This window comes from Corythoichthys intestinalis, chromosome 8 (assembly GCF_030265065.1).
Source record: "Corythoichthys intestinalis isolate RoL2023-P3 chromosome 8, ASM3026506v1, whole genome shotgun sequence".
Taxonomy (NCBI): domain Eukaryota; kingdom Metazoa; phylum Chordata; class Actinopteri; order Syngnathiformes; family Syngnathidae; genus Corythoichthys; species Corythoichthys intestinalis.
Genome location: NC_080402.1, coordinates 26,675,340 through 27,800,833, shown reverse-complemented (window position 1 = coordinate 27,800,833; position 1,125,494 = coordinate 26,675,340). Strand labels below are relative to the sequence as shown.

Here is a 1,125,494-nt window from a genome sequence, read left to right as displayed (position 1 = left end):
TCCGAAAAAAGAACTTAGACTTCAGGTCGACGCTTCAAAATATGGACTGGGTGCAGTACTGTTACAAGATGGAAAGCCGATAAGCTACGCATCAAAGTCATTAACTGAGAGTGAAGTCAACTACGCTCAAATTGAAAAAGAACTGTATGCCATTCTATTTGGATGTAAGCGTTTCCACCAGTACATCTATGGACGTCGTATAACAGTGGAGAGTGACCACAAGCCGCTTGAATCCATTCTGAAAAAGCCACTTGCAGCAGCGCCTCCAAGGTTACAACGAATGATGCTACAGCTACAGAGGTATGACTTCATCATCACACACAAACCAGGCAAGGAGATTCCTGTCGCCGACACCCTGTCGAGAAAATCACTGCCTGATGATGACACAAACCTCAGTGAAGGTATGGACATGCAGGTACACACTGTGTATAGCAACTTACCAGTCAGTGTAACCAAACTTGAAAACATAAAAGCAGAAACTGTGAAAGATGCTCAGCTCAGCTGTTTGAAAACAATGATTCATTCTGGATGGCCTGAGGAAAGGCAACAATGTCCTAAAAGCATTGTTGAATTCTGGAATTATCGCGATGAGCTTTCACTAATGAATGACATTTTATTCAAAGGAGAGAAAATCATCGTTCCAGAATCATTGCAAACAGAGATGTTATATCGAATTCATGCAGGTCACATGGGCATGGAAAAATGCAAGCAGCGAGCACGTGACATCATTTTCTGGCCGGGGATGAACAAGCAAATTGAAGAAATGATTGGAAAATGCCACATCTGTAATGAACGCAAACCCTCTAACACCAAAGAACCACTGATAAGTCATAAAATTCCCGAAAGGCCATGGCAAACAGTCGCTACTGATTTGTTCACGTGGAACAATGAGGACTACTTAGTCACAGTTGACTATTACAGCAGATACTTTGAACTTGACAGATTACGCAGCACCACTTCTGCCGCTGTGATACACAAACTAAAAGCTTCCTTTGCACGACATGGTATCCCTGAAACTGTCATATCCGACAACGGTCCACAGTACAAGTGCAAGGAATTTGAGTACTTCTCCACCACATGGGGTTTCACACACGTTACCTCCAGCCCACACTATCCTCAAAGTAACGGCTTAGCGGAGAAGTATGTTCAAATTTCAAAGTCCATCATGGAAAAGGCCAAAGCTGACAATTCAGACCCTTATCTGAGTCTACTTGAATATCGGAACATACCAGTTGACAATTTCAGATCACCAGTTCAGCTACTCATGAGTCGTCGCACACGCTCAATTCTGCCAAACACTCACCAGCAGCTGAAGCCAACAATTGTCAAGCACCAGGATGTTCACCTGAAAAGAACACAGAAACAACTACAACAGAAAAAGTACTACGACAGATCAGCAAAAGTGATGACAGCTCTGCAGGAAGGACAACGCATTCGCTTCCAGGAGAAAGGCTTCTGGAAACCAGCAGTCGTCATCCGACCAGATGTTGCTGAAAGATCGTATCACATCCGCACACCAGAAGGACAAGAATATAGGCGAAACAGGCGTCACCTTATGGACACGAAGGAGACATTCAATACACCACCTGAAGGAAATATTGACACAAGACCCACTTCAGAATTCACAAGTGATACAGCTCCACAAGTGGTACCGTATCAGACAAGATCTGGGCGTGAGGTCAAACCCAGAAAGATCCTTGACCTTTAAAAAAAAAAAAAAAAAAAAAAATGTGTGCACTGTTGTTAAAGGCATATTTTGACCTTTTGATTCCTAGGTTCTACAGTTATGGATATGCTGAAGAAACGAAAAAAAAAAAAAAAAAAATCAGAATTTATGTAGAAATTTGATTTGTTATGACCAGTACACATTTTGAATATATACATATCCTTGTGTTATGTTCCAATTGTTCTCAGCACAAATGCTGCAATATTCATCTATGTGAATGACAGGTTCTATTTTTTTTTTAAAAAAAGAAGGGGGATGTAATGTTCTGATACCGAATTGTCCTATGCACCTTGAAGGGCACGCGGCGCTAGCCAATGTTGTTTTGCTCACGTGACGCGGAAGTGAGAGAGAGTTGGAGAAAACGGCCTGCGTAGAGCCGCACGTTGTGTGTTATTGTTAAGCTGAATGTGCTATTAAAGAAACCAAGAACCAGCACGTCCTGTGTGGTATATCCTTGTTCTAACATAGCACAAAACAAGACATACTGGTCGCCTTCAGATGGCTTAAATAACATTTCTTTATCCAGCAGCTGTGTGAAGGATGAATAGTAATGAGGTAATGAATGCAGTTGTGGCTAAACAATAGCATATGACGGTTAGCAACCGTGTGGCTAAGCTTCTCCCTACCCAAACTCGTCAGGGAGGGGGGCTGGGCGTCACGCCAACGAGTGACAAAACTCCTCAGACAAAACTTTTTGTCTCTTTCAGTTGCTCTGCCATCTTTGCAGATTTCGCGTCATAGCATTCACATCGACTTCCGTCTTTATGGGGAAAGGCGGAAGTGACGTGTGCTGTCAAGCAGTCAGCACATATGTAGTTTTTTGTGTGGCAGGGTTCCTGCCACCCTCCTCAAAGTTAATTAGTGGGGGTGAAAGTGATACAACCCCCTGAAGATATGAAAGAGGTGTCAGTCAACTAGTTTTCAGTCGACATATCATCACAAATGTTATGAAAATATATAAAGGTTGAAAAGTTACCTAGTGTTTCTTTGAATGTTACAAACATGTTTTCTAAAGTTACAAACAAGCTATCATTGAGCATTTTCATAAGGGCTAAAATTGAATCCCATACCAGTGTTTTGTGGATGAATTTTCCAAAAATGCAACAAAAAAAGGCCGCTGGCATGTATGAATGTCTGCTTTTGGCAAGCAGTATAAATAACAATTACTACGTTTGTATGTAAGTTTTCACCTAGTGGTATATGCATACGCTTACAAAGGACATAAATACTTTTCACAAGAGTTTGATGCAAAACACAGTTATTTAGGATATAAATATGTAAAGCATATAACTCTTTTTACTGTACTTTACTGTAAATTTGACAATGAACGTTTTAGGGTTTAGCCGATTTTTAGCGGAATGATTCTACACTTCAATTTTATAACATCTTAATCAGATTATTTTCCTTAAATCTTGTCAAATGATCACATACACTACACTACATCAAAACTAGATGTAGAAGTCTAGTTTTGAGTGTTAAAGACTAGTTAACAGATTAATGCGTCAGATTATTCCACTTACTTTAAGTTAATATTAGTATTTGTTCTTATTAAGCCCATACATCTAAAAATTGGTAATTTTTCACCTAAATCAAGAAGAATTTGCTGTCAATAATGTTTTGAACAATACTGTACCTATTCTTAAATTAAGAACATTTCTGAACTTTAAACGTTTTTTAAGATTAAATATAGTAATTTATTGCTTAAATCTGTTATGCTTATTTTCAGCTAGCTTATTTTCATATTTCAAGAACTCTTAGGTGAGTCAAAATTTTCTTAAAGCACTGGCAGATAATTTCACTTATTTCTAGTAGATTTTCACTGAAAACAAGGGAATTTCGCTAGTTTTACGGAGGTGTGTTTTAGCAGTGTAGCAGCCACATTTTAACATTTTAGTTACATTTTCATTCACTATTAAAAATATAGTCAAATAAATTGCAAACTGTATAATGTACGTATAACGTATACCAACATGTAAAAAAAAAATCCGTTTATCCACAATGCATTGATTGTGCTTAAGTAAAAAGGCAAACATTGCACATCGATCAAGCAGAATTTTGAGTAAATTTAGATGAGATCGTCGTGATAAAACAAAAACTGATTACTGTAATTTTCGGACAATAAGGCGCACCTGACTATAAACCGTGACCCACCAAGGCAAGAAAACGGCATTTGCTCATAGATAAGCCGCACCGGACTATAAACCACAGCTGTCATAACTGTGTTATGGGACATTTACACCAAGCGATATCAATTAGTAATACATACTGTATTTGACAGCGGCATCATAAGACTCTCATAAGCCCAAATGAGCCACCATCAAGCTTTGAACCAATTGACTGCAAAGCATCATTGCTTCAAAAAGCTTCATTTGGGCATCACTGCTCCCTGGGGGAGACAGTCAACCTCTGCTGCCACCTGCTGTCAACACTGTTTTCGTCCAACATGCGTCCTAGCATGCATTGCAGCGCTACAGATGTAGATAACAATCAAAATTCTTGTTCTGTACGATTTTTTTCTTCAGTTACTGTTCCAGTTGTTTCATTAATTTAATATTATGGTATCTGGTAACACTTTATTTGACAGTGGTGCTATAAGACTGTCATAAGACTATTGTAATTATGATATGACACTGCCATGAGCATTAATGAATGCTTATAACAGATGTCATTTTGTGTTATCTGGCAAATTATCTCACTTTTGAATGGATGTAAAAGATCTGAGCAGGACATAAATGGAGTTAGTGACATAATTTGCCAGATGACACTTAATGACATCTGTCATATGCATTCATTTATGCCAATGATAGTGTCATGTAATAATTAGAACGGTCTTATGACACCGCTGTCAAATAAAGTGTTACTTATTAACCCAATTAAATCAACAAATACTATAACTATAAGCCGCAGGATTCAAAATGAGGGGAAAAAGTAGCGGTTTATTGTCCGAAAATTACGGCACATTATCATTATATTCTGTGAGATTTTTTTTCAATATAAAATGATAAAGGGCTGTAGTAGAGATGTCCCGATCACGTCATTTTCAAAGTATCGGAATCAGCAAAAAAATATCGGCCATGCCTTTTTTTAATATATATATATTTTTTAATTAAATCGTTTTCTAATTTTATTTAACGTTACAGACATAATATGTTACACTCATCCAGAGTTTTTAGTTCAGGCTTAAGGTAGGGTTATCAAATTTATCCCGATAAGGGCGGTAATTAATTTTTTAAAAAATGTATCACGTTAAAATATTTAACGCAATTAATGCATACGCTGCACAACCCACTCACGCATTATTGTGCTCAATCTGTAATGGCGCCGTTTTACCTTTATAGAGAGATAAAAGGCAGCGTAAAATGGGTAGAGTGAATTTTGGCAGCCTTTGGAGCCTTTTTTTTATTGGCTAAAGCCTTACAATCCTCCTCCCTACGATTAGAAATATCATGGGAAGCAATGTGGGGAAGCAAGGTAGCAATTGATCTTTATCTTAACACCTTATGTTATTTCCCAACGCAGAGAAGATATATCAATTGGTAGCACTACGCACAGTCATGGTTCCACTTCCCATCATGCATTTGGGCATGGCTCCAGTATCATTTACTGAAAGCTCAACAAATACACTAGATGGCAATATTTAGTCACAATATACAAAGTCGCAAGTCTTTCTATCCATGGATCCCTCTCACAGAAAGAATGTTAATAATGTAAATGCCACCTTGAGAATTTATTGTCATAATAAACAAATACAGTACTTATGTACTGTATGTTGAATGTATATATTCGTCCGAGTTTTATTCATTTTTTTCTTACTGCATTGCCAAAATGTATATGATCAGGAAAAATTATCGGGAGTGATTGGAATTGAATCAGGAGCAAAAAAAAAAGCAATCAGATCGGGAAATATCGGGATCGGCAGATAATCAAACTAAAACGATCGGAATCGGATCAGGAGCAAATAAACATGATCGGAACAACCCTAGGTTGTAGGCTATATTGTTAAATGATGCACGAGGTCCAGCTTATCTCAGTAAGTCCGAACACTTGTGAAAATAAAAATAAGACAACATCATCATTGATACTTGAAGCCATTACAGTTGAAGCTTGAATTTCCTCATCATTGACTCGTACCCCTGTCCTGTGATGACACGTAATCCAATATCCCTACGTCCAAACTTATCAGTACAGGTGGCTTGTTCCCAAGAAACTTCCTATCTCAGCACACCACCTCAACTACAACTGCAGCAGCAATAACCACGAGGTAACGCTTCAAGTCAAAAGGCTGCAAAGGTTTTCAAGAAGCCCACTGGACCTCTGAAAATACAGGGAAAATGCAAATTGGGTTGATCATCTTCATCCTGGTGTCTTGTGTCAGCGCTAAGGAGAAAGGTAACTTTTCTATCTAATGATATATGAATATACAGAGATTATTTTGTTGCTTGTATATGTTTTAAATATATATATACTGTATATGGCGGAAAATACAGACAAGACTGAAAAAGCAATTTCTGCTCTTGCACTCCTTTTTAAAAGAAACTGCTGTATTTTAAGACAAACCAACTGTTGTGTTTGATAGAACAATACATCTATATGCTGCTATAGCAGATTCATGGCGCATAAAGCCCCCGAACTATTTTTAATTTGTCTGTTTTACCCTGAAAACCCCCGTTTACAGACGACGTGCAACAGCTTTTGTTTCAACCCAGCCATAAAATGAAGATAATTAACTATGGCGGAAAACATTTTTCTGGGGGAAGAAAAATTTTGAACATGAGGGCATTTAAAAAAGAAAAAAAAAATCTTTTAAAAAGCAAAACCCTAACTGGAGGCGAGAGCACGCGAGAGCAGATTTAAAGACGCCATGACTTTAACGAGATATTATCGAATACTTACCTTGTTTCGATCCAAAAACTCCATGTAGCATGTATCACTGAGTGTCAAGACACAGCTGTAAATGGCCACAGCTGGATTTTTAAAAATATTTTATGGGTGAAACATGGTGATATAACAAGGGTCGCGATGCAGAAATTGCGGACAACAAGGAGTGGTTGAGATTTTCTTTTTCATATAGTTAACCTTTTTAACGTTATTTTTTTTGTTTGTTTGTTTGTTTGTTTGTTTGTTTGGATCAATTATTTACCATCTAACATATCAGGAAAATTGCGACAGTAACAGAAAAAATACAATTAAGCGATAGTTATGAGGTTGATATCTGTGACTTTTTTTTACAGATGCCAAAGTTTTCATTGTGACATAATTTGTTTAAAAGTTTGAAATGTGCAAGTGAATAATTTTTTTTAAGTCGTTTTTTTTATTTTATTTTTTTAAACTAAATATTAGACATCAATTAATGATTATAAGCTAAAAATGACAGACATTTTGAATAATAAATATAATCACTTACCTTCTTTTTATGGCTAGGTTGAAACAAAAGCGGTTGAGCGACGTCTGTAAACGGGGGTTTTCAGGGCAAAATGGACAAATTAAAAATAGTTCGGAGGCTTAGTGCGCCATGAAACTGCTATGACAGCATATAAAAATATTTTTCTATCAAACACAACAGTTCTTTTGGCTTAAAATACAGCAGTTTATTTTAAACAGGGGTGCAAGAGCAGAAACTGCTTTTTCAGTCTTGTCAGTGTTTTCCGCCTTATATTTATTATTCAAAATGTCTGTTGTTTTTAACTTAGAATCATTAACCGATGTCTAATATTTCGTTTTAAAAAAAGGAAAAAACGACTTTTAAAAATTATTCACTCGCATATTTTAAACTTTTAAACAAATGATGTCACAATGAAAAAAACGGCGTCTGTAAAAAAAGTCATGGATATCTACCTCATAACATTTTCTCATAATATTTTTTGTTACTGTCACATTTTCTCTGATATGTTAGATAATAAATAATCGATCCAAACAAAGAAAAATTGAAAAAAAAAGAAAAAAAAACATTTAAAAGGGTAAATAAAAAGAAAATCTCGATCACTCCTTGATGTCTGTGATTTCTGCATCGCCACCCTTGTTATATTACCATGTTTTACCCATAAAATCCTCCAAAAATCCAGCTGTGGCCATTTACAGCTATGTCTTGACATTCAGTGATACATGCTACATGGAGTTTTTGGATCGAAACAAGGTAAGTACGTGATAATATCTCGTTAAAGTCATGGCGTCTATAATTCTGCTCTCGCCTCCAGATAAGTTTTTTTGAACAGCAAACCCCCCCCCTTTTTTTTAATTTTTTTTTTTTTTTAAATGCCCTCCTGTTCAAAATGTTTCTTCCCCCAGAAAACTGAGATTTTAAGCTTTCCAATGATGTATCACACATGCATATCGGACAATTTTGAAATTTGGCCAAATCGGGGGTCTAAGAGTGGAACTTCAAGTCACCTGAGTGTTTTCCATCATATACTGTATATATATATATTTGTGCCTCATTTAAACATAGAAAGTTATGTATTTATTTTTCCTCTTCAGATGTGACGCTCCCGAGGTTAAATAACACCAAAGCTGCCGAAGCCTTTATCAACTCTGCTGAAGTGGTGGTGATCGGATTCCTGGAGGTCAGAAAAATAGAAATTTTGAAGTAGCATGTTTTATATTTCACTAGCCTTCATGCCACAACCCGCACATAAAAGAGCAAAATTCAGAAATGATAACAACTCCAAACATTGAGCTGTTTATTTGCGTGTCTGAGAGATGCTGTGACAAATACACTCAAAAGAAGGACGTCGTGGGCCTAGCAAAGTTGCCCCACCATTGGCATGTCTGCGGTAGGGTCAGAGGTTGACTGCTTGTCCGATGCGTCGCTCGCCCTCTGGCTGTCCTCCACATGCGGGAGATGACTGTCGGCCACTTGACAGGGTGGACACAGATGAAGGCTTGTGGGAGAAGCGCTGTTAAATCTCTGGTAAACAGCAGTAACGAGGGTTCAGGGGAATAACAAAACGGTTTGTACATGCGTATGAACTGATATTTTTATTGGCTTTGGGTTCTAAAGATGACAGTGTGCAATCGTGTTTCTAAAACGGCAACCTTTTAATGTCTGCATTTTTTCGCCACCTTGCTTGCTTTTTATAACAACCACATCCACGTTCTCAATTGCATTTTTCTTTTTGGTTTGGGAGAAGAAAAAAAACTCAACAGACTCTTATGGGCTCCGACAGTTTAAGTGTGTCCAGAAATTCACTCGTCGCCCATTCCTTTTTTACATTCAGTCTGTGGGAATGCAATGGGACTTCCAGATGGATGTAAAAAAGAAAGACAGAACGGTATGAACTGTAATACAGTACTACAGTGAAGAAAATAAGTATTTGAACACCTTGCTATTTTGCAAGTTCTCCCATTTAGGAATAATGGAGGAGTCTGAAATTTTCGTCATAGGTGCATGTCCACTGTGAGAGAGATACCGTATTTTGCGGGCTATAAGTCGCACCTGAGTATAAGTCGCACCAGCCATATAATGCCCAACGAAGAGGAAAAAAAAACATATATGTCGCACCGGAGTATTGAGTGATTGATTGATTGATTGATTGATTGATTGATTGATTGATTGATTGATTGATTGATTGATTGATTGATTGATTGATTTCGAGCAGTAATAACAAAAACAGCAAGAATAGGGAAAAACAACAATAGTACCAGTAATGTTGATTTTAACAAAAATTAATAACAAATACATGCAGTGCATACGTAGCTCGAAAAGGAGTGGAAAGAAGCCGAGCTTTTTTTTTTGGGTCCCACCCCCAATTTACTCCCCAAAAATTCAATGTAAATACAGTCACTTCCCAAGAATCACCACCACCATCACTACCACCGCCATCATCGTCGTCATTACCGCCATCCCCATATATTAATTGTACATTCAAAATCAAAATTTATGTAATAACAGCTTTACTGGTGCCAGTGGTGATAATTATTGAAATGTGTATTATTCATCATCCAGTGTTATTTGTGGACCTGCTGCCATAGGGAAACAACCCCCAGGCAACAGGACCACTCATTGCTACGTGTCCTAGCTGTGCATTAAAAGACAAGATTTGGGTACCTGAGCCAAGGGGTTAACCTCCAGCGTCAGAGCTCCCACTTGCCAGCCCTATACTCCAAGTTTAATTGAATGTGTAGCCATATAACATGCTTGCATACTAGTTCATTTATATAGATATGTATAACCATTTAATTATTACCATCGGCACCGGCATTCTATTTTACTCAAAGACTTGTTCATAACAATAAAATCTGGACTGTCTATTTGATTAGAGCAATAGTGACAACAGCAACAATGAAAATGACAGGTATGGCCACAACAGTAATCACAACGATGGCAACAACAGCCATGATAACAGTGATGACGTCAATGATGACAACAAAACACTTATACGACAACTCTACTAATCATAATGATTACACAGATAATAACAATAATAGTTGCAGTGATAATACAATATATCGGTAGTAATATGTATAAGTAACCATAGCATATGTAATAATTATATATACAGTATATACCCAAAAACATTTAGAGACCACTTTCTGTGTATTGTGACCAGACCTGATGTTTATAAAACAATTTGAATCTCTGAATACTTTGACACGGCTTAAATTTTAAATCCAGACTGTTCCAGAGTTTTACCCCACATACAGACATACAGAATCCTTTACGAGTACTGCGAAATTTTGGTATTGAGAAGTTGTGAAATCCTCTGAAATGATGAGATTGCTCTCGCACTGTATAAATGGATTGTAAGTTTAAGGGTAATAATTTATGGAAGGCTTTAAATAAGAATATAGATGTGTAATATTTTACAAGATCATTGAATTTTAACAGTTTGGATTGAATAAATAAATTATGGGTGTGATCTAAAAATCCCACTTTATGTATGATCCGGATTGCTCGTTTCTGTAATATGATTAATGGATTTATTGCACTTTGGTAGGTGTTTCCCCATACCTCGACACAATATGAAAAGTATGGGAGTGCCTAAGTGCAGTATAGTGTACGAATTGCAATTACATCAAGGTAATGTTTTGCTTTGTTTATGATTGACAGACACTTAGAGATTTTGTTTTTTGTGTATTTAATATGTGTAAGTATAAGACGCATTTTGGGGGGAAATTTACTTGATAAAATCCAACACATAGAACAGATATGTCATCTTGAAAGGCAATTTAATATAAAAATACAATAGAGAACAACATGCTTAATAAGTGTACAGTACACATGAACAACAAAATGTGAATATACTGTCCTAACCAGGATGCTACAGCTCGGTCCTGGTTATACAGCGAGCTAAACTCCCAAATGACGATGCTGGATGTTCGTATAATTTGCTGAATCAATTTTGTCCTCGATACCAAACAGGTTCGCATCAACGTAAATAAATGATAATTAGCTGCTATTACAGCAATGACACAAACGGTTAGCATGCACTCGCTAGCATTAGCACATCGTTCAAACAACCACACAACTGGCTCTAAGTGTCCGATCGGGGGTGGAAAACACACAACAACAACAGAAAAGATGATACACACAGGCGTTGCCTCTGTAGAGATATTTTACAAGCATAAACAATGAACTTTGGTTTCGCAGCCGTGTTTTTTTCTCTCGTCTTCTTCTGGTGTGTGAGTGCTCTTCTTCACGTAAACAAGTGTGAGTGCACCCCCACTTGGGCGTGAAAGCACCACAAGCTAAAGCATGCATTTCAATATAAAAAAGTCAATAATACAATTGAACACACATTGCCAAAGGCAGAACGCGAACGTGGCCATAGCTATTAAGAGTTATTCAGATAACTATAGCATAAAGAACATGCTAACACGTTTACCAAACCATCAGTGTCACTCCAAAACACCAAAATAACATGTGAAATTATATCATAATGTGTTAATAATTTAAAACATAAGTCACTCCTGAGTATAAGTCGCACCCCCAGCCAAACTATGAAAAAAACTGTGACTTATAGTCCAAAAAATACGGTAATCTAAAAAGAAAAATACAGAAATCAAAATGTATGTTTTTTTAAACGATTTATTTGTGTGATACAGCTGCAAATAAGTATTTGAACTAGGGCTGTCAAACGATTAAAATTTTTAATCGAGTTAATTACAGCTTAGAAATTAATTAATCGTAATTAATCGCAATTAATCGCAATTCAAACCATCTATAAAATATGCCATATTTTTCTGTAAATTATATATATATTCTGTAAAATAATTTGTTGGAATGGAAAGATAAGACACAAGATGGATATATACATTCAACATACAGTACATAAGGACTGTAGTGGGCATTTCACTCTACTGTCATTTAAATCTGTCTATGCTGTCCTCACTCCGAAGCGTCTACTTTTTCCAAAGCTAGACAGCTAGTGAACGACGCCTTAATAATCAGACTTCTTCCTTTTTCATCTGATTTATTAATAAAATGGCCTCAAACCACTGTCCTCTTTAGACCGTAGTGAAACTACAAAAAAAAGTACACAAGCATTGCATTAGCAACAACGTTAGCTTAGCACGCTATACAGGTTCACTAAACATAAACAAAAAGCGTCTCATACAAAAAATATAATATTTCGCTTGCTAACATAATATGTACATTCTTTACAACAACCATACTTACGGACAAATCTTGTCCAAGGATCATATAAGCACAACATTACAACGTAGGCGTCAGCCCGAGACGTCGTGCAGCCATATTGAACTGGCAAGAAAGCAATAAACCATGTCGCAAAGCGAACACAAGAGTTCGCTGTTAGACAGCACAAAAAACTTGCTGTAAAACTTACCAAAAGGCAGAATACTGTCTGAGCGGGACATGTGCGTTAATTGCGTCAAATATTTTAACGTGATTAATTTAAAAAATTAATTACCGCGCGTTAACGCGATAATTTTGACAGCCCTAATTTGAACATACAAGAAAACGAATGTTAATATTTGGTACAGTAACCTTTGTTTGCAATGACAGAGGTCAAATGTTTCCTGTAGTTTTTCACTAGGTTTGTACATACTGCAGAAGGGATCTTCAGTTAGGTTCCTGGGCTGTCGTCAAGAAACATGGTGTTTGAGCTCCCTCCATAAGTTTTCTATAGGGTTTAGGTCTGGAGACCGGCTAGGCCATGCTAGAACCATTTTATGCTTCTTACGGAGTCACTCCTTGGTTTTTCTGGCTGTGTGCTTCAGGTCATTGTCATGTTGGAAGACCCAGGCACAGCTCATCTTGAATGCTGTGACTGAAGGAAGGAGGTTGTTCCCTGAAATCTCACAATAAAGGGCCCCAGTAATCCTCTCTTTAATACAGTTCACTCGTCCTGTCCCATGCGCAGAAAAACACCCCCAAAGCATGATGCTACCACTCCCATGGTGTAGTACTAATCATTCTTCTTCCTCCAAACATGGTTAGTGGAATTATGACCAAAAAGTTCTATTTCACTCTCATCTGACCACAAACCTTGCTCCCATCACTCCTCTGCATCATCCAAATTGTCATAGGCAAAGTTGGCCTTGACATTTGCTGGTTTAAGCAGGAGAACCTTCCGTGCCATACATGATTTCAGACCATGACGTTTTAGTGTATTACCAAGAGTAACCTTGGAAACGGTGGTCCCAGCTCTTTTCAGATCATTGACGAACTCTTGTCGTGTAGTTCTGGACTGATTCCTCACCTTTCTTCGGATCATTGAGACCCCACGAGGTGATATCTTACATGGGGCTCCACTCCGATTGACATTGACCGCCATGTTTAGCTTCTTCCATTTTCTAATGATTGCTCCAACAGTGGACCTTTTTTCACCAAGCTGCTTGGCAATTTCCCAGTAGCACTTTCCAGCCTTGTTGAGGTAAACAATTTTGTCTCTGGTGTCTTTGGACTGCTCTTTGGTCTTGACCATGTTACAAGTTTGAGTCTTACTGATTGTATGGGGTGGACAGGTGTCTTTATGTGGCTATCGACCTCAAACAAGTGCAACTGATTCAAGATAATACATGGAGTGGAGGTGGACTTAGGTGTACTAACAGGTCTTTCAGGGTCAGAATTATTGCGGATAGACAGGTGTTCAAATGCTTATGTGCCACTGTATCACACAAATAAAATTGTTTTAAAAAATGTGTTTTAAAAAGCATTCATTGTGATTTCTGGATTTTTCTTTTTATATTATCTCTCACAGTGGACATGCAAAATTTCAGACTACTCTATGATTTCTAAGTGGGAGAACTTGCAAAATATCAGGGTATTCAAATACTTATTTTCTCCACTGTATATGTAACAACAGCTTGAGACAGGTCACCTGATCAGTGTTATACTAAAAACAAAAATAATAATAATATAATTTAACCATTTTAGGGGCAGTGGTCACTATAGTGGACATCTTTTCAAAAGTTATCATTATCTTAACTCATTCACTGTCAGCCCAGGTCACAGATTATGTGTTGATCATTGGTAAAAGAGGGAAAATGATATTAAAATCACCTATTGACAGCAATAGATGTCCAATCCATTTTAGTTTTGATGAGCTGGAAGCAATCATTCAACCGATGGCAGCCAGAGTTAAACTATGTGATCACACAAGAGATTTATAAAACAAATCAAAAAATTAATAAAACTTCATGTGTAAAATATACATAACACTCCACCCCACCCCCCCACCCCATTTTAGGAACTTTCACTTGATTTTGACACGTATAGTTCATCAGTTTACAACTGCTTTACATTACAAATAACAAAACAAAAATGCCTGAAAAGGAGTGGGGCAAAGAAAACTTATTAAATCCCAACCCCAAATTTTCATTTATAATGCACAATAATAAATGTTTTCCTGCAACCTATTTTTGCTTTGAGAAGTTACATGGTAACCTTTATATTTTCATATATATATTATATATATTTGGGCTGTCAAAATTATCGCGTTAACGGGCGGTAATTATTTTTTTAAGTAATCACGTTAAAATATTTGATGCAATTAACGCACATGCCCCGCTCAAACAGATTAAAATGACAGCACAGTGCAATGCCAACTTGTTACTTGTGTTTTTCTGGAGTTTTGTCATCTTCTGCTGGCGCTTGGGTGCGACTGATTTTATGGGCTTAAGCACCCATGAGCGTTGTGTAATTATTGACATCAACAATGGCGGGCTACTAGTTTATTTTTTGATTGAAAATTTTACAAATTTTATTCAAACGGAAACATTAAGAGGGGTTTTAATATAAAATTTCTATAACTTGTATTAACATTTATCTTTTAAGAACTACAAGTCTTTCTATCCATGGATCGCTTTAACAGAATGTTAATAATGTGAATGCCCTCTTGTTGATTTATTGTTATGATAAACAAATACAGTACTTATGTACCGTTTGTTGAATGTACAGTATATATCCATCTTGTCTTATTTTTCCATTCCAACAATAATTTACAGAAAGATGGTTTGAATTGCGATTACTTACGATTAATTAATTTTTAAGCTGTAATTAACTTGATTAAAAATTTTAATCGTTTGACAGCCCTAATATATATATCATCCACAGTGTTGGGTCTGGTGTCTCTAAACTTCCTCTTCACAATATCCCTCAGATTCTCTATGGGGTTCAGGTCAGGAGAGTTGGCAGGCCAATTGAGCACAATAATGCCATGGTCAGTAAACCATTTACCAGTGGTTTTGGCACCGTGAGCAGGTGCCAGGTCATGCTGAAAAATAAAATCTTCATCTCCATAAAGCTTTTCAGCAGATGGAATCACGAAGAGCTCCAAAATCTCCTGATAGCTAGCTGGATTGACCCTGCCCTTGATGAAACACAATAGACCAACATCAAAAGCTGACATGGCACCCCAGACCATGACTGACTGTGGGTACTTGACACTGGACTTCAGGCATTTTGCCATTTCCTTCTTCCCAGTCTTCCTCCAAACTCTGGCACCTTGATTTCCGAATGACATGCAAAATTTGCTTTCATCTGAAAAAAGTACTTTGGACCAGTGCGCAACAGTCCAGTGCTGCTTCACTGTAGTTCAGGCGCTTATGCCGCTGTTTCAAGTTCAAAAGTGCCTTGACCTGGGGAATGCGGCACCCATAGCCCATTTCCAGGTTTCTGCGGGTCCCCTTAGGTCTGGAATCGGTCCTTCTCCAAAATCTTTCTCAGGGTGCGGCCACCTCTTATGGTTGTGCAGCGTTTCCTGCTACACTTTTCTTCCCACGGACTTCCCACTGAGGTGCCTTGATACAGCACTCTGGGAACAGCCTATTAGCCCAGAAATTTCTTTCTGTATCTTAGCCTCTTGCTTGAGGGTGTCAATGAGGGCCTTTTGGACAACAGTCAGGTCAGCAGTTTTGCCCATGATTGAGGTTTTGAGTAATGAACCAAGCTGGGAGTTTTTAAAAGCCTCAGAAATCTTTTGCAGAGGTTTTGATTTAATTCGTTGATTCAGATGATTAGGTTAATAGCTTCTTTAGAGTACCTTTTCATGATATGCAAATTTTTTGAGATAGGGATTTTTGGGTTTTCTTCACTTTTTTGCCAAAATCATCAATATTAGAACAATAAAAGCCTTGAACTACTTCAGTTGTGTGTAATGAATCTAGAATATAGGAAAGTCTAATGTTTATCAGTACATTACAGAAAATAATTAACTTTATCACAATATGCTAATTTTTTGAGAAGGACTAGTATATTTTTTATTTTTTAACAGTTTTTTAATGAATTCACTTTAATGTATTCTGATTAAGAAATATATATTTTTTGTAATTATTATCCATGGCTTTTTTAGATTTGCTTGATTATCTTAATTACTATTTGAATATTTTTTTCCCAAAATCCCGAATTCCAATCAGGTGATAGGATCGGGGATGTCTATAATAACTAACAGCACTCACGGAACAATATTAGCATGGTGGCTACAACTTTGTGAATTTTTGCACGTACAGCGGCTGTTTGTCAACGCCACATGACAATTTAGGTTGCACTACATTTACAGTATGTTAGAAAAATTGACGAGTTGTATGAAAAAAATTGTCTTTAAATTTGTAGGGAGAAGAGAGTCATGGCTACAAAGAACTTTTGGCGGCAGCAACTCGTGTGGATTCTGTCTCAGTGGCCATCTGTGCTTTGAAAGAAGTCTGGGTTGACTATGGTATTAAATCAGACACCATCACTCTTTTCAGAAAGGTACCCTTAAGGCTGCACTTTCCTATAAACAGTATGTAAACAGTATGTTTTGATGATGCTCAAAGAAGCTTTACATCCAGGTAGATAACCATCAAGAGAACCTCGTGGTTGCCGAGGCAGATGAAATAAAGGTTGACGGTCTTGTGAACTTTATTATTGTGAACGAGCTACGATACATGACAGAGTACAACCAAGTGGTGGGTCCACCTTCAATGTGGTGTCTCCTTTAGCATGTTCCTAAAGCTGGTTTTCTCTCTCCAGACAGCAGTGGGTCTGTTCAACTCAGAAGTGAAGACACACCTCCTGCTGTTTGCCAACAAAGGGCGCAAAGAATTTAATGAGCTAAAGGCGCAGTTGGGAGCTTTGGCTCCAGAGTTCACTGGCAAGGTGAGAAAATCTAGAGAGACTCTTTGACTTCCATTTTTACTGTATTTTCCCCATAGAAACTACCGTAATGGGAATCTTCTGTTCCATGAGGTCATGTTTTTCAGTACAACGTTCACATTCTTAGAATTAATATAAAGATGTAGTGAAAATGCCATCTCTCCATTCATCCATCCATCCATCCATCCATCCATCCATCCATCCATCCATCCATCCATCCGTCCATCCATTTTCTCCCATTTAGCCGAGGTCAGGCCACGGGGGCAGGAGCTTCAGAAGAGAAGCCCAGACTTCCATCTCCTCAGCCAGCTCAGCCAGCTCTTCTTGGGGGATCCCAAGGCATTCCCATGCCAGTTGGGAGACATAGGCAAGGTTCATACTTCAGGTCTTAATGCACAAATCCAATTTTTTCGTGTTTTTCCAACTTGAGTCAGACGGTCTGAACGTAACAAGTCGCATAAAAGTGGACTATTTCGAAATCCGATCTGGGTCACTTTCGTATGTGGTTTCAATCCGATCTGGGCCACATTTTTCCAGAATGTAGCGGCGGTCTGAATTGTCAATTCTTCCAAATCAGAATTAATGCAGCAATTATGTAAAAAAAAAAAGCAAGAAAAACAGGGCTCCTTGTAGCAGTGCAGCTGTGCATTATAAGCGTTAGCTCCTAGTTTGAACGCGGCCTTAGGGGAAGGAGCAGGCTGGACAACAGTCATATAGGATCAAATGGGTTGAGGATAAGCCTGAAAATGCTCAGTTTTCTCTCTATATAATATTTCAAGATTGCTTACATGGCCTGGAGTTAGGGTAAACTATGAACCTAGCCATTGTCTCCCCAGCGTGTCCTGGGTCGGCCTCGTGGCCTCCTCCCCGTGGGACGTGACCAGAACACCTCACCATGGAAGCTCCCCGGAGGCATCCTAATCAGATGCCCGAGCCACCTCACCTGGTTCCTCTCAATGCGAAGGAGCAGCGGCTCTACTCCCAGCCTCTCCCGGATGACTGAGCTTCTCTCCTTATCTCAAAAGGAGAGCCTGGACACCCCATCATTAGGATAGCTATGATGCTCCTCCCTGGTGAGGTGTTCCAGGCACGTCCTACTGGGAGGAGGCCATGGGGCCGAATCAGGACATGCTGGGGATACTATGTCTCCCTGCTGGTTTGGGAACGTCTTGGAATCCCCCAAGAAGAGCTAAATGAAGTGGCTGGGGAGAGGGAAGTCTGGGATTCCCTGCTGAAGCTGATGCCCACACTCCCCGACTTTGGATAAGGAGGAGAAAAACCTTTTTTACAAGTCCTGGACAAAAAAAAAACCTGAATTAATTGATAATGGATTGGTGGAAAACACAGGTGATTTGAAGTTCCACTCTGAGACCCCCCATTTTGGCCAAATTTCAAAATTGTCCAATATGCATGTGTGATACATCATTGGAAAGCTTAAAATCTCGATTTTCTGGGGGAAGAAACATTTTGAACAGGAGGGCATTTTATTATTTTTTTTAAAATGTTTTTTACACGGAAAAACCCTATCTGGAGGCGAGAGCACACGAGAGCAGAATTACAGACGCCATGACTTTTAACGAGATAATATCGCGTACTTACCTTGTTTCGGTCCAAAAACTCATTATAGCATCTATCACTGAGTGTCAAGACACAGTTGTGAATGCCCACAGCTGGATTTGGGGGGATTTTATGAGTGAAACATGGCAATATAACATGGGTCGCGATGCAGAAATTGCAGACATCAAGGAGTGGTCGAGATTTTCTTTTTCATATATTTACCCCTTTAAACATTTTTTTTCAACTTTTCTTTGTTTGGATTGATTATTTATCATCCAACATATCGGAGAAAATGCGCCAGTAACAAAAAAAGATACAATTAAGCAAAAGTTATGCGGTAGATATCCGTGACTTTTTTACAGACGCCATTTTTTTCATTGTGATGTCATTGTTTTAAGGTTTAAAATATGCGAGTGAATTTTTTTTTTTTTTTTAACGAAATATTAGACATCAATTAATGATTCTAAGCTAAAAATGATAGACATTTTGAATAATAAATATAATTAATTATCATCGTTTTATGGCTGGGTTAAACAAAAGTGGTTGCGCGATGTCTGTAAACGGGGGTTTTCAGGGTAAAACGGACAAATTTAAAATAGTTCGGGGGCTTAACGCGCCACGCATCTGCTTAGACAGTATATAGACATATTGTTCTAACAAACACAACAGTTTTTTGGCTTAAAATACAGCCGTTTCTTTTAAAGAGGAGTGCAAGAGCAGAAACTCCTTTTTCAGTCTTGTCTGTGTTTTCCGCCATATATTCTAGCTTCACGACATATCACACTCATCCAAATCATACTAACAAACCAACAAAACTGTCTTAAAGTTCTTGTTCGTGCTCATCAATGGCGCTGAAGACTCCAACTTCCGGTCACTGCGCTACTTTGGACTGAAATCTAAGGACCTTCCCCGTGTAGGCATCTACGATGGTGACTCTGACATGAAATGGTTGCTGCCTGAAGGAGAAATTTCCAACGAGCGTGTGCGAGACTTCTGCAATGCATTTTTGCGAGGAGAACTAAAGGTGAGCAGCCATTATAAGTAAGTCTGAGTCTGAAGCCTCCTAATTATAGGGAATCTTGACAGCTTAGTTCTCAAGTTTCCCCATTTAACCAATGAAGATACATGATCTACCTCTTGTTGTTCTTTATTTGAGACCTATGGCTTTATTTTCATTTTGGATTAGGGGTAATAGTGACATTTACTATACTTTTCAGGAGGTGAAAGAAGCTGGCGCCGAGGCCAAAACAGAGCTTTAATGCTTATAAGAAAGGAAGGCATGATATTGTTGTATAGTGAACTACCAGTAAATAAAAACAGTAAAAATTGTCAGGGTGAGTCCTATTTTTGTTGTTTGTCTGGGGGAACCTTCGCGGAATCCTCAGCTGCACATCTACTCGCCGTGTATCTTGTTTTGTCTGGTCCGTTTCTGTCAGAGCGAGGCCGTCTGCGGTCTGCTTCGCTGACCACTCGACGGTGGCCACAAGCTACAGACGAGCTGGCACGCTTTGTCAGTCTGTCCGCAAATGTCACAGTCGCGACCACAACACAACCACTTTGGGGAGAGTGACACATAACAGAACCGGAAGATACAAGATGCGCTAGACAATGGTCAAAGGTCGAAGAATGAGGAGAGGGAATTATATTGAGTCAAATACAGTTGGAAATATAAATTGTGTCATCTACGTTTCTCTTATCACTTTTGTTGCGAATTTTGCTTTCGTCAGATCCATAGTGTGGAGTTTGCAAGCTCTATCATGTTTGCATTTTTTATGCATGGTTGGATCATAGAAAATTTGTCCTTTAAAGTAACAATTGGTAACTTTGCAGTTTTGTTCGATTTTAGAGACTCCGGTGAAAAAAAGCGGCAGTGTTTTGCCTCAAAGTGCCTGTGACGGCATAAAAAAATCTTAAATAGTATTATGTGAATTACAATCGTATTTTGAGACGATTCGACTATATTCAACACTTTGCCAAAGCGCAGATGACGAGAAATTGGTCTTTCAATCTGTTTAGCCTCGCCTGTCAATATAGCACTCTAGCATCCCTAGCTGGATGATGACGTTGGCAGGGTCACGATTTCAGCTGATTTAGAATTCAGCCCATTGAGGGGGAAGATTCAGAACGAGGAAAATGCGACACAGAGCAGCAAAATGCCATGATTGTTTCAGTCACTCTACTCCAGTGCTTCTCAATTATTTTCTGTTATGCCCCCCCAAGGAAGACGTAAATGTTTCGCGCCCCCCCAAATTCTGCCGCCACTGTAAATAGTATCATTTATTGCTATTATAAGTACGCCTCTGCCTCACATTGTATCCTTTATTCTATTAGGGGGAAAAAATAACAGAGATCAATTTATAAAGTATAACTTTATTAACATTGTTTTGTTTGTAACAGAAAAGACTTAACATGCATCAATTTGCCTGAATTAAAAAAAAAAAAAAAAAAGTCACATCCAAACTGTAAAAATACACTCAAGGTACATTTTTGACCATTTGATACTGAAAAATAAACTCAGTAAATACTAACAAATTCAAATTGATTAGAAACATTAACTCATGAGGACAATATGCCGAAAAATTTGACCGAAAAAACAAAACTGAATAGAAGAAGAAAAAAAAAGTGTCTTTGGACAGAAGGACAGTTTTTATTTTTGCTGCTCGCTGCTCCCAGTATCACCTCCAGTTTGCAATGATGTGGGGTTATATTGCACTGAGCATGCTAACAGTGCTCACTGGTTTACTGATATAACACTGACAAAGCGGGACGATTGTTGGCAATATTCGGCACGTTTTCGCTGAAAAACAACCAAGCAGCTTATCAATGAGATTGGGGTCTAATGTCTTTAAGTGGCGTCTTAATTGATTTGGCTTTTGGCTGTCCGCTATAATCATTTTTAGACACAGTAAACAGTGGTCTTTCCTCGTCTACCACTGTATTAAATGTCAAAGCCAAAAGCCAAACGGCCCGAAAAAAGTGCATTCTCGGCGGCCGAGGGAGAACCGTAGGTGAGGGCGGTCGTCGTGACGATCCCCAGCCGAAAGTGGCACTTTTCGGGCGGACACGTGAGATCCGGAGAAGACAGTGGGTCGCTGCGTGAGACGGCTTTCGAAAACGGCGCACAGTTCTCCAGCTCCTCATTCATGAGTCTCTTCCGTGTGCTCTTGCTTACTTCAAAAATACTGCACGCACTTTGAAAATGAGAGCGCCACTGCCACCCACTGAGTGGATGTGCAAGTACACTTTATTCTAGTACGGCAAAAAAAATAAAATAAAATTTAAAAGCATGTTTCCCGAGGTCACACGCGCCACCCCTGGCATCACTCTGCGCCCCCCTGGGGGGGGCGCGCCCCACTATTTGAGAAGTACTGCTCTACTCCAATATTTTTACAGGATATTCTTTTTATCTAAGTATTCTTTCCCCAATTGCTAGATAAATCGTATGGTAATGACAAATAAGAGTCTTGTGCTAAATGGAATATAAAATATTAAAACATGCATTTATTTTGTACGATAGGGCAAAATTACTGCACAATGGTCAGAACTGCCGACTTCTTGCACCTCCCGACGGTATTTTATGCCACCGGTGTTAGTCCAGCTTTTGTCATTTCCGAATCCGAACCGAGCGGCATTTTGAAGTTTTTTTCTCGCCTTTCAAAAATGAAAAATCACACGAAACTACCCGACTCATGTCACACCCAGCGGCAGGGTTGATTGTCTTCACCGATCGACCAGCCCCCGGTGTTTTGCCAAATTTTCCACCCATATAATATTTTGCTCCCAAAGCTGTTGTGGCGGTGAATAAGCCCTCTTGTACATTCAATTGGACTCTCAACATTAGCCACAGGTGCTAGATAAACAAGTAACATCGTAAACATACATGTTCAACACATTAATGCTTAACGACACGGCAAAGACGTAAACAGTAAAAAAGCGGCGTGCAGTTGTTGTGTGCAGCTAACATGGCAGGATGTGTCTGAGGATAACTTTTCTACATGTCCGTCCATGATCAAACGTAAGTAAATATTCCTTCATTTAAAGAAAGTTTGTAGTGTTTACTTTGTAACTGCTGTATTAGCGGCCATTTTTAACACAAAGTTGCAATTTCTGGTGGGGTGCAAATCAAAATTTGACAGAACACCAGCGGCGAGCAAGTTATGGCTCGTCGTTCTGATGGGGCCCCAGCGGGGAGGCAGAGAGGGGAAAGAAGTTTACTCACTTCCTCGTCGATCCAATGGTCCCACAGTTGTCGGACTGGTTTTGGCCATTCTCAGCGCGGTGAACGGTAACTTTTTGAAACCCAAAAAGACTCACACATCTGGTGCTGCAACAAAAATCCTGTAGCACATTGGGCTGGCGTGATGCGAAAAATAAACAAATAATACGCAGAATCAGGTGAATCCGCAGCCCTTCTGCATGCTATGGCTAATGGCTGTATTGTGAGACGGTGACCCCAGTGACGTCACATTCGCATTCTTCCTCAATCCAGGAAGTAACTCATTTCATGGCGCAGGATTAAAAATAATTGAATAAATAAATTGATCGCTTCCAAGCAGTCCATTTCATTTAGAAGCATAAAATACCGCGGGAAACATGAAATAATATGCTTTTTGCTGTCATAAGCACTTTAAGGAAGACTGCGTTTCAGATGAGGACCAGTGCTGCATTTCCCATGAGGATCAGCGCAAACCTGCACAGTGTCGTAAAATCCTCAATCAGTCAAAAATCCATCTCCCTGTCATCTGCAGATAGATTAAACATTTCTGTTTCCAGCAGCTGTGTGAAGGCTGAATAGTAATAAGGTAATGAATCCAGTTGTGGCTAAACTATAGACCCCAATCACCAACGTCACACAATCACGTGATCGCTGTATTGTGCCGCCATATTGTCCGTCATTGTGTGTCCGTATTGTCAATGATCATAGTTTCTAAAGGTGGATTCACTTGCAAATTATGGAAGCCCCGGTGCTTTCAGACGCTATAAACTATTTGGATGAGTTGCATAAAAGCCGTTATTTGGAAAAGCTTCGGTCGATCCAGTCGCCAGATCCATATTTGATGCCCAAACCGATGTTTCCTCCTGTCCGGTTCCGTCCCGTGCGTCAGAGCTCGTCCTGAGACCACAAAATTTCCATTCATACTCCAGTTTATGTCACGATGAGGAGTCGGGTACCCAAAATCGGCACCGGCCCGAATATAAACCGACATTTGGTCAGCTGAGCGTCACCGTTGTCACAATTGTAAAATGAAACTTGATCGACAACGGGCCGGTGTGTGCCGAAAAATAGCTGCCCCGCATGAAATGACCCCCCCTGACGGGAGGGCTTATTTATAACGCTTTATAGACGTGAAAACATCAAATGTTTTCATGGACGCATTACAGTAATGGATTTACGACTGTATGATCAGTTTTAAATAATTAAATCACACAAAATATTAGTACTGTATTTTAGTAACAAATCGTGGACTGAGCCACATAACCATCTTTGAACAGAAATGTATTAGGCTACAGTCACGACCATATCCCAATGACAATCACACAGGTATGACATTTATTAGTTCAAGCTGAGTAAAATAATACATATTCACGGTACAAGAAAGTCTTTTCCGTGTGGGCGCTCCCGTTGGGGGACATTTCACGCAGGGCGGCTATTTTTCGGCACAACACCTGTTGTTGCGCTCACCTCCTTGCTGCGCGACAGTGGCGACGAGCTTCGTAGTCTCCATCTGATGATGTCTGCGATCGTCTTGGCATCATATTGATGTTTTCGGCGCTGTCTATCGGCTGTCAACACAAATGCACTATGGACCGAGATAAACATACCGTGCTGCTTTCAAGATTTGCCCTTTTAGCAATGGGCACACAGCAACTACTAAAATGACCATTTATCTTCTCTGTTACTGCAACCAACCGCCACACATGCCTTCACCATTTTGATTAATCAATGTTAACGATTGTCAGCAAGGTTTTTAGGTTTGTTTACTAGGCGGTGATTCCTTAGACAAGCAGAAAAACACGCAGGATTAGGAGGAATGTACGTAGCGGTAATATGTAAACACGATGAGCTGACGGACAATATGGCGGCACCAGTCAGGGGGTGGGAGTTGTGACGTCATGTGATTGGGGTCTATAGCATATGACAGTTAGCAACCGTGTGGCTAACCCCCACCGACCCCGAACTCGTCAGTGCTGATGAGTTCGGTTGGGGGGGTCACAGGAGTGAGTGAAAGCCGGGCCAATGTTAATTTTATATATCCTGATAACCTCCCTTTTTTTCCTCCTCAGACAAAACATTTTGTCTCTTTTGTTGCTCTGCCATCTTTGCAGAATTCACGCGAAACTGTTCATATCGATATTCCGTGATGTATACCGTAAAGCAGTCGGCACATTTATAGTTTATTTTGTGTGGCAGGGTTCCTGCCACCTTCCTTGAAGTTAATTAATGCCGGTAAAAGCGATACATATCCCCTCAAGATATAAAAGAGGTGTCATTCAACTAGTGGTCAGTCGACATATTATCACAAATGTTTTGAAAATATTTCATAAAGGTTGAAAAGTTACCTAGTGTTGCTTTCAGTAAATTGAATTGTTTGTCCAATTTACTTAGAATGTTGATTTCATTAATGTGTTTAAGTGAGTTTTTTCTTTAAAAAAAAAAAAATATGGAAAAGCAACAATGAAATCAGATGATTTCAACTTGAAAAAACTTTTTTTTACATTGTAAACGAATATATTTGTCTAAATCTTATCTTTTTTGATGTTCAGGATTTATGTAAAATAAATAAACAATTGACTAAAAATGAGAGGCACATTGGCTACAGGCACTGTGAGAGAAAAAACATTTGAGATCATCCCAGCACTGTCCATTCAAGCAACAAGGGAATTTCAAAGTCCAGACATAGATCAACATACTGTAATTGTTGGTGCCGTACTGCCAAACCGAAGCATCCGGCGAAATTGGGAAACCCGAGCAGGTGGCATCCAGACAGTCTGTTCGGTTCAAGTGACATAACAGAAACTGTTTTATGTTGCGGCGGAGAAAACATAGTTGGAATATTACACTTTACAGAACAGTGTGAGTCAGGAGTCAAACAAATAACATTGCACTTTCTTCAGTTGATACTCATGCAGGAAAGATTCGCATCAGATTATATAAAAACAAAAGTTTTAAATGTGTAACCAATAATCTGTAGTACAATTAAACAAAGCCTTTAAAACACTTGTTTTTCCCTCTGCAGTGTTTGTGTGAAGGCTCCCAAAAAAAAATAAAAGAATCATACATTTATTTTATTGTGAGTATACCATTACAATTAAGCATTTTTCTAAAAAATTATCATAATGCATCCATCCATTTCTGCCATCTTCATCGAAGGAATAATACTAATATAAAATGATTAAGGTTACATGCACTAAATTTGCACGATTCTATCAAGAAAAAAACTATATAAATGATTACATGCAGGAGTGCATTTGCTTTATTTGTGGTGTTTTTTTTTTTTATTGTTTCACGATTTCTCTAGTGCCTATTTGGCTTTGAATTGCCCAGAAGAATAATTCTTCAGACTGACATGTTAACTGTTGTGGCTTTTTAGAGAAAAACGCTTTCTCCAAGTAACTCAAATAGTAATTATGGGGTTACACTGTATGTACATGTGCAAGACGTTTGCATTACATTTGGTTTTTAGTGCCAGTCCTTGGAATGCGCTTTCTATATGGGTCAAATGTTTGTTTTAAAAAGAATTCCAAAGCGAAAATGAAAAAGACAGCAAAAAAAACTAAGCAACACAAACATTGAAATTCATTCCCTAAATTAAATATTAACAACACGATGAAATGTTCTTATATGCAATTTCAAAACTCGACAACTGTAACCACTGTAATGTGATGCGTCAAATGTTTTTTGTTTCTGTAATATTGTAAAATTGAAAATAGTTAACTTGCTACTACCAGTTTAAAGACAGCAGTACGCTGTTGTACTGTACATACATTGTGCGCTCAAATACTAAGCATTATGTGTATAGTCATTTAGGGCAATTCCATTGGTGGTAAAATCTGTCAATGCCATCAGCTCTAGTGATGGATATAAAAGTCAATTCCAATCACAGAATTATCCATCAACTCTGTCAATTCCAATGACGGATAGCTCCGTCAATTCCGGTGACAGAAACGTCTGTCAATTCCGGTGACGGGTACCGTAACTCCGTCAATTCTGAAAAATCTCGGTCAATTCCAACACTGAATACCACGTATCTGTTACGAGACGATCAGGAATACCCAGGGGCCCAGTTGTGGAGGTGGTTCGATTTTATTTACAAAACAAAGTGTCAAACAAAGTGTCAAACAAAAAATATCACCATCAAGGGAAAAATGCATTTTCTGGAACAACAAAAACTGTAACCAGAGCAACAACTCACTGGATCAGCTACAAATGCAGTACTCGGGGAAGGGTGGTCTTTACAGGAGTGAAGATATTATGGCTAAATTCAGACCGCAGGTCTTAAAGAGCATACGACAGGAGAAAAAAAGTCTTAAATATCATTATTATGTGAATTGGAATCATATTTTTAGACGATTCGACTATATACAACAATTTAGCAAAGCGCAGATGACGAGAAATTAGTCTTTTAATCTGCCGGTTAGCCACGCCTACCATTATAGGGCTCTAGCGTCCCCAACAGGTGGATGACGTCAGTGGGAGACTGGGCTCATCGGTTTTACTATTCAGCCCATTGAGGGGGAATTATTCAGAATGAGGAAAACGCGACGAAGAGAGCCACAAAATGTCATTTTTTCAGTCTCTCCAATATTTTTACAGGATATTCTTTTTATTCAAGTATTTCTAACCAATAGCTAAATAAATGGCTTGAGAAGGACCAGTCAGCCTGTCGAGAGGGAACTATTCACGAGGAAAACGCGACGAAGAGAGCTGCAAAATGTCATTGTTTCTGTCTCTTTACTTCAGTATTTTTACAGGATATTCTTTTTATCCAAGTATTTTCCCCAATTGCTAAATAAATGGCATGGTCATGACAAATAACAGTCTTGTGCTAAATGGAATATGAAATAATAAAAATGCAGTTATTCAGGACGACATGGCAAAATTACTCCATAATGGTCAAAACTGTCGACTTCACTTTTACTGTCGCACCTCCCGAACGACATTTTATGACACCTAAATCAGACATATGTCATTTCCCTTCCCCGGCTTCAGAGAACGTAAACAAACCAAGAGGCGTGACAGCTAGCCGACATGCTAACCCGAACCGAGTGATGTTTCAAAGTCTTCGAAGCGGAAAGTCACACATAACTAGCCCGGATTATTTGACATGACGACTGGGTTGTCGATTGTCTTCGCGGACCGGCAAACCGCCCGGCGGAGAGCAGTTTATAGCTAGTTCCCCGGAGGAGGGCGGCTGCAGTTGTTGTGCAGCTAACGTGCAGCTAATGTGCATAAGAGAGCTTTTTACATGCCCATCAATGATCAAACTTAAGTAGTCCTTTATTTAAAGAAAGTTTGTAGTATTTACTTTGTAATCGCTGTATTTGTATTTGACATAATACAAAACAAGATGTTTACTCACTTCCTCGTAAGTCCAATGGTCCCACAGTAGTAGGGCTTGTGTTTTGGCCAATATCCACGGTGAATGGGAACCTTTTGAAACTCCAAAAAGGCGCATACGCCTCTCCCTCATAAAGCAAGATTTTTCTGCAGCCGTTTGGCTGGCATGATGTGAAAAATAAACGTATTAATCTGCAAAATCAGCTGAATCCTTAGTCCTCATACACAACAGTACGGCTGTAGAGTGAAGAGGACGCCTTCAACCGTACACGTCACAGCGCCCTCCTCCTCAATGCAAGACCGAAATCGGAAGTCACAAATTTTCATGGCACGGGATTAAAAAAACTAAATAAATATAGCAATCGCTTCCACACACATCCAAGCGGTCCATATCATTCAGGAGCATAAAATACTGCGTGTATTATGAAATAAACATGCTTTTTCGTGTCACATGCGTTTTAATGCATTTTTCCCCGACTTGAGTGAAGCATTAACTTGACGGTCTGAACGAGACAAGTTGCATAGAAGTGGACCATTTCAAATCTGATCTGGGTCACTTTCGTATGTGGTCATAGGCAGAATTTGACTTTTGTGGGAGGGGAGGCAAAACATGTTGATGGCCCTGAAACGCAGTGTAAGCAATAAAATTAATTTATACATATACTTGTTATCTTGACACTGGTCATGTTCAATCCTTGGTTCAACCTCAGTTCTTGAAGCTTTTGAAAGCTTAGGTTTAAAAGAAATTCTCAATATCCATCTTGCCACCTCAGGTGTAGTTTTGGCTAAGCAAAGCAAAAGACTGTCTCCAAGGTGCTTGTCACATGATCTGTTCAAAAACTAATTTTGACCAATTATGAAATACTTCGTACAATTCTTGTTCATTTCATTCATTTTTGTTGTTTTCTTGCTTTACAACTTTTATAGACAACATTATAACAGCTAGGTCTCTTTTTTAAAGGGGAAAGTTTAGAATTTTTTACATTAGGCTTAATATTCAAGTTTCAGTATAACATGAGGTGCATTGAGTGCTGCTGGGTATAGGAAGTATACCTCTGGTGCTGTTCCGTGTGGGGATCAAATAGTGATGATTTTTTTAAAAACTCAGTAAGTAGAGAAATCAAAGCCTTTATTAAACCATGGCTTTGTTCAGATTAAAAATGCCGACGTTTCGGCCATGTAGGCCTTCATCAAGACAAACAAAGTAAGTCTGCTTCAAACCACCTCTTAAAGTGCGTACGACAGGAGAAAAAAAGTCTTAAATAGCATTATTATGTGAATTACAATCATATTTTGAGACTATTCGACTATACACAACAATTTAGCAAATCGCAGATGACGAGAAATTAGTCATTTAATCTGCCAGTTAGCTACGCCTACCATTATAGGTAGGGCTGTCAAAATTATCGCGTTAACGGGCGGTAATTAATTTTTTAAATTAATCACGTTAAAATATTTGACGCAATTAACGCACATGCCCCGCTCAAACAGATTAAAATGACAGCAGTTCGCTTGTTACTTGTTTTTTGGTGTTTGGCGCCCTCTGCTGGCGCTTGAGTCCAACTGATTTTATGTGTTACACCATGAGTGAGCATGGTGTTATTATTGACATCAACATTGGCGAGCTACTAGTTTTTTTTTTTATTGAAAATTTTACAAATTTTAATAAAACGAAAACATTAAGAGGGGTTTTAATATAAAATTTCTATAACTTGTACTAACATTTATCTTTTAGGAACTACAAGTCTTTCTATCCATGGATCGCTTTAAGAGAATATTAGTAATGTTAATGCCATCTTGTTGATTTATTGTTATAATAAACAAATACAGTACTTATGTACCGTATGTTGAATGTATAAATCCGTCTTGTGTCTTATCTTTCCATTCCAACAATAATTTACAGAAAATCTGTCATATTGTATAGGTGGTTTGAATTGCGATTAATTACAATTAATTAATTTTTAAGCTGTAATTAACTCGATTAAAAATTGTAATCGTTTGACAGTCGTAATTATAGGGCTCTAGCGTCCCCAACGGGTGGATGACGTCAGCGGGAGAATGGGCTCATCGGTTTTACTATTCAGCCGCCTGAGGGGGAATTATTCAGAGCGAGGATAACGCGAAGAAGAGAGCTGCAAAATGTCTTTGTTTCCGTCTCTCTACTCCAATAAGTTTACAGGATATTCGTTTTATCCAAGTATTTTTCCCCAATAGCTAAATAAATGGCATGGTCATGACAAATAACAGTCTTGTGCTAAATAGCATGTGAAATAATAACACCTCATACCCACTGGGAAGTATTGGGGCGGGTCAGTGATGCTGTGGGGCTGTTTCGCGTCCAAAGGCCCTGGGAACCTTGTTAGGGTACATGGCATCATGAATGCTTTGAAATACCAAAACATTTTAAATCAAAATCTGTTGCTTTTGAGGTGCTTTTCAGCATGCATCTTTTGTGGCACGCCAGACCCACTTAGAGTGTTTGTTCCCAAAAAGCTCAATCTTGGTCTCATCTGACCAAAGCACACGGTCCCAGTTGAAGCCCCAATACCGTTTGGCGAACTCCAGACATTTGCGTTTATGATTGTGAGTGAGGAAAGGTTTTCTCTGTGCATGCCTCCCAAACAGCTTGTTGGCGTGTAGACAGCACCTCATACCCACTGTGAAGTATGAGGGTGGGTCAGTGATGCTGTGGGGCTGTTTTACTTCCAAAGGCCCTGGGAACCTTGTTAGGGTGCATGGCATCATGAATGCTTTCAAATACCAGGACATTTTAAATCAAAATCTGTTGCCCTCTGCCCGAAAGCTGAAGATGGGTCGTCACTGGGTCTGTCAGCAAGACAATGACCCTAAACATATGGCCAAATCTACACAGAAATGCTTCACCAGACACAAAATCAAGCTCCTCCCATGGCCATCTCAGTCCCCAGACCTCAACCCCATTGAAAACCAGTGGGGATAGCTGAAGAGGAGAGTACAAAGGAGAGGACCCAGGTCTCTGGATGATTTAGAGAGATTCTGCAAAGAGGAATGGCTGAAGATCCCTCTTTCTGTCTTTTCCCATCTTGTGAAACATTATAGGAGAAGATTAGGTGCTGTTTTGCTGGCAAAAGGGGGTTGTACAAGGTATTAACACCAGGGGTGCTAATAATTGTAACACACATTATTTGATGTCAAATTATTATTTCTTTATGTGGGATTTTTTCCCCCCTGAATAAATGCACTTGTATTGAAGGTTGGATTTTTCTCTTTTTTTCCATTGAGGTCCCATATTATTTAGGGAAAAAAAAAATTTAGAAGCTAAAAAACACATAATTATTATACATCCAATAATTATGGAGGGCACTGTAAGTGATAGTGCAGGAATCCTCTGGCAACAGGTGTACGTTTGGCCTTGGCTTAAAAAGGCTCTATTAATGAGCCACAGGTGTTGCCAGTTAGCCTCACCCCTGAGGAGACCGGTCCCTCTCACACATATGCAGCCTGCTGACAGGGAGAAAGGCATCAATGTACTTAGGGCCCAAGTACACCAGATGCATGATCGTTGCGGTTCCAGTCCGACTCCGGTAAAAAATAACGCCGGAGCCAATCCGTTCCCATTCGGCACAACACCGGCCGCCTCAGTGCTCCGGATTGACTGCAAACCACCTCCAGCGTGCCGCATGCCCGCCGGATGGTATAGGCTATTTTCTATTTTTGCCGGACACGCATCCGACAAAATGGGCGGAGCTGGGCCTGACGTCAAAAGCCCAGGTGCCTAATCACGATTTAAACACGAGTGACGATGGATGATGAGCGCTTCATCATGGAGGTGGAAAGTCACAAAGTGATATACGATGCACCAGATCGTTATTATAAGGACAGCATTAAAAGCGACGCTGCAAGGTGTCCTATTATGTGTGTTTTTCTGGCAATGATATCAAACACACGACGTGCTGACAACTTTGAGCGAAAAAAAAAAAGCAGCGTATCTGGAAGTCCCACTGCAGAAATTCTCGTGCCCGGCGCACACACAATGTCGGTTTGTATACAGAGTCGAGGGGGAAAAGTACGAAAGAGAATAAAGAGACACCCGCAAGTTTCGACCTGGTGGTCTACTCAAGTTTCTCTTTCTTTCCTACATTTTACTTGACTTTTCATAGAAAAACCAACAGTTTGCCAGGGCACAGGAATCTGCAGTGTTGAGATGCCAATTCCAAGTATGCCTTTTTTTAGTTCGTGTAGTATATAATTCGCTATCCATTTTATAAATATTACAGATTATTTAACAGTTGTTTATAACAGCTCTATGAGATGTTATGTGCCATAAATTTTAAATGTGCACAAAGATATAAACCCACCGACACAACCAAGGGCATAATAGGGCCCCGCCCCCCTTCTCCCCACACACGGAGCCTTGATCTCAACATGATGCAGTCAATCTGGAATTAAGAGACAGACATAACTAAAATATCAATATGCAAAGAAAACATGTGCTCTCTCTCTGCTTCTCTGATGAGTATAGACTCTGTGTGTTTTTCGTTGTTTTAAATGGCTCATTATAGCGCGCGATCACGCGAGCGCTCACGAGGGAACGGAGTTGGCGGACCGCAGCCGTGCGCAGTCGGTATGATTTGCCTGTTTTTGACATACTGCGTGGCACGCAGTCAACACTGAGCTGGACCGGAACCGGAACAATCATGCATCTGGTGTACTTGGGCCCTAAGGCAGGATCACAACAGTATCTTTCAATTCAGTCAATTCTAATGACAGGTACAGCCATAAATTCTATTGGAAATTTGGAATAAGTTATAAACCAGCGCAATTACTCCAGAAATTGCATTTTTAGTTAACATAATTTATTTTGCATCAGGTTTGATATCTAATTGACTAACTATAATAATGCAAGAATTAGATAATTTGTTAAATCAAACAATTACTTCAACATTATCATTGTAATTAACTTCCTTAAATAAAATCATTTAAATAAATCAGGATTAGCCATCATTATGCATGTGCATATATTATAATCAGTATCTAGTTATGTATAGGTTATTTATTGGAAGATAAAATTATCTTAATGAGTTTTGTTTTCACTGTTTGACCTTTGGTGCTCTGGATTTAATACAAAATAAGTGGAGGGGAAAAAACCACTATGCTTATGAGGACTTTTTGTTGATTTTTTTCTGTTATACCGTTCTCGCTTTGACCCCGGACCCCTAGATGGAGGAGGAAAGCGATTATGCTCACGTGCAGTGGAAACTCTGTACTTTCTGCACTCAAATGCAAAAAAAAAAAAATGTTCTGGAACACTGATCATCTTCCCATATGTTTAAAAGAAGATGCACGTGGAGCAGATGATACCTTTTTTTTCTCTATAGGATATAATGTAATGGAAATGAACCCGCTTCAGGGTCAAACGGTACAATAATAATACAAACCATGCTTAACTGCAGAGGCATGTAAGTAACATCTATGGATTCTAAACAGTCAAGTCAGCATAAAAGTAAACCACTGTTAACAATTAATCAGAACTTTGATGAGAAATGTGCGGTTCACCAAGTTTATGTAACACATTCTGGAAATTCAAGCCATGCACAGTATTATTTTTCTGACTTATTTGAACTGTTACACCCTAAATATTTACAAATGTGTGTTTTTTTTTAATGTTATTTATTTATTTATTTATTTATTTATTAATTTTATTTCCTTTTCAGGCGTGGACAGGCAACAATCCAAACGTACAGCATTCATTTGTGTTTACATTCAATTACCGTAAACCCGCAAAAAAGGATGCAAATTATGTAATATGTTGATTTAAAAATGAGCATTTCAGGTTGTCTTTCTGGCTTGTCTGTCTTTCTTTATCCCAAAAGAATGAAAAAAATCTGTAGACAATGCAATTATCCACCTTTTAAGAAAGTTGCGGCAATTGTTCTCTGAACTCCATCCAGACAACATTAAAAAAATACAAAAAAACAGCTCTAGACATTGGAATTGCACAGCTCATTGTCCAAGACAAATGCCTGACACCAGGAATAACACTAGACTACAGGAAAGAATGGTTTCAAGGTCAGACTGCGCTAGCTGTAACACGGACGACACTTTGTTGGCTGCTTGGCAGTCTTTGAGGCACGACGGGTCTGTCCGTCACCCTGTTTTTACATAACCAACATTTAATTGGGCCTATAATATAGTTCAGATTAGTTGTTTTTATATGATGTGACCCAAAGCTGCATTCACACTTGAACCGTAGCTCATATCCAAAGCCATGTGCATTTCACCATAAAGCAGCGCATAGCGTTTCCTTATATTTAGCTACGTGTAAGCGCGAGGCCTATGTCTATCGGGCCACCGGTTAGTGTTGCCAAGTGCTGGCCAGTGCCAAGTTCTGAACGTGTCCCTAAATAGTTCCTGCCCGCGGCTGTGGCGGGATGCTGTAGCACTCTAATTAAGTCTGTCGCATAATGAGCCTGACCGCTTCTCCGTGTCACTCGATTAGAAGCTTGTGGCGCACTCGCACTGTAGTTTGGGGTTTGTGGGGGTGGCATATGGCATTTGGGGCAAAAGACTTAAGTAAGAGGATATCAATGGCACAACTGTCAACCTTGACTTTACAGAAGCAACACTCTATTAAAATCCAATCACATTCCATGCATATGCTAATTATGCATGTAAATAAAAATATTTTGAATCCAAGATAGATGACAGAAACTATGGTAATGTCTTTGACCATCATTCGATGGAGAATGCCGTAATGATCACGTGCATTGAAACCTCTGTACTCTGCAAAAATTGTTCTGGAAAATCGATCACCGTCCCATATGTTTAAATGAAGATGCACCGATAGAAGATGATACCATTCCTTAAAGGAAATGATGAAAATAAAATGAACCCATTCCAGGGTCAGAACGGACATAATATTGAAAACCACAGAGGTATTTTTTTTTAATCCAAAAATTTACCATTTCCCACAAAATTCTATGTTATTAAACCCCCCCCCCCCCCCCCACAAAAAAATCCACAGTTATATCTAATGAGACACACACTTCGCAGATTCACATCATTTCACTTCGTTTTTATCCAATGCACATCATTTCACCACATTTCACATTTCAGCATAGTTCATATACAGCACTTCACCCCCCCAAAAAATCCACATTTTTCAACACAATCAACACAATGGCACATTTAAATAACAGTTTCGCATCAATCCCATCTAAAATGTTCAATTAATTCACTAATCGCAATATTCAACATTAAAACAAACTGGAAAATGCAATTTCTGAAGAAATTGCGATGGTAGTTTTGCTAAGCCCCTTAGGTCATGTCCTGCTGATTCAGGTCACTTCCTGTTGATTTGTGGACATTTCAAGGTCAATTCCTGTTGATATCAGGTCACTTAATATTGATTTGGAGACATTATATGGTCACCTCCTGTTGATATCAAGTCATTTCATGTTGCTTTTTTGATATACACGGCTGTCAGTGGCATCGAGTTACATATGCGTCAATGGAATCCAAGTACATTAGCATGAATAGAATCGACAAATATATGGCCGTCAATGGCATGGATGTACAGTTGTGGTCAAAAGTTTACATACACTTGTGAAGAACATAATGTCATGGCTCTCTTGAGTTTCCAGTTATTTCTACAACTCTGATTTTTCTCTGATAGAGTGATTGGAACAGATACTTCTTTGTCACAAAAAACATTCATGAAGTTTGGTTCTTTTATGACTTTATTATGGGTGAACAGAAAAAAAGTGATCAAATCTGCTGGGTCAAAAATATACATACAGCAGCGCTAATATTTGGTAACATGTCCCTTGGCCATTTTCACTTCAATTAAGCGCTTTTGGTAGCCATCCACAAGCTTCTGGCAAGCTTCTGGTTGAATCTTTGACACTCCTCTTGACAGAATTGGTGCAGTTCAGTTAAATTTGATGGCTTTCTGACATGGACTTGTTTCTTCAGCATTGTCCACAAGTTCTCAATGGGGTTTAAGTCAGGACTTTGGGAAGGCCATTCGAAAACCTGAATTCTAGCCTGATTTAGCCATTCCATTACCACTTTTGATGTGTGTTTGGGGTCATTGTCCTATTGGAACACCCAACTGCACCCAAGACCCAATCTTCGGGCTGATGACATTAGGTTATCTTGAAGAATTTGAAGGTAATCCTCCTTCTTCATTATCCCATTTACTCTCTGTAAAGCACCAGTTCCATTGGCAGCGAAACAGCCCCACAGCATAATACTACCACCACCGTGCTTGACGGTAGGCATGGTGTACTTGGGGTTGAAGGCCTCACCTTTTCTCCTCCAAACATATTGCTGGGCATTGTGGCCAGACAGCTCGATTTTTGTTTCGTCTGACCACAGAACTTTCCTCCAGAAGGTCTTATCTTTGTCCATGTGATCAGCAGCAAACTTCAGTCGAGCCTTAAGGTGCCGCTTTTGAAGCAAGGGCTTCCTTCTTGCATGGCAGCCTCTCAGTCCATGGAGATGCAAAACACGCTTGACTGTGGACACTGACACCTGTGTTCCAGCAGCTTCTAATTCTTGGAAGATCTGCTTTTTGGTGATTCTCAGTTGAATCTTCACCCTCCTGACCAATTTTCTCTCAGCAGCAGGTGATAGCTTGCGTTTTCTTCCTGATCGTGGCAGTGACAAAACAGTGCCATGCACTTTATACTTACAAACAATTGTTTGCACTGTTGCTCTTGGGATCAGCAGCTGCTTTGAAATGGCTCCAAGTGACTTCGCTGACTTGTTCAAGTCAATGATTCGCTTTTTCAGATCCATGTATGTATATTTTTGACCCAGGATATTTGATTACTTTTTCTGTTAACCCATAATAAAGTCATAAAAGATCCAAACTTCATGAATGTTTTTTGTGACAAAGAAGTATCTGTTCCAATCACTCTATCGGAGAAAAATCAGAGTTGGAAACTCAAGAGAGCCATGACATTATGTTCTTCACAAGTGTATGTAAACTTTTGACCACAACTGTACATGGCCGTCAATGACATGGACATACATGGCCGTTAATGGCTTGGACGTACATTGGTGTCAATGGCATGGACGTACATGTTTTTCAATGGAATCCAAGTACATTAGCATCAAGAGAATCGACATATATATGGCCGTCAATGGCATGGACATACATGGCCGTCAATGGCATGGACGTACATTGGTGTCAGTGGCCTGGACGTACATGGTTTTCAATGGAATCCAAGTACATTGGCATCAATAGAATCGAGCCACATGGCTGTAAATGACATCGACATACTTGGCCGTCATCGTCCAAGGACGTAGCTGAATGTCAGTGGGCTGTAATGGTAAGTTTTTGGTCAAAAATCGTAACCACCCATGTTTTTCTGCTACTGAAAATGAAGGGGAGAATTTTGGCCATTAGAAATGAATGGAACGACGTACATTGCAATGGCATCCCATTAGAAACAAATGGAAAGGTTTTTGGCAAATTTTTAGGGAATTGCAGGTTTTTGGCAAATTCTGTAAACTACTTTCATGCCCCTTACCTTTCCTGAAATTTTTTATGTATGATTTATGTCAATTGGATAAAAAATGTAGGACTGGACACATTTTGAAAAAAAAATTTTTTTTTCAAAATAACCCACGTTTTGGCACGAACGGTAATTTTTGGGGGGTTCATTCGAAAGATTCCCTGTGTCGCACAAGAATTCTGGTCATTTCGGTATTTTAACGGTGTTGGTGGGCGAAACACTTGTGGCACGCCGAAGAAACGCCTATCAAAAAATGAACAATTTAGATGGTTGCATTTGCATTACATGCAAAGCGACCATCAGTCAGGCAAACCAAAAAGTCTTCATTCACACTGATTGACTTTTAACGCCCACCCACAAAAAAAATTGCACAATTACTCCCAGTGACTTTCAATTTTGGACCCACCAAAACATCGTACATTCACTCTGATTGACTTTAGAACCCTGGCTCAAACAATATTCTGCCTTACTCTCATTGACCATCACCTTAAACCCTTAAAAGAATCCCAGATTTATTCCCAGTGACTTTCAACTCAGACTAACAACCTCATTTTGTTTCTTGTTAACTCACTTACTGCCAATGACAGTAATACACATCAAATCCATTTGAACTTGGAAGACTGGCATTGATTGATCATGTTTAGCTGCTATTGACGGCGAACGATCACTGCCATCCCTCGCATTCAAAATGGATTGGACGTCTATCACTGTCAATGGCAGCCAAAGTGTTCATTCTTAAAAATAAAAATGCCGCTAATGGCAGCCGATAAGTTAATACATGAAAATTAAAATAAATCAATCCATTTCAAAAACCTGATCTTTGTTACCCGATTCCTGGTAAATCGGGCCTGATTTCCGATCACCTCATCGGACTGAGGACATCGCTGTACTGTAACTACTTAGAAGCTTTATTAATGGAAATGTAAACACTTTTAAAACCATGTGTAAATTCAGTTTGTCATCCCCTTGCACTACACTTTTAATTGCCAAATAGGTAGTATCTTTTAGCTGGATAAAAACATGATAAGTGGTAAAAAGGTTGTAAGAGGTTGTGTTTCGTTGTGCCAACTTCAGTTTTTATTATTTCACATTTTACATTTACAAATGACTATTATTTTTACACAATCTAAAGTTGCATAATAATCACATAATTGCATTTTTGCAACTATCTGACTGCTAAGATTTCTGTGACTGATGTCTTAAAAAATATATATATATATATATATATATTTTTTTTTTGCTCTGTACTGCATTGTACTTTATTGCATGCATGTAAGTAGAAAATTGTTCAATGATAATCGAAAGATTTTAGTCACGTTTGTTGCAACCATAGGGTGCTTATAAAGCGATTATATAACTAAAAATGTGATTTGATGGGGAAACTTGCAGCACAAAGGAGGCCAAGAACATTTTGGGTTGAGTGAGAGTGTGCACTGGGGTGACTGAATTCTTGGAGTGCTTCCCGGGCTGGAGTGGGAGTTTTTGTGGCAGCCTCTCTCGACAAGTGCAAAAGGACACATGTTGACATGTGATCTCCCAGCCAATCAGAGGGTCACCTCGCTGTCTGCATCTGGTCGGTGACAAGGATATATAATGGAGCTCGCTTCTGACGGTTAGAAGCAGAACCAACAAGCTCATCCCAAGAACCAACTGAAGAACTCCCACTTCAACTTCAAGACAACATGAAGACTCTCAGCCTCCTCGCAATCTGCGCTCTCCTCTCTGTGTGCTGGGCCACAGGAGGTAAGGAACATTTTCAGAACATCGCTATTCGTGCTCCAAGCAAAATTTGCTCATAACTGCAATTTCATATCCTTTTAACAGTTGTGGAGTCTTTCGTCGATGGCGACTCCAACCACGCAGACAACGGTGACGTTGCCGAAGTCGGTGGAGACAACGGCGTTGCCGCAGACAGCGCAGACTCTTCAGCGTCCGACTCATCCTCAGACTCATCCGATTCTGACTCCGATTCCAACTCTGACTCTGCCTCTGATTCCAACTCCGACTCTGCCTCCTCCTCTTCCTCATCCTCATCCTCATCTTCATCTGAGTCAGCCAGTACGGAAGGTAGGCCAATGATACAGTTAGCATGCAAAAAGTAACTAAAATATTAATAATTGATAAAAAGATTATTAGTAGTAACAATAGTTAAAACTGTAGCAATACTTCTGAAATAAAATAAAACACTTAAAAATACCACAAAAAAAAACCACATCCTTGTGGTGAAAGCTCTCTTGTAAAGTAGCGTCCATTAATTTAAAAATGCTTGTCTCCCAGTTACTTAATTTCAAAATATTTGAATGCTACACAAAATTGCCAAGGTCATATCACATTGAAAATTGTGTAATGTGCGGGTGGTGTAATGTTTGGTGTTGGATCAATTAACCGTTTCAACTAACATGGAATAGGGGACTTTTTCAGCAAATAATAGAAGATACTGTACATCTATGTGTGTGTGAATTCGCAAGTGATGAATCACAATTATTCAGCAGAACACTACAATTGTTGCATGCTTTTTGCTGCCTCCAAGCATTTCTTTTTTCTCCTGGAAGGCTAGAAACCTTCGTTTGTTGAAACCCACCAAGTGCAACAACAATTCATTTAAATGTCTCCATTTCAACACTCCTAAATTCAAAAGCGCTTTCATAAATGCTAGTTTTAGCTTAAGAAATATGCGCCAAATTTGTCCCATTTTTAGGAATAATTCAAGACAGTTCCTTTCAGTATATACTTAAGAACTAGTACACATGCTGTATTTTTGTTCACCATAGCTTCTGAAGATGCTCAAGACTCTCCAGACTCTCACGTGGTCATGAAGCGTGATGTGGCTTCCGTTCTGCTGAGGACAAGACGCCAAGCCCCCCTCTCCCTTCACCAGTTGGAGAGGTACGTGTCATTTAAAAGAAATATATAGTCCCAGATCAATGCTTGTCAATCATGCAACCTCTTGGCTCTCCTGCAGCCTGAGAGAGGTCTGCGAACTGAACAGGGGCTGCGACGAGATGGCCGAGACGCAGGGCATCGTGGCAGCCTACACGGCCTACTACGGACCCCCTCCCTTCTAAGCAGACCCACTCAAACGTCAACACCGTTTGTCTTGCTTTTGTTGCGTCTCTCCCATCTCCCGCATCAACAAACGCAGACAAACAGATTCCGGTTTGGACCACGTTGTGATATACAGACGGAGGTCACGAACTTTTGCACAGGCGACGTCCAGAGATAGTGCACATAAAGTATGCAGTAGCCCAAATATGTTGAAATGATTCCTCAGCCCCCTTTGTATAACATGATGAATGGTGCTAAAAAATGTATTTGAATGATTGTAATGATATATTTATACCATGCTTCAGTAGCGGGTATAGTAACAAGCTATTAGATGTACAGTACAGTAGAGTTAGTGGCAGTGTATAGGGTGTATGAAAGCAATAACCGCGATTGCTGTAACCGCACATTGCCTCTGGATTTCAAATAAATTATTTTTTTTTGTCCAACATTGACTTCAAGTGTTTTTTTTCCGTATTGGAATCAATGAAAATACAGGTCCTTCTCAAAAAGTTAGCATATTGTGATAAAGTTCATTATTTTCTGTAATGTAATGATAAACATTAGACTTTCATACATTTTAGATTCATTACACACAACTGAAGTAGTTCAAGCCTTTTATTGTTTTAATATTGATGATTTTGGCAAAAAAAAGGTCAAGAAAAACCAAAAATCCCTATCTCAAAAAATTTCCATATTTCATCCGACCAATGAAAAAAAGGGTTTTCTTAATACAAAAAAAAGTCAACCTTCAATTAATTATCAGCTATGCACTCAATACTTGGTCGGGAATCCTTTTGCAGAAATGCGGTGTGGCATGGAAGCAATCAGCCTGTGGCACTGCTGAAGTGTTATGGAGGCCCAGGATGCTTCGATAGCGGCCTTAAGCTCATCCACAGTGTTGGGTCTGGTGTCTCTCAACTTCCTCTTCACAATATCCCACAGATTGTCCATGGGGTTTGTCAGGGAAATCCAACTTTGAACTCCAAGATAAGTGTTACCTCGATAGCTCGATTAGAGAAATAAATGCGACCCCAACCATGGATTGATTTTCTTCTAAGGCTTTATGTACAAAAGCTCTCGGGTTCAGACGCGGAGCCACGCACAAAGCGCCTCTCCGCATGTGGACAAAGGAGAAATGCAGGGCACGCCTCTATTTATGGGTTGACATCATAGAAACAAAACCAAAACTTACTAAGAAACGAAACTCATCATCTCACAAACCTTTGTATTTTTCCATATGAAAACATCTTTGAGCTGAGACCTTGAGCACTGGTCCCGGCTAGAACGAAGATAAGAAACCACCGTCCTCCCTTGTATTCATTCAGGGCATATTGGAAAACAGGAACATAACAGTCCATATTTGGGCATATTGTGATACAGTCTATGGAAAGGCACACTCAAAAAGGTTAATATCTCTATGCTACAATGTTCTCGTGCAAGCATTAGAAAAGCATACAGAATATAATGTATAATGGTTGTGTTTTAAGCATGAATAAAATATATTCATTCACAGGATTCAGGTCAGGAGAGTTGGCAGGCCAATTAAGCACAGTAATGCCATGGTCAGTAAACCATTTACATGTGGTTTTGGCACTGTGAGCAGGTGCCAGGTCGTGCTGAAAAATGAAATCTTCATCTCCATAAAGCTTTTCAGCAGATGGAAGCATGAAGTGCTCCAAACTCTACTGATAGCTAGCTGCATTCACCCTGCACTTGATAAAACACAGTAGACCAACACCAGCAGCTGACATGGCACCCCAGACCATCACTGACTGTGGGTACTTGACACTGGACTTCAGGCATTTTGGCATTTCCTTCTCCACAGTCTTCCTCCAAACTCTGGCACCTTGATTTCCGAATGACATGCAAGATTTGCTTCCTTCTGAAAAAGGTACTTTGGACCACTGAGCAACAGTCCAGTTCTGCTTCTCTGTAGCCCAGGTCAGGCGCTTCTGCTGCTGTTTCAGGTTAAAAAATGGCTTGACCTGGGGAATGCGGCACCTGTAGCCCATTTCCAGCACACGTCTGTGCACGGTGGCTCTGGATGTTTCTACTCCAGACTCAGTCCACTGTTTCTGCAGGTCCCCCAAGGTCTGGAATCGGCCCTTCTCCACAATCTTTCTCAGGGTGCGATCACTTCTTTCTGTGTCTTAGCCTCTTGCTTGAGGGTGTCAATGATGGCCTTCTGGACAGCAGTAGGTCAGCAGTCTTGCCCATGATTGCGGTTTTGAGAAATGAACCAGGCTGGGAGTTTTTAAAAGCCTCAGGAATCATTCGCAGGGGTTTTGAGTTAATTCGTTGATTCAGATGATTAGATTAGAAGCTTCTTTAGAGTACCTTTTCATCATATGCTAATCTTTTGAGATAGGGATTTTTGGTTTTTCTTGACTTTTTTTTTTTTGCCAAAATCATCAATATTAAAACAATAAAAGGCTTGAACTACTTCAGTTGTGTGTAATGAATCTATAATATATGAAAGTCTAATGTTTATCAGTACATTACAGAAAATAATTAACTTTATCACAATATGCTAATTTTTTTAGAAGGACCTGAAATATTTTGAAGTAACCACGGAAAACCTTGCGCGCATTCTTTCAACAACTTTGATATACATTTTAAGGATTAGGATAAAAGCACTCATATGTGCTTTAACTTCAATAGTAAAACAATGCAGTGCACTTTAGTAGAGCGGCAATGTCTTACTGGAAATCCCCCCACACTACTGCATGATATTTTAGCACACTCGTGGGACAAAACATGTTCTGTGTGCTGCTAATCCTACTGGAGACTGGTGGTGGTTATAGACACAGGCAGAGTTTGACTTGTGGCAGGGAGGGCAAAAATGTTGATGACCCCGAAACAGTGTCAGCAATAAAATTAACTTACAAGATATATGCTCGGATAGTATCTTGGCCCATGCTCATGCATACAGGCCTCCCAGCTGCGTGCATGTGTGAGCCCGCACGTTTTTCTTTTACCTAGTGGAGAAGTAGACGCCGCATCCATTTTGACTGAATATTCCAGCCAGAAACATTTATAATAATACGTTGAAGCATTTTTTTGTTTCCCATCTTTTTTGGGGGTTAACGTTTCTAGTGGAGCAAACTTAAACTCCGCTCACCATTTTGGTGGTGTTCTCCGGCATTTCATGGTCCACATCTTTAATCCTTGGTTCTCGCTCAGTAGTTTTTGTTGAAAAAAATTACGTATATCCATCTTGCCTCTTCTGTCTTCAGGTGCTTTTTGGGGGGGCTAAGCAAAGCAAATGACCGTCTCTAAGGTGCTAGTCACATGATCTGTTTGAAAAATAATTTTGACCCATTACAAAAATATTTTTTGTTCATTTCATTCAATTTTGTTGTTTTACTGCTTTACAACTTTTATAGACAACATTTTACCGGCAAAGTCTTGATTTTAAATTCATATATAGGAAAGTCAATTAAAGGCAATGACATTTTATGCCACCGAGGGGGGGGTGTCTATGCCCCCCGGGCCCCCCTTAATCTCCGAGCATGTTTATATGTGGAATTTTGTCACTGATAACATTAGTCTTACCAGAACATATATTCAGTTATCTTGCTTAAGTCTGATAATGTTTTCCTACTAGTACTGACAAACCCAATACTGGCAAGAGCTACTAGTTCCAAAAGGTCAAAGTGAACAGTTGTCAATGCTTCTGCTGAACACTAGATATCAGTGTTGATCAGTGTTGTTCTTTTTTTTTTTTCCTAATAAACTACTCCAGGTAAACTGTTTGTTGCACCGACATTTGAGTTCTGATATGACATTAATAATTAACTCTGGTATCAGTATTCGATAAAAGACTGTGTAATAATTATTTATAAACTCACAAGTTCAGCAGGTTCATGGCTTGCATGTTATGTTTTTCATTTGACTCCTCTAAGATGATTCATTCTTTGCAACCTTGTTCGGTATTATAGTCGCGTCTAAATGTAAAAACAATACTTCTAAGTTAATACTTATATATGACAATGAGCTAAACATAAAGCACTCAATGATTAGGGCACTATGATGTGAGACAATTTAACCCAGAAATGTGTGCTTGTCCCAAGTGAAATATTATCAAGGCTAAATAATATGCATCTAGATGATTGATTCTACAACCTGGGAAAATTATGATCAAGATTACCAATACCTGTCTTTATCTTGTTTAGTGAAAGAATGTTATCACTTTTTGGCTATAAGCAATCTTAATTCAACAGCTTGATAATCAGACCCGCAAATGCCTAAGGGCGCTGCAGCGTCCAAAAGAGCGTCAAGAAAAATATTCAAATGATATTTGATAATAGCAGCATTCAAAAAATTATACAAAACAATAAAACAAAAGAACTACAAAACCATTCGTAATAACTCTTTAAATAATAATGGAATCATTTTTCTAGTGTGCCTTCTGCCCTTTTCACTTTTTCCTGCGATGCGTTAATTTCACCACAGACTCTAGTCTCACCACCCAGCAGACCAGCGAGCTACCTGAAGGTGCTATTTTTAGCCTCCGCAATTGAGCGACGTTACAATGACAAGTCAACTTCACGAAAAGACAAAAGCCCTCCGGGTCAGAAGAAAAAGAAAGAAGAAAGCATAAACATGAAGAAAAACAGAATTTTGTCGTGATGAATTTTTCAACAGCATAAGCACGTATACTTAGCGCATTTGCAAGCTAGCGGTTATTTACATAGAGTTTATATGACTTACTGCTAAAGCAAAATTATACGGTATCATTAGCCAGGCTGTTGTTTTAGAAATACTTTCAGTATTCAGCCAACTGTGGATTAGTTTATGTTAAATTTACCACCCCTCGCATTTTAGAGAAATTTGGACAAAGTGTATGGGGGACTAAAATTGTCTTGCTTATTTTCATATGATGTGAACCACTTTTACCTTGAGTTAAATTGTGCTTTTCAAATAAATTTGCAATTAATAATTTCAATGTTCTGTGGTATGGAGGACTAAAAGTGCCACAGATTTAAATGCAAACATTTGTTATTAAAGGGGTCATTAGTTCATTAAAATGGTGATCACGTTCATGTAAGAAAATATTCAATTATTATTATTATTATTTTTTTTTTTTTTGCTATCATATATTATTTAATTCATTATTATTGAATAGTCCTGTGTAGTTGCAGTGCTTCATGAATTTATTTTCTTTTAACCACGCCCATCAAAGATAGTGGTGGGATCCAATAGACAGGTACTAGTACAGTAGGCTGCAAGAATTTAGGCGCTATTATGGTTATAGCATGCTGGTTTCACAATCAACAGCTATTTGACTAATATAGTGTTCCACTGTCTTCTCTTTGTAGATGCTCTTCTGACATATTTTCCTTCTACCTCTGTACATCCCGGGCCATCTTTTACAGCGAACTTACCCACATCAGCACCAAGTCCAAGCCCACCAAGTCCAGGAAAGAAGTGCGCCCTCCAAAACAACTGTCATATGAAAGTGAAATAGATGCTTCTGCATCAGTGAAGACAAGGTGAGTAAGGTTATAGGTCAAGGTGAAAAAAAAAAAAAGTTGCATTTTAAAGTGTTCTGTGTGTCTTTATGTAGGTTTGTGTGGGTGGGCGTTAATCATATTGTAATAAAAATTGTAATTTATTTTATTCATTTGTTTTTGAAGTGTTCTTTATTGGTGCTTTTGAATAGTTATTACATCATCTTTTAATTTCTGCACTTGCTCGTTGTCTTTTTTTATATAATAAATTACAAAGAGATAGTGTGCTTTTCAGTGTGAGTGTTGAAATATATGTGGTGAAAAAGGGGGTGGGGGTGGGGGGGCGATTTTGTTGCCTAGGGTACCAAATTGGTCAGGAACGGCCCTGTTGATAATGAAGATGAAAACCTCATTGTTATTATTTTTAGATAAATGCTTCTACCAATTAGAGAAATTTTCATGACTTTATACCGAAAGTTTAGATATTTTGTGTTTTTGCTTATGTTACCTTCTAAATATAAATCTGACGAGAAATTGTACGTATCCTAACTTTAAATTTCACCTGATGCATGTCTGTAAAGTTTTAGTGCGAGGTCGGCACTGATGTTTCTAACAAGAGCTCAAGAGTGCCGTCTGCTGGACATTTTAGACAATGAAAGAATAAACTTTGCTCCTTATAATGCAGGTTTTATTGTTATTCTTAGTCTGTTAGTCTGTTGTTAACTTGTTTTTTTTTTCTTTTTTCCCACACATTTGGTTGGCTTATTTCTTCTTTTTGAACCAGGTGTTTAAAATTGAATGCAACTGTATGCATCAGATAAATTTGTCATTTTCAAAGAAGTCCAATTATGAAACGAGATAAGAATGTGTGTTCTTTAGGATGCCATGTTGACCTGAACAAGATTAACCTGTGCACACCTGTTCCAAACTGTATCGTAACAGCACGTGCTGCTGTTTCGTTATCATCAATCCAAACGACCGCCATACAAAGTCCAGCGCATGTGTGTCGGAGTGTGTCCATATTGATCACTTAATAATCAATTGTATGTGCATCCACATTGCTCATGCACATTGCTCTTTAACGTGAGAGGAAATGTGGATGTTTCTGGGATGTGTTTTATTATTAGAAGCAGGAAATCGATTGATTGACAAGGCTTACGCTGAAAAAGGTTTATTTTAGATGTACATTCATCCAATTTTAAAAATATATTCTTTGAATATAATCACTTTTTATGATTACAAAAACATTTCACACCTTAAAAAGATGTTGATTGAAATCACAGTTTTGTGTTGTTGTTGTTGTTTTTTCATAAAAACATTTACAAGATATCAATAATGGAGGCTGATGAGAATCTAGAAAACAATGAGAGTTGTTGGAAATTGAAAGAATGTTTTAAAGCAGCAAAAAAAAATATCTGGTATTATTTATACTGTAGTAGAGTTAGAGCATTGTCATGCATTTGCTATTATCAGTTCATAGTTATTCCATGGTTCATTTTACATTAAATAATCTAGTGAAGACATAAATAATATAATAATCTTGTGCAATAGTTTGCCTTGTTATATTTGACATGCAAGAAAAACTCAAAATTTGGTCACTGTCTGACTATTTAAATCGATCTTAAAGTCATTTTCCACTTCTTTGTCAGCACACATTGCAGGGTTATCGTACGCTTCTATGTGCCGCTCCTTGTTGCCTTGCCCTTTACTTTCCTCAACGTTACAGCATTTGCAGCAACAGCAACAATTGGCGGTGATTACACCCACCACTTTATCCCAGGGTTCCAGCGAGTGCGCCCAAAGAGGTAAAAAGTCCCAAGAGCGCAACACTGCTGGCAGACAGCCGGGTTTCCTCTTCTGCAGCACGTTGATGATAATGATGATGATGAGAAGGACCACTAATGGGCAGGCCACACCCACTAAGACCTGCCACCCAGCCAGTGACAGGCTAAAGACAAATAGAGGTAGAAGAAAGAAGCAGAAGATGATGTAGACTCCAGCAAACCAGCGGTAGGAGGCCGTGATGTTCCCCAAGCCTTTGGCCAGTCGGATGGGGAATCGGGTGAATGGAATTGGATACCATAGAATAATTCCAGAGATGTTGAAAAGGAAGTGAACCAAGGCAATCTGGAGAAGTCATTAATGGATTTTACTTACACGCGAGTAAATCACTAAAAGACATTCATTGTGGAACATTGTGTTTTTGTAACATGACTGACCTGTAAAGCATTGCCCAGAGTATCTCCTGGACTGGCCATGGCTGCCAAGATGGCTGTGGTGGTGGTGCCAATGTTAGAACCAAGGGACAGTGGATATGCTCTCTGTATGCTGATGACGCCAATACCTATAGGTATGTCAAACAAGGCCATTAGTATTATTCATAATGATATAGACGGGTCGCATCCGTTATACACTGTGCCAGTGAGGTCTGCCCACATGAAGAGGAGTCATTCTCAAACACATGCACGCAGCGATTTAACACCGGATTTAGGTTGAAAGTGTACGAAAGCTTTACCGCATACAAACAGGAAGGATTGTCTCAGGAGTGATTTGTTCGAGGATTCGAGGTACTTATTATATTTTTTGTACCATGCATACATTATGAAACGTGGAAAAAAATCAATGGGGCAAATTAGCCGTCATTGTTCTCAATATTTATGTAAAATAAATGCTAACTGCCCGTTTTCTTTTTTATGCTTTTAACTGTTTTACGTCCATATCTATAAAGAATTCAGGAATTTAAGCATTTATTCACTACAATTTCAATGTAAAAAGCTCTTTATTTTAGTTAAAGCAGCGCCACAGTGACTTAAACACACATTCGACATATTTACGTAAAATAAATGCTAACTGACGTTTTTTTTTGTTTGTTTGTTTTTTTGTTTGTTTTTGCTTTTAACCAAGAATCCAGACTGTTTTACGTCCATATTTATAAAGAATTCAGGGATTTAAGCATTTATTCACAAGAATTTCAACGTTAAAAGCTCTTTGTTGTGGTAAGGCGGCCCACAATTACTTAAAGACTAGCAGCACATTCGACATATTTACGTAATCTAAATGCTAACTGCCCGTATTTTTGCTTTTAACCAAGAATCGAGACTGTTTTTCATCAATATCTATAAAGAATTCAGGGATTTAAGCATTTATTTACAAGAATTTTCAACGTAAAAAGCTCTTGATCTGTGTTTCCACAGATAGGCCCCCTGTTAATCGGCCCCTCGCCCTGTCAATATAATTACGAAGTCTATGAATCAACAGTGGTGGATGAAGTACTCATGTTTCTTTTTACTGTAGTAAAAGTACAGACATTGAGGCAAAAAATTACTTAAAAGTACAAGTATCTAAGAAAAAATATACTCAAGTTAAAAGTACTAAAGTAGAACTTGCTTTAGAATTTACGTTACAAGTAAAAAGTATTTTCTCCCGATGCAAAAATGTGATACTTTATAGATAAAAACAGAGCTCTGAGCCAATATTCCAAGATAGAACCAGAAATTTTATTGACGGCTTAATTTTTTTAAAAACTGTGCAGGATGGAAAAAACAAGCAATAAAATTGATGATTTATTGCAAGCAACTATCAGGTGCATATCCCTACCTATTATACAAGAGTGTGCAGTACCCATCTGAAAGCGTGCTGCTCTCGCTGTTGGTTTTTATTGGTCAATTTCATGTTCCCATGCCTAATCTTGTTCTGCAATTACTCTATAGTTGGATGGGGCCTATTGATTGCGCCGGTGTAGGTGCACAATCTGCCCAGGGGGTCTGCGCCTGCTGATGACGTCACAATAACGCTTGTACGCTTGTTGACGCGTGTAGCAGTCGGGGAATCTGGGAAGTCGGACTTTTCCAACCTCCGACCAGGAAAAATATAATTGGAACGCCACTCAAACTGGGAGATCCTAATCGCGAGGTTGGGGGAAAAAACAGTACCACTTCACGAGTTGCTTTAATCTGACATCACGCGACAAAATGGTACTCAAGACACCGTATTGATGACACAATAATGAAGTTAAATTATATTGTTGATTTTTCACCTCTGTCTTTGTATCATGTTAATTTAAAAAATGAAATAAAATAATTATAATAATAATAATAATAATAAAAGAAAATTAAGTTTGTTTAAGATGCCATTTATTTTTTTCTCATACAGTAAATTAGCTTCATGAATTGATATTTTTTATAAAGCCTTTCAGCAAGGATGTAACTAAAGAAGGCAAAAACAAGGCAATTACAGTGTGTCATGGAACGGTATGACAACTTCTATCACACCTATGCAGATTACACACAACTCTACATTTCTGTGTCCCCACATGATTATACGGTAGTCCCTTAGTCTCCCTGAGTAAATGCATTCATCAAATCAATGAATGGATGTGCCAGAATTTTCTCCAGCTAAATGTGGAGAAGGCAGAAGTGATCATTTTTGGGCCAAAAAAGGAACGGTCAAAGATAAACACGCATCTTAGCACAATGTCACTTACAGCTACAAATCAAGTCAGAACTCTTGGCATAATTATTGACTCAGACCTGAAATTTGATAGCCATATAGAGTCTGTCACTAAATCTGCTCATTACCACCCAAAAAATATAGCAAGAATTAAGGGGCTTCTGACTCAACATGACATTGAAAAACGTATGCATGCATTCATTTTCAGTAGATTGGACTATTACAACCATATATTTACAGGTCTTGATAAAAAGAAAAAAAATCAGTCAGGAAGCTGCAGCTAGTACAGAATGCTACTGCCAGAGTCCTTACAAATACAAGGAAATTGGACCAGTGCATGCATTCATTTTCAGTAAATTGGACTATTGCAACGGTATATTTACAGTTCTTGATGAAAAAAATAAAATCAGTCAGGAAGCTGCAGCTAGAACAGAATGCTGCTGCCAGTTCTTACAAATACAAGGAAATTGGACCACATTACGCTGGTTTTGAAATCGTTACACTTGCTTCCTGTGAGTCAAAGGATAGACTAAAAAATACTACTGCTCGTCTACAAAACACTTAATCGGGGCTAAAAACACTTATCACAGCATATCCATAACTGTCTACATATTTCAAACTCCAAGCTATTTGCTTTTTATTCCTTTTCTGCATTATTTCCATTTCTGATTTCAATTTAATGTGATTTTTATGTATAATTTTATTTCCAGTTTCGATTGCCTTTTTTTAATGTTCTTTTTTTATTTAATGTGATTTTTATGAACTTTATGTAATGTAAAGCACTTTGAATTGCCTTGTGCTGAATTGTGCTAAACAAATAAATTTGCCTTGCCTTGCCTTACATGCAATTTATCTCAACCGTAATTTTTCCTCCACTTTTCGATCGCTTATGAAAAGGCAGGTTTGCAGGCAAGGTTTGCTGGAGGTCAAAATGTCTTTAAATATTCAAAATGAAAACAACTATTTTCGTTATCAACCATCTTCGTTGTTTACATTCGCTTGGAGCACTTTGAGATCACAACTGGGATCATCCGAGTGGGATAAGTACGAATTCCCACCTTCCTCAAATGTGGCAAAAGTGTTCGGATTAGTTTTCTATTGTGTCAATAATGGACGATTTATATGAAGAAAATATTGATTATTCAAAGAAAGGAACATGCAACATCAGTCCTGATGTCAAAAGAAAGGAATAAATAAATAAATAAATATAATAAAAAACAAGCCATAAGACATTTAAAGGGTTGAGTCTGACACAGGGTTAAAAGCCAGGGAATTGTCATGGCCTCAGCCTCTGCTGCAGCATTGCCTCATTGCCTTGAATTATCCCCACCTGTCCTCAGTTCACCTAATCACAGCCCAGCCAATAGCACTGCTTCATTCAGCAATCAACCTGTGTATTTAAAGCAGGGGTGCCCGATCCCGGTCCTCGAGAGCCCCTATCCAGCTTGTTTTCCATGTCTCCCTCCTCTAACACACCTGAATCAACTAATTAGGATCGTTATCATGCTGCTGCAGAGCTTACTGATGAGCTGATCATTTGATTCAGGTGTGTTAAAGGAGGGAGACACGGAAAACAAGCTGGATAGGGGCTCTTCAGGACCGGGATTGGGTACCCCTGATTTAAAGCCTTGATATTCACTTCCACTCTGTCAGACTGTCTGTGAAGCCTGCCTTTTACCTGCCTGCCTAGCTCTCTGAATCTGACTCTCGTTGCAGAATCTGAACCTGCCCGACTGCCGCCTTCTCTCCTGCCCTGGTAACTCGACCTGCCTTCTGCTTTAGAAAACCTGACTACAGCTGTACTGCTGCCGTCTTTTCACCTGCCCTGCCGGTCCTGTCAATAAACTTTTGAAAACGTGACGCATTCGTAGTCCTCCTCTGTCGGGTCCGTGACAGGAAAAAAACAGCATTTTTTAATTGCCACTTTTAAGCGAACACATTACTCCGACTCTCAAGCACACCTGTCACACTTTTAAACAGGCATTTTACAGGACAACACGGCTCTGGGCGTGCATTTGGACTCTTCGGCCAATCATATTGCGAGAGTAACCCAACGTCACTGTCAAGCGCAGGCCCCGTGAGCAGATTGTCCACCCCGCGCGCATAGCGCACCTATACTGGAGGCCTCAATCTATAATATTGTTTTTGATGTTTATACATGATTTGTTTTAAAGATGTCCTGATCACGTCATTTTCAAAGTATCGGAATCGGCAAAAAAATATCGGACAAGCCTTTTTATATATATATATATATATATATATATGTACATATATATATATACATATTAGGGCTGTCAAACGATTAAAATTTTTAATCGAGTTAATTACAGCTTAAAAATTAATTAATCGTAATTAATCGCAATTAATCGCAATTCAAACCACCATGAAATATGCCATATTTTTCTGTAAATTATATATATTCTGTAAAATAAATTGTTGGAATGGAAAGATAAGACACAAGATGGATATATACAGTGGGGTGAACAAGTATTTGATACACTGCCAATGGGAAAATCCATTGGCAGTGTATCAAATACTTGTTCTCCCCACTGTACATTCAACATACGGTACATAAGGACTGTAGTGGGCATTTCACTCTACTGTTATTTAAATCTGTCTATGCTGTCCTCACTCCGAAGCGTCTACTTTTTCCAAAGCTAGACAGCTAGTGAACGACGCCTTAATAATCAGACTTCTTCCTTTTTCATCTGATTTATTAATAAAATAGCCTCAAACCATTGTCCTCTTTAGACCGTCATAAAACTACAAAAAAAAAAAGTACACAAGCATTGCATTAGCAACAAAGTCAGCTTAGCACGCTATACAGCAGGGGTGGGCAAACCGGTCCTCGAGGGCCGCAGTGGGTCCTGGTCTTTGTTCCAGCTGACCCAGCACAGATAGTTTAACCAATGCGGTTTCAGCAGAAATGAGAAGCACCTGACTGCAATCGACTGATTGCACTTGTAAAACAGCAGATTGCTGAAAAGGTGTCCTCTTAATGGGTTGCAACAAAAACCCGCACCCACTGCGGCCCTCTGTGGAATTAATTGCCCACCCCTGCTATACAGGTTCACTAAACATAAACAAAAAATGTCTCACACAAAAAATAGAACATTTCGCTTACTAACATAATATGTACATTCTTTACAACAACCATACTTACGGACAAATCTTGTCCAAGGATCATATAAGCACAACATTACAACGTAGGCGTCAGCCCGAGACGTCGTGCAGCCATATGAACTGGCAAGAAAAAACTAAACCATGTTGCAAAGCGACCACAAGAGTTCGCTGTTGTGCTGCAGCACAAAAAGCCTTGCTGTAAAATTTACCAAAAGGCAGAATACTGTCTGAGCGGGACATGTGCGTTAATTGCGTCAAATATTATAACGTGATTAATTTAAAAAATTAATTACCGCGCGTTAACGCGATAATTTTGACAGCCCTAATATATATATATATATATATATATATATATATATATTTTTTTTTTTTTTTTTTTTTTTAAATTTAAATCGTTTTCTAATTGTATATAATGTTATAGACAAAATGTCTTACACTCATACAGGGTAGTTTAGGCTTAAAGTAGGGCTATCAAATTTATTGCGTTAACGGCGGTAATTATTTTTTCTTAATTAATCACGTTAAATAACGCATGCGCTGCACGACCCACTCACGCATTGTCGCGTTCAATCTATGAAGGCGCCGTTTTACCAATATATAGAGCTAAGCGCAGCGTATAATGAGTAGAGAGAATTTTGACAACCTTTGGAGCCTTTTATTATTTGGCTAAAGCCTTACATTCCCTCGCTCAGCAATTAAAATTAACGTGGGAGGCATTGTGGGGAAGTAAGGTGGTAGTTGATCATTTTCTTAACACCCTATGTTCTTTCCCAACGCAGAGAAGATATATCAATTGGTGCCCCTACACACAGTCATGGTTGCACTTCCCATCATGCATTTGGGTTGAATGGCTGCAGTATCATTTACTGAAAGCTCAACAAATACACTAGATGGCAATATTTAGTCACAATATACAAAGTCACATTTATCCTTTAAGAATTACAAGTCTTTCTATCCGTGGATCCCTCTCACAGAAAGAATGTTAATAATGTAAATGCCATCTTGAAGATTTATTGTCATAATAAACAAATACAGTACTTATGTACTGTATGTTGAATATTCGTCCAAGTTTTATTCATCTTTTTTTTTTAATGCATTGCCAAAATGTATATGATCGGGAAAAATTATCGGGAATGATTGGAATTGAATCGGGAGCAAAAAATAAAAGTAGTCGGATCGGGAAATATCGGGATCGGCAGATACTCAAACTAAAACGATCGGGATCTGATCGGGAGCAAAAAAACATGATCAGAACAACCCTACTTTGTTTTGTTTGTATATGGTTCAATAAAAAAATAAAAATAAAAATAAACTACACCGGTGGCATGAAACCAAAACTATCAATTTACATTGAAAAAAAAAAAAAAAAAAAAAGTAACTTGTAACACAGGCGACAATTTGCTAAGTAGTGGGGTAAAAAGTACAGATACTGTATGTACTGCAAAATGTTGTGAAAAAGTAAAAAGTACCACTTCATATTTGTACTCAAGTAAAGTATAGATACACAATAATGTATTTAAGTACGGTAACAAAGAACTTTTACTTCGTAACATTCCACCATTGATTATATATGTGCTAATGAATCACTTTATAGTCCAATATCCAAATAACATTTGAGGTGCAGAAAACTGTGTTTCTGTGTGTGGATGTACAAACCGGATTCGGATGAAGTTGGGAAATTGTGTAAAATGTAAATAAAAACAAAATACAATGATTTGAAAATCCTTTTCAACCTATATTCAATTGAATACACTACAAAGACAACATATTTAATGCTCAAACTCATAAACTTCATTTTATTTTTCAAATAATAATTAACTTAGAATTTCATGACTGCAACACGTGCAGTAGAAGTTGGGAAAGGGCATGTTTACCACTTCGTAGCATCACCTTTACTTTTAATAACACTCAATAAACGTTTTGAAAGAGAGGAGACTAATTCTCTTTCCCATTCTTGCTTGATGAACCGCTTCAGTTGTTCAACAGTCCAGGGTCTTCTCTGTCGTATTTTACGTTTCACTAATGCACCACACATTTTCAATGGGAGTCAGGTCTGGTCTGCAAGCGGGCCAGGGGAGAACCTGGACTCTTTTACCTTGAAGCCACGCTGTTGTAACACGTGCAGAATGTGGCTTGGCATCATCTTGCTGGGCGTCCATGAAAAAGGTGTCGCTTGGATGGCAGCGTATTTTGCTCCAAAATCTGTATGTACTTTTCAGCATTTATGTTGCCTTCACAGAAATGTAAGTCACCCATTCCATGGGAACTAATGCCCCCCATACCATCACAGATGCAGGCTTTTGAACTTTGCGTTGATAACAGTCTGGATGATCCGCTTCCTCTTTGGTCCAGAGGACACCACGTCCAGTGTTTCCCAAAATAATTTGAAAAGTAGACTCATCAGACCACAAAACACTTTTCCATTGTGGATTAGTCCATTTTACATGAGCTCGGGCCCAGAGAACCTGGCAGCGTTTCTGGATGTTGTTCATAAACGGCTTTTGCTTTGCATGGTAGAGTTTTAACCCGCACTTACTGATGTAGTGACGAACTGTATTTACTGAGAGTGGTTTTCTGAGTTTTCCTGAGCCCATTTGGTGATATCCTTTACACACTCATGTCGGTGTTTTGATGATATTATGGACCGTAGATGTTGAAATCCATAAAATCCTTGCAATTTTGCTTTGAGAAATGTTGTTCTTAAACTGTTCAACTATTTTCTCACGCAGTTGTGGACAAAGTGGTAAACCTCGCCCCATCCTTGCTTGTGAATGATTAGGCATGTTTTGGGAGGCTCCTTTTATGGTACCCACATGTACCCAATTAGCCTGATCACATGTGGGATGTTCCAAATAGGTGTTTGATGAGCTTTTCTCAGCTTTCTCAGTATTTTTTGCCACCTTTCCCAACTTCTACTGGATGTGTTGCAGCCATGAAATTCTAAGTTAATTATTATTTGGCAAAATAAATACAAGTTTATCAGTTTGAACATTAAATATGTTGTCTTTGTAGTGTATTCAATTGAATATGGGTTGAGAAGGATTTTCACATTGTTGTATTTGGTTTTTATTTACATTTTACACAATTTCCCAACTTCAACCGAATCCGGTTTGTATGTAGATTAGGGTGGATTAGGATGACGATATCATTTGTATGTGGTTTGGGTGGATGGACGGACAGACGATTAGGTGAAAGGATGAATGGATAGATGACTGATGCAGGGGGATTATTGACAATGGATGGATGGATGGATGGATTTGTTGGTTGGGTGCACATATGGAATGAATGAACAGATGGAAAAGTGACCTCACCAACAAGTGGAGTAATGGCTGAGGTGAAAACAGAGCTGCTCTGCACGATGAATGTCATTCCAGCTCCCACTAATATTGCAATGTATCCTGTGACCCATCCAAACGGGAATGGGAAATCTGCACACATGCACATACAGTGTTAGCATAATAATACCTTCACCAGTGCAATGTGTTGCACTCTATAAGCAAACCTTGCATATGCACACACCTGTGTTTAGTATTTTCTTAATGATCATGGCCACTTGACCCTTGAGCATGGAGTTGAGCAGCTTGACTATAAGTAGCAGGCAGGAGCACAACACCAGCAGAGAAAGAGCCAGAAGGATGAGACCCACAGCCAGGTCGGACAAATTCACGTCTACAAATAGATGATCACCTGACAACACAAACATAACAGTAAAGATATCATGTCAAGTGTACGTATAGACTGATGACTTTGTGTCACTTCATGCTTACATTTCTTGATGTTGTATGTTTCTGAAATGTTCTTCAATGTAGAGGTGAAGTTGCCATCAGTCCAGCACAGTGAAGGAGAGGTGCAGTTCTCTGGACCAGGAACGGTCACATTTACCGTGCTCTGAAGTTATCCGTAGTTAAAAGAACATTTCAACCAAATGAAACCATGATATTGTGTTAATGGTTGATCCTACCATGTTAGTGTAAGTTTCGCACCACCTCTTGATGAGACTTTTATTCCGGGCTGCTGGATCTCCAGTAGCTATTTCACTTAAGACAGTCTTGTCCAGCTGTCACGGAGGAAAACAGAAAATAATTCATGTATTATTGTCAATGATATTGATAAGAATAGGCAGGCACTTCACGGATGATGCATACCTTTATAATGGACTCTGTGAGGGGATCTGTAATTACATTTAGCAAATCTGGTGCCTCTCCGCTTTGTATCTGGAATGAGTCGATGATGAGTTTGGTGACCACGTACAAGTAGCCAGTGGCGACCTCTAGAGGCAGCAGCACCAGAACTGACAACCAGTTGAAGAAGTCGTGCACTGTGGCCCCTGCAAACGCCCTAAACAGAGTTGAAAAAACAGTTTAGATTAACGCCTTGCAGAATGAACTTTGCTCACTTCTATTGGTAGCAACATAAATTACTGCGTTATTAGTGTATTTCTTGGGGCAATGACTACTGTGTCTGCTTTATGATGCAGCTGATGATTTATTGAGCTCCCACAGCAATAATAAAGACGTTATCGGAGGCATCCTACGGGCACTGTTTAATTGTTACCACAACAAGCAATTTAACCCCTTTCAGGGAGGGTTAGGGTTTATTGCAAACACCCATTGACGGCAATAGACGTCCAATCCATTTCAACTGGGATGGGCAGCATTGTCCTGGATGGAATGATTGCTTCCAGCCCCTCCCATATAAAATAGATTGCACATCGGTTGCTGTCAAAGGTAGCCAAAGCCAATCTGATGTCAAGAGATGTATAAAACAAAACAAATACTCATGAATAAATACATTCATTCATTCATTCATTTTCCATGCCGCTTATTCCTCACGAGGGTCGCGGAGGTGCTGGAACCTATCCCAGCCAACTACGTGAATAAATACAATTTTACATATATATATGGTGGAAAACACAGACAAGGCTGAAAAAGCAGTTGATGCTCTTGCACCCCTCTTTAAGAAAGAAAGAAAGAAAGAAATTGCTGTATTTTAAGCCAAAAGAACTGTTGTGTTTGATAGAACAATATGTCTATATCCTGCCGTAGCAGATTCATGGCGCATTAAGCCCCCGAACTATTTTTAATTTGTCCGTTTTACCCTGAACACCCCCGTTAACAGATGTCGCGCAACCGCTTTTGTTACAACCCAGCCATAAAAAGAAGCCACCACCGGGCGTACCATATTCAATGGACGACGATCTTGGTCAAAAGCATAGCTGTCCTAAACAGCCTGATTCAGAATTCCCTCAAGAATGATGGGAAACAACAACAACAACGACAAAACGCTCATTTTCAACGTATTATTTTTACGGCTGTCAAACGATTAAAATTTTTAATCGAGTTAATCACAGCTTAAAAACTAATGAATCGTAATTAATCGCAATTAAAACCTTCTCTAAAATATGTCATATTTTTTGTAAATTATTGTTGGAATGGAAAGATTAGACACAAGACGGATAAATATATACAACATACTGTACATAAGTACTGTATTTGTTTATTATAAGAATAAATCCACAAATGGCATTTTTAACATTCTTTCTGTTAAAGGGATCCAAGGATAGAAAGACTTGTAGTTCTTAAAAGATAAATGTTATAGTTACAAGTTCTAGTAATTTTATATTAAAACCCATCTTCATGTTTTCGTTTTAATAAAATTTGTAAAATTTTCAGTCAAAAGTAGAGTTAATATAATAAGAATAAGAATAAAATAACAATAATAAGAATAGAGTGACCAAAGTCTGAGTAAGTTTTATGTGTATTTTGCATAGCTATTTTGATTGGGAATGCCAGTTCACTTTGCCTTGTTGTTTAACTGTGTGAGAATAGGGCCTCATTACTACAGACTGAAGTGCTTTTCTTTTTGTGAACATTATATTTTTTGAGGGATAGGAATATTATTTTTGTTGTGCTTTCACTAAATGATACTTATGTTTGTTGTGAAGGAGTTGCCAAAGCTTATGCCAATAAACGGCGCGGTTCAATGAACGCCTATTCAGCTCTTAATAGCATCTTTATAACATATATATCTCAGTACATATCTTACCCAAACTACAACAAGAGACACATCATTGCCACTAAAAGAAAGAAAACTTAAAGAAATATGTGTGGAGCACAAATAGCACAATGCAACAGCATAAACGTCTCACAACTACGAATTCTCCCACTATTAGAAGGAATAACATTAGTATGGAACGGTGCTGCCCCCAAGCGGCCGGTGGCATTCTCTTCACTCTTAATGTGCATAAACGGCGTCATTGTAATCTGTTTGAGGCAATGCGTGAGCGGGTGATTCTGTGCATGCATTAATTGCGTCAAATATTTTAACGTGATTAATTTAAAAATTTAATTGCTGCCAGTTAACGCGATAAATTTGACAGCCCTAATTATTTTAAATGTTACTGGCTGGAATTTTCTACTCTGCTTCTCCACTAGGTAAGACAGAAAAACGTGCGCACTCATAAACGCACAAAAACACAGCTGGAATGCCTGTATGTACGTGCATGGGCTAAGCTACTATGCGAGCATATATATATATACAGTTCCTTGCAAAAGTATTCGGCCCCCTTGAATCTTGCAACCTTTCGCCACATTTCAGGCTTCAAACATAAAGATATGAAATTTAATTTTTTTGTCAAGAATCAACAACAAGTGGGACACAATCGTGAAGTGGAACAACATTTATTGGATAATTTAAACTTTTTTAACAAATAAAAAACTGAAAAGTGGGGCGTGCAATATTATTCGGCCCCTTTACTTTCAGTGCAGCAAACTCACTCCAGAAGTTCAGTGAGGATCTCTGAATGATCCAATGTTGTCCTAAATGACCGATGATGATAAATAGAATCCACCTGTGTGTAATCAAGTCTCCGTATAAATGCACCTGCTCTGTGATAGTCTCAGGGTTCTGTTTAAAGTGCAGAGAGCATTATGAAAACCAAGGAACACACCAGGCAGGTCCGAGATACTGTTGTGGAGAAGTTTAAAGCCGGATTTGGATACAAAAAGATTTCCCAAGCTTTAAACATCTCAAGGAGAACTGTGCAAGCCATCATATTGAAATGGAAGGAGCATCAGACCACTGCAAATCTACCAAGTCCCGGCCGTCCTTCTAAACTTTCTTCTCAAACAAGGAGAAAACTGATCAGAGATGCAGCCAAGAGGCCAATGATCACTCTGGATGAACTGCAGAGATCTACATCTGAGGTGGGAGAGTCTGTCCATAGGACAACAATCAGTCGTACACTGCACAAATCTGGCCTTTATGGAAGAGTGGCAAGAAGAAAGCCATTTCTCAAAGATATCCATAAAAAGTCTCGTTTAAAGTTTGCCACAAGCCACCTGGGAGACACACCAAACATGTGGAAGAAGGTGCTCTGGTCAGATAAAACCAAAATTGAACTTTTTGGCCATAATGCAAAACGATATGTTTGGCGTAAAAGCAACACAGCTCATCACCCTGAACACACCATCCCCACTGTCAAACATGGTGGTGGCAGCATCATGGTTTGGGCCTGCTTTTCTTCAGCAGGGACAGGGAAGATGGTTAAAATTGACGGGAAGATGGATGCAGCCAAATACAGGAACATTCTGGAAGAAAACCTGTTGGTATCTGCACAAGACGTGAGACTGGGACGAAGATTTATCTTCCAACAGGACAATGATCCAAAACATAAAGCCAAATCTACAATGGAATGGTTAAAAAATAAACGTATCCAGGTGTTAGAATGGCCAAGTCAAGGTCCAGACCTGAATCCAATCGAGAATCTGTGGAAAGAGCTGAAGACTGCTGTTCACAAACACTCTCCATCCAACCTCACTGAGCTCGAGCTGTTTTGCAAAGAAGAATGGGCAAGAATGTCAGTCTCTCGATGTGCAAAACTGATAGAAACATACCCCAAGCGACTTGAAGCTGTAATTGGAGCAAAAGGTTGCGCTACAAAGTATTAACGCAAGGGGGCCGAATAATTTTGCACGCCCCACTTTTCAGTTTTTTATTTCTTAAAAAAGTTTAAATTATCCAATAAATTTTGTTCCACTTCACGATTGTGTCCCACTTGTTGTTGATTCTTGAAAAAAAAATTCAAATTTTATATCTTTATGTTTGAAGCCTGAAATGTGGCGAAAGGTTGCAAGGTTCAAGGGGGCCGAATACTTTTGCAAGGCACTGTATATATATATATATATATATATATATTTTTTTTTTTTTTTTAAACACCGCTGAAACAAACTGAAACAAAGAGGAAAAAGTCCAGCGAGACCAAAAAAATGTAAAGAAAATTACAATAAGAATAGCTTTGTTTTTCACATTGGATTATTTTTTTTATGTATATGGCGGAAAACACAGACAGGACTGAAAAAGCAGTTTCTGCTCTTGCTCTCCTCTTTAAAATGAACTGCTGTATTTGAAGCCAAAAGAACTGTTGAGTTTGATGGAACAATATATCTATATGCTGCTACAGCAGTTTCATGGCGCATTAAGCCCCCGAACTATTTTTAATTTGTCCGTTTTACCCTGGAGACCCCCGTTTACAGACACGGCGCAACCGCTTTTGTTACAACCCAGCCATAAAAAGAAGGTTAGTAATTATATTTACCGGTATTATTTGAAATGCCTATCATTTTTAGCTTATAATCATTCATTGATGTCTAATATTTAGTTTTAAAAAAAAAAACGACTTCAGGAAATTATTCACTCTCATATTTTAACGTCACAATGAATAAAATACTGTCTGTAAATAGGTTACGGATATCTACCTCATAACTGTCGCTTAATTGTATTTTTTTTTTGTTACTGCCTCATTTTCCCAGATATTTTAGATGATAAATAATCGATCCAAACAAAGAAAAATCGCGGGGGGAAAAAAAGCGTTTAATAGGGTAAATATTTGAAAATGAAAATCTCGACCACTCCTTGATGTCTGCGATTTCTGCATCTCGACCCTTGTTATGTTACCGTGTTTCACCCATAAAATCCCCCAAAAGTCCGGCTCTGGCCATTCACAGCTGTGTCTTGACACTTGGTGATAAATGCTACACGGAGTTTTTGGATCGAAATGAGGTAAGTACGCGATAGTATCTCGTTAAAATCATTTTTTTTCCAATTTTCAATCTTCAATTCTTCAATCTTCAATCCCCCCCCCCCCCCCCCCCCCCAAAAAAAAAAAAAAAAAACATGCTGTCAACACTAAGACAATTGGATGTCAAATGGGGGCTGCAAAATCTTATCTCGCAGTCCATAATTGGCCCCTGACCCTGAATTTGGCACACATGTCCTTTATACAAAATGCAATGAATACATTTTCTTCAATTCTTCAATCTGGGCATGAATGGGTTAATCAAACAAATGAGTATCCTTTGCCTTAAATGATTTTCTCCAGGGTTTATTTACTTTTAAAAGTTACCTGCGAAAAACACTCCGGTCCCCAGCTTGTGTCATTGCAACTAGTGTGTTGGTGACTGAGGTTCCAATGTTGGTCCCCATAATGATTGGAACAGCCAGTTGAACTGTTAGCACTAGCACACAAAAAGAGAACATACATAGTCGCTATCATCTCCTCACGCATGGATATGTCTCGTGTGCATTTGTGCTCACATCCAGAGGAAACCATGCTGACAACAATGGATGATGAAGTAGATGAGCTCTGAACCAACAAAGTGACCAGGACGCCAATGACCAGACCAGCCAGAGGGTTGGACAAGACAGCATTGTCTTGAAAAATGTCGCCTGCTGCTTTGCCTGCATAGACAAGGTGGATAAAATTTGTTTTGTTACCCAAACGCGCCATAGTGCCATGTCCGATTTTAATATGGTTACCTCCGACAAGTTGGAAGGCTGAGCTGAGGATGTCTAGGGAGCAGATAAACATGTAGAGAAGACCCAGCAACACAGCCAGTTTCGCCACCGACACCAAAACTCTCAGCACCTTCCCTTTGGTGTCAAGTGCTGACAAAAAAAAAGTCATTTTAATAATACTTTAATCCAATCACTTTATGGTTAGTATTATAGCATAGAAATGGCTACAAAATGCAAGCAAACGTGCATTCAAGCTGTAGTATTAGAAATGTTAAAAAAAATGCGTGTGTAAGAAAATACATTTTATTTTTTAATTTTATGGAGATACTGGGACTGAGAAAGAACAAGCCCTAAAAGAAACCCTAAAAATGTTTTGTGTGGCTTTCTAGTTCATGTTCGTTTCAGATCAAGGGCGTAGGTTTGCATAGGGGCGGTAGAGAAACAACACTACCAACTTTTCAGGATGCACAGGTTGTCCCCACCAACTTTGAGCAACCTTATTTGCATTATACAATGACTCAGTTAAATAGGCCATTTAGATTGTCTTCCCATATGTTTTAAAGATATTATTGACCCTACCATTATTAAGTGAATTACAGTACTTCCATTATGTTCAGACTTACATTTACTTTTCACTTGCTGAATGTGCAAGCCCATTTTTCCCCCTCAAACACACGTTTGATTGGCTGATGACTTTTTTGTTTTTTTCATTGCAAGACAAATAAATAAAGATATTATTACCAGAGCATTTGTAATTGCAATCATTTTCTGGGACAAATTGAGCATTATCTGACAGAATTGCAGGGGTGCCAATACTTTTGGCCAGCAGTGTAGCTCTGACCTCCGTTCACCGAATTTATTTGGTATTAGTAATATCCCGTCCCCAGCAGTGCTGTTATAGTGTCCCTAACAATATTGAGACTAGTGCTGCAACGATTAATCAAATAACTCGAGTATTCGATTAGAAAAAAAGATTCGAATTAAATTTTGCTGCTTCGAGTATTCGTTTAATTAAAGTGGCGTTCTAATGATTTATTTAGTTTTATTGATTTGTGTGGATACACTGCCTTCTAGTCTGCCTTATTTCACATGGCTGAATCCAGGTGCTCCCTGTTAAGAACAACATTAGCTAAGTTTTTGTTTAGCTAATGTTTTTTTTAATGCATTCCTAACTTAGCCTATTTTTGTGGGAATATATGTCTGTACCATTTGTTAAGAGCATTGTAAAAAAGATATTTTATAGCATTTAAACTAGATCCTCATTATTTTTTTTTTTTATACCGTTTGAGGCTCAGTTCAGGTAATTCTTCATGTTCCTTATCCGATTACTCGATTATTTGAACTAATGGTTCATCGATTAATCGACTATTAAAATAATCGATAGCTGCAGCCCTAATTGAGACCAAACCCACGCCCTTGCTTTAGATGAATTTCTGCCACCCAAATAAGAAATAATTTATCATTGCCTGCCATTGACGGTGATAAGACGTCCAATCCATTTTGACTGGGAGAGCTGCAAGCGATAATTCTCTACCAGCCCCTTTCAGTTCAACTCTTCAACTAACTGCTACAACACATACTTAGTGAATACTATACATCTATCACTGTCAATAGCAGCCAATGAGTAATGTTGCACTAGCATCATTAACATTATCTTTTTGTGTTATCATACCGCTGTATTAATCAGGTTGACTTTTTTTTTTTTTTTTTTTGTGAAGTCAGTGCATTTGTTGTACATGCCGTTGGTATCTATGTTGATGCTGATCCCAGGCTTTGTCTGTGCTCACACTTGGTAATCATTAACAGAAACTTATCAACATATATTTATTTTGAGCTTATCATTAATTCACCATTATAAGATACCACATCTTCCCGGGACATACACCCAATGTGCTCCAGTACACAGTGCTGCTTAATCTATGACATAATAACAAAAGTGGACGGTGATAGTAGTAAAATTGCATACTTGAATGTTGGTTGACGCCTCGTTTTGGCATGATGCCATCCACTATAATTGATGTAATCTTGACATTAACAGTCCTTCTTACCTGACCATGGAACCCCTGTGTCTTTCAGCTCAGGCAGATCCCAAGGGTCATCCTCTTCTGGCTGCCCATCCACCAGTGCCAGGGTGGAGTGTCCAAGACTCCCTTTTTGCTCTATTTTCACATTTACAGGATAATTACTAATTTGATTACATCCCTTGGTTGCATATGTGTCCTATTCGAAAACTGACCTTTGATGTCATTTCTTTCATCGTGATCCTCTGATGGCTGATAATGACATTGTTGATAATTAAGGGTGTGCCAAAAAATCGATTATTAAATGCATCGCGATTCGACACGTGACGATTCGATTACGATTCATAAATGTTCACAAACGATGATTTTCCCTAATAACTTTATGACAGTCACGAGTAGCAGAACGAGATTCAAGACATGTCTGCCGCCCGGACACGTTTGATGGACGCACGCACGCACGCACAACGTTATGATAGTTGCAGCTGGTTACTGACCCAGAGATTTACTCCTTTTCAAAAGACTTGAAAATAAATTTGTGTATGAGACAGGCAGGGACCTGGCGGTCGCTCTTCTGAGCACAAGTTATTTTTTAGAGCAAAAGGGGAGAGAGGTAGTTTGTTGCTCCTTGCCTTTCAGTTTCTCAGCAGTAGGTTCAAGTCTTGTTAATTGAAAAATGTCCCTAGTGTGTCGCTACGTCCCGTGTGAGAATTGAGTACACGAACCCTCTTGTACTGTTTAGCCTTTATTGTTGTTGATTTTGATATGTTACTAGTTAGTTCCGAGCACTATGCTAATTAGCGACTTCGCTTACACAGGGTGACCAAACGTCCTCTTTTGCTTGGACAAGTCCTCTTACTATGTGCGCTGCGGAGCGTCCGGCCAGGTTTCATAAGTTAATGAAAATGTCCGTTTTTTATGATTTTTCACAGGACCAATTTGAAGAGAATACCTCCGGCCGCTAGGGGGCAGCGCCTGTCTGCGTTGACATGGCTCCTACTAGTAAGGGCGGGAGAAGGAATAGATCTTCTTGTTTTTTGTTGGCAGTTTACCTTTTATTTAATGGGGAATTACCACCATCTACTGACGGTTGACGGTTTGGTGAAAGATCAGACTACAGTAAGGAATTCAATAAGGAGTTTTAAGACGTGGCTCCAAACACCTTTCCGTAAGTTTATCTTCTGTTAATGTCGATCACGTGTCTTCTGTTGTATATTGGGCTATACGTGTACACAGAAATGCAGTATATTTTATGAGTCTTTTTTTTTTTTTTTAACGATACATATGTATATAATGGCAACTGTTGACTTCTGTCGGAGATTTGTACTGGAGTAATGTGTAAAATCCCGTTTGGTGTCACATCGTTGCTCTGCCGATGATTGTAAACTTTTATAGCGGCGCTAGGCATTATGGGCAATGTAGTTTAATTTTGAACTGCTGCGTTTGGAAACATGTTGGTTAAAAAAAGCTTTCAGTTTTTCAGTTTATTTTGGATATTGTTTGCGTACAATCTAGAACATTGAATGAGAATAAAAACTAGGTGGGTATAACAATTTGTCAATGACAATTGTCGTGATGGTAATTTATAAAAATTATAATATTATAAAAAAGTTGGCACATAGCCTACTGTGTGTGTGTATTGACTGGACTACATTTCCATGGATCTACATATATATATATATATATATATATATATATATATATATATATATATATATATATATATATATATATATATATATATATATATATATATATATATATATATATATATGTATATATATATATATATATATAGTTTTTTTTTTAATTCTTATTCGGGTTTTTTTTTTTTTTTTTTTTTTACTGTTTGATTATTTTTTAAGGAAGGATAAAGCCTGTTGAGTAAGCAGTTTAGTAAAAAAAAATATTTCCATATAGTATACAATATATACTTTATGGCAATAGGCCTATGTTTTTTTTTGTTTTTGTTTTTGTTTTTTTTAAATAAAACTGATTTTTTTCTATCCAGACGGAGGAGGCACTCTTTAAATATATTGAAGTGCTATAGTAGGCATCTTTGAGTGAACTTTGAGTAAAATTCACGTATCTCGAGTCCGGGGCGAGTGTCCTCTTTTTTGGAAATCAAAATATGGTCACCCTAGCTAACATGTATTTCCATGTCAAGTTGTGCGTTGTTTGGTGGTGTACAAAAGTTATTCCAGATGCAGAACGTTTAAAACCACCATTACGTACAGCAAAAACACTACAAACATGCAAAATGGCACAGAAAACTGTGAAAACAAAGTATATTGTTTAAAAGAAGTCTTATTTCTAAAGACAATTTGTCTGTTTCCAGAAAATATGGATTTCATTCCATCAGTGTAAATGTAATTGTATTGTTGAGAGAAATAAGTACTGCCTTTGAAACAGCTAATGTTTTTGCCCCTACTTGTGAAAAAGAGCATCACAAGGTCAGCTGTGTGTTGTATAGGCATGTTGAGAAATTTTTTAAACCTTTAGAATGGTTAATGTTTTTGCACTTTCTTGTTTTTAATTTAAAAAAAAATAAAAATAAAAAAAAAAAAAAGCTTTTTGTTGTATGGACATGTTTCCATCGTTCCTGTTGAACCATTAGGATATTTTAGATAAATAATGGACATAAATTTATAGCTACTTTTTTAATTAGCAATGTAAATCGAATGCAATCGAATCGAATCGTGGGGTGCCTAAGATAACACACCCCAAATGATAATCATGTTGCTCAAAAAATTCTAATATGCTATTTCTTATAACACTGACATTGTTATTCTTGATGCTCTAATGGCAAATAGTTTACTTTTTGATAGTTCTAAAACACACATCAGTTGTATCACACACATTTACCCACTCACATGCCACAAGGTATTGATCAGTCATGTGGTGTCATCAAGACCACAGTAAAATTCCATTAGCACATCACTATCACTATATCACGACACGGAAATAAAGCTGAATTGATTTTCGTAGGTTTATTTTTTTTTTTTTAATTTTTTTTTTTATGTAGTATAATGTTGAATTCAAGAACACACAGTAATCTTTAATAATGCTATTTAAAATGTAAATAATTTTGTTTAAACAGATTTAAATCTGCTTAAATTGTTCTTGATAATGCAATGTACTAACAATTAAATTTTTGGTAATAGTAAGGATGTTTATATAGATGCGTGTTCATACTTTTATCATTTTGTCTCATGATGTGGGATCATATTTATTTTATGTTGAAATGTATTATTAGTTTACTGAAGGGAACCTGTTTGAGGATTCTGCACATATTGCAACACTCCTCTCAAAAGACTTGCATTTGCTTCACTTTGTTCAATTTATGATGGTCAGATGGTCTTATCCTCACAACCCCCCCCAAAAAACTTAAAATGTTTGTGTTTAAAATTAAATATATGATATTCATGTTATGAGTTGGTAGGACAGATTATATCGTGGAAGTTTCTGGCAATTTACCAAATGTAAAATTGAAGAGTTTGAATTAGACATTTGGTTAAATAAATAAATATTGAAATTGGATAAAAAGAACATTCCCTTCAACGCCTATACAAAAATTGAAAAGTATAAATAGTCATCCTCTTACCCCAGGTGGCTTGAGTGCATCCATTGTTCCCTGTCTGCTTCCTTGAGATTGTCAAATGCTGTGTCCCAGCAGGTGGAGTGCGAAGGTGACGGAGGGTCGGCAGACACCTTTACATTGCTGAGTGCTTTCAGAGATAAGATGAACACACCTTTCTCGGTCCCTCATGAATTTCTTGTAATCTGTGCTCTAGCGCGTGTTGCAATCTGACTCACATTATTGTACCAAACAGTAAAGGAACCACTATCTGGCAATTCTACCATGTGGCTGATTGACAAACTGTATGTGCATTTGACCATTGTGGCACATTATTGATTGTAAAATAGAGTTGCCTATTGGTCAACGTCACATTGTGCTAATTTTAGACTTTAAGTTAAAAAGGAAGGAAAGAGACAGTTGCACTCAAAACATTGTTTAGATTAAAGCTTTTTTAAAACAAAACAAAAAAAAGTAAATAAATAGAGCAAAAGAATTATTAATGGCATCTGTGTGCTAACACAGATTTCTTTAACTGCATGGAATTTTTTTTTATCAGTGTGCATGAAGGTAATCCTTCATTTCTTCTGGTTGAGTCTTTCGTTATTTGTTATGTAATGTCCATATTTTTTAATTTTCTCCAACTGTGTTTTATTTTGTATTTTACATGTGTTATAAATGTACAGTTCAACTGCTTTCACATGTGCTTCAAGAATCTAATTGCTTGGACGTAACTGGATCTGATTAGATGCTTTGGCCTTATGTGTTGAATTTGTACAAACTTCTTTGGTTGATGTGAATTAATTCCATGAGTTTTCCAAACACTGTGTAAGAGCAGCATCTAGGTGTCATACTATGCAATTGCAAATTTTAATTTTAATTCCAAGTACCGGTAGCTGCCAAAATCTGATTTCAAAAAAACTTTACATTTTCGGAATGTTCATGTGAAAGAAGGGTCGACGTGATAATCACTTGTTTCCTATATTATCAAGCTTTTAAATATTTTTACCAAACAAAATTATGTGGTTTAGGAGCTGTTAATATAGGGTGATAAGTGATGAAAACACCAGCCTCGGAATCGAGAGGTTCAAACCTAAACTCTGGCCTTCCTGTATGGAGTAAACATAGTGCTTGAGGGTATTTTTCGGGCTTCTTGGGTCTCCTTTTTAATTAATTCATTGGAAAGAATTATCACTGGCAGCCCAATCAAGTCAAATGAAACGTGATCACTCAATGCCAACCTTCCCAGTTTAAATAGATTTAATGTCTATAACTCTCAATGGCACTGAACGACTTAAGGGTTACAAAAAGCCCAAAAATATTCCAAAGGAATATGGATATTGCAATATGTATGTCTATATGGCGGAAAACACAAAACTGTTGTGTTTGATAGAACATTGTGTCTATATGCTGTCATAGCAATTTCATGGCGCATTAAGCCCCCAAACTATTTTTAATTTGTCAGTTTTACCCTGGAGACCCCCGTTTACAGACACCACGCAACCGCTTTTGTTTCAACCCAGTTATAAGAAGAAGGTAAGTAATTATATTTATTATAAGAAATGTTTATCATTTTTAGCCTAGAATCATTAATTGATGTCTAATGTTTAGCTTTTTGAAAAAAAATGGGGAAAAAAGTCCGGCTGTGGCCATTCAGAGCTGTGTCTTGACACTCGGTGATACATGCTAAATAGAGTTTTTGGATCGAAATAAGGTAAGTACGTAATAATATATCGTTAAAATCATGATGTCTTTAATCATGCTCTCTCATGCTCTCACCTCGAGCTAGGGGTTTAATTTTTGTTGTTGTTGTATTTTAAATGCCTTCCTATTTTTCCTTCCCCAGAAAATGGAGATTTTAAGCATTCCAATGATGTATCACACGATGTATATGGGAATAACAATTATACACAGTACATTTTCTCCCGCCTATCCGAGATCGGGTCGCGGAGGCATCAGCTTTAGCAGGGAAGCCCAAACTTCCCTCTCCCCAGCATAAGCGGATTTTAAGGGGGGGTGCATGCCCCCCAGTGGCCGATAAGTGTCATTGCATGAAAATGACTTTCCTATATACATAAAAGTTGTAAAGCAATAAAACTGCAACAAAAATGAATGAAATGAACAACAAAATACATTTTTATAATGGGTCAAAATTATTTTTCAAACAGATCATGTGACTAGCACCTTAGACGGTCATTTGCTTCGCATATAATTTTTTTTTTTAATTAAGGGAGGGCAATTTTATTTTTCAAATTATTTTTTTCTTTGATTTCTTTGATTGAAAATATATATATTTTTTGATTGAAGCAACTTTTTGGGGGAATTGAATGATTCAGACACAAATGTCTTACCCATAATATGGCCCGAACACAAAAAGGATTGCTTCAACAAAAGAACATTTTTTCAGTGAAAAATTAAGTGCTCAAATGCAAATTTTTCAATCTCAAATATTTTTTCGCATTCAAAAACGTTTTCTATGATTGAATTTTTTTTTTTTTTTGATTGAAGTGATTTTTCTTTTTGAAAATATATATATTTTTAAGCAACTTATTTTTTGATTGAATAATAAAGACAAAAACATCTTAGCCAAAATGTGGCCAAACACAAATTAACATTACTTCAATCAAAAAAGTTGGTTCAATCAAAAAAAAAAAAAAAGCAATCAAAGAAAAATAAGCTTTCACGTGCATTATTTTGAGTTTCAAATTAATTTTTGCATTTTTTTTATTGCAACAACTTTTTTTTTTTTTTTTTAAATTGGAGCAGATTTTTTTGGACTGAATAATAAAGACACAAATCAACCTCCATATGGCTCCGCCCAGGGGATACAATTTTTGACTGGGGTAACTTCATTGGCACAACACCGGCGGGGGTACCATATTCAATGAATGACGATCTTGGCTAAAAGTATTGCCTAAGCAGCCTGATTTAGAATTCCCCTCAAGAATGATCGTAAACAAAAAATGCTTATTGTCAACTTATTATTATAAATATTCTTGTAAATTAATTTTATTGCTGACACTGTTTTTCGGGGTCATCAACATGTTGTGCCCCTCCTGCCCCAAAAGGGAAACTCCGCCTATGGTCCCCAGCCACTTCATCCAGCTCTTCTTGGGGAATCCCAAAGCGTTCCCAGGCAGCCGGAAGACATAGTCTCCCAAGCGTGTCCTGGGGCGGCCCCGCGGCCTCCTCCCAGTGGGACGTGCCCGGAACATCTCATCAGGGAGGCGCACCTGAGGCATCCTGATCAGATGCCCAAGCCACCTCATCTGGCTCCTCTCGATGCAGAGGAGCAGCGGCTCTACTCCGAGCCTCTCCCGGATGACCTTATCTCTGAGGGAGAGCCCAGACACTCAACGGAGGAAACTCATTTCGGCCGCTTGAGTCAATTACATGCAATGACATTTTCAGCCACCAGGGGGACTATGCTTAATCTCCGCATTTGGTTATGGTTATACCTATAACACATACTAGTACACACACAAAACTGGTTTTACACATGCAGTAGGCTACTGCATTACACATACTATCTGAAGGCAAACATGAGAAACTGATTTTCATTAAAAATTGTATTTTTCATTGATTTCTATATATATAAATATAATAAATATTATATATATATATATATATATATATATATATATATATATATATGTATGTATATATATATATATATAAATACATATATATATTTACCGGTATACTGTATATTTGGGGGGGGGGGGTGTTTTTTGGTTTTTTTACACTGCTAAAACAAACTGAAATAAAAAGAAAGAGTCCAACAAGAGCAATAAAAATGTAAAGAAAATAACAATAAACATAGCTTTGTTTTCCACATTGGATTATTTTTATGCATATACATATATTATGTTTAATACTGAAATTCTGCTGTTTTCCATTTTTCATGATTTCAACAAGTCAGGTTTTTAACTTTTTACCCCTAACCCCTTATAGCCTAATGTATCACATTTGATACACTTAGAATTTCATTACTTTGAGACTGTAATTTAAAATTTTGATTTATTTTTTATTTTTTATTTTTATTTTTTTTAATGATGGATACAAGTCAACACATGCATCTGCAGGCTCCATGAGAAGAAAAAAAACTTGGATTTAGCTAGGGTTATAGATATTAGAACGCTTATTACACATATTCATTTTAAGTAATGAAGAGGCTCTTAGTGACTGGCTCCATCTAGTGTTAAATATGAAAAGTACAACAAAATCTAGGTTGATTTTAAGCTTTTTGTGCAGGCCATATTCAATGATTATTTTCATAATTTGCTGCTGGACAATAAAAACTACAATAAACAATAAACAACCGAACCGTTGAAGAGTAGACAAAACAATTTGTGAGAGCTTCTAAATATAGTATTTCTAATTTAAAAAAAAGACCATATTCATTTACATTTCATTTATATTTATTCAGAATTATGTACTAATTTCCTTTGCGACTATTCACTGCTCAGCATACGCTAACATACAAATGTCACCTTTCCCATTTCCGGGTTACGTCACAGTCAGCGATGACATTGTTCCGAACTGTCCACACGCCAATCCTCTTGTAGTGTCTTATTTTTCTTACTATTTCACATGCATTAATCGATACCAATCGTGCTGTTGTTGTTCAGTTTCCAACAACATGTCATCCACCACTGCGGGGTTTAATGAGGAGCGGCAGCACCGAGGAGCACAGGTTAGCAGCAAGATAAACATTATGCGAGCAAGGCATGTGCTAACGCGTTAGCCTGATAGCTTCCAGTGAAGACGAGTACTAGTAACCTCAGGAATTCGTCAGATGTTCTGTCTGGGTGTGATGTAACGAGATTAAAAGTGTCTGTTGTCGATCCACAGATATCACCAGTGGGCGTAGACTACATCCCCACGGAGGAAGAGAAGAGGGTGTTTCGGGAGTGCAACAACGAAAGCTTTTGGTACAGATGTAAGTTTCTTTAGCATGTATGTCAATATTCATGCAATGCACATGAGTTGACATATCAGCAAAAGTGCATCCATGCACCAGAGTTGTTACAGTGGGTAAAGAGTTGGTGAAAGGTGTGTTATCATAAAACACGCATGTTTTAACCCTTACAGGGACAGTGGTCACTACAGTGGACATTAGGAGTGGGAACCTCTAGGTACCTCACGATGCGATACGATTTGCGATGCAAATCTCACGATAACGATGATCTGACGATATGGCGATACAACGATTATCGATAGATTGGCCAGGAAATCATTCTAGGATATTCTACAAACAACTAAGAAACAGAAAAATAAGCTTCTGCTGTGAATTGGAAAGAGTTTATCAATAGTAGACGTCCAATCCATTTGAACTGGGAGGTTGGCAGCTATCTGCTGCTATCGCTCCCACTTCAAACTAAAGATACACGATGATATCGGTTACCGATAATTATCGGCCGATAATGGCAATTATGACGTCACACAGATAATACAGATTTTTAAAAAATCAACCAATAATGCAATCCGCTAATTATATACTTGATTTAGCCTCCAAATGTGCGCAACAGAAGCAGTTTTCTCCACTTCTCCACCGCCGCCTGCTCAACCCCTCCCCTCTCTGAAGCCCCTGTGGGAGGAGGGGTTGAGGAGTACGGCGTCATAGAGGAGGCGGTGTTACACATCAGTGTTGAGGCGCTCTCACTAGCGTGCGTTGATTTTCCCGTGTGTGGAATGAAATAAACGACGCTCTCGCCATCTACAAAAGATGCACTGCAGAAGTTCCAAGAGGCGTAAAGAAAGTGTCCTCATTGAACACCACTAACCCAGGAGCCATTTAAAACTGCATCACAAAGATTTTTGTAACGAATACGAGGCTGCTACTAGCGCGAATGCTAAAGCTATTGTAAACACACATAAACTATAAAGGAAGCTACTGGGCTTGTGAGACGCTGCGGTCCTCCCGGAGTCGGGTTGTTTGAGAATGCAGCCCAAAGCGGGTAGTAAACTCCCATCTATGGCTAAACACCTCACGAGACCGATAGTCGACAAGTAGCTGTCTTCCGACGGAGCCCGCCGGTCCGGCAGGCTGCCGCCGCCGCCTCACTCTAGGCGGGCAGAGCAGAGCCATGCACCGAATACGCCGCAGCGAGCCGGCTGGGGCGGGCGGATATCCAGTACGAACTTAGCTGCTGCCGCCGCCACTCCAGTTCAAGACAGAGGCCTGGCGCGGGTGCTAATTTAGCAGCTGGCCGTACTAAAGGGCACAGGCGGGAGGAAATTCCCTAAATGACCCGATAGCCAAACCCCTGGATGAAAAAATAATGCAGTTTATACAACCACGATTCTTCGTGAAAGACATGCCGATCACATCAGTTTTACCACGGACATTTGGACAAGTGATGTCAAGTAAGCATGTTTATCATGACAGCACAGTGGTTAGTTGATAATTGTAACATGCACCAAACCACACAAAGAAGTCATCCAGTCAGTAATGCATTCAGTACGCTTTAAATTTATGACGTCTTAATCAGATCATTCTTCTTAAATCTAGTCAAATAATTTTCCCCATCTTGTTTTGAGTGTTAAAGACTAGTTAACAGATGAATGCGCCAGATTATTCCACTTACTTGAACTAAATATTGCCATTTGTTCTTATTAAGCCCAAACCTCTAAAAAAAAAAAGGTAATTTTTCACCTAAATCAAGAAAAAAAAAAATGTTTTCAAATAATGTTTTGAACCATACATATTCTTGAATAAAGAACATTTCAGACAAGTTTTTTTTTTTTTTTTTTTAGGATTATGTATAATTTATTGCTTAAAATAAGGCTGTTAAACTTATTTTCAGCTGGCTATTTTTCTTCAAGAAATCTGAGTGAAATATACTTGAAGTGCTGGCAGTTAATTTCACTTATTTCCAATAGATTTACACTGAAAACAGGGGAATTTAACTAGTTTTAAGGAGTTTTGTTTTTGCTGTGTAGTCATGTTATACGTTAGGAATGGCTTACTTTTAAAGCCATTTTTGTGCAACTTAGGTATTTACTCTGTAAGTAATTGTTGCCAAAAGTTTACCATTACACAATGTCAGACAATCTGTCTTTATTTAGATGTTGGAATTTACTACGTGTTCACATTTGATGTTGAAAAAAGAGCAATAATATTTTTGCACAGTAATATTTTCTCTTGTGTATACTTTAAAATTTTACATAAATCTTTTAATAGAATTATCGGCTTGACATTATTGGTTATCGGTTGGAACGAGCGGGAAATTATCGGTTATCGGTATCAGCTGAAAAATGCATTATCGTGCATCACTACTTCAAATGGATTGAACGTCTATGGCCGTCAGTGGAAGCCAATGCCAGGCAATGATAAATTAATTTGGGGCCATTTAAGTTCATTTAACTGTTGATTTTCAGTTACTTGCTGTTGATTTTCAGTTACTTGCTTTTGATTTTAATGGTGCAACGAATAATCGATTAACTCGAGTATTCGATCAGAAAAAAAATATGCGAATTTAATTTTGTTGCTTCGAGTATTCGTTTAATTAAAGTGGCGTTGTAATGGTTTATTATGAAAGTGTTTTCATTTAGTTTTAATGATTAGGGTGGTTACACTGCCCTCTGTTCTGGCTCTTTACACATGGCTGAATCCAACTGCTCCCTGTTAAGACCAACGTAAGCGAAGTTTTTGTTGGCGGTAATGTTTTTTAATGCATTCATAATTTGGTATATAGGTATTTTTAGCCATTTTTTGTGGGAATATGTGCCTGAACCATTTGTTAAAAGCATTGTAAAAAATCTTTAGCATTTTATAGCATTTAAGGTAGCGGACTATTTCTATGTAAGTTAGCCAATTGTTCTTTTGTTGTCCATAGATCCTCATTTAAAAAAAAAAAAAAAGTTGTACAGTTTGCGGCTCAGCTCAGGTATTTTATTTTTTCATGTTCCTTATCCGATTACTCGATTATTCGAACTAAGTAGTCCATCGATTAATCAACTACTAAAATATTCGATAGCTGCAGCCCTAGTTGATTTTGGGGTATTTTATGGGTCACTTCCTGTTTATTTTGAGTTACAAAACCGGAAGTGACCTGGGAATCACCAAAATGAATAGGCAGTGACTCAAACTCAACAGAAAATGACCTGTAAATACCCTAAAATGAACAGCAAGTGACCTGTTAATGCCCAAATCGGACAGAATGACTGTGAATACTCTGATTTCGAATGAACAAACATTCCTAGTCTAAATGGATTGGGCGTCGAGCACCGTTAATGCATCCTTAGAGTTATCAGACACTATTATGGTAGAAGATTTTGGTAGCAACTTGTTGGTTCCTTTTTATTCATTTATTTTTTAGACATTGACACCTTTTTAAAACGATATCTCGATTCTTGGCAGGAGCATATCGATAACCTTTTGGGATACAAATTATCACGATATATCACCATTTCAATATTTTGTCACAACCCTAGTGGACATCTATTCAAAAGTTACTCATTCACTCAGTGGCAGTGTTAAGCTACTGGGGGGTCACAAAACATACAAACAAAAATCAATAAAATTCAAAATACACATGAGCCACATTCATTTGAATTTATGTCTTTATTCTTTTTTATTTTTTTACTTTTGGAAGTTTTAACTTTTTAGTTAACTTTATTTTATTTTATTTTTTTATTGCCCTTTGCAAAATACGTTCGGGAAATACCAATAGAGGTAGTCCCCAGGTTACAAATGAGTTCCGTTCCTGTGCTGGCAAAGTAACCCGAATTTCCACTCAAGTTGGAATTAACCCTTGAAGTATCCCTAAAAAAAAAAGGTAGGCTACTTCAAAGGCTCAAAAAAAATTATCCCAAAAACATCTATTATATTCATTCATTCATTTTCCATGCCGCTTATTCCTCATGTCATATTAAAAAAAAAAAAAAAAAGATACAATGAGGTACGTTGTGTTAAATCCCATTAAGTCCCGGGGGGGGGGGGGGGGGGGGGGTCAGCGGCAACCTCAGGACAATAAGGAAACGGGACTGAACGCGGATCTCCCAGTCCAAAGCAACTGCAGAACAGTGGCGATGCCGCTTGGGGGAGGAGGGGATCCTGACGTGAAGAACGGCAACGAGTACTGTTTACGCGACTGGGAAAAAAAAAGACTGTGGACAAAATTCCAGACTCTCAGGCGTCTTAAAGTCGAAAGCACGTAAGTCGGGTACGTCGCAACCCGGGGACTACCTGTTGCGTGATGTCAAATGATTGCAGTAAAAGATTGTCCCATTGGCCCCTGCATCGCAAGTTTGAGACCCCTGTCCAATATGAATGTAATAAAAACATTTGAGAAAAACAAAATCTATTCGTGAATGAATAGGTTCAATTCTTACACAAAACAAACAAAAAAGATGTTGATCGTGAGAACAAATCTTGTCTGATTCAATCAGTGTGTTACAATCCACTAAAAAAAGTACTTTACGACATATCACCTAAGTACATACAGCTATTTAGTCATGTAAGGATCGAAGTAGTGCTGTGCAAGTGATGAAGAGTTGTCCGACAATATAAAAAGTAACCTAAAGTGCGGTGCTCTTAAGCGTAGTGATGATACTGCAACTGATGCACTTGTTATGCGATGTCAAGTTACATTATTATAGAAAACTAATGAATGGTATGAAATGTACACATGCATAGAGTGAGGCTACTTTTCCTGGTAACCAAAATTTGGGGAAAATTTTTGTCAGGGTCAATCAGTTGAGTTGTGGTCTACCTAATATTATGGCCTGTTAGTGTGCATATACTATAGTTGTTTCAATGAAAATAATAAAGGGATGCTTTCCTTACAGCTGTGCCCTTTTCTGTTGTGAGCATGGCAGTAACTCGAGCCCTGATTGCTAGAGGTAAGAAGACACTCAATACATCTGCAATCATATGAAAGATAATTGATGAACAGTTATAATTGTTGTCCCTGCCCTCGTTTCATTCAGGGTCTCTTTCTGCATCACCAAGGTTTGGATCTCTTCCAAAAGTGGCCTGTAAGTTTGAAGACAAGGTGGTCAAAACACTTGTTTTGCACAAATGCAGCCCATAGCAACATTATATGGAGGAATGTATTTTTTTTTTGTGACTGACCAGTACATTTGAGGTGTTATCTTTGGCACGTATGGTCAGCATCATGTTAGTGAAAGCTGCCATAATCTAACATCACACAGCAATAGAGGTATTGTACTAATTCATACTATTACTATTGCATACACGATGATCCACTAAAGCAGTACTTCTCAAATAGTGGGGCACACCCCCTCGATGGTGGCGCATGTGACTTTGGGAAACATACTTTTTTGCTGTACTAGAATAAAGTGTAATTCCACATCAACTCAGTGGGTGGCAGTGGCGCTCTCATTTTCAGAGTGTGCGCAGTATTTTTGAACCAAAAAAGAGCACACAGCAAAGAGCACTGGAGATTTTAAGAGCTAAGACGAGGAAATATGACGAAACGTATGTAGCTTTGGGCTTTGACTTTTAATACAGCGGGAGACGAAGAAAGACCAGTCTGTTTACTGTGTGTAAAAATGTTTGGAGTGAATAGCAGGAAACCAATTGGCCAAATCAATTAAGAGGTCACTTAAAGACTCGACCCTAATCACATTGATAAGCCGCTTGATTTTTTTGTCAGAGAAAACGTGCCAAATATTGCGAACAATCGTCCCGTTTTGTCAGTGTTACATCAGTAAATCAGCAAGCACTGTTAACTTATAAGGTGGCATACCAAGTTGTCAGTGCAAAATAACCCCACGCCATAGCAAAGAAGCTGACACTGCCTGCAGAAAAAATAAAAACTGCAACTCTGTCCAATGACAATGTCGTTTATGTTCTATTTTTGTTTTTGTTTTGGTCAAATTGTTTGGCATAGTGTCCTCATGAGTTAATGTTGCTAATCAATTTGAATTTATTGTTATTTATTGATTTTATTTACTGGACTGTCTCAGGAAATTAGAATACACAATATTCTAATTTTTTGAGACAGTCCTGTGTATATATACAGGACTGTCTCAGGAAATTAGAATACACAATATTCTAATTTCCTGAGACAGTCAGGAAATTAGAATATTGTGTATTCTAATTTCCTGAGACAGTCCAGTAATTGTATTTTTCAATATCAAATGGACAAACAGTGTGTTTGTTTCAGAGTGTATTTTTACAGTGTGGATGTGACTTTTTTAACTGGCAAATTGATGCACTTTAAGTCTCTTCTGTTACAAACAAAACAGAAACAGAAAATATTTGAGAAGCACTGCACTAAAGTACTGTAAAAGATAGCAAAGATAGCATTAGATATTGCAATAACACAATCTATTTTGAATTCTTCATTTTGGCATGCAACATTAGCTCTAGTGGATGAGTCTTTCTTTTTGTCTCCCAGTTTCCGGCTTCTGCGGCTATCTAGCAGGGAAGATGTCTTACATGAAGACGTGTCAGGAGAAGTTCAAGAGGCTGGACAACTCTCCTCTGGGAGAGGCCCTTAGACGGAGGATGGGACTTTCTCCACAGTTGTATGTACTGCCACCAACACCACACTTAAAAACATACAAACATCTTGGGTATCAAAAAGAATTTTGTGATCTTTGTGTGAAGTCCCCAAGGTGCTCAAACAGAGATGAGTGATCCAAACAGCCAGAGCTATGACAGCATGTTCCGGCCAGTAGAGACGCCATCTTCCGACCCAGCCCGTGGATATGGCTTTAATCCAGAAGCACCTGTTGGCACGCAGAGAGATGACTTTAATGCACAAGGTAATAATAATGAGTTGATCAAAATTTATGTAGATTAATGCTGCACCCCAAAGTTGTCTCTTTGCCAAAGTAGACTGAAATCATAGGGGGGGAAAAATCATAAGAAATAAGACTATCAAGCCATACATGGGAAAAATGTTGTTCCGGGTGTCTGAGAGTTCATTCAAATAACATGGATCTTGCAACAGGATAATGAGGGAAAACACAGCTAGAAACGGCCAGGAAACTTCAAATAGAAAAAAAATATGCCATTCTAAAGTGGCCTTATATGAATGCAGATGTACACCCTATTGTTCATCTGCTGAAGGAAATTCTGGAAAAAGAACCCTTCAAAACTTGAGCAAATGGAGTGATTTGAAAACAGGAGTGGACCAAAATAAGAAATCCCATTGACACTTGGAAATTGATTGCTTCAAAGTTTGTTTTTTTGTCCAAGGCCTGTAATATTGAATTTTTAAACAATTCATGTGTCATGTCATTGAGTTAGTTTTCACCAATTTCTTTTACGTGTCATGTCAGTGTGATTTACTTTTTAACTGTTTTTGCTTTATACAGTATGTGATTTGCGGTAGAATTTCAAACTATCCTGACAAAAAATGTACTCAAATACTTTTTGTCTCATCAATAACAATCACAATCCAGTCGAGGCAATTGAGTCAATGCTGGGGACTCCCAACTTGTATTAGATTTACTTGCAATTACATTTTTTGGTCTGTTTTGTTTTTAACAATAATTGATAAGCACATTGTCTCCTATTAAGGGCGTAGGTTTGGTCTCAACATTGGTAGGGAGTCGGGACGGTATAACAGCATTACCTGCATGTACTTTTTCCTGGGGACGGGACATTAATAAGACCAAACAGATTGGGTGTGAACAGGGGTCAGGGCTACATTTCTTACCAATATGAACCTAAATAATTGATAGGCTAAATAATCAATTCAAAATAAATTTGTATTGAGTTATACTAACTTTCATGTGTATTGGTCAGGTGATACACCGTTCGATTCAAACCTTTGTTTTCAAAAACTACTAAAGAAACATTTGAAAACTTCCAGAATCTCTGGATTTTTTAGCAAATTTAAATTGCAATATTTGAACATAAATTATATTAACACACTTACATACATACTTTTTGCCTCGACTATGATTAATGTCTGATTATCTGAAAAAAAGCTCCATAGGCTGCAAATAAAATATTTCAGACTTCATAGTGATTTTGAAGGGTCAGATTCCACATTCACTGCGCCACGCCTTTAAGCAGGGGGCCATCCCACAATCTGCTTCAGTTATTCGCAGTTGGTCGCAGCGACACATGCAGCCATCCAACGCCGAATTTAGGTTGAAAAAGTAAGATAGCTGCACCGCATAAACACAGGAAGGATTGTCTCAGGAGTGATTTTTTTTTTTTTGAGGATTCCTGGTCATTATTATAAAATATTTGTTTTTACAAGAATTTTCAACATTAAAAGCTCGTTGCTGTAAGGCTGCCGCCACGTTGTCTAACAGACTAGCATCGTACTTCGACATATTTACGTAAAATAAATGCCAACTGCATGGGGTTTTTTTGCTTTTAACCAAGAATCGAGACTGTTTTATGTCCATATCTATAAAGAATTCAGGGATTTAAGCATTTATTCACAAGAATTATCACCGGAAAAGCTCTGTTTACGTAAGACGGCCGCCACATTGACTAACGGACTAGCATCGTACATCGACATATTTACGAAAAATAAATGCTAACTGCACTTTTTCTTTGCTTTTAACCAAGAATCGAGACTGTTTTGCATCCATACCTATAAAGAATTCAGGGATTTAAGCATTAATTCACAAGAATTTTCAATGAAAAAAACAACAATGCAGGCCCCCATATCCCGTCAATATCATTATGAAGTCTATGAGTATTTCAAAATAAATCATGTACAAAATAAATTTTGAAAAATAAATACAAGTCATCAGCCAACTAAAGGTGCATTTGAGGGGGAAAAAATGAACCGGCACATACAGCAAGTGAAAGGAGGTAAATCTAAGTCTTAACATAAAATTAAATAATAAAAATAATTCACCTAATAATGGTAGGGTCAATTATATCCTTAAAACATTTAGGGAGACAAAATTACCAATGTAACTGGGGCTTGTTATTATATGCAAATTAGGTTGCTTAAAAGTTGGTGGGGACAATTTGAGCATCCTGAAAAGTTGGTAGGGTTATGTCTCTGCCGCCCCTATGCAAACCTCCGCCCTTGCTCCTACTGTCATCTCCAGGTCAGCCCTATGAAGAGGGGGATGAACCAAAAAGGAAGTCAATTCTCTATGAAGACCTGCGTTTGAAAAACCGAGAGAACTACGAGGTCACACTTACCCAAAAGGCAGAGTCGCTGCTCAAAACTCCCCAAGAAAAGGAGCCAGAAAGACCAACAAAAAGTGGTATGGAGAAAAAATAAGCACTAAAATAATCAGAAAGTCTTGTATAAAAAAGGTTAAATTCTATTCTTTTCTATTTCAGTGAAGAAGAATATCTATGGAGACACCTGGGAGGAATGATTTTTTTTTTTTTTTTTTTTGTAATTTTTGCGTGTGAGAAAATGTAATTTACTGAAAGTTTTTTTGTGTGTCAATTTTGGTCGGTGCGTCCCTGCTAAAATTGTACCAAGCAAATCTGGAACACAGTGTGACATGTCTTTGCAAAACTGTAAATTAAACCAAAGTATTCGGTCTGCATTAATGGATGAATTGGACATTTTCCACACAAAAACTGAATATTTCATATACCGGGGGTCAGCAACCCGCAGCTCTAGAGCCGCATGCGGCTCTTTAGCGCTGTCCTAGTGGCTCCCTGGAGCTTTTTCAAAAATGTTTGAAAATGAAAAAAAAAAGGGAAGAAAAATACTGGTCCTCAAAAAATTAGCATATTGTGATAAAGTTCATTATTTTCTGTAATGTACTGATAAACATTAGACTTTCAGATATTTTAGATTTATTACACACAACTGAAGTAGTTCAAGCCTTTTATTGTTTTGTAGATTTTGGCAAAAAAGTCAAGAAAAAACAAAAATCCCCATCTCAAAAAATCAGCATATCACGAAAAGGTACTCTAAAAAAGCTACTAACCTAATCATCTGAATCAACGACTTAACTCAAAAGCGCTGCAAAAGATTCCTGAGGCTTTTAAAAACTTCCAGCCTGGTTCATTACTCGAAACCGCAATTATGGGCAAGACTGCCGACCTGACTGCTGTCCAGTAGGCCATCATTGACACCCTCAAGAAAGAGGCTAAGCGACAGAAATAAATTTTTGAGCGAATAGGCTGTTCCAAGAGTGCTGTATCAAGGCAGTGGGAAGTCTGTGAGAAGGAAAAAGTGTGGCAGGAAACGCTGCACAACCAGAAGAGGTGACCGCACCCTGAGAAAGATTGTGGAGAAGGGCCGATTCCAGACCTTGGGGGACCTGCAGAAACAGTGGATTGAGTCTGGAGTGGAAACATCCAGCGTCACCGTGCACACAGGTGTGCTGGAAATGGGCTACAGGTGCCGCATTCCCCAGGTCAAGCCACTTTTGAACCTGAAGCGCCTGGCCTGGGCTACAAAGAAGCAGCACTGGACTGTTGCTCAGTGGTCCAAAGTACTTTTTTCAGATGAAAGCAAATTTTGCATGTCATTCGGATATCAAGGTGCCAGAGTTTGGAGGAAGACTTGGGAGAAGGAAATGCCAAAATGCCTGAAGTTCAGTGTCAAGTACCCACAGACAGTAATGGTCTGGGGTGCCATGTCAGCTGCTGGTGTTGGTCTACTGTGTTTTATCAAGGGCAGGGTGAATGCAGCTAGCTATCGGGAGATTTTGGAGCACTTCATGCTTCCATCTGCTGAAAAGCTTTGGGAGATGAAGATTTCATTTTTCAGTGCGACCTGGCATCTGCTCACAGTGCCAAAACCACTGGTAAATGGTTTACTGACCATGGCATTACTGTGCTCAATTGGCCTGCCAACTCTCCTGACCTGAACCCCATAGAGAATCTGTGGGATATTGTTAAGAGGACAATGAGAGACACCAGACCCAGCACTATGAATGAGCTTAAGGCTGCTATCAAAGCATAATGGGCCTCCATAACACTTCTGCAGTGCCACAGGCTTATTGCCTCCATGCCACGCCGCAATGAAGCAGTCATTTCTGCAAAAGGATTCCCGACCAAGTATTGAGTGCATAGCTGGTGTAATTAATTGAAGGTTGACTTTTTTGTATTAAAAACTTTTTTTTTAATTGGTCGGATGAAATATGCTATTTTTTTAAGATAGGAATTTTTGTTTTTTCTTTACTTTTTTTGCCAAAATCATCAATATTAAAACAATGAAAGGCTTGAACTACTTCAGTTGTGTGTAATGAATAAAATATATGAAAGTCTAATGTTTATCAGTACATTACAGAAATGAACTTTATCACAATATGCTATTTTTTTTTAGAAGGACCTGTATATTTTTTGTTTTAATATGGTTTCTGTAGAATGAAAATCATGATTCTAATTCATTAATATTTAAATGAAGTTCAACTTGAGGCGACATCGTACAACAGAGTTGTCACGTGGTGCGTCATTCTCCGTACACCGCAAATTTATGTCTTGGATTATTTTTCTTAAATCTAGTCAGTTTTCTCCATCTTGTAATGAGTGTTAGACTAACAGATTGTGTCAGATTATTTCACTTTAAGTAAATATTACTGTTTGTTATTATGAAGCCTCTACATTTAAAAGTTGGTCATTTTTCACCTAAATCAAGATAAAAAAATTTCTTTTAATGTTTTGAACAATATTCTTGGATTAACATTTCTGACAAATTAGCTTTTTCTATGACTAGATCTACTAATTTATTGCATAAAATAAATCTGTTCATCTCATTTTCAGCAAGCTATTTGTCTTATTTTAAGAAATCTAAGTGCATTGGATGCACTCCAGGGAAAATAAACATTTAATTATGAATGCTCATTATGTATTCGTAGCCTACTTAGTCATTTTGAAAGTAGGCTAATATAGTTACATACAGCTTCACACTTACACTTCATTATAAGGCTTTTCATTTCTTTTATCATGTTTTTTTATGGTCAAATATGGTCTTTTCAGCATTTTGGGTTGCTGACCCCTGCCGTATACAGAACATTCTCCAATGTTGACAAATCGGACCTTGCTTGAGTATAGCAGATCCGAGTAACAATCCGAATGATACATTGTGAAGTGATTTATTTTACCTCCTTGGAGGAAAAATAAAAAAAAATAAAATAAAAGCATTATTGCTCTTGTATTCAAACTTAATTTTAATACAGACAGTACGTATCAATTGCACCGTAAATAAAAAAAAAAAAAAAAAGAACTATAGATGTCCATGATTGTGAGCATGATGGCTGTGTGTGCAGTTGTGTCCATGACTTGTCCCACCAACGCCTGGTCCTAAAACATGAGGATTAGATAAGCCTGCAGGTCCAGACACTGCAGTGTGGTTCAACCAACCTTCATACATCTTAGCTGAACCACTAACCACCATGTTGGCGCTTGGTGCTGGCGCATATGCTTGCACTGGGTAGGACCCAGGTGTTGGGTTTATTTGAGGGAGGAGTGTTTTTCTCCTGTTCTCTGTGGAAGCAGGGACAAACAACACCATGCCGATACTCCTCAGCAGGCGGAATGGAAGGGTCTTCTCCACTAGTCCTGCCCTTGCTTCTGAGACGTCCACTAAGGAGAACCAGCCTCTCCCGTGCGTCCATCCGACCAAAATGGAGATTATGCTGCAGGGGAGCACGGTATGAGGAACGAAGATGGTAGTGATGAGGACAAACGCCCATGGGAGTGCCATGGTAGGGAAACTGACCCCACAGAGAAATCCTTTGGTCATTTTTGTGTGCGTGGTGGTGAGGGTCACACAAGCAAGAGCTAAAGGTACCAACCCCTCTGTGGGCCCGTTTGTCTCCTGCAGGAGATCCACGAAGGCATATAATAAACCTGTGATGGTGGACAACACAATGCACACAATCAGGAAGCGAACAGTGCCAAATCCTTTCTCCAAGCTACCACTGAGGAACAGCATGGTGCAGATGCTTAAGAGCAGCTGAGAGAGGGTTCTGTGGTAGAAAGAGTACGTGAAGAGTGCGTGCACATGTCCTTTAACAAAAACATTCGCCCCAACGCTGAGACTCGCTTCAGAGAAGTCCAAGTAGGAGTGGAGACCAAACACTGCACACGACGTGAGGGTGACCAGGAACATCCCGCTCGTAACGACAGGAATCACATCTTTGATCATTTTCACCAACGTTCCTAGATGTCCCGTGGTCATCTTTTGTTCGTGGGACTCCTAACCGAAGGAAAAATTAATCTTGTTTCACCATACAAACACGGGATGGAAATTAGTGCTACACCCGGAAGTAAAAGTATTGTTTACAGATCGTCGCAGTTTAAACACACATGTTAAGCACTATTGACCAAATCCAAAAAAACAAAATATTTTAATACTTTTTGGGGGGGGGGAAAAACTATATCAGACAAAAAATATATATTTCACGTCTCAGTTTCGTGACAAGTTTTGATTATGCAGACATGGTAGTACCAGTTCCGGTGATGGTTTTCAAAATAAGCGGTCGGCCCTCCAAGACAAAAATGATTGAACGTCTAGCGCCGTCAACGGCACTTTTGGCACAGAAAAATGATGTCTCCAGAGGTGGGTAGCGCAGCCAAAATTTTACTTAAGAAAGAGTAGCGTTACTTCGAAATAATACTAATCAAGTGAAAGGAGTCATCCAAAAATGTAGTCAAGTACAAGTAAAAAAGTATTTAGTGAAAAGGATACTCAAGTGATGGGTAACATTTTGGGTAACTGCTCACGATGTTTGATTTTTTGTTGTTGTTTTTAAACAATGGTATTTTTTTTCTCACCAGTTATTTTTATTAACTGTTATTATAATTTGAAGAATCAAATCAAATTTATTTACACAGCCTTTTACGAAAACCCGAGAGGTCCTCAAAATGCTTTACAACAAAGCAAAATATAAAAGACTATAACCTATTACATAACCGCATTAAGCCAAAGAAATACAAAAAAAGAAAAACTATTGAATTCCGGCGAGAGGGAAAAAATACAGAAATGAAGCATCGTTCGTCCAAAGAGCGTGAGTGCCCACAAGTGGAGAAAATATATTTCCAATTATGAAACTAAAAGGATCCTCTCTCCGGTTTTCCATGGTCAATCGATGCCAAATAAAAACTGGGAGAGAGGTTAAAATCTGCCTTTTCGAGTCATGTTTACGGCAGAGCTCTATGTCAAATATTAAATTTTTTACGATGCTTTAAAGACGCCACGTGATTGAACAGGCCGGCGTGATCATAAAACGGCAAGCTTGAGTCTGATTGGTGTAATGGAGTCATATGACTATTGTTGCGACGTCTCATTGATGAAACTGGTAGCCCTACTGTTGGCGTCTCTAGCAAAAATCTAATATATGGAGAATAAAGACGGAAAATGTAACGACTAGTGTAGCCCAAAGTAGCGGAGTAAGACTAGCTCTTCTTCACAAATCTACTCAAGTAATTAGTATTGCTTAGTAAAACTACTCTTAGAAGTAATTTTTTCTCAAAGTTACTCAAGTAAATGTAACAGAGTAAATGAAACGTGTTACTACCCACCTCTGAATGTCTCTCATTGTCAATGGCAAGCAATTAGCTAACTAAATTATATGAAAGTAAATAAAAAACATATCTTGGCGGCCAAAAAATGTATTTGTCGCTATTCATTATGGAATTAGGTTTTATTAAATTACTCAAAATAGTTACTTTCCAGATAAAAGGCTACATATTTCAAATATAAAAGAGCCACTTAACAATCCAATGATCGCTGCCCTCTCACAAGGGCGTAGGTTTGGTTTCAACATTGGTAGGGACGATATACAGCATAACCTGCATGAACACTTTTTGCTGGGGACAGGACATTAATAAGACCAACCAGATTGGGTGAACGGGGGCCAGGGCCATAGACATCATAATATATCAATATAATTATGAAATCTATGTCAGGGCTACATTACTCACGAATATGAACCTAATTAATTGATAGGCTAAATGATCAATGCAACATAAATCTGTATTGACTTATGCTAACTTTCTCGTGTATTGGTTCAGGTGATACACCGTTCGATTCAAACCTTTGTTTTTTAAAAAACTAATAAAGATACCTTTTGAAAACTTCAAGAATAAATGTCTGGATTTTATTAGCAAATTGAAATTGCAATATTTGAACATAAATTATATTCACACACACACACAATAAATACCAACTTGTTAATAATCTCAACTATCGAGGAATGCAAAAAAAATAAACATTTGCCTTAAGACCACTCAACATCGTGTCTAAATAAAAGTTAAATATAACTGAAAAAAACTTCTTAGAGTATAACAAAAATAAATATAAATGGATCCTTCCTTCAGATAAAACACTACTGCTTTTGCCCACAAGCACAGCCAAACTCAACAAAAAATGAAAACTTTTTACTTCGATTATGATTAATGTATGGTCTATAAAAATCTGCATAGGCTACAAATAACATTTTTTAGATAATGTAGAAAATAAATCAATACATTTTAAATAAATGCAAGTCATCAGCCAATCAAACGTGTGTTTTAGGGGGAAAATGGCATAAGCGGATTTCAGGGAGGGCCAGGTCCCCCCTGGTGGCCGAAAAGTGTCATTGCATGTAATTGACTTTCCTATAGACCCCAATCACGTGACGTCACAACTCCGCCCCCTGACTGGTGCCGCCATATTGTCCGTCAGCTCATCGTGTTTACATATTACCGCTACGTACATTCCTCCTATTATTGCGTTTTTCTGCTTGTCTAAGGAATCACCGCCGAGTAAACGAACCCAAAAACCTTCCTGACAATCGTTAACATTGATTAATCAAAATGGTGAAGGCATGTGTGGCGGTTGGTTGCAGTAACAGAGAAGATAAACGGTCATTTTAGTAGTTGCTGTGTGCCAATTGTTAAAAGGGCAAATCTCGAAAGCAGCGCAGTTTGTTTTATCTCGGTCCATGATGCGTTTGTGTCGACAGCCGTTAGACAGCGGCAAAAACATCAATAAGATGCCAACACGATCGCAGACATCATCAGACGGAGACTACGAAACTCGTCGCCACGGTCGCGCAGCAAGAAGGTGAGCGCAACAACAGGTGTTGTGCCGAAAGATAGCCGACCTGCGTGAAACGTCCCCCCTGACGGGAGCGCCCACACGGAAACGACTTTCTTGTACCGTGAATATGTATTATTTTACTCTGCTTGAACTAATAAATGTCATACCTGTGTGATTGTCATTGGGATATGGTCGTGAAAACTTGTAGACTAATACATTTCTGTTCAAAGATGGTTATGTGGCCCAGTCCACGATTTCTTACTAAAATACAGTACTAATATTTTGTGTAATTTAATTATTTAAAACTGATCTTACAGTCGTAAACAGTGTTGTTAATAACGGCGTTACAATATAACGGCGTTACTAACGGCGTTATTTTTTTCAGTAATGAGTAATCTAATTAATTACTTTTCTCATCTTGGCAACGCCGTTACCGTTACTGAGGCGGGAAAGGCGTGCGTTACTATGCGTTACTAAGTTGGTTGAATAAAAAAAAAGTCTGAGAGAAACGGACTCACGGGGACGAGAGCTGAGCAGGAGTGGGGAAGACGCCGTTGCAACCGCGATGCTAGGTGGCTCCAATAATACCTGACTGCAGCCATAGCCGACAAACTACGCCCACATGACACGGTAGATACCATATTATAGAACTAGATGCAAATGACAGACACTGCTGCATTGCCAACATCTTTTAAGGACTACATGCGTTTGTAAACAGCCGCCATCTTAAAGCAGTAGACCTCTCAGGAAGGCCCTGATGTAGAGATCCTTCCTAGCGAACCTAAGTAATTTTTTTAAAATCTAAAATGCTCCTAAATCGGCAAAATCTTAACTTAAATCTATCTTTAAATGATGAAACAGTTTTAAAACTTACACATGTTTAAAGTAGACAGAAGGGAACTAATGCAATAACGGAAGAAATTTTAACAACTTTAACGATTGATTCACAACTTTAAATGACTTCCACACATAGCAAAGGTTACTAGCTAGTTATCGCAATACCCTTGTGTCTAGTTAAGCGGAGGGTAAAGAATTGGGTTAGGGCCAATTGTCCCCCAAACCCTTTAAGCTTCACATTGTGTGACCTGTGTTTTTTTTTTTTTTTTTTTTTGAGAAAAAAAAAATATATATATATCACTAGTTACTTTGCCAAGTAACTAATTACTCTTACATTCAGGTAACTGAGTTACTAACGCAATTACTTTTTGGGAGAAGTAATTTGTAACTGTAATTAATTACTTTTTTAAAGTAAAATTAACAACACTGCATGGCACTAAATGTGTTAGTAGACAGCCGCCATCTTAAAGCAGTAGACTTTTTAGGACGGCTCTGTTGTAGAGAACCTTCCTAGCGAACCTAAGTAACTTTTTATCTAAAATACTTCTAAATCGGCAAAATCTTGACTTGAATCTATCTTTAAATGATGAAACAGTTTTAAAACTTTCATATGTCGAAAGTAGAGAGAAGGGAACAAATGCAATAATGGGAGCAATTTTAACAACTTTTAACAGTTGATTCAGGGTAAAGGGTAAATTCGGGTAAAGAATTGGGCTCGGGCCAATTGTACCAAAAACCTTCACAAAAAACTTCACATAGTGTGGCCAATGTTTTTTTTTTTTTGTTTTGTTTTTTTGTTTTTTTTTTTTTTTGAGGGGAAAAAAAAGTAATTATCACCAATTACTTTGCCAAGTAACTAATTACTCTTACATTCAGGTAATTGAGTTACTAACGCAATTACTTTTTGTGAGAAGTAATTTGTAACTATAATTAATTACTTTTTTTCAGTAAGATTAACAACACTGGTCGTAAATCCATTACTGTAAAGCGTCCATGAAAACATTTGATGTTTTCACATCAACAAAGCGTTATAAATAAGCGCTCCCGTCAGGGGGGACATTTCACGCGGGGCAGCTATTTTTCGGCACCCACCGACCCGTTGTCGATCAAGTTTCATTTTACAATCGTGACAAAGGTGACGCTCAGCTGACCAAATGTCGGTTTACAGGGTGACCCAAAAAAAAGTTTACACTCAGTTGACTGCTTGTTTAAAAGCCATATAAACATATCTAAATAGGTTGTCATGCTTAAGTGATTCTTTAAGGTCACTCAATGCAGCTGGCAATCTCTCGTCTCTACAATTCCTGTGCTTCTGCTGAAAATGAAGAAAACTTTAGCTGTACCTGAATTGCTGCGTGCCGGTCTGACACCTACTGAGATTGCAGCAAATCTGAGAATGTCCAGATGTGCAGTCTACAAAGTCAAAAAGAAGCTGAAAGATACTGGAACAGCCTCACGAAAACCTGGGTCTGGAAGTGCCGATCTGTGCGGACCAAAAAGTTGATTGACAAGGTGATATGTGGCCACCCCAGAGTCCAGATCTCAATCCCCTGGATTATAGCATATGGGCAACTGTGGAGGACAGTGCCTTTAAGAAGCCACAAACTTCTGTGGCAGCCTTTGAGAGGTCCATTGTTAGATCTTGGGAAAAGATGACAACATCCTACATAAAGAAGACCTGTCAAGCGTTCCGCAGGCGCCTAGAGGCTGTTGTAACACTTAAGGGAGGACACATTGAAAAACAGAGTGTACTGTACATGTTCTTTACAATAATGTATAATTTGTGATTAAATTCTAATTCTAAGCTGAATAAACATGGCATTTAAGTTGTATTATGGCAATGTAAACTTTTTTTGGGGTCACCCTGTATATTCGGGCCGGTGCTGATTTTGGGTACCCTACTCCTCATCGTGACATAAACTGGAGTATGATTGGAAATTTTGTGGTCTCAGGACGAGCTCTGACGCACGGGACAGGACCGGACGGGAGGAAACATCGGTTTGGGCATCAAATATGGATCTGGCGACTGGATCGACCGAAGCTTTTCCAAATGACGGCGTCTGAAAGCACTGGGGCTTTCATAATTTGCAAGTGAATCCACCTTTAGAAACTACGATCAATGACAATACGGACACACAATGACGGACAATATGGCGGCACAATACAGCGATCATGTGATTGTGTGACGTTGGTGATTGGGGTCTATACAGTATATGATTTTAAAATTAAGAATTTTCTAGTAAAATATTGTCTATAAAATTTGTAAAGCAATACAACAAACAACAAAAATGAATGAAAGTAACAAAAAAAAAAAAAGATATTTTTCTATTGGGCCAAAATATTATTCGAACAGATCATGTGACTCCACCTTAGACGGGCATTTGCTTTGCTTAGCCAAAAACACCAGAGGACCAAAGAGGCAAGATGGATACACGTAATTTTTTTCAAACCTAAGCTTTCATAATGGACAACAAGTACTGAGCAAGAACCAAAGATTGAAAATGTGGACCATGAAACCCCAGAGACCACCGTCAAATGGTGAGCAGAGTTTCAATTTGCCCCACTAAAGACGCTAATTGTACAACAGAGCCATCACCGGCGTCTTGCCAATGTAGTTACCCCTGTCAAAAATTGTGTCTACTGGCCACGGGGGTGCACACACACACACATTAGTTATGAGTTACGTTGACTTAAACAATTAATTGAAGCCAGAAAAGAACCACAGTTATATATTTTGGACATCGACATTTATTAAACTGGAGAAACTCCATACAGGACTTGAATTACAGTAATAAAAGTTATAGGTGATCCTACGAGTGAAACGGTTAAACATTGCCTTTTTTACATTCAGTATGTATGTTACGTTATACGACAGAAAAAAAGTTGTTTTTTTTTGATGGATGTGCCATCTTTTAAAACCTCGTAGATAACTACATCACCATGACACGCAAACCAGAGCAGCGCAGTGGCACCGCCCAGGGGATACAATTTTTGACTGGGGTAACTACATTGGCACGACACCGGTGGGCATACCATATTCAATGGATGACAATCTTGGCGAAAAGGAAAGCATAGGCTGTCTGATTTGGAATTCCCCTCAAGAATGATGGGGAACAAAAAAACACTCATTTTCAAAATATTATTATAAAAATTGTTGTAAGTTAATTTTATTGCTGACACTGCGTTTTGGGGTCATCAACATGTTGTCCCTGCCTCAAAAGTCAAACTCCGTCTATGGGAATTGAACTGGCACATTTAGCTAATGAAAAGGAGTAAATGTAAGGTAGGGTCAATTCTATCCTTACAACATACAGGAAGACAATCTAAATTACCTTCAATCTCTGCAGCAATGCTGACAGTACTCCTGTAACGAGACACGCTACATTTTGGAGGGAAAATGACAAGCAGTACTCAATTTGGACATTTAGGGATGTACATAGTTCCCATGCGGTGTACTTACTTTTGTTGCCAGGGGTTTAGATATTAATGGCTATATTTTGAGGGGGGAAATAAATTTATTCTATTATATAAGCGGCACACAGACTACTTTCCATTGTGTCAAAGTGTCATTTTGTAAGTGTTGTCCCATGAAAAGATATTAGTGCTGCAACGATTAATCGATTAACTCGAGTATTCGATTAGAAAAAAAGATTCAAATTAAATTTTGCTACTTCGAGTATTCGTTGAATACAAGTGGCGTTGTAATGGTTCATTTTGAAAGTGTTTGCATTTAGTTTTATTGATATGGCTGGATACACTACCTTCTAGTCTGCCTCATTTCACATGGCTGAATCCAGGTGCTCTCTGTGAAGACCAACATAAGCTACGTTTTTGTTTGCGCTAATGTTTTTTTAATGCATTTGTAATTTAGTTTATAGGTATATTTAGCCTATTTTTGTGGGAATATGTGTCTGAACCATTTGTTAAGATCCTTGATAAAAAGTTAGCATTTTATAGCATTTGAACTAGCGGACTTTTGCTATCTAAGTCAGCCAATTGTTTTTTATGTTGTACATAGATCCTCCTTTATTTAGTTTTTACACCGTTTGAGGCTCACCTCAGGTAATTTAATTTTTCATGTTCCTTATCTGATTACTCGATTATTCAAACTAATGGTTCATCGATTAATCGACTACTAAAATAATCGATAGCTGCAGCCCTAAAAGATATACTTAAATATCTGCAGCAATGTGAGGGGTGTACTCACTTTTGTGATACACTGTACTCGAACTCATTATAAAATGCAAATTAGGTTGCTTAAAAGTTGGTGGGTACAATTTGGCATCCTGAAAAGTTAGTAGTGTTTTGTCCCTATCGTCCCTATGCAAACCTACGCCCTTGCCCTCTCAGTCAAACTGGATTGGATTGGACGTCGATGGACGGCAAAGAATTAAATTGCAAGCAAGGTTTCTATTAAATTGAAAATTTGCCTTGGGTTCACAAAAACACACACACACACTGGAAAATAATATAGTACACGCATGTCGTGCTCATGGGACAAAGAAAACCGGAATCTACACTGAAATATTTTCATTACTCCTCATTAAATATTTAAAAGCTTGGACCTCAATCAATGTTGTTTGTTTGCGTGAAAAAGTTTCCTTAAAAAGTGGGAAGCGTGTGTCGCTCTTCCGGTGTCGTAAAGCGACTGCAGCGGATGTTGATATTTTGTTTCTGAGCCTGAAGCTGAGAGAGATGTGAACTCTCGTCTTCGGGACAGCTCGTTTCCAATTTTTTCCTCGCCTTTGTCCAATTCCCCGTTGCAGGGGTTCCCATTCTCGCTGAGCCCAGCGACATCGCATTTGTCCCGGCGTCCCGACCGGGAAGCGCGGTGCTCCGTCTCGGGGCATTGCGTGCAATGATGGAGGACTTTGACGAGATCTACGAGGAAGAGGAGGAGGAAGAGGAGGACGAGGACAGGGCCGCGGAGGAGCAGCTCCTCAAGTACGCTCCGGATCCGGTGGTGGTGCGAGGCTCCGGACACGTCACGGTGTAAGTGGCCGACGGTAGTGAGGGAGAGGTCGGACGTTGTCGGGTGACGACTTGCGTGGGGGGATGCTAACTCGATTAGCATCCTCCTGAGGCTTTGCCTGTTAGCCTCAAGCTAACACTCAAGAGTGTATATACTGCTTCCACCCCTAAAATTATCGTTTTTAGTCATACGCCCCACCGGATATGTCCGCTTACTCTGTTTACATTATTGTCAAGTTGTTAATATGGTGCTATCTCAATTTTTTGACATACTTTGAGACCAGACATAAGCACAGTAACAGTGTTTTGCATGGAGCTCTGTGGTTGTGATTATATTCTATTTAATCCCTCTTAGTCTGATTTTACGGTCCGTCGACCTTTTCGTTTTAAACTAATCTTTATGTGATTTGACTGTTAAATACTTTCTTGAAATAAAAATTCCACTGGAGGTGATTGAAATAGAGGGAGGTTGTAAAGTTGTAAATTTTAGCAATTTATTACTAAAGGAGACTAACAAAATAAGTGTATTTCAAATAATTGTTTTGTTTTGTTTTTAATGAGACTGTCAAAACAGTTAAATTGGCATTGTAACAAAGGCTTGCGCACTATACAGCAGGTAGGGCATTCAATTTTATAAAATGTTTCATACTTTTACGTGCGGCAAAGTTAACTATACAGTGATCCCTCGTTTTTCGCGGTGAATGGGGACCAGAACCTGCCGCGATAAGTGAAAAACCGCGAAGTAGCGACCCCACCACCACCCAAAAAAAAAAAAAATTGTGTTTGTGTGTTCAATGTGTTTATTCAGGTTTAGCATAGGAAAGAGATACATACAAGACATGTTTTTCCCCTTTTTTTCCTCCAAAGTTTAATTCAAAAAAACTTAAATAAACTAAATTTTAATAAATGGTTTCTAAGCACTTCAGATGTAATAATTATAAGTTTTAAACATGTTACTGTCCTACTGAATTATTTTGAAACCAGAATAAAGTATGAAAATGCTTGTCCTTATTATCTCATTTGCTCCCAGAAACGTATAAATACGTTCTATTTTTAAATGCTTCGTTGTCCCAAAAACGTATATATATGTCTTTTGCGTTTTTTTTTTTTTTTTTACAAGAAGAATCTATAGCTTGCGATCTATCTGACAAAACAAAAAACAAGGCTCCAAACCCATTTTAAAGCAATAAAACTGGTCACTGGAGGGCAGTAGCGCATTTTGTAAAGACCGGCAACCCGATTCAACAGCAATGAAAGGCCGGAGAGCACGGTCAGAGCGCTGACGGCAGTATGCCAGGCGGCGGACGACCGAACAAAACAACCGAGAGGACGCCTGGAATGCCAGGCGCTTGACGACGAAGCAAAACGACTGAGACCACTGTGCAGCGGGCTCGCCAAGCAGACACCGCAGAGATTCAAAAATAATCTATCTTTGTGAGACAGACAACGATGAGGGAAAAGTTTACACGACAGACGCAGCGACAACGGCGTCGTCTCGGCGACAACAGGCGTCATCTCGCTGTAGTCATGTGTAAACAAATTGTTACTTTGCTATCAAAAGCTCTATTTTTCTTGTTCATTATATTTTGCAAAAGGAAAACATTATTCAGATGTTTGGGATGTAACTAATGCAAAGTTAAGTCAAAGTTATATTTGAAATGTATGCGTTTACAAAAAGCTAATTTTCTCCATTTTTTTTCATCAGAAATTGGAAAATTGCTCAAAATAAGCTATTTTCTAATGCTGATTTCTAAAGAATGGAAAAAGATATGAGCTTACTTTTTTTCTGCTGAAAGAAGAGAGTCTAATCTTTCTTTTGGCGGGTTCCATGTTTATATAGCAAAAAAAAAAGAATTTTCTGTGGGCCTTGCAAAATCAGTCAAAATACAGAAAAACGGCCGGGAGCGAAGGGCCTTGCTCTGGTGAAAATGGCTGGGAGTGAATGAGTTAAATGCTTCATTGATTGAGTCCACTCAACTCTGCTCCATCTCCTCACTTACACACAATGAGTTGCCACAGCAACTGTTTAACAAGTTAAACGATGATTGACGCATGCAGCGGTTTGATGCTGAGGCTTCAAGGGATCTGTGGCAAGATAAAACAGAAGACATCATCGTTAACTTTAATAAGCAACCCCAGCGCATTGCTTGAACAACAAAGAGCGGGGGGGGGGGGGGGGGGGGTGAGACAACACGATCAGCTCGAGACAGCTGTTTGTTTTTTTGGTTTTTTTTAAATTGGTTTTTAATTGGGGGAAAAAATCCGCCATGGACTGAAGGCGCGAAGTTTGAAGCGCAAAGTAGCGAGGGAACACTGCATTTGTTTTAAAATGTTGCCGTTGACAAATGTTGCATTTTGTTATCATATGATATATATTTTTTTACAGGTTTGGACTTAGCAACAAATTTGAATCAGAATTTCCATCAGCACTTACTGGAAAGGTGAGTGTCTGTCAGGGTTTTTATTTCATTTGTTACAATATAATTGATTCGTATATCATTGGTGTGTCAGGTCGCACCTGAGGAATTCAAAGCAAGCATCAACCGAGTGAACAGTTGTCTAAAGAAGACGCTGCCGGTTAACGTGCGCTGGCTCTTGTGCGGCTGCCTGTGCTGCTGCTGCACGCTCGGCTTCAGTTTGTGGCCTGTAATTTGTCTCAGCAAGCGGGTACTACATGCACACACGCTCAAATCCACAACTGCCTCTTAAACATTACACCGGCGTCACTCACGCACATTTTGCACTGTTGTCTTCCAGACAAGAAGATCTATAGAGAAACTTCTAGAGTGGGAGAACAGTAGACTCTACCACAAGGTGTGCTTTATTTTCCTGTCTTTCTTGTAGATTGAATACATTGATTCATTTCGTTATCTATTTGCAGCTGTGTTTGCATTGGAGATTGAACAAAAGAAAGTGCGAATCCAACAACATGATGGAATATGTAAGTGACATTTGTCAATACTGTCGTCCAATGAAATGCATACATCTACTAAAAGAAGATTCTGTAATTTTTTTGAAAACTCAGTAGGTCTTTGAAAGTCAAACATATGCTAATAGAAGACTTTTTTTCCCTCAAATTCCCATGTGAAATAAAGGAAATTAACCCTTTCATGCACAATGTTTTTTCCTCTAACCTTTACATGACACTCATTTAAGTCATTGGTTGTCATTGATGGAGCTAGACATTCAACCCATTTTGACTGGGAGGCCAGCGTCAATGAATTGAACGTCTATCGCACAGGTGTCAAACCGATTCCAGAAAGGGCCAAGTGGGTGCTGGATTTTGTTCCGACCGATACAACGCAGAGAGTTTAACCAATGAACTACCTGCTGAAACAAGCAGCACCTGACAAAGTTTAACTGATTACACATGTAAAAGATCTAATTGGTGAAAAGGTGTCCTCTTCATTGGTTGGAAAGCAAACCTGCACCCACTTGGCCCTTTCTGGAATCGGTTTGACACCTGTGGTCTATCGCCATCAATAGCATGCAATGAGTTAAATACTGTGACAAAAATGTTTAATCAATTTAGCTTTTTTTAAACATTGTATTCATTTATATGACATAAAACACACTATTATTTATAATTAAAAATAATGTAATCGCTAATTTGTTTTTTTAATTGACCAAAAATAGCCACTAGCCCTATAAAGGGTTAAAGGTCTTTAAGTGTGAACTTTTGAAAAGCAGTCCACTGGCGTTACTAGGCATGTTGCCGGTATGTGATTCCGAGGGTATGATAACCTTAGGCAAAAATTTTACGGTATCACGGTATTGCAATTACAGCTCTAAAATGTGTTACTTTGAGATATCTGGGTTAAAAGAAGAAAAAAAAAGATTTTTTTCCATTGAACATTGAAAACATTAGCAAATTGGAACATACAGTAAGTATAATGTTTAAGTAAAAATAAATTTGAAAAAATAACTGAAATATTCTGAATAACATTTTTAAAAAGAATGCAGTCCTTTAGATAAGCCTAAACCCACAGTCATAGCTCAACATTATTACCATCTTAACAAAAATACTTGAATTACTTTCCATTAAAAGCATTTGCGTATGACTCCTATGTGTACATTATACAGCACACACTCTCTTTCTCAAAACAGACAGTTGCCAGAGAGAAAAAAACACATGTTTTACCACCGCTAGACACACTAAGCACGCTGGAGTTAACTGTCGTAGCTGGTGGGAAAAGTTCATGACAGTGTTTACTCACCTTTATTTTTTTATAAATGCGAAATCATATTGGAGGTATTGCCTCCTCAGCAGCCAACCTCCGCAAACATGTTTTACATGTCGGTTGGCCCTCCTCCTCTCAGCTGTGGCCATCAGTAAATGTAGCCGAAGTATTCCCATACCAGCGATTTTGTTTTCTTTGATGGGGAAAAAAGTTCAGAAGCTTCACCTCCTCCAGCCGTCGTGTAGCACAGCTGACTCACTGACACTGAGCAACAACCGATAGGGGAAGGGTTGAGCCTTGCAGATGCAAGCGAGGGATTTGTCCTTGTATTTTTGGGGCATAGAAAATAGCTAATACTGTAGCGATGGCAAGATGGAACATTTTTGCGGTTTTAAAACCGTGACGTCTTCATACCACGGTCTAACTTGAAACCTGTAATTGGCACGTCTACTCTGCACGCACCCTCCTAACACACGTTGAGATAGTAAAGTGTTGCAAAATACTTATATATGACTTCCTCCCTCTTGTCACCTTTAGGTAATCCTAATAGAGTTCCTACCGAAGATCCCCATCTTCAGACCTGACTAGCTGTTTGGATCGTAACACCTGTCGTTGTCTGAGCTGCCGATGAACTTCCCTCTGGAATCACTCGGAAAATTTTTGTTTACTGGGCAAAATGGCCCTCATTTTTCTGTTTTTTTTTTTGACGACTACAATGGTCTCCTTTACAACTTTTGGTTTACAAGCCCTGCATCCTAATGAGTGATTTCAGGGGAGCCGGCCAGCTCCTTTCTGTTGCGGATAAGATTTTTACACTAGCGCAGGAAACTGGACTCTTTCAACAGAGCTCCAACTGGAGATTGTTTCCTGACGCGACCGCAGCGTGAACAAGGCCATAAGAGCACCGTTAGAAGCTCGTTTGCCGTCGACCCACCAAATACACCCCAGTGCTTTTGAAAGAAGACAAGTGGAATCAAAGCGCCGAACGTCAAGTGTGTAGCAGGAAGCACCAGACATCCTTATCGTTGCCTCATCACTTTAGCGCACACCACTGTGGATTGCCTGAATGCGGATACAGCCACGCAGTCGTGATTACACTCCGCATTCTGGGACAACAAATGCCCGACCCGGAGTTACCATGGCAACAAGGAGGGAGAGTCTATTAGTGATGTTGTATCATTTCCCCCTTTTTTCACTATTTTGGCGACAGCAACATTGTGGACCTTTGTGACATCACATCACAAATCATGTATTTTCTTTCTGAAAGGCAGCCTTTTGTTTTATCTTAAGTACTCTTTTGCCAAATGCATCCTGGTCTTTTTTTTTTTCCTGTCGTTTGTATGTGTGAGATGTTTGCAGTAGTTTGGAATCTCCAAAGTTGGATATGCTTAACTATCGTATTAGTGGAAAGACAATTGTAAAATAACAGTTCAACTACTCATCCCTTTGCGAATACCTGATAAGCTAAGAGAAAAGTCACACGAAGAGCGATACTGTTACCTAGTGGTGGTGGCTACATGTTGCTGGAATTAACGCGCTAAGATGGAAAGACCGGTGAATTTATTCGAGATCCACTTTCAGGACCATGTACTAGTACACATTTTGTCCTCATTACGCAATCAGCGTTACTAGTAAACTATACATGGCTCAAGTCATAGGCATCTGTCACAAACTAGTAGTAGTTCTCTTAACTATAGTGCAGTGGTTCTTAACTGGTGTCCGATTGAACCCTAGGGGTTCGGTAAGTAAGCCTCAGTGGTTTGGTGAAGATTAAGAAACATTTTGTATGCTGACTAAATCTAGGAAAAGTGGTGTTTAGGACTGGTTTGACCTCAATTTATAGGCTTTATTCCATTTCTTTCAAATGCTAGCCCTCGGTCTAATGGGAGGAGAAATCATTTGCTCAGTGGAAGGTTGACATGCACTTGGTATGCGGAAGTTTAACAGACCTACAGACAGCATGAACTGCGTGGATAATTTATTTTGGAAAAAAATGGTGTAGTTTTAGGCCATGAAAATAGTAAGATATGCAAGGATGCGACAATAAAATGAGAATGTAGACATGAAAACAAAACAAGGAACAGTGTGAAATGAAATGAGTTTCATTTACTAACGTGAAAACAATCAAAAGGCAAAATTATTGGTAGTAAATTACAAATCTGGATGAAATTTGAACAGGAATTAATTTAGATGTTAGCTTGCTATGTTTTGAATTCGTAAAAAAAATGTCTTTATTATGAAATTCCGAAGGGGTTCGGTGAATGCACCTGTGAAACTCATGGGGTTCGGTACCTTTAGCAAGGTTAAGAACCACTGCTCTAGTGGGATTTATCGCCCAGGGTTAATTGAACTACTCGGTTTGATCAAATAAAACCCAACTTTGGAGTTTCCACTGCTTTCGGTGTTTGGTTCTGTATCCAGTAAAAGCACACTTTTGATGTGGTCCTTCACATGGCCTTCTGTTTGTTACTTTCAAACCCTGGGAGAGTTTACAACTGTGAGTGTGGCCCAAATAAGAAAATCTGAACGATTTTATTTTCAAGGGGCCGGTGAACTAAAGTAGCTACTCAATAAGACGCTACTTGTTTTTGTTTGTAGTTTACAACTCAAGAAGTGTAGATTCTGTCATAAGATGATAGTATTTCATTACATTTTGAAAATGCCCCACGTTTAAAATCATCACTGTTACCATTAAATGTTAAAAAAGACTTGCTTAAACACATTTTTTGACAAGGTACAACTTGTGCTTTTTATGAGATTTTTAACAAGGGATGGGCATTTGACTACATTGCCTTTAGAATAGCAAAAAAGTATCTTGTATTAATCTGAATGTTGTATTTCCAATCTTCGTGCCAGTATTGAATTGAGCTGCACACGGGATCTGTCATGAAATCTCATTTGTATTGCACTTTCGGCAGCCGAGTTAATACTGACCCAAGGGTGGTTGCGGTCAAATTTCGCACCAAGACAATTAATCAACAATTAATTTAACTTTTTACCAACCAAGTTTTCAATGATGCCCATCCCTTCTCAGAACTAAGCGGCGTGTGGATGTGGGTCACACTCAGGGGATTATCATCAACTAAAATGTAGCACAGTCAGGGTATTCTCTATGGTTATACCACAGTACTTGAATATTTGTTTTATAGTGTATTACCCCCAGCCTCCCCCTTCCAACTATTCCACTTTAATGAAAGAAGTAAACACTTACAACCACGTTGTGCTGTTCTATATGTACCACACATTCGCTATTTATCACCTGGTCAAGTTAGTCTAGCTGGAATTGATGAAGTGGCATACAGTGGTATGAAAAAGTATCTGAACCTTTTGGAATTTTTCACATTTCTGCATAAAATCACCATCAAATGTGATCTGATCTTGGTCAAAATATCACATATAAAAACAGTGCTTTAACTAAAACCACCCAAACATTAATAGGTTTTCATATTTTAATGAGGATAGCATGCAAACAGTGACAGAAGGGGGGAAATAAGTGAACCGTCTGCCTAAGGAGACTAAATGAGCAATTGAAACCAATTTTTGCCTAACATTTTAGGTCAGGTGTGTGCCAAATCACTGATGAGTGGTTTACAACTGCCCTGATTACTATAAAACACATACCGGGTAAAAATTGTCTTGATGAGAAGCATTGTCTGATGTGCATCATGGCTTGGTCATAAGAGCTGTCTGAAGACCTGCAATCAAGGATTTCTGATTTGTATAAAGCTGGGAAATGATAAAAAACCATCTCTGAAAGTGTGGATGTGCATCAATCCACAGTCAGAGATGTTGTCTACAAATGGAGAGAGTTTGGCACTGTCGCTTCTCTCCAAAGGAGTGGCCGCCCAGCAAAGATAACGCCAAGAGTTCAGGGCAGAATACTCAGAAAGGTAAAAAAGAACCCTCGAGTGTCTGCTAAAGACTTGCAGAAATCACTGGCACAGTCCAATATTTCTGTACACACATCACCCATATGTAAAACTATGGACAAGAATCATGTTCATGGGAGGACTCCACGGAGGAAGCCACTGCTGTCTAAAAAAAAACATTGTTGCTTGTTTAATGTTCGCAAAAAGGCTGCTGTACACTCCACAGAAGTTTTGGCAAAATATTTTGTGGAGTGATGAAACCAAAGTTGAATTGTTTGGGAGTAACACACAACGTCACGTGTGGAGGAAAAATGAAACAGCTCACCAACACCTAATCCCCGCCGTGAAGCATGGTGGATCATGGAGCATCATGATTTGGTGCTGTTTTGCTGCCTTAGGGCCTGGACAACTTGCAATCATTAATGGAAGAATAAATTCGAAAGTTTATCAAGATGTTTTGCAGGAAAACCTGGGGCCATCTGTCAGACAGTTAAAGCTAAAAAGAGGATGGATGCTGCAACAAGACAATGATCCAAAACACAGAAGTAAACCAACTTCAGAATGGTTTCAGAAGAACAAAATACATGTTCCGGAGTGGCCAAGTCCAGACTTGAACCCCATTCAAATGCTGTGGCATGACCTAAAGACAGAAACTCATGCCATACATCCCAGGAATCTGACTGAACTACTGCAGTTTTGTAGAGAAGAATGGGCCAAGATTAGTCCTCATCGATATTTCAGGCTGATCTGGAGTTACAGGAAGTGTCTGGTTAAAGTTATTGCTGCCGGGGGCATACAAAATATTAAATGTGATGGTTCACTTACTTATTTCCCCCCCTTCTGTCATTGTTTGCATACTATCTTCATTAAAATATGAAAACCTATAAATGTTTGGGTGGTTTTAGTTAAAGCAGACACTGTTTTTTCATCTGTGTGATTTTGACAAAGATCAGATCATATTTGATGGTGATTATGTGCAGAAATGTGAGAAATTCCAAAAGGTTCAGATACTTTTTCATACCACTGTAACATTGTAAATCACAGTGTTATATATTGAAATTTTTTCAGTTTTTGTTTTAAAAAAGAAATCTATAGAGAATGCTGACAATTTGAGCGGATTGCAATATTATTTCAGCATTTGAAAGGAACCTCGTAACTATAACAAAATCTAAAAAGGGCTGTTGATGAAACTTCTTTGTCGGCGCCTTTGTAATTATGCATTCCCACAGACAGCCGATATGCCAGTTAAACCAGTTTTATTTTCAGTTCAGTATCTCCGTGGAATTAAAAGTAAAGTCACTTTTGGTACGTATTTGATATAGAAAGACGCCACTTAGATGCAGCTGAGATTGCATGTTGGTGGGTCAGAGCTGGCCCTTTGACCTTGAGATTAACGTCTGTCATATTGCATTCTAATACTGTACATTTAGAGGACTGGACATGAGAAGAATGAATCATCAAAATGTAAAAATAAATAGATGACACTCACTTCCAGCCCAACAAGTTTTTTTAATTCCAGTTAAAACGTGGCCTGGCTTGTATGCCGTTACTCGGTCATGACCTAACTATCTATTGGACTAGTGTTTTTGTTCTCTATAAACAAAGGTGTGAGGCTGTAATATGCAGATATTTGTGCAGCGTGGACACACATGATGGTGTAGTATGCAATTGTTCTCTGTTGATCTCAGACTGTGACTTTCAAACCTGCACAGACTTTTCCTATAATTTCGTGTGTGTGCGTGCACATGTGTTTGGGGGGAGAAATGTATATAATGTGTGCCCCATATGCAGGTGTGCGTGTGTGCGTGTGTGTATGTTAATAAACTACCAAGAAATTACGTCCTCCTCATTACCTGAGTTTGAATAGTTATGTTTTAGATTAGCTGAGAACTCATTGGGAACTAACACAATCTAATGAAATAAACTATTTTGCTTTTAGAAAACCCCTTATCGCTTAAAAAAGTTATTACCGTAATTTTCAGACTATTAGCCGCTACCTTTTTCCTTAATTTTGAATCCTGCAGCTTATAGTCCAGTGTGGTTTATTTGTTGATTTATTCGGGTTAATAAGTAACACTTTATTTGACAGCTGCGTCATAAGACTGTAATAAGAATGTCCTAATTATGACATGGCACTATCATGGGTATTACTAAATGCTTATGACAGATGTGTCATTTGGCAAATTATGTCTTTAACTCCATTTATGTCCAGGTGGGTTATTTTACATCCATTCAAAAGTAAGATAATTTTCCGGATAACACTAAATGACATCCGTTATAAGCATTCATTAATGCTCATGACAGCGTCATTTCATAATTATGATTGTCTAATGGCGCCACTGTCAAATAAAGTGTTACCAAATATCATAACTAGCAGTTAATGAAACAACTGGAGCAGTAACTGAATAAATAATTAGCACAGAACATGAATTTTGATTGTTATTTACATCTGTAGAACTGCAATGCATGCTAGGAGGCATTTTGGACAACAATAGGTTTGACAGCAGGTGGCAGCAGAGGTTGACTGTCTCCCCCAAGGGAGCAGTGATGGCCAAATGAAGCTTCTTGAAGCAGTGAAGCTTTGCAGCCAATTGGATGAAAGCGTCTTGGTGGTTCATTTGGACTTATAACAGTTGTTTGATGCTGCTGTCAAATAAAGTGTTACCAGTTAATATCTTTTGGTGTAAATATTCCATAATACAGTGAGGACAGCTGCAGCTTATAGTCCAATATGGCTTATCTATGAACAAATGCGATTTTCGTGTCAAATCTGGTGGGTGGCGTCTTATAGTCAGGTGCGCCTTATAGTCCGAAAATTACGGTAACTCAAAATATTAACTCTTTTAGGGACAGTGGCTGCTACAGTGGATTTCTATTCAAAACTTGCCACTTAAGACCTGTAACTCTTGATAGAGCAAGCGACTATTTTTGGTAATTTCTTTTTTTTTTTTTTTTGTCAATTAAAAAAATACGTCTCCAGTATATGTTAGCAATTATTACTATTTAGAATTATTGTATTTTTGTATGTTTTTTTAAATAATTATAAATATATTTACAAAATAATTCATTTAACTTAGACACTGGTTACTGCCCCGAGTAACACTCAAAAATTGATTTTTTTAAGTTTTTTTTTTTTTTTTAATTCTTTACCCTCAGTAATTAACTCATTGATTGCCATTGAGGGCATTAGATGTCCAATTCATTTAAACCGGGAAGACTGGGACTGTGGATATTCATGTTCATTCGCCCCTCCCAGTCAAAATGGATTGGACCTCTAGCACCGTCAATGTCTAAAAAACTATCGGTGCACGACATGGTTAATTAAAAGGTGTACAGTTCTAAACACCACATAACAAGCACAAAAAACTACTTACAGTATTTAAATGTGAGACTAATACTATTGAAAAGTAATTTTTCAATTTTTCTTTTTACCCGAAGGGGGAGGTGACGTTTTATTATTGCGTTCAGATGTTAGTTTATGGTTATTGGTAATGACAGGTTATTCAAATCAGCGTTTGTACAGGATCTTAATCATGTTCATAAACGTAAAAGTCAAGAAACTTTTAAAACATTTTTATTGAAATAATTCACCCTGCATGGGTCAACATTGCCTCTTCACATTAATTAAGTGTGTGATTGCGTGCTATAATATCGACAAGTGTCTTTAATCCAGCTCGACTGCTGAGCATCTTGTCCAATAGTTTCATATATTCGGGGTCAGCTTGACTAAGCACAGAGGTCAGATCAGTGGTCTCTGAGTCTTTTGGAGATGATTCATCCGGACAAAAATCTGTCAAGTAAAAAAAAAAAAAAAAAAAAGATCAAATGAAAATACATAGAGGTTATTCATGCTTCTGCCCAGGGGGGCTGGAAGTCACTCACAGCAGAGGCGCTGAGAATCTTTTTTAGTTTTTCCCATTCAAAAACAGCCGTTTCGGTCCAAATTTATCACGCTCGCGCGTTTTCGCCATACAAGGCGTGCATAATGGCAGTACACACGCATGCTGGATAGTTTACGTACTACTACTACTAGGCTACTACAAAGACAGCGGAAATAAAAGTGCCCGTGTATTAATGCAAATCCTTGCAAAACTAAAAGGGCCAATAAGCCTCAGTTTAACAACTTTTCACAACACTCAAATAAATTGCATACGAATATCCAACAGTGCTCTGCACCGCGGCAGTCAACAGCAACAACAAATAATAATATGCAGGGGTGCACATAAGTGGTCCGCATGCGCGCATGCGTACTGGACGTAGACAAACGCGCTGGCCCTCAACGGTTTCCATACGCTTTTGCGTACCGATGGCTGACCACTGTATTTGCGGCGGACACGAGAAAATAACTTCTCAAAATGTCGAAGAGGCAGGCCACACTGACTAATTACTTCCGTGTTCCCCCACCCCCGTCAAAAGACAGACAGACGACAGAGACGTCACCGGAGCTACCGAAAAAAAGGACTTTTGCTGAAAAGTGGCTACAGGAGGTACCATGGCTAGAAGCAAATGATGCTCGCACGGAAATGCGTTACAAAATGTGCCGTGAGAATCCCAATGTCGCCGATAAGAGCAGCGCATTTTATGTAGGGTCAAGAATTTCAGCCATCCAAACTTTGAAAAGCACGAAAAAAACAGAAAGCATGTGGCAATTAAGCAAACTATCTGTGTGGCAATTAAGCAAACTATCGATGTCAGACAAGTGGCGGAATAGGGCGGAATAAAGGTAATGAACAGCAACATGCACTGACAAACACTTGTTTTTGCTCGCATTTTACAAAGCTAAACATGCACGTTCAATGAGGTCTTATGAGGAGGACATCCCACTTTTAAAAAGGCTTGGAGTTAATGTGGGAGCCGCATAATGCCCTTTATTTTGAGTTGGTGCTTTTATGTTTATTTCTTTACATTTCACTTCAAAGTAATGGCAATTTTGTTGTGCCAGTTGATGTTTATCAAGCATTAATTGTTCATATAATTAATTAAAGTTACTTGGCTCTAAGTAAAGCTTGTCATAAATTTATCGCATCAGGCGGGTCGGCTCTCAAGCTCAATGAGGACCAAGTCACATCTCCAGGTCCTCCTCTGAGAACCTGGGCAAAAAAATTATGTGCACCCCTGATAATATGGCTACTATGCAAGCATACCTTACCTGTTTGAAGACACCAAAGGACAATTATCTTCATTTTCAACCTCGAAATGGTCACAAGAATAAAATCGCTAATTTGTTTTCACGCCTCTGTCAACAGTTTACTTTTCCGTTCCAATAGCGCCTTATTCAACGTAACCTGGTAACAAGCAAGGTGTCACGTGGTTTTCAACAAATATATTTAATCTTTTCAACATATATATATTTAATCTCCAAAATTAAATCAATATTGTTTTGATGTTTTATTTATTTATTTATCTATTTTTAACACACACACAAAAAAAATCTACAAACCATTTATTTCTGCCCAACACAAGGGTTGCTGCAGCACCCTCAGCACCTTCCTTCCCACACCACTGCTTCTGCCCAAGTAGTGTGTCGCCATTTTGGCTGTCTACCAAACGAGGTCACACATACACACACTGCGCTGCACTTTTAAGTCGTTCTTCAAAAATTCATCATTTTTTTATTCCTCCAAATAATGAATAAGTTGGATTAACGGTGTTGCATTTGGAAGATAAATGATAAAATGGACACCTCAAGGAGCGGTGGAGTGGTGTTCATGAGTGATGTGACGCAAAACTTTCCTCGGTTTGTGTGCGTTTGTATATTGACCTGTGTAAGTGAATACATTATTTACAGGCATATGGACAATGATGGATTTTATTCACAAATACATTCAGTCACAGGGTTAAGAGTTAATGTAAATGGATGGCTTTACATTCAGTCACAGGGTTAGAATTAATGTAAATGGATAGCTTTTTGTATCTAGTAACTAGCCGTATGGCCCGCCGTTGCTCGGGTTTCTGTAACGTGACGGCAATACGACCGAATCTTTCCATTGAGAAAATTGTACATTTTTATGAAATCCAACGTCTTGTGGAGTACCCAAAGCCACAACGTATCATCACGGCACATTTAAGTGTGTGCAAGTCCGCCCCTTCAGCAGCAGCGCTGATTCATTGAGCCTCCGCCTAGTCTACGCTTGGAAAAAACACTTTTCTAACCCACTTAAAACCTGCTACTAACTCTTTTCTAGTGCTAATTTGATGGGCCAAATGCTCGTTGCTTTATGTTTGCGCTCGTACAAGCATGTGGGTCAGGCATGAGCTGAAGTTACGCTCTAAACCAGGGGTGCCCAAGTCCGGTCCGCGAGAGCCCCTATCCAGCTTGTTTTCCATGTCTCACCTCCTTTAACACACCTGAACCAAAAGATCAGCTCATCAGCAAGCTTTGCAGGAGCCTGACAACGATCCTCATTATTTGATTCAGGTGTGTTGGAGGAGGGAGACATGGAAAACATGCTAGATAGGTGCTCTTGAGGACCGGACTTGGGCACCCCTGTTTTAGGCCATATAGTCCCTTTGGTAACACATTATAATAACTATCCGTTATAACTAGTTAATACATAATTACTAAACTCTTAATAAATATTTATTGTTGACTTGTTAAAAGTTTAACATTTATAATGATGCCTCACAGATACTGTAGGATTATGGTGAGGGTTAGCATGTGCATTTCTATGCATTAAACATTTCATCTGTTGTGTTTCTTTGGTAAAGTACAGCACACAGGCCTTTGGCAAATTTGGAAGGACAAAAAATTTATATTTTAAATATCACATCAAATTTCTGTACCTTGAACCTGTTTTTTTTTTTTTTTTTTTTTTTTTTTTTTTTGCAGATGCTTAGCAAACTATCAACAACTAAACTATAAAGTGCGAGTTAATATATTAAGTATAAGTTTATATCTGTTATTTGGACATTATTCTAAAGTTGAACTTATGAACTCCTCATTTACCTACAGTTCAAGAAATGTGGAGTAGTTGCAATTTTAGAATAACATCACGATAACATAAACTATCAACTAATAAGTCATTAGTGAGTTGCTAATGGCTTATTAATGGTATATTACGCTTTTATAAAGTGTAGATATAAATGATAAACAGTTAAGTCATTTGATCCATAAGGCCTCTTTATAAATGCTTAACAAACTGTTAACGAACACTTAACAAGTCAACAATAAATCATTCATTAACAGTTTGCTAATGCTCTATTAACTAGTTATAAAATATAGTTATTATAAGCTGTTACTATCCCTTTAATTAAAACACACACACACCTACACAATTAACTCAAATATTATTCAGCCTTTTTTTCAAAATATTTTTTATATTAATGTTTAAAAAAACGCAGATGAGAATATTATTCAACTTTTTGTATTTTGTTATTTATTCCAATTAGTTTAAATATGTATTTTTCATGCTTAAATTTACAAAACTATTTATTTGGCACTGATATTTCATTAATGCACAACATAAGATAAAAAATATAAAGACTAGCTTTTTTGAACATGATTTTTATCTTATCTATAAGGCTGTGTCTACACCTAGGAGGGTTTTTTAAAACAGAGAATCTTGCCTGAATACGTTGGGGGGAAATAATTACGTCCACACCAGCACGTTTGTAGAAAAAAAAAAAAAAAAAACTTCCACAGCCAAGCGCATTCATTCATTTTTAAGTACATTCATAACAATGGGCGAAAAATCACTGTCCATAATACCCCCATCCTTCGCATGTGTTCTTTAATGTGAAGAACCTGTCTAATTTACTCCAAATATAAACCTTGGTCTCATGTGTGACGTAGGGACAATGTTTGTCGCAGTCAGTGACGTTTCCCCAGTTAAATCTTCAGTTATCAGTGTCCACATGATGGCGCCACAAACGCAGAATTTGCACATCTTCACTTTGGACGCAGTTTTGAAGAACCCTAGTTTTAATGTGCATGTGGATAATAGGCCAAACTGTAGAAAACATTTTTCTCTTTGCCAAAATATCCTGCTGTGTGTACATATGGCCTTAATCTACTACTGGTTCACAGACATCCCCTTTTTTGTTCATTTTCACTATTTGTATTATAGGTTGGTGTTCTATTCCCTTTATTTGGGTTTCCGTAGGGATCAGCTCAAAAACTTTCCGACACTGAATTTTCAGTGCATGTCTCAAATGTATAACTATTATGTGCAACCTTTCTCGTTAAACTGCATGGATATACAAAATGGTAGGTCTGTTTCGTAATAAATAGTCAAACGTTGTCACCTTTTCCTGAGTTTAGGATGGTCGGTGGAGGCAAATCCAGACATGCTGCCTGCCTCTTAAATTCCTCCATCTCAGCTTGTGTCAGCTTGGGTCTCTTGCCTAGTAAACACAAACAAAAGTCATCATCCCATATGTATTGTCATGTGCTTTGATTTTTTTCTTACAGCTAACCCGACTCATGCCCCCTCAGGTGCACTTTTACCTTGAGATCATTGAACATTACGGTATTTGTTCAGTTCAGTTGCTTTCGGCCGCTTCGGCCATTTTACGACAGGCCTAAAAAAAAAAAAAACTACCTTGCAAGAGACTGTTCTTAGTCTTACTCAGAAGCTGTAGGCCCTTGTACGTGCTTTCCCCAAGGGTGAAATTCGACAGAAGGACAAGGCAGTCAGAGCAGCTTGTTGCCACGAGAACCTCAGTTGCATGAATTGGATGGTCTAAACAGGAAAAGGGGAGATGTTTGCACTTTGTGCAAAAACAGCAGAAGCACAATCAATGTGGATTTTGGCTGCTCACCCATATGGAGGGCGTTGTTGACCAAGGTCAACTTAGAAGTGACAGTGAAGCAGCGGCCCAACCTTCAAAAACAAGTTTATAATACCGCATGTTGAGAAGCTGTGTAGGTTTTTCAAAAATATAGTAAATCCTGTAACAGTAGCTGCAGTCACGGTACATTTTTTGAACTTGAAACACGAAGAAGGAGTCGCTCTCGTTGGCTGGGTAGATTTTCCCCCACACATTCTCCACAAACATCTTTGTGAGGAGTTTGGATCCTGGCATGTTGGTACTTTCTGCTGCATACGTCCACACACCCAAAAACTGCAGCACACGGCAGAAGTATCACTTGCGCACAATGTATGGACTCAATACGGGTAGCATCTCACCTGGTCCCGTCCTTGGATTTGCACCTGCTGGGTCAGTCCATCACAGGTGGTCAGAGACGCCGAGAAGCCTGAGGGCAGAAGCACGGCAGCGAGGATTAAGAAGAACATTGTAAACGCACGTGTAGATCTCAGTGATGATCTGGACAGAATGAGGACTCCAAATGCCCCCAGCTCAAATGGGTGAATGTATCAAAGTTCATTTCATTTGTTGACAGATGTTTTGCAATGTTTTGAGAGAGTTAGAGAGAAATGTAGGCAATAGTGGACTCTGCTTTGGAACTGGATATACAACTTAGTGTCTGCACTATCACGTCAAAATTTTAGAAACCATGCAAAAATGCAGTATGACAAAAACCGTCGCATACATCATCAGCAATAGTTCAAAATCATTACTTGAGAATGTGACAGAAACATTAAATGATTCCAAAGAATACAATATGAAACAAAACAAGCTTGTGATTGCCCTCTGAGTGTTAAGTATTTATACAAACTGTGGAGATCAATACCTCCAAGGAGCATGATTCCACTTTGGGTTTGGTACTTGGCCACTTATTATTCATTCTGCCATTTGGAAATTGAAGGGAATAGTATATTTTCTCATATTCACTGTTTGACTCTTTGTATTACTCTAACACACCCAAAAGAAAAATAAATACCATTTATATCATAGTTTAAGAAAAACAAGCTGAATATATTTGATATTATGAACAGTTGCACTTGAAATGATTACAGGGGTGTCAAACCGATTCCACAAAGGGCCGCAACGGGTCCTGGTTTTTGTTCCAATTGTTCCAACAGATCCAGCACAAACAGTTCAACCAATGAGGTTTTTGCTAAAATAAGCAGCACCTGACTGCAATCAACCGATTACACTTGTAAGACAGCAGATTGGTGGAAAGGTATTCATCTCGTTTGGTTGGAATGAAATCCAGTACGCACTGCGGCCCTTTGAGGACCGGTTTGACACCTGTGGATTAGAGTTTGCAGTGCCAAGACAACGGGCAGATAAGGGTGAAACAGATACAGGACACCTTCTGACAACGAAGGCCCAACGCCCGTCTTGCAGCTGACTGAGCAAGATTGACGCTGACAAGCAGGTGATAGGCAAGACATCTACAAGCCATTGTCTGAACCACCAAATCCCACTATCAACTCTTCTGGACAGTCCAGAACAAATGGCGGGCATCTTGTATTGCCACAAGGAACATCTGATATGGAGGAGTGCACGACCGAGAAGTGAACACTCAGCACTCACGTGGCACTGAGGATGAAAAAAAACACTCTCGTTGCCCTGACAAAAGTAACGCCCAAATTCTCCTGTACAACAGACAATAGTCCTAAACTACACCCAAACACACCCTTCTTCCAGACCACAGACCACCCCACCAAAGCCTTTAAAAGACTGAATATTTCTCTAATACTTGTCGTTTTTCTCAGGAATCTTTTGTTTACTTTTGATATGGTGTCCCTTGATCCAGTTAGCCTCCTCGCCTGGGTCTCCATGTGCTGTATGGTTGTGCCGTCTTGGAATCAGTTGTCAACTTGTGTTTTCTAAGCCTTTTTACAGCTTTTAAAATGGAGTCAGTAAAAGGGGTTAAAACTAAGTTGAACGCATGGAACAGGAGGGCATTAAAAAAAAAAAAAAAAATTTTCAAACGACAAAACCCGAACTGGAAGTGAGAGCACACAAGAGCATAATGAAAAACGCCATGATTTTAATGAGATATTATTGCGTACTTACCTGTTTTCGATCCAAAAACTCCATGTAGCATATATCACTGAGTGTCAAGACACAGCTGAGAATGGCCACAGCCGGATTTTGGGGGGATTTTATGGGTGAAACATGGTAATATAACAAGGGTCGCAATGCAGAAATCGCAAACATCAAGGAGTGGTCGAGATTTTCATTTTCATATATTTACCTTTTTAAACGTCTTTTTTCAATTTTTCTTTGTTTGGATCCAATATTTATCATCTAAAATATTGGGGAAAATGCGACAGTAACAAAAAAAAAAATACAATCAAGCGATAGTTATGAGGTAGATATCCGCGACTTTTTTACAGACGCTAATTTTTTCATTGTAACGTAATTTGTTTAAAAGTTTGAAATATGCGGGTGAATCATTTTTTTAAGTTTTTTCTTTTTTTTAACTAAATATTAGACATCAATAAATGATTCTAAGCTAAAAATGACAGGCATTTTGAATAATAAATACGACTACTTACCTTCTATTTATGGCTAGGTTGAAACAAAAGCGGTTGCGCGATGTCTGTAAACGGGGGTTTCCAGGGTAAAACGGACAAATTAAAAATAGTTCGGGTACTTAATGCACCATGAATCTGCTATGGCAGCATATAGACATATTGTTCTATCAAACACAAGAGTTCTTTTGGCTTTAAAATACAGCAGTTTCTTTTAAAGAGGAGTGCAAGAGCAGAACTGCTTTTTTCAGCCTTGTCTGTGTTTTCCGCTATGTATGTATTTTATATATATATATATATATATATATATATATATATATATATATATATATATATATATACATACAGTGCCCTCCATAATTAGTGGGGCGAAAAAATCCCACCTAAAGATAAAATTATTTGACATCAAATAAAGTGTGTCACAATTATTAGCACCCCTGTTGTTAATACTTTTTACAACCCCCTTTTGCCAACAAAACAAGGTCTGGGGACTGAGATGGCCATGGGAGGAGCTTGATTTTGTGTCTGGTGAACCATTTCTGTGTAGATTTGGCCATATGTTTAGGGTCATTGTCTTGCTGAAAGACCCAGTGACGACCCATCTTCAGCTTTCGGGCAGAGGGCAACAGATTTTGATTTAAAATGTCCTGGTATTTCAAAGCATTCATGATGCCATGCACCCTAACAAGGTTCCCAGGGCCTTTGGAAGCGAAACAGCCCCACAGCATCACTGACCGACCCCCATACTTCACAGTGGGTATGAGGTGCTTTTCAGCATGCACATCTTTCGTGACACGCCTGACCCACTTAGAGTGTTTGTTGCCAAAAAGCTCAATCTTGGTTTCATCTGACCAAAGCACACGGTCCCAGTTGAAGCCTGGGACCATGTGTATTTTTGTGTGAGATTTTTGTTTTTCAGGGGTGCCAATAATTATGGAGGGCACTGTACATAAATATATACTGTATATACTGTATATGAGCAACATTTTAAGCCACAGACATCCTGCTATTGACATGGTTTAAACACCAAAAACTTGTCATCATTTTTATTGACATTTTCAACATGGGTCGGCAAGGCCTCACACATGACATATATGTTTTGTCATTGTTGTGTGGTTTTTTTAAACTGTCAATCAAATCCACCAGTGGCTTGTCCAATACTTTTCCATTTTCCAACGTGATGGAGCAGATGGATCAGATCAGGGGATTCGACAGGTACATATGGGCAAACATCTGGCAAAAAAAAAAGAAAAAACAGATTTCAATTTGTTTCAAACAATAAGTCATGGCTGATTAATAGCTGTCTGACAACGCTTGATGGAAATATTTGTTCTTAAAGAGTGGTGGACTTGTGGGGGTTGAATAATTTTGTCAATGAGGTAATCACAGAAAGGCCATTAATTGGAATAGTCCCCAAAATATTTTTGTTATTTCAGTTGTATTTGTCTATTTGACATGTCATTGTTTGTTGTGATTATAAACAAGATGAAACATGTCAAACAAAACGCTTATCAAATGTGGGGGTTTAATAATTTTGAACACAACTGTACTACAGGCTGTGGCAAAGAGCGTGCATGCGCTCTAATGGCCAACTCCTAACTTATACACAGTAAAATAACCACGCCTCATACAAAAAAAAACAACAACAAAAATCAGGCTTTGAGGATTCTTGCATATGCATCCCTAAACTATACAGTGGGGCAAATAAGTATTTAGTCAACTACTAATTGTGCAAGTTCTCCCACTTGAAAATATTACAGTGGCTGTGTGTTTGAGATCATTGTCCTGCTGAAAGACCCAGCCACGTCTCATCTTCAATGCCCTTGCTGATGGAAGGAGATTTTCACTCAAAATCTCGATACATGGCCCCGTTCATTCTTTCCTTAACACAGATTAGTCATCCTGGTCCTTTGCAGAAAAACAGCCCCACAGCATGATGTTTCCACCCCCATGCTTTACAGTGGGTATGGTGTTCTTCAGATGCAATTCAGTATTCTTTCTCCTCCAAACACGAGAACCCGTGTTTCAACCAAAAAGTTCTATTTTGGTTTCATCTGACCATAACACATTCTCCCAGTCCTCCTCTGGATCATCCAAATGCAAACCGCAGATGGCCCTGGACATGTACTTTCTTCAGCAGGGGGACACGTCTGGCAGTCCAGGATTTGAGTCCCTGGTAGCGCATTGTGTTACTGATAGTAGCCTTTGTTACTGTGGTCCCAGCTTTCTTTAGATCATTCACTAGGTCACCCCGTGTGGTTCTGGGATTTTTGCTCACCGTTCTTGTTATCATTTTGATGCTACGGGGTGAGATCTTGCATGGAGCCCCAGATCGAGGGAGATTATCAGTGGACTTGTATGTCTTCTATTTTCTAATAATTGCTCCAACAGTTGATTTCTTTACACTCAGCGTTTTACCTATTGCAGATTCAGTCTTCCCCGCCTGGTGCAGGTCTTCAATTTTTTTCTCTGGTGTCCTTCGACAGCTCTTTGGTCTTGGCCATAGTGGAGTTTGGAGTGTGACTGACTGAGGTTGTGGACAGGTGTCTTTTATACTGATAATGAGTTAAAACAGGTGCCATTAATACAGGTATCGAGTGGAGCCTCGTTAGACCACGTTAGAAGTTAGACCTCATTGACAGCCAGAAATTTTGCTTGTTTGTAGGTGACCAAATACTTATTTTCCACTGTAATTTGGAAATAAATTCTTTAAAAATCAAACAATGTGATTTTCGGGTTGTTGTTTTTTTCACATTCTGTCTCTCACTGTTGAGGTTTACCCATGTTGAAAATTACAGTCCTCTCTAATCTTTTCAAGTACGAGAACTTGCACAATTGGTGGGTGACTAAATATTTATTTGTCCCACTGTACCTACTAAATTTCATTCTGATTCATCCACGAATCATGGAGGATTACATAAGAATGATGCACACCCCCAACAACACCAACATGAGCAGAAAATTGCCAGGCCTTCAGCCAGTCACAAGAATAAAAACATAAGCTTCAATTTCAGCCTGTAAAATATCACCTGTTTTTGGGTGCAGGAATGTAGGTGAGGGTAAATTCAGACATGCCGCCTGCTTCTTCAACTCCTCGATCTCAGTCCGCCACAACTTTGGTCTCCTGCCTGATGAAGCAAATGATCTACGTTTCATGCATGTACTTTGATTCTTTTCTTACATTTTACAAAACTCTTGTCCTCTGAGGTTTACTGTTGACAATTGGCAAGTTTTGTTAGCGGTGAGTTGCATTCTCACAATTGAGGCCTCTAAGTCTTACTCAGAAGCTGTAAGCCCCTGTATGTGTTTATTCCAATGGTGTAATTGGAAAGAAGGAGGATACAACTGGAGCTGTTGGTCCTCATGAGAACCTGTTTGACGACCATGGGACGCTCCTCTAATTCTAACAAACAAAAGAGAAAATATTTGTTAGCAATAGTCCAAGAAACGCAGGAACATTAGCAATATGAGTGCTGGTTGCTCACCCATGTGGAGAATGTTGTTGAACAATGTATACTTGGAAGTGACATTGAAGCAGCGGCCCAACCTTAAGAGAAAAAAAAAGGGCGGAGTTATAGGTTATGTTATTGTCAACCTTGACCAGCTATAGTTGTAGTACATTTTTTGAGCTTGAAACACATGGAAGGAGTTGCTCTCATTGGCCGGGTAGATAAATCTCCATACGTTGTCCACAAACTTCTCCGTGAGGAATTGGGCTCTTGGCATGTTGGTACTCTCTGCTGTGTATATCCATGAGCCGAAGAACTATAGCACAAGGAAGAATTGTCACTTGTGTACAATGTATGGACCCAACATGTGGTGCATTTCACCTGCTCAAGTCCTTGGATCTGCATCACTTGCGTCAGCTTGTCACAGTCAGCCAAAGGAGCCGAAAAGCCCGTGGGCAAAAGCGCAGCGACAATGATTAAGAACAACATTTTAGCTCCACACATAAATTCATGTGGAGATGTTCGAGTTGCTTGGTGCAGAATGGTGACCTGTTCTACTCCATGTTTATTAATGTGCAGGTATCAAAGTTCAAACAAATGTTTACACATGATTTGTAATGTGCTTTGGGATACAAGAGAAGGTCGAGGCATTGGTTGTCCAAGCCTTTGTACCTGGGTTTGTTTGTTTTTTTAATGGAGATTTACACAAATTAATCCACCTATTAATGCTACCACAATGATAATGTCGCACTCATGGAAACCTTCAATAAACACAAAAATGATATAGTAGCATGAAACTGTGCCAAACAGACTAACTGGAGCAGTTCAGAATCAATACTTATTTAAGTAAAACAACATCAACAATCGTATTATATATAATAAGAATGCAACAACAACTTGTTGGAAATCCTACTTTGGAACCCTAATCCTCATATAAAACCCTAATTTGAAACCCTTAGCCTAGTTTTAAATCCTAATTTGAAACCATAATCGTATTTTGAAAGCCTATTTCCTAGTTTGAGACCCTACTGTGGAACACTAGCCCTAGTTTGAAACCCTAATTTGGAAAACTAACCTTTGTATGAAACCCTAATTTCAAACCCTAAACCTTGTCTGACACCCTCCTTTTGGCTCCCTAACCCTAGTTTGAAACCCTACAAACTGACCAACATGCAATCCTGAACGCACCATTAAAAAAAAAAAAAAAAAAACTAACAAATTATTTGGTGTTTCATTTAATACAAAATAATTACAGTATAGTATAAATGATTATTATGGAAATATGATCACTAGTGGTGTCAACAATAATCGATGCGGCGATGCATCCCGATGCGGGGCATGGACGATTCGATTCGATGCGGGCAACAAGCCGAATCGATTCAGCGCATTTTAAAATATATAAGTACGTTCAAAAACCTTCCCTGCGCAATTCGGGTGATGCAATGGATTTGGTTTCCCCATTTGTATTATTATTGTCATGTTTCATTTTTTACACACTGCATAACTCTGGTCAAGTTTCCCACCAACCTCATAGAAGCCAAAATGTCTCCAGATGTCAGCTTTCAATGTCTTAGGTGCATCAAGAATCTTTCTTGCTCCCTCTTTCTCCGCTTCAGCCATTGTTATGTTATGTCCTATCTCTAGAGGTTAGATCTTGTGCCCGAGTTCGGGTTCGGGCCCAAAATGTTAAGCATTCACGTTCGGGTCGGGTCGGGTCGGGCCGCCCTGCGCCGGACTAATAAAAAAAAATGGGATAAAACCAAGAGCAGGCTCTCTGTGTTGTGCATTTGCTTGTGCACTCACATGAAGCAGTGGCGCTGCCCGCTTTTTCTTCTTCTCCTCCGCTGTGGCGCTTGCGATTCGTTACGAAAGACACTTTTATCTATGCACAGAAAGGCAACACAAATGTGATCCTTTTAAATCCTCTCCTCTGCGTGTCTGCAAACTCGTTTTTTTTTTTTTTAATATATTAAACTTTCCCAACGTTATTTCGTTGTGAAAATGATTTTATAATTATCACAAAAATATGTAGACTATTTAAACATTAAGAAAACTTGCGTTTTTTTTTCTGCCAACTGAGAATTCGTTACGAAATACTTTTATTTATGCACACAAAGGCAACACAAATGTGATCCTTTTGAATCCTCTCCTCTGTGTGTCTGCAAACTCGTTTTTTTTTATTTTTTATTTTTATTTTATATTAAACTTTCCCAACGTTATTTCGTTGTGTAAATGATTTTATAATTATCACAAAAATATGTAGACTATTTAAACATCAAGAAAACTTGCGTTTTTTTTTCTGCCAACTGAGAATTCGTTACGAAAGACACTGTTTTATGCACACAAAGGCAACACAAATGTGATCCTTTTGAATCCTCTCCTCTGTGTGTTTGCAAAATCGGATGTTTTTTTTTTTTAATATTAAACTTTCCCAGCGTTATTTCGTTAACGCGTTGCTTCTATAATGATCACAAAAATATGTAGACTATTTAAACATTAAGAAACATGCGTTTTTTCTGCCATCTCGAAGAAATGAAAATAAATTGCTGCTGCTGCGTTTTTTTTTTTTTTCGCGTCACTCCAAGCCGGGTCGGGCTTCAGTACCAGCTGGCCGTGTCGGGTCGGGCTGGATTTTTTAGGCCCCATCTAACCTCTACTATCTCTCTGCTCTCTCATTTGCAAAAAAAATGATATTTCCTCATGTTGAAACAGATTGTTATGGCTGCTAAAATGCTGCTGCACTTCATTTTAATTCATTATTTTTTATTGTTATGTGGTACTTACTAATTGCATTTCTAAGTTGATTGCACATATATAGTGGGCTAGGCCTACATTTTACTTTTGTTCTACATTGCAATTTAGTTGGATGTTTTGTTTGCAACTGAAGTGATCCCTGGAGTGATATTGCGATAAAGATGCTGCTGCACTACAATATCTTCTTTGTCGCTTTCTTTAATATTTACTTGAATATTTTTATCGATGGGTTGTTGTGACTAAAATACAGTGACTGCTATTACTGATTTTGCACAGGAGTTCAGATGTTGCATTGTGTGAAAGGCTGCTACTGTGTGTAAAAAAAAGAGAAAGCCCTGGTCTCATTCAAATCACCAATTAAATGCTGTGATCAGTTTTTTGTTTTTTTAAAAGAAATATATATCTAAAAGTATTTTCATTTGACTTCAACCAGGAGAGTTGTTTAATGTCTGACCGCTTGTGTTGCCTCATGATTCACGAAAAATATGCTTTGCTTTAGAATTTTAATGCATCCCAGGCTTTAAGGCATCGCAATGCATTGCCGAATCGAACCGAATCGAATCGTGACCCTCTTAATCGAATCGAATCGAATGGTGGCCCTCCGAATCGTAATCGAATCGAATCGTGAGGGCAGTACCGATGCACACCTCTAATGATCACTGTGTACCTTGGCTTATGAGTTTAACTCACTGGCCGCCTTTGATGGCATATGATGAGCCCAACTGGACTGGACATCTATCATCTTTAATGGTAGCCAATGAGTTAAATATTTATTCTGAGATCTGTAGAGATGTGTACAGAAAAAAAAAGTCTGTAAAGGACAGAAAAGTACTAGGGCTGTCAAAATTATCGCGTTAACGGGCGGTAATTAATTTTTTAAATTAATCACGTTAAAATATTTGACGCAATTAACGCATATGCCCCGCTCAAACAGATTAAAATGACACCACAGTGCAATGTCCACTTGTTACTTGTGTTTTTTTGAGTTTTGTCGCCCTCTGCTGGTGCTTGGGTGCGACTGATTTTATGGGCTTCGGCACCCATGAGCATTGTGTAATTATTGACATAAACAATGGCGGGCTACTAGTTTATTTTTTGATTGAAAATTTTACAAATTTTATTAAAACAAAAACATGAAGAGGGGTTTTAATATAACATTTCTATAACTTGTACTAAGATTTATCTTTTAAGAACTACAAGTCTTTCTATCCATGGATCGCTTTAACAGAATGTCAATAATGTTAATGCCATCTTGTTGATTTATTGTTATAATAAACAAATACAGTCCTTATGTACTGTATATTGAATGTATATATCCATCTTGTGTCTTATCTTTCCATTCCAACAATAATTTACAGAACAATATGGCATATTCTATAGATGGTTTGAATTGCGATTAATTACAAGTTGTACGGTTTCGGCGTAATTTGTACAAGTGAGCACTGATTTTTAAATCATTGCGCCGTACGTTCAAAATCTGTATGTTTTTCATGCGTTACGTTTTTTTTTTTTTTTTCTCCGTACGGGTTTTGTCACCGTTTCGGCAATGAGACAAATTCGTTACTATGCGTTACGTTGGTTGAATGACGCGAGAAAAGTCAGAGACACGGAGAGAGAAGACTGTTTGATGTGAAGCTGTAGCAAACGCGATGCTAGGCTAGGTGGCTCCAATATTTCCTGACTGTAGCCAACAGCCTACATACAATCTACGCCTAGATATCACATGTATGTGAACTAGATGCGAAATGATACACTTGCCGCCGTTGGTAAATAGCCGCCATCTTAAAGGTAACACCAGTTACTTTGCCAAGTAACTAATTACTCTTACATTCAGGTAACAGAGTTACTAACTCAATAACTTTTTGGGAGAAGTCATTTGTAACTGTAATGAATTACTTTTTAAAAGTAAGATTAACAACACTGGTCATAAAGATGAAGTCTGCAGAATGAAAAGTGACGAAAGAGGAGATTTTATTCTGCCAATTTGTTGCCGACCACAATTTGCCTGCAACTTTTGCTGATCACTTCTCAGAATTAGCAAAAGAAATGTTCCCTGACTCAGAGATTGCATCGGTAAGTTAATTTTATCATTTGATCTTTTTGAATTATAATTGGACGCACTAACGAACTACCTTCAAGTCAAACTGATATCAAAAGACTTGATAGAAATTGCCAAAAGTGCTACATACAATTATAAAAAAAAAAGTCACTGTTAAATTTTAGTAATCATGATGTGGCTGAAGATATTGATTGTTCTTTGATTGCACCAGGTTATATGTTACAATATTACCAATAAATTCATTTTACCATATTGGCCCGAATATAAGACGGTGTCTTTTGCATTGAAATAAGATTGAAAAAGAGGGGGTCGTTTTATATTTGCGGTCTAGACATTATACCCATTCACGACGCTAGATGACGCCAGATATCATTGAAGCGATGGTCTGACAGATATCAGCTACTCTCCCCATTCACGACGCTAGATGGCGCCAGATATCATTGAAACGATGTTCTGTCATGACAGATCTCGGCTACTAGTTTAACCAGTTTGCATTATTTTATTGCAATGTTTTTCCTTATTCAGATTTGTTTCAAGACTACAGTTACAGTTAGACTTTACTTTGATGGTTAATGCAGTTATTGCAATTTTGTTGTTTTATCACAATAGATTGGTTTATTTACATTTCAAAAAACCAGAAGCCATACATTTACGAATGTGATTGCACTTTAGTTTACATATTTAAATGTTCAGATATTAAGATTTGAATGAGGCAAACTAACATGCTTTTTCTCTGAAATATATTGTTATAATCATTTGTTTCAGATGTACTGTAATTATTTTCTGTATAAAAATTAATTTGGTGTTCAAAACGTCTTTTCAAACCTGAGTCTTGAAAAAGAGGGGGTCGTCTTATAATCAGGGCCGTCTAATATTTGGGCCAATACGGTATTTTAAAATTTTAGTTTTATTTTTGTTTCACATTGCACGCTATATACAACGTTGTAAGATTAGTCACCAATTTGTAAGGCCATACGTCACTATTTGTAAGATTGCCAACGGCCTCAGGTTGACAGGTATGCACTTGCCATCTCCATGTGGAGAAATATTCTTCTATGGGATTAAGGAATGGGAAGTATGGTGGGAGGAACGTCATTACCATTCTGTTGTGGGTTGCAAACCATTTATGATATTTATCCAATTATGTTAAAGTGGTGGAAACCCACGTTGTTGCAAATAATCACAAATTTTGGCAGGTTAAAATGTTACGTAAAATAAGTAATGAAAATTCTTAGAAATAAAAACACACATGGGCAGTGAGACTATTCAATAGAGACCCATGATCATCCATTTTGACCATCATGGCAGACGCAACTGTTAATGTAGGAAAGGGCAGAGAATTGAACAAAATCATTTGGATGGATGCACAGAAACAACTTGCTCAAAGAAATGAGAAACTGCTTTTTTGATGTGCGCTAGTGATACAATGTTGCGAGGGTTGAACAAGTAGTTTAGAGAATTTCAATTCTGATCTGAGAAACATACCAAGCAATTGAGAAAAACTGTAAGAAGCTTTCCACCCATGTGTTTTTGGTGTGAAGGCTTTTCAGAATGGGAAGTTTATGTTGGGTGAGATTTCGAGACATTTTTGAGTTGGAACGATGTAAATCGTTCAAAGAGTGTGAGATGGGTGGCACGCCCAGAAAACAACAACAGCAAAAAACAGATGTTTAGTGTTATGATTAAATGTGCTTTGACTCATGTTAAAGCATTAAAAAAACATTACCCAGCTCTCTAATATATAGGTGTTACGATTAAAGATGTCCCGATCAATCGGATCGATCGGGTCCGATCGATCACGTCATTTTCAAAGTATCGGAATCGGCAAAAAAATATCGGACATGCCTTTTTTAATTTTTTTTTTTTTTCTTAATTAAATCGTTTACTAATTGTATTAAACGCGTTAACGGCGTTAATTAATATTTTTAAAATTAATCACGTTAAAATATTTAACGCAATTAACGCATGCGCTGCACGACCCACTCACGCATTGTCACGTTCAATCTATAATGGCGCCGTTTTACCTATACATAGAGCTAAAACGCAGCGTAAAATGAGTAGGGAGAATTTTGGCAGCCTTTGGAGCCTTTTTTTAATTGGCCAAAGCCTTACAATCCCTCTCTCAACAATTAGAAATATCTTGGGAAGCAATGTGGGGAAGAAGGGTAGTAGTTGATCTTTTTCTTAACACCCTATGTTATTTCTCAACGCAGAGAAGATATATCAATTGGTGCCACTACGCACAGTCATGGTTGCACTTCCCATCATGCATTTGGGCAGAACAGTTAAATGACTACAGTATCATTTACTGAAAGCTCAACAAATACACTAGATGGCAATATTTAGTCACAACATACAAAGTCACATTTATCCTTTAAGAATTACAAGTCTTTCTATCCGTGGATCCCTCTCACAGAAAGAATGTTAATAATGTAAATGCCATCTTGAGGATTTATTGTCATAATAAACAAATACAGTACTTATGTACTGTAAGTTTTATTCATTTTTTTTCTTAATGCATTGCCAAAATGTATATGATCGGGAAAAATTATCGGGAATGATTGGAATTGAATCGGGAGCACAAAAAAAAAGCAATCGGATCAGGAAATATTGGGATCGGCAGATACTCAAACTAAAACGATCAGGATCGGATCGGGAGCAAAAAAACATGATCGGAACAACCCTAGTTACGATGTTTAGGTGTTAACTGCAGTCGTACAAGTTTTGTTTGACATGCACATTCATTTTTCAAACCCTGATTCAAGCAGGACTCTCAAAGTGCAAGTGTCAAAAAAGGAAATGATACAACTAATGTTTGGTGAGTGAACTTTACTAGCAAATCATAGCAACTCACTACTAAGATTACAGTAAATTTGATTTGTAGATTTTTTCTGCTGATGCATGGACAACAGAACACATGGATTCCCTGTAAAAATCAGTTAATAAAGAGGTCAAAAAATGTGTCCAGCAGCCTCGCAACTCGCTGTCCCATCTTAGCCTCTAACAAGGAGTTTAAGGCGGCAAGCCCATCCGAGGCTGGAAGGTTGTCTGGGCAGAGTTCTGCGTACAGGAATCTATATGAATACTGTGTAAAGGCAATGGTGAACAAATGTGCGCTCAAGCTTCTTACCATAATTTGGGTCCATCATGAGTGGAGAGGGCATCTGGAGACACTTGGCTTGCATCCTCAACATCTCCACATTAGCAGTTGAGACAGTCTGTTGTCTGCCTGGAATTCCACAAAGCAACCATCAACCAAGTAACTTTCAAATGAGCAACCAAAGCCAGTCAACCAAGCAACAATTAACAACCAATAAATTGAGTACCAAAACAAGAAACATTCAGAAAACAACTAACCACGCAAGTTCAAGCATGCAACTCTCAACCATACTGGACTGTCTCAGAAAATTAGAATACACAATATTCTAATTTTTTGAGACAGTCCTGTGTATATATACAGGACTGTCTCAGGAAATTAGAATACACAATATTCTAATTTCCTGAGACAGTCAGGAAATTAGAATATTGTGTATTCTAATTTCCTGAGACAGTCAGGAAATTAGAATATTGTGTATTCTAATTTCCTGAGACAGTCCTGTATATATACACAGGACTGTCTCAAAAAATTAGAATATTGTGTATTCTAATTTCCTGAGACAGTCCAGTACAACAATTGTCCAAAACAAAAATCAAGTAGCGATTAACGTTAAGCAAAGTTAATGGTAACCAATGAGTTTGATGATTGTCCTATAAAATATTTACCCTTATTTAACCTTCTGGTGGATGAATTATGAAATCAAGATTTTTTTCTCTGAAGTGTTTGCATGAATTGTGAAATCAAGATTTTTTTTTCTGAAGTGTTTGTATTCTTCTTAGCACATAAAAGTGAGAAGCAGAAGTATTTGCACCCCTTGTGATTTTGCAAATTCACTCACTTAGAAAATAGGTACAGGTCTGAAATTTCTATCATAGAAGTATTTCCACTTATAGAGACATAATCTAAACAAAACAACAACAAAAATCCAGAACTCAAATTGTATGATTTTTCAAGAATTTATTTGTAATTTACTGGGGTTCATAAGTATTTCTACCCCTGAGAAAGTTTGTGCTAGTATTTAGGAGACTGGCTAGGCCACTCCAGAACCTTGATATGCTTTTTACGCAGCCACTCCTTACTTGGCTGTGTGCTACCGATTATCGTCATGTTGGACAGTCTCTGACTGAGGGATGGAGGTTGTGGCTCAAAATCGACGATACATTTCACCATTCATCCTCTGCTTTATACAGTACAGTCATCCTGTCCCCTTTGCCGAAAAGCAGCCTCAAAGCATGAGGTTTCCACCCCCATACTTCACAGTGGGGATGGTGTTCTTGGGATTGCACTCGTTCTTCTTTTTCCTCCACACAAAAGTAAAGTTTGCACCAAAAAGTTCTACTTTAGTCTCATCAGACCACATGACTTTCTCCCATGACCCCTCTTCTTCCTGGGCAATGCATGATTTTAATCCATTGCACTGTAGTATTCTACTGACATTAGCCTTTGAAACTGTGCATCCAGTTTTTTTCAGGTCATTGACCAGCTCCTGCCATGTAGTTCTAGGCTGAGCCCTCACTTTTCTCATCATGAGTGATGCCCCACGAGGAGATATTTTACATGGAGCCCCAGTCCGAGTGTCATAATTATTGCTGTTCTTGGGGGTACAAATACTTATGAACCCCAGTAAATTACAAATAAATTATTTTTAAAAATCTTGCAATGTGATTTTTTTTTTAGATTCTCTCTCTATAAGTGGAAATGCGTCTATGATTGAAATTTCAGACTACCTATTTTCTAAATTGGTGAACTTGCAAAATCACAAGGGGTGCAAATAATCCTGCTCCTAAGTGTACATTTTCTTTCATTTTTCAAAATAAGATTTTTCCATGAAGTTACAGACATGTCCAATACAGTAGACTTCATGCACCTGGACACTTAATACAGAGTAGATTGCTTAGTTAGGGAGGGAGGCCATGGAGTGCTTTAAAGGTAATGACAAGGGTCTTGTAAGTATTTTTGTTGTTGTTTTTCTTTTAAACCTGTCCTGTTCAGCTGTTTGACACGGAGAATGGAAGTCTAAGTGCTCGTTTGGCATGAACAGTTTTAATGTTTCACATTGAGAGTACGACATACTCCCATTGTGATCATTCAACATACCTTGTTTATTATGACAAAGCAGCGAACAGGAAGGGGTTATGGGGGAACAGAAGAAAAGAAACACAAGAGAAGAAAGAAAAGAAACACAAACAACAACAAGAAATACATTGAACATCTACACTAACTACTAATATGTTGGTGCTATCATCAGCTAGATGTATTTCCGGTTGACACCATGTGTGGGGCCTGTTGACCAGGGAGAGACGGGGACGGGGTGGGGGAGTCTATAAGCTAAGTGATTAAAAGGGGTAGAGTGTACACAAATCAGCTCTGTGATCTAGAACCCAGTAATCGTGCGAATCCCTTGTCAGTGTAAGCCCGTTGGTGACCGACCCTACGCTGCCCTGTCGCCACTCCCAGCACCGAGACCCCCCTCCCCAGCACGCCCTATCACATCCAGCCGCACGTGAGCCCCACCAAGTGCGCGACAGCCATGCGGGCACCAATCCAGGGCCACGGCTCCCACCCAGCCAGCCCAGGGCGGGAGGGGTTCAGCGCAGCCCATCCTTCCACCCACAGCCTAGCAAAGGGAGCCATCGTTTCGTGTGTCCCCTCCCCCCTTCGGGATCCAGGGTGGTCCCCCAGGCCACCCGCGCACCCATCAACCGGCCTTCAGGGATGGCAAGAGGGGACGCACCACCAACCCCATGCCCACCCCCGTCCACCCACCCGGCCCATGAGCCACAGCCACAGCCCCCAACAACCGGCACGGCACGCCACGGGACCCACGGCCCACCAAGCCCAGGGCAAGGCAGGGACCCCCGCCGGAGCAGGCAACATCCAGCAGATACACCGGCGCCCAGCCAGCAACCCGCGACGGAGCACAGGGCAGATACCCAGTCAGAGAAGAGAGGGGAAGGCGGAGGCAGGAAGACGCCGAGGAGCCGCCACGGGGCAACGCGAGATCGGAGCCCCGACGTCCCCCCGCTCCCGCGGCCGGCAGCCCAGGCAGAGGGGAGGACATGCCCCAAGGGCCACACCATAGAGAAAAAGTGTGGGACCACCCTACCACCCTATTACTGTGCTGCCAGGTTCCCGGCTGGCAGCCATTACCTAGCCCCGTGTAGGATTGTGAGGTAGTGCAATGTATGCATTAAAATAGGAGAGCTTGGCTTGGGGCAGTGGGACCGCAGCATGGAATTTCTACCCAGCCGCCTGTCCCACCGCCATTTGCCGGAGCTCTCCTGTGGAGTATGAGAGTCTTGTAATTGATTCTTAGTTTTACTGGGAGCCAGTGAAGATGACGGAGGATGGGTGTGATGTGATGTGTGGTGGGAGTCCTAGTGATGAGGCGTGCTGCTGAGTTTTGGAGGAGCTGCAGTTTTGTAGGGACTTATTTGTGGGACCGAAGCGCAGTGAGTTACAGTAATCAAGCCGGGAAGTGACTAGAATACAGACAAGAGTGGAAGCGGTATGGCGGGTGAGAGAAGGGAGGAGGCGAGAAATATTGCGAAGGTGGAAGTAGGCTGATCTGGTGATGTCTTACTGAAAAGCATAAGACTCCTAAAGGAGTCATGGCTAGATTTTACTTCTTCAAAGACGACCAGACAGTCTGGGCAATCCGTCTGCAGGTACACTTCCTTCAGGTAGAATGGATGCTCTGTGAAGAAAGAAAAAACAGACACCAATGTGGAATACCCATAAAGGTGTTACATTATAATGGATCTCTGCAAAACAAATCTCCCACCCACCAATCAGCATTGTGCTGTTTTCCATGGTCACGTTGTAGATCATGCTGGAACACTCATTGTAACTAGAAAGAAAAAAAATCTCTATTTGACAATATGTTTGTTTTCAAGTGGGAATGCATCTACTGAACAGGTTTACATTTTCTGCGTCTGCAAGATGGTAAGCACGTTGCTGAGGGGGGTAGCTCTGATGTCCAGCCAGATGCTGTTGAGCAGATATCCCAGGGATCGACTTCCCGGGAGGTCGGAGCTTCCGCCGATGTACAGCCAGCGCCCCAACATCTATCAAGACACAAAAACACTCACACTCACCCGCATAGTCTGATGCACATGGATTTGACTGTTTTATTATGAAGAGATATTGCTATTGTTTATATAGTTTTAAACAAAACATTTATTCATTCATATATATTCTGAAACGCTTATCTTCAAGAGGGTCGCAGGGGTGCTGGAGCCTATCCTATGATACAACGGGCAGGAGGCAGGGTTTACCCTGAACTGGTTGCCAACCAGTCACAGTAAACAAAACATTTCAATTTGAAATCAGAGGTCATGGAAAATAGCGCAAATAAACAAATATTACAAAATAAAACTATTTCCCAATTATCCGCTCCCTTCATTTTTACTTATAACATTATGATTATATTAGGTGTTTTTGCTTTTTAGCGAAAGAGAAGAAGAACAAAAGATGTCAATTTCCTCCCTTTGGTCTTTACAGTAAGATGTCTCACTGATTAATGTCAACGATGAAATTTGTGTGTGACTAATGTTGGTAATGATCAATAGAATTTATCCATTTTATTTTTAGTAACATGATAATGGTGGACGAATTTCCAAGAAAATGTAGACCTTTAAATTGTTGTATTGAGACTACAAAGAGGAATCTTTTAATTTTGTTTGGATTATTGATTCTAACATGAAAGTTGATGTAAATTGGTAATGATAATTTGGATTTGTTGTTTGAAATTCACTTTTATTACGTGAACTAATGGTGTTAAAGCAAATACAGTGGTATGAAAAAGTATCTGAATCTTTTGGAATTTCTCACCTTTCTGCATAAAATCACCATCAAATGTGATCTGACAAAATGTGACGTCCTTTTTTTCAATGACCAAAAATAGGGTTGAGCAGATATTATTTGAGGTAACAAAAAAAGGGCCTTTAGTTTTACACCAGTGTTGTTTTTTACCAAAATATTTCATTGCTACTATTTTCCATGACTCATGATTTCAAACTGTGCATATGATGGGATTATACTAGTCCTTCTAAAAAAATTAGCATATTGTGATAAAGTTCATTATTTTCTGTAATGTACTGATAAACATTAGACTTTAGTATATTTTAGATTCATTACACACAACTGAAGTAGTTAAAGCCTTTTATTGTTATAATATTGATGATTTTGGCAAAAAAGTCAAGAAAAACCAAAAATCCCTGTCTCAAAAAATTAGCATATCGTGAAAAAGTACTCTAAAGAAGCTACTAACCAAATCATCTTAATAAACGAATTAACTTAAAACCCCTGCCAAAGACTCCTGAGGCTTTTAAAAACTCCCAGCCTGGTTCATTACTCAAAACCACAATCATGGGCAAGACTGCAGACCTGACTGCTGTCCAGAAGGCAATCTTTGACACCCTCAAGCAAGAGGCTAAGACACAGAAAGAAATTTCTGAGCGAATAGGCTGTTCCCAGAGTACTGTATCAAGGCACCTTAGTGGGAAGTCTGTGGGAAGGAAAAAGTGTGGCAGGGAACGCTGCACAACCAGAAGAGGCGACCGCACCCTGAGAAAGATTGTGGAGAAGGGCCAATTCCAGACCTTGGGGGACCTGCAGAAACAGTGGACTGAGTCAAGTAGAAACATCCAGAGCCACCGTGCACAGGCGTGTGCTGGAAATGGGCTACAGGTGCCGCATTCCCTAGGTCAAGCCACTTTTGAACCTGAAACAGCGACAGAAGCGCCTGACCGGGGCTACAGAGAAGCAGAACTGGACTGTTGCTCAGTGGTCCAAAGTACTTTTTTTTCTCAGAAGAAAACAAATTTTGCATATCATTCGGAAATCAAGGTGCCAGAGTTTGGAGGAAGACTGGGGAGAAGGAAATGCCAAAATGCCTGAAGTCCAGTGTCAAATACTCACAGTCAGTGATGGTCTGGGGTGCCATGTCAGCTGCTGGTGTTGGTCTACTGTGTTTTATCAAGGGCAGGGTCAATGCAGCTATCTATCAGGAGATTTTGAAGCACTTCATGCTTCCATCTGCTGAAAAGCTTTAGGAAGGTGAAGATTTCATTTTTCAGCACGAACTGGCAAATGCTAACAGTGCCAAAACCACTGGTAAATGGTTTACTGACCATGGCATTACTGTGCTTAATTGGCCTGCCAACTCTCCTGACCTGAACCCCATGAGAATTTGTGGGATATTGTGAAGAGGAAGTTGAGAGACACCAAACCCAACACTGCTTAAGGCCGCTATCAAAGCATCCTGAGCCTCCAGAACACCTCAGCAGTGCCACAGGCTGATTGCCTCCATGCCGCGCCGCATTGAAGCAGTCATTTCTGCAAAAGGATTCCCGACCAAGTATTGAATGCATTGCTGATATAATTGAAGGTTGACTTTTTTTGTATTAAAAAACACTTTTTTGTATTGGTGGATGAAATATGCTAATTTTTTGAGATAGGGATTTTTTTTCCTGGACTTTTTTGCCAAAATCAATATTGAAACAATAAAAGGCTTCAACTACTTCAGTTGTGTGTAATGAATCTAAAATATATGAAAGTCTAATTTTATCAGTACATTACAGAAAATAATGAACATTATCACAATATGCTATTTTTTGGAGAAGGACTCGTACATTTGTACAAATTTCAATTACAATGGACCTCTGATAATAATAAAAAAAAACCAACATAAATGTGTATTAAATACACAATGTAAGTCTTATATTGTGTAACCATGAGTCTGAATTGACTTGGGTTGGAATCCATTAAAATATTAATCCATTTACGTCAATATACAAATGCGGCTTGCACTTACTTCGTGGTTGGTAATGCTTATTGGCTTCAGCAGAGTGTCACAACTCAACGGTGGATCAGCTCGGCCCAGGGAAAGGAGACCCAGTAAAAGCGCAACAACACCACCCCTCTTCATCTTCTCGTCTGAAGACTCTTAAAACGTTTTGACTCGGACAGCTGTGGACGTCAGTGAAGCAAACAGACACGAGCAGATGGGTTTTTGTGGTTGCGGGGTGGTTGAACTTTGACCCATGAAAGGAATGGAAAGAATCTCGATAGAACTGCACTTAACAAGAGCTGCTTTGTTGAGGCGATTATTCTCATTAGGTCTAAAACCCATAACAGTACTTAGGTGTATATGAGGATCAAGTAACTCAGTAGTTTGATACATTTGTTCTTTCCATCAATGCTCAAAGGATATCATTTGACACTGTTAGACTACTTGTGATGACTAAGTGAAGACTGACTGATTAATCGGTTCACTAATTAAAAACTTAAGAACAAAAGGCCTTTGTGGGTTTGTGTTTTATCTGCCCATTTCATTTGCGCCAAAGTGTCAATTATCTCACTTTTGAATGGATGTAAAAGATCCGAGCTGAACATAAGCAGTTAGTGACAAAATTTGCAGTATGACACTTAATGACATGTTAATGCTTATGTTATGATGTTATGATTATTTTAATAGTCGATTAATCGATGAACTAGTGAGTTCGAATAATTGGATAAGGAACATAAAAAATTAAAAAATTAAAATACCTCAAACAGTATTAAAAAAATGATTTAAGTACAACAAAAGAACACTTGCATAGCAAAGGTCCGCTAGCTTGAATGCTATAAAATGCTAACTTTTTTTTTTTTTTACAATGCTCTTAACAAATGGTTCAAACACATGTCCCCACATAGTGTAAAGCGCTTTGAGCACCTTGAAAGGTGGAAAAGCACTATATAAGTATAACACCACTTACCATTTACCATTTGACACTGTTAGACTACTTGTGATGACTAAGTGAAGACTGACTGATTAATCGGTTCACTAATTAAAAATTTAAGAACAAAAGGCCTTTGTGGGTTTGTGCTTTATCTGCCCTTTTCATTTGCGCCAAAGCGTCAATTATCTCACTTTTGAATAGATTGTGAAAGATCCGAGCTGGACATAAAAGGAGTTAGTGACAAAATTTGCCAGACGACACTTAATGACATGTTATGATGTTATGATTATTTTGATAGTCGATTAATCGATGAACTAGTTAGTTTGAATAATCGGATAAGGAACATAAAAAAAATTAAAATACCTGGCGCTGAGCCTCAAACGGTATTTTAAAAAATGATTTAAGTACAACAAAAGAACACTTGCATAGCAAAGGTCCGCTAGCTTGAATGCTATAAATTGCAAACTTTTTTTTTTTTTTTTACAATGCTCTTAACAAATGGTTCAAACACGTCCCCACCAGTAACAAATGGTTCAAACACGTTCCCACAAAAAACGGCTACATATACCTATAAACTACATTACGAATGCATTAAAAAAAAAAAAAAAAACTTTGCTTATGTTGATCCTAACAGGGAGCAACTGGATTCAGCCACGTGAAATGAGTTATATTGACTGTTGCCACTAGAGGGCAGTGTATCCACCCAAATCAATAAAACTAAATGCAAACGCTTTTAAAACAAACCATTACAACGCCACTTTAAACGAATACTCGAAGCAGCAAACATTAATTTAAATCTTTTTTTCTAATCGAATTAATTGAGTTGATCGATTAATCGTTGCAAAAGATTGGAATTAAATTTTGCTGCTTCGAGTATTCGTTTCATTAAAGTGGCGTTGTAATGGTTAATTTTGAAAGTGTATTTAGTTTTGATTTGGACGGATACACTGCCCTCCAGTCTGCCTCATTTACCATGGCTGAATCCAGCTGCTCAATGTTCAGACCAACATAAGCCAAGTTTTTGTTTGAGCTAATGTTTTTTGATTGCATTCGTTGGTTTATAGGTATATTTAGCAGTTTTTTGTAGGAATATGTGTCTGATTTTTTAAGAGCATTGTAATAAAAAAAAAAATTAAATTAGCGTTTTAGAGCATTTAAGCTAGCGGACTTTTGCTATGCAAGTTAGCCAATTGTTCTTTTGTTGTACATAGAGAAATAAGTAGTTCATCGATTAATCGACCAAAAAAAAAAAAAAAAAAAAAAAAAAAAAAATTGCCCCCCCCCCCCCAAAAAAAATTTGAAATTTTTTGATTGAAGTGAAAAACGTTTTGAACTCCATTTCTTTTAATTGGTGACACAAATGTCACACTTTGCCATTGGTCAGACATGTTTGAGTGACAAGTGTCTACACTAATGGCGTATTTCTGAAAAGCATGAAGAAGCAAGAATCTTGGTTGCCACTCGCCTGCCCAGCAAGCTGTCAAGCGGTGTCCTCAAAAAAACAAAATATTGGTGGTCACTGCATTTATATTGTGGAGTTCTACCCATAAAAGGTAATTGCTGAAACCGGTGACTGGGTTTACATTTAGTCTGCTACTTTTTCACTCCAGAAGTTAATTGAAGCTCTGCTGTTTTATGGTGTTGATTTTAAGATTTAATTTAACAAGAAGCAATAATGCTACTTAGCAAATTTGATGTGCTCCTAATTTACAAAATCAGATGTGTGTTTATAAAAGGGAAAAAAACTCAGCTTTGTAATATACAAACTAAAATGTAAACACAGTGGATAACTCAGAGAAGTTATGAAAAAATGTGTTTTTAATTGAAATTGATAAACTCTAGCTCTAATGGCTGTCTTCATACACAACATGAACCAAAGACAAACAAAAGAAGAGAAAGAAAACCAGGGCCAAAGAGGAAGGAGGGGGCTGAGACAATGAGGTCATCCAGTGGTGGAGAGGGCAAAAGATGCTCCTTTCCAACCTCCTCTGGTAAAGAAGGAGCGAGCAGACTGAGTGGTGAACGGAGATTGATGTCGAGGGACGTGACATCACTGTTGCCTCTGATTTCCTCTTGACTTCAGTAGGATTGGACAGATAGACAGAGGGAGGGTAGAGGGGGAAAAAGAGGGTGAAATAAAGAGGATGAGACACTCATTCCATGGCCTCCTGGTTCTCTTGGTCTCCGCCCATGTCTTCGCTGGCTTCTTTGCCCTCCTTGCTCCTCTTGCTCTTCTTGTGTTTGTGCCGCCGGTGGCTGTCGGCCTCTTCACTGTCGTGCCTCCTCCTGCTGCTGCTGCTAAAAGAAAGGTGTTAGAATGTTAGTTGGCAGAGTGGAAACACAAACAAAACAGGGTTCCTAGAGCTCATGAAACGTGAGATTTTTAAATCAGTTTGGAATTAAATTTTACCCTTTCGTGCGCATTAGGGGTTTCACAACATATTGAAATGGTGATTTATCGTGATACTTTGTATCCCAAAAGGTTATCGATATGTCAAGAATCGGGATATCGTTTTAAAAGGGGGGCAATAAAAAAAAAAAAAATTTTTTTTTAAAGGCTGCCATTGACGGTACTCAACGCCCAATCTATTTATACTGGGAACGTTCGTTCGTTCATTCAAAACCAGAGCATTCAGTCATTCGGTCCGATTTTCGGGGCATTTGCAGGTAATTTCCTGTTGAGTTTAAAGCACTGCCTATTCATTTGGGTGATTCCCAGGTCACTTCCTGTTCTGTAACGCAAAATAAACAACCCATAAAAGACCCCAAAATCAACAGGAAGTATCACTATATCGTCAGATCATCATTGTGAGCTTTGTATCGCAAATCGTATTGTTCGTGAGGTACCAAGAGGTTCCCACTCCTAATGTGCATATGATTTTTTTTTCTTGAAAGAACTGTCAGCAGCACTTGTGTCAAGATTTCATCTCACCACAAAATAATTTCCTGCAAAAGATTTTCACATAACTTCATCATTTTGACAGCGCCATAAAGTTTGCCTGTTTAGTTTTAACTAACGGAACATTGCTTGGAAATCACATAAGCACAGTGGGGCAAATAAGTATTTGGTCAACCACTAATTGTGCAAGTTCACCCACTTGAAAATATTACAGAGGCCTGTAATTGTCAACATGGGTAAACCTCAACCATGAGAGACAATGTCAGAAAAAAAAAAGATCACGTTGTTTGATTTTCAAATAAGGGGGGCGCAGAGCGATCCCAGGGGTGGCGTGTGTGACCTCGAGGAACATGCTTTTTAAATTTTTTTATTTTGACATACTAGAATAAAGTGTACTTGCACATCCACTCAGTGGGTGGCAGTGGCGCTCTCATTTTCAAAGTGCGCGCAGTATTTTTGAAGTAAGCAAGAGCACACGGAAGAGACTCATGAATGAAGAGCTGGTGAGCTGTGCGCCGTTTTCGAAAGCCGTTGTAGGTTTACACCGTCTCATGCAGCGACCCACTGTCTTCTCCGGTTCTCACGTGTCCGCCCGAAAAGTGCCATTTTCGGCTTGGGATCGTCACGACGACCGCCCTCACCTACGGTTCTCCCTCGGCCGCCGAGAATGCGCTTTTTTCGGGCCGTTTGCCTTTTGGCTTTGACATTTAATACAGTGGTAGACGAGGAAAGACCACTGTTTACAGTGTCTAAAAATGATTATAGCGGACAGCCGGAAGCCAAATCAATTAAGACGCCACTTAAAGACATTAGACCCCAATCTCATTGATAAGCTGCTTGGTTGTTTTTCAGCGAAAACGTGCCGAATATTGCCAACAATCGTCCCGCTTTGTCAGTGTTATATCAGTAAACCAGTGAGCACTGTTAGCATGCTCAGTGCAATATAACCCCACATCATTGCAAACTGGAGGTGATACTGGGAGCAGCGAAAAAATAAAACTGTCCATCTGTCCAAAGACACTTTTTTTTTCTTTTTGTTTTTTCGGTCAAATTTTTTGGCATATTGTCCTCATGAGTTCATGTTTCTAATCAATTTGAATTTGTTAGTATTTACTGATTTTATTTTTCAGTATCAAATGGTCAAAAATGTACCTTGAGTGTATTTTTACAGTTTTTTTTTTTTTTTTTTTTTTAATTCAGGGAAATTGATGCGTGTTAAGTCTTTTCTGTTACAAACAAAACAATGGTAATAAAGTTATACTTTATAAGTTGATCTCTTATTTTCTCTAATAGAAAAAAAGGATACAATGTGATTCAGAGGCGTACTTATAATAGTAATAGACAAATGATACTATTTACAGTGGCGGCTGAGTTTGGGGAGGGCACGAAACATTTACGTCTTCCTTGGGGAGGCGTAACGGAAAATAATTGAGAAGCACTGCCATAACACATCCTCCCAGTCCTTTTCTGGATCATCAAAATGCTCTTTAGCGAACCGCAGACGGGCCTCGACATGTACTGGCTTCAGCAGGGGGACAAGTCTGGCAGTGCAGAATTTGAGTCCCTGGCGGCGCATTGTGTTACTGATAGTAGCCCTTGTTATTGTGGTCCCAGCTCTCTGTCGGTCATCCACTACGTCCCCCCGTGTGGTTCTGGAATTTTTGCTCACCGTTCTTGTTATCATTTTCACGCCACCGGGTGGAGATTATCAATGGTCTTGTATGTCTGCCATTTTCTAATAATTGCTCCCACAGTTGATTTCTTTACACCAAGCGTTTTACCTATTGCAGATTCAGTCTTCCCAGCCTGGTGCAGGTCTACAATTTTGTGTCTGATGTCCTTCGACAGTTCTTTGGTCTTGGCCATAGTGGAGTTTGGAGTGTGACTGACTGTGACTTGTGGACAGGTGTCTTTTATACCGATAAGGAGTTAAAACAGGTGCCATTAATACAGGTAATGAGTGGAGCCTTGTTAGACCTCGTTAGAAGTTAGACCTCTTTGACAGCCAGAAATCTTGTTTGTAGGTGACCAAATACTTATTTTCCACTCTAATTTGGATACAAATTCTTTAAAAATCAAAGTTTGTGATTTTCTGTTTTTTTTCCCCCACATTCTGTCTCTCATGATTGAGGTTTACCCGTGTTGACAATTACAGGCCTCTCTAATCTTTTCAAGTAAGAGAACTTGCACAATTGGTGGTTGACTAAATACTTATTTACCCCACCGTATACAGAGTGATCCAATACAATTAGCCCCAAATTTGGATAGGCGTCAATAGACGCTACAATATGTGCTACCCTGTCAATGTTCATTCGAAATAATTGAAAACCTTTATTATTTTTACATTTTTTAAATTTTATAGACAAAAATATTTTGGGTAAACGTTGGCTACGAAATTTGTTGAGTTTTTGTTGACAAATAGTAGACGAAGATAAACACATTTTGACACGAATGAGAGTAATAAATTTTATCATATAATGTTCATCCGCTGCCATCCCTCCCACTTCAAACGGATTGAAGGTCTATGGCCATCAGTAGCCAGGCAGTGAGGTAATTTTAGACCATTTAAGGTAATTTACCTGTTGATTTTCAGTTACTTCTTGTTAATTTTGGGGTATTTTATGGGTCACTTCCTGTTCATTTTGTGTTACAGAACAGCAAGTGACCTGGGAATCACCCAAATGAATTAGGCAGTGACTCAAACTCAACAGGATATGACTTGGAAATGTCCTAAAATGTGACCTATAAATGCCCTGAAAATCTGACAGAATGACTGTGAATGCTCTGGTTTCGAATGGACAAGCGTTCCCAGTCTAAATGGATTGGGTGTTCTAAGGCAGCCTTAGAGTTAACTGAGACAGTACTATGGTGGAAGATTTTGGTAGCAACTTGTTGGTTCCTTTTTTTTTTTTTTTAAGACATTGACACCTTTTTAAAATGATATCTCGATTCTTGCAGGAACATATGGATAACCTTTTGGTTCACGAAGTATCACGATATATCACCATTTCGGTATTTTGTCACACCCCTATTCTAAAGTGCCACTAAAGTCAATTTCCAATATCTTAAACTGTTATGGCAGTCAAGGTCATAAAAAAAGGAAGAAATTAAACTTTAGTGCCACATAAAGACTTTTTCAAACTGGAATTAAGACCTTTTTAAATTCCTTTTTTTTTTTCCAGATAATGAATTCAGTGTCTTAAGACTTCAAGGATCCATGGGAACCCTGGAAACGGTGGTGAGAGCAAGAAGTGACAGGGAAAAATCAATTGGAAGAGACAGAGCGGTGCCAAAAGGTTGCCCCAGTGACGCCAGGGCTGGAAGAAGAGACGGCGTGGGGTTCAGAGTACCTGCGAGATGACTTGTGGCGGCCCTCGTCTTTCTCCCGATGCCGCCTCTCCCGGTGTCGGTCCTCCTTCTCGCGGCTGGCTCGCTCGCGATGACGGTCTGCGTACCCGCGTTCCTGGTACTCGCGATAACGATAGCGCTCCTCATCGCTGTGGCAAGGGGAGTGCAGTACAGTTAATTAGGTACGCAACGATAGTTAAGTCACGGTTCGGTATGATTTTCGATACGAGGGACACTATTTTCGATTCGATTAAATACATTTAATGCTCTGAAACAAAAAATAGAAGTTTTTTTTTTTTTTTTTTTTTTGCTAACAAGCAAAAATAACAATGCCATCATATAAACAAGCATTTTAGTGCATAATATTTATGTGCTCACTTCTTACTGATCTGAAGAAATTTTGTATAAGAGTGCTGACAACTATCTTTACTGTTTGTAAAGTGAGGCGGAGCACACTGTTGATTGCTACAGCTCTCTTAGCAGCTAGGTTTACCACGTGAGCAAAATATCCTATTTGTGGTTCGAGTCCATCTGTGTCACGTACTGAATTAACATTATGTTCAGCATTATCTATAGTCACTGGTATGGATTGATTTGGCCTGCTTAACTTCCATTCATTCAGGGCGGTTTTTAATTCATCAATGTAGTGTATGGACTACGTGTCCCATGATCACTCTGGGCTCACGCAGCCTATGGCATGGGATCTAACGTATCACATCTAGGTTGCTGTTTGATGATATCTAGTGTGTGCGCGAGTGTTGTCGGAGCATTAAAAAAGTGAACAAACGCCACAGAAGTCACTTCTGCTCATGACTGCACAACACCAGCATATGACAATCGACTTTTATAAGTTTGAAGCACAGTGCTCTTAACTTGCCACTCACTGAACAGCTGATCTGTATGACGTTGAAGCCGCCTCCTTAAGCTTTTTCTTTCCTCCCTAGTAATGATCCTCGTGTGCCACAAACAAAAGCAGCACCCGCCCCGTTTGGGGAAGGAGGGGAGGGGGACTGCTAGCGGGGAGGAGCTCTTTCTTTTTTTTCAAGGCAAAATTGACAGCTTGGCCTGCGCGCCGGTCATTTCAGCGGCAGCAAAAAAAAAAAAAAAAAGTTCGGAAAATACATTTTGGGAGCTTTTCATTTAGACCGAATGCTTTTGCATATTGAATCAAAGAGGGCGTATCGAACGGTTCAATATAAAACCGAGTATTGTTGCATCCTTACAGTTAATATTCTCAAAATTCTGTGAATTTAAATTAGTTCATCACAAGTAGACATCTAATCCATTGGAGCTGGGAGGGCTGGCAGCGAATGAACAAGCGTTTATCCGCTGCCACCCCTCCCAGCTCAAATGGATTGGATGTCTATGGCCCTCAATGGCAGCCAATCAGCTAAAATAGTCGTCGTGCTCCAATGTTGCGTTTTATCGTTGCAAGTCAACACAAAATGAAGCTTGCGCAATCAGGAACGTTTCGTAAATAAGACTCATCTTTGTTTGAAACAAAACATTGTTACTCACCGTCCAACGTGTAATTTTTCTAAGGCTTTACTTTGTCGGCCGTCGCCAAATGCTGTTTTGCGTTCACATTAGGGCTGCAGCTATCGAATATTTTAGTAATCGAGTAATCGACTGAAAATTCTATCGATTAATCGAGTAATCGGATAAAACAAATATATTTTTAGGTGAAGAGCAATTATAGATATACATGAGAAAACGACATTTTATCATTTTCAGTCAATCAATGTCTTTATTTTTTATGTATATTGTTGAAAACAGCCAACAATTGCATCTCAGATGTAACTAGAATTTTTAAAAAATGACTAATTCACTGCTTTCACTCAAAAAACCTTTAGATCTTATTTTAAAAAAGTACAGTGGTACCTCTACATACGATCACTTCGACACACGATCTTTTCGACATCCGACGTAAAATTTGAGCCGCCATTTGTTTCTACATCCGACGAGTTGCTCGAAATACGACGACATGACAGCACTGCAAACGAACGCACGGTGGATTTTCTTGTGTGAGAAATCAACACAGTTTTCAAAAAAAGTAGATACAGTTGGAGAAACAAGGAAAAAAGTGATGCTTACCTTTGAAATGAAGATGCAAGTTATAGAAAAATATGAGCTTGGGGTGCGCGTCCCTGAACTGGCTCAACAATACAGCTCCGTGGTCCTCTTCCGACCACCGTTCGCCACTATTTATAAGTTAAGGTGACAATTATCATTGTGGTAACATTGCCAAGGAAATCGCCAGTTTCGTCACGTTTTTATCATTTATTTAAGAACTTATCCAACACAAAACGCCCATTGTCTTAAGCAGTTGACTGCTCTCAAGAAAACGAAAGTATTATCTCTACCGCACCGACCTATCTCACTGAGACGTCAGCTTCGCGGTGCGTTCAGGGACAGTAAAAAGTGTCCGCCATATTAGAATCCGATTCGTTACATTATTTACAGGAATTATTATTCAATTCAATTCAATTCAATTTTATTTGTATAGCCCACAATCACAACAGAGGTCTCAAAGGGCTTTACAGAGGCAATATGATACACAATCAGAAATGAAGCAACAAAGATGAATAGATACAGTTCAAGTCCTGGGTATCCCCTATCCTAAGACCCTCCATGCCGGCAAGGAAAAACTCCAAAAACTCCAGAGTCAATTGGGAGAAAAATGAGAAACCTTGGGGAGTACCACAGTCATTATTAATTATTCTTCTTATTATTATATTATTCTGAATTATTTATTTATAACTTATTTGTTTTTCTATGTTTAATTGCCATTTGTAACAGTGCCAGCAGTATTTATTAAGAATTTAGTATATGTTTTTAGGCTTTGGAACGAATTAATGGAATTATAATGTATTCCTATGGGAAAATCCTGCTCGACATACGACCATTTCGACTTACAAACAAGGTCCTGGAACGAATTAAATTCGTATGTAGAGGTACCACTGTATATATTATATATATATATATATATATATATATATATATATATATATATATATATATATATATTAGGGCTGTCAAAATTATCGCGTTAACGGGCGTTAATTTTTTAAATTAATCACGTTAAAATATTTGACGCAATTAACGCACTAGGCCCGCTCAGACAGATTTAAATGTCAGTACAGTGAAAGGCCAACTTGTTAATTGTGTTTTATGGAGTTTTTCCGCCCTCTGCTGGCGCTTGGGTGTGACTTGCATATGTTATGTGGCGTAATGTCGCCCTCTGCTGGCGATTCAGTGCAGCTGATTATTTGGGTTTCGGCGCGCTTTTCTGACGTGATTATATGTCGACGCGAACTCACACTAATAGACAGTGCTCTTCAGACCAGCTAACGTCAGCATCCAGTATTCAGTGGCAGTTCTCATAGCCCCATCATACTGTTTGTGTCTAATACATGCATCGCTTGTGAGTTATAGTCCTCCTTTGTTTATATTCATGAGCATTAGATAGTTATTGATGATGTGTATTTGAATTTGTTCACATATATGGTGAAATGCAGTTACATTGTTAGATGCTTGTGAGCTAATTGGCTAGTGCTACTGCTCAAATGGACACGTGTGTGTACATTTTATGTTATTTTGTGATTTATGCAAGTTATTGACACATTGCCTTGTTATTTTCAGTTTTACAAAAATACAAGAAACGTGCTCCTGTCAAAAAGAGATGACTTCAGTAAAGCCCATGCAACTTTGCCACACCGTCTGATTTCTTTTTGGAACTTATGTTCGCTATCTGTCAATTTGTGTACTCACACACATTGAGGACAGAATAGGGCTACTAGTTTATTTTTTGATTGAAAATTTTACAAATTTTATTAAAACGAAAACATTAAGAGGCGTTTTAATATAACATTTCTATAACTTGTACTAATATTCATCTTTTAAGAACTACAAGTCTTTCTATCCATGAATCACTTTAACAGAATGTTAATAATGTTAATGCCATCTTGTTGATTTATTGTTATAATAAACAAATACAGTCCTTATGTACCGTATGTTGAATGTATATATCCATCTTGTCTTATCTTTCCATTCCAACAATAATTTACAGAAAAATATGGCATATTTTATAGATGGTTTGAATTGCGATTAATTGCGATTAATTACGATTAATTAATTTTTAAGCTGTAATTAACTCGATTAAAAATTTTAATCGTTTGACAGCCCTAATATATATATATATATATATATATATATATATATATATATATATATATAAACACACCTAAAAATGCCTTCACGCTTGATAACACACATCACTTAAAAGTTAGGATTTTTTCCCACGTTTTTCAATTGAATTTCTATTTGTGTCAAGCCATTTTTAAGTTCTAGTTAAGTTTTAAGTTAGTCTAAACTATAAGTCCTGATAGGATTTTGAGTTTTTGCAGTGTTCAAAATAAATGTATGATACAGGCTGTATTGGAGCACATTAGGGACTAGTGCTACTTGGTGTTTTATCCAGCAATGACTACTGAGCTAAAGTTGATAGTTAGCATTATTGAGTTTTTATTTGACACCCTCATCACTCCACAACGCTATGTTATGTTAAAGCCTGTATGTAAGACACGTTAGCCACGCATCGAAAGTGGTCTTAATTAATAGAAACCTAGCCCTCCGCAGGGCTAACGTTACGTGAGCTAGTAGTGACAGTAACGTTAATCTTATATATTAGCGCTTAGCGCTTGGCGCTCTTTATTAGCGCTTAGCGCTCTACTGCTTTAAGATGGCGGCTGTTTGCTAACGCTGCCCAGACGCGGCCTAGTCTGTCATTGTGCATCTAGTTCAACATACATGTGATCTCAATGAGACCCATTGGACGCTACCTGCAACTAACGCAGCATGTGCGGGCTAGTATTTAGCAACGTCGGCGTCGTTTGTAGCGGTTGTCGGCTGCAGTAAGTTGTTTTTTTTTGCTTCTTCCTCTACGCACGTGACATCAGGGCGTTGTCCCGCATTAAAAGTAGTCCGAGCAAAACGTGATGCTTAGAGCTGTCAAAATAAACGATTTCTCGAGGTGAATAAAATTACTCGGATCGGTTTTTAAACTCGAGTTACTCGAGTTGCTCGAGTATTCGTTTCAGCTCTAGTTCACATCGACTTCCAGTTCAAGTAAGGCAAATGCAAATTATATCTTTATCAACTTTATTCATTATAATACTTTTTTTTCTGCTAATATTAATCTCCGAATATTACGCCAAAAGTAGTTTTGTGTTTATAAAAACTTTACGTGGGTAAAGCCTTAGCCCGTGAAATCAAACAAATTCCGGTTGACGTAACATTAAAGTAAACAACTAGACGACTTTAATCTCGGAAGATTACGATCTTAATCCTTTAATTTTGATGAGGACTACTAAAACGATGAGTTTGAAGACGATTTCATTCCACTTCCCCCGGTAAAACGTCTGTGACTTATTGTCAGTAAAGACTCCATTACCATCGATATATCCTCCAGGAAGAGAGAGGATCAGTCCTTGAGGCCAAAATACATGACGATTCTCATAATATTACAACTTTAATCTTGTAAATATTACAAATTTAATGCCATAGTATCACGACTTTTCTCTTGTAATATTGCAGTGTATGACTTCATTTTCGTAATGTGGAAACAATGTGACTTCGTTTTTGTAATATGGAGACTTATTGCCTAATAGTTGACTATTCTCGTCCTATTTTTTTCTTCCTTTTTCTTTGGACTTTTGTTGACTGGATGTTCTGGTTCTGAGGCACGTGAATGAGAAAATATTTGATTGGCTGCTTTCTCATCGTCGCTGAAATCTGTCGCGGAAAGATCAATTCAGCCATCTTCCTGCGGCATGAAATTTGAACCTGAGACATCGCGGGGCACGGACTATCTGGTCGAACTGGCGACATTGCGTCACATCTGACATGTGTTGCCCAATGCAAGGTAGTCTTTCGCGCTTCTCCGTGCGTTTATATTGATTATGAATGGGAACCCATCGGGTGACGAGGAAAAACCACGTCCGGTCTGAACATCGTGACAAATGTACTCTATGTTGCCAAAGTGAGTGCACACTAATGAAAGGCCTGTCCTTCAGCAAAAGAAAAAAGTAGCATTTGCTCCCACCTGGCGTAGGCGATTCCTGGGGGGCTGTGATCTCGGTCCCTCTCCCGCTCCCTGTCTCGCTCCCGCTCATGCGTCCTCTCTCGGGGCCGCTCTCTGTCCTTGTCTCTTTTGTCGTCACGACGGGGATAGTAGTCCCACGGTTTGGAGTTATCCATTAGGGGTGGCCAAGTAGGCACGCCTCCAGCCATGGGGGGAGGGTATGCACCTGGAGACAAATCGGCAGCGAAAGGGTTTTAATGTTAGGAATGATGCAGAAAATAAGATTTCAAGTGGTTTACCTTGAGGGAAGGGATACGGTGGGATAGCGCGTCCGTCGTAACCACCATGGCTGTGGAGGAGAAACAAATAATATTAAACTGGGTAAAAAAAAATTCCTCCTTCATGCGGCATAAAAAAAAGAATGCAGTTTCTCCTGCATTTACTTCTAAACATAAGAACACGAGACAACAGTTTTGTTGTTTCCAGCTGCGTTTTCTCAAAAAAGACAGGGACAACTCTGCTCTACCAATGATCAACAAGCGGAGGTTTAATTTGGCATTAGCTCAGCACTTTTGGAGTTCAAGACGACCGAGCCACAACAAACAGTAACTGTGGAAAATCAGGATAGAATCGTATGATATTTTAGAGTACAAATATCATGTGTTGTCATATTACCCGTCCATGGTGGGAATGATTGAAGGTGGGGGACCACTGGGTGGAGGCGGAAACCCTGGAGGGGGAACTGTGATGGGCAATCCTGAGAGAGACAACAAAGAAATGTTAAAAGAATGTCATTAACCCTTTCAGGGACAGTGGTCACTACAGTGGACAGCTATTCAAAACTTGACACTTAACACCTTTAACCCACTGTAGGGCAAGTGACTATTTATGGTCATTAAAACTTATTATATTAGCCGTTATTATTAATTATTATTGAATTTTTATATTCGTTGATATAATTTCAAATAGATTGTAAATTAGTTCAATGTTAATAAATGCTAAACGAATTCAAATAAATGAGAACAGAAATACACTCCTGTATTTGGCCCTAAGTAACACACTAAAGCAGGGGTCCCCAAACTATGGCCCGCCTCCACATTTGGTCCAGCACCCTGAACAATCCCCCCCCCCAAATAGTGTTATTTATTTCCTGGCTTTTTCTGTGAAGAACCCAGAGAGGGTTATTTGGTTATTATGTCTTTAATTAATAGTGTCATTATTATTTATTACTATATTTAGAGCTGTCAAAATTATCGCGTTAACGGGCGGTAATTTATTTTTTTAATTAATCACGTTAAAATATTTGACACAATTAACGCACATGCCCCGCTCAAACAGATTAAAATGACAGCACAGTGTCACGTCCACTTGTTACTTGTGTTTTTTGTCGCCCTCTGCTGGCGCGTGGGTGCGACTGATTTTATGGGTTTCAGCACAATGAGCATTGTGTAATTATTGACATCAACAATGGCGAGCTACTAGTTTATTTTTTGATTGACAATTTTACAAATTTTAATAAAACGAAAACATTAAAAGGGGTTTTAATATAAAATTTCTATAACTTGTACTAACATTTATCTTTTAAGAACTACAAGTCTTTCTATCCATGGATCGCTTTAACAGAATGTTAATGTTAATGACATCTTGTTGATTTATTGTTATAATAAACAAATATAGTACTTATGTACAGTATGTTGAATGTATATATCCGTCTTGTGTCTTATCTTTCCAACAATTTCCAGAAAAATATGGCATATTTTATAGATGGTTTGAATTGCGATTAATTACAATTAATTTTTACGCTATGATTAACTCGATTAAAAACTCTAATCGTTTGACAGCCCTAATTATAATTATTTTTATTTTATTTTATTTTATTCCGTGAAGAATCCAGAAAGGGTTATTTGATTGTGGCTTTCTGAAAAACAATACATTTTTACATTTAGGCACTCCTGCAGTCGTCACACTTTTTTTGTTACAAACTGACCCGGCCCCTCATCAGAGAAGGGAAAAGTTATGTGGTCCTCGCAGGAAAAAGTTTGGGGACCCCTGCACTAAAGTATAGCCCCCCAAGTAGTATTTAACTTATTGCATGCATTGACGTTGATAGATGTCCAATTCATGGGAGGAGCAAATGAACGTACATCCAGGTCTTTTCAACAGGGAGGACTGACTGTAAATGCTCATCTTTCAGTGCCATTGACAGCACTAGACATCCAAACCATTTCAAAATGGATTGGACGTCAAGCACAGTCAATGAGCTGAGCAAAAGAAAATTGTGAATGAAACACATCAAAACTCGAGGCATTCTTATAGAGTTAACTGGCAGGTAAAAATAGCTTTCAACTCACGAGGCGGTGGGATGAGAGGGGGTGCCGAGCTGACGTTGGGGGGCGGAGGGAGAAAAGGAGGAGGGGGGATGTTTGGAGGCAAGGGTCCAGGAGGGAAGAAGGTGGGCATCTTCGTGGGGGCTGAATCGGCATCTGATGTCGAGTGCTCAGATATCACCTGTACCACCCAAAAATAGTATTTATTTTTAAATGCAGAGATTTTTAAATTTATGTTTCTGTACAGGATGTGTTTGACAACCTGGATGTTATTGCCATCTAAGTTGTGCCGGCGTCGTCCTTCGACCCTGCTGATAGTTGCTGTCCCTCCACCAATTACATCTATGGTTCCGCTGCTTTTCCTGAGGCAAACGGTGGGAAAGAAAAAACATACATAAAGCTCAATGTAAGCCTAGCGGAACCACTAAGCTGATATTAATTATTCTTCCTGGGCTGCGTTTGTTCTTTGACAAGTCCAAAACACCAGTAACAAACATCATGACTCGTAGGCTTTTTTCAAAACACCCTGGACTCATCGCCAACCATCTGGAGTCCGCACTCAAACGTACACACTTTAAGAATATTCAATTACGCCAACAGGAATTTTTGAGAATATGGGAGAAAGCCAGCGTACATAAAGAAAAGCCACGCAAGCACGGCGAAAACACACAGGTGGGAAAGAGCAGAGTTTGAACCCGGAACTTCTTGAATCTCATGTAGTCATATGCAACAAATGAGGCACAAGTCAACATTGATGAGGACACAAAGGATTCATCCCTGAAAAACAACAACACTAATTCCTGCCCGTGTGAATTACACACTCCCGAATAAAAACTGAGAAAACCATTGTTTGTTTGTTAATCAGTCACCCCCCCTCCTTTTTTTTATTTGTTCCCCCCAATTGGACAAGGCCGTGCCCACTTACGTATAATAGGACATATCCGGGACAGGCGGGCCAGTCCATTGAGGGGGGGAGATCCTACCAGGAGTAAAGGAAATGAGAGTAACAGACACCAACACCCACATATCTCTTTATAGACGCTTTTTTTTTTTGGTTGTGAACACATCGCTTTCAGGTAGGCCTGGGAGATTTTATGATCGAGATCAATAAAAATTTGAGGTCTATTTTGGTGATCAGTCGTTATGTATTCAATCCATAAAACTTTAAAAAATAATAATAAAAATGCAGCCTGACTACAGTATAGTTTGGCAGATAGCGAACAAAAAAAAAAAAATCCAATGTTGGTTTTCAAGCTGTTTAGCATACTCCAGTTGCAGTGAACTGTAAAATGATACACACAAGGAAAATGAAAATTTTGATTAAAATGCAAAATACCATTTTCATTCTTTTGTTCCTGAAAATCTGTTAGCCCAATGCTAACATATAATGGAAGACGGCATTCAAGCGCTAATGGAAAATTAGTATCGCGTGATTCGCGTCACTATATTTAACCCTCAAAACAATGAATATTCACAAACAAAGCCTGGAGAACATTCATAGAAAAGAAATAGAACAAGACTCACGTGCATATGGTCTTTGTTACACTCCAAATCTCAAGTTCTTGCAAAAAAGCTTTATTGGGATTTCAACTACTAATTAACGTTTCAGTTAGTACATCTCTCCAAAGCGCCACTGCAGCCTGGTGGCCAAGGTGCACATACACTTGGGGTCAAGTAAAATGAAAAACGCCTACAATCCAGGGAGCGTTTATTAGCTCTGAACGGGCAACTTTTCTTTTAAAGATAATTTTTTTTTCCAATCTTGTATACCTCAAGGAAGACAATTTGTGAGCCATACAGGTAGTCACTGGTTTACGAAGGAGGTCCGTTCCTACGCTGGCAACGTAACCCGAATTTCTGTGCGAATCGCAATTAACCTTTTAGTACCCTTAACCTCAAAATAACTATCCAAAAACATGTATTATGCATCATATTAATAAAATGAAAAAAAGATATTTTGTCCCTCCTTTAACATTGATCACACCAGTAGTTCTTCTCACAACTGACATTTATTTACAGTGGGGCAAATAAGTATTTAGTCAACCACTAATTGTGCAAGTTCTCCCACTTGAAAATAATAGAGAGACCTGTAATTGTCAACATGGGTAAACCACAACCACGAGAGACAGAATGTAGAAAAAAAAAATCAAACAATGTGATTTTCAGTTAAGAATTTATTTGCAAATCATGGTGGAAAATAAGTATTTGGTCAATACCAAACGTTCATCTCAGTACTTTGTTATGTACCCTTTGTTGGCAACAACGGAGGCCAAACGTTTTCTGTAACTCTTCACAAGCTTTTCACACACTGTTGCTGGTATTTTGGCCCATTGCCCATTCTTACGAAGCCACTCCTTTGTTGCTCTGGCTGTGTGTTTGGGATCATTGTCATTCTGAAAGACCCAGCCACGTCTCATCTTCAATGCCATTGCTGATGGAAGGAGATTTTCACTCAAAATCTCTCGATACATGGCCCCATTCATTCTGTCCTTTACACAGATCAGTCGTCCTGGTCCCTTTGCAGAAAAACAGCCCCAAAGCATGATGTTTCCACCCCCATGCTTCACAGTGGGTATGGTGTTCTTCGAATGCAATTCAGTATTCTTTCTCCTCCAAACACGAGAACCTGTGTTTCTACCAAAAAGTTCTATTATGGTTTCATCTCACCATAACACATTCTCCCAGACCTCTTCTGGATCATCCAAATGCTCTCTAGCGAACCGCAAACGGGCCTCGACATGTACTGGCTTCAGCAGGGGGACACGTCTGGCAGTGCAGGATTTGAGTCCCTGGCGGCGCATTGTGTTACTGATAGTAGCCTTTGTTACTGTGGTCCCAGCTCTCTGTACGTCATTCACTAGGTCCCCTCGTGTGGTTCTGGAGATTTTTGCTCACCGTTCTTGTTATCATTTTGACGCCACGGGGTGAGATCTTGCATGGAGCCCCAAATCGAGGGAGATTATCAGTGGTCTTGTATGTCTTCCATTTTCTAATAATTGCTCCCACAGTTGATTTCTTTACACCAAGCGTTTTACCTATTGCAGATTCAGTCTTCCCAGCCTGGTGCAGGTCTACAGTTTTGTCTTTGGTGTCCTTCAACAGCTCTTTGGTCCTGGCCATAGCGGAGTTTGGAGTGTGACTGACTGAGATTGTGGACAGGTGTCTTTTATACCGATAATGAGTTAAAACAGGTGCCATTAATACAGGTGACGAGTGGAGCCTCGTTAGACCTCGTCAGAAGAAGTTGGACCTCTTAGACAGCCAGAAATCTTGCTTGCTTGTAGGTGACCAAATACTTCTTTTCCACTCTAATTTGTAAATAAATTATTTAGAAATGAAACAATGTGATTTTGTTTTTTTTCCACATTCTGTCTCTCATGGTTGAGGTTTACCCATGTTGACAATTACAGGCCTCTCTAATCTTTTCAAGTAGGATAACTTGCACAATTGGTGGTTGACTAAATACTTATTTGCCCCACTGTATTTATCACCATCAAACTATGACTGGAATTAACTGGCATTCACCCCTGCTTCCCAACGTGAAAGCAACGCTCGAAACTAACAGAAAGTAGCGCTGGCTTGACGTCAAACAAGTCCCGAGTGCAACAAAGGAAAGCGGACCGCACATATAGTATAATGAAATATCAGATATGCATAGCAATTGGAGATCAACTGTTTTGATTCAATAACAAAATTAAATGACAAATAATATACTGTACTTACCATGAATGCTTAGAGGTGGCGGAAATAACACTGTTATAAGAAAAAAAAAAACGACTGGAGACAAAACTGGAGACTCCGGTGTCGTAAAGTCGAAATCACGTAAGTTGAGTACGTCGTAACCCGGAAACTACCTGTAGTTATTATTATATTTTGATATTTTTTCAATATTTTATTATTATTTTACTTTAATTAAATGTATTCTATTTGTTAATATTGACTTGGTATGTTTCTAATTTTTGGTCTGCAGTAGGAGTGTGAAAAAAAAGTTATATTTATCGCAAAACTTTGTAGCCAAAAAGATAATCGATATGCTCCCACAAAGAATGTTATCGTTTTCAAAGAAACCAACAGGTAGGTTGCTACCAAAATCTTCCTTTTGAATTGTGTTTACGTTAGCTCACTGGCTGTTGTTGACGGCACAAGACATCCAATTGATTTTGATTGGACGTCTAGTGCCGTCAATGTCTGCACTAAAACCAGAGAATTCATAGCCAGTCTTTTGTGGGCATTTACAGATCACCTCCTGTTCATTTTAGGGCATTTAGAGGTTAGTTCCCGTTGATTTTGAGGGACTTCCTATTCATTTGGGGACATTCTTGAGTCACTTCGTTTTTAGTAACCCAAAATCAAAAGCAAGTGATCTGTTAATACACGAAAATCTACAGGAAGTGACCCCTGAATGCCCCACAAGGAAAGGGAAGTGACCGCAAATCAACAGGAAATGACGTGAAATGCCCCAAAATGAACTCTTTGCCTGGAGTTGGCTGTCACTGATGGCCATGGATGTCCAATCCATTTGAAGTGGGAGGGATGGCAATGTCGATTTGCTGTCACCCTCCCAGCTCAAATGGATTGGTAGTCCACCAGAGATAAACTCATTCCAATTTACAGCAGAAGGATGAAAAGAGCTTGTTTTTCCTGTATCAGTTATATCGTAGAATAGACTCGTAGAGTGAGTTCATGATCCATGTATCGATAATTGTTGTATCGCAAATGGTATCGTATCATGGGGTACCCAGAGGGTCCTACCCCTAGTCTGCAGTTTCAAATATTGACTCTGACAATTTCTCCAAGTCAGGCTAATTTTATGAGAATATTTATATAATAAGTGAATTAAAAAAACTTTTAATGTCTTATGTGTTATTACATTTTGTGAAGTTGCCAGTTTGAAAAAAAAATACATTAATTAAAAAAAAAATTTGAATAAAAAACAAACCACCGTTATATTTTTTTGTGTCAGACCACTTAGCCCTACTTTCAGGTTTAACACCTCTGATGTTTATGTTTTATGTCCCATTTTCCCCAATATAAATAAAAACAGGGCTTCTAAAATGATGTTTGAAACTGAAATGTTAGAGTAAAAGGAATCGATCTCACCTGGTGCCTTGACCACCAGAAGACTTGTATATGTTGACCGGAGAGGAAAAGTCAGATTTGGAAGTGTGAACAGCAAGACTGGATATCTCCTTGTCGTTGCCTGTCCTGCCTTGCTGGACCTTAGAATGTCATTTTAAGTAGACAAAAAACACAGGATGTAAACTATTTTTACACATTATGACGATTCCCCTTTTAAAAAGACAAATATAGGACTGTGATATACCACCACCTCTTTATTTTACAACAGTATTAGATGAAACCTATAACACAAGGAAAAACCAGTGCTCACTTACGGTAATTTTGCTTGTCACCGAGCTTCCAGATGAAACTTCCAGGCCTATGCGCAATCGTTTCTGTTTCTCACAGTAAGCCTTCCATGTGTCCTCATTAAAGCCATAGTTAAAGTAGTCTGACAAATCCGCCCCTGCAGAGACACAAGACAACGTCTGTAATTGGTTGCTAAAATAAGACAACAAATTTAGCCGCTACTATAATGTAAACATAACCAGCTTGATAGGATTCAGTTTGAACTTCCTAACAATTAACTCCTGGCGACGCTGACGGACTACTGCATGCATAATAGAGCTGGGAATCTTTGGGCACCTAACGATTCGATTACGATTACGATTCAGAGGCTCCGATTCGATTATAAAACGATTATTGATGCACCCCCCTCTTTTTTTTTTTTTTTTAAATGTCTTTTTTTTTAATGTTTTGTACATTAGTTCCAAAATTGTTCAAAAATCCTCTCAGGCTAAACCAACTACTCTTTCAGTATCAAGTTAGCATATAACAGTAAACAAATATACAAAAATAACAGTAAATAAAACACTCCAGTCCCCATTCTGTATCAGCATATTCAATTAATTTAATGTTGTGAATCAACTGTTATAGTGTTAAAATTGCTCCCGTTGTTCCATAATTTCCCTTCTGTCCACTTTTGCCAAAGTTTTAAAACTATTTCATCATTTAAAGATAGATTCAAGACTACATTCCGCCGATTTAGGAGTATTTTAGATAAAAAGTTAATTAGCTTCGCTACAACAGAGCCTTCTAGCGAAGTCACTGCTTTAGTACTGCTTTAAGATGGCGGCTGTTTACTGACGCCGGAAAGTCTGTCATTTCGCATCTTGGTTCAATAATACATGTTCTAACAGCGCCCGTCGTCTGCCATTTTGCATCTAGTTCTACATATATATGATATCTACTGCAGCCGTGTGTTTGTAGCAACTAGCAACTGGGCGTTGTTTGTAGCGGCTGTCGGCCGCAGTCAGGTATGATTGTTTTTTTATCTAGCGGCATGAGTTGAACATGATATTTACTCTCGGTCCGTTCCTCATTGCGTCCAAAGACCGCGCTGACTGTGTTTTACTTCCGTTTTACCTGGTATAATTCAATAATCGGAATTTGGATGTTTGTGAATCGTTCTCGAATCTTCCACGGCTGAATCGCGAATAATCTAAGAATCGGAAATTTCGCACGCCTCTAATGCATAACATACCTGGTTTCCTCCAGGGCTTCTCTTCAAACCCCTCCAAATCGACTTCCAGCACAGAGACACCATTAATGTTCCCGGGAGCATCAAGATCGACTCCTTTCAGTTTTGTGCTAACTAGAAAAGAACAAAAAGTCAGCTGTTATGCATGGCTCTCTGTGGACATTCTTATGGTTGTTAAAACTAGACAGAGAAGCGACTACCTTGTCCATATGATCTGGAGCCAGTTGTTTTAATGTTCAGATTAACAGGTGGAGCACCATATGGTCTGGAGGAGAGAAAAAAAGGACATATTCAGACAATGTCTTGAAATGACATTAACCCTGCAATTTAACAGTATTGCAAAAGCATACGAATATTGTGGCGCCCCGGTTTTAATGTCCCCAATGGTGACGCGGACGTCGTCATCGTCATCATCACTGTCGCTGTCACTTTCAGCATCATCGCCTGCCGCGTCCTCAGTAGCCTGTTCCTGATTATTTTTTTTTCGTTTAAAAACAAAATGATATTTGGATTCAGTAGATTAGTTCTTAGCTATTAGCGTGTTGATAGGTACCTCTGAAGCCACACCATTTCCTGTGGCATGTTCAGCAGCTTCCTCTGTCGCGACCTCAGCAGGGGCCTCAGTAGGAGCACTGTGGATCAAATGAAGCATTACAATGTATTTTGAAGAATAGACAGCCTTTTTTCAATGGTGCTTTTTCCTGTTTTTTCCCAAATGGTCAATCCAGCAGTTTTGATCTGCAGTAGCAGAACAAGTTCCCCTTTCTCAGAATTAATAAAGCAGGCCTGCATTATAATATATTCTACAGTAGATGCATTGAGGAACCACATCAATTGCTGCTGCTCTTGTGAGACAGGCGTCCATAAATTGAAGCCTGGATGGCTTAGAATTATATTCATGAGGTAAATCATAATGCAATCTCTGAATAAGAAATACAAAGATATACATTCCAATAAAAGTAAAACATTTTTTGTAATAAAACTGAATAGGTTAATTTATTGTATGCGTATGACGGCGTAGCAATTAGAGGTCTAAAAATGCTGGTTTTGGGCTGTCAATTGTCAATGAATTGTGGTAATGAAATGACTTGAGACAAAGCCCAACTTTAATTTAGTAGGACAACATTTTGCTACAATAAGTTAACATGTGTACGAGAGCCAACAGTGTTTTTCGTCAACTATGATATTTAAACAGGTTTCTTAAAATTAAAGACTATTTAAGACCTAATTAAGACCATTAAAAAAAAAAAAAAAAAACTTAATACCTATTTCACAGCCATATTGACAAAAATTAACACAAATTCACAGATTTTGTTTTTACATTTCTCAAAAGTGGAAATGCGCAATGTGTGAAGGATGTAAGAATGCAGCATATAGAATAGGGGGGCTGCAGCACTAGCAGCTAGCTGACTAGCGTTAGCTGCTGTCGCTTCGCTTACATTACCAGCTTGCTGGCTGGTCTCTTCAGGCTCGTGAGCAGCTGGCTGGCTAAAACCGGCAGACTGAAAAACACCGGCAATGGAAGGAGTTTGTTTCTTTCCTCTCATGGAGGTTATGTGCTTGGATGATTTAGCATGGAACTTTAGCGCCTTCATGCCCACTGTACCCAGCTGAATTTTATTTTTTACATACGGTGCAAAAAGTCTCAAACACACTGCTATCCACTGGTTTGAGCCAAAGGCTAAAGGATCGTTTACTCAACTACGCTCCGTTAAATTTACATTTCCCCATTACTCTAATATGAAATGTATGGCTAGCTGTAAAAACAAAAATCTGCATCTGTGTCGTGTAGAGCACTGGTCCCCAACCACCCGGCTGGTACCGGTCCGTGGCGCATTTGCTAACGGGCCGCAGAGAAATAAATGATTTATTAACGACTGCAATCTGGCCTGTGGCTCTTGACACATCAATATCCCTGTCTACTCCATAGACTAATCCGAGTAAAGATTTGTATAGGTCGCCATCGAGTGGTTGGCCGCAATTACTAGGGTCTTTACCTTTAGCAGCCCAGCGTCAATCAATGTAAACAGTAACTTTAGCTGCTGTTGGTTGTGTGCTACAGGCGGCGACGTCTTTAGACAGCTTTTTTACGGGGAAAAGGCCACCTGCTGAGCCGGAAGACGAGCCTACAACCAAGTCCATTTTGCATAATATGTGGCTAAAAGCTAGCAAACGAGGCAACAAAAACGAATGCACTAAGAGCATCATACCTCATGGCGAACCGTATTGCTAAAGCCCTAAAGCTAAGAAACCTTTCACGATTGGAGAAAAACTCATTTAGCTTGCGACCACAGATATTTGCCGACAAGTTTTAGGAGAGGCCATTGTTAAAAAAGGTTGATTCAGTGTATGGTGAGTGACATTTGCCTTGCACTTAAAATTTGTTTAATCTCGACATGTTATTTTATAGTACATGTCATTTTCTGCCACACATTGCCAGTCCGTGGTGCAAAAAAGGTTGGGGACCACTGATGTAAAGCATAAAATTTTGTCGGAACTCCCATCATGACAATACCGCGCGAGTCCCATTATGGGAACGGGATGTGAATGAAAGTCAACGTGAGCGTACAGGAGCGATAGTGAGATCGACCTGTATAATAGTGATCATTTTCAGCTGGTTGCACAGCACACCAAATTCAGAAGCAGCCATATTTGTAGTCATGTGAGCCAATCCTGTTTTGACTTGTTTTAGAAAATCAAAAGAACTACACAATATCCCATAATCCATCAGCGCTTGCAATCAACAATTTTGACCCGGTGTTCAGAACACGTGTTCGGCAATTCCTTCTACGCGGCGAAACGTGCTACACAATGCTCAACGTGCAAGCATCCGCACGCATGCGCACATCGGTTAAAAGCGGCGAGTACTCACTATTTTTGTTTTCATTGAGTTTTTTATTACCTTTTCATTCCCTCAAAAATACTTTTTGCATGTATTACCCTCTCATACTTTTAACCATTGTGGGGTTTTTTTGTGGTAGCTGTAAAGCAGTTGACCACATTAGTCTCGTAGCGTATTTAAACCATCCTTATTTGATATAACTACATTTAAGTATTTTCTTAAGGCATTTTTTTTAGTACTACATACTGCCTGTATGCATCTAAAACAAAACAAGTTGAGAGCGCACGGTAGTACTTTGGGTGTCAAATTCGCCTCATGTAGCACATTTTGCTAATGTAAGACATTTTGGCATAACGGGGCTGCGTTGCGTTTTCAATGATTGGCTCCTCCGCTCCGTTTATTTATTTAGGCTACATTATTCAATCAAAATGACAAATGCAACTTTTGAGGAGAAATGAGACACAGATAAGTTACATTACATATATCATACATTTTAAGACCCAGATATGAAAATTAAATACTTTTTCCAAGACTTTTTAAAGTATTATTTCCAAATTATAAAATTCTGTGCTTTTAAGTTTTTAAGACGCCGCGGGAAACCTATATTATAGAGCAATTCACTAACAGAGCTGATTTATTTAAAAAAAAAAAAAAAAAAAAATTAGGCAAGAACATTATAAAACGAATACTAGTGTAATGTCATCCATCATTATTCGGAGGTATTTTGACAACAAAAAAAGAGGCTCTAATAATCCATACGAACTTCAATGACTGGCAGTCAACGATCACAATGAAAAGTGTTCCTGCCAACTATTATACTGTTATAAAAATGACTTTTTTACGTGAGAATGTGCACATCAGGTGTCTCCGTTACCTGTCATCAGCAGTCGCCTTGGCTTCTTCGTCCTCTTCTTTGCCCTCAGTCTCATCTGAAAACAAGGTGACGTGATATTATGACCAAACTCGAACCCGCTCGTGTCAACGGCAAAATTAATGCTTAACGTGGAACATTAAATGTACGACTGGTGATTTGATCCGTGTGAGGTACAAGTTTGTATCGAAATTTCCCGGTGTCACGAGGCCATGCTAGCCAAAGAAGCAAAGTCTATTTAGCCAAGCTATGCTAACTGGCCTCACTAATCTGCTATTATCGTCGAAGCGATAGCTTTAGTGCTCGGGATTACTACTCGGTTGATAACCAACTAAACGCCCCACGGGGCACGTGGGTTCATGTACAACAAAACGGCCTCCTTACCTCCATACAGCCATTCCTCCTCTTCGTCTCCACCGCTAGCATCCGCGTTGGCCGTTTTGTCCGCTTCTTCGGCGGCAGACATGTTTGCAATCCTTTAAAGCAGCCTTACTGGCGTGACGGTCAACAATTCTTCTATGTGGCGGTGCACGCATAAAACTCCGTCTTTGAGTCGCGAAAATATGAAATTACATTTCAGAGATTTTTCTCGTACGCTAGTATGGAGCCAAGATAGAAATCGGAAGGAGTAGGAAGAAGGCGCTCTCTCAGCATGGTCAACAACTCGGTAGTTGAGCGTGAGATAGAAAATACAGCGCCCCAAGCGGCCGTCTCGCGTGACGCGCTATTGAATGGTTTGATAGGAATTGAATGAATAAATACTGTCAGGAGATGCGATGACTCACAAGTTGAACTCGTTCTGTGACGAACGCAAAACACTCGTTTTTTTGCAATCACGTGATTGGAAATCGGTCTTGATGATGTCATTTTCAGAGGATGAGAATCAGGTAAAGTGTTTCATTTATTTATTTTTAAAATAGTTGCTTATTTATACAAAATAATCTAGAAGTATGAGGATATTGCAAAAAAAAAAAAAAAAAAAAAACAATAATATATCGGCTACAGTACTTTTCATTTAATATATATTGATTGAAACAAATTTTGCTGAACAATGGAGATGTCCAGCGACAGGGAAAAAAAGCTAGAAAATCATAACTAAGATACCTCCATTTATCCCATTGGATGGCCAACTTAATTTTTTTTTTGCATGTAGCAAAAAATATTTGAATTTAATTTGTTTGCAACCTTATTTTGTGCTGCAAATCTGACTTGCACACACACACACAAAAAGAGATTTATGATTATTATTTTTTCTTTTTGCTTTGATGAAACTGCTCCTGTACTAATAACCCTTTACGCTGCTGGCCAAAAGTATTTGTACCCCTGCAATTCGGTCAGATAATGATCAATTTCTCCCAGAAAATGATTGCAATTACAAATGCTTTGGTAGCAATATCGTCATTTATTTTGCTTGCAATGAAAAAACACAAAATGAATGGGGAAAAAAATAATCATCATTATCGGACAAAAGTATTGCCACCGTTTGAAAAATCCTGTGATGCTTCTCTAATTTGTGTAATTAACAGCACCTGTTACTTACCTGTAGCACAAAACAGGTGGTGGCATTAACTAAATTACATTTGCAGCCAGTTGAAATGGATTAAAGTTGACTCAACCACTGTCCTGTGTCCTTGTCTGTACCACATTGAGCATGGAGAAAAGGAAGAAGACCAAAGAACTGTCTGAAGAAAATTGTGAGGAAGCATGGACAATCTCAAGGCTACAAGTCCATCTCCAAAGACCTGAATGTCCCTGTGTCTACCGTGCGCAGTGTCATCAATAAGTGTAAAGCCCATGACACTGTGGTTAACCTCCCAAGATGTAGACGGAAAAGAAAAATTGACGAGAGATTTCAACGAAAGATTGTCCGGATGGTGAATAAAGAACCTTGACTAACATCCAGACAAGTTAAACTGTCCTGCAGTCCGATGGTACAACAGTGTCAACCCCTACTAACCGTTGGCGTCTGAATGAAAAGGGACTCTATGGTAGGATACCCAGGAAGACCCCACTCCTGACCAAGAGACATAAAAAAACAGGTTGGAGTTTGCCAAAACGAATGTTCTCTGGTCAGATGAGACAAAAGTGGAGCTTTTTGGGAAAAGGCATCAACATAGAGTTTACAGGGAAAAAAACCGAAGCCTTCAAAGCAGGGCCGGCCCAGGCCATTTGGGGGCCCTAAGCAAAATAATGCAAAGGGGCCCATATTTTTGGCCTACCATTTCGTCACAGTGTACTGTGAAACTCATACATGCAATCCAACCCATACGTCCATATTTTGTATATTAATCATATTTTGTTGCACTGCACTCTTCAAACTTCTCACCCCAAATGATTGCCAGTACTTACAGTAGACAGGGCCAAACCTTTTTCTAAAAGAGGAAAGAAAGAAATTAAGGAAGAACTTTTATTTTTTCAAGCTTGTAATCAAGTATCAAAACTCACAAAAGTCGAATAAAGCAAACTGTAGTAAACAAAACAGAATATAAATTAAACAACTGCCAGATTGGGGGCCCCCTAGTGGTCAGGGGCCCTAAGCAGCTGCATAGTCTGCATATAGGCTGGGCCGGCCCTGCTTCAAAGAAAAGAACACGGTCCCCAAAGTCAAACATGGCAGAGGTTCCCTGATGTTTTGGGGTTGCTTTGCTACCTCTGACACTGGACTGCTTGACCATTATGGAGTCTGATGACTTCCAACAAATTTGGCAGCATGATGTAGGACCCAGTGTGAGAAAGCTGGCTCTCTCTTAGAGATCATGGGTCTTCCAGCAGGACAATGACCCAAAACACACTTCAAAAAGCACTAGAACATGGTTTGAGAGAAAGCACTGGAGACTTCTAAAGTGACCAGCAATGAGTCCAGACCTGAATCCCATAGAACACCTGTGGAGAGATCTGAAAATGGCAGTTTGAAGAAGGCACCCTTCAAATCTCAGAGACCTGGAGCAGTTGGCCAGAGATGAGTGGTCTAAAATTCCAGCAGAGCATTGTAAGAAACCTCATTAATGGATACCGGAAGCGGTTGTTCAAAGTTATTTTGTCTAAAGGTTGTGCTAATGAGTACTGTATTAGGCTGAGGGTGCCAATACTTTTGCCCAGAGTTGGAGTCTTGTGTAAAATGATAATGATTAATTTCTTTTTTTTCGTTCTCTCTTGTGTTTTTTCATTGCAAGCAAAATAAATGAAGATACTACTACCAAATCATTTGTAACTGCAATCATTTTCTGGGAGAAATTGAACATTATCTGACAGAATTGCAGGGGTGCCAATACTTTTTGCCAGCAGTGTATATGACTATATTGAGATAGCTATGTTGAAACTGGGGAAGACGTTTCGATTTACATTTTCCCCTCCTTGATACATTTACGAGGTACCGGATAGTTACTCCATATCGGCAGATACTCAAAATCAGGTAACTCGCACTCACATGCAAAATATTAGTAAAGAGTTTCAGATATTAATTCACTCCAGCTCTTAAAAGTTAAAAATTAAATAAAAAAATAATAAAGTACAAAATATGAAATTACAAAAGTAAAACTTGGAAACGTAGCCATGTTCATCACTGTTTCATAACTTAACAGAAAAAATTAGATTATACATAAAGGTTTCCTTCTTTTAAAAACTAATTACCATAATGCTCATGCTTAGAAATTGGGGGGGAAGTGTCGCAAGTTACCATTTAGTTTTGCCTCGATCTTAATTGTTTTTTAAGAAACCGTATTAAAAATATTATGTTTACATTTCAATAAAACGTTTCAATTTTTATTTCTTCTACATGTTTTAAAGTGACAGACTCTCTTGACAGTGAACCAATCCAGACATCAAAATCAATTAAAATATGACCAATTATACACAGAACTTTTCTTCCTTGCAGTAATAGGTTTTGCAAACACATAATTTGATGAGTTGTATGTAATTTTTCCTCATTCTCTATCTAATCAGATTCATTTTGAAGGGAACACACCCTTGCCATTACATCGTTTCGTGAAGATTGTCTTCATAAGTTTTTCCATTTATCCTGCTAGGGTCCTTTGGAGCTGGATATGATCCCAAATGACTGATAAACTGACCTGGACTGGTCGCTAGTAAATCACAATGTGCATATTAGGGCTATCAATTATTTTGGTAGTCGATTAATCTACCAACTAGTTAGTTCGAATAGTCGAATAATCGGACTAGGAACATTTAATGCGTTGCAGAATAAATTTTAGGGATGTAAAACAAAGATTGCACCTTCAAAATAAAATTTGAGTGCTTCTTCAAACTATGCAGAATTGTACTTTCATTTAAAAATTAATCAAAATACCTGAGCTTACCCTCAAATTGTATACAAAAATAAATATATGAGGATCAAAGTATACCAAAAGAACAATTGGCTAACTTGGATAGCAAAAATCCGCTAGCTTGAGTGCTATAAAATGCTAACTATATTTAACAACGCTCTCAACAAATTGTTCAAACACATATTCGCACAGAAAACGGCTAAATATACCTATAAACTAAATTAGGAATGCGTCAAAAAACCTTTTAGCTCCAAACAAAACGTATGCTAGTCTGAACAGGGAGCAGCTGGATTCAGCAGTGTTAAATGAGTAATGTAATATTCACTGTTGCCACTAGGAGGCAGTGTATCCACCCAAATCAATTAAACTAAATGCAAACGCTTTCAAACTAACCATTACGCCACTCTAATTAAATGAAGACTCGAAGCAGCAAAATTTGATTCAAAGCTTGTTTCTAATCGAAATACTCAAGTTAATCGATTAATCGTTGCAGCACTAGTGCATATCACGACAGACAAACTTTCTGAACGCACACTACCTATGTGGAAGTCAGGCCAGTGAACCATTTCTTAAGAAAGTTGTAATTCAATTTATCAGTGTGTTTTTTAATTTTCATTTTATTTAGTAATCAATTTTTGTGAGTTTACAGAGCAACCTTTAGTCTTGGTAACACTAAAGTGGTGTCACGTTTTTGCTGTTGTGGTTGCGTTGTGCACCAGATGTCAACCCAATAATGCAAGTCACATTGTAAATGCATTTATGGCTTGTGACCAAGTAAAGAGAGGCCACTTTAGCAAGTCACTAATTGACATTGCGAATATGTGGATTCTCTCACTCTCTTGTTTTCCCCACAACACCACTTTAGCTTTTAGCACCTCTTTAGTGTGGTGATTATTATCCACACACTTACCATTCCCACGTTTTTAATGTGGGGTTTCCGAGATAATAAACATGCATGCAACATTGTCACACAGTGTTTATAGTGTGCCACATCGGAATTAACTCAATTGTTCCTTTTTATGTGCATCTATACTCACTGCTCAAATTACATTTATTTCCTTTTCCTTGTGTCTGCAAACTCATCCATCAATCTGTTTTTCCCATCCCCTTTTTTTAAAAACACTCTTTTTTTTTTAATACTTCGCTATCCCTTGTCCATCGCTCCGATTTTAATACAGAACACAAAAATGGCATATAAAATACAAACAAATGAGTGGAAGCAAGGTTAATGATAGATGTGCTCTCATTTAGAAAGGAGAGATACACAGAAAACAAGATTATGACACTCCCCAATCTAATGTTTCCCAATGAAACATTACACTCAAGTGGAAATTGTAGATGTTAGAAAATGATGTGCGCTCACAGGACACCACATTAGGTACACCTACACAATCTAATGATAGAGTTGTATCAACAGTCCTGATGTTTCGTAGTCACTCTAAACATGATGTAACATTATTTTTATCCTTCCCCTTATTCAATGTTTTAAGTCTAACATTCACATTTTTTAGCCTGTTAGTGTTAAATGTTGTTTTTAATAAATGTTAGTAGAAAAAAAACATTAACCATAGTCAATCAATGAATACGACAAATCTGCTGTGGGAAACCATTAACTATGGGCTGAATATGAAATGTAATGATGGAAATGGAATTATATCCTACTCAAGGGGAAACTGACATGTACTGTATGTATATATTGATGAAAAAGCTGGGTGGGGTCCAAATAAATGTAATTGTTGCCATGGAAACCCACAAAGACTTTTCGCTTGATTGGAAATGCATGTGAAGAGGAAGCAATATCCTTTACTCTGGGAGTCAGCAAACCACGGCTCTAGAGCCGCATGCGGCTCTTTAGCGCTGCCCTAGTGGCACCCTGGAGCTTTTTCAAAAATGTTTGAAAATGGAAAAAGATGGGGGAGAGAAATATATTTTTAATTTTAGTATGGTTTCTGTAGGAGGAAAAACATTACACATTCTTCTAATTTACTAGTATTGTAATGAAGTTAAACTTGAGGCGGCATCGTACAACCGAGTAGTCACGTGATGTGTCATTCTCTATAGGATTCACTGCAAAGAAAATAAACATTTCCTGTATTTTCCGCACTATAAGGCGCATCGATGTATAAGGTGAACCTTCAATGAATGGCCTATTTTAAAAACTGTTTTCATGTATAGGGCACACTGCATTATAAGGCACAGTAGTAGTAGTGGTTGGCGTTGCGTTATGCATCCACAAGATGGAGCTGAGCTAAACGGAATGTCATGCCATGATTAACTAATATTGATCCATATATACAGTGCCCTCCATAATTATTGGCACCCCTGGTTAAGGTGTGTTTTTTAGCTTCTAATGTTTTTTTTTTTAATTCAAATAATATGGGACCTTAATGGAAAAAAAGAGAAAAATCCAACCTTCAATAAAAGTGCATTTATTCAGTGGGGAAAAAATCCCACATAAAGAAATAATTATTTGACATCAAATAATGTGTGTCACAATTATTAGCACCCCTGGTGTTAATACTTTGTACAACCCCCTTTTGCCAACAAAACAAGGTCTGGGGACTGAGATGGCCATGGGAGGAGCTTGATTTTGTGTCTGGTGAACCATTTCTGTGTAGATTTGGCCATATGTTTAGGGTCATTGTCTTGCTGAAAGACCCAGTGACGACCCATCTTTAGCTTTCGGGCAGAGGGCAATAGATTTTGATTTTAAAATGTCCTGGTATTTCAAAGCATTCATAATGCCATGCACCCTAACAAGGTTCCCATGGCCTTTGGAAGTGAAAAAGCCCCATAGCATCACTGACCCACCCTCATACTTCACAGTGGGTGTGAGGTGCTTTTCAGCATGCACATCTTTCGTGGCACGCCAGACCCACTTAGTGTTTGGTTCCAAAAAGCTCAATCTTGGTCTCATCTGTCAGCACCTCATACCCACTGTGAAGTATGGGGGTGGGTCAGTGCACTGTAAGGCACATCAGTGTATAAGGTATGAATGGCCTATTTTAAAACCGTTTTCATGTATAGGGTGCACTGCATTAAAAGGCACAGTGGTAGTAGTAGTGGTTGGTGTTGCGCTACGCATCCACAAGATGGAGCCGAGCTAAACGGAATGTCATGTCATGATTGACTAATGTTAGTCCATATATAAGGCACATTGGATTTTAAGGCTTATTGTCGGCTTTGGATAAAACTGAAGGCTTTCAGTTGCATCTTATTGTGCGGAAAATGCGGTAATCATGAACGCGTATTTGTAGCCAAATTAGTCATTTTGTTAGTGGGCTAGTATAGCTAATATAGATACATACAGCACGTGTTGCCTTCATTGTAAGGCTTTCAATTTTTTATGGCTCCAGACATGGTTGTTTTTTGTTTTTTTTTTTGCTCCAATTTCGCTCTTTCAATTCTTTGGGTTGCCGTCCCCTGCTTTACTCCCTTCTACTGATTCAACATTATATACTGTAGGTACACCTGAATATGTTTTTAATAGGGCTGTCAAAATTATCGCGTTAACGCGCGGTAATTAATTATTTTAATTAATCACGTTAAAATATTTGACGCAATTAACGCACATGTCCCACTCAGACAGTATTCTGCCTTTTGGTAAGTTTTACAGCAAGGTTTTTTGTGCTGTCTAACAGCGAACTCTTGTGGTCGCTTTGCGACATGGTTTATTGCTTTCTTGCCAGTTCAATATGGCTGCACGACGTCTCGGGCTGACGCCTACGTTGTAATGTTGTGCTTATATGATCCTTGGACAAGATTTGTCTGTAAGTATGGTTTTTGTAAAGAATGTACATATTATGTTAGTAAGCGAAATGTTAAATTTTTTGTATGAGACGCTTTTTGTTTATGTTTAGTGAACCTGTATAGCGTGCTAAGCTAACGTTGTTGCTAATGCAATGCTTGTGTACTTTTTTTTTGTAGTTTCACTACGGTCTAATGAGGACAGTGGTTTGAGGCCATTTTATTAATAAATCAGATGAAAAAGGAAGAAGTCTGATTATTAAGGCGTCGTTCACTAGCTGTCTAGCTTTGGAAAAAGTAGACGCTTCGGAGTGAAGACAGCATAGACAGATTTAAATGACAGTGGAGTGAAATGCCCAGTACAGTCCTTATGTACCGTATGTTGAATGTATATATCCATCTTGTGTCTCATCTTTCCATTCCAACAAATTATTTTACAGAATATATATATAATTTACAGAAAAATATGGCATATTTTATAGATGGTTTGAATTGCGATTAATTGCGATTAATTACGATTAATTAATTTTTAAGCTGTAATTAACTCGATTAAAAATTTTAATCGTTTGACAGCCCTAGTTTTTATCAAACTGCAATAATATTCATTCACATAATGTACAGTTTTGATTGATTGGTTTACCAAATTGATTTTGATTTAACTTTTTTTTTTTCATGATGGCGTAAAGCCATACTGCAGCATACTTAGTGCTGTTTCTGATATTTTGGTTACCACACTACACACAAACAAAAAAAAATCCTATATTTGTTAAACCACATTCTTATGTGCAAGCTCATCTGATTTTAGTGTAAAGTGATATTGTTAATTCTATTTTTCCACAGGACATCTCTTCCTCATGTTCTTCCTCTCTTATACCATACTTTTCCTCCCCTTCTATGCTAGATCTCCATCTTTGCAACCCTTTCCTCCTTCCTTCTGTGCCACCCCCCCCCCCCCCCCCCCCCCAAATCCCTATTGGCTCCATGCCCACCTTTCTCTTTATAGTGGATTAGGACGGTTTACAACCAAGTCGATCCTAATCATGTTTATGTAGACAGAGGACGATCACGGGCCTATCCGTATAATTATACACGCTGATAATAGCTTACTCAGATTCATGTCATGCGGGTCTGCCTGGCACGTTGTCAATCCACATCATCTCCCTGGATTACTTATACAGTTATTTCAATATTGTTCTCTTAACATGGCAGTTTCTCTTTTGTTTGACAGTACAAAGAGCCATCTGTTGAACTAATTGGTGCCTCATTTTCTGTCGGAAATCGACACTGAAATTGTACAGTTAATATATTCAACATAAAATACGGTGGAATCAATTATCATTCCTGGGAAAACCACTTTAACCTTACCGTACAATCTCCACTCCATGTAATGCATAGACAGATAGAATAATTGACACACAGACAAGCAAAGAATAGTCCTGTTTTTAATGAAAATGCATACTGTAATTTTTGGAATACAATGCGCACCTGACTGTAAGCCGCCACCCACCAAATCTGACACAAAAACGACATTTGCCCACTGATAAGCCACACTGGACTATAAACCGGATGCGTCCTCACTGTATTATGGGATATTTACACCAAAAGATATTAACCGGTAACAATTTATTTGACAGCTGCAACATAAGACTGTCATAGGACCAAATGAACCACCATGAAGCTTTGAACCAATAAGCTGCAAAGCTTCATTTGGCGTTGGGGGGAGACAGTCAACCTCTGCTGCAACCTGCTGTCAACACTATTGTCATCCAAAATGCCTCCAAGCATGCATTGCAGCGTTACAAATGTAAACAACAATCAAAATTCATGTTCTGTGCTAAATATTTCTTCAGTTACTGTTCTAGTTGTTTCATTAATTGCAAGTTATGGTACTTGGTAACACTTTATTTGACTGTGGCGACATAAGACTGTAAGACAATCATAATTATGATATTGATGCAAAAGATCTGAGCTGAACATAAATGGAGTCAGTGACATAATTTGCCGGATGACAATTAATGACATCTGTCATAAGCATTCAAGTAATGACCATGATACTTTCATGACGGTCTTATGACGCCACTGTCAAATAAAGCATTACCCATTAACCCCAAAAAATCAACAAATATGCTGCATGGGACTATGAGACGCAGGATTTAAAATGAGGGGCAAAAGTAGCGAAAATTACAGTACTCCTTTTTACACAAACTCAGTTTAATTGTTACATTCCCTGCTCCTGTCCAATCCAAAGCAACAGTGTGTTACATAAATGGGTCCTAACAGTGGTGTCAAACACCACAATTTAACCATAAAGTGACTCTTAACAACTGCAGGGTCCCGAACAAAAAAAACATCCCACTGTATCCAGCAGCAGAAGATGGAGGGATCGACTTCATTCAGCGGAGTGTTAGATTGCATCGTAATAAAAGCTTGGCCAGTCAGTGAAACACAAAACCATCAGGTATAATTTGTGTTCAAGTCATTTTTTAAAAACGTGCACTTCTCTAGCAGACTCCACGTGGCCGCCTGAGGGTGTGAACTCCATTTGTAGGTGATTGAGTTATCGTGCGTGTGCGTGCATCATAGTGGAAGAAGAAAAAGGAGACAGAGGAGATAGGAAGGTGAACGGGAGCGAGAGAGGCGGGGTTGAGCATCTGGAGAGGAATGTTTGCCATGACGTAATCTAATCGAAGTGGCTATTTTTCTAGTATAAAACCTCTGCTGTCCTCCACGAGGTTGCCGTCCTCATCTGTCTAAAAGCCTTGAGTGACTCATACACACACACACATACACATATGCGCACGCTAAGTCAGAATGAGTCAGCCGAGATCTGCTATAGACATTCACCTCATATGAATAATGAAAAAGACAGTGGCAAATAAACCGCTCAAGTGACGTGAACTCCGTGGAAATGGACACATGTGGACAGTTCTGATGAAGAACAACACGTTGTGTCATCCTCACAGAAACATATGCTAAGCTCAGGTGTGGCATACTTTGACACCTTTGCTTTGTCTGATTGCGCATCGCTGAGCAGGTGTTTTACACCTGGACAATAATGTGGGTTTAGCAGCAAAACATTTTAGGTCCCATGCCATAAAAAAGTTTTTTCAAACAACAATACGCTAAAATCACATCTGAGATGACCGTAACAATGACATATATATATTGTACATAAAGTACATAAAGAATAGGCCTGTCGCTATAACAAATTTTAGTAGGCGATATTTGCCTCATAGATTATTGCTGATATGCGATAATATTGCCAGTTTTTTTGTTTTTTTTTAAACCAATTCAACCACGAATATAGTAACAATACATCCTAATAAATCCCCTATTGACATGCAGTAAATGGTTAGTCTGAAACACAAACTATATTATAAATATAGAAAAAACACACAATGCATAATGAGTCATTTTAAGTGCAGAATATGAAATAGGTGAAAAAACCCAATGCTATTTTTGTTGTCTGCCCACTAAAAGTGTGAATTTGATCCAAAATGACTTGTCATCTTGTCCTGCAAAGTGGGCATGCAACAAATTTGAACCTAAAGTATTATCATTTAGTACATCATATTATCTTTGCCAATCAGATTTTTCATAATGGGTGTCATTTGAAATGTATTCTTTGTGTATAATCTGAACATGACGTGCTTTTATTTTGAAATGTTCGCAGGAAGTATGTTAGCTAAGCCACAAACCATAAGCTTTACACTCAGTAAAAAAAAACAACAACAAAAACTAAGTGCACTTCCCTTTCGTCAAGCGTGTAGTGTCAGTAATATTTTTTTTTCTTTTGTTCGCATCACTTGCAAATGTTTTAATCCAGCGAGTTTGAAGTGTCACCTTTTAACCGCAATTTTGCGTTGTGGAGAAGACTGCCAATGTCTTATAGCAGGCTATATTGGTTAGTATATTGTTTCTTTTCCATTAGCTTCAATGTGGCAATGCTAACGTTTTACAATATTAAATATTGACGTGTGTCTTTATTTTGTATGTCTGAACTTTAATTCTACGGCGTGTTGATGGCCAATAAATATCTGTGAAAATTACGGAGTCCCATATGCAATCAACACGCACGTGTGCCCATGCAAACACACGTACGCACAAATGTATGCACGTACACACGCGGCGATAAATCGCAGCCAGGAAAATGACTGCCCTCATTTTTATTTACCGTGCGATAATTTGATTTATTGCATATCGCGACAGGCTTAGTAAAGAATATGCGATTCATCAAGAGGAAGTCATAGTTTCTGTCCTTGTTAACCCCTTGTACCAGGCCTTCTCCCTTTGTGTTGGATTATAGGATCATAATCCCATTGTCATCCTGCCCACACCAACTGTCCATTTGGTAGAAGTACTCTATTAAAAAAAAAAAAAGAGGTGCTTTCACACCAACAGAGCAGATGAATAAAGAGAATTTAGTCGATCACTTAAATTGAGTGGGGGAATTTCACAGAAAATAAAACAAATCAATTTAGAATACTCTGTGTGTAATATCTTAACATAATGACCACTAAACCACAAAAGCAATAATACATGTTTCTTGTGTGCGCTATTTAAAATCCTATCATGAGCTCAAAACGGCACAAACAGCCACAGGGTAGTGGGAAATTCATCATGTGCGTAAGAAAAACACAACAGTCCCAGTGTCCGCTCACATGTTTTTCAGGAGCAAGAAGAAACACTTTAATTACACAAACAACACACACACAAATGGTCGAGCGAATGAAGTGCCTGTTTCATGCCAGGAGTGTCTGCATATTGATAAAACCTTATTTGGCCCATGAGAGAGATGTTTGCGTTGTGATTAAGACGAAACAACAGGTTCCACGTGCCTATGGCCTCTCAAATCCATTAGTTATTACGATCTTACATCAGTGCATTGAACACACGGGGCAATACGTGGGGCAACAATAGAGAGTAGTTTCTTTGCCTTGTGCAGAAAAAAAAAAACAACAAAAAACAGTCACATGAAAAAATGAAGACAAACTGAATGTAGTCACCCAATGGAAATCATTTTTGTTTCGGATAAGACTGCAAACACAATTTAAAAAAAAAAAAAAAACATAAACAAATAAACAATGTCAACCTTGAATTACTATTAAATCAGCAGGGAAATCTGATAATGACCACACAAAAAGTAAACAACAGATAGTATACAACACAAAAAAAACAACAACAAAATGTTTCAAGAAATGCATAAAAACTGTCAGAGGTCAAACAAATTTCCATCACAAAATGACATTTCCATATTCCATTCCATATTTGTCAGTTGCTTTAACTAAATTAACATATTAACAATACAATGGTAAACCATTCGATTGCAGTCTGTTTCTAAAATGCTTATTGTATTGATCTACTTAAAAGCGGCAAACTATTAGCAATATAGTGGTATGAAAAAGTATATGAACTTTTTGGAATTTCTCACATTTCTGCATAAAATCATCATCAAATGTGATCTGATCTTTGTCAAAATCATACAGATGAAAAAAGTCTGCTTTAACTAAAACCACGCATTTATAGGTTTTCATATCTTAATGAGGATAGTATGCAAACAATGACAGAAGGGAACCATCACATTTAATATTTTGTGCCCCTCCACCCCCCACCCCCTTGGCAGCAATAACTTCAACCAGACGCTTCCTGTAGCTGCAGATCAGTCTGGCACATCGATCAGGACTAATCTTGGCCCATTCTTCTCTAAAAAACTGCTGTAGTTCAGTCAGATTCCTGGGATGTCTGGCATGAATCGCTGTCTTTAGGTCATGCCACAGCATCTCAATAAGGTTCAAGTCTGGACTTTGACTTTGTTTTGGATCATTGTCTTGTTGCAGCATCCATCGTCTTTTTAGCTTCAACTGTCTGACAGACAGCCTCAGTTTTTTCCTGCAAAACATGCTGATAAACTTTTGAATTCATTCTTCCATTAATGATTGCAATTGTCCAGGCCGTGAGGCAGCAAAAGAGCCCCAAATCATGATGCTCCCGCCACCATGCTTCACAGTGGTTATGACGTCTTGATGTTGGTCAGCTGTTCCATTTTTAATCCACACATGACGTTGTGTGTTACTCCCAAACAATTCAACTTTGGTTTCATCAGTCCACAAAATATTTTGCAAAAACTTCTGTGGAGTGTCCAAGTGCCTTTTTGCGAATTTTAAAAGAGCAACAATGTGTTTTTTAGACATCCTCCTCTGTGGAGTCCTCCAATGAAAACCATTCTTGGCCATAGTTTTACATATAGTTGATGTGTGCACAGAGCTATGGGACTGTGCCAGTGATTTCTGTAAGTCTTTAGCAGACACCTTAGGGTTCTTTTTTACCTCTCTGAGTATTCTGCGCTGAACTCTTGCCATCATCTTTGGTGGACGGCCACTCCTTGGGAGAGAAGCAACAGTGCCAAATTCTCTCCACTTGTAGACAACTTCTCTGACTATCGAATGATGAACATCCAGACTTTTAGAGATGTTTTATTTATTTTTTTTTTATTTTTAAATCCTTTCCAGTCTTCACACAAATCAACAATCCATGATTGCAGGTCTTCAAACAGCTCTTTTGACCGAACCATGATGCACATCAGACAATGCTTCTCATCAAGACAATTCTTACCAGGTGTGTGTTTTAAAGGTGGCAGGACAGCTTTAAGCAGCTCAGTGATTGGGCACAAACCTGACTTAAAATGTTTCAATTGCTCTTTAAGTCTCCTCAAGCAGAGGGTTCGCTTACTTATTTTTCCCCCTTCTGTCATTGTTTGCATGCTATCCTTATTAAAATATAAAAACCCATAAATGTTTGGGTGGTTTTAGTTAAAGCAGACACTGTATTTTCATCTGTGTGATTTTGACAAAGATCAGATCACATTTGATGGTGATTTTATGCAGAAATATGAGAAATTCCAAAAAGTTCAGATAGTTTTTCATACCACTGTATCTTTGATAATGATTCGGTCGCAACTAAAGTAATATTTTAATTTCATTTAAAAGTAAACATGAAAACAACCTGATATACTGGTGACAGAATCAGCTCTCAGCATCACAACAGGCAGCACTCAAGTTTGTAAAGAGGCAATCGCACTTGGTGCATTTAACTCATCAGAACAAATTAGAACAACATAAAACAGTTGCACAAGTTCTTGCTTATTCTTTCAATAATAATGCATACAGGCTGGAAATTGTCAAGTAAATTTCCAGTAATGCTCCTCTCATCACTTTTGGCGTCTCTCCAGCCAATGCGGGACAGGGAGGAGGTGCCTAAGTGAGGGAGGAGAGTCAAGAGAAGGAGGAGAGGCTCAGTCTTTAATCCATCACAGAGAGCTCTTCCTAACGCACACAATACAAAAGAGTGAATCTGTTCTGTATACAGTTTGGAGTTTTGTTCAGAATGTGCAGGATGTCATGAGACATATGGATTAAAGCATCAAGATGGAAAACTTCAGCACAGCATGCCTGTGGCTTGTTTTTGCATCACATTTGCTTTTCCTGCCACTGACAGGTAGGAAACACTTCTGCTGCGAAAAAGCCTTGTTTACTGTTCACCATTACAATTAATTGCTGGGGATACACAATAGCATTTATAATTTGTAAGATTGTTTGATATTGTTTGAAGCTGATGAATAATACAGTGTAACATCAGGATAGCACATAACCTCTATGGCACCAAATAATAAATGCATGTGGAATAAACTGTACATTTTATCAATATCAGTTTGCTTCATATGCTTGAAATGTGTGTCTAAAATTGACACATTATTTAGAAAAGTGAAAGCGCATTAACTCTAACATTGTCTGTCTGTTTGTTTGCTTGTTTGTTTATTGTTTATTTCATTTTTATATAAAAGAAAAAACAACTATTTGATATAAGTACAATATTCTCAAGTATAGAATTAAAGGGAGCAGAAAGAAGACTTATACTGTATCTGTCCCTTTCTACATGTATGTCATGCATTAGCAAAATTACCTCTAAAAATTCAACTTCAAAATAAAACAAATATCATGAAATTACAGGAAAGGCTAAGGCTGCTTTACTGTGAATGCTAAGTTTGGAGACAACACTAACTGGGAGACCTGTCTGTGATCATTCGCAGCAAACGAGTTTGGAAGGCACACTTAGTGGCACTGAAAGGGTTAATAGTTGGGATGTCCCGACCGCATATTTTTGCCCCTCAGTCCGAGTCCGAGTCACCTGATCCGATACCGGAAAAAAAGTCTATTTTTAGAAAAATTTATTTAAATAAAAGTTTCAAACATGTTACCGAACTGTACTGTTTACAGGACTTCCTCTTCTGCTTTTTCCGGGAGTGTTGCGGAGTATAAAACATATATTTTTGTTTCTTTAGGCAATGCCATTGTACTTCCAGATTATTTTCAATCAATCAATGAAATTTATTAAACATGGGTCACGATAGATAAAAGGAAGGAAAGTACTATACTATCACATTAAGAAAAACAAAACAAAACTTTAGAAATAAAACCAGGCTACCTTTTTTATTACTTTTAAGCTTTTTTTTTCCTTAAATCCTTTTCACCCCATTCCGATCCTCTGAAAAATGGCCCAATCAGCCCGATCTCCAACTACGTGATCGAATCGGGGACATCCCTAGTTAATAGGTCCAATTGGCTCAACTCTTCACAAAGTTTATATAAAATTTAGGGCAGTCAAACGATTAAAATTTTTAATCGAGTTAATTACAGCTTAAAAATTAATTAATCATAATTAATCGCAATTCAAACCATCTATAAAATATGCAATATTTTTCTGTAAATTATTCTTTAAATGGAAAGATAAGACACAAGACGGATATATACATTATATACATTCAACATACGGTACATAAGTACTGTATTTGTTTATTATAACAATAAATCAACAAGATGGCATTAACATTATTAACATTCTCTTAAAGTGATCCATGGATAAAAAGACTTGTAGTTCTTAAAAGATAAATGTTAGTACAAGTTATAGAAATTTTATATCAAAACCACTCTTAATGTTTTCGTTTTATTAAAATTTGTAAAATTTTCAATCAAAAAAATAAACTAGAAGCTCACCATTGTTGATGTCAATAATTACACCATGCTCACTCATAGTACTAACCCAGGGGTGGGCAAACTATTCCACAAAGGGCCGCTGTGGGTGCGGGTTTTTGCTGCAACCCATCAAGAGGACACCTTTTCACCAATCTGGTGTGTTATGAGTGCAATCAGTTGATTGCAGTCAGGTGCTTCTTATTTCCATTGAAACCTTATTGGTTAAAAGCTCTGTGCTGGATCAGTTGGAACAAAGACCAGGACCCACTGCGGCCCTCGAGGACCGGTTTGCCCACCCCTGTACTAACCCATAAAATCAGTTGGACCCAAGCGCCAGCAGAGGGAGCAAAACACCAAAAAACAAGTAACAAGCGGACATTACACTGTACTGTCATTTTAGTCTGTTTGAGCAGGGCATGTGCGTTAATTGCGTCAAATATTTTAACGTGATTAATTTTTAAAAATTCATTACCGCCCGTTAACGCGATAATTTTAATAGCCCGAATAAAATTAGTTAAGTAGTTTTTGTACACTCGTTCAAATTAAAAAAAGAAAAAACAATGTCTCAAGAAATATATGTTGATAAATCAACCCGGTAATTTTTTGGTTTTATTTTGAAATTTTATGTACAATAGCACTCAATATTTCCAGGCTTTTGTGGACCACAAAAAGTAACATAGACCAAATTGGACCAAATATGCAAAAATGTACAATCACGTGAATAAGTATTTATTAAACACACTATAATTATGATATGTTTTGCAACAATTAATCTTGTATTTCTTGATCACTTTTATCAATTCATTTTGATTTGGGATAGGAACATCAATGTAACGTTTTTCAGTGGTTTGGCTCTTCCACAATAATGCAAATGTTTGTGATCCTGAAGTAAACATAAGGCACAGACACCTCCTGGGAACATTTCTGAGTTCAATGGTGCAGTTTAACTGAACTTTTGAGTGCAAGTTTACAGATGGTATCAGTCCTTATTTGCATAAGCATCCTGGAGCAATTGGACGAGGAGAAAGAAGGAGGTTTGTGGGTTGATAATGCGTCTTCTCCCACCAGGCAACAGGTGTGTTGTCAGTTTGGAATCAATCAATTATTCATTTCATGACTGAAATGATACTTCCACTGAGCACAGTAGACAAAGATCTCCACACACACTGCACATATTCATGCAAACAAAACCACCGTGGCATCTTGTCATAACTTTTCACTTCTAATTTTGTAATTGGCAAAACATAAAGCTTTTCACAAGGGAAAGAAAAAAATGTATGTTGACATTTCAGCAGGGCGCCAGTTTACGTTCTCGTTAGAGTTTGACTCAGTTTGGCCCGAAGGCACAACAGTCGCGTGGAGATCCTGTTCCTGCAAAAGGGCCAAACACATAAGAGGGGGACTGAGAGAATAGGACTCGCTGGTGGTAAACTAAGACAGAAATGTGAGATTGATGCATTCATTTGAACAGAATAATTTTAGAGACCTGAGGTCACGATTACTCAGCTGTAGACAGCACATACTTATTGATTATTCCACTAAGGGTTAGAGGGTGTTCTACCTTCAATGGCTGTGTGCCAATGAAAACTTTATTTTTAATCATCACATTAAGCACTATACTTAATGTACTCTGCTTTGTCTTCATCTGCGTTCTTTGTTAATTTTAGCAACATGTGAGTATTACTTTTGGCCCGATACCAGGACATCTTCAGTACTCTATATTTCTCTGATTTGTTCTCTTTTGTTTTCAATTTCCAGCAATACCAACATAGGACACTAATATCACAGAATTGCTTAGAGTGTTTTTCCTGGTCACGTCACATTGGTTCTTGTTGCTGGGCAAATCAGAAGCTTCACATACTAAGCCACTTCATTAGCAACACAGTGAAGAAAACAAATCTCAATATAGTGGCAGACAAAAGACTGAAATGTTCTTCCACTGGATGGCAAAACACATTTAACCCTTTCATACACGAATTATGATTTCATTTCATTTCATTTCGCCTCTCCCTATCCAAATGAATTGGACGTCTGGCACAGTCAATGGCATTGAAACATGAGCATTCATAGCAAGTTTAAAGGACTTGGATGTACAGTGGGGCAAATACGTATTTAGTCAACCACCAATTGTGCAAGTTCTCCTACTTGAAAAGATTAGAGAGGCCTGTAATTGTCAACATGGGTAAACCTCAACCATGAGAGACAGAATGTGGGGGAAAAAAAACAGAAAATCACATTGTTTGATTTTTAAAGAATTTATTTCCAAATTAGAGTGGAAAATAAGTATTTGGTCACCTACAAACAAGCAAGATTTCTGGCTGTCAAAGAGGTCCAACTTCTTCTAATGAGGTCTAACAAGGCTCCACTCGTTACCTGTATTAATGACACCTGTTTTAACTCATTATCGGTATAAAAGACACCTGTCCACAACATCCGTCAGTCACACTCCAAACTCCACTATGGCCCAGACCAAAAAGCTGTCGAAGGACACCAGAGACAAAATTGTAGACCTGTACCAGGCTGGCAAGACTGAATCTGCAATAGGTTAAATGCTTGGTGTAAAGAAATCAACTGTGGGAGCAATTATTAGAAAATGGAAGACATACAAGACCACTGATAATCTCCCTCGATCTGGGGCTCCATGCAAGATCTAACCCTGTGGCATCAAAATGATAACAAGAACGGTGAGCAAAAATCCCAGAACCACACGGGGGGACCTAGTGAATGTCTTACAGAGAGCTGGGACCATAGTAAAAAAGGCTACTATCAGTAACACAATGCGCCGCCAGGGACTCAAATCCTGCACTGCCAGACGTGTCCCCCTACTGAAGAAAGTACACGTCCAGGACCGTCTGCCGTTCATTAGAGAGCATTTGGATGATCCAGAAGAGGGCTGGGAGAATGTGTTATGATTAGATGAAACCATAATAGAACTTTTTGGTAGAAACACAGGTTCTCCTGTTTGGAGGAGAAAAAATACTGAATTGCATCCGAAGAACACCATACCCACTGTGAAGCATGGGGGTGGAAACATCATGCTTTGGGGCTGTTTTTCTGCAAAGGGATCAGGACGACTGATCTGTGTAAAGGAAAGAATGAATGGGGCCATGTATCGAGTGTATTTTGAGTGAAAATCTCCTTCCATCAGCAAGTGCATTGAAGATGAGACGTGGCTGGGTCTTTCAGCATGACAATGATCCAAAACACACAGCCAGGGCAACAAAGGAGTGGCTTCGTAAGAAGCATTTCAAAGAGTGGCCTAGCCAGTCTCCAGATCTCAACCCCATAAAAAATCTGTGGAGAGAGTTGAAAGTCCGTGTTGCCCAACGACAGCCCCGAAACATCACTGCTCTAGAGGAGATTTGCATGGAGGAATGGGCCAAAATACCAGCAACAGTGTGTGAAAAGCTTGTGAAGAGTTACGGAAAACGTTTGGCCTCCGTTATTGCCAACAAAGGGTACATAACAAAGTATTGAGATGAACTTTGATATTGACCAAATACTTATTTTCCACCATGATTTGCAAATAAATTCTTTAAAAATCAAACAATGTGATTTTCTGTTTTTTTTTCCACATTCTGTCTCTCATGGTTGAGGTTTACCCGTGTTGACAATTACAGGCCTCTCTGATATTTTCAAGTGGGAGAACTTGCACAATTAGTGGTTGACTAAATACTTATTTGGCCCACTGTATATCTTTGTCAATAGTATGCAATATGTTACTATACTATGAATACTATGAAAAAAACGAACTTTAGAATGTTAGGGCCGTAACCACTGTGTATTTCTATTTTGATTCTTTTTTTTTTTTTTCTTTAATGAACTTTTTATTAACATTGTACTAATTCATAATTCTATTAATAATTATAAAAATACCCTATTGATTAATATTATTTTAATGAGAAAATAGCTAATATTAAGTGTTTTTAAATGACCAAAAATTGTTACTTGTACTTTTTAAAGCAAGACTAGGTAACTTCTCAACCTTTATAAAATATTTTCATAACATTTGTGATAATATGTCGACTGACAACTAGTTGAATGACACCTCTTTTATATCTTGAGGGGATCTGTATCGCTTTTACAGGCACTAATTAATTTTGAGGAAGGTGGCAGGAACCTTGCCACACAAAAAAAAAAACTACAAATGTGCTGACTGCTTTATGGCAAACGTCACTTACCCCTTTCTCCAATCTTTATAAAGACAGAAGTCAATGCGAACGCTTTCGCGAGAATTCTGCAAAGATGGCAGAGCAACAAAAGAGACAAAAAGTTTTGTCTGAGGAGGAAAAAAAGACAGGCTACCAGGATATACAGAATAAACATTGGCACGGCTTTCACTCGCAGGCGTGACGACATCAGTGCTGACGAGTTCGGTTGGGGTAGGGGTATTAGCCACATTAAGTCACACGGTTGCTAACCGTCACATGCTATTGTTTAGCCACAACTGGATTCATTACCTTATTACTATTCATCCTTCACACAGCCGCTAGAAACAGAAATGTTGTTTAATGCATCTGCAGGCGACCGGGAGATTGATTGATGATTTTACAACACTGCGCGGGTGTGCGCTGGTTTCCATGGGAAATGCAGCGCTGGTCCTCATCGGATACGCAGTCTTCTTTAAGGCAAAACACGAACGCGTTTGTCCACGGGCGTGGCTAAAATTGACCAAAACTGAAAACCTACCAAGTGTTGCATTTCAGTGTCAAAAAAAAAAATGTTTAAATTTCCAAAAATAATCACTTGCTCTATAAAGATGTAAATGTATTAAGTGTCTGCTTTTGAATAGCTGTTCACTATAGAGACCACTGTCTGTAAAACAGTTAAGCTGTATACGAGAATAAGTCATGGTTTACTACAATTACATCAGCTTTGCCCTCAAATGGACAGGAACATATTTTATACCTGGTAAGCGCATTTGTGAGTAAATTGAGATGAGATCATTATTCCAGGATTCGTACTTATTGTGGCGTTTTTGTAAGGTGATTATTACCATTATCAGCTTTAAATTACAAGCTTTCCAAATATACAGTGTTCCCTCGTTTTTCACGGTTAATGGGGACCAGAACCCGCCGCGATAAGTGAAGAACCGCAAAGTAAAGCCCCCCCACCCCAACATTTTTTTTTTGTTTTTCTTTTTTGTGTGTTCAATGTATTTATTCAGATTCAGCATTGGAAAGGGATAAATACTGTATAAGACATGTTTTTTCACTTTTTTCCCCAAAGTAAAAATTTTGAAAAAATTATATATTACTATATTTTAATAAATGGTTTTTCAGCACTTCAAACGTAATAATTATGATGAGTTTTAAATATGTCCCACCGAATTGTTTTTAAACAAGAATGAAGTAGTAGAAAAATGCTTGGCTTTATTAAATGCTTCATTGAGTGAGTCCACTCAAATCCGCTCAAGTGCTCACTAACACACAATGAGTTGCCACAGCAACTGTTTAACTCATTAACTCCCAGCCATTTTCACCGGAACAAGGCCCTTCGCTCCCGGCCGTTTTACTGGATTTTGACTGATTTTGCAAGGCCCACAGAAATTCTGTTCTATTGCTATATAAACATGGAACCCACCAAAAGAAAGATTAGACTCTCTTCTTTCAACAGAAAAAAAAAGTTAGCTAGTTAGCTAGTTAGTTAGTCTTTTTCCATTCTTTAGAAATAAGCATTAGAAAATAGCTTGGTTTGAGCAATTTTCCAATTTCTGATGAAAAACGGAGAAATTGAGCTTTTTGTAAAAGCATACATTTCAAACATAAGTTTGACTTATACACAGCTATTTTTTGCTTTAGTTACATCCCAAACATCTGAATAATGTTTTCCTTTTACAAAATAAGATAAACAACAAGACAAATAGATCTTTTGATCGCAAAGTAACAATGTATTTACACATAACTAAACTATTTAACTGTTGAACTATGTGCACACTTAACAACGGGGACGGCTCTCGGCTGCTCCCGTGCCTAATCTGATGAGTCCGAATCAAGATCGGTCTCACTTTTTTCATCATCTTCATCGTTGGTTTCAACCTCGGGCTAAGGAGTAACGCAAGGTGAGCTCCGCAGAACACGTGTGGAACCTGACGCTATTGTGGACGTCACCGTCTGTCTCATCAAGATAGATTTTTTTGAATCCTTCTTTGACGATGGTTTCGTTTTCTTTTCAAAACACTCCTCCAGTGTCGTTTGCCTTTTTTTCCCGATCGTTCTCCACATTTTTCTCAAATTCTCACGCGCGTCTTCACAAGATCCCTCCAACTTACAATTCCTGACTATTTTTCTTCACTTCCTTTCTTGGCCCAAGATAAGTTCTTACCAAATGCGCTACTGACCTCCAGTGGCCAGTTTTATTGCTTTAAAATAGGTTTTGAGCTTTGTGCATTATATTTTAGCTTGATCGGAACCTATAGATTCCTCTTGTAAAAAAATAACGTAAAAGACGTATAAATACGTTTTTGGGACACTGAAGCAATTAAAAATAGAACGTATTTATACGTTTTTGGGAGCAAATGAGTTAACAAGCTAAACAATGATTGACGCATGCAGCGCTTTGAATTTCGTGTGTAAGGCAAAATCAAACCCAAACATCTGTCGTTTTAATTGAAAAAAAATCAGAGATGCGCTGAGGACGCGAAGTTTGAAACGCGAAGTAGGGAGGGATCACTGTACTTAAAATGCACTGTAAGGTAAACTTGATTTGAATGTCGCTAAATGTTTGCATACACCCAAGTGTTGATGTTAAAGCTCATCCTTTGTCTTTTTCCAGGGTGGTGCAAACCTGTCATCACCCCCACTGGGCCTTATATCGTTGTTCCCAAGAGGGGGAAGCTGGAGCTCCATTGCCATGACAATGCTACAACATCTGGCGCCACATTCAGGTTGAGGTGGCAGAGGGAGAACTCTCGCAGACTGGAGGGGGAGTCGGAGGAAGCCGGCGTGGCTGTTGTCAAGGTGCCCGTAGTGCAAGCCTACCACATGGGCCGCTACGTGTGCATCAATAATAGCACAAAGGAGCACACCTCTATTTACGTATATGTGAACGGTGGGTGTAAGAGGCAAGGGAAAGCCGTAGGACCAGTGATTTGACTTGAGTCATGTATATAAACACCCTATATTTTCCCTGCGCAGACCCTGTCAATAGTGCGTTCCAGCGCACTATGGTCAACGTAATCCTGGTGCGAGCGGGCGAGAACTGTACCATTCCCTGTGTTGTGACCAATCCAGAAGTCACGTTGCTGGCTTTACAGACATGTGAAGGGCGACCTTTGCCCTCCAATATGAAATACTGGGCCCACAACGAGCAAGGCATCATCATAGATAATGCGAAAATGGAGTTTGAAGGTTGCTACATGTGTGTTGGACAGCTTGGAGCAGAAAAAGTGACATCGAGCCAATACACAGTAGATGTGCTGCTAGGTAACCAATGTCCCTGTTTCTAATGCTCTCCAATGGTGTTCCCACCTGTCCTTGGGACTTGTCAACGTGGCTGTATTAGATTTGTCATTTGGGCGCTAATGAATTGCGACAACTGGTGGCCAACTGGGTGTTATTCCAGTGAGCTCTCACGTTCTATATAAGGATTTAGCTGAGACTCCCAATTTTTTTCCAGGCGTTAATGTAAGTGATTGTTTGTCTGGATGTGTCCTGCGATTGGCTGCCAACCGGTCCAAGGTATTTTCATAGACTTTATAATGTATTGAAGTGAAACATTCCCCATTCACTGCGTCACGCCTTCCCGAAGTGGGCTGTCCCACACTCCGCTTCATTTATTAGCAGTTGGTCACATGCAGCGATATAACGCTGGATTTAGGTTGAAAAAGTACAAAACCTGTACTGCATACAAACAGGATGGATTGTTTCAGGAGTGATTTGTTTGAGGATTTAAGGTAATTACTATATTTTTCCTACCATGCATGCATTTTGAAACGGGAAAAATATCAATGGGAGAAATTAGCCGCTACAGCATTGGCATTATACTTCACAATATTTACGTAAGATAACTGCTAGCTGCTCGGTTTTTTGTTTTTACCCAAGAATTAAGACTGTTTTACGTCCATATCTATAAAGATTTCAGGGATTTAAGCATTTATTCAAAAGAATTTTCAACGGAAAATGCTCTTTGCCTGTGATATGGCGGCCGCTAATTTGCTTACTGACTAGCATCATAGTTGGCAATATTTATGTAAAATAAATACTAACTGCTGTTTTTTTTTTTTTGCTTTTAACCAAGAATCGAGACTGTTTTAGGTCCATATCGATAAAGAATTCAGGGATTTAAGCATTTATTCACAAGAATTTTCAACGGAAAAAGGTCTTTTTCTGTGTTTCCACTATGTCAGCTTTGACGGAGATAGGCCGCCTATGAATCGGCCCCGCTCCCTGTGTCCCGTCAATACATTATGAAGTCTATGGTATTTCCAACTGACCGATTACCTTAATGAGCAGGGCCGCTGTAACCGCTTTGAGTGCCCCAAACTGAAAAGTTGCCCTGATATTGCCCACCAAAGTCCCAAGGAACATTTTTTTCCTGTGATATATATATTTATATTGACTGTTTTTATTAATAATCTGTAAACACAACACTGTACTATACTACTCAAACGCTGATATTTCCAATTGCATTTAAATGTATCATTCGCCACATGTTTTTGGGCTGAATTGAAGTGATAGAAGGAATTACCAATGTTAAAAAGACCATATTAATATGATGTGTATAACTTTTCACAGTTAATGGATGACATTTCTTCATACATCTTGAGCTCTGTCGCAAACGAGAGCTTTTGCTTTTCGTCATCCATCTTTGAGCTTCTCCCAGTCACCCATAATGCCTTGCGATTGCCTTACATACAGTGCAAAGTTACCGTAATTTCCCGAATATAAGGCGCACCCGTGTATAATGCGCACCCCAAATTTACTTGTAAAATCTAGGGGAAATTATTGTACCCGTTTATAACGCGCACCCTAATTTTAGCACCAATAAATAGAAGAATACAAGAAAACAGAGCTTGTGTACAGATACAGAGATGTCATTTTACTGACTGGTGAAACACAGCTCAAGCATAGCACATTGGTAGTTCAAAACATTCACGTGAACTGACAATATTTACGGTAATAATATGATTTGACAACTTCTCCAACTTACCAGAATCTGGAGAAAACAAAACAGATGTGACTTTTCTTATAAAGGCTGCTGTATAAGTTGCTCGTTTCCTCATGATGAATAAATGTTTCTTCCATGGATTGATACGGTAAAATGAAAGTGAGAACGTAAGTCGGAAATCCGTGAGAGCTCATAGCAGTAACAAAAGGAACTATTGTTATTTGGGTTTGAGTTTCTCGAGGGACCGATATAGTTGACAGACACAGGAAGTGTGTGTCCTTACATTTGTTATGGTCCGAATTGCGGAGCTGCAATAAACGTCGACTCAAATGAGTTCAAGAAACTAAATTCTGTGCTTTATGAAGAGTGAAAAAAGCAGAATTTAACACAGACGAAATCATTCGGCCGATTAGAGTGAAGTACTGTATTACCGAAACAAAACGGTGACGTCACGTACCGTAATGGTCGGCAACGGGTGGCCGCATACGTTTCTTCAACACAACGTGGCCGTGTCAATGAAAAAAAATCGGTTTATATATATATGTAATACATATATATTTCTGTCTCCATCCATGTACCCGTTTATAATGCGCACCATGAGTTTACCAGTTGATTTTGGGGGAAAAAAGTGTGCGTTATATTCGGGAAATTACGGTAATAAGAATAACATGTTTGGAGTTTTGTTAGTAGCTAATTCTTTCCCAATTTAGCCGCAGTGGCGAATAACCACATTTATGATTTGGGGGCATAGTTTTAGCTGGGCTGATGACCAAGGTAAACACCATATACAGCAGTGATCCCCAACCTTTTTTACACCGGACCGGTGTTATATGGGCCTTTTTTTCACTAACTGGCAATGTGTCACAGAAAATTACGGTAAATATAAAATAACACAACGGGACTAAACGTTAACATTAAGTACAGGGAAAATGTATCTCACCATACACTGAATCAACCTTTTTTTAACAGCGGCCTCTCCTTAAACTTGACGCCAAATATCCCTGGTCGCAGGCATAATGAGTTCTTCTCTGATCGTGAAAGGTTTCTTGGCTTTAGCAATACGGTTCGCCACGTGGCACAGTGGGGCAGATAAGTATTTAGTCATCCACCAATTGTGCAAGTTCTCCTACAAGAAAAGATTAGAGAGGCCTGTAATTGTCAACATGGGTAAACCTCAACCATGAGAGAAAGAATGTGGAAAAAAACAACAGAAAATCACATTGTTTGATCGTTAAAGAATTTATTTCCAAATTAGAGTGGAAAATAATTATTTGGTCACCTACAAACACGCAAGATTTCTGGCTGTCAAAGAAGTCTAACTTCTTCTAACGAGGTCTAACGAGGCTCCATCCGTTACCTGTATTAATGGCACCTGTTTTAACTCATTATCGGTATAAAAGACACCTACCCACAACCTCAGTCAGTCACACTCCAAACTCCACTATGGCCAAGACCAAAGAGCTGTCGAAGGACACCGGAGACAAAATTCTAGACCTGCACCAGGCTGGGAAGACTGAATCTGCAATAGATAAAACGCTTGGTGTAAAGAAATTAGCTGTGGGAGCAATTATTAGAAAATGGAAGACATACAAGACCACTGATAATCTCCCTCGATCTGGGGCTCTATGCAAGATCTCACCCCGTGCGTCAAAATGATAACAAGAACGGTATGCAAAAATCCCAAAACCACACGGGGGGACCTAGTGAATGACCTACAGAGAGCTGGGACCACAGTAACAAAGGCTACTATTAGTAACACAATGCGCCGCCAGGGACTCAAATCCTGCACTGCCACACGTGTCCCCCTCCTGAAGCCAGTACACGTCCAGGCCCGTCCGCGCTTTGCTAGAGAGCATTTGGATGATCCAGAAAAAGGACTGGGAGAATGTGTTATGGTCAGATGAAACCAAAATAGAACTTTTTGGTAGAAACACAGGTTCTCGTGTTTGGAGGAGAAAGAATACTGAATTGCATCCTAGGATCACCATACCCACTGTGAAGCATTGGGGTGGAAACATCATGCTTTGGGGCTGTTTTTTCTGCAAAGGGACCAGGACGACTGATCTGTGTAAAGGAAAGAATGAATGGGGCCATGCATCGAGAGATTTTGAGTGAAAATCTCCTTCCATCAGCAAGGGCATTGAAGATGAGACGTGGCTGGGTCTTTCAGCATGACAATGATCCCAAACACACAGCCAGGAAAACAAAGGAGTGGCTTCGTAAGAACCATTTCAAGGTCCTGGAGTGGCCTAGCCAGTCTCCAAATCTCAACCCCATACAAAATCTGTGGAGAGAGTCAAAAGTCCGTGTTGCCCAACGACAGCCCCGAAACATCACTGCTCTAGAGGAGATCTGCATGGAGGAATGGGCCAAAATACCAGCAACAGTGTGTGAAAAGCTTGTGAAGAGTTACAGAAAATGTTTGGCCTCCGTTATTGCCAACAAAGGGTACATAACGAAGTATTGAGATGAACTTTTGGTGTTGACCAAATACTTATTTTCCACCACGATTTGCAAATAAATTCTTTAAAAATCAAACAATGTGATTTTCTGGTTTTTTTCCCCCCACATTCTGTCTCTCATGGTTGAGGTTTACCCATGTTGACAATTACAGGCCTTTCTAATATTCTCAAGTGGGAGAACTTGCACAATTAGTGGTTGACTAAATACTTATTTGCCCCATTGTATAATACTCTCAGTGCATTCGGTTTTGTTGCCTCGTTTGCTAGCTTTTAGCCACATGATGCAGAATGGACTTGTAGTAGGCTCCTCTTCTGGCTCAGCCTTTTCCCCGTAAAAAAGCCGCCTGAAGACGTCGTCGCCTGCAGCACATAGCCAACAGCAACTAACGTTAATGTTTACATTGACTGGGCTGCAATAGTAATGGCAGCCAACCACTAAAGCGCAACGTACACAAATTTCTACTTGGATTAGTCAATAGAGTAGACAGGCATATTGATGTGTCAAGAGGCCCAGGCCATATTATGGTCGTTAACGAATTATTTATTATTTTTCTGCGGCCCAGTCGCAAATGCACTAGGGACCGGAACCCCAGCCCGGTGGTTGGGGATCACTGATATACAGTCCAGTACCGACAGACTTAAATTTGGTCGGAAATAGAAGACAAAGCACAAGTCCTGACTAGTGTTGACAAACTATAAAGTACTCAGCAGATACCTAGCTAGAATGTGAAACAGACTTAATTATCTTAGCGCTTCTTTAAAAATTGCTGTCAAAAAAACAGTTTGTCTATTCCCTGCAACGGCATCAAAATGTCCAGACAAAGACACGCTTGGGGGTGGAGTTGGTATGCTTTTGAGTAATGGAGAAAGAGAGAGTGAAACATGGCTGAGATGAAGAACACAGGGATTAACATAACATCATGCTGAACAAAGCTATGTAACAGTGCATGAGGACTTCGGTTGGTCTAAATAGAGTTAGGACAACCTTGGTCAAACACGACAGCTAGTGATGTCAATGAAATTTATTGAAAGAAGTAAATCACGCATTTTAAGTATGCCTAATGCTCGGGTATGCAAATATAAATGAAATATGTGTGTGCATTTTCATTCCAAAGAACAAACAGGCGTTTTTAGTTGATTGTGTAATTATTTGAATTGCTATTTAGATAAGTTATGTTCATCACTTCAGACAATCCATGAATTGCACATGACTTTTCTTTTTCAAATTCCTTTCACTTTATGCAGTTCCATTGGCGCTCCCAGTCATTACATTATCCCAGAGGGACATGGTCATCTTGCGTAAAGGAGAGAAGTTTGAGCTTACTTGTAGCTCTACCAATGTCAACCCATACTTTCAAGTCAAGTGGGACTATCCGTCAACAGCGGTGAGTTTTACATCAATCATTGTGGCGAGTGGCTACTCCAAAGACACACGTGATGTGTGTAACGGAATACTAAAGATGACTTGGGTCCTTGTTTTTCAAAGCTTGTTAATGGGATTTCCATTAGTCCTTTCCATTTTCCATATGATACAATGAAAAACAGACTGAAATTGTTGACGGAAGTGAGATTACATTGGGGGTTTTTTTCCGAAAAATTAGTGGACAATTGCCAATTGCATCGCATAGCAACATAGCATCTGTTGCCTATGTATGTTCCATAAACCCAAAGAATGCTTTGAATCTCAAGGCAACTCAAGGCGTTATTCAGTATCAAGAGTGATTCAATTTTGATGATTAAAGGTCACATCTATCACATTCTAAGGTAATGCGACAAGTCAGAAAAAGCCCAAAGGGAATTTCATTTAATCAGCAATGAAGACTTTAAACAAATTCAGTAAATTCCGGTGATTAGCCAAAGGTCAATTTCCAATAAAGTTGTATAAAAAGTTTTTTCTCAAGATAGAGATGAGACCTTTGCAAGAGTCAAACCTCAAAGTTGTTTGTAGAAATCCTTCTCAGGCTTTTAGCATCAAGTAAATCTGAGTAGAAAGCAATGCTTAATTTTTCTGCCGTTTTCTGTCCGCAGCATCCAGAAGAAACTCACACCTCACACATCTTGTCTGGCTCTCGAGGTTATGAACGGTCCTCTTTGCTCTCTATCCGATCTGTTAAGCAATCGGATTCGGGGATGTACCACTGCTTGGCCCACAATGAGATTGGTAGCAGCTCCACACCACTACACCTTGATGTCTGTGGTAAGCATGGAAGCACTAACACACTATGCTTTCTAAGATGTTATTACCTCATTGTATTTAATTAGGGAATCTCCAATAAAACCATGATTGATCTACCATACTAAACTGTACAGCATGGAACCTTTAGACCACTATGAAGTAATATGGCCTAATAACAACCCTATAAAAATATAAATCTCATGGTGCTAAACGAACTGTTAAAAAGGTTATCCACCACCATACTTATCTACTATGTAAACTGTAGACTTCTCACCAATAAAACATTAAACAAAACCTAATGGAAGATGTTCGAATATTTGCATATTATGCAAATTGAAGGCCCTATAAAGGAACATTGTTTCTTAGGGTGCACTCTTAACAACCTTTGAATCTGAGGACATGTTAGGACATGACTTGTTGCCAAGACCGCGGCAAGGTGTTGCTGTGTTTTTAGACGCATATAAAATGCAGAACAAACACTTAAAAAAAACGGTCTCCTACAAGTTTCCACTAACTGGCACCCTTAACCTCATGTCAAAAGACAGATTTAAAATGGAATTAGATCAACCCTCTTATTTTGTCTAATGAATAAACTAGATAATGTTTACAGTGTATTTAATTTTATTTGCAACCGTTAGATAAGCGGTTCCTTTATGAACGGTTTGTGAAAACTGATTGGCGACTTTACAAAATAAATAGCCTGAGAGAAAATACATTATTTCCAACTGCATGTTAGTTATGTACAGTGCTTGTCTCTATTTGACTCAACTCAAGATGTAAGCTTTTCCGTTGGCAAAATAGTAATGTAGTGACTGCTTTTGAATTAGAAACAGTATTGATAGTATGTTGAAAAACAAATATGGATATTGTTATTGCTTAGAAATCTACTCTGTTCTACAGATAAGGGATTCATTACAATGTTAAGTCCCCCAAGTCCCGTCCAGGCCGGGGTCCGAGAGGGGGAGAGCTTGAATCTAAAAGTGGAGTTTGAGGCCTACCCATTCCCCAGCAATCTCTCTTGGTCTTACAATAACAAACAACTGCTCAACACCACAGAGCATGTTATCACAATCCACCAGCACAAATACAGGTACCATTGTAACAAGTATTCAGATCCCAGATTGAGAACACTCCCCATATGCAAAGTAATAAATCATATGTGAATTTACATTTAGGTTTATTAGTGAGCTGAAACTGGTGAGAGTTCTTGGCTTAGAGGGTGGCATCTATAAATTCTCAGCCAGTCATGAAGATGCATCCGTCGACCATTTATTTCACGTATATGTCAATAGTAAGTAAGTTTTTCTACATTGACGGAGTTCCTAAAATTTTGAATTTGTGATTAAGACATCTATTCCCTTTACAAGGTAAGCCGGTCATCATCGCTCAGGAAGGGCCAGTCGACGATCAGGTGCGGTGTGTTGCTGCCGGTCACCCAGTACCAAAAATCAGCTGGTACATCTGTGACGTTCCCCACACAAGGTATTACATCACTTGTATCCACTATAAGATGTCCTTGAGCAGAGTTTTCCCACCCAAGGTATAAGTAAAAAAACAAAAGATTAAGTTAGGCTTGGTAGCGTAGGTAAGGTAAACAGTATTTTTTTGTCGTAGTTAGCAAAAACGCGAAAATCATGTTGAAAACACCTTTTGATGACAATAGACGTCCAATCCATTTCAACTAAGAGGGGGCGGAAGCCAGCCCCTCCCAGTTAAAGTGCCTGTGACGGCATTAAAAAATCCTAAATAGCATTATTATGTGAATTAAAATAATATTTTGAGAAGATTTGACTATATACAACAATTTGGCAAACCGCAGATGACGAGAAATTAGTCTTTTAATCTGCCGTTTAGCCCTGCCTGTCATTATAGCGCTCTAGCGTCCCCAGCTGGATGATGATGTCAGCAGGGTCACAATTTCAGCTGATTTAGAATTCAGCCCATTGAGGGGGAAGATTCAGAAATGCGACAGAGAGCAGCAAAATGTCATCATTGTTTCAATTGTTCTACTCCGATATTTTCACAGGATATTCTTTTAATCTAAGTATTTTTCCCCAATTGCTAAATAAATGGGGTGGTCATGACAAGTAACAGTCTTGTGCTAAATGGAATATGAAATATTAAAAATGCATTTATTCAGTACGACAGGGAAAAATTACTGCATAATGGTTAAAACTGCCGACTTCTTCCTCTCCCAAACGGTATTTTATGCCACCGGAGTCAGTCCGGCTTTTGTCATTTCCCTGCCCCGGCTTCGGAGACAGAGGAAAGAGCGTAAACAACGGCGGGCTGGCAGTGCTCGTCACCGGGAATGAACGCCGAAAATAGCCGATTCTCGCTGGACAAACCGGCTGACGTCGGAGCGGGGAGCTGCACGTGGCCAAGCCGAGGAAAGCGCATTCTCGGCGGGCACGCCTTTATCGGCCGGTGACCATTGTATGTGGCAAGCCGTTGGTCAGGGTTTGACATTATATAAAACACGATGCTTTCTCACTTCCTTGTCCATCCAATGGTTCCTCGGTTTTCGGACTTTTTTTGCTGAAATCCAAAAAGCCTCACACCACTCTCCCTGGTGTAGCAACAAAAGCCTGCAGCATATTGGCCTGGCGTGACACAAAAAAATAAACAAATTAATCTGCAAAATCAGTTGATCCGGACATACTTTTTTGTGTCACAGGCACTTTAAAATGTATTGGACCTCTATTGCTGTCATTGGCAGACAGTTGAGATATGTGAGGGCACGAGAGATTTAGAAAACAAAACAAAAAAATACATCATTAAAATTCCCAAAGCAAAATACACACCGGACACACTTATTTAAACTCAAATTAATTGTATTTTATTTTGGAATTATTTATGTTTTTATCCCTCATGGCTTTTTAAAATTTACGTGTGTGTTTTTTTCATCCTCTTTGTATTTATTTCTGTATAAATAAGTGATTTTCCCCCAAAAGGGATCCTTAAATTATTAAGTATTTATTTTATTTAAGTTTATTTGAAATTATTTTTTTATTTTTTAGTTTTTTTAGTTGTTTTTTTTAACCTGTCCTGTTCAGCTGTTTTATTGTTATTTTTTTAGTTTTATTTAAAATTATTTATATATTCTATTTATTGCCCATCGAAAAATATGTGTGGGAAACACTGATACTACAATTGAATGTCAAATAGGGGCCGCAAAATATTGTCCCGTGGACTGCTACTTTTAGACTCCTGTACTTAATGAGTGTAATAAGAATATTTTAGAGCAGGGGTTCCCAAACTACGGCCCGCTGGCCGGATACGGCCCACCTCCACGTTTGGTCCGGCCCCCTGAACAATTTTTTTTTTTTTTTTTAACTTGTGTTATTTATTTCCTGGCTTTTTCTGTGAATACCCCAGAGAGGGTTTTTTGGTTATTATCTATTTGATTAATAGTGTTATTATTATATTGTATTGTATTGTATTGTATTCTTTTGATTTTATTTACTTTTGTTCCGTGAAGAATCCAGAAAGGGTTATTTGATTGTTGCTTTCTGAAAAACAATAAATTTTTACATTTAGGCACTCCTGCAATCGTCACACTTTTTCTGTTACAAACTGACCCCGGCCCCTCATCAGAGAAGGGAAGAGTTATGAGGCCCTCAGAGGAATAAGTTTGGGGACCCCTGTTTTAGAGGGGGGGGGGGGGGGGGGGGAATCGTACTTTGTCCAGGAAAGGGTTCAAATTAAAATGATCACATTTCAAGACTTACCAAAAACTTTAATTTCACAACAGCTACCTACTAATAGCTACCACATAACTTCTTCACAGGTGCTCACACCTGCCCAATGCCACCCAATGGGAGACTGCAGATGTCGCCATGGTGACAGAGTCCACCTTTAGTAGAAGTGAGGTGGAGAGTCGACTGAACATTAGCAAGGAGCATGGCAACTACCATACACTGGAGTGTGTGGCCTCTACAGAGCATGAAGAAGCATATACGCTCTTCTCAATTAGCGGTAAAACATCGTTAATCTCAAATTTACACACGCACAAACACAGATTTCAGATAAACGGCAGAAAGGCGTCTGCGTTGACGTTATCTTGTAAACCTCATCGCGAAGATGCACACAAACAAACCCTGTGACCCCCGCCGTGTGTGCAGGCCAGGTGTGTGGTAACTGACTGCAGAATGAATCAGATTAACACATGCTGACAATGCAGGCAAGGATTAGATGGTGTCGGCATGCTAATCTGAAACACAAAACAAACAACACCGCTGCAGCTGTCTATCATAATCCATGGGTTGTCTGAGGTCCTGTGTTGGGTGTAAAAAATGTTTTTAACTCCCGATTTTGACTTTGTGTCTAAAACAGAACGACTTGTCCCCCATGAACTGTTTACACCGCTTCTAACTGGCATGGTGGCCACTGGTGCCTTCCTCTGCCTCATCCTGGTGGTGCTGCTCTACAAATACATGCAGGTAAGAGAGCAAATACACCCCAAGAGGCCACATCATGACTGCACCTTTGGATGGTTATGATGCTGAGTCACAAAATATAAACTACTTTTACAATTACTTTCAAATTATCTACACTCATCGCTAGGGATGGGAATTGATAGGATTTTTACGATTCCGATTCCATTATCGATATTGCTTAACGATTCAATTCTTTATCGATTCTCTTATCGATTCTAATTTGGGGGAAAAGAAGAACAAACGTTTTGATTGGCATTGAGTTTGTTTAATCAGAAGTCACAACCTTAAAAACTCACAACGAGATCAAAAGAGGCCCAAAGCCTCAATGTTAACTGTGGCAATAAGTGGCAAATACACAAGAATGTGTAACATTTTACTGAAACATTTATCTAATAGAAATTTAAAAAAATATTGGTATATATTGGCAGATAGGTTGTTGTTCCGCCTTTGGCAATATGTGTTAAAGGAGGGGTCCCCAAATTTTTTCCTGTGAGGGCCACATAACCTTTCCCTTCTCTGATGAGGGGCCGGGGTCAGTTTGTAACAGAAAAAGTGTGACGATTGCAGAAGTGCATAAATGTAAAAAAATATTGTTTTTCAGAAAGCCACAATCAAATAACCCTTTCTGGATTCTTCACGGAATGAAAGTAAATAAAATAAAAAATAATAATATAATATAATAATTAATAATAAAAACACTATTAATTAAATAGATAATAACCAAATAACCCTCTCTGAATTCTTCAAGGAAAAGGCCAGGAAATAAATAACATGATTGAGGAAAAAAAAAAATTCAAAATGGCCGGACCAAATGTGGAGGCGGGCCGTATTTGGGCCGCGGGCCGCAGTTTGGGTACTTCTGGGTTAACGTGTATTATTTACCATTACATTGAAATGCATGCCTTTTAGTTTTTGTGGCGCTCACACGCTCAAGTGGGGGCGCCCTTGCGCTTCCTCACGCGAAGAAGAACGCGCTCACGTGAAGAAGAGCGCGCTTACACCCGAAGAAGAAATGCCGCATCCAAGCGAGTGAGCGAGTTAGTGAGAGAGGGAAACACTTCTATGAGCCTACTTCTTTGTTAATGTTAGCAACGCCTGTATGTATCATCTTTTGTGTTGTTGTTGTTGTGTTTCCACTCGCGATCGGACACTTAAATCCAGTTGTGTAGTGGTTTGAACGATGTGCTAATGCTAGCGAACGAATGCTAACCATTTGTCATTACTGTTATTATCAGCTAATCATCGCTGATTTACGTTGATGCAAACCTGTTTGTTACTGGGGACGAAATTGATTTGTTTCATTTCTATTCTTAGTTTCACTCTTCAAGTGATGGTTGAATAAAGTCAGCAAATTATACCAACGTCTTCTGCATCGTCATTTGGGAGTTTAGCTAGCTGTATAGCCAGGACTGAGCCTTAGCCTCTCTGTGAGGACAGCGCAGTCGTATTCCCTCCCAATGCAGTCATCTCCACCTTGCAATGACTACAAATCGCTTTGTTGTGATTTTTCCTCGTGAAGTGAAGACACACTTTCGAGCGTTTGAACCTACGTGCTGTCATTGTTACGTTTATGGCTGCAATGCTCGTGCTTACCCGTCGTAACCTTTCATTTTCACACTCTTTCCTGGTGAAGTGTAGTCAAACTTTGTAGCGAGTGGTTCTTGGCGCCATGCTAGTTTGATGCGTCTGGACAACAAGACACGTCACGACGCAATACGTGTCTTTAGGAATCGTTAAAGGGATCGTTAAGGCTTTTTCATTGTGATGTAGAGGCCTCGAAACACTCGGAACCGGTTCCGAATTGGAATTGGATTTCAATTTCCATCCCTACTCATCGAATGATGAGTCCTCAACATATGATTAAAGTCAGCATCTCCTATCAATATCCTGCAGATTGGTTTTTTCATCTTCTTTTTCTTTTTTTAAACAATTTGAATGTGATCTAATGAAATTTAAATGACTCAGTCAACCATTAGAGAGATTCAATTGGCACACGTCTGGAACAGCATGACATCTTGCTCTTATTCCAGTGCAGTGACTCAGGCTCCAAGATAATTGGCTTACATCAGAATGTAAAGTGCATGAGGAGAAAATTACTGCACATGGTGCGAATGGAGTAGCAATGGGGGGTGGGGGTCAAACTAAACATACACCTTCAATTATTAAATTAAAAAAAAAAAAACCTGCAACGGACATCCGACTACAGTCAAAAAGAATAGAAGCTTACTTGACATTTCTCCTAACTAATGAAAAAAAGATGAGATCACAATTGAAAATGTTCCATGCTGAATACTGAAAATACATAACATTCCTGAAGTTATTTATAAATATGTATATGTATTGTACTCAAATTTTTAATTTTTAAGTGTTTGCTCCTTCCCAAAAATTGTCAAATAAATATCAATAAATGATATACAAAAATGCCTAAAGGGAACCTTGGACTTAAAGACTTAGAGCAGTGGTTCTTAACCTTGCTAAAGGTACCGAACCCCACGAGTTTCACATATTTATTCACCAAGCCCTTCGGAATTTCATAATAAAGCCTTTTTTTTTTAATTCAAAACCTAGCAAGCTAACATCTAAGTTAATTCCTGTTCACATTTCTTTTCGTTGCCTTTTGCTGTTGATTTTCACGTTGGTAAATGAAAATAAACTCATTTCATTTCACACTGTTCCTTTTTTGTTTGTTTGTTTTCATGCCTACATTCCCATTTTATTGTCGTGTCCTTGCATCACATACTATTTTCATGGCGTAAAACCCCACAATTTTTATTTATTTATTTATTTATTTATTTTTATTATCTACGCAGTTCATGCTGTCTGTAGGTCTGTTATACTTCCTCATACCATATGCGTGTCAACCTTCCACTGAGCAAACAGATTTCTCCTCCCATTAGATAGAGGGCTAGCATTTGAAAGAAATGGAATAAAGCCTGTAAATTGAGGGTAAACCAGACCTAAACCTGGTCTAAAACACCACTTTGTCTAGATTTAGTCAGCGTGCAAAATAGGGCTCTGTGTTTCTTAACCTTCACCGAACCCCTTTGGTTTCGATCGAACCCCAGTTAAGAACCACTGCCTTAGAGGCTCTAATAAGCCACAATTGTTCTCTTTTATTAAAATATGTTCTTAGAAACACATGAAATATTGCTATTGATTTAAAAATCTATAATATTTAGTATATGTTTTGACCTACGGAGGGCGCCATGTTTTATGCACACAATGGACACTCGGGGTGATGACGTAGTTTGTCACTGTCACTGGACGAACACTATAGGGTTTCTGCAATTCCTTTTATGCAGCTATTATACTATTATTACTTACTATTTGTGTTATTACTGAGTCTTTTATTACATTTTCATTGCCTCAAAATACTTTTTGCATGTGTTTCCCTCTCATACTTTTAAGTATTGTGTTTTCTTGTGGTAGCTTTAAAGCAGATTGTTGATCTGTTGACCACATTAGTCACATGGCATATTTAAACCGCAGTCATTTTATATTACCACATTTAAGTATTTTCTTAAGGCATTTGTAGTATGTTCTGTCTGGATCATTCTAAAAAAAAACAAGCTGAAAGCGCACAGTAGTACTTTGGGTGCCAAATTCGCATTTTGTAGGACGTTTTGCTGGTGTAGCTCATTTTGGCAATACACCATTTTTTCCCCCTACTCTTGTCTCGTCTCATCGTGTCTTTCCTGTTCATTGTGCTTTTGCTGCTGTTTTGTAAAATATCGACAGTGATGTCATGCTCATTAATGTTCCTCTCGGGTTCAAATTGAAAGGGTTGGACAGATGACATGTTTATGTCGCTAAAGTCATACTCTGGAAGCCCAGCGGCGTAACCATGTGACGTCATCACCCTGCAACGTCAACAACAATGGCGACCTATTAGTTAAACTAATTTTACAAATTGTATAAAAACGAAAACATCAAGAGGGGTTTCGATATCAAATTATTTTAACTCATAATAACGTTATCTTTTGAGAACTACAAGTCTTTCTATTTGTGGATCTGTGAGATCCCTGTAAAAACATTCTTCCACATGATTAATAATATGGAGAGCCTCCTATGCAAATATATTAGTTTTTAGTGTCTCTTTCATAAAGTTGTATTAAAGTAATAATACCAAAAGTAAATATTACAATTCCAGGATTTGAGTGTCAATCAAAATTAGCTTTTTAATAGATAAAATTAGATTATGACCGATATGTATGTGCTAATGAGAATAAGAATCTGTTGAGCAATTTAAAGTCAGTTTTGTCTCTATTAATTCCTGAAATGTCCTTTTTCCTTTTAAACAGAAGCCTAAATTTCAAATCCAATGGAAAGTCATCGAAAGTATCCACGGCAACAACTACATTTATTTTGACCCCACCCAGCTTCCCTATGACTCCAAATGGGAATTTCCTCGGCAGAAATTACGTTTTGGTAGGACAACAAACGTGTGCTCGTGCTTCTTAGAAGCATGTCCATGGCGTGATGTGAAAAGTTCATCTGTATGCTTACTCAGGTAAAATCCTGGGTTCTGGAGCATTTGGAAAGGTGGTGAGAGCTACGGCGTATGGCATGTGCTCAGCTGACACAGTGACTACTGTTGCCGTCAAGATGCTCAAACGTAAGTTTATTTTTTTCTTTTGCTTGCTGCAACACTGACTGTGAGGATGTCTCAATATTCTGCATGATGTCATCGCAGCGAACGCTCACGCCACAGAAAAGGAGGCGCTGATGTCAGAGCTGAAGGTGCTCAGTTACCTCGGCAACCACATGAACATCGTCAACCTGCTGGGGGCCTGTACGATTGGAGGTGAGAGGAACTTCAAAACTAAGAAAAGTTTAATCAAGCTTTCATTCCATTGGACTTAATGGTCTTTCCGTTGCTTTCGATAGACTTAATTATTGATTTCCGTTGTCTGAGCGCGCCGTAAAAAGCACTGACTTGCTGCAACGTAAGGCAGTTATTATGCTTTCAATAGAAATCAGATATTGGACTGTCAAGTCAATGGCAGCCAGCCATGACAAGAAGCTGACTGAGTGCAGGAAAGTAACATTATCTACGGTACCTGTCTTGTCCTCAGAATTGACCATTATGGTAGAAAGACACTTGGCATGAAAAGTCCTTATTTAACTATTGAGTACTGACTGACTAGACTAAAAATATCAGCATTTCGTCATACAGCTTTCATATTATCCTACTTTGTCTGTGCAAATGTGTATTGAGTTGACTGGTGTTGTAATGAATCACTTATAATCACAAACAGTATCTCCATATTAGAGTTGCATTCCAGTCAATTGAGTTTATAAAATCTCTGCACCCTTCCAGGTCCAATTTTAGTTATCACTGAATACTGTTGCTATGGCGACCTCCTCAACTTCCTGCGCAGAAAAAGAGAGTCTTTCCTAAATTCCCAAACCGGCAACGGTTACTATCGCAACATCTCCAAGCAAACAGAGCCCGCAAGGTAAGTCTCAATGTTCCACTCACTGTGAAAAGAACTACAGTACTGACTAACTGACATGTGAAAATACTTTCACATTGATTTTGTGCATGTGTTGTGCAGCGGAGAAGTGACCGGCACAGAATATATGCCTATGCGTCCCTCAGACAAAGAAAGGTCTTCACAGTCAGGTAAACTTTTCACCATACATACACACCACATATTGTAAATTGGATGTATATTAAATATAGTATCTGGTTATTTTTAGAAGATGTAGATGAACTTTCTTTGGCTGCTGAAGATCTCCTGAGCTTCTCTTACCAAGCAGCCAAAGGGATGGAGTACATCACCTCTAAAAATGTAAGTCTGCACATTCACATCACTCAAGATTTCATCACGAGCCACAATATTCAGTACACATACACCAGGAAATAATCCGTCACTACCGAGCCAGTTTTTAAAACAATATACTACATGTGTTGGTGTTGTGTTTGTGCAGTGCATCCACAGGGACCTCGCAGCCAGAAATGTTCTACTGACTCACGGTAGGGTGGCCAAGATTTGTGACTTTGGCTTGGCACGGGACATCACCACCGATTCCAGCTACGTGCTACGAGGCAACGTGAGTTCCAAACTTTCTTGTTTTATAAATCCTTCATGCATTTTATTCTTCATTCTCCTACCATTGGATTTTTGGATAGGTGGTCACAGCGCATTTATATTAATATGATCACTACTAATAAATAAAAATGCAGTGATCCCTTGTTTTTCACGGTGACCGGGGACTAGAACCCGTCGAGCTAAATGAAAAACCACGAAGTAGCGCACCCCTAATGTTCAATGTATTTATTCAGATTTAGCATTGGAAAGAGATACATATAAGACATGTTTTTCACTGTATTTCCCCAAAGTATAATTTAAAAAATATACAGTGCCTTGCAAAAGTATTCGGCCCCCTTGAATCTTGCAACCTTTCGCCACATTTCAGGCTTCAAACATAAAGATATGAAATTAAATTTTTTTGTCAAGAATCAACAACAAGTGGGACACAATCGTGAAGTGGAACAAAATTTATTGGATAATTTAAACTTTTTTAACAAATAAAAAACTGAAAAGTGGGGCGTGCAATATTATTCGGCCCCCTTGCGTTAATACTTTGTAGCGCCACCTTTTGCTCCAATTACAGCTGCAAGTCGCTTGGGGTATGTTTCTATCAGTTTTGCACATCGAGAGACTGACATTCTTGCCCATTCTTCCTTGCAAAACAGCTTGAGCTCAGTGAGGTTGGATGGAGAGTGTTTGTGAACAGCAGTCTTCAGCTCTTTCCACAGATTCTTGATTGGATTCAGGTCTGGACTTTGACTTGGCCATTCTAACACCTGGATACGTTTATTTTTGAACCATTCCATTGTAGATTTGGCTTTATGTTTTGGATCATTGTCCTGTTGGAAGATAAATCTCCGTCCCAGTCTCAGGTCTTGTGCAGATACCAACAGGTTTTCTTCCAGAATGTTCCTGTATTTGGCTGCATCCATCTTCCCGTCAATTTTAACCATCTTCCCTGTCCCTGCTGAAGAAAAGCAGGCCCAAACCATGATGCTGTCACCACCATGTTTGACAGTGGGGATGGTGTGTTCAGGGTGATGAGCTGTGTTGCTTTTACGCCAAACATATCGTTTTGCATTGTGGCCAAAAAGTTCAATTTTGGTTTCATCTGACCAGAGCACCTTCTTCCACATGTTTGGTGTGTCTCCCAGGTGGCTTGTGGCAAACTTTAAACGAGACTTTTTATGGATATCTTTGAGAAATGGCTTTCTTCTTGCCACTCTTCCATAAAGGCCAGATTTGTGCAGTGTACGACTGATTGTTGTCCTATGGACAGACTCTCCCACCTCAGCTGTAGATCTCTGCAGTTCATCCAGAGTGTTCATGGGCCTCTTGGCTGCATCTCTGATCAGTTTTCTCCTTGTTTGAGAAGAAAGTTTGGAAGGACGGCCGGGTCTTGGTAGATTTGCAGTGGTCTGATGCTCCTTCCATTTCAATATGATGGCTTGCACAGTGCTCCTTGAGATGTTTAAAGCTTGGGAAATCTTTTTGTATCCAAATCCGGCTTTAAACTTCTCCACAACAGTATCTTGGACCTGCCTGGTGTGTTCCTTGGTTTTCATAATGCTCTCTGCACTTTAAACAGAACCCTGGGACTATCACAGAGCAGGTGCATTTATACGGAGACTTGATTACATACAGTTGGATTCTATTTATCATCATCGGTCATTTAGGACAACATTGGATCATTCAGAGATCCTCACTGAACTTCTGGAGTGAGTTTGCTGCACTGAAAGTAAAGGGGCCGAATAATATTGCACGCCCCACTTTTCAGTTTTTTATTTGTTAAAAAAGTTTAAATTATCCAATAAATGTTGTTCCACTTCACGATTGTGTCCCACTTGTTGTTGATTCTTGACAAAAAAATTAAATTTCATATCTTTATGTTTGAAGCCTGAAATGTGGCGAAAGGTTGCAAGATTCAAGGGGGCCGAATACTTTTGCAAGGCACTGTATATGTATATAGCGGAAAACACACACAAGATTGAAAAAGCCGTTTCTACCCTTGCACCCCTCTTTAAAATAAACTGCTGTATTTTAAGCCAAAAGAACTGTTGTGTTTGATAGAAAAATATGTCAATATGCTGCCATAGCAGTTTCCTGGCGCATTATGCCCCCTGACTATTTTTAAGTTGTCCATTTTAACCTGGGGTCACCCGTTTACAGACACTATGCAACCGCTTTTGTTTGAACCAAGCCATAAAAAGAAGGTAAGGAATTGTATTTATTATTTAAAATGTCTATTATTTTTAGCTTGAATCATTAATTGATGTCTAATATTTAGTTTGAAAAAAAAAAAAAAAAACTTCAAGTCACCTGAGTGTTTTCCGCCATATAAATTGTTTAATAAATTTGTTTTAAGCACTTCATGTGTAATACCGTATTGGCCCGAATATAAGACGGTGTTTTTTGCATTGAAATAACACTGAAAAAGAAGGGGTTGTCTTATATTCGCGGTCATTCACGACGCTAGATGGTGCCAGATATCATTGAAGCGATGTTCTTTCATGACAGATCTCAGCTACTCTCCCCATTCACGACGCTAGATGGCGCCAGATATTATTGAAGCGATGTTCTGTCATGACAGATCTCAGCTACTCTCCCCATTCACGACGCTAGATGGCGCCAGATATAATTGAAGCGATGTTCTGTCATGACAGCTGTCAGCTACTCTTTTTAGTTCAACCAGTTTGCATTATTTTATTGCGATGTTTTTCCTTATTCAGATTTGTTTCAAGACTACAGTTACAGTTAGACTTCACTTTGATGGTTAATGCAGTTATTGCAATTTTGTTGTTTTATCACAATAGATTGGTTTATTTACATTTCAAAAACCAGAAACCATTCTTTTACGAATGTGATTGCACTTTAGTTTACATATTTAAATGTTCAGATATTAAGGTTTGAATGAGGCAAAATAACATGCTTTTTCTCTCAAATATGTTGTTATAATCATTTGTTTGGGATGTACTGTGATTATTTTCTGTATAAAAATTAATTTGGTGTTCAAAAAGTCTTTTTCAAACTTGAGTCTTGAAAATGAGGGGGTCGTCTTATAATCAGGGCCGTCTTATATTCGGGCCATTACGGTAATTATGATAAGTTTTAAATATATTACTGTCCCACCGAATTATTTTTAAACAAGAATAAAATAGTAGAAAAATGCTTGGCTTTATTAAATGCTTCATTGAGTGAGTCCACTTAAATCGCTCAAGCTCTCGCTTACACATAATGAGTTGCCACAGCAACTGTTTAACAAGTCAAACAATGATTGACACATTCATCGCTTATGAAGTTCGTGTCTTTGGGAAGATCAAACCCAAACATCCGTCAATTATCGTTAACTTTAATAAGCAACTCCAGTGCACTGCCTGATGAACACAGAGCAGGGAGAGGGAGGGAGGGTTGCGACTATGCAATCGGCTCGGGACAGCTAATCTGCATTTTTTTTTTTAACTGAAAAAACATTCATGATGGACCGAGGGTGCAAAGAGTTTGAAGCGGGAATTAGCGAGGGATCACTGTTTATATATATATGGCGGAAAATACGCAGGTGATTTGAAGTTCCGCTCTGAGACCCCCAATTTGGCCAAATTTCAAAATTGCATGTGCATATGCATGTGTGATACATCATTGGAAAGCTTAAAATCTCAATTTTCTGGGGGAAGAAAAATTTTGAACAGGAGGGCATTTTAAAAAATGTTTTTTTAAACAGCAAAACCCTATCTGGAGGTGAGAGCACGCGAGAGCAGAATTACAGACGCCATGACTTTAACGAAATATTGTCGCGTACTTACCTTGTTTCAATCCAAAAACTCCATGTAGCATGTATCACTGAGTGTCAAGACAGAGCTGTGAATGGCCACAGCTGGATTTTGGGGGGATTTTATGGGTGAAACACGGTAATATAACAAGGGTCGCAAAGCAGAAATCGTAGACATCAAGGAGTGGTCGAGATTTTTTTTTTCATATATTTACCCTTTTAAACGTTTTTTTGTTTTTTTCAATTTTTCTTTGTTCAATTTTTCTTTGTTTGGATCGATTATTATTTATCATCTAACATACCGGAGAAAATGCGTCAGTAAAAAAAAAAATACAACTAACCGATAGTTATGAGGTCGATATCCGTGACTTTTTTACAAACACCAATTTTTTTATTGTGACGTAATTTGGTTAAAAGTTTAAAATATACGAGTGAATCATTTTTTAAAGTCGTTTTTTTTTTAAACGAAATATTAGACATCAATTAATGATTCTAAGCTAAAAATGACAGACATTTGGAATAATAAATATCATTAATTACCTTCGTTTTATAGCTGGGTTGAAACAAAAGCGGTTGCGCGACGTCTGTAAACAGGGGTTTCCAGGGTAACACGGACAAATTAAAAATAGTTCGGGTGCTTAATGCTCCATGAATCTGCGATGGCAGCATATAGGCATATTGTTCTATCAAACACAATGGTTGTTTAGGCTTAAAATACAGCGGTTTCTTTTAGAGAGGAGTGCAAGAGCAGAAACTGCTTTTTCAGTCTTGTCAGTGTTTTCCGCCATATATATATGTCTTAAGAAATATTTTTCAAATTGGTTCTCTGTCTTTTGTGGAATTAGAAAGAAATCTAGTAATAAACTCTCTGTCTTTTGTGGAATTAGAAAGAAATCTAGTAATAAACAATAAAAAAAAAATGCAAAGGCTTCAAATACGAAATTAATATTAGTACCATGCCATGCCATATTACACGTATTTGCTCTATTAAACGATATTAAAATGGAGACTCTTTATGTCTGCAATTCAGAAATAGAAAAATACATTGTGTATCTTTCATCAGCGACGGGCAGGAAATCTGTGTTTACAAAGGTATTATTTGCATTGATTTACTGAAATCATTATACTCGGAAAATTATAACAAAAAAACAGTCTATTCCATGAAAGTAATGCAGCCTTTCGTCCCTGCAGGCACGTCTTCCAGTCAAGTGGATGTCGCCTGAGAGCATTTTTGATTGCGTCTACACATATGAGAGTGACGTGTGGTCTTACGGCATCTTGTTATGGGAAATCTTTTCTTTGGGTAAACAGTTTACAGCTGTGGATCAATTGTAGAATGTCCGAAAAGTTGTTATTAGCCATCTGAATAGTTCCTATGTCATGCAAACATATTGTATAAGACGCCTTTGTGTGACGCAGGTAACAGTCCCTATCCCGGGATGCAGGTGGGCTCAGCATTTTATCGACTGATTCAAGAGGGCCACAGGATGAGCAAGCCTGAGTTTGCACCCACTGAGATGTAAGTGTGTGTGTGTGTGTTTCAGGGGGAAAAAAAATGTATTGGGTGAGCACCAAGCCACATACAGCTCACATCTCACAATAATTTGTTATATGTTATCACTACAATCGAATTCTAAGTGTCATTTTGTGTTATGTCTATTTTACAAAAATGATCTGAATCGATAATTTTGATCCTAAACCTGAATACAGATTCAGATAAGTTATTGATGTATTCTAATGAACTACATCCTAAGAGTTTTAATTGTATTTGGTGCTGGAAATGTGGTGATTAAAAAGATGGAATTCAGTTGGAGAATAGCAATCTAGATCAATCCATTCAACCAAGTATCACAGCCGACTATAAAGAGTTGAACCGACTTGATGACTAATTTACTAGGGGTCAATATCATAGGCAGAGTTTGACTTTTGGGGCAGGGGGGGCACAACATGTTGATGACCCCGAAACGCAGTGTCAGCAATAAAATTAGCTTACAAGAATATTTATAATAATAAGTTGACAATGAGTGTTTTTTGTTTCCCATCATTCTTTAAGGGAATTCTGAATCAGGCTGCTTAGGCAATACTTTTCGCCAAGATCATCAACCATTGAATATGGTACACCCGCCGGTGTCGTGCCAATGTAGTTACTCCAGTCAAAAATTGTATCCCCTGGGCGGAGCCATATGGAGATAGATTTGTGTCTTTATTATTTAATCAAAAAAAATGCTTCAATGAAAAAAAAAGTTGCTTCAATCAAAATATATATTTTCAATCCCAAAAAAAAGTTGCTTCAATCAAAAAAAAAAAAAAAAAAAAAAAGTGTTTGAATAAAAAAATAAATTTGAAACTCAAAAAAAAATTTTTTTTTTTTTTGATTGGAGGCAAGTTTTTTTTGAGTGGAGCAACTTTTTTTGATTTAAGTAATGTTGATTTGTGTTTGGGCCACATTTTGGCCAGGACGTTTTTGTCTTTATTATTCAATCCAAAAAAAAAAAAAGTTGCTTAAAAATATATATATATATTTTCAGAAAGAAAAATCACTTAAATCAAAAAAAAAAAGAAAATTTTCAATCATAGAAAACGTTTTTGAATGCGAAAAAATATTTTGAGATTGAAAAATTTGCATTTTAACACTTTATTTTTCTATTGTAAAAGTTTTCTTTGATTGAGGCAATCCTTTTGTGTTTGGGCCATTTATGGATTGGACAGTTGTGTCTAAATCATTCAATCTCCAAAAAGTTGCTTCAACCGAAAAAAAAATATTTTCAAAGACAAAAATCATTTGAAAAATAAAATTGCCTTCCCCTAATTTTTGGGGTTTTTTTTGGGGAGGGGGTTATATGCAAAGCAAATGACCGTCTAAGGTGCTAGTCACATGATCTGTTCGAAAAATAATTTTGACCCATTATAAAAATATATTTTTTTGTTCATTTCATTCATTTTTGTGGCAGTTTTATTGCTTCAGAACTTTTCTATATATAGGAAAGTTAATTTCATGCAATGCCACTTTTCTGCCACCAGGCCCCCCCCCCCCTTAAAATCCGCTTATGGTCAAAATTTAGAATTTACCTCTCCTCAATGACAGTTGTAGCTTCAGGTCCATTGATTTGCAAACATGTGTTTAAGCAGCAACACCTACGACTCGCTTGCAAAAATGATTTGTATTTGAACTGGTTGTTATACTGGTGTTAGGAAAATGATCCAAGTAAAGGTTTTGGATATGAATTCAAGAGATAATCACAACATTACAATTTACCCGCTTCAACCAGAGGTCACACTCAAACTTCACAATTTTATGTAAATCTAATGACATGATTTTGAATTCCATCCATCCATTACAATGCTTATCCAATCGAAGGACCACAGGGCAGACAAGCAAGGATTATTTCTCAAATTTATATTGCCACTGAACACTAGCTACAGAGTGAAATACTACAGGATCAATTAACAAAGTAAAGTTATTTTCCAAATGTTTGTTCCCCATTAGCAGGGATAGAATATCAAATAACATTTTAGGATTGGTTAATATAACTCCAAAAAACATGGAATTCCGTTCCCCTCCAGGTATGACATGATGCTTTCATGCTGGAATCAAGACCCTTTGAAAAGACCCTCTTTCAGAAAGCTGGTAGAAAGGACAGAGCGTCTTCTGTCGGAGAATACCCGGAATGTAAGTAGAGCGAACCATGAATGATTTTGATTGTGTTCTAATATCACATGCCTTTCACTCATGATGTTTTGTTCATTAGTTTTTGTTATGTTCAGAGTATTAGACTCTGGACTCTGTATTTTCATGCCAATGAAAACAAAATCAAGCTAACTAAAATGTCATTCCTCAGGTTTACCTGAAGCTGAGTAATGCTGCAGGTCCCTCGGCGAATGAGAGGGTATCATCACGGAGACTGAGCTCTGTGTGCAGCACCACAGCACCCAACCAGCCTTTACTGCAGAATACCGTAGACGTCTTTCTGGACTATGTCTGAAGCACTCCTCATGAACACAAAAAAGTTTCACGTTATTTTCGAACTGGAGTAATCTGCTGCATGTACGTAGTGAGTCCCACAAAAATACCGTACATACCTAAGTATGGCCGACATGCTGTGCTAAAAGTGATACAGTGGGGCAAATAAGTATTTAGTCAACACTAATTGTGCAAGTTCTCCTACTTGAAAATATTAGAGAGGCCTGTAATTGTCAACATGGGTAAACCTCAACCATAAGAGACAGAATGTGGGGGGAAAAAAACAGAAAATCACATTGTTTGATTTTTAAAGAATATATTTGCAAATCATGGTGGAAAATAAGTATTTGGTCAATACCAAAAGTTAATCTCAATACTTTGTTATGTACCCTTTGTTGGCAATAACGGAGGCCAAACATTTTCTGTAACTGTTCACAAGCTTTACACACACTGTTGCTGGTATTTTGGCCCATTCCACCATGCAGATCTCCTCTAGAGCAGTGATATTTTTGGGCTGTCATTGCAAAAGGACCAGTCATCAGTCAACAGCCCCAAAGCATGACTTTTCCAACCCCATGCTTCACAGTGGGTATGGTGTTCTTCGGATACAATTTAGTATTCTTTCTCCTCCAAACATTAGAACCTGTGTTTCTACCAAGAAGTTCTATTTTGGTTTCATCCGACCATAACACATTCTCCCAATCCTCTTCTGGATCATCCAAATGCTCTCTAGTGAACCACAGACGGGCCTGGACGTGTACTGGCTTCAGCAGGGGGACACGTCTGGCAGTGTAGGATTTGAGTCCCTGGTGGCGCATTGTGTTACTGATAGTAGCCTTTGTTACTGTGGTCTCAGCTCTCTGTAGGTCATTCACTAGTTCCCCCCGTGTGGTTCTGGGATTTTTTGCTCACCGTTCTTGTTATCATTTTGACGCCACGGGGTGAGATATTGCATGGAGCGCCAGATCGAGGGAGATTATCAGTGGTCTTGTATGTCTTCCATTTTCTAATAATTGCTCCCACAGTTGATTTCTTTACACCAAGCGTTTTACCTATTGCAGATTCAGTCTTCCCAGCCTGGTGCAGGTCTACAATTTTGTCTTTAGTGTCCTTCGACAGCTCTTTGGTCTAGGCCATAGTGGAGTTTGGAGCGTGACCGACTGAGGTTGTGGACAGGTGTCTTTTATACCGATAATGAGTTAAAACAGGTGCCATTAATACAGGTAACGAGTGGAGCCTTGTTAGACCTCGTTAGAAGAAGTTAGACCTCTTTGACAGCCAGAAATCTTGCTTGTTTGTAGGTGACCAAATACTTATTTTCCACTCTAATTTGGAAATAAATTCTTTAAAAATCAAACAATGTGATTTTCTGTTTTTTTTCCACATTCTGTCTCTCATGGTTGAGGTTTACTCATGTTGACAATTACAGGCCTCTCTAATCTTTTCAAGTAGGAGAACTTGCACAATTGGTGGTTGACTAAATACTTATTTGCCCCACTGTATATATTTTGCCACGGAAAATCTACATTTGCCATCATTTCAAAAATGTTTCCTTGGTTTCATTAATTAAATAATGAAAGAAAGAAAAAAACACTTGTTTTATACTTATATCTATAATGTACTTTAAGTGCTGAACGAATTTAAATTTTCATAGGAACATCCTGTAAAAATGCACATATCCGGATTAATTCAATCATAAGTGTCTAGAGGCCAGATCACTGAATGCGGCCTACTAAAGCAAATAAATTGTCTACTTCAATGTTTTTCGATAAATAGATTTGGCCTTTCCATTTTGGCAGAAAATCCGTCATGTGTTTTCCCCTTCTTAATGTTTTCATGGAGACAAAAAAAAAAACCAAATCAGACAAAATCTTAGACTACTGGGCATTATGTAACATAATCACACACTAGATATAACATGTACTGCTCTCGGTGATGTCTTGTCTATTGATCTGTGCTGTTTTCAGGCACACGATAACAAAAAGCTTCAGCACTAACTGTCCATCGAGCTCATGAGCGTCAGAATATGGTCAGACCAGCCTGTGATCATATCTAAGCTTATGTTTGTGAAGCAGTTGTAAAGCTTTATTTCGGTTAGATTGGGTTTAAATTTGAAAACGCATGAGCCTACAGCTTGATAGCTATCTTGGCTGAGATCCACATAGTGTACAGAAACAAAGGCTGATTTATTCGTTGTTGGTTTTTTTTTTTTTTTTTTTTTTTCCCATTCACTAAGGACAGCTCCTTAGCTACCATAGCTTAGCATTCAAACTTGAATATCATGTCTTGAAAATAGCCTAGAGATGGTTATTTATTTCGGTTTTATCACCAAAGTGGCTTGGTAGTTACTTTAGCTTTGCATCACAATGCAATTTAAAGGCTACGTTTTCTGTTACAAGATACCAATTCTTGGTAACAGCATGATACACAGCAAAAAATGTTATCTTAAGCATTTTATTGTTGTATTAAAGCTCAAAATATGGAAAGCTCAACACCCCCCAATTGTAAATGTAGCATGAAAAAATGGCACGGCACAACAGAAGCTAGCATACTAGCTTATCATCAGAGTACTAAAAACAGATAATGAAAAGCTAATTGTTGGAATCATAAATTAGCTTTTTCTTGTGGTTGTTTTTTTTTTTTTTTTTTGCACTAAAAATGTCCTACTTGATGCACCATAGTGGTTAGTATGCAATGTTTAGATCCTAATCAGTTCAGTGGGTAAAATAAAACATCAAATCCAATAAAAATCGACCTTAAGTCCTAGCCACTGTGATGTGACCGTCAAACGGCATGCAAACATAAAACTCCTTTATAAAGACAACACCAACAAAAAGTCTGTTATATGTGACTTGTATATTTGACTGTTTTAACTGGCAGCCAAGTGCCATCTGTGGTGTAATTGTGTGGTAGGCCTATCTTAATTTGGTGTTCAGGATTGATTGGTGTGCGTGTGCTCTTCGTTTGATGTGTCGCGTGTATAAGCACTGTAAATACAATAGAGATGTACCTTTAGATTTTGACTGGCTATGTCTGGTTGTCATGAGGGCACACGGTGTGGTTTGGAGATCACTACAGTTTTGATACAGTTTGTTGACTTGTAATAATAAAGAGAGTACCTGTGATGGTAGAGGCAACAACTTGTCCACTTTTTGTGTCGTCACTGTGCAACTGACTCGACAGCGAAACTGTGATACTACATCCTTGTGACCTCGTGAAAGACGGTTGCCAATTTATTATTATTTTCTATGCAAATTGCAATTTCTATAGACCTCTGATAATGGAAAAAATAATGTTTAAACACAAAAAATGACACTTATAAGTGCCGACATTCTGTGACATACCCATAGACCAGACATGTCCAAAGTGCGGCCCGGGGGCCAAATGCGGCCCGTGGTCAAATTTCATCCGGCCCCCAGCCACTGTCATGAGATCAATAACGTCTGACCCACACACAGACTTAATAAATTGGCCAGTAGTACTGCTACCAGCATATGAAGTAGCTTACACAGTAAATGTTGCTCCTCATTTACCCACTAAAAGGCAGCAGTACTCTAAGCAACATTACCCGGTGTGACCCTTGACTTCCAGTTTTCTAAAATGGCAACAATCAACAACAACAAAAAAGTTAACTGCGACGGCCGACGCTTCAAGGATAGGTGGAAATTGGACTATTTTTTCACTAAAATACGCAACAACTGTGTCTGCCTCATTTGCAAAAAGACAGTCACTGTTTTTAAAGAGTTCAATGTGAGGCGATATTACCAAACAAGACACGCTGACGTGTACGACAAGATTACAGGGAAGATATGCAGCGAGAAATTGAAGCAACTTGAAGCTAGTTTTATTTCACAGCAGCAAGATCCCGAGAGTCGAAAGAGAACGCCACAAAGGCTAGTTGCGAGATTGTTGAAATTATTAATTTAAAAAAAAAATAATAATAAAGCAAATGTGACACACAGAATGGCTAGCTAAAATTTGCTTAAATATATTTTTCTACGTAAAGGACGTCAGCCAAGGTCGGCCCCCCACATTTTTACCACACCAAATCTGGCCCCCTTTGGAAAAAGTTTGGACACCCCTGCCATAGACATACTGTGGGGCAAATAAGTATTTAGTCAACCACCAATTGTGCAAGTACTCCTACTTGAAAAGATTAGAGAGGCCTGTAATTGTCAACATGGGAAAACCTCAACCATGAGAGACAGAATGCGGAAAAAAAACAGAAAATCACATTGTTTGATTTTTAAAGAATTTATTTCCAAATTAGAGTGGAAAATAAGTATTTGGTCACCTACAAACAAGCAAGATTTCTGGCTGTCAAAGAGGTCTAACGAGGTCTAACTAGGCTCCACTCGTTATCTGTATTAATGGAACCTGTTTTAACTCATTATCGGTATAAAAGATACCTGTCCACAATCTCAATCAGTCACACTCTAAACTCCACTATGGCCAAGACCAAAGAGCTGTCGAAGGACACCAGAGACAAAATTGTAGACCTGCACCAGGCTGGGAAGACTGAATCTGCAATAGGTAAAACGCTTGGTGTAAAGAAATCAACTGTGGGAGCAATTATTAGTAAATGGAAGGCATACAAGACCACTGATAATCTCCCTCGATCTGGGGCTCCATACAATATCTCACCCCGTGGCGTCAAAATGATAACAAGAACGGTGAGCAAAAATCCCAGAACCACACGGGGGGACCTAGTGAATGACCTACAGTGAGCTGGGACCACAGTAACAAAGGCTACTATTAGTAACACAATGCGCCCCCAGGGACTCAAATCCTGCAATGCCAGATGTGTCCCCCTGCTGAAGCCAGTACACGTCCAGGCCTGTCTGCAGTTCGCTAGAGAGCATTTGGATGATCCAGAAGAGGACTGGGAGAATGTGTTATGGTCAGATGAAACCAAAATAGAACTTTTTGGTAGAAACACAGGTTCTCGTGTTTGGAGGAGAAAGAATAATGAATTGCATCCGAAGAACACCATACCCACTGTGAAGCATGGGGGTGGAAACATCATGCTTTGGGACTGTTTTTCTGCAAAGGGACCAGGAGGACTGATCTGTGTAAAGGAAAGAACTAATGGGGCCATGTATTGAGAGATTTTGAGTGACAATCTCCTTCCATCAGCAAGGGCATTGAAGATGAGACGTGGCTGGGTCTTTCAGCATGACAATGATCCCAAACACACAGCCAGGGCAACAAAGGAGTGGCTTCGTAAGAAGCATTTCAAGGTCCTGGAGTGGCCTAGCCAGTCTCTAGATCTCAACCCCATAGAAAATCTGTTGAGGGAGTTGAAAATCCGTGTTGCCAAACGACAGCCCCAAAACATCACTGCACTAGAGGAGATCTGCCTGGAGGAATGGGCCGAAATACCAGCAACAGTGTGTGAAAAGCTTGTGAAGAGTTACAGAAAACATTTGGCCTCCGTTATTGCCAACAAAGGGTACATAACAAAGTATTGAGAATTACTTTTGCTATTGACCAAATACTTATTTTCCACCATGATTCGCAAATAAATTCCTTAAAAATCAAACAATGTGATTTTCTGTTTTTTTTTGTCCACATTCTGTCTCTGATGGTGAAGGTTTACCCATGTTGACAATTACAGGCCTCTCTAAAATTTTCAAGTGGGAGAACTTGCACAATTAGTGGGTGACTAAATACTTATTTGCCCCACTGTACACACTGATATACTTGAGCATAAGTGCATTTGATAAGTATTAATGACCTCACCAGGGGAGTGGGCAAAAAATGTGACCACAATGTTTATATACAAGGGTCAACAATATACAGGTTACAACCCAGAAAGCAGACCGACGTTGAAAAGATGTTGGATCAACATTCTGCTGTCGATCTTATATCGTTGAATCAACATCTATTTTGCACCCTCAATTAATGTTGTTTCAACGTTGAAATCCTTACAAAACCTAAAAGTCATTTCGATTATTGATAACATTGGAACAACGCTGAATCAATTGTATGTTTTTGACCAAAACGCCCGCTCATCCATAATTCAATAACTTTTCAATCCTATTTTCCCGTCAATCATAAATCAACTATTTGTCAACATTAGTTCATCAACTATAAAACAATGTTAACCAACCATCGCCTGACATACCATAGAACAACGTCGTCTCAATGTCACTTGACGTGGAAAATTTCAATTTCAACTATACTGATGATTTTGATGGAAAATCAACGTTTATTTAATGTCGGTCTGCTGACGTCAGTGTCTCGTCTGCCATTATGTCTCCAGTCATTTTTATCTTTCTTTAAGTCGCATAAATATTACATTATTTCATCTTACAGTATCTTATTTTTTACTTCACTTATTAAGATAACGTGTTCTGTCCTCACTAAACGTGAAGTTGTTTAGCTTTATAGACAACAAACAAAGCAATTCTGCTTTTGGAAGATTTTTACTTCCTTAACTTTTGACAATTTGTAAAGCTGTAACCTGTAACACACATATGTGCACTTATGTTCGAAACGACATGCATTTTAACAATAAAATGCTTGACACACAACAGTTGGTGGTCAAATGTCCATCTTGTCTGATCAATATGTATATTTAGTAGATTAAATTAGCCAATGTTCTTCACAAAAGTCCGCGAGCGTAAACGCTACGAATGCCAACGTATTTACAAATTAGCAAATCCTTCACACGTAACTCCACAAACTGTAGCTGTAAACTTATTACAAATGCATACACAAACATATATTAATTGAAGCAACTTGCAGCCTTATGTGGGCTAAACCAGAGCGCAGTTATCCTTTATCCATGTCAGACGCCTGAGTGTTCCTGTGTGGAAGCATTATTGAACGACAGTCCAGCCAGACCCAACGCTGCCACCAGAGGGCAGCGTATCCTCCACCATTTAACAAAATACAATACTTTTGAACTTTTTGGATAGTTTTTTTTAAAAAAGGGTTAATTCCAACTCACGCGGAAGTTCGGGGTACCATCTACGGAACGGAACTCGTTCGTAACCCGGGGACTACCGTTAAATGGCCCGGTGGCCCGGATGTACTTTTTAAAACCGTCAGGGCCACCAGAATGCTCAAACCACTGACCCAGTGGGGCCATTAAATTAATCCATCAATTATATTAAAATAAAAAAAAAAATCTTATTTCACATTAATTCTCAGAGGTTCTGTGTTTTGATGTTACACAAACAACAAAACCCTATCTGGAGGTGAGAGCACGCGAGAGCAGAATTAGAGACGCCATGACGTTAATGAGATATGATGGTGTACTTACCTTTTTTTCGATCCAAAAACTCCTAGTAGCATGTAGCACCGAGTGTCAAGACACAGCTGTGAATGGCCACAGCCGGATTTTGGGGGGATTTTATGGGTGAAACATGGTCAAATAACAAGGGTCCCGATGCAGAAATCGCAATCATTAAGGAGTGGTCGAGATGTTCTTTTTCATATATTTACCCTTTAAACGTTTTTTTTTTCTTTTTTTTTTTCAATTTTTCTTTGTTTGGATCGATTATTTTTCCTCTAACTTATCGGGGAAAATGCGACAGTAACAAAAAATAAATAAAATTAGGCCAAAGTTATGAGGTAGATATCCGTGACCTATTTACAGACACCATTTTTTTCATTGTGACATAATTTGTTTAAAAGTTTAAAATATGCGACTGAATAATATTTTTAGGTCTTTTTTTTTTTTTAATGAAATATTAGACATCAATTAATGATTCTAAGCTAAATATGACAAATTTTGAATAATAAATACGATTACTTACCTTCTTTTTATGGCTAGGTCGAAACAAAAGCGTTTGCGCGACGTCTGTAAACGGGGATTTCCAGGGTAAAACGGACAAATTAAAAATAATTCGGGGGCTTAAAGTGCCATAAATCTGCTATGGCAGCATATAGACATACACTCACCAGCCACTTTATTAGGTACACCTGTCCAACTGCTCGTTAACACTTAATTTCTAATCAGCCAATCACATGGCAGCAACTCAGTGCATTTAGGCATGTAGACATGGTTCAAGACAATCTCATGCAGTTCAAACCGAGCATCAGTATGGGGAAGAAAGGTGATTTGAGTGACTTTGAACGTGGCATGGTTGTTGGTGCCAGAAGGGCTGGTCTGAGTATTTCAGAAACTGCTGATCTACTGGGATTTTCACGCACAACCATCTCTAGGGTTTACAGAGAATGGTCTAAAAAAGAAAAAATATCCAGTGAGCGGCAGTTCTGTGGGCGGAAATGCCTTGTTGATGCCAGAGGTCAGAGGAAAATGGCCAGACTGGTTCGAGCTGATAGAAAGGCAACTGTGACTCAAATAACCACCCATTACAACCAAGGTAGGCAGAAGAGCATCTCTGAACGCACAGTACGTCGAACTTTGAGGCAGATGGGCTACAGCAGCAGAAGACCACACCGGGTGCCACTCCTTCCAGCTAAGAACAGGAAACTGAGGCTACAATTTGCACAAGCTCATCGAAATTGGACAATAGAAGATTGGAAAAACGTTGCCTGGTCTGATGAGTCTCGATTTCTGCTGCGACATTCGGATGGTAGGGTCAGAATTTGGCGTCAACAACATGAAAGCATGGATCCATCCTGCCTTGTATCAACGGTTCAGGCTGGCGGTGGTGGTGTAATGGTGTGGGGAATATTTTCTTGGAACTCTTTGGGCCCCTTGGTACCAATTGAGCATCGTTGGAACACCACAGCCTACCTGAGTATTGTTGCTGACCATGTCCATCCCTTTATGACCACAATGTACCCAACTTCTGATGGCTACTTTCAGCAGGATAATGCGCCATGTCATAAAGCTGGAATCATCTCCGACTGGTTTCTTGAAAATGACAATGAGTTCACTGTACTCAAATGGCCTCCACAGTCACCAGATCTCAATCCAATAGAGCATCTTTGGGATGTGGTGGAACGGGAGATTCGCATCATGGATGTGCAGCCGGCAAATCTGCACCGTGTGTTGCCATCATGTCAATATGGACCAAACTCTCTAAGGAATGCTTCCAGCACCTTGTTGAATCTATGCCACGAAGAATTGAGGCAGTTCTGAAGGCAAAAGGAGGTCCAACCCGTTACTAGCATGGTGTACCTAATAAAGTGGCCGGTGAGTGAGTTGTTCTATCAAACACAACGCTTCTTTTGGCCTAAAATACAGCAGTTTATTTTAAAGAGGGGTGCAAGAGCAGAAACTGCTTTGTCAGCCTTGTCTGTGTTTTCCGCCATATACATATTTTAGGAAAGACAGTCATTCACATTGTCGTATATGATATTCGCAGCTGTTTATTTTGAAATTGACCAAGATGAGAGAGTAACAATAACATTTTTGTTTCAAAATATCATTATTACATTTGACTTTGGGGTAGATAAAAGGAGCACAGGGATATACATACAGGGTACATACAGTACAGGAAAGCATAGCACCGTTTTACTGAATACGGTTGTCTTTTGTGTACAGTATTACACTACCTTTTAAACCAATTTGTGTTGTGGGTAAGTTATCTGTGAGAACGGACGCCCGCTGTCTTGTCCATCATTTCATATATCATACACCTCAATTTAATTGGGGGATTTTTTTTTTTAGTAGTAGCATTCAGGGCTTCTTTTATAATGTTGAACCTGTCCATTGTTATATCTAGATTTTTTTTTTTTAAAGAAACATGTCTTTGTCTCACCATGTTTTCCTTATCATGAACAAAAACATCCATTAGTCTCTTTTAAAAATAAGAAAAACACCTATCGACCTACTGTACATTCTTTGGGCTGGCTTATCAGTGACACACTCAAGAAAGGAACAGATCAGCATCACGCTTCACAGTGATACCACACACAAAATAATCTACAGTAAACTACAGGGTGGGTTTTCAAACTTGCATTCCGAATTAGCTCTTAGATCTTTTGTATTACTGTGATACAGGTGTTGAGTTGTCAGTCATTTTTCTACAACTCATCAAGGTGGTGGATGGGGGCAGGGAATTAATCTGCTGCATTGCCTAAAAACATCCATTCTTTTTCCACTCACACATCTATTTCCATATGAAAATAATATGGTTTGACAGTGACACGTTTAGCATGCTTACACAAACACACACATTCACTCTTTAGCAAACAAACGCACACGCGGTCACACTTATTCAAGTTGAGCAGTCCCACACACGGGCTACCAGAACACTGAGCCCAACCGGCGAGGAAAGTTTCTTGAATATTACAATTTTTTTATACTGCAACGCAAGAACTGATTGGCTATCGCCAGGGGTAACCGATATTGATTCCCCTGAGAATTACAAGAACAACTCAGGAAACGGAGACATTATATACACCATGCATGCACACGCATACAAGCGCACACACACACAAAAAAACAAACACTCAAGAATGAAGAGTGGAATCTCGAAAGTTAAATACCCTCAACAGAGTTCATACTTTCTAGAAAAATATCCCATGAACGATGTCTGACATCAACTACGATTGCGATACTTCACAGCTCAATGAGCAACGTTTTTTTTTTTTTTTTTATGTAACCAGCAAAAACTTTAATTATATGATAGAAAATATTATGACGCATACATTTCACACAAAGCATGACATCAAATGAACAGTATGACAATGGCAATAGACGCTTGCCAACAATCTGTTTCATGCTTTTGGGTTCAAATTCAAAGCAAAATGTTACTGTAAAACCTTACTTTAGGTTACCGCGATTTTCGGACTATAAGGCTCACCTGACAAATTTGACAAGAAAAAAACGTTTGTTCATAGATAAGCTGCACTGGACTATAAACCGCAGCTGTCCTCACTGTATTATGGGATATTTACACCATAAGTTATTAACCGGTAACACTTTATGCAACAGCGGCATCATAAGACTGTCATAAGACCAAATGAACCACCATGAAACTGAAACAATTGGCCGCAAAGCTTCATTGCTTCAAAAAACCTCATTTGGCCATCGCTATTCCCTTGGGGAGACAGTCAACATGCTTCCTTGCATGCTTTGCGGTGCTAAAGATGTAAATAACAATCAAATTCATGTTTTATGCGAATTAGTTCATCAGTTACTGTTCCAGTTGTTTCATTAATTGCTTGTTATGGTATTTAGTAACATTTTATTTGACAGTTGTGCCATCAGACTGTCATAAGACAATCATAATTATGACATGACACTGTCATGAGCATTAATGAATGCTTATAACAGATGTCATTTCGTGTCATCCAGCCAATTATATCACTTTTCAATGGACGTAAAAGATCCGAGACTGACATAAATGGAGTAACATAATTTGACGGATGACACTTAATGACATCTGTCATAAGCATTCAGTAATGCCAATGTTAGTGTCATGTCATAATTATGACAGTCTTATGACGCTGCTGTCAGATAAAGCGTTACCTATAAACCCAAATAAATCAACAAATAATCCACACTGGTCTATAAACCGCAGGATTCAAAATTTGGGAAAAAAGTAGCGGCTTATAGCCCGAAAATTACTGTAATTACACAGTGGTTAACTAGGAGTTTCTTCAGATTTGAAAGGTGTAGTGCTGCGACGATTAATCGATTAACTCGAGTATTCGATTAGAAAAAAATATTGCTTCGAGTATTAATTTAATTAAAGTGGCGTTGTAATGGTTTGTTTTGAAAGTGTTTGCATTTAGTTTTATTGATTAGGGGGGATACACTGCCCTCTGGTCTGCCTTATTTTACATGGCTGAATCCAACTGCTCCCTGTTAAGACCAACGTAACATAAGTGAGCAAATGTTTTTTTAATGCATTCATAATTTATAGATATATTTTGCCGTTTTTGTGGGAATATGTGTCTGAACCATTTGTTATGAGCATTGTAAAAAAAAAAAAAAAAAAAAAAAGTTAGCATTTTATAGCATTTCAGCTAGCGGACTTTTGCTATGTAAGTTAGCCAGTTCTTTTGTTGTACATAGATCCTCTTTTTTTTTTTTTTTTTTTTTTTTTTTTTTTTTTTTTTTTAAATACCGTTTGAGGCTCAGCTCAGGTATTTTAATTTTTCATGTTCCTTATCCGATTAATCGATAATTCGAACTAAACAGTTCATCAATTAATAGACTACTAAAATAATCGATAGTTGCAGCCTGAGAAAACTGCCTGTCGTTAAGTTTTTATGGAGTTTTATGGAGTCAGCAAATGCCTTTTTGGTTGACATTACTTGTAATAACAAAAACAGATTTGAAAGTAGAACATGTAAGACCAATTCAACTTCGAAGGTTCCACTTAGACACATCCCAAAAAACATTCACACATATCACTCCTTCGCCAAAGGTTTTAACCCCTCCTTGAAACCGAGGCTTTTTCGTTTGATATGGCTTACAGGTGTAGTGAGGAGGCCCTAAGGGACCTGGTCCTGGTTTTACTGCTGTTTGAGAACTGAGGAACTATTGTAGTGAACTGCATGATTTGTATATTCTGAGGCCCAACGAGGAGGGGAAGGGTTAAACTGTGGAGCATGAAGCAAGGAGACGCGTCTGTAATGAGGTTTACAGGTCCAAATTGCAACTTCTGATATTTTTCTGTTAAAAAAATAAAAGTGGGTTGTATCGTCATCATCATACCCCTTGTGAATTTTCTCCCCACTCTAGCCTCTGGTCCTTACAGCACAATTTAACCCTTCCTGGTCTGGTTCCAGACTGAGGCAGAAGCAAAACTTTCCACATTCCTGAGAGTACAAGTACCATCCGGCAACTTACTAAGTCAGTTACTGAAAGACACACACACGTGCACATGCACAAACAAACCCTCTCACACACAGACACACAAGAATTCTCACACCAAGTGTCACGCCACAGTTGACAAGCAACATGGTCTCAGGGACAGTGATTTACTGTACACAACCACATCAAGTGCTGAAGTTTCATGAGGATATACTGTTTGTTACGTATAGGGCTCTCTGACTGTTAAAAAATAATCCCTTCTACATATATATATATACATACACACGCGCATGAGCATTGTTAGGGTTTAGCTTTTGTTGGAAAATATAGATTTGTGTATGTATGCCTTTGCTGTTGGTAATTAAAACAAACGGGACTATTTAATTGGCACTTGGAATCACTAAACCTCTTGTACGCATAAAACAATTCAGTTGGACTGTAATCAATTTTTTTGTCAAAGAGTTTAAAATACATTAATGTGTCAATAGCCTGTTTTACAGAGTTCCTGTGAAATACCAGATCAGAGCCGTAACAGGAGGGCGGTATTTGCCTTCTGCTGTATGCGCTTTCACAAAGCGACTGACTGGGCATCCCACGTTTTGATCACGAGATGCATGACAGCATCAGCGCCTAGAGTGACAAAGTGCAACGCAACCAGGAATTGCGTAATCCACATACGCACCGGTGGCGCCCCGTCTGTTATGGCACTGATAGCACTTCCCCAGGTGGAAAACGTGCGGGTTCGACTTTGTCCTTCTCCCTGCCATTTCGTGCCTGTGCACTTTATATAGAAACGCAACAAGGAAAAAAGTGTCTTTAGCAGGCAGTGTAAAAGGACTAATGTCACAGTGCTTTAAAACACTTGCATTGAAAAAAAACAAAAAACAAACCTCACTTCACCTTCTATACCCCAAACAGACTAGTATAAGCTAATTGTGGGCTTAAGTGAGAAAGTGTGAGGGGCAGGTTCATTTGAGGGGTTTTGTCATCACGCCAGGAAACACTTTGAACAAAGTAAAAATTTTCAAAAGCGACTAATAAAAGCTTACACAGTTATTCTTTCCATGCAATCATATAAAATACTACATTTCTGTTTCCTGTTAGGCTATATTGGATATTTACACTTTTCTTAATATCATACAGGAAATTTATACAAGGTTAGTCCAGTTTGACACAAAAGTCTTCTGTTACCGTGGCGATGAGGTGTTTTTGTCATACTCCACAGACACATGAGCGCCTTTCCATCCAAGAGAAAACGGGGAGCTGGCCGGAGGTTCATTCGTCCAGCTGTTCCTGGTGATCCTCTCCGCTGAGATCCTCGTGGAGTCGCATATTTCCTCATTTCTGTGATCGCACCTTTTCGGCCCGAAAGGTTAGCCAGCCAAACAAATCAAACAAATGTATGCGGCAGGCCCTTGGACTTTCCTCTTTTCTTTCCCAAATAAGTGCTGTGCTGCTCTCCAGACCTTACTGCGGTTGGCTGCTGACACTGTCCGTCCTGTGTGACGACGGCGCTTTCTGCTGCTTCTGGGGCTGAGGTTTGAGTTGCTGCTGATGCCTCTGGTGGTGGGATTGTTGCTGCTGCTGTTGCTGTTGTTGCTGCTGCTGTTGTTGTTGTGGTTGCCTTTGCTGTGATTGTTGTTGTTGTTGTTGTGGATGCTGCTGCTGTTGTTGATGAGATGTCTGAGTAAAAGTACCCTGCTGCTGAAGTGGAAAAGCTGCCTGCAGAATGAGCTGGGTTGATTGATTACTATGGAGAAGGCGAGTGCCCTAAAAGAAAAAAAACATACGGGTACGAATATTAAAGCAACATTTGTGTGTTGCAGTAAATTTCTACTCTAAATTTAGGTATCACTAGGTAGGGGAGTGACAATATTAGGGCTGCAGCTATCGAATATTTTAGTAATCGAGTAATCGACTGAAAATTCTATCGATTAATCGAGTAATCGGATAAAACAAATATATTTTTAGGTGAAAGCAATTATAAATATACATGAGAAAACAAGACATTTCATCTAATCTTGAACCATTTTCAGTCAATCAATGTCTTTATTTTCGATGTATATTGTTGAAAACAGCCAACAATTGCATCTCAGATGTAACTACAATAAAAAAAGACATTCACTGCTTTCACTCAAAAAACCTTTAGATCTTATTAAAAAATATATATATACAGTATATACCTGAAAATGCTGTTACGCTTGATAACACACATCACTTAAAAGTTAGGATTTTTTCCCATGTGTTTCAATTGAATTTCTATTTGTGTCAAGCTATTTTTAAGTTCTAGTTAAGTTTTAATTTAGTCTAAACTGTAAGTCCTGATAGGATTTTGAGTTTTTGCAGTGTTCAAAATAAATGTATGATACAGGTTGTATTGGAGCACATTAGGGACCAGTGCTACTTGGTGTTTTATCCAGCAATGACTACTGAGCTAAAATTGATAGTTAGCATTATTGAGTTTTTATTTTACACCCTCATCACTCCACAACGCTATGTATGTAAGACACGTTAGCCACGCATCGAAAGTGGTCATAATTAATAGAAACCTTGCCCTCCGCAGGGCTAACGTTACTTGAGCTAGTGACAGTAACGTTAATCTTATTTATTAGCGCTCTTTATTAGCGCTTAGCACTCTACTGCTTTAAGATGGCGGCTGTTTACTAACGCTGCCCAGACGCGGCCGAGTCTGTCATTGGTGATCTAGTTCAACATACATGTGATCTCTATGAGACTCATCAGACGCTACCTGCTACCAACGTACCATCGTGCGGGCTAGTATTTAGCAACGTTGGCGTTGTTTGTATCGGCCAACGGCTGCAGTAAGTTTTTTTTTTTTTTTTTTTTTGCTTCTTCCTCCACGCACGTGACATCAGCGCGTTGTCCCGCATTAAAAGTAGTCCGAGCAAAATGTGATGCTTAGAGCTGTCAAAATAAACAATTACTCGAGGTGAATAAAATTACTCGGATCAGTTTTTAAACTCGAGTTACTCGAGTTGCTCGAGTATTCGTTTCAGCTCTAGACAATATATCAATATGCTGATATATCGTCATAATTTGTACCCCGATAGGTAATCGATATCTCCTGCCAAGGTTATTGATATTCTCTTGTATTGTTTTAAAAAGATATCACTGTTTAATAAAGAAACCGGCAGGTTGAGAGCAAAATTTTTCATTCGACCAAAAATTTGTGTGTGTTAACTTACCAGCTGCCATTGACTACGCTGGACATGTGGCGCTGTCAATGGGACTCCAGCAGGTCTAACGCTAACTCAAAATAGTTTGTTTTGATTTAATACTTGCCTCGTGGAATATTTTAGATTAATTTCCTGGCCCGAGTATCGAAAATTGTTTCATCACCATATTGTGAGATAGTTGTTATCGTGAGCCTTAATAGTGAGTAGACAAATGTAAATTGAAAAAAAATGTAGGTACATGTCTCAAAAAATTAAATTGCCATTTAAAAGTTGTTAATTCATTACCGTAGTTTGTTCTGAAAATGAAACTCATCATAAAGGAAAATCCTTTTCAGAAGGCATACACATTCCTAATATTACAAAAAATATTTATTCTACAGTTAATTAAAAAAAAAAAAAACGACCAGGAGAATAGGTTGTCACTCCAACTTCTATGTTAGCACTAGTAATTAAAAGTGACACTGTATTTAAAATTATATAATTATATTTTTCACCTTGTGCATACTGGCTCTATATACCGTATTAGCCCGAATATAAGACGGTCCTGATTATAAGACGACCCCCTTTTTTTCAAGACTCAAGTTTGAAAAAAAGACTTTGTGAAAACCAAAATATTTTTTTACACAGAAAATAATTACAGTACATCCGAAACAAATGATTATAACAATATATTTGAGAGAAAAAGCATGTTATTTTGCCTCATTCAAATCTTAATATCTGAACATTTAAATATGTCAACTTAAGTGCAATCACATTCGTAAATGAATGGCTTCTTGCTTTTGAAATGTAAACCAATCTATTGTGATAAAACAACAAAATTGCAATAACTGCATTAACCATCAGAGTGAAGTCTAATGCCCCTTTCCCACTGAAACTAGTGGGTCAACGCGCGTTTTTTCTAAGCCGATGCAACCCACTAGCATTTGGCATTTGGCACCTTTGCCATTGACAAAAAAAAAAAAGCCGTGTCTTTTTTTCCCCCACCCGTCTAACCCCCCACCCCTCCTCCACGGTGCGTAAGGTTACGTGACGTCACCACGCTAAGATGCGCGTCGACAAGTGCGACCGAATTCATTCAGTTCAAGGAAGTAAACAATGCACAGCAACATGGAAGCCTCCTTTCCGTTTGTGTTTTCTGTTTTCATGCTTTTTACTGCCCTCAAAATGGTCAAAATGCAGCAAAGGATCAACACTCTGCTTATGCTGAGGCAACGTAGGCGACGTGATTTTGGTTTGAAATTGAAAGGAGATCTGACGCATCACGTAAGATTAGGGGTGTTGACTGTTGACCCTGGGTTTTTCTTTCACACTGCATGACGATCAGAGCCGAGGTGATTTGAACGCGGGTAGCTTGGCGGGTTCATTGACACTGGTCGAGGCGGGTCGCGGCACCTTTCTCACTGCCACCAAAAGCAGATTGTTAGTGGGTTGACATGGGTTTTTTGGCCAGTGGGAAAGGGGTATAACTGCAACTATAGTCTTGAAACAAATCTGAATAAGGAAAAACATTGCAATAAAATAATGCAAACTGGTTAAACTTGAGAGTAGCTGAGATCTGTCATGCATGACAAAACATCGCTTCAATGATATCTGGCGCCATCTCATCTCGTAACGACCCCCTCTTTTTCAGTCTAATTTCAATACAAAAAACACCGTCTTATATTCGGGGCAATACAGTAATATGAGTTCTACTCGTCTCAAATTGAACAACTGATATAAAGTACAAATTCAGATTTATTCAACTGCATCTGCTTTTATCTGTCGGTAGGTTTCCATTCACCTATTTCAATTCGCATTATCAAAAACATTGAAAAGAAAAATGAAAACACCAGAAATTGGAGTGAAAAAGGCTGGTCACTTTCTAAAACACAAAGAGCAATCAAAAAACAAACTAAATAAATACTGTTGTGGTTCACAGTATTAGCCCTGCCCTTAATAACAAACGAAAGTTTGGTACATCTAGCGGACGGTCCTTTTAAATGTCCGTGCGTGTCACGTGATTAAATGTTCGTGCGTGTTACGTGAACGTCCTGTCACGTTTGAAAAAGCAAATACTGCGATCGCTCAAAACGACAAGTAGTAAGCCTTGACCCTGTGTACAGCCAACAGGTAAAGCGCTCTGTTTCCTTATATTGTGAGTTGAGGTTGTCCGCTTTAACTTTTATGGTTGCAATTCTTTGTGCTTTACGATGTCACGGTTTACAGATGACACTACTTTGCTTACGCTTCTGAACTGTCATTCTAACCATATAGCAATCATTTGCAATGTCATCAAAATGCCAAATTCACATGTGGGTAAATCAGTGCTAATTGGGAATTGCGTTAGTTTGTTTGTGGATGTACCGCTTGCTTTGATCGAAGCGTTTGTTTGATTATATGTAAGCCGTAAGAACGGGTTTTAAATCAGCTGGCGAGTGACTTCCTGGTACCGCGAGCATTATGGGAGTTGTAGTTTGCGTACAGCAAACTGCATAGTGGTTGTACAACTTCGCAATGGGTTTTTAAATTGATTGGAATGTGCGCGGTGTTTATGATACTATTGACACCTAAATATAAAATTCATGAATTCAGATTTTATAACAATTTACATTGGTACATTGATGCTGGTTATGTGTTGGTGATAGTGTTGTTTTATTAATTTGTTAATAATTTATGGGTCATTCATGTTCCTCTCATTGAAAACATTCTTAAATGAATTTGTGTAGTTTGTTTGGTAGTACATTTTATGTGTTGTTTGATACCAAAATTCATTCATTCATTCATTTTCCATGCCGCTTTTTCCTCGCGAGGGTCGCGGAGGTGCTGGAGCCTATCCCAGCTGACTACGGGCAGTAGGCAGGGGACACCCTGAACTGGTTGCCAGCCAATCGCAGGGCACAAGGAGACATACAACCATTCATGCACACACTCACAGTATTTAATAAGTAGTAGGATTACTGGTTTAGTATGCATCTAACCATTATGTGGAGAAACTGAAACTGCATATTTAACATTGTTTAGGTTATTAACTACTCCCACGACTGCCACTACAGCTGATTCCGCCTGATATTTTTAAATGCAAAGAGCAAAAATAAAAGGAAAAAGTGGAAAAGTGTACTGAGTAATTCCCACTACACCGTGGTCAACCCCTTTCCGTGGGGAAAACGGAACAAATACACTTTTAAAAACCCACGTTCCTAGAGAATGCCATACAAATCATGCGTATTTGCTGCCATCTAAGGGTACCTGTAGGAATTGCTGCTGCTGTTGTTGCTGCGGCCCTTGTTGGCTGCTCTGCGCCACGACAGTAGATGGGTTGGAGCTCTCAGTCTGACCCTGGGGAGGTTGCGCTGGTTGAAGAGTCAGCGTTTGGGTTTGTCCTCCCTGCTGAAGATACGCAGAAGTTATAACAAGACAATACAGACAGCTACGACAAACTTATAAGCGCAATATCATTGATCAATATTCAAAACACATGGAAACTTTGTCCTTACCTGTTGCCCACCAAAAGGGTTGTATGCAGTGACCACCTGGCCCATAAACATGGAAGTGGGCACCATGACAGCACCGCATGCCATTGGAGCTGTCACAAGTTTGGTCACCAGCTGCTGCCCTGCTGGAAAACTGGAAGGAGGACACCATAGTCAGAACACTTTCAGTCCATTACACATCTACTAGTACTATAACATTTGAATGTAATTGACTAACGCACCGAATCTGACGGTCCTGCGTGAAAGTAGCCACAGTGGTCCCTTGCGGCGTGTTGTTCTGCGGCAAACTGGTGCTGATCTGTAGCACGTTGTGCTGGCCTGGCTGGGAGATCATCATGGTGTTGTACAGTTGAGTTGGAACAGAGTTCTGGGCCTGTGGCTGAGCCTGGGGGGCCTGCTGAGACTGCCGTTGAGTCTGAAAATGGGCATAAGTCAAAAGGGAAACAATTCAGAGCTATTCCGGAACAACTTTCGAAATGTCACATTTTTCTTCTAACAATGAGATGCACACAGTCACCAAATTATATGTGACAGAACAACCCAACAAAATGAGAAAATAACTTACAGCTGCATAATTTGCATGGTTTTATGCAAGACCAGAGACTGCACTGAATTTAAGTCAAAGCAAAGTTCTTCTATATTGGGATCATGTACACATAGTGTATGATTTGTCTCATTTTTTCAGCTCAAACTCATGCTCCATGCACAAACTATACACCAAATGGAGTGTGGCGGACACGGCCTACCATCGGTCCTCAGCTATTCCCTATCTTCTGGATCGAATCAATTGAATAAACTAAGTACTAAATTATGAACTAGTCTACTGGATCTAATCAACATAACAAACACATCGATCGACTATGAACTATTGGGAAAATGAACAATCAGAGGGGATAGTTATTTTAAAAAAAAAAAAAAAAAACTTGTGATCATTACGAAATCTGAATGTCAAAAATTGATATTTGATATTTTCTGCGTCCTTTATGGTATACAGGGGACGGGTTTCAATAAGCTTCGGCTTCTCCCGTCAGCCCTTTTCTTTTCGGGTTGAATTAATTGTAAACACATATAAATGCTGTATGTTTGTTTGGATTTGTCATGCCTGAAGGGAGAAAAAAAAAATAAATGAAATGAAAAAAATAGAGGTATGAAAACAAACAAAGAGACTTAAAGTGCATGTGACACGAAAAGGCATGTTTATTTGATAATACACGCGGTACTTTATGCTCCTGAATGATATGGACCGCTTGGATGTGTGTGGAAGCGATCGCTATATTTATTTAGTTTTTTTAATCCCGCGCCATGAAAATGAGTGACTTCCGGCAACAGTCTCGAGTTGAGAAAGAGGGTGCTGTGACGTGTACGGTACAAGGAGTCCTCTTCACTATGCAGCCCTACTGTTGTATAAGAAGAACTAAGGATTCAGCTGATTTTGCGGATTAATACATTTATTTTTCGCATCACGCCAGCCAAACGGCTGCAGAAAAATCTGCAGTATTAGGGAGAGGCGTGTGCGCCTTTTTGGAGTTTCAAAAGGTTCCCATTCACCGTGGATATTGGCCAAAACAAGCCCTACTACTGTGGGACCATAGGACTTATGAGGAAGTGAGTAAACATCTTGTTTTGTATTATGTCAAATACTGGGATCATTTTAATACGGAGGTGGCTTGCATTTTGTGGCTGACATGCTCCTTGTCGCACATACCCCCGCCGGGCGAGTACCATACTCGGCTTTTGCACTCTTGGTGTGCCCGATGTTCTGTCAAATTTTCCACCCGATCAGAAATTGCAACTTTGTGTTAAAAATAGCCGCGAATACAGCGATTACAAAGTAAACACTACAAAATTTCTTCAAATAAAGGACTACTTACGTTTGATCATTGATAGGCATGTAAAAAGCTCTCCTCATGCACATTAGCGGCACGTTAGCTGCACAACAACTGCAGCCGCCCTCCTCCGGGGAACGAACTGTAAATTGCTCTCCGCCGGGCGGTTTGCAGATCAGCAAAGATAATCGACAACCCAGTCGTCATGTCAAAAGTTCCGGGCTAGTTATGTGTGATTTTCCGCTTCGAAGACTTTTAAACATCACTCGGTTCGGGTTAGCATGTCGGCTAGCTGTCACGCCTCTTGGTTTGTTTACATTCTCCGAAGCCGGGGAAGGGAAATGACTTCAATTCCGATTTAGGTGTCATAAAACATCGTTCGGAAGGTGCGACAGTAAAGGTGAGGTCGACAGTTTTGACCATTATGGAGTAATTTTGCCATGTCGTCCTGAGTAAGTGCATTTTTATTATTTCATATTCCATTTAGCACAAGACTGTTATTTGTCATGACCATGCCATTTATTTAGCAATTGGGGAAAAATACTTGGATAAAAATAATATCCTGTAAAAAGAAGTAGAAAGACAGAAACAATGACATTTTGCAGCTCTCTTCGTCGCGTTTTCCCCGTTGTGAATAATTCCCCCTCGACGGGCTGACTGGTCCTTCTCAAGCCATTTATTTAGCTATTGGGGAAAAATACTTGGATAAAAAGAATATCCTGTAAAAATATTGGAGTAGAGAGACTGAAACAATGACATTTTGCGGCTCTCTTCGTCGCGTTTTCCTCGTTCTGAATAATTTCCCCTCAATGGGCTGAATAGTAAACCCGATGAGCCCATTCTCCTGCTGACGTCATCCATCTGTTGGGGACGCTAGAGCCCTATAATGGTAGGCGTGGCTAACCGGCAGATTAAAAGACTAATTTCTCATCATCTGCGCTTTGCTACATTGTTGTATATAGTCGAATCGTCTCAAAATATGATTCTAATTCACATGATAATGCTATTTAAGACTTTTTTTCTCATGTCGTATGCTCTTTAAGTGTTTCTGAAACTTTTATAAAAGCGCTGTCCCAGTATAGTCATGTTATCAGGAGTCATGGAAGGTCACTTGATTTTTGGCACAACGGTATTAGCTTGAAAAAATCCATTTTGATACAAACACACTGTTGGTATTTATTTGTAAATGCAACTATCACCATCTTGGAACAATTATTACTTATTATATGCTGATTTGTGACTGGGATTTGAACCCCTGCCCTCAGTGCGAAAGTGCATGAGAAAAAGGGTCAGCCGCCTCAGTCATTTCAAATTTCATGTCGAACAGGAACTTTTAATTTATGAGACCACTCCATTTTAAAAAGGTGTCATAACCATCACATTACAGTAGACGCCTACTATGGACGCAGTCGGACATCCTGGCATTAATGACGTCACCAGCCACAACAAAGCGTCGCCTTATTGAAATAGGGGCAAAAGACGAGTCACAAGCAGTTGCTCTGTCGTGCATTGTAATACAAACGCGTTGAACTGTCGTCTTATTTGCGGTCTTTTTTCTGTCGGAATGACTAAAAGTTGCTGTGTTGCGGGTTGTCACACAAGGAAGAGTTCGGAGCCGCATTTGAAGTTCTTCATTGTTCCTCGTGAGAAGAAAAGGAGAAACAAATGACTGAAAGTAATTAATCGAGGAACAGTAAAAGAAGACGGTTCCGTGGACTATTCTCGCCTGTGGGAACCTAAATCCAAGCACATTTACTTTTGCAGCAGACATTTTATTACTGATGAGTAAACTTCAATAGATTTTTTTTTTTTGCCCCAACTAGCTGCTAAGATTCAATAGACTAGGCAGTGGTTATTATTACCGTAACCGGCAACTCGCAAAGCGTTATTTTTCTTTTGCCGTGAACTGCTCTGATTAGTCAATCGGTATATTATTGGCCTGGTGAGAATTGGTTATTTTGCCGTGAAGTGTTCACGGCTAAATAACGCTTGGAGGCGAATTACCGGTTACGGCAGAAATAATCACTCCGTATAGACTACCAGTTTTCTTAGTTCCACACAGTACATATTCCACGTAATTGATAAAAGTCAACTAACTGGGTGACTTTATGAGGTAGTTGTAGATGTTTCCGAACTCCACTGCAGGCCATCCGTTTGGATTGTTCACCCAGCTATCAGCTGCGACTTTGTATGGGCAGATTTGCAAGCCAATACACGATAATTTTAAATTGTATCGCCTCCTCGCGTCTGTCGGCAGTGACTCGTGATAATAGTGAGCCATGTTTAAGACGTTTTTATGAAAAAAAGACGCAAAACACAACTGAAATATATGAATTTCAGACGTTTGACTACGGAATGTTTAGCTGTGCGTGCCCCCTTCGCTAAATGGCGACACGTTGCTAAGCGAGGTGACGTCATCGTGACATCACGCCGACTTCCTCTATACGCGGTGAAGAGGGACTGTCAATAGCAACAACATACAAATCAATCATTTTGGAATTGTATAGAAAACGTTTTTTCAAACTAAACAAACTAACCAAGGTTTTATGATAGTGACAGTTTAATCTTAATTTATTCTAGAGCTAAAATGATTATTCAAATAATCTGAGTAACTCGATTTTAAAAATTGATCGGGGAATTTTCTCCGCCTTGAAGAATCGTTCAATTTTGCCAGCTCTAAGCATGATATTTTGCCCGGACTACTTTTAATGCGGCACAATGCGCTGATGTCACATGCGTACAGGAAGAAGGGAGAGGCGGCGGATATATTTGATTTCTACCACGCATGAATATAGAGGTAACGACGACGAAGCTGACGAAAGCGAAGAGAAATGCAACAAGAAAAAGCAGAAAATGTCAAAAGTGTGGTAGCAATTCAAACTGGTAACCAAGGTGAACACTATTTCATGTATTCACGGTTAGACAGCGATTACATAACACTACCCCCCGCCCGGCTCCGACAACCCGCGGCCCCACCAACGCTTCTGGATCCTGCAACCGATGAACGCCTCAGAAACCTGGCAAGGCGCCATCGTGTGACCCGCCCGCCTAGCCCCCGCTCCACCGAAGGCACCCCGTTAATCCAAGAGCGGAGGAGCGATACTCGGGACAAGGTAAAATTAAGTTACCATAGCACTAAAAAATAGGATTAACGTAACTGTACCTTGCTATCATAACATTAGCCCTGCAGAGGGCTAAGTTTCTATTAATTATGACTACTGTCGATGCGTGGGTAACGTATCTTTCATACAGGCTTTATTTAATCTGTAAAAAGAGCGCTGCAGAGTGATGAGGGTGTAAAATAAAAACAATAAAGCTGAGTGTCAATTTTAGCTTGGTAGTCATTGATGGAAGCTTGGTAGCCATTGATGGATAACATGCCAAGTAGTACTGGTGTGTGATGTGCTCCAATACAGCATCATACATTTATTTTGAATACCGCAAAAACTCAAAATCCTATCAAACTTCTACTTGGAAATTCAATTGAAACACATGGGAAAAACATGTTTTTTTCAAGCGTAATGACATTTTTTGGTAAGAAATAAAGATTTTTTTTTTTTTTTTTTAATAACATCTTAAGTTTTTTGAGTGAAAGCAATGAATTTGTCGTTTTATTTCTAGTCACGCAATTGTTTGCCGTTTTCAACAATGTATATCTAAAATAAAGACGTCTAATAATGGTTCATGTATCGTTTTCTCATGTATATAATTGCTCTTTACCTTAAAACTTTTTTTTATCCAATTACTCGATTAATCGATGGAATTTTCAGAAGAATAACCGATTACTAAAATATTTGATAACTGCAGCCCTAATTTATTCTGTTTGTATGAAATAATTAATTTAAATGGGGCAAAAATATTTTGAATTTTTAACTCCAAAGTCAACAATGTCATGAAACATGGAATCACTTGCCACGTTTACATGGAGCCAAATATTCCAATTACAATCGGAATATTTTTTCAAACCAAATAAATGTGTTCAATATAAACACCTCATTCGGAATGAACAGGCCCAAACCGAATGGAATTTCATTCCGATTCACAGGGGTGGAATATTCCTTTTCCCAAACCGATTAGAAGTAAAATTATGTAAACAGGGAAGCGGAATGGTGTCTGGTTGCATTCTTTCTGCACATGCTCCGTACTGACGTGGTGACGTCACTTGGTGACGTAAGTAACGTCACTTGCAACATGGCTTCCAAGCACACGCACAGCGCACCCACACAACTTTTTAAATGAACGGCGTATCATTCTGAAGTTTTGTTTCCACTCGAAAAGTTAAAACAGCAGCTGATCTGACGATCGATCTCCATATTTTGCAACGTGACGCTTTGTTTTGATTAATCTGCGCATGTCAGACGGCAGTTGTCAAACGTCCTTTCGGAATAAAGGCAGACACATGTAAACGCTGGATCGGAATAGATGAAGTGACATGTAAACAGCTGATGTGAAATTTCCATTCGGAATGATTTGAATCGGTATGAATAAAAGTCAGCATGTAAAAGTGGCTAATGGCGCTTTCACTTTATATTGCATTCGTATGCATATGCCTTGTGTCCCACCTGCTGCTGAAGGGTTTGCTGAGTAGGGGCCTGCTGCTGGATGGTAAGCTGTTGGGTTCCCGAATGAACAGGGTTGATTGCCGTTTGTGGGGCCTGGTTGCTAAGAGTGCTTGACTGTTGGACTGACGCTACCTGTGGGATCTGCACATTCATCGCGCCACCCTGCTGCTGCAATAACATCTGCAATAAGCAATTATTAATTCTATGTAAGCACAAAGAGAAACATGTGATGGTTTCCATGAGAACTTATACATAATGGATGATTCTGCTTCTAGGTCAGACAATGACAGTTGCAAATGCAAAAACGTTTTTCTTGCTCCGTTCCATTAAGTAATTGTATGGAAACATAGTGGGAAAATATGTTGGACAAAAATCTGTCTTGGTTTTATTTTAGGTTTTGGATATCTGATATTTGTAATGCAATAGAAACCAGAGTTTGATTGATGCCGCAGAGGCCACAACCACTGAAATCATTGTCTGAAATGTGGTGTGGCAACTGGTGGCGGTTGCAGATGAGCACGTTTTGTCACCACAGCCTCGCACTGATGCAGCTATTCTAAAACACAGCTACAGCATGTCTGTGTTGCAGATGAGCTGAAGAAAACATTCAGGTTATTTTTAGCTCTCACAAATATTGCCAGTTATGGGAAACCATTTACTGGCAGGAGACCAATTGTCATAATTTAACATGAGTTCCGGGAGTGTCTAAACAGGCCTTTATTATACTAGTACATGGCCATTGTCTGACTGTATTCCATTGTCTGACTGTATTGTATTGTGTGTGCGCACAAACATGTGAGCTGGCAGGTGAAGTCAGTTACTGCAACCTTGTGAGCATTTGGAGGATTTATACGAGACAAAAATAAGGTAAGCCGTCATTAGTCGTCTCAGTAGACTGCATCAACGTTTTCGTGTGCTGTGATCCAAAAAATAACCAAACCACTGTGTTTCACTGTATACCCTAATCATGTATAAAGTACACGACAGCTCTGGATGCAAATTAGCTCCATAATAATATTGGAATAAGTTGGACCACACAATAAGTTACCGTGAAGATCTGCAAACATTTTTTGACATCACTCTCCTCACTAGAGCAGGAGAGTGCTAGCTGTCACTAGCGAACTTGATACATGTACGCTACTCCTCTCATCCAGTCTTTTGTGTTCATTTTGCTTTTGCTGCTCGTTTTGTGAAATATCGACAGGACTGTACTTCTCAATAATATTCCGCTCGGATTCAAATTGGAAGGGCAGAACAGACGTCATGTATATGTTGTTAAAGAGTGACACTGTGGAAGTCCGACAGCGTGTCCAGAAGAACCACATGTCTTTTTATACGTGGATCCCTTTAAAATCGTCACGGGATGTCCCGCTTCCCCCTGTGCATAGAGCCAATTGAATGTATAGCTGCAATTTAGGATTATTTTAACAATCGAATGATGATGAATGATGAACTGCCAGCAGAGGAACTTTTTTTTTTAAATGTCTCAGTTAAATATTCTGTATATGGGCTTTACCTGGATACCCTGCCCTTGGACCCTCTGCAGCTGCTCTTGGATGTTTCTTAGCTCCTCCTGCTGCCGCTGAATGTTTGCCTGTATCATTCTGGTCCTTTGCTCCAGCTGCTCCTTCAGATGCTGCATAGCATTCACCTGTGCTGAGAATTCCATCACTGGCTGCAATGGAGGGGGAAAGAAACATCCATTTAATAAGAGTTTTGATAATAGCATGTACAACCCTGATTCCAATGACATAGACACATTGTCTAAGAAAAGATTAGGAAGGCTAAGAAATGCCTCCCCAAAAATATTGATTGGAACAGGTATTGTATGTACTGTATGCCTGATCGAGCAATGATTATCCATACAGTAAAAAGAGCAAATAAGCCTTACCTGAACATTTGATGACAATTGCTGCGGTTGTTGTTGTTGTTGTTGCTGTTGCTGCTGTTGTTGTTGCTGCTGCTGCTGCTGCTGCTGCTGTTGTTGTTGTTGTTGCTGTTGCTGCTGCTGTTGCACCTGCTGCTGCTGCTGTTGTTGTTGTTGAGTAATCATACTCGGAGTCACACTCTGGCCAGTAGTCTGAGAGCTCATTGACTACATATTTGGACACAAGTGTCATAAACTATATTACTGTTGTAAACAGAAATATCTAATGCTATTAGATTAGTCACGTGTTGTTAAAGTTTGACACCTCACTTTATTTGGTCTCACCTGGCTGCTTATTGATGATCGACGCTGTGATGTCACCTCCATGGTTGAAGCCAGGGACTGTCGTGGAGGTGTCGCTGTATCCATATGTAACTTGGAGGCTGTTGGTGGGTAAAGAGAATCACAAAGAAAAATGAAAGCCCATTTAATATGATTGGGGAAATTAATGCCAATTGAAAAGAATGCCATAGAATGCCAATGCCACATGACTCATATACTCTAAAACATGGGGTACACTGCCAAATCTCATGTTTTTTCTATGATGAAAACGGACACAAAGTCACTTTAATTGTAAAAGGCATTGTTTTGCTTATTTGGTTTGTAAGAACTACTCTTAATCTTACAAGTGCAAGTGTTGTCCGAAACGTGCGATGAGGACTTGCGAGAACTCCGTGAAGAGGTTGAGGGCGTTCGGCTGTGATCAAACCTTTCTAATGCCTCCTTGAGGCTAGATGTGTTCAGCTCGGAACCAGAGTCCTGGCTCTGTATCAGGGACACAAGGAGGGTAATTTGATATGGGATTGGAACTCACAAAAACATAAAGTTACTCTATTTCAATTAAGCTTCTACTGCTTCCATTTAAATCTCCTAAATCTAACATTATGTATCCAACTGTTTCTATAAAAAATTCAAAGGATGTGTATCAATGTTCATTTCATTAATACAAAGAAGTGAAGAAACAAACTGCAATTTGTATTTATAATGTATTATTCCTGAACAATATATGGTTTGTAAATTAGTCCCACTGAAATTGCATCTCCTCTCGTAATTATGTCTTGCTCTTTGTAATTTAAAGCATGTACTTCAATGATTTGCCATGAATAAAATTAGTGTGCGGAATAGAAAACATTCTTTCACCTTGTCCATAGTAACCTCAGGTTTGGACTCTTCAATGCCCAGCTCCCTTCTCTGTTCAGCCCTCACTTCTGCATAGCTACAGAAATGGTTTGTGGAGAAAGGAAACAATATTCAGACATTTTTAGTTGTCAAAGTGACTTCATTAAAGTGAATCTCATTTGAAAAGGCAAGAGGCAGTTGATTTTCTTAATACCTGACTACTGTGTGGGTGCAGACAATAAACTCAGGTCGAGAGTTCCACTGGTGGTAGGTGATATAGTAGTGCGTCTGCAGCCATATCCACTGTTGACCTTTAGTCAGGAAACGGTAGTAACAAGACTTCCCTTTACCGTACTGCATCACTGAGAAAGAAAGGCAAAGGATGTTAGATCAAATAAATTAAAAGATTTTTCATCAATGCGGTGAAAGTGAATGCACAAGTGAGCCTCACAGTGTTCGTGGCATTTAGCAAGCGTCTCCAGGTCGTCCACATGATAATAGTCGTACCCTGAAGTTCCCAGAACCTCAAATGGTAAGTAGCCTATAATTGGTGGAGCTCTGAGAAAAGGAAATGAAATGAATCAATAACAGTACAACAATGGTGCTGCAGCTACACTACCGTAATATAATGTGCATACATACAATACAGTTAATACTTTGGACTATCAGTCGAGAGAAGTAATTACATAACCTTAGAGTAGATGTTTGCTTACCTGTGATCTAGAAAGAGAAACTTCCACTCCAAACTGTGCCTCGAGGTAAATTCTTCATTAGGCTCTTCCACTGTACACATTTCCTTTGAGCATAATAAAACATAATATCTGAGCATTCTTAAATGAGCATTATTAATGCAGAATTCATGCGATTTGATTGATTGCGAAGCACGTCTCAGACTACCTTGATAAACTGAGGTTTAGTAAGCCGTACAGTAGCCACGAAGCACACTTGGTCGTCAAAAGCTGGCTGTAAAGAGCGCTGTAACACCCCCGCCAGACCATTCCGGGTCACATTAGGAACTACGAGAGAAGAGTACAGTCTGAGCATGAAAAAACATCTGAAAACAGCTGCTTCAAGCTGATTCAGACAAAACTGCTGCCGTTTCAATTTACACTAAGTAAACTAATAAGTGACATACCATTGTTCAATGACTTGAAATTTCCGATGAAGCTCACATATTCGTAGATAGGAGGTTCTTTGGGATCAATTGACCCTCGGAGCATATGACAACAGAATTCCATGTAATTCTTACCTGGAGAGAGAGAAAAATGTTTTATCATAAATTTCTCATCTTATTTAGGGTAGCAACCTTTTTCAGGATACAATGCGACTGAATTGAGGTACTCAAATGCTGTTAAAAATACTCTTCAAGTACAATTAAGTTATCATAAACAATTTATGTAAAATGATTTTTTTTTGTATACAGAAAAGGACACCAAGCAATCTACGAACATAATGAACAGAATAATTAGGTGAAACTGACTCTTTAAATAATCTGATGTGATGGTTTCTGTGTCATTGGGGTGAGTGGACAGGGCTTTGTACACTTCTGAGTGTTCACCAACTGGAAGAAAGTTTAACAAGTTCTGGTCCACCAGGTCCGCCTGCCAAGTCAAAAAAGAAAAACAGTTTGTCTTTTTGCACTGCGTACTTGAAAAGAAAAGACGAAGATTCAAGCAACATAAAAATTACAGTTCATCGGTCTGAAAATACTGATATTATTTATCGCTAGTAACTGGCCGGTAACCAAGGGAAGAATGCTCAAAATAATCATCAATGACAAGGAACAGTACGGCTGGTAACCGGGGATACTCACAGGAAGATGCTCCAGTAATGAGGTAACACTCTCTGACACATAGAGAATATTGCCGTCAGTCATTATTGCTATGAAGAAGCCATCCAGAGCCTGGTAACGTCAAGTAAAGACAAACCTATTAACCATTTGGTAAATGTGTGTTGGCATGTACAGGTCGTTGGTAAGTTGTGTCCCATCAACTTTATAAGGACTGTTAACTACTAACCAAACACGGAAAATGTTGGGACAGAATACAAATTGCGAATGGGACGGTGAATTGTGTTCACTGACAATGGTTTCTAGAAGTATTGCTGAGCCATTCATTAATTTCCTTTACAGTAGCATTCCTGTTTGTGACGCAGTTAAAGGGCCCGAATAACATGGGCATTCAGTAAGTTTTCTGGGCCTGACCCTGTTGCATAGTGATTGTTCCAGTTTCTCTAAGATGAGGACAACTTCAAACTCTCTGCAATCTTTTAAATGGGGAAACACAATTTAATACTGTTTCACTATATTTATGCTTAACATTTCTAAGAAGCTCTTTTTATACTCAGTCATGTTGCCAATGGAACTTAGTCAGGTCATGAAGTCTGGTCCTCGAGGGTGCATATCCCTAACACACTGAATCAAATGTTCAGCTCAACAGCCTGCTCTGCAGAAGCCTGATAACAATCCTGATTATTTGATTCAGGTGTGATGGAGGACAGAGACATAGAAAACAGGCTGGATAGGCGCCCTCGAGGACCAGAGTTGGAGCTGTTTTGACTGGCAACTGACTCAGGGTGTACCCAGTCTACCGCCGATAGTTAGCTCGGATAGGCTCCAGCACCCCCTCGTAAATGGTGTTATACTTGTATAGCGCTTTTCCACCTTTTAAGGCGCTCAAAGCGCTTTACACTACATCGCCATCCACTTACTGGTGACGCAGCACCAGGAGCAATGTGGGGTTCAGTATCTTGCTCAAGGATACTTAGGCGAGTTCATCAGGGCAGAGAATCAAAACCACAACCTCTGGGTTACAACTGCTCTACCACTAAGCCACGCCATCCCATCCGTGGGGATAAGCTGCTCAGAAGATGATTGAATGCATGGACGAATGAACGGTCTTTCAGCTTTTCGTTACATGTGTAATTGACTTTTCCAGCCTCTTATATGTCCTAACTTTTTTAAAGATGTGTAGACGCCATAAAAATGAAAATCCCTTAAAATTATATTTTCTCATTTTAAACATTTGATCTGTCATCTATTTTCTAGTGTATTTTGAAAAAAATATTGACACTTGTCACTTTCATACCATTGCATTCAGTACCTATTCACAATTTGAATAGCACCCAAACTTATTTGGGTAACCAGTTTGTTTATATAGAATAGAACTAATCAGATATCTTACCTCCAACATGAGCTGGGTGAACTCCTCATTGCTAAGAAATGGCGGCTTCCAGTCCTGCCTGATCTCACTGGACTCAGACTGGGCAGCAATTTCTACACAAGAGAAAAGATATGATATATACAAAATATATATTTGAGAGTGAAAACCCTGTGTGGTGACATATAATAAATAAACAAGTCATTTGTAAAAAAATAAATAAATAAATAAAATACATAAATAAAAATGTATTGATATTACAAAGCTCAGAATGAAAATAAACCTGGATTAAGCCTGTCGCGCTATGCCATTGGTCAATTAATCGCACGGTAAATAAAAATGAGTTGGTCATTTTCCCAGCTGCGATTTATCGCCGTGTGCGTGCGTTTGCGTGTGCTGCTTGCGCTCTGCACACATGCATGTTCGCCCATTGATTACATATGAGGCACATTACACAGCGTTAGCATTGCTACATTGAGGCTAATGGTGAAAGACATTGGACTAACCACCTTAGTCTGCTATTAACCAGTCTTCTCCAAAACACAATCTTGGCGGTTAAAAGGAAAGACTTCACACATGAAAACTCGCTGGTTTACAGGATTTGCAAACGATGAGAAAAATAGAAAAAATGTCCAACTGACACCACATGCGTGAGGAAAATACAACGCAAGTGCACTTTTTTCTACTGGGTGTAAAGTTTACAGTTAGCGGTTTTGCGGCACACATCTGGTGAACATTTCAAAATAAATGCACATCATGTTGAACATGTAAATGCAGATGTCTTCATTCTCAAATATTTTAAATTCTACCTAAAGATAGCTCTCAAAGGACAACTTTTATGATATATCTGATTGGCAAAAATATTGAATGATTCATTCACTCATTTTCTTTACCGCTTATCCTTTGCCTGATTTATTAGGATATGTTGTCAACATTAGTGGTTGAATTAGTTCAATTTTTTATTTATTTTTTTGACAATAATCTCACATATCGGCAATAATTTATGAGACAAAATATCCCCTACTAAAATTTGTTATCGCGACAGGCATAGCGTGGATGACAGGTAAATCTGTGTAAAATGACACTAAAGCATGTGAGTGTAACGTCAGTGCAAACACGGCAAAAATGTAACATTTCTTGAAAGAATGCAATGGAACCTTCAAATCAATGACCCAAAAGCTTATAGTTAAGTTAGTTAAGTGTTTATAGTTTAGTTAAAACTAATTCCTGTTGAAAAGCCTTCCCTATAAGCATATAGTGCCGATTCAAAAATCAGCTATACAGAGTATTGGAATCTACAAACCAAAACATATATTGCAATATACAGTATACTGTTAATTTTATACTGCATTATGAATTTCAGACCCACCCCTGACAGGACCTTTACAATACTGGTTATTAAAAAATATTGCCTGTAATTTTAGTAATAAAGGCTAGGGGAGGGAGACCGGTTTTGCCAGAAACAACTGCCGATGGAGTGATTCTGAATGTTCCACTGTAATAATAGGTCTTAAAATGAAAACAAACAGACAGACAACAGTCAACATTAATTAAGGAGCAGGTACATTTTGTTTTGTGTTGTGCTAGGCAGAAACAGGAAGTGAAGCATCCTGACCTTTGTGTTTACACAGGAAGTCGATACTTTTCTGCAGGATAGTGGACTTGTCCATCTTCCTGGTGTTACCAGGCAACATGGTGCCAAGTTCCTTGATGAGGACATTGAACTGGTCTCTCCGTTTCTTTTCAGACTTGTTACGGGACACTCTACAATTCATGGGCATAGTTAATTCAACAAGTGAATCATTCTTAATGTGTGACATTGTGGAAATGACATTTATTGTGCCTCTCATTTCACATGATCATTTTTGTTTTCACTCTATTTACCGTTTTGCTTTATCCTTTTCATCTTCTTCCATCAACCCATCAAAGATGCTACAATCATCCCTGAGTAAAGAGAAAACAATTATTTGAGGCTGGGGTTTTTTTCGTTGTTTTTTTTTTTTTTTTTTTTTAACAACTAAACTTTGCCTTACTCCAAAGGTTTCGTTTCCTGTACGTTCAAAAACTTGTTGGAGGCTTGAAAGCAGATATGCTTTGGTAATAATAGCTAATGGAGGATGTTGGCTAATGAGAATTCCGACATGGCAGCGACTGGTTTATTTTTGGTTCACACACAAAATCAGAAGACAGAGAAAGATCGAAGGAATGTGCTGTTCTCGCCAAGAGCGTTACCAGAATATTTGAAAAACCTAAGTGCTGCCTTAGTCTTTCCTCTTTTGTAACGGAAATCAAATTGAATCTTTTAGCTTCTGCTCATGTTTAACTGTAATGAGACTGACACTTAAAGGGTGCAGTTTCTTGACAGACCTGCATTTGAAAGAGGGAACATGTTCATAAACCACACAGAGAATCAACTACAGATGTCAGGAACTAACTCTTTACTCTAACTCTTTGTTGGACACTTTGCTAACCTTCACACTAATGTTTTGTGTTCTTAGCTATCTAGGAGAGGTTGAACAATGACAGTTTTTGTGTCATTGATGCTAGTGCAATGAGAATAGAGTTGAAATGTATTAATAAATGAAAATGTTATTTTTTAATACATATTTTTGTGACACATACCAATTACATACCAAAAAATGAAAATACATATTTTGATGGTCTGGCATAGAAAGAAATGAAAACAAATGGATAAAAACACTACTATGCTCTAATTATTTTCTGGTTAAATATTTCCACACGCCAATAGCGCGCACCAGTAATAAACATTAATGCTGTGAAGTGCTGTGAAGTTAATTTTGTATCTTAGAACTTCTGAAAAAATCTTGTTAGCATACAGTCTGTCCATTATTGGACATACTTTGATAGTGAAAATGGAGATTTCTTGAGAGTCGCTGCACATGTTCCCTGGCACTCGTTTCAAGGTTCCGCTGTCGGGAATATATTCCAACTAGCAACTATTGGAATTGCCATAGCTCACTTGGCTAACTGATACATCTCATTCACAACCAGCTCATTTTTGCACATTCTGACTTGCATAAACATATGCAAATTATGTTTCAATGGCGGCCAGACATTTTACTACATCATTTTGTCCGGCGAATGCACCAGAGGAGCCAGTTAAAAGTACTGTTTGGATTGAGCATTTAAATGGCGTGAGGTCAAAAACATGATAAGCGAGTTTTCCATCTTAGGCTAGTTTAAACTTTGATTCATAGTAGTAAAAGAGTGCGTAAAAGAGTATTGTTTTCTGCAACATACCCTATGCTTGATGTCATGGTGGCTGCTGATCAGGGCTGTGGTTGTGGTGACTTGCTCTTTAGGCGTGAGGTAGGCATTTGGAAGTCCACCTTGAAGAGAATGGAGGGAATCTTGTATTAACCTAATCCGAGGTTCAACAAGTGAAATTTAAGCCTTTTTAAGACCCCGTGGGAACGAAGCTTCTATGGCTTATAATGGAATTCACATGTCTAACATGAAATCTAAACAAATGTGGTTAAATTTATAATTAGACCAAGATGCTGTGTAATAATTTAAGTCTTTTAATTTTAAGGCCAAAAGAATAACACACAGTCAGTCTAAAACAGCAGTTTTTAAAGACTGTCTCTATTTGGGCAGCGGGCCCAGAAATATATCCCAGATAATACCCCCTTTAATGTCTGAGTGATGACAAGTTAGGTTGCCATTTAAAAAAAAACACACATCAACAATTGGCAAGTTACATTGGCTTGCCAGAAACTAATGTACCTTTTTTAAATGATAAGTGAGGAAAAAAGGAAAATGGAAATGGGGAAAAAGTGGCTTCATCAGAATAGTCACATGCTGGCTCGCCTGACATGAACGTGCTGCAACTTGTGACTCTGCATAGACACTAGGCATGTGCCGGTATGAGATCCTGACGGTATGATAACCTTAAGCCAAAATATCACAGTTTCACGGTATCACCGTATTGCAATTACAACTCTAAAATGAGTTACTTTGAGATATCTGGGTTTAAAAAATACAACAACACCAAAAAAACTTTTTCCCATTGAACACAAGCCTAAACTCACAGCCACAGCTCAATATTATTACCATCACAAGAAAAATAATTGAGACTCTTTACTCGTATCATGTTTACATTATACATTTACTCTTTCTCAACACAGACAATTTCCAGAGAGAAAAAAAAACGCCACATGTTTTACTACCGCTAGACACACTAAACACGCTGAAGTTAACTCTCGTAGCTGGTGGGAAACGTTCATGACAGTGATTACGAACATTAATTTTGTATAAACGTGAAATCATATTGGAGGTATTGCCTTCTCGGCAGCCACTCTTCGCAAACATGTTTTACATGTCGGTTGGTACTCCTCTTCTAAGCTGGGCAGTCTTTTGTTCGATGTGGGAAAAAGTTCAGGAGTTTCACCTCCTCCAGCCATTGCGTAGCACAGCTAACACACTGACACTTACCAATAACAAGTGGGGGATGGCTGAGTCTTTCAGCTGCAAGCGAGGGATTTCTCCCTGCATTTTTGGGACGTAAAAAATAGCTAATACCTTGGGGACGGTATGGCGGAAAATTTTTGCAGTTTTGAAACCGTGACGTTTTCATACCACGATATACCTTGAAACCGGTAATCGGCACATGTCTAATAAACACATTGATCTTGAACACTTCAGTTTGGTGCCAATCGATGGTCCATACTTTGTGGATTGCACACAGATAGGCATTAGAGCTCGCCTTCAGAGACTCCAAGCTGCTTGGTTCCCCGCAACCAAGGAAGCCCATCAGCCTCCGTAGAGTGTGCTCAACAGGTAGCAGCAGCTCCTCCCAACTCATTGCGGAACTGGAGCACTTTACAAAGTGACGGAAAAACTAAACACACAAAATGAACTGTTCGCAAGCCCAAGTGACACACTCGCCAGAATGGGAGCGATCAGTTAAACTTTGATCGGGCAGGACATTTCATGCTGAAAAATTGGCACTGCTTCCAGGAGAGCAGGGCTCTCCAAATGACTGCCCAGGAAGTTGCACCTGTCTCCATGACCCCCTGGTCAGGGCTTCCACTTCTAGGACACCTCAGCAGAAAATGCGTTTCACCACACTATGTGTCTATTTGCCATTGGCCGAGTGGCAAGTGCGCAACGTGAACATTGGTTTTAAATGCCAGGTGCTTTTGTTTATTAACTAATTCAGACTTTCTTTTCCTCCTCATTGCAAAGTCAGTGGAAAAATACAAAGACGGGTGGAGTCCGTGAAACTTGCTCTTATGGGAAAGTATTGTGGAGAAACAAAATCTTGCCGCATCAGTGGTATACAAAATAAACTTGATTATCTTTTTTTTCCCATATAGATCTTTTAAGTTAACCTTGAAATATTTTTGTACAATATTTTTCATAACACTTGATTCCATTTGATCCAAGTTTACAAAATACTTTTCATTGAAAATGCACAGAATGTTTTTTTCAAGCTATTTTTGTTGGTCATTTTTGCTTGTCTACACCAATTTTTAGTAATATGTGGCTGACTGATCAAATTTCAATATTTAATGTTTGCATTTAATCTCTTCACTCTAGTTGCCTGTTTGCAAATGGGTCTGTTGTTAGACAAGTGTTTATAATAGTAAAACCTCACGCGACCATAAGTAAGTTGGTGTCTAGGAAATCTAAAGTGGGAAGGCAAAATAAGGCAGTGTGACATCACACGTCACCGATTTCAAATCTACTAATTAACAGAGCGGTTTGACTTACAAAATTGATTGCGATCAAATCACAAACTACAACCATGTCAAATACTCATTTTGACATATTTCATGCATGAAACCGAGGAACGAAGATAGAGGTCAAATTTTAATTAAATATCAAGCAAACTGAGCCATTAGGTATATCATACAGCACTATGCAAGTTTTTTTTTATGGTCTGAGGTAATTTGATAGCAGTCTAAATTTGCTGCTATTAATGTAAATGAACTGTTTTTTCCTAAATAAACTTCAGAATGTTGAACATACATGTTTTATTTTTAACCGCAAATCTATGGTTAAAAAGGAGACTGATTAATATTTGTATTGAAAAAAAAGAACATGTTTTGGAATTTAATTTATTTAGCTTGAAATGATCCTCAAAAGTTAAAACAAAAAATGCTACTAGTCATTATTCTATACGTATGAATATATAAAAGTTTTTGTGTTTGCATTTGTGTTAACTCACCCCACTGCAGCTCATGCACAGCGTGAGTCTTTTCAGGGGCTTAAGAATGATAGGGTCAGAGGGTCAGAGCCAAGGGGTCATCAGGGGTCACCAGACCACGGGAAAGCCATGATGGTCACCCAAACCTGCAGGACACTGAAAGTCAATCTGGGGTCAGCATTTGTCTGATTTCTCAAACTTCAGGCAGACATAGTTACTGAAGCATTGAGAAAGGTTTATCCAAAATATATTAAAAGCCTGACAAAAAACTTTTTGTTTCTTTAATAAACTTGATAAATAGGCGTTAATCGTGTAACTCCCACACCTTCAGGTAATCTCAGAATACAGTGCATCAATGGTGGAAATGATTAATTTGTCGTGCTTCAATACAGTGCTCTTGTGAAAGTAGTTTGGAGCACTGTGACCTAGTTATGGAAAAAGGATGATTCAAAACTGTCAACTTACTCAGTCGCTGGAATGCCCCTTTGAGGCAGAGCTTGTTGTTTTAGAGACTCTCCTCCTGAGTGCTTACAGATCTTTTTGTGTGAGCCACACCTTGCCTGCAACACAAAAAAAACGGCTATGAAACAAACAAACCATGAGACCTGTGCTCACTGTTTGATATAGATGCAAATGGTACAGGCCGGCATTGGACTCATTGAAAACAAAAAAATATGTAAGTTCAGTAACTGCAAAACTGTTTCACGTGTTTAATGTAAATTTGAGGGGAAATACGATGTAAAATTTGATCATGTAAAAATTATAACTCATACATTTTTAAATGACAGTAAAAAAAAAATGAAAAGGCCTGCTTATATTCACCCTGCATTTTTAGCATTTGAACACACCGAGAGCAACCCAAATACTCATAATACATATATCATAATAATAATTCATTCATTCAGTTTCCATACCGCTGACCCTTATGAGGGTTGCAGGCTGATTGCCAACCAATCAAAGGGCACATTGACAGAGAACCTTTCACCTTCACAATCATTTCTAAGTAGAATTTGAAGCATCCAATCAACCTACCATTCATGTTTTTGGGATGTGGAAGGAAACCGGAGTACCCGGAGAAAGCCAAGGAAGGACGGGGATGTACGAGCAAACTCCAGACAGGAAGGTCAAAGTGCGGGATTGAAACATTGATCTGACTGTAGCATATAGTTGTTTTTTTTCCTTAAGAAATACAGTGTAGCCCTTGCACGACACTTAACATCTGAAACGGCCCTTCATTCTTATTCAATGTACTGTTGGGTGGGCCTAATGTCAAAAGTGCCCAACAAAACCTCAACAAATACGAAGGCAAATTGTTTAGGCAATTATGATACAGTATGTTATGAACTACAATTATTCGCAATCATGATACTGTATATCATAGAAACAATGGAAAATGTCTAATACAATCTGATGGTATTGAGTGGATTTTATTATTTAGTTTTGCTTTAAGTACAATGCGTACATTAATGAAATAGAAAGCCTTTATTTTCATTGTAGAGTACAATGAGATTTATCTATTTTTTTTAAATAGAATAGAAAGCCTTTATTGTCATTGTATAGAGTACAATGAGATTTAAAGTGAATAGGTGACTAGCAGCAAGTGGTGATGTAGTGGTAATATAACAGATAATTAAATATCATAAGACATGAGTCACTGATGGTGGAGTGGCAATTTGCCTGACTGCACAAGGCAACGTGGGATCATCACCCACTCAGTGTTGGTTTGATTGAGTCCGACTGGTCGTCTTTTCCTGTGTGTGCCCAACAACTGACTGGCGACCAGTTTAGAGTGTAGTACACCTTTCAACTGAAGTCAGCTGAGATTGGCTCCCATGACCCTTAGAAGGAGAAGCAGTGTTGAAAATGGATGGATTGAAAAACATGAAGCAATAATTCCATTAATTTATTAGAAAGATAATTTCTATTTGAAATCAGTCTATTTTTAGATGTTCCTTGTCCAAAACTGGGGATGTCCCGATCGCATATTTTTTTGCACCCAAGTCCGAGTCACCTAATTTTGAGAACCTGCTGATACAGTGTCCCACTCCGATGCTGAAAAGAAAGTTTTTTTCTTTTTTGAACTGTAGTTCTAAACATGTTAAAGCACTGTAGTGTAACATGTAACAACTTTTTCCGGGAGTGTTGCAGAGTATAAAACATACATATTTTTGTTTCTTTTGGCAATGCCATTTTATTTCTGGATTATTTTGTTACTTTTTAGCCCTTATTATTTATAAATATATATATATATATCTTTTTTTTTATATTTTTTTATGAAAAACTCAATCCTTTTCACCCGATTCCGATCCTCTGAAAAATGGTCCGATCGGCCAAATTTCCGAACATGTGATCGGAAATCAGTTCATAACAGTTCATTTATAAGCCCTTCCACTGGATAAACGGCAGGCATACTTGAAGTTACTTGACACACTGTGTTCTTTTTTTTTTTTTTTTTTTTTCTTGCTACAGTGGCTGACTACCAAATATTTGGTAATATTTTGTAGGGCTGCAGCTATCGAATATTTTAGTAATCGAGTAATCGACTGAAAATTCTATCGATTAATCGAGTAATCAGAGAAAACATTTTTTTTAGGTAAAGAGCAATTATAAATATACATGAAAAAAAAGACATTTAATCCAATATTGAACCATTTTCAGTCAATCAATGTCTTTATTTTCGATGTACATTGTTGAAAACAGCCAACAATTGCATCTCAGATGTGACAAAAAAAAAATCACTGCTTTCACTCAAAAAAAAAAAAAAAAAAACATTTCTTACCTAAAAATGTAATTACGCTTGATAACACACATCACTTGAAAGCTACGTGTTTTTCCCACATGTTTCAATTGAATTTCCATTTGTGTCAAGCTATTTTTAAGTTCTAGTTAAGTTTTAAGTTAGTCTAAACTGTAGTACTGATAGGATTTTGAGGTTTTGCAGTGTTCAAAATAAATGTATGATACTTGCTGTATTGGAGCACATTAGGTACCAGTGCTACTTGGTGTTTTATTCAGCAATGACTACTGAGCTAAAACTGAAAGTTAGCTTTATTATGTTTTAATTTTACACCCTCATCACTCTACAGCGCTGTGTTTTTACAGATCAAATAAAGCCTGTATGTAAGACACGTTAGCCACGCATCGACAGTGGTCATAATCAATCGAAACCTAGCCCTCCGAAGGGCTAACGTTACGTGAGCAAGTGACAGTAACGTTATATTTATTCGCGCTGAGAAGTCTACTGCTTAAAGATGGCGGCTGTTTACTAACGCTGCCCAGACGCGGCAGAGTCTATCATTTCGCATCTAGTCCTAAATGCATGCGATATCTATGAGACGCATCGGACATTACGCTCTACCACACTAGCATCATGCGGACGTAGCTTTTAGCAACGTCAGCGTAGTTTGTAGCGGCTGTCGACTGCAGTAAGTTTTTTTTTTTTTTTTTTATTGCTTCTTCCTCTAAGCACGTGACGTCAGCACGTTGTCCTGCATTAAAAGTAGTCCAGGCAAAACTTGATGCTTAGAGCTGGCAAAATTAAACGATTCCTCTAGGTGAATAAAATTACTCGGATCAGTTTTTAAACTCGAGTTACTCGAGTTGCTCGAGTATTCGTTTCAGCTCTAATACTTTGTCTGCATGATATTAGTGTTTTATTGTATGTTAACTGAGCATTTTACATGTTACGGTGTCCTATGCGAAATATGTATTTTATAGACTGAAAAGATCCCAGATATTTGCCATTAATATCATGTAATTTACAAAATTAATTTTGTCATTTTTGTCCATATTGCAATGATCAATTAGATGACTCGTTGAAAAAACGTCCTCACATTTTATACCCGATGAAGCTCGAACCTTTCCGGTTGAAATGCATTCACTGCACAATAATAACTAGGCCTGCACAATATATCGTTTGAACATCGCCATCGCAATGTGCGCAAGCGCAGTAGTCCCTTCGCAGGACTTGCAATTGTTTTTTAACGTAAACTTTTTACTTCATAAAAGCAGCAATTGTGCAGATGCATGGATTCCTTGATCCCTTTCATATACACCAAGTCACCTAATTTTGAGAATCTGAAGATACCAAGTCCCGATGTGATACCGAAAAAACACAATGAGTTGCCACAGCACACTTCAGACAGTGTACCAAGCTTAACGATAATCAAAACATTAAAGCCTTTGATTGTGGACCTACCGTGGCGTCTCTGGCCAGATCAAAACTACAAAACTGTCAATCATCTTTAAGTACCAAATGCCAGCAGCACTGGTGACCAAGAAAATCAGTTTGGTCGAACCGCTTAGCAGGAGGGAGGGTGAGAAGCTGTATGAGCATGAAGCAGAAAAACATAACTATACAGTGGTACCTCTACATACGAAGTTAATTCGTTCCAGGACCTTGTTTGTACGTCGAAATGGTCGTATGTAGAGCAGGATTTTCCCATAAGAATACATTATAATGCCATTAATTCGTTCCAGAGCCCAAAAACCGACACTAAATCTTTAATAAATACAGCTGTTATTATTGCAAATAGCAAATACAAAGAGAAAAACAAATACATTATGAATAAAAATCGGAATAATAATATAATAATAATATCTGTAATATGTAACAAATCGGGTTCTAATGTGGCAGATGTTTTTTGCATGGTGTACCTGAACGCACCGTGGGGCTGACAGCACAGTGCGAGAGAGTGTATTAGAGTTTTAACTTTCATTTTTTCGTGTTCTGTTGTTGGGCGTCAGCTGCCCGGGACAATAGGCATGTTGTGAAGGCAAGTTCTGAAATAAATGATTAATAACCTGACGAAGCTGGCGATTTCTTTGGTGATGTTACAATAATAATGTCACCTTGACTTATAAAGACTGGCGAACGGAGGAGGACCGCGGAGCTTGTAGCCATTCTACGGCCATATTGATTTGTCGAGCCAGTTTGTGGACGCGGACATCACGCTCATACTTCCCTATCATTTCAAACTTCATTTCAGTGATAAGACCCACCTTTTTTCACCACCTGCAATAAAATTGTTGGACCCATGTTGATTTCTCTCACAAAAAAATCCACCACGCGTCCGTCTCGTGGGAAAACAAAGACCCTGCCGGCCTGTCATAAATCAGCGTATTTCGAGCATGTCGTCGGATGTAGAAACAAATGGCGAGTAAAAGTTTACGTCGGATGTCGAAAAGATCGTGTGTCGAAGCGATCGTATGTCGAGGCACCACTGTATATTTTTTTAAATTAAAAACCCGATTCTTTTCAACCGATTCCGATCCTCTAAAAAAAATGGCGCGATCAGCCCCATTTCGGATTACGTGATCGGATCGGGACATCTCTAATAAATACAATGTGGTCATAGTGAGTCAAACAAAGTATTCCCAAACGGAGCTATTCAAGTCATCTGGTGAAAATTCTTCTCGTTTTAAAATTGCAATAAATATCGCAAACCCTCAAAAAGTCGCAATGTCAGTTTTTCTAATATCGTTCAGCCCTAATAACCTAAGTTTTCACACCACATCTACTACCTTTAATCTGCCTTTAAAAATGCAGCAGTACTATCAAAGGTCAAAATGTGCATGCGGTAGCAACAACTTTACCGTTTCCAGCTATTTTATCTACTGCCCAGCGGTTGAAATACTGTCAGGTTTTTCTTGACCCTGTAGTGAATCCACTCGGGGAAGCGCTACCATGACCTACTGTACAGTAATCCTCATGGCTAAGCTTTTTTTTCATTGAGCCATTCTAAACAAGTAACATTAGGGTGCAATAGAATATCGCTCTTAACGCAATTGCTCGAAATCGATTGAATAAAAGCACAAGCATGTGTGCCACAGGTGTTCGTTATACAACTAGGAAAGCAACCCACATACTCTCGCTAGCTAACATGCTAACTAAGCTTTGCGATCGAAACCTGCCAATTTAGCCAACTCACTTCTTCCTCCCGTTACAGTCTGTCTTGCGTACACCGAACGGCACCAAAGCGACAGGCATGTTCATTGAAAAGGGAACACAGGCAAGCAATAATGGCAGCATAACACGGCAAAACTGGCTTGGACCCCCTAGCTGTCACGCAACACAACTGAGCTCCAAATTATTCCGTAAAATACCGCTGTGTCTCGTCAAACACTAACGCGCGCCAAGCTACCGGCTAAAAGATATTTTCCCCCAAATGCCCAGGGAACAACATATTTGTGCATTGAAATACTAATATGGCATTGGTGGAAACATTTACGCGGCATATATATGTGTGCCCACATACATACATAGCATACAAACACGAGCACGCGCCAGTAAACGGGCACGCACGTACACACACACGGCGACAGGCACGCGCGTACGCACACTAAACACAAGGCTGCTGCGAATGTGGGTCACTGGGCCTTGCTCGCCCTCCAGCGTGCGGAAACAGTCCCCGAGCCTCCGCTGCAGTCCGAACGCTTCCGTGCCTCTCTTCCACACTCACACGCATACATAAACCGAAAAAGCAACATTTACCCACGGCACAAAACGGCCTCACCTCGCCGAGCGTTCGATAGCCAAGTCTTCGGTAGTGCGGTTCGTTCGTAGCGTTGCATCGAGAGGAGGCGGCGGGGGCCAAGAGGACTCCGGCTTGGGGAGAAAAACAGGAGGCCTACTTCATACTACGCCGTACAGTCATGCGCAATAGAGACAGTAGGGCGCACTATTTGGCAAGTACAGTAGGACTAACAGCCACAGCCAAGCGAGAGATGACTGGCGGATCGCTTTTTTTCACGCAAATAATTACAAAAACGAGTCCACCTGGATATTTATTTATAAATGCTACAATAACAATTTTAGAAATACAATACATCTGCATCCACTTTGCAAAAACGAAAACAGTATAACACATTCTTTTCACAACAGGGGCAAATCCTATAGGTTGATATTTATAATATGACGTTATTTGTCTCCAGGGTGGCCTTGCTTAAAACAGAGGGGTTTCCCCTTTTTATTCTCCATCCAATGACAAACTCTATAGGACGTGACGTTCCTCCGTTTCCTGTACGGCGGTCCCCTCAATAAATGTATTTGAGACAACAGGGGTGAAAGTGGCTAGAATTTCTTGCCGGAAGTCCCTGATATGAAGACATACTTGTCAACCCGAGGCCGTTGGCAAGCTTACAAATTGTGACGTATGCCCTTACAAATTGGTGACTAATCTTACAACTTTGTATATGGCGTGCAAAATGAAACAATAATAAAACTCAATTTTTAAAATGATATGAATTTATTATTATATTGTAACATACAGTATAACCTGGTGCAATCAAAGAACAATATCTTCAGCTACATCATGCTTTTGTCCGACAGCCAGTATGGGTTCAGAGAACAAAGATCAACTGCACTTGCATTGCTTGACCTTTCTGAAGAAATATTTAGTTGTATTGATAAAAGTAATCACGTAGTTAGTGTTTTTGTGGATTTGAAAAAGGCATTCGATACAAATACCATGATATATTACTTGGGAAAATGGAAAGATACTGGTTTAGAGGCATTGTTCTGGAATGATTAAAAAGTTACATGGGAAATCGCAAACAGTACGTACAGATTGGTGATTACAGATCATCATTATCGGACAATACAGTTGGAGTACCACAGGGCTCTGTGTAGGGTCCAAAAGTCTTTACACTATTTGTCAATGACCTATGTATGATATCTAAAAAATTAAAAAATTTTTACTCTTTGCAGATGACACCAACATCTTATGCTCAGTAAAACTTTTAAAGAATCTGATGCATGAGGGAATGACTGACTTAACATATCTGAATCACTGGTTCAGGCTAAACAAATTATCAATAAATATGGAAAAAACTAAATATATTTTATTTGGAAATAAAAAGACAAAAACTGAAACTGAACAAAAACTGAAAAGATAATTATAGACAATAGCGAAACTGAGCGAGTAACACCTACATTTTTAGGTGTAATACTGGATGAACAGTTGAATTAGAAGTCACAAATAAAGAACATAAAAATAAAACTGGCAAAAAGTGTTGGACTTGCTGAACAAAACGAAACCCTTTTTAAATTATAAAGCACGCCATATCTTGTTCTCTTCATTAGTAATGCCATACCTCAGCTACTGCGTGGAGGTTTGGGGCAATACATATCCCAGCAATTTCCAGTCACTTGTGGTACTTAAAAAAAAAGGCAATAAGAGTAGTGCACAAGGCTAAATACCTCGAACATACAAATAGACTGTTCTTGGAATCAGAGCAGTTAAAATTCCTGGATCTAGTCAAATTCAAAACAGCCATAATCATGTTTAAAGCACGGAAAAACGCATTACCTGGAAATATACAAGTTTTGCTTTCAAATAGACAAGGAGGGTATAATCTGAGAGGGGAGTTCAACTTCAAACAACAATATCACCGTACAATAAAAAAGAGGTTTTGTCCTTCAATTTGTGGTGTGGACTTATGGAACAAACTTACGGAGGACCTAAAGAAAAGCGCTAGTTTGAGCGTGTTTAAGAGAAAATACAAAGATCTTGTTTTCTGTAATTATAGAAATGGATTATAGAATTTATGTTGAGAAAATGTTGAGTGATGCCAACCATTGTTCTTTAGGCATTATTGAACTGTTGTGAATTGTATTTGTTTTGTCTGATTCATGCTGATGATTATGTAGCGGACAAAAGGGTAGGGTAAGGGTAAGTTTTTTACTTCTTCCTACTCCTTTTCGAGTCTTATGTTTTGTTTGCATTCTTGTATATTTATAATGTGATATATGTTTTAGAAATAAATTCAGTCGATCAATCAATCAATCAATTACTAAAATTTAACAGTGACTTTTGTTATAATTGTATGTAGCACTTTGGCAATTTCTATCATGTCTTTTGATGGCTGCACTTCATGGCACTTCAGCTCGCAATTGAGTTTGACTTGAAGGTAGTTCGTTAGTTTGTCCAAAAAAGGTCAATTGATAAAATTAACTTACCGATGCAATTTTTGAGTCAGGGAACATTTCTTTTGCTAAATCTGAGAAGTGATCAGCAATAGTTGCAGGCAAATTGTGTTCGGCAACAAAATGGCAGAATAAAATCTCCGCTTTTGTCACTTTTCATTCTGCAGACTTCATCTTTATGACCAGTGTTGTTATTCTTATATTTTGAAAGTAAGACATTACAGTTACAAATTACCTCTCCCAAAAAGTAATCGAGTTCATAACTCAGTTACCTAAATGTAAGAGTAATTAGTTACTTGGCAAAGTAACTGGTGTTACCTTTCATGTTTTTTTGTTTTTGTTTTTTCATTTATTAAAAAAAACAAACAAACAAACAAAAAAAAACATAGTGACGTTTGCTATATTTGGAAGTCATTTAATGTTGTGAATCAACTGTTAAAGTTGTTAAAATTGCTCCTGTTTTTGCATTAGTTCCCTTCTGTCTACTTCGACATGTGAAAGTTTTAAAACTGTTTCATCCTTTAAAGATAGACTCAAGTCAAGATTTTGCTGATTTAGGAGTATTTTTGATAAAAAGTTACTTAGGTTTGCTAGGAAGGTTCACTACAAGTACAACAGAGCCTTTCTGAGAAGTCTACTGCTTTAAAATGGCGGCTGTTTACTAACGCCGCCGAGTCTGTCATTTTGCATGTCGGTCTCTATGCATGTTATATCTAGGCGTAGATTGTCGGCTGTCGGATACAGTCAGGAAATATTGGAGCCACCGAGCCTAGCATCGCGTTTGCTACAGCGTCAAACAAACACTCTTCTCTCTTCGTGTCTCTGACTTTTCTCGCATCATTCAACCAACGTAGTAACACATAGTAACGCACATTGTCTCGTTGCCGAAACGGTGAAAAAATCCGAATGGAGAAAAAAAACCGTAATGCTCGAAAAACGTACAGATTTTGAACATGCGGCGTACACATTTAAAAATCAGAGCTCACTTGAACAAATTACGCTGAAACCGTACAACTTGACAGGTATGTGAAGGTCGCCACGGAACCAGATTTTTTTTTTTTTTTGGGTGGCGGGGGGCATACCTCATAAAACCCCTGAAATGCAGATAAAACTGCTTTTGGCAAAGTTATTCTTAAAGACAAGTTTCCGAGGTACTTCCTCTTTACTTCCGTATGTCTGCAAGCAAATTCCGTTTTAGAATTTCTCCATCCAAAACAACAGTGGAGCTGGAGTAACTACTCATCAAAACCCCTTAAAAAGACAATTTGGAAATACCACATCCATCTGCCATCATCAAGACAGGGGAGGGCAACATGTTCATGAAGGCAGATGTTGAACCAGCCTCGTGCCACCACAAAGACAGGGTGTTTTTGTAGCCGTTTTGCCGCTGTGTTATGGTTTGTTCTTCCTATCCCTGCATTTCCATGTGTCAGGTGCTCAAAAAGTACTAAAGCTAAAATCTTGCACATGAAACCACTTGTTGACGATATTGTTATTACAATGATGATTGTAATTATGATGATCTTTAATATTATTTACTACAACTAATTTATCTGCTGCTAGCCTGTTGCTAATCAGTACGTGTAGCATGGCACAATTAAATCAACACATAATTCAAGTGTTGCAAGTTTTTTCTTCATTTGTTTTCTGGTGGAAAATGCTGTTAAGCAAGCGAAGGCAAGTTGACGTGCCTCACATCAACAGTTACTGTACGTTGATGGACATATATACAGTAGAGACTTTGTGTGTTCTACCCGGGGTGGCCGAGAGCCTGTGACAGAGAATGGCTCGCCTCGCAGCGGACTGTCAACTCGACCTCGAGATGCAGCTACGAGCTTTTTGACTGCAGCAACTTTAAAATACGCTATTGGAGCTGGAACTACAGAGAACAGCGGGAGAAAGCCCGTCTGTAAGCCGTCGAGGGTCTGCGTAATGTCGGGTCAAAGTTTGGCGAGGCTCTCGAGCCGCTCCGGAGCTCTGCTGACTGATATCACATTCTCGTATGCTATTTTTACTAATAATTTTATAAATTGTGATCGTTGACCTGTTTTGCACATGCACCAATCGTTTTAAATAAAACAAGAAATGGAATCATGTTGTCCAAATATTTTATTGCAATCAATATCGGCAATAAAAAAGAATGACATAGTAATTTTGTTTATATGTACATACCTTGTAGTATTTCCTTGTAACAACAAAATCCGTGTCAGCCCTTCTGCTTTCGGCAAATGTAATATTTTGTCATTTCACCTCATTTTGGTCACTAAAGTGGCCAGCGTATCAATCTATACCTCACGTCAGCACAGGCTGATAATTTTGTCCATGAATGATCAACGAAGTGATAAGAATAATCATAAAATCTCATCTACGTGTCATCTACATCGTGCTGAATCAATTTTTGGAGATTACCTGGGTTCCTCTGGCTTGATTTTTCAGTTTTAACTTCATCAACACACTGCTAACTTCAACCGTAACTCATGAGGTTTTTTTCTAAACTGGAAGTTGGAAGCAGAAACTTTCCAAGCTGGCGCCGCCCATATTGCGCTCAGGAAACTTGTCTATAACAGATACAAACAAAACAAAGATTTTCATTCAAAATTGTATTTTTTTAATGATTTGCAAAATAACAGTTGACAAAAATAGCAGTAACCCTAACCTCCATCTCCTAATTTTTTCACCACATTTCCTAAATGCAAAACCTAAATTTTAACTACTTAAGAACTTTGGATGTACATTAAAATTGAAGCTATTGTAAACATTTACTTTTTGTTTTGTTTTTTTTAATAATAAAGATATAAGTAACATACAGTACAGGCCAAAAGTTTGGACACAACTCATTCAATGCAACACAAATGAAGGTCCCAACCTCATTGATATGGCAATAAATTCCACTAAACCCTGAAAAGGCATACCTGTGTGTGAAGTCAAAAACCATTCTAGGTGGCTCCCTCTTAAAGCTTATCAAGAGAATGGAAGGAGTTCACAAAAAAGTAATCAGATCAAAGGGAAGCTACTTTGAAGATACAACTTGGACACATCAGTATATCCCTTGTGCACCTGAACCATTTACAGGAAAATTGACATTTTTTTGGTCATTTTACCTTTAGAAGGCAAATGACTATTTTTAATCACTTAGAAAACTTTAGAGAATAAAAATTAAGAGAAAAGAAGAATCCGTCTCCTTCTCTGTGTGTCCCTTTTATTTTATATTCAATAATGTGAGGCTTTTTCTATTGTTGATGTCATCTTTGATAGTGACTCAGGCATTTAGGCAATAAAAAAATGGTCCAATGTTGTATGCACCTTTATGACCTAGATTGATATAGTTACACATTGATGTAATAAAAATTGAGTCATTTGTTATAAACATCCTGCCTTTTCCTTGAGTGAATAAAAGCAAATATTTTGCTGACGGGTCACCTGCCAGATAAATTTAGCAAAGCTATTTTGATTGTTGTTCAATTTTACACGAGTTAACCACAAGATCTAAAATGATCTTATAGAGTAATTCCATCTAATGACTGTGTCATTAATTAAACATTAAAGAAATGCTCAGATAAATGCAATTCAGCATGGTGGGTTTGTGGTTGGCACATCTGACTCCCAATTGAAAGGTTCGAGGTTCAAATATGTGAGGTATATCCAAAGTTATGGATGTGAGTATTCATTGTAGTTTGTATATCTTGGAATTCTCAACATACTTTTTTTAAAGATGGTACTCATATAAGCCAAAAGAACAAAACATTTCTCATTGTGCATGTTGGGCTATGATTGTATCCAATTGATATTGAAGATACGATACAGACAACAGTTGATGTCAAAAATCAGACCAGTATAACTCTCACACTAAGATAGGTCAAAAGACATTTCTTTCTTTACCTCTAACTTCCCGCACACACAACTGTTATCTGACAGTTTTCCTCCTGAAATCCCCAATTTGGATAATTCATGCATAGCATGTATGTGTATATACTATTAAATGTTGACCTCTTCATCCTGTTACCATCCCAGAAAAAATTTTCAATTTCCCCCACTCGTAACGGAATTTTTAACAATCAATTAATTGATTGTTATGCCCATCACTGTTTTATAGCAGATGCATTCATTCAACACAAGGTCACTACAGCCGCTATTATACAGCACTGTATACCACCACACCACTGTGCACATAATAATGACAGGATGAATTGATGGGGTTAAATCTCCTGATAAGTAAGTACAATAAACCTCATGTGTTATTAATGAGAATCAACACATGTTTCTTCTCCTGGCTACTTCCTGCCTGTACACGCTCATCTTTCCATCTTAGAGGCAAAAAGCCTTTCAAACAAAAACCATCAGGACCAACAACAATAATAAAAGCACTTAGCAGTAGCCCCTCTTTGTTTTCACAATTGTGACAAATCCAATGGAGCCACTTTGCTTCAAAGCCGCAAATCAAATCAGTCCTTTGGTCTGGGTCATTCCTCTGGGGTTTGCTCATCTCATATTCAAGATCATATTTCTCATAAAGTGGAACTAAAGAAATGATCACTGTGTACTGTTGTATTCTCTGATTAGCAAGCAACAGCTCTCACCATTTAGTACAGCATCCTTTACATGCTTGTAAAGGGAGTGCTTCTCCCCGTACCTGTGCTCAAGGAGAGAGCCAATGACTCGTGAGGTTAATGGAAAGCATGCAGAGTGCTCTGGGATATCCATTTCCCACACAACAAGCGTTTAATCACAGACAAACCATGGGCAATGTGCCACATCATGCAATAACGTCAATATGGGAGTGAGTGAAGGGGAGACAGAAAGACGAGGAAAAGAACTTTACAGTGAGATCTAGTATGAAAATGAAGGGGTACAACTACACACTGATGTCATTAACTATCATATGCTCTAATTAACGTGGGAAACAATTAAGCTTCAGTACACAAAACACATTATATGTTACGCCATTGTCCTTTAGTGCCTAAATACTTTCTGCATAGTTTCCAAAAAATCTGAACATTTGGGTGCTCACTACTATATTATGTTTTTATGTACATCCTGTTGTCATGGTTTTTATTTTATATTTCACCTATATCATTTATTTTGCAGCATAATAGAAACATTCTAATTGATTATTATTATTACAAAGGCGGCACAGTGGATGGGTGGTTAGCACATCCGCCTCACCGATATGAAATCAAGGGTTCAGTTCCGGGCTTCAACCTTCCTGTGTGGCGTTTGGACATTCTCCTATAGTGCCTGGGTGGGTTTTCTCTGAGTACTCCAGTTTCCTCCCATATCTCCAAAACATGCACGGTAGGCTAAACACACACTAAATTGTCCCTAGATATGAGTGTGTGAGTGAATAGTTCTTTGTTTCCTTGTGCCCTTCAATTGGTTGCCAACCAATTCAGGGTGTACCCTGCCTACTGCCCATACTTAGCTGGGTTAGGCTCTAAAACCCAAGTGACCCTCTTGAGGATAAACGACACAGAAATTGAATGAATGAATTATCATTATATCAATACTTAGGTGATCATTTGATATAGTTTTATTTGTATGCTATTTTATTGTCAACAAAGCAAGAATTTCCACTTTCCAAATGTGAATTTGACAAAAAATATTTGCAGGAAAAATATAGCATCTTCCTAATAGGGCTAAAGTGACATGATAAAACGAAAAAGAGTTTTGGCCTTTATTGCTCCCTTTCATCTCAGTCTATTCAACTTTTTTTTTAAGACAATAGAATAGCATAGTAGCGAGACATGGATTGTAACAATTGATTAGTGTGGATTGTAGAGAGAAGCATGAACAAGTGTGTGCATGTGTATACGCGTGCTCGTGTGTGTGTTGTTGAGGAAGCACTCATTTCACACACTGACCAGAGAGGAAAAAACATCCTGCTCTCCAACCATCTGCTTTCATTTTTCATTACATTGTCATACAACTTTTTGTCCGCATTTATTTATTCATTCAATCCTGACTTTGGTCCACTCCCTATTCCGGTGATGTCGTCTCTTCTGAGGGAGGAGATGCAAAGAGTTTTATTCCGACCTGCAAAACAGAGACTAATGGAATTCATTGAGATTGAGGAACCAGAATATGGAAGACATTTCCTCTGCGTCTCAAGTAAGCAACTTTGATTGATTCTGGTCGTAACTGTAGCAGCCTCATTGACATGATAGTCTTCCATCTTGAAATTTTGAATAATAAAAGCCATTACTCATCCACATGAGGGACTCTCACTACCAAATCGTCATGAGATGCACAATCCAATATGATATGCTGTGTTTAAGTTTCTGTCATAAGAAAGCTAAATAAAAAAAGCATATATTTATTTGTAGAAAAGTATTCATTAAAATTGTTTATTATTGTAGTTGTAATTTCCAGCAGTGTAGTACTGCACAACATCGGATGGGAAATGTTTAGGTTAGTTCTGTATATTCAGGCACCCAAGACAACAAAAATGTGTTGTGATGTTTCTGCAGTTGCAAATAGAAAAAGGCTTGTGCAGTTAAGCATAGTGCGCTGCCAGATGACACAGACTTCCTTTAAGTCTGGATCCAAGAGCCACACCAAGCGCTCCAGCATCCAGGAGTGCTACAGGAGGACAGAAATCTGGTCCCTGAAGGACCTGACTCTGGTAGATGGACGAGACCCCGATGTGGTAATGTTTGTAATGACTATCTTTTTGGTCATCAGTACACAATAATTAAAGGTATATGTGTATTTTTCTAATAATAGAGAGCTTTAAAAGGAAACTATTATACTGTTTGTTTTTAAATCACTCCTCAGAGTCGACTGTTTTCCCTGAGAATGTGTATCAATACCAGATACATTTAAGATAACTTGGAGATAAAAAGTTTTTAAAAAAAAGGGGGGGGGGGGAAATCCCAGACCCAGAGGGTTTGGACACAAATAATGTGGCATAGAAAATAAAACTACTAACCGTGAATATTTTTTTGAATAAGTAAATTTAACACAGCCACAATTTTACAGTAGGGCAAATAAGTATTTAGTCAACCACCAATTGTGCAAGTTCTCCTACTTGAAAAGATTAGAGGGGCCTGTAACTGTCAACATGGGTAAACCTCAACCATGAGAGACAGAATGTGGGAAAAAAAAAAACAGAAAATCACATTGTTTGATTTTTAAAGAATTTATTTCCAAATTAGAGTGGAAAATAAGTATTTGGTCACCTACAAACAAGCAAGATTTCTGGCTGTCAAAGAGGTCTAACTTCTTCTAACGAGGTCTAACGAGGCTCCACTCGTTACCTGTATTAATGGCACCTGTTTTAACTCATTATCAGTATAAAAGACACCTGTCCACAACTCAGTCAGTCACACTCCAAACTCCACTATGGCCAAGACCAAAGAGCTGTCGAAGGACACCAGAGAAAAAATTGTAGACCTGCGCCAGGCTGGGAAGACTGAATCTGCAATAGGTAAAACGCTTGGTGTAAAGAAATCAACTGTGGGAGCAATTATTAGAAAATGGAAGACATACAAGACCACTGATAATCTCCCTCGATCTGAGGCTCCATGCAAGATCTCACCCCGTGGCGTCAAAATGATAACAAGAACGGTGAGCAAAAATCTCAGAACCACGCGGGGGGACCAAGTGAATGACCTACAGAGAGCTGGGACCACAGTAACAAAGGCTACTACTATCAGTAACACGATGCGCCGCCAGGTACTCAAATCCTGCACTGCCAGACGTGTCCCCCTGCTGAAGCCAGTACACGTCCAGGCCCGTCTGCGGTTCGCTAGAGAGCATTTGGATGATCCGGAAGAGAACTGGGAGAATGTGTTATGGTCAGATGAAACCAAAATAGAACTTTTTGGTAGAAACACAGGTTCTCGTGTTTGGAGGAGAAAGAATACTGAATTGCGTCTGAAGAACACCATACGCACTGTGAAGCATGGGGGTGGAAACATCATGCTTTGGGGCTGTTTTTCTGCAAAGGGACCAGGACGACTGATCTGTGTAAAGGAAAGAATGAATGGGGCCATGTATCGAGATATTTTGAGTGAAAATCCCCTTCCATCAGCAAGGTAATTGAAGATGAGACGTGGCTGGGTCTTTCAACATGACAATGATCCCAAACACACAGCCAGGGCAACAAAGGAGTGGCTTCGTAAGAAGCATTTCAAGGTCCTGGAGTGGCCTAGCCAGTCTCCAGATCTCAACCCCATAGAAAATCTGTGGAGGGAGTTGAAAATCCGTGTTTCCCAACGACAGCCCCAAAACATCACTGCTCTAGAGGAGATCTGCATGGAGGAATGTGCCAAAATACCAGCAACAGTGTGTGAAAAGCTTATGAAGAGTTACAGAAAATGTTTGGCCTCCATTATTGCCAACAAAGGGTACATAACAAAGTATTGAGATGAACTTTTGGTATTGACCAAATACCTCCACCATGATTTGCAAATAAATTCTTTAAAAATTAAACAATGTGAGTTTCTGTTTTTTTTTTTCTTCCACATTCTGTCTCTCATGGTTGAGGTTTAACAATGTTGACAATTACAGGCCTCTCTAATATTTTCAAGTGGGAGAACCTGCACAATTAGTGGTTGACTAAATACCTAGTTGCCCCACTGTATACTGGTATACTATAATATTAATGCTAGATAATTTTAATATTTAGCTTTTTTTTAGGGGAAATAGTCGCCACTTTAATGAGAAAATCAGTTTTGCATTCTGAGTTTGGCCTCCCGAAAATCCCAAAATGGATTTTTTGCTTGGTGACAAATGTCATGACATTCGTTATCGAAGCCGTCAGGCCCAAAGGTTGAATGATTTGAAGCTTTATAGTACCCCTACTCCTTTTTACAAGCCCCAATGGTGTCCCACATGTTAGCATCAATTTGCATGAAAATAAATTTTTTGTGTGTAGATTAAAATTCGCAAAGACCATGACTGAAATCAAAATTGTTCAACTTTTTTAATGTCATTCATTTTTTTAAAGCTTAATAGTTTATATTTTGAATATATGAACGGTCAATTGAACCCATGCAGTACAATAAAAGACTGATACGCTCTTCACTGTTCCCCCAGGATGACCCATATTTCCTGCTCCACTTTGACAAGGTGCGTACAGTGCGCGCCGTCAGCTGCTCGGCCAAATATGCTTTTGTGCGTGCTCTGGTTGCTCTCAATGAGCAGCATGGTCAGAGGTCACTGAACCTGGACAACTTTGACTGGGCCTACATCAAGCCTACATCCTTTTACTCCAACAGAGGAGACTGTATGGTGCTATCACAGATATGCTTCATTGCGTTCAACTTGGTATGTCTGTCCATGTGTCCTGTGCCCCTGGAAGCATAATAGAGATGGACATTGATGTGTGATGGTATGTCACCGTGTGTGTGCGTGTGTATATTTTTAAGTCCTCAGTCTATAACATGTTTAACTCACATACAATGAAAACATAAATAACATCAAAACATACATTGAGACAAAATAATTCATTGAATAGAGCTTTTGTTATACAGTACTACTTACGAGCAGTATGATATCTCTTCAAAGCATTTGCATTCAAACTGAATGCATGTTCATCGTGAAATTAAGTTCTGACTAATAATATTTTTTCTTAACTGTAAAAAAAAAAATGTTATGTTCCCAACCCATGTTTTGAGACAATAAAACTGTTTAAACTGATCATGTACAGTCAGAGTTGGTTATTTAGTAGAAGTCATCATGATTTGTGCATTTTATACGCAACCAGAGCCTATACGAGGTGACTTTGGGCGAGAGGCTCAGTATACCTGAATTGGTCATCAGTAAATAAATTTTAAAAAAGCATCCACCATCATAATTACGCCAATGAACTATTTTTCAATAACTTAACATATATATCTTGGGAATGTGGGAAAAGAACATGCTCCCATGCTTACTCGTGGAAAGGCCTGGACCAAGATTGAAACACTGAACTTCAGAACTGTGAGGCAGATGTCCTAACCATGAGGTTCACATACTAGTACATTACTGTATGTACTGCACCTATGACACTACGCTTCATTTGAATAGTGTATATTTAGATGCAATTTTCTGCATTTGGCAAGCAATTACCATTGGGACTTGAGCAAGAAGTTTCCAAGAGTAAATATGTCAAATTTGAAAAATCTAACGTTTATGTTTAATTTGCATTTTCAATTTGTATTAATATATAAAATACAAAACAGGTAGGCCTCTTTTACTTTTTCCTGTTGATACCAGCCGTACCCGTGGAGAAACCCCCCCATTACTTAAATTAAAAATATTTAATCTGGTCTAATGTAGTACAGTTGTTTTACAAGGTGAATGCTGCATTTTCATCATACAGCCTGCGGATGGCTCCAAAACACGCCCAAAACACCAACCGACCATATCAGCTGCTCTTAGATATGCCTGAAAAGAATAAGTGGAAAAAATAATAAAAATAATATTAATATGAATATGATTCAAACTGTGTCCCAGTGTTTTATTTTTTATAATTTTTTGATCTTTGAAATTCAAATCTGTTGTGTTATGAGAGCGAAAACTCAACGCTTTCGCTCTGTTTGTTCCTGGCGCAGAAAGGATACCTAAAAGCTCTTTTCCTGCCGCCAAAATTTAAGCAAGAAGAACACAGACAGAGCTGTGTTGTTTGTACGTGTTTCGCTCTGCTGCTTTGTGACTAAAAGTACTGCTAATATTTTAAATACTATAAAGCATTTTCTGAGGACCCGACACAAGGGGCGGCTTAGCGATGCATATCAAGTCAATTATTATCGAAGGATTCAAATCCTACGCACAACGGACTGAGATCAACGGCTTTGACCCGCTCTTCAACGCCATCACCGGACTGAACGGTAGCGGCAAGTCAAACATTTTGGACTCCATATGTTTTCTCTTGGGCATAACAAACCTTTCTCACGTAAGTGGCAATTGGGTTACTTGGAAATAATTATAACAATAAAAGAAACTCGGTCGACGTTTCATCATTTGGGTTATGTTTTCGCTAAGTACGTGGTTTTATTTGGAAGGTTCGAGCCTCCAATCTCCAGGACTTGGTCTACAAGAACGGACAGGGAGGTATTACCAAGGCTACTGTGTCCATCACTTTTAACAACGCCAAAAAAAGCCAGAGTCCTTTGGGATTTGAAACACATGATGAGATTACGGTCACCAGACAGGTCTGTACAACACTTAAAAGTACAACTCTAATTGTTTTCCAGTATCTGCTACATACCCTAACATTTTTTAGGGATTAACAAAAAATGCACGACCATCAATTTTGAACAGATGAACTGCTCAACTTTTAAATGTATATAATCAAATGTTTTACTGCAATACGCTTTGTAAAAGTTCTACATTTACAATCACAACGGGTTTTTTTTCATACAAAAATGGACCAAAACAATTCGGTACAATTTTGACAGGTTGACGGCATGTCAAGTCTTCACTCAAGTTGTTGTTGCTCTCCTGCTCCTCCCTCTTGCGGAAACTAAGTTTGAAGAAGGGGTGTGACAAAATATCGAAATGGTGGTATATCGTGATACTTTGTATCCCAAAAGGTGATCGATATGCTTCTGTCAAGAATTGAGATATCGTTTTAAAAACGTGTCAATTAAAAAAATTGTTTAAAAAAAAGGCTGCCATCGGCGGTGCTCGACGCCCAATCCATTTAGACTGGGAAAGTTTGTTCATTCAAAACCAGAGCATTCACAGTCATTTAGTCCGATTTTCGGGGCATTTAGAGGTCACTTGCTTTTCATTTTAGGGCATTTACAGGTCATCTCCTGTTGAGTTTGAGTCACTGCCTATAGACCCCACTCACCAACATCACACAATGACGTGTCGCTGTATCCGGCCACCATATTGTCCGTCATTGTTTATCCGTATTCTCAATGGTTTCAATTTGTCGTGCAATTTATAGTGCAATTCATGGAAGCCCCGGTGCTTTCAGACGCTGTAAACTCATTGGATACGTTGCATAAAAGGCGTTATGTGGAAATGCTTCAGTCTATCCATTCGCCAGATCCATATTTGATGCCTAAATCGATATTTTTCGACCCGCTGTCTTCGCCGTCTCTGCCTGACATCTGCTACCCTGATATCTACAACTATCTTGTCCACAGAAACTCAGCCTATTCTCACGAAACTTTGAAAAACTTTAAGAGCAGCACTCTAAGCAACATTACCCCGTGTGACCCTTTACTTTCAATTTTCTAAAATGGCGACAATCAATTAAAAAGAAATAAGTTGACTGTGATGGCCGACAGTTCAAGGATAGGTGGATATTGGACTATTTCTTCAATACAATACGCAACAACTGTGTCTGCCTCATTTGGAAAGAGACAGTCGCTGTTTTCAAAGAGTTCGATGTGACGAGATATTACCAAACAAGACACGCTGACATGTACGACAACACGACAAGGAAGATACGCAGCGAGAAATTATAGCAACTTGAAGCTAGTTTCATTTCACAGCAGCAGTATTTCGCAAGAGCCCGTGTGTCGAAAGAGAACGCCACAAAGGCGAGATTATTGAAATTATGAATTTAAAAAAAAATAATAATAAAGCAAATGTGACACACAGAAGGGCTTGCTAAAAATTGTTTAAATATATTGTTCTACATAAATCATTCAAGGTCGCCCCCCACATTTTTACCACACCAAATCTTGCCCCCTTTGCAAAAAGTTTGGACACCCCTGTTTAACTGATTATCCGTAGACGAGGCCAGCTTCTTTCACTTGGTACCAGCTAAATATTATTCAAAAAATAATGATGGCGGAAGAAATAAACATCTTGAATTTGAAACTGTATGTTGTCGGCGGTTAGCCTCGCAATGATCTTAATTGTGGTTGTCAGCCCAAAACCCTCTAAATATATATTAAATGCATCTTTCTTACCAGGTATAAAATGACTACTACATAGTCTGTGGTCATCGTTTGGTGCCCAGTTTTCTCGTCGAATTGCAGCAGTCTATCTCGCTCTCCTCTCCGGGTCTCTCGGAATACGGTAGAACTTCACGTCTCTCCGTCTATCTTCTCTGTTACTGCAACCACCCGCCACACACGCCTTCACCATTTTGATTACTAATGTTAAAGAGCAGAAAAACACGCCATAGTAGGAGGAATTTACGTAGCGGTAATGCGTAAACACGACGAGCTGACGGACAATATGGCGCGGAGGCGTGGTTGTGATGTTATGTGAGTGGGGTCTATTCATTTGGCTGATTCCCAGGTCACTTCCTGTTCTGTGACCCATAAAATACCCCAAAGTCAGCAGGAAGTAACTGAAAATCAGCAGGTAAATGACATTAAATGGCCCAAAATTACTCATTGCCTGGCATTGGCTGCCACTGACGGCCATAGACGTTCAATCGGTTTAAAGCGAGAGGGATGGCAGCGAATGAACAAATGTTCATTCGCTGCCACCCTCCCAGATCAAATGGATTGGACATCTACTATTAATAATCTCATTCCAATTTACAGCAGAAGCTTGTTTTTCTGTTCATTAGTTTTTTTGTAGAATATTCTAGAATGATTTCCTCACCAATGTATCGAAAATCGTTGTATCGCTATATTGTCAGATCATCGTTATCGTGAGCTTTGTATCGCGTATCGTATCGTGAGGTACCAAGAGGTTCCCACTCCTAGTTTGAAGTCTTTCTCATCTATTATTTGATAACCAATCTCCTTGAAACTTGGTTGCTATGATGCATGGGCAAGTATCTATCGATCCTCTGAGCCCCATTTTTATTTATTTATTTGGTATCAGGGCAGATTAATTGTGTTTAAATGGTGCCTGTATTGCCTCGAAGTTACGACTCAGCCAGTAGAGGGCATACATGCTCAGTTTGTAGTGTGCTGTCGCACACTCATGCTTGTTTTTGAACAGTTGTTTTAATTCTACTCTTCACATTTCGAAATGGGCGGCACAGTGGCAGAGTGGTTAGCATGTCCCCCTCACAGTTCAATTCCGGGCTCCGGCCTTCCTTAGTGGCGTATCCAGGTTCTCCCCGTGCCTGCGTGCGTTTTCTCCAGTGTCCCCCGCCTACTGCCCATAGTTAGCTGAGATTGGCCCGAGCACTCCCGTGACTGTCGTGAGGATAAACTGCTTGGAAAATGAATGAATTAACTAGTGCTTCAACGATTAATGGATTAACTCGAGTTAGGGCTGGGCGATATGGCCTTAAACATGTATCACGATAAATTGAGCAGATTTATCTCGATAACGATAAATGACGATAAATTCGCCCAAGCGTACTGTTAAATAATTTGAAAATCTGAATCAATGCATGAAATACAGATTAACTGTTTCTTGTTGATTTATTTACCAGCATTCAATTTCATATACTGTATTTAACAATTGTACATGCAGTCTAAACATTAAGTTTATAAAAATGTAATGTAAGCAATAAGAATTCAAGTATGAACATTTATAACAGCGTGTATGACTTGAACAATGTACATTATCAAAATCAATATGCCTGTGCAAACATGTCATTGTAACACAAATGACTTGCAGCTTGAACAGTACACTTCAAAAAGACAACTTGTTAATGGCTGCTGTGACATAATTATTAAATACAAGTGTTTACATTATGGTTTCAGGGTCCCCCCCAGTGCATTTTTTAATAAATGCACGCACAAATGAAACCCCAAACAAACAGAGAGAGACACACACACATTAAAGCTATATTGATCTTCTTCAAATGAAACACTTAAGATTTTATGATAGCAATAATGACACAGAAATAAGCACATACAGAAAAATAGCTGGGGCCATTTCTCGGTCATTATAAGTTTCGCCATTGGATTGTACTTTATGCTGAATGCTTTACCATCACAAAAGCTATCAGAGGAATCACACACAGACAGATACAAAATAATGCCACATAGTAATTGCTAGATGCAGTCCGTGCCCAATCCACTCATTAAGTTCAGCCGTTTCGACAAGTTAGAGCCGCTATCCGACTACATCACGTTCATTTGTAGCGTTAGCCGCTAGCTAGCGTTAGCCTGGCTACCAGTAGAAAGCACTGAAAGCACCATCTCCGGAAATTGTGAGAACAGCAGGGAGGACAGCGGGTGAAAGCCCGTCTGGATGCCACCAAGAGTCTACTAAATGTCGGTTAAAAGTTTGGTGAACCGCCCTTAAGCCACACTCCATCACGTTTTGCTTGTAGCGTTAGCTGCTAGCGTTAGCTTACTGGGCTTTTGTTTGATTGGCTCCTTGATGATCACGTGACTCCCTACGTAAGCCCATTGACGGTTTCTTAAAGGGGAATGAACATAGACGGACAACACAGAATCAAAGCGGGATGAAAAGACTATATTTTCTTGTTTTAATAATTTACCGAATTTACCGACATGGTCAAAATTACGTCGGTCATCGTTAAGAATTTCGGTGACGGTAAATTTTCGGTTTACCGCCCTGCTCTAACTCGAGTATTGATTAGAAAAAAAATATTCGAATTCAATTTTGCTGCTTCGGGTACTTGTTTAATTAAAGTGGCGTTGTAATGGTTTATTTTGAAAGTGTTTGCATTTAGTTTTGTTGCTTTGGGTGGATACACTGCCCTCTGGTCTGCCTCATTTCACATGGGTGAATCCAGCTGCTCCCTGTCAAGACCAACATTAGCAAAGTTTTTGTTTGAGCTAATGTTTTTTTTTATTTTTTATGCATTCGTAGTTTATAAGTATATTAAGCCGTTGTTTGCAGGAATATGTATCTGAATCATTAAGATCATTGTTTAAAAAAAAAAAAAAGTTAGTTTTTTTATAGCATTTAACCTAGCAGACTTTTGCTATGAAAGTTAGCCAATTGTCCTTTTGTTGTACATAGATCCTCTTTTATTTTTGGGTACTGTTTGAGGCTCAACTCGGGTATTTTAATTTTTCATGTCCCTTATCCGATTACTCGATTATTAGAACTAAGTAGTTCATCGATTAATCGACTACCAAAATAATCGATAGCTGCAGCCCTAGAATTAACATTTCGAAATGACTAGATGAAAACAACACTTTTTCCTAACAAACATCATATTGCAAGTAAATACTGTAAACAGGATTTTCTCAAAAGGTAGATTTCCACTGAGCATAATCTACATGTCGCAACAAATATGCAGTTCTAAAGAGTTACCCAAAGGAATAGAAGTGGACGTCCCTGAAAATATATTTGTCCAATCATGGTTTACACGCCTGTTTTACATTTTGCAGTTTAGCTTCTTGATAGGAAACGGCAATTTGTGCAAAAAGTACTAAAACTTTGAACAGATAGACCAATTAAGGTCCAATTACATTAACCTGCACTTAATCCAGACTAAAAAATACAGTGTATTAACACTCAATCTTAATTTCGACACAATGAATATCCCATAACTTTTTGATGAGCAGTAGTATCTTTTATAATCCTGTTTTCCTTCAAGGTGGTAATTGGTGGCCGAAACAAGTATCTTATCAATGGAGTCAATGCTAACAACACCAGAGTGCAAGACTTGTTCTGTTCTGTTGGCCTCAATGTCAACAACCCACATTTTCTCATCATGCAGGTTAGCCTTACGTTCACGTTTACATTTTTATTTTCTTAAAAACTCAAAATATTGTCAACATAATCATGTTTTCTACTACAAATTTTAGGGAAGGATCACCAAAGTTCTAAATATGAAGCCACCAGAGGTAAAGTGTGCACATGCCCAAAGAGCTGTTGTTTTGTCTTCCTGCTTTGAAGGAGTGAAAATGTGCTTTCAGATTCTTGCTATGATTGAGGAGGCTGCTGGAACCAGGATGTACGAGTGCAAAAAGATTAGCGCCCAGAAGACCATTGAGAAGAAGGAGGCTAAACTGAAAGAGATTCACTCTGTATGTTGTCTCATTAAACATTTGACCAGTATCCTCTTCTTAAGTATTAAGAAAAAATAAACGAAATGTGATCATTTGCACTTTTAATTATGTAGATTTTGGATGAGGAAATTACTCCAACCATGCAGAAACTACAAGAGGTATGTTGACCTATATGATACTCAAGAGTAAGTCCAGTATTCATCTAGTGATGTGACTGAATGTGGTTGTTGATTAAGCATGAATGCTAACACCTACGCATTGCATAGATTTCTTTATTTTCAAAGTTCAAACTATTTGTTTGTTGTCATAGCATCATTTCAACATCCATTTTCATGTGAATTTTTGTTTACAAGGCTGTTTTGTGCAACAAAAGCAGAATTTTGACTGAACAGGATTTGTGAATCATGCAGGAGCGATCGTCATACTTGGAGTATCAGAAACTGATGCGTGAAATCGAGCACTTGTCACGCTTATACGTGGCCTGGAAGTTTATGTGTGCTGAGGAGACCAATCTGAAATCTGCTGAGAACCTGAAAGTGATGCAGGACAGCATTGCTAAGATGCAAGCTGCCTTGGCTGAGAATGAGAGCAAAGTCCGGGAGCTTTCTGCACAGATTCAGGCACTGAAAGACAAAAAAGAAGAGGTACGTTCCAGGAGAGTTCGCCATTCTGGAAAGCACTGTATACCACAGAAAAATGCATTCTGGAACAGTTTCTAAAATTGTTATTCCTTAGGATTAATTTAAAGTACCTCACAGTTTCAAAATGGTTGTCTTGACCCCTTCATAGACATGTGCCGGTATGAGATTTTGACAGTGCGATAACCGTCAGCAAAAATACCGCGGTTTCATGGTATTACGGTATTGCATTTATAGCTCTAAAATGTGTTATTTTGAGATGTTTTAAAAAAAAAAAAAAAAAAAAATTTTTTTCCATTGAACGGAATTATTTTATTTTTCCTGAGTATATTTGCAAATTAGACCATCAACATGACTATAATGTTAAAATAAATACATAAAACAAAAAATTAAAAAGTATTTTAAATAAAATTAACATAAATAGAACTTAAACCTGCAGCCACAGCTCAAGTAGTTCAACATTATTTAGAACAAGAACAAAAATGATTATTTTCCATAAAAAAATAAACACTTCTAAATAAAATTAAAAAAAATATATTCATATATTTTGCAAGCACTTCAACATTTTAGAGACTTTCTCATTTTCTCCATATTTCTCACTCAGTCCAAGTTATGATGCAGGAATCTGAGCATGTTCACCTTTTTTTGGTTAGGTTTGGAGCGGTGAGGTGAGACGATGTGTCCACTACTACTATTAATAGTTAATTAGTTGAATATTAATGGAAAGCAAGAGTGTGACTCGTATCATATTTACACATTATACACACACTCTCAACACAGAAAGTCACCAGAGAGAAAAAACACCACAAGCTGTATTATGAAAATGTTATTTTGAAGAGATGTTTACAATGGTGAAAGAATTAAGGTTGCCAACAGTATTGTATTGTCCGGGACAGCCCGCAATATAGGAAGTTCCGATTGGTTCCGTCGGCAGCGGCGGTACCAATTGGAACTTCCTATATCCCGGGTTGTCCCGCACAATCCGGGACTGCTGGCAAGTACCCTTGCGCGGAAGACTTTAGGAAAGTTGGCCAATGGTAGAGAGGAACCCGGTTAGCCGTCTTGACGTGCTAACTAGCCACATTATCTGCCTCGTTAACAAGCTAGTTACGTGTAGGGATGGGAATCGAAATCCGATTCCAATTCGGAACCGGTTCCGAGTGTTTCGAGGCCTCGACGTCACAATGAAAAAGCCTTAACGATCCCTTTAACGATTCCTAAAGATGCGTATTGCATCGTGACGTGTATAAGTTGTTGTCCAGACTCATCAAACTAGCATGGCGCCAAGAACCACTCGCTCCAAAGTTTGACTACACTTCACCAGGAAAGAGTGTGAAAATGAAAGGTTACGACGGGTAAGCACGAGCATTGCAGCCATAAACATAACAATGACAGCACGTAAGTTCAAACGCTCGAAAGTGTGTCTTCACTTCACGAGGAAAAATTACAACAAAGCGACTTGCAGTCATTGCAAGGTGGAGATAACTGCATCGGGAGGGAATACGATTGCGCTGTCCTCACAGAGAGGATAAGGCTCAGTCCTGGCTATTAAAAAAAAAAAAAAAAAGTCCGGTGCTATACAGCTACCTAAACTCCCAAATGACTAGGGATGGGAATTGATAGGATTTTTACGATTCCGATTCCATTATCGATATTGCTTAACGATTCGATTCTTTATCGGTTCTCTTATCGATTCTAATTTGGGGGGAAAGAAGAACAAACGTTTTGATTGGCATCGAGTTTGTTTAATCAGAACTCACAACCTTACAAACTCACAACGAGATCAAAAGAGGCCCAGAGCCTCAATGTTAACTGTGGCAATAAGTGGCAAATACACAAGAATGTGTAACATTTTACTGAAACATTTATCTAATAGAAATAAAAAATATTGGTATATATTGGCAGATAGGTTGTTGTTCTGCCTTTGGCAATATGTGTTAAAGCAGGGGTCCCCAAACTTTTTCCTGTGAGGGCCACATAACTTTTCCCTTCTCTGATGAGGGGCCGGGGTCAGTTTGTAACAGAAAAAGTGTGACGATCGCAGAAGTGCATAAATGTAAAAAATTATTGTTTTTCAGAAAGCCACAATCAAATAACCCTTTCTGGATTCTTCACGGAATGAAAGTAAATAAAATAAAAATAATAATATAATAATAATAATTAATAATAAAAACACTATTAATTAAATAGATAATAACCAAATAACCCTCTGAATTCTTCAAGGAAAAAGGCCAGGAAATAACACGATTGAGAAAAAAAAAAATTCAAAATGGCCGGACCAAATGTGGAGGCGGGCTGTATTTGGGCCGCGGGCCGCAGTTTGGCCACCCGAAGAAATGCCGCATCCAAGCGATTGAGCGAGCGAAGTGAGAGAGGGAAACACTTCTACGAGCCTACGTTCTTTGTTAATGTTAATATCTACAGAGGCAATGCCTGTATGTATCATCTTTTGTGTTGTTGTTGTTGTGTTTCCACTCGCGATCGGACACTTAAATCCAGTTGTGTAGTGGTTTGAACGATGTGCTAATGCTAGCAAACGAATGCTAACCATACTGTTATTAGCAGCTAATCATAGCTGATTTACGTTGATGCAAACCTGTTATTGGGGACGAAATTGATTTGTTTCATTTCTATTCTTAGTTTCACTCTTCAAGTGATGGTTGAATAAAGTCAGCAAATTATACCAACGTCTTCTACATTGTCATTTGGGAGTTTAGCTAGCTGTATAGCCAGAACTGAGCCTTAGCCTCTCTGTGAGGACAGCGCAGTCGTATTCCCTCCCGATGCAGTTATCTCCACCTTGCAATGACTGCAAGTCGCTTTGTTGTAATTTTTCCTCGTGAAGTGAAGACACACTTTCGAGCGTTTGAACCTACGTGCTGTCATTGTTATGTTTATGGCTGCAATGCTCGTGCTTACCCGTCGTAACCTTTCATTTTCACACTCTTTCCTGGTGAAGTGTAGTCAAACTTTGGAGCGAGTGGTTCTTGACGCCATGCTAGTTTGATGCGTCTGGACAACAAGACACGTCACGACGCAATACGCGTCTTTAGGAATCATTAAAGGGATCGTTAAGGCTTTTTCATTGTGATGTCGAGGCCTCGAAACACTCGGAACCGGTTCCGAATTGGAATCGGATTTCGATTCCCATCCCTACAAATCACGATGCAGAAGACGTTGGTATAATTTGCTGACTTTATTCAACCATCACTTGAAGAGTGAAACTAAGAATAGAAATGAAACAAATCAATTTCGTCCCCAATAACAAACAGGTTTGCATCAACGTAAATCAGCGATGATTAGCTGCTAATAACAGTATGGTTAGCATTCGCTCGCTAGCATTAGCACATCGTTCAAACCACTACACAACTGGATTTAAGTGTCCGATCGCGAGTGGAAACACAACAACAACAACACAAAAGATGATACATACAGAAGTTGCCTCTGTAGATATTAACATTAATAAAGAACGTAGGCTCGTAGAAGTGTTTCCCTCTCTCACTCACTTGGATGCGGCATTTCTTCTTTGGGTGTATGCGCGCTCCAGGAGTCCTCAAACTGCGGCCCGCGGCCCAAATACGGCCCGCCTTCACATTTGGTCCGGCTATTTTGAATTTTTTTTTTTTCTCTCAATCGTGTTATTTATTTTCTGGCCTTTTCCTTGAAGAATTCAGAGAGGGTTATTTGGTTATTATCTATTTAATTAATAGTGTTTTTATTATTAATTATTATTATTATTATTATAAAGAATCCAGAAAGGGTTATTTGATTGTGGCTTTCTGAAAAACAATAACTTTTTACATTTATGCACTTCCACAATCGTCACACTTTTTCTGTAACAAACTGACCCCGGCCCCTCATCAGAGAAGGGAAAAGTTATGTGGCCCTCACAGGAAAAAGTTTGGGGACCCCTGCTTTAACACATATTGCCAAAGTCAGAACAAAAACCTATCTGCCAATATATAGCAATATTTTTTATTTCTATTAGATAAATGTTTCAATAAAATGTTACATATTCTTGTGTATTTGCCACTTATTGCCACAGTTAACATTGAGGCTTTGGGCCTCTTTTGATCTCGTGAGTTTGTAAGGTTGTGACTTCTGAATAAACAAACTCAATGCCAATCAAAACGTTTGTTCTTTTCCCCCAAATTAGAATCGGTAAGAGAATCGATAAAGAATCGAATCGTTAAGCAATATCAATAATGGAATCGGAATCGTAAAAATCCTATCAATTCCCATCCCTAGTTACGTGACGTCAAAGTATTTGTTTAACTATCACTAAACACGCTGGAGAAAACTCTCGTAGCTGGTGGGAAACGTAAATTACAGCATTTACTTACCTTCAATTTTGTATAAAGTGACGGATGATGGCCAAGTAAATGTGAAATCAAGTTTGAGGTGCCGCCCCCCTTTGCAGCCACCTTCCACAAGCAAGCCTTGCCTTCCTCCTCTAAACCGTGGCCGTTTGTTTCTTTTCGGTAGCGAAAATACTCCCATACAAGCGATCTTGGTTTTTTTGACAGAGGAAAAAGCGCACCACCTTCATTGTTTCAACTCTAGTCTGTAGCACAGAGTTGCGTCACTTACGGACATAGCAACAACCCGAGGGGAAGTGGTGAGTGTTCCTGCTCCATTTCTCGCTGCATTTTTGGGACATGAAAAATAGCTAGTACCGTACTACGGTGTGACAGAAAATTTTAGTGGTTTTGAAACCGTGCCGTTTTAATTCCACGGTAAACCTTGAAACTGGTAACCGGCACATGCCTACCCCTTCACTGTCTTTATTTGATATTTCGATTTCTTTGTAGGAGGGAGTGTAACAGTTAAGCCATCTAAAATTTAGTAAATGAATTTGGGGAAAATTCAATACACAAATCTTTCGAAATTGCTGTGTAACTGAAACTTTATTCCTGTTTTGCCGACCCCCAGGAAGAAAAAGGCGTATTAAAATCTCTGGAGAAAACGCTGGCAGACGTGCAGCGTGTGGATGCCAAAGCTCAGAGTGCTCTTGATCTAAAAAAACAAAATTTAAAGGATGAAACCAAGAAGAGGCAGGAGCTTGTCAAGAGTATGCAAGAGGTATAGAAGCACTCTTTTGAATGCTTCTCCATCCACAATATGTTAATGACGATCAAGCAATAGAATAATCTGTTTTACCTTCTAATCAATGCAGTTGTCATCTACTTATTAGGACAAGAAGATGCTGGTGACAAAAGAAAATGAGGTGTCCAAGTTGGGGCAGCAGCTTCAGGCTCTCAAGGAGGAAGGCCAGAAGGACGGTGCAGCCCTTGAGGCAGCCGAGCAGCATTTTAAAGCAGTCTCTGCTGGTCTGTCCACCAATGAAGATGGAGAGGAAACCACGCTGGCTGGTCAGATGATGGCCTGTAAGAATGACATGAGCAAGGCTGACACTGAGGCCAAACAGGTGAGAGACTGCAAGATACTTCTGTGAGCTGTGCATTATTCTTGGTTAACATCCACGTCTTGTCAAAGTGAACTTACAGTACATGATCAGGCTGTGTCATTTGTTCTCTCAGGCCCAAATGACGCTGAAGCACGCCCAGGCTGAACTGAAGACCAAGCAGGCCGAGGTGAAAAAGATGGACAGTGGCTATAAGAAGGACCAGGATAGTTTGCAAGCCATCAAAAGCAGCAAGGAGAAATTAGAGGCCGAGCTAGCCAAACTCAAATATGAAGGTGCAGCTTTTTCTTCAGCACGTTATTGCCTTCACATCCACAGTTGTTTTCAGTAATATGCTATGATACTGGTCTAAATGTGTATAGATGGGAAGGAGGAGCGTCTTCTGGAGATTAGAAGACAGCTGTCCAGAGAGGTTGCAAATCTGAAAGAGACCTATGAGCGGCTTGTGTCTCGCTTCCCAAATCTTCGCTTTGACTACAAGTAAGCCACAATTGGATGGTGTGTTTTTAGAAGAAGGGGTTGACAACATGTCCCTCACAACAATGAAATGCACTTTTTGTTGCAAAGTTTACATTTTCCCTATGGGTTAAGCTCATGAATTTTGTAGAGATAAAATATTTTCATATTTAGTAAACTTGGGTTTGAAATTCCTGAACTTTGCTAAACCCTTGCCAAAAATGAATACTAAACCTTAGCTAAACTTTGCTAAAGCTTTGACAGCTGATAACATAGTGCTAGGCAATTATGCAATTTTATGAATAATTTTGTTATTTATTGCGCATGATTGAAAGGATTTTTATTTAATTTTTGGCAAACTGAAAATCTAGCAACCAGTTATTTAATAGGTTTTTCCATGAAAAAACATTTGTTTCTTTGTGGAGTTATTATTATGTATTTGGGGGCCGACAGCACAAGTAGGGGGAGAGGGAAAAAAATAAGATGCAAGTTTTGCAGTTTGTTTCTTTTATTTAACGTTTTTTTTAAGCCTTTAAAAGGCAAGTTACTGTTTTTGGTAATTAAAAAAAACAAAAACAACGACCTGGTGACTGTTCTTGGACATCACATTTTGGGTCATGTAGGCTAACACACCCTCATTCACTGGACATTTTGCATGCTCACTGATCTTCATTATTGTGTCAAAGCAACCACCGGTTTCAGCAACGTTATTTTGATTTTTTTTTTATTTTTCTTTTCAAAGTCTACAATATTTGGCCACATTACAATTTTTGTTTTATTTTTTGCCATTAAACATGGTTAAAATGTTTTGCAGAGATCCTGAGCGTGGGTGGGACCGCAGTAAAGTCAAGGGACTGCTAGCAAACTTGATTACAGTCAGCGACGTTTCCTATGCAACTGCACTGGAGGTTGTTGCTGGAGGGCGACTTTATAATATTGTCGTTGATACAGAGGTGAGTGTGCAATGTGCATGCTGACTAGAGGTGCACGATAATTATCGGTCCGATAGTTAGCGGTCCGATAATAGGAATTATGACGTCATCCCAATAAATCTGATAACATAATATATAGGGCTGTCCCAAACGACTAATTTTCTCCCGATTAGTCAGCCGACTATTTTTACGATTAGTCGACTAATCTAATAATTAAATTTTAAAAAATTATTTTTTTTACTAATCTAGCAATGAAATTTTTGTTGATGCTTATGAATTCACAAAAACTTATTGGAACGCGTAAATTATTTATTTAAGTACAAATAAACACGTAAATAACAATAATAAATAAAAAAAATAAACAAGTTCAAATGCTGATAGAATTAACTAGTGCAAAAGAATGGAATGTAAACAGATTCAGAACACTGACTTCGCCTTTCCAACATGATTCAAAACAATTAAAAAAACACCTAGCATTAATATTATAGTATAATACTATATATAATAGTATTATAATAATTATTCATTGTCAATCAGATTTTTCATAAAGGGTGTCATTTTAAAGGTATTAGGGACGTACGTTCGCTAACCCGCTAACTTCAGCTTTACACTCCGCAAAAAAAAGCACTTTTTGTAATTGCATGTAGTGTCAGTAATAGATTTTTTTGGTCATTTTTTTTCATTTGCAAATGCTGTTAACCAGCGATTTTTCATTTTTGAAGTGTCACCTTTTAACATCAAGTTTGCTTTCGCGAGACGACTGCCAAGGCTAAAGTAAGTTGCCTTTTCCCCCCATTCACCTCAGTGTAGCAGTGCTAACGTTACAGTGTTTAATATAGATGTGTTTTCTTATTTTGTATGTCTGAACTTTAATTCTACAGTGTGTTGATAAGAGAAAGGAACTGGAGTCTCTATGTCATCAGCACGCACGCATGCACCAATTTACGCACGCACGCACACGCGCAGCGATAAAAGGCAGCCGTCAAAATTACCGGCCTCATTTTTATTTGCCGTGCGATAAATGGACTCATTGCATATCGTGACAGGCTTGGCAACTTCAATAAAACATGTCGTTAGTTAGTTAGATGGACTTACAAACTGGGTGACGGCGCTTTAGGTGTTTATTCACGGCTGACATGCAGCCAAGTTTGGCATTGAAGAGACAGGACAAAAGAGTGTACCCTCCTTTGTTTCTTTGAAAAAAGTCAATGTTTTGGACACTCTGGTGCGCTTTTTTGGCTTTGTGCCGCTTTCCCCGCTTGCATACAGAGCGTCCGACATTCTTTCCACGCATATTTTTTTAACCCTTCGTTAACCGTCGACGGGATCTTTTGCTCGTCGACGGATTTACGTCGACTATGTCGACTTGTCGGGACAGCTCTAATAATATATTATCGGCCCTATTAATAATATTTTTGGCACGGTGTCAGATTGGGATTTGTGCGTTTGTTTCCACTCCTGTTTTTCCAGTATGCAAAGTTTTGTTACTGTCTTTGTTTTGTTCATTATAATAATGTTCATGTCATCATGAACATTCTGGTTCGGTCAAAGGCAAATCTAAGCTGAATCAACCACTAGTATTTTTGACCTACAGGTGTTCAAAAACTCAGGTGAATATACATTGAAAAAATATACAGTGGGGAGAACAAGTATTTGATACACTGCCAATATTGGCAGTGTATCAAATACTTGTTCTCCCCACTGTATATATATTATCGTTTATCGTATCGGTATCGGCCTTGAGGAGCAGGAAGCTATCGATATCCGTTTCATAAAACGGATATCGTGCACCCCTAATGCTAACTTTGGTGTACGTCTTGTCTCATGTTGAACTCTTTTGGGGGGGTTGTTTATGTGTGTAGGTGACTGGTAAGAAGCTGTTGGAGAAGGGTGAACTGCAGCGGCGATACACCATCATTCCACTGAATAAAATAGCTGCTAAGACACTGAGTGACAAAGTGGTTCAAGCTGCCAAAAACCTGGTGAGCCAACCTAATTAGTGTTGTGAGTCTAAACAGGTCATCAAGTCAATACTTATCCTGTCAATCTCCTTTCTCAGGTGGGAGAAAACAATGTCCATACAGCTCTATCCCTGGTGGGCTATGAGCCTGACATGCGGAGGGCCATGGAGTACGTGTTTGGATCCACGTTGGTGTGCGATACTCTGGATAATGCTAAGAAAGTAGCTTTTGATAAGCAGGTGATGACCAAGACCGTCACTCTTGGAGGAGACATCTTTGACCCTCAAGGAACACTGAGTGGAGGTGAGAGCGAGGAGGAAACGCATGTCCATTAATTTAAGACTCTTCTCTTTATCAAGGTCTTTTCGCACTGTGCTTAGCAGGGTGCTGCGTGCCTTTGTCAAACCCATTGATTGTGTGTAAAAAAAAAAAAAAAAATTGTCAGCGTGACGATAGAATTCAGTAATACATAAGCAAGCACTGCTCAGTTGTTTTCAGTAAAGTGCAACATCACGAGTTTGTCTTTGTAGGAAAAAAGTTGCAGAGTGCAGACCAAAGAAAACAAAACAGTCTGAATTCTAATGCTACAAGTACTAGTATAATGATTGATGTCCCAATCACATTTTTCGCACCGTACTATGAGGAATTATAAGTATGTTATGACCCGCTAACTTAAGCTAACACAGGATTACATCCAGAATTATTGTGAATATGAATATTAAAAAAATCCAGTGAAAAACAGTAATAACTACATTGCTAAATGAAGGGAAAACCGTTCATCCAGTGAGTCAAAGAATAGACTATAAAATACAACTGCTTGTCTACAAGACACTTTTTGGCCTTGGACCAAATACATGCTTTATTTGTTTGACACCTAAGGTTGTCTGGAACCGGTCTACTGCATGTTCCAAGAACCAAGCATTATTTTTATTTTAAACTGTATAAATCTTGTAATTCATACTAACTGTCCACCATGTCCCACTTTTGGGTTTCAACTTCTTTGTTCAGAATAACTGGTTTAAAGCAACACTATGTAACTTTTCAGTTTTGGTCGATTTTAGCAATGCTGGTGAACAAGCCTTAAGAAAGACTGCGTTTTCCATGAGGACCAGCGCTGCGTTTCCCATAAGGACCAGCGCACACCTGCAGTGTCGTAAATCATCAATCAATCAAAAATCAATCCCCTGGTCACCTACAGATGGATTAAACAACATTTCTGTTTTCAACAGCTATGTGAAGGATGCGAGTGAAAGCCGGTCCAATCTTTATTCTGTATACCGTTTTTTCCTCCTCAGACAAAACATTTTGTCTCTCTCTCCCTCCTCAAAGTTAATTAGTGCCAGTGAAAGCAATACAGACCCCCTCAAGAAAGTGGTGTCATTCAACTAGTTATCAGTCGACATGTATCAAATGTAATGAAAATATTTTATAAATGTTGAAATGTTACCTAGTGTTGCTTTTAAATGTGTTAAAAATTCCAAAGACAGTTATAATTAATTTCACTAATTGATTTATAAAAATGTCAGTAGTGACACTGTAATATGTTCCATTTAATTTAGCAGTGATTTAGCAGGTAGAACTTATGCACCCAATCAGGTTTTCCCCGATGGTCTAATTAGGCATGTGCCGGTATGAGATTTTGACAGTATGATAACCTTAGGCAAAAATACCACGGTATTACGGTATTGCAATTATAGCTCTAAAATGTGTTATTTTTAGATTTATGGGTTATTAAAAAAATACTGTTTTCCATTGAACAGGATTTTTTTATTTTTCACAACTTATTTGCAAATTAGCAGATGTTTACAATGGAGGAAGACTTTACAAAAGTAGGCATATGGTAGAGAGGAAACTAGTTAGCTAGTCTTGGCATGGTTACTAGAAAAGCTGGGAATCTTTGGGCACCTAACGATTCGATTACGATTACGATTCAGAGGCTCCGATTCGATTATAAAACGATTATTGATGCACCCCCCTCCTTTTAAAAAAAATTTTTTTTTTTACTTCCAATGTTTTGTACATTAGTTCCAAAATTGTTCAAAAATACTCTCAGGCTAAACCAAACTACTATTTCAATATCAAGTTAACATATAGCAGTAAACAAATATACAAAAATAACAGTAAATAAAAAACTCCAGTCCCCTTCTGTATCAGCAGCTTGAAACTACATTCAATTAATTTAATGTTGTGAATCAACCGTTAAAGTTGTTAAAATTGCTCCCGTTATTCCATAATTTCCCTTTTGTCAACTTTCGACATGTGAAAGTTTTAAAACTATTTTAAAGATAGATTCAAGTCAATATTTTACCGATTTGGGAGTATTTTAGATAAAAAGTTAATTAAGTTTGCTTGGAAGGTTCGCAACAACAGCCTTGCAGGGAAGTGTACTGCTTTAAGATGGCGGCCGTTTACTAACGTCCGCATCTAGCTTTTTGTAGATGTGCTGCTAACGCTACCGAATTTATAATGCATCTAGTTCTATGTAAATTATATCTACCGTAACATTATGTGGATGTACTTTGTAGTAGCTTTTCGGCAGCAGTCAGGTATGTTGTTGTGTTTTTTTATCTCGTGGCATGAGTTGAGCTAGATATAGTATTTGTTTTAGCATCGCTAGACACACTAAACCAGGTTGAGTGAAGTCTTGTAGCTGGTGGGAAACGTTCATGACAGTGTTTACTTACCTTAAATTTTGTGTAAAGTGACGGATGATGATCACGTAAATGTGAAATCATGTTGGAGGTGATGCTTCCAACATCAGCTGTCCTTCCTCTTCTAAGCCGCTGCCGTTTGTTTCTTTCCAGTAGCCAAAGTACTCCCATACTAGCAACTTTGTCTATTTTTGAGCGGGGAAAAAGCTTAGGTGTAGTGTCACTGACCGACAGGACAAAGCAACAACTAGAAGGGGATGGGTGAGCACTGCCGTTCCAAGCAACGGATTTCTCGCTACATTTTTGGGACCTCAAAAATAGCTAATCCTGTAACTACGATATGATGGAAAATTTTAGTGGTTTTGAAACTGTGACGTTTTCATACCATGGTACACCTTGAAACCGGTAACCGGCACATGCCTAGGTCTAATACAGAATGTTACATACATACAAGCAAGTTCGAACTTAACCTGCTAGAGCAGCTGATCAGGTCGCCCTATAGTGCACAGTGTTCTGTATGAGATTTCTTCCTAGAGTGAGTTTTCTTTTTGTCAACAAGAGCTCGTTTATTTTGTTGGATTATATTGGCGTTCTCTAATATTTTGTTTTTCTCCTCCAGGAGCTCGTTCGCAGTTAGCATCAGTCCTGACCAGCTTGCAGGAGTTGAAGGACGTTCAGGGCAACTTGAATGAAAAGGAAGCTCAGTTGAGGGATACTGAGCAACAATTGGCCAGCTTGAAGGGAACTGCTGAGAAGTAATGACACACGAATGAGATGGCCGTGTTCTCTCAAATCGTTTGAAATTGCTTGGGTTCTCTAAATGTTCTGCTTCGTTCAGGTACCGTCAGCTGAAGCAGCAGCATGATATGAAAGTCGAAGAGGAGCAGATTTTGCAGGCCAAGTTGCAGCAGAGCTCCTTCCACCAGCAACAGGAGGAGCTTGAGAGGCTACGCAAAGCCATAGGTCAGAAACTCTAGACAACATTTATCTTCTCTACCCATTTACCAACCTCTTTTTATCATGTGTACTGTATATATTTTTTTCGTTGTGTAACCAGAGGAGAGCGAGGAGACTCTGCGGGTCACCAAAGAGGTGCAGAAGCGAGCAGAGGAGAAGTACAAGGTGCTGGAGAACAAAATGAAGAACGCAGAAGCTGAGCGAGAGAAGGAGCTGAAAGCCGCTCAACAGAAGCTCAATGCGGCCAAAGCCAAAGCAGGGGCTTTCACAGAGAAGCTCAAGCAGAAGCAGCAGGTATGTGAACATACCACGAAATTGGATTCGTTGAGTCCAAAATCCATGGCTCATTGGCAAGTCTGTGTCTTTGTGCCGATAGGAGTCCGATGCCGTTACGTTGGAGCTGGAGGAACTGCAGCGAGAGCAGGCGGGTTACGAGCAGCAGATTCAAGCTGTCGACGAGGCCTGTAAGGCCATCAAAGAACAGATTGACAGCATGGCCTGCACTGTAGCGGAGAACAAGGTTCATAATATTTGCACATTTACAATACTAATCACTAGTGATGCGCGATAATACATTTTTCAACCAATAACCGATAATTTCCTCCTCGTTCCAACAGATAACCGATAATTCTATCAGAAGATTTATGTAAAATTTTAAAGTATACACAAAAGAAAACATTACTGTGCAAAAATATAATTTATTGCTCTTTTTTTTTCAACATCAAATGTGAACAAGCAGTAAATTCCAACATCTAAATAAAGACAGATGGTCTGACATTGTGTAACTTTTGGCGACAATTACCGTAATTTCCCGAATGAAACGTGCACTTTTTTCCCCCAAAATCAACTTGTAAAATCATGGTGCGCTTTATCACCGGGTACATGGATGGAGACAGAAATATATACAGTATATATTATATATATATTTATATATATATATATATATCAGAGGTTGCGCTAGACTTTTTCGTTGTCTGTCATTTTGACTGACAGGGTCATAAAAATCCGGTCATAATCTATTTTTACCAGTCACTTAAATTTTTAAAATGATAATAATGACATTCAATAGAATTTAGTTTCTCTTATACATCCTCTGGTTGTCCTACGTCTCTTACTGTTCTTTGGGGTAATTTAGTTAGCTTTGTGTAGCGATCGCAAATGTCACTCAGTGACAGCCAACGAACACTTATAATTTTTTCATTGATAACAAATCTTAATTCTATTATTTATTTGCACTTCACCCTTACTAAAGTTGTTTTTTTATATATATACAGAAACGGTAACAGTGGCAGTCAGATACCATTGTAATTTTTTTCAGGTCAACGTTACGCTAAAAAAAATAAGAAAAATGGTTTACCTCTTTGTCCTCTGAAAGACCATGACAACCCAACAAAATGTTTACTGCATATGAAATGTGGTGGTGTTAAAGTCCGCACAAGTTGATTCGGTCTTCACATTTTTTCACATGCGTGCGGTACGCCATTGCGTGCCCGCTTGTGCATAATGAAATGTCTCAAGTCGGATTGCTGCAGAGGCTATTGTCATGAGGTTTTGGACTTTTGCCTCGGACAGACGACTTCTCATGGCCGTTTTGATGTTGTTCTGGAGGCTGAATCCGCACTCTGCGGCCACACTGGAGACTGGGATTACAAGCGCCACTTCAGCCAAAGTTTTGAAATCAGGGAACATTTCTCCAAGTGACCTGATGAAAAGTCGACAAGACTCTCTGAACGAGGGGTTTCCTGAACCCGCAAGCACCCGCTTCAGCGGAAGGAAATCCCGCAGCATGCGCTCCTTCTGAACCAGTGGTTCAGCTGCACCGGTCTGTGACCCAGACGCGCTCCAAAGCCTCCTGTCCTTAACTCTTCAATGCGCTGTCAGCACTCAGCACCCGGATGGCGAGATGCATCAAAAGAGACAATAGCTAATTAATATGCTCACTCGCCACCCTGTGGTCTGGGGTATGAATTGCAACCGGTCAAAATGACAGACGGGCTTCAGTTTTTTCCGTCACCGTTTTAAAAAAACGGTCAACGACGGAAAATATTCGGTTAACGCGACCCCTGAGAGATATATATATATATATATATATATATATATATATATATATATATATAAACCGATTTTTTTTTTATTGACACGGCCACGTTGTGTTGAAGAAATGTATGCGGCGATCCGTTGCCGACCATTACGGTACGTGACGTCACCATTTTGTTTCGGTAACACTTCTTTCTGATCGGCCGAATGGTTTCGTCTGTGTTAAATTCTGCTTTTTTCACTCTTTATAAAGCACAGAATTTAGTTTCTTGAACTCATTTGAGTCAACGTTTATTGCAGCTCCGCAACTCGGACCATAACAAACGTAACAACACAGACTTCCTGTGTGTGTCCGTCAACTATATCTGTCCCTCGGGAAACTCAAACCCAAATAACAATAGTTCCTATTGTTACTGTCGTGTCGACAGCGATGAGCGCTCTCGGATTTCCGACTTACGTTCTCAGTTTCATTTTACCGTATCAATCTGTGGAAGAAAGATTTATTCATCATGATGAAACGAGCAAGTTATACAGCAGCCTTTAAAAGAAAAGTCACATCTGTTTTGTTTTCTCCTAGATTCTGGTAAGTTGAAGTTGTCAAATCATATTATTACCGTAAATATTGTCAGTTTATGGTAATGTTTTGAGCTACCAATATGCTATGCTTGTGCTGTGTTTCACCAGTCAGTAAAATGACATTTCTGTATCTGTACACGAGCTCTGTTTTCTTGTGTTCTTCTATTTATTGGTGTTAAAATTAGGGTGCGCGTTATAAACGGGTACAATAATTTTCCCTAGATTTTACAAGTAAATTTGGGGTGCACATTATACACGGGTGTGCCTTATATTCGGGAAATTGCGGTACTTGCAAATTAAATACCTAAATTGCACAAAAATGCCTTTAAAAGTAAGCCATTCCCAACATATAACTATAAACTAGCTAACTCAATAACTATAAACATTTTTTTTTTTTGGTATTTACCTCATTGCATGCCATTGATGGCATCACATGAAAACTGGTTGTGAATGCTTGTACTTCAGTGCCATTGACGGCGCTAGATGTCCAATCCAATTTCACTGGGAGGGTGAATGAACTATTGTTCATTCACCCTCCCAGTCAACATGGATTGGATAATGCAGTTGGCAGCCAATGAATTAAATGGAGTTTTTTTTTTGTTTTTTTGTTTTTTTTTGTAATTTGTGATGATAGGGTTAAAAAATGATTTAACAACAAGGTATGCTGCCAGTTGGCCGAATGTGATCTAATTATGCACTTTGTCGTGTAGGAAGCAGTTCGAAAGGCCCAAGATGAACTTTCGAAGCAGAAGGACATCGTAATGGCTCAGTCCGAAGAAATCAAGGTAAACATTCGCTTTCTTGCCGAAAGTAGGCAGAGCTCCTATGAATTTTGATCTTTAATGCGTAGTGATACTTTGTTTCATGAATGTTACAGGGGAAAACCGCAGAAGCTGACAAGATGCGAGAGCAGAATAACGAAGCACAGCTGAAGATTAAAGAATTAGATCACAACATCACTAAACACCTTAAAGATAGCCAGGATGCAGCACAGGAGGTGAAAATATCATTCAAGTGTCCCATTTTTTCATTGGACACATTGCACACACTATTCACTCTCTGTTGGTCCTGCCAACAGGTTACTCGGATGCTGCAAGAGCACGACTGGATCCAGTCTGAGCGTCAGCACTTTGGGCGGCCCAACTCTTCCTACGACTTTAAGATCAACAACCCACACGAGGCCGGCCAGCGCCTCAAGAAGCTGAAGGAGACCACCAGTAAGCTTGAGAGGAATGTCAACAAGCGGGCCATGAACATGCTCAACGAGGCTGAGGAGCGGGTGAGACAACAGAATACAATATAATCCGTAATTCTAGGCCTGGCTAAGATTAAATTTATGTAGGGCTGTCCCAAATGACTATTTTTCTCCCGATTAGTCAGCAGACTTTTTTTAACAATTAGTCGACTATTGAATTTTTTTTTTTTCTAACTGGTCTAGCAATCAGATTTTTGTTGCTGCTTATTAATTCACAAAAACATTTTGGAACACTTAAATTATTTATTAAACCACAAATAAACACATAAATAACAGTAATAAATCACAAATAAACAATTCGGTCAAATGCTGATAGCATTAACTAGTACAAAAGAATGGAATGTAAACAGATTCAGAACACTGACTTCACCTTTCCAACATGAGTCAAAACAATTCTTAAAAAAAGCTACATATTAAAATTATCTAGCAGTAATATTGTAGTATACCAGTATACAGTGGGGCAAATAAGTATTTAGTCAACCACTAATTGTGCAAGTTCTCCCACTTGAAAATATTAGAGAGGCCTGTGATTGTCAACATGGGTAGACCTCAACCATGAGAGACAGAATGTGGAGGGAGGGGGGAACATAATCAAATTGTTTGATTTTTCAAGAATTTATTTGCAGATCATGGTGAAAAGTAAGTATTTGGTCAATACCAAAACTTCATCTCAATACTTTGTTATGTAGCCCTTGTTGGCAATAACGGAGGCCAAACGTTTTCTGTAACTTTTCACAAGCTTTTCACACACAGTTGCTGGTATTTTGGCCCATTCCTCCATGCAGATCTCCTCTAGAGCAGTGATGTTTTGGGGCTGTCGTTGGGAAACACGGACTTTCAACTCCCTCCACAGATTTTCTATGGGTTTGAGATCTGGAGACTGGCTAGGCCACTCCAGGACCTTGAAATGCTTCTTACGAAGCCACTCCTTTGTTGTCCTGGCTGTGTGTTTGGGATCATTGTCATGCTGAAAGACCCAGCCACGTCTAATCTTCAATGCCCTTGCTGATGGAAGGAGATTTTCACTTAAAATTTCTCGATACATGGCCCCATTCATTCTTTCCTTTACACAGATCAGTCGTCCTGGTCCCTTTGCAGAAAAACAGCCCCAAAGCATGATGTTTCCACCCCCATGCTTCACAGTGGGTATGGTGTTCTTTGAATGCAATTCAGTATTCTTTCTCCTCCAAACACGAGAACCCGTGTTTCTACCAAAAAGTTCTATTTTGGTTTCATCTGACCATAACACATTCTCCCAGTCCTCTTCTGGATCATCCAAATGCTCTCTAGCGAACCACAGACAAACCTGGACATGTACTTTCTTCAGCAGGGGGACACATCTCGCAGTGCAGGATTTGAGTCCCTGGCGGCACATTGTGTTACTGATTGTAGCCTTTGTTACTGTGGTCCCAGCTCTCTGTAGGTCATTCACTCGGTCCCCCCGTGTGGTTCTGGGATTTTTGCTCACCGTTCTTGTTATCATTTTGACACCACAGGGTGAGATCTTGCATGGAGCCCCAGATGGAGGGAGATTATCAGTGGTCTTATATGTCTTCCATTGTCTAATAATTGCTCCCACAGTTGATATCTTTACACCAAGTGTTTTATCTATTGCAGATTCAGTCTTCCCAACCTGATGCAGGTCTACAATTTTGTCTCTGGTTTCCTTCGACAGCTGTTTGGTCTTGGCCATAGTGGAGTTCGGAGTGTGACTGACTGAGATTGTGGACAGGGGTCTTTTATACCGATAATGAGTTAAAACAGGTGCCATTAATACAGGTAACGAGTGGAGCCTCGTTAGACCTCGTTAGAAGAAGTTAGACCTCTTTGACAGCCAAGGGTTGTAATATAACATAATATAGCAAGGGTCGCAATGCAGAAATCGGAGAAATCAAGCACTGTTCGAGATTCTTTTTCAAATAACTACCCTTTTAAACTTTTTTTTTTTTTTCCTTTGTTTGGATCGATTATTTATCTAAAATATCGGGGAAAATGCAACAGTAACAAAAAAAAAAATAATGCGATGGTTTTGAGGTACACATCCGTGACCTATTTAGACACAATTTTTTTTCATTGTGACGTATTTTGTTTAAAATATGCAAGTGAATAGTTTTATAAAGTCTTTTTATTTTATTTTTTTTAACAAATAGTAGACATCAATTAATGATTCTAAGCTAGAAATGATATATCATATACATATATATATATATATATCATATATAAATGATATATTACTCATGGTACTTTTTTTTAATGATTCCTGTTGTGTGCAGTACAATGACCTGATGAAGAAGAAGAGGATCGTAGAGAATGACAAAGCGAAGATCCTGCAGACTATTGAGGAGCTGGACCAGAAGAAGAACGAGGCTCTCAATGTGGCCTGGCAGAAGGTTTCTCTTGTCCGCTCAATACATTGAATAGAGGCATGTTTAAAACCTTACAATGTAAATTGTGCCTAAAAAAAGGAAATTAACATTTCCCAAACGGAGCTGTCAGAAGTTAGTTTATTGCTCACATTTTTAGATGATTACAAACCGAGGGTCCCTGTATTTTTTCTGCAGCTGACTATTTATGCACAGCTCTAAAGGGGTACTGTTTGCTTTACCAGGTCAACAAGGACTTTGGTTCTATTTTCTCCACACTGCTGCCAGGAGCCTCAGCCAAGCTCGCTCCTCCGCAGGGCTCCGGTGTCCTGGACGGTCTGGAGTTCAAGGTAGCCCTGGGCAACATCTGGAAGGAGAACCTGTCTGAGCTGAGTGGTGGGCAAAGGTAAGTAAAGTCACTCAGGTCCAGTGTTGTTAATCTTAATTTTAAAAAAGTAATTAATTACAGTTACAAATTACTTCTCCCAAAAAGTAATTGCGTAAGTAACTCAGCTGAATTAAGAGCAGTTACTTGGAAAAGTAACGTGTGATGATTTTCATGTTTTTTTTCTTTTCTCAAAAAAAAAAAAACAAAAAAAAAAACAACAACAACAAACAAAAAAACAGGTCACACCATGTGAAGCTTGCCTTAGCCCAATTCTTTACCCTAAACTTAACTAGACACAGGGGTATTGCGGATATTGCGATGACTTGAAAGTAACTTATTAATTTAATGTTGTGAATCAACCTTTAAAGTTGTTAAAATTGCTCCCGTTATTGCATTAGTTCCCTTCTGTCTACTTTCGACATGTGACAAGTTTTAGAACTGTTTCATCATTTAAAGATAGACTTAAGTCAAGATTTTGCTGATTTCGGAGTATTTTAGATAAAAACACTTAGGTTTAGAGGTGGGAATCTTTGGGCACCTAACGATTCGATTACGATTCAGAGGCTACGATTTGATTATAAATCGATTATTGATGACATCCCCCCCTCCGCTATTAGCTGCTAATGTTTTGTACATTAGTTACAAAAACTGTAAAAAAAAATTTTAAATTTTTTTTTTAAAAAGCCTCGCAGGCTTAAATAAACACTATTACAGTATCAAGTTAACAGTTAAAAACAATAAATAATATACTCAAATCCCCATTCTGTATCAGCAGCTTTAAACTACATTCAATTAATTTAATGTTGTCAATCAACCGTTAAAGTTGTTAGAATTGCTCCTGTTATTCCATAATTTCCCTTTTGTCTGCTTTCGACATGTGAAAGTTTTAAAACTCTTTTAAAGATATTGATAAGTCAATATTTTACTGATTTAGGAGTATTTTAGATAAAAAGTTAAAAAGGTTCGCTTGGAAGGTTCGCTACAACAGCCTTGCAGGGAAGTCTACTGCTTTAAGATGGCGGCCGTTTACTAACGCCCGCATCTAGCTTTCTCTACGTGTGCTGCTATCGCCACCGAGTCTATGTGCATCTAGTCCTATATGAATATGATATCTATCATAACATTTTGTATTCTGGACGTACTTTGTAGCAGCTTTCTGCAGCAGTCAGGTATGTTGTTTTTTTTTTTTATTAATCTCGCGGCATGAGTTGAGCTACAGCCGTGAGTTAAGCATTGGCATTACCCGAGGGGCCGGGTAATGACAAGCATGCTGTTTAGCTACTCTCGCTCCGTTCCTCATTGTGTCCTGAAGACTGCGTGACGCGCTGAGTGTGTTTTACTTCCGCTTTACTTGACATATTTCAATAATCGGAATTTGGATGTTTGTGAACCGTTCTCGAATCTTCCGCGGCCGAATCGCGAATAATCTAAGAATCGGAAATTTTGCACACCTCTACTTAGGTTCGCTAGGAAGTTTCTCTACAACAGAGCCTTTATGAGAGGTCTACTGCTTTAAGTTGGCAGCTGTTTACTAACACAGTGTTTTTCAACCTTTTTTGACTCAGGGCACGTTTTAACATTGGAAAAAATCTCGCGGCACACCACAAACCAAAAATGTTCTACAATTATTTACTGTACAGTATATTCAATTCTAAAATAATTTCTCAGTTTGTATACTTACTCAGTGTGAAACTTGAGCCTGTTTAGATGAACACAAAGTCAACAGCTCTGTCTTTCTCTGTTTTTAATCATTATATATTTTTTTTTATAGCAGTTAGGCTTGAAAAAGCTCAGAATTATCAGACAGGGGGACTTGAGCAATGTCTTTCACCACATCAGAGGCGAGCATCTCACAGACAATGGCTTTGTAGGCAGGTAGTATTAATGTCTCTGTCATGGTGTCGGACTTTTTGGATTTAGCAACAAGGTAACTGGCTTTGAGAGCTTTCTCATTTTCCTTTGTAGTTTTTATATTACATAAAAAGTTGCCTGTTTCTCTGTGTTTTCACGAAGGCGAACAAAGTAGTCCATCGACTTGCTTTGAAGCGACGGGTGTTTTCTTTGGACATGACGTTTAAACTTGCTCGGCACCATGGCGCTGTGCTGCTCGTGTCGCGTTCAAAAACTGCTCGGATTTTTAGCCATTAGCCACCTTGCTGTTCTCAACAATGTGTTGTAATATAACACGGGGAGGATTGACGGTCGTCACATATAGATAAAATAGAAAGGACACGTTCGAGTATATCGACACATGACGAGTCCAACCAAATAATGTGCAGTAGACGTGTTGTGGTCCACATTATCGCGGACAGCAAGGTCGTTGATGGCTACAAATCCGAGCAGTTTTGAAAGCGACACGAGCAAACTTCGCTCATCTGCACACGACCGAGAACTTTCTACCTACTCCTTCCTACTGCAACTCGACGGGAAAAAAATATTTTAATAGCCCTGAATTGGGATATACAAAGGAGAGGAGTCGGTGATGACTTTCCCACTTTATTGTGGCAACAATGGAAAATAATAAACAAAATTGCAGCGGCATCCACAACATGCGACCGCTAACTTGCTCTCACGCCGTTCTCCCTCCCTCCTTGCTTGCTTCCTGCTACGTCAACACTCTGCAGTCTGATGGCCCCTTCAAGGGCTCGCACAGTTACCGACATTACAATAATTATATATATATATATGTGTGTGTGTATATAAATGCGACATTAGATAATTTCTCACCGCACACCTGACGATCTCTCACGGCACACCGGTTGAAAAACACTGTACTAACGCATCTAGTTCTTTATACATGTTGCTAATGCCGCCGTGTCTGGTCTGTCATTTGCATCTAGTTCTATATTATGTGATATCTACCGTAGCAGCATGTGGGCGTAGTTTGTAGGCTATCGGCTACAGTCAGGTATTATTAGAGCCACCTAGCATCACGTTTGCAACTCCCTTGCCTCCTCCTCACTCCTGCTCTGCTCTGTCGTCTCCGTGAGTCAGTCTGACTTTTCTCGCGTCCTTCAACCAACATTGTTACGCATAGTAACGCACACCTTTCCCGCCTCAGTAACGGCAACGAGGAGAAAAGTAATTCATTAGATTACTCACTACTGAAAAAAAATAACACCATTATATTCTAATGCCATTATTAACAATACTGCTCAGGTCTCACAATTTTTTCCCCTAATTCATTTTGAACTTGCTTCTTTCAGGTCTCTGGTAGCCTTGTCGCTCATCCTGGCCATGCTACTCTTCAAGCCCGCTCCAATCTACATCCTAGATGAAGTGGATGCCGCGCTGGACCTTTCGCACACGCAAAACATTGGGCAGATGCTGCGCCAACATTTCACACACTCTCAGGTCAGCCATTTTAGACACCTGCAAGATTTTTGCCACTGGTAACATTTCCCACTTGTAAACTTTATAAACTCTTCCAACAGTTTGTGGTTGTGTCACTCAAGGACGGCATGTTCACCAACGCCAACGTCTTGTTCAAGACCAAGTTTGTAGACGGCATGTCCACAGTCTCACGCTCAGCCCTTAGTCAAGACCGACGCCAACCTGCCCCACTAAAGTCATAAGGCACGACTCATGCGTAGCTTATTTGGTCACCATTAGAACACATTGTACATTGGTCATTTTTTTAGTTCGAATTAAAGTATATAACCAAACACGTCCGTTCCTATCATTACTGCCTTCATTTATTCATTTGTTGGAGCTTTGTTGCATTGGACACTTTCTACTTCAAATGTACATTTTTTTTATCTTTGGTATGTCCTGTACCTCTTGCTTCCTCTGAAAACTAGGGACTCCTTAAAACGCGAGGAGGCGGTCAAGCTTTTGTTTTAAAGGGCCATACAGTATCAATACAAATGAGCGGTCTGAAGTTTTCATTTAATCCTTTTGACTTCAAGAGCCATCTTTGAGACATAGCTGGTTTTTCAATAAGAGAACCTCAAAGTGTGTCCGTCTTAGCGGCTCCCGCTGCTTGGTCGGGAAAGAAACTAGAGTGTAAGAAGTAGTCTCCAAACACAAATAGCTACAATAAACAACAGAAATAAAAGCAATTATTTGCTGGTCTTTTTTTTTAACAAAGCAAGTGTCGCTAGGATGATTGAGTCCCCAGTTCAACTCAGAAGGGAACGAAAATGAAAAAATAGATAGATAGATAGATGTTGATATGACAAGATTATAGATTCGCTCACTACGCTGTCAATCAAAAAGTGATTCTGCCTGAGACAGATCATCCAATCATAATGCAGAGAAGCAGCGCGTCTAGGCCAGCTGTGCCCCGCCCGCTGTCCATAGACCGCCAGAGACGCACAGCGTCCGATTGGCGGAACAAACCCTGCCTTTCGCCAATGGCTCGTCTCGTTTCGCTGTAGTGTAACAATGCACTCTCGGCATTCACTTTTTTAGTTTTCTCAGAATTGAAATTCTCAAAACTACTTGCGCAATCCTCGCAACATCAAAAAAGCAGTTTCTATTTCTTTGAGCAAGTTGCAGATGGTTTTGTGCATCCATGCAAATGATTTTGCACAATTCTCTGCCGTTTCCTACATTATCAGTTGCATCTGTCATAATGGTCAAAATGGATGATTATGGGTCCCTATTGTAGTCTCACCACCCACAACATTTAGTCATTACGTCATTGCATAAGTCTTTACATGCAAAATGCATGAACATGTCAACGTGTGTGCTTATTTCTACGCATTTTCGTTACTTTACGTAACTTATTTTAACCTGCCAAAATTTGTCATAGTTTGGGACAATGTGGGTTTCCAGCAATCCATCATAATCAGGGAATGGTTTTCAACCCACAAGAGAATGGTGATGGAGTTCCTGCCACCATGCTCCCCATTCCTCAATCCCATAGAAGAATTTTTCTCCACATGGAGATGGCAAGTGTATGATTGCCAGCCTCACACTCCGATCACTCTTCTGGATGCCATGAATGCAGCATTCAGTGACATCACAGCAGATGCCTGCACAGGCTGGATAAGGCATTTAAGATTCTTACCACGCTGTATAGCAAAAGACATCCATTGTGACGTGGATGAAAATTGTATGATGAAAAACCGTGGCCTAAGAGGGAGGAATGTCAAGATGTGTAGAAAGAATGGGGGGGGAATCCCGATATGTAGTACTCAAAGTTTAGTTGTGCCAATTGTCGTGTGTACACATTTCTAATTTCGCTTTTTTTCTTTGTGATACTCCGTGCTCTTTTTCTGTATCGCAGTGACATGGTCTGTCACGTCAACTGAATTTTGAATCTCCAACACACAACGGTGTAATTAGCAATTTTCATCAAGGCCAGGCGAGGCAAATTTATTTTTATAGCACAATTCAACACAAGGCAATTTAAAGTGCTTTACATCACATGAAGATCATAAAATTACATTAAAATAACCTAAAAACAAAGACAATCGAAATAGGAAATAAAATTATACATAAAAATCGAATAAAAAAATAAATACTACTTCTACTGCTAATAATTGACTGATATAACTAATAACAGAATAACTGATTTAAAGGAGCACAGTTTGAGCATACTTCAGACCTTCAGGAAACTTGTTCCAGAGGTGAGGAGCATAATAACTAAATGCTGCCTCAACCTGCTTGATTCTTGTCCTTGGAACATACAGGAGACCGGTTCCAGACGACATTAGGGGTGTAGATGTTTCATAGGAATCTAACAAATCAAGCATGTATTTTGGTCCAAGGCCATTAAGTGTTTTGTAGACGAGCAGTAGTATTTTATAGTCTATCCTTTGACTAACTGGAAGCCAGTGTAACGATTTCAGAACCGGTGTAATGTGGTCCAGTTTCCTTGTATTTGTGAGGACTCTGGCTGCAGCATTCTGTACTAGCTGCAGCTTCCTGATTTTTTATCAAGACCCGTAAATATACCGTTGCAACAGTCCAATCTGCTGAAAATGAATGCATGCATAAGTTTTTCCATGTCTTGTTGAGTCAGAAGCCCCTTAATTCTGGCTATATTTTTTAGGTGGTAATAAGCAGATTTAGTGACGGACTTTAGATGGCTATAATAGTCAATAATTACGCCAAGGTTTCTGACTTGATTTATAGCTGTAAGTGACATTGTTCTAGGGTGCCTGCTTATCTTTGACCTTTCGTTTTTTGGCCCAAAAATGATCACTTCTGTCTTCTCCACATTTAACTGGAGAAAATTCTGGCACATCCATTCATTGATTTGATGAATGCATTTACTCAGGGAGACTAAGGGACTATAATCGTGTGGGGACACAGAAATGTAGAGTTGTGTGTCATCTGCATAGATGTGATAGATGTCATACTGTTCAAAACTTACGTACACCATCTTCAGCATCAGAGCCTTCCGCCAGAGTAACTGTTCAATTGAGAGCATGACTAAGCAATTTGACTGTTTTGCCTGTTCAATGAAACAAGGACTTGTCATTCTGACAGCTTTGACATGTTGACACAGAAATTTTGAGCGATAGACTTAAGTATTTTGCACAAAAAAACTGGCTATTGCAGGTAAACCACGTTTTGCTATTTGTGCGACATGTTGTAAGGATTGAACAAGTAGTTTTGAAAATTTCAATTCTGATCTGAGAACCGTACCAAAGCAATTGAGAAAAACTGTAAAGCACTGTGAAACTGCGCAAATGAATGAAAAGCAAACCGCCTTGTAACCGGTGAAAAGATAATTCCAAAAAAAAAGTTAAACGCCTTGTAGCGCATAGTCAATGACATGTAGGCACAACAGTATACATTTGATCTTTTTGGGGGGGGGGGCATTTTGGAGCTGCCCTTGCAGTCATAAAGCAATCGCCACTGCCAAGAACATAAAATGTTTTAAAGTTTAAAAGACACTATGGGAAAAAATATTTCACTTGTGCTGTGACAAATTGAAACAACTAAAGCAGATCACTTAAATGGGGCTTTAATTTAGTTTCAAGACGGAAGTTGACAGAAAAATTCATCTTGCAAACAAGACTTGATCAAAGTTTTCACCAACACAAAGTAGTTATGGAAATGATGTAATCTGTCACTGTATTGGTGACAGTCAGCCAAGGTAAAATAGTTGATATTTAACAGGTAAACAAACATACAACAGTAGTAAAAGCCATTTTCGGGGCTATAATTAGACAGTGTCAACCACTCAGGTTTATCACATTCAGATTTATTATTAGAACATTTGTCCAAAGAGCCAAATAGAAAGGACGCTACAAAATACACTTCCACACTTACTGGGGAACAAGTTATATTACTTATTACTTTTGCCAAAGAGTGTGTATGTGTGTGTGGCGTTTGTGTGTTTTCAGGGCTGGCTCTGGATGTGCCTGCGCAGCTCTTGCGCTTTGTCCCTAAGATCTGGTCTGCTGTCTGACTGAAGGGTAGACAGGGAACGCTGAAGCTGCTCCCGACTCTTCACTGATACACAATCCCACTGTTCACTCTCTGAAAGACATTGCGATGTAAGTGCAGCACTAAATGATGCAGGATCCAAAATAATTCTGACAAAATTTCTTTTAAAATTAAATTGCGGTCTCATAATGAATCCATTATTTTCTGTTGTTTATATAGATTAATGTTAGAAAACAAATATGAATAATACTAAAGGACGCAACAGGAGATTGCTGTTGTGGAACAAATGACACTTGTTTGTTTTACCTCCAGTTCTCTTAACAATCAGCTCCACTACAGACAAAGCCTCCGTCCTGACAGAAGAATAGCTTTTGTTTTCTGGTAAAACAGTAAGAACACATACGACAGTGAAGTTAAAGCCTACTTAGAGTCGAACAATGTGAAGGTTTTACCTAAAGGATGGGTGAGAGCAGCACACGTGTCTGTGAGGATGCGAGAAAGCGTACTCAATTCGCTGCTGTTCTTCTTGAACAACAACAATCTGGGGGAGTTGAGCGAATATTAATTCAACATAGTACCAAAATGATGATTCAACTTTTTGGGGGAGGTTTCTCTTTACCCCTGTAAATAGGCCTTCATGCAGTGGAGAACAGCAAGCTGCACTTTCCATGTGCTCAATTGCAGCTTCTCACACATGAGGATACAGACCTCCACCTGGAAACGAGCTGTTGAAAACCACAAAAGTTGCACTTTAGCGATGTCCACAACACGTAAGAAAATAACTGTCTTTGCGTTAGATTACGCATATCATCTTTGAAGCCTCGTCACGCTGTAACTACGTCACCCACGTGCCGCTGGTTGGTCTCATTTGAAAGTGAGGAAGTTGAGGTCCACGCCCGTTTTTACTTGAAGTCAATCGACCAAGTAAAACAGGAGATAATGTCATTTTGAGTTTTATTGCCCTCATAATCATTAAAACGCTGCATGGACCATGTGTTTATATCCATATTTCCAACATTTCTTGTCCATTTACAAAACCGAAATCACCACGAAAGACTACATATCCCAGGAGCCATTGTGAGGTCAAGAAGGACGGACGTAATATGAAAATTTGTAATAAATTGCCGAGCGAGGCGCCATCTAAGGAGAGGGAGGGGAGGTAGCGAGCGATGGCTGGTTGGATTGAGCGAGCGATTTTGAAATGTGCGGAATGGATCGAAAACTAAATGTAGCGCAAGCTAATGTATTATTTCATCAACTCGAAGAGGATGGACCAGATTTGTGGTTTTCTTCGGATGAGTCGGCAAGTTGAGAAGAGTGACAGGCTGACAGCGCGAACGGCAGAAGAGTTGGGCTGTTTGACGTAATGTATGACGCAGCTCTTTGTCTTGTTCAAGGTGGAACTGAGTGGCATGCCTGAAAAAAAATGAACTAAACTAGTTCAACCTCACAAAGAAATATCCTCCAAACCATTTTTGTTATTTTTTCACTATTTTGCACTGTTGGTCTACAGTATATAACCTGTTGTGACCATAGTATGTGGAAAAGCCAAAAACGCCTATGACCATACCTGCAGTTTGTGTTTAATTGTCAAATATAACAACAAGTTGAATCCTAACAAGTTGAATAAATATCATCAAGCTTCAAAACGGTTCGTCGTGCATGTTCGGTTGTCAATGGGACATCAATATTACAAATTTTGACAAAAGATTTTGGGATTTTTTTTTTTTGTTGTCTTTTTGGAAATCAACATTTTGGACATGAAGGCTATGGTGTCCTGAAAAAAGGGACCTAACCAGGCTATTGTGAACAATCATTTCTTTGAAATATAAAAGCAAAGGAATGGTAAATTCGGGCAAAATATGCTCAGGTGTAAAAGGGTTAAAAGGCTGATGGGTTGGATTTTCAATAAATGACTGAAAAGTGCGCCTGGGGACTTACAGCACATCGCTTATCTTAAAGTGAACCACGGATAGAAAGACATGTAGTTCTTAAAAGATAAATGTTAGTACGAGTTACAATAATTTGATATTAAAACCCCAATTTGTAAAATTTCAAACCAAAAAATTAACTAATAGGTCACCATTGTTGTTGACGTCGCAGGGCGGTGACGTCACATGCCCATGCTGCCGTACTTCCACCGTGTCTCTTTAACTATGTAAGGTAGTGATTTAAATTTGCCACAAGGTGTCAATGGCGAGTTTTAAAATAATTAGAGATCCAGCCAATGAGTGCGTTTTGTCCCTGACTGACGCTGTAGTTTTCCTTTTATTCCACAGTGGGGTGTAAAACCAAGAGAAAGGCAAGTGGACACAGGTGTCAGATTCGTAGCTTACAACTGAACATACTGTAAGTATATCAAATTATGAAAATAAAACAAAAATAATATTCATTAATTTTATTCCCCTAGTGCAGGGTTCACTAAATCCGGACCTCAGCGCCACTTTTCCTGTCGTGTTTTCCATGTCTCCCTCCTCCAACACACCTGAATCAAAATAATCTGGATCATTATCAGGCTTCTGGAGGGGTTGCTGATAACAATCATTTGATTCAAGTGTGTTAGGGGAGAGAGACGTGGAAAACACAACAGGAAAAGTGGCACCGAGGTCCGGATTTAGTGAACCCTGCCCTAGTGCATGGCACTGTGGGCATCGTTGTGCCTTGTGTTCAGTTGTATGTTGTGAAGGTAAGACACCTTATAATGGCTCCCAGCATCATAGTTTGTATATTGTGACTAAATATTGCCATCCAGTGTATTTGTTGAGCTAAACAAGTTGCTAAAATATTCAAATAGAGTTTGACCAAAGTCTGAGTAAGTTTTATGTGTATTTTGCATATCTTTTTTGATTGTGAATACCAGTTCTCTTTGCATTGTTGTTTAACTGTGTGAGAACAGGGCTTCATTAATACAGATTGAAGCACTTTTCTTTTTGTGAACATTATTTTTTGAGAGCTATAATTATTATTTTTGTTGTATTTTCACTATGTGTTCAATTGTATGTTGTTAGGGAGTTGCCGAAGCTTATTCCAATGAACGGCGTGGTCCGAACTACGAATCTGAGTCCACTCGCCTTTCTCTCTGCCATACACCTCACCTTGGAATAAAAGGAAAACTACGGCGTCGGTCAAGGGACAAAACGCACTCATTGGCTTGATCTCTAATTTAAAACTCGCCATTGACACCTTATGCCGTATTTAAATGACTACCTTACAAAGTTAAAGAGTGACACAGTGGAACATCGGCAGCGTGGCCATGTGACGTCACCGCTCTGTGACGTCAACTACAATGGCGACCTACTAGTTAAAATAATTTTACAAATTTTACTAAACCGAAAACATTAAGAGAGGTTTTAATATCAAATTATTACAACTTGTACTAACATTTATCTTTTAAGAACTACATGTCTTTCTATCTGTGGTTCCGTTTAAATCTGGAGAATCATAACTTACATTGAGTCTGGGGGTTCTTGGGCCAAGTCTTTCCCAGGGTTTCAAAAGCACAGAGAACAGCTTCAGTCTGCAGGTCTTTCTCCTTGGTGGTGAGGTCATCCTCTTCCTCTCGACACCTTGGTGACACTGCGCCGCTCTCCGGACAGCTCTAAAAATGTTCACTTTGTCATTCCGAGTCACTTCCTCGCCTCAAAAGAAGCCTTGGATATGACTAGGAGGTTACCTTCTTTATCAGAGGGAATAGGATGTCAGTCATGTCGCTGAAGCGGTCCTCTTGACTGCTGTGAAGCACGTCGCCAGCGCAGCGCAGAGCAGCCATTTTGTACACCAGACTCTCCTTGCGACATTCCTTGAGGACCACCTCTAGGACCTCAGAGATAGTGGGCTGGCCGCTACAGGGCTTCTCTAGCTCTGTGCTAAAAAGAGCACATGCAACAAAAGAAACCAGGGTTTTTTGCAGCGGATTGAAAAAGTCTACACAGTAAAAACTCCTGACCTACAATCTGGAAAATCCGATAACAATGTTGTCATTGCCCAATGAAACCAAGGTTGAACATTTTGGTTCTTGAGTATTTTTTGAAATGTCTGGAAAATTTTTATTCATTTACTCAAAAGAACTAGAGGTCGACCGATATGGGATTTTCAAATGATATGATGCTGAACCGATTAATAAATAAAAAAAGACCAATTGTGTATGTCTAAAGCGGATTTTGGAAATTGATGAGGTCAATATACATTTTTTTAAAAACGATGATGAAAGACAATTGAAATAATTATAGAAATATAATGTACATATTCTAAGAAGTAATTTTTTTCTTTTGCTACCTCCTTTTGTAACACAGGCTAGTGGCTACCAGGTAGTGTAACATCACAATTAACAAAACTGTTCACTGTTTGGGTGACGAGTTATCTTATTATGTCGGCCAAGCTTGAAAAAAGTCCATATATCGTCCCAATATATTGGCTGGCCAATATATTGGTCAGAGGTGGGTACAGTAGCTAAGAATTTTACTCAAGTAAGAGTAGTGTTACTTCAAAATGATATTACTCAAGTAAAAGCAAAAGTAGTCATCCAAAAAAATGTACTCCAGTACAAGTAGAAAAGTATTCGGTGAAAAGAATACTCAAATCATGAGTAACATTGTGAGTAACTGCTTACAACGTTTGATGAGTTTTGTTTATTTATACAATGGTATTTTTTTTCTCAGCACGAAGTTATCTATATGAACTTATACTGCACTATAACTTATTACATAACCGTATTACGCCATAGAAAAGCAAAAAAAAAAAAAAAAGCAAAAAAAAAAAAAAAAAAAACTTGAATTCCGGCGAGAGAAAACAAATCTACAGAATTTAAGCATCATTCGTCCAAAAAGCATGTGTGCCCTAGTTTCCAAGTAAACATTCCTAGTTTGAATAGTGAATAGTTCCTGCAGTTCCTATCATGAAATTAAGAAGACCATATCTCCGGTTTTCCATGGTCAATCGGTGCCAAATAAAAACTGGGAAGAGGTTAAAATCCGCGCTTTCGAGTCATGCTGAGGGCAGCGCTCCATGTCAAATACTTAACTTTTTACGGTGCTTTAAAGACATCACATGATTAAGCGGGCCGGCGAGATCGTAGAGCGGCAAGCTTGAGTCGGATTGGTATAATGGAGTCATGGGATTTTGTTGCTACGTCTAATTGGTGTAGCTATTGTTGGTATCTCTGGCAAAAAAAAAAACAAAAAAAAAATCTAATATGTATAATAAAGAGGAAAAATGTAACGACTAGTGTAGCCCAAGCTCAAGTCAACATTTTCTCAAAAGGTTATTCAAGTAAATATAACGGTGTAAATGTAACCCGTTACTACCCACCTCTGATATCGGTCGACCTTCATGAGAAAGCTCACCACAGTGAACACAAGTTATCCTATTATGTCGGCTAAATATCGGCCGATCTTGGTAAAAAAATTACAGTATATTGGCCGGCCGAGATATCAGTCTATCTTCATAAGAAAGATCATCAACCAAACAGTGAACTTCAACAGTTATCCCATTAGTCCCCATTATCGGCCGGCCGATATACCGGTCGACCTTTAAAAGGAACATTAATGCTCAACTTTTATGGATCTTGTTTTGTGTACTGGGGCAAAAAAGGCCTTGCCCAAATGTTTTGTATGAGTGCCAAAACTGTGAAATGCGAAACCTGCATTTGGAGACAACTGATCCAATGGCCTTCAGCAGCTCCTCCTAGGGAAGGAAAAAAAACAAAGGTAGAATATAACGTGCCCTCGGCTAGTATAATTTTGTCTAAAGAATTAAATGATGATATCGAGGCCATTACCTTGCCCGCCCACGTGCGTCCCACCAAGCCCTGCATTAAAGCAGTTAGGACCAAACCAAGGTGCGGCGCCACCAACGAGCCCGTCTGTTCCTTGGCAACGGTTGCCATGGCAGCTGCGCCTTGAGCCTTCATCTTCCAAGACTGGGATTGCAGGGCCTTCTGCGTAATGGCGATGAGCTCAGTCATGTATAGTCGGATGCCTCCGAAACTTCCTGGTACCCAAGAAATGGATCGTTATAATTACATTTATTACTATCTACTAACACTTTAAATGGAGACAGTTAACAAAGGTGGCAGCAGGCGACAACGTCGACGCTTGAGAGCGAGAGATAGAGAACACTTCAACATTTTTGTTTCGATCAGTGTTTTTCAACCGAGGTGCCATGAGAGATTGTAGTTGCAGTAGGAAGGAAGGAGTAGGTAGAAGGTTTCGGTGATGTGCAGATGAGTGGGGTATTGCTCGTGTCACGTTCAAGAACTGCTCGGCTTTCTCGCCATCAGCGACAATGTGGACCCCAGCACATCTACTGCACATCATTTGATTAGACTCGTCAAGTGTCCATATATACAAAAGTGTCCTTTACATTTTATCAATATGTGACGACCGTCAATCCTCCCCCTGTGTTTTATTCCAACACATTGTCGAGGACAGCAAGATGGCTGATGGCTAGAAATCCGAGCAGTTCTTGAATGCAACACGAGAGGCTATCCAACAGTGCCATGATGCCAAGCAAGCTTAAAAGTCATCTCCAAATGAAACAAGTCGATGGACTATTTTGTTCGCCTTTGTGAAAACACAGAGAAACAGGCAAGTTTTTTGAGAAAAACTACAAAGGTAAATGAGAAAGCCCTCAAAGCCAGCTGACACAGACACAACCTTGTTGCCGAAATTTTTGCTAAATCCAAAAAGTCCCACACAATGGCAGAGACATTAATACTACCTGCCTGCAAAACCACTGTCAGTGAGAGGCTCAGCCCTGATGCAGTTAAAGACATTGCTAAAGTCCCCCTGTCTGATAATTCTGAGGTTTTCAAGCCTAACTGCTATAAAAAATAAAAACAGAGACTGGGAAGAAGAGCTTTGTCTGTCTTCAATTCCTGCCAGGATTTCAGCTTTGTGGTCATCTAAACAGGCTCAAGTTTTACACTGACTCTGAGGAAATATAAATATTGAGAAATTACTCTAAAATATACTGTACAGAAAGTAATTTAGGAACATTTTTGGTTTGTGGTGTGCCGCAAGATTTTTTCCAATGTAAAAACGTGCCGCGACTCAGAAATGGTTGAAAAACACTTGTTTAGATGACAATGGTAGAACGTCAAAATCATGTGGATCTTTTCATTTTTCAGCTGTGAATCGAATCGAGTTTGTCACTAGTAAACGTCCAATCCATTTGAAGTGCAAGGGCTGGCAACGAAGGAACATTCCACTTCTATGGGTTTGGCTTTATCGCCGTCAATGGCAGACAATGAGTTAAAACAGTTGTTCCACTGCTGGCTCAGAAGTGTTCAGAATAGGGGTGCACGATATCCATTTTTTGAAACCGTTATCAATAACTTCCTGCTCCTCAAAGCCGATACCGATACGATAACCGATAATATATATATAATTTTTCAATGTATATATATAATGTATATATATGAGTCTTTGAACACCTGTAGGTCAAAAATACTAGTGGGTGATTCAGCTTAGATTTGCCTTTGACTGAACCAGAATTTTCATGACGACATGAACCTTATAATGAACAAAACAAAGACAGTAACAAAACTTTGCATACTGGAAAAACAGGAGTGGAAACAAACACACAAATCCCAATCCGACACCGTGCCAAAATTATTATTAATAGGGCCGATAATATATTATCGGATTTATTGGGATGATGTCTTAATTCCTATTATCGGACCGATAATTATCGTGCGCCTCTAGTTCAGAATATGGCCTGCACAAGACACTTGAGTTCAGCCAACACTCTGCTGCACTTCTCAGCTTCAACACTAGATAGAGGCAGTCATTTAAAAAGTGCCTCTCCATTAGCTCAGGACTGAAAACCGGACATGTTGAAATCCATGTAGGAATCCGTGTAGAATTTCAGTTGAGACTAGTAATAGCAGATTAGTCCTTATGCACCAATTTCTTCCCACCATTTTAATACAAAGACAAAATGGCTTGATATATCAAGTGAGCCACGTAACATTTGTAATGTTTATTCAATTTTCAGGAAGCTGCCATCATTGCAAAGGTTTAAAAAATCTCTAGTTCAATTTGGCAAACATGCAAAGAAAAAACAAACTCCATGTTTGAAATACAAGATAAAAAATATAAAGTACAATTAGGAGGCATTTTTAGCTGAAGGAAAGAAATTAGCCTTTTTGAAAGCAACAAAAAATATGGGCCGTTATGATGGTTAAGAGTAACAGTGGAAAAACATTTCTGAATGTGGCCCTCAGAGAAAAGGTTTGGACACACCTGGCCAGAAATTACTCACCAGGGACATTCTCCTGCCACACTTCACCCCACAAGGTGGCGTCCTGACTCTCTCCTTTGTCTTCTTCGGTGCCCGGTGCCTGGTGCATGCCCAGGAAAGCCAGTGGCAGAGCCACGCCTGCATGCGCCTTCAATACATCGGGGCTATAGTGGCTGATGGCGTGCACAGTCAGGGCACAAGAGGACTTGTACACAGGCTCTGGAAATTAATCACAAAGGTTATGTTTGCCAATAATTCAAGTAGTTGTTTCAACTGCTGCCTTACCTTCTTTCTCCAGGTACCAAGTGTTGAGCTTGAGAAGTAGCTTCTCCACGCTGCTGTCTTTAGCTGTCTGATGGAGAAAAACAACAGGGCGCTTAAAACACCAAGGTTCAGAGTGCAGGTCTTCATGTACGAATCAGATTTTTTCGTGTTTTTCCCGACTCAAGTGAGGCATTAAGGCGAGGTTCAGACCGCATGTCGTAATGCACAAATCCGATTTTTTCGTAGTGTTCCGACCTGAGTGAGGCATTAAGTTGACGGTCTAAACGGGACAATTCGCATAGACGTGGACCATTTCAAATCCGATCTGGGTCACTTTCGTATGTGGTTTAAATCCAATCTGGGCACCAGTTTTCCAGAATGTGGCGGCGGTCCGAGCTGTCAAGTCTCCCAAATCGGAATTCATGCAGCAATTAAGTCAGCAAAGAGCGAGAGTGGCGATAGCTGTGCATTAGCGTTAGCTAGAACCCGGCTTTTACACAGGAGGCGGGCTTGACCACAGCCATAAAAAAATAATGAAATGAAGGATAAGCCTGATAATGTTCGGTTTTCTTTCTGTGCGCCAAATAAGCAATATTTTAGTATTGCTTACATGGCCGAGTCGGGGTAAATTGACACAGATACATAATGCTTATATGTGTGCGTCACACAAGCACAGTGCGTGCATGTGTTCTATCAATCAATATAAACTTTGAACATAAGACTAAACGGGGATTATTAATGTATGTTATTTGTCTCCTCTTTTGGGAAATCCAAATATGATCACCCTGGAATGACGTACAGCCAGCAAGTGTCTGTTTTGATGCTTCTCCACATGCGGGTCAGTTTGTTCACCGCGTGTTGCACTGTGAATTAGTGCGCATTCGTAATACTCAAACGGGCTCAATGGACAATGGATGTCTGAACGGGCACGCCAAAAAGACATATGACAACAAATTTGGAATTGCTCATTACGACCTGCAGTATGAACCTAGCCTATGTGTTCAGAATGGGCAAAAGCTGCGAAAACATCTCTTCGGTCCTTTACCCTGACGAGGTGGCCAAGAGCAAAGGCAAAGGCTTTCTGAACCACAGTGCTTCTGTCATGGATGCCACTGAGCAGAGCGCTCATCAGTTTACCTGAAAGCGTTAAAAACAATTAGTTATTTGCTTGCATAAAACAAGACATTCGATGACTGAATTGACACCTGAGTATGGGGTGAGATCCTGGGGACACTGGACGGTGAGGGACACAATGACACTGGCACAACCACCCTTTGAAAAGAAATGATAAACGTGAGGACAAGACAGTGCAAAGTGCATTGCCGTACATTCAGATATTCATATTTTTTCCCCCAAAGTTTTTCGCTCATCTCGGCAGGGCTCAGTTCCTACCCCCTGCAAATTGCAGGTGTTTACTACTGTATATGTTGACTGATCTGAAGTTTGCATCTTTGAATGCCCTTTACCTTGGTTCCAAGCCCAACTCCACTCTTTAGCAGCTCACACAACTTGGGAACCAGCTCCCCCAACACTGTAACATCGAGGTGCTGCAAACACTGAACACAACACACAGAAACAAAGAAAAAAAATGATGTGAATATGGTGATCTTAGACAATTTACGGTACTGGTGTCACAAAATAGCTCTGGGATCATTATAAATTCCTTTTATTGTCAATTTTTTAATCACACTAACAATATGTCATGATTTAGTATATTGTTATATGATAGGGAAAAAGTGATTAACTCATTGAGTGGCATTGACCTAAGATTTAAGCCATTTGAACTAGGGCTGTAGTGAATATCTACAAATTGAGCAAGTGTAACCGTAACTCCATTTTGACACTTTTAAAATCATTGCCTGCCACTGATCGCGATAGACGACCATTCCATTTGGATTTAGAAGGACTGGCAGCGACCTTCCCAGTCCAAAGGGATTGGACATCTTCTGCCTTCGATGGCAGCTAATGAGTTAATGAAAGTGAAAACAAATAGCCACTACTAATACATTGGGAAAGAAACCACCACTAAAAAGAAACTTTTTTCTCTTAACGGTTATATTTATGCACCATATGTTTGTGTTGTGTGGTGATTTATCACATCACTGGTTTGTTGGTACAGGGACATCTAGTCAACTGGCTACTCTGCATCACTGATTTAAGAAGTATCAGCACTCTAGAGCTGAGTACAGTGTATTTTATATAATTAAAACAGCCCATATCGCTCTGTAAATGTGACTTTTGATGGTTTAGCCAACATTGAAACGTAGAAAAATTTTAGTCTGGTTTTGAAAAAGTTATTTAATGAGACAAGTCTTGGAACATTTTTCAACACCTCTTAATTTTTTTATTACCATATTAATGGTTTCCATCATTGGAGAGGACTTGGCAGCACTGAGCCTGGCAGCGTCCATGGCGCTCTATAAAAATGGACAAAAGTTACAAGCTAAAGTAAAAGCTGAGATGAGAGGTTTTGTGCAACCACGTTGGTTGGTGTCTAAATAAGAAGGATGAAGTTACCTTCTCCTGCTCTGTGGCCCTAAGGCTGAGGTAGTTTAAAACCTGAGGCTCCAAGGTGCTCAGGGCCTCAAGGAGTGCTGGGATGAGTCTGGAAGCGTGAGGTTTAAGTCGGGCACCAGCCGTTTTACTAATCTTGACTAGGGTCTGGATGCTAGTACAAAAAGAAGCACAATTCATTTCAAAATTAAAGCCACATGTTAGACTGCGAGAACACAATAACCGATCTTACCTGAGCGAGCGAACCTCAGAAACACTGCTGACAATACCCTTCTCCAGTAAGGTGGGCAAAAGTGCCGCCACAGTTCTCTGTGCAGTAGATCCAGTAGACTCACACATACGAGTACATACCTGTACAGAGACTTAAGTCATGTTGGGTGCACTTTAACCCAGCAACCCTTGTAAGGACTGACTGCTAGATTTACCTTACTGAGGGTTTTTAGCGTTAGGTCTGCAGCCTTCCTCACGGATTCCTAAAAGAACATAAAAATTGTAGGAAAGCACATGAAATCTACAGTTGTGTTCAAAATTATTCAACCCCCACAGCGGATAAGTGTTTTTGCAAGTTTGACATTCATTTTTTATCTTGTTTATATTGACATTAAATAATGACATGTCAAATAGACAAATGCAACTGTAATAATAAAAATATTTTTGGGAGTATTCAAATTAATGGCCTTTTTGTGATTACCTCATTGACTAAATTATTCAGGCCAATGGATCAACGGTACGTGTGGAGGAGAAAGAATGATGCCTATAAAGAAAAGAACACCCTATCTACTGTGAAGCAAGGTGGGGGGTCAGTCATTCCCTGGGGTTGTTTTGCTTCTTCAGGTGCAGGGAATCTTCAGCGTGTGCAAGGTATTATCAATTCAGTTCAATACCAGGAAATCTTGGATGCAAATGTTATGCAGTCATTGACAAAGCTGAGGCTTGGGTGAGGTTGGACCTCCAACAGGAAAATGATCTTAAGCATACTTCAACATCTACCGCATCTTGGTTGCAAAAGAAGTGTTGGAAGATTCTGGAGTGGCCATTGCAATCACCAGACTTAAATCCCATTGAAAATCTCTGGTGGTACTTGAAGAAGGCAGTTGCAGCACACAATCCCAAAAATGTTAATGAGACCTCTGCCCATGAGGAATGGGCAAAGATACCTGTGGATCGCTGCAAGAAACTTGTGTCAGGCTATGCTTCACATCTAAAGGATGTTATTGTTGCAAAGGATGCTATACTAAGTACTAAAGTATAGATACCTAAGGGTTTGAATAAATTTGTCAATGAAACATTTACAGAAAGGCCATTGATTGGAATATTCCCCAAAAAATATTTTTGTTATTTCAGTTGTATTTGTCTATTTGACACAAAATGAAAAACAAATGTAAAACTTGCAAAACCACTTTGCTGTGGGGGTTGAATAATTTTGAACACAACTGTAAGATAAAAAATGTAAAGTTGGTTTAAAATTATTGATGTAAAAGGCTTTTTTTTTTTTTTTTAATTTGTTTAGGGCAGTGTTTCACAGTCATTAATGAGCCATGGTATTTTAGGTAAAATCTCCCATAGCACTGCCAAATGCAAATCTCACAAATATATTTAGACACACTAAAATAATGTTTTCTAAATATACTCACAAATTTTCTAATGAGAACAAGTGACAATACTTGTTATCTGTACATTTTGCCATCTAGTAGAGAAGCATTTAACTTTTATTGAAATGATGGCAAGATTCAGTACATTATGTGTTGCAAAGCAACCTTTAGATGTGAAACTGGATTCATTTCCAGCAGCTGATGGGTTTTCACAGCTTGGTGATTGTGCATCACTGCTATACAGTATAGTTATCCCTCGTTTTTCGTGGTTAATTGGGACCAGCGGTTAGGTGGGTGTTTTGGATGTCTGTAATGTATTTTTTCAAATTTAGCATTGGAAAGAGATACATACAGTATAAGACATGTTTAATTTAAAAAAAAAACATAAATTAAAGTTTTTTTTTTGTTTTTTTTTAAAGTAAATTTATATTTTAATGAATGGTTTTTAAGCACTTGAAATGTAATAATTATGATAAGTTTTAAACATGTTACTGTCCCATTGAATTATTTTTTTAGAGAAGAAAAATGCTTGTCTTTATTAAATGCTTCATTGAGTGAGTCAACTCAAATCCGCTCAAGCTGCTCACTTACAATGAGTTGCCACAGCAACTGTTTAACAAGTTAAACGATGATTGACGCATTCGGCGCTTTGAGGTTTCCGCTTCAAGGAATCTCTGGCAAGATCGAACCCTAATGTCTGTCAATCATAGTTAACTTTAACAAGCAACTCCAGTGCACTGCCTGGCCAAGAAAAAGAGCAGGAGGGAGAGCGAGACTACATGATCGGATTGGGACAACTCATCTGTATCTTTTTTTTTTAATTGAGGAAAGGCGGCATGGGAAATGAATGGAGAGAAAAAATCCGCGATGGGCGCAAAGTTTGAAACGCAAAGTAGCAAGCGATCACTGAACCAGAAAAATTGTCTATGTCTTTCTCACCTTGATATCATCAAGGACTCTGAACAGAGACTCCCACATTTCAGCCAAGTGATCGATGATGTCATCAGCTTGGCGGCCTCGAACCAAATCATTGAGGGCCAAACAGCTGTGGAAAAAAATTGCACTTATGAACTAATAGATAAACTGTATATTGGGTGCTCAGTTGCATTTCACTCTGACAGGTGCTGTGAGCCGTAGGCAACAGGTGAAAAATTCCTTCAAGAAACTTGCAGCAATTAACTAGTTTTGGCAGATAAAATAGTAGATCTGTATTCATGAAAAATTACACCTGTGGCAGTTTTAGCACCAACAAACATTTACATCAGCTCTTATTGGGGACATATTCAAACAACATCAATACATATGAGCCCACGGGAAACTTACCTGGACTCCCGTACTCGCCAGGTGTTGCTGGTGAGATTAGAAATGACATCGTGCAGGATCTCCTTCAGGTACTTGTCCACCTGAACGTAAACAAGAACACAAATGAATGATCAAACAAACCTCAGAGGACGTTCAACACTAGACTTCTCATACCAGGGTCTTATCAGTAACCAAGGCATCCCAGATGCTGGTCATAGCCTGGCGAATGCCAAGGTTGGGGTCAAACTGGTAACGGTACAGTCGTGGCACAAGTTGTGGGAGAAACGGAGCTAGCTGCTCCCCGGCCTTGGTGGCGATCATGTGAAAGCCAAATGCAGCGCCCTGAAAATGAGCCAAACTCACGTTGGAAGGGGACGTGGAAGAAAAGGCCATGGTGGTCAACAAATATTGAAAATAAATTAAGTTTAGTTGTATAGAGTTCATTTTGCCTAGTGAACGACGCCAAAAAGAAGAGTATTTTGCTTTCTTTTGTAGACACTTCACATGCATGCTAAATGGCTAAACTTAATTGATTTTGAGTCTTCATATGAGAGTGGTTAAGTCGGTCACCTTTCGGGAATTCCACATGGCGTGATGATTTGCCAGGTTCATGAATTTGTACACAAGATCCGGCTGATTCAAATCACTTGCCAGGGAGCACAGCTCTTTATACGTGGACAAGCTATGACTGTCGGGCGTAAAGTCATAAATAAAAGATATGCAAATATTGAATAAGTGAGACAGTACAGTATAATGTAAATCAAATAACAAATTGAAATATTCACCCATCTGGTGTTTTGCCAATCCCCTCTCCTTGGAACACCTGGGTGTCTTCGGAAACAGCATGCTTTATTCTGTTAGAAAAGACAACGTTAGCTCTCCTACCTGTTGCAGGAATGAACATTTTGATAATAATTCTCTCACCTTTTGCCAGTCATGAGTGTTTCTACCAGGGTGGACACCAGTTCCTGCTGGTCTGCCTCTCCACCCATCTCATAGACCAGGCCGAGGCCTTTAGATGACACATCTTGACTCAACTCTAAATCAAATGAGATTTTTTTTTTTCCAGTTAGGGAACGCAAACAATGTCTGGAACAATGCTTGGCTTGTGACATACAGTGCCTTGCAAAAGTATTCAGCCCCCTTGAATCTTGCAACCTTTCGCCACATTTCAGGCTTCAAACATAAAGATATAAAATTTAATATTTTTTCTCAAGAATCAACAACAAGTGGGACACAATCGTGAAGTGGAACAACATTTATTGGATAATTTAAACGTTTTTAACAAATAAAAAACTGAAAAGTGGGGCGTGCAATATTATTCGGCCCCTTTACTTTCAGTGCAGCAAACTCACTCCAGAAGTTCAGTGAGGATCTCTGAATGATCCAATGTTGTCCTAAATGACCGATGTTGATAAATAGAATCCACCTGTGTGTAATCTGGTCTCCGTATAAATGCACCTGCTCTGTGATAGTCTCAGGGTTCTGTTTAAAGTGCAGAGAGCATTATGAAAACCAAGGAACACACCAGGCAGGTCCGAGATACTGTTGTGGAGAAGTTTAAAGCCGGATTTGGATACAAAAAGATTTTCCAAGCTTTAAACATCTCAAGGAGCACTGTGCAAGCCATCATATTGAAATGGAAGGAGCATCAGACCACTGCAAATCTACCTAGACCCGGCCGTCCTTCCAAACTTTCTTCTCAAACAAGGAGAAAACTGATCAGAGATGCAGCCAAGAGGCCCATGATCACTCTGGATGAACTGCAGAGATCTACAGCTGAGGTGGGAGAGTCTGTCGATAGGACAACAATCAGTCGTACACTGCACAAATCTGGCCTTTATGGAAGAGTGGCAAGAAGAAAGCCATTTCTCAAAGATATCCATAAAAAGTCTCGTTTAAAGTTTGCCACAAGCCACCTGGGAGACACACCAAACATGTGGAAGAAGGTGCTCTGGTCAGATGAAACCAAAATTGAACTTTTTGGCCAAAATGCAAAACGATATGTTTGGCGTAAAAGCAACACAGCTCATCACCCTGAACACACCATCCCTACTGTCAAACATGGTGGTGGCAGCATCATGGTTTGGGCCTGCTTTTCTTCAGCAGGGACAGGGAAGATGGTTAAAATTGACGGGAAGACGGATGCAGCCAAATACAGGAACATTCTGGAAGAAAACCTGTTGGTATCTGCACAAGACCTGAGACTGGGACGGAGATTTATCTTCCAACAGGACAATGATCCAAAACATAAAGCCAAATCTACAATGGAATGGTTCAAAAATAAATGTATCCAGGTGTTAGAATGGCCAAGTCAAAGTCCAGACCTGAATCCAATCGAGAATCTGTGGAAAGAGCTGAAGACTGCTGTTCACAAACACTCTCTATCCAACCTCACTGAGCTCGAGCTGTTTTGCAAGGAAGAATGGGCAAGAATGTCAGTCTCTCGATGTGCAAAACTGATAGAAACATACCCCAAGCGACTTGCAGCTGTAATTGGAGCAAAAGGTGGCGCTACAAAGTATTAACGCAAGGGGGCCGAATAATATTGCACGCCCCACTTCTCAGTTTTTTATTTGTTAAAAAAGTTTAAATTATCCAATAAATTTTGTTCCACTTCACGATTGTGTCCCACTTGTTGTTGATTCTTGACAAAAATTAAATTTTCTATCTTTATGTTTGAAGCCTGAAATGTGGCGAAAGGTTGCAAGGTTCAAGGGGGCCGAATACTTTTGCAAGGCACTGTAAGTGGCAGGTTAAGTTAAAATGTCTCTCACCATCTGGGTCTGAAAGAACAGAGATGAATGCCACCTGGATCTCCTTTAAGTGTGACTGAAGAAGTAAAGGAAATAAGAAAATGTATATAAGTTTCCACAATGTTACTTGATAAGCCTGCCAGGATTTATTCCAAAACATGGACCAGAGCCTCCATTTATTTTCAATATCACGTTTTCAAAAGAGAAAGGAGCAGACCTTGATTTCCTTGTGTTGGCCGAGTTTCTTAACCAAGGAGAGAAGCCAGATGCAGGCCGCCTGCCGGACATGAGGGTTCTGGCTGGGAATGTACTTGGACAACACAGAGTTGAGGACCCAAGGAACCACGTCATTGTTTTTGACACCTGACAATGAAAGCATTCTTCAGAATTTTTGGTAGATTATCAGATGTCTCGATTGCAGACTGATTGCCAATGCAATGCTTAAAAAAATGATACGACTACCATTATAACATAATATAATATAATTTCACATTCTTAATTAGTCACGTTGTTATCCAAACATGAAGAAACCAGTACTAAATGCCAGCTAAACTTCTCACTTGATGGTGGGCTGTACTGGTCTTCAGTACAAATCCAAGGATCTCTGACAGCTCCAGAGGTTGTGCCTAAAGCGGCATTGGTAATTGCTTCTCCCACTGTGAACTGCAACTCCACTTGTTTGGCCTTGGAAAGCAAAAATGGGTGGGTGAAAAAACATAACAGAATTAACACTGATGTCAAATAGCTAATTTAGAACAATTTACTATTTACTCGTATTTCTAAACAATAAACAAAGTCTCAAAAATAACATGGCACACTTCTACTGAGTCCATAAGTCCCTGGAGCAACTTCTTCTGATGAGGAAAGTCTCCATCACCTACTGGCAGGTAGCCCAAAGTCTGGATTGACCGCTCCTTTATCTAGGTAAAGTGGAAAAAGTTTCAAGTCAGTGTTAATTTCGGGGGGGAAAAATGACAGTGATACTAGCAGATTCAGAATTTTTACCTTTGCACTCTCCTTGCCAGAGGGAATGCGAGCAAGCAGATTTTCTACAATGGACAGTTTAGTGAGTCCTTCACCCTCTGCTGGAATCAGTAAGGCTCCGTTGCGACCAATTTCGCCGAGAGCTGTACATGCTGCTAGTGGCAATAGTGCACTACTGTTGTCCAGGAAGGAACCTTAATTGGAATATACACTTGAAGATTAAAAGACAAAATTGAAAGGGAATCTCAGACTTTTAAGTCTTGTAGGCTCTAATAAGCCACAATTGTTCTCTTTTACTAAAATATGTTATTAGAAACACATAAAATATTGCCATTGATTTAAAAAATCTATAATATTTAGTACATGTTTTTTCCTACAGAGGGCACCATGTTTTATGCGCACAATAGACAATCAAGGTGATGACGTAGTTTCTTACTGTCACTAGACGAACACTACCGGTGTTCTGCAAGTCCTTCTAAACTGCGAGACGTCCAATCCATGCGCAAGTCAGTTAAAAGTAGGGCCACAGCTATTGATTATTTTAGTAGTCCATTAATTGATGAACTAGTTAGTTCGAATAATCGCGTAATCGGATAAAGACCATAGAAAATTAAAACACGAGCTGAGCCTCAAACGGTATAAAAATACATAAACGAGGATCTAAGTACAACCAAAGAACAATTGGCTAACTTAAATAGCAAAAGTGTGCTAGCTTAAATGCTATAAAATGCTAACGTTTAATTTTTTTCTAATGCTCTTAACAAATGGTTCAAACGTATATTCCCACAAAAATGGCTAAATACCAATAAAACTGCTAATGCATGTTTATCATGCATTAGCTCAAACATAAATTTAGCTTATGTTGGTCTTAACAGGGAGCAGCTAGATTCAGCCATGTGAAATGAGATGTCACATTCGCTGTCGCCACTAGATGGCAGTGTATCCACCCAAATCAATAAAACTAAATGTAAATACTTTCAAAATAAACCATCACAACGCCACTTTAATTAAACGAATACTCGATGCAGCAAAATTGAATTCAAATCTTTTTTCTAATCAAATTACTCGAGTTAATCCGTTAATCGTTGCAGCACTAGTTGAAAGCGGTGAGTACTTACTATTTGTGTTTTTAGGAGTCTTTTATTGCCTTAAAAAACTTGTTGCATGCGTTTCCCTCTCATTCTTTTAAGCATTGTATTTTCCTGAGTTAGCTTTAAAGCAGATGGTTGATCTGTTGACCACATTAGTTATGTAGCATATTTAAACCACCCTTATTTGATATTACTACATCTTTAGTATGTTCTGTCTGTATGCATCTAGAAAGTAGTAGTACTTTGCGTGTTAAATTCGCCTCTTGTAGGATGTTTCGCCAGTGTAGCACATTTTGGCCGACCACCGGTTTTGTCTTACTCTCATCTCGCCTCATCCAGTCTTTCCTGTTCAATTTGCTTTTGCTGCTCATTATGTGAAATATCGACAGTGCTGTCATGCTCATCAATGCTCCTCTTGGGTTCAAATTGAAAGGGTTGAACCGATGACATGTTTATGTCGCTAGAGTCATATTCTGGAGGCCCGGTAGCAAAACCTAGTGACGTCACTGCCCTGCGACGTCAACAACAATGGCCTACAAGTTAAATTTTACAAATTGTATGAAAACGAAAACATAAAGGGGTTTTAATATCAAATGATTTTAACTCATAATACTGTTTATCTTTTAAGAACTACAAGTCTTTCTATCAGTGGTTCCCTTGAAAAACATGCAAAAACACTCAATTGTATACATACCAATTGTCTTTATCGCCATGGCAACAATTTCATCCTCTTCCTGAGTGGTGATGCTTTGCTTGTGGGCCAGCTCACTGCATGCAGCAGCTTTCTTCTTGCTCATGTACCTTCCCACCATGTAGCCAAGCGCCAAGATGGCACCATGTTGGGTCTCGGGACTCTGAAGTTCAAACCAAACCCTTTCACTGTTAGTCAAGGGGGGACTTTAGCATATTTCTGTGTATAGTCAGCATTGCTTACGCGGTTGTCTTTGGTGATTTTGACTAAATTGTGCACGGCGGCCTGCAGATCATTTCCGGTCATGGTGGAGACCACCACAGCATACAGTTGGGCTGCAAGCTCTCTCAAATCCTCCTTATTTGTGTTCATCAGACTCTGAAGAGGAAAAAATACACTATAACCTGAATGTATAAAAAAAACAAAATAAAAAACATGACTATGTCATATACGGTAATTATTATTTTATTGATAAGCACAGATTGCCCATTCACAAATATAAATAATACTAACCTTAATCCAGTCAATTTTATCAACAAACTTTGGTGCCAGTTTCTCTGGGCACACCGACACGACCTCCAGGAGACAATACATTACCGGAATACCTGTTTATAGCGAAAGGATTTGTAATACATATACAATAGATAGATCTTATACAGTCGACTTAGTGTGGTTACCTCCAACTGCAGACAGCAACTGCTGCAGCAATTCCAAGTAGATATGAACAGGATTCGTTTCAGTCCCCTTCGACCCCGAAGACGGAGGCTCAGAGGACAGCAGCGTGCGGACATAACGGCCGATGGCTGGCGCGTCATCCTGCATGTCTGCAAGTCGCATGGACTGTGGTGTGGCACCCGCGCTGTATGCCAGACACATCCTCAAGTACAGCACGATCTGGAGGAGCCAGGCAAAATATGTCAACAATACACTAGGAGGAGGAGTTAAAACAATCAATTGTGTGAATTACCTCTCCAAAAGCAGATGGATTAAAAGGAATAGCTGTGGTTCCAACAATGTATTTAGCAGGAGTTTTGATCCTCTGAGATGCCTGATGATTATTTTTTCAAACACAATATTTTTTTGAAAATTATATTGCACCAAAAGGCACAAGCTTTTTTATCTAAAGATGTAAAGTGTCTCACCTTCTCTTGAATGTAGGCAACCATGTCTGGAAAGGAGGGCATCGGCCTGGGTCCCTCCTTTTCAGGGCATTTAGTTGAAAATGTCCTCAACACCTTCTGAGCTTCCCCAGACACCTCCTCGCGCCTAAAACACAGAACAGCCCCACATTGAGGATAGGAAATTTCTTCCATACAGAATATGACAGTGGGTGGCCGAAACTTACGGGTCTCCGGCAGCAAGTAATAGCAGGTATCTTGACGGCACGTGATCTGGCCCAAACACTTTAGTGGCAAACTTCACAGCAACCTGGCGAACTTGGACCTCCGGCTTTTAAATAAAATAATAACTAAATTATTCGCCAATTATTCTTGGTCTACTAGAGGCCATGTGGCATGCACAATTTAATATCTGGGTGAATTGTCCCCTCAAAAAAATAACTTCTGCATATTAAAAAGAGTTGTCGTTGTTATTATTTAAAATATTTATTCAAAATAAATGACTGCACTTCTGTACATTCTGTATACAAATGATGAGCTGACTATGCAGACTATGAGCTGCACCCACGTAGTCTTCACACGGACAGATTTATTATAAATTAAGCAGATGATTCCGTTATTGTCAGCCTGCTTAGTAACCGTGAGGTCAGTCACTGACAGGCTCTTGATGACTTCATTTCCTGGTATGATGAACCCTTTCCTAAAATTCATGTCGCTAAGACAAAAGAGGTTTGTAATGATTTTAGACATTCTGCCCCAGTCCCTCTTGTAGTGTCATTGATGACCACACAGTTGAACAAGTAAGCAATTACAAGACTCCTGGCACTATAATCGATGAAAGGCTGAAATTCGATGCCAACTTTGATGTGTTTTGTACAAAAAGGTCAGCAACAATTGTACCGCTTGAGGAAGCTTGCAAAATTCCAGGCATACAAAAGCGTAATGAAAATGTTTTACAGTGCCTATATTGAGTTTATCATGTCATGCACCATTCTTTGCTGAGATGGAAACTTTGCTATCAAGCACAAGAACTTCCTCAGGAGAAGTACTGCTTCCAGGGTGGCTAAAATGAATTTTAACCTATGTATTCACAAGGCTACCAGCGACCCAATAATGTGAAAGCAGGACAGGTTCACACAGGGACGCACTGTCCAACAACATGCAACTGCCATGGAATTTATGTCTTTTCCAGGGGTCACAGGTGACTCTTTTGGTATTGCTACCCATACTGTGCATGCGCAAAGGGATCATTCAGTGTTTTCAGCACCGCCTTTGGCGGTCAGCAGGGATAAAATAGAACTGCCTAGATCAGGTTTTCAACACACACATGATTAAGAAAGCGGCAACCATCCGAACAGATGAGTTCCATCCCATGAATTAAGAATACAAACTTCTTCCTTCTGGCCTTCGCTTGACTGTTCTCACAGCCACTAAAATTCATGCCTCTTTCAATCCGGGTTATTAATACAGTTGACACGAGGCGGACCAGGTGGTAGCCTGTTAAAGTTTGCTTGTGGCAGTAAGAGTGCACTATATTTTATCTTATTTATTTATTATTATATAGATGCTGACCAGCTGCGATTCATCATATTTCATTTGACCAAAGTCATTTGATTTCTTCCTGTATTCTCCTTAATCCTTTTAGATTTTATTATATTCGCAGCTTCTGATCAGAATTATGCCATACTATGCTGCTACAAAATAGTACAGACTTTATTTTGCCTTATGTAATTGCCGTGCCAAATATTGCCGTTTTTGTATGTTACAGTACATGTTGTTGTGTTGTGTGTCTGCAACCTGCTGTGAAACAATTCGCCCTAAAAGGGGACCTCTGATAAAGTGAGTTGAACTGGTATACAGTTGTGGTCAAAAGTTTACATACACTTGTGAAGAACATAATGTCATGGCTCTCTTGAGTTTCCAGTTGTTTCTACAACTCTGATTTTACTCTGATAGAGTGTTTGGAACAGATACTTCTTTGTCACAAAAAACATTCATGAAGTTTGGTTCTTTTATGACTTTATTATGGGTTAACAGAAAAAGTGATCAAATCTGCTGGGTCAAAAATATACATACAGCAACACGAATTAGCAATTTCTTGTGAGTGATGATTGACTTGAACAATCATTGACTTGACCAAGTCAGGAAAGTCACTTGGAGCCATTTCAAAGCAGCTGCAGGTCCCAAGAGCAACAGTGCAAACAATTGTTTGTAAGTATAAAGTGCATGGCACTGTTTTGTCACTGTCACGATCAGGAAGAAAACGCAAGCTATCACCTGCTGCTGAGAGAAAATTGGTCAGGAGGGTGAAGATTCAACCGAGAATCACCAAAAAGCAGATCTGCCAAGAATTAGAAGCTGCTGGAACACAGGTGTCAGTGTCCACAGCCAAGCGTGTTTTGCATCTCCATGGACTGAGAGGCTGCCGTGCAAGAAGAAAGCCCTTGCTCCAAAAGCGGCACCTTAAGGCTCGACTGAAGTTTGCTGCTGATCACATAGACAAAGATAAGACCTTCTGGAGGAAAGTTCTGTGGTCAGACGAAACAAAAATCGAGCTGTTTGGCCACAATGCCCAGCAATATGTTTGGAGGAGAAAAGGTGAGGCCTTTAACCCCAAGTACACCATGCCTATCGTCAAGCACAGTGGTGGTAGTATTATGCTGTGGGGCTGTTTTGCTACCAATGGAACTGGTGCTTTACAGAGAGTAAATGGGATAATGAAGAAGGAGGATTACCTTCAAATTCTTCAAGATAACCTAACGTCATCAGCCCGAAGATTGGGTCTCGGGCGCAGTTGGGTGTTCCAACAGGACAATGACCCCAAACACACATCAAAAGTGGTAATGGAATGGATAAATCAGGCTAGAATTAAGGTTTTCGAATGGCCTTCCCTAAGTCCTGACTTAAACCCCATTGAGAACTTGTGGACAATGCTGAAGAAACAAGTCCATGTCAGAAAGCCATCAAATTTAACTGAACTGCACCAATTCTGTCAAGAGGAGTGGTCAAAGATTCAACCAGAAGCTTGCCGGAAGCTTGTGGATGGCTACCAAAAGCACCTAATTGAAGTGAAAATGGCCAAGGGACATGTTACCAAATATTAGAGCTGCTGTATGTATATTTTTGGCCCAGCAGATTTGATTACTTTTTTCTGTTCACCCATAATAAAGTCATGAAAGAACCAAACTTCGTGAATGTTTTTTTGTGACAAAGAAGTATCTGTTCCAATCACTCTATCAGAGAAAAATCTGAGTTGTAGAAATAACTGGAAACTCAAGAGAGCCATGACATTATGTTCTTCACAAGTGTATGTAAACTTTTAATCCACAACTGTAGATACATGTAAATGAATTTGGACATAAAAAAAAAATTTTTTTTTAAATCGCACATTAAAAAATATCCTAAACTGCCTAACTGCTGACTATCGATTAAGCAAATATAATGTAATTTTCGGACTATGAGCTGCACCCACAAAATTTTACAAGACAACTGTACTGTATTTGTTCATATATAAACTGCATTAGAATATAAATGGCAGTTGTTTACGGTGCATTATGTGAGATATTTACACCAAAACACATGCAGCTCATTAGCCTGTTAAAAAAAAAAAAAACACACACTCAAAAAAATTACATCACACTATAAGGGTCAAAACAGGGAGAAAGATTAGTGGCTTATTGTCCAAACAATATGGTAACTACATTCCTTTATTAAAAGATAGAGATAAAATAAACTTCTATCCATCACAAACATTCTGCTGGATAAACTGACCTTCACAATGTATGCAGCCACCAATGCCTCCATCAGGTTCAGTAGTGCCCCCTGTAGGTTAGCATACGCTCCAACCATCATTGACAAAGCTTCTTGGATGGCAAGGCGAACATCAGGCTCCTCCTGAAAATATGCATACAAGGCTAAAAATCCAATTGCATATTCTGCTGCCTTATCCTGTTGAAAAAACACTTTCGTAACAACTCACCTTACACATGGATTCAAAGAATTGCTGTACCAATGCAATATCTTTTGTGAAGAGCTGGGGCATACGGCTAGGAGGGGAAAAAATTCAAATAAGAAATGCTAATAGCTGGTTGTCAGAAAATAGTGTATTGGAAATACCTTGAGAGCTTCCCAACAGCAGAATAAGCAACGCATAGTAATTTAGGATCCTGTGAACACGTTTTTATATTTAGTAGAAGGTAAACATGCGTTGGATCAAAGGTCAAATAAAGTTAAACAAAATTGTAGGATTTACCTCTTTGTATTCATTGATAAGCTTAGTAAGGCCATTCAGCAGCATGAGTCCTAAGGGCTTATTAGAGTCAGGACACCTGAAACATAAATTCATTTAAATGTGTATATCATTAAAATTAGGTCACTATTACAAAATATGGGAAAGGTGCACATAGGCCTGTCGCGATAACAAATTTTATTCGGCGATATATTGTCTCATAAATTATTGCTGATATGTGATATTATTGTATTTTTTTTTTAACCAATTCAGCCACTACTGTAGTAACAATACATCCTAATAAATCAAGAATAAATTGTTATTCTTAAATAAAAAACAAACTACATTTTTTTTTCATAATGGGTGCCATTTTCAAGCTATTTTTAGTATAGAATGTGAAGTATGACGTGATTTTATTTTTTTGAATATTCGCCGGTAGTACGCTCGCTAAGCCGCTAACCGTAAGCTTTACACTTCGTGAAAAATAAAAAAATAAAAGTGCACTTCTCTTTTGGTCATGCATGTGGTGTCAGAAATAGATTTTTTCATTTTTTCCACATTGTATGCAAATGCTGTTAATCAACGATTTTTCATGTTTTAAGTGTCACCTTTTAACCGCATGTTACATTTTGGAGAAGACTGCCAATGTTTATAGCAGGCTAAAGTGCTTAGTACATTGTCTTTTTTCCATTAGCCTCAACGTGGCTATACTAACGTTTTACAAATTGTTTAAGATGTGTTTCCTTATTTTGTATTTCTGAACTTTTAATTTTACGCCGTGTTGCTTACCAATAAACATCTGTAAAAGGAACTGGAGTCTCATATGTAATCAACTACACGAGCCGATTACCGGTTTCAAAGGATACCGTGGTATGTAAACTTTGCGGTTTCAAAACCGCAAAAATTGTCCGTCACTCCGGCCTTACAGTATTAGCAAATTTTTATGTTCCAAAAATGCAGAGAGAAATACCTTGCTTGCAGCTGCAAGGCTCAACCCTCCTCCACCGGTTGTTGCTCAGTGTCAGTGAGGCTGTGCTACACAATGGCTACCAGTCTGACCCCCCTCCATCGATGAAAACAAAATCGCTGGTATGGCAATACTTCGGCTACACAAGATTTACAGACGGCCGCGGCTTAGAAGAGGAAGTCCAACCAACACGTAAAACATGTTTGCGGAGGGTGGTTGCCGAGGAGGCAATACCTTCAATATAATTTTGCATTTATTCAAAATTAAACTTTAGTAAACACTGTCATGAAAGTTTCCCACCAGCTACGAGTTAACGTTTAGTGTGTCTAGCAGTGGTAAAACGTGGTGTTTTCGCTCTCTAGCAACTGTCTGTGTTGAGAAAGAGTGTGTGTATATGTAAACGTTATATTATGTGTATGCAGTGTACTATGTAAACATGATATGAGTCATATACGTGTTTTTTATGGAAAATAATTCAATTATTTTGTTCTGATGGTAACAATGTTGAGCTGTGGCTGTGGGTTTAGGCTCATCTAAAGGACTGCTGTTATTTTAATTTTATTTAGAATATTTCAGTTATTTATTTTTTAATTTCATTTTAACCTTATACTTATGTTCCAATTTGCTAATATGTTTTGAAAAATAAAATCCTATTCAATGGATTTCTCAAAGCAAATATGTCAAAGCAACACATTTTGGAGCTGTAACTGCAATACCGTGACATTTTGGCTTAAGGTTATCATACCGTCAGAATCTTACCGGCACATGCCTACCATTAACATGCACGTGTGCCGAATGCACGCAGCACACCCACACACAAATGTATCCACACGCACATGGCTATAAATCGCAGCTAGAAAAGTTACCGCCCTCATTCTTATTTATCGTGCGATAAATAGACTTATTGCATATCTCGACAGGCCTAGGTGAACATATATTTCTTACACCATGCAGATGTGATGGACGAACTGCAAGGTGAGCGATAGTAGTTTGTTATTTGTGTTGGCTCCAAACAAACCATCATAAACAACCTGGAAGAGATGAAAGGGAGGAATATTTCACTCGGGAAGAAAACAAAGCAAGCAAAAGAGGAAAGTTCTAAACTAAGGTGGTAATAGAACGCACTTGGATATTAGCTGGGAAGCACTCTGCCGCAAGACGTGAGCGTAAAAGATGGGGCAGGATCTTTAACTTGACTCTCGTGCTCACTGGTTCATGTTTCAGCTCTTGCTTCATAGTTCCGCCCTAAACTCAAGCCACAGGAGTGTTAAATACGATCGGTGATTTTTACACCTAAAGTGTTTCACTGAAATCACAAACCTTAGTTTTGAGAGGTACATCCCCCAGGTAAACCTTGTACATCTTGTTGATAATTAAGGAGTTATTCCAATCGATAATGCTGGATGAAAAAACAAATTATTTCGATTTGAATACATGTCATGAATAGGAAATATTTTTGAGTAGCATTTTTATCTTAATCAACTGGTTCACCAAAATTCAAATCACCTACCTCTGTTTGCTCTTCAACTCCAGATCAGCTGCCGTGGCTACGCTGTGTCTGGTGTCGCTGGACGCAACCACCAAGTGCACCACCGTTTCTGATTCCGGCACTTGTTTTGCCTCAATGAACTTCACAATACCCAGCTTACACTGTGGAAACAGAACACACAATGAAGCCCAAAAAAAAGGCCGGGCAGAACGTAGCCTGCAGCAACTGAAGATCTTTTCAGATTTCTGTGTAATTTTACAAATATAAACTTTGGACGAGTTCGTCAATTCAACCATGTCATTTTTAACGCGAAACTGCAAGGATAATTTGCATTTTTTTAGGTTTTGTTTTAATAGTCCCTTCCCAAGCCCGGAAGTGTGACGTAAATTCCTGAACGCAACAGAAGACAATCTACAGCGAGCATAGCAGCAGCAACGATATCGGTGATATTTCCACCGAAAGTAACCATTCAGGATCGCTCTTTCGTGACGCTAACGATGGCAAAGGCTCCCAGGAAAGATGATCTACAATTAATCCCTACATGATTGAACCTGAGGCATCAGATGACGACAATTTGCTTGGCACAGCAGAGCATACGTTGGTGATGATGCCGGTTGGGAGCTCAACACTTCATGAGAGAAAGAGTTGTAGGCATCTAGCATCGTGATTTCTCTCTGAACCTTTCTATCCCCAGTCATTGTGTGATATAATTATCAGTAACTGCAAAGACAGACAAGTACTTATATAGATCTAGTAATAAATGTATTAAATTTACATGAATAGACAACCTGTCATAACAACAACGAAAAAAAAAAGAGGTCGCGATCTTCAGGAATTGACGTCATCGGGTAGCAGCCGGCATTTCTCATTGCTAAGGTGTTGCTATGGCAGTAACTAAAAAAACTACGCTGTCAATTAAAGAAAATGTTTATTATAGGGCTGTCAAAATTATCACGTTAACGGGCGGTAATTAATTTTTTTAATTAATCACGTTAAAATATTTGACTCATTTAACGCACATGCCCCGTGCAAACAGATCAAAATGACACCACAGTGCCATGTCCACTTGTTACTTGTGTTTTTGGTGTTTTGTCACCCTCTACTGGTGCTTGGGTGCGACTGTTTTTATGGGTTTCAGCACCATGAGCATTGTGTAATTATTGACATCAACAGTCGCGACCTACTTGTTTATTTTCTGTTTGAAAATTTTACAAATTTTATTAAAACGAAAACATTAAAAAGGATTTTAATATAAAATTTCTATAAGTTGTATTTACATTTATCTTTTAAGAACTACCAAGTCTTTCTAGTCATGGATCGCTTTAACAGAAAACAGAATGTTAATAATGTTAATGCCATCTTGATTTATTGTTATAATAAACAAATACAGTACTTATGTACAGTATGTTGAATGTATATATCCGTCTTATTTTTCCATTCCAACAATAATTTACAGAAAAATATGACATATTTTATAGATGGTTTGAATTGAGATTAATTACGATTAATTAATTTTTAAACTGTGATTAATGCGATTAAAATTTTTAATCGTTTGACAGCCCTAGTTTATTAATGTGAGTTTTGAGAAAGCGAATTATGCATACAGGCCAATTTAACCGAGTAAAACGCTCAACCGAAAAGCTCTTCAGCTGCCCTTTAAATGATTGTACCTGCTCTAGCTGCTCAGAGGTCCATTGTGCCTCTCCAATAACCCTCTTGGCAGCGTAGACATTCATCCCCGGGGGAGCCTGCGGTAGACTCTGCCCAGATGGTGCTGCTGTAGCTCCATCAGCAGAAGCTCCTTGGGAGGATGTCGGTGATGGGCGAGTAGGAGATTCATTCAGCACAAACCTAAAAGAGACAGCTAATTAAATGCTTTCATAAATGACGACCGATTGCCTCCACTCTATTGATTCAGTAAAATTAATGAGCCACTGTTTTAAAATGTCAGACCCCTGGGACACAAACTCACCCATAAGGCATCAGTAAGACATCCAACATGAACTCCAGCAAGAGATGTACTGTCTTTGGCCGCTCACTTAAGTTAAAAGGAGAGGTGTTCTTGGAGGCGTCTGCTGGATATTTCATATGGTAAAGAGTAGGAATCAGCAGGTGCATTAGGCTAGGAGAGGATGGAGAAGAAATGCAAAATAATAATTCAGTAAGGAGAGCGGCGTGGGGGAAAGAATTCAGATCGAATCAAGAAGATTACAAAAGCGGTAAGGCTCTGCGATCTGGTGAATAACTTCATGCACATACATTGGAAGCTCTGAAGTAACAATCTGTATTTATATATGCCACAGATTTGATTCGTTTTAGACTCTTTGTTACCCATCTTAACAGAGGCTCGATCAGCACCCTGAAAAAAAACTTTCACCTCAGAGGTTCCAATGGATAAGTAAAGCAAAACATCAACCAAAATGGCATGTGGCCTTACCTGTCCTGCTGAGGCTGTGGCTTGCCTTCCATTGCAGTGAGGAGGGTAGGCGCCAACTCACATTGCTTTCCTACCTCAAGGCGTGGGTAGCCCATTTTAATGTAGATGATGGTGAAATTCTAAAGGGGAAGAGGGAAATCAAACGACTACTACCAACTCCAGTAAAATGACTTTCAAGATGTGACACACACCGTAACAAACGAAGCTGCTGCAGGGTCTTGGTACTGAACCAGTAAGGTTTCTACTGGTAGCTGAATCTTCGGTCTGCTTTTTATCCTTTTGTTGAGATGGACTAGCAGCTCCATCACCTAATATGAGATACATAGATAGTACCCAAAATGCAGTTAATTTCAATCAAACACTTGTAACATTCGTCATTCGGTACAACTGCCAAATCTAATAAAAGCCTTCTTACTTTCTTCCGCACACCCTCTTGCACACTGGAGAGTTTGAGGAGAACAGGGGGAAGAAATTTGGAGATAATATCCTGAAGCTGTTCATCTGTGTCTGCATGGCCCAGGCGAAGAAACACCCGCTCCAGTTGATCTGTCAAAAAGAATTAAATAAATCATTTTAGAGGTTAATATTACCAGCAGAGAATAAACTTTATCCATCTTTTGTGCTGACTCCAAATATTGTGCCACGAGACCAAGATATTTTGACTAAACTGGTCAGAGAAAAATATTTTTTTACTACAAATATTTCATACATGTAAAGTACATGTAGGGAGTCCACAGACCCATGTGGAAATGACAGGGTTTTATGATATAATGAAACAATCATGATATTTATGAATTTATCACATACAGGTATATCCTGACCTGAACAACTCTTGAAAACTTGAAAAGGAATTAAAACTAAAGGTTAGTGTGCACACGCTCCTTGAACTGGGATGTGCCTACATCCAGACTCAATCTATTACATTCATGCTCATGTTACAAGGGCGTCGACACATATCCGTCATTTGTAATGCTTCTGATTAACCCAAATAAATTAAGATGGTACTCCCCACCTTGTGAAAACAGTTCAGAAGCATGATGCTGCAAACCCCCTTCTTCACAGTAGGTATGGTGTTATTTGGGTTAATGAGAAGTGTTGCATGTGTGAGAAAATACCTTTTGGGAATTATCGCGATGATTAAAAAAATCTCCCGAAAGCCTTGTGCAGACTACTAGAACCAGTGTAACATATTTGGAGTTACTTAGGTGTGTAGCATACTGGTTCCAATTTAGGGGTGTGACAAACTATCTAAATGGTGATATATCGTGATACTTTGTTGTTTGTAAAAGGTTATCAATATGCTCCTGCCAAGAATCGAGATATCGTTTTAAAAAGGTCTCAATGCTTAAAAAAAATAATAATAACGCAACCAACAAGTTGCTACCAAAACCATGATAGTGTCTCGGGTAACTCTAAGGCTGCCATTGACGGTGCTCAACGCCCAATCCATTTAGACTGGGAACGTTCGTCCATTCAAAACCAGAGCATTGGCAGTCATTCTGTCTGATTTTCGGGGCATTCACAGGTCACTTGCTGTTCATTTACAGGTCATTTCCTGTTGAGTTTGAGTCACTGCCTAATAGGGGTGTAACAGTACACAAAAATCTCGGTTCGGTACGTACCTCGGTTTTGACGTCACGGTTCGGTTCATTTTCGGTACAGTAAGAAAACAAAATGCAAAATATAAATGTGCTAGTTGTTTATTACACACTTTTGTGCTTTCAACAATAGGAACAGTAGCCTATACAAAGCTAGAATTCTGCTCAAAAATTAGCGGGTATTTATATGGGGCCGTGTTGGTTATTATCATAGCAGAGAAGACAACTGTAAATTAACAAAGACAAGTCAACTGTGCCCCGATCTACCACTCAAGAGATCTGATGGACTCAAAAAGTGGGTTAGGATTACATATTAGTTTGAAAATCGACCGGATCCACCGTATTTTTACACGAGTGACTTCCGGTCTGCTAGCTAGTTGTATTGACGCAGGAGGGCCGCGTCTCACGTCAAATAATAAACTCTGCCATTGTTTTCGCGTGCATCACGTTGAGCCGCTTCTGGGACGCAACACGCGGCCGCACTGCGACTGGTGTGCATTTGCTGATTAACTTCAACGCACTGCGTTCTAGCGGCGGCCACGTTGTTGCGCCGATGACGTTTTTTACTGTCCTACCTTGTTGGTCCTCATTATAGTAGGGAAGACGGAGTAAATATAATCTACACAAAGAAACTATAACCCGATCGACTCACAGCCTCGAAAAGTAAGGGTTACATTACGTCAGAAACTCGTTCGGTACGCCTCCGTTCCGAACCGAACGCCAAGTACCGAAAAGGTTCAATACGAATACATGAACACCCTTACTGCCTAATCATTTGGGTGATTCCCAGGTCACTTCCTGTTCTGTAACTTAAAATAAACAGCAAGTGACCCATAAAAGACCCCAAAATCAACAGGTAAATGACTTTAAATGGCCCAAAATTACTCATTCCCTGACACTGGCTGCCACTGACAGTCATAGACGTTCATTCATTCGCTGTCACCCTCCCACTTCAAAATGACTGGACGTCTACTAGTGATAAACTCATTCCAATTCGCAGCAGAAGCTTGTTTTTCTGTTTATTAGTTGTTTGTAGAATATCCTAGAATGATTTCCTGACCAATGTATCGATAATCGTTGTATCGCCATATCGTCAGACCATTGTTATCGTGAGCTTTCTATCGCAAATCTTATCATAAGGTAACAAGAGGTTCCCACTCCCAGTCCAACTGATCACAAATAAGAAAGAGGGTTGCCATTTTCACTTTCCCTCTCAAAAAGATGAATCAATGTAATTTTATGTATCTCGCAAACAACTTGTCATGTGAGTAGTGATGACAAAGTGACGGGGTAACAATAAATGTGCTTCCAATAAATATTCATAAGGCACAGTTTACCAACCTTTTAGTCATTCATTCAAGAATGCCTTTTTGTTTATTTATCTAAACTGGGTTTTACAGAGTATTTTAGAACATTAATCACTATTATTTAAATACTGTAGTTATGCTTTTAAATAAATTTTAGTGGCGTGTTGTGAGATTTCCCTAATTTAAAATAAGTGTCTTGGCTCAATAAAGGTAGAGGAAAACTAAAATAATTCGGACTTATTTTAGCACAGCACTTCAAAACTGAGTAAGAGCTAGGTTAGGGTGTAACCAGTCAACCGGCTTGCACTTCCATGATCCTGCCATCGAAAATAAAAATGTTAATCCGCTCGTATAGAGCAATACAATGCAATGTTATTCATGCTCGTGTGATTGATTTGGTCCTGTCAGCTGTTATGTATCCGAGTTCATTTCCCAGCTCAGCCTGCTGTTTGTTGGCACGGTTCCCCGAGTAGCGACAGCTCAAACTAACCACGCATTTCCCTTTTTCTTTCACATAAGTCAAAGCTAACACACTCACGACATTGCGCAGGGCTACTCCTAAATGACGCATGCAGTTATTTGTTAAAGCCCCATGCTATTATCGCGCTTGTTAATTGTATATTCAGAACGCTCGTGGCACATATCATTTTGACCATGACTGGGCAAACGGCCTTGTGACGCTAGTTAGCTAGCAAGTGCTAATTAGCATACGAACACGTTTGTATTTATCGCTAAACGCAAAGTAGGCTGAATCGTTTAAATCTAAACCAACGCTAAAAGGAAGGCAAGATTAGACTAAGGTACGGGTTAGATCGCCATAAAAAAGTCAATGCAATCAGAAATGAATCACAACTAACGCAGACAGAAACTTACTGAGTTCATCCTGGGCAGCCATGTTTGCAGTGCGGAAATAGCGACCCCTATAGATCACCGAGTGGCACTGAACGGACTGTTCATAGTTGCGTATGTGCTCCAAATATGAACTGAAAAAATACAGCTCTCGCATTCTGTTGTCCAGTTCCACGATGAGAATATATTGTGTTATTTTCTTTATAGTTGACCTAAATACAATCGAAAACGTTTGTTGGTGTTCATTTTTGCGATGTGAATAACTGTGGGGACTAAACAGATAAGACACATAATGATGTTATGAAAAAAGAGAGTACAGTATTTGTGCGCATCAGAAAACTCATGGAGATTAATTGTTTGGAATGGTTACTATTTTTAGCACAAAGCTAGGTGTTGATGAAATACAGAGAACGTCAGAAGATCCTGCATTGTCACCTAGCTGCATTGTGTCTAGAACAGTGGTGTCCAACTTGCGGTACGCGAGCCAACTGCGGTCCATCGCCTAGTTTTTATTGACCCGCAGCAAAAATGAAAATATCATTGAATCATAAGCAGATTTTAAGGGGTGGCAGGCCCCTCCTGGTGGCCAAAAAGTGTCATTGCATGAAATTGACTTTCCTATATATATATAAAAGTTGTAAAGCAATAAAACTGCAACACAAATGAATGAAATGAACAAAAAAAAGAATATTTTTATAATGGGTCAAAATTATTTTTCGAACAGATCATGTGACTAGACAGTCATTTGCTTTGCATATAATTTTCAAAAAATAAAAATAAAAATAGGGGAGGGCAATTTAATTTTTCAAATGATTTTTTTTTTCTTCGATTGAAAATATATTTTTTTATTTAAGCAACTATATTTGGGATTGAATGATTTAGACACAAATGTCCTACCCATAATATGGCCCAAACACAAAAAGGATTGCTTCAATTAAAGATCACTTTTTCAATGAAAAATTAAGTGTTCAAATGCAAATTTTTCAATCGCAAATATTTTTTCGCATCCAAAAACGTTTTCTATGATTGAAATTTTTCTTTTTTTGATTGAGGTGATTTTTCTTTTTGAAAATATATATTTTATGAAGCAACTTATTTTTTGATTGAATAATAAAGACTAAAACGTCCTAGCAAGTATGTGGCCCAATCACAAATCAACATTACTTCAATCAAAAAAGTTGCTTCAATTAAAAAAAAACTTGAATCCAATTAAAAAAAAAAAAAGAATTGAATCAAAGAAAAATAGCTTTCATGGGCATTTCTTTGAGTTTCAAATTTATTTTTGCATCAAAACACTTTTTTTTTTTTTGATTGATGCGACTTATTTTTGATTGAAGCATTTTTTTTTTTGGATTGAATAATAAAGACACAAATCTACCTCCATATGGCTCCGCCCAGGGGATACAATTTTTGACTAGGGTAACTACATTGGCACGACACCGGCGGGCGTACCATATTCAATGGTTGACGATCTTGGCGAAAAGTATTCCCTAAGCACCCTGATTTAGAATTCCCCTCAAGAATGATGGGAAACAAAAAACGCTCAGTATCATCTTATTATCATAAATATTCTTGTAAGTTAATTTTATTGCTGACGCTGCGTTTTGGGGTCATCAACCAGTTGTGCCCCCCCTGCCCCAAAAGTCAAACTCAGCCTATGCATTGAATGCGTATGGCATGGCTACATTATGTTGAACTTTTCACCTTAAACACTAGACACTAAACTAGTCACTTAAAGACTGAACCTGACAAGTTGTTCAAATCAATGTCAGAAACTAGAATTTCAGTATTTTGTTTCTCATAAACAAACTTATATACAAAATAATCCAATGATATAAATTGACATTAGTTGTGATTTTCTTGACTTTTTGTGCTGTACAGAGGTGGGTAGAGTAGCCAAAAATGGTACTCAAGTAAGAGTAGCATTACTTCAAAAGAATATTACTAAAGTAAAAGTAAAAGTAGTCTTCCTAAAAATGTACACAAGAACAAGTAAAAAAGTATTTGGTGAAAAGAATACTCAAGTAATGAGTAACATTGTGAGTAACTGCTTACAAATTTGTTTTAGTTTTATTTCTCAGCACATAGCTATCTATATGAACTGTTGTTATAATGATACCATACAATAACCCATTACACAACCACATTAAGCCAAAGAAATAAAAAAAATAAAAACATTTAAATCACTGAATTCCGGTGAGAGAAAAAAATGACAGAAATGGAGCATTATTTGTCCAAAGAGTGTGAGTGCCCTCTAGTGGAAAAAATAGTTCCTAGTTTAAATAGTGAATAGTTCATTCATAATTACTATTATGTAACTAAAAGGATCATATCTCCAGTTTTCCGTGGTCAGTCGGTGCCAAATAAAGATTGGGAGAGAGGTTAAAATCCGCGCTTTCAAGTCATGTTGAGGGCAGAGCTCAGTGTCAAATACTTAATTTTTACAGTGCTTTAAAGACGCTGCATGATTGAACAGGCTGGCGTGATCATAGAATGGCCAGCTTGCATCTGATTGGTATAATGGAGTCACGTGATTATTGTTGCAACATCTCATTGGTGAAATTGGTAGAGCTACTGTTGGCATCGCTAACAAAAAAGAAATAGATCAATCTAATATGAAAAATAAAGAGGAAAAATGTAACGACTCTTGTGTAGCCCAAAGTAGCGGAGTAAGAGTAACGTTTTTTCTTCACAAATCTACTCAAGTAAAAGTAAAAAGTATGGCTTAGTAAAACTACTCTTCGAGGTCGAAGTACATTTTTCTGAAAAAGTTACTCAAGTAAATGTAACGGAGTGCATGTAACGCGTTACTACCCGCCTCTGGTGCTGTTGCTGGACATTTTCTCTTTGTTGTGCAAAATATGTTTCAGAAGTGTAGAAATAAATATATATATATATATTTTTAAATTTATTTATATATATATATATATACCGTATTGCAATATCTTTATACCCGCTATTGTTGCCTGTAGCCCTTAAGTCATTCACTGCTGGAAAGCATAATTGTTTCACTGCTAATGATGGCGATAGACATTCAATAAAATTTGACTGAGGTACTCAACTGGCGATCCAACGATCGCTACCAGGACTCCCTGTCAAAATGGACTGGACGTCTATCACTGCTTTCAATACTTTAATTTTTTTTAAAAACTAAACAATAATGATGATCTAGCAACTAAACTATCAAAATATGCTGCTCTGTTCTTTAAATTGAGGCATTTTTTCCAACTGTCTGCAGTTCTCATTCTGTACTAATCTTTATTTGAACCACACAATACTGTAATATCATATGGTGCAACACATTTCCAACTTATCTTGAAAAAAAAAAAAAAAAAAAAAAACGTGAAATATTACAGAAAAAAAGTTATACGTGCCCTAACATGGTCTGAGTTCAATGCTCCAACTACAGTAAATTTCACCACTACCACCTTTTAAGGCTTGAAGAGTATAACTACTTTCAAAATGCTTGTGTAATGTATCAGATCATCCATAAACTAAACCATAAATTAGGTGACCTCATCCCTATCTCTACTCATTGGCACACCTACACTACCAGGGGAAAAAAATCAAATCACTGGGTAACAAAGAAGGCTAACATGTACAAGCTTTAGCATTGTGTACAGAGAACCACCGTTTTGAATGAACATGGTTAAATGCTTAAAATGTCACACTCCATCTCCATTTTTAAGAAGAAACTCAAAACTCAACTCCTTGCAATATATGTCTAATTTGCCGATTCTTTGAATAACACTATGGCGGTATTTCATATCAAATTCAATGTAACCAGAATGTTGAAATTGTCTATAGTAAATTGTATGTATGGGGTGTGTATGTGTATGCTGTCTACATTGATAAGAATAAAGATACAGTGGTATGAAAAAGTATCTGAACCTTTTGGAATTTCTCACATTTCTGCATAAAATCATCATCAAATGTGATCTGATCTTTGTCAAAATCATACAGATGAATAAACAGTGTCTGCTTTAACTAAAACCACCCAAACATTGATAAGTTTTCATATTTTAATGAGGATAGCATGCAAACAATGACAGAAGGGGGGGAAATAAGTAAGTGAACCCTCTTTAAGGAGACTTAAAGAGCAATTGAAACCAATTTTTACCAAACATTTTCAGTCAGGTGTGTGCCCAATCACTGATGAGTGGTTTAAAGCTGCCCTGCCTACAGTAAAACACACACCTGGTAGAATTGTCTTGATGAGATGCATTGTCTGATTTGCATCATGGCTCGGTCAAAAGAGCCGTCTGAAGACCTGCGATCACGGAAAGTTGATTTGTATAAAGCTGGGAAAGGATACAAAACCATCTCCAAAAGTCTGGATGTTCATTGATCAACAGTCAGAGACGTTGTCTACAAATGGAGAGAGTTTGGCACTGTTGCTTCTCTCCCAAGGAGTGGCCATCCACCAAAGATGACGCCAAGAGTTCAGCGCAGAATACTCACAGAGGTAAAAAAAGTATCAAATATAAAATATAAATATCAAATATCAAATGTGATGTTTCACTTACTTATCCCCTCTTCTGTCATTATTTGCATACTATCCTCATTAAAATATGGAAACCTATAAATGTTTGGGTGGTTTTAGTGAAAGCAGACACTGTTTTTTCATCTGTGTGATTTTGACAAAGATCAGATCACAATTGATGGTGATTTTATGCAGAAATGTGAGAAATTCCAAAAGGTTCAGATACTTTTTCATTCCACTGTATGTATGTATGTATGTATGTATGTATGTATGTATGTATGTATGTATGTATGTATGTATGCATGCATGTATGTATGTATGTATGTATGTATGTATGTATGTGTGTGTGTGTGTATGTACTGTATGTGTGTGTGTGTGTGTATGTATGTATGTATGTATATGTATGTATGTATGTATGTATGTATGTATGTGTGTACTAGTCCTCAAAAAATAGCATATTGTGATAAAGTTCATTATTTCATGTAATGTACAGGTAAACATTAGACTTTCATAGTCAAGACAAACCAAATATCCCTATCTCAAAAAATTTGCATATCATGAAAAGATACTCTAAAGAAGCTACGAACCTACTGAACCTGAAACAGCGGCAGAAGCGCCTGAGTCTTTCCCATGATTTCGGTTTTGAGTCATGAACCAGGCTGGGAGTTTTTAAAAGCCTCAGGAATCTTTCGCAGGGGTTTTGAGTTCATTCGTTGATTCAGATGATTAGGTTAGTAGCTTCTTTACAGTACCTTTTCATGATATGCTAATTTTTTGAGATAGGGATTTTTGGTTTTTCTTGAGTTTTCTGCCAAAATCATCAATATTAAAACAATAAAAGGCTTGAACTACTTCAGTTGTGTGTAATGAATTTAAATATATGAAAGTCTAAAGTTTATCAGTCCATTACAGAAAATAATGAACTTTATCTCAATATGCTAATCTTTTGAGAAGGACTAGTATGTTTGTGTGCGTGTGTGTGTAAGGGAAATTAGCCTAACCCAGATATTACTTAAATTCAAATAATTAGTATTTTTTAAGAGTTTGAAATTACAGCCATTTTTGTTACATATGTGCCCAAAATGTAATCTGTGTGACATACAGATATTTGGGAACAATCAATTGCTGTGTTGTGCGTGAAAGTCTCTCTAATAAATATATGGCAGAAAACACTCAGGTGCCTTAAAGTTCCGCTCTGAGACCCCCAATTTGGCCAAATTTCAAAATTGTCCTATATGCATGTGTGATACATCATTGGAAAGCTTAAAATCTCAATTTTCTGGGGGAAGAAAATTTTTGAGCAGGAGGGCATTTAAAAAAAAATGTTTTTTATAAACAGCAAAACCCTATCTGGAGGCGAGAGCAGAATTACAGACGCCATGACTTTAACAAGATATTATCGCGTACTTACCTTGTTTTGATCCAAAAACTCCATGTAGCATGTATCACTGTGTGCCAAGACACAGCTGTGGATGGCCACAGCTGGATTTTGGGGGGGATTTTATGGGTGAAACATGGTAATATAACAAGGGTCGCGATGCAGAAATCGCAGACATCAAGGAGTGGTCGAGATGTTCTTTTTCATATATTTACCCTTTTAAACGTTTTTTTTTTTCCAGGTTTTTTGTTTATTTATCATCTAACATATCGGAGAAAATGCGACAGTAACAAAAAAAAAAAATACAATTAAGCGATAGTTATGAGGTAGATATCAGTGACGTTTTTTACAGACGCCATTTTTTTCATTATGAAATAATTTGTTTAGAAGTTGAAAATATGTGAATGAATCATTTTTTTAAAGTCGTTTTTTTTTTTTAACGAAATATGAGACATCAATTAATGATTCTAAGCTAAAAACGACAGACATTTTGAATAACAAATATAATTAATTACCTTCGTTTTATGGCTGGGTTGAAACAAAAGCGGTTGCGCGACGTCTGTAAACGGGGGTTTTAATGGTAAAACGGACAAATTAAAAATAAGTCAGGGGCTTAATACGCCATGAATCTGCTATGGCAGCATATAGACATATTGTTCTACAGTTGTTTTGGCATAGAATACAGCAGTTTCTTTTAAAGAGGAGTGCAAGAGCAGAAACTGCTTTTTAATTCTTGTCTGTTTTCCGCCACATATAAATTATCAGTCTTTGTTAGCTGTTTGTGAAGTTTTGTGTTTGTACGCTACGTTCACTTACATCCTGGGCAACTCCTGGGGGCTAAGCCCCCCATGTTCTTAAAACCTAGTGACGACCCTGATAAATATTATAGATTTTAAAGCAGTAATGTGAAGTAAGCTTGGCCAACCATGTTTTTGAATAATATCAATGGCTAAACAATTATAAGCATATTTTCGTTATTTTTTTTAACGCAACCCTTACAGATTCTTTGTTTAACCCATAGCAACGCCCTTGACAACGAAAATGCTTTTCTTCGGAAATTACGTCACACTGAGAAGTTCAAGGGAAGTCCGCCATTGAACAGTATTGTTTGTTGCATTGCTTCTCGGTAAGATGCCACGGCGGTGTGTGGCGATGTTTTGTTCTCACTCAAACGAAAAGTTGTATGAGTGGCCAAAGGATAGCAAGGCACGTAAATGGACATCTTTCGTTCGCACGAAGCGAATGAATTTCACGCCATCATCGAGTAGTGTTCTCTGCTACAAACACTTTGAAGATGCCTGCTTCCTTAACCGGTCTGCTTATGATCAAGGATTTGCCAGAAAATAAGTGTGATTTTTAGATAGATGACTGATGACTTTGTCAAAGCAGAGCCGCCAACTGTTGTGGAATGAACAGTAAAAGCTAGCGACGTTAGCGTGTTTAAATTGTGTTTCATCTACGATCTTGTCCGGAAGGGTTAATCCACTGTCAATCGGGAAAGGGGTGTGGATGTGCATATAAGCGGGTCAGCGTCGCGGTAATTCACGGTCACGTTGCCATAAGAGACACACACCGCCGGTGAGTTTGTGCACATTTATTTGTATTTGTATTATGTATTTCCACGTTCATGCTTCAAGCATTGCATTGCAGTTGTACGGTTCGGCGTTTCTTTCACGGTGTTCGCTTGATAGCCTTCTAGTTTGCGTTTTACGTACAAGAGCCGCTGACAGGTGACAACAAGCGTGTTGGTTTTAATGTCTGGCAGCCAATCAGCGAGCGCGCAGGTCACGCAGTGAATCATGGGAAATGTAGTCTTGGGACAACACTGAAGTGGTGCTTTGTAATCTGTTTGCTCGTGTGAAAAAACTACATTTCCTCACACCATTAGACGCCACTTCCTGCCGAGAGCCCCAAGCTGTGTTCGTACTGTTAGCTCCATGTGTTAATAAAGAAACAACAGCATGTCGTGTGTTCGATACCTTTGTCAACAAAAAGATCATAACAAGACACTACGCACAATCCATTTAAGAGATGCTGGAGTAGTAGGAGGCGAGGAGGAGATCAGCGAGAAGCAAAACTTCGCGGTCGAATGTGGCGGCAGTCCGCTATTATTTTGTTTTCTTATTGTTGCCACAATAAAGTGGAGAAAGCCATCAACGACTCATCTCCTTCTTTACCCCCAACGTTTTTATATTATTATTTTATATGCACGAGAGCTGCCGAAACTGCCAAAATGAACATGAAGTCTGACTATTATTTTTTTTAACAATGTCATCAGAAAGACAAAACATAAAATTATTTGCAAATGCCTGCATCTTGAAATCATGAAAATAATAACAGCCTCTATCTTACCAATCTTGTAATCTCGATGGATCTTGTATCCATTCCATGTCAGGTAGTCTTGGCACATTGTTTGCATCCTGATTAGCGTCTGGCTAATACATGTTAGGTCCAACATAAAATTCCAACCTCCTCTTCTTCCTCCAACTCTTCAAAAACTTGGATCTTCTCCCTTGTGCTCGATCTATCGCTTATATCGCTGTTTGAATCATTGTTTGAAGGGCTTTGTATGGCGGCCATATGTATGGAGCTGCCATCGCTTTTCCCGGTGTGACGTATCACTTCCGGGTTCGTCCCCTTTCAGGCTCGAATTTAGAAAACGCGATTATTTCGTCAAATATACAACATATGCAACATATAAATTATTTTTTTCATGCTTTATTTGTTGGACAATATTTAATTACTTTAATTGTGACCCTATGTGGCATGTTATGAAATTACTTCACATTACTGCTTTAAACCAATGGCAATATTTTATGTGTTTCTAACAACATATTAAGTAAATGAGAACAATTGTGGCTTACTAGAGCCTAAAGTTAAGTCCGAGGTTCTATTCAATGATGTGTAAATAAACTAAACTAAAAAAAAAAATGTTGTTAAAAATTTTAATGTAACAGCATTGATTTACATGGGGTCTCGATTTGTGCGCTCACTCCCGATGGCTTAGTGCTTTCGTCGCTTATCTCGTCAACGTAACACGGTGCACGCGCAGCACCGAGCAGCAGGGAGGGCAGTATTTGTCATGTGAATCAGCTGGCCCGAACTGGGAAGGGGATAACAACATCGCGGATCACTCTTTTGAAGTCAAGGTAATGCATTTTCTTTACATTCGCTATTCGGCCTCACAAATGACCGTGCGTCTAGGGTTAAGTCTTTGCATTTCCGCAGGATTTGTACGTTTCGTGACTCCTTTGCTACAGACAGCTAATAGCTTAGCATTGCTGCTAGATAAGTTGGTACGTTCTAATGCCAGTGGGGTTCTCACATCGAGAGCCCCTGTTGTTTATGCGTTTACCATGCAACATTGACAATGACTGCGCAATGTGTTGGGATCGTGGGTTCGAAACGAAATCACTTGCACTAAGCGCAATATTCAAGAGTAGTAGTAGTTACGGGCCTGTGCCTGTGTAGCCACCTTACGTGGTGGGACATTTAAACCCCCTTCGTTGTGATCCTCCAAGTTAGCAAAAGGAGCTCTCTGCTAAGTGTTTAGCTGTTTTAATATCTTTCTAAACGGTCACTCAAGATATGTTGAGCTTTGCCAGAAAACTAATTTTATAATCGAGCCCTAAGTGTAATATCATGACTTTAGCGAACTGGTTTATTTGCCCGTGCATTGCTAAAATCAAAACAAAACGAAGGCTAGGTAGCTAGCCGAGCAGACAACAAAGATGATCCGTGCCAGTGACGCTTTGGTTAATGTCAAAATACTCAAAGTTTCACCACAATGGTAAATCAGTTGCGTGACATGATATCATCTAATTGACGTCTTTTTCACAGATGTGTCGACTCACGTTATTACACTTTATAAACGTGTTACGAGCAGGACAATGACGAACGATGTAAACATAAGAGATAGCAACAGTTCTTATTTAATTAAATAGGAGGTAATTTATTCTTGTGATGTTACATAAATAAGTCTCATGCAATGCGTCGCGGGTTGTTTATTTTTTTAAATGGAAAAAAAAAATACATGAGTAAACTGCAAGAATGGCAAAAGGGGGCATCGGTTTCTTTGTTTGTGTTGGGACTGAATTCACTTTTGGAAGTGGGATGGGGCAAATCCGAGAGGGTCCGGTTTGGTATCATAAAAGAATTTAAAGCATCAATCCGCTTTATTGGGATCTCTACTTCCACCCTGTGGTCAAAATGCAAAATGCATATAGAATCAAGTTTAACAATGCTAAGTAGAGCTGGGAATTTTGGGGCACCTAACGATTTGATTACGATTACGATTCAGAGGCTCCGATTCGATTATAAAACGATTATTGATGCACCCCCCTCCTTTTTTTATTTTTATTTATTTATTTATTTTTTTTTAATGTTTTGTACATTAGTTCCAAAATTGTTCAAAAAAACCTCTCAGGCTAAACCAAACAACTATTTCAGTATCAAGTTAACATATAACAGTAAACAAATATAACAGTAAATAAAAAACTCCAGTCCCCATTCTGTATCAGCAGCTTTAAACTACATTCAATTAATTTAATGTTGTGAATCAACTGTTACAGTTGTTAAAGTTGCTCCCGTTATTCCATAATTTCGCTTCTGTCTACTTTTGTCAAAGTTTTTAAACTATTTCATCATTTAAAGATAGATTCAAGACAAGATTCTGCCGATTTAGGAGTATTTTAGATAAAAAGTTAATTAGATTCGTGACAACGGAGCCTTCTAGAGAGGTCTACTGCTTTAAGATGGCGGCTTTTTACTTACGCCGGAAAGTGTCATTTCGCATCTCTGTTCAATAACACATGTTCTAACACCGACGTCGTCTGTCATTTTGCATCTAGTTCTACATGTATATGATATCTACTGTAGCTGTATTTTTGTAGCAACTAGCAACTGGGCGTTGTTTGTAGCGGCTGTCAGCCGCAGTCAGGTATGATTGTTTTTTTATCTAGCGGCATGAGTTGAACATGGTATGTACTCTTGGTCCGTTCCTCGTTGCTTCCCAAAGACCGCGCTGACTGTGTTTTACTTCCGCTTTACCTGGTATAATTAATAATCGGAATTTGGATATTTTTGAATCGTTCTCAAATCTCCAACGGCCGAATCGCGAATAATCTAAGAATCGGAAATTTCGCATGCCTCTAATGCTAAGTGTGGTAAATAGTCATATTAAACGTTTATGACAATATCAGAACACGTGTCTGTGTATTTTAAATCTTTGCATTTGATTATAGATAATTTACAGAAGTTGGTCACTGCATGCTGGGGGAAATGTGCCTTAGTGGTAGAGTAGTTGTTCCCCAACCCAGAGGTTGTGGGTTCAGAAATTCTTGTATTCCATCTTGGAGTAGCTAATATTGTGTCATAATTAATAAGAAAATATTTTTATTAGGTTCTGACTAGGGTTGCACGATATCAATTTTTTAAAACCGATACCAATATCGATAACTTCCTGCTCCTCAAGGCCTATACCAATACGATAACCGATAATGTATATATATAATTGTATATTCACCTGAGTTTTTGAACACCTGTAGGTCAAATATACTAGTGGTGGATTCAGCATAGATTTGCCTTTGACCTAACCAGAATTTTCATGATGACATGAACATTATTATTAGAGCTGGGAATCTTTGGGCACCTAACGATTCGATTACGATTACGATTCAGAGGCTCTGATTCGATTATAAAACGATTATTGATGCACCCCCCTCCCTTTTTTTTTTTTTTTATGTTTTGTACATTAGTTCCAAAATTGTTCAAAAAACCTCTCAGGCTAAACCAAACAACTATTTCAGTATCAAGTTAACATATAACAGTAAACAAATATACAAAAATAACAGTAAATAAAAAACTCCAGTCCCCATTCTGTATCAGCAGCTTTAAACTACATTCAATTAATTTAATGTTGTGAATCAACTGTTACAGTTGTTAAAGTTGCTCCCGTTATTCCATAATTTCGCTTCTGTCTACTTTTGTCAAAGTTTTTAAACTATTTCATCATTTAAAGATAGATTCAAGACAAGATTCTGCCGATTTAGGAGTATTTTAGATAAAAAGTTAATTAGGTTCGTTACAACAGAGCCTTCTAGAGAGGTCTACTGCTTTAAGATGGCGGCTTTTTACTTACGCCGGAAAGTGTAATTTCGCATCTCTGTTCAATAACACATGTTCTAACACCGACGTCATCTGTCATTTTGCATCTAGTTCTACATGTATATGATATCTACTGTAGCCGTATTTTTGTAGCAACTAGCAACTGGGCGTTTTTTGTAGCGGCTGTCAGCCGCAGTCAGGTATGATTGTTTTTTTATCTAGCGGCATGAGTTGAACATAACTTCCTGCTCCTCAAGGCCGATACCAATACGATAACCGATAATGTATATATATAATTGTATATTCACCTGAGTTTTTGAACACCTGTAGGTCAAATATACTAGTGGTGGATTCAGCATAGATTTGCATTTGACCTAACCAGAATTTTCATGATGACATGAACATTATTATTAGAGCTGGGAATCTTTGGGCACCTAACGATTCGATTACGATTCAGAGGCTCCGATTCGATTACAAAACGATTATTGATGCACCCCCCTCCTTTTTTTAAAATTTTATTTTATTTTTTATGTTTTGTACATTAGTTCCAAAATTGTTCAAAAAATACTCTCAGGCTAAACCAAACTACTATTTCAGTATCAAGTTAACATATAGCAGTAAACAAATATACAAAAATAACAGGAAATAAAAAACTCCAGTCCCCATTCTGTATCAGCAGCTTTAAACTACATTCAATTCATTTAATGTTGTGAATCAACCGTTAAGGTTGTTAAAATTGCTCCCGTTATTCCATAATTTCCCTTTTGTCTACTTTCGACATGTGAAAGTTTTAAAACTATTTTAAAGATAGATTCAAGTCAATATTTTACCGATTTAGGAGTATTTTATATAAAAAGTTAATTAGGTTCGCTTGGAAGGTTCGCTACAACAGCCTTGCAGGGAAGTGTACTGCTTTAAGATGGCGGCCGTTTACTAACGCCCGCATCTAGCTTTTTGTAGATGTGCTGCTAACGCTATCAAATCTATATTGCATCTAGTCCTATATAAATGATATCTACCATAACATTGTGTGGATGTACTTTGTTGCAGCTTTTCGGCAGCAGTCGGGTATGTTGTTGTGTTTTTTTATCTCGTTGCATGAGTTGAGCTAGAGCCGTGAGTTGAGCATTGGCATTACCCGAGGGGCCGGGTAATGAGAAGCATGATGTTTAGCTACTCTCGCTTCATTCCTCATTGCGTCCCGAAGCCCACGTAGCGCGCTGAGTGTGTTGTACTTCCGCTTTCCTTCGCATATTTCAATAATCGGAATTTGGATATTTGTGAATCGTTCTCGAATCTTCCACGGCCGAATCACAAATAATCTAAGAATCGGAAATTTTGCACACCTCTAATAATTATAATGTACAAAACAAAGACAAGACCAGTTTTGACTTCAAATAAAGTGCCCATATTTATTTTTTCAAATAAATATAATTTGAGTCAATCACAATCGTCAATGTGATTGACAATGTGTTCCCCTGAACAATGAGCACTGAACTAAAACAAACATAAACCCAACAGGTATTGTGCTTTGTCAGCAGAAAAAACCTTTGGTGCAACAGGAGAGGAGACTTCTGTGGTTTTGACCCATGAAACAACTTTCTTAACAAAGAAATTATAGGACAGCAAGCCTATCAATAACCAAAAGGCCTCTCAACAACTTGAAAACATAACTCTGTAAAATGCAAACATTTGCTAATTCCCATAGTAATGTTTATTACTCAGTGATGGAAAAATACGGCCTCTAGAACAGTAACAGTTGATCACAAACGTTACAAAAAGTATATGCATATTAAGGAATGCACAGTATATTCTAATTCGTTGTGGTATCACCCAGTACATTCATGTAAATCACTCTTGAATAAAACTAAAATATTTGTGAAACTTCTCACCCTTAGAAGATGCAAGAGGCAGATGGAATTAAATAGCTGCGTAGCAAATACAATACACTGGTTATATATCAACGAAACGTTAACATCTGATTGTTAAAATCAATAAAAATTGAAATAATTGAACTGTGAGTTTGAGTGATACAGAAAATTAATGATTGGTAATTTTCCCCTTTTGTCACAAAATCCAACGAAAAAGTAGAATGTTCAAGCTTGTGGAGTTATCACTGAGTTGAATCCTCATGGGATGTGACCAGTGTTGTTAATAACGGCGTTACAATATAACAGCGTTACTAACGGCGTTATTTTTTTCAGTAGTCGGTAATCTAATTAATTACTTTTCTCATCTTGGCAACGCCGTTACCGTTACTGAGGACGGAAAGGCATGCGTTACTATGCGTTACTATATTGGTTGAAAAGTCTGAGGGAGACGGACTCACCGAGACGACAGAGCAGAGCAGGAGTAGGGAGGAGGCAAGAAAGTTGTGACGCCGAGCAAACGCGATGCTAGGTAGCTCCAATAATACATGTTGTAGCCGATAGCCTACAAACTACGCCCGCATGTTATGGTAGATATGGTAGACATGGTAGATATCACATGTACTGTACATAGATATAACTAGATGCAAAATGACAGACATGGCACTAAATGATTTAGTAGACAGCCGCCATCTTAAAGCAGTAGACTTTTTAGGACGGCTCTGTTGTAGAGAACCTTCCTAGCGAACCTAAGTAACTTTTTATCTAAAATACTTCTAAATCGGCAAAATCTTGACTTGAATCTATCTTTAAATGATGAAACAGTTTTAAAACTTTCATATGTCGAAAGTAGAGAGAAGGGAACTAATGCAATAATGGGAGCAATTTTAACAACTTTTAACAGTTGATTCAGGGTAAAGGGTAAATTAGGGTAAAGAATTGAGCTCGGGCCAATTGTACCAAAAACCTTCACAAAAAACTTCACATAGTGTGGCCAATGTTTTTTTTTTTTGTTTTTTTTTTTATGAGGGAAAAAAAAAAAGTAATTATCACCAATTACTTTGCCAAGTAACTAATTACTCCTACATTCAGGTAATTGAGTTACTAACGCAATTACTTTTTGGGAGAAGTAATTTGTAACTGTGATTAATTACTTTTTTTCAGTAAGATTAACAACACTGGATGTGACGTCCTGAATGATGATGAAGTTAAAATCCTTTTATTTGGTTTTCAAGATATTTTTTGCCCCCCATGGGACGTTCCACCAGTAACACCTTTTTTTCCCCCTCAGGTTCCATCTAATGAGGCGACAGGATGGCGGAAGCAGAGGTGTCCCCCCCTGCAAACCCCACCTGCAAAATTATGACCTTCAGGCCCACAATGGAGGAGTTCAAAGACTTTAACAAGTATTTAGTTTATATGGAGTCCCAGGGCGCACAGCGCGCAGGTCTGGCCAAGGTAGGAAGACTAACCCATTTCCTTTTGCTATTTCCAAAAGCAACAGTCCATTAGTCCTCATTTCATTTCTCCAGGTGATCCCTCCTAAAGGCTGGAAGCCTCGTCGTACTTACGATGACATAGACGATTTGATGATCGACGCTCCTATCCAGCAGATGGTGGCGGGCCAGTCAGGCCTTTTTACTCAGTACAACATTCAGAAGAAGCCACTCAGTGTGCAGGAGTTCAGGCGACTAGCTAACAGTGACATGTGAGTATACTGATAATAGACCTCTCCTAATCAATGGTCTGTTGTCCTATAAGAACATAGCTGAGTGTTTTGTGTGATGTTAATGGCATTCGTTTACAAGTGTCCATTGGATAGGTTCTTGTTTACATAAAAAAAAAAAAACACACTTGTTAGGTTGTTTGGAAACTTTAAATTTTCATTGCTGTGCATGTTGGAATAAATGTTGACTGTTCCGTGTGTGTCACTTGCACCCTAAAGTTAACTAGGACATGCAAAAAGTTCACCTGTATTAGGGAGGATAAACCTAGATTAAAGTCTATGGATAAAATGATGTTGTTAATATAATAATTGAATCTCATCCTCAAATAGTAGTACCTGAGAGACACCCACAAGTGGTAAACATTTACAGTTGCTCGTTGAAATTTTGATTCTACCCTCCACAGGTACTGTACGCCTCGTTACTTGAATTATGAAGATCTAGAGCGGAAGTACTGGAAGAACCTCACATTTGTTTCACCAATATATGGGGCTGATGTTGGCGGCAGCCTCTATGACGAGGTAGGTTGAATAATTGGAAATGAAGATTCACCAATCTTCAAAACATTTCTATCTCTTGTTGTTTTTTTCTATGATATCCGAAAATGTCTAAGAAAGGAAGTATTGCATTACCTTCACTCCTGTGAGACCTGACTAACTGGCATTTTGAAATATGAAAAGTCGCTCTGTCGGTATTTTGTTTTGATTTGAGAGCACAAATGATTACTAGAGTTGTCTGATAGTGACTTTTTAACTGAGATGCTGATATTGTCCAACTCCCCCCAAAAATCTGATACCAATGATTGCGGTCGTAGACTTAACATGTTATGGCTAATTTATTGTGATGCCCTAATGGATGCTGTACTGATAAATGTAACATTCCTTTTTCACGTTTGGCTGTGTGTTTGGGATCACTGTCATGCTGAAAGACCCAGCCACGTCTCATCTTCAATGCCGTTGCTGATGGAAGGAGATTTTCACTCAAAATCTCTCGATACATGGCCCCATTCATTCTTTCATTTACACAGATCAGTCGTCCTGGTCCCTTTGCAGAAAAGCAGCCCCAAAGCATGATGTTTCCACCCCCATGCTTCACTATGGTGTTCTTCGGATGCAATTCAGTATTATTTCTCCTCCAAACACGAGAACCCGGGTTTCTACCAAAAAGTTCTATTTTGGTTTCATCTGACCATAACACATTCTCCCAGTCCTCTTCTGGATCATCCAAGTGATCTCTAGCGAACCGCAGATGGGCTTGGACGTGTACTTTCTTCAGCAGGGTGACACGTCTGGCAGTGCAGGATTTGAGTCCCTGGTGGCGCATTGTGTTACTGATAGCAGCCTTTGTTACTGTGGTCCCAGCTCTCTGTAGGTCATTTACTAGGTCCCCCCGTGTGGTTCTGGGATTTTTGCTCACCGTTCTTGTTATCATTTTGACGCCACGAGTTGAGATCTTGCACGGAGCCCCAGATCGAGGGAAATTATCAATGGTCTTGTATGTCTTCCATTTTCTAATAATTGCTCCCACAGTTGATTTCTTTACACCAAGCGTTTTACCTATTGCAGATTCAGTCTTCCCAGCCTGGTGCAGGTCTACAATTTTGTCTCTGGTGTCCTTCGACAGCTCTTTGGTCTTGGCCATAGTGGAGTTTGGAGTGTGACTGACTGACATTGTGGACAGGTGTCTTTTATACCGATAATGAGTTAAAACAGGTGCCATTAAAAGAAGAAGTTAAGACCTCTTTGACAGCTAGAAATCTTGCTTGTTTGTAGGTGACCAAATACTTATTTTCCACTCTAATTTGAAAATAAATTCTTTAAAAATCAAACAATGTGATTTTCTGTTCCCCCCCCCCACATTCTTTCTCTCATGGTTGAGGTTTACCCATGTTGACAATTACAGGCCTCTCTTAAACTTTTCAAGTAGGAGAACTTGCACAATTGGCGGTTGACTAAATAGTTATTTTCCCCACTGTAAAACAAAGGAAGGATGTTACTTACAACCAGTTCTTGTATAAGGCACAAACAACATGGTGAGATGGCAAGAACTGCTATTGTACACTGGCTGCAGACGTTAGATCGTCTAGCTCTCTCTATTTGCAGTGGGCTCGAGTCGATATATGATGACGTCAGCAGAAAAAGGGAACTCATCAAACACAAACGCCTCTAAATTTTTAATTTTTAAAGGAGTTTTCGGTGTTCAAGTAAAGTACTCGCTGATGTCCCTGCACAGACGGCCAGCACACTCATATGCACAAAAAAAGCACAGTCAAAAGGGGCACTTTGGGGAATGTAGGGGCAAAGGGGCAGGTGCTCAAGCACCCTCCGCCCCCCCTGCACGTGCCTGTCCAGGAAGCCATGTTTCTGCACAAAATAAGGAGTGTATCTTTTGAACGGTAGTGTATATGATTCATTTAACACTATTTCAAACTTCAACAGCAGCAAAAACATTACACATATTTTTAAAAAAAAGTAAAAAAGCAGGTGCTCCACACAGCCTAGTACACACTAAGACATACGCTGACAGTTTTCATATACCTTAATCGCACAGATGCGTGTTAGGCATTGTAAAATGTAACAAAACCACTAACCATCTTTGCTTTGACTGCGAGTTCACTTCATATACATTCATAATTGAGCTTATTACGTTGCTCTTCTATTAACAAACTTTGTTGTCTCCTTGTTTTGGAATCCTTACATCCATGTTCTATCCTGCTTGGACTAATGAGAGTCATAGGTAATCTTATTCCAGCCGACTGCATTTTATCTAAAAGCATTTGAATTCTTAAGAGCCACAAAGAAATGCAAGCGGTAATACTAGATTACTATAAATTGTAAAACAGAACAAATATTGAAAGCGTTGCTTCACTGTATCACCGTTTATTTCTATTTTAGACTTTGTTTTACTATTTTCTCAAATCAATTTCACTGTGTTTAATGATGTAGGATGTGGAGGAATGGAACATTGGGCACCTGAACTCAATATTGGATGTCATCGAGGAAGACTGTGGTGTGTCTATCCAGGGGGTTAACACTCCTTACCTCTACTTTGGCATGTGGAAAACAACCTTCTCCTGGCACACAGAGGATATGGACCTGTACAGCATCAATTACCTTCACTTTGGAGAGCCCAAGTCTTGGTTAGTGTGTGTTATGTGTGCACGGACATATGAGAGTTACCTTGTGAAACAGAAGGCCATTTAGTGCAACAACACCACAAATTTTACAACAAAGTAGACCTTCAAAACCTTCAAATCAAAGTGTAACTGCTTTAATTTCCTAACTACTTACTTAGCCCAGGGGTAGCAGCACTGCTCGTTTTTTATTATCGATCTGTCAAGGCAATTATTGGAACACAGCTTGTTTAATCCTGTCAAGTAAATAAAATTGGGCTATTACATTCAAGTAGAGCTGCTAATCAAAATAAAAAGGCCAATACTGCTTAGATTAAGCAGACAATGTTGTAAAGAAGTATTGACCAGGCTGCTGCTCTTTGTTTTAGTAGAAAGATTGGGTCAAAGTGTGTCAGAAGGTTTTTGTAAAGTTCGTAAACATTTGGTCTTGTGTGTCAAGAAAAGTGGGCAAAATTACACTGAAACATTACTGCTGTGTCGTAAAGAAGATCTAGCAGGCTCATTCATTATACCTGGAAATGTATCTTCCTCAGAATTTCCATCTGAGGGTTTCTCTGTTATGTGAACGTGATGCACTGAGCCTTCTGAGTCATTTAAAAAATAAATCGTTGTAGAAATCAATTCAGTTAAGAAACCATTTAATGATTTTTATTATATTTAAAAAATGGGGGTAGGGTTTGAGGTGTTACACAAGGACACAAGTGATCTGGTTGGAAAGGTGTTCTTCAAATGCCAGTTTCGCTGCGCTGATCTCCCTCAACAAATTCATGTAATCTGCCTGGTAGGCCTGATGAACTTCCTCTGAAGCGCGTGTCACTGGTCCACTGAGAAAACCAGTTTTCCCTTCTGTCAGGTGGATTACGAGCTGCAATATTTGCGTTGCTGTTAAAGGCAATGTAAAGAAGCCTGCTCATTGGTGTGTTCAGTGTTCGCATCTCAAAGAGGGACTTGAAAATATTTTTCAAGTTGGTCAAAGTACAATTCAAGTGAGTCCATCCGGCTGAGCTTAATTTTCCAAACAAAATGGTACCACCCTTGCAAAAACTGATCAGTCTGCTTCAGAGTTTTTAGTACAGTGATACCTCAGCTCACGAACGCTTAAGCTCACGAACTTTTCGCCTCAAGAACATTAAATTCGCGAGCATATAGTCTCTGCTGACGAACTAGTTTTCGGCGGACGAACCAAACCACGCGGTCGAACAGCGCCACGGTGGCGGCCACGAGAAGCTGACGCACGCTCACGGCGTCCCAGTTCGTCCCCTCCCTTTCGTTGAGTGCGGACGTGGTTTGTGTTTGATAGACATTTTGGACTATATTGAGTGTACTTTTGCTATTATGGGACCGAAAAAGACCCCACCACAGGCTAGTGTTAAGCCTAAGAAGACATTAAAGAAAATTACGATCGAGCAGAAGAAATAAATAATAAATAAAACGACTTTATTATACAGTACAGTTTATTTCTATAATTACAATACAATAGCACATTTATTATACATAAAATAAGGTATATTTTTGTGTAGTTTTAAGGCTTATTTAGTAGAAAATTATGTTTTATGGGGACCTGGGAACGGATTATTCTCATTTTAATGGTTTCTTATGGGAAATAAATGTTCGGAAGACAAACTTTTCGCCTTACACACACTTTCTAGGAACCAATTATGTTCGTGAGCTGAGGTATCACTGTAGTTGGATTTTAGTGGTGCATACAGTGCTCAATTGATCGCTACTGAGCAAGAGAAACGAACGGTCATTACATGTTTTGCGGCTGCAAATGACACGTTCTTGTTTGCGTGGACGAAATTTTCAAAGCGAAAGATTTCAGCAAAATGACGTCGAAAAGGAATCATTTGAGCATGAGGTTAAACCTTGGAATTTCCATGAAGTCATACTCACAAAATTCCTAAAATTCCCCCCTGACAAATCAATTCAAACGTGCCGTTATCCAAACATGTCAATCACTGTGTCCACCGCTAAACTGGTACACCTGAATAAATTAGCGATACTGGCTGTGGTCACCCCCCCCAATTCCCTACACTAAACCGTGCATCCCTCCCTCTTTTAAAAGTGCGTACTTGTGCTTTTTCACAAGACTGTCAAAATTTGGTCTTAAACACCCCTTCGCTTGGTGCAGATTCATTCACACTGGTGTAAATTTAGAGGGCATATGGACACAGGGCCCCCTAAATGTTTGGTATCTGTTGAACTCTAATATTATTCTTTTTAACTCTTTTTTTTTTTTTTTTTTTTTTTCCCCCCCCAGCATATCTTTATTTCTGTACATGGGTATTGGCACTCCAACCATAGACTTCACTATCAGTTGACGGGACACAGGGCTCGGGGCTGATCCGTAAGGGGCCTATTTTAAAAAACTTAAAATTCAAATATTTTCAAAACCAAAGCCGCTAGTGACCTAAAACCAAAACAGGCACCTCCTGAGTCTCCATGAGCAGCGACATGAAAAAATTCAAAGTTGTTCTTTGATAAAATCCGGATTAATTATTTTTTAATACAATTATAACAAAACTTAAAATGGCTTTAAAATTTAGAAATTTTACGCTAGATGCACAAAAATCACCAAATGCAGAGATAATCACCTATATTTTCAGGATCAATAGCAATTTTTAACATCATATATAAGTTTTTGCCCAAAATAGCAACTTAAATGTTTTTTATTTAGTGCAAGTTTTCAACCTTTAATAAATCACTCAATTTTCACATCAGAAACTTGAGGAAAGCATGGAGAATCATCTTAATTTTACTCAACAAAAGCAAAATTAGCATTTTTCTGTATACAATCACAACTTATTTAGGTTGAATTCCAATGTTACTATTGCCTCTGCACGGAGGCATGTCTTGCCGGCTAACTGGCCCTTGTCATTTTTAGATTGAAATGTTACATAAAATAAAACAACTGAAAGGATATTTTTTATGTATGGACACAGAAATGTCTAAATTACTACTTTTTTTTTGCCAAAAAACGACGGTCGGCCGAAAGTTACCTGATCATTTGAATGTAAACTTAGGCTACTGTGTATGGATACAACATGGCGGCCATCACAAAACAAAGAGCTTTTTAAGTTGAAAATTCTTGTAAATAAATGCGTACATCCCACAATTTCTATAGATATGAATATAGAAGAGTTGAGATTCTTGGTTACAAGCAAAAAACCGGGCAGTTATCGTTCATTTTGCATAAATATTTCTAGCTAAAATTACGCTATTGTGTAAATCCAACATGGCTGCTATCACAAAACAAAGAGCTTTTTAAGTGGAAAATTCTTGGAAATAAATGCGTACATCCCTGAATTTCTATAGATATGAACGTAAAACAGTCTAGATTCTTGGTTAAAAGCAAAACAACAGGCAGTTATTCATTTTATGTAAATATACTGCTCGCAAAATATAATAAAGGGAACACTAACATAATGAATCTGAATGAATGAAATATATGTATTAAATACTTTGTTCTTTCCATAGTTGAAGGTGCTGACAACAAAGTCGGACAAAAATTATCCATGAAAATGAAATGTATTAACCCATGGAGGTACAGATTTGGATTTATACCCAAACTGAAAGTGGAAAAACACAATACAGGCTGACTTTCATGTAATGTCCTTTAAACAAGTCAAAATGAAGCTTGGTAGTGTGTTTGGCCGCTGCATGCTTGTATGACCTCTCTGCAACACCCTGGCATGCTCCTGATGAGGTGGTGGATGTTCTCCTGAGGGACTTCCATCCAGATCTGGACCAGCACATTACTGAGTTCCTGGACAGTCTGAGGACCAACCTGTCGTCCTGTAGGAGATAGGTAGTTACTCCAGGAATCCACTCCTTTGTCCAAGGAGGAATAGGATGAACACTGCCAGAGCCCTAGAAAATGACCTCCAGCAGGCCACTGGTGTGAATATTTCTGACTAAACAATAAGAAATGGACTCCATGAGGATGGTCTGAGGGCCTGGCATCCTGTAGAGAGCCCTGTGCTCACTACCAATCACCGTAGAGCTTAAGAGGCATTTGCCATAGACCACCAAAATTGGCAACTATGCCACTGGCTCTGTGCTGTTCACCGATAAAAGCAGGTTCAACCTGCGACAGACGTGAAAGGGTCCGGCGATCCCATGGAGAATGTTATGCTGCCTACAACATCATTCAGCATGACCGTTGTGATGGTGGGTCAGTGATGGTCAGGGGAGGCATATCCCTGGAAGGACACACAGACCTCTACAGGTTAGATAATGGCACCCTGACTGCTATTAGGTTTCGGGATGAAATCCTTGGACTCATTGTCATAAGCTACGCTTGTGCAGTGGGACCTGGGTTCCTTCTGGTCCATGACAATGCCCAACTTCATGTGGCTGTAGTATGCAACAGTTCCTGAAGGAAGAAGGAATTGATAACATTGACTGGCCCTCACGTTCGTCTAACCTAAATCCAATAGAGGACCTCTGGGACATTGTGTTTAGGTCCATCTGGCAGAGCCAAGTTGCTCTTCAGACTGTCCAGGAGCTCAGTGATGCCTTGGTCCAGATCTGGGAGGAGATTCCCTAGGACACCCTCCGTTGTCTCATTAGCAGCATGCCCAGGCGTTGTAGGGAGGTCATCCAGTCACTTGGAGGCCACACACACTACTGTGCCTCATTTTGACTTGTTTACATGAAAGTTGAATCGGCCTATAGTGTTTTTTTCCACTTTCATTTTGAGCATAACTCCAAATCTAGACCTCCATGGGTTGATACATTTGATTTTCATTGATAATTTTTTTGTGATTTTATTGTCAGCACATTCAACTATGGAACGAACAAAGTATTTAATAAAAATATTTCATTCATTTAAATCTACAATGTGTTACGTTAGTATTCCCTTTATTTCTTTGAGCTGTGTATTTCGAGCTAAAGTTAGGCTAAGTTTTTCCATGCATTTTTTTCCCACAACGTTTCTAAGTGTAGACATGGGGCTATTTTATATAATAATTACCTTGAATCCTCGATCAAATCACTGTCTGGGTCGGCCCCCAACGGGAAGGCGTGGCGCAATGTTTGTGGGAACGTCTTGTCAACCTATGGTAAAGTCAGTGCTCCAACTGTCCAGGGATTAGTGTAATGGCCACAGATACAGTGCCTTGCAAAAGTATTCGGCCCCCTTGAATCTTGCAACCTTTCGCCACATTTCAGGCTTCAAACATAAAGATATGAAATTTAATTTTTTTGTCAAGAATCAACAACAAGTGGGACACAATCGTGAAGTGGAACAACATTTATTGGATACTTTAAACTTTTTTAACAAATAAAAAACTGAAAAGTGGGGCGTGCAATATTATTCGGCCCCTTTACTTTCAGTGCAGCAAACTCACTCCAGAAGTTCAGTGAGGATCTCTGAATGATCCAATGTTGTCCTAAATGACCGATGATGATAAATAGAATCCACCTGTGTGTAATCAAGTCTCCGTATAAATGCACCTGCTCTGTGATAGTCTCAGGGTTCTGTTTAAAGTGCAGAGAGCATTATGAAAACCAAGGAACACACCAGGCAGGTCCGAGATACTGTTGTGGAGAAGTTTAAAGCCGGATTTGGATACAAAAAGATTTTCCAAGCTTTAAACATCTCAAGGAGCACTGTGCAAGCCATCATATTGAAATGGAAGGAGCATCAGACCACTGCAAATCTACCAAGACCCGGCCGTCCTTCCAAACTTTCTTCTCAAACAAGGAGAAAACTGATCAGAGATGTAGCCAAGAGGCCCATGATCACTCTGGATGAACTGCACAGATCTACAGCTGAGGTGGGAGAGTCTGTCCATAGGACAACAATCAGTCGTACACTGCACAAATCTGGCCTTTATGGGAGAGTGGCAAGAAGAAAGCCATTTCTCAAAGATATCCATAAAAAGTCTCGTTTAAAGCTTGCCACAAGCCACCTGGGAGACACACCAAACATGTGGAAGAAGGTGCTCTGGTCAAATGAAACCAAAATGGAACTTTTTGGCCACAATGCAAAACGATATGTTTGGCGTAAAAGCAACACAGCTCATCACCCTGAACACACCATCCCCACTGTCAAACATGGTGGTGGCAGCATCATGGTTTGGGCCTGCTTTTCTTCAGCAGGGACAGGGACGATGGTTAAAATTGACGGGAAGATGGATGCAGCCAAATACAGGAAGATTCTGGAAGAAAACCTGTTGGTATCTGCACAAGACCTGAGACTGGGACGGAGATTTATCTTCCAACAGGACAATGATCCAAAACATAAAGCCAAATCTACAATGGAATGGTTAAAAAATAAACGTATCCAGGTGTTAGAATGGCCAAGTCAAAGTCCAGACCTGAATCCAATCGAGAATCTGTGGAAAGAGCTGAAGACTGCTGTTCACAAACACTCTCCATCCAACCTCACTGAGCTCGAGCTGTTTTGCAAGGAAGAATGGGCAAGAATGTCAGTCTCTCGATGTGCAAAACTGATAGAAACATACCCCAAGCGACTTGCAGCTGTAATTGGAGCAAAAGGTGGCGCTACAAAGTATTAACGCAAGGGGGCCGAATAATATTGCACGCCCCACTTTTCAGTTTTTTATTTGTTAAAAAAGTTTAAATTATCCAATAAATTTTGTTCCACTTCACGATTGTGTCCCACTTGTTGTTGATTCTTGACAAAAAATTAAAATTTTATATCTTTGTTTGAAGCCTGAAATGTGGCGAAAGGTTGCAAGGTTCAAGGGGGCCGAATACTTTTGCAAGACACTGTATACACTTACACATCACATCTTTGTACTTGATTATCCTAGGATGGAGACGTTTTACTTGCACCCAGATTCCTGTGATGTTGTTTACTGCGTCACAGCTCTGAATGTTAAAAGCTCTGAAGGTTAAAAGTCATATAACGATGGCTATCCAACATACCTACAGAAGGGTGATGTAAATATTAAAGAATTCAGCCCCACTCTTCTCATCCCGTTCTTTCTCACTGGATACCTTTTGGGCCGTGCTGTTTTAAATAAGTTGGGGAACCTCTCCCTACATTTGTCAATTATTTTCCACTAGATGGCAGTCTTGAATTTACAAGATCTCTCTCTCTTGTCTGCACCACACACAAGCTATAACAATTAATATATATGGACAGTGTTACGAATGAAAGTAATTCTCTCTCTCTCTTTTACCTAACACTTAACAGGTATGCTATCCCACCAGAGCATGGGAAGAGACTGGAACGTTTGGCTACTGGTAAATTTTAATTTGGTTTATAGATGAAGTGTCAAAGGCAATTAATTGAAAAACAGTTTCAGGATTATATTGGAATGCCAGTATATTGGATCATTTGGAAAGAGATTTGCTCACTCCAATTATTAAAAAAAAAAAAAAAAAAAAGCTTCTCAAATCCAAATGTCAATTTAAATTGTACGTGTTCGAAAATGTTCCGACCTTATTTTCTTTTTAAATTGAAGGTCTTTAGTGACTAAAGACTTAATTTTCTGCGCCTCTGTGTGTGTTGTCAGGTTTCTTTCCTAATAGCTTCAAGGGATGTGAGGCTTTTCTCCGTCACAAGATGACTCTAATCTCCCCCTTTGTACTAAAGAAGTATGGCATTCCCTTTGATAAGGTGAAATTTACCCTCAGTGTCACTCTTTTCTTGACATTAAAATTCATTTTTTTTCTACTTTAAGAAAACGGCTTTTTCTGCCACTGAAATGTGCCGTGCCTACTGTAGATATTGGCAGAGGCTTACTTTCATTCTTGTATTTATTATTTCCTTTCATTTCTTATTAAAAAGACAAAGTACTGTATTTACTAGTACTCTGAACTGTTTCCCACTCTCAAATGAAAACTTTCAGATTACGCAGGAGGCTGGAGAGTTCATGATCACCTTCCCTTATGGCTATCATGCCGGCTTCAACCATGGTTTTAATTGTGCTGAGTCAACCAATTTTGCAACCATTCGATGGATAGAATATGGAAAGAATGCCACACAGGTAACAAATCAGTAAGCCTGTCGCAATATGCAATAATTCCATTTATCGCACGGTAAATAAAAATGAAGGCGATAATTTTTCCGCTGCGATTTATCGCCTCGAGTGCACCTGCGTGCGCGCGTGCGGCTGACGTGCTTTTAAAAGTTCGGCTTCCTAGTTACCAACTACGCAAAATGCTTTTTAGTTCTGTTTTTAGTTTAGTGCAGGTGGAGAAAAAAACAGAAAAGGTGACGCTTACCAATGAAATGAAGATGTGAATGATGGCAAAATATAAGCATGGTGTGTGCATCCATGAACTGGGTCGTAGAATGCCGATCTCGGCCGGCGGTCCCCCTCCGTTCGCCAGTCTTTATAAGTTAAGGTTACAGTTCTTATTGTGGTAACATCGCCGAAGAAATCGCCAGCTTTGTCACGTTTCAAAGCATTTATTCCATCAACTCGCTGAGTGTCCACTGCTGTTGACGCCAGGATCGAAACAGAAAGTAAAATAGCGCTGTCCTGCTCACTGTCAGCCCCGCGGTGCGTTCAGGTACAGCAAAAAAAGTCCGCCACATTAGAAGCCAATTCGTTACATTATTACAGGTACTGTACTGTATTATTGTTATTCTGATTTTTATTCATATTTTATTTGTTTTGCTCTTTGTAATTGCTATTTGCAATAGTAACAGCAGTATTTATTAAGGATGTAGTGTGGGTTTTTGGGCTGTGGAACGAATTATTGGAATTATAATGTATTCTTATGGGAAAATCCTGCTCGACATACGACCATTTCGACTTACAAACAAGCTCCTGGAACGAATTAACTTCGTATGTAGAGGTACCACTGTATTACATATGGAACGCCATAGCAGAAGCTATGAGGGGAAATGTTTTCATTTGCTTAGATGCTTAAATTATTAAGTGGAATTTTATTTTTCTTAAAAAACACATTTTATTTGTTCTGTGTTTCTGTGCAGTTTTAATATTGTTGTCTTTTACTTAAAAGAGGCATGGTGTATTGTTTTTAGTTGTGATTTCCTAAAAAGTATTTTTGAATTTAGGAGTAAACATTTATTGCATTTAAAAATGGGTTTACATGATCTATTAATATATACTGTATTCTCACAGTGTTATTGTATATATTTTTTTTAATTGGGGGGGTGCAATAATATCGCATATCGCAATATTTTATTGAATAAATTATCGCACACTAAAATTTTTTATCGCGACAGGCCTACAAATCAGCTGTGATTACTATCGTGCTGCATTGTTTGATGTGTCACATTTCAACACAATTACTGCATTTCCTCATAATCCTTAATTGCACCATTCTGATTAATACAGTATTTTGAAACCGCAAAAGCGAATACAAATTTTATGTTTATAAAAAGTATTATTTTACAAATAACCCACTCTTGGTTATGGAGGTAAATTTGGTGTAAAAGTAACATGCACTAATCGAATTACAGTGATCCCTAGTTACTTTGCGCTTCAAACTTTGCGCCCTCAGTCCATCGCGGCTTTTTTTAAATGCAGCATTTTGAAGAGCTGTCCCGATCTGATCACGAAGTCTCTCGCTCCTGCCGCTTTTCTTGGTAAGGCAATGCACTGGAGTTGCTTATTAAAGTTAACTACGATTGACAGACGTTAAGATTTGATCTTGCCAGAGATGCCTTGATACCGAAACTTCAAAGCGCCACATGCGTCAATCATGGTTTTACTTGTTAAACAGTTACTGTGAAACTGACAACTCATGGTAAGTGAGCAGCTTGAGCGGATTTGAGTGGACTCACTCAATGAAGCATTTAATAAAGACAAGCATTTTTTTTTTACTTTATTCTTGTTTAAAAAATAATTCAGTGAGACAGTAACATGTTTAAAACATCATAATTATTACATTTGAAGTGCTTAAAAACTATTTATTAAACTAATATATACTGTCATTTTCGGACTATAAACCGATACTTTTTTCCTTCATTTTGTATCATGCAGCTTATAGTCCGGTTTTAATCTTTGGGCGGCCGTGGCGCAGTTAGTAGCTGGAGTCGTCCTTGGACCGAAGGGTCGGTGGTTCTATTCCAGGCTATGACTGCCCAATGTCGAAGTGCCCTTGGGCAAGGCACTGAACCCTGATTTGCCTCCAATGGGTTGACGGCACCTTGCATGGCAGCAGCCCCATTGGTGTGTGAATGGATAAATGTGTGCTAATGTAAAGTGCTTTGGGCATGGTAACCATGCAGATAAATGTGCTATATAAGTACTGTCCATTTACCATTTTACATCCATTCAAAAGTAAGATAATTTACCCCAATAACACAAAATGACATCTGTTATAAGCATTCATTAATACTCATGACAGTGTCATGTCATAATTATGATTGTCTAATGACAGTTTTATGGCACCGCTGTCAAAAAAAGTGTTACCAAATTCCATAACTGGCAATTAATGAAACAACTAGAACAGTAACTGAAGAAATAATGAGCAAAAAACATGAATTTTGATTGTTATTTACATCTGTAGCGCTGCAATGCATGCTAGGAGGCATGTTGGACGACAGTGGTGACGGCAGGTGGCAGCAGAGGTTGATATCCGCCCCAAGGGAGCAGTGATGGCCAAATGAAGCTTCTTGAAGCAATGTAGCTTTGGAGCTAGTTCATTTAAATTTTCATGGTGTTTCATTTTGTCTTATGACAGACACTTATAATACAGTGAAGACAGCTGCGGCTTATAGTTCAGTGTGGCTTATCTATGAACAAATGCTGTTTTCGTGTCAAATTTGGTGGGTGGCGGCTTTTAGTCAGGTGTGCCTAATAGTGTGAAAATTGCAGTATATATACATATATATATATGAGTTTTTTTTTTAATTGTACTTTGGGGGAAAAAAAGTGAAAAAATATGTCTCGTATGTATGCTAATCCTGAATAAATACATTGAACACACCAAAAAAAAAAAAAAAGTATGGGGGGAGGGGAGGGGGTGCTTCTTCGCGTTTTTTTCACTTATTGCAGCGGGTTCTGGTCCCCATTAACCGAGAAAAACGAGGTATCACTGTATTTCATTTGATTTGTTTAAAAAAAATACTCAAAGCCTAATCATAGAGAAAAATCTGGTGCTATGGTAATTGTTATTGTTGCAAGTACTAATTGTGTTTGTACAAATTATCGTGAAACTTACTAATGTAACTACAGTTGTATGAATGAAATGGAATGACTAGTTTTACAGAATAACAGAATGCTGTTTGGAGTCACAAGTGCTGTCTATTTGTTCTATAAACAAAAGTAATTATTGTACAAAATTTTGGGCTTAAGTGGTTCAAAAGGCATTCGTAGCACTGGGTACCACAGAAGGCCAATCACAAGAGCTCGTTTGACTTCTCATATATTAATTTCATTGGTTCATTGAATGAACAACCCGCGACTCTTAACCCTCTGTTTGCTACACAAACCTGCACTTTAACTTTTAACTGTTGGGTAATATAAGACTGAAATTATACAATATTTTGATATAATAGTAGTGCAGTACAGTATATTCAAACGCCCAAAAATTGGACCGATGGCATGGAAATTTATAAGAGGGATGTCCACTGTTTAAGGAAATTCAATACAAAAAGATTCAACTGAATTGTGTTTGGTCTTGTGTTGTTATATTTACTAATATTGATGTGTGCTCTTCTTTTCCTACCTGTAGTGTACATGTAGTAAGGATATGGTCAAAATATCCATGGAGCCTTTTGTAAAGAGGTTTCAGCCTGATCGTTATGCCAACTGGATGCTTGGCAAGGATTCTGCTCCCATCGACCACACACTTGCCACTCCCAGTACAACACCAGAGCTGCAAAGCTGGCTGCAGAGGCGGTGCAGGGCAAAATCCTCCAATAAAACGTATTGTTCCCCTCTTCACTGTTACTTTTGTCATTTTATACAATGTTGACTTTTTTGTTGTTGTCGTAAACAGTATCTATGACAACACATTCCAAATCGTGGTAGAACGTCATGTCTCCTCTTAAACACCGTTTTCCTTGCCAACAGCAACTGCCATTCTCGAATGCGCTTAAAACGTCTCAGAACCACAGAGGAACCTCTTGGCCTAGATGACAGTTCTCTCTGCAGCGGCAAGAGGAAAGGGCCACCTGGACCCAAAGTACGACGGCCTGTCCAGGAAACACCCTGCACATCAGAAAATTCAGCCGAGGATGATGAGGAAAAACATGGAAGGGAGACGAGACAAAGCCAAACCTCCTTGCACCTTTCCGGTAATTTAAAAAAAATATTATTTTTATTTTTATTTTCGGTCTCCACAGTACTTGATATTGTGTGTCAATTAGCATAATTGCAGATACACTTCATGCAACCTGCTCTCCATATACAGGTCGCTGCAGGCAAATGTGTGTTGTCAAAGTAAACCGGGTAGAGGGCAACACTTTGAGTTTGCCTAACATGGATCTCCAAAACTCTCAGTCCAGTTCCTGTCCACACGCTTCCTCCCCAGCAAATGCCGGATTAAAGGCAGAGTCTGACGCTCGTAGTGATCATCAAGATCTCTCAAAGCCTGAGATTAATAATAGAACTCCTGAAGGACTCAGAAATTGGTCTGAGCCATCTCAAATGCATCAAGGAATAAATATGTCAACATGTTCCCCTCCCGAACCTCAAGACCTCTTAAATTCTCAGGACTGTCCTATCATTGACCCTCCCATGGAGACCACCACACTCAACACCTTTTCCCGCACACTAAGCACCTCCACGGAGAAAGAGATGGACTTAAGTCTTCTTCCTTCTGATGTTCAGACAACAGACTTGTTTAATACAGGAAACTCTTCAAGTCCAGAACCAAACACCAACAGCAGCAAGGACGAATCATCTGGAATTTGTCCAAACATAATTGTGACACCAGAGAAATCAATCGCATTAGACCAAAAAAGTATCCACCCGCAATGTCCCACAGAAGTAGATGATACACAACCGAAGCCACTAGAGGGAGATAATTGCACACCATTTATCCCGCATTCCTCTCCAGAACATGACTGTGTGTTAGAAAAAAGCAGTTGTGAACAAAGCATTTGCCCTCCGTTGCTACAAAAGAATCTAGTGGATATGCCACACCTCACTCCAGAGCCAGTAGAAACATTTGGAATCAGTCCTCTTCCCCCGGTATTGACCCAAGAGATGCCCTCCCTCACCCCAGCTGAATATGGGCTTCCTGCCGTCTCAAAATCTTGTACATTCACCCACCAGTTTGCACCTGTACTTCAGCGAGAGATGCTAGATGGTACTTCATCCTCCAATGGAACGAAACAGGAAGAGTCTGATTCAAGGATTCCCAAAAATTCTTCTTGCACAGAACAATTCCAGGACTGGCATTCACATCCTTCAAATAATGTTCAAAGCAACTCAGTACCAAGGTTAGAAAATGATGTGGCTGATCAATCCAGCGATGACATCCACAAAACACACGACAGTGTTTTAATGTCTGAAAAAGGTACTGAAAAGCACAGAATAGTTGGAAATATTACAGACAGTGAAGCAAACTACAGTCTTACTCAGAGCGTTGAACTCCAAAAAGAGCAACATTCCAGCCTCGCAGAGTTACCAACAAGGGATAACGCTAAAGAGCAAACTCAAACAGATGTTGCATTAAGCCAAAGCGGCATTCAATATCTTGGGACTGGTACATCAATCGATAATCTCTCCTCCCCTTCAGTCCCACAGCACCCTTACTCAGAATTAGAACTCCACTCTCAAGCGCACTGTGCATCCCAGATCCCACACATGGAGCCCAAATATGACTCCAACAGCATTTGGAGGAACTTTAACTCCCAGTGCCCTGCTGTGCTCACTCAAAGCCTCCAACCAGAACCTCCATGTGACTTCACCCATCACTCTATACCGTACACTGTGTGGACTGAATCCCAGTGCAAAGAGGTCACATATCCGGAGAACCCTGGAGAGGAACAATGTGAGAACCCAGAGGAGGATGCTGGACCTCTCACTTGGGCTCAGCTTCAACCCACCTCAGTCATATCAGGGACTACCGCTGACGAAAATGAGTTTTGTGGAAATGATCTTGAATCCGATGGGGCCCTCTCTCTAAGGGGAGAGCCAGAAAGACGAATACAGTCCTCAGCAGGTGCTGTAATACCTCTGATAATGGCAGGATGTAAGCAGGATGGAATGTCTGATATGGAGGAAGAGGAATCTGATTTTGAGGAAGAAGAGCAGCAAAGCAGTACCAACGAGGAGGGTAGCAGTGACTCATCTGATGAGGAGGAAAGTGATCCAAGTAGCTACGAGTGTGATGAATCAGGCTTGGAACCAGGGGAGGTTTGCGCTGTAAGTGTTTTATTAAGCTGTCCCTTTATGAAATCCTCTTACACAAAATGTATATTTATACTGATTACCATCCACCTTCCTGTTCACGCCAGTACCCCGCTTTGTCGGTAAAGAAGACCACGAAAAGCTGGCGTCACCCACTCAGGAAACCCACGGCCAGGGCTGTACCCACTGCAGTTAAACATCAGGCTGCCAGTGATGATGGTGAGTGCTCACACGCAAATGTACACGCAGTTCTTTGAGAACTACCGATGAGGTTTTGCTTTTATAAGAATCAGACAGTGATGTAAGCCAAGAGCTAGTCTCCTACAGTATGTGTGGTTTGTGTTGCAAAGCAGGTGGGATCAAGCCAGAAACCATGATCATTTGGCTTCTAATGTTCATTGCACTGAGCTGGAAAACAAGTTGGATTAGATGACCAAAAATCATTATTCAACGTCAACAACGTAATAGCGCACACCATTTCCTTTGTTTTAGTAGTGAGGCTATCAAGAAAATTACCTCACTCGTGAATTGACTTTGTCTTAATGCAGTGAACGAGATATCAAAGTAATGCAATGTAACATTTGTGTTGCCTTTTTACAACCACTGAACCATTTACCTCTCCTCGTTTTTCATTTTTTATGTCCCACCCAAATGATCTCTCAGATGCCAATGTGTGCATTACGCAAAAAAGATTTACCCCTATGCCTTGTTATAATAAAATACAGTTGTGATATATAGTCCATTTGTTTTAATGGTTGAGAAGCCGGAGGGTCCTAGATGATCAAGTGTAGATGTACATATGCACGCATAATCAGATTTTTCAATTTCTTGTCAGTGTTGAAGAATCAATCATTTACTCGCCATCTTCACTGTTTATACCTGCGCAGCATATTTTACAATGAATTTACCACAACTGACAAGGCTATTTTATGATGATAATTGAAGCTTTTTGTCATTTGCTTTCTTTTGCGAGGTCATTACTGGCAATATTCCTCAGATATAATTTCCTCTCTAATGCAGCAAACCTTGGCACTTATTTTGTAGTTCTGAACTTAGAGTAATAAAACTATAAAGTGATTTTGATGATTTGAAGTAGTTGTAAATAAATCAGAAATTGAGATTAGTGCTGAAATTGTGTGCAGACCAAACAATTCAGTGTTGAATTCCTGAGCTATAGCAATAAACTTTTTTTCACCACCTCAGTCAATAAATGTGGCCAGGCATAAGTAGGCCTTCCCTCGTCTTACACCTACAATGGATATTTACCCTTAAAAGTCGTGCGCGGATGTCACCTTTGAAGCCTCGTCCCGTTGTAATTACATCACCCATGTGCCACTGGTTGGTTTCATTTGAAAGTGTGTAAGTTGAGGTTCACTCTCGTTTTTACTTAAAGTCAATCGACCAAGTAAAATGAGAAATAATGTCATTTGCGTTTTATAGTTTGATTTCCCTCATAAGTAAACAATAAAACGCTGCATGTTTATCTACATATTTCCATCATGTTTTGTCCTTTTTCAAAACGGAAAGCAAAATGAAAAACTACATATTCCAGTGCCATCCCAGTGTGAGCCACGGCCGGTTGGGTATAGCGAGCCACTTTGTGAAATGTGTGGGATGAATCAAAAATTTAATTTAGCGCAAGCTAATGCATTATTTCATCAACTCGAGGAAGAGGATTGGCCAGATTTGTCGTTTTTTTTCATCGGATGAGTCGGCGAGTGAGAAGAGTGACAGCGGTGCGCAAACGGTGGAAAAAGAAATGACACTCCCTGGAAGTGTGTGCTGTGTGACGTAGTCAGGTGTCTTTTCCAGGACGAAACTCAGTGACATGCCTGAAAAAAGTGAACTGAACTAGTTTATTTCTGATATGACTTTTTCCAATGTTATATTTGATTTTTTTTTTCCCTCACTATCAATCTTTTCAATTTGTATATGGTGGAAAACACTCAGGTGACTTGAAGTTCAGCTCTGAGACCCCCAATTTGGTCAAATTTCAAAATTGTCCTATATTAATGTGAGATACATAATTGGAAAGCTTAAAATCTCAATTTTTGGGGGGAAGAAAATTCTTGAACAGGAGGGCATTTAAATTTTTATTTTTTATTTTTTTAAACCCCTCAACCCTAACTCGAAGTGGGAGCATGAGAGAGTATAATTAAAGATGCCATGATTTCAACGAGATATTATCGCATACTTACCTTGATTCGATCCAAAAACTCCATGTAGCATGTATCATCAAGTGTCAAGACACAGCTGTGAATGGCCACAGCTGGATTTTTTGGGGGATTTTACGGGTGAAACATGGTAATATAACAAGGGTCGCGATGCAGAAATCGCAGACATCAAGGAGTGGTCGAGATTTTCTTTTTCATATATTTACCTTTTTAAACGTTTTGTTTTCCAATATTTCTTTGTTTGGATCAATTATCTAAAATATCGGGAAAAATAGGACAAAGAACAAAAAAAAAATTCAATTAAGTGATAGTTATGAGGTAGATATCCGTTACTTATTTACAGACACAATTTTTTTCATTGTGACGTAATTTGTGTAAAAGTTTCAAATTTGCGAGTGAATACATTTTTATAGTGTTTTTTTTTTTTTCTTTTTAAACTAAATATTAGACATCTATTAATGATTTTAAGCGAAAAATGACACACATTTTGAATAATAAAATTACTTGGCTTCTTTTTTTTATGGCTGGGTTGAAACAAAAGCGGTTGCACGGTGTCTGTAAATGGGGGTCTTCAGGGTAAAACGGACAAATTAAAAGTAGTTCGGGGGCTCAATGCGCCATGACCATAGTATGTGTAAAGGCTGAAAACGCCTATGACCATACCTGCTGTTTCTGTTGAATTATCAAACATAAAACTATCCAGTCATTTTTTTCTGTTGAATGTTTATTCTAACAAGTTGAATAAATATCATCGAGCTTCAAAACGGTTCGTTGAGCATGTTTTGGGTCCAAAATGTTGATTATAATTGGTCAGTGAAGAAAACAATAGTTTGGACTTGAAGGTTATGGTGTTCTGAAAAAAGGGACCCAACCTAGCCATTGCGAACAATTTTATCTTTAAAATGTAAAGGCAACAGCAAAGGCATGCAAAATCGGACAGAATAGGCCTGCACCTGAAATGGATAAGTCTAATCGCAACTTCCTCATTCATAGTATCTTGGCCTGTTTGTACCGCTACAGCATGGAGTTAGCAATCAATTTCTTTATAAAAATGACAACCCCTAACCCCGAAAGACATCTTCCCTCAGGTTTAAAATATTTTTTTTTTGCTATTTTGGCTGTGTTAAATAATGCACGCTGAAACGGCTGGCTGCGCTGCCACAGAGTGGTTGTGAGCCATTACCCAAAAGCTTCCCTGGCAACTGGTGCAGTGTAACACAGTGGTCAACACTGGGCGTATCACAGTCTGCTAAATTTCACCAAGGGCCCGCTGAATAGCAACGGCGGTGGTTTCTGCCGGGCAGGGCCGTTCCTGACCAATTTGGTACCCTAGGCAACATATTTGTTAAAATTTTCACCACATATATTTAAACACTCACACTGAAAAAGCAAATAATCTCTTTGTAATTTATTATATAATAAAAGACAACGAACAAGTGCAGAAATTAAAGAAAAATGCTCTAATAACTATTCAAAGCGCCAATAAAAAACACTTCAAAAACAAATGAATAAAATAAATTACAATTGTGATTACAATATGATTAACACCCACCCACACAAGCCTATATAAAGACACACAGAACACTTTAAAATGCAACGTTTTTTCACCTTACTCACCTTGTCTTCACCGATGCAAAAGCATCTATTGCACTTTCATATGACAGTTGTTTTGGAAGGTGCACTTCTTTCCTGGGCTTGGACTGATGTGGATAAATTCGCTGTAAAAACTGGCCCAGGATGTACAGAGGTAGAAGGAAAATATTTCAGAGGAGCATCTACAAAGAGAAGAAGGTGGAATGTTACATTATACTAGTCTAATAGCTGTTGATTGTGAAACCAGCATGACATAACCATAATAGCGCCTAAATTCTTGCAGCCTACTGTACCTGGCTCAATCAGGTGTTAGGATCCCGCCACTATATTTGACGGGCGAGGTTGAAAAATAAAATAAAATCATGAAGCACTGCAACTACACAGGACTAATCAATAATAATGAATTCAATAATATATGATAACAAATAAATAATTGAAATTTTTTTCACATGAACGGAATTGCCATTTTAATAAATTAATGACACATTTAATAACATGTTTGCATTTAAATCTGTGGCACTTTTAGTCCCCCATACCACAGAACTTTGAAATTATTAATTGCATATTTAATGGTGTATCTAATTCACCTTGGCACTTTTAGGCAAGGCAAATTTATTTGAAAAGCACAATTTAACACAAGGTAAAAGTGGTTCACATCACATGAAAATATGGAAGACAATTTAAGTCCCCCATACACTTTGTCCAAATTTCTCTAAAATGGGAGGGGGAGTAAATTTAACTGAAACTAATCCACAGCTGCTTGAATACTGAAAATATTTCTAAAACAACAGCCTGACTAATGATACAGTATAATTTTGCTTTAACAGTAATTCATATAAACTATGTAAATAACCGCTAGCTTGCAATTGCGCTAAGTATAGGTGCTTATGCTGTTGAAACAATCATCTCAACAAACCTGTTTTTCTTCACGTTTATGCTCTCTTCTTTCTTTTTCCTCTGACCCGGAGGGCTTTTGCCTTTTCATGAAGTTGACTAGTCACCATAACGTCGCCCAATTGCTGAGGCTAAAAATAGTACCTTCAGGTAGCTCGCTGGTCTGCTGGGTGGTGAGACTTGGGTCTGGTGAAATTATCGCATCACAGGAAAAAGTGAAACTGGGGCAGAAGGCACACTAGAAATAGGATTTCATTATTATTTAAAGACTTATTACGAACGGTTTTGTTGTTTTTTTGTTTTATTGTTATGTATAATTTTTTGAATACTGCCGTCATCAAATATTATTTGAATATTTTCCTTGACGCCCTTATGGACGTTGCTGCGCTCTTAGGCATTTGCCTAGCTCGCCTTATGGGCGGCACCGGTCTGCTGCTGGGGTCCAGAGCGAACGGTGCTGCCAAGAGATAAAATACTCACGACATGGTCAATGTCCATATGTTCAGACCTAGAGCCCCCTGAAGCAACCTTGGAAGATGAAGACGATAAGCCTGAGCTCGAGGCATGGGCGAAACCGCTGATCTACCTCTGGCAGAATAGGAAGAGCTGTTTCACAGCTGAAAGGGAGTACAATGCCCATGCTGCCACCATGGGGCCGTATTGTGCTGTGTGCACACTCTTCATGCCCTACTATCAGGTGAGATGAACTTCCTAAAATATGTTTGTGATGCCCGTGTATATTGATTAACATGCTAAAGGCCTGCAGCTCTGTGCTTTTCTACCTGCACGCATCTTCCTGCGTGCTCAAATTTGCCATTTACGCAACGATCAGATTCGAGGCCACTCGGATAAAGTACGGGATACTGATCCTGTAGTGAGACAGTTTATTAAAAATGGGTAAAATTGTGTTAATTTCAATGTATCTTGGCATGATCAGGGTTGACAAAATTAAAATGACCCTCTTGATGAATTTTTAAGATGATTCATGCCAATCAAATGGGTTATATGTCAAGCCTTTGTTGATGCAGAATTAATTTTTTCCCAGCTAATGAGCCGCATCTCAATTGGTGGCTGTCTGAATCATATATTGCGTCTTTGCCATCACATCTGTGATGATAATCAGGAAATTAGTTGCTAAAATAACATTTTATCCTAAGGGAACATATTGTATTAGTTTTCTCTGTTGAATTGAAGACTGACACAAGCTGATTTTCCATCCTAGGGGGAAGACAAAGCAGAGGATGGTAACCCCAAAACGGTGCAGGGCACATCAGAATCCTCATCTCCTAAGGAGGAGTCTGCACATTGTTACTGGGGTCTGAGGAAATCCAAGCCGCTTATACCAGAAATCTGCTTTTCATTCCGTGAGCAAAACTGCCCTCCAACTCCCACCAATCCTCTACTGCAGGAAGATGGCACATCCCCTCTGCTCTCCTGCCAGGGATGCTGCCTTCAAGTACATGCAAGTATGTATCTTCTATTAAGATAGTTATCCTAGAGAGGGCACAGTAAAGTTTCAAGTAGACATGGGTGGTGCAAATACTTGTTAATAGTTTCACGACTTCTTAGTGAGTGTGCCACCTATTCGACTGGGACACATTATTTAGTGCTTGTGGTACTTAGAGGGTCAGTGGGTTTAAGCTCTGAATCATTTCTTCTTAAAATTCCACCCCCACTCTGAGGATTTAAAGTCCCCCCCACCTTGTCAACGGTACGGGGGTGCATCCTCTGTCTACATCTCACACAATTCCCAGCAAAAAAGCTCCAAGTCAATTCCTGAAGCCTGACACGCACTGTGGGAGACCTCTGTACCCAATGTCGAAACAGAGACACACGGCACAGTACATTATTCAAATCCTTCATTCACGCACTTCAACTGGCATCCAATTCTTCCTCAAATCCACACACATTCTTCCAAAATCTTAAGCCCTTATTTGGTAGGCACGCAAAGACAAGCACATGCACACGCACGCTTTTAAGATCCCTAAATGTTCGTTTTCGGCCTTGAATCTCCCTTACCTCAAAAATGACATGGCTTATCCTTAAGTTGCTTTCAATCCCTGCCGTGCCTCTTGTTTTGATCCCTTCATGTTTTATCCTAGAGGGTGTAGGTGTTATTTACGCGGTGTGTCTGTGTGCGGCTAACCACTGCACTTTGTGTATTCAACATGTTAAGTTACTCTACACGAGTGGTGGCAGATTGCACTCTGTGTCATTTGACACTAATGATAAACCCACAAGTTTGGTTTCAAGACCATAGGTAAGCACCGGTTGAAACCATCATTTTGCTGTGTTACATGATCTTTGGAAAGGAAAGAGGTGTGATTGGACATTATGCTTGGTTTGGTGATGGATAGCAGAGGAAAAGATCAGACACTAGAGCACAAATTTTATGTATTGCAAATTAATAGCCTCCCCCGTGGCTCAAATGTCCAAATCCTCTTGGTGTTGACTTTTAAGCAGCCGATTCCTTTGAATTGAATCACATTTACCAAACCTTTAGATCCTAAATATTTTTTCTGTTATACCACCATTTCTCAATTTTTTTCGTGACACATTTGTCCAGATATGTATATTCAAGGATTTTGATCAACACTAAAGAAAATAGCAAAAACAAACAATATAAAGGTAGCCTTCTGTGAATGTTGAGTCAGTCAGCTTTATGAAATAAGATCACAAATACATTAGACAGCCAAACAAGTGTACCTACTTTGTGCGTCATTTCCCCCCCTCTGCTGTCGTTGTATGTATACACTCCCCCCCTCACTTTATATACAAATATTTTCCACTGCAGTGCTTGTCCTCTAAATAATATGAAGGAAAAAGTAATTTTCTCCTATTTTCTCTCAATGTATTTATAAAATACACATTTTAAATAAACACAACAAAAATGAATTGGATAATATAACAACCAATAGTGTGCTATACAGGCTGAAAGCTGCCCGCTATTGCCAAATTCTGACCTAGGCTACTCCTTGCTGGCTATCTCCTATCTATAATTTCACAAGTACAGTGGGGAAAATAAGTATTTAATAAGTATTGAAGTAATAAGTTTTTCCACTTGAAAATAATAGAGAGGCCTGTAATTGTCAACATGGGTAAAGCTCAACCATGAATGTGGTGGGAAAAAACTGAAAATCACATTGTTTGATTTTTAAAAGAATTTATTTGCAAATCATGGTGGAAAATAAGTATTTGGTCAATACCAAAAGTTCATCTCAATACTTTGTTATGTACCCTTTGATGGCAATAACGGAGGCCAAAAGTTTTCTGTAACTCTTCACAAGCTTTTCACACACTGTTGCTGGTATTTTGGCCCATACCTCCATGCAGATCTCCTCTAGAGCAGTGATGTTTTGGGGCTGCCGTTGTGCAACACGGACTTTCAACTCCCTCCACAGATTTTCTATGGGGTTGAGATCTGGAGACTGGCTAGGCCACTCCAGGACCTTGAAATGCTTCTTACGAAGCCACTCCTTTGTTGCCCTGGCTGTGTGTTTGGGATCATTGTCATGATCCCAAACACACGTCTCATCTTCAATGCCCTTGCTGATGGAAGGAAATTTTCACTCAAAATCTCTCGATACATGGCCCCATTCATTCTTTCCTTTACACAGATCAGTCGTCCTGGTCCCTTTGCAGAAAAACAGCCCCAAAGCATGATGTTTCAAGCCCCATGCTTCACAGTGGGTATGGTGTTCTTCGGATGCAATTCAGTATTTTCTCCTCCAAACACGAGAACCTGTGTTTCTACCAAAAAGTTCTATTTTGGTTTCATCTGACCATAACACATTCTCCCAGTCCTCTTCTGAATCATCCAAATGCTCTCTAGCGAACCGCAAACGGGCCTGGACATGTACTTTCTTCAGCAGGGAGACACGTCTGGCAGTGCAGGATTTGAGTCCCTGGCGCCGCATTCTGTTACTGATAGTAGCCTTTGTTACTGTGGTCCCAGCTCTCTGTAGGTCATTCGCTAGGTCCTCCCGTGTGGTTCTGGGATTTTTGCTGACCGTTCTTGTTATCATTTTGACGCCAAGGGGTGAAATCTTCCATGGAGCCCCAGATCGAAGGAGATTATCAGTGGTCTTGTATGTCTTCCATTTTCTAATAATTGCTCCAACAGTTGATTTCTGTACACCAAGCGTTTTACCTATTGCAGATCCAGTCTTCCCAGCCTGGTGCAGGTCTACAATTTTGTCGCTGGTGTCCTTCGACAACTCTTTATTCTTGGCCATAGTGGAGTTTGGAGTGTGACTGACTGAGATTGTGGACAGGTGTCTTTTATACCGATAATGAGTTAAAAAAGGTGCCATTAATACAGGTAACGAGTGGAGCCTCGTTAGACCTCATTAGACCTCGTTAGAGGAAGTTAGACCTCTTTGACAGCCAGAAATGTTGCTTGGCCTACAAAAAATTTCAAGGAATGCGGTAAAGTACAGTATTGAAATAAATACAACACTCGTTAGATGAGGAGACAGTGTAAAGCGCTTTGAGGGCCTTAAAAGGTGGAAAGGCGCTATGCAAGTGTAACACCATAATCATAACCATAAAATAATATTATGGGATGCCTATCATTTAACCAGCAAAACTGCAAGTAAACATATCCTGTCATGTGTTGAGTTTTAGGACTCCAAGTTCAACATATTATTTGACTGTGATGTCTCAAGTCTGAAGTCACGCTATAGGTATACTAAATGAAATATTGGTTTGTTTTGTATAGACAGTGTTTCAATATGTAAGTTTCAAACATAAAGCTTTAAACAAGTTAACTGTAATGTTAGACTTTTAAAAGAACAAATAAATTAATGAATTAACAACATAGGTGGAATTTTGAACTTCTTTGATTTCTCAGTCATACAAATGTGAAATGTTATCTAGCAATATGGATATAAGATAACACATTGAAGCTCGGATATATCGTATTTTTTTGACAAGCAAAAATGCCGTCAGAATTATGAGCAAATGGTTTTCAGAGTTCACATATTGTTGCCTTAATGAGGCAACATTTTTTCAATAAACTACCATCTATCCAAAGTTCCTCTCATTGTCATTCAAAGTCATGCAGAACAATGTCTTATTTTTTTCTATCAGTTTAACTGGCAATTTATTGCCTATTCTCTATCAACTGTGTTTTTCTTCGTAAAAGACTCTCACAAGTCTCCTTTAAAGTTGATATTTTTTCCCCATTTTCCACATAAAAATAGGAAAGTGAATCAGTCTGGACCACATTGACAGGAAAAGGGGCCGTAAGGGAATTAGACAGGCACAATTTTTTGACATCGCTGCATCACAACAGTCATCTCCTGAGCGACATGTTTTAAAAATATTTCAGGGAATTTAGCTGTCTGGGAGCATTATAGTCAACATTGTGGCATGAGATTGTTATCCTTAAGCGACTGAAAATGTAGGGAGTCTTCCCGGCAATTCCCTGAAATGATATATTAATAGTTGAACAGTCTTTCAGAGCAACACTGAGTCTTAAAATATCACATGGGTTGTTCAATGTGGAGCTCACGTTTTAATAATTCAATCTTCCTTTAGGTTGTTATGGTGTCGCAGCAGATGAAGCCAGCGAGCAATGGTCCTGTGATCGCTGCGCGGAGGGCGTCTTTACAGCAGTAAGCATATTTTACGCCAACACTTTGTTGACAATTGGTATTTCTGTTGTTGTTTTTCAATCAAGATTTTTAAATTCTTCGTCATAATCCTCACCTTTCCTCTCGCAAAGTTGTTTATTTTGTGTGCTACCTTGCAAATAAGCCTTAAATCACTGTCAGTGCACCTTGTTGATATGGGCTGAAGAAAATAAGCCAACTATTTAAACCTTTAGAAAATGAATCCCACGGGTTTGAAATTATTTTCCATGAATCAGAGTGATGAGCCACACATGAAAGCAGCCTGGTTTAAAACCTTCTTTTTGTGTTCACGTCTCTCCTGATGTTTCCTCAGGAATGCTGTTTGTGTAACCTCAGAGGTGGGGCACTGAAGAAAACCCAAAATGACAAGTGAGCCAGTCTTTGATTCCCTGATTAGCCCAGAAAACTCCTTTCCGATCCCTACAGCACGGGCACAATATGTGTTTGCATGTCTTAATCACACCAGTGTATTCATTTGTATGTTTGGTATAGATGGGCTCACATCATGTGTGCAGTAGCACTGCCAGAGGCAAGATTCAGCAACGAAGTCAAGCGGGGTCCCATTGACACGAGTAGGATCCCTATGCAACGATATAAACTGGTAAGGAGATCTCACTTGCATACATAGACCCAGTGCTGGAATTCCCCAGGTCCTTAAGGACAGGCCTGGTCTAATTAATGAAGTGTTCACAGCTTCAATTAACGATGTGAGACGAACATGCCCGCAATCAAAGCGAGATAATTAACCACTGGTGGGTGCGAGCGGGGCTTGTATTAGTGCAAATGTCCGTAAGTGTGTGTGGGTGTTCTTGCATCTGCTGTGTGTGTGTTTTTGCTTAATGAGAGAGCCGCAGTGTGTCTCAGTGGACTTGACATGTTGCCACCATAGTTAGCCTTGCGCTCCAGGCAGCATGATAGCTCAACTCAATGAAAAGTAATGGCGAGGTGCTTCCTCAACTCAAGTGGATAATCATGATGAACTCTGCCTGCTCAGTTCAGCCTGGATTAGAGTCTCATAAGGAAATATTATTGCGTATAAAGATAAGCTCAAGGTTGTAAGTAGAACTGTACAAGAGCTGAGAAACACAGAGGTGTATGCTATCTCTTAAAGGGATCCAAGGATATAAAGACTTGTAGTTCTTAAAAGATAAGCGTTATTATGAATTAAAATAATTTGATGTTGAGACACCTCTTGAGGTTTTCGTTTTTATACAATTTGTAAAATTAGTTTGTAAAACTAGTAGGTCGCCATTGTTGTTGATGTCGCATGGCAGTGACGTGACATGGTTACACTGCCAGGCTTCAAGAGCATGACTCTAGCAACATAAACGTCATTTGTTCAACCCTTTCAATTTGATCCCGAGAGGAACATTAACTCATTTGCTCCCAAAAACTTATAAATATGTTTATTTTTAATTGTTTCAGTGTCCCAAAGATGCATTTGTACGTCTTTTTTTTTTTTTTTTTTCAAAAAAAGACATCTCTGGGTCGTGATTAAATTCAGCTCTAAAGCACAAAGCTGAAAATCCATTTTAAAGCAATCAGAGGCGTCGCGTCCCATTAGGCAAACCAGGCAATTGCCTAGGGCCCCCAGCCAGCAGGGGCCCCCAGAGGGCCAACGGATTTAGCACACACAGCTTTACTGCGCTGTCGCAGCGACAAGTCTAGGCAGTGTTTCAATACCATGGAATCATTTAGCAGATTATCTAACGATTTTGTTATCAATCCCAATCAGCACTAACCATGTCACGTAGATTATACATGTTTAAGAAAGTCCAATCAGCTATTAATACCACATGATTTTTTAAAGTGCGACTCACCAAGTACTCTGGAAAGTCCTTGCCGAGTTGCTTTACGCTGATTTTCACAGGCCTCCTCATTATTCATGTGTTTACTTAAACATACGGTGATTTTTCACAAAAAAGTCTATTGATGGGTCTTTCGTATTCCTCGTCGAATACTCTATAAGAAAAATATAACATATATGCATTTAAAATGCTCCTAAACAATTTTATTAGCAAATTTAATACTCATTTAGGTCGGTAGTCCACCAATCAGTGTTTTTTACGGACTAATTTGAATTTGGTGGGTCGTAGGGTCAATCTGACTACTGATTTCACACAAAGGTATATACCTCCACATCCGATGGTGGTATTTTTGTGTTGCTAGTCTTTCTTCTATTGCTCCAAGTCAAACTGTCCCCCTTACTTGCACACACTCGAAGGGCCCCATGTTGCTTGTTGCCTGGGGCCCCCGGGGACCCTTGCTACACCTCTGAAAGCAATAAAACTGGCCACTGGAGGGCAGTAGCGCATGTGGTAACAGCCAAACCGACGACCAAGAACACGACCGAATGAATGCCAGGCGGCGGACGACCGAGCAAAACAACCGGTAGGACTCCCGGGATGCCAGGTGCTGGACGACCGAGCAGAACGACCAGGACCACTAGTGCAGTGGACAATGCCTTTGAGTCCGTGCTGCTCGCGAGCAGAGCCCGCAGAGACTCAAAAAAATTCATTATGATGAGACAGACGGCAATGAGGGAAAAATTTAACCGGCTCTTGAGGCCAGAACAGCATCGTCTTTCAGTTAGTTATGTGTAAATAAATTGTTACTTTGCTATCAAAAGCTCTATTTGTCTTATTGTTTATCTTATTTTGTAAAAGGAAAACATTATTCAGATGTTTGGGATGTAACTAAAGCAAAAAAATAGCTGTGTATAAGTCAAAGTTGTGTTTGAAATGTATGCTTTCACAAAAAAGCTCAATTTCTCTGTTTTTTTCATCAGAAATTGGAAAATTGCTCAAACTAAGCTATTTTCTAATGCTGATTTCTAAAGGCTGGAAAAAGATATGAACTAACTTTTTTCTGCTGAAAGAGAGTCTAATCTTTCTTTGGGTGGGTTCCATGTTTATATAGCAATAGAACAGAGTTTTCTGTGGGCCTTGCAAAATCCGTCAAAATCCAGTAAAACGGCCGGGAGCGAAGGGCCTTGCTCCGGTGAAAATGGCCGGGAGTGAATGAGTTAATGAGGATGACAGCACTGTCGACATTTCACAAAACGAGCAGCGAAAGCAAAATGGACAGGAAAGACGGGATGAGACACGACGAGAGTAGAAAAAAACGGTGTTCCGCCAAAATGCGCTGCACCGGCGAAACATCTACAAGAGGCGAATTTGACACCCAAAGTACTACCGTGCGCTTTCAGCTTGTTTTGTTTAGATGCACAGAATATACTAAAGATGCCTTAAGAAAATAATTAAATGTAGAAATATCAAATAAGGGTGGTTTCAATATGCTCTGTGACTAATGTTGTCGACAGATCAACAATCTGCTTTAAAGCTACAACAAGAAAACTATATGTTTAAAAGTATGAGAGGGAAACACATGCAAGAAGTATTTTGAGGCAATGAAAAGGTAATAAAAGAATCCATAAAAACACAAATGGTAAGTACTCGTCGCCTTTAACAGATGAGCGCATGTGTTGGACGTCTCGCCGCGTAGAAGGAATTTCAGTAACCCGGTAGTATTCGTCGCGGGACAGTGACAATCTACGTCATCAACCTGAGCGTCCATAATGTACTAAACATTATAGGTTTTTAAGTCAATGGCAATATTTTATGTGTTTCTAAAAACATATTTTAGTAAAAGAGAGCAATTGTGGCTTTTGAGCCTACAAGTCTTTAAGTCCGAAGTTCCCTTTAACATTGGCTTGCATTGTTCACCCAAAGTAAAATCAGTTCATTTAGGGCAATAACATCATTGGACATTTTACGCGATGCAAATATTGGAAAATTTATGACTATAAATTTATCAAATCTGATTGAATCATTCTAGCATATTATTTCTCTTGTCAACATTGGGTTACTCTACTAGTGAAGCAGTTTAATTTTATTTATTCACAAACAACTTTACTAAGATTTTTAGTTTGTAAAAATGCTGACACATTAGCTTACTCCAAACTTTTCAACGTTAAACCATGTGTTAAACCCTGGGTTAAACATTGTCTGACCATTTTAGCTGCTTGCTAAAAGCGTGCCCAAGTACCGTATAAGACAGAACATTAATGTTGGCACTGATGCTAGCTATGCACACACAATGCCACAATGTGACTCATGCTGAGAGGAAACAAGAGCAACTAAATGTGCTTAATTTCTTTACATACTGCAAAACAACTGTAAAAAACCAACAACAAAGGAACTGTAATAGGCCATTGCTTGTGTAAACACAAATTATGGATGCTATACATTTCTTTTGTTCTGCCTGTTCATTCTAGGTCCTTCATGAGCCATGTGTTTTGAGGCCAGCACTGGACCCGTTGCCCCTGTAGCGCCCCACCACATTCATAATTTACTCTAACACAACACACACTCGCAGGAACGCACCCGTACACATCCATAATTTATTGTGGGAATGTTCTTAACGCATGGCTCAACACAGGCACCCAAATATACTCCAGAGAGGACACGAGCATTGCGCAAAGTGGGTTACACTCTGATGTGATTGCTCAAACGCGAGACAATGTTAAGGTTCTCACACTACTTTGAGTGAGGTCTAATGCATATTGTTTTTCCAACAATTACTTTTTACTGATACACATCTGCTCATAGACAAATACAGACTCCTACAGACACATCGTTGCTTGCACGCCAGTCAAAATCATGTCACGCTGATTCCAATAGGTAGACTAGAGTGCATCAGCAGACAGCTGTCCATAATGGAAGAGGTGTGGGAAAAGGCCTCAGGAAATGTAGGCCAAGTTCTCATCAAGAAAGCACGAACTGGACGTCCTTCGGTTCAGAAATAGATGTGCAAAGCAAAAGAGACACATTAAAAAAATGCATAAAGGCGAACATATAAAATATTGCTGTCAAATTTATCGCGTTAACGGGCGGTAATTAATTATATTAATCACGTTAAAATATTTGAAGCATTTAACGCTTGCACAGAATGACCCGCTCATGCATTGCCTCACACAGTGTAGAATGACGCCATTTTTAGCACACTGAGAGCAAAAAGGAAGAGAAATGTGAGTGGACACAGGCGTTCATTGGACCGCACCTTATATTGGCATAGGCTTTGGCAACATTTTTTACAACAAACATAACTATTGTGGCGAGCGATGTTGGGAAGAATGACAGGGGACGATTTTTTATTAACATGTTTTGTTGAACACAACGCAGAACATGTACCGTTTGCAGCCACCACTGACAGTCATGGTTGCCCAACTTCGTATCATGCATTTGTCCAGAACAGTTAAGTCGCTACAGTATCATTTAGTGAAAGCACAACAAAAATAATATTCCTATCACTCAAAAAAATAATTTTCACAAAAAGAAAAGCGCTCAATGGAAAGAGAACTGGCATTCCAAATCAAAATAGCTATGCAAAATACACATAAAACTTACTCAGACTTTGCCTTGGCTAGAGCTCTAATTAATTTAAAACTCTCCATTGACACCTTGTGGTGTATTTCAATCAAACGATCAATCAAAACGGCAGGAGCCCATGTGACGTCCCGCTCGGCGACATCAACAATGGCGAGCTATTAGTTTATTTTTTGATTGAAAGTTTTACAATTTTACTAAAATGAAAACATTAAGAGGGGTTTTAAATATAAAATTACTATAACTTGTACTCAAATTTATCTTTTAGGAACTACAAGTCTTTCTATCTGTGGATCCTTTTAACAGAAAGAATGTTAATAATGTTAATGCCATCTTGTGGATTTGTTATAATAAACAAATACAGTACTTATGTACAGTATGTTGAAATTTTATGTCCGTCTTGTGTCTCATCTTTCCATACCAACAATAATTTATAGAAAATATGGCATATTTTAGAGATGGTTTGAATTGCGATTAATTACGATTAATAGATTTTTAAGCTGTGATTAACTCGATTAAGTATTTTAATCGTTTGACAGCCCTAATATAAAGCATTCATGTAATTTTTTTGGCCAATCGTTACAAAATGAATATGGACTTTTTGAAGGTTCTTTATGTAGTATCGCTCAACGCTCAGGTGATTTCTCTAAAGGCAAAGCTAGCCCTGCTGCAGAGGTTACTTTCTTTTAACATAAGAAAATGTGACTAATTTCAGTCAGTAATTGAACAAAAAGAAGACAAAACTTAACCATGAATATTTTAGAGCTTGCGTAACGTTGACAGACTTGCATTCAAACATGAATTAACCATAAATCTCTGTTGTTATCGGAGTGGTTAATGTCTAAACACCTTTCAAAACTGTATACTGGTTCCCCAGGGGCAATTTCACCACAAGGTGACAAATGATGCTGGTCTGTCCCTCGGCAGTTTTTCAGAGATGCCGTCCCAAGTTATACAGTCATGTGAAAAAATGAGGACACCATATGGAAGCCTGTGTGTTTTCTAACATATTTGGTCATATGGATATTTAATATTCATTTGAACAATCTTGAGGGATTCAAGTAATAGAACTAAACAATTAAAACTGAAAAAATATACTTTACAACTTTCTATAAAATGTCATTTTAAATAAATGCAATTTCTGTTGAGGAATAAATTAGGACACCCCCACATTCAATCCCACTTAAGATGGCTAAAATCACACACAAGTGTCTCACATCAGGTGCACATGATTAGAACATCATTACCCAGGGAGGCCCTCAGAAAGAAGATTGTAGACACTTATGAGTCTGGTGAAGGATTTCAAGGAGTCTGATGAAGGATTTCATAAGATCAAAAGAATATAAAATCAGCCATTCCACTCTCCGGAAAATAGTTTACAAGTGAAGACATTCAAAACAACTGCCAACATGCCCAGGTCTGGCCGTCCAGGCAAGTTCACCCCGAAAGCAGACCGCAAGATGCTAAAAGAAGTCTCCAAAAAGCCTAAAATGTAATCACGGGACCTAAAGCAGGCTCTTGCTACTGTTGATTTGAAAGTGAATGCCTCTACAATCAGAAAGAGACTTCACAAGTTTAACCTTCATGGGAGGTGTGCAAGGAGGAAAACCTTTGCTCTCCAAGAAGAACATGAAGGCCAGACTTAAGTTTGCCAGAGTGAATGTAGACAAAGACCTGGACTTCTAGAATAATGTTATTTGGACAGATGAATCTAAAATTGAACTATTTGGACACCAGAACAGAGGACATGTTTGGCGTACACCCAATACATTATTCCAGGGAAAGAACCTCATACCAACTGTGAAGCATGGAGGTGGAAGTGTCATGGTTTGGGTATGCTTTGCTGCAGCAGGACCTGGCCAACTCACCATCATAGAATCCACCATGAATTCTCTCCTGTATCAAAGAGTGCTTGAGGAACATGTGAGATCATCTGTGAAGAATTAAAGCTGAAGCGAAACTGGACCCTGCAACATAACAATGACCCAAAACATACCAGTAAATCCACCAAGGACTGGCTAAAAAGGAAGAAATGGAGAATCCTGGAATGGCCGAGTCAAAGCCCAGATCTTAATCTCATTGGGATGCTGTAGGGTGACTTGAAACGGGTTGTACATGCAAGAAACCCCTCAAACGTCTCACAGCTAAAAGTATTCTGCTTTGAGGAGTAGGCCAAACTTTCTTCATACCAATGTCAAAGACTGGTAGATTGCCACAAAATGACTGAAGTTATTTCAACCAAAGGAGGTAACACTAGCTTAGGTGGTGGGGTGTCTTAAGTTTTTCCTCAGTTAGAACAGGCATTTTTGTTATATTAGGTTTAATGAGTAAAACAATGTTAATTTTTGTTGTTTACCTGCAATTAAATCACCTTCTTTTCCAGAGATGAAAAAAAACATGATCAGACATTGATATGTGAACTGAATATTTCATTGGGTGTCCTAATTTTTTCACATGACTGTATATGCTTTGTCATGCATGGGCAGATTGCAGCTATAGATGTCTATTTACATCGGATGTTTCGGACGGAATACGGTATTGATTAGCTAAACTTGTATGTCTGAACCTTGAAGTTTGCAAAGTTTGCTTGCTGACAGCAACTAATGATAAAGTGTTAAGACAGGCATTTTAGAGCCTCACAACGTGGGAGGAGTGAATTGCATGTTATCCCCGATTCATAGGTACAGCGTCAAATTCAGCAAAATAAATAGGAAAAATGACAACGTTAAAATGCGTTATAAATCACTAACTTTTTTGGTTTTCATGCATATTCAGGTGTGTTTCATATCATTTCCTTGTGGAAAAATGTGATTTGCTTCTGCTTCTGACACTAGACAAAATCACTATGAAATACTTTTCCAAGAATGCACTTTGGAATCAGCTCTAGAAAAAAAAATTCAAACTTGTACTCAGATGGTGATTTCTATACACAAACATGTATTTTTGATGTTTTATATACAGTTAAGGATTTATTGTGTTTAACGAAATGAAAATACAGTATTTATAACCTTATGAAGTGTGCCATAGAAAATGCTTTGCCTTTTGTAAGAAGCACTACATTTCATAATGCTTATTGGCGAAACAGCAATGAGCCCCCCCCCCCACTGATGACATGTTTTTTTTCTGGTTATATTAGAAAATATTGAGTTGTTGTTGAACCAGGTTTCTTCTATGGTTTGATTGGGCTGGAGATTGTCTTTCCGATCTGGCAGCCCTGATCCCATGTAACCGCAAAGATTTCAAACACATACAGTCCCTGACAAAAGTCTTGTTGCTTAGCCATTTTGCAGAAACAATTGCTAATAACCTGACTTTTAATTATTCAATTGGTTTCAGAAATGGCTCATATGAAAGCTAAGACCCTCCCAAATGATGTTTTATGTACAAAAATATATTTGTTTCACTGAAAAAAGATGGATCATTTAATGAAGACATAAAGATCCAATTTTGGCAAGAGAAAAGTTTTGTCGCCTACAGAAAGTAGTGTGAAAATTCAACAAAAAAATGTACTTCAAATACAAAAATATGTTGCATAACATAAGTGGATTAAGTAGTGGTGCTGTGAGATCCAAATTTAATATTTTGTATGACTTCCATGGGCTTGAAGGACTGCATCCATGCAGTTCGGCAAGGATTCATACAAGTCATCAGGTAACATCAAAGAAAGCAGTCTTGCATGCCTCCCAGAGTTCATCAATATTCTTGGGTTTCGTCTTCCATGCTTCCTCTTTCATCCTACCCCTGACATGCTCAATGCTGTTCATGTCCGGTGACTGGGCTGGCCAGTCCTGGAGGATCTTGATCTTCTTTGCCTTGAGGAACTTTGAGGTAGTGATTGAAGCATGCGATGGAGCACCATCCTGCTGCAGAATTTGTCCCTTTTTATGGTTAGGAATGTAAGAGGCAGCTAAGATTTGTTGATATTTCAGACTATTTATCTTTCAGGGTGCAGACAATTAAACGTGTGGCATTTGCCAAGGCTCACAGCCTGTCAAAAGGATGGATGCTGGAAAAGTGGCAAACGGTGGATTTTTCAGATGAATCTTCCATTGAATTATACCACAGTTGCCACAAATATTGCAGGAGACCTACTGGAGCCTGCATGGATCCGAGATTCACTCAGAAAACAGTGAAGTTTGGTGGTTACACCATTACCAAAATCATGATCTAGGGTTACATCCAGTATGGGGATGTGGGAGAGATCTGATGGGTGGAAGGCAACATTAATAGTCTGAAATATCAACAAATCTTAGCTACATCTTACATTCCTAACCATAAAAAGAGACAAATTCTGCAGCAGGATGGTGCTCCAACGCATACTTCAATCCCTACCTCAAAGTTCCTCAAGGCAAAAAAGATCAGGATCCTCCAGGACTGGCCAGCCCAGTCACCAGACATGAACATCATTGAGCATGTCTGGGGTAGGATGAAAGAAGAAGCATGAAAGACGAAACCCAAGAATGTTGATGAACTCTGGGAGGCATGCAAGACTGCTTTCATTGATGTTCCTGATGACTTCATCAATAAATTGTATGAATCCTTGCCGAAGCCCATGGAAGTCATTCGCTTGTGTTATGTAACATATTTTTGTATTTGAAGTACATTTTTTGTTCAGTTTTCACATTACTTTCTGTAGGTGACAAAACTTTTGTCTTGCTAAAATTTGACCTTTATGTCTTCATTAATGATAATTCTTTTTTCAGTGAAACAAATATATTTTTGGACATTCATCATCATTTGGGAGGGTCTTAGCTTTCATATGAGCCATTTCTGAAACCAATTGAATAATTAAAAGTCAGGTTATTGGCAATTGTTTCTACAAAATGGATAAGTGACAAGACTTTTGTCAGGGACTGTAGATAGACAGTCCAAAATTTGAATGCATTTCATGTCCTTTTTAAAACAATATTTGATTGTAATGCATTACTGGAATGCAGACCTAATTAATCCCGTAGCTCAGCGAATTTGATAACATTGCGTGATGCATCATAAGTGGAGCCACATTTACATATTTACCAGCCAGCTAATTCCCATTTGAGCTACTCAATTACCTCTAGCTCTTCATCGTCTATACATGGTCTCGTTCATTTATTGTCAACACATGCATATTAACATATGGTTCTCTGAAATATATTAACAAGTAAATGATATTGCAAAGGATGTGAAACTGCAACCTTAGACGCAGCAACTGGGACTGTAAAGAAATTGAGTTAGTTGTGAAGGAAATTAACTGAGATGGAACACATGCCAACTGAGGTAGCCAGTAGGGCTATAATGGGAGGATGTTGTCATTTTTTCCCCCTTAGTAGGAGAGTGGATGATTTGAAGAGAGCGGAAACACCACATTGACATGTTTGGACTTGATGGGCTGTTTAGTGCACTAAAGTCGCCAGTAGGTGCGAGTGAGCTTGTGCACAGATTCATGGTCGTAGCGTTTGAGTGCGTAAGCATAGCATCAACACCGCTGTGCTGAACGGTTGTGGCAACCTTAGATGAGGTCATCTGATTGCTGTTATTTGGGGCTTTCCTTCGATTGTAACACTGGAGCAAGATGTTTGTGTAGACAGCATTGGCGCTTGGCTCTCTTCTCATCCGTTTGTTTATGTACTGTGTGGTTTAAATGACGTTAGAGATTCAAGGCACGGCCACAAGCTGACTCACTTTATTGTCTTTTAATTTGTTTTTTCTGTTGCTCATTTTCGAGTACTTTCAAATGAAATGCAAAGCAGGCATTTAGCCCAATTCAAAGACCGCACTGTTGATGATGTTTTGGTGCAACATGAGGACTCAATGACAGAGTTTAAGATAAGACTGAGGACATACTTTTTTCCAGTCTTTATACGCACTGAGTTTAATTCAAGAACAAGTTATGTTTCCCTTGACTGTCACTCAGGTTTATACAAAGTGCCATGGATGATGCAAAGTGTTCATCATGAAACAAAAATGCAAATTAACAAATTTAAAGGCAAACTTGCTTTAGAACTTGATGAAAATTGTAGAGTTTATCTGAGACAGGACTATTCTTATTGCGTAGTGGTTTTTTTTTTTAATTTTCTCATGGGATTAAAGATAAATAAAACGGAATGAACCGGTCATCATCAGTTACTTTCTGGTGTTGACAGTGTGTTGTGGTCTGTGTGTGTTCACAGAAGTGCATCTATTGTCGTAAACGCTGGGCGGGGAAGCGGCAGGCGGGTGCGTGCATCCAGTGCTCGTGTGGCCGGTGTCCCACCTCTTTTCATGTGACCTGTGGCCATGCTGCCGGGGTTGTCATGGAGCCTGACGACTGGCCGTATGTGGTGTCAATCACCTGCCATAGACACCAGTCGCGGAGCTCTTCAGCTGTAAGTTATTGGACAGCTGTTTCCTGCTGCTGCCTTGTGCTCATATAGCACGGGCGAGGCAGCTTTAACCTAATACGGTGGACGAATTAGATTACTGCTAAATGGACAAAAGATAGTGGGATTCATATCCATTACAACTAAAGCGAGTGCACGTGTAAGAAAAACTTTCAAGAGTTCTGAAATTCATTTTCATCATAGATTTTGAGTCAGGGTCAGTTCACATGGATAAACAAAAAAAAAAAACACCCGAAAAATGCGCTCCTTGGGTTTGAGCATTCAAATGAGACTGAACTGACCGTTTAAATGTAAATGAGTTGGCAGGAAGAGCAGGGATAAAGCATTTAACTTGGCCAGATACTCTAATTGAATTACTGATAATTTCATTTTTTACTCTTCATTAGAAACACCGGGCGTCTCAAGCGTCCATCTCACTGGGCCAGACTGTCATTTCCAAGCACAAGAACCTGCGCTACTACAGCTCAAAGGTCACACAGATCACCTCCCAGATGTTCTACGAGGTCATGTTTGATGATGGCTCCTTCTCTAATGATACCTACCCCGAGGACATAGTGGTGAGGAAGTGATTCATTTATTCCACTTTGGATATGTTACCTTCATCCAATGTTGTTTTTGGCCGCCATTTTAATTTTCGTTTTTAGTTTGTCATATTTTACTCATTTCAAAATGTGTTCGTCTTCATTTAGTTTTAGTAAACGAAAACTCAGACAAATTTTGTCTAGTTTTAGTCGACAATTCCCAAAATATAAATATATATCTATAAACTTCAAATGTTTCAGTCCATGAATAAAGGTTTCCAACAATTTTGAATGAACATAATGGACGAGCACATACAGTGCCTTGCAAAAGTATTCGGCTTCAAACATAAAGATATAAAATTTAAATTTTTTGTCAAGAATCAACAACAAGTGGGACACAATCGTGAAGTGGAACAAAATTTATTGGATAATTTAAACTTTTTTAACAAATAAAAAACTGAAAAGTGGGGCGTGCAATATTATTCGGCCCCCTTGCGTTAATACTTTGTAGCGCCACCTTTTGCTCCAATTACAGCTGCAAGTCGCTTGGGGTATGTTTCTATCAGTTTTGCACATCGAGAGACTGACATTCTTGCCCATTCTTCCTTGCAAAACAGCTCGAGCTCAGTGAGGTTGGATGGAGAGTGTTTGTGAACAGCAGTCTTCAGCTCTTTCCACAGATTCTCGATTGGATTCAGGTCTGGACTTTGACTTGGCCATTCTAACACCTGGATACGTTTATTTTTGAACCATTCCATTGTAGATTTGGCTTTGTTTTGGATGATTGTCCTGTTAGAAGATAAATCTCCGTCCCAGTATCAGGTCTTGTGCAGATACCAACAGGTTTTCTTCCAGAATGTTCCTGTATTTGGCTGCATCCATCTTCCAGTCAATTTTAACCATCTTCCCTGTCCCTGCTGAAGAAAAGCAGGCCCAAACCATGATGCTGCCACCACCATGTTTGACAGTGGGGATGGTGTGTTCAGGGTGATGAGCTGTGTTGCTTTTACGCCAAACATATCGTTTTGCATTGTGGCCAAAAAGTTCAATTTTGGTTTCATCTGACCAGAGCACCTTCTTCCACATGTTTGGTGTGTCTCCCAGGTGGCTTGTGGCAAACTTTAAACGAGACTTTTTATGGATATCTTTGAGAAATGGCTTTCTTCTTGCCACTCTTCCATAAAGGCCAGATTTGTGCAGTGTACGACTGATTGTTGTCCTATGGACAGACTCTCCCACCTCAGCTGTAGATCTCTGCAGTTTATCCAGAGTGATCATGGGCCTCTTGGCTGCATCTCTGATCAGTTTTCTCCTTGTTTGAGAAGAAAGTTTGGAAGGACGGCCGGGTCTTGGTAGATTTGCAGTGGTCTGATGCTCCTTCCATTTCAATATGATGGCTTGCACAGTGCTCCTTGAGATGTTTAAAGCTTGGGAAATCTTTTTGTATCCAAATCCGGCTTTAAACTTCTCCACAACAGTATCTCGGACCTGCCTGGTGTGTTCCTTGGTTTTCATAATGCTCTCTGCACTTTAAACAGAACCCTGAGACTATCACAGAGCAGGTGCATTTATACGGAGACTTGATTACACACAGTTGGATTCTATTTATCATCATCGGTCATTTAGGACAACATTGGATCATTCAGAGATCCTCACTGAACTTCTGGAGTGAGTTTGCCGCACTGAAAGTAAAGGGGCCGAATAATATTGCACGCCCCACTTTTCAGTTTTTTATTTGTTAAAAAAGTTTAAATTATCCAATAAATGTTGTTCCACTTCACGATTGTGTCCCATTTGTTGTTGATTCTTGACAAAAAAAATTAAATTTCATATCTTTATGTTTGAAGCCTGAAATGTGGCGAAAGGTTGCAAGATTCAAGGGGGCCGAATACTTTTGCAAGGCACTGTAACTGTAGAGTCTACAAGGATATCACCATTTTCATGATGATAATACGCACTCAGTAGGAAAACAGCACATTATTTGTAATTACCGTAATTTCCCGAATATAAGGCACAACCGTGTATAACGTGCACCCCAAATTTAGCTGTAAAATCTAGGGGAAATTATTGTACCCGTGTATAACGTGCACCGTAATTTTAGCACCAATAAATAGAAGAATACAAGAAAACAGAGCTCGTGTACAGATACAGAAATGTCATCTTACTGACTGGTGAAACACATCACAAGCATAGCACATTGTTAGTTCAAAACATTACCGTAAACTGACAATATGTACGGTATTAATATGATCTGATAACTTCTTGAACTTACCAGAATCCAGGAGAAAACAAAACAGATATGACTTTTCTCTTAAAGGCTTCTGTATAACTTGCTCGTTTCATCATGATGAATAAATGTTTCCCCCATGGATTGATACGGTAAAATGAAAGTGAGAACGTAAGTTGGAAATCCAAAAGAGCTCATCGCTGTTGACACGACAGTAACAATAGGAACTACTGTTATTTGGGTTTGAGTTTCCCGAAGGACATATATAGTTGACGGACACAGGAAGTCTGTGTTGTGTTACGTTTGTTATGGTCAGAGTTGCGGAGCTGCAATAAACGTTGACTCAAATGAGTTCAAGAAACTAAATTCTGTGCTTTATGAAGAGTGAAAAAAGCAGAATTTAACACGGACAAAATCATTCGGCCGATCAGAGTGAAGTATTACCGAAACAAAATAGTGACGTCACGTACCGTAATGGTCGGCAACGGATTGCTGCATACGTTTCTTCAACACAACATGGCCGTGTCAATAAAAAAAAAAAATCGTTTTATAGATATATCTATTTCTGTCTCCATCCATGTACCCGTGTATAATGCGCAGCATGATTTTACAAGTTGATTTTGAGGAAAAAAGTGCGCGTTATATTCGGGAAATTACGGTAATTAAACTCACCTAGACGTCACGAACTGTATGTAAAATGTTGTGTATGTAAATGTGAAATGAATTTTCATCTCGTTCTCGTGTCATCAGACGACAACTAGCATCAATCTCGTTACGTTTTAGTCTCTCAAGACACGTCATAAAAAAAATAGTTCGTTGACGAAATATTTTCGTTATCGTCATCTCTGACAAAAACTACACTGCCTCCATCTTTTAAACCACGTACAATTCTACAAATATGAGAAAGTTGGACTTCTGGTAGCATAGAGCCTTGTAAGGTCATGAAATCCAACCCAGCCCAACCCAGAGCTTTTTTCAATTGTACCTGGATATTATAGCACGCATTTGAGACTGACTTTTATTTGGATTTGTACTTTTAGAGCCGAGATTGTGTCAACTTGGGTCCTCCTGAAGTCGGCGAAGCTGTTCAAGTGAAATGGCCTGATGGACTCTTCTACGGTGCCAAATATTTAGGATCCAACGTGTCCTACATGTGCCAGGTGTGATCCACACCGTGACCCACTAACACACTTACCTTGTGCTTTTTTTTTTCTTCTGTAAATGCGAAACTTGTGTCCCGAGTGTAGTCGGGGGAGTGCAAAGTAGTTGAACTCCCTCGACATCGGAGCCATCGTGACTCCTTCGACTTATTCAGGTCCATGTGAGAATAGCTAGAGGGAGAGAAAGACACAAGACACTGCCGCTAGAAACGAAAGTGGTAAAGCCAGGCCGCTCGCGAGCGCTGTTCAGAGCGAGGACTGATGGGAAGAGAGAGGCGAGGATGAGAAGGATGTGACGATGTGCATAATTCAAACTCTCTGAAATATTCACCAGGCTCCGAGTCATGGGGGCCCCCCACTTAAAGCTTTATTTAGTCCAGCTGGGCGTCAAACGTTAGTTATGCACTAATGCATCCGTGACGCACTCGCTTGCATAAGTTGAGATTTTCTTAAACAAGTTAGTTCAAGGACTTTTTTCAGTTCTCATATTTCTTTGTATCACTTCTCAGTTCACTGAATGACAACTTTGTGTATGTGTCCAGGTGGAGTTTGAGGACGGCTCTCAGGTGCTGGCAAAAAGGGACGACGTCTACACATTGGACGAAGACCTGCCTAAAAAGGTGAAGCGCCGACTTGTAAGTATTATATTTAAACTGTATGACATGACAATTTATAATACAGGTAGTCCTTGGGTTACGACGTAGCCGACTTACGTAATTTCGATTTTATGACGCCGGAGTCCCGTCCGCCATTTTTTTAAGTCAAGTAAACAGTACCTTACTGCACCTCACAGTATCTTTTTTTTCTTTTTACTTTATTTTAACAATATGACTGTTCTCTACTTTGGCGCAATGTGTATTTGATTATAATTTTGACTTTTGTTTTGTGATGCATGCCTTTTATTTCGGAGCAGAAAGCCTAGGTAGTACTTCCGTATGCGAATAAAAGCGCCCGTGCGCACACAAAGAACAGCGTATTTTCTCCCACAAAGAAGTCGCGCAGCCAAGCAAGAGAGAAAGTGACGAAAGATTACAGCTTAGCTCACTGTCTAGTTCGGACTTGGCTCCAATGTCTTAGCGAGGACAGTACAGTGACATATAATGTTTTTGGATAGTTATTTTGAAATGTAGGGGGTATTTAGGGGTACTTAAAGGGTTCATTCTGACTTACACAGAAATGAGGGTTTTATCGTCAGCGTACGAACGGAACTCGTTTGTAACCCGGGGACTGCCTGTAGTCTGTATTACAAGTGTGATGATGGTGAGTCAGGGATTTTAGCTTTGCTAATGAAGAGCTTTGCTTTAGAAAAGGCAATTTGAAATATGAGGCAAACAACAACATTCACTTAGGATACATGCAAAGCATCGCAACTAATAGTTAATGAGCAATTAAATCAAGGAAATGGATGAAATACACTATTCCTAATTAAAAGCACATAACAAACAATTGTACATTATGAGGCGGGTAATAAAGTAGAACTAATTATAACCTGAGGCATGAGCCATTCTACAATGGTTCAGACTGAAAAAATACCACAAATTATGATCCCCAAACATCTTATTAGCTTTTTCATAAAGTTACAGGCATTGCTTACGTATAAAATGGAGTCTTAGTCTAGTTAAGGCAACTTTTGTGGTCAATTGGCTACCTTCTGCTCTAACTTCTGTAATTTCAGAACATTGAATTGCTGAAGGTAAAGTTGTTTTCCGTCTGGTAAATTAGATCACTGCTGTCGTCAAGATGGCCGTTGTCTACAAAAACTGAACAACCAGCCCTGGCTAAGTTAGCACAAAAATCAGGAGCGTCCAAACTACGGCCCGCGGGCCAACTGCGGCTTGCTGAAAATCATGAAAATCTCATTGCATATGGTCCTCACAAGAAGCTTAAAATTGGTTTACATTCTGTGTCACTTCCCATCTTTAACACCAGATGGGGCTAGTCACACTTCCTCTCCATTATCTCAGGGTTCAAAACCTGACATGTTAAAATCAATGTAGGAAACTGTAGAATTTCAGTAATTTGTTCAACATAAATCCGATGTGATTTTCTTGACACCTTTGCTGTTGCTGGACATTTTACCTTTGTTCTGCAAAGGTTGTTATTAGTGTAAATATAAATACAGTGATTTGAAATAATTAGGACACCCCATTAAATACTCAGTTCTTTATTAAGAAATGTTCACATATCAATGTCTGATCTTGTTTTTCGTTATCGCTGGAAAAGAAAGTGGTTTAATTGCAGGTAATCAATAGAAATTAACATTATTTTACCTATTAAACCAAATATATAAACAAAAATGCATATTCTAACTGGGCAAAAAGTTAGTACACCCTACCACCTAATAGCTAGTGTTACCCACTCTTACCCCCTTAACTTCAGTGAGACGCTTTTTGTAGCTCATCCACCAGTCTTCGACATCAGTCTGAACAAAGTTTGCCCCACTCCTCATTGCAGAATACTTTCAACAGTGATTGACTGATGAAGTGAGAGAAAAAACCATGGTGAGATCAAAGGAGCTGTCTGAGGCCTTCAGAAAGATGATTGTAGACTCTTATGAGTCTGGTAAGGGATTCCAAAAGAAGTCTAAAGAATATAAAATCAGCCATTCCACTGTCTAGAAACAAAAAATCTACAAGTGGAGGACATTCAAAACAACTGCCAACATGCCCAGGTCTGGCCATCCAAGCAATTTCCCCTCGAGAGCAGGTCGCAAGATGCTAAAAGAAATCTCCAAAAACCCTAAAATGTCATCACGGGACCTACAGCAAGCTCTTGCTACTGTTGATGTGAAAGTACATGCAATCAGAAAGAGACTTCACAAGTTTAACCTTCATGGGAGGTGTGTAAGGAGGAAAACTCTGCTCTCCAAGAAGGCTAAAGTTTGCCAGAGTGAATGTAGACAAAGACCAGGACTTCTGGAATAATGTGTATTATTATCATTAATGTTATTTGGACAGATGAATCTAAAATTGAATTATATGGACACCAGAACAGAGGAGATGTTTGGCGTAAACCCAATACAGCATTCCATGAAAAAAACCTCATACCAACTGTGAAGCATGGAGGTGGAAGTGTCATGGTTTGGGTTTGCTTTGCTGCAGCAGGACCTGGCCAGCTCACCATCATAGAATCCACCATGAATTCTATCGTGTATCAAAGAGTGCTTTAGGAACATGAGAGATCATCCGTGAAAAGAATTAAAGCTGAAGCGAAACTGGACCTTGCAACATGACAATGACTCAAAATATACCAGTAAATCCAAGGACTGGCTGAAGGGAAGAAATAAGATGCTGTTGGGTGACTTGAAATGGGCTTTACATGCAAGAAACCCCTCAAACATTTCACAGCTGAAAGTATTCTGCGTTGAGCAGTGCAAACTTCCTTCAGACCAATGTCAAAGACTGGTAGATGGCTACAAAAAGCGTCTCACTGAAGTTATTTCAACCAAAGGAGGTAACACTTGCTTAGGTGGTGGGGTGTCCTAACTTTTTCCTCAGTTAAAATATGCATTTTTGTTGATATATTAGGTTTAATGAGTAAAACAATGTTAATTTTTGTTGTTTACCTGCAAATAAATCACTTTCTTTTCCAGAGATAAAGAAAAACAAGATCAGACTTTGATATGGGAACATTTCTTAATAAAAACTGAATATTTAATGGGGTGTCCAATTTTTTTCACATGACTGTATATACAGTGCCTTGCAAAAGTATTCGGCCCCCTTGAACCTTGCAACCTTTCGCCACATTTCAGGCTTCAAACATAGATATAAAATTTTAATTTTTTGTCAAGAATCAACAACAAGTGGGACACAATCGTGAAGTGGAGCAAAATTTATTGGATAATTAAAACTTTTTTAACAAATAAAAAACTGAAAAGTGGGGCGTGCAATATTATTCGGCCCCCTTGCGTTAATACTTTGTAGCGCCACCTTTTGCTCCAATTACAGCTGCAAGTCGCTTGGGGTATGTTTCTATCAGTTTTGCACATCGAGAGACTGACATTCTTGCCCATTCTTCCTTGCAAAACAGCTCGAGCTCAGTGAGGTTGGATGGAGAGTGTTTGTGAACAGCAGTCTTCAGCTCTTTCCACAGATTCTCGATTGTATTCAGGTCTGGACTTTGACTTGGCCATTCTAACACCTGGATACGTTTATTTTTGAACCATTCCATTGTAGATTTGGCTTTATGTTTTGGATCATTGTCCTGCTGGAAGATAAATCTCCGTCCCAGTCTCAGGTCTTGTGCAGATACCAACAGGTTTTCTTCCAGAATGTTCCTGTATTTGGCTGCATCCATCTTCCCGTCAATTTTAACCATCTTCCCTGTCCCTGCTGAAGAAAAGCAGGCCCAAACCATGATGCTGCCACCACCATGTTTGACAGTGGGGATGGTGTGTTCAGGGTGATGAGCTGTGTTGCTTTTACGCCAAACATATCGTTTTGCATTGTGGCCAAAAAGTTCAATTTTGGTTTCATCTGACCAGAGCACCTTCTTCCACATGTTTGGTGTGTCTCCTAGGTTGCTTGTGGCAAACTTGAAACGAGACTTTTTATGGATATCTTTGAGAAATGGCTTTCTTCTTGCCACTCTTCCATAAAGGCCAAATTTGTGCAGTGTACAACTGATTGTTGTCCTATGGACAGACTCTCCCACCTCAGCTGTAGATCTCTGCAGTTCATCCAGTGATCATGGGCCTCTTGGCTGCATCTCTGATCAGTTTTCTCCTTGTTTGAGAAGAAAGTTTGGAAGGACGGCCGGGTCTTGGTAGATTTGCAGTGGTCTGATGCTCCTTCCATTTCAATATGATGGCTTGCACAGTGCTCCTTGAGATGGTTAAAGCTTGGGAAATCTTTTTGTATCCAAATCCGGCTTTAAACTTCTCCACAACAGTATCTCGGACCTGCCTGGTGTGTTCCTTGGTTTTCATAATGCTCTCTGCACTTTAAACAGAACCCTGAGACTATCACAGATCAGGTGCATTTATACGGAGACTTGATTACACACAGGTGGATTGTATTTATCATCATCGGTCATTTAGGACAACATTGGATCATTCAGAGATCCTCACTGAACTTCTGGAGTGAGTTTGCTGCACTGAAAGTAAAGGGGCCGAATAATATTGCACGCTCCACTTTTCAGTTTTTTATTTGTTAAAAAAGTTTAAATTATCCAATAAATGTTGTTCCACTTCACGATTGTGTCCCACTTGTTGTTGATTCTTGACAAAAAAAATTTAATTTCATATCTTTATGTTTGAAGCCTGAAATGTGGCGAAAGGTTGCAAGATTCAAGGGGGCCGAATACTTTTGCAAGGCACTGTATTTTGCAATAAAGTGATCCCTCTTGTTTGCGGTTCATGTGCGCTAGTAGCGCTTTAAAACCCGATGTTCAAGTTTGTCTTTGCATCCTTTGAGTTGTCTGAGGACGTCCCTCGGAGAAAAAAACACTGTGTGGAATAATCCTATCCTGGTACTCCCTACTGCCAATAAAAGACATGATCTTCAATTCTTTCACTACACTAATGAAGTCACGATTTGCGTGACTGTACTTTTTGTTTGAAAACATGACATGTTAATTAAAGCTTGCTTTTCATATCTTCAATTGCCAGTCCACAGCCTCCAGCATGCGCTTCCAGGACGCCTTCTTCACCACACAAGGGGAGCGGAAACGGCAACGAACTCCCAATTCTCGCTTCCAGAACGACTACGTGGCCCTGCCGGATCTCCGTGCCACTTCCAAAAGCACATGGGAGCAACACAAAGGGAAAGAAAAGTGATTGGGGGCAGACAAGAGACAAATGAATGCACTGAAGTCATAGTTGATTGATTTCTAGGTGTGTGTGTGCGGGTGCGTTTGTGTGCTTGAGATTATATTTTTGGGACTGTAAACTATTTCCCACATTTCTCTAGAACCAGCAAATAGGGTAGAGAGAAATGAATTATCAGGAGGTTCTAATGCATTTGTAAATTCTTCATTGATGATTGTTGGATGAGCTTTGCGAATGGCCAGCTGGACTTGACAGAAAACGGTTATTCGAGGACGTCTTATCTGTTGCCTCCTTTTGCTTTTAAATCCATCAGGGAGAGAAAAAGCGAACTGTGATTTTACATTTGTCATTTCCCCTCCTCCCTTTTTACATGAGAATTGTAAAGTGTTTTTCCTAAACAGCTTGCCCATGGTAGGTTTTTGGGGTTCGGTTATTTCCCAAGTTTTGATTTTGAACCTTTCTGCACCTTGCTTATCGTATTTTCTTCCTCGCTTGTCACTGTCCTTCCCCCTGCATGTATGACACTGTCGCTTAGCTGTGCCATCATGGCTTCCTCTCTGCTCTTGTTAGTCAATTCAATATTCTTTAAGGATTCAAATTGGATGGTAAGAAAAATACATGCACATTGAGATTAAGTGTAAAAATAAGTCATTGGTTTTGACAGATAGGAAGCCATGCCCGCGTGCATCTGAATGCTACTCTTATTAATTAAACTCACTGTTGGAATTATTTAAATTTGTATTTATTTTTGTGCTTGCTATAGTTATAAACTATTGCTAACTGCTGTAAGGAAAGCAAAATAAAATGTTTTTTTTTTTTAATTGCCAATGATTTTGTCTTTTTTTAAAGATTGAAAAACATGTCTAAACTTTTATGAGCTTGTAATTTTGGATTATGAGAAAGCAATTGTTTGAAATGGCAGAATGATGCATTTACACTGCTGGCTAAAAGTATTTGCATCCTGGCAAATTCTGTCAGATAATGCTCAATTTCTCCCAGAAATTGATTGCAATTACAAATGTTTTGGTAGTAATATCTTTCATTTATTTTGCTTGCAATGAAAAAACAAAATAGAATGGGGGAAAAAAAAAAAAAAGTCATGATCATTTTACACAAAACTCCAAAAATGGGCCGGACGAAAGTATTGGCACCCTCAGCCTAATATTGGTAGCACAACCTTTAGACAAAATAACTGCGAACAACCGCTTCAGGTATCCATCAATGAGTTTCTTACAATGCTCTGCTGATATTTTAGACCATTCTTCTTTGGCCAACTGCTCCAGGTCTCTGAAATTTGAAGGGTGCCTTCTCCAAACTGCCATTTTCAGATCTCTCCACAGGTGTTCTATGGGATTCAGGTCTGGACTCATTGCTGGCCACTTTAGAAGTCTTCAGTGCTATCTTTTAAACCATTTTCTAGTACTTTTTGAAGTGTTTTTTGGGTCATTGTCCTGCTAGAGGACCAATGACCTCTGACGGAGACCCAGCTTTCTCACATTGGGCCCTACATTACGCTGCAAAATTTGTTGGTAGTCTTCCGACTTCATCATGCCATGCACACGGTCAAGCAGTCCGGTGCCAGAGGCAGCAAAGCAACCCCAAAACATCAGGGTACCTCCACCAGGTTTGACTGTGGGGACGCTTTTCTTTGAAGGCCTCGTTTTTTCCCGTAAATTCTATGTTGATGTCTTTTCCCAAAAAGCTCTACTTTTTTTTATCTGACCAGAGAACGTTCTTACAAAACCTTTTTGGCTTTCTCAGGTAAGTTTTGGCAAACTCCAGCCTGGCTTTTTTATGTCTCTGGGTCAGAAGTGGGGTCTTCCTATGTATCCTACTATAAAGTCCCTTTTCATTCAGCCGACGGATTGTACGGGTTGACACTGTTGTACCCTCGGACTGTGGGACAGCTTGAACTTGTTTTGATATGAGTCAAGGTTCTTTATCCACCATCCGCACAATCTTTCGTTGAAATCTCTTGTCAATTTTTCTTTTCTGTCCACATCTAGGGACGTAAGCCACAGTGCCATGGGCTTTACACTTATTGATGACATTGCGCACGGCAGACACAGGAATATAAGGTCTTTGAAGATGGACTTTTAGCCTTGAGATTGCCCATACCTCCTCACAATTTTGCTTCTCAAGTCCTCAGACAGTTCTTTGGTCTGCTTTCATTTCGCCTTGGTCAATGTGGTACACAAAAAGGCCTCAGAGGATGAGTCAACTTTAATCCATTTTAACTGGCTGCAAGTGTGATTTAGTTATTGCCACCTCCTGTTATATGCCACAGGTAAGTAACCGGTGCACAATTAATTACACAAATTAGAGAAGCATCACAGAATTTCTAAAGGGTGCCAATACTTTTGTCCGACCCATTTTGGGAGTTTTGTGTAAAATGATAAATGATTTCATTTCCCCCCCCCCCCATTCTCTTTTGTGTTTGTTCAGTGCAAACAAAATAAATGAAGATATTACTACCAAAGCATTTGCAGTTGTAATCATTTTCTGGTTGAAATTGAGCATTATCTGACAGAATTGCAGGGGTGCCAATAGTTTTGGCCAGCAGTGTATTTACAAGAGACCTTTTTGACGATGGTTATGCATGAGATGAGGTGTATACTAGCTGTTTTTGGGGAGCAGCGGGATACACACTGGACTGTGCGCCAGTCTACTGCAAGCAAGGAAAAACTTCGAAACGTATGTTTTGATCATTAAGCTCAATCATATTTATTAGCCCAAGAAAGATGCAAATATGAAAACCTACAGAAACAATATGTCTGTTATCCACCATCTACCAAAGTAATAGCAAGACAACATGAAGTGACTGAAAAGCAGATCAATCATATTACAGCCTCTTAATCTTTACATCCCTCAATAATCACATCAGAGCCATGACAGAAGATACAGCACTTATCCACCACAGCCTCTTCCTTAAAACCCAGTGAAGCGAGATATTGCCTTTGACATTTGCAGAGAAAATCAAAAAGTCACTTGTGCATCATATCGGGCGCTCACCATTATCGTTGACTTTTGCTGTTGCTCCAGGAATCCTCATCACAAGAAAGCCAGTCACTAACATACACAGCTTCATGCTTTTCATTGCACACGTTCTTGTGAGGGTTCTCTTCTAGTAACATCTCCTGAAAGATAAGGAGAAGTTCATAATATTAGTGATTGGTAACAAAATACGTCCCAAGACAATCCGCCCGCCCCATTACAAATAATGCTTCCTTGGTCATTTATCCCATCGGCTTGTAACAATTGGCAGAACAAGTAAATATATCCACCATAAAAATTCCAACCTGTGGGTCCACCTGTAGCCATTCATAGAACAGAAAAACATTTGTGAATTTTTGCGAATTTTATTCTATTTCAGTTGATTTAAGTGTCACTTTTTGGTTTGATGAGCCCTGAACACAGGTTAAAGTCCTTTGTGATACTAAAAAAACCCCCCAAAATTACTCAATTCTAAAAAAAAAAAAACACAACATTAAACAGGTTAACAATTTCTATTAAGTTCATCGATTAGGGTGATTGTCAGATTTGTGTAAAATACATCACAATGAAAAATTTGGTGTCTGTAAATAAGTTACGGATATCTACCTCATAACCAGGGGTCGCGTAAACCGAATATTTTCCGTCGTTGACCGGTTTTTTAAAACGGTGACGGAAAAAACTGAAGTCCGTCCGTCATTTTGACAGGTTGCAAATCACACCCCAGACCACAGGGTGGCGAGTGAGCATATTAATTAGCTATTGTCTCTCTTAATGCATGACGTCGTTGGCTATTCTGTCAGAATATTGTAGCGTCACCGGGGTCTGGCGGCGGCACCGTGATTGACACATCAACGTGAGGTTCTTATTGGTGCACCCGGTGTGCCAGCGCGTCATCCAATTGGTGGACTAGATTACCGCCTGTGTATAGACCCCAATCACATGACGTCACAACTCCGCCCCCCCCTGACTGGAGCCGCCATATTGTGTGTCAGCTCGTCGTGTGTATACATTACCGCTACGTACATGCCTCCTATTACGGCGTGTTTTTCTGCTCGTTAACATTAATAATCAAAATGGTGAAGGCGTGTGTGGCGATTGGTTGCAGTAACAGAGAAGATAGACGGAGAGACTTGAAGTTCTACCGTATTCTGAGAGACCCGAAGAGGAGAGCGAGATGGACTGCTGTAATTCGACAAGAAATCTGGGCACCAAACGATCACCACAGACTATGTAGTAGTCATTTTATATCTGGTAAGATGCATTTAATATATATTTAGAAGATTTTGGGCTGACAACCACAATTAAGATCATTGTGTGACGTTGGTGATTGGGGTCTATATAGTTGCCTCTTTTTCTTTGGGGGCGGAGTTGTTGTTTTGTTGGTGTTGTTGGCAGTAAGCAGAGTAAAAAGAGGGAGAAAAATACCACGACTTCCGTGTCTAATTTTTCGCCGCCAAGCAAGCGTTACAATATTAATTAAAAATGAATGAAAACTAAATACTATTGAATATGTCATCATTATCATTTTAAAAATTTAAGTGACGGGTAAAAATAGATTATGACCGGATTTTTATGACCCTGTCAGTCAAAATGACAGGCAACGAAAATGTCTAGCGCAACCTCTGCTCATAACTATCGCTTAATTATATTTTTTTCATTACTGTCGCATTTCCCCCAATATTTAGGTGATAAATAATTGATCCAAACAAAGAAAAATTGAAAAAAAAAGTTTAAAAGGGTAAATATGTAAAAATTAAAATCTCGATTACTCCTTGATGTCTGCGATTTCTGCATCGCGTTTTGCTGTTTAAATTAAAAAAAAAAAAAAAAAAGCCCTCCTGTTCAAAACGTTTGTCCCCCCCCAGAAAATTGAGATTTTAAGCTTTGCAATGATGTTTCAAACATGCATATAGGGCAAACAATTTTGAAATTAGGCCAAATTGGGGGTCTCAGAGCAGAACTTTAAGTCACCTTAGTGTTTTCCGCCATATGTTTGCGATGCAATCCCCACAATCGAACCGTTCCACTTTGGAGGCCGGAATCAAAAGTTTGCGTCTTTGCCTTCCGTTTTCGCTGTCACTGTGTAAAGGCGAGGCCATTCTGCAACACAATAATTGCGTCTTGGTGTGCATCATCATGTAAGCGGCCCCTTACTCTGGTACTTTGAAGACGCTTTGAAGAAAACATTCTCAGTTGCACAACAGATGATTTCAGTTACTTTATCCAACTCGAAATAGTTTCACCTTGAGTTTTAGCGTGTACAGCTCAACCATAAAAAGCCATTATCAACGGTGCCCAGATTCAATGATTCATGATAACAGAGGGCTGGGTTTATAACCCCGTATAAATTAGAAAGTTTAATGCGCTCAACAATAGGATAATAGGAAATGACTTAAAATCAAACACATAACTAAACTCAAAGAGGTTGAGAGTGGGAAATCTTAGGAGATCAAATCACAGTCTGAGGCAACACTACATCATTAACAACATTTAATATGGAAGTGATATAAGAGATTTCACAGTATTTACCTGCAATTTAGTAGAATGCCTCCTTGATGACTTTGACACGTTTTTACCAAGGCAAAATCATGGCACTATATTCCATTGAATTCTTTTCCGCATTTCCGCGAAAAATGCAAAAAACTGAGAAAACTGTGAAACACGAGGAAATAGACTGAAAAAAAAACACTATATTCCCCCACATTTCCATGCAAAACAAGGGAATACAGTGGAAAATTTTTCACTGTATTCCCCCGCTATGCCGCGCAAACTGCGAAAAAAAAATTCACTGTATTTCCCCGCTTTTTTGCGAAAAACACAGAAAATGTTTTTTTCTGTATTCCCTTGTTGTTTGCGGTTTTCGCATTTTTCGCGGAAAAGCGGGGGAATAGTGAAGATTTTTTTCGCTGTATTCCTTCGTTTTTCACGGTTTTCGCAGGAAAGCAGGGGAATACACAAAAATTTTTTTCGCTGTATTTCCTCTTTTTTTGCGGTTTTCGCAGAAAAAATGGGAAATACAGTGAATTTTTTTTGCCGAACAGAGTTTTCACGGAAATGCGTGGGGATACAGTTGAAATTATTTTTTTGCTGTCTTCCTTCGTTTTTCGCGGTTCTTGCAGTAGAGCGGGGAAATACAGTGAGAATTTTTTCGCTGTATTCCATCGTTTTTTTGCGGTTTTCGCAGTACAGCAGGGGAATACAGTGAATATTTAGTAAAGTTTTTTTTTTTGCTGTATTCCTTTGTTTTTTGGGGTTTTCGTGGTAGAGTGGGGGAATACAGTGAATATTTTTTCGCTGTATTCCCTCATGTTTCACGGTTTTTGTGTAAAAATGGGTGAATACAGTGATTTTTTTTTTTTGCTGTATTCCTCGTTTTTCGTAAAAACCACAAACACCGTGAAGAGTGGAATTTTTTTTCTCTGGATTCCCTTTTCACGGTTTTTGTGCCAATTCGACCAAGTGTGCCAAATTTCGTGGCTTTATAAGCTGCCTAAGTCAATGAAAAAAATCTGCTTTCTTTTAATGGGAAACAGAGTTCTTAATGCAACAGACAGAGACATGGACATGGGTTTAAAATGTAGTATTACACAAGGTCTTGCATTTACAATGAAAAAAAACCCCGAAAAGAACTGGACATGTATTAGTAAAAGAGTGACTTTCTGTTGCATAAGTTAAAAAAAATGCGACTTTCTGTTGTCACTAATTGGCGCTGTAGAGTTGATGCAAATGACCCCTAAAGGACCCTTCAGGGTACGACTCTCACGGGAAGTTTGGCGCAGATTTGTTGTATATCTGCCAAGTTATGAATGTTTAAAATTTGTGGCGAGACAAAATGGCGACGGCTATTTTCACTTTTCTGTTTCCTGTCCTCAGCTTCAACGAAACCTGAATATTTTTCATCAGGCACCTGCCACCATTAAGGCTCCTCTGATGAGGAGGAGCCTGTCTTGTAAAAAAGGTTGTTTCCTGTTACCACTTGGGGCGCCAGACCTAATGGGTAAATATTTCAATGCAGTCGTGTTCAGGCTGGGATTCCTTTCATACATGGCAGATATGAAAAAGACTGTGCCTTGTATTAGGTAGTTATTAGTCGTTTACGGAATATGGCGTGTTACCATAAAAATGGCTGACTTTGGCACTCCGCCCAGGTCAGGCCCGTGAATAAAAACTCACCATTTTGATAACTTAAGATCTCATATGTCTAATGAACAGTCTCACCAATTTTGAGGAGGATCTAATTTACTCTCTAGGCGCCAAGGTCTCAAATATGCACCCCGTAAATCGATAAAAATTTCACATTCAATCCAAAATACCCGATTCCCTGTTGAGTTTGGAAAATGGGTGCAAGAGACTTTTTGGAGCAGTTTTGCTCAGCGTATCGACTTCCTTAATTTCATTGCTCTATGTTGAAAAAAACCTAATAGGAGAGGGGGCACCACTGAGCCATTTTGTTACATTTTTTTGCAACATTGCAAAATTATCGAAATTTACGCAAAGCCGCATGTATGTACAAATTTTGGTGAGTAATATTGCTTTGCAACCAATTGGTTCAAAGCTTCATGGTGGTTCATTTGGTCTTATGACAGTCTTATGGTGTCGCTGTCAAATAAAGTGTTACCGGTTAATATCTTTTGGTGTAAATCATCCATAATACAGTGAGAACAGCTGTGGTTTATAGTCCAGTGTGGCTTATCTATGAACAAATGTCTTTTTCATGTCAATTTGGTGGAATAGCAGTTATAGCCCGAAAATTACGGTATCTGTACGTCTATGTGCGGCAAGATAGTCAACTCTTGAAGGATTTTTAATTTTCTGCACTGTGATTGAGTACCTTCATTCATGGGCATATTGACAAAAGGAATTCAATGTCAGTGAAAACAATTGGTAAAAACTGTGACTGATCACTGACAAAAACGATTTCGGAATGAACTTTTTTTTTTTATATCAGGTGGTTGCACAAAGTAATTTTAGCTGGAGTAAATATTTATTCATTCATCATTTTTAATTGTATATGTGACATAAAAATATGTTAATTCAACATATCATTATTTCAAGTGCTGACTCAAAGTTTGTATTTTTATTGTGTGTGTTTTTTTAAAAGATGTTTATAATGACACATGGTTTAATAATTCTTCTCCAAAATTTGAATGCTGACTGAATGAGGAAATGAAATGGCGTGTAGCTCTTAAAAAGGGTCGAGACAGTATAAAAACTCAAAGTTCATAGAGTATAACCTGCTCCTGAACAGATTAGATCCAGAGATTTGTCAGAGTAAGAGACGCATAGTTTTATTTACACCTCTTGCTTGAATTTTCACTCCTTCTCAGGTTTGATTACCTCCCTTTGGGTTACCGGAAACCCAGAATTTTCCCTCATTGCAAAGTTAATCGACTCAGACTTTTCATTAGATCTGCTTTGCGAAATAGACCCCAGGACATTGGATTTTCTATGTAATCAGGCAGACATATTGGGAGCAATCACAACAGCTGCATGAGGTTTCTTAGGTAAGCACACGAAGCGCTTAACTGATACGTCTGGGTTTTTGTCGCTGTCCTCTCCACATCGGCGTGGATTTCCGATAACGGGTCAATAATCTATTGATCGACATGAAATTTCATGTTATAAAAATGAATCCTCCTGATACATGATCTTATTCCCTAGAGGCGATATGACGTACTCCCATTCAAAGGAAATAATTAAATGTTTCACAGAAGATAACATCAGATTAATCGTTGGCCTACTTGGATTTGATATTCCTAATCTCCATGCAATTCTCCACTCGGGGTTGGGAAGGAACACCCATGAAGGTGAAAGTGAAGTTGCCTGGGACGGCCAGACTGTTCTCCCTGTATTTTTCAAACACTGAGAGAAAAGTCTGGGAACCAGCCCATTAACAGCCTCTCGAGCAGGTACAAAATCAATCGACAAATCATATTCGTTTATTTGCGTGACGTGTTCTTAAAGAGCAACGTCAATCTTGCGCGTCGGAAGCCGTCTCCACAACAACACAGATGGTGAACAGGAGAGCCGAGAATATGTTCCAATCCACGGTAAAATCAGTTTTAAATGACCAAAAACACATCGACACGAGTCATTGACAACAGTCTGTCTCGCGCTAGCCATGTTGAATAAACTCCGCTCTCCTCGTATGTTTACTTCCGCGCGCAAGTCCCTTGTCCTGCCCTCGTCGTTTTACTAACATCACGTCTGCCCGTCGCTAATTGGTCCACTCCGCTGTCTGTTTGCTGTGGCTTGCTCCGCCCTGGAAATTGTATCCGCTGAATGGTGGCCAGACTCAATAGCTGGAACAGTGGTGAGTCTGGTGTACCAGGCAAAAAGTGAAGATCTTCCACCCAGATGTTTTCAATTCATTTCAACTTAACATCTACAGTGGTGCCATATGGTTGTAGCAGTGGTTCTTAACCTTGCTAAAGGTAAAAAAAAATCGTTATTTATTTATTTTTTTAAATTCAATCTATCTGTCTGTCTGTCTGCCTGTCTGTCTGTCTGTCTGTCTGTCTGTCTGTCTGTCTGTCTGTCTGTCTATCTATCAGTCTGTTAGATCTAAACTTAATACTTGAACTAAGAAAACAACAAAGACCTAGGAAAGGACGGAGGAAAAATCAGACTTGAGACGTAGATAAAATTAACACTGGTGGCCACCAGGGAGAAGGCTGACAGTGCAGCACGTTTGCTCACAATAAGCCTCTCTCAGCCCCTTTTCTAGGGGCCGCGTCTTTTATTGACAAGTGGGAGAGCATTCATTGCACATGCGTGAATTTCGTTTAGCTGTTATGGTATCATTTACTGAGAACAGAAACCAGAATGAAACATTATGGTGACGTTTACTGAAAACAGAAACCTTACTCTTTTCATTGTGTAAGCACTAAAGCACAAGCGAATAGACTGTTACATGAGAAAACATAATCATAACACCTAGTTTTAAACACACATAATTGGTTTAATTATTGTAAATACTGTTAGTGTGCATAAGCATTAAAGCACATCTTACACAGTCAATCAACTTTATTTGTATAGCACATTTAAAAAATCTGCCAAGGAGTCCAAAGTGCTTTACATACCATAAAACAGCAAAATAAGTTAACTTTCAAAGATAAAACAAACACATAAAAATAAAATAAACAAACAGTTTCAACAACACTGCACATTAAAAGTTGAAGAAAAATGAAATGTTTTAAGGCGTGATTTAAAATCCATAAGTGAAGGGGCCTGTCTAATAGTAAGGGGTAATTGTTTCGACAGCCTGGGCACCATCACCGCAAATGCACGGTCATCCCTAAGCTTCAGCCTTGATCTTGGGACTTCTAGAAACAGGTAGTTAGCTGATCTGAGGGTTCTGGTTGGACTGTAAGGCTGAAGCAGTTCTGACAGATATGGCGGCGCAAAATTATTCAAACATTTAAAAACAAATAATAATATCTTGAAATGTATTTGGTCATGTACTGGGAGCCAGTGAAGAGATGCTAAAATCGGGGTGATACGTTCGCGCCTGCGGGTTTTAGTTAGGAGTCGAGCAGCAGAGTTTTGCACAAGTTGCAGACAGGCCATTGACCAACGCCTGCATACAAAGAATTACCATAATCTAGCCAAGTTATGACAAAAGCATGGATCAATTTCTCCAAATCAGAGCATGAAACAATAGATTTCACCTTTGCAATCTGGCGAAGCTGATAAAAACAGTCCCGTAGCACACAAGAAATCTACCTCTCAAATGTAAAATCTGAATTAAATTGGACCCCTAGACTTTTGACATAGTTCTTAAGAAACCAAAATCAATATATCTAAGATAGCATGCTAAAACCCAAGTGAATTTCCATTCAAACGTCTTCTCAGTTAGACAGCATGTTCTTAAACAGGCCAAAATGTATGTTTTTATCTTATCAGACTACTGAACCAAGACTGGCCCATTGCACATATCTTAGAATTTTTCATTCAAATTTGGAGGAAAATATCTTATATTGTTCAACTTTAAACCTGGTTGGTTGCATTAACATTGACCGTGCAGTTTCTGTCATGCTTCTCAAATGATATCAAATTTAATAATGAAAAACCCTGCACAAAATGATCACCAAATTTGTAAACAGTCATTTTGTAAAAAAAAAAAAAAAACATTAATCCTCTCACAAATCCAATAAAAAGTGTGAATTTACAAAAATTAATTTTGACTTTTCAATTTTGAATTTAAACAATTTCACAGTTTCTAGTTTTGTTTTCACATTACATTTTCATGGCGTAAGATATGACACAAATGTTTTTTTTTTTTTTTTTATGTAAACGCAGTGCACCCCACCAGTAGGTCAGTTGTACTTCCTCATACCAAGTGAGAGGCAACCTTCCACTGAGCAAACGTCCTCCCATCAGATAGAGGACTAGCAGGTAAAAGAATTGGAATAAAGCCTGTAAATTGGGGACTAACAGTCCAAAACCTGGTCTAAAACACCACTTTGCATAGATTTAGTCAGCGTCCAAAAATAGGACCCTGTGTGTCTTAACCTTCACCTTCACCCTGGGCTTCAATCGAACCCAGGTTAAGAACCATTGGGTTATAGTATTGGATTCAGTTTATTCTTGATAGCTTGCCTTGATTTGTGTTTATAGATTTTTTTTCCTACAAGTTGTTCCACAGTCATGGGTTCTACCGTCTAACAGTGGTATGAAAAAGTATCTGAACCTTTTGGAATTTCTCACATTTCTGCATAAAATCACCATCAAATGTGATCTGATCTTTGTCAAAATCACACAGATAAAAGATTGGACTTTGACTTGGCCAATCCAGAATGTGTATTTGTTATTCTGAGAACATTATGAAGCAGATTCACTTCTGTATTTTGGATCATTGTCTTGTTGCAGCATCCATCCTCTTTTTAGACGGCCTCAGGTTTTCCTGCAAAACATCCTGATGAATTTTTGAATTCATTGTTCCATTAATGATAGCAGGTTGTTCAGGCCCTGAGGCAGCATAGCAGCCCCAAATCATGATGCTCCCTCCACCAGGCTTCACGGTGGGGATGAGGTGTTGATGTCGGTGGCTGTTCCCTTTTTCCTCCACATATGATGTTGTGTGTTACTCAACAATTTTGGTTTTATCAGTCCACAAAAATTTTTGCCAAAACTTCTGTGGAGTGTCCAAGTGCCTTTTTGCGAACATTAAACAAGCAAGAATGTGTTTTTTTTAGACAGCAGTGGCTTCCTCTGTGGAGTCCTCCCATGAACACCATTCATGGCCACAGTTTTAAATATAGTTGATGTGTGCACAGAGATATTGGACTGTGCCGGTGATTTCAGTAAGTCTTTAGCAGACAGTCTAGAGTTCTTTTTTTTACCTCTCTGAGTATTCTGTGCTGAACTCTTGGCATCATCTTTGGTGGACGGCCACTCCTTGGGAGAGAAGCAACAGTGCAGAACTCTCTCCATTTGTAGACAACTTCTCTGACTATCGTTTGATAAACATCCAGACTTTTAGAGATGGTTTTGTAACCTTTCCCAGCTTTATACAAATCAACAATCATTGATCGCAGGTCTTCAGACAGCTCTTTTGACCGAGCCATGATGCACATCAGACAATTCTTCTCATCAAGACAATTCTTACCAGGTGTGTGTTTTATAGTGGGCAGGGCAGCTTTAAACCACTCATCAGTTATTGGGCACACACCTGACTGAAATGGTTTGGTATAAATTGGTTTTAATTGCTCTTTAAGTCTCCTTAGGCAGGAGGTTCACTTACTTAGTTTTCCCACCTTCTGTCATTGTTTGCATGCTATCCTCATTAAAATATAAAAACCAATAAATGTTTGGGAGGTTTTAGTTAAAACAGACACTGTTTTTAAATCTGTGCGATTTTTGCAAAGATCAGACAACATTTGATGGTGATTTTATGGAGAAATGTGAGAATTTCCAAGAGGTTCAAATACATTTTCATACCACTGTAGACTAGTAATGTTGCTATTCCCCATCCTAGTGAATTTGCAGCACAAAAAAAATAGGGGCACTAATTTGATTGATCCAGAAGATGAAGAAGAAGGCAGCACACTAGGGATGCATGATGTAAGACTGTGTACGCTAGGCACCATTAGACACTTATTGAGATTTAGTTGCTCGTGCCTGGACTAACAATATCACAGTTGATATTAAGATGCAACTCACCAATTTGCACTGGTGATTAGATTTAACCCTTTTATGTATGAATTATTTTTTATATATCTATATATTTATTTATTAAAAAACAAAAACAAAAAAACTTTTCATTGCATTCATATAGGACAGGGGTCTCAGGAGCCAATTGTGGCCCACTGGACAATATTTTGTAACCCCCATTTCACGTTGTTATTTTGGATTTTTTTGGATTGCAAAACGCTATAAATGCATGAAAACATATAATTCATCATAGTGTGTAGCCTAGACTTTCCTATCAGTTGACGTGAAACGGGGCGTGGGGCCGCTCCGTAGGGGGCCTATTTTCAAATTTAAAATTCAAAAATATTACAAAAAAACCCCAAAGCAGCCAGCGACCTAAAACCAAAACATGCAAAACAGGCCCTTAGGCATATATAAGTCTCCATGAGCAGCGGCACCAAAAAAGTCAGTCGTTCCGTAATAAAATCCCGATTAATTTTTTTTAATATGAGTATAACAAAACTTAAAATGGCTTAAAATTCTCAGATTTTACGTTAGACATACAAAAATCTCCAAATGCAGAGATCATCACCTATACTTTCAGGATCAATAGCAATAGTTAGCATATCATAGAAGTTTTTGCCTGAAATACCGAGTTTAATTTTTTTAAAAAATTTGTGCAATTTTGACATGTTTTCCACCGCTAATAAATCTCTGAATTTTCACATGAGAAATGTAATACTCGAGGAAAGCATGCAGAATCATCTTAATTTTGTTAGGTTTTGTGTTGGTTTCCTCCTAGTGTGTCCCCGTGATTGCCTATTAATTTCACCTGTTGTGCCTTCTCCTAGTTTATCTCTGAACTTGCATCCTCCTGTGCTCACCTGTTCCTCGTTGCCTCGTTACCCCTTGTCTGCGTGTGTGTATATAAGCTCCCAGTTTCTTTTCATTCCTTGTTGCGTCATTGTCAATGCCCATGTGCTTGTCAATGTCTGTGTCGGTGTCTGAGTCAAGCCCTGTCCAAGCCCTCGTGTATCAGTCCCTCCGATTTAAGTAAGTTTTGTTTGAATCTTCCCAGTTTGATCCTCAGTGCTCTCAGTTGTACTTTGTGTTTTTGTTAGATATCATTAAAAGTTTTTTGAGTTCACCTGCCTTGCCGCTTTTTGTGTCCCTGCAATTGGGTCCACACAACCTGCCTGCCTGCCCGCGTCCCTGACAAATTTTACTCAACAAAAGCAAATTTTGCATTTTTCTATCTACAATAACAACTTATTTAGGTTGAATTCCGTTGTCACTATTGCCTCAGCACGTCTTGCTGGATATCTGGCTCTCGTTGTTTTTAGATTGAAATGTTATATACAATCAAAGCAAGTAAAAGCGGATTTTTTTTTGTATGGACGCAGAAATGTCTAAATAACTTTTTTTTTTTTTTTTTAAACCACCAAGAAACGGCCAGTTGGCAGAATATTACCTGATTATTTGAATGTAAATTTATGCTATTGTGTATGGACACAAAATCCAACATTGCAGCCATCACAAAACAAAGAGGTTTTTAAGTTGAAAATTCTTGTAAATAATTGCGTAAATCCCAGAATTTATATAGTTATGGTTAAAAGTAAAAAAAAAAAACGGGCAGTTATTATTCATTTTACGTTATTATTTCAACCTAAAGTTACACTAATTTTTTTCCATTCATTTTTTTCATGTTTCAAATTGCATACATGGTGGTATTTTATATAACGATTACCTTGAATCTTCGACCAAATAACTTTCGAGACACTCCTACCTGCTTGTATTCACTAAAACTTCCGTCCTGTTTCCACCTAAAGCTGGCGTTACAACGCAGTGTGTGTTTGAGTTTATTGCAGTGAAAGCTGCCACGACGCTCAGCCTGGCCCGGCTCCCTAGGTAGCGCAATGTCTGTAGGAGCTGTCTAATCAACTGATAGTAAAGTCTATGTGTGTAGCATGCATGCACACAGTTGGAAACAACATGGTGCATATTTGTCATGTTAATTAGACAACCACGCCATTGCATCTGACTGCATGCTGTCGGGATTTTTCGTCACTCAAACAAACATCTACTTTGATCTTGCCTTGTTATGATTTCCCACGAAAATGAAACACCACCTATTAAAGGGCATAAAGGCCTTTGTTTGTTTGCATTGTACCATACGGTACATACATAAATCCCTTTGAAATCTGCCAAAACAATGAAGAGGCAGAAGGAGGGTGTGCTTGAGCGTTGTTTCGGATAATTGTTAGGGCTGTCAAATTTATCGTGTTAACGGTGGTAATTAATTTTTAAAAATTAATCACGTTAAAATATTTGACACAATTAACGCCTACACGGAATGACCCGTTCATGCATTGCCACAAACAGTATACAATGACGCCGTTTTCGCACATTGAGAGCGAAAAGGCAGAGAAATTCAAGTGGACACAGGCGTTCATTGGACCATGCCTTTTAGGGTTTGGGGTTAAGCTTTGGCAGCCACTACTACCTGTCATGGTTGCCCAACTTCCCATCATGCATTTGGGCAGAGCAGGAGATATTTTTTTTCTTAACACGCCTAATTGAACACAACGCAGAACATATCGTATACCATTTGCAACCACTACTGACAGTCATGGTTGCCCAACTTCCCATCATGCATTTGGGCGGAGCAGGAGACATTCTTTTTCTTAACACGCCTAATTGAACACAACACAGAACATACTGTATACCATTTGCAGCTACCACTGACAGTCATGGGTGCCCAACTTCCCATCATGCATTTGGGCGGAGCAGGAGACGTTCTTTTTCGTAATATAAAATTACTATAGACCCCAATCACATGACGTCACAACTCCGCCCCCCTGACAGGAGCCGCCATATTGTCCGTCAGCTCGTCGTGTTTACACATTACTGCTACGTACATGCCTCCTATTGCGGCGTGTTTTTCTGCTCGTTAACATTAATAATCAAAATGGTGAAGGCGTGTGTGGCCGTTGGACTTGAAGTTCTACCGTATTCCGAGAGACCCGAAGAGGAGAGCGAGATGGACTGCTGCAATTCAACGAGAAAACTGGGCACCAAACGATCACCAAAGACTACGTAGTAGTCATTTTATACCTGGTAAGATGCATTTAATATATATTCAGAGGGTTTTGGGCTGACAACCACAATTAAGATCATTGCGAGGCTAATCGCCGACAACATACAGTTTCAAATTCAAGATGTTTATTTCTTCTGCCATCATAATTTTTTGAATAATATTTAGCTGGTACCAAGTGAAAAAAGCTGGCCTCTTCTACGGATCATCAGTTAAACAGGGGTGTCCACAGTCCAGATTTGGTGTGGTAAAAATGTGGGAGGCTACCTTGGCTGATTTACGTTGAACAATATATTTAAACAAATTTTAGCAAACCCTTCTGTGTGTCACATTTGCTATATTTTTATTTTTTTTAATTCATAATTTCAACAATCTCGCCTTTGTGGCGTTCTCTTTCGACACTCGGGCTCTTGCGAAATACTGCTGCTGTGAAATTAAACTAGCTTCAAGTTGCTATAATTTCTCATTGCGTATCTTCCCTGTAATGTACATGTCAGTGTGTCTTGTTTGGTAATATCGCGTCACATTGAACTCTGAAAACAGCGACTGTCTGAAAACAGCGACTGTCTCTTTGCAAATGAGGCAGACACAGTTGTTGCGTATTTTATTGAAGAAATAGTCCAATATCCACCTATCCGTCGGCCATCGCAGTCAACTTTTTTTTTTATTGATTGTCGCCATTTTAGAAAATTGGAAGTAAAGGGTCACACGTGGTAATGTTGCTTAGAGTGCTGCTCTTAAAGTTTTTCAAAGTTTCGTGAGAATAGGCTGAGTTTCTGTGGACAAGATAGTTGTAGATATCAGGGTAGCAGATGTCAGGCAGAGATGGCGAAGACAGCGGGTCGAAAAATATCGATTTAGGCATCAAATATCGATCTGGTGAATGGATCGACCGAAGCTTTTCCACATAACGCCTTTTATTCAACACATCCAATGAGTTTACAGAGTCTGAAAGCACTGGGGTTTCCATGAATTGCACTATAAATTGCACGATAAATTGAGACCATTGAGAATACGGACACACAATGACGGACAATATGGCGGCACAACACCGCGATCACGTGATTGTGTTACGTTGGTGATTGGGGTCTATAACTTGTACTCAAATGTATCTTTTAAGAACTTTTAAGTCTTTAAATCCGTGGATGCCTTTAACAGAAAGAATGTTAATAACGTTAATGCCATCTTGTGGATTTATTGTTATAATAAACTAATACAGTACTTATGTACAGTATGTTGAATGTATATCTTATCTTTCCATTCCAACAATAATTTACAGAAAAATATGGCATATTTTAGAGATGGTTTGAATTGCGATTAATTACAATTAATTAATCTTTAAGCTGTGAATAACTCGATTAAAAATTTTAATCGTTTGACAGCCCTAATTATTGTCTGTTTGCAGATTGGACAGGACGATTCGTGAGTTATTGTTGTCAGAGCAACGAGTGTTGTGAATTTTGCCACCTCTGCGTCGAAGGGGCTCTTGGACTCTTATCAGTCGTGTTATCAGTTGGATAGCGGGCGTTCTCCGGTGTTCCTTGTGGTGGGACAGGACGTCCCGCCATTTGTTCTGGACTGCCCGGGAGAACTGGTGGTACAGACATGGGGTTGTAGATGTCTTGCCTCGTCAGCGTCAATCTTGCTCAGTCATTTGCACGACGCACACGTTGGGCTTCCGTGATAATAAGGCATCATGTATCTCTTATGCCCTATATTCCGCTTGTTTTCCTTAAGCTATGGTATAAGTGCTATTTATTTTATCTTGGGTGTGTTAGAGTAATACAAACAGTCAAACAGTAAATATGAGAAAAGATACTATTCCCTTCATTGATTATATTAAGTGAGTTAGAGTAATACAGTCGATCTGTAAATATGAAAAAAGATATTATTCCCTTCAAACCCAACAAAGGGTAATTATAAAATACAGAGCCAAAATATGTTTGGTGTCTTTTATTTCACTTGAGTTTATTTGTAACAAATGAAACTTGTGTCAACAAAGAACAGAAATCCAAACAGACCGTGTGTGTTTTGTCATACTTAGGTTTGCACACACTCTGAGAACAAACGTAAGAAAATTAAAAAAGCACTTGTTGACCCGGAGCAGAAAAAAAAACAAAAAAAAAAAACAAAAAGTTTACATATACAGACAGACCAGTTTGAGGTGACTGATCCAAGCAACACACCATTATTTTCATTTTTATACAATTTATAAACTCCAGTTTTATCCATCTACATGATACATTGGGGGGTTAAAATAGAACACTTTCATCGTGAAACTCATTTGTGGTGCAACAAAGCCACAATGTGATGTATTGCACGTATTTTTGTGCCATAACTGGTGAATTCTGGTGCAATCGTTTGTTATATCACTCTGTATATCTCATAAAGTTCATTATATTTTAACCATTTTAGAATTTCAATTAGTCTCTGTGTTCAGTGTTATTTACATATACACATCTGTGTGAGCATTACAGGGTCCATGTTGAGCTAGTTCAAGTAAACTCTTTTTTTCTGTAAGGGTGGGGGTGGGCTAACAGAGTAAGAGGATTTAGTGCATAGTACAAAAGAGAAAGTGCAAGTCTTCCCATTACAGGTGCGACCAACGGGGCATCTCCAAAGTGGTACCATGCATACAAAAAACAGCGGGGGCACAAAGAACAGTGTTATAAGATCAACATGGAAAAGAGGGAAGGACAGGAGACACTCTTGGTTGTGGGGTTTATTTCTGTATGCAAAAAATGTTGGCTTCCCCCCCTTCTTTAATTCAACAATAAAAATGCCTCTTATGTTTTGATCTCACATAGTGGCCAAATGGTGTTTATGAACTCAACTGCGGGGCGATGTCGGTTTCAAAATAATATATGAATATTTTTCAAAATTAGTAGTGTTTAGCATAGCGAACCTTCAAAGGGAAAATAGTCGGCTTGGGGCGTGGTTTATTTTTTGAAGTGGCCCAAACACCTTTCAATAAATTAGAGTGGAGGACACTATTTAAGGAATTGCTTCATTGGAATGTCCACCATGGACATTATTTTATTTATCATATTCAACACCCATACTTTTGAAATATTCAGTGGTACCTCGACATACGATCGCTTCTACACACGATCTTTTTGACATCCAACATAAAATTTGACTCGCCGTTTGTTTCTACATCCGACGAAATGCTTGAAATACGACGATTTATGAGAGCGCTGCAGTTTCTTTGTTTTCTCGCAAGACTGATGCACTGCGTATTTTCTTGTGGGAGAAATCAACATGGGTTCGAAGAATGCTAGTGCAGATGGTGAAAAAAAGGTGAGGCTTACCATTGAAATGAAGATGGAAAGGATAGAAAAATATGAGCGTGGTGTACGTGTCCGTGAACTGGCTGGAAAATACGGCCGTAGAATGTCTACGATCTCTACGGTCCTCCACTGACCTCTGTTCGCCAGTCATTATAATTTAAGGTGATAATTATTATTTTGGTAACATCGTAAAAGAAATCGCCAGCTTCGTCAGGTTTTTAATCCTATACAGTGATCCCTCGCTACTTCGCGCCCTCGGTCTATCGCAGATTTGTTTAAATTAAAAACAAAGAAAATACTGCAATAGAGTTGCTTATTAAAATTAATGTTGACAGATAGTTGTGATTGATCTTGCCAGAGAAGCGGACTTCAAACGCGCTGCATGTTTCAATCATCATTTAACTTGTTAAACAGTTGCTGTGGCAACTTATTGTGTGTAAGTGAGAAAATTTGAGTAGACTCACAGGCTCTGTGTGCGTATGAGCGGGCGGGGGATAAGGAAGCGCGCGCTGGAATGAATGTGTGTGTGGCGACGTTTGAGGCAGCTGGACGGTGTTCTGTTCGCGGTATTGAACGCCACAAGTGATCTTGAGCAGTTTGTAATTACTACATGTCACTCCAGGAGTCACAGCCAAGGGAGGTAACAGGCATTTAATAAACCCAAGCATTTTTCTACTACAGTAGTTAATTCTTGTTTAAAAATAATTCGGTGTGACAGTAACATGTTAGAAACCTCATAATTATTACATTTGAAGTGCTTAAAAAACACATATATGTATATATATATATATATATATATATATATATATATATATATATATATATATATATATATATATATATATAAATGAGGGATCATATTTCAGAACTTGTGCAACACAACATGCCTACTGTCCGCCGCAGCTGAAGCAAACAACAAGAACATGAAAAGTGAAAATAAAAAGTCCTCTCTCACTCTGTTATGTCAGCCACGTGGTGCGTTCGGGTACACCACGCAAAAGTCATCCGCCACATTGGAACCTGATTCGTTACATTATTACAGGTATTATTACTATTATTATAATTCAGATTTTTATTCATAATTTATTTGTTTTGCTCTGTGTAATTGCTATTTGCAATAGTACCATCAGTATTTATTAAGGATTTAGTGTAGTTTTTCGAGCTGTGGAGCCAATTAATGGCATTATAATTAGGGTTGGGTATCGTTTGAATTTTAACAGTTCTGATTCCACGTTTTGATTTAGGTTCCAAATGATTCTCGACTCCGATTCTTTTAACAGGCAGGGTAAAAAAAAAATTGCTTATTCTAATTTTTTAACTTCGATTATTTTTTAAATTATATGAACTTTCAATTAACTTTGCAATGAATTTCTCACAGGGTTATTTTTAACTTGTCAGTTTATCAGTCCTTGAACTTGAATATGATGAAGTTTCTTTCCAAACGAGTGCACTTTCACGTAGAAGTTTAGTTTTCAAAAGCTCAGGGAGAAAACATTTAAACATATTCTTTTGCCTATGTTTTAGAGTGTCTTATGCTGCAGGCATTTATTGTATTGCATCGTTTGTTTTAGGTGGTATTTCTACAAGTTACTTAAGGCCTGACATCTCGCAGATGTCAGGAGTGTTCTGTCCCTTGATCTTAAGTTGACTATTTTTTAAGTTGGATTCACAAGATGTCACTATTGTAACTCCGGACTCTAGTTTTTCTTTGGTTTTGCTATGTCCACTTGGCTTCCCCTAGTGGTGACTTACTGGAAGCAGCAGGCAAAAAGAACATTACTTTCGTTGGAAAAGAATCCGTGAGGTTTACCGACGTTACATACCTCCTCTGCACGTTCTAACAGAGGGTCTGATATCATTTCGGTGTGTTTATTTTGTTGTTATTTATTTTAAGCGAAGCAACACGTTTTTGTGCTAAGCTAAATTAGCAACTTCATTTGATTTGCTCATAACGGAGCTGGTCTTCATGTGGCGTGGTGTTCGGCAGCTATTTTTTCCAGTCGGCGGTCAGGGCATCGAAACTTGGAATCGAAATCGAAAAATTCAAACGTTTCAGGGAGAACCGGAGTGTTAGTCCAGGAATCTATCAATGCTCGACGCTCAACGCTAATTATAATGTATTCTTATGGGAAAAATCCAACTCGACATACGAACATTTCGACTTACAAAGAAGGTCCTGGAACAAATTAACTTCATATGTAGAGGTACCACTGTATATATATTTTTTACTGCAGTTGAGTCTTGGTTGCTGTGCTCATTTCTTCTTCAAAGTGATATGACTGCATTCCATTCAAAGTGATCATTATGATGAGCCACCCTACCATAGAAAAACAAAACACGCACAGTTGTCATATAGTGGAACATAACAAAATTATATATCTTCTTTCTTTCTCTAAGCCGCACGCACAAGCACACAGACGACAAATATACATAAGAGTGCATACGTAAAATACACAGGAACCCTTAAACGTAACGTTATCAAAATAGGCGTGTAATATAAGGCACTAGAAATCTAAACTTAAACTATTCATTGCGGGATGCAGTCATTTGTTGGTAACCGTGACGACAACATTGTCTACTTGGGGTGGTGGTGGAATCAAATGTTTAACATCCTCGTGTCTGGGACATGATGTATCGTTAATATTTAACTTGATCATCATGGCATGTGGCTGCAGTAGGGGAGTGGACACAAAAATATATAGCATACATCTACTTATTGCACACTGAATCAGACAGACACGCGAGTCAGTGGTGAGCATTCCGGTGAGAACGTTGCCTCGACGAAGTCTAGGTGAAGTTTTAAATAGTTTTTCATACCCGCACAAAAACAAAAAAACATTCCGTGCACACTCAACGGATTTGTGATAACCATTCTTCTTTATCCATCATTATCTTGGTAGACACGCAGAATTGAGAATGTTCATGGAACTGGCTGGTAAGGGCACACTTTTTAATACTGATGCCTTGGCCCCTAAACTAAACCTTAATTATACTCCTTAACGCTGACTTTGAAGCTGTATCTCTTAACGTCATTCCTGATCCTGAATCAAACATATTCGAGAATCCTGTGCCTAATTATAAAGATTCAACCCCTGTTGGAACCCTAACCCTGAACACTTTTGTTAAAACGGCAAACCCCAACTGCATCTGATTGTACCTCTTTGGAAAAAAATGGCAACATAAAAAGTATTTAAAGTATAAAAAACAAAAACAAACGGGTGCCTCGCTTCATAAAAGAGCCCACTTTTTTTTTTTTTTTTTTTAAGAAAATGAGTCACATGTTGATATTGTTTTTATGGTGCTTTTTAAACCTCTCGAAATTCCATCCATCAATCCATCCATGCTCAAGATTGCTTATCCTTGTCAGGGTCGGTGAAAGACGGAATTCACCCTGAACCACCTCTCAAAGTTCCCTTACCTTAAATTGTGAAGAATTAATTTTAACTGGTGCTTTTTTTTATTATTATGTGACAGAAATGTAATTTTCCTTAATAGGAAACAAGTGTCTGCTTCCTTAAAAAAACACAAAAAGGGGAACACTTCCTGACATCCATTGTGGGTCTGTGTATTCTCGATAGTGTGTGCTCGGTGAGGTTCCACTCTCCTGTTGGCAATTCTGCGGTGCTTCAAAGTTCCACTTTGTGTCCGTCCACGTGGCGTCCATATGATGGATGCTTTCAAGTTCGTCCATAGATAGAAAAATCAAAAGTCCTGTGATGCTCTATCTGTCATGGTTGGTGATGCTACGTGGTGGATGAGGTGAAAAGTTCCACACCCGTACAATGTAAAACAACCTGGGTGCTCAGAAAATAGCACTGACTGAAACAAAGACAATATTCTGATCAAGTATTGGAGCAAGTTGCTTCTTCAGATTGACCAAGGGGTGTGTTTCAGTCACAGGTTGTCAAGCAGATTACTATGGCTCAGTTAGAGGTTCTCTTTGTGGGTACGAAGGAGCTCCCTTCACTCTGCATGTTGGTGGCGCTCTCTTCACAGACACGTCGCCGCCTAGCAAGTGGATTAGGTGGGACGTGCTATGACACATTTATGTTGCATAATGATCAAAGCTTCCTAGGTACTCCAGACTGGCACGGTAGCAGAACTGGTACTGGTCCTGGGGGAGGGAAAACACACTGGTAAGAATTGCTAAAAAGGTAGAGCATTAGAGAAAGCAACAGCTGTTTGATGGCTGACCTCTGTTTGAACGGTGGCAGGTCTCTGTGTGCGCAGCATCTTGACAGTCTGAAAGATGTCAACAACGCCTTCGTACCGCATCCTCTCTAGTACGATGCTCAGCGTGATGAACACGCCCGTCCGGCCAACTCCAGCGCTGGAGGGAAAGACATTTACGGCGTTAATGCAGTATTGAAAATTGGGATTTTCAAATTGGAATTTTGTCAAAAAAAAAACCTACGGTGGTACTCGATAAAAAAAAATAATTAGGGACTGAAATGAATCTTGACTCGTAGCCAGTGTTGTTAATAACGGTGTTAGAATATAACGGCTTTACAAACGCCGTTATTTTCTTCAGTAGTGAGTAATCTAATTAATTACTTTTCTTATCTCTGCAACACCGTTACCGTTACTGAGGCGGGAAAGGCGTGCGTTACCATGTGGGTTGACTGACGCGATAAAAGTCTGAGAAAGACGGACTCACGGATACGAGAGAGCAGAGAAGGAGTGGGGAGGAGGCAAGGGAGGGTGACGCCATTGCAAACGCGATGCTACTATGCGGCTCCAATAATACCTGACTGTAGCCGATAGCCGACAAACTACGCCCACATGATGCTTCGGTAGATATCACATATACAGTATACAGAACTAGATGCAAATGACAGACACGGCTGCATTAGCAACATGTATAATAAAGAACTAGATGCGTTAGTAAACAGCCGCCATCTTAAAGCAGTAGACCTCTCAGGAAGGCTGTGTTGTAGAGAACCTTCCTAGCGAACCTAAGTAACTTTTTATCTAAAATGCTCCTAAATCGGCAAAATCTTGACTTAAACCTATCTTTAAATGATGACATAGCTTTAAAACTTAGACATGTCAAAAGTAGACAGAAGGGAACTAATGCAATAACGGGAGCAGTTTTAACAACTTTAACGGTTGATTCACAACATTAAATGACTTCCACACATAGCAAAGGTTACTATCTCGTTATCGCAATATCCGCAATACCCCTGTGTCTAGTTAAATTTAAAGTAAAGAATTGGGCTAGGGCCAATTGTCCCAAAAACCCCTTTAAACTTCACATTGTGGGATCTTACTTTTTGGGAGAAGTAATTTCTAACTGTAGTTAATTACTTTTTTAAAGTAAGATTAACAACACTGCTCATAGCCAGTGTTGTCATGAACGCGTTACTGTAATCTGATTACTTTCTTTCAGTGACGAGTAATCTAACACATCTAACGGGAGTCATGCAAACCATTGAGTTAAATGTACTTCTCTACAACTCCACATCGGGCTTGGTGAGGTGGGTGTGTATATCATAGTTGCATGAATGTACATGCATTTTAAACTTTAAACGAACAACTTGCCATTAAAAACAATTGAACAATTGCAAAATTTCAAAAACGAGGCAAATTATGGGAAATTCCCCTCCACTTTTGTGTACTTTGAATCAATTCTTTGTTTGTAGAAAAAAAAAAAAAAAAAAAAAGACGAAAATAATGGAGAGTTTCTCTCCATGAGGCGTGAAAATGCCCCTAACTATACTTATAATTCCTACTATTTCTAACAAGAGTTTGCAAATCGTCCTTCCAAATTTTATGGGAATATACTTGAACAATTCTTTACCTGCAGTGCACGGTAATTGGTCCATCCTGACCAAACTGTTCCTTAGTTTTATGCACTTGGCCAATGAAATCAATGAATCCCTCCCCTGACTTTGGCACTCCTTGTTCTGGCCAATCAGTGAACTGGAATTGACGAACTGTCCGTGATTGGCCATCCTAGAGGAAAGAAAATGCATCACTTATTCCTCTAGGACATTTAACGATTCACCACTGGCGGTTTCTTTAGACTGCATGACTCACTCTGGCGTCGGTAACTTTGAATTCTCGGAGGATGTATTGAGGCATGTTGTATTCGGCCATGGGATCCACCACAAAGTACTGGTACCGAGCTGAGCGCTCAGCTGGCCAATACTGGTGACATTTCTCCTGTATGGACACAACACACAAATCCAAACATCACTTGGGTCGGACTCAGTATGTCTGGAGGGATGTGCTTTTGCCTTGACATTTTATGTTTTTTTTCCACATCATTCCGACAGGATATTGCTTTAGTACAATACATGCTACTACTGTGCTGGTCGGTTTTCCCAGTGTTTTCTCAGTATCACAAACAGTTTTGTCTTCGCAATGTAAAGCTTCTGCTTTCATCATTTAGTCCAAATATAAATGCTCAGCTAGTGAAATTAAAGCAAGTGTGTCTTTAAATTAAAACAGACAACAATAAGCCGTTAACATTAAACCACGCATATTACTTTGTGACTCCATTTTTACGCAGTTAAACAAACAAAATAAAAGCATATAGGATTAGTCAGAAACATTCAGATTTGGCAGAAACAAAAACACAATGAGAGCTTATTTGAATTTAAAAAAAGACAGGTTAGTCAGCTCAACTGTACATTACAAAGAAATTAAAAATGTACAGTGGTAAGTCTCCTTATGAATGTCTCTACATACAGAATTTTCAAGTTAAGGCACGCATTAATGGAAAAATATTGTCTCTTGTTATGAAAGAAATTTCAGGATAAGAAAGGCAAAAATACAGTATGTCTGGTGTTCGCAGCTCCCAGAGTTTACTGAACGTAACATACCTATAGCTGCTCTGCCATTGGCTATTGCCCAGAATTCCTGGCATCCGTGTGGCTCAGAGGGACCTCTACTGTATGTGTGTGTATCTCAGCGTCCGCTCCATTCACCCCTCATGTTCCGACAGCTTGACATAAGTGTATAAACTTAGACTATTTATTCTTGTTTTTTACATGATGCACAACTCAGATTTTATGTTTAGTGTGCAATAATCTAATGGTAACATGTATTTTTTTTACATGTTTTGTTGCATTTTTATGGATTATAAATGATTTATGTCTGAATTTTGGTGGTCTTGGAACAGATTAGGGCATTTAAATGGAAAACGCGGCCTTACTTACAGAATTTTCAGGTTACGAAAATACTTCCAGAACTAATTATTTTCGTAAGTAGAGGTACCACTGTATATCTTGAACAGACACATGTGTTTGTTGAGCGATTAACATTGTATGGTTGAAGACAACAAGCCATTATGAACACTTGAAAAAGAAAGGCTAACCAAAAGTACCAATTTTAGTGCTGCAACGATTAATCCCTTAACTCGAGTAGAAAAAAGATTTGAATTAAATTTTGCTGCTTCGAGTATCCGTTTAATTAAAGTGGCGTTGTTTTGAAAATGTTTGCATTTAGTTTTATTGATTTCCGTGAATACACTGCCTTCTAGTGGCAAAAGTGAATATGACATAACTCATGGCTGAATCCAGCTGCTGCTGCTCCCTGTTAAGACCGACATAAACTAAGTTTTTGTTTGAGCTAATGTTTTTTTTAATGCATTCGTAATGTTGTTTATAGGTATATTTAGCTGTTAGCTGTTTTTTTCTGGGAATATGTGTTTGAACTACTTGTTAAGAGCATTGTAAAAAAAAAAAAAAAAAGTTAGCATTTTATAGCATTTAAGCTGGTGATCTTTTGCTATGTAAGTTAGCCAATTGTTCTTTTGTTGTACTTACATCCTCATTTATTTATTTATTTTTTAATACTGTTTGAGGCTCAGCTCACGTAATTAAAATTTTTTTGTTCCTTGTTCGAGCCAACTAGTTCATCGATTAATTAATAATTAAATTAAAATGTAATCAATTGACCGTAGCTGGACATGAGAAATATATCTTTAAAGTAAAATAATGATCCATTTTCATTTTAATTTACAATTACTTCATTTATAATTATTTACCAATTATCTAATAAATTATCTAATAAAACTCAAATGCTTGAATCAATAATTATCCAATTTTTATGTAAATGAATGAATGAGAAACAACATTCATGTTAAAAAAAAATAAAAAAATTAAAACAACAATTCAGACTGTTACTTGGCATGTAAAAGGTAGTTAATTGACCGTAGTTAGACATGAGAAATATATCTTTAAAGTAAAATAATGATCCATTTTCATTTTAATTTACAATTACTTCATTTATAATTAATTTACCCATTATCTAGTAAATTATTTAATAAAACTTAAATGCTTGAATTAAATTAAATTAAATTAAAACAACAATTCAGACTGTTACTTGGAATATTTTGTTTGACCCATAGGCCTCTGACCAACTGGAATCTTCATCTGACAAATTGAATCATTCTTTATGCTGAAGTGAGAAAAAAGCCGCATCCTTACCCGTCCCATCTCTCTTAGTTTAGTGAGCATGACAACTATGGTCGAGTTGTGCTCCCACAACATCCTCCAGTAGTCCTCCGTGGTCTCTGCTAACGGTCCTTGGGTTGCTATATAGGCCTTCTGTTGCCTAGAGACACTTTGGTTTTACAAACGTTGACACTGCTAAGGAACTTAATACATAGTGGTTGGATTTAAGGTGTGACTTACCTGTATCCATCAATAAAGCTGGCATTGATGTAGTCTGACCCCTCCACTCCTCTGATTGGCTGCAGGGGGACGCGCGTAGTTTCGTATGGCATTATGTTGACGAGTCTGTTCTTGAACTTGTTGCATGGCAGGTTGGCACTGACAAAGCGCGATGTGTGGGCCTTGGCACTGGCCAGGCGCTGAAAGATAAAAGATGACATAAAAAAGTTGAAAAATGCCTCCAACCCCCTTTTGGGAGGAAATACTGGTTTGCTCAGTGGAAGTATGAGCAGACCAAACTGGCAGATTGCGTGTATTCGGCACAGGAATTCCGGGCTGTGAAAAGGACACTCTGAAGCTGCCTTGCACCTCCATACACACCAACATTACAGTATTCCAAAAAAACGCTATCATTACTCCCGAGTGCATGCAATACATGATAAGATTGCCTGGAAAAGAATGGAAGACAAATAAGCAGCGCAGACAGACCCTCACTGAAATGTCTTTAATGCAAGTTTTCTGGCGCACTGCACAAGTGAAATGAGAAAAATCCTATTTACTGGCCAGCCTCAGGGTATACAGTCAGACAAGTGAATAAACAAGAGAATATTATGGGATGGGGGCATAGAAAGGGAAAGGGAGGAGGTGCATAATAAAGACAAATGAAAGAAACAGCAAGAGAATCCAAAATTGGGAGCAGGAAACCACAAGGCCCCGTGTTGTCTCACTGTACATGTGTGACCCTCAACTGATCCTGTAGCCCCAAAACACACACACATACTTTCTCGCACTTGACCAATGCATGACGTCTCAAAATGAGAGAAAACAACAGCGACCAAGCAGAGGGAAACCACAGACTCCAAAGGGAATGAAACAATACCCCTCACTGGGCAACAATAGCTTCTCGCAAAGTAAGCTTCCAATATTGGTGGCTATGGGAAAGCTGTGGGAGAAACAGACCTACTTTATTTACTTTAAGACGGAACTAAGCAAAAAATCCCCTAGAAAAACCCACAAGTTTAGATGCCGTTTGTTTTGGTACTCCTAAGTCTGGTTTTGATCATCAACAATCGAGATGGTCTTATCAAGACAATCCGGGACAAACAGACCATTGTATCTCTTTAAAACATATAATTATTTTAAGTCTGTCCGGATAAAATCATGACGAGTTGGCAACCACGAGGAAAAATAATCTCCATGTGAAGTGTGGTTTATTTAAGATTACAGTGGAACGTGAATGAAGTTGAATCGTTGAGGGGTTTGGCTAGAATCTTTGGAAAAAATATGCCTTGAACGTCACACAAAACTGACTGCTGTCATTCAGGAACACTCTCTGATTAAAGGATTGCCTAAGAAAAAAACACTACAAGTTAGGGGAAATGAGCAAACTCACATTCAAAGACTCCAATGTCATCACTATGTATCACTGCACTCTTATTTGTTAAATCATTACGTGTTCATAAAGGTTTTAAGATTGCAACAATTTACTAGTCAATTCTTGTTCAAGTATATAAGTTGTCTACTTGCTGGAACATATTTTTGCAGTGGGTTCGTGTCAGATTTACAACTTCAATGATGGAAAGTGTATTTCCACATGCTGGTCCGTGGTGCCCAATAACGGAGATGGAATCTGATGAATGAAGCAACCATGCCACGTGTTTTCCATCAATACAAGACTGGAATGAGAGTTCAGAGGGTGCACAGCGCAGTTCATTGTCATTCTGTCGAGGCTGTTGCTACCAGGACAGGAATTCCGGGGCATCAGCAGAAGAGATCACTGTAACAGGCTTTAGTCGAGTATATGAACTGACATGTGGCTTTTTACCAAGAACTGAACTTCTGGGACAACATTACTTTTTTTCCATTAGCGATCCACATTTGCCTCTTAAAATAGTCAGTAAAACGGTCTTTTCCTTTGAATCAGAAGGTAAAATCCCATAATCCTTTTCAATTTTAACCATCCATCCGGACTTTATGAAGATACTCAGAGGGGGGCTGTTAGAACTAAAAGAGGCTCCAACAGCTTCAGGAAAGACGCTGTCAGAGACCATCAAGGTCAGAATATCCATGCTTACGCATACGGTCTGTTCTTTCAAAGAGGGTTCCCCTCTATGATTTTCTAATAAAAAGCCACAATATGAAGAATTGCTGGTTTAGTTACTAACAATTTCCAGGACAAGGCTATTTTCCCTCAGTAAAGTAATTTCTTCATAATTTATTTTACTTTGTAATTTCTCAATTAGCCTTGGACATAAAGTTCAAGGATCATTAACCTTCTTTCTCGATGTATTTAATAATTGTGCAAGAGCTTCATAAGTTATAATCTACTAAACTAAATTCCACGTCAAATCATAGGATGCCAAGTTGTTTAATGGTACATGAATTTCATACTGAAAGTGCAGAAGCTCAGCGTAAAACAAATGTGCTGATTTATTCTGATTTGATAATAACACGCAATTGGTTGTGCTGTGGTTTACATACTGTAAATGATTTCTTCCAGCTGTTCTCTAAGTTCCAGTTTGTGAAAGAGGCTACTCTATTGTTGTTAATTGCTCACCTTGAACTCCAGCTCCATGCCGGTGACATTGTCGCCAGGCTCAATCTGCGTCAGCCGCTGGATGTATGAGTACAGGTTCCTGGCAGGGACCTCCGTGTTCCCGCAGGTCACCGCTTCCAGCAGCGCATCATATATGAAGATATACTGGTCCTCAGTCTGGACCATGTAGTTTCTCTGGGAGCGCATTAGCGTAACGTGACCGTAGATGTCCACGGTCTTCTCGTGCTTGATCCGTTCCACCATGGCGTCGATCACAATGAAACAACCTGTACGGCCCACTCCGGCACTGAATGGGTGAAAGGTTAAAATAATGTCATGTATATTTCCAGTGTTGTAAATCTTACTTTAAAAAAGTAATTAAAAACAGTTACAAATCACTTCTCCCAAAAAGTAATTGAGTTAGTAACTCAGTTGCCTCAACGTTAGAGTAATTAGTTACTCGGCAAAGTAACTGACGTTACTTTTCATATTCTACACGTTATCAAATATTTTTAAAGTAACTAATTGAATTGAACTGTCTTTTTCATAAAAAAAAAAAAAAAAAAAAAAGTCATCCTTTTTACTAGGGTTGGGAATCTCTGGCATGAAGCCGATTCGATATGTACCTAGATACACAGGTTACGATTCGATTAAAAAAACGATACATTTTTATGGCCGAGCAATTCGATACAGTTTAAGAACTATACGGTTCGATACAGAGTGAAAACGATACGATAGTAAACATTTGTTGTGTGTGTTCGTACAGTATTTTAAACATATAAAAAAGACCACATTTCTAATAGCAAAATTAAACAACAAAATTTCATACCAATGTTAAGTTTAATTTTTTTATGTAAAAAAATTAAGGCTTACTATATGACCGTCATTTTGTTGGATGGGATTGATAATAAAACTCCAATGACAGACAACAATAAAGAGCAGTAATTCAATTACTGTATTTCCTGGTGTTTTGAACACAAGAGGTAAGTAATTTAAGTGCAAAACTTTCAACGTAAACATCTTACAAACAAAAAATATTAATTATATGCAGCAGCTCTAGAAAAAAAGAATTAAACCTGCAATGTTATCATAAATAAATAATAAATTATGCTTTACCACTGGTATAATTGGGGGAATACAAATATGGCATTTTAGACAGACGGGTCAATAATCATTACTTTAACCTTAAACATAGCAAAGTCTTTCACTTACGCCTGTGTTTCCACATTTTTTACTCATCACTGTCCATATCTTTTTTGTAGAGCAGATTTTTTCTTGAGAAAGAGCAACTAATCCATATGTTCATGTTTAAGTAGACTGCGTTTCGTGGAGAAAAAAAAAAATCTCCAGAAGGTCGTGCTGCCCTTTCCACCATTGCAGTGGGTTATTTTTCAGGGTTAAAACTCACGATCTCTGTACTGATCCTCCCTTCACACTAGCTCTGTTCCATGCGAACAGATCTGGTTGCCTTCCTCACTTCAAAGTCCGACTTTTGTTTTCCTGGGTGTGTTGAAAATCAATCGCTGTACAAACTGTGCTCAAACTGTCCATTGTTTTAGCATGTTGCTTCGTTGCCACTACTAGTTTCGTTTTGGGCCGTGAAGAAAACGCTACGGAGCGTGCGTTGCAGTGGTTTTGTTAGCTCTCGCGTTGTTATGACACGCCCGTGACGATCGGGTAATGACGGCGACTAGTAGCGGTTCTTCTGAGGCAACCACGACCGTGAGTTGTGCTTGTCCATATTATATCATGCGTGCGGTCTCAATCTAAGTGCGCTGTGTGGTGAGTGACACAAGCGCAGCATGTGAAGTAAAAGCTAAATTATTATCCTATTAAGCAATGCATTGAACTAGGCATTAGAAGCCGATTCTTGTGCTCGCGATAGCCGAATTCTATCTCTACTATCGGTTCATTGAATATTTAATGGGTAATTACTGTCGAATGGTAACTTTACTATCGATACAGCTGTCTCTCTCGCCTGTAAAACCGGATATCCGGTCGTATTGGTTTATCATTCTCAAGCTTACTTTTTATATGTTTAAAAATTTCACCTATATAAGAGTGTAATGGTATACAAACTTTAACTTTTAACTGCTGTGAGAAAAAAGCCATTTTCCTGTTGTACTGAACCGTGACTTGTGTGTATCGTCACACCCATAATATATATAGCGATATTTGTCAATATGTAGGTGGGGCTTGAATCTCTTCCCTCTTCTATCTTTACTCTAATTGTTTTGATTAAAAAAAAAAAAACAACTCATACACGGTTTATGGATACGTCATTCAAGAAAAGTTTAGGGAAAGTGACTTTTTTTGGTAATATAAAACAAAAACAAATTATTATATTGTAGCATCTATAAAGACAAGGGTTCGTTTGAAATTGAACGATTCTGGTTCTGATTCCGATTCCACGTTTCGATTCCGGTTCCGAACGATTCTCGATTGCGATTCTTTTAAGAGGCAGGGTCAAAGAAAAAAAAAAATGCAGGGTAAAAAAAAATTGCATAGTTTATATTAAAGTCTTAACTTCACGATGATTCTTTAAATTAAATGAACTTCTCACAGGGCTAAATTTAACTTGTATATAAATATCAGTCTTTGAACTCGAGCAATTTTTTTCCGCTCGGCGGTCAGGGCATTGAAACAAGGAATCGAAATTTAAAAATTCGAACGATTCCGGGAGCATCGGAGTGTTAGAACCGGTTCCGATTGATGCTCGATGCCCAACCCTAATCAGGACAACGCCAACTTGGTGATGATAATGCATACTGAACAGGAAAAGAGTCCATAATTTTCAGTTAATTGTACCCACCTGAATGCCACAAACTGTATGTAAAAAGTTTCCTGAGCGTTTAACATGACGCTCGCCACGCTACATGCTAATGCTAGCGAGAATGTGAATGCTATGCTAACGTTCCAAGCCAACTAGCATCGCGTTTGCAACGGCGTCACATCCCGCTTCTCCTCCTTCCCTTTCCCGCTCTGCTCTCTCCGTGTCTCTGAGACATTTCTCGCAACATTCAACCAACGTAGTAACGCATAGTAATGCACGCCTCATGCCTTTACGTCCGCAGTAATGGTCATGGTGTTGCAAAGATGGGAAAATAATTAATTAGATTATTCACTACTGAAAAAAATAATGCCGTTAGTAACGCTGTTATACGCTAACGCCGTTATTTACAACACTGTGTATTTCTCATCCTCATCGAGTCCTGCCTCACAGTCTCAAACTTAAGCATTTGATTCTCTTAAGACTCAGATGACTTGACTTGAGGTGACTTAAGTCGCCAATTTTAAGACTTGGACCTTGACTTGGTATTCACATCATTATTTATAAAACCAACAGTCTACGATTGTTTGGTAATTGTCATTGCCAATATTAGGTTCAAGGGCATAGGTTTGGTTTCAACATTGGTAGGGACGATGCAACAGCATAACCTGCATTTACACCTTTTGCTGGGTACGGGACATTAATATGACCAAACAGATTATTGAACGGGGGTCAGGGCCACATTTCTCATGAATATGAACCTAATTACTTGATAGGTGAAATCATCAAAGCAAAATAAATCTGTATTGACTTATACTACCTTTTATGTGTATTGGCTCACGTGATACAATGTTCGATTGAAACCTTTGTTTTCAAAAGCTACTACAGAATTATGCACTTTAAAAAATTTCAAGTGCAAGTCCTTTATTAGAAAAAATAAACGGGGAGCCATCCAAGAATGAGTCCCCTTTTGGGGGACACTGGAGAATTCCTAGACTCAAACTAAAGTATTGTAATATAAAAGTGATTTGGGAAAAAAATCATGAAAAAAAAATCAGATATCCAAGGACAGATCTACATCCGAGGCATCCAAAGTACTCTTATTAAATTCTGATGTGTGATTTCATTTCACCTTTTTCTATATGTCATTTCATGTTCATCTAGTGTCCCTCTGAAGTGGACCCATTCTTGGGACTTCCACTCAGAAGCCACGGCGTTGCATAACGGTAATACACATAATGCAAACAATGATCCAAATGAGGGTCGGCCAGCTGGACTTTGTTGTTCCTTGTGGAGGATGGCCTGACTGCAGTAGTATTGCAGGTTATCAAGTTCACACAGATTAATGCTATGCAAACTCTGATGCGGGTCGGACATTTAGGCTAGATTCACTGCAGGTCTTAATGCACGAATCCTATTTTTTCGTGTTTTTCCGACTCGAGTGAGGCATTAACTTGACAGTCTAAATGGGACAAGTCGTATGGAAGTGCACCATTTCAAATCCAATCTGGGTCACTTTCGTATGTGGTCTAAATCCGATCTGGGCCACATTTCCCAGAATGTGGCGGCGGTCTAACTGTCAAGTCTCCCAAATCAGAAATTATGCAGCAATTATGTCAGCAAAGCGCGAGAGCAGCATACAAGACAGCAGTGATGTAGCTGTTCATTAACGTTAATGCCTAGCTTTTACTAAGCAAGAGGCGGGATTGGCCACAGTCATAAAAAATACAATGAAGAAAAGGATAAGCCTGATAATGCTCAGTTTCTTATTGTGTGCCAAATGAGCAATATTTCAGTATTGCTTACATGGCCGAGTCGGGGCAAACTGACCCACACACGTAAGGCTTATGTGTGCGTCATGCACGAACAGTGCGTAGTTATTTGTTTTAATGCTTCTGCGCATGCGGGTCAGTTTCCTCAACGCGTGTCCGACTGCGAATTAGTGCGCATGCGTAATGTTTGAACGGGCTCAATGAACAAAGGCAGTCTGAACGGGCACGCCCAAAAAACGGCTATGAAAAAAATTGGAATTGTGCATTAAGACCTGCAGTATGCACTTAGCCTTAGTAGAAAAATTAGTGGTGACTCCCCCACCTCTACAAAACTGATGTATTTTTACATTACTTACAGTGGCTTGTGCTCGTCGAAAAAAAAGCTTTATCTATCCCTCCGCTTCGAAGGGGGTGGAGGAGGCGGCACGTTGTATTTCTGTCGGTGAGGTTGTGTGAGTGTGTGTCTGTGTGGCGGGAGGAGGGGGGCGGGGAGTCAAGTCATCAGCCAATCAAACGTGCGTTTGAGGGGAAAAAATAGACTGGCACATTCAGCAAGTCAAAAGGAATAAATTTAAGTCTGAACATAATGAAAATAATTCACCTAATAATGGTAGGGTCTATTCTATCCCCGCAATATATGGGAAGACAATAAAAATTACCCATATAACCAGGGGTGCACATAATTTTTTTGCCCAGGTTCTCAGAGGAGGACCTGGAGATGTGACTTGGTCCTCATTCAGCTTGAGAGCCGACCCGCCTGATGCGATAAATTTATGACAAGCTTTACTGAGAGCCAATTAACTTTAATTAATTATATTAACAATTAATGCTTGATTAACATCAACTGGCACAACAAAATTGCCATTACTTTGAAGTGAAATGTAAAGAAATAAAAAGCACCATTTCAAAATAAAGGGCATTATGCGGCTCCCACATTAACTCCAAGCCTTTTTAAAAGTGGGATGTCCTCCTCATAAGACCTCATTGAACGAGCATGTTTAGCTTTGTAAAATGCGAGCAAAAACACGTTTGTCAGTGCATGTCGCTGTTCATTACCTTTATTCCGCCCTATTCCGCCACTTGTCCATAGGGCGAGTGGGGTCCTGTTTGACATCGATAGTTTGCTTAATTCCCACATGCTCTCTGTTGTTTTCGTGCTTTTCAAAGTTTGGATGGCTGAAATTCTTTGACCCTACATAAAATGCGCTGCTCTTATCGGCGACATTGGGATTCTCACGGCACATTTTGTACCGCATTTCCGTGCGAGCGTCATTTGCTTCTAGCCATGATACCTCCTGTGGCCACTTTTCAGCAAAAGTCCTTTTTTTCGGTAGCTCCGGTGACGTCTCTGTCGTCTGTCTGTCTTTAGACGGGGGTGGGGGAATACGGAAGTAATTACTCAGTGTGGCCTGCCTCTTCGACATTTTGAGAAGTTATTTTCTCGTGTCCGCCGCAAATACAGTGGTCAGCCATTGGTACGCAAAAGCGTATGGAAGCCGTTGAGGGCCAGCGCATTTATCTACGTCCAGTACGCATGCGCGCATGCGGACCACTTATGTGCACCCCTGCATATAACTGAACTCATTGTATAATGCAAATAAGGTGGCTTAAAAGTTGGTGAGGTCAATTTGACCATCCTGAAAAGTTGGTCGTGGTATGTCCCTACTGTCCCTATGCAAACCTATGCCCTTGATTAGGTTTCTTGTAAATGTCTTGCTTGAGTGGAGTTTTGGCTCTCCTCTGTTTTTGTATTGGGGTATGTTAAGTTTCTATATGGAGAGAGATTTCAAGAGATATGAATATGACTGCATATAAAAAATGCTGTACAGCAAAATGCCTAGCATGGTCTCAAAACATGCGATCAAGAAACATTTGTGCATAAAAATTGATATAAGCCACGAGTCATCACCAGCATTAGGAATACGTGCTCTTCTATTTAAGAGCAATTTAAATAAGAAATCCTTTAAATTACTACATATTTCTGCTTTGCCGGTACCAAATTAGTCAAATATCCTTAGCAAGCAGGTTCCCGCCAGTGAAGGAAAACCTCTTTAAATAGCAGAATGAATATTGGGGTGTTAGATTGACTGCAGTGGAATGAGATTTCGGCCCATTGTTTGATACTCAGGCTGCTTGATATGTTAAGGCACATTCTGACGGAGCCTTTGCGAGATAATTAAATTTGCCTGCTAATCCTGAGAGATACTCTATCTGAATGCAAGAAAAGATTAGGAGTAGCTTCTCCGCCGACAACCTTTTCAACCTATTCTCGCCTCGACTGCCCTCCCTCTTCATTTTCCCCTAAGTACCTTTCACACACTCTGCCATCAGCCTCCGATTTCTCTGCACCTTTCCTCTTCTTTAATTCACCACTTTCATTCGCTGTGTCCACGGTTTGACCTCGCCTTTTTCCCCTCACTCCCTCCGCTACTCTCATTCTGCTCATATCTCATCATTTAACTTCCCAGTCCCTCCCTAACTCTTCCTCTCAATCATTGTCTCGATCCCCCTTTTTCCCCTCTGCATCTCACCGCACTAATTCTTCCTCTCGGGAGCCTCTGGCCCAAATTCCCTCAGCAACCTTCGATTGCCTTCCCATCCCGGTTACTGCAAATAACAGCCTCCTTTCAGCTCTCGCTAATAACAAGTCTTCCAAAAAAATCTCTCGCTGCCTGCTCTGACAGTATTTGAATATAAACTTCTGAACCCAGACCTGCTCGAGTGGTCAGCGGTAAATGCTGCTTATGCAAAATAAGGTCAGCAAACAGGCAGCTTTGAGTAGAGGAAGGTTAGCGAGGGATGAACGCATAGGTTTACGTAACAGCAGGTCCAATTGTGGTTTGGTTGGAGAACCATTAGTGTTCACAATAGGATTGGACTGGATTTATAAAATGAGGCTGTGGAGTGAAGAAGAACCACCACTATGGTTAATTATACACTCTGCCTGCCAATTTAATTAGCCTGCTTTGTGTTCAGTTTGCAGGCGAATCCAGATGAGTAATCCCATATATCTTGGTAAAACCCCGACAAGAATTTTTGGGCACTGTGAATTAAAAGTGAAAAATGAATCGTAAAATGGGACAAAGCGTCACTCACCTGCAGTGAACGATCATAGGTCCTGCATCGGCAGGGTTGCAGGCCTTGACCCTTCGTAAGAAGGCCAAGAATGGAGTGGGGTGCTCGGGTACCCCGTGGTCTGGCCAGGCTGTGAATTGGAAGTGACGAACCTCACGCTTCTCATTGGAGCCACTCTGGAAAGACAATGCCACAAAGTTAGGCTAGTATTGGTAATTAGCATGGACTAATGTGATGTTAAAACAACATAATTGGCTTGTAAAAGGCTGCACAGTGCTGTTGTGGGTAGAACATCTGCCACATAATGGAGAGATTTTGGCATCGTAAAAGGGTACACATTGTCCAGTCAGCGGTGACCTATCTTTCAAAGTAGGTCAGTAGTTCCATGTTCTGTCACTTTTAATTCACACAGCAGAACCCAGCAGAACACATTGGTTGATTAATACGTACTGAATTATAGGGGGAGCATTAATAGCAGTTGGATGGTGTGTGTGAGTCCAAATAAAGTACTACTCGGATGCTGGTGGTAATGTTCAAGGTAATGAATTTAAAAAGTGGCATGGCTTGTGTGCAATGGGAAGTGTAAGAATTATTAGGTACAACTCGACAGAGGTAATATCAGAGCACTGTGAAAAATCCTTATACTGTATCTATACAGTGATCCGTCGCTATTTGGCGCCCTCTGTCCATTGCAGATTTTTTTTTCCAATTAAAAAAAAAAAAAAAATACACATGAGCTGTCCCGAGCTGATCAGTAGTCTCACTCTCCCTCCCTCCCTCCCTTCCTGCCTTTCCCTGCTCTTTGTTGGCCTGGCAGTGAATGCACTGGAGTTGCTTATTAAAGTTAACAATGATTGACAGACGTTGATGTTTGAGCTTGCCAGAGAAGCGAACTTCAAAGTGCCGCATGAGTCAATCATTGTTTAACTTGTTAAAAGTTGCTGTGGCAACTCATTTTGTGTAAGTGAGCAGCTTGAGCGGATTTGAGTGGCCTCACTCAATGAAGCAATTAATAAAGACAAGCATTTTTCTGCTTTAATCTTGTTAAAAAAATAATTTGGTAGAACAGTAACATGTTTAAAACTTTTTTAAAAACATTTTTTAAAAATTATACTTTGGGGGAAAAAAAGTGAAAAAACATGTCTTATATATTTATACGGTGATTAAAAAAATGTGCCAAACCCATTGCAGTATATTAAAAAAAAAAAAAAAAAGGAATTGTATATAACTTTAAGTTTTCATTTCATGCTTTACAAGTGCTCAATGTGACCACCATCAGTGGCACAGACAAAGTCAAGCCGGTAGAAAAATTCCTCCCAAATGCGCTTCGGGATATCCTCATCCACTGCGCTGATTTTTTTTTTGGGAGTGCAAATAAACAAGTGATTTTCCGACAAAGACAAATTGAAATTGACACCTAGTTAAACTAGGATAATTCCTGTATCAAATGACCGGTAATTCAGTCTATTTCAATGATTTTAAAACATTCTTTTTGAATCACCCTGTATATATACTGTATATACATATGGCAGAAAACACAGACAAGGCTGAAAAAGCAGTTTCTGTTCTTGCACCCCTCCTTAAAATAAATTGCTGTATTTTAAGCCAAAACAACTGTTGCGTTTGATAGAACAATATGTCTCTATGCTGCAATAGCAGATTCATGGCGTATTAAGCCCCCGAACTATTTTTAATTTGTCCGTCTTACCCTGGAAACCCCTGTTTACAGATGTTGCACAGCTGCTTTTGTTTCAACCCAGCCATATAACGAAGGTTGTTCTGCCTTTGGCGATCTGTGTTAAATTCTATTATTGACTTTCTTGTATTGAAATGCATGCCTTTTAGTTGGTGGCGCTTTCACGGCCAAGTGGGGGCGCACTCGCGCTTGTTTGCGCGAAGAAGAGCGCTTGCACGCGAAGAAGAGCGCTCACGCCAGAAGAAGACAGGCAGCTACAAAACATCTAGCAAGTGGGCGAGTTAGAGAGAGAAAAATACAGCCGCGAACCTACGTTCATTGCTGGTGCTTGTAAGATACCTCTACAGAGGCAACGCCTGTATGTATAATTTTTTCTGTTGTTGTGTATTTTCCACTCGCAATTGGAGATTTGGAGACAGTTGTGCAGTTGTTTGAAGGATGCTAATGCTAGCGAACTCATGCTAACCATTTGTGTTATTGTTGTATTGGAAGCTAATTATCATTTATTTATGATGATGCGGGCATGTTTGTTATTGGGGACGAAGTTGATTTGTATTATTTCTATTTTTTAGTTTCACTCTTCAAGTGATGGTGTTATAAAGACGGCCAAATAAAGTCAACAAATTACACGGACGTCTAGCATCGTCATTTAAGAGTTTAGCTCGCTGTATAGCCAGGGCCGAGCCGTAGCGTCCTGGTGAGGACAGTACAAAGGTAATTCATTATATTGATTATTCAAAATGTCTGTCATTCTTAGCTTAAAATCATTAATTGATGTCTCTCGTTTTAAAAAAAAGAAAACGACTTTAAAAAATTATTCACTCACATTTTAAACTTTTAAACAAATTACGTCACAATAAAAAAATGGCGTCTCTAAAAAAGCCACGGATATCTAACTTATAACTATAGCTTTTAATTGTATTTTTTTTTTGTTACAGTCGCATTTTCTCCGATATGTTAGATGATAAATAATCGATCCAAAAAAAGAAAAAAAAAAGAAAAAAAAGACATTTAAAAGGATAAATGTATGAAAAAGAAAATCTCGACCACTCCTTGATGTCTGCGATTTCTGCATCACGACCTATTATCATGTTTCACACATAAAATCCCCCAAAAATCCAGCGGTGTCCATTCACAGCTGTGTCTTGACACTTGATGATACATGCTACATGGAGTTTTTGGATCGAAACGCGATAATTTCTCGTTAAAGTCATGGTGTCCTTAATTCTGCTCTGTCATGTTCTCACCTCCAGATAGGGTTTCGCTGTTTATTTATTTATTTTTTTTTAAATGCCCTCCTGTTCAAAATTTTTCTTCTCCCAGAAAATTGAGATTTTAAGCTTTCCAATGATGTATCACACGTGCATATCGAACAATTTTGAAAGTTAGCCAAATTGAGGGTCTCAGAGTGGAACTTCAAGTCACCTGAGTGTTTTCCGCCGTATATACCTGTATATACAGAGCGAATGAACGTTTGTCCATTCGAAACCAGAGCATTCACAGTCACTCTTTCCGATTTCGGGGCATTTACAGGTCACTTTCTGTTCATTTTAGGGCATTTACACGTCACTTCCTTTTGAGTTTAAGTCACTGCCTAGTCATTTACTGCATAAAATGCCCCAAAATCAACATGAAGTGACTGAAAATCAACAGGTAATGACCTGAAATTGCCCCAAATTACCTCATTGCCTGGCATTGGCTGCCACTGACAGCCATAGAAGTGGAAGGGGCTCATTTGAAGAGGGAAGGGTTCATTCACTGCCAAGCTCCCAGTTCAAATGGATTAGACGTGTACAAGCGATAAACTTACAGCAGAAGGATGAAGATAGCTTGTTTTTCTGTTTTTAAGTTGTTCTGTAGAATATCCTAGAAATATTTCCTGACTAATGTATCGATAATCATCGTTATCGTGAGCTTTGTATCGCAAATCATATCGTACCGTGAGGTACCAAGAGGTTCTCGCTCCTAATGTACAGCACCAATCTTATTTTTGCAGCCAATAAAGTGCCCGGAGCCCGTGTTTCTCTTGTTATCAGTGGTTAGGTTTAACAATATTACTATAAGCAATCATAAACAATAGGGCCACTGGGCCATTTTAATTAAGATCATTAACAATAATGAGGGTGTCAATTAAACCCTTACCCGCCAATATTCTATTCTTTTCTGCCTAAAAAAAATTAATGACCTCTACTATTGATCATGAAGATGATTTCAAAAATGAAAATGTCACAAATGCAGGATTCTTTGCCACAAATAGAAAGATATAAAGCTCTCGTTGGGTGAGTGACATAATTAACTACACGTGCATGTAGCTGTAGCTGTGTATGTACAGTCACGTGGCTGCAAGCAGCATAAATATTTGAAAGGATCAATACACACTGGTAAACTGTGTTGCGGTTGACTGCACTTGTCGTGTTACCTTGTAAAGCGCAAAGGTCCTGACAGAGTATGTGGCCAGCTCCACTGTGTCCAGCAGAGTGACCTGAATCAGGCCGTAGGTTTCTGTGCCTCGTGTTGGCCAGTACTGATCACACTTTACCTAAAACGGAAGACAGACAATACTGTGAGACATTAAGTTCTTGCCTTGTAAGACAGAGGTGCATGAGCACAGTGTGTTCTAGGTAAAAAAAGAAAAGGAAAAAAAAGAAAGAAAGAAAGAAAGGGGTGGAGGGATTAAAACAGATCAGTGCGACTTTGCAAAATTCAGATAGAGGTGTTGGAATAAAACTGCGCTTATTGAGGCAAAACAGTGTGTGAAAGAGGTTTTAGCATGTGTGAGGAGTGATAGCGTTTGCGAACGTGTGTGATCCTGCACAAGTAGGTGTCTGATACTCTTAAACTGTGCATCAGGAGGCTTCCATACATTTGGCAAGTACCACAAAGCTGGAAAAGTCAAGGGAGTATCGCCTGACTTGATGCAGGCCTAAGGCTCCAACCTCACAAATCCTCAAAAGACGACATGGCGTGCCTCACCACCCTAAACACCTTGAAATTCCCCCGCATCACACGACCGTACTTGTAGTTCTTCAGCTCAGCCTCATAGACCACAAGAGACGGAGCTACCCCAGTGGCGTGGGAGGGGCGTCCTAGAGCCTTGGCAGAATCAGGCCAAAGCAAACCCTGCTCACTGATCCCTCTGGTCCTCACATCAAAGACAGAACGCAGCTCGGCTCAGCTCGTTCTGCATTCCTCTGCTCCAGACTGAGGATTAAGCATTTTGGCCCGGGACATTCGGGCTGTAATTACAGCTTTTCCACAGTGTTCCCACCAGACCTTAAGACACTATCAGGACAAGAACGGTCTTCCACTGTGGGAGGTGGTTGGAAACCACCCTTAAGTACTCAACATATAGGAAGACAGCACGTCTTGTTTGAAGGCTATACTGTACTTTGTCATAAGAGCCACAGAGCTGCGCAATATCACAAATCGCCAAAACGATAGTGTGAGAGAATTTTGTTCATGCTTAAAACACAACCATTATACATTATATTTTGTATGCTTTTGTTATGCTTGCATGAGAACATTGTAGTATAGAGTGCCATCGTTAATCTGTTTGAGTGTGCCTTCCCATGGCCTTGACGAAAGTAGACTGTATCACCGTATGCCCAAATATTGACTGTTAGTTCCTATGTTTTTCAATATGCCCTGAATGAATACAAGGGAGGGCTGTGGTTTCTTATCATCGTTCTAGCCGGGACCGGTGTTCAAGGTCTCAGCTCAAAGATGTTTTTGTATGGAAAAATACCCAGGTTTGTGAGATGATGAGTTTCGTTTCTTAGTAAGTTTCGTTTCGCGGTGGGCTTCTGCACCGCCCTTTCAACAGTATAAATGTCAAGCCTCTATTGTACTTCTTCGTACTTTCTGCGTACAGCTCCTGGCTGGGTCACATTGGTTTGTACCCGAGAGCTCTTGTTCATAAAGCCTTCGAAGAAAAGCAATCCATAGTTGGGGTCGTATTCATTTCTCTAATGGAGCTATCGAGGTAACACTTGTCTTGGAGTTCAAAGTTGAATTTCCCTGACAGATAATATCATTGGAACAGTGTTGTTTTCATCAACGATGACAGAATCGAAAGTATTTTGTCAACGAACATTTTTTTCATGACGATGACGTCACGATGACGCGCTGAAAACGTGTCTTGGGCAGTGTTGTTAATCTTACTTTAAAAAAGTAATTAATTACAGTTACAAATTCCTTCTCCCAATAAGTAATTGAGTTAGTAACTCAGTTACCTGAATGTAAGAGTAATTAGTTACTTGGCAAAGTAACGTGCTACTTTTCATGTTTTTTTCCCCCCCATTCAAAAAAACATAGGTCACACTATGTCACCAAATCAGTTCAAAGGATTTGTGGGACAATTAGTCTAAGCCCAATTCTTTACCCTAAACTTAACTAGACACAGCGATATTGTGGATATTGCGATAATTACATAGCAGCCTTTGCCATGTTTGGAAGTCATTTAATGTTGGGAATCACCTGTTAAAGTTGTTGAAATTGCTCCCTTTATTGCATTAGTTCCCTTCTGTCTACTTTCGACATGTGAAAGTTTTAAAACTGTTTCATCATTTAAAGATAGATTCAGTCAAGATTTTGCCGATTTAGGAGTATTTTAGATATAAAGTTATTTAGGTTCACAAGTAAGGTTCTCTACAACAGAGTCTTCCTGAGAACTCTACAACTTTAAGATGGCGGCTGTTTACTAACGCTGGCGAGTGTATCATTTCGCATCCACTTCTCTATATATTTGCTAACGCCGCTGAGTCTGTCATTTCGCATCTAGTTCTATATACATGTGATATCTAGCGTAGCTTCATGTGGACGTAGTTTGTAGGCTGTTGGCTACAGTCAGGTATTATTGGAGCCACCTAGCCTAGCATCGCATTTGCAACGGTGTCACAACTCCCTTCACTCCTTCCCACTCCCGCTCTTCTCAACGTAGTAACGCATAGTAATGCATGCCTTTACATCATCCGGAATGGCGTTGCAAAGATGAGAAAAGTAATTAATTAGATTACTCACTACTGAAAAAAATAACGCCGTTAGTAACGCCGTTATACCCTAAGGCCATTATAAACAACACTGGTCTTGGGAGACTAAAACACAATGAGATGGATGCCAGTTGTCGTCTGACGACACGAGAACGAGATGATTCGCCATAGTTTCCGTCATAAATTCACATTGGGTGATATTTTCTTATTGTATGTGTAGTTAGTATTAAGCAATGTTTGGTCGTGTCACTCATGTGATGTGAGGCCAGGCCAGGCCAGGCCCCCCTGGTGGCCGAAAAGTGTCATTGTATGTAAGTGACTTTCCTATATATATATAGTGGGGAGAACAAGTATTTGATACACTGCTAATGGGTTTTCCCATTGACTGTGTATCAAATACTTGTTCTCCCCACTGTATATATATATATATATATATATAATCACAGCTTAAAAATTAATTAATCGTAATTAATCGCAATTCAAACCATCTCTAAAGTATGCCATATTTTTATGTAAATTATTGTTGGAATGGAAAGATAAGACACAAGACGGATATATACATACAACATACTGTACATAAGTGCTGTATTTGTTTATTATAACAATAAATCCACAAATGGCATTATTAACATTCTTTCTGTTTAAGTGATCCACGGATAGTAAGACTTGTAGTTCATAAAAGATAAATGTTATAGTTACAAGTTATAGTAATTTTATATTTAAAACCCCTCTTCATATTTTTGTTTTAATAAAATTTGTACTAAATTAAATTTTCAATCAAAAGTAGAGTTAATATAATAATAAGAAGAATAAAAATAACAATAATAAGAATTGAGTGACCAAACTCTGAGTAATGCCAGTTCACTTTGCATTGTTGTTTAGCTGTGTGAGAATAGGGCCTCATTACTACAGACTGAAGTGCTTTTCTTTTTGTGAACATTATTTTTTTTGAGAGATAGCAATATTATTTTTGTTGTGCTTTCACTAAATGATACTTCTGTTTGTTGTGAAGGAGTTGCAGAAGCTTATGCCAATAAACGGCGCAGCCCAAAGAACGCCTGTGTCCACTCGCCTTTATAACAGATATATCTCTGTGCATATCTTACCCAAAATACAACGAGACACATAATTGCCACTAAAAGAAAGCAAACTTACCGAAATATGTGTGGAGCACAAAGCAACAGCATAAACGTCTCACAACTACTAATTCTCCCACTATTAGAAGGAATAACATTAGTATGGAATGGCGCTGCGCTGCCCCCAAGCGGCCGGTAGCATTCTCTTCACTCTTAATGTCCATAAACCGCGTCATTGAAATCTGTCTGAGGCAATGCGAGAGCGGCTCATTCAGTGCATGCGTTAATTGCGTCAAATATTTTAACGTGATTAATCAAAAAAAAAATTAACGCCCGTTAACGCGATAATTTTGACAGCCCTAATATATATACAGTATAAGTTATAAAGCAAAAACAAAAAATACATTTTTAAAACGGGTCAGAATAATTTTTCGAACAGATCATGTGACTGGCACCTTAGACAGTCATTTGCTTTGCATATTATTATTTAAAAAAAAAATTCTGGGAGGGCAATTTTATTTTTCAAATGATTTTTATCTTTGTTTGAAAATATATATATTTTTTATTGAAGCAACCTTTTGGGGAATTTAATGATTTAGACACAAATGTCCTACTCATTGGTGTGTTTTTACTTTCTTATCTTGGCTAGATATGCCATGTTGCTTTAGCCTTTAAAGGTCTTTGCTAAGTGATCATCACACACTAAATTAACTTGTAGCGGTAGCACAGTGTTTGTGTTAGTGTTAGCATTTTAGCGCTGTGACTCAATGGCTTCTTAAACTTTTGGCGTCCAGGTGAGTTTAATTAATTGCAAATAATGTGCTGTTTTCCTGCTTAGTGTGTATATCATCATGAAAGTGGTGATATCCTTGTAGACTCTACAGTTATGTGCTCGTCTGTCACGTTCATTCGATATTGTTGGAAACCTTTTACATATTTATTTATTCATGGACTAAAACTTTTGAAGTTTATAGACGAAATCATTTTGAGAACTGTCAACTAAAACTAGACGAAGACGAACACATTTTGAAATGACTAAAATATGACTAAGACTACTAAGTATTTTCGTCCAAAAGAGTAAGATATAGACGAAAATTAAAATGGTTGCCAAAAACAACACTGATCCCTACAATCACTAATACAGACATAATAGACGTAATCCATTGAAGCGGGTGCGAAACTGAATGAGCTTCATGATTATTGGGTGGATGTGAATGATCATGTTTGAGTGTTGCTGACAGCGATAGACACCCGATCCATTTGAACTCAGACAGGACTTCTATCGCTGTCACTGGCAAGGGATGAGTTCATGAAAGTGAACACATATAGCCACTATCATTAGGGAAGAATCAGCCACTAACAAAGACAAATATGAAAGTATTAATAACTTTTTTACTCTTTTAATAACCTTTTCCCCATCAAACAACAAGAAATTCACGAAATCCTGACATGTTGTTATCGTGATATAAAGTGGCCCATATCGTGATAGAAGATATTTTTCCATAGCCCAGCACTAGCGAGCCACCAACTAAACTGTGTGCTCTTGTGCGGTTTGCTTTAAAGAAGAAGACCCCGGTTCCATCTGTGATCATCTGTGTTGGTAATGAGTAAACACATAATAGAGCAATATAGATGGGTGTTAAACTGGAGGAAGGCAGCTTTATAGTAAACATCTAAAGAGCCAAGCAAATATTCAGAAGAGCAAATTCATCATCTTTATGAGGCAGTTGATTTTCTTTACAGCAAACATGCCATAGAGTTCATTCTTACCAATGCTATAAAGTTGTCCTTTAAAGGCCTTGTGGTATGAAATTTAATGCTACACACTTTATTGCACCGCAGCTAGACAGGAAGCCCATTTGTAGGTGTGATCATGCAAGTGTAGACACTAATGTGCACTGTTTTTGAACTTCAGTGGTAACAAGAAACCCAAGTCAGCCCTCACTGACTGCGGGTGCCTTGTGGCGCTTTCAAAATAGTTCAACTCATCGCATTTGGCTATGGCACAGGAGGAAACGGTAAAAAAGAGGCAGTGAATAGAGAGGGGAGGGTAAGGAGAAAACCATGTGAGGAGAGGATGCATTTTAAAAGGGATTAGCAAAGGAGAGAAAGCGAGATCTTGCCTTAGAGAAGAAATAAGAGGGCATCTGAGGGTCAAAGAGACACAACAGAGACAGTTGGAGAAGGTTGGAAAGGAAACAGCTTTGAACACAATGCACAGGTTAATAATAGGAAAAGAAACACAGATGACAGGAGAGGATCATTTGCAACAAAAACATTTTACAATGCTCTTTTTTTGTTAATGCTGAGCCAGTATTTTCATTTTTGTTCATGTACAACACTGAAATGCACAACAAGAATCCCTTGAAGCTGAAAATGCAATTCAAATTCATTACCCAAATTCATGTGCCTGTAACCCTCTTCCATTATTATTAGACTTCTCAGCCTACAAGTATGATATTCATTCTTTGGTGAGCAATAGCATCACAAAACCTCCTTCTTTTTTTCTTAATGGAATTTCCTTTCTACAATAAAACATACTGGCCCTTCAATTTGATTTTAAAAATCCCCAATCCCTAACTCTCTAACCGCTCTCCTCATAATGACCATATTAAGGATATATGTAACATTGTTCCATGGCCAGTGGTGAATTTCACTGGAATAATATATTTCAGGCATTGTTGCTAGAGGATCTGTTTCTAATTTTAAATGTATAGGGCGGAAAACACAGACAAGACTGAAAAAGCAGTTTCTGCTCTTGCAACCCTCTATAAAATAAACTGCTGTATTTTAAGCTAAAACAACTGTTGTGTTTGATAGATCAATATGTCTATATGCTGCCATGGCAGATTCATGGCCCATTAAGCCCCCCAACTATTTTTAATTTGTCCCTTTTACCCTGGAAAACCCAGGGTAAAAGGGACAAATTAGTTTACAGACGTTGCACAACCGCTTTTGTTTCAACCCAGCCATAAAAAGAATTATTATTTATTATTCAAAATGTATGTCATTTTTAGCTTAGAATCATTAATCGATGTCCAATATTTCGTAAAAAAAAAAAAAAAAAAAAAAGACTAAAAATTATTCACTTGCATATTTTAAACTTTTAAACAAACTACGTCAAAATGAAAAAATTGGTGTCTGTAAAAAAGTCACGGATATCTGCCTTTACAACTATTTTAATTTTAATCTTAATTGTATTTTTTTTGTTACTTTCGCATTTTTCCCAATATGTTAGATGATAAATAATCGATCCAAACAAAGAAAAAAAAAAAAAAAAAAACGTTTATAAGGGTAAATATATGAAAAAGAACATCTCGACCACTCCTTGATGTCTGCGATTTCTGCATCGCGACCCTTGTTATATTACCATGTTTCACCCATACAATTCCGAAAAAATCCAGCTGTGTCCTGACACTCAGTGATACATGCTACATGGAGTTCTTGGATTGAAACAAGGTAAGTACGCGATAATAATTTGTTAAAGTCATGGCGTCTGTAATTCTGCTCTCGCGTGCTCTGACCTCCAGATAGGGTTTTGCTGTTTGAAAAACATAAAAAGAATGCCCTTCTGTTCAAAATTTTTCTTCCCCCAGAAAATTTAGATTTTAAGCTTTCCAATGATGTATCACACATGCATATCGGACAATTTTGAAATTTGGCCGAATTGGGGGTCTCAGAGCGGAACTTCAAGTCACCTGAGTGTTTTCCGCCATAGACTTTTAAATGTTCCAATATATTTCCTCACAATTTCCTGCTAAACGACTGATAAATTCACAGTCAACTTTACTGTAAGAGAATAGCTTGCGACAAACAATTTTAAAATTCTGTCTTTCTATCTATCCGCATATGTGCCTGTCTGTAGAGGTAAAATTCTCTATATGGGTTGTAAAGTTAGCCTCTGTTGGTAAAATATTATCCTTGGCAATGTGCAATACTTTCCCTTTGGAAATGACCAATGATTTCAATTCCAGCCATCATGTTCACCAGCCTAGTTTGTCTTTGCTATTTCATCCACCATGTCTTACCCTTGACTTCTCCTCCAGCTTGGTCATCATGATGATATTGGCTGTATGCTGCTCCCACACCATCCTCCAGAAGTCTCCAAAGGTCTCTGGAAGGGAACCCTGAGTGGCAATGTAGGCATTTTGACGCCGGTACCCATCAATATAGTTGGCGTTGATGTAGTCGCTCCCTGGGACACCTATACGCAAAGAATACATGTTAATGGGTGTATCAGGCCCTATCATTTTAAAGCAATTTTCCTGGCACACAAACCAGATTGTTATTTTGATTCTTCATTACTCAACCTTTTCCCAGTCAAAAATCATGAAACGGGTTTATGTCACAGCTTAAAAGACTATGCACAACCCAGCTTTTACCTCTTCAACCTGTTGCCCTATTCCCGGCGCCTCAGGGCTATACCAGCCAAAACAAACAGACTGGGAGTTTCTTTCCAAGACCTCTCATTATACCCAACTCAAGTTTATACTGAAAGGTCACTGTCATTGCACTGCTAATGCCACAACATTGTCACCTGCACCTCACTAAGTAATATGTTCTCAAACATCAGTCTCAATCTGGGTACCGCATATGCAATATTTGCATAGTTACATTACTTTCGTGATGTCGACTTTACGACTTTAATCCTTTCATGCTATGCATGCATGAGTCTTGTCCACCGTTTTGTCTCCAGTCGTTATTATTTTTTTGGGTCGCGTAACAGTAGCCACGTTTACATGCTGACTTTTAGTCATACCGATTCAAATCATTCCGAATGGAAATTTCAGATCAGCTGTTTACATGTCACGTCATCTATTCCGATCCAGCGTTTACATGTGTCTGCCTTTATTCCGAAAGGACGTTTGACAACTGCCGTCTGACATGCACAGATTAATCAAAACAAAGCGTCACGTTGCAAAACATGGAGATCGATCGTCAGAGTGCTGCTGTTTTAACTTTAACCCACTTGTTGTGTTTGTGGGGTCATATCCGCTTCTGCTGTTTTGCTCTTTTGCCTTGTAGTAGCCGCTTGTCAGCGTTTTCCACCGGTGTTCGGCCATTCCTTACTACACGGCGAAACGTCCTACACAATGCTCAGCGCGCTTGCGCAAGCATCCGCACGCATGCGCACATCGGTTAGAAGCGGCGAGAACTCACTAATTTTGTTTTTATTTAGGTTTTTAGAACCTTTTTACTGCCTCAAAGATACTTTTTGCATGTATTACCCTCTAATACTTTTAACCATTGTTTTTTTTTTGTGTTAGCTTTGAGGCAGTTGACCACATTAGTCACGTAGCAAATTTAAACCATCCTTATTTGATATAACTACATGTAAGTATTTTCTTCAGGCATTTTTTTAGTATGTTATGCCTGTATGCATCTAAACAAAACAAGTTTAGAGCGCACGGTAGTACTTTGGGTGTCAAATTCGACTAATGTAGGAGCTTTCGCCGATGTAAGAGATTTTGGCAGAACACCGGTTTCTAATCTGGTCAACGCTCCGGTCTATTCCGGCTTCGTGTAGCCTCTCGTGAACTTTTTTAAATAGTTCACTGTTCCTCGTTTTACGCCCATCTAAGCGAGCCATTATATTCAATTCTTTTAAAGTTTGAATTAAATACAATCTTTCCGCCGGACTCCAATTAGGTGCGCTGTGCTTGGAAGCCATGTTGCAAGTGACGTTACTTACGTCACCAAGTGTTGCACCACGTCAGTACGGAGCATGTGCAGAAAGAATGCAACCAGACACCATTCCGCTTCCCTGTTTACATGATATAATTTTACTTCTAATCGGTTTGGGAAAAGGAATATTCCACCCCTGTGAATCGGAATGAAATTCCATTCGGTTTGGGCCTGTTCATTCCGAATGAGGTGTTTATATGGAACACATTTATTTGGTTTGAACAAATATTCCGATTGTAATTGGAATATTTGGCTCCATGTAAACGTGGCAAGTGTCTCGTCCGCCACCTCTCAGCATTAATGGTAAGTGCAGTGATCCCTTGCTACTTCGCGCTTAAAACTTCACGCCCTCAGTCCATCGCAGATTTTTTAAAATTAAAAATACTGAATAAATACAGTATTCTATAGAAGTGTCCTGATCCGATCATGTAGTCTCACTCTCGATGATTGACAGGCATAAAGGTTTGATCTTGCCAGAGAAGCTTGGAAGCCGAAACTTTAAGGCGCCGCATTTGTCAATCATCGTTTAGCTTGTTAAACAGTTGCTGTGGCAACTCGTTGTGTGTAAGTAAGCAGCGTGAACGGATTTGAGAGGACTCACTCAATGAAGCATTTCATAACGATAAACATTTTTTTCGTTGTTCTTGTTTAAAAATAACTTGGTGGGACAGTAACATGTTTAAAACTTATGATAGTTGTTACATTTGAAGTGCTTAATGGCCATTTATTAAAACACAGTATATACATACGTTTTTTAAAATATTTAAATTACTTTGTTTTAATTAAACATAAAAATGTCTTATATACTGTATCTTTTTCCAATTCTTTCAAAACTTTTGTTTTTGGAGGGTGGGGTAGGGGTGGTATGTCTCGGTTTTTCACTTAATCCGGCGGGTTCTGGTCCCCATTAACCGCAAAAAACGAGGGATTCACTGTACAGTATATTATTTGTCATTTAATTTGGTTATTTATTAAATCTAAATGGTTGATCTCTAATTGCTATGCATATCTGGTATTTCATTATAATATATGTGCAGTTTGCTTTCCTTTGTCGCACTCGGACTTGTTTTTATGTCATGCCAGTGCTACTTTCTGTTAATTTCGAGCGTTGCTTTCACATTGGGAAACGGGGGTGAACGCCAGTTAACATTTCAAGAAGCCAGAGAAAGGGTAAACGGCGTGGGCTCGGTGGTGCCCCCCCGTTAGCTCGCTATTAGCCCGCTAGCTTATTGAGCAACGTTCGTTTTATTTGCTAGACCGGTGCCACTAACTAATAGCTGCCGTTCCCTTGGTATTATTGTACGGCCATCGACGTACAGTATGTTTTTGTAAGCAGATCTGTCTCAATTGATTTACCTTATAGTATTATTGTAGGCTCTTTGTCATTATTGTATTTTATTTTCTAACTGTGTGTTCCTAATTTGACGGTGACAAATAAATGTCAGTTGTAAGAAGAACTATGGTGTTATTGATGTTATCTATCTTATTTTTTTAATTTTATAAAAATGATGTATAATACATGCTTGTGGATAGTTATTTTGAAGGGTATTTAGGGGTACTTAAAGGGTTAATTCCGATTTACGTGGAAATTCGGGTCACGTTGCCAGTTTAGGAACGGAACTTGTTCGTAACCTAGGGACTACCTGTATAACATTTTTGCCATGTTAAATCAATATCTTTGCACCAACGGTCATTTGCACTATCATATCAAGACAGCCATCAAACTCCTTGTCTGAGTACTGTAAATTGTCATGCACTTGCTGTTGCGCTCTGTTATATTACCACTACATAACCACTTGCTGCAAGTCACTGATTCACTTTATTCCCAATCGGTTTACTGTGTGTTTTTATATTAGCCTTAACGTACATTTGCTTTATGTGGTGCACGTTATGATGAAAATTTAAATATCGTTGTACTCTGTACAATGACACTAAATACTTTCTATTCTATTTCTTTCCTATTCTATAATGAAGGGTGCGGATCATTCGCAGTTGTGGCAGAAATTTTTTCACAGAGCACTGTCCTTTGGTGTTAGATTGTTCACTCGCCTTGTTTTATAATACTGCACATGCTAAGACGATCACACATATAATCTGATTTTACTCTAATGTGTGTTTTGAATGGCAACATGACTCTAAGGACTTTTGTGTGTAAGACGAGGCTGACACTACTCGTGCCCTGGATGAAATTTTGTGTGTGTGTGCAAGGCCCATCTGTGTGTGTGTTTGACTTCGGATCAGTCCTGCTCATCTGGGGCCTAATACCGTAATCCCCAAAATCACTGAGTCATAGCTCAAATAAACAAATTTACACACGAAATACACACTCAAAAACACACACACTACAAACATGCACGCGGAGTTGGCGGTGACCTGATTATGGCAAAGTGGGGCACACAAACTAATTTTTGCATCTTTTGATTGCAATTTACATTACTAATAGTGGCAAAATGCAGATGTGTGATGGTAAAGGAAGTCGGTAGTCTTCAAAGTCTGTGATGTTGCAGTTTTTTTTTTTTTCAAGATATTTATTTTCCATTTATGCTGTGACTGTGATTAGCCGATGAGTTCAGGATGAAACCCACAACCTGTCCAAAGTCTGCTGAGTTCCTGCAAACCTCTAACCCCATTGAGTATACCGTAAGCGGTACAGACAATGGATGATGATGGATGGTGCATCAATTTTTACAGTTTAGGTATTATGCTAATTCTGACACGTTTCCTGTTTGAATTATTGGTGGCCTTTTGTTGGGGCGCTACAAAAATACAAAATAGGAAAAATGGACAGGTGGCCAAGGTCATTTATAGATGTATCCATCCATTTTCTGTACCTTAGTAAGGTTGGGGGTGTGCTGGAGCTTTCCCAGCTGATTTTGAAAGAGAAGCGCGGTAAACCATTAAATGGTCACCAGTCAATCGTAGGGCATTTAGAGACAAACAATCATTTACTTTCTCATATAAATTTGTTTGGACAATTTCAAATCTTTGATTAACCTAACATTCAAGTTTTTGGAATGACGGTTGAAATGGTATACCCAGAGAAACTCATGCTGGAAAAACCTGACACAAACATTTGTTTTTAAAGTTTGTAGAATGTTATCGCTAAAATTAACAATAAAATAATAATTAATTACAACTTTACAAATTTTCCATTGTATATTTGTGGCACGGTGGCAGAGTGGTTAGCACGTCCGCGTCACAGTTTGAAAATTGTTGGTCGATTCTGGCTCCAGCCTCCCTGTGTGGAGTTTGCATCAGCAAAACATTCATGGTAGGTTGATTGATCACTCCAAATTGTCCGTAGGTGTGAGTGTGTGCGTGGTTGTTTGTCTCCATGTGCCCTGCGACTCACTGGTAACAAGGATGTAGCCTGCCTCCTGCCCGTTTTTGTCTGGGATAGGCTCCAGCACCCCTGTGACCCTTGTGAGGATAAGCGGTTCAGAAGATGAATGAATATTTTAGGGGTAATTTAATTTTAACGAGTTGTTTAAGAAAATTATTATTTTTTTAATAACTCATTTGTTCTCAAAAACGTATAAATATGTTCTATTTTTAATGGTTTCAGTGTACCAAAGACGTATTAATACGGCTTTTACGTTTTTTTTTTCAAAAGAGACATCTCTGGGTTCTGATTCAACTTAGCTCCAAAGCACAACGCTGAAAATCCATTTTAAAGCAATAAAACTGGCCACTGGAGGGCAGTAGCGCATTTGGTAAGACCCACAGCCCGATTGAACGGAACGAACGGCCGGGCCGCATGGCCAGGGCGCCGGCGGAAGACGACCGAATGGACGTCCAGGATGCCAGGCGGCGGACGACCAAGTAGAACAACCGGGAGGACGCCCGGGATGCCAGGCGCTGGACGACCGAGCAGAACGACCGGGACCACCAGTGCAGCGGACGATGCCGTTAAGTCCGTACTGCTCGCCGAGCAGAGACAGGCAGCGATGACGGAAAAGTTTACCCCGACTGTTGCGGCCACAACAGCGTCATCTCTCAGTTAGTTATGTGTAAATAGATTGGTACTTTGCTATCAAAAGCTTTATTTGTCTTGTTGTTTATGTTAATTTGTAAAAGGAAAACATTATTCAGTTTTTTGGGATGTAAGTAAAGCAAAAAATAGCTGCGTCAAAGTCAAATTTATGTTTGAAATGTATGCTTTCACAAAAAGCTGAATTTCTCTGTTTTTTCATCAGAAATTGGAAAATTGCTTAAACTAAGCTATTTTCTAATGCTGATTTCTAAATAATGGAAAAAGATCTGAACTTTTTTTTCCTGCTGAAAGAAAAGAGTCTAATCTTTCTTTTGGTGGGTTCCATGTTTACATAGCAATAGAACAGAGTTTTCTGTGGGCCTTGCAAAATCAATCAAAATCCAATAAAACGGCCGGAAGTGAAGGGGGTTGCACAGGTGAAAATGGCTTGGAGTGAATGAGATAAACAAAACAAAAAAAAAAAAAATCATAATATTGTGTATGCAGTATGTGTTTGCTTGGGAATGCTGAAATTTTTATATGTAAAGTATATTACGTAAAGAGAATGAGTGAGTACTGGAGGACTAATGAGGCGCACATCGCACATGCTGTGCCCATATAAGGCTCTTGACCACACACTTTCTCAAGCTCTGTCGGTTTCTCTGCCTCAGGTCTATCGCACCTGAGGTGGCTGAATGTGTCCCTAGATGGCTTAAGGGAAAGGGTGTTTGTCTTGCATGCTTAAGGTAAAATAGATTATAATATCTGTGCTGTTTGCGATCTGTCACTCCGAGCCGAAAACCTAAACTCAAACTTGTCTTCTGTTTTCCACTCTGTTGGAACGACAGCAATCTCACACATGCACATGCCCACACACAAACACATTGGCAATATGTCTTACCCTCAATGCCAGAGAGAATAACCCTGGAATGGTCGTAGGCAATGACGTTAGCGTAGCGGTTCTTTGGTTTGTTGACTTCCAAGTTGGAGTTTTCCCATGTGAACTGCTGACCGGGGTCAACAGACTGCCAGGCACAAAAAAAGGCAAAAGTTACAGTAAAGAGTCAAGGAACAAACTTCGGGACTTGTGCTTGTTTTGGATGACGTTCACAGGCACGTTGGCACTTTGCAGTGTTTTGACTTAAAATGAAACACTGTTTTTGAAATGGTTCTTCCTGCATATGGTCTGGCAGCTCTACCACTGTCTGACAAATCACCACAGCAGGGATGTTTGGGTGCCATGATTTGAAGGAAAATGTAAAACTTGACATCTGGAAGAACATCAGAAAAGCAAGACTGGCAATGTTTCATGTACTGGCTTATAAGACTTTCTTGGGAAATTAATTAAATATAGCCATATATTTCAAAGCACAGGATTGATTGTGGCATACTGTACATATTACACTCGCTTTGGCTTGAAGGTTAGCCTTTCTCCTCATTAAGTTTAATACACTCAACATTCAAAATGTTCGATTAATTCCATTTAACACAAGAGTTTTATGATATATATACTGTATATATATATATATATGTATATATATATATATATATATATATAAACCTTAACAATTTAAAAAAATATATAATCTGATAAATAAATTAATCAGAATAATAAACAGCAATATTTAAACGAGTAAATAAAGTAAAAAGTGGATTTACTGCAGTCTTAAAGGGGAAGTTAGGAATTTTTTACATTAGGCTTAATCTTCAAGTTAGCGGCGGTTTAATTAGTCAGTGGAGTTGATGTCAACAAATTCCATGCTGTTATTTATTTGTTTATTTATTTATTAGTTTCAGGGCTCCGGAGTGGCTAAGCAAGTGTGGGTCAATGAGTCCGTCCTAGCATGCTAATAAAAAACAACATATTCATGCTTGAAAATCACCGATGACCCATGCAATCAATAGTGTTGGCTATGTTTTCAGGATGAAGTTTAAAAACTTACAATTTCATTAATAACTGTAGTATGAACAGCAACATTTGTAATCCAGCGGCTCTGTAGGTAAGAGGCTGCAGAGCGGAGTGATATTTTCTCCACCGGTGTGTTTATGTCGTAGCCAGCAGCAAGTAGCCACAGTATTTATTGTTCCTCGTTCTTCATAGGAAATTTGTGGAAACTTTAATTTGCCCATTTCTTCTGTCGGTTTCCACAGCCTCTAAATGCACATTTCACTATGTTGCCATTCTTCAGTCAAGACTCTGTAGACTGATGCTGCATTCGAGGAAGGTGGGAAATCTGAGTTTTCCAACCTCCGACCAGGAAAAATATCATTGTAACGCTACTCGAACTGGGAGGCCCTAGTTGTGAAGTTAGAAAAAAACGTACCTCGACTTCACGAGTTGCTTCTATCAGACGTCACTAGACAAAATGCGCTGCCCGTCGAAAAGCAAACCGTCAATAGTCAAACTAAAGAAGGCAGTTTACAGTGTGGTCTATTTACCTCAGTCCTTCGTTTTTCCTCCACTATTTGATTGCTTACGTGAAGCCAGGTTTGCTGGAGGTCAACATGTCTTTTGATGTCCAAAATAAAAAACGCTCGGAACGCTTTGAGGTCACAACTGTTAGCATCCGAGTGGGATAAGTCAGACTTCCCACATTCCTCGAATGCAGCATGAGCACAAGTGGCCAAAGCACTCCTCTCTATTGTGGTCACATTACGCATCTAAAAAAAAAGTACTGCAGAAATAAATGAATTACGGCAGTTTGGTGTGACATTGTTTTGGCTGCATGGGTATTTTGAACAACGATCTGCATTTTGAATGTATTTGACTACATTAGATCTGTTAAAATCGTATTTTTATTGGCATGCTAGGAAGGGACCATTGACTCGCGCTAGCTTAGCCACTCCGGAGCCCGGAAATTAATAACTAACTAACTAACTAACTGCACGGAATTTGTTGAAATCAACTCCACCGACTAATTTAACTCAAAGATTAAGCCTAATGTCAACAATTCTGAACTTCTGCTTTAACCACTGCAAAACTATGACGACAATCGAAATAAATTATTAAAAATATCTCTGGCAAAAACATTTTTATGCATTTTGAAGTTTTTATTATGTAATTGTTTCGTCAATTTACAGTATTTAATCAAACAACAACAATAAAAAAACCACCGAAAAAAGTAACCTAATAAAATATCATACCGTAATTTCCGGACTACAAGCCGCTACTCTTTTCCCTCATTTTGAATCCCTGCGGCGTGTGCAATGATGCAGCCAATTTACTGATTTTTCTGATGGCCGCCAGGGGCACTCGAGCACGACACGACACGTCAAATGTATGTGTCGAGGAAGACGCTACCGTAGTTCGCACTATTACCGGTAATTCAACTTTGTGCTTTGTGCATGAATAAAAGTAGCAGACCCTCATCTTTGTGCATGAGTAAAATTAGCCGACCTGCATCATGGAAAATGCTAGAAGAAATGTACTCCAAGTTGAACGAGAGGCTTGGATGACTAGCGGTGAGAGATCGTTTACCAAAACTGGCCGCATGCAAAGAGCAACTTTTGCACAAATCTACCAGTGGATCCTGACAGCGCGGAGCAGTGGGAAAAAAAATCCACCATCACCAACGGGTTTCGAAAAGCCGGTCTGCTGCGTGATGAAGAGGACGGCACAAGCTCAGGAGTAAATTTGCCTTGTTATGAGAGACACTGAAAGCAACAATGATAGAGAGACAGAAAGTGCGTGGCGAAGTGTATCTGAGCCTATTCATATCCGACACTGAGGGTGAAGACTTCCATGGTTTCAGTGCACAGGAGGAAGATATAGATGGCTGAAAAAGACTTTTCTGTTTCTAATAACCAGCCCTGTTAGTGCTGTACTGCCGTGTTGCTGGTGCTGTTTGGAAAGAAAAGTGAAGGTATGTTATCAAAATTTAGAAAACTGTATTTCCTTGTAAATATCTCATGTTACTATGTGGGCACACATGGCTTATAGACAGGAGAGGCTTATGGATGTACAAAATGGGTTTTCCTTTAAAGGGATCCTCTATTTTTAAGACAAGTAATTCTTAAAAGATAGATGTTAGTATGAGTTATAATAATTTGATATTAAAACCCCTCTTAATGTAGGGTTAGGAGTAAACAGTGAGCCCTTTCTGCTTGTTTAGCTGTATCTTTCTTTTATTGTTGAAAAAGAAAGCCCTGGTTTGCTCGTTTTAAGGAGGAGGAGGAAGAGGACAAAAAAAGGGATGGGCACATCCTTTGAGGTACATTTCTGGCTGAACATGGATGAGATTGAAAGAATCCTGAGACACTGCATTTATCAAGGCTTCCTCCATTGTCCTCATGCCATCCGTTCATTTTCAGTACCGCCTATTCTGTTCAAAGATGTGGGGAATCTATCATAGCTGACTTTAGGCAAAAGGTGGACAAGATCCTGGTCCGGCTGCCAGTTGGTCACCTAGTGAAGTACAGTTTCACTTCAGCCATAGGCGGAGTTTGACTTTTGGGGCTAGGGGCACAATATGTTGATGACCCCAAAACGCAGTGTCAGCAATAAAACTAACTTACAAGAATATTTAAAATAATAGGTTGACAATGAGTGTTTTTTGTTTCCCATCATTCTTGAGGGGAATTCTAAGGCTGCTTAGGCAATACTTTTCGCCAAGATCGTCATCCATTGAATTTGGCAGCCCGACGGTGTCGTGCCAATGTAATTACCCCAGTCAAAAATTGTATCCCCTCGGCGGAGCCATATGTCTGCAGATTTGTGTCTTTATTATTTAATCAAAAAAAGTTGCTTCAATTTAAAAAAAAAGTTGCTTAAGTCAAAATATATATTTTCAACCCAAAAAAAGTCGCTTCAATCAAAAAAAATGTGTTTGAATGCAAAAATAAGATTGAAACTCAACAAATGCACATGAAAGCTATTTTTCTTTGATGAATTTTTATTTATTTTTTTGATTGAAGACGTTTTTTTTTTTTTTTAATTGAAGCAACTTTTTGATTGAAGTAATGTTGGTTTGTGTTTGGGCCACATTTTGGCTAGGACATTTTTCTCTTTATTATTCAATCAAAAAAATAAGTTGATTAAAAAAAAATATAGATACTCAAATAGAAAAATCACTTCAATCAAAATAAGAAAAATTTCAATATTAGAAAAAAAAGTCTTTGAATGCGAAAAAATTATTTGAGATTGAAAAATTAGCATTTGAACACTTAATTTTTCATTGAAAAAGTTTGCTTTGATTGAAGCAATCCTTTTTGTGTTTGTGCCATATTATGATTAGGACATTTGTGTCTAAATCATTCAATCCCCCAAAAAGTTTTCAATCAAAGAAAAAAAAAATCATCTTTAAAAATATATTTTGCTCTAATATATATATACTGTATATATGCAAAGCAAATGACTGTCTAAGGCAGGGGTTCCCAACCTATTCCACTAAGGCACACTGTGGGTGCAGGATTTCATTCTTACCAAACAAGATGACAACACTTTTTCCCCAATCTGGTGTTTTACAAGTGCAATCAGTTGATTGCAGTCAGGTGTGGCTTGTTTTAGCAGAAGCCTCATTGGTTCAACTGTCTCTGCTGGATCGGCTGGAACAAAAACCAGGACCCACAGTGTGCCTTGAGGACTGGGTTGAAAACCCCTGGTCTAAGGTGCTCGAAAATAATTTTGACCAATTATAAAACTTTTTGTTTTGTTTTGTTAATTCCATTCATTTTTGTTTTATTGCTTTACAACTTATATATATATACAGGGTGACCCAAAAAAAACAGGCTCCAACTCTAATTAGGCCCCGTTTCTTAGTGTTTTGTCCGAATGAAATGAAACTTTGGTCATAACTAGTTTATTATATTCAAAACATCACATCAAAACACTAGGGTCTTTGGCCTTTTTTCCTCCGTTCTACAGCTTATGTTCTAGATGGCCTCCATTTAGCTCCATGCATTTCTTGAGGCGCTACTTCATTGGGTCTGGAGGACCCCCAGAAGACATTTGTCTTGGAGTTCGCCTTTCCATCAAGATGGAAGTGGGCTTCATCTAATGAAGTAGCCACCAAGCCCCTGCACTCTCCTATGTGCACGGTGTGGGCTGCAATCTCGGCCAGAGGCATCATTGGACCAATCTTCATCGAAGAATCTGGCGCAGCAGTGACAGTCACCAAGGAGCGGTATGTGGAGGTCCTCAAAACCTTCAAGAATGAGCTCCATACCATCTACCCGTCACTCATGAGCAAGTTCTGGTTCCAGCAAGACGGAGCAAGTTCTCACACCTCAAACCTTTCCCGAGATTGGCTGAAAGAGAACTTCGGAGGACGAGTGATCAGTCTCAAGATTGATTTTGAGTGGGCACCCCATAGCCCGGACCTAAGCCCCCCAGATTTTTTTCTTTGGGGCTATCTTAAGGACAGAGTCTACGCAGGGAAACACAGAACCATCACGGAACTCAAGAAAGCCATCAGGGAGGAGATGAGAGCCATTACCAATTCAGTCTGTAAGAACGTCATGGACAACTTCGTGCTGCGCCTCAAGAAATGCATGGAGCTAAATGGAGGCCATCTAGAACATATGCTGTAGAATGGAGAAAAAAAGGCCAAAGACCCTAGTGTTTTGATGTGATGTTTTGAATATAATAAACTAGTTATGACCAAAGTTTCATTTCATTCTGACAAAACACTATGAAACGGGGCCTAATTAGAGTTGGGGCCCGTTTTTTTTGGGTCACCCTTTATATATATACAGTGGGGAGAACAAGTATGTGATACACAGTCAATGGGAAAACCCATTGGCAGTATATATATAGAAAAGTCAATTACATGCAATGACATTTTTCGGCCACCAGGGGGGGCCTGGCTCCCTTCCCCCCCCTTAAAATCCGCTTATGACTTCAGCCAATCGTAATGCACCACTGATCATTCCGAATCAAGTACAAAGTGCATATTAAAGAAATGCAGGCCAAATGGGATCTTGAGTTTCAAGAAACAGAACAGAAATGAGGTAGGGACTTTCCGCTGTCTACAAGAAAGAACTAGCAGAGAAAGATGATACGCGCTCAAAAAGATTCCTTTGGGAAAGAGAGGATAGTTGTGTTAGACCAACACATTAAGTTCCTGGAGGGTAATTACAGTGTAAGCATCTCTGTGAGCAGGGAGAGGCAGACATGAGGTCATTATGAAGCCGTCAATGGAGAGAGATGAGGACAAGAGAGCCAGAGCAATTTAGCAATTGTGAATATTATACCACACATAATTATTGCTAGGTTGGGGGGAAATGGACAGAGGTGGTACTGTGGGTACGCATGCGTGCATGTGTGTGCTCTGCCCAATATCATGTGTGTCCGATTATTTCACTGCAATCATTTCTGCTCTCCCCCTCAATGCCTTGGCTATCCATCTCTCCCGCTCGCTCGTTAGGGGCTCGCAAGTGAACAAAGCACACAGTCATGCAGAGAGAAAGCCAGGAGGCTCAAACTGCACGGCTGCTTTCTACACCGGCTCGTCCATCCTTCTCCGTGCCCTCTCCCAAAGCGTTTAAAACATCCTCATGCTGTTTTTCTTCTCTTTTGGAAATTGTCTTCCTCTTAAAGGCTGCCATACACCATTTCTCCCACTCGTGTGGGAGCCAATTAGAGGCTCACGTCTCCATCACTCAATCCAGACATGATCTAAAGAAGCATGGTTAATATCTCTCTGTGGAACTAATTGTGATACTGACTCTATTTGCTAAACTACCAGCATTTTGGGGAACGTTTTGTGATGGACACTGCCCATGGTGCAAGAAAAACTTCAGCCAAGTACACACTGAATGGCTTTATGCGTCTCATGTTGTGGCTGCAGTGCCTTTATATTTCTATCTGCGTCTCTGCTCTTTCTGCACCAGTGGACCGGATAACAATCTGGCTGTAAGCAAACTTTCCTTGAGCCCTGCATTTCCAATTTTCATCTCTGAGCTGTGTGGATAAGAGCACGACAGCAGAATGGGAAATGCGCTCAATCTTGCATCGCTTTGATCAATATAAAGTATGCAGTTGTTTACATTTCCCACTCCTTTGGGATTACTTGCTACAATATTTTGGAGTGTGTCAAGTCATACAAAACATCTTGGCCTGTCCCAACTAAATCCATTTTAACTGGGATAGCTGGCATTCATCGTTGTTACTCCTTCCAGTCAAAATGGATTGGATGACTATTGCCGTCAAGGGCAGCCAATGAGTTAATTCATGAAATAACATTAAAAGGGAAAGACAACATACTATCATATCCATCCCAGAGGAAAGAAACGTGTTTAATAAATAGTTAAAAAAAAAAAAAAAAAAAAAACTACAACAACAAAAATTTTTCATTTTTCAGATATCTAATAGTGAAAATGTAAATAAAAGCCAGTATTTCCCGGAAGTGGCCGTCCAACATTGGGACAGAGATGTTATGCTGTTACAATTACTATTTTAGCCAATCATATGTGAGCATCTCAATTTTCCAATTTTTAATACCAATTATCACATGCACCTGTGCTCGAGTGTATTAATGTGTATGTGCGTGGGTAATGTTCCCGCTAAGCTGCGTGTGTGCGCAGTCACGCACTCCTTGCACATACTCAGCGCACAAGAAAATCTATGCAGCGCCCCCCCCAAAAAATTAAACAGAATCTTTACATTAATTAATATCTAATTTTAGAACTGGCCTAGTTAATTAGACCAATATAGTGATCCCTCGCTATTTATTTTCAATTTAAAAAAAAAAAAAAATCAATGTAGCATTTTATAGAGCTATCCTAATCCGATCACGTAGTCCCTCAATCTTGCACCTGCCGCTTTTCTTGGTCAGGCAGTGCACTGGAGTTGCTCATTAAAGTTAACGATGATTGACAGACGTTAAGGTTTGATCTTGCCAGAGACGCCTTGAAGCCGAAACTTCAAAGCGCTGCATGCGTCAATCATCGTTTAACTTGTTAAACAGTTGCTGTGGCAACTCAGTGTGTGTAAGAGGGCGCAGTTTGAGCGGATTTGAGCAGACTCACTCAATGATACATTTATTAAAGACAAGCGTTTTTTACTTTATTCTTGTTTAAAAAAAATTGGTGGGACAGCGAGATGTTTAAAACTTTTCATAATTATTACACTTGAAGTGCTTAAAAAAGGATTTATTATACATGATAATATATAATCATACATGTCTTATATGTACCTCTTTTCCAATCTTAAATTTGAATAAATACATTTCACAAACTTTTTTGCACTACTTTGCGGTTTTTCACTTATCACGGTGGGTTCTGGTCCCCATTAACCGCAAAAAATGAGGGATCAGTGCATTGTTGACAATGACGATAAAGACTATTCTATTCTATTCTATTCTATTCTATTCTATTCTATTCTATTCTATTCTATTCTATTCTATTCTATTCTATTCTATTTCATAGCAACTCTGGTTTGTCCATCACCGTTAATGGCAGCCAACGAGTTAATTATGAAATAACATTAAAAACGTTACTGTGGGTTCTGGTCCCCATTAACCGCAAAAAATGAGGGATCAGTGCATTGTTGACAATGACGATAAAGACTATTCTATTCTATTCTATAGCAACTCTGGTTTGTCCATCACTGTTAATGGCAGCCAACGAGTTAATTATGGAATAACTTTAAAAACGTTACTGTGTGCTCAATGTAAAAATAGTTTTTTTTTTTTTTTTTAAAATATATTTTTTAGAGCAACTCAAGTTCATCTATCATTGTCAAAAGCAGCAATTGAATGTAGTTGAACTTTGGGCATGTTGGCGAATGAATTTGCGCATCTGTATGGGTGTTCTGTAGCTACAGCGGCTCATTATATAAACACGCAAAAGAAAAAGTTTCCCTTAAGTGCCAATCTTATGCGCTTTGATTGACGGATGGTCAGACCAAGGTGTACTCTGCCTTTTGCCAATGGTCAGTTGGGATACCTTGAGCTTACTAACATCCCTGAACAAGGTTAGCAGTAAGCAAAAAAATAAATCAATGAATGCATAAATGAATGAATGTATGGACGAGTCTTAAATATGAAAGTCCTTACTGACTGTTCTATTGCTGCCACAACACAACCCAATCTAAAATGCTTGTCCTGAAAGTTTGTCCAGTTCAAACAAAGTAAAATTCAGGGGGAATATATGAGAAGTTCATCCAAATTTGTTAAACTGGGCAAAATATTAGATCAGGGGTTACAAAAAGTCCGGTCCTCGACAGCCCCTATCCAGCTTTTTTTTACATGTCTCCCTCTTTCAACACACCTGAATCAAATGATCAGGTTCGTTATCAGGCTCCTGCAGCACTTGCTGATGAGTTGATCATTTGATTTAGGTGTGTTAAAGAAGGCAGACATGGAAAACAAGGTTGATAGGTGCTCTCGAGGACCGGACTTGGGCACCCTTGTATTAGTCTCAATTTAACTCTTTAATTCATTTGCTCCCAAAAACATATAAATACGTTCTACTTTTAATTGTTTCAGTGTCCCAAAGACGTATTAATAGGTCTTTTAGGTCTTATCTCTGGGTCGTGATTCAATTTAGCTCCAAAGCACAAAGCTGAAAATCCATTTTAAAGCAAAAAACTGGCCACTGGAGGGCAGTAGCGCATTTGGTAAGACCTGCAACCCGATTCAACGGCAACGAACGGCCAAGCCGCATGGCCGGCGCCGGCGAAAGATGACCGAATGGATGCCAGTCGGCAGACGACCGAGCAGAACTACCGGTAGGACGCCCGGGATGCCAGGCGCTAGACGACCGAGCAGAACGACCGGGACCACTAGTGCAGCGGACGATGCCTTTGAGTCCGTGCTGCTCGCGAGCAGAGACTCAAAAAAATTCATCTTTATGAGACAGACGGCGATGAGGGAAAACTTTAACCGGCTGTCGCGGCCAGAACAGCGTCATCTTTCAGTTAGTTATGTGTAAATAAATTGTTATTTTGCTATCAAAAGCTCTATTTGTCTTGTTGTTCATCTTATTTTGTAAAAGGAAATAATTAATCAGATGTTTGGGGTGTAACTAAAGCAAAAAACAGCTGTGTATAAGTCAAAGTTATGTTTGAAATGTATGCTTTCACAAAAAGCTCAATTTCTCCATTTTTCATCAGAAATTGGAAAATTGCACAAACCAAGCTATTTTCTAATGCTGTTTTCTAAAGAATAGAAAAAGATATGAACTGTTTTTTTCAGCTGAAAGATTAGAGTCTAATCTTTCTTTTGGTGGGTTCCATGTTTATATAGCAATAGAATAGCATTTTCTGTGGGCCTTGCAAAATCAGTCAAAATCCAGTAAAACGGCCGGGAGCGAAGGGCCTTGCTCCAGTGAAAATGGCTGGGAGTGAATGAGTTAAGTGACAATATACTCATGCGTGCCTACCTCATACTCTTGTGAGAACTTGAGATTGTCGTTCGCTTTGAGGCGCTCAATATTATCTGCCAGCTCCGAGATGGGAACAGGGGGGTGGCTTGCCATGCCTGCCGAGCCAGAGAATAGAAAAAAAAGGTCATTTTGGAACATGAACGACTGCACTTGTTTTTGAAAAGAAAATGTTAAGAGTTAAGCGGGTCCTCAGAGGGTTTTTCTTGTTTTAGCTGTGACCAGTCACAGCAGAGAAAGCGAATGGAAGTGTTTCTTTGTTAAGTGACCATTCTCTCTCCAAAGCAGACAGAAAGTACAATGTGCGTGTTTGGAAAGTTACTGAGGCACAATAACATGTCCTTTGAGTCTGTGCGACACGGCTGGTGGAGATTAAAAAAAAAAGGCTTGGACAAAGGCGGTTAAAAATTCAACATTGGAGAAAAAACACTTTAAATACAATAGAGTGGAACCTCTAAACCCGAGTGCTCTTGAATAAAAAAATGTTTTTTGAAAAGATATGAGAAACTAAATTTTACAAAAAAGTGGCTTTAAATTAAATTATAATCAGTTTTGATTTACTCTGGATTATTGTGGGTGCTTCCTAGAACTGCATTGTATCACACTAAAAAATATTTGTAATATTTGAGACTTTTTCCTGTTTTGTTTCCAATGATTATTTTGTGAAAACATGTCAATACTTCATGTAAGTGAGGAAAAGAAAGAATGTACGTCCTTCTTGGTCTTCTTTCTTGTTTTGTGATAAAGGTAATGACAAAGAGGTGAAATGACAACCTTATCATCCGAAAGGGAACTATTTGCACCATATTGCGACGAAAATTCACTGAACATCCAAAATACAGTGGTACCTCTACAAACAAAGTTAATTCGTTCCAGGATCTTGTTTGTAAGTCAAAATGGTCGTATGTCAGGCAGGATTTTCCCATAAAAATACATTTTAAAAATTTTAAAAATACATTAATTCATTCCACAACCCGAAAACCTACACTAAATCCTTAATAAAACCTGCTGGTACTATTGCAAATAACAACTACACAGAGCAAAACCAATAAATTATGAATAAAAATTGGAATAATATAACAATAGTAATAACAATACCTGTAATAATGTGACGAATTGGGTTCTAATGTAGCGGATGTGTTTTGCGTGGTGTACCAAAACGCACCGCATGGCTGACGTGACAGAGTGAGAGAGGACTTTTTTACTTTCACTTTTCATATTCAGCTGTGGCGGACAGTAGCCATGTGGTGTTGCACAAGTTCTGAAATAAATAATTAAAATCCTTCGCGAACAGAGGTCGTCGGAGGACCGTCGGGATCGTAGGGATTCTACGGCCGTATTGCCATTATCATTTCCACCTTCATTTCAATGGTAGGCCTCACCTTTTTCCTTTTTTCACCACCTGCACTAACATTCTTGGAACCCATGTTGATTTCTCTCACTAGAAAATCTGACGTGCGTCCGTCTTACGGGAAAACAAAGAAACTACGGCGCTGTCATAAATCGTCGGATTTCCAGCATGTCGTCGGATGTAGAAACAAATGGCGAGTCAAATCTTACGTCGGATATTGAAAAGATCGTGTGTCGACTGTCGAGGTGCCACTGCACTTTACATTGCGACTCACCTTGCAAGACGCAATATGCGTATTTTGTACAATGAGTCATGTCTGTAGCTCTTCATCTAAGTAAATCCTGAGCAAGCATGTCCATCCATCCATCCATCCATCCATCCATCCATCCATCCATCCATCCATCCATCCATCCATCCATCCATCCATCCATCCATCCATCCATCCATCCATCCATCCATCCATCCATCCATCCATCCATCCATCCATCCATCCATCCATCCATCCATCCATCCATCCATCCATCCATCCATCCATCCATCCATCCATCCATCCATCCATCCATCCATCCATCCATCCATCCATCCATCCATCCATCCACCCACCCACGGCTTAATCCGGGGTTGGGTTGCTACTTCAACCAGCTCCTCCGGCGGGATCCCAAGGCATTCTCAGGCCAGCCGAGAGACATGGTCTCTCCAGCGTGTCCTCTATCGTCCCCGGGGCCTCCCGCCGTTGGGACATGCCCGGAACACCTTTCCAGGGAGGCGTCCCGGAGGCATCCGAACCAGTTGCGCAAGCCACCTCAACTGGCTCCTCTTAACGCGGAGGAGTAGCGGCTCGACACCGAGTCCCTCCCGGATGACCGAGCTCCTCACCCTATCTCTAAGGGAGAGCCCTGACACCCTGCAGAGGACACTCATTTCGGTCGGTTGTATCCCCCCCTCCCTGAGTCATCACCTTTTCGTGGTGGAGGGGTTTGCGTGTACCAATGATCCTAGGAGCTATGTTGTCTGGGGCTTTAAGCCCCTGGCAGGGTCACGCATGGCAAACAGGTCCTAGGTGAGGGGCCAGACAAAACATGGCTCAAAATGACTCCTTATGATGAACAATATTAATGGATTCAGGTTTCCCTTTCCTGGATGGGGGTTACCGGGGACCCTCTCTGGAGCCAGGCCTGGGGGTGGGGCTCGAAGGCGAGTGTCTGGTGGCCGGGTACAGCCCGAAAAGGCAACGTGGTTCCGGCTTCCCGTGGGCTCACTACCTGTAGGAGGGGCCAAAGGGATCGGGTGCGTAGGTAGTTGGGCGGCAGCCAAAGGCGGGAGCCTTGGCGGTCTGACCCCTGGCTACAGAAGTTAACTCTTGGGACATAGAATGTCACATCTCCTGAGCATGTGTTTATTATTATTATTATTTTTTTTTCTTTCTTTTTGTTCTTTTTACATAACAGTTTTAGCGTCACCTTACCTGTTCAATTAATACCATTATAGAAAAAACATTTTTTTAGATACAATAAATAAAGTCAATGAAAGAATCGACCAGCATCTTAGAAAAAAAAATGCATTCGACCTTAGAGGTTCCACAGTGTAACAAAGGCTTATTGACGAGTTGATGTCAATTCAAGCAGTTTCATCCTAAGCGGGATGGACATTAGTTAGCATGAACGTCTAAAATGAACACAGACAGATCGAAAGAATGAGAGAAATGAACTGGCGAGGAGGAAAACCATGACGGCAAATCTTTAGCGGACTGTGAGAGCAGAGCAACTAACTTGACAAACGCCGATAACCTCGGTACACTGATACACGGTAGGCTGAAAAGGAAACAATACCAGAGTCAAAGGAAACAAAAATGAAAAAAAAAAAAAAAAAAAAAAGACAGTTAAAGCAGAGTTTCTGCGCAGATGTGCGTACCTGGAGTCTGAAAGTTGATTCTGCGGAGCTCTACAGGATCAGTGGGGTGGTGAGATGACATAGCTTTGCTGCAGGGGAAACTGCCTTTCCTGCCCTCAGCCTCGGCTCGTTTTCTGGGAATAACATAAGGCAACTTTTACATTCTGCTTAACCTGATTCACTTTTGCGCTGCATTAAAAAAGTACTATTCCTTGTGAATCCTCAACTCATTTCTTAAAATCTTGCTGGATGTTTGGTGTGTGAATGCCGAAAGGCTTGCAGTGTGTAAAAAGAAAAACAAATCTTCATTGATTTTTTTGGGCCAGTGTTTAGTAAAGCTTAATTGCAGAGCCGCAGTTTAAAACTCGTTCAAATAACAAATTGAGGTGAGTTGTTAGTTCGGAAATATTGGACTTTATCTGTCACGCACAATTGTGAGATGATTGAAAAAGAACTTATTGTGAAGTCAACTTACATCTGTAGTATAATTAAGGATTGTTAAAATAGCTTAAACGCATCAACCCATAGTGGGTAATGCATATACAGTGGTACCTCTACATACCAAGTTAATTCGTTCCAGGACCTTGTTAGTCGAAATGGTTGAATGTCGAGCAGGATTTTCCAATAGGAATACATTATAATTCCATTTATTCGTTCCACAGCCCAAAAACCTACACTAAATCCTTAATAAATACTGCTGGTACTATTACAAATGACAATTACACATAGCAAAACAAATAAATTATAAATTGGGGTCTAATGTGGCAGACTTTTTTGCTGTACCTGAACGCACCGCGCCCGAGAGTGGTGAGCTTGAGAGTTTCACTTTCACTTTTGTTGAGAACACCGTCAACTTTGGCGGTCAGGAGGCATTTTGTGTTGAATAAGTTGTGAAATAAATGATAAAAACGTGACGAAGCTGGCGATTTCTTTGGCGATGTTACCAAAATAATACTTGTAAGCTTAACTTAATAAAGACTGGCTAACGGTGGTCGGAGGAGGACCGTGGGGATGTATTGTTGAACCAGTTCACGGATTAGCATCTTTATTGAGAAGGTAAGCGTCACCTTTTTCCTTGTTTCACCCCCTGTACCAACCTTTTTGGAACCTGTGTTGATTTCTTACACAAGAAATTCCGCTGTGCGTTCGTCTGCAGTGCTGTCATGTCGTCGTATTTCGAGCATGTCGTCGGATATAGAAACAACTGGCGAGTCAAATTTTACGTCGGATGTCGAAAAGATCGTGTGTTGAAGCGATCGTATGTCGAGCTACCACTGTATTCGTTAGACGTTTTGGCTAGCCAAAACATCCATTAGCATTCACACACACGTTCACCAAATTACTGCATTGAAGTAATGAGTGTTTGGAAGATGGTGTCTCATTTGCACAAATAGAAATAAGTGATTTGACAAATCTTATTTTTGCAAAACAAAAAATAACTTTATAGTAGGGCTGTCAAAATTAACGCGTTAACGCGCGGTAATTAATTTTTTAAATTAATCACGTTAAAATATTTGACGCAATTAACGCACATGTCCCGCTCAGACAGTATTCTGCCTTTTGATAAGTTTTACAGCAAGGCTTTTTGTGCTAACAGTGAACTCTTGTGGTCGCTTTGCGACATGGTTTATTGTTTTTCTCCTTTCGTTCAATATGGCTGCACGATGTCTCTGTTGTGCTTATATGATCCTTGGACAAGATTTGTCCGTAAGTATGGTTGTTGTAAAGAATGTACATATTATGTTAATAAGTGAAATGTTATATTTTTTGTATGAGACGCTTTTTGTTTATGTTTAGTTAACCTGTATAGCGTGCTAAGCTAACGTTGTTGCTAATGCAATGCTTGTGTACTTTTTTTTTGTAGTTTTAAAGGGGACAATGATTTGAGGCCAATTTATTAATAAATCAGATGAAAAAGGAAGATGTCTGATTATTAAGGCGTCGTTCACTAGCTGTCTAGCGTTGGAAAAAGTAGACGCTTCGGAGTGAGGACAGCATAGACAGATTTAAATGACAGTAGAGTGAAATGCCCACTACAGTCCTTATGTACTGTATGTTGAATGTATATATATATCCATCTTGTGTCTTATCTTTCCATTCCAACAATTTATTTTACAGAATATATATATAATTCACAGAAAAATATGGCATATTTTATAGATGGTTTGAATTGCGATTAATTGCGATTAATTACCATTAATTAATTTTTGAGCCGTAATTAACTCGATTAAAATTTTTAATCGTTTGACAGCCCTACTTTATAGACAAAAGCTTAAAGGTTGTTACCTGTCGGGTTTGCTGGATTCGGGTTGAAGAAGAGGAGCACAAAAAGAAATAGACAAAGATAGACAAGATTATTATCGGTTTTCTAAAACTGCACTTCCTCTTCTCCTTGATTATTATTTATTATTAAACAACAAGTCCTATAATAAGAATCCATCATGCTATCATTGTCTTGTAAAAGCATTTTAAATGCGTGCATGTATATTTAAAAGCATCACTCTGCACGGCAGAGCTGCGTCAAGGTGCTTATTAATGTCCGGTGATCATCCTGAACTTAAGATCATTAGCATCATGGACATTTCTTTTCCCATACCGTATCTGCTGCAGCTGTTATTCATGTGTGTTAATAAAGCTTCAACTGGGAGGCCTGATAATTATCGTAAAGAGTGATAATGTTCAATAAATGAATCTACATCCCATTCATTTGGAAAGACAATATCTCCCTCACTGTTTGTAAACTGAAAGCAGATACGTATAACGACCCCCCCCCCCCCCCCGCCGCCGGATAAAGCCTTAATTGGACCAAAGAGAAATATACACACTTTAGAATGGATAAGAGTAAAAAGGATGTGGATTCACAGTCGTTCATTAAAGTGAAGCCTACACCAGAAGCTGGTACCTTTTGAAGAGAAGGATGGCAATGACAATGCACACAATGAAGATGACAGCCAACACAGGACCAACAACCCAGAGGAGGCCCTCTTCCTCGTCAATAATTGGCTGCGGGTCCACATCTGATGATGTCACGGGATCGGAATACGGGCTAGTGGAGAACATTGTCTGTAGAGAGCATGTGATGTATCAATGTTAAAATCGAAAACCTATTGAGGCACTTCAAGGATGTGCATGCATCTTACGTTCTCTGAAAGGTCAAGCAGGGCGAGCACAAAGAACACGTATTCCTGGCCATTCTGCAATGGACGATTGCGGTAGTCGCCGTAATTTTGGCCATCACCGAGCGTAAACTCCATTGGGAGGGTTTTAAAGCTAGCGCTGACGTAAGCTCTGGGATCTGATTGGCCGGCTTGTCTGCGGATACGGAGGGCTCGGCTCACACTGGTACGGTTAATTTCTCTCAGCAACTGACATGGAAGAAGAGCACAGTTTGGAGGGACAATTAGCAAGCTTTGAGAGAAAAAGAAATATAATTCACATAACTGAGAAAAAAACAACCCCCTCCCCACATTTGCAAACAGTAGGACTATAGGCTACTGTAAAATTAGCAGGAAAGGAATAAGAGAAAAAAAACACACTGGTACGGTTAATCTCTCTCAGCAACTGACATGGAAGAAAAGCACAGTTTGGACGACAATTAGCAAGCTTTGAGAGAAAAAGAAATATAATTCACATAAATGAGAAAAAAAACAACCCTCCCACATTTGCAAACAGTAAGACTATACAATTAGCAGGAAAGGCATAAGAGAAAAAACATGGCATACATTCATTGAGCCAGTTGTGAGTGAAGGGAATAGTTACCTTTCTCGCACACACCATATAACTGTTTGCATTACTCTAACACACTTAATATAATCAATCAGGGAATAGTACCATTTCTCATATGTACTGTAGGATTGTTTGTACTACTCTAACACACCTAAAATAAATAGCACACCAGTTTAATGAAAAGAAGCAGAATAGATACACAACGCCATTTTACCACAGAAGTCCAACGTGTGCGTCACGAGCAAGATTGGCGCACCAACTCTTGCAATCAGTTCTCCCGGCCACTCCAAGGACGAAGAGCAGGGCGCTCTGTCCTAAAACAAGTAGCGTCTCGCCCAGCCCGGAAAACAAGTTGATAGCTGCCGCTTGGGACGTCAAGACCGGCGTCGGTCGCTGCGGCAACCACGTCCCAGCCACGAAGGAGGACGCACGAACCTGACCGCCCAAAACCAGCCACAGAGGGATGATATCAAAACAACACCCAGCCACACCTTCGGCCCGGGTCACTCCACCGCAGCCGTCAAAAAGACTGGGCACTGACATAACAAACGGTTCGCTGCTCAGAAACATTGCTATGTAGCCGTTGTTTTAACGACCCGGGATCCAGAATTGTCACTCTGTCGTCTGTTTTTGCCTTGTTTTTTGACAGTTGTCGACGAATAAATTGTCAACCTGTTTTTGGTGAGCCCTCTTCAAACTTTCGGAACATGGAGTCAGTACAAGGGGTTAACACAGGAAGGGAACGCGCGGAATGTCGGCCCCCACCGGTGGACTCACGGAGGCGGCATCAGCAGAGCGGCACTTCGTACGGCTGTCGCCGTTTCCGCGGCTTGGCGGGGGGTGGGGAGTGGGGGAATTCTTTCAGAGTAAATTAAGAAGAAATCTTTATTTTACATTTTGTGTTACATTTTTGTTTGATGGTGATTTTTTTTTTTACATGAAAATATGTGCCTTGGCTCAAGGACGTAGGTTTGGTCTCAACATTGGTAGGGACGTTATAACAGCATAACCTGCATGTACTGGTACAATTTTTGCTGGGGCAGGACATTAATAAGACCAAACAGATTAGGTGAACAGGGGTCAGGGCTACATTTCCCATGAGTATGCTGATGTGTTTCCCATGTAAAAATGAAAAAAGTTAAAATTATTAATTTAATGGAAGAAAGTTATTTTTCAAAATAGGGGAAGTTCCCGTTGCTTCATATGAAGGAAATTTACAGTAGTTGTTTTTTGGAGGGGCGGGGATTGCGGAGGGGAGATACTACTTAATGGGAAGTTCAGAATTTTTGACACCAGCTGTAATCTTCGCGTTAGCGAGGGTTTAATTAGTCAGTGGAGTTGATTTCAATAAATTCTGTGTAGTTTGTCAGTTATTTGTTAGTTTCTGGGCTCGGGAGTGGCTAAGCTAGTGCGCGTCAATTGGGCCGACTTAGCATGCCAATAAAAAACAACATATGCACACATGAAAGTCATCGATGACCCATGCAATCAATGGTGTTGGCTATTTTTTCAGGATAAAGGTTTTAAAACTTACCATTGCATGTCAATAATTGCAGTATGAACAGCAACATTTGTAATCCAGAAGCTCTGCAGAGGAGCAGGGCGGAGTGATATCACATCGTTTTTTTTCACCGCTGATTTTTTATGTCGTAGCCAGCAGCAAGTAACCAATTTACCGTATTTTTCGGACTATAAGTTGCACCTGAGTATAAGGGGCCGTTTACATGGTGACTCTCCGAGAAGACGAAAAATTTCAAATGTGCATTTACATGGTTTCGTTTCCATTCCAACAATGTCGCAATTCCGCATTAAAACGATGTAGTATTCAAGCCAAGCCCTAGGGGGCAGTGCAGATTTACAAGGCGACAGCGAATGACGCACTTTGACCCCACGGGGCTCCTCAGCCCGGAAGAAAACATGCCCGCCCATTCGAAGCAATGGCATTTTCTTTTTGCGCCAAAAGGCACAAAAATGGAAACATTCAACATATTTTAATTTAAAAATATTATTAGAACAGTAAATTAAAGCCGACGTTCCGCCATTTGCAATTTTTAATGTTAAATAGCATCGCTGTGCACGCCCAATATGATGTGTACGAGTGCTGACGTTATCGGCGCGGGTCCGGCGCGGCAGTAGCCTTTGATATGCATGCGAAGCAAGCCCCCATCAATCCCCCGCAATCGAATTCTTCCACTTTCGAGGATTCAGAATTTTTCGTCTTCGCCGACTCCATATGCACGCGAGGCAATTCCGCTACTCAGTCATTGCGTCTTTGTGTTGCAGAGTCACCATGTAAACTGCCCCTAAGTCGCACCAGCCCAAAAATGCGCAATGAAGAGAAAAAGAAACATATAAGTCGCACTGGAGTATGTTGCATTTTTGGGGGAAATTTACTTGATAAAATCCAACACATAGAACAGATATGTCATCTTGAAAGGTGATTTAAAATAAAAATACAATAGAGAACAACATGCTGAATAAGTGTACAGTATGATGTTACATGATGCATGAACAACGAAATGCGAATGTGGCCGGTATGTTAACGTAACATAGCTATTAAGAGCTATTCAGATATCTATAGCATATAGAATATGCTAACAAGTTTACCAAACCATCGGTCTCACTCTAAAACACCAAAATACCGTGAAATGATATAATAATATGTTAATAATTTCACACATAAGTCGCTCCAGAGTATAAGTCGCACCCACAGCTAAACTATGAAAAAAAAAACTGCGACTTATAGTCCGAAAAACACGGTATATTGTTCCTTGTTCTTCCTTGGGAATTTTTGGAAACTTCCCTTTGCCCATGTATTCTGTCTGTTTCCACAGGCTCTAAATGCACATAGCGCCATGTTGCCGACCTTCAGCTAACTCAGCAGACTGATGCTGCATTCGAGGAAGGTGGGAAGTAAGAGTTTCCAACCTCTAATCTTATTTCTAGTAAATTTACACTGAAAACAAGGGAATTTAACTCGTTTTAAAGAGGTGTGTTTTTGCAGTGTGCTCGAGTTTTGAAGGGTTAACAAGTTCACAGTTTAATGCTATGCTAACTCTAATGCAGGTCCGACTAACAGTAGCAAAATTAGTGGCGTTTGCCCCGTCAAAAATATTGACGTCTTTTTACATTACTTACAGTGGCGGTTGCTACTGCTGGTGGTGGCCGAAAAGGACTTCTAATATCCCTCCTCTTCGAAGGGGGCGGAGGCGGCGGCATGTATTTCTAGGTTGTTAGTGTGTGTTTGTGTTGGGAGGGGTAGTAGTACTAGTTATCAGCCAATCAAACGTGCAAAAAAAAAAGGGGTAAATGCAAGTCTGAACATAATGAAAATAATTCACTTAATAATGGTAGGGTCAATTGCATCCATACAACATATGGAAAGACAATCTAAATGACCTATATAACTGAAGTCATTATAAAATACAAATAAAATTGCTTAAAAGTTGGTGGGTACAATTTAAGCATCCTGAAACGTTCGTAGTGTTTTGTCCCTACCGTCCCTATGCAACCCTACACCCTTGCCTTGGCTTGATGAAAGTTGTGTAGTTCATCCAACCAAACATTTTTGTTAATAGCGTTTCACCTTATTAGGATCAGAAATTCACTGAGGCCTAAGATATTAGTCTCGGAAAAGTGTTTATTATTTAAAATGACAATTATTTTCCTCTCAAGTCTTGAAAGACAGTGAATGTAAATGAATTAAAGATTCATTATTGCCAAGTTCAGAACACTGTGAGACGCTGCAGGAGTAAACAGAAACAAAATCCTGCAGAAAATTAATTAAAATTATTGAATCACCATGTTTTTGTACACAATGTATAAGTATGCATAGGAAAAAAAAATTTTTTTAGTAGGAAAAGCAAGATCTGTGTTAAGAACGCAATTTTGGCCCATAATTGAATCGTCAGGAAATAAACATGGCTTTGGGCCAAGATCCTGCTGCTGTAAACTAATATTGCTAAATATAAACTCTTTCAAACCACCATCAAAGTATCAATGGTCTCTTCAGAGAATATTAGCAAGGTAAATACGGATATCATCATCAGACACTGGACATGAAAGGAATTCCCGCTGAGCATTACAGCCAAAACCTTTTGAGATGTGTATTTTATCGAACAAACAGCATTTTCTTCTATCCCAGTTTAATGTCATAGCAAATTAGAAAATCATTGAAGAGAAATAATGTACTGGTTGCACAACTGCAGGTAAAGAAAGCCATTTTTCATTATTTTAGGGCTCATCCCCACACTCTAATGTGATATTACTCTTCACGAAAATATTTTCTGGCAGACATCTAATGGCTTTGAACTGAAACTGACATCTAATTGTACTGTAGGTCAATTTCTTTGTAAGTGACAAACACTTTTGGTGCTTGTATTTACTTTTTGTATCCACTGTAAATAAGCTCAACCCTGTGACTCGAGGTTCTTGGAAAGTATGAAGCACATTGACTGCTGGAATAAGTGTGACTCCTTCAGAAGAAGTGCCATTGAGTCAGATGGCCTTCAAAATGAAAAGGTAGAAGCCTTGAAGCAAAGCAAAAAAAGACCCTTGAAAGTCAACAGATGACCTTTTTTTCATTCTCAACCGACTTGTCGTTTGGCAGTAACACTAATAGAATGACTACCTCATCTAAGTTCATCTGGTCTGGGTCCTCCCATGGATTCAGAAACTTCCCTCCTCGCTGTTTCTTCAGTGGCACCACCACCAGGTAATAACCCCTGAAACAAAAGATCTGTTGAGATTAAACCAGGCGACCTTGAACTAGATGCAGTGTAAGCCCGACCAATTTCTGTTAAAGGGAACCACGGACAGAAAGACTTGTAGTTCTTAAAAGATACATTTTAGTATGAGGTATAATAATTTGATATTCAAGCCCCTCTTAATGTTTACGTTTTTATAAAATTTGAAAAATTTGTTTAACCAGTAGGTCGCCCTTGTGGTTGAGGACACAATGCGGAGACGTCACTGGGCAGCACTGCCGTACTTCCATAGTACATAGCTAAATAAAACATGTCGTCAGTTCTGCCCTTCCAATTTGAAGCCGAGCGGAAAAGTGATGAGCAGGACAGCACTGTCGATATTTCACAAAACGAGCAGTAAAGGCAATTAAATGAAAGTCTCCAGCAGGATTCCAACCCGCGTTTCCCGTGCGACAGACAAGCGCGTAGACCACAGGACTATACTTCCGTGTGACGTTAGAGTCTTGATTTTCCTTATAAAGCAATCGCAGCCCACATGCGCTGTCTGTCTGTGCGGTAAAACCTAAAAGGGAAACGCAACTGAAAAGAAAGTGCGGCTGGCTTAACCACGGAATTTAAAACGCGGCTTACTTCAGACAGCAAGTAGATAACAAGAACATAGTGTAAAAAATGGCGCCCTCCGTAGGTTAAAACATGTACTAAATATTATGGATTTTAAATCTATAAGTAAGTAGACGACAAGAACATAGGGATTGCGTTAAAGGGTTTATTGAACACACACACAAAAAAAAAAACACGCGAAAAGGGAGACACAAAAATGTTCTATGACAGTAGGTCGGGATCAATTTAAAAAAAAAAACAAAAAACCAAAAAAAAAACCTAGGGAAAACAGCGGTCAGAGACAGACAAACGAAAAAACACAAGGCAAAGATGCCACTGACAACAAAGGGATATACAAACTGTCAACTGGTAGCAAGTCAATACAAGCCGCCTACGATCGGTTTAAAGACACTGCTGATGAGCTGGAAGTGGATGCAGGTATGATGTTGGGAACTCATCCCACATCTCTGTAGCAAAACAATCTGACCAGCAACAGAATGTAACAAAATCATGCCAGTCGTCATACTAGCTTCGCTTGCTAGCTAGCTCAACTATTCTCCCAGTCCAGCCCAACCGTGTCATCAATCCCAGCGTGCATTTTGCGCGTAAAACATGGCGCCCTCCGAAGGCCAAAACCAAGCTTAAGTACGATAAACCGATGTGACCGGACATCCGGTTTTACAGGTGAGAGATACGACTGTATCGATAGTAAAGTTACCATTCGACAGTACTTAGCCATTAAATATTCAAAGAACTGATAGGAGAGGTAAGATTCGGCTATCGCGAGCACAACAACCGGCTACTAGTGCCTAGTACAATGCATTGCTCAATGTGGTAATAATTAAGCTTTTACTTCGCATGCTGCGCTTGTGTTATACACCACACAGCGCACTTAGAGCACCACTCACAGTCATGGTTGCCTCAACTTCCCATAATGCATTTCGGCAGAACCGCTAGTAGTTGCCGTCATTACCCGATCGTCACGGGCATGTCATAACAACGCCAGAGCTAACAAAACCACTGTAACACACGCTCCGTAGCGTTTTCTTCACAGCCCAAAACGAAACTAGTAGTGGCAACGAAGCATCATGCTAAAACAATGGACAGTTTGAGCACCGACGCCAGGTAAGGGCGGCATATTGTTTCCACGAAACTAAAGATACACGATAATATCGGTCGCCGATAATTATCGGCCGATAATAATAAAAAAATTCAACCGATAATGCAATCCGATAATTATATACTTGATTTAGCCTCCAAATGTACACAACCGAAGAATTCAGCACGCCGCCTCCTCAACCCCTCCCCTCTCTGAAGCCATTGAGGGAGGAGGGGTCGAGGAGGCAGAGTTACACGACAAGAAATAGTTGAATACTATGGCGGCTGTTACTAAAAAAACGACACTCTCGCCATCTGCGGAACGTACCTTAGAAGTTCCACGAGGCCGAAAGAAAGCGTCCTCATTCAAAACCACTAACCCAGCTTCCATTTAAAACTGCATCACAAAAATTTTTTGGAACGAATACGAGGCTGCTGCTCGCGGTAAGTTAAACTACGGGGCTTGTGACGATACAGAGTCGGGTTGTTTGGGAAAGCAGCCCAAGGCGGGTGGTAAACTCGCGTCTAAGGCTAAACACCGGCACGACTGGAGACCGATAGTCGGCAAGTAGCCGTCTTCCGACGGAGCCCGCTGCTCTGGCCGGTCCGGCAGGCCGCCTCGCCGTTGGCGGGGCGGGCAGAGCCCGTTTCCCCGGCCTCTGGTCCTCCGGCGAACACCCCGGTTTCTCGAGCGTTCCCTCACGGCGTGCGAGCAGAGCCAGGCCCCGAATACGCCACGGCGAACCGGCCGGTGCGAGCGGAATATCCGGTACGAACGTAGCCGCCGCCGAGACGAGACACGATTTTTTTTTTTTTTTAACCGAAATGACCCGAGAGCCAAAGCCCTGGATAAAAAAATAATGCAGTTTATACGACCACCATTCTTCATGAAAAACATGCCAATCACATTTTCACCACGTACATTTGGAAAAGTGATGTCCAGTAAGCAAGCTTATCATGACGGCACAGTGGTTACATGATAATTTAAACATGGAGAAAACGAAGTCAGCCAGTCAATAATGCATTCAGTATGTAAAATGACGAGCGGTCAGATGACTTTGTAACGCTGCCTTTATTTTCGGCTTAACAAAACTCAGGCACAAAACAACACGCACGGAGATGCGAGCTCCAACTCCATCCAAATAGTACTGCCGTGTATCAGTTTAGCTGCTGTAAACCAAATGTCGTGAGTGCCGCAAATGTAAACAAAGCGCTGCAGGATGGGTACGTGACATCTCGCTCTTTTGAGTTAATCATTTTCACAGTGTGCAACAAAGCATATAACATTAGCAATCACTTTTCAAATTAATTTAACTTATTTGTCTGCTCAATTACAGTCACAGTAGATAATCAAAACTTATTGGCACTTATTAACACTTACCAATTTAAATATGCACATTCCTGTTGTAATGAAATAACAATAATATTCTGTAGCCACAAATATTATTCAAAATCTTTTCTTCTTCCAAGTTTTTTTTTAGGATGAAGTATAATAATGTATTGCTTAAAATAAGGCTGTTAAGATTATTTTCAGCTAGCTATTTTTCTTCCATGAAATCTGAGCGAAATACACTTGAAGCGCTGGCAGATAATTTCCCTTATTTCCAATAGATTTACACTTAAAACTGACTAGTTTTAAGGAGGTATATTTTGCAGTGTATTAATGTTATATCTGTTAGGAATGGCTTACTTTTAAAGGCATTTTTATGCAACTTAGGTATTTACTCTAAGTAATTGTTGCCAAAAGTTTACCATTACACAATGTCAGACAATCTATCATTATTTAGATGTTGGAATTGACGACTTGTTCATATTCTATGTTGAAAAAAAGAGCAGTAAATTATATTTTTGCACAGTAATATTTTCTTTTGTATATACAAATTTTACATAAATCTTTTAATAGAATTATCGGCTTGACATTATCGGTTATCGGTTGGAATGAGGAGGAAATTATCGGTTATCGGTATCGGTTGAAAAATGTATTATCGTGCATCACTACACGAAACGCAGTCTACTTAAACATGAACATGTGGATCAGTTGATGTTCCTCAAGAAAAATCTGCCCTTCAAAAAAAATATGGACAGTGATGAGGAATAAAAAATGTGGAAGCACAGGCATAAGTGAATGACTTTGCTGTGTATAAGGTTAAAGTAATGATTATTGACCTGTCTGTCTAAAATGCCATGTTTTTATTCCCCCAATTATACCAGTGGTAAAGCATAATTTATTATTTATGATGATAACACTAGCAGGTTTAATACTTTTTTTTCTAGAGCTGCTGCATTTAATTAATATTTTTTGTTTGTAAGATGTTTACATTGAAAGTTTGCACTTAAATTACTTACCTCGTGTTCAAAACACCAGGAAATACAGTAATTGAATTACTGCACTTTATTGTTGTCTGTCACTGGAGTTTTATTTTATTATCAATCCCATCCATCAAAATGACAGTCATTTAGTAAGCCTTATTTTTTTCCATAAAAAAATAAAACATAGATTGGTATGAAATTTTGTTGTTTAATTTTGCTATTAGAAATGTGGTCTTTATTATGTTTAAAATACTGTACGAACACACACAACAAATGTTTACTATCGTATCGTTTTCACTCTGTATCGAACCGTATCGTTCTTAAACTGTATCGAATCGCTCGCCCTTAAAAATGTATCGTTTTATAATCGAATCGTAACGTGTGTATCTAGATACATATCGAATCGGCTTCATGCCAGAGATTCCCAACCCTAGTCAAAACATGTACTAAATATTATAGATTTTAAATCAATTGCAATAATATATGTGTTTCTAATAAAATATTTTAGGAAAAGAGAACTGTGGCGTATTAGAGCCTACAAGTCTTTAAGTCTGAGGGTCCTTTAAATTGATATTAGTCTCACAATGTGAATCAAAATGGAAATTTATTCTCTTAGAAAAAGTACAATAGAGCCATTGTAATGGTTTTCACATGCGGGTGTGCCTAATAAAGTGTCTGAATAATGGCGCCACATTGGACGGCAAAAGTAAAAGTGAATTTTTTATCAGCTCGAGGACCAATAGCTTCCGCCAAACTATGAGGGCACTCACTCTAAAATGATAAATGTGTCCCTGGTGCAGGACTCACTCCACTGCTCGCACTTAATAACTTAACTGGTATTACATCAAATGTGGCGAAATGTTGAAATTGCAGCAGCAAGCTAAACTGCTATGCTCTGAAAGAGTGGAATTGCCGATGATGTATTCTAGTGATAAAACGAAACATGAAGCTGATTTCAGGTTGTGTCTACATCTTTTATCAAAATGGAACGAGTGTAATGAGAGCAAAAAAAAATGACATGATGAAGGGAGGCTACAATCACTGTGGGTGTTGCACTGGAATGACTCATGCAGAGATTTACAGTGGAATCCTACAGAGTGCACGGGTTCTCCGTATTTATTCTGGGTTTGAAAGAGATAACGAGCTTTGTGCTTTTGCCCTGTCTGCTATGGGAGTTCCAAGAATTGCAAAGCCGTCAACTCCAAGAGAGAAATCCCTCCTGTTTGGCTAATAAATGCAAGACGGGATGCTAAGGAGGTCGGTGGAATTAGCTCAAAGGGCCAATAGAGACGTCATTTTTATTAGAACTTAATTGGCGTATCTCTGTTGTATTAAATCACATTCTTATCTGAAAAATGCGCTATCCTTACTTGACTTTAGCTGCCGTCTGCACAGATGGAAGTTGCACAGTCACCATGCCATCAGCATTGGTCTTTCCCAGCACGATGGGCTTGCTTTTCAGGATGTCTGGAGCAGTAGTGGCGGTGACGCGGTGCTGCAGGCCCCCGGCACTGTTGGCTCGGTTGGTAAGCAAGAAAGAGTACAAGGTGTCTGGCTGCAAACCAGTGATCAGCTTCTGAGTCTGCTTCCCATCCACCTCCACAGACTGGCCCTTTCCATACAGGATCTGAATACGGAGTAGGTGTGTGATTTAAAAAGGGAACAGCAGGCCAACATGCTAAAATATGACTTTTTTGTAGTAGCAAAGGTGGATCTATTCTTTTATCGGAACTTCCAAAACCATGACAAATCCATTGGGACTCCGATGGTTGGTAGTGATCGAAAGATTCATTGATTGAATGGCTATTGCCCTTAAAAGATGTTTTCATGATACGTTTTCATCATTTTTTCTTTTTTAACTAACTACCACAACACATACTCTGTGAATACAATGAGTTAAAATACTTAAAATCTATTTTATCTGAAATTGTTGCAGTCAAACTAAATCTATACACAAGTCCAAATCCTAGAGTTCCAACAGGTTTCATTCATTCATTTACTCACTAATCTTCCAATCCGCTTATCCTCACGAGGGTCGTGAAAGTGGCCAGCCAACCCCAGTCCAATAGATTTCATCAATTGAAATTGAAGACGTATAAAGATCCTTTTGAGACCACTTACAAAAAAATTAATGCCAAATTCGCAGCAAATTTCAAAGCCAACCTCGCAAAAAATCACCTGAAAATTTCTCAGTGATGTGCAACTTGAAATTTAAGAAATTTAAAACCTGTTAGATTAATGCAGTGGTTCCCAAACCGGTCCTCAAGGACCCCTGTGGGTCCTGGTTTTTGTTCCTACCGATCGAGCACAGACCGTTTAACCAAACAAGCAGCACCTGACTACAATCAACTGATTACACTTGTAAATCACCAGAATGGTACACATGTGTCGTCCTGTTTTGTTGGAAAGAAATCCAGCACCCACAGTGGCCCGATGTGGAATAGTTTGGGAACCCCTGGATTAATGCCTTTTCATACATTTTTCAAGATTGGTAAAGTGGTACCTCTACATACGAAGTTAATTCGTTCCAGGATCATGTTTGTAAGTCGAAATGGTTGTATGTCGAGCAGGATTTTCCAGTAAGAATACATTATAATTCTACTACTTGGTTCCAGAGCCAGAAAACGTACACTAAATCCTTAATAAATATTGCTGGTACTATTGCAAATAGCAATTACACAGATCAAAACAAATAAATTACAAATAAAAATTCGGAATCATATTATAATAATAGTAATAGTAACACTGTAATAAAGTTACAAATTGGGTTCTAATGTGGCGGATGTGTTTTGCGTGGTGTACCTGAACGCACCGTGTGGCTGACGACAGAGTGAGAGAGAGTGCATTAGAGATTTCACTTTCACTTTTCATGTTCTTTTGTTGGCCGTCAGTTGCCGCGTACAGTAGGCGTGTTGTCTTGCACAAGTTCTGAAACGATTAAAAACTTGATGAAGCCTGCCATTTCTTTGGCAATGTTACAATAATAAAAATTGTCACGTTAACCTACGTATAAAGAATGGCGAACGGAGGTCGGAGGAGGACAGTGGAGATCGTACACATTCTACGGCCGTACTGTCGAGCCAGTTCACGGACGCGCAAACAAGGTTGTATTTTTGTATAATTTCCATCTTCATTTCAATGGTAAGCTTCACATTTTTCCTTATTTTACCACCTGGACTAACATTCTTGGAACCTATGTTGATTTCTCTCACAAGAAAATCAGCCGTCTTGCGGAAAAACAGATGTCGGATGTGGAAACAAATGGCGAGTCAAATTTTACGTCGGATGTCGAAAAGATAGTGTGTCGAAGCGATCGTATGTCGAGGTATCACTGTAAATTTAAAACTTGAAAGTCTTTTTAAGACCTGGTGGGTTCCACCAAGAGCTAATTATAGATTATGCCTTTTGCAGCAACGTAGATTGAACTTGGAGAGCCTTATCTAACACATTTACATGTATTTACCATATCAGATAAAGTTGTCTACCTTTTCACACAACGCTCACCTTTTGATGTGGTTAAAAAAAAACAAAAAAAAAAAAACAAAAAAAAAAACAAAAACAATTTATTGACTAATAGCTGCTATTGAGTTGATTTATGAAACTGATGTAAGAAAACAATGCGCTTACAGTAAATGGTTGGGTAGGATTCTTGTCTCGGACCTCCCAAGACAACAGAACAGAATTCTTCATGGCTGCCTTCACTCTGAAGTTGGTGGCAAAAACTAAGGTGAAAAAATGAGACGAAAACAAACAAAATGAGATCAATTTGGTGGTGAACTCTTGTTTGCTGAACCCCTGTTAAAGGGCATACCTGTATATTAATCTCTAGTACAAGGCATCTACGATATTTGCTTGGGTCAGCATTCAGTCAGAGTGACTGGACAGACTCAAACATCTTACCTTGCTTTGGGAAAAGGATCTTTTGTCTAAGAGTACAGCGACAAGACAATGAAAAAGGACACTTAGGATGTACCTAGATGTCTGTGTGATTGTGTTTATGTTGAAAACTAGGATGTGTTTAGTTAGAAAGCATGTGTGGTGTCCTGCATGAGGAGGATGAGTTGTTAGGCAGTGAACGTGAGTCCTACCTTGGTCTAGCCGCTGCGTCCTAAACTGGACACCTGGACTGTACGGCCCAGGCCCGACGACCGTGAACGCGCACACCCTGACATCATACACAGTATCGGCACTCAGACCCTCCAACAAAACACTTGACCCTGGGGTGGGCACCACAACTTCTGAAGAATTACCCCGACTGTTTATATCTTTGTAAAGCACTGAATACTTGACAATTTTTCCGTTTTGCTCAACGAGCGGCACTGATTTCCACGTCAAGCGTAGGGAATTAGCAGACATGTCCTCTGAGATAATATTTTCTGGGTATCCAGTTGGGGTGCCTTCAGCTGTGGCCACTTCTTTAACGGCCTCCTGTCCATAGCCCATTTTGTTACGGGCAGATAGTCTGAACACATAGTTGGCTCCCTTTTGGATGTCCACAGCTGTGTATCGGTTGTCTTTGGCGGGAAACTCCACCACCGTGAAGGGAAGGACGTCAACTCGGCCAAAGGTGAGACGGTAACCCAGGAGTGGTGTGGGAGGATTTTGGGGTGGGTACCACTGAAGCAGAGCGGTGCCTGTGTCAGTTGCACTCACCATTAGTTTGGGTTTTTCAGGCACTATGAAAAGGAAATAAGAGAAAAGAGTGATTAAATTGTGAAAATAGATTAACTCTCAAATAATGTTTCACCTCATTTGTTTGTTTTTATTCTGAGTAAGATGTAATGCAGCTAACGTCAAAACTTGCATCATCCCATATAATGCATTTATTGAACAGCACCAAGTGTTTAAGCAAAAAACGTTTTAACGTAGTAAGAAACCATCAAGGTATGTTAATTTTAATTAACAAGGTGCAAGTAATAGTTTAATTAAGATTTAATTAAGCTGTACAAATATGTCCAATTCAGGTTGCCTTCGCTGCACAGCTATTAGACCATGCTGAGTTGTACAGGATGTTTAACAAAGCGATTTTAATTTCACTAAGCACCGGTGCCCTACTCGGAGATACAGCAAGATCTTATTGTTTATTTGGATGGCATATCTGAGGCTCATTATGATTAGGGCTGTCCCAAACGACTAATTTCCTCCCGATTAGTCAGCCGACTATTTTTACGATTAGTCGACTAATCTAATATTTATTTATTTATTTATTTTGTTTTAACTACTTTAATAATGAAATTTTTGTTGAAGCTTATTAATTCACAAAAACATTTTGGAACACCTACATTCTTTATTAATGTATAAACAACTAACATAAATCAATATAATAAATAATAATAATAATAATAAATCAATAATAAATCACAAACAATGAGGTCAAATGATGCTGGCATTAACAAGTGCAAAAAATAAACGGAAACACTGAGACTTCACCTCTTTAACAGGAGTCAAAACAATTCTCACTCTTTTTGTGGTATGTCATTGTCTATATTGTTCTAAATGTTAAAATGAATTGAAATGTCCCGGACAACCATTTTCAGAATACTTTGTGTGAGTTCAGATGCTTTTTCTGGTGTGCATTCTGCATTTTTGGGGGAGGGGAAAAAACTGTTCAAATTTTGTTTGTTTTAACCTGAAAATAGATAAAGTAGAGGGCACACTGAAATATTACTACAACTATTTTGAATGAGAGGCACACTCACAGTAACAAACATTAAATATACAGTATTAATTTTAAAGTATACTACTATATGTACAGTGCCTTGCAAAAGTATTCGGCCCCCTTGAACCTTGCAACCTTTCGCCACATTTCAGGCTTCAAACATAAAGATATAAAATTTAATTTTTTTGTCAAGAATCAACAACAAGTGGGACACAATCGTGAAGTGGAACAAAATTTATTGGATAATTTAAACTTTTTTAACAAATAAAAAACTGAAAAGTGGGGCGTGCAATATTATTCGTCCCCCTTGCGTTAATACTTTGTAGCGCCACCTTTGCTCCAATTACAGCTGCAAGTCGCTTGGGGTATTTTCTATCAGTTTTGCACATCGAGAGACTGACATTCTTGCCCATTCTTCCTTGCAAAACAGCTCGAGCTCAGTGAGGTTGGATGGAGAGTGTTTGTGAACAGCAGTCTTCAGCTCTTTCCACAGATTCTCGATTGGATTCAGGTCTGGACTTTGACTTGGCCATTCTAACACCTGGATACGTTTATTTTTTAACCATTCCATTGTAGATTTGGCTTGATGTTTTGGATCATTGTCCTGTTGGACGATAAATCTCCGTCCCAGTCTCAGGTCTTGTGCAGATACCAACAGGTTTTCTTCCAGAATGTTCCTGTATTTGGCTGCATCCATCTTCCCGTCAATTGTAACCATCTTCCCTGTCCCTGCTGAAGAAAACCAGGCCCAAACCATGATGCTGCCACCACCATGTTTGACAGTGGGGATGGTGTGTTCAGGGTGATGAACTGTGTTGCTTTTACGCCAAACATATCGTTTTGCATTGTGGCCAAAAAGTTCAATTTTGGTTTCATCTGACCAGAGCACCTTCTTCCACATGTTTGGTGTGTCTCCCAGGTGGCTTGTGGCAAACTTTAAACAAGACTTTTTATGGATATCTTTGAGAAATGGCTTTCTTCTTGCCACTCTTCCATAAAGGCCAGATTTGTGCAGTGTACGACTGATTGTTGTCCTATGGACAGACTCTCCCACCTCAGCTGTAGATCTCTGCAGTTCATCCAGAGTGATCATGGGCCTCTTGGCTGCATCTCTGATCAGTTTTCTCCTTGTTTGAGAAGAAAGTTTGGAAGGACGGCCGGGTCTTGGTAGATTTGCAGTTGTCTGATGCTCCTTCCATTTCAATATGATGGCTTGCACAATGCTCCTTGAGATGTTTAAAGCTTGGGAAATCTTTTTGTATCCAAATCCGGCTTTAAACTTCTCCACAACAGTATCTCGGACCTGCCTGGTGTGTTCCTTGGTTTTCATAATGCTCTCTGCACTTTAAACAGAACCCTGAGACTATCACAGAGCAGGTGCATTTATACGGAGACTTTATTACACACAGGTGGATTCTATTTATTATCATCGGTCATTTAGGACAACATTGGATCATTCAGAGATCCTCACTGAACTTCTGGAGTGAGTTTGCTGCACTGAAAGTAAAGGGGCCGAATAATATTGCACGCCCCACTTTTCAGTTTTTTATTTGTTAAAAAAAGTTTAAATTATCCAATAAATGTTGTTCCACTTCACGATTGTGTCCCACTTGTTGTTGATTCTTGACAAAAAAAATTAAATTTCATATCTTTATGTTTGAAGCCTGAAATGTGGCGAAAGGTTGCACGATTCAAGGGGGCCGAATACTTTTGCAAGGCACTGTATATACACAATGATACTTTATAATATAAAGTGACTACCATTAGTGCAGTCATGGATTACAGTAAGCAGGCCAGTGCTGTTTCCATATATATTTTCATTATATTATGTATATACAGGATGTATGTATATATTTTCCCTAAGTGGGAGCTTCCATGATCCTAATAAATTTAATAATAATTTTAAAAAAATTATACAATTATATATATACATTAATTATTTTATTAAATAAAAATGCACGTTGATACGACGCACATAAAGGTAACTTCCATTTTAAAACCCATCGTTGGAAAGTTGTATGGACTTACAATCCGCTAGCTTGTTGTTTCTTGTTGTCTTCTAAAATTATACTTGGGTGACGGCGCTTCAAGTGTTCATAGCCGACGTGCTACCGTGGTATGGGAGCTCAACTTAGCAAAGAGTACACATGGTGGCACCCTCCATATTTTCCTTGATATAATTCCAGGCTCTGGCTATTCTGGTCCGCATTTTTGGCTTTATACCACTTTCACGTGTCACCAATTCTGCCCTTTTTGGTAATTGGCGGTGTTTTCAACTCCTCGCCATAGTGAGGAGTGAACCGGCGATTCACTTGGCTCGTTGTCGTCGGTTCGGCCCATGTCCTCCTCAGGAAGGCGACGGCGTGCATAAAAACACCGAGAGGCGTCGGATGGCTCTTTATAGATACTTTTAATGTCCAAAACAAAAACGCAGGGGCTGCAGCCACTGAACTCCGCGCTACACGTGTAGTCGCGCACTTTCCGAACTCAACAATCTCACTCCCTCTCTTTTGCTCACTCTCTCTCACTCGCCCACTTTCTTCCTCTTTGCTCAATCTGACAATGCCGGTCACATTGAAATAACAGCGGCCCCCTTGGGGGTGTTAGTAACAACCGCTTGCATCGCGAGCGCCCGCCATTCTAAACTTTATCGGCATGTAAATTTTTTTTTAACCCGTCAATACCCCGTCGACGGTATGTTTTGCCCGTTGACGCATTTACGTCATCGATGACGTCGACAACGTCGACTAGTCGGGACAGCTCTAATTATGATTGAACTCACTTCTCCTAATTGAATGAATGATGCACTACATTATTAGATATTATAAATTCAAATACTGTTGAAAAGAAATAGTTAAAAGAAAGAAAAATGGGATTAGTTTTTCTCAATTACTGTATTGGCCCGGATATAAGACGGTGTTTTTTGCATTGAAATAAGCCTGAAAATGAGGGGGTCGTCTTATATTCGCGGTCTAGACGTTATACCCTTCACAACGCTAGATGGCGCCAGATATCATTGAAGCGATGTTCTGTCATGACAGATCTCAGCTACTCTCCCCATTCACGACGCTAGATGGCGCCAGATATAATTGAAGCGATGTTCTGTCATGACAGATGTCAGCTACTCTGAAGTTTAACCAGTTTGCACTATTTTATTGCAATATTTTTCCTTTCCTCAGATTTGTTTCAAGAATAGTTACAGTTAGACTTCACTTTGATGGTTAATGCAATTATTGCAATTTTGTTGTTTTATCACAATAGATTGGTTTATTTAAATTTCAAAAACTAGAAGCCATTCATTTACGAATGTGATTGCACTTTAGTTTACATATTTAAAATGTTCAGATATTAAGATTTGAATGAGGCAAAATAACATGCTTTTTCTCTCAAATATATTGTTATAATAATTTGTTTCTGATGTACTCTAATTATTTTCTGTATAAAAATTAATTTGGTGTTCAATAAGTCTTTTTTCAAACTTGAGTCTTGAAAAAGAGGGGGTCGTCTTATAAACAGGGCCGTCTTATATTCGGGCCAACACGGTACTTTGGAACGTTTCTCAGATTTGATTGAAATTATCAAAACTACCTGTTCAATCTATGGCTGCAGCTATCGATTATTTTAGTAGTCGATTAATTGATGAACTAGTTATTCGAATAATCGAGTGATCGGATAAGGAACATGAAAAATTACCCGAGCTGAGCCTCAAACATTATAAGAAAATAAAATAAGAATTTATGTACAACAAAAGAAAAATTGGCTAATTTACACAGCAAAAGTCTGCTAGCTTAAATGCTATAAAACACTTAACTTTTTTTTTTTCCTCTTAACAAATGGTTCGGACACATATTCCCACAGAAAATGGCTAAATATAGCTGTAAACTAAATTACGAATGCATTACAAAACATAAGCTCAAACAAAGACTTAACTTATGTTGGTCTTAACATGGACCAGCTGGATTCAGCCATGTGAAATGAGGCAGACAAGAGGGCAGTGTAGCCACGCAAATCAATAAAACTCAATACAAACATTTTCAAAATAAACCATTACAACCCCACTTTAATTAAACGAATACTCGAGGCACCAAATTTAATTCGAATCTTTTTTTCCTAATCGAATACTCGAGTTAATCGATTAATCGTTGCAGCACTAGTTCAATCCTCACAATGTGCTGCACAAGTAGCAAAACAACATGGATTACCTGCAAAAGCCAGTTTTTTCGTGCAAAATACTGATAAATAAATAATAGTCTATCACTCAAAATAAAATTTTGTGTCAATGAACATGTCAGTGCTGCCAGAATGACGAGTCCTTGTTTCATTGTGTACAGACATGGCAGTCAAATTACTTAGTCATGCTCTCAATTGAACAGTTACTCTGATGGAAGAATCTGATGCTGAAGATGGTGTATGTTAAGTTTGGATGAAAATCGCAAGTTACACCTGTGTGTGTGGGAGATTGATTGCAAGAGACTGGACACGATTCAGTTTACACACTGTTTTTATAATTGCTTGACAAATAATGTTACTGCCATACAGAAAGCAAAAGATAGCACTGAGTATCACAAAAAAACAAAAAACAAAAGCAAAATTAGAAATGTAATCATACGACAATCGGCACAACTAAACTTTGAGTGATACATGTCGGGATTTTTCCCCCCTATTCTTTTTACACGTCTTGACATTCCTCCCTGTTGGGCAACAAATTTTCATCCACGTCACAATGGATGTCCTCTCTTGCTATAGACCCTACCCACGTGACGTCACAACTCCGCTCTCCTGAATGGTACCGCCCAATTGTCCATCAAAACATAGTGTTAACCTGTTACCGCTACGTACATTCCTCCTATTTACGGCGTGTTTTTCTGCTCCTTAACATTAATAATCAAAATGGTGAAGGCGTGTGTGGCTTGTTGGTTGCACTAACAGAGAAGATGGAAGGAGAGACTTGAAGTTTTACCATATTCCGAGGGATCCAAAGAGGAGAGCAAAATGGACGGCTGCAATTCGACGTGAAAACTGGGCACCAAAAAATCACCACAGACTATGTAGTAGTCATTTTATATCCGGTAAAATGCATTTAAGATATACTTAGAGGGTTTTGGGCTGACAAATAACCACAATTAAGATCATTGCTAGGCTAATCGCCGACAACATACACGTATGTATGTAGTGAGAGTGCTATCGCTAAACCATATAAACATTAAAAGCCTTAACTCCATTGACAAACGACATGAAATACATTAGACTTGACAGTGGATGTTAGCAATAACAAAAGATTTTGAATTGAAAATTTCGTAACTCACCTTTCCAAGCACAAGATAGATTCCTGCCGAATTTTCGTGGACGAGGACCTGTTTCACCCAACCAGCAACGAAGTATTTATAAGCCTCCAAGCTCTTGAAGTTTTTCAAATTTTCGTGAGAATAGGCTGATTTTGTGTGGACAAGATAATTGTAAATATCAGCGTAGCAGATGTCAGGCAGACAGGGCGAAGACAGTGGGTCGAAAAACATCGATTTGGGCATCAAATATGGATCTGGCGACTGTATAGAACGAAGCTTTTCCACATAACGCCTTTTATGCAACACATCCAGTGAGTTTACGGCATCAGAAAGCACCGGGCCTTCCATGAAATGCATTTTAAATTCCTCGATCAATTGAAACCAATGCTAATACAGAGACAAAATGACGGACAAGTGGGCGGAACCATACAGCGAGCACGTGGTTTTGTGACGTCGGTGGGTAGGGTCTATACGCCCTGGAGAGAATCTTCTTGAATGCCTTATCCAGCCTCTGCAGGCATCTGCTGTGATGTCACTGCATGCTGCATTCATGGCATCCAGAACAGTCATCTGAGTGTGAGGCTGGCAATCATACACTTGCCATCTCCATGTGGAGAAAATACTTCTATGGGATTGAGGAATGGGGAGTATGGTGGGAGGAACTCCATTACCATTCTGTTGTGGGTTGCAAACCATTCCCTCATTATGTTGGAGTGGTGGAAACCCACATTGTCCCAAACTATCACAAATTTTTGCAGGTTATAATAAGTTACATAAAATAAGTAAAGAAAATGCTTAGATATAAGCACACACGTAGACATGTTCTGACAACATGTTCATCGATTTTGCATGTAAAGACTTATACAATGAAGTAATGAGTAAATGTTGTGGGTGGTGAGACTATTCAATAGAGAACCATGATCATCCATTTTGACCATTATGAAAGAGGCAACTAATAATGTAGGAAACAGCAGAGAATTGTACAAAATCATTTATATGGATGCACAAAAACAATTGCAACTTGCTCAAAGAAATGAGAGAGTGATTTTTTGATGTACACTAGTGATACGATGTTGTGAGGATTGAACAAGTAGTTTTAAGAATTTCAATTCTCATCTGCAAAACGTACCAAGGCAACTGAGAAAAACTAACTGCTGAATCTGAACAGTTGCTGCCTAGTACCTCTGCCTTAAAAGCAGAATTACGAATAATGATACCAATTAGGAATTCTCAAAAATCATGAATATTTCTTGTGCATACTTATTAAAGAATGAATATATTTCTGCAACTTACGAGGCAGAGCAGTGCAGACACTAACAGGTTTGCTGCGGGCACCATCTCCCTTGGCAGTGTAAGCTCCTACTGAGATAGAGTAGGAGGTGTCTGCCTGTAAGTCTCCAAGAAGCGCATCCTGCAAGATAAGAGGAGGTTGCACAGATGCAAAAAAAAAAAATCAGTGTTGGCAAATATCCATGGCAAAAGGTATAAAAATAAAAACCATTGATAAAAAAATTCACTTAGACCTAGTAAATGCTCCTCTTGAGAGAAAAAAATTCCCACAAGCATTAGAACAATGAATCAATTTTCTTTGTTGCTATGAACTGAGACCAACTTGGTGAGATAAACGGTTTTACTTTTATTTCCATGTCTTTTCTGTACATCTGGGTTTAATACACATCTACATCTATATAATATTTTATACCAAAAATGAATTTAAAACAGACTAAGCTAAATAAAATACTTTAGTTTTAAAATTGTGTCAAATCTCTGACTCACATTAAAAAAGGTGAGTTCTAACAAAAGCTACAGTGGTATGAAAAATTATCAGAACCTTTTGGAATTTCTCACATTTCTGCATAAAATCACCGTCAAAAGTGATCTGATCTTTGTCAAAATCACACATATGAAAAAACGGTCTTTTTTTACTAAAACCAACCAAACATTTATAGGTTTTCATGTTTTAATGAGGGTAGTATGCAAAAAATGACAGAAGGGGGGGAAATAAGTAAGTGAACCAACACATTTAATATTTTGTGGCCCCCCTTTCACTTAATACGTGGCAAGACATCCTAAATAATGCCCAGTGCGCTTGCGCACGCATTCGCACATCGGTTAAAAGCGGCGACTACGTACTATTTTTATTTTTTTATTTTTTTTAATTGAGTCCTTTATTACCTTATCATACACTCAAAATACGTTTTGCATGTGTTTCCCTCTCATACTTTTGTGTTTTCTTGTGGTAGCTTTAAAGCACAGTGTTGATCTGTTGACCACATTAATCACGAGTAGGGTCTGGCATCGTTTGAAATTGAACGATTCCGGTTCCGATTTCGATTCCACGGTTAGATTCCGGTTCTGAATGATTCCCGATTTTGATTCTTTTAAGAGGGAGTTAAAAAAAAAAAAAAAAAAAAAATGCAGGGTCCAAAAAATTGCATAGTTTATATTAAAGTCTTAACTTCTCGACGTTTTTTTTTTAAAATAAAATGAACTTCTCACAGGGCTAATTTATATATAAATATCAGTCTTTAAACTTGAGCAATTTTTTTCCGCTCGGCGGTCAGGGCATCAAAACAAGGAATCAAAATTTAAAAATTCGAACGATTCCGGGAGCATCGGAGTGTTAGAACCGGTTCCCATCGATTCTCGATGCCCAACCCTAATCAAGAGGCGTGTTTAAACCAATGTTATTACTACGTTTAGGTATTTCCCTTTTTTTAGTACGTTCTTCCTGGATGCATCTAAACCAAACAAGCTGAAGCGCACGATAGTACTTTGGTTGGCAATTTCGCCTCTAGAAGCACGTTTCGCTGTTGTAGGACATTTTAGCAGAAAACCGGTTTCTGAGCCTTAAGCTCGCTCCTCTGAGTGTTCCGTTTCCGGTCTATTTCCTAGTGGAAAATCTCAGATGGAAAAATGGAAATCTCCGATGAAATTTTCAACAAAGAATTGAAGGAAACTTTCCAATCGTGGCAACAATAGCTAACGGTGAAGAAACGTGCAGTCGTGCACCCAGACCGGATCCGGAAGGGGGGTGGCCGTCAAAAACTGGAAGCCAAGGGGAAACGCGGCACCAATCCAGGTTAATATATATACAAATATATATAGACATGTTCTGTTGCCAGCTTGTCCGAGTCCGTTTTGTGAGCACTGTTTTTCTATAAGCGGATTTGAATGCATTACGCGGGAGCGAGAGTGACGGCACGCTGGGCCTTTACGCGTAGTCGCCTAGTTGTGATTGAAATAAATCTTTTGAAAACAACAACGAAAGTATGGCATCGTAACTTGGGATGTTATAATCGTTGGTCAGTTGCGCACTCACCACTTGGAAAATAACAAACAGAAACATGGTATGGCGCTGTATATATTTCCTGGAAGAGGAAACCCCAACCAGAGGGGGCGTGTGCATAACGGCAGCCAAGACAGGTGGAGCATCTCTGGCCAGCCGTTTTGTGAGTCTGTCTTGACAATTTTGACAGGCGAAAAAGTCATGAACGTGAAACTGATCGCGTCACTTTGTGACTTGGGGTACCGTGCAGTTCTTTCGTGGTTTAATTTTCTCCCAGTATTTTTATATACTTTAGTTCACTCGGTATGGGGTTGGGAGGGGCCACCCTGTGCGAGACGAGCTCTATACCAATGCCCATCTCCATGTAATCTGCGAGCAGAGGACCACCAATGGGCATTGAATTGAAGCATATTATTGCGATGTAAGTTTGCAGCTTGAAGAAAAATGAGTGAATGCTCAACACAGCTCATTCATGTCAAGCAAGCCAGCCGGTTCCACATTTAAAATGACAGGTTGGCAGGGAGCCAGATTAACTCATCAAAAGAGCCAGATAAGTCTTGCGAGACATTAGTTCCCAACCCCTGTTGTAAAGGGTTCATTCATTTCACACATATGACTCAAGATAACGTATGTATCTGTGATTGTATTCAGACCCTTATATTAAGTTTCTGAAACGTGAAAAGTTGTATTTTCACAATATGAGAAAAATAAAAATATATTTACTCACATATTGAACTGATTGGTCGTATTCCCACTGGGTATTGATAGATACAAATAAGAACAGGAAAGAAAATTATTATTACAAGATGAATGTATTACCCATTAAAATTTCTACTCTGGTATGTATTACCTGCGAATCCTCTATAAGAATGTCCTTGATGGAGGGCTGACCCTGAGGCTCGCCGTAGTTCATCTTCACGTAGTGGACTTGGTAGCCTCGGATCTGACCGTGCTGCAGCTCAGGGGCTGGCGCTCGCCATTTCACCCTAATGGCTGAGGCGTTCACTGTCTCTGCGTCCACCCCTCGAGGAGGACCACTTGGAACTATAAATGCATTTTGGGATAGAGGTCAAGGGTCACTGACGATGGGCACTTGAATATCAGCGCGGAAGTGTTCTTTTGGATTAAAAATAGAGTGGGGGTAGAAAAATACACTGTGAAACTGATGTAAAAATGCTGCCATCCAAAAAGTCTAATTTTAAAGTCATGTCTCGGGGGAAAAAAGGTCAAAATAGTTTAAAAAAAAAAAAAAAATGTGGGTGCTCGAGGAAAAACATGGAGGAAAAAGCAGTGACGGATAAGAAGCAAATGTAGAGAAAGATAAGAATGGCAGATAGAAAAGGATTTGTCGCCACGGGCAGATAAACAGTGGCAGACAGTCAAAGAGAAAATATTGTTATCAAGAAAAAAAAATGTCTCTTGTGCTGCCAAGAACTACACTTCTCCCCCACAACACTGGAGTCAGTGTTATTGGTGGAATGCTGGGAGCATCAGCCATTAAGTAGGAATAGTCAAAATAACGCTGAAAAGAAGACAAAATTACGGCAAAAAGATCGATTAAATATTATTAAAATACATTAAAAACAGCTGTCAAGGTGTAAGGAGGTTGGGAGGGCAGTTAGATGTGAGGGAAGGCCAAGGTTCAGCCAAGTTACAGTCGTGTGGGTTTTTTGTCATTCCAAGAAAAGGAAATCCCAACATTAAAGAATTTGGGAAGAAAAGGGCAAAAGGCCGTATTAAAAAACAAAAAATAAGAGTACAGAAAAAAACTGCAGCAAGGGAAAAAATGATTGCTGCGGATGGAGAGAAAGCAGTGGTAAGGGAAGACAAAAGGGAGTTTTTCCAGTTTGGGTGGTTGTGCAGGGAAAAAGGGAAGGTGCTCAAAACTGATCTGGAACGCATTCTCTAGTTAGTTAGCCGCAGGTGATCAGAGCTCATTAGTTGTATTAGCAAGGCAGAGGTACTGTAGCCATTGATAGCGGTGGATGGAAACGTACCATCTTCCTCGGTGCGAATAATCAGCTGTAAACTCTCAGGTCCGTCGCCGGCTTCCGTCAGCGCCCGCACTGTTATTCCGTACTCAGTCCATTTCTCAAGGTTTTCCAAGAGATACGGAGAACCTTCCGTAGGAATGCCGTCAATCCTTTTGGATGTTTTGTTGCCCCCGGTAGTTGAATACTGGATGGTGTATCCCGTAATGATGCCGTTCTGAAACTCCAAAGGTGGTGGTGCCCAACTTACCAGGATGCTGGTAGAAGTGGGGCTGGTGCATGTTATGTCCTGGGGAGGTGCTGAAGGAACTGATTGGCCGGTTTGAGGAGGCAGAGTTGGAATTGTTTTGGGTAAGTGTGAGTTGGTGGTGTGTGTAAGTTGTAAGTGGGGTGAGGTGGAGGAATGGGGATGGAATGGAGCAAGACACAAGACAGAGAACAGAAGACAAAAAAACATAAAATGAAAACAAAACACTGGAGAACTGAAGCTATCAAGAAAAATGGTCCTCTGACTAAAAAGCAAGATGACAGAACAAAGATACTGAATGATGAGTGTTGACTTCTGTTTGACTGACGAAAAGAGAGTGAATGACTTTAAAGAGACGCAACACAAAATAGACTGACTAGAGCTTCGAACACACAAACATACCTGCCTGGAACTTACTTGTTCTACTCAATTTTGAGCAGTGGATCCTTGGTGGAGATCATATCTCCAGCTACAAAACCTCTGACTTGTATAGCCATGCTTATACTGAACATCTTACAGACCTCAAATTGATAGCCAACTATAGGAATTTGGAACTTTTACCATTCTATGCCGATTAGGAAAGAATAACTCACATTTGGCATTTGTTGAAGTATCAAAACTGAGGTCAATGCAAGTCAGAATTCAGGTTGGCCTATTTGGAACAATGCAAATTAAAATTTCAATTATATTAAACATTTTTTCTCCTCTTTCATATTTTTTAACATTACTGTTGGCTGTCTTGTTTGTCTGCAGGTTACGTAAAAAAATTGAACCACACCCTTTTTTTAAAAAAAAAATTAAATTGAAAAAGTTTAGTTTCTTATAGACATCGGCTCCCATTTAGTTGGACTGGGTAGTTGTCTGCATTCAATTAAATGTCTTCCAAGAAAGATTTGTATGATTTGCATTGCCCAAATAAAGCCTGACTCTTATCACATACCCCAATCACACGCTACGATGTGCAGCTGTACTTACGCGTCTGAGGCGTGTCAATAGAAATCTCGTTGGTGTATGCACCAATGCCATGTTTGCTACGGGCAGCTAACTGGAAAGTGTAGGCTGAGAAAGGCTTGAGGTTCTTCAACAGGTAGGAGCTTGTTGGCTCAAAGCTCACTTTTTTCTAAATGGGACATGAACGCAGAGCGACATTAATGTGACTTCACATCAGTCGCTCAAGATTTTGTAAAAGTCAATATTAATATCATTTGCAGTGTAATTAGAGACTTTAATTGCACATTGAAAAGAATGTTACTACAACTGAATATGTTGTATGAGCCCTGTGATTGGTACCAACCAATTTTGCAGAGACAACCTCCAACCTACAATGAATGAGCACACACACTCAACTTCATTCCTCACCTCCTCTGTATCGTCTGCTCGTCGATAAACCAGTTCATATCCTGTGATCTGGTTGTCAGGGCCACCCTGGGGTGGAGCTATCCAGGACAACAGGATACTTGTCTCAGATTTGGCCTCTCCTTTGAAGTCTGATGGCTGGGATGGGACTATACAGTTCAAGAACAAAGTCATTTTTAACTTACTTGTTACTTTAGAAGATGACATATTGAAAATTCTGGTGTCTTACCACCAGTTTTGGCGATGATTTGCAGATCCTGGGAAAGAGGGCCGTCTCCAACAGAGGTGAAAGCCAACACTCTGATGTAATATGTCTTGTTAGGAGTCAAACTCTGAATGGTAATGAAATTGGCACTCCGCACCATCTGCTTCTCCCACTTCATAGAACCCATACATAAGGCATTGTATGAACAGAGGTATTGACACAGATCAGGTAACTTTTCAGCCACAAACAAATACCTGGTTCACTGGCAGTGTGTTGTCTGAGGTGTAGTACACCCTGTAGCCCACTACCTGCCCGTTTGGTTCCTCTGGCTCATCCCAGTGGATGATTGCAGTTGTGGTACTCAGCATGCGACCTCTGACCTGAGAGCCCAAGAGCAAAGATTTAAGATTGGAACCATTAATACTTCTAATTAAAGTAAAGGTCAAGTACTACATGCAAATGTATCAGGAAAACTCATCATCTTCGTATCCTACAGGGTGGGGCAAAGCAACTTGCTTATTTAAATTTTACACTCTGAAGCGATGGTTTCTCTGAGGATAGTACAGATGGACTTATTTAAGAGGGTGGGGCTTAAAGTTTGGTTCTTCACGTATGTTATTTATTTTGTGTATATTTTTCAGGAACCCCAGTAAGCATCATGAAGTGGACGAAGTTGAAACGCGCTTTCGCTGTTGAGGCATTTTTCTCAAGCGAGCAATAAAATCGTGTGGATTAGGTTCCTGTACTATGGCTAATTTATAGGGCTGAAATTTCAATTCTTCATGGAGGAATCGTCTCACAGAACGAGCAGACAACCCAAGAGCAGATGCATGCTTGTGGGCAGACCGTTGGGGAGACCTAAAAACAGATTGTCTAACCGCATCAATGTTTTGGGGTGACCTTGCTGTTCGTGGGACACCAGGTTTCATTTTCCTTACACCACGCATTTCCCTGACCTTGTTTACCCGTGAAACAACCGACTGCTGGCCAAGAACACGGGGCAATATTGAAATGTCTATGGAATGCACATTAAGCTGCGACAATTGAGCTACTGCTTGAAAAAAATGCCTCAACAGCGAAAGTGCGTTCCAACTTCGTCCACTCCATGATGCTCACTGGGGTTCCTGAAAAATAAACACAAAATAAATAACGCACGTTAAGAACCAAACTTTAAGCTCCACCCTCTCAAATAAGTCCATCCCTACTATTCTCAGCGCAACCATCGATTCAGGGCGCCAAATTAAAATAGGCAGGTTACTCTGCCCCACCCTGTACTATCATACAACAGTAGGAGATAAAGTCATTAGCCCATGAAATCTTTACAATGGACACATTATAATTCGATCACATTTTTGAACACCGCAATATCATCTTTAGGCCTAGAGTAAACCTACAATAATGCTCATGCTATGATAATACTTATGATACCAGACAAGTAGAATTCAACCTTACTTGTCGAGGAGGTGAGGAGGGCGCCTGCTCTGCTGTGCGAGCCTCCACCACTTCGCTGGAGGGACCCTGCCCGATGGTGTTAACAGCTGCCACGCGGAAGTCATAATGGGAGTAAGGGCTCAGGCCACCCACACTATAGCGAGTGGTGGCAATGCCATCAATCTCTTTATAGGGGTCCTCGGAGCCTTTGGAACGATGCTGGGGCAAGAGAGAGTTCATCAAGATATACAGTAGACATAATAACACATGGACATTAAACAACACAGTTTGATTTATGACACAAGCTGAGGGATGATGATCTGGAGATAAAGTGTTGGTCACACAGCATTACACAAATAAATGCCAGCAGAAGGAAACTGTAAGACTGTGTGGACAAGTATCGTTTTGTTTCATTTTCATACACAATGCATATTAATTCAACTTGGCTTGAGACAATAGATTTAGCAGCTTTGTGTTGCTGTCACTTACTTGTATGATATAATAAGAGACAGGTTCTGGGTTGCCAGAGTCCCAGGTGAGAGTGATGCTTGTTGCAGTTCGCTCAGTCACGACAGGTGTGCCAGGAGCCTTAGGGAGAGCTGAAGGAATGACAATGTTACAATTTATTGGCCCTTGAAATTGAATACACATGTGAACACAATGAATATGAATAATGAAAATAACTCAAAAGATTTACAAGCGCATCACTTAGACTTCATGTTGAAGATGCCTTAAATTAGTATTGCTTCTCAAGTGGTTGAATAGTGAATTGTGACACAATATTACCACAAAAAAACTATTGATGATTTTGGTAGTTAAAAGAAATATAGTTATAACAAGATAGTGGTATACAGTATTTGTTAATGACTCACAAAGGGAATAGCCAAGAGGAAAAGAATAATAATAATATTAATAATAATAATGATAAAAAAAAATATCATTACTAATTTCTTAATAGCTAGAACAGTGGAATGAGTACCATTTATTGTCCCTTAAACATGTAAACATTATGCGAAGCAATCAGTGAATAAAATTTTAGACGGTAAATAATGTAAAGTAATAATTAGGGTGGCTCAAACTTTTTGAACAATTCAGTACAAATTTGTTAAGTACAGTTCAGTTGTATTTAACTTTTAGGAAGGATTTTAATCTTTGTTTTCAGACAACAGTTCCATTTTTATTTAAATTTCTTGTTTATTTGAATACTTATTTTAATATACAGTATATGATTTGCTGTTCAATAATTTAGCAATGAGTAAATAATAAATCCAAGATTTATTATTGCATATTACACAACTTTTTTCGTACGCCCTAGCAGTGTTGTTTTCGTCAACGATGACGACGACGAAAATCTTTCGTCAATGAACAATTTTTTCACGACGATGACGTCACAATGACGCGCTGAAAACGTGCCTTGAAAGATTAAAACATAACAAAATGGATGCCAGTTTTTGTCTGACGACACGAGAACGAGATAAAAATTCACCATAGTTTTCGTCATAAATTCACAATGTGGGGTATTTTCTAATTGTATGTGTAGTTAGCTCGTATTTAGCAGTGTTTGGTCTAGTCACTCATGTGACGTGCTGTGCCTCCCCCCCGAACAACCCCCGCCTCACATGCACGCTTCCGGACTCCTTTTGTAAAACATATGTGTCAGGTGCTGCTTGGTAAGTTTTGCTTTCTTATCTTGGCTATATGTACCATGTTGCTTTAGCCTTTAAAGGTCTGTGCTGAGTGATCATCACACACTAAACTAACTTGTAGCTCAAGCATAGTGTTTGCGTTAGCATAGCGTTCGTGTTAGCATTAGCATTTAACGCGGTGACTTGGTGGTCTTCTTCTTGGTCTTATTAAACTCTTGGAAAACATTTAACATACAGTTTGTGGCGTCCAGGTGAGTTTAATTAATTGCAAATAACATGCTGTTTTCCTGCTAAGTGTGTATTACCAAAATGAAAACGCAAATCATGATATCCTTGTCGACTCTACAGTTATGTGCTTGTCTGTCATGTTCATTCGAAATTGTTGGAAACCTTTTATTTATTTATTTATTCATGGACTAAAACTTTTGAAGTATATAGACTAAAATTGTCGACTAAAACTAGATGAAGAGGAACACATTTTGAAATTACTAAAACATTTCTAAAACTAATACCTGTATTGGCCCGAATATAAGACAGCCCTGATTATAAGACGACCCTCTCTTTTTCAAGACTCAAGTTTGAAAAAAGACTTTTTGAACACCAAATTAATTTTTATACAGAAAATAATTACAGTACATGTGAAACAAATGGTTATAACAATATATTTGAGAGAAAAAGCAGGTGTTTTTGCCTCATTTAAATCTAATATCTGAACATTTAAATATGTTAACTAAAGTGCAAGCATATTCGTAAATGAATGGCTTCTGGTTTTTGAAATGTAAATAAACCAATCTATTGTGATAAAACATCAAAATTGCAATAACTGCATTAACCATCAAAGTGAAGTTTAACTTTAACTACAGTCTTGAAACAAATCTGAATAAGGAAAAACAATGCAATAAAATAATGCAAACTGGTTAAACTTGAGAGTAGCTGAGATTTGTCATGACAGAACTTCGCTTCAATGATATCTGTTGCCATCTAGCGTCATGAATGGGTATAACGTCTAGACCGCGAATATATGACGACCCCCACTTTTTCAGTCTTAACTCAATCCAAAAAACACCGTCTTATATTCGGGCCAATACGGTAAGTATTTTCATCCAAAAGACTAAGACAAAAATAAAAATTCCAAAAACAGCACTGTGTTCTAGGGACAAGTACACGCTTGGTCAAGAGACACTTTCTCATCCTACTGAATGGTGGCAAACTCACCCTTTACAATAATCTGCGCCACTGCCTCAATAACGCCGAGGGTAGACATGGCAACACAGGTGTAATTATTAGACTGCCGCACATCCGTCAGTTCAAGGACATTACGGCCGATGGGCATATCATCCTCTGGGGTTAAATCCTCTGCTCCCAGCATCCACTTTACATAGGGCATCGGTGAGCCTACTGCCACGCAGGTGATGTTGACGTTACCCCCTGGCATGATCTCGCTGTCCGCTGGGGGAATAGAGAAGCGAGGGGGGACACGACGTACTGCAGAAAACCAGGAAAAGACGCACTATTAGACAATTAGCAGTGTGTGGTTACTGTAAGTAAAGTGCAGTACACAGGATCACAATGGGGACCTGTGAATGTGTTTTCCCGGTGCTTTTAATTAAAATTTCGTGGCAATCAGAAAAGACAGAACAGTTAGGTAAGTCACCATTTGGGCACATGTGATATGGAAATGTTTTATTCATGGAGTTAGCACCGGGAAATAAATATTTTATGCATGACAATATGAATGATACCCACAGAAAAGAAAAAAAAGCACAGCAAAATGCACGTGCACTCAGGAAAAAAATACAACACACAGCACATACCAGGCGAAAACATCAACACAAATGGTATCTTGATCGAAAAATAAAAAGAAACACTCAATAAAGAGATTCAATAGAGTCACACTGGCTTCACAGTACCAACCTTCTCGGAGCTCTGCCGAGGGAGTAAGGACAAAGCGGGGGAGGTGAATGGAAGGGTAGGAGGGGGGAAAGGAGAGGGAAAATGGCCAATATCAGAGAAGAGACAGGGAGAGAAAACACGTTAGACACAGGAGCACGGCAATAGACAAGAGGGGAAGCTCAAAAGAAAAAGGAGGAAAAATCAGAAGCTGTAGAGGGCCAGTTTGTCGGTGAAAGCCCGTCACAGCCTGTCAAATGCTCACTTGAATGCACCAAAACATTTTAGCCAGCCTGCAAATACTAGAGACACATCACTGAATCTAGTGTTTGTGCATACACAGTACATATATCTAGTAGAGAATGACATTTATGTGTTCGAAATTGTACATTTAGTTGTGTGTGTATATTTGTAATCCCTGGAGCGAGCAACAATCAGGCTGTTTAAAGGTTGCCTTTTGTTTTTTTTCTTTTCCTTTTTTCCCCGAGTTGGTTGGTGTGGCAACAGAGCAAAAGGCTTCAGGATGAAAAATGTCTTCAAGACTCAAACATTGGTCGGGCGTGTGTGAGAACGCGTGCTTTTAAAGTGCCCGAAGAGGTGAGGCGCTTGTCAGATTTTGGCTAGAAACATGAAGAGTCCTAACCAGACGATGATTTGTTTTCTCTTCGAGGTCTAAAGGCTAAGAAGGGAGGGCAGAGAGATTAATAGCCTCAGTAAAAACACTCAGCCCTGCGTTAACTCTGAGGAAAGACGACCCTTGTTTTTGGAAGCCCTCTCTTTTATAGCTTGGCAGTGAATTAGGTTAAATGATATAGCGAAGTGTATCTTGTAACAAAATAAAAATTATAATTTGATTAACACGCATACTATCTGGAAAAGACTAATAAAAATATACTTCAGTGTACAAAATTTATAAGGTATAGGCTACATGTGGTTTTGTAGTACTGGTATCTATATTACCTAATTTATTACATTTTAGTCCATCAACAGTTACTGACCATACTATCACATTATGCCGTTTTTATTTGACTACTACTGCTACAATCACACAGTTTATCATTATTGCATTATTTATGTGCTGCAACCAGTTTAGGGTATACCTCTTGCCTGAAGTTAGCTGGGGTAGCCTCTGGCCAGTGTTGTTAATCTTACTTTAAAAAAGTAATTAATTACAGTACAAATTACTTCTCCCAAAAAGTAATTGCGTTAGTAACTCAGTTACCTGAATGTAAGAATAATTGATTACTTGGCAAAGTAACTGGTGATAATTTTCATGTTTTTTTTTCTTCTTCCTAAAATAAATATATAAATTAAAAAAAAAAAAAAAAAAAACGGTCACACAATGTGAAGTTTAAAGGGTTTTTGGGACAATTGGCCCTAGCCCAATTCTTTGCCCTAAACTTAACTAGACACAGGGGTATTGCGGATATTGCGATAACTAGATAGTAACCTTTGTTATATGTGGAAGTCATTTAATGTTGTGAATCAACCGTTAAAGTTGTTAAAACTGCTCCGGTTAATTGCATTAGTCCCATTCCGTCTACTTTTGACAAGTGTAAGTTTTAAAACTGTTTCATCATTTAAAGATAGATTTAAGTCAAGATTTTGCCGATTTAGGAGCATTTTAGATAAAAAAAAACGTAGGTTCGCTAGGAAGTTTCTCCACAACAGAGCCTTTCTGAGAGGTCTACTGCTTTAAGATGGCGGCTGTTTACTAAAGGATCTAGGTCTTTATACATGTCGCCGTGTCTGTCATTTGCATCTAGTTCTATATTATGTGATATCTACCGTAGCATCATGTGGGTGTAGTTTGTAGGCTATCGGCTACAGTCAGGTATTATTGGAGCCAACTAGCATCGCGTTTGCAACACCGTCACAACTCCCTTGCCTCCTCCCCACTCCTGCTCTGCCCTCTCGTCTCCCTAAATCCGTCTCTCTCAGACTTTTCTCGCGTCATTCAACCAACATAATATCGCATAGTAACGCACGCCTTTCGCGCCCCAGTAACGGTAACGGCGTTGCCAAGATGAGAAAAGTAATTAATTAGATTACTCACTACTGGAAAAAAAAAAAAAAAAAAAAAAATTCTAACGCCGTTATTAACAACACTGCCTCTGGCACCCCGTGAACCTTGTGAGGACAATTGGTATGGAATTATTCCTCTAATTTTCACTTAGTCTGGGACATTTAACTATTGAACTACACAGTTTACAGGTAAATGCAGCAGTAGCTAGTAGAGGTGGGAATCTTTGGGCACCTAACGATTCGATTACGATTACGATTCAGAGGCTACGATTCGATTATAAATCGATTATTGATGACACCCCCCCCCCTCCGTTATTAGCTGCTAATGTTTTGTACATTAGTTACAAAAACTGAAAAAAAAAAAGAAAAGCCTCGCAGGCCTAAATAAACGACTATTTCAGTATCAAGTTAACAGTTAAAAACAATAAATAAATATACTCAAATCCCCATTCTGTATCAGCAGCTTTAAACTACATTCAATTAATTTAATATTGTGAATCAACCGTTAAAGTTGTTAAAATTGCTCCTGTTATTCCATAATTTCCCTTTTGTCTACTTTCGACATGTGAAAGTTTTAAAACTATTTTAAAGATAGATTCAAGTCAATATTTTACCGATTTAGGAGTATTTTAGATAAAAAGTTAATTAGGTTCGCTTGGAAGGTTCGCTACAACAGCCTTGCAGGGAAGTCTACTGCTTCAAGATGGCGGCTGTTTACTAACTCCTGCATCTAGCTTTCTGCACATGTGCTGCTATCGCCACTGAGTCTATTTTGCATCTAGGCCTATATAATATGATATCTACCTTAACATTATGTGGACGTACTTTGTAGCAGCTGTCGGCAGCAGTCAGGTATGTTGTTGTTTTTTTATCTCGCGGCATGAGTTGAGCTAGAGCCGTGAGTTGAGCATTGGCATTACCCGAGGGGCCGGGTAATGACAAGCATGATGTTTAGCTACTCTCGCTCCGTTCCTCATTGCGTCCTGAAGACCGCGCGGCGCGCTGAGTGTGTTTTACTTCCGCTTTACTTGACATATTTCAATAATCAGAATTTGGATGTTTGTGAATCGTTCTCGAATCTTCCACGGACGAATCGCGAATAATCTAAGAATCGGAAATTTCACACACCTCTAGTAGCTAGTGAGTTGCTTTGGTTAACTTATTTTCTCCACTTCGTGTACATAGCTTACTAAATGATAGCATAAGTGTTTGCTTTCTTAAGTGTATTGTGCTGAAGACATTTACAATGGTAAGTTATTGTTAAGATCATTCCAGCCACCCTAATTTTATTCAAGTAAATAACACACAACAATTAGAGTACAATCCAGTCCATTAGGCTATGTTCAGACCGCAGGTCATATTGAACGAATCCGCTTTTTTTTCATATCTGATATTTTTGTGTGATCGTTCAGACTGCCTTTTCCCATTAACGCTGTTCAAGAGTCACACCTCTGTGCAATAGCTCGCAGTCCACCACACACTGAGCAAACTGACCCGCATGGACAGAAGTAAAAAAACAAATGACAGTATCTTACACATACTGCGTGTACGTTATTCAATGGGACCCTTATTTTGTTGCCCCCTCCCCAGCACACACAAAAGAAGGACGACACAAATAACAGACTTAAATGATCCTAACAGTTTCCTCAAATATGTCGTGTTATTTTAATATATTTAAAGAATGAATACAACATGCATGTACATGTTTATATATTGATTATAGACAGCATGCCCTCACTCTCCGGCATGTAAGCAATATTGACATATAACACTACGCTCATTTTGTTTCTCTGCGAGGTGTAACGGGAGCACAGCACTATTGCAACGGGGGAGTTAGCAGATTAGCCTTAATTACCATTTACTTCCCTAAGTGCACACAAGCAGAGCACAACAATATCAGATTATATTTTTATGCCATGAAAATGCTACTGGTACCTAGTGCAACACAAGCTAACCATGTTGGGGGCAGCACAGATGTACCAAGCACCTAGACACACACACAATGAAAACCAGTCCTTCCATAGCAAACTTTAGTCTATGCTGTCCAAGTTTTTTTTATTATTATCTCACTCTCTTGCTGACGTAATTGCCGTGTGAATTATGATTTGACTTGAGAGTTCAGACCGCAGCCACATTCCAAAAAATGTGGCTTATATCAGTTTTAAAACCACATACGAAAGAGGCCTAGATCGGATTTGAAAATATCCTCTTCCATGCGACTCGGTTCTTCCAGACCATCAATAAATTGTCTCACTTGAGGTGGATAAAAGCTAAAAAATTGGAATTGGGGTCACTTTAGCCCAAGGGTCGGGAACCTTTTTGACAGAGAGAGTCAAAACACCTAACGTATTTTAAAATATGATTGCACGAGAGCCATACAGTGTATATATAGCGGAAAACACTCAGGTGACTTGAAGTCCCGCTCTGAGACCCCCAATTTGGCCAAATTTCCAAAATTGTCCTATGTGCATGTGTGATACATATTGGAAAGCTTTAAATCTCAATTTTCTGGGGGAAAATTGAACAGGAGGGCATTTAAAAATAAGAAAAATTTTAAACAGCAAAACTCGAACTAGAGGTGACAGCATAAGAGAGCATAATTAAAAGATGTCATGATTTAAACGAGATATTATCGCATACTTACCTGTTTTCGATCCAAAAACTCCATGTAGCATGTATCACCGAGTGTCAAGACACAGCTGTAAAAGGCCACAGCCAGATTTTTGGGGGATTTTATGGGTGAAACATGGTAATATAATAAGATTTTCTTTTCCATATATTTACCGTTTTAAATGTTTTTTTTTTCAATTTTTCTTTGTTTGGATCGATTATTCATTATTTAAAATATTGGGGAAAGTACCACATAGTACCACAAAATATAGTGTACCACAAAAATAGTATAATATAGTAATATAATATAATAGTATAATAATAGTAAAATATAGTACCACAAATATCGGGGACAGTAACAAAAAAATAAAAAAATAAATAAAAAATAAAATAAAATTAAATTTAAAAAAAACAATTAAGCGATAGCTATGAGGTAGATATCCGTGACTTATTTACAGACGCAAATTTTTTAATTGTGATGTAATTTGTTTAAAAGTTTAAAATATGCGAGTGAATAATTTTCTAGTCATTTAAAAAAAAATATTAGACATCAATTAATGATTCTAAGCTAAAAACGACAGACAATTCGAATACTAAATATAAGTACTTACATTCTTTTTATGGCTGGGTTGAAATAAAAGCGGTTGCGCGGCATCTGTAAACGGGGGTCTCCAGGGTAAAACGGACAAATTTAAAATAGTTTGGGGGCTAAATGCGCCATGAAACTGTTATGGCAGCAAATAGACATATTATTCACTCAAACACAATCGTTCTTTTGGGTTAAAATACAGCACTTTATAAGAGGGGTGCAAGAGCAGAAACTGCTTTTTCAGTCTTGTCTTGTGTTTTCCGCCCCCCGGCCCCCCCCCAAAAAGTTTAAAAATGGTAAATATTTGAAAAAGAAAATCTCGACCACTACTTGATGTCTGCGATTTCTGAATCGCGACCCTTGTTATATTACCGTGTTTCACCCATAAAATCCCCCAAAAGTCCAGCTGTGGCCATTCACAGCTTTGTCAGAGTTTTTGGATCAAAACAAGGTAAGTACGCGATAATAACTCATTAAAGTCCTGGTGTCTTTAATTCTACTCTCTCATGCTCTCACTTGGAGTTAGGGTCTATTTGCTTTTTAGGCTTTCAAATGATGTATCACACATGCATATAGGACAATTTTAAAATTTGGCCACTGAACTTCACGTCACCTTAGTGTTTTCCGCCACGGCGAGAGTGAGGAGACGCTCGGCTTTTACGAGCAGTTGCTGAGTTGTGAATGAAATCTTCAGAAAACAACAATGAAAGCCTGACATCATTACTTGGGATTAGAGCTGAAACGAATCCTCGAGCAACTCGAGTAACTCGAGTTTAAAAACTGATCCGAGTAATTTTATTCACCTCGAGTAATCGTTTATTTTGACAGCTCTAAGCATCACGTTTTGCTAGGACTACTTTTAATGCGGGACAACGCGCTGTCACGTGCGGAGAGGAAGAAGAGGAAAAAAAAAAAAAACTTACCGCAGCCGACAGCCGCCACAAACGACGCCGACGTTGCTAAATACTAGCCCCCACAATGCTACATTGGTAACAGGTAGCATCTGGTGCGTCTCATAGAGATCACATGTATGTTGAACTAGATGCACAGTGAAAGACTAGGCCGCGTCTGGGCAGCGTTAGCAAACAGCCGCCATCTTAAAGCAGTAGAGCGCTAAGCGCTAATAAAGAGCGCTAAGCGCTAATATATAAGATTAACGTTACTGTCACTACTAGCTCACCTTACGTTAGCACTGCGGAGGGCTAGGTTTCAATTAATTAAGACCGCTTTCGATGCGTGGCTAACGTGTCTTTCATACAGGCTTTAACATAACATAGCGTTGTGGCGTGATGAGGGTGTCAAATAAAAACTCAATAATGCTAACTATCAATTTTAGCTCAGTAGTCATTGCTGGATAAAACACCAAGTAGCACTAGTCCCTAATGTGCTCCAATACAGCCTGTATCATACATTTATTTTGAACAGTGCAAAAACTCAAAATCCTATCAGGACTTACAGTTTAGACTGACTTAAAACTTAACTAGAACTTAAAAATGGCTTGACACAAATAGATATTTAATTGAAAAACGTGGGAAAAAATCCAAACTTTTAAGTGATGTGTGTTATCAAGCGTAAAGGCATTTTTAGGTGTGTTATATATATATACATATATATATATATATATATATATATATATATATATATATATATATATATATATATATATATATATATACATATATATATATACATACTTTTAAAAAATAAGATCTAAAGGTTTTTTGAGTGAAAACAGTGAATTAGGCATTTTTTAAAATTCTAGTTACATCTGAGATGCAATTGTTGGCTGTTTTTAACAATATACATCAAAAATAAAGACATTGATTGACTGAAAATGATAAAATGTCTTGTTTTCTCATGTATATCTATAATTGCTCTTCACCTAAAAATATATTTGTTTTATCCGATTACTCGATTAATCGATAGAATTTTCAGTCGATTACTCGATTACTCAAATATTCGATAGCTGCAGCCCTACTTGGGATATTACAATTGTTGCTCAGTTTCGCACTCAACACTTGGAAAATAACAAATACGCATGGTGTGGTACTGCGTATATTTCCCAGAAGGCGAAACCCCAACCGGGGGGGCTGTCCATAACATTGGCAGAGACATGTGGAGTCTCTGGGGGCAGCCGTTTCGAGTCTCACTCTCCTGGAAGTGGCGGCAATTTTGACAGGCGAAAAAGTCATGAAATTGAAACTGATTGTACGCCTCTGTGACTTGGGGGACCACACAGATAACTTAAGTGGTTTAATTTTCCCCTACGCATTTTTTAAATACTCCAGTACTCCTCAGCATTGAGTTGGGAGGGGCCAGTCCCGCTGCTGGCTTAGCGGAGACTTAACGCGCGAGACAAGCTCCGTACCAATGCCCATCTCCGTGCAATCGGCGACGGGAGCACCACCAATGGGCACTGTATTGAAGCATATTATTGCGATGTACATTTGAAGGCCCATGAAAAATGTGTGAATGCACCATCAGCTCATCACAGCACGTTCATATAAAGCGAGCCGGCCAGTTCCACAACTACAATTAAGGGTTGGCGGAGATCCAAATTCACTTATTAAAAGAGCCAAATATGGCTCACGAGATGTAGGTTCCTGGCCCCTGCTTTGGCCTGTTGTGTGAACATAGCCAAGTGTAATAAAATTTTGTGTTCTGGTGTTTCAGGGACGACAGATTTTTCCAATTTAATCCTTCAATGCTGTTCAAAATATCATCTTACCTCGAACATAGAGGTTTGCTGGAGTAGAATAGCGAGTTCCATCACTGTTGGTGGCAACACATTCATACTTGCCCTGGTCAGACTCTTCGCTCATTTCAATCTGCAGTGCACCTGAATGCAGGAATGAGGAAATGAAAATATACAGAGAAGAGGACAGAAACACAGAAACAATGAACAGACAGTTATGAAAGGCACCATAATCTGATAAAGAACATGTATTATTATAAAGGAAAAATGATTTTGAATATCAGCAAAAAGTGAACTCGGTGAGGGATAGGGCTAAAAAAGAGCCCGTTCAATGGGGACACATTTCTGTAACTGTCAGCAAAAATCTCCTCAAAACAAAGGTCAGCATCCTGATTTAGAAATGACAGGGAAACAAAAAGTCCATAAGAGGGAATATGGTTCTTCATGCAAGACAGAAACAAATAAGCCAAGCAGTCAACATGTTGAGAAATCCTGTCAAAAATAGCCTTTTGAAAACTGTCTGAAAATTGAGATGCCGTTATCACTTTTCAAAACCATTGACATGGCAATAACACAACCCTGACTTTCTCGGATCCACCAATGGGATCAGGAGTGTGATGTCATTAAATGCACACCCAATAAAAGTGGTGAAGAAATGAACTGATCTTTATTAAGGCCAACAGATAAAAAAAATAAACGACATACGCAAAGCCTTTGGAAGGGGGCCGATGCTTTCTCACTCCCTGAAAATAGAAAAACTGTCAAAAAAGTCAACCAGAGGGTTTTTTTGGATGGTATTGGAAGGCAAAAAAGCGCCCATAAAAACTTTATCAAAAAAGTGGTTGTTTGGGGCTTTTTATCAGTAATGAGAGAGAAGAGAGAAAGCAATGGTTGTAAACAAAACAAGAACTCATGGAGAAATGTGTTTGTGTGCGTCTGTGTGTGTATGCAAGCAGAGTGATATCTGAAAGTGTGTCTTCACCATCTGGACATTTTGGGTTGAGCGAATAACAGCTGGGAGGGAAAACAAAACTGGGAGATTTGATTGGGTAAATGTAGACAAGGTGGAAGAAAAGGGGGCGGGATCACGCTTAGGTGAAGACCATCATCCCCTCCAAAAATAGAAGGAAATCAGGTCACCAAAAAAAAAGAAGAAAAAAAGGCTAAGAAAACTTGATCATTGTCAGCCTAAACGAAAGAACATAAATAGACACCATGCTTTAGACTAAAGGAGGGGCTTGTTGTTAGAAACTAATTGATATTAAGGTGATGGGTACAAAGGAAGGATCACTATATGATGATTAAGGTAGCAATGGGATTTTGTTAACGAGTGTGGCTGTGACATGATTATATGAAAGGATGAGCAAATAATGATAAATTGAGAAAAGGGAAGGTGATTAAAAGTCATAGTATAATGAATTGCTCGCTCAATTCCAATCCTTCCCTCCCCTTGCTTCTCTTCCCACTGCAGATGTGAAGCAGCTGGATGAGTGGTTACCACTATGGCAAAACACAGATTCACTCATCCTGAGCTGCTTTCTACATTGGCGCAAGGGGAAGCAGAGGGTTGGAATGGAATCAGGCCACTGTGTCACGTTGGTCCTCCCAGCAGTCTTACCTCGTATGGGCGTGCCACCTGAGTGGGCAATGAATGCACGAGATTAGAGAGGGAGAAGAAGAAGAAAATGTTAGTGCCACAGGAGGGGAAAGGGGACAAGGGAGGGATACTGAAAGAACTGGGGGAGTAACTTGGAAAGAAGAAACAAATTAGATAGAGAGAGGAAAAAATAAGAAAGATAACTAAAGACAGAACAAGCTTAAAGAGACAGCTTGTAGAAAGACAGAGTGACAGAGCTATAAAGAGATGGGTTATTGAGTGGGCTTCATTGATTTGCAGCACAGTAGTAGACGTGAATGTACTGTCTAAGACGCTGAATACATTTCACGCTCAGAATTAGCCTACACGTCTCACATGAGGATCAAAATCAAAACTCTGTTGTGTAAATGTGTACTTTAGGGTTTTTAACTTTCAAAAATGTCTGTGTGTGTGTGTTTGTAGGGGAGGTCCAAACCTCCGACATATTAACACTATTAGGCACACGATGTACCATTGGCCTAAAATCTTTCTGGAGTGACCAGAAGAGGTTCTGACATCGAAGACATTTACAATGATCCGCAATGTCAGCTGTAAATGTCAAGATGAAGCTCCAATGAATCAGAGTGTAACAATGCGAACCAGAATTTACAGCAGTCAGTTTAGACAAGTAAAAGACAATTTAAAAATCAAATTTGAATCTCTTGATTGATAAATTATCAAACTTGTTTCACATTGATAGATCCTGTGGGATTCATTTCGCTCGAAAATATTATTACACCTTAAATTAATCATGAGACAACAATGAATCCACTGGTGGATGCAGGAATGTCCCCAAGCTGACCTCATTTCATATGCCTCTTTTCCACTAGTATTTGGTCCTACCTACTCTTTATTAGCCGTGGTGACAAGCTTAGTGGCAACTCAGACCATATGGGTTACATTTAATTTCAGCATCAAATTAACGTTTGAGTACAAACATGGTTGAAAATGAATGATCCATCCCTATAAAACAAATATATACTACTAATATCGGTTTAATCTGTTCCTGTGCAAAATTTTGGTTTTGTTTTTTGCTTTGGATGTTGCTCCACTACACACCAATGTGTCTAATTCACTGCATTGGTTAATTTTCTTGCTTCTTTTGCTCACAGATAAAATGTTTATTCTTATGTAGCCAATAGCCACATCTGGAGAAGTTAAGATGTAATTAATTGGCATGTCTCCTGTTTATGACACGGTTTTTAGTTTCCACTACCTTTTCTAACTGGAAAACTGAAAAAAAAACAACAAAAAAACCCCCCAAAAAAACAAAACAAACAAAAAAAAAACATTACAACTTACTTTGTGTATGTTGAAGATAATTCATTCATACATCTTTCGTACCGTTTAACCCCATGAGGGTTGTCAGGGTGCTGGAGCTAACTATGGACAGTAGGCGGGGTACACCCTGAATTGGCTACCAGCCAATCACAGGGCACAAGGAGACAAACAATAATACGTGCGCATACTGATACCTAGGGACAATTTGAAGGAGTCAATATGTCAAAGATTCAACTTACTCTAACAAAAAAAAAAAAATCTGATTGTGATATTGCTGTAACAGAACCCAGAGGAGCACATTTCACATTTACTACCAAGCAGAGGTGGGTAGAGTAGCCAAAAATATTACTCAATTCAGAATAGCGTTACTTCAAAATAATACTACTCAAGTATAGTCGTCCAAAAATGTACTCAAGTACAAGTAAAAAAAGTATTTGGTGAAAAGAATACTTAGGTAATGAGTAATATTGTGAGTAACTGCTTATATTTTGTTGGATTTTTTTTCTTCTTTTTTTAAACAATGGTATTTTTTTTTTTTGAGCACAAAGTTTTCTATATGGACTCTTGTTACAATGATACTGTACAATAACCCATTACATAACCACATTAAGCCAAAGACATACAATATATATATATATATATATATATATATATATATATATATATATACACATACAGTATACTGTATATCATTGGATTCCGACGAGAGAGAGAAAAAAAAAAAACATAAATGAAGCATTATTCGTCCAAAGAGCATGACTGCTTTCATGACATGAAAATAGTTCCGAGTTTGAATAGTGAAGAGTTCCTCCATAATTACTATTTTGAAATGATCATATCTCTGGTTTTCCGTGGTCGATCGGTGCCAGATAAAAACTGGGAGAGAGGTTAAAATCCGCGCTTTCGAGTGAGGGCAGCCCTCTATTTCAAATGCTACATTTTTTACGGTGCTTTAAAGACACCGCATGATTGAACGGGCTGGCGTGAAGATAGAACGGCAAGCTTGCGTCTGGTTGGTATTATAGAGTCATGTGATTATTGTTGCTACGTCTCATTGGTGAAATCGGTAGAGCTACTTGTTACTACTACAGCTGCTACAGCTACTTAGCATCGCTGGCAAAAAAAAAAAAAAAAAAAATCTAATATGTGGAATAAAGAGGAAAAACCTGACGACACTCTAGCTCAAAGTAGCGCAGTAAGAGTAGCCTTTTTTTCTTCGCAAATCTACTCAAGGAAAAAGTAGTTTATTAAAACTACTCTTAGAAGTACATTTTTCTCAAAAATATACTCAAGTAAATGTAATGGAGTACATGTAATGCATTACTACCCACTAAGGATGCAACAATACTCGGTTTTATATTGAACCGTTCGATACGCCCTCTTCGATTCAATACGCAAAAACATTCGATCCAAATGAAAAGCTCCCAAAATGTATTTTCCGAACTTTTTTTTTGTGTGCTCCCGCTACATTGTCAGGCGCGCAGGCCAAGCTGTCCACTTTGCCTTGAAAAAAAGAAAGAAAGCTCCTCCCGCTTGTAGCCCCCTTCACCTCCTCTCCCAAACTGGGCGGGAGCTGCTTTTGTTTATGGAACACGAGCATCATTGCTAGCGAGGAAAGTCAAAATCTTAAGGAGGCGGCTTCAACATCGTACAAATTGGCAAATTAATAGCTCTGTACTTCAAACTTGTCCTGTTTATGAAAGTCGATTGTCATATGCTGGTGTTGTGCGGTAATGAGCAGGCGTGACTTCTGTGGCGTTTGTTAACTGTCTTTGTGCTCCGACAACACTCGCGCACACACTAGATATCATCAAATATCAACCTAGATGTGCTACGTTAGATCCCATGCCATTGGCTGCATGAGCCCAGAGTGATAATGGGACACGTAGTCAATACACTACATTGTTGAATTAAAAACCGCCATGAATGAATGGAAGCTAAGCAGGCCAAATCAATCCATACCAGTGACTATAGATAATGCTGCAAATAATGTTAATTCAGTACATGTCACAGATAGACTTGGACCACAAATAGGATATTTTGCTCATGTGGTAAACCTAGCTGCTAAGAGAGCTGTAGTAATCAACAGTGCGCTCCGCCTCACTTTACAAACAGTAAAGATTGTTCTCACCACTTTTATATAAAATTTCTTCAGATCAGTAAGAAGTAAGCAAATAAATATTATGCACTAAAATGGATGTTTATATAATGGCATTGTTATTTTTGCTTGTTAGCAAAATAAAAAAGCATTAGAAAAAAATAACACTTGTATTTTTTGTTTCAGAGCATTAAATGTATTGAATCGAATCGAAAATCGTGTCCCTCGTATCGAAAATTGTACCGAATCATGACTTAACTGTATATTGCATCCCTACTACCCACCTCTGCTACCAAGTGGAAATAAACATACAGTACCAATTTGGCCTACAGTTAGTTGCAAAATACAATAAACGACGAACCAGATTTTGTTTTACTTATATGTGTCACAGCTATTTACTGTAAATATGGCACAACTATCTTTCTTTAGTTTTTCAAACAGGCCTTTAAAAAGCAATTGCAGATATAAAACAAAATGAGTAAAAGAAGTATCCCAGTCTGAAACATTTTGTTCTACAAGCTAATCAAAAAGGCTGTAGGGAGTATTTTTGAATTTTTTTTTTTTTTTTTTTTTACTTTTAACGGCTGAATATGTCTTGCACTGGTATCGAAAGCCAGTCGTAACAAGGTTAGCTACACACAGGCTACACTGTACAGTTACTGTCTAGAAGTCTGAAATCGAGTAGCCATTGATTTCCTTACAGTGGCTCCGTTCAAGGCCTACCTAACAGACATCTAGAGTTGATGACTTATTGACTTGTAACTCTATATGGTGGAGCGAGGGAAAAGTAAGTAGGTGAGTGAATAACAGAGTGAGTGAAGGAAAGTATAATTAAATAAGTGAAGGAGTGGAAAAGAGTAAATTGGCAAGTGTAAAGGAGAGTATTCACTAAACAACTCCCTGGGTGTGAAAAAAGGTTGCAGGTGCACAGGTGAAGGTGAGGCCAACTAAATGTATGTTTATGGTGACAAAATGAATGCACATTGATGTGTGTCTATATACTGTACAGTATGTGGTGTAGACTGTCACATTTTAATCCAAGACATAGAAGCCTAGCGTTTATATACTGTATCTGTATGCTTGTGTGTCCAGTATAACTGTTAGTACAGTGCATGCCATGCGTTTTAATAACGCCTTGATGTTGTAAAGGTGAGCAGCAGTAGGAACAGCAGCAACATTAGTGAAAGGTATAAAGAAGAGTGGACAGTGAGGGTGTGGACCTCGGAACAAAAGCACTTACCAAAGGACTCTGTGGTTAAAAAGATACAAAGAGAAAAGAAACAGCATAGAGATGGCATTACAATCGGTCCATTGATTTCACAGTTTGACAAACACTGGAACTCCCATTCCCATAAAAAGTCAAAGGTATATTTATCTATGACATTATTGACATTATTTTATACTTATATCTAAAATGAAATGTGAATCTGTATCTTTTACTCAAGTCATAGCTTTGCAATTATTTAAAAATGTTATTTTAACTTTGAAAACTTTGAAAAATAAAGGGTGTAAATGGACTTTGAGCAGGGACTTTGGGTTGAGCCAGCTAGTTGAACAAGCAGGTATACAAGCATAAAGGTTTTTGTTTCAATCCACAAAGAAGCAAAGAGTTGGGGGACCAATCACAAGAGAAGGTTTTTATGTCCAGTTGATCCATGGAAGTCAGTAGCAGGAAGAAACTGAAAAGACTCATTGGGTGTTTGCACACTACTGTGGCTATTTAAAAAAAATAAAAATAAAAATAAAAAAAAGAAATATTTTTTTCCTTATCGTAAATGATCAAAAATGATTTCGCTCAGATTTTCTAAGAAAAAAGAACAAAGAAATGATTTTATTGATCTTATTAGTCACAGCAGTGAGATTACTTGGGAGAGGCAATTCCCTCAGAACATGCCACCATTACTTATAGGTAGGTTTATAATTTGAGTTTGTCAAAAGAATAAATTTGACTGACAAACTTGATATCTCTTTAGTCAAATTAACCATGTGGTAATGGTGATTTGAATAGGAAGGCCTCAGAGTGTTTTGGAGCAAAGCGCAGAAAGTTGGGAGAGTTCACTTTAAAATCCAAGAAGAATTTCCAGGGATTGGCAACCATCCAAGGCAACTCATAGCAGCAGCAGCAGCAACAGCAGAGAGGGACAGCAGGAAAACACGACCCAAAAAAACCACAGCAGGAAGAGTGTGGAACAGCAAAGTTCACAAAAGGCCAACGGAAATATAAAACGCATTGGGGAATGTTGAAGCCCTTAAAGAGGAACGTAAAGTGGGATTCAAGGGAGTGGCAAGAGATACAAGACAAAGTAAACTGTTACCTGAGCGCAGCTGCTTGATTCGTCCATTATTATTGGATGTGTTGACTGGCAAGAAATCTTTGAACCAAGTAATTTCTGGGTCAGGGTTTCCGCTAGCCGCACAGAGCATGGTGGCGGTCCGAGAGCGCTCTACCACTTTCAGCTGGGGACCCATATCTATGGTGGGGAACCCCGAAGGCAGTTGGTCCTCTGCAAAGATTAGAGACGTGTCAGAACAGAGGTGCACATTTTGTTGCTTTTACCTGTTTATATAAACCCGCAGGGTATCCACATGCAGTAGGATTAAAAAGCATGGCATCACATGCAGGATAAACCAGGATAAAATATGGATGGAGATATTATGGCTTCATCCTTAGGGAAATTTCACACAGAGGCTTGTGTGGGGATTTTCCTGACGTCATGACATCACATTGTTATCTTTGCCCTTAAATTTACTTCAGCTCAATGAGATATTCCCTTAATTACCTACGAGTTTATCCATGCACTTTGATTCACTCAAATGGACAGATGTGTGTCATTGGGAGAGATGAGAGGGTGTGGATGAAAATGTTTGGTGTTTTTTTTTTTTTTTTTAAAGGAAAAATATAGTGGTCATAGTATTTAGACAAAAATACAATAATTTCAAAATTGTTGCAAATAACTTCAAAGCAAGATGCACATACAGAAATGTTTCACACACTTCCAAAATACCCGTTTCTCCTATGTACAGACACTGATCATGTTCTAAATGATATTGATAAACCGTTATCGACATGATTTTACAAGGTGGTAAACAGATGCTGTAAATATCAATCTATGACAATCGTATAAAACTGCATTTTTAAACAAAATCCCTGGATAGGTCATGTGGTTCTGGGGGATTTGGCACCCATATTCCAACCAAGCCCGTTGACGGGGGTGGGGGGTGGGGTCAACAGGGTATGTTGTCCTGGGCCTCAGGACCATAGGGGCCCCTGAATGACCCTTAATTTATTTGACTTTACATTCACATATTTCTTTTTTATTTAAATCATTGTCTGATTAAATATTATGTTCTACTCGATATATACCTAAAAACTTTAACATATATTAATATTTCAAATATATTTTTTTTTCCTTTTTCTGCACAGCGCCTCCCACCCCCTCTGTCTTAGCAGAGAATAGTTTGACTTCGCTCTGGCGCACTCAAGGCTAGACTACGTATGTGTCCTGAAGAGGGAAATTAAAATCTGTCTTTGTTATTAACTCTAAACATGGCGAGTTGTCATAAATCGGGTGCGCAGAAAAGAAAAGAAAAAAAAGGAAAAGAGATGAAGACCATAGAGCAGGGGTCGGCAACCTTTTTGGTGTGGAGTGCCACTTTCAAATTTTCTTGTCAATCAGTGTGCCACCCCAAGATTAATGACGCGCATCCGAATTTTTATATTCAGCAGAGCTGTAATTTTACTCCAAATAAAAAAAAACATGGACATACATTTAATTTGTATAACTACCATTCGTCTTCATCAATTAACTAAAAACTAATGCATATTGTCGAAAATATCAAAACTTGAAATAAGTGCAACAGTAATAACAGCTGTACAGCTGCACCATTTTATGCAAACATATCACACACACACACACACACACACACCCCAGCACGCAAAGGGGAACAGGTGTGATTCTCAGTGCAGGTCTCTCACAGTACAGAGAGCCTTCAAAGTCAGAACAGCCGACTCTTACATTTTGTCTTGTTCACTAGCAACTTAAACAGTGAATTATATGCACAATTTTAGATTTTATATTACAAATATAAAAGATACCTACTTTATTGTTTTCCTTGGCCCTGCTTTCTATGAATTTTCATGTTTTGTCTCGTAGTGGCGTTTGACACTTGTTGTGCGACACACAACTCTCTCGAGGCATAATGCACAAAAACAGCTACCAGAAGTAACCAGGCAACCAGTTGTTACCGGTATCCCCAAGGGGCCGCTGTCCCCTACAATATGATCGGCTTGCTAGTTAAGCGTAGAAGAAGAATTGGGCGTCTGGGCGAGAAAAAGAGAGGGAGCGAAGGAAGGTGTTGTGAGAGAGCGGAGAGCGCCGTGAAAAGGAGAGAAGAGGCTGTGTCCCCCGCTGGTTTTTGTTTTGTTTAATAAAAGTCTCCAGTAAAACGCCATCCAACGCGTCACAGTGTTTTTATACACATTGCCACCTCTCCGAAGTAAGCACCGGACGAATCGACGGCAACGAGCCACGTTAATCGCCGGTCCACTCCATACTACAGTGCAAGAATCGCTTCACCCGCTGCCCTGACCTGACGGCTGGCAATCGGGGTCCAACCGGAGTGTTGCGATGCGCCGGGACAGGGGTGTACAGCCCCGTATCTTAAGCGACCGGCCTCCGCGCCGGGGCGAGGGTGTGACATCGGGATCTCAATTCAAAGTTAAAGCCACAGGGCTCCCGGCGCGGACGCCGGCGATTCGCCGGCTGTCTACTCGCTTACTGGCCCGCCGGCCTCCACGCTGGGGCTTGGAGTAACAGTACTAAAAAGTGCAGATTGGTAACACTGTGTACTTCCACCAGCTCTCTGACTGGTTGGCTTCGTGACACGTTAGTAGCGGGTGCTGAATTGAGCGCGCAGAATTGAGCGCGCAGAGGAAAAAAAAAAAACGAGCGCAGGAATCGAGAAATTGAAGAGCTGGAAGTGTGCTAAAAATCCATAATTGTTCGCAAATAACGCTATAGGCAGAGGGGTCGGGAGGGACGCTCCTGTAAAGTCCTAAATAACAGGGCGTGCAACTAAAAATGTCTTAATTTCAGGTTAAAAAAAAAAAAAAAAAATTTTTTTAAATTATTTTGCCATGCGCTTGCGTGTCACTGGTTAACCCTTCGCGTGCCAGTGCTGACACGCGTGTCATAGGTTGCTGACCCCTGCCATAGAGGTGAATGAGAAAAAAAAGTTTTAAAAGGGGGACAAGAGGCCAGAAAATTAGGGCTATAGTTGGCTGTTGGACGGTGATGTCGGTAAGTGAACAACAGCCGCTAACACTAAGCGTTTACATTCGCGATCACCGTGACTAAAGCCCGATTCGAGTCTGTCACTGGCCGCTTGTAGCCTATTGAGCTGCGGTATGACAAGACTTGCTGCTCGCATTGAGCTGATGAGAGAGAAGGTGATGGGAGGTCAGGGATATATGTTAGTCTGTGGGGAGCAGGTGCGCGAGGCTGAACAGACTCGGGTCAGGCGGCTGGGTTTATCTTGGGTTTACAACCCATTGTGTATTATAGCAAAGGCATAGCACTCTCAGTTGTATTGTATTGTGGCCTACATAGGATAATAGATGGAAATTGTTTGTTTATATTGTGTGACAACACATTACTGTCTGTTAAATTTAACTGTCTATCTCTAATTAAATAATTTGAAAATTTACACTGCCATTGCTTGCAAAGCGTTAAAAGTACTGCGTATGTTGTCGTGACAAGCCCGTGGCAGGGGTGGGGTGGGGGGCCCCTATAATGGTCTGTTGTCCCTGGGCCAGTGCAAGTCTGTTGACAGCCCTGCCATCTTCACTCGTGGATGTTTCCCTTTAGATTTGTTTTTTATTATAGGACCTTTCCGACTTCTTACCAGTATTGTTAATAACGGCGTTAAAGTATAACGCTGTTATTTGTTTCAGCAGTGAGTAATCTAATTCATTACTTTTGTCATCTTTGCAATGCCGTTACTTTCACTGAGGATATGAAAGGTCGCGTTGCCGCGTTACCACATACAGCTCACAACTGCCTGGGAGAGAAGAGCAGTGTGGGAAGAGAAAGGGGGTCGTGACACTGTTTCAAACGTGATGATGATTGGCTTGGAGCATTAGCATAGCATTCGTGTTAGCATTTAGCGTGGTGAGCGTCATTGTAAACTTTCGGGCAACCACTTTTTTTTTTTTTAAATATACAGTTCGTGGTGTCCAGGTGAGGACAATTAATTTCACCAAATTGGCGTTGTCCTTGTAGATGCTACAATATAATGAGATATATATATATATTTTTTATTTATTTATTTATTTTTAAATTAATATATATATATTTTTTAATCAAAACAACTAGAGCAAAAACAAAAGAGGCAGGAGATTCAGAGGCTCATCTGCATATACTTAAAATATATCTACATATTTTAGGGGTGTGACGATACATACAAGTTGGCGGGTCCTGTACAACAGGGAAAACAAAAGGCCTTTTTTCTCACAGCATTTAAAAGTTAAAGTTTGTATGCCATTACTCTCTTATTGAGGTGAAATAAAAAAAAAAAACTAAAAATAAAAAGTGTGACCTATGTTTTTAAAAAATAAAAAATCAGTTCAATTCAATCAGTTAATATAAACATCTTTGATGTGAAAGCTGTTCCAGAATGTATAATTTACTAACGTGTAGAACATGAAAAGTAACGTTAGTTACTTTGCTGAGTAACTAATTACTTTTACAGTGAGGTAAATGAGTTACTAACTCTATTAATTTTTGGGAGACATAATTTGTAACTGTAACTAATTACATTTTTAAAGTACGATTAACAACACTGCTTCTTACACAATTAACACAGGACAACCGTTGACTCGTCACTTACTGGTGATGAATGAACGAACAAACCTTTCCTCAACTGTAAATAAAGTATACCTGTGGATTAGAGCTAAGATTTCTCTTTAAGCAAACATCTATTTTGTTCTGTAACTTTGTTTTCTAACAAATAGAATAATCTAATCTAATTGATTCGATAAAAGAATTCGGTAGTCCTGGGGATCGTTACACTGAGTCCTTTTATCGAATCTGTTCTATAACTTTGTTTTCTAACTCTCTTTTGTTCAAGTCGTCTTTCAAAAACGAGAATTCAAATGAATGCAAAAAACCACGAGAGAACATTATTCACTTGTTTATGATATTGTACAACACCATGTAATTTGTCAAACAATACAGCCAGTTTTCAAAAATAAGGGCAAGTCAAATAAAACTAATACTGAATCCAGCACTATGGAAAATGGGTCAAACCATAAAAAAGGACTACTGAGACACATTTCGGGTTCATGTTGACACGCAAGTATTTTTACTGTCACACTAATTTGAACATGATCCAAACAAATCATAATGTGTTCTATGCACATTAAATGTAGATGGACTGTCATATTCTGTATTGTATATCTTTTGATAGCTTACTGTCAGTCATCAATGACAAATACAGACAAGGAAACAGACTTTGTGGTCTTGCATGTGTTGATTGTAAAAGTAGTTCAACTTTTGGCAAACCCAGTGCCCGTTAAAAAAAGAAAAAAGAAGAGAACATAATCCCTTGTGATCTTCTCCAACCACATCAAGCCTCATTAACGGGAAATTCTATCACTGAACCTAACCAAGGAGATGCTAATTCTGGTACTAACCCATCGAACTGCAGCCAGCGGGTTGTGAGACAGTAGCTTTGAAAGGGTATATGTGTGTGGCCTTTTAACAGCTCCGGTTTCAATCAATCACAACACCGACAAATGGAAACATGGACATTAAAAACCAAAGCTAACAAGATGAGGTGTTTGTGTGATAGCCAGCACGTGTGGTTGGGTGGATAGAGAACATCTATACCCCCTGAAAAAAAGTGAAATTCAATAGCGAAACAAAGGAAAGAAAATAGAGACAAAAACAGAAAGTCAGAAAGAACAGACAGACATGAAGCAAGATGGAGCACAGGGGAGGGAACGCGGCATAACAATCGTGATTCTCTGCGCTTTCATTATGCAAACACTTACTTCAAAGAAAGCCCATCATCGGCAGCAATAATGCATTCTATTTCATCTACCTGGAGTGGGACAATGCTCAATAGTGAGGATGCATGGTTACATAAGCTCCTCCCTGTCACAACCATGTGTTTGTGCAGATAGCTAGAGGGGTTTAAACACTTGTTTGAAAAAAACGATTCATTCATTTGAATATCAACAGGTGTAACATAATAAAGTGATTTTTAAAGAGACTTTTAGACCTCCGTTTAAACATAGATATAAATATTTTGTTTTGATTATGTTCTATTCATAACACACTTGCCATGCTTCATAATAGTTGCATAGCAAGAGAAAAGGTCTGTCCTTACAGTGTACATTTAGCATGTGAACTATAATGCACGGTTAATTATTGGCTCATCTTGATGAAGGAACAAATCTGATGAGGACTGATGATCTACAGAGAGGGCTCATTTCTCATTTCATTTCATTCGTTTAATTTCAGGCCATGATTTTCCTTGTCAAGACACCAAATATATACAGCTCATATAATCATATCACAAAAAAGAGCAGCAAAACTAAGTAACATTGCAACTAGGAGTGTAACGGTACACAAAAATCTCAGTTCGGTACGTACCTCCGTTTTGAGGTCATGGTTCGGTTCATTTTCGGTACAGTAAGAAAACAAAATGCAAAATATAAATGTGCTAGTTGTTTATTACACACCTTTGTGCTTTCAACAATAGGAACAGTAGCCTATACAAAGCTAGAATTCTGCTCAAAAAGTAGCGGGTATTTAAAGATAATCCAACAACAATTTGCCTTTTAGACCCCGCGTATTGGTCAGCTTTTTTTCTGATAGAGAGGAGAAAAAAGAAGTCCTGTGCTAAAGAGAAAAGCAATCCCAATGACAAAGATTTTAACATGTATTTTACAAATGAAATGCCTCAATAAATCATTTTTTTTTCTTATCAACAGTTTTCAAAAGCTTTATTAGTGGATTTTTTCAAGTTAAAGCGCCACACAGAAATTAATAAATTTAATTGTGTAAGCAGGATCTGTGTATGATTCTTATTATTTGATTACAGGTGTTTTAGCTCATTTCAATTGATTTTATTTAAATGAGCATTATTTATTTTATTATGTGTTTATATTTTACAAATGTGATGTAGTATTCATTTATATTGTATATTTTATGTTGTATAACTTTAGTTCCTATGTAAATATTAGTTCCTACTTATTTTGTTGTGGTAAGAGGGTTTTGTATTGAACACGGGGCCGTGTTGGTTATTATTATAGCAGAGAAGAGAAGTCAACTGTGCCCCGATCTACCACTCAAGAGATCCGAGGGACTCAAAAAGTGGATTACGATTGCATATTAGTTTGAAAATCGACCGGACCTACCGTATTTTTACATGAGTGACTTCCGGTCTGCCCGATCCTAGCTACCGGTAGTAGTATTGACGCAGGAGGGTCGCGTCTCGTGTCAAATAATAAACTCTGCCGTTCTATTCGCGTGCGTCGTGTTGAGCCGCTTCTGGGACGCGTCTAACACCCGGCCGCACTGCGACTGGTGTGCATTGGCTGATTGACTTTAACGCCCGCGTTTCACTGCGTTCTCGCGGCGGCCACGTTGTTGCGCTGTTGACGTTTCTGGGTTATAATGTCCTACCGTGTTGGTCCTCGTTATAGTAGAGAAGATGGAGTAAATATAATCTACACATAGAAACTGTAACCCGATCGACTCACAGCCTCAAAAAGTAAGGGTTACATTACGTCAGAAACTCGTTCTGTACGCCTCCGTTCCGAACCGAGCACCCCGTACCGAAATGTTTCAATACAAAAATACATAGGCAACCAAAAAATCAGTTCAACCAGTTTTGTATATAGACATTTTTGTAAAAAGTTTTGTCCCTTGCGATGAAGTTACCACAGGTAACACCCAAACCAAAACAATTTCATACCAACATGGTAAATGAAAGTAAAACCATACCAACAATGGTAAAGGCCACACACACAGGACAAACAAATGATAAATGGCAATAATAACTATACCAACAGTGGTAACGGACAACATACCAGCAATGGTAAGAAACAACCGGCACTCATACCAAGACAATTTATTGATGTAATTAAGACCTTATATCAGTATACTGTGACCAGACCATAAGTTTGTATAAGTGTTTTGTTGCATTCCCAGATTATTCCAAAGTTTAACTCCACACACAAAAACTTTTACGAATTGTTTGAATTTTTGGTATTATGACGTCTCCATATCCTCTTAAGTATTGAGTTCTCTCTTTCAGTGTAAAAAAGTTTTGCAATTTAATTGGTAATAATTTGTCGAATGCTTTATAGAGGATTATTGAGGTATTATATTTTACAAGATTGTTAAATTTTAGCAGCTTTGAGTAAATAAACAAATTATGTGTGTGCTCCAGAAACCCGACCTTATGGATGATCCGCACGGCCCGTTTCTGTAAGGTGACAAAAGGATTTGTCATGCTCTGATAGGTGTTTCCCCAGACTTCAACACAATATGAAAAGTAAGGGAGAACCAAAGAGTAGTATAAAGTGCGGAGTGCGTTCTCGTCAAGAAATTGTTTAGCTTTATTTATAATTGAGGGACTCTTGGAAATTTTTGTTTTTAAATGTCTGATGTGGGGTTTCCATGTCAGTTTACTGTCAATTGTGACACCCAAAAATGTATTCACATCTACCTTTTCAATTTGGATACCATCAATAATTACATGCAAATCAGGATTAGTTTTAAAGCTACCCAAACATCATAGCTTTGGTTTTACTAACATTTAACGATAATCTATTTATATCCATCCATTTTTTAAATTTTAATTAGCTCCTTGTTCACGACCTTTACCAACTCATTATAAGTATTACTACTATAGAATACATTGGTGTCATCTGCGAAAAGAATAAGTTTTAGAGATTGAAATGCATCAAAAATATCATTTATATATAGATTAAACAGTTCTGGCCCCAACACAGACCCCTGAGGAACACCACAAGCAATACAGAGATTTTTGATGTATAGACCCTACTCACATGACGTCACAACCACGCCTCCGCGCCATATTTTCCGTCAACTCGTCGTGTTGACACATTACCGCTACGTAAATTCCTCCTATTATGGCGTGTTTTTCTGCTCGTTAACATTAATAATCAAAATGGTGAAGGCGTGTGTGGCGGTTGGTTGCAATAAAAGAGAAGATAGACGGCGAGACTTGAAGTTCTACCGTATTCCGAGAGACCCGGAGAGGAGAGCGAGATGGACTGCTGCAATTCGACAAGCAAACTGGGCTCCAAACGTTTACCACAGATTATGTAGTAGTCATTTTATATCTGGTAAGATGCATTTAATATATATTTAGAGGATTTTGGGTTGACAACCACAATTAGGATCATTGCGAGGCTAATCGCCGACAACATACAGTTTCAAATTCAAGATGCTTATTTCTTCCACCATCATTACAATTTGAATAATATTTAGCTGGTACCAAGTGAAAGAAGCTGGCCTCGTCTACGGATCATCAGTTAAACAGGTGTGTCCAAACCTTTTGCAAAGCGGGCCAGATTTGGTGTGGTAAAAATGCGGGGGGTTACCTTGGCTGATTTACATAGAACAATATATTTAAACAAATTTTAGCAAGCCCTTCTGTGTGTCACATTTGCTTTATTATTTTTTTAAATTCATAATTTCAACAGTCTCGTCTTTGTGGCGTTCTCTTTCGACACTCGGGCTCTTGCGTAATACTGCTGCTGTGAAAATAAACTAGCTTCAAGTTGCTATAATTTCTCGCTGCGTATCTTACCTGTAATGTTGTACATGTCAGTGTGTCTTGTTCGGTAATATCATTATCGCGTCACATCGAACTCTTTGAAAACAGCGACTGTCTCTTTGCAAATGAGGCAGACACAGTTGTTGCGTGTTTTATTGAAGAAATAGTCCAATATCCACCTATCCTTGAAGCGTCGGCCATCGCAGTCAACTTTTTTTTTTTTTTTTTATTGATTGTCGCCATTTTAGAAAATTGGAAGTAAAGGGTCACAGGTGTAATGTTGCTTAGAGTGCTGCTCTTCAAGTTTTTCAAAGTTTCGTGAGAATAGGCTGATTTTGTATGGACAAGATAGTTGTAGTATCAGGGTAGCAGATGTCAGGCAGAGAGGGCGAAGACAGCGGGTCGAAAAATATCGATTTAGGCATCAAATATGGATCTGGCGAATGGATAGACTGAAGCTTTTCCACATAACGCCTTTTACGCAACGCATCCGATGAGTTTACAGCGTCTGAAAGCACCGAGGCTTCCATGAATTGCACTATAAATTGCACGACAAATTGAAACCATTGAGAATACGGATAAACAATGACGGACAATATGGCGGCCGGATACAGCGACACGTCATTCTGTGACGTTGGTGAGTAGGGTCTATACTGTCCCATTTTGACATACTGTACCCTTTCGCTTCAATAACCTTTTAACCAATTCCCTGCAATCCCGCAAATTCCATATTTTTCCAGTTTATGGATTAGAATTTGGTGATTGATTGTATGGAATGCCTTTTTAAGATCACAATAAATAAATAAACAATTGCATATTTTTTCTGATCAAGGGCATTTGTGATTTCTTCAATTGCTTCAATCATAGCCATGGAGGTTGTTCTTCCAGTTCTAAAGCCATACAGGCATTCATTTATTAATTTATGTTTCTCAATAAATTTTTCGAACAATGTTACAATGGAATGTAAGAGGAAGGAAAACATTTTTTTTGTTTTTTAAATTTCTTAGCTTGTTTTTCATTTTTACAATGACTTGTCCCTATATCAAATGTTGTTTCAAAATCTTTATTTGATATGTCTTAAAACATTAAAGCAACACTAGGTAACCTTTCAACCTTCATAAAATATTTTCATAACATTTGTGATAATATGTCGACTGACAACTAGTTGAATGACACCTCTTTTATATCTTGAGAGGGTCTGTATCACTTTCATTGGCACTAATTAACTTTGAGGCCACACACAAAAAAACTGCAAATGTGCTGACTGCTTTATGGCATACGTCAATTCCCCATTAATTATAAAGACGGAAGTCGATACGAACGCTTTCGCGCGAACGCAGCTAAGATAGCATAGCATCAAAATGTTTTGTCTTAGGCACACGGTTGCTAACCGTCATATGTTATTGTTTAGCCACAACTGATTACCTTATTACTATTCGTTCTTTACACAGCCGCAGGAAACAGAAATGTTGTTTAATCCATCTTTTGATTCATGGATGATTTTACGACACTGTTCGGGTGTGTGCTGGTCCTCATGGGAAACGCAGTCTTTCTTAAGGCAAAACACTACCGCTTTTGTCCACCGGCGTCGCTAGTATCGACCAAACTGAAAAGTTGCAAAGTGTTCCTTTAAGTAGAAATGTTTTCCTGCGGTACTGGAATTTGCGATTGATAAGATGTCTCTTGCATGGACATTATTCATGAATGGTCATACTCAGACGCCTTTAAACCACCAAGAAAGTAAACGTTTTAACCGTAGATTACATGGTATCCCCGAGCAACAGTTATTATTTCTTTGCTTGGGGAAAAAAAGTCCTCCAAAAGGCAGAGTGAGGACATTACCACGTGCATAATGAGCTATTCGTCACCCTTCATAGGGACAAGTGTAAAGCAACACCCAAGTGTTTTAAGGGTAACACTTCTGTTCCTTGAGGTCAGAGCAGCCGCGTAACCTAACGCTCCCGTGTTGACAGAGTCTCCCACTGTTTCATTTGGATGCGCTCCCACATGAGTGTTTCCACAGAGCTTAGTCCAGATAATTTCACAGCTCATAGGCAAAGTCGGCCTCAGTCATGGGAACTTCCTTGCAAACTGCTCCATCTGCTTTATTAGAGATCCAAAATGAAATGTGCCCACATTTGCTAGTTAGATTTGTCATCTGTAAATGTGGAAAGCTGCATCTCTGGGAACAAAAGCTTTACAAGGCCCAAGTGTAATAAGTTTTCCATACTGCTTCTAACATTCTTGACAAACAGCATGTGGGGTGACACAATAAAATAAAGGCCTGATTATCATATCCCATCTCAATAAGTTTGACAGTTTGAAACTGCAATACTTTATGATGTTGAATTTGTCGTTAACTTTAGTACACCCAAAGGGTGAGAGCTTAGCTTTGGAGGAAGATAGAAGTAGCGCACAGATGTGACTTTACAGTAGAGTACAGTATTGTATTTTACTTAAGTCACGTATCGCAAAATGAAAACATTTAATGGTAACTAGGAGCGGAACCTCTTGGTACCTCACTATACGATACGATTTGCGATACTAAGCTTACGATAACGATGAGCTGATGATATGGCGATACAACGATTATCGATACGTTGGTCGGGAAATCATTCTAGCATATTCTACAAATAACTAATAAACAGAAAAACAAGCTTCTGCAGTGAACTGGAATGAGTTTATCACTAGTAGACGTCCAATCCATTTGAACCGGGAGGGTTCATCCCTCCCACTTCAAACGGATTGAACGTCTATGGCGGTCAGTGGCAGCCAATGAGGTAATTTTGGGCCATTTAAGGTCATATACCTGTTAATTTTCAGTTACTTCCTGTTGATTTTGGGGTATTATAGGGGTCTCTTCCTGTTTATTTTGAGTTACAGAACAGGACATGACCTGGGAATGACCCATAAGAATAGGCAGTGACTTAAACTCAACAGGAAATGACCTGCAAATGCCCTAAAATGAATAGCAAGTGACCTGTAAATGCCCTGAAAATCGGACAGAATGACCGTGAATGCTCTGGTTTCGAATGAACGAACGTTCCCAGTCTAAATGGATTGGGCGTCAATGCAGCCGAAAGCCTGAGTTATACTCCTGCGTTGCGGTGACGGCGAAGTGATTACGGCGTGTGAATGAGCATTCGATAGTTCTGCGGTGAGGGAACGCGTTGCTCTGTAATTCACCGCCAAGCCACTAGAGGGGTGTGACGTTATGTTTGTACGGTTTTGGGGCATGCTTGTTGACTTCCGCTAGTCTGGTTTAACGGAGAAAAAAATAAACAATGCAAGATGGAACACTTGAATGTAAATCTTCTGGTCATCAACAGTGAATAAATGTTGATCATTCAAATGTTGAGGGGCAGGCGACGCAGAAGACGGTTTCGAGGCAGTCTGGCCAACTTTTGATGCTGCACAGAGAGTTCTAGACTTGGGTCAAAACAGCTAGCTGTGGCGGCTAGCTTTAAACTGCCGTCGAGCACTGCGTCCAAGGTCTGCAAAGCCCTCCGGCCCGATTTGTTTCCCGTGTCCTACAACCAGCCAGTGGGAAGCCATAGCAGATTTCTGGCATCTATGGAACTTCCCAAACTGCGTTGGGAGCCTTGATTTTAATGTTATCATAAAAAGCACCGAGGCACTCTCAATCAGTGATGATGTATCGTGTGTGAACTGTCTGTTATTGAAAATTAAAGATCAAAACAACTCTTTTGACACCAAACCTGTGCTTTATTCTTCATATACTTGAAGTATGACACGTTAGTAAGTCACAGACTCACAGCAAACATATGTACACAATAAATGATGAAGTGCACCAACCAAAAATACGACATAAAGTGATAAAAAGTTGGCAGTTTTTGGCCAACTGGGTCACCGCTTCGTGTGGCCACTCGATTCCGAACACACACGTCTCGGTGGTTCTTCCATTTTTTTTTTTTTTTTTCAATCACCGACCTTGCAATGTGGCAATTATAATAATGTCTTGACGAGACTTGCTCTTCGATGATACTCCCGTCGGATTGGTCCATTTTTGCGTGTAGAAAAAAAATATTTTAAAATAGCGGTGATTTCCCGCTGAACCGGAAACAACAGTCTGAGTGAACCAATCACAGTCCATTTCCACCACGTCATATGCATTGACGTGACGCTAGGCTGACGCTTGGGTTTGAAAAATCAATAGGACCGCGTCAGGCTACGGCGCAGGGTCGTAAATCGGGTCTTTCTTGACAGCGCAGGTCTGATGCGGAAGTATAACTCGGCCTTTAGAGTTAACTGAGACACTATTATGGGGGAAGATTTTGGTAGCAACTTGTTGGTTAATTTTTATTTTATTTTTTTAGATATTGACACCTTTTTTAAACGATATCTCGATTCTTGGCAGGAGCATGTCGATAACCTTTTGAGATACAAAGTATCAAGATATATCACCATTTCGATATTTTGTCACACCCTAATGGTAACACAAAACTGGAACGACCACATCTCTCAAGTTATACATTTAAGTCAATGTTAAATTAGGATACAAATATCTAAATATTAGAGATGTGACTAGAAATTCGGTGCCGAAAACGTTTGGCCGAAAATAGCTAAAATTGCATTTTCGGTTTTCAGTCAAAAGGCCGAAACTTTACCACCGAAAAGTGTCAAGAACCTTAGTCCTCTGGTGATGCCGTAATCAAAACGCCCTGTCTTGCTAACACTACTGGCTCACAGCCAACATGTCTGCGGTGAGAGTATTTTGAGGTATCAAAGAAACATATCAATTACTAAATAAGGGAAAATGAATACATTTGCTTCATTGCTGTTCCACGCTTGTTCTGAAGTTGCTTTCCATTGATGTCCCGCCTCACATCGAGTAGAGTGTATTTGAGCCCGTGCGTGAGTAGGTTGGAGTTTATTTGTATTCTGTTCCCTTGATTAAAGTAATATTTAAAGGCATTTTGCCATTTGCTGTGGTTTATTACAATAAGTTTATAGCACGGCACTTCGTCTTTTTCTCACTTCTTTCCCGTGACTTCCACACCCTCTCCGTCAGTCGCCGTCTAATCCGGCTGGGAGCAACTTCACTCGGCTTCATCGCCGCTAGGACTCAGTCCACTCGTCTGGCTCTCGATCGATTACACTTGTTGCACAAGAAAACGCCGAGTCTTATTTTAAGAAGTAGGAGAAATTGTAATAGCCTTGTAAAGAGCTTTACTAGTTTTGGCGAAAACGGAATAGCTTTTGTTGTTGTTGTGAACTACAGTTCCACAAAAATGTACGCCGAGATCTCATTTAGGTTAGCAATTGGAGATGTGAGAACCATTTTTCAAGTGTCCCAAACTTGCCGTGAGTTGCAATTTCTGATGAGGTGCAAAATTTTGACAGAAGACCTGAAACATACCCTTTTAATCGTACAGTAATGAATACAAAATAAAAAAATAATAGAAAATGAATTATATAGATGTGTACTTTTCGGCCTTTCATTTTGGGTTTTGGCCAAGAATTTAGCTTTCGGCATATCGCTACTAAATATTTTCAACAGGTGGAATATTTTGTGACTAAAAACATTGGCTAGTAATCAAATAGCAGCATTATTCAACTGTTGTATATTTTGACCACAGACTTGACTAGACTGAAGTGCGTTCAGAAGACACACCTTTTGATTTCGTTGGCTTTTTTGGTTACTGGCCGAGTTGTAGATGAATGGTAAACACATACGCCTCAAAGTTAAATCGGCCATAGTGTTTTAGGAAATTGATTGATGAATGACAAATGTAACACAAATAAATATGATTTTCTTTGAAAGCTGTGCCTGCATGCCCTCGACTTGCTAAATAGGATAATCAGCTCTGAAACAAAAAAAAATCAGAAATCAAGCTTCCAGGATGGAAACCACGCAAGAAGAGTTTTAAAACCTTGACCTTAAAACTATAAACTTAACTTTCTAGGTTGTCCAGTTTTAAACTTTTCTCACACACACACAAAAAAAAAAGCTTCCAACTAAACTTATCTTCTAAATCTTTCAAAAATATTAGTAGGGCTGTCAAATTTATCGTGTTAACAGGCAGTAATTAATTTTTTAAATTAATCACATTAAAATATTTAACGCAATTAACTAATGCGCGGCACGACCCACTCACGCACTGCCGTAAACAGCCTACAATGGCGCCGTTTTACTTATATACAGAGCTTAGAAGCAGTGACAAGTGAGTGGAGTAGATACAAGCATTCATTAGGGCCGTGCTTTTAATTGGTAAAAGCTTTAACATCTCTCCCACAACAACTACAACTACTGTGGGAAGCGACGTGGGGAAGAATGACAGGAGTTGATCTTTTTCTTAACACCCTGTATTGTACCCAACGCAGAAAAGATATAGCATTTGCAGCCACCAAACACAGTCATGGTTGCACCAATTCCCATCATGCATTTGAGGAGAACAGTTAAGTAGCTACAGTAACATTTACTGAAAGCTCAACAAATACACTAGATGGCAATATTTAGTCACAATATACAAACTCAAATTTATCCTTTAAGAATTACAAGTCTCTCTATCCATGGATCGCTTTCACAGAAAGAATGTTAAAGGGTATTAAAACACTAAGGGGCTGTGAGATATTAACAGAACCGTTATGTGGCAAGATAACAAATATTAATAAAGTTAACAAAAAAATAAATCGCATTCATGAGCAATTATCGAAAATAGATCGAAGATTATGAACATTTCCGAAAGTATTCCGGAAACAGCCGAATGGGGCGGAGACGTCATAACAAGGAAACAAAAGGTCGAGGCAGGTGCCATCGTTGTTTATTGACAAGAGAGTTGCGTTCGTGTTTCATCAAAAAATCGCTAAAATGGTTCAAATCTGTCATGCAATGTGGTTTACAAATAGCCATTTGTCGCAATGCAGTACCCATGAGTTCCCGAACGCGAGAAAAAGAGCTGGACTACGCAGATAATGAGTAAAGTTTGTCAGTGCTAAGAGGGCTAATTTTGCAGACCCAGCCTCCGGCACGGTTTTGTGTGGTGCGCATTTTACACCTGAAAGCTATACGAACTATGGACAAATGAAGTCAGGTTTTGCTAAGAAATTGCTGCTGAAAGCAGATGCGGTGCCCACCTACACGCGCAGCCACCTAAATGTCCCGAGATATCAAGAAAGAGGACGATGACTGGCTCTGATGAGACCACCCCACCACCCCAGGCAAAGCAAAGGAGGGAAATGGCCAGAGTGAGTACTCTTTTATAATAAAAAACATCACGCATTGGATATAGGACTGGACACATGTATAAATTATCGCTCGTAAAATATATAGAACAAATCCTCTAATCCCATTCATATTTGTGTCGGTTGGCAGAGCGAAAACCGATGATAGCACAATAAATGATAATTATTCTATACATTACTTTATTTTGCGGTCACGGTGTATCAGCTTCACAAAAAGAAATGCAAAACAAACCATTCGGTGTTTCCCACACGATCTGTTGCCGGTGTTTCATCAGTGTGATTGCTCCCCTCAATGATCGTTTCATTAGGCTGCATTGGCTTTCGTTTGGGCTCAAATTGATAACCCAAAACACCAAAGAAAGGTTCATAACTCTCCTCGTCACCATTAGAAGAATGTTCGTTTCGTCGGATTCGTCGCTGCAACTAGAAACATAATTGTCCGCCATCATCGCCGCCATTCAGTACTAAGCACTGAGCCGGCTGTTTCCTTATAGTGACGACACGCACACAATATGCTAGATTTCCGGCATCTCGGGGGCGGGTCGTTTTAGCTTGACAATCGACCTAATTTCTATCATTTTCTTGGTGTTGCGATGTGTGTAATTACACGAAGTGGCGTGATATGAATTGAAAAGGCATGCGTTTATGGATAAATGATAGAATATTAGCATTTCCCCAGGTGTTGTCATACCCTTTAATAATGTTAATGCCATCTTGTGGATTTATTGTGATAATAAACAAATACAGTACTTATGTACAGTATGTTGAATGTACTGTATATATCCGTCTTGTCTTATCTTTCCTTTCCAACAATAATTTACAGAAAAATATGGCATATTTTAGAGATGGTTTGAATTACGATTAATTAATTTTTAAGCTGTGATTAATTCGATTAAAAAATACTAATCATTTGACAGCCCTAAAAATTTGTGCCAGAACGATTCCTCTATGTAAATTGTTTTGTCACGTCTTATCTGATGCAAATTCAATTCTTTAATTCCGCTTGCACAAGCACCGCAGACTCACCGGCCTATTGCAGTGACTCTCCCTTGAGAGCAGTGCTCATAAGGTGGCCGTGCACTGCAGTCGACAGGGATGAGAAGTCGGAAGCGTGGCTCCAACGCTTTCTTATGTTTCGCTATACGGTACAAAAATTTCACCGTAGCAGCGTATTCAGGGTCTACTGTGTTTTAATTACTAATTTGTGTCTAAAGTAAACGTTCTAGTAAATGTTCTTCCTTTCAATTAAACAAGCGTGAGTCGCTAACAATAAGTCCGCACTGTCCTGTTCCTGAAAAATTCCAACTCACAGCAGACTGGCCTGTATTCTCTAATAATTCCGCAATGAATTAATTAGCCCTGGCTGCTAGGTTCGATAGATACTGGCTTATAGACCCTACCCACGTGACGTCACAACTCCTTCCTCCTGACTGGTGCCGCCCAATTGTCCGTCAACACATCATGTCTACCTGTTACGGCTACGTACATTCCTCCTATTTACGACATGTTTTTCTGCTCTTTAACATTAATAATCAAAATGGTGAAGGCGTGTGTGGCGGTCGGTTGCAATAACAGAGAAGATAGACGGAGAGACTTGAAGTTCTACCGGATTCCGAGAGACCCGGAGAGGAGAGAGCGAGATGGGCTGCTGCAATTCGACGAGAAAACTGGGCTCCAAACGATTACCACAGATTATGTAGGAGTCATTTTATATCTGGTAAGATGCATTTAATATATATTTAGAGGGTTTTGGGCTGACAACCACAATTAAGATCATTGCTAGGCTAATCGCCGACAACATACACGTATGTATGTAGTGAGAGTGCTATCGCTAAACCATATAAACATTAAAAGCCCTAACTCCATTGACAAACGACATGAAATACATTAGACTTGACAGTGGATGTTAGCAATAACAAAAGATTTTGAATTGAAAATTTCGTAACTCACCTTTCCAAGCACAAGATAGATTCCTGCCGAATTTTCGTGGACGAGGACCTGTTTCACCCAACCAGCAACGAAGTATTTATAAGCCTCCAAGCTCTTAAAGTTTTTCAAACTTTCGTGAGAATAGGCTGATTTTGTGTGGACAAGATAGTTGTACATATCAGGCTAGCTAGCAGATGTCAGGCAAATACGGCGGAGACAGCGGGTCGAAAAACATCGATTTAGGCATCAAATATGGATCTGGCGAATGGATAAACTGAAGCTTTTCCACATAACGCCTTGTATGCAACGCATCAAGTGAGTTTACGGCATCCGAAAGCACCGGGTCTTCCATGAAATGCATTATAAATTGCTCGATCAATTGAGACCGTTGATAATACAGACACAAAATGACGGACAAGGGGGCGGAACCATACAGCGAGCACGTGATTTTGTGACGTCGGTGGGTAGGGTCTATACTACATAGCTAACAAGTTCACGATTGACAGTGGAGTACGACTTCCAGGTCGTGTCCACAAGATTAAGTGGCGACTTCACAGGCCTTAACCCTTTATTGCCGAATGTATCACATTTGATACACCTAAAATTTCATGATTTTGAGACAAATTCAGAACTTTGACATTTCTTTTTGATTTAAAAAAAAAAAAAAAAATGGATGCAGGTCAACACATGCATCTGTAGGTTCCATGAGAAAAAAAAACAGGATTTAGCATGGGTTATAGATATTAGAGCGCTTATTACACATATTCATTTTGACTTTTCTTTTTACAAATTTGAAAAAAAGGTTTAATTAGGACCTTATTTTTCAAATTTTGGGATTCTCTGATAATTGCTTCATGTTGGTTCAGGTATTTAAGGGTTAAGCCTGTAAAAATGAAAATTCAAATTCAAAGCATTTTTTTTTTTTTTTTAGGATTAAGTAATATCAACAGTTCAAATTTAATCCCGAAAGGACACACCTACTTTGTGAATAAGTACTCTACTGAAGGATCCAATAGTGAGTGATGCTCTTCACGTCATTATTATTTCGGTCTTTGCCAATCAATCATAGCCATTACTGCAGACCGGGATTTCAATTGGACTGGTTGTAATCCTCAGTAATTACGCCTGCTGACTTTAGAGTCATTCCTGTCATACACTCCGTCATTGTACAGAGGCGGGAGGTGGGAAGGGCACATTACTGACACATCTGGGCATCTACATAATGTATGTGTGTGTGCGCGCGCACTGATAGTCTAGGGGCTGTTAGCAATCCCCATGTGGCTTTGCTCACAACACCAACAACAACAAAAACCAAACAGGCTCCAAAGCAGTGAAGAAATAGACTAGTTCTAACGAAAACAATTACAGTCTTAGACCGAGCCTGAACGTGTGCACTTAGATGTGTGTACCTATGACAACGAGAGGCTACTTTGTGTTCTGGACGAAGATTGAAAAAGAGAAGTGGATATAGGCTCCCGTCAAACGAGGCAGGAAAATAAAAAATAGAGGCATAAATGACACTGCAAGAGCGCATACAGATGTGCACGCATCAGCGATCACACATACACACACGGAATGTGATGAGAATGAAGAGCACAGAAAATGCAAAGAGCCATCTGATGTGAATAATTTAGACATTTTGTGCAAGAGCATGTGGAGCGAGAGATGAGAGTGAGAAAGAGAGAAGTAAGTGGAGTTCAGATGAAAAAAAAAAAAAAATCAACATGACTGTGTATTGTTCTTAGGAAAGACCAGATAGAGATGGCAGGATAGAAACAATAGGCTGCTCATCTTTTCCCTCCACAAGCGTGGACCATAAAGGCAGCCGGTGTGATTATCCACACTTGAGCGGCTTCACTCGCTAAGACACTCTTGAGCTTCCAACTACCGGTGCATAATGTTCTCCTAATGGACTCCACTAACACTAACATCACCATCTGCATTAATGGACTGCTGCTAACACTAACAAAAGCATGTAGTGTAGCGGACGCAGCCTTTACACTTATTGACTTCTAAAGAGACCCTTCTTCTGAGCTTCCAGCTTTGTCAGCAATAATATTTGTAATTTATAATCTATGAGTACAATAATGGAAATGGACAACATCTAACCCATTACACTCTGATTTCTCAGAAAAGACCAGGAATGGAGGAATGATTTTGAATGAAATTAGGACGGGTTATGCCTGCATCTTGAATTTCTAAAATTTGAAGAAAAAATAAAGGACTCCTATTTTTTACAACAGCCCTATACTTGTCCTTGGCAACCATCATGTTAGTAATCATAATCAGAATGTATTTGAACCTCATAAACAAACAAGGGGTTCCGATTAATTGTTTGTCCAAACCTCAACCATTATGGTCATTCCCATTGATTTTACCATTACCAGCATCATTTTCAAGTTCATTAGATCTATTCTCTGATTGCTCTCAGTACTTCACGTGCATTATTGTCAATAAAGTACGTGGACACCAGTTCAGTTTACCGTATTTTTCTTTACTTTCGTCGCACCTGAGCATAAGTCGCACCAGCCAAAAAATGCACAATGAAAAGGAAAAAAAAAAAAAAAAAAAAAGTCGCACCGGAGCAGAGGTTGCGCTAGACATTTTCGTTGTCTGTCATTTTGACTGACAGGGTCATAAAAATCCGGTCATAGTCTATTTTTACCCGTCACTTAAATTTTTAAAACGATAATGATGACATATTCAATAGTATTTAGTTTTCATTCATTTTTAATTAATATTGTAACGCTTGCTTGGCGGCGAAAAATTAGACACGGAAGTCGTGGTGTTTTTCTCCCTTTTTTACTCTGCTTACCGCCAACAACTCCGCCCCCAAAGAAAAAGAGGCAACGATATAGACCCCAATCCCCAACGTCACACAATGATCTTAATTGTGGTTGTCAGCCCAAAATCTTCTAAATATATATCAAATGCATCTTACCAGATATAAAAAGACTACTACATAGTCTGTGGTGATCGTTTGGTGCCCAGATTTCTTGTCGAATTACAGCAGTCCATCTCGCTCTCATCTTCGGGTCTCTCAGAATACGGTAGAACTTCAAGTCTCTCTGTCTATCTTCTCTGTTACAGCAACCAACCGCCACACACGCCTTCACCATTTTGATTATTAATATTAACGAGCAGAAAAACACGCCGTAATAGGAGGCATGTACGTAGCGGTAATGTGTAAACATGACAGCTGACACACAATATGGCGGCTCCGGTCAGAGGGGCGGAGTTGTGACGTCATGTGATTGGGGTCTATACACAGGCGGCAATCTTGTCCATCAATTGGATGACGCGCTGGCACACCGGGTGCACCAATAAGAACCTCGCGTTGATGTGTCAATCACGGTGCCGCCGCCAGACCCCGGTGACGCTACAATATTCTGACAGAATAGCCAACGACGTCATGCATTAAGAGAGACAATAGCTAATTAATATGCTAACTCGCCACCCTGTGGTCTGGGGTGTGAATTGCAACCTGTCAAAATGACGGACGGACTTCAGTTTTTTCCGTCACCGTTTTAAAAAACCGGTCAACGACGGAAAATTTCCGGTTAACGCGACTCCTGCACCGGAGTATAAATAGCATTTTTTGGGGGAAATTTATTTGATGGAATTCAGCACCAAGAGCAGACATGTCATCTTGAAAGGCAATAAAAAAATACAATGGAGAACAACAGGCTAAATAGGTGTACGGTATGCTAACATTACATGACGCTAGAAGTTAGATCGGGCCTAAAAAATCCAGCCCGACCCGACCTTCCCGCGGGTATTAAAGCAACGCGGCCCGAGCCCTATCAATTAATTTGATTTGCTTGCCCGAAAAAAAAAAAAAGAAATTTTATTTTTTATTTGTAGGCACAAGCCCAAAAAAGACCCGAAATGTTTTATTTGTGAGGACTGGGGGGATGCGATTCGTTGTTGCCTTTTGTGTGATCACGTTTGTGACGATGCTGGTGCATATATGCATAATGATAACAAATTAAAGCCTGTTTTTTGTAACGAATTCTCCCAGTTAAACAAGACTGTAAGATGGATATTCAATAAACATTAATATCTTTTAAATTTGCGTGTCTGTTTGAACAGGCGAATAGTGGATTTGACATTTTAATCTCCTCGAGTTGGTAGAAAAAAAAACGCAAGTTTTCTCAATGTTTAAATAGTCTACATATTTTTATGATTATTATAAATGCATTTAAACAATGAAATAACGCTGGAACAGTTTGTTAAATATATTTCTCAAATGAGACCAAAGCGCCACATTCGTTTACATTCAGCGAAGCTGACACAGGTTTCCGTATTGCATTTTCAACAATCAATTTGAATCATTCCATATACCACTCCTACCGCTGTTGTTTGATTTTCAATTCCCTTGTCTTTAGTTTGTTTTTCACTCCTATGGCTGCTACATATCGAAAAGGAAATACCAGGATGCTCGCGGAGGGGATGATTGAAAAGAGAGCGGGGCCACTGCGTTCACGTGCGCAGGCATGTACAGCTCCTTCTCTGTTTTATCCAAATTATTTATTTTATTTAACATCCATACATCGTTTTAGTATAAACATATGAATATATATTTATTTAAAAAAAAGTTAGCGAGAGAGAAGTCGGCCCGACCCGACCGTAAATATCACACATAAGTCGCTCCAGAGTATAAGACTCTGCCAAACTATGAAAAAAATTGCGACTTATAGTCTGAAAAATACAGTACTACTATGTATTTGCAACACCTTCCAAACTGCAAGCGTATTGCTGATTGATACTGTCAAGAACTTCTTCTTCGAAAGAGCCATTAAATCTTAATCTATCTGTTTGTCAAGAGAATTCGCAAAAAAAGTCAGCGCTTGTGAAAAGTGTCATGTCGCGTCTTTTACAACAATAGTACAGTGGTACCTCAACATACGATAGTTTCGACACACAATCTTTTCCACATCCGACGTAAAATTTGACTCGCCATGTTTCTACATCCGATGACATGCTCGAAATACGACGATTTATGACAGCACTGCAGTTTCTTGGTTTGGCGTCCTGCAAGACGGACGCGTGGCAATTTTTTTGGTGAGGAAAATTAGCATGGGTTCCAAGAAGGTTAGTGCAGGTGGTGAAAAAGGAAAAAGGTGACGCTTACCATTGAAATGCAGATTAAAATGATAGAAAAATCTGAGCGTATTGTGTGCGTCCGTTAACTGGCTAAACAATACGGCCGTAGAATATCTACGATTTCGACGGTCCTCCTCCGACCTCCATTCGCCAGTTTTTTAAAGTTAAGCTGACAATTATTATTGTGGTGGTAACATCGCCAAAGAAAACGCTAGCTTCGTCAGGTTTTTAATCATTTATTTCAGAACTTGTGCAAAAAAACACGGCTATTGTTCGCTGCAGTTGACGCCAACTACAACAACAAAACATTAAAAGAGAAATTTCTACATTATTACAGGAATTATTATTATTATATTAATATTTCCGATTTTTATTTATAATTTATTTGTTTTGCTATGTGCAATTGCCATTTGTAATAGTATCAGGAGTATTTATTAAGGATTTAGTGTAGGTTTTGGAGTTGTGGAACGAATTAATGGAATTATGATATATTCTTATGGGAAAATCCTGCTTGACAAACGACCATTTCGACTTACAAACAAGGTCCTGGAACGAATTAACTTTGTATGTAGAGGTACCATTGTGTCTCATATTACACTGGTGTGAAAATACACCAATCAGAGACCAGTGTGCTTTATTTGTGCTGATACCCATGAGTTAGGCATGCATGTATATTGACTAAAAAAAAGGAAGGAAATGAGCAATTGTTTTTCTATATTTTGAGATACTCAACTGATACATCAGAAATGACCTTTTACAAAATTAGATTTTTGAACATGGGAAGATGTTTATTTCATGATAATGGAACTTAGACCCAGGTGCTTATAGAAATAATTAATGAGGAAATTCGATTTTTTTAATCGTAGTTGTTATTGGCTTTTATCTACACTACAACATGTATTAGAGAGGGAAAAAGACAGGGAGACAAGATAAAAAAAATAAAATAAAATGAATAGTTGTGTTTTTCATTTGAGCTTTTGACTTCTGTCCAAGAGTTTGGATTTGTGCTTGGCGGCTGGCTGCGAACCCAGCTTGTTTGCGCGGGTGATGTCACTGACCTCGTAGCACACTTAGTCTGGTGGAGGCGGTGAGCTCTCCTGCCGAGTTGGAGGCGTGACATTCGTAAATAGCCTCATCTCTGGGGGTTCTCAGAGGCTGGATCCTCAGGACCGAACCGGACCCGTCGTCAAACTCAATTACCTGAATAGGGAAGAGGAAGATAAAGCATTGATGCTTATGCAATAGAAACTGTTTGTCACAATCAGTTGAACAGCAACAGAATTATGACTAGGAGTGGGAACCTCTTGGTACCTCACGATATGATACGATTTGCGATACAAAGCTCATGATAACGATGATCTGACGATACAACGATTATCGATACATTGGTCAGGAAATCAGTCTAGGATATTCTACAAACAGCTAATAAACAGAAAAACAAGCTTCTTCTGTGAATTGGAATGAGTTTATCATTAGTAGACGTCCAATCCATTTGAACTGGGAGGGTGGCAGCGAATTCATTCGCTGCCATCCCTCCCACTTCAAACGGATTGAACGTCTATGGCCGGTAGTGGCAGCCAAGGCCAGGCAATGAGGTAATTTTGGGCCACTTAAGGTCATTTACCTGTTAATTTTCAGTTACTTCCTGTTGATTTTGGGGTATTTTATGGGACTTTTCCTGTTTATTTTGAGTTACAGAACAGGAAATGTCCTAGGAATCACCCAAATGAATAGGCAGTGACTCAAACCCAACAGAAAATGATAAAATGAACAACAAGTGACGTGTAAATGTCCTGAAACTGAAACAGACATAATGACTGTGAATGCTCTGGTTTCGAACGAACGAACGCTCCCAGACTAAATGGATTGGGCGTCGAGCACCGTCAATGCAGCCTTAGAGTTAACTGAGACACTATTATGGTGGAAAATTTTGGTAGCAACTTGTTGGTTCATTTTTTTTTTTTTTTTTTCCCTTTTTAAATACATTGACACATTTTCAAAACGATATCTCGATTCTTGGCAGGAGCATATCGATAACCTTTTGGGATACAAAGTATCACGATATATCACCATTTCGATATTTTGTCACACCCCTAATTATGACCTAATCAAAGATGTATTAAATATAGCTATTAAATTTGTAATATGTATACAGTGTGGCAAATAAGTATTTAGTCAACCACTTATTGTGCAAGTTCTCCCACTTGAAAATATTAGAGAGGCCTGTAATTGTCAACATGGGTAAACCTCAACAATGAGAGATAGAATGTGGTGAAAAAAAACCCAGAAAATCACATTGTTTGATTTTCAAAGAATTTATTTGCAAATCGTGGTGGAAATTAAGTATTTGGTCAATACCAAAAGTTCATCTCAATACTTTGTTATGTACCCTTTGTTGGCAATAACGGATGCCAAACGTCTGTAACTCTCACAAGCTTTTCACACAATGTTGCTGGTATTTTGGCCCATTCCTCCATGCAGATCTCCTCTAGAGCAGTGATGTTTTGGGGGTTTTGTTTGGGGCTGTCGTTGGGCAACACGGACTTCCAATTCCCTCCACAGATTTTCTATGGGGTTGAGATCTGGAGACTGGCTAGGCCACTCCAGGACCTTGAAATGCTTCTTACGAAGCCACTCCTTTGTTGCCCTGGCTGTGTGTTAGGGATCATTGTCATGCTGAAAGACCCAGCCACATTTTCACTCAAAATCTCTCGATACATGGCCCCATTCATTCTTTCCTTTACAAAGATCCGTCGTCCTGATCCCTTTGCGGAAAAACAGCCTCAAAGCATGATGTTTCCACCCCCATGCTTCACAGTGGGTATGGTGTTCTTCAGATGCAATTCAGTATTCTTTCTCCTCCAAACACGAGAACCTGGGTTTCTACCAAAAAGTTCTATTTTGGTTTCATCTGACCAGAAATCTTGCTTGTTTGTAGGTGACTAAATACTTATTTTCCACTCTAATTTGGAAATTAATTCTTTAAAAATCAAACAATGTGATTTTTTTTTTTTTTACCTATGTTGACAATTACAGGCCTCTCTAATCTTTTCAAGCAAAAGAACTTGCACGATTGGTGGTTGACTAAATACTTATTTGCCCCACTGTACCAGCAATGAAGTCAATTAACAAGAGTATGAATCATTACTTCTCCATTTAAGGTTCTATTCTAGATAAAGCAGTATAGTAGTCTCCTAACTGAAACCAACTCTTGCCTTTAATGACAAAATGTGTTCAGAAATCTCTGATGTCAATTTCATGGGATATGTATGGGATATAATACCTTTTGGTGGCCTGGACTACTTGGATTAAAAAGCTATTGAATATGATTAGTACATGTAATGTTAGAGATCAGGATTGTGAATTCCAAGAGAAAGTATTCCGCTGAATGAAATCCAGTAAATAAAAAATTCCCACAGTCACTCCCAATGGACAGGACAGGCTTAATGAGAAATATAAAACAGGGTTACGCAGTATATTCCAGATTAAAAAGAAAACATTTCTGTGATTTAATCACAAACACGTAGACTGCAGGGGGTTGACCTTCTCATGGTTTGAAAGCACCATGAGACTTCTTAGTAACCATCTGAGAGGCAGCTGCTTCCTTCTAAGGTTGACTTATAGCAGCTACAACTAATAAATCATTTGAGAAACTATACAAATCTTATAAATATTGTAGCTTTGTATAATAATCAAACGAATGAGTACAAAACTGAAACGTGGAATCATACCTCAAATCTCTGGTTGCTAACTTTTTTGCCTTTCTTGTTCCACACAATCTTGGGCTGTGGCTCGCCAGCGGCCTGGCATACAAATGATGCTACTCCACCTTGGACTCCTGTCTGGTCTTCTGGGGTTCGGGTAAATCTTGGAGGAGCTGTGTGAAAATAAACAATAAAAAGTTAAGTTTTGATAGATATTAACAGAACTCCTAAACGTCAAGCAGATCACATGTGCTCTACCATTGCTCTATTGCATATTTACACATACACCCTTTAGTGGATTTATTGCACCAAATATACTGACACACTACTGATGTACTGCTATAATCTTTCATTTGCACATCTGCAGCACTTAAGTTTAAGTGACTGCACTAATAAAAGGAGGTGAAGGCTGTTTAAATCAGAACATGTAATGATTTAGTATATCATTTTTAGATTTAAAAGAACACTAGTCTTGAAAGTAATGGCAGTTTAGGGAGGGTGGGGACAGTGACCCTCCCATTTAGCACTCCTCAGCTCTTCAAATAATACTAGTGTCCATTTAGAATGCGCCCCCCCATTCCAAACAGTAAACTTGGTCTACAACAGTACTTGAAATGAAAGAAGTTGGAAATCCGTTAGGCTTTTTGAGTGTAAACTCATTCCTAAAGTACTCCTATGCTGAGAACTAAAACTGTGTGTCCGGGGTGTGTGGGTGGCTTTGTCTGTGAAGTGTCTTATTTGTTTTTTGTGTTCTGGTTCCACCATGTTTCTTTTTCTGCCCCGCACCACCAAAGAAGCTTAATATTTCTGTGCCATAAAGGATTTATAAAGACTTACTTCTGACATGACCACTAAAGCCCCCTCGTTCTAGGGACGCCAACAATATCATAACCACTGCCTCGGCGGGATTGTGACATCACGACATCAAAAAGATTGGGCACGTCAGTCACGGCACGTCATCGGCCGCTTGCCTAATGGCATTCCCGCCAAACCAGAAAATCCCTACTTAAGGGCTTAGTGCCAACTGCCCTGACAAAGGGAGAGGAATTGCTTTTTGCTGTTTAAAAGGAAGAAGGCAGAGTGGCTAAGCTTTTCAGAGAGTGCTAGAATCACAGGGAAGACAGAACAGGAGAAAGTCTGAGATAAAGGGAAAGATAAGCGAGACAGATGAAGAGGAGACTCAAGGCGGAGAGCATCGGGTTTCAAGTAGGAATACGGTAGAGACTAGGGAGACAAAATGGTGAAGGTCCAGTAACCTGGTTTAAATTCAACAAAGGAACTCGTGTCCAGTTGGGATGCAATAACAAAATGGATTAAAAAACTGTCAATTTTTAAATTCAAATTTGGATTTCATTTTTATAAACAATTAATATATTTATTGAACAATACGAGCTTGATTTGTATGTGCAAAATGGCTGTGAACCTGTGAAGTTCCAAACATGCTACGGTAGTTTACTGTTTACAGTACTTTGTTTTCTGCTTTTTTCAGGAGTGTTGCGGAGTTGTCCGAAAATGACTTTTTAACTGTAAACCAATATCCTGATATTGTCCAACTCCAAAAGTCTGAAAATATCAAATCAATACTGGTACATGTGGGTGTGGATTAAACATATTAATTATTATTCAGTCATTTATTGTTCATTTAATTTTTGCACCATGAATGCAATTGGTCTGCTCACATAACAAATCCCAAGCATATTAGTTTGGAGACATCTAACGGTCAATAAGCTTAACTGCTGTGCTAAGCTGTGACCACCCCTTGTACAAAGGCTTAAACAATTACTTTGAAGGCAACATGCATATTGTCCCAAAAACTGATAATGAAAAACCGATGTCGATATTGTCGGATATCATTTTAAAATGTATTTATCAACTGATACTATTGTCCACCCGATAATATCGGACAACTCTAGCATAAAGCGTACATATTTTTCTTTTGGCAATGCTAGTGTATTTCTGGACTATTTTGTTACTTTCTAGCGCTTAAAAAATATGTATATAATTTTTTTTAAAAATTAAAAACACGATCCTTTTCACTCGATTCTGATCCTCTGAAAAATGGCGTGATTTCCGATCACGTGATCGTATCGGGGACATCCTAGTGTCACCCAAATGTGCAAAATTGTGATGTAATTCATGTTGCATGTTCATGCGCAACTTTATTTATGGCAGTTAAGATGAATTGCAATGGCTTATTTTACATTTGAAACACCCATACAAAAAAAGCACAACGCAGGCAAAATGAGAAGAGGTGGGGAGAACTTTTGTCCCAAGCAAAAACACCACAAATTAAGCAATGAATTTGAATGAAATATAAAGACCCTGTAATAGAGGTAGGAATCTTGGAGCACCTCACGATTCGATCACGATTCAGAGGCTACGATTCGATTATAAATCGATTAATGATGCAAATCCTCTCTCCCCCAAAGCTATTAGCTGCTTTTAATGTTTCGTACATTAGTTAGAAAAATAGCATAAAAATCCTCTCAGGCTTAAATAAACTACTATTTCAGTATCAAGTTAATAGTAAACAAAATACTCCAGTCCCAATTCTGAATCAGCAGCTTTAAACTACATTCAGTTAATATAATGTTGTGAATCAACTGTTAAAATTGCTCTCGTTTTTCCATAATTTCCCTTCTGTCTACTTTCGACATGTGAAAGTTTTAAAACTCTTTCATCATTTAAAGATAGATTCAAGTCAAGATTTTGCCAATTTAGGAGTATTTTAGATAATAAGTTCATTTGTTCGCTCGGAAAGTTCCCTACAACAGAGCCTTCCGGAGATGTCTACTGCTTTAAGATGGCTGTTTACCAATGCCGGCGAGTCTGTCATTTTGCATCTACTTCTCTGTACATGTGCTAACGCCGCCAAGTCTGTCATTTAGCATCTAGTTCTATGTACATGTGATATCTACCGTAGCATTATATGGGCAAAGTTTGTAGCAACTGGGCCTTGTTTGTAGCGGCTGTCGGTGTTTTATCTAGCGGCATGAGTTGTGGATGTTTACTTTCGGTCTGCTCCTCACTGCGTCCCGAAGACTGCGCTGACTGGGTTTTAGTTCCGCTTTACTTAGCATATATAAATAATCGGATATGTATGTTTGTGAATCGTTCTAGAATCTTTACCGGCCGAATCGCAAATAACCTAAGAATCGGAAATTTCACACACCTTTACCCTGTAATAAATTACTGAAAAAAAATCCATACAAAATAATGCACTGTAATTAGTAGTAATCAGGTCGGCTTGTATTCCCTTTAGTAGAATTTCCAGAACATTAGTACATTAGCAGTATGGCCTGGCATTGCCGTACTGAGTTGTTGGGGTCAAGGTGTATTAAATCCAAATGTGTGAGCTTCCCCGTGACTTTTTAAAAAAAAGTTTATAAGTATGCTGGATGGATTTATCGAGCACCATGGCCCGGCGTTGCTCGGGTGAATAAGTGATACCTAGCATTTTCTATGCTACTTCGAGTTTCAAATTAATTTTCCGCACTAAATATAGGCCTAGAGGGATCACAGCCATCAAAGAACACTAAACGTAAAGTTCCACCATCCAAAAAACACACACAGACAGCCACACAGACAAACCCGCCATTACAGAGATTACGATATCCAGCCGAAATGAATCCCTTAATAATATTCTGGAAAATTACCCTTTTTAAAAAAAAAAAAAAAAAAAAAATCCTGCGTCTTTTTTTGGAGTACTCAAAGCCACAATGTAACATCACAACACATTTTGGGGCCGTTACATGGTGACGCTCCGCGAATACGACAAATTTTATATTTGCATTTATATGGTTCCGTCTCCATTTGAACGATGTTGCAATTCTGCATAAAAATGATGTAGTATTCATGCCAGGCCCTAGGGGACAGTGCAGATTTACAAGGCAACAGCTAGTTACTTCACCTCTTTAATGGGAACCCCCCCCCCCCCCACCAAATAAACAGAAAATGACTAGATATCAATCGGATGTGTCCCCCAAACTTCCCCAACTCCATTGACGTAGCACCGATCGGCACCATTTAAGTATTGGCACGACCGGAATTTTCGCGCGCGGATGGGAATTTTTCAAACGGCCCCGAAAAATTTTCCGTTCGCCCGTAATCGGCAATTTTCCGGAAAAAAAAAAAGTTTCAAAATGTATCTAGTCCTACAATTTTTGACCAAATCACATAATTTGGGCATCAAAAATTCCAGGACGGTGAGGGGCATAAAAGTTGAATACAGAATTTGGAAAAAAAATTACGGTTCCCCGGAAAATTGCCAAAAACTTTCCCATTCATTTCAAATTGGAGAATTTCCTGTTCTCTTATAATGGGATTTCCAATGGAATTTTTAAAAAATTTTTTTACATTGCATTGATTCCATTGACGTCCATGGCCGTCAATGGCTTCGTGACGCCACCAACCTCCTCAGCCAGGAAGACAACATACCCACCCACTCCAAGCAATGGCATTTTGCCTTTGCTCCAAAAGGCACAGAAATGCAAACATTAAACATATTTAAATTAAAAATATTATAAAAACACTAAATTAAAGCCGACATTCTGCCATGTTTACTGTTTTTAATGTTTAGTTGCAGGGCTGCGCACGCCCAAAGTGACATGCGCGACGGCTGACGTCATCAGCGCGTGAGCTTTCCATTTATATGGTTGCAGCGCAAGCAGCGCAATCGAATCCTTCCACTTTGGAGCCCAGAATCAAAGATTTATTTCTAAGCCTTCTGTTTTCGCTCTCACCATATAAAGGCGAGGCCATTCTGCAACACAATTGTTGCGTCTTGGTGTCGCAGTGTCACCATGTAAACTGCCCTTTAATTTTGTACATGAAACCGTAAAGTTTGAAAGTCAACTGAGACATTGTAATTGCAATAAGATGGTACTGTAGCCTCCACAATCAGGGATTTTCTATGCTAATTTTGGAGTTTCAAATTCATTTTCAGCACTAAATGGAGGCCTACAGAGAAAAAGCCATCTAAGAACACTCACAGAAACATAAAGTACAACTGTGTAAAATTTCATCAAAATCCGGCCAGCCGTTTCAGAGTCCATAGGGAACGAACAAAGCCACAGTCCCATTTATATTTAGGTATAGATATTTCAGCAAAAGAGCTGATTTTCATGCACAAAAACATTTTTTTCCACCAGAATATCATTCTCAATGATTTGTTTGTCATTATACAAGCACCATTAAGATATCACGCTGGGCCTCAGGAAACTGTCGAATCCATCTCTAATTCAACTCATCCGAAACGATACAACAGATTGACTCAGTAGGGAAATAAATAAATAAATTGTTAGCTGCAGCCCCGAGCAGCCTGCGCGCAAACTGTGCATTAATTTTCTGGGATGCATGAGCGAGTGAGCAAATGTGCATGCCCCCATCTGAGAGATAGTGAACAAGAGACAAGAGAAAGGATGAGGAACGGTACAGTCGCCCTCTTAATCCTCTTGCTAATCTCTCCCCCACAAAACAAATGAAAAGTGTAAAGCCAGTCATGGCTCACTAAAAGGAACGGAAAACCTTTCAATTTGTTTTTTTATCTGAACCCCCATCCGACTCCCCTCCATTCATGATGATTGTTTGAGTCTCCCCTGAAATATTGCTTTGCTCCTCACGATGTTCTAAAGATTCTTCGTCACTCCATCACGTCTTTCCTGCGCTGCAGCTGCTACCTCTTTCATCCTCCTCCTCGTTACTCTTTCTTCATCTCCTCCCTCCATCTCTGGGGTGTTATGTAAGTCCTCCTGTCACATTGACTGACTTAATGAGGGGAGGGTGTGTGTAACCGTATGCTCTTCTCTCATCTCAATCCACTCTTCTACTTTTATTTCCCTCCACCCCTTTCTTTGTTTATGATCTTTTTTCATTTCCCGTTAGTTACCTTTATCTTTTTTCCTGTTCTAAAGCAATCATGTCTCATGCAAAGTGACGGAACTTGGTATTTATGTGGAAGGGCAGCAGCGTGAATATTTCAGTGATGTCAAATGAGTAGTTGGCCTGACAAACGAACACTTAAAGGGAACCTTGGACTTAAAGACTTGTAGGCTCTAATAAGCAGGGGTGGAAGTGGCTAGAATTTCTTGCCGGAACTCCCCGACGTGAAGGCCGTCACGGAGCCAGAAATTTTGTTCATTTATTTATTTCTTTTTTTTGGGGGGTGGGGTGGGGAATGAAACCTCACAAAACTACTGAAATGCAAAGAAAACTGTTTTGGCACAGTTATTTCTATAACACATACAAAAACTGATTTTCATTCAAAATAGTATTTTTTCAATGATTTGCAAAATAAAAGTTAACAAAAACAGCAATACCCCTCCACTAAATGTCAAATCTCAATTTTAACTACTTAAGAACACGAGATGTATATTAAAATTAAAGTTAATGTAAAGATTTACTTTTGCTTTCTTCTTCTTCTTTTTTTTTAATAATAAAGATATAAGTAACACAAATTCAGAAAAATAAGTACAAATGACTTATATAATGCGGAGTGAAATGGAATATATTTTGAAGATCACGCATTGACTTTTTTAAATCATAAGGAAATGAATAAGTAGCCTAAAATAAATGAACAAATCTACCGTATAGGCCCGAATATAAGACGGTGTTTTTTGCATTGAAATAAGACTGAAAAAGTGGGGGTCGTATTATATTCGCGGTCTAGACATTATAACCATTCACGACGCAAGATGGCGCCAGATATCATTGAAGTGATGTTCTGTCATGACAGATCTCAGCTACTCTCAAGTTTAACCAGTTTGCATTATTTTATTGCAGTTTTTCCTTTTTCAGATTTGTTTCAAGACTACAGTTACAGTTAGACTTCACTTTGATGGTTAATGCAGTTATTGCAATTTTGTTGTTTTATCACAATAGATTGGTTTATTTACATTTCAAAGAAGCCCTTCATCTACGAATGTGATTGCACTTTACATATTTAAATGTTCAGATATTAAGATTTGAATGAGGCAAAATAACATGTTTTTTCTCGCAAATATATTGTTATGTTTCAGATGTACTTATTATTATACTAATCATGTATGTATATATATATATATATATATATATATATATAATACAAATTATTTTCTGCATAAATCAGAGGTAACTATCTCTGCTGATCATATGTCAGTATGTCAGCCAATTGAACTGATAAATGAGTCCAGGCGTTCTGCTTTGCTGCGTGCATTCGCACATTGACGTGACTCATCATCGTCAGACTCAGATAACTGCAGCAGCTGGGGAAACCTCCATGCCGTCCGTGGAATAAAATAAATAATAAATATCTGTGGAAACAGATTACGCTACACAAGCACTTTATTATGCTTGTTCTTAACACTTGTGTATGTAAATCTGATGTTGGTAGATTGTTTTCTTCTTGTAGATGAAATGCATGTGTGGCCTTTTTTTTTTTTTTTTTTTTTTTTTAAACATAGCGTTTTGACAGTTGCCGTCATATTTTTGGAATGAAAGCACCGTGTACCGGAACAACATTCAGGCCCTGAGTCTTATACCGGAACTGCGTTCCGGCCCTGAATCTCATACCGGAACTGCGTTCCTGACCGTTCTGCACCCCTGCTAATAAGCCACAAATGTTCTCTTTTCTTAAAATATGTTATTTGAAACACATATATTATTGTTGTTGATTTAAAAATCTATAATATTTCGTACATGTTTTGACCTACGGAAGGCGCCATGTTTTACGCATGAAATGCACGCTTGGGGTGATGACGCAGTTGGGCTGGATGGGAGAATAGCTGTGCTAGCTAGCAAGCGAAGCTAGTGTGACGACTGGCATGATTTTGTCACATTCTGCTGCTGGTCAAATTGTTTTGTTACAGAGATGTGGGATGAGTTCCCGACATCGTACCTGCATCCAATTCTAGCTCATGTCTTCAAATCGATCCTAGGCGGCTTGCCAAGATATTGACTTGCTGCCATTTGACAGTTTGTATATCCCTTCATTACTAGTTGCATGATTGCTTTGTTTTTTCGTTTGTCTGCCTCTCACTGCGGTTTTCCCTGATCCCGACCTACTGTCACAGACCCTTTTTGTGTCTCCCTTTTTCCGATCGTGTGTTTTTATGTCTGTTCAATTAACCCTTTTACGCTATCCCTATGTCATTGTTTTCTGCTTGCTGTCTCAAGTGAGCCACGTTTTATAATTCCATGGTCAAGCCAGCCGCTCAACACATATGGTTTGCGAATGCTTTACAAGCAAAATCATGGCTCCAACGTCACGTGGAAGTATAGTCCTGTGGTCCTCGCTCTCGTGTGTCGCACAGGAAACGCGGGTTTGAATCCTGCTGGAGACCTTCATTTAATTGCTTTTGCTGCACATTTTGTGTAATATCGACAGTACTGTCCTGCTCGTCACTTTTCCCCTCGGGTTCAAATTGGAAGGGCACAACCGACGACATGTTTACGTAGCTAACGAGGGACACTGTGGAAGTACGGCAGCGCTGGCCAGTGACGTCACCGCCCAGAGTGCATTGCGTCGTCAATAACAATGGCGACCTGCTAGTTAAACTAATTTTTCAAATTAAAAAAAAACAAAACAAAAACATTAAGAAGGGTTTGAATATCAAATTATTATAACTCATACTAACATTTACAACTACAAGTCTTTCCGTCCATGGTTCCCTTTAAAAGAGGAAGTTCAAGGTTTCAAATCGAGTATTTTACTTCCTTAGTATGATCCGAGATAGAAATGAGGGCAAAATTACTGAGTGGTACCACAGAAAGAGATTTAAATGGAATTAGACGGCGCCAATCTTCCTTTCTTCATGTGTCTGTGTGTGTTTGCATGTTAATGCGTGTGTGTGCGTGAGCTCGCATTGGACGACTGGAGGAAGGATGGCCTACATAAAGGTCGGCATATAGTGGGATCTGATCTACACAGCAGATGGCGGGGATTACAGAGTCAGCTCCCTGCACTGGACAACTTTTTTAAGTAAAGATGTGTGATAAACCTTGATCCCAAGGTAGAAGACTGACATTTGCTATAATAATTGAGTTTGAAGCCAAATACAAGTAGTAGCACAAAATAGTCTGCATTCCTAATAACACAAGCAAGACCTCATTGATTCTGAATGAAAATTCAAGACAAGAAGTTGGCTGAATTTAGTCAAAGGTCAAATTGTAAGAATATTTGTTTTATTGGTAGCACTAACAATCGTTCAATGGTTACGCAGACATTTTCTACATTATCGAAGTATCACATTAAACAGCAGTTAGCGTGAATGACGTTGGAAGAGGCATCATTTATATATGCCCTCTTCTGCATATGTATTGAATAAGTTCAGCTCACTCACGAAATTACCTGCAGAAAATTGCAACAAAATATACATACAGTATTCTAAAAATAGTATAACAAGTGTATACTTGTTCTATAGGTTTTTGGCTTGGTTTTAAGGTCCAAAAGAATGTGAGCAGATGAAATAAAATATGAGTGAGTTCCAAGGCCAAATTATGCCATTCAAGACGCGTTAATATAATACTGACCGAGGGAACTACGCTGCATACATTACAAGGGCGTAGGTTTGCATAGTGACGGTAGGGACAAAACATTACCAACTTTTCAGGATGCTCAAATTGTCCCCACCAACTTTTAAGCAACTACAGTTATATAGGTCCTTTTGATGGTCTTACCATATGTTTTAATTGTTGCAATTGACCCCACCATTATTAAGTTAATTATTTTCATTAGGTTGAGACTTACATGTACCTCTTGCTGCTGAATGTGCTGGTCCATTTTTTCCTCCTAAACGCACATTTGATTGGATGATGACTTCACCCCCCCCCCCCCCCCCCCCCCAAACACACACACACATACATTAGAAGTTTTTTTTTCAGTCAGCAGCAGCCACTGTAAGACATGCAAAAAGACGTCAATGTTGTGAAGGTGGGGAACACAACCCTAATTTTGCTACTGAAAGTCTGACCTGCATCAGAGTTAGCATAACATTAAACTGTGTGAACTTGTTAACCTGCAAAAGTACGTAGCTCACGTAGTTAGAGAGAAGTGTCCTCCTTTATGTGTTTTCTACTGTTAACATTAATTCAACTGTGAGAAATGTAGTTTTACCCTCTTCTCCCCAATTTTACTTTTTATTTTACTCATATGGTCTTAATGCAGCCCACAGGAGCTTTTATTTTTTTGTTGAATTTGGCTATGCTTGTGGACAAAAGCAGTTGTGTTTTACCTGAAGGACGGCTTCATTTTTATTTATTTATTTTTTGTTATTCCCTGACAAGTTTTTTCAGTTATATTAAATTTCTTCATTTAGACAATGTTAAGTGTCTCAAGACAAATGTATATTTTTTGTATTCCTGAATAGTTAAGAGATGATTAACAACCTTGTATCTATTGTGTATGTTATGTTCAAATAATGCAATTTAAATATGCTCATCCGGACATTTTTTCTGGAATTTTTCAAAATGTTTCTTTAGTAATTTTTGATAACAAAGGTTTGAATTGAACACTAGAGGCTGAACCAATACACATAAAAGTTAGTATAAGTCAATACAGTTTTATTTTGCACTGATCATTAGGAATGTCCCGTCTCCAGCAAAAAGTGTACATGCAGGTTATACTATATCGTCCCTACCAATGTTGAGACCAAACCTACGCCCTTGATAAATTATAAGATGATTGGTGGACTAAAACTTGTTAGCCCGTCAAAAATGTGTTATGTATGCCCAAATTGTATCAGTATAGAATAAGAAATGAAAAGGGTCGATGAGATTATTATTATCGTTATGAGAATAAAATAATTAAGTTAAACAGTTTTACAATTGAAAGGAACTGTTTTGGACCAGTATGTGCACACGATATGATACAAAAACAGTGCCAAAAAAAGGCCAATGTATTTCATCACAAAATGCTACATTTCTGTGGAACCCATCAAGTAATATATTTTTTTACCATTCTTGGTACGTATTACTCAGTGGCCATTCCAAGCAGATTTAGCATTTTGACAGACTGTCTCTTTTGGGAAATCATGTCACAGAACATGGGAGGATGCCCTGGGGAAGACCCAGACTGTTTCTCGGTTGGTGTGGGAACAAAGCTGGACAAAGTGGCTGAGGAGGGCGAAATCAGTACTTCTCTGTTTAGTTTGATGCCCCCACAACTTGCCATTGGATAAGCTAAGTAACCGGACAGCTGGATGAATATCAAGATTTATGAATAGCTGTAAAGTTTAACTGCGGGAGGCAGCTGGATTAGTTGAAGATGTTACACTTTTAATCCAACAATATTTGATGAGTTTGAAATTGCTAGATGCCACAACTGAACCAAAAATGTGAATCTCTGGTCTACTCAGCAATCAGAATGCCTTGGTGAGTATTTGCATTATATAAGAGAGAACATTGAAATTTGAATACTCTTTTCTAATAGCTCAAACAGGTCAGCAACTGCATTTAAGATGAGTACTATTTGGAGTGGCTGTGATTCTCATAGCTATTTCCCTTTTTTAATTCGGTAAACTGTGACAAATATAACATTTGGATATACTCTTCAAGAGAAAACTTGCATACTGCACAGGGAAGATAAAGGTTCTACAGTGGAAAGCTTTTAAAAAGACCAAGAACAAGATTAGTTTAAGCTAAGGGCAATGTGGTCAAAGATAGTGGTGCTGGAAAACACTTCCTTAAGGGCTATGGAAAGACTTGTATACGGAAGCACAAGACCTGTAGGTTGCAAGAAGAGGGGGATTTGAGGAAACGTTCCAAATATAGGAAAATCATGCTCCTCAGCAGGGCTGTCCCAAACGACTAATTTTCTCCTGATTTGTCAGCAGAGTACAGCAGAGTATTTTTACAATTAGTCGACTAATCTAATAATTAAAAAAAAAAAAAAAAAAAAAAAAAAAAAACTAGCAATGAAATTTTTGTTGACGCTTATCAATTCACAAAAACATTTTGGAACACTTAATGAATCACAAATAAACAATGAGTTCAAATGCTGATAGCATTTACTAGCGCAAAAGAATGGAATGTAAGATTCAAGAGATGTACAGATTCAGTCCACTGATTTCGCCTTTCCCAACATGATTCAAAACAATTCTTAAAAAAACAATACCTAGCATCAGTTGCTGTCGCAACTCATAGTGTGTAAGTGAGCAGTGGAGTGGAGTGAGTAGACTCATTCAATGAAGCATTTAATATAGCATGCATTTTTCGACTACAGTACTTTATTCTTGTTTAAAAATAATTCGGTGGGACAGTGTCCTGTTTAGAACTTTTCATAATTATTCAATTTGAAGTGCTTAAAAACCATTTATCAAAATATACCTTTTTTTTTTAAGTTATACTTTGGGAAAAAATGGAAAACAACATGCCTTATATGTATCTTTTACCAATGTTAAACCTGAATAAATACATTAAACACACCCACAAAAAAAAAAAAAAGGGGGGGGGGGGTACCTCATGGTTTTTCACTTATCGCGGCGGGTTCTGGTCCGCATCAAACACAAAAATGAGGGATCACTGTACATTATTTCAAAGTCTAATAGTTTGTAAACTCCCAGATTGTCATGATGTTTGCTTTAAGAATAACAGCCATGCTCAGTGATTACTGAGAATCTTAAAAATCCACAAAATTTGATTTGCTCCCTGAGGCTTGAGGTTTGTTGCACGTCACTTTGGAGATCTGACTTAACAAGAATAGCATCCTATCCCAACAAGTCTGATCAATGGCTTCAGCAGTATAAAATTGTCCCAATGTGTCTAATCCGATTTGTGTTGAAAGTTATAATTTGAGGATTATAACCCTGTGCTTCAGAGAATATAGTCAAGTATTTCATTTGCTTTTAGACTAAGGAGCCAGAGGGTCCAAATACTTACATTTGCTAATCCAAAATGTGTGCTGGTTGTTACTGCTCACAGGTGGAATACTGGATCATCCCTCAGAGGATGAGGAGGATAATTGCTTATTGAACTTCTTGATCAGGCTGATATCAGGCACATCCTTATGTTTGGAAAAGATCCCTGTTGTTTCCCTTTTAAGTGAAATTTAAACAGCACTTGGGACTTGTTATGCCTCTGCGTTGGATGTTCTGATTCCATCTGAAAAGCCTGCTTTGGATGCAAGTGCTACTTGCCAAGAATCTGTGCCTGCACCCCATCTTTGTATGTGTGTGGGTTCTCATCGATCGCTAAGTATGTAATGAGTCATTTACAAGCCTTGCCAGGGAAGATCCCGCTGCATGTGTTGGTGGGAGGTTAGTGGCTGACTCTACAAATGAGAAGTGAGTCAGACTTGTCAGACAAGTTGAAAAACGAGGCCAAATGTGGAGCTGCAGCCACGGCCATGATAGTGGGCCTCATGAGTGGGCGGGAGGCGAGCCAGAAGCATAACGTACAGTATAAACATCAAGCTGACACATTAAGAACAAATTATCAGCTGCTCGCCTTCGTCCTAGAAATGAAATTGGTTTCCTGGAGCTATTAAACGCAGAGAGACAACTATTATTGCCTTGCAGCGCTCAAAAGTCAGTTTCATAACATTTGCTAAAACAGGACGTTTAGGCAGTGAAAATGACTTTATATATAAGTAATTGTAAAGAAATTTTAAAGATATTGACGACAGTGATTTTTTTTCTGTGTCTTGAACAAATTATTACTTTAAACATGATTAGTTTAAAATCTATGGGTGCTTGCATGTTTGCCCAGTTGACGTAACAATAAAGACTTTCAAAAATACTAAAAATAACACATTGTTGCTTTTGCTAGTACTAATGCACATCTAATTAGCATGCCACTTACCCGCTGTAACTGCCCGTGGGTCTGGCTAGTGTCGAATTAATCAGGGTTAATTTGTTAGACACACAAGGGGAGGAATTAATCAAATGTGGTTTTCTTTTTCCACTACAAAGGTCATTAGAAACTCATGGGCTAGCCTGCTGGGTACAAAACTTTACTGGGCTACAATTGGCTTCCTATAAAGAAGAACAGAGGAGTTTGTAGTCACAGTGCATTACTCACATGCAAGCGTACGGCTAAGCTAAACTAGTGGTGAGCAGGGCACTTCACAGAATGGTGCACCTGCTAGATAACCGTAAGCTAACATCAGTCAGTTCCTGTTACTCATGGCCGGACGGATACCTATAATAGATGTTAGCAGACACAGCAACTTTGCTGAAAACGGTTTTAAATATTTATGTAATGTCTTCAACATGGACTGTTCTTGTCTCTGCCTAGTTTGCCAGTTTTACATGATGCTATTAACTCATTCACTGCTAGTAATTTTCTAAACACAGTTCCAAAATATTGCTATGCATTGCCAGTTCTGAAGAAGATGTGGGCAGTGCCTTGCAACTAGTCCCGATAACATATTTTTTGCACCCGAGTCTGAGTCACCTGATTTTGAGAATTTGCCGATACCAAATCTCATTTTTTTGTTTGTTTTTTTTTTTGTTTTACCAAGGTCAGTCAATAAGGCAGTAAGTCTAATTTGTTCCCAGTGAGGGTTGGACTCCGTCAATGCTGCCCTTTGTCACCGATTCTGTTTATAATTTTTATGGACAGAATTTCTAGGCGCAGCCGAAGCGTTGAGGGGGTCCGGTTTGGTGACCTCAGCATTGAATCTCTGCTTTTTGCAGATGATGTGGTGCTGATGGCTTCATCAAGCCATGACCTCCAACTCTCACTGGAGCGGTTCGCAGCTGAGTGTGAAGCGGTTGGGATGAAGATTAGCACCTCCAAATCCGAGACCATGGTCCTCAGTCGGAAAAGGGTGGAGTGCCCTCTCCGGGTCAGGGATGAGATCCTGCCCCAAGTGGAGGAGTTCAAGTATCTTGGGGTCTTGTTCACAAGTGAGGGTAGGAGGGAGCGGGAGATCGACAGGCAGATCGGTACTGCGTCTGCAGTAATGCAGACGCTGCATCGGTCCATAGTGGTGAAGAAGGAGCTGAGCCGAAAGGCAAAGCTCTCGATTAACCAGTCGATCTACGTTCCTACCCTCACCTATGGTCACAAACTGTGGGTCGTGACCGAAAGAACAAGATCCCGGATACAAGCGGGCGAAATGAGTTTCCCCCGCAGGGTGTCCGGGCCTCTCCCTTAGAGATAGGGTGAGAAGCTCGGTCATCCGGGAGGGACTCGGCGTTGAGCTGCTACTCCTCCGTGTTGAGAGGATCCAGCTAAGGTGGCTTGGGCATCTTGTTCGGATGCCTCCTGGACGCCTTCCCGGAGAGGTGTTCCGGGAATGTCCCACCAGCGGGAGGCCCCGGGGACGACCCAGGACTCGCTGGAGAGACTATGTCTCTCGGCTGACTTGGGAACGCCTTGGAAACCCACCAGAGGAGCTGGTTGAAGCGGCTGAGGAGAGGGAAGTCTGGGCTTCCCTGTTAAAGCTGCTGCCCCCGCGACCCGACCCCGGAGCAAGCGGAAGATGATGGATGGATGAATGGATAAACAAGGTCCAATCATGTTACAGTCCTGTATTGTTTAAAGTACTTTCTCTTCCGCTTTTTCCGGGATTGTTGCGGTTGGCAAAATTTCTGGATGATTTAGTTACTTTTTTGCCCTTAGAAAAAAATAAAAATAAAAATTTGACTTGCCATTTGTTTCTACATCCGACGACATGCTCGAAATATGACATGATTTAGGACAGCGCCGCAGTTTCTTTGTTTTGTTTTCAAGACGGAGGCACTGCGGATTTTCTTGTGAGAGAAATTAACACAGGTTCCAAGAATGTCAGTGCAGGTTGTGAAAAAAGGAAAAAGGTGAGGCTTGCCATTGAAATGAAAATGGAAATGATAGAAAAATATGAGTATAAGAATATACTATATATATATATATATATATATATATATATATATATATATATATATATATATATATATATATATATATATATATATATATATATATATATATATATATATATATACACACACGTCACACGGGCTCCCTGCCGTTCTTCCACAGTGTCTTTAGCTACGTAAGGTAGCGATTGAAATACACCACAAGGTTTCAATGGCGAGTTTTAAATTAATTTAGAAATCAAGCAAAGTGTGTTTTTTCTCTCGACTTGACGCCGTAGTTCCGTGTTTACTGGTCCATCCATTGTAATTCACGTCACGTACGAGACCTCTGATAGTTTGTATATTGTGACTAAATATTGCCATCCAGTGTATTTGTTGAATTAAACGAAATGTTTGAAGAGAGTTTGACCAAAGTCTTAGTAAGTTTTATGTGTATTTTGCATAACTATTTTGATTGGGAATGCCAGTTCTCTTTGCACTGTTGTTTAACTGTGTGAGAATAGGGCCTCATTAATACAGATTAAAGGGCTTTTCTTTTTGTGAACATTTTTTTTTTTGAGAGATATTATTTTTGTTGTGCTTTTACTCAATGATACTTATGTTTGTTGTGAAGGAGTTGCCGAAGCTTATGGTCAATGGTGTTATTCTTATATAGCGCTTTTCCACTTATGCCATTAAACGGCGCGGTCCAATGAACGCCTGTGTCCACTTGCCTTTTGTAACATTCTGATAAAGAATTATCCGAGGCACCCTGAAGTGCACGCAGCGTTAATGTTGTTTACTCACATGATGCAGGAGTGAGTTAGAGTTACGGCCTGCCGAGAGCCGTAAGCTGTGTTAATGTTATAGCTGAATGTGCTAATCAGGGGTCGCGTTAACCGAATATTTTCCGTCGTTGACCGGTTTTTTTAAAACGGTGACGGAAAAAACTGTCCATCTGTCATTTTGACAGGTTGCAATTCACACCCCAGACCACAGGGTGGCGAGTGAGCATATTAATTAGCTATTGTCTCTCTTGATGCATGACGTCGTTGGCCTTACTCGGAAAAATGTCAAGGCAACTGAGTTTCCGAAGTTTCTTCAAAAATGTTTCTTCTTGAGATATTTAATTATGCACAAGCGGGCACGCAATTGAAGTCCATGCGCACCAGGAGGAAGGTGTGAGACTTTGTTCAGGCCACAGCAGGTGAACTGTTAATTTCATTGTTCCATATGTAGCCTACCTACTGCGGCCACAGTCAGCTGTTTTTGTCACTGCGGAGAAAAAGTTACATATTCATCTGCTTGATGTGTGATGGCACGGTGTGGATTCTCTGTTAAGCTTGTTCGGACAGAATATTAATTAAAAATGAATGAAAACTAAATACTATTGAATATGTCATTAGTATCATTTTAAAAACTTAAGTGACGGGTAAAAATAGATTATGACCGGATTTTTATGACCCTGCCAGTCAAAATGACAGAGAACGAAAAAGTCTAGCGCAACCTCTGGTGCTAATAAAGAAACAAAGTGCCAGCATGTCGCGTGTGGTATACCTTTGTTAAGAAAAAGCACAAAACACGACACCTTTCTCTGCGTCTTAGCTCTCAAATGCGTCATTGTAATCTGTTTGAGGCAATGCATGAGCGGGTCATTCTGCGCATGCGTTAAATGCGTCAAACATTTTAACGTGATTAATTAAAAAAATTACCACCCGTTAACGCGATAAATTTGACAGCACTAATCTAGATAGATATTTATGTCCAATTCTTATTAATTATGTAAGAAATATGAACAAAAAAAAAATGTGAGTACAGAACTGCAGAATATTGTTTATTGTGAATACAAAATGTTCATTTTTATCTAAAAATAATATTTCTAATACTTGGTTTGGCATATTTATTAGATTATTTGAGTCATCTCTGCCAGATATCCATCTAACATCTGTGCAACATAAATGGGAAATATCGATTATTCACAGAATCAGAGGTCTAATATGGGCATGTGTTTCACACCCTTCCTCTAATCCCTGAGGGCAGGACCCTGTGATCCGTGTGACCCTGATAGTCTTCATCCATCAGCCGAGAGGACGCTTGCACGTAAAAAGATACTTATGGCAATCTAATCTCTTGTCGACTAGAACAACTACACGTGTTTACATTGGGAATACTCCAAACATATTCACAGCAACTCAATCATATGCCATTAATCACAACAACACACAACAGAGAGCATTATGTGATGGGGCTGATGCTTTTATGATCCAAGTAAGACCTTTTCTTGGACAGTGCAATGAACATTTCATGCAACATCCTAAAGAAATCCAGAGCCCATATTTGAACTGTGAGGCCGATGTGCTGTTTTACATATACAGTATAAAGTTTAAAAGTCATGGAATGGCTTCATCAATCTAGGATAGATGCGGGGCTAACTATTTTAATGTTAACAGTTGAGCCTCTTAAGTAAAAAATGTGTCCGGGAATAGTGACTAATTGGTTATTAAGTCATCACTAGCCTACTTTGTACCTCTATTCTTCAGCAGCTAAAAAAATACATTTTTGTGTGTTGTAAATCAGACCGTTGAACAAAGTGCTCTAGGGATAACAGTGTCACAAACTCACAGGCTGTCTCAGAAGGCTCCTGTCAAAGCAGCTATTATTTGCTGCTTCGCTCCAAGGCTCTTCAGCTTTGGCAGGTAATGGTTCAGTCACGGTGGACAACTGACCTGAAAACCTTTCAGCTCCCGGTCAACCACCACGTCATGGAGGTCTGGTAGTCTGCTTGAATGTTGACAGCTCAATCAGCCAAGCCAGAGAACAAAACTCTCCCCAAAATTCGGCCTATGCCTTATGTGCAGCCATCATTTAGTTTCGATGACAATATTAGGAGTTTAGATAATGTTAAACTTTGATTTTACTTTTAGCAATGCACTCCATTTGTAGAAAACTAACCAACTATAAAAGCAAGGGTTACAATCTACCGACTGCTTCAGTCACTGACATACTATGACGCGTGTGTGCGTATGTAGGACATTGTTTATACAGTAAACTGTCTGAATTGTACTTTCCTACCACAGGGACTATTAAAGGATTGTTTGTCTATTTTAATTGCATAAACTGAGACACTCTGTTAAACAATGCCCCGAAACGTATGGCATTTATTTGTATTAAAAGGGACAGTCTGCTTACCAAAGCACTCATCAATACTGTATTTTGTTATGACTCGCAAGGAACCTTTTTAGGGGCACTTTTTATATATATGGCGGAAAACACTCAGGTGACTTGAAGTTTCGCTTTGAGACCCCCAATTTGGCCAAATTAAAAAATTGTCCGATATGCATGTGTGATACATCATTGGAAAGCTTAAAATCTCAATTTTCTGGGGGATGAAACATTTTGAACAGGAGGGCATAAATAAATAAATAAATAAATAAATAAACAGCAAATCCCTAACTGGAGGTGAGAGCACGCGAGAGCAGAATTAAAGACGCCACGATTTTAACAAGATACTATCGCGTTTTTACCTTGTTTCGATCCAAAAACTCCATGTAGCATGTATCACCGAGTGTCAGGACACAGCTGTGAATGGCCACAGCCAGATTTTTTGGGGGATTTTATGGGTGAAACATGGTGATGATGTAACAAGGGTCGCGATGCAGAAATCGCAGACAACAAGAAGTGGTTGAGATTTTCTTTTTCATATTGTTACCCTTTTAAACGTTATTTTTCCATTTTTCTTTGTTTAGATAGATTATTTATCATATAACATATCGGGGAAAATGCGAAAAAACTAACAAAAAAAAAAAAACAATTATGCGATAGTTATGAGGTAGAAATTCGTGACTTTTTTACAGACGCCAAATTTTTCATTGTGATGTAATTTGTTTAAAAGTTTAAAATATGCGAGTGAATAATTTTTTAAAGTCGCTTTCTTTTTTTTAAACTAAATATTAGACATAAATTAACGATTCTAAGCTAAAAATGACAGACATTTCGAATAATAAATATAATTGCTTACCTTCTTTTTATGGCTAGGTTGAAACAAAAGCGGCTGCGCGACGTCTGTAAATGGGGGTTTTCAGGGTAAAACGGACAAATTAAAAATAGTTCTGGGGCTTAATGCACCATGAATCTGCTATGGCAGCATATAGACATATTGTTCTATCGAACACAATAGTTGTTTTGGCTTAAAATACAGAAGTTTCTTTTAAAGAGGAGTGCAAGAGCAGAAACTGCTTTTTCATTCTTGTCTGTGTTTTCCGCCATATGTATTATCCAAGTTCCATCCAAGCTGTCTAAGGTGGGACAACAGGTTGTTTGTTGAACCAAATTGGGTCAGAAGACACAATAATGTGAGTCCATTGTGCCTATTTGTCTGAACGACAGACGGCATGATGCTGTTTCTCACAAAGGGCATTTTGCTGCATACATGGTGCAGTGGCCTAGTTTGCGACAGGATCAGGGCATTACTCTTAATCCACCAGATAGATGTCATTTGCATACACGCGCCGGCATACATGCTGAGAAACCAAAATTGTGGGAAGTGAGTGGCAGAAAGTAAAATCAGGAAATTTAAATCGATAGATGCACTCCAACATGCAATGCCCTGCGTATTGTTACACTGTGCACACATATGGTGCAGTCAGTCTCATGCAACGTTTGCCCAATATGCACACGAGATGCTCTTCCATTTGATTGCATCTTAATACCCTCAGTCCATGAGTGAGTATGAGTACAGCTTGTCTCGCAAGCATGAGATGGGGCTTGCAAAGGTAAGCAAGAGATTAAGATCTCACACAAAAATGTTGTTGTCCACTCCGTAGTTCAGAGGTCGTGGGGTTAAAATTTGTGGATTTCCTCCAAGTTTCTCCACAAATTACAAAAATATGAATGGTATATTAATTTAAAGTGCCTTTGACACAAAAAGCATGTTATTTCATATTAGACGTTGTATTTTATGCTCCTGAATGATATGGACAGCTTGGATGTGTGCGGAAGCAATAGACCCTACTCACGTGACGTCACGGCCACGCCCCGGCGCCATGTTGTCCGCATACTCGTCATAGAAATGCATTACCGCTTCGTAAATTCCTCCTATTATTGCACGTTTTACTGCTCGTCAACATTAATACTCAAAATGGTGAAGTCGTGTGTGGCGGTCGGTTGCAATAACAGAGAAGATAGACGGAGAGACTTGAAGTTTTACCGGATTCCGAGGGACCCGGAGAGAAGAGCGAGATGGGCTGCTGCAATTCGACGCGAAAACTGGGCTCCAAACGACTACCACAGATTATGTAGTAGTCATTTTATATCAGGTAAAATGCATTTAATCTATATTTAGAGGGTTTTGGGCTGACAACCACAATTAAGATCATTGCTAGGCTAATCGCCGACAACATACACGTATGTATGTAGTGAGTGCTATCGCTAAACCATATAAACATTAAAAGCCCTAGCTCCATTGACAAATGACATGAAATACATTAGACTTGACAGTGGATGTTAGCAAGAACAAAAGATTTTGAATTGAAAATTTCGTAACTCACCTTCCGAGCACAAGATTCCTGCCGAATTTTCGTGTACGAGGACGTGTTTCACCCAACCAGCAACGTAGCATTTATAAGCCTCCAAGCTCTTAAAGTTTTTCAAACTTTCGTGAGAATAGGCTGATTTTGTGTGGACAAGATAGTTGTAAATATCGATATCAGATGTCAGGCGAAGCCAGCGGGTCGAAAAACATCGATTTAGGCATCAAATACGGATCTGGCGAATCGATAAACTGAAGCTTTTCTATGTAACGCCTTTTTTGCAACGGATCCAATGAGTTTACAGCGTCAGATAACACCGGGGCTTCCATGAATTGCTCTATAACTTGCTCGACTAATTGAAAACAATGAGAATAGGTCTGAAAAAGAGGTACAATATGGTGGCCGGAAACAGCGACACGCCCATTTTGTGACGTAGGTGAGTAGGGTCTATAGATATATTTATTCAATTTTTTTGACTCCCAGCCAGAGTCTGGATTGAGGAAGAAGGGGAATATGACGTCAGTGGACTAATCATTTTCACAATACAACCATTACTATAGTATGTAGAAGGACTGCGGATTCAGCTGATTTTGCGGATTAATTCATTTATTTTTTGCGTCACGCCAGCCCAATGTGCTGCAGGCTTTCGTTGCTAAACCAGGAGGCTTTTTGGATTTCCAAAAGATCCTGTTCACAAGTCCGACAATCGAGAAACCATTGGACGGATGACGAAGTGAGTAAGCTACGTGTTTTATGTTATGTCAATAATTGAGATCATGCCTACCATGTCATAACATGTCTACCGAGATGGCCACTCGGCCGACGACCAGTCGATTGTCGCACACCATTGTCACCGGCCAATAAAGGCTTGTGACCTGGGAACCCCCAGCTCTCATCTCCGGTTCTCGATTGTGTCAAGACTTCCACCCCCTCGTTCCTCTTCGCGTGCCTGCCTATAGAGCGCTATCCTCGGCTTGTGCCCTGGGAACCCCCAGCTCTCGTCTCCGGTTCTTGATTGTGTTGAGATTTCCAGCCCCCACGGCCCTCTTCACGTGCCCGCCTAGAAAGCGCTATACTCTGCTTGGGTTCAGGGAGCCACGTGCACTGAAGCTGCCGGTTTGTCCACCGAGAATGCGCCATTTTTGGTGTTCGTTCCCCTTTCCTTCCCCGGCGACGAGCACTGCCTGCCTGCCAGGGCCGCAGCAGAACGACGAGCCAAAACTTGCTCGCAGCCAGGGGCTGGCCGATCGGTGAAGACAATCGCCCCCGCTGCCATGTGAGTCGTGGTAGTTTTGTGTGATTTTTCATTTTCGAAAGGCGAGGAAGACACTTGGAAGAGCCGCTCGGTTCGGGTTAGCATGTTGCCAAGCTCTCACGCCTCCTGTTTTGTTTATGCACTTTCCTCCATCTCCGAAGCCCTGGGCAGGGAAATGACAAAGGCCAGACTAACTCTGGTAGCATAAAATACCGTTTAAGAAGGAGGTTTAAAAAGTCGGCAGTTTTGACCATTATGCAGTAATATAGCCCTGGCGTACTGAATAAATGCATTTTTAATATTTCATATTCCATTTAACACAAGACTGTTGTTTGTCATGACCAGACAATTTATGTAGCAGTTGGGGAAAAATACTTAAATAAACAAAAAAAATCCTGTAAAAATATTGGAGTAGAGTGATTAAAACGATGACATTTTGCTGCTCTCTTTCGCATTGTCCTGAATCTTCCTCCTCCATTGGGCTGAATTCTAAACCAGCCTAAATCGTTACTCTGCCACCGTCATCACCCAGATAGCGGCGCCAGAGTGCCATAATGACAGGTGTAGCTAAACAACAGTTTGAAAGACTCATTTCTCGTCATCTGCACTTTGCCAAATTGTTGTATATACTCGAATCGTCTGAAAATATGATAATAGGATTTTAATTCACATAATAATGCTATTTTAAGATGTTTTTTTTCTATGGTGTCACAGGCACTTTAAGTATGAATGTGATTGTGAAGAGTTGTTCGTCTATTTCAGGGGTGTCCAAACTTTTTCCAAAGGGGGCCAGATATGGTGTGGTAAAAATGTGGGGGGCCGACCTTAGCTTACTTCCTTTACGTAGAACAATATATTTAAGCAAATTTTAGCAAGCCATTCTGTTTGTCACATTTGCTTTATTATTATTATTTTTTAATTAATTATTTCAACAATCTCGCAACCAGCCTTTGTGGCATTCTCTTTCGACTCTCGGGCTCTTGCGAAGTACTGCTGCTGTAAAATGAAAACGAGCTTCAATTTGCTTCAATTTCTCGCTACGTATCTTCCCTGTAATCTTGTCGTACATGTCAACGTGTCTTGTTAGGTAATATCCCCTCACATTGAACTCTTTAAAAACAGTGACTGTCTCTTTGCAAATGACGCAGACACAGTTGTTGCGTATTTTAGTGAACAAGTAGTCCAATTTCCATCTATCCTTGAAGCGTCGGCCGTCACAGTCAACTTAGTTTTTTTGTTGATCGTCGCCATTTTAGAAAATTGGGAGTAAAGTGTAACACGGGGTAATGTTGCTTAGAGTGCTGTTTCCTTTTTGTGGGTAAATGAGGAGCAGCATTTAGTGTGTAAGCTACTTCATATGCTGTTAGCAGTACTGCTGACCAATTTATTAGGTCTGTGTGCGGGCCAGACGTTATTGATTTTATGACAGAGGCTGGGGGCTGGATAAAATTTGACCACGGGCTGCATTTGGCCCCCGGGCCGGACTTTGGACGTGTCTGGTCTATTTGGATGGGCTGCAACTGCTTGGAAACCAGTTTATATGATGTACTCCACAGGGTAGGCTCCAAAAAACATGTGACCTTTGCGAGGATAAAATGTACACAGAATGGCTAGAAGGGTGGATGTCTTCCACTCATTTCACATAATATTAGATATTTTTGTCAGGCAGCATTTACCATTTCAAAACATGTCGACAAGCATCCCAGCACTGACAGTCTACGTCTCAACTCTCAACACAGCCTCAGAGCCCCCGCTGTTGATATTAAAGGAGGCATCGTACGTCACACAGTGAGATTAAAGAGATAGAAGAAACCCACAACTCTCTGTCCCTCCTTTCGCACCACATTATGAGGATGTGACAAGAAGCCGGCAAAGAGCACTGGAGGAAGTCATGATGAATGAGAGGAGAATTAGAGGAAAGTGATAGGAGGAGCCCAAGTACAAATGCTATCCACCCTTCTGGTATCTCGTCTCGCCCTCACAAAGGAAATCTACAACCATCATTGTTTTGATAGATTACTAGATCTTTACAGGCTGACCTGGCAACTTAGGACACATAGGACAAAAGCGGCAGGAGACGGAGAAAAACAATAACGTTTGATGATGAATGTGCTTGTACTGAGTTCTGGGTAGCCATAACACTGCCTCTAGCCAAATTCAATTTCATCTTAATACTACAATATGAATAATAGCATGAATATTTTTCTCCACAGTGCCAGCTGCTGGAACTGTTGGGGCACTGATCAACTTGTCCCTAATTGCCACTTTTCCAGCCTATTGTGTGTGTTTATAGTCTACTGATTTTGTGGTCTACAAGCTTCAAACGAGGTTGCAATTTCAACTGGTTATACAAACCAGAAAATGCATGGATTTAGCTGTATTATCCCATGGCATAATTACACTAACAGAATGTAGCTTTGCTATTGACAATATTATTCCTGATGCATGGATAGTTCCCAGATGTTCACATCTCTAATGCTCTCTTCCCTCACTGTCTTCTCTATCATTCCCAACCCCCACCTCTCCTCCTATTTTTATTACATATTTTAAGCACCCCTCACTCTCCCCTTTCATTTTTCATCCGTGATCTCAACCCAAATCAGTCAAACCGTTTCATCGCTAATGTTACAAGAGAGGAATCCTCGGAGCTAATCTTCAACGTGACATGCTGACATCGTGTCTATCAAAGTGCCGCCTGTGGGCAATGCATGTTTTCAAGCCATTTATCTCCTTTTTCAATTGCTTTCGTTTTGTAACGCTCGTGGTACTCAGAATACTGATGTGATCATTATAGGAACCTTTAAAAATTATCTTTTTAAAACAAAAACTATTGTGTAGATTGTTATGTTTTACACACTGGCATGAGTCAAGACATTTAATGCATAGGGTGATTATACAGTGCCTTGCAAAAGTATTCGGCCCCCTTGAACCTTGCAACCTTTCGCCACATTTCAGGCTTCAAACATAAAGATATAAAATTTTAATTTTTTGTCAAGAATCAACGACAAGTGGGACACAATCGTGAAGTGGAACAAAATTTATTGGATAATTTAAACTTTTATAACAAATACAAAACTGAAAAGTGGGGCGTGCAATATTATTCGGCCCCCTTGCGTTAATACTTTGTAGCGCCACCTTTTGCTCCAATTACAGCTGCAAGTCGCTTGGGGTATGTTTCTATCAGTTTTGCACATCGAGAGACTGACATTCTTGCCCATTCTTCCTTGCAAAACAGCTCGAGCTCAGTGAGGTTGGATGGAGAGTGTTTGTGAACAGCAGTCTTCAGCTCTTTCCAAAGATTCTCGATTGGATTCAGGTCTGGACTTTGACTTGGCCATTCTAACACCTGGATACGTTTATTTTTGAACCATTCCATTGTAGATTTGGCTTTATGTTTTGGATCATTGTCCTGTTGGAAGATAAATCTCCGTCCCAGTCTCAGGTCTTGTGCAGATACCAACAGGTTTTCTTCCAGAATGTTCCTATATTTGGCTGCATCCATCTTCCCGTCAATTTTAACCATCTTCCCTGTCCCTGCTGAAGAAAAGCAGGCCCAAACCATGATGCTGCCACCACCATGTTTGACAGTGGGAATGGTGTGTTCAGGGTGATGAGCTGTGTTGCTTTTACGCCAAACATATCGTTTTGCATTGTGGCCAAAAAGTTCAATTTTGGTTTCATCTGACCAGAGCACCTTCTTCCACATGTTTGGTGTGGCTCCCAGGTGGCTTGTGGCAAACTTTAAACGAGACTTTTTATGGATATCTTTGAGAAATGGCTTTCTTCTTGCCACTCTTCCATAAAGGCCAGATTTGTGCAGTGTACGGCTGATTGTTGTCCTATGGACAGACTCTCCCACCGCAGCTGTAGATCTCTGCAGTTCATCCAGAGTGATCATGGGCCTCTTGGCTGCATCTCTGATCAGTTTTCTCCTTGTTTGAGAAGAAAGTTTGGAAGGATAGCCGGGTCTTGGTAGATTTGCAGTGGTCTGATGCTCCTTCCATTTCAATATGATGGCTTGCACAGTGCTCCTTGAGATGTTTAAAGCTTGGGAAATCTTTTTGTATCCAAATCCGGCTTTAAACTTCTCCACAACAGTATCTCGGACCTGCCTGGTGTGTTCCTTGGTTTTCATAATGCTCTCTGCACTTTAAACAGAACCCTGAGACTATCACAGAGCAGGTGCATTTATACGGAGACTTGATTACACACACGTGGATTCTATTTATTATCATCGGTCATTTAGGACAACATTGGATCATTCAGAGATCCTCACTGAACTTCTGGAGTGAGTTTGCTGCACTGAAAGTAAAGGGGCCGAATAATATTGCACGCCCCACTTTTCAGTTTTTTATTTGTTAAAAAAGTTTAAATTATCCAATAAATGTTGTTTCACTTTACGATTGTGTCCCACTTGTTGTTGATTCTTGTCAAAAAAAATTAAATTTCATATCTTTATGTTTGAAGCCTGAAATGTGGCGAAAGGTTGCAAGATTCAAGGGGGCCGAATACTTTTGCAAGGCACTGTATATACAGTGGTACCTCTACATACGTAATGTAATTAGTTCTAGGACCTGGTTTGTAAGTCGAAATGGTTCTACGTCGAGAGGGATCTTGTCATGTCTCGGAAGTCATGTTAGTGTTATTTGTTTTGTTGGTGCAGAATTTCCTGTTTTTATTTTGGTAGTGGCATTCCGCCTGGTTCCCAACTTTACTTCCTGCATTCCCAATCAGGCTGATCATTTCCACCTGTGATTCATTGTATATATAGTCTGCACCTAACCTTGCCCTGTGTCGGTTCGTCTTGTATCCTGCCATATTCCATGTTACCAGCTCATGTAAGCCTTTTCGTGACTAAGATTTATGTTGGGTTCAAATGCCCTTTTTGCACTATGTTGACTTTGCTAAGAATTTGGTGTCCAGCAAGTGCTGTGATTTTTCGTTGTCTGTTTTTGAACGCCTATGAACTGAAAATAAACCTTTTTTGTTTAAACGGAACATTCGTGCATTTGGGTCCTTAGTGAATCCTTGTCAGATTTTCCCAGAAGAATACATTATAATTTCATTAATTCGTTCAAGAGTCCAAAAACCTACACTAAATCCTTCATAAATACTTCAAGTACAATTACAAATAGCAATTACACATAGCAAAATAAATAAACTATAAATACAAATCGGAATAATATTTTAATATATTAACAATGTAACAAATCGGATTCTAATGTGGCGGTTGTGTTTTATCATGCTGTTCCTGAACAGACGAGAAAGCGAGAGAAGTGCAGAAAAGTTTTTACTTTCTCTTTTCATGCTCTGTTGTTCTTGGCGTCGACTAGTTCTGAAATAAATGATTAAAAACCTGACGAAGCTGGCGACTTTCTCGCCGATATTAGAATAATTGTCACCCTAACTTATAAAGACTGTCGAACGGAGGTCGTAGGAGGACCGCCGGGATCGTATACATATTCTGAGCCAGTTCACTGACATGCACACCACGCTCATATTTTTCTATAATTTCAATCTTAATTTCAATGGTAAGCATCACTTTTTTCCTTTTTTCACCAGCTGCACTAACCTATTCTATTCTATTCTATTCTATTCTATTCTATTCTATTCTATTCTATTCTATTCTATTCTATTCTATTCTATTCTATTCTATTCTATTCTATTCTTCTTTGGACCCATGTTGATTGCCATCTTGCGGGAAAACAAATTTCGACCCGGTTGTAGTTTGTCGTATTTCGACCCGTCATTTGTCGACGGGTCAAATTTTACGTCGCCTGTCGAAAGGATCGTATGGTGAGGTACCACCGTATATCTACATCTATATATGGCAGAAAACACAGATAAGTCTGAAAAAGCAGTTTCTGCTCTTGTACCCCTCTTTCAAATAAACTGCTGTATTTTAAGCCATAAGAACTGTTGTGTTTGATAGAACAATATGTCTATATGCTGCAATAGCAGATTAATGGGGCAGTAAGCCCCCCGAACAATTTTTAATTTGTCCTTATTACCCTGGAAACCCCCGTTTACAGATGTCGCACAACCTTTTTCGTTTCAACCCACCTATAAAAAGCTCAGTAATTATATTTATTATTCGAAATGTCTGTCATTTAGGTTAGAATCATTAATTGATGTCTAATATGTAGCTTAAAAAAAATAAATAAATAAAAAAAAACTTTAAAATATGATTCACTCGCTTATTTTAAACTAGAACGGAAACGAATACTGAGGAACTCGAGTAACTCGAGTTTAAAAACTAATCCGAGTAATTTTATTCACCTCGAGGAATCGTTTAATTTTGCCAGCTCTAAGCATCATGTTTTGCCCGGACTACTTTTAATGCGGGACAACGCGCTGATGTCACGTGCGTAGAGGAAGAAGCAATAAAAAAATATAAAAAACCTTTCTGCAGCCGACAGCCGCTACAAACTACGCCAACATTGCTAAAAACTAGACCGCATGATGCTACCATGGTAGCAGGTAGCATCTGATGCGTCTCATAGATATCACATGTATGTTGAACTAGATGCGAAATGACAGAGTCAGCGGTGTTGGTAAACAGCCGCCATCTTAAAGCAGTACACTTCTCAGTGCTATTAAATAAGATTAACGTTACTGTCACTCGCTCACGTAACGTTAGCCCTGCGGAGGGCTAGGTTTCTGTTAAGACCACTGTCGATGTGTGGCTAACGTGTCTTACATACAGGCTTTATTTAATCTGTGAAAACATAGCGCTGTAGAGTGATGAGGGTGTAAAATGAAAATATGATAAAGCTAACTGTCAATTTTAGCTCAGTAGTCATCGCTGGATAAAACTCCAAGTAGCACTGGTCCCTAATGTGCTCCAACACAGCAGGTATCATACTGTAACGTTGACAAAGAGTCACCCGCTTCGTGGAACGACAACAACAACAGGAAGGCACGTCTCTTGCTCTCCCGCACCTCCCTCACCCCCGCAGGTCACGCGGTGCATTCAGGAACGCATGCAAATATCCCCGCCATATTATAATCTGATATGTTAGTATGTGTAATGCAAACAGTTAGACGGTGCCTACGAGAAACGGTACCATTTTTCCTTTTCCCTCTCATGAGTGCCGATAAGGTGATTCACTTTACTGTGTTCAAGGCCACTGAGTGAAGTCTTCCTAAACTATAGTTAAATGAATGTGTTATACTAATGCAAACAATTATATGGTGTGTGCGAGAACGGTACCTTTTCCCTTCAATATTTATAATTGCTCTTTACCTAGAAAATATATGTTTTATCCGATTACTCTATTAATCGATAGGATTTTCAGTCGATTACTCGATTACTTAAATATTCGATAGCTGCAGCCCTATTTTAAACCTTTAAAAAAAATTACGTCACAAAGAAAAAAATGGTGTCTGTAAAAAGGTCACGGATATCTACCTCATAACTATCGCTTAATTGTATTTTTTTGTTACTGTCGCATTCTCCCCAATATTTTAGATGATAAATGATCGCTCCAAACAAAGACAAATTGAAAAAAAAAAGTTTAAAAGTGTAAATACATGAAAAAGAAAATCTCGACCACTCCTCGATGTCTGCGATTTTTGCATCGCGACCCTTGTTTCACCCATAAAATCCCCCCAAAATCTGGCTGTGGTCATTCACAGCTGTGTCTTCACACTCGGTGATACATACTACATGGAGTAAGAGGTAAGAGCGTGATAACACCTCGTTAAAATCGTGGCGTCTTTAATTATGCTCTCTCGTGCTCTCACCTCCAGGTAGGGTTTTGCTGTTAAAATTTTATTTTATCATATATATATTTTTAAATGCCCTCCTATTCAAAATGTTCTTCCCCCAGAAAAATGAGATATTAAGCTTTCCAGTGATGTATCACACATGCAAATAGGACAATTTTGAGTTTGGCCAAATTGGGCGTCTCAGAGCGGAACTTCAAGTCACCTGAGTGTTTTCCGCCATATATATTTAATCACCCCTTCCTAGGAAAAATATGTACTAATGAGAATTCACACTTTGAACATGTTATAAATATACACAATACAATAGACACAAAATTGGTAGATTGAGGTTAAGATGCATGAAAAATATTGTGGTCTTGTGTAGATAAACAAAGAATAATCTTTGGACAAGTAGTGAATAACTTGAATTGCGGTTGCATGTCAACATCTCATCCTTATACTTAAACTCATAAACATGCATGAAACCCATAACTGGGTTGCCTGAGCAAAAAGTACATGCTTGTTATCCATGAGGAGGCATATTTGCCACAGTCACATATCCCTCACAAACACGCAGTATCAACGCAATCACACAAGCAGCAGTGAAATTATCTGATCTGCCATATGTGGTCTGACTATCCATGCCAAGTTATACTGGGATAGACAAAAACAGCTGGCCTCGCATCAAGCCTGCTTGCCAACACACACAGATAAACACACACTTGAATATCACCATGCACTATCGGAAGAAAATGCGTTCGTTCAGGCCACATTCATACATATGAATTTGACAGGCTGTTTCGGTGAGCCAACATAGAGATGTGTTCAGAATGTGAGAGCACTCACAGTCAGCATCGGCGAGAAAGAGGAAACTGAGGAGGAGAAGACCCGGGCTGGCACAGTGCATCGTGGGATATGTCGACACACGCATGCTGTATCCTCCGTGAGCTTACTGCCTCACTGTACAACAGGACGATGGAGACAAGTCCTCACAACCTGCACAGGAGAAACACAAAAGAGAGAATGCACTCAATTAAGATTGTTTTCAAAAGCCCAAATTTGGACAGGGGATGTATAAAGGGCGCACGCAATCATGCACACGAACACGCACGCACACTTTGGAATATGTGTGAGTTCCCTCTAGGCCTCCCACTCCAGTTATGCAGCTGCCTTCTTCACACTTTATCAAGACCTTACATTGCCTGAAGTGTGTGCATGTCTGTCTGTCTGTGTGTGTGTGTGTGGCTGTGTGCAAAATAGACGCCAAAATTCAACCAATGGACAACATTCGACTTCAAAACATCACTCAGACAGCTTGCCTGCAAAAGCTTCAATTTGTCTGCGGCAGATTTACCTGCTTCACAAGCAGCACAACAAACCACATTCGGTCAAAACAATGTGATTGATGAAAATGAACAGAGGGTGCAGAGAGGGAGGGATGGATGTTGGCAAGGAGACAGATTATGTTGCGCACATTGTTCTTCATACGCTAAGCAGATCCCTCTTTTTAATCATCCTTTTTCAACACACAAGTCCGTCTTTACTATTGCTTTTCTGCATCACATATTTAAACAAGTCCATGTGATGCTGTCTATCTCATCATCCCTAAGTCAGTCAGTCAATCTGTCTGATATCTGCAAAGTCGTCTGCGAGCGTCTGGCATCAGTCGAGACGGGCGATGTCTTGGGTGTCAGAAAACTCACAGCTCAAATCACATGACACGATGCAACATGACGGATGAGTGTTGCTCTCCAAAAGATGACAGCATTAAGTATGAGTCACTGAGAGTGAGCAAAAAGATATATATTATTTTTATTTATACATACATACATATCATGGGCTATGGATCTTTATTCACTTCCCCACACTCCATGCAATAGCTAATACGATATATCTATGTATGTGGCGGAAAACACAGACAAGACTGAAAAAGCAGTTTCTGCTCTTGCACTCCTTTTTAAAAGAAACTGCTGTATTTTAAGCCAAAACAACTGTTGTGTTTCATAGAACAATATGTGTATATGCTGCCATAGCATATTCATGGCGCATTAAGCCCCCAAACTATTTTTGATTTGCCCATTTTACCCTGGAAACCCAGGTTTACAGACGTCGTGCAACCGTTTTTGTTTCAACCCAGGCATGAAAACAAGGTAAGTAATTATATTTATTATTCAAAATGTCTATCATTTTTAGCTTAGACTCGTTCATTGATATTGATATCATTTAAAAAAAAAAAAAAAAAACTTAAAAAAATTATTCACTCGCATATTTTAAACTTTTAAACAAATTACGTCACAATGAAAAAAAATGGCGTCTGTAAAAAAAGTCACGGATATCTACCTCATAACTATCGCTAAATTGTATTTTTTTTGTTACTGTCGCATTTTCACCGATATGTTAGATGATAAATAATTGATCCAAACAAAGAAAAATTGAAAGAAAAAAAAACAACGTTTAAAAGGGTAAATACAGTATATGAAAAAGAAAATCTCGACCACTCCTTTATGTCTGCGATTTCTGCATCGCGACCCTTGTTATATTACCATGTTTCACCCATAAAATCCCCCCCAAATCCGGCTCTGGCCATTCACAGCTGTGTCTTGACACTAAGTGATACATGCGACATGGAGTTTTTGGATCGAAACAAGGGAAGTACGTGATAATATCTCGTTAAAGTCATGGCGTCTGTAATTCTGATCTTGTGTGCTCTCACTCCCAGAAAGGGTTTTGCAGTTTAAAAAACATAAAAAAAAAAAAAAAAAAAAAAAAAAACAAAAAATGCCCTCCTGTCCAAAATTTTTCTTCCCCCAGAAAATTGAGATTTTAAGCTTTCCAATGATGTATCACACATGCATATCGGACAATTTTGAAATTTGGCAAAATTGGGGGTCTCAGAGTGGAACTTCAAGTCACCTGAGTGTTTTATCAAAAATAATAATAATAATACATTTTATTTCTAGAGCGCTTTTCAAAACACACAAAGACACTTCACAAGAGACATGGAATCACAGTACGATAAAAAGGTATTAAAAGGATAAAAAATTAAAAGCACAATAAAAAGAAGTAAAAATACAACAGAGCTAGGGGTTATGGTGGGTAAGAAGGAGTGAACCGGTGTGTAGATTTGAAAAGTGATAGGGTAGCTATGCTGCGAAGATCAGGGGGTAGGGAGTTCCAGAGCTGGGGGGCGCAATGACTAAAAGCTCTGGAACCAAAGGTGGAGAGGCGGACACGGGGGACGGAGAGGGGAAGAATAGTGGTAGAGCGAAGTGAACGGGTTTGTTTGTTTAGACGGAGAAGATCGGAAAGGTAGGGAGGGGCCAAGGCATGGAGTATTTTGAAGGTGATGATGAGGATCTTGTAGTTGATTCTTTGTTTGACGGGAAGCCAGTGAAGTTGACGGAGGATGGGGGTGATGTGGTGTGTTGCGGGGGTTCGAGTGATGAGTTTTCCGCCATATGCATGAGAATTTTGTATTGTTAAATGTTGCATGCTTGCATTGAACTGTAAAAATGGTATAAATGTGTGGTTGCATGCAGACAGCTGAGTGTCATACCATTTGTCTCTGATGGACAGACTTTCACGCACAGTGAATGTGTCTCAAAAACAGGCTCTCATCATTAGCTGCAGAAAAAGCTGAAGTAAACCAAATATTATCCCCTCCTCTACAAACCTTCTGATTAAAAATAAGAGACAATGAGGCAGGGAAGGGATCAGATCAGGAGCCTAAATCTCTCAACATCCCTGCAAGCCTAAGCAACAAACTACTAAACCCCACACTGGATTTGGTGAGGTCTGAAACAATTGCTTTGGGACAACTTAGATCCCCACCTACTCAGATTGAGTCATCGTAGCACTACTACACTACTATGACAAAAATGTGATGGTGGGTGGTCACAGACATGCATTTGTTTATGGTTATTAGCCAGAACAACTTGTTATTGGATTGCTGCCTATGCATGGATATCATCACCGGCAACATGTAAATAGAACAAAGACAGATTGGGACATATGCAAAACACAGTTGCCTGAAAAGGAGGGCCTGGATCTAAAATAAAGGGGACTCCAGCACGATCCTGCAATTCATCGCCGTCATGATATTTTAATGACTACAGCAATTAATAAAGCCATGATGATTAATGAATGGAGCTGATGATATATGGTAATGTAGTTAAACTCTTTTACATTAGAACTCAAGCGTGATGTGAATGCATTAGGGGCGGAACCGACTCCTCGATGCATCAACTTTGCCACTCTGTTTATAGGTTATAGCAGGTGCCGTTTAAAAAAAAAACAGCCAGAAAGCACTTATAACAGACACTGTAGTAAAGTGTTTATGCTTACACAACAAGATGTAGAAAAGCCACAACTGAACCGCTAGTGTAGAACTTCTATTAATACTCTTGGAATAATCACAAATGAAGGTTGACTATTATGGTCATTGAAACAGTTCTCTTCAACTAGACTAGGCATTTGCTGATAACCGCTTTCAAGGTACAGTGGGGCAAATAAGTATTTAGTCAACCACTAATTGTGCAAGTTCTCCCACTTGAAAATATTACATAGGCCTGTAACTGTCAACATGGGTAAACCTCAACCATGAGAGACAGGATGTGGGGAAAAAAAAAACAGAAAATCACATTGTTTGATTTTTTAAAATAATTTATTTGGTGGAAAATAAGTATTTGGTCAATACCAAAAGTTCATCTCAATACTTTGTTATGTACCCTTTGTTGGCAATAATGGAGGCCAAACATTTTCTGTAACTCTTCACAAGCTTTTCACACACTGTTGCTGGCATTTTGGCCCATTCCTCCATGCAAATCTCCTCTAGAGCAGTGATGTTTTGGGGCAGTCGTTGGGCAACATGGACTTTCAACTCCCTCCACAGATTTTCTATGGGGTTGAGATCTGGAGACTGGCAAGTCCACTCCAGGACCTTGAAATTGTTTTGTTGCCCTGGCTGTGTGTTTGGGATCATTGTCATGCTGAAAGACCCAGCCACATCTCATCTTCAATGCCCTTGCTGATGGAAGGCGATTTTCACTCAAAATCTCTCAATATATGGCCCCATTCATTCTTTCCTTTACACAGATCAGTCGTCCTGGTCAAAGCATGATGTTTCCACCCCCATGCTTCACAGTGGGTATGGTGTTCTTCGGATGCAATTCAGTATTCTTTCTCCTCCAAACACAGGAACCTGTGTTTCTACCAAAAACTTCTATTTTGGTTTCATCTGACCATAACACATTCTCCCAGTCCTCTTCTGGGTCATCCAAATGCTCTCTAGCGAACCGCAGACGGGCCTGGATGTGTACTTTCTTCAGCAGGGGGACACGTCTGGCAGTGCAAGATTTGAGGCCCTGGCGGCGCATTGTGTTACTGATAGTAGCCTTTGTTACTGTGGTCCCAGCTCTCTGTAGGTCATTCACTAGGTCCCCCCGTGTAGTTCTGGGATTTTTGCTCACCATTCTTGTTATCATTTTGACTCCACGGGGTGAGATCTTGCATTGAGCCCCAGATCGAGGGAGATTATCAGTGGTCTTGTATGTTTTCCATTTTCAAATAATTGCTCCCACAGTTGATTTCTTTACACCAAGCGTTTTACCTATTGCAGATTCAGTCTTCCCAGCCTGGTGCAGGTCTACAATTTTGTCTCTTGTGTCCTTCGACAGCTCTTTGGTCTTGGCCATAGTGGAGTTTGGAGTGTGACTGACTGAAGTTGTTGACAGGTGTCTTTTATATCGATAATGAGTTAAAACAGGCGCCATTAATACAGGTAATGGGTGGAGCCTCGTTAGACCTCGTTAGACCTGGTTAGAAGAAGTTAGACCTCTTTGACAGCCAGAAATCTTGCTTGTTTGTAGGTGACCAAATACTTATTTTCCACTCTAATATGGAAATAAATTCTTTAAAAATCAAACAATGGGATTTTCTGTTTTCTTTTTCCACATTCTGTCTCTCATGGTTGAGGTTTACCCATGTTGACAATTACGGGCCTCTCTAATCTTTTCAAGTAGGAGAACTTGCACAATTGGTGGTTGACTAAATACTTATTTAGCCCACTGTATACTGTGGTATGAAAATCTCACGGTTTCAAAACCGCAAAAAAAAAAAAATCCATCATCCCATCCCTAAGGTATTAGCTATTTTTTATGTACCTTAAATGCAGATAGAAATCTCTTGCTTGCAGCTACAAGGCTCAACCCTCCCCCACTGGTTGTTGCGCAGTGTCAGTGAGTCAGTTGTGCTACACGACAGCTGGAGGAGTTGAAACTCCTGAACTTTTCCCCCCATTAAATAAAATGAAATCGCTGGTATGGGAATACTTCGGCTACATCAAAGTTACAGACGGCCGCAGCTTAGAGGAGGAGGGCCAACCAACATGTAAAACATGTTTGCGGAGGGTGGCTGCTGAGGAGGCAATACGTCCAATATGATTTCGGATTCATACAAGACTAAAGGTTAATAAACACTATCATGAACGTTTCCCAACAGCTACGAGAGTTAACTCCAGCGTGTTTGGTGTGTTTAGCGGTGGTAAAACATGTGTTTTTTTAATCTCTGACAACTGTCCGTGTTGAGTGTGTGTGTATAATGTAAACATGATACGAGTCATACACACGTGCTTATTATGGAAACTAATTGAATTGTTTTTGTTCTGATGGTTATATTGTTGAGCTGTGTCTGTGGGTTTATGCTCACCTAAAGGACTGCATTTATTAATTTTATTTAGAAGATTTCAGTTATTTATTTTTACTTTATACTTATGTTCAAATGTGCTAATACAGTGTTTTGAAAAATAAAAATCCTGTTCAATGGAAAAATGGTGTTTTTACCAGATATCTCAAAGTAACACATTTTAGAGCTGTACCTTGATAACGTGATATTTTGGCTTAAGGTTATTATACCGTCAGAATCTCATACCGGCATATGCCTACCTTCAACTTTATTTATATATATTTTTTAAATCACATAATAAACTTAATATGTACTTTAATATATAGCAAAGCTTTACTTGTGCTCCATGTATTGGCATTGAGCTGTCGAGCTTGAATTCATGAAGTACCTTGAAGGTATCTGAATGTGATTGGATGAGTGAGTCAAGGGATGGAGTCTATCCATGCACAGCAGCAAGTTTAAGCTCTTGGAAGCACATGTGTACCGTTAAAAAAAAAAAAAAAAAAAAAGTTCAATTTACATTGGTGTACACAGAGAATTCAGACTGATAAGTAACTTCAATTGATTAGTTGAAGTCAACTTGACTATCATCAACTTTGCCTTGACTGAAAAAAAAATGTTATTCAACACCTAGTGTACACATATGTGGTATGGTATGATGGTTGGGTACTAACATACATACATGGGTAGTACTACAACATAAGAATCTGCCTATTTCTATTATTGGGAAAAAGTGTGAAAATGTGTTGTTCACAAGTTTCCACAATTATTTTCAAGCCAACTTACAAAAGCAATTTCATGAGATAATGCCAGGGCTGCTTGAAAAATGTTTTTTGATTATGCATTGTCATTTGTATGTATATTTTCTCTAATTAGAGTCCCCACTATCTTCAGCAAAATGAAAGCATTACAAAAGACCAGCATCTTTGTGCTTGTGTGTGTGGCCACTAATCACGCCAGCTGATTTAATGTCACTGGAAAAGTCTGCATTATTTAGTATCTCACTTCACAGCGTGTCACGTTAATTAAAGAGCTTGAGATAACAAAGGGTGTGAGATAAATGGAAAAAGAGGGAGAAAGACGAGAAAATAAGAGAGGGAGAGTCCGAGTCGCTGTGAAATGGCAAAAAAGCGCAAAAAGAGGAAACGTTAGCTTGAAAGAGAGAATCTTCCAGGTACTGACCAGATGGCAGTCTGTGTGGTTTTCGTTGGTCATTACGGGGACCTAACGGTGAGCCTCCTGATGCGTCTCAGCTTGTGGATGGCATTTTCATTCAGCCGTTGACTTACATTAGTCCCTTTCGCTCAATTATATACACTGTCTGTCTGGCCAGGCCTGCAGCCATCAGTCACACTTATCTACGCGATGGCTTGTGACAGAACAAAGACTGGCTCAATGACAGCTAAACACATGGTGAGAAGAGAAATGAGAAGATGAGAGATGAGCTGAATACAGTGTAAAAAGTAAGACAAGTAAAATTAACAAGTTGAGAAAATTTGAGATGTAGTCACCGCGATCACAGCATGAAACACCTAATTACCACGGTTGTCCGATGATCATTTTGTCAGTCTTTTTGTTCATGACAGAAATGTTGATTCTGCAGCTAAACCAATGAAAAAACATTTTATAACATCAAGTTATGCCTTGGTACGTTTCCTTGATTTTATTTCTAGGATTCTTCTGTCCTAACATTACTAGCTAAGATTAAACACCTTTGTCCTGTGAGTAGCTTTAATATTCACTTTCTGGGAAAAAACTCCAAACAATCCATCATCCATCATCTGTCGCTTAATCCGGGGTCGGGTCGCGGTGCCAGCAGCTTTAGCAGGGAAGCCCAGACTTGCCTCTCCCCAGCCACTTCCCAACCAGCTCCTCCGGCAGGATCCCAGAGCATTCCCAGGCTAGCCGAGAGACATGGTCTCTCCAGCGTGCCCTGGGTTGTCCCTTGGGCCTCCCGCCAGTGGGACATGCCCAAAACACCTCTCCAGTGAGGCGTCCAGGAGGCATCTGAACCAGATGCCCGAGTCACCTCAACTGGCTCCTCTCAACGTGGAGGAGTAGCTGCTCGACACAGAGTCCCTCTTGGATGACCGAGCTTCTCAACCTATCTCTAAGGGAAAGCCAGGACACCCTGAGGAGGAAACTCATTTCGGACGCTTGTATCTGGGATCTCGCTCTTTCGGTCACGACCCACAGCTTGTGACCATAGGTGAGGGTAGGAACATAGATCGACGGGTAAATCGCTCCTTCTTCACCACTACGGACCGTTGCAGAGTCCGCATCATTGCAGACGCTGCACCGATCCGCCTGTTGATCACCCGCTCCCTCCAACCCTCACTCATGAACAAGATCCCAAGATACTTGAACTCCTCCACTTGGGGCAGGATTTCATCATGCCACCCAATTCTGGCTGAGGACTATTGTCTCGGATTTGGAGGTGCTGAATCTTCATCCCAACCGCTTCACACTCGGCTGTGAACCGCTCCAGTGAGAGTTGGAGGTCAAGACTTGATGAAACCAACAGCACAACATCATCTGCAAACAGCAGAGATGCAAAGCTGAGGGAACCAAACCGGACCCCCTAAACGCTTCCTCTGAGCCTAGAAACTCTGTCCGTAAAAATTATGAACAGAATCGGTGACAAAGGGCAGCCTTGGGGGAGTCCAACTCCCACTGGGAACAAATTCGACTTACTACCGGCAATGCAGACCAAACTCTGACACCGGTCGTACAGGGACCGAACAGCCCTTAAGCAATCGAACAATCCACATCTCGATTAAATGTGTCTTGCTTGGCCATTTTCATGGAACATTCTCTAAAGCGGCTTTCGAATAAAACAAACCAATTTACATGGATATTTATTTCGATTTGGCAGTGATTTTGATTTAACACTAAAAATCCCGGGCTCTCCCTTAGAGATAGGGTGAGAAGCTCGGTCATCCGGGAGGGGCTTGGTGTCGAGCCGCTACTCCTCCGCGTTGAGAGGAGCCAGTTGAGGTGGCTCGGGCATCTGGTTCGGATGCCTCCTGGACGCCTCCCTGGAGAGGTGTTCCGGGCATGTCCCACCGGCAGGAGGCCCCGGGGTCGACCCAGGACACGCTGGAGACACTATGTCACTCGGCTGGCCTGGGAACGCCTTGGAATCCCGCCGGAGGAGCTGGCTGAAGTGGCTGGGGAGAGGGAAGTCTGGGCTTCCCTGCTAAAGCTGCTGCCCCCGCGACCCGACCCCGGACTAAGCGGAAGATAATGGATGGATGGATGGACTAAAAATCCCAACTAACCCAATTTCTTGTAAAGATCCAAGATGCTGTCCTTTCATTTATGGATTTTTCATAAATTCAAAAATTTCAGCGTCTATTCTACTTACCAGTAGTGTTGTCACAGATTACTTGAAAAAGTAATTTAATTACTGATTACTGATTACGCCTCAAAAAAGTAATCTAGTTAATTTGCTGATTACTTCATTATCAAAGTAACTAAGTTACTTTAAAAGTAATCTGTCAGTTACTTTTTACACATTTTTCTCCCTTTGCCACCTCAACATAAGAATGACAAGAGAAAAATGTCATCACATGTAATTGACCTTCCGATGATTCAATTTAAAGGGGAATATTACAATATCGCGCTAGCTTAGCCACTACGGAGCCCTGAAACTAACAAATATCTGACAAACTGCTTGGAATTTGTTGAAATCAACTCCACCGACCAATTAAACCCCGCAAACTCTAAGATTAAGCCTAATGTCAAAACTTCTGAATTTCGGCTTATGGTTAACAGCATATCAGTTCCAATGTAAAACAATTCAAACTGACTGCACAAAATTGCAAAGGTGGTGGCGAGTGCGGATGCGCGTCCACAACCCGATAGTACTCCTCTCAACACACACGCGGTCAATTTGGCCACAAAACGTGGCGGCAACTAAGCACTTTACACTCAATCGGACTTACAACACATCCCACAGATGCTAAACGAATACATCACCTCACGGCATGAATGTGCAACACGCATATGATGTAAACAAAGCCTGCCAACTTGGAGCGATGACTGCCCGTCGTTGCTACAGCAAAGCTACGAAACGGCCGTGCATGTAGAAAGTCCAATCTTTTGCTAATACCCTCCAGAATGAAGGAAAAATACTCATCTTCATTCATGGATGTCCACAGATCAACATTCCCTCGCAACGTGTCAACACTCGGGTCCAATGTCCACCCGCCTGGCCAACGCCTTCAGTCCCACAACACATGTGACACGAGACCAAAACAGGAAATAGCTAAGAGGTTGTCATGGAAACACGAACCTTTTATTTTAGCATTTTCTATTCAAAATGCTCTTCGTACATGACTACAATAATCTTCATTTTACATACGTTATGGGGCAATGAAAAAATAGTAACGCAGAGACACTAAGGAAACTAACTTAGGCTACGTTCATACTACAGGTCTTAATGCACGAATCCGATTTTTTCGTGTTTTCCCGACTCGAGTGAGGCATTAACTTGACGGTCTGAACGTGACAAGTCACATAGAACTGGACCATTTCAAATCCGATCTGGGTCACTTTCGTATGTGGTTCAAATCCGATCTTGGCCGCATTTTTCGAGACTGTCGCGGTGGTCTATACTGTCCAGTCTCTCAAATCGGAATTCATGCAGCAATTACGTCATCAAAAAGTGAGAGAGACGCCACGGTAGCGGTGCAGCTGTGCGTTATTAGCGCCTAGCTTGCCTTGAACACAGCTTTTTAGGACTGGTCGGACTTGACAACAGTCATAAAAAAAATAAAAATGGGTTGAGGATAAACCTGAGAATGATCGGTTTTCTTTCTGCTCCATATAAGCAATATTTCAACATTGCTTACACGGCCAAGAGTCGGGGCAAACTGCGCGTATGTGTGTGTGACATGCACGGACATTGCGTGCATGCTATCGATCCATATACTTTGAATATAAGCCTAAACTAGGATTATTTATGTCTGTTATTTGTGTCCTCTTTTTATAAAGCAAAATATGATATCCCTGGAAAGACGGATGACAGCCAGCATGTGTGGTCATTTGTTTTGATGCTTCTGCGCATGCAGGTCGTCTTGCTCAGCGCTTGTCGGACTGCAAATTAGTGCGCATGCGTAATACTTGAATGGTCTCAATGGACAAAGGCAGTCTGAACGGGCACGCCAAAAAAACAGATATGACAAAAAAATCGGATTCGTGCATTAAGACCTGTAGTATGAACGTAGCCTTAGATTAATGGTGTAGAAAAATGAACGCGTTAGATTACTCGTTAATGAAAAAAAGTAATCGGATTACAGTAACGCGTAACTAACTAACGCGTTACTGACAACACTGCTTACCAGCATGTTGTTATTAGGTTTACCCTTTGATGCAAGGTAACAATACCGTAATTGCAATTAAAAACGACAAAGAAGAAGCCGCGAAGAGGAGGGAAAAGGAAACATAAAGCGTTGGTGGGTGATTGCAAGCAGAACGGGACTAGACTGGGAAAGCGCCTGCACTGTGCAGCTGCAACGGAGGCTGACGGAGATAAAGAAGCAGACAAAAGAACAATCCTGAAAAGCATAGCTTAAGGCAAAGTGTGCGCAACGGAAAAACAACATACAGCATCATAATTTGATTTGCTATTCCCAAAGCAGAGACAACGACTGCAATTAGATACACTTATTAACTTATTCTATTCACCCTGTTGGAACAGAAGCTGACTGACAGAAATGTCAATGTGGTGACAATTTGGATTTGTTGCATCATAACAAGGAACAGGAAGTCTTTGGGGTTGAACCTTCATTGAAAAGGAAAGTGAAGCCTGATTATTCACCTCATTTGTTTGTTTATCATGATTTGGCAAAAGCAAATTGTGTCTATGTCCTGATGGTCACTGGTAATTTTTTCCACATTCTTTTTGCAAAAGAGATAAGCATGTTCAGCCAAGACAACTTGCTGCCATGCCTCACTGAACAGAGGAACTCATCAACACACAGAAACCACACATTGTATGATTCCGTGGATAGATGTGACCACCCCCCCGATGCTGATGCCATATTAACACGAAGTTGTTGGAATTTGCCGTGATCAAGTAGTCAGCCATAGTTCGTTGCTTGTTAATTTGGAGCTACACATACATTTTATTATGGGGAATTTTGATTGTAATTATTATTACTGATTCGAAGTCTGAACAGCCAAAATGGCAGACCTGCCAATATATTTCTGTTGTGTCAGAATTTGACGTACCGTAATTTTCTGACTTTATGGCGCACCTGACTGTAAGCCGCCACCCACCAAATGTGACACGAAAACAGCATTTGTTCATAGATGAACCGCAGCTATCCTCACCGTATTATGGGATATTTAAACAATAGATATGAAACCGTCATAGCTATGACATGACACTGTTACGACCATTAATGAATGCTAATGACAGATGTCATATTTTGCGTCATCTGGCAAATATATCTCACGTTTAAATGGATGTAAAAGATCCAATCTGGACAAAAACGGAGTTAGTGACAAAACTAACTTAATGACATCTGTCATAAGCATTCATTAATGTCCATGACAATGTCATGTCATGAGTACGATTGCCTTATGACAGTCTTGTGATACCACTGTCAAATAAAGAATTACTTAGGCTTGATTCAGACTGCAGGTCTTAATGCATGAATCCTATTTTGTGTTTTTCCGACTCGAGTGAGACATTAGCTTGACGATCTGAACGGGAAAAGTCGCACAGAAGTGGACCATTTCAAATCCGATCTGGGTCACTTTCGTAGGTGGTTTAAATCCGATCTGGGCCACATTTTTCCAGAATGTGGCGGCGTCCTGAACTGTTAAGTCTCCCAAATTGGAATTCATGCAGCAATTATGTCAGCAAAGAGCGAGAGCAGCACGCAAGACGGCAGCGATGTAGCTGTTCATTAGCGTTAGCGCCCAGCTTGAACTCGGCTTTTACTACGCAGGAGGCTGGCTTGACCACAGTATTAAAAATACAATGAAGAAAACAGATGAGCCTGATGATGCTCGTTTTTTTACTGTGTGCCAAATGAGCAATATTTCAGTATTGCTTACATGGCCGAGTCGGGGTAAACTGACGCACAGACATATGGCCTATTTCACACATATGCTTTATGTATGTGAGTCATGCACGCACTGTGCGTAGTCATTTGTTTTGATGCGGGTCAGTTTGCTCAGTGCCTGTTCGACTGTGAATTAGTGCGCATGCGTAATACTTGAATGGGCACGCAAAAAAAACAAAACATATATGACAAAAAAAAAATAATTGTGCATTAAAACCTGCAGGATGGACCTAGTCTTATTAACCCAAATCAATCAACAAAAAAACTGCACTAGACTATAAACTGCAGGATTCAAAATGAGGGTAAAAAGTATATATTTGTTGAATCATTTGATTACCACTATAATCAGAAGTGTACTCATGGTGCCTGCTGATAGCTGATAATCTGTCATCTGCCCTGACACACTCATACAGATATACCATTGGAGCAGCCTCTGAGCAAGTCAAGAGAGGCATTGATCTTTAGTGGCACACAAGCCAATGTCAAAGTCTGTGGGGATGTCAGCTGATTACATCACCCGGTGACAGCTTTTAATTGCCTCCATGCAGGGGTGACTTACCTTCTCTTTGCACCAACAGCAAGCACAACTGTATTGCACTGCTCTCTTAGACTCAGGTGGGATGTACTGACAGGTAAAAATAGACTGTCTCACTGGTTTTTCAAATCGACCCCTCCTATATAAGATACCTCTCTAGAAGAGAGCATGGACAAATGTACTGTATATTTCCCAAAAAGAACAAAACTTTCCTTATCATGGATAGTAGTTAGGACCAGCTCAAAAGTGACCTAGTCGCTGATGAAAATCATACTGTGATGCCAAGTATATTGACTTCCATGAGTCAAAGGGATTATGATGAGCTTGTCAGGAAAGTGTTGTTTGTTATAACTGCCACAGCATCAAACAACCAATCTATAATATATGATAATGCATTCTCTCTCATCACAGCCAGTCCCCCCAAACCCTCCTAAATAAAGCAGCCGTGATTACATTCTGATTTTGGTGGGTTCATTTGACATCACAAGTGCACAAAACCCTATAGTAATCTTTTCTTCAAATGTGTTCTTTAGTTGGCTTGCAATGTGGAAAAATAAAATAAGAGCATCATTGCCATGTGGACCGCTTAGCATCTCTTTCAAGGCCTGAATAAAAAGACATGTAAACGAAGCAGAGCTACTAAATGGGCACAACTAGGATTACATCTGCCTGAAACGCTATATTGCCGACGAGTTCACTTGGCATGTTGGGGTAGGAGTATATGCAAACTTGTTAATTTAGTAAATGCAACGCAATTGATCAAATCTGAGATGAATTGCCTAGACTTATTAATTTTTAAACAAAAAACAAAAACTTATCAAGTCACCTATTCAGCAATGGAATTTTAAAGCTTCTGAATGTTTTAAGAGCTGAGTTGGAGTCACCAGAAAAAACCCATCAGAACCACCCAAAGCACAAAATCCCTTTATTCTCAGTCTTCACCAATGTCACAAATGTTGCTAAAAGCACACACATTCTGTTATTAAATACTGAAAAAACAATATATTCATCTAGAATGTAAAAGATTGTAATCTTCAAAACTCAAGCACAACATGCCTAGCAGCAGCTTTGCAACCTGTTCGGGCGAATACATGATTTAGCGCCTGCTGAATAGGCTCTTAGCGCACTCGCTTCTCAAAACTATTGGAACACAGTGTGAAATTTGGGAATTGAATATGGAAAACACCTTTCCTCTGATAGGCCTGGTGAACATCAACTAACTTAAAAATACGTATACAGGTATTAGGTAGTCCCCGGGTTACGACCGAGATCCGTTTCTAGGCTGGCGATGTAACCCGAATTCCCGCGTAAGGCGGAATTAACCCTTTAAGTACCTGTACATACAAAATAACTGTCCAAAAACATACGTCATGTTAATAAGATCAAGTAAAAAATATGATACTGTGAGGTACGTTGTGTTAAATGCTGTTATATTGAATGACTATTTGGACTTTAAAAATAAAAAAAACTCTCTGGGGCTTCGGAGATCGCAAGAAAGTCGCTTTGCTGAGAGAAAATTTCACTGTGGAAAGAGTAGGGAGATGAGAGTGGGGGGATATCATGGCCGCTCAGGTTGCTTCTCTTACCACGAGTCCGCCATCCAAACAAAAAAAAAATCGGATCGGGACTCGCAAGAGGAGTCGGCGCCAGGGAGAAGCAGTAGCAGCAGCGGCAGCAGCAGCATGAGAACAAGGAAGTGGGAATTCTGAAAAAGGTGCATTGTCGGCGGCCAAGGAACAACTGGAAGTCGGGACGGGTGTCATGACTCTCCCAAGCCGAAAAGGGCGCTTTTCCGAAGGACACGTGAGAACTGGAGATGACAACTGGTTGCCGCTTAAACCCAGTCCGAAAAAGGTGCTTTGTCGGCGGTCAGAGGACAACCGGAGGTTGGGGCGGCCGTCATGACCCTTCTAACCCGAAAGCGACGCTTCTCGGGCGGAAAAATGAGAACTGGGGATGACAGCGGGTGGGACCTGACGCCGTCAGGAACTGCAGGACGGCGGCGTCACTGCTGGGAGAGGAGGCATGGCAAAAACTAGATACTGTTTACGCGACTAAAAAAAAAACAGCGGAACAGCGGACGAGACTTCTGGATCGTGAAGTCAAAATCACGTAAGTCGGGTACGTCATAACCCGAAGATTTCCTGGAATTTATAATAGAGTGTATGCCATTCACTGCCAGACTAAATGTATCCGCACATTGCTTTAAAACTACGTGTTATGTCCTAAAGGTACTTTTTGTCTTGGTGGCATGTTTGCCATCACCACCGAAGTTCCTTTTGTATTTTTAACATATTTAATTGAAAAAGATGATTCTGACATTTGTGGACAATACTATTCTAGCTTGGTTCATAGTTATGTAGGCCAGTGTTTTTCAACTGGTGTGCCGTGAGAGATCGTCAGGTGTGCCGTGAGAAATGATCCAATATCACATTTTTGTTTATTTTTTTTTTTACGTCGTCGGGCGGAGTTGCAGTAGGAAGGAAGGAGAAGGTAGAAAGTTGCAGTCGTGTGCAGATGAGCGAGGTATTGCTCTTGTCGCATTCAATACCTGCTTGGATTTCTAGCCATCAGCTACCTTGCTGTCCACGACAATGTGGACCCTAGCACGTCTGCTGTACATCATTAGATTACACTCGTGAAGAGTCAATATTCACGAAAGAGTCCTTTCAATTTAATCCATATGTGACGACAGTCAATACTCCCCCTGTGTTTTATTCCAACACATTGTCAAGGGCAGCAAGGTGGCTGACGGCTAGAAATCTGAGCAGTTCTTGAACGCGACACGAGCAGCTATCCTAAACGTCATCCACAAACGAAACACCCGTCGCTTCAAAATAAGTTGATGGACTATTTTGTTCACCTTTAAGAAAACACAGAGAAACGGGCAACTTTTTTGAGAAAAGCTACAAAGGTAAATGAGAAAGCCCCCAAAGCCTTGTTGCTGAACTTGTTGTTAAATCCAAAGTCCCACACTGTGGTAGAGACTTTAATACTACCTGCCTGCAAAGCTACTGTCAGCGAGCTGCTCAGCCCTGATGCGGTTCAAGAACAGTGTTGTTAATAACGGCGTTACAATATAACGGCGTTACTAACGGCGTTATTTTTTTCAGTAATTAGTAATCTAATTAATTACTTTTCTCATCTTGGCAACGCCGTTACCGTTACTGAAGCGGGAAAGGCGTGCGTTACTATGCGTTACTAAGTTGGTTGAATAAAAAAAAGTCTGAGAGAAATGGACTCACGGGGACGAGAGCAGGGCAGGAGTGGGGAAGACGCCGCTGCAACCGCGATGCTAGGTGGCTCCAATAATACCTGACTGCAGCCATAGCCGACAAACTACGCCCACATGACACGGTAGATATCATATTATAGAACTAGATGCATTGACAGACACTGCTGCACTGCCAACATGTTTTAAGGACTACATGCGTTTGTAAACAGCCGCCATCTTAAAGCAGTAGACCTCTCAGGAAGGCCCTGATGTAGAGATCCTTCCTAGCGAACCTAAGTAATTTTTTAAAATCTAAAATGCTCCTAAATCGGCAAAATCTTAACTTAAATCTATCTTTAAATGATGAAACAGTTTTAAAACTTACACATGTTTAAAGTAGACAGAAGGGAACTAATGCAATAACGGGAGAAATTTTAACAACTTTAACGATTGATTCACAACTTGAAATGACTTCCACACATAGCAAAGGTTACTAGCTAGTTATCGCAATACCCTTGTGTCTAGTTAAGTGGAGGGTAAAGAATTGGGCTAGGGCCAATTGTCCCCCAAACACTTTAAGCTTCACATTGTGTGACCTGTGTGTGTGTGTGTGTTTTTTTTTTTTTTTGAGAAAAAAAAAAAAAAATCACTAGTTACTTTGCCAAGTAACTAATTACTCTTACATTCAGGTAACTGAGTTGCTAACGCAATTACTTTTTGGGAGAAGTAATTTGTAACTGTAATTAATTACTTTTTTAAAGTAAAATTAACAACACTGCATGGCACTAAATGCGTTAGTAGATAGCCGCCATCTTAAAGCAGTAGACTTTTTAGGACGGCTCTGTTGTAGAGAACCTTCCTAGCGAACCTAAGTAACTTTTTATCTAAAATACTTCTAAATCGGCAAAATCTTGACTTGAATCTATCTTTAAATGATGAAACAGTTTTAAAACTTTCATATGTCAAAAGTAGAGAGAAGGGAACAAATGCAATAATGGGAGCAATTTTAACAACTTTTTACAGTTGATTCAGGGTAAAGGGTAAATTAGGGTAAAGAATTGGGCTCGGGCCAATTGTACCAAAAACCTTCACAAAAAACTTCACATAGTGTGGCCAATGTTTTTTTTTTTTGTTTGTTTGTTTTTTTTGAGGGGGAAAAAAAAAAGTAATTATCACCAATTACTTTACCAAGTAACTAATTACTCTTACATTCAGGTAATTGAGTTACTAACGCAATTACTTTTTGGGAGAAGTAATTTGTAACTATAATTAATTACTTTTTTTCAGTAAGATTAACAACACTGTTCAAGACATTGCTAAAGTCCCCGTCTGATACTTCTGAGCTTTTCAAGCCTAACTGCTATAAAAAAAATAAAAACAGACCGAGAGCTATAAAAAATAAAAACAGAAACTGAGAGCTGTTGCTGAAAATTCCTGCCAGGATATCAGCTTTGGGCTCATCTAAACAGGCTCAAGTTTCACACAGAGTAAGTATAAATATTGAGAAACTATTTTATAAATAAATACACTGTACAGAAAGTAATTTTGTAACATTTTTGGTTTCTGGTAAGCCGCGAGATTTTTTCCTATGTAAAAACGTGCCTTGACTCCGAAAAGGTTGAAAAACACTGATGTAGGCAACATCTAGGTGCCAACAAAACTTGAGGATATGTACTTGTACATTTTTCAATTCAGAAAAGACACTACACATGAATTTGAGTGAGTTGGTGAATACCGACAAAAACATTCTGAGTAGCGGCTGGTCAAAATCATGACACATGATTCTGATCTGCTCATCTTCCTGCCAATAGCGTTTTATTGGTTATTTCATATATTTGACAAACTTGTCATATACTCATTAACCAATAACATGCATTGAAAAAAAATGATGGATAAAGATCATTTTATGTCAAAGGATCTTTAAAATACCTGCAGTAGGATGCATTTTCTGCTATTCTGAAATGAGCAAAGAGCAGTTTTCCCTGAGAGACGAAGGCTTTGAAAACTCACAGAAGTCATTTGAGCCTTGCTTTCAGCACAGTGGCGAAAACAAGAAATCAATAGGACAAAATGAGAGGAGAGGAAGGGAAAATGTGATTGATTGAGAGGAGGATTCAGGCTGTCTGGTATTACTCAACTTATCACTTCCTCTGCATCCTTCTTCCACTCTCCTTGTTCTATTCAACCATTTTCAGCCTTACTCATTTCCTCCTTGTGCTTAATACATTTCCATCTCTAAAGGCACACAGAAACGGTGAAATTGCTGTCATTCTTTGCGCTGCCTTCTACCATTTGCATATTAGTGCCCGTCCCTGGTGACTTCCATGGCAGATTAATGATGTTGATTGGACAAACACTGTCACGGATGATGCCAAAGACAAAACAAAAAGAAGAAGGCATCTTTTTACCAGAAAAGAAATGAAGTAAATGCTTAATAAGAAACACTCGTTGGACAATTGCTTAGCAGACCAATCCACTCTAAGGCTAGTGTGGGCTGACAAATTATCCCAAGTGTTGAGAACAAATTGATCCGTTTCTATTGGCAGCTCTGCGTTACATCAGCATTAAGTCAGTTGGTGCCTCCAATTTTCTCATTCTAAAGTGTCCCCATTGTTGCGTCTCAAGAGCAGCGCGGGAAGCAAGACAAAAGTGTGCACTAAGCAGAATGGTGAAAGTGGGCAATCGAAGGTTTAAGCCAACTGTGACTAAAAGGCCCATGCTGGGCTTCCACTGGGCCATCTCTGGCAGAAGGAAAAGAGAGGTGGAGAGACAGCAAGAATGGGCAAGAGAGGTAGAATAAAGTTGAGTGGATTAGCAGGAGGTGGGGAGACGACAACATGTAATTACCTATTTACCCAGCTTTCAGCGGAGACCTCATTGAAAGCTAATTGAGCATTAGTGTGAGCCTCGTAAATGACAGAGCGAGGCATGGACGGAGGGAGCGAAAGAGCGATGATGGACGAGCACTAGCGCAGGGAGAAAGAGGCTAAAAAAGAAGAAATTGAGATGAAGGGTGCAGTGAGAGGGAATGACAGAGACATAAGATAGCAGAAGACACAAAAGAGAAGCGGCAATTTAATGCAAATAAGGCAAAACTGGAACGGTAACACAAAATATTTTCCAAGGACAAAAGATAACATTTGTCTTACAGAGTGCTAAACTTAAAAATAAATGTTATCATCTGAAAGAGCATTAGAAGCACCACTGTGATATGCTATATGACGTGTCTTTTCCCTGGCGGTCTTCTTTTTAGATACAGCTGGATCACATTTTTTGACTATACAAGTAGAAACTTCCCAAAGTCACTAGCAGATATTTGAAGAAATCCCGAGTGATCTAACGTGATTTGTTGATTATGCCGCTCAGTCTTTATTAGAGCTGTCCCGACTAGTCGACTTAATTGATGACGTAAATCCATCGACGAGCACAACATCCAATCTTAATGAAGGGTTAAGAATGTCGGAAGCTCGGTATGCAAGCGGGGAAAGCGGCACAAAGCCAAAAAAAGCTCACCACAGTGTCCAAACTTAAGACTTATTTCAAAGAAACAAAGGAGGGTACACTGTTGTGTCCTGTCTCTTGAATGCCAAGCTTGACTTCCGTGAAAGAACACCTAAAGCGCCGTCACCCAGTTTGTACCGTATTTCTCGGACTACAAGTCGCACCTGAGTATAAGTCGCACCAGCCATAAAATGTCCAACGAAGAGAAAATAAAACATATATAAATCGCACCGGAGTATAAGTCACATTTTTGGGGGAAATTTACTTGATGAAATCCAACACATAGAACAGATATGGCATTTTAATATAAAAATACAATAGAGAACAACATGCTGAATAAGTGCACAGTGTACAGTGCATGAACAACGAAATGCGTATATGTCCTCACCAGGACGCTACGGCTCAGTCCTGGCTATACAGTGAGCTAAACTCTGGACATCCATATAATTTGCTGGATCAATTTCGTCCTCGATAACAAACAGGTTCACATCAACGCGAATAAATGATAATTAGGTGCTATTACAGCAATGACACAAATGGTTAGCATGCATTTGCTAGCATTAGCACATAGTTCAAACAACCACACAACTGGCTCTAAGTGTCCGATCGCAGGTGGAAAACACACAACAACAACAGAAAAGATACACACAGGCGTTGCCTCTGTAGAGATATTTTACAAGCATAAACAACGAATGAACGTAGGTTCGCAGCCGTGTCTCTCGCTCTCTCTCTCGTGGCCATAGCTATTAAGAGTTATTCAGATAGCTATAGCATAAGGAACATGCTAAAAAGTTTACCAAACCATCAGTGTCACTCCAAAACACCAAAATAACATGTGAAATGATAGCATAATGTGTTAATAATTTCACAGTCGCTCCTAAGTATAAGACACACCCCCAGCCAAACTATGAAAAAAACTGTGATTTATAGTCCGAAAAATACGCTAAGTCCATCTAACTAACTAACTAACTAACTAACTGGCTAACTAACTAACGACATGTTTTATTGAAGTTGCTAACCCTGTCGCGATATGCAATGAGTCCATTTATCGCACGGTAAATAAAAATGAGGGCGGTAATTTTCACGGCTGCGTTTTATTGCTCCGCGCGTGCAAGCGTGCGTGCATACATTTGTGCATGAGTGCTGATGGCATATGAGACTCCAGTTCCTTTCTCTAATCAGCACGCTGTAGAATTAAAGTTCAGACATAAAAATTAAGAAAACACATCTATATTAAACACTGTAAACGTTAGCATTGCTACATTGAGGGGAATGGGGGATAAAGGGCAACTTACTTTAGCCTGCTTCTTCTCCAAAACGCAAACTTGTGGTTAAAAGGTGACACTTCAAACATGAAAAATCGCTGGTTAACAGCATTTGCAAATGAAAAAATAGAAACAAAAAAAACAAAAACAAAAATCTTTTACTGACACCACATGCAATGACAAAAAAAGTTTTTTTTCGCGGCGTGTAAATCTTAAGTTTGCTGTTTAGCGAATGTACTTCCGGTGAACATTTCAAAATAAAAGCATGTCATGTTCGTCATATAAATAACGATTTCTGGAGTTATCCCACATACTTCAGAATTCAGATTCGACACTAAGAATACCTTTAAAATAACACCCTTTATGAAAATCTGATTGGCAATGAATAATTATTATAATACTATTATATATAGTACTATGCTATAATATCAATGCTTCCTGTTTTTTTTTTTTTTTAAAGAATTGTTTTGAATCATGTTGGAAAGGCGAAGTCAGTGTTCTGAATCTTTTTACATTCCGTTCTTTTGCACGAGTTAATTCTATCAGCATTTAAAGTCATTGTTTATTTGTGATTTGTTATTGTTATGGGCCATTTAAGGTTATTTACCTGTTGATTTTCAGTTATTTCCTGTTGATTTTGGGGTGTTTATTCGTAATTTAATAAAGAATTTAAGTGTTCCAAAATGTTTTTGTGAATTGATAAGCGTCAACAAAAATTTCATTGCTAAATTAGTTCAAAAAAAAAAAAAAAAAAAAAACGTTTTTTTTTAAATTATTAGATTAGTCAACTAATCGTAAAAATAGTTGGCTGACTAATCGGGAGAAGATTAGTTGTTTGGGACAGCCCTAGTCTTTATTGCTGCTTCTACTTGTCAATCATTTGGCTTGCAACAAGGATTGGTTTCCCCACTAGTTTGCTTGCTGTACCCCTTTACATTGGCAAATTATGTCTAGAAAGCAAGCAAAATAAAGCAACAGAAGAACTAGGGAAAAAAAAAAAAAAAAAAAAAGGGAACCAACAAGTTGCTACCAAAATCGACCACCATAATAGTGTCTCAGTTAACTAACTCTAAGGCTGCCATTGACGGTGCTCGACGCCCAATCCATTTAGACTGGAAACGTTCGTTCATTCGAAACCAGAGCATTTGCAATCATTGTGTTTGATTTTCAGGTCATTTACAGGTCATTTCCTAGTTTGAGTCACTGCCTATTCATTTGGGTATTTTTCTCAGGTCACTTCCTGTTCTGTAACTCAAAATAAACAGGAAGTTACCCATAAAATACCCCAAAATCAACAGGAAATAACTGAAAATCAACAGGTAAATAACCTTAAATGGCCCAAAATTACCTCATTGCCTTGCATTGGCTGCCACTGACGGTCATAGATGTTCAATCCGTTTGAAGTGGGAGGGATGGCAGCGAATGAACGTTCATTCGCTGCCATCCCTCCCACTTCAAACGGATTGAACGTCTACTAGTGATAAACTCATTCCAATTCACAGCAGAAGCTTGTTCTGTTTATTAGTTCTTTGTAGAACATCCTAGAATGATTTCCTGAGCAATGTATCGATAATCGTTGTATCGCTATATCGTCAGATCATCGTTATCGGGAGCTTTGTATCGCAAATCGTATTGTATCGTGGGGTGACAAGAGGTTCCCACTCCTAATGATGAAACACCTCCGGCTTCATGGAATACAAGTGCCGAGTGCCAAGTGCATAGCTGAGTGCCGCGTATTTGATAAGATGCGACGTCGGAACCAGGTAAGTAAAACGATAAATTGTCTTCTGCTCTCCCAACGAACCAAACCTGGATTAGGCAGGAGATGATGGATGGATGGATGGAATAGTAAGAGAAGAAGTCGTATTATTATGTTGGGTTTCGGTAGATACAGTATCACACGTAGAACAAGATGTGAAATGACAGACTCGGCGGCGTTAGCACATGTATAGAGAACTAGATGCGAAACGACAGACTCACTGGCTTTAGTAAACAGCCGCCATCTTAAAGCAGTAGACTTCTCCGTCTATATAGCCTTAATAAGCAGCTACGTACTTTACATAGTGCGTTGCTGCCTCCGTTAAAATCAACAATATTAAAATATCATCAAATTATAATCAACAGAAGAATTTATACTAATGCTTCGTCATAGCTCCCAGCTAAGCTACATGTATGGCAAAAGAATATGTGTAAATGTTTTCTCTGTGAGCTTTTGAAAAATAAACATCTTTGTGAAAGTGCATCCCTGTGGAAAGAAACTTCATCACATTAAAGTTCAAAGACTGATATTTATATACATGTTAAAAATAGCCCTGTTAGAAGGTTGTATACTGTATTGGTCGGAATATAAGACAGTGTTTTTTTTAAATAAGACTGAAAAAGTGGGAGTCGTCTTATATTGGTGGTCTCGACATTATACCCATTTACGACGCTAGATGGCGCCAGATATCATTGAAGCGAATGCTGAACTTGAGGAGTAATGTTCTGTCATGACAGATCTCAGGTACTCTCAAGTTTAACCAGTTTGCATTATTTTATTGCAATGTTTTTCCTTATTGAGATTTGTTTCAAGGCTACAGTTACAGTTAGACCTCACTTTGATGGTTGATGCAGTTATTGCCATTTTGTTGTTTTATCACAATAGATTGGTTTATTTACATTTCAAAAACCAGAAGCCATTCATTCATAAATGTGATTGCACTTTAGTTTACATATTTAAATGTTCAGATATTAAGATTTGAATGAGGCAAAATAACATGCTTTTTCTCGCAAATATATTATTATAATCATTTGTTTCAGATGTACTGTAATTTTTTCTGTATAAAAATTAATTGGGTGTTCAAAAAGTCGTTTCTCAAACTTCAGTCTTGAAAAAAAAGGGGTTGTCTTATAATCAGGGCCGTCTTATATTCGGGCCAATACAGTAATTTAAAAAATCATCGAGAAGTTAAGACATTAATATAAACTATGCAATTTTTTTTACCCGGCCTCTTTTTATTTATTTATTTATTCATTTTTTGCACCCTGCCTGTTAAAAGAATCTTAAAACAATTGGGAATCTTTCAGAACCAGAATTGAAACGTGGGATCGGAATTGGAACTAAAATTGTTCAATTTCACACGATGCCCAACCCTAGTTACCATGGTACGAACTCATACAATTTGAACACTACGACAATTTGAACAAGTGTAGCCTAATGAGTAAAGAAACTATTTTCACTGAGCAGGCACAACATGATGAACACAACTTTGACAACCATCACACATATCAAATAGATTGATGAATCAAAAGAACGGTCTGTAGTTTCTGTAATAATAATGTAGGGTACAAAATAATTATATTATGTGTAAGCCTGCACGTGTGGGTGTGACCATGCATGTGTGCGTCTCATTGTAGTGTGACACATTCCCTCCGACCCACAGCTGCATACAGTGGCGAGCCTTTCGTGCTGGGAGGAAAATGGCCCATCTGAGGCAGTCACCTATGTAATGTGTTTTATTACATGGATGGATGGAGGGTCGGATGGAGCTACAGTATGGATGGATGAGCATGTGGTACGGTGACAATGCCACTGTTCTGGCCCAACTCTTTGGCCCAGCGGCACGTCCACAACTGCGGCGCGCACACTCACGCGCACGCACTCACATACCTGGCGATCAAGATGGCTGGCTGACCTCCACAAGCAGGTGGAATACAGCAGTAATAATTTACAGGCCTTGAGCGGCTCCCGCGTCAAATAAAATATGGATTTGCTGGCGCCCAGAAGCGGGCTAACCCTTCAATAACTGAACCTTTTATCCACATGCTGCTTTCTTTATAACACAGCTAGTCTATACCTTTCTACTGAAACTGACTCACTTGTCCGCTTCCACTCATTCATCGAAAATACCACAAATTACATTATCCACATTCAATAACTGAGGGCGCCTCAACAAGAGAGAAATGAGGGATCCCCACCATGCCTTACTTTCCTTAATGCATTCATTGAATTCCAGGGCGCACCACAATTTAAGAGAATGCCTCTATTGTCAGAGCAGACTCCATAAAGACCGACTGTGTCAGAAAACGGAGCCGCACTCGCTCCATGCCCACTTTAAAGGCGTTTCATGTGGTGCGAGGCAAATGCGACGCAGCTCCTCTGATATTCTCAGAATAACTGGAGGAATGTTTATACTTCTAGATGAAAAAGAAGAGGCACTCTAAATACACTGGCATAAGCAGCGTATGTGACAAGTCCATTGAAAAATAAAGAGAACTAACCACTACAATGTTAACACCCACCCATCTCCATGAAGGTCAAGGGAAAGGCGATGGACAATTGAGTCCAAAAATACACTTCTTGATCAATCTTCTCCAATGACATATTATAACGACTGAAAGAGAAGGATGGGGTTACATAACCTTTTCCCTTCCATTGATTTTGGCCTGCCCCACAGTGAGAGTACACGAGCAAAATTCAAAATAACATGCAGGGAAATGAGAAGGAGATTCGTGAAGGGATGAAGGCAATTAAATGAGAGATTGCACAACAACATGTTTATATACATCAACAGCAGTTCACAGGATTGGCTTTCCAAATGGCAATGTCTCAATGCGCTGTACGGGAACACACAAAAGGCATGAACATATAGGACTTGTCGCATAGGCAAATTCTTCTGGTTTTGGCTGGAATGTTTGAGCTGTGTGTAAAACTTTCCATAACACAAGCCTCTTGAGTAGAGAGCACAAGCTAAACATCAAAATTTCCACTGCTGCTTCCTTTATATGGCTATGGAGTGGCATAGCTTTTAAGGACAGTGGGATAGAAAGGAAGAGTGAGTGAGAACCCACATCCTTTCTAGCTCAATAATTAAGACTATGGACAATAAATACGTAATGGGAGCTTTTTCCACAAAGAGCGCCTGACTATTCTTCTTAGAGATGAGGCCGTGGGGAGACCGCCTAAGGAAGAGCGACTAAGTACACTGGCCATTAAAAATGGATGCAAGGAACACCGGCTTTGACCGGTCCTGTCGACTAACTGCTCTGAATGTTGTGATAGGAGTTGCCTTGGTTACTTGGGTCCCGAACGGTCCTTGGTTGTCAGGGTCAATCAAATCAGACATTGGTGCGTAAGTGCCAGAACCTCCACCCTTCCTCGATTTAATGCTGCTGGGAGCACGGGTGATGTCATTTAGGAAGCAGTTTTGATTGCCCTGAGTATTTTGGTAGTTTTGTGTTACAGAGATCCCTCGTGACTTCGCAGCTCACATTTTTTTATTTTTATTTTTTTAAGTATTCATCAAAAAATAAAAAAATGAAAAAATCTGCATTGTTTCATTTTGAGGCAAAGGAGACATTATCTCACAACAAGGCGGACATGACTCAGGGGCTTTGTACATCCCCACGGGCACTCATACAAGGTGTGTGGTTGGTCCCTGCTGCGACATTGACGCATTAGTGCACCAATGAACACCACTGCAGCCTCTTCAACCGATGAGACCGCCAATAAGAGTGGCTTCATCCCGTGAGCTGATTGGCTGTGCACTATAGTAGCCTCCGCCATTATGATCGACGGACAAGTACACCAATACGACTGGCTTTACCTCATGAGCTGATTGGCTGCATACCATTGCAGCCTCCCCTATGCTGATTGTCAAACCATAGAGTAAATTGGAGTGGATTTATCTCGTGGGCTGATTGGCTGCACACATCATAGCCTCGCCCAGCCTCTTTCCTCGTTGCTTGTTTTATCTCTAGTATCAAAAGGGGTATTTCAACAAGCGGACTTCCTGGTTATTTTCAGCGATACATTTCTACATTTTTACTCACTTTGAGAGCACCCAAAGCCCGCTACCGACCTCCACAACCTCCGGGGGAATTTGAACCTTTTTTTTTACCTGAAAATGGAGCACTCCATCCTCGCCAAACATCTTCAGGACCTCTGAGGGGATATTCAGCATTACTTTTCACCATTTTTACCCGTTTTGAGAAAACCCAAAGCTTGCTACAAACCTCCAACACCTCAAGAGGGGTTTCAACAACTTTTACCCACAATGGCATACCGCAAGCAACACGTCACTTCCGCTCATTAATATTCATGACGTTAGCTATTGTTGTATCAGGGGACGCCTGATAGGAAATGAATGGAAATCGTGTATGAAGGAGATGTTTACAGAGCTAAACCTACCAATTCTTTCTGACAATGATGTCCCTGGTGCCAAATTTCACTAGCAAAGATGTGGAAGAACATAAAAATGTTCAGTTAAAGAGAGGGCTTGAGTGTCAAGGGCTGAAAAAGACAAAAAAAACGAGCCGACCGAAGCATAGCCTTAGCTTTTTTATCGACACCTTTTTCTTACACGGCTGACAATGACATTCTCCTGTTTCAACAAGCTATCCTTTACCACCAGCGCTGTCTTGCTTATATATTATATTCTCTGCTTGTCCTACGTCTCTGTACGTTCTTGGGGGTAATTTATATTGTTTGTTTTGCGTAGCGATCGCAAATGCTACTCAGTGACAGCCAACGAATACTTTTAATTTTTTCATTGATAACAAATCTTAATTCTATAATTTATTTACACTTCCCCCTCACTAAAGTTTTTTTGTTTACAACAGAAAATAACAGTGGCAGTCAGATACCATTTTAATTTTTTTCAGGTCATTCCAGAGGTTGCGCTAGACATTTTCGTTGTCTGTCATTTTGACTGACAGGGTCATAAAAATCCGGTCATAATCTATTTTTACCCGTCACTTAAATTTTTAAGATGATAATGACATATTCAATAGTATTTAGTTTTCATTCATTTTTAATTAATATTGTAACGCTTGCTTGGCGGCGAAAAATTAGGACACGGAAGTCGTGGTATTGTTCTCCCTCTTTTTACTCTGCTTACCGCCAACAACACCAACAAAACAACAACTCCGCCCCCAAAGAAAAAGAGACAACTATATAGACCCCAATCACCAACGTCACACAATGATCTTAATTGTGGTTGTCAGCCCAAAATCTTCTAAATATATATTAAATGCATCTTACCAGATATAAAATGACTACTACATAGTCTGTGGTGATCGTTTGGTGCCCAGATTTCTTGTCGAATTACAGCAGTCCATCTCGCTCTCCTCTTCGGGTCTCTCAGAATATGGTAGAACTTCAAGTCTCTCCGTCTATCTTCTCTGTTACTGCAACCAACCGCCACACACGCCTTCACCATTTTGATTATTAATGTTAATGAGCAGAAAAACACGGCGTAATAGAAGGCATGTACGTAGCGGTAATGTGTAATAACGACGAGCTGACACACAATATGGCGGCTCCAGTCAGAGGGGCGGAGTTGTGACGTCATGTGATTGGGGTATATACACAGGCGGCAATCTAATCCACCAATTGGATGACGTGCTGGCACACCGGGTGCACCAAGAACCTCGCGTTGATTTGTCAATCACGGTGCCGCCGCCAGACCCCGGTGACGCTACAATATTCTGACAGAATAGCCAACGACGTCATGCATTAAGAGAGACAATAGCTAATTAATATGCTCACTCGCCACCCTGTGGTCTGGGGTGTGAATTGCAACCTGTCAAAATGACGGACGGACTTCAGTTTTTTCCGTCACTGTTTTAAAAAACCGGTCAACGACGGAAAATATTCGGTTAACGCGACCCCTGGGTCATTCATTGACAGACAGAAGCAGCACGGCACAACGTCACGCTAAAAAATACGTTAAAAATATAAAAATCGCTTACCTCTTTGTCTTCTGAAAGACAATGCCAACCCAACAAAATGTTTACTGCATAAATGTTTACTGCCGAGCTGGTGTTAAAAGTCTGTACAAGTTGATTCATTCTTCACATTTTTTCCTCCGAGATTTGGGTTTCATCCTTCATATGTTGTAATGTCTAGAGTCGTTTCTACAAATTTCAAAAAAGCAATGTGTGATCGGCATGTTCGTTTTTGGAAAATTATAGGAGAAAAGTTGCATGATTAACATGGTGTATATGCGAGGGCGGGTCTATAATGTCCCTGTTCTGCTTTACTTCCGCTTTACGATGCGACGTCACGGTCTAAAAATAGCATGTGTGCGGTACGCCATCGGAGCTAGAGGTGCACAATAATTATCGGTCCGATAATAGGAGTTATGACGTCATCCCAATAAATCCGATAACAATATTAATAGGCCCAATAATATATAATATTTTGGCACAGTGTCAGTGGATTGGGATTTGTGCATTTTTTTCCACTCCTGTTTTGCCAGTATGCAAAGTTTTATTACTGTTCTAGAGGCCGTATTTTTCCATCACTGAGTGATGATCATTACTATGGCAGTTAGCAAATGTTTGCATTCTACAGTGTTATGTTTACGTTATTATGTTGTTTAAGTTATTGAGAGACCTTTTGGTTATATATAGGCTAGGTTAAGAAAGTTGTTTAATGGACCAAGACCACAACAGTCTCCTCTCCTGTTGCACCGAATGTTTTATCTGCTGACAAAGCACAATACCTGTTGGGTGTATGTTTGTTTTAGTTCAATGCTTATTGTTTAGGGGAACACATCTTCGATGGCACTGACTGATTGATTGTGATTGACTCAAATTATATTTATTTATAAAAATAAATATGGGCACTTTATTTGAATTCAAAACTGTTCTTGTCTTTGGTTTGTTCATTATAATATTGTTCATGTCATCACAAAAATCTGGTTAGGTCAGAGGCAAATCTATGCTGAATCCACCACTATTATTTTTGACCACCAGATGTTCAAAAACTCAGGTGAATATACATTTAGAAATTACATATATATTATCGGTTATCATATCCGTATCGGCCTAGAGGAGCAGGAAGTTATCGATATCGGTATCAGTTTTAAAAAATGGATATCGTGCACCCCTAATTGGAGCACTGTATCCCATCCAAACACCTCCAGCACCTGCAGTGTCATTTTCAGTGTTACTTTTCTAGCATGTTTACCTGCATTGAGAGCACCTAAAGTCTGCTACAAACATCCAACATCTCTGGGAAACGTTTAACCTCTTTTTTGCCCGCAAATGAAGCCTCATATCCCCACTAGTACATGCTCTCTTGGCTCGTGAGTGGACCTACACGACATCCAGGAAGTGTGTGAAGTTCCCCAATGCATCACGCAATTAAACCCTACTGGGTTTTCACTATTCTCGGGGGGTTCTGGTGCTAATTAACTGCAAAAAAGGAGGGATCACTGTATTTTCAAGTTATGAGCAGTTAGTTGGTCGATTAATTTTGTGTTTCGAGTCGAAATTTGGGTTATACAAGCACCAGTATTGATATTAAACATACTTGGAAAACTTGTTTTGAAACTAACTCTACCAGTGGAAGGATGATTCCTGTGATCCTTTCCTTGCTATGGCAATCTTTGCAAAGCTGGCTAAAATTGCCTTTTGTAAATTCATTTTGCGGTTACATAATTACTATTGTCTGTGGCATATGCTTTATTGTATGTGTGATTCTTTTGAAAACAAAAAACAAAACCACTCATGTTTGCCGGGATAAACAATAGTAATAATACCATCATAAGGCATTGGACTTATTTAGCGCTTTTCAGGATACTCAAAGACGCTTTACATTGCATTATTCTTTCACTCCACACTCGATTGTGGTAAGCTACTATTGTAGCTACAGCTGCCCTGGGGCAGTCTGATAAAAGCGAGGCAGCCAACTTGCACCACCACCCTTCTGACCACGTTCAACCACTTGTTCTCACACTACTTTCACGCATGCAAGTAGGCTGAAGTATCTTGCCCAAGGATACAACAACAATGGGTACAAGTGGGAGCTCGTTTCAATCCCCTGATCCTTAAATCAATGGATGACCCGCTCCACCATCTGCGCCACCGTCGCCCCCATTCGTTCGACTAAATTGTCTTTTATTAATGTGATCCTTTATTGTATTGCCATTGTATTTGTGAAACTGCTAAATTCATTAAACTGCAGGGCGAGTAAATTTAAAACTTGACAGAATCTGAGGGATTGCTTTTTAGTGCAACATTTTCCAAATTGTGTCAGATGTTGAAGTCATCAAAAAAGTGTAATGAAAAGTTGTCCCTTATCATCATGTGTGTGTCAGTAAACTCTCTAAGATGAAGGAAACTCCCTCCAGGCAAACTAAAGAGACAGATTAATGCATGATTGGTGATGCCAAGCGTGCATGCCGTAGTAGGGCATTCGTGCATCTGTGCCTTTCGTTAGGCATCTACACTATTGCTGTGTGTGTGAGTTTGATCTGTGATCCTCAAAGGAGAACAGTCCTGCACGACTCTATATTTTACAATGCTTTTTGACAGCAATGCAGAACTTGTCATCCAGTGGCAAGTCCACGGGCTGTGAAGAGAATACTGAGGAGACTTGCTAAGAGTGTGTGCATGGCTACAATGGAGGGGATCTTGCTTTGGCTCACACACACCAATTAACCGTGTGGTACGAGCAAACATATAGACTATAACCTTTTTGGTTGGTTATAAGAATTATGTTTGATTCTGATATGAAGAGAAGTTGGCGTCCAAACAAGAGGATGATGAATGAGGATGAGTGTCTATCAATACAAGCTCTCGTTTTCACGTGTCACTGATGTCAGTAATTACGTCATCAATCATGATGCTGTGGTGTTGTGAGGGATTTAGAAAGGCTGGGGTTAGGGAAAATGCCCACAGATTGAATGAAAACACTACACAGGCACACTCAGTAGCTTGTAAAAACATTAATGCATATTTTTTGCAGTTGATTTCAGAGCTAGACAAACAATAACAGGCTTATACAGTGTAATACTACAACATCCCATGATGTTGAAGCACATCTTATGCTTTGCTGAGGGACAGAGAGAAATGTAAGCATGTCAGAAATTGGTATCGTCGCTTGATTATATTGTAGGTTTAAATACATAAAAGAGCACTGGCATCAAAATTCAAAGCCTCTTATAGCATGACCATCCATAATTTTGATCTATTACATGCACAAGATTAGTAGACCGGCATAGCGAAGCAGATAAATATGGCGCAGATAGATTATATATATTAAAAATTTTACACGTCACCATAGCATCAACTAGATCCGTCTCAGGATTAGAAAAAATATGTGTCCACTTGCTAACCGAAAAATACGTCGTTTCCACACTCTAACATTGATGCATTATGTTTCAGCATATTTGTGATTGTTGTGAGGATATACTAAGCCACGATGGAGGCAAAATAATTCATCTTGTGGTGTTATGTGATTTTAATATAATAATGATCTCTCCCCCTGCTTATAAAACAGTTCTGAAATCCCAGATTTTCTTTTATATTCTCGTAAGATTGTCTCAGTGTAAGTCGTTAAAGGAATGTTAGGCATTCCCCTGTAATTTGTGACCCGGATATCTTTCATAATAATGTTTCATCTTTTAGTGGAAGGAGGGTGTTTGAAGAACATACAGTAAAAACGGCGAGCAGCAATTTTGCTTTAAAGAAAAAAAAAAATCATCATCTATGCCAGACAAGTCTCCACACATAAAATTCAAAGCAAAGCCAAATCAAAGCTTATCTATGAATGGAGTTATGTAAAAAACAGAAAACAAAAACACAAATTTCTCATTAACCTTCAAGCAACTAAGCTATTTCAGCGATTTATATGACTGAGCCAATTGACTTTATACAGAAGTATTTGTACATCAATGATTGTTGTGGTCTTCATACTTATTTCACTTTAAAATATATTTGTCCCTCATCTTATAAAATAAGGTGTAAAGTTTGACATACCGGCGGATAAGCGGTGGTTAAGCGATTAGCACGACTGCCTCACAGTTTTAATATCAAGGGTTCAATCCGGGGCTCTGGCCTTTCTGTGTTGAGTTTGAATGTTCGCCCCACCGGCTACTCCAATTTCCTTCTACATCCCAAAAACATACATGGTAGGCTGAACACTTCCAATTGTCTCTAGTTATGAGTGTTTGTGTGAATGGTTGTTTGTCTTCTTGTGATCTGTGATTGGCTGACTACAGATTCAGGGTGTACCTCACCTAGGCCTCTCGCGATAACAAATTTTCGTAGGCGATATAGTCTCATAAATTATTGCCGATATGCGATATTAACATCAGTTAAAAAAAAAAAAAAACAATTCAACCACGAATATTGTAACAATACATTCTAATAAATCACCTATTCAAATGCAATAAATTGTTATTCTTAAATAAAACACAAACTATATTAGAAATGATAAATATAAAAAAAAAAACACCCAATGCATAATCAGTCATCTAAAAGCTATTTAAATGCAGAATATGAAAGAGGTGAGAAACCCAATGTCATTTTTGAAGCCAAATTATTATCATTTGTTACTATTGCTGCAACGAATAATCAATTAACTCGAGTATTCAATTAGAAAAAAAAGATTCAAATTAAATTTTATACTTCGAGTATTTGTATAATTAAAATGTGGGTTTGTAATGGTTTATTTTGAAAGTGTTTGCATTTAGTTTCATTGATTTGGCTGGATACACTGCCCTCTGGTCTGCCTCATTTCTCATGGCTGAATCCAGTTGCTCCCTGTTAAGACCAACATAAGCTAAGTTGTTGTTTGAGCTAATATTTTTTAATGCATTCGGAATTTGTTTTTTAACTGCATTTAGCCGTTTTATGTGGGAATATGCGTCTGAAGGATTTGTTAAGAGCATTGTAAAAAAAAATTTTTTTTAAATTAGCATTTAATAGCATTTAAACTAGCGGACCTTTGCTATGTAGGTTAGCCAATTGTTCTTTTGTTGTCCATAGATCCTCATTTATTTTTTATTTTTATACCGTTTGAGGCTCAGCTCTGGTATTTCAATTTTTCATGTTCCTTATCCGATTACTTGATTATTCGAACTAACTAGTTCATCGATAAATCGACGACTAAAATATTCGATAGCGTCAGCCTTATTTAATACATCATCACTTATTTAATACATTATCACTGCCGATCAGATTTTTTCTGAAGTATGTGGGATTTTGCCTCCAGAAATCTGAACATGTCGTGCTTTTATTTTGAAATGTTCACTGGAAGTACGTTTGTTAAGTTTTACACTCAATAAAAAAAAAAAAAAAAAAAAAAAAAAAAGTGCACTTAGCTTTTTATCGTGCATGTAGTGTCAGTAATATTTTTTTTTCTTTTGTCCGCATCATTTGCAAATGCTGTAATCCAGCGAGTTTTCATGTTTTAAGTGTCATCTTTTAACCGTAATTTTGTGTTGTGGAGAAGACTGCCAATGTTTGATAGCAGGCAAAAGCGGTAAGTACATTGTCTTTTTTCTATTAGCCTCAATGTAACAATGTTCACGTTTTACAATGTTTAACATAGATGTGTTCCCTCATTTTGTATGTCTGAACTTCTATGTTGATGGCCAAGAATCATCTGTGAAAGCTACTGGAGTCTCATATGCAATCAACACGCACGTATGCCAAGTGCACGCAGCACACACAAACACAAATGTATGCACGCGCGCACGTGGCGATAAATCGCAACCGAGAAAATTACCGCCCTTATTTTTATTTACCATGCGATAATTTGACTTGTGGCATCTCGCGGCAGAGTTAACCTCACCTACTGCCTATAGTTAGCTAGGATGGGTTCCAGGAGACCCACAACCCCTTCAGATGAATGAATGAATGTTGACTTCCACTGGAGAGTCTCAATAAAAAGCTCATAGATCTTCCCTGGGTCATAAGTGACCCTGCACGATCTTGGATTATAGTTGCTAAACGGATCAGCCGGTTCTTACAAAATTCTATAAACAAATGATTGATACAGATTGACAAATTTCTGGTAAGACTTTTTCCCCCATTAAAATTGGAAAAATGTTGCGCAAGAATTTACTTTGCCATAGGGCCAGGGCTCATATATGTATTCGCTCACTTCAGGATTAATGCAAAAAAGGTAGCTTTGACTATTAGGCACACTGATAGTAAGTATGTATAAGTATGACCCTTAATTTAAACTTCATAAATCAACTGCTCATATTGAAGTTTTTCCCGTTGTTCACAAAAATTGTGGCTTAACATCTAACTTGTTAATCATAGAGTTAGATCACTGACATTTTTTCAAAAGAAAAAAAAAACACATTTGATCAGAATTCTTGTGTAAAACAGCAATCTTGGCATACAAACAAATAAAACAGGATACATATATCATAAAGGTGCCTAATGTTGCATTCTGTCACTTTTTCAAAAGCTGATAGGCCAATACATCAAGCCAAGAGAACTAATCTATCATAATGGCAGCACCAGGTTAAAGCATGAAGATGGATCTGAGCTTTGTAGTGAAAAGATGGCTGACTCGTCCTTGTAGAAGACACACACAAAAAAATGAGGGGAATGAGAGGAATGGTGGTTGTGGCATTGAGCTCACAATACCTGCTCCGGAGGACCTAAATATTATCCCAAAACACTAAAAATGCTTTTTCAGTGAGGAACAAGGAAGTGGGAAACTCCCACGGAAGAAAGGCATGCTTGCATATGAAACTCTATATAATAGAGCTTGGCATACGCTTTATCATCTCGCTGATTGCCCACTCGGGAGCACATATAACTGATATGGAAAATAAAAAGCATATAATATGCGTGCGTGCACTCCCATTCTGGGGAATGCACTGTGGAATCCAAAGCATTTGGCCCCAATCTGTGTCCCTGCATTATTTATAGCTCAATGCTAGTTTCCTGTTGTTTGTTTTTCAAAGCTCGGCGTCAAACTGTGGGAAAAGAAGAGGTGTTTATAGAAAAGTAGAACAAGCAGGAAATATAACATATTTTTTGGACTATAAGCCACACCTGAGTATAAGTCGCGCCAGACAAAAAATGCCCAACGAAGAGGAAAAAAAACATACATAAGTCGCACCGGAGTATAAGTCGCACTTTTGGTGGAAATTTACCTGACAAAATCCAACACACAGAACAGATATGTCATCTTGAAAGGCAATTTAAAGTAAACATACAATAGAGAACAACATGCTGAATAAGTGTACCCGTATGATAATGTTACAGGATGATTGAACAAAAAAATGCGAACGTGGCCGGTATGTGAACTAGTGGTGGGAATCTTTGGGCACCTATTCGATTACGATTCAGAGGCCCTGATTCGATTATAAATCTATTATTGATTTTACCCCCCCACACCTTTAATGCGTTGTACATTAGTTCCAAAATTGTTCAAAAATCCTGTGAGGCTAAACCAAACTAATATTTCATTATCAAGATAACAGTTAGAAACAGTAAATAAAATACTCAAGTCCCCATTCTGTATCAGCAGATTTAAACTACATTCAATTAATTTAATGATGTGAATCAACCGTTAAAGTTGATAATTGCTATCGTTATTCCATAATTTCCCTTCTGTCTACTTTCGACATGTTAATGTTTTAAAACTGTTTCTTCATTTAAAGATAGATTCAAGTCAAGATTTTGTCGATTTAGGAGTATTTCAAATAAAACGTTATTTAGGTTCGCTGCAACAGAGCCTTCTAGAGAAGTCTACTGCTTTAAGATGGCGGTTGTTTACAACGCGGCAACTACTAAACAGCAAGTCTGTCATTTTGCATCTAGTTCTACATATATGTGATATCTATTATAGCCATATGTGTCCGTATGTTTTTAGCAACTACTGTAGCAACTGGGCGTTGTTTGAAGCAGCTGTCGGCCGCAGTCAGGTATTATTGTTTTTTTTTTTATCTAGCGGCATGAGTTGTACATGATATTTACTCTCGGTCCGTTCCTCAGTGCGTCACGAAGACCGCGCTGACTGTGTTTTAGTTCTGCTTTACCTGGTATAATTCAGTAATCGGAATTTGGATGTTTGTTAATCAATCTCGAATCTTTCACGGCCGAATCGCGAATAATCTAAGAACATTTTCCACGCCTCTAATGTCAACGCAACATAGCTATTAAGAGTTATTCAGATAACTATAGCATAAAAAACATGCTAAGAAGTTTACCAAACCATCAGTGTCACTCCAAAACACCAAAATAACTTGTGAAACGATATACGTAATAATGTGTTAATAATTTCACACATAAGCAGGGGTGAAAGTGGCTAGAATTTCTTGCCGGAACTCCCCGACGTGAAGGTCGCCACGGAGCCAGAAATTTTATTTATTTATTTTTCATTCAAAATTGTATTTTTTCAATGATTTGAAAAAATAAAAGTTAACAAAAACAACAATAACCCCAACCTCCATCTTCTAATTTTTATTTTCCCCCATTTCCTCACACACTAAATGGCAAATCTCAATTTTAACTACTTAAGAACATAGGATATATATTAAAGTTCAATTAAATGTAAACAGTTACTTTTTTTTTTTTTTTTTAAATAATAAATATATAAGTAACATACATTCAGGAAAATAAGTACAAATGACTTCTATTATGCAGAGTGAAATGGAATATAGTTTGAAGATCGCGCAAACACTGACTTTTTTTTAAATCATAAGGAAATGAATAAGTAGCATGACGTAAATGATCAAATATAAGTCTAAACTGCACATTGACAGCTAAGATGTTCCAATCTTTCCCATCAGAGCAAATAAAACTAAATATGATAAATAAGCCTCCTCAACTCTTTCGTAACGCTTAAAGATTTGATCCATTCCCTTATTTTGTCGCATCAATTCAACAAGCTTTTTTTCCCTTCTTTTTCTGCTGTTTCAGAAAACATGCCCATTTTAACCAATCAGAGCTAACCATCTCTGCTGATCACATGTCAGTATGACGGCCAATTGAACGGATAAATGAGTCCAGGTGTTTTGCTTTGCTGCGTGCATTCGCGCATTGATGTGACTTATCATCGTCAGACTCCGATAACTGCAGCAGCTGGGGAAACCTCCATGCAGTCCGTGGAATAAAATCAATAATAAATATTGGTGGAAACGGATTACGCTAAACAAACGCTTTACAGCTTAGCCCCCCCCACCCTTTTTTTTTTTTTTACACAGCGTTTTGACAGTTGCTGTCATATTTTCGGAATCAAAGCACCGTGTACCGGAACAGCATTCCAGCCCTGAATCTTATACAGCAACAGCATTCCGGCCCTGAATCTTATACCGGAACTGCGTTCTGGCCCTGAATCTTATAGCGGAACTGCGTTCCTGACCGTTCTGGCCCACTTTCACCCCTGCACATAAGTCGCTCCAGAGTATAAGTCTCACCCCCAGCCAAACTATGAAAAAACACTGCGACTTATTAGTCCGAAAAATACGGTACATTATAGTATAGTAAAAAAACAAAAAAAAAATCTGATAAAGTTCGAACTAAAAAAAAAAGGACAATAGAAGGTGCAATTTTGTGGGAGGCAGTTTTTAGCCTAAAAAGTATGTTATTTACAACTGCACTACTAAAACTTTTAGACTGCATTTTAGAGTTTCATGGGAAAAAGCCATGGTTTTACAAGGATTTAAACAAGAGAGCAGTCACTAAATCAAACAAATGCATGCATGCTTCATCCAAGAGACCTGCTGGAGCAAATCAATGCCAGCCACAATGAGCGCCACCATTTTGCTGGCTGCCACCCAGCACAGAACAGAAGAGGCTAAAGAGTGTATTAGCTCCACTGGACTGCTTGCACTGAGCGACAGCACAAAACAAAACAACAGCAAACGTATCAGCACACTCCAGAACGTGCACGCAAATTTGTTGAGCGAACCTGCACTGCTTGTGTGGTGGCTTCTGTGGTCTGTCTGGAGTGAGCGAGCTTATCACAAACTGCCATGCCATGCCTATGCATGTGAAAGTGATGGAGTGTGTATGAATGTGTGTGTTTTTATGTGAGTGTGTGTGAGATTGGGGGGGGGGGGGGGGTTCAATACAGCCGTTGACAGTTTGAAATATGCGGCTTTGCAATTCTCATTCGGATGATTGTTCTCTTTCATGTAGTTGAGCAGGCAGCATACGTTAAGCTTGCTTGCAAATAAATCCCCACCACCAACACACACACATACGCATACACACACATTATCGTACATCGTGTCTTTTGTTATCAGAGACACACATATTCTGCTCGCGTGGCAGACTGGTTTGTAATCGGTGAATCATCATATAAGCCAAGAAATGTCAGATTAGGTTATAATCCTACGTTTTAGTGCCCTTACCTTGGCGTTGACACTACCTCATTATGTCGGTCCAAAAAAATAAGAGAAACACTACAGTTGCCAAAACGGTTATTGTGTGCGCACATACAGTGGGGCAAATAAGTATTTAGTCAACCACTAATTGTGCAAGTTCTCCCACTTGAAAGTATTAGAGAATCATGTAATTGTCAACATGGGTAAACCTCAACCATGAGAGACGGAATGTGGAAAAAAACCCAGAAAATCACCTTGTTTGATTTTTAAAGAATTTATTTGCAAATCATGGTGGAAAATAAGTATTTGGTCAATGACAAAAGTCAATACTTTGTTATGTAAAGTTTGTTGGCAATAACGGAGGCCAAACGTTTTCTGTAACTCTTCACAAGCTTTTCACACACTGTTGCTGGTATTTTAGCCCATTCCTCCATGCAGATCTCCTCTAGAGCAGTGATGTTTTGGGGCTGTTGTTGGGCAACACAGACTTTCAACTCCCTCCTCACCTCATGGCATCAACTGCCTCCACAGATTTTCTACGGGGTTGAGATCTGGAGACTGGCTTGGCCACTCCAGGACCTGGTAAATACCAAAAGTTCATCTCACTACTTTGTTATGTAAAGTTTGTTGGCAATAACGGAAGCCAAACGTTTTCTGTAACTATTCACAAGCTTTTCACACACTGTTGCTGGTATTTTGGCCCATTCCTCCATGCAGATCTCCTCTAGAGCAGTGATGTTTTGGGGCTGTCGTTGGGCAACACGGACTTTCAACTCCCTCCACAGATTTTCTATGAGGTTGAGATCTGGAGACTGGCTAGGCCAATCCAAGACCCTGAAATGCTTCTTTGTTGCCCTGGCTGTGTGTTTGGGATCATTGTCATGCTGAAAGGCCCAGCCACGTCTCATCGTCAATGCCCTTGCTGATGGAAGGAGATTTTCAATCAAAATCTCTCGATATATGGCCCCATTCATTCTTTCCTTTACACAGATCAGTCGTCTTGGTCCCTTTGCAGAAAAACAGCCCCAAAGCATGATGTTTCCACCCCCATGCTTCACAGTGGGTATGGTGTTCTTCGGATGCAATTCAGCATTCTTTCTCCTCCAAATACGAGAACCTGTGTTTCTACCAAAAAGTTATATTTTGGTTTCATCCAACCATAATACATTCTCCCAGTCCTCTTCTGGATCATCCAAATGCTCTCTAGCGAACCGCAGACGGGCCTGGACGTGTACTTTCTTCAGCAGGGGGACACATCTGGCAGTACAGGATTTGAGTCCCTGCCGGTGCATTGTGTTACTGATAGTAGCCTTTGTTACTGTGGTCCCAGTTCTCTGTAGGTCATTCACTAGGTCCCCCCGTGTGGTTCTGGGATTTTTGCTCACCGTTCTTGTTATCATTTTGACGCCACGGGGTGAGATCTTGCATGGAGCCCCAGTTCGAGGGAGATTATCAGTGATCTTGTATGTCTTCCATTTTCTAATAATTGCTCCCACAATTGATTTCTTTACACCAAGCGTTTTACCTATTGCAGATTCAGTCTTCCCAGCCTGGTGCAGGTCTACAATTTTTTCTTTGGTGTCCTTCAACAGCTCTTTGGTCTTGGCCATAGTGGAGTTTGGAGTGTGACTGACTGAGGTTGTGGACAGGTGTCTTTTATACCGATAATGAGTTAAAACAGATGCCATTAATACAGGTAACGAGTGGAGCCTCGTTAGACCTTGTTAGAAGAAGTTAGACCTCTTTGACAGCCAGAAAACCTTGCTTGTTTGTAGGTGACCAAATACTTATTTTCCACTCTAATATGGAAATAAATTCTTTAAAAATCAAACAATGTGATTTTATGTTTTTTTTCCCACATTCTGTCTCTCATGGTTGAGTTTTACCCATGTTGACAATTTTAGGCCTCTCTAATCTTTTCAAGTAGGAGAACTTGCACAATTGGTGGTTGACTAAATACTTATTTGCCCCACTGTAAATGCACTAAATGAAAACTAAGTTCGTTGTGAACCTGCAGTGAGTCTGTGAAGCAACAACTGAAGGCCAATTATATTTAATATAATGAAGTTATTTGATGATGAAAAGCAGTTTAATAAACTGTCTTGCTCTTAAACGCCTCACTTAAAAGCAATACTTTAATTGGGCTTCTAGCATTTTGGGGGAAACAACAAAAGAGCAGATGTAGAGGAATTTGTTTTGTGTCTTATTCGTGCTTTGTTTTTAAATAAATACTGTTTGCACTGAGTTGTGTATTATCCTACACACAGTTGTTAAAACTGTTCATGATTTACAGCAATGACAAGATACAAACATCACCTCTTTGAAACGACAAAATCTTTCCACTTTATTGACGTCCAAGCCGAGACGGAGTCTGTAACTCTAGGAGACAACCTTGTTATTTTCAATAATCTATTAAAGGAGCTCCTTATGGGAGGCGCGGGGGAGGCCGGCAGTTTGTTAGGTGTCTCGTCGCTTTAGTGGAGATATTCAGAGGCTGCGTATGGAAAAGTGATGCCAGTCCTTTACCGGGGAGCGGGGGCTAGGGTGTATTCAATGACGGTTCAAATTTAATATGATGAGACCTGCTGAGGCACTTCCTGTGTCTGAGGGCTGTCCGCGAATGGAGTGGTTGCTGAGTCGTGGGGTTTGGAATACATTAGGGAGTGCAGAAAGAATAGAGAAGAGCACCGATATGGTATCATAATGCAATAGGTGTCTGGTTTTTGTCTTCATTTCCTGTAATTTCACATTGAACCACAGATGTGCTGTTTAGAGCCATTATATTAGGCAAATATTAGGTCACTACTCAGAGTACACATACTGTATACACTAGGAGTGGGAACCTCTTGGTACCTCACGATACGATATGATTTGCGATACAAAGCTCATGATAACGATCTGACGATATAGCGATACAACGATTTTCGATAGATTGGTCAGGAAATCATTCTAGGATATTCTACAAAAAACTAATGGACAGAAAAACAAGCTTCTGCTGTGAATTGGAATGAGTTTATCACTAGTAGACGTCCAATCCATTTGAACTGGGAGGGTGGCAGCGAATGAACATTCGTTCATTCGCTGCCATCCCTCCCACTTCAAACGCATTGAACGTCTATGGCTGTCAGTGGCAGCCAATGCCAGGCAATGAGTAATTTTGGGCCATTTAAGATCATTTACCTGTTGATTTTCAGTTACTTCCTGTTGATTTTGAGGTATTTTATGGGTCACTTGCTGTTTATTTTGCGTTACAGAACAGGAAGTGACCTGGGAATCACCCAAATGAAAAGGCTGTGACTCAAACTCAACAGGAAATGTCCTCTAAATGCCCTAAAATGAAAAGCAAATGACCTGAGAAAGGTTTTGAATAAACGAACGTTCCAAGTCTAAATGGATTGGGCGTCGCGCACCGTCAATGGCAGCCTTTTATTTTTTTATTTTTTTTAATTGACACCTTTTTAAAACGATATCTCGATTCTTGACCGGAGCATATCGATAACCTTTTGGGATACAAATTATCAAGACATATCACAATTTCGATATTTTGTCAAACCCCTAGTATACACTATAATAAATAAAGACTAAACCATATAAACCGTATATTGCAATAAGCATAAGTAAAGCCATATTTAAGGGACGATACAGAATTTTGAGATTTAATTTAAAATACTTTAATAATCCATGTATGCTGATTCGTACACAGAGCCGGACATTTTAACTGAAACTGCCCCAAAAATCCCTTTTTCTTACCGTCACTCGAGAGACTTTGGTTCGAACACTCTGGGCAAAAACACACCTGTGCACATCTATGCACGTCCTCGCGACAGCACCGCTGTTTCACCACCACCTAGTGCCCGCTTTGCAAAAACACTTTTCTAACCCACTTATGACTTGCAACTAACTGTTTTTACATTTCTGGTGATGATATGACAGGTCAAATGCTCGTTGCTTAATGTTTGTGCTCGTACAAGCATATGCGCCATGCACGAGCTGCAGTTTTACTTCAGGCCGGAGGTGGCAGCTGCGAGTAAAAAAGTCAAACTTCAAATAGTCCCCTAACACACAAACACATCTACCGAGATATACACAGTACTTACTTACTATAAATAGTGCTCATTCAATGTGTGCATTTAACCAATAGTTAAAAAAGGACACACCAGTGGAAATTAACATTTATTCATCTTCTATGCCGCTTAACATCACGAAGGTCGCGGCGGTGTTGGATCTTATCCCAGCTAACGATGGGTAGTAGGTAAGGCTCACCCTGAATCGGTTGCCAGCCAATCCCAAGGCACTAAAAGAAAAGTAACCATTCATGCCCACACTCACAGCTAGAAACAATTTGGAGTATTCAATCAGTCTATTAGGCATATTTCTGTGATGTACTGTACGTAGAAACCAAAGTACCCGGGGACAACCCACGGAAGGATGGAGAGAACATGCAAACTCTGCAAAGAAGACCCTTAATCTCAAAATAGTGAGGTAGACGTCCTAACCATTCAACCATCATACCGCTCATGGAAGTCAACATTAATAAATTAATTGCTTGGATCAAAGAAAAGAGTTGCGTCAACAAGCCAAATTTGAATACCGTATTTTTCGGACTATAAGTCGCAGTTTTTTTCATAGTTTGGCTGGGGGTGCGACTTATACTCAGGAGAGACTTATGCGTGAAATTATTAACACATTGTGATATTTCATGTTATTTTGGTGTTTTGGAGTGACACTGATGGTTTGGTAAACTTATTAGCATTTTCTTTATGCTATAGTTATCTGAATAACTCTTAATAGCTATGGCCACGTTCGTGTTCTGGCTTTAGCAATGGGTGTTCAATTGTATTATTGACTTTTTTTATATTGAAATGCATGCTTTTAGTCTGTGGCGCTTTCACGCTCAAGTGGGGGCACACTAGCACTTGTTTACGCGAAGAAGATCACTCACACGCCAGAAGAAGACAGACAGCTACGCAGCGTCTCTGAGCGAGTAGGCGAGAGAAAGAGAGAGAGAGACACGGCCGCGAACCTACGTTCATTGTTTATGCTTGTAAAATATCGCTACAGAGGCAATGCTTGTGTGTATCATCTTTTCTATTGTTGTTGTGTGTTTTCTACCCGTGATCGGGCACTTAGAGCCAGTTGTGTGGTTGTTTGAACGATGTGCTATAGCTAGCGAACACATGCTAACAGTTTGTGTCATTCCTGTAATAGCACCTAATTGTCACTTATTTATGTTGATGCGAACCTGTTTGGTATCGAGGACGACATTGATTCAGCAAATCGTCATTTGGGAGTTTAGCTCGATGTATAGCCAGGACCGAGCCGTAGCGTCCTGGTGAGGACGGCATATTTGCATTTCATTGTTCATGCATCATGTAACATCGTACTGTACACTTATTCATCATGTTGTTCTCTATTGTATTTTTATATTAAGTTGCCTTTCAAGATGACATATCTGTTATGTGTTGGATTTTATCAAGTAAATTTCCAACAAAAGTGCGACTTATACTCCGGTGCGACTTATATGTGTTTTTGTCCTCTTCGTTGGGCATTTTATGGCTGGTGCGACTTATACTCAGGTGCGACTTATAGTTCGAAAAATACGGTAAATGAAAAAAAAAAAAATGCTACTTAAAGTACTACACGAAATATTAGAATATAAAGTAAAAGTTTTTTTGGCAATTTATCATAAAAGGTGAAACCAAAAATGATAATAACGTCAGTCCATCAAGTCCCAAATGCTGTTCGCGTGTCCGCTGACTGTTACATTAGCTTGTTACAACATGGGTGACAGTTTGTTCATCTACCATGCTAACATGTGGCTTTGTGAAAGTGAGGAGAAGCATCCCTCTTGTCAGCGGGGCTTTGCAAGAGCGAAACAGCCGGCCAGCGTTGTACAGTGGCCCGGGTAGCCCGCAGGCAAGCTGTGGCTTGTGCAACAGTTGGTGTCAGTAAATGCGTACGGTCTGCTTGAAATTTAGCGGGCCCTTGGCAGTATTGTAGCTGAATGTTGGCATCCACCACTGTCAGCTATCGAAGGAAGGACCCCGATGGAAGATACATTTTAATGCATTTATTTCCCCTGCTGCTCTGGAAGTAATGCTAGAAATTCAGCGGACGCTTGGCAAAACCGACTAAACACGACTACAAGAGACACCGCTGCCTACTACAAGAGACGTCGCTGCCTGTTGGGCATTCTAGCCACGCTGCATTGTTGCTTAAGACCAACCAGTTGTTTCAGCTGGACCAGGGGTCAGCAACTGGCGGCTCCAGAGCTGCATACGGCTCTTTGAATGATCTGACGCAGATCGGTATGCAAGAGCAACAAATGTGTATTTTATCAAAACGTATTGTGGCGCTTACGAGATTTAATAGAAGGATTTGGCTTCCCTATAGCAGCAGAACAAGTCAGGCTCACATGTATTGTATCTTTGCACGTAGAACACTGCCACAGGTCATAATTTCAACAACTATTTACAGCCACGGTGACACTTGGTACTTTGCGCCATTTATGTTCACGGCCATTTATGTTCACGCCGTTGTAAAGAGGGCTGGGAGACAGGCAGTGCCCCTAGCGATGCTACACAGCCTCAACACGGCGACCGCTACTTGGCCAACAACAGCCTTTGCGCTTCTCTACCCTTTCTCCCTCCAGTCAGTCAGTGTTTGGGGACAGCATTTAAAACACAAAATTCAACTTGTCGTTATGTTATTACTAGGGCTGTCAAACAATTAAAATTTTTAATCGAGTTAGTTACAGCTTAAAAATTAATTAATCGTAATTAATCGCAATTCATACCATCTATAAAATATGCCATATTTTTCTGTAAATTATTGTTGGAATGGAAAGATAAGACACAAGATGGATATATATACTGTACATTCAACATACGGTACATACGTTCTGTATTTGTTTTTTATAACAATAAATCAACAAGATGGCATTAACATTATTAACATTCTGTTAAAGCGATCCATGGATAGAAAGACTTGTAGTTCTTAAAAGTACAAGTTATAGAAATTTTATATTAAAACTAGGGCTGTCAATATTATCGCGTTAACGGGCGTTAATTTTTTAAATTAATCACGTTAAAATATTTGACACAATTAACGCAGATGTCCCACTCAGACAGATTTAAACGACGGTACAGTGAAATGCCCACTTGTTAACTGTGTTTTATGGAGTTCTGCCGCCCTCTGCTGGCGCTTGGGTGCGACTGATTTTATAGGCTTCAGCACCCATGAGCATTGTGTAAGTAATTATTGACATCAACAATGGTGGGCCACTAGTTTATTTTTTGATTGAAAATTTTACAAATTTTATTAAACCGAAAACATTACGAGGGGTTTTAATTTAAAATTTCTATAACTTGTACTAACATTTTTCTTTTAAGAACTACAAGTCTTTCTATCCATGGATCGCTTTAACAGAATGTTAATAATGTTAATGCCATCTTGTTGAGTTATTGTTATAATAAACAAATACAGTCCTTATGTACCATATGTTGAATGTATATATCCATCTTGTGTCTTATCTTTCCATTCCAACAATAATTTACAGAAAAATATGGCATATTGTTTTATAAATGGTTTGAATTGCGATTAATTACAATTAATTAATTTTTAAGCTGGAATTAACTCGATTAAAAATTTTAATCGTTTGACAGCCCTAATTAAAACCCCTCTTAATGTTTTCGTTTTAATAAACTTTGTAAAATTTTCAATCAAAAAATAAACTAGTAGCTCGCCATTGTTGATGTCATTAATTACACTATGCTCATGGTGCTGAAACCCATAAAATCAGTTGCACCCAAGTGCCAGCAGAGGGCGACAAAACACCAAAAAACATTAACAAGTTTGTTTGTTAGTTTTTTTTTTTTTTTTTGTTGCTCAAAAAATGTTAAAAACTGTTTGAGGGCTTCCTGGGTTGTATTTTCCATGGAAACTAGAGGTGCACGATAATTATCGGTCCGATAATAGGAATTATGACGTCATCCCAATAAATCCGATAACATAATGTATTATCGGCCCTATTAATACTATTTTTGGCACGCTGTCGGATTGGGATTTGTGCGTTTGTTTCCACTCCTGTTTTTCCATTGTGCAAAGTTTTGTTACTGTCTTTGTTTTGTTCATTATAATAATGTTCATGTCATCATGAAAATTCTGGTTCGGTCAAAGGCAAATCTAAGCTGAATCAATCACTAGTATTTTTGACCTACAGGTGTTCAAAAACTCAGGTGAATATACATTGAAAAATGATATATATATTATCGGTTATCGTATCGGTATCGGCCTTGAGGAGCAGGAAGTTATCGATATCGGTTTCAAAAAATGGATATCGTGCACCCCTAATGGAAACCAGGTTAAAACGGCTCTTTGAGTACTAAAGGTTGCGGACCCCTGACCTAGACAAAGTCCAAATATCATAAGGAGCGCATAAATGAGACAGATTATGTATTTGCGGGATCGGGGGCTTTGACTTTGCGGCACAGCGTGATGACAAGGTAAATGAAGAAGCTGCAACTGTGACGGGGCAGAAAGAAGCCATTAATGGCGTGTTTAGACTTGTATAGTGGTAGGAGCGGACCAGAAAGTTCTAGGTGACATCGCCTGACTCCTCTTCTAGCCCCAAAAAATCCTGGGAGGTGAGGAAAAATAAGAGTTTCGTGGTACAACTCAAGAGATTTAGCACTGAATTGCTCTCAGACTCTGCATGTTTTCGGCACTTATAGATATATTTCAAGTAGTTAGAAACAAATCATGACTGGAGTGTCCCTGGAGGAAGTACTACAAACTGCTTAATGTGCCACTGATTTAAAAGATACATTTAATGGGGACGACTCGAGGATTATGGTAAATTGTTTGAACAGGAAAACAGTGGATGCGCTAAAGTTTTAACCTCAATTCAAGAGTTGTGAAATTGCAGATGCATCATAGCTTTTTAGTATTTTTTTTTTTGAGTGGGTATGTGAGTATGCGTTTTTATTACACTTGTAAAATTATAACTAATAAACTGCAATTAACTGCCTGAATTCTTTTCGTAAGTCATGAATAGTCTTGAATAAATCACATATTTTCTATTTGCTCTAAACGCAAAATAATTGTTTTTAACTGTGTTTTTCAAGGTTTAAATACTTTTTATTAGTTGAGAATATGCTGTCTTTATGTGAAGATGTTATTAATGCACATGCTGACTAAATGCAAAGTTATTCAAATGATATAGTGTCCAAAATTACACTGAGAAAGGCTACATTGTCACAGCACTGCATGATGTGTAATTTAGAATATTTGTTAAATGCGATCTATTTAGCCCCTTTCACACACATATCCCGGTAAATTCATGTGTAAGGTGCTTTACTTGCATCACTGCTTTCACGCATGGAGAGATATCCCAGGAATGACGCAGGTTGGACACTTTCACAGACTTGTCCTGTGTTGCCCACTCGGCACTCTCTGTGGCTGTGCGGGGAGGGCTGCTGGCGCGATTTTATAACCCGGGCGTTATTATGTATTTTTGGTCGGCATCAGCTGTCACATCCTGTTGGTCAGATCGTGTTTTGTTACGGAGCCGGTTGTGAGAGCGTTCCCCACGTCGTACCTGCAGCCAATTTAAGCTCATCAAGAGTGTATTTAAGCCCAGGCGATCCAAGAGAAGGGTAACGAAATATTAACTTTCTGGGCGCCATTCGACACCTTGTACTCTCGAATTTCTTGCATTTGCTAGCTTGTTCGTCTGCCGCCCTTGTTTTGAAATCCCCTACATTGCGCTGGTAATTGAGTGTATTTATTTTGTTGTTTTATCGGCTCTCTGCCTCGTCGACCTACTGTCACAGACCCATTGTGTTATTCCCCCTTTTCTGCAATAGCGTGTATTTTTGTTTGCATTTGATAAACCCTTGAACGCATCCCACCGTTGTTTTCTGAGGTACATCCTAGTTTCAGTAGTTGCAGACCCAACATCGGCAACAAAATAACACACGTCCAAAGATGGACGATGGACTCTCTTCCTCGGCTCTACGATCCATGAGCAATTTAATGTTGTTATGTTTTTAGTTTAATTGAGCTATTCCCAGCTTGCTATGTTGCTAATTGCGATGTTTGTTTACCGCTTTTCATCTTACTGCGAAGAAAGAGGAAGAGATGATCAGCCCGCCATGATATTTACATCATCAGCCATTGTGCTGTGACCGATGAATTTAACGCCTGTTTTCACACACACTGCTTCTCCGGAAGGTCACGGACATTATACTAAAACGCGACTCGGTAAATGCCCGCGTCATCTTCGTGTCAGTCGACCCGGGAAATTGCTTTCACATATAAGGGCTGCCCGTTTAAATCCTGCGATTTAAACAGTGCTCAGGTATATGTGAAAGGGGCTTTTTAGTAGGCCTGTCGCGATAATAAATTTTAGTGTGCGATAATCTCATAAATTATTGCCATATGCGATATTATTGCCCCCTCAATTTTTTTATTATTATTTTTTTAACCAATTTACAATAACAGTGAGAATACAGTATATATTAATAGATCAAGTACACTCATTTAAACGCAATAAATGTTTACTCTTGAATTCAAAAATATTTTTTACGAAATCACAACTAAAAACAATAGACCATGCCTCTTTCAAGTAAAAGACAACAACATTAATACCGCACAGAAACACAGAAGAAATAAAATGTCTTGCTCAAGAAAAAAAAAAAAAAATTGCACTTAATAACTTAAGCATTTAGGCAAATGAAAACTTTTCCCCTCATAGCTTCTGCTATGGCGTTCCATGTGTAATATTCGGATTGGATGTTTTCTGAGGCACCCTGAAGCGCACGCAACGGTGATGTTGATTTGTTCATGTGACGTGGCAGTGAGAGACACAGCCTACCAAGAGCCACAGGTTGAGGAAGTGTTGTTAGCGCCATGTGTTAATAAAAAACGTCACCACGTCGTGTGTTTGATATCATTGCCAGAAAAACACACATAATAGGACACCATAAAGCTTCCTTTTAATGTTGTAATTATAATGATGATTTGCTGCATTATAGATCACTTTGTGACTTTCCACCTCCATGATGGAGCGTTCTTCCTTCACGTTCGCTGGTTAAACCGTGAATAAGCAACTGGGCTGTTGACTCCAGGCCCGGCTCCGCCCATTTTGACGGATGCGTCTCCGGCAAAAATAAAAAATAGCCAAAACCATCCGACGGGCTCAGGCACGCCTGAGATGGTCCGCAGTCAATCCGGAGCACTGACACGGCCGGTATACGTTGAACAATAGGATATAATGGGAACGGATTGGCTCCCGCGTTATTTTTTGCCGGAGCCGGACCGAACCTGGAACGATGATGCATCTCGCAGCGGAAAAATTACCGCCTTCATTTTTATTTAGAGTGCTATAAATGGCGCTATAAATGCTATAAATCTTACTTTTAAGTAATTCATATTAGAAAAACAACTGTAACTTCTAATGTGAATGGAATGTGTTATGAAGTGAAAGACATACAAAACACTAGGGGTGTAAATCACCAATATCATGGCAGTACAATACGGTCTCGATTCTTTGGAAAACTGGAATTTATCGATATGACAACGTCTGCCTCAATTAAATTTAAGAACGTTCAATCAGTACGTACACTTGTATGTAAATTTTAACACAAGCTGTTACAATTAACCTAAATCAAGAAAAAACAAAAAGGAGTTTTGAAAATTTTTGTTGCAAAAAAAATATATACGTTGAAGGAAAAGCGTTCTAATCAACAAAACGCTACAGAAGGTTAGGAGTTATTGGCGGACATTTGCACAGCTAGTGAATGTTGTAACAATACATTTTTTTTTTTTTTTTTTTTGTGCAATTACACATATTTAACCTGGCAGAATCCACACTAAACACAAAGTCCCAATGATCCTGTGGGACATTCTAGGTCAGGTTTGAATTCAAGCCTGTGGCATTCTCGCTTGTGAGGTCAGCGCATTTATAGCAATTTTAAATGTTTGGGTCTTGTAAAGAGATTATTCATCCACATTGGGCTACACACAACCGCGCGCACACACGCGCAACTTTACACATGGCAAAGCAATACTTAGCATTCCGTAAACCTTTAAACCTCATCTCAGGTCTGTCTTTACAATGATTGTTACACAGAGAAAGCCCTCACACAATACAGACTCATGGTGAATGATGAGAAAAATGTCAGACACACACGTGGGCACACACACATTTAATCCCAGGTGCCTTAGGGACTCTGAGGGGAATGAAGGGGCAGCACATAATTCCTGAACACGAATAAGAGGAAATGGGATTTGCGCCACCGAACTCTCAGTCCCCCAAAGAGAGGGCGAAGGCAAGCGAATGAAAACAGGATGGAGGATAAAGAGAGGGACAAAAGGAATGTCGGAGCTCATCAGTCTTATCCTAAATCCATTGGCGAAAAACAAATAAAAGAAACAATCAAAGTCAATAATTACACATTTCCATCCCTGACTGGTAATCCTGAACATGCAGATTAATTAGACGTGGAGGAGGAGAATTGCTGGGAGTCATTTTGAGGACTTTGGGTGCCATTTAGTCACAGAGGTTGTGAATGGGGAGTTTGTACAGGAGAAGGACTTTGCAAGGACTCGAGTTTTGCCACAGCAGAGGTAGAGACTCCAGCTGAGGACATACAGCAAACACTCTGATCATATAATGGACTGGAAAATTCCTGGCTCTAGCCTCAAATAGCCATCCATGAAACGTCCATAAAAATGTCAGTTTTGCTTTTCCATCGTTGACTGATGTAAGACAACAGTCTTTCATATCCATCCATCCATCCATCCATCCATCGTCTGCACTGCTAATCCTCACCAGGGTCTCGGGGAGCTGGAGCAGATGCCAGCTGACTTCACGCTGGAGGCAAGCAATACCGTGGACTGGTTGCAAGCTGATTCTGTCATGTTCACCTCTTATGAAAAGATTTTATATTTATTATTTTTTTTCACACTGGGATTGGGCTCTCTGGTTCTGGTATGGGTTTGTAAATAATCATGAATAGCAAAATCCCCTCAATTCCACAACCCTGAATATAAACAAGTAGAGGCGTGCGAATTTTCCGATTCTTAGATTATTCGCGATTCGGCCGTGGAAGATTCGAGAACGATTCACAAACATCCAAATTCCGATTATTGAATTATACCAGGTAAAGCGGAAATAGAACACAGTCAGTGCGGTCTTCAGGACGCAATGAGGAACTGACCGAGAGTAAATATCATGTTCAACTAATGCCGCTAGATTAAAAAAAAAAAACAACAACAACAAAAAAACAATAATACCGGACTGCGGCCATCAGCCGCTACAAACAGCGCCCAGTTGCTAGTTGCTACAGACATACGGCAACATACGGCTATGGTAGATATCACATATATCTAGAACTAGATGTGAAATGACAGACGACGGCCGTGTTAGATCATATTTCATGAACTAGATGAGAAATGACAGACTTTCCCACGCTAGTAAACAGGTGCCCTCTTAAAGCAGTAGACTTCTCGAGAAAGCTCTGTTGTAGCGAACCTAATAACTTTTTATCTTAAAAAAAAAACAAAAACGAATCGGCAAAATCTTGACTTGAATCTATCTTTAAATGATGAAACAGATTTAAAACTTTCACGTCGAAAGTAGACAGATGGGAAATTATGGAATAACGGGAGCAATGTGAACAACTTTAACGGTTGATTCACAACATTAAATTAATTGAATGAAACTGCTGATACAGAATGGGGACTTGAGTATTTTTATTTACTGTTTTTAACGGTTAACTTGATAAAGAGTAGTTTGTTTAACCTGAGAGGATTTTTGAACAATTTTGTAACTAGTGTACAAAAAATTAAAAGCGGGGGGGAGATCAATAATTGATTTATATTCGAATCGGAGGCTCTGAATCGTAATCATAATCGTAATCGAATCGTTAGGTCCCTAAAAGATTCCCACCTCTATAAACAAGTATAGCCTTTGCAAATGTACCGCTAATGTAGCTGTCCTTCGCAAAACTAGTACAGCACTGTAAAAAACAACCTATAGAAATTACTCAAGAATATTGAGGTAAACATTTATACTCAGTTTGACAGTGTAAATTTTACCCAATTTTACTTAAATTTACATAAATTTGGGTAAAATTTACACTATCAAAATGAGTGTGAATTGTTTCCTCAATTTTATTGAGTAAATTCTGTAGGTTGTTTTTTACAGTGTGGGTAGCGTATGAGTTTAATCCACAAGAAACTTTTGTAAACTGCTCGCCTGTTAACAGGTTAACGATTATGCACTTTGAACTACCGTAATTTTCTGACTATGAGGCGCAACTACCTATAAGCCGCCACCCACCAAATTTGACATGACAACGGCATTTGTTCATTGATAAGCCGCACTGGACTATAAGACGCAGCTGTCTTTGCTTTATTATGTGATATTTACACTAAAAGATATTACCGGTAACACTACATTTGACAGCGGCATCATAAGACTGTCATAAGACCAAATGAACCACCACAAAGCTTTGAACCAATCGGCTGCAAAGCTTCATTGCTTCAAGAAGCTTGATTTGGCCATCACTGCTCCCTTGCGGGAGACAGTCAACCTCTGCTGCCACCTGCTGTCAACACTGTTGTTGTCCAACATGCCTCCTAACATGCATTGCAGCACTACAGATGTAAATAACAATTAAAAATTCATGATCTGTGCTAATTATTTCTTCACTTACTGTTCCAGTTGTTTCATTAAATGCTAGTTATGGTATTTAGTAACACTTCATTTGACAGTGGCGCCAAAAGCCTGTCATAAGACGATCATTATTATGACATGGCACTGCCATGAGCATTAATGAATGCTTATGACAGATGACCTTTTGTGTCAACCAGCAAATTATCTCACTTTTGAATGGATATAAAGATCCGAGCTGGACATAAATGCAGTTAATGACATAATCTATAATGTCATTAACGCCCATGATAGTGTCATGTCATAATTATGACGGTCTTATTGCAGTCTTATGACACAGCTGTCAAGGAAAGTGTTACCTATTAACCCAAATAAATCAACAAATAAGACACACTGGACTATAAAATGAAGGATTAAAAATGAGGGGAAAAAGGAGCGACTAATAAGTTTAAACACCCTAAGGTAGCAGTCAACTCTTTCACTCATTTCATGAAGGTCAAAGAATTGACAATTACTAAACACTCGACAACTGACACAGGAATTATATTAAAATGGACGTTCCAAAATGATACATTTCAGATCTTTATCCACATTTTGATGAAGATTACTATCAAAAATGGGTTTTTCATCGCCTGCCGCTTTCAAATTTTGTGTAGAAAATTCAAATCATAACTTGCAGTTACCTCCTAAGTGGAGGTAGAGGAGAAACAAAGTTAGACTTGGTATTAAGGAGGTTATTTTGAGATATAGCTTTAAGGAAGATTTGGCAGACAAATAGTCTGCAGGTTGCCAAGATCCAGCTGTGCTGCTCCTTGATAGGAAGTAGAGCAGCTAGGAGCACAGGAGGCGCAGCGATACTATCGATTTACCAGACAGCCAGCAAAGAAGGGAGGGCAATTTCCGACGTGTCTCAGACTCCCTTCATCTGTTCATCATGTTCATCCTGCTTTCTGCTCTTTTTTTGTTTTCTTTACAAGAACAGCTTGGAAAATAATATTAAAATGCGTTACATATTTTTGGGGGTAAATGGAGGGTATTTAGCCATGTTAAAGGAATGGCCATTAGCATATTTACTTATATTTGGTCTTTTTTTTTAAAGATCGTAAATTGCGAGTGTTTAACTGTGTTTTCACTCATTTAAAAGATGACGTGCTTAAAAGTAATGGGGATTGCCATATTTAAAAGAAAGTTTTGCAAATTAGGACTGATGAGTCAACACTAGCGCTGTCCCCGACTAGTCGACATTATTGATGACGTAAATGCGTCGACTAGCACAACATCCCGTCGATGCTTAAAGGCGAGTTAAAAAAAAAAATTATAACCTCGACAAAGAGTCACACGCTTAGTCAGGTTTGCAATTCTTTATTTTTGGAACTTGTAGCTCCTGTCTGCCGCAGCCGACGCCAACACAACAACTACCAGCAACAACAGGAAGACGTCTCGCTCTGTCGCACCTCCCTCGCTCACGTCAGCCACGCGGTGCATTTAGGAACGCATGCAAATACACCTAACCTGGTACTCCAGACTCACCGCTGTTCCAGCTATTGATTCTGGCCACCATTAAGCGGATAAAATTTCCAGGGCGGAGCAAGCCACAGCAAACAGACAGCGGAGTGGACCAATCAGCGACGGGCGGATGTGACGTTAGAAACGCCACGAGGGACTTGCGCGCGGAAGTGAACATATGAGGAGAGCGGAGTTTATTCAACATGGCTAGCACGAGACAGACTGTTGTCAATGACTTGTGTCGATGTGTTTTTGGTAATTTAAAACTGATTTTACCGTGGCTTGGAACATATTCTCTGCTCTCCTGTTCGCCATCTGTGTTGTTGTGGAGACGACTTCCGACGCGGAAGAGTGACGTTGCTCGTTAAGAACACGTCACGCAAATAAACGAATCTGATTTGATGAGTGATTTTGTACTTGCTCGAGAGGCCGTTAATGGGCTGGGTCCAAGACTATTCTCTCAGTGTTTGAAAAATACAGAGAGAACAGTCTGGCCGTGCCAGGCAAAAATACACCCACTACACTATAACCCGATTCTTTACACTATATATGGCCGAAAACACAAGCAAGACTGAAAAAGCAGTTTCTGCTATCTTACTATGTGCTATCTTGCACTCCTCTTTAAAAGAAACTGCTGTATTTTAAGCAAAAACAACTATTGCATTTGATATAACAATATGTCTATATGTTTCCATAGCAGATTCATCGCACATTAAGCCCCCAAACTATTTTTAATTTGTCTATTTTACCCTGGAAACCTCCGTTTACAGATATTGCGCAACCGCTTTTGTTTCAACCCAGCCATAAAGCGAAGGTAATTAATTATATCTATTAATCAAAATGTCTGTCATTTTTATTTTTAGCGTAGAATCATTAATTGATGTCGAATATTTCGTTTGGGGGGGGGGGGGGCGACTTTAAAAAATTATTCACTCGCATATTTTAAACTTTTAAACAAATTACGTCACAATGAAAAAAATGGTGTCCGTAAAAAAGTCACGAATATCTACCTCATAACTATCGCTTAATTTTATTCTTATTGTTACTGTCGCATTTTCTCCGATATGTTAGATGACAAATAATGGATCCAAACAAAAAAAAAAAAAAAAAAAACTTTTAAAAGGGTAAATGTTAGGTCTAAACTCCCTTTTGTAATTAATTAAAGACCTAGAGAAGGACGGGAGAAGGATCAGACCAGGAACGGAGATAAGTTTTCACTGGTGGCCACCAGGGAGAGAGCTGACAGTGCTGTGCGCTTACTTGCAAAGTCAGTAAGTCTCTCTCAGCCCCCTCCCTGGGGTTGCGCCTTTTATTGAGGGCTTGTTGATGGGCAGAATACAGTTACAACACTGTTGTCCAACGTGGCAGGTTCGGTCGGGCAAATTCCTTATTCTAGTCAGTGACTGAACAGTCACACTTCCTGATTAAGACTTCCTGATTGAATTACCTGAGCAGGCAAGATATCTTTGTTTTGAACCCACATTTACACTCAAAGTACTGCAGCTAGGTAGAAAAGTACTGAGACGTTGTGTGATGAATCAACATATGTCTGTGTTTCTATTCATCAGCAGGATGTGAACAATCACCCGTAAGCACATGATGATGACTAAAACTGTATTCTTCATAATAGCTTGGGAGTTCGCGTATAATAGCTGTGGGAGAGCAAACTGGCATAATACTGTATATTTGGCACCCAAAAACAAGCTTATCTTACAGTAAATATATGAAAAAGAACATCTCTACCAGTCCTTGATGTCCGCGATTTCTGCATCGCGACCCTTGGTATATTACCATGTTTCACCCATAAAATCCCCCAAAAATCCAGCTGTGGCCATTCACAGCTGTGTCTTGACAGTCAGTGATACATGCTACATGGAGTTTTTGGATCGAAACAAGGTAAGTAGGCAATAATATCTCGTTAAAGTCATGGCGTCTGTAATTCTGATCTTGCGTGCTTTCACCTCCAGATACGGTTTTGCTGTTAAAAAAAAAAAAAAAAAAAAAAAAAAAAAAGCCTTTCTGTTCAACATTTTTCTTCCCCCAGAAAACTGTGATTATAAGCTTTCCAACGATGTATCACACATGCATATAGGACAATTTTGAGTTTGACCAAATTGGGGGTCTCAGAGCGGAACTTCAAGTCACCTGAGTGTTTTCCGCCATATATACTGGACTGTCTCAGAAAATTAGAATACACAATATTCTAATTTTTTGAGACAGTCCTGTGTATATATACAGGACTGTCTCAGGAAATTAGAATACACAATATTCTAATTTCCTGAGACAGTCAGGAAATTAGAATATTGTGTATATACACAGTATATGCGTGGAAAGAAGAGAATCGCGGACACTTAGGACGCAAGCGGGGAAAGCGGCACAAAGCCCTAAAAGCAGACCGGAGTGGCCAAAGCACAGATTTATTTTAACGAAACTGCAGCACGTCGGCCACGAATGAACCGTCACCCAGGTATAATTTTGGGAGCCCATCATAGGTCCATATAACGACATTTTTTATTAACATTGCCTTTACGTGTGTCGTACGACGGCGTATTAGGGGCTAATATCGGGCTAATGTAGCTGAAAAAGCCGTTATAGCGTGTTGCACCCTCCGTTAAGATCAATAACATTGAAATCCTCTTGTGTTTTAGAATCTGTTTTACAAATACGGAAATACTTATTCCTCTGCTTCAGGTTAGGGTTTCATCTATATCAAATTATAATCAATAGAAGAATTTATACAAATTCTTCATCATAGCTGCAAGCATAGGTACATGTATGTAAAGTGCGTAGCGGCTCACAGCTACATTACCCTTATGTTATAATGAGACTTTTTTTTCGGAGCAATAGTACTTTAAATTCGTTGTCCTTTTTTAAAATGTATTTATTTGGCCCTAAGACTCGTATCAACGTGCATCATTAAATGTTTTTTCACGTACTTCACTCCAGTGATACAAGACTTTTATTTATCTACTCTGCTGGTGCTCACTCTAATGCTGAGAACAATATAGACATCCCACAAAAAGAGAAAGTAAGAATTTATTTGCAAGATTAGTTCTAAAAACAAAAAAAAAAAGTTAGTAAAAATATTATTAGACTCGTCGATTGATCGTTAAAAAATCTGCAGACTAATCGTGAGAAAAATAATCATTTGGGACAGCCCTAGTCAACACTGAATCACTTTAAGCCTTAGATTTCCTAAACTTCACAGGAAAAACACAAGAAAAAACAACTGATGGTGTTTGATCCCAGAGTCCCTAGTAAGTTCTGTGTACTTTTCTGTACTGCACTTTGAGTTTATAACTTGGGACAGCACACCCCCAAAAAATTGGGAGAGACCGTACAGAATCCGTTTCCGAAAAACAGATACAATACAATTCTGAATAGACGCATGTGGTAAATTTTGTTTCTGTCATTTCTAAAACATTTACACAAACAGGAAAGATCGATCTTATTTGCCTCTCAGTTTTCCCTGCACATCCTGCTCATGCTTCACCAGTGGTGTTTCAGCTTTTCAGGTGCCCAATTTAAAAATACAAAACCAGCCATTGCAATTCATTTCGGGTCTGATAAATCGTTTTCCACATTCTAAAATTCTCAAAAAAACCTCTTCAGCAAAATGAACTGCATGACAATTTTGTGCATTTGGCCAACATTGTTTGAGGGATGTATGTGTGTGTGGGGGGGTGTAGTTCTGTTTTATTGTCATATTCTCTATTTACATGTATTATTATTGTTGATATTATAATAGTGCTGTGAAATGTATCGCGTTAATGGGCGATAGTGATAATTAATTTTTTAAAAATTAATCACGTTAAAATATTTGACGCATTTAACGCATGCGTGGAATGACCCCCTCATGCATTGCTTCAAACAGATTACAATGAGGCATTTTTTTGCACATTGAGAGCTAAAAAAGAGGTAGAGAAAGGCGAGTGGACACAGGCGTTCATTGAACTGCGCCGTTTATTGACTTAAGCTTCGGCAGATCCTTCACAACAAACATAAGTATCACTTAGTGAAAGCACAACAAAAATAATATTCCTATCTCTCCAAAAAAATAATGTTCACAAAAAGAAAAGCGCTTCAATCTGTATTAATGAGGCCCTGTTCTCACACAGTTAAACAACAATCCAAAGAGAACTGACATTCCCAATCAAAATAGCTATGCAAAATACACATAAAATTTGCTCAGACTTTGGTCAAACACTATTCAAACATTTCGTTTAGCTCAACAAATACACTGGATGGCAATATTTAGACACAATATACAGTACATACTATCAGAGGTCTCGTACGTTGTGAAGCCAGCACTCAAATGACCCTAAAGTACCAGTAAACAGGGAACTACGGCATCAGTCGAGGGACAAAACACACTCATTGGCTTGATCTCTAAGTAATTTAAAACTTGCCATTGAGACCTTGTGGTGTATTTCAATCACTTCCTGACGTAGTTAAAGACACTGTGGAAGAACAGCAGGGAGCCCGTCAATGCTCGGCAAAGTCAACAATGGCGAGCTTCTAGTTTATTTTTTGAATGAAAATTTTACAAATTTTATTGAAACGAAAACATTAAGAGGGATTTTAATATAAAATTACAATAACTTGTACTAACATTTATCTTTTAAGAACTACAAGTCTTTCTATCCATGGATCCCTTTAACATAAAGAATGTTCATAATGTTAATGCCATCTTGTGGATTTATTGGAATAATGAACAAATACAGTACTTATGTACAGTATGTTGAATGTATATATCCGTCTTGTGTCTTATCTTTCCATTCCAACAATAATTTAGAGAAAAATATGGCATATTTTAGAGATGGTTTGAATTGCAATTAATTACAATTAATTAATTTTTAAGGTGTGATTAACTCGATTAAAAATTTTAATAGTTTGATAGTCCTATATTATAATAATTATGACGGTACACTCTTTGCTGGAAGAGTTAGGAAATATTAGTTTATTATTGTGCCAAATGTGTTCTCTCAGTGCCATTCTGACTTGCTAGTCACTTTTGTAAACCTAGCGGCAGCTCAAGGCGAGCAAATGCTTTTTTGGCTGGCGGACATTTTCAACGGTATTTTTTTGCTGTAGCTGTTCCCCAGCAAAGAAGTGCTGCCATCACATTTCCATATTTATTATTATTACATGTGCTCAATGTGCCTGGCCTGCGTCGCTGGCTCTTTTCCAGAATAAGAATGGAAATGAAATGAAGATCAGACAGAAATTATAGAAAGGAGAAATTCAGTGTTATTTTTTTTTCTTTAATGGGGGATTCTTTTACTTGCTGGTCCAATCACAGCAAACTGAGCACAGCCACAACAATTTCATTTTCCAACCCGACAGCTCAAACTCACTCTTGCACACATAATCTAAGCCAAACACGTTGTGCTTTTCTGCAAGGATTAACAGTTTCCCACCTCGGCATGCCTTTGGAATCCACGCAAACGTTTGTCCTAGTCCTTAATTATTATCACTGTGCTGTCTCCTGCTCATCCATGCTGCACTGCTCCAGCCTCAATCCCTCCAGCACGCATCATGGTTTTACATAGCAAACTGGCGCCAGACCACAAAGTCTTATTTTCCCTTTGCTCCTTCTTCTTTCTCTTCTCCTCCTCACCAATCCTTGCCACTGTATGCTTTAATCTGCTCTGGAGGGGGGAGCTTAGTGGTGACACAGCTGCAGAACTTCCACATCACTTCTAGTTTCCTTTTGCCGATACTCACTGGACACTTCTTTAAGTATGTTTTCTCAAGATAAAGATATGGGATGCATTCTGGTTAGGCTGTTTGGCTCCATGGAGTGGAGACACTATTTAAATCATCAGTTAGAACGATGCAGGGAAAACTACAATTGTGGAAATACATGTCTGAATTTGCACAGGGAGCAAACTAGTCGTAAAACATACATAAAGTTAAGCGATATTATAACCAGGATTATCTAGCAACTTCTCTGATGAATTACATTTGCACACACATACGTACCTTGAAGCGATGCTCTGAAATACTAGTATATGGTGCTAGGGCATAGATATGGTCTCATCATTGGTAGAGAGGATATTACCGTAATGCACATAATGCAAACAATGATCCAAATAAGGGACGGCTAGCTTGACTTCGCTGTTCCTTGTGGAGGCTGGCCTGACCGCAGTAATTTTGCAGGTTAGCAAGTTTAATGTTATGCTAACTCTGATGCAGATTGGACTTTCAGTAGCAAAATTAGTGGTGTTTCTCCCACTTCCACAACATTTACGTCTTTTTATATGACTTACACTGGCTGCTGCTGGCCGAAAAAAAAAGACTTCTGATATCCATCCTCTCCAAGGGGGCGGAGGAGGCGGCATGTTGTCGATATAAATCTGTTGGGGCTGTGTGAGTATGTGTGTGTGTCTTTGTGGCGGGACGGGGGGCTTCAGCTTATCAGCCAACCAAATGTTTGTTTGAGGGGGGGTGGGGGAATGGACCAGCACATTCAGCAAGTGAAAAGTGATAAATGTAAGTCTGAATATAATGAAAATAATTCACTTAATAATAGTAAGGTCTATTCTATCATTACAACACATGGGAAGACAATTTAAATTACCTACATAACTGAACTCTTTATATAATGCAAATAAGGTTGCTGAAAAGTTGGTGGGGACAATTTGAGCATCCTGAAAAGTTGGTAGTGTTATGTACCGACCGTCCTTATGCAAACCTACGCCCTTGATATGGTGAGTTTTGCTAGTATACGCTGGGCTAGAAAACTGCAAAATGCTCCAAGTAGATGCTTTGCGGTTGGCATGAATTACCTAACCTAACCTAACCTAACCTAACCTAACCTAACCTAACCTAACCTAACCTAACCTAACCTAACCTAACCTAACCTAACCTAACCATTTTAATTAATCACGTTAAAATATTTGACGCCTTTAACGCATGCGCGGAATGACCCGCTCATGCATTGCTTCAAACAGATTACAATGACGCCGTTTTTTGCACACTGAGAGCTAAGAGGCATAGAAAGGCGAGGTGACACAAGCGTTCATTTGACCGCGCCATTTATTGGCATAAGCTTTGGCAACTCCTTCACAACCAACATAAGTATCATTTAGTGAAAGCACAACAAAAATAATATTCCTATCTCAAAAAAATAAAAATAAAAAATTCACAAAAACAATGCAAAGAGAACTAGCATTCCCAATCAAAATAGCTATGCAAAATACACATAAAACTTACTCAGACTTTAGTCAAACTCTATTCAAACATTTCGTTTAGTTCAACAAATACACTGGATGAAAATATTTAGTCACAATATACAAACTATCAGAGGTCTCGTACGTTGTGAAACCAGCACTCAAATGACCGTGAAATACAACGGATAGACCGGTAAACAGGGAACTGCGGCGTCAGTCGAGGGACAAAACACACTCATTGGCTTGATTTATAAGTAATTTAAAACTTGCCATTGACACCTTGTGGTGTACTCCAATCACTACATTATGTAGTTAAAGACAATGTGGAAGAACAGTAGGGAGCCCATGTGACGTCACCACTCGGTGACGTCAACAAAGGCGAGCTACAAAGTTTATTTTCTGATTGAAAATTTTACAAATTTTATTTAAAAAAAATAACATTAAGAGGGGCTTTAATATAAAATTAGTATAACTTGTACTAACGTTTATCTTTTAAGAACTACAAGTCTTTCTGTCCGTGGATCCCTTTAACACTAGAGGTCCCAGAGAATTGTTGTACTCCTAATAGTCCCAAGCAATGGCGGATTTGGCCTCTACCCCGGAAAAACCCAGAGCTGGCCAAAATGTTTGTGTTAATGTTAAAGAATATTAATAATGTTAATACCATCTTGTGGATTTTTTGTTATAATAAACAAATACAGTACTTATGTACAGTATGTTGAATGTATATCTTATCTTTCCATTCCAACAATAATTTACAGAAAAATATGGGATATTTTAGAGATAGTTTGAATTGCAGTTAATTACGATTAATTAATTTTTAAGCTGTGATTAACTCGATTAAAATTTCAATCGTTTGACAGCCTTAAAATATATATATACAGTGGGGAGAACAAGTATTTGATACACTGCCAATGGGTTTTCCCATTGTGAGTGTATCAAATACTTGTTCTCCCCACTGTAGATATATACTGTATATGTATATATACAGGGGTGCACATAATTTTTTTGCCCAGGTTCTCAGAGGAGGACCTGGAGATGTGACTTGGTCCTCATTGAGCTTGAGAGCCGACCCGCCTGATGCGATAAATTTATGACAAGCTTTACTTAGAGCCAATTAACTTTAATTAATTATATTAACAATTAATGCTTGATTAACATCAACTGGCACAACAAAATTGCCATTACTTTGAAGTGAAATGTAAAGAAATAAGAAGCACCAATTCAAAATAAATGGCATTATGCGGCTCCCACATTAACTCCAAGCCTTTTTAAAAGTGGGATATCCTCCTCATAAGACCTCATTGAACGTGCATGTTTACCTTTGTAAAATGCGAGCAAAAACACGTTTGTCAGTGCATGTCGCTGTTCATTACCTTTATTCCGCCACTTGTCCATAGGGCGAGTGGGGTTCTGTTTGACATCGATAGTTTGCTTAATTGCCACATGCTCTGTTTTTTTCGTGCTTTTCAAAGTTTGGATGGCTGAAATTCTTTGACCTTACATAAAATGCGCTGCTCTTATCGGCGACATTGGGATTCTCACGGCACATTTTGTACCGCATTTCCGTGCGAGCATCATTTACTTCTAGCCATGGTACCTCCTGTAGCCACTTTTCAGCAAAAGTCCTTTTTTTCGGTAGCTCCGGTGACGTCTCTGTCGTCTGTCTGTCTTTTGACGGGGGTGGGGGAACACGGAAGTAATTTAGTGATGGCCAAACGAAGCCTCATGAAGCAATGAAGCTTTGCAGCCAATTGGTTTGCACATGTAGCAAAGCTTCATGGTGCTTCATTTACCCTATGGCGCCATCAAGTGGTCTAGAAGCCCAAGAGGTCAACATTGTTAAGAATTCAATGGCTATTTGCTTAAGACAAAGATATGAATGTGCTTGTGTTAGTAATTTAGTATGTGAACAAAATACAACAAGTGCTAAGGGTAATTTGTTATTCATTTTTATTTAGAAATAATAGCTTTCCCACAGTGGCTGGCTTTAAACAGTTTCTTTTTTTTGGGAAAATATTTCACCAGCTTTAGAAAATATTCTTTCACAAGGCACAGATGAAGCTGGGGTGCAGAGAAATGTGAGTGCCAGTTTATATAAATTTGGGTAGGTATTCTTTTGTGCCTCCCAGTACACTAATGGATTGTTCATTCTGTTGATGTTTGGTTCAGATAGGTACACACACACACTCACATTTATATTAAAGTAGTTTTTCTCCCTTACCTTATTGAAAGCAATCAAATCAAAATGTTCCCATACAGGGGAGGATCGCTCTTTTCGGGCAGGTTCCATCGCAAGCAAAGGACAAGGCTCGAAAAAAGATTGCACTGGTTGCACTGTTGCGCACAGATGTAACAAGTACAGGAGCCCGAAATCCACAAAATGTGAGATAACAGGCGATCGCCATTGCGTTTTGCAACCAATTTATACCGTAGTCTGTCCTGTTTTTGCAATGTGCGCCAAACGTTGGATCACTTCCGAAGCACTCATGAGATTCAGCTGGCCGCCGGCCGCCGGCGAGGCTTCCCACGTCATCATTTCCGGGTTTTGCCGAAATGAAGCGCGCCTCGCTACAAGCTTCGTGGAAACCCCCCTCCCATTACTCGACACAAGCTTCGGAACCTCGGCTCATTTCGTCCCATCACTAAAGTAATTACTCAGTGTGGCCTGCCTCTTCAAAAGTTTGAGAAGTTATTTTCTCGTGTCCGCCGCAAATACAGTGGTCAGCCATCGGTACGCAAAAGCGTATGGAAGCCGTTGAGGGCCAGCGCATTTGTCTACGTCCAGTACGCATGCGCGCATGCGGACCACTTATGTGCACCCCTGTATATATTTTTATATATATATATATATATATATATATATATATATATATATATATATATATATATATATATATATATATATATATATATATATATATATATATATATATATACAGTATATACAATGAATATATATAAAACCTCAAAATATGCCCTTTCATATACACTAAATTAATCCTTCAGCTTTTGTGAGAACAGGCACTGATGCTGAATTGTCTTAATTTAATTTTAATCATGCTTTTCCCTCAGGGTCCAGCATATATGATGTCTGCGAAATTGCTGACACATAGCGCTTTGGTCTATAGATTCACAGATAAGACTGCCATCCAGCATCCACTGCAATGTTTGAGGAGACAGAATATTTAATGCTGTTCACTTGACTTGGCGGCCATCCATGTCTTTCTGATTTAATCCTCTTATTTTGGCCTTTGGCACCAGGCTGTCCCGAAATGTACTTGTCAGTCTATATTGTTCTTTCACTACTTACTTGAAATTTTCTTCAGTCCAGTGGATATTTGGAGGATAAGCACAATTCAGAATGTTAATAATTACCAGTGATGCAATTAAAGCAACTAGTCAAAGTTGAGATGATTTATTTTCTGCAGCAGCATAAGAATATTTGTATCGTTGTGTGACGAAAAGAGCTCAGTTACTTCCTTACTTACAATTTTTCATTTGACTGTTTTATAATTATAGCCTTGAGGCTATTTTCATATAAATATTTACTTTAATTATGACTTAGCTGCATTTGCATAAGTCAGCTGACTCAACTCACTTTATTTATAGAACATTTCAAAAACAACCGCAGATTAGACAAAGAGCTGTACAAAACATACAACTAGGACTGCTTTTATTGATATAAAAAAGTTGTTTAAAAAAATAATTACATAAAAATAAATTATATCTTTCTGACAGCATAAAACCAAAAAAAAAAAACAACAAATTTGGCACTTCTAATAAAGGCCATTTACTGTTGTCAGAGGCGGTCTCTTGGTTATCTCAAGGTAAATAAAGCTATTGATTCCCCAGAGGGAGAAAAGTTTTTAGTTGGTGTGAGAGGAACCTGATTGAAACCTGAATGATTAGTACAAGGCTGCCGTGATGCTGAAATTGTAATCTCCCAATTACAGAGTGCTTGATGTTAAGTCGGCCGTTTTTTTGTAACAGCTGTTAGTTCATTATTTAGAGACTAACTTCACATTCCCCAAAATGATATTTGACTTCACTTTAGCGACGGCTATCGTCTTTCTCCGGGATGTGTTCTTTACTACAGTCCAGAATGCCTGTCATCTCCTTGAATGTGGACACTCCCGATCAAAAAAACCCCCCAAAAAAAAAAAAAAAAAAAAAAGTGTCATAAAACAAACAAAAAAAGCAAACTGGTGGAGCTGGGAATACAATGACTGCATTTGTAGAACGCATAAATTTGAAAATTAAAGACCACATTTTCTTATTCAATGCTTCACAACTAGAGGTGGGAATCTTTGGGCACCTCACGATTCGATTACGATTCAGAGGCTCCGATTCCATTATAAATCGATTATTGATGTATCCCCTCCCCCCTCCCGCTTTTAAAGTTTTGTATATTAGTTCCAACATTGTTCAAAAATCCTCTCAGGCTAAACCAAACTACTATTTTAGTATGAAGTTATAAAAACAGTAAATAAAATACTCAATTCTGTACAGTATGTTGTGAATCAACCGTTAAAGTTGTCAAAATTGCTCCCGTTATTCCATAATTTCCCTTCTGTCTACTTTTCGAAAGTTTTAAAAATGTTTCATAATTTAAAGATATATTCAAGTCAAGATTTTGCCGATTTAGGGGTATTTTAGATAAAAAGTAATTAGGTTCGCTATTACAGAGCCTTCTAGAGAAGTCTACTGCTTTAAGATGGCGCCTGTTTACCAGCGCGGGCAAGTCTGTCATTTCGCATCTAGTTCTTGGTACATGTTCAAACGCGGCCGTCGTCTGTCATTTCACATCTAGAATTGGGGGGTAGGTTTTAATAAGCAAATGCTTCATCCTGCTCCTTTTTGGACACAATGGATAAATTCTGATCTTGTTTATTATTATCATTATTATTATTCTTTTAACTATTGTTACTGTTATCTCGATAATATCATTGGTTCTGTCTGATTTTTTTATTTTGTTTTTCGTTTGTTTTGTCTATTATTTTATTTTTTTCTCATGTCCAAATAAAGCATTCATTCATTCATTCATTCATTAGATCTACATATATTTAATACCTACCATAGCCGTATGTTGCCGTATGTTTGTAGCAACTAGCAACTGGGCACTGTTTGTAGCGGCTGATGGCAGCAGTCAGGTATTATTGTTTTTTTTTTTATTTAGCGGCATGAGTTGAACATGATATTTACTCTCTGTCCGTTCTTCATTGCGTCCCAAAGACCGCGCTGACTGTGTTTTATTTCCGCGTTACCAAGTATAATTCAAGAATCGGAATTTGGAATGTTTGTGAATCATTCTAAAATCTTCCACGGCCAAATCGTGAACAATCAAAGAATCGGAAATTTCACACTCCTCTAATGACATGATGATGATAATGAACTAAATATACAGTACAATATGAAAGCATAATTTTCGGCATTACTATTCTGTGTAGTGCACCATTGAGTTCTAGTTCAAAATTCTGATCTCCTTTCTTGGCTGGCGTCTTTGTTTGTTTCAGGCAGTAGCCGGTTGGCCCCGTTGTGTGTTCTCTGGTTTAGACTGCGTTGGTCTGGTTTGTGAGAACCAAAGCGACCGTCACTATAATTACCAGGTCGACCCATAACATGCTTGACCTCAGTGTTACCTCCCCTAACCTGACCCAGTCCTTGGTGCAAAGACACAATGCTTACGACATATACGTGTACATGTGCAGGCGAAGTGTCATGCATACACAAATATGTAGGAATGCACTGACATGCATACCTATACACACAAACGCACACAGCTGGCTTTGCAGACACTGGCATCCATCACAACTTGTGAAACTTAATCTCTCTGAAAGAAGGAACAGCTGCAACGGCTTGCACGTGTGTGCATGCACATCTACAGACACACGCGGGGCAGTAGCCCAGCGAAAGATCAGCTGGGGTAAAGCGAGGACTTGTCACAGACCGGCATATGACAAAGCACCTCTTGACCTGGGTGTCGCTAGCAGAGCTCATAAAACAAGTTGTAGTCCCCTTGCTAAAAGAGCCGTGTCCATCTATGGGAGTCTTACACTTTTACAAGCTATCATACTGATTTTCCAAACTGAAGAGCTCTTCAGATGACAAGAAATAGTTTCATAAATGTATATGGCATTTTGTTTAAGAAAGAGTATTAACTATTGCTGTCAAATTTATCGCGTTAACGGGTGGTAATTAATTTTTAAAATTAATTACGTTAAAATATTTGACACATTTAATGCATGCGCGGAACAACCCGCTCATGCATTGCCCCAGATTACAATGACGCCATTTTGCACATTGAGAGCTAAGAGGCAGAGAAATGCGAGTGGACTCAGGCGTTCATTGGACCGTGCCATTTATTGGCAAAAGCTTTGGCAACTCTTTCACAACAAACATAACTATTGTGGAGAGCAACGTGGGGAAGAATGACAGGAGATGATCATTTTCTTAATTTCTTCATTAATTTCTTTTTCAACGTCTTCATTAAACACAACGCAGAACATATACCATTTGCAGCCACCACTGACAGTCATGGTTGTCCAACTTCACATCATGCATCTGGGCGGAACAGTTAAGTCGCTACAGTATCATTTAGTGAAAGCACAACAAAAATAATATTTCTATCTCTAAAAAAAAATGCAAAGAGAACTGGCATTCACAATCAAAATAGCTATGCAAAATAGACATAAAACCTGCTTAGACTTTGGTCAAACTCTATTCAAACATTTCGTTTAGCTCAACAAATACACTAGATGGCAATATTTAGTCACAATACACAAACTAGCCGTCTCGTACATTGTGAAGTCAACACTCAAATGAATGTGAGGTACAATGAACCCGGAAACTACAGCGTCAGTCGAGGGGCAAAACGCACTCATTGGCTAGATCTCTATGGCTACGTTCATAGTACAAGTCTTAATGCACGAATGCGATTTTTCGTGTTTTTCCGACTCGAGTGAGGCATTAACTTGACGGTCTGAACGTGACAAGTCGCATAAAACTGGACCATTTTAAATGCGATCTGGGTCACTTTCAAATGTGGTTCAAATCAGATCTGGGCCACATTTGTCCAGACTGTCGCAGCAGTCTGTACTGTCCAGTCTCTCAAATCGGAATTCATGCAGCAATTACGTCATCAAAAAGCGAGAGAGACGCCACGGTAGCGGTGCAGCTGTGCCTTATTAGCGCCTAGCTTGCCTTGAACACAGCTTTTTAGGAAGAGTCGGACTTGACAACAGTCATATAAAAATAAAAATGGGTTGAGGATAAGCCTGAGAATGATCGGTTTTCTGTCTGCTCCATATAAGCAATATTTCAACATTGCTTACACGGCCGAGAGTCGGGGCAAACTGCGCGTATGTGTGTGTGATATGCACGGACAGTGCGTGCATGCTATCGAGCCATATACTTTGAAAATAAACCTAAACTGGGATTATTTATGTCTGTTATTTGTGTCCTCTTTTTAAAAAGCAAAATATTATATCCCTTTAATGACGGATGACAGCCAGCATGTGTGGTCTTTTGTTTTGATGCTTCTGCGCATGCGGGTCGTCTTGCTCAGCGCTTGTCGGACTGCGAATTAGTGCGCATGCGTAATACTTGAATGGTCTCAATGGACAAAGGCAGTCTGAACGGGCACGCCAAAAAAAACAAAAAACAGATATGACAAAAAATCGGATTCGTGCATTAAGACCTGTAGTATGAACGTAGCCTAATTAATTTAAAACTCGCCATTGACACCTTGTGGTGTATTTCAATCACTTCCTGACGTAGTTAAAGACACTGTGGAAGAACGGCAGGGAGCCCATGTGATGTCCCGCTTGGCGACGTTAACAATGGCGAGCTATTAGTTTACAAATTTTATTAAAATGAAAACATTAAGGGGGGTTTTAATATAAAATTACTATAACTTGTACTCACATTTATCTTTTAAGAACTAAAAGTGTTTCGATCTGTGGAACCCTTTAACAGGAAGAATGTTAATAATGTTAATACCATCTTGTGGATTTATAGTTATAATAAACAAATACAGTACTTATGTACAGAATGTTGAATGTATATATCCGTCATTTATCTTATCTTTCCATTACAACAATTTGAAGACAAATATAGCATATTTTAGAGATTGTTTGAAAAGGGATTAATTAGGATTAATTCATTTTTAAGATGTGATTAACTCGATTAAAAATTTTAATCGTTTGACAGCCCTAGTATTAACTTAATTTAGAGTTTTACAACAAAGTTATCCGTAAATGTTTACACTGAGGTAAACGCAAAATAAATCACCCCTTAAATTGTTGGATAATATGGTTTGTAAGGTTTGTAACACAACTCTTTTGCACTGATGCATGTAAATGCACGATAAGCACTGACCTGTCTGTTCCACTATTATTATACGAGGGTCATTCAATAATAAGGGGAAATTTTCATGAAAAGGACTTCTAATACAGTTTACTTACAAGCTCACTTTTATTTTATTTTTCAGTTTTACTTCTTTTTCATATGGATTTAATTTCTTTTGGAGATTAAGAAAAAAAAAAAACTTTGAGCGTTTTGGCTATTAACAAAGATGGCCAAGAAGCATGCTCCAGGATAGCAGTAATCAAGTTTTTGTGAAATTCATAGGAGAATTTCAACTGTGTATGGTGCCACAAGATTTCGCCGAAAAATTGTCTGAAAAAAAAATTGCAGGAAGTTTGAAAGTGACAACGAAGTCAAAAGTGTTGTGAGCGACTGGCTGAGACATCAGTCCAAATATTTTTAAGCTGAGGGAATACAGAAGCTTGTGCACATATGGGAAAAGTGTGTGACAGTGCTGGGAGACTACGTTGAAAGATAAAAAAAAATAAGGAAGCTTCTATCTTAATTAGAAGACCGGAAAATTCACTTTATTTATTGAATGACCCTCATAGCTGAGCATTTTCCTATTTTGATTTGGGAAACACTATTTATGAACCGTTAATTAGTGCAGGATTGCGATGGTAAAGTTAAATATGCTATTTTCCTCAAAGGACCAAACTGTGCACAGATTTAAAATGATGCAAAATATGTTGCATATATTTGTTTTTCTTTAACAGGACAATCAAGCCATTTAGTCGTGAAAACATTTGCTAAAACATCACGTTAACACTTTCACCACTCTCCTATGCTGTATACATATACATCACAAAGAGTATACCTTTATATACAGTATAGTATATGCACTGTGGTATATACTATGCTCCCACACACATCTGCCTCACATACTTGAGTCTAATTGCTGCAAAAGTACTTGCATGACTGATTGCCAGAGAGTGAGGTCTGTAATGCCGCTATAATGTTAGAGTGAGACTGCTGACGACCGTTGAATTCACATGCACACACATTAACATGCACATCAGTAGAGCAAATTACAGTTATACTCAGTTATGGCAAGTGAAGGGATGTAACGTAAATAATACAAATGGAAATGTCACACATTGCCACGAGAGCAAACTAAACCTGATAAGTGATATGAAATCATAAAATCAGATAATATGTGCATGATGTGCCTCATCAACTGTAATCATGCTGTTCTAATTTGATTGGAAAGAGGATGGCGGAGGAAAAATACTCCCCAGTAATCCACTGTATCCTCCTGAGTCCAAATTCTCCATCCATTTTTGCACATATTCATTCATGTTCTCATTCAATTCTCTACATTCCAATGCATTCCATAGATACTCTCAGAAAACCCCCCTTGGCAGCTACGGAGTGTGAGTAGCAAGCACCAGAAAAGCAAGCCTTAATCAGTCACCATGAGCAGAAGGTAATAAAAGCTCATTTATTTTTGCCCTGTAGTGCAGGACATGCAAAGTGACAGTGAATTGGACGTGTGTGCAAAACAACATGCTAATATAATTACTTGTACACTACTGTTAATGTAACGCTCTCCAACCTTCAGCACACACCCCCATACAAAGCAAACTACTGATGGAGCTAGAGCGAGCTTATGTGATTAAAAGACAATTCCCAAGAGAGACCATCAATCACGGGCATCCCGATTGTTGCAAAACAACCTGAAGAGGAAGGCTCGTGTCAGTCATCAGAGAGTCTTCATGGGACGCACGAGTGGTTTGAGTTCAGGCACTTATCAGCAGAACTTGATGCAAAACAATTCTACACACACAAAAAAACAACAACTCACCATATCAGCTGCCTGTCTGTCGAGATGTGTCTTTGGAAAAGTCAACTTGAGAAGACTCAATCTCTCGGTCCGATGCTTGCCTTGTGTTAACATCCACCGTGGCTGCAGCCGCTCTGGCCAAACGGTCTTGCCCGTGCGTCTTTACCCTCCCTTCCTATCTGACTCTGTCTCTCTCCTCCTCCTGCCTCACTCTCTCTCTCTCTCTCTCTCTCTCTCTCTCTCTCTCTCTCTCTCTCTCTCTCTCTCACTCTCTCCCTCCCTTTTCTGACTCGCGCTCAATCATGCTTTCTTTCGCTCCAATAATTTTCTGCCTGGCTTGAACACGACTCAGTAAAGGCAAATGCCGTATCGATTGTTTGGTGACGTGAAGTTGAGGCACGTAGATGGATGCACATATCCTGCACAGTGCGCTTTTAAAAAGTGGGGAGTCTATTCGGCAGGAAGTCGCAACAAATCTCCACCAGCATTTCTTTGTCGCTGGTTTAAAACGGTCCTGTGGAAACGTATTTTCTATTAATCTCCAGGCTTACAGAAAATTTGTTTCGCCAAAAAAAAAAAAAAAAAAAAAAAAAAAAAAAATCAATAAAAATTAAAGAACAAATTCTCAACAAGGCTCATCCCTGTCCTTTGAAACCATTCTCTCTCCCTATATAAAACATACATACATACACACACACATACCGTATTTTTCGGACTATACGTCGCACCTGAGTATAAGTCGCACCAGCCAAAAAATGTGCAATGAAAAGGAAAAACTATAAAATAAATAATAAAATAATAATATATAAAATATGTAATTCGCACCGGCGTATACAGTAAGTCGCATTTTTGGGGGGAAATTTATTTGATAGAATCCAGCACCAAAAACAGACATGTTATCTTGAAAGGCAATTTAAAATACAATAGAGAACAACAGGTTGTATGCTAACATTACATGACGATAGAAGTTAGATCGGCACTAAAAAATCCAGCCCGATCAATTAACTTGATTTGCTAGCCTGAGCCCAGACCCCCCCCCCAAAATGTTATGTTTTATTTGTAGGCACGAGCCCGAAAAATACGAAATGTTTTGTTTGTGAGGACTCAGGAGAAGGAGGAAATGTGGGGAGGCGATGCGCGGTTGGGTTTTGTGTGATCACGTTTGTGACGATGCCGGTTCTTATATGCAAAATGATAACAAATGAAAGCCTCTTTTGTAACGAATTCTCCCAGTTAAACAAGACTGTAAGATGCATGTTCAATAAACATTTATATCTTTTATATTTGCGTGTCTGTTCTAACAGGCGGATAGTTGATTTGACATTTATTTTAATCTCCTCGAGTTAGCAGAAAATAAACACAAGTTTTCACAATATTTAAATAGTCTACATATTTTTACGATCATTATAAATGCATTTACACAACAAAATAACGCTGGAAAAGTTTGTTAAATATATTTCCCATATGAGACCAAAGCGCCACGTTCGTTTACATTCAGCTAAACTGACACAGGCTTCCGATAGCATCGTCAACAATCAATTTGAATCCTTTCCATATCCCACTCCTACCGCAGCCGTTTGTTTTTCAATTCCCCTGTCTTTGGTTTCTTTTTCACTACTATAGCTGCTCCATATCGAAAAGGAAATACCAGGATGCTCGCGGAGGGCGCCAGGGTGCGAAAGGGGAAGATTGAAAAGAGAGCAACTGCGTTCTTGTGCGTGGGCATGCACAGCGCCTTTTCTGTTTTATCCAAATTATTTATTTTATTTAACATCCATACATCGTTTTAGTATAAATATTTGAATATATATTTATTTTAAAAAAGTTAGCAAGAGACAAGTCGGCCCGACATGACCGTAAATAGTCACACATAAGTCGCTCCAGAATATAACACACCCTCTGTCAAACTATGAAAAAAACTGCGACTTATAGTCTGAAAAATACGGTTTAAAGATATATTAAATATATTTACAGTGGTACCTGGATATGCGAATTTAATTCGTTCCAGGACCTAGTTTGGATGTCGAAATGGTTGAATGTTGAGATGGATTTCCCCATAGAACATTATAATTCATTTAATTCGTTCCACAGCCCAAAAACCTACGATAAATCCTTAATAAGTACTGCAGGTAAAATTACAAATAGCACTTACATATTGCAAAATAAATAAATTACAAATAAAAAGGAAATAAAAGCGTTTTTATAGTAACCCTAACTTATAAAGACTGGCGAACGTAGGTCGGAGGAGATGGCAGGTGTGAAGCTAGAAGAGGATACAGTGAGCCGCGTTCTGTCGAATTTAACAAATACATTAAATTAGACACAGCACTAAAATGGTGGTATCGGTATCGGCGAGTACCAACAAATAGGGCGCCAATACAATTTACTGGTATCACTTGAACATAGCCTTCTTTCTCCAGACACTCACTACACTGTGTTGTGAGATGACACATGATCACCTTCCATGCCAAGCAATTATCACTATTGGCCTGCTCCAGACCAATGAGAGCAGGCCCATAGCCACTCTTATCCAATGCCGGGACAGCTTTTTCATATGGAGGAAAAACAAACCAGGAGAAGAAATGTCTGTAGACTGGAAATAATTCAGCGTAGAAACTTCATATAGTATAATGGCTGCATACAAGATTTACAGCCTGAAAGTTTCGAGAGGTGGGGTTAAATCGAACAGTTTCAATACCTTGAACCCGATAAAACATTTGAAGACGAAACGTAAACAAACACAAAGAGTTTGAGGCTACAACAGAAGCAACTGCTACCAAGAGAAAAGGGGCTGGACCGGCGCAACAAACCCTGGTCAGTTCAATTCGTCTACTTTACTTTTATTGTCTTTTACTGAAAGAAATGCTGCAGTAATTTGAGACCTGTTTCAAAAGTGCTGTAAAAGTAAGCAAAATAAGCTAAGCTAAGTGGTCAAGTTGTGTGTCAGAGAGAGACTCACTTGTGCGCTGCTTGCATTTCTGTGTTGCTATAAAGATGGAGTTGTTATGTTGCTGCTGGTGCACGGAGAGGGAGGCTGATAGAGAGACAGGATGCTGTGATCAATTATAATTAAATTATTATAAACTCATTTGCTCCCAAAAACGTATAAATACGTTCTATTTCTAATTGTTTCAGTGTCCCAAAGACATATAAATACGTTTTACGTTTTTTTTTGTTTTTTTTTCCCATCAGAAGAGACATCTCTGGGTTCTGATTCAACTTAGCTCCAAAGCAAAACGCTGAAAATCCATTTTAAAGCAATAAAACTGGCCACTGGAGGGCAGTAGCGCATTTGGTAAGACGCGCAACCCGATTCAACCGAAAAAAACGGCTGGCCGCACGGCCGGGGCGCCGGCGGAAGACGACCGAATGGACGTCCAGGATGCCAGGCGGCGGACGACCGAGCAGAACAACCAGGAGGATGCCCGGGATGCCAGGCGCTGGACGGACGAGCAGAACGACCGTGACCAACAGTGCAGCGGACGATGCCGTTGAGTCCGTGCTGCTCGCCGAGCAGAGACAGGCGGCGATGAGGAAAAGGTTTACCCCAGCTGTTGCGGCCACAACAGCATCATCTCTCAGTTAGTTATGTGTAAATAAATTGTTACTTTGCTATCAAAAGCTCTATTTGTCTTGTTGTTTATGTTATTTTGTATAAGGAACACGTTATTCAGATGTTTGGGATGTAACTAAAGCAAAAAATAGCTGTGTTAAAGTCAAACTTATGTTTGAAATGTATGCTTTCACAAAAAGCTCAATTTCTCTGTCTTTTCATCAGAAATTGGAAAATTGCTTAAACTAAGCTATTTTCTAACGCTGATGTCTAAAGAATGGAAAAAGATATGAACGAACTTTTTTTCCTGCTGAAAGAAGAGAGTCTAATCTTTCTGTTGGTGGTTTCCATGTTTATATAGCAACAGAACAGAATTTTTTGTGGGCCTTGCAAAATCAGTAAAAATCCAGTAAAATGGCCGGGAACGAAGGGGGTTGCACCGGTGAAAATGGCTGGGAGTGAATGAGTTAATATCATTTGTCACTCTTACCAGGTATGCAATAAAAAACTGTACTGGATTCACTTTGTATTAGTCTTTTTCCTGTTTCACAATGCAAGTCAATCAAGAAGAGAGCTTAAGAGCGATCTTTACTAAATGACAAGTCTTAGTTTATTTAGTATTTTCTTCACTTATTCTCTATTACTCTGCTTATATTTCTGGAATTCCTCTACTCGTCTGGTTGGCCCTTACCAAGAAAGTGTGTGGCTAAAAACACAAAAAAAATTTGACCTCGCAAATCTATCGCAAAAAGCATTTAAAAGACAAGTTCTAATTTGATGTCATGACTTGGCTATGTGTATCCGTGTTGATTACTCAAACAAGAAACGCGTGTTGAAATTTGATTCATCAGTCAACTGTGTACAGTATTCAAGTGGGTCCCAAAGAGCTCATTTCAAAGAAATGTTACCCTGGCAGCACAGTTTTGTGGGTAATTTTATGAAATGAATGATACAGGGAATGACAGCACACTATTTTAAAGGCATTAACGATAACTAACAACAGTTGGAGTGAGCTAAATTTGAACCACAAACTCCTGCAGAGACGTTTGTGAGCGTCTTAACAGGACTGTTCCATTGTGCTAAATAGTAGATGGAATTTTAAATAAAATGTTAGTGCAAAAGACGACATCCAACGAGACACAAATGCATGCATACACATACACACTGACTAATCTGTGTGTGCTGACCTTGAACACCAAATATAATCAGTGGTGCAGCAGATTCCCATTAGAGCGATGTAAATGAGATGGAGGAGCATAAACGCGCTTTTGTTGCAGAAACTCTTCAGCTCAGTGGGTACAAGATAACACAATATAGGGCTGGACCACACACACAAATACGCACGCAGGCTCGAAAGCCCTCACGTCCTGAAAAAGACGTAAACACATTCATTGCAATTTTTTTTTATTTTATTCATTCAACAGCCCGAAAACCTAAGCCTGTCGCGATAACAAATTTTAGTATGCGATAATTTATTTCATAAATTATTGCGATATGCGATATTATTGTGGCCCCCCCAATTTTTTAAAAACCGATTTACAATAACACAGTGAGAATACAGTATACAGTGCCTTGCAAAAGTATTCGGCCCCCTTGAATCTTGCAACCTTTCGCCACATTTCAGGCTTCAAACATAAAGATAGGAAATTTAATTTTTTTGTCAAGAATCAACAACAAGTGGGACACAATCGTGAAGTGGAACAACATTTATTGGATAATTTAAACTTTTTTAACAAATAAAAAACTGAAAAGTGGGGCGTGCAATATTATTCCGCCCCTTTACTTTCAGTGCAGCAAACTCACTCCAGAAGTTCAGTGAGGATCTCTGAATGATCCAATGTTGTCCTAAATGACCGATGATGATAAATAGAATCCAAATGTGTGTAATCAAGTCTCCGTATAAATGCACCTGCTCTGTGATAGTCTCAGGGTTCTGTTTAAAGTGCAGAGAGCATTATGAAAACCAAGGAACACACCAGGCAGGTCCGAGATACTGTTGTGGAGAAGTTTAAAGCCGGATTTGGATACAAAAAGATTTCCCAAGCTTTAAACATCTCAAGGAGCACTGTGCAAGCCATCATATTGAAATGGAAGGAGCATCAGACCACTGCAAATCTACCAAGACCCGGCCGTCCTTCCAAACTTTCTTCTCAAACAAGGAGAAAACTGATCAGAGATGCAGCCAAGAGGCCCATGATCACTCTGGATGAACTGCAGAGATCTACAGCTGAGGTGGGAGAGTCTGTCCATAGGACAACAATCAGTCGTACACTGCACAAATCTGGCCTTTATGGAAGAGTGGCAAGAAGAAAGCCATTTCTCAAAGATATCCATAAAAAGTCTTGTTTAAAGTTTGCCACAAGCCACCTGGGAGACACACCAAACATGTGGAAGAAGGTGCTCTGGTCAGATGAAACCAAAATTTAACTTTTTGGCCACAATGCAAAACGATATGTTTGGCGTAAAAGCAACACAGCTCATCACTCTGAACACACTATCCCCACAGTCAAACATGGTGGTGGCAGCATCATTGTTTGGGCCTGCTTTTCTTCAGCAGGGACAGGGAAGATGGTTAAAATTGACGGGAAGATGGATGCAGCCAAATACAGGAACATTCTGGAAGAAAACCTGTTGGTATCTGCACAAGACCTGAGACTGGGACGGAGATTTATCTTCCAACAGGACAATGATCCAAAACATAAAGCCAAATCTACAATGGAATGGTTCAAAAATAAACGTATCCAGGTGTTAGAATGGCCAAGTCAAAGTCCAGACCTGAATCCAATCGAGAATCTGTGGAAAGAGCTGAAGACTGCTGTTCACAAACACTCTCCATCCAACCTCACTGAGCTCGAGCTGTTTTGCAAGGAAGAATGGGCAAGAATGTCAGTCTCTCGATGTGCAAAACTGATAGAAACATACCCCAAGCGACTTGCAGCTGTAATTGGAGCAAAAGGTGGCGCTACAAAGTATTAACGCAAGGGGGCCGAATAATATTGCACGCCCCACTTTTCAGTTTTTTATTTGTTACAAAAGTTTAAATTATCCAATAAATTTTGTTCCACTTCACGATTGTGTCCCACTTGTTGTTGATTCTTGACAAAAAATTAAAATTTTATATCTTTATGTTTGAAGCCTGAAATGTATCGAAAGGTTGCAAGGTTCAAGGGGGCTGAATACTTTTGCAAGGCACTGTATATTAATAGATCAAGTTCACCCATTTAAACGCGATAATACACATATAATCACTCTGGGCTCACGTAGCCAATGGCATGGGATGTAGCACATCTAGTTAGCTATTTCATGATATCTAGTGTGTGCGCGTATTAAAAAAGTTAGCATTAGCAAACGCCACAGAAGTCACGTCTGCTCATTACTGCACAACACCAGCATATGACAATCGACTTTCATAAACAGGACGGGTTTGAAGCACAGCGCCACTCAAATATCTGGTGTTGTGCTGAAAAATAGCCGCCCCGCGTGAAATGTCACCCCTGACGGGAGCGCCCACACGTCAACAACACTGGCACGCCGGAGATGGTCCGCAATCAATCGGGAGCACGGACGCGGCCGGTATACGCTAAACAATAGGATATAATGGGAACGATTGGCTCCGGCGCTATTTTTTTGCTGGACCTGGAACGAAGATGCATTTTGCGCAGTTGGTAACTCCGAACTTTTAACAGCACGTCTGCCGTGTGTGCACGCGAGGCGATAAATCGCAGCGGAAAAATTACTGCCTTCATTTTTATTTATCGTGCGATAAATGGAATTATTGCATATTGCGACAGGCTTACGAAAACCTACACTAAATCCTGAATAAATGCTGCTGGTACTATTGCAAATAGCAATTAAGCACAGCAAAACAAATAAATTATGAATAAAAATCGGAATAATAATATAATAATAATAATAATAATATTACCACCTGTAATAATGTTATGAATTGGGTTGTAATGTGGCGTCACCATACTCATATTTTTCTATCATTTCCATCTTCATTTCAATGGTATGCCTTACCTTTTTCCTATTTTTATCACCTGCACTAACATTCTTGGAATCCGTGTTGATTTCTCTCACAAGAAAATCTGCCGTTTGTCTGTCTTGCATGAAAACAAAGAAACTGCGGCACTATTATAAATCGTCGTATTTCGAACATGTCGACGGATGTAGAAACAAATGGCAAGTCGAATTTTACGTCGCATGTTGAAAACTTCGTGTGTCGAAGCGATCGTATGTCGAGGTACCCCTGTATTTTTAAAAGCGTGCTGTGAAAAGATCGTAAAGTGAGCCGAATTTTACCGTCAATGAAGTGAGACATCGCGGACTAGGTACTAGCAATCCTTTAATCATATTTTTTGTATATGATTGTCAGTGTGTTGTTTAACTTTTTAATTTAATAAGCTTCTTTTGTTCAGAGCTGTGCAGCTGAGAATGCAGAGAGGGACATTGCCACTACAGTCATGGGAATTTTTATAATCAGAAGAGATGGATATAAGAGACCCAGAGGACATGGGACTCGTAATAAAGAGCATTAACTCATTAAGTACCATTACACGTCCAATCTATTGGGAGAGTGGCAATGAATGAAGATTCATTCATTCACAGCCAGCCGTTCTAGTTCAAATGGTTTATCTGGCTATTCGTGACAAACAAATTTGAATTCATAGCAGAAGGATGAAAAGAGCCACATGATTGGAAGTCTATCATTGTCAACGGAAATGACAGAGTGAAAGTAAAAAATGTGTGTTGCCAGTGAGTGATGATATTGTAGTCACTGATCCTATTGGTTCACTCACCCAGACAAAGACTTGTTCGTCAACATTACAAGTGGCACCGTGACATAGGTATTTGTGTGTGAAATGGATGTTCGTTGGGGATCATCTGTGTATGGGCAGTAGAAAGTGAAAACTGTGTCTTGTTCGATTTTACCACATCGCTCGCAACAATATAGTCAGATGAGTTTTTATACATTCTAAATCAAAACATTCACGAGAATTTGGTGTTCTGCTTGAAATGCGTTTCAAATGAAATAACGTGAAAAAATGATTTTAGACTAACTATATTAAGTGGAAATAAACAAATGTAAACTACCTTAGGTAATAAAAAAAAAAAACGTAATTAATTTAATTTGATAAAGATGAGTTAGACCAACTCAAGTTGTTACAAGAGGCTGGAGCTGCATTTATCAAATACTCTATGTATTTGAAAATGATGCAGCTTCAGCACCCCTGCGACCCTTGTGAGGATAAGCAGGTCAGAAACTGAATGAATGAATGAATGAATGATCGTAAAAGATGCATTTGAGCAACTCAGTTATAGCGCATTATCTTACTGTTTTGTTAAAGTTAGGGCTACAGTGGGGCAAATAAGTATTTAGTCAACCACCAATTGTGAAAGTTCTCCTACTTGAAAAGATTAGAGAGGCCTGTAATTGTCAACATGTGTAAACCTGTAATAATGGCACCTGTTTTAACTCATTATCAGTATAAAAGACACCTGTCCACAACCTCAGTCAGTCACACTCCAAACTCCACTATAGCCAAGACCAAAGAGCTGTCGAAGGACACCAGAGACAAAATTGTAGACCTGCACCAGGCTGGGAAGACTGAATCTGCAATAGGTAAAACGCTTGGTGTAAAGAAATCAACTGTGGGAGCAATTATTAGAAAATGGAAGACATACAAGACCACTGATAATCTCCCTCGATCTGTGGCTCCATGCAAGATCTCACCCCGTGGCGTCAAAAGAACGGTGAGCAAAAATCCCAGAACCTAGGGACCTAGTGAATGACCTACAGAGAGCTGGGACCACAGTAACGTCGGCTACTTTCAGTAACACAATGCGCCGCCGGGGACTCAAATCCTGCACTGCCAGACGTGTCCCCCTGCTGAAGCCAGTACACGTCCAGGCCCGTCTGTGGTTCGCTAGAGAGCATTTGGATGATCCAGAAGAGGACTGGGAGAATGTGTTATGGTCAGAAGAGGACTGGGAGAATGTGTTATGGTCAGATTAAACCATAATAGAACCTTTTGGTAGAAACCAAAGTTCCCGTGTTGGGAGGAGAAAGAATACTGAATTGCATCCAAAGAACACCACACTTATTTGCCCCACTGCTCATAAATTCATCACACATATTTGATAACATGCATTACCTCAACTTAATTACATTATGTTACCAAAAAGTAAATATGTCAGAATTACTTTTCTGTGAGAGGCATATGCTTTCATCCAAGAAGTGGGAAAAGAACCTGAACCTATACTAAGCGTACGTGTAGAAGTAGGACTCAAAGTGCAAGTACATATGTAAGCACATGTACAAGTACTTGTAGTTGAAGTACTTGTACTTTCAAATGTACAGATTTACTGTCCACAAGACAATAGCACAAACAAACAAAGCTGGAAACGATCAATCAGACGTTCGCATGTGCACATGTGTCGCACACTTTAGCCTCACACATAGTTGCACTCACAAGATAATAACTCAGCACATTAGAGATAAGGGCCTTGCTATCAAGATAACTTCACTGGAAGAAATAGGATGCTTGGTTATATTTGATGGGTCTTCGTGACTGAGCCCCCCCTCCAAAGCGAACCATGCACAGAGCGGTGAGACTTCTGCTAAATATTTCCTGTGCCTTTTTAATCATACACTGTGTCAGTCAATTTTCTCCCTTTACTGTGTAAACAAATCTATGCATTTCCATCACCCAATGAAGGAGCTTCCTGATGAATATTTATTGTACGGATACAGCATTCAAAGGTTTTACTTGTACTGCGGCTGTATGTTAACACACAGAACCTCAAACACATATACACTGAGAAGTGTTTATGCAGTCCTTCAAGGCACACCACACATACCATCAACTAACTCATTTATCAGTTGTCAGTGCTTGTAGTCATGCATGAACTCTGCATTCTCCTGACATTTGTAGTCATCCTACTATGATAGTAGTCTTGAAATTGATGTGTCATGTTATTATCAAAGACGGTACTGCTCATGACTGCATTTAACAAATTGATAGTGGCATAATACACTCTACTCTTACGCTGGACAGTGAAAACTGGTTTTTAATTGCGTGTTTCTTTTTCACAATCCAGAAACAGGGAGATCCTACTCGAACCATATTTGTTATCTAAATCTTAATGTTTTACACCAGCTAGATGAAAATGGAGTGTAAATAAAAAACCAAAATAAAAAATAAATAATTTGTTTGGATCAAACGTGCTACGATTCTACATGGACACTTTTAGCGCTACACTCTATCTCATATTCACCACACAACTTATACAAAAAGAGAAGTTGGCATATTAATGTGTGTTCTACTTTGCATCAACCCAAAATTAAGCCCTGGAATTTGAAATACTACAAACTGCAAAGCTAAGGTAACGATGAACAAAATGATAAACAAAATGTTTATATAAGAAAGGTACTCCTGGCAAAGAGTTCAATTTGTGATTTACAGTATTAAAAGGGTGTAGAGCAGCATGCTCATTAAAGCCATGGCATTTGAAATAATGTCAGAATCATAGCGTCAGCTGCAGCTCCTACCATTTACAGGCACACGGCAACTCGCATCATCCCCTGACGGTTAACAACTAATAGTTCTCTCAAACACCTGGCCATCACACTATCCATAAAACACTTGACCGCCACATTCATGAACATCCATTCCCTGAACTTTATTTGTACATGTTGAGCATAAAAGTGTCCGTGTCTACTTCCACTTCCCTTTTTTATTGCCAAAATTGACTCGATATTGCCTGTTAACTTTCTTTGAAGTATAGTGGAGCTATTCAACTCATTGGCTGACATTGACACTGAAGGGAACAGTTATCTTTCTCGCACACACCATATAACTGTTTGCATTACTCTAACACACTTAATATAATCAATCCGAGAATAGTACCGTTTCTCATATGTACTATAGGATTGTTTGTACTACTCGAACACACCTAAAATAAATAGCTCACCATAGTTTAATGAAAAGAAGCAGAATAGATACACAACGCCATCACAGAAGTCCAATGTGTTTGTCATGAGCAAGATTGACCCACCAACTCTTGCAATCAGTTCTCCTGGCCACTCCAAGGACAAAGAGCAGGGCACGCTGTCCTAAAACAAGTAGCATCTCGCCCAGCCTGGATAACAAGTTGATAGCGGGCGCTTGGGACATCAAGACCGGCGTCGGTCGCTGCGGCAACCACGTCCCAGCCACGAAGGAGGACACACGAACCTAACCGCCCAAAACCGGCCACAGATGGATGATCCCAAAAAACACCTAGCCACACCTTCGGCCCGGCCCACTCCACCGAGCCTTCAAAAAGACTGGACACTGAGATAACAAACGGTTCGCTGCTCGAAAACTTTTCTATGTAGCCTTGTTTTGGATCCAGCATTGTTCCTCCGTCGTCTGTTTTTGCCTTGTTTTTTGACCAGTGTCGACAAATAAATTGCCAACCTGTTTTCGGTGAGCCTTCTTCAAACTTTTGGAACATGGAGTCAGTACAAAGGGTTAACACAGGAAGGGAACCCGCGGAATGTCGGCCCCCACCGGGTGACTCACGGAGGCGGCATCAGCAGAGCGGCACTTCGTCCGACTGTCGCCGTTTCCGCGGCTTGGCGGGGAGGCGCGAATTCCTTCAACACCTACAGACTTCCAATATTCGTATTTGAACTGGAAGGGCAGGTAGCGATCACTGAAACATTATCATTCATTGCAAGCCCTCCCAGTCCAAATGGACTGAACATTGACTGAGAATGCCAGCCAGTGAGTTAGAATGTGAAATGAATGTGTATTGTTACGAACGTAAGGATGTATAGTTTATTAGTGTTAGATTTGAAGTAAGGTTAATGTACACCTACATAGCTTGGTTAAAAATAACACGCAGGAACCTCCACAAAAGGCACAAAAGGCCACAGCAACCCCCCCAGTTGCTGTGATAGTAACCCTCTTTATTCAGAGGCAAACAAAAGGATGTGAGGGGCAGGAAAGCAGCATAGACCATACTGTAGAATACATAGACTATCTGGGGCCACATGGCCCAGGACAAACGAAAGGCTGACTAGTAAGGATGCAACAATACTCGGTTTTATATTGAACCGTTTGATACGCCCTCTTCGATTCAATACGCAAAAACATTCGATCTAATCGAAAAATCTCCCAAAATGTATTTTCCGAACTTTTTTAGTCGTCTCTCGCTAAAATGTCCGGCACATCTTTGCCTTGTAAAAAAAAGCAATGAGAAGGCTCCTCCCTGCTAGCAGCCCCCCCTCCACCCCCAAACTGCCTGAAGTGCGGGAGCCATGGTGCACGAGGATCATTGCTTGTGAGGAAAGACAGAAGCTTAAGGAGGCGGCTTTCCGGTTTCAACGTCGTACAGATCCTTGGTGTGGCAGCATTTTTGGATAGCTGATACACTATCCCCGCTCATACATGTTTAACAAAAACTGTCTTTACAGATATGTACAGCAATGCCCGCCCATATATTGTTGCTGACTTGGCTGCTACGAATAGCCTAGGTTTGACGCCAGGCAGCTTAACACCTTGGGACACAGAGAGCTAACTCACAGTTACATGATGAACAATGAGTGGCAAATTAGGAGGGCTGTGTGGCGTTTGTTAACTTTTTTAATGTCCCGACAACACTCGCGTGCACACACTAGATCTCATCAAATAGCAACCAAGATTTGCTACGTTAGATCCCTCCAAGTCCCATGCAATTGGCTGCGTGAGCCCAGAGTGATCATGGGAAGCGGAATCCATAAACTACATCGATGAATGAAAAACAGCCATGGCTGAATGGAAGTTAAGCAGGCCAAATCAATCCAAACCAGTGACTATAAATGATGCTGCAAACATTGTTAATTCAGTACGTAACACGGATGCACTTGGGCCACAAATAGCTCAAATTTGCTCATGTGGTAAACATAGCTGCTAAGAGAGCTGTAGCAATCAACAGTGTGCTTGCAAGCAGTAAATTGTTAGGTTTTGTGTTGGTTCCCTCCTAGTGTGTTCATGTGATTGCCCATTGATTTCACCTGTTGTTACTGCTCCTAGTGCATCGCCACCCTGCATCCTTCTGTGTCGCCTATGGGCCCAAGTACACCGCATGCGTGATCGTTGCGTTTCCGGTCCGACTCCGGTAAAAAATAGCGCCGGAGCCAATCCGTTCCCATTATATCCTATTGTTCAACGTATACCGGCCGCGTCAGTGCTCCGGCTTGACTGCGAACCACCTCCGGCGTGCCGCATGCCCGCCGGATGGTATAGGCTATTTTCTATTTTTGCCGGACACGCATCCGACAAAATGGGCGGAGCTGGGCCTGGATGTAACAGCCCAGGTGCCTAATCACGGTTTAAACACGAGCGAAGATGGATGATGAGCGCTTCATCATGGAGGTGGAAACCCACAAAATCATTTATGATGCAGCAGATCCTTTCTATAAGGACAATATAAAAAAGGAAGCTGCAAGGTGTCCTATTATGTGTGTTTTTCTGTCCTGATCTCATCATGATGCAGTCATGTCTGTCTCTTAATTCCAGATTAACTAAAATATCAATATGCATAGAAAATATGTGCTCTCTCTCTGCTTCTCTGATGAGTATAGACTCCGTGTGTTTTTCGTTGTTTTAAATGGCACATTTTCGCGCGCGATCACGCGAGAGCTCACGGGGGGGACGAGGTTGGCGGACCGCAGCCGTGCAGCAGCCGGTATGATTTGCCTGTTTTTGACGGACTGCGTGGCACGCAGGCAACACCGAACCGGACCGGAACCGCAACGATCACGCATGCAGTGTACTTGGGCCTTATCTGTTCCTCGCTGTCTCGTTACCCCTCGTCTCTGTGTGTATATAAGCTCCCAGTTGCTTTTCACTCCTTGTTGCGTCATTGTCAATGTCATTGTTGGAGTCATGTCCAAGCCCTCGTGTGGTAGTCCCTCCGATAAGGTAAGTTTGATTTGAACCTTGCCTTTTTGATTCCCAGTACTTTTTGTTGTACTTTGTGTTTTTGTTAGTTATTATTAAAACGTTTTTTGAGATCAGCACCACCTGCCTGGCTGCTTTTGTTTCCCTGCATTTCTGTCCACACAACCTGCCTGCACCGCGTTAATGACAGTAAATATTGTTTTCAGCACTTTAATACAAAATTTCTTCAGATCAGTAAGAAGTAAGCACACAAATATTATGCACTAAAATGCATGTTTATATGATGACATTGTTATTTTTGCTTGTTAGCAAAATAAAAAAACGTAAAAAAAATAAATAACACTTGTCTTTTTTTGTTTCAGAGCATTAAATGTATTCAATCGAATCGAAAACCGTGTCCCTCGTATTGAAAATCGTACCGAACCGTGATTTAACTGTATCGTTGCATCTCTACTGACTAGACACAAGTTATAATCTGGTGACTAACTATAATACAGAAAGCATGTGAACTGTATACAAAATAATACCAACAATTAGTGAATGCTAAAATTCCCTCACAATGACAGACACACTATTGTAACGTATTACCAAATTTTCATCTTGAGCTTCTTAACAAGATGCTCTGAAAAGCACGAGTGCCATAATATTTTTATACCTTATAAGGGCCATACACCAAATTTGAAAAGTATCTGTATCCATCCATACATAAGACTACGGGTGTCCACATTCAGCCTATCTCAGCTGACCATAGGCAGGAGTACACCCTGAACTGGTTGCCAGCCAATCCTGTCCACATTGTTTTATAGGATAGTCAAACCAAAAGCTTGTTTCCCTGTAAAAAAAATCATAAATAAGCCACACTGGATTTTAACCAGCAGGTTTCAAAGTGGGGTGTGGGTGGTGATTCGGTGTGATGGCTTATAGTCCGAAAATTACAGTAATTATTGTATTTGAATTCTGTAAAAGCGGGTCGTGACTTGGATACAAGAGCATAATGCAGGGCCCAGGGTGACAACAGTTGAGAACCAATGAAATAGAAAACAACAAAATGACAGAATATTTTTTTGTTCCATTTTGCAGCACTGTTTTCAGTCTTTCTGATGAAACATCCCTATTGTGTATTGAAAAGGCACCACTTTAGACTGCTGTTGTGAACATGTTGCCGCTGAGGAGAAGTGTGATTGCGATCTTTTGAAAAACAAATTGATCAATTCACTGGAGCAAGTCTGTTATTTCATAATATACAAGCATTGTAATCTTCATTGTTGAGTGATTTTGTTTTTATTTTTTAAAACACAACGCAAGGCACAATAGATTGAGCTGGATAGTAGCGTTACCAGTTCAGAATGTAAAGCAACACTGCAAAGCTTTAATCATGTAAAAGAGATGAATCCTCTGTGTCAGAGTTCCAAAAGGCAGGAATGTATGACTCTGCAGCATTTGTGTGTGTTTGTTTACCGGTGGGTAGTTGACAAAAGACTGAAAATGAGGATGTGACAGGGGTGTGGGGGTGCACATGAGAACGCAGCCTAGAAAGCATGACGAACCTTTTATTAAAAACTAAGAGGGGACTGCAGAATGATGAACATCCAGCCTGCTCTTTTCTCATGGAGAAAATTGCATTTGGGCATATTGAGCTGAAAGATGAAGTATGCATGCTGATGGCGCATTTTTATGGTCGTGCCGATTAGCAATTGAGAAAAGATCATATTTGCAGTATAAGCTAAGGGTACACGCGTGCAAGCAACAACGCACTACATTGACTTGGTAAATATGGGGAAGTCGGTGTATGTGTTGGGTGAGAATGGAAACTGAATGTGGAGCCTGTTGAACGAAGCATGCCATGTGAAGTGACAAAAATTGAATGACAAAACTTGGATGTATATTACAGAAAATAATTATTTAAAAGTGAGCAAGCAAATAATAATGGTCATCCTTCGTAACTATGCTGCACAGAACAAAATAAAAGTGAACATATATACAGTGGACATAATAAACAAACATCATTAACATGCGTCAGTTAGAAACATATTTGCCACAATTCCATAGTGTCGCGTCCAGTGTTGGGAATAACGCCGTTATGAATAACGCCGTTACATAACGGCGTTATTTTTTCAGTAACGGGGTAATCTAATTATTTTTTCCACCGTTACTGTTACTGACGGCCGTAGCGAGTCTACTCTGCTCTGTTTATTTGTCATCCAAGACCTGGGGTGCGTTCAGGTTCGAGAATAGCTTTTGTCGACATCTGTGGTAAGCAATTCAAATCTGTTTATTTTTGTTGCACTTCAAGTGTAGGATAAATCTGTTGCTGGTGAGGTGCAATAAGTATTACAAGGTTCTATAACACAACTACCTGTCTGTTGTTGTCTATTTAATCGACTCGAATACTGCTCAGAAAATTTCAAATTCTTTGACATACAACAACTTTTTAAAGTAACGGAAATAGTTACTTTCCCTGGTAACTAGTTTCTTTTACTAAAGAGTAATTCAGTTACTAACTAGTGATGCACGATAATACATTTTTTAACCGATATCGATAACCGATAATTTCCTGCCCCTTCCACCCGATAACCGATAATGTCACACCGATAATTCTATTCAAATATGTATGTAAAATGTTAAAGTATACAAAGATCAAATGTTACTGTGCAAAAATGTAATTTAGTGCTATTTTTTTCCACATCAAATGTGAACAAGTAGTCAATTCCAAAATCTAAACAATGGCAATGACATTGTGTAATGGTAAGCTTTTGGCAACAACTACTTAGAGAGTAAACACCCAAGTTGCACAAAAATGCCTTTAAAAGTAAGCCATTTCTAACATATATCACATTACTACACTGCAAAAACACCTCCTTAAAACTAGCAGAATTGGACAAAATTGTTGATTGCGCACATTTGGAGGCTAAATCAAGTATATAATTATCAGATTGCATTATCGGTTGAATTTCGTTTTATCTGGATTATCTGTGTGACGTCATAATTGCCATTATCGGCCGATAATTATCGGTGACCGATATTATCGTGCATCTCTATTACTAACTCCATTACTTTTTGGAATAAGTAGTAAGTAACTATAACTAATTACTTTTTTAAAGTAACGTGCCCAACACTGGTCACGTCCAGAAACATATTTGCCACAATTTCATAGTATCAGGTACAATATTTCCACAAATATTAGTTCTCTTCATACAAATAACCACCCAAAATTGTTTTTAGATTCAAAAAGGTTAAATACGCACATTAAGTCACACAAAACTCCAGTTGAGCAACATAAGTAAGCTAAACACACTTTCACTTTCTGTAGACCCAAACAGGGCTGAATTTTATGTGTTAAGTTTGATTTCTTGGTATACGTCCAAGATATCTTGATATTGATATGATTCAAATTAGCAACAAAAACAAAACAAAACCCTAAGCTGTTTTTTCCTTAGCTAGAATATATATTTATCTTATTACTAAAGTATGTGGTAACCAAAAGGAGAAGTATATTTTAGAACTCATTGTCAGTCCATAGCATCAACATAAACTGCACTTGCTTATAAGCCCTCACCTGTTTAGCTACCTTTATCCACCTCATTATTTTTTTAACAAATTGATTATACAATTCCAGAAAACAAAACTTCAAGCAAATGAGGTTTTGTGTTGTAATAATAATTGATTACAAAAAGAAAAAAATCATGTTACCAAAGTATAAACCGTAACTTTCGTTGGCTGTTTGCAGTGCTAGGACGAGTGTAGTATTGATCGTGCTGCTAGTTTGTTAAAGATGGACATTCAAATCCAGATTAGAAAGAGCGGAACTTTGGCCAGATACAGGGATAAAGGGTAATGTGAGGTATCAAGCAAGTATTTGTAGCAGTATTTACTTTCTCTTAAACAGTCGTAGTAGCCCTTTCATTTCTTGATGAAATGTTATTCAAAACATTTCCTAGATGAACTGTCTCAGGCTGAAATGGTTTCCACAATTCTACAAATTGCGCTCCATGTCGTAAATGATTATTGAGTTTGACCTTATAGATTACATGCACCTTTTGCCCCCTGAAATTCAACTAAATTCAGGCTTTTTAGCTAGGTTTTGTGTGAATCCTACCTCCTATGCCTCCAGAAAGAATAACTGTTAGGGGTTTGGAGCAATTGGAGTCATCAGGTTCCCTGGCAAGAGGACAGCCCATTAACCAGGGCTGCTGACTCCCTCCAAATGGGTGACGAGTGACAAGCTGAGCAGCGACCATATTAGTGAAGAAGTGCATGGCTGCATTTTGTCACCCTGCAAGATGCAATACTCCACCGGCACTGGAATGCTTATAGTGCAATCGAGTAGCTTCTATTGACTTAAATGCAACCATGATAAGGGTGTAAACTGTAAAGAGATGTGTACTCTGGATTGGCTAATTCTTCAAAACTGTGAATTCTGCATGTAGACACATTGACACAGGACCCCCGCAAAGTGGCTGTCTCTGATTGGCTCCTTTGCCAACCCACAATAGCCAATTATGTGTTATTATACACCACTGCAACTCTTGTGGCCTGTATGCCTGGTGTGCATGTATCCGCGTACGTGGGTGTCTTTGTGGGCATGATTGACAAATTGCTGGCTATATACTACAACCCGCTAAAAGAAGGGGAGGAGACATGTGCATGGGCTTGAGGATGCCAGGAAGAAACACGCAGAGTAATTTGAACAAAAAAAATAAATAAATACATGAAGACATGAAGAGGCTGATTGTATTTGACAGTGGTAGAAAAGACAACCTCATGGGGAGCCACAGACCTCCAGTGAGTTGCGTGCTGATGACAGATGTCTGGTGGCCCGAACCACGCGAGATGCAGCCAAGCCGAAGCACAGCTCGCCACAGACTGAGGAACTCAGTCAGCGAATGACTAGTGTTCCATCATGGATGAGCAGGATATGACTGTGTGCAATGCCTGGATTTTTAAATACCATATCAAAGCATTGAGAATGCACAATGCTGGCCAAAAGGGCACAAAGGATCTCATACACTACAAAATGACAGCCTGATTCAAAGTGCCACATTTATGTATAAAACCAACACAAACACACACCCAGAAAGTCTAAAATAAATAAGAACTTCCATTTCAGCAGAGATCTAATTACACCAAAACAGCAAAACATTCAAGTACAGGTAGTCCCCGGGTTATGAACGAGTTCCATTCCGACGCTGGAGATGTAACCCCAAATTCTGCGTAAATCCCTTTAAATACCCCTAAATATCCCGAATCCAACAACATGTACTAGTCTTATAAGTAATTGTACTGTACTTGCCAAGACGTTGTAGCTAAGTCCTCGCTAGACAGCGAACTAAGCTTCGAAATAACGATGGCAGACGTCCGTGTGGTATGCTGACTTTATTCAGCTGTGCATCACAGCAACACTTGCAGAATTAAACTAAAATAAAAACGAAATTAAATGAGTTTCATCTTCAATAACAGCAATTAAAATTTGTGTTCATCTATCTGCTGATACAGAAATAACAATCCAAAAACGGTTAGCGTCCGCACATTATTAAAAACAATCACATAAACTTGCCCCAAGTGTTCGACCACAATTGAAAACCCACAAGAAACATTAAAAAAGGTGTTATATACAGGTGTTGCCTATGTGGATGCTTCACAAGCAACAAATGTGCGCGCAGCCTTTCTTTCCCTTCTCTCTCTCACTCGGTTGCGCGACTTCCTTGTGTGTGCATGAACGCTCTTCCTCATGTGCGCAAATACAAAGTTCTTCGTGTGTACATGCGCTCTTACTCTCTTGTGGAAGAACTACCTGCTCTAGGCTTCCTGCGCCAAAATAAATGCATGCATCAATAGAGGTGGGAATCTTTGGGAACCTAACGATTCGAATGCGATTACGATTCAGAGGCTGTGATTCAATTATAAATCGATTATTGATGCACCACACCCCCGCTTTGAAAGTTTTGTACATTAGTTCCAAAATTGTTCAAAAATCCTCTCAGGCTAAACCAAACTACTATTTTAGTATCAAGTTAACAGTTAAAAACAGTAAATAAAATACTCAAGTCCCCATTCTGTATCAGCAACTTTAAACTACATTCAATTAATTTAATGTTGTGAATCAAAGTTGTTAAAATTGCTCCCGTTATTCCATAATTTCCCTTCTGTCTACTTTCGATATGTGAAAGTTTTAAAACCGTTTCATCATTTAAAGATGAATTCAAGTCAATATTTTGCCAATTTAGGGTTATTTTAGATAAAAAGTAATTAGGTTCGCTACAACAGAGCCTTCTAGAGAAGTCTACTGCTTTAAGATGGAGCCTGTTTACTAGCGCGGTAAAGTTTGTCATTTCGCATCTAGTTCTTGGTACATGTTCCAAAATTGTTCAAAAATGCCAGACTCCGGCATCGTCAAGTTGAAATCACGTAAGACAGGGACGTCGTAACCCAAGGACTACCTGTACTGTAATATATAGCTCATAAGCACATACCGTAATACTCATAATTTAAAAACTGCTGTTAACGTAACATTTGTATTTCTATTATTTATATACACCCCCAGCCCTCCAAAAGCCACTCTTAAATAAATAAAGAAACATGGTGGACTCCCGCTGGGCTTCTCTATCTCCAGTTTTCTGGAGAAAACCCTGTGTAACTAAGTCTTCAATGTTTCCAATAGCTTGTGCAAGGTGCATGCCTGAACACAGGCAATACATGTGCATGGGCATAACTAAGTCATCAAGTGTTCATGTCAGTAAACATAATTCATGTAATGAATAGACATCAAAACCCATCCTGACTTACTGTACATTCGTATTATTCGTCCACTATGTTTATGAAGAATGACACTGATCTGTCTTGGCTTCATTCGCAGCTATAGGATGCTTCCATAATCCCCACCCTAAGCCATCACACTTGTCTGTGTATGTCTTTGTATTTAAGCTTTCAAGGGCCCCTTTCCCACGATTTACATGTAGTGAATATGTACTATATCTCCATTGACAGTTCAGTCAGTAGCATAAATCCGGCCCCATTTAAAAAGTTTTGGGAGATGATAAAAACATACATTGGTAGCTGATATTACGTAAAATTTATTATCACTGCTAATTAGTGCTGCACCGATTAATCGATTAACCCGAGTATTCGATTAGAAAAAATATATTCAAATTAGGGGTGGGCGATATGGCCTTAAACACGTATCACGATAAATTGAGCAGATTTACCTCGATAACGATAAATGACAATAAAGTCGCCCAAGCGGACTGTTATATAATTTGAAAATCTGAATCAATGCATGAAATACAGATGAACAGTTTCTTGATTTAGTTACCAGCATTCAATTTGATATATTTAACAATTGTACATGCAGTCTAAACATTAAGTTTATTAAAATGTATTGTAAACAATAAGAATTCAAGTATGAGCATTTATAAAAGCGTGTATGGCTTGAACAATGTACATTGTCAAAATCAATATGCCTGTGCAAACATGTCATTGTAACACAAATGACTTGCAGCTTGAACAGTACACTTCAAAAAGACAATTCATTGTTAATGGCTGCTGTGACATAATTATTCAATACAAGTGTTTACTTTATGGTTTCAGGTTCCCCCCAGTGCATTTTTTAATATATGCACGCATACATGAACCCCCAAACAGACATACATTAAAGCTATATTGATCTTCTGCAAATGAAACACTTAAGATTTTATGATAGCAATAATGACACAGAATTAAGCACATACAGAAAAATAGCTGGGGCCATTTCTCGGCCATATTATAAGTTTCACCGTTGGATTGTGCTTTATGCTGAATGCTTTACCATCAAAAAAGCTATCAGAGAAATCACACACAGTCAGATACAAAATAACGCGACATAGTAATTCCTAGATGCAGTCCGTGCCCAATCCACTCATTAAGTTCAGCCATTTCGACAAGGTTAGAGCCGCTATCCGACTCCATCACGTTCATTTGTAGCGTTAGCCGCTAGCGGCCGCTAGCGTTAGCCACTAACATTAGACTGTGGCCTGGCTACCAGTAGAAAGCACTGAAAGCACCATCTCCGGAAATCGTGAGAACAAGGGAGGACAGCGGGTTAAAGCCCGTCAGGATGCCACCAAGAGTCTACTAAATGTCGGGTGAAAGTTTGGCGAACCTCCCTTAAGCCACACTCCATCACGTTTTGCTTGTAGCGTTAGCTGCTAGCGTTAGCTTACCGGGCTTCTGTTTGATTGGCTTCCTGATGATCACGTGACTTCCTACGTAAGTACATTGACTGGTTTCTTAAAGGGGAATGAACATAGACGAACAACACAGAGTCAAAGCGGGATGAAAAGCCTATTTTCTTGTTTTATTAATTTACCAAATTTACCGACATGGTCAAAATTACGTCGGTCATCGTGAAGAATTTCGGTGACGGTAAATTTTCGGTTTACCGCCCAGCTCTAATTCAAATTAAATTTTGCTGCTTCGAGTATTCGTTTAATTAAAGTGGCGTTGTAATAGTTTGTTTTGAAGGTGTTTGCATTTAGTTTTATGAATTTGGGTGGCTACACTGCCCTCTAGTCTGCCTAATTTCACATGGCTGAATCCAGCTACTCCCTGTTAAGACCAACATAAGTTTTTGTTTGCGCTAATATTTTTTTAATGCATTCGTAATTTAATTTAAAGGTATATTTAGCCGTTTTTTGTGGGAATACTGTATGTGTTTGAACTATTTGTTAAGAGCATTGTAAAAAAAAAAGTTGCTATTTTATACCATTTAAGCTAGCGCACTTTTGTTATGTAAGTTAGCCAATTGTTCTTTGGATGTACATATATCCTCATTTATTTATTAATTTTTATACCGTTTCAGGCTCAGATCAGTATTTAAAATTTTTATGTTCCTTATTCGAATAATCGATTATTCAAACTAACTAGTTCATCGATTAATCGACGACTAAAATAATCGATAGCTGCAGCCCTACTGATTATGGATGACAAGCAAGTCTCTTGCTAAATTATTTTTTCCCTTATGAGCTCAAATGATTATTTCATTTTATTAGTGAAATATTTTGCCAATTTTAAGAACATCTACACAAGCACCAATAAAAACCTGGCAAGCAATTTAATTTCTCTATGAACAGAAAGCGGACCATCCCGCACGCTTCCCTTGGTTGGCAACCACTGCAGTGCACTGCTATTTGTTCAAAGTTAGCTTGGATAGGCTGCAGCCCACCTATGACCGTAGTGAGGACAAGCACCATAGGAAAAAATGAATGGATGAAAAGTAGGGAAAGATGTCCAAAGCCTCTGATTTCCTACAAAGTCTGCATGTTTGCTACGGCTACTGTATAAAAGTATTTGGACACAATAATTTTGTACCTAAGGGGTCTGTGGGAATGTTTGTCCATTCAACCAAGGACAACCATTTGTGAGTTCAAATATCACTGATGTTTGCTTAAAATGTCCGCTTTACAAAGCGCTGGAAGGGTTGAAATTTGGGCTCATAGATGCTTTCATACCAAACTCATCCGAGATTTTATTTATGGACCTCACTTTAATAATGCACAGGGGAAGAGACGTGCTGGGGAAAAAGTAGCAGAAGTTGGATGCCATTATTCAGATTTGTAGAGAACAAAAGGATTTCATAAAAACCGCTTAATTGAATAGTTAATTTGAAGACATGTACTTGATGATCAATAGCGACTGGGACCCTCATCCAACATAATCTCATTAGAATTGTGCCGCATGCTAAAACCAACATTTTTGTGTGTATGTGTGTGAGCCCTAGTGAGCGGGTGTGGGGCCATCCTAATTATGTGGTGTGACTCATGTGAGGGTAATTACAGCATGTGAGACAGTGGAAACAAGGCTACGAGTGACCCAGAAATCCACGGGCTAATGAAGCGATAAGACACACTCTCTTCCTCTCCTTTCGCCTACACGCTCACCTAACAGGAAGGGAAGTGGACACAGCTCGGCGAAGGGAAAGTCATAAAGACACTGAGGGAATAATGTCGCCCTCAGAATTCATTAGAGGAAGAGGAGAGATCTGGGAGGAGCTGCCAAGAGACGGCCTGTCAGACTCCGACCTCTTCCTCGTGCCCACTAATCTGCCTACTCTTTGTTCTCTGTCATATCTGGCCAAGACTCCAAAGTACTGAGGTCCCACTCCACATGGCCAGATTAAACCCACCTGACCAATGCTAAATTCTCTTTTGAAGAATTGTCTAGGTGTAATTCCTGTGCGAAGCCAAGTCGTGCAAGGTGCAGAATCTCTGGAGCACACAGCTGGCTGAACATTGCACAAATACAGAAGACAAAGTGTGTGTGTGGGTGCGTGTGGTCGTTTGGTTGGGCATATGCTGCAAAGATTCAAGTTATCGTTAAAATTGGACTGGATCATATTGCAGCATCAACATGAGAAAAGAGAAGGCTTTTCGCTGCTTCATAAAACATTCTGTAGGCATAAAACAAACTCTAAAATCGAAATTAAATCAGTCAAACTATTGTGTATTTTATGCTTCTATGTTCAACCTTAAGAAATATGGCAATACTTAATTTATTTTCATAATGTCACAATAGGCTGCACGAAATGAACAAATAAGTCAGCAATAAAGCAACAATTAATTTAATTCCATTGTGATATCATTATCATTCAGCTGAACTAGTGGTGAACAGTATGACACTAGTGCATTGCAAAATGTGTAAGCGTGAATCATACAATATAGAGATGTAGTGTTTCTGTCTTCCACGGAATAATGCCAGAACATAATCTTGATGTTCCTGTCTGAATTCAATTAAATCCTTGTCCAATGGTATTAAAAGGATCATTTTCAATGCAGCTTCAAATGGAACGTCTTAGAGTCTTTCACGGCAGTATCTGTGGTACATTTTTTGGAACCGATTTGAAAAATGTAAAAATGATTGTAATTTGTTTCCTGAAAATGTTTCTTGCAACCACAATAGCTTCTGTTAATGTAAATGAGCACTTGAGTGCTATACAGACTGAATGCTGCCTTCTACTTGCAAATTATGAACCTACAGATGGCTGCCCTCTACTGGCTAACTCCTAACTATAATTCCTCAACTAATTATTCAGCCAATACCCCAAAAATAAAAAAATGTGCTCCAAGGATTGATGTGTATATATCCCTAGAAATAACCAAACAAATTTCATTGGTATCAGTCTACGAATAACAGAAGAATAGCTCAAGATGATAGTGTCAACACCACCAACAACAACAACAGTGGCGACTTGACAGGCCATCAGCACGTAAAAATAATGAACTGGTTAAGTAACATCACAGGATAAAGAAAACACTCATCTTAAGTATAAAAAGTAAAGAAGAAATTACACCTATTTGGTTTTTAAAAAGGATTTCATACCAATCTGAAACTAACACAAGTTTAGGTATTCAATTAATTCCAAGATTTATCGCTGGTATTATTACTGGATATACCACAACACTCAGTATTTACAAAAGACATCAGACCATTATCATCTAAAAATTTACTCAAGTAAATGTAACGGAGTACATGTAACGCGTTTAGGGCTGCAGCTATCGAATATTTTAGTAATAGAGTAATCGACTGAAAATTCTATCGATTAATCGAGTAATCGGATAAGACAAATATATTTTTAGGTGAAGAGCTATTATAAATATACATGAGAAAACAAGACATTTCATCTAATCTTGAACCATTTTCAGTCAATCAATGTCTTTATTTTCGATGTATATTGTTGAAAACAGCCAACAATTGCATCTCAGATGTAACTAGAATAAAAAAAAGACTAATTCACTGCTTTCACTCAAAAAACTTATTAAAACCTTATTTAAAAAAAAAAAAAAAAAAAAAAATATATATATATATATATATATATATACACACAGTATTATCTTACCTAAAAATGCCGTTATGCTTGATAACACACATCACTTAAAAGTTAGGATTTTTTCCCACGTGTTTCAATTGAATTTCTATTTGTGTCAAGCCATTTTAAAGTTCTAGTTAAGTTTTAAGTTAGTCTAAACTGTAAGTCCTGATAGGATTTTGATTTTTTGCAGTGTTAAAAATAAATGTATCATACAGGTTGTATTGGAGCACATTAGGGACCAGTGCTACTTGGTGTTTTATCCAGCAATGACTACTGAGCTAAAATTGATAGTTAGCATTATTAAGTTTTTATTTAACACCCTCATCACTCCACAATGCTATGTTATGTTAAAGCCTGTATGTAAGACACGTGAGCCACGCATCGACAGTGATCATAATAGAAACCTAGCCCTCCGCAGGGCTAACGTTACGTGAGCTAGTAGTGACAGTAACGTTAATCTTATTTATTAGCGCTTAGCGCTCTACTGCTTTAAGATGGCGGCTGTTTACTAACGCTGCCCAGACGCGGCCGAGTCTGTCATTTCGCGTCTAGTTGAACATACATGTGATCTCTATGAGACGCATCAGACGCTACCTGCTACCAACGTAGCATCGTGCGGGCTACTATTTAGCAACGTCGGCGTTGTTTGTAGCGGCTGCGGCTGCAGTAAGTTTTTTTTTTTTTTTTCCCTTCTTCCTCTCTGCACATGACATTAGCGCGTTGTCCCACATTAAAAGTAGTCCGAGCAAAACGTGATGCTTAGAGCTGTCAAAATAAACGATTACTCGAGGTGAATAAAATTACTCGGATCAGTTTTTAAACTTGAGTTACTCGAGTTGCTCGAGTATTCGTTTCAGCTCTAAACGCGTTACTACCCACCTCTGAATATACTGTATTTTAAAATTTTGTAAACAAAAAAAGGCAATGTTAACAAATGTCTTTTATCTCAGCTTGTGTCTTCCCACTACAAGACTGGGTTGCTAATTTTGGGAAGTCCTGGAGAGAGAAAAAAGAAAAAAAAAACTACCACAAGTGACTCTCAGTGCAGCACAGCGCAGCCAAGGTGAAACAGTTTTCCAGTGGGTGAAAAAAATAATAATGTTTTTTAATTACTATTGTTATTATTACTAAATGCATGTTGCAAAAGAGTGAAAATGTAATGTTTTCCATATCGATATAGGCTGGCAAGAACGGCAATAACTACCAGTGCCAAAAATCTGACCCAAGATGACATTAAATTTCACATTTTCAATGTTTGCATCATAACAACTCCATGAATGTGCCAGCTTAAGTGATACCAAACACACAACCTACCAATGTTGCTTGTTGTCCTAAGGCAGACATACATATTTTTCAAAACTGATGCTATGTTGCACCTTTGTAGACACATATACAACATATGCATTGGTGTGACTGTGTGAAATCTCCTATCCCAATCACACTCCACACAAGACAACATCTTGGCATATGTACAAGCACAATTGAGACGCATACGCACACACGTGGACACGCGTGCAAACCCACTAGCTTGAGGCACCAGCCTCTTCATTTTCAATTCCACCCCCTCTCCACACCTTGTGCACCCCTCATATTCTACTCAGGCCTCCTTCCAGCACTAATATGCACTGTTACTATAGCAACCTCACACACTGATCCTGGTAGCCATTCACAAGGTAAGTCATAAAAAGCAAGCTGCATACCAACCACACACATATATATTTTCAATTTGGCGTCATGCAGTGACACATGCTCATAAACGCATTAACAGTACATTACCTTTAGTCATGGTTCATAATGAAGCAGGATGTTTTGAAGTGGGAGCTGAAATACAACAGAAGAGGAGAGTATATACTTTCTGGAAACTTGATCAATCATCAAAAGCTGTCATTGTTGGACCAATCGTTTCTCTTCTCACCCAGGAAGAGTCATTAGCTTGATAAGCTCGTCTCTTTGATGAAGACAAATGAAGTGAGGTGTGCAGATGCTTTGGATGCCAAATCAGGCCAATCAATCCAAACAGCAAGGTTTTCCAAACTTTATCAGCTGAAGAGCCAAATTAGAAAAGTGGTTGTTCCTCGTAACATCACTGAAATAAATCTACTACAAGTACAAACCACTTTAAATTATTTCAAGCCATGCATTTTTTCAATCAACCATACAACAAAGATTTGATTCATTTCATAAGTGTTTGATGAATAGTATGTAAATGTTAAAAAAAAATACTGTTAAGAGAAAAATGTGTTCCATTTGCATTGTGTCAAGTTGAATGTAGCCATGTGCCGATTACTGGTTTCAAGGTACAGTATACTGTGGTATGAAAACGTCAAGGTTTCAAAATCGCAAAAAAAATCTGTCATACCGTCCCAAAGGTATTAGTTATTTTTTGTCCCAAAAATGCTGGGAAAAATCCCTTGCTTGCAGCTGCAAGACTCAACCCTCCCAGACCGGTTGTTGCTCAGTGTCAGTGAGTCAGCTGTGCTACATGATGGTTTGAGAAGGTGAAACTCCTGAACTTTTTCCCCCATCGAAGAAAACGAAATCGCTGGTATGGGAATACCTCGGCTACAGAAAACTTACAGACGGCCGCGGCTTAGAGGAGGAGGGCCAACCGAAAAGTAAAACATGTTTGCGGAGGGTGGCTGCCGAGGAGGCAATACCTCGAATATGATTTCGTATCTATACAAAATTAAAGGTTAGTAAACACTGTCATGAAAGTTTACCACCTGCTACTAGAGTTAACTCCAGCGTGTTTAGTATGTCTAGCGGTGGTAAGACATTATTTTTTTCTCTCTAGCATCTGTCTGTGTTGAGAAAGAGAGTGTGTGTATAATGTAAACATCAGTGTTGTTTTCGTCAACGATGACCATAACGAAAATTTCCTCAACGAAAATTTTTTTATGGCGATGACGTCACGATGACGTGCTGAAAATGTGTCTTAGGAGACTAAAACATAATGAGATGGATGCCAGTTGAAAATTCGCCATTGTTTCCGCCATAAATTCACAATGTGTGATATTTTCTTATTGTATGTGTAGTTAGAACGTATTTAGCAGCGTTTGGTCGTGTCACTCAAGTGACGTGTATCGCACTCCCCATCCCCTCGCCCCACACGCAGGCTTAAGCGTGTGCAAATTCCAGGCTCCTTTTGTGAAACGTGTCAGATGCTGCTTGGTAAGTTTTGTTTTCTTATCTTGGCTATTCAATGTTGCTTTAGCATTTAAAGGTCTGTGCTGAGTGATCATTAGACACCAAACTAAGTTGTGGCATTAGCATAGCGCTCGCGCTAGCATAAGCATTTAGCGCAGTGACTTGTTCGTAGCTTCCAGGTGAGTTTATTTAATTGTAAATAATGTGCTGTTTTCTGGCTGAGTGTAGCATCATGAAAATGGTGATATCCTTGTAGACTCTATAGTTATGTGTTCCTCTGTCATGTTCATTTGAAATTGTTGGAATTGTTTATTTATTTATTCATGGACTAAAACTTTTTGAAGTTTATAAACGAAAACATTTTGAGAATTGTCGACTAAAACTAGACGAGGTTTGTCTGAGTTTTCGTTGACTAAAACTGGACGAAGACGAACCCATTTTGAAATGACTAAAATATGACTAAGAATAATAAGTATTTTTATCCAAAAGACTAAGACGAAAATTAAAATGGCTGCCAAAAACAACACTGGCAAACATGATACAAGTCATACACATGTGCTTTTTATGGAAAAATATTCAATTATTTTTGTTCTGATGGTAATAATGTTGAGCTGTGGCTGTGGGTTTACGCTCACCTAAAGGACAGCATTTATTTTAATTTTATTTAGAATATTTTGTTATTTTTTAAATTTACTTTGTATTAACATTTTAGTTATGTACCAATTTGCTAATATGTTTTGAAAAATCCTGTTCAATGGATTTTTAAAAATTTTCTTTAAACCCAGATATCTCAACATAACACATTTTAGAGCTGTAGTTGCAATACCGTGACACCGTGAAACCGTGATACTTTGGCTTAAGGTTATCATAGCATCAGAATATCATACCGGCACATGCCTAGTTGAAAGTATTATAGTTATAATTAGTGTTGCAACGATACCTTTACTAGAAATGGAAGGGGCCACGAAATTGTAGCATCAGTTATTACTCAGAAATAAAGCGCTGATGCCAGGCAATATGTACCCTCCGAGATTTTGTTACTAACTACCGGTCGCCATTCCGAAGATGGCCAGTGACGAATGCTGTCGAAGAAGAAGAGGAAAAATACTGGGAGATTTCATTTAGCAGCAGAGAATGCTTGTCAATGAGAGCCAACATCTGGGCAGTAAGAATGAAAAAGAGTGAATTGTTAACCTTGTAAATGTTGAGTTTTACTTTTCAGATGACTAGATTCCTATTGTTTAAAGCCTTAATTTTTGGTTGCAAATTAGAAAGCTTGTTTGATGCCAGAAGTTTTGTTTGAATCTTTTTTGGCATAAGTCTGCTTCCATAAACCTCTTGCCCAGAGTCAGTTAGGATGGACTCCAGCACAGCACAATTTAACAAACAAACAAACAAACAAACATACAAACAAACATACAAAAACTTTCAGTGACCTAATAAAAGCTGATATTTTGTTCCCAATGTTTAGGAAGGGCAGTAAGACACCAACATGCCACTGGGTATGCTGCTTCGCTGCCACCTGTAGACAAGATTGAATACTACACCAACTGTGTTAATACGACAGAAGTTCAAACAGAGCTACTTTTTGTTTCTTCTAAAAAAAAAAAAAAAAAAATAGAAGAAAGAAACAGGGTAAAAAAGGTAATAATGTGATTTTGAACGCACACTAAAGCCTTCCTTCAAGAATGTGATGAAACCTGTTTTCTCTCTCTCTCATTTTAGGGGGAGCACAGACTAAGGAGAAAGAAAATGGCACTGAAGAGTCATGCACACCAGCAGTCTCTGCTGCATCTTTTAACAGGGCTGAGAGTAGTGAGAGCACACTTTATATTTAGAATGGTGACGCCATGCAAAAGTTGACATGAGAGGAAAAGCTCAGCGATGTGTTAGAGCTCGATAGTCAATAATGTATAAGAGATGGCCTTTTAAAAAGAGACGAGGATCACTACTCTGTCTTCATTTCTATGCATCTTTTGCATGTCCACAATGTAAAGAGTTTTAGTTAAACTTTCGGCATTTACTCCCTCAGGAGTCCCTTCAGGGTGATCACACATATCAGCAATCGGGCAGAATTTTAGAATTCCCACTTGATTCCAATCAAAGTCAGAAAAAGTCTACATTGCCACCATTTTATAGAGGATCATATATACAGTGGCGGACTTGGGAATTTTGGGGCCTAAGGCGAACATATCCAGGGGCCCTCTTCATGGGTCAGGTGTTAAAAAGGTGAGAAGGGTGGGGAGGAAATATGTTCCGGTACACTAGGGCTGTCCTACGACAAATTTTCTCCTGATTAGTCAGCCGACTAGTTTTACGATTAGTCGACTAATCTAATAATTTTTTTTTTTTTTTTTAAACTAATTTAGCAATGAAATTTTTGTTAACACTTATTAATTCACAAAACTATTTTGGAACACTTAAATTCTTTATTAAAGTACAAATAATCACATAAATAACAATAATTAATCACAAATAAACAATGAGGTTAAATGCTGATAGCATTTACTAGTGCAAAAGAATGGAAAGTAAAAAGATTCAGAACACTGACTTTGCCTTTCCAACATTATTCAAAACAATTCTTTAAAAAAAATTTCTAGCATTATTATTATAGTATACTACTATATATAATAGTAGTATAATAATTATAATTATTCATTGCCAATCATATTTGTCATAAAGAGTGTCATTTGAAAGGTATTCTTAGTGTAGAATCTGTATTCTGTAGTATTTACTCAACATATTATAATATTAATTCTGAAGTCTGTGGGATTAACTCCAGAAATCGTTACTTATATGACGACCATGCCTCGCTTTTATTTTAAAATGTTCATCGGAGATACGTTCACTAAACCACTAACCGAAAGCTTTACACTCCGTAAAAAAAACAATCTTCGTCATTGCTTGTGGTGTCACTAATAGATTTAAAAAAAAAAAAAAAAATCGTTAGAAAATGCTGTTAACCAGCTGTTGAGTGTTATTGTATGACTGATTGGAACTGTACTGCATTGTTTCGCCACAGGGTGTGCTGTCGTGTATTTTATGTTCAGTGTGAAGAAGAAGAAGAAAGTTAAAAGAGGCATTAGAGGCCTGTTCTCAACTTCTCCCTCACTGCACTTTGGCTCTCATGGAGAGCACATTTGCTCATGTGTCCGAAATAAACGACAGCCGACGTGCAAAGTAGTGAGCTGGAAAAATAGCGAGCTTAGTGGCGTGAAAAACGCGGGAGCGCTAAGTGAAGCTAACGAACAGCTAAGCGGAGCTAAGCGATGCTAAACGGAGCTAAGCGAAGCTAAACGGCGCTAAATGAAGTTAAGCGACTGATACTCAGTCCGTTGTCGTGGAACAGTCCATTGTAGTTCCTGTGTGGGGGGGAGAGATAATATAACTGCAACATTCAAATGGCTTTCTTTTTTGTTTTGTTATTTGTTTGTTTGGTATGCTGACATAATTATACATGACGAATAGTTGGGAGTGCTGCAGGCTCCGGTGGCCCAAGCCCTTGCTCGTTGGGGCAAGGGCAGCTGGTTGGGGGCCCCCTACTGGTTGGGGGCCTAAGGCGATCGCCTACTTCGCCTGAATAGGAGATCTGCCTATGCATATATAGCCAGTATCGCCAATATGGAAACAACTTGTCGTTATTATAGAGAGGAGCAACTGATCATGTTGTGTATAATGTATTCACACGCTTTGTTCGAAATCATTGCCACACTCCTTAATTCCTAATCATTAAATGGGCAATTTTAACAAAGTAAAACAGCTATGTCAAACAAATTTTAGTTCAAGGGCTACTTCACCCCAATTTGCTCTTGGGGGGGTTGGACTAGTACAAAACCAATTCCAACGAAGTTAGGACGTGTTAAACATACTGTATATAGAAACGGAATACAATGATTTGCAAATCATGTTCAACGGATATTCCATTGAAAACACTACAAATACATGATACATAATGGTCAAACTGATAAACATTTTTGTTTTTAGTAAATAATCATTGTCTTACTTAACTTATTAATTTTATGGCTGCAGCACTTTCTAAAAGAGCTAGGACAGGTGGCAAAAATGACTGAGAACGTTGAGGAATGCTAATCAAACACCTGTTCGAACATCCCACTAGTGAACATGCTAATTGGGAACTGGTGTGTGCCGTGATTGCGTATAAAATGAGCTTCCCCGAGGCTATGTCTACACTAGGCCGGATAATGGCCTTAAACGAGAGTTACTTCTGTAACTAAGGTTCTATGAATTCCGGATGACCGCCAGAGGGCGGTGCTTAGCACCTGGATATCTACGTGTGCGCAGCACAAAGGTCGAGAATAAAATACCAACAAAGTCACGCCATTGGACGTGACCTGGGTGACGTCAGAGGTCGATAAGAGCCCCGCTCACCCAGCACTAGTTCCTTTTCGGAATGTACTCGCAGGGAGTCTGAGTGACAGGCAGCTCTGGCGGTCATCCGGAATTCATAGAACCTTAGTTACAGAAGTAACTCTCGTTCTATTTCATTCCTTCTGACCGCCAGAGGGCGGTGCTTAGCACCTGGATGACTTTATACCAACAATGTCACGAAGACACCACACATACCGAGGATCAGTCACGGTGAGAGGAAGCCGACAGCACTACTGAAGCTACCGGGTGAGGAGCTGCCACATTCACTCTGTAGAAGCGGGCAAACGTACAAGACGATGCCCACGTTGCTGCGGAACAGATGTCATTCAGAGGAACACCTCTCAGTGCCGCCCAGGAAGTTGCCATCTTCCTTGTGGAATGGCACGTGACTTTAGGAGGCTGAAGACCTTTGGATTCATAGGCCTGAAGAATAGCTTCGACAACCCAATGTGACAAGCGTTGCTTCGAGACTGTGCAGCCTTTATTTTTGTCACCAAAACATACAAAAAGAGCATCTGTTTTACGAGTGCTTGCAGTCACGCTAATATAGTGCTTCAGCATACGAACAGGACATAGCAAACTTTGCAAATGTCCGTCAGGATCACTCACATCGTTAAACACAGCCAGGGTAACTGGCTGGTTAATGTGAAAGGCTGAAAGTCTCTTCGGTAGAAAACTCGGATTGGGCCATAATGTAACCCCAGAACAGTCAGGATTCCACTTTAAACAGTTCGGAGAAATCGATAAAGCATGTAATTCACTCACTCGCTTCGCTGAAGTAATTGCGAGGAGGAACGCAGTTTTTATTGTGACCCACTTAAGGTCAGCCCCATCCAAAGGCTCAAAAGGGGTTGAACACAAACCCTCCAGGACTAACGGAAGGTCCCACGTGGGGACGCGTGGTAATCTTGGAGGCCGTCGACGAAGGGCACCCTTCAAAAACCGACACACCAGGGAATGAGAGCCCACTGATCGGCCATCCACCAAAACATGGTGGGTGGCTATCGCAGCCACGTACACTTTTAAGGTTGATACAGAAAGTCCCTTATCAAGAAGTTCTTGTAAATAGCTAAGTAATATTGGCACAGAGCAGCGCACAGGATCCACATCGTGATCCTTACACCATTTATTGAACAGTCTCCGCCTGTTACTGTAAAGCGCCCTCGTGGACGTAGCACGAGCATCAAGTACAGTTTGTACAACCGCCTCTGTACAGGACTCTAACAGAGAGTCCGGCCCTTCAGAGGCCACAGGTACAGGTGAAGACGCTCCGGGTGGGGGTGCCAGATGCTCCCCTCCAACTGGGACAACAGGTCCATTCTCTGGGGCAGAGGCCAAGGATCCCCATTGAGATGTTTGAGAATCAACGGAAACCACATTCTTCCTGGCCAGAACGGAGCGACCAACAACACCCTGTGATTGCTCTGGCTGATTCTGTGCAGAGTCACCATTAAGAGAGGAAGAGGCGGAAACGCATACAGGAGAGAGTCTGGCCATGAGTGTGCTAGGGCATCCTGACCTAGTGGACTGTTCGGTTCCGCAAGGGAAAACCACAGTTGACAATGAGTGGTTGCTTCTGAAGCGAAGAGGTCCACCTCTGCAACACCGAACCTCCCCCATATCTCCTGAACCACAGCAGGGTTCAACCTCCACTCCCCAGGCGGTGGTTTCTGCCTGGAGAGTAAGTCTGCTGCACAGTTCCGCACCCCCGGAAGATGGACTGCCCTGAGACTCAGAAGGTGTGGAAAAGCCCACAGGAGAAGTTTTTGAGCCTCCACCAGTGAGAGAGGAGATCTGGTCCCCCCTTGGTGGTTTATATGGTAGACAGTGGACGTATTGTCCGACCGAACCAGAACATGCTTTCCACTCAGCGCAGGGAGAAAATGCTTGAGACCAAGTCGAACAGCACGAAGCTCCAATACATTTATGTGACAAAGTCTCTCCAGTGGGGACCAAACACCCCTGATCGTCCTGTGGTTCCACACTGCTCCCCAGCCTGAAAGCGACGCATCCGTTACAACCACTTCTCGGCGTGAGGGAAGAGAACCTAACGTGACCCCTTTGCATATGAACTGCCTGTCCATCCAGGGCCTTAGAAGTCGATGACAACGCCCTGAGAGAGTCACAAGTCTGCGTTGATGTCGGGTGGGATCCAATCCCAAACCGTTCATCCAAATCTGTAACGGGCGCAAAAACAAAAGCCCCAATGGCACCACAACTGATAGTGCAGTCAGTTTCCCCAACAACTGGAGGACGGTCCCGTATGACAGACTCGCACTGTGTCTGACACGCGTGACCGTCCGGAGAACGTCGTCCACCCTTTGTGGCGACGGAGAGGCGGTCATAGTTAAGGAGCTTAAGCTCATGCCGATGAAAATCACATGTTGGCTGGGAATCAAATGACTTTTTGAAAGGTTTACCTTGAGACCTAGTTGCTTCACATGGTCCAACAGCAGCGTGGTGTGGCTGAGAGCTTGTTCCCGAGTCTGTGAACACACAAGCCAATCGTCCAAGTAAGGAAGAATTCTGAGGCCGCGGCTCTGCAGGGGGGCCAGCGCCGCAGCCATGCATCTTGTAAATGTCCGGGGAGCAAGAGAGAGGCCGAATGGCAGCACTCTGTATTGGTATGCTTTTCCTTCGAAGGCAAAGCGAAGGAAAGGCCTGTGGTGTGGTACCACTGGCACGTGAAAATAGGCGTCCTTTAAATCCACACTTGTAAACCAGTCTCCTTGAGTGATTGAGTGGAGAACGTCCGTCGTGCGAAGCATGTGAAATTTTAGACGCTTGAGGTAACAATTTAGTGATCTCAGGTCGAGGATAGGGCGAAATCCGCCGTCCTTCTTCGGAACAAGAAAATAAATTGAATAAAACCCTTTCAACAGGTTTGAACTGGGAACCAACTCTATAGCATCCTTCTGTAAGAGTTCTACGATCTCTTTTCTGAGGGCCATACGTTTCCCTGGATCTGACACAACTGTTGTCTTCACCCCATTGAACTTTGGGGGACGACGCTTGAACTGAATAGTGTAACCTCTGAACAGAGTTGAAATGACCCATGGGTCTGGAACAAGGGCGACCCAGCGTCTGAGATGGAGTTCGGTAAAATGGCTGAGGCCCTGGCAATGGTAGTCAAACTCTACCGTTCCTGCCCCTACTAGCGGTAGAGTGCTTGGAGGGGCGAGTGTGTTGAAGTCTGTGAAATCGGTCGGCTCTTGGAGGTCTTCCTGTCGGCTCCCGAAAAACAGGCCGTAGAGAGGAATGTCCATCCGCAGAAACTGGACGTGCAGTTCTCGGCGCAGGTGGAGCCCTGGTAGCAGAGTGATAGGTAGGAGCACGTCTGTGGGGGGGCCTGGAAGCTCGTTGCAGGTCAACAAACTGTTGCCGGGACCTGTTGGCTTCCACAGCTCTCTCAAGGGTTTGTTGGGCTGCTGGGCCAAACACTTGACCCGGAACAACAGGTAGAGTGCGAAGCGCACCCCTACACGACTCAGTCAGAGGAGACTGTGCCAACCATACTTGGCGTCTGGTCACAGTAAGTGTCGACATGAGTCTGCCAAGTTCTCTGGACATATATGCAAATGTCTGGAGGGAAGCATCGCTCAGGTTCTGTAAACTTTCATTGACACCTGCAACCCTCAATGACTGTGAAAGGGCCAGGGCAAGGTGGGAAAACGTATTACCCAAGCGGCCAATCCGAGCCGCAACATCATAGGCCTTGGTAAGGAGATCATCAGTCACCCGGCACTGTGGGCGCGGGCATCGTGCCTCTGCGCGGGCAGCATCTGCTGGGTCCACTATCAGGCTCGCGACAATGCTGTCCACCGACGGCATCTTGTTTAACCCATATTGAGCAGCATCATGCATAGAGCTGAGTGCCCTACAGTCTTGGGACAAGTGGGTGGACGACTTAGGATCCGTCCAGCAAAGCTGAAGCTCATTGATATAGGGTTGTGATGCTGGCACACAGAATTGTGGTTTTTGAGCGGTCTTAAAGAAGGCATTAGAAACCGAATTCTCAGCTGGTAATGTCTCAATACCCAGTTGTGAAAGGGCTAATTGGACAGTTTGCTTTATGAAAGACAAACCAGGACTAGAGTCTGGGGGTAGGGACTCGGAAGTGTCAGAGTCCGCTACCGAGGGGCATGGAGAAGGCCCGATGTCAAGGTCACCACCATAGGTAACATCTCCGGTCCTAAACAGCGAGTCACTCGCTGCTATGGACACAACGTCCTCTTCCAGGTGGCCAACTACACTGCAGTGCTCCTGCTCAGGCACGCTATCAATGACACCTGTGTTTGCACACATATCCCCCCCTGGCTGTAAATTCAGGAGTAATGATTTAATCTGAGCGAACTCAGAGGCCAAAGTGTCAACCTTAGCAGATAGCATGTGGTCGGTATCACAAGCCTTCTTTGATGAGGTGGCCCCAACATGCTGCTTCTTATGGCGCTTGGTCGTCTTTTTTGGGCTCGACGCCAACGCGCCGTGAGAAATTTCATTTTCCACCAAAGCCAGTCTAGCGGACCTTTCCGACAACGGGATGCAGACACAATTAAGACACGCTTCCTCGGTGAGCGCCTTTCTTAAATGCCCAACACCTAAACACGACGGGCATAAAGTGTGTCCGTCTTCTGGGCTCAGGTGGGCTAAACAGCGAGCACACGCGTTCACGAGCGGTCCCGACATGCCTACACACAGTGCGAGCCCTACTCACGAACTCCGGAGTGAGTCAGCAAAGTACGAGGCTCCCCGAGCGAATAACACTCGAGGACCAGTCCACAGTATTGAGGCTCGAAGCAAACAAGCCACTCGGTTACAGCTGGAGGAGGCGCGGAGCGAAAATACACTCACACACTCTCGTTGTAGAAATGCAAAGAGTGAGCAAAAACACTCCCGTTGTATAAATGCAAAGAGCGAGGAAACACTCACTGCACACCAAACAAAAATGGCGCGGAGCGGGAAACACTCACAGCCTAATCAATAACCCGGTTCGGAAGAAACCGCCGCGGTGACACATTAGCCAGTGCGGGCCCGCATGATTGGTGGAAATAGCCGCGGTGCTACATTAGCGTATCAGAGCGAAATATACTCACAACAATACAATCAATAGAGTCCGGAGCGGAAAACACTCACAGAAAATATGCAACTGAAGAAAATCCAGAACGTGAAGAAATCGATAGTCCAGCCGCAGCTCGCAGCCTCTGGAGGACGTAATCCACGTAGCTCCAACCAAGCCGGTTTCGAGGCTTCCGGCGAGCGCGGTAATACGACCTTCGCCGATGCGAGAATGTAGAAAAGGAACTAGTGCTGGGTGAGCGGGGCTCTTATCGACCTCTGACGTCACCCAGGTCACGTCCAATGGCGTGACTTTGTTGGTATTTTATTCTCGACCTTTGTGCTGCGCACACGTAGATATCCAGGTGCTAAGCACCGCCCTCTGGCGGTCAGAAGGAATGAAATAGAACATGCAATTAGTTGGACTATACGGCATGTCAGCTACACTACTGTGCCTATTATCCTAATTATTTGTTAGACGGTTAAGGTAGGTGGGTAATATTAACCGCCGCCTAATATGGACTGCTGTCTCGGTACAACATTCGGATACTAAGGAAGTGACTTCATGCCGTTGCCATTTTTAGTGCGGCACGACGGCATCATAAACAATGGAGGCGGACAATCACGACATGGCATTCCTGCTCCTCTTTTTTTCCCCACACATTATCTTGAACCTTCAAACTACGTCTTTATAATATATATATATAATATAATATTAATTAGAGATCTAGCCAAGGCAAAGTCTGAGTTTTATGTGTATTTTGCATAGGTATTTTGATTGGGAATGCCAGTTCTCTTTGCATTGAGCGTTTTTCTTTTTGTGAACATTATTTTTTTTTTTGAGAGATAGGAATATTATTTTTGTTGTGCTTTCACTAAATGATGCTGTCGCGACTGACCATGACTGTCAGTAGTGGCCCACAAATGGTATACAATACGTTCTGCGTTGTGTTCAATTAAATGTGTTAAGAAAAAGATCGTCTCCTGCTCCCCCCAAATGCATGATGGGAAGTTGGTCAACCAAGACTGGTAGTTGTGGCTGCCAAAGCTTAGGCCAATAAAAGGCGCGGTCCAATGAACGCCTGTGTCCACTCGCATTTCTCTGCCTTTTTGCTCTCAATGTGCTAAAACGGCGTCATTGTAAACATGACAATGCATGAACGGGTCATTCCGTGCATGCGTTAAATGTAGAGCTGTCCCGACTAGTCGACGTTGTCGACGTCATCGATGACGTAAATGCGTCGAGGGGCAAAACATACTGTCGACGGGTAATGAGGGGTTAAAAAAAAATATTACATGCGGATAAAGTTTAGAATGGCGGGCGCTGGCGATGCAAGCGGTTGTTACTGGCACCCCCAAGGGGGCCGTTGTTATTTCAATGTGACCGGCAATGTCAGATTGAGAAAAGAGGAAGAAAGTGGGCAAGCGAGACAGAGGGAGTGAGATCGGTGAGTTGGGAAACTGTGCGGGTACCGCGAGTTCAGTGGCTGCATCCCCCAAGTTTTTGTTTTGGTCAATAAAAGTATCCATAAGGAGCCAGCCAACGCCTCTTGGTGTTTTTATGCACGCAGCCACTTTCCTGAGGAGGAAATCGGACGAACCGACGTTAACGAGCCAAGTGAATCGCCGGTTCACTCCTGACTACGGCGAGGAGTTGAAGCACCGTCAATTTCCAAAAAGGGCAGAATTGGTAACATGTGAAAGCGGCATAAAGCCAAAAAAGCGGACCAGAATAGCCAGAGCCTGGAATTATTTCAAGGAAAATAGGGAGGGTGTCACTGTGTGTACTCTTTGCTAAGCTGAGCTCGCATACCACGGTGGCACAACAAGAAACAGCATGCTAGCGGATTGTACGTCCATACAACTTTCTCACGATTTTTTGAAGGGAAGTTGGTATTATGTGCATCGTATCAACGTGCATTTTTATTTAATAAACAAATTAATATATATATATATATTTATATATATATATATATATATATATATATATATATATATATATATATATATATTAGGGCTGTCAAACGATTAAAATGTTTAATCGAGTGAATTACAGCTTAAAAATTAATTAATCGTAATTAATCGCAATTAATCGCAATTCAAACCATCTATAAAATATGCCATATTTTTCTGTAAATTATATGTATATTCTGTAAAATAAATTGTTGGAATGGAAAGATAAGACACAAGATGGATATATACATTCAACATACAGTACATAAGGACTGTAGTGGGCATTTCACTCTACTGTCATTTAAATCTGTCTATGCTGTCCTCACTCCGAAGCGTCTACTTTTTCCAAAGCTAGACAGCTAGTGAACGACGCCTTAATAATCAGACTTCCTCCTTTTTCATCTGATTTATTAATAAAATGGCCTCAAACCATTGTCCTCTTTAGACCGTAGTTAAACTACAAAAAAAAAGTACACAAGCATTGCATTAGCAACAACGTTAGCTTAGCACGCTATACAGGTTCACTAAACATAAAGAAAAAGCATCTCATACAAAAAATATAACATTTCGCTTACTAACATAATATGTACATTCTTTACAACAACCATACTTACGGACAAATCTTGTCCAAGGATCATATAAGCACAACATTACAACGTAGGCGTCAGCCTGAGACGTCATGCAGCCATATTGAACTGCCAAGAAAGCAATAAACCATGTCGCAAAGCGACCACAAGAGTTCGCTGTTAGACAGCACAAAAAACCTTGCTGTAAAACTTACCAAAAGGCAGAATACTGTCTGACATGGGACAGTGCGGGACACGTGCGTTAATTGCGTCAAATATTTTAACGTGATTAATTTAAAAACTTAATTACTGCGCGTTAACGCGATAATTTTGACAGCCCTAATATATATATATATATATATATATATATATATATATATATACATACATACATACATATATTACATATATAATTATACATATATCCTGTATATACATATTATAATAAAAAAATATATATGGAAACAGCACTGGCCTGCTCACTGTAATCCACGACTGCACTAATGTTAGTTACTTTATATGATAAAGTATTATTGTGTATATAGATACAGTAGTATACTATAAAATTAATCCTATATATTTAATTTTGGTTACTGTGAGTATGTGTGCCTTTCATTCAAAATAATTGTGGTAATATTTCAATGTGCCCTCTACTTTATCTATTTTCAGGTTGACCAAACAAAAGTTGATCAGTTTTTCCCTTTCCCCCAAAATGCGGAATGCACACCAGAAAAAGCATCTGAACTCACACAAAGTATTCGGAAAATGGTTGTCCGGGACATTGCAATTCATTTTAACATTTAGAAAAATATAGACAATGACATACCACAAAAAGAGTAAGAATTGTTTTGACTCCTGTTGAAAAGGTGAAGTCACAGTGTTTCCGTTTACATTTTTTTTTTTTTTTTTTTTTTTGCATTAGTTAATGCCAGCAGCATTTGACCTCATTGTTTGTGATTTATTATTGATATTTGTTATTTATTTATACCTTAATAAAGAATTTAGGTGTCCCAAAATGTTTTTTGTGAATTAATAAGCTTCAACAAAAATTTCATTATTAAAGTAGTTAAAAAAAAAATTATTAGGATTAGTCGACTAACCGTAAAAATAGTCGGCTGACTAATCGGGAGGAAATTAGTCGTTTGGGACAGCCCTAGTTAAATGTGTCAAATATTTTAACGTGATTAATTTTTTAAAAAATTACTGCCTGTTAACACGATACATTTGACAGCCCTATTATTTATAGAAAACTTGGAGGTAATATCATCCAGACTAAAGCAGACAAAAACAATCCAAGTTGTGAAATGAAGGCCAGCAACTGTGATGGTATTGGGCTGTTCGTGCCAATGGCATGGGTAACTTACACATTTGTGAAGGCTCAGTTAATGCTACAGGTTACATACAGGTTTTGGAGAACCACATGCTGCCATCCAGGCAACATCTTGTTTATGGATGCCCCTGCTTATTTCAGCAAGACAATGCCAAGCCACATTATGCACCTTTTACAACAGAGAAGTTTCATAGTAAAAGAGTGCTGGTACTAAACTGGCCTGACTGCAGTCCAAACCCTTATCCTATTGAAAATGTGTGGCGCTTTATGAAGCATAAAATACGAGACTGGAGACCCCGGACTGTCAAACAGCTGTTGAACAGCTGAAGCTGTACATCAAGCAAGAATGGGCAAGCATTCCATTAAAAATTAGTGTCCTCAGTCCTCAAACATTTATTGACAGTGGTGAACCTGATCCTGTCCCAGCTCTTTTGGAGTGTATTGCAGCCAAGTAAATGATTTTTTTAAAAAAAAAAATCATAAGGTCTAGCAGTTTGAATATCAAATATCATGTCTTTAGTAGTGTGTACAATTCAATGTAAGTTGAACATGATTCACAAATCATTGTATTTATTTATATTTAATGCAACTTTCCAATTCCATTGGAATTAGGGTTGCAAATTGGGGACAAAATAAACTCTAAATGACAATTCATAATGGTTCCTATTTTTTGGAGGGCAAATATCTACAATTATATTAAAAGATTTTGATATGATAATGTTTTAAATCGTATGAGGAACCTAAATTTTCAGAGCAAAAATGAGTGCAATTTTACCAACATAATAAGGCAGCGTTCACATTTACACATGTACAATTTGCAGACCATAGTAAATCTCTATATTCTATGTAACTTTGAATAACCCCTTATAGGGCACTCATTTAACTCATTGGTTGCCATTGATTGCGCTGGACGTCCAAACCATTTTGACGGTGAGCCCTCCTAGTAAAAATGAATTGGATGACTAGTGCCTTCAGTGGTACTGAACCCTATGTATTCAAAGCCTAGTTTAAATGAATTCGACGTCTATCGGGGTCAATGACAGCCAATGAGCTAAGTACCACAGGGAAAAAAAAAAACAGCGGATTGGAGGCAATAACTAGAGTGTATTTCAGTTTTTTTTCCCTTTCAATTTATGTTTTTTGTTATGCTGTTTTTTTGTCATTTTATTTATTCATTAAAAATTAGTAAAAATATTAATAATAATAGACAAAAATATAATTGCGACCTCGTGTCCACATAAGCTGACATCACATTTTGGGTCTCCTACATGACCCTCTAGATGGGGTTAGTGGTTTTATCTATTTATTAACTTTGAATGACCAAAAACAGTCACAAACTCTTTAAAGGGTGAAACAATCTACGATGTAGAAATTAGTCAACACACCGAAAATCTGGTGGAAGAATATTTTCAGCTGAAACATGACTAAAATTGTGTTTTGGGTTTGCGTCCGAAGGCATTTTTGACCAAAACCAAATTTAGAGTGCTGAAACTGATCACGATCACATAAGCAAAACTGCAGACTATCCAGCCACCCCTCTCCTTTTTTTCTTAAAAGTAAACCTTCAATGAGCTCCGCATGCCGCTTTTTGCCATGCTACAGGTCAGGTATCATAAACAAAAATGTGGGGTGCACTGTTCTAGTGCAACACACACTAAAAAGGGCTGAGGTCTCTCACATTAACCCCTTCTGATGTGCATTTTTTCTGCTCGGCAAAAAAATAAAAAAAAAAAATAAAAAAAAAATAAAAAAAAAAACTGCACGGATTTTTACTCTACTCAAACACCAGAACAAAAAGCTTATTTTTGGTCGGGGATAGTTGATGCTTTCATTGTTTATTTTTAATGTTAATGTGTTTTTCAATGAGAAATTAGCACGTTACGTTATCCTTTTTGAACTTGCGTTTGATCAGCCATTTCCAAAGAGCCAAAAATAGCAAAGAGGGCATGCCAAACCTCATGATTTGATTTCAATGGGTAAAGTTTCATCCAATCATCTCCCAGCAACTAAATTCAGTGTATTTATTGGTTTAGAAAAGTACTTCTAAAATAGTGGGGCGCGCCCCCCACAAAGCAATGCTATGGGGGGCGCACGAGGCCTCGTGAAACATACATTTTTTTTGCTGTACAATAATAATGTGTAATTGCACATCCACTCAGTGGGTGGCGGTGGCGCTCTCATTTTCAGAGTGTGAGCAGTATTTTTGCACAAAACGAGAGCACGAGGAAATACGACAAAGCGTACGTAGCGTTTGGCTTCACTTTCATTACAGAGAGAGACAAGACTTTAAGACATTAGACATCAATCGCATTGATAAGCTGCTTGAGTTTTTTTTCGGTGAAAACCCACCCCGTGCTGAATATTGCCAACAATTGTCAGCTTTGAAAGTGCTACATCTATAAACTAGCGAGCACTGTTAGCATCATGCAAGATGGCATACCAAGTTGTTCAGTGCAAAAAAAAAAAAAAAAACATACCATAGCAGAGGAGCTCATACTGCCTGCAGTATTAGACATGGTCTCGGTCATGCTGGGCGATACAAGTGCTGCATAAATAAAAACTGTCCCTCTTTCCAATGACACTCGTTTTTGTTTTATTAGTTTGGCATATTGTGCTCTGATTTAATGTTGCTAATCATTAAAAAAAAAAAAAAAAAAATATTGATTTTATTACATTTTATTTTTCAGTATCAAATAGTCAAAAAATGTGCCTTGAGTATTTTTTATTCAATTATTATTTATTTAGGCAAATAGATAAAAAACTGTTAATAAAGGTAAATTTATCTACTGATAGAATACTATTTATAGTAGCGGCAGAAGGTTTGGGGGGGGGCATTTACTTCCTCCGAGGGGGCATAACAGAAAATAATTGAGAAGCACTGGTTTAGAGACGCAAACGTGTCATTACCTTCAGCAGCATGCTTAGGTCTGAAGGGGTTAACAACTGATTGGGATGATGAATATATGTGTGGACTTTACTTTCCCATCAACCAAACCCTTCCTTTTCATTTAGATTTACAAAAAAAAAAAAAAAAACTTCTAGAAACCTATAACAATCCAGCCTGGAATAAATCCTTCAAAGATGCATGTGAAAACGTTTTCATTTGGAGGTCATTGAAGCAGTGATCTCTTACCCGCCTCAGTGAACAGGTCCCAAGTGCTGCTTCATCTTTGAGGATTGAAAGAGTCAGAAATCTCCCCAGAATTCTCCTGTAACACAGAGGGAGAGTGGAAGGGGTGGGAAAAGGATGAGGAGATTAGGAAACAGAGCCTCCGCCTTTTAAAATTCAAGTCTTAAAATCAACTTGGGCTTTTGGCTAAGTTCCTGCTGGTGCTCATACTGGTGTGTGCGTGGGTGTGCGTGTTGTGTGTGTGTGTGGGGGGGGGGGTGCTTGCATTTGGTGTGTTATTCCACAGTGTTCAGATTGTAAACGGCACGCATCCCGGGTTTAACTACAGCTGAGTTTTAAAAGCACATGGGTCAAACGGGCAGCCTTGTTTCAGCTCCCATAGTGGGGGGCTTTTAAGGCTTTTAAAAGGCCTCATATAGCTACCCAAATGAGCAGTGGTTGTGCGTGCGTGTGTCTGTTGGGTTTTTTTTTTAAAAAAGTCAGTGTGGAAACAACATGCTGCACCTCTATATGACAAACACATTCTGACAGACCAAAGGGGTTGCATTAGGACACAAGTGTATATCTTGACATGGAAGTGCGTGCAATGTAAGCAGCGTGTAGTAAGCAAAGTGTGCATTTGGTTCAGTTCAAATTTTAAACTCTCTCATGGTTTGCAATTAAAATGACCCTGATGGCATCATCTGCATTATATACACACAAAGTGCCAGCTATCAGAGACTCAGGAACTTATTGAAGTGGTCTTAAATACTTCTACATATAATTACATTAGCAATTTGTACCACTTGTCCTCATTAGGAATAAGGATGTACTAACTTAACTTGGCGAGCCGCCACCAAATTTAAGGTGGAAATTCAATATGTATGTTTTTGTAGTGTTGCAGAATGTCAGAGTGCCTGATGAAAGCACACACAATTGCCACACAGGAAGGCTGGGTACAAGACTGAACCCATAACCTTATTAAAAATAAGTATTTGTGCTTACCACTAAAGTTTCTTTAGCTTCAGTTGCAACCATTACATGGCAAATCCAATGAATTTATCAACCTCTGTTAGCACAGATTTCATTTTAAACTGGAGCAGAGTGTCATAACATGTATCTACCACTAGTCTGTGCTGTTACATCGTTCCTGCATTTCTGCTTGTGACCGACTTACTAAATAAGGGCACATGATGATGGCAGCATATATTAGCCCGAGTCACTGCCTTAAATGAAGATCAGGAATGACTGGAATGCAAAAAAGCAGTGCGTAGCATTCTTGATCAGTAAACACATGAAAAAATAATAAATAAAGAAAATCCAGATCATAATGTCAAATTTCTGAAGGTAGATTACACAATGTTCATTTCTGTTTGTCAAATATTTAACAGTATACTGTTAAAGAACGGGACATTTTTATTGAAAAACATGTCTCAAGTGTAAAAAAAGAAAAATAATACTTCAAGCTCAGTGGATATCTAAATGACCCTCCCCAAGTGTATTTCTCTTGTTTTAAGGCCTTTGTGTATGTGAGAGTATGTTTCAGTTTCAGTTTATTCGCACATCATCAAATACAATACATGATCATACGCTAGCAGTTCACATGTTAAGATGGGCGAATAGGATACTCCAAAGAAGCTATTCTAAGCTTTTTGGGACATCATAACAAACGGGAACTAGGAAAAGATAAACTGTGATTACAACATTGAATCAGAAATTTTACCTTTTTAATTGACTCTTGAATAGAATATCCATCAATGTTCAATGGTTATCCACTTTGCTGATGTGGATGAGTGGTGCTTCCAGTATCGGGCAGATTCTTAAATTAAACAGACATGCATGTATTGGGGATGAAGCAGGAAGCACTTACTGTATACAGGGTAACCCCCACAAAAAAAGCCTCTAATTTAGAAAGGCGTCATTTCTTGATTTTATTTTTATTTAAATAAAAAGTTTGTAGCTGTATATTTTTAAGATTCAGAACATGATATATCATATTTAAAAATAATATGGTTTTAGTTCTGCCAAAATGTCCTAACCGTGCGAAACATTCTACCGTCCTACTCTAACTAAAATATGAATTAAGCATAACAACTTATTTTACTAAGGTGATGCAATGGTGTACTGTACATACATTGACTGTAATAAAGGGTCATCTCCTTATCATTGCCTCACTAAAATTGACAGTACCAGTTGCCTTTTGACAACTGACAGACATGCAATTTAATTTAATAATATACCAACTGTTAAAAGGATGAGAAGATCCTTTGGTAAGCTTGTGTCATAACAGGCATTTATATAACCTGTGCAATACATTTTGATTTTGTAGTTTCCATTTTCTCACAGGATGAAAAGCCTAAAACAGTTTAAAGAAATAATATAAAGTCATTTAAGCTCTTTCTCATCCCACCCAATCCATGTCAAAAGAACCTTTGACTCCCCTTTGAATTTCTGAAAGTACCTGTGGTATAAGGAAAAATTGTTTAAAGCAATAATATGCCATGAATTGGCATGATATAACAGCTTTGAAATAATCTTTTGGACTGTTTGAACCTTTGTAGACTGATTTGTTATACCAACAACAGTATCTTGGTCACTGCCAGAGTGACGTCAGATGGCTGGTTTGGTTTTAACACAAGCATTTGTGCTTAGGTTCCTGTTTATACAAAATCATAAATTCTTATGACTACTTTAAGAAGCTTTGATTGCTCAGAATCCCAAAGGAAATTGTTTACAAAAAAAACAAACAGAAAACCCCCCAATCAATTCAGAAAGGAGGGGGGGGGGGCAATAAAATAAAACAAGAGTTAAATCTGAACCAAACAATTTCTACAAAGCGATGTCCCACAAAAACAGTTTTGATATGTAACCCCAAGCAGGTCAAATCAACAGAACTTCAGTCACTCAGCATGTGTGAAATATTCTTCTTAGTGTTCTGTCAGCTGGCCTCAACATCAAGTAAAGTGGGTAAGCAGGGCAGCAGATGTGCTGTCTTTTCAAGCAAGGCTAAGTAAGTTTGGATTTTTATTTTTTACTCGTAGCAGTAAGGGGCTTTTACTTTATGGAAAGGTGGGCAAGTTGGACTTGAGGAAATAAGAGAAAAAAACATTATTAAATACCGTTTCTTCCCCAAACCCCCCACCCTATTTCCAATGTGCTTAGTTTAACATATTTCTATCCACACAGTGGTGTGCTACTTCAGTATCTACAGAAGAAAAACAATGTTCTTTAACTCAACTTTTTGTTCAAAGTTACCAAATAACAGGTGTGAAATTGAGTATTTAGTTAAGAATATTGCATTAAAATTTGCAATAGTTGTAAAAGTGAGTAAGGAAAAATACTGTATTACTTGGACTTCCTTACAGTTATCCTAAAACATGCATGATAGGTTCAATAAAGACTTTAAATTGTCTGATGGTATGAGTGGTTGTTTGTTAATAAGTGCCCTCTTATTGACTGTCAACCAGTTCGCAGTGTAATCTAGAAACAGTCAGCTGGGAAAAGCTCAAATTTCTATCTGAACCTCATGAGGATGTAAAGGTGAAAAATGTATGGATGGATGATATTCATTTATGTAGACCAGACATGTCCAAAGTCCGGCCCGGGGCCAAATGCGGCCCTTGGTCAAATTTCATCCGGCCCCCAGCCTCTGTCATAAAATCAATAACATCTGGCCCAGTGGCGCCTCCAGAAATTTTTCATAGGGGTGGCCAGATGGGGCCACCTAAAATCTTGGGGTGGCCAAAACTAAAAGCCATAATTTCAAGTTTTCATTATATTATTGCAGTAAAAAGGTCAGGGGAAAACTATCAGAAAGACTTAAGGACCCGGCTACTGATATACTTTGGTGTATTGTGTAATATTTGATGTTACTAATGATTTAATGTGCATAGTCCATAACTGTCAAGTCAACATTTTGAGTTCCACAATAATTCTGTTTTATTGTGTTATGTATATATTAGCATAAGGTGTACATTTAACTAGGGCTGTCAAAAGATTAAAATTTTTAATCGAGTTAATCACAGTTTAAAAATCAATCAATCGCAATTCAAACCATCTCTAAAATATGCCATATTTTTCTGTAAATTATTGTTGGAATGGAAAGATAAGACGAATATATACATTCAACATACTGTACATAAGTACTGTATTTGTTTATTATAACAATAAATCCACAAGATGGCATTAACATTATTAACATTCTTTCTGTGAAAGTGATCCATGGATAGAAAGACTTGTGATTATTAAAGGATAAATGTGAGTTTGTTTTCTATATTGTGACTAAATATTGCTATCTAGTCTATTTGTTGAGCTTTCAGTAAATGATACTGTAGCGACTTAACTGTTCTGCCCAAATGAATGATGGGAAGTGGTGCAACCATGACTGTGTGTGATGGCTGCAAATGCTATATCTTCTCTGCGTTGGGTACACTACAGGGTGTTAAGAAAAAGATCAACTCCTGTCATTTGTCTTCCCACAATATTTATAGTTGCTGTGGGAGAGATGACAAAGCTTTTGCCAATTAAAAGCACGGCCCCAATGAATGCTTGTATCTACTCCACTCACTTGACACTGCCTCTTATCTCTGTATATAAGTAAAACGGCGCCATTGTAGGCTGTTTGCGGCAATGCGTGAGTGAGTCGTACCGCGAATGCGTTAATTGCGATAAATATTTTCACGTGATTAAAAAAATTAAGTTCCGCCCGTTAACCCGATAAATTTGGCAGCCCTACATTTAACAAAACAAAATAAATGCATTCATTTGGGATGAAATGCATAACTGATGCTACAACAATCTAACGATATACTGACAAGCGGGGTGGCCAGTGGGGTGGCCAACCAATTTATAGGGGTGGCCGTGGCCACCCCTGGCCACCCCCTGGTGGCGCCACTGGTCTGGCCCGCACATAGACTTAATAAATTGGTCAGCAGTACTGCTACCAGCAAATGAAGTAGCTTACACACTAAATGCTGCTCCTCATTTACCCACTAAAAGGCAGCAGCACTCTAAGCAACATTACCCCGTGTGACTCTTAACTCCCAATTATCTAAAATAGCGACAATCAACAACAAAAAAGTTGACTGCGACGGCCGACGCTTCAAGGATAGGTGGAAATTGGACTATTTCTTCTCTAAAATATGCAACAACTGTGCCTGCCTCATTTGCAGAGACAGTCACTGTTTTTAAAGAGTTGATTTTGAGGCGATATTACCAAACAGGACACACTGACATGTAAGACAAGATTACAGGGAAGATACGTTGCGAGAAATTGAAGCAACTTGAAGCTAGTTTAATTTTACAGCAGCAGTATTCACAAAAGCCCGAGAGTCGAAGGAGAACGCCACAAAGGCTAGTTGAGAGATTGTTAAAATTATTCATTTAAATAATTAAAAAAATAATAATAAAGCAAATGTGACACAAGGAATGGCTTGCTAAAATTTGCTTAAATATATTGTTCTACGTAAAGAACGTCAGCCAAGGTCGGCCCCCCACATTTTTACCACACCAAATCTGGCCCCCTTTGCAAAAAGTTTGGACACCCCTGATGTAGACACTGATCACATTAATAAATTCTCACAGGAATTATCAACAAAGAAATATATAAATATCGAATTGCAACACATTTGTATAAATATGTTTGCATTTCTAAAGGATGTCTTTTACAACATGCCACAAAGCCCCATCATCGGTGAGTTATTTTTAAAACCGACGGCAGGCTATTCAAATGGTCCTTGGGGGCTACCTACGATGTTGATAACCTCGCCTTTGATCATTCAAAAGCTCTAAAATTGCAGCGGTGAATAGACTTACTATATTTGAGTGTTTCAATAATTTTGTTTCTGTAATCTTACTTTTATTACACAAGCGGAAAATATCCTTATGGCACACTGTACATGGTTTGAGCAAACAAAAACATATATTTTGCCATATATCAACTTATATATTAGTAGGTCTACTGTCTACCCAATGTGAACTAATGTCCAGTAAACTTGGCTGAGGCTTAATGTGACTTGGCAAATCGCAAATTGATCACTACTTTTCTTGCATAACAAATGATAGAAGAATATGCACTCTTCAGTCATCTCATTTTCTCAGTTTCTCCATACTTTATTGATGTTGTCAAGTTGTGTCATTGAAATGGACTGTGATTAGTTGTCAGTCAAAGGTAGGGCCATGTGCGCCTTACAAACTGGCCAGCAACTGCAAATAAATGGCACCAGAGTGGGATTTGCTGTGAAGCAACAAATTGTCACTGAAGTCTTAAAGCAGTGAATTGTAACTCATATGGGCCAATATTAACCAGAGCTCATTGCAATTACATGCTATGCCCATAAGCGGATTTTAAGGGGGTCCAGGCCCCCCCTGGTGGCCTGGACCCCCTTAAAATCCGATAAATAATTTTAAAATTCAGAATTTTCCGGTAAAATATTGTCTATAAAAGTTGTAAAGCAATATAACAAACAGCAAAAATGAATGAAATGAACAAAAATTATAATGGGTTAAAATCATTTTTCCGAACAGATCACGTGGCTATTGTAATGATATGGGCAAATCGTATCTGCATGTTCAATTAGTAATGTCTGCTCGTCACTGCACACGGAAGTCAGAGAAACGCAGCGAGCTCGAGACAGCTGATAAAAAGCCCACCAGTGGATAGGTAATGTTGATGCCTCTCTTCTGTTCTGTAACTAAAGATCTGTCAGTAAAAAAACTTCAACTCTTTCAGTAAGTTGTCCTATTCAGGAAACCCTCAAATACAAACTAACACAACTAGCACCTTAGACAGTCATTTGCTTTGCTTGGCCAGAACCACCAGAGGAACGAAGAGGCAAGATGGATATACGTAATTTTTTCAAACCTAAGCTTTCAAAAGCGACAACAACTACTGACCAAGAACCAAGGATTGAAAATGTGGACCATGAAAAGCCAGAGAGCACCGCCAAAATGGTGAGTTTCAATTTACCCCACTAGAGATGCTAATTGTACAACAGAGCCACAACAGGTGTTCTGCCAAATTTTGCACCCGAATAATATTTTCTCCCAACGCTGTTGTGGTGGTGAATAAGCCCTTTTACATTCAGTTGGACTCTCAATGTTATCCACAGGTGCTAAATAAACAAGTAACATCGTAAATATACATGTTCAAGACCAATAGGGTGTAAATTAATGCTTAACTACAGAGCGGAGACGTAAACAGTGGGAGATCGGCGTGCAGTTGTTGTGTCCAGCTAACATGGCAGGATGTGTCTGAGGAGAACTTTTCTACATGTCCGTCAATGATCAAACGAAAGTAAATATTCCTTTATTTAAAGAAAGCTTGTAGTGTTTACTATGTACCCACTGTATTCACGGCCATTTTAACACAAAGTTGCAATTTCAGATGGGTTACAAAATTTGACAGGATACCGGCAGGTGTAGCATATTCATTGGATGACGATCTTGGCGAAAAGTATAGCCGTCCTAAGCAGCCTGATTTAGAATTCCCCTCAAAAATCATGGAAAACAAAAATAAACGCTTATTTTGAACTTATTATTATGAATATTCTTGTAAGTTAATTTTACTGCTGACACTGCGTTTCATCAACATGTTGTGCTTTCCCCAGACTCCACTATGTTTTTGGTCATGCTTAATGATTGCATTGTCAGATTACACTTGTTTTGTTTAGATGCATACAAAAAGAACGTACTAAAAATCCCATCATAAAAATATTCACACATAGTAAAATCAAACGAGGGTTGTATACATACGTGTACGTGTATACATATTACGTGACTAATTTGGTGAACATGTCAACACTCTGCTTTAGCTATGACAGAAAACAGTAAAAAGTATTTTGAAGCAATGAAAATGTCAAGTAAGACTCTTGATCTTATAGACAAGTAGGCTCTAATAGACCACAATTGTTCTCTTGTACTAAAATATGTTGTTAGAAACACATAAAATGTTAAATCAATGGCAATATTTTATAATATTTATAACATATTTTGACTGATAGTTGGCGCCATGTTTTGCGGGCTCGGAGTGATGACGTAATTGTGTATTGTTGCCTAAACTCGCTAAGTAAAATGCCACGATGTGCTGCTTTTGGATGCAATTTCCAGTCAAATGGAAACAAGGGGAGTGATGTGAGTCTCCACAGATTTCCTATTGACAAGAAGAGGAGAAAGGTTTGGGAAAATGCCTATAGAGCAGGGGTCCCCAACCTTTTTTGCCCCCCGACTGGTGTTATTTGGGTCTTTTTTTTTCATGGACCGGTGTTCTGGCAAATTTTGCAACCCATCAAAAATTGCACCGATGCGGTTCTGCACATGCGTGTAACGTTAAACATAGCCGCAAAATGTGCAAATGCAGCGATTCCAAAGTAAACACAACAAACTTTCTTGAAAGAAAGGAATATTAACTTACGTTTGATCATGGAAGGACTTGTAGAAAAGTTCTCCTCAGATTCATCCTGCCATGTAAGCTGCACACAACAGCTGCACAAAGCGCTCACCATTAACGACTTCGCCTTGTCGTTAAACATTAATTAAGAAGCCCGCTTCACAAAGATACGATGTTGGAAATTGTAGCAAGGTTTTCAATGCTCTTGTCGCGATGTCAGGATATTCCAGAATGACTTTAATCCAGAACCTCGGTAGAGTTGTTGTCTCAAATGTACGTTTAATAAGGTCGCCGTCATTTGCGATCTCTCTGCTTATTCACAAACGGGTCACAAATCCACTCCTTCGCAGTTCGTGGGTCTTCAAGGTTGTAGGCTGGTCAGATGCCCTTTTCGCCGTAAAAATATCCTTTTCGCCGTAAAAATATCTCCAAAGACGTCTGTTTTCCAGTTATCTTCGCTCGTGTGGGGGCTAATTATTTCCGGGAACAAATGTGCTGCGCCCGCGGCCTAGTAATACGCTATTATCAAGGATAAGCGCACATAGATATATTATATATACAAACAAGATGTACTCCTAGCAGTCCAATCAATGGACTTCTATGACAACTTTGTAATCTATCCCGTAGTATTATATCTAGAGTAGACAGAGATATTAGTGTGTTAAGCAGGGGCACAGGGTTAATTCGGCCAGAATGCGGTCGTTATTAAATTATTATTTCTGTGCGGCCCGGTAGCAAATGCGCCACGGACCGGTACCGGTCCGCAGCCTGGCAGATGGGGACCCCTGCTGTAGAGTGATAAAACTTCCCAAAGACCCAAGGCTTTGTTCTCGCCATTTTTCTCCTACCGCGTTCGAGGCTTTTAGTCGACGACAATTTATGAAAGAGCTCACCGGAGCGGCTGGATATAAGCGGAGACTAAAATCAAATGCTGTTCCAACTATTTTCCCCTCACAAAAAGCCTCAACGTGCTCGGATAGTGAGTAAAATGCGCGCAATAAAGACCTAAAAACAAAAAAACTGCTGGCCGCTCTCTTAAGCAGGCAAGCTACTCCTGTTGCTACAGCGGTAGGCAAACATTCGGTCGTACCGCTAGTCACAGAGGAACCTTACTGTCAGCTCACCAGGCAGTAAGTGTGTCTGTTCAGTATTCACCTAATATGAGTGATTTTGCCACTCAAACTGATCCAGACACGTCCAATGCAGTGGTACAGTGGCCAGCTGATGTGCGCCAAGCACTTAATATGGACCATCCTTACGTAGCTAAACGTGAGTTAGATGTACAAGACATGGAGGACACTTGATCCCAGGATTTGTTCCCGTCGATGACGAATTTAATGAGGACAGTGAGCCACGACACGACTCCGATCCTGACTGTCACACGTGTGCATTCATAGTTTTATTACCTTCAGTGAGAGTTTATAATGTTAATAGCCATGAAAATAAAAATGCACGAATGACAAGGTGTGTTCAAACCTTTGGCCTGTACTGTATGTAAAGCACATGACAGCTCTGGATGCTAAAAATCTACATAATTATACTGGGATAAGTTTGAAAACGCAATAGCTTACCTTGAAGATCTGGTAACATAAACCGGAGTTCTCAACAGCATACACTCTCTCGCTCTGTTGCCATTGAGACGCACTTGCCGCAAGTACATCACCAGTTTTGCCCAATTCTTGTCTTATCAGGTATTTCCTGCTCTGCATTTTGCCTTTGCTTTCTAATCTTGTGAACGACCGACAGTGCTGTCCTGCTCTTTACTTTTCTGCTCTGGTTCAAATTGGAAGGGCAGAACCGACGACATGTTGGAGTAGCTAAAGAGTGACAAGCTAAAAGTTCGGCAGCGGGCCATGTGACGTGACTGCATGGCGACGTCAAAAAGAATGGCAACCTATCAGTTAAAATCATTTTACAAATTTTATTCAAACGAAAACATTAAGAGGGGTTTTAATATCAAATTATTATAACTCATACAGGGTGACCCAAAAAAAACGGGCCCCAACTCTAATTAGGCCCCATTTCTTAGTGTTTTGTCCGAATGAAATGAAACTTTGGTCATAACTAGTTTATTATATTCAAAACATCACATCAAAACACTAGGGTCTTTGGCCTTTTTTTCTCCGTTCTACAGCATATGTTCTAGATGGCCTCCATTTAGCTCCATGCATTTCTTGAGGCGCAGCACGAAGTTGTCCATGACGTTCTTACAGACTGAATTGGTCATGGCTCTCATCTCCTCCCTGATGGCTTTCTTGAGTTCCGTGATGGTTCTGGGTTTCCCTGCGTAGACTCTGTCCTTAAGATAGCCACAAAGAAAAAAATCTGGGGGGCTTAGGTCCGGGCTATGGGGTGCCCACTCAAAATCAGTCTTGAGACTGATCACTCAGCCTCCGAAGTTCTCTTTCAGCCAATCTCAGGACATGTTTGAGGTGTGAGAACTTGCTCCGTCTTGCTGGAACCAGAACTTGCTCATGAGCGACGGGTAGATGGTCTGGAGCTGATTCTTGAAGGTTTTGAGGACCGTTCCTTGGTGACTGTCACTGCTGCGCCAGATTCTTCGATGAAGATTGGTCCAATGATGCCTCTGGCCGAGATTGCAGCCCACACCGTGCACTTAGGAGAGTGCAGGGGCTTGGTGGCTACTTCATTAGATGAAGCCCACTTCCATCTTGATGGAAAGGCGAACTCCAAGACAAATGTCTTCTGGGGGTCCTCCAGACCCAATGAAGTAGCGCCTCAAGAAATGCATGGAGCTAAATGGAGGCCATCTGAACATATGCTGTAGAACGGAGGAAAAAAGGCCAAAGACCCTAGTGTTTTGATGTGATGTTTTGAATATAATAAACTAGTTATGACCAAAGTTTCATTTCATTCGGACAAAACACTAAGAAACGGGGCCTAATTAGAGTTGGGGCCCGTTTTTTTTTGGGTCACCCTGTACTAACACTTATCTTTTAAGAATTACTTGTCTTTAAGATCGAGGATCCCTTTAACTGATGTGCGCATGCGTGCGCAAGCGCACTAGGCATTGACACGTCTCGACAGGTAGTAATTTCAGAACACCAGTGAAAAACAAGTGAGCCAGAGAGAGAGAGAGAGAGAGAGCGCAAGAGAAAGCACGAGCCAGACATGAAGTTACACTATTGGTCAATATTCTTGAAAAGTACAAGAACATGTCACACTATGCGGCATGACAAACACAAATTCCGACACTTCCTGTGACGTGGTCGTGAGACATCCGTGACACCAAATCGGCAGTCTGCATATATGTCACACTACACGAGGTGTTGTTACCCCCGCCACACACGCACAAAATGTCAGCCATGCCAGACAAAAATTTTCCAAATCGTGGCGTCTGAGTCAGGCATTAGAGGATTGATGTGTATACTGTACATCCCTATAATATACAGTGATCCCTCTCTACTTCACGCTTCAAACTTCGCGCCCTCAGTCCATCATTGATTTTTTTTTCAATTTAAAAAAAAAAAAAAAAAACTGTCCTGAGCCGATCACGTCGTCTCTCTCCATTGCTCTCTCTCTCTCTCTCTCTCTCTCTCTCTCTCTCTCTCTCTCTCTCTCTCTCTCTCTCTCTCTCTCACTCTCTCTCTCTCCCTGCTCTTTGTTAGTCAGGCACTAAGTGCACTGGAGTTGCTTATTGAAGTTTACAATGATTGACAGCAATTACCGTAATTTCCGAATATAAGGCGCACCTGTTTATAATGCACACCCCAAATTTACTTGTAGAATCTAGGGAAAATTATATAATAATAATAATAATAACTATTATATCCATATAGTCTTTTTTGTGTGTGCCTTTCATGACTCTATTATTATTTATCAACAAATTAACCTACTTCATAACTAGCTAGCTCCATACCACAGGTCCTAATGCACAATTCCGATTTTTTTGTCATATCTGTTTTTTTGGCGTACCTGTTCAGACTGCCTTTGTCCATTGCGCCTGTTCAAGTATCACACATGGGCTCTAATTCGCAGTCCGAGATGCGCTGAGCAAACTGGCCCGCATGAGAGAAAACCGAGCATTGTCAGGCTTATTTTCAACCCATTTTTTTTTTAATGACTGTTGTCAAGCCCGCTCCTTCCCCAAAAGCCGCGTTCAAGCTAGGCGCTAATGCTAATGCACAGCTGCACCGCTACCGTAGCACCCTGTCTCTCTTGCTCTTTGCTGATGTTAATTGCTGCATGAATTCCAATTTGGGACACTTGACAGTTTGGACCGTAGCCACATTCTGGAAAAATGTGGCCCAGATGGGATTTTAACCACATAAGAAAGTGAGCTGAATCGAATTTGAAAATGGTCCACTTTTATGCGACTTTCCCATTCAGTCGAGTTGGAAAACCACAAAAAAATCGGATTTGTGCTAGATTTACAGCTAAAATGGTCCTAGAGATGTTGGACGATGGAGAGGCAGTGACAGGGGTTGGACTTAAGTGTCCAAAATTTCTGATTATGAGGACCCAGACTATTGTCCAGGTGGCAGTGGCAGTTGTCCACCTGGAAATCCAACTGAACAGGATTAATCTGACTAAATCTGATTCCACCTATGTGTCCTCTGAAGAAGAAAGTTTCCAAATCATGGCCAACAGAATGAGTTGGTAGGGCTCTTACTAGAGAGAATTACCTCCCACCCAGGGCAGAACACAGAGCCACAATATCCTCAGAAATTGGTCAATGCCTCCATAAGGACTTAGCACCGCTGTCTCACCAAAAAGATGCCTGGGAGTTCTTCATCATTGATGATAAAATACAAGAAAGGAGGAAGTCTATTGCTGCTGTTTTTTTTGTTTGTTTTGTTTTGTTTTTTTGTTTTTTTTCCAAAAAAATGTTAATTGAATCCTTAAGATATTTCAAGCATGAAATCATTCTTCTATGGCCCTAAATATCATACTAATTAATGTACAAGTGATTATTCTTCACCAAAATGGCATAAAAACACATTGGTTCTAATATGGGTCACTTTTGACCCACTTATGGAAAAGTGTAGGGTCCAGTAACTTGTGCATCTAAGGGTTAATATAATATAGCAAACAGTGTGCTGTAGACATGTTAACAAAGCACATGGATTACTGGAACCATGTCCTATGGTCTGATGAGACTAGCGGGCTTTCATGTGTACCACCTTTAGAATAGGCTTCCTCCTGGGCTGACAGCCATGCACACGATTTTGATGTAGATTGTGGCATATGGTTTGATCACTAACAGGCTGACACCCCACCTCTTAAATCTCTGCAGCAATGCTGACAGCACTCCTGTAACGAGTCACATGACATTTTGGAGGGAAAATGACAAGCAATACTCAATTTGGACATTTACGGATGTACGTACTTTCTAAGGGGTGTACTCACTTTTGTTGTCAGGGGTTTAGATATTAATGGCTATATTTTGAGTAATTTTTAGGGGAAAATAAATTAACTCTATTATATAAGCTGCACACAGACTACTTTTCATTGTGTCAAAGTGTAATTTTGTCAGTGTGGAATGGAAAGATATATTTAAATATCTGCAGAAATGCGAGGGGTGTACTCACTTTTATGATACACTGTATATCTTTCCGTTGCTAAATCTGAATAAATACATTGAACACACACACACAATTTTTTTTTTTTTAAACTAAAAATTTGTTTTTTAATTGCAGCGGGGGGGGGGGGACTTTGCGGTTTTCACTTATCGTGGCAGGTTCTGGTCCCCATTAACCGCGAAAAATGAGGAATCATTTTACCTACCTAATTTCGTTGTGATCCGACCTTTCTCACATTTTCACAAAACATGCATGAATGAATGGTTGATTGTCTAAATGCACACCTGTGCGAAAATATTTCCTTTCGGGAGGAAACAGATTGCTATGACCATTAACCACAACGATTGTCAACCAATTCACATTAACTTTCGACAACTAACTCCACATTTAGTACTGGTAAACTAAGTGGTATAATGCACAAGATACTAAAAGTAACGGAAAATAATGACGATACTTAAATCGGGGGCACAAATTTCCTTTGTGTGAAACTACATCATGTATTTGTGTAATAATCGCATATTATTGAGTTCTTTTTAAAATGACAGCAGACATGCTTGATGTGGCCCCGGAGTCATAGATATATGGTGACAATTGTGAATCATCATTTGTTATGACAACAAATTACTCAGTGGTGTCCTACTTTTCAAGAGATAACCGAAATTACTGCGCTTGAGGCCAAAGAAGCCAAAGCGTGAGCTCGCGACAGACATTAAAGAAACTGTCTACAATCCAGAGAAGAATAATGAACAAATGTAATGGAATGGCAATGAGGAAGACAGACGAAGAATGCAAAAGAGAAGGTGAAAATTAAGTGCGATCTTATGGAGAGGAAAGTGTCAGAGTTTGGCCTTTTAATACTTTCATTGGTTAAATTACTGTATTAAAAAGTATTACGTTAATATAGTTTCAATCAAATTTCACTAGCTACTTCATTCGCTTAGTTTGAGGCAATCCTGACATGCTAGACAAACTTACGAAGTGTTAGTTCGATAAGAAACACCTGACATTTCTCACATCACAGCAGGTGAAGAGTTTTTTTTTTATTCAAGCAGAATTAATAGAAAGATGTGGCGAAAATGTCACACATGTCACGGGTGCTATTTTGTGGGATTGGCAATTTTATTTTATGACTTTTAGTTGAAGCTACAAATGTTAGGATTATATTGGAAACCCACCAAAGCGGGAATACAAAGCAGATGTAAAGAAGCCCCAGAATTAATGGAAAGGGTCTCCTAATGAAGCCTCACAGTCCCTGCACCAAAATGACCCATTTTCTATCTCTCCCCACTTTTCTTCTTCTCCCACCACTGATGCAGATGCCCCAAATTCTTCACCGGTTCAGAATATACATGAATGTAATTAAAGCAGGCAAAAATGACTGGAAAAGATTCTTATAATCAATTTCTTCAAACCATTAGTCCTTGAGATTACTTGGACTCAAGCGGGTGAGGAGTCTGACAGGGGGTCAGTCTGCAGTGGTTGCAGGAAATGTCACTTAAGAAATTACATCAACACAAATGAACTTTCATTTCAAAGGCTGAAAAATAAGATTGAGTTGATCGCATAGACGTCTATGTCCTTCTACTTTTTTTTTTAACTTAAATCATTTCTTGGTACCTATACTAAGGCATGATTAAATTTCCTTTTTCTCATTTACTCAAAAGCAAAGTGCATCAAGGGTTCATCAGAAGTAAGATTTATATTTGAGGGGAGACAAGTGTTAGTACCTGGGAGGAGCTACAGTATATATGATGATGTTTGTCATGGGCATGGAATGTAAAATAAAGGGCGGTCCCAAACGACTATTTTTGTCCCGTTTAGTCAGCCGACTATTTTTAAGATTAATCGACTAATCTAATATTTTTTGTTATTTTCTACTAACTTAGCAATGAAATTTTTGTTGACGCTTATAAATTCACAAAAAACATTTTGGAAGATTTAAATTCTTTATCAAAGTACAAATAAACACGTAAATAACAATAATAAATCGCAAGTAAACAATGCTGATAGCATTAACTTGGGCAAAAGAATGGAATGCAAACAGATTCAGAACACTGACTTCTAGTGGTGTCAACAATAATTGATGCGGTGATGCATCCCGATGCGGGGCATGGGCGATTCGATTCGATGCGGGCAACAAGCCGAATCGATTCAGCGCATTTTTATAAGTACGTTCAAAAATCTTCCCTACGCAATTCCGGTGATGCAACGGATTTGGTTTCCCCATTTGTATTATTATTCTCATGTTTCATTTTTTACACACTGCACAACTCTAGTCAGTTTCCCACTAACCTCGTAGAAGTCAAAATGTCTCCAGATGTCTGCTTTCAATGTCTTAGGTGCATCAATAATCTTTCTCGCTCCCTCTTTCTCCGCTTCAGCCATTGTTATGTTATTTCCTATCTCTTAGAGGTTAGATCTTGTGCCTGAACCCGAACGTGTCGGGTCGGGCCCAAAATGTTAAGCATTTCAGTCGGGTCCTGGCCGCCGCGCCGGACTAATAAATAATTTAAAAAATGGGATAAAACCGAGAGCAGGCTCTCTGTATTGTGCATTTGCTTGTGGACGCACATGAACGCAGTGGCGCCGCCCACTTTTTCTTCTTCTCCTCCACTGTGGCGCTTGCGATTCGTTACGAAGGACACTTTTATTTATGCACACAAAGGCAACAGAAATGTGATTCTTTTGAATCTTCTCCTCTGTGTGTCTGCAAAACCCAAGTTTTTTTTTTTTTAATTATTTTTTTTAAATTAAACTTTCCCCGCGTTATTTCGTTGTGTGAATGCTTTTATAATGATCATAAAAATATGTAGACTATTTAAACATTAAGAAAACTTGTATTTTTTTCTGCCAACTCGAAGAAATGAAAATAAATTGCTGCTGCTGCGGGGGGGTTTTCCGCGTCACTCCAAGCCGGGTCGGGCTTCAATACCAGCGGGCCGTGTCGGGTCGGGCTGGATTTTTTAGGCCCGATCTAACCTCTACTATCTCTCTGCTCTCTCGATTGCAAAAAAACTGATATTTCCTCATGTTGAAACAGATTGTTATGGCTGCTAAAATGCTGCTGCACTTCATTTTAATTCATTATTTTTTATTGTTATGTGGTAGTTACTGATTAAAATTTCTAAGTTGATTGCACATAGTGGGCTAGGCCTACATTTTACTTTTGTTCTACATTGCAATTTAGTTGATGTTTTGTTTGCAACTGAACTGATCCCTGGATTGATATTGCGATAAAGATGCTGCTGCACTACAATATTTTCTTTGTTGTTTTCTTTAATATTTACTTGAATATTTTTATTGATGGGTCGTTGTGACTAAAATACAGTGACTGTTATTACTGATTTTGCACAGGAGTTCAGATGTTGCACTGTGTGAAAGGCTGCTACTGTGTGTAAAAAAAAAAAAAAGAAAAAGCCCTGGTCTCATTCAAAGCACAAATTAAATGCTATGATCTAATTTTTATGTATACTGTATATATAAGTATTTTCATTTGACTTCAACCAGAAGTGACACAAGAGCCAATAAAAAGTTGTTTAATGTCTGACCGCTTGTGTTGCCTCATGATTCACGAAAAATATGCTTTGCTTTAGAATTTTAATGCATCCCAGGCTTTAAGGCATCGCGATGCATTGCCGAATCGAACCGAATCGAACTGTGACCCTCTGAATCGAATCGAATCGTGACCCTCCGAATCGTAATCGAATCGAATCGTGAGGGCAGTGCCAATGCACACCTCTACTGACTTCGCCTTTCCAACATGATTCAAAACAATTCTTAAAAATAAATATCTAGCATTAATATTACAGTATACGACTATATATAACAGTATTATAATAATTATAGTAATTATTAATTGCCAATCAGATTTTTCATAAAGGGTGTCATTTTAAAGCTATTCTTAGTGTAGAACCTGAATTCTGAAGTATGTGGGATTAACTCCAGAAATCGTTATTTATATGATGAACACGACGTGCTTTTATTTTGAAGTATGTTCGCTAAACCGCTAACCATAAGCTTTACACTCCGCAAAAAAAGCACTTTTCATAACATGTGGTGTCATTAATAGATTTTTTTTTCTTCATTTTTTCGTTTGCAAATGTTGTTACCCGGCGATTTTTCATATTTGAAGTGTCACATTTTAACCGCAAGTTTGCGTTTTGAAGAAGACTGCCAATGTTATATAGCAGTAGGTTGTCATTTTCCCCCTATTAGCCTCAATGTAGCAATGCTAACATTTACAGTGTTTAATATAGATGTGTTTCCTTATTTTGTATGTCTGAACTTTAATTCTGCGGCGTGTTGATGACCAATAAACATCTGTGAAAAGAACTGGCGTGATAAATGGACTTATTGCATATTGCGACAGGCTTAGCAAATTTAATAAAAAATGTCATTAGTTAATTAGATGGACTTACGATCTGCCACCTTGTTGTCTCCTGTCGTCTTCCAAAACTGGGTGACGACGCTTCAGGTGTTCATTCATGGCTGACGTGCAGGCAAGCTTGGCATTGAAGAGACAGGACACAACAGTGTACTCTCCTTTGTTTCGTTGAAATAAATCAATGTTTTGGCCACTCTGGTGCGCTTTTTTGGCTTTCAATATCTTAAAATCTTAATTATTTTACAAATAAGCAGAACTGTAAACGTTGAACCTCTGGCAGCAACAGCCTGAACTTGACAAATGTAATTATTCAAGCTTAAAGGGAACCTTGGGCTTAACGACTTGTAGGCTCTAATAAGCCACAATTGTTCATTTTACTAAAATATGTTATTTAAAACATAAAATATTGCCATTGATTTAAAAATCTATTATATTTACTACTTGTTTTGACCTACGGAGGGCGCCATGTTTTATTTGTGCAATGGACGCTCAAGGTGATGACCAGTGTTGTTAATAACGGCGTTACAATATAACGGCGTTACTAACGGCGTTATTTTTTTCAGTAGTGGGTAATCTAATTAATTACTTTTCTCATCTTGGAAACGCCGTTACCGTTACTGAGGACGGAAAGGCATGCGTTACTATGCGTTACTATATTGGTCGAAAAGTCTGAGGGAGACTGACTCACCGAGACGACAGAGCAGAGCAGGAGTGTGGAGGAGGCAAGAAAGTTGTGACGCCGAACAAACGCGATGCTAGGTAGCTCCAATAACACAATACATGTGATTGAAGATAGCCTTCAAACTACGCCCGCATGTTATGGTAGATATGGTAGACATGGTAGATATCACATGTACTGTATATAGATATAACTAGATGCCAAATGACAGACACTAAATGCGTTAGTAGACAGCCGCCATCTTGAAGCAGTAGACTTTTTAGGATGGCTCTGTTGTAGAGAACCTTCCTAGCAAACCTAAGTAACTTTTTATATAAAATACTTCTAAATCGGCAAAATCTTGACTTGAATCTGTCTTTAAATGATGAAACAGTTTTAAAACGTTCATATGTCGAAAGTAGAGAGAAGGGAACTAATGCAATAATGGGAGCAATTCTAACAACTTTTAACACTTGATTCAGGGTAAAGAGTAAATTAGGGTAAAGAATTGGGCTCGGGCCAATTGTACCAAAAACCTTCACAAAAAACTTCACATAGTGTGGCCAATGTTTTTTTTTTTTTTTTTTTTTTTTTTTTTAATTGAGGGGGGAAAAAAAGTAATTATCACCAATTACTTTGCCAAGTAACTAATTACTCTTACATTCAGGTAATTGAGTTACTAACGCAATTACTTTTTGGGAGAAGTAATTTGTAACTATAATTAATTACTTTTTTTCAGTAAGATTAACAACACTGGTGATGACGTATCTATCAGTAGATACCTTTAAAGTTTTGGGCTAGAAAATTAAACATCCACATTTTCTAAAGAAAGAACAGATCTGTGACGATATTAAGCTGATTTTCTTTGGTTTCTTTGGTTCTGCACAGAGCGCTTAGTTTGAGGTAGTAATACATTTTATGAGTAAAAAAAAAAAAAAAAAAAAAATGCATTAAACATAAATGAAATGGAATGTAAGTGAAGCGAAGATCCAAAACCAAAATGGTACAATACATTCATGTGAACTGTTACACCCCTAATCGAGTCACGAGCACACAATTCACTGGCGAGTGAACATAGGTATTAGTATTTAGGCCTGGTGTACAAATTTGGCAGTAGACCAAAATAGATTAACCAGAAATCCTTATGCATCACTTGCCCAATTTTAGTTCATAATGACAAAAAAAAAAACAAAGAAACTATTAAAATAGGTACAAAATTAGCAATCATCATAATACTGAAAACTCGTATAATGATGATGAATTTGTGGATGTTTACAGCAACTCTAAATTTCAAATTGTTAATGCTATAATTTGAGATAAATTTCTCATATATTAGTTGAGTTCTCTTTACAATATATGATTTTTGAAGGCGCACACGTCTGAAAGCACCTTTAGACAAATCAGATATTTGTTGGAACATAATGTAACAGCTCAGGGATTAATGTAGAATTGTTATTCCAATAAGAATGGGATGTACAGTATTGTCATAATTCTGTACTGAGTTGATGCACCAAAATGAGACTGAATGCCTAACGAGTTTTGGTATAAGTTGAGTGCATTTGGACAAGAGTGGACAGATTTGAACACAGCTCTACTAGTGTTTGTAAGCACTACTGTTAATGTTGTCGCCTTATTTGTTTTTGTTTTTTTTTGTGTGTGTGTATGCGACACAAAAGATGCTCCAAGTAAATATGGAGACTTTGAAGTGGATTAAAATGCACCTTTGATCACTGCTAAGTAATGCTGATGAATAATGCAACAAATCACTTTTGATGTAGAGTAATTATCGCCTAGAAGGTTTTTACCAGCGTCTGTTGGTCTTGTAAAAATTCACCAATTTGATGGAATTTGGTGGAATGAAAAGATGGCAAATCTAAACTGTGGGTTTGTGACAGTAAATAACAATCAGAGGGCAAACCTTATTCTTTTTACAAATTGCCACTGCAACCTCTTAAGCAACAACACTTTGAGCGTGTATGTGTATGTGCATGCACTCGCACCTTGAATTTATTTTAATTGGACACTGAACAACAATATTGTCGATGATAACTGTTGTGTTGAGGAGAGATGAGTTTAAATGCTCGGATTCTCCGATAGGTTAGCAACAGAGACAGCTCAATTCACCAAGTATGCAAATGATAATATAAACATGAAAATGTTATATGAGCAGAAGATGTTTTCAAGAACCCGACTGATTTTGAAAGTGTTCCACAAAGAATGGTCTACACTGGGGTTATATGAAGTTTTATATAAACAAAAACAAAGATAGAATATATAAACTCCAATGAAGGCAGATAATTTGTTGTTGTTGTTGTTGCATAAACAGTACTTCATTACACCTCACAGTATCTTATTTTATTCTTTATTTTATTAATATGAATGTTCTGTATTTTGGCGTAATGTGTACCTGATTATAATGTTGACTTTACTTTTAAGATGCATGCTTTTATTTTGGCGCAAGAAGCGTAGAGCAAGTAGTACTTCCGCATGCCAGTAAGAGCGCACGTATACACGAGGAAGAACGTATTTGCGCACACGAAGAACACCGCCCACGCACACACGAGGAAGAGCGCATTTGCTCCCAGGAAGAAGTCAGGCAGCCGAGTGAGAGAGAGAGGGGAAAGATTACAGCTTAGCTCACTTTTTGCTAGGATTTAGCTCCAACGTCTTGACGAGGACGAGGATGTTTTTGGATAGTTATTTGGAGATTTAGGGTGTATTTAGGGGTACTTAATGGGTTCATTCCGATTTACGTAGAAATTAGGATTACCTCGCCAGGTTTTTTCGATGTAGAGCGATGAAATTTGGGGAGTCGATATCTTGTGCAAAACTGCTCCAAAAAGTCTCTTGGACCCATATTCCAAACTAAACAGAAAATTGGGTGTTTGGGATTGAATGTGATTTGTTTTCGATTTACAGGGTTCATATCTGAGACATTGGCACCTAGGGGGTTAGTCGGATCCTCCTCAAAATTGGTGAGACTGTTCATGAGACATACTGTCTTAGATTTTAAGTTTTCAAAATGGTGAGTTTTCAATCAAGGACCTGACCTGGTAGGGGTGCCAAAGCCAGTCTTTTTTTTTTTTTTTTGCAACATGCCAAATTCAGTTAATGACTAATAACTCCTTGATCCAAGGTTCAGTCTTTTTCATATCTGGGATGTATGAGCGGCATCTCAGCCTGAACACGACTACATTGAAATATCATCTGTTAGGCCTGCGCCCCCTGCTGGGAAAAAAATCAATTGACCTCAAACCTGCATCAGGCTTAAGCAGCTTATAGAGCCACAAAATTTGGCACACTTGGTCAAATTGGCCCAATTAGTGGATTCATTTTGGTTTTGAATATGGGCGTGGCTGCACAGCTCAGTAGTGACTCCTTTTGTGTAGGAACCTCTTCAACATGTGTTTTTTCACCTAAGTGTGTGAAAATATTTCTCCTTTCAGATATACAAAAACATCTCTGTCATCCATGCCCACAGCACAAAAGAGGTTTTCATACAAAAAAGAAGGGTATTTTGAGCACAGTTTAGTTTCTCATGAGATGATGAGAAGGGGACGATCTGCCACCACACTTAGCTGCGTGACGTCCGAGTTGCGCCATACTGTGAGGGCCCATTCAGTCCTGCTTGTAGGCCTAGTTATCAATTTATTTTTTCATAATTGCTACAAAAAAAAATACATTGTTATCCACAGTTTGGTCCATAAATATAAGGAAATTGACATAATTCTCGTGTGTGTGGGGTGTATGTGTGGTGTGCGTTCACTCTAGAGCACTTGCTGTCATTCCACCAGTGAATAATGAGCTGCATAAGTCCTCCGGTGAGATGTAGCACACACGCACAAACGCACACACACACACACATTGAATAGACATGAGCTATGGCTTTATCACCCAAACCTCACAGCGCCTCCTACCCCTTCCCATAAAAACAGAGTTCATCCTTCAAACACTCTATCTATCTAGCCATGAATCAATTGATTCTTAGGACAAACATTTACCTAAGACTACTGCTCCTACTTTCTACCTTTTTTCATTTCATACTTTTCCTCCCATCTAGCCTTGTGTTCTTCTCACCTAACCTGCAAAACTGGATTTCTCCCCTTGCCTCAACAGCCTCTCGCTTATATATCCCACTTCCTCGCTCAACTCAAAGCCTACCTTAACTTGACCTCCCATCCTTCTCTCTTTTGCTCTCCTTTTCTCTCCGTTCTTCTCTAAACTTTCATCATAGGCCTCGCCGCTTGATCTATTAATCTCGCTATGTCTCTGCCTCAGTCTTCCTTATCCCCTCAGCTCTTTTCTTCCCTTGCCACTTCTTCGTTCTTCCTCCTCGCCCCATTTTTCTCACCCTTCCCAGTTTCAGCACCTGCTGCTGAAGATGTCTAGACCAGTGATCGAGAGAGTGAATGAGAAGGAGAAAAAAAGACTAACAGGATAAAAGTGGAATGGGTGCAGAGACGTTGTGAAAGCTTCATGATGGGACATTTGTTAAAATTGAAGCACCTTCCTTTGTGTCACCTCAGTGTGTTTGTATGTATGTGAGTTGTGTGTTGGGCTTCTCCAAGGCAACAGCAATCATTCACTGATTCACACCCACTTCACACCGTCGTTCGTTCAGTTGTCATTCCGTCTCAAATTGCGTCCCACTTTTTGAGACCTGCCCAATTCGCACATGCTATCAAAGTGTAAGAAATGTGATCCAAGGGGAATGTTGATATTTTTCTGCCACAATGGGTTCCCGGATTGAATTTAGGCTAAATGACGGCAAATAACATTTCAGCCGACTGATAAACGAAACCAGGACAAACAGCTGCTAGATTGCCTCTTTATATGACACACATACACACTCACACAGAGCAGCGTCTTTGATCGACTTGTGTATCCCAATGATGTGTATGTGTGTGCGTGCAGCAGGATGTGGTAATTAACCTTTCTCCTGCTGAGCTGTGCTATTAAAACTACGCCTGTAAGCTGGTTTTGTAACGATCATAAAGCATAACACAAGTTCCGATTGTTAAGAGCTGCTGAGCACATTCGGCGACATTGCGTACTGTGTGTGCAAAAGGAATTGTTTCTTGCCTGTATGCAGTTTTTAAAATATAATACTAGCCAGTAGCCTTCACCTATGTGGACTTGTTTTTGACATTCGTTGTAACTTTATTTCAATAGGTTCATAATTGATCTTTATTTTTCATAATACAAACATGCTATTCATTGGAACTTCTGCAGCCAAAGGCCAATCAGGTCATATTGTTCAGAAAATGACTACACTCAGTGAAACAGTCCAGGGAGCATTTAATCATCAACTCTGACCATTGTTTTGCTTCTTCTTTAGCTTTTTCTGAGGACCAGCTTCAACTAGAGATAGCATGGACATCAGTAGAGAAGAATAAAATGATGTGATGAGGGTGCCTTGGTATAATTTGTCAGAAATAGCTTATAATGAAAAGAGCTGAGCAACACTTGGGAGCTCGTTATTATACTGATTTATTTTGTACCTCTACTTACTAAGATGAATACATACCCATGAAAAAAGTCTCAAATTGGGGCCAATGTGACAGATGGGCCAATGCAAGTGAAACACACGCCTTTGTGCCCTCAAGTGCGTTTAGTGGACGAGCCTTAGCCAAAGCTTAGCCACTAATGAGGTTCTACTCGTAACTCCAACTGAGCCCACTCCAAATAGTGGTGACCAGACACACACTACACTGAGATGTAACACTCACACATGCACGCACGCATGCGCACACACACACACAGGCATATAAAAAAAAACAACCTTGAGAAACAAAGCAAATCAAACACAAAGGAGTACACAAACATGGTATTGTTTGGCAGTCCCATTTTGTTAGACATTCAGTTTTGATAACAATGCAAAAGGTTGAACAAGCCATTAGAAAAAGAATTGTTATTTAATCTCCCATCACAAAAAAACTAAACTACCTTACATTTAGGACATTTAGAAAGGGCTGCTTATTAGGGTAAAACATAGGGCTAACAATTACAAACATAATAGTATTACAGGTACGTTAGAGTCTGAAACATATAAAAGAAATCATGTGGAAATTTGATAAATCGTATTACTCTGACGGGAAAGAATGTTTTTTAAATCATCATGATAATTATTAGAGTTAGATTACAATTCTGGAAAATACAAAACAAACTCAGCATGAACAAACGCAATATTATCAAATAAATACCTGAGTCAGCCACAACAACACAAATCATTTTTAGTCACACACATCTTAATACCATAAAAGTTTTCAGTATTGACAAGAGATAACTCATTTACATCTTGTTCGAAAATTCCATTCCCTGAGAGGACAGGCGTTTTCAATGTGAATATCAACTTATTGTCAAGATAAGATAACCTTTGCTGCCACTACAGAAGAACCATTTAAGTGGAACAATGGATGAAATCCAACCCGGAATCTGATTGGCAATCCCAATTATCTATCAACTATGCCCACTCAGCACACAGAAGCACGCAATGTCGATTCTGAAAGCCTCTGACAGATTTCATAAAATCTGCCAAGACAACCTAGCTGAGTTCTGATAAAAAACTCTATAATCTAATTTTTGTAATATTGGGCAGGAATGTGGAGAATAATTTTACGCAACATAATTTCCGTTAAACCTGAACGATAAATCGTTTAAACATCGCCATCGCGATGTGCGCATGCGCGATACTCCCATCGCAAGGACGTGTGATAGTTTTTTGTTTTTTTTTTCCTCCAATCCTCAAGCCTTTGTTCTGCTTCATTCGCTTACACAGCCTCACTCACCCCCTCTCCCAGCTCTCAGTCATTGCGGCACTTGCTTATTAACTCATTCATTCCCAGCCATTTTCACCAGAGCAAGGCCCTTCGTTCACGGCCGTTTTTCTGGATTTTGACTGATTTTGCAAGGCCCACAGTAAATTCTGTTCTATTGCTATATAAACATGGAACCCACCAAAAGAAAGATTTGACTCTCTTCTTTCAGCAGAAAAAAGTAAGTTCATATCTTTTTCCATTCTTTAGAAATCAGCATTAGAAAATAGCTTAGTCTGAGCAATTTTCCAATTTCTGATGAAAAAACAGAGAAAATGAGCTTTTTGTAAATGCAGACATTTCAAACATAACTTTGACTTTAACCAAGCTATTTTTTGCATTAGTTACATCCCAAATGTCTGAATAATGTTTTCCTTTTACAAAATACCATGAACAACCAGACAAATAGAGCTTTTGATAGCAAAGTAACAATTTATTCACACATGACTACTAAGAGATGACGGTTTGTCGCCGAGATGACGCAGTTGTCGCCACGTCAGCCGTGTAAACTTTTCCCTCATGGTTGTCTGTCTCACAAAGATGGATTATTTTTGCGTTTCTGCGGGGTCTGTTCGGCGAGCCGCTGCACTGGGGGTCTCACTCGTTTTTCTCGGTCGTCCAGCGCCTGGCCTCCCAGGCGTCCTCTCGGTTGTTTTGTCCGGTCGGAGCGCCGCCTGGCATCATGCTTCCAGCGCTCCGACCATGCTGCCCGGCCGTTCACTGCTGTTGAATCGGGTGGCCTTGTCTTACAAAATGCGCTACTGCCCTCCAGTGGCCAGTTTTATTGCTTTAAAATGGGTTTGGAGCGTTGCTCTTTGTTTCTCAGATAGAGCAGAAGCTATATATGCTTCTTATTAAAAAATAAATAAATAATTAAATAAAACCCGCAAAAGACGTATAAATTGAGAATGAACAGAAAACTTAAAACTTAAAATTTAGCGCAAGCAATTGTGCAATTTTTTTTTTTTTTTTATGCTGAAAAAGTTTCTTTTGAAAGTTTCTTTTGATATTGCAAGACAAAGTTAATTTTGATGCAATATAAGTGTGTGTTTGTGTATATAATAATAAAATGTGCATATCAGATCAAAGTCGTACGTGCACTGTGTGTATCCCAGGCAGGAATTTATAATTTGTGTTCTTCTTTCTATATGAAGATTAGGGATGTAGCACATATTCAGGCTATGATATTCTTTCTATTGTCATACATATAGATTTCCATTATTATTTATTGCTGTATATATTTTTATTTTATACTTTATTATTTTCATAAATACTGACTTTTTTCATGTACATTTATAGTGACAATGAAAGTAAAGTAGGGCTGCAGCTATCGAATATTTTAGTAATCGAGTAATCGCCTGAAAATTCTATCGATTAATCGAGTAATCGGATAAAACAAATATATTTTTAGGTGAAGAGCAATTATAAATATACATGAGAAAAGACATTTCATCTAATCTTGAACCATTTTCAGTCAATCAATGTCTTTATTTTTGATGTATATTGTTGAAAACAGCCAACAATTGCATCTCAGATGTAACTAGAATTTAAAAAAAGACAAATTCACTGCTTTCACTCAAAAAACCTTTAGATCTTATTAAAAAATATATATATTTATACCTAAAAATGCCATTACGCTTGATAACACACATCACTTAAAAGTTAGGATTTTTTCCCACCTGTTTCAATTGAATTTCTATTTGTGTCAAGCCATTTTTAAGTTCTAGTTAAGTTTTACGCTACTCTAAACTAAGTCCTGATAGGATTTTGTGTTTTTGCAGTGTTCAAGATAAATGTATGATGCAGGCTGTATTGGAGCACATTAGGGACCAGTGCTACTTGGTGTTTTATCCAGCAATGAATACTAAGCTAAAATTGATAGTTAGCATTATTGAGTTTTTATTTTACACCCTTATCACTCCACAAAGCTATGTTATGTTAAAGCCTGTATGTAAGACACGTTAGCCACGCATCGAAAGTGGTCATAATTAATAGAAACCTAGCCCTCCGCAGGGCTAACGTTACGTGAGCTAGTGAATCAGACAGTAACGTTAATCTTATTTTTAGCGCTTAGCGCTCTTTATTAGCGCTTAGCGCTCTACTGCTTGAAGATGGCCGCTGTTTATTAACGCTGCCCAGACGCGGTCGAGTCTATCATATTGCATCTAGTTCAACATACATGTGATCTCTATGAGACTCCTCAGATGCTACCTGCTACCAACTTAACATCACGCGGGCTAGTTTTTAGCAACGTCGGCGTAGTTTGGAGCGGCTGTCGGCTGCGGAAATGTTTTTTTATATTTTCTTATTGCTTCTTCCTCTACGCACGTGACGTCAGCGCGTTGTCCCGCATTAAAAGTAGTCCGAGCGAAACGTGATGCTTAGAGCTGTCAAAATAAACGATTACTCGAGGTGAATAAAATTACTCGGATCAGTTTTTAAACTCGAGTTACTCGAGTTGCTCGAGTATTCGTTTCAGCTCTAAAGTAAAGTGAAATGAAAATGGAAGGGTGGAAAGAGGACCGACACCCCATGGAAGTGTGGACTGTGTGATGTAGCCCTGTGTCTAATTCCAGGACGAAACTGCTTTTCGGAGTGGCATGCCTGAAAAAAATGTAACTTGTTTATTGTAAATATTTTTGAAAATACGTTTTTTTCCCCAATGTTATATATATATAATTTTTTTTCCCCACAATCAGTCTTCTCAATTTGTGTATATAAATGTGTGTTCAAGAAGCTTGATTGTGTGTACATAGTTTTCATCAGGTGATGGGCCGCAATACCTAAACTCATAAAGAGATGGCCTCTAAACACTTTTTGTGTTAGATGGTATATATTTTTTCACTGTTCTTCACTGTTTGGTATGCTGTATATAACCTGTTTTGACTAGAGCATGTATAAAGGCAAAAAACGCCTATGGCTATACCTGTTGTTTATGTTGAATTGTCAAATATAAGACTATTTATTCTAAATTTTTTTGGTTGAATGTTCATCCTAACATGTTGAATAAATATTACAAAGTTTCAAAATGGTTCGTTACGCATGTTTGGTTGTCAATTGGACATCAATATTAAAAATTTTGACAAAACGATTTTGGAATTTTTGGTCTTTTTGGGTCCAAAATGATGATTTATAATTGGTCAGTGAAGGAAACAACAGTTTGGACATGAAGTTCAAGGTGTCACAAAAAAAGGGACCAAACCAGGCCATCGTAAACAATTCTTTCTTTGAAATATAAAGGCAACTTCAAAGGCATGCAAAATCAGACAAAATAGGCCCAGACCTTAAAGGGTTAACCGCGAAAAACGATGGAATACTGTACACTGTGGTCATGGTGAGTCATCCAAAGTCTTTCCAAACAGCTATTCAAGTCATCTAGTGATTTAAAAAAAAAAATATATATATATATATATATATATTTTTTTTTTTTTTTTTTTTTTTTTTAATATCGCAATATAATAATGCAAATATATCGCAAACCCCCAAAATAATCGCACAATAGTTTTTTTCCAATATTGTTCAGGCCTAATTTCCGTCCTATAACGCAGTGGTCTCGAATCCGGTCCTCAAAGGCCCGCTGTGGGTGCAGGATTTCATTCCAACCGGACAAATGACAACAATTTTTCACCAATCTGGTGTTTTACAAGTGCAATCAGTTGATGGCAGTCAGGTGCTGCTTGTTTTAGCAGAAACCTCATTGGTTCAACTATCTGTGCTGGATCGGCAGAAACAAAAACCACAACCCACAGCGGGCCTTTGAGGACCGGGTTCGAGACCACTGCTATAACACACACCTAATTTTAAGCTCCACTGCCCAAATTTTGCAAAATTTAAGAAAAACATTCCATAATCAGTATATTCTTCACCTGACCATGAGGCACAGGTGTCTATGTCTTAATATGAAGCTCGAGGAAAAAAAAACAAAAAAAAAACAGGTAAAATAAACCGCTTTATAAAAGCCACAGGGTACAGAGAAAAAACCAGTAACAGCTTACATCTATTTAGGGAAAGTACATCAACAGTGACATTTATTTGATATAAAAATAATATATGACCATATTTGGTTATATTTATAACATAAATATGATCACAATTTCTAGTAATGTTAGGCCAGCAGAGAAAGCCTTTCTGGCCCTGACAGTCCACATCTGGTGTCTATCTGTTTGCATACAGATGTGTGTTGTCGCATTGAGTTTGTAGCCTACCAGCATGTTAGTTAGGCTAGGAATCTATTGATGAGCCGCTTGTGAAGGTGGTTAGATTTTGTTGAATAATTTAGCTACTGGATACTTTGATGATTGTGTTCATAATAGATTCATAGCAATGAGGTGTTGCCAATTATTCTTTGTATTATTTCAGACACCCCAGTATACACAGAACTCTAACTACCAATCTGAACATTTGAACGCCTGGAGAGATCATACAATTATGAGAACAAAAGGGGATTATAAGACCCTATTTGCCAGGGGTCAAATACTAGCTTTTTGCTTTTCGTGGCAGGGTTGGGTCCCTGCCCCCAGCAAAAGGATTTACTCTACTTCAGTGTTAGATTAGTGGGTGACTGTATACGAAAAAACATGCACTGCGAACAACCTGAAGCTGTATCATTTGTACCGTATTGGCCCGAATATAAGACGGCCCTGATTATACGACGACCCCCTTTTTCAAGACTCAAGTTTGAAAAAAAAGACTTTTTCAACACCAAATTAATTTTTATAAAGAAAATCATTACAGTACATTGGAAACAAATGATTATAACAATATATTTGAGAGAAAAAGCATGCTATTTTAATTCATTCAAATCTTAATTTCTGAACATTTAAATATGTAAACTAAAGTGCAATCACATTCGTAAATGAATGGCTTCTGGTTTATGAAATGTAAATAAACCAATCTATTGTGATAAAACAACAAAACTGCAATAACTGCATTAACTATCAAAGTGAGGTCTAACTGTAACTGTAGTCTTAAAACAAATCTAAATAAGGAAAAACATTGCAATAAAATAATGCAAACTGGTCAAACTTGAGAGTAGCTGAGATCTATCATAACAGAACATTACTCCTCAAGTTCAGCATTCGCTTCAATGATATGTGGCGCCATCTAGCGTCGTGAATGGGTATAATGTCTAGACCCTGAATATAAGACGACTCCCACTTTTATTAGTCTTATTTCAATGCAAAAAAACATCGTCTTATATTCGGGCCAATACGGTATATTGCACTCTTATCATGGATGTCCACCCCAACTAAGCCTGTCACGATAAGCAATGAATCAATTAATCGCACAGAAAATGAAAATGAGGTTGGTAATTTTCCCAGCTGCGATTTATCGCCACGTGCGTCTGTACGTGCGTTCGCTCATGCTCTCGACAAATGGAAACAAGGGGAGTGAAGTGAGTGGTCATGGTGGAATTATTATTTTTAGTGAATAAATGTGCATAAGGTGAAGCTTCTCCCCCTTTTTGGTCCCTGTATGCACGTACCCTACCCACCACGCGTTACAATTGGCGCCCGAACATTTTTCCCGGATCCTCAGTCAAGTAAGGGATCCGTCTATTTTCTGGATCTGACGGTCCCACCACGTCTGCAATTATGGTTTCGGATCTGTCCATTTTTTTGATTCGTCGGTTCCACAGCGGCTTTTCGAATCAGTCTATTTTGTGGAATCGATGGCTGCAACATTGCCAGGGGATCAGTCTAATTCCCGGATCTTCGAGTGAGTAAAAAACACGGATTTGGATTACTATTACTATCTTTTATGTTGACTATTCTTCGTGGGAGTTCCCCAAATCATACTAAATAATTAAAGCATTATGGCACGCTACAGTGACGACATTGACTCTGACGTGGACCTCACAACAATGTTGGAGTTCGCCAGGGAACGCGTGTTTGTTTACTGCTGAGCTCCCGAGTAAAGAGTGGTCAAGGTGGAAATATTATTTTTTGTGAATAAATGTGCATAGTGGAAGCTTCTCCCCTTTTTGGTACTTTTATACACGTATCCTAGCTACCACGCGTTACAATGTACAAGACATGGATTGCACAAGGTGTGCTCTTTGGCCTGTACTGTATGTAAAGCACACAACAGCTCTGGATGCTAACAATCTACATAATTATATTTGGATAAGTTTTAAAACGCAACATGCTTACCTTGAATATCTGCTAATAAAACCGGACAGCATACACTCTCGCTCCCAACCGGAGTTCCCAACAGGACTCTCGCATCACCAGTTTTGCCCAACTTTTGTCTTATCAGGTATTTGCTGCACGCATTTTTCCCTGAAGCTCGTCTTGTGAACGACCGACAGTGCTGTCCTGCTCTTCACTTTTCAGATCTGGTTCAAATAGGAAGGGTAGAAGTGACGACATGTTGGGAAAGCTAACAAGTGACACGCTGGAATTTCGGCAACGGGACCAGTGACATCACGCACTGCTACGTAACAACAATGGCGACCTATCACTTAAAATAATTTTACAAACTTCATTAGAACAAAAACATTAAGAGGGGTTTTAATATCAAATTATTATAACTCATACTAACATTTATCTTTTAAGAATTACTTGTCTTAAAAATAGAGGATCCCTTTAAGTTTAGCGGTTTAGCGCGTGCACTTCCTGTGAACATTTAAAACAATAGATAAGTTTCCGAAGTACTTCCGCTTTACTTCCGCATATCTGCTAGCAACTTCTGTTTTAGAATTTCTTCATCCCAAACAACAGTGTAGCTGGAGTAACATCACTTATCAAAATCCCTTAAAAAAGCCTATTTGGAAATACCGCATCCATCTGCCATCATCACGACAGGGCAGGGCAACATGTTCATGAAGACAGATGTGGTACCAAGTAGGGATGTCCCGATCCAGGTTTTTGCACTTCCGATCCGATACCGATATTGTTGTGCACTTCCGATCCGATACCGATACTGGCCGATACCGATACCGGCCTATCTGAGCATGTATTAAAGTTTAAAGTTATTTAGCCTCCTTACTTAGTTGTCAGACTCATGTTGAAAAGGGTTTTAGTACTCTTGATAACAACTAGCCAGGTGAATTAGGTGAGTTTGAATAACACACAATGGTTGGTAACAAGAAACTGACCTGTTTATTCAGTGACAAACACAAAACATTCTAAATAGCAAACAGAAATGGCATAGTCAGTCAGTAAAACGTGCAAATAATATTGTAAACTGTCAGTGGAAAATCCCACAAACTTCCCAAGGTATTAGATGCTTTTAATGTTTCGAGCATTAGTTACAAAAATTGTATAAAAAGCCTCTCAGGTTTAAATAAACGACTATTTCAGTATCAAGTTAACATTTTAAAACAGTAAATAAAATAGTCAAGTCCCCATTCGGTATCAGCAGCTTTAAACTACATTCAATTCATTTAATTTTGCGAATCAACTGTTAAAGTTGTTAAAATTGCTCCCGTTATTCCATAATTTCCCTTCTGTCTACTTTTGACATGTGAAAGTTTTAAAACTGTTTTGAAGATAGATTCAAGTCAAGATTTTGCCGATTTAGGAGTATTTTAGATAAAAAGTTAATTAGGTTCGCTTGGAAGGTTCACTACAACAGCCTACAAGGGAAGTCTCCTGCTTTAAGATGGCGGCTGTTTACTAACGCACGTAGTTTTCAATGCATGTGTTGCCAACGGCGTCGAGTCTGTCATTTTGCATCTAGTTCTACAGTGCCTTGCAAAAGTATTCGGCCCCCTTGAATCTTGCAACCTTTCGCCACATTTCAGGCTTCAAACATAAAGATATGAAATTTAATTTTTTTGTTAAGAATCAACAGCAAGTGGGACACAATCGTGAAGTGGAACAACATTTATTGGATAATTTAAACTTTTTTAACAAATAAAAAACTGAAAAGTGGGGCGTGCAATATTATTCGGCCCCTTTACTTTCAGTGCAGCAAACTCACTCCAGAAGTTCAGTGAGGATCTCTGAATGATCCAATGTTGTCCTAAATGACCGATGATGAGAAATAGAATCCACCTGTGTGTAATCAAGTCTCCGTATAAATGCACCTGCTCTGTGATAGTCTCAGGGTTCTGTTTAAAGTGCAGAGAGCATTATGAAAACCAAGGAACACACCAGGCAGGTCCGAGATACTGTTGTGGAGAAGTTTAAAGCCGGATTTGGATACAAAAATATTTCCCAAGCTTCAAACATCTCAAGGAGCACTGTGCAAGCCATCATATTGAAATGGAAGGGGCATCAGTCCACTGCAAATCTACCAAGACCCGGCCGTCCTTCCAAACTTTCTTCTCAAACAAGGAGAAAACTGATCAGAGATGCAGCCAAGAGGCCCATGATCACTCTGGATGAACTGCAGAGATCTAAAGCTGAGGTGGGAGAGTCTGTCCATAGGACAACAATCAGTTGTACACTGCACAAATCTGGCCTTTAAGGAAGAGTGGCAAGAAGAGAGCCATTTCTCAAAGATATCCATAAAAAGTCTCGTTTAAAGTTTGCCACAAGCCACCTGGGAGACACACCAAACATGTGGAAGAAGGTGCTCTGGTCAGATGAAACCAAAATTGAACTTTTTGGCCACAATGCAAAACGATATGTTTGGCGTAAAAGCAACACAGCTCATCACCCTGAACACACCATCCCCACTGTCAAACATGGTGGTGGCAGCATCATGGTTTGGGCCTGCTTTTCTTCAGCAGGGCCAGGGAAGATGGTTAAAATTGACGGGAAGATGGATGCAGCCAAATACAGGAACATTCTGGAAGAAAACCTGTTGGTATCTGCACAAGACCTGAGACTGGGACGGAGATTTATCTTCCAACAGGACAATGATCCAAAACATAAAGCCAAATCTACAATGGAATGGTTGAAAATAAACGTATCCAGGTGTTAGAATGGCCAAGTCAAAGTCCAGACCTGAATCCAATCGAGAATCTGTGGAAAGAGCTGAAGACTGCTGTTCACAAACACTCTCCATCCAACCTCACCGAGCTCGAGCTGTTTTGCAAGGAAGAATGGGCAAGAATGTAAGTCTCTCGATGTGCAAAACTGATAGAAACATACCCCAAGCGACTTGCACCTTTAATTGGAGCAAAAGGTGGCGCTACAAAGTATTAACGCAAGGGGGCCGAATAATATTGCACGCCCCACTTTTCAGTTTTTTATTTGTTAAAAAAGTTTAAATTATTTGTTCCACTTCACGATTGTGTCACACTTGTTGTTGATTCTTGACAAAAAATTAAAATTTTATATCTTTGTTTGAAGCCTGAAATGTGGCGAAAGGTTGCAAGGTTCAAGGGGGCCGAATACTTTTGCAAGGCACTGTATATACATATGATATTTATTAGACAAGCAGGATGTTTATGCTGCATTCCAGAGAAGTGGGAAGTTGGATTTATCCCACTCGGATGGTACCAGTTCCGACCTCAAAGCGTTCCAAACAAATGTAAACAACAATGATGGCTGATCGCGACGAGGTGTTTTTTTTATTTTGGCCATCCAAAGACATTTTGACCTCCAGCGAACCTGCCTTCCTATAAGCGATCAAATAGTAGAGGAAAAACGACTGCTGCGTTATAGCCCACACTGTAAACTGCCTTTTTTTAGTTACATCCTTTGCTGATCGTCAATATAAACTCATTTGATTAGAAAATAAGATTCGAAATAAATTTTGCTGCTTCGAGTATTCGTTTAATTAAAGTGGTGTTGTAATGGTTTGTTTTGAAAGTGTTTGCATTTAGTTTTTTTGATTTGGGTGGATACACTGCCCTCTAGTCTGCCTCATTTACCGTGGCTGAATCTAGCTGCTACCTGTTAAGACCAACATAAGCAATGTTTTTGTTATACTAATGTGTTTTTTTTAATATATTCATAACTTAGTTTATAGGTTTATTTAGCCGTTTTTTGTGGGAATATGTGTCCGCACCATTTGTTAAGAGCATTGTAAAAAAAATGAATACATAAAAAATAACGTTAGCATTTTATAGCATTTAAGCTAGCGGACTTGTGCTATTTAAGTTAGCCAATCGTTCTTTTGTTCTACATAGATCCTCATTTTTATTTTATTTTTTTAATACCGTTTGAGGCTCAGCCCAGGTGTTTTAATTTTTGATGTTCCTTATCCGATTACTCGATGATTCGAACTAACTAGTTCATTGATTAATTGACTACTAAAATAATCGATAGCTGCAGCCCTACAACGCATAAATGCAAGTGTTTCAAGTTTTTGGTTCTTTTGTTTACAGGTGTAAAACACTGTTAGGCAAGGGAAGATAAGTTGATGTGCCTCACAGCAACACTTAATGTACGTTGATGGACATATATCGAGACTGCATTGTTCTACCCGGTGGCGGCCAAAAGGCTGGGGCTGGAGGCGGTGGCCCGCCTTGTGGCAGACCATTAGCTCGATCCTGACATCCAACTACGAGTTTTTTAACTGCAGCAACTTTAATATACGGTACTGGAGCTGGAATTACAGAGGACAGCGGAAGAAAGTCCGTCTGGAGGCCGTAATGTCATGTGAAAGTTTGGCGAGGCTCCGGAGCTCTGCTGTCTGATAACACATTCTCTTATGCTATTTTTGCAATAATTTTATAAATTGTGATTTATTGACCTGTTTTGCACATGCACCAATCGTTTTAAATAAAACAAGAAATGGAATCATGTTGTCAAAATATTTTATTGCGATCAATATCTGCAATAAATAAGAAAGACATACTATTTTTGTTTATATGTACATACCTTGTAGTATTTCCTTGTAACAAAACAATCTGTGTCAGCCCTTCTGCATTCTTCAAATGTAATATAATTTGGTAATTTCACCTCATTTTGGTCACTCAAATGGCCGGCGTGTCAATCTATACCTCACGTCAACACAGGCTGATAAGTTGTTATAATTTTTTCCACAAATGATCAACGAAGTGAAAAGTACAATCATACAATCTCATCTACGTTTTCATCCACGTCATGCTGAATCCATTTTTGGAGATTCCTTGGGTTCCTCTGGCTTGAGTTTGCAGTTTTAACTTTGTCAACAAACTGCTTACTTCAACCACAATTCATGTTGTTCTTTCTAAACCGGAAGTTTGGAGCAGACATTTTCCAAAATGGCGCCCCCCATATTTCGCACAGGAAACCTGTCCATAGCACGCCATGTTCAACATAAATACAAATGTCTGCGGTTACTCGCACATATATCAGATTCTACACTAAGATACTGTAGATTTCAAATGACACACATTGTGAAAAATCTGATAGACAATAAATTATATATAATTATATTACAATTTAACTTTAAATTTGCTAACAGGTACACTTTGCAGGCCAAGATGACAGTCATTCTGAATCAAATCAACACTTTTGATTGGATGTAATTGGCAGAGAACAAAAATGGCGTTGAGTTTCTTACCCATTTCATACTGTATACTAAACTACTTTCAAATTACATGTTATGCATTGTGATATTTAATATTTTATTATTATGTTGAATAATTTGTGTGTTTTATTTATTTAAAAAAAACATTTATTGCATTTGAATTGGTGGGAGAATTGTGGGGCTGTTAGATGTGTTTATTTAAACAGTCCTAAAATTGAGGGATTTTGACCAATTTTTTCAACACGAAGCGACTGCCATCCGTCAATTTGCTCTTTCCCAGCGTGGCAAGAAAAGGAATGTATTTTCCTTGCCATATGCCGTTTCAATTTTTCGTCGCCGATGTGGCAAACAGGTAGCACGAACCCTGGCAATAGACAACACCTGGTGTAGTAAATGACCTTCATGTGAAAGCAAGTTGCACAAAGTATTTAAGCATTTCTTTGACCTCTGATAATGGAGAAAATTACCGTCAAACAGACAATTACTCCGCTTGCAAGCACAGCCATTCTGTAACAAAGGGACGCTATGGATGTACAGCATATAAACGCTGATTCACTCAAAACAGGTAAAAAGTAGCTAAGAAAATAGGTACATACTCCTTACAGTTTCTGTACATCAGCAATTTGTCTCTGTCTTTCTCCCTTCTCCGTCTGGGACAGAAATACTTGCATTTGACTGGCTAAACTAGTCTTCGCATTTTAAAATATTTTACAATGGCTATTTTTCCTCCTTCTCGTAAATGTTGGCTGTCTTTTACATTTTTCTCATCTATTACACATTGGAAAAATGAAATTCAGTTTCTTTTCACTTTATTAAATAACATTCTTTCCGCTGGGATGCTCATGATCAAGATACTGTCTTGTCTAACCATATAAGTGAACAATGCAGCAACTAATTAGTCTTGATGAAAATAAAGAGATGGTTGATATGTGAGTTGTACAGGACTATGATGTAGTGTTTTAGTATATTTACCATAAACAATAAGAATATCACTGCGCACAGATGTCTGCCACAGATGAACAGGGAAAATAAACTTTTAAAGCTTTGTTTTTGGTACATGACAATTTTTTTGTTCAAGTATTCTAGTCGACTATTACAACATATCAACCCTGCTTGAGAATAATAACTTCGAGATACACTCAAGCTGCAAGCCCTGATCCTCAAATAAACAATAACAGCGGACATGCTCTGTAAAAGTCGGAGGCAGTTATGACTAACAGCTTGTGGCAGTGAGGAAGTGCGGATGAGGATTTGTTGTACTGTATGTTATCATTATTGATTGTGTGTGAATATAACTCTTCACACAGCTCTACTATTAAATTTCATCTTCTCAAAGTATTAGTTACTAAGATCCTAAAAAGCAGGTACTGAACATGTCGACATAAAATGCCTACTAAATAGTAGGCATGTGTACGTGTGATTAACTTGGATCTTGATCTTTTACTAAGATATAAAAATTGTGTGTTCATTCACTCTAATAGTGCATGCTGTTGGGAATGAAACTATAAGTGGTGGACTAATTCAGATGACGGTTTTGCACTACCGTGATTCAATTTGTCCCAACATATAGAAGTTACACGGACGGAAACTAGATTGTTACTGTTTATTAGTATCTACGATTGAATTGATTCAGCAAATTATACGGATGTCCAGCATCGTCATTTGGGAGTTCGCTGTATAGCCAGGACCGAGCTGTAGCGTTCTGGTGAGGACAGTATATTCGTATTTCGTTGTTCATGCACTGTACACTGTACATTTATTCGGCATGTTGTTCTCTATTGTATTTTTATATTAAATTGCCTTTCAAGATGACATATCTGTTCTATGTGTTGGATTCTATCAAGTAAATTTCCCCCAAAAATGCGACTTATATACTCCGGTGCGACTTATATATGTTTTTTTTTCTCTTTGTTGGGCATTTTATGGCTGGTGCGACTTATACACAGGTGCGACTTGTAGTCCAAAAAATATGGTTGTATAGTCTATCACTCAAACTGCTATACTCTCTCACACATTACTATACTCACACACACAGACTAGTCTCGTCTCTCACACACACTAATATAATATCACACACACACTACTCTCTCACTTATAATAGTATAGTCTCTCACACATATAATTTCTCACGCATACTAGTACAGTCTCTCACACACACTAGTACAGTCTCTCACACACACTACTATAGTTTTTCACACACAATTGTATAGTCTTTGACTCAAACTAGTATAGTCCCTCACACACACACTACTAAACTTGATCAACCATTGTAGTATATTGTAGTCTCTAACAAACAGTGCTATATTCTCTCACATGTAATAGTAGAGTCTCATACACTGACAATTATACTGTGCACAATTGGAAAGGAAAATTACCGTAATTTCCCGAAAATAACGCACACTTTTCCCCCCCAAAATCAACTTGTAAAATCATGGTGCGCATTATAAACGGGTACATGGATGGGGACAGATACAGTGCCTTGCAAAAGTATTTGGCCCCCTTGAATCTTGCAACCTTTCGCCACATTTCAGGCTTCAAACATAAAGATATGAAATTTAATTTTTTTGTCAAGAATCAACAACAAGTGGGACACAATCGTGAAGTGGAACAACATTTGTTGGATAATTTAAACTTTTTTAACAAATAAAAAACTGAAAAGTGGGGCGTGCAATATTATTCGGGCCCCTTGCGTTAATACTTTGTAGCGCCACCTTTTGCTCCAATTACAGCTGCAAGTCGCTTGGGGTATGTTTCTATCAGTTTTGCACATCGAGAGACTGACATTCTTGCCCATTCTTCCTTGCAAAACAGCTCAAGCTCAGTGAGGTTGGATGGAGAGTGTTTGTGAACAGCAGTCTTCAGCTCTTTCCACAGATTCTCGATTGGATTCAGGTCTGGACTTTGACTTGGCCATTCTAACACCTGGATACGTTTATTTTTGAACCATTCCATTGTAGATTTGGCTTGATGTTTTGGATCATTGTCCTGTTGGAAGATAAATCTCCGTCCCAGTCTCAGGTCTTGTGCAGATACCAACAGGTTTTCTTCCAGAATGTTCCTGTATTTGGCTGCATCCATCTTCCCGTCAATTTTAACCATCTTCCCTGTCCCTGCTGAAGAAAAGCAGGCCCAAACCATGATGCTGCCACCACCATGTTTGACAGTGGGGATGGTGTGTTCAGGGTGATGAGCTGTGTTGCTTTTACGCCAAACATATCGTTTTGCATTGTGGCCAAAAAGTTCAATTTTGGTTTCATCTGACCAGAGCACCTTCTTCCACATGTTTGGTGTGTCTCCCAGGTGGCTTGTGGCAAACTTTAAACGAGACTTTTTATGGATATCTTTGAGGAATGGCTTTCTTCTTGCCACTCTTCCATAAAGGCCAGATTTGTGCAGTGTACGACTGATTGTTGTCCTATGGACAGACTCTCCCACCTCAGCTGTAGATCTCTGCAGTTCATCCAGAGTGATCATGGGCCTCTTGGCTGCATCTCTGATCAGTTTTCTCCTTGTTTGAGAAGAAATTTTGGAAGGACGGACGGGTCTTGGTAGATTTGCAGTGGTCCGATGCTCCTTCCATTTCAATATGATGGCTTGCACAGTGCTCCTTGAGATGTTTAAAGCTTGGGAAATCTTTTTGTATCCAAATCCGGCTTTAAACTTCTCCACAACATTATCTCGGAACTGCCTGGTGTGTTCCTTGGTTTTCATAATGCTCTCTGCACTTTAAACAGAACCCTGAGACTATCACAGTGCAGGTGCATTTATACGGAGACTTGATTACACACATTTGGATTCTATTTATCATCATCGGTCATTTAGGACAACATTGGATCATTCAGAGATCCTCACTGAACTTCTGGAGTGAGTTTGCTGCACTGAAAGTAAAGGGGCCGAAAAATATTGCACGCCCCACTTTTCAGTTTTTTATTTGTTAAAAAAGTTTAAATTATCCAATAAATGTTGTTCCACTTCACGATCGTGTCCCACTTGTTGTTGATTCTTGACAAAAAAATTAAATTTCATATCTTTATGTTTGAAGCCTGAAATGTGGCGAAAGGTTGCAAGATTCAAGGGGGCCGAATACTTTTGCAAGGCACTGTATATATATATATATATATACAGTGCTGCTCGAAAGTTTGTGAACCCCACAGCGATGGTCAGATTTTTTGTAAAAAAAACTAAAATAACCTTATTAAATGTTAAGTTATACCCAAATCCACAATACTGACATTCCAAATAATGGACTGAAACAAAAGAAATAGTTATATTGTCATTCTTTATTTAACAAAAGTGGTTGATTTAAGAAAAACTCAGATATCATGTGTGCAAAAGTATGTGAACCCCTTCAGTTAATAGGATATTGCGCCTCCTTTTGCAGAGATTACCTCAACCAAACGGTTTCTGTAGTGACTAATCAGCCTCTCACATCTACTTTGGGGGATTTTTGCCCATTCTTCCTTGCAGAACGCAGTCAGTTGAGAGAGGTTTGATGGGCGTCTGGCATGAACTGCTCGCTTCAGGTCCCGCCACAGCATTTCAATGGGATTTAGGTCAGGACTTTGACTGGGCCAGTCCAGAACACGAATCTTCTTCTTTTTCAGCCATTCCTTGGTTGTATTGCTGGAATGCTTTGGATCATTATCATGTTGCATGATCCACCTTCTGCCAAGCTTTAACTTCAAAACAGGTGGCGTCAGGTTATGTTCTAGGATTTGACAATATTCCTCAGAATTCATGATTCCCTGGACTATGTGGAGTTGTCCAGGTCCTGAGGATGAAAAGCAAGCCCAGATCTTGACATTCCCACCTCCATGCTTCACTGTTGGGAGAAGGTTCTTTTGGTGGTATGCAGTGTTGACTTTTCGCCAGACATGGCGGTTTTGGTTGTGACCAAACAGTTCAATTTTGCACCTACATCAGTTGATGAAAACTCTTTTTAATTTAGTCTCGACAACACAACTGTTAAAAAAACAAAAAAAAAACTACTGAATTGATTGATTAGGAAATCAGGTTGAAATAATAGAAAATTCCAAAATGTTGAGGGGGTTCACAAACTTTTGAGCAGCACTGTATATGTATATATATATATATATATATTACTTATAAACAGTGGTGTGCAAAATTTCCGATTCTTAGATTATTCGCAATTCGGCCGTGGAAGATTCGAGAACAATTCACAAACAACCAAATTCCGATTATTGAAATATGCCAAGTAAAGCGGAAGTACAACACACTCAGCGCGCCGCGTGGTCTTCGGGACGGAACGGAGCGAGAGTAGCTAAACATCATGCTTCTCATTACTCGGCCCCTCGGGTAATGCCAATGCTCAACTCACGGCTCTAGCTCAACTCATGCCACGAGATAAAAAAACACAACAACATACCTGACTGCTGCCGAAAAGCTGCTACAAAGTACAGCCACATCATGTTACGGTAGATATCATTTATATAGGACTAGATGCAATATAGATTCGGTAGCGTTAGCAGCACAGCTACAAAAAGCTAGATGCGGGCGTTAGTAAATGGCCGCCATCTTAAAGCAGTACATTTCCCTGCAAGGCTGTTGTAGCAAACCTTCCAAGCAAACCGAATTAACTTTTTATCTAAAATACTCCTAAATTGGTAAAATATTGACTTAAATCTATCTTTAAAATAGTTTTAAAACTTTCACATGTCGAAAGTAGACAAAAGGGAAATTATGGAATAACGGGAGCAATTTTAACAACTTTAACGGTTGATTCACAACATTAAATTAATTGAATGTAGTTTAAAGCTGCTGATACAGAATGGGGACTGGAGTTTTTTTATTTTATGTCATTTTTGTATATTTGTTTACTGCTACATGTTAACTTGATACTGAAATAGTAGTTTGGTTTACCCTGAGAGTATTTTTGAACAATTTTGGAACTAATGTACAAAACTTAAAAAAATAAATAAAAATAAAAAAAAAAGGAGGAGGGTGCATCAATAATCGTTTTATAATCGAATCGGAGCCTCTGAATCGTAATCGTAATCGAATCGTTAGGTGCCCAAAGATTCCCAGCTCTACTTATAAATATAAACCGATTTTTTTAAATTGACACAGCCACAATGTGTTGAAGAAACGTATGCGGCGACCCGTTGCTGACCATTACGGTACGTGACGTCACCATTTTGTTTCGGTAATACTCAGGGGTGAAAGCGGTTAGAATTTCTTGCCGGAACTCCCCGAAGTGAAGGTCACCACGGAGCCAGAAATTTTATTAATTTATTTAATTTTATTTATTCATTTATTAATTTATTTATTTATTTATTGTTTTGGGGGGGGGGGGGGTCAAAACAACTGAAATGCAAAGAAAACTGTTTTGGTCAGTTATTTCTATAACACATACAAACACTGATTTTCATTCAAAATTGTATTTTTTTCAATGATTTGCAAAATAAAAGTTAACAAAAACAGCTATAACCCCAACCCCCATCTCCTAATTTCTATTTTCCCTCATTTCCTCACATACTAGATGCCAAATCTCAATTTTAACTACTTAAGAACATAAGATGTATATTGAAATTGAAGATAATGTAAACATTTACTTTTTGTTGTGTTTTTTAATAATAAAGATATAAGTAACATACATTCAGAAAAAATAAGTACAAATGGCTTATATTATGCAAAGTGAAATGGAATATATTTTGAAGATCGCACATTTACTTTTTTAAATCATAAGGAAATGAATAGGTAGCCTAACACAAATGAACAAATCTAAGTCCAAAGTGCACATTGACAGCTAAGATGTTTTGAACCTCCTCATCAGAGCAAATAAAACAAAATATGATAAATAAGCCACCTTAGCTCTTTCCTTGCTTTTAAAGATTTGATTTTTTTTTTTTTTTTTTCTGTTTCAGAAAAATTGCACATCTGAACCAATCAGAGATAACTATCTCTGGTGATCACATGTCAGTAAGTCAGCCAATTGAACGGATAAATGAGTCCAGGCGTTTTGCTTTGCTGCGTGAATTCGTCAGACTCAGATAACTGAAGCAGCTGGGGAAACCTCCATGCCATCCGTGGAATGAAATAAATAATAAATATCGGTGGAAACGGATTACCCGACACAGCACTTTATTTTGCTTGTTGTTAACACTTGTGTATGTAAATTTGATGTTGGTAGATTGTTTTCTTCTTGGAGAAGAAATGCATGTGTGGCAGCTTTGTATTTTTCTTTTTTTACATAACTTTTTGACAGTTGCCGTCATATTTTCAGACTCAAAGCGCCGTATAACGGAACAGCGTTCCTGCCCTGAATCTTATACCGGAACTGCATTCCAGCCCTGAATCTTTGACCGGAACTGTGTTCCTGACCGTTCCCGCTCACTTTCACCCCTGGTAATACTTCACTCTAATCAGCCGGATGATTTCATCTGTGTTAAATTCTGCTTTTTTCACGCTTTATAAAGCACAGAATTTAGTTTTTTGAACTCATTTGAGTCAACGTTTATTGCAGCTCCACAACTCGGACCATAACAAACGTAAGCACACAGACTTCCTCTGTCCGTCAACTATATCTGTCCCTTGGGAAACTCAAACCCAAATAACAATAGTTTCTATTGTTACTGTCGTGTTGACAGCGATGAGCTCTCACGGATTTCCGACTTACGTTCTCACTTTCATTTTACCGTATAAATCCATGGAAGAAACATTTACTCATCATGATGAAACGAGCAAGTTATATAGCAGCCTTTAAAAGAAAAGTCTCATCTGTTTTGTTTTCTCCTAGATTCTGGTAAGTTGGAGAAGTTGTCAAATCATATTATTACCGTAAATATTGTGAGTATAGTTGTGCATGTCTGAGCAAGTATGATTTACTTCTCAAAAGGCCTCCCATAATATATATACATATATATACACTCACCGGCCACTTTATTAGGTACACCATGCTAGTAATGGGTTGGACCCCCTTTTGCCTTCAGAACTGCCTCAATTCTTCGTGGCATAGATTCAACAAGGTGCAGGAAGCATTCCTCAGAGAGTTTGGTCCATATTGACATGATGTCATCATGCACACTTTACATTCCTCTTTGTTCCCTTTATTTCGCCTTTTTGTCAACTTTAATTGGTTTACTCCGATAACTGCTTTGCTAAAGCTGTTTGTAAATTTCCATATGTGTGAGGAACAGGGCCATTCCCTCGCTCTAATTTTTTGCCTACTCGCCTTCACATGCTTCTTGCGATTGGTGCCATCAAGTGGCCACAAAACTGTTACCCAGGCTTAAAAACAACAGCACAAACGGTCAGGAGTCACATCCACTCATTAATAAATAATGCAAAAAATTCATTGGCACTCTTCGTTTGGATCGTAGTTGCCACTCAATGAGTTAAATCTGGAATTGTGTGTTCCGTTAAACACCGCAAAAAGAGAATCAACATGGTTATCGTATTACAAAACAAGGCTAATTTTAACATGAATAAAAATGTTCCATTTGTCCAATAGCTGGCTTTTTTTTTTTTTTTTGTTAAAATCACCTGGTTACGTCAGCTCAGGGTGTGTTCATTATCATTTGTGCAGTATTTCATTCCTCATTATTTATGTGAACACAATGCATTGTACAGTGAGCTCTACATAATTTTCAAAAATCTGATTGCTTTGTTATAGGAAATGTGCTGTTGACCTGCTGTGTTTGGGGATGTTTTTTGAGGATGAAAATGAATCAGGAAATAATGAGCTTCTCCCTTACCTTTAGCAGCACTTCAACACGTCAAACTGTGAAGACAGAAAAGGAAAGAGAAAAGAGAGGAAGGGAAAAGAATATTAATATAAATGTCGGCATGGGTACAAAAGATTTTACAGAAAGATTGTTACTGATGCCAAAAAGATAGTGGATTTAATTGTACAAGCACTCATCCAAAAACTCAACTCATCTAGAAAATGCCCAATCATGGTATGTACCATGAGTTCAAGACATCATAAAACCTCACTATATCTTACACATCTCTAAGAGGGAAACCCCTTAGTGTACTAAAGCACCCCTTGCAAGTTGTCTTTTTAACTAGGAATGATGCAGATACTAAAAGAAATAGTACAAAGACACCCCAATGAAACCATTTGATAGGGATGTCATGAAATAATCATAAAAGAGGCTGCTGCGAAAGATGCTGGAGTCTATGGAATAACTTGCAGAATTTAAACAAATAAACACGCACAAATACGCCACAAAAACAGCCTTCATTTGCTGAATCCTTGGAACCTGTACAATATTTATTTCCCTCAAACCCCAGCAGAGCAAGACTGAAAGTGGGGCGATAGTGCTGGTGCAATGTGCGTTCTTCTTCGTCTTCTTGTGCCAGACGTTGAAATAACAATGCAGTACATTGCTGTAATTCTCAATGCGAAATTCACCTAGCAGAAATTGGATATGAGATTCGTTATATACAGTGGGGCAAATAAGTAGTCAACCACCAATTGTGCAAGTTCTCCTACTTGAAAAGATTAGAGAGGCCTGTAATTGTCAACATGGGTAAACCTCAACCATGAGAGACAGAATGTGGGGAAAAAAAACAGAAAATCACATTGTTTGATTTTTAAAGAATTTTTTTCCAAATTAGAGTGGAAAATAAGTATTCGGTCACCTACAAACAAGATTTCTGGCTGTCAAAGAGGTCTAACTTCTTCTAACGAGATCTAACAAGGTCTAACGAGGCTCCACTCATTACCTGTACTGTATTAATGGCACCTGTTTTAACTCATTATTGGTATAAAAGACACCTGTCCACAACCTCAGTCAGTCACACTCCAAACTCCACTATGGCCAAGACCAAAGAGCTGTCGAAGGACACCAGAGACAAAATTGTAGACCTGCACCAGGCTGGGAAGACTGAATCTGCAATAGGTAAAACGCTTGGTGTAAAGAAATCAACTGTGGGAGCAATTATTAGAAAATGGAGGACATACAAGACCACTGATAATCTCCGTTGATCTGGGGCTCCATGCAAGAACTCACCCATGGCGTCAAAATCAGTGTTGTTAATTTTACTTTAAAAAAGTAATTAATTACAGTTACAAATTACTTCTCCCAAAAAGTAATTGCGTTAGTCACTTAGTTACCTGAATGTAAGAGTAATTAGTTACTTGGCAAAGTAACTAGTGATAATTTTCTTTTTTTTTTCTCAAAAAAAAAAAAAAAAAAAAAACAGGTCACGCAATGTGAAGTTTAAAGGGTTTGGGGGACAATTGGCCCAAGCCCAATTCTTTACCGTCCACTTAACTAGAAACAAGGGTATTGTGATAACTAGATAGTAACCTTTGCTATGTGTGGAAGTCATTTAAAGTTGTGAATCAACCGTTAAAATTGTTAAAATTGCTCCCGTTATTGCATTAGTTCCCTTCTGTCTAATTTAAACATGTGTAAGTTTTAAAACCGCTTCATGATTTAAAGATAGATTTAAGTTAAGATTTTGCCGAATTAGGAGCATTTTAGATTTAAAAAAAAAAAAGTTACTTAGGTTCGCTAGGAAGGCTCTCTACATCAGAGCCTTCCTGAGAGGTCTACTGCTTTAAGATGGCGGCTGTTTACTAACGCATGTAGTCCTTGAAACAAGTTGCCAATGCAGTTGTGTCTGACATTTGCATCTAGTTCTTTAATATGATATCTACCGTGTCATGTAGGTGTACTTTGTCGGCTATGGCTACAGTCAGGTATTATTGGAGCCACCTAGCATCGTGGTTGCAACGGCGTCTTCCCCACTCCTGTTCTGCTCTCTCGTCTCCGTGAGTCCGTTTCTCTCAGACTTTTTTTATTCAACCAACTTAGTAACGCACGCCTTTCCTGCCTCAGGAACGGTAACGGCGTTGCCAAGATGAGAAAATTAATTAGATTACTCATTACTGAAAAAAAATAATGCCGTTAGTAACGCTGTTATATTCTAACGCCATTATTAACAACACTGGTCAAAATGATAACAAGAACGGTGAGCAAAAATTCCAGAACCATACGGGGGGACCTAGTGAATGACCTACAGAGAGCTGGGACCACAGTAACAAAGGCTACTATCAGTAACACAATGCGCCACACGGGACTCTAATCCTGCACTTCCAGATGTGTCCCCCTGCTGAAGAAAGTACACGTCCAGGCCCGTCTGCGGTTCCCTAGAGAGCATTTGGATGATCCAGAAGAGGACTGGGAGAATGTGTTATGGTCAGATGAAACCAAAATAGAACTTTTTGGTAGAAACACAGGTTCTCGTGTTTGGGGGGGAAAGAATACTGAATTGCATCCGAAGAACACCATACCCACTGTGAAGCATGGGGGTGGAAACATAATGCTGTGGGGCTGTTTTTCTGCAAAGGGACCAGGATGACTGATCTGTGTAAAGGAAAGAATGAATGGGGCCATGTATCAAGAGATTTTGAGTGAAAATCTCCTTCCATCAGCAAGGGCATTGAAGATGAGACGTGGCTGGGTCTTTCAGCATGACAATGATCCCAAACACACAGCCAGGGCAACAAAGGAGTGGCTTCGTAAGAAGCATTTCAAAGTTCTGGAGTGGCCTAGCCAGTCTCCAGATCTCAACCCCATAAAAAATCTGTGGAGGAAGTTGAAAGTCCGTGTTGCTCAACGACAGCCCCAAAAAAATCACTGCTCTAGAGGAGATCTGCATGGAGGAATGGGCCAAAATACCAGCAACAGTGTGTGAAAAGCTTGTGAAGAGTTACAGAAAACGTTTAGCCTCCGTTATTGCCAACAAAGGGTACATAACAAAGTATTGAGATGAACTTTTGGTATTGACCAAATACTTATTTTCTACCATGATTGGCAAATAAATTCTTTAAAAATCAAACAATGTGATTTTCTGTTGTTTTTTTTCCCCACATTCTGTCTCTCATGGTTGAGGTTTACCCATGTTGACAATTACAGGCCTCTCTAATATTTTCAAGTGGGAGAACTTTCACAATTAGTAGTTGACTCAATACTTATTTGCCCCACTGTATGTGCATTTTAATGAGAACCAATACAAGAAGTTTAACCAAAATTGAGTCTTTAAAATTGAAATTCACATTCTTAACATCCCAGTGGACAGCCATGATATTTAAACATCATCATACAAGCAATACCTCATCATACAGTACATCTCAAGAGCTTAGTTCTTTGTGCCTTCTCACCCCTGCTAGTGTTTTTGACTAGATATCATCATGTGAAAGAAGTGATGAAATAGTGTTTCAGTCCCATGTCAGCCAGATATCATGTGTAAAGCATAAAAATAGAGGTTAAAGGGCTTGTTCTCCTGCTATATTCATTTTGCCAAAGGTAAGGGACAAAATAGCAAAAAGTTCTTTCAGTATGAAAGCAGCGACAGCAGTGAGGAGTACTACTGTAGTCATACTTTTGACACAGAATGTTATACAACACGCCTCTCTCAGAGCAAAATTATCTGTGTAAAGTTTTGTACAGCTCTAGTAAGGGGTCTCATTAGACTGTCCAGGCATACCCCATGAGGTGTATGTTTGCAAGAGTAACAAAAACGAAAACAGGTGCATTTAAGAATTAGAATGATCCATAATTGGCTTCATCGTTTTCCTAAATAAAAATCCCAGAACTGGTGACTCAATGTTTCTCAGCATTGCCCCATTGGGAAGTAGAACAACATGCTACAATATGCTGAAAAAGAGAACAAAAAACTCCCACAAAAGAATCTCTATTAAAAAAAAGGGAGCGGAGGATATAAAGTATCACGTAAATTGGGTTGTTTACCAGAGTTATTTTTAGAATTTAATTAAATTGTGTGCCTCTCACTGCAAATAGAACTAATCTGTAATTAACTGAAAAATTATAATTAAAACATATCAATAAGGGCTGGACACACACAGACATATTCAAACACACATATAATGACAGAAACACACACACTTGTAGAGATCAGAGTGTTTCATTAGTGAGGTGTGGATAGATAACCGTCCCAAAGGAGACATTGACCAAGAGGCCATTGATCTACTGAGCTAAGCTATTCTGTGTGTGTGTGGGGGGGGCTGTATAAAGTAAGTACCTTACTGATGGAGTCTTTAAGTTTTTAAAGTAAGCACAGTAAATTTAATCCAGTTGCGCTCAATGGAGAAAGAAGCAAGATGTTGGCATATTCATTAGGTTCAATTACTTTGCCCAATTACTAACAGTCAACCAGATCCACCAAGCCACCATCAGTGATATTTATGCCCAGGAAAACCACCTGCAGATTGATAGCCTAAATACAATCATTTTAAGAGATTTAGTGAGTGGCAATGTAGTTCATGTGGGGGCATTTTGTAGCATTTGATCTTGCACGAAGAGTGAAGTATAAATCAATTCCGGCCAACAATGCAATCACAGTTTTATTGATGACTCAATAAAGATCACTAGCTTAGAGGTTGTAATCATCATTTATGCTAATAATATAACAACGGCACTAATTCCTATGATAAATGTGCTGTAAACAAACCATCAAGTGACTAGAAAGTGTGTTAAGTGGTCCTATCTTGTGTGCATGCTCCAGTGTTTCCCATCTCCATGTGGCGGCCTTGTAATTAGCTCTGTAGCTTGTTGTCTTACATTGGATGTGAAGGTAATTGGGGCTCTTGGACACACTCTCTCAATCTCTGTCAAAGCCAGTGTGTGTTGCATACTGGAGCTCGGCCAAGGATTTACTGTGTGCTCAGCCAGCTCTAAAGCAGCTTGTGATTCATTAGTGATGAGTGCATTTAGGAGTGAAATGAGAGTCTGAGTGGCCCAGTGGCTATGTGCATCATGATAGCATTCAATGTAATGCTGCTCTTTCAGATTTAAACAGTATGAAATACTGCTGGACTTCTTGTTTTTGCTCCAGGGCTACCACTATATGTAATGTTTTAGTGTATGTTCTTTTAAACCTCTGTCGTCAATACGAATCAACGTTGACAAGTGGAAAAACACATGGTCAGAAGATAGATAATTCTAGATCAGGGGTCCTCAAATACAAATCTTGAAGGTCCACAATTGCTTTTTTTTTCATGCAAGCATGGGTCCATTTATAACATATATATATATATAAATAATTGACAGTCATTAAGGTGCAAACAATAACTATTGACAATACATTATGTAACTGTGAGACACTGCTTGACAAAAAAAAAAAAAAAGTGCAAGTAGTACAGTACACGTTCACATGTACAGAACATTAATGACATTAAGGTGCAAACATAATAATTATTGACAGTAACTTTAACCGTAAAACACTGCTCAATGAGAGAAATGGCATTTGGGGGTCATAAAGCTGTTTATTCACACCATCAGCCACTACTTCAGTGCGTCTTGTGGTTGATGAATCTGGGAGATAGATTTGTTTGACTTTTGCTGTCATTTCCTCCTTCCTTCAAACATTGCTGCCATCACTTCAGTCATGCACTCTTTTATTATTTCTCAACCAGAGAACGGCTTCTTATGTTTGGCCAACACCCACGACACTCTGAGTCAGCCCTCCGTTGCAATTTGTTGTTGTGTCATAGATTTAACAATAACCTTGCTTGACTCTTGATATGCCTACTTCAACCTGTTAATTTCTTGCTTTCTCAATTCTGATTTAGGAAGAAACTTCTCTTCAAAAGAGCTGTGCTCTTCAACATAATGGCGTTTCACATTTTCACTTTTAACAGCGCAATTGTCTTTAAGCATATTAAGCACTAGAGCTGGGAATCTTTGGGCAACTAACGATTCGATTACGATTACGATTCAGAGGCTCCGATTCGATTATAAAACGATTATTGATGCACCCCCCTCCTTTTTTTTATTTTTTTTTATTTTTATTTTTTAAAATGTTTTGTACATTAGTTCCAAAATTGTTCAAAAATACTCTCAGGGTAAACCAAACTACTATTTCAGTATCAAGTTAACATATAGCAGTAAAAAAATATACAAAAATAACAATAAATAAAAAAACTCTAGTCCCCATTCTATATCAGCAGCTTTAAACTACATTCAATTATTTTAATGTTGTGAATCAACCGTTAGTTGTTAAAATTGCTCCCGTCATTCCATAATTTCCCTTTTGTCTACTTTCGACTGTGGGGTGGCGTAGCTCAGTGGTAGAGTAATTGTACCCTAACCCAGAGGTTGTGGGTTCGATTCTCTGCCCTGATGAACACGTCTAAGTGTCCTTGAGCAAGACACTGAACCCCACGTTGCTCCTGGTGCTGCGTCACCAGTAGGTGGATGGTGAGATAGTGTAAAGCGCTTTGAGCGCCTAGAAAGGTGGAAAAGCACCATAACACCATAACACCATTCGACATGTGAAAGTTTTAAAACTATTTTAAAGATAGATTCAAGTCAATATTTTACCGATTTAGGAGTATTTTAGATAAAAAGTTAATTAGGTTTGCCTGGAAGGTTCGCTACAACAGCCTTGCAGGGAAGTTACATCTAGCTTTTTGTAGCTGTGCTGCTAACACTACCGAATCTATATTGCATCTAGTCCTATATAAATGATATCTACCGTAACATTATGTGGATGTACTTTGTAGCAGCTTTTCGGCAGCAGTCAGGTATGTTGTTTTGTTTTTTTTATCTCGTGGCATAAGTTGAGCTAGAGCCGTGAGTTGAGCATTGGCATTACCCGAGGGGCCGGGTAATGAGAAGCATGATGTTTAGCTACTCTCGCTCCGTTCCTCATTGCCCCGAAGACCGTGCGGCGCGCTGAGCGTGTTGTACTTCCGCTTTACTTTGCATATTTCAATAATCGGAATTTGGATGTTTGTGAATCGTTCTCGAATCTTCCACGGCCGAATCGCGAATAATCTAAGAATCGGAAATTTTGCACACCTCTATTAAGCACATAGGTTTGGTACTTATAGTTGTTAAAATGGACGCATATTTGTCAGTCCATTCCTCATTCAAATGGCGATTTTCGTTGTCCACTTTTCCTCTCTTGGTCAACTAAGAGCATTACATTTTTTTACATTACATTTTACATTTTTTACACATTACATTAGATTCGATCTTCCACTGGTGGCATGTAAACAAACAGATTTCAAAATGCCGGGTGCTACTCGTGTTTCACACTGCTGCTGTCCGTTCACTCTAGCTAGCAGCATGCAGGCTCTCAGAGCCAAACAGTGCATCCATGCACGCTCTCTCAGCCAATCAGTGCATCCATGCAGGCTCTCTCAGCCAATCAGCGCATCGTTATCATAGAAATGACAACAGAAGTGGGAACATGGAAGATATTTGACTAAAAATGAAACAGAATTTAGCGACAGAATAGTAGCGCATAGTGAATGATCAGCAATTCATACAAATATTTTTTTTTTCTTTTTTGAAAAGTGCCGTTTGCGCTGGGTCCGCAGAGAGGTGTACCGTGGTCCGGTCGTGGACCGCGATCCGTTAATTGAGGACCTTGCCTCTAGATGGTGTATGTGGTATTGAATCCTCTGCTTAAAGATGTCTTTGAAACAACATTGATCATTTTACGGTGATTAAGTACTGTATTTTGCACACAAATCTGAATAGTATGTCTCATGCTCACACAACTTGACACATGTCCTAACAGTGTATATTCTACACAAAGTATTTTGAAATTTCATTCACAAATTTTAAATTAAGTAGTTCAGATCATTGTTCATCATTGAAAACTTTGAACTTTTAGAATTGTAAAATTGTCAAGTGACATACCGTAATAAGAACAATACTGTACTAATTCGGGGTGCCACAGCAATCTCTTATACCAAAAAGTTGTTTTGTCCACTTCTTTTGCAAGCTACTCTAGAGTTCCACAGTAGCTATCAAAATAAAGTATTAACATGAACACACTACAGTTCTCTTCATTACAAGACAGCTAAATCCAGTCATAAGGGGCTGCATTTTTTTTGTTTTGTTTTTCCTTTTACCTGTCCTGTTTCAACTTAGACATGGAGAATAGGAATCTGAGTGTCTTTATGGTCTGACCAGTTTTGATTTATCACGTGCAGCGGTGAAAGTGGGCCGGAACGCACCGGATCGGCGTTCCGCCATGAAATACGATGGCGGAACGCCATTCCGGCATACGGTGTTTTGATCCCGAAAATATGACGCCAACTGTCAAAACCCAATGTTTAAAAAAAAAAAAAAAAAAAAAAACTGCCAAACTGCCACACACGCATCTCCAATAAGAACAATCTACTAATGTCAGATTTACATACACAAGTGGTAACAATACAAGCCTAATAAAGAGCTTGCTTAGCGTCATCCGTTTCCACTTATTTTTATTATTCATTTATTCTATGTAGTTCTCCCCAGCGTTTCTCTCTCTATCTGACAAGTCGCATTGCCTGTAGCCCTTTTCACACATATTACCAGGGAATTTCCCGTATAAGGTAACGCAGGATTTACTCTTGTCATTGCTTTCATGCATGAAAAGATTCCGAGAATGAAGCCGGTTGGACGCTTTCACAGACTTGTCCTGTGTTGCCCACTGGCACTATCTGTGCGTGGAAGGCTGCTGGACGATTTTATAACCTGGACATTATGTCATTTTTGGTCAGCATTGTCACAATGTTGGTCAAATCCTGTCGTGTTTTGTTCCGGAGGGAGCGTTCCCCGACGTGTAACTGCAACCAATTTAAGGTCATCAAGAGGTAAGATCGGGCCTAAAAAAATCCAACCCGACCCGACCCGGGTCCGCTGGTATTAAAGCCCGACCCGCCCGAGCCCGATCAATTAACTTGATTTGCAGGCACGAAACCCCCCCGAAAATGTTATGTTTTATTTGTAGGCCCGAGCCCGGAAAAAAAACAACAAAATTTTATATTTTATTTGTAGGCCCAAGCCCGAGAAAAAAAACCTCAAAATTCTATGTATTATTTGTGAGGAGGAGAGGGAAGGAATGCTCCAGTCAGACCTGGACAGATCACTGCTTGCTGCTTGGAAAAACGTGATCACATTTGGTGCCTGTGCATTAAGGCCTGTCTTTTGTAACGAATTCTCAGTTGGCAGAAAAAAAAAGCAACTTTTCTTAATGTTTAAATAGTCTACATATTTTTATGATCATTTTAAATGCATTTATACAACGAAATAACGCTGGAAAAGTTTGTAAAATGTAAATAAACAGATGCGGTTTTGCATCGCAGAGGAGAAAGAGTAAAAAGAGAGCGCATGGCATGCTCTGGCTCTGCAATGACCATACAGCACATTGTCTTTTGTATCCAAATTATTTATTTGATAACAAGTATTCCTTTATTTAACATCCATACATCGTTTTGGTATACGTATATAAATATATATTTATTTTAAAAATTTAGCGAGAACCCCGGACCGACCCGAACGTAATGACTGACATTTTAATTTCGTTATGTTTTCAGTTAATTTAGCCATTTCCAGCTTGCCCTGTTTATAGCCCTGCTTTCACACACACCAGGAGAAAACCAACGCAGGCATGGTGAGAACATGCAAACTCCACACTGGAAGGCCGGAGCCCGGGATTGATAGCCTGGTACACCAGACTCAACGCTGTTCCAGCTATTGAGTCTGGCCACCATTCCCACGGAAACAATTTCCAGGGCGGAGCAAGCCACAGCAAACAGACAGCGGAGTGGACCAATCAGCGACGGGCAGACGTGACGTTAGTAAAATGGCGACCGCAGGACGATGGACTTGCGCGCGGAAGTAAACATACGAAGAGAGCGGAGTTTATTCGACATGGCTAGCGCGAGACAGACTGTTGTCAATGACTCGTGTCGATGTGTTTTTGGTCATTTAAAACTGATTTTACCGTGGATTGGAACATATTCTCGGCTCTGCCGTTCACCATCTGTGCTGCTGAAGAGACGACTTTCGACGCGCAAGAGTGACGTTGCTCGTGAAGAACACGTCACGCAAATAAACAAATCTGATTTGTCGATTGATTTTGTACCTGCTCGAAAAGGCCGTTAATGGGATGGTTTCCAGACTATACTATCAGTGTTTGAAAAATACAGGGAGAATAGTCTGGCAGAGCCAGGCTACGGGATTGAACCCTTGATATCAGAACTGTGAGGGGAACGTGCTAACCACTGTGAAACCTGTTGTGTTTTATTGTGTGTTATATTTATAACTGTGTCAAAAGTTCTTGCATTTTGGTGGTTTTAGGAGGTTTAAGCCCCCCCACCACCACCACCACCACACACACACACACACAAAAAGGGCTCTGTGCCGAACTTTACATTAGGGAGTTCCGGCAAGAAATTCTAGCCACTTTCACCCCTGATCACGTGGGAGTTGGGGCTGCATTTTTAATGAAATAATGATTTAAGCTAAAATACACAATGTTGAGGTCCCTTTTACCCAAATTAGCATCTAGTTCAGGAGTTTATTCAATTTTAGTTAGTTTATTTAGTTAATTACTTGTAACCAGTAAAACCCTGAGTGTTCTGGTAGTGTGTTTGAGTTAGTTTAGGACTATTGTGCAGGAAAAGTTAGTGTACCCTATCTTATGGGAGATGAAAGAATGGTATATTGCAGAATAATGGCCATTGTTATTGGAGGAAATTATCAAAAATAAAAAATTTATAATTATATCACTTAAAATGTGACTTTGTTTCCACACAAAACCCACTTTTTAAATATGGTGACCTTAACCAATTTTACACCTTTTGTCAAAAGCATTTCACAACCTGTTCGCAACCTGAACAAGCAATTTTGCATCCAAGTATATGGAGGAACACAAATTGACAACAATGAAAACAATCCTTAGCAGAGGTAATTGCAAAAGATTGCTTCAGGACACTGTGAAAATGATTTTGTAAAAAATAAGAGTGCAAATAAATACATAAATAGAACATCCCTGCTTTTGTGTGTGCTTGTGAGTGGAAGTGGGTTTTCATAAGGGCATGCAGACATAATGAAGTGAGTCAGTTGTGTCATTAATTACCGTTTTACATTTGCTTGCCTCAGCTTCTCACCCCCAACACATGCAGACACTCAAGTTCTCACTTTCAATCTGAGGTGAGTGTGTAAAAAGAGTTCTTTCTCTCACCTGTACAGGTTTTTTCCACCTCCTTTCTCATTCACTCCTTCACTTCTCACCATATGCTTTTATACAATCTATTCTCCTTTCACACACATGATAAGTGTGCTTGTGTGTTGGAGACATGTGGATTCTCAAAGCCTGTTCCTTCAACAAAGGCTACAGCTACTGCTGGTTTGCTGAATAAAAGATGATAGAGTCGTTATATCACATCAGTAGATTAGCGGCTCGCGAAACAGTCATTTTGTCCAACTGAAGAAATGACACCAAAGGGAGCACAAGCACTTCAGCGCGACATTTGTCAACTGCGGATATGAAAGCGCATTGAGCTAGGCACGTATTTACAGTACATACTGTACTGTACAATAGGCAGTCAAAAAGTGATAAATCATGTTAAATTTAACCGACTTATAGTTCATATTTGTTTTCAGGAAATTTACCAGCGTGTATCTAAAATAATCATTTAAAGATAATAAGTTTAAAAAAAGTTTGTTTGAACGTATCCAATTCCTGTTAACTAATTTGGACGTCATCTATATTTCCGTCAGAAGCAAAGAGCTGTGATTTAATTTCTTGTTTTGGAAGAACTACCAAAAAATGTGTCAGTATGAGATTCTGACGGTATGATAACCTTAAGCAAAAATATCATAGTTTCACAGTATCACATTGTTGCAATTACAGCTCTAAAATGTGTTACTAAAAAAATTTTTTTTAACTTTTTCCCATTGAACAGGATTTTTATTTTTCAAAACATTAGCAAATTGGAACATACAACACATACACATAATGTTAAAATACATTTAAAAAATAATAGATAAATAAGAAAATTAAAATAAATGCAGTCCTTAGGTGAGCGTAAACCCACAGGTTAACATTATTATCATCAGGACAAAAATAACTGAATTGTTTTCCATAAAAAGCACGTGTGTTTGACTGGTATCATGTTTACATTATACACGCACTCTCTTTCTCAACACAAACAGTTGCCAGAGAGAAAAAAAAAGGGTTTTACCACTGCTAGACACAATAAATACGCTGGAGTTAACTCTCGTAGCTGGTGGGAGACGTTCATAGTTGTGTTTACCAAACTTTAATTTTGTATAAATTAGTGCTGTCGAATTTATCGCGTTAATGGGCGGTAATTAATTTTTTTAATTAATCACGTTAAAATATTTGACGCATTTAAGGCATGCGCGGAATGACCAGCTCATGCATTGCCTCATACAGATTACAATGATGCCGTTTTTTGCACTTTGAGAGATAAGAGGCAGAGAAAGGTGTCTTGTTTTGTGCTTTTTCTTAACAAAGGTATACCACACGCAACGTGCTGGCACTTTGTTTCTTTATTAGCACATTCAGCTTCAACATTAACACAGCTTACGGCTCTCGGCAGGCCGTAACTCTAACTCACATCATGTGAGTAAACAACATTTGCGCCGTGTGCACTTCATGGTGCCTCGGATAATTCTATATCAGAATATTACAAAAGGCGAGTGGACACAGACGGTCATTGGACCGCGCCGTTTATTGGCATAAGCTTCGGCAATTCCTTCACAACAAACATAAGTATCATTTAGTGAAAGCACAACAAAAATAATATTCCTATCTCTCAAAAAAATAATGGTCACAAAATGTAAGGCTGGCATTCCTAATCAAAATAGCTATGCAAAATACACATAAAACTTACTTAGACTTCGGTCAAACTCTATTCAAACATTTCATTTAGCTCAACAAATACACTGGATGGCAATACTTAGTCACAATATACAAACTATCAGAGGTCTCATACGTTGTGAAGCCTGCACTCAAATGACCGTGAAGTACAATGGATGCACCAGTAAACAGAACTATGGGATCAGCCGATGGACAAAACACACTCTTTGGCTTGATATATATGTACAGTAATTTAAAACTCACCATTGACATCTTGTGGTGTATTTCAATCAATACCTTACGTAGTTAAAGACATTGTTTTTTTTTTTTTTTTTTTTTTTTTTTTTTTTTTTTTTGTATGTGACGTCACCGCTTGGCGACGTCAACAATGGCGAGCTACTAGTTTATTTTTTTATTGAAAATTTAACAAATGTTATTAAAACGAAAACAATAAGAAAGGTTTTAATATATAAAATTACTATAACTTGTACTAACATTTATCTTTTAAGGGCTACAAGTCTTTCTATCCGTAGATCCCTTTAACAGAAAGAATGTTAATAATGTTAATGCCATCTTGTGGATTTATTGTTATGATTAAAAAAAAATACAGTACTTACAGTATGTACAGTAAATTTAATGTGTATATCTGTCTTGTGTGTTATCTTTCCATTCCAACAATAATTTACAGAAACATATGACATATTTTAGAGATGGTTTGAATTGCGATTAATTACGATTAATTCATATTTAAGCTGTGACTCGATTAAAAATGTCAATCGTTTGACAGCCCTAGTATAAATGCGAAATCATATAGGAAGTATTGCCTCCTCAGCAGCCACCCTCCGCAAACACGTTTTACATGTCGGTTGGCCCCCCTCCTCTAAGCAGCGGCCGTCTGTAACTTTTCTGTAGCTGAGGTATTCCCATACCAGCGGTTTTGTTTTCTTCGATGGGGCGGAAGAACTTCACCTCCTACAGCCACCGTGTAGCACAGCTGATTCACTGACATTGAGCAACAACTGGTGGGGGAGGGTTGAGCCTTGCAGCTGCTAGGATTTCTCCCTGCATTTATGGTACATAAAAAAATAGCTAATACCTGAGGGACGGTATGACGGAAAATTTTGGCTGTTTTGAAACTGTGACGTTTTCATACCACGGTATACCTTAAAACTGGTTATCGGCACATGCCTACCAATAAACATTTTCAAATGATTGGGAAAACTTTACTGGGATGCTGTATCAGGCTGCTATACTTTAAAAAAGTGTGTATCCAGATTTAAAGGTGAAGAAGATCCAGGTTTGAGTGAGCTGCAAGGGGCCGTTTACATGGTGACTCTCCGAGAAGACTAAAAATTTCATGGTTGCATTTATATGGTTCTGTCTCCATTCGAACAATGTCGCAATTCCGCATGAAAACGATGTAGTATTCATGCCAGGCCCTAGGGGGCAGTGCAAATTTACAAGGCGACAGCGAATGATGCACTTGGACCTCCTCAGCCTCGAAGACAACATACACGCCTACTCCAAGCAATGGCATTTTCTTTTGTTCAAAAAGGCACAAAAATGGAAACATTCAACATATTTAAATTAAAAATATTTAAAAACCGTAAATTAAAGCCGACGTTCCGCCATATTTGCTGTTTTTAATGTTTAGTAGCACTGCTGCACAAGTCCAATGTGACGTGTACGAGTGCTGACGTTATCGCCGCGGTTCCGCGCCACGGGAGCTTTTGATATGCATGCGGAGCAAGCCCCCCTCAAGCCCCCGCAATCGAACTCTTCCACTTTGGAGGCAGGATTCCAAGGTTTGGGTCTTTGCCTTCCGTCTTCGCCGATACCATTTGAACACGAGGCCACTCCGCAACACAGTCATTGCGCCTTCGTGTCGCAGAGTCGCCATGTAAACTGCCTCCAAGACAAACAAAAGTGGAAGGTTATCATCAGCGATTAATAGAGCTGGGAATCTTTGGGCACCTAACGATTCGATTACGATTACGATTCAGAGGCTCCGATTCGATTATAAAACGATTATTGATGCAACCCCCTCTTTTTTTTTTTTTTTTTAAAGTTTTGTACATTAGTTCCAAAATTGTTCAAAAATACTCTCAGGGTAAACCAAACTACTATTTCAGTATCAAGTTAACATATAGCAGTAAACAAATATACAAAAATAACATTAAATAAAAAAACTCCAGTCCCCATTCTGTATCAGCAACTTTAAACTACATTCAATTAATTTAATGTTGTGAATCAACCGTTAAAGTTGTTAAAATTGCTCCCGTTATTCCATAATTTCCCTTTTGTCTACTTTCGACATGGGAAAGTTTTAAAACTATTTTAAAGATTTAAGTCAATATTTTACCGATTTAGGAGTATTTTAGATAAAAAGTTAATTAGGTTTGCTTGGAAGGTTCGCTACAACAGCCTTGCAGGGAAGTGTACTGCTTTAAGATGGCGGCCGTTTACTAACGCCCGCATCTAGCTTTTTGTAGCTGTGCTGCTAACGCTACCGAATCTATACTGCATCTAGTCCTATATAAATGATATCTACCGTAACATTATGTGGCTGTTCTTTGTAGCAGCTTTTCGGCAGCAGTCAGGTATGTTGTTGTGTTTTTTTATCTTGTGGCATGAGTTGAGCTAGAGCCGTGAGTTGAGCATTGGCATTACCCGAGGGGCCGGGTAATGAGAAGCATGATGTTTAGCTACACTCGCTCCGTTCCGTCCCGAAGACCGCGCGGCGCGCTGAGTGTGTTGTACCTCTACTTTACTTGGCATATTTCAATCATCGGAATTTGGATGTTTGTGAATCGTTCTCGAATCTTCCACGGAATCGCGAATAATCTAAGAATCAGAAATTTTGCACACCTCTAGCGATTAATCCTGGAAATCCCCACTCTATCATAATGCACATTCAAACTTTGTTCTCCTTATCTTCAACAATGTTCCTGTACTTTTAGTCCTTTCTGCGTGAACAAAGTATGACATTTAAACGTTAACTATTCGTGACCCCCTCCAACTTGAACTTTTCTTAAAATAGCACAACCTTTCTCACCATAAATTACTTTTTTCATTTTATGAAATAACTTCTTTTTGTTTATTGCAGTTATTAATCTACCGTACAATGTGTGATCGTCAGGTTTGCTGTGGGAAACTATCCAATTTCACAATTTATTTTGTTAGAGTGATCTTGATATCAGTCTTTATCCACAAATTTGCTTGCATGCGCCCCCCACCTTCTGTCTTTCACACACACTCTCATACACTTACACGCACAGAAACCACGTCGAGCATATGGCTATTCCTCTCTTCTTTGAAGACTCGCTTTGAAGCTACGGCGCTCGTATTGATTGCCGCTCAGATGAGCTCGCTTCACCAGAGCCCTGCGATTATCTGTCACTTTATTTCAAACAACGGGCTCGAGACTTGAGGTGGGGAGAGGAGTATGGGGGCTTACCTACTCCACCCATCACTCACTCACACTCTCATACAAACATCCAAACGGGGGAGATAATGAGATGAGCTTACGCGCCCGATCCTGATACTTAAGTCAAGCTGCACGTCAAAACTGACAAGTGGGAGCAGACTGTTGAGTGAGTGAGGACACAGTGATAAAAAAAAAAAAAAAAGAGTCTGGGAAAAGTGATGAAACTTAAAGAGAAAAAAATGTTCTCCCCAAAGGCACTGCTCTGATTAAAAACAAAACCTGCTCCCCAAAAGGAGATTTAAGGCATTACTGGTCAAAATGAATAAGAAATGTTTGAATTCTTGCAAGTTCAAGGTCAGCTACCGCTTACTCTTAATGTTTCTCACATTAAAAAATATATAAATATCATCGCTCATCTGAATATATCAACTACATTAGACGGTTGCAGAGTGTGTTATTGAAAAAGGTGCTTTCTGCGTGGTGCCCATGGGAGTACGTCAGAGAGGGAGTCAGGATGACATGAAATGTTAATGGTGTGCCCAGAGCAGAAGAACTTCATAAAAGACTTGATTTAGAAACTTCAGTAGCTTTCAGGGACATTGAACATTGTAGAATCACAGACACACAAGAGACGCACACAACACGTACACTGTCATTCACTCAGTGAATTAACTCTTCAGCTTTCCACCCCATGGAGTTGTTATTAAGAATACAAAGTGAAAGCCGGGTAAGGTTTTTCACATAAAGACTTATCTTGGTGTTTTTATGTTGCACTCTATATTGGACATTTTATCAAGCGCAGGGAGGAAATAAAACAAGAAGTACATATGGAAAACTTGAAATACAAAATAACATCTCTGACATGGTGGTTTTATTAGCTTCTAATTCAAAGGATAGAATCTATGGCATTGTCATGGTAACCATGGATACCATGATATAATTTGATGGACCAGCCAGGACATGCCTCGTGTTGTTGATCTTGGTTTGTGATGTTTTATACAACTCTACAGACCACAGCACATACAGTACATAACTAAACTTCCTACTACAGTAGGTTCAGTTTAATTGATCTTGTGAAAGAATCAAATAATTACCTAAGTTGTTTGTTGTATTGATTGGAAAAAGAATGCAAAATGGAGAACTCACACTACAATTAAACACTCAAACTAAACTAATAAGACACCAACTTCCTGTAAGCTCATCACTTACTCCAGGTAAAGTGATTATTTTGTTTTTTTGTATTTTTTTTAATTGAAATTTGTATTTACCGTATTTTTCGGACTACAAGTCGCACCTGAGTATAAGTCGCAACAGCCATAAAATGCCCAACGAAGAGAAAGAAAAAACCTAAAAGTCGCACCGGAGTATAAATCGCATTTTTGGGGGAAATTTACTTGATAAAATCCAACACATAGAACAGACATGTTATCTTGAAAGGCAATTTAATATAAAAATACAATAGTGAACAACATGCTGAATAAGTTTACAGTGCACAGTGCATGAACAACGAAATGCGAATATACTGTCCTCACCAGGACGCTACGGCTCGGTCCTGGCTATTCAGCGGGCTAAACTCCCAAATGACGATGCTGGACGTCCGTATAATTTGCTGAATCAATTTCCTCCTTGATACCAAACAGGTTCGCATCGACGTAAATGAATGATAATTAGGTTCTTTTACAGCAATGACACAAACGGTTAGCATGCGTTCGCTAGCATTAGCCCGTCGTTCAAACAACCACACAACTGGCTCTAAGTGTCCGATTGTGGGTGGAAAACACACAACAACAACAGAAAAGATGGTACACACAGGCGTTGCCTCTGTAGAGATATTTTACAAGCATAAACAATGAACGTAGGTTCGCAGCCGTGTTTCTCTCTCGCTAACTCGCCCACTCACTCAGCTATGTAGCTGTTGGTCTTCTTCTGGCGTGTGAGCGCTCTTCTTCACGTAAACAAGTGCAAGTGCGCCCCCACGTGGCCTTGAAAGTGCCACAAAATAAAAGCATGCATTTCAATATAAAAAAGTCAAAAATACAATTGAACACACATTGCCAAAGGCAGAATGCGCATGTGGCCATAGCTATTAAGTTAGTCAGATAACTATAGCATAAAGAACATGCTAACACGTTTACCAAACCATCAGTGTCACTCCAAAACACCAAAATAACATGTGAAATGATATCATAATGTGTTGATAATTTCACACATAAGTCACTCCTGAGTATAAGTCGCACCCCCAGCCAAACTATGAGAAAAACTGCGACTTATAGTTTGAAAAATATGGCACCTAATATTTTTTTACAACTTTTTTTTTTAATTACTAGATTTGAAATAAAAAGTCAGGTGTCTGGGTCGACCCCGGGGCCTCCTGCCAGAACACCTCTCCAGGGAGGCGTCCAGGAGGCATCCGAACCAGATGCCCGAGCCACCTCAACTGGCTCCTCTCAACGCGGAGGAGTAGCGGCTCGACACCAAGCCCCTCCCGGATGACCGAGCTTCTCACCCTATCTCTAAGGGAGAGCCCGGACACCCTGCGGAGGAAACTCATTTCGGCCGCTTGTATCCGGGATCTTGTTCTTTCGGTCACGACCCAAAGATCCACAGCTCGTGACCATAGGTGAGGGTAGGAACGTAGATCGACTGGTAAATCGAGAGCTTCGCCTTTTGGCTCAGCTCCTTCTTCACCACAACGGACCGGTGCAGAGTCCGCATCACTGCAGACGCTGCACCGATCCGCCTGTCAATCTCCCGCTCCCTCCAATCCTCACTCGTGAACAAGACCCCAAGATACTTGAACTCCTCCACTTGGGGCAGGATCTCATCCCCGACCCGGAGAGGGCATGCCACCCTTTTCCGGCTGAGGACCATGGTCTCGGATTTGGAGGTGCTGATCTTCATCCCAACCGCTTCACACTCGGCTGCGAACCTTCCCAGTGAGAGTTGGAGGTCATGGCTTGATGAAGCCAACAGCACCACATCATCTGCAAAAAGCAGAGATGCAATGCTGAGGTCACCAAACCGGAAACCCTCAACGCTTCGGCTGCGCCTAGAAATTCTGTCCATAAAAATTATTAACAGAATCGGTGACAAAGGGCAGCCTTGGCGGAGTCCAATCCTCACTGGGAACGAATTCAACTTACTGCCGGCAATGCGGACCAGACTCTGACACCGGTCGTACAGGGACCGAACAGCCCTTACCAAGGGGCTCGGTACCCCGTACTCCCGGAGCACCCTCCACAGGATTCCCCTAGGCACGCGGTCGAACGCCTTCTCCAAATCCACAAAACACATGTAGACTGGTTGGGCGAACTCCCATGCACCCTCGAGGACCCTGCTGAGGGTATAGAGCTGGTCCACTGTTCCACGGCCGGGACGAAAACCACACTGCTCCACTTGAATCCACCAGAATCCCAACGGACCCTCCTCTCCAGCACCCCTGAATAGACTTTACAACTGAAGTAGTTCAAGCCAAATATTGTTTTAATACTGATTTTTTTGGCAAAAAAGTCAAGAAAAACCAAAAATCTAAAAACATTAGCATATCATGAAAAGGTTCTCTAAAGAAGCAACTGACCTAATCATTTGAATCAACAAATTAACTCAAAACCCCTGCGAAAGATTCCTGAGGCTTTTAAAAACTCCCAGCCTGGGTCATTACTCAAAACCGCAATCATGGGCAAGACTGCCGACCTGACTGCTGTCCAGAAGGCCATTATTGACACCCTCAACAAGAGGCAAAGACACAGAAAGAAATTTCTAGGCTGTTACCAGAGTGCGGTATCAAGGCACCTCAGTGGAAGGTCTGTGGGAAGGAAAAAGTGTGGCAGGAAACGCTGCACAATCTGAAGAGTGGACCACACCCTGAGAAAGACTGTGGAGAAGGGCCGATTCCAGACTTTGGGGGACCTGCAGAAACAGTGGACTGAGTCTGGAGTAGAAACATCCAGAGCCACCGTGCACAGGGGTGCGCTGGAAATGGCAGAAACGCCTGATCTGGGCTACAGAGAAGCAGCACTGGACTGTTGCTTAGTGGTCCAAAGTACTTTTTCTGATGAAAGCAAATTTTGCATGTCATTCTGAAAGCAAGGTGTCAGAGTTTGGAGGAAGACTGGGAAGAAGGAAATGCCAAAATGCCTGGAGTCCAGTGTCAAGTACCAACAGTCAGTGATGGTCTGGGGTGCCATGTCAGCTGCTGGTGTTGGTCTACTGTGTTTTATCAAGGGCAGGGTCAATGCAGCTAGCTATCAGGTGGTTTTGGAGCACTTCATGCTTCCATCTGCTGAAAAGCTTTATGGAGATGAAGATTTCATTTTTCAGCACGACCTGGCACCTGCTCACAGTGCCAAAACCACTGGTAAATGGTTTACTGACCATGGCATTCCTGTGCTCATTTGGCCTGCTAACTCTCCTGACCTAAACCCCATAGAGAATCTGTGGGATATTGTGAAAAGGAAGTTGAGAGACACCAGACCCAACACTGTGGATGTGCTTAAGACCGCTATCGAAGCATCCTGGGCCTCCATAACACCTCAGCAGTGCCACACGCTGATTGCCTCCATGCCACTCCGCATTGAAGCAGTCATTTCTGCAAAGGATTCCCGACCAAGTATTGAGTGCATAGCTGATATAATTAATTGAAGGTTGATTTTTTTTTTGTATTAAAAAAAACACTTTTTTGTATTGGTCGGATGAAATATGCTGATTTTTTGAGATAGGGATTTTTGGCTTTTCTTGACTTTTTTGCCAAAATCATCAATATTAAAACAATAAAAGGTTTGAACTACTTCAGTTGTGTCTAATGAATCTAAAATATATTAAAGTCTAATGTTTATCAGTACATTACAGATAATAATGAACTTTATCACAATATGCTAATTTCTTTAGAAGGACTAGTATATATTTTATAGCGGATTACAATAAAATGGACAGAGCAATTAAATCGTGTTGTTTATGCTGTCAATGCATTACCAAATTATATATTTCTTTGCCAGTGTGCTTATACATTGTGAAAAGTACCCCCCCCCCCAAACTTCATTTATGTTGACATAAACTAACATAGACTTCATATCACGGCTCTTTTAATCGACGTTCTAAATGTTGGCATTATTACATTGAAAACATCTTGCATGAAAATTAAAAATAAGATATACATTCTGCAGAGGACTCATCACTTGCCACATAAAGTTCTGTCCATGGAGGTTCTCCAATGTGAAGCGGTATTCTGGCAACCCAGGGCAATTTGTGTTAGTCATTATTTTGATCTAAGTTGCAGTACCGTTTTTTGCCATCAATCCGATATTGTGCACCTCTAATGATGAAGTCTGAGAATTGGCTCATGGATTGGAAGTGTTTAGTTGGCCCGATCCGATCCATTAATAAACTTGTATCAGGAGCTGATGGCGATACTGGATTGGATCGGCCCCATCACTAGTAGGAAGGTATAGGCTGTATTGGCTGAGCCAAAATTGTGTTGGTTCGTTCCACTGAAATGGATCTACGTGACCTCTGCATTGTAATTTACATACGTTGCTAATTACTACCAAAAAAAAAGTTCTACTCACGGTTTCCAGTCATTTTTTAGTAATTAGCGTTTTCGTGTCGGTCTTTTTTTCCCCCGTGGCGCAGTGATATTGATACGGCGGAGTCGTATCGTCAGTGTGTGAAGCCATTTTAGGTCACGTGCACCAATAGGAGACAAGGACTGTTGCTATGCGCTTCGATAAACAAACAATATGGCGGCGACCGTGCCAAGCTACGACACGAGCGAAGATGAACCAAAGACAAGAAAACCGCATTCGGAATTTAGTCAAAAGGCATCGAAACGATGCTATATGCATCTCTCAACTGTCCAAGGGCGAAAAAGGGCAGGAATTTGGAAAAAACGTGCAGAGCCCGCGTGGTTGCGTCAGACAATGGCTTTCTTCCCAGGCTCTGTCGAAGGATCTTGCTGAAAATGCGTCGACTGGGATTTTTAACGACATTCACTACAGGTAAGCCACACGCACGCCTTTACTACAAGGTTAATTGTTATTAACTTATGCTTAAAAAAAATCTTATTTAAACTAGTGTCGTAACGATACCATTTTTTAGCCCAGATATCAATACCACTTTGTTATAAAATGTATATAGGGTACAGTGTGTCGAAAGTGAATCCAGTAGAACTTTTTATTGCATACCAGTTATGGGTGACAATGGCTAAATAAACCTTTTGGCTCAAGAACATCAAGCTGTAGTCAATAAAAGCCCTGATACTGACGTGGCAGTGATTGCTGTTAGTCTGCAGATAGATTTACAGTGTAAATTGCATTTTTTCACAGGAGGAGGCAACAGAACGAGGACTGACGTCTCTAAGGTCTCTGCAGCTCCTGGCACTAGTGTGTGTTCAGCACTCATTGGCATCCATACATTCACAGGTTGTGACTCTGCTTGTGCCTTTCATGGCAAAGGCAAAAAAAACCTTTTCTTTTGCACGTCATAAAAAAGAATACCTGACTGGGTTTGCAAAGCTGGGCAGCAGTTTTAAACTTGACCTACAAACATTTAACACGTTGTGTAAATACGTGTGCCACCTGTTTTGCCAGTCATGTGCCAAAAATGATGCCAAATGCAGATCTTTCTGTATGGCCTCGTCAGTCTTGCCAGAACATTCTATTCCCCCCAAAACTGATGCTCTGTACCAACATTGCAGGACAGCAGACTATCAAGCAGCAATTATGAAACGTTGTCTGACAGTTAAAATGTGTGCCCCTTCACCCATTGGGAATGGGTGGGACATTGAGGATGGGCAGTTGGCAGTGACATGGATGACTAAAAATCCTGCCCGATACTGTTTTGCAAGTAGTCAACTGTAGTTGAAAGGCAACCAATTGTGACATGGGAAGATGTTCCTGTATGTCTGCAAAACGTTCTTGTACTGATTTATATCGGTGCCAAGCATGTGAGAATGTTTCCAAAGAAACAGAAGACACTTGGATGGGATGATGACTTTGAGTAAAGCGATTTTGAGGAGTAATGTTGTCATGTACAGTTTTACTATTCTTTTATTTCTATTTTTTTTATTCGTTTTTCAATATTTGTATGTGTAATAATGTGTATTTCTATAGTATGAGATACTTCCATGTTTAAATAAATGTGTACCAACAGTACTATACTTGAATGATTCCAACCTTTTGTGTATATACAGTGTGATTAAAAAAGGCTGTGCCAAAATCAAAATGCCATGTCAAAAACGAAAAACATAAAAAAAATTTTTTAAAAAACTACCTTGGACAGATGTAGGAAGTAACTAAGTTTAATTTCATGTTTTCATAGTACTCAAGTATGGCCATCACCAGCAGCATGGACAACATCAAGTTGACATGAGAATTCCTCCCTCCCGCGTTGATTGCGTCTGTTATGTAATCTTTCATGTCATCAATATTCGCTGGAAGTGGTGGAACATACACTTAGTGTATAACATACGTTATGTGCCATAAAGATGGATAACGAACTTTGTCTTTAACATACCAACACGTCCAGCAAGTACTGATGATGTGAAATATCGAACAACAGTCGCAATCAAGACAATAACTGCGACATGCACACGTTTGAGAGGAATTCTCATCGTGGCTTGATTTTGTCCGTGCTGCTGGGTGTGCTCACATTTGAGCACTTGTGAAACATGAAATAAAACTTGGAAGTTATCTTCAACACGTGTCCATCACTTCTTTTGTGATGTCTTTCATTTTTTAAGTATCACCTTATGATTTTGGCACATTATATTTTTGATCACCCTTTAATTTTTTTGTCTTATTCCATTTTTGCCATGATTCACATCTAGGAGGGTGTGGTAGCAATTGGGTTGATTTTCAGCTATTTATGATCATGGCGTGCATTTTTTATTTTATATATTTCATTGCATAGTAGGTTGTGATATTTTTAATATGACACATAAACCTTTAGCTTAATTCAATATATATTTCATTGTGCTGGGTGCAAATCATTAATGTTGAAGTGTTTCCTTCAAGAAATTAGCTACATTTCTCATTCTGAATTCACCTATGTGTATACTAAGGCACCAATACTTGTTTCAAATGTTTGGTAGATGTGTTTATGACATTTGATAAAGATTTTGTGTTGCCAGAATTAATATAATACTTAAAACAAGCAAAAACAGCAACACTAGATCTGTATTTTTGTGTATTCACATCAGGATACATTTCTGGCTGGTGACTAAGTTAGGAGGGTATTGGCTTTGAAAAAATCAATTTTCTAAGCACTTTTTCCATGGTCCCAATAAAGCCATATTTCCACAAGCTTGTCCATTCGCAGCACTTCCTGGTCAACTCTAATCTTTTAATGGACGACGGTCTCACAGAAGAAGTTGTAGCTGTCAGTGAAGGGTGTTTCAGTTCTGAAAAACACGCACACACACATAAACCATGTGAGAACTGTTTCATCCATATCATATTTACATAATCTTCCAATCCAAATTATATAGGCTTGTCTATTCTGCCATTTTTTCCTGAATAAAATTATCAAATAGGTTTTTGGAACTACGGTTAAACAGACTAAATACTATGTTATTTGTCAATCTAAACTTTTTGCTCAAAGTTAACAATCTAACATCATAATAATGACCACTACAGCCCAGAACTCACATTGCAAGTCTTAACTTCATATGTGATCTGACCAGAAGCCCACAACTCCCATAGTTATTCACAACAAAAGGCGTGTGTGTGGCTTACCTGTAGTCAATGTCGTTAAAAATCCCATTCGACGCATTTTCAGCAAGATCCTTCGACGGAGCCTGGGAAGAAAGCCATTGTCTGACGCAACCACGCGGGCTCTGCACGTTTTTTCCAAATTCCTGCCCTTTTTCGCCCTTGGACAGTTGAGAGATGCATATAGCATCGTTTCGATGCCTTTTGACTAAATTCCGAATGCGGTTTTCTTATCTTTGGTTCATCTTCGCTCGTGTCGTAGCTTGGCACGGTCGCTGCCATATTGTTTGTTTATCGAAGCGCATAGCAACAGTCCTCGTCTCCTATTGGTGCACGTGACCTAAAATGGCTTCACACACTGACGATACGACTCCGCCGTATCAATATCACTGCGCCACGGGGGAAAAAAAGACCGACACGAAAACGCTAATTACTAAAAAATGACTGGAAACCGTGAGTAGAACTTTTTTTTTGGTAGTAATTAGCAACGTATGTAAATTACAATGCAGAGATCATGTAGATCCATTTCAGTGGAACGAAATCCATTTTCTAAGCACTTTTTCCATGGTGCCAATACAGCCTAGTAAACTTTCAATTAAATTTTGTTAGTCACTATAAAGTATTATAGGATTAAAATTGCTTGCATTTGACTGTGATAGTTGGATCCCTGGAATAGTTTTGATATCTGAAATTGAAAGTCCACCAAGGTGGTAAAAAGAATTCTGACATTCTACCCCAGTGATTACTATAATCTAACGTTTGCAGTGGAGTCGAGTTGAAGTGACTACTCGAATAACTCCAGTAACTCGAGTTTAAAAATTGATGGAGGAATTTTATTCGCCTCGAGGAATCGTTTAACGATGTCAGCTCAAAGCATCACGTTTTGCCCGGACTACTTTTAATGCAGCACAATGCACTGACATCACGTACGTACCGGAAGAAAACAGCGGGGGCAGATATATGTGATTTCAATTAGTTTTGTGCGAAATTTCTGATTCTTAGATTATTCCTGAATCAGCCACGAAGGATTCTAGGATGATTCACAAACATAAAAATTCCAATTATTTAAATACGCCAAGTAAAGCGAAACTAAAACACAGTCGCCGCAATCTTCGGCACGCAATGAGAAATGGACCAAGAGTAAACATCATGCTCAACTCACAGCTCTGGCTCAACTCATGCCGCTAGATAAAAAAAAAAAATAATAATAATAATAATAATACCTGAATGCGGCCGACAGCCAATACCAACTACGCTCAGTTGCTACAAACTACGCCCACATAATGCTACGGTAGATATCACATGTATATAGTTGATGCGAAATGACAGACTTGGCGGCGTTAGCAGCACAGGTATAGAAAACTAAATGCAAAATGACGGACTCGCCGGCATTAGTAATCAGCCGCCATCTTAAAACAGTAGACTTCTCTGGAAGGCTATTGTAGCGATCCTTCCGAGCGAACCTAATTACATTTTTATCTAAAATACTCCTAAATCAGCAAAATCTTGACTTGAATATTTCTTTAAATGAGGAAACACTTTTAAAACTTTCACGAAAACCTTTAAAACTTTCACGTGTCGAAAGTAGAAGGGAAATTATAGAATAATGGCAGAAGTTTTAACAACTTTAATGGTTGATTCACAACATTAAATTAGTTGAATGTCATTTAAAGCTGCTTATACAGAATAAGGACTTTACTATTTTATTTACTGTTTTGAACCGTTAACTTGATACTGAAATAGTAGTTTATTTAAAGCTGAGGGGATTTTTGTACAATATTTGTAACTAATGTACGAAACATTAAAAGCAGGTAATAGCTGGGGGTTGGGGGGGGCTGGGGGTATGTGATCAAATCATAGCCTCTGAATCGTAATTTAATCATTAAATGTCCCAAGATTCGTTCCTCTGATTTCAACAATGCATGGACATAGAGCTAACAACGAAGAAGCCGACTAAAGCCAAGAGAAATGCACCAAGAAAAGGCAGAAAATGTCAAAAGTGTTGGAGCATTTCAAGCTGGGGACCAAGGCGAACATTGTTTCATGTATTTATTGTAAGACAGCACTTGCATAACATTAACCCGCCCCGGCCCTGGCTACTTGCGGCCCCGTCGACGCTTCCGCACCCCTGGCTGGACACCGCGACCGATGACATCTCCCGAAACCTGGGTCGGGCGCTACCGCACGACCCGCCCGCCTAGCCCCCACTCCACCGAAGGCACCAAACAGAAGCAATACTCGGGACAAGGTATAATTCAGTTAACATAGCGCTATTAAGTAAGATTAACCTTACTGTACCTTGCTGACGTAACGTTAGCCCTGCGAGAGCCAGGTTTCTATTAATTACGATTACTGTGGATGCGTGGCTAATGTGTCTTTCATACAGGCTTTATTTAATCTGTAAAAAAACAACGCTGTAGAGTGATGAGGGTGTAGAATAAAAACATAATAAAGCTAACTGTCAATTTTAGCTCGATGGTCATTGATGGATAAAACACCAAGTAGCACTGGTGCCTAATGTGCTCCAATAGGGCAGGTGTTTTGTTTATTTATTTATTTGGAACACTACAAAAACTCAAAATTCTATCAGGATTTACAATTAAGCCTTAAAACTCGAACTTAAAAATAACTTGTGGAAATGTAAATTCAATTGAAACACGTGTGAAAAACAGGTAACTTTTAAGTGATGTGTGTTATCAAGCGTGACGATATTTTTAGGTAAGAAAATGTTGTTTTTTCACAGGATCTTAAGTTTTTTGAGTGAAGGCAAGGCAAGGCAAGGCATGGCAAATTTATTTATATAGCCAGGGGTGCACATATTTTTTTTGCCTAGGTTCTCAGAGGAGGACCTGGAGAAGTGACTTGGTCCTCATTGAGCTTGAGAGCCGACCCGCTTGATCCGATAAAATTATGACAAGCTTTACTTAGAACCAATTACCTTTAATTAATTATATTAACAATTAATGCTTGATTGTCATCAACTGGCACAACAAAATTGCCATTACTTTGAAGTGAAATGTAAAGAAATAAACATAAAAGCACTATTTCAAAATAAAGGGCATTATGCGGCTCCCACATTAACTCCAAGCCCTTGTAAAAGTGGGATGTCCTCCTCATAAGAGCTCATTGAACGTGCATGTTTAGCTTTGTGAAATGAGAGCAAAAACATGTTTGTCAGTGCATGGCGCTGGTCTTCATTAACTTTATTCCGCCACTTGTCCATAGGGCGAGTGGGGTGCTGTCTGACATCGATAGTTTGCTTAATTGCCACGTGCTGGTTTTTTCGTGCTTTTCAAAGTTTGGATGGCTGAAATTCTTTAACTCTACATAAAACGCGCTGCTTCTATCAGCGACACTCGGGATTCTCACGGCAAATTTTGTACCACATTTCCGTGCGAGCATCATTTGCTTCTAGCCATGGTACATCCTGCAGCCACTTTTCAGCAAAAGTCTTTTTTTTCGGTAGCTCCGGTGACGTTTCTGTCATCTGTCTTTTGTCGGTGGTGGGGGAACACTTGCCTGGCACGGCCAGACTGTTCTCCCTGTGTTTTTCCAAACACTGAGAGTATAGTCTGCCAGCCCATTAACGGCTTCTCGAGCAAGTACGTTCTGGGGTTCCTGTCTATCCGTCCTGGGAGTGGATCTCTCCTGACTGTGGTACTCCCCAAGGTTTCTCATTTTTCTCCCAATTGACTCTGGAGTTTTTGGAGTTTTTCCTTGCCGGCATGGAGGGTCTTAAGGATAGGGGATACCCAGGACTTGAACTGTATCTATTCATCTTTGTTGCTTCATTTCTAATTGTGTATCATATTGCCTCCGTAAAGCCCTTTGAGACCTCTGTTGTGATTGAGGGCTATACAAATTGAATTGAATTGAAGTACAAAATCAATCGACAAATCAGATTCGTTTATTTGACGTGTTCTTAACGAGCAACTTCACTCTTCCACGTCGGAAGTCGCCTCCACCATAACACAGATGGCAAACAGGAGAGCCGAGAATATGTTCCAATCCATGGTAAAATCAGTTTTAAATTACCAAAAACACATCGACACAAGTCATTGACAACACTCTGTCTCATGCTAGCCATGTTGAATAAACTACGCTCTCCTCGTATGTTTACTTCCGCGCGCAAGTCCCTCGTCCCGTCCGTCGCTGATTGGGCCACTCCGCTGTCTGTTTGCTGTGGCTTGCTCCGCCCTGGAAATTTTATCCGCTTAATGGTGGTCAGACTCAATAGCTGGAACAGCGGTGAGTCTGGAGTACCTGGCTAGGGGAACACGGAAATAATTACTCGGCGGGGCCTGCCTCTTTGACATTTTGAGAAGTGATTTTCTCCTGTCCGCCGCAAATACAGTGGTCAGCCATCGGTACGCAAAAGCGTATGGAAGCCGTTGAGGGCCAGCGCGTTTGTCTACGTCCAGTACGCATGCGCGCATGAGGACCACTTATGTGCACCCCTGTATATAGCACAATTCAACACAAGGCAATTCAAAGTGCTTTACACCACATGAAGATCATAAAAATCACATTTAAATCAATACAACGTAAAAACCAAGACAAAAGATCACATTTAATCACAAATAGAATAAAAATAAATAAATAAAAATAAAACAAAAATATAACAAAAACTACTACTAATAATAATTGAAATCAGCAATGGAGATAAGCACAAGAGGAATAGAAAGCAGTGAATCTGTTGTTTTATTATCTAGTCACATCTGAAATGCAATTGCTGGCTGTTTTCAACAATAAACATCTAAAATAAAGACAGTGTTTGCCTACAAATGTTTCAATATGAGGTGAAATGTCTTGCTTTCTCATGTGTACTTATGATTGCTCTTTACCTTAAAAAACGTTTTATCTGATTACTCGAATAATCAATGAAATTTTCATTAGAATACTTGATTACTAAAACATTCGACAGCTGCAACCCTAGTTTACAATATATGCATACATACCTAAGCAGGGTCAAGAGCGAGATGTCTGCGCAAGTGACTATATTAAAGGGGTTTATGTGCATGGGTACGGCAGTAAGAGTATGAAAAGAATGAAATGTGCATGTGTGTGTTTGTGTGGCTGCGGCCTCATTAGGTAGGCATCCAACCATAGCAATCAGCAGTGATCCCGACTCAGCATTAATTATGGCTCCATTAACTATAACCCCCTATTGGTGTTTTCTCACATTTACACACACAGACACACAGGACACCTGTGCTCATTAATGTGTACATGAAGACACACAAGCACAAATGTACACAAATTTCCTCCAGTGTAATTACCGGACGCTGTGTGGACAAAGCAGTGCTAATGAAGGTGCTGTATTGATTAGAATGTAAAAATGAGTCACTGAAGTCAGGTGAACATTTACTCGATGCCAGTCCTCAATGTTTTTTGCACCACGGACAGGTGTGAAGTGGGCCTTTTTTTTCATGGACCGGCAATGTGTGGCACAAAATTACAGTAAATATAAATTAACACGACGGGGCAAAAAAAGGAACAAATAAGTGCAGAGAAACTGGCCATACGCGGAATCAATTTTTTAAAATATGGACTTTCCTAAAACTTCAAATATCCTTGTTCGCAGGCATATTGAGTTTCTTTGTTTTAGCAATACGGTTCGCCACGAGATATGATGCTCTCAGTGTATTCGCTTTTAATCCCTCGTTTGCTAGCTTTTAGCCACATACCGGTACCGGTCCCCGGCCTGGTGGTTGGGGATCACTGCTCTATGCAATAGGAAAATTCAATTTTCTATAAAAATTATTATACTGGAAAGCCTTGGATGTTTTTTTCCAAATTGTAAATCAACTAGCAACATTTTCAAGACTTCATTGCGTAATCACTAAAAAAATAAAAAATAAAAAAAAAATCCAATAATGCGTTGTAATATTTCTATGGTATGACGTAATTTCTGTTACTCTCTGTTTGCAATTGTCACTGTGCAAATTTTGCACCAAAAAAGAAGATTGTGAAATCCCAATATTATCAACTGGAAAAATCCCAATGGGAACATTTCCTCAAGTCATTCAGCCCTAACAGAAAGAGAGGAAAGTGATTAGCTGGCCATTGATTTAATTAGATTAAACTAGATGACATTGCCATAAATATAGCAGCAAGAATACTATAAATAAAAAGCATTGTAGAGGACTGGGTCAGAGAAAAGCCATATTGCTGAGAGCATAAAATGCCATAGGTCAAGTGTCAAAGGTTAAAGTCAAGTCAGCAAGAGTGGATCTCACAAGAGACCTTACTTGTGCGCACGGTCTGTCTTTGACATGCCTATAGAATCTGTGTGTGCATGCGAGATACAGTGTGAGAGAAACTTTCAATCGCTGAGGAATGTGGAGCTTTCAGGATTTAGACTCATCGCACATTAAGTGACACTCCAACAACCCACTGGTTGCACAGTGGTCAGAATTTGGCAACCAGCTTTCATGATTGGCTTTCTAAGCATCAGCAAAACCCAATTTGCCAGTGGCAGCCACATTGTCTTACACTGTATATAGGATATATATTATATGCTAGTATATATACACTACGGTTCAAAAGTTTGGGGTCTAAGCGACCTCCCCAAACTACTGAACCGTAGTGTATCATATGGGATTTTTCATTATGTACACTATGGTTCAAAAGTTTGGGGTCCGTAGTACGTATATGCTGTATATACAGTGGTACTTCGACATACGATCGCTTCGACACGCGATGTTTTCGACATCCAACGTAAAATTTGACTCGCCATTTGTTTCTACATCCGACGACATGCTCGAAATATGACGACATGACAGCATTGCAGACGAAAGCACGGTGGATTTTGTTGTGCAAGAAATCAACACAGGTTTCAAAAAGGTTGGCACAGGTGGTGAAACAAGGAAAAAGGTGACGCTTACCTTCTAAATGATGATGCAAATTATAGAGAAATATGAGTGTGGGGTACGCATCTGTGAACTGGCTCAATAATACATCTCCACGGTCCTCCTCCGACCTCCGTTCGCCAGTCTTTATAAGTTAAGGTGACAATTATTATTGTGGAAACATCGGCAAAGACATCGCCAGCCTCGTCAGGTTTTTAATCATTGATTCCATTAACTTGTGCAAAGCCTACTGTCCCCCGCAGTCGACGATGTTCTCAAAAAAAAAAAAAAAAAAAACATTGAAAGTGAAAGTAGGCTTTCCCTCTCTCTGTCACGTCAGCCGTCAGGTACAGCAAAAAACGTCCGCCACCCGATTCATTACATTATTACAGGAATTATTATTATTATATTACTATTCCGATTTTTATTTATTAATGTATTTGTTTTGCTATGTGTGACTGCCATTTGTAATAGTACCAGCAGTATTTCTTAACGATTTAGTGTAGGTTTTTGGGCTGTGGAACAAATTAATGGAATTATAATGTATTCTTATGGGAAAATCCTGCTCGACATACGGCCATTTTGACTTACAAACAAGGTCCTGGAACGAATTAACTTCGTATGTAGAAGTACCACTGTGTATATATACTGCATACACATAGATACATAGAGTACATACATAAATACATACAGTACTAGTGCAGCAAGGATTAATCGATTAACTCGAACAATTCGATTTGAAAAAAGATTCTAATTAAATTTTGCTGCTTCGAGTATTCGTTTAATTAAACTGGCGTTGTAATGGTTTGTTTTGAAAGTGTTTGCATTTCGTTTTATTGATTTGGGTGGATATACTGCCTTCTAGTGGCAACAGTGAATATGACATAACTCATTTCACATGGCTAAATCCAGCTGCTCCCTGTTAAGACCAACAAAAGTTTTTGTTAGAGCTAATGTTTTTAAATGCATAATTTAGGTTATAGGTATATTTAGCCGTTTTTTTGTGGGAATATGTGTTTGAACCATTTGTTAAGAGCATTGTGACTTATTTTGGTATTTATTTAATTTATATTCTTGTATTTTTTTCTTAATGATTTTACAGTTTCGATTTGTTTTGTTTTCTAAACAGCATTATGTTATAATGTGTTATACTGGTGTTGTATTAATGTCGGGGACATTGTATCAGCTGCATCGTTAAAGTGCTATATAAATAGAGGTGAGTTACATTCAGCAGACAGAGTAATTACTTATTAGAAGTGCATGTTTAAAGGTGACCTTGCATGGACTTCCACTTGTTTCTACTGTTTCATGCATAAGATCAAAATTAGTGCGCGATCTTGTTGGGACGTCATTAGGTCAACGTCAAGAGAGCATGCACAGAAAGGACATAGCCCGGTGTTCTTGACTGAACTGTTGCATCGTCATTGCTAATCATATTGGCAAAAGGAATTTATCACCATTGTGAATTTGAAGTGAATTTATTCTGAAGTGCATTTTCATTTATGTAGTGCATTTTCATTAGTCTATGGCATTTGGTTGCATTGAAATTAGACTCTTAGGCTCCAGTCAATCACTCAAGTCGCCTTCTGTCACAAATGCCAGGGTTCCCATAATGCCTCAAAGTTCATGCTATACCCTTTTTCTCTTTTTTGAGTTTTTATAATAGGACGCTGTTTTATGTGTGTCCTTTCCTTAGATAAGATTATCCGCTGTTATAATTTTATGTCAACTATAAGGTTTAATTGTTGTGAGTATTCACCATGACTTAAAGGTCATGTGGGCATCATTCCAGTGTGCAAAAAAATACATCTTCTCAAATGTCAGGATTTAGAAACAATCAGTGCTACGTATGTTGAATCATGTTTCCTTTCTTAGGCACATTCCACTATTTACTTGTTTTTTTCAACCGGTGTGCCGCGGCACACTAGTGTGCCATGAGAGATCGTCAGATGTGCCGCGAGAAACTATCTAATGTCGCATTTATATATATAAATTTTGTAATGTCCATAACTATGTGGGCCCTTGAAGGGGCCATCAGACTGCAGAGTGGTGACGTAACGGGAAGCAAGCTAGGAGGGAGGGAGAACGCCGTGAGAGCGAAGTTAGCGGTCGAATGTTGCGGATGCCGCTTTTATTTTGTTTATCATTTTCAATTGTTGCGACAATAAATTGGGAAAGTCATCACCGACTCCTCTCCTTTCTATTTCCCCATTCGGGGCTATTACAATATTTTTTTACGTCGTCAGGCGGAGTTGCAGTAGGAAGGAGTAGAAAGTTCACGGTCGTGTCGCGTTTAAAAACTGCTCGGATTTCTAGCCATCAACGACCTTGCTGTCCGCGACAATGTGGACCCCAGCACGTGTACTGCACATTATTTGGTTAGAGGTCTTGTGTCGATATACTCGAAAGTGTCCTTTCTATTTTATCCATATGTGACGACCGTCAATCTTACTCCTGTGTTTTATTTCAATACATTGTCAACGACAGCAAAATGGCTGACGGCTAGAAATCCGAGCAGTTCTTGAACGTGACACGAGCAGCTCTCGTAAACGTCATCTCCAAACTAAACACCTGTCACTTCAAAACTACTCGATGGGCTATTTTGTTCGCCTTTGTGAAAACACGGAGAAACAGGCAACTTTTTTGATAAAAACTACGAAGGTAAATGAGAAAGCCCTCAAAGGCAGTTATCTTGTTGCTAAATCCAAAAAGTCCCACACCGTGACAGAGACATTATTACTACCTGCCTGCAAACCCATTGTCTGCGAGATGCTCGGCCCTGATGTGGTTAAAGACATTGCTCAAGTCCCCCTGTCTGATAATTCTGACCTTTTTGAAGCCTAACTGCTATAAAAAAAAAATTAAATAAAAACAGAGACTGAGAGCTGTTGAAGAATAAGGATATCGACTTTGTGTTCATCTAAACAGGCTCAAGTTTCACACTGAGTAAGTATACATACTGAGAAATTATTTTATAATTAAATATACTGTACAGAAAATAATTTTGGAACATTTTTGGTTTGTGGTGTGCCGCGAGATTTTTTCCATTGTAAAAACGTGCTGTGAGTCAAAAAAGGTTGAAAAACACTGATCACACTCATCTGACCAAAGCACACGGTCCCAGTTGAAGCCTGGGACCGTGTGTATTTTTGTGTGAGACCAAGATTGAGCTTTTTGGCAACAAACACTCTAAGTAGGTCTGGCGTGCCACGAAAGATGCGCATGCTGAAAAGCACCTCATACCCACTGAGAAGTATGGGGGTGGGTCAGTGATGCTGTGGGGCTGTTTCGCTTCCAAAGGCCCTGGCAAGCTTGTTAGGGTACATGGCATCATGAATGCTTTGAAATACCAGGACATTTTAAATCAAAATCTGTTGCCCTCTGCCCGGAAGCTGAAGATGGGTCGTCACTGGGTCTTTCAGCAAGACAATGACCCTAAACATATGGCCAAATCTACACAGAAATAGTTCACCAGACACAAAACCAAGCTCCTCCCATGGCCATCTCAGTCCCCAGACCTTGTTTTGTTGGCAAAAGGGGGTTGTACAAAGTATTAACACCAGGGGTGCTAATAATTGTGACACACATTAGTTGATGTCAAATAATTTTTTCTTTATGTGGGATTTTTTCCCCACTGAATGAATGCACTTGTATTGAAGGTTGGATTTTTCTCTTTTTTTTTATTAAGGTCCCATATTATTTGAATAAATAAAAAGAAATATTAGAAGCTAAAAAACACATCTTTTTCAGGTGTGCCAATAATTATGGAGGGCACTGTATGTTTCAAGAACAAGAACCAAGCAGGGTGAGGCAGCATTTAGTTATTATGCTCATCACCTCTGGAACAAGTTACTTGAAGGCCTGAAGTATGCTCAAACTGTTAGCTCCTTTATATCAGGGCTAAAACCACTTTTGTTGAGCACTGCATATCCATAACTGTCTGTATATTTCAATCTGTTTGCTTTCTATTCCTCTTGTGCTTCATCTCCATTGCTGATTTCAATTATTATCAGTAGTACTAGTATGTAGTAGTATCATGATTACTATTATTATTATTTTTGTTTTTTTTCTATTTGTGATTAAATGCGATTTTTATGTATAATTTTATTTCCTGTTTCGATTGTATTTGTTTTTACGTTCTATTGATTTAATGTGATTTTTATGACCTTCATGTGATGTAAAGCACTTTGAATTCCTTGTCTCGAATTGTGCTATATAAATACATTTGCCTTTGCCTTTGCTTTTATTCCATCCATCCATCATCTACTGCAGAAGACAAACGTAATGTATCGTTTTACTTACCTGGTTCTGACGGCGCAGCGTGTCAACGACGTAGCACTCAGCTAGCTTTGCACTTGGCACTTAAGCTATATTCCATGAAGCCGGTGGTGCACAACTGGTCGTGCAGCCACCTTTGCATGATATAGATATAAAAAAAAGTCACTCCCAGCATACCAACTCCTGTGGTAGGGGCTTTCAAGAGGGAGAAAACATTTCCTCGGGATAGTGCCAATACAAGAGGCATTAATCAGAAAATAATGAATTTGTTGCCCACATTGTTTTTTTGTTTTGTTTTGTTTTGTTTTGTTTTATTTTTAATTGCAATGGTCCTTTTCAGTGGCACTCAGCTGCATCACTCGATTTGAGGCCGGGCCTTGTGTGGTACATCTTCTGCTGTCTGGTCCACGAGGAAGCTCCTTGGGTGAGTCTGTTTGATGGGGTGTCTGTGGGGGTGTGTGTGCGTGTGTGTGTGACCCTATGACCCACATCCTGACAGGAAAAGCCAGTGGGCCGAGTGAGGGCCATAGGACCCCAATGGTGTCGATCACAGATTTAGACTGACAGACGAGTTAAACACCATTGCTCTCACATTCCCCCACAAACACACACACTGTCCTCTCAGGAGCACACTGCTACTCTCTCCTCCTGCTGTCTGTCTTTCACTCCCTCCTGTCTTCTATTCTGCCCTGACACGTTTTGGAGCGTCTCTGTCCCTCAGACAGTTCTCGTATGTCCACAGTATCTGGACTGTGCTGCTGTCTCTCAAGCCGGGTTGAGGGTCGAAAATGTATGGCTCACGAGCTATACCTGGCTATTCTGTGTGCATGTGGCTCTTCGCCACCCCGTAATCTTAAATGTGGAACCGGCACGCTCTCTTGACATGAACAAGCAGTGTTGAGCTGATCGTGCGTTGACACGTTGCTCTTGAACACTTCAAATCTGTGTCGAATTGGTCATCCAATGGGGATGGCCGTTGGAGATTGCCTTCCGAGATTTGGCGCTGATTGGCAAGAGAGTTCATTAGTCTCCCCTCAGCCACCAGTAGGGATGGCCCCTCCCAACTCAAAGAAGAGCGAACTGGAGTATTTAAAAATGCTTCGGGAAAATTAAACCACGAAAAAGAACTGTATGGTACCCCAAGTCACACAGCTGCCAGAATGCGCTGTTTCTATTTGTTATTAGCCAAATGGTGAGCGTGAAACTGAGCAACAATATTGTATCATTCCAAAGAACAATATTAGGCGTTCGTTGGTGTTTTCTCGATTTATTTCAATCAGTCTCATTGACTGATTGATTTTACAACACTCTTTTACAAACATTAAATTTTGTGTGAAAATTTGTGGTGGTAAATTAATGTGTGTTTAGGTATTTACCGTAATTTCCCAAATATATCGCACATTTTTGTCATATCTGTATGCCTTCTCAGTTGTTTTTTCTTTCCAGCATCTGATTCAGCTGGATGGGCGGGGCCGTGGCCGCACACCTGTGGCGCATTGGGAGCGCTCATTATTTAAGGACTCCTGTCACCGTCTGCGAGTGTCGGACTATTATCGGCATTTGCTTATTACCTGCTTTGCTTACCGCTGTGTGCTCATCGTCACCCTTGGTGATTCCCGACATTCTTCGATCGTGTTCTGGTTTGATCTCATTTACTTTTGTGCCTTTTTCGATTTTGTAATTGTGATTTTGTACTGTTATATTCACGCCATTTTGGCGTGCTCCCTCAGTTGTGTTTTCTTATACTCGCGTTTTCTAGCGTGCTCCCTCAGTTGTATTTTCTTATACTCGCGTTTTCTAGCGTGCTCTCTCAGTTGTACTTTGTTATACTCGCGTTTTCTTGCGTGCTCTCTCAGTTGTACTTTGTTATACTCGTGTTCTCTTGCGTGCTCTCTCAGTTGTACTGTGTTATACTCGCGTTACTTAGCGTGCTCCCTTTGTTGTACTCATTAAATACAAAATTCGCTCTCTGATCTCCTGGTCTGTGTTTTGGATCCACATTAACGGCTTGCCGTTCATAACACTTTTTTTCCCCCAAATCAACTTGTAAAATCATGGTGCGCATTATTAACGGGTACATGGATAGAGACAGATATATATATATATACAAACCGATTTTTTTTTTTTTTTATTGACACGGCCACGTTGTGTTGAAGAAACGTATGCGGCGATCCGTTGCCGACCATTACAGTACGTGGCGTCACCATTTTGTTTCGGTAATACTTCACTCTGATCGGACGAATGATTTCGTCTGTGTTAAATTCTGCTTTTTTCACTCTTCATAAAGCACAGAATTTAGTTTCTTGAACTCATTTGAGTCAACGTTTATTGCAGCTCCGCAACTCAGGCCATAACAAACGTAACAACACAGACTTCCTGTGTGTGTCCATCAACTATATCTGTCCCTCGGGAAACTCAAACCCAAATAACAATAGTTCCTATTGTTACTGTCGTGTCGACAGCGATGAGCTCTTTCGGGTTTCCGACTTACGTTCATGGAAGAAACATTTATTCATCATGATGAAACGAGCAAGTTATACAGCACCCTTTAAAAGAAAAGTCACATCTGTTTTGTTTTCTCCTAGATTCTGGTAAGTTGGAGTAGTTGTCAAATCATATTATTACCTTAAATATTGTCAGTTTATGGTAATGTTTTGAACTACCTATATGCTATGCTTGTGCTGAGTTTCACCATTCAGTAAAATGACATTTCTGTATCTGTACACGAGCTTTGTTTTCTTGTATTCTTCTATTTATTGGTGCTAAAATTAGGGTGCGCATTATAAACGGGCACAATAATTTTCCCTAGATTTTACAAGTAAATTTGGGGTGCGCATTATACACAGGTGCGCCTTATATTCGGGAAATTACGGTATTCTCAATGTATAGTCATATTTTTTTTTTCCCCAAAACTTTTTTAATTGAATTTTCGCACCCTAATGGGATGGGTACAAACACACACACCAAGCATAGTGATAAGTGAATAATGAAGTTTTGATGACATGTAGTGAACTTATAGGTGAAAATTTTGGTAAAAAATGACCCTTATGTTTTTTTTTAGTTGTATGGGCTTAATAAGAACAAATGGTAATATTTACTTCAAGTAAGTGAAATAATCTGGCGCATTCATCTGTTAACTTAGCCTGGTACTCCAGACTCACCGCTGTTCCAGCGATTGAGTCTGACCACCATTAAGCGGATAAAATTTCCAGGGCGGAGCAAGCCACAGCAAACAGACAGCGGAGTGGACCAATCAGCGACGGGTGGGACGAGGGACTTGCGCGCGGAAGTAAACATACGAGGAGAGCGAAGTTTATTCAACATGGCTAGCGCGAGACAGACTGTTGTCAATGACTTGTGTCGATGTGTTTTTGGTAATTTAAAACTGATTTTACCATGGATTGGAACATATTCTCGGCTCTTCTGTTCGCCATCTGTGTTGGTGTGGAGACGACTTCTGACGCGGAAGAGTGACATTGCTCGTTAAGAACACGTCACGCAAATAAACGAATCTGATTTGTCGATTGATTTTGTACTTGCTCGAGAGGCCGTTAATGGGCTGGGTCCCAGACTATACTCACAGTGTTTGGAAAAACACAGGGAGAACAGTCTGGCCGTGCCAGGCAACTGTAAACTAGTCTTGAACACTCATAACAAGATGGGGAAAATTATTTGACTAGATTTAAGAAGAATGATCTGATTAAGACATCAAATTTACAGCGTACTGAATGCATTACTGACTAGCTGACTTCTTTGGGTGGTTTGGTGCATGTTACAATTATCATCCAACCAGCATGCTTACTTGACATCACTTGTCCAAATGTCCGTGGTGAAACTGATGTGATCCGCATGTCTTTCACGAAGAATGGTGGTCGTATAAATTGCATTTTTTTTTTTTTCCGGGGATTTGGCTCTCGGGTCATTTCGGTTAAAAAAAAAAAAAAAAAAAAAAAAAAAAAAACGTCTCTCGTCCGGCATCTCCTCCCGCCTGTGCCCTTCAGTCCATCCGGCCGCCAAATTAGCACTCGCACCAGGCCTCTGTATGGCCGTGGTGGCCGATGAATTGAACGGGAGACGAGTGGCCGTGGCAGCCGGTCGGAAGATGGCTACTTGTCGACTATTGGTCTCATGCCTTAGATGGGAGTTTACCACCGGCTTTGGGCTGCATTCCAAAACAACCCGACTCCGGGAAGGCCGCAGCCTCCCTGTATCGTCACAAGCCCCGTAGTCTAGCTTAGTTTATTTTTGTTTAGAATAGCTTTAACATTCACGCTAGCCTCGTATTCGTTCCAAAAATCTTTGTGATGCAGTTTAGATGGCTGCTGGGTTAGTGGTTTTGAATGAGGACGCTTTCTTTCTGCCTCATGGAACTTCTGCAGTGCATGTTTTGTAGATGGTGAGTGCGTCATTTATTTCACACACGGAATCAACGATAATCAACGCACGCTAGTGAGAGCGCCTCAACTCTGTTGTGTAATGCCGCCTCCTCTATGACTCTGTACTCCTCAACCCCTCCTCCCTAAGGGGCTTCAGAGAGGGGAGGGGTTGAGGAGGCGGCGGTGCTGAATTCTTTGGTTGCGCACATTTGGAGGCTAAATCAAGTTTATAATTATCGAATTGCATTATCGGTTGAATTTTTAAAAATCTGGATTATCGGTGTGACGTCATAATTGCCATTATCGGCCGATAATTATCGGTAACCGATATTATCGTGCATCTTTAGTTTAGACAACGTGGGTGAAGGAGACATTCCAAAAATCGCAGTTAGGGGGTCGGGGTTCAGTTTGGTACAAAACCCTTTTCCTAAAGTATCCGAAATAGTTTGCCAAAAAAACATTTATTTGGGACATGACCAAAACATATGTAAATGATTGGCTGGCGAAAGTTTGCATCTATTACATGCATCTGATCTTCCGGGGCATATTTTGGCCAACCTCGCAGATGTAAAGTGGCTCCTGTGTAGAATTTTAAACTGTAAAAGTTGATGCCTAGAGCATATTGATGAAGAATGAACAAAATCGAGCATTTTATTCCATTGTTCATTAGATATACTAATGCTGAGGTCTTGGTTCCAGATTGTTCTGAGAGTGTTTAAGAAGGTTGGATTGATTTTAAAAATTAAGTCATATTGAGTAGACATCAGGGTTTTCTGTGTTGGTTTTAGGACAAGAAGGGCATCCATGAAAGTTTCAGGGGGGCCATTTGGGAAATGAGGAAAAAGTAAATAAAATATCGTAAATATATCGTAATAAAATAAAATGTATCTGAAAGTAACAAAATAAATGACAACCTGGGAGAGTAAACCTCTTTGAGAAGTTGGCAAATATGGGCAATATGACATCAATAATAAAAATCATCAAGAATTTGCGGGCCCTTTTTCGAAAACGACTCGAAGGCTAGATCGGAACGCCATGGTAGAAATGCGTGGTTTTGGTTAACCGGTGCTAGTCTTAAACCAGTATGTAGGCCAAGCTGCTCCCTGAATTGTCTCCATATTTTCAAGGTCTCGAGGACTATAAAATTCTTTGACGCTTCTTTGATAGGAAGAGGTAACTGCACAAACCACCGACCACACTGAAAAACGTGTGGATGATAATTCTATACGCGCCCAAAGGGGTCGACTGTTTGATATGCCAGTATTCCAGAAAAGAATCTTGCTTATATTACTAGCCCAGTAATATCGTCGGAAGTCGGGTAGAGCCAGACCTCCAAGAGATTTAGGGAGCTGGAGGATTGATCTTTTTATGCGAGCTTGTTTACACCCCCCCATAGGAAAGAGTTAATCTTCTGATCAAGTGTGGTGAAAAAAAGACTTGCATACTAGTAAAGGAACATGTTCAAATATGTAAAGAAAGCGAGATAGTAACGTCATTTTAATGAGGTTAACAGGTCCCAGTAATGACAAAGGGAGTGTGGACCACTTAGGGGCCGTTTACATGGTGACTCTCCGCGAATACGAAAAATTTCAAATTTGCATTTGCATTTGCATCTCCATTAGAACAATGTCGCAATTCCGCATGAAAACAATGTAGTATTCATGCCAGGCCCTAGGGGGCAGTGCAGATTTACAGGGCGACAGAGAATGATGCACTTTGACCCCACCAAGCTTCCTCAGCCCAGAAAAAAATATGCCTGCCCACTCAAAGCAATGGCATTTTTCTTTTGTTCAAAAAGGCACAAAAATGGAAATATTCAACATATTTAAAAATATTATTAAAACAGTAAATTAAAGCTGACATTCCGCCATATTTGCTGTTTTTAATGTTTAGTAGCACCGCTGCGCACGCCCAATGTGATGTGTACGAGTGCTGACGTTATCGGCGCGGTCTCGCACCGCGGGAGCCATTGATATGCATGCCGAGGAAGCCCCCCTCAATCCCCGCAATCGGATTCTTCCACTTTGGAGGCAGGGTTCAGAATGTTTCGTCTTTGCCGACACCATATGCACACGAGGCGAGTCCGCTACTCAGTCATTGCGTCTTTGTATCGCAGAGTCGCCATGTAAACTGTCCCTTAGTTAAATACAATTTACAACTGTCAAGAAGAGGCTGAAAGTTTTTGGAGAACAGTTCAGATGTGGATTTTAACAAGATAGTATAGTCATATATTGATGTTATGATAGTTTTTTTTTTTTTTTTTTTTTTTTTTTTTTTAATAAACAGGGGCAAAAAGACGTACGTTAAGGGGCATTCACTGAAATACTGTAACTATATACTCCAAATGTCAGACCTCGACAAGATTGAATACATATATCATTATAACTAGCATTAAAAATGAAATTATGTAATGCCAATGTTAAAAAAAACACACACAGAAGAAGGGCTTTCATTTGTTTCCCCCTTATTTTTTCCTATTGACAACCATCGCGAGTTGATTTAGTTTTAAAATCTACTTAATTTACCAATAATGATCCGTACCAACAAAAGCGTACCTTTGAAATAGGTTTTCATGAATATTAGAGTACTGTATACAGTTAATGATTATTGTATCATTGAGAGTAGTTCTGTATGTTAGCCAATTTATGCAAACAGTGCATACATACACACATAAACATACCCACACAGGCAAAAGCCCCCCCCACACACACACACGCATACACAAAAAACACGCACACACTCTTATGGCTTTGTCCCTTTTCTCCATTTGCTTGACAGATGGGGGGATAAAGTCTTTCTTTACCTCTGCCAAGTGGTAATGTCACCCTCCTTTTGTTTCCTCCCCAATAGAAATGTTGTCATTTTTTTAAAAATTTATGTGCAAATGCCCATTCTAGAGTATTGTTTGTTAAACTTTCACTGAAACGAAAAAATTAACTATTCTGACTGTACAGTTTGCTGTAAAGCAACGCAGTATGACACAAAATAAATTTTATTGTCAAACTAAGGACTAACTTTAAAAAAATCTGAAAAGTAACTCACACAAACACATAAATTGATTATTTGATTTAAATCCTAATGGGTAATCCATTGAATGTGTTTCAGAATATGGTCCAAGTTAGTATGATGTCCAAGATGGCATCATAGACTCACGAATGGGGAGTGCTATACCCTTGCTTGAGCTAACTGTTGGCCATCGCATTAAAAGTGCCCATCTCAACAATGAACCGTGAGACTTATTTCTCTGCTATGAACAGTTAGAGATGCTTGTGTGTCTTCATTTATTAGATCTCATTTTTTTTATTCTTGTGTAGGTGAAGAGAGACCCAAGGAACAGGCTGCAGGAGGACTATCTGGCAGCATGCCTCATATTGACTATAAATGACCACCTATTGGCAATTTCCCTTATGAAAGAGCCCTCGATTTTTATTTTTTTTTAAACAAGAAAATCAAGTGCAGGCAGGATGCAGACTTTACAAATATCTCTTTATTATCGTTCTTCCTGGAAAACATAAATTTTGTTTAGAAAAATTCTTTTTTTTGTCATGGTATGAAACAATTTCGCCGCTTCACAACATAGTGGGGCTGTCTGACTCGTATGCAGCCCACTACCACCAAAGCTTCAAAAAAATCCTAGGGGAAACCCTGTCACAGTGCAAAAAAAAAATCATCTGATGTAAATGTGAAACTCAACCAACAAAGATGGGTGATAAAAAACATCATACCTGTCAAGTTGTACGGTTTCGGCGTAATTTGTACAAATGAGCACTGATTTTTAAATATGTAGGCCGTACTTTCAAAATCTGTACGTTTTTCATGCATTACGTTTTTTTTTTTCCTCTGTTCGGATTTTGTCACCATTTCGGCAACGAGACAATGTGCGTTACTATGTGTTACTACGTTGGTTGGATGACGCAAGAGAAGTCAGAGACACGGAGAGAGAAGAGTGTTTGTTGTGACTTTGTAGCAAATGCGATGCTAGGCTAGGTGGCTCCAATATTTCCTGACTGTAGCCGACAGCCTACAATCTACGCCTAGATATCGAATGCATATAGAACTACATGCAAAATGACAAACTCGGCGGCGTTAATAAAGAGCCGCCATTTTAAAGCAGTAGACTTCTCAGAAAGGCTCTGTTGTAGTGAACCTTTCAAGTGAACCTAAGTAACTTTTTATCATACTCCTAAATCGGCAGAATCTTGACTTGATCTTTTTTTAAATGATGAAACAGTTTTACAACTTTCACATGTCGAAATTAGACAGAAGGGAACTAATGCAAAAACAGGAGCAATTTTAACAACTTTAACAGTTGATTCACAACATTAAATGACTTCCAAAATAGCAAAGGTTACTATGTTTTTTTTGTTTTAAAAAAAAAAACATGAAAGGTAACATCAGTTACTTTGCCAAGTAACTAATTACTCTTAGGTTCAGGTAACTGAGTTACTAACTCAATTACTTTTTGGATGACATAATTTGTAACTTTAATTAATTACTTTTTAAAATTAAGATTAACAACACTGGTCATAAAGATGAAATCTGCAGAATGAAAAGTGACGAAAGCGGAGATTTTATTTTGCCCATTTGTTGCCGAACACAATTTGCCTGCAACAATTGCTGATCACTTTTCAGAATTAGCTAAAGAAATGTTCCCTGACTCAAAGATTGCATCGGTAAGTTAATTTTATCAATTGACCTTTTTAATTTGTAATTGGACACACTAATGAACTACCTTCAAGTCAAACTGAATTGCGAGCTGAAGTACAGCCATTTAAAGACATGATAGAAATTCCCAAAAGTGCTACATACAATTATAACAAAAGTCACTAGCCACGTTTACATGCTGGCTTTTATTCATACCGATTCAAATCATTCCGAATGGAAATTTCACATCAGCTGTTTACATGTCACTTCATCTATTCCGATCCAGCGTTTACATGTGTCTGCCTTTATTCCGAAAGGACGTTTGACAACTGTCGTCTGACATGCGCAGATTAATCAAAACAAAGCGTCACGTTGCAAAACATGGAGATTGATCGTCAGTTCAGCTGCTGTTTTAACTTTTCGAGTGGAAACAAAACTTGAATGACACGCCGTTCATTTAAAAAGTTGTGTGGGTGCGCTGTGCGTGTGCTTGGAAGCCATGTTGCAAGTGACGTTACTTACGTCACCAAGTGACGTCACCACGTCAGTACAGAGCATGCGCAGAAAGAATGCAACCAGACGCCATTCCACTTCCCTGTTTACATGATATAATTTTACTTCTAATCGGTTTGGGAAAAGGAATATTCCACCCCTGTGAATCGGAATGAAATTCCATTCGGTTTGGGCCTGTTCATTCCGAATGAGGTGTTTATATGGAACACGTTTATTCGGTTTGAACAAATATTCCGATTGTAATTGGAATATTTGGCTCCATGTAAACGTGGCAACTGTTAAATTTTAATAATCATGATGCAGCTGAAGATTTTGATTGTTGTTTGATTGCAACAGGTCATATGTTACAATATCATATATATTTTCATTTTTATTATTATAATAAATTCATATTATTTTAAAAAATGAGTTTTATTTTTGTTTCATATTGCAAGCTATATACAACGTTGTAAGATTAGTCACCAATTTGTAAGTGCATACGTCACTATTTGTAAGACTGCCAACGGCCTCGGGTTGACAGGTATGAAAATAATAACACTAACAATAACCAATAAACAATAACACTGCAGGAAGCTGCTGACAGAACTCAGGCAAGTATTACCACCAATATCTATTGAGGACAGCATTTGACGAGCTTTTATCAAAACAACAACACCAAAACAATATATTTGTACTTCATAGGCTTATTTTCACTAAACTTTGAATAAAATTAAAAAGTCAATTGTTAAAAAAAAAAAAAAAAAAAAATCATATTCACTCATGGTACACTATTTGCTTTTGAAAATTTTAATTTGCCACGTTTGCTGACAAATCTTACATAAAAAAGAAAAATAACTATGTTAAGGCAACGCTTTTCTCATGATACGTTTTCAAATTCTGAGCTTTGACATTAGTATCTCAATCAGACACCCACACACGTGCAACCCCTTGTGTCCTTCTCATGCATTTGCGTTATTTTTAGAATGGCAAGCAGGTTTGAAATGTTTTGTTAGATTTTTTTTTTTTAATACAGCTTTCATTGATTTTTGTAATCATTATATAACTGTACGCAAGTGTTGTTTTACAAAGCATGTTCTTCCCTTTAATATTATGTTTTATGTGCATAAATGTCCTCAAGTGAAGCAGTAGTTTTCAAAGTCTCCCTGCTCCACTCTGATAAAAATACACACATAATTCTAACTTTGAATAAAATAGGAATCAATATGGAATGAGTTCTTTTAGTATGGAAGGAGGTAAGGTGCTCAAACAAATGAATGACTTCTGCCTGGAAACCAACCAAAATAATGTACAAATACAGCAACTGAAATTAGTCCCATCGAGATGTAGAGTGGGGATGGGAATTTTGACTTATTTCCCTGCCAACTCGTCTCAGATTTTAATTGCGACGAGTCAACTATTCTATAAGCAGAAAACGCTTAATTTAATACACATTTTAAATCAAAAGTTTAAAATGCAACAGTTTTGTGTATTTACGAGCTATTTCAGCCCAAACATTCAGGACAAGTTGTTTATTTAACTTCTATTGATGTAACAAAAATAGACTGAATAAAGGTAAACAATTGAAAGAGAAATATATTCCTGATACGTTCACCAAAACTTCCCCAAACTTTGTGTGCCTGTCTCTCCTATGTGTGTTCATTTCTCTACCTGGCTGCTCAGCCTGTTTACAAAAAGGCAGAGGCGCGAATACCAAAGCCCCTAAAATCCTGTGTAATGTGACGCAGTATTTAACCATGCCATGGCTTTCGGACATGGGGAGATGTACTGGGAAGTACCCGGGCTGGACACTTTCAGACTCGTCTCATGTTGGTGACTCGGTGCTGTGCGTGGAGGGCGAGGCGACAGGATTTTATAACCCGGACATTACGTTATTTTTGGTCGGCAGCGGCAACAAAATAAACCATACATTTCCAAATATGGAGGATGGACTATCTCTTCCGCCGCTCTAAATTCAGTGGCAAATTAGTTTTGTTATGTTTCCAGTTTATTTTGCTATCTTTTCAGTTTGCCATGTTAATAATTGTGATGTTTGTTTACCGCTTTTCGTTTTACTGACAAGAAAGAGGAAATGACGATTGGCCCGCCACGATATTTACATCATCAGCCTTTTGGCCTGTGACCGGGGAATTAACTGCTTCTATGTATGCGGCGGCGCGGTGAAGTCTCAGACATTATACTAGGACGGGACCCAGTTAATGTCAGTGTCAGTCGACCTGGGAAATTGCTGTCAGACGTAAGAGCTACCTGTTTAAATTCAGGGACTTAACCTGAGTTCAGCGTGTGTCTGAAAGGGGCTCAAGATGCATGATGCTGCGTTTAACTGACCAGTAAAATACGAAACATTTAATTATGAGTGGGCAGTTAAATGATTAAACGACCAGTCGCCCAAATCCCTAGTGTAGAGTGAATCTACAGTACTTATGACGTTACATGTAAAGGTTTTATGGCAAAAACAATTATTTCAAAGCTGTTTTTATCTATTTTTGTAAGAAAAACACTCAAAGAAATGCTGCTTTTGTGTTAGTCTACAAGTAGAGTATTTAATTCTATTACCTATTGCATACAATCCTATTAAATAATTTTAAGAACTGTCTCAAACAGTTTTCCCCCTCAGCGATTGCCACCAAATTGAAACATTTAAACATTCTGGCCATGCATTTGCAGTAATATCCTGTTGAAGTCAAGTGCTTATTTATAGACAGTAGCAAAACTGCCGCAAACTAGAGGAAGAATAATGTGTGCATGCTGTACTTAAAGCAGTCAGTCTTAAAGATGGACGTTTCCCCTTGTGGTCATAAAACTGTGTCAATAATCTATTAGCGGGTTAAGCATATTCACTGTAGCCTCGCTTGGCTGCAAGTTGAAGTCGTAAGAAATGTCCAGCACTTTGAGAGCTTGAAAAACAAATGTGTCATGGCTCCATTTGCTGCAGAATCAAAAATTGGTTTGTTGTTGTCGCGGACTAAGCTTTTACCTGGAAAATGGAAACTCCAATTGTTGTGTTAGTAGCAAATGTGTGAGCTCCCACTCAAAGATAATAAATATTATTTAATTGTTTCCATTTCGACTGATACTTGATTGAATAAAAAAAGAAAAATCCTACACCATTTTTTCTGTGGGAGATTAAAATGCAGATGATCAAAAAGTAACTTGCTTACCGTTATATATATGGCGGACAACACAGACAAGACTGAAAAAGCAGTTCTGCTCTTGCAATCCTCTTTAAAAGAAACTGCTGTATTTTAAGCCAAAACAACTGTTGTGTTTGATAGAACAATATGACTATATGCTACCATAGCAGATTTATGGCGCACTAAGCCTCCGAACTATTTTTAATTTGTCCGTTTTACCCTGAAAATCCCTGTTTACAGACGTCGCGCAACCGCTTTTGTTTCAACCCAAAAGAAGGTAAGTACAGTAATTATATCTATTATTCAAAATGTCAGTCATTTTTAGCTTAGAATCATTAATTGATGTCTAAATTTTAGTTAAAAAAATAAATAAATAAAAAAATTCACTCGCATATTTTAAACTTTTCAACGAATTACGTCACAATGAAAAATTTGGCGTCTGTAAAAAAGTTACGGATATCCACCTCATAACTATCGCTTAATTGTATTTTTTTGCTGTTACTGTCGCATTTTCCCCGATATGTTAGATGATAAATAATCGATCCAAACAAAAAAAAAAACAAAACAAAAAATTTAAAAGGGTAACTATATGAAAATCTCAACCACTCATTGCTGTCTACGATTTTTGCATCGCGACTTTTGTTATATCACCATGTTTCACCCATAGAAGTCGCCAAAAATCCGGCTGCGGCCATTCACAGCTGTGTCTTGACACTCAGTTGCCACGTTTACATGTAGCCAAATATTCCAATTACAATCGGTTTAGATGTTCAAACCGAATAAATGTGTTCCATATAAACACTTCATTCGGAATGAACAGGCCCAAACCGAATGGAATTTCATTCCGATTCACAGGGGTGGAATATTCCTTTTCCCAAACCGATTAGAAGTAAAATTATATCATGTAAACAGGGAAGCGGAATGGTGTCTGGTTGCGTTCTTTCTGCACACGCGCCGTACTGACGTGGTGACGTCACTTCGGCGTGGTGACGTCACTTGGTGACGTAAGTAACGTCACTTGCAACATGGCTTCCAAGCACAGTGCACCTAATTGGAGTCCGGCGGAAAGATTGTATTTAATTCAAACTTTAAAAGAATTGAATATAATTGCTCGCTTAGATGGGCGTAAAACGAGGAACAGTGAACTATTTAAAAAAGTTCACGAGAGGTTACACGAAGCCGGAATAGACCGGAGCGTTGACCAGATTAGAAATGGTGGAAAACGCTGACAACCGGCTACTACAAGGCAAAAGAGCAAAACAGCAGAAGCGGATACGACCCCACAAACACAACAAGTGGGTTAAAGTTAAAACAGCAGCACTCCGACGATCGATCTCCATGTTTTGCAACGTGACGCTTTGTTTTGATTAATCTGCGCATGTCAGACGGCAGTTGTCAAACGTCCTTTCGGAATAAAGGCAGACACATGTAAACGCTGGATCGGAATAGATGAAGTGACATGTAAACAGCTGATGTGAAATTTCCATTCGGAATGATTTGAATCGGTATGAATAAAAGTCAGCATGTAAACGTGGCTAGTGATACATGCTACATGGAGTTTTTGGACGAAAACAAGGTAAGTACGCGATATTATCTCGTTAAAGTCACGGCGTTTTTAATTCTGCTCTCGCGTGCTCTCACCTCCAGACAAGGTTTTGCTTTTTATTTATTTTATTTTTTTTTAATGCCCTCCTGTTCAAAACTTTTCCCCCCCCCAGAAAATTGAGATTTTAAGCTTTCCAATGATGTATCACACATGCATATCGGACAATGTTGAAAGTTGGCCAAATTGGGGGTCTCAGAGCGGAACTTCAAGTCACCTGAGCGTTTTCCGCCATATATTGTTTTTCAATCAGTAAAATGAAACTGCCATCATTTTTTATATATTTTGGAGCTATCTGTAAATCTCTAATTGCCCCTGAAACGCTCATTTCAAATCGGCAAAATATACACACTTCTTTGTGTGACGTTATTGAAGTCCTCCAACTAATTGTGCGTTGCAAATGTACGTGGTCTACATGTAACCGGTGTGTCGGCGCCGCCCCGCATTCCGCTCCCACCAGGCCAGGACGCGAACCCGCGCGCCACGACGCTTCCACTCGGCAGGCAAGGACGGTAACCACTGCGCCAATAAAGCTCGAGCCAACGGCACCGCCGTTAGCGTCCTTACATGAAGGAATCGGAAGGGATTTCCACACTCCACAACGGACCTGCGTGTAGCCGTTACATACACACCAACGATTCGGAACTTAGAATGTTGTGTATATATGCCATTTGGGGATATTTTGATAGCCTTATGTGAAGCTCAGGACAAAATCACTACTAATGAATAAAATACTCTCGAATGCAGCTCCCATGTTAAGCAAAACCCCAAGTTTGTTAAAACTGTGAAAAACCAACTTCCGTCCTGGCTGATCGACTTAGGGTAAATACTTCAAAAGCAGGTGGTGGTTACCTTGGGAGTGTGATGATGATGATGATGATGCTGTTTAACAGTGAAAACAAAATGTTTACGTCTTACTTTATTATGGAAGATATTTTGTTCCTAATTAAAGCCATTGTAGTCAATGCGTCTGCATTTTGCTCTAATTTCTTGAATGTCCAAAATGTCCTTTTCCTTTTCTTCTCACACACTCGGATTCTCTTCCAATCCCAGCTTTTTCATCTCTCTGTGACCTGCTCTTTTCTTCCATCTGTTTCTCCATCATAGCTTTTCTTTCGTCTCCACACCTGATAGAGATGGGTTGGAACCGTAAATCTCTTCAAGCACATCCACAGACATTCACACCGCAAAGCAGAGAGAGAAAGAATGAGTGAGAGAGAGAGCGAGAGAGAAAGAGAGAGAGCAAGCTCTAAGACAAGGGGGTGACAAGGAAAAGGTGTGAAAGTGGATGTTGGGTGCGAGATTGTTGAGGAAAAGAACCGAAAGATAGTAAGAACAAAAAACAGACATGCAGCAAGTCCTGAGACACGGAGATGATTGGGAGAACAGACAGACAGTGATGGAGGTGCTAAAAGAGCGATGGAGGCAAAGAGACAGAAGGGTAGGAAAGATAAAGACACAGGCTTCCACATAACTCACACACACGCTCTGTCAAAGCACACGCACGTAACTATGGCGAGATGAGCAACATGATTAAGAGTTCCCAAGAGGCTCCAACACATCCTTCTTGGGCCGCTACAGACAAGTTAGTAGATCGCCACTTAATGCTCAGGGATTTAGCTGCATGCTTGGGTGTGTGGGGGTGGGGGGGTAGGTATGTATATTTTGTGTGTGCGTGTCTGAGTGCTTGTTGGGCAGTAGGAGTCAATTTTCTAGGAAATCCCACCTAAAACACTGCTGAATTCAATTAAAACAAATTCCAGTGGAAAGCTTATTTGGGGAAAAAATGGAACTTACAAAGAGTGTGTGCATCACTGACGTGCAGGGCTCCCATTGTTTCTATTGTATATGGTTGTGTTTTCCAAGAAGCACCAGAACAAAAGGTATACTGATAATAACTCCAAAATTCCGATACAGATATCAAAATACTGATACTGTATATGCGGTCGTGCACTAGAATTTTTGGCTATTGATACGTTCAATCATTTATTGTTCATTTAAGTTTTGCACCATGAATGCAAATGGTCTGCTCGAACAACAAATCTCAAGCACCTTAGTTTGGAGACATCTTTTGGTCAATAGGCATAACTGCTGTGCTATGCTGCGTCAGCTACGACCAGTCATGATCAAAGACAGAAAGCGTCTACATTCACTTTGAAGGCAGCATCCATACTGGCCCAAAACCGACAATGAAAAACCGATGTCGATATTATCCGATATCATTTGAAAATCCTTTTATCGGCCTATATCATAGGGTACCATATAATATCAGGCAACTCTGACTAGAGCTGGGAATATTTGGGCACCTAACGATTCGATTACGATTCAGAGGCTCCGATTCGATTATAAAACGATTATAGATGCACCCCCCTCCTTTTTTTTTTTTTTTTTTTTTTTTAATGTTTTGTACATTAGTTCCAAAATTGTTCAAAAATACTCTCAGGCTAAACCAAACTACTATTTCAGTATCAAGTGAACATATAGCAGTAAACAAATATACAAAAATAACAGTAAAATAAAAACTCCAGTCCCCATTCTGTATCAGCAGCTTTAAACTACATTCAATTAATTTAATGTTGTGAATCAACCGTTAAAGTTGTTAAAATTGCTCCTGTTATTCCATAATTTCCCTTTTGTCTACTTTCGACGTGAAAGTTTTAAAACTATTTTAAAGATAGATTCAAGTCAATATTTTACCATTTTAGGAGTATTTTAGATAAAAAGTTAATTGGGTTTGCTTGGAAGGTTCGCTACAACAGCCTTGCAGGGAAGTATACTGCTTTAAGATGGCGGCCGTTTACTAACGCCCGCATCTAGCTTTTTGTAGATGTGCTGCTAACGCTACCGAATCTATGTTGCATCTAGTCCTATATAAACGATACCTACCGTAACATTATGTGGATGTACTTTGTAGCAGCTTTTCGGCAGCAGTCAGGTATGTTGTTGTGTTTTTTTATCTCGTGGCATGAGTTGAGCTAGAGCCGTGAGTTGAGCATTGGCATTACCCGAGGTGCCGGGTAATGAGAAGCATTATGTTTAGCTACTCTCGCTCCGTTCTTCCTCATTGCGGCGCGCTGAGTGTGTTGTACTTCCGCTTTACTTGGCATATTTCAATAATTGGAATTTGGATGTTTGTGAATCGTTCTCGAATCTTCCACGGCCGAATTGCGAATAATCTAAGAATCGGAAATTTTGCACACCTCTGACTACTGTCAACCGACTATAACAAGCTAACCAGTTCATCAACCAAGGACAATCAATTGTCAGTTAACTGTACGATATGTTCCATAGAGTACATTATTTATTAATGCATCGAACTGATGAACTGACCCAATTAAATCTTACTTTTCTTCAATTTCCTTTTATTTATTTACTTACATTTTATTGTTATTTGTCATTAAAGTATCTAGATGTAAAATCGGTAGCCAGAAATGGTAATACAACTAGGATCAAAATATTGAAACGCACAACATCCTTGTCCCCTTTGGGTTGCTAGATGTGCATCTTACCAAGTGTAGTATACAACCTAAGAACAGAAGAGACAGACGCTAACAAACAACACACATATGTTAGCGATGATCATATAGACCAGGGTCCCCAAACCGAACAAAAAAAATTGAAAAAAAAAAATTGAAAAAAAAAAATTGAAAAAAATATATATATTTTTTTTTCCCCCCAACAGTGTTGTTTATTTTCTGGCTTTTTTCTGTGAAGAACCCAGACAGGGTTATTTGGTTATTATCTATTTAATTAATAGTGTTGTTATTATTTATTATTATATTATATTATTATTTTATTTACATTTTTTCCCGTGAACAATCCAGAAAGGGGTATTTGATTGTGGCATTCTTGAAAATCAATAAATCTTTACATTTTGGCACTCCTGCAATCGTCACACCTTTTCTGTTACAAACTGACCCCAGCCCCTCATCAGAGAAGGGAAAAGTTATGTGGCCCTCACAGGAAAAAGTTTGGGGACCCCTGATGTAGACAATGGGTATTCTACAACCCATGTCTATTACCTACCAAAAATTAAATGTGTACATGCTACAGTGTTTAAACATAAGGGTTTCGAATTGAACCAGGGACAAGTTGGTGCTCATTTTTAGCGAGGCCTGTTAACACAAATGGACCCACATGCTAAATAATATAGCACATGCTTGCCAACTTTGTTCATATTCTAAATGTATTCATTCATGTATGTTTACCATAAATGAATGTAACATATGAAAACTTAAAAGGACAACACCAGTCGAGGAGAAATCATGCAACTTTGGCATCGGTCATCAATTTTTTTTTTTTTTTCGACAAATCTAGGCTTTATAATTAAGAACCGTGTCAGAAGTATTTACAAAAAACATGTTCCTTTAATGTTTTTTTTGAAATATTAGGTCCATTTAATTAATAATTTAAGTGTATTTCTTACATATGGCTCATTTAACTGATCTTTCTTTTTTCATACTGTATATTTAATATTTATTAGTGTCAACTGCTTAAATGTGAACCACTTTTGAATCTTTTGGTGATTTCAGGCTACATGAATAATAGAGGTGGTAATCTTTGGGCACCTAACGATTCGATTACGATTCAGAGGCTCCGATTCGATTATAAATCGATTATTGATGCACCACAAACCCCCAATCCCCCCCGCTTTTATTTTTTTGTACACTAGTTCCAAAATTGTTCAAAAATCCTCTCAGGCTAAACAAACTACTATTTCAGTATCATGTTAACCGTTAAAAACAGTAAATAAATTACTGAAGTCCCCATTCTGTATCAGCAGCTTCAAACTACATTCAATTAATTTAATGCTGTGAATCAACCCTTAAAGTTGTTAAAATTGCTCCCGACCGCGCTGATTGTGTTTTATTTCCGCTTTACCTGGTATAATTCAATAATCGGAATTTGGAAGTTTGTGAATCGTTCTCGAATCTTCCACGGCGGAATCGCGAATAATCTAAGAATCAGAAATTTCGCACGCCTCTAATGAATAAAGCTGACTTAAATTAGTATGAAACGCAAGGTCATTGGTATAACTTGTACAAATTGACCAGGTTTTGATAGTCAAATGCACTTTATGGCCAAACCCCAAAACACCTTTTACATCTTTTTACCATAGTATTTGCTCCTACTTTACTTTTTTCCTCCTCTTAATGCCTATTTGTAGGCATAGCAGCAATATCAGTTGTTTATGCAAGAGGTAACACATGTATGTTACTTCCTATTGAACCCACAGCATATCTATCTTTATGTCTCCTATTCTTTTCTTGTCTATTGGTGGTCAAAATCATGGAGATGTCACCTCAGCAATAACTTGAACCAAAATACTCCCCTAGCTGTTTACAAACCCAGCGCACTATCTCATTGCATATTCCACACCATTCTTCAGCATAAAATATTACATGTCTATAACCACCGCGTGTCATTTTCCAGTGGATGCCTCGATGTTTAATCCACTGGATGTGCAGCTTGATATTTTTGCCAAACATGGTGAAATTTAGATGTACTGTATAGTCTCATCTGATCACGAGTCATGCAGGAGCAGAGGCAAAGCAAATGATGATACCACCCTCGTGCTTCCCAGCTGGGATAAGATGATCTAGTAGGAAATGAATTGTTTAGCTGTCACAAATCATAACACATCTAAGTCCTACTTTTGTTTCATCTGTCCAAAGAACCGTTTTCTCAAATCTCAGTCCAATTCTTAGAATTTTTAACCAAAAAAAAAACAAACAAACAATTCCTTTCTTTCATATGTTTTCTATTACTTTTTAGGGATAATCTGCAACAGTGCAGAAGATCAACCGTGGGCCGAGAGATCTTCACATAAGCATTTTTTTAATTGGACAGATAGTTGGACCTCGTGTGATGCAGATGACAAAAATTAAAGTAGTCTAAGAAAAATGTCTTGGAAAAACTAACCCCCTAGAAAAAAAATCTGCACTGCATCAAACAAATGAAGTGCCATGCAAATTAGAGCTAAAAACTATCCATTTATTAATTCTAAAATGTGCTTATCCTCATTAAGTTTGTGGATAAGTTAAAGCCTATACCAGTTGACTTGAGGTGGGAGACAAATACATTTTGGGCTTTTGACTGGTTAGCAAGCATTTACACACACACACAGTTTCCCCTTGTGGACAATTTAGAGATTTTGATGATCCAAACATTTATGTTTTTGGAATGCTTGAGGAAGCTGAGCTACTCAGATAAACCTCATAATCATGGGGCAAAAATACAAACTTCACACAAAAAGGTCAGTGCAGAGATTCAAACCTCAAAAGATGGAACTGTGAGACAAAACTTGGTAAGAAAAGTAAAGAAAAAGAAGAAAAAGGCTAACAAAACAAAAGAAAAGAGACTGCAGCACATGCAACAGGAAGAAACTGGATATTTTCTGTGGGAGCTCCTGCCTGACTTTTGAACTAAATCCACCTGTAAGCGCATTCCGGTCATGTTCTATGGGATCAGCAGCATAAATCAGGATTTATCACTTCTGACATCGCTGGCAGCGTGCTAACAGTAGGGTCGTCGACTTTTCCCAGCCAGTGATTTACGTTATACTGTGATAACAGCTGAAGGCCATGGAGGGTTCTGCTGCCCACTGGGGAAAAGGAAAATGTACCGCACGATTTGCTGCAAAGTGTAAATTCACCTCTAGATGTCACTAAAATGGCCATTCCGGTTTAACATGAAGTCATCTTGGTCTATTAATACTGTATTAAGTGGAGTCAAAGGTGATGAAACTAAACTGAAAACACTTGTGACTTCTAAGATAGTTCTTTTTTGCCCCCATTATTATTATTTTTTTTTTTTACAATATAGACAGAAATAATAACAAGGTAGAACGTGTCACCGTGTGACTTAAAGCAGGGATCCTCAACCACCGGTACCGATCTGTGGCACTGAGAAATAATAAATAATTTCTTAATGACAGGAATCTGGCCTGTACCTCTTGACTAATCCAAGTAAACGTACGGTGCCCTCTAGTGGTTGGTCGCCATTAATGGGGTGTTTGCAATGCCTGGAACTCCAGCGATAGAGTCTGGCGACCGTTCCGCGGATCAAATTTCCAGGGCGGAGTAAGCCACAGCAAACAGATAGCGGAGTGGACCAATCAGCGACGGGCAGACGTGACGTTGGTAAAGCAACAAGAAACTCTAGTGCGTCGAAATAAACATACGAGGAGAGCTTCGAACAGATAAGTTTATTCAACACGGCTAGCACGAGACAGACTGTTGGTTTTAGCGACTCCATGTGTTTTTGGTCATTTAAAACTGAATTTACCGCGGATTGGAACATATTCTCGACTGTCCCGTTTAGAGCTGTCCCGACTAGTCGACATAGTCGACGTCATCGATGACATAAATCCGTCGACGAGCACAACATCCCGTCGACAGTGAATGAAGGGTTAAAAAAAATTATACGTGGAAAGTTCAGAATGTCGGACGCTCTGTATGCAAGCGGAGAAAGCGGCACAAAGCCAAAAAAAGCGCACCAGAGTGTCCAAAACATTGACTTATTTCAAAGAAACAAAGGAGGGTACACTCTTGTGTCCTGTCTCTTCAATGCCAAGCTTGGCTGCATGTCGGCCGTAAATAAACACCTAAAGCGCCGTCACCCAGTTTGTAAGTCCATCTAACTAATTAACGACATGTTTTTTTGAAGTTGCTAAGCCTGTCACGATATGCAATGAGTCCATTTATCGCACGGCAAATAAAAATGAGGTCAGTAATTTTCAAGGCTGTCTTTTATCGCCGCGCGCGCGCGTGCGTACATTGGTGCGTGCGTGCTGATGGCATATGAGACTCCAGTTCCTTTCTCTTATCAACACGCTGTAGAATTAAAGTTCAGACATACAAAATAAGAAAACACATCTATATTAAACACTGTAACGTTAGCACTGCTACACTTAGGTGAATGGGGGAAAAAGGCAACTTACTTTAGCCTGCTATAAAACATTGGCAGTCGTCTCGTGAAAGCAAACTTGCGGTTAAAAGGTGACACTTCAAACATGAAAAATCGCTGGTTAACAGCATTTGCAAACGAAAAAAATGACCCAAAAAAATCTATTACTGACACTACATGCAATGATAAAAAGTACTTTTTTTGCGGAGTGTAAAGCTGAAGTTAGCGGTTTAGCAAACGTACTTCCGGTGAACATTTCAAAATAAAAGTATGCCATGTTCGTCAAATAGATAGCGATTTCTGGAGTTAATCCCACATACTTCAGAATTCAAATTCTACACTAAGAATACCTCTAAAATGACACCCTTTATGAAAAATCTGATTGGCAATGAATAATTATTATAATTATTATAATACTATTATATATAGTACTATGCTATAATATTAATGCTAGGTGTTTTTTTAAGAATTGTTTTGAATCATGTTGGAAAGGCGAAGTCAGTGTTCTGAATCTGTTTACATTCCATTCTTTTGCACTAGTTAATTCTATCAGCATTTGAACTCATTGTTTATTTGTGATTTATTATTGTTATTTACGTGTTTATTTGTACTTTAATAAATAATTTAAGTGTTCCAACATGTTTTTGTGAATTGATAAGCGTCAACAAAAATTTCATTGCTAAATTAGTAAAAAACATATACATTTTTTGAAATTATTAGGTTAGTCGACTAATCGTAAAAATAGTCGGCTGACTAATTGGGAGAAAATTAGTCGTTTGGAACAGCCCTAGTCCCGTTCGCCATCTGTGTTGTTGTGGAGACGACTTCCGAGGCGGAAGAGTGACGTTGCTCGTTAAGAACATGTCACGCAAATAAACAAATCTGATTGCACGGATAATTTCGTTCTGGCTCGAAAGGCCATTAAGGAGCTCGGTCCCAGACTCTTCTCACGGTGTTTGAAAAATACAGGGAGAACAGCCTGGCCGTGCCAGGCAATTGTTTGCACACCTATAGCAGTCCAGCATCAGTCAATGTAAACAGTAACGCCAGCTGCTGTTGCCTGTGTGCTGTGGGCGGCGACGTCTTTGGACAGGTTTTTTACGGGGAAAAGGCTACCTGCTGAACCGGAAGAGGAGCCTACAGCTAAGTCCATTCTGCATAATATGTGGCTAAAAGCTAGTAAACAAAGCAACAAAAGTGAATGCACGGAGAGCACCATACCTCGTCGCGCTAAGAAACCTTTCACATCTGGAGAAGAACTCATTATGCATGTGAACAAGGATATTTGCTTTCAAGTTTTAGGAGAGGCCGCTGTCAAAAATGGCTGATTCAACATAAGGTGAAATACATTTTCCTTGCACTTAATGTTCGTTTTTTAGCCCCGTCGTATTATTTTATATTTACTGTAACTTTCTGCAACACATTGCCGGTCTGTGAACCAACATGACACTGGTCTGTGGTGTAAAAAAGGTTGGGGACCACTGACTTAAAGCATGGACCAAAGATGGTTGTTGGCCCCAGAAGGTGGGGTGCGTATGGCTGAGAATGGTGAGTCTGGGATGTTATTAAAATTATTGAACATTAGCTAAGCCTGTGGGAATTTGCAAGAGTCAAGAGGGGGCACTGGGACAAAGATAAGTGTATTTATTTATAATGTAATTTCTCAATTTTTATACTTAATCAGTGTGACATTTGATGGAACGAAAAAACATAATGGAGTAGGTTTCGTCTCATCCCCGGCGAAAGTAAATCCGAAAGAAACATAGCTTTCACTGTATTGCCTTGTCTTCCCTTTTTGTTTTGTACCACGACTCATACTAGGGCCTTCATCTGGGTCAGAATCTTGTCCAGGGCTCAGTTTGGATTTTGAAGTTGTCCTTTTTAAAAACTTATCCATGACCGCCACCACGACTTCTGTGTGTGTCTTAAGGAAGGTTCTCAGTCGCATGCAGGTCGTCTTGCGTTCAATAACTGCTCAGACTTATAGCCATCAGCCACCTTGCTGTACATAATTTAATTAGACTCGCCAAGTGTCGATATACACAAAAGTATCCTTTCCATTTTATTCATATGTGACGAACGTCAATCCTCCCCCTGCGTTTTATTCCAACATATTGTCGTGGATACGAACGTGGCTGGTGGCTAGAAATCCGAGCAGTTGTTGAACGTGACACAAGCAGTAACTCGCTCGCTTGCACACGACCGAACCTTCAACCCACTCATTCCTTCCATCTGCAACTCCACCCGACAACGTCCACGTGCTGTTAAGAAGGCTGAGTGTTCTTCAAAATTCCATCAAGGGGCCACCCTAATAATGTTATCAAATTATATAATGCAGCGCTCACAAAATAAGAATTGGCAGCGGTAATAATTACAGGAGTCCTTCTCGCTTTTAACTCTCTGCAGGGTTTCCCTTACATACAAGCTATTGTGGCGGCACGCCACACTAAAATAAAAGCCGCCACGCCTTGCAAATGAGATGGGTTTTTTTTCTTTTTCAATAAATTATTATTATTTTTAAAAATTTAAGGCCGTTTCAAACTAGCAGCAGCCTAGTGTGAAGGCTTCAGCGGCAACCTATTCATTGTGTATTGCAATGTCCGTTAATTATGCGAGGCCCCCTTAAAAGACGAGCTGTGACGTAGAAGGAAGCGAGAAGGAGAATGGGCGAGCTCTGGGCGAGCTGGCGAGAGATAGCGATCGCACGTCGCGGCACCCCGCTGTTATTTTGTAATTGTTTTTCTTTATTATTGTTACCACAATAAAGTGGGTGAGCCACTATAGACTTCTCTCCTTCTTCCCCATATCCGGGGCATTACAGTAGTTTGGATCAGACATTTCAGCGAAAGTGTGCGGTGGACGGCCGTCTTGGACGGAAGGCCAAGTTTAAATGAATTTACGCCGAGAGCCTTGCTCGATTTCCAGAGCGCCGCCACGCTCACTTCAACAATGGGGAGCAGGCGTACTTAATCGGAGCTATCCGGCTGTTTCGGCCGACGCAATCACGCCTGACGAAACCGTGACAAATGTGCTTTTTTTCCAAGTTTTGCGAGCTCTGAGACACTCCAAAAATGACTGTCATGCCTCTCCTTGCTAGGTTAATGGTACCTCGATGTGCGTAGTTCACGAACAACAGCAAAAAAAAAACTATTCACCTTCTCGCCGTAACTAGTAAAACTCTTTACACGGCTATTAGAATTTCCCCCCTACTCCTTGAAATGGCTCAGTTGACAGAAGGACCATTATTGTTGTGGTAATGTAGCACGTATTAGGGCTAAATATATGGAAAAAGAAGGACTACGACGGGGGTCTGCAACCCGCGGCTTTAGAGCCTCGTGTGGCTCTTTAGTGCTGCCTTAGTGGGTCCCTGGAGGTTTTTCAAAGATTTTTGAGAATGGAAAAAGATGGGGGATGGAAATATATATATACAGTGGGGAGAACAAGTATTTGATACACTGCCAATGGGTTCCCATTGACAGTGTATCAAATACTTGTTCTCCCCACTGTATATTTACATATATATATTAATATGGTTTCTATAGGCTGAACAACATGACACAAACATTCTTTTAAATTATTAATATCGTAATTAAGTTAAACTTTAGGTGGCATCGTACAACAGAGTAGTCAAATGGTGTGGCAATCTCTATTGGATCCACTGCAGGGAAAATAAACATTTAATCATGAAGGCTAATTACCGTAATTTCCCGAATATAAGGCGCACCCGTGTATAACGCGCACCCTAAATTTACTTGTAAAATCTAGGGAAAATTCTTGTACCCGTGTATAACATGCACCCTAATTTTAGCACCGATAAATAGAAGAATACAAGAAAACAGAGCTCGTGTACAGATACAGAAATGTCATTTTACTGACTGGTGAAACACAGCACAAGCATAGCACATTGGTAGTTTAAAACATTACTGTAAACCAGGGGTCTCAAACCGATTCCACAAAGGGCCGCAGTGGGTCCTGGTCTTTGTTCCAACAGATCCAAAACAGACAGTTCAACCAATGAGGTTTCTGCTAAAGTAAGCAGCACCTGACTGCAATTAACTGATTACACTTGTTAGACACCAGATTGGTGAAAAGGGATTGTTCTCGTTTGGTTGGAATGAAATCCAGTACCCACTGCGGCCCTTTGAGGACCGGTTTGAGACCTCTGCTGTAAACTGACAATATGTAACTTCTTCAATTTACCAGAATCCAGGAGAAAACAAAACAGATGTGACTTTTCTTTTAAAGGCCGCTGTATAACTTGCTCGTTTCATCATGATGAATAAATGTTTCTTCCATGGATTGATACGGTAAAATAAAAGTGGTGATTTAGGTCGGAAATCAGAAGAGCGCATCGCTGTTGACTAGAATGTAACAATAGGAATGTTTGTTATTTGGATTTGAGTTTCCCGAGGGACAGATATAGTTGACGGACACAAAGTCTGTGTTGTGTTACGTTTGTTACGGTCTGAGTTGCGGAGCTGCAAAAAACGTTTATTCAAATGAGTTCAAGAAACTAAATTCTGTGCTTTATGAAGAGTGAAAAAAGCAGAATCTAACACAGAAATCCGACCAATTAGAGTGAAGTATTACCGTGTAGCGAGTTATAACAGAATTCACCGGCGGAACTTATGTTGGCACGTTGTATAGTTCCCGGGGGGAGGTATTTTGTTGAGGGAACAGCCGGAAAGATAGTTTTATTCCGCGGGTTGCATGTGAGACAGACATTGCTACCGTATTTTGTGGCAGCCTACATGTCAATAAAGCAACGCGGATTAGCTCCGTTGTTTGATACTCCGACTTCGACTCCTTCCCTAGCTCGCCACGACCGAAACAAAATGGTGACGTCACGTACCGTAATGGTCGGCAACAGATCGCCGCATACATTTCTTCAACACAACATGGCCGTGTCATTTAAAAAAAAAAATTGGTCTTTATATATATATATATATATATATGTATATATATAATATATTTAGATTTTTGTCTCCATCCCTGTACCCGTTTATAATGCGCACCATGATTTTACAAATTGATTTTGGGGAAAAAAGTGCGCGTTATATTCGGGAAATTACAGTATGTATTTGAAGCCAACTTAGTCATTTTGATAGTAGGCTAATATCGATACATACAGCCGGTGTTGCTTTCATTATAAGTCTTATATAAGGCAAAAATTTTTGCAGCTTCAGATATACTGTATCAGTTTGTCTTTTTTGGTCAAATAAGGCTCTTTCAACATTTTGGGTTGACGACCCCTGGGTCACTAAGAGATGTAAGTCATACTATTGCTACGAGAAAAAAGTATTATTACTTAGGGTAACGTAGCTGTAATCAGCTACGCATTTTACGTACATGTACCGTAGCTGAGAGCTGCAACATTAGCTTGAATGAAATATTTCAAATAAATCTTTGTTACGGTTCTTCTTGGGGGGCAAAAACATGGGGGGGAAAAAATCGCCGTGGCACGACATAGTGAGGCTATCTGACTCCGATGCAGACCACCACCACAGCTTCAAAAAATCCTAGGGGAAACCCTGCTATGTATTCTTGCCGCCACCCAGGTCATGCAAAAACACCACTATATACATTCGCGTATCCGTAGTCCACTAATAAGAGTGCCACGTCGGTGCATCCGGCACACCAATAGGAGCGCCGCGCCGACAACAGCCCCATGGACTCTATAATTTTTTTTTTTTTTAAAAAGCGATATTTGATCATTTCTCGCGGCACACATGACGATCTCTTACGGCGGTGAAAAACTGCAGTAGGTGATCTGCGGACAGGACTCAGTCAATATTGAGCAATGAGAAGGATAGGATAGACGCAAATAGACATTGGACTGCGTTAGACTTAAGGACGGCTGTGGAAAAGACAGTCCTGGGAAGAAGGACAGTCATGTAAAGGTATGGGTGTGGTGAACCTGTGCAAGCGTCACACTGGGTTACTCTCATGTGGGCAACATGAGAGGAATTAGAATGAACAATCTGCCATCAAACCAAATGGGAGATGTTGTTACTGCTCACTTCTAATATGTTGGGAAGCATTATTTTAAGTCACTGTCTACCAAGAATACAGATTGATAAAATGCTTTTGAAAGAATCCAAGTTTGATCACGAACCAAGACATTAGGTACACCTGATAAGGCTAAATTAGCAGAACTTTAAAAACAAACAAGACAATGCACAAACTGAGAGGTATTGATATATTATTAATGTGGTTGGACTGTAGTTTGCTGTGTTTTATCGCTGCATCTGAACTTAATGAAGTGGCAGATGAGTGTATACCGTTATGCAAGTGTGTGCCTAATTAAAAGTGTGTCTTCAGTTTGCGTGTGCGTGTGTGTACAGGGGTGTGTGTGGGGGGGGGGGGGTGTCTGTGTGTGAAAACCATGGCTTGGGTTTTAATCACACTCATCTGAGTGCTGTACAGGGACTGTGAGCTTTCATGTTATCTTTCCCTCTTTCTCTCACTCACACACATACACGCGGACACATCTACACAAAGCATCCCCTCATGCTTTCTGTTCTAAATTTACACCTAACATGAGAACAGAAGAATGGGGGAGGAGGCAAGTCGGAGGTATGAAGGCGAGGTAAGGTAGTGAGGAAGGACAAGAAGAGAGGGAAAAACCAGCAGTGTCGGCCAGAAGATAGTGGGTGGAGGCATCAAGGGACGAGTGGAAAGAAAGTGGATCAGGAAGAAGTACGCCAGACGGGACAAAAAGTGGGAATGGAGATGGGGGGAAAAGTCCAATTTATGAAGAGAGGAGCCAAATTTGATTTAGGCAGATCCTAGATGGGAAAGAGAAGTGCGTGTTTGGGGGGGTTTGAAATTCAGATAAAGGAGAGAGAAGGACAGCGGTATATTAGTCAAGGTGTCCAGTCTATGTATTGCCTGCTGTGCAATACCTCCCCTCTGATTTACTCTGCCGAGTGACTGATGAGCGTGAGGACAAGAAGGAGGGATGCAGAGATGAAGAGAGGAGGGAGGTCTCGCAATGAGCGTTTAGGCCAAATTAACGGCGCCTCATAAATTAGACTAACGGTCCAAGTGGAGGAGCTGTAAAAATGTGTTCACAGTATACAAGCAAGGGAAGATGCGTTCACATGTGCATGTATGTGAATGATGACACGTCAAGAAGGGAGCCATTTGGGCCAGCACCAACGGATTACTGTCTGATAAAGTAGAGATATCGAATCACTCCTTCGCACAAACACAATCTTGCCGTGATTGCTGCACGTAGTCAAGTGTCTTCTGCCGCAGTATATACAGTAACGGCATGGACACCAAATACACCAAAGATGGTGACTGTCAGTTGCCATGCAATTTATTTAAACCATATATTCTCATGTTTGATAGGTGATAGGAAAGAGGATTATAGTTTTTTTCGCCTAAAATGGGTGCATTTACGTCTAAATTTATGGAAAAACATACCTTCATCCATTTTACGAACTGCCTTTCCGTAATTAAGTATCTGGTTAACTTGAGCCCATCCCAGTTAAAATTGGCTCTTTGTTATCGATCTCGATGAAAACCCTGGCTTGGCCACCAGTCAACCGCAGGGCATATACAGACAATTCAGATTTACATTCACACCTATAGATTATTGAGTAACTACATATTGTATGGGGAGAACAAAGCATCAGAAGACCTGCTAAAAGCAATAAAGGGTGATTTTTTTCAACGTTCCTTATTCATAGACCCCCAAAAAGGACTAAAATACTGTAACATTCCAGGATTATATTTGGTGAAAGCAATTAAGAAATATTTGCAAACAGTAACAACAAAATGGAGTGTTTTCTTTACGCAGTTTTCGCATACTGTTTGCAGTAAATGGCGTGTTGACGTCGTGTAATGCTTTCTTTTGAAAAGTTCCACAACCCAAAATTGGTTTTCAAATTGAATGCTCAAACGGACACAAACTGTACATGAAAAAAAAAAATCCAAATTAGCCTGGTGTTAAAGCTTTGTATCAAACCTCACCAAGTTTGAAAAGGAAAGGCCAATTTTTGTTTCTTTGGACCAGGCATTATGAAAATGTGTGATTTAATTTACAACTATTTATACCTTGCTGGAGGAAAAAAAGAATAAACTCAATGTAAATTACAAAGTATGTTAACTTTTTGACATTGGAATCAACTTCTCTTGCTCCATAAAGGAGCTATTGGCAACTACACGCCTTATGTAGTATTGATATTTGCACAATAAATCCTAGCTTGGTGAGTCAAGAGTGACTCGATAGAGGTTCAATCAGTTGAAGTACATTCTGAACATACTAATTCCTTCCAACATCTGCAACAAAAAATAAATAAAATAAAAAAAAGCGAAGCAAACATTTCAAAGGTCGATTAAAAGCTGCCTTGAAGCTGACTTGAGAAGGGACTCGCGATTGGTTCACAACTTTCCAGATGGTTAATTTCCCTCACAACTTTGTGGGCAAGCAACTGATAGACGTTATATGAAAATGGGTATTTTTCTTTTTAAATATATAAATACACTCAGCGTATTCTCCCAGGAGACATAACACTTAATAAGTAGCCAAAAAGGGTGATCATCCTTTCTTTCCATCAAGAAAAGCCTTCACTGCTGTTTTATAAACCAGTTTTAATGTTCACTTATGATAAAACGTCTGCTACGGAAGCTTCCAAATTAATCTCGAGGGCCTCTCACTTGCAGTACTTTTAAACCACATCTACCACCTCTATCAACACAAAGGTCGCAGATTGGTCCTGAATGTATTTGACGACAATGCGCCTATAAGTATTATGTCACAGTTTGAAAATGCATTCAAAGCAATAAAGGGCACTGTGTAGAAGCTAAACTTAAAGAGAAAAAAAATATTTGCCATTTTCTTTTATGGAATAACTTTATTTATAAGTCACTATCTCGACATTCTCTTCTTATGAGTGCTTCCAATTGCTTCACAGAATGTCTTAGCATGTGGTGGATGAGGACAGATTTAAGCATACCTCCACTTCAGCTTTGATGCAGTTTAATTATATAGGACCCAGAGTCTTTAATCAGTGAACAGATTAAGTGAATTTTTACAGCTTGATACAAAAAATGAAAAACAAAATTTGAGAGGAAAAGTGCTGTTTCAAGACCGCTTAGACCTCACAACTCACTATAAGCTCCAGCAGTTTTTATCGTGAGTAGATATCTATTCAGGGTAGCAAAAAGCAACTGTGAGATTCCATTTTTTTTTTTTGTAATCATAATGACTACATATACTACTTTTAGCAATTTTACGCTTTTTAAACACACACACACTCCCAAACTGTTGCAGCAGGTGCAACCACAATCACCGGCTTTGCCCATGCAACAAATTAAGAACCAGGTTAAACATGTTTTTTGATCATTGATAATGATTTTTTCCACATGATTTACATTTTGAATAAACAAGTCTTTTTTTAATGAGCCTTATGGGAGCCCTGCAGATCAAATAAGGCCATGGACCTAACTTCTGCAAGCCTGCTGACCTGAATTCCACTCCAAACACTTAAATGAACAAAATCAGCATTACTAAGCCTAACTCACTGACAGGTCTAGTATCAATACATTGATAAATGAGGGGGTGCAATCACCACAGACAGTATAAAGTATTTCAGGAAAAGCAAGCAACTCCCTACTTTCATTCATTTTCAATTACTATAGGCGTCAAGGGCAAGTGTTTGCCACATTTGCCTCCCTGTCTTTCAGTGTTACAAATCCTAAATCCTTCTTCCTGTAGCATATTTATGTTGTTTATTTACGTGACAGAAAAGTGAACTCAGAAGTCAGAAGTGTGTACTGATCACTGACTGATTGCAGCTGACTGAGTGAGATACTACAAAGACACACATACACACACTTAACCACCCACACACACACTGCTCTTGACAGTGTAGAGTTGATGCTTGGAGTGATTAAAGTGGGCTTGCTTCTGTGTGTGTCACCTGGGTGCTGCTGTATCTTAAATCAGGACAGTGGGGCTCAGATTGGGTATTGACTGGCCCGCAGATGTCTCCATCCATCACACTGAGAAATGACGGTATGGACGCCGCCCTGAGGTAGCCGCCATATATATGCGCTGCCATATATATCCTCCCCGGTTGTCGGAGGTGAGTTAAGGTTAGATAATGACATGAAGCACTATGTAAATTGCAGGATAAGCAGGCAGAGGGGAGGTGGTAGCTGTGTCATGACAAGTTGCACATCTTTCCATCGCACTAAAGATAAACACGCTCGAGAAGACAACAGTGAGGTGATAAAACACAGCCTGACAGCTACATATGCTCCAGTGTGCAACGCTTGCGGTATCAGAAAAGACTTCCATTTGTGTTTCTCTTCTGTTGTCTCTCACTTTAAGCGGCACACATACGCTTTGTCTTGAGGGCCTGAGAAGCATCTTTTGACTGTGTGCCTAATGATAATAAATGAGCCATCATGGGTGGGAAGGGAGGCACTAAGTCATCCCCTTCATCGACAGGAGGAAGACAGGGAGGCCCAAGGTCACCCCACTGTCAGCATCACTCTCCCTAACGACCCCTCTCGCTACCTCACATGCATATGTGTGCACATACATATATACACAAAGACGACACAAAAGACCCGCAGACACAGGCAGTGACCACCCTGGGGAGAAATGCTTGAGAGCACCACGCGTGCCTTTAAGTGTGAAAATGTGACGCTCCCTCTTGTTTCTTGAAACTGAGCGGTGAAACCTTCATTTTGTTGCATTTTGGCTTAGGAAGACTCTACCTTAAGTACTGTCTAGTTGTTTCTCCTTGCCCGAGGCTGCATGCTTCTGTGAGCTTTGCGCACTTCCCTTCCTCAAGACTCAAGAGTTTTTAGAGGTCTGAAGAGTTGCTACTACCCACCGTTTTACAGGCAGAAATAAAAAAATAACTTTTCAAAATAAGGAAAAAGATGAGACAAGAGTCAACAAACCGAATGTGCTGCGCACAAGCCCAAAGGCTCTCTCCACGCTCAGATTTAGAAACCATGTTCCACTTTCACTGACATTTTTAAGTTTCATAAATGGGAGATAAATCACTTTGAAGTATCAATTGGCAATGATATGCTTCCTTTAGTACAAATATGATGTTAATCAATGTGTCATTGGTTGGGTAAAAAGTGTGTTAAACCATGTAATTCATCTTTCAGCTCTTTCAAGACATAAATTGACGTGACGAACTCATCCTAAACAAAGTTACATTGTCTGATCTGCTAAACAATGTACATTTTGGCACTAAATAAAATTGTTGTGAAAAAAGATGATTTGCTCAGGTCCAGTAGGTGGAAGAGCACTTGGTGTGTGGAAATGCAAGACATGGTGATTATGTTGGCTAGGTAGCTCACCGATGTGCCCTGTGAAGTGGCCACTTGAGCCCCTTTCACACACATTTCCAGGGAAATTCCCATGTAAGGCAACGCTGGATTTACTCACGTCATTGCTTTCACGCATGTAGAGATGTACCGAGAATGACGCAGGTTGGAAACTTTCACAGACTTTTCCCGTGTCGCCCACTGGCGCTCTCTGTGCAGCGAGGACTGCTGGTGCGGCTTTATAACCCGGACATTACGTCATTTTTGGTCGGCGTCGGCTGTCACAATGTTGGTCAAATTGTGTTTTGTTCCAGAGTGAGCATTGCCGACGTTGTAACTGCAGCCAATTCAAGCTCATCAATACTGTATTTAAGCCCAGGCGATCCAAGGGTGTCGAAATATTACTTGCTGGGCGCCATTCGACACTTCTGCCGCCCTTGTTTTGAAATCCCCTACGTTGTGCAGGTATTTGAGTGTACTGTATTTGTTTTGTTGTCTTATCGGTTCTCTGCCTACCGCCTTGGTTAGTATTATTGATCCAGGTCGACCTACTGTCACGTACCCATTGTGTTATTCCCCCTTTTCCACGATCGTGTGTATTTCTGTTTGTATTTAATAAACCCTTGAACGATCCCTCCGTTGTTTTCTGCTTTGAAGTACAACTCAAAGTAGCAGTAGCGGACCCTAACATCGGCAACACAATAAACCACACACTTCCAAAGATGAACGATGGACTCTGTTCCTCAGCTGTACGATCCCATAGCAATTTAATTCCGTTATGTTTTCAATTTTATTTAGCTATGTCCAGCTTGCTATGTTGATAATTGCGATGTTTGTTTACCGCTTTTCGTCTTACTGCGAAGAAAGAGGAAATGACAATCGGCCCGCCATGATATTTATGTCATCAGCCATCGTTCTGTGACCCGGGAATCTAACGCCTGCTTTCACGCACACCGCTTCCCGGAAGAGTCACGGACATTATAATCTCTGTTAGGCCTGAACAATATTGGACAAAACTATTGCTGCGATTTTTTTCGGGGTTTGAGATATATTGCGATATTAAAAAAAAATATATATATATATATATGTATTTTTTATTTATTTTTTAATCACTAGATGGCTCGAATAGCTGTTTGGAAAGACTATAGATGACTCACCATGACCACAGTATACAGTATTCCATCGTTTTTCGCGGTTAAAAGGGACCAGAACCCGCCGTGATAAGTGAAAAACCGCGAAGCAGCGCATCCTCCCGCCCCCCCAATTTTTTTTTTCTATTTATGTATGTGCTCTATGTATTTATTCAGATTTAGCATTGGAAAGAGATACATATAAGACATGTATTTTCTCACTTTTTTTTCCCCAAAGTATGATTTATAAAAATGTATATATACTTTATATTATTATACATTCTAATAAATGGTTTTTAAGCACTTTAAGTGTAATAATTATGATGAGTTTTAAACATAACTGTCCCACCAAATCATTTTTAAACAAGAATAAAGTACTGTAGTAGAAAAATGCTTGGCTTTATTAAATGCTTCTGTTTACCTAACTTGGCTGTGACTCTTGGAGTGAAATGTTAAAATTACAAACTCCTCATGTTCACTTCTGGCGTTTATTCTATATGTCTCGAACGTCTCCACTCACACACACGCACGCACACCCCACACACACACATTCATTCCAGCCTGCGCTTCCTTGCAGAAACTGTTTTCGCCTGTGCGAGCGAATGAAGCAGAACAAAGGCTTGTGGATTGAAAAAAAAAAACAAAAAAACTATCGCACGTTCATGCGATGGGACTATCGCGCATGCGCACATCGCGATGGCAATGTTTAAACGATATACTGTATCGTTCAGGCTTAATCTCTGTGTCAGTCGACCCGGGAAAATGTTTTCACACATAAGGGCTACCTGTTTAAATCCCGCGATTTTCATGGTATTTCGGTGTGTGTGAAAGGGGCTTTGGAGACGGCCCTCAACCTTTATTGTTAGCATGCAGCCACGCCCCCCTTCCTCCCAGTTCCAACAAAGACATGTTATGTGTCCCATAAAAGAATGTATTTCATGCTAGAAGTTAAAATATAAAATGTTTCTTTATGTCTAATGAGCTGATATAAACCATGTAATCTCACATCTCCATTGCATGCATTTTTTATTTATTTCATATCAATATATCAATGCCTTCCCACCTGACATATGTTGTTAATTGTGCACTATAAATAATACTTTTTGTGAGACAGAAGTCATAGTGGAGGTGCAAACAGAAAGGTATCGCCTATCTTTTCAAGCTGAGGGAGTGCTTTTTAACATCACAACACACCACATACACATGCATGTATAGAACACATGCACGTACACAAACACACACAACGCATTGAGACTGGAGTTGTAGAAAGCTAATTTGCACCACATTGAAATGCATCTCAATTAAAAGAGAAACACATCGTGGTGCCAGGGGAGGTGAGAAGAGAGAGATGTGAGAGAACGGGCTGGAGGAAAAGGGTGTGAAACAGATAGAGTGTCAGCGTATGAGAGCAATAGGAGAAGGGGTTTAGAGTTTAATTGTATATGGCAAGAAGGCAGGGAAGAGAGTAAAAACATTAATAATAATATTTTTAAAAAATAAATTACCCTAAATCCTAAAAATGATTCCTCTTACCAATAATTTTTGTATTAGTATTATTCTATGCTTACGACATTGTGGGAGCAGCTTCAGGGAGGCGCTTCTCTGTCCCAAGTGCACTAAACAATGTTCATGGAGGCATGCCTGGATTTGTTTGCTATGGTAGAAAATAGAAATTACCGTTTAGACCTTTAACCAATCGAACATATTTGGCATAAGGTCTCCAAAGCGCTTTTGTACATAATAGGAGCATGAATGGAGCTGCAATGTGTGACGTTGTTAAGTATGCATCTCAAGAACAAACAACAACTGCAAGAAAAAAGGGAGCACACACATTCACACACGTACGTGCAGAACAGCACACAAATACGCACACACACACAATCTGTCACATGAAAAAAAAAAAAACTGATTTAGTTTTGTATGCCAAGCATTCTGCATGGACTGTCATGTTCTTCAGGCTGTGATGACTCTGCCAGGCTGCCATCTTCCCAGCAACACCAAACACAAGCGGACCATTCTTTCTTTCTTTCATACTTTCTTTCATGCTGTCAATGTCACAATTTGGCACTTAACGCTTTAACCTGCTGTATGCCTCGCTCAAATAACGTCACTTGGATCTAATTTATCTGTTTCAGCAGTTCTCACCATTACGTAATGAATGAGCCACTTCTCCCTCTATGATATTGATGCTAATCGCATCAACATCATGTTAGTGACACGTCAGCATACCATGTCAAAATTCATCATCTCATTTTCATCCAACAGATGCAAAAAAGAGGAGCGTTGATGATGGCCTACTTACATTAACAGTAAGACTTACTGGATATGTAATACAAAAAATGTTCATGTTAGCTTAACACCAAATGAATGAAAAACAAAGTGGTAGGGATACAAATGAAGGCCTCCATCACTATTAAACAAGGTACTCTGACCACTGAAGCCACACAGAACAACAGATGAAAATAGAATAAAGTCAGTCCATTTGGGAATGCTATTTGGCCTGCCATTCCCATATGCTGACACTGTTCCAATCTCAAACTGTCACAATTACAATACCGTTGTTAATTGTGGAGGCAATATTTTAACTAAGATGTACCATAATGGCACGAATATAAGACGGCCCTGATTATAAGACAACCGACCCCCTCTTTTTCAAGACTCAAGTTTGAAAAAAGACTTTTTGAACACCAAATTAATTTTTATACAGAAAATAATTACAGTACATCTGAAACAAATGAATATAACAATATATTTGAGAGAAAAAGCATGTTATTTTTGCCTCATTCAAATCTTAATATCTGAACATTTAAATATGTAAACTAAAGCGTAAATGAATGGCTTCTGGTTTTTGAAATGTAAATAAACCAATCTATTGTGATAAAACAACAAAATTGCAACATTAACCATCAAAGTGAAGTCTAACTGTAACTGTAGTCTTGAAACAAATCTGAATAAGGAAAAACATTGCAATAAAATAATGCAAACTGGTTAAACTAGTAGCTGAGATGTGTAATGACAGAACAACGCTTCAATGATATCTGGCGCCATCTAGCGTCGTGAATGGGAAGAGTAGCTGAGATCTGTCATAACAGAACATCGCTTCGATGATATCTGGCGTCACCTAGCGTCGTGAATGGGTATCATGTCTAGAGCGCAAACATAACGGCCCCCCTCTTTTTCAATCTTATTTCAATACAAAAACACTGTCTTATATTCAGGCCAATACGGTAATTTATTTATTTTAAAGTAACATTTCAACATTGTATTTATATTTTGAAGAACATATCCGGAATTATTTTTCATTCATCTCTCTAATTTGCATGCGTTAACTCTTATAGTCCATCACAAGCTGCTCATTGAGGTTTTACTACAATAGGGATACATCGGTGACCCAAGGCTGCATACCACTCGGAAGCAAACCAGGTTATGCAATTTGGGCAAAAGGAGTTTGTGCCAACTCTAAAGTTATGTTTGCATAGTTTTAGATTCATGACACTGGACATGTTTTTTTAGGGCTGTCAAACGATTGAAATTTTTAATCGAGTTAATCACAGCATAAAAATTAATTAATGGTAATTAATCGCAATTCAAAACCATCTCTAAAATATGCCATATTTTTCTGTAAATTATTGTTGGAATGGAAAGATAGACAAGACGGACATAAACATTCAACATACTGTACATAAGTACTGTATTTGTTTATTATAACAATAAATCCACAGGGTGGCATTAACATTATTAACATTCTTTCTGTTCAAGGGATCCACGGATAGAAAGACTTGTAGTTCTGAAAAGATAAATTTGAGTCCAAGTTATGGTAATTTTATATTAAAACCCCTCTTAATGTTTTCGTTTCAATAAAATTTGTAAAATTTTCAATAAAAAAAATAAACTAATAGCTCGCCATTGTTGACGTCGCCGAGCAGGACGTCACATGGGCTCCCTGCCGTTCTTCCACAGTGTCTTTAACTACGTAAGGTAGTGATTGAAATACTACAAGGTGTCAATGGCGAGTTTTAAATTAATTAGAGATCTAACCAAGGCAAAGTCTGAGTAAGTTTTATGTGTATTTTGCATAGCTATTTTGATTGGGAATACCAGTTCTCTTTGCATTGAGCGCTTTTCTTTTTGTGAACATTATTTTTTTGAGAGATAGGAATATTATTTTTGTTGTGCTTTCACTAAATGATACTGTAGCAACTTAACTGTTCCGCCCAAATGCATGATGGGAAGTTGGGCAACCATGGCTGTCAGTGGTGGCTGCAAGTGGTATATGTTCTGCGTTGGGTTCAACAAAGCATGTTAAGAAAAAGATCGTCTCCTGTCATTCTTCCCCACGTCGCTCACCACAATAGTTATTATTGTTGTGAAAGAGTTGCCAACGTTTATGCCAGTAAAAGGTGCGGTCCAATGTGCGCCAGTGTCCACTCGCATTTCTCTGCCTTTTTGCTCTCAATGTGCTAAAACGGCGTCATTGTAAACTGTTTGAGGCAATGCATGAGTGGGTCATTCCGTGCATGGGTTAAATGCATCAAATATTTTAACGTGATTAATAAAAATAATAATAATAATTTTGCCCGTTAACGCGATACATTTGACAGCACTTTTTCCATCTTTTTAAATTTCAAGTTTGGATAAAAATGTGGATACAAATGAAAAGAATATTTTGTTTTAGATATTACAGTTTTACTTTTATATACTTTTTACTCACTGAGAAATGTCTTCGTGGTGCTTACAGATTGGAATTTGGGTTTCCATTTTTAAACATATATAAGATTGAGTGAAACCCATGGTAATCTGATTGATTATTGACTGAAATGATTAATCAGTGTTTTACAATACTTGTGTCCAAATAGTATAGAAAAGTATCTCTAGCTTTGCTGGGCTAAAAAAGACCTTCTGCATAAACTTCAAGCTGATGACAAGCATGTCACAGCCCAAGGAGCACGTCAAGCAAAAGCCTTGACAGCTAAATAATAATATAAAAGGAAAAACTGCTTACATGGGTTTTCCACATCCTGCCATACTTTTGACTTTGCATAATCCTACTCTCTTCTCTTTGGGCTCACTTTTTTCTTGCCTCGAATATGTGACTGAGCAAGCGTACACACACACACACATACACGCGCGCCAACGCGCGTGCACACACACTCTGGGTACATGGCTCACAGAAATGGCCCTGCACTGTACATGCACCATAAAACACATCAGCAGATTACTCCCACCATCTCTTTCTCTGCCCTGTGGGTCTTTATGACCTCTCCATCTCCACTTGATGAGTTTGCTCATGAGCCTTTAAGCAGCCCCCTGGCCTGACAAGAACCATGAGTTGCCATTAAAGTTGAGGAAGGCCCCGCTTATTAGTGCAAACGGTGGCACATCACAGGCTAATCGGCTGTGGACAGCAAGTGTGGCTATGTGGGAGGTGTGATGCTGGCGGATGGTGTGTGGGAGAGGAATGTTTTATCTTGGAGGAAGTGTTAGCTCGCCATAATAGACAAGCGTAATTGATAAACAGAAGACAAGTGCCCCCCAAAATCCAACTGTTACACTACACATGCATACAAACATTGAGTGAACTACTGTATATAAAAAGGTTTAAAATGGGGGTATCCAAACTTTTTCCTCAGAAAAATTAAAGTATTTTAAAATCACTTTCATATTCTTCACATTCAACAAAAACAAACTACATTATGAAAAAAGCACCAAGCGAGTGATGAGCCCACAATGTACCTGCCGTTTAAAAAAAAAAAAAAAAAAAGTGTTAAAACTAATTTTATGTGACTTTGGTGAAGCAAGATTTGCGTATGTTTGTGTTTGAGAGAGTAAAACTATTCTATTTGACAGTCCACTAAAGCTATGATGTGGGCATGATTCATTTTAATGTAATCAAAATAAGATATGGTAACGAATGGCTCACATGCAGACTTTGTCCATCCATGATGCTGTTTAGAACAAGAAAGAGTTATAATTGTAGAGCCAATTAACAAAGGGACAAAAAGGTATTTTCCCTGAGGCATCCCAAAACTGTTTAGTTTATCCTCCACGCTTCCAAATACTGAACACATGAACCAGATAACATTCGGTTCTTAAGCATGGAAAAATTGAAATATCCCAATTTTAAAGGCACCTTTCAATAGTAAACAGTTAACACACGTTTTATTTTCCTGCTCAATTATCTTCACCGAATTGTGTTGATGAGTTGACGCATTATATACAGGTCGAATTTACGCGCAAACAAACAATAAACAGGACACGAGGACTACTTTTGCATAAGATCCAACCAGTCCACAAAATAATAAAAACATATAAAGTGTGCTCACCAGAGAGTGCCAATGCGTACAAAGCGCGCGGAGAATTCCGAGGAGTTTTCGTACGTCTTTCTTCGTCCTCAAGTTGAAGACATGCAGCGCTCCTACAGTCCCGAAGCAACTGCAAAAAGAGACGAAGAGAGGAAAAGGGGAGAGGTGAGAGGAAGACATTGCATCCCCGGCGGCTAACGTGCAAGTACTAAACAATAACCAAGACGGAGAAAACAAACAAATTACATCCATAATCACACACGTTTGGCGCGCTAATTGATATCCGGGGGTGAGTTGGAGCTGAAAGGCGGCAGGTGGACCGGGACAGGCGGCAGCTGTAAGACTTAACAGTGGAGCCGACGATCTGTACCGAGATAAGCAGTCTGTGAGCGAGAGCGAAAGTGAAAGAGAGAGAGAGAGCGAGAGAGAGAGGGAGAGATTTGATTTTTGAACCAGTTTTATTCACTGCTCTACAGAGAGAGATAGTGTCTACAGCTAGCATAAATTACATTAAAGTTGCTCATCTGACCAAATTAATCATAATCACTGTTTAACATTAATAATACAATCTTTGTAATAGAGGTAGACAAAAGGTTGAAGTGAAAGGTAATCCAAAAGGTTTTTTTTTTTTTTTTTTTTTTAATCATAACTAGAGCTGCAGCCAGTCTTGTCACAGATTACTTAAAAAAGTAATTTAATTACTGATTACACCTAAAAAAAAGTAATCTGGTTACTTTACTGATTACTTTATCATCAAAGTAACTAAGTAACTTTAAAAGTAACTTATCAGTTATCACTTTTTACCTATTTTTCTCCTTTGCTGCCTCAACATAAAAATGACAACAAAAAATGTCATCACATGTAATTGAATTTTTCACATAAGGCTTCATCTTTGAGTTAGCGGGGGTTTAATTAGTCAATGGAGTTGATATCAACCACCATTGACTCGCTCTAGCTTAGCCACCCCGGAGCCCTGAAACTAACAAATAACTGACAAACTGCACAGAATTTGTCCAAATCAACTCCAACGACTAAATAAACCCCCGCTAACTCCAAGATAAAGCCTAATGTCAAAAATTCTGAACTTCCCCTTTAAAATAAAGACCTAGCTGTTAAAATATTGTCTATAAAAGTTGTAAAGCAATAAAACAAACAACAAAAATTATTGAAATGAACAAGAATCCTACAACGTATTTCATAATGGGTCAAAATCATTTTTCGAGCAGATTTTTCTAGCACCTAAGACACTAGCTTTTGCTTTGCTAAGCTAAAACTACACCTGTAGAGGCAAGATGGGTATTTAGAATTTCTGTAAACCTAAGCTTTCAAACGCAACCAACAAGAACTGAGCTTGAACAGTTTTATATATATGTATATATACAGTATTGGCCAAAAGTTTGGGGACACCTCAAAGGTAGACACTTTGAAGAATGTAGAATATAAAACCTGTTTTCAGTTATTTCACTTTTTTTGCCATTCAACATGTTCGTTCATAGTTTTGATGTATTCAGAGAGGATTTACAATAGTAGGGAAAAATATATAAAATGTAAAAATGTTTAGGTGTGTCCAAACTTTTGACTTTTGTTTCAGTCATCAACATGCTTTGCCCCCAGCCCCACAAAAGTAAAACTCCGCCTATGGTTACAAACACTGACAATAAAATGTGCATAAAGGCTGGTTACAAACTGTAGAACGTGCTGTCTTGATACCTCTAGGCTTTTTCGAGTTTTGTCGTGTTGTCCTGTAATTCCAAGTGCTTCCTTGGTGAATTGGATGTAGAGTTTTTAGCGGCCGACAATCTTTTTCGGCCAGCGTAAAGTTTGCAACGCACGGAGATATTTTTGTCATCTTTACTGGACAGAAATGTGAAGTAATGGCTGTATTTCCAGTGAGCAAAGGCATCCATTTGCGGCATGTCACCTGCCTTTCACTGTTAGCCTCGCTGCCTCGTCAGAATGCTATGTTGTTGACTGCCGTAGCAGCCAGCCTCAAACAGCATCGTAAAACACGTGACCCGGGTTTTTTCCTCCGCGATGAGAAATGCTCTTCGTACATGACTACAGTATTTTTCATTCAACATACATTATGAGGCAAAAACAAAATAGTAACGCACAGGCACTAGGGAAACTAACTTTAATTGGATTACTGGCTTGGAAAAATGAACGCGTTAGATTACTCGTTACTAAAGAAAGTAATCAGATTATAGTAACGCGTTACTGACAACACTGGCTGCAGCTATCGATTATTTTAGTAGTCGATTAATCGATGAAGTAGTTAGTTCGAATAATTGAGTAATCGTATAAGGAACATAAAATATTAAAATACCTGAGCTGAGCCTCAAACAGTATAAAAAAAAGAAAATAAAAAGAAATAAATTAAGATCTATGTACAACAAAAGAACAATTGGCTAAAGTCCGCTAGCTTAAATGCTACAATATGCCAACTTTTTATTTTTTTTATTTTTACAATGCTCTTAACAAATGGTTCAGACACGTATTCCCACAAAAAAACACCAAATATACCTATAGGCCTAAAATAAAATCTGAATGCATTAAAAAAAAAAAAAATAAAAAAAAAAACATTAGCTCAAACAAAAACGTAGCTTATGTTGGTCTTAACTTAGCTGGATTCAGCCAGGTGAAATGAAGCAGACTAGAGGGCAGTGTATCCACCCAAAGCAGAAAAACTAAATGCAAACACTTTCAAAACAAAACATTACAACACCACCTAAACGAATACTCGAAGCAGCAAAATTTAATTTGAATTTTTTTTTTTTCCCCCCAAATCGAATACTCGAGTTGATCGATTAATCGTTGCAGCACTAATCATGACATTTTTGATAGTGCTTTGAGTCTGGACAGTGAAGGCATAAACGAAGTTTAAAGTGCGCATGACACCAAAAAGCATGTTTATTTCATATTTCATGCGGTATTTTATGCTCCTGAATGAAATGGCCCGCTTGGATGTGTGTGGAAGAGATCGTTTTATTTATTCAATTTTTGAATGCCGTGCCATGAAAATTAGTGACTTCCGGCTCCAGTCTCGGGTTTAAGATGAATGCGAATGTGACGTCACCCGGGTCAGAATTTCACAATACAGCATTGCTTTATAGCCGGGGTCGACGACCGGACCACGGCACACCTCTCTGCGGACCCAGAGCAAACGGCACTTTAAAAAAAAAAAAAATTTTTAAACATATACTATTTGTATAAATCGCCAATTTATCGCTATGTGGTACTATTCGGTCGCTAAATTCTGTTTCATTTTGAGTCAAATATCTTCCATCTTCCCACTTCTGTTGTCATCCCTAAGACAACAATGCACTGATTGCCTGAGAGAGCCTGCACGGACGTTCTGATTGGCTGAGAGAGCGTGCATGGATGCACTGATTGGCTGAGAGAGCCTGCATGCTGCTAGCTAGTTAGAGCGGCGGACCGCAGCAATGTTAAACACGAGTCGTACCCGGCACTTTGCAATCTGTTTGTTCACATGCCACCAGTATAAGACCGAATCTAATGAAATGGCATGCTCAAAGTTGACCAAGAGAAGAAAAGTGGACTACGAAAATCTCTGTTACAATGAGGAATGGACTGACAAATATGCGTCCAGGAGGAAATGACAACAAAAATCGAACAAATCTCACTCTCAGATTCATCAACTACAAGACGCACTGAAGTTCTGGCTGATGATGTGAGTATTAGTAAACAGCTTAGTGAACCCCAAATGCCATATCTCCAATTGAGCAGTGTTTTACAGTTAAAGTTAGTCAATAATTTTTATGTTTGCACCTTAATGACAGAGCTTGTCCTTTATGTTCTGTACTACTTGCATGTTTTCTTTTTATCCAACGGTGTTTTACAGTTACAGAATGTACTGTGAATAGTTATTGTTTGCACTTTCATGACAGATTTAGTCAATTATATAGGGTACATGTGACTCTTCAAACTTCAAACTTCTTTAAACAAGTGTCCAAATTGGATCTGGGCCTGTTCAGACAAGGCCACATTATTGACACACAAGACAGGTTGCTGTGGCAATGAAGGCATCAGGCAGCATAAATAGTCAAAATTCACCTGGGCATGAAACTTCCTCCCATATGTGGTCTCAATTAGTCTTGCAAATTTCAAATTTGGTCTTGATTGACCTTTGTGACTGTTCAGACTACAAAATAATCATCCGGTTTCAATCTGGATGGACTAAAAATCAGATTTTGTCTGCTAATACAAACAAGGCCTTAGTTTCGCAAGGCCAATCTGCTCGCTTCAATGACATTTGCATTTACGGACATAAAAACGACCCAAAACAACGCTTGCTTACCGGAATAAAGAAAGTGTAGAACCCTTTGAACATCTGTTACAGTGAACTAAACAGTAAGACGTATTTGTCTGAAGTCTAAACTAGACTTGTCCGGTCGATATTATCGGCTACTTGATAATATTGGCCGATAAAAGCATTTTAAATGACATCGGATGATAACGACATTGGTTTTTCATGGTTTTTCATATGGCAGTGCTGTCATGTCCATTTATTGCCTGTGTGCGTTTCTGGTGTTTTGATGCCCCCTGCTGGCGCTTAGGTGTAATTAGTTTTCAAAAGTTCTACCACTTTCTGCATGTCTATGTCGACGCGAGCTCATTTCAAATAGAGAGAGCTATATGGATGAGCTAACATCTGCAGCTAGTGTACCATAGCAGTTCTTGCCATCTCCTCAAATTGTTTGTGCCTTATACAAGCATCGCTTGTAAGTTACACTCTTCCTTTGGCTTATATTCATGAGCATTGTCTAGTGTATTGGAGATGTGTATATTTAGTTTTGTTTGCATTTGTGGTAAAATGTGGTTACATTCTTTTGTATACTTTACTTTTTTGTGACTTTAATTAGTGTTATTAACACAATGCTTTGCTGTTTTTAGTTTCACAACAAAGGTTCTGTGCTCTTGTCAAGAGAAAGATGACAACAGTGAAGCCAATTCAATTTCACTCCAGTGTCTGACTTCTCTTCAGAGCCTGATTTTTTCACTATTAGTCGATGTGTGTACATTGAGGATAGAATAAGTGCCTTATTGGCACTTTGCACTTGCATTTGGTCCAAAAAACTGATGTTTGCTCTGTTTTGATTTCAACAATAAATATTATAGTGGTGCAATATAGGCATTTTTTTTTTCGTTACTTCAGTCGAAGTTGTTCATTTTCTTTCATAGAATGTTTATTTGGAAAACCTTCAAGTTGTTACATTTATCATTATTAAAGCATCCAGTGGGGCATCACTATACAATTAGCTAAAATATGTTTAGTCCACGACCGCATATATCGGTATCGGTTTGATATTGGTATCAGATTTTTGGAGTTGGACTATATGGCGATATCGGTTAAAAAGTCATTATTGGACAATTCTTGTCTAACTTAAGTTTATTTCACTAATTCCAAATTAAAACTGCATATGACTGCCCTGGATGTTTTGCTACTTAACTGAGTATAAATGTTACTGCACTAACATCACTGTAAATCGCTGTATATTAGGTATGGCCGCCATTGAAAATACCAAAGAGACATGGGTGAGTTTGAAAATGCAAAGTCGCTTTATATTTACAGGTTTATTTTACATTTTGTAAATTGTGCTGTTTTGAAGCAGGCATTTGGTGGCTATCTCCCATTGCTGCTGGGTTTTAAACATCTTCGGGGATCAGTTTTGACCTGGTTTTACTGGACATTTGGTAAATCATTCATGATTATATTCATATGTTCATTCATTATCCATATCGCTTATCCTCACGAGGTTCATGGGAGTGCTGTAGCCTATCCCAGCAGGAGGCAGAGGACATTCTCAAATGGTTTACAGCCTATTATTTAGGTGTCATTAAATGGTTCACAGCCTATTATTTAGGTGTCATTAATTTTTGGGTGCAACATATATTTGTATAAAGAAATGATATACATGAATTTAACTTTTGTCTGAACAAACCAGGGAAGAAGACAAAAATTCCAGCAAGTTCAGCCTCAAACCACATCAAATCATCGACAAACAGTGGTTAGCTGGTCCACTAACCCATTTTCCAGGTTTTGTCACACAATGCTCTGCGTTAAGCGAATAGAAATGCACCAGTACAGTCACCGGTGCACTGACAATTTTATAACTGGCAACATGAATATCTTGAGAACTATCAAGTTGGAATATTGGATTTCTTGGGTTTTGTACTTATATGTACACATTATTACCTTGGTCTTTCTGAAGGAAAGAACAAGGTTATGTTGTTGTGCAACTTTATTACCTTGGTCTTTCTGAAAGAAAGAACAAGGTATTGTTATTGTGCAACTTTATTACCTTGGTCTTTCTGAAGGAAAGAACAAGGTTATGTTGTTGTGCAACTTTATTACCTTGGTCTTTCCAAGGGAAAGAACAAGGTATTGTTATTGTGCAACTTTATTATTATAATAATTATTATTATTACCTTGGTCTTTCCAAGGGAAAGAACAAGGTTATGTTGTTGTACAACTTTATTGTACTTCTTTATTATTATTCTTTATTATTATTATTATTCAATAATTGTTGACGTTTTTTTCGGCGCGCCGCGCAGCCCGAACCGTAGCACCGATCGGCACCGTTCAAGTATCGACACGACCGGAATTTTCGTGCGACGATGGGAATTTTTCAAACGACCCCGAAAATTTTTCCGTTCGGCCGTAAACGCCGATTTTCCAATTTTTAAAAAAAATTTCAAAACGCTACTTGTCCTACAATTTTTGAGCAAATCACATAATTTGGACATCAAAAATTCCGGGACGGTGGGGGGCATAAAGATTGTATACAGAATTTGGAAAAAATTTACGGTTCTCCGGATATTTGCCAAAAACTATCCCATTCATTTCTAATGGGAAAATTTCCCATTCACTTTCAATAGTATTTCCAATGGACTTTACATTGCATTGATGCCATTGACGGCCATGCATGTCGAATCTATTGATGCCAATGTACTTGGATTCATTTGACTATATGGATGTCGATGCCATTGACGGCCATGGACGTCCAAAATTTTTCCCATTCATTTTCAATGGGGAAAAAACTCAATTTCCCCAAATCAACAGAAAATGACTAGATATTAATAGGACGTATACCCCAAACGTTCCCAACTCCATTGACGCTTATGGGGGGTGCTGCCATTGACGTCCATGGACGTCCAAAATTTTTCCCATTCATTTTCAATGGGGAAAAAACTAAATTTCCCCAAATCATCAGAAAATGACCAGTTATCAATAGTAGGTCTCCCCCAAACGTTCCGAACTCCATTGACGCTTATAGGGGGTGCTATCATTGACGTCCATGGACGTCCAAAAATTTTCCCATTCATTTTCAATGGGGAAAAAACTAAATTTCCCCAAATCAACAGAAAATGACCAGATATTAATAGGACGTATACCCCAAACGTCCCCAACTCCATTGACGCTTATGGGGGGTGCTGCCATTGACGTCCATGGACGTCCAAAAATTTTCCCATTCATTTTCAATGGGAATTTTTTTTTTTCCCCCAAATCAACAGAAAATGACTAGATATCATTAGGACGTGTCCCCCAAATGTCCCCGATTGCATTGCCGCTTATGGAGGGTGATGCCATTGACGTTCATGGACGTCCAAACTTCCCATTAAATCCCAATGGCATTTCTTCATGTTTGTTCATTCTATTGATGCCAATGTACTTGGATTCCATTGACGCTTATGTAAGTTGATACCATTGACGTCCATGGACGTCCAAAATTTTTCCCATTCATTTTCAATGGGAATTTTTTTTTTTTCCCCAAATCAACAGAAAATGACTAGACATCATTAGGACGTGTCCCCCAAATGTCCCCGATTGCATTGCTGCTTATGGAGGGTGATGCCATTGACGTTCATGGACGTCCAAACTTCCCATTCATTTCCAATGGCATTTCTTCATGTTTGTTCATTCTATTGATGCCAATGTACTTGGATTCCTTTGACGCTTATGTAAGTTGATACCATTGACGTCCATGGACGTCCAAAATTTTTCCCATTCATTTTCAATGGGAATTTTTTTTTTTTCCCCAAATCAACAAAAAATGACCAGATATCAATAGGACGTGTCCCCCAAATGTCCCCGATTGGATTGGCGCTTATGGAGGGTGATGCCATTGACGTCCATGGACGTCCAAACTTCCCATTCATTTCCAATGGCATTTCTTCATGTTTGTTCATTCTATTGATGCCAATGTACTTGGATTCCATTGACGCTTATGTAAGTTGATACCATTGACGTCCATGGACGTCCAAAATTTTTCCCATTCATTTTCAATGGGAATTTTTTTTTTTTCCCCAAATCAACAAAAAATGACCAGATATCAATAGGACGTGTCCCCCAAACTTCTCCAATTCCATTGACGCTTATGAAGGGTGCCGCCATTGACGGCCATGGACGTCCAATTCTCCCAATCTTTTCTAATGGCTTTTACTTTGTTTAGTGCCATTGACTGGCATTATGGTCCATTCTATTGATAGACCTGAGTGGGGCTAAGATTTGTATCTCCACAGAGGAAAGACCAAGGTGTAATTTCTCCCGAAATTGCAGTTTCTAGTTATTATTATTATTATTATGCAATGGTTTCTCCGCGTTTTTTCGGCGCGCCGCGCAGCCCAAACCGTACCACCGATCGGCACCGTTCAAGTATCGACACGACCGGAATTTTCGCGCGACGATGGGAATTTTTCAAACGACCCCGAAAAATTTTTCGTTCGCCCGTAAACGGCTAATTTCCGATTTTTTACAACTTTTTCAAAACGCTACTTGTCCTACAATTTTTGACCAAATCACATAATTTGGACATCAAAAATTCCGGGACGGTGGGGGGCATAAAGATTGTATACAGAATTTGGAAAAAATTTACGGTTCTCCGGATATTTGCCAAAAACTATCCCATTCATTTCCAATGGGAAAAGTTCCCATTCACTTTCAATAGTATTTCCAATGGACTTTACATTGCATTGATGCCATTGACAGCCATGCATGTCGAATCTATTGATGCCAATGTACTTGGATTCATTTGACTATATGGATGTCGATGCCATTGACGGCCATGGACGTCCAAAATTTTTCCCATTCATTTTCAATGGGGAAAAAACTAAATTTCCCCAAATCAACAGAAAATGACCAGATATTAATAGGACGTATACCCCAAACGTCCCCAACTCCATTGACGCTTATGGGGGGTGCTGCCATTGACGTCCATGGACGTCCAAAATTTTTCCCATTCATTTTCAATGGGGAAAAAACTAAATTTCCCCAAATCATCTGAAAATGACCAGTTATCAATAGTACGTCTCCCCCAAACGTTCCGAACTCCATTGACGCTTATAGGGGGTGCTGCCATTGACGTCCATGGACGTCCAAAAATTTTCCCATTCATTTTCAATGGGGAAAAAACTAAATTTCCCCAAATCAACAGAAAATGACCAGATATCAATAGGACGTTTACCCCAAACGTCCCCAACTCCATTGACGCTTATGGGGGGTGCTGCCATTGACGTCCATGGACGTCCAAAATTTTTCCCATTCATTTTCAATGGGAATTTTTTTTTTCCCCCCCAAATCAACAGAAAATGACTAGATATCAATAGGACGTGTCCCCCAAATGTCCCCGATTGCATTGCTGCTTATGGAGGGTGATGCCATTGACGTCCACGGACGTCCAAACTTCCCATTCATTTCCAATGGCATTTCTTCATGTTTGTTCATTCTATAGATGCCAATGTACTTGGATTCCATTGACGCTTATGTAAGTTGATACCATTGACGTCCATGGACGTCCAAAATTTTTCCCATTCATTTTCAATGGGAATTTTTTTTTTTTCCCCAAATCAACAGAAAATGACTAGATATCATTAGGACGTGTCCCCCAAATGTCCCCGATTGCATTGCCGCTTATGGAGGGTGATGCCATTGACGTTCATGGACGTCCAAACTTCCCATTAAATCCCAATGGCATTTCTTCATGTTTGTTCATTCTATTGATGCCAATGTACTTGGATTCCATTGACGCTTATGTAAGTTGATACCATTGACGTCCATGGACGTCCAAAATTTTTCCCATTCATTTTCAATGGGAATTTCTTCTTTTTTCCCCAAATCAACAATAAATGACCAGATATCAATAGGATGTGTCCCCCAAACTTCCCCAATTCCTTTGACGCTTGTGAAGAGTGATGCCATTGACGTCCATGGACGTCCAAATTTCCCATTCATTTCTAATGGCATTTAATTATGTTTTTTCATTTTATTGATGCCAATGTACTTGGATTCCATTGACGCCTATGTAAGTTGATACCATTGACGTCCATGGACGTCCAAAATTTTTCCCATTCATTTTCAATGGGAATTTATGGGACGTCGGCGTCATCCGCACGTTGGACTTCGTCGACTGGACGTCGGCGTCATCCGCATGTTGGACGTCGGCGACGTTTGCTAGTTGGACGTCGTCACCGTCCGCTCATTGGACGTCGGCGACGTCCGCTCGTTGGAAGTCGGCGCCGTCTTTATGTTGGATGTCGGCAGCGTCAGCACTTTGGACGTCGGCAGCGACAGCAATTAGGACGTCGGTGACGTCCGCTCGTTGGACGTCGCCAAACTTTGGACGTCGGCGTCGTCCACTCTTTTGACATCGTCACCATCCGCTCGTTGGACGTAAGATGGCGCATTCTGCACTTTTGACCTTTGCTTGTTGAACGTCGTCATTGTCCCACGTTGGACGTCGGCACCGTCCGCTCGATGGACGTCGGCAGCGTCAGCACTTTGGACGTCTGTGACGTCCGCTCGTTGGACGGCGCATTCTGCACTTTTGACGTTTGCTTGTTGAACGTCGTCACTGTTCCACGTGAGATGTCGGCACCGTCCTCTTGATGGACGTCGGCGTCATCTGCTCTTTTGACGTCTTGGACGTTGGTGACGTCCGCTCGTTGGACGTCGCCAAACTTTGGACGTCGGCGTCGTCCACTCTTTTGACATAGTCACCATCCGCTCGTTGGACGTAAGACGGCGCATTCTGCACTTTTGACGTTTGCTTGTTGAACGTCGTCATTGTCCCACTTTGGACGTCGGCACCGTCCGCTTGATGGACGTCGGCAGCGTCAGCACTTTGGACGTCGGTGACGTCCGCTCGTTGGACGTCGGCGCCGTCAGCAGTTTGGAAGTCGGTGATGTCTGCTCGTTGGACGGCGCATTCTGCACTTTGGACGTCGGTGACGTCCGCTCGTTGGACATCGTATTCTGCACTTTTGACTTTTGCTTGTTGAACGTTGTCACTGTCCCACATGGGATGTCGGCGTCATCTGCTCTTTTGACGTCGATGACGTCGGCCTCTCACGCTAACTTTTGACGTTGGCGCCGTTTGCTCGTTGGACGTCTTCACCATCCGTTTGTTGATCGTCGGGGACGTCGGCGTCATCTGCTCTTTTGACGTCTTGGACGTCGGCTCGTTGGACGTCGCATTCTGCACTTTTGACGTTTGCTTGTTGAACGTTGTCACTGTCCCACGTGGGATGTCGGCATCATCTGCTCTTTTGACGTCAGTGACGTCAGCCTCTCGCGCTAACTTTTGACGTCGGCGCCGTTTGCTCGTTGGACGTCGTCACCATCCGTTCGTTGATCGTCGGCGGACCTCTCAATGGACGTTGGCGTCATCCGCTCTTTTGACGTCGGCGACGTCCAATCCACTCTGAGGTATACGCATAAAGTAGGAAACTGACCGGGGATCGAACCACCATCCTCTCGTATCAAGGTCAGCGATATTAACACTGAGCTATCCATCTGCTAAATGCAGTGTTGTGTGATATGTATATAAAGTTATCATGTATGTGATACAGGCATTGACAAAAGCTAACTTGGTATTGACAGAGGTTCGATCCTACGACCTCCCGCATCAAAGTCATTTTCAATGGGAATTCCCCCCCCCCCCCCCAAATCAACAAAAAAACGACCTGATATCAATAGGACGTGTCCCCCAAACTAGTCCAATTCCATTGACGCTTATGAAGGGCGCCGCCATTGACGGCCATGGACGTCCAAACTTCCCATTCATTTCCAATGGCATTTCTTCATGTTTGTTCATTCTATTGATGCCAATGTACTTGGATTCCATTGACGCTTATGTAAGTTGATACCATTGACGTCCATGGACGTCCAAAATTTTTCCCATTCATTTTCAATGGGAATTTTTTTTTTTTCCCCAAATCAACAGAAAATGACTAGATATCAATAGGACGTGTCCCCCAAATGTCCCCGATTGCATTGCCTCTTATGGAGGGTGATGCCATTGACGTCCATGGACGTCCAAACTTCCCATTCATTTCCAATGGCATTTCTTCATGTTTGTTCATTCTATTGATGCCAATGTACTTGGATTCCATTGACGCTTATGTAAGTTGATACCATTGACGTCCATGGACGTCCAAAATTTTTCCCATTCATTTTCAATGGGAATTTTTTTTTTTCCCCAAATCAACAGAAAATGACTAGATATCATTAGGACGTGTCCCCCAAACTTCCCCGATTCCATTAACAATTATGAAAGGTGCCGCCATTGACGTCCATGGACGTCCAATTCTCCCATTCATTTCTAATGGCTTTTACTTTGTTTTGTGCCAATGACTGGCATTATGATCCATTCTATTGATAGACCTGAGTGGGCTAAGATCTGTATCTCCACAGAGGAAAGACCAAGGTGTGTAATTACCTTGGTCTTTCTGAAGGAAAGAACAAGGTTATGTTGTTGTGCAACTTTATTGTACTTATTATTTATTCATCTTATTCTCCGCGTTTTTTTGAGCCAACGCACAGCCCAAACCGTAGCACCGATCGGCACAGTTCAAGTATCGGCACGACCGGAATTTTCGCGTGACGATGGGAATTTTTCAAACCGCCACGAAAAATTTTCCGTTCGCCCGTAAACGGCAATTTTCCGAAAAACAAAAAAAGTTTCAAAATGTATCTAGTCCTACAATTTTTGACCAAATCACATAATTTGGGCATCAAAAATTCCGGGACGGTGAGGGGCATAAAAGTTGTATACAGAATTTGGCAAAAATTTACGGTTCCCCGGAAATTTGCCAAAAACTTTCCTATTCATTTTGAATGGAAAAAAAACGCGCGCTTCACAGCCCGAACCGTTAGACCGATCGGCACCGTTCAAGTATCGGCACGACCGGAATTTTAGCGTGACACAGGAAACTTTACAAATGGCCCCGAAAATTTTTCCGTTCGTCCGTAAACGGCAATTTTCCGTGAAAAAAAAAAAACTTTCAAAATGTATCTAGTCCTACAATTTTTGACCAAATCACATAATTTGGCCATCAAAAATTCCGGGACGGTGAGGGGCATAAAAGTTGTATACAGAATTTGGAAAAAACTTACGCTTCCTCGGAAATTTGCCAAAAACTATCCCATTCATTTCGAATGGGAAAAGTTCCCATTCACTTCCAATGGGATTTCCAATGGAATTTACATTGCATTGATGCCATTGACGGCCATGCATGTCGAATCTACTGATGCCAATGTACTTGGATTCAATTGACTATATGGATGTCGATGCCATTGACGGCCATGGACGTCCAAAATTTTTCCCATTCATTTTCAATGGGGAAAAAACAAAATTTCCCCAAATCAACAGAAAATGACCAGATATCAATAGGACGTGTCCCCCAAACTTCCCCAATTCCATTGACGCTTATGAAGGGTGCCACCATTGACTTCCATGGACGTCCAAAAATTTTCCCATTCATTTTCAATGGGGAAAAAACTAAATTTCTCCAAATCAACAGAAAATGACCAGATATCAATAGGACGTATATCCCAAACGTCCCCAACTCCATTGACGCTTATGGAGGGTGCTGCCATTGACGTCCATGGACGTCCAAAATTTTTCCCATTCATTTTCAATGGGAAATTTTTTTTTTTCCCCATATCAACAGAAAATGACTAGATATCAATAGGACGTGTCCCCCAAATGTCCCCGATTGCATTGCTGCTTATGGAGGGTGATGCCATTGACGTCCAGGGACGTCCAAACTTCCCATTCATTTCCAATGGCATTTCTTCATGTTTGTTCATTCTTTTGATGCCAATGTACTTGGATTCCATTGACGCTTAAGTAAGTTGACACCATTGACGTCCATGGACGTCCAAAATTTTTCCCATTCATTTTCAATGGGAAATTTTTTTTTTCCCCCCAAATCAACAGAAAATGACTAGATATCAATAGGACGTTTCCCCCAAAATGTGCCCGATTGCATTGCTGCTTATGGAGGGTGATGCCATTGACGTCCACGGACGTCCAAACTTCCCATTAATTTCCAATGGCATTTCTTCATGTTTGTTCATTCTATTGATGCCAATGTACTTGGATTCCATTGACGCTTATGTAAGTTGATACCATTGACGTCCATGGACGTCCAAAATTTTTCCCATTCATTTTCAATGGGAAATTTTTTTTTTCCCCAAATCAACAGAAAATGACTAGATATCATTAGGACGTGTCCCCCAAATGTCCCCGATTGCATTGCCGCTTATGGGGGGTGATGCCATTGACGTCCATGGACGTCCAAACTTCCCATTCATTTCCAAAGGCATTTCTTCATGTTTGTTCATTCTATTGATGCCAATGTACTTGGATTCCATTGACGCTTATGTAAGTTGATACCATTGACGTCCATGGACGTCAAAAATTTTTCCCATTCATTTTCAATGGGATTTTTTTTTTTTTTCCCAAATCAACAGAAAATGACTAGATATCATTAGGACGTGTCCCCCAAATGTCCCCGATTGCATTGCCGCTTATGGAGGGTGATGCCATTGACGTTCATGGACGTCCAAACTTCCCATTCATTTCCAATGGCATTTCTTCATGTTTGTTCATTTTATTGATGCCAATGTACTTGGATTCCATTGACGCTTATGTCAGTTGATACCATTGACGTCCATGGACGTCCAAAATTTTTCCCATTCATATTCAATGGGAATTTTTTTTTTTCCCCCAAATCAACAGAAAATGACTAGATATCATTAGGACGTGTCCCCCAAATGTCCCCGATTGCATTGCCGCTTATGGAGGGTGATGCCATTGACGTTCATGGACGTCCAAACTTCCCATTAATTCCAATGGCATTTCTTCATGTTTGTTCATTCTATTGATGCCAATGTACTTGGATTCCATTGACGCTTATGTAAGTTGATACCATTGACGTCCATGGACGTCCAAAATTTTTCCCATTCATTTTCAATGGGAATTTTTTTTTTTTTTCCCAAATCAACAGAAAATGACTAAATATCATTAGGACGTGTCCCCCAAATGTCCCTGATTGGATTGCCGCTTATGGAGGGTGATGCCATTGACGGCCATGGACGTCCAATTCTCCCAATCTTTTCTAATGGCTTTTACTTTGTTTAGTGCCATTGACTGGCATTATGGTCCATTCTATTGATAGACCTGAGTGGGGCTAAGATTTGTATCTCCACAGAGGAAAGACCAAGGTGTGTAATTTCTCCCGAAATTGCAGTTTCTAGTTATTATTATTATTATTCAATAATTCTCCGCGTTTTTTTGAGCCAACGCACAGCCCAAACCGTAGCACCGATCGGCACCGTTGAAGTATCGGCACGACCGGATTTTTCGCGTGACGATGGGAATTTTTCAAACCGCCACGAAAAATTTTCCGTTCGCCCGTAAACGGCAATTTTCCGAAAAATAAAAAAAGTTTCAAAATGTATCTAGTCCTACAATTTTTGACCAAATCACATAATTTGGGCATCAAAAATTCCGGGACGTTGAGGGGCATAAAAGTTGTATACAGAATTTGGCAAAAATTTACGGTTCCCCGGAAATTTGCCAAAAACTTTCCTATTCATTTTGAATGGAAAAAAAACGCGCGCTTCACAGCCCGAACCGTTAGACCGATCGGCACCGTTCAAGTATCGGCACGACCGGAATTTTCGCGTGACACAGGAAACTTTACAAATGGCCCCGAAAATTTTTCCGTTCGTCCGTAAACGGCAATTTTCCATGAAAAAAAAAAAAGTTTCAAAATGTATCTAGTCCTACAATTTTTGACCAAATCACATAATTTGGGCATCAAAAATTCCGGGACGGTGAGGGGCATAAAAGTTGTATACAGAATTTGGAAAAAAATTACGCTTCCTCGGAAATTTGCCAAAAACTATCCCATTCATTTCGAATGGGAAAAGTCCCATTCACTTCCAATGGGATTTCCATAGAATTTACATTGCATTGATGCCATTGACGGCCATGCATGTCGAATCTACTGATGCCAATGTACTTGGATTCAATTGACTATATGGATGTCGATGCCATTGACTGCCACGGACGTCCAAAATTTTTCCCATTCATTTTCAATGGGGAAAAAACAAAATTTCCCCAAATAAACAGAAAATGGCCAGATATCAATAGGACGTGTCCCCCAAACTTCCCCAATTCCATTGACGCTTATGGGGGGTGCTGCCATTGACTTCCATGGACGTCCAAAATTTTCCCCATTCATTTTCAATGGGGAAAAAACTAAATTTCTCCAAATCGACAGAAAATGACCAGATATCAATAGGACGTATACCCCAAACGTCCCCAACTCCATTGACGCTTATGGGGGGTGCTGCCATTGACATCCATGGACGTCCAAAATTTTTCCCATTCATTTTCAATGGGGAAAAAACTAAATTTCTCCAAATCGACAGAAAATGACCAGATATCAATAGGACGTATACCCCAAACGTCCCCAACTCCATTGACGCTTATGGGGGGTGCTGCCATTGACATCCATGGACGTCCAAAAATTTTCCCATTCATTTTCAATGGGAAATTTTTTTTTTTCCCCCAAATCAACAGAAAATGACTAGATATCAATAGGACGTGTCCCCCAAATGTCCCCGATTGCATTGCTGCTTATGGAGGGTGATGCCATTGACGTCCAGGGACGTCCAAACTTCCCATACATTTCCAATGGCATTTCTTCATGTTTGTTCATTCTATTGATGCCAATGTACTTGGTATCCATTGACGCTTATGTAAGTTGATACCATTGACGTCCATGGACGTCCAAAATTTTTCCCATTCATTTCCAATAGGAATTTTTTTTTCCCCAAAATCAAAAGAAAATGACTAGATGTCAATAGGACGTGTCCCCCAAATGTCCCCAATTGCATTGCCGCTAAAGGAGGGTGATGCCATTGACGTCCATGGACGTCCAAACTTCCCATTAATTTCTAATGGCATTTCTTCATGTTTGTTCATTCTATTGATGCCAATGTACTTGGTATCCATTGACGCTTATGTAAGTTGATACCATTGACGTCCATGGACGTCCAAAATTTTTCCCATTCATTTTCAATGGGAATTTTTTTTTTTTCCCCAAATCAACAAAAAATGACCAGATATCAATAGGACGTGTACCCCAAATGTCCCCGATTGTATTGCTGCTTATGGAGGGTGATGCCATTGACGTCCATGGACGTCCAAACTTCCCATTAATTTCTAATGGCATTTCTTCATGTTTGTTCATTCTATTGATGCCAATGTACTTGGTATCCATTGACGCTTATGTAAGTTGATACCATTGACGTCCATGGACGTCCAAAATTTTTCCCATTCATTTTCAATGGGAATTTTTTTTTTTTGCCCAAATCAACAAAAAATGACCATATATCAATAGGACGTGTACCCCAAATGTCCCCGATTGTATTGCTGCTTATGGAGGGTGATGCCATTGAGGTCTATGGACGTCCAAACTTCCCATTAATTTCTAATGGCATTTCTTCATGTTTGTTCATTCTATTGATGCCAATGTACTTGGTATCCATTGACGCTTATGTAAGTTGATACAATTGACGTCCATGGACGTCCAAAATTTTTCCCATTCATTTTCAATGGGAATTTTTTTTTTTCCCCAAATCAACAAAAAATGACCAGATATCAATAGGACGTGTCCCCCAAATGTCCCCGATTGTATTGCTGCTTATGGAGGGTGATGCCATTGACGTTCATGGACGTCCAAACTTCCCATTAATTTCTAATGGCATTTCTTCATGTTTGTTCATTCTATTGATGCCAATGTACTTGGTATCCATTGACGCTTATGTAAGTTGATACCATTGACGTCCATGGACGTCCAAAATTTTTCCCATTCATTTTCAATGGGAATTTTTTTTTTTTGCCCAAATCAACAAAAAATGACCAGATATCAATAGGACATGTACCCCAAATGTCCCCAATTACAATGATGCTTATGGAGGGTGCTGCCATTGACGGCCATGGACGTCCAACTCTCCCAATCTTTTCTAATGGCATTTCTTCATGTTTGTTCATTCTATTGATGCCAATGTACTTGGTATCCATTGACGCTTATGTAAGTTGATACCATTGACGTCCATGGACGTCCAAAATTTTTCCCATTCATTTTCAATGGGAATTTTTTTTTTTTGCCCAAATCAACAAAAAATGACCATATATCAATAGGACGTGTACCCCAAATGTCCCCGATTGTATTGCTGCTTATGGAGGGTGATGCCATTGACGTCTATGGACGTCCAAACTTCCCATTAATTTCTAATGGCATTTCTTCATGTTTGTTCATTCTATTGATGCCAATGTACTTGGTATCCATTGACGCTTATGTAAGTTGATACAATTGACGTCCATGGACGTCCAAAATTTTTCCCATTCATTTTCAATGGGAATTTTTTTTTTTTCCCCAAATCAACAAAAAATGACCAGATATCAATAGGACGTGTCCCCCAAATGTCCCCGATTGTATTGCTGCTTATGGAGGGTGATGCCATTGACGTCCATGGACGTCCAAACTTCCCATTAATTTCTAATGGCATTTCTTCATGTTTGTTCATTCTATTGATGCCAATGTACTTGGTATCCATTGACGCTTATGTAAGTTGATACCATTGACGTCCATGGACGTCCAAAATTTTTCCCATTCATTTTCAATGGGAATTTTTTTTTTTTGCCCAAATCAACAAAAAATGACCAGATATCAATAGGACGTGTACCCCAAATGTCCCCAATTACAATGATGCTTATGGAGGGTGCTGCCATTGACGGCCATGGACGTCCAACTCTCCCAATCTTTTCTAATAGCTTTTACTTTGTTTAGTGCCATTGACTGGCATTATGGTCCATTCTATTGATAGACCTGAGTGGGGCTAAGATTTGTATCTCCACAGAGGAAAGACCAAGGTGTAATTTCTCCCGAAATTGCAGTTTCTAGTTGTACTTATTATTTATTCATCTTATTCTCCGCGTTTTTTTGAGCCAACGCACAGCCCAAACCGTAGCACCGATCGGCACAGTTCAAGTATCGGCACGACCGGAATTTTCGCGTGACGATGGGAATTTTTCAAGCCGCCACGAAAAATTTTCCGTTCGCCCGTAAACGGCAATTTTCCGAAAAACAAAAAAAGTTTCAAAATGTATCTAGTCCTACAATTTTTGACCAAATCACATAATTTGGGCATCAAAAATTCCGGGACGGTGAGGGGCATAAAAGTTGTATACAGAATTTGGCAAAAATTTACGGTTCCCCGGAAATTTGCCAAAAACTTTCCTATTCATTTTGAATGGAAAAAAAACGCGCGCTTCACAGCCCGAACCGTTAGACCGATCGGCACCGTTCAAGTATCGGCACGACCGGAATTTTAGCGTGACACAGGAAACTTTACAAATGGCCCCGAAAATTTTTCCGTTCGTCCGTAAACGGCAATTTTCCGTGAAAAAAAAAAAACTTTCAAAATGTATCTAGTCCTACAATTTTTGACCAAATCACATAATTTGGCCATCAAAAATTCCGGGACGGTGAGGGGCATAAAAGTTGTATACAGAATTTGGAAAAAAATTACGCTTCCTCGGAAATTTGCCAAAAACTATCCCATTCATTTCGAATGGGAAAAGTTCCCATTCACTTCCAATGGGATTTCCAATGGAATTTACATTGCATTGATGCCATTGACGGCCATGCATGTCGAATCTACTGATGCCAATGTACTTGGATTCAATTGACTATATGGATGTCGATGCCATTGACGGCCATGGACGTCCAAAATTTTTCCCATTCATTTTCAATGGGGAAAAAACAAAATTTCCCCAAATCAACAGAAAATGACCAGATATCAATAGGACGTGTCCCCCAAACTTCCCCAATTCCATTGACGCTTATGAAGGGTGCCACCATTGACTTCCATGGACGTCCAAAAATTTTCCCATTCATTTTCAATGGGGAAAAAACTAAATTTCTCCAAATCAACAGAAAATGACCAGATATCAATAGGACGTATATCCCAAACGTCCCCAACTCCATTGACGCTTATGGAGGGTGCTGCCATTGACGTCCATGGACGTCCAAAATTTTTCCCATTCATTTTCAATGGGAAATTTTTTTTTTCCCCATATCAACAGAAAATGACTAGATATCAATAGGACGTGTCCCCCAAATGTCCCCGATTGCATTGCTGCTTATGGAGGGTGATGCCATTGACGTCCAGGGACGTCCAAACTTCCCATTCATTTCCAATGGCATTTCTTCATGTTTGTTCATTCTTTTGATGCCAATGTACTTGGATTCCATTGACGCTTAAGTAAGTTGACACCATTGACGTCCATGGACGTCCAAAATTTTTCCCATTCATTTTCAATGGGAAATTTTTTTTTTCCCCCAAATCAACAGAAAATGACTAGATATCAATAGGACGTTTCCCCCAAAATGTGCCCGATTGCATTGCTGCTTATGGAGGGTGATGCCATTGACGTCCACGGACGTCCAAACTTCCCATTAATTTCCAATGGCATTTCTTCATGTTTGTTCATTCTATTGATGCCAATGTACTTGGATTCCATTGACGCTTATGTAAGTTGATACCATTGACGTCCATGGACGTCCAAAATTTTTCCCATTCATTTTCAATGGGAAATTTTTTTTTTCCCCAAATCAACAGAAAATGACTAGATATCATTAGGACGTGTCCCCCAAATGTCCCCGATTGCATTGCCGCTTATGGGGGGTGATGCCATTGACGTCCATGGACGTCCAAACTTCCCATTCATTTCCAAAGGCATTTCTTCATGTTTGTTCATTCTATTGATGCCAATGTACTTGGATTCCATTGACGCTTATGTAAGTTGATACCATTGACGTCCATGGACGTCAAAAATTTTTCCCATTCATTTTCAATGGGATTTTTTTTTTTTTTCCCAAATCAACAGAAAATGACTAGATATCATTAGGACGTGTCCCCCAAATGTCCCCGATTGCATTGCCGCTTATGGAGGGTGATGCCATTGACGTTCATGGACGTCCAAACTTCCCATTCATTTCCAATGGCATTTCTTCATGTTTGTTCATTTTATTGATGCCAATGTACTTGGATTCCATTGACGCTTATGTCAGTTGATACCATTGACGTCCATGGACGTCCAAAATTTTTCCCATTCATATTCAATGGGAATTTTTTTTTTTTCCCCAAATCAACTGAAAATGACTAGATATCATTAGGACGTGTCCCCCAAATGTCCCCGATTGCATTGCCGCTTATGGAGGGTGATGCCATTGACGTTCATGGACGTCCAAACTTCCCATTAATTCCAATGGCATTTCTTCATGTTTGTTCATTCTATTGATGCCAATGTACTTGGATTCCATTGACGCTTATGTAAGTTGATACCATTGACGTCCATGGACGTCCAAAATTTTTCCCATTCATTTTCAATGGGATTTTTTTTTTTTTTTCCCAAATCAACAGAAAATGACTAAATATCATTAGGACGTGTCCCCCAAATGTCCCTGATTGGATTGCCGCTTATGGAGGGTGATGCCATTGACGGCCATGGACGTCCAATTCTCCCAATCTTTTCTAATGGCTTTAACTTTGTTTAGTGCCAATGACTGGCATTATGGTCCATTCTATTGATAGACCTGAGTGGGGCTAAGATTTGTACCTCCACAGAGGAAAGACCAAGGTGTGTAATTTCTCCCGAAATTGCAGTTTCTAGTTACCTTGGTCTTTCTGAAAGAAAGAACAAGGTATTGTTATTGTGCAACTTTATTGTACTTATTATTTATTCATCTTATTCTCCGCGTTTTTTTGAGCCAACGCACAGCCCAAACCGTAGCACCGATCGGCACAGTTCAAGTATCGGCACGACCGGAATTTTCGCGTGACGATGGGAATTTTTCAAACCGCCACGAAAAATTTTCCGTTCGCCCGTAAACGGCAATTTTCCGAAAAATAAAAAAAGTTTCAAAATGTATCTAGTCCTACAATTTTTGACCAAATCACATAATTTGGGCATCAAAAATTCCGGGACGGTGAGGGGCATAAAAGTTGTATACAGAATTTGGCAAAAATTTACGGTTCCCCGGAAATTTGCCAAAAACTTTCCTATTCATTTTGAATGGAAAAAAAACGCGCGCTTCACAGCCCGAACCGTTAGACCGATCGGCACCGTTCAAGTATCGGCACGACCGGAATTTTCGCGTGACACAGGAAACTTTACAAATGGCCCCGAAAAATTTTCCGTTCGTCCGTAAACGGCAATTTTCCGTGAAAAAAAAAAAAGTTTCAAAATGTATCTAGTCCTACAATTTTTGACCAAATCACATAATTTGGGCATCAAAAATTCCGGGACGGTGAGGGGCATAAAAGTTGTATACAGAATTTGGAAAAAAATTACGCTTCCTCGGAAATTTGCCAAAAACTATCCCATTCATTTCGAATGGGAAAAGTTCCCATTCACTTCCAATGGGATTTCCAATGGAATTTACATTGCATTGATGCCATTGACGGCCATGCATGTCGAATCTACTGATGCCAATGTACTTGGATTCAATTGACTATATGGATGTCGATGCCATTGACGTCCATGGACGTCCAAAAATTTTCCCATTCATTTTCAATGGGAAAAAAACAAAATTTCCCCAAATCAACAGAAAACTACCAGATATCAATAGGACGTGTCCCCCAAACTTCCCCAATTCCATTGACGCTTATGAAGGGTGCCGCCATTGACTTACATGGACGTCCAAAATTTTTCCCATTCATTTTCAATGGGGAAAAAACTACATTTCTCCAAATCAACAGAAAATGACCAGATATCAATAGGACGTATATCCCAAACGTCCCCAATTCCATTGACGCTTATGGGGGGTGCTGCCATTGACGTCCATGGACGTCCAAAATTTTACCCATTCATTTTCAATGTGAAATTTTTTTTTTCCCCCAAATCAACAGAAAATGACTAGATATCAATAGGACCTGTCCCCCAAATGTCCCCGAATGCATTGCTGCTTATGGAGGGTGATGCCATTGACATCCAGGGACGTCCAAACTTCCCATTCATTTCCAATGGCATTTCTTCATGTATGTTCATTCTTTTGATGCCAATGTACTTGGATTCCATTGACGCTTATGTAAGTTGATACCATTGACGTCCATGGACGTCCAAAAATTTTCCCATTCATTTTCAATGGGAATTTTTTTTTTTTTCCCCAAATCAACAGAAAATGACTAGATATCAATAGGACGTTTCCCCCAAATGTGCCCGATTGCATTGCTGCTTATGGAGGGTGATGCCATTGACGTCCACGGACGTCCAAACTTCCCATTAATTTCCAATGGCATTTCTTCATGTTTGTTCATTCTATTGATGCCTATGTACTTGGATTCCATTGACGCTTATGTAAGTTGATACCATTGACGTCCATGGACGTCCAAAATTTTTCCCATTCATTTTCAATGGGAATTTTTTTTTTTTCCCCAAATCAACAGAAAATGACTAGATATCATTAGGACGTGTCCCCCAAATGTCCCCGATTGCATTGCCGCTTATGGGGGGTGATGCCATTGACGTCCATGGACGTCCAAACTTCCCATTCATTTCCAAAGGCATTTCTTCATGTTTGTTCATTCTATTGATGCCAATGTACTTGGATTCCATTGACGCTTATGTAAGTTGATACCATTGACGTCCATGGACGTCCAAAATTTTTCCCATTCATTTTCAATGGGATTTTTTTTTTTTTTCCCAAATCAACAGAAAATGACTAGATATCATTAGGACGTGTCCCCCAAATGTCCCCGATTGCATTGCCGCTTATGGAGGGTGATGCCATTGACGTTCATGGACGTCCAAACTTCCCATTCATTTCCAATGGCATTTCTTCATGTTTGTTCATTTTATTGATGCCAATGTACTTGGATTCCATTGACGCTTATGTAAGTTGATACCATTGACGTCCATGGACGTCCAAAATTTTTCCCATTCATTTTCAATGGGAAATTTTTTTTTTTCCCCAAATCAACAGAAAATGACTAGATATCATTAGGACGTCTCCCCCAAATGTCCCCGATTGCATTGCCGCTTATGGAGGGTGATGCCATTGACGTCCATGGACGTACAAACTTCCCATTCATTTCCAATGGCATTTCTTCATGTTTGTTCATTCTATTGATGCCAATGTACTTGGATTCCATTGACGCTTATGTAAGTTGACACCATTGACGTCCATGGACGTCCAAAATTTTTCCCATTCATTTTCAATGGGAAATTTTTTTTTTTTTCCAAATCAACAAAAAATGACTCGATATCATTAGGACGTGTCCCCCAAATGTCCCCGATTGCTTTGCCGCTTATGGAGGGTGATGCCATTGACGTCCATGGACGTCCAAACTTCCCATTCATTTCCAATGGCATTTCTTCATGTTTGTTCATTCTATTGATGCCAATGTACTTGGATTCTATTGACGCTTATGTAAGTTGATACCATTGACGTCCATGGACGTCCAAAATTTTTCCAATTCATTTTCAATGGTAAATTTTTTTTTTCCCCAAATCAACAGAAAATGACTAGATATCATTAGGACGTGTCCCCCAAACTTCCCCGATTCCATTAACAATTATGAAAGGTGCCGCCATTGACGTCCATGGACGTCCAATTCTCCCATTGATTTCTAATGGCTTTTACTTTGTTTTGTGCCAATGACTGGCATTATGATCCATTCTATTGATAGACCTGAGTGGGGCTAAGATCTGTATCTCCACAGAGGAAAGACCAAGGTGTGTAATTTCTCCCGAAATTGCAGTTTCTAGTTATTATTATTATTCAATAATTCTCCGCGTTTTTTTGAGCCAACGCACAGCCCAAACCGTAGCACCGATCGGCACCGTTGAAGTATCGGCACGACCGGATTTTTCGCGTGACGATGGGAATTTTTCAAACCGCCACGAAAAATTTTCCGTTCGCCCGTAAACGGCAATTTTCCGAAAAATAAAAAAAGTTTCAAAATGTATCTAGTCCTACAATTTTTGACCAAATCACATAATTTGGGCATCAAAAATTCCGGGACGGTGAGGGGCATAAAAGTTGTATACAGAATTTGGCAAAAATTTACGGTTCCCCGGAAATTTGCCAAAAACTTTCCTATTCATTTTGAATGGAAAAAAACCGCGCGCTTCACAGCCCGAACCGTTAGACCGATCGGCACCGTTCAAGTATCGGCACGACCGGAATTTTCGCGTGACACAGGAAACTTTACAAATGGCCCCGAAAATTTTTCCGTTCGTCCGTAAACGGCAATTTTCCGTGAAAAAAAAAAAAGTTTCAAAATGTATCTAGTCCTACAATTTTTGACCAAATCACATAATTTGGGCATCAAAAATTCCGGGACGGTGAGGGGCATAAAAGTTGTATACAGAATTTGGAAAAAAATTACGCTTCCTCGGAAATTTGCCAAAAACTATCCCATTCATTTCGAATGGGAAAAGTCCCATTCACTTCCAGTGGGATTTCCAATGGAATTTACATTGCATTGATGCCATTGACGGCCATGCATGTCGAATCTACTGATGCCAATGTACTTGGATTCAATTGATTATATGGATGTCGATGCCATTGACTGCCATGGACGTCCAAAATTTTTCCCATTCATTTTCAATGGGGAAAAAACAAAATTACCCCAAATCAACAGAAAATGACCAGATATCAATAGGACGTGTCCCCCAAACTTCCCCAATTCCATTGACGCTTATGAAGGGTGCCGCCATTGACTTACATGGACGTCCAAAATTTTTCCCATTCATTTTCAATGGGGAAAAAACTAAATTTCTCCAAATCAACAGAAAATGACCAGATATCAATAGGACGTATATCCCAAACGTCCCCAATTCCATTGACGCTTATGGGGGGTGCTGCCATTGACGTCCATGGACGTCCAAAATTTTACCCATTCATTTTCAATGGGAATTTTTTTTTTTTCCCCAAATCAACAGAAAATGACTACATATCAATAGGACCTGTCCCCCAAATGTCCCCGATTGCATTGCTGCTTATGGAGGGTGATGCCATTGACGTCCAGGGACGTCCAAACTTCCCATTCATTTCCAATGGCATTTCTTCATGTTTGTTCATTCTTTTGATGCCAATGTACTTGGATTCCATTGACGCTTATGTAAGTTTATACCATTGACGTCCATGGACGTCCAAAATTTTTCCCATTCATTTTCAATGGGAATTTTTTTTTTTTCCCCAAATCAACAGAAAATGACTAGATATCAATAGGACGTTTCCCCCAAATGTGCCCGATTGCATTGCTGCTTATGGAGGGTGATGCCATTGACGTCCACGGACGTCCAAACTTCCCATTCATTTCCAATGGCATTTCTTCATGTTTGTTCATTCTATTGATGCCAATGTACTTGGATTCCATTGACGCTTATGTAAGTTGATACCATTGACGTCCATGGACGTCCAAAATTTTTCCCATTCATTTTCAATGGGAATTTTTTTTTTTTCCCCAAATCAACAGAAAATGACTAGATATCATTAGGACGTGTCCCCCAAATGTCCCCGATTGCATTGCCGCTTATGGGGGGTGATGCCATTGACGTCCATGGACGTCCAAACTTCCCATTAAATACCAATGGCATTTCTTCATGTTTGTTCATTCTTTTGATGCCAATGTACTTGGATTCCATTGACGCTTATGTAAGTTTATACCATTGACGTCCATGGACGTCCAAAATTTTTCCCATTCATTTTCAATGGGAATTTTTTTTTTTTCCCCAAATCAACAGAAAATGACTAGATATCAATAGGACGTTTCCCCCAAATGTGCCCGATTGCATTGCTGCTTATGGAGGGTGATGCCATTGACGTCCACGGACGTCCAAACTTCCCATTCATTTCCAATGGCATTTCTTCATGTTTGTTCATTCTATTGATGCCAATGTACTTGGATTCCATTGACGCTTATGTAAGTTGATACCATTGACGTCCATGGACGTCCAAAATTTTTCCCATTCATTTTCAATGGGAATTTTTTTTTTTTTCCCCAAATCAACAGAAAATGACTAGATATCATTAGGACGTGTCCCCCAAATGTCCCCGATTGCATTGCCGCTTATGGGGGGTGATGCCATTGACGTCCATGGACGTCCAAACTTCCCATTCATTTCCAAAGGCATTTCTTCATGTTTGTTCATTCTATTGATGCCAATGTACTTGGATTCCATTCACGCTTATGTAAGTTGATACCATTGACGTCCATGGACGTCCAAAATTTTTCCCATTCATTTTCAATGGGATTTTTTTTTTTTTCCCCAAATCAACAGAAAATGACTAGATATCATTAGGACGTGTCCCCCAAATGTCCCCGATTGCATTGCCGCTTATGGAGGGTGATGCCATTGACGTTCATGGACGTCCAAACTTCCCATTCATTTCCAATGGCATTTCTTCATGTTTGTTCATTTTATTGATGCCAATGTACTTGGATTCCATTGACGCTTATGTAAGTTGATACCATTGACGTCCATGGACGTCCAAAATTTTTCCCATTCATTTTCAATGGGAATTTTTTTTTTTTCCCAAATCAACAGAAAATGACTAGATATCAATAGGACGTGTCCCCCAAACTTCCCCAATTCCATTAACAATTATGGAGGGTGCTGCCATTGACGGACATGGACGTCCAATTCTCCCAATCTTTTCTAATGGCTTTAACTATGTTTAGTGCCAATGACTGGCATTATGATCCATTCTATTGATAGACCTGAGTGGGGCTAAGATCTGTATCTCCACAGAGGAAAGACCAAGGTGTGTAATTTCTCCCGAAATTGCAGTTTCTAGTTGTACTTATTATTTATTCATCTTATTCTCCGCGTTTTTTTGAGCCAACGCACAGCCCAAACCGTAGCACCGATCGGCACAGTTCAAGTATCGGCACGACCGGAATTTTCGCGTGACGATGGGAATTTTTCAAACCGCCACGAAAAATTTTCCGTTCGCCCGTAAACGGCAATTTTCCGAAAAATAAAAAAAGTTTCAAAATGTATCTAGTCCTACAATTTTTGACCAAATCACATAATTTGGGCATCAAAAATTCCGGGACGGTGAGGGGCATAAAAGTTGTATACAGAATTTGGCAAAAATTTACGGTTCCCCGGAAATTTGCCAAAAACTTTCCTATTCATTTTGAATGGAAAAAAAACGCGCGCTTCACAGCCCGAACCGTTAGACCGATCGGCACCGTTCAAGTATCGGCACGACCGGAATTTTCGCGTGACACAGGAAACTTTACAAATGGCCCCGAAAAATTTTCCGTTCGTCCGTAAACGGCAATTTTCCGTGAAAAAAAAAAAAGTTTCAAAATGTATCTAGTCCTACAATTTTTGACCAAATCAAATAATTTGGGCATCAAAAATTCCGGGACGGTGAGGGGCATAAAAGTTGTATACAGAATTTGGAAAAAAATTACGCTTCCTCGGAAATTTGCCAAAAACTATCCCATTCATTTCGAATGGGAAAAGTCCCATTCACTTCCAATGGGATTTCCAATGGAATTTACATTGCATTGATGCCATTGACGGCCATGCATGTCGAATCTACTGATGCCAATGTACTTGGATTCAATTGACTATATAGATGTCGATGCCATTGACTGCCATGGACGTCCAAAATTTTTCCCATTCATTTTCAATGGGGAAAAAACAAAATTACCCCAAATCAACAGAAAATGACCAGATATCAATAGGACGTGTCCCCCAAACTTCCCCAATTCCATTGACGCTTATGAGGGGTGCCGCCATTGACTTACATGGACGTCCAAAATTTTTCCCATTCATTTTCAATGGGGAAAAAACTAAATTTCTCCAAATCAACAGAAAATGACCAGATATCAATAGGACGTATATCCCAAACATCCCCAATTCCATTGACGCTTATGGGGGGTGCTGCCATTGACGTCCATGGACGTCCAAAATTTTACCCATTCATTTTCAATGGGAATTTTTTTTTTCTTCCCCAAATCAACAGAAAATGACTAGATATCAATAGGACCTGACCCCCAAATGTCCCCGATTGCATTGCTGCTTATGGAGGGTGATGCCATTGACGTCCAGGGACGTCCAAACTTCCCATTCATTTCCAATGGCATTTCTTCACGTTTGTTCATTCTTTTGATGCCAATGTACTTGGATTCCATTGACGCTTATATAAGTTGATACCATTGACGTCCATGGACGTCCAAAATTTTTCCCATTCATTTTCAATGGGAATTTTTTTTTTTCCCCCCAAATCAACAGAAAATGACTAGATATCAATAGGACGTTTCCCCCAAATGTGCCCGATTGCATTGCTGCTTATGGAGGGTGATGCCATTGAGGTCCACGGACGTCCAAACTTCCCATTAATTTCCAATGGCATTTCTTCATGTTTGTTCATTCTATTGATGCCAATGTACTTGGATTCCATTGACCCTTGTGTAAGTTGATACCATTGACGTCCATGGACGTCCAAAATTTTTCCCATTCATTTTCAATGGGAAATTTTTTTTTTTCCCCAAATCAACAGAAAATGACTAGATATCATTAGGACTTGTCCCCCAAATGTCCCCGATTGCATTGCCGCTTATGGAGGGTGATGCCATTGACGTTCATGGACGTCCAAACTTCCCATTAAATCCCAATGGCATTTCTTCATGTTTGTTCATTCTATTGATGCCAATGTACTTGGATTCCATTGACGCTTATGTAAGTTGATACCATTGACGTCCATGGACGTCCAAAATTTTTCCCATTCATTTTCAATGGGGAAAAAACTCAATTTCTCCAAATCAACAGAAAATGACCAGATATCAATAGGACGTATACCCCAAACGTCCCCGATTGCATTGCTGCTTATGGAGGGTGATGCCATTGACGTCCAGGGACGTCCAAACTTCCCATTCATTTCCAATGGCATTTCTTCATGTTTGTTCATTCTATTGATGCCAATGTACTTGGATTCCATTGACGCTTATGTAAGTTGATACCATTGACGTCCATGGACGTCCAAAATTTTTCCCATTCATTTTAAATGGGAATTTTTTTTTTTTCCCCAAATCAACAGAAAATGACTAGATATCAATAGGACGTGTCCCCCAAATGTCCCCGATTGCATTGCTGCTTATGGATGGTGATGCCATTGACGTCCACGGACGTCCAAACTTCCCATTCATTTCCAATGGCATTTCTTCATGTTTGTTCATTCTATTGATGCCAATGTACTTGGATTCCATTGACGCTTATGTAAGTTGAAACCATTGACGTCCATGGACGTCCAAAATTTTTCCCATTCATTTTCAATGGGATTTTTTTTTCCTTCTCCCAAATCAACAGAAAATGACTAAATATCAATAGGACGTGTCCCCCAAATGTCCCCGATTGTATTGCTGCTTATGGAGGGTGATGCCATTGACGTCCATGGACGTCCAATTCTCCCATTCATTTCTAATGGCTTTTACTTTGTTTCGTGCCATTGACTGGCATTATGGTCCATTCTATTGATAGACCTGAGTGGGGCTAAGATTTGTATCTCCACAGAGGAAAGACCAAGGTGTGTAATTTCTCCCGAAATTGCAGTTTCTAGTTATTATTATTATTCAATAATTCTCCGCGTTTTTTTGAGCCAACGCACAGCCCAAACCGTAGCACCGATCGGCACCGTTGAAGTATCGGCACGACCGGATTTTTCGCGTGACGATGGGAATTTTTCAAACCGCCACGAAAAATTTTCCGTTCGCCCGTAAACGGCAATTTTCCGAAAAATAAAAAAAGTTTCAAAATGTATCTAGTCCTACAATTTTTGACCAAATCACATAATTTGGGCATCAAAAATTCCGGGACGGTGAGGGGCATAAAAGTTGTATACAGAATTTGGCAAAAATTTACGGTTCCCCGGAAATTTGCCAAAAACTTTCCTATTCATTTTGAATGGAAAAAAAACGCGCGCTTCACAGCCCGAACCGTTAGACCGATCGGCACCGTTCAAGTATCGGCACGACCGGAATTTTCGCGTGACACAGGAAACTTTACAAATGGCCCCGAAAATTTTTCCGTTCGTCCGTAAACGGCAATTTTCCGTGAAAAAAAAAAAAGTTTCAAAATGTATCTAGTCCTACAATTTTTGACCAAATCACATAATTTGGGCATCAAAAATTCCGGGACGGTGAGGGGCATAAAAGTTGTATACAGAATTTGGAAAAAAATTACGCTTCCTCGGAAATTTGCCAAAAACTATCCCATTCATTTCGAATGGGAAAAGTCCCATTCACTTCCAGTGGGATTTCCAATGGAATTTACATTGCATTGATGCCATTGACGGCCATGCATGTCGAATCTACTGATGCCAATGTACTTGGATTCAATTGATTATATGGATGTCGATGCCATTGACTGCCATGGACGTCCAAAATTTTTCCCATTCATTTTCAATGGGGAAAAAACAAAATTACCCCAAATCAACAGAAAATGACCAGATATCAATAGGACGTGTCCCCCAAACTTCCCCAATTCCATTGACGCTTATGAAGGGTGCCGCCATTGACTTACATGGACGTCCAAAATTTTTCCCATTCATTTTCAATGGGGAAAAAACTAAATTTCTCCAAATCAACAGAAAATGACCAGATATCAATAGGACGTATATCCCAAACGTCCCCAATTCCATTGACGCTTATGGGGGGTGCTGCCATTGACGTCCATGGACGTCCAAAATTTTACCCATTCATTTTCAATGGGAATTTTTTTTTTTCCCCAAATCAACAGAAAATGACTACATATCAATAGGACCTGTCCCCCAAATGTCCCCGATTGAATTGCTGCTTATGGAGGGTGATGCCATTGACGTCCAGGGACGTCCAAACTTCCCATTCATTTCCAATGGCATTTCTTCATGTTTGTTCATTCTTTTGATGCCAATGTACTTGGATTCCATTGACGCTTATGTAAGTTTATACCATTGACGTCCATGGACGTCCAAAATTTTTCCCATTCATTTTCAATGGGAATTTTTTTTTTTTCCCCAAATCAACAGAAAATGACTAGATATCAATAGGACGTTTCCCCCAAATGTGCCCGATTGCATTGCTGCTTATGGAGGGTGATGCCATTGACGTCCACGGACGTCCAAACTTCCCATTCATTTCCAATGGCATTTCTTCATGTTTGTTCATTCTATTGATGCCAATGTACTTGGATTCCATTGACGCTTATGTAAGTTGATACCATTGACGTCCATGGACGTCCAAAATTTTTCCCATTCATTTTCAATGGGAATTTTTTTTTTTTCCCCAAATCAACAGAAAATGACTAGATATCATTAGGACGTGTCCCCCAAATGTCCCCGATTGCATTGCCGCTTATGGGGGGTGATGCCATTGACGTCCATGGACGTCCAAACTTCCCATTAAATACCAATGGCATTTCTTCATGTTTGTTCATTCTTTTGATGCCAATGTACTTGGATTCCATTGACGCTTATGTAAGTTTATACCATTGACGTCCATGGACGTCCAAAATTTTTCCCATTCATTTTCAATGGGAATTTTTTTTTTTTCCCCAAATCAACAGAAAATGACTAGATATCAATAGGACGTTTCCCCCAAATGTGCCCGATTGCATTGCTGCTTATGGAGGGTGATGCCATTGACGTCCACGGACGTCCAAACTTCCCATTAATTTCCAATGGCATTTCTTCATGTTTGTTCATTCTATTGATGCCAATGTACTTGGATTCCATTGACGCTTATGTAAGTTGATACCATTGACGTCCATGGACGTCCAAAATTTTTCCCATTCATTTTCAATGGGAATTTTTTTTTTTTTCCCCAAATCAACAGAAAATGACTAGATATCATTAGGACGTGTCCCCCAAATGTCCCCGATTGCATTGCCGCTTATGGGGGGTGATGCCATTGACGTCCATGGACGTCCAAACTTCCCATTCATTTCCAAAGGCATTTCTTCATGTTTGTTCATTCTATTGATGCCAATGTACTTGGATTCCATTCACGCTTATGTAAGTTGATACCATTGACGTCCATGGACGTCCAAAATTTTTCCCATTCATTTTCAATGGGATTTTTTTTTTTTTCCCCAAATCAACAGAAAATGACTAGATATCATTAGGACGTGTCCCCCAAATGTCCCCGATTGCATTGCCGCTTATGGAGGGTGATGCCATTGACGTTCATGGACGTCCAAACTTCCCATTCATTTCCAATGGCATTTCTTCATGTTTGTTCATTTTATTGATGCCAATGTACTTGGATTCCATTGACGCTTATGTAAGTTGATACCATTGACGTCCATGGACGTCCAAAATTTTTCCCATTCATTTTCAATGGGAATTTTTTTTTTTTCCCAAATCAACAGAAAATGACTAGATATCAATAGGACGTGTCCCCCAAACTTCCCCAATTCCATTAACAATTATGGAGGGTGCTGCCATTGACGGACATGGACGTCCAATTCTCCCAATCTTTTCTAATGGCTTTAACTATGTTTAGTGCCAATGACTGGCATTATGATCCATTCTATTGATAGACCTGAGTGGGGCTAAGATCTGTATCTCCACAGAGGAAAGACCAAGGTGTGTAATTTCTCCCGAAATTGCAGTTTCTAGTTATTATTATTATTATTATTCAATAATTCTCCGCGTTTTTTTGAGCCAACGCACAGCCCAAACCGTAGCACCGATCGGCACCGTTGAAGTATCGGCACGACCGGATTTTTCGCGTGACGATGGGAATTTTTCAAACCGCCACGAAAAATTTTCCGTTCGCCCGTAAACGGCAATTTTCCGAAAAATAAAAAAAGTTTCAAAATGTATCTAGTCCTACAATTTTTGACCAAATCACATAATTTGGGCATCAAAAATTCCGGGACGTTGAGGGGCATAAAAGTTGTATACAGAATTTGGCAAAAATTTACGGTTCCCCGGAAATTTGCCAAAAACTTTCCTATTCATTTTGAATGGAAAAAAAACGCGCGCTTCACAGCCCGAACCGTTAGACCGATCGGCACCGTTCAAGTATCGGCACGACCGGAATTTTCGCGTGACACAGGAAACTTTACAAATGGCCCCGAAAATTTTTCCGTTCGTCCGTAAACGGCAATTTTCCATGAAAAAAAAAAAAGTTTCAAAATGTATCTAGTCCTACAATTTTTGACCAAATCACATAATTTGGGCATCAAAAATTCCGGGACGGTGAGGGGCATAAAAGTTGTATACAGAATTTGGAAAAAAATTACGCTTCCTCGGAAATTTGCCAAAAACTATCCCATTCATTTCGAATGGGAAAAGTCCCATTCACTTCCAATGGGATTTCCATAGAATTTACATTGCATTGATGCCATTGACGGCCATGCATGTCGAATCTACTGATGCCAATGTACTTGGATTCAATTGACTATATGGATGTCGATGCCATTGACTGCCACGGACGTCCAAAATTTTTCCCATTCATTTTCAATGGGGAAAAAACAAAATTTCCCCAAATAAACAGAAAATGGCCAGATATCAATAGGACGTGTCCCCCAAACTTCCCCAATTCCATTGACGCTTATGGGGGGTGCTGCCATTGACTTCCATGGACGTCCAAAATTTTCCCCATTCATTTTCAATGGGGAAAAAACTAAATTTCTCCAAATCGACAGAAAATGACCAGATATCAATAGGACGTATACCCCAAACGTCCCCAACTCCATTGACGCTTATGGGGGGTGCTGCCATTGACATCCATGGACGTCCAAAATTTTTCCCATTCATTTTCAATGGGGAAAAAACTAAATTTCTCCAAATCGACAGAAAATGACCAGATATCAATAGGACGTATACCCCAAACGTCCCCAACTCCATTGACGCTTATGGGGGGTGCTGCCATTGACATCCATGGACGTCCAAAAATTTTCCCATTCATTTTCAATGGGAATTTTTTTTTTTTCCCCCAAATCAACAGAAAATGACTAGATATCAATAGGACGTGTCCCCCAAATGTCCCCGATTGCATTGCTGCTTATGGAGGGTGATGCCATTGACGTCCAGGGACGTCCAAACTTCCCATACATTTCCAATGGCATTTCTTCATGTTTGTTCATTCTATTGATGCCAATGTACTTGGATTCCATTGACGCTTATGTAAGTTGACACCATTGACGTCCATGGACGTCCAAAATTTTTCCCATTCATTTTCAATGGGAAATTTTTTTTCTTCTCCCAAATCAAAAGAAAATGACTAAATATCAATAGGACGTGTCCCCCAAATGTCCCCGATTGTATTGCTGCTTATGGAGGGTGATGCCATTGACGTCCATGGACGTCCAAACTTCCCATTAATTTCTAATGGCATTTCTTCATGTTTGTTCATTCTATTGATGCCAATGTACTTGGTATCCATTGACGCTTATGTAAGTTGATACCATTGACGTCCATGGACGTCCAAAATTTTTCCCATTCATTTTCAATGGGAATTTTTTTTTTTTCCCCAAATCAACAGAAAATGACTAGATATCAATAGGACGTGTCCCCCAAATGTCCCCGATTGTATTGCTGCTTATGGAGGGTGATGCCATTGACGTCCATGGACGTCCAAACTTCCCATTAATTTCTAATGGCATTTCTTCATGTTTGTTCATTCTATTGATGCCAATGTACTTGGTATCCATTGACGCTTATGTAAGTTGATACCATTGACGTCCATGGACGTCCAAAATTTTCCCATTCATTTTCAATGGGAATTTTTTTTTTTTCCCCAAATCAACAAAAAATGACCAGATATCAATAGGACGTGTACCCCAAATGTCCCCGATTGTATTGCTGCTTATGGAGGGTGATGCCATTGACGTCCATGGACGTCCAAACTTCCCATTAATTTCTAATGGCATTTCTTCATGTTTGTTCATTCTATTGATGCCAATGTACTTGGTATCCATTGACGCTTATGTAAGTTGATACCATTGACGTCCATGGACGTCCAAAATTTTTCCCATTCATTTTCAATGGGAATTTTTTTTTTTTGCCCAAATCAACAAAAAATGACCATATATCAATAGGACGTGTACCCCAAATGTCCCCGATTGTATTGCTGCTTATGGAGGGTGATGCCATTGAGGTCTATGGACGTCCAAACTTCCCATTAATTTCTAATGGCATTTCTTCATGTTTGTTCATTCTATTGATGCCAATGTACTTGGTATCCATTGACGCTTATGTAAGTTGATACAATTGACGTCCATGGACGTCCAAAATTTTTCCCATTCATTTTCAATGGGAATTTTTTTTTTTTCCCCAAATCAACAAAAAATGACCAGATATCAATAGGACGTGTCCCCCAAATGTCCCCGATTGTATTGCTGCTTATGGAGGGTGATGCCATTGACGTCCATGGACGTCCAAACTTCCCATTAATTTCTAATGGCATTTCTTCATGTTTGTTCATTCTATTGATGCCAATGTACTTGGTATCCATTGACGCTTATGTAAGTTGATACCATTGACGTCCATGGACGTCCAAAATTTTTCCCATTCATTTTCAATGGGAATTTTTTTTTTTTGCCCAAATCAACAAAAAATGACCAGATATCAATAGGACATGTACCCCAAATGTCCCCAATTACAATGATGCTTATGGAGGGTGCTGCCATTGACGGCCATGGACGTCCAACTCTCCCAATCTTTTCTAATGGCATTTCTTCATGTTTGTTCATTCTATTGATGCCAATGTACTTGGTATCCATTGACGCTTATGTAAGTTGATACCATTGACGTCCATGGACGTCCAAAATTTTTCCCATTCATTTTCAATGGGAATTTTTTTTTTTTGCCCAAATCAACAAAAAATGACCATATATCAATAGGACGTGTACCCCAAATGTCCCCGATTGTATTGCTGCTTATGGAGGGTGATGCCATTGACGTCTATGGACGTCCAAACTTCCCATTAATTTCTAATGGCATTTCTTCATGTTTGTTCATTCTATTGATGCCAATGTACTTGGTATCCATTGACGCTTATGTAAGTTGATACAATTGACGTCCATGGACGTCCAAAATTTTTCCCATTCATTTTCAATGGGAATTTTTTTTTTTTTCCCCAAATCAACAAAAAATGACCAGATATCAATAGGACGTGTCCCCCAAATGTCCCCGATTGTATTGCTGCTTATGGAGGGTGATGCCATTGACGTCCATGGACGTCCAAACTTCCCATTAATTTCTAATGGCATTTCTTCATGTTTGTTCATTCTATTGATGCCAATGTACTTGGTATCCATTGACGCTTATGTAAGTTGATACCATTGACGTCCATGGACGTCCAAAATTTTTCCCATTCATTTTCAATGGGAATTTTTTTTTTTTGCCCAAATCAACAAAAAATGACCAGATATCAATAGGACGTGTACCCCAAATGTCCCCAATTACAATGATGCTTATGGAGGGTGCTGCCATTGACGGCCATGGACGTCCAACTCTCCCAATCTTTTCTAATAGCTTTTACTTTGTTTAGTGCCATTGACTGGCATTATGGTCCATTCTATTGATAGACCTGAGTGGGGCTAAGATTTGTATCTCCACAGAGGAAAGACCAAGGTGTAATTTCTCCCGAAATTGCAGTTTCTAGTTATTATTATTATTTATTCATCTTATTCTCCGCGTTTTTTTGAGCCAACGCACAGCCCAAACCGTAGCCCCGATCGGCACCGTTCAAGTATCGGCATGACCGGAATTATCGCGTGACGATGGGAATTTTTCAAAACGCCACGAAAAATTTTCCGTTCGCCCGTAAACGGCAATTTTCCGAAAAAAAAAAAAAGTTTAAAAATGTATCTAGTCCTACAATTTTTGACCAAATCACATAATTTGGGTATCAAAAATTCCGGGACGGTGAGGGGCATAAAAGTTGTATACAGAATTTGGAAAATATTTACGGTTCCCCGGAAATTTGCCAAAAACTCTCCCATTCATTTCTAATGGGAAAAGTTCCCATTCACTTCAATGGGATTTCAATGGAATTTACATTGCATTGATGCCATTGACGGCCATGCATGTCGAATCTATTGATGCCAATGTACTTGGATTCAATTGGCTATATGGATGTCGATGCCATTGACGGCCATGGACGTCCAAAATTTTTCCCATTCATTTTCAGTGGGGAAAAAAACTACATTTCCCCAAATCAACCGAAAATGACCTGATATCAATAGGAGGTGTCCCCCAAACGTCCCCAACTCAATTGACGCTTATAGGGGGTGCTGCCATTGACGTCCATGGACGTCCAAAATTTTTCCCATTCATTTTCAATGGGGAAAAAACTAAATTTCCCCAAATCAACAGAAAATGACCAGATATTAATAGGACGTATACCCCAAATGTCCCCAACTCCATTGACGCTTATGGGGGGTGCTGCCATTGACGTCAATGGACGTCCAAAATTTTTCCCATTCATTTTCAATGGGAATTTTTTTTTTTCCCCCAAATCAACAGAAAATGACTAGATATCATTAGGACGTGTCCCCCAAATGTCCCCGATTGCATTGCCGCTTATGGAGGGTGATGCCATTGACGTTCATGGACGTCCAAACTTCCCATTAAATCCCAATGGCATTTCTTCATGTTTGTTCATTCTATTGATGCCAATGTACTTGGATTCCATTGACGCTTATGTAAGTTGATACCATTGACGTCCATGGACGTCCAAAAATTTTCCCATTCATTTTCAATGGGAATTTTTTTTTTTTCCCCAAATCAACAGAAAATGACTAGATATCAATAGGACGTGTCCCCCAAATGTCCCCGATTGCATTGCCTCTTATGGAGGGTTATGCCATTGACGTCCACGGACGTCCAAACTTCCCATTCATTTCCAATGGCATTTCTTCATGTTTGTTCATTCTATTGATGCCAATGTACTTGGATTCCATTGACGCTTATGTATGTTGATACCATTGACGTCCATGGACGTCCAAAATTTTTCCCATTCATTTTCAATGGGAATTTTTTTTTTTTCCCCAAATCAACAAAAAATGACCAGATATCAATAGGACGTGTCCCCCAAATGTCCCCGATTGGATTGGCGCTTATGGAGGGTGATGCCATTGACGTCCATGGACGTCCAAACTTCCCATTCATTTCCAATGGCATTTCTTCATGTTTGTTCATTCTATTGATGCCAATGTACTTGGATTCCATTGACGCTTATGTAAGTTGATACCATTGACGTCCATGGACGTCCAAAATTTTTCCAATTCATTTTCAATGGGAATTTTTTTTTTTTCCCCAAATCAACAAAAAATGACCAGATATCAATAGGACGTGTCCCCCAAACTTCTCCAATTCCATTGACGCTTATGAAGGGTGCCGCCATTGACGGCCATGGACGTCCAATTCTCCCAATCTTTTCTAATGGCTTTTACTTTGTTTAGTGCCATTGACTGGCATTATGGTCCATTCTATTGATAGACCTGAGTGGGGCTAAGATTTGTATCTCCACAGAGGAAAGACCAAGGTGTAATTTCTCCCGAAATTGCAGTTTCTAGTTATTTAAGTGATATACTGCATGTTTCAGGAGAAATTCTGTACTTCAATTCCACAAGTGGAACTTGAAGAAATTATCACCATACACGGTAATGAAGATGTCTCAAAGAGAATTTTAGAACATAGAATTGCTATATTGGCAGCAGTAACCGAGTTTTGGGCTTTGGAGTCAGGGATACAGATTCAAGTCACACAGCGAACGGTTGTTATTATTTATATTTTTATTTATTTTATGACAACTAGTTGTTGGGGAAAATAATGGTTTACTTGCTAGCTCCTGTCAAGGTACACTTGAGCAAGGCATCATCCCTATCACCACAGTCCAATTGCTGCAGCACACTTGCATATATCTCTTTCACTCTGTATCTTTCCTCTGTGTGTGTAATCTGCTGTGATCTAACACAAAATGTACATTGAAGTGTGAGTTGAATTTCCCCTTCAGGGACAACATTGTTGTAATCAGTATAATCAACACTGAATGACTCACAATCATGAAATTGAACACAAATTATTGTGCAGTTCTTGATTCCAGCAACATTTTTGTGAGGAAACGTCCACAAGCATGTAGCTCAAAACTGTGTTCTTGCTGTTGCTATGATGGGATTTTGTGTGCGTATTTTTTTGCAACATTTTTCCCCAGAAAGATAAGCCTTTAAGATGGTTAAGAGAAGACGAATGTGAGAAAGCAAGAAAAAAATAAGAATAGAAATTGTTACATGACTTATACATAAAACTTTATCATGTTTTACTGTTTTTAAATCATGAACAAAAGTGGTCACCTTAACTGATACTAACATGAACAAATATTTTAACGTTTTTAAAGACAGTTAAGCCATTAAAAAACAAATCCAAACGTGTCAAATTTGACTTAACTCAGTATCTGATAAAATAATAATCACAAACATACCAGTGCAGAGTATGAGAACATTTTTAGCAATGCTTTGACTCTTGTCAGAGAATTGTTACTATGGCAAAAATGTAATAATTTACATATATATATAATATACTGTATATGGCGGAAAACACAGACAAGGCTGAAAAAGCAGTTTCTGCTCTTGCACCCCTCCTTAAAATAAACTGCTGAATTTTAAGCCAAAACAACTGTTGTGTTTGGTAGACAAATATGCCTGTATGCTGGCATAGCAGAATCATGGCGCATTAAGTCCCCGAACTATTTTTAATATGTCCTTTTTACCCTGGATACCCCCGTTTACAGACGTCACGCAACCGCTTTTGTTTCAACCAAGCCATAAAAAGAAGGTAAGTAATCGTATTTATTATTCGAAATGTCTGTCATTTTTAGCTTAGAATCATTAATTGATGTCTAATATTTAGTTTGAAAAACAAAACGACTTTCGAAAAACTTTTCACTTGCGTATTTTAAACTTTTAAACAAATTACGTCACAATGAAAAAATTGGCGTCTGTAAAAAAAAAGTCATGGATAGCTACCTCATAACTATCGCTTAATTGTATTTTTTTCATTACTGTCGCATTTTCCCCAATATTTTAGATGATAAATAATTGATCCAAAAAAAGAAAAAAAAAAGAAAAAACGTTTAAAAGGGTAAATATATGAAAGATCTCGACCACTCCTTGATGTCTGCCATTTCTGCATCATGACCCTTGTTATATTACTATGTTTCACCCATAAAATGCCCCAAAAATCCAGCTGTGGCCATTCACATCTGTGTCTTGACACTTGGTGAGACATGCTACATGGAGTTTTTGGATCGAAACCAGGTAAGTGCGCAATAATATCTTGTTAAAATCGTGGCGTCTATAATTCTGCTCTCGCGTGCTCTCATCTCCAGTTATGGTTTTGCTGTTTACATTTTTTTTTAAATGCCCTCCTATTCAAAAATTTTCTTCCCCCAGAAAATTGAGATTTTAAGCTTTCCAACGATGTGTCACACATGCATATCGGCCAATTTTGAAATTTTGCCAAATTGGGGGTCTCAGAGAACTTCAAGTCACCTGAGTGTTTTCCGCCATATATATGTAAATATAAAATGGAAACAATTTGTATTAAATTGAAGGTTCCACAACGTTCCCATTTGGCATGGCAAAACGTCTGGTGAACATCTATGTTGCTTATTTTACTGATTTATTACAATTTCGATGATTAGTGTACAGTACTTCACTGATCTGTGAGCAAAAGCATGTACTATCTCTATCAGATTGTATAAATGTGTTTTAATAGAATTTCTTTTCATTCCTTATTCATTTTCGCTCTGTCTACTTCACCATCTACTCTATATCTCAAAATCCCACTTCTGTCTCCCTTTTGTCTCCTTGGTCTTCCCATCTTTTTTTTTTTCACTGCTCCTCTCCATATTTTTCCAGGAAGATCCTTCGTTCGTTCATGTGCACAAACATCCACAACACCCTGCTCTCTATTTACAGACCATGTGGGATGAAGTGCGTGTGTGCGCTTGTTTTGGCGTGTGCACTTGTTTTGGCATGTGTGCAGCCCCTTTGTCCTCGTGCTGTATGAACACTCACCAATTGGCCACGGCATTACATGCACCAGCACAATCTTATTTATTAATTTAATACAATGTCTGATTGCCAAACAAAAAGAATACTAGTGTTTTTTTAAATGTTAATTGTAAAAAGCTGCACCGATACAGTGAACTGTGTGACATGTCATTTGCACTGCCGTATGAGGCCTATTTCTGTATTTTGCATTGAATGTGTTGTCATGAAATCTGGATTGAACAGAAATTTGTTGTTTCATGAACATTAAATAGTAGACATTACATATGTTGTGTCCCATCGGCGTAAACAAACAATGAGGGAGAGCAATGTTAGAAAGACGTGTCACTGCTGTGCATGAATCAATGAGTCAACTTGGTCATTTACAGAAGTGGTTACTCAATCAGATCATTATTCATTCTCCTTGTGAGAAGTAAGGGCAGACAAAAGACATGTTCTTTGCCTATGACCTTTTGCCTAATTCAAGATTCTTTATTTACTGTAATAGTCAATCTCAATATGTTTGTGACATACATGTTGGTATGTCTGCATCAATACGTCCATAGCATTCTGAGATTAACCAACATCCTGCATATGGAGATCACAATCACATAGTGAGTGGACCGAATGGCTTATTATTTCTCATGTCATCATTTCATTTTTGACAAAAATTTTCCTGTCCTCAAATCAAACTAAAACGGGCCGGTATTATTTTACATTACAGCAACAAACAGTCATCAATACAAAAGAGATGAAAGGAAAAAATGCAAATTGTTACTTTTGCGCTCGTTGCTCAGAACATTTTGGCAGAAAACACTCAGGTAACTTGAAATCCCGCTCAGAGACTCCCAATTTGGAAAACTTTCAAAATTGTCCGACATGTATGTGTGATACATCATTGGAAAGTTTAAAATCTCAATTTTCTGGGGGAAGAAAAATTTTGAACAGGAGGGTATTTAAAAAAAAGTTTTTTAAACAGCAAAACCCTATCTGGATGTGAGAACACGCGAGAGCAGAATTACAGACGCCATGACTTTAATGAGATATTATCGCAGACTTACCTTGTTTCGATCCAAAAACTCCATGTAGCATGTACCACCGAGTGTCAAGACACAGCTATGAATGGCCACAGCTGGATTTTTAAGGGATTTTATGGGTGAAACATGGTGATATAACAAGGTCGCAATGCAGAAATCGCAGACATCAAGGAGTGGTCGAGATTTTCTTTTTCAGATATTTACCCTTTTAATGTTTTTTTTTTCTTTGTTTGGATGGATTATTTATCATCCAACATATCGGAGAAAATGCGACAGTCACAAAAAAAAAAAAAAAATACAATTAAGCGATAGTTATGAGCAGTGTTGTCACAGATTACTTGTAATTTAATCACTGATTACTGATTACACCTAACAAAAAGTAATCTAGTTACTTTACTGATTACTTTATTATCAAAGTAACGAATTTACTTCTTACTTTTTACCATTTTTTCCCCCTTTTGCTGCCTCAACATAAAAATAACTGAAAAATGTCATTGCGCGTAATTGAGTTTTTCACATAAGGCTTAATCTTAGTTCTGAGTTAGCGGGGGTTTAATTAGCCGACCAGCCATTGACTCGCCCTAGCTTAGCCATTCCGGAGCCCTAAAACTAACAAATAACGGACAAATTGCACAAAATTTGTTTAAATCAACTCCAACGACAAATTAAACCCCCACTAACTCCAAGATTAAGCCTAATGTAAAAAATTCTGAACTTCCTCTTTGAAATAAAGACCTAGCCGTTAAAATGTTGTCTCCAAAAGTTGTAAAGCAATAAAACAAACAATAAAAATTAATGAAATGAACAAAAATTCTACAAAGTAAAGTTTTCATAATGGGTCAAAATCATTTTTCGAACAGATCATGAGACTAGCACCTCGTAGACTAGCTTTTGCTTTGCTAAGCCAAAACAACACCAGAGGAGGCAAGATGGATATTTAGAATTTCTTTAAACCTAAGCTTTCAAACGCTGCCAACAACAACTTGAACAGTTGATTGAACTCAAACAGTGTCGAGATGTGTATATACATGTATATACAGTATTGGCCAAAAGTTTGGAGACACCTCAAAGGTGGATACTTTGAAGAATGTAGAACACAAAACCTGTTTTCAGTTATTTCACTTTTTTGCCATTCCACATGCTCGTTCATAGTTTTGATGTCTTCAGTGAGAATATACAATAGTAGTGAAAATATATAAAACGCAAAAATCATGAAGTGTGTCCAAACTTTTGACTTTTGTTTCAGTCTTCAACATGCTTTCCCCCCAGTCCCACATATGTAAAACTTCGCCTATGATTACAAACTCTAAGTATAAAATGTACATAATTACACATATTATAAAGGCTGGTTACAAACTGTAGAAGTGCTGGCTGTCTCGTTACCTGTCGGCTTTGATTCGAGTTGTGCTGTAATTCCAAGTGCTTCCTTGTTGAATTGGATGTCGCGTTTTTAGCGGTCGACAGTCTTTCTGAGCCTGCGCAGAGTTTGCAACGCACGGAGATATTTTTGTCATCTTTACTGGACGGATATGTGAAGTAATGGCTGTATCTCCAGTGAGCAAATACAGCCGTTTGTTGTATCTCTCCGGCTCCTTTACTGTTAGCATCCTGATAGGTAGCCACTAGCCAGGCTATGTTGTTGACCGCAGTGGCAGACGGCGCGCGCACAGGCAGGATGGTAATACACGTGACCCGTTTTTTCCCCCCGATGAGAAAATGTTAGATGTGATGTCACTCCCAAACTCAAGCGCAGTATTTTCTTTTCAAATGCTCTTTGTACATGACTACATTATTCTTCATTCTACATACAGTATGAGGCAACAACAAAATGGTAACGCGCAGGCACCGAGGAAACTGACTTTAATCAGATTACTGGCTTGGAAAAATGAACGCGTTAGATTGCTCGTTACTGAAAGAAAGTAATCAGATTACAGTACGCGTTACTGACAACACTGGTTATGAGGTAGATATCCGTGATTTTTTTACAGACGTCATTTTTTTCATTGTGATATAATTTGTTTAAAAGTTTAAAATATGTGAGTGAATAATTTTTCTAAGTTGTTTTTTATTTTAAAACGAAATATGACACATCAATTAATGATTCTAAGCTAAAAACAACAGACATTTTGAATAATAAATATAATTAATTACCTTCGTTTTATGGCTGGGTTGAAACAAAAGCGGTTGCGCGACGTCTGTAAACGGGGGTTTTCAGGGTAAAACGGACAAATTAAAAATAGTTCGGGGGCTTAAAGCGCCATGAATCTCCTATGGCAGCATATAGACATATTGTTCTATCAAACACAACAGTTGTTTTGGCTTAAAATACAGCAGTTTCTTTTAAAGAAGAGTGCAGGAGCAGAAACTGCTTTTTCAGTCTTGTCTGTGTTTTCCGCCTTTTGCTAAATAGTGAACCATTAGAGCTTACGTTCCTTTTCAGAGGAAAAATCACCTATACCTTCATAGCTGATTGGCTCCAGTGCTCAGCAAAGTATCTATATGGTAACGAACAGTGGATAGCAGTCATTGGAAAACAATTAATGTTGTAGTGAGGCTGATTCTTCTTCTCTCTGTCTTAATTATCCATCCCTTGGGCTGTCATCATTAAGGCTTGCCAGTGGAACTTGTTTGGCACTATATTTTTAACGCTACAACAAACCAGCTCAGCAGAAAAGCACTGCATATTATTCACCGGAGTGTCTTGGATCTGCTCCATACACTGTGACATAGTATTATCATTTGAGTGCGCCATTTTCCTTAACCTTCTTTCTTGATACCCTCCACATCCCTCTCATCATTCTGCTTTCCCTTCTGTATCCTTTTTTCTATTTCTTGTCCTCAATAAGATATGAGGGAAAACTGCTTTCATTCACATTGCGCTGATGTGCTTACAAGGTCTCTATTGCGTGTGTTTGTGTGTCTAAGTTGGGCTGACTGTGCATTGTGCGAGTGTTAGTTGTTTGTGTGCAGCAGGAAATACAAAAAGTAGGCCATAGCGACCACCCAGGGGTTTCAAGGCTCACGGGGTACAGCAGCTACATGGTTTTAAAAAAAAAGGGGGGAGAAAGTGCTTGAAACACATAAAGGATGGAAAAAGACAACGTACAAATGCAAACGACATCTCTCCCTATCTAAAGCACGTTTTCCCCAGCACACCTGATCAGAGGCTTATGATATTAAATTCTTTCCTGACTTGATAAACATAACATTACATGTACACAGTGGTCTGCTGGTGCCCGCTGATTTTCTTCTAACTCAGTTGTTTGCCTCAGTGACAGGCCCAGAGCGATGAGTCCAACACCTTCTCACCATTGATCCATTTCAAAGTATAATGGATACGAATGGGATCGGCTCAGGCTGCCTTTAATTTGATCATAAAGGCGACAGTTACACTCACACAGTTGAATACATCAGAGGTTCTAGCCATCTTCAGCGCTAGCCACAAATCACAGCTGAGATTTTTTTTTTCTTCCTGTAAGCTGAAGAACGTGTGTCTCAAAATCAGATGATTGTAAACAATGTAGAATTCCTACTAAATGATCAAAACATTAGGGAAAAAAAGATATGGTACAGTAGCACCTTGACATACAGTGGGGTAAATAAGTATTTAGTCAACCACTAATTGTGCAAGTTCTCCCATTTGAAAATATAAGAGAGGCCTGTAATTGTCAACATGGGTAAACCTCAACCATGAGAGACAGAATGTGGAGAAAAAAAACCTGAAAATCACATTGTTTGATTTTTAAAGAATTTATTTGCAAATCATGGTGGAAAATAAGTATTTGGTCAACACCAAAAGTACATCTCAATACTTTGTTATGTACCCTTTGTTGGCAATAACGGAGGCCAAACGTTTTCTGTAACTCTTCACAAGCTTTTCACACACTGTTGCTGGTATTTTGGCCCATTCCTCCATGCAGATCTCCTCTAGAGCAGTGATCTTTTGGGGCTGTCGTTGGGCAACACGGACTTTCAACTCCCTCTACAGATTTTCTATGGGGTTGAGATCTGGAGACTGGCTAGGCCACTCCAGGACCTTGAAATGCTTCTTACGAAGCCACTCCTTTGTTGCCCTGGCTGTGTGTTTGGGATCATTGTCATGCTGAAAGACCCAGCCACGTCTCATCTTCAATGCCCTTGCTGATGGAAGGAGATTTTCACTCAAAATCTCCCAATACATGGCCCCATTCATTCTTTCCTTTACACAGATCAGTCGTCATGGTCCTTTTGCAGAAAAACAGCCCCAAAGCATGATGTTTTCACCCCCATGCTTCACAGTGGGTATGGTGTTCTTCGGATGCAATTCAGTATCCTTTCTCCTCTAAACACGAGGACCTGTGTTTCTACCAAAAAGTTCTATTTTGGTTTCATCTGACCATAACACATTCTCCCAGTCCTCTTCTGGATCAACCAAATGCTCCGTAGCGAACCGCAGACGGGCCTGGACGTGTACTGGCTTCAGTAGGGGGACACGTCTGGCAGTGCAGGATTTGAGTCCCTGACAGCGCATAGTGTTACTGAGAGTAGCCTTTGTCACTGTGGTCTCTGTAGGTCATTCACCAGGTCCCCCCATGTGGTTCTGGAATTTTTGATCACCGTTGTTGTTATCATTTTGATGCCACGGGGTGATATCTTGCATGGAGCCCCAGATATCGAGGGAGATTATCAGTGGTCTTCCATTTTCTAATAATTGCTCCCACACAGGGGTCGCGTTAACCGAATATTTTCCGTCATTGACCGGTTTTTTAAAACGGTGACGGAAAAAACTGAAGTCCATCCGTCATTTTGACAGGTTGCAATTCACACCCCAGACCACAGGGTGGCGAGTGAGCATATTAATTAGCTATTGTCTCTCTTGGTGCATGACATCGTTTGCCTTACTCGGAAAAATGTCAAGGCAACTGAGTGTTTGCCTGGCACGGCCAGACTGTTCTCCCTGTATTTTTCAAACACTGAGAGAAAAGTCTGGGACACAGCCTCTCGAGTAGGTACAAAATCAATCGACAAATCAGATTTGTTTATTTGCGTGACGTGTTCTTCACGAGCAACGTCACTCTTGCGCGCCGAAAGTCGTCTCTACAACAACACGGATGGCGGGAGAGCCGAGAATATGTTCCAATCCGCGGTAAATTCAGTTTTAAATGAGCTAAAACACATCGACACGAGACACTGACAACAGTCTGTCTCGCGCTAGCCATGTTGAATAAACTCCGTTCTCCTCGTATGTTTACTTCCGCGCGCAAGTCCCTCGTCCTGCCCTCGTCGCTTTGCTAACGGCACGTCTGCCCGTCGCTGATTGGTGCACTCCGCTGTCTGTTTGCCTCTTGTTAAGCTTGTTCGGACAGAATATTAATTAAAAATGAATGAAAAGTAAATACTATTTAATATGTCATTATTATCATTTTAAAAATGTAAGTGACGGGTAAAAATAGATTATGACCGGATTTTTATGACACTTTCAGTCAAAATAACAGACAACGAAAAAGTCTAGCGCAACCTCTGCTCCCACAGTTGATTTTTTTACATCAAGTGTTTTACCTATTGCAGATTCAGTCTTCCCAGCCTGGTGCAGGTCTACAATTTTGTCTCTGGTGTGCTTCGACAGCTCGTTGGTCTTGGCCATAGTGGAGTTTGGAGTGTGACTGACTGAGGTTGTGGACAGGTGTCTTTTATACCTATAATGAGTTAAAACAGGTGCCATTAATACAGGTAACGAGTCGAGCCTCGTTAGATCTCGTTAGAAGAAGTTAGACCTCTTTGACAGCCAGAAATCCTGCTTGTTTGTAGGTGACCAAATACTTATTTTCCACTCTAATTTGGAAATAAATTCTTTAAAAATCAAACAATGTGATTTTCTGTTTTTTTTTTCCACATTCTGTCTCTCATGGTTGAGGTTTACCTATGTCGACAATTACAGGCCTCTCTAATCTTTTCAAGTAGGAGAACTTGCACAATTGGTGGTTGACTAAATACTTATTTGACCCACTGTACGATCGCTTCGACACACAATCTTTACGACATCCGACGTAAAATTTGACTCGCCATTTGTTTCTACATCCGACGACATGCTCGAAGTACGATGATTTATGACAGCGCCGCCGTATTTTTTGTTGTCCCGCAAGATGGACAACAATGGGCGACTCCGCTGCTGTCACGCCAGCAGACGACGACGACTCCGCTGCTGTCACGCCAGCAGACGACGACCACCCAGACGCTGTCACGCCAGCAGACGACCCAAAAGCTGTTCCGCCAGCAGACGACCCAAAAGCTGCTCCGCCAGCAGACGACCCCGACTCTGTTCCTGGTCCGCACGACGACACCGACTCTGTTCCTGGTCCGCACGACGACACCGACTCTGTTCCTGGTCCGCACGACGACTCCGACTCTGTTCCTGGTCCGCACGACGACTCCGACTCTGTTCCTGACCTTCGCCCAGACGATGCTGCACCCCGCTTCCTGCCACGACGTGGCGGTATGGACGACCGAGCACTACCTTGTCTGGGACGCCCGCCTGATCTGCCCATGCGGTCACCCAACGTCTGGCGCCCCGGGCGCCCTCCCGATCGACCCATGCGATTGGCCCACGTCTGGCGTCCTGGACGCCCGCCTAACTAGCCCTGACGGGCTGGTGTTGCTCCCTCCTCCGAGCAACCTTCTGACTTTTTGTTTCCTCGGGACGTCTGGGATCCGTCCCTTGAGGGGGGGGTACTGTTAGGTTTTGTGTTGGTTTTCTCCTTGTGTGACTTGTCCCTGTGATTACCCATTGCTCTCACCTGTGTGTGTTTTCCCAGTGTATCCTGCAATCTGCATCCACCTGTGTTACCCAGCTGTTCCTCGTCTCGTTACCCCTTGTCTGCGTATATAATGACCCAGTTTCTTGTCACTCCTTGTTGCGTCATTGTCTATGTCAATGTCAGCGGACTCTGCTGTTCCGCCAGCAGACTCCTGCGACTCCGCTGCTGTTCCGCCAGCAGACTCCTGCGACTCCGCTGCTGTTCCGCCAGCAGTCTCCTGCGACTCCGCTGCTGTCCCGCCAGCAGACTCCTGCGACTCCGCTGCTGTCCCGCCAGCAGACTCCTGCGACTCCGCTGCTGTCCCGCCAGCAGACTCCTGCGACTCCGCTGCTGTTCCGCCAGCAGTCTCCTGCGACTCCGCTGCTGTTCCGCCAGCAGTCTCCTGCGACTCCGCTGCTGTTCCGCCAGCAGTCTCCTGCGACTCCGCTGCTGTCCCGCCAGCAGACTCCTGCGACTCCGCTGCTGTCCCGCCAGCAGACTCCTGCGACTCCGCTGCTGTCCCGCCAGCAGACTCCTGCGACTCCGCTGCTGTTCCGCCAGCAGTCTCCTGCGACTCCGCTGCTGTTCCGCCAGCAGTCTCCTGCGACTCCGCTGCTGTCCCGCCAGCAGTCTCCTGCGACTCCGCTGCTGTCCCGCCAGCAGTCTCCTGCGACTCCGCTGCTGTCCCGCCAGCAGACTCCTGCGACTCCGCTGCTGTCCCGCCAGCAGACTCCTGCGACTCCGCTGCTGTTCCGCCAGCAGTCTCCTGCGACTCCGCTGCTGTCCCGCCAGCAGACTCCTGCGACTCCGCTGCTGTCCCGCCAGCAGACTCCTGCGACTCCGCTGCTGTTCCGCCAGCAGACTCCTGCGTCTCCGCTGCTGTTCCGCCAGCAGTCTCCTGCGACTCCGCTGCTGTCCCGCCAGCAGACTCCTGCGACTCCGCTGCTGTCCCGCCAGCAGACTCCTGCGACTCCGCTGCTGTCCCGCCAGCAGACTCCTGCGACTCCGCTGCTGTTCTGCCAGCAGTCTCCTGCGACTCCGCTGCTGTCCCGCCAGCAGTCTCCTGCGACTCCGCTGCTGTTCCGCCAGCAGTCTCCTGCGACTCCGCTGCTGTCCCGCCAGCAGACTCCTGCGACTCCGCTGCTGTCCCGCCAGCAGACCACGGCGACTCCGCTGCTGTCCCGCCAGCAGACCACGGCGACTCCGCTGCTGTCACGCCAGCAGACCACGGCGACTCCGCTGCTGTCACGCCAGTAGACGACGACGACCCAGACGCTGTCACGCCAGCAGACGACCCAAAAGCTGTTCCGCCAGCAGACGCCCCAAACGCTGTCCCGCCAGCAGACGACCCAAAAGCTGCTCCGCCAGCAGACGACCCCGACTCTGTTCCTGGTCCGCACGACGACACCGACTCTGTTCCTGACCTTCGCCCAGACGATGCTGCGCCCCGCTTCCTGCCACGACGTGGCGGTATGGACGACCGAGCACTACCTTGTCTGGGACGCCCGCCTGATCTGCCCGTGCGGTCACCCAACGTCTGGCGCCCCGGGCGCCCTCCCGATCGACCCGTGCGATCGGCCCACGTCAGTCCTGACGGGCTGGTGTTGCTCCCTCCTCCGAGCAACCTTCTGACTTTTTGTTTCCTCGGGACGTCTGGGATCCGTCCCTTGAGGGGGGGGTACTGTTAGGTTTTGTGTTGGTTTTCTCCTTGTGTGACTTGTGTCACGGGGGGGGAAATGTGGAAACCGGGTGGAGAGCGACACCATGGGACCAAGGAGATACTCGAGACTTCACAGTTCACAATATTTATTAAAATTTCAAAAAACTGAAAAGGCTAAAAAAATGCTAAAGGGCTAAAACCATAAAAGTCACCAGCCAACAATTGCAGGAGGGCAATCGAAGTTGATCTTGGCCAGGTGGAGTCCAACGTCCTTTGGGCGGTCGCTCTTGTCTCTCCACTGTCTGCAAACCTGAGATGCAAAACACAGCAACCAGCAGTACGGGTACCAGAGTCTCTAATGCCCTTGGAAATAATAATTTTGCTCCGCCACGTGCCACGCTCGTCTTTGCAATACTCACAGCCGAGGCAGGGCCTGTCACCCTGCCGCTGCGGTTGTCTCAGGTCGTGACACGTCGGCCAGGGCCTTCTGGTGATCGTCTCCAGTCTGCCTGGTCGTTCCAGTGCCTCTCGTCAGGACTTGACTTGAGACTCGGCGTCCTCCTGGCCCTGAGCTCTCGTGGCCCTGAGCTTTCGTGGCCCTGAGCCGTCGTGGCCCTGTGCTCTCGTGGCTCTCGTGGCCCTGTGCTCTCGTGGCTCTGTCTCCCCTGTGTCCACGTCACCTCGCCTTTTATTGACCAATGGCACTGCTTTTGTCCCGCCCCCGTCAGCCTCCAATTGGCTTAGTCCTCCATTTTGTTATCGTGACCAGAGTGTTACAGGTGTCCTGCGTAAGTGCTCTGATTGGTGTCAATTAGGTTGGAAGTTAAAACTACAAACAATGAATCTAAAAGCAAGCCACAGCACACAATATTAAAACAAATCAAAATATTAAAACACTTCCACCTTGTGACATCCCCCCACACTTTAATGTTGGCAGTCCCTGCAACATTTAGTCTGTACCGTTCTGGAGGATTTCCGAAGTTGGCCCCAGCTGAACGTCACGGACCAAGAACCAACTCCTCTTACCTGGAGGGTTAACTGCAGTGGTCGGAAAAAACCCAGAGACCAAAGAGGTTTCCCCCTTGGGTTGCTGTGCTCAGTAACTAATTGTTAATTTCTGCTGAGGCGGCTACATACCTTCACCTTTTGTTACTTTCAACGCTGCAGAGGCATGCAGATTTCTAATTGTTAATGTTCTGCACAACGTAAGGACGCTTCTCCAGCTGTCTAAATAGGGTAGGCCATCACATTCGTCTCAATACTAAGGGGTTTGTATAATTGGCAACTTTCACAATCACCACTCTACGACTCAATAGCTCAACGCCTTCAACTTCCAGATCCAACACCGCATAGCTTGTGTAAAGGATCACTAGGCCATTGGCTGTTCGCAACTCAAACACTATCGGGGCCTTTTCCCGCTTAGCTAAGGAAAAGTATTGGTCCAAAAGACATGCATCAATGAGACCCCGTGACTAACAGTCCAAACTACTACACCCCCTTTTAATTGGTGGGCATTGCCCAATGAATGCTGTGGCCCTTGTCCCCTCTGGTGCACATTCTACCCCCGTCTCTTGCTACCTCAGTAACGGGGACTACTAGTTCAAAGCCGATGTGGAGAGGCCACTGGCCCCTTGCAACCGGCTATGCGGCCTGCCAGTCCTCATTGGCAGCAGATGGGCCTACCTCGTTTACCCTATTAATTATTCAGTGACCCAAACTTCCCTGGCCGAGTTGGTCTTAAAACGCAGTGTCGGAAGGGGAAGATCATCCCGGTCAGGGTGCTGCAGCCTGCAATACAACTCATAATCTTAAAATAATGAAGGTACAATCTCATCAGGGTTTTAGAGCACAGCTAAAAACAAGACCTCCAAAAAGGCACGAATCTAATCTAAAACCATTAAAATTTTCCAGACGATCTCACTCCTCAGTCCTCCAGAACAGTCATTTAGCATTTTGTCTCTTCCAACAACGCGCCTAGCACAATCTCAACTTTAGCCTCAGTTAATTCTCGTACCCCAAGTAGGCCTTGAATTTGTTCTTTCCAGTCACAATATTTCAGTTCAATCATTGGCTCCATTAAACTTGGGCAGCCTAGGGGCACCAGGGTACATGATTTCTATGAATCTCCTTGGTCACACGTGCTCTCAAAACCCGGTCCTGCCAACAACGCCAAATTTTCAGGTCTTGTCACGGGGGGGAAATGTGAGAAACCGGGTGGAGAGCGACACCATAGGACCAAGGAGATACTCGAGACTTCACAGTTCACAATATTTATCAAAATTTCAAAAAACTAAAAAGGCTAAAAAAATGCTAAAGGGCTAAAACCATAAAAGTCACCAGCCAACAATTGGAGGAGGGCACTCGAAGTTGATCTTGGCCAGGTGGAGTCCAACGTCCTTTGGGCGGTCGCTCTTGTCTCTCCACTGTCTGCAAACCTGAGATGCAAAACACAGCAACCAGCAGTACGGGTACCAGAGTCTCTAATGCCCTTGGAAATAATAATTTTGCTCCGCCACGTGCCACGCTCGTCTTTGCAATACTCACAGCCGAGGCAGGGCCTGTCACCCTGCCGCTGCGGTTGCCTCAGGTCGTGACACGTCGGCCAGGGCCTTCCGGTGATCGTCTCCAGTCTGCCTGGTCGTTCCAGTGCCTCTCGTCAGGACTTGACTTGAGACTCGGCGTCCTCCTGGCCCTGAGCTCTCGTGGCCCTGAGCTCTCGTGGCCCTGAGCTTTCGTGGCCCTGAGCCGTCGTGGCCCTGTGCTCTCGTGGCTCTCGTGGCCCTGTGCTCTCGTGGCTCTGTCTCCCCTGTGTCCACGTCACCTCGCCTTTTATTGACCAGTGGCACTGCTTTTGTCCCGCCCCCGTCAGCCTCCAATTGGCTTAGTCCTCCATTTTGTTATCTTGACCAGAGAGTTACAGGTGTCCTGCGTAAGTGTTCTGATTGGTGTCAATTAGGTTGGAAGTTAAAACTACAAACAATGAATCTAAAAGCAACCCACAGCACACAATATTAAAACAAATCAAAATATTAAAACACTTCCACCTTGTGACACTTCTCCCTGCGATTACCCATTGCTCTCACCTCACCTGTGTGTGTTTTCCCAGTGTATCCTGCAATCTGCATCCACCTGTGTTACCCAGCTGTTCCTCGTCTCGTTACCCCTTGTCTGCGTATATAATGACCCAGTTTCTTGTCACTACTTGTTGCGTCATTGTCTATGTCAATGTCAGCGTCTACGTCCGTGTCAAAGCCAAGTCCGTTCCAAGCCCTCGTGTATCCGTCCCTCCGATTTAAGTAAGTTTTGTTTGAATCTTGCCCTTTTGATCCCCAGTGGTTTTGGTTGTACTTTGTGTTTTTGTTAGATATCATTAAAACGTTTTTTGAGTTCATCACCATCTGCCTCCTGCCTTGCATTTTTGTTTCCTGCGTTTGGGTCCACACACACCTGCCTGCCCAGCACGCCCTGACAATTATAATGTATTCTAATGGGAAAATCCTGCTCGACATACGACCATTTCGACTTCAAACAAGGTCCTGGAACTAATTAACTTGGTATGTAGAGGTACCAATGTATATCTACGTGTAGACAAAAGAGAAAATGTTCTGTCAAGGTCTTGCCTGGCACGGCCAGACTGTTCTCCCTGTGTTTTTCAAACACTGAGAGTATAGTCTGGGACCCAGCCCATTAACAGCCTCTCGAGCAAGTACACAATCAATCGACAAATCAGATTAGTTTATTTGCGTGAAGTGTTCTTAACGAGCAACGTCACTCTTCCACATCGGAAGTCGTCTCCACAACAACACAGATGATGAACAGGAGAGCCGAGAATATGTTCCAATCCACGGTAAAATCAGTTTTAAATGACCAAAAACACATCGACACAAGTCATTGACACCAGTCTGTCTCGTGCTAGCCATGTTTAATAAACTCCGCTCTCCTCGTATGTTTACTTCCGCGTGCAAGTCCCTCATCCCACCCGTCGCTGATTGGTCCACTCCGCTGTCTGTTTGCTGTGGCTTGCTCCGCCCTGGAAATTTTATCAGCTTAATGGTGGCCAGACTCAATAGCTGGAACAGCGGTGACTTTGGAGTACCAGGCTAGTCATGGCCATGATATATTGACATATTTGAGAAAGAAAACTAATTTCTTCTCAGACTACACAAAAATTGAAATTTAATATGGGACTTGACGTACAGTACATATATAAGTCGATAAATAAAAAAGAAGGGGACTTAAATGTACACAAGAACTGAGATGCTTTTAAAATGAATTAGAAGAGACTGAACTCCTAAACACAAACAGCAATTTCCTTTTTCACCTTATATTAAAGACCAAGGCAAGGTCAAGCATATATTGTTTAACCTTAAAGAAACACTTGGTAATTTTTCGGTTTTGTTTACCGTAATTTTAGCGACGCCGGTGGACAAAAGCGGTTGTGTTTTGACCCAAGGACGACTGTGTTTCCCATGAGGACCAACGCTGCATTTCCCATGAGGACCAGCGCACACCCACTAGGTGTCGTAAAATCTTCAATCCATCAAAAATCAATCTCCCGGTCACCTGCTGATGGATTACATGTCCTTTTCTAGCGGCTGTGTGAAGGATGAATAGTAATAAGGTAATGAATCCAGTTGTGGCTAAACAATAGAATATGACGTCACACCGAGCTTTTTTTACCTCCCTCAGACAAAGCTTTTTGTTGTTTTTGTTGCTCTGCCATCTTTGCAGAATTCGCGTGAAAGCGTTCGCATCGACTTCCGTCCTCAAAGTTAATTACTGCCGGTAAAAGCGATACAGACCCCTCTTAAGATATAAAAGAGGTGTCATTCAACTAGTTGTCAGTTGACATTTTATCACAAGTGTCATGAAAATATTTTATAAAGGTTGAAAAGTTACCTATTGTTGCTTTAAAGTGCAATATGGTTGCTCAAAGAATCTACAGTAAATACAGTATGTAAATCGCGCATTTCATAGGATGAAGACGGAGAAAATAATATTTGACATAAAAAAATGACAACGCTTTTTAGTACAGCCATTGTGTAACAAACGTAATGTCAGTCATGCCACTAGCATACTGCACGTAAACGCTGATACACACTCTTTATAGTTTCTGCACCTGTACAATATGTGTGCAATCTGGGATACATACTCGTATTTGATTGACTAAAATAGCACTGTATCGGCATTTAGAAATGTCTGACAACAGCTGTTTTATCTGCTTCCTGAAATAATAGCTTTAATTGACGTTTTTCTCCACTACTATACATCATGAAAATAATTATTTAACAAGATTCTTTCTGCTTGGATGCATATGATCAAAACTTTGTCTTACACATTAAATGACACAAATGTCTATTTACTTTGATGACAATTGTTATAAAAAGCACTGTGTGAAATCTCTATGTACAGAGCTCTGTTAACGTGACCTTGAGCAAAATGTTGGATGTTCAGTCCTGCCAACAATTGGTAAACAGTCTAAGTGCACCGTGACAACCTTAACTCATTCGCTCCCAGCCATTTTCACCAGAGCAAGGCCCTTTGCGTTTTACTGGATTTTGACTGATTTTGCAACCCCACAGAAAATTCTGTTCTATTGCTATATAAACATGGAACCCACCAAAAGAAAGATTAGACTCTCTTCTTTCAGCAGAAAGTTTGAGCAATTTTCCAATTTCTGATGGAAAAACGGAGAAATCGAGCTTCTTGTGAAAGCATACATTTCAAACATAACGTTGACTTATACACAGCTATTTTTTGCTTTAGTTACATCCCAAACATCTGAATAATGTTTTCCTTTTACAAAATAAGATAAACAACAAGACAAATAGAGCTTTTGATCGCAAAGTAACAATTTATTTACACATAACTATTGAACTGTTGAACTATTTGCGCACATAGCAACGGGGAAGGCTCTTGGCTGCTTCCGTGGCCGATCTGATGAGTCCGGATCAAGCTCGGTCTCACTTTTTTCATCATCTTCATCGTTGGTTTCAATCTCGGGCTAAGGAGTAACGCAACGTGAGCTCCGCAGAGCGCGTGTGGAACCTGACGCTGTTGTGGACATCACCGTTTGTCTCATCAAGATAGATTTTTTGTAATCCTTTTGTGACGATGGTTTCATTTTCTTTTCAAAAACACTCCTCCAGTGTCATTTGCCTTTTTTTCACCGATCATTCTCCACATTTTTCTCAAATTCTCACGCGTCTTCACAAGATCCCTCCAACTTCCGTTTCCTGACCATTTTTCTTCACCTCCTTTCTTGGCCCGAGATGAGTTCTTATTAGTGTTGCACCGATACCATTTTTTGGCCCCGATACCGATACCTGGCTGTGCAGTATCGGCCGATACCGATGCCATACCGATACCACCCCGTTTATATACATATATACACATATATTTTTTTTTTTTTCCAAAGAGGTACATAGTTGGATGTGAAATCATTGCTATTAAGGCTTTGTCAGGCTGTTGCTTACCTTTGCAAAATAGGAAAAAGACTAGTACAAAGTGAATAGTCTACTAAACCCTAGTAGAAAATAATTGATTAAACATTTGGCTCTCAAAGGCCAAAATAGTGCTACATTTGTGAAATTAATAAAACATGTATAATACTAGCCCAACAGTAAGAAAGTAAAAATACATTTATAATAATAAACTCTGAATGAACTGAATAAACTTTTTTAAACCTCTTAAAAGCCAGACATTGCAACTTTCATGAAATTATTGTCTCATTCTGCTGCTGGTTAGATTGTATTTTGTTGTTGGGCTGGTAGGGGGGCCGTTCCTGACGTCGCACTTGAATCCAATGCAGGCTCATCAACGCAGCATTTAAGCACGGGTGATCTCAGAGAAGGCTGCCGGGATATTTGCCTTGCTGATCGCCATTTGACATCTCGCACTATAGTCTCGCTACATTTGCTTGTTACGCCCCTGCATTGGGTTTTTTCTGTTGGTGTGCTGCTCTCGTTTGTAACCTCTACCCTGTGCAGGTATTTGAGTGTTTTTATATTGGCTTTTTGACTCGCTGCCTATCGTATTAGTTAACCTTCGAGTTTGCTGTATTGAGCTCCGTCGACCTGCTGTCACGGACTCCTTTTGTTATTTCTACTGTCCCGCGATCGTGTGTTATTTTTTGTTTGCAATCATTAACCCTTGTACGTATCCCCCGCTTGTTGTCTGCTTCGAGGTCCAACCTTGTTTCCGCATTTGCGGACGCTAACAATTATAAGTAATAATAATTGACCGCAGCATCCCGTCTCTCTCTATTAGCCTCCTTTTTATTTCTATTTCTGAAAGGTGGCAACCCTACTTTGGAAACAGTTCCCAAATTACTGCGGCATTTCTTTCAGTAAAAGACAATAAAAATAAAGTAGACGTAGTGAACTGACCAGAGATTGTTGCTCCGGTCCAGCGCCCTTCCTCTGGATAGCAGTCCTGCTCTTGCAGGCTCAAACTCGTTGTGTTCGTTCACATTTCGTCTTCAAATGTTTTATCAGGTTCGAGGTATTGAAACTGGCCGGTTTAACTCCACATCTCAAAACTTTCAGGCCGCAAATCTTGCATGTAGCCATTGATTTTAATCGACGGGATTTCTGTTTTGAAATATTTCCCGACCGCCGCCATTTCTCCTGGTTTGTTTTTCCTCCATATGTCATGAAAAAGCAGCCTTGTCATTGGTCAGGAGTGGCTATTGGCCCGCTCTCATTGGTCTGGAGCAGGCCAATAGTAATAGCTATTCACACAACACAGAGACAGAGTGTAGTGAGCGCCAGGAGGAAAAAAAGGCTGCGGTCAAATGTTATAATTATGGAGTGGTAAATGGTATCAGCGCCGTCTTTGTTGGTACTCGCCGATACCGATACCACCATTTCGGGCCGGATCGGCGCCCCCTGCCGATACTAGTATCGGTACATCTTTAGTTCTTACCAAATGCGCTACTGACCTCCAGTGGCCAGTTTTATTGCTTTAAAATGTGTTTTGAGCTCTGTGCGTTATATTTTAGATAGATCGGAACCTATAGATGCCTCTTGTAAAAATAAAAATAAAAAAAATAAAAAACGCAAAAGACGTATAAATACATTTTTGGGACACTGAAGCATTTAAAAATAGAACATATTTATTTTTTGGGGAGCAAATGAGTTAAAGGTAGAAAAGCTGATGAAAGCCTATTATTTACCATTTAATTATCTGAGACTGCCCCACGAGAGTGTTGGTCAAAAAGCCATTGTGTCACAAAGACAAACTGGCATTGAAATGATTCTCCTTCAAGGGTCTATGACTATCAGTAATGTAACTGATACTGTATTAGCTTGTATGCGTTTCTGCCACAATCCTTGTTTATTCAGAATTTTTATCCTGTTGCCCTCAGTACTCGCAGGCCCAAATCAGCAGAAAATTGATGCATCACATCTCCACACAATGTGAGGTCAGGGCAACCTGTTTGATATTATTCAGGAAAGAGAAACGTTTGTGGTCAATTGAAGTGGAGGGGCAGTGAGTCAAGATGCTGCGTTGCATGCCAGTTCATATCCACTTTTGAACTGGTATGCTTTTCATGTAGATAGAAATGCTACTTCAAGATATGTGTTCATGCCTATTTTTGGTGCATTATATCATGAGAAAACATTGAGAATGATTATGCACTGTTTTGTAATGTACTGTTTTGTGTGAAATGTTGTCTTTGACTGGCTTGCTCTTATGCGTTTCACAGATAACACAAATCATTTTCTTTTGTTTTTACACTGCGAGAAAACAAATTGCCCAGGGCACAGTTTCTGGATCATTTCATTCAAATTAACAAAATCAACACAATGTTTTGTACTAAGTGGCTTTTCAGTACTAGAAACAAGTTTGCTGCCTTCTTGTGAGCCAATCAAAACACTGCAAACGCACATACCTGCAGAATACAGAGACATTTATCATACTTTACATTTTATTAAATTGTCCCAGAAGAATGCTTATCGTATAGAGCCCAATTAAATGCTCTGCGTGAACATTTTACCAAGTTTCTGGATCTGGCAGATACATTCATTCATCAAATGAAAATTAAAGGAGACTAACTTTCAGCAAACACATTTATGTGTAGTTAATGCACACATTGAACATTCCTCTCACTTAAAGCAAGCAGGTAGTGTCCATGAACCAAGGTGGGCCCAGGCCATTTGGGGGCCCTAAGCAAAATAATGCCAAGGGGCCCATATTTTTGTAAAAATGTATTAAAATTGTAACTTAATGTGCATCTTTCTTGATTCTTGATCTCATAACTATGTACAGTACACGACATTGCCAAGCATTACCTGGGGAAAACATAATCTTGTGAAGAGGGCGGCACTCCACCTCCAATTCCAAGGTGCTTCTCAATAGCTCCTTTGAATCATTCGAAGTACAAAATATGATTACATGGAACAAAATTTAGCCCAGGAAAATATTTGTCAACAAAAACGTGTACTGTGGGATGTGCGCAACTAATTAAGTAGATTCACCGTAGGCTGATACATGACATACTACTTGATAATAATGTCCGATATAAATGAAATAACCACACAAGGACAGCTAATTTTCTCCAGGGTATTTTACCGACTGTTTTTTTATACCTGTCCACACTTCGTTTAAGGTGCGTTTAAGGCCCCCCTGCTTCTGCAAGGTACGCCTGCATTTGCACAAACTACGCATGCGTAAAAAGGAGAAGCCTCATGTCTTACGTCACGCCCGCGCGGTTTATCTCTGAAACGTAAACTCATTCCTAGCTCACAGAAAATTTCAAAATTACTACTCCATCTAGACTGTCATTATTTTGTGATCAGTTTTTTTCGTGATCGCAATTAAACGCATCACACAAGAGCGAGAGTGGAAGGGAGAGCATGCTCTGCTTTTACGTGCAGGCACCGTGTTGTGATTGAAATAAGTCTTTATAAAACAACGGAAGCCTGACATCATTACTTGGGATGTTACAATCGATGCTCAGTTGCGCTCTCACTACTTGGAAAATAACAAATAGAAGCATATGTTGTGGTGCTGGGTGGCTGGATGCCGCAACCAGGCTGCTTGTGCATAAAAGTGGCGATCCTGGAAGTGGCAACAGTTTTGACAAGCAGAAATGTCAGGGAAAAAAAATGATCGCTCGCCTCTTTGACTGGGGGTACCACGCAGGTCACTTTTAGGGGTTTATTTTCCTCTAAGCATTTTTATATACAGTACTCATGTTCGGTCGGCATTGAGTTGGGAGGGGCCAGCCCCGCAGCTGGCTGGCTAATCGGAGACAACTCGGGAGACGAGCTCTGTAAAAAACGCTTATCTCCACCTCATTCGCGATGGGAGGACCCCAAATGGGCACTGAATTGAAGCATATTATTGAGACGTAGTTTGAAGGTTCAAGAAAAATGTGTGGAAAAGAAAAGAGCAGGAATGACACGTCGTGATCGTCCGTCTCCATTGTTTACGATGCTGTCATGTCGCATTAAAACCAGTGACGGCGTGACATCCCCTGCTGAGTATCCGAATGTTGTACGGTGACATCAGTCCATATTAGGCGGCGCATAGGCGGCGGGTAACATTACCCGCCTACATTAACCGTCTAACAACTAATCCATACTAGTGTAGCCGACATGTGGTATAGTCCAAGTAATGACACGTTTAAGGCCATTATCCGTCCTAGTGTAGACATAGCCTATATCTACGCTCTCCAGTCCAAATGCATATTATGCCAATATTTCGTTTGACTACAATCAGCGGAAGCCGTTCATTTGCCGTTGCCGACAGGTGACAACTTGCGCGGCTTTACTTGATTAGCACCGGGCCTTTGCCCTGCGGCTAATGGCAATTACCAGTACGACATATTGACAAGCTCAGCTGACAAAACGTTCAAGTCGGAGTTTCTTGCACAACAACAACATCAACAACATGCTCTATTACCTTGATACTGTTGTTTCTTTTCTTTTCTGATTTTCTTCGTCTTTCGTTTCTCTGCTCCAGAAGGATAAATTCTCTTCGACATATTCGTGCATTTATTTTTCCAAGCAAGTCTGAGCACCAATCACCATCAACGTCACTCCCCAGGTTGTCAGATTGTAATGACAAGAAAATGGATGTCTGCATAGATAAATTGCAATGCGCACCATATTATTCACGATGCTCTATTAACAACGTATAAAATGAGGTTTCCAGATTGGGGGCCCCCTAGTGGTGGCCCTAAGCAGATGCATAGTCTGCGTATAGGCTGGGCCGCCCTTGCCATGAACAGTGCTGTATAACAATTGTCAAACCCATGATAATACATTTAATGGATAGTTGATGCATGATGGTCACACTATCAAGGGTACAAAAATACACTCATGCTTTTTACCGGTTTTCTCTCATTGCATGCAGAACACATGGTGTTTGGGTGATGTTTGTTTGTTTTTCATACAAAACCCCCTTGCACAAATCTCTGTAATTACCAGTCGAATCTCTTAGTCCATGCTGTCAAGTGAAAACAAAGAGCAAAATGCGTACAGTTCCTCTCCAAACCCTGCATGCCAATTTACCCCACCCCTCCTCAAAAACAAAAAAAACATCTTCTTCTGTATAAATAGCAAGTGGCCGAACACAGGAGGAGATTTCAGAGACAATGATTCATTCTGCCCTGTGCTGGGCACAACACTGTCTAAGAAAAAAATAGGACTCATGACGCGCATGTTCACCAGAGGCCCTTCAATGTGGTTCTTCATGAAATTTGTAAAATCTCAAAGGGCCTTGTCATACTAGTGCTGCTTGTTTATTGATATCCCAATTAAAGAAGTTCAGTTGGCTCCAGAAGGGAGAAAGAGTAGAGAAGTTGCTGCAGGTGGTGCTAGTTAAAATACATTAAGATCGGAAAGAAAATGTGGCTGAAAGACTTTAAAATGAATGGAAAAATACCTCACAGGATGTCTCCTGGGAGCTCACCTCTTGTTTTAATGTTAACCTAGGGCATGGCTGCATTTGAAGAGTTAAAACCTTAGTGTGTGACATACAAGGCACCATAGAGGAGAACGACCATGCCCATTGGTCCACAGAGATGCTCTGAAAAAGTTGGAGATGAGTCACAGTTCACAGGCATTAATTAAACCAATGGCTGAATAAAAACTTGGAAAATGAGAGCAGCTGTCTGCACATTTACATTTCACACACTCTACATGTGGATGTGGGGGGAAGCAATGAAGATAGGGAAAGACAGGAATGTCGACAGGGAGGGAAAAAGATAAAGGGGGAATTTCCACAAGAAAGGAAGCAAAACTGGAGATGGACTTGAAGGTTTCAAAGAGGAGAACGAAAGGAAATGAAGGTAGTGGAATCAGGGCAGGTGGTGGTTGGGTGGGATGGAGACGGTGAGAGGTGTCGAAGTATTGGATCACTTCATCAGCAGCTTGAGTTGAGAAAGGGAGGTTCCCGGGAGATTTATATACACAATAGCATTTATTTCAGATATAATAGGTGCAGTATGCAAACAACTGCCTATTGAATAATCAGTCACATTGCTGAGATGACCTACTTTGTTACTAAGGGTTATATTTTCGTTGATAGCGCTCTAGTATAAAACACGACTCGGATTTTCATGCCAACGCAGACCACAACTTATGTGTTTTGAAATTTATAACTGGATGCACCAATTCAAGCGTAACTGCGAAGCGAAGTTGTCTTTTCAGACGAGCGTGGTACAAGTGACTATTACGTGGATAAAAGGCACATTTTTACAACACCGTTAATGCTTCTGCTGGTCTAAGTGGATTTTGGTTTTATTCATTTTCATTCTATATAAGTATAACACCATTTACCATTTTCCATTCATTCATATTAACTATACGGGAAGTGCATCAAACCATTTGAGATACATAAATATACAGTAATTCATTGGAACGCATAATAGAAAGGAAAGCCTTTATTGTCATTGTACAGAGTACTACGAGATTTAAAGCTTCGCCATAACGTGCACAATGCAAAACAAAAGTACAATAAACCTACTATAAAAACACTAGTTACTGTGTACACAGATTGGGAATAAAGTGAATAAGTGACTAGCAGCATGTGGTGATGTAGTGGTAATATAACTGTATATGACAATTTACAGTACTCAGACGATGAGGCAGAAGGCTGACTTGGGATATGTGACAAATGACAGTTTCTGCATAGTTGATGTAACAGTGCAAAAATGCTATAATGTAACCGTAAATATTGCACATGCAGTACCCAGATTATGCAGTACCCAGATTGAGACAGATGTTTGAGAACATATTACGTAGTGAGATGTATGTGGCAATGTTGTGGCATTAGCAACATAATAACAGTGACAGTTCAGCGCAGTCTTGAGTTGAGTATGGTGACAGCTCTTGGAAAGAATCAGTCTGTCAGTCTGTTTTTTATGGCTGTTATGGCCCTGTAGCGCCTGACGGGGCAACAGGTTGAAGAGGTTGGGTTAGCATAGTCTTTCATGATGCTCCTTGCCCCTCCTAAGTACAGAGAGTTGTAGATGGTGGACAAGGAAGGAAGGGGGGCAGGCCTTTTGTGTCGTTTTGATAACCCTCTGTAGTATTCTCGTTTCTGCTTCTGTTGCAGCTTGAGTGTCAGACTGACACACCATAGGTTAGCAGGCTCTCAATGGCTGACCAGTAGAAAGTCACCAGCAGGTTGGCGTCAAGTTGCTCCTTCTTGAGCACTCTCAGTAAGATATATTTATATTAGTATTTCTAAAATCATTCCATTGCCACAGTATACAAGTGGTGTAGGTCGGGACAGGAGTTGGGTCAAATACATGGACACGTGTGATATGGGTGGCAAGCAATCTCTAAATCCCATTTAACAGCGCAGATCTCCATTGTTATCTTCCCATTCACTCTACTTGTACTTCGTCATATCAAGCGTGAGTTAAGGTTCCACTTTGCACGCCTGTTTCTCTACTAAGAGGCCTCCTTATTGGTGCATAAGAATCACATGACAGCTTTCAGCGGCAAAGTTCATGCTTGAAATTAAAATCCTGGTGTAAAATATCCCTTGGCGCCTTGGTCTGGATTTGGACAACGTACAGAAATACAGCCCAATGTCTCAACAATGGTGAGCTAATTTTAGAACAGACCAGTGGGCTACGTTTGTGGTCCTTGGGGGCCACCTGGTGCATATAGCCACCACGTTGGAGACCACTGATGTACGTGTTACGTTTTAAAAAGAGAAAAATAATATTAAGTTTTTGTTTCTGCATTAGAATGACTGCTTTGAATGCGGCCTGAGATCTTTGGGCTTAACAGCTTGTGCAATCAACCCAGTGGTGAACCATGAACACTACAACTAGGCCTTGGCCATCAAAAAAAAAAAAAAAAAAAAAAATCGTCATGGCAACAGTATAGACCAGAGCTAGCGAAGCAGAGAGAGAAAGAACAGAGCTATGCTATTGTTTTCAGAATATCATCAATATGCTATCTTTACCTCTATATTTTTGTATTACCACATAATCGGTAAGCAACCATTTTACAACTCATTTGAAATTTGATTCTCTTTGCAACATTCTTGTGTAACAATAAATACACATTTAAGAAATAAAATTTCCCCAAAAATATTCATTCCTTCATCCATCTTCCTTGCTGCTTATTCTCACAAAGGTTGTGCACTTATTTCAAAGTAAAATTCATTCACCCTCTAGTCCTCAAAAATTCAATGACTGGTTGTATAGTTTATCTGTGCGTTTCAGCTCAATAAATTACAATAAATACCACAGTTGGGAAGCACAAAGTGCCCTAGGGGATGTGCACCTATCACTTCGCCTCAAAGTGCCACATTTGAGCTACCAACCCAAATTTACATTTTGCCAAAGAACAGCGACTTGGCACGAATCGTCCGAACGACTATGGCCAAAAATAGTGCATCTCAGTTAGCCATGGGAGTGTCGCGCAGTTTCCGAAAAAGACCATAGCGGGTCGCACCGTGCAGCCTGGCGGGTTCGTTCCGGTCCCACTGCCTCAACAAGCCCCATTTCGGCCATTAAGTCCTAAAATTAAGTTTTACTTGACAACCCGGACTAAAATCCGACTCTCTGGGCCAGTGTGGGCAAAATAGTGTATCAGGCGAGAGCGGACCACAGTGCCTGGAGATTCGAAGGTGTATTTTAATCCAAATGTTCGAAACCGATCAGAATGGGTTGTGCAATGCAGCCTGGCGGCTTTGGGCTCATCACCCTACCTCAATGTGTACCATTCCGGACAAGCCCAAAATTAAGTTTTGCTCTGACAAACGTGATTTAACACTTGCCACGTTTACATGGAGCCAAATATTCCAATTACAATCGGAATATTTGTTCAAACCGAATAAATGTGTTCCATATAAACACCTCATTCGGAATGAACAGGCCCAAACCGAATGGAATTTCATTCCGATTCACAGGGGTGGAATATTCCTTTTCCCAAACCGATTAGAAGTAGAATTATATCATGTAAACAGGGAAGCGGAATGGTGTCTGGTTGCGTTCTATCTGCGCATGCTCCGTACTGACGTGGTGACGTCACTTAGTGACGTAAGTAACGTCACTTGCAACATGGCTTCCAAGCACACGCACAGCGCACCCACACAACTTTTTAAATGAACGGCGTATCATTCTGAAGTTTTGTTTCCACTCGAAAAGTTAAAACAGCAGCTGATCTGACAATCGAGCTCCACGTTTTGCAACGTGACGCTTTGTTTTGATTAATCTGCGCATGTCAGACGGCAGTTGTCAAACGTCCTTTCGGAATAAAGGCAGTCACATGTAAACGCTGGATCGGAATAGATGAAGTGACATGTAAACAGCTGATGTGAAATTTCCATTCGGAATGATTTGAATCGGTATGAATAAAAGTCAGCATGTAAACGTGGCTAATGACTCTCTTGACAAGCATTACTCTCTCTGAAACACGCTCTCATCACTCAGCTCTATCATCTTGAAATTCAGGAAGTCAAAACATTTTTTGAGGGGGGTGGGGGGGGTTACTGCATATATAAAAGAAAACTGGTGGCACGTGTAATCATTTATAAATTATGTTCAGCTCTGTGTTTCAATAACAAAGCAGCAAAATACAAGTGTATTTTTTGGGCCTTGTTACTTTAACACAGTGCTTCTCAATTATTTTCTGTTACGCCCCCCCAAGGAAGACGTAAATGTTTCGCGCCCCCCCCCCAACTCTCTGCCGCCACTGTAAATAGTATCATTCGTCTATATTACTATTATAAGTACGCCTCAGCCTAACATTGTGTCCTTTTTTTTCCTATTAAAGAAAAAAAGTAACATAGATCAACTTATAATAAAGTATAACTTTTTTAACATTGTGTTGCTTGTAACAGAAAAGACTTAACGCGCATCAATTTGCCTGAAGTTAAAAAAAAAAAAAAAAGTCACATCCAAACTGTAAAAATACACTCAAGGTACATTTTTGACCATTTGATACTGAAAAATAAAATGTAATAAAATCAGTAAATAATAACAAATTCAAATTGATTAGAAACATTTACTCTTCAGGACAACATGCCAAAAAATTTGACCGAAAAAAAACCAAAACTGAATAGAGAGGGAGGGGGGGGAGTCTTTGGACAGAAGGAAAGTTTTTATTTTCGCTGATTCACCACAGTGCTCACTGGTTTACTGATATAACACTGACAAAGCGGGACGATTGTGACAATTGGCAATATTCGGCACATTTTCGCTGAAAAACAATCAAGCGGCTTATCAATGAGATTGAGGTCTAATGTCTTTAAGTGGCGTCTTAACTGATTTGGCTTCTCCGCTATAATCATTTTTAGACTCAGTAAACAGTGGTCTTTCCTCATTTCCCACTATATTAAAAGTCAAAGGCAAACGGCCCGAAAAAAGCGCATTCTCGGCGGCCGAAGGAGAACCGTAGGTGAGGGCGCTGGTCGTGACGATCCCAAGCCGAAAACGGCACTTCTCGGCCGGACACGTGAGAACCGAAGAAGACAGTGGGTCGCTGCGTGAGTCCAGCTCTGCATGAGTCTCTTCCGTGTGCTCTTGTTTACTTCAAAAATACTGCACGCACTTTGAAAATGAGAGCGCCACTGCCACCCACGGAGTGGATGTGCAAGTACACTTTATTCTAGTACGGCAAAAAAAAAAAAAAAAAAAAAAAGCATGTTCCCCGAGGTCACTCGCGCCCCCCCTGGCATCGCTCTGCGCCCCCCTGGGGGGGCGCGCCCCACCATTTGAGAAGTACTGCTTTAACAAATGTGATTACTTCCTACATAGTTCCTTCTATCTTACTATTCTTGTATAGAGTTCATTTTGCCTACACTTATAAATTCGTCAAACTTTTTTTTAATCCCAGGCAATTAAAAGCATGACCTCTGACTCATTGAGCAAAAATTTTGTCATTACAGTGGTATGAAAATGTATCTGAACCTTTTGGAATTTCTCACATTTCTGCATAAAATCTCCATCAAATGTGATCTGATATTTTTTTTAAATCACACAGATGAAAAAACTGTCTGTTTTAACTAAAACCACCCAAAAATTTATAGGTTTTCATATTTTAATGAAGCTAGCATGTAAACAATGACAGAATGGGGAAAAATAAGTAAGTGAACCCTCTACCTAAGGAAACTTAAAGAGCAATTGAAACCAATTTTAACCAAACAATTTAAGTCAGGTGTGGGCCCAATCACTGATGAGTGGTGTAAAGCTGACCTGCACACTATAAAACATACATCTGGTAATAATTGTCTAGATGAGAAGCATTGTCTCATGTGCATCATGGCTTGGTCAAAAGAGCTTTCTGAAGACCTGTGATCAAGGATTGTTGATTTGTATAAAGCTGGGAAAGGATAAAAAAAACCATCTTTAAAAGTCTGGATGCTCATCAATCGACAGTCAGAGAAGTTGTCTACAAATGGAAAGAGTTTGGCACTGTCTCTTCTCTTCCAAGGAGAGCCCGTCCACCAAAGATGATGCCAAGAGTTCAGCACAGAATACTCAGAGAGATAAAAAGAACCCAAGAGTGTCTGCTAAAGACTTACAGAAATCACTGGCACAGTCCAAGTTCAGCACAGAATACTCAGAGAGATAAAAAGAACCCAAGAGTGTCTGCTAAAGACTTACAGAAATCACTGACACAGTCCAATATCTCTGTGCACACATCAATTATATGTAAAACTATGGACAAGAATGGTGTTCATGGAACCACTCCACGGAGGAAGCCACTGCTGTCTAAAAAAAAAACATTGTTGCTCATTTAATGCAATTGCAAAACGGCACTTGGACACAGAGGTTTTGGCAAAATATTTTGTGGACTGATGAAACCAAAGTTGAATTGTTTGGGAGTAACACACAGTGTCATGTGTGGAGGAAAAATGGAACAGCTCACCAACATCAACACCTCATTCCCACCTTGAAGCATGGTGGAGGGAGCATTGTGATTTGGGGCTGTTTTGCTACCTCAGAGCCTGGACAACTTGCAATCATTAATGGAAGAATGAATTTAAAAGTTTATCAGGATGTTTTGGAGGAAAACCTGAGGCCATCTGTCGGACAGTTGAAGCTCAAAAGAAGATGGATGCTGCAACAAGACAATGATCCAAAATACAAAAGTAAATCAAATTCAGAATGGTTTCAGAAGTACAAAATACACGTTCTAGAGAGGCCAAGTCAAAGTCCAGACTTGAACCCCATTGAGCTGCTCTGGCCTTATCTAAAGACAGCAATTCATGCCAGACATCCCAGGAATCTGACTGAACTACAGCAGTTTTGTAAAGAACAAAATTAAGCCAAAATTAGTCCTGATCGATGTGCCAGACTTATCTGCAACTACAGGAAGTGTCTGGTTGAAGTTATTGCTGCCAAAGGGGGGTGGGGGGGGGGGCACAAAATATTAAATGTAATGGTTCACTTACTTTCCCCCTTCTGTCATTGTTTGCATATTATTCTCATTAAAATATGAAAACATAATAAATGTTTGGGTGGTTTTAGTTAGAGAAGACAGTTTTTTTCATCTGTGTGATTTTGACAAAGATCAGATCACATTTGATGTTGATTTTATGCAGAAATGTGAGAAATTCCAAAAAGTTCAAATACTTTTTCATACCACTGTATATAAAGGGTTCGAAAATCATTTTTCATCAACAGGGAAAACCGGTGGACGGTGAAATGTTGGTCAGGTTCTAAATAAAATGACAAGGGCAAGAAAGTCAAATTTCACTATTTCCCGTGTGTGTCAGTGACAAATACCATCAAGGTGATTTCCAACCACCACTTAAGTTTAAAATGCGGTTTCTAGGAGCATTTTAAAATCAAGTTTATGATCTGTTCTCCATCAACTAGACTGGGTCATTGCTTTTTGGCCGCAGTGTTTGCTGATCGTGAGGGGAAGGCTGATGAGGTCGTTGTGTCAATCACAAAGACACCGTTCATAGCAGGCAGGTGGCTGCGGGGGTTAGGGTTTGGTGTGTGCGTAATGAAAAGTCTCCTTTAGTGGGCGTCGCAGAACAGACTCTCAAATGAGGGAGAGAGACTGAAGTCAGGACATTACTTCATGTTAGGGTTTACATGCCGTTACCAGTGTTGGGAATAACGCCGTTATAAATAACGCTGTTACATAACGGCGTTATTTTTTTTCAGTAACGAGGTAATCTAACTAATTATATTTTCCGCCGTTACAACGCCGTTACCGTTACTGATGGTCAAAAGCGGTGCTTTACTTTCTTTGAATAAATTGAAGAAACTACCAGCCGTAGCGAGTCTACTCTGCTCTGTTTATTTGTTATCCAAGAATTTGGGTGCATTCAGTTTCATGGCAGTGAAAATCGTAAACACACATAGCCTACCTTTGCAAAAGCGATGGAGTTGCCATTTGAGCCGGTCATAATGTGCAGGTCCTGCACCCATCCGCAGCAAAACTGTTCGTAGCTTTGTAGAGATTTGTAATTTCGGAATCGCTGATGAGTTTAGTAACATACACCAAACAATAAATACAGCAGAATGTCCATTTCGCGTAATAGTGGAAGCCCATCGACATCTTTACTCCATTTGTCTTTGGCTTGCTCGTAAGGGTCAACATTGTTCACATCCTTAAGTTTGATCACATATCTGTTCTTCCCCTTAGTAACGAGTTTGTCTCTTTATCGAACTGGCAAGTTAAAGTTTAATGTCCCACGCGCCAGACCTGCTTCCAATATGGCTGCGTTGTTGCCAAATCTCATTCTGTGACGTATACGCTCGAGCCTAATAGCGCACGTTCTTCAGAGCCGGTGTTTTCACACACAAACCGGAACAGCACATGCGGAAAACACACACGCGCAAAACAGATGCAGAGGATGATGGCAGAGCATTCAGAGGAAAATTTGTCCTTTTCGAGGTGGAGATATAAAAACTATTTTAAGTTGGTCGAAATCAAAGGAAAGAATGTGCATGTAAAGTGTAATTTATGTCCCGTGGCAAAGCTTTTGTCGATATCTGTGGTAAGCAATTCAATCTGTTTATTTTTGTTGCACTTCAAGTGTATGATAAATCTGTTGCTGGTGAGGTGCAATAAATATTCCAAGGTTCTATAACACAACTACCTGTCTGTTCTTCTTTATTCAACTGACTCGAATACTGCTCAGAAAATGTCTAATTCTTTGACATACAACAACTTCTTTTTAAAGTAATGGAAATAGTTACTTTCCCTGGTAACTAGTTACTTATACTATAGAGTAATTCATTTACTCAGTTACTTTTTGGAAGAAGTAGTGAGTAACTATAACTAATCACTTATTTAAAGTAACGTGCCCAACACTGGCCGTTACTAATTGTCTTTCAAGAAAAGTGAACAATAGAAGTCTTCCCAGCAAAATTCAGCAAGCAGTCGAGACACTTTGTGTTTCACTTCAGGTTAAATCATTCATAATAAAACCAATACCCATTTTAACGTAGAATAAACATTTTTCCACATTCTAATAACATAAACAATATTATTATTTCTTTTTTTAAATGTTAAAATGCCTACAAAGACAAAAATATAGAGTTGCAGGGATCAGCCCCAGCTCACACAAAACCCCAATGAGCCCTATACTTTTTGCACTTTGTATAATGCAGTACATGGAGATTAATGTAATATGCTATGATTTAAAATAATCATTATACTCAGTTTTTTTTGTATGAGTGGCTCTATTTAAGATGCAAAAACGACACAGTGATGTAATTCTCTGAACATTGCCAGAGAACATTCAGTGAAAGGCAGTTTAACAGCACTCAAAAAAGCTTTCCAAAGGTAATGTGCAAAAAAAGGAAGTTGCCTTGATCAAAACCTAAAACGTTCACCCTGCATAAAACTATACTTGAATAGCAAACTTACCATAAAAAGGCAAGAAAGAAAAAAAATCAAATCTAGGAACTAAAAATAGAGAAGACAAATGAAAAACATACAGTGGTTCAATACAAATATAAAAACATCAGTTTCAAAAGCAACAAACAACCATTTGTCAAATGCTATTTAATGTGTTTGCTTTTTTTTTTTTTTTTTTTTTTTTTTTCTTCCTTATCTCATGTTAGTCAAACCTGAGAAATTTTTGTAACTTTAAAGCGGAATATACCGTGTGGCAAGGTTTTGTTCATGGTCTTAATATAATAACAGAAATATATTAGGCTCAGCGTGGCTTTCAAGTAAGTGATCGGATATTTGCATATTCAAATGTTCACTTGTGAGTTCAAGCAAAGATTGAATATGAATGGCATTAGGAAATGTGATTCCATTGAACTCTCACAAGGATGTCCGATGTGTCCTTGGGTAAGACAAGGTTGCGCAAAAAGACTCGCAAGATATAGAAAGCTTGGAGTTGAGCTGCATCTAGAGAGGCATGTTAAGGTTATCGAAAGGTCACTTAAACAGACACTGCCCTTGTAAATTAGTTTTAATAATCAAAATCCTGGTAACGTGATTGCCATCTACAACATTAAGGAAATCTGCATAGTATAATGAGATATTATACAATATAGAAGAGTTGAAAGATGACAACAACAAGAGAACAATATCAACAATCAACATGACATTAGAAAATGAATAAAGTTATTAAACATATGTCAACATTATTCCCGAGCAATATCCTAGAACATTCTAGTACATCTTCAGCTATTTGCTTTAAAATAAAAATTGGAAATCTTGGAATTGTAGCCTTAAAATATTTCAGGGAGGAATGAGGTACTGCTGATGCAACCCTGTTATCAAATGTAATGCAAATATACACATTTGTATATACAATGTATACAAAGTATAAATATTTAAATGTCTAGAAACCAAATGTACAAGTAAAACCCAACAAACCCCTGCATCATTTTAATATAATGTACCTCACAGCCACCACAATGACTCAATATATTGAGATCCAGTTTAATATTTTGCCCCTCTCATATAGCAAGGTATGACAGTCAAATATGAAAAACAGCTTTCAGTAGGATGCAGTGCAGTTCGACACCGCCACAAAGTACAGTACTAGTGATAGCATGGTAAAATTGTTTACTTAATAAATAGGAGAATTCGATGCTAAAAAGTTAAATGCTTGTCACACAGGGTATCCCACCACTATAGGTTATGAGGAACATGACTGCCTGGACAAATGCTGAAATAGCTGTAGCTGCATACAATACACTGAAAAGATAAGCATAATAATACATGTTTATGTGCCCCTCCATACTGACAATGGTAGCCAGTGGTAAATACACAAAGATGACTATTACTGAGTTGACCAAAATTATTTTAAAGGCTCTCAGCTTCATGCGGTTCATGTCCTCTCTTTTGCTGCCCCTGTCTCCTGGCTCGGGTTGTTTCAACACCTTAATAGTAGTAACACAAAAGTAAAGCTTCATCAAAGAACATATTATTAGCAGAAAGATCAAAACATTGCCCATAACTTGGGAAAAAAAGACTCCCAAGCAGCAAAGAAGTGAGAAAAACCATGAAAGTCCAGACAAGGCCAGATTGAACCACAGTGACTTGAACCTGAAGTACAGCAAAGGTCTTGCTACTGCAACATAGCGCTCTGCACAAATTAATACCATAAAAAAGGGCTGAGTGAGACTCAAGGTCTGGAAAAACGATGCGAACAGACTCATAAAACAGTTGTGGGTGTAGAAGACAACAATGCTGGAGACATCATAGAGGCCGATGAGGAGTTCAGCAAAAGTCTCGTTGAATTGTAAGATTTTGGATGCAACCCCCTGTCTTGATAGGAGCAATAGTAGGATGTAGGCATGAATAGGCAGCCTCACAATCAGGCTGATCATATTAGGTACCAGTAGGGCGAAGATACAGTCATAGGCATTCATACAAGCACAGCCTTCAACAGTTGTGTTGTTCATCTTGCGAAGGAATGTTGTCATCTTTAAACATGAAATATATTAGGAAATGAATAAATAAATAAAACATCAACGTACGTATCAGTTATTTGTCATTCAAAATATATAAAATAACAATAAATAACAGCCTCTACTCATTTCTAATTTCATAAAATAAAGCCGGACTTCTTGTTGTGGGTCTTACCTGTGTCCTGTTGATTAATTCACATCAGCAATACTCCCCATACTAGACTCTTAAGTTTCTGATGGCCAAATAGTAAAGGCTATGCAAATATATGCCCACATGGTGCAGTGTTGCAAACAAGGTGGCAACTGGTGAAACAGGAGTGGTACAGTCTGAAAAAGGGGAGCTAGTTTGTTTCACCACATGAAAATAAACATGAGTATGTAGTGTCGTGGTCATGAGGAATTTGACCAGAATTCATTTTGACTATTTAATTTAGTTAGAGTTAGAACAATCATCATGCATTGGGTTACAATGAGACCTCGTCAAATCTACACAATTTACTTACAAAGTAAATTAAAAATCAGCTAGACTCTTGTTTTTAGAATCACCCATTTTCTTAAAAAAGAATAATCAAAAAATCCAAATGAAATAAATTCTTATCAAATACTGCTTTAATAATGATGTACAAATTCTGGCTTTATCCAATTTTAAATTCGTATATGATGAGTGATGTAGTGTCAAAAGTGATTGTATAAAATAGCATTGTTAACTCATTCACTCCCAGCCATTTTCACCAGAGCAAGGCCCTTCGCTCCCGGCCGTTTTACTGGATTTTGACTGATTTTGCAAGGCCCACAGAAAATTCTGTTCTATTGCTATATAAACAAGGAACCCACCAAAAGAAAGATTAGACTCTCTTCTTTTAGCAGAAAAAAAGTAAGTTCATATCATTTTCCATTTTTTAGAAATCAGCATAAGAAAATAGCTTAGTTTGAGCATTTTTCCAATTTCTAATGAAAAAATGGAGAAATTGAGCTTTTTATGAACGCATACATTTCAACCATAAGTTTGACTTTAACACAGCTATTTTTTGCTTTAGTTACATCCCAAACATCTGAATAATTTTAATAGTTTTTCTTTTACAAAAAAACGGAAACAACAAGACAAATAGAGCTTTCGATAGTAAAGTAACAATTTATTTAAACATAACTAACTGAAAGACGTTGTGTTGGCCGCGACACTGGGTTAAAGTTTTCCCTCATTGCTGCCTGTTTCAAAAAGATCAATTTTTTTGAGTCTCTGCGGGCTCTGCTCGCGAGAAGCACGGACTGTACGGCATCTAGTGGTCCCGGTCGTTCTGCTCGGTCGTCCAACGCCTGGCATCCTGGGCGTTCTACCGGTTGTTCTGCTCGGTCGTCCGCCACCGGTCATCCATTCAGTCATCTTCCGCCCTCGCCCCGGCTTTGCGGTTTGGCCGTTGGTTGCCGTTGAATAGGGTTGCGGGGCTTACCAAATGCGCTACTGCCCTCCAGTGGCCAGTTTTATTGCTTTAAAATGGGTTTTGAGCTTTGTGCATTCTATCTGAGATACATGGGAACCTATAGATCCCGATTGTGAAAAAAACAAAAACAAACAAAAGACGTATAAATACGTTTTTGGGACACTGAAGCAATTAAAAATAGAACACATTTATACATTTTTGGGAGCAAATGAGTTAATATGTTAAGAGTTAAGACTGCAGTACAAAAAAATGATGTTGAAAATTTACTCTTAATTTTCTTTGGATTGTGATGAATTGCAAGTGTAAATTGGTCTGATCACCTATTAATAGTGTTCCAACATCATGGCTATAACATGGTCAGATTGTTAATGTAAATGATTCGGACGATGTTGGTGTGGGGGGACATGTTCTAAAACTGAAATCATTTCATATTCAACCTGTATCTCAAAAATCTATTTACCTTTACATACATACATACATACATACATACAGCGGTATGAAAAAGTATCTGAAACTTTTGGAATTTCTTGCATTTCTGCATATAATCACCATCAAATGTGATCGGATCTTCGTCAAAATCACACAGATGAAAAAACTGTCTGCTTTTACTAAAACCACCCAAACATTTATAGGTTTTCATATTTTAATCAGAATGACAGAAGGGAAAAAATGAGTGAGTGAACTATTACATTTAATATTTTGTAGCCCCCCCCTTTGGCAGCAATAACTTCAACCAGGTGCTTCCTGTAGCTGTAGATCAGTCTAGCACATCGATCAGGACTAGTCTTGGCCCATTCTTCTCTATAAAACTACTGTAGTTCAATCAGATTTCTGTGATGTCTGAGATGAATCCATGTCTCTAGGTTATGCCACAGCATCTCAATGGGGTTCAAGTCCGGACTTTGACTGGGCCACTCCAGAATGTATATTTTGTTCTTCTGAAACCATTCTGAAGTTGATTTACTTCTGTGTTTTGGATCATTGTCTTGTTATAGCATCCATCCTCTCTTTAGCTTCAACTGTCTGACAAACGGCCCCAGGTTTTCCTGCAAAACATCCTGATAAACTCTTGAATTCATTCTTCCATTAATGATTGCAAATTGTCCAGGCCCTGAAGCACTAAAACAGCCCCAAATCATGATGCTTCCTCCACCATGCTTCAAGGTGGGGATGGGGTGTTAATGTTGGTGAGCTGTTCCATTTTTCCACCATACATGAAGTTGTGTATTACTCCCAAACAATTCAACTTTGGTTTCATCAGTCCATAAGATATTTTGCCAAAACTTCTGTGGAGTGTCCAAATGCCTTTTTGCGAACATTAAACGAGCAACAATGCTTTTTTTTAGACAGCAGTGGCTTCCTCCGTGGAGTCCTCCTATGAACTTCATTCTTGGCAATAGTTTTTCATATATAGTTGATGTGTGCACAGAGATATTGGACTATGCCAGTGAATTCTGTAAGTCTTTAGCAGACACTCTAGGGTTCTTTTTTTACCAATCTGAGTATTCTGCGCTGAACTCTTGGTGTCATCTTTGGTGGATGGCCACTCCTTGGGAGAGAAGCAACAGTGCCATCTCTCTCCATTTGTAGACAACTTCTCTGATGGTTGATTGATGAAGATCCAGACTTTTAGAGGATGTTTTGTATCCTTTCCCAGTTTTAGACAAATCAACAGGTCTTCAGACAGCTTTTGACCGAGCCATCATGCACATCAGACAATGCTTCTCATCAAGACAATTCTTACCAGGTGTGTGTTTTATAGTGGGCAGGGCAGCTTTAAACCACTCATCAGTGATTGGGCACACACCTGACTTAAATTGTTTGGTAAAAATTAGTTTTAATTGCTCTTTAAGTCTCTTTAGGCAGAGGGTTCACTTACTTATTTTTCCGCCTTCTGTCATTGTTTCCATGCTATCCTGATTAAAACATTAAAACCTATAAAAGTTTGGATGGTTTTAGTTAAAGCAGACCCTGTTTTTACATCTGTGTGATTTTAAAAAGATCAGATCACATTTGATGGTGATTTTATGCAGAATTGTGAGAAATTCCAAAAGGTTCAGATACTTTTTCATACCACTGTACATACATACCTTTAATCTAAAGATGAAACACGCAGTGCCTTACAAAACCATTAGGCAGTCATCTAGGTGAGAACCATGGCATCAAGAAATTATTGTTCAACAACAATGTAAAGACCAGCTGACACTTAAAATGAATGACCATAACCTTTAGGGATTTTGACTAACGCTCTCTTTTAGGCTCTGTTCATCATAATGATGAAAGCCTTGAAACTTTAGAAGAACAGGAGCACAACAGTCTTTGTCTTATCTGATGATGAAGTATTCCTTTAGATTCACGCTCCTGTTGTGTGGGAACGGTCACATTCAACAATACTGTGGATCATTCCCAAAGAAAGGGGAAAATAAGAACATTATTATTCAGCAAGTTGACAGAAACCTGTACACTGTCATAAATTTCTAAGATGTTAAAGTGAATCCCAAAGCAAAGGCAAGACCAAAACGGTACAACGAAGAATATTTGTTAACAACAGTGCATGCAGGTTATTTAGAAAAAACAAAAGATGCATGCACAAAGTGAGGGTAAAAAACTCAACAAAAGGCGACACGACAAAAAGGTTGGTGCAAAAAAGTGCATCAGATTTTGCCACAAGGTTTGAAAGCATTATAAACCCTCAGGTGCCATTGAAAGTGTGTGTGTTCATCTTTTACTTGTGATCAGTATAGCACTTGGACAAAGAAATCATAGTTGGTATGAAAATGTTTTAGTGTTGAAAATAAAGCTGGAAAATGAAACATTTCTAAGTGTCTTTATTATCCCCGAGGGCCGGGGTTTGCACACTTTTTTCTCCAAAGGCCCTTTTCAGAAAAATCTAAGGATGAAATTGCCAACGTGAAATCATCAACTCTTAATAGCTGTTACGTTAACATACCGGCCACGTTCACATTTTGCTGTTCATGCATCACGTAACATTATCATACTGTATACTTATTCAGCATGTTGTTCTCTATTGTATTTTTATTTTAAATTGCCTTTCAAGATGACATATCTGTTCTATGTGTTGGATTTTATCACACCGGTGCGACTTATGTTTTTTTCCCTCTTCATTGCGTATTTTTGGGCTGGTGCGACTTATACTCAGGTGCGACTAATAGTCCGAAAACACGGTAACTTTAATTTGTGAAACATGACAACTTATATCGTCAATTCGTACAGCACTAATATGCATGTATGTACTGTATGTATATACAGTGCCTTGCAAAAGTATTCGGCCCCCTTGAACCTTGCAACCTTTTGCCACATTTCAGGCTTCAAACATAAAGATATAAAATTTTAATTTTTTGTCAAGAATCAACAACAAATGGGACACAATCGTGAAGTGGAACAAAATTTATTGGATAATTTAAACTTTTTTAACAAATAAAAAACTGAAAAGTGGGGCGTGCAATATTATTCGGGCCCCTTGCGTTAATACTTTGTAACGCCACCTTTTGCTCCAATTACAGCTGCAAGTCGCTTGGGGTATGTTTCTATCAGTTTTGCACATCGAGAGACTGACATTCTTGCCCATTCTTCCTTGCAAAACAGCTCGAGCTCAGTGAGGTTGGATGGAGAGTGTTTGTGAACAGCAGTCTTCAGCTCTTTCCACAGATTCTCGATTGGATTCAGGTCTGGACTTTGACTTGGCCATTCTAACACCTGGATACATTTATTTTTGAACCATTCCATTGTAGATTTGGCTTTATGTTTTGGATCATTGCCCTGTTGGAAGATAAATCTCCGTCCCAGTCTCAGGTCTTGTGCAAATACCAACAGGTTTTCTTCCAAAATGATCCTGTATTTGGCTGCATCCATCTTCCCGTCAATTTTAACCATCTTCCCTGTCCCTGCTGAAGAAAAGCAGGCCCAAACCATGATGCTGCCACCACCATATTTGACAGTGGGGATGGTGTGTTCAGGGTGATGAGCTGTGTTGCTTTTACGCCAAACATATCGTTTTGCATTGTGGCCAAAAAGTTTAATTTTGGTTTCATCGGACCAGAGCACCTTCTTCCACATGTTTGGTGTGTCTCCCAGGTGGCTTGTGGCAAACTTTAAACGAGACTTTTTATGGATATCTTTGAGAAATGGCTTTCTTCTTGCCACTCTTCCATAAAGGCCAGATTTGTGCAGTGTACGACTGATTGTTGTCCTATGGACAGACTCTCCCACCTCAGCTGTAGATCTCTGCAGTTCATCCAGAGTGATCATGGGCCTCTTGGCTGCATCTCTGATCAGTTTTCTCCTTGTTTGAGAAGAAAGTTTGGAAGGACGGCCAGGTCTTGGTAGATTTGCAGTGGTCTGATGCTCCTTCCATTTCAATATGATGGCTTGCACAGTGCTCCTTGAGATGTTTAAAGCTTGGGAAATCTTTTTGTATCCAAATCCGGCTTTAAACTTCTCCACAACAGTATCTCGGACCTGCCTGGTGTGTTCCTTGGTTTTCATAATGCTCTCTGCACTTTAAACAGAACCCTGAGACTATCACAGAGCAGGTGCATTTATACGGAGACTTGATTACACACAGGTGGATTCTATTTATCATCATCGGTCATTTAGGACAACATTGGATCATTCAGAGATCCTCACTGAACTTCTGGAGTGAGTTTGCTGCACTGAAAGTAAAGGGGCCGAATAATATTGCACGCCCCACTTTTCAGTTTTTTATTTGTTAAAAAACTTTAAATTATCCAATAAATGTTGTTCCACTTCACGATTGTGTCCCACTTGTTGTTGATTCTTGACAAAAAAATTAAATTTCATATCTTTATGTTTGAAGCCTGAAATGTGGTGAAAGGTTGCAAGATTCAAGGGGGCCGAATACTTTTGCAAGGCACTGTATGTGACCCATAGTTTTAAAAATATATTTTTTTAATTGTTAAACATTCATTCATTCATCTTCCATTCTGTTTGTCATCGCAAAGGTAATTTTTTTATTATAGTTTTCCATATTCATTTCATTTCACTAGTCATTAACTTTGTATTTTTGTAATTTCGGTCTACTTTTTCAAATGTTGTGTACTGTACTTTTTTGACTATCAGTCCGACCTGAGTATAAGTCGAACCAGCCAAAAAATGCACAATGAAAAAGGAATAAACATATATGAGTCGCACCGGAGTATAAGTCGCAATCCATCAAATTTATTTGATAGAATCCAGCACCAAGAACAGACATGTCATCTTGAAAGGCAATTTAAAATAAAAATACAATAGAGAACAACAGGCTAAATAGGTGTACGGTATGCTAACATTACATGACACATAAACAACAAACTGAGAATGTGCACGGTTTGTGAATGTAACATAGCTATTAAGAGCTATTCAGATAACTATAGCATAAATGACACGCTAACAAGCTACAATGACATAATAATGTGTTAAGAATTTCACACATAAGTTGCTCCAGAGTATAAGACTCACCGTCTGCCAAACTATGAAAAAAAACTGCGACTTATAGTCCGAAAAATACGGTAGTTTGCTGAGGAGAAAGGATCCAGTGCTTTTTTAAATCTAACAGTTAAAACACAACTGAAATACCACGTTTAAAAAGAAATCATGAAAAGAATCGAGATGAACCATCTGAGAAAAGAAATTGTGATCCTTTCTAGAGGTGTGCAAAATTTCCGATTCTTAGATTATTCGCGATTCGGCCGTGGAAGATTCGAGAACGATTCACAAACATCCAAATTCCGATTATTGAAATATGCCAAGTAAAGAGGAAGTACAACACACTCAGCGCGCCGCGCGCTCTTCGGTACGCAATGAGGAAGAACGGAGCGAGAGTAGCTAAACATCATGCTTCTCATTATCCGGCCCCTCGGGTAATGCCAATGCTCAACTCACGGCTCTAGCTCAACTCATGCCACGAAAAACACAACAACATACCTGACTGCTGCCGAAAAGCTGCTACAAGTACATCCACATAATGGATAATAGATATCATTTATATAGGACTAGATACAATATAGATTCGGTAGCGTTGCAGCACATCTACAAAAAGCTAAATGCGGGCGTTAGTAAATGGCCGCCATCTTAAAGCAGTACACTTCCCTGCAAGGCTGTTGTAGCGAACCTTCCAAGCGAACCTAATTACCTTTTTATCTAAAATACTCCTAAATCGGTAAAATATTGACTTGAATCTATCTTTAAAATAGTTTTAAAAGTTTCACATGCCGAAAGTAGACAAAAGGGAAATTATGGAATAACGAGCAATTTTAACAACTTTAACGGTTGATTGACAACATTAAATTAATTGAATGTAGTTTAAAGCTGCTGATACAGAATGGGGACTGGAGTTTTTTATTTACTGTTATTTTTGTATATTTGTTTACTGCTATATGTTAACGTGATACTGAAATAGTAGTTTGGTTTAGCCTGAGAGTATTTTTGAACTATTTTGGAACTAATGTACAAAACATATTAAAAAAAAAAAAGGAGGGGGGTGCATCAATAATCGTTTTATAATCGAATCGGAGCCTCTGAATCGTAATCGTAATCGAATCGTTAGGTGCCCAAAGATTCCCAGCTCTAATCCTTTCTTTGGGTCTGATCGCCCAGCTCCACTTAGGAGTATAAATAATAACCAGCTCATCTCACGTCGTCAAACAGGTTGGGCATTGTTAAAAATTTGAATGGATGGTGGTGAAAGGAGATGTTAGATCCGATGCGAACAAAAATAGCAATTATTTGGTATGTTGCATGTAACGCTCCAGGACAGTCTGAAAGCGGAAGAAATTTGAGCTATTATTGCCTGAAGAAATGCTCGTTTGGGTAACCATTGAAATGTTCTTCAGGTTCTCTAATTGTTACATCCACAGGGCTTCTGGAGGCAAGAAAGAGAGCGAGGACTCAACACTCGAGGCAAGACAGCAACCTGAAAAATGGTGCAATTAAGATGAATCCCATTAGGATTTGTTACACTTTATTGGACAGTAATTATGAAAATAGGCATGAACAGAATCTCCATATGCGCTATTGTTTTGCTGAATCACATTTGTCCGCATCTTTTACAGATGTTTGCAGTTGGATGAAAATCAACTTATTTAATGAATCAGGCTTGTACGTATTTTTTTCACAGATGTTTACTATTCGATGAGCATTAACACACAATTTGCAGTTTTATTTGCATTTGAAAAATTTTTTATATATGATAAGAATTTGCTTTAGAGTTTTACAAAAGTACTAACAATTTTGGACTTTATGTTCGTATGCGTCTTGTACATCATGATTATGTCAGTGCAAACTGTCAAGTATGACTTACTGGAACAGTGGAGGTGCAAGGCAGGAGTGGAAGTGCAGAGAAGAAGAGGGGTAAGGCAAGGTTGCAGGCGAAAACCTTAAAGATGTTTATAAATAAGATTTCCATAAACAAAGTACACACAAAATAATTGAAAATCAACATTCAGAGTTACAACCAAAACATTCAGGGGAAGGCTTATTATGGCAGGAAACAAGGCAGGACACTGGGAAAATGCAACTAGACGGCAACAATTAAGCGACAGAGCTTGAAAGAAAGTACGGAACTAAATACTGTACACAATATTGACAAGACTATGAGAATCACCTGGACTGGACATGAGTGGCTTCGGGAAGTTGATTTTTATTTGTTAATAGTTGACTGTCTCTCTATCTGTCCGTGTGTGTGTGAGTGTGCGTGCCCTGGCAACCAGTCCAGAATGCAACCACCTAAATTCAGCTGTGACAAGTTCCTGATCATGATCCAATGTGTACAATATAAAAAGAAAATGAATAGATGAATGGATGGTTATGTAACATCTTGTAGTTTTATCTAGTTTTAGCGTTTAAAGAGTTTTATCTATCATCATCAGTGTTGTCATGGATGACTTGAAAAAGTAACTCAATTACTTATGCCGCAAAAATGTAATCTAGTTACTTTAGTGATTATTTTATTATCATAGTGACGTAGTTACTTTAAATGTAATTTATCAGTTACTTTTTACTATTTTTTTCTCCCTTTGCTGCTTCAACATAAGAATGACAACAGAAAAATGTCATCGCATGTAATGGTATTTTCACATAAGGCTTAATCTTCGAGTTAGCGGGGGTTTAATTAGTCGATGGAGTTGATTTCAACCATCATTGACTCGCGGTAACTTAGCCACTCCAGAGCCATAAACTAACAAATAACTGACAAACTGCACGGAATTTGTTCAAATCAACTCCAACGACTAAATAAACTCGAAGAGTAAGCCTAATGTCAGAAATTCTGAACTTCCCCTTTAAAATAAAGACCTGGTCGTTAAAATGTTGTCTATGCAAGTTGTAAATCAATAAAACAAACAACAAAAATAATGCTTCAAAGTATTTCATAATGGCTCCAAATTAATTTTTGAACAGATCATATGACTAGCACCTTAGAGGCAGTCCTTTGCTTTGCTTAGCCAAAACTACAGCTGACATGGCAAGATAGATATTTAGAATTTCTTTAAACCTAAGCTTTCAAAAGCTTCAACAACAACTGAGCTTGAAACGAGGATTGAACATGAACATACACAGTACAGGCCAAAAGTTAGGACACACCTTATTTAATGCAATACAAATGATGGTCTAACCCCCTTCAAAAGGCAAAAAATTCCACTTACCGTATTAACCTTGATAAGGCATACCTGTGAAGCAAAAACCTTTTCAGATGTCTGTATCTCGAAGCTCATTGAGAGAGTGCCAAAAGTGTGCAAAAAAGTAATACGAGCAAAGGGTGGATACTTTGAAGAAAGGAGAATAAAACCTGTTTTTTTTTTTTTGTTTTTTTTTTTTGAATGGTTCACTTTTTTTTGCAAAGTACATACAGCAATTCCACATAATTTCACATGTTCATGTTCATTCATAGTTTTGATATCTTCAATGAAATTTTACAATGTACTGTAAATAGTATTGAAAATATACAAAACGCACAAATGATAAGGTGTGTCCAAACTTTTTACTTTTGTTTCAGGGTCATCACCATGTTTTGCCCACCCTCCCACAAAAGTCAAACCTAAGCCTGTCGCAATATGCAGTAATTCCATTTATCGCGCGATCAATAAAAATGAAGACGGTAATTTTTCCGCTGCGATTTATCGCCTCGCGCGTGCAGCAGACGTGCTGTTAAAAGTTTGGAATCCTCGTTACCAACTGCGCAAAATGCATCTTCATTCCAGGTCTGGCAAAAACTAGCGTCGGACCCAATCGTTCTCATTATATCCTATTGTTCAACGTATACCGGCCGCGTCAGTGCTCCGGAGTGACTGTGGACCATCTATGGCACGCCGGTGTTGTTGACGTGAGGGCGCTCCCGTTAGGAGTGACATTTCACGTGAGGCGGCTATTTTTCGGCGCAACGCCGGATATTTCCAACGAAGTCCGCCAAAACATTGTTACCGACTTGGCTGCTACGAACAACCTCGCTTTGACAACGAACAGCTGAATGAAATTAAGAGCTCTGTGCTTCAAACTCGTCCTGTTTATGAAAGTCGACTGTCATATGCTGGTGTTGTGTAGTAATGAGCAGACGTGACTTCAGCGGCGCTTGCTAACTTTTTTAATGCGCGCACACACTAGATATCATGAAATGGCAAACTAGATGTGCAACGTTCCATGCCATTGGCTACGTGAGCCAAAAGTGATTATGGGACACGTAGTCCATATACCACATTGATGAATTCTAAACAGTCATGACTGAATTGAAGTTAAGAAGGCAAAATCAATCCATACCAGGGACTATAGATAATGTTGAAAATATTGTTAATTCAGTACGTGACACAGATGGATTGTGACCACAAATAGGATGTCTTGCTCATGTAGCAAACCTAGCTGCTAAGAGAGCTGTAGCAATCAACAGTGTGCCCTGCCTCACTTTACATACAGTAAAGATTGTTCTCAGCACTTTTATGAATTTTTTTCAGATCAGTAAGAAGTAAGCACATACATATTATGCACTAAAATGCATGTTCATATGATGGCCATTTAATTTTTGCTCGTTAGCAAAAAAAAAAAAAAAAAAAAAAAAAAAAAAAAAAAAAAAAAAAAAAAGAAACAAAAAATAAAATTGTTATTATTATTATTTTTTAACACATTTCATTTATTCTGTGTTTCTGTGCTGTATCAATATTGTTGTTTTTTACTTAAGAGGCATGGTCTATTGTTTTTAGTTGTGATTTTTTAAAAAGTATTTTTGAATTTAAGAGTAAATATTTATCGCGCTTAAATGGGTGTACTTGATCTAATAATATATACTGTATTCTCACTGTGTTATTGTAAATTGGTTAAAAAAAAATTGGGGGGGCGCAATAATATCGCGTATCGCAATAATTTATGAGAATAATTATCGCACACTAAAATTTGTTATTGCGACAGGCCTAGTCAAACCCCGCCTATGGCTACAAACTGTAACTATAAAATGTACATAAACGCTGGTTGCAAACTGTAGAAGTGCTGGCTGCCTTGTCACCTATAGGCTTTGTTTCGAGATTTTTCGCGTTGTGCTGTAACTCAAAGTGGTTCCTTGGATTGGATGTGGAGTTTTTAGCAGTCGACAGTCTTTTTGAGCCAGCGATAAGTTTGCAACGCACGGAGATATTTTTGTCATCTTTACTGGACAAAAATGTGGAGTAATGGCTGTATTCCTAGTGAGCAAATGTATCTCTCCTGCCTCTTTCACTGTCTTCATCTTGACGAGGTAGCTAGGCTATGTTGTGTTGGCCGCCACCTCCGCAGACTCTCAGCACTCACACAGCATGGTAATACATGTGACCTGTTTTTTTGTCCTCCGATTAGAAAACATGACATGTGATGTCACTCGCAAACTCAAGAGCAATATTTCTATTCGAAATGCTCTTCAGTACAGTCTACAGTATTCTTCATTCTACATACATTATGAGGCTATAACAAAATAGTAATACACAGGTACTAAGGAAACTAACTTTAATCAGATAAATCGTTTAGAAAAATAAACGCGTTAAATTGCTCATTACTGAAAGAAAGTAATCAGATTCAGTGGTGGGTAGTAACGCGTTGCATGTACTCCGTTACATTTACTCGAGTAACATTTTGAGGACAATGTACTTCTGAAAGTAATTAAACTAAGCCATACTTTTTACTTTTACTTGAGTTGATTTGGAAATAAAAAAACGCTACTTTTAATCTGATACTCTGGGCCACACAAGAGTCGTTACATTTTTCCTCTTTATTCTACATATTAGATTTTTTTTTTTTTTTTTTGCCAGCGATGTCAAGAGTTGCGCTACTAATTTCACCAAAGAGACGTCGCAACAATAATCACATGACTCCAGTATATTAATCAGACGCATGGTTGCCGTTCTATGATCATGCCAGCCTGTTTAATCACGTGGTATTTGACATAGAGCGTTGCTCTCAACAACTCAATTTAAACCTCTCTCCCAGTTTTTACGTGGCACCGATTGACCACGGAAAACCGGACATATGATCATTTTAATTTCATTATAGTAACTACTAGGAACTGTTTTGTCCACTAGAGGGCACTCATGTTCTTTGGAGGAAAAATGCTTCATTTCTGTCTTTCTTTCTTTTTTTTCGTATTTCTTTGGCTTAACGTGGTTATAAAATGGGCTATGGTACAGTATCATTATAACAACAGTTCATATAGATAAGTTTGTGGTGAGAGAAAAAAAATACCATTGTTTAAAAAAAATCCAACAAAAATAAGCAGTTACTCACAAAAGTTACTCATTACTTGAATATTCTTTTCACTGGATACTTTTTTTACTTGCACTTGAGTACGTTTTTTGGATGACTAGTTTTACTTGAGAAATATTTTATTTTGAAGTAACGGTACTCCTACTTGAGTAAAATTTTTGACTACTCTACCCACCTCTGATCAGATGACAGTTACGCGTTACTTAATAATGCGTTAATGACAACACTGATCATCATCATCTCATGTTGTGCACTGTTGCATTGTCTGTGGATACACAAAATAAGCACTGTTATTTTACAAAATATTCATTGATTAAAAAAAACAAAACAAAGCTTGATCAAATCCTCTTAAAATATCCATCTTTTCTACTAATTATAGTGCTTTGTTTTTGCAACCACTTCAATGCGCAAAGTAAAAATGTTTTTTCAGATCGGTGCATAGCTTCTTCCAGTGAAAAGCCAACATTTTATGTCATACAGTATGTTGCCCTCAGTTCTCCATCGACTTTGCACTTTTGCTTTTCCAAATCATCATTATTTTTCCTTTTACTTCAATCTAAAATTCAATGTCAAAATTTTTTTGAATATATATTTTACCCCCCAAAAAAGAGATGCTTTAGACCTACCACTGACCGCAAAAGAAGTGGTTATTCACGTTTTTGTAAGTGTAAGGAACACACAGTCACGTCCAACGCAACATATTTATTGATGTGGACATACACTCACTCATACGTGAATAAACAGGTGTCAATGTTCCATAACAATGGAAAATGGGTGATTGCTTAATTTCTTCATAGGAATGTCAGCGGAAGAGTAAGCAAAAGGCAAGAAATATGTCATCCCTTCTCTGCTGGCGATGGGATATAAATAGGAAGTAGGTTCGCTTAAAAATGTAGATGAAACACGCTTTGTTTGCGCATGTTGCTGCTGTAATGCAGCCTTGAAAGCTGCAGTGAGCACAAGTTCTTTTACTCATCTCCAACCCCCAAAATAAAAAGCTTCCTCTGAAAACTGTGACCTAATATTTGACAGCCAATCAAGACATGCGGGACCTAGGCAAAGATTCATGGGAAAGATGATCTCATTTTGAAATTTGAGAGTTTGTGTGCGATATTTCCTAAAATAGGTTTCCCTCCTCATCTTGTCATCATAGGAAATTCCACAGACACTGTAGCCAGTGGACTACAGAGGGTTTACTACACATCCTTTGGGTTTATAGAGATTTCTTGAAGGCTACATAGCTTCCAATTGTCCTCTCTGTTGTACAGCATAGGCGTGCGGGGAATTTCCATATATCTGAGAAAACGGGAATTTGGTCAGAGCAGATCTACCCTCTGGAAATGTGTCAACAGAAAACCCAGGAGGGACAATAAACATTTTAGCCTGCTAGCCTTTCGGCGTAAGATTAAAATGATTTTCTGAACAAATATTCAGAAACAAGGACAAGAGAAGGGATTCCCAGGCTGTAAAAATGTCACAGATTTAGGATGGGAACGAGAAAGAAAAGATGAATATTTCTGTCACAGATCATGGGTAACACCAAGAGGACATTGTCATAGTCACTACACATACTAAATGTTTATAATTGTCTTTCTTAAAATTGTCTCCTCCTGATGATGTATGTTATGATAAACCACTGTATGTACGTGCAAAAATATTTAACACACCTCAAAATGTAAACGCACATGTGGACATAAATAAAATTAGATACATTTTTAGTAGTCTTATTCTTATATCTTGATGCGTTATCAGGTTAAAAAAACATGTGAATCCGCATTGCATGAATGTCAATACGGGTAGTCCCCGGGTTACGAACGAGTTCCGTTCCTACGCTGGCGACGTAACCCGAATTTCCGTGTAAATTGGAATTAACACTTTAAGTACACCAGATATACAATCAACCTCAAAATAAATGTCCAAAACATATACAGTGCCTTGCAAAAGTATTCGGCCCCCTTGAATCTTGCAACCTTTCGCCACATTTCAGGCTTCAAACATAAAGATATGAAATTTAATTTTTTTGTCAAGAATCAACAACAAGTGGGACACAATCGTGAAGTGGAACAACATTTATTGGATAATTTAAACTTTTTTAACAAATAAAAAACTGAAAAGTGGGGCGTGCAATATTATTCGGCCCCTTTACTTTCAGTGCAGCAAACTCACTCCAGAAGTTCAGTGAGGATCTCTGAATGATCCAATGTTGTCCTAAATGACCGATGATGATAAATAGAATCCAAATGTGTGTAATCAAGTCCCCGTATAAATGCACCTGCTCTGTGATAGTCTCAGGGTTCTGTTTAAAGTGCAGAGAGCATTATGAAAACCAAGGAACACACCTGGCAGGTCCGAGATACTGTTGTGGAGAAGTTTAAAGCCGGATTTGGATACAAAAAGATTTCCCAAGCTTTAAACATCTCAAGGAGCACTGTGCAAGCCATCATATTGAAATGGAAGGAGCATCAGACCACTGCAAATCTACCAAGACCCGGCCGTCCTTCCAAACTTTCTTCTCAAACAAGGAGAAAACTGATCAGAGATGCAGCCAAGAGGCCCATGATCACTCTGGATGAACTGCAGAGATCTACAGCTGAGGTGGGAGAGTCTGTCCATAGGACAACAATCAGTCGTACACTGCACAAATCTGGCCTTTATGGAAGAGTGGCAAGAAGAAAGCCATTTCTCAAAGATATCCATAAAAAGTCTCGTTTAAAGTTTGCCACAAGCCACCTGGGAGACACACCAAACATGTGGAAGAAGGTGCTCTGGTCAGATGAAACCAAAATTGAACTTTTTGGCCACAATGCAAAACGATATGTTTGGCGTGAAAGCAACACAGCTCATCACCCTGAACACACTATCCCCACTGTCAAACATGGTGGTGGCAGCATCATGGTTTGGGCCTGCTTTTCTTCAGCAGGGACAGGGAAGATGGTTAAAATTGACGGGAAGATGGATGCAGCCAAATACAGGAACATTCTGGAAGAAAACCTGTTGGTATCTGCACAAGACCTGAGACTGGGACGGAGATTTATCTTCCAACAGGACAATGATCCAAAACATAAAGCCAAATCTACAATGGAATGGTTCAAAAATAAACGTATCCAGGTGTTAGAATGGCCAAGTCAAAGTCCAGACCTGAATCCAATCGAGAATCTGTGGAAAGAGCTGAAGACTGCTGTTCACAAACACTCTCCATCCAACCTCACTGAGCTTGAGCTGTTTTGCAAGGAAGAATGGGCAAGAATGTCAGTCTCTCGATGTGCAAAACTGATAGAAACATACCCCAAGCGACTTGCAGCTGTAATTGGAGCAAAAGGTGGCGCTACAAAGTATTAACGCAAGGGGGCCGAATAATATTGCACGCCCCACTTTTCAGTTTTTTATTTGTTAAAAAAGTTTAACTTATCCAATAAATGTTGTTCCACTTCACGATTGTGTCCCACTTGTTGTTGATTCTTGACAAAAAAATTAAATTTCATATCTTTATGTTTGAAGCCTGAAATGTGGCGAAAGGTTGCAAGATTCAAGGGGGCCGAATACTTTTGCAAGGCACTGTATTATATGATAATATAAAGTTAAAAATGAGATACTGTACGCACCATCAATGCTGGTGGATGGTGAAAAAGGTACACTTAGTATGCCGGCTAGTTCACAAGTGGAAACACAAGGGTTCTTGTTTCCCTGATGTTTCCTGTAGTTTTACTTTTAACCCACAGACACACCGTATAACACTTCGGCCTGCTAGTGAACAAACAGGTAAGTCAATGTGACTTATGAAGCTTATTTTTAGCTTGATTTCAGCAACTTAGACGAGATTTAGCTGCTTACGCTACATTGTCGCTTGCTGTATCTTATTCTACTTCCTGCGAGCAGATTGAGTGTGTGCTCACTGTAATTAAACCTATAAATGTCACCATTTTAATTTAACTTATAAACATTTTTTAAAATTAAAAATATAGTCCCAAGAATTGTATAATGACGACAAGAAACCAAAAATAATGCACCCCACCCAAAAAAAGAAAGTTGCGCCTCATGTAAATTTTCAATCAACCTTAGTGAGAAAACAGCTCTCTGTATTGGCGGAACAAATATTTGCTCGTAGACTGAAATAATAAAAATAAAAAAACGACTGGAGACAAAACGATGGACGAGACTCTGACGTCATAAAGTCAAAATCACGTAAGTCGGGTACGTCGTAAACTGGGGACTACCTGTACTGTTAAAATAAAATAAATGATAACACTTTATTACATGATTATTTATTTTTTTGTCCTCTCCTCTGTCTTGTAAGCGTTCCCTTTTATTACTTCTTTCATCGGGCGAAATCTCATGAGATTTCAAGTGAGGTCCTTGGTTTAAAGGGGTATGGAGTCCTTCATCTTAACCCTACCCTAGCGCCATAAGCATTTATAATTCCTTAGTTAAGGGGAAAAAAGCATTCAGTAATTAGAGGCGTGCGAAATTTCCGATTCTTAGATTATTCACGATTCGGCCGTGGAAGATTCGAGAACGATTCAAAACATCCAAATTCCGATTATTGAATTGTACCAGGTAAAGAGGAAATAAAACACAGTCAGCGCGGTCTTCAGGACGCAATGAGGAACGGACCGAGAGTAAATATCATGTTCAACTCATGCCGCTAGATAAGAAAAAAACAATAATACCTGACTGCGGCAGTCAGCCGCTACAAACAGTGCCCAGTTGCTAGTTGCTACCAACATACGGCAAGATAGGGCTATGGAAGATATCACATACAGTGGGGAGAACAAGTATTCGATACACTGCCAATGGGTTTTCCCATTGACAGTGTATCAAATACTTGTTCTCCCCACTGTATATCTAGAACTATATGTGAAATGACAGATGACGGCCGTGTTAGATCATATACCAAGTACTAGATGCGAAATGACAGACTTTCCTGCACTAGTAAACAGGCAGTAGACTTCTCTAGAAGGCTCTGTTGTAGCGAACCTAATTACTTTTTATCTAAAAAACAAAACAAACCCAAAACGGCAAAATCTTGACTGGAATCTATCCTTAAATGATGAAACAGTTTTAAAACGTTCACGTCGAAAGTAGACAGAAGGGAAATTATGGAATAACGGGAGCAATTTGAACAACTTTAATGGTTGATTCACAACATTAAATTAATTGAATGTAGTTTATCGCTGCCGATACAGAATAGGGACTTTAGTATTTTATTTACTGTTTTTAAAGGTTAACTTGATACTGAAATTGTAGTTTGGTTTATCCTGAGAGGATTTTTGAACAATTTTGGAACTAGTGTACAAAAAATTAAAAGCGGGGGTGGGGGGGTGGGGGTTTGCGGTGCATCAATAATCGATTTATAATCGAATCGGAGCCTCTGAATCGTAATCGTAATCGAATCGTTAGGTGCCCAAAGAGTCCCACCTCTTTCAGTAATGATTAGTAAAGGTTAAGGAGGGGGAACTTAAGCATTTATAATTTCTTAACTAAGGGACGCATGTGTTACACTTTACAACAAGGGTCCAAAAAACATTCGGTAATGGTTAATTAAGGTTACGTAATACTTATGAGGTACGTTCACGTGAAATACCGTAATACCATACTTAAGGTTAGGTTAGCAGCACCCAAGGACTCACAGAGCAATGTTTCTCATTTTAAAATAACAATCACTTACTAGTACCAGTATACATTAATAACTATTTATTAATGCACTAATGTATATGTGAATTAATGTTAAGAAATTCATTATATATATATTATATATTATAACCTAATCTTAAGTATGGTATTATTTCACGTGAACGTATCTCATAAGTATTACTTAACCTTAATTAATCATTACTGAATGTTTTTTGGACCCTTAATGTAAAGTGTAGCACATGTGTCCCTTAACGAAAAAATTATAAATGCTTAAGCCCCCCCCCCCCCCCCCACCCTTAACCTTTATTAACCATTACTGAATGCTTTTTAGACCCTTATTGTAAATGTTTCCCTTGACTAAGAAATTATAAATGCTTAAATTAACAAACCCTAACCCTATATACTATGGTACAGTGCCCTCCATAATTATTTGCACCCCTGAAAAAGATGTGTTTTTTTAGCGTCTAACAATTTTTTTTCAATTCAAATAATATGGGACCATACTGGAAAAAAGAGAAAAATCAAACCTTCAATACAAGTCCATTCATTCAGTGGGGAAAAAATCTCACATGAAATTAAAATTATTTGACATCAAATAATCTGTGTCACAATTATTAGCACCCCTGGTGTTAATATTTTGTACAACCACCTTTTGCCAACAAAACAAGGTCTGGGGACTGAGATGGCCATGGGAGGAGCTTGATTTTGTGTCTGATGAACCATTTCTGTGTAGATTTGGCCATATGTTTAGGGTCATTGTCTTGCAGGAAGACTCAGTGACGACCCATCTTCAGCTTTCGGGCAGAGGGCAACAGATTTTGATTTAAAATGTCCTGGTATTTTAAAGCATTCATGATGCCATGCACCCTAACAAGGTTCCCAGGGCCTTTGGAAGCGAAACAGCCCCACAGCATCACTGACCCACCCCCATACTTCACAGTGGGTATGAGGTGCTCTTCAGCATGCGCATCTTTCGTGGCACGCTAGACCCACTTAGAGTGTTTGTTGCCAAAAAGCTCAATCTTGGTCTCACACAAAGATACACACGGTCCCAGGCTTCAACTGGGACCATTTGCTTTGGTCAGATGAGAGAGCGGCGTGCATTCGAGTTGACCGCAGCAAAACGCAAGGTGTGTGCATGAGAACTTTCTTTTGTGTGCGTCTATGACCATACGTGAGCACCTCTTCCTTTTATTAATAGAAAGTTTGTGGTGTTTACTTTGGACTTTCAGTGCTATGGTCTTGACAGCTCAGGTTAGTTATATTTTATTCGATTTGTGTAGTGACAGGCTAACAAACAAGTGGGCAGTCAAATGTTAGCAAACTAATGTTAACAGTTTTTACTACATTCTATCTAATATTATTATATTTTTTACAAATCAATCATTAACTTATCTTTGAGCAAGCATAAGTGTACTTGGGTGATTGTCTTGACATTCAGTTGTTCACGTGTTCGACGACAGAGCAATGTTCCTGGTATTGGAATGACAGATACACCACGCATAGCATTGAACCATCGTTTTTTGGTTGTCATTGCCATTTTAAAGTTAGAAAAATGATCTTTTAAGTCACGACCACATAGCATTCCTATGTAAATATATGGCTAGACTTGTCAGACTTTTCTGATTTGGGCGAGTGGTTTTGCGATAGGTCCATTGGGGCTCCCCTTTGTGAAAGCTTGTGAACGTGCAAAATCAAGGGCTAAAGTGGTAGATTTGGCACTGGCTCCAATTCCACCTATAAACTAACCAACAGCAGAATCACCAATATCCAGACAAACAAGAGCAATCTGTACTTAAGCTGCCTTTGACACAGAGCAGAGAGGGGCAATCACGATGTCATGGTGTGTGATTGCCAGAAAACAAGAAACTGAGAGATCTGAACAAATTCTTCTCTTATCCTACCTTGCTACTCAGTGAAGAAAGTACATAGTGCCAACCAGACAACTGCCACTATCCGTGTCAATTGTTCATTTTAGAGCATGCCTCTCTCCACTAAAAACTCCCAAATGCCATTGCTTGGAAAACCCTGCTCTACCATGTGTGAGGCAGACTTGCCAAGCCGAGTTCATCATGTCATAGTGACATCTGATGGAAGGATTTATCTATTTATTTATTTTTAAACATCACAGTACAGTGATCCCTTGTTTTTCGCAGTTAATGGGGACCAGAATTTGCTGCGAGATACAGGAAGGGATACATAAAAGACATGTTTTTTCACTTTTTCCCCAAAGTAGTATAATAAAAAATAAAAAATTTTTTAAAAAGTATATATATGTATATATATATATATTTTTTATTAAATGGTTTTTAATCACTTCAAATGTAATAATTATCATACGTTTTAACATGTTACTGTCCCACCGAATTGTTTTTAAACAAGAATAAAGTTAGTAGAAAAATGCTTGGCTTTATTAAATGCCTCATTTAGTGAGTCCACTCAAATCCGCTCAAGCTGCTCACTTAAACACAATGAGTTTCCACAGCAACTGTTTATCAAGTTAAACGATGATTGACGCATGCGGCGCTTTGAAGTCCGTGTCTCTGGCAAGCTCAAACCAAAACATCTGTCAATCATCATTAACTTTCATAAGCAACTCCAGCACACTGCCGGACGATCAAAGAGCAGGTAGAGGAAGGGAGGGAGGGAGAGTCAGACCACGCGATCGGCTCGGGACAGCTCTGTATTTTTTTTTTCTTTTAAGTAAAAAAAATCCGTGATGGACTGAGAGCACGAAGATTGAAGTGCGAAGTAGCGAGGGATCACTGTATTTCTTTCATTTAGATATAAAAATAAGTTAGCCGTTGTAACGTAAAGTTCAACAGCCTGGCCGACTTTACATCCCTTGTTATGGCAGTCTTTGGAATTTTCTTCCAATTATTTTGGACCTTTGGAGTCTAACTATTTAACTGAACTTTACAAGCCTTGTTCTGGGTAACTTTAGGTCACACAGTATACGCAAAGATCACTGATTTGAAAAGAATTTTACTGAAACATTATCTTTACAAACTTCTTTTCATATTGAACAGGTATGAATGACTACCGTGTAGTAGAACACAGTACAGTACAGTACAACACTGGATTTCTTCACAATTATTGTCTCATAATTCAATAATTGTTCCAAATACGTATCATGCCTGTGACAAATCATTTCCTCATTTGCTCAAAGTAGTTGAATGATTGACACTTTCTAGGCAAAGTGTGTGATTTCTATGTGGTGCTCTAAATAGAGGAAGACCCCTTTGAAAACAGGGAGCTGAGGGACATAATGAGGTATTATATTCATGAGCTGAGCGCTATAAGAGTTTTCCTATCATCTTGTGTATGGTGAGCTAATCATCATCATCCAGTGTACACAGTCTTTGTTCTCTGTGTAATGCATTCTGATGGGTTCAAAGGCCTGGGAAACATGGAATGAGAACGTAAGACGAACGAGGGAATGTGTGTGTATATGTGTGTGTTTGGGTCTTTGAGCGACTTCATGTGTCAGGAGACCAATTACATCTCCAAGTTGCTCTTCAAATGAGGCAGAGTGAATCACTGCCCTTCCCTGATTTAGCTTCCGCGAGAATGAAAACAAACCTCGGTGGTGTGCATGCAAGCACAGCACATATACATCTACAAAATAGCTTTTTTTCCTGTGCAATAAGTCAGTGGCTCATTTGGGCAGACTCTCCATGTTGTTATATAAACTGAGGATCCCCCCTCCTCCCAATGGCAGCTGTTTTGCTTAACAGGTGAGGATGCAACAAAAATATTGATTTTGGACAAACAAATAGCTGCCAACTCACTGACTGGACAGATCCTGCAGGTAAACAGAATAAAAATATCAATATCGATTCGAGAAAACAAAAAGCCACCAACTGGCTGACGTCGATGTATGTAAACAACTCGACGTGAATCCCAAGTTTAGGGAAATGTATTGAGGCACACGTGTGATTTTTCTGAGCAAATTCCCCCATGAAACAAAGCTTTGAAAAAGGCAAGACATTTCTCAGGAGACTTCAGTTTACTGAGCATATAATAGATTACTGTTATGAAACAAATCGTTTTTCTTTTACGTCTTCTGTTTTTCTACATTATGATGACACTAGAAAAAGGTAAGAGTCAAGGCAAAATTGAAAATTTAACAATTACCACATAACCAGAAATTGAAGCAATTTCCCACAGCACGCTTTGAAGTTTAAGTGTACTGTAAGCCGTTCTTCCAAAGCGCTTGTCCTTATTAGGGTCATAGGTGAGTTGGAGACTATCTCAGATGACTGTGGAAGAGAGGGTACACCCTGGACTGGTCAGCTGTCAACTGCAGGACACATTTGAGCCTTCATTTATCCAAATAGGCATATTTTTGGAATAGGGTACGCATAAAAAACCCATGCAAACATGGAAAGAACATGATTACTCAAGATGAAAACTGCAAGGTACTAAAATTTAACTGTCTTGTCTAAAATATTAAAACAATACATATCTGCACCATATAACATTTCATCTGGCTCTACATATATTCAAATTCCACACAAACAAAAGGCTAGTGATGTCACAGATTACTTGAATAAGTAATTTAATTACTGATTACGACTCAAAAAAGCAATCTAGTTAATTTACTGATTACTTCATTATCAAAGTAAGTTACTTTAGAAATAATTTATCAGTTACTTTTTACCTATTTTTCTCCCTTTGCTGCCTCAACACAATAATGACAACGGAGAAATGTCATCACATGTCATTGACTTTCTAATAATTGAATTTAAAGAGTTAGATCAGAATTTTTCACATAAGGCTTTGAGTTAGCGGGGGTTAAATTAGTCAACCACCATTGATTTGCGCTAGCTTATCCATTCAAGAGCCCTGAAACAAACAAATACCTGACAAACTGCATGGAAATTGTTGAAATCAACTCAACCGACAAATTAAACCCTGCTAGCTCAAAGATTAAGCCTAATGTCAAAAATTCTAAACTCCGGGTTAGGGCATGTGGTTGTGGGTCGTCAAACTTCCTAAAACCACTAAAACTGCCTTTGACACAGTTATTCCTATAACACATACAAACAAAATAATCCTTTTCATTCAAAATGTTGTTTTTTTTACAATGATTTGCAAAATAAAAGTTAACAAAAACAGCAGTAACTTCCATCTCCTAATTTCCCCCGCATTTCCTAAATGCAAAACCTAAATATTAAGAATTTAAGAACTTTAGATGTACATTAAAATTGAAGCTAATGTAAACATTTACTGTTTTTTCTTTAATTAAGATATACGTCATCGTTCCTCCAGTACAATCAACATGTAAATTTATTAAATCATATCAGCACAATCTGCAAAATAAAGCCCGCCAGCTTAGATGCTACAAATGCTAACATATTTACACTTCTCTCATAGCAAATCGCTAAACATAACTAAACAAACAGTATCGCCAAACTTAACCACAAATGCCTACACCAACATCCATCAATTGAAACAACTTGCACCCTCATGTGGGCCGAACCAGAGCGTAGCTGTCCCTTAGCCATGTCAGACACATCTGGTTCTCAGTCATAAAAGGTAAGAGTCCAGCCACACTCAACGCCGCCACCAGAGGGCATCATTTGACAAAATACAATACTTTAAACAAACCATCACACATAGGTTTTGACAGTTGCCTTCATATTTTCGGGATCAAAGCACCATATGCCGGAACGGTGTTCCAGCTCGGAAAGTCATGGCAATACGTTGTTCCGGGCCGTTCCGGCCCACTTTCGCCCCTGGGTTTAGGTGTTAGGGTTAACAGCATCTCAGTGCCAATGTAAAAATGCAAATTGACTGCACAATATTCAACAACACACAAATGAGTTGTGTAAATAAACAGTTCAATAAACACAAAGGTGGGGGCAGGCGTGAATGCGCGCGCACAACCCGGAAGTACGCCGTACACACACGCGGTCAATTTGGCCACAAAACGTAGCTGCAACTAAGCACTTTGCACTCAATCGGACTTACAACACATCCCTAAGATGCTAAACGAACACGTCACCTAATGGCATAAATGTGCAACACGAATATGATGTAAACAATGCTTGCCGACTTGAAGAAATGACTACCCACCATTGCAATGGCAAACCTATGAAACTGCCGCGCATGTCTGGGCTTCAACATATAGCCGGAACACTACAGAGTAAAGGAAAAATATTAATTCATTCATGGACCCACACAGATCAAAATTCCCTCGCACATCTCAACAGGTGGCTGCACTCGGCTCGAATGTGCACCCCACGTTTCTCACCCCTTTCTCAGTCCCAAAACCATAGACGGAGTTTGACTTTTGGGGCAGGGGGGGCAAAACATGTTGATAAACCCGAAACTGAGTTTCAGCAATAAAATTAACTACCAAGAATAATAATAATAAGTTGAAAAAAAGCATTTTTCGTTTCCCATCATTTTTTGAGGGGAATTCTAAATCAGGCTGCTTAGGACTGCTATACTTTTCGCCAAGATAGTCATCCATTGACTATGGTACGCCCGCGGTTTTAACAGGTGTTCTGTCAAATTTTGTACCCCATCAGAAATTGTAACTTTGTGTTAAAAATGGCCGTGAAAACAGCGGTTACAAAGTAAACCCTACAAACTTTCTTTAAATAAAGGAATATTTACTTACGTTCGATCATGGACGGAGATGTGGAAAAGTTCTCCACTGACACAATCTGCCATGTTAGCTGCACACAACAACTGCACACCGCTCTCTCACTGTTCATGTCTTCGCCATGTAGTTAAGCATTAATTTATGCCATATTCGTGTGGAACATGTATGTTTACAATGTTACTTTTTTATTTAGCACCTGTGGATAAGATTGAGAATCCAATTGGGCAAATTGAAACTCCGCTCACCATTTTGGCGGTGCTCTCTGGCTTTTCATGGTCCACATTTTCAATCTTTGGTTCTTGCTCAGTTGTTGTTGTCGCTTTTGAAAGCTTAGATTTGAAAAAATGATGTATTTCCATCTTGCCTTTTCATCCCTCAGGTGATTTTGGCTAAGCAAAGCAAATGACCGTCTAAGGTACTAAATGTGTTACTTTGAATTTGTGGGTTTCTTGAATAAAACAACTCACTGAAAGGGTTTACGTTTTTTACCGACAGATCTTTAGTTACAGAACAGAAGAGAGGCATCATCAACATTAACTGTCCACTGGCGGGCTTTTTATCAGCTGTCTCGAGCTCACTGCGTATCTCTGACTTCCGTGTGCTGTGACGAGCAGACATTACTAATCGAACATGCAGATACGATTTGCTCATATCATTACAATAGTCATATGATCTATTCGAAAAGTAATTTTGACCCATTATAATTATTTTTGTGTGTGTTCATTTTAGGCATTTTAGGCATTTTTGTTATTTGTTTTATTGCTTTATAACTTTTAAAGACAATATTCTACCGGAAAATTTTTCATTTTAAAATCATATATGGGAAAGTCAATTACATGGAATGACACTTTTCGGACAGCAGCCCCCCCCCCCCCCCCCCTTAAAATCCGCTTATGCCCAAAACACTTGGCGCGTGTGACTCAAGACCAAAACAAGAAGTAACGGTGAGCTGTTACAATGGAAACAAACCCGTAGTGAGAAGATGGGAACCTTTCTAAAATTTTCTATTCAAAATGCTCTCTCTACATTACTACAATAGCCTTCATTCTACATATATTATGAGGTAATAACAATATAATAATGCACAGACACTAAGGGAACTAACTTATATCAAATTACTGGTTTGGAAAAATTAGATTCATATTTAGATAGGTAGTTAGACTGTTCGTTACTGAAAGACCGTAATAAGATTAGACAACACTGCCAAAGGCCAACCAAAGTTTTGGAAACAGATTGAATTGACGTTTATGACTCCACCTTATTTAGATTTGCCAACTAATCTTCATCGAGTTAATTTCCATGCAATTCACCGTAGCCTCACTGTAAGTAATCTTTAAGAAGCTTGCTTCTTAAACCAAATACATATACATGCTTCAGTAAGCCAATATTACGTACATCCATTAATCCTGGGTAGTGTGTTTATCTTTTCCTCCTCCGCAAAGGGACTCAGAACGAAATTCCCACTTGCAGGTAAACCCCATTCCCACACCTCAAACATGGCTGCTAATCCCACATCCCGATACATATTAGGAATGCAGAAGGAACGGGAGAGTGAGAAAGAGGAGTTAGGAATACTTTTTGCGCTTGTTTTTATTTTGTTTGGTCCTTGTTATATGACACCTGCATAAAACATGGAGAGTAAATTCAAAGCTTTCCGTCAGCAGGTGATAACTCATGAGGTGATAACTCAACTCTAAGTACATTTTTCGTTGGTTGCCCTTGCTGAAAATGGAACCAAAAGTTGACTAAAACTGTGCTGTGTATTAAAAATGTGACAAACCAGTGATCTTCACGATAAAGTGGATGAAATACATCACTGCTCTGAGCAATGACAATGACAATGAGGGATGTAACAACTTCTAAATCTCACGTTTCTGTTTCATCCCGTTATTAAGCTCATAGTGTGATAATTATTGCGATTGCGATGTCATGGGAAATTTTACGGTATTACTGTGTGGTTCATGGGGAGAGAGGTGTATGGAGAAGAATTGAAACACCTCTCTTACGCCCCTTTCACAAAAATATTCCGGTAAATTGCCATGTAAGGTGACGCGGGATTTACTCACGTCATTGCTTTCACGCATGTAGAGATATCCCGGCAATGACGCGTTGGACACTTTCACAGTCTTGTCTCACGTTGCCCACTGGCTTTCTCTATGCGGGAAGGGCATTTTTGGTTGGCATCGGCTGTCACAATGTTGGTCAAATCATGTTTTTTTACACAGCCGTTTGTGAGAGCGTTCCCGACGTCATAACTGCAGCCAATTCAAGGTCATCAAGACTGAATTTAAGCCCAGGCGATCCAAGAGGAGAGTGCCGAGATATTAATTTGCTGGGCGCCATTTGACACCTCTGCCGCCCTTGTTTTAAAACCCCTTATATTGTGCTGGTATTTGAGTGTATTTGTTTTGTCGTCTCATCTCTCTGCCTGAGGCTTAGGTTAGTATTATTGAGGGTGGCCGTGGCGCAGTTGGTTGCTCAAGTTGTTCTGGAACCGAAGTGTCAGCGGTTCGATTCCTGGCTATGACTGCCCATTGTCGAAGTGCCCTTGGGCAAGGCACTGAATCCTCATTTGTCCCCAATTGCAGCGCCTTGCATGGCAGCAGCACCATTGGTGTGTGAATGTGTGCGTGAAAGGGTAAATGTGTGCTAATGTGAAGCGCATTGGGCATGGTAACCATTAAGGGTGTAACGGTACGTGTATTTGTATTGAACCGTTTCGGTGCGTGGTGCTCGGTTCGGAATAGAGGCGTACCGAATGAGTTTCTGACGTAATGTAACTTACTTTTCGAGGCTGTGAGTCGATCGGGTTACAGTTTCTTTGTGTAAATTATATTTACTCAGTCTTCTCTACTATAATGAGGACCAACACGGTACGACAGTATAATCCAGAAATGTCAACGGCGTGATAACGTGGCCGCCACGAGAACGCAGTGAAACGTAGGCATAAAAGTCAGTCCGCCAATGCACACCAGTTGCAGTGCGGCCGCGTGTTAGACGCGTCCCAGAAGCGGCTCAACACGACGCATGCGTAAAGAACGGCAGAGTTTATTATTTGACGCGAGACGCGACCCTCCTGCGTCGATACTACTACCGGTAGCTCGGATCGGGCAAACCGGAAGTCACTCGTGTAAAAATACGGTGGATCCGGTAGATTTTCAAACTAATATGCAATCGTAACCCACTTTTTGAGTCCATCAGATCTCTTGAGTGGTCGATTGGGGCACAGTTGACTTGTCTTTGTTGATTTACTGCTGTCTTCTCTGCTATAATAATGGCCCCGTGTTCAATACAAAACCCTCCTACCAGAACAAAACAAGTAGGAACTAATATTGACATAGGAACAAAAGTTATACAACATAAAATATACAATATAGATGAATACTACATCACATTTGTAAAATATAAACACATAATAAAATAAATAATAGCCCATTTAAATAAAATAAATTGAAATTAGCTAAAACACCTGTAATTAAATAATAATAATACACAGATCCTGCTTACACAATTAAATTAATTAATTTCTGTGTGGCGCTTTAACTTGAGAAAATCCACCAATAAAGCTTTTGAAAACCGTTCATCAGAAAAAAAATGATTCATTGAGGCATTTAATTTGTAAAACACATGTTAAAATCTTTGTCATTGGGATTGCTTTTCTCTTTAGCACAGGACTTCTTTTTTCTTCTTTCTTTCAGAAAGAAAGCTGACCAATACGCGGGGTCTGAAAGGCAAAAAATTGTTGGATTATCATTAAATACCCTCTACTTTTTGAGCAGAATTCTAGCTTTGTATAGTCTAATGTTCCTATTGTTGAAAGCACAAAGGTGTGTAATAAACTAGCACATTTATATTTTGCATTTTGTTTTCTTACTGTACCGAAAATGAACCGAACCGTGACCTCAAAACCGAGGTACGTACCGAGCCGAGATTTTTGTGTACCGTTACACCCCTAGTAACCATGTAGTTGAATACGCTATTCTCCATTGATCCCCATCGACCTACTGTCACGAACCCATTGTGTTATTCCCCCTTTTCCGCGATCGCGTGTATTTTTGATTGTATTTAATAAACCCTTTGTTGTTTTTTGCTTTGAGGTACTACCTTGTTTCCGCAGTTGCGGACCCTAACATTGGCAACAAAATAAACCACACATTTCCAAAGATGGACGATGGACTCCCTTCCTAGGCTCTACGATCCAGTAGCAATTTAATTTCGTTATGTTTTCAGGTTAATTAAGCTATTTCCAGCTTGCTATGTTGATAATTGCGATGTTTGTTTACCGCTTTTCATCTTACTGCGAAGAAAGAGGAAGTGACGATCGGCCCGCCATGATATTTACGTCATCAGTTATCGTGCTGTAACCTGGGAATTTAACGCTTGCTTTCACATAAGCCTTGTCCCTGGACTTTTCCGGGCATTATACTAATACGCGATCCGTGAAATGTCCGCATAATCTACGTGTCAGTCGACCCGGAAAATTGTATTCACATACGAGGGCTGCCTGTTTAAATCCCGTGATTTTCACGGTGTTTCGGCGTGTTTGAAAGGGGCTTTAATCTTGCCGGCTGTGTACTCTTATTACGCTTCAGTACACCAATGATTTGCAGACCTTTCTCAATCTACCATGTATTTTAATGACTACACCACAAGAAAAGATATATTTGTTCCAATGGATTCACTTTTTTAAAATTTGACAATATTGTGTTAACGCATTTTGAACTCCTGGAACCTGAACTGGTTAGCATGTTTGCCTCACAGTTCTAAATTCAAGTGTTCAAACCTGGTCACTGCCCTTCAAATGCGTAGTTTGCATGATATCCCTTTATCCAGTGTTGGGAATAACGCTGTTATGTAACAGCGTTCTTTTTTTCAGTAACCGGCTAATCTAACTAATTATTTTTTCCGCCGTTACAATGCCGTTACCGTTACTGACGGTCAAAATCGGTGCGTTACTTACTCTGAATAAATTGAAGAAACCACCAGCCGCAGCGAGTCTACTCTGCTCTGTTTATTTGTCATCCAAGACTTTGCGTTCAGGTGCGTTCAGGTTCGAGACTAGCGCACGTGTTTGGTTTTGTGCTTTTTCTTAGCAAAGATATACCACACAGGATGTGCTGGCACTCTGTTTCGTTAATAGCACATATAAATTCAACATTAACACAAACGTAAGGCATTATGTGAACAAAAACAATATTGGCGCCGTGTGCACTTTAGGGTGCCTCGGATAATTCTGGATCAGAATATTACAGCATATATTTCTTATGACTCCAGGCTGTTTGTCCCTGATCATTCAGTTAGACAATGCTTTCCAAAGCTTGCTAACGTTTCTGTTTTTGCTAAACCTGAATGCTAGCCTCGTTCCCATCCCCCACTGCCAGCCAGCTAGAATGCTGCTTCCATCTTGAGGACGGCAGACGCTTTGAGGGTGACGGGAGGAGAAGGGGGACGAGGCTACCTGAATGCACCACCTGGATAGATGCGATGGAAGTGATTGTGATTGGCTGAGGGTTGGAGTCATGTGTCATGGTAAGCCAATCAGAGCCGGTGTTTTCACACACAAACCGGAACAGAGCATGCGGCAAACACACACACGCAAAACAGATGCAGAGGGATATGATGGCAGAGCATTCAGAAGAAAATATGTCCTTTACGAGGTGGCGATATAAACACCATTTCAAGTCAAAATACTTGAAGTACAGTAGGCTATGTCTACTTGACCAGTTGTCTCAGGTTGTGAGAGTTAGATTTAATTGATTAAACTCACTTTATATTTTTTACTGCTGATTGTTATTTTATTATATTGTTTACTTTTTATTTTTGTTGCACTTAAAGTGTAGGATAAATCTTTTGCTGGTGAGGTGCAATAAATATTACAAGGTTCTATAACACAACTACCTGTCTGTTCTTCTGTATTCAACTGACTCGAATACTGCTCAGAAAATTTCTAAGTCTGTGACATAGCAACAACTTTTTTTAAAGTAACGGAAATAATTACTTTCCCTGGTAACTAGTTACTTTTACTATAGAGTAATTCAGTTACTAACTCACTTTTTGGAAGAAGTAGTGAGTAAGTATAACTAATTACTTTTTTAAAGTAACGTGCCCAACACTGCCTGTACCTGTGTTGTTTAAATCTGGGCTGTCAGATTTCCCCTCCACCTCTAAAAAATCTCATGCTATGCTAATTCAAAACTTTAAATTGTCCAATGCTGTGATTGTTATTGGGAATATTTGTTTGTTAAATTTGTGCCCTAAGTGGCTTTAAACCAGTTTAGGGTAACCCAGCTCCTGCCCATAGTCAATTGGGAATGTATTAAACACACTGCCCCTGTTGAGTATAACTGGTATAGATAATGGATGGAGAGCCGGACTTCTTTCTGCCACAATTTTGGGGGATAATAGTCAGGATATCTTTTCCAATAGCTGTTTCTGAATCTGGGAAAAGAGCCCGCGGTTTGATGGCAACTGCAGTAGCGGTAGAAGAGAGAGGAGCACATTGCTTATTTGTTCTGCCAGTACTTTTTCTGGTCTGTGCTGAAGGCAGGAGAGCATTCACCTGCTCCCGTGGTGCCACTGACATGCGCTTGCATCGGTTGCGAAATGTTGCTTTGGAAAACAAGATGGAGGAAAACCCCCTTTTCTGCTTCCCCGTGGTGTGATTGTGAAGACACAGAGCGCATAGCAAATGAAAGGGATCCAATGATTTGTTGTCTATGGTTTCAGCAGGACAATGGATGCTCTCTCATTCTCCATCCTGAGCTTCATGAAATAAAACCACAAGAGACTCCTGCGTGTAAATGAGGCTGCAAGCTTGAAAGTCATAATGCACCCAGTAAATCTAATGTCTAGTCAACTTCACCAATGTTCTTTAGCCAGTGTTGGTGATCTTACTTTAAAAAAGTAATTAGTTACAGATACAAATTATTTCTCCCAAAAAGAAATTGAGTTTGTAACTCTGTTACCTCACTGTGAGAGTAATTCGATACTCAGCAAAGTAACCTACCTAACTTTTCATGTTATTACATTATACATTGAATAACATCTTTCACATCAAACACTATATAGAAAATTTTCCAAGGTACTTCCGCATGTCTGCTAGCAGCTTCCGTTTTAAGATTTCTCCATCCAAGACAACAGTGGAGCGAGAGTAACATTACTCAAAATCCCTTAAAAAAGACCATTTGGAAATACCGCATCCATCTGCCATCATCTTGACAGGGGACGACAACATGTTCATGAAGGCAGATGTGGAACCAAGCTCGTGTCACCACAAAGACTGGGTGTTTTTGTAGCCATGTTGCTGCTGTGTTATAGAAGATATGTTCTTCCTATCCCTGCATTTTCACATGATCGGCGCTCAAAAAATACAAAGGCTAAAATCTTGCGCATTAAACAACTTGTTGCCTTTGATTTTGTTATTACGAAGATGTAATGGCGTACTGCACGCAGGCTATTTTTAGACCGTGACGTCGCATCGTAAAGCAGAAGTAAAGCCGAAGTGGGACATTATAGACCCGCCCTCGCATAGACCAAACGTAATTAGTGCTACTTTTCTCCGGTAATCTTTCAAAAACGAACATGCCGATCACGCATTGCTTTTTTGGAACTTGTAGAAACTACTCTAGACATTACGACACATGAGGATGTTTTCTTCATATGTTTCCGGAAACCAAAAACTCGGGAGGAAAAAATGTGAAGACCGAATAAACTTGCGTGGACATTAACACCAGCTCAGCGAATCCATTCACGTTTCATATGCAGTAAACATTATGTTGGGTTGGCATGGTCTTTCAGAGGACAAAGAGGTGAGCCATTTTTATATTTTTAACTTATTTTTTTAGCGTAACGTTGTGCCTTACTGCTTCTGAATGACATGAAAAGAATTACAATGGTATCTGACTGCCACTGTTACCATTTCTGTTATATATACCGTATATAAAAAAACAACTTTAGTAAGGGGGATGTGTAAATAAATTATAGAATTAAGATGTGTTATCAATGAAAAAATTAAAAGTGTTCCTTGGCTGTCACTGAGTAGCATTTGCGATCGCTACACAAAGCTAACTAAATTACCCCCAAGAACGGTAAGACACGTAGGACAACCAGAGGATATATAAGAAAGACAGGGCTGATGGTAAAGGATAGCTTGTTGAAACAGGAGAATGTCATTGTCAGTCGCAACGATAAGAAAGCTAAAGCTATGCTTAGGTCGGCTCGTTTTTTTCGTCTTTTTCAGCCTTCGACACAAAAGCCATCTCTTTAACTGTACATTTTTATGTTCTTCCACATCTTTGCCAGTCAATTTGGCACCAGGCACATCATTTTCGGAGAGAATTGGTAGGTTTAGCTCTTTAAACATCTCCTTCGTACACGATTTCCATTCATTTCCTATTAGGGACAAACAGTGGCTTATCCCTACTAGCAACAGTAGCTAATGTCATGAATATTAATGAGCGGAAGTGACGTGTTGCTTGCGGTACGCCATTATGATTATCTTTAATAGTATTTACTACAACTACCCGGGGGCAGTTGAGAGGCTGGCCTCGTGGCAGACCGTCAGCTCGATGCTGAGATCCAAAAACAAGCTTTTTAACTGCAACAACTTTAAGATACGATACTGGAGCTGGAATTACCGAGGACAGTGGGAGAAAGCCCGTCTGTAGACCGCCGAGGGCCTGCGTAATGTCGGGTCAAAGTTTGGTTAGGCTCTCAAGCCGCTCCGGAGCTCTGATGTCTGATATCACATTCTCGTATGCTATTTTTCCTAATAATTTTATAAATTGTTATTTATTGACCTGTTTTGCACTTACACCAATTGTCTTAAATAAAACAAGCAATGGATTCATGTTGTCCAAATGTTTTATTGCGATCAATAATGACATACTATTTTTGTTTAAATGTACAGTGGGGAGAACAAGTATTTAATACACTGCCGATTTTGCCGGTTTTCCCACTTGCAAGCCATGTAGAGGTCTGTAATTTATAGCATAAGTTCTCTTCAACTGTGAGGGACGGAATCTAATACAAAAATCCAGAAAATCACATTGTATAATTTTTAAATAATAACTTTGTATTTAACTGCATGAAATAAGTATTTGATACATTACCAACAAGTACATTTTTTGGCTCTTAGTTCTTTTTTAAGAACCCCTCCTGTTCTCCACTCATTACCGGAAGTAACTGCGCCTGTTTGAACTTGTTACCTGTATAAAAGACACCTGTTCACATGCTCAAACAAACAAACTCCAACCTCTCCACAATGGCCAAGACCAAAGAGCAGTGTAAGGACATCAGGGATAAAATAATAGACCTGCACAAGGCTGGGATGGGCTACAGGAAAATAAGCAAGCAGCTTGGCGAGAAGGTAACAACTGTTGGAGCGATTATTAGAAAATGGAAGAAGTTCAAGTTGACGGTCAATCTGCCTCGTTCTGGGGCTCCATGCAAGATCTCACCTCGTGGGGCATCACTGATCATGAGGAAGGTGAGGGATCAGCCCAGAACTACACGGCAGGACCTGGTCAATGACCTGAAGAGAGATGGAACCACAGTCTCGAAGAAAACCTTCGGAAACACATTACGCAGTCATGGATTAAAATCCTACAGCGCACGCAAGGTCCAGCTGCTGAAGTCAGTGCATGTCCAGACACGTCTGAAGTTTGCCACTGACCATCTGGATGATCCAGAGGAGCAATGGGAGAAGGTCCTGTGGTCAGATGAGACCAAAATTGAACTTTTTGGTCTAAATTCGGCTCGTCGTGTTTGGAGGAAAAACATGAGTACAACCCCAAGAACAATATCCCAACCGTGAAACATGGAGGAGGAAACACCATTTTTTGGGGCTGCTTCTCTGCCAATGGTACAGGACGACTGCACCGTATTGAGGGGAGGATGGATGGGGCTATTTATCGCCAGATCTTGGCTGACAACCTCCTTCCTTCAGTGAGAGCCCTGGAGATGGGTCGTGGCTGGGTCTTCCAGCATGACAAGGACCCAAAGCACACAGCCAAGGCAACTAAAGAGTGGCTCCGTAAGAAGCATCTTAAGGTCCTGGAGTGGCCTAGCCAGTCACCAGATCTGAACCCGATAGAAAAATCAAAAGCAAAATCGGCAGTGTATCAAATACTTGTTCTCCCCACTGTACATACCTTGTGATATTTCCTTGTAACAACAAAATCCGTGTCAGCCCTTCGGCATTCGGCAAATGTAATATAATTTGTAATTTCACCTCATTTTGGCCACTCAAGTAAAATATACCTCACGTCAACACAGGCTGATAGGTTTTTTAAATTTTGTCCATGAATGATCAATGAAGTGAAAAGAACAATCATACAATCTCAACTACGTCTCGCACACCCCCATACTGGATGTCACCCCTGACCATGATTTTGCCACCACCAAACTTCACAGTTTTCTGAGTGAATATCGGATCTATAAGGCTCCAGTAGGTCTCCTGCAATATTTACGGTGACTGTGGTGTAATTCAATGGAAGATTCATCTGAAAAATCCACCTTTTGCCACTTTTTCCAGCGTCCATCCTTTTGACAGGCTGTGGGCCTTGGCAAAAGCCACGTTTTTTTAATTGTCTGCAACCTGAAAGATCTGCAGGGTGGAAGGCAACATAAATAGTCTGAAATATCAACAAATCTTAGCTGCTTCTTACATTCTTAACCATAAAAAGGGACAAATTCTGCAGCAGGATGGTGCTCCATCGCATATTTCAATCTTTACCTCAAAGTTCCACAAGGCATTGAAGATCAAGATCCTCCAGGACTGGCTAGCCCAGTCACCAGGCATGAACATCATTGAGCATGTCTGGGGTAGGATGAAAGAGGAAGCATGGAAGACGAAACACAAGAATGTTGAACTTTGGGAGGCATGCAAGACTGCTTTCTTTGATGTTCCTGATGACTTCATCAATAAATTCTATGAATCCTTGCCGAACCGCATGGATGCAGTTCTTCAAGCCCATGGAAGTCATACAAAATATTAAATTTGGATCTCACAGCACCACTACTTAATTCGCTTATGTTATGTAACATATTTTTGTATTTGAAGTACAGTTTTTGTTCAATTGTCACACTACTTTCTGTAGGCGACAAAACTTTTGTCTTATCAAAATTTGACCTTTATGTCTTCATTAAATGATAAATCTTTTTTCAGTGAAACAAATCTATTTTTGCACATTCGACATGATTTGGGAGGGTCTTAGCTTTCATATAAGACATTTCTGAAACCAATTGAATAATTAAAGGTCAGGTTATTAGCAATTGTTTCTACAAAATGGATAGGCAACAAGACGTTTGTCAGGGACTGTATAAGTATAATACAATAAGTAAGTACTTTAGTAACAATATTAAATAATAATAAATAATTAAAGTTTGAGAACTCTACCTTTGAAATTCCCTCGCCCGCTGCCATAATCGCTGTTGTTACTGTTGTGTTTGCCAGAGTGTACAGCGAAGCATAGCATGATCCGGCCACCTATCCAATCATCATTGCATTTGCAACGGCATCACCACCCTATCCCCCACCCCTCCTGCTCTACTCTCTCCAGGCAGGCAGCTGATGTGTGACAAAATCAGAAAACTCGCACTTCATGCAACCAAATTGTAGTAACCGTAACAGCGTTGCAAAGATGGGAAAACTAATTAATTAGATTACTCACGACTGAAAAAAAAATAACGCCGTTATACTGTACTCTTGCGCCGTTATTAACAACACTGGCTTTGGCAGCAGGCAGAATGACATGGTGCAGAAAGAACACACTCATTCCCTTCTACCTGAACCTCTCGGAATCCTAACTCGTTGTAAAGGTTCTTCTACATGTGTTCCTAAAACTTAGCATTGTGTTACGTTTTCTAAAACCTGACAAAGAGCATTAAACAGATGTATTTTTATGCATCATGTTGTCCAACAAGCACATTATTCATCTGGAATCTAGTAGCAAAGTGAATAAAGCTCCCAGCTGTCATTCATCCATTATTATTACAAAGCTTTAAAAACAATTCAAGGCAGGAAAAGAGCATCCATCCAGCTATCCATCTGTCTCGTACGTATCAATCATTCATCCATATTCCATGCCGCTTATCCTCACAAGGGCTGTGGGGTTGCTGGAGCCTATCACAGCAAACTACCGACAGTAGGCATGGTACACCCCAAATTGGCTACCAGCCACTTGCAAGGAGAATCAACCGTTCACGTTCACACACATACATACACATAAAATTTGGAAGGTTCAGTCAGCCTAACATGCATGTTTTTGGTAAGCGGTAGGAAACCGTTAAAAAACCCACGCAGGCACAGGAAAATCACCAAAATGAATGCAATTAAAAAATACAGGAAAAGTAAGACTATGGTCTAAAATTCCCAAAACAATATTATTATATTATACAAATATAAAAAGGAAGGTACTGTTAAATCCTTGATAAATTGAAGTTATAATTCTTATCTGTATGACTATTTTATTTATTTTTTACAATTACCGGTTTCATTCAAATATGAACATAGTTATATAGGGTGACCCCCACTTCTCCTAAAAACGAGAACTTTTTAACAATCCAATAAAACCAAGAGAGATGGAAGAAAAACACTTTATTCATAGTTATTGAAACCTAAAAACATGTCATTAAAGAAACAATTACAGAATTTTCATTTAAAATTTGCCTCCTCCTGTACCGACGCATTCTTGAAATTTCCTCATCGATTCTTAATCCGAGCTGGAATACTTTAAATTTCAGCCTGAATTCACCATCATTACTAAAATGACACATTGTCTACTTGCTTAAGGTCACTGTCTCACAGTGGTGCCACTTGCTCATGTTTGCCAATATGCAAAAAGTCCCGTTCTTTCAACTGTGGTCAACAGCAAATTTCAAGAATGCATTTATGCAGGAGGAAACAATTTAAAGGACATAATTTTTAAATGAATATTCCATCATTGTTTTTAACATCATAGTTATCGAAACCTAAAAACATGCCATTAAAGAAACAATTACAGAGTTTTCATTTAAAAATTGCGTCTTCCTGTAAGAATGCATTCTTGAAAACTGCTGTTGAGATTCCTCATTGATTCTTCTTCCGAGCTGGGATACTGTGAATTTCAGCCTGAATTCACCATTATTTCTAAAATGGCACATTGTTTACCTGCTCAATTTGCCAATATGCAAAAAGTCCCGTTTTTTCAACTGTGGTCAACAGCAGATTTTAAGAATGCATTTATGCAGAAGAACACAGTTTAAAGGACATAATTTCTAAATGAATATTCTGTCATTGTTTTTTAAATGGCATGTTTGAAGGTTTCAATTACTATGAATAAAAAATATTTTTCTTCCATCACTTTTGGTTTTATTAGATTGTTAAAAAGTTCCCGCTTATTTTCTCTCTGGGTCACCCTGTATTTGCCAAGACCATTGTTTTCATGATGTAGCACTTGGCTGGAAATCTGTAGAATCATTTTACACATCTTAGTACAACATTCAGGACTGCCTAAAGAAGTGTGTATGATGCCACTTCAGTACATCGTTGCAAATCTGCATACTATTATGCAAAAACAGAAGGCTAGCTTACTCTAGAGGCCCTCAGGCTCTCTGACCTATTTTTGCCCTGGAGTTGCTGCTTCATCACAAGCAGACACCTCCCACTGCACCTGGATGATCCATGACTATGTGTGTAATTATATACAGTAGCTACTGTATATGCGCTGATAGGCTGGCGAACAGTTCAGGGTGTCCCCTCCCTCCTACCCATACTTACGTAGCTGGGATAGGCTTCAGCACCCCCGTGACCCTTGTGAGGATACGGAAGATGTATGAATGAATGAGCAACATGTATTTAAAGGGATCCTCGATCTCAAAGACAAGTAATTTTTAAAAGATAAATATTAGTATGAGTTATAATTAGGGTTGTTCCGATCATGTTTTTTTTTTGCTCCCGATCCGATCCCGATCGTTTTAGTTTGAGTATCTGCCGATCCCGATATTTCCCGATCCGACTGCTTTTTTTTTTGCTCCCGATTCAATTCCAATCATTCCCGATAATTTTTCCCGATCATATACATTTTGGCAATGCATTAAGAAAAAAATGAATAAAACTCGGACGAATATATACATTCAACATACAGTACATAAGTACGATATTTGTTTATTATGACAATAAATCCTCAAGATGGCATTTACATTATTAACATTCTTTCTGTGAGAGGGATCCACGGATAGAAAGACTTGTAATTCTTAAAGGATAATGTGACTTTGTATATTGTGACTAAATATTGTTATCTAGTGGATTTTTATGAGCTTTCAGTAAATGATACTGCAGCCATTTAACTTCTGTCCAAATGCATGATGGGAAGTGCAACCATGACTGTGCGTAATGGTACCAATTGATATATCTTCTCAGTGTTGGGATATAGAATAGGGTGTTAAGAAAAAGATTAGCTACTACCTTTCTTCCCCACATTGCTTCCCACGATATTTCTAATCGTTGAGAGAGGGATTGTAAGGCTTTAGCCAATTAAAAAAAGGCTTCAAAGGCTGCCAAAATTCTCTCTACTCATTTTACGTTGCCTTTTAGCTCTATGTATATGTAATACGGTGCCATTATAGATTGAATGCGACAATACGTGAGTGGGTAGTGCAGCGCATGTGTTAATTGCATTAAATATTTTAATGTTATTACCGCCGTTGACGCGATAAATTTTACAGCCCTACTTTAAGCTAAAACTAAAGACTCTGGATGAGTGTTAGACATTTTGTCTGTAACGTTAAGTACAATTAGAAAACGATTTAATAAAATAAAAAAAAAAAAAATATATATATATATATCTATATACAGTATATACAGTGGGGAGAACAAGTATTTGATACACAGTCAATGGGAAAACCCATTGGCATTATATATATATATATATATATATATATATATATATATATATATATATATATATATATATATATATATATTAAAAAAGGCAAGTCCGATATTTTTTTGCCGATTCCGATACTTTGAAAATGACGTGAACGGACATCTTTAGTTATAATAATTTGATATTGAAACCCTTCTTAATGTTTTCGTTTTAATAACATTTGAAAAATTATTTTAAGGGATATGTTGCCTATCTTGTTGACGTCGCAGAGCGGTGACGTCACCGGGGCCCGCTGTCGAACTTCAAGCGTGTCACTCGTTAGCTACCCCAACATGTCCTCGGTTCTGCCCATCCAATTTGAACCAGAGCGTAAAAGTCAAGAGCAGGACAGCACTGTCGGTCGTTCACAAGACGAGCAACAAAGGCAAAATGCATAGCAGGAAATACCTGATAAGACAAGAGTTGGGCAAAACTGGTGATGTATTTGCGGCAAGTGCGTCTCAATGACAACAGAGCGAGAGAGTGTATGCTGTTGAGAACTCCGGTTTTTGTTAGCAGATCTTCAAGGTGAGCTGTTGCGTGATCAAACTTATTCCAATATAAATATGTAGATTGTTAGCATCCAGAGCTGTCGTGTGCTTTAAATACAGTACAGGCCAAAAAGTTTGAACACACCTTGTCATTTGTGCATTTTTATTTCCACGACTATAGACATTATAAACTCTCACTGAAGGTAATAAAACTATGAATGCACACGTGTGATAGGCAGGATCGGAGTCGTGTCGTGGCTGACTGTCCTTATTAAATTCGTCATCTGGATCGAGTGTCCTCCATGTCTTGTACATCCAACTCATGTTTAGCTACGTAAGGGTGGTCTATATTAAATTCTCGGCGCACATCAGCTGGCCACTGTATCGCTGCATCGGATGTGTCTGGATTAGTTTGAGGGGCAGCACCACTCATATTAGTCATCTGTGACTAGCGGTACGCCAGAAGGTTCGCCTACCGCTGTAGCGACAGGAGCGGCTTGCCTGCTTAACTCATTTGCTCTCAAAAATGTATAAATACGTTCTATTTTTCAATTGTTTCAGTGTCCAAAAAACGTATTGATACATCTTTTACGTTTTTTTTCACAAGAGACATCTCTAGGTTCTGATGCAACTTGGCTCGAAAACACAACGCTCAAAATCCATTTTAAAGCAATAAAACTGGCCACTGGAGGGCAGTAGCGCATTTGGTAAGAACTCATATCGGACCATGAAAGGAAATGAATGAAGAGAAATTGTCTGGAAACGGAAGTTGGAAGAAGTAAGACGCGTGAGAAAAATTTGGAGAACGATGAAAAACACAAGGCACATGCCCCACACAAGTTCCCAAGGTGAATTCTGTTATGAGGTAGTGGTCACTACAAAAGAAAGATTAAAAAATATCTATCTTGATGAGTGAGACAGGCGGTGATGAGGGAAAAATTTACCCCCACTGCCGATACAGCCGCGGCCACAACAGCCTCATCTCTCAGTTCAATAGTTTAGTTATGTGTGAATAAATTGTTGTATCAAAAGCTCTATTTGTCGTGTTGTTCATGTTATTTTGTAGAAGGAAAACATTATTCAGATGTTTGAGAAGTCACAAAAGCAAAAAATAGCTGTGTTAAAGTCAAAGTTATGTTTGAAATGTATGATTTTAAAAAAAGCTCAATTTCTGTTTTTTTAATCAGAAATTGGAAAATTGCTCAAATTAAGCTATTTTCTAATGCTGATTTCTAAAGAATGGAAAAAGATATGAACTTTATTTTCCTGCTGAAAGAATAGTGTCTAATCTTTCTTTTGGTGGTTTCCATGTTTATATAGCAATAGAACAGAATTTTCTGCGGGCCTTGCAAAATCAGTCAAAATCCCGTAAAATGGCCGGGAATGGAGGGGGTTGCTCCAGGGAAAATGGCTGGGAGTGAATGAGTTAAGAGAGCAGCCAGCATTTTCTTGTCTTTGGCGCATTACTGCACGCATTTCACTCGCTATCCGAGCGTGTTAAGGCTTCTTGTGAGGGAAAATAGTTGGAACAGCATTTGATTTTAGTCTCCGCTTATATCCAGTCGCTCCAGCATGCTCTTTCATAAGTTGTCGTCGACGAAAAGGAGAAAAATGGTAGGAGAAAAATGGCAAGAACAAAGCCTTGGGTCTTTGGGAAGTTTTGTCAGTCTACAGGAATTTTCCAAAACCTTTCTCCTCTTCTTGTCAATACGAAATCTGTGGATACTCACATCAATTCCCTTGTTTCCATTTGACTGGAAATTGCATCCAAAAGCAGCACATCGTGGCATTTTACTTAGCGAGTTTAGGCAGCAATACACAATTGTTGTACGCAAGTGGAAACGTCCCAACTACGTCATCACTCTGGGCCCGCAAAACATGGCGCCAACTATCGGTCAAAATATGTACTAAATATGATAAAATATTGCCATTGATTTAACATCATATGTGTTTCCTACAACATATTTTAGTTCAAGAGAACAATTGTGGTTTATTAAACAAACCTGCATAACAGCCTTTTTTCACCTACGCAACATAGCCAAAATTAGAAATATTTTGTCTAAAAACGATGCAGAAAAATTAATTCACGCGTTCGGTACATCTAGGTTGGATTACTGTACTCCGTACTTGCAGCTTGTCCTAAAAGTTCTCTAAAAGGTCTTCAGCTAGTCCAGAACGCAGCAGCAAGACTTTTAACAAGAACTAATAGAAGAGATCACATCACCCCTGTGCTCCAGGCCCTTCACTGGCTTCCAGTCGAGTTTAGAATTAAATTTAAAATCCTCCTTCTTACATTTAAGACCATTAATGGTTTGGGGTCATCTTATCTCACCTGGTTCCATACTGCCCCAACAGAACACTCCGTTCTCAGAATGCAGGTCTACTGGTAGTTCCCAGGGTTTCTAAAAGTACAGTAGGCGCTAGAGCCTTTAGCTACCAAGCTCCTGTCTTATGGAATCAGCTTCCAGCTAGTATTAAAGAAGCCGACATAGTCTGTACATTTAAGATTAGACTAAAAACGTTCCTATTCGACAAAGCTTATGGTCAGGCTAGTTGAAATCGGACTAGACTCACAGTTGAGTCTAAGCTGCACTAGAAGCTATAATGCTGGGTGAAGTACAGCCACTGAGTCCTATCTCCTTTTTCTCACTCTACCTACCACTTGTCTTACTTTATTTTTCTTTTCTAATTTTAGCATCTAGTTGACTATTCTCTTAATCACTAGTCACCCGGTGTCCCCTTTCCCCCCTCCCCTCTGGGGAGAATCTATTTTCCAGCCGCAGCCTGCTGACTATCCCCTGGCTGGATGGACGTCCTCGTTGCCCCCCACCCCCATCTCATCTGGCTAGATGGACCTCCTCTTGTTCCCTCACTCTATTGCATATCTACAAACTGTAACTCCATCTGCTAATTCCCATTAGCAGTCCTGGTGCATCTTGTTTATCCATCCTGGGAGTGGATCGCTCCTGACTGTGGTTCTCTCCAAGGTTTCTCATTTTTTCCAAAGGGTTTCGGGAGTTTTTCCTTGCCGACATGGAGGGTCTAAGGATGAGGGATGCTCAGGACTTGGACTTTAATTAATCTACTGTTTCTGACTGTGTTTCATATTGCCTCTACAAAGCCCTTTGAGACAACCTTGTTGTGATATAGGGCTGTACAAATAAAATTGAATTGAATTATTAGAGCCTACATGTCTTTAAGATCAAGGATCCCTTTAAATTACTACTACTTCACTCCACCAAAAATCTCTTTTTCTTGCCTATTGAGGTGGACGCAGCCATCCCGTCCCCCTCTCGATTCATCACCCTTCTGCATACTCTCCCTCTCGCATCCGGTGCTGCGTTGCTGCATGTGCGTTGACAGAGGGCCGCGCACACATGCGTACCCTTGCACAAACCCACACGCACTCCCACACAGATCCTGTTACACTAAATGTGTTCACAGCTAGCTCAACCTGATTCAAAAAGCCAATGAGAAAAGTCTAATGATTGATGATGAGGCCACAATATTCGCATCCACAGCAGAAATGGTCCAAACAGGTTATCTGGGACCTGCAGGCACTGAGCTGCTTCTCACATAGAGAAGGAGTGCTTGGGACCATTAGCAACCGCCGCCCCCCGTAACACACACACACACACACGTCAGCCTGAGCTAAATATTCAGAATTTCCCATGAGTGCCCAAAAAAAAACCCTCTTGTGCGCTGCCTCCTTCTCTTGTGTACTTTCCGACTACTTTATGCTGAGGAGGCAAGCAGGTAAGCAGACACATCAGCATCAGAGGGGCAAAGGTGCTGTTAGTTTGATGAGCAGTAAAGCTGTCTAGAGTTGCTATGAGGAGCATAGCGCCTCTAAGCATTCTCCTTTATGCTTGACACTAGTGTGAACTGGGATGTCACAGTTCTGATTGGAGGCAAAGAAATGTGCTGTATATCTCACACAAAGCTCAAAGCTAGAGGACTGTGTATGTTGATGCAAGCATAAAAGTGTTTCTTCTATACCAATGATGCATTTGGAGTCTTTCCCACTGACGTAAGCCCGAGAGGAGTATTCCAAGAGGAGGTGATGTAATGGTTTGTGAAGGTACAAGTCAGACACTTTATTTTCGCTCCTTCCTCCTCCCTGCTTTTGTCCCTTGTTGCTGTTTCACTCTCACTTCCTCCTTTGTCATCTGAGTTTCTCTTTTAGTCTTTGGCAGGCCTCAAACCCTTAGGGAGTATTGGAATTAAACTCAACAGCACCAATATCTGGTCACTAAGTGTAATTACATTTATTAAAATTAAGAGTGCACTGCTCGCTTTACAATTGTACATAATATAAATGCAAGCATACTTCCAATTAGTTGGCAGAAAAGTGATTACAAAATAACTTAACTCAAATAATGGCCCAAACTTGACCTACGTATTTGGGGTATATATTCCAAAAGGTTGAAATTTTCCCTCCTTTAATTTCCCAAAAGGGAAAATAATTAATCAAAAGTGAGTGAGAAGGATAATTCGAGGGGGTAGAGCTGGGAATCTTTGGGTTCTCCAGATGCAATTCAGTATTCTTTCTCCTCCAAACACGAGAATCTGTGTTTCTACCAAAAAGTTCTATTTTGGTTTCATCTGATCAGTACATTCTCCCAGTCCTCTTCTCGATCATCCAAATGCTCTCTAGCGAACCGCAGACGGGCCTGGACGTGTACTTTCTTCAGCAGGGGGACACGTCTGGCAGTGCAGGATCTGAGTCCCTGGGGGCGCATTGTGTTACTGATAGTAGCCTTTATTACTGTGGTCCCAGCTCTTTGTAGGTCATTCACTAGGTCCCCCCGTGTGGTTCTGGGATTTTTGCTCACCATTCTTGTTATCATTTTGACGCCACGGGGTGAGATCTTGCATGGAGCCCCAGATCGAGGGAGATTCAAATTATCAGTGGTCTTGTATGTCTTCCATTTTCTAATAATTGCTCCCACAGTTGATTTCTTTACACCAAGCATTTTATCTATTGCAGATTCAGTCTTCCCAGACTGGTGCACGTCTACAATTTTGTCTCTAGTGTCGTTCGACAGCTCTTTGGTCTTGGCCATAGTGGAGTTTGGAGTGTGACTGACTGAAGTTGCGGGCAGCTGTCTTTTATACCGATAACGAGTTAAAACAGGTGCTATTAATACAGGTAACGAGTGGAGCCTTTTTAGACCTCGTTAGAAGAAGTTAGACCTCTATAGCAGCCAGAAATCTTGCTTGTTGGTTGGTGACCAAATACTTATTTTCCACTCTAATTTGGAAATAAATTCTTTAAAATCAAACAATGTGATTTTCTGTTGTTTGTTTCTGTTGTATGTTGTTCTGTTTTTTTTTTTCCACATTCTGTTTGTCATGGTTGAGGTTTACCCATGTTGACAATTACAGGCCTCTCTAATCTTTTCAAGTAGGGGAACTTGCACAATTGGTGGTTGACTAAATACTTATTTGCTCCACTGTACAGGTATGCACCCATAGGTTTGCACAGGTCAAAATAAAAAGATTTTCTTAAAGGACAATCGGATCTTTTATCATTGATTTTTTTTTTTTCTAACGTTACAACTGAAAATGTCAATGTCATAGCAATCCATATACAGTATATCTTTTATGTTATTAGCCCTATATTGCTAAATGTATCACATTTTTGGACCTCATTGCAGTAAAAAACTTTCTTTAAAGCCATATTGTGTTCATTCTCACTTTGGTTATATTTGTTTTACCACAAGAACTGCATGTAATGCTTAATGTATCATTTATGATACAAATTAGAGACTGTATGCAAACAAAAAAAACAACACTTTAATATTATGCTTAAGGACCACACAAAGCTTTCAAATTTAAAAAATTTGAAATTTCTGTTCATTATTCCGGGGTCAGGCATTATTTGGTTAGGCTTCCCAACTAAGAGGTTTTAAACTTCAGTAGTGCTACTCATCTTTTCCTTTCCTCTAATGTTCTCAATCTCTACCAAAGTATGATCAGCAACAAACATACTAAACTCTCCTCTAAATGCACATGTGTTTGTAAAGTCTATAAGATAGTAATACAACTAAGACAGACTTTGATGACCCACCTTGACCTATGTACTACTGTAAAAAAGCATACTGTACACACTGCCACAATCAAAAGAACATGGAACAAGGATTAATTCATCTCTAAAATACTGTTTAAAAATAATCATACATCATCCCAATAATTCACATACAGTAGATACATGCCCAAATTGCTGTGTGGTAGACCATAAAATAGATATCCAATTACCAGACACATCAAATGCACAGAGAATGAAATATTGATAACATTGAAACATTTATATAATCCACACCAGTGCCTTTATATAATTGTTCCATTTAGAAGAAGAGGCATAGTGGTATTGGATTTCTTTTATATGTTGCCAAACAGGGCGAACATAAGTGTCTTTGTTGGACAAATGTGTTCCCGTTCTTTGTGGTTCTTCCCAATCAGTAACATGGCTACACACAATTGCTTAATTTTATGGTTCGCCATTCAGTGGGCTGATTCAAGTTCCTGTCCTACAGCTGTGCTTTGAGCTATTGATCACGCAGCCTTTGCAGAAGCATAATCAAGCCCCAAAATTTGTATTCTATCTAATTAATTGTAAATTGTCAAGGCTTGCAGTGTGCACACTGAGTGATATGCACAAGTTGGGCTTCGGGTTCATGCTTTCATGGGTGAGAGAAAATGAGGGGAGGACTGAATAATTCGACCTAACTTCCATGCCTTATCAACATGCCACTTTTCCTTTGAAAAGGCTGTTCCCCACTAAGGCCGAATACATTAGAAGTCTAAATAGGAATAATAATGAGAGCATACATTATTTCTCTTGCTTGGCACTGGTGGATGTTGTTGTTGTTGTTCGTGTCAACAGGAAGTCTCAGATCTCCATGTATGCAAAGAAGAAAGAAGGTAACGTCACAAGTTTTAACTATGACCCAAAAAGATGGCCCAGATACAGTACTTGGGGAACTTCATGTTTAAATATTCCTGAAACTAGAGACAATAAGATGGAAAGCAAAGCACAAGAAGAAGATCAATCAGTTATTTCATTGTCTAAAAGCAAAGTCAATAGTTGTTATATAACAATGCAGACGACATTTTTAATTAATAAGAAGAATATTAGAAGTTTAATATTTTCATAACAATAACATTACATACCAAATAACATTGGTATATGGTAATCGCTGCATGGTGAAGAGGTCATTCAATGCTAACAGTGATCAGATCATTAATAATACAAAGACATTGTATTAATTGCTGATCCAGAAGACTATTAAGTAAGGTGACAATACTCATTGCAATTTAAAGGGGATGGCCCCCTCTGGTGGTGTGTCATTCATAATGACCTCAACCAAAAACCAACCTCGCCTCAGTGGCTTCAGTCATTCAAACCAAAGCTAAATTCACATCACTATACTCCCAGGGGAAGTCATTTTTTCATTGCTTTAAGAACCCATGTAGCCTTTGCTGTGATGTATTGACCCCTGAATGAAAGATTAAACCGTGATTATTTTCTCTCAAATAACAAAGCTCATTTAGGGATTGCAGTTCACTAAGAGTGAGTTTAATTTACGCATTTTGAAAGTTTAAACCTAATAACTCACCACCGGCAGCGTGTGTACTCATAAAACCATGTGCTCTCGGATCAGGAGGTCATCAAGGCATGCGACTTTGGGATTTAATCCAAATATTCCCATTTGCATCAATCTGTATAGAATGTTCCCTTTGATGGATTCTATCCTGGCAGCAGCTCCGGTACATTTGACACAATGTGCATGTCTACTTAAGGGTGAAATGATCAAATGACTTTGGTCAAAAGATAAAGGTCAGGTTTTGGTCACTGAACTTGGGTCATGAATTAGTATGCTGATAGAATTAAGTATGGTAAAATCAAGTCCAGACAGTTTGAGGGTGCCCCACGTCTGTTGAAAGTTTTAAAAAAGGACTGAAAACCTTCCAATTCATGAGATATTTTAATCTTTTAATTATATATTACTTAATCATTCTTTGTTGAAATGATTTGTCTGTTTTGTTTTAGTGCCACTATGTTGTAGCACTTTACAAAAGCGCTTTAGAAATAACGTATTAATTTTTGTCATTATTATAGTAATAGCAGGCTACATCAAAACTAGGCATGTGCCGGTATGAGATTCTGACGTATGATAACCTTATGCCAAAATATCACATTTTCACAATATTGCAATTACAGCTCTAAAATATGTTACTGTGAGATATCTGGGTTTAAAAAAATTGAAAGTTTTTTTCCATTGAACAGGATTTTTATTTTTCTAACCATATTAGCAAATCGGAACAGAAGTATAATGTTAAATTAAAATAATAATAATAATAATAATAATAAAATAAATGCAGTCCTTCAGATGAGCCTAAACCCACTGCCAAAGCAAAACATTATTACCATCAGAACAAAAATACCATAAGACTGAAAAAGAGGGGGTCGTCTTATATTCGCGGTCTAGACATTACACCCATTGTTCATCATTGAAGCGATGTTCTGTCATGACAGATCTCAGCTACTCTCCCTATTCACGACGCTAGATGGCGCCAGATATCATTGAAGCGATGTTCTGTCATGACAGATCTCAGCTACTCTCAAGTTTAACCAGTTTGCATTATTTTATTGCAGTGTTTTTCCTTATTCAGATTTGTTTCAAGACTTCAGTTACAGTTAGACCTCACTTTGATCGTTAATGCAGTTATTGCAATTTTGTTGTTTTATCACAATAGATTGGTTTATTTACATTTCAAAAACCAGAAGCCATTCATTTACGAATGTGATTGCACCTTAGTTTACATATTTAAATGTTCAGATATTAAGATTTGAGGCAAAATAACATGCTTTTTCTCTCAAATATATTGTTATAATCATTTGTTTCATATGTACTGTAATTATTTTCTGTATAAAAATTAATTTGGTGTACAAAAAGTCTTTTTTCAAACTTGAGTCTTGAAAAAGAGGGGTTCGTCTTATAATCAGGGCTGTCTTATATTCGGGCCAATATGGTAATTTAATTATTTTCCATAAAAAGCACGTGTGTATGACTCATATCATGATTACATTATACACACTCTCTCTTTCTCAAAACAGACTGTTGCCAGAGAGATAAAAACACCACGTTTTACCATTGCGAGACACTCTAAACACCCTGGAGTTAACTCTTGTAGCTGGTGGGAAACGTTCATGACAGCGTGTCCTACAATTTTGTATAAATGCAAAATCATATTGGAGGTATTGCCTCCTAGGTAAGCCACCCTCCGCAAACATGCTTTACATGTCGGGTGGCCCTCCTCCTCTAAGCCACGGCCGTCTGTGACTTTTCTGGAGCCAAAGTATTCCCATTTAAGCAATTTTGTTTTCTTCGATGGAGGAAAAAGTTCAGGAGTTTCACCTTCTCCAGACATCGTGTAGCACAGCTGACTCACTGACACCGAGCAACAACCGTTGGGGGAGGGCAGAGCCTGGCAGCTGCAAGTGTGGGATTTCTCCATGCATTTTTGGAACATAAAAAATAGCTGATACATTTGGGACGGTATGATGGAAAATGTTTGCGGTTTTGAAACCTTGACGGTTTCGGTATACCTTGAAACCGGTAATCGGCACGTGTCTAATCAGAACACATCTAAGATGATAATTAAATATAAATTCATATTTAGATAATTTTCTCACTATATTTAGTTTTTTGTTGTTGTTGTTGTTTTGTTTTTTAATGCAATCAATGTTATTTCATTATTGAATGTGTTTTACTTGTGAAGTTATGGTCCATGTCAGAAAGAAAATAAAAATGGTTAATATTCATTATTCTGAACTTTTTGATAATGACCGCATTTAAAAGTATACTCTAAATGTTAAAACACACTTAATGCGCGGATATTGTGTTTTTTTTTTGTTTTTTTTTTAAATGATTTTTTTTTTAATTAGCCAAAATCCATTTAAGTTCGCAAATGGTATTTTTGGTGATGTATTTTTTTTTTTAACTGCCCTCATACAGTTTTTGCTATGATAACAGAAGTGGAAGACACTTGAGCAGCCAAGTACTCAGCTACTCTTTTATCCATATCAGCTGTCTGAGTGTGCTTCTCAGTCATACAAGGCGACTGTAAGGCCAGACACAACACTGCCACCAGAGGGCAGTGTATCCTCCATCATTAAACACAATACAATACTTTGGGACTTTTTTATAGTTATTTTGTAGGGGTACTAAAAGGGTTAATTCCGACTCCGGAAATTCGGGTTATGTCGCCACCGTAGGAACTCGTTCATAACCCAGGGACTACCTGTAAATTTCTTCAGGTTCTGGGGCCCTAGACCATTTTGGATATTTGCGTGCCCGTGAGAATGTACCATAATTTATTTCTGCCTGATAAAAAACATGGTGGGATACCTGTTTTACCGTATTGGCCCGAATATAAGACTGTGTTTTTTGCATTGAAATTAGATTGAAAAAGAGGGGGTCTTCTTATATTCGCGGTCTAGACGTTATACCCATTCACGACACTAGATGGCACCAGATATCATTGAAGCGATGTTCTGTCATGACAGATCGCAGCTACTTTTTAGTTTAACCAGTTTGCATTATTTTATTGCAATGTTTTTCCTTATTCAGATGTTTCAATACTACAGTTACAGTTAGACTTCACTTTGATGGTTAATGCAGTTATTGCAATTTTGTTGTTTTATCACCATAGATTTCAAAAACCAGAAGCCATTCATTTACGAATGTGATTGCACTTTAGTTTACATATTTAAATGTTCAGATATTACGATTTGAATGAGGCAAAATAACATGCTTTTCCTCTCAAATATATTGTTATAATCATTTGTTTCGGATGTACTGTAATTGTGTATAAAAAATAATTTGGTGTTCAAAAAGTCTTTTTTTCAAACTTGAGACTTGAAAAAGAGGGGGTCGTCTTATAATCAGGGCTGTCTTATACTCGGGCCAATACGGTATTTTCTATTTAACATTTTGAATCGCCTGCGATTGGCTGGCAACCAGTTTAGGGTGTCCCCTGCCCGTAGTTTGCTGGGATGGGCTCCAGCACCTCCGCGACCCTCGTGAGGAAAAGCTGCATGGAAAATGAATGAATGAATTTTGAATCGCATCCTTTAGGCAGCAATAAAGCAATTATGAGTGGTATATACCATAGCTAGATTTGTCTGATTGTCTTTTCAAGTGTTAGTGAGCAATTGACTATGCTCGCACTAATTTTTGGTTACACACCTCACTAGTGCGCTCCATTCATGGAGTGCACTTCTGAAATTCCAACAGTATCATGTGAAGTACAGACAACAAGTCATATGGCCCTCCTGATAGTCGGCAGACTACTTCTTTCCATTTATTCAAAGAATCTAAATCCCAGCTCTCACACGGTTTGTCTTGACTTGTTCAAGTGTTTGTTTGCACAATAAAATGTAATGGCCATTATTTAATTGGTTAGCTGCCTTTGCTAACATATTTAAATCACTCAGTAAGGGTGTTTAATATGAACAAGTAATGGGGAGCCTGACGCTTGAGTGGTCGGTAAGAAAACACTGCAGTAAAATAACATGTTGCATTCTTATTGATTTTTTAATCTGCTCAGAGAAATACCCATATACATTCTAAAATGCCACTGGGAGTATGAAAATGCAATTGACGTCTTAACATGTTATGCTCTATTTCAAAAGGGTGTATGCATTTTTGGGGGGGAATCCTGTATTTGTGGGGTAAGAGGGATGGGTGGGTCCTCGTGCATGTGTGTTTGCATTAAAACTAGATACATTTTGGAATTTTTCAGAAAATTGCTGTTTATGGACGAACGGAAAATTTTTCGGGTCCATTTAAAAAAAAGCCATCGTTGTGCAAAAAGTTCGGACGTTTCGATGCTTGAACGGTACCGATCGGTCAAATGGTTCGGGCCGCGCGGCGTGCCGAAGAAACACGCAAAAAAAATTGCAATCACAATAATAAATTTTTAAATAACCCGCGGCAAACGGAAAATTTTCGGGGCTGTTTGAAAAAAAGCCTGCGTCGCGCGAATTTTTCGGTCGTTTTGATACTTGAACGGTGCCGATCGGTCAAACGGTTCAGGCTGCGCGGCACGCCAAAAAAAACGCGGAGAATTAGAAGTTTAATAATAATAATAATAAAGTTGAGGGGCAACACTATCTGGTCTTTTTCAAAGACCCAGATAAAAAACAGGAAGTTTTAAGTTAAAATATCAGGTTTAGAAGGTATTTCGAGTTATTTCACCAATTAGGTTATGACACCGTAAACTGTAATACTGAACATTTTCTGAATACAGGTAGTATCCAGATTTCGAGTTTACAACGCCGGGTTTTTAAATTTTTTTTTAAAGAATGTTGATTTTGTTTTGTGATGCATGTATTTTGGCGCAAAACGCATAGAGCAGGTAGAATTTCCACACACGAGTAAGAGCGCATGTACACATGAAGAAGTCGCGCAGCCGAGTGAGAAAGAGGTGACAGATTACAGCTGCAAGCCTGCACTCACATTTGTTGCTTGTGAAGCATCCACAGAGCAAACACTTTCATACAACACTTTTTGTACTGTTTATTGTGCGTTTCAATTGTGGTCAAATACTTGGGCCGAGTTTATGTGATTATTTTTGATTATGTGCGGACGCTAATGATACATGCAGATCGTTTGTGTGGATTGTTATTGTTGTAGTTATAAACGCAAATTTGAATAGCTGTTATTGAAGATGAAAATGATTTAATTTCATTTTTATTTTAGTTTCATTTTCAAGTGTTGATGTGATGAGCAGCTGAATTAAGTCAGCAAACCACACGGACATCGTCATTTCGGAGCTTAGCTTGCTGTCTAGCTATCACATGTCACCTTACGTATACTGTAAGAATACCACTATTACAAGTCTTTTTATGGTGTTTTTATTGTGTACATACTTTTTAATCCATTTTTTTGTGTGTGTGCACTCTATGGGGCAGCTTAGAATCTCATAACACTTTGTGTAATGACAATAAAGGCGCTCTATTCTATTCTAATTCTATTCTATTCTAGCTACGACTTAGCTCCGACGTCTTGGCGAGGACAGTACAATGATGTATGATACATGTTTTTGAATGGTTATTTTGAGATATGGGGGGCATTAAGGGGTACTTAAAAGGTTAATTTCGATTTATGCGGAAATTCGGTGTTACGTCGCCAGCGTAGGAATGGAACTCGTTCGTAATCCGGGCACTAAATGTACCACAATTTTTTTAAGGGACTGGATTTTTCATAAAACCATAATCATCTGAATTAATAGAAAGATGCTTGAATACATTGTTTACATTTAATGATTCAATGTCAAACAATTTTTTGGGGGAACTTTTTCTCAGTATTTTAATTACATTATGTGCCTCTGTATTATAGGGGACACATAGTAACCACCACAAACCTTTCAGTTCCATGATCATCACATTTCATCCCCTGTGATCACATCACCTCACAGTTTGTGTATTAGGTAGCTAAACAAAGAAAACACAGAGGTCAGTTAACTTTAGACATATCTGCAGTAGGCAAAGTCGGAATGGCTGCAATGTTTTTCTTTAATTTTAATTTTTTTTTTCAGTAATCATTCACCAGAATGTTAAAGGCTAAAAGTTCTTTCCTGACAATTGGTTCTTGATACTCTGCCTTTTTCTTTCAGACATCATTGCCCTGCAATGAAGCCTTCTGGGATTTTTTTTTTTTTTTTTTTTAAATAAATACAATCAGCTGCTGCCAAACCAAAGACTCCATTGATTCTCATGTTAAAAGACTTCTGTTGTAAAACAATAAGCTTATTTCACGTTTTTTATTTTATTTTATTTTTTTTATTTATAAATCAAGTTTTCTGTTCCTCTCAGCCAGAAAATCGATCTTGTAATGTATTTCACCGATTTCCTTGGTGGTCTTGATGTTGTTAAAGCAATTAGTCATTCATGCTAATTGCTAAACAATGAACTCTGCTTCAACTTGAATGCTGGATTGAAATCAATGCTAAACCTTTTGATTTGCATACACAATTTAGGCCTTAAAAAAAAAACAAAGAAAAAATGTCTGAAACTTTTTTTTTATTGGATCAGTTGTTGCAATTCTCCTTTCAAATATGTTTGATAACTACTGATCCTTCTGTTTCTCTCTCATCCGTGACTGCCCAGGATTAGGTGGGAAAGTTTAATGCAGTCACATGAGCTTCACATTGTGCTTTGTGCTACCAGGCAGTAGCAATACCTAAAAAGCTTGTGACTAGTTTGTAGCACAGGATTAACTCAATGAAGGTCATTGTGCACATACACATACCTTAGACACTTTACTTTCATATCTCAATACGCTCAAATGGTGATACAAATGGTCATGCGCAGGCTCAGGAATACTTAAACACTTTGTACTGGGAGGGGTATTCACAGAGTAACTATTGGCATGATACAATTGACATATACTAGTATAGTCCTACTGTTAATATTTCAGCACCAAAGCAAGATTTAATGTACTGTATTACAAAGTTTAAGTACACATTTTTAAAAAAACAGAAATACTAATAAATTCCGACACAACATGACAGGGCCTTTACATTATTGCATCACTTTTACAGTAAATTCTAAATAAATTGAAACTGTGGTTATCATAGTAGATTCATGGTTTTACTGAGGCAAATTCCAACATTCCTTTCCCAGTTTATGCTACATTAACTAAGGGAGTCTCAGTGATGCTAACCTGTAAGCGAATGTAAATAATCCGCTCCTCTAAAATCCATCTGGGGATTTATAGACGCCTCTGGCAATGCTGACAGTGGACACTGGATTTCCAAGCACATCCCAATTACTTAAACAGTTTCCATCAGCCCTTAGAATGTGGTGCATTTTAGGACACATTCACATTAAAGGGCGTATGACACCAAAAAGCATGTTTATTTCATATTCCACTTGGTGTTTTATGCTCCTGAATGAAATGGACTGTTTGGATGTGTGTGGAAGAGATCGTTTTATATATTCAATTTTTTTAATCCCACGCCAAAAAATGAGTGACTTCCGGCTCCAGTCTCAGGTTTAGGGCCGAATGTGACGTCACCCAGGTCAGCATCTCACAATACAGCATTGCTTTATAGCATGCAGATGGACTGCGGTTTCAGCTGATTTTGTGGATTAGTTCATTTGTTTTTTGCATCACGCCAGCCAAACGGCTGCAGGCTTATGTAGCTCCACCAGGGAGAGGCGTGTGAGCCTTTTGGGGTTTCAGAAAATTCCCGTTCACCCCGAGATCGGCCAAAACAAGTGTGAGACAACTGTGGGACCAATGGTGGCTTGCATTTCGTGGCTGACACTTGTCCACCAAGAATGCCACTCGACCGATGGCTTGTCGCACTCCTCCCTCCTCCGATGGGAGAGTGCTATACACGGCTTATTGCCCTCTTCGTGTGCCTGGTGTTCTGTCAAATTTTCCACCCCATCAGAAATTGCAACTTTGTGTTAAAAATGGCCACGAATACAGCGATTACAAAGTAAACACTACAAACTTTATTTAAATAAAGAAATATTTACTTACGTTTGGAGTGATATGTAGAAAAGTTCTCAGACACATCCTGCCTTGTTAGTCGCACACAACAACTGCACACCGCTCTGTCACTGTTTATGTCTTCGCTGTGTTTTTAAGCATACATTTACACCATATTCGTTTTGACCATGTGGCAGCTACCCGCTCCTCCGACTTTGGCCGGTCTGTCAGGTGGTCATTCTCCAGCTGCTTCCGCGGCAAACGAGCTCTGCTGCCCGCAACAGGGGAACGACAAGCTCTCCTGTCTGCAGCAGGGGGTTGACGAGCTGTAACTTGCTCGCCGCCGGGTGGGTTGCCAATCAGCGTAGACAATCAACAACCCCGCCACCGTGTGATATGTTCCGGGGTAGTTTTGTGTGATTTTTTTGCTTCGAAAAGCGAAAATAAGACTTTGAAACGTCACTCGGTTCGGGTTAGCATGTCGACTAGCTGTCACGCCTCCTGGTTTGTTTAAGCTCTCCAAAGCCGGGGCAGTGAAATGACAAAAGCCGGACTAACTCCGGTGGCATAAAATATCGTGGGGAAGTGCCAAGAAGTCGGCAGTTTTGACCATTATGGAGTAATTTTACAAAGTCCTACTGAATAAATGCATTTTTAATATTTCATATTCCATTTAGCACAAGACTGTTATTTGTCATGACCATACCATTTATTTAGCAATTGGGGAAAAATACTTAGGATAAATAAAAAGAATATCCTGTAAAAATTTTGTAGTAAATAGATTGAAACAATAACATTTTGCTGCTCTCTTTGTCGCATTTTCCTCATTCTGAATAATTCCCCCTCAATGGGCCGAATTCTAAATCAGAGGAACTCATGACCCTGCCGACGTCACCCTGCATTTAGGGACGCAAGAGCGTTATAATGGCAGGCGGGGCTAAACGGCAGATTAAAAGATTTAATTTCTCGTCATCTGCGCTTTGCCAAATTGTTGTATGTAGTCAAATCGTTTCAAAGTATGATTCTAATTCACATAATAATGCTATTTAAGACTTTTTTTTATCCTGCCATACGCACTTTAAATCATAAATGAAAAGTGTGTGAAATATAGCTTTAGCAGGAAAAGATGGTCTTGTGGCAAAACTTGCTCCTAGTGCGGGGTAAGTGCCATTGGAGAGAAATACACTGTGATAAGTTGTGTCATGGACAGTGTTGTTAATAACGGCGTTACAATATAACGGCGTTACTAACGGCGTTATTTTTTTCAGTAGTGAGTAATCTAATTAATTACTTTTCTCATCTTGGCAACGCCGTTACCGGTACTGAGGCGGGAAAGGCGTGCGTTACGATGCGTTACTAAGTTGGTTGAATTAAAAAAGTCAGAGAGACGGACTCACGGAGACGAGAGAGCAGAGCAAGAGTGGGGAAGACGCCGTTGCAAACGCGATGCTAGGTGGCTCCAATAATACCTGACTGTAGCCTACAAACTACGCCCACATGATAAGGTAGATATCACATATTATAGAACTAGATGCAAATGTTAGACAGACACGGCTGCATTGGCAACATGTTTAAGGACTACATGCGTTAGTAAACAGCCGCCATCTTAGAGCAGTAGACCTCTCATGAAGGCTCTGTTGTAGAGATCCTTCCTAGCGAATCTACTTAAAAAAAAATATATATATATCTAATATGGTCCTAAATTGGCAAAATCTTGACTTAAATCTATCTTTAAATGATGAAACAGTTTTAAAACTTACACATGTTGAAAGTAGACAGAAGGGAACTAATGCAATAGTGGGAGCAATTTTAACAACTTTAACGATTGATTCACAACTTTAAATAACTTCCACACATAGAAAAGGTTACTATCTAGTTATCGCAATACCCTTGTGTCTAGTTAAGTGGAGGGTAAAGAATTGGGCTAGGGCCAATTGTCCCCAAAACCCTTTAAACTTTACATTGTGTGACCTTTTTTTTTTTTTTTGAGAAAAAACAAAACATGAAAATTATCACTAGTCACTTTGCCAAGTAACTAATTACTCTTAAATTCAGGTAACTGAGTTACCAACGCAATTACTTTTTGGGAGAAGTAATTTGTAACTGTAATTAATTACTTTTTTAAAGTAAAATTAACAACACTGGTCATGGATAATTAAATTAAACAGACCATTTAATCTTATATATGGTATCTTATTAAAACGAGGCAAAATCAATACGTAATTACTTATTCGACATTTATTGAAAAATTTTTGCAACAAGAAAACCAACTTTTGTACAATAAGGCAAGGACAGAGTAACATTTGTAACAAACACTCAATTGACTTGATTTCTAATGCCTACGCTAGTTTAGCATCTCACCTGCCAATGCTTGAGGGGGCTATAAACGTGTGCTCCCTTCTTGCTTTTTCACTAAATTGTTTTGTTTAAGGTTAGAATTCTGATTTTAGTTTCAGAATTATGACTTTGAAATTTTTCTAAGCTACTGTCACATCTGTTTTCTTATTGTTTTTAGGTGTGATTTGAGGCTTTCAGAACATTCATAATGTTTTTAGGTTTGATTTGAGGCTTTCAGAGCTCTTTTCCTCTGTTTTTCCACTCTTTTTATTTTCGTATTCAGCCCCTTTATCTTTTTCTTTGGAAGTCCTCTCTTTACATGAGCCTAAAAGAGGTGGTGAAGCTCTGTCTGTTTTATGTCCAAAACCCGGAGGCCTGATGGATTTTGTTCTTAATGGAGAATACCACAGAATTTTGTGATCAAAATGTAAGAATGCAATGTACATACTGTACGTAATAAAATGCAAAAAAAATAAATTGAAGTAAATAATATATGTGGGGCTTAGTTGTGCAAGTGGCACCACGTCCCACAGGTTCTATGGTACAAATTACTACATCAACATGTTTTTTTTTGTTTTTTTTTTAATGGGCATAATCATACTATTTCCAGCAATTATCCTGTTAAAGGGTATTACCGTATAATACTAAGGGGCTGTGAGATATCAATAGAACCGTTATGTGGCAAGATAACAAATATGAATAAAGTTAACAAAAAAAATAAATCTAATTCATGAGCAATTATCAAAAATAGATCGAAAATTACGAACATTTCCGAAAGTATCCCGGAAACAGCCGAATGGGGCTTTGACGTCACAGAAAGGAAACAAAAGGTCGAGGCAGGTGCCATCGTTCTTTATTGACGACAGAGTTGTGTTCGTGTTTTATCAAAAAATCGCTAAAATGGTTCAAACCTGTCATGCTATGTGGTGTACAAATAGCCATTTGTCGCAATGTAGTACCCATCAGTTTCCGAACGCGAGAAAAAGAGCTGGAGCTAATTTTGCAAACCCAGCCTCCGGCACGGTTTTGTGTGGTGCGCATTTTACACCCGAAAGCTATTTCAACTATGGACGAACGAAATTAGGTTTTGCTAAGAAAATGCTGCTGAAAGCAGATGCGGTGCCCACCATACACGCGCAGCCACCTAAATGTCCCGAGATATCAAGAAAGAGGACGATACGATAACGATAACCACCTCACAATCCCAGGCTAACCAAATGAGTGGAGCAGCCAAGCTCGAAATGGCCAGAGTGAGTACTCTTTTATAATAAAAAACATATCACGCATTGGATATAGGACTGGACACATGTATAAATTATCGCTCGTAAAATATATAGAACAAATCCTCTAATCCCATTCATATTTGTGTCTGTTGGCAGAGCAAAAACCTATGATAGCACAATAAATGATAATTATTCTATACATTACTTTATTTTGCGGTCACGGTGTATCAGCTTCACAAAAAGAAATGCAAAACAAACCATTCGGTGTTTCCCACATGATCTGTTGCCGGTGTTTCATCAGTGTGATTGCTCCCCTAAATGATCCTTTCATTAGGCTGCATTGGCTTTCGTTTGGGCTCAAATTGATAACCCAAAACACCAAAGAAAGGTTCATAACTCTCCTCGTCACCATTAGAAGAACGTTCGTTACGTCGGATTCGTCGCTGCAACTAGAAACAAAATTGTCCGCCATCATCGCCGCCATTCAGTACTAAGCACTGAGCCGGTTGTTTCCTTGTTGTGACGTCATGCACACAATATGCTAGATTTCCGGGATCTCGGGCACCCACTGTTTTAGCTTGACAATCGATCCAAATTTCTATCATTTTCTTGGTGTTGCGATGTGTGTAATTACACGAAGTGGCATGATATGAACCCAAAAGGCATGCGTTTATGGATAAATGATGGAATATTAGCATTTCCCCTGGTGTTGTCATACCCTTTAAAAAAGCGTTATGTAAGATTTGCACTTCAATTATTCATTAAATGACTCTTTTCATTAGCTTTTAGGATGTGTGAAATGACTTTACCTCCAAAACAATGTGGTCAAATGACCAACTTATACAGTTTTTGGATAGCAGAACAACTTGCACCACTTTCTCCTGTATCAAATATAACACGTCACCATTCTAATAGTAAAAAGAAAAGAAAATTGGGCCCCATAAATTCATACATTTTCTTAATTACATTGAAGTATTACACTGTTAATGTTTTTTTTTTCAATGCTTCTCCCAGAAACCTTTATTATAGTTCTTGTACATCAAGGCAAAGCACCATCACTCATAATACAAACTCACAGTCCACCTATAATTGCACCAGTAGGGTTCACTCAGTGTGTGACATGCCGCCAGGGCCTCACCACAGCCAGTGTAAGGGTTCCGAATGTATTTAACAATGACGTGAGACTTTACTAACCGCAAACCCCGCCCAACCCCATCCTTCACTGAGACACCTGTTGGTTTGAAAGCACCTCGGCAACATTTAACATGGCACTGCTTGTTTTTTCACCCACCCTCCTTTCAGCATCACCTGCCTAACATCACCCTCCCTGCCCAGACCAAATTTACTGTCAAAGCGTCAAGACCCTACAAACTCAGTGCATGTCTCGCAGTGTTGTGCACATACATTATATAAAAAGGAACCAAAAGAATCGAGTGAACAGATTTTTACGGAACAAGACTGGGATCTTTATTTTCAACTCATATTTTTTTAATGGGAACTATGGAGAACTTCTTAAAAGGATTACTGGTGCTTTTGTTAATAAGACAATCCACATCGGACGGTAGGTAAGGCTATGCAGCCTCGCAGCTACTTCAGAAGACATGTTTTTTTCCTATCTGTTCTTGTAGTGGTCTATATTACTGCATATCAGAAGAAAATACAGTTTTCAGAGATCAGAAGAATAAAAATAAGAGATAATTAGAAAAAAATGCATTAACAACTCAACCCTATTGCCTTACCAATATTTCTTTACCAATATATCTCCCCTTCTGAATCCTACATAAATGTGTTATGTCTGCAGGCCACCATTCCTCAATCCAGTCTTCCACAGTCCCTCTTGAAGACCCCCTAATCACATCCCATGAACATGAGCGGTCTCCAACTGAGGTTGTGACAGTGGTCGCCCCACCAAGCCTGGAAGAGGTGCAACAAGCAGTACAGGAGGCTTCTGAGAAGGTTGAGGGTGGTGAGGCTGAGGAGGTCCTGAAGGAGCTTCTGGAGAGGGTAGTCGAAGCAGCTCTGGGACAAGTTGAAGGGATATGGGATGAAGTAGCAGTGCAGAAAGGAGCAGGACAAGATGCAGGTGGGGTTGAAAATGAAACTCAAGTCACTGAGCAGATGGTGATGGGAATGGATGCTGGTGGTGAAGAGGTACAGGAGGCTATCGAGGGAGAAGTTGACGGAGTAGCAGTTGCTGATTTTATGGAAGAGACTACAGTTGGTGTTGATAGCATTGGAACTGAGGCTGTTATTCATGAATCATTAGATTCCAAAGTTAATCAGGAGGTTATAGAGGAAACTGTGACTTCATTGGAGGAGATTGGCAAAGATGAAGCATTGGACAGTGGAAAGGCAGAGGACAGCAACACACAGGTTGTAATATCAGATGTTGGAGTAGAAATAGAAACAACTCCAACTGTTCAAGAAGCAGATGAAGACGGGGAGCAAGTGCAGAAGACTGACGCAGAACACATACAGACAGTAGTGTGGATAGACAAGTCTCTGCAGGAAGGTGAGGTGATAGTATTGCCATCCGATAATTCTGACATTGAGGCAACACATCCAGTTGTTAAAGAGTCCAAGGTTAGGGAAGAAATGTACACAGCTAAGGACCTGCAAAACCATGAAGATTCAGAGCAACGTCAAGTAGAGGAAGAAGTAGAAGATATTGATATTGTCGTTGGTGATATACAGTCAAAGGGTGGCGACAGTCAAGAAAATAGTGCCATCAAGCAAGAATATGAAGTATTGGTCAACGGTGGGGATGAGCAGCATACTGGAGTTGAAGAGGCTACATCGCATACTACAAATGACCTAAAAGAAGACCTTGGTGAGAAATTCAGTTCTGATTGAGACCCTTTCAAGTATAGTTCAGTAAATTACAACAGCTAATCACTTTCATTTAGTATTTATCCATCCAAACTGGAAAAAAAAAAATTAATTATGTGCTTTAGTCTCGTAGTATCAACCCTTCAACAAGCAAACCATGATTTAGAAATACACTTTTCTTGTAAAATAATTTCAAATAGACCAGTTTACAACTCATAAAGCTCTTGCCACAATTCACCCTTTGATTGAATGTCAACACATACTTGGTGAGTATGTAGTAAATCATCTGGGGTAGGCTCCATTCCCTGCTATGACCCTGAAGAACTTAATAGAAGGTGTATGATACATGAAAAACATACATTTTGCTCAGAATTTTCAGGTCACTTAACCTGTAACTTGCTTGGGATTAGATTTTCATATTGATCCAATTTACTGTCTCTAACACAAAGTACATACAGTATGCTACTTTTTGTCAAGATAACTAAGTGGATTTTTGTTTTTTTCTGACAAAGTAGGCTTATCACTGTTTAATATGCCCGGAACAATATAGCCGTAAAGGTACAAATAACAATAACACTCTTTTAGAGGCATGCACATCACAGTATACCAAGCCTTGAGATGAAGCGCATAACTACAAATATCTACATTCCATAAGTCTACTCAACAAACCCTAAACCTTGGCCTCTGGGCTTCATTGTCATTTCTGTGTCACATACCAATGCTCCCATTCTAGAAACAACTGTGATCTCTGCCCCAGAGCCTGAGGATGAAGCCTCCATGGAGGACAGGCCTGAAAATCAGGGTGCTGCTGCCACGAGCACAGCCCTCAGTGAGGTTTCAGAGAATGTCTTCACTGACCACGGCAATGAGATCCTCACACCCACGGAAGACCTTTTGGCATTTGACTCCAACGTAGCTCAGCCAACCGTGGATTATTTTGTAAAGGATGCCCTGGCGATTCCCCCTCAGGCAAAAGGAGAGCAAGATGAATATACAGCTGGTGAGAAACCACAGGGTACTTTCCAAAGCTTTTGTTATGTCTTTCCATGTCAAGATGCAAGATCCGTTTCACACCTCATCTTCAGAACGCTAACTTTTAAAAAATTATTATTATTAATGGGTTAAACAGTGGCATAACCTTGTTAGACACGACTAAAGATACACTGTAAATGGTCCTCATTGATCATTCAAGAACTTTGCACATTTCAGTAAGTCTTTCTTCTTCATTGAAACGGGTTTATGATGCTGCCATCTTTATGTGCACTACACCGTTTGTTAGGTAGACTGTCATGATAAGAAATCATTGAGCCTGTATTTTTTTCTGTGTTGCATTTTAACCTACATATGAAGAAACAAAGGAATTGGGCCTTGAAGCATGGAAGACAGGAACAACAGTCATTGCAGTGCTCTTGGTTTTGGAGACGCTTGTCATAATCATCTATATTCTTAAACGTCGCAATAAAAACAGGTAGTGCCCTCTCACTTTATACAGTAATTCCTGCATCCTCACTCCCCACACAATCAAGTTATTCAGTTACCTCTCAGGTGTAGTTTTTATTGTATATGTTACTTCAGTTATGATGAGAAAGAAAAAATAGAAATACATCTTACATTTCTACTTAAAATTTCTTATGTTCTGTACATGAATGTATTGGTACAATTACTTCTTGGCAAAGCATTAATCTTCATAAATTAGTTTCACTGTGAGCGGCTTGTGTCAACAATAGTTTGTCACTGTATTTGTTTTGCAGTAGCCAGGCAACGCAACACTCATTTGAGAAAGGGTGTGTTGAACCAGAGGTGACCACTGGAGGTGACAGCAGCGACAATACACTTCATGCAGGAAATAGGGACACTCAACAGTATGTTACAGTATGTTTATAAAGCTTTTTTATTTTATTTTTTTCTTAAGCGTTCTGAACTACTAATTATCTGAATGGAATTTCAAACACAGCGATTATCCATTGAACACAACATTGGACATCTTTGCGGCCATATTAATTTACTTTATTTATTATGTCCCTGATGGCCATGGAGTAAACCCTTTGCTGGTGAACATGAGTGCACTCATTCGTCCATTTCAATTACAGAGGTCCATTTATGGGCCTCTCAGCTGATTCCCCTTTAGCTGTTTCAAAAATTCATAAACTCCAGAGGCTCTTACGCAGTAAGCCATGCATGTGATAGCTTGAGATCACAGATGAATAAAGATACAAAAGATTAGTGAATGACTGCCAAGGAAAAGCAAAACACAGGAAGAATGCGAACACGCCAGTTTTCAGCTTCACTAGCCAATTAAAGTCAAGTCAAACCTAAGGGATCTTAGGCTGATGTAAAGATTAAGAGAACTATTGTTTTGACCTAATATGTTTATTTTCATTGTTATTTTGTATTGTTTTGTTTTATCTAAGCCGGTATGACAGCATATTTAGCATTGGGGGAAAAAATGACTGTAATCTCTAGCAGATGAGTTTTACATTTGACAACAATAGTTTAAATTACCGTAATTTTCGAACTATAAGGCGCAGCTGACCATAAGCCGCCACCCACCAAATTTTGCTCGAAAACAGCATTTGTTCATAGATAAGCTGCACTGGACTAAGCCGCAGCTGTCCTCACTGTATTATAGGACATTTACACCAAAAAATATTAACCGGTGACACTTTACTTGACAGTGGTATCATATGACTGTCATAACACCAAATGAACCACCAAGCTTTGAACCAATTGGCTGCAAAGCGTCATTGCTTCAAGAAGCTTCATTTGCCTATCACTGCTCCCTTGGGGGAGACAGTCAACCTCTGCTGCCACCTGGTATCAATAATGTTGTTGTCCAACATGCTTCCTAGCATGCTTTGCAGCGGTACATACGTAAATTCAATCAAAATTCATGTTCCTTGCTAATTACTGTTCCAGTTATTTCATTAATTGCTAGTTATGGCATATGGTAACACTTTATTTGAAAGTGGCTCCATAAGACTGTCATTAGACAATCATAGTTATGACATGACACTGTCATGAGCATTTATGAATACTTATTACAAATGTCATTTAGTTTTATTCGGATAATTATCTCACTTTTGAATGGATGTAAAACATCCAAAATGGAGTTATTGACATAATTTGCCGGATGACACTTAATGACATATGCATTCAGTAATGCCCAAGATAGTGTCATGTCATAATTATGAAGGTCATATGACAGTGTTATGATACCGCTGTCAAATAAAATGTTGCCTATTAACCAAATAAATCAACAAGTAAGCCGCATTGGACTATAAACCGCAGGATTCAAAATGAAGGAAAAAAGTAGCGGCTTATAGTCCGAAAATTATGGTACATTCTTCGGGAAGGAAAAAAGTTCTAGTGGACAGTAATGATTTCATATATATATACGGACCCATTATATTGTTGCTAGACTCTGTTTTCAACCTTGTGTTTCAATCACTGACAGAATTGCAGCAATAGACCTCTGTGATGTGTCAATGGCACTGGCGCAGAACACTGAAGGGCGCAATGGGGAGCATGTGATTAGCATGTCAAACCTCACAGACGGCGCCACAGAAGACTCAGCCAACATTGGACCACGGCCAGATTCCTCACAAGAGCTCAGGACTTCCATGCTGTAGGGAGGTCCGATTGTTTTCATGAGGTTAGCAAAGTGAATCCCCCCAGTCACATTTTTTCCCTCAATGAAATGTTGTAAATTGTTCAAGAATACTCAACATTCACTGCTTGATTCTGACACAGAATAATATCACTTCAGTTTGTATTCGGTGTATTTGAGCGATTGCATGATTGTGCTTGTGTAACCCATGGCGGCGAAGAGTCATCTGATCACACTTTCCACATGTGATCTTGTGTAGGAAGCTAGTGGTATGAGGATGGTGTGAATTCAGCTGATGTGTGACTTTGTTGAAGAAAAAGGTTTTCTCTCTTGTTTCATTAACATTTCAAGGGATTATCTTTGTCTTGTATGATGTAACCTGAAACCATCAGTATGATGTAAGAAAATCAAGATTTAATATTGTTAATAACGATTGACATTTATGTCACCTTGTATAATTTGTGCAATATTGACATTAAACAACATTGTGCCTGTGTGTCTTGTCAAGTAACTTTAGTGCAGTAATTAATTGAAAAATACAATAAGAGTATCATTATTCACCAGAGTGGGTTGTCCAGAGACCCAAAGGTTAGTGGTTTGATCCTGGCTCCAACTGCCCAATGTTGAAGTGCTCTTGGGCAAGGGACCAAACCATTAATTGTATGCATGGCAGTGTCTTCACGGCAGGAGCATGGCCTACTGTTAACTGGAGAGGACATAAACTAGTAGTGCTTTTATCTACACTGTTACAGTGCCAACCGTGCTTTATAGGCTGGCATTCACCCAATAATGTGTACAAACATCAGTGATACACCCCACTAGTATGCAAGTGCTCTACAGGTACACTTTTGAAGAGTTTATACGGGGGGTATCCAAGGTACACACATATTAAAAACTCACAAACTGTGTGACAGAAAAATAACCTTTAGATAAACGTGTTTCGTTTTTTTTTTTTTTTTTTTAAAAAGGGATCCACAGATAGAAAGACTTATAGTTCTTAAAATATAACCACCATTATGAGTCAAAATAATTTGATATTGAAACCCCTCTTGATGTTTTCGTTTTTAAACAGTTTGTAAAATTAGTTTAACTAGTAGGTCGCCATTGTTGTTGACGTCGTACGGTGGTGACGTCACTGGGTTACGCTGCCGTACTTCCAGAGTATGACTCTAGAGACATAAACATGTCATCTGTTCAACCCTTTCAATTTGAACCCGAGAGGAGCATTAACGCATTTGCTCCCCCCCCAAAAAAAGTTCTATTTTTAATTGTTTCAGTGTCCCAAAGACGTATTTATACGTCTTTTACGTTTTTTTTTTTTTTTTTTCAAAAAAGACATCTTTGGGTCGTGATTCAATTAAGCTCCAAAGCACAAAGCTGAAAATCCATTTTATAGCAATAAAACTGGCCACTGGTGGGCAATAGCGCATTTGGTAACACCCGCAACCCGATTCAACGGCAACGAACAGCCATCCGCAGGCCGGGCGCCGGTGGAAGACGACCGAATGGATGCCAGGCGGCGTACGACCGTGCAGAACAACCGGTAGGACGCCCGGGATGCCAGGCGCTGGATGACCGAGCAGAACGACTGGGACCACTAGTGCAGCGGACGATGCCTTTGAGTCCGTGCTGCTCGCGAGCAGAGCCCGCAGAGACTCAAAAAAATTCATCTTTATGAGACAGACGGCATTGTGGGAAAAGTTTAACCAGCTGCCACGGCCAGAACAGAGTCATCTTTCATTTAGTTATGTGTAAATAAATTGTTACTTTGCTATCAAAAGCTCTATTTGTCTTGTTGTTAATCTTATTTTGTAAAAGGAAAACATTATTCAGATGTTTGGGATGTAACTAAAGCAAAAAAAAATAGCTGTATAAAAGTCAAAGTTATGTTTGAAATGTATGCTTTCACAAAAAGCTAAATTTGTCCGTTTTTCATCAGAAATTGGAAAATTGCTCAAACTAAGCTATTTTCTAATGCTGATTTCTAAAGAATGGAAAAAGATATGAACTAACTTTTTTTGTGCTGAAAGCAGAGAGTCTCATCTTTCTTTTGGCGGGTTCCATGTTAATATATAGCAATAGAACAGAATTTTCAGTGGGCCGTGCAAAATCAGTCAAAATCCGGTAAAATGGCCGGGTGCTAAGGGCCTTGCTCGGTGAAAATGGCTGGGAGTGAATGAGTTAATGAGCATGACAGCACTGTTGATATTTCCGATATTTTATTTATTATAAACCGGTGATCTGCCAAAATGTGTTACACTGGCGAAAGGTCTTACAAGAGGCGAATTTGACACCCAAAGTACTACCATGCGCGTTCAGCTTGTTTTGTTTGGACAGAACATACTAAAGATGCCACAAGAAAATACTTGAATGTAGTAATATCAAATAAGGGTGGTTTAAATACGCTACGTGACTAAAGTGGTCAACAGATCAACAATCTGCTTGAAAGCTACCATAAGAAAACACAATGCTTAAAAGTATGAGAGGGAAAGTAATTTGAGGCAATGAAAAGGTAATAAAAGACTCAATAAAAACACAAATAGTACGTACTCGCCGCTTTTAAGGGATGTGCGCATGTATTGGACGTCTTGCCGTGTAAAAGGAATTGCAGAAAACTGGTAGTGCTCGTCTAGTGACAATGACAAACTACGTCATCACCCTGAGCGTCCATTACACGCATAAAACATGGCGCCCTCCATAGGTCAAAACATGATTTTAAATCAATGGCAATATTTTATGTGTTCCTAATAACATTTCAGTAAAAGAACAATTGAGGCTTATTAGAACCTACAAGACTAAGTCCGAGGTGCAGTTTAAACTCTTAATGACCGTGCTGCCCTTTTGTGTCATAAGACAGTTTTTAATTTTTAATTTCAATTTTTTTTATTTTTGTCAGTATTCATGTAGGGGAAAATGCATGCTAATGACACTTTTTTGGTCAAAAATGTCAGCAGCAAACCGACTGGAGGAGCAGATGTTTTACATTTCAAGGTATACATGAATTGTTTTAAATATTTATATGATATAAACCGTGCTTTCTAAAAATAATTATTGTAAGTATATATTTTTTCCACTTTGTCCATCTAGACTGTGAATGTGTGGAGAGGGGTGCGGAGTGGGTGGGGTACTAATACAAGCTACAATGAGGTCTAGTCATGCGCTCCCTAGCTATTTAAGACAAAGGACCAGGATGAACTAATTCTTTGGGGGCTACATTTGGTCGTACCAAGAGGAGCAAGATGCACACTCACGGGTAAGATAACCCCTCCACAAAATGAGATGATATTACAATAGTTTCCAAATCTTGTTGAAAATACTTTTTTTTTCTCCATGATTTTACTGCATGCTTTCTCTTATTGTGTATAAGAACTGTTCTTAATACATCGTAGATCTGCTAGCTGCACATAACGCTATAAAACGCCTCTGAAAATCTTCAGTTTTTAAGTGCTTCTGATTTTGTGAGAGAAGCTAATTGCCCTTTGAATTATGAATAACGGTTCATACTGCTTGCGGTAAGACATTTCAGAATAGAAATAATAATTTTTCATTACAGTATCTAGTAAAACCTACAATAAATGAAAGAATATTGTTTTTAAGTGAGTTGAAAAAGGCACATATTCCAGGTCCTGGGCAATTACAGTAACGGCTGTAAACCAATGAATAGAAAATGGGCCTCAAAAAATGCCTTGGAAGGCCACATTCGGTTGTATTGTGTCACATAATCGTATTATATCAACAGGAATATACAAATCTAACAAATTACTTTGCACCAAACAATAACCTACTCCTTGTTTTTGTGCAAGTACTGTACAGAACTCATTCCATGCAGTGATTAAAAAAATAGAACACTACTGTCACCTTAGATTATCATTCATTTAATTACTTGGTACTTCATCTGTTAAGGAGTTGACTGGCTGTTTAAGTTAAGTTTTTAGGACATTCTTTCCATTTAAATTATTCTAACGTTCCAACCTTCGTATAGGCCTCTAATGTACGCAATGCTACCCCTGTTAAAATACTGTTTTTCTATTACTCTACCATGATGAGTCTTTTTCTCACCTGTTTTGTGTGGCAAGCATTTGGAGAGCGTGTCTCCTGGTGGTGACCTTTTGTGTCACAATGACTCTGGGCCAGTTTCCTCGGGAGTGCGTCACCCCTGAAGGGCTTCGCAGTGGCCAGTGCTGCCCCTCTCTGTCAGGCCAAGCAGGGGACGAGTGTGGCGCCAGCACAGGGCGGGGTCAGTGTGTTCCCATTGCTGCAGACAACCGACGCCATGGACCCCAGTATCCCTATGCGGGAAGAGATGACCGAGAGAGGTGGCCTCTGCGTTTCTTCAACCGCTCATGTATGTGTAATGGGAATTTCAGTGGCTACAACTGCGGACGGTGTCGACATGGGCTGACTGGACCAAACTGTGACCAGAGGATCTCTGTTGGTAAGAGAAAGGACATTTGCATGTTTACATACAAACAGTTACAGTAAACTAGAAAGAACCCGAACTAATCGCTAGTTGTAAAATCCTGAATAGACGACTGAGGAAAATACCAAATAGTGTCACTAGATGGTTACAACTATCTTTAGTATTATCGTATTTTTCAGACTATACAGTACTGTGCAAAAGTTTTAGGCAGGACACCTGCCTAAAACTTTTGCACAGTACTGTATATTTTTATTATATTATGTATAAACAGGATATACTGTATGTATATATTTTCCCCAAGTGGAAGCTCCATGATCCTAATAAATTTGATAATTAAAAAAATATATATACAGTACTGTGCAAAAGTTTTAGGCAGGTGTCCTGCCTAAAACTTTTGCACAGTACTGTAAGTCACAGTTTTTTTTCATAGTTTGGCTGGGGTGCGACTTATAATCTGGAGAGACTCATGTGTGAAATTATTAACACGTTATTATACCATTTCACATGTTATTTTGGTGTTTTGGAGTGACACTGATGGTTTGGTTAACTTGTTAGCATGTTGTTTATGCTATTGTTATCTGGATAACACTTAATAGCTATGTTACGTTAAAATACCCGACAAGTTCACATTTCGTTGTACATGCATTATGTAACATTATCATATTGTACACTTATTCAGCATGTTGTTCTCGTATTTTTATTTTTATTTGCCTTTCAAGATGACATATCTGTTCTATGTGTTGGATTTTATCAAGTAAATTTCCCCCCAAAATGCGACTTATACTCCGGTGTGACTTAGATGTTTTTTTTTTCCTCTTCATTGCACATTTTTGGGCTGGTGCGACTTATACTCAGGTGTGACTTATAGTCTGAAAAATACAGTATATCTTTTTTTACAGTTGGCATATTTACAAAAAAGAATCACATAGAATTGCATCTGTAAAGCTTATGTTTCCGTAGGATTTTCACAGGAAGTGCAGCTCAAAGCTGTGTTCAGAATTCTGGTGCAACCTTTCAATACTAATTCCAAATGGACACAGAAATGGAAAATTTGAAAACACAGTATGTTAACTTTAATATTTAATGTTACTCTTCTCTCTGAACCTTGTGACAGTGAGGAGAAATTTAATGCAAATGAGTGCAACTGAAAAGCAAGCATTCATCAACTCACTGGACCAAGCAAAGCGGACAATCCATCCCGACCTTGTCATCTGTACACGACGGTATTTATGCTTATGTTAAACATTACATTTTCATAACACGAGAAGTCATCTTCCTTCATCCGAGGAAATTTGAACAGATTTATCTCTACGGGCTGCAGGTAGAATATTTCTTGAGGGTAACAGTATATAAATATTGAAAGCTGCTCCCAATTGCAGTGAGTCCAAATGGTTTGACTTTCTTTTCAGAAGTGAGTTCCCACTTTTAACACAAAGTATGCCACTAGAATGCCACCTTTATAGGGAATTCAAAGGTAACTGTTCATTGGCTGTGAATGGATCAGCAAATGATCACGCCAATGCGGTGAAAAAACACCATCTTTCAAATACCAAATTACCAACAGCTCGTCTAAACTGACTCCTCACATGGCAAAATAGCACTGAAACTTGATTTGTGCTGCACATAAAGCCCTTGATGTCCCAATGGCAGTGACAGTCAGTATTAAAAATGATTTTGTACAAGCCACTGAGCAATGACCAAACCATTACAAGGCTCTTAAATCACAAACAATTTATCCAGGGATGTTGTTGGAGAGGAAAATCTGATTTGCCATCCTGCTGTTGTTCCCATTTTTAGGTACCAGGAGATACTAGGGCCAGATGGCAACACACCTCAATTTGAGAACATCACTATTTATAACTACTTTGTCTGGAGCCATTACTACTCTGTTAGTAAGACCTTCCTGGGCCCAGGCCAAGCCAGTTTCGGAGGAGTTGACTTTTCCCATGAGGGCCCAGGTTTTGTCACCTGGCACCGCTTTCACCTGCTACAACTGGAAAGAGACATGCAAGTGGGTATAGCAAATTACAGGAATACCTAATGCATGAAGTTAAAGCGGAAATATGTCCGAAACAGGGAAATGGGAGGGGGGGCAATACACACATTTATAGCACAACAACAGAATAATCGATCTAATTAGATCAAATAGGATACAATTTAAGAGCTGTATCCAAAATTACACAATCAAAATGTTAGCCACCAGGGATCATCTGATTTTTTAAAGATCCTATTTTCGGCCATCTAAAAAAAAAGACACTTAAAATTGGACGTTATTTGCTTTACAAAGGAATATTGTTTAGAATCTTATTTTGATCTCATAAGATGAGACGAGGATCCTCTGATATTGCAGAAATTGCATGTTACCAATTAATTACCTACTAACTTGGACTGAGACTTAATATCAGAATCAGTTCAGTTCAGTTTAAGTTTATTGTCCCCTAAGAAGGGGAAACTTGTCTTACAGCAGGTAAGCATACAGATAACAGATAACTATTATTATTGTGAATTATTGTCTACAATCATCATAAATTACACAGGACATGCTGGGTGATTCATCCTTTGCGCTGCCCTATTGGAACTTTGCCATCGGAGGCAACGAATGCGACATTTGCACAGACGACCTCTTGGGTGCCAGGAGCTCCTTCGACATGAACGCCATCAGCCCCAACTCGGTATTCTCCCAGTGGAGGGTGGTCTGCGAGAGCGTGGAAGACTACGACACTTTTGGCACAATTTGCAACAGTAAGGAATATTTACTCATTTACGAGCTTGCGATACCTCACCACGTAAGGAAGTGTGTTGATGCAGCAAAATGAGGGCATCCACCTCATAAATAGAGCATGAACGACACAAGCTGCTATAAATATTACCCCCTAGCTGCTGTGCTGTGTTTGAAATTGCTCACAATTGCTGCAGTCTGTCAGAATCTCAATTTGTTAAGTTATTTTACACCAGGGTTTCCCAAAGTTTCCAGCTCCTCAAATCCCAAGGTGGTTCTCCTTGGGACCCAAACTCAGGAAAAATAGATTATTCTTAAACTTCTCACTATGCTTATCCGGGTCACAGGAGCAGAAGTTTAAGATGGAACGCCCAGACGTTTCCGTCTCAAGGCACCTTCTGAGTCCCACCGCGAGGACATAGAAATATACCCTTGCCAGATATGAGACATAGTTGCAATAGCGTGTCTTAATACTGCCCCGACATCATGTCCCATTGGGACATGCCCAAAAAAATCTTCCCAGCGCAGCATCTGAGAAGCAACTCACATAGAACCACCTTAGCTGACTCCTCTCTCCCCATGGAGTCTCTTTTGAACGACTGAGCATCTCATTCAGTCTCTTAAGGTGAGAACGTAGACATCCTGCCAGAGAAAAACAGTTACGGTCAACAATTTGAACTTTGCCTTTTTCATGCGTAATGCGTTATTATGCAATATGCATCCATTCATCCAAGGGCGTAGGTTTTGCATAGGGACGGTAGGGACATAACTACCAACTTTTCACAGTGCTCAAATTGTCCCCACCAACTTTTAAGCAACCTTATTTGCATAATCTAATAAATTCAGTTATACATACCTGGCAAGTTGTACGGTTTCAGCGTATTTGTACAAGTTAGCACTGATTTTTAAATGTGTACCCCATATGTTCAAAATCTGTACCTTTTTCGTGCATTAGGTTTTTTTTTCTCCGTTCGGATCTTGTCACCGTTTCGGCAACGAGACAATGTGTGTTACTACATTGGTTAAATGCTGCGAGAAAAGTCAGAGACACTGAGAGAGAAGAGTGTTGTGATGCTGTAGCAAACGCGATGCTAGGCGGCTCCAATATTTCCTGACTGTAGCCGACAGCCTACAATCTACGCCTAGATATAAAAATGCTTATAAAACTACATGGGAAATGACAGACGGCGGCGTTAATGAACAGCCGCCATTTTGAAGCAGTAGACTTCTCAGAAAGGCTGTTGTAGTGAACCTTCCTAGTGAATTTAAGTAACTTTTTATCTAAAATAATCCTAAATCGGCAAAATCTTGACTTGAATCTATCTTTAAATGATGAAAGTTTTAAAACTTTAACATGTTGAAAGTAGACAGATGGAAACTAATGCAAAAACGGTAGCAATTTTAACAACTTTGACAGTTAATTCACAACATTCAACCATTTCCAAACATAGCAAAGGTTACTAGGTGGTTTTTTTTCTTTCTTTTTTTATGAAAAAAAAAAAACAAAAAAACATGAAAGGTAACACCAGTTACTTTGCCAGGTACCTAATTACTCTTACCTTCAGGTAACTGAGCTACTAACTCAATTACTTTTTGGGCGGAGTAATTTGTAACTAATTAATTACTTTTTAAAAATAAGAGTAACAACACTGGTCATAAAGATGAAGTCTGCAGAATGAAAAGTGATGAAAGCGGCGATTTCATTCTGCCAATTTGTTGCCGAACACAATTTGTCTGCAACTATTGCTGATCACTTCTCAGAATTAGCAAAAGAAATGTTCCCTGACTCAAAGATTGCATCGATAAGTTAATTTTATCAATTGACCTTTTTAATTTATAATTGGACACACTAACAAACTACCTTTAAGTCAAACTGAATTGCGAGCTGAAGTGCCATAAAGTGCAGCCATCAAGACAGAATAGAGATTGCCAAAAGTGCTACTTACAATTATAACAAAACTCACTGTTAAATTTTTGTAATCATGATGTAGCTGAAGATATTGATTGTTCTTTGATTGCACCAGGTTATATGTGACAATATTACCAATAAATTCATATTATTTTAAAAATTCGTTTTATTTTTGTTTCATATTACACGCTATATAGAACGTTGTAAGATTAGTCACCAATTTGTAAGGTCATACGTCACTATTTGTAAGATTACCAACGGCCTCGGGTTGACAGGTATGTATATAGGTAATTTAGATCGTCTTCCCAAATGCTGTAAGGATAGAATTGACCCTACTATTATTAAGTGAATTATTTTCATTATGTCCAGACTTACATTTACCCCTTTTCATTTGCTGAATGTGCCAGTCCATTTTTCCCCCCTCAAACGCACATTCGATTGGCTGATGACTTGCATTCATTTAAAATGTGTTTATTTATTTTCTACATTATTTTTTCAGTTATATTTAATTTATTTATTCAGACAATGTTGAGTGGTCTTGAGAAAAATATGTATTTTTTGCATTCGTAGATAGTAAAGAGATTAGTAAGTATGTATTTATTGTGTATGTTAATATAATTTCAGTTATGTTCAAATACTGCAATTTAATTTGCTAATAGAATCCAGACATTTATTTCGGAAGTTTTTAAAATGTTTCTTTAGTAGTTTTTGAAAAAAAAGTTTTGAGTTGAGCTGTGAATCACCCAGGGGTTAATTTGTGCCGGATCCTGCCGGAACAAGATCCGGCACCTCTTGATTTTGGCCTCCCTGTGTTCCGGGACTTATTTGGGCAAACCGGCACCTCTTGTGTACAGAAAATAATAATAATATAAAAACGTTTTTAAAAAATGTATTCTAATAGCCCCGGATGTGGGCAAAGAAGAGTCGTTGATGGCTTTCTCCACTTTATTGTAGCAACAATAAAAAAACAAACACAATATCAGCAGACTGCCATCGCATTCGACCGCTAACTTTTGCTTCCCACCCATCTCCCCCTCGCTTCCTACTACCTCACAGTTCTCCAGTCCCAGCGTCTCTTAAAGGGACCGTGAATAGTTGTGGACATTAAAGTACAAAATAAAATAATAATATGCATAAATTAATTTAGAGAACAAATCTCAAGAATCGCGCGTTGTTCATAAAAATTTAAGTCATTTGAAAAAGTCGGGATTTGATGAAGCACTGAAAAATTGGACCAACAAATCACACTGCTGACATAAAAAAAAAAAAAAAACTTCCGTGTTGTTTTCAGCACAATTTTTCTGTGTATGTTCCGGGACCTACTCTCATCATCCCTGCGCTGTCATATGTACTTTTCGTTCCAGCACCTTATGATTTACAAATTAAGTACTGGAATCACCTGAACCAACACACGTGAAAGTTATAAGTCAATACAGATTTAGTTTGCATTGATCATTTAGCCTATCAATTGATTAGGTCCATATTTGTGAGAAATGTAGCCTTGACCCATGTTCACCCAGTCTGTTTGGTCTTATTAATGTCCCGTCCCCAGCAAATGTGTACATGCAGGTTAAGCTATTATATCGTCCCTACCAATGTTGAGACCAAACCTACGCCTTTAATTCCGTCTAGTGGAATGTGAATGAAAGGCGATCGACAACCTGGTTTGGTTAACCGGCATACTATGCATACTGTACAGTTGCAGCTTACAAATGCAAGTTGCTCAGACGTTGGTCATGCGAACTACTACGTTATCAGTGACAGTACATTGTACTAATGTGCCAAATGGGGCTAATTATTGGACTTCAATATAAACTGCCTGGTATCCTTGGGAGAATAGCAGTAAAGTTGAATCACAGAAGTTGTGACTGGCCATTAGACTGAAAATTCCTAGTTTGATTAAAAACCTAGAAGCAGTCCAGTTTCCTTCATTCAACATTTGTGGATATTACAATAACTATGATGACGAACTTCTTAAACAGACACACTGCAGTAGAGACCGACAAATGTACCGCTAAGGTACCGGTACTTACAAATTGTTATATTGAATTAGTCATTGAACATTTTATCGTGCTTTGTTATCCAGCAGTCATTCTGAATAGTTTCTGGTATTAGAAACTAGAACAAAGGTAATTGTGTGAGGAACTGAAATAAATCAGATTTAGTTGATCAGATTTGCATGGATTGGAATTTTCCTCACATTGCCAACAGATTTACAACCCTCAAATCACAGTCGGGTTCTGAGTTTTAAAATACAACAATTTCTTTTCATGTCATATTGTGGAATAATCCTGAACATCAATCCACTTTGAGCGTTAGCATAATTGGTTCTTTCAGTCCAAACGAAAATGTACAAGAAAACTGGAGGGATTTGGAGGCGGGTCAAATGTGAGACGTGAGTGATGTGTCTGGTTAATCCCCACGGAGAGTCACGACAGGCTCGGTATTTCCAGCATCAACAAGCAACTTCTCCTTAACTGGGTTACGGGGGGTTGTCTCATTTCTGCCTGTGCTTGTCAGAGACAGGAATCTGCCAGACTTTGATCTGTGGGAATCATCTTTGCACCGACAACTTTGTTATGTAGCTGGTTGATTGCACCCTTGTGTGTGATGTGGGGGAAGAACGGGGAAAAAAAGGAAAACAAGAAGGAGGTCATACTTGCAAAGAGACTTCACAGAGCTCCCACTCACTGTTGTTAAAATTTAGTGAACAATTACCGTGCTGTCATGTTAAAGACTGATCAAACTAGTCTAGTCTCCCTCATAGAATTAGAGCGTTGTTGAATAATACAACATAACTCATCACATCCCCTTCCTCTGCATTTCCGTGGGGACAACTGGCCTGGATCTGAACTGCAGTTTGAGTGCCTCCCTTCTAAAAATCCTTGAATGCAATCATTGCTTCCAGCGAGATGGTAGTCATCCTTTGCCTTTGTGCTGTGCTTGCCGGAAAACACTAACTCTGACCTTGTGTCCTTCATTTGCAGACACAGAAACCAGCCCAATAAGGAGAAACCCAGCGGGCAATGTTGCACGGCCTCTAGTGCAGAGGCTGCCCGAGCCCCAGGATGTGTTGGACTGTCTGCAGCTAAACACCTTTGACACACCCCCTTACTATTCCACCTCCTCTGAGAGCTTCAGAAACTCAATTGAAGGTGTGCAGCAATGCATCACGATAACTTCATTGAACCTTCTAGTAAAGAGCAAAACAAAGTGAACTTTATTTGCATTGAAACTTTTAAATACATATAGCACGATCCATAGAGGTCACACAGTTCTATAATTTTTTAGTATAATGGTCACGTTTATGTAAGGTCAAGTAAAGTGCTATAAAAGACAAATTACAAAAGGATGGAATTTTCTTCTAATAGTTATGTATAAATACAAGCATGGCAAAGGTCCACAACAATATGGTTTTAAGAATGATATGACTAAATTACAGAGGAGGGTAGTAACGCGTTACATGTACTCAGTTACATTTACTTGAATAACTTTTTGAGAAAAATGTACTTCTAAGAGTATGCTTACTAAGCCATAATTTTACTTGAGTAGATTTGTGAAGAAAAAAAATGCCAATCTTTCTCTGCTACTTTGGGCTACACAAGAGTCGTGACATTTTTTTTTTTTTTGCTAGCGATGCTATTGCCAAGAGTAACGCTACTAATTTCACCAATAAGACGTCGCAACAATCATCACATGACTCCATTACACCAATCAGATGCAAGCTTACCGTTCTATGATCATGTGAGCCTGTTCAATCCCGCGTCTCTAAAGCACTGTAACAAATGAAGTATTTTACATAGAACGCTGTCCTCAACATGAATCAAAGGCGCGGATTTAAAACTCTCCCAGTTTTTATTTGACCACGGAATTGATTGACTGATTGACCGCAGAAAACCGGAGATATGATCCTTTTAATTTCATGAAGGAACTACAGTATTCCCTATTCAAACTAGGAACAATTTTTCTCCACTAGAGGGCAGGGCACTCGCGCTCTTTGGGCGAATAATGCTTCACTACTGTTTTTTCCTCTCTCTTTAATGTTTTTTCAAACATTTCTTTGGTTTAATTTGGTTATGTAATGGGTATAGATAAGTTTGTGCTGAGACAAAAAAAATACAATTGTTAAAAAAAAAAAAAATCACACAAAGATAAGCAGTTACTCAAAATGTGACTCATTACTTGAGTATTCTTTTCACGGGATACTTTTTTATTTGTACTTGAGTACATTTTTGGATGACTACTTATACACTTACTTGAGAAATATTATTTTGAAGTAACGATACTCTTACTTGAGTAACATTTGTGGCTGCTCTACCCACTTCTGCTGAATTAATTCAAGAGCATGTTCAAGTTTTTATTTTACTTTCTAAAATCTTAGACTCCATTTTGACTGCAAACAATCCTGAAAAAAGTGATACTTATACAGTACCATACATATAAAGAAAATTACAGAGGCACATCATACACAAAATGAAGTCAAAACTAAACTGAGCAGTATTTGAGAAGCAGCTTCACAATATACACATTTTGATCAACAACCATTTAAACCCATATTCACATCAAAGGATTATTTACAATCTATGATTGATCTAAAAATGCTGAGATTTTGGAACCTAGCGTAACTGGGGAGACCCCAATATGGTGCACAGCAGAAACCAATCAGTTTTAATCAAGCCTGTAAAGTGTACACATGCCCTATAATTGTAATTTCAAAATTTTATTTCACATCCTAACACAGTAAATGTGAATTACTGTACATTTACAAAATATAAATTGCAGTGATTCCCTCGTTTTTCGCGGCTAATAGGGGCCGCCCCGCCACCCCGCGAAAATCACAGTATAAATATACTGTACTAGTATATATATTTTTTGGAGTGTCCAATGTACCTAGTCAGATTTAAAAGCATTGGATAGAGATACATTTAAGACATGCTTTCCCCTCCCAAAATATAATTAAAAATTAAACTAAACAAAAACAAACCCTTCATATGTATATGTATATTGTTATAAATGTTTTTTAAAAGACTCCAGTGCTTTCTCTCAAACCATTTTTGTAGTGCTTTTTGAAGTGTGTTTTGGGTCGCTGTCCTGCCTAAGACCCATGACCTCTGAGGGAGACCCAGCTTTCTCACTCTGGGCCCTACATTATGCTGCAAAATTTGTTGGTCGTTTTCAGAGTTCATAATGCCATGCACACGGTCAAGCAGTCCTGTGCCAGAAGTAGCAAAGCAACCCCAAAACATCAGGGAACCTCCGCCATGTTTGACTGTGGGGACCATGTTCTTTTCTTTGAAGACCTCGTTGTTTCCCCTGTAAACTCTATGTTGATGGCTTTTCCCAAGAAGCTCTACTTTTGTCTCATCTGACCAGAGAACATCATCTAAGACGTTTTTGGCTTTCTCAGGAAAGTTTTGGCAAACTCCACCCTGGCTTTTTTATGTCTCTGGGTAAGAAGTGGGGTCTTCCTGGGTATCCTACCATAGAGTCCCTTTTCATTCAGATGCCGACAGATAAAAGGTGCCGACGGTTGAGATTGTTGTACCCTCGGACTGCAAGACAGCTTGAACTTGTTTGGATGTTAGTCGAGGTTCTTTATCCACCATCCGCACAATGTTTTGTTGACACATCTAGGGAGTTTAGCCACAGTCCCATGGGCTTTACACTTATTGGTGACACTGCACACGGTAGACACAGGAACATTCAGGTCTTTGGAGATGGACTTGTAGCCTTGAGATTGCCCATGCTTCCTCACAATTGTGCTTCTGAAGTCCTCAGACAGTCCTTTGGTCCTCTTTCTTTTCTCCATGTTCAATCTGGTACACACAAGGACACAGGATAGAGGGTTGACTCAACTTTAATCCATTGTAACTGGCTGCAAGTGTGATTTAGTTATTGCCACCACCTGTTACAGTATATGCCACAGGTAAGTAACAGGTGCTGTTAATTACACAAATTAGAGAAGCATCACTTGATTTTTCAAGGGTGCTAATACTTTTGTCCGGCTCATTTTTGGAGTTTTGTGTAAAATGATAATGATTTATTTTTTTCCCCATTCTCTTTTGTGTTTTTTCATTGCAAGTAAAATCAATGAAAATATTACTACCAAAGCATTTGTAATTGCAATCATTTTCTACGAGAAATTGAGCATTATCTGACAGAATTGCAGGAGTGCCAGGGGAGACCTGTAGCAGTTGGCTCCAAAAAATCTAAAATTCCAGCAGAGCATTGCAAGAAACGCATTGATAGATACTGAAAGCGGTTGTTCACAGTTATTTAGTCCAGTTGAGACAAATTACAAAGTATGATATGAGAAATATATAAGAACACAATGATAATCCATAAATCATAACATTTTAAAATAAAATACTGTATTTATTTATTCTATTTTAATTGAAAGAACTCCGCGATGGACTGAGGGCGCGAAGTTTGAAGTATGAAATAGCGAGGGATCACTGTACTTCATATTTGTCCTTATTTGAAAGGCTTTGTGATTCTTTTTTTTTTTTTTTTAAAGGCTACAGCGCTCCCCAGGGGAGGTACGATCCCGTGATCCGCAGCCTCCACAATCTGGCCCACCTCTTCCTCAATGGCACTGGCGGACAAACTCACCTCTCCCCTAATGATCCCATATTCGTTCTGCTGCACACTTTCACTGATGCTATCTTTGATGAATGGCTCAGCAGGCACCAGCCAGGTAATATTCAATCCTCAAACAGGGGGAATAGTGTGTGTGGGTATGTGGTGTGCGTGTGTTGGGGGGGAGAGGGGAATAAAAATGGTATGACTCTGTTCTTTAATATAGACCACTGGGATTTATATTAGTCTTATATTTGTTGCATTATTCAGCTTTTTTCCCCTATGGAAATAATGATATAAAATATATTTTTAATCATTAAAAAGCTGTAACTGTTATCTTTTTAAGAATTGATTAAACCTCAGTCCTAGTGAGATTAATTTGATGAATTCATCTTATTTTTTTGCAGGGGAGATAGTCTATCCTGAGGAGAATGCTCCAATTGGACACAACCGCCAATTCAACATGGTTCCATTTTGGCCTCCTGTCACAAATGCAGAGATGTTTGTGTCTGCCCCACAAAACCTGGGCTACACCTATGAGGTTCAGTGGCCAGGTGCGATACATACTGTACGAACATACAAACCCACAGATACTTGACAGTAAACTGACCCCTTCTCCTTGACTTATTGTTTCACCGCAGTTCGCGCCTATACACTGTCTGAGATCATCACCATTGCTATTGTTGCGGCGGTGCTGGTTGTGGCCGTGATGGGCGGAGTCATCGCTTGCGCAGTGCGAGCTCGATCCTACCGCTCAGCTGAGGCCTTGGAGCCATTGCTGGGGGAAACCTTCCGGAGATACTCGGAGGATGACCGGAGGTTGGATAAATCGCAGTCTGTTGTTTAAGTCAACGCCTCTCTAAAATGGCCTCATTACGTCCAAGCAGTTTTTTTTAACAACGCCCCGCCATGTCTTTTAATAAAGTGTCACTGATTTCAAACCTGAATTTTGCTTGTACATATCACTGCTTTTGCTATACTTTCACTGGAGTCTATTTCACTGGTCTAATTACAATTAATTTGTGACGGTATCAGGTTTATTGTAGTTTGGGTTTTTCATTAGACTTTAGTTTAATTTAGTTTTTTTTTTTCTTAGAATGTAGTTAGTTCCAATTATTGTTTTTATTTTTTTTAATGTTGAGATGTTAGTTTTTATTAGTTTTCATCATATTGAAATTGTTGGTATTAGTTAAATTTCTATAAGTTTTAGTATTTGCTTTGTTTTCTGTGCTTTGGGTTATTTTTCAACTGTGGGATTAAAAAAGGATACAAATAATTCAACTCAATTTAAGAAAACATTTAAACCTTTTACTTAAAGTTTAAAGTAACCAAACCTTAACAGTTCCAAGCATACCTACCTATAGAGTAAAATGTCTGTAAATACTGCTTTTTAAATTGCTGGCCTGAAATGGCTAGTAATTGAAAGGCATGCATGAATAAAAGTATAGAATATAATCCATTCATGAGTCACGGATCACATTTCTTGACAGCCATTAGAATCTCTGCAAACAAACATACACAAACTCAGGGAACTCACTAGGTGGCTTTGAGTGCTTGTGACTTGATACTGCTGTCATATAGTAACATTCATTTTTCCAGTCATTAAATTGATCACAAATGGATAATCGATTCAATGCCCTGAGAATGAAATGACCGATATGAATGGAATTATTCACAGGCATAACATGGCTTACAGTGTATCACAAGAAGAAGAAGAAAGCCCACCCGGCTCATCAGACAATAGGATATGGTTCCAATAATCCATGTGCTTTCTTGACATCATCTTGACATCACCAACATCTTCAGCAAACTTTTTGCGGGCTATATTGTGTACCGTCTTCAGAAGAGGCTTCCTCCTGGGGCGACAGCCATGCACACCAATTTGATGTAGAGTGCAGCGTATGGTCTGAGCAATAACAGGCTGACCCCCCACCTCTTCAATCTCTGCAGCAATGCTGACAGCACTCCTGCCACGTGTCAAATGACATTTTGGAGGGAAAATGACAACCAGTACTCAATTTAGACATTTAGGGATGTACATTTTTTATAGGGGTGTACTCACTTTTGTTGCCAGGGGTTTAGATATTAATGGCTATATTTTGAGTTATTTTGAGGGGAAAATAAATTAACTCAATTACATAAGTTGCACACAGACTACTTTTCATTTAGTCAATTTGTCAGTGTTGTCCCATGAAAAGATATAAATATCTGCAAAAATGCAAGGGGTGTACTCACTTTTGTGATACACTGTATTTATAATTGCTCTTTACGTAATTTAAATTTTTAAAAATCTGATTACTTGATTCATCGATGAAATTTTCAGTATAATACATAAAACATTCGATAGCTGCAGCCCTACACCTAAACTCATTTCATTTTCTAAAAAAACATATACACTCACCGGCCACTTTATCAGCAACACCTGTCCAACTGCTTGTTAACACTTAATTTCTAATCAGCCAATCACATGGCGGCAACTCAGTGCATTTAGGCATGTAGACATGGTTTAAGACAATCTCTTGCAGTTCAAACCGAGCATCAGTATGGGGAAGAAAGCTGATTTGAGTGAATTTGAACGTGGCAAGGTTGTTGGTGCCAGAAGGGCTGGTGTAAGTATTTCAGAAACTGCTGATCTCCTGGGATTTTCACCCACAACCATCTCTAGGGTTTAGAGAGAACGGTCCAAAAAAGAAAAAATATCCAGTGAGCGGCAGTTCTGTGGGCAGAAATGCCTTGTTGATGCCAGAGGTCAGAGAAGAATGGCCTGACTGGTTTGAGCTGATAGAAAGGCAACAGTGACACCAATAACCAACCCGTTACAACCAAGGTAGGCAAAAGAGCATCTGTGAACGCACAGTAGGTCGAACTTTGAGGCAGATGGGCTACAGCAGCAGAAGACCACGCCAGGTGCCACTCCTTTCAGCTAAGAACAGGAAACTGAGGCTACAATTTGCACAGGCTCATCGAAATTTGACATTAGAAGATTGGTCTGATGAGTCTCGATTTCTGCTGCGACACTCGGATGGTAGGGTCAGAATTTGGCGTCAACAACATGAAAGCATGGATCCATCCTGCCTTGTATCAACGGTTCAGGCTGGTGGTGGTGGTGTAATGGTGTGGGGAATATTTTCTTATTGCTGATCATGTCCATCCCTTTACGACCACAGTGTACCCAACTTCTGATGGCTACTTTCAGCAGGATAATGCGCCATGTGGTGGAACGGGAGATTCGTATCATGGATGTGAAGCCGACAAATCTGCGCCAATTGTGTGGTGCCATCATGTCAATATGGACCAAACTCTCTGAGGAATGCTTCCAGCACCTTGTTGAATCTATGCCACGAAGAATTGAGGCAGTTCTGAAGGCAAAAGGGGGTCCAACCCGTTACTAGCACGGTGTACCTAATAAAGTGGCCGGTGAGTGTATATTTCCTTCCATACAATTTTTTGAATAAGTTATCTGATTGAAAACCAACATTTTTTTTTTTTTTTTTTTTTAAAGTAAAATAAAAACTAACAAATTACTCTGCAAAGAGGTGTCATTTTATGAGCAGTGATAGCTATAGTGATAACAGCAAATGGGGGCCATTTTTATGGGGGCCATTTGGATGTAACTGAGTGGACACTAACTGAAGGGACTTTTGTGCTGAAGTTAGCCCCCAGCCTAGCTTTGCTAGCATAATAGTTAACATGACTTTGGATACATGATGAGAAAACTATAATTGACGCAGTTGAATTTCCCGCGTAAATGGGAAATTTTCTTAAAGGGACACTAACGCAACTTAGTGGACAGTTTTTTTTCTTTTATCTTTAAATTAAACTATGTGTTTTAATTTAAAAACAACACACATACTATAGACTGAATTTGAATGAAACACACAAGGGAAATAACAAAATTCCATAACCTTTTACCAAAACTAAATTAAACTTAAAAAATAGAATTTGGAAGTCTTTACCCTTGAGTTTATAATAGACTGCAATTGATAATAAACAAACAAAATATAAAGTTAAATGAGTATTTGTCCAACTTTAGTGAAAATGCAGCTTAACTTATATTGAGGACACAAATGGCACTAGGGGTGGGAACCTCTTGGTACCTCACGATACGATACGATTTGTGATACAAAGCTCACGATAACGATCATCTGATGATATGGCGATACGACGATTTTCGATACATTCAGGAAATCATTACAGGATATTCTACAAATAAACAGAAAAAGAAGCTTCTGCTGTGAATGGGAATGAGTTTATCACTAGTAGACATCCAATCCATGTGAAGTGGGAGGGTGGCAGCGAATGAACATTCGTTCATTCGCTGCCACCCTCCCACTTCACATGGATTGAATGTCTATGGCCGTCAGTGGCAAGCACTGCCAGGCATTGAGGGAATTTTGGGCAATTTCACGTCATTACTTGTTGATTTTCAATTACTTTCTGTTGATTTTTGAGTATTTCATGGGTCACTTCCTATTTATTTTGAGTTAACGAACAGGAAATGTCCCGCAAATCCCCCAAATGATTTGGCAGTGACTCAAACTAAATACCCTAAAATGAACAAAAAGTGACCTGTAAACCTGTAAATCAGAAAGAATTATTGTGAATGCTCTGGTTCCATAGAACGAACGTTCCCAGTCTAAATGGATTGGGCGTCGATTACCGTCAATGGCAGCCACTCCCGCTTCTATGGTCTTCGGTGACAGCCAATGCCAGGCAACCAGGTAATTTTGGGCCATTTCAAGTCATTACTTGTTATTTTATGTCACTTCCGGTTGATTTTGGGGCATTTTATGGGTCACTTTGTGTTGATTTTGGGTTACAGAACCGGAAGTGACCTGGGAATGAATAGGCAGTGACTCAAACTCAACAGGCAATGACCTGTAAATGCCCTCAAATGAACAGAAAGTGACCTGTAAATGCCCTGAAAATCAAAAACAATGGTTTCGAATCAACGACCGTTCATTCCCCCTTCCCAGTCTTAACGGACTGCGCATCCAACGCCGTCAATGGAAGCCATATACAGTGCCTTGCAAAAGTATTCGGCCCCCTTGAACCTTGCAACCTTTCGCCACATTTCAGGCTTCAAACATAAAGATATAAAATTTTAATTTTTTGTCAAGAATCAACAACAAGTGGGACACAATCGTGAAATGGAACAAAATTTATTGGATAATTTAAACTTTTTTAACAAATAAAAAACTGAAAAGTGGGGCGTGCAATATTATTCGGCCCCCTTGCGTTAACACTTTGTAGCGCCACCTTTTGCTCCAATTACAGCTGCAAGTCGCTTGGGGTATGTTTATATCAGTTTTGCACATCGAGAGACTGACATTCTTGCCCATTCTTCCTTGCAAAACAGCTCGAGCTTAGTGAGGTTGGATGGAGAGTGTTTGTGAACAGTAGTCTTCAGCTCTTTCCACAGATTCTCGATTGGATTCAGGTCTGGACTTTGACTTAGCCATTCTAACACCTGGATACGTTTATTTTTGAACCATTCCATTGTAGATTTGGCTTTATGTTTTGGATCATTGTCCTGTTGGAAGATAAATCTCCGTCCCAGTCTCAGGTCTTGTGCAGATACCAACAGGTTTTCTTCCAGAATGTTCCTGTATTTGGCTGCATCCATCTTCCCGTCAATTTTAACCATCTTCCCTGTCCCTGCTGAAGAAAAGCAGGCCCAAACCATGATGCTGCCACCACCATGTTTGACAGTGGGGATGGTGTGTGCAGGGTGATGAGCTGTGTTGCTTTTACGCCAAACATATCGTTTTGCATTGTGGCCAAAAAGCTCAATTTTGGTTTCATCTGACCAGAGCACCTTCTTCCACATGTTTGGTGTGTCTCCCAGGTGGCTTGTGGCAAACTTTAAACGAGACTTTTTATGGATATCTTTGAGAAATGGCTTTCTTCTTGCCACTCTTCCATAAAGGCCAGATTTGTGCAGTGTACGACTGATTGTTGTCCTATGGACAGACTCTCCCACCTCAGCTGTAGATCTCTGCAGTTCATCCAGAGTGATCATGGGCCTCTTGGCTGCATCTCTGATCAGTTTTCTCCTTGTTTGAGAAGAAAGTTTGGAAGGACGGCCGGGTCTTGGTGGATTTGCAGTGGTCTGATGCTCCTTCCATTTCAATATGATGGCTTGCACAGTGCTCCTTGAGATGTTTAAAGCTTGGGAAATCTTTTTGTATCCAAATCCAGCTTTAAACTTCTCCACAACAGTATCTCGGACCTGCCTGGTGTGTTCCTTGGTTTTCATAATGCTCTCTGCACTTTAAACAGAACCCTGAGACTATAACAGAGCAGGTGCATTTATACGGAGACTTGATTACACACATTTGGATTCTATTTATCATCATCGGTCATTTAGGACAACATTGGATCATTCAGAGATCCTCACTGAACTTCTGGAGTGAGTTTGCTGCACTGAAAGTAAAGGGGCCGAATAATATTGCACGCCCCACTTTTCAGTTTTTTATTTGTTAAAAAAGTTTAAATTATCCAATAAATGTTGTTCCACTTCACGATTGTGTCCCACTTGTTGTTGATTCTTGACAAAAAAATTAAATTTCATATCTTTATGTTTGAAGCCTGAAATGTGGCGAAAGGTTGCAAGATTCAAGGGGGCCGAATACTTTTGCAAGGCACTGTAGTTAACTGAGACACTATTATGGTGGAAGAATTTGGTCGCAACTTGTTGGTTCCTTTTATTTGATTTTTTTAACATTGACACCTTTTTAAAACGATATCTCGATTCTTGGCAGGAGCATATCGATAACCTTTTGGGATACAAAGTATCACGATATATCACCATTTTTATATTTTGTCACACTCCTAAATGGCACCCTATAAAAAATGACTCGATTATCTATTATTTTTACTCCATCTACATCTAAAAACATTTACTATGTATTCTTTATTTTTCAAAAGGCTCATTACTTTTACCTCCATGGATGATGACTGAAACCAACAAACACTGGAAACAGGTAAAGTAAAGCATCTTAGAACTGAAGTCTAAAAGGCAAAGCAGCAAAGGAAAAACAGTGGCAAGGAGGTAAATGAACCAGGCAGCATTAGAGACGATGGAAATAGATTCGGAAAAGCAAGGTATTCCCCATTTATGGCCTTTTGCAGAAGAACTTTTTGATCTTGTCACCTCCAACAATGATTTGTGATAAATGAACTGTCTTAAACCAACCTAAAAAGCGTCAGTTTCCTACTATCCCTTTAAAAATTTGGGTCTAATAAGAAAAAACACACACTGCATAGGTAAATAATGCGGTAACATTTCTTTCATGATTAGTTGCTCATCCAGCACTGTCTACAAAGCTATGGAAACACAGCATGAAAAAGATCAAGAGCCAATGTTTTAGCTTTTTCCTGCATGTCTTTACAAGAATAGACTTCAACCTTACTTCTACTTTAGTGCAATGTGCACCATTTTGTGTCATATTCTTAGGTGCACGTGACAAATGCTGTCTCTACTTTACACTAAATGAACATGCTTTTTGCCTAAATGGCACCTCACACTCAAGTGACTTATAATCACACTGTGTAGAAACACAGTTGGTAATTGAAAAAAAGAGTTAAAATATAGCTGCAAGCATCAAGTTGCTTGTCCTGGCCCTCAGACAAACCATCAAATCAAGGTATTTAGATTCAATTTCGCTCCAACAGATGAATAAACCAACGTTCCATCACGCCAAAAGAACATAGACACTGCCCTCTTGTGGCCAAATTATATTAGTAGTGTCTGTACTATACTGACACTTGTAGCAGGAGGTATATATATATATATATATATATATATATATATATATATATATATATATATATATATATATATATATATAATATATGTGTGTGTGTGTGTGTGTGTGTGTAAAAAAGACAAATCATTTCAATTTTGAAATTGGTATCACAGATACAATACTAATTTGTGTAAAACCTGTATATTGGTGATGAATAACGTTTCACCAGATAGTTTTTGAAGTGCTAAAATGTTTGAATTATACCTATTTTTAATGCTGCCTTTTAATGTTTTATGCTTTCATCAAGAAAAATTCTAATCTTAAATGGATTTTATTTGGATCATCAATTAAATATTGACCAAATCTCATGCCAAATAAAAATAAGTGATTAAACAGCATTAATGTCTCTAAATGTAATTTACTCTTTTTTAAGAGTGAGTTTAAGGATAAAAAAAACAACAAGACACAACATGACATGAAGTTATATTGTAAGCAGCTATGCCACAACATGAAATTATGACAACTTTAAATTTTAAGTCATTAAGTGCTGAGTCACTTTTACTAAAATGGAAGCAATCACAGCAGGTTTGTCATCCAAAGGGTACCACATCAACTGTCTGATTTGGCTCAGTCTGAACATGTTAATACAGTCTGTACAGATGGAATGCTATGGAAAGATTGCTCAAAATGGCTTTTCATCTTGATTTGGAAAAACTGACTATAAGGGTGGTCTAAATAGACTATTTTTAAGATCTGGAAAATGGATGTACTATGCATAAAATTAACTGAGAGTCGGAAATAATTGACATTTCGATCATTCCATTTCAAATCCACTGTGATGTCAAAGAAGGCACAAGCAAAACTAAAAATGATGTTGCAGAAGTAGAAAAGAGGGAATCTCAGCAGATTCCAACAGAGAAAAATCAACACTCCCTGATTTTCTCTCTTCTTCAAATACATAATAAATTAAGTTTCAAAATGCTATTTCTTTGCAATGAAATTATGTCATTGATTAAATCACTGGCAAATCGGGCAACTGGTTTGTTTTCTTTGGTTATGGTAGGTTAATTCCAGACTACATTATCCACAGGTGTGAAACTGTCAATATGAGTTTATGTCCTGTGATTGACAGATGACTGTTGCCCAAAGCCATCTATAATACGCTGACTCTCATGAGGATAGAGAAGTTTTAACATTGAAAAGTAACTGTCAGATTTGAAATTCTTTGGAATCAAATAAAATCATTCAACATCATGTGTTTATTTTGCTGCTATGATCTCGTGCCTCAGGTCATACAACAATGTGATAAAGATGTCTTTATCTGTATTCACATTCTCAACAAACCACAAGACTTGGCTCCAGTCTTGTAGCGTAAACCAGAATTTAAAGTGACTTTAACCCTTAGATTCATAAGTGGGTCAAAAATGACCCAGTGAGGTTGTTTTCTTGAAATAATGAAATGAATGAAAAATTGTTATCAATTCATATTCCAGGTATTCCTCAAAAACATGTTTTTGATACAGTATAATGTCATTCAAATTTTTGATGAACTTTTTATACATTTGAAAATGTCATTTTTGTATTACTACCCTAAGCTTCCACAAGTGGGTCAAAAATGACCCACATGCATTATCTATGGAATCCAATAAGAATCTTTCATTCTTATCAACTTTGGTTGTCAGGAATAAATTTACCGTGGACCACAGAGACTATATGTAAAAGTGACATCCCTTAAGAAGATTATTTTACACAGCAAGAGGTGATACGTGTACTGTAAGTATTATGTCCATATAGTATTTTGTGTGTGTATCTTTCATGGCTCTTTATTATTTATCAACAAATTAACTACTTCATAACTAGCTAGCTAACTAAGGATGTATAATACCGCAGGTCCTAACCTAACGCACAATTCCGATTTTTTATCATATCTGTTTTTTTTGCCGTACCCGTTCAGACTGCCTTTGTCCATTGAGCCTGTTCAAGTATCACACATGCGCTCTAATTCGTAGTCCGAGATGCGCTGAGCAAACTGGCCCGCATGCGCAGGAGTATTGGAGCAGAGAGAAAACCGAGCATTGTCAGGTTTATTCTCAACTCATTTTATTTTTTTATGACTGTTGTCAGGCCCGCTCCTTTCCCAAAAGCCGCATTCAAGCTAGGCGCACATGCCTAGCTAAATGCACAGCTGCACCGCTACCGCAGCACCCTATCTCTCGCTCTTTGCTGATGTTAATTGCTGCATGAATTCCATTTTAGGGGACATGACAGTTCGGACCGCAGCCACATTCTGGAAAAATGTGGCCCGGAGCGGATTTTAACCACATACGAAAGTGACCTGGATCGAATTTGAAAATGGTCCACTTTTATGCGACTTTTCCCGTTCAGTCGAGTCGGAAAAACATGAAAAAATTGGATTTGTGCTAGATTTACAGCTGAAATGGTCCTACATATGTTGGATGATGAAGAGGCAGTGACGGGGTTGGACTCAAGTGTCTGAAATTTCTGATGATGAGGACCCAGACTATTGTCCAGGTGGCAGTTGTCCACCTGGAAATCCAACTGAACAGGATCAATCTGACTCATAAGATTCCACTTATGTGTCCTTTGAAGAAGAAAGTGTCCAAATCATGGCCAACAGAATGAGTTGGTAGGGCTCTTACTAGAGAGAATCACCTCCCACCCAGGGCAGAACACAGAGCCACAATCCTCAGAAATCGGTCAGTGCCTCCACAAGGGCTTAGCACCGCTGTCTCCACATAAAGATCCATGGGAGCTCTCTATCATTGATGATAAAATACAAGGAAGGATGAAGTCTATTGCTGTTCTGTTCCCCCCCCCAGAAAATGTTAATTGAATCATAAAGATATTTCAAGCAAGAAATCATTCTTGTGTGGCCCTAAATATCATACTAATCAATATACAAGTGATTATTCTTCACCAAAATGGCATAAAAACACATTGATTCTAATATGGGTCATTTTTGACCCACTTATGGAAGAGTGTAGGGTCCAGTAACTTGTGCATTTTAGGGTTAAAAGAATCCTGAAACCTAAATAAAAAATACAAACTTGTAGCAGATGATGTTAGTGAGTCTTGTCGCTCTACACCGAGGGCTTGTGTCTCTTCTCTCTCTGCCGGAAACCGAGTGTCAAAAAGTTCCACATCCGAACACGAACACAGCATCCCCCACACTAGTTCCGTTAGTGCCGTTATGTTAGGCAGCTGTAGTGGTCACTACAAACCTTTCGTTTTTGTTTTAAATTTTATTTTATTTTTTGTTTGAGTTGTTCTCGCTCACTTGCCCTAGGCACTTGCTATGACGTCACACGGAGACCACAAAGGGAAAGTGGGTGGCGGGGGAGTGAAAGACATAAATGTAACACTTGCCCTCTTCACTCACAGGCCAGACAATCATTGATCAACCACGTTTTTGAGGTGGCGCCATACTGCATATTCTAAATCAGTAGCACCTCCAGAAATTTTTCTTAGGGGTGGCATACCAAAAATAAAAGCCATAATTTCAGGTTTTTGTAATGTTGTTGGAGTAAACAGGCCAGTAGAAATCTGTCATCTGCATTCGGCAAATGTAATATTGCCGTAATTTCCCGAATATAAGGCGCACCCGTGTGTAGCGCGCACCCCAAATGTACTTGTGAAATCTAAGGAAAATTATTGTACCCATGTATTACGCGCACCCTAATTTTAGCACCAATAAATAGAAGAATACAAGAAAACAGAGCTCGTGTACAGATACAGAAATGTCATTTTACTGACTGGTGAAACACAGCACAAGCATAGCACATTGGTAGTTCAAAACATTACCGTAAACTGACAATATGTACGGTAATAATATGATTTGACAACTTCTCCAACTTCCAGGAGAAAACAAAACAGATGTGACTTTTCTTTTAAAGGCTGCTGTATAACTTGCTCGTTTCATCATGATGAATAAATGTTTCTTCCATGGATATATACGGTAAAATAAAAGTGAGGCTAGAAGTCGGAAAACAGAAAGCACGCATCGCTGTAGACTAACAAGGGGAACTATTGTTATTTGGGTTTGAGTTTCCCGAGGGACAGATAAAGTTGAAGGACACCGAAAGTCTGTGTTGTGTTACATTTGTTACGTTCCGTGTTGCGGAGCTGCAATAAACGTTGACTCAAATGAGTTCAAGAAACTAAATGCTGTGCTTTATGAAGAGTGAAAAAAGCAGAATTTAACACAGACGAAATCATTCGACCAATGAAAGTGAAGTTTTACCGTGTAACGAGTTATAACAGAATTCACCGGCGGAACTTATGTTGGCACGTTGTATAGTTCCCGGGGGGAGGTATTTTGTTGAGGGAACAGCCGGAAAGATAGTTATATTCCACGGGTTGCATGTGAGACAGACATTGCTACAGTATTTTGTTGCAGCCTAAATGTCAATAAAGCAACGCGGAATAGCTCCGTTGTTTGATACTTCGCCTCCTTCCCTAGCTCGCCACGACCGAAACAAAATGGTGACGTCACGTACCGTAATGGTCGGCAACGGATCGCCGCATACGTTTCTTCAACACAACATGGCCGTGTCAATAAAAAAAAAGTCGGTCTTTATATATACACTCACTGGCCACTTTATTAGGTACACCTGTCCAACTGCTCGTTAACACTTAATTTCTAGTCAGCCAATCACATGGTAGCAACTCAGTGTATTTAGGCATGTAGACATGGTTTAAGAAAATCTCCTGCAGTTCAAACCGAGCATCAGTAAGGGGAAGAAAGGTGATTTGAGTGACTTTGAACGTGGCATGGTTGTTGGTGCCAGAAGGGCTGGTCTGAGTATTTCAGAAACTGCTGATCTACTGGAATTTTCACGCACAACCATCTCTAGGGTTTACAGAGAATGGTCCGAAAAAGAAAAAATATCCAGTGAGCGGCAGTTCTGTGGGCGGAAATGCCTTGTTGATGCCAGAGGTCAGAGGAGAATGGCCAGACTGGTTCGAGTTGATAGAAAGGCAACAGTGACTCAAATAACCACCCGTTACAACCAAGGTAGGCAGAAGAGCATCTCTGAAAGCACAGTAGGTCGAACTTTGAGGCAGATGGGCTACAGTAGCAGAAGACCACAACGGGTGCCACTCCTTTCAGCTAAGAACAGGAAACTGAGGCTACAATTTGCACAAGGTCATCGAAATTGTACAATAGAAGATTGCAAAAACGTTGCCTGGTCTGATGAGTCTCGATTTCTGCTGCGACATTCGGATGGTAGCATCAGAATTTGGCGTCAACAACATGAAAGCATGGATCCATCCTGCCTTGTATCAACGGTTCAGGCTGGTGGTGGTGGTGTAATGGTGTGGGGAATATTTTCTTGGCACTCTTTGGGTCCCTTGGTACCAATTGAGCATCGTTGGAACGCCACAGCCTACCTGAGTATTGTTGCTGACCAAGTCCATCCCTTTATGACCACAATGTACCCAACTTCTGATGGCTAATTTCAGCAAGATAATGCGCCATGTCATAAAGCTGGAATCATCTCAGACTGGTTTCTTGAACATGACAATGAGTTCACTGTACTCAAATGGCCTCCACAGTCACCAGATCTCAATCCAATAGAGCACTTTGGGATGTGGTGGAACGGGAGATTCGCATCATGGATGTGCAGCCAACAAATCTGCACCAACTGTGTGATGCCATCATGTCAATATGGACCAAACTCTCTGAGGAATGCTTCCAGCACCTTGTTGAATATATGCAACGAAGAATTGAGGCAGTTCTGAAGGCAAAAGGGGGTCCAACCCGTTACTAGCATGGTGTACCTAATAAAGTGGCCGGTGTGTGTGTGTATATATATATATATATATATATATATATATTTAAATTTTTGTCTCGATCCCTGTACCCGTTTATAATGCGCACCATGATTTTACAAGTTAATTTTGGGGGGAAAAAAGTGTGCGTTATATTTGGGAAATTACCGTAATTGTAATTTCACCTCATCTTGGTCACTCAAGTAGCCGGCGTATCAATCTATTCAACACGTTGACACAGGCTGACAGGTTGTTATAATTTTGTCCACGACTGATCAACGAAGTGATAAGAACAATCATAAAATCTGTTAAGTATATCCTTGGGTTTAAATCACGTTCTTAACTTCTTGTCTGTGGCTTGTTTCGATTAAAGGCGTATGGCGAGGTAGATCCACACTGGTGCTTTGAAGCTGGAGGCTGTTCAAAACATTCCACTTCAAACCATATATACAGGCGCTTCCAGGAGTTGGCAGACAGCACAGAGAGTCTCGGAGTGTCATCTACGTCGTGCTGAATCCATTTTTGGAGATTCTGTGGTTTCCTCAACACACTGCCTTCTTTAACCGCAATTCATATTGTTTTTTCTAAACCGGAAGTTCAGAGCAGACATTTTCCAAGATGGCGCCACCCATGTTTCGCTCAGAAAGAAGAATATGAACTTACGTTTGGTTCTCGGACACACACAAATGAAAGTTCTTCGCACACACCTAGCATGTAGCTACGATCAACGCCACTCTCTCAATGTTAACACCTTGAGTATTTATTTACGCCGTATTCATGTTGCACATGTATGTTCATGATGTAAGTTGTTTATTTAGCATCTCCGGATAATATTGAGAATCCAACTGAAAGTAAAAGTCTGCTTATTCATTGCCACAAAATCTTTGGGAGAAAAATCTGACAGAACACATGACATGACGTTAAGAAGAAGCTAACATTATAGGATAGCTAGATAGATAGATAAACCTGTGGGGTTTCTCGTTTTTCAGCTGCGAGTGGTAGCATTTAGCCTCCATTTCAATAATGGTCTCCTCTCTGTAAAGTTCAATACCACTGACTAACTGTTACACTGCATACTGCAACCCTCTTTGTCTGCTTCTACACAGAAAATTCCTTTAAAAATGAATCTTAAAAAAAAACAAAAAAAAAACATGTCTATTACTAACTGTGGTTTTGCAAATTCAGAAATTTGAACTCATGCCATCATCCATAAATTGTTCATACACCTACTTCAATCACTAAAGACCCTTTAGGCTGTATTGGCACCATGGAAAAAGTGCTTAGAAAATGGATTTCGTTCCACTGAAATGGATCTACATGATCTCTGCATTGTAATTTACATACGTTGCTAATTACTACCAAAAAAAATGTTCTACTCACGGTTTCCAGTCATTTTTTAGTAATTAGCGTTTTCGTGTCGGTCTTTTTTTCCCCCGTGGCGCAGTGATATTGATACAGCGGAGTCGTATCGTCAGTGTGTGAAGCCATTTTAGGTCACGTGCACCAATAGGAGACGAGGACTGTTGCTATGCGCTTCGAAAACAAACAATATGGCGGCGACCGTGTCAAGCTACGACACGAGCGAAGATGAACCAAAGATAAGAAAACCGCATTCGGAATTTAGTCAAAAGGCATCGAAACGATGCTATATGCATCTCTCAACTGTCCAAGGGCGAAAAGGGCAGGAATTTGGAAAAAACGTGCAGAGCCCGCGTGGTTGCGTCAGACAATGGCTTTCTCTCCAGGCTCCGTCGAAGGATCTTGCTGAAAATGCGTCGACTGGGATTTTTAACGACATTGACTACAGGTAAGCCACACACACGCCTTTTGTTGTGAATAACTATGGGAGTTGTGGGCTTCTGGTCAGATCACATATGAAGTTAAGACTTGCAATGTGAGTTCTGGGCTGTAGCGGTCATTATTATGATGTTAGATTGTTAACTTTGAGCAAAAAGTTAAGATTGACAAATAACATAGTATTTAGTCTGTTTAACCGTAGTTCCAAAAACCTATTTGATAATTTTATTCAGGAAAAAATGGCAGAATAGACAAGCCTATATAATTTGGATTGGAAGATTATGTAAATATGATATGGATGAAACAGTTCTCACATGGTTTATGTGTGTGTGCGTGTTTTTCAGAACTGAAACACCCTTCACTGACAGCTACAACTTCTTCTGTGAGACCGTCGTCCATTAAAAGATTAGAGTTGACCAGGAAGTGCTGCGAATGGACAAGCTTGTGGAAATATGGCTTTATTGGGACCATGGAAAAAGTGCTTAGAAAATTGATTTTTTTCAAAGCCAATACCCTCCTAACTTAGTCACCAGCCAGAAATGTATCTTGATGTGAATACACAAAAATACAGATCTAGTGTTGCTGTTTTTGCTTGTTTTAAGTGTTATATTAATTCTGGCAACACAAAATCTTTATCAAATGTCATAAACACATCTACCAAACATTTGAAACAAGTATTGGTGCCTTAGTATACACATAGGTGAATTCAGAATGAGAAATGTAGCTAATTTCTTGAAGGAAACACTTCAACATTAATGATTTGCACCCAGCACAATGAAATATATATTGAATTAAGCTAAAGGCTTATGTGTCATATTAAAAATATCACAACCTACTATGCAATGAAATATATAAAATAAAAAATGCACGCCATGATCATAAATAGCTGAAAATCAACCCAATTGCTACCACACCCTCCTAAATGTGAATCATGGCAAAAATGGAATGAGACAAAAAAATTAAAGGGTGATCAAAAATATAATGTGCCAAAATCATAAGGTGATACTTAAAAAATGAAAGACATCACAAAAGAAATGATGGACACGTGTTGAAGATAACTTCCAAGTTTTATTTCATGTTTCACAAGTGCTCAAATGTGAGCACACCCAGCAGCACGGACAAAATCAAGCCACGATGAGAATTCCTCTCAAACGTGTGCATGTCGCAGTTATTGTCTTGATTGCAACTGTTGTTCGATATTTCACATCATCAGTACTTGCTGGACGTGTTGGTATGTTAAAGACAAAGTTCGTTATCCATCTTTATGGCACATAACGTATGTTATACACTAAGTGTATGTTCCACCACTTCCAGCGAATATTGATGACATGAAAGATTACATAACAGACGCAATCAACGCGGGAGGGAGGAATTCTCATGTCAACTTGATGTTGTCCATGCTGCTGGTGATGGCCATATTTGAGTACTATGAAAACATGAAATTAAACTTAGTTACTTCCTACATCTGTCCAAGGTAGTTTTTTTTTTTTTTTTTTTTTAATGTTTTTCGTTTTTGACATGGCATTTTGATTTTGGCACAGCCTTTTTTAATCACACTGTATATACACAAAAGGTTGGAATCATTCAAGTATGGTACTGTTGGTACACATTTATTTAAACATGGAAGTATCTCATACTATAGAAATACACATTATTACACATACAAATATTGAAAAACGAATTAAAAAAAAAAATAGAAATAAAAGAATAGTAAAACTGTACATGACAACATTACTCCTCAAAATCGCTTTACTCAAAGTCATCATCCCATCCAAGTGTCTTCTGTTTCTTTGGAAACATTCTCACATGCTTGGCACCGATATAAATCAGTACAAGAAAGTTTTGCAGACATACAGGAACATCTTCCCATGTCACAATTAGTTGCCTTTCAACTACAGTTGACTACTTGCAAAACAGTATGGGGCAGGATTTTTAGTCATCCATGTCACTGCCAACTGCCCATCCTCAATGTCCCACCCATTCCCAATGGGTGAAGGGGCACACATTTTAACTGTCAGACAACGTTTCATAATTGCTGCTTGATAGTCTGCTGCCCTGCAATGTTGGTACAGAGCATCAGTTTTGGGGGGAATAGAATTTTCTGGCAAGACTGACGAGGCCATACAGAAAGATCTGCATTTGGCATCATTTTTGGCACATGACTGGCAAAACAGGTGGCACACGTATTTACACAACGTGTTAAATGTTTGTAGGTCAAGTTTAAAAGCTTTGCAAACCCAGTCAGGTATTGTTTTTTATGACGTGCAAAAGAAAAGGTTTTTTTGCCTTTGCCATGAAAGGCACAAGCAGAGTCACAACCTGTGAATGTATGGATGCCAATGAGTGCTGAACACACACTAGTGCCAGGAGCTGCAGAGACCTTAGAGACGTCAGTCCTCGTTCTGTTGCCTCCTCCTGTGAAAAAATGCAATTTACACTGTAAATCTATCTGCAGACTTACAGCAATCACTGCCACGTCAGTATCAGGGCTTTTATTGACTACAGCTTGATGTTCTTGAGCCAAAAGGTTTATTTAGCCATTGTCACCCATAACTGGTATGCAATAAAAAGGTCTACTGGATTCACTTTCGACACACTGTACCCTATATACATTTTATAACAAAGTGGTATTGATATCTGGGCTAAAAAATGGTATCGTTACGACACTAGTTTAAATAAGAATTTTTTTAGCATAAGTTAATAACAATTAACCTTGTAGTAAAGGCGTGCGTGTGGCTTACCTGTAGTGAATGTCGTTAAAAATCCCAGTCGACGCATTTTCAGCAAGATCCTTCGACGGAGCCTGGGAAGAAAGCGATTGTCTGACGCAACCACGCGGGCTCTGCGCGTTTTTTCCAAATTCCTGCCCTTTTTCGCCCTTGGACAGTTGAGAGATGCATATAGCATAGTTTCGATGCCTTTTGACTAAATTCCGAATGCGGTTTTCTTATCTTTGGCTCATCTTCGCTCGTGTTGTAGCTTGGCACGGTCGCCGCCATATTGTTTGTTTTCGAAGCGCATAGCAACAGTCCTCGTCTCCTATTGGTGCACATGACCTAAAATGGCTTCCCACACTGACGATACGACTCCGCCGTATCAATATTACTGCGCCACCGGGGAAAAAAAGACCGACACGAAAACGCTAATTACTTAAAAATGACTGGAAACCGTGAGTAGAACTTTTTTTTTGGTAGTAATTAGCAACGTATGTAAATTACAATGCAGAGGTCACGTAGATCCATTTCAGTGGAACGAACCAACACAATTTTGGCTCAGCCAATACAGCCTACTTGGGTTGCCCGAGTTTTCCAAGGGGGCGGTAGGTCCATTATATTACAGCTACATACTTTTCTTAACTTCCCCTACCATTAAACCCATTGGTGTTACAGATGTGACAGTCAAATAAGCTCACAGTCAATTGGCTGACCTCAAAAATCCTCCTGAGTGAGGATCATAAGTGCCTTGCATATCAAGTGAGCTCTTTTAAGAATGTTTTACTTGGAATGGGGAAAACCCGTTGCATTGTAACAGCAGGGCAGAAGTGAGTTTCTGAAAAAAATCACGCGCAGTGAGGCTTAAAGGACATTGATTCAATCTGTTGTTTGTTTTCGCTGGACTATCCCTCGTATGCGGTTGAACTAACAATTCAGAAGAAACATTTTTGGGTGCACATGATAGAAGGTAATCAAAAGTGCATGTGAAGCTTCAGACACACAGACACACACAACATTCTGTCCCACTTTTGGCTTTAAGAGTAATCCTAATTCTGCAAATAATATCACTTCTAACTGCATAAAGCACATTGGAATTCATTCACTTTAAAGGCTCTTCACAGTCAATTGTTCATGTGGAGAGGGATGAAGCAGGCTGCCTTTCAATAAAACTGCCAAGGCGAGCAGATGGTGTTGATGAATGCAGAGCGCTCCAGACAGGATCTCCCTCAGTGCTTCCTACTTCTTAAATGAAACATTTGTGTGCAAATGGATTGCATGTCAAGTTGTCACGGGCAACTCTAGTAATTAAATGCAAAGTTCTGTGTAATTAAAAAAAAAAAAAAAAATACAGCCTCAGTTTACTTTTTTTTTCCCTATTTCTCTGACTTGTTGTTTTAAACATCTGTTTAAAGTTGAAACATTTCTATCAAATTGAGTTCCCACTCCAATGCATACTCTTGATTCTGCTACTTAAAAGGCCTTCTGACTCACAAAGAAAAGAGAAAAAACATTCAAATGAATAAAACATCCACAAAGACAGCCCCATTCAAAACTGAGGAGAAATTGAGTTTTCTGGATAACATGAAGGTTTTGGTTTTTAGGGTGGAGCCTGGTGAGCAGAAAAATACTAATGAGCCTAACTATTCCTATACATTGCGAGTCAAAGGATTGGTTATTACTAGGGATGGGAATTGATAGGATTTTTACGATTCCGATTCCATTATCGATATTGCTTAACGATTCAATTCTTTATCGATTCTCTTATCGATTCTAATTTGGGGGAAAAGAACAACAAACGTTTTGATTGGCATCGAGTTTGTTTAATCAGAACTCACAACCTTACAAACTCACAACGAGATCAAAAGAGGCCCAAAGCCTCAATGTTAACTGTGGCAATAAGTGGCAAATACACAAGAATGTGTAACATTTTACTGAAACATTTATCTAATAGAAATAAAAAATATTGGTATATAATGGCAGATAGGTTGTTGTTCTGCGTTTGGCAATATGTGTTAAAGCAGGGGTCCCCAAACTTTTTCCTGTGAGGGCCACATAACTTTTCCCTTCTCTGATGAGGGGCCGGGGTCAGTTTGTAACAAAAAAAGTGTGACGATTGCAGAAGTGCATAAATGTAAAAAATTATTGTTTTTCAGAAAGCCACAATCAAATAACCCTTTCTGGATTCTTCACGGAATGAAAGTAAATAAAATAAAAATAATAATATAATAATAATAAAAACACTATTAATTAAATAGATAACCAAACAACCCTCTCTGAATTCTTCAAGGAAAAAGGCCAGGAAATAAATAACACGATTGAGAAAAAAAAAAAAAATCAAAATGGCCGGACCAAATGTGGAGGCGGGCCGTATTTCGGCCGCGGGCCGCAGTTTGGGCACCCGAAGAAATGCCGCATCCAAGCGAGTGAACGAGCGAAGTGAGAGAGGGAAACACTTCTACGAGCCTACGTTCTTTGTTAATGTTAATATCTACAGAGGCAACGCCTGTATGTATAATCTTTTGTGTTGTTGTTGTTGTGTTTCCACTCGCGATCGGACACTTAAATCCAGTTGTGTAGTGGTTTGAACGATGTGCTAATGCTAGCGAACGAATGCTAACCATACTGTTATTAGCAGGTAATCATCGCTGATTTACGTTGATGCAAACCTGTTTGTTATTGGGGACGAAATTGATTTGTTTCATTTCTATTTTTAGTTTCACTCTTCAAGTGATGGTTGAATAAAGTCATCAAATTATACCAACGTCTTCTGTATCGTCATTTCGGAGTTTAGCTAGCTGTATAGCTGTCTCGGTGAGTACAGTGCAGTCTATTCCCTCCCGATGCAGTTATCTCCACCTTGCAATGACTGCAAGTCGCTTTGTTGTAATTTTTCCTCGTGAAGTGAAGACACACTTTCGAGCGGTTGAACCTACGTGCTGTCATTGTTATGTTTATGGCTGCAATGCTCATGCTTCCCGTCGTAACCTTTCATTTTCACACTCTTTCCTGGTGAAGTGTAGTCCAACTTTGGAGCGAGTGGTTCTTGGCACCATGCTAGTTTGATGCGTCTGGACAACAAGACACGTCACGACGCAATACGCGTCTTTAGGAATCGTTAAAGGGATCGTTAAGGCTTTTTCATTGTGATGTCGAGGCCTCGAAACACTCGGAACCGGTTCCGAATTGGAATCGGATTTCGATTCCCATCCTAGTTATTACGTATGCATTCAATTATTTATAAACGCATTTTTCTAATCATTTGAATGGTTCTGTATGTCCAATAAGATTTGGTACAGAGTTTGGGGGTACAAATGACCGTGATGTTGCGCAAGCTCATATCTTTAAGAACTTGGGTTTTGAGTGACTCAAGTTGCAAGTTGAGAGCCTGTTCAAAAATCATGGACGAAGTTCCAATACCACTAACCCTTTGTCGTGCAAGTGACTTCTTGCAGTAATTACAATTTAAAACGAACTTAAATCATTAAAGAGCTGTCATGTCTCTCTCCTCTCTCTTTCTCCCCCGCTCTCGTGTTAATGTATCAATAGAAGTATAAATTAAGAAAATAAATTTATTTTTATTAACATTTATTATTTAAAATGAATTAAAAAAAAAAGAAATACACTCTTGTTGAGGCCGCCAATAACACTAATGTTGCTGTTGTTGTTTTTAATTTCAGAGTATTTACCGTAATTTCCGGACTACAAGCCGCTACTTTTTTCCATCATTTTGAATCCTGCGGCGTATGCAATGATGCGGCCAATTAACAATTTTTCTAACGACCACCAGGAGCGCTCGAGCATAAAATGTAAGCGTAAAACACGTGGAATGTTGCATCGAGGAAGACGCTAGTTTGCACTCTTACCCGTATTTTAACTTTGTGCTTTGTGCATGAATAAAAGTACCAGACCCTCATCTTTGTGTATTAATAAAATTAGCATATCCGCATCATGGAAAATGCTAGAAGAAATGGATATGACTTGCCGAGTTGAATAGACGGCTTGGATGAGAGATCGTTTACCAAAACTGGCCGCACGCGAAGAGCAACTTTTGCACAAGAGTGGAGCAGTGTAAAAAAAAATCCACCATCACCAACAGGTTTCGAAAAGCCGGTCTGCTGCGTGACGAAGAGGACGACACACGGTCAACAGTGAGCTTGAGGAGTCAGCTAAGTGCCGTTTTGCTGGCGCTCTTTGGAAAGAAGAGTTAAGGTATTGTAACGTTGACAAAGAGTCACCCACTTAGTTAGGTTGTAATTCTTTATTTTGGAAACTCGTGGAACAACACACGACTGCTGTCTGCAGCAGCCGACCCGCACACCCCCCCACAACAACAGGAAGGCACGTCTCTCGCTCTTCTGCACCTCCCTTGCTCCCGTAAGTCACGCGCTATATTTATAACCTGATTCGTTAAAGTATGTTATTAAAACTCATAAAGCTCTGTGTATTTCTTCATAAATATCTCATGTTACTATGTGGGCACACGCGGCTTATAAACAGGAGAGGCTTATGTACAGTATGTACAAAATGCTTTTTCATTTAAAAATGTACTGGGTGAGGCTTGTAATCAGGGGCGCTCGATAGTCCGGAAATTACGGTACCTCATTGCCTGCTATTGACAACAATAGATGTCAAATTCATTTTCAACTGAGAAGACTGACTGCGAATGCTCATCTTTGAATGTCATTGACGGAGCTAGACTTCCTATACATTTTGAGTGGAAGGGCTGGCAGTGATCCTTTGCTGCCAGTCTGTCCCAGTCAAAATAGATTAGACATCTATTCAATGGCAAACAATAAGTTAAAGTGCTTATGACAGGATAAAAAAAAGTCTTAAATAGCATTATCATATTTTGAGATGGTTCGACTATGTACAACAATTTGGCAAAGCGCAGATGACGAGAAATTAGTCTTTTAATCTGTTTAACCGTTTAGTCATTGCCTGTTGTTATAGCGCTCTAGCGTCCCCAGCTGGAGGATGACGGCAGGGTCACGATTTCATCTGATTTAGAAATCAGCCCATTGAGGAGGAATTATTTAGAACGAGGAAAATGCGATGAAGAGCGCAGCAAAATGTCATCGTTTCAATCTCTCTACTCCAATATTTATACAGGATATTCTTTTTATCTAAGTATTTTCCCCAATTGCTAAATAAATGATATGGTCATGACAAATAACAGTCTTGTGCTAAATGAAATATGAAATGCAGTTATTCAGTACAACTTGGCAAAATTACTCCATAATGGTCAACATTGTTGACTTCTTGCACCTCCCAAATGATATTTTATGCCACCGGAGTTAGTCCGGCTTTTGTCATTTCCCTGCCCCGGCTTCGAAGAGCGTAAACAAACCAGGAGGCGTGACAGCTACTCGACATGCTAACCTGAACCGAGCGTCGTTTCAAAGTCTTATTCCTGCCTTTCAAAGCGAAAAATTATACAAAACTACCCCGGATCATATCACACGGCGGTGGGGTTGTCGATTGTCTTCGCCAATCGGCAATCCCCCCAGCGGCGAGGAAGTGACAGCTTGTCGTTCCCCTGCTGCTGGCTGGAGAGCTTGTTTGCCGGGGAAGCAGCTGGGGAATGACCGCCGGACAAATCGGCCGACGTCGGAGGAGCATGTAGCTGCCCGTGCCCAACCCGAGGATAGTGGTCTATTGCCGGTGTTCTGCCAAATTTGGCACCCTTATAATATTTTGCTCCAAAAGCTGTTGTGGCTGTGAATAAGCCCTCTTTTACATTCAGTTGGACTCTCAATGCTATCCACAGGTGCTAAATAAACAAGTAACATCGCAAGCATACATGTTCAACACGAATATGGCGGAAATGATTGCTTAAGTACATGGCGAAGATGTAAACAGTGAGAGAGCGGCGTGCAGTTGTTGTGTGCATTTAACATGGCAGGATGTGTCTGAGGAGAACTTGTTGTGTGCAGCTAACATGTCAGGATGTGTCTGAGGAGAACTTTTCTACATGTCCGTCCATGATCAAACGTAAGTAAATATTCCTTTATTTAAAGAAAGTTTGTAGTGTTTACTTTGTAATCGCTGTATTCGCGGCCTTTTTCACACATACTTCCAGTTTCTGATGGGGTGGAAAATTTGACAGAACAGCGGGCACACGAAGAGGGCAATAAGCTGAGTTTTGCGCTATCCCGACGGGCAAGCGAAGATGACCGAGGGGGTGTGCGACAAGCCACCGGTCGTCGGCCGAGTGGCATTCTCGGTGGACAGGGAGCATCGTCGTCCACAAAATGCAATCCACCTCCATATTACAACGTGTGCCCTTGATCCCAGTATTTAACATAATACAAAACCCGATGTTAACTCACTTCTTCGTAAGTCCAATGGTCCCAAAGTTGTCGGACTTATTTTGGCCAATCTTGTGGTGAAAGGGAACCTTTTGAAACCCAAAAAGACTAACATGCCTCTCCCTGGTGCAGCAACAAAACCCTGCAGCACATTTGGCTGGCGTGATGCGAAAAATAAACGGCTGAATCTGCAGTCCATCTGCATGCTATAAAACAATGCTGTATTGTGAGATGCTGACCCAGGTGACGTCACATTCGCATTCGTCCTAAACCCGAGACTGGAGCCAGAAGACACTTTTTTTATGGCGTGGGATTTAAAAATTGAATAAATAAAACAATCGGTTCCACAGACACATCCAAGCAGTCCATTTCATTCAGGAGCATAAAATACTGTGTGAAATATGAAATAATCAAGCTTTTTGATTTCATAGGCACTTTAAATGAAAGGCCAATAAATGGTTATAACACCCACCTCGTTTGGAGAATATCTAAACATTAAAATGCTTTTTGAATATTTGACCTTTAAGCTTAAAACGTTTTGATGTCAGTGTTGCATGCTAATTTTGTGGTGTGTAGGATGTCTTTTGGCGTAAGTGTCAGCAGATGAGTTAAACTCAACCCAAAAGTTGTCAAGAAATCATAATTCACTAACAAATGACCATTTAATAAAAACACTAACAGCATACTTTGTTGTTGTAGAACACCAAATACTGTGTGTATTACATTAAAAAATGACCATAAGTTACATAAAATAGGAAAATAAATCAAGTTCCATAAAAAGAAAACAATCCGTCAACATGGGCCTGGTTTTAAAATAACGCATATTACACTGTAAACCAGGAAAAAACATAATTAGCTGTATAACACAATTCACATCCCATTTTAGTAACATCGGAGGTTTTAGTGTTGCAGAGGAGCCATTCATTGTCATAAAACGGTACATTACGTATTTATTCCTATCACACAACTACCCTTCCTTCTTGATGCCATACAAAATATTGGCAAAAGCACTTGGCATGAAATCACATTAGTTAGCTTGGATATGCTATATTCTAAGCCATCTAAAACTTAATAGGACTCTTCAATAAAAGATCATTTGGGCATTGTTTTCATAGTGAAATGCAATTACATATTTCACCCAAAAAATCAAATTATGAGCTTATACGGTGAGGATGGAGCACATTTAAAAATACCAAGAAGTTCTCTTTTCATAAAAATAGAACATGTCATATGATTCTCTGTGACTGGGGCTCATCTACATGAATTATGGGTACCTTTTCTAAAATGATAAGTAAATCTCATGAGAGAACCGTGAGAACCACAGTTCCCTTGGTCTTCTTGAGGAGGTCCACAGCTTCAGCATGTGTCACACCCTCCAGACAGTGTCCGTTCACTGCGATTATCTGATCTCCTCGTTTCAACGTCCCGTCCTCAATGGCCGCTCCCTGCAGAGAACAAATACAGTGGGGCAAATAAGTATTTAGTCAACCACCAATTGTGCAAGTTCCCCTACTTGAAAAGATTAGAGAGGCCTGTAATTGTCAACATGGGTAAACCTCAACCATGAGAAACAGAAAGTGGAAAAAAAAAACAGAAAATCACATTGTTTGATTTTTAAAGAATTTATTTCCAAATTAGAGTGGAAAATAAGTATTTGGTCACCTACAAACAGGCAAGATTTCTGGCTGTTAAAGAGGTCTAACTTCTTCTAACCAGGTCTAACGAGGTCTAACGAGGCTCCACTCTTTACCTGTATTAATGGCACCTGTTTTAACTCATTATCGGTATAAAAGACACCTGTGCACAACCTCAGTCAGTCACACTCCAAACTCCACTATGGCCAAGACCAAAGAGCTGTCGAAGGACACCAGAGACAAAATTGTAGACCTGCACCAGACTGGGAAGACTGAATCTGCAATAGGTAAAACGCTTGGTGTAAAGAAATCAACTGTGGAAGCAATTACTAGAAAATAGAAGACATACAAGACCACTGATAATCTCCCTCGATCTGGGGCTCCTTGCAAGATCTCACCCCGTGGCGTCAAAATGATAACAAGAACGGTGAGCAAAAATCCCAGAACCACACGGGGGGACCTAGTGAATGACCTACAGAGAGCTGGGACTACAGTAACAAAGGCTACTATCAGTAACACAATGCGCCGCCAGGGACTCAAGTCCTGCACTACCAGACGTGTCACCCTGCTGAAGAAAGTACACGTCCTGGCCCGTCTGCGGTTCTCTAGCATTTGGATGGTCCAGAAGAGGACTGGGAGAATATGTTATTGTCAGATGAAACCAAAATAGAATGTTTTGGTAGAAACACAGGTTCTAGTGTTTGGAGGAGAAAGAATACTGAACTGCATCCGAAAAACACCATACCCACTGTGATGCATGGGGGTGGAAACATCATGCTTTGGGGCTGTTTTTCTGCAAAGGACCAGGACGACTGATCTGTGTTTAGGAAAGAATGATTGGGGCCATGTATCGAGAGATTTGGAGTGAAAATCTCCTTCCATCTGCAAGGGCATTGAAGATGAGACATGGCTGGGTCTTTCAGCATGACAATGATCTCAAACACACAGCCAGGGCAACAAACGAGTGGCTTTGTAAGAGGCATTTCAAAGTCCTGGAGTGGCCTAGCCAGTCTCCTGATCTCAACCCCATGGAAAATCTGTGGAGGGAGTTGAAAGTCCGTGTTGCCCAACGACAGCCCCAAAACATCACTGCTCTAGCGGAGATCTGCATGGAGAAATGGCCAAAATTCCAGCAACAGTGTGTGAAAAGCTTGTGAAGAGTTACAGAAAACGTTTGGCCTCCGTTATTGTCAACAAAGGGTATATAACAAAGAATTGAGATGAACTTTTGGTATTGACCAAATACTTCATTTTCCACTCTAATTTGGAAATAAATTCTTTAAAAATCAAACAGTGATTTTATGTTTTTTTTTGCCACATTCTGTGTCTCATGGTTGAGGTTTACCCATGTTGACAATTACAGGCCTCTGTAATATTTTCAAGTGGGAGAACTTGCACAATTAGTGGTCGACTAAATACTTATTTGGCCCATTGTATGAATATTGGTCTTCACACAAGTCACAAACTACAAACAGCATCTATGGTGAAACATAGTTTAGCATGAGAGGGGCTCATTTTTTGTTTGAGTCAGCTGTCTCTAAGACATATTTCATGGCCAAATTTAAGATGTGTACAGTTAAATCTGTTATATCTGTTGGCATATAGACCAATACGGAAAATACTCATAAAATGCTGAAAGTGCAGCAAAAACACACCAATTTCACGGTACATTTGACCACATGCGGCATTGACATTTGACAATAAAAGGAATTATTACTTACAGCTTTAATAGTGTGCTTCCATGGCAACTATGACTACCTGTCTAATAAACTCAACAGGACTGCCGTGGGAAATTATCCAATGCCACTAATATGTCAGAAAACGACACATCATAAATCCACACTTGTATTTATGCATTTATGCAAACAATATTTTCTTCCAGAACTCTTCCATCAAATGCAGTGATGGTCTTCGTGACGTGTACAGTATATTTGGGCGGTACCAGTTATCTATGAGTGGGAACCTGAATACCCCAACTGTTGATGTTTATTTTCTGATGAAACTAAATAAAAAGCAACAAATAAGTCTAGTAAATATACAATGAATGATTTACATTGTGAATATATCACTTTACAATGTGTCTTCATGGAGTATGTCTGACCTTGTTAAAGATAGTTTTGATGTAAATAGGCAAGTCTCCATGTGGGCTTCCAAAGCCTCCCACAATGCTGAAGCCCAGACCTGAAGAGCTTCTATCCAGACTAACAGTCTTGTACGTGCGAGTGCTGTGGGCATACATTGAAATGTAGAAACATACTGCATTATACTTTGTGTTTTTCTAAATTCTACACAGAAACACAATTTCTACTCACTACAAATACTGTAACATATTCAATGAATGCAGTAATATTATACAGTTATTACAAATAAACTCATTGGCTGCCTTTGTTGGTGATAGATAACCCAGATCTGCTCTAGAAATACACAATTTTTACATTGACCACAGTAAGTAACTTTGGCATATTAGCACTTAGAAAACTGAAAGCACATTTCTACTTTTGGAACGGCTGTAAAGTTATTTCATAGATCAACTCTTTGAAAATTGATCAATAATACCAGCCACCCAATTTCAAATGGATTCGATGTTTATTTCTGTTAAGTTCATTGAAAGAGTTAAAGCTTCCTACCAGAGGCTATTGTGAAAGCAAGGCGGACCACTATTCTGGTCTGATAGTCGCTCATGAGTGCTACGTCCAGCTTCTACCTGCAATTTGAATACAAACAAGAACAGGAAATGGCACAATTTACTCTACATTTCAGCCAGACATTTCAAATGATCTAACTTGTAATATACAGTACTGAAGATCCATGTTATGTACGACTTTAGCCCAAATTACACCGGATGCGTGTGTGGTGCGGATCCGCCAAGTTACGTGTTGACTGCTTGCTCCGCGGTAGGTCAAAAATAGGACCAAACATAACAGCAATTTTTTTTTTTCTTTTACCATGGGTTTGTGACACCCCGACCACGTCAACAACCCGTTCTTGCTTTTACCATGGGTTTGTGACACCCTGACCACGTCAACAACCCGTTCTCTACTATTTAACTCTTTCACTCCCAGCCATTTTCACCAGAACAAGGCCCTTCGCTCCCGGCCGTTTTTTCTGGATTTTGACTGATTTTGCAAGGCCCACAGAAAATTCTATTCTATTGCTATATAAACTTTGAACCCACCAAAAGAAAGATTGGACTCTCTTCTTTCAGCAGAAAAAAAAGTAAGTTCGTATCTTTTTCCATTCTTTAGAAATCAGCATTAGAAAATAGCTTAGTTTGAGCAATTTTCCAATTTCTGATGAAAAAACGGAGAAAATGAGCTTTTTGTAAACGCATACATTTCAAACATAACTTTGACTTTAACAAAGCTATTTTTTGCATTAGTTACATCCCAAACATCTGAATAATGTTTTCCTTTTACAAAATACTATGAACAACCAGACAAATAGAGCTTTAGATAGAATAGTAACAATTTATTCACACACAACGACTGAGAGATGACGGTTTGTCGCCGAGATGACGCCGTTGTCGCCACGTCAGCTGTGTAAACTTTTCCCTCATCGTTGTCTGTCTCACAAAGATGGATTATTTTTGCATTTCTGCGGTGTTTGCTAGGCGAGCCGCTCCACGGGGGGTTTCACTCGTTTTGCACGATCGTCCAGCGCCTGGTGTCCCAGGCGTCCTCTCGTTGTTTTGTCCGGTCGGAGCGCCGCCTGGGCTCAATCCGCCAGCGCTTTGACAATGCTGGCCGGCCGTTCACTGCTGTTGAATCGGCTTGTCTAGTCTTCCAAAATGCGCTACTGCCCTCCAGTGGCCAGTTTTATTGCTTTAAAATTGGTTTGGAGCGTTTTTCTTTGTTTCTCAGATACAGTGGAAGCTATATATGCTTCTTATTAAGAAAAAAGCAAAAGACGTATAAATACGGTTGCGGGACAGTTGAGCATTTAAAAATAAAACGTATTTATACGGTTCCGGGAGCAAATGAGTTAATTACATTACTTGCATAACTCACCGTCCACCCTCATAGCTTCTGCTATGGCGTTGCATGCAGAGTCCCTTTTAAAGTTGTAAAAAGTATCTGCTGCATCGTAAACCACGTTATGACTTTCCACCTCCATAATAAATCTTTCATCGTCCATGCTAGTGTTTAAACCGTGAATAAGCACCTGGCCTGTTGACTCCAGGCCTGGCTCCGCCCACAGATATGACTGCGGCAAAAAATAGCCCAAACCAAACCGGCATGTCGGAGCTTGTCCGCAGTCATTCCGCAGCGCATAAGCAGCCGGTATAATTTGAATAATATGATAGAATGGAAACGGATTGGCTCCGCTGCTATATCTTGGCAGATCTGCACGCATCCGGTATAATCTGGCCTTTTGTGGCTTCGTAGTTAAAAGTTTGCAGTGAGGTAGTAGCATGATACTTTTTGGTCCCGTGTTCAAATTCCTCTGTTGAAGCGTTACTCTTTTATTTTCAAATATTTTATTGAATTGTCACACATTAACAGGATGGATACAGGCAAAGACATCAAAAAGTTTCACGCCTGGGTGAGGGTTGTCTTGTCTCGGTATATTGTTATCGCTTCCTGTTTTATTTTGAAGCCTCACCCTCCTGTTTCCCCCACTCACCCTTCCTGCTGCCTCACCTGTCTCTGATTGTGATTACCCATTGTTCCCAACTGTGCCCCATTCCTCTGTCTCGTGCCAAAGTGCCTTCGCCCTTCGTTGCCGCTACATCCAGCATCCATAGCGACAGATATTATACATAGTAAATTTGTTCATAGGGGTTTACCACAGTCTATTGTTATATTGTGCCTCATGCTTAGTGACCTACTCCAGTGCATTTTGCCTGGCTCCCTTATTTCTCGTTTGTATTAGGGTTGTTCCGATCATGTTTTTTTGCTCCCGATCCGATCGTTTTAGTTTGAGCATCTGCCAATCCCGATATTTACCGATCTGATTGCTTTTTTTTTTGCTCCCTATTCAATTCCAATCATTCCCGATAATTTTTCCCGATCATATACATTTTGGCAATGCATTAAGAAAAAAATGAATAAAACTCGGACAAATATATACATTCAACATACAGTACATAAGTACTGTATTTGTTTATTATGACGATAAATCCTCAAGATGGCATTTACATTATTAACATTCTTTCTGTGAGACGGATCCACGGATAGAAAGACTTGTAATTCTTAAAGGATAAATGTGACCTTGTATATTGTGACTAAATATTGCCATCTAGTGTATTTGTTGAGCTTTCAGTAAATGATACTGTAGCCATTTAACTTCTGCCCAAATGCATGATGGGAAGTGCAACCATGACTGTGCGTAGTGGTACCAATTGATATATCTTCTCTGCGTTGGGAAATAAATTAGGGTGTTAAAAAAAAAAACTATTACCTTTCTTCCCCACATTGCTTCCCACGATATTTCTAATTGTTGATAGAGGGATTGTAAGGCTTTAGCCAATTAAAAAAATCTTCAAAGGCTGCCAAAATTCTCTCTACGGTGCCATTATAGATTGAACATGACAATGCGTGAGTGGGTAGTGCGGCGCATGCATTAATTGCGTCAAATATTTAAAAATTATTACCGCCGTTAACACGATAAATTTGATAGCCCTAGTTTAAGCCAAAACTAAAGACTCTGGATGAGTGTAAGACATTTTGTTTGTAACGTAAAATACAATTAGAAAACAATTTAATTAAAAAATATATATATATATTAAAAAAAGGCATGTCCAATATTTTTTTGCCGATTCCGATACTTTGAAAATGACTCGATCGGGATGTCTCTAGTTTGTATCATTTTGTTTCATAGCCCGTTATTTCCTACTTCTGGAGCACCCTCAGTTTGTTCCTGCATCGGCCATTTGTGTTAATAAAAGACTGAATTCTGCATCTGAGTCCGCTCCATTTTGTCTAAGCGTGACAAGCTGGGGCGCTGCTAGGGATTTTGGGCCCCATGAAAAGATATCACTTTGCACCCCACCACCAGTGTTGGGACACACACACACACACACACACACATTTAGAGTATCAAGTACGTAATTTTCTGCATTCTGGTGAATCTTTACACACTAATTTGTGCATTTTCTGCATTAATTTAAGATGAAAATATATTTACGTGAACATACAGCGTATAGAGCAATAATGAATAGACTGATATGTAGGTACTGAAGGCCATCTTTTACAATCTAAATATATTTTTATTTGAAATATTCTCAAATCAAATACCATAATGAATGACTTAGAATAAATGTTTTGCTTTAACTATACTACAGTATACATTAACCACAATTAAAATAACATCATCTTTAGAATGGTATAACAAACAACAACAAGGCACCCTTGTTAACAAACTAAATTCAATTGATGACAAACTAAATTCAATAAATTCTTGACCAACTGGATTCAAGCCGATTTAAAAAAACTAAATTTCCACACCAATTTTCAACATCTGTAGGATACCAAAAAATACCGTCATTATTTGGAATTTATGTTTTTGAATAGGTGAATATCGCTCATTGAGGCCGAGAAAATCCCGTATTTCTTACGGAGTGAGCTGGGACCTCGCTTCGGAGATTTGTAATCGACATCGCGAGGTACCAGATGGGGCTGGAGTGGGCTAAGATAACAGGTTAATTTTCAGCACTGACACAAGACACCAACTTTCCTTTGTGAAGTACTTTGTCACATCCTGTTGGCCTTTTCTACCCCTCTCCTGTTTTGCTTTCTTTTCTTTCCTTTTTTGATAACCAGATTTTTGTTTTGAAAACATTTCTGCAGTCCCATGCACTCCGAGTCATTGACTGGTGTAAATGCGCACCCCTGCTCCCGGTCTGATCGAAGGAAGGGCGGATCAAACCATTTAATTAAAATACGGAGGTTGGGGACAGGGGGTTTGGCAATACGTACATATGCTCTCTGGGTGTTTACTCTCTGCCAAAAACAAAACAAGAAAAAGAAACCCTTCGTTTTATTCCTATTAAAATTATAATGATTAATTTTTACATTTATAAACGATTACCTAATGTTCTAATTTTCTTTGTGGGGTTTGTGGAATCATACCACTTTTCACCCCTATACGGCGTCCATGGAGACAAGTGAATAATAAAGTTTAAAAAACGCAGAATTACCTTCCCTCTGAAAAAGAGTCAAGATAAAGGTGCCCCCCTCCCCAGCCACATACAACAAATATTCACTCATTCACAATTTAAACATTACAAAGATTAAACAGGTTAAATAAATAGAGAGGAAGATAAAATAGTTAAAGAAAAATTACAATAAAAGTGGGGGGGATAGGTAGCCCAATGGTTTTTGGCTTCAATAGAAATGGGATCTATCTGGAGTAGAAAAGGCTGCCAATTTCTATCAAAGGCTTGCATGGAACCTTTTTTGTGTGTAGGTGGAGAAGAATGAGTCCACTTAACCCTTTTAAAATAATGTTCACATATTCTTTTGCAGCTGATCGGGAATAGCAAACCTGCCTCGGATGATTAACGTAATGATGATGAGTATACTGTAGGCTTATTATAAAATATAGTTAAAGAATAATAATTATTATTCCCTCACTCCTGCACTTGATAAACCCAAATTAGGCTAATGTCTGGTGACGGGCCTGGTACTGCTGCTTGAAAAGTTGGAATAAAATTACATTAGCCCATTCCCCTTTACACTAGTTTGACCAAGCCACTTATAATTGGGTGTGCATGTCGAAGTCTATTAAATTAGGGCCTTAAATATTCAAACACAAACAAACTTCTCTCCAGCAACACTTTGACCAATCAACAAAGAAACCAACAAATTAGTTAACAAGGAAACTACTGTCGGCTCATCTTAAGACACTCACAGAACAAAACCAACAGAAAGTCCTTTGTCCTAAGTTCCTAAAAGCAATTAAAATGGTTTACTGCCTCAGTTGAGGGTAGTGACTCATGACTGTGGCCCATTTATTTATTTCCATTAAGTGGTTGATTACTGGCTACTTGTGCTACAGTTTACAGTACTTTTTATTACAGGGGTACATTTATTACCGGGCGAAGGCATGTCAAGTCGCCGCTCATGTTGTTTTTCTTGAAGTCAGAGGTGTGTACACGAGCATTTTAAAAAAAAATCAAAAAATCAATTCCTCTGTTATTTGTGGAGTTCACAATTAAATTCGTCAAGAAAACGCATCGATCTTTAGAGACAGATTAAAAAAAAAAAAAAAAAAAGAAATCATGTATTAATTATTGTTTGGTTTACATACAGTATGGCTACGTATATGTACAGTGCCTTGCAAAAGTATTCGGCCCCCTTGAACCTTGCAACCTTTCGCCACATTTCAGGCTTCAAACATAAAGATATAAAATTTAAATTTTTTGTCAAGAATCAACAACAAGTGGGACACAATCGTGAAGTGGAACAAAATTTATTGGATAATTTAAACTTTTTTAACAAATAAAAAACTGAAAAGTGGGGCGTGCAATATTATTCGGCCCCCTTGCGTTAATACTTTGTAGCGCCACCTTTTGCTCCAATTACAGCTGCAAGTCGCTTGGGGTATGTTTCTATCAGTTTTGCGTATCGAGAGACTGACATTCTTGCCCATCCTTCCTTGCAAAACAGCTCGAGCTCAGTGAGGTTGGATGGAGAGTGTTTGTGAACAGCAGTCTTCAGCTCTTTCCACAGATTCTCGATTGGATTCAGGTCTGGACTTTGACTTGGCCATTCTAACACCGGGATACGTTTATTTTTGAACCATTCCATTGTAGATTTGGCTTTATGTTTTGGATCATTGTCCTGTTGGAAGATAAATCTCCGTCCCAGTCTTAGGTCTTGTGCAGATACCAACAGGTTTTCTTCCAGAATGTTCCTGTATTTGGCTGCATCCATCTTCCCGTCAATTTTAACCATCTTCCCTGTCCCTGCTGAAGAAAAGCAGGCCCAAACCATGATGCTGCCACCACCATGTTTGACAGTGGGGATAGTGTGTTCAGGGTGATGAGCTGTGTTGCTTTCACGCCAAACATATCGTTTTGCATTGTGGCCAAAAAGTTCAATTTTGGTTTCATCTGACCAGAGCACCTTCTTCCACATGTTTGGTGTGTCTCCCAGGTGGCAAACTTTAAACGAGACTTTTTATGGATATCTTTGAGAAATGGCTTTCTTCTTGCCACTCACCATAAAGGCCAGATTTGTGCAGTGTACGACTGATTGTTGTCCTATGGACAGACTCTCCCACCTCAGCTGTAGATCTCTGCAGTTCATCCAGAGTGATCATGGGCCTCTTGGCTGCATCTCTGATCAGTTTTCTCCTTGTTTGAGAAGAAAGTTTGGAAGGATGGCCGGGTCTTGGTAGATTTGCAGTGGACGGATGCTCCTTCCATTTCAATATGATGGCTTGCACAGTGCTCATTGAGATGTTTAAAGCTTGGGAAATCTTTTTGTATCCAAATCCGGCTTTAAACTTCTCCACAACAGGATCTCGGACCTGCCTGGTGTGTTCCTTGGTTTTCATAATGCTCTCTGCACTTTAAACAGAACCCTGAGACTATCACAGAGCAGGTGCATTTATACGGAGACTTGATTACACACAGTTGGATTCTTTTTATCATCATCGGTCATTTAGGACAACATTGGATCATTCGGAGATCCTCAGTGAACTTCTGGAGTGAGTTTGCTGCACTGAAAGTAAAGGGGCCGAATAATATTGCACGCCCCACTTTTCAGTTTTTTATTTGTTAAAAAAGTTTAAATTATCCAATAAATGTTGTTCCACTTCACTTGTTGTTGATTCTTGACAAAAAAATTAAATTTCATATCTTTATGTTTGAAGCCTGAAATGTGGCGAAAGGTTGCAAGATTCAAGGGGGCCAAATACTTTTGCAAGGCACTGTATATATTTAGGTCTGTTGACCATTAGGAAAGTATCAATCCATTATTTCAATTATTCTATATACAGTGGTACCTCTACTTACGAACGTCTCTACATAAGGAGTTTCAGGTTAAGACATGCCTCAACGGGAAAATATTGCCTCTTGTAACGAAAGAAAATTCAGGTTACAAAAGGCAAAAATACAGTATGGGCTGCTACTCGCAGCTCCCAGAGTTTACTGAACGTAACATACAGTACGTAAAGCATCCAACTGGCTAAGAGGGACCTCTATTGTATGTTTGTATCCCAGAGTCCTCTTCATTCTCCCCTCGTGTTCAGACAGCATTGCTTTACATAAGTGTGTTAACTTTTATTCTTTGTTTTTCACATTATGCACAACTCTGATTTTATGTATTTTATGCAGTTTTCTAATCATAACATGTATTTGTTACATGTTTTGATGCGTTTTTATGCATTATAAAATATTAATGTCTGAATTTTGGGGGGCTTAGAACGGATTAAGACATTTACATGGAAAACACATCTCTACTACCATAATTTTCAAGTTACGAAACTACTTCCAGAACCAATTAATTTCAAAAGTAGAGCTACCTCTGTATTATAAAGTCGCACAACTAGTCTCAAGGACTCATGGCTGAAAGTGAACAGGAAGGCAGCCATTTGAGTGGCATGGTGTTGTGTGAATGGCAAACAAAATGGTGGCCCAAAATGCTGAGTAGCTGGTTAAGGGTTAGTGCAGTGAAGAGGCAAAATTCCCCCCAAAAAGTTAAAACATCCTTTTTTCAATTGGTACGACCTCAACGGCACTCCTCCGACCGCCGTTTGCCAGTCTTTATGAATTAAGGTGACAATTATTATGATTCGTCAGGTTTTTAATCATTTATTTCAGAACTTGTGCAACACAACATGCCTACTGTCCACCGCAGCTGAAAATGAAGAGTGTTCGTAAAAAATCCTCTCTCACTCTGGCACGTCAGCCACACAGTGTGTTTAGGTGCACCATGCAAAACATATTCGCCACATTTGACCCAATTCGTTATAGTATTACAGGTATTATTGTTATTATTCCTATTATAATATTATTATTCTGATTTTTATTCATAATCTATTTGTTTTGCTCTGTGTAACTGTTTTTTGCAATAGTACCAGCAGAATTTATTAAGGATTTCGTGTAGGTTTTCAGGCTGTGAAACGAATTAATGGAATTATAATGTGTTCTTAAGGGAAATCCTGCTCGACATACGACCATTTTGACTTCCATAAAAGGTCCTGGAACGAATTAACTTCCTATGTAGAGGTACCACTGTAGCTTGAAATCTATTCAAAATAACAGTTGGGACTTTTTGAAATGTCTGACAATGATTGCTGAACTTTTTCACAATAATGTATTATTTGTAACCAACCCACTGGTTTCAATTTTCAGCAATAATACTAAAAATTGATTTAGATAGAGATGCATCGATTAACACTTTTTCACTTCTGATCCGATCACGACACCTGAATTTGGATATCTTCCAATACTGTACTGATACAATTCCAGTATCTCCAGTATCTGAAAGTATTTTTTAACATTTTTATTCAGGCCTCATCATTTTAGCAATTCACTCTGACACCCCCCACCACTCCGCCCACCCAAAAAAAAAAGTGATACAATAAACTTCATACTGTTTACATGTTTTGACATTGCGGCAAAGCAAACTGTAACATTACCTGTAGGGTGACAGCGCCAATGGCATTTTTAAGTAAGGCTCCAGCCTGAATGTGATTCATTCCCTCCATGGATACGTCATTTATACTGAGAATCCTGTCTCCTGGCTGAAGGAGACACAGTATGCAAAATAAATGGACAGTACCGTTTTTTAGGACATTTAAGGGACTTGAAGTTCCAACATCTTCAAAAATTTCCTTATAAATAAGTATAGCGTAAATATACATCTAAGTGTTGTTTGAAATATTGGTCAATAATAATAAATATGCATGAGTAGGATCTCTTGTGAAAAACGAAGTTGACAGATGAGACGCCGCAATTTGACGGCAGTGACAGATGTCTGTCGCCACTAGTTAATTTACACACACACACACACGCACACACACCTTTAATTGCTGTGTTTTGGCAGCTGATCCACTGGTATCCATGGCTGCAATAAAAAGAGGTACGTTGCCATGGGGACTGCCCACTCCTCCTGCTAAAGTGATGCCTAGAGAGTCACGTGTACCCTGTGATAATGCCGCACACAATGCACACATACATTAGGCATCTTATATTGGACTCATTTCATTGAGCAAACTTAGTTTTCATATTTGTATATTTTTCAATGGGTTCTCCTCCACAAAATGAAACACTTGCAATGAACGTGTCAAAAGAAGAGGCACTAACCTTTTTAATTACAACCTTTCTGTGGTTAGGGGGGTCTTCAAATGCTGTTGGAGCAAAACGTGAGCTAAATTATCACGATACTAACTTTTTTCCCCCTTTTAAACCTGTTTTAGTACACAGGTATTTGTTTTGTAATTTACTATATGGAATCTGACTACTCACTGTGGCTCCCTCCTCTGTGCTCTGTCACCCTCTGTTGGCCGACAGAAGCATTGGATCCGTTTGAAGGCGTCAGGGTGGAACAGTTTGAGTCTTCGTTCTGGATAAAACACAACTTAAAGTATTCCTACATTCACAAAGTAACATTGTTTAGAAAATTTCATTTTCAAACATTTCAAATTAATTAAAAAACATTTATACAACCTTATGACAACAAACATGCTTTATTTAATATGAATCAAAGAAGCAAGTTGGTCTTGCAAACAGTTTACCTGGTTCTGTTCTGGGTAATGCAGACCTGCTTTAAATCGAGCCACCTCCAAGTGGAACACACCGCTGCAGTTCTGTTAAACAAACATGGATATTCCACAACAAAATTATTGTTTTGACATTGCATAAGTTTGAAGACATCCATATCAAGGGCGTAGGTTTGCATAGGGACGGTAGGGACATAACACTACTAACTTTTCAGTATGCTCAAATTCTTCCTACCAACTTTAAAGCAACCTTATTTGCATTAAATAATGAGGTTAGTTATATAAGAAATGTAGATTGTCTTCCCAGAATTGACCCTACCATTACTAAGTGAATTGAAGACTTAGATTTACCCTTTCTTACTTGCTGAATGTGCCAGTCCATTTTTTCCCCTCAAGCACACGTTTGATTGGCTGATGAGTTTCATTTATTCAAAATGTATTTATTTAGTTTCTACATTATTTATTTAAAAATTAGGGATGTCCCGATCGCATATTTTTGCACCCAAGTCCGAGTTACCTTGTTACCTTGCCGATACCGAGGCCCCAGCCGATATTATTTATTTATTTATTTTTAACAAACGTTCCAAATATGTTACAGTACTTGGAGTGGGAACCTCTTGGTACCTCACGATATGCGATACAAAGCTCATCATAACGATGATCTGACGATGTGGCGATACAACGATTATCGATACATTGGTCAGGAAATCATTGTAGGATATTCTACAAACAAATAATAAACAGAAAAACAAGCTTCTGCTGTGAATTGGAATGAGTTTATCACTAGTAGACGTCCAATCCATTTGAACTGGGAGGGTGGCAGGGAATGAACATTCGTTCATTCCCTGCCATCCCTCCCATTTCAAACGGATTTAACGTCTATGGCCGTCAGTGGCAGTCAATGCCAGGCAATGAGGTAATTTTGGGCTATTTAAGGTCATTTTCCAGTTGATTTTCAGTTACTCTGTTGATTTTGGGGGTATTTTACAGGTCACTTCCTGTTTATTTTGAGTTACAGAACAGGAAGTGACCTGGGAATCACCCAAATGAACAGGCAGTGACTCAAACTCAACAGGAAATGACCTGTAAATGCCCTGAAAATCGGACAGAATGACTGTGAAAGGTCTGGTTTCGAATGAACGAACGTTCCCAGTCTAAATGGATTCGGCGTCGTGCACCGTCAATGCAGCCTTAGAGTTAACTGAGACACTATTATGATTAGGGATGGGAATCGAAATCAGATTCCAATTCGGAACCGGTTCCGAGCGTTTCGAGGCCTCGACATCACAATGAAAAAGCCTTAACGATCCCTTTAACGATTCGTAAAGACGCGTATTGCGTCGTGACGTGTGTTGTTGTCCAGACGTATCAAACTAGCATGGCGCCAAGAACCACTCGCTCCAAAGTTTGACTACACTTCACCAGGAAAGAGTGTGAAAATGAAAGGTTACGACGGGTAAGCACGAGCATTGCAGCCATAAACATAACAATGACAGCACGTAGGTTCAAACGCTCGAAAGTGTGTCTTCACTTCACGAGGAAAAATTACAACAAAGCGACTTGCAGTCATTGCAAGGTGGAGATAACTGCATTGGGAGGGAATACGATTGCGCTGTCCTCACAGAGAGGCTAAGGCTCATTCCTGGCTATAAAAAAAAAAAAAAAGTCTAGGCTAGACAGCTAGCTAAACTCCCAAATGACGATGCAGAAGACTTTGGTATAATTTGCTGACTTTATTCAACCATCACTTGAAGAGTGAAACTAAGAATAGAAATGAAACAAATCAATTTCGTCCCCAATAACAAACAGGTTTGCATCAAAGTAAATCAGCGATGATTAGCTGCTAATAACAGTATGGTTAGCATTCGTTCGCTAGCATTAGCACATCGTTCAAACCACTACACAACTGGATTTAAGTGTCCGATCGCGAGTGGAAACACAACAACAACAACACAAAAGATGATACATACAGGCGTTGCCTCTGTAGATATTAACATTAACAAAGAACGTAGGCTCGTAGAAGTGTTTCCCTCTCTCACTCACTTGGATGCAGCATTTCTTCTTTGGGTGTATGCGCGCTCAAACTGCGGCCCGCGGCGCAAATACGGCCCACCTCCACATTTGGTCCGGCCATTTTGAAATTTTTTTTTTTTCCTCAATCGTGTTATTTATTTTCTGGCCTTTTCCTTGAAGAATTCAGAGAGGGTTATTTGGTTATTATCTATTTATTTAATAGTGTTTTTATTATTAATTATTATTATTATTATAAAGAATCCAGAAAGGGTTATTTGATTGTGGCTTTCTGGAAAACAATAATTTTTTACATTTATGCACTTCTGCAATCGTCACACTTTTTCTGTAACAAACTGACCCCGGCCCCTCATCAGAGAAGGGAAAAGTTATGTGGCCCTCACAGGAAAAAGTTTGGGGACCCCTGCTTTAACACATATTGCCAAAGGCAGAACAAAAACCTATCTGCCTATATATACCAATATTTTTTATTTCTATTAGATAAATGTTTCAGTAAAATGTTACACATTCTTGTGTATTTGCCACTTATTGCCACAGTTAACATTGAGGCTTTGGGCCTCTTTTGATCTCGTTGTGAGTTTGTAAGGTTGTGACTTCTGATTAAACAAACTCGATGCCAATCAAAACGTTTGTTCTTTCCCCCCAAATTAGAATCGATAAGAGAATCGATAAAGAATCGAATCGTTAAGCAATATCGATAATGGAATCGGAATCGTAAAAATCCTATCAATTCCCATCCCTAATTATGATGGAAGATTTTGGTAGCAACTTGTTGGTTCCTATTTATTTATCTTTTTAGACATTGACACATTTTTAAAACTATATCTCGATTCTTGGCAGGAGCATATCGATAACCTTTTGTGATACAAAGTATCACGATATATCACCAGTTTGATACTTTGTCACACCCTTATACAGTACTGTACTGTTTACAGTGCTTCCTCTTCTGTTTTTTCCTGGAGTATAAAACATGTATTTTTGTTTCTTTTTGAAATACAATAGTATTTGTTTTTTATGTTATTTATTAGCTAATAAAAAAATAATAAATAAAAAACATGATCCTTTTCACCAGATTTCAATCCTCTGAAAAATGGCCCGATTTCCAATCACGTGATCAGATCAGGGACATCCCTATTAAAAATATTTTTATTTGCAGCCTATGCAGACATTTTTTCAAATAATCATACATTAATCATAATCGAGGTAAAAAGTCATTTTTTTGTTGGGTTCGGCTGAGCTTGTGGACAAAAGCAGTAGTGTTTTACCTATACGAAGGCTCAATTTTTATTTTTGTTATACCCTGACTAAGATCTTTTTTTCATCTATATTTAATTTATTTATTTAGACAGACAATGTTGGGTGTTCTTAAGAGAAACTTTCATTTTTTGCATTCCTGGATAGTTAAGAGATTATTAACTCATTTGCTCCCAAAAACGTATAAATATGTTCTATTTTTAATTGTTTCAGTGTCCCAAAGACGTATTTATATGTGGTTTACATTTTTTTTTTCACAAGAGACATCTCTGGGTTCTGATTCAACTTAGCTCCAAAGCACAATGCTGAAAATCCATTTTAAAGCAATAAAACTGGCCAATGGAGGGCAGTAGCGCATTTGGTAAGACCCAAAACCCGATTCAACGGAATGAACGGCAGGGCCGCACGGCCGGGGCGCCGGCGGAAGACAACCGAATGGACGTCCAGGATGCCAGGTGGCGGACAACCGAGCAGAACAACCGGGAGGACGCCCGGGATCCCAGGCGCTGGACGACCGAGCAAAACAACCGGGACCACCAGTGCAGCGGACGATGCCATTGAGTCTGTGCTGCTCGCCGGGCAGAGACAGGCGGCGATGAGGGAAAAGTTTACCCCGCCTGTCGCAGCGTCATCTCTCAGTTAGCAAAGTAACAATTTATTTACACATACCTATCAAAAGCTCTATTTGTCTTGTTGTTTGTTATTTTGTAGTAGGAAAACATTCAGATGTTTGGGACGTCACATAAGCTAAAAATAGCTGTGTTAAAGTCAAAGTTATGTTTGAAATGTATGCTTTCACAAAAAGCTCAATTTCTCAGTTTTTTTCATCAGAAATTGGAAAATTGCTCAAACAAAGATATATTCTAATGCCGATTTCTACAGAATGGAAAAAGATATGAACTAACTTTTTTTTCCTGCTGAAAGAAGGGAGTCTAATCTTTCCTTTGGTGGGTTCCATGTTTATATAGCAATAGAACAGAATTTTCTGTGGGCCTTGCAAAATCAGTCAATAATCCAGTAAAATGGACGGGAAATCCACTAAAACAGCCGCGAGTGAAGGGGGTTGCACCGGTGAAAATGGCTGGGAGTGAATGAGTGAACAAGTTTGTATATATTGTGTATGTTAACATAATTAAAAGTTATGTCAAAATATTGCCATTTAAATTTGCTAATAAAATCCAGTCAGTTATCCTGGAAGTTTTCAAAATGTTTGTTTAGTATTTGTTGAAAACAAAGGTTAGACTCAAACGGTGTGTCACCTGAACCAATACACGTGAAAGTTAGTACGAGTCAATACAGATTTATTTTGTATTGATCACTAAGCTTAAGAATTAATTAAGTTAATATTCGTGAGAAATGTAGCGCTGACCCCCGTTCAATAATGTGTTTGGTCTTATTAATGTCCCGTCCCCCGCAAAAACTGTACATGCAAGTTATGCTGTTACATCGTCCCTACCAATGTTGAGACCGAACCTACTCCCTGATCCATATTATAGTTTTTCATTTCATTTAACTGAAATACACGGCATTGTCGACCAAGGGGCACGCTTTAGAAGCCCCGCCCACAAAAAAAACCACAAAGGAAATGGTTTATTCATTTGTTTGTTTGGCCCTTTTTCCAAAAACAGAGGTCAAAACGAGCAGTTTTGTACTTCTGTAACCTTTCTACGTCATAAAGACTGAGATCCCACCTCTAATTTCAAGGTCCCGCCTTCATCCCCTCAACCCATACTGTGGCACCCACCCACTGTCTCCGCACAGGCATGTTGAACCTTGGCCACAATCTTTTTCTTCTGATTGATTGAATTTTCTTCGGTGTGTCTTTCTTCTTCGGGGGTCAGTGTTAGTTGGCACCAAATGGTGCGTTATCGCCTCCTTCAACTTGTCAAATTATCAAATTAAATTAGAGATTGAGCACCGCTGAGGATGAGGACACCCTATATGCCAAGCTGACACTGACGCTAAGCCTACCATTTGACAAATAAATAAATAGATTAAAACATGAGTAAAATGTTACTTTCTTTACAAAAAGCAGTTTTTCAGTGGGCAGTGACGTGCGGTCAGGGGAGGCAGGTGAGGCAGAGCCTCACCTGTCATCATGACAAAAAAATAATTATAGCATCAAATTTATATTAATATTTGTCCATTGCTCTTAATGTATGATTCATTTCAAACATTTTTTATAGTCAAAATCGCTGAATTTGCCCATTTCCTGTTCAAATAACGAAATGAAACGAGAGGTGCGGCAGCAACTAGTAAAGCCTCACCTCTGATTGCGCAATCCATAACAAACTGGGTTGATACATGGAATTGGAGCATGCTGGTTGCCGTACATCTGCATGTTGCCATTATAATGTTTCCAGATACGTTTATTTGACCTGATTTTCCACAGTCTGGCTAATGTCTTTAACCCTTAAAGTTTAATGTTTGTTAGCGACATATTTAGTTTTGCTGATGGGAAATAAAACGGCAGTGAAAAGGCACAGGTTGCGGCAGATAGTACGCTGCCGCACAGAAAGGGGGCGAACGTGAGCCAACAGGTAATGGCGCCAGGCGAATCAAGTGCACTGCGGCGAGCCGTTTTGTATTGTTTACTACGTCGACATCGGACTCCCAAAATGGAAGAGGATTATACATCCAAACTTAAAAAATTCTCAAAACTGGACTTTCAGTCAAAAGTGGACCTGATTAACAGAGGAAGACCAACGCCGGAGCTAAAAGGTTTGCTTCAAACTACGGGACAGTCTAAGATAACTCGCTCTTTTCAAACGGAGTGGTACACCCGAAAAGACTGGCTGTGTGGCTGTCCTTCGAAAAACTGCCTTTACTGCTTCCCATGCCTTTTGTTCTCAACTTGTGCCAATGTCTGGACTAACACGGGATATTGTGACATGAAAAATTTACCACGAAGTCTCAGCAAACATGAGAGATCGTACACTCACATTCAAAGCCAGACTGCTTTAAAAATTTTTGGAAGCTCAAGGATCGATTTGGCTTTGAACGAACAGCGGCGGCTCAACGTTAGCACCCACAATTCTAAGGTAAAGGAGAACCGCGAGATTTTGAAAGACCTCATTAATGCAACCTGCTTCTTAGCTAAGCAGGAGTTAGCATTTCGTGGTAACGATGAGAGGGCAAGCTCTACTAATCGTGGCAATTATGTCGAACTTTTATACGCTTTTGCTGAGAAAGATGAGAGGTTAGCTAGACATTTGGACACATCCACTGTGTTTTCTGGCTTGTCAAATAGCATACAGAACGATCTAATTGAAGCAATCGGTGATGTGATACAGTCGGAATAGGACCGATTCAGGACAACTTTCCTCCCTGGCGATCATCTCCATTGAGGCGGAGAGACTTTTAAAACTAAAGGAAAATAAGGAGGAGTTTTACAACAAAGTAACTGAGGTTTTTGTGGCGAAGGGCAGGTGCATGGACTTCATCTACAAATAAAGGTAAGACCACAGTTTTCATTTTAATCTTAATATTTTAAAACTAAATTTTGGCCTTAAATAAAATATACTTTTTCTTTTGATGCTTTTTGTTGAGCAATCTGTATTAAATTGATTTAAGTATCAGATTCAAGTTTTAAAAACAACTGAATATTTCACAAAAGGTCAAAATTGAAATCTGTGGTTTTGTACACCACTCTGTACTCATTTATGTTGTATGAACTAAAGACTTGCGATGGCAATTCCAACACATGGAGAGTGTAGCGCAAATGCACGTTATTTTCTACCTTTACGTATCTGTAATATGTACCGTGTGTGTTTTGTGAAGAATGCTGATGAGATATGAAATAACCAGTAGTTAATTGAATAAGCTACCCTTTTTGGTTATATATTTGTAAATCTGACACTTAAGGAGTCAGTGCCTCACCAACCACGAACCTCACCGCACGTCACTGGTATATGGTGATATCATTCCAAGTTGCTGTGGCAACGGCAAGTTATCACGTGATTGGTTAGCCTGATATGTCACTCTTTTGCCTCGTAAATTGGACTACCTGATTGGTATGTCATCATCATAATCATTTGTTCAGGAAGTAGTGTCAGGAAACGAGTTGTTAAAAAAAAAAAAAAAAAAAAGAAGGTGCGGTTAACACAGCGAAGAAGGTGTATCTGTTTTGCTGACATACTTAGTTGCACATAGCAAATTTAGATGATGAAAAACCATTTTAACTAAATGGTAAAATGTATAATTAGTATGTAGCTTTAAAATCTTTTCCTCACCTGCAGAAGCCTCTCTGCAAGGTCTTGCGATTCTGCGCGGACGTCCTCCCCGTTGATTGACAGAATCTGATCACCTAGCAACAACCTGCCATCCGAATCCGCTACGCCTCCTTTGATGATATCTGACACAAAGATGCCGGTGTCATTACTGTTGGATGAAAACAGAGGTCAAAGTGGTGTCAGTCGCACGACAACAGAATGCATGATGGGACTTGAAAGCAGGCTGTTTACCATAACATCACGTTTATAGTAATTGAAGCATAAAAAAAAAATCAGCAGCTATGAAGAATAATTTGTCAGGTGTCAGAGATGCAGTGTGACTATGAACTACTACTCCCACGTCTATGGTTATTATAGGGTGATGCAACTGTGTAATTTTATTACGTCCATATAGTACATACTAGAATAGTGTGAACATAGCCTGGAGTTTCCACAAAATGCCACAAGGTTAGGTTCATCTGCACAGTCCATATACCTTTACAAAGACTGTGTTCAGATTCAATGTAGAGAAGTATTCTTCCAAAATACTCTTCACTTCACTTTATCAAATGATGTTATGCTCATTAAGAATAAGAATATCATATTAATCCTTTGTGATTATCTGGATTTAAACTGCTCATGAAATATGATCTGATCTTTACGTTACAACAAACTAGTAATGCTAAACTAATACTACTCAATTATTTCCTTGTTTTTAAGCAGACAAAAAACAGGAATAACTACAAAGAAACGTAATTTTGTTAGTTGAACAGGAAACGGTAAAAGAAGATGACAGAAGATGTACAGTAGAAGAAAAGTCAGACTACAAACTAAAAGACATGGATCAGTATCAGTTCCACATGATGACACCTTTATCAATACTGTTCTTAGGTCAGAGCCATCATTCATCACATCACATGCGACATAATCTGGAAACTCATAAATGGGGAAAAAACAGACCTCATCCATCATCTGAAAGCATCAACGTGAAAACTTCCTCCACCAATCTTCATGGATCAATGACCTCAATGTCATTTCAGACAAGAAAACATGAAAACATCAAAAAGGTGCCATTTCAACTAAAGGGCTATGACTAAGTGTCCTCCCATTGTTTGTGGTATCATTTTACACTGTATGAATATTGTACCATCAAATCCAATCATTCCAATATACGTAGAGTCACTTTACCTTAAACTGTTAATTATCTATATTATAGTGCACAGGGATCCCTCACTTATCTTACTAATGGGGACCAGACTAGTGATGGAAACTCCAGCTCTTTTTAGAGAGACGGTTCTTTTGGCTTGGCTCACTAAAAAGAACCGGCTCTTTCGGCTCCCAAATGGCTCCTCAGTTTTTTTGTTGCTTGAATTAATTTATTACCAAAAATAATGTAAAATTATGTGTAAAACAAATGACTAATGTAAAAAATATACAGTATTTCAAATATGTATTATTTACATGGCTTTATTTATATTCTTCTAAACATACTCATCATGGAGTACAACATGGAGTGCTACAAAAACTAAATTACAAAGTACAAAAACAAAGACCCATCTCAAAACAAGGTCAACAAAAAGTTCCAATCTCAGATTGTCTACATTTATAAGCTTTTAACTATTTACAATAAAACAACATAAGTAAGCTTTGATTACAACACAGCAAATTATACATTAAAATTTGTAAAACAAACAACAAAAAAGCAGCATCCAGGTAAAAGTTTTAGCTAGTCTTTAGCAAAGATTGGCATTAAGAAATACCATCTCTTAACCATATATTATCTAAGTATATTATATACAGTATATTATATACTAGTATAGATTAGTATATATTTAACCCTTCCCCCTTCTCCTCACTGCAGCGTGCGTGTGTGTAAGCCTCCCCTTCCTCCTCTACCACAGATCTTGACCAATCACCTGCGGCTTTAACCGAAGGGGGGAAAAAACAGGAGAAAAAAAAAGTCAGCTCCTATAGACCCTACTCACATGATGTCACAACCACGCCCCCGCGCCATATTGTCCGTCAACTCGTCACTGTTGATGCATTACCGCTACGTAAATTCCTCCTATTATGGCGTGGTTTTCTGCTCGTTAACATTAATAATCAAAATGGTGAAGGCGTGTGTGGCGGTCGGTTGCAATAACAGAGAAAATAGACGGAGAGACTTGAAGTTCTACCGGATTCCGAGAGACCCGGAGAGGAGAGCGAGATGGGCTGCTGCAATTCGACGAGAAAACTGGGCTCCAAACGATTACCACAGATTATGTAGTAGTCATTTTATATCTGGTAAGATGCATTTAATATATATTTAGAGGGTTTTGGAATGACAACCACAATTAAGATCATTGCTAGGCTAATCGCCGACAACATACACTCAGACGTGAATGTACACCTAAAAATATATAATTATAAGGGGATAATAAGACAGTTGTCATACAATTAATTTACAATTTCACTTTTGAGGTCAAAAGCCAAAAGATAAATTCAACTAGGGACAATCTGGAGTAGTGCTATCGCACTTCATATTTATTACATATTATATATTTATGTAGTGAGAGTGCTATCGCTAAACCATAAAAGCCCTAGCTCCATTGACAAATAACATGAAATACCTTAGACTTGACAGTGGATGTTAGTAAGAACAAAAGATTTTGAATTGAAAATTTCGTAACTCACCTTCCCGAGCACAAGATAGATTCCTGCCGAATTTTCGTGGACGAGGACCTGTTTCACCCAACCAGCAACGAAGTATTTATAAGCCTCCAAGCTCTTAAAGATTTTCAAACTTTCGTGAGAATAGGCTAATTTTGTGTGGACAAGATAGTTGTAAATATCAGGGTAGCAGATGTCAGGCAGAGACGGCGAAGACAGCGGGTCGAAAAACATCGATTTAGGCATCAAATATGGATGGCGAATGGATAAACTGAAGCTTTTCCACATAACGCCTTTTATGCAACGCATACAATGAGTTTACAGCGTCAGATAACACCGCCGGCTTCCATGAATTGCTCTATAAATTGCACGACTAATTGAAACCATTGAGAATAGGGCTAAAAAATGACGGACAATATGGCGGCCGGATACAGCGACACGTCATTTTGTGACGTAGGTGAGTAGGCTCTATTACGAGAGGCTCCCGTTGTTCACTTCAAAGAGCCAGCTCTAAGAGCCGGTTCGTTCACGAACGACACATCACTAGACCAGTGAAAAACCGCAAAGCAGGGTCACCTCCCTACCCCCATTTTTAACAAACATTTTTGTGTGTGTGTATATATATATGTCAATGTGTGTATATAAAACACTTATATAAAACGCTTTAAATGTATGTATGTTATCATGAGAACATTAAATAATAGTTTCAAACATGTAAACAAAGTATTCATAACATAAAAAAACATACATAAAATAATGCATAACTAATATAAATACGTCCTGTACATTCATTCTCTCACTTTCTCATATGCTACATGTGTGTGTTGTGTGTAGGGTTGGGCATCTTTTGAAATTGAACGGTTCCGATTCCGGTTCCATGTTTCGATTCCGGTTCCGAACGGTTCTTGATTCCAATTCTTATAAGAGGCAGGGTTTAAAAAAAAAAAAAAAAAAAAAAAGAGGCAGGGTAAAAAAATTTATAGTTTAAAAATGTATTAGTTAATATTAATGTCTTAATGTCTCGATTCAAAAAAAAAAAAAAAAATGCTGTGTATGAATTTAAAATTCGTTATTATTAGGGCTGCCAAACGATTACAATTTTTAATCGAGTTCATCACAGCTTAAAAATTAATTAATCGTAATTAATCGCAATTCAAACCATCTATAAAATATGCCACATTTTTCTGTAATTTATTGTTGGAATGGAAAGATAAGACACAAGACGGATATATACATTCAGCATACTGAACATAAGCACTGTATTTGTTTATTATAACAATAAATCAACAAGATGGCATTGACATTATTAACATTCTGTTAAAGCGATCCATGGAAAGACTTGTAGTTCTTAAAAGATAAATGTTAGTACAAGTGATAGAAGTTTTATATTAAAACTCCTCTTAATGATTTCGTTTTAATAAAATTGTAAAATTTTTAATCAAAAAATAAACTAGCAGCTCGCCATTGTTGATGTCAATAATTACACAATGCTCATGGTGCTGAAACCCATAAAATCAGTCGCACCCAAACGCCAGCAGAGGGCGACAAAACATCAAAAAACACAAGTAACAAGTGGACATGACACTGTGCTGTTATTGTAATCTGTTTGAGCAGGGCATGTGCGTTAAATGCGTCAAATATTTTAACGTGATTAATTTAAAAAATTAATTACCGCCCGTTAACGCGATAATATTGACAGCCCTAATTATCATTATTATTTTATTATTTATTATTTTATTATTTATTATTAATACAATTAATATGAAATTTGTGAATTACACGAACTTCTCACAGGGCAATTTTTAACTTGTATATAAATATCAGTCTTTGAACTTGAATGAGATGAAGTTTCTTTCCACAGGAGTGCACTTTCACAAAGATGTTTATTTTTCAAAAGCTCACGGAGAAAACATTTACTCATATTCTTTTGCCACACATGTACCTTAGCTGGGAGCTTTGACGAAGCATTTGTATAAGTTCTTCTATTGATTATAATTTGATGTAGATGAGGCAAAATAATAAGGTTCCCTTATTTGTAAAAAAAAAAAAAAAAAAAAAAAAAAGATTCTGTTGTGTTTATAGACACATGCAATGTTTATGTTGTGACAATACCAGTTAGGCCACTGAGTGGCGCTGTAAAAGTGTACATATAATGCGGAGAAGAGATGAGAGCGCCTGACAAGGATGCGATGTGATGTTTTCACTGCTACGAGTTAATTAAAAAAGTAATCGAATGCTTCATATGGCTGCATCTAAATAGGCAACACAACAGATTCTAAAACAATAATCCTTTTAATACTGTTGATTTTAACAGAGGCATATACTGCTTTAAAATGGCGGCTGTTTAAAATGGAGTCTGTCATTTTGCATCTACCTCTATGTACATGATATCGACCATAGCCCGACATAATAATATGATTTAATCTAGTACTATTCCATCCATCCATCCATCCATCCATCCATCCATCCATCCATCCATCCATCCATCCATCCATCCATCCATCCATCCATCCATCCATCCATCCATCCATCCATCATCTACTGCTTAATCCAGGGTCGTGTCGCTGGGACAGCAGAAGACAGACGTAATGTATTGTTTTACTTACCTGGTTCTGATGGCGCAGCGCGTCAAATACGTAGCATTCAGCTAGCAATGCACATAGCACTTGTATTCCATGAAGCCGGTTGTGCATAATTGGTCATGCAGCCACCTTTGCATGATATAGTTGTGTTGCAAATGTTGCACTAAGCTGAGTGGTCTTTTTTTGTGTGTGTTAGAACCGGGTCACATCGATGCTTGATGCCCAACCCTAGTTGTGTGTGCTTGGGGATTTGAGTGTGTGTATGTGTTGAAGTTTACGTACATACTTATATGCAAGTAAAGTGTATATAAGTATGTTTTTATTACTCTTTTATTCTTATAACAAGATTGTAAAAATCTGCAATGCACTAAGGGCGCGAAAGTTGAGCCGCGGATAGCGAGGGATCACTGTATTGACCTTAGGGAAAATGCTATAAAGTTCATGAAAACATATTAGAAGTTCTAAATGTCTTATTTATGATCCATGACATACAGATACCTTGTTAGAATTTATCACACAGTGTCATCCTAATAGACATACCTTTTACCTACTGTGGTAAACCCCAGGCCTTTGACTGGATGGGGCCTCAGGACAAGACTGAAAACATCCCACAGGTCCTCCTCCCTGTAGGCCACCTGATGCCTGAAGACACGCAGCTGAACACGTTGGGTGGTGAGTCTCAGCACGCTAATGGCCTCATCGTGAGTGGCCTGCCTCAGGTCGATACCGTTGACCTGCGGCAAAGAGATAGACATGTTACAAACGGACGATGACACTGGAATCCTAAAATGTGTCCTTGCATTATGCCCTGCAAAAATTTTTGAATCTAACATAACCATCACAAACTAACGCAAGCACACCATTACACTATGTCTCTCTTCAATCAGAAATCTACATCACAATCCTAAAAAGACCCCTCAGGTTTTCACAATTTGAACAAATAAACAAACAAACAACTTCCTAAACTATCAAAATAAAGCAGCCAAAAATATGGATGAGTTCTCCCTTTGTCAATGCAAGTGTTTGCTAAAACCATTTCATGTCACTCACTGTATAACCGATTAAGTGCTATAGACCCTACCCACCGACGTCACAAAATCACGTGCTCGCTGTATTGTTCCGCCCCCTTGTCCGTCATTTTGTGTCTGTATTATCAATGGTCTCAATTGATCGAGCAATTTATAATGCATTTCATGGAAGACCCGGTGCTTTCGGATGCCGTAAACTCACTTGATGCGTTGCATAAAAGGCGTTATGTGGAAAAGCTTCAGTTTATCCATTCACCAGATCCATATTTGATGCCTAAATCGATGTTTTTCGACCCGCTGTCTCCGCCGTATTTGCCTGTCATCTGCTAGCTACCCTGATATGTACAACTATCTTGTCCACACAAAATCAGCCTATTCTCACTAAAGTTTGAAAAACTTTAAGAGCTTGGAGGCTTATAAATACTTCGTTGCTGGTTGGGTGAAACAGGTCCTCGTCCACGAAAATTCGGCAGGAATCTATCTTGTGCTTGGAAAGGTGAGTTACGAAATTTTCAAATCAAAATCTTTTGTTCTTGCTAACATCCACTGTCAAGTCTAATGTATTTCATGTCATTTGTCAATGGAGCTAGGGCTTTTAATGTTTATATGGTTTAGCGATAGCACTCTCACTACATACATACGTGTATGTTGTCGGCGGTTAGCCTAGCAATGATCTTAATTGTGGTTGTCAGCCCAAAACCCTCTAAATATATATTAAATGCATCTTACCAGATATAAAATGACTACTACATAATCTGTGGTAATCGTTTGGAGCCCAGTTTTCTCGTCGAATTGCAGCAGCCCATCTCGCTCTCTCCTCTCCGGGTCTCTCGGAATCCGGTAGAACTTCAAGTCTCTCCGTCTATCTTCTCTGTTATTGCAACCGACCGCCACACACGCCTTCACCATTTTGATTATTAATGTTAACGAGCAGAAAAAAACGCCGTAAATAGGAGGAATGTACGTAGCCGTAACAGGTAAACACGATGTGTTGACGGACAATTGGGCGGCACCAGTCAGGAGAGCGGAGTTGTAAAATCACGTGGGTAGGGTCTATAAGTACATATGACTTGATCTTGCAAATACTATATTCTGAAACAAGGGCGTAGGTTTACATACTGTAGGGACAGTAGGGACATAACACTTCCAACTTTTCAGGATGCTCAATTTATCCCCACCAACCTTTAAGCAACCTTATCTGCATTATATGATGAGTTCAGTTATACAGGTAACTTGTCTTTCCTTATGGTGTGAGGATAGAATTAACCCTACCAATATTAAGTGAATTATTTTCATTATGTTCAAACTTACATAGATTTAGGGTTTTGCCAAATGCGCCAGTCCATTTTTTCTCCCTCAAACGTACGTTTGATTGGCTGATGACTTGACTCGCTCACGACACACGCAAGCACACTCACACAGCCCCGATGGAACTACATCTCGACAACATGTCACCTCCTCCGCCCCCTTTGAAGAGAAGTTTTTTTTTCGACCAGCAGCCACTGTAAGTAATTTAAAAAGACGCCAATGTTGTGAAGGTGGGAAACAAACCACTAATTTTGCTACTGAAAGTCCGACCTGCATCAGATTTAGCATAATATTAAACTGTGGGAACTTGCTAACCTACAAAACTTGAGTAGGAAGCTGCTTAGAGAGAAGTGTCCTTCTGTTTTTGCTTTCGACTGTTAACGTTAATTAAACTGTGAGAAATATAGTGAACCCAGCTGGAAACGACAGAACCAGAAAAACGTGAGCAAGAAGCTGCTTCTAGAGCGACAGGTGCTGCATAACCACATACAGTGGGGTAAATAAGTATTTAGTCAACCACTAATTGTTCAAGTTCTCCCACTTGAAAATATGAGAGAGGCCTGTAATTGTCAACATGGGTAAACATCAACCATGAGAGACAGAATGTGGAAAAAAAAAACAGAAAATCACTTTGTTTGATTTTTAAAGAATTTATTTGCAAATCCATCCATCCATCCATTATCTTCCGCTTAGTCCGGGGTCGGGTCGCGGGGGCAGCAGCTTTAGCAGGGAAGCCCAGCCACTTCTCCCCAGCCACTTCAGCCATCTCCTCCGGCGGGATTCCAAGGCGTTCCCAGGCCAGCCGAGCGACATAGTCTCTCCAGCGTGTCCTGGGTCGACCCCGGGGCCTCCTGCCGGTGGGACATGCCCGGAACACCTCTCCAGGGAGGCGTCCAGGAGGCATCCGAACCAAATGCCCGAGCCACCTCAACTGGCTCCTCTCAACGCGGAGGAGTAGCGGCTCGACACCAAGCCCCTCCCGGATGACCGAGCTTCTCACCCTATCTCTAAGGGAGTGCCCGGACACCCTGCGGAGGAAACTCATTTCGGCCGCTTGTATCCGGGATCTTGTTCTTTCGGTCACGACCCACAGCTCGTGACCATAGGTGAGGGTAGGAACGTAGATCGACCGGTAAATCGAGAGCTTCGCCTTTTGGCTCAGCTCCTTCTTCACCACAACGGACCGGTGCAGAGTCCGCATCACTGCAGACGCTGCACCGATCCACCTGTCAATCTCCCGGTCCCTCCTACCCTCACTCGTGAACAAGACCCCAAGATACTTGAACTCCTCCACTTGGGGCAGGATCTCATCCCCGACCCGGAGAGGGCACTCCACCCTTTTCCGGCTGAGGACCATGGTCTCGGATTTGGAGGTGCTGATCTTCATCCCAACCGCTTCACACTCGGCCGCGAACCGCCCCAGTGAGAGTTGGAGGTCACGGCTTGATGAAGCCAACAGCACCATATCATCTGCAAAAAGCAGAGATGCAATGCTGAGGCCACCAAACCGGACACCCTCAACGCTTCGGCTGCACCTAGAAATTCTGTCCATAAAAATTATGAACAGAATCGGTGACAATGCAAATCATGGTGGAAAATAAGTATTTGGTCAATACCAAAAGTTCATCTCAATATTTTGGTATGCACCCTTTGTTGGCAATAACGGAGGCCAAACGTTTTCTGTAACTCTTCACAAGCTTTTCACACACTGTTGCTGGTATTTTGGCCAATTCCTCTATGCAGATCTCCGCTAGAGCAGTGATGTTTTGGGGCTGTCGTTGGGCAACACGGACTTTCAACTTCCTCCACAGATTTTCTATGGGGTTGAGATCTGGAGACTGGCTAGGCCACTCCAGGACCTTGAAATGCTTCTTACGAAGCCACTCCTTTGTTGCCCTGGCTGTGTGTTTGGGATCATTGTCATGCTGAAAGACCCAGCCACGTCTCATCTTCAATGCCCTTGCTGATATAAGGAGATTTTCACTCAAAATCTCTCGATACACGGCCCCATTCATTGTTTCCTTTACAAAAATCAGTCATCCTGGTCTCTTTGCAGAAAAAAACAGCCCCAAAGTATGATGTTTCCACCCCCATGCCTCACTGTGTGTATGGCGTTCTTCGGATGCAATTCAGTATTCTTTCTCTTGCAAACACGAGAACCTGTGTTTCTACCAAAAAGTTCTATTTTGGTTTCATCTGACCATAACACATTCTCCCAGTCCTCTTCTGGATCATCCAAATGCTCTTTAGCGAACCGCAGACGGGCCTGGATGTGTACTTTCTTCAGCAGGGGGACACGTCTGGCAGTGCAGGATTTGAGTCCCCTTGTGTTACTGATAGCAGCCTTTATTACTGTGGTCCCAGCTCTCTGTCGGTCATTCACTAGGTCCCCCAGTGTGGTTCTGGGATTTTTGCTCACCGTTGTTGTTATCATTTTGACGCCATGGGGTGAGATCTTGCATGGAGCCCCAGATCGAGGGAGATTATCAGTGGTCTTGTATGTCTTCCATTTTCTGATAATTGCTCCCACAGTTGATTTCTTTACACCAAGCGTTTTACCTATTGCAGATTCAGTCTTCCCAGCCTGGTGCAGGTCTACAATTTTGTCTCTGGTGTCCTTCGACAGCTCTTTGGTTTTGGCCATAGTGGAGTTTGGAGTGTGACTGACTGAGGTTATGGACAGGTGTCTTTTATACCGATAATTAAACAGGTGCCATTAATACAGGTAACGAGTGGAGCCTCGTGAGACCTCGTTAGACCCCGTTAGAAGAAGTTAGACCTCTTTGACAGCCAGAAATCTTGCTTGTATGTAGGTGACCAAATACTTATTTTCCATTTTAATTTGGAAATAAATTATTTAAAAATCGAACAATATGATTTTCTGTTTTTTTTCCCCCACATTCTCTCATGGTTGAGGTTTACCCATGTTGACAATTACAGGCCTCTCTGATATTTTCAAGAGGGAGAACTTTCACAATTAGTGGTTGACTAAATACTTATTTGCCCCACTGTACGTTGCTAACACAGCACAACATACACACAACATAATCATAATTAACCATGTACAGAAAAAAAAAAATTGGGGGGGATGCTGTGAGCTACTCACACTAGCGTTGCGATCAACGTAATAATCATCCCTGATTTAGCATATCAATTAATTAGGTTCATATTCGTGAGAAATGTAGCCCTGATCTCCGTTCACCCAATCCTTTTGGTCTTATTACTGTCCTGTCCCGAGCAAAAAGTGTACATGCAGGTTATGCTGTTATATCGTCCCTACCAAATAATGTTGAGACCAAACCTACGCCCTCTTCCTGAAATTCTTCCCATTGTCTTTCCATTCCTTTCTATCTGCTCCCAGAGCAGTGAATTGATATATGATGGTACCAATTACATTAGTAAACAAAAACAATTATTTAAAGGGTGTAAAAATGGAAAACACATAAAGTTCTGTGTTATTTGTAAGGCATCAGTGAATTCGTTGTCCATTACTCTGAAAGTCAAGAAACAAACATACACAAAGTCAGATTTGTATGAGCAGCGAGACATTTCATTTTCATGCACGTGTTTGTTACCTTAGAATGAAACATAGATTATTCATTATTGTACCTCAAATATCTGGTCTCCAGCCTGCAGTCTGCCATCTCTCTGCGCTGCTCCTCCATCATTCACCTCATGAATTATTACTGACCCCTAGTGGATACAATTAGAAAATATATGGTACTTACTACTTTACTTCAATTGAATGTAATTGTCTCTATTAAGCGGAAAAAGAACTCTTAAAAAGGTGAACGCTAATGCAACTTATTAATTAACACTCTCACCAGCAGGGTGTCACACCCTCCAACAATGCTGAGACCAAGGCCTACGTTTCCTTTTAAAATCTCTATGGTGGTTTCTTTGCCAGCCACAACAGGAGATTTTAAAGGGTCAGATCCTGAAGTGGATGCCCGCCAATCAGAATACTCCTTGGGAGTGGTCTGCTTTGCACCGAGGGCTATAGAGGTGGCGAAGTCCACATGGGGCGATGCAGCATGATGAGGCTTTGTCAAACGAGATGAAGTAGATGAGGTAGCCTCAGGGCAGCTAATTTTGACAGCAGCCTAGTGTTAGAGTACGAAGAGAAAAGTAAGCATTCAATAATTAATCAAACTTGATCAAATCCTTCAATGAAAGAAGCTTTGCACCTTCTCCACACTTAGTTGGGCCCTAGGCTCGCCATTTACTGCTTTGAAACCGTCCCCAATCTTGCCCCTGCTGTCCTGCAAACACAGTTACGCAGTGAAGACAAGTATCATATATGGGAATTTATGTCACAGAGGATAGAGATTAGAATTCAAAAACCCTCCGGACAAATATCTCAAAGTTTTGAGCCTCGGGCGCAACATGAAAGCTAATTAGTTTATGATGAAATCATGGGTAGAGCATGGAAACAACAAACTCAAGGTTGAAGTGGAGCCTTTAGGAGTAAAAATAGCAAGGAGTACACTCACCATTAAAACCTTTTCAGTTGCAAAGTGCACTAACATGCTCCTCATCATTCTACTGTACTGGCATACCATATAGCAAGATTAAATATGGATTTTCCAACAAAAGCTTCTGGTAACAAGGTTGTTTTGTGTCTTGGAGAATTTTTCTTCATTCATGAGGTCCAAAGACACTGATGTGCGGCCTTAGAAAAGGCCCAGCTCACTATCTATGTTGTAGTTTATCCCAAAAGGTTTCATATTAGAACAAAAAAAGGCCCTCTTCACACTTCAATTTAATTTTACTGATGTTTTCATGGATTAAGAGGTATTTCAACATGTGTGGCTTTACTAGGGGTGGGAACCTCTTGGTACTTCACGACACGATACACAATACAAAGCTCACGATAATGATGATCTCACATTATGGAGATATGACGATTATCGATACATTGATCAGGAAACAAAAACAACCTATTTTCATTTTTCTGCTGTGAATTGGAATGAGTTTATCACAAGTAGACGTCCAATCCCTTTGAGCTGGGAGGGTGGCAGCAGTTGATTCACTGCCATCCCTTCAACTTCAAAAGAATTGGATGTTTATGGCGGTCAAAGGCAACAAATTAGTTTAATTGAAGTGCATTTCAGGCCATTTGCTGTTGATTTTTGGTCACTTTGTGTTGATTTTGAGGCATTAATGGGTCACTTCCTGTTGATCTTGGGTTACAGAACAGTAAATGAACCAAGAGTCGCCCCCAATGAATAGGCAATGGCTCAAATTCAACAGAAAGTGAGCTCTAAATGCCCTAAAATGAACAAAAGGTGACCTGTAAGCGCCCCAACGATATATCGATTCTTGGCAGGAGAATATCAATAACCTTTTGGGATATTATATATCACAATATATCCCCATTTCAATATTTCTTCAAAGCCCTAGGCTCTACAATAGAATTATTAATGATCATACCTTAATTTAAATAAAGAAAAAACAATAGATGTTGTAACTGTTCTGTCCAGTTTCATTAAAAAATAATGACTTACATAAATATATGTGCAACTAAGACTAAAAATGTAATTTACAACTTACTGTTTCAAAGTGAATAACTACATACTACAGCATATGGCGGAAAACACATACAAGGCTGAAAAAGCAGTTTCTGCTCTTGCATCCCTCCTTAAAATAAACTGCTGTATTTTAAGTCAAAAGAACTGTTGTGTTTGATAGAACAATATGTCTATATGCTGCACTGGCAGATTCATGGCGAATTAAGCCCCCGAACTATTTTTAATTTGTCCGTTTTACCCTGGAAATCCCCGTTTACAGACGTCGCGCAACCGTCGTGCAACCGCTTTTGTCTCAACCCAGCCATAAAAGAAGGTAAGTAATTATATTTATTATTGAAAATGTCTGTCATTTTTATCTTAGAGTGATTAATTGATGTCTAATATTTTGTCTAAAAAAAAAAAAACGACTAAAAATTATTCACTCGCATTTTTTAAACTTTTAAACAAATTACGTCACGATAAAAAAATGGTGTCTGTAAATAAATCACGGATATCTACTTCATAACTATGGTTTAATCGTATTTTTTTTGTTACTGTCGCATTTTCTCCGAAATGTTAGATGATAAATAATCGATCCAAACAAAGAAAAATTGGGGGGCAAAAACATTTAAAAGGGTAAATATATGAAAAAGAACATCTCGACCACACCTCGATGTCTGCGATTTCTGCATCGCGACCCTTGTTACATTGCCATGTTTCACCCATAATATCCCCCCAAAATCCGGCTGTGGCCATTACATCTGTTTCTTGACACTCGATGATACATGCTACATGGAGTTTTTGGATCGAAACAAGGTAAGTACGCGATAATATCTCATTAAAATCATGGCGTCTTTAATTATCCTCTCGAGTGCTCTCGCCTCAGGTTAAGGTTTTCCTGTTTAAAAACTTTTTTTTTTTAAATGCCCTCCTGATCAAAATTTTTCTTCCCCCAGAAAATTGAGATTTTAACCTTTCCAAGGATGTATCTATCATACATGCATATAGGACAATTTTGAAATTTGGCCAAATTGGGGATCTCAGATCTCAGAGCGGAACTTCAAGTCACCTGAGTGTTTTCCGCCATATACTCGTGGGGTGGTATCTGGGTCATCCTCAAGCTCGGGCCTTCTACCAAGGGCCTGGGAATTTGAAGGTTGAAGGTTGTATTTTAGCTATTCCACATACTGCACTCTTTTGAACTGAGGATTCAGATGTTGCTCCTGGGATCTGCTGGGGGTCACTTAATTTAATTTCAAGCTTTTTTCCCCCCATTTTTCTTATCCCTTTCGGGGCTGACACAGCATTTGATCTGTTTCCATGTGAGACTATTTGTTGCATTGTCCTTTTAAATATCAACTGCACTCTGTCAACCTTCTCTAATGTGTTCCTTGAGCTCTCTTGCCTGGCAGCTCCATCATAATCATTCTTCTGTCAACGTACTCACTTTTTCTCTTGTTGAAAGTGTCCAAACATTCAAAATCTGCTGTCTGTAACTTTGTTCCCAAATAATTCGGCTACCTCTCTGAGGATCTTATTTCTAATCCCACCCAACCTGCTCACTCCTAAATAGAATGCCAACATCCTCATTTCTGCCACCTCTTTACTGACTGTTGGAGCCACTTAGCTCCAGGTTATTGAGTTCTGGATCATGGTCATGTGTTATTTAAAATGCCCTTTTATTGCTATGATTACACTTGACCATAAATTCACAAAATCTGGCTTTTAAGAATTTGAACGAGTATGCACAGTTTTTGTGACCACTTTGGAGCTGGTTAAAAACAGTGCTGGCAGCCAATGATCAGACAATCTTGAGCTCTTTCTTGTACGCCTACTTCGATACATACGATGGTTATGTTACAATATGATGTTAACGGGGTATGTTGGTAAAATCCAAATCTTTACAGTCAATGAAATTAAATACTTGACTGGCATTTGACAATGATTGGCATCCAATTCATTTAAACTGTGAGGTTAATAAGTTAACACTGTCTACTAAGAAGTGTATATCATTTATGTTGCTGAAAGCCCACACATACCAGAACACAAGATTTTAGCTACAAGAAACGTCAAACAGAGCAGTGAATTCATTGATGATATTTACGCTTTAGAGACGGACAAATGGGTTTTGATTTGCAAAGTACCGTATTGGCCCGAATATAAGACGGTGCTTTTTGCATTGAAATTAGACTGAAAAAGAGGGGGTCATCTTATATTTGCGGTCTAGACGTTATACCCATTCACGACACTAGATGGCGCCAGATATCATTGAAGTGATGTTCTGTCATGACAGATCTCAGCTACTCTCAAGTTTAACCAGTTTGCAGTATTTTATTGCAATGTTTTCCTTATTCAGATTTGTTTCAAGACTATAGTTAGTTAGACTTCATTTTGATGGTTAATGCAGTTATTGCAATTTTGTTGTTTTATCACAATAGATTGGTTTATTTACGTTTCAAAAACCAGAGGCCATTCATTTACGAATGTGATTGCACTTTAGTTTACATATTTAAATGTTCAGATACTAAGATTTGAATGAGGCAAAATAACATGCTTTTTCTCTCAAATATATTGTTATAATCATTTGTTTCAGTTGTACTGTAATTATTTTCTGTATAAAAATGAATTTGGTGTTTAAAAAGTCTTTTTTCAAACTTAAGTCTTGAAAAAGAGGGGGTCGTCTTATAATCAGGGCCGCTTTATATTCGGGCCAATACGGCAATCATTCATTTGAAACGTAAGTGAAGATGACTTAAATTTAATCAATCGCTTTTTTTTCAATAGCATTCATCATTTACACAATGAAATGCATATTTTTCTGCCCATAATTATGGCATGCGTAATATTTGTCCTATAAATATTCTGCACACATTTTTTGAGTGTATTGTGCCTAAAGCTAGGCTAAGATCTACTGGTGTTTGTTTGTCAGCAGTTATTTACAGACTAGAATTTCACAGATGAGAAGGGGACAAATCTCTTTGGTGCCTACTTGCTGAAAAACGTACTTGATAAAAGTATTCTTCAGTGGCAGTAAATTTTTGCATTCCATTTAACACATACAGTATTTCCATATATAAAAGTCTGTGGCAGTAAAAATAATGTAAAGTGTAGGGGCCTTGCTCAAGGGCACCTTTACCCTTAGTGTTTGGGGATGAAAAGCCTTGTTCTTCATGATATGTGAGATCTTGAAGTATTCACCCCCCCCCCCCCCAAAAAAAAAAAAAAAGACTATGCTAAAGTCACCATGCCTGTGAAGGAATGACATTCTTTTCTTCAATGGCAATTTCTTTATAAACTCCAGAGTCCGTCTTGCTGCTTCGAGTGTCGCCTCTCTCCATTGAAGAGCAGCTAAGGGACAATTCATCCGCTGATTTATTTCTGTGGAAACAACATACAATTTAATCTGGTCATTGAGATCTACTCTGTGTATGGTTCAGAAAAGGGTTGCAAGGTATCACCTGATGAGAATGATCTTGACTTTAGAAGGAGCATTGTCAATGATGGTGGAGGCATTCTGGTGACTGCGTCCATACAATATCTGACCATTGATCTATGAATAAGAACAATCAGTTGTATATTACATTCAATCCATCATGTAATGAATCTGATATCTACTGTATCATCTCTTCCGCCTGTTTCTTATCAGTCATTTCTTTCCTAAAATCCACCTCTCTTCTTCCATCAATCATTGCAAAAAATTGCAAATGGCAACAATCGTTGAAAGAGTGTTTCCATTTTGGGCTATCTTTGAAACCTGCACTTAGGCACATCTTAAATTGGAAGTTCAGAATTTTTGACATTAGGATTAATCTTCGAGTTAGCGGGGGTTTGATTAGTCGGTGGAGTTGATTTCAACAAATTACGTGCAGTTCGTTAGTTAGTTATTAATTTCAAGGCTCTGGAGTGGCTAGGCTAGTGCGAATCAATGGTCACATCCTAGCATGCCAATTAAAAAAATGATACGAACAGATCTAACATAGTCAAATACAGTGCAGAAAATAAGTATTTGAACACCCTCCTATTTTGCAAGTCGTCCTACTTAGAAATCATGGAGGAGTCTGAAATTTTCATCATTGATTTCATTTGTTGAAATCAACTCCACAGACTAATTAAACCCCATGCTAATATTCTTAGCTTCCCCTTTAAGGTCGTACAAATTTGATATTTCGTGAAAAAGGTTCGTCTTAAACTTCACGATAATTTGGACTAGAGATGCCGATCGATCGGGTCCGATCACGTCATTTTCAAAGTATCGGAATCAGCAAAAAAATATCAGACATGCCTTTTTTTAATATATATATATATTTTTTTTTATTAAATCGTTTTCTAATTGTATTTAACGTTACAGACATAATATGTTACACTCATCCAGAGTCTTTAGGTTTAAGGTAGGGTTATCAAATTTATCCCGTTAACGGCGGTAATTAATTTTAAAAAATTTATTACGTTAAAATATTTAACGCAATTAACGCATGCTCTGCACGACCCACTCAAGCATTGTCACGCTCAATCTGTAATGGCGCCGTTTTACCTATATATAGAGCTAAAAGGCAGCGTCAAATGAGTAGAGTGAATTTTGGCAGCCTTTGGAGCCTTTTTTTAATTGGCTAATGCCTAACAATCCTTCTCCCTACGATTAGAAATATCGTGGGAAGCAATGTGGGGAAGAAAGGTAGTAATTGATCTTTGTCTTAACACCCTATATTATTTCCCAACGCAGAGAAGCTATATCAATTGGTACCACTGCGCACAGTCATGGTTCCACTTCCCATCATGCATTTGGGCAGACGTTAAATGGCTACAGTATCATTTACTGAAAGCTCAACAAATACACTAGATGGCAATATTTAGTCACAATATCCAAAGTTACATTTATCCTTTAAGAACTACAAGTCTTTCTATCCGTGGATCCCTCTCACAGAAAGAATGTTAATAATGTAAATGCCATCTTGAGGATTTATTGTCATAATAAACAAATACAGTACTTATGTACTGTATGTTGAATGTATATATTCGTCCAAGTTTTATTCATTTTTTTCTTAATGCACTGTCAAAATGTATATGATCGGGAAAAATTATCGAGAATGATTGGAATTGAATCAGGAGCAAAAAAAAAAAGCAATCGGATTGGGAAATATCGGGATCGGCAGATACTCAAACTAAAACGATCGGGATCGGAGCAAAAAACCATGATCGGAACAACCCTAGTTTGAACCTTACTTGAACATACATGACCTTCCATAAGATGCCTGCATATCATATACAACCTCAACATATTAGGATGTAAATGTCAGCACCACTAATTCTTTCAGAAGATCCAAAAAAAAAAAAAAAAAAAAATCGGATTTTGACCAGCATTCTGGAATGTTCCACATAAGAGATTTTTTCCCCTCTCATTTGCACTACCATCCTTTATCTCTGTCCTCCATACCTCCAGTAGTTCATCCCCCACTCGTATACGCCCGTCTAAGCCAGCAGGTCCTTGAGGATCTATAGCCGCCACATAGACACTCATTCGTGCCCTGGAACCATCCTTATTGCCTGCAAGACGGATTCCCAAACCATGTTCTGCTGTGCGCTTTTCCAACTCAATCATATGGAGCTTTCCTGACAGGCTGCCATAACGCTGAAGCATCTTTTCTGAACAGTGGAGAGAAAGTGTTAACAAAAAAACGAGATTGTTAGACAATGAATAGAGTAGATGATGGTGAACCTCAAAAAGTATAGCACGCTGGAGGTAATGAGTGACACTTCATGTAGAGCTAAAGCGGCACACTCCAGAGGTGCTTGTGTGGGTGTGTGTTGCAGCAATTTGTCTGGAGGGGATGATGTCAGACGTGCTGTCAGAATGCTGAAAGATGACTGTGTTCAATGCATAATGCACATATCAAGGATGACAAATGTGTGTAGCTTGTGTGTGAAAGATGTGCATGTGTGTATGCGTGTAGCACTTCATCATTAAAATCACATACAAGATCCGAGAATGGACAGTAATTTATTTGTGGTTTTACTGAGACGCATGTCATGGCTTTGTACTTGGACTGACCCCAGCATATTTTAAAAAACGAGTTGCTACTTGAAACATTTGTAAATTTGGGGGGGGAAAATGGTGCAACAGACACCCCAAAATTGGGTAGAAGGTTCCCGAGAGGGGCACAGGCTGTTACAGTTGCGAAGTACGGCCACACTTTCATACTTTTGTTGTAAATCATGTAACTCTGTTAAGTTTTAAACATGTGCATCTTTAAAAAAAAGATTTTTGCCAACTCTGCTTACTTCTGCCAATGTTTTCCTGATCTTCAGTGGCTGCAGTCTTTGGTGCCTTGGCAGTCACGGGGCTTCGCTGACCTGCTCTACTGGAAGCTTGTTGAGGTACCTTGGGAGAGGTTTTGCATTATTGAACAGGAGGTTGGAGATGCCTCAGGGAATCCTTGAGGCATGAGTTGGACTACCCCTGAGGCCTGTTGGCGTGCTTGGGGGAGAAAAACTGATGCCCAGGATGCATTATGTGCGCTATTTATACGAGGGATATAAATAACATGAAAGATGACCAAAATCATGCATCACTTTTTGAAGACCGTTTAGAAATGCATGCAAACTTACTTCAAAAGAGCACACTGTTTATTTTAGCCAGTTTTGAATCTCCATCAAAGAGTGAAAACAAAGGGTTCGAACAAACAAGGTAAGGACTTTGAACAACAAGGGCTCTATCCACAAATATGTATGTTAATTAAAAAATTCCGGGAAATTGGCTTGGTGCAAATGCTAATGAAGGCCTGCTTTTGTTTAGTAACCTGTTTATCCTTGAAAATGCACACACAAAACAAGGTACCAACCTTAAATGGAGTAGGAGTGAATGGGTTTGTAGGGGAGATACTAAGGAACAGACCGGGAAGGTGTTGCAATTCCTATGATCATGTGAGGAGACACATAGAGGCAAGCTCTAAATGCACCATCACCATTAAAAAACAACATGCCTCCAAAGCATCCTCATTCGTCAGAAATGCCATGTAGGAGTAGATGACTCATCAGGATACACAGCAGTCTCAATACACCACAGTCCAACAGAAGTGTAGGAGGACAAACATTACATCACAACTACCTTCAAAAGTTATAGTCTACAATTTTAAAGAACACTGGAAATAGCTCTTTTCCAAACTTTTTTCCAATAAAATCCTAAAGACAGGCTAAATATCACAGTGTCGACAAACAGGTTTTTACCTGGTTGCTGTGTGAGTTGCATGGCAAGATTGGAGTCGGTCTTTCGTGGTTGGGCAGCATAGGAGACTTTGGAAAAAGAATACACAAGAATGGTTACTCTATATCGGATGGATGGATGGGCAGGTGACGGGGAAATGGAGTTGGTTTAGTAGGATGAAGAGAAAGACAAATACCGTTGATAAATGTAATTACAGCCATGATACATGTCACATAGTGAAATACTATCGATTATTTTAGTAGTCGATTAATCGATGAATTAGTTCAAATAATCGAGTAATCGGATAAGGGACATCAAAAATTAAAATAACTGAGGTGAGCCTTAAACGTAATAAATAAATAAATAAATAAAAGATCTAAGTACAAAAAAAGAACAATTGGCTAATTTACGAAGCAAAAGTCAGCTAGCTTAAATGCTACGAAATGCTAAGTTTTTTTTTTTTTTTACAATGCTCTTGACAAATGGTTCAAACACATAATCCCACAACAACAAAAAAACAACGGACAAATCTTACCTATAAACTAAATTATGAATGCATTAAAACACATGAAACAAAAACTTAGCTTATGTTGGTCTTAACAGGGAGCAGCTGGACTCAGCAATCTGAAATGAGTTATATAATATTCACTGTTGAATATGATATAACCCAAATCAATAAAACCAAATGCACTTTCAAAACAAACCATGACAACGCCACTTTATTTAAACGAATACTTAAAGCAGCAAAATTTAATTTGAATCTTTTTCCTAATCGAATTACTCGATTTAATCGATCAATAGTTGCAGCACTACCTTCCGATGACAAGGATAGACGTCCAATTCATTTAACTTGGGAGAACTGGCTATGACTGCTCGTGTTTTGGTGGCCGTCAGCCTCTCCCAGTCAAAATGTATTGGACGTCAAATACCGTCAATGGCAGCCAATGAGTTGATGGTTTAATATGAATAAGATACAAACAAATGATTGTAAGGAATAGGAATACAAACTAATGATTAATGAATGAACTACAGCCTCAGGGGGTGCTACAATGTGACAACGTGATGCATGTCTGGTGTGCTGAAAGCATAAACAATACATTATGCTGAAGCAAGCAGTATGGTATTTTGCTGTAATCTTCAATTGCAGTCTACCTGTGCTCGCTGCTGCCTGGACTGAACCAGCAGGTCCACACAGTCTCCTGCCCTGCGGATAGCCTCCACCGCCTGCTCATGGCTGGCATCACTCAGGTCCACACCACAAACCTTTGGCCATGAACTCACAGCATTGGTGTCAAACAATTACACTGAGCCAATATACATTTACATTTAGCGTTTCAATTACTGTACATCTAAGAGCTTACTGTAGGTGCCTTCAGAAAGATACTATTGACTGACACAAACAATACATTTATTATTATTTTCATTATTATAGGCCAAAAGTCAAGTCGATGCTCATGTTGTTGTTGTTGTTTTTTTTGGGGGGGTGGGCGGGGTGTTTACTTACACTATATTTTTTCCTGGACCGATCACAATGGAAATTTTTAGGCAGAGTATATTCTTAGGATCTAAATCTATCGATCACGAGTTTAGATTTTTTAGTATCAGGGCTGATGAAATAAGTGCGGATCATCATCACAATTATGAGTCTTCCGTCAGCCTACCACGCATGTTTTTGTCATGTGAGAGGTAGCCGGAATACCCGGAGAAAACCCACGCAGGCACGGGGAGAACATGCAATCTCCACACAGGAAGGCCAGAGCTAGGATTGAACCCTCGATCTCAGAACTGTGAGGCGGACATGCTAACCACATATTTTTTTTAAGCGTTGAGAGTCCAACCCTTAGGGGCCGTTTACATGGTGACTTTTCGAGAATACGAGAAATTTCAAATTTGCATTTATATAGGCCTGTCTCCATTCGAACAGTGTCGCAATTCCGCATGAAAACGAAGTAGTATTCATGCCAAGCCCTAGGGGGCAGTGCAGATTTACAAGGTGACAGCGAATGATGCACTTTGACCCCACCTCAACCCGGGAAAAATATGCCCGCCCACTCGAAGCAATGGCATTTTTCTTTTGTTCAAAAAGGCACAAAAATGGAAACATTCAACATATTTAATTTTAAAATATTATTAAAACAGTAAATTAAAGCCGACATTCCGCCATATTTGCTGTTTTTAATGTTTAGTAGCATTGCTGCACACGCCCAATGTGACGTTTACGAGTGCTGACGTTATCGACGCGGTCTCGCGCCGCGGGAGCCTTTGATATGCATGCAGAGAAAGCCCCCCTCAATCCCCCGCAATCGAATTCTTCCGCTTTGGAGCCACGATTCAGAATTTTTCGTCTTCGCCTTCTGTCTTCGCCGACCCCATATAAGTCTTTGTGTCGCAGAGTCGCCATGTAAACTGCCCCTTAGTAGGAGATGTTCCTAAGCCGAACCGTATCGTACTGGCAAACATTCCCAGTGTCAGTCCCACTCCCTAGTATCTATTTTCTCCTTTTTATTCATTATGACTGCAGTGTCTGTCTGTCTCTCGGCTTTTATGTCACCTCGCTCACACATAAAAAGTTTAAAAACATACCTCCAAAATTCTGTCCCCGACTTGGATAGTGCTGTTATGTGCTGCCGGGCTTTCAGAGCTTATGTGCTTGATGAAGATGCCCCTCATCATCTCTCCACCACTTAGTCTTTGGCCCATTCCTTTGCCTCCCATAATGCTAATACCCAGGGACTGGCCTGGAGCTCGAGTAAGCTGCACACTATGACACAGTAGACATATACTGTTATAATTATTGTGTAGTAACAAATCCACTTAGAGTATAATGCGGTGCAAATAATGCACACATACTAAGAATCAATTTCACACAAAAAGAAGAATACGTGTAATGCACAGAACTAGATCACTTTGAATCCACACGCACTGATTGATGCTTGTAAAACTTACTATAGAGGCAAAGCTTGCAAAGATTGCTCATTAAAAGCAACAAATCAACCGAGGATGTCTGGAGAACTTCATGTCCAAACTGTTGTTTTCTTAACTGACCAATTATAATCCACATTTTGGACCCAAAAAGACAAAAAAATCCCATAATCTTTTTTCAAAATTTGTAATGTTGATGTCCCATTGACAGCCAAACATGCTCGACCAACCGTTTTGAAGCTTGATAATATTTATTCAACTTTTTAGGATAAACATTCAATAGAAAAAAATAAGATTGAATAGTTTTATGTTTGACAATTCAACAGAAACAGCAGGTATGGTCATTTTGGCATTGTTGGCCTTTACACATACTATGGTCAAAACAGGTTATATACAGTGCAAAATAGTGAGAAAAAAATTATATATATACAAAAAGGGTTTGGAGGATATCTCTTTGTGAAGTTAAGGCCCAAGTACACCGCATGCGTGATCGTTGCGTTTGCGTTCCGGTTCAGTGTTGCCTGCGTGCCACGCAGTCCGTCAAAAACAGGCAAATCATACCGGGTGCTGCACGGCTGCGGTCCGCCAACCTCGTCCCCCCCCTCCCCCGTGAGCTCTCGCGTGATCGCGCGCGATAGTGTGCCATTTAAAACAACGAAAAACACACGGAGTCTATATTCATCAGAGAAGCAGAGAGAGAGCACATATTTTCTTTGCATTATATTTTAGTTAATCTGGAATTAAGAGACAGACATGACTGCATCATGATGAGATCGGGACAGAAAAACACACATAATAGGACACCTTGCAGCTTCCTTTTTTATATTGTCCTTATTGAAAGGATCTGCTGCATCATAAATTATTTTGTGGGTTTCCACCTCCATGATGAAGCGCTCATCATCCATCTTCGCTCGTGTTTAAACCGTGATTAGGCACCTGGGTTGTTACGTCCAGGCCCAGCTCCGCCCATTTTGCCGGATGCGTGTCCGGCAAAAATAGAAAATAGCCTATACCATCCGGCGGGCATGCGGCACGCCGGAGGTGGTACGCAGTCAAGCCGGAGCACTGACGCGGCCGGTATACGTTGAACAATAGGATATAATGGGAACGGATTGGCTCCGGCGCTATTTTTTGCCGGAGTCGGAACGCAAACGCAACGATCACGCATGCGGTGTACTTGGGCCTTAAGGCGTTGTTCCCATCACTTTATCAAAAGCATATACGTACATTGCCTTGCAAAAGTATTCGGCCCCCTTGAACCTTGCAACCTTTCGCCACATTTCAGGCTTCAAACATAAAGATATAAAATTTTAATTTTTTGTCAAGAATCAACAACAAGTGGGACACAATCGTGAAGTGGAACAAAATTTATTGGATGATTTCAACTTTTTTAACAAATAAAAAACTGAAAAGTGGGGCGTGCAATATTATTCGGCCCCCTTGCGTTAATACTTTGTAGCGCCACCTTTTGCTCCAATTACAGCTGCAAGTCGCTTGGGGTATGTTTCTATCAATTTTGCACATCGAGAGACTGACATTCTTGCCCATTCTTCCTTGCAAAACAGCTCGAGCTCAGTGAGGTTGGATGGAGAGTGTTTGTGAACAGCAGTCTTCAGCTCTTTCCACAGATTCTCGATTGGATTCAGGTCTGGACTTTGACTTGGCCATTCTAACACCTGGATACGTTTTTTTTTTTAACCATTCCATTGTAGATTTGGCTTTATGTTTTGGATCATTGTCCTGTTGGAAGATAAATCTCCGTCCCAGTCTCAGGTCTTGTGCAGATACCAACAGGTTTTCTTCCAGAATGTTCCTGTATTTGGCTGCATCCATCTTCCCGTCAATTTTAACCATCTTCCCTGTCCCTGCTGAAGAAAAGCAGGCCCAAACCATGATGGTGCCACCACCATGTTTGACAGTGTGGGATGGTGTGTTCAGGGTGATGAGCTGTGTTGCTTTTACGCCAAACATATCGTTTTGCATTGTGGCCAAAAAGTTCAATTTTGGTTTCATCTGACCAGAGCACCTTCTTCCACATGTTTTGTGTGTCTCCCAGGTGGCTTGTGGCAAACTTTAAACGAGACTTTTTATGGATATCTTTGAGAAATGGCTTTCTTCTTGCCACTCTTCCATAAAGGCCAGATTTGTGCAGTGTACGACTGATTGTTGTCCTATGAACAGACTCTCCCACCTCAGCTGTAGATCTCTGCAGTTCATCCAGAGTGATCATGGGCCTCTTGGCTGCATCTCTGATCAGTTTTCTCCTTGTTTGAGAAGAAAGTTTGGCAGGACGGCCGGTTCTTGGTAGATTTGCAGTGGTCTGATGCTCCTTCCATTTCAATATGATGGCTTGCACAGTGCTCCTTGAGATGTTTAAAGCTTGGGATATCTTTTTGTATCCAAATCCGGCTTTAAACTTCTCCACAACAGTATCTCGGACCTGCCTGGTGTGTTCCTTGGTTTTCATAATGCTCTCTGCACTTTAAACAGAACCCTGAGAGTATCACAGAGCAGGTGCATTTATACGGAGACTTGATTACACACAGGTGGATTCTATTTATCATCATCGGTCATTTAGGACAACATTGGATCATTCAGAGATCCTCACTGAACTTCTGGAGTGAGTTTGCTGCACTGAAAGCAAAGGGGCCGAATAATATTGCACGCCCCACTTTTCAGTTTTTTATTTGTTAAAAAAGTTTAAATTATCCAATAAATGTTGTTCCACTTCACGATTGTGTCCCACTTGTTGTTGATTCTTGACAAAAAAATTAAATATCATATCTTTATGTTTGAAGCCTGAAATGTGGCGAAAGGTTGCAAGATTCAAGGGGGCTGAATACTTTTGCAAGGCACTGTACATGCAATCAAGCTTCTCGAACACACATCTACATAGAAATGGAAAAGATTATAGTGAGGAAAAAAAATATATAACATTGAAAAAAATTATTTTTAAAAATATTGACAAGTAGTTCAGTTCAATTCAAATTTTTCAGGCATGCTGCCAAATAAAGTTTTTATTTTATTTTTTATTTTGCGCACTCAATAAAGCTTTTTGACCAGGTCACGACACACAGCCTACTCTTTCGCCGTTTGCGCGCTGCTGTCACTTCTACTCGCCGAGACGCTGACTCATCCAAAGAAAACAACGACAAATACCGCTAATCTTCTTCCTTGAGTCAGTGAAATAATGCATTAGCTTGCGCTAAATGTTGTTTTGGATTCATTCTGCACATTTCAAAGTCCCTCGCTCAAACCAACCGGCCGTTGCTTGCTTCGCATGCCTCCCTTTCATTAGTTGGCGCCTCGCTCGGAAATTCATTAAAAATGATCACATTTGGTTCGTCCTTCTTGACATCACAACGGCTCTTGGGATATGCAGTCTTTTGTGTTGCTTTCGGTTTTGAAAAAGGACAAGAAATGATGGAAATATGGAGATACACTAGATACATGGTCCATGCAGCGTTTTAATATATATTTATGAGGGCAATAAAACTATAAAACTCAAATGACATTATCTCCAGTTTTTCTTGGTCGATTGACTTCAAATAAAAACTGGTGTGGACATCAACTTCCGCACTTTCAAATGAGACCAACCAGCGCCACGTGGTTGACATAATTACAACGTGACGAAACTTCAAAGACAATATGCGTAAACGCGTCGCTGCCGACACGTTCGGTGTTAAAGGGCTAAAGAACCACATATTGCAATTAAATGGGATTTGTATTGTGTGCATTTAAGGATAACATTCATTTTAATATTCAGGTGCTCTAGCTTAATTACCATGTGTCATAAAATAGAAATTTAAAAGTAAATTTCCTAATTGTTTAATGTCCATATGAAACAAGGACACCTATTGTCTTTGCCTGTTGTTGTGCATTCATCACTATAAATGCTTGGGGAACAAAAGGGGCCATGTTTTCAGTAAGAGCTTCAAGGTGAAAATGAATATTTGTTTAAATCCCTTTAAAGCAATTTAATTAAAAAAAACAAAACAAAACAAAACAAAAAAAAAACAAGCTTTTCAGACCGTGAAAAGACGATACTAAATTTCAAGAATGCAGTATGTGAGGTAATGCTTTGAATGCATTTCTCCTTCCTGCCTCATGGAGGCCTGCTTGGCTTGAAACTGTACAGTAAACATTTACAGGAAAGCGAATTAATCCAGCGCTATTTATTTCCTCTCCTTCAGCTTGCTGTATTCGCTGCCTTAGGCTGAGTCTTACAGATTAAGCCAAAACAATAGAATATCATACCTGCCGAGGGGAGACGAACAAAAGTGTCTCTGCAAACAGTGCAGCTTATGTGATTTAACCAAGTGGGATGCGGTCATAAATACCATAAGAAGAGCTTGAGATGGGTGTTAGTAATGTGGTTAGTCTGCAGTGTGCTTTGAACATAACATGAACATTCCGAAGGACAGAAGCCATGAGGGATATTTGTATGAAATTAAAAATAACCAAAGAAATACAATGTATTGCATTCAGAACGCATGTTACCGGGAAGATACATTAAGTAGGATCACACTGACCTTCTAGGTTGATCCCAAGAAACCGGTGTGCGAGAATATTGATCTTCTGCCTCTTGATTCTCATCCAACTTTATCAGCATTTTACTTTCAACTCCATTCTCCTTCTTTTCCTCTCCATCTTTTGGTTCTTCCTCCCCATTTTTGTCAATTTTTAGAATCTGACGACTGAGAAGAACATACTTGTATTTATGAGTGAAAAGTTAATTAACCCCTTCAGACCTAAGTATGCTGCTAAAGGCCATGACACATTTGTGTCTCTAAACCAATAAATACACTGAATTTAGTTGCTATTGCCACTTCTGGGAGATAAATGGAGGAAACTTAACCCATTGAAATTAAATAATAACGTTTGGCAAGCCCTCTATGGCCCTTAAAAAATGGCGGACCAAACGCAACTTCAAAAAGGATAACGTAAAGTGTTCATTTCTCATCAAAAACACATTAACATTAAAAATAACCAATTAAAGCATGAAATATCCCCAACGAAAATATTGCACTCTGTTCTGGTGTTTGAGTAGAGTAAAAATAAGATTTTTTTTTGCCCAGCAGAAAAAATGCAGGTTTGAAGGGGTTAAAAACAACAATCAAACAAACAAAAAAACAAATCAAAAACAAAAAACATCTTAATGACAGAAATCAAGTACACGGATCCCTCGTTTTATCGACCTCGATAATAGAAAGCCGCGAAGTAGAGGTGTAGCTTATTTACATTATAAAAAAAAAAAAAAAATGTGTTTAATGTATTCATTCAGATTTAGCAGTGGAAAGAGATGCATATAAGACATGATTTTTTCCCTTTTTTCCCTAAAGTATAATTGTTTATTAAAGTGCATAAAAAAGGAGAAAAAAAAGTCTTAAATAGCATTATTATGTGAATTAGAATCATATTTTGAGACGATTCGACTATATACAACAATTTAACAAAGCGCAGACGACGAGAAATTAGTCTTTTAATCTGCCGGTTAGCCATGCCTACCATTATAAGGCTCTTGCGTCCCCAACAGGTGGATGACATCAGCGGAGTCACGTTAGCATGCAGCCCATTGAGTGGGAATTTTTCAGAACGAGGAAAACGCGACGAACGATATTTTATGCCACCTAAGTCGGGCTTATGTCATTTCCCTTCCCCGGCTTCGGAGAATGTAAACAAACCAAGAGGCGTGACAGCTAGCCGACATGCTAATCCGAACCGAGTGATGTTTCAAAGTCTTCGAAGCGGAAAATCACACATAACTAGCCCGGATCATTTCACATGACGACTGGGTTGTCGATTGTCTTCGCCGATCGGCAACCAGCCCGGCGGCGAACAAGTTAGAGCTCATCGTTTCCCTGCTAAGGGTAGAGGGCTCGTTTGCGGGGAAGCAGCAAAGGGGGCCACCTACATATTTAAAGGATCCCAGTGTTTGACATAATACAAAAGACGATGTTTACTCACTTCCTTGTAAGTCCCATGGTCCGACAGTAGTAGGGCTTGTTTTGGCCAATATCCACCGGTGAATGGGAACCTTTTGAAACCCCAAAAAGGCTCACACGCCACTCCTTCGCACAGCAAGATTTTTCTGCAGCCGTTTGGCTAGCGTGATGCGAAAAATAAAACCGCAGAATACGCTGAATCCTTAGTCCTTCTCATACAATAGTATGGCTGTATAGTGAAGAGGACTCCTTCTCCCGTACACGTCACGTGGGATTAAAAAAATTGAATAAATATATATCGATCGCTTTTTCACACATCCAAGTGGTCCATTTCATTCAGGAGCATAAAATACCGTGTGTATTATGAAATAAACATGCTTTTTTGTGTCAGAGGCACTTTAAATTTCGTCATTGAGGGAGTCCTCTCTATTCAATTCATGCTGCTTAGAACAGCACACAACACAACGAGTTGCCACAGTGACTACAGCCAATGTTTAACAAGTTAAACGAGACGTCGCCCTTTGAAAGGTCGTTATCTGGCAACTTCAAAGCAGCTCCCTTGTCATTCATCGTTAACTTTAACAAGCTGCAACTGCCTGGTGAAAATGAAACGCTTCAGGAGGGTGAGTGAGAGGCTGTACACGATCAGACGGGATATCTCTATAAAATCCTGCATTTATTTATTTATTTATTTTTTTAGTTGGGGAAAAAAAAAATCCGCGATGGACTGAGGGCGCAATGTTTGAAGCGCGAAGTAGCGAGGGATCATTGTATAATAATAGCTAAACTCTCCTGTTGATTTCATTTCCCCCCCAAAAATCAATACCATCAGTGTCCACATGGGTATTATTAATAAATGGAGAAAGAATATGTAAAATAATGACACTGCAGCATAAACCGAGTCCTTTGATGGGCAAAGTATTTTAGGTTCAATTTTCAGCCAGCGAGGTCACAATGAAGTACCATTTGGCTGTGAGACCGATTTTTTCCGCTATTTATTTAACGGTGCAGGGGTGTATTGAGCCTATTTTGAGGTGAGTAATGGTGTTGCTATTTGCAAACCATGAGCCTATAGCCAGTTAGCTTACATAGAAGTAGGCAGAACAAATAGTTTCAATAAAAATGAAAAGGAGGGGAGCATGCAAAAGGAAGAAAGTGAGGATAGGATAAAAGCCGGAAGGAGAGAGGAAATGAGGAGAGAGAGGGCCAGAGAGAGTCAGCCCGTAAAACAGATAGAAAAAGCGTACACACAAAGTATTGAAAGGAAGCAGTGAAGAAAGGCTGCAGAGAAAAATGGGAACGAGGCAGGGGTGGTGGTAAGGTGGTGTGGGTGTCGGATGGAGAGGGAGGACAAGTCAGGGAGACAGAGTGAAAGCGGGGACAGACAGAAGCGAAACAATTCATTTTCGCTGACAGTCAGCAATGAGATCCATAAGCGAACAGCTAAATATAACTCAAGAGATTCAAAATGCAGGGCAGAGAGAGTAAGAAGGAAAGAGAACGAGAGAGAGCGAGACAGAGAGAGAGACATGCACACCAGCTACAAAGGATGGAAAGGAGAAAATATGGACTTGAGACTGTCACCGAGCATACTCATGGATAGGGGGTAATTAAAGCGTCAGATAATAACTCAGAGCATTAGCACTAGTGAGGATGCTGGAAAAGTGAAGATGTGTGATATGTTACACTCATAAATTCCTAAGGTGAACACATTATAGAATTTACATTCCCCATAATGTATAGCTGCACATTTCATAGTCTCTCTGCAGCAAACATATCAATATATGATAGAACAGCAGCCTTGTGGTCCAATAAAGTCATAAAGCTGAGACAGGTTTATCTTGCACTAGGTCGGCATTAGGTGAGCATGAATAATAGGCAGGGAGCTGTGGAGCTTACATTACCTCGGGTCTGGAGCAGGACTCGCACTAGAGACTATGGCTGTGTCTTCTAATGGGAAGGATGTTTTGCCTGGGGCCAGATCTGGACACGGAGCCTTACAGTGGGAAGAGTATCTGGCCAACAAATGATCTGAAGACAGGGTAGGTGGCGTGGGGGCGGAGGGTGGGTCTTCAAGGATGGATGCCAACGGGGGCAAACACAGTCGGGTTCGGTGCTCATCCACCTGATTTGCTGGCACATAATTTATACTGGGAGTGAAAGGTAGGAAAACAGAAGACGGTTACAAGCAGGACCATACAATATATGGATAATGTACATAGCAGCCTCTCTGAGACCCTCAATTTGGCCAACTTTCAATATTGTCCGAAATGCATGTGTGATACATCACTGGAAAGCTTAAAATCTCAATTTTCTGGGGGAACAAAAATTTTGAACAGGAAGGCATTAAAAAAAATAAATAAATAAAACAGCAAAACCCTAATTGGAGGCGAGAGCAGAATTAAAGACGCCACAATTTTAATCATATATTATTGCGTACTTACCTTGTTTCGATCCAAAAACTCCATGTGACATGTATCACCGAGTGTCAAGACACAGCTGTGAATGGCCACAGCCAGATTTTTTAAATTTTATTTTATGGGTAAAACATGGTGATATAACAAGGGTCGCGATGCAGAAATCGCAGACAACAAGGAGTGGTTGAGATTTTCTTTTTCATATAGTTACCCTTTTAAACGTTATTTTTCAATCGTTTTTTGTTTGGATCAATTATTTATCATCTAACATATTGGGGAAAATGCGACAGTAACAAAAAAATACAATTAAGCGTAAAAAAAAATGAAAATGTTTTACAAATCACTGTATTCTGTTTTTATGCTGAACACAACGTCGATACTTCATTTAAAATTTGGTCGTATACATAAACCGATCAGTTGACTTATCTAAGAGATGATCGGTGATTAGTTGAACATCAAAATAATCATTTATTGCAGCCTTAATATACAGTTGGTTGATGTGTTCACATAGAAAGGGAATTTGTTGCATGACCAAACTGGTAACACCAAACCTTGGAATTAAAATCAACGATTAAGCATGGGATTACTTCCTCAGGGACTTTTCTGACACACCTTATTCAAGCGGTAGACGTTACGACCTACCATTTATTTTAGGAAAGTATGCAAACACAATTCAGAGTTTTTTTGATGTAAAGTAATATCAGATGAATTCCTACATGGGCAAATAATTTCTAAGTCGTTGTGGTAAATATCAGTGTTGTAATAGCACTCCAGTACCAATAAGGTGCTTTTCTTGGGTAACAAGGCTTTTCAATTCATGTTATAGTAAACATTTTTTGTTGTTTTTTATGTTGAGAGGCTGATCTTCTGAGGGTTTGGACATTTCAAGATTAAACATGTTTTTTTCAACAAATAAATTGGCAAAAAAAAAATTTTTTTAAAGAAAAAAAAGAAATGCGTGACTTTTTTACAGACGCGAAATTGTTCATTGTGACGTAATTCGTTTAAAAGTTTAAAATATGCGAGTGAATAATTTTTTAAAGTCGTTTTTTTTTAACTATAATTTAGACATCAATTAATGATTCTAAGCTAAAAATGACAGAATTTTGAATAATAAATATAATTACTTACCTTCTTTTTATGGCTAGGTTAAAACAAAAGCGGTTGTGCGACGTCTGTAAACGGGGGTTTGCAGGGTAAAACGGACAAATTAAAAATAGTTCGGAGGCTTAGTGCGCCATGAATCTGCTCTGGCAGTATATAGACGAGGGGTGGTCAAACTATTCCACAAAGGGCCGCAGTGGGTGCGGGTTTTTATTCATACCCATCATGAGGACAGCTTTTCACCAATCCGGTTTTTTACAAGTGCAATCAGTAGATTTCAATCAGGTGCTTCTTGTTTCCAATGATACCTCATTGGCTAAACTGTCTGTGCTGAATAAGTTTGAACAAAGACCAGGACCCACTGCGGCCCTCGAGGACTGGTTTGCCCACCCCTGATATAGACATATTGTTCTATCAAACACAACAGTTCTTTTGGCTTAAACTACAGCAGTTTATTTTATGGAGGGTTGCAAGAGCAGAAACTGCTTTTTCAGTCTTGTCTGTGTTTTCCGCCACATCGAAAACACGACAGTAAAACGTAATTACAAATGGCAAAAGAAAGTGTTTGTGTGTGTGATGTCCCTCCCCCAAAAATTCTTATTGCCTTGGTTCCATCAAAGAACAAGCCGATTGCAGATATATTTTTTGCTAAGGACTCTCTAATACCGGCGGTGTACTGGTACTGGATCTCAATGAGTTTGAATGATGTACCTTATGTAATAGTGGTAATAACAATCTCAACAGTTTTACTTGTTCACAAACATGTTTTATGTTATTTATCTAAAGTGTCAAGGACACATTAAAGGCTCACTCCCATTTTCCTCCCTTCTGCCAGTGAGCATGCTGTTTAAATTGGCCGAATGAGCCAAATCCCTGCTTCCACTCATGATGGCAGATTGAATATGTGGCTACTAAACTGTTGTGACTGAGCCATGTGGACAGCCTGGCTTGTCTCAACAGAGGCACTTTTTATAGAGACAAGCCCTCACCCTTGCATGTCTGTCTTACTGGAAGGCTCATCTGCTTCCACTCCCTGCTAAGTTTTTCTGCAGTCCTGTCAGGAGGAGGCAGTGTGAGCATGTGTGTGTGCAAAACTTTCATGTGCATCCATGGTGTTGCTATTTAAAACGGTCTTTTATTCCAAAGAGCAGTGTTCAAGGTGAGATGAGAGATGAATTATTCAGAGATTTTTCTCATAGCAGCAAAAAGGAGTTTTGGGAGGTTAGACCATTGAAAGGCTCCACGTGTGTGTACAAGCAAGCGTGAGTGAGGGAGATTGAAAGAAATGAGTGAGTGGGTGTTTTGCAGGGCAACAGTGCAATAGGGATGAGGGACATTTTCAATCAGAAGCACAAGAACTGCTATTGCCAGTAAATATGTAACAAATATGCCCCAAGTACTGCAAAAATAAATTTTATTGCCTGATCTAATTCAACACATGGTGAAAAACAAATTAGCCAATTAACTAAACCAAATATCTCATAAAATGTACACTGATATATATAATATTTCCCTTTTACAATGCCAAGGCACCAATTTTGCATTAGAAAAATGTCACAGCACTGTGCCAAACAACAATGTCATAAAACATACACTACAGTTCAAATCTTTGAATGGTATATATTTAGGGCTGTCAAAATTATCGCGTTAACGGGCGGTAATTAATTTTTCAATTTAATCATGTTAAAATATTTGACGCAATTAACGCACATGCCCCGCTCAAACAGATTAAAATGACAGCACAGTGTCATGTCAACTTGTTACTTGTGTTTTTTGGTGTTTTGTCGCCATCTGCTGGCACTTGGGTGCGACTGATTTTATGGGTTTCAGCACAATGAGCATTGTGTAAATATTGACATCAACAATGGCGAGCTTTTTGATTGAAAATTTTGCAACTTTTATTAAAATGAAAACATTAAGACGGGTTTTAATATAAAATTTCTATAACTTGTACTAACATTTATCTTTTAAGAACTACAAGTCTTGCTATCCATGGATCGCTTTAACAGAATGTTAATGTTAATGCCATCTTGTTGATTTATTGTTATAATAAACAAATACAGTACTCATGTACAGTAAGTTGAATGTGTATATCTGGCTTGTGTCTTATCTTTCCATTCCGACAATAATTTACAGAAAAATATGGCATATTTTATAGATGGTTTGAATTGCGATTAATTACGATTAATCAATTTTTAAACTGTGATTAACTCGATTAAAAATTTTAATCGTTAGACAGCCCTAATATATATATGCGGATTTTCACTTTATGCACTTGGGTCTGGTCCCCATAAATGGGAATAAGTCAGGGATCACTGTACACTATAACATAGATAATTAAGTTTAATTTCAAAAGTTTCGAATAACTAGAAACTGAAATTTCAGGCGAAATCACAATGGGGCTTCGCTGTGGTACATCAGGTCACTTTCTGTTGATTTGGGGACATTTCGGGGACACTTCGTATTGATATCAGGTCACTTCCTGTTAATTTGGAGACATTTCGGGGACACCACCAGTTCATATCAGGTCGCCTTATTTCAGTTTGGGGACATTTCGGGGTCATGTCCTGTTCATATCAGATTACTTCCTGTTGATTTTGGGACATTTCGGGGACACATCCTGTTGATATCAGGTCATTTCCTGTTGATTTTGGGACATTTCGGGGACACGTCTTAATTCACTTCTTGTTGATGTGAGGACATTTCGGGTACATGTTTTGTTGATATCAGGCCACTTTTTGTTTATTTGGGGACATTTGGGTGACACATCCTGTTGCTACCAGGTCATTTCCTGTTTATTTGGGGACATTCATATTTCCTGTTTATTTGGGGACATTTCGGGGACACATACTGTTGCTATCGAGTCATTTCCTGTTTATTTGGGGACATTTCAGGGACAATATCAGGTGACTTTCTGTTGATTTGGAGACATTTCAGGGACACGTCCTGTTAATATCAGGTCATTTCTTGTTGATTTGGAGACATTTCGGGGACACGTCCTGTTGATATCAGGCCACTTCCTGGTTATTTGTGGACATTTGGGGTACACATCCTGTCGCTATCAGGTCATTTCCTGCTTATTTGGGGACATTTCAGGGACAATATCAGGTGACTTCCTGTTGATTTGGGGACATTTCGGGGACACGTTCTGTTAATATAAGGTCACTTCCTGTTGATTTGGGGACATTTCAGGGACACGTCATGTTGCATGGCTGTCAATGGTATCGACTTACTTGGGCGCCATCAAAGGGCTGGAATGGTTTTTGGTAAAAAAAAAAAAAAAAAAAAAAATCACAACCACGCAGGTTTTTCTGCCATTGAAAATGAATGGGAAATTTGAATGTACATGACTGTCAATGGCATCCGATTAGAAATGAATGGGACAGTTTTGGGCAAATTTTAGAGAAACCGTAAAGTTTTGGCAAATTCTGTATACGCCTTTTATGCCCCTTACCGTCCTGGAATTTTTTTAATGTGTAAATTATGCGATTCGGTCAAAAAATGTAGGACTAGTTACATTTTGAAAAACTTTTTTTTTTTTTTTTTTTTTTACCCAGCGTTTACGACCAAATGGAAAATATTGGGGGCGGGGGTCATTCGAAAAATTCCATGCGTTGTGCGAAAATTTTGGTCATATTGATATTTGAACGGTGACAGTCGGTCAAACGGTTTGGGCTGTGCGGCGCGCCGAAGAAACGCCATTCAAAAAAGTACATTGAATTTTATTATCTGGGCCTTTGCCTTGTAAAGCCCCATCTAATGAAAGAATACCCCCCTTGTCTCAATTTACTCACAAACTGACCAACTATGTGTAAAATGTACGCCTGTTTAACTGAAAACTGCCCACAATTCCAAGGTTTTCTTGCTTTTTGCCTAAAGCCAAATGTAATAACACCCTGGAGACCCTATGTTGTGTCCAGCACAGGTCTAAACTTTCATCTTGTGTGTTTGGGCAGACATTCAGTTGATACAGCAATTGGCAATTTGATAGACATACAGGGGGATAAAATCTGACGGCATTTTGTGTTTTGAGGTGACCCCTTTCCCACAAATAAGCAGGCTTGTTCCCTTGCCCTTTAAGAACTTAAATTTAAATTTATGGTGCACCGCTCGTCCTCTACATGACAGTAAAAGAAACTGCTTTGTTTGAGTACAAGGTCGACGCACACTTGTCATTAGGAAGTACATAAAGACCTCATGGATATACAGTATGATGGAAGTAAGGCAGATCACAGATGTTGGTGAAATGGACACTTTGAGACCGCCTGCCAACCTGATTGCTCAGGCTGCTAAGACCAAACCCCCACTACTCCCATCACCGGCTGTGCTGTACCAAGTGGGATGATGTAAAAGGGTGCCTCTGGTCAAAATTGTACCTTCTATTTTTCTAGGCCAAACTTACTCTCTGTAATGACCTGAAACATACTGAGCAATAATTAGTCCTAATGTGTCTAGTATTTTTAAAACAATTTCATGTTTTTGCTCTAAAGTACGCCTGTATCACAAAGCTGCAGGACGCTTCCGGATAAGAGTGTAAAACTGTGGCGAGGCCATCAAGAGTTATTGGGGTATAGCAATGGTATCACGTGAGTATTTTACGGCTTTAGTAAGTCATTGGAGCCTAGTGTTAAAACACTGCACAAATTTCAAAAGGATACAGTGACAAGGATTGCCTGGAAGTGTTTTGTCAAGCTCAATTGTGAGGACCAACAAATGGACTCATCTCTGCAAGTTTCATCACAAACGGCTAAGAAATTGGCTATCATAGCTCGTGTGCCGAATCGGTTGCCATTAGGTGTGCCAACCAAATACCCCGAATGCACTTTTGGGACACCAGCTATTATTATTATTAGCTATTAGCAACTATACATTAGCAGCTAGCCTATATCTCCCAGTCCACGTCTTGATCTCCACCATATCTCGATATATCAAGCTTACTCGACATAGGAATGCTTCCTGCTGTGCAAGGATAAACATCCATATGTATTACTACTGTTAAGGCGCTTAGGTGGGGATACGGGACAGATGCCTCTGCACTTGGCCGCAGCAGCTACAGTGGCGTCTCATGGGCGAAAATGCATTTGACGCTCTAGTTTACTTCAGCATATTACTAATTGCCCTTACTATTCACATACGAAGTAAATGACTTGTGCTTTTTATTCATTTATTTGTATATTTTGCCTCCGGGTTCAATGGTTTTTGTATTCTTAATTGTGTCTTGCGACTTTCACGTTGAATTACGCTATACAAATAAATTTGCCTTGCCTGCCTACAATCAACATGCAGTTTGTCTTCAACTACCATACGTAGATAGTCCAAATCATATAGGCGCTGGCGACTCATCTTCATCCATCTCGTCTATCATATTGCCTTTCAAAATGACCCAACCCTCAGGCTCCCCTCACTGCACAGCACTCTCAATGTGTCCCTCATTGTCCCTTGAACAAATTTTCACTGAAAGCTCCGATGTATCCCAAGAAATATCCACTGATTTGCCATCGACTTGAGACTTAGTGGCAGTTTACATGGCGACTCTGCGACATGAAGACGCAATGACTGAGTAGCAGAATTCCCTCGCGTTCATATGGTGTCGGCGAAGACGAAAAATTCTGAATCCTGCCTCCAAAGTGGAAGAATTCGATTGCAGGGGCTTGAGGGGGGCTGGCTCCGCATGCAAATCAAAAGATCCTGCCATGCGGGACCCGCACCGATAACGTCAGCCCTCGTCAGCACTGCCCCTTAGATTAGATTTAGGGGCCGTTTACACGGTGACTCTCCGAGAATACGAAAAATGTCAAATTTGCATTTATATGGGCCCGTCTCCATTCGAACAATGTCGCAATTCCGCATGAAAACGATGTAGTATTCATGCCTGGCCCTAGGGGGCAGTGCAGATTTACAAGATGACAGCGAATGCTGCACTTTGACCCCCACCAAGCTCCTCATCCCGGAAAAAAAATATGCCCGCCCATTCGAAGCAATAGCATTTTTCTTTTGTTCAAAAAAGCACAAAAATGGAAACATTCAGATATTTAATTTTAAAATATTATTAAAACAGTAAATTAAAGCCGACATTCCGCCATATTTGCTGTTTTTAATGTTAAGTAGCACTGCTGCGCACGCCCAATGTCACGCGTACGAGTGGTGACGTTATCAGAGCGGTCTCGCGCCGCGGGAGCCTTTAATATCCATGCGGAGCAAGCCCCCCTCAGTCCCCCGCAATTGAGTTCTTCCACTTTGGAGGCAGGATTCTGAATTTTTCGTCTCCGCCTTCCGTCTTCGCCGACACCATATGCATGCGAGGCCATTCCGCTACTCAGTCATTGCGTCTTTGTCGCAGAGTTGCCATGTAAACTGCCCCTTCTGTCTGTAATCGTGTTGCACTCAGCTGTTCATCCCAAGTGATATCACAAGTTTTCTAGGACTGCTGAATTTGTTTCAGGTGAGGCTTGACTATACTTTTTTTTTTTTTTTTTTTTTTTTACAACATTTTTTTCACTATCTACTCGTGCTAAAAACCAATGCGTCATCTTGAGATTTGTTGTCATTCAGATTTAATGCAGACAATTAAAAAAAAAAATGCCACTGGAGATGCACTTTAAAAATATATAGTCCAACTAATAATGTGGTGAGGAATGGATTAATTCATTTATTTATATGTAAATTGACTTAAAAGGCTCGATGCACATATTTAAGACAAACACATCACACATCTGCCAGCCTTTGCCTTGATCGCCTGTTCACCAGAATTGCCTACAACTAGCTGTCTACACTGTGCTGGAGCTTAGATTTATCAGTGTTACAAAAACATTAAAAAAAACATTTCATCAAGTAAGTTGCAAAATAAATCAGGTGAGCTCCATTTTTCTTAAAATGCATATTAATAAAAAGAAAAATCTGATTCTATTGTTTTGAAATCAACATATGTAATATTGAAGTGTTTCATTCGAGGACGTAGATTTGCATTGGGTGGTAGGGACATAACATTACCCACTTTCCAGGATGCTCAAATTGACCACACCAGCTTTTAAGCAACCTTATTTGCATTATATAATGAGATCAGTTATATAATAATAATTAGAGGTGTGCGAAATTTCCGATTCTTAGATTATTCGCCATTCGGCCGTGGAAGAATCGAGAACGATTCACAAACATCCAAATTCCGATTACTGAAATATGTCAAGTAAAGCGGAAGTAAAACACTCTCAGCGTGCCGCGCAGTCTTCAGGACACAATGAGGAATGGAGCGAGAGTAGCTAAACATCATGCTTGTCATTACCCGGCCCCTTTGGGTAATGCCAATGCTCAACTCACGGCTCTAGCTCAACTCATGCCGCAAGATAAAAAAAACAACAACATACCTGACTGCTGCCGACAGCTGCTACAAAATACGTCCACATAATGTTACGGTAGATATCATATTTATATAAGACTAGATGCAAAATAGCAGCACCTGTACAGAAAGCTAGATGCGGGCGTTGGTAAACGGCCGCCATCTTAAAGCAGTACACTTCCCTGCAAGGCTGTTGTAGCGAACCTTCCAAGCGAACCTAATTAACTTTTTATCTAAAATACTCCTGAATCGGTAAAATATTGACTTGAATGTCGAAAGTAGACAAATGGAAAATTATGGAATAAGGGGAGCAATTTTAACAACTTTAATGGTTGATTCACAACATTAAATTAATTAAATGTAGTTTACAACTGCTGATACAGCATGGGGATTTGAGTATATTATTTATTGTTTTTAACTGTTAACTTGTTAACTATTTAAGCCTGTGAGGCTTTATTTTTTATTATTATCATTTGTTGTTGTTGTTGTTTTTTTTTAACAGTTTTTGTAACTAATGTACAAAACATTAAAAGCAGCTAATAGCGGGGCGGGGGTTCATCAATAATCGATTTATAATCGAATCGTAGCCTCTGAATCGTAATCGTAATCGAATCGTTAGGTGACCAAAGATTCCCACCTCTAATAATAATATCTATATAATAATAATATACCTATTAAGTGAATAATTTTCATTATGTTCAGACGTACATTTATCCCTTTTCACTTGCTGAATGCGCCGGTCCATTTTTTCCCCCGCTCAAACGCACGTTTGATTGGCTGATGACTAACCCCCCACCACCGCCACACGGACACACACGCACACCGCCCCGACAGATTCATGTCCACAAAATGCCGCCTCCTCCGCCCACTTCGAAGAGGAGGGATAGCCCCTGCAGCAGCAGCAGCCACTGTAAGTAATGTACAAAGACGTCAATGTTGTGGAGGTGGGGGAAACACCACTAATTTTGCTATTGAAAAGTCCGAGCTGCGTCAGAGTAAGCATAACATTAAAATGTGTGAAATTGCTAACCTGCAAAACTACTGTGGTCAGGCCAGTCTCCAAAAGGAACAACGAAGACAAGCTTGCCATCCCTGATTCGGGATCATTGTTTGCATTATGTGCATTACGGTAATGCAACGTGGTGGCTTCAGAGTGCAAGTCCCTTTATTAAAATAAAAAAACGGGGAGCTATCCAAGAATGGGTCCACTTATGGGGTATACTGACATGAACATGAACTGACATGAAAAAAAATCTTCAAAATGATTCTTTAGTAGTTTTTGAAAACAAAGGTTTAAATCCAGCGTTGTATCACGTGAACCAATACGCGTGAAAGGTAGTATAAGTAAATACAGATTTATTTTGTATTGATCATTTAGGCTATCAATTAATTAGGTTCATATTCGTATGAAATGTAGCCCTGACCCCCGTTCAATAATCTGTTTGGTCTTATCAAATATTATGAACTAACATTAAAAATAAAATGTTGTATTATAAAGTAGTATACTCTATTGTGCTATTGTATAAATTTAAAACTGTTTGTGTGAACTTGACATCAAGACTGCGATGATGTTGGAAGACCTAGTTAAAAGTTTATTATATTCTCCCTTTTTAAACCTCACACAATCAACCCTTTGCAATAGACCAATAGGTATGACATCATTTTATTGTGACCACTGGTAAATGTCAGGATGTGACTCAAGCACTATATGAGGAAGTTATCACCTGCTTCTTTCTTCAACGAGCGTAAAAATGTGAACATTGAAAGAAAGGCCCCGTGACTCATGTTTGAAATGGAAGAGGCTTTTCCTGTGTTGCAAATATGAACCTTGGGTTATTCATCAATCAGTGTTCTTTATGATAACATATTGAAACTATAATTGGTTCTTCCTTTTTTCAGGCATTTTTCTTCTGACCAAAGCTACAAATTGTGGAACATACGTATATTCCTTTCAGCTAAGAACTTTTTCTTTAGTGTACATATTTTCATGCTATTTCAAATCTTGCTTATTTAGGAGTCATTTCACTAAAGATTGTATTGTGTTCCCGATTTTGATTGTTCACTTTGATCGATATAAGTTTATTTATTTTTAGGATACAAAACTTATGTTGTGTCCTTCTGCATCCATGAGATGTTCATTTAAGTTCCATCTATAAATTTTAAAATTTTACATGTTGTGACTCCTTATTTGATGCTGCACTACATTTTAATGCAATTTGCATGCAAACATGATAATTTTTTTTGATTGTAATTCTGTGAAACATGATTAGTGTGATACCTGAGCTCTGGCCCAAGGACAGAGTGTCGACGCAGCATCGAGCGGGCCATAGCATTGGTCAGGTTGGATGTACATTCGCCGTTGATTGCCAAGATTGCATCACCCACACTGAGTCTGCCATCTTGACTGACAGAACCCTCAGGGGCCACACTGCGCACCAGTATGCCTGAGCCGTCCTTGATAGCACTCACGGACATCCCTGCCAACGTGCATGCGCAGACATACACACGAAAACACACACACCCACACATAGGTGAGCATAGGGTTGGCTAAGGCAGCTTTCAACACATGCCAAACAGTCAGACAGTTGTCCAAACAGACACCTGACAGTGGCATAATCAGCATAATCAAGACAGACACAAGGCAGATTAACACACAAACATGGCCACACATGCTTGACATTCACACAGCATCACCCTTGCTTTCTGTATCAAGAACACCCACGCACACACCAACAGGGGTCATAGGTCAGAGGTGACCAGAGGGGTAACACATGCTGGTTTGCACAAACACTTGACTGCGGATTTACCAGTTTGTGTACTAGGCTGATTACGGAAGTGGGTAAATCACATGCACAAACACACACACGCACGCAGAAACATACACTTTACTGTCTAATGAAGGTCACATCCACCACACTATGGTCGTACATAATTTGAAGCTGGTCAAAGAAATGACTGCTTATTTTGATCAAATAAATATTTTATTATTTAACATTCAAATTACAATACAATCATAGTGCATGGGATTACAATGAACAGCTAGTGAAGCTGATGAGACAAAACAGAAGACACATTTGAAAGACATGGCGAGTAGATGACCAAATGATGATTATTTCATAATCTCAATGAGTTGAAACACTGACATAGATTGTACAGTATTACTGTACTTCCAGAAATGATACTTCTGTTAAAATCTAACTGTTCGCGAGTCAATTAATCAAAAGTTATTACAATCAGGTTCACATGTTTACACAACGTAGGCCAACTATGACTAATCATTTCATTTTATAACCTTTATTTTCAATGAGCAAGATCATGTTGATTGAAATCCATCAAAATATCACCTTGAACTATTCGCTCAAAGCCAACATACAATATATCATTCAAAAAGATTGTATTGGATACCTCATCTCCAACAATTGACAAACAGACAATGCAAAGTAAGTTTTACTGTAAATAGCTACTAATTGCAGCATACTGTATATCACAGAAAAAAAGTATTGTTTCAGCATAAGAACCACCATACTCAAACCTTACAAAATTGAGGTAATATAACCTCTTCTAAAATCATACAGTAAATGCATTTTAGCCATACAGACAGAAAATATGCATACAGTGTAACGCTTGAAAGTTGAAGGTCCTGCTGGCCATTAATTTCTGAGGACACATGCCTCTTAAAAATCCGCCATGCATCACAATAAGGCAATATTTTTTATTTTTTTTACTTTGGACACCATATGTTTCTGAGATGGTGCCAACTAATCATAAAACAATTTTCAAAGGTAATAAGGAAGAAAATGTGAAGAAGACCGTAGTATTGCATATGGAAAGAAATGCTCTGGAACAATAAGCCAATAATAACGAGAAGAAAAAAAAAAAAAAAACTGTCAATTTTGTGTTTACTGAGACGAGAGACTCATCTCTTGAAGACAAGCAATAACAACTTGTACTATTAATAGTACTGCAATGGAGTATATTGATTCTAGGATTAGGGTTGGGTACAGAAACCTGGTAACGGTTCTGAAGCAAATGGTGATAACCGCACTGAATAAAAACAAACATTTCGGTGCCTGAGTTGATTTATGTATTTTTTTACCCTGCAATCCTGTTCCATTTAAAAAAAAAAAAAAATTGACTTTTATGTTATGTAATTAGATGCTTCATTTTAGTTGCACAGTGATCCCTCGCTACTTCGCGCTTCAAACTCCGCGCCCTCAGTCCATTGCAAATTTTTTTCAATTAATAAAATAAACAAATACAGTATTTGATAGAGATGTCCCAATCACGTTCAGCCTCTCACTCAAACTCCTGCTTCTTTTCTTGGTCAGCAGTGCAGCTGGCTTGTTTGCTTGTTAAAGTTAATGATGATTGACAGGCATTGAAGATTTGATCTTGCCAGAGAGGCTTTGGAGCGCTACCTTCAAAGGCGCCGAAAACGTCAATCATCGTTTAGCTCGTTAAACACTAGCGGTAGTGTGCCGTGGAAACTCATTGTGTGTGTAAGGGCTGTTCTCAGAAGCTTGGGTTATTTTGAGTGGACTCACTCAATGAAGCATTTAATAAACACACGCATTTTGCGACGTTATTCTTGCTTAAAAATAATTCGATGGGACAATAACATGTTTAAAACTTATAAATATTACATTTGAAGTGCTTAAAAACCATTTATTAAAATATATATATACCTGAAATGTTTTTTAATTATACCTTGGGGGGGAAAAAAGAACAAAAAGCATGTCTTATATGTATCTTTTTCCAATGCTAAATCTGAATAAATACATTGAACACACATAGAAAAAAATATATATAAGTAAGCTCTGCCTCTAATTCGGATTTTAGATTATCATGGGGGTGTGGGGGGTCCATATTTACCGCAGAAAATGAGGGATCACTGTATTAATAATGACTAATAATAAGATTTAACACTAAGTTGTATTGTATTTGGCACTGTAAATTAAAGGGTAGTATTTCTTGTCTACGTTTGCGTAATAAAGTGGTACCTCTAAATATGAAGTTAATTCGTTCCAGGACCTTGTTTGTAAGTCGAAACGGTCGTATGTCGAGCAGGTTTTTCCAATAAGAATACATTATATTTCCATTAATTCGTTCCACAGCCGAAAAAAACATACACTAAATCCTTAATAAATACTCCTGTTAATATTGCAAATAGCAATTACAAAGAGCAAAACAAATAAATTATGAATTTATATCAGAATAATAATAATATAATGATAGTAATAATGACACCTGTAATAATGTAACGGATCGGGTTCTAATGTGGCAGACTTTTTTTTGCTGTACCTGAACGCACCACGGGGCTGACATGACACTGAGCAAGAGAGCGCGGTTCTATTTTACTTCCGGTTTTGATGCTGGCGTTAGTGTTGCACAAGTACATGGAATGAATGATTAGAAACCTGACGAAGCTGGCAATTTCTTTGGCGATGTTACCACAATAAGAATTGTCACCTTAACTCATAAAAACTGGCGAACGGAGGGGGACCGCTGGCAGAGATCGACATTCTACGTCGACCCAGTTCATGGATGCACACACCATGCTTATATTATATTTTGCTTTCATTTACATCTTCATTTCAATGGTAAGCGTCACCTTTTCTTTTTTCTCCACCTGCACTAACCTTTTTGGATCCAGTGTTGAGTTCTCTCACAGAAAATCAGCCGAGCGTCAGTCTTCCGGCAAGACAAAGAAACTGCGGCGCTGTCAAAAATCATCGTATTTCGAGCATGACGTCGGATGTAGAAACTAATGGCGAGTCAAATTTTACGTCGGATGTCGAAAAGATCGTGTGTCGAAGTGATCGTATGTCGAAGTACCACTGTATTTTGTACATTTTGTAAATAATACTGGAAATGTGACCATCATCAACAAAGTCCAAACTATAGCCAACCCTACCTTGGACTATGACTTTTGGATTTGTTTTTTACATGTATCACTATAAATATGGTGAGCTGTCTCCCTGTACCCAAATAACCAAAATATTGCAATGTACTGTATTTACTTTGGCAGTCCAGACAGTCTTCTCCCGAGTATATTAAGGGATATTAAAACCTCAACATTTCACCATTCCTCTTCAGCGTGGTCATCATCACCACTGCCTATTATCGCCATTATAGCCATGCCTGCAATGTACACACACCAAGATACCATCACCATTAGCAAGACGGAGGACATACCAAGGCTACGGTTGCCCCGGACAACTGTGATTGTTTTCTCAAAGCTGGTGCGTGGGGGAAGAGGAGGGGCGGGTTCCATGTTGTTGTCTTCCATGATGCCAAAACGCAGATGTGGCTGGATTTCCTGAGAGAAAATATACATAAAGATAACCTTCAGATACCAAAATCAAAAGGAACTCTTTGTACTAAAAATGAAAAAAAAAGCCAGATTTTCCGCAACCTTGAAACGGAGTGACTGGAAATTTTTGTGAAAATATCATCATTGAGAGGGAAAATGTGCCATCAATGTATTTGACTTGACGATGATTAGAAACAGAACGATTTTACAATGTAGTAATTCACTGACTGGACTTTGTGAAATTTCCTGTAATTTTCCTGTCACTTTTTCGAAAAATGACATTCGTTCAGTCATTTTCTGAACTGGATATACTTAAAATAAATGTGAGCGAAAACGTGTTTAATATATCAGCCCACGTGATGGGGGGCAGGTCTTTTGAAATAAAACATGATTTCAGAACAACTTTTTAGAGTCCAAACATGGGGAAAATGCAAATATACAATTGGCTATCTGCCCTCAGTTTTCATGAAAAATATACAGTGGGGCAAATAAGTATTTAGTCAACCACTAATTGTGCAAGTTCTATTAGAGAGGCCTGTAATTGTCAACATGGGTAAACCTCGACCATGAGAGACAGAATGTGGAAAAAAAAAAACTGAAAATCACATTGTTTGATTTTTAAAGACTTAATTTGCAAATCATGGTGGAAAATAAGTATTTGATCAACACCAAAAGTTCATCTCAATACTTTGTTATGTACCCTTTGTTGGCAATAACGGAGGCCAAACGTTTTCTGTAACTCTTCACAAGCTTTTCACACACTGTTGCTGGTATTTTGGCCCATTCCTCCATCCAGATCTCTTCTAGAGCAGTGATGTTTTGGGGCTGTCGTTGGGCAACACGGACTTTCAACTCCCTCCACAGATTTTCTATGGGGTTGAGATCTGGAGACTGGCTAGGCCACTCCAGGACCTTGAAATGCTTCTTCCGAAGCCACTCCTTTGTTGCCCTGGCTGTGTGTTTGGGATCATTGTCATGCTGAAAGACCCTGCCACGTCTCATCTTCAATGCCCTTGCTAATGGAAGGAGATTTTCACTCAAAATCTCTTGATACATGGCCCCATTCATTCTTTCCTTTACACAGATCAGTCGTCCTGGTCCCTTTGCAGAAAAACAGCCCCAAAGCATGCTTCACAGTGGGTATGGTGTTCTTCAGATGCAATTCAGTATTCATTCATTCATTCATTCATTCATTTTCCATGCCGCTTTTCCTCACGAGGGTCGCGGAGGTGCTGGAGCCTATCCCAGCCAACTACGGGCAGTAGGCAGGGGACACCCTGAACTGGTTGCCAGCCAATCGCAGGGCACAAGGAGACATACAACCATTCACACACACACTCATACCTACGGACAATTTAGAGTGTTCAATCAGCCTACCATGCATGTTTTTGGGATGTGGGAGGAAACCGGAGTTCCCGGAGGAAACCCACGCAGGCACGGGGAGAACATGCAAACTCCACACAGGAAGGCCGAAGCCCGGGATTGAACCCTTGATCTCAGAACTGTGAGGCAGATGTGCTAACCACTAAGCCACCGTGCCGCCCAATTCAGTATTCTTTCTCCTCCAAACATGAGAACCTGTGTTTCTACCAAAAAGTTCTATTTTGGTTTCATCTGACCATTGCACATTCTCCCAGTCCTCTTCTGGAACATCCAAATGCTCTCTAGCGAATCGCAGATGGGCCTGGACGTGTACTGGCTTCAGCAGGGGGACATGTCTGGCAGCGCAGGATTTGAGTCCCTGGTGGCACATTGCGTTACTGATAGTAGCCTTTGTTACTGTGGTCCCAGCTCTCTGTAGGTCATTCAGGTCATTCACTAGGCCCCCCCGTGTGGTTCTGGGATTTTTGCTCACTGTTCTTGTTATGATTTTGACGACACAAGGTGAGATCTAGCATGGAGCCCCAGAGCGAGGCAGATTATCAGTGGTCTTGTATGTCTTCCATTTTCTTATAATTGCTCCCACAGTTGATTTCTTTACACCAAGTGTTTTACCTATTGCAGATTCAGTCTTCCTAGCCTGGTGCAGGTCTACAATTTTGTCTCTGGTGTCCTTTGACAGCTCTTTGGTCTTGGCCAAAGTGGAGTTTGGAGTGTGATTGACTGAGGTAGTGGACAGGTGTCTTTTATACCGATAGTGAGTTAAAACAGGTGCCATTAATACAGGTAACGAGTGGAGCCTCTTTAGACCTCGTTAGACCTCGTTAGACCATTTTGACAGCCAGAAATCTTGCTTGTTTGTGGGTGACCAAATACTTATTTTCCACTCTAATTTGGAAATACATTCTTTAGAAATCAAACAATGTGATTTTCTGTTTTTTTTTTCCACATTCTGTCTCTTATGGTTGAGGTTTACCCATGTTGACAATTACAGGCCTCTCTAATCTTTTCAAGTGGGAGAACTTGCAGAATTGGTGGTTGACTAAATACTTATTTGCCCCACTGTAACTTCAAAGTAGGGCTAAAAACGATTAATTCAAGTAGCGATAAAATCAAAATGATTTTCAAATTGCAGAGCTCTAATTTGACTCATCAATCAAGCAACGCATTCTGTACATTTCCACGGTGGGTGTGCTTCATGTACATTGAGTTTTCTTTCTCATGAGGCCTTGAGGAGAATATTTAACATGTTTGGTAACTATCACCTTGTGAGAAAAAAAAAAGGTCAATCAAAACACATCGTCCAGTAAATTCGTTCAATCTCCCAAGATGTTTTGCCTCATGAGGCTCACAGGGGCGCGGGAGCCTATCCCAGCTAGATTGAAATGCCCTACGGCAAGCCGTGGCGCAATGTCTGTAGAAGCTGTCTTGTCAACTGATAGTGAAATCTATGGAGGAGCAATCCATATTATCGCATTTCATAAACGAGAAAATTTAAGCCGGATTCATACTGCAGATCTTTATGCACGAATCCGATTTTTTCGTGTTTTTCCGACTTGAGTGAGGCATTAACGTGACAGGTTGCATAGAAGTAGACCATTTCAAATCCGATCTGGGTCACTTTCATATGTGGTTTAAATCTGATCTGCGCCACATTTTTCCAGAATGTGGCGGCGGTCTGAACTGTCAAGGGTGCTAAATCGGAATTCGTGCAGCAATTATGTCAGCAAAGAGCAAGAGCAGCACACAAGTCGGCAGCGATGTAGCTATTCAATAATATTAGCGCCTAGCTTGAACTAAGCTATTACTATGCAGGAGGCTTATTTGACCACAGTCATGAAAAAATTAAATGATAAAAAGGATAAGCCTGATAATGTGCTGTTACTCTGTGCGCCAAATGAGCAATATTTCAGTACTGCTGTCATGGCCGAGTCGGAGTAAACTGACGCACACACACAAGGCTTATGTGTGTGCGTCATGCACGCAAAGTGCGTAGTTATCTGTTTTAATCCTTCTGCGCATGCAGGTCAGTTTGCTCAGCGCGTGTCAGACTGCGAATTAGTGTGCCTGCGTAATACTTGAATGGGCTCAATGGGCAAAGGCAGTCTGAATGGTCATGTCAAAAAAACAAAATATGACAAAATTTCGGAATTGTGAATTAAGACCTTTAGTATGACCCTACACTTAGCCATGTTGTTTGCATGATCGATATCTGACTTACACTTGATACTTGTGTTTATGCCACATTTGCAGCACAGGTCTCTCTAGCCAACTTTACATTTTAATCTACACACTCATACCAAGCTGAAACCACGTCGACCTTCCACTGAGCAAACCAGTATCATCTTCTGCTAGGTTAAGAACTAGTAGTGCCAACAAGTCTGCTGTTCCTAAAGCGGCATGAGGAGTAGGGGTGTGCCATCTTAGGCACCCCACGATTCGATTCGATTACGATTCAGGGTGCTACGATTCGATTATAGAACGATGATCACGGTATTGACGATGATCACAGTTATCGCGATTATCACGATTAACGTTGCAAACAAACAAACAAACAAATTTATGTCCATTATTTATTTAAAATGTCCTAATGATTCAAAAGGAATGATGGAAACATGCCCATACTACAAAAAGCTGCCCTCAAGCTGCTTTTTTATTTATTTATTTATTTTCAAGAATGTGCAAAAACATTAAACATTTTAAAGGGAGTACTTATTTCTCTCAACAATACAATAACATTTACACAGGTGGAATGAATCGCATATTTTCTGGAAACATAATGTCTTTAGAAATAAGACTCCTTTTAACCAATATACTTTGTTTTCACAGATTTTTGTATTATTTCGCATGTTTGTAGCGTTTCTGCTGTACTTAATCATGGTTTTACAACTTCTGCATATGAAATACACGTTAGCGAATTAGTGAATTAGCTTAGCGCTCGACACTATTAACATCTCAAAAACAACAATAAAGGCTAAACAGTACAAGAGGGTTTGTGTACTCACCTCTTATAGATGCAACACAATCAGGACATTTTTCGATTTAAATGTCTTAAAACTACTGCTGGACATCTAAAAGACAAGGAGCAATGAACTCTCTCTCTTCCCCTCTTGCTCTAAAAAATAACTTGCACACATAAGCGCGACCACTAGGTTGCGCTTCGGTGCCTGCCTGTCTCATACACAAATTTATTTTCCAGGCTTTTAAAAAGGAGTAAATCTCTCTCTCTCAGTAACCGGCAGCATCCATCGTAACGTGCGTGCGCTCATTAACGGTACCCGGGCGGCAAAAGTGTCTTGAATTTCATTCTGTTACGAGCGGCTGCCATAAAGTTATGAGGGAAAAAAATCATCGTTTTTGAACCTTTATGAATCGTAATCGAATCGTCACGTGTCGAATCGTGATGCATGTAAAAATCGATTTTTTTGGAATTCCTCTAATGAGGAGGAGTGCTTAGTGGTGTGGAAGAGTCTATGAGGTTCACGCTAATAAACGGCACTTCCCGCCAAAGTGCATGCTTCCACGTGTGCAGGCAATCTGGACAGAGCATTAAAATAGGGCTCTGTTTGTCAAATTATTCCATTTTTTTTAAAGTTCACAACTTTAATTGAAGCCTAGACTTCAATAAACATATTCAAACAAGCATATTACGGTACTAGCTGCTCCATTTATCTTTATCTTCGTATAAGCCTAATCTATTGGATAAAGTAAATTGAGTAGCTATAGGATAACCGATATTGTTTTTTGCAATACAGTATTGTAGCACAGCAATACAGTAATTTTGTTCACAAAAACAATCGCATCACAAATCACAATTGCAAATTGTTGACCTATTTCCAAAGTTGCATAAACTATCTTAATAGCAGTACAAATTTGTTTTTAAATTAGGAATATAACGTATCACTTCTATTTTCAAATGACGATTAATGTTTCAATGATAATTACTATAATAAAATTAAATTATGTTACATGGCTAGTGATTACATTTTAATCTATGATTATTAAAACCAAAATCTTTAACTGGATTTTGAGCAGCTTTGTGGAGACAATTAATTTGACCTTGGCAGTTCCAGTGTATTTCAATGGGTGCCATATGAAAGGTTAAACAATGACTGTTAATCCTTTTTTGAGAATTATATACAGTTGACAGCTTGCGCAGGATATCTCAGGATTCTATCATGACCATGAACAAATAACTTGTTTGCGCCAGTAGTGCCTTCTCAGCAAATATGAAGGTCTCAAGAGAAACAATAGCACAAAATAGAGCTGTTCCTGTAGACAAATATGTTAGATATTTAAAGATTTAAACTCCAGCAGTGTCCTCAGAAGCCCAGGAAGCACAGCATGACAAAAATAATTTTAAAAAGTAATAACTTTGCAGGGTGAAGGCTCCGGGAATGCTTCTAGGAGGCAGCACACCAACAAAGGTAGACTACTTTGGTCCCAGTGGATTGAGAGAAAGGTTCAGTGAGGAGAAGTTCTTTGAACCTTCACAGGCAGCACAAGTTCAGATGCTACCTTTGCAACATCTTTCAAGAGAAACCTCAGCGTGTGCAACTAGCTACGTGCGAGACAAGGGCAGATCATGTTCTTGTGCTACACCGGATGCCATCAGCGTCCACGAGGCATACACTTACAGCAACAGACAATCGCAGGCAATTAGGAAAAGTCCAGCACAAAAGGCTCCTACAAGAGAGAAACAAGTCTGACAAGGAGCACTTTCTTCACACATGAGCAGTGATACCGATACACCCTGCTGTAAGCTTCCCATACACAACTCTCGACATAACAGACACGGAGTTCTACTTTTAGACATGTAATGAGTACTTCTTTTATGTGATAATGCTGGGTCTGGAATCTGGAAACATGATACAGTGAAATGCCTGAACATCATAGTTAGCTGTAGCTTATAATATAACAAGATCCCGAAAGGGTTAAGGATGTAAATCACCAATTACATGAAAATAATATGATATGACAGTGATTCTTTGGGCAACATTATTGCTCTAGAATAATGTGTCAGTACCAGTGTTGTTAATCTTAGTTTAAAAAAGTAATTAATTACAGTTACAAATTACTTCTCCCAAAAAGTAATTGCGTTAGTAACTAGGGTTGTTCCGGTCATGTTTTTCTGCTCCCAATCCGATCGTTTTGGTTTGAGTATCTGCCGATCCCGATATTTCCCGATCCAATTGCTTTTTTTTTTTTTTGCTCCCGATTAAATTCCAATCATTCCCGATAATTTTTCCCAATCATATACATTTTGGCAATGCATTAAGAAAAAAATGAATAAAACTATTTACATATATATATACATTCAACATACAGTACATAAGTACTGTATTTGTTTATTATGACAATAAATCCTCAAGATGGCATTTACATTATTAACATTCTTTCTGTGAGAGGGATCCACAGATAGAAAGACTTGTAATTCTTAAAGGACAAATGTGACTTTGTATATTGTGACTAAATATTGCCATCTAGTGGACTTTTATGAGCTTTCAGTAAATGATAATTCTGCCATCTAACTTCTGCCCAAATGCATGATGGGAAGTGCAACCATGACTGTGCGTAATTGTACCAATTGATATATCTTCTCAGCGTTGGGACATAAAATAGGGTGTTAAGAAAAAGATCAACTACTACCTTTCTTCCCCACATTGCTTCCCGCGATATTATTCGTGGGATCGTTGAGAGAGGGATTGTAAGACTTTAGCCAATTAAAAAAAGGCTTCAGAGACTGTCAAAATTCTTTCGACACATTATACATTGCCTTTTAGTTCTATGAATACGTAATATGTTGCCATTATAGATTGTGCGGGACATTGCGTGAGTGGGTAGTAGTGACGGGATCTGTCGTTCACTTGAGTAAACGAATCTATTCCGGATCGTTCAGTAAAAAGATTCGTTCAAACGAATCGTTCAACGAATCGTTCGCCCCCCTCATCTCCCTCCCCGCCCAAATGAATCGTTCGGTTAGTGAACGGGAAGTGACGTTGCCGAACGAATCACCAAAGACCGCTTCGCAGTATAACTGAACGGGAAGTGACATTCTTGGTCCCTCCCTCTCTCTTGCTGACAGGCTCCTCATTGACCGCTCGTCGTAGTTTCAGTAATGAGTGACAGGCAATATCATTCTGCTTTCACAGACAGCCTCGTCTCCCTCCCGCTGCTGCAAAAGCGAGGGAGAACTTCTGCGTCGTCTGTCCTACTTCTATGGGCTCAAAGTCATGGCTCGTGCTTGCATTTCGATTGAGGACACGGTTAAACATTTTCCTTTTGTGGGGGGAGCGAGGGGTTGGGGTCGGGGGCGCATGGACTTTCTTTAGCATGTTCTTGATCACATTTACAATGCTTGCTGTCACGAAAATAAAAATAAATCGAAAGTTTAATTTCAAAATATGGAACGACCAACACATCATATTTACCTCTCGCTCTGTTGTATTTTTGTTTTTATGCTCATCACTATTATTTTTAGTTACTATTGTTAAAACTATAAGTGTAAATAGCTAGTTGTCGAATGTGCTGCTCTGAAATAAAGACAATACTACATTTTGATATTTGACAGTTTAATTGCAAATCAGTATTAAGATGATCGTATTGAATTTTTGCACTGGTATTAATAAATAAAATAATCCGGTCAACTCCCCTGTCGTCCCCGCATCTCAGATCGTCAAATGCTGACGAGAAATGATTGCTTGCTCTTTACGATGTCGCCTTTCTACCCTCATTAGTCTGTTTAGAAAAATGTAGACATATTGCGACATCTCCCGTGTCTGCGTGCGTTGTTTTGGGGCGCTTGAGTAGCGCATGATGGACGGATTGAAATAATTTGTCAAACCAACCCACACGCTCTGACACGAAAAAAAAAAAAAAAACACTCGGAAAAAATTGACATGTATATACAGTTTCATTGCAAATCAGTATTATGGTGATCGTATTGAATTTTTGCACTGGTATTAATAAATAAAATAATCCGGTCAGCTCCCCTGTCGTCCCCGCATCTCAGATCGTCAAATGCTGACAAGAAATAATTGTTTGCTCTTTACGATATCGCCTTTCTACTCTCATTAGTCTGTTAAGAAAAATGTAGACATATTGCGACATCTCCCGTGTCCATGTGCGTTGTTTTGGGGCGCTTGAGTAGCACATGATGGACGGATTGACATAATTTGTCAAACCAACCAACACCTGACCCGAAAAAAAAAAAAAAACACTTGGAAAAAATGGACATGTATACCTGTATACCGTTTCATTGCAAATCAGTATTATGGTGATCATACTAAATATTTTTTTCTGTGCACATATGAGGTAAATATCGCTGCCATGAAGCCTCCTTATAGTGACAGTTCTTTGCCACCTTCATTGCCGTCACGCGACCGCAGCTCAGCTTTTGCTTGCCTCGTAGCTACCCGTGTTTTAAATTACTGTAAATTTGATAGTATGTGGTAATAGGTAGTCGCGAGTCTGTTGAGAAAAGTAGTACACTAAACCATGCTCGCTAAATTTGTGTGGTGTTTTTGTCTTTTTGAGCTGCATTTGATAGGCTCCACGTTAACAAATATGTGACAAAGTCCTTTCCTTTCATTTTTTTGATTCGTTCACCGCATATTCATTACTGGAAAGTCAAGTTAGCAGCAAGCTAGGTCAGGAACCGGAGGACCGAGTCACTGAACGGGAAGTGACAAAACTCAGTCTTGCCCCCCTGCCTGCACGCTGGCTGCTCATTGGCCACACGTGGAAGTGAGTGACATACGCCCTGATTCTGTTTCCGGTCCCTCCCCTGCCCGCGATGAGGCTGGCGTCTGATTGGTCGTGTGCGATGTCAGAAGACGCTGCCACTTGCTCAACGCCCTCCCACGCAGTGAACAAGCACCAACTTCATAGAACGAATCAGTGCAGATGGTGATTAGTTCGGTCTCGTTCACCCAAACAATTCGTTCAAAAAGAACGAATCGTTCGCGACCGATACAACACTAGTGGGTAGTACCGCGCATGCGTTAGTTACGTTAAATATTTTAATGTTATTACTGCCATTGACGCGATAAATTTGACAGCCCCACTTTAAGCCAAAACTAAAGACTCTGGATGAGTGTAAGACATTTTGTCTGCAACGTTAAATACAATTAGAAAACGATTTAATTATATATAAAAAGAAATTATACATATATATATATATATATATATATATATATATATATATATATATATATATATATATTTATTTATATATATTTATATATATGTATATTAAAAAAGGCATGTCCAATATTTTTTTGCCGATTCCGATACTTTGAAAATGACGTGATCGGACATCTCTATTAGTAACTCAGTTACCTGAATGTAAAAGTAATTAGTTACTTGACAAAGTAACTGGTGATAATTTTCATGTTTTTTTTTTTTTCCCTTAAAAAAAAAAAAACAAAAAAAACCTGGTCACACAATTTTGAAGTTTAAAGGGTTTTTGGGACAATTGGCCCTAGCCCAATTCTTTACCCTAAACTTAACTAGACACAGGGGTATTGCGGATATTGCGATAACTAGATAATAACCTTTGCTATGTGTGGAAGTGATTTAATGTTGTGAATCAATCGTTAAAGTTGTTAAAATTGCTCCCGTTATTGCATTAGTTCCCTTCCGTCTATTTTCGACATGTGTAGGTTTTAAAACTGTTTCATCATTTAAAGACAGATTTAAGTGAAGTTTTGCCGATTTAGAAGCATTTTAGATAAAAAGTGACTAAGGTTCTCTACAATAGAGCCTTCATGAGAAGTCTACTGCTTTAAGATGGCGGCTGTTTACTAACGCATCTAGGTCTTTATTATATATGTTGCTAATGCTGCTGTGTCTGTAATTTGCATTTAGTTCTGTGTATATGTGATACCTACCGAAGCATCATGTGGGCGTAGTTTGTAGGCTATCGGCTACAGTCAGGTATTATTGGAGCCACCTAGCATAGTAGCATCGCGTTTGCAACGGCGTCACCCTCCCTTGCCTCCTCCCCACTCCTGCTCTGCTCTCTCGTCTCCGTGAGTCCATCTTTTTCCAGACTTTCTCGCTGCAGTCAACCAACATCGTAACGCACGCCTTTCCCTCCTCTACAGTCAGGTATTATTGGAGCCACCTAGCATAGTAGCATCGCGTTTGCAACGGCGTCACCCTCCCTTGCCTCCTCCCCACTCCTGCTCTGCTCTCTCGTCTCCGTGAGTCCATCTTTTTCCAGACTTTCTCGCTGCAGTCAACCAACATCGTAACGCACGCCTTTCCCTCCTCAGTCACGGTAACGGCGTTGCCAAGATGAGAGAAGTAATTAATTAGATTACGCAATACTGAAGAAAATAACGCTGTTAGTAACGCCGTTATATTCTAACGCCGTTATATTCTAACGCCGTTATTAACAACACTGATCAGTACACGCTGTATAACAATTTCTGCTGTTTATTGTTATGGTTTGATGTTTACACTATTGCCAAACTTGACATTTGTTTTAAATATTTTAGTAATATTCAGCTTCGTGTGAAACACTGCTCCCCATGATCAAGTGAAGGTTTTACAACATCGCTAACTACAAAATGCAATACTATTGTAAGTATATTCTTCCCAGACAGTGCTTATCCCATTAAAGTGTGCCCTATCATGTGCAATATTATTGTTTGCTGCTGTTGTCAACTCAACGCCTAGAGGCCAATTGTGGTCCAACACATAATATTTTCATTACCAATACTCCTTTTAAAGTAAATGCAATTATTTTGAACAAAAAGTATTTATGTATTTGTTTCCGATTTCAAAGCCAAGTTGCTTTCAATTTCTTGCGTATACTGTATGTACAAATAATAATATGAGTCGTTCAAATATCTACGTATAGACAAGTTTCTGAGGTGCTTCTGCTTTACTTCCGCATTTCTGCTCGCTACTTCCATTTTACTCTTTCTCCGTCCATAACAACAGTGGAGCTGGAGTAACATTACTCATCAAAAACCCTCCAAAAAGACAATTTGTGGAAATGTCGCATCCATCATGACATGGGAGGACAACATGAAGAAATGGCTAAGAGTCACCACAAGCAAAATATTTTATAGTTTTAACTGCAGTGGATGGAAATGCAATCAGGGACCTCAAAATCTCTTAAGCATCCAGTTGAATGTGTCCTAATACATGAATATGGGAATTTTGTGTTCATGGAGGCAGATGTGGAACCAAGACAGTGCCACCACAAAGCAATAACAGTTACAATTATGTTCAGTTTGACTACAATTCTGTGTGTTGCGTCACAACAGAGAGATCATTAGCTTTGCGTTAGCTTCAACAATAAAGAACTGGAAAACAAACACTATCAACCTCAAGTTATACATGGGCTTTTTACCTTAAATGCATGAATTCAAGTGTTACACGATTTAAAAATTTTTTTTTTTTTACAGGTGGTAAATGCTGTTCGACAAGGGAAGACAACTTGATGTGCCTCACAATATCACGTTTACGGACATATGTCAAGACTACTTGCTTTACCCCTTGATGATGGAAGGCTTGATTTACGCTCCACCTTTGTTAATATCTTTCCAATAATGTTATACAGTGGGGCAAATATGTATTTAGTCAACACTAACTGTGCTCCAAGTTCTCCAACTTGAAAATATTAGAGAGGCCTGTAATTGTCAACATGGGTAAACCTCAACCATGAGAGACAGAATGTGGAAAAAAAAAAACAGAAAATCACATTGTTTGATTTATTTGCAAATCATGGTGGAAAAGAAGTATTTGGTCGATACCAAAAGTTCATCTCAATACTTTGTTATGTACCCTTTGTTGGCAATAACGGAGGCCAAACGTTTTCTGTAACTCTTCACAAGCATTTCACACACTGTTGCTGGTATTTTGGCCCATTCCTCCATGCAGATCTCCTATAGAGCAGTGATGTTTTGGGGCTGTCGTTGGGCAACACGGACTTTCAACTCCCTCCACAGATTTTCTATGGGGTTCAGATCTGGAGACTAGCTAGGCCACTCCAGGACCTCGAAATGCTTCTTACGAAGCCACTCCTTTATTGCCCTGGCGTTGTGTTTGGGATTATTGTCATGCTGAAAGACCCAGCCACGTCTCATCTTCAATGCCCTTGCTGATGGAAGGAGATTTTCACTCAAAATCTCTCGATACATGGCCCCATTCATTCTATGCTTTACACAGATCAGTCATCCTGGTCCCTTTGCAGGAAAACGGCCCCAAAGCATGATGCACCAAGCGATGAGTTACAGAAAACGTTTGGCCTCCGTTATTGCCAACAATGGGTACATAACAAAGTATTGAGACGAACTTTTGGCATTGACCAAATACTTATTTTCCACCATGATTTGCAAATAAATTCTTCGAAAATCAAACTGATTTTTTTTACCCACATTCTGTCTCTCATGGTTGAGGTTTACCCATGTTGACAATTACAGGCCTCTTTAATCTTTTCAAGTAGGGGAACTTGCATATTTGGCGGTTGACTAAATACTTATTTGCCCCACTGTATCGTATCATGTTTTTTTTTTTTTTTTTTTAGTTGTTTTTTTGTTTGTTTGTTTTACATTTTACATTTGTAGATATATTGTACATTGTATATTGTAGTGACAATAAAGATTAGTCTTCTATTGTATTTTACTGAACACATGACTAATTCATTGGCCTCTTCTAAGAAATAGGACACATTTTCATTGGAATGCTGTAGCGGGGATCCTTTAAAAATCTAAATGCTAAGAGAGATTAAAAGATAGCAAGTTTTGAATATTGACTTTTATAAGTCTCATACTGTGTTGAATCAATGTAATTAATGGCATTTATGTAATCAGTGCCAAAGCATGAGATAAAATATCCATCCATTCATTTTCTGTACTGCTTAGCCCCACTAAAGTTATGTAATCATAACATTTAATAAAGGTAAACTTACCGAGTTGTGGATGTTGTTATCCACCACGTTGCAAGCGTTGGCCTCAGCTGCATCAGCTAGCAGGCTGACCTGAGTGTGGCTATCGCTGTCATCGCAGGAACCCCGTGTGCTCCTCTCCAAGATGGGCGTCAAGCCACCGCAGAGTTCCAACTGACAAAACACAATTACCAATAAGAAATATAGTAGCTTGTTATAAGAATATACATGTACTGCTGTGTTAGAAAAATCGCCACAATTATAGCATATGAGCCAAGTAAACTAGAGAGAAGGTGGCAGTAAATTAGATACCCGTCACTCCTCCTCCTCTTGCCTCTCTATTTCTAGTGTGGCTGAGCTTTGTGTTCACCTTGGAGGGGCATTAAATATTCAGACGGCCTGTAACTGGACCCGGTGGTCCTTGTTACTAGGCCACAGTCCACAACAAAAGAGAGTTCTTGAGAGTACATTCAGTAATTAACTTATCTTGGATAATAAAATGTTACGTACTGAATGAGTCATCCAGCCCATTCTAATGTCAATATTTTTATTTATCACTGTTGTTTACACCGGAAAATGTCCATGCTATGCACTGTATAAACTCTTATGCACATCATTAGCATATGCATAGGCTGAAGAAATTCAACAAAAGAGATAAATGAGATATTTTAGCCTTAGCAGTATCCACTCTTATTAGTATGACAGTACAGTACAGCAGGACTTAAAGTTAATCTAAAAAAATTTTTTTAAACTCTCTGTGGCAAACTTGAGCTTGCCTTGCTATTTGAACAAACATTTAAGTGATCAGCTTTATTTGTCATTACAACAACTGCAGCGAAATTTCATTCCTGTTTCAACCTGACAGACAGCCACTCATGTGTGAAATAAAATGTCTTGAATCAGGCGTGCTTATGTTGTCTCAATTATACATAACTTTCAGATCCAATAACTATTTTAATATAATGAAGTAAAAGTCAAGGACTTTCATAATTCATTCATTGCTACATACAAAATGACACATACATAAGTAAATATGAATAAATAATACATAAATAATGGTAAATGAAAAATAATAAATACATTATTTAGTACACTGTAATATATGTGCACTGCACAAATTGCATTTATGTAACTTGGCTGACTTCTTGACAGCTCTGTCTAAAGCCGGAAATGTTCTTTTTTTGTGAGAACAATGACAACAACTCGCCTGGGCAGAGAAAGGAAGCCAGTTGGGAGCTGTGTGCCACAATGCCACTATATAGGCGCTTCGTCAGATTTCTTTGTATTTTGCAATATAAATCACTTACAACAGTAGGCTATACAGTGGTACCTCTGCATACAAAGTTAATTCGTTCCAGGACCTTGTTTGTAAGTAGAAATGGTCGTATGTCGAGCAGGATTTTCCCATAAGAATACATTATAATTCCATTAATTTGTTCAACAGCCCGGAACCTACACTAAATCCTTAATAAATGCTGCTTGTACTATAGCAATTACACAGAGCAAAACAAATACATTATGGATAAAATTCTGAAAAATATAAATAATAATAGTAATAATTAGGGTTGTTCCGATCATGTTTTTTTGCTCCCGATCCGATCGTTTTAGTTTGAGTATCTGCCGATCCCGATATTTCCCGATCCTATTGCTTTTTTTTTTGCTCCCGATTCAATTCCAATCATTCCCGATAATTTTTCCCGATCATATACATTTTGGCAATGCATTAGAAAAAAATGAATAAAACTCGGACGAATATATACATTCAACACATAGTACATAAGTACTGTATGTGTGTATTATGACAATAAATCCTCAAGATGGCGTTTACATTATTAACATTCTTTCTGTGAGAGGAATCCACGGATAGAAAGACTTGTGACTTTGTATATTGTAACTAAATATTGCCATCTAGTGTATTTGTTGAGCTTTCAGTAAATGATACTGCAGCCATTCAACCCAAATGCATGATGGGAAGTGGACCCATGACTGTGCATAGTGCTACCAATTGATATATCTTCTCTGCGTTGGGAAATAACATAAGGTGTTAAGAAAAAAACATCAATTGCTACCTTGCTTCCCCACATTGCTTTCCATGATATTTCTAATCGTAAGTAAAGGGATTTGAAGGCTTTAACCTATTAAAAAAAGGCCCCAAAAGCTGCCAAAATTCCCTCTACTCATTTTACGCTGCCTTTTATCTCTCTAAATGGGTAAAACGGCGCCATTACAGATTGAGCGCGACAATGCGTGAGTGGGTCGTGCAACGCATGCATTAATTGCGTTAAATATTAAACGTGATACATTTTTAAAAAATTAATTACCGCCGTTATCGGTACCTTAAGCCTAAACTAAATTCTGGATGAGTGTAACATATTATGTCTGTAATGTTAAATACATTTAGAAAACGATTTAATTAAAAAAAATATATATATATTAAAAAAAGGCATGGCCGATATTTTTTTTCCGATTCCCATACTTTGAAAATGACGTGATCGGACCTGATCTCTAGTAATAATAATTACTAATGCACCAATACCAGTATCGGCGGGGGGGGGTTGATCCGGCCTGCAATGGTGGCATCAGTATCACGAGTACCAACAAACAGGGTGCCGATACCATTTACCGGTCTGGTAACGCTTTAACGCAGCCTTTTTTCTCCTGACACTTTCTCCCCACTACTTTGCATGCCAAGCAGCTTCGCTATTGACCTGCTCTAGACCAATGAAAGCGGGCCAACAGTTGCTCTTAACCAATGCCAGGGCAGCTTTTTCATATGGAGGAAAAACAAACTAGGAGTAGGAAAAGAAAATGCCGGCCGTTTAGGAATATTTCAGCATCGAGTAAAATGTCTGGTGATGGACCGTAGCAACAAACCCTGGACAGTGGGACGAGAAGGGTGAAGCAGCAAGGCAGATGTCCCAAAAAAATCACCGAAATGACTGTTGTCTGTAACTTGCCCCTTGCCTTTGTTGTAAGCGTGGGAATCCTGCTTTTTATGGCTCACGCAGTACCTAAGTATAAATGAATTAAGGAGACGACTATCCTGCACTAAAAAATAAAGTAACGAAACATGTTTTAGAAAAGCTGGAGATGGCAGAGGCCATAAGCTTTCCAACCGACATCTGGAGCAGCCAAGTCTCCCAACTTTCCCTGCTTAGCTTGACAGCCGACTGGAAAGCGTAGTACTTCATACGAATGAATTCAAGGGATCACACAAACCGGCCAAGCTATTGCTGCTCAAGTGGAGCATCCCAAAGTCAAAGGTACTTTACTTTTCTTGTCTTTTACTGAAAGAAATGCAACAGTAATTTGAGACCTGTTTCAAAAGTGCTCTAGAAATAAGCAAAGTAATCTCAGCTAAGTGGCTAAGATGTGTGTGTGTGCGCTGTTTGCATTTGTGCATTGCTATGGATGAAGTTGAGTTATTTGCTGCTGGTGCACAAAGAGGGAGGCTAATAGAGATACAGGATGCTGTGGTCAATTATTATTATTATTATTACTTATAATTTCATGAAAGTTGCACTGTTTGGCTTTTGGGAGGTTTAATATTCAGTTCATTCAGAGTTTATTATTATGAGTGTATTTTTACTTTCTTACTGTTGGGCTAGTATCATACATGTTTTAATTTCACGAATTTAGCACTATTTTGAGAGCCAAAGGTTTATCAACTATTGTCACCTATACATGGTATGCAATAAAAAGTTCTCCTGGATTCATTTTGTATTAGTCTTTTTCCTGTTTCCAAAAGGTAAGCAGCAGCCTGACAAAGCCACGATAGCAATGATTCCACATCCAAGTAGCGGTATTGGGGCCAAAAAATGGTATCTGTGCAACACTAATAATAATATATAATACCTGTAATAATGTAACGAATCGGGTTCTAATGTGGCGAATGTGTTTTGCGTGTTGTACCTGAATGCACCGCATGGCTGACTTGACTGCGTGAGAGAAGGACTTTTTAATTTCATTTTGTTCAGCTGCGGCGGACAGTAGGCATGTTGTGTTGCACAAGTTCTGAAATAAATGATTAAAAACCTGACAAAGCTGGTGATGTTTGGTGATGTTACCACAATAATAATTGTCACCTTAACTTATAAAGACTGGCGAACGGAGGTCGGAGGAGGACCGTGGAGATCGTAGACATTCTACTGCCGTATTGTTGAGCCAGTTCACGGACGCTCGCACCACGCTCATATTTTTCTATTATTTTTATCTTCATTTCAATGATAAGCCTCCCCTTTTTCATTTTTCACCTCCTGCACTAACATTCTTGGAACCCATGTTGAGTTCTCTGACAGGAAAATCCGCCGTGCGTCCGTCTTGTGGGAAGACAAAGAAACTGTGGCGCTGTCATAAATCGTCGTATTTCGAGCATGTCATTGGATGTAGAAACAAATGGCGAGTCAAATTTTATGTTGGATGTCGAAAAGATTGTATGTCAAGGTAACAATGTATATTATTTTCATACCCTTGTTCAATCAAAGTTTTGTTTTGTTAGCCTGCCTTGATGATTGTTTGCGTGCCATGGGCAATTGGGAAGTGGCATCTTTAACCCTGGTACAGCTCAACAACACAACAATCTCCACAATACTAACCCTTAAATTAAAGTGTCTATGAAAGTTTCAATTAAATAATGTTGTTAATATCACTGTGAATATAACAGTTTTGTTTTAAATGTAAGTCCCATAAATTTATCTTAATGAACTGTGCATATCGTGATTTGTGTTGATGGTTTCTTTCAAGGACAAGGGTTGATATAAAAAGGTTATATCATTACACATTTGAAATGGGTTTTGCTTACAATAATACTAATTGGAAATTCAATGAAATTAAGATTCTAGTTTAAGAAAAAATAAAATGAAGTATTATAGAGAAAATTGAGAGAACCTAAGCAGACTGTGTGGCGCTAATCCTTAGTGCGTACTGCCAAGAAACAAACAAGCGGAACAAAAAGGATGCACAAAACACAGAGGCATAAGCACACAGTGGACTAATTGCCGGAAAAGCATAATATCCAAATGATTTCCAATTTAAGTGAAGCGTATACAGGAGGTTCAAGTTAACAACACCTGTGGCAACACCTCTGTAAACTAAGACGATATCGCATGCCATGACTATATTTTTAAAACTAAGGAAACGTTTGGAACAAAGTGATAGATTTGCCTTGAGGCATTGTTTGCATTTTGGCCTGGATTTTATTCAAATATACATCAAGTTTCCCAAACTTACGGGCAGTGGTTTGGCAACACCAATGTGCACAGGGCCATAGCCAGTGGACTTCAGCACATGCACAGCATAATCCAGACTGGAGCCTTCCAAATCAGTCTCATTGACAAACATGAGGCGATCTCCCGGGAGAAGGCGGCCATCTCGGTCAGCCACGCCGCCCGGTACCAAAGAGCGAATTACCAGCACTGTTTTAGTGGCATCCTCCGGATCCTGCAAAACAAGCATATGGATGAAGACACACATGAAAGATTTCCACACACTTGAAAATCCTAGTTAATATCTAAAATTCAAAACAAACAATTTATCTCTGATGTTCTTTACACAAACAAACACAAAATAAAATATTCATCTATTTGTCGAAGCCACCTTGAGAATAGCTAACGAGAGCTGTCTTGTTTTGGTCATGATTTTCAACAAACAGTTCTTCCACATTATTGCAGATTCCTTTCCAGTGGTACAATACGTCCATAAAATGTTTACGATCTCCATGGCCCTCCTCGTCCTCTGCTCGCCAGTCTTTATAAGTTAAGGTGAAAATTATCATTAGTTGTATCGAGTTCATATTGTCTACACTTATAGATTAGTTGATTTTTTCTTTTATCCCAGACAATTGTTTAAGGTTTTTTTTAATTTACCTGACATGTTTCGGCGGCAACTTCCGCCTTCATCAGACACTCTGATGACCTAAAGCAATTGTCTGGGATAAAAGAAAAAATCAAATAATCTATAAGTGTTGACAAAATGAATGAATGAGGGCGGCTGTGGGTGCGCCGTGGGTGGTCTGGGGCAGGGTTTGATCGGGGCCCTGGCGTTTCTCCTGCCCTGCCGCCGGTGGTTCTGGTGGACGGAGCCACGCCCGCCGGGGGGGGGAAGCACCGCGCCCCCTCGCGCCCCCCCACGCCCTCCCTCCCCGGGCTGGCTGGGTGGGAGCCGTGGCCCTGGGTTGGCGCCCGCGTGGTGTCTACGCTCGTCTGCGTGGCTGTCGCGCGCTTGGTGGGGCTAGCGTGCGGCTGGATGTGATAGGGCGCACTCGGGTAGGGGGTCCCGGTGCCGGGAGTGGCGATGGGGCGGTGTAGGGTCGGTCACCGTCGGGCTTACACTCACAAGGGATTCACACGATTACTGGGTTCTAGATCACAGAGCTGATTTGTGTACACTCTACCCCTCTCAATCACTTAGCTTATAGACTCCCCCACCCCCGTCCCCCTCTTTCCCTGGTCAACAGGCCCCCCACATGGTGTCAACAGAAAGTACATCTAGCTGACGATAGCACCAACATATTAGTAGTTAGTGTAGATCAGGGGTCAGCAACCTTTTTGGTGTGGAGTGCCACTTTCAAATGTTCTTGTCAATCAGTGTGCCACACCGAGATTAATGACGCACATCCAATTTTTTATATCCAACAGAGCTGTAATTTTACCCCAAAGAAAACAACATGAACATATATTGAAATCGTATAACTACCATTCTTTTTCAATTAACTAAAAAATAAATGCATATTGTAGAAAATGTCAAAACTTGAAAATAAGTGCAACAGTTCACGAGCTAGTTGTTCACTATCAACTTAAACAGTAAATTATATGCAGCATTTTAGATATTCTTTTATATTACAAAGATAAAAGATGCCTACCTTAATGTGATCCCTGGCCCTGTTTTCCTTGGCTCAGCTCTGATTTCGGGGTTTTACTTTGTGACTTTTAGCTGCTTATCCCTTTTTTTTGAGTGTCTCTTTGTTAGTCAAGCCATCAACCAAAACCTCTGAGCTTGACAAGATCGCCTCTTTGATATATTCGCCATCAGTTTTTCTTTTTTTCATCAGGTTTTCCTTGCTTTGCAATGCAGTGAGCAAAGTGATAGCTTGCTTCGGTGGCGGTGTTTTTAGCAGTGACAAAAGGTTTTCAGGGTGTTTTTGTTTACACTACCTGGACACAGCACGTTTTAATGTCTCTGCCTTGTCAGACTCCTCCTTGAATGAATTTTCATGTTTTGTCTCGTAATGACGTTTGACACTTGTTCTCCCCGGGGAGAGGCACGGGCCCGGGTGGAGCCGCCGCGGCCCCCGGGAGGCTGGCTCTTGCGGTGCGCACGAAAGGCTCGGGCGCGGGCCCAGGTGGAGCCGCGAGGAGCGAGCCTTTCCCCGGGGAGAGAAAGCTTCCCTATCGCGGTGCGCACGGAAGCCTCGGGCGAGAACCCGAGTGGAGCCCCCTCTCGTGGTGCGCATGGAAGCCTCGGGCGCGGGCGCGGGCCCGGGTGGAGCCGCGAGGAGCGAGCCTTTCCCCGGGGAGAGAAAGCTTCCCTATCGCGGTGCGCACGCAAGCCTCGGGCGAGAACCCGAGTGGAGCCGCCTCTCCCCGAGGAGGCTGGCTCTCATGGTGCGCATGGAAGCCTCGGGCGCGGGCCCGGGTGGAGCTCTCGTGGTGCCCAAGGAAGGCGCGGGCGTGTGGGGCTAGAAGACTGATCTAGCCCCATACCAGCCTGGGTGGAGCCGCGGGTGCAGATCTTGGTGGGGGAATAACACTCTTAAATACAGTCTTGATGAGATTGAATTGGCTGCAGTTACGACGTTGGGAACGCTGACTCTGGAATAAAACACGATTTGACCAACATTGTGACAGCTGATGCCTACCAAAAATGACGTAATGTCAGAGGTTATAAAATCGCGCCAGCGGCCCTTCCCGCACAGAGAGCGCCAGTGGGCAAAACGGGACAAGTCTGTGAAAGCGTCCAACCCGCTCCATTCTCGGGACATCTTTTTATACGTGAAAGCAATGACGTGAGTAAATCCCATGTCTCTTTACACATGAATTACCTTGGATGTGTGTGTGGCTTAAATAACAGGGCGCGCAACAGAAAATGTCTGAAATTCAGGTAAAAAGGCGTTTTTTTCTTGTTTTTTTTTTTTTTTTGCCATGCGCTCGCGTGTCACTGGTTAACCCTTCGCGTGCCAATGCTGACACGCGTGTCATAGGTTGCCGACCCCTGGTGTAGATGTTCAATGTATTTCTTGTTGTTGTTTTTCTTTTCTTTCTTCTCTTGTGTTTCTTTTCTTCTGTTCCCCCATAACCCCTTCCTGTTCGCTGGTTTGTCATAATCAACAAGGTATGTTGAGTGATCACAATGGGAGTATGTCATACTCTCAATGTGAAACATTAAAACTGTTCAGACCAACCGGGCACTTAGACTTCCATTCTCCGTTTCAAACAGCTGAACAGGACAGGTTTAAAGAAAAAAAAAAAAAAAAAAAAAAAGAGAGAAAAAATATATACAGTATATATTAAGCATTTAGTGTAGGTTTTCGGGCTGTGGAACCAATTAATGGAATTATAATGTATTCTTATGGGTAAATCCTGCTTGACATACTATCATTTTCACTGACAAACAAAGTACTGGAATGAATTAACTTCATTTATAGAGGTACCACTGTATTTTGAAACGCCTCTTACTGAAGTCCAGTGTCGTGTTTGAGGGGATTTTAGTATTGTTTGAGTGGGTGGCAACAATGGGGAAATGCCAGGATTATGAGGGTAACAGCTCACAGCAACAAAGTGGTGAACAAAAAAGAAACCCCAAATGAGAGCTAGCTCATTTTATAAATGATAACCTTAATTTAAAATGTGCAATTATGAACTGAACAAGTTCATTTGTGATTTGTACTAATTCCTGTAGAAAATGAACTTTGCCCAAAGTGCTTGTAGATAGCCTTTCACTTTTTTCTTCACTGAAGCCCCTGATTTGTGAGACTGCAGCTTATTCCAGTCTGATCTATATTTAGAAAGGTTGAGGTTCCTGTCTCTTACTTGATAGTCCAGGATGCTGAAGCCCAATCCCGACTCGCCTTTCTCCAGCTCTACCACCTGTGCCTCTCTCTCCCACATGGCCAGTGGAGGAGACATAGGGGGCACGCCACGCTTTGTGATGTCCTCGGCTGTAGGACAGGGAATAACGCAGCCCTGATCCAACTGGGAGAAGGGAAAAAAACAGTTTATCCTGCAGCAGTAAAAAGAATAAAAAGCAGTTTAACACACTTCTGGCCTTTCCTGCATTCACCTTGTCATTGAACTCAGCCAGTAGTTCTTTCAGGGTGAGTTGGCCATCCTCCTCTTCGTCCTCATCACTGTCAGGAATGGCAGGGGGTACAATGCGGGAACACACCAGGTAAACACACATGGGCAGCTCCTTGAGGATGTTGACAACCTCTTTGTGTGTCTCTCCAATTAGTGGGATGCCATTCACCTGCAATTAAGATTATACTCTGTGCATGTTACAGACATTAAAAACAACAACAACTTATAGGGCATTTTTGGGCCATTTCTTTCACACGTTTTTCCTTTGTCAGCTCAGGGGCTTTGAAGCTCTTTGAGGGTTTTATTGTGATTAAGGGCTATATAAATAAATGAATGTTACTTTACTCGACTCTCACTGGAAATGCAAGGTAAGGCAAGGCATTTACTGTATTACAGTACTTTAGCATTAAGGGTAATCAATATCACATTTTATTTTACAATTACAGTGGGGCAAATAAGTATTTAGTCAACCACCAATTGTGCAAGTTCTGCTACTTGAAAAGATTAGAGAGGCCTGTAATTGTCAACATGGGTAAACCTCAACCATGAGAGACAGTATGTGGAAAAAAACAGAAAATCACATTGTTTGATTTTTAAAGAATTTATTTCCAAATTAGAGTGGAAAATAAATATTTGGTCACCTACAAACAAGCAAGATTTCTGGCTGTCAAAGGCAAGGCAAGGCAAGGCAAATTTATTTATATAGCACAATTCAACACAAGGCAATTCAAAGTGCTTTACATCACATGAAGATCATAAAAATCACATTTAAATCAATACAACGTAAAAACCAAGACAATCAAAATCGGAAATAAAATTATACATAAAAATCGCATTTAATCACAAATAGAATAAAAATGAATAAATAAAAATAAAACAAAAACTACTACTACTAATAATGATTGAAATCAGCAATGGAGATAAGCACAAGAGGAATAGAAAGCAAGTAGATTGAAATATATAGACAGTTATGGATATGCAGTGCTAAACAAAAGCGTTTTTAACCCTGATTTAAAAGAGCTAACAGTTTGAGCATACTTCAGACGTTCAGGTAACTTGTTCCAGAGGTGAGGAGCATAATAACTAAATGCTGCCTCACCCTGCTTGGTTCTTGTTCTTGGAACATGCAGAAGACCCGTTCCAGACGACCTTAGGGTTCTAGATGTCTCATAGGAATCTAACAAATCAAGCATGTCCACGGCCATTAAGTGTTTTGTAGACGAGCAGTAGTATTTTATAGTCTATCCTTTGACTCACTGGAAGCCAGTGTAGCGATTTCAAAACCCGTGTAATGTGGTCCAGCTTCCTTGTAATTGTGAGGACTCTGGCTGCAGCATTCTGTACTAGCTGCAGCTTCCTGACTGATTTTTTATCAAGACCCGTAAATATACCGTTGCAATAGTCCAATCTGCTGAAAATGAATGCATGCATGCGTTTTTCCATGTCTTGTTGAGTCAGAAGCCCCTTAATTCTGGTTATATTTTTTTAGGTGGTAATAAGCGGATTTAGTGACGGACTTTAGCTGGCTATCAAATTTTAGGTCTGAGTCAATAATTACGCCAAGGTTTCTGACTTGATTTGCAGCTGTAAGTGACATTGAGCTAAGTTGCCTGCTTATTTTTGACCTTTCCTTTTTTGGCCCAAAAATGATCACCTCTGTCTTCTCCACATTTAACTGGATAAAATTCTGGCACATCAATTCATCGATTTGATGAATGTATTTACTCAGGGAGACTAAGGGACTATAATAATGTGGGGACACAGAAATGTACAGTTGTGTGTCATCTGCATAGGCGTGATAGTAGAGGTCATACTGTTCCATTATCTGAGCTAAGGGAAGCATATAGATGTTAAATAAGAGTGGTTCAAGAATTGACCCTTGAGGGACTCCACACGTGAATTTGGTTCGTTCTGACTGATGGTTTCCGATTGATACAAAGAAATCCCTATCATGTAAATAGGATGTGAACCACTGAAGTATAGTGTCAGTAAGCCCTACCCACTGTTCCAATCTGCTGAGTAGTATGTTGTGATCAACCGTGTCGAATGCGGCGCTGAGTTCCAATAGTAACAGAATAGATGATTTGCCTGGTCTAACTTCTTCTAACGAGGTCTAACAAGGCTCCACTCATTACCTGTATTTATGGCACCTGTTTTAACTCATTATCGGTATAAAAGACACCTGTCCACAACCTCAGTCAGTCACACTCCAAACTCCACTATGGGCAAGACAAAGAACTGTGAAAGGACACCAGAAACAAAATTGTAGACCTGCACCAGGCTGGGGAGACTGAATCTGCAATAGGTAAAACGCTTGGTGTAAAGAAATCAACTGTGGGAGCACTGCCAGACGTGTCCCCCTGCTGATGAAAGTTCACGTCCAGGCCCGTCTGCGGTTCGCTAGAGAGCATTTGGATGATCCAGAAGAGGACTGGGAGAATGTGTTACGGTCAGATGAAACCAAAATAGAACTTTTTGGTAGAAACACAGGTTCTCGTGTTTGGAGGAGAAAGAATACTGAATTGCATCCGAAGAACACCATACCCACTGTGAAGCATGGGGGTGGAAACATCATGCTTTGGGGGTGTTTTTCTGCAAAGGGACCAGGACGACTGATCTGTGTAAAGGAAAGAATGAATGGGGCCATGTATCGAGAAATTTTGAGTGAAAATCTCCTTCCATAAGCAAGGGCATTGAAAATGAGACGTGGCTGGGTCTTTCAGCATGACAAAGATCCCAAACACTCAGCCAGGGCAACAAAGGAGTGGCTTCGTAAGAAGCATTTCAAGGTCCTGGAGTGGCCTAGCCAGTCTCCAGATCTCAACCCCATAGAAAATCTGTGGAGGGAGTTGAAAGTCCGTGTTACCCAACGACAGCCCCAAAACATCGCTGCTCTAGAGGAGATCTGCATGGAGGAATGGGCCAAAATACCAGCAACAGTGTGTGAAAAGCTAGTAAAGAGTTACAGAAAACGTTTGGCCTCCATTATTGCCAAAAAAGGGTACACAACAAAGTATTGAGATGAACTTACGGTATTGACCAAATACTTATTTTTCACCACAATTTGCAAATAAATTCTTTAAAAATCAAACAATGTGATTTTCTGTTTTTTTTTTTCCACATTCTGTCTCTCATGGTTGAGGTTTACCCATGTTGACAATTACAGGCCTCTCTAATATTTTCAAGTGAGAGTACTTGCACAATTAGTGGTTGACTAAATACTTATTTGCCCCACTGTATATTCGACGCATTCATCAAGCTGGCAGCCATAGCAAATTCTTGGACAACATTACGATTGCCATGATGATGTCTTATGGAGACGTGCACAAAGGCCTAGAACAGAAGGCTATAAAAGTGTGTCATAATCTGTGGGAAATTACTTCGAAAGGGAAAATATATACAACCGTTTGCAATTCAGATTTGAAATATTGTTTTTGTGACACCATCCTTCAAGCAAGTATGACATGCTCAATAGACTGTGGCCAACCTTGAAGGTGAATCAGAGGCATGCAAAAACGAGAATGGCAATGTGCATTATTTTTATTAGTGTTCTTAGTGTAGTGCTTTTTATGTTAAATCATCATTTATAAAAAAAAAAAAAAAAATGTTAAACTACCAATAGATAGTGAATCCATGTTTTTTTCCCAATATATCATGTATTGATTGTATCATAATTATTATTTTAAAAACATAAAATGTTCTAATACAATTTAATTAAGAGTTATTCGCAGTGTGGATCTTGCTTGGGGTCAGAGAGTACAGTTTCCCTCCTCAAAATTCAAATAGACTAAGAAATTGTGTGGTTGGTTTTAAAATTGAAAAAAAAAATCATCTTTGCCATGCTGGAATGGTGAGGTGAAGATCAAAGCATTGCACTGTGACAGAGATTTGGACTGAAGGAGGACAGCAGAGGCCCACAAATGGCTGCAGTATTCACATGGCTACTTGGATTTGGAGACTGGAAATGGTTTACAAATTCAACAGGCAAACCTTTCTTCACGAAGGACGAGTAATATGCGTGGGTTCGTGAACTTGCTCACGGCAGCTGTGGGAGTGCAAACTCTGCCCCCTTAAGTGCAGAAATGCAGGGCACACTCACATCCACCTTTTTATTACTATCGGTTGTTTGCTAAACTTAACTGTACCCTCAAAAGCTGACCTAAATGAAATGTTCATGATAATAATATCGTTTCTTATAAACTTGCAATCTTAATGTCATGAACTCTGAGAGAAACACATCCCAACTCAGTTTGAGCCAGACAACTAATTGGCTTCAACTAAGTTTTCCTTCTCAGCACGCTGTGTGGATACAGCAGATCAGGAGTGTCATTTCACATAGGGCTGCAGTGGGTGATGGATTTCATTCCAACAAAACAAGATGACACAATTTCACCAATCTGGTGTCTTACAAGTGCAGTCAGTTGATTGCAGTCAGATGCTGCTTGTATTAGCAGAAACATCATTGGTTAAACTGTCTGTGCTCGATTGGTAGGAACAAAAATCAAGACCCAAAATGGCCCTTGAGGACCGGTTTGGACACCCCTACAGTAGATGGAGGCAAGCTAATCACCCATTCACCAGTTTTCCTCTTCTTTGTCCAATAAGACATAAAAAAACAACAACAACAACTAAATATTCACTTCTTTACAAGTTTTAGTTCCTTACCTCCAGTATCTGGTCCCCAGTAAAAATCTTGCCACTTTGGCCAATTGGGCCTTCAGGTAAAACGGAGCACAAGTAATGATGTCCAGCCCGAGCCTCCAGACTGATGCCCAGGCCACTCGTCTCACTGAAACGCTCCAGCTGGCAAACCTAAAACGGTAAGAGTAAAAATTGTTAACTTTTTAACCGATAACTGATATCCCAATATTGTCCAACTCCATAAATCCGATACCGAGATCAAACCAGTACTGAAAAATGCGGCCGGAACTTAATATATCATGGTTAATTGTACTGTGATGCCCCACTGGATGCTTTAATAATGATACATGTAACAGCTTCTATGTTTTCCAAACCAACATTCTGTGAAGAACAGAAAATTTTTACTGAAGTTATGGAAAAAGAGGCTATATTGCAAAACTTTATTTATTGTTAAAATCAAAATAGTGCAAACATCAGGTCTTTAATCAAGTGAGAGTGCAAAGAGCCAATAAGGCACTTATTCGGTTCTCAATGTGTGTGTGGCTACACAAATCGACAACTAGCGAACAAATCCGGCTCTAAAAGAGAAGTCAAACACTGGAGTTATGGTGAATTTGCTTTTCTGTGGTTATCTTTCACTTGACAAGAGCACTGATAAGTTTTTATAATTATTAAAACAACAAAACATTGTGACAATAATATGAAATAGTCACAAATAAAGCAAAGTATACACCACATGTCAATTTAAATAGCAGCTGGCAGTACAGCTTGCAAGCAATGAAATAATGTAACCAGATTTTACCGCGAATACAAACAAAACGAAATATACTCATCTCCAATAAACGCTCATGGATATAAATCAAAGGTTGAATGTAACTTACAAGCCATGCTTGTATAAGGCACAAACAACGTGGTGAGATGGCAAGAACTGCTATGGTACACTGGCTGTAGACATGAGCTCATCCATTTAGCTTTCTCTATCTGAAATGAGCTTGCGTCGACATATGACTATGTCAATAGAAAGTGCTGGATTTTTTCAAAACTAATTACACTAAGCGCCAGCAGGGGGCGTGAAAACACCAGATACACAGGCAGGCAACAAATGGACATAAAAGCACTGCCATATGCATATTAGCCCAAAGCAAATATTGAAAAATTGATTTCGATATTATCCAAAATCATTTTAAAATACTTTTATCGGCCGATATCATCAGCCGATAATATCGGCTACCGAATAATATCTGGCCAACACAGGTGACATTTAGTTGAGTGTGTACAGTATATATATATGAACATCACATTTTCCTTATACGCATCTTTTCCATCATTCACTATGCAACCATTAACTTAGAAGAAACCACAGACTTTCTTACATGCTTGCACGTAGATATTTTTATGGATTTTTTTTTTTTACAATATCTTAAACACACGGGATATGTATTGTTTGCCTACAACGACACAGATCTTCAGGTAGTATGATGAATCTTTTGCCATGTTATGCTATAGCTTTAAGGACAAGTACTAACAAAAATCAGAAATAATAGGGATAAAGTCACAACATAAATGGACAATTAAGCAATGTGTGCAATAAATATTTACAAACAGACATACTATGACTTCGTATCGTGGTCCAACAGCACGTTGCCACCTCATCCTTAGGTCTTCTTCCTCTGCCGGTGTCAGTTGCACTCCTGGGGTCAAAGACAAACCCCCAAACAGTTTATTATGGTCATTGGTCTGGGTTACTCATTCCCATTTGAATAGAATAGAAAACACTGAGTCATTAGCTGTACTGTTTAATAAAGAGAAGACAACATCTGAACTTGGCGCAAACAATATGTCTGTACAAAAAAGGGTGCTTTATCAAACCAACTATAAGACATTTTGTCAAACAAATATTTTCCTGTACTTGATCTTGGAATGCCTCAAACTAATCAAGGCTTATTTAAGCGAGCTCCCCAATCAGACCAGAAGATAGCCGTCTATAAAGACACATATGCAGGCAAGCTAAGAGGCAAATCATCTGGAAGGAGCTGAATGAGTTGGATAAACACATGATTGCACAACACTATAAATAGACTCTCATCAAAGAGCATGCTTTTGCCGCTACATCGCTCTTCCACAAGCCTACTTAAGAGTATCAGAGTGAGTCTCATCATCCACTTGCAGACTGCAGTGCAGCATAAGGAAAGGGGAGCTTACCATTTCTTGAATCATGTCGGGGCCGTCTGTTGGCGTATGCAGCCCGCCGGGAGATTTCACGCAGTGAGCATATTCCTGAGGGAAAGCAAAGATTTTAACAAACATGCGTGTCACCACACTATGAATAAAGTCAAAGTTACAATTACTAGACCCCAATACAATTTAATGAGATGCACTGCAAGCACATACTGGGTCAACAAATATCTCTCTGACTGGGTGAATCAAAAGCAAGCCTTATTACCTGGGCAAAGGAAGCATTTGCACAGAATGTCAATAGATTGCACATGTTCAATACCAGTATGTGGTCTTCTTTGTTCATTGAAGCTGAAAAAGGAAGCTAGGAATGTCTATGAATATCATCTGGGACCTCTGGGTGAGCCTCATCATCAAAACAAAGAAATAATGTGAAAAATAAACCAAGTGTGTTATGTTTATTCCACATCTAACCTGTCTCATGAATCTTGTTTAGGCCAACTCTGTAAGGATAGCCCTCGTGAAAGCTGTGGGAGTGTCGAAGGGGCTGCAGTGGAGGCACCGGGGGCAAGATGTGACTCAGACGGACAGCTTTCCTCAGCAGCCTCAGTCTGACTACAGGACCTGTCCTCCTCAGTACCTCCATTGCACGCTGCTCACTGCAGCCCTGCAGGCTCACGCCATCCACCTGTGGAAGTGACACCGAGAAGGGAGCGTGAGAGAGATTAAGGAAGAGTCTAGAAAATGCTACAAAAGAAATGAAAACATTACAGCAACTGTTTCTACAAAACAACAATGGATATTAAATGAGTTAGTGTCAGACTGAGGGAGAATGAAAATAGCAATAAGGAGGCTGGCTGAAGTGTATTAAAAATTAACCAGCATCATGATAAGCAAGTTCCAACCTCAACGTTGAATTGTTGAATTGGTGACACCCGCTTTCCCTGTGAGGTAATGATCCCTCCAAACGAAGCTACTGCTGTCCCAAGTGAATAAAAATACAGGTAACACTTTACAATAAGTGTCCCTTAATTAACATTAGTTAATGCATTTTTAGACAATAACTAATGTTTAAGTAACATTACAATCATTTATATTATTGCTTATCTAACATTGACTACTACTACTAATAATAATACATTTTATTTATAATGCACTTTACATTTGAAAAACAAATCTCAAAGTGCACAAATATATGAATTAACATGAGTTAAAGCATTACTTAATGCATTAGTTAATGCATAACCAGACAGTAACTAATGGTTTGGTAAAATTAAAAAAAAAAAAAACGCCTATATAGGGTTAGGGTTTAGGGTTATGGTTTGTTAACGTAAGCATTTATGATTTCTTAGTTAAGGGACACGTGCGCTACACTTTACAATAAGGGTCCAAAAACCATTCAGTAATGGTTAATAAAGGTTAAGGGGGTGGGGAACTTAAGCATTTAAAATTTCTTAGTTAAGGGATACAAGTGCTACCTTTTACAATTAGGGTCCAAAAAGTATTCAGTAATGGTTAATAAAGGTTAAGGGGGGGGACTTAAGAATTTATCATTTCTTAGTTAAGGGACACATCTGCTACACTTTACAATAAGGGTCCAAAAAACGTTCAGTAATGGTTAATTAAGGTTAAGTAATACCTATGAGGTACGTTCACGTGAAATAATACCATAATTAAGGTTAGGTTAGCAGCACCCTAGGACTAACAGAGCAATGTTTCTCATCTTACATTAACACAATCACTTACTAGTACCAGTATACATTAAGGACTTCTTTTTAATGCACTCATGTATATACAGTGGTTAAGTATTTAGTCAACCACGAATTGTGCAAGTTCTCCTACTTGAAAAGATTAGAGAGGCCTGTAATTGTCAACATGGGTAAACCTCAACCATGAGAGACAGAATGTGGAGAAGAAAAAAAAAACAGAAAATCACATTGTTTGATTTTTAAAGAATTTGTTTCCAAATTAGAGTGGAGTATTTGGTCACCTACAAACAAGCAAGATTTCTGGCTGTCAAGAGGTATAAAAGACACCTGTCCACAACACAGTCAGTCACACTCCAAACTCCACTATGGCCAAGACCAGAGAGCTGTCGAAGGACACCAGAGACAAAATTGTTGATCTGCACTAGGCTGGGAAGACTGAATCTGCAATAGGTAAAACACTTGGTGTAAAGAAATCAACTGTGGGAGCAATTGTTAGAAAATGGAAGACATACAAGGCCACTGATAACCTCCCTCGATCTGGGGCTCCATGCAAGATCTCATGCCATGGCGTCAAAATGATAAAAAGATAGGTGAGCAAAAATCCCAGAACCACATGGGGGGACCTAGTGAATGACCTACAAAGAGCTGGGACCACAGTAACAAAGGCTACTATCAGTAACACAATGCACCGCCAGGGACTCAAAATTCTGAACTGCCAGACGTGTCCCCCTGCTGAAGAAAGTACAGGTCCAGGCCCATCTGCGGCTCGCTAGAGAGCATTTGCATGATCCAGAAGAGGACTGGGAGAATGTGTTATGGTCAGATGAAACCAAAATAGAACTTTTTGGTAGAAACACAGGTTCTCGTGTTTGGAGGAGAAAGGATATTGAATTGCATCTGAAGAACACCATACCCACTGTGAAGCATGGGCGTGGAAACATCATGCTTTGGGGCTGTTTTTCTGCAAAGGGACCAGGACGACTGATCTGTGTAAAGGAAAGAATGAATGGGACCATGTATCAAGAGATTTTGAGTGAAAATCTCCTTCCATCAGCAAGGGCATTGAAGATGTGACGTGGCTGGGTCTTTCAGCATGACATAGATCCCAAACACACAGCCAGGGCAACAAAGGAGTGGCTTCGTAAGAAGCATTTCAAGGTCCTGGAGTGGCCTAGCCAGTCTCCAGATCTCAACCCCATAGGAAATCTGTGGGGGGAGTTGAAAGTCCGTGTTGCCCAACGACAGCCCCAAAACATCACTGCTCTAGAGGAGATCTGCATAGAGGAATGGGCCAAAAATACCAGCAACAGTGTGTGAAATGCTTGTGAAGAGTTACAGAAAACGTTTGGCCTCCGTTATTGCCAACAAAGGGTACATAACAAAGTATTGAGATGAACTTTTGGTACTGACCAAATACTTATTTTCCACCATGATTTGCAAATAAATAATCAAACAATGTGATTTTCTGTTTTTTTTCCCCCACATTGTCTCTCATGGTTGAGGTTTACCCATGTTGACAATTACAGGCCTCTCTAATATTTTCAAGTGGGAGAACTTGCACAATTAGAGGTTGACTAAATACTTATTTGCCCCAAGGTATGAATTAATGTTAAGTAATGTATTATATATCTATATATTACTAAGAGTGTGACAATATCTCGATACAGCGATATATCGCAATATTTTGCAACCATATCGGTTATCGATATGCTCCTGCCAATTATCGATACTTTTATTTAACATATTGGCCACACAATGGAGTATGGATGCTGTAAACTGCTCAACGTTTGTTGAGCAATTCCTTGGCGGTCCACTAGGGGCGTTCGGGAGTAGCGGTGAAGGTAAAGTGCGCACAAGTCGTCTAGAGAAGAAGAAAGGAAGCTCCAAGTGGGTTGAAAAAAATACAGCTTCGTGAGAACGGTGGAGGAAAAAATGAGAAAAATATTGCTACAAATCACACATGGGGACACACTTTAGATTTTACACCAACAAGAAGGAAGTACTGTGAACAAGGACTTTGCTGTATGCAAGAATTGTCTAACAAAAATAAGGTTCACTGGGAGCTGGTGACAAAGTGCACTCCGGATTTCTTCACTGCTTCGCTTTCATCACTTGAAATAAGAAAAGTTTTGCAATGTAATTGATTTTTAATTTACATGTATTATTTTGATGACATTTGGTGTTGAATGATGTAAAATAAACCAGGACCCTAAACTGGATGAAAATGAATATCGAATATCTAGTTTACTACACAAACTGTTATTACTGGTATTTTGATACAATAAGCTATAAAAATAGTTTGAATAGGTTACAAGATATATAAAGTGATGTGCACGATAATTGATGTAGCCTACATATTAAAAATAGGTAAATAATGCATTTTTAATTTCTATACATTCAATTCATATATTTTTCTAAATTTAATATTTCCAACACACACAAAAATCAGGATTTCAACTCAAAAGCTATGAAGTAGCTAATATTTTTTGTTTTATTTTGTTGTTTTTAAGGTGAGGAAGACTGTGACTGACCAAGTCTGACATCTCAAAAGCTGAAGCAGATAGTGGAAGTGCTCAAACCAACGGTTATGGCGACGAAGGTCATATACGAAGAAAAGACCCACTAATTTTACCATTGCCCCACTCCAAGCTCAACTGCTGACTGACACCTACAGCACTGTTTTTTTTTTTCTTTTTTTTTTTTTTTTTAAAGATTTAAAACTTTAAAGAAATTAAGGGTGCCATTCATCACGATCTCTCCAAGAGATATCAGTGGTTGTGGTTTGTTTCCTCTATGTGTGCAGGTGCACAATTTTCAGTAGATTTATATTTTACAGCAATGTTGCACAGAAAAGGTGTCGCTGTTTAATAAATGACTTAAACAGTATTTTTTTGCCATTTTGAAATATCTTTTTTTTTCCGTTTCAACAGTTGTATCGTAGAATATCATGTATCCAATTTCTGACCAATATATCGATAATCGCTGTATCGTGATACCGTGAGATAATCGTTATCATGAGCCTTGTATCGCGAATCGTATCGTATCGTGAGGTGCCCTGAGGTTCCCAATCCGTTATATTACTAGTATATATTATAAACTAACCTTAAGTATGGTATTATTTTACGTGAACGTACCTCATAAGTATTACTTAACCTTAATCAACCATTACTGAATGTTTTTGGACCCTTATTGTAAAGTGTAGCACATGTGTTCCTTAACTAAGAAATTATAAATGCTTAAGTTAACAAACCTTAACCCTAAAGCCTTACCCTACATAAGCCTATATACATATTTTAATTTTACCACACTATGAGTTACTGTCTGGTTATGCATTAACTAATGCATTAACTAATGTTAAATATTATATTACTAAATGTTAAATAAGGGATTATATGAATTATTGTAATGTTACTTAATGCATTTTAAGACAATAACTAATGTTTAACTAATGCATTAACATAATGCATTAACTCATGTTAATAATAATATATATAATATATATATAATATATTAATGTTAGATAAGGGATTAAATGAATTATTGTCATTTTACTTAAATATGAGTTATTGTCTAAAAATGCATTAACTAATGTTAAATAAGGGACCCTTAATGTAAAGTGTTACCCAATTGGGGGTTAATTTGAGACCTGATACTCTTGAGGTTTTTTCCCTGCAGCCTATGTTGAAAATTCTAATCATTCGGCATATTCCTCATTGATTATCTTAACTCCCACATCATTCAATCCACTGCAGGACCCATTACATTTTTTATTCAACGTATGAATATTTTAGACTCCGTCTTCGAATTGGTTATGTGTCGCACACAAATACAGTCTATCACATTTGAAAGGGCCTTAACAGAAGTGATAGCTCGTGAAATCACTTTAAATTATTTTATTTCTTTCCTGTCCTTTTAGGGACATCAAATATATCTGGTGAAGAAATTCACACTAACTCTCATCCCAGACCCAAGTAGCCCGAGAAATATGCTACACACAGGAGATATAATATGCATATTTTTCCCACATTAAAAATGGTTCCACCATGCCTTAATAACATTCTTCCATCGCACTGCACAAAGCTATAACGACTAAAGCACAATTAACCTCCATTCATTACACTTAAAGCAATTTTTTTAATGGAGGGGGGGTTCTCTATAACATTTGTTACCATGACAACCAGGGATATACTGATGGTGTGAACTGAATACTGTGTAATGACCAATTGAAAGCAACTTGCAAATGTTGTCCCTTTTTTCGGTGTCATTGAAAACTTATAAAGACTCTGAAACTCCCTCAGCCTCATCCTTCAGCAAAGATAGTGAAATGAATTGCACTAGTGCAAAGGCACCACGAGTTTATTAAATTATTGTGATTATATAATTCATTCAAGGTCAAGGCACATTTTTCAGAAGTGACAGCTAACAAAAGATTTACTTGGTTGTTTAATTTCAGACTCACACATGGGTCAGCATAAACTCCAGAGACCCAATTATTTGTATACAAACAGTTGAAAAGCCAATTTCCCAGAAAATATCCCATTTGGGGCTTTAGCTTGTCCAGACTGCGTTTCTCCTGGTCTGTAAAAAGGACCAAACTGAAGTTGTGACCTTATGCAAACCTTGTACTGGCTGTTCTAGATTATAAAAATAAACGAGTGAATTTTGAGCTAAGATACTAATAACATGTGGGACAGGCTGCCATGTGAGCTTTTTTTTTCTTTTTTAAAGATGTTTATTGTTATTGCCATTTGTTCCCAGACTTTTTAGTTTCTGTATGTAATCTTGTACCCAAAATAGCATTTGCTGTCATTACAAAATGTCAGGGTCAGAAAAGCAGAAACAACAGGCTGACTATATTTATAAGAAGGCATCACTGCAAGGGCTACAGTATTGCTTTCCCCACCTCACATTTACAGGCACTTTCACACCAGAAAATATTTAAATGTGCCATTATGGCTTTAACAAGCATTGTTAAATTTGTTTCCAGTTTGGGAACAGACATTGGGCTAATCAGTACAAAAACCTAGCTTGAATTATGTTCATAACTTTTATGGACAGAATTCCTAGGTGTAGCCAAAGCATTGAGGGTGGCCGGTTTGGTGGCCTCAGCAATGCATCTCTGCGTTTTGCAGATGATGTGGTGCTGTTGGCTTCATTAAGCCGTGACCTCCAACTCTCACTGGAGTGGTTTGCAGCCGTGTGTGAAGCGGTTGGGATGAAAATCAGCACCTCCAAATCCGATACCATGGTCCTCAGTCAGAAAAGGGTGGCGTGCCCTCTCCGGGACGGGGATGAGATCCTGTCCCAAGTGGAGGAGTTTAAGTATCTTGGGGTCTTGTTCATGAGTGAGGGTAGGAGGGAGCAGGAGATCGACAGGAGGATCGTTGCAGCGTCTGCAGTGATGTGGTCTCTGCACCGGTCCGTAGTGGTGAGGAAGGAGCCGAAAGGCAAAGCTCTCGATTTACCAGTCGATCTACGTTCCTATCCTCACCTATGGTTACGAGCTGTGGGTTGGACCGAAAGAACAAGATCGTCTGGGCTTCTCTGCTCAAGATGCTGCCCCCACAACCCGACCTCGGATTTAACGGTAGATGACGGATGGATGGGTACCGAAATTTAGAGGTTATTGGGAAAGTTTTGCTGCTTTTTAAAAATATGTGTTACATTATTGTTGATTTTCTTTAGTCCCCCTTGTTGCATGCATAGAACTCCCAACTCCACATAGTTCACACTATGTTAATCAACCTGGTACAGCCATATCGTAAACCCTTATGTCTCACTTGAGAATTTACTATCTTTTACAGCCCCTGGACTGTGACTGAGCTCGTTAAGTGTACCGATAGTTATTGTGGACCCTCAAAGGTGAAACAATTCAATGTCTGTTTTTTTCAAAGCAGTTACAGACGTGTGAGTGCTTATCAGATATTTGTTCGCTTTAGTCATTGTTCATAGATGATAAAAAATTACCAAATCACATAGAATCAGAGTAACTGTTTTTACAGTGATCCCTCGCTACTTCGTGCTTCAAACTTTGCGCCTTCAGTCTATCACAGATTTTTTTTTTTCCAATTAAAAAAATAAATACAGTATTTTATAGAGCTGTCCTTATCCGATCATGTACAGCCTCTCATTTTCCTTCCTGCTGCTTTTCTTGCTCAGAAGGGAGCTGGAGTTTCCTTGTTAAAGTTAACGATGAGTGACAGGGGTGCTGCTTTGATCTTGCCAGAGAAGCTTGATAGTGCTATCGTCAAAGCCACAGATATGTCAATAATCGTTTAGCTAGTTAAACACTAGCGGTTGCTGTGGCAACTCATTGCTGGTCTCAGCAGCATGACTGGATTTGAGTGGACCCACTCAATGAAGCATTTAATAAAGACAAGCATTTTGCTACGTTATCGTTGTTTAAAAATAATTTGGTGGGACTGAAATATGTTTACAACTTTAGATTTTTTAAATTATACTTTGGGAAAAAAGGGGGAAAACATAGCTTATATGTATCTTTATCCAATGCTAAATCTGAATAAATACATTAAACCCACCAAAAAAAAAAAAAAATTTATGTAAATATGCTCTGCCTCTACTTCGTGGATTTTCGATTATTGCGGGTGGGTGGGGGGCTCCCCATCAACCGTGAAAAACGAGGGATCACTGTGCTCCAAAACATGTAGATATATACAGTGCAAACAATTTCAAAATGATTTTTCATACTTACAGACAAGATGATATCTCCGATGTGAATGTGTCCATCCTGGTCAACACTGCTACCCTTTAAAATAGTTTTCACCGTCACACCAGCACTGTATACTAAGGAGGAAGAAAAAAACATACTCAACAATAATTTTCCCCCTTAATTTTATTTTAAAATATGATATTATAAATATTTATTACTTGAGTTTAGGTCGCCAATATAACTGGAGATGGTGAATCCCAATCCCCGGCTGTTTTTAGTGAACTGCACACTGAACTCATAGTCATCATTCAAGTCATAGAACTGGTGAGAAGCATACAGAAAGCATTGTATATACCACCATTAACACCTTTACAGTTTATTAAGAACAATCGAACATTCATAGTGCAGAGATTTTACATCATTTAAATAAATAAATAAAATTTACAAAATCAAAGTAACCCAACCACTGTGTAATCGCCATTTAATTTTCGATAATTAAATTAATAAGATAAATAATGAAACAATAAAAAACTGCTAGAACAATGTAACCTTAGTAATATTGTCTTTGTAAGGGCATACTTTTAAAAAAAATGAGTACATCTTGCAATTGTTAACACACCTCGCCATCCAAGGACTCCTGGCTGAGGACAGGAGAGAAAAGGTTGTCCTTGTTGATATCCCTGGCGATGAGTAGTTTTACCTTGCTACCAGCATTTCTAAGCACCTGGGCCAGGAAAAGGACAGTGAATACTAATAAAGACACATCCATCTACTTTATCTGTCCGTCCATCCATCCAGCAACTCACCTGCGCCACCTGCTCACTGTTCATGCCAGCCAGATCAGTATCTCCAATGCGCAAGATTTGATCCCCACTGCGCAGACGTTTATCCTTGGGGTGCCAACATAAAATCACAAATCATTTTCCTTTCAATTCATTAAGGGTGCTAGGACCAAAGTGAATGTGAGTCGCGTTGATCATTAGGTGAGAATACCTTTGTATTCAAGGAGAAGGAGTAAGTGACAAAAATCGTTGATTAAATTACACGAAAATCGTTCCTGGTGCCATCAAAACCTTACATTAATTGGCCAAGTGTTGATTGGTGAGCTTTAGAGAATTTTTACTGGCGCAGCAGGGTATACTTAGCACTGTCACCCCACAGCAAGGGATTTTTTTTTAGCAAGTCTTTTATGTGAAAAAAAAGTGGTTGGCCACCAACCAATTAGTTTGGCTGCACACTGTGGTAGGAAACCAGTACAGTGCTTATGAATTATCATTTTAAAACATTTTGTTTTATTGGTATTATTGTAACCTATGTAAAGAGTAATGATCCATGAATCATTATTAAAGCCTCTGAATAGTGTGACGGCCCTGGCCGTTTAATTGTTATTTTTTTAAGACTCTTTCAGTCAGCTGATCTCGCCTCTGCCAGCTGGCGGCTTCCCCTCCCACTGTGACGAAAGCTGATCGACACTGGAGGGACCGACGACGTCGCCGCCGATGATTGGCCACGACGAAACGGCGCCAAGCTTCATAAACCTGCCGCTGTCAACACTCTGGGAGGTCGCATTTGACAGCAATCGTGCCGCGGTCCTCCTCGCCAGCTGTTTGCTCGCCATTCACTCGCGTGTGCGTTTCATCGCTAGTTGATACAATTGATTCGTTATTGGATCGTTTTTGTTCACCACTGTAAATAAGAGCACTGAAGCAGTAGGGGTAAGCCGCCATTTCTGTTTTCTCCTGTTTTGTTTAGAGTAGGAAACTAGGGTAGTGGCTGTCTTTTTGTTCTTTCCTTTTTACGATCAGGGTTTAGTTAGCGGGTGGGGTTTAAGTGTAGTTACTTTTGCTTGTTGTTTTGGCCTGGGCTTACCCTGAAGCCGCGCTTCTTCCGCATTTTGTATATGTTCATTGCGAGTTTGATTATTGTGAATAAATTTGTGTCCACTTGTAAACTTGTGTGGCTTGTTTTATGTTACGCCCTTCGGGAGCCGTCCTTAAGACGTAACAATAGGGAACATTTCTCACTACTCCTCCTCCGCCCCACCAAAAAAAAAAAAAAAGGCAACAACCAAATTTATAATAAGACCTACCTGGTCAAGCCATGTAACCATTAAATCTCACTGGTTGCTTCGTAAAATTAATTAGGCTTGAACATAACTGCTCCAATGTCCATGGGAAAAAAATCAATTTAAAAAAAAAAGAAAAGAAAGAAAGAATGACAAACTCTGTGCTGAGACTCTGTACCCCTGGGCAAAATGTTGATAGGAATAAGATGGTAAAGAGACACAAGAAGGATATTACTTTAAATGCAACATTACTTAGACCATAAGGAAGCTAATTAGAATTGCTGAAAGGATGGGAGTCGTGGGACATAACTAAAATTGGTTGTAAGGACAAATGAGCTTATACAGGGTTACAAGTATTTAAAAACGATGAGCAAAAGTATTGACACATTGCTTCAGTTCTCAAGCATTTTCATGGAATGAGCACATGGACAATCGAAAAAGTTTTCTAATTAAATTGTTTGAATTTTTTTTATGGAGATATACAACACTTGTAAAAGAGGAAGGGAACGTTGATTGTAATTAAAATACCAGTGACTTGGATGAAGCTTTTTTTCCTGAATAAAATATTAATCTGTATCAATAATAGGGTAGGTGGGATATAAAGAGCCTACCCAGATTTTCGCAAGGGACACAAACAATCAGACTAGAGCAAAAAAGGTAAGGCCCTGGTATATGGGCTCTTTTTTGGCTCTGGTGTGGGTGGGAGGGTCTCTCTTTTGCCCTGTGATATCCCTTGATGGCACCCCATTTTGTCATTCTGTCAAGTGCAAATGCCTGTTCTCTTCTCCACCTGGTGAAGTTGGCTAGCTCACCCTCTGGCTGTGACAGCAACTGGCAACTTTGGCAAGCTGTTGGGGGCTTCACTCTCTCACTCTGTTGGGAGGGTGGTTGACAGTGGTGGGACATCTGAAGCGGTGGTTGGTGGTTGTTTTTTGTCAGGTGGATGGCATGGGGGCATCCCTCTTGGTATGGTGGGGCGAGGTCCTCAACCTCATTTGTTTGCCCAGCAACTCCATGGCACTTCTGACATTTATAGTGCTGTAGTTTGTTTCTTTCGACATGGATTTACTATGTGGATTACACAGGCACTCCCTGATAACTCCAATGGTACTACTGTGTTCACTACATCTTGCTTGTTGTGTTCTCATCATGTGCTCTTCTAGTCCTGTCCTTCCCTCAGTGGATGCTGCAGTAGTTTCCAGAAAAAACATCCAGTGTTATGCCAAAAAGGCATGCTTAGCCTATCCTGCTAGCCTAAACATTTCCCTTACCTGCATTTTAAAATTAAGATGAAATTGTAAAAATATATTTCCACAGTCTTGGCAGCTTTCAGCCACGGGGCAGTGTTTGGCATAAACCAGCATGCAAGGTCAACTGAAGTTAGGGCTGAATAATATTGGAAAAAACTTACATTGCGACTTTTTAGGGGTTTGCGATATATTGTGATACATATTGCAATATAAAAACTGGACACATTTTCAACAGATGACTTGAATAGCTCTGTTTGGGAAGACTTTGGTTGACTCACCATGTTTTTTTGTTGCGTTCAGTATTTTATTAGATTGTTTTTCCTTAGTTTCCCCTGTTTTTCTCGTTTATCCTTGTATTCATAATTATTTTTTTCTTTACATTCTTTAAACAATGTATAATTTTCTTCATTATAAAAAAATATCTTAGTTTCTGTAATTTTTTTATTGTTGCATTATAGATTTATGGTGATTCAATTTATTTTAATAGTATTTATTTATTTATTATTCACCTATCTAAGAAGTGAAAGTGCATAAAAATGGCAAAACCACGATATACGATTGTATTCCTATAATGCCGTTTAATCTAGGCTAAGGGGGTTTATCTGTGAATTATGAAGATTGCTGTATATAAAAGGATTCAGGAAGTCTTGTCTCGGCACATTTGCTGCTTTTAATCACGTGAATTTTCACAGAGCGAGAAGCACGGGCCGTGGAGGGGGGGTGGCAGTAATATCACTCTCTTGTTTAGGTATGAGCCCAAAAAGTAAAGCTAATTACATTTATAACTCCTTTGAAAGTCTAACACTATCAATTATAGATGCTAACTGGAAGAACCAAAAACCAGTTCTTTTCATAGTGGTTTACCGTCCCCCTGGTCCCTACTCACAGTTTTTGTTAGATTTCTCTGACTTTTTATCTAGTATTTTGCTAAGCTGGGATAGAATTATAATAGTAGGGGATTTTAATATACATGTTGATGACGGTGACTCCCTTGGTAAGGCCTTTAATGACCTACTAGATGGGACTGGCTTCATTCAAAATGTAAATAAACCAACTCATAGTCACAAGCACACCCTGGACTTGATTTTAACCTACGGTACAGAGATTAGTGATCTTAGTGTCCATCCCCACAACCCCGTACTGTCTGATCATTTTCTAATTACCTTTTAGTTTGTGCTTCAAGATAATCCGCCACTAGTGACTAGAACTCAGATGAAAATGACATTAGGTGATCGCTCTGTTTCAGAGTATAAACAGATAATTCAGCCTATATTTGCCTCCATGTCATCTAATTATGAAGGAATAATGTCCGGCCTTGCTGTTAATGACGAGTTTGTTGATTGTGTTATGTTTACGCTTCGTACTACCCTCGATGTCGTCGCTCCCTCCAAATTAAAGTTTGTCAAGCCGAGACGAGCCTCTCCCTGGTATAATGCTGAAACACGCTCTCTTAAACAATCGACACGTAAATTAGAAAGACTTTGGCGCCGTTCCAACACAGAGCACACCCTCTCTGCCTGGAAACACAGCTTAGTGACATATAAGCAGGCCTTGCGTATGGCTAAAACCAGATATTACTCATCCTTAATAGATGAAAACAAAAATAATCCTAGGTTTCTGTTCAGCACTGTAGCAAGGCTGACAAACAATCACAGCTCAATAGAACCTTATATCCCAACCATCCTTAGCTGTGATGACTTCCTAAAAATTTTTTAACAATAAAATCGCAACTATTAGAAATAAAATAAATGAATCATTTCCAGTTATTAGGTCTGATAAAGTGCAGACAAAGAATTCAGAATCTCCTATAAACCCCTCTAAAATATTAAATAACTTTAACACTGTAGACCAAATCGATGTAATTTCAATTATAATGTCCTCCAAACCATCAACGTGCCTCCTCGACCCAATCCCAACCAAACTTTTTAAAGAGACCCTGCCTCTAACTATTGACATTATCTGAAATATAATAAATACCTCATTAGTTACTGGCTACGTGCCGCAGTCCTTTAAATATGCAGTTATTAAACCGCTCTTGAAAAAACCTAAACTTGATCCTGATATTTTGGCCAATTATAGACCTATTTCTAACTTACCATTTCTCTCCAAAGTCCTTGAAAGAGTGGTAATTAAACAGCTCTGTCAGCACCTACAGGACAATAGTTTATTTGAACAGTTTCCAGTCTGGCTTTCGAGCTCATCATAGCACTGAAACTGCATTAGTTAAAGTAACTAATGACTTGTTACTTGCCGCTGACGTTGGATTAGTCTCGATCCTGGTTCTGTTGGACCTGAGTGCAGCCTTTGACACGATCGACCATAATATCTTATTGCAGAGATTAGAATGTGACATAGGCATTAAAGGAGCAGCCCTCTGGTGGTTTAAATCATATTTATCTAATAGGTACCAGTTTGTCAATGTAAACCAGCAATCATCATCGTACTCTAGAGTTAGTTATGGTGTGCCGCAAGGATCAGTCCTCGGGCCCATCTTGTTTATGCTGTATATGCTTCCTCTAGGTAATATCATCAGAAAACATAGCATTACCTTTCATTTTTACGCTGACGACACACAACTGTATTTATCAATTAAACCTGAGCAGGTCAGGCAAGTGGAAAAACTAAGTGCCTGCGTCCGAGATATAAATACCTGGATGAGCACTAACTATCTTCTACTTAACCCTGAAAAGACAGAAGTCCTTATAATAGGCCCGAAAAGTGTGAGAGACTCTTTAGCTGCCCAGATAGTCACTCTGGACAATGTAAGTGTAGCCTCCAGCACCACAGTTAAAAACCTACAAGTTTTATTTGACCCTGACTTATCGTTTAAAGCACACATTAAACAAACCTGTAGAACGGCTTTCTTTCACCTGCGCAACATCGCCAAAATTAGAAATATTTTATCTACAAGCGATGCAGAAAAATTAATTCACGCGTTCGTTACCTCGAGATTGGATTACTGTAACTCCCTACTTGCAGCTTGTCCTAAAAGTTCTCTAAAAGGTCTTCAGCTAGTCCAAAACGCAGCAGCAAGACTTTTAACAGGAACCAATAGAAGAGAGCACATCACCCCTGTGCTCCAGGCACTTCACTGGCTTCCAGTCGAGTTTAGAATTAAATTTAAAATACTCCTTCTTACATTTAAGACCATTAATGGGTTGGGGCCATCTTATCTCACCGATGCTCTGGTTCCATACCGCCCCAACAGAACACTCCGATCTCAGAATGCAGGTCTACCGGTAGTTCCCAGGGTTTATAAAAGTACTGTCGGAGCTAGAGCCTTTAGCCACCAAGCCCCTGTTTTATGGAATCAGCTTCTAGCTAGTATTAAAGAAGACGAGACAGTCTGCACATTTAAGATTAGATTAAAAACGTTCCTATTCGACAAAGCTTATGGTTAGGCTAGTTGAAGTCGGAGTAGTAGTCTAAGCTGCACTAGAAGCTATAATGCTGGGGGAAGTACAGCCGCTGAGTTCTATCTCCTTTTCTTACTCTACCTACCACTTGTCTTACTTTATTTCTATTTTCCAATGTTAATATCTTGTTGTCTAGTCTCTTCATCACTAGTCACCTGGTGTCCCCTTTCCCCCCTCCCCTCTGGGGAGGGGCTATTTTTCAGCTGCAGCTTCCTGACTGTCCGGACCCCTGACTGGATAGACGTCCTCGCTGCTACCCCCATCTCATCTGGCTAGATGGACCTCTTCTTGCTCCTTTACTCCACTGCATTTTTACGGACTGTAACTTCGCTTGCTAATTCCCATTAGCAGTTCTGGGGTTCCTGTTTTTCCGTCCTGGGAGTGGATCTCTCCTGACTGTGGTACTCCCCGAGGTTTCTCATTTTTCTCCCAATTGACTCTGGAGTTTTTGGAGTTTTTCCTTGCCGGCATGGAGGGTCTTAAGGATAGGGGATACCCAGGACTTGAACTGTATCTATTCATCTTTGTTGCTTCATTTCTAATTATGTATCATATTGCCTCTGTAAAGCCCTCTGTTGTGATTGAGGGCTATACAAATAAAATTGAAAAAAAAAAAAAAATTTGAATTAATTAGAATTTTATGAAGCAAACCAAAAGTTTGTATGTTCAAAAAAAAAAAAAACCACACATCCTGCGATAGGACAATTGCACATGTGCACATCGCGATGGCGATATTCAAACAATATATTGTGCAGGCCTAACTTAAGTTTACCAGTAAAGGTTTTTTCAGTGAAGCCATTCTCGAGTAGAATAATTTAAAAAATTATATATTTTGTGACATCAGTCTGCAAAATCTTCAACAAAACATATTGTCTTGAATTGAACCTTTGTACTTATGTGTGACTGAATACCTATAAAACTATAAAATATGAGATTAGCATTGATATTCTTCTACCCGATATAACCAGTGATTTACCAAATCTACGTTTTTAAGCAATATTTTAATCACATACCTGTCCAGCTGCTCCACCGGGCAGTATTGTCTTGATCATGACTCCTGTGCTCCGTCCTCCTATGATGCCAAAGCCGAGCCCTTTCCCATCATTAGTTAGTTCTATGATCTCCAGGTGACGCCTCTAATGAATGAAATGAAAAAAAAAGTCTGTTGAAGACAAAATATCAATCTGAATTATGTGGGATGCATATATAACCGGCCTTTAAAATTCAAAGTGTTAATAAAAATATGCCACCACTCGGATTAATGACTCTTAATTGGGCCATAGTTTTGCAATTCCGTTAGCAACTCAGCAGACACAAACTAACAGTTGTACACATATAAATTACTATAAAGTACCAAAAGCGCAGCACATATCCACAACTTGTAATAGAGAGCCCATAAGAAAGAGACAGATTTGTATACCTCATGGGCAATTGCTGACAGATTCCTCCCCATGGACATAGTTCGGGATATCCGAGGGGGTGTGCAGTACTAAAGGAAAGACATACAAACCCAAAGTGACATTATGCAAGTCAAGCAGCATCACACAAATTTATACCCAGCAATGCTTGTGTCATATTCTCTAACAAATTGGTATTTTGAAATGTAGTGTGTGTGCCTTGGGAGTAAATTGCTGCCCATTACTTTAAATAATCTCATGCTTACTATTCATATTTTAGATACCTGTGATTCAGTGTGAATGCAGTTGTCTGGGTAGATGTCTGAAAAGGACAAATCCTGTGAGTCCAGAGAGGAAACACTTCCTTCCCTATGGAACGACCTGCTGGGTCTTTGGTTCTCCATGGCCCAAGTGTAGGAGTCACTGTGGCTGAGCGTCTTGGCGTCCATTGCCACACCCTGGCACTTGCCACAGTTCATAGACACTGATTTGGAAAGACCCTTGGCCTGTTAGAATTGAAGAATACAAGAGAAATTGGTAACAGGAGGCAATCATGACGATGATTAAGGTGATAGGGAAAGAAAAGATATAGAGGAGAACAGTTGATCAATGCAAGAGACTAGGAAAAAATGAGATTGCAATGGATGGGGTGATAAATAGATGGTGAAGGTCTACACATTAATTGTAGAAAGCACACATAGTATGGATAGAGAAAAATAGTGTAATAATGTGTGTGACAAAGTTGAAGGATGGAATTTGGGAGAGAGAGAAAAAAAGCACTAGAGGAGGATACTTAATTGAGACAAAAATATTCATGTGCATTAACGTCTTCGTCAACAAGAAAATGGAAGAAGCCATACTGTGGTGGTCCTAGCCCATACCCCCCTCTACTTTGCTTTTATTGTTCTCTACTTTGCTTTTATTGTTGTGACTAGGCATTTGCTGGTATGAGATTCTGATGGCATGATAACCTTAAGCGAAAATATCACGGTTTCAGTGTCACGGTATTGCAATTACAGCTCTAAAATGTGTTACTTTGAGATATCCGGGTTAACAAAAAAAAAAAAGTTCCATTGAACAGGATTTTCTTTTTTCAAAACATGTTAGCAAATTGGAACATAAGTACAATGTTATGTTAAAATAAATTTTAAAAATAACAAAACATAACAGAAATATTCTAAACAAAATAAAAATAAATGCAGTCCTTTAGGCAAGCATAAACCAAAAGCCACAGCTCAACATTATTACCATCAGAACAAAAAAAAAAAAAAAAACTGAATTAGTTTCCATAAAAAGCATGTGTACATGACTCATAACATGTTTACATGATACATTCACTTTCTTTTTCTCAACACAGACAGTTGCCAGACAGAAAAAAACACGTTTTACCACCGCTAGTCACACTAAACACGCTGGAGTTAAAATTCGTAGCTGGTGGGAAACGTTCATGACAGTGTTAACTAACCTTTAATTTTGTATAAATGCGAAATCATATTGGAGGTATTGCCTCCTCGGCAGCCACTCTCCGAAAACGTGTTTTACATATCGGTTGGCCCTCCACCTCTATGCCGTCAGTAAATTTTCTGTAGTATTCCCATACCAGCGATTTTGTTTGGGGGGAAAAGGTTCAGGAGTTTCACCTTCTCCAGCCATCGTGTAGCACAGCTGACTCACTGACACTGAGCAACAACCGGTGGGGGAGGGTTGAGCCTTGCAGCTGAAAGTGAGGGATTTTTCCCTGAATTTTTTGGGACATAAAAAATAGCTACTACCGTAGGGACGGTAAGATGGAATTTTTTTGCTGTTTTGAAACCGTGACGTTTTCATACTACGGTATACCTTCAAAACGGTTATCGGCACATGTCTAGTTGTGACCCTTCCTGTTTTTGAAATGTGGCATGAGTTCAACCTTGACAGGCTAGGTGTGGCAGACCTGGGAGTGCACCTGCAGCTCATCACCAATCATCAATGCATTCATGGAGCGGCCTGGGAAGAAAGCAGGTGCCAGATGATTCTGCCTGTCATCACTGGTACATCTGCCAACTAAGCCTGTAGTTTTTGACTCTCGTTTTCGAACTCTTGACTAATTCTGTTTTTGCCATCAGGACACACATCCATCAAAGCCCTCGCAGCCACAGCCACAGCCAGTGCCATTGACCAATCACCCCGCCAGCCACTCAACATCGTGCCATTGTTCAATAAAAAGCCTTCACTCTACATCAGTTTCCTGGTTGCACTTTGGTCCCCATCTGCTTCACCAACCTTGCCTTAACACATACCATGCAACCAGTCAAAATCTTGACTTATATCCATCACCACCGAAAATTGTAGACAAACCATTCTATGATAGTTCGTTGAGACATTTTGAGTCCACTTTTGTGAGGTATCACTTGCAGGAAAAAAAGGGAAAAAATGGTTGGAGCCCTGTGCTCTGTACAATTACTGATGATTAAAAAGTATACAAAAGATGCGTTAGTAATTTAATGCTGTTTCTCAATAGGTTCGATAATAATTGTGGTTTGAAATGTTTACACTGCTATATCTGTATACCTGAGTACTGTCAAGGACACAAAGCTAATCACCAGCCTTTTAGACTATGCATGATACATACTAAAAAGCCAAAACAGACATTTATTCAAATAAAAATGATTCGTGACAGATTGAACCATAAGAAAGAGTTAGAGTTATTATCAATAAATGCTGAAAGCAACGGTAGCTTTTTTTTCTTACTATGTGAATTGGGACTGGTGGTCAGAGAGGTAAGACTGTGCTTTCTTGGGCAAGGCACAAAATGTTATAGATACAGTATACAATAATAATTAACAAATTAGCAGTACAAATGGAATTTGAAATAATATATCCCAATGAGTCCTGAGTCCTGAACGTTAACTGGAAGACGAAGCATGTTAGTTACCAACGCAATAATGCTTGTGTTGGTCTTGAGTGTTAGCCTATTAGGGCTTAATCACACTTATCAAGCCTTGATACACTGCCAAGCAACATAAGACCTTGATTATGTGTTATCTTTCACAAGAACAAGAGCTACACAGTAAATAACCCTCTTTAGGTATCCTGGACCACTTGTCTCAAGGCCACGTCGGAAACACAAACAGCAATACACAAAAACTTGTGTATGACTCTCTGATAACTTCTTGACATTACATAGTGTACAACCACTTCTTCCTTTACCCGTCTTTCTGCCGCCCTCTCGCTGTCTTCAGGCTTTAGTGGTAAGCCAGGGTAAGCTGATTACTCATCCGGTTTGCTTCCTGCATTCAGTATTTTAGGAATGATTCCAGCACCTTCTTCCCCATTCAATGTACACCAAACACCCACACACACTTGAGCTCTTGCTGTACCTTGGCTGGGGGCTTCCGCTGAGCCTTCTGTAAGCTTAGTATATGAAGGAACAGGGGGCTCCGTAGAACAGTCTTCAGCAGGCTGAGTTTCTCCTGAGCAGGGGCCTCCCCTCGCTCTTTCAGTTTGGCTTGAAGTCGCTCCACAGCCTCCAAGGCACGTTGAGTATCTGCTCAGAAATTGTACAGCGTTAATTTGTGTGTCATTCAGCTACAAGGTTTCTCCTGGGTGACTTTGCAGTCATCCCTAGAGCTGTGATGTGTCCTTAATACTCACAACTTGCATAAATGGAGGTCTAACTTGTATATTTATTAGTATTTTGCATGGGATCCTCAAAATTCAAGAATTCCAAATGCACAATTGTGAAAATTCACAAAATAAACAGAAAAATTAGCCTTAGAAGTCACAAAAATGTTAATAAACAGTGCCACATTTGGGCTGGAAGACTGCAGCATACTACACTTATAAATTCCAGCAATCATTACTCAATACATTCCATGCATGTCTTTGCTTTTTTTGTTCATTGGTGACAAATAATTAATACAGTGTGTCAAGAAAAGAATGTATCTCATAATTCTTGTACTTAATTTTGGTTGGATAAGTGTTAATGAATATATTACTTAGGGGAATACCAATACTACAGTGCTGGCTTTTTCCATTTACAGAGCTATTTAAAAAGTCTGCCTTTTAATAAACATTGGCTTTAGACTTCATAAAGTGTTACTCTGAAAGTTATTGTTACAATTCGATTTATTTCCTTTGGGATTATTATTTTCTATAATACTGTGAGCGGTCTTAATCAAAGGAGCCTGAAAGGTTGCATTGGGTCATGTTGGCCTGCTGTATTCTGTGTGACAGTAGCTAATGAGCATGTGCCACAAATTCAGTAATTGCACACAGCAGAGGCTTGAGGCGCAGTGAACTCTACACAACAAAGTTGTGAGCATCTTTCGGTGCGCCTTACACCAACAACCCCAGCACCCTGAATAATATGGAGCATCTGTGTCTGGTCTGTATATGTTTAATATACTTACCCATGATATCCATCATAGACTTGCTTGCTTGAGCACTTTGACTTCTCGTTTCAGTTAAATGCCATTTTCTTTCTGGCACTACTAATTTTTAACACCTGAGGAGGGGGGAAAAAATTGTCACGAATGTGTTAAAGAAAGCTGCCAACATTCTCCAGAATTATCTTATACCAATTAATTACGACTGCACACAGAATAGTCTTCCCATCATAATTAAAGAAATGCATCCAATATGCATTCCACATCTGTTCAACAACACACTTCATTTCCCTTGCCATTATCATTTTTTTTCATACAAGCGAATGGCTTGTTAACTAATGCTCTTTAGCCGGATTTGAATCTCCAAAAGGATTTACTAGCCCCCGATGGTAATTACCTGCGACATACTGGCTCTCTATCAGTCCACTTTATAATTATTCAGTCGCTAGTCACAACATTAGGTACACTTGCATATTCTTGTGAGAATGAATAAAAAGGAACTCATGTCGCCATTAATTTGGACAATGGCACAGACAGATATGAAATAATAAAAAGTGTCCCCTTTTATTATAATTTTAGTACTCAATTGTGCCCGATTTGATGGCGATATAAAATTAGTTTTAAGAAACAAAATAATGAAAATATTTAACATCCAAAAATCACTGTGAGTAAATAAAATCCTAACATGTTCTGGAGCTTTATGCTCCTTTAAATTTGTTTAACAGTTATAATAGTATTAGCTTTAAATGGATGTGTCCATTCAGTGTACATTGGACAAGTGGTTTCAGTTGGCAATGACAACGTCTCATTGAAAAGCTAATTAGTAGGCAACAGATAGGTACGTCGCAGGGAATATGCCCTTCACGGCTTATTTCGAGTTTATTTTCTCTTAATAAGGCGATGCAGACCAGACAACATCAATATGAAAACCATTTATGATAATTAAATATGCGCGTTAGCTATTAATTTGACATGACATTTACAGACAGCATCTAGTTCCGTCCATTACCGTGACGAGCAGACGATCATCGTGGTCGGCCCATAAAGCTCCATGGACTTGACTCACTCACGCAGGGGGAAGTGCAACAGGTCCAGGATACACTGTGGACGCTCAACGCCTCCTCCAGGTCGCCTGGAGACGCCGGGAAAATACGCAAAACATTTGCGTTTCCATCAGCCACTAATGATCACAGAGCATTCAACAGAACCCGCTATCAAAGAAGCAAACCGTGTTACTAATTGACAACCTCGATTGAAGGGACGCTAGTGCGCATGTCTACCATTGATCCTCTGCCCGGACACCTACTAGAAACAAAACATTAGGTACAGCCGCACAGTCGATAAAATTACAGTCTCAAAATTGTATTTATTCATTTTTTTACATTTTTATTTTATTAGGAAGGGCTGATACAGTTGTCCAAAAATTGTATTCAGGTAATTGTAATGCATTTAGGTAGGAGTGATCATGTATTTACTACGATTAGTAACCAATTTATTAGATTAACCCTTTCAAGGACTTTGCTCCTACGGTGTACAGTTGTTCAAAATTTGACACTTGAGACATTTTAAAGTTTATCCCTTTATAGGGCAAGTGACAAAAAAAAAAACAAAAAAAAAACTTAAATGTCAGTAATTAATATATATAATTAATCATTATTGTATTTTTTTTCTTTATAGAAATAAACGTTAATGAAAGCCAATTCAATTACGTAAATAATTTAAGTATTTAATTTAATTAAATTTTAATTTACGGTAAATTAAAATCAATAATAGCAGAACTACACGGTGGTTATTGCCCCCAGTTGTCAAAGACTGGAAAATGTTTTCTTTACTTGATATATTTTCAATATTGTCTCTACAGTGTACTTGACGTTCATGCGCTGAGTAAAAAAATGATAATCATAAATTAACCCAACACACACATGCACACTTAATTGATGGATTATTACGCACTCATATTCGAGCAATAACAATATTATAATTAAGACTTTTAAGCGTTTACTTGACTCATTTTACCCCTTTTATTCACGTGTTATGACTTTTTATTCCCTTTACCCCTCCAGGGCGCTCACTGAGCTCATTGGCTGCCATTGACGGCGGTAGACGTCCAATCCATTTTGACTAGGAGGGGTGAAAGACATTCTTTTATTTGACCCTCCTGGTCAAAATGTATTGGAGGTCTAGCTCCGTTAATGGTGCTGAAAGATTAGCAGTCAGGGGCTGTCCTCCCAGTTTAATTTAGACGAACAGACAGACAGGCTGGAATTTATAAACTGTTATAGCTCCTCGCATCATCATGTGTTCTTTCTACACTCTACCCTCACCATCCCTTTACGCCTGAAAACCTGGTACCTTAAAGGCTTGGGTGAGGCTGCACCTATATGCTGTACTAATACTACATACAGTATACTGTATACACTAATAATTGCTAATACTGTATTTAAGTTATTTAATGACAAAAAAAATGGCACTTTCTTTATAAAGGGTTAAAGGTCTTAAAGCAACACTGGGTAACTTTTCAGTTTGGTCAATTTTAGCGACGCCGGTGGACAAAAGCGGCAGTATTTTGCCTTAAAAAAAGACTGCATTTCCCATGAGGACCAGCGCTGCGTTTCCCATGAGGACCAGCGCACACCCGCACGGTGTGGTAAAATCATCAACCAATCAAAAATCCATCTAGCTAACTCTGGTAACACTTTTTTTGACAGTGCTGCCATAAAACTGTCATAAGACCATCATCATCATGACATGACACTGCCATGAGCATTAATGAATGCATATGACAATTTGTGACATTCAGCAAATTATTTCACTTTTGAATAGACGTAAAAGATCCGAGCTTGACATAAATGGAGTGTTGGTGACATAATTAGCTGAATGATACTTAATGACATATGTCATAAGCATTCATTAATGCGAATAATAGTGTCATAATCATGTCACAATTATGACGGTGTCATAGAAGTCTTATGATGCGGCTGTCAAATAAAGTGCTACCTATTAACCCAAATAAATCAACAAATGAGCCGCACTGGATTATAAACAGCAGGATTCAGAATGAGGGGAAAAGTAGCGGCTTATAGTCCAAAAATTACAGTAGTCAAGGGTGTAGGTTTGCATAGGGACGGTAGGGATACAACACTTCAAACTTTTCCGGATGCTCAAATTGTCCCCACCTACTTTTAAGCAACTTTATTTGCATTACAGTATATTATACCTTCAGTTATATAGGTAATTTAGAAAGACTCACCTCGAGGGATGGTTGGGACCTGTTTGGGGGGGGGGGGGGGTACCTCACGGTTGCCTCCTCACCACAGGCCCCGCCATCCCTGCACCTTTTTTAAACGCACAACACACATCATACTCCACATGAGAGCTTCGGCAAAGGGCGGTTGGACGGGCGGCTGGGCAGAAATTCCATGCTGCGGTCCCACCGCCCCAAGCCAAGCTCTCCTATTGTAATGCATACATTGCACTACCCTCCCCTCACAATCCCATCACGGTGCTGGGTGATGGCTGCCAGCCGGGAACCTGGCAGCCACATTAATAGGGTGGTAGGTGGGTCCCACACTTTTTCCTTATGGCGTGGCTCCTGGGGTGTGGCCTCCCCTCTGCCTGGGCTGCCGGCCGCGGGAGTGGGTTGGGGGGTCGGGGCCTCTCTTCTCTGGCTGGGCATCCGCCCTGTGCTCCGTCGCAAGTCGCTGGCTGGGCGCCGATGTATCAGCCGGGTGTCGGGTTGGGGGTCCTGGTGCCGGGATTGGGGATGGGGCAGCGTAGGGTTGGTCGCCAACGGACTTCCACTAATAAGAGATTCACACGATTACTGGGTTCTAGATCACAGAACTGATTTGTGTACACTCTACCCCTTTCAATCACTTAGCTTATAGGCTTATAGACACCCCCACCCCCGTCCCCCTCTTTCACTGGCCAATAGGCCCCCACATGGTGTAAACCGGAAATACATCTCGCTGACGATGGCACCAGCATATTAGTAATTAGTCTAGATGTTCAATGTATTTCTTGTTGTTGTTTCTCTATGTGTTTCTTTTCTTTCTTCTCTTGTGTTTCTTTTCTTCTGTCCCCCCATAATCCCTTCCTGTTCGCTGCTTTGTCATAATAAAAAGGTATTTTGAATTATCACAATGGGAGTATGTCAGACTCTCAATGTGAAACATTAAAACTGTTCAGACTATCCGGGCACTTAGACTTCCATTCTCTGTGTCAAACAGCTGAACAGGACAGGTAAAAAAAAATAATAATTAATTAATTAATTAATTTTTTTAAAAAAAGAAAGACCCACCTCCTTAAAAGTGTGTGTGTGTGGGGGGGGGGGCTTAAATTCCCTTGTTTTCAGTGTAACTCTAATAGAAATAGGCGAAATTATCTAACAGTGCTTCAAGTAAATTTGACTCAGATTTCTTGAAAGAAGAAAAATAGCTAGCTAAAATTAAGCATAACACTTATTTTAAGCGAAAAGTTATATTATATAAGTTGTATATTTCATCTTGTGTAATTGTCAGAAATGTTCTTAATTCAAGAATGGATATTGTTCAAAACATTATTTGAATTTTTTTTTTTCTTGATTTAGGTGAAAAATGACCAACTTTTAGATGTGTGGGTTTAACAAGAACAAATAGTCATATATTTACTTAAAGTAAATGGAAGAATCTGACACATTAATCTGTTAACTATAGCCTTTAACACTCAAAACAAGATGGAGAAAAATGATTTAAGAAAAATGATCAGCTTAAGATGTCAAATAATTTGCAGTGTATACGTTAGTATTAGTCAACACAGATTTATTTTGCATTAATCATTTAGCCTATCAATTAATTAGGTTGAAATTGGTGAGAAATGTAGCCATGACCCCCGTCCACCCAATCGGTTTAGTCTTATTAATGTTGCGTCCCCAGCAAAAAGTGCACATGCAGGTTATGCTGTTACATCTTCCCTACCAATATTGAGACCAAGGGCGTAGGTTTGCATCGGGACGGTAGGGACACAACACTACCAACTTTTCAAGATGCTCAAATTGTCCCCAACAACTTTTAAGCAACTTATAGGACACAACACTACCAACTTTTCAAGATGCTCAAATTGTTCCCACCAACTTTTAAGAAACTTATTTGCATTATATAATGAATTCAGTTACATAGGTCATTTAGATCGTCTTCCCATATGTTGTAAGGATAGAATTGACCCTACCATTATTAAGTCATTTACTTTCATTTAGTTCAGACTTACACGGACCCTTTCACTTGCTGAATGTGCCAGTCCATTTTTTTTCTCCTCAAACACGTTTGGTTAACTGATGACTTGACACCCCCCACACACACACACAAACGCAATCACAGCCCCAACATAAATACAACATGCCGCATCATCCGCCCCCTTCGAAGACGAGGAATATTAGAAGTTTTTTTCTGCCAGCAGCAGCCACTGTAAGTATTGTAAAAAGAAATCAATGTTGTGGAGGTGAGGAACACCACTAATTTTGCTACTGAAAGTCCGACCGGCATCAGAGTTCGCCCAACATTAATGTGTGTGAATTTCCCAGACTCAAGTAGGAAGCTGCTTTTAAAGTAATATACTCCTTTATGTGTTTTCTACTGATAACGTTAATTAAACTGTAAGAAAAGTAGTGAACCAACCCAGATAGCAGACTGACATTGAATAAACGGTGATTTTCCATCAAAATCATCAATATAGTTGACATCGAAATTTTCTTTCTTTCTTTCTTTTTTTTTTTTTAAACCTGTCCTGTTCAGCTGTTTGACACGGAGAATGGAAGTCTAAGTGCTCGGATAGTCTGAACAGTTTTAATGTTTCACATTGAGAGTCTGACATACTCCCATTGTGATTATTCAACATACCTCGTTTATTATGACAAAGCAGCGAACAGGAACGGGTTATGGGGGAACAGAAGAAAAGAAACACAAGAGAAGAAAAAAAAAACACAAACTACAACAAGAAATACATTGAACATCTAGACCAATTACTAATATGTTGGTGCTATCGTCAGCTAGATGTATTTCCGGTTGACACCATGTGGGGGCCTGTTGACCAGGGAAAGAGGGGGACGGGGGTGGCGGAGTCTATAACCTAAATGATTGAAAGGGGTAGAGTGTACATAAATCAGCTCTGTGATTTAGAACCCAATAATCGTGTGAATCCCTTGTGAGTGTAAACCCGTTGGCGACCAGCCCTACGTCGCCCCATCACCAATCCCGGCACCGGGACCCCCCCACCTGAGTGCGACCTATCACATACAGGCGCACGCGAGCCCCACCAGGCGCACGACAGCCACGCAGATGAGCGGGGACGCTATGCGGGCGCCAACCCAGGGCCATGGCCCCCACCCAGCCAGCCCGGGGAGGGGGGGCGGGACGGGAGAGGGGGTCAAGCGCAGCCCATCTCTCCTTCCGCAGCCCAGCAAAGGAGCCATGCCCCCCCCCCCCCGGGATCCAGAGTGGTCCCCCGGGCCACCTGCGCACCCATCAACCGGCCTTCAGGGATGGTAAGAGGGGACGCACCACCAATCCCCACGCCTGACCCCACCCCCGCCCGGCCACCCGGACCACGAGCTACAGCTGCAGCCCCCCAACCAGCAGGGCACGCCACGGGACCCCCAGTGGCTCGCCAAGCCCAGGGCAGGGCAGGGTCCCCCGCCGGTGCAGGTAACACCCAGCTGATACACCGGCGCCCAGCCAGCGACCCGCGACGTAGCACAGGGCTGATATTCAGTCAGAGAAGACAGGGGAAGGCGGAGGCAGGAAAACTCTGTAGCTCTGACCCCCGTTCACCCAATGTGTTTGTCAGGGGTGAAAGTGCCCCACAACGGTCAGGAACGCAGTTCCGGTATAAGATTCAGGGCTGGAATGCTATTCCGGTATAAGATTCAGGGCCGGAATGCTGTTCCAA

At 39.4% G+C, this 1,125,494-nt stretch overlaps 19 protein-coding genes across 58 annotated transcripts; 9 read left to right on the top strand and 10 right to left on the bottom strand.

Moving 5' to 3' along the window:
* Nucleotides 1-5,972: 5,972 nt before the first annotated feature.
* On the top strand, nt 5,973-20,074 carry LOC130920933 (endoplasmic reticulum resident protein 27). Its single transcript, XM_057844490.1, has 8 exons — nt 5,973-6,115; nt 8,201-8,286; nt 15,384-15,386; nt 16,737-16,874; nt 16,955-17,071; nt 17,136-17,261; nt 19,642-19,839; nt 20,033-20,074. Exons 1-8 carry the CDS (start codon nt 6,058-6,060, stop codon nt 20,072-20,074), a joined length of 768 nt encoding a protein of 255 aa, XP_057700473.1. The 5' UTR covers nt 5,973-6,057.
* Nucleotides 20,075-39,501: 19,427 nt separating this feature from the next.
* bglapl (bone gamma-carboxyglutamate (gla) protein, like) lies at nt 39,502-41,305 on the top strand. The gene is made up of 4 exons (XM_057844252.1): nt 39,502-39,620; nt 39,702-39,944; nt 40,649-40,763; nt 40,840-41,305. Exons 1-4 carry the CDS (start codon nt 39,560-39,562, stop codon nt 40,940-40,942), a joined length of 522 nt encoding a protein of 173 aa, XP_057700235.1. The 5' UTR covers nt 39,502-39,559; the 3' UTR covers nt 40,943-41,305.
* A 6,237-nt stretch (nt 41,306-47,542) lies between these two features.
* On the bottom strand, nt 47,543-69,616 carry LOC130921044 (sodium-dependent phosphate transport protein 2B-like). The gene is made up of 13 exons (XM_057844659.1): nt 69,365-69,616; nt 65,979-66,015; nt 65,791-65,901; nt 63,764-63,892; nt 63,542-63,685; nt 63,351-63,462; nt 58,093-58,285; nt 57,909-58,004; nt 57,715-57,835; nt 57,467-57,634; nt 57,259-57,375; nt 48,595-48,719; nt 47,543-48,502 (listed from the first exon to the last, which is right to left on the bottom strand). The coding sequence occupies exons 1-13, from the start codon at nt 69,386-69,388 to the stop codon at nt 47,960-47,962; spliced, it is 1,920 nt and encodes a 639-aa protein (XP_057700642.1). The 5' UTR covers nt 69,389-69,616; the 3' UTR covers nt 47,543-47,959.
* A 4,239-nt stretch (nt 69,617-73,855) lies between these two features.
* LOC130920830 (OCIA domain-containing protein 1-like) lies at nt 73,856-86,433 on the top strand. Its single transcript, XM_057844304.1, has 8 exons — nt 73,856-74,033; nt 74,192-74,279; nt 79,133-79,186; nt 79,274-79,321; nt 80,710-80,839; nt 80,922-81,079; nt 83,342-83,503; nt 83,583-86,433. The coding sequence occupies exons 1-8, from the start codon at nt 73,980-73,982 to the stop codon at nt 83,618-83,620; spliced, it is 732 nt and encodes a 243-aa protein (XP_057700287.1). The 5' UTR covers nt 73,856-73,979; the 3' UTR covers nt 83,621-86,433.
* Nucleotides 85,966-87,486, bottom strand: rhbdd2 (rhomboid domain containing 2). Its single transcript, XM_057844303.1, has 2 exons — nt 86,571-87,486; nt 85,966-86,510 (listed from the first exon to the last, which is right to left on the bottom strand). The coding sequence occupies exons 1-2, from the start codon at nt 87,388-87,390 to the stop codon at nt 86,434-86,436; spliced, it is 897 nt and encodes a 298-aa protein (XP_057700286.1). The 5' UTR covers nt 87,391-87,486; the 3' UTR covers nt 85,966-86,433.
* Nucleotides 87,487-95,715: 8,229 nt separating this feature from the next.
* Nucleotides 95,716-106,006, top strand: chic2 (cysteine-rich hydrophobic domain 2). The gene is made up of 6 exons (XM_057842481.1): nt 95,716-96,063; nt 98,429-98,483; nt 98,554-98,709; nt 98,800-98,856; nt 98,924-98,983; nt 100,761-106,006. The coding sequence occupies exons 1-6, from the start codon at nt 95,930-95,932 to the stop codon at nt 100,809-100,811; spliced, it is 513 nt and encodes a 170-aa protein (XP_057698464.1). The 5' UTR covers nt 95,716-95,929; the 3' UTR covers nt 100,812-106,006.
* A 1,643-nt stretch (nt 106,007-107,649) lies between these two features.
* LOC130919859 (uncharacterized) lies at nt 107,650-113,387 on the bottom strand. Of its 2 annotated transcripts, none has more exons than XM_057842477.1 (6): nt 113,221-113,387; nt 113,010-113,155; nt 112,853-112,914; nt 112,633-112,773; nt 112,337-112,435; nt 107,650-107,882 (listed from the first exon to the last, which is right to left on the bottom strand). In XM_057842477.1, exons 1-6 carry the CDS (start codon nt 113,326-113,328, stop codon nt 107,713-107,715), a joined length of 726 nt encoding a protein of 241 aa, XP_057698460.1. In that variant the 5' UTR covers nt 113,329-113,387; the 3' UTR covers nt 107,650-107,712. The 2 variants fall into 2 exon arrangements, with proteins under 2 accessions (XP_057698460.1, XP_057698461.1); XM_057842478.1 differs by having other exon boundaries at nt 112,660-112,773.
* A 3,066-nt stretch (nt 113,388-116,453) lies between these two features.
* LOC130919860 (uncharacterized) lies at nt 116,454-119,424 on the bottom strand. Its single transcript, XM_057842479.1, has 6 exons — nt 119,253-119,424; nt 119,042-119,187; nt 118,908-118,969; nt 118,703-118,825; nt 118,452-118,550; nt 116,454-116,655 (listed from the first exon to the last, which is right to left on the bottom strand). The coding sequence occupies exons 1-6, from the start codon at nt 119,373-119,375 to the stop codon at nt 116,552-116,554; spliced, it is 657 nt and encodes a 218-aa protein (XP_057698462.1). The 5' UTR covers nt 119,376-119,424; the 3' UTR covers nt 116,454-116,551.
* Nucleotides 119,425-126,479: 7,055 nt separating this feature from the next.
* On the bottom strand, nt 126,480-133,808 carry LOC130919861 (uncharacterized). The gene is made up of 6 exons (XM_057842480.1): nt 133,599-133,808; nt 130,706-130,848; nt 130,570-130,631; nt 130,365-130,478; nt 126,815-126,913; nt 126,480-126,744 (listed from the first exon to the last, which is right to left on the bottom strand). Exons 1-6 carry the CDS (start codon nt 133,710-133,712, stop codon nt 126,620-126,622), a joined length of 657 nt encoding a protein of 218 aa, XP_057698463.1. The 5' UTR covers nt 133,713-133,808; the 3' UTR covers nt 126,480-126,619.
* A 2,497-nt stretch (nt 133,809-136,305) lies between these two features.
* Nucleotides 136,306-160,133, bottom strand: fip1l1b (FIP1 like 1b (S. cerevisiae)). 3 transcript variants are annotated; one of them, XM_057842475.1, is made up of 16 exons: nt 159,857-160,133; nt 159,476-159,530; nt 156,313-156,391; nt 156,110-156,228; nt 155,960-156,024; nt 155,763-155,873; nt 154,555-154,685; nt 154,262-154,380; nt 150,087-150,140; nt 149,424-149,523; nt 149,186-149,342; nt 147,510-147,591; nt 147,134-147,183; nt 146,856-147,060; nt 140,755-140,901; nt 136,306-136,800 (listed from the first exon to the last, which is right to left on the bottom strand). In XM_057842475.1, exons 1-16 carry the CDS (start codon nt 159,936-159,938, stop codon nt 136,659-136,661), a joined length of 1,698 nt encoding a protein of 565 aa, XP_057698458.1. In that variant the 5' UTR covers nt 159,939-160,133; the 3' UTR covers nt 136,306-136,658. The 3 variants fall into 3 exon arrangements, with proteins under 3 accessions (XP_057698458.1, XP_057698457.1, XP_057698459.1); XM_057842474.1 differs by having other exon boundaries at nt 136,306-136,803; nt 159,857-160,132; XM_057842476.1 differs by lacking the exon at nt 150,087-150,140 and having other exon boundaries at nt 136,306-136,803; nt 159,857-160,132.
* Nucleotides 160,134-174,817: 14,684 nt separating this feature from the next.
* Nucleotides 174,818-208,691, top strand: kitb (KIT proto-oncogene, receptor tyrosine kinase b). Of its 2 annotated transcripts, XM_057842464.1 has the most exons (21): nt 174,818-174,996; nt 183,306-183,581; nt 183,668-183,955; nt 189,347-189,486; nt 190,130-190,298; nt 191,178-191,367; nt 191,453-191,568; nt 191,645-191,759; nt 194,068-194,255; nt 194,613-194,719; nt 199,018-199,144; nt 199,227-199,331; nt 199,410-199,520; nt 200,037-200,175; nt 200,275-200,342; nt 200,420-200,511; nt 200,651-200,773; nt 205,712-205,823; nt 205,940-206,039; nt 208,085-208,190; nt 208,360-208,691. In XM_057842464.1, the coding sequence occupies exons 1-21, from the start codon at nt 174,927-174,929 to the stop codon at nt 208,501-208,503; spliced, it is 2,886 nt and encodes a 961-aa protein (XP_057698447.1). In that variant the 5' UTR covers nt 174,818-174,926; the 3' UTR covers nt 208,504-208,691. The 2 variants fall into 2 exon arrangements, with proteins under 2 accessions (XP_057698447.1, XP_057698448.1); XM_057842465.1 differs by lacking the exons at nt 183,306-183,581; nt 183,668-183,955.
* An 8,970-nt stretch (nt 208,692-217,661) lies between these two features.
* clockb (clock circadian regulator b) lies at nt 217,662-253,338 on the bottom strand. Of its 7 annotated transcripts, none has more exons than XM_057842472.1 (24): nt 253,119-253,338; nt 247,069-247,163; nt 246,625-246,749; nt 243,693-243,781; nt 242,316-242,375; nt 242,047-242,195; nt 240,456-240,547; nt 239,087-239,176; nt 238,754-238,874; nt 238,409-238,522; nt 238,171-238,289; nt 237,987-238,069; nt 237,725-237,831; nt 237,488-237,635; nt 237,295-237,370; nt 236,781-236,919; nt 236,440-236,537; nt 236,119-236,322; nt 235,744-235,902; nt 234,228-234,407; nt 228,061-228,254; nt 227,843-227,972; nt 227,595-227,732; nt 217,662-222,942 (listed from the first exon to the last, which is right to left on the bottom strand). In XM_057842472.1, the coding sequence occupies exons 4-24, from the start codon at nt 243,707-243,709 to the stop codon at nt 222,640-222,642; spliced, it is 2,721 nt and encodes a 906-aa protein (XP_057698455.1). In that variant the 5' UTR covers nt 243,710-243,781; nt 246,625-246,749; nt 247,069-247,163; nt 253,119-253,338; the 3' UTR covers nt 217,662-222,639. The 7 variants fall into 7 exon arrangements, with proteins under 7 accessions (XP_057698455.1, XP_057698450.1, XP_057698449.1 ...); XM_057842467.1 differs by having other exon boundaries at nt 217,663-222,942; nt 227,595-227,735; nt 246,625-246,759; XM_057842466.1 differs by having other exon boundaries at nt 217,663-222,942; nt 227,595-227,735.
* An 8,175-nt stretch (nt 253,339-261,513) lies between these two features.
* Nucleotides 261,514-264,835, top strand: exoc1l (exocyst complex component 1 like). Its single transcript, XM_057842439.1, has 3 exons — nt 261,514-261,634; nt 261,994-262,172; nt 264,566-264,835. The coding sequence occupies exons 1-3, from the start codon at nt 261,514-261,516 to the stop codon at nt 264,833-264,835; spliced, it is 570 nt and encodes a 189-aa protein (XP_057698422.1).
* A 1,266-nt stretch (nt 264,836-266,101) lies between these two features.
* smc2 (structural maintenance of chromosomes 2) lies at nt 266,102-295,964 on the top strand. Its single transcript, XM_057842485.1, is given in 26 exon segments — nt 266,102-266,405; nt 266,515-266,664; nt 271,908-272,030; nt 272,119-272,157; nt 272,230-272,340; nt 272,436-272,480; nt 272,733-272,966; nt 277,893-278,042; nt 278,155-278,388; nt 278,501-278,660; nt 278,748-278,865; nt 279,656-279,794; nt 281,636-281,755; nt 281,833-282,037; nt 285,005-285,140; nt 285,224-285,348; nt 285,443-285,636; nt 285,719-285,862; nt 288,666-288,740; nt 288,833-288,952; nt 289,034-289,234; nt 291,484-291,600; nt 291,819-291,979; nt 295,168-295,315; nt 295,396-295,503; nt 295,505-295,964. Coding segments are annotated over 26 exon segments (3,549 nt in total). The 5' UTR covers nt 266,102-266,237; the 3' UTR covers nt 295,529-295,964.
* Nucleotides 295,965-298,867: 2,903 nt separating this feature from the next.
* ecpas (Ecm29 proteasome adaptor and scaffold) lies at nt 298,868-332,820 on the bottom strand. 2 transcript variants are annotated; one of them, XM_057844370.1, is made up of 49 exons: nt 332,761-332,820; nt 329,398-329,528; nt 329,174-329,290; nt 328,983-329,101; nt 328,518-328,667; nt 328,216-328,396; nt 326,567-326,706; nt 326,377-326,455; nt 326,182-326,301; nt 326,002-326,087; nt 324,114-324,189; nt 323,978-324,027; nt 323,841-323,907; nt 323,633-323,755; nt 320,089-320,192; nt 319,886-320,009; nt 319,711-319,791; nt 319,421-319,637; nt 319,257-319,348; nt 318,987-319,121; nt 318,747-318,906; nt 316,983-317,155; nt 316,796-316,897; nt 316,538-316,661; nt 316,195-316,340; nt 315,999-316,053; nt 314,146-314,260; nt 314,007-314,075; nt 313,792-313,909; nt 313,396-313,563; nt 313,243-313,322; nt 312,859-312,964; nt 310,753-310,800; nt 310,560-310,678; nt 310,331-310,481; nt 310,165-310,230; nt 309,280-309,369; nt 309,019-309,085; nt 308,859-308,950; nt 307,835-307,901; nt 307,571-307,768; nt 305,085-305,296; nt 304,947-304,990; nt 302,982-303,174; nt 302,759-302,906; nt 299,928-300,033; nt 299,761-299,849; nt 299,615-299,686; nt 298,868-299,401 (listed from the first exon to the last, which is right to left on the bottom strand). In XM_057844370.1, the coding sequence occupies exons 1-49, from the start codon at nt 332,780-332,782 to the stop codon at nt 299,262-299,264; spliced, it is 5,532 nt and encodes a 1,843-aa protein (XP_057700353.1). In that variant the 5' UTR covers nt 332,783-332,820; the 3' UTR covers nt 298,868-299,261. The 2 variants fall into 2 exon arrangements, with proteins under 2 accessions (XP_057700353.1, XP_057700354.1); XM_057844371.1 differs by having other exon boundaries at nt 305,085-305,299; nt 307,574-307,768.
* An 8,778-nt stretch (nt 332,821-341,598) lies between these two features.
* kdm4c (lysine (K)-specific demethylase 4C) lies at nt 341,599-398,859 on the top strand. 3 transcript variants are annotated; one of them, XM_057843804.1, is made up of 22 exons: nt 341,599-341,746; nt 347,862-348,028; nt 348,103-348,278; nt 348,701-348,815; nt 351,240-351,433; nt 358,596-358,645; nt 358,918-359,021; nt 359,254-359,391; nt 363,059-363,252; nt 363,400-363,623; nt 363,740-365,700; nt 365,793-365,904; nt 370,853-371,043; nt 371,569-371,812; nt 375,888-375,964; nt 376,296-376,351; nt 376,475-376,583; nt 387,519-387,713; nt 388,115-388,285; nt 391,517-391,636; nt 392,179-392,256; nt 397,245-398,859. In XM_057843804.1, exons 2-22 carry the CDS (start codon nt 347,885-347,887, stop codon nt 397,410-397,412), a joined length of 4,821 nt encoding a protein of 1,606 aa, XP_057699787.1. In that variant the 5' UTR covers nt 341,599-341,746; nt 347,862-347,884; the 3' UTR covers nt 397,413-398,859. The 3 variants fall into 3 exon arrangements, with proteins under 3 accessions (XP_057699787.1, XP_057699786.1, XP_057699788.1); XM_057843803.1 differs by having other exon boundaries at nt 392,179-392,271; nt 397,245-398,852; XM_057843805.1 differs by lacking the exon at nt 387,519-387,713 and having other exon boundaries at nt 392,179-392,271; nt 397,245-398,851.
* An 18,893-nt stretch (nt 398,860-417,752) lies between these two features.
* On the bottom strand, nt 417,753-819,101 carry LOC130920019 (receptor-type tyrosine-protein phosphatase delta-like). 27 transcript variants are annotated; one of them, XM_057842767.1, is made up of 45 exons: nt 818,964-819,101; nt 818,723-818,831; nt 741,638-741,663; nt 695,807-695,882; nt 678,010-678,054; nt 576,900-577,049; nt 545,833-545,978; nt 543,160-543,301; nt 518,359-518,547; nt 517,284-517,292; nt 512,647-512,664; nt 511,062-511,172; nt 503,134-503,145; nt 502,435-502,704; nt 500,063-500,172; nt 499,595-499,792; nt 498,397-498,522; nt 498,167-498,314; nt 497,941-498,086; nt 497,557-497,701; nt 496,341-496,643; nt 495,194-495,387; nt 495,071-495,097; nt 492,348-492,465; nt 484,199-484,786; nt 483,738-483,832; nt 481,481-481,737; nt 476,027-476,120; nt 470,811-471,035; nt 470,573-470,733; nt 469,957-469,968; nt 467,692-467,804; nt 464,430-464,527; nt 454,009-454,132; nt 447,478-447,653; nt 445,573-445,596; nt 439,805-439,924; nt 435,711-435,865; nt 428,094-428,379; nt 425,558-425,736; nt 425,351-425,486; nt 422,955-423,080; nt 422,716-422,870; nt 421,110-421,245; nt 417,753-421,029 (listed from the first exon to the last, which is right to left on the bottom strand). In XM_057842767.1, the coding sequence occupies exons 6-45, from the start codon at nt 576,982-576,984 to the stop codon at nt 420,961-420,963; spliced, it is 5,826 nt and encodes a 1,941-aa protein (XP_057698750.1). In that variant the 5' UTR covers nt 576,985-577,049; nt 678,010-678,054; nt 695,807-695,882; nt 741,638-741,663; nt 818,723-818,831; nt 818,964-819,101; the 3' UTR covers nt 417,753-420,960. The 27 variants fall into 27 exon arrangements, with proteins under 27 accessions (XP_057698750.1, XP_057698754.1, XP_057698759.1 ...); XM_057842771.1 differs by having other exon boundaries at nt 425,351-425,477; XM_057842776.1 differs by lacking the exon at nt 445,573-445,596.
* A 144,247-nt stretch (nt 819,102-963,348) lies between these two features.
* Nucleotides 963,349-977,209, top strand: tyrp1b (tyrosinase-related protein 1b). Its single transcript, XM_057842387.1, has 9 exons — nt 963,349-963,457; nt 964,281-964,639; nt 965,739-965,847; nt 966,422-966,635; nt 967,162-967,366; nt 972,240-972,407; nt 975,770-975,949; nt 976,239-976,385; nt 976,473-977,209. The coding sequence occupies exons 1-9, from the start codon at nt 963,444-963,446 to the stop codon at nt 976,676-976,678; spliced, it is 1,602 nt and encodes a 533-aa protein (XP_057698370.1). The 5' UTR covers nt 963,349-963,443; the 3' UTR covers nt 976,679-977,209.
* Nucleotides 977,210-1,000,516: 23,307 nt separating this feature from the next.
* Nucleotides 1,000,517-1,118,684, bottom strand: si:dkey-92j12.5 (multiple PDZ domain protein). Its single transcript, XM_057843319.1, has 42 exons — nt 1,118,598-1,118,684; nt 1,117,566-1,117,732; nt 1,114,491-1,114,712; nt 1,114,230-1,114,298; nt 1,113,823-1,113,945; nt 1,106,885-1,106,968; nt 1,106,698-1,106,802; nt 1,106,297-1,106,399; nt 1,106,121-1,106,212; nt 1,098,174-1,098,387; nt 1,097,727-1,097,801; nt 1,097,136-1,097,215; nt 1,095,549-1,095,695; nt 1,090,867-1,091,052; nt 1,090,617-1,090,778; nt 1,086,820-1,087,029; nt 1,081,615-1,081,764; nt 1,068,191-1,068,314; nt 1,064,274-1,064,472; nt 1,053,046-1,053,291; nt 1,049,729-1,049,893; nt 1,044,858-1,045,035; nt 1,043,427-1,043,537; nt 1,042,298-1,042,363; nt 1,041,913-1,041,984; nt 1,041,353-1,041,452; nt 1,040,508-1,040,716; nt 1,038,535-1,038,626; nt 1,038,327-1,038,454; nt 1,033,754-1,033,842; nt 1,033,391-1,033,669; nt 1,033,176-1,033,259; nt 1,027,771-1,027,964; nt 1,022,018-1,022,165; nt 1,014,516-1,014,587; nt 1,014,247-1,014,370; nt 1,014,085-1,014,128; nt 1,013,802-1,013,924; nt 1,013,418-1,013,522; nt 1,004,456-1,004,532; nt 1,003,930-1,004,053; nt 1,000,517-1,001,639 (listed from the first exon to the last, which is right to left on the bottom strand). The coding sequence occupies exons 1-42, from the start codon at nt 1,118,611-1,118,613 to the stop codon at nt 1,001,493-1,001,495; spliced, it is 5,505 nt and encodes a 1,834-aa protein (XP_057699302.1). The 5' UTR covers nt 1,118,614-1,118,684; the 3' UTR covers nt 1,000,517-1,001,492.
* Between the last annotated feature and the right edge of the window lie 6,810 nt (nt 1,118,685-1,125,494).

Excerpts from the sequence above, each read along its gene's own strand:
- LOC130920933 (XM_057844490.1), top strand. The coding sequence starts at position 6,058 with ATGCAAATTGGGTTGATCATCTTCATCCTGGTGTCTTGTGTCAGCGCT. Across the intron at positions 16,875-16,954 it reads CCATCACTCTTTTCAGAAAG|GTAGATAACCATCAAGAGAA; the intron begins GTACCCTTAAGG and ends CTTTACATCCAG. Across the intron at positions 19,840-20,032 it reads TTTTGCGAGGAGAACTAAAG|GAGGTGAAAGAAGCTGGCGC; the intron begins GTGAGCAGCCAT and ends TATACTTTTCAG.
- bglapl (XM_057844252.1), top strand. The coding sequence starts at position 39,560 with ATGAAGACTCTCAGCCTCCTCGCAATCTGCGCTCTCCTCTCTGTGTGC. Across the intron at positions 39,945-40,648 it reads TGAGTCAGCCAGTACGGAAG|CTTCTGAAGATGCTCAAGAC; the intron begins GTAGGCCAATGA and ends TGTTCACCATAG. Across the intron at positions 40,764-40,839 it reads TCCCTTCACCAGTTGGAGAG|CCTGAGAGAGGTCTGCGAAC; the intron begins GTACGTGTCATT and ends GCTCTCCTGCAG.
- LOC130921044 (XM_057844659.1), bottom strand. The coding sequence starts at position 69,388 with ATGGATGCACTCAAGCCACCTGGG. Across the intron at positions 63,463-63,541 it reads CAGCATGGTTTCCTCTGGAT|TGCTAACAGTTCAACTGGCT; the intron begins GTGAGCACAAAT and ends TTTGTGTGCTAG. Across the intron at positions 48,720-57,258 it reads AGCCATTACTCCACTTGTTG|GTATTGGCGTCATCAGCATA; the intron begins GTGAGGTCACTT and ends ACATACCTATAG.
- LOC130920830 (XM_057844304.1), top strand. The coding sequence starts at position 73,980 with ATGTCATCCACCACTGCGGGGTTTAATGAGGAGCGGCAGCACCGAGGA. Across the intron at positions 74,034-74,191 it reads GGCAGCACCGAGGAGCACAG|ATATCACCAGTGGGCGTAGA; the intron begins GTTAGCAGCAAG and ends GTCGATCCACAG. Across the intron at positions 79,187-79,273 it reads TCGAGCCCTGATTGCTAGAG|GGTCTCTTTCTGCATCACCA; the intron begins GTAAGAAGACAC and ends CGTTTCATTCAG.
- rhbdd2 (XM_057844303.1), bottom strand. The coding sequence starts at position 87,390 with ATGACCACGGGACATCTAGGAACGTTGGTGAAAATGATCAAAGATGTG. Across the intron at positions 86,511-86,570 it reads TTCAGCTAAGATGTATGAAG|GACCAGGCGTTGGTGGGACA; the intron begins GTTGGTTGAACC and ends CTCATGTTTTAG.
- chic2 (XM_057842481.1), top strand. The coding sequence starts at position 95,930 with ATGATGGAGGACTTTGACGAGATCTACGAGGAAGAGGAGGAGGAAGAG. Across the intron at positions 98,484-98,553 it reads CATCAGCACTTACTGGAAAG|GTCGCACCTGAGGAATTCAA; the intron begins GTGAGTGTCTGT and ends TTGGTGTGTCAG. Across the intron at positions 98,984-100,760 it reads CCAACAACATGATGGAATAT|GTAATCCTAATAGAGTTCCT; the intron begins GTAAGTGACATT and ends TGTCACCTTTAG.
- LOC130919859 (XM_057842477.1), bottom strand. The coding sequence starts at position 113,328 with ATGTTCTTCTTAATCCTCGCTGCCGTGCTTCTGCCCTCAGGCTTCTCG. Across the intron at positions 113,156-113,220 it reads AAATCCAAGGACGGGACCAG|TTTTTGGGTGTGTGGACGTA; the intron begins GTGAGATGCTAC and ends CGTGTGCTGCAG. Across the intron at positions 112,774-112,852 it reads CAACAACGCCCTCCATATGG|ACCATCCAATTCATGCAACT; the intron begins GTGAGCAGCCAA and ends TTTCCTGTTTAG.
- LOC130919860 (XM_057842479.1), bottom strand. The coding sequence starts at position 119,375 with ATGTGTGGAGCTAAAATGTTGTTCTTAATCATTGTCGCTGCGCTTTTG. Across the intron at positions 118,970-119,041 it reads GTGTTTCAAGCTCAAAAAAT|GTTGGGCCGCTGCTTCAATG; the intron begins GTACTACAACTA and ends TTTTCTCTTAAG. Across the intron at positions 116,656-118,451 it reads ATTCCTGCACCCAAAAACAG|ATGTTTGCCCATATGTACCT; the intron begins GTGATATTTTAC and ends TTTTTTTGCCAG.
- LOC130919861 (XM_057842480.1), bottom strand. The coding sequence starts at position 133,712 with ATGAAGAGGGGTGGTGTTGTTGCGCTTTTACTGGGTCTCCTTTCCCTG. Across the intron at positions 130,632-130,705 it reads ATCTTGCAGACGCAGAAAAT|TTACAATGAGTGTTCCAGCA; the intron begins GTAAACCTGTTC and ends TTTTCTTTCTAG. Across the intron at positions 130,479-130,569 it reads AAACAGCACAATGCTGATTG|AGCATCCATTCTACCTGAAG; the intron begins GTGGGTGGGAGA and ends CTTTCTTCACAG.
- fip1l1b (XM_057842474.1), bottom strand. The coding sequence starts at position 159,938 with ATGTCTGCCGCCGAAGAAGCGGACAAAACGGCCAACGCGGATGCTAGC. Across the intron at positions 150,141-154,261 it reads TCTGGTGGTCAAGGCACCAG|GATCTCCCCCCCTCAATGGA; the intron begins GTGAGATCGATT and ends TACTCCTGGTAG. Across the intron at positions 149,524-150,086 it reads CCGGATATGTCCTATTATAC|GAAAAGCAGCGGAACCATAG; the intron begins GTAAGTGGGCAC and ends CGTTTGCCTCAG.
- kitb (XM_057842464.1), top strand. The coding sequence starts at position 174,927 with ATGGAAAACTTCAGCACAGCATGCCTGTGGCTTGTTTTTGCATCACAT. Across the intron at positions 190,299-191,177 it reads ACTACACCTTGATGTCTGTG|ATAAGGGATTCATTACAATG; the intron begins GTAAGCATGGAA and ends TCTGTTCTACAG. Across the intron at positions 208,191-208,359 it reads TGTCGGAGAATACCCGGAAT|GTTTACCTGAAGCTGAGTAA; the intron begins GTAAGTAGAGCG and ends GTCATTCCTCAG.
- clockb (XM_057842467.1), bottom strand. Across the intron at positions 242,196-242,315 it reads GAAAAGGATAAAGCAAAACG|AGTGTCCCGTAACAAGTCTG; the intron begins GTAAATAGAGTG and ends CATGAATTGTAG. Across the intron at positions 236,920-237,294 it reads CTGAGGTTACTATGGACAAG|AGCCAGGACTCTGGTTCCGA; the intron begins GTGAAAGAATGT and ends TCCCTGATACAG.
- exoc1l (XM_057842439.1), top strand. The coding sequence starts at position 261,514 with ATGTCGTCTCTTCTGAGGGAGGAGATGCAAAGAGTTTTATTCCGACCT. Across the intron at positions 261,635-261,993 it reads ACATTTCCTCTGCGTCTCAA|TTGCAAATAGAAAAAGGCTT; the intron begins GTAAGCAACTTT and ends ATGTTTCTGCAG. Across the intron at positions 262,173-264,565 it reads ATGGACGAGACCCCGATGTG|GATGACCCATATTTCCTGCT; the intron begins GTAATGTTTGTA and ends CTGTTCCCCCAG.
- ecpas (XM_057844370.1), bottom strand. The coding sequence starts at position 332,782 with ATGGCTGCCCAGGATGAACTCA. Across the intron at positions 314,076-314,145 it reads ACACTCATGACTGGCAAAAG|AATAAAGCATGCTGTTTCCG; the intron begins GTGAGAGAATTA and ends CTTTTCTAACAG. Across the intron at positions 310,231-310,330 it reads GGGCCACAGAGCAGGAGAAG|AGCGCCATGGACGCTGCCAG; the intron begins GTAACTTCATCC and ends CCATTTTTATAG.
- kdm4c (XM_057843803.1), top strand. The coding sequence starts at position 347,885 with ATGGCGGAAGCAGAGGTGTCCCCCCCTGCAAACCCCACCTGCAAAATT. Across the intron at positions 359,022-359,253 it reads ATGGCATTCCCTTTGATAAG|ATTACGCAGGAGGCTGGAGA; the intron begins GTGAAATTTACC and ends GAAAACTTTCAG. Across the intron at positions 365,905-370,852 it reads TCAGGCTGCCAGTGATGATG|ACCTAGAGCCCCCTGAAGCA; the intron begins GTGAGTGCTCAC and ends CCATATGTTCAG.
- LOC130920019 (XM_057842767.1), bottom strand. The coding sequence starts at position 576,984 with ATGCGTGTGTCGACATATCCCACGATGCACTGTGCCAGCCCGGGTCTT. Across the intron at positions 498,523-499,594 it reads CCTCCTCACCTCCTCGACAA|GTCAGAGGTCGCATGCTGAG; the intron begins GTAAGGTTGAAT and ends TTGGGCTCTCAG. Across the intron at positions 498,087-498,166 it reads AATCATCGCCAAAACTGGTG|TCCCATCCCAGCCATCAGAC; the intron begins GTAAGACACCAG and ends TGAACTGTATAG.
- tyrp1b (XM_057842387.1), top strand. Across the intron at positions 967,367-972,239 it reads TTTTGGCACAATTTGCAACA|ACACAGAAACCAGCCCAATA; the intron begins GTAAGGAATATT and ends CTTCATTTGCAG. Across the intron at positions 975,950-976,238 it reads GCTCAGCAGGCACCAGCCAG|GGGAGATAGTCTATCCTGAG; the intron begins GTAATATTCAAT and ends ATTTTTTTGCAG.
- si:dkey-92j12.5 (XM_057843319.1), bottom strand. Across the intron at positions 1,106,213-1,106,296 it reads TATTGGCGACCTAAACTCAA|TATACAGTGCTGGTGTGACG; the intron begins GTAATAAATATT and ends CTTCCTCCTTAG. Across the intron at positions 1,053,292-1,064,273 it reads GTCCTTGGGCCAGAGCTCAG|TATAAATTATGTGCCAGCAA; the intron begins GTATCACACTAA and ends TTTCACTCCCAG.